This window comes from Microcebus murinus, chromosome 10 (genome assembly GCF_040939455.1).
Source record: "Microcebus murinus isolate Inina chromosome 10, M.murinus_Inina_mat1.0, whole genome shotgun sequence".
Lineage (NCBI taxonomy): Eukaryota > Metazoa > Chordata > Mammalia > Primates > Cheirogaleidae > Microcebus > Microcebus murinus.
Window position 1 is genome coordinate 37,412,596 of NC_134113.1, and position 1,153,433 is coordinate 38,566,028.

General features: G+C 34.8%; 2 protein-coding genes, 1 long non-coding RNA gene and 2 pseudogenes across 5 annotated transcripts; 4 read left to right on the forward strand and 1 right to left on the reverse strand.

Annotated features, from left to right (window-relative positions):
• The first annotated feature begins 13,885 nt into the window (after positions 1-13,885).
• On the forward strand, positions 13,886-131,924 carry PAWR (pro-apoptotic WT1 regulator). The gene is made up of 6 exons (XM_012750334.3): positions 13,886-14,644; positions 70,519-70,650; positions 81,758-81,792; positions 99,333-99,480; positions 101,090-101,194; positions 102,687-131,924. The coding sequence occupies exons 1-6, from the start codon at positions 14,135-14,137 to the stop codon at positions 102,771-102,773; spliced, it is 1,017 nt and encodes a 338-aa protein (XP_012605788.2). The 5' UTR covers positions 13,886-14,134; the 3' UTR covers positions 102,774-131,924.
• A 48,880-nt stretch (positions 131,925-180,804) lies between these two features.
• On the reverse strand, positions 180,805-701,954 carry SYT1 (synaptotagmin 1). 3 transcript variants are annotated; one of them, XM_076007147.1, is made up of 11 exons: positions 701,541-701,954; positions 598,565-598,689; positions 534,221-534,280; positions 386,098-386,280; positions 324,496-324,680; positions 318,484-318,597; positions 314,919-315,086; positions 311,609-311,776; positions 271,425-271,542; positions 188,470-188,603; positions 180,805-183,907 (listed from the first exon to the last, which is right to left on the reverse strand). In XM_076007147.1, the coding sequence occupies exons 4-11, from the start codon at positions 386,261-386,263 to the stop codon at positions 183,701-183,703; spliced, it is 1,260 nt and encodes a 419-aa protein (XP_075863262.1). In that variant the 5' UTR covers positions 386,264-386,280; positions 534,221-534,280; positions 598,565-598,689; positions 701,541-701,954; the 3' UTR covers positions 180,805-183,700. The 3 variants fall into 3 exon arrangements, with proteins under 3 accessions (XP_075863262.1, XP_075863260.1, XP_075863261.1); XM_076007145.1 differs by having other exon boundaries at positions 318,484-318,606; XM_076007146.1 differs by lacking the exons at positions 534,221-534,280; positions 598,565-598,689; positions 701,541-701,954 and adding an exon at positions 466,798-471,266 and having other exon boundaries at positions 318,484-318,606.
• On the forward strand, positions 242,408-242,996 carry LOC109730956 (SNRPN upstream reading frame protein pseudogene; annotated as a pseudogene).
• On the forward strand, positions 243,191-244,189 carry LOC105863365 (small nuclear ribonucleoprotein-associated protein B' pseudogene; annotated as a pseudogene).
• Positions 701,955-1,122,751: 420,797 nt separating the features above from the next.
• On the forward strand, positions 1,122,752-1,132,021 carry LOC142873275 (uncharacterized). Its single transcript, XR_012921325.1, has 3 exons — positions 1,122,752-1,123,371; positions 1,126,805-1,126,895; positions 1,131,888-1,132,021. It is a non-coding gene; the product is annotated as an uncharacterized LOC142873275 (long non-coding RNA).
• The last annotated feature ends 21,412 nt before the right edge of the window (positions 1,132,022-1,153,433 follow it).

Consider the following 1,153,433-nt stretch of genomic DNA (forward strand, 5'->3'; position numbering starts at 1 on the left):
TTATATCCCAGCTCCATTTCCTGAAACAGTGGCTGAACTGTAAGAGTTGATAATTTCTTTTAGCAGCATCCATAATGCTCCGTGTAGGATCTTGAATCAAAAGATTTACTTTAGTCTCATGATCAAAAATATCAACAATGTAACAAAACCATGAAAGAACTCCTAAATTGTTTTGAGCAGGTCACTCTGCCCCTCCTCCCATGAAGTTCAATCACATTCTTTAATTGGAATTTAATGTTTCTTGGAAAGTCAGAGGACTACAATGGACTATAATAGACAGAAGCTTTCTACTCTGATCTTTTTTCTAGACAAAATTTCCTGAAAAGGCTGAGGTCAGGACTGGGCTCTGATAAAGTTGATGACTTTCACAGCAGTAGACAAGACTCCTTTCAGAATTGCTGGCACAGCCGAATTCCTGTTGATGGTAAGAGCAATGAATCACAACGATCTATGGAGTGTCTGCAGCACAGCCGCCAGACCAGGTGTGTTACTGAGCTTTTCAGGAGCTGCATCTGGACCCAGAGAACCAAAACATTCTGTTTACACAAAGTTCTCCTCGACAGAGACATTTTTCCCTATTTTGAAAATGACAATGGCTTGTCAGGTTTCCAAAAGGGAATTAGAACAATTGGAATACTTCTTCAGTGGCACCAGTGTACAAATAAAGAGCGATAATGAAGAGCTGGTTAAAATGAAAGGCGTCCAGCCATTTGCCTGTTGACGTAGAGTGGTTTAAGAGACAGTTTAGGAATCCGGTTCCAGATATTAGAAGAGAGATCAGTGACATTATAAGAAAGATCAGCGATTCTGAAGGGGATCATGCCTTTTGAAATTGGCATGGCTTCAGTTTTCTTCTTTTGCCCTAACTCATAAACTATTTCAGATATTTTCAGGGTATGTGGCTTCATTAAGTTTTCTCCAATTTTGTGGGGTTTTTGCTTGTCAGAAAAATAAGGACATTTTTAGGCTTCCCCAAGAAAAGTTGGGACAATTCCAATTTTCTTAAAGTTGCAGTCTTTTAAGATAAAACCCTTTCTTATGAAAAGATTTATATAAGTCCAGGTATTTTCTTTTAAAAAAATTATGTTAAATTTTGATATATAGTATTTCAAATATACAAAAGTACAGAAGATAATATAACAAATAGTTTATGTACACCCCACTCAGATTTAACAAATGTTAGCATTTAACATTTCTCTTAGATCTCCTTCTTTTTAAAGAAATAAAACACCATAAATAACAGTAACATTATAGCTCCTATACCTTTTCCCCTCTATCTGTCCTGAGAAGTAATTGATAAACTGAATTTGGCGTGCTTGTGTTTTTATTACAGAAGTATGTACCTGTCAATAATATACATATTATTTGCTCATTTTTAGAAACTTATATAAATGGTTGAACAGTATCATCCTTCCCATATCCATTTAAAACTGGTTTTTGCAGAAGTTTCTGAGATGCTATAAAATATTCCATTATATTAAAAAATGATAATTTAGGGCTGGGCACGGTGGCTCACACCTGTAATCCCAGCACTCTGGGAGGCCGAGGTGGGAGGATTGCTCAAGGTCAGGAGTTCGAAACCAGCCTGAGCAAGAGGGAGACCCCGTCTCTACTAAAAAATAGAAAGAAATTAATTGGCCAACTAAAAATATATAGAAAAAATTAGCCGGGCATGGTGGTGCACACCTGTGGTCCCAGCTACTCGGGAGGCTGAGGCAGAAGAATGGCTTGAGCCCAGGAGTTTGAGGTTGCTGTGAGCTAGGCTGACACCATGGCACTCTAGCCTGGGCAACAGAGTGGGACTCTGTATCAAAAAAATTAAAAAATGATAATTTATATATCCACTCTACTACTAACTGCCAGTCGTTTTTTAACTTCTTCACTGTTACAATTAGTGATATAATAAATATTTATGTCCATGTATTGCTGTGTACATATCTGAGTTTCTCTAGGGTAGATATCTAAGAATGTAGTTGTTGGGTTGTTGGAAAATTACATCTTCAACTTAACCAGGTATTGCCAAAATTTTTTCAAAAATGGTTGGTTCAATTTGTACTCAATGCTAAGAGTTTTCCTCCACCTTTCCACCATCTCTTGGCATTATCAGACATTAACATCTGACAATATGATACTTATAAAATGATACTTTTTGTTTTATTTTGCCATTTTCTTTTTTCGTGTATTTTCCTATGTTTATCTGCCATTTAGTTTTTTCTGCTATGAATTGACTATTTATATTCTTAGATCATTTTAAAAACATAGTTGTCTTTTTCTCTTAATGATTTGTCATAATTCTTTCAATATTCTGGATGATTCTTTTTATATTACATGTCATGCATATTTCTACTCTCAACCCATGGCTTGACTTTTTACTTTGTTTATCATCATTTTTTTTCCACATTGTCAAATTGTTCAATCTTTGTGCTTTTATGTCTTAAGACATTTCCCCTTGTTCTGCAATCATAAGGAAATCTTCTTTACAAGATAGAAGATATTCGTTTAGCTTTGTTGAAATCAGATTTTTCTTGGCAAAAATCTTTCTACATTAAAAAAAAACGCTGTGGCTTTTGCGTCTCGGTATATTCGGTGATTATGTCAAAAGCAAAATCAAGAAGAAAATCTCACTTACTACTCCAGTAATCCTGCGAGGTAAACATTGTGGCAGAGAGATTAAATAACTTATCCAAGGTCACATGACTTGGAAGTGCCTGAGCACAATGTGAACACAAGGAGCATAATTTAAGCTCCTACTCTTGACTACCACAACTCTACCTGCCTTTACAGTACCTTCTTTTCTTTGATATTTTCCAATTTAAGTTATGCATGATGTAGACAAAGGCAGATGCCCATTACTATAATGGCATCATATGTGAAATTCCTAACAATAGACAGATAACATAACATGGAAATTGTAGGCTACCTGACTGTTAGTAGTCGGTTAAATCACAATTTGACGTTATAAATTTTTTTTAATTTTTTTTTGCATTCAGACAAATGTTAAACCAATAGGAAGAAACTGAAGGGAAAAATGAACTTTTTTTTCTTGCTTGATTTGTAGACCTTTCCAAATCTGTCTGCAGAACTCAGAGTAAGCTGAATGCCTAATGTTGATTGGGAGTTACTGGTGTTGTGGATACAACTGTGAAAACAATAGGCAAGATGTCTGTTTCATTATGTTTATATTCTAGGGTGGGAGACACTGTCAATAAACACATATGGATAATTTCCAATAGTGACAAGTATTATGAATACTATAAAACAGGGCAGTACACAGTGTGACTAAGGTTTGGGGTAGACAATTTGGCTTTTTTACATCGGGTGATCAGGGTAGGCCTTTCTGGGGAGGTGACAGTTGAGCTGAGACCTCAATGATAGTTATGGCTAGATCTAGGGCAGAGGACTCTGGACAACACAGAAGCACTAAGGTGGGAATGAACTTCAAATATTTTAGGAACAGACAAAAAGCTGAGCTTAATGAGAAAGGGCGAGAGTCATTTGAATCAAAGTCAAAGGTGAAGCAGGAGTCAGATCATACAAGGTCTTAAAGGCCATTGTAAGGAGTATAGATTTTAAGTGAAATAAGAAGTTATGGAGGGTTGAGAGCCGGGGAGTGACTGATATGGTCTGATTATATTTTGAGAAGATCATTCTGTTTCCTTGTGAGGATTGAATATATTTTGGAATGGAAGCTGAAAGGATGAGAGACTGGATTTATGGGGTAAGAGAAAGAGATGTATTAAGGAAGCCTTCTAGGTTTTTGCCTAAATAGCTGGATGGATGGTGAGATCATTTACCAAGTTGGAGAAGAAATGAGAGAGAAATAAGGTGAGGCAGATGGAGAAGTAGATGGAAAGTTTTGTCTGGCCATGTTCATTTTGAGAGGATTATTAGACATACACATGGAGATGTCAAATTGGTAAATGGGATATGAGAGTCTCAGGTTTAGGTAGGAAAAGGTTATTTTGAAATATAAATTTTAGGAGTGATTCCTAAAACCATGGGATTCCACAGAATCACAAAGTGAGAAAGTGTGGGCTGAGAAGAAAAGAGGGCCAATGGCAAAGTCCTGGGAAAACCTTAGCTTTTAGATGTTAAGCAGAAGGGTAGGAGTGGGTAAAGGAGGCAGAGAAGGAGCACCTAGTGAACTTGAAGAACAAAAAAACCTTTTTGATGATTAAACAAAGAGTTAGAAGAAAGAGAGAGTTGTTGTTTGTGCCAAATAATGCAGAGAGGTTAAGAGGATAAAAAAATGATATCAGCACTGGGTTTGTCAACATGAAGCTTGTTGATAATTTTGACAAGAATTTTGACAGTGAACATGAATAGAGAATTAGAACATTGGCCAGACTAGATTCTGGAGTCAAGGGAATTTTATTTCTATAAGAGGGCCTACCTGATAACAGCCCCCAAGGACTTCCAGGCCCTAATCCCTAGAACCTGTGAATATATTGGGTTACATGGCAAAGGGTAATTAAGGTCAAAGATGAAATTATGGTTGCTACACAGTTGACCTTAAAATAGGAGATTATCTTGGATTATTCAGGTGGTACCAAGGATCCTTAAAAGTGGAAGAGGGAGGCAAAAGAGAGAATCATGGGGAGATATGAATATGGGAGAAAGGCATAGAGAGACGCACCATTTCTTGCTTTAAAGATGAGAGAAGAGGACCACAGGTGAGGAATGTGGGTGGCCTCTAGAGGCTGGAAAGGGCAAGGAAACAGATTCTTCCTAAGACCCTCAAGAAGTGACTGCAACTCTGCTGGCCTTGTTCTTTTTTTTTTTTCCCATGGGTTATCACCTTTTAATTTTTTTATTTCAGCATATTATGGGGGTACAAATTTTAAGGTTTCGAATAATGCCCTTGACCCCTCTCCCCCCACAAGTCCAAGCTTCAAGTGTGACCATCCCCCAGACGGTGCACATCTCACTCATTATGTATGTATATACCCGCCCCCTTCTCCCCCCTCCCATCTGCCCAATACCCAATAAATGTAATTCTTATGTGTCCACTTAGGTGATCAGTTAATACCAATTTGCTGATGAGTATACGTGGTGCTTGTTTTTCCATTCTTGGGATACTTCACTTAGTAGTATGGGTTCCAGCTCTAACCGGGAAAATACAAGAGGTGCTAGATCACCATTGTTTCTTAGAACTGAATAGTACTCCATGGTATACATATACCACATTTTATTAATCCACTCATGTATTGATGGGCACTTGGGTTGTTTCCACAGCTTTGTGATTGTGAATTGTGCTGCTATAAACATTTGAGTACAGGTGTCTTTTTTGTAGATTGTCCTTTGTTCTTTTGGGTAGATGCCCAATAGTGGGATTGCTGGATCAAATGGTAGATCTACTTGTATCTCTTTAAGGTATCTCCATATTGCTTTCCATAGAGGTTGAACTAGTTTGCAGTCCCACCAGCAGTGTAGGAGTGTTCCTGTCTCTCCGCATCCACGCCAACATTTATTGTTTTGGGACTTTTTGATAAAGGCCATTCTTATTGGAGATCAGTGATATCTCATTGTGGTTTTGATGTGCATTTCCCTGATGATTAGAGATGTTGAGCATTTTTTCATATGTTTGTTGGCCATTCTGTCTTCTTTAGAAAAGTTTCTGTTCATGTCCTTTGCCCACTTTTTGATAGGGTTGTTTGATTTTTTCTTGCTGTTTTTCGTGAGTTCTAAGTAGATTCTAGCTATCAGCCCCTTATCAGATGTGTAGGATGCGAAAATTTTCTCCCATCTGTAGGTTGTCTGTTTGCTTTCATGACTGTTTCTTTGGCTGTACGGAAGCTTTTTAGTTTGATCATGTCGTATTTATTTGTTTTTGTTGCTGCTGTGATTGCCCTTGGGGTCTTCTTCATAAATTCTTTGCCTAGGCCAATGTCTAGGAGAGTGTTTCCAACATTTTCCTTTAGAATTCTAATAGTTTCATACCTTAGGTTTAAGTCTGTTACCCATCTGCTGGCCTCTTGATTTTGGCCCAGTGAGAACCATAGGACCTCTATCCTACAGAACTGTAAGATGATAAAGTTGATAAAGTTGCATTGTTTAAGGATCTTAAGTCTGTGGAAATTTGTTACAATGGTAAATAGAAAACTAACACAGAAGGAATTACTAGAGCTCACTTGTATGCTGAAGGGAATGATGTAGTAGAGAAGAAGAAATTGATCATGCATGATAGAGTATAATTGTAGGAGCAAAGCCCTTGACAGGAGAGAGATACAGATGGCAGGACTGCCTTTGAGAGAAGCCAAGAACTTCATCTAAAAAAGTACAGCTAGATGCAGGAAGGTGGGTAAAGCTGTCTTGGGAAGATGAGGAACTCTACCCTGAGTGGTCCTACTTCAGTCAGTGAAGTGTGAAGGCAAGTTCATCAACTAAGATTGAGCCTGAGATAAGAAGGAATTGAGGCTTTAAAAGACTGACATAAACTAGTCATTTTGGAGCATAGGAGGGCAAGCTTAGTAGGATTATAGAGTTGCCAGACAGTATGAGCTTCCCAGTGGAAAGTATGGTCATACATTTAAAGTAGGGTTAGGAAGCATGCCACACTGTTTCTAACTAACTTTATTTAGTTGAGCAGGTGCAGGCAGAGAAGAGGCTAATAATGAGAGACTTTAGAACTGAAGCTAAGTAAGGAAGTTAGGACATGAAAAGGAGTGATAGAAAATGAAAAATTAGTAGGATTAAAACATCAATAAATGGTTGTAATTGGGGTACTAGAGGAAGTGAAAAGTACCGGAGGGAGTGAGAAAGGCAGGAGGTAGTGGTTGGAAAATGGGATGTTCAGAAGTGAGATTTTGGAGATGCATTTACTGATGATGACAAGTCAAGAGACGCCTGACAGAAGAAGGGTAAGGAGGATAAAGATTATTGGGAGGGAGGAGGTCAAGTACCTGAGATGCCAGAAGATTATATAATATCTTTGTAGATGTTATCACTAAGGACGAGGCAAAAATAAGAGTGGAGAGGAAGTTCAGGAGTGAAGATCTTCAGTAATTAAGAGTGACTGGGAAGTGGGTTGATGACAGGAACAGGAATTCCCTTTGTAGAGGGTGGTATAGTCTGATGGCATCAAAGCCAGTCTCTGGGAAATTCTTCCAATCATCAGGCATGTAGAATAAGCAGAGAATTCTGTTTTCACTGACATCCTGTCAAAGTAGATATTCTTTCCTACATAAATATATTAGATAATACTGAGTATAAAATTATGAATGGCTAGTACATTACTTTCTTTTTGGATGGTAATAGTATAAAATACAATTTATCAGAGTTCATGTATTTGTGTTATATAAATCTATATATTCATACTACGAATAGATACATCTGCTGTGAAGACATATATTTTATGCCTCAATAAATAATAAAATCAATTACAAAATGCATCCAAAGTAGTATGATAGCAATATGATATAGAGTAAATTAATGAATAATTTAGTTGTTTTCTGTATTTTTGTGAAATGTATGACATTTGTCAATTTGTTAAAATATATAATTTTTAAACATTTCTTACTCATTCTAAATACTTATTTTCTTACCTATTCTTCTTCTTAAAGAAAGTCTACCATATTGTATAAACTTCAGGCATCATAAAACCTTTTGGATAGGCCAAAAATCTGGGCTAAGATTACCTGTAGGCAATTGAAAAAGGGAAAATTCACTAGCTATGTAAAATATAGTTTTACTGTGGTTTAAAAAAACAATTACAAAAGAGAAACACATCTTTTAGGATTAGTAAGAGGATATTGAAAAAAAGAGAATTAGAAATACATCTATTTTTAATATGGATGTCAGAAATTTTTTTCTAGGTTTTTCATAATAGGAATATTATGTAATATAATGAGCCACATTTTCAAAAACAGCCTATAAAAGATAAACATATTTTTAGAGCTCTTTCTTCCAGTGTCAATCAATATGAGCTTATGATATAATTCAACAAGGAGGGAAATAGGATGTAGAGGTCTCTGCTGATCTAGACTTATGGAGTAGATTTCAAAGTATCTGGAAATCTGCAAAATGGATATATTGGACTGCCTATAAACACAAAAGATTGAACATACATATTTATCTCTATTCTCTCAAGTAACTTCACTGAAACAAAAGTAAAATGATAAACCAATAACAACAAAGAGGATAAGAGATAAGAACAGAATTTTGGAAGATAATAGATAGAAGGCAGTTAGACTTCAGCACAGCAGAGAAAAGTGAATCCTAATGACCTGCAGGAGACAAAGTCAATAAGAAGTAATCTTTTTGTTTTGCAGACCCCTAAAGAAAGACTCATAAATTGGAGGCAGCAGCATATACCTCTAAAAGAGAGCAAAGGATGGGTGCGAAAACAGAAAGATGAGTTGAAAATCTGCATAGGGGATAGTTAGAGTCTCAGGTCCCTTCTGCAGGCTCAGTAGCAAGGAGGCTGTCTCCCCTGATCCTGGCAGAGAACTCGAAGTTCACATTCTGCAGATATTGAATCACAAATGCACTGAACTTGGGTATGCCAGGCCTACTGAGGATAGGAATTGAGTGAAAACCTGCATGTTGAGTAATGAGACTCCCCTAGTCCCTTTTCCCTGACTAGCACCCCAAAATGTTGGCAACTGGCAACACAGGCAGAAACACAGTTTTTCTCAGGGGAAATGATAAGGCTAAAAGAGAAGCTCCACAGATGCTGACATTTGACACATGTCTCCATAAAATGTTTGGGTCCAATCACCAACCCCCTAAAGGAGGCCCATTAGTCAACAAGCTCTGCCCTTTCATAGGAGAGCTTCCAATCAGGTTTTCAGTGCTTCAGTCTTAAATATAAATTAACAGCTGATTGATGAAATGAAATGCTCTAACATGAAAGACAAAGAATAAAACAAACCAAAAGAAAAAAAGAAAAATATAGGTAAGAGACACAGTGCAGGATTAGCAGAAGAAAAGTTGAAGAAATTTCCTTACGGAGAGAAAAGATGCTGACTATGTGACATAAGAACAGAAACTATAGAAAAGCAATATTTAGAGAACAAGAAATAGATCTTAGAAAAAATGGTGGCAGAAACATAAAATTCCATAGAAAGGTTGGCACATAAAGTAGAAGAAATTTTACTTGAAAGTAGAATAACATGCCAAATAAATGGAAAATAGGAGAGAAAAGATAAAAAAAAAACTTATTAGAGAACTCCTAGCTGTCCAACAACTGCTTAACAGGAGTTCCAAAGAGAGAGAACAGAGAAAATGGAAGAAAAGACTTATCAAAGAAATGGGACAGGGAAAATTTCCAACTTGAGGGCAGATAACAGATTAAAAGCTTCCACAAAGTGCCTAACATAATAGTGAATAAAGACCAGATCAGAGCATACTCTTCAAGGTATTTCAGAGGATCTGGGTAAGAAGATCCAAAAACTTCCAAAGAGAAAATACAAAGGAATCAGAATGCCATTGGTCTTCTCAACAGTCACTCTGGAAACTAGAAGTTAATATAGTGATGCCTTCAAAATTATGAAGGAGAATGATTTCCATCCTAGAGTTCTGTGTCCCACCAAACTATTAATCAATTATGAAGGTAAATTAAAACCATTTTTCAATATGCAAGGTTTCCAAGATGAGTTATATGATCTCCAGAACATACTGAGGATGTACTTTCCTAAAGTGAGGGGGAGAAACAAGAAAGAGGAAAATATGGGACTTATGAAATAAGGAGGATGTACAGAAAATAATTTCAAGATGTCACAGAAGCATAATCCCAGGATAACCACAAAGCAACAGACCTAGAAATCAATCCAGATTAAAGGAGGGGTTAGAGGGCTCCAGAAGAGATGTCTCAGAAAAAGAGAGAGAGAGAGAGAGGTAGAACTGATAGCTTATCCAATGTGATTTACTCCATTGAGAGTAAGAAAATTTGGGTGTAAATTTGTCACTGTTATATATTTTTAAAAGCCAATAATAAAAAGAGGCAAGTTTTAACTACAGGAAAAAAGAAGTAGTTGTGAAACAAGGAAAAACAGTTGTAAAAAAACCCAGAAATGCAATCATACAGCTGGGTGCAGAGGCTCACACCTGTAATCCCAGCACTTTGGGAGGCCGAAGCAGGAGGATTACTTGAGGCCAGGAGTTTGAAACTAGCCTGAGCAATATAGAGTGACCCTTTCTCTACAAAAAATAGAAAAATCAGCGGGGCATGGTAGCATGTGCCCATAGTCCCAGCTACTTGGAAGGTTGAGGTAGGAGGATCTCTTGAACTTAGCCCAGGAGTTTGAGGCTGCAGTGAGCTATGATGACACCAGTGTACTCTAGCACAGGTGACAAAGCAAGACCCTGTGTACAAAAACCAAACAAACAAAAAAACCCAAATGCAATCATAGTACACGGCATGGCTCAGCTCTGAACAATATTTGCGAACAACATAAAGATTGATGATATGCAAGCATCTTGCAATGTTTATTTAATAAAAATTATGACATAAATATAGAGGGAGTTTAGGAATATACAAAGCCTATGTAGTTAGTGTAAGAGAACTAAATCCCCTTCTTTAAGATATCTAAAATGGAAAAATCAACAAGTAGAATAGCAGATAAGCACATTAAAATATAAATATGAAGATCTATATTAGCAGAAAGTGTTAAAAGAGTTTTGGGAGTGGGAAGATGGGCAAGGGATTGCTGTTTTTTGTTATAATCCTTGTAGAATTAAAGTTTAACTTTTTTTACTATGCATATGTATTATTTTGATTTTAGAGGATCAATTGCATATGCTCCAGAAATATTTGCATTGAAGGTGAAATGGCTACTTCCCAATATACTATTATTGCAACACATAGAAACAGGCTATTTCAAATCATAGCAATACATAAATATTAATACACTGCCTAAAAAAACATGAAGACAACATTCAGAATAAGTGTCACTCTTTTTATTTGTTTTATTAGCATTGTAATATTTTCTTTTATTATTAAGGACAAGAGGGTCACTAAAAATTTTATTTTATGCTAACTCAGAGGTTCTCAACTGGGGAAGAATTTGCCTCTGATATCTAGTAGGTAGAAGCCAAAGATGCCACTAAACAATCTATAATGGACAGGACAACCCTCTATATAAAGAATTATCCAGCTCCAAATGTCAATAGTGCTAAGCTTGAGAAATCAAGCTCCCAGTCTTTGAGGATGATTTCATCAGAACACTATACATAAAGATTGATGATATGCAAACATCTTGCAATTTAGGTCTGACTCAGCTAAATATCTTGGTTCAATGTTGGAAGCAGTCTGGCTGTGAAATATATCTTTGGGAATATTGAGAATGGTAAAGACAAAAGGTATAATAAGTGATAACAATAATGAAACACGGAGCTTTGTACCTCAATAATCTCTTTCATCCGTGGTTACTAGGGCACTTTATAGGCTAATAATAACTACTCTGGTACTCACATCCTACCTTTTATCTAAGGACTGCAGGCACTTTCACAACACTCTTACAATGTAGGAAGTATTATTATTCCCATTTTATATGTAAGTAAACAGAGGCACAAAAATTAAGTAACTTGACCAGCCATACAAGTCAGTAGTAGCCAACATTCCTGACTCAAGAGTCTATTAAATCTAAGAGAACTGGTCTAAGAGATGCAGTGATAAATTTAGTATAGGTGTTATCTTAGTACCTAGTTCATTCAAAGTCTATCGTTTTCAGGGCAATATTGCATATTCAGTACCTCATCATTTTCGCTTTCCTCCCTGCTCTGCCTCCCAACTTCTTAGAGACCCAGAACTCTAAGTGCTTGACATCCTCTTACTAGAAGGGACTATGTTTACCCAGCGCCTTCCTTGAACCAAGCACACTTTACATGCAGTGTCAATTCTTAAAACACTTTAAAATATATGCTGATATTGCTGATTTTGTAGTAAAGAAAGCTGAATTTTAGAGAATTTAAACATGCTCAAGATCTCTCAGCTATTTATGTTGTATCCAGGCTGACAATATCCTGTAGCCCTTCCAAGAGAAAATCGTCTGATAAGTTACAAAGTATATTAATGTGAATATATTTAATACCCCATTCTCCCTCTCCCCACCCCCTTGCAACTCAGAAAACAAAATAATGAATTTGTAATTGAAGAATTGCAGATGGTGCACTTGGGTTGGTATCAGCTAGGTAAATGGCCACTCAGCCTTTAAACCTATTCCAAGGATTTTTCCAGAGCTCACTCCTAGTTATCTATATGTTCACCCCAACACCCAACAGCCAGACTAAAATTCAGAACTGTGTGATTTTCCCTTTGAGAAATACAGAGCTTGGTGAATCACTTTCTCCTGCCCACCCACCATGTGTCACCTGGGCAAAACAGGAATATTAAGTAGGAAGAAAGATTTATGTTAGGTAAGAGTGTGATTCAGTGCTCTCCTACTTTTTTTTTTTTTCTTTTTAAAAAAATGGAGACCTGGCATTTGTAGCCTATGATAATGATGTGCCCTGACATTACTTGGATATAGAAAGGTCAGTCTCCTCAGATGCTGTCAGTAGCAGCCCACCCAGCCCTGATCCAGAAAGCTTAGATGACTTGCATGTGAGGGTTAGATTCACCCTCGGTACGTTAGGGATGAAAAAATAGAGACATCACTGTCCCAGCTCCTTTCAAATCAGCGTCAATGCAAGCTTTAGTACTTTGGTAGGGAGCTTTGCCTCTAAATTCAGTAACTGTCAAGAGGTGTAGAGACAGGGTTAAGAGGAAAACTCCAAACAAAACTGGGATTGCCAACACGATAAATTGTCAAACTGAGTTTTTTTTTTTTCCTCCCGCAAGCCCAACATAATAGTAAAATCTTGATATTCCATTGGCAATTTAAGCCCTTCCTATTAGCCAACCCTTTTCACTAGGACAGCACAGTTTTCACAGGAGGGTGCCGGGCTTGTTTCAGTTCTTTCTATTCTCCTAGCAGTCACTCTAGTTCATCTGAAAAGGGGGCAGAGACGAGGAAAAGGGACGCGTGAGTGTTTTCTCATCCTGACTAGTTATGCCCTGAATCATCACAAGTTGCTCGCTCTTTCCCCCTTAGCCAGCAGCATTTGAGACTTTCCCTGGAATAACACGATCTTGTACTTAAAAGGAAGAGTGGTGGGAGAGGAGAAAGGCGGAGAAGAGGAGTGGGGAGAAGGGCGTGGAGCCGTTTCCGCCCCGGAGTCGCAGGCGCCGCGAGGCCGCGAGCCCAGGAATGTGCGGTCCAGCCGGCGGGCGGCGGGCGGCTGGCGGCGGGCGGGCCGCGGCGCCGCGCACCTGAGCGCTGGGGGCGGGGCGTCGGCGGCACGACCCTCCCCACCGCGCGCCGCGCCCCGAGCGCTCCGCCTCGGCCCTTTCCGCCCGTGCTTCGGCGCCGCTCGGCTCCCCTCCCGCCCCTGGCGCCCTCCCTCCCTTTTCCTCTCCCTCCCATCCCGGGACTGCCGCGCGCCCCGGACGGCTACTTTGCCGCGGCGTCTTTCGCGCGGCAGCTTCGGCTCACCTGGGCGCCCACTCCCAGCCCCGCGCCTCGTGCCCCCCAGTTCCTCCGAGGTAAGGGGCTGCCCGGGCCGGCCGCGCACCCGTCCCCTCCCGGCCCGGCCGGACAGCTGGGTCCCCGCCTCCTCTGCAAGCCGGCTAGGGGCTCCGCGCCTGACGCCCGGCATGGAGGTGTGGGTGGCGGGCACCTCGGGCCGGCGGTGGCCGGAGCAAGGAGCGGGCGGTAGGCGCGCCAACAGGTGGCGGGGTCTGGCCCTGGTACCCTGACTGCCGCCGGCGCGCACGGGGGTGGGGTCAGTGCCTCTCTCCTCCCCTCGAGGGGCGGCGACCGTCCGGCCCGCCGTGTAGGTGCGTTGGGGAACTTTGCCGGGTGGGGACTCGCGGCGACCGCCCGCAGGACGAGTGGGCGCGCTCCGGCGGGCGGGCTTGCGAGGGGCGCGGCCGGGGGCCAGACCTTCGGGCCGGGGTCTTGCGCGTCCCCTACCCGCCCCTTTTGTCTTTCCCCTCAGACCTGCGGCTGCTGGGGGACCGGCGGCCGCCCCGCGCCCGGAGGTCGTTCCCTCGCATCCTCCGGGCCGTGGAGAGGAAGAGGCGGCGGCAGCGGCCGGAGCCGGGGTGGGGGCGGCAGCCTGAGGTGAGGACCCGGCCGGCCCCGCTGGGAATATGGCGACCGGTGGCTACCGGACCAGCAGCGGCCTCAGCGGCAGCACCACAGACTTCCTGGAGGAGTGGAAGGCGAAACGCGAGAAGATGCGCGCCAAGCAGAACCCCCCGGGCCCGGCCGCCGCGGGAGGGGGCGGCAGCGACCCCGCCGGGAAGCCCCCGGCGGGCGCGCTGGGCACCTCGGCGGCCGCCGCGGCCAACGAGCTCAACAACAACCTCCCGGGCGGCGCGGCCGCACCTGCCGCCCCCGCTGCCGGGGGCGTGAACTGCGCGGTCGGCCCCGCCGCGCTGGCCCGCGCAGCCCCCGTCCCGCGGCGGCCGGAGGACGAGACCCCCGCCGCCGCCTCGGGGGCGCCGCCGCCCCGGGGCGACGAGGAGGAGCGGGACGGCGCCTCGGACAAGGGCAAGAGCTCGGGCCCCAGTGCCAGGAAAGGCAAGGGGCAGATCGAGAAGAGGAAGCTGCGTGAGAAGCGGCGCTCCACCGGCGTGGTCAATATCCCCGCCGCGGAGGTGAGCCGGGCGGGGGCCGCCGCCGTGCGTTTTCCTCCTGGGAGTTCCCCGAGTCTCCAGGGCCCAGAGTTTTCCTGCTCTGGCGCGTGCTTCTTATCCTTTCACCGAGTTCGGCAGGCAGAGGGTGATGAAGTTTTACTCTGAACAAATGCTTCCTGGGAAGTTCCCCAAATCCCAAGTAGGACACGTGCTTTTCTGGCTTCCTGGCTAAGGTCTCAGTCAGACCCAGGATCCTTCTCTACCGTGTTAGGAGGACAGCTTGTGGCTCTAGGATTTGCCAACCTAGACTTGTCTGTTAATGCGTGATCAGTTAGAAAAATTGATTAATGGTGATGACGACCTACTCTAGTTTCCCACGTGTCCGGTCTCAAGTTATCAGATTGTTAGGAAAAAAGAGATAAACAGTGTTTAGTAGCACCTGTAAGAAAATGTGGCCTTAGCAATAGACAAGACAGATTTATCTTGCAGTGAACCCCAAATGAGTATATCCAGATGAATTAATGCACTAATTCATATGTAAATTGACTTTATAAAATTGTGCTCTCCAATAACGCACTTCTTTTTTCCTGAGTGCTATTTAGGACAATAGGAATGCTGTAGCAACCCACAATTCTGTTTGCTAAGACGATCTCTTCACGTATTTAAGTACTGTATCTGGAAAACATTTGTGTTAGGGTTTTGAGGCTTTTTGTTTGTTTCTTTTTGTTTTTTGGTATTTTTGAGCAGTCTGAAAACATGCTGCAAGCAGCAGCATCTTCCTATTAGAGTGACTGGTAAAAATTTTCACTTAGGGTATAATCACACCTCCCTTTATACCAGAAACAAAACAATCCCAAACAAGTGTTGGTTAATATTAAAGTAGCTCACCTGTTTGGGGAATTGGTTCAACTACCCTGTTTGACCCAAAGTAGCAGAATCTTTTTCTCATTGGCTCTTTAGGTTTTCATTTTTTTGTTTGTTTTTTTTTTTTTGTTACTCTTGGCCTTCTAATTTACTAAATTTTGCTTCCTAGTAAATAGCTATTAAGAATTTACTAACTTTAATTGTAGTTTAAGTAAAAGTATTTTCAATAAGATAGGGTGTGAATCACATATGCCCAAATTTTTAGTATTAATATGATTTCCATACCTGGAAAATGATTGTGTGTCTTTGTAGGGTGTATTTTTATGTGAGTGTTTCAGAGAGATTTTTATCAGCCAGAAAAACTGTCTTCTGCGGTTTGCTACTTGCACAAAAGATCTGTTATTCATTAAATTGCTTTAAAAGGAATTCATAAGAGTGGTAATCAAATTACCAGGTTTTTTTTTCTTTTAGTTAAAAATACGAAGATTAAGGGGAAATTGAAGACAAGGCTTTGGAAAAGCTACATTCCTCAGCTTTATTTTTAAAAGTAGCTGATGGTCCAAATAAAAGAATTTGTCATTTTCAATCTTTTCTTCATTGTTCATCTGACAGGGGTCTTATTTTGGGAAATTTCTTGGCAAATATTAAACTTCACTGTTTTTTGGCTGCTTGTGCTAAAATTATTTTTCAGAAACTTTTTTTTTTTTTAAACAAGGGTAATGTTTGCGAAATAAGTAGGGTGTATCTTGTGAGATCCTAAGAAACATCCTTTGTTAACACTCCTGCTTTGAGTAAGGGAACATAGTGCTGAGAATGTAGATGACTCCCTACTACAATTGAGTCTAATACTCTGGAATGTTTTTCGTTTGGGTGTTGGCAACTCCTAAATTTAATCTTTCTTAAAAATAAACAACCCAGGGTATCATTTTTTTTTCTTTTTTCTGTCTGTGGAATTTGAACCTTTTTATTGAATAGGGGATTGAGTATGGCTTTCTTTTAGTGGTAATTATGGCTCTATCAGTTTCAAGCTGTAGGACCCAAAAAAACATGGTAATGTTTTACTACAGTATCTAATTAACAGACATACTTCTTGGGTGCCTACCCATATTTTCACTTTTTTAAAAATAACTTAAGTCTTTTAGACTCTTTTAATGGTGGTAGAATATATGATGCAAAACTTTAAAGGTAAACTATTTTGTATCTTTAGATTGTTGCTTTTTTAGAATTGTGTGCCATTTCTCCTAGTAGTGTCAACAGTGGGAATGCCAGTTGTTGTGGACTTTGTTGTGTAATATAATTTAGCACTCTTGTTTTAAAAAGTAATATTGCATTTTACAAACTTCTGAGGTATGAAAATACTGTAAAAGAATGAAAATCACCAATCTGTCGGTATCAGAAGTAGACTTGTATTTTATCTAATGTTGAATAAGATTCTCTTATTTTCAGATGGTATTCCCAACCAAGTTTACTTTAGTAGATTAACATGTAGTTTGTATGGAGGGAGCCTATTTTAGTGGTTGATAAACATTAAGATCCTTCAAGAATACTTACTAAACATCTGTGTGATATATTCTGGGTGTTTTTAACTCATTTAACCAGTTACAAAACATTATATTGTTGTAAAGGTACCTGACAACAGCTAAAGATACCAAAATCAATTAGAAGTTTAGCAAGGAAGCAGGTCAAAAACTAAAACAGACTGATTTGAGAGGTAGGAAACTGGGTGGATGTTGCATGTGATGTCTGTAAAGCTCAAATATCCAGATGCTCTTTAATGAGATAAACTTTAGTTCTCACTAAAAGGTTTATTTTAAAAAAAACAACTTGTAAATTTTTACTTTTTCTAATTTTTTAGTAATAATTAGCCTGAATTGGATAATTTGGTCATGGCATACTTCCTGCCAATAATTTTTGTGTCTGTTTATCAGGTCAAATATTATATTTATTATATGTCTGTGTTCAAGGCACTATGCTAAGCACTGGAGAAAACAAGAATAATAAGGCAGTATACATTCTCAAGGAGCAAGGCTGTAATCTAGGAAAAAGGATAAGGCATAATTACATGAAAAACTTAAATACTGAGTTAACAGTTTACCAGCTATCTTAATGCAGCATAGAACTAATTATTTATTAGAAATGTGTGTTTAAAGGGAAGAGATGATTGGGCAGGGAGAGGCTATTGAGGATGAATCTTATATATTTTTCTGTACCTGTATATTTAAACATATTTTCTCACATATGTACATGTCTACATAACTGTATAGTATTTTAAGTATCAGAGTGCAGTGGTTCTTCTGGTAGCACGGTTATACCATGTGAGAATATTAAAAACTGCTTCCCCTGCTTCTTGCCTTCTTCTCCCCTCCCCCCCTTTATTATTTAATGGGTCTGGGATAGATCCCAGGCATTAATATTTTTATAAGCTCCCCATGTGTTTCTAATGTGAGCCAGGGTTAAGAACTTGGGCTGCAGTATGGGGTGCAGGACAAAGGCCTGGCCTACAGGGTGCTCTCAAATGATATAAGGAAATATGATAAATAGAGTGATAGGTATAACTTAGTCCCTGGGCAGGGTACCTAACTCAAAGAAGAGGAATAGTTCAGGAAAGCTTCTTAGACAGTTGTATACCTATTCTCAGAGTGCATGTGAAGTTATTGCTATTGGATAAGTTTGCCTGAATGGGTTAATGGAGATGGTTGCCATAGAAAATATATTTCAATAGGCAGAGGTGGCACCAAAGTTCTGGTTTAATTATAAAAGTTAACATATACAGTATCTAAAACTTCAGTTTGCATGGTGATTGGCTAAAGTGCTTTATGTACTTAATGCTCACAGCAATCCCATGTGGTAGTTACAGTTACTCTTTCTGTCCCCATTACCAGAGGAGAAAATGGAGGCTTAGAGTTTAAATGACTCAAGGTCACATAGAAAGTGACAAAATCATATTTTAAATGTTTTTGTGTTTTTTTTGTATACGTGCGCATCTAGGGAAAGGAGAGTTTTTAAGAATTACTTTGCCTTATTTAGCATATTTCCCTGGATTTTTCCATAACTTTTTATTGAAGGTTTTCTTAAATAACTTCAATATCTGAATAAGGAAAACAGTAAAAGTATGGAATTGAACAGAAATTAATCAAATTTGTAGGCTCAGAGATTGTTTCTAACCCTATATAGTTTGCTTGGCAAAATATCAGTAAAATGTAAATTTATTTTTGGCTAGTGGTCAGAAAATGAGGATCTTAGATTTTAGTTAAGTGATACATTGTTTTTATGTCAAGATGGTGTTTTAATAGCCATTCCATAGTTTGAACTCAGGTTAGTAAAAGGGAGGATAAAGGAGCATTTAATACATAGAAAGCACTTTTAAATGAACACAATTTAGGTCATAATTATTTAGTATATTTATTGAACATTATATAGGACAAGTTCCACTTAGTAAACTTTTTAAATCTAGGTAGATTGAGAAATACCTTTTGGTATTCCCATTATGTTCCAGACTGTCTACCTTTCTGTGTGATGAGTCAGGAGAGAAACTAATAATGACTCAGAGCTGGAGAAATTTGACTTGTGAAGGGTAGTTATAGTGTAAACACTGAGGCTACTTAATAAGATATTAAGCCTTACTTCATAAATGTTTGAGCTCATTGGTAAAGTAAATTGAAATTTTAGCTTTATCAGGATTTGTAATGAGTTGTCTGAGCTAGGATGCCATTTCTTATAAAAATAATAATTACATGATTAAAGTAGATGACATTTATGGTGTGCTTATTAAGTGCCAGGCACTGTTCTAAGCACTTTACATATATTGGTGCATTTGATTCTCACCATGGCCCTATGGAAGAAAAATGGGCAGAGAGGGTAAGTTACTTACTTGCTTGAGGTCATATTTGTAATAAGTCTACAGATAGTCTGCACTCACAGTCTGGTGCTTAATAACTTATCTTATTATACTTTGGTGTATTACATACTGTATACCTAGTTTAAGAAATACAAAGATAGGCTGGGGCGAGATGGCTCAGGCCTGTAATCCTAGCATTCTGGGAGGCTGAGGTTTGGAGTATGACACCAGCCTGAGCAAGAGAGAGATCCTATCTCTACAGAAAAGAGAAAAAAAATTAGCCAGGTGGTGGTGTGCACCTGTAGTCCCAGCTACTTGGGAGACTGAGGCGGGAGAATAGCTTGAGCCCAGGAGTTTGAGGTTGCAGTTAGCTGTAATGATGCCACTGCATTCCAGCTGGGGCGACAGAGCAAGACTCTGTCTCAAGAAATACAAAGTTAATTTTAGTGATAAAGTGTAAGGTGTCAATACATTACTGTAGAATTTAAAAATAGCTCTATTTATAAAAGATGAGATAGAATTTTATTGGAGAAATTTAAGAGCAAATAAACATAGTGGAATTAAAATTCTTATTTAAAATCATTATCAAGCCAGTGGCCTGTTTATGCTCTTTCTTATGTCTACATTGGCTTTTAGCACCTATGATGTAGGCCAGAAAGTAATTAAACTATTTAATAGTAGTGTTGATATAATGTTCAAATATTAGGGTTTGAAATTTTCTCAGTGCTTTTTTTCTTTTTTAAAAAATTGAGATATAATTCACATACTATAAAATCCACCCTTTTAAAGTATATAGTTTAATGGTTTTTAGTGTATTCACACAGTTATGCTCTAAGTGCATTTATATTTACATCTTAGTCTTTCATTATGTTCCTAGAACTTGCAGTATCTTCATTTTAGCTCCCCACTCAGTAAACTGAGGTGGTATTCAAACCGTGAGAAACTGTTAACTTAAAATAATTTATTATCAGCCTTTCCCACATTTCACAGAGAAAATGAAATGGTAGGGATCTCCCCAATTTTAAGGTTCTTAAAACTTGGGCACCTACTATCATATGTTTGTACTAGAGTTTAGTATAAGAGGTATTTAATTTAACTGGCTATAATACTTTAAATTTACTAAAATTTTTACTTTCATCTCTTCCATGAAGATCTGCAAAGCTCTATCACCTAAACATTTGAGAACATTGATACAGAGGACAAAAATGGACTTTAAGACTGTTTACAGCCTTAGTCATATTACTTAAATCAGTGTCCTAAAAGTGCCTGGAGCCAGGAGAGAATCACCTGTACCAGGCTCCACCTGTGTTTATTTAAAATGCAGATTTCTGGGATCCACCTCAGTTTGGAGGTGGCAGTTACCTGAATACTGGATTTTAACATGTTAAGTGATTACACACTAAAGTTTGGGAAGAACTGATTTAAATACCCTGTACTAGTTTACTGATGATACTGATCATCTAGCAGGATTCTTATATGAATCAAACAAACTAATGTTTGTGGAAATGTTATAAAAATGTCCAAATGATAAATTATAATTATTGTATAGGTTACATTGGTAACTGTTGGTGTCTAGTAGAAATTTCTCACAAGGTTGGTAAATTCTCACTTTTACCTTACAGTTAAAAGCTATAGATACTTTGACTTGTGCTACTTGGAAATTCAAACACTTTAAACATTTATATAATGACATTTTTATGCGGAGTGTTGTGTCTGCCTTGCTTCTTGTACAGGATTCGTTAGAAACCTAGACCATAGAAAAAACCTTTAACACGTAATGTATAATTAGAACATTACTTTCACTTGTTTTTAATTTTGACATATTTTTTTAGAGAAAGTATATATTTATCAGTTTATTTAATAATTAGCAATTCAAACTTCTAAAACTTTCTTTGGCTGTCTTAGCAAACAACCTATTATCAAGTACAAGAATTTTTTTTTCTTTTGTTTATAAATCTTATATATTAGACCTGCAGTGTCCTTGACTGGGAATTAAACATATTTGGTTAACTGTTGAGGCAACTATCAGTTTAAGTCTTAGGCAATTATATGATAGCCATATACCTACTGATGTAGAATCAAGCCTCAGCCAGCTGTTACATTGTCCTCAGGTTACTTAAAAATATACTGGGCACCATGTGTGAATGAAATTATAGGAATATTTAATTTCTGAAAGTTTTTGCTGCTTATACACTTCAAAGGTAGAAATATCTCCAGTAAGTTCAAATATTAGCAGTGAGTTGACAATTGACTGGTACATGTTTATTCTGTGGTAATGTTTTTTTTGAGTCTTGCTCTGTTGGCTAGGCTAGAGTGCAGTGGTGTGATCATAGCTCACTGCAACCTTGAACTCCTGTCAAGCAATCCTCCTGCCTTGCCATTCTGAGTAGCTAGGACTATAGGTCTGCACCACCATGCTCAGTTAATATTTTTTGTTTTAATTTTTGTAGAGACGAGGTCTGGCTCTGTTGCCCAGGCTGGTCTCGAACTCTAGGCCTCACAAGCAATCCTCCTGCCTAGGCCTCCCAAAGTGCTGGGATTATATTATATACATGAGCCACCGTGCCCAGCCTGTGGTAGTGTTCAGAAATTCCGTTGAACAAATTTTTGTACGTCACGATGTATTTTTCAATAATAGTCTCATTTTATGTAGTTGAATTTAAAGAAATAGAGCAGTTGTATTATGAAAAGTTGTATTTTGTTAGGGTTTGCTGAAATAAAAGAATTTATGTTGTAGATTACAATTCTGTGACAGCTAAAAATTTTTTTTCAGGCTCTTTATAGTAAATTCTTGAGGGGACTAAGTGACTAGGATAAACAAATATTAAAAAGTACAGCTTGAAACACAAGCTAAAACAGATGTTTTGTAATAAAACTAACTGAAAAAGATACTTTTCAGACTAAGCTTATCTACTGGCATATAAGCAAAATACTTAATTATTTCTTAGAGAATTTGCAGGTTATATAAAGTATGAATTGATTTTCTATTTTTGGAGTTTTTTCAGAATATTTTTAGTAGTATTTAAAAAGAATGTAAATCTCAGTTATGAAGAATAGGATTAATTGATATGCAGAAGATGGTGCTTGAGGAATATGAATAAAAAGTAAGAGTATATTGAAATAAAGAATTTACTTTTAGATTTTGAATTTTTTTTTTTTTTTGAGGCAGAGTTTCACTCTTGCCCTGGCTAGAATGCGGTGGTGTCAGCCTAGCTCACAACAGCCTCAAACTCCTGGGCTCAAGCAATCCTTCTGCCTCAGCCTCCAAAGTAGCTGGGACTACAGGCATGTGCCACCATGCCCGGCTAATTTTTTCTATGTATTTTTAGTTGGCCAATTAATATCTTTCTATTTTAAGTAGGGGCAGCGGGGTCTCGCTCTTGCTCAGGCTGGTTTCGAACTCCTGACTTTGAGGGAACCACCCAACCTCAGCCTCCCAGAGTGCTAGGATTATAGGCGTGAGCCTGATTTTGAATTCTTAATAAGGCTTCTGTGTCCTATAATGCAAGAAAAAGTTTCGTCCAAATCAAATGTATATAATCTTAAATTAATTTTTTTCTGTTGGTAAAAATAATGTGATAAAAAGGTAATGTGTTCATTGTAGTTCCCTTGTGGACATAAATCTTAGAAAAGAGAAAAACCTGTTATCTTATTAATATTTGTGTTTCTAATCTTATTTCTGTGTCTCTAGATAAGAAATGGAACCACACTATAAATACAGATTTGTGTGTATTTTTAACCACTCATCATGAATATTTTTATGATGTTATTGTTTTAAAAATAGGGATGGATGTGTTTTATGCTGTTTGATATTAAAATACTTAAGCATTACTTCATTTGGAAAGGACCCTACTGCTTCTCTGCCCTATTATGTGGCTTTTGAATTGGCAGATACATAAGTTGTCTTGGATAAATAGCTATTTATTTCTTTTCATATATCATGTTTCCTGAAACATTGTTTAAGAAAAGTATTTGGGTCTTTCAAAGAGTCTCCTAGGCACTAGGAGCTTCAGATAATTGTGAAGAGGGACCAGAGTTGTTTTTTTCTTTTTCCTTTTGAACCTCCTCTGTAACCATTGGTTTCACTGGGAAATTGGTGGTCAAAGCTGCAGTAATTATAAATGTATGTATGCTATATAACTCAATGTATAAGTTCCTAGAACTCAAAATTGCAAGGTAAAAACTTTACGACATATGTGAAAATGGAGTTTTGGGAGCATAGCACTCAAAAACTTTGTGATTGGTATGTAAATAGTAAAGAGTAGAAGTTTAAATGGTTAAGAAAGTACATAAAATAATACAATAATATGATACTACCTTGAGAAAGATCCAGAGTTTTTTAATAAAAGTAGGTGTCAAAGGGTTGCAGCTTGTGAGTTATTGTGAAGTAATAGAAGGAGGGTTATCTGAAATTAATATAAATGTTACACCAGATGTGGATGGGTGTGGCTCATAACACAGCTAAGTGAGGTGACTGGCAGTTGTTTGAGGTGTGTATGGATGTATTTCTGTGTGGCTGGGTAAGTTTTCTGTGCTTACCTAGTATTTCTTGCATTTGCACATAAACAAAAGCAAACTTAGTGTTATGCTCAGCTTGTTCATCTTTAACAATCAGTTGCACTGGAACAAATCCAGTGCATTAGAAAATTTAGAAAATGTTATAGTGTGTATATGTATAACTGTACATATCTATCTATATCCCCATTAATTTATCTGAAATATGAAAAACATTGTAAAAACATGTAAAGCAACAGTTTGGGAAGATCAATCCAAGTAGTGACATAGAGACAGTAATAGGGAGCAGAGAAGTAGGAATACTCATGTGAGTATCTGATAATAGTTGCCAGGGGAATGACAGTAGAAAAGGAAGGAGTAGATTTGGGAGGTATTTCGCTGGTATTAAAAATTACATAACTGGATGTTTGGAGCAGGAAAAGTCTTTAGAGATAATCTGGTTAATTGTTTTAAAAAAATTATCATCATCTTCTCAGACTGCTCTTACCTCAAAACTTCAGTTGCATTTCAGCCTCAACCTTCTTAACCTCTCGCTGAGTCTAGCATTATCTCCGCTCCCCTAACCTCTCCAGCTAACTCTACCTCCCCATAGGGATCTTGTTTATTCCTTCTTTCTTAATACTCAGCTTCTCATTTTATCTTACCATGCAGAGATATTTCCTTAATTATGCTTCACTTTCCGCTTGCTTTTTTTCCCTGTAATTGCTCAATTTCTTAAAGGTAATGTCTTCACCTGCTGATTCCCCTTTCACTGCTCAGTTCCTACTACTTTGTTGAAATTCATCTCTCTGGTTGCTTGTGACCTCCTACTTGCCAAAGGTGACAGCTCTTTTTGTCTTTTCATCCTATTTGGTTTCTGTGTAGCATTTGCCCTCCTCATTCCTCTCCCTTGTATGCTGTACCATTTTGTTAGATTCCCTTTTAGTTGGTGTTTTTAGAAACATTTCAGTGCCAGCTCTGTGCCCCAGTGCCTCAGTGCCAGGTTCAGTGCTAGGTGATACAAAGATATTCACTAAGTCTTTAAGGAACTTCCAGTCTTCTTTCAGGGAAAAAGAGAAAACAAATAATTACAATTTAATATAATAAGAACTATGATGGAGGAAAGAACGAAGTACTGAACTAGCGTAGAAAAGGGAGCCACTAACTAAGGGAGTCAAGGAAGGTCTTACATAAGATGAAGTGGTTTTATGTTCTAGGTCTTAGTTGGTAAGAAGGAATTTCCGAGTGGAGAGGGGGACAGAGTAATGTTCCAGTTGTAAATAAAATGTGCAAAGGCACAGAGCTGGGAAATAATAGCTTTATATTGCAAGCCTACTTTATTCCTAGCACTATGCCTGGGGCTTTCCATCCATTCTGTCTGATCCTCACAGTAACTCACCTGGTAGGTTTTTTTATATTCATTCATTTACAAGATGAGGAAGTTGAGCCTCAAAGAAGCTGTGACTTGCCCAAAGGCCATGTGGCAGAAGTTGGCTTTGGCTTTGACTCCAGATCTGTTTGGCTGCCAGTGCCCACACATTGGTTATCATCATGGGAAATAAGCAGGATATGTTCTAACAGAGGAAACTGATGTGCAGAGAATTCTTGGTGGGGAGTAAATGGAGAACAGTTAAAGAGGAATGATATGGACCAATTTTGGTAGATTCAAATGTTATGCCAAGGAATTCAAACTTCATTCTGCTGTTCTTTAGTCTGTTGTTAGTATTGTTGGCCGGGCACTTCCTTCCTCTGTCCATACCTGTTTGTACAATAACTGACTGCTCTGGAAATAAAAAAAAATTGCCTGTCTGATTAGGAATCATTAAAAGAGTTTTATTTAGAAACATATATCTATTTAAGAGTGATAGCACAAATACAGTAAAAATAATATGCACATAATAGTATAAATCCAAATTTCCACATGAGTTAAAAAGAAACTAGAGCATAGGATCTAAACAAAGTTGTACCAAGTGGTTTCTTTTGATTACAAAAATAATTCTGTAATGAAGAAATTTGATAATGACATTTTGGGGGTGTGGAGGAGGATGGAGTGGAGGTTTAGGAACTCTGATGAAATTAAATTGCCAGAGTTTGGTCTAAGTGTAATCATTAAGTTTATAGCTTAGTATTATCCTTGAGTTTGGACTTTGTTCTGTACTTTATATATTAATAGAAGTAGATGTTTATTCCGTTCTCAGATTCTTCCAGTTCATCTTAAAATACAGGTACTAAAGGATGGGTATTGCTTTTGAATCTTTTCCCATGTGTTATTTCCCATGTGTATTCAACTTTTACAAATATTTTCTTCCTCTCTACCTCCCTCCTTCCCACTAGTATCTTAGAGGAACTCAAGTGCTTCTCTAAACCATATTTTAAGAATATTGTTTAGAAAATTGAAAAAACAGCAAAACTAGGATTGTGCCAAGATTAGCTATAGGTTATTGTTTATAAACTTGACACATTTTTTCCATTTTTATCTTTTACATTGGGATTCTATTCTATGTATGTTTTTATAACCTACCTTTAAACTAGAGATTATGCCATGAATATTATTTTTTTATTTTTTTTTGAGACAGAGTCTCACTTTGTTGCCCAGGCTAGAGTGAGTGCCATGGCATCAGCCTAGCTCACAGCAACCTCAAACTCCTGGGCTCAAGCCATCCTCCTGCCTCAGCCTCCCGAGTAGCTGGGACTACAGACATGCGCCACCATGCCCGGCTAATTTTTTCTATATATATATTAGTTGGCCAATTAATTTGTTTCTATTTATAGTAGAGACGGGGTCTCGCTCTTGCTCAGGCTGGTTTCGAACTCCTGACCTCGAGCAATCCGCCCGCCTCGGCCTCCCAGAGTGCTAGGATTACAGGCGTGAGCCACCTCGCCCGGCCAATGCCATGAATATTATTTCATTTTAAGCTTTTTTTTAAAGCAGAGATATCACTTTTTTTGTTTTATAAACATGATTTCCACTATCAAATGAAAAGTACTACTTTGTAATTTTGGAATATAATTCTCATGGTTGTTTTTAGGCATACACATAAATATATATATATCCTAGAATTTAATCATTCTATCCATACTCTTATAACCTTTTTGTTATCAACATCTTATAAACATCATAGCTGTGTTGTTATTCTTAATGGTTACAGAATATTCCATAATTTGAATAGTCTAGTATAGCCACCACACATTTACTACCTTAGTGTGTTTTTACAGGTTAGATGCTGTATTAGGCTTTTTGAATATTTGAGTTGATTTATCTGTTCGGTTATCAACACTGCCAGGATTTGGGCAAACTGTAATTTTTGTCCTTGAGTAATTTATAATCTAATTTAAAGAAATAAGATTATATAAGACAAGTATGGAACATTAAAAAGTGTGTATATAATAAAATGTTAGGTCATACTCTTAGTACAGAAAAATGAGAGATCCCTAGAGGACTGAATGGGCCAGGAAGTTTTGTGGAGGGAATGTGAGATTTGAACTGAATCTTAAAGGACTAATGAGAAATGGACAGATGTAGAGGAGAGTCATATTTCAGGCTGTGAGAGTATAGAAGGCAATGGGGTACAAAGATGAAAATTAGCAGCTTGATTGGGATAGAGGATTTATATTAGGAAATAATATTAATAGGTGAAATTGGGGGAGCAGAATTGTGAAGGATCTGAAAAACAAGGCTGAAGATTTTTAGCTTGATGTGTCAGGCTACAGGAGAACTTGAGCAGTATTTTGATAGGATCAGCTGTTCAGCAGTGGTAGAGAAAGTAGAGGTAAGGAGATCAGTTGGGAGGTTGTTGCCATACTCCAGTTGGGGAGACATTGTATGTGAGACGATTTAGAACACTATAGTAGAATATAGTTTATTAAAATGTTTTCAGTTTTATGTCTATGTAACCATTAGTGTCTTCAGTTGGAATACATAGGGGAGCTTATTATTATCTTGAGTTACATGATAATTTCAGAAACAATAATTAAACCAGAATCACTTATACAATAAGCTGGCTTTTAGAATATTTTATTATAATTATGGGTAAAGAAGTATATTTGTATTTCTGAATAAGCAAGACATATTAATAACATTTGTGTGCTTAGTGGACCTGACACTATTCTAAGCCCTTTATGTACAATGCATTAACTCATTAAATCTTTAGAATAGCTCAAGAAAGGCCAGTGCTATTATTTCTATTTTACAGATGAGGAAAGCAAGGCACAGAGAGGATAAGCCATACTAAATTTCTGATTTGAGGAATTAGTTGCTAACTTTGCCCTTGCTTCCACTCTTGATTTTTTCCCCCTGTGCTTCAACTTTATAGTAGGGTCAGTGTCACCTTTGGTACTAGCCTGAGCAAAACTGATATCCTTATATTCCTTATATTAAGCTTACGTTTAGATTTTTAATTATTTTTAAGAGTTGTCTTTTCTGTTTATTCTGAGTTAAAAGTTAGATGTAAGAGAATAAACCAAAAGCCTTATTTATCTTTAAAAAGGAATGTGTAATTTGTAATACTTTAGTTTTTAGGAAAACTAAAAGTACAGTTTATCATGTTTAATCCATATGCTGACTCCATAATCTGAAATTAACTATGACTATGTTAAGGTCTGAATTTTTATGTCTGATACAAGAGAATTAAAATTCTAAAGCCAATACTAGTGACTTGTTGAAATTATGGTTATGGATACATGAGGATTCCTTTTATTTTCTCTGTTATATATGTTTGAAATTTTCACAAATAAGAAATTAAAAATCATTTTTTGTGATAAATTCAAATTAATAAAATCAGTTCTAGTTGAGGGGTATTTGATTCAAAGCAGACAGTAAACCTGGTGATAAGTACTGTGGAGAGGATAAAATAGGGAAATAGGTTCTCTAGTGGGGCCTGCAGAGTAGTGGTAGCATTTTAGGGTTCTTAGGGAAGGCCTCACTGAAGCAAGGCCTTATAATAACTGAGGTCTGAATTTTGGAAGTAGCCAGTCAGGTAAAAACCAGGATAAGGAGCTAAGGGTAAAAATGTTCTAGGTAGTGAGAACAGAAATTGTTCAGGCCTTGAGGCTTCGTAGTTTCTTGAAGTGTTTAACTTAGAGCCAAAAGGTATGCCTAGCTACAGTGAGGTAGACGAGAAGAGATAGGCAGGTCATGTTAGTTTGGACTTTATTGTCAGTGAAATTGGGAGCTGCTCATTGGCTGAAGCAGGGGGAGGACTTGATCTAATTTTTGTTTCAGAAAGATCCCTTTAGGTTCTACGTGAGCTCTGTGTGTAGAAAGGAGAGAGAGGGAAGACCATTGCAGCTGTACAGGGGAGAATGAGGAGATGAGAAGTAGGGGGAATGGAGAGAGGGATTACATATGGGATATATTTTGGAGGTAGAGCTGACAGTACTTTCTGTGAGAAGCAGAGCAATCAGATAATTAGGTGTGTGTTTAGAACAGTTGGGATGTTGATGCCATGAACATACAAATATTTTATACCACTGTGTAGTAAAAGAATGTCATGCAGAATTGTACTCTTTTTATATGAATTGTGATTGAGCCTTTTAATATATAATCTAACATTTTGAGTATATGCTAAGTCCATTTAATTTATTAACTCATTTAGTTATCCTCAACAATTATATGAACGAGGTACTATTATCCTCATGTTCCTCATAATAAAGGAAACTGAATAATAGCGTGGTAACAAATCTGCCTGGTATGAAAGGAATTATACCATGACCAAGTATGATTTATCCTGGGTATGCAAATCTAGTTGAACATTTGAAAGTCAATTAATGTAATCTATCATATCAACAGGCTAAAGATAAAAAATCACATGAGGATATTAATAGATGCAGAAAAAGCATTTGACTAGGTCCAACACACATTTACAATAAAATGCTTGGTAAACTAGGAATAGATGGGAACTTCCTCAGTTTGACCAAGAATATCTACAAAAACCTAACATTAGTTGTTTAAGAGATTATGCTCAAGCAATAGAGAAATTCCAAAAGAGGAAATGAGAATGTTTTGGTTAATGATAGCTTTTTTTATAAAATGTGTACAATTTTATAAGGTGTATATGAAGCTTGAGAAGATAATCTTTATTTGATCATGTCAATTAGGATATATTTATGTTAAAATATTAATCACATTACTTTTTAATCCAGATTTATAGTTTTCATGTGGTTCTCCACTAAATATGTGTTCAGGTGCTTTCTAAAAAGAAACAAATCAAAATGTATCTTTGACTTTCCAAAGATCTTAAATAGGAGTGTTCATTTTTATAGATTCAGTGAAATGTCAGAAGGGTAAACCATTTAGAGCTTAAGTGTTTTTCTGCTTGGCTTCATTTTTAGATGACAACATATTTGAATTCAGAGAAGCCACCTTAAAAGTACACAGAACATAAGGCCTGTGTTTCTAAAACAGTATATTGATTAAGCCTTTGTTTTAATGAAATCTCTCCACAAGATTCTTTAGAGAAGAGGTTCAATCTTGAAACTGTGGAATATTTTAGGTGGTAAATTGATTAGAGAAAAGGGATTTCAATTATTAATACATTCTCCAACACTTTTCATTTTATTCAAGTTTAAAACAGTGAACACAAGATAACTTTGTTTTTATTTTTTTTATTTCAGCATATTATGGGGGTACAAATGTTTAGGTTATATATGTTGCCACCCTGCCCCCCAGTCAGAGCTTCAAGCATGTCTATCCCCCAGATGGTGTGCATCACACTCGTTATGTATGTATATACTCATCCCCTCTTTCCACCTCCCATCTGCCTGACGCCCAATAAATGTTATTCCTATATGTCCACTTAGATGTTGATCAGTGAAACCAATTTCCTGGTGAGTACATGTGGTGCTTATTTTTCTATTCTTGGGATACTTCACTTAGTAGAATGGGTTCCAGCTCAATCCAGGAAAATGTAAGAGGTGCTAGATCACCATTGTTTCTTAGAGCTGAATAGTACTCCATGGTATACATATACCACATTTTATTAATCCACTCATGTATTGTTGGGCACTTGGGTTGTTTCCACATCTTTGCAATTGTGAATTGTGCTGCTGTAAACATTCGAGTGCAAATGTCTTTTTTATAGAATGTCTTTTGTTCTTTTGGGTAGATGCCCAGTAATGGGATTGCTGGATCAAATGGTAGAGCTACTTGTATCTCTTTAAGGTATCTCCATATTGCTTTCCACAGAGGTTGCACTAGTTTGCAGTCCCAACAATATAGCTTTAGATTATAGCTGAATCTGAAATGGACGTTTGAATGTGATGTTTTTTTTTCCTTTCCTTTTTTATTTATTTATTTGTTTTTTTGAGACAGGTCTCACTATGTTGTCCAGGCTGGACTTGAACTCCTAGGCTTAAGTGATTCTCCTACCTCAGCCTCCAGAGTAGCAGGGACTATAGGCACATGCCATTGCACCTAGATAATGTTTTTCTTTTTCTTTCTTTCTTTTTTTTTTTGAGATAGGCTCTTGCTCTGTCACCTGGACTGGAGTGCAGTGGCATCACCATAGATCACTGTAGCCTTAAGCTGCTGGGCTCAACGGATCCTCCTGCCTCAGCTTCCTGTGTAGCTAGGACTGTGGGCCTGTGCCACCATATCTGGCTAATTTTTTCTATTTTTTGTAGAGAAGGGGTCTTACTCTTGCTCAGGCTGTGTATTTCTTTTTTAAGCTAGGTGTTTTTAGATAGACTACTATCTTAGTATACTCAATACTTAGCTCATTGCTTGCCATGTAAGGTAAAGAATGTGACAAGTATATTCGGATAGAGAAATTATTTCATTTATAAAATGAAATGTTTTTTTCCTAGAGTTCTGCTTTATTTTTATTTTTTTTGCCTTTATTTTTTTTATTTCAAAATATTAAGGAGGTACAAATGTTTTTGTTATATGAATACCTTATATAATGCTTAAGTCAGGACTTTTGGTGTGCTGTCACCAAAATAGTGTTTGTTGTACCAATATAGGTACAATAGGTAAGTTTTTATCCTACACTTTCCCCTCCTACCCTCCCCGTTCTTGGTTTCTAATGACCTTTGCATCTCTTTGTGTCCATGTATACCCATCATTTAGCTCCTATCACTATTATTAGTGATAACATGGTATGTGTTTTTTCATTCCTGAGATACTTCACTTAGGATAATGGTCTCCGGTTCTATCCATAGAATTATGCTTTAAAATTGCAAAATCTCGAAGTCCACTTAAATTTTGGAGTGTAACTTGTGATAGCCCCCCCCTTTTTTAATCATGAACTACAGTTTTAATATTTAATACTAGACAGTATCTGCCAAACAATTGTGTGGGTATAAAAGTCAATTATAGTAATTGCTATTATCTTTATATTTTCAAATTACTCCCTTTGCAACATTTATTATCTCAGGAAACTTTTTAAATGTCAAATGGAATTTTTCAAATGAGATTGAGTAAGAGAAAGTTTAGCATTTTGAAACCTATTTTTCTATGAAGAATTTTCATTCTTACTAATTGGAATGTTTTGTCCGAGAAAAAGAAATTTGTAATAGTAACACAAAAGATGAGCATTCTCATGGTAAAATATATTACTCATTTTGGTTCAAGGAGCATATTTGCTATTTTGATTTTTTTTTTTTAAGTTTATATTACTTAATTCTATGATAGTCTTTGAGAATACAGTTTTAAAAAACCCTTTTTGTAATTTAGTAACTTTCCCTGTATCTTTCTCTTGGACTTTGCTTCTAGTATCAATTAGTTCCTTAAAACTTTTTGTCATTGTTGTTAAACCCGTTTACGTTTTTCATTAAATGGGGAAAAAGCAGTAAAAACTTGCTGTGGTACAAGGAATGAAAGTGTGATTAATTTTATTTTTTTCCTATTTCAAACATACCTATCTTTAGCACTTTGTGCACCATAGGTTAAAAATAATTGACATTTTTCTTAGAAGACTAATCCACTGAAAAACAAAAACCCCTGTTTGTCCATATATAAATAAGTTACTTAACAGTTTCAGTATATTTTTTGTCTTTTTTCCATGTAGCATTTGATTTTTTTTTTTTTTTAAAGAATACTTGAAAGTTACCAAGGATAGATTATCTGGATACTTGTTAGACAGTTGCTTTCCTCGGAGGACTTTAAAATGAAGTACATGTAATTTAAGATGATTATTAGAAGGGGAGATGTTATTTAGATATGTTTCTTATTTAAGTTCTGTGGATATGATGACCATATTTCCCAAACTGGTAATCTGGGTATAAGACACCATGACATTAGGAAATGATGGTATAGTATATTTTGAATTGGATGGTTCTGGATGAATAGACATGGCCTTGCTCTATGATATGGTTTACCCTTTCCTACCTATTCAAGAAAAGTTCTGAGGCTAATGTGATTCATGAATCTATTATGCAAATTACTTTTTAAAAAAGTTCTATTAAGATCCTGCACAAGAAACCTTCAATTTAAGATTGTCGATCTTATATCCCTAATTTTTACATAGCCTCCATTATGTGGGGAATCTTAGGCATAGCTCAAGCCAACAACTTTTAGGGCTAGTTGCCTTCTATCTCTAGAACTAAAGACATTCAACCCAAAATGTGAAGGCTAATAAATGTCTTTGATGTATCTGAAATAGAAGAAGAAATACGACATTATTTAAAAATGTACTCCCTTCGTCTTTCCCTGGGCTTTGTTTACTTTGAACTGTTTCTTCATTTCAGGGTCTGGACTGTAATAGAACATAATCAGAAGTGCATGTATGTAAATATGCTTGTATTTGATTGAGATGAGAGTATTTCCTTCTAGTGTGAAGTCCCCAACTTGCCTGGATTCTTCTCCTTCTATTTGTCTACTTTATAACCTTCCTTTCTTACCAGTTTTTTAATTTTATTTTTTTAATATGAAATGAAGAGTTCAGAAATAAGATGCTAAAAGGCCAAAGACAAACTACTTAGGGCTGCCTTGTGAGGATGAAACAACAACCATCTCAAGAGGTGGCTTAGTGGAAACACTGGTTTCAATGTCCATAGGCTTAAGAGCAAATGATTTAACTACTGCAGAAATAAATTTTCTTCTAACTGGAAATATGAAAAAAACTTTTATAGAAAAATCAAAGGGAAACAAGATAGTATAATCAACCGTATATATGAACGTATGAATCACTTTCCATAATTATCAGTTTATGGCCAATCTTATTTTATTGATTTCCCTCAATTCCCATTATTTTGAGGCAATCCTGGATATCATCTCACTTCATTTGTAAATAGTATGAATTTATAAAATATAAGGACTCCTCTTTAAAAAAGATAACCACAATCACTATTATGTGTAAATAATAATTCCTTAATATCAAATAACAAGAGTTCAAATTTACATGACTATGTCATACATGTTTTTTTTAATTTTGTTTAATTTTTGTTTTGTTTAATTTTATTTTGTCCAAGTCTGTACACTTCTATTGGTTGCTGTGTCTCTTAATTTTCTTTTAATATTTACATCCTTCATTTCTCTTTTATTTTTGCAATTTATTTGTTGAGTAAAGCTTGTCATTGGTCCTATAGTATTTCTCACAGTCTGGTTTTGCTGAATGCATCCACATAGTGTTATTTAATGTCATCCTGTGAACCCTTTATTTTCTATAAATTGGTAGAATTAAACTAGAGGTTTGATCAGATTCATTCAATTTTTTTGGCAAGAATACTTCACCTGTGGTATGTTGTACTTCTATCAGGAGGTATAACAGTGTGGTCAGTTCTCTTTCTATGATGTTAGCAATCACTGATGAATTGCCTAGATCAGCTGTCACCAAACTTTTTCAGTGTTGAGATCTTTATATCTTCTTAAAAATTACTGATTATCCTAAAAGGCTTTTGTTTATGTGTAAATATCATTGTATGTATTAGTGTTTACTTTATTAGAAATTAAAACCAAGAAATTTTAGAAATGCCTGTTAGTAATTTAAAAATAATAGTAAACCCATTGCATGTTTACATAAGTAACATTTTTGTAGAAACTGTTTTCCAAAACAAAAATTTAGAAGATAACAAAAATTTAGGAGATTGGCATTGTTTTACATTTTTGTAAACCTCTTTATTATCCAACAGAAGAGACAGCTGGATTTTGATATCTGCTTTACCATTCAGTTTGTTGTGATGTTACATATCATATAGCCTTTGGAAATTTCATGCACTCATGAGATAATGAGGAGGCAAAAAAGGCAGGTAACGTCTTGGTCTTATTGTGAAAATAGTTTTGACGGTGCAGATTTTCTGAAAGGGTCTTGTTGGACCCACAGGGATGCCTGAAGCATGCTTTGGGAACGGCTGGTTTAGACCTGTTTTATTAGGGCTTGCAAAATGGTGATATTCTAGTTCTATCATTCCTTTGTAATTTATTAGCTGGTGTATTGTATAAAGAGAAATTTCCTTTCACCAACTATTTAGTTATCCTGAGATACATTTTGTACAGATAAGGGTAGGCTAAATGCTTGATTCTTTTCCTTTAGGAAAATAGAAGCTTTACTGCATTGATTTTACCATATGAGAAAGAGATAAAAGAGGACCACTAAGCCCCCTTTGTACTAATTGAAACCACTTCCACTTACAAGTGAAAGGAATGCCTCTGCTAATACATTTGAGTTGCCTTTTTAAATTATTAAGATGCAGTTTGTATCTTATAGGTTGCTTGTTTTAGTAGTATATCAAATAACATAACCTCTTTAAGGAACTTGCTTTAGGGGTCTAAAAAGGATTGGAAGCTTCCAAGTTATCTGATGCTTTCACCTGTTTCCTTATAGAAATATTGTAAGTATTAACAGAATGCGAATAGTACAAAATACTTTTTTATTATGAAGTATGTTACTGTTCACTCCATAGAAGGAAAAATTACAGGCTGTGTTACCAGATGTTGAGTTGCTGCAGTTTGATTTTAGAAAACTGAACTGTCTAATCTGTTTCCAGAATTGCTTCCAAAACTTGAGCACTCTTCAAGCAAGACAGGGAGTTGTACTCTGTCATAAACGATAAAACCCAGAGACTAAGACTTGGAATAGAAAGAAATCTGGAGAGAGGAGATGTGTGTCAGAGTAGTGTAAGCAATAGATTAATTAGGCATAATAACATTCAATTCTTGTTCTTAAACACAAATGAAAAGAGAAGGTTGTCTCTTTTTTTTTTTTTTTTTGAGGCGGAGTTCTCACTCTGTTGCCTGGGCTAGAGTGCCATGGCGTTAGCCTCGCTTGCAGCAACCTCAAACTCCAGGGCTCAGGAGATCCTCCTGCCTCAGCCTTCCGAGTAGCTGGGACTATAGGCATGCGCCACCATGCCCGGCTATTTTTTTCTATATATATTTTTAGCTTGCCAGTTAATTTGTTTCTATTTTTAGTAGAGACGGGGGTCTCGCTCTTGCTCAGGCTGGTCTCAAACTCCTGACCTTGAGTGATCCACTGCTTCAGCATCCCAGAGTGCTAGGTTACTGGCCTGAGCCACCACACCCCGCCGAGAAGGTTGTCTTAATTTCCTACTTATGTATTCTTGAGATGAAATGTGAAGTCAGTTTTCTTCTCCCTAAGAATTTTTATTTTAATTGACTTTTGGAATTTTTACGATACAATAGAAATATGTCGAGGTGAGTTTATTGAGCCAGCTATCTATAGATCTTAAAGTATTTGACAGTTTAAATAGTTATTTAATGTGGGTTAGAAGTGGGAAGGATATGAGTTGAAGGATGGAAGGAAGCTGAACCAAATTGAATAATCTGTCAGCAAAATAAATCTTTTCCAGTTAGACTTAATGTCTTGTTTTTGGACCTGATGAAAATTGTTTTAGAGATTGGGACTTAATAATGTAGTTATGGTTTGAAGATATCTATTTTAGTTATATATTTGTAGGCGGTAAGAAATTATTTAAAAAATTTCTTTGAACAAAATCAGGTTTTTTGAGAGTTTTATGTGAAGCACTAACATTCCATGGAAACGTATCTCAGTTTAGAAAAGAAAATAAGTTAAACCTTTTCTTGTATTGTTTTAGTCTGTTTTTTCATTTTTATTGGGGGTATGTAGTAAACCTCTTCACAGTTGAACCCTAACTTACAAGTATCGTTGACTTTTGGAAAAAGATTTAGTGAATGTGCCCCTCCTTTCAGATTGGAAATTGCAGAGGTGTTGTCTAGTTGTAAAAGATGAATGCAGTGACTGAATGTTTACTTCAAAGTTTAAAAAAATTTTGGCTTACATAAATAGCAGACGCACATTGACTATACTTACACAATTATCAATGTTACCATTTTTTTCCTTTAAAGTATACACTTTGGACCTTATAACAAAAGTCCACTCTGTCCTTAAAATAATTTGATAACACATTTAGCATGTTATCTTTAATATTGTATTTTAAAATGTTGACTTTCTAAAAAACAACATATGACCCAAAACAAGATAATGACATGGGTTTTAAAACATAAACAAAAATGCCCTTTCAGGGCATGTCTCAGTAAATATAGGTTTTAGTGTTAAAAACTTGATAATTAAAGTTTTTGGTAATTAATGGTCTGAAAGCATGCTATGATCCTAAAGGGCCAAAAATTAGAGAACACTCTAAATAAGACACTAAAGAAACCTTCTTTTTGAGTGTTTAATTTGCTATATAATTTTTTTTTTTAATTGAGGGAGGGTTTTGCAGAGATGGAGTGAAAGAAGAGGATCACTCTGATTCTCATCCTTTATCTCTAAATCCTTTTGTGTAATGAAAACTTCAAAAAAAGTTGGGGTATCGTAGCAGGCCCCAATCCTTGAACTGGCGGTCTCTGCCTATTTTAGGATTTGCTTTGTATAGGTCTGAAGAAAATAATCCTTATGAAAAGTAGGAAAATTGTCCAACATTTCTCAGTATGTATAGTTATTTTTAAGGGACAAATTTGGGTTTGCCTCTTAGAGGGATGCAAACTGCAGTGAATTCTAGTTCAATGCGGCAATGAGGTCCATTAGTAAGGGGCCAGAGTTAGAATGTGAATGGAAACAAGAGATTAATAATTGCAAGATATCTAGATTTCCTCATATATTAGATACAGTAGCAATTCACAGGGCAAGGACTAAAAGATCTTGGACTTTTCTGTAGCTTTATGATTCTGAGCAAAGTACCTAAATTCTCTGATCCTTGATTTTTTTTTTTTTTTTTATTTGTTAGACTATATCACAGCCTATTCCCAGGGTGGTTGTGAGGATCAAACATGTTATCAGTGAGAACTATTTTGCCAAATGTAAAGTGTTATCCCTACAAATGATTTATATTACTGTTTCCTGCCCTGAATGTTCTGGATCGTTTAAGCACTACTATGCTTATCAACGAGATTTTTCTGTAATTCAGATGTGTCCTGAATTCCAAGTTAAAATAGGGCTTTTAGAAAAGACTGTTTTTTAGTTTGAGAAACTTTTTTAGCATATTTTTTTTAAAGTGATAACTGTTAGGTTATTTGAGGTATTTTTATTTTTACTTTTTGCTGCATTTCCATTTTACTTTATGAATATGATTAACCAGCTGTAACCCTCTTATAAGTCATTCAACTGTATAATCTCTGAACCCTGCTTAGGGTATGGCCCTAACTGATTATATTATCATTTACTGATGACACATAGGTTTTTCATAGACACTTACTGAAATAAGTGTTCATGAGGATGAGGGGAATATGCTGAAAGGAGATGGTTTTGGTGTAACGTACACAATGATGTTTTTGAAATTGAACTTTTTCCTAGTTTTAATAGGGCTTTAAATGTTACATGTTACTAATACTAAAAAATTTTAAAAGTAAATAAGAAAACTATCTTTTTATAGCTTAAAAAGATATATTATCTTAAATGTAATAATATTTCTTAAGAGTTATATGCCCATGATGAAATTTCAAATAGTGCAGACAGCCATTGTTAATCATTTTCTTAAGTATCCTTTCTGAGATATTTTCTACATTTACCAACAGATAGATGTGAATATCCCTAGAGATTTTTCTTTCAAGGTTGTTAACATAATGAATTTGAAATCTTTTGTCATAGTAAGAAGTGTTATGGCTAAGAGTTTGAATTATAAATGCTCAGGGGCAGATTTTTTTTCTTAGCTATAAGTACTCTTTATATTAATTCTGTAGTATGTATGATTACATCTTTTTTAAAAAGTGCAATAAAATGTTTTTAGGCCATCCTACTAGATATGTTGAGTCTGGATTTTAGGGAAGAGTTCTGGCCTATATATAATGGTTTGGAGGTAGTAAGTCTATCGAGTGGTTCTCAAACTTGAGTGCAAATCATTACTTGGACGGCTTATAACAATACATTGCTGGGGTCCACCTAAACTTTCTGATTCAGTAAGGCTGGGTTGGTGGTCTGAGAATTTGCATTTCTCACATGTTCCCAAGTGATGCTGATGCTGCTCTGGAGATCACACTTAGAGAACTGATTATCTGTATTATTCAAACCAAGTCAGGGTAGACAGATTACCTAGAGAGGTAGCTTAGATATAAAAGAGCTTAGCTGAGTGCTGAGCATGTTTAGTTAATGGAGGCAATGGATAGATGTGGGTGAGGTCCTGACCTGGAGGAGGAGAACAATTAAGTTAGTTAAATAAATTTGGAAAATCCTGTGTATTATACCATCTCTATTAGGTTCAGAATGTAGACATACTGAAGAATTTGAGAAATTCCTGAGGAAAGAAAAGCAAAGTTTTAAAGTTATGTGTGTGTGCCTGCCTTGAGAGCAGAAGGAAGGGGTTGCAGTAGAAATTAATTCTGTTCTAAAGCTGGCCAGGGGAGGCAGGAGTGGTATTGGCAAAAGGGAAAGTCATCGTGTTTATTACAAAAAGAATATGGTACCAGCAAAAAGGTTCTAGCAAGCAGGATTTCCCAATTCTAAATTCAGTTTGCCTCTGTTTGAATTCCAGCCGTGTTTGAGAATCATTGACTGCTACAAGTATTTGTGTTTTTTATAGATGAATGCTTGACAGAGTAAGTACCTGATTAATGAATTGTCACTTTACCAAATGATCTTTTTTGGTTTCTGGATTGATGATGTACCATCGAATCATTTTAATTTTGCTAATGCAGAGGTTTATGCTTTTTGTATTTATTATTTTGAATTACATCTTTTTATATTGAATCTCACAGTTTTATTCTAATACACAATAAAAGGGGAGTGAGTAAAGGCCTTCTCTTTTAATCACTTTAGCAGATTATGTAGGCATGAATGTCAGGAATTTGTAGCCTCCAGTTAAGTGAAACCCTTGTTTATGGTGACCATATAGGGTTTCCTTGTCTGGTTCCATAGCTACTACCACATGTGGCTATTGAGCATCTGAAATGTGACTAGTCTTGAGATGTGCTATGAGATATAAAGTACAACTGGATTTTGAAGACTTTCTATGAAAAAATAGTAATATTAAGTTATTATATTAATAATATTAAAGTACTAAACATCTCAATATGTTATATGAATTCCATGAAATGATACTATTGATATATTGGATTCAAAAAGTATTAAAATTAATTTTGCTTTTTTTTTTTTTTTACATTTTTAATGTGGTTACTAGGACATTTAAAATTACATGTATGTTTTATAGTTTATTTCTGTTGTACAGCATGGGTCTGAGGGAAAGAAAATCACAATGGAAACATCCAACTTCTAATATTCCAGCATTTATCAGTGGATGAAGAACTTTTAAATGGAAGGAAAAAGGTGAACTAGATATGAATTATATGCTATTATAGAAAGATAACATAAGCCTATTAAAAATTGCATGGCAAAAGCAGTTTGTGTAGGTATTCTAGTATAGTGATAGAAAATCTTTTATAAATGTTGATTATAAAAGCAACTTTTTATTTGGAAAAAAAACCAACCATTTATTACATGAGCCGTTTCCTCAGGAAGGTGAGTCATAGTTTTAAAAAAGTCATTAATACTAATTTATGTAGATAGGGCTGGCAGTGTGATATGCATATGCAGTATCTGATTTGATATTCTCATTTTTGATAATTGTGGAAAAAGATTTAGTTTTATGTTTCAAACTGTTGCCAAACACTGCTGAGTGGGAGAGAATATGGTTCTATATCCCAAAGGACTAGAGTTGTGCCAGTATAGTCACTTAATTCCGTCTCCTGTTCACCTTTACCCCCATTTTTGAATACATTTATTGCTCTAGGAATATGTCATATAAATACTATGCCTCTGCAAACCATGTTGCCATGGTGTGTTTCCTACAAGGGTTTGTGTACCCATAAGAAATACAGCTTCTGAGAAAGTGGAAATCTATCAAATCAAGTCTATCTTGAGGGCCTACTTTATGCGTTCTGAACATACCATAGGAGAAGATAATGCTGCCCCCTGTTTTCTTTTTTCTTCTTTTACACTACCTCTAACTATTCTTATTTGGAGACTAATTCTGTTACAAAGTTTCTCTCCACAACCTCTACCCAACCCCTATAACCAACACAAAAGCTTTAGGGCTGAGGTCCCCAACACCCCAGCCAGTCAGTCCAGTGTGTGGCCTGATAGGAACTGGGTTGCACAGCAGGAGGTGAGTGTGGGTGAGCCAACAAGGCTTCATCTGTAATTACAGCCACTCCCCATGGCTGGCATCACCACCTGAGCTCTGCCTCCTGTCAGATCAGTGGAGGCTTTAGGTTCTGTGTTGTGGTGAGTTGTATAATTATTTCATTATATACTGCAATGTAATAATAGTAGAAATAAAATGCACAATAAATGTAATTTGCTCGAATCATCCTGAAGCCATCCACCCATCCCAATCCATAGAAAAATTGTCTTCCATGAAACTGGTCCCTGGTGCCAAAAAGGTTGGGGACCGTTGCTTTAGGGTTTATAAGTTGCAACTTTTAAAAACAAAATTTTAATTAACAGCACTTTAAGTATAGCTAAAATAACCACATTCACCAAATATTTAATAGTTCATTGCAGATCCCAGGTCCTAATCTCTTTTAGCCTTAATTTCCTCACTTGTAATATGGGGCTAATACTGATCTCTGTGTTGATATATGTATTAATATTAATAATGACGACAGTGGTAATAGAAGTTAGGTTTTATTGCTAGACATTCTAAGCCCTTTGTAGTTAGTATTATTACTACTCCTGTTTCATAAATGAAGAAATTGTTCCTTCCGGGATTCAGATCCATGTACTACTGTTTTCATTGAATTTATACCCTAATACCCTTGACTTCTGTGTTATTTAGCCCACCAGGTGCTCTTTAAATGATGGGTTAAAAATAAAGCCATAACAACAAAAGCTGATTTAATGGAAGGAGCAATAGTTAAACAAGAAGTTAAAAGGCTAAAATATTTGCACAAGGCCATTCTGCTAGGACATGAGTTAGAAAAACAGATTCAAGCGTTGGTCTTTCTAGAATATAGACAAATGATTTGATCACTTACAGCCTAATCTGCTTCTCTGTAAATGTAGAATAGCCATCTTGGAGGGATTGGTTAAATGTAACTGGGTTAATAATGTAGTGTCTGACTCACAGATAACTTAATGAATTTTAGTGATGATTAGTGTTAGATATCTAATGACAGGACCTCTATAACAAATTGTTTTTTCACTTCAATTCACACTTTGTATTTTGAAATACCATCCTTTTAATGATATAAAAAACTTTTACTGATTTTTTTTTTCTTGAATTTGTAACTTTTTGGCTTTTTCTGCCTCATTGTCATACACATTTCACTAGTTTGTGGCCTCCTTGTGAAATTAGTGTTTAGTTACTGTCATTCTTATTAAGACTTGGGCAGTCCTTGCTGTAAATACTTGTGAATTTGTATTGTGCCTTCTCTTTCTGGATCTTTGTACTTTTATTTCCCTTTTTAGACCCCCCCCCCCAACTTCTGTTTTATATATTTTCTTCGTGTTTTGCAAATGATCTTTATTCAGTAAACAATTTTTGGATACTACAATATATCAGGTACTGTGCTAGGTGATAGGCATACAGTCATGGATTTAATGGAGTCCCTTCCCTCTGAGAAGACAGACATTAAATAAGTGGTTGTGAGTGGGATGAGTGTTACAAAAGGATAGTATAAGAGCAGTGCTTCTTAAAGTGTGGTTCTGGGTCTATCTGTATCATTACCCAGGGACTTGTTAGAAATGCAAATTCTTGAGCCTTGCCCCAGACCCACTGTTTTAACAATCTCTTCAGGTAGTGCTGATGCATGCTAGAGTTTGAGAACCTCTAGTATAGGCTGTTAGGAAAGTTTAGAACAGAGGGAGGTATTCTTGTCTTGCGAGGTGTGGTGGTGGTGGTGGTTGTAGTATGTGTATGAAGGTTATCCCGAGGAAGCGATTTTTAAGCTCTGCTTTATTTCAGTCTCCTCTCTCCCTCTTTTTCTCCTTCAGTGCAAGAAGGAGACTTAGCAGTTCTCTTTCCATTCTGTCATCTTGAATTCTTGTGTGGCACTTAATAATTCCTTTCATTCTCTGCCTCATAACATTTTCAGTTGATCGGGAAAAGACCAGATTCCTGTCAATGCCACTATGAAGTTTATGCAAGGAAAAAGCATTTTACCTGTGCAGTTTCCTGTTTCCCTCAGTTCATTTCCCTTGGCTACTCCTGATGGGTAAATTGGTCAGAGATTAGATGGCTCACTGTAGCTGATTGCAGAGCTTCAAGTACTACTAACATTTATAAACCACTGTGTCTGTGATATATTTGCTTAGTATCTTTTTTAACTCCTGGGCTCAAGCAATCCTCTTGCCTCAGCCTCCCGAGTAGCTGGGACTACAGGCACGCGCCACCATGCCCGGCTAATTTTATATATATATATTAGTTGGCCAATTAATTTCTTTCTATTTTTATAGTAGAGACAGGGTCTCGCTCAGGCTGGTTTTGAACTCCTGACCTTGAGCAATCCGCCCGCCTCGGCCTCCCAGAGTGCTAGGATTACAAACGTGAGCCACCACACCCGGCCCTGCTTAATATCTTTTAATGGCTAGTTATGTCTACTGAACTATTAACATAAGCCTCACACTAAACATAGGGATATATTGTTTTCAGCATTTTCTTTTTACTATTATTTCCTGCACTCTTGTCTAATAACATAGTTGGTTAAGCAGGATGAAACTTTTTTTCCCCTGTGTCTTTATTTCTTTCCTTACACCCTTAATATCTCTTCTTTTAGATAAAAACTACTTTTGAGGAGTGTGTAGTCTTTGAAACCCAAATATTTTCTTTTGTTAAATATAAGAAAAGCAAAAAATGTAAACAGGATGGACCACAGACAAAATCTTTTACAAATATCACAAAATAATTTTTAAAAACTTGGCTGATGTTGTTTTTATCGATAGGATTTTTACTTTATGTGAACTCTCAAGCTACTAGAGTTTACTTTCTTTTTTAGTTGTATAAGAATACAATAAATATTCTAAGTGACCGCAGAGATAGAAATGTACATAGTTGTAAAGTGGAATTTACTGTGGAAAGATTGTTGTAACAGTTTATACTTACTGAGGAATTGCTTGGTTTGGATAATATGTGGACTAGTGGACTTTTTCTAGTCGTATACTACTACTTTACAAATGGCGATTGAGCTGCTAACATGAGGTAGAGGTCAGAAGCAGTGTTTTTAATGACCAGAACAAATAAAGCCAGTATATGAAATTATATGTTATAAAAGTATATTTCATATACTTCATAAAATATATGAAATTATATGTTATATTTGGCCTTCTACATTTACTTATTTCATCCAGTGTCTAAAATGCCCCTGCTAAAATACATTTCAGGGATTTTTTTAACTTGAGTTTAGATTTTTAAAAACATGTATGCTAAGTGTCAAGAAACCTGATAAGTAGAATCTAGTTTAGAACTTTTTTTTTTCATTTTGGAATATTTAGTAAATTGAATCTGTAAACAATTAGAATAAGCAATTAAATAGCTTTTTTGTATTTATTTACTTTGAAAGATTACTAGTTTATTCTCTTGAAATTTTAGTGTTATTAACATACATCTATATTTGTTTTGAAGATTATTTGCTAAATTTAATTTACTGAATTAAACTCTTCATGTGTGCTGATGATGTACATCTGTATCTAAACATGAGTTTTTATACTAACACAAGAGAAAAAAGTCTTGTTTCTCTGTGTGGTTGTCTGATAAGAGGAACACCAACAACCCTGTTACTCATTAAAAGAGAAAAGCTGGAAGAATTTCAAGTATTTAGTGTCTTATTAAATTGAGATGAGACGATAGACCTCCAACTTGAACTTTTCCTCATGCTTAATGAGTGTATGCATTAATAACTCTTCTGATTTTATTTCTCTTAAGTGACTCAGTTAAAAACAACTATTATGTTGAATATAACATATTAGTTAGGAAGGTGCTAATGCCAGATGCAAGAATCTCTTGGCATCTAGGATTCATGGTTTTTCTTAACTGTCAAATCTAAATTAAAAGTTTCTCTAGATTTTTTAGTCTTTCTAGGTAAAGTGACACAGATTATTGGATAAATAATAAGGGCAGCTTGCCTTGGTGCTCTTTACCTACGTCATAATTTATATACCTACGTCATAATCTTCCTCCCTTTTTTCTATACCTACGTCATAATCTTCCTCCCTTTTTTCTGTACTCAGCTTTTTTTAGACCTTATCTTATCTGACTTGGTAGATCTCTCTTTCATTTTCTTTCCCTGAGAGAAATTTTTTTTTTTTTGTCATCGATGATGCCACATTTTCCAAGTTTCTCCTCTAATTCTTTGAACATTACTTTGCAGTCTGTTTTCTGCCTTAAATGTTGGTATTCGTTATGATCCTATTCTAGTCTCTCTTTAGACTCTATATAGGATTTCTCAACAATCTCAACTATTCCCATAACTTCAGTTACTGTATGTATGCTGATAGTTTTTATTTTATTGGGGTATAATGACATGTAATAAACTGCATTTATTTGAAGTGTACAGTTTGACACGTTTTGGCACATGTATATACCCATGAAACCATCATCAAAGTCAGTATACTACATGAACAATCCATCCCCCACAAAAGTTTACCTGGGTTCCTTTGTAATCCTTTCCCCGGCCCAAGACAACCACTGATATCTCCTTTCTGGCACAGAAAGGAGATAGATTTCTTTGCATTTTCTGGAGATAAATGCAATCATAAATGATGTACTCTTTTTTTGTCTGGCTTCACTCAGCACAATTTTAAGATTCATCCACATTTGCACATTGCCTGTACCAGCTTTATTTAGGTTTATTCCCTCTAATTCTTTCAGATGGGTCTCGCCCCAGGCTTGGAGTATTTCCTCATGTGCATGATATGCTGATCAATACTTAGCTTAAATCTAAAGAGAAATCTCTGCTGTTTTTTCCTCTTTAGAATTCTGACCTGCAAACTCCAGTTACCTTGGCCTTCCTGAACTCCAACTATCATCTCTTCAATTCAGGGAGATTCCTGGGCTTTGCCCAGGTTCTTCCTCATTGTGCTGCCTTAATTGCAGAGCTCACCTGGTTGCTTTTCTGTGTCTCAGGGGTCATTGTTGTATGCTGTCTTATTTTCTGTGTCCGAAAACTATTAGTTTATATATTTGATCTATGTTTTTGTTGTATTTCAGGCAGAGTGGTAAATCGGGTCCCTATTATTCCAATTTGCCCAGAAGTGAATGTCATTATTATATTTACTAATCTGTATCTCTAGCCCATATTTTCCTCTCCAGCTTGAGACCTGTGTGCCAGTATGCCTATTGAACATTTCTGCTTTTTTCTAAAACTTTGTAAGCTTTTCTTGCTGAACCTTATTGTTCTTGTATTTTCTAACTTGTGAGAAGTACCACCATCTATCTAGTTTTTCCAAGTCATTGACATGAGTATCTTCCTTACTTCCCTGCCTCACCCCCATATCACATTCATTCATTCACCATATGTTGTCAATTTTAGTTCCTTGATATTGTTCAGATTCATTCCTCTGCTATCCCCATTACTACTACACTAGTTCAGGCCAATATCAGTCACTTGGATCACTGTAGTAGCTCCTAATGAATTAAGTCTGTTCTTCATCTTGCAGTGAGAGCTAGCTTTCAAAACACAAGACTATTCTTATGATTTTCCTGTTGTCCTTAGAAAAAGTCCACAATTTTTAAGGTGGTTCACAAGATTCTTCATGTTTCGGCATTTGCTCACTCTGCCCTTTTGGTCTTTCCTTTCAGATAGTCTATCCTTCACATTCTTGACTTTAGAAATACTTGGGTACCTCTTTTTTTTTTTTTTTTTTTTTTTTTGAGACAGAGTCTCACTTTGTTGCCCAGGCTAGAGTGAGTGCCGTGGCGTCAGCCTAGCTCACGGCAACCTCAAACTCCCGGGCTCGAGTGATCCTTCTGCCTCAGCCTCCCAGGTAGCTGGGACTACAGGCATGTGCCACCATGCCCGGCTAATTTTTTATATATATATATCAGTTGGCCAATTAATTTCTTTCAATTTATAGTAGAGACGGGGTCTCGCTCTTGCTCAGGCTGGTTTTGAACTCCTGACCTTGAGCAATCCGCCCGCCTCGGCCTCCCAAGAGCTAGGATTACAGGCATGAGCCACAGCGCCCGGCCTTTGGGTACCTCTTGTATGATATGCTTTCCCCTCACCTTCTGATCTTAAGATGTACTACCCTTTGCCTGAAGGAATTCCATCCTGAATGTGCCTATTTTATTAGATGTCACTTGTGAAATCTTTCTTGATCCCAGATCTGGATTAGGTAGGTGTCCTCTATCAGCACTCTATTTTAATTGCTTATTTGTATCTTTCACATACTAAACCATATGTGTCATGTTAATTTTTATATTTATCTAAAATAGTGTGACACATATGTGAATTTCTGAATTGGAGACCATATTCATACTTGACTATAAAGACGAATTGAGAGCAAAAACTTGAAATCTTTGTTTTTGACAATCTATTCCTGAGTTCTTAGATTACAAGGGCAGAAACTGAGCTACTCCTTTTCAGATTATCATAATTGCAATATCTCAGGCCTCAGTACAGACTTACAGAATCAGAATCTGCATTTTAACAGATACATGGTGATACATGGGTGCCTTAAAGTTTGAGAAGCAATCTGGTAGTTTATTGTTAATCTTTTTTAGCTACATGTTAAAATCACCTAGGGAATTGATGCCCAGTGTTTAATTTAATCCTATGCTATAGGTCCTGGGCACTTATATTTTGGTAAAGCTCCCTAGGGAATTCTAGGGAAAGCCAGGAATAAGAATCTATGCTTTAGTTTAAATCCTTTCTCATTTTAGTCTGGAATTTTGAGAAAGTGTCAGTTCATATTTAGATTTTGAGCTGCTAAAACTTAAATGTTTGGAGAGTGATGATAAGTAATTAAGCCTGGAGCTAATTGGAGATGTCAGGTTGGGCATTTTAGACCAGTATGCCTAGACTTTCATGTGTACACAAATCACCTGAGGCTCTTGTTAAAATGCAGATTTTGTTTAAAGAGTCTGGGATTTGTTTAAAGCAGGCGTCCTCAAACTACAGCCCATGGGCCACATGCGGGTGTTTTTGCCTGTTTGTTTTTTTTACTTCAAAGTAAGATATGTTCAGTGTGCATAGGAATTTGTTTATAGTTTTTTTTTAAGCTATAGTCCGGCCCTCCAATGGTCTGAGGGACAGTGAACTGGCCCCCTGTTTAAAAAGTTTGAGGACCCCTAGTTTAAAGGCCCGAGATTGTATTTTTAACCAGCTTGCAGGCAGTGTACTAGAAAGCTAATACAGATGCTAGTGAATTTAATAAAAACAAATTTGTACATACTTCTATTTCCTTAACTTTTACTGCAGACTACAGCAGCAGTACCTGGCACCTTAGCAAGTTAAAAAGTTTCCTTAATTGTTACTAACAGAATAAAGACATTTAAATGCTGGCAATCTCTAGTACCCAAGTGGTAACTAATTCCCTCTCCCATGGGGTGGTAAAACACTACCAGAACTAGGCTTTATGAGCAGCTTTCTATGTTAAGAGGGAAAGCCAACTTTCCTAGGGCTTTGGTTGGTTGATTTATGGGAAGGAGTAGCATAGTGCTTTAGCACAGGGAGCAAAAGAGTTAGATATCTTTTGAACCATTTACTTAAAATTGATGGAAAACTTTGTTATATGGAAGTGTTAGGTTTTAGTCTGAAACTATCGGTTCTTAACGTGCCCATGGTGGAAGAATGACCAGAGATGCTAAAGTTAGGCAAGCACGAAAATGAGGTTTATTGAGGAGAGAAAGATAGAATTATAAGGCAAGAGCAAGATATATACAGAGCATGGTACACACACCACAGATGATGACCGGACCCATTGTCGCAGCAGGGCAAGCAAAAGGAAGGGCAAAGAGAGAGAAGCTTGGCTATGGTCTGTGTCTTATTTTATAGTGCCTGAATAGGGACCTCCCTCGTGGTTCAGAGGTCACCATGACATCACTTTAACTGGACAGTTGGGAGTCCCACGACCTGAGCCTTAACTACGCATGTGGGTTCTATGTCATTTTCTAGACTTTATGGTACTCATGTGGCTTGGCCTGTGGGCTAGAGAGTCCTCTGCATTCTCTTGCAGTTTGTGCACTAAGTTCTGATTGGCAGATTTGTAGGGTATTCCCTTCTCCCCCAGGTATGGAGAATCATGGTGGGATGGGACCAAGATGGGGGCAACAGTACCCACTTTTATCCCTAGGAGACCCAGGATCCCTCACTATCTACCTAACATTTCCCACTCTCCATTCTAGAGGCCCAAATCATTGAGTAGGGGCAATGATTTCCTATTAGGGTGACCTCTTATAGGTTCTTTGGGGATCTCTCCAGGGGACTTCAGTGTGTGGTCTTGGTAGATTGTTGTACTTGTAGGTGAGGAGATAGGCGCCAAGGCTGTCAGAGAATGTAGGACCATTTGTTGCTTGATGGTTTCTAGACAGGATGAAATAAATTTAGTCCCTAGGAGACTGGAATCCCTCACTATCTACCTAACAGAAGCACATCCCTTCATATATTTATAAATATATTTATATATATTTAAATATATATATTTTGATACTTATATGTATCTTTTTATATATACACATAGATCACATGTACTGCCTTATTATTTTTGGTCACATTATAACCATTGGATCGAGTAGCCCATATCTTGTCCCCCCCACTTTGCTGGTGCTTTGGTGGAATAGTATTTGTACTTAAGATAAATTTTAAATGCAGTTATGTGTAGCAAAACATATTTATGCTAATTGAGTGGTGCGTGCCCATGTTGTGGGTAGCCATCCATTATTCTAATCACTGTTGTGCCAATAAGAATGCTCTTTTCCTGAGTCATAGAACTGGAATATTCTTCCAGTATGTTCACAAAAATCTTTGTTTTTTCCTGTCTTTTCAGGACTGTCAATTCATTTTTGTTAGTCTTTTCATCTTGCTCTCTCAGGTTTATAGCAGTTGTTTTAACTTGTTTCACTACTTGAATTAAGCTGATCTGACAGTTTGGCTATTAGAGGAACATTTCATATCATTAAGATACAGTAGTATTTACAGTAGTATTCTGCTTGATTTTTTTTGCTATTTACTGCAATATAATAAGAATGCTTTAAATGAGTTCGAGTTTTTAGGCCCAAACTAAAACTTGCAGGATAAAATGGGTTCCCATTGTCTATAATTCAAATAATTTGTCTAACATTTTTGAAGAAAACCAAGAATTTGGATTTGAAATAAAGATAAAATGAGGAGAGCAGTTTTTTAAAAAATAAGCACTGAAAATATTCAAATGAAAAATATTTAAGGAGACTAAAATTGCATCAATTTTTAAAAATTATTTTGTTTTCTATTAGAGAACTGTTCTTTAAAAATAGACCAGTTAAGAATTTTTAAATGAATTGAAACAGGATTTCCTGGAATATTTAATTTAGTCTTTTCTTGCTAAAAGTAGAAATGTGATTTCAAGTACTATGTTGTTGTAGACAGATAAAACTAACACAGGAAATATGTGGAAAACTACCAATAGATGATTTTAATTGAAGTTCTATATTATTTTGTTCTTATACTAGTGATGGAGAACATAAATGTGAAAACTTATAGAACATTTTAAGTTCAGAAAAGAAACTCTTTGTTGAGTCCTAAATCTAGTTCTTTGCTTATAAACCAGGTTTCAGTCCCTCACAAACTAATTTAAATCCTCCCAGGAATGCACAGTGTCCATGCCAAAGATTTTCACATGGTGATTGATGAAAAGATTTGCTGCAGAATATGCATTCTTTGTAAATACGTTTCAGGAGCAGGTTAATATAGAGGTTGGAAAATGAAATAAAAATGCACGATACTTCTTATTTTATGATTGAACTTTTTCCAGAGAGCTTTTGAAAAGACGTATCTTTCAGAATCAGAAATTTGAAGCTTTTCATATATAAGCTTTAAACTTACTTGTATTGAAAGCCTTTCTTTAATCAGCTCAAATCTTCACATCCAACAGGTTGTAGTCTATATTGTAAAGTATATTTAGCCAATGAGTATCTTTGTATTACTTGGTAAATTAAATATTTAAATTCCAGTAATGCTGTTGAAAGCCTTTTTAGTCTCTTTGCATTTGTAAGCTTTATTGCTTTCATCTTTTCTTTCCTTTTTTTATTATTTTTTGTTTTTTTTTTTTTTTTTGGTGAGCACCTGCATTTCATATTTCCTTTTTTTAAAATGTAATATATGCACAATATAAAATTTACCGTTTTAACAGTTTTAAGTGTATAGTTCAAAGGCATTAAGTACATTTTCATTGTTGTGCAGCCATCACCACCATTCATCTCCAGAACTTTTTTATCTTACCAAACTGAAACTCCATGCTCATTAAATAATAACTCTTCATCCCCTGCAACCACAGCCACCATTCTACTTTCTGTCCTTGTTAATTTGACTACTCTAGGTACTTTTTAATGGAACCCTATAATATTTGTCCTTTTGTGACTGGCTTATTTCATTAAGCATAATGTCTTCGAAGGTTCATCCATGTTGTATGTAGCATGTGTAAAAATTTCCTTCCTTACTGGAGCTGAATAATATTCCATTGTATGTCTATAACACATTTGTTTATCCATTCAGTGGTTGGTTGATGAATACTGGATTGTTTCCTCTTCTTCCCTTTTGTGGCATAGATTGTAAATACTGATTGTATCAGTGCCTTACAAATGGTTCAGAAATCCACTATAGGAGGGACCAAGGGACTTAAGCATTAGAATTATTCCTTTCCTTTCTTACTTGGTTTTCTCTTTGTCACTTGAGTTTGTTTTACTGGTGCATCCTGGATATGAGAATAGACTGGTGCTCTGGCCAGATCTAAACTGAAATACCTGATGAGGCGCTATATTTGGAGAGATTGAGCTGAGATATGGACAACTAAGACATGCAGTGTAGGATTTAGGTTTGTAAGGGCCGCTTCAAATGCAAATTATGTTCCATAATTTTTTGAGCCAATTCTCTTTTGGTTATAATTTACTTTTCTTGGAGATTGTATATATTTATTATACATATTTACTGGGTATTTGTATTCTTCTCTGAATTGTCCATGTTTATGGTGTTTTCTTAATTTAGTCACTTAGAGTAAAAATTTAAGTGTGAAGAAAAATACTTTACATTTCAGAAATACAATATTTTGCTTTGTTTAAAATTTAAAAAATTTATTTCATGTGGTTATGCTTATGCATTTCCCAGGTACCTATTCTTTCTGTTCAAGGTCATTTATTCTAGTACCCAGGTAGATTTACTTACTGCAGATTTATTACTATAGGATGCATTTGTAATAGAATGCATAGTAATAGAATTATTACTTCCCATTATCCTGGCCTTATTCACACTGCTGTGCTATAATACAGTGAAGACTGCTTTGACATTAAAGTTTTATATTGGGTTCCATAAGTTGTTATTCTTTCCATAAAGCACTTTTATGGTAATTTGCAAATTGAAAGTTGCATATGAAAGCATGCAGTATGAAAGTTTATCTTTTGTAGTATACCTATTAGACTAACATCTGAGCCCGTTGACTAGTTCCACTAAGTCTGAGCTCTCCTTATGGACTCATTTAGAAACAAAGTAAAAAGAAATGGATGCTGATGGTTGGTTCTTCAGGCGTCCTCAAACTACGGCCGGCCTAGCACATTTATCTGGCCCTCTGGATGTTTTTGTCGCTGCTGACTTGTCCCTGGCCCACAGTGCACACTCTCCAATAGTCTGAGGGACAGTGAATAGGCCCCCTGTTTAAAAAGTTTGAGGACCCCCTGTATTAGCTCAACACTTGAGTTTTATGTGAAGGAATAATTAAGATAATATGGCTTTTCATTGCTCTGTGTAACAAGGAGATTTTTAAAGTTAAATTGTGATTGGCTTCCAGTTAAGGAAGAATGTTCAGCTAGAGCCAGTGGTATTTACCAACTGTGCCTGTGAAAACATTCCTTTTACCCTCAGATGCTCACTCAGCCTTCTGTTTTCCAAGTGACATTATTATAGCTTTTAGTAGTCAGAGAAATTAAAAGCATATTTTAAAAGCATGATTAGTAGAGTCTCCCTGTAGTTTCTCAAAGTTACTGCTTTTTATGATCATGCAAGTGTAGGAGGATTTCTGAAAACGAGAGAATTTAAGTTTAATCGCTAAATGTCCTTTGACTTTTTAAGAACACAAATCATGAAAGTATAAAGCATATAGTCAAGTTTTTTGTGTGTTGTTTTTTTGTGGCTGTTTTTAGGTTGCTCAATAACTTCTGTCATTGTTTAATTGAAAAGTGGAAATGTGTTCGTTTAAGAAGTTTTGGGGCCAAGCATGGTGGCTTAAAGTAATCCTAGCACTTTGGGAAGCAGTAGAATCTCTTGAGCCCAGGAGTTCGAGACTAGCCTGGGTAAGGGTGAGACCCTGTCTCTATAAAAAAAAAAAAAAAAAAGAAAAATTGGCTGAGCGTGGTGGTACATACACACCACCTATAGTCTCAGCTATTCGAGAGGTTGAGGCAGGAGGATTGCTTGAGTCCAGGAGTTTGAGGTTGCAGTGAGCTATGATGACAGCACTGCACTGTAGCCCAGGAGACTAGAGCAAGACCTTGTCTCAAAAACGAAAAAAGAAGTTTTAAGTATTCTTTTTGCTGTGATTCTTCATTGACTGAACCAGCAATGTAATTAAGTCCTCAGCTAGGATAAGGTGAACTTAATAATGAATCTGTCCTATCAAATTCATGAGTTTTTTCCTGGGCATAATACCTTCTTGGAATGTTAAATGTACCAAATTGAATTTATTTGCCATCTGTTTACCTACCAGTCTTAAGTCAATTTATTTACTTTATGGATTTTATAAGGATGTTCAGGAATCATAGGAATGATATAAAATTTATCAGGAATTTGATTGTGATACTTGGTTACCAAAGGATTTTTTACCCTTAGGTCACATTTTTTCCCCCTTTGACTTTACCTTCCCCATGACTGGAACCACAAGTAAATGACTTAATTTCTTAGTCATAGATTTTTAATCTGTGAAAGGAAGATTTTGTGTAAAGAATACCTGTTTTGATTATCTAACTCTGCCTAGCACATAGTAGAAGCTCAAAAAATGGTAGTGTCTATCAATATAACTGCTAGTTATAGTCTTTTCTGTCTTATCTAAGTGCTTTCTTATTTTTTTATCTAGTCTATTAGACTGTTTTTAGAACTTTAAATTGTCATAGCTCAAAGAATTACTTTTACTTAATGTCTTGGGGAAAATGTCCCTGAAAAAGCATATCTTTGGTTAACCTACATTATGTCAATATAAATTCCAAAAAACATTTGCTTCCCAAAGTGTGTAAATTTAAAAAAGTTTCTACAATCACATTTGAAGAAGGAATCCTTGATGTTTGAAGAAATGATAGTTTATCTGGCCTTAACTTTACCACTTAATTTAGTAATTGTCTCTACAGTAGTATTCCTCAAAGTTTAGACATGCACATACAGTTACCATTTCTACAAAATGCTTGTGTTAATATTAATTAAACATTTTTTATTTTTTATTATTGGCTAAACAGTATCTGTGAAATTACAGGTTAAATATCCTAGCTATGTTTTTTCTAATATGTATTAAAATAACTACATAACCATTTTGTTATGTGTACTACCTAAGATTTTATTGAATTACCTCTGTTTATTGCTTAAAGCATCCCTGACAGGATGATCATTTAGCCTCTGAAAATAAATCCCTTTCTCCTTTTTCTCTCTTTTTATATAAAACTTGAACATAGTAAATCTTTTTATTTGATGGTAAAATATAGCTTTTTGGTGGACAGGAACCATTATAAATATTTACTATACATAGTAAATCTGATAAATCTAAAAATACAGGGAATATTTATTATACTTTTTTCATTTTAGTGTTTTGAGATCCACGTGAGGAAAGGGAACTGGAAATGCCACTATTTTATATATAGACACTTCTTGTTTCTTGTATGGTTCGTTGCTCACCTCCACCCTTGATTATTACTGATGTCTCAGAGTCAGGCATGTCTTTGGTTCAGTATTTGCAGAGAATAAGCCATAATAATAACATGGGGATGGGATAATAGCCTGGGTGAGGAAATAGAATTATTTCTTCCTATATAGACTTTTTAACCATTCCTTCAGGTTTTGTCCACTGTTTCCCCTTGCCTAGGGTCTTCTGATATTTCCAGTTCCTAAGCCTTTTGTCCAATTCCTTGGAATAATTTTTTTCCTTTTTTTGGTTGGCGTATAGATTTCAGTGTTCTGAAATCTCAGCTCAGCTAAATAGCAATTGTACATCTGCTTTCTATATTCTAAAATTTAGTGGTCATCTTTCATTCTGTTACTTACACATTTTTTGTCATTATGTGCTAATTAAATCTTTTTTTTTTTTTTTTTGAGACAGAGTCTCGCTTTGTTGCCCAGGCTAGAGTGAGTGCCGTGGCGTCAGCCTAGCTCACAGCAGCCTCAAACTCCTGGCTCAAGCAATCCTCCTGCCTTAGCCTCCCAAGTAGCTGGGACTACAGGCATTCGCCACCATGCCCGGCTAATTTTTTGTATATATATTAGTTGGCCAATTAATTTCTTTCTATTTATAGTAGAGACGGGGTCTCGCTCTTGCTCAGGCTGGTTTCGAACTCCTGACCTCGAGCAATCCGCCCGCCTCGGCCTCCCAGAGAGCTAGGATCACAGGCGTGAGCCACCGCATCCGGCCTCAACAGACATTTCTGTTTATATCCTATCAACTTAGTGGCCATTTGAATAAATAAGATATATGAATTATTTGAAGAAATATTTTTATTTCATTCTTAAGTAGCCAAAATTTCTAATGGGATGTGTACATCTCTTGGGTACCGTGCAACTTGTTAAACCTTGGAATCTGATTGGAACCTATACCCTCATTTCTTATTCCACATTGATTTGGGGGTTGGAGGGAGCATGGTTCTTTCTTTTTTGTTTCTTAATTACACACTCAGTATTGCAAAAATATGATAGCATAGAAAGGAATATAACAGGATCTAATTTTGAGACTGAACTGTCCTGAGCTAGTGGTTCCTATAGTATTCCATAGATCCTAAAAGTATTTTGTTTCCCTCAAACTGTCTTTTGAGTTGTCTGTGAGTTCACTGTACTGTTAATGTGCTGTTTGGAAACTCTCATCCTTATTTCAGAATTGGGACAGGATCAGGATTAGGACATGTAAACTCAAATCTGTTTGGAGTCTAAGGAAATTTTAAATTCTAGTTTCAGTTCGGACCTCAGGTAAAGTTGTCTTTTCTTTACCATGGATTTTTAATCTTTAAATTGAAAATATTTTTGCAAACAAAATTAAAGAACACCAAGCTTCTTATTAAGGGAATCATTGATATAAGTAAGGTTATTTTTTTTTTTTTTAAACTTTCTGAAGCAAGGTACTATTTAAATATTGGTTTTTTGATAAAGGGACTAGGAAAACAACCGGAGTATGGAGAAATATGATTTTTATCTAGTGTCCTATTTATATCCTGCACTTAGTGATTTGGTCAACGGTAAATGTGTTCTGAACACTGAAAAAAGGTATGTAAATGATACTTCATGGTTGTAATTGTTAGGCATATAATTTGATCTAAATTATGTAATGGAAAAGGCATATTATGATTATTCAAAAGGCTTTGAAAAATATGTTACACAAGCACATTTTTCAATAAATCTCAGAATTGAAACAAAATTTATTTACTTCCTGTAGACATTTTGTTTTCTGTCTTCCTCATTGTAAAAGTTCTGTCCTTCTGACATATGAGATCACGAACTTAGGATCCTTTTAAAATAAACTAAAACCCAGTGATAGGAGAATTTGGCAATTTAAATAAATCTTAAATTTCAGTTACAAAGAAGAGAAACCACATAATAAGCACATTTATACTGAAGGAATGTTTTCCCTTCTGAGTAACTGTTGTATGTTAATGTTTGATTTGACACATCTGAATCAAGAAAGTAGTATTTTTGTCTTACCATTTGCTTTATACCAAATTGTATGAATTTATAGAGAGGCATGAACACAAATCAAATAGTAGACTGAAAATAATCCATTTTCGTTCATGTAGCTGTTACTTAGTCCAGGGCTGTTGAAATCTTTTTCTAATGATTAAGATTCTAACCAAACATTTACATACTGCTTTCTTTTTGCTATGTAAAATATTGATATTCCTTGACAGTTGAAAACTAGCAGGTAGCCATTTAAAAATATCTCTTTTCATGGAGCTCCAGCTTACTCTGCTTCTACTTTTTCTTTTGTAGATTGGAGCCACAAATATAAAGAAACCCTCAATGAGCTGACTACTTAGTGATTGGTTTCTGAACATCTAGGATTTATAGTAGTTATGTATGTAACTGCTATATTTTATGAAGCTTTTGGGGTAGGGATATAAAATTTATTTTTTTTATTTTTTTGAGACAGAGTCTTCCTTTGTCATCCTGGCTAGAGTGCTGTGGCATCATATAGCTCACTACAACCTCAAATTCCTGGGCTCAAGTGATCCTCCTGCCTCAGCCTCCTAAGTAGTTGAGACTATAGGCATGGGCCACCATGCCTGGCTAATTTTTCTATTTTTTTGTAGAGACCATGCCCAGCTAGTTTTTCTATCTTTTATAGAGATGGGGTCTTTCTTTTGCTCAGGCTTGTCTCGAACTCCTGACCTCAAGAGATCCTCCCATCTTGGCTTCTCAGAGTGCTAGGATTACAGGCATGAGACATTGTGCCCATCCAGGGATAAAATTTTGTAAAAATTTCTTGTTGAACTGTCAGAATTAGCTGGCTTTAAAGTTGTATTAGTAGATTTTCTGACACTTACATAGGCTTTGAAAGGTTTTTTTAAACTATATTTCTGCTTTCAAATAGCATTTAAATGCTCATTTGAGGGAGCTGTACATTTCGTTGAGAAGATTTTCTTGCTTTCTATTAGACTTTTATGAGCTGTGACATGAAGCCAAGAACCAACTGAAGTTTGTGTTACACCTTAAATTTGTTATTATATTTTCATTCTTTGAATGTTAAGTATTTTGGTTCAAATCTGCAGGGTACCAAACTAAAGCAGGTAAGAATTAAGAGTGCTGTACCCTGAATTGATAAATATCTAACTTCCTTCTGTCTTCTCACTTCCCTCCCATTCTCCCTCCTTTCCTCTTTCCTTTCCCCCTCTGACATTTATTGAGCTGCTACTATATGCCAGGCACTTTGCAAGGTGCTGGTGAGTAAAAGATAAACAGTGATTTTTATTGTTAAATAATGTAGACTATAAGTATGCAAAAAGTGCCTGAAAGCAAGATTTGCCTTTTTGTAATGCAAAATGTGAATTGATTCTAGTATAGGAATGTAGCAAGAACCAAAAATAAGGATATTTTCTTGAGCCTTAAACAATATTCAAAAATCCTAGATGGTGATTTATTTTAGCCTCAAATGAAGAGCTGGTCTGTTTTGTGTTATTTTTGAGTTGTTGATTCTAATGTAGAAATGAGTTTGTATTGAATACTATTACCTCAACAGTAGCTTGCTATAATAGATATGATGTTTTATCTCCCATATTTTAGGTGTTTTGTATTTGATTCCAATAAAATCAGCAGTCATATGTTGTTATAGACTAAGTGCTGTCTCCCAAATTCGTATGTTGAAGCCCTAACCCCCAATACTGACTGTATTTGGAGATATGGCCTTTAAGTAGTTAATTAAGGATAGATGAGGTTGTGAGAGTAGGCCCCTAATCCAGTATGATTGGTGTCCTTATAAGGAGAGTTGGGGCGGTAAGACACATACACACACACACAGCCCCACCCCCCCATACCTAGGGATGCATGTACACAAAGAAAAGGCCAGATGAAGATCAGTAAGGTGAGGAGAGAGGCCTCAGGAGAAATCAGACCTGCCAGCACCATTGATCTTGGACTTCTAGCCTCCAGAACTGTGAGAAAAGAAATCTGAGTACTTTAACCCACCCAGTCTGTGGTATTTTGCTATGGCAGCAATAGCAAATAAATACCTATGCCCTAATCTAGGCATATATTTGGTAAACCAATTTTTCTTCTTGTTTTAAAGTTTTCTACAATTACAATTTACATTTCAATCTTAGACAGTTCTCAAGTCCTTTATTTCTTTCAAATATATGGATTCCCAGAATGATGTAGCAGATTTTGAAAAATGCTAATTTTCTTTTACATAGTCTCATCTATTAATATTAGGCAAGCATATATTGAAGGTGTCTTAGGTAAGTGACTGTAGTTCATTGACTTAGTAATATTTTTGTTTACTTTTTATATCCTGGTATATTTAGAAATGATAACATTATAGTTTGGCAGAGTTTGCTTTTTCAGTACTATATAGAATAGTGATATATTTTCAATCATTGGCATCTTAGATCCAGTGAAATACATATTTCCATTTTTCTTCCATCCCAGTTCTTCTTGTAGCATTCAAATAAATATTTGTGATTCTTCACAATGATCATGAAAGGAATTGTTATGCAGCTTCCCTTGGCAAATCATTTGACTTTCTTAATCCTATTAATAAACATTGCATAAAATATTGACTGTATTTGAGATCTTGTTGGTATCACTAAAAGTAGAGAACATGCCAGTTATCATAAAATAGTAAATGTGGCCTAATGGTTAAGAGCATAGGCTCTCTAGCCAGATTGTCTTAAGTTCAAATCACAGTTCTATCATTTGTTAGCTGTGTAACTTTAGGCAGGTTACTTAACTTCTTTCAAATCTGTAAATAGGGATGATAATAATAGTACCTATCTCATATGGTCGTTGTGAAGATTAAAAGAGTTATGCTCTGAAAAGCACTTAGAATAGTCCTGGCACACAAGTGCTATGCAGTTGTTAGCTGCTATTGTTATTGTCCGTATATTTGAGTTAATATGAATAGTGTTTTCTTAAAAATTAAAAAAATATATATCAGAGTTAACTGCCTTTCTGTATAATTAACAAAACCGGAGAATTAAGGGTACAAATACCACTTAATGTTATCTAATGAAAGTTAAATGAATCTAACATTTAATGATGGGTGTGTTGTATGGTAATTAGATAAAATAAGGATTAAATTTTTAGTTCTCTGTTCACTTTTTTTAGTTTCTAGCCACTGCCAATGTAATAGAATATACGATTTAGTTATTCCCCTAACCTCAGACTCTCAGATAATATATACACATATACTTACAAACTCCTACTCCATCAAACTATTTTAGGATTAAATTTCTTTAATCTGAATCTCTGTGCTCCCAACTAATCAGTTTTCTTCTGGCTCCTTTCTCTTCTACCTGCTAGAAGTGTGTGCATCCAAAGTATTAATGAGCTTGAGGAGACAGAATCTCTCATGGTCATAAAGGTTGAATTGCCTACTTAGGTTACAGTATGACTGCAGACCTGGGATAGAGGAAGAAGATATAGCAAAGACTGAATCCTTGAGCCTTGAGGTGGAGGGATGGGAGAGAAATGGAAGATTTAGCACTAAGGGAGTCCTAAGGAAAGAAAATGAGGAGTCTTTCCCTTGGTGGATGGGGAGCAGGCTGTAGGCTAAAGTAGTTAACTTGTAAAGTTATTCATTTATTTTCTTGATATTTCTTAAGTACCTATGATATGTGCCAGCCTTTGTGCTAAATGTTAGTTTACATTCAAGGTCAGTTTTAGTTTGTTTTATATAGATATAAACTTTTAATTTCTTGTGAGGGCAACAGTTCTTAAAAATGGAAGTATATATTGGTATGAAAGATTTATATGATAAATTTAAATTATTTTTAGAGGGAGAGGATTTGCGTAGAAGCCCAAGGGACAAGGAGATTTAAACAAGAATGTAAATCTTCTTTAGAGGGACCAGATCAAGGTAGCTGAAGAAAGGCTGTGAATACTGGACTAATTAAATATCATAGTCAAAAGCAAAAAAAATAGGTATTTTAGGTTTCTTTTTTATTCATATTATTGATTCTCTAGAGGTGTAATCAATAATTTGTGAGTTACTGAAGTGAAGAGAGCACTGTTTATTTTTCTAACCTTAACACTAAGCTTGTTTAAAAGCCATCATTGATATACTTAAGATAAAATGTATTTTAAGTATTTGCCTGTTTTGATAGTTTCTTCTGAAGATAATCTTTTTCCTTATACTAGTGCTTACTTTGTTTTCCTAGCATTGTTTGTGTGACTCGTGTTGAAGAATTTTTATGTTATAAATACTTAGGCCTCCTACTCCCAACTGTTAAGTATTAAAACAAGTCTAATTAGGTTGAGATGGCGTGGTGGATAATGAAAGAGTTTATAATATAAAACTGAGGAAAGAATTTTCATCTAAAAGTAGTATGATCCTAGAGTTTTCCTTACTAAGTTTAGTAACAGAAGAAAAAAAATTCTAGTAGGGAGAAAAAGTCAAATATAGGTGTAAAATATCAATAAAGTTATGTTCAAATGTAATTGCACAGTTAATATCCTGCTTGTCAAAATTTGTTTCTGAGTCACCTGTTAGAACAATTAAGGGACATGGGATATCCCTCCATATTATTCATTCCAAAAGTAATTAGACAGTTTGCTGAAATTATTGATGAGGAAGTTTTCATAGTAGAATTTAATTCATAGCAGTAATACTCTTTAAATTAGCTAATATTATTACATATTAGTGCCATTTGAGGTCTTAGAGTCTGCATTCTGAGCCAGACCTTCAGCACTTATGTGGAAATCCTTTTACATATATTTATTTCATTTATTATTATGTTTCCTACAATATCTGTTTTAAACTTTTAATCTGCCTCATGCTCATTACCTTATCCTAAACTTCTGCTACCCATGATTGTCAGCAGAGGAGCACAATTACTTCTCAGATAAACTGGAGAATGCTCAGTTAGAACTCCCCGAGTTTTTGTTTGCCTGTATTTTCTAACTTACCTGTGCTTAAATTCATCTTAAGAGCTTTCCTTGCATTTTTAGTGGAAGAAGTTTATCCTTTCTTCTGTACCTCTGGCCCTTTGTTTTATCTTGTATATCCCACCAGTATTTCAAATGTTCAATACCAAACTCCATCATTTCCCCTCTTAAATTTTCTACCTACATGTATAACGTCACGAGCTAGTAAAGTAGATGTCATCTTGTTACTGCTGTCTTTTTTCTGCTTTTGCCTCTCCTCAATCCGGTCAGATTCTACTTGTTTGCTATAAGTCTAGCCATGCCTATATTTACTTTCATTTCCTTAGTTCTAAGTCATTGGTAACCTCTTCAGCAATAGCCCTATTAATGTGGGTACCACTATGGTCCCTATTTTGTAAGGTCACACTACTAGTAAATGTCAGTAGTTTTATCCAAATAATTTATACATGAATTGAAATGTATTGAAATAAGTATTCTATTAAGAAAATCTATTGACTGGGATAGGCTAAGAATTTTAAAAATGGATAAAAAGAAGGGAGCTGCTTGATATTATTAATTTATAGTGATAAAAATAAGGTGGCTCAAATATTAATATCGTGGTACAGAATTGAAGGCTAAAAATGTTATATAGTTTTCAAAAGTAGCATTTTGAATTAATGGTGAGAAGATAGATTTAGAGCCCCCGGGTATGAACCCAGAAAGAAGGTGTAGGCAGTGCTACTCCCATAGGAGCCATAATTCATGCAACCCACTGTCAGTGCTGTAGCCCCAGATGATTCTGAGTACTTGGCTAGAATAGTTGCTTGCTATCAAAGGAGAAACCCATAGATTCCAACTTACTATATGACAAATTAAATATGGGATAAGTTAAAATAAGATAGTAAAAATTAGGAAATATGTGTTTACTAGATGTTAGAGTGGGAAAAACCTTTTCTTAGCATAAAAAAGAAAAATCTCAAAAGTTTAGAAATACTAAGAAAAGGAATAAACCAATATAAAAATTGACAAGATGACATTAGTGAAGAAAGTAAAAATTCATAAAGAAATTTGTAATGCCAATAAAAATATGACAAAAGTTCATCTTGCTAATAACTAGGATTCAATGAAACCATTATTAAAAATAGGGGTGAGACCAACCATACACAACCTTTCTGGGAGAAATTTGGCAGTATCTTTAAAGAACCTTAAAATTTTGGCCGGGTGGGGTGGCTCATACCTATAACCTTAGCACTCTGAGAGGCCAAGGTGGGAGAATCATTTGAGGTTAGGAGTTCGAGACCAGCCTGAGCAAGAGTGAGACCCCATCTCTATAAATAGAAAAATTAGCTGGTGTGGTGGTTTGTGCTTGTAGTCCTAGCTACTCAGCAGTCTGAGGCATGCGGATCACATGAGCCCAGGAGTTTAGGTTGCAGTGAGCTATGATGTTGCCACTATACTCTAGCCAGGGCAACAGAATAAGACTTTTTCTCAAAAAAAAAAAAAAAAAAACCTACACAAAAATTTACATGAAAGGCTATTTAACTTAGATGTTCCATGACACAGACATGATTAAACAAATCAGGCTGTATTCATGATCTAATACAATGCTATGCAGCTACCAAAATTTTTGTTCCAAATGAAAAGATGATCTAAGTACATTTCAGAACAGGATATCCACAGTTATCTGAATTGAGAAAAAAAGTTCTAGTAGAAAGATTTGTACCACAGTGGTAACTGTTTAAGATTAAGATTGATTTTTATTTTTTCTGTTTTTAAGGTTTTTTGTAATGTAATTAATTTTGTAATTAGGAACAATATTTTTGTTAAAAAGTACTTAACTAAAGTTTATTATTATTTGTTGAAACAGATGAGTGAGAGTCCTGTTTCTCTATTCATGAATATTGCTAATTAGAGAACTTGACATTGTTTAGCCCTTAAATCTGAGAGGATCCCAGGAAGAGGTAGTATGGTTGGATACCAACCATGGACCATGGCTAAGTTATATCCGATAGTATTGCTTATAGAATTTTAATGGTGTGGAAAGGGCTTTAAAACTGTATAAGAATGAAATTCTGTATGTTTTCATTTTCTGGTTTGGAGGGTTAGATTTTCAGATTTTTTATAAGTAAGATTTCTTTTTTGTCCAAAATACTAATTTTTATGTTTTGCTGACTCAGCCTTTGTTTGTTTTTGTTTTTTCAAAGACTGGGTCTTGCTCTGCCACCCAGGCTAGAGAACCTGATCATAGCTCACTGCAGCTTCAAACTCCTGGCGTCAAGCTATCCCCGTGCCTCAGCCTCCTCAGTAGCTGGGATTACAGTGGTGTGGATCACCGTACCTGGCTAATTTTTTTAATTTTTTGTAGAGACAGGGTCTCACAGTGTTGCCCAGGGGCTGCTGACTCAGCTTTTAAATCCATGAAATCAAAATACTACAATGAATATATTACCAAGTTGTTATAAAGCGTAACTAATTCAGTGTGATAAATCAGATTGGTTGCTAATTTACAAAGTTAATCAGGATGTTTAATAATTAGTCTTGAAAATTCACAGATTTTAATTTATTCACTTAGTTCCCAGATTTTCTAATGTAGGGCGGGGTGTGTGTGTGTAGCAGTTTTTCATTCATTGTAACATACATATGTGATAGCTTTTTTCTGCTATCCAGTTAGAACAGAGATGCCATTTGTTCACTTTGCCCATTTCTTTTCACATAGAGACGCTTATTAATTTGATCTTACTTCAATTTTCCTTATGTTGGAATTTTTTTGCTTGTTTAAACATTTCTAAATAAATTTTGGCTTAGGAGCAGTAATAGAAAGTGAGGAAAAGCTAGGCAGAGATTGAGTGATGACAGAATAGTGTATGCTAGATAGAGGACTAAATGGAGGATGAGAATGGTATTACCACAGAAGGAGGCAGATAAAGAAGCAGCAGTTCTGATAGGATTGACATGGTCTCCCTCAAGAAAATGAGTGGAATCTTTCTTAACTCCCCTAGTACCTTTCATGGATATAGTAACTTTAACTTTGGAAAGCACAGACACTTAATCCACATTCATGGTTTGAATTGTGAGATCCCAAACAGATTTTTTTCCCCCCTGTTATGGAGCTTTAATTCTTTTTTTTGTTGTTGTTTCCCTTAAAAGCTTTGCTAAGATCGTTTACTTGATTGTCTTTTAGATGCAATGGGCAGTCATGCTTTTTGAACCATATTTATATGATATATTGTATTAAAATGTAATTGAACTTACTTAACTGTTTAACATTTGCATTTCATTTTAGTTCTGTTGTAGTTCTGTTACTCATTTTGATTTATATTAAAAAAAAGTAGCCCTATTTCCCTTAGTTTGTTAGAACTTTGTAGAGAATTGTTTATATTTGCAAATATTTGTTGAAAAACTAAAACACTTTAGGAATTTGTATGGACTCTTTAAATTAAAATCAGATGTGCATATATTAGGTAAACAAGCATTTGGATAGAAGAGATTGACATTAATTTTTTTAAGGATTCTGAAAAGTAAAGGAATGAGCATAATAGGAATGTCAGTATCATTTAAAGGATTTTATGAACTGTTGTCAGTATTGTCTGTTTGGAGATGAATTAGTTGTCATGTTCATTGGTAAGACTCATTACTTATGGAGGAGAACAAATGTGAAAAAAGAGAAAGGAATGTGAAGCAATATCTAGTTGAACTTTTCCAAGAATTAGAAAGTATATCATAGATTTTAAACTGTGAAAATATCAAAACTTGGCTTAAGCATGTATTTTATTAAAATTTAATTTTATTAATTTTAAATGTTTAAATTGAAATGTTTTTTAAAACTGCATTTTCTTGTTTACTTCAGTATGCATGATTTAGATAAATTATAGCTGTAAGTGATGATTGTCATTTGTGCTTAGGTTTATTCCTACTGTCCAAAAATTCTTATTAATTAAAAAGTTCTATGGAATAAACTGTTCTCCATATATTAGAATCACTTAAAAATGTGTTAATACAAATTGCATTTAAAATAGGCAAATGGTATATTGATTTTTCTGAACTTCTGAATTTTGTGGGATTGTTTTATAAAATTGATAGGAAAAAGCTACTGTGAAATGAATTCTTTTTAGTTATTTCAGGCTGTGAACTTGTATAATTTTTGGATATATTAAAAACCTTTGATCTATAGTAATAGAAATTTTAGTAATAGGAAGCTACTACCTTTAAGATTACTAGGTTAAGTTTATTTCATTTTTAATGTATGTATTACTGTAAGGTTGGTCTTTCAAAAGGGGAGTACATTATGTCATTTTGTTCAAGAAATTGTGATGGTTAGCTGGTTTCTTTGTATTTATGACTTCACATTCCAGTGCCTGCTTAGCCTCAGTGTCTTTTGTCATCTGGTTAAATCACCCTAGTTTTTCCACCAAACATCCTAGTATTTAGTTCAGCAAACACCTATTGAATATGTATAATATATGGTATGTTTTCTATCATAACATATTTGAAATACTGTCGTAATGCAAATATTGTGATGGTGCAGTCTATTGCCTCAAAGTCTTAGAACTAGTAAAACATAGAACAGTGGCTTCCAATATTTTTGGACAGATAAAAATGTACTTTATTAGTGACTGAAATATCATAAATAGTTTTGCTGTTAGTGACATGTTCCAAAATACCAAGCAACTTTTTAACAAATAAGCTTACAAAGATATTCCTGGGTTTTCTAGAATAGCTGTCTTTCTGGAAAAATCCGTGCACATTTTATTTTTTTATTTTTAAATTTGTTTTCTAGTTTTTGTACAAATTTATGGACTGCACGTGCAATTTTGTTACCAACATAGATAACATGGTGGTCAAGTTAATGCTTTTTAGGGTTAAGGCTCATTATCTAACTCCCCCCCCTCCATTCTTTTGTGTCTCCATTATCTATCATTCTGTTCTCTATGACCAATGTGTACACACTTTTTGGCACCCATTAATGAGTGAGAACATTTGATGATTGGCTTTCTGTACCTGGCTTGTTTGAATTAAGAAAACCTCTGGTTCCATCCATGTTGCTGCAGAAGACATAGCACATGTCAGTCAGATCATTTCTTGGCAACATGCTTATCACTTCTAGTAGACTTAATTTATTCACCAAGCTTCAAGAAATCAACAACCCGCTCAGGAAGTACCATGCTGTTATTATAGCTTGAAGGCTGGTAAACTGATGCTTCCCAATTTGTTGTTTTTGCTTAAGATTTCTTTTGCTATACAGGGTCTTCTCTGGTTCCATACAAAGTGTAGAATTATTTTTTCTAGGTTTTTTTTTTTTGTTGTTGTTGTTGTTGTAGAGGTAAAGTCTTGCCATGTTGCCTAGGCTGGTCTTGAACTCCTGGCCTCAAGAGGATTTTCCCTCCTCACCTTCCCAAAGTGCTGGGATTACAGGTGTGAGCCATCTTACCTGTCCTCTTTCTTTCTTTTAAATGTGCTGGTAAGGAAGTCTACATTTATTGAGGGAGTGGAAAGGGAGAAGGTTAGTGTTGAAGGGCTGCATCTCAGAAAATGAAAACAAGGATGAACAAAATAATACCCCATTGCTCAGGGAGTTTATGGATACTTCCCTTAACTTTTACTTTCTGTCTACACTAATCTATGATTTAAAAATTCTAACATTAAACTACTGACATTGAATCCTATGGCAAGGGATTTTTGCAGTCCAGATGCTGAAGAATGAGGAATGATTGCTTTCACAGAGTAGAAGACTAGAGATGAGACCACTCTTTATTCGTTCCAGATCGTGGACTCCTGCTTCTTACATTAAATGGTTGACCCCTTATCTCTGTTCTATATTGAAGAACTGCTTGATTTAAAATTCTTTCTATGCTCTTTCATTCTCTTTTTTTTTTCTTTTTTTTTGAGACAGGGTCTCGTGCTGTTGCCAAGGCTAGAGTGCAGTGGCATCTTCATGCTTACTCTGCATCACAATCTTCTGGGCTCCAGGGATCCTCCTGTCTCAGCCTCCTGAGTAGCTGGGACTACAGGCGCATGCCACCATGCCCAGTTAATTTTTCTATTTTTTGTAGGGATGGGGTTTTGTTTTTGCTCAGGTTGGTCTCAAAATCCTGGCTTTAAGCAATCCTCCTGCCTTGGCCTCCCAAAGTGTTAGGATTACAGATGTGAGCCACTGTGTCCGGCCTCAGTCTCTTTTCTGCTTTAGGACCTCTATCATATATTTTTCATTATTGTGTTTTTACAATAAAACACTTTCTGGAGGGCTGTCCAGAAAGTATCCAGGATCTTGCACCCCTTCACAATAGTAGGTTTTTCTTAATTTAAGAGTAAGTTTCAATTTGTATTCCTCAGTAAAGTTTTATAATTTTTTTCATATAGGTACTATCTGTTTTTTAGTTTATTTTATGGCTATTAATTTTTTAGCTAGCTATTGATGTTATTTGGGGAAGCTGTTTTTTGCACACTTACTGAAAAACTATCTTAAGGAACTCTCAAAACTCTAAAGTATTTTTAAGGTTTTGTTATAAAATTATATCTTCAGAAATAACAATAATTTTGCTTCCTTTCTAATGTTGAAATCTCTTGTTCTTCTTACCTCATTTTATCAGCTGTCACAGAATGATGTTATCTCTTATGTTGGTAGTGGACGTCAATGTCTTATGTTTGATTTTACTTTTAAATTTTGCTTGTATTTTGTCATTAAACATGACACTGTCTATTGTTTTGAGAAATTTTTTTAAAAATTCCTAAGACAGATTATTTTTCTAGTTAGGAGTTATTTCTTTTGTGCCCTGTACTAGATTTCTTTCATTGACTCTGTTTTACACCTAGGATATATCATTTTTCATAGGATCAAATTGCCTACTATGTTGTTTAGTCTTTTAACTTTTGGTTCCTGTTCCTGTTAATCTATACTCTGAATTGCTATACCAGGTTCGTTTTCCAAGAAGAATTTTGATCGTGTTGTACTTATATTCCTAGGAATTGTAGCACTGTGACAGCTTTCCATGGTATGTAGTGAAAAGTCTTAACTTCTCAGGCTATTTATTATTTACGTTCCTTGGTGATCAAAGCATATGCCTTTCCAGTCTTTACCTCTGTCAAGAACTGTGAAGGCTCTGAAATCTCACCCTGCTTGCAAACTGAAATGTTAGCCTGTGTATTCTGGCAGAAGACTGTAGTCTCCTGGGTTAGTCAAGAACAGTTTGGATTCAAAGCAATAGTAGTATCCCAGTATCACAATTTTTCTTGTACTGTTTCCCCAGGCCCCAGTTGCCATAGGTTGATGTGATGAGGGCCAGGTATAAGCAATCTGTTGCATTTCAGAAGACCCTGAACATTCTCTGGAATCTCAGCCTGCTTGTTCCTTTAATTTGCCCTTTCCATTTTGTCTCTGGACTTCCTCTCCAGGGTATCCTAATGTTGTAATACTCTGTCTCAGACAGATGCTTTCTTCTGTATTGCCCGTTGTAGACCTTGTCTTTGAATGTGCTTCTTAGCAAGCTAGCATTCCCTTCATTATGTTCCTCATACCTTTAGATGACCTTTCTTGGTTTATGTGGTGGCCTCAGTGTTTTTCTTGTCTATGCATGATTCCATTTGTTTTCCCTGCTTTACTGTGCTTTGATCAGTGTCTTAGTGTGTCTGTAAACAGTACCTGTGCCTGGGAGGGTCTCTACCAGAACCCTTTAAGGCAGTGCATTGGTTAAGAATGTGTCTAGTTGCAAGGAATAGATAACTCAACCCATAATGGGTACAGTGGATAGAGATTTGTTTCTATGTTGTTTTTCATGTAAAAAGTCTGGAGATAAATAATTGCTGGTGTTGATTCAGTTTTGAGCAATCCTCCTTTGTTAACTTCTGCAGTATGCTCTTTTTACCATCTGTAATTTTTTCTATATCTGCAATTCCAAATTACAATGATCCTTTAAATTACAAGGTTTTCCATAGAATCTTTCCTAACTCTCCAGGTGAAAATACTCTTCCTTTATACTCTTATAGGCAGTATTAAGCTAGAAAGTGGACTTTATCACTAAGTTATCTATGTTTTATGTCTTATCTTCCCTAGTAGACTATAAATTCCATGTCTGTAGTGTATCTTTTGTTACCCTCTGTAAAAGTGCCTTGTTTTAAGGTAGACATAGTCAGTTTTCTTGAATGTATGAACCCTCTGTTTGAGAAAGCCCTGTCACTGGTAGTTAAAGTTTAAGGAAAAGATATGCTGGTGTCGGTGTGAAATGTGGAGGTATGAATTTTAAGCAGATAATTTAATTTATAGGAGTTAAATGTACATGTTGCTGAAAGGAACACCTTTATCGTATAAACTCATTTCTGAATGCACAAATATTTCTTCAGTGTTGTCAAACATATTTTACATACTATCAAAACATTCTATAAATTACATGTGGAAATAAAATGGAAACTTTTTTCTTTCAGTGCTTAGATGAGTATGAAGATGATGAAGCAGGGCAGAAGGAGCGGAAACGAGAAGATGCAATTACACAGCAGAACACGATGCAGAATGAAGCTGCGAGCTTACTAGATTCAGGCAGTTCCTATCTGCTACAGGTGAGTATTTAAAAATACCAGGAAGTCACTAGCTATTTCACAACAATTTTTAAGTTACCATTACTCATTTTTCCAGTCTTATTTTGGTAGCGTCAGCTTCTGTTAAGTATTTTCAGTGGATTAACTGCTGCTTGTCCTTGTATTCAAATACTTTTTGACCTAAGCAATGTTTGGTTCTTACTTTCTGAGCAATGAATATTTGCTGACTGACTGCTTAAGCACATTTAAGCAATATCAAATGTAAAAATATCCAAGAAAAATAATTACCTCCTTAAGAATTAGTAAGTTGAAGTGGGTGGCCAGTTCTCTCTAGGCTGATATTTACATTAGAATTACATAGCAAATAAAAAGTTGAACAGAAAGTTCCTCCAAAGTCAAATGTTTAAACATAATAATAATAAAACACAATATATAATACTGTGACTTTCCAGAAGTATCTACATTTCTGTGCAATTATAAAATAATTTTAAAAATAAAATTTAACTCAGTTTCACTATTCAGCTATAAGAAACAATGGTGATATAGCACCTCTTGTATTTTCCTGGATAGAGCTGGAACCTATTCTAAGTGAAGTATTCCAAAAACAGAAAAATAAGCACCACATGTACTCACCAGCAAACTGGTTTCTCTGATCAACACCTAAGTGCACATATAGGAATAACATTTATTGGGCGTCGGGCAGATGGGAGGGGGAGGAAGGGATGGGTATATACATACATAATGAGTACGATGGACACGCTTGAAGCTCTGACTCTGGGAGGAAGGGGGGAAGGCAACACACGTAACCTTAACATTTGTACCCCCATAATATGCTGAAATAAAAAATTTAACTCAGTTTCAAATTAGCTGTTATATTGGTCTCTTATGCACAGAAAATTTGGAGTTGATGGTATAGGGATGCCTCAGTATAAAGCAGATCACTACAGAATCATTTTATAGAAACAAATTTGGGAATGTTCTTGATGTAATCTAGTCTTAAAGTATTTTTGTAGCATTTTGAGATCTTAAGCTAACTTCATGTCTTTTCAGAGTTCTAGTCTTGAATTTATAAATGCATTTTATTTTGCCATTATTTTATAAGGAATTTCAGATCATTACACCCATCTCACTATTTTAGTGATGAAAAAGATGAAATGTAGACCTATCTGTTACTTTGCAAGATTATGAAGGTATTTGGCAGAGAGAGGCAAAATATTTTAAAGCAGTTAAGAAATGAGGGTGCAAAACTTCTTTTTCCTTTGCTCTTAGAGGCAAATGTATTGATGTGAAGATTGATAGAGTGATGTAGATTTATCTGTCCCACCAACCCCCAAGTTGCTGCTATTATAGATGGTAATCATCACACTTCTAGGAAAGGCAGTAGCCTTTTATAACATGGTATAAGCCAACAAGCAATGTTTCTCTCCAGCAACATTATGTCTGTTTGTATTCTGAAATATCTTTGTATTTATTTGATAAAGTTGAAATTAAATCTGAGCCTTTTCTAGTGAAGACTTTCCACGTGATGAGTGCTTAATTTTGGGGGATTGATACAATACAGTATTTTGATTAAGAGTCTAGACCTGGTTTCATTTCTTGGTCATCCCACTTACTCTGTCATACTCAAATAGTGGCATACTTGAAAAACATTGGGCAGTGGCTTTTAGAAAGAGGGCTGATTTCTTTCTGTAAAATGAAGGTTCTATCCACCCACAGTCTAGTGTTATTCTTAAATATATATGGATATGAAACTGAACTCAGCTGATTTGGGTTCTCTAAAGAGCTTTCTGGCTCATCCAGTTTGTTGACTTTTCTGTAGCTTTTCTCATCTCTTTCCAGGCCTACTCTTCATTGCTCCCATTTTTGTTTGTTTGTTTGTTTTATTAGTAACAGGGTAGTGACTTATTGGTGATCTTGGCTCCAGGTGTCTATTTTGGCAGGATATCTACTTAGGATGAGAGTGAGACTAAGACTCTCCAGATAGGCCTCCAATTTGCCTTGTCAAAGTTGGAGTGGGAACAGAAACTGCTCTGTCTGCATAGTTGACCTCTCTCTGAATTACTATCTAAACTCACATATTCTATTACTCATATAGGATACATATTTGTTTATAACTTCAAATTCAAAAACAACAGAGAGAAAATATTGGCATCATTGGTTGCTTTAAGGCTTTTTTTGAATAGGATAGAGAGAAAGATTTTGTTTCTTAGTATCGTCTATGAATCTGAGCCATTCAATGCAACAAATATTTAAAAATGAAGAATACAATGAGAATGTGAGTTTCACATAAGAGTGTGCTTTGTGAAAGGTTAGAGAATTTTAAGTTTCTGCTTTAAGTTTTTAAAATAATATGGAATGGTGATAATAGAAAATGAGAATTTAAAGAGTTTTATATTTTTAGCTATGATTTTATGCATCTTTACATTTTTCTAGATAATTCCAGTTTTTAAGATAAAAATTAATTTTCTGGCCGGGCGCTGTGGCTCACGCCTGTAATCCTAGCTCTTGGGAGGCCGAGGCGGGCGGATTGCTCAAGGTCAGGAGTTCGAAACCAGCCTGAGCAAGAGTGAGACCCCGTCTCTACTATAAATAGAAAGAAATTAATTGGCCAACTGATATATATATAAAAAAAAAAATTAGCCGGGCATGGTGGCGCATGCCTGTAGTCCCAGCTACCCGGGAGGCTGAGGCAGAAGGATCACTCGAGCCCAGGAGTTTGAGGTTGCTGTGAGCTAGGCTGACGCCACGGCACTCACTCTAGCCTGGGCAACAAAGCGAGACTCTGTCTCAAAAAAAAAAAAAAAAAAAATTAATTTTCTGATTAATACTTGATCAATAAAAAAATTTGGAAAATAAAACATGTAAAGAAAAGCCAAATTACTTGGGTAGATTTGTTGATCTTTTTACTTTTTCTGTGAACTATAATGTTTATTAAATTTTAAACTATAAGCTTAATTTATTTAATAAAAAAGGGTATATAGTCACATGGTACAAAATACAAAAGGCCTAAAATGTGTATGGTGAAAAAATCTTCTTCAGCTATTACCTTCTTCAGCTATGCCTTTCCTGGAGGCAACTAATGTTTTCTTTTCTTGTATATCCTTCCAGAACTAGTCTATAAACAAAATTGTATCTATATCTATGTATATGTATTCCTTTTTCACCTTTTATTCAAACAGTATAAGTTTTGCCTCTTTGCCCCTTTCACTTAACATTGTTGCGAGACTTCTGCAGTAGTACATAAAGAGCTTCCCTATTATTTTTTTTATAAATGCAGAATATTCCATTTTATAGATATACCATAATATTTCTAACTAACTCTTCTCAATGGTCATTTAGGTTCTTTGTAATCTTTTGCTATTATGAATGATGCAGTGTTGAAAAACTTAACATGTTCTTTTGCATATGTGTGTGTGAATCTGTAGGATAAAATCCAAGAACTAGAAATGTTGGGTGAAAAGGAATGTACATTTGTAATTTTGATGTGTCTGAAATATTCTTTGTAGGTATGCATGAGCATTATTTTGTTATTGAAGATTCTTTGTATATTAGTATTTTCAGTAGCATAGAGTTTTTTTTAAATTGTGCTTAATGGTTAACACACATTTTCCATTAATGGAAATCCTCAATAGTTAAATTTTTTTACTATTTTAAACAATACTGGAATAAGCTGAATCTAATTATAACCAAACATTAATCCAATTGAAGGGTATATCACCAGATAACAAGTTTGTTTATAATTAGCTTCAGTTTATATATTAATATCACAGCATTAATAATGTATTCTTTCATTTTATCATATCAGGTTGCAAATCATGATTTTAATTTGTTCCGTTGCTGTGATGATCACTTTGGTCATGTGACTAAGGTGGTGTGTGCCAGGCCTCACTATAAAATCATCCTTTTCCTTTCTGAAGTATTTTGTGGATAAGTGCTTTGAACCATCAAACTTTCTCTATATCTGTCCATCTTTCTATATCTGTCTTTGTTGACTCACTGTTAACTGTATTATCTGACAGGTTATATACCCTATTGGCATCTGTCTTAGTTTCCTATTGCTGCCATACAAATTACTACAAAGTTATGTCCTAAAACAACACAACTTTATCATCTTACAGTTCTGTAAATTAGAAATCTGACATGGGTCTTATTGGGCTTAAATCAAAGGGCTGAAATCAGGTCTGCATCCTTCTTGCATGCTCTAAGGGAGAATCTCTTTCCTTGTTTTTGCTGGCTCCTAAAGGCTAACCATATTCCTTGATCTATGGTCCCCTTCCTCCTTCAAAGCCAGCAACAGCCGATTGAGTCCATATCTCCTTGCATCATTCTGGCCTTTCTTCCAAAGTCACATCTCCCGCTGATGTTCCTCTGCCTTTCTCTCCCACTTTGAATGAAACCTTGTGATTACATTGGGCCCATCAAATGATCCAGGATAATCTCCCTATTTGGGATCAATTGATTAGTAAATGTAATTCCCCTTTTGCAGGTTATGGGGAGTGGAACTTGGGCATCTTTGAGGGTCATTATTCTACCTAGCACACCATCATTATTTATTGATATTAAAATTGTCCCAGATTTGGCCAGTGGTAGCCTCTTTAGACTTCTGTATCTTTTGCCTTATCTTCATCACTTGGAGCACTTTCTCGTTTTCTGGCATAATAACTTTTCAGCCCTGGCTTTGGAAACAGTCATTTCTCCTAGGAGCCCTGATTCCTTTTACTGGAAGATGATATTTTAGAAGCCAAGATTCTGGGCTCTAGATTTCAGATACTTCAGTTTCATTTTGGGGGGATATCACAATTACCAATCCCTCTTTCTGCATAGACCTACAAAATGTGTGTGTATGTGTGTGTGTGTGTACATATATATATATGTATGTAGCCTGTATTTACACCCCCCCCTCACGATCTGCTCTCTGCCTGCCTGACTACCTACCTATATCTATGTAGGTATTGAAACAAATTTATACCTCTACTTCCAATTCTAATCTAATATCACAGGCTTTATTCTAGTATTTGTGATTCCTTTTTGTGACATTGAGAAACTTGCTTCCCATTATCTTTAATATGTTTCTTATTCAGTCTTTTATGTCTATTAATAGTAACCTATCTCCCATTGCCACCTCTTCCATGCTTATGCCTTCCTAACCACAAGTGGGTTCTGACATCACATGTTGGCTCTGCCTGTGCATGAACACTTTCCTCAATTTTTTCAGGCTTGGGCATCTCATGCCAGGCTGCAGGATGTCCTTTACTTGGCTTAAATTTTGTCATTCTTTGACAGCCTGCTCTTCCCTAGGGTTTCTCTTTGTTCCTGCTCGGACTCTGAGACCTCATACTGGATTGGTCCTCCATGGGGAGGCCTCCTCAGGTTGATTTAGGTTTTGACATCTCCAGACCAGACTGCCACTGCATGTGGACATTCACTTCATCCTGCCTGAGCTCTGGCACAAAACACCCCTTGCCAGACTACTTCTCTGAGGGTACATATTCTTTACCCTTCTAGAGCTCTAACGCTGCGTTCTGAGCCACCCTCCTGAATGCATCACATATCACTTGAGACTCTGGCTGACCATTCATGGGACTCCCTCTCTGATCTTGCCCCAGGAATGAGGTCTTCCCTCCCCTAGTCACCCTCCTCATTTTGCTTAGGTTGTCTAGGCCAGGCCAAGTCCTTCTGCTGTATGAGCAGTCTCCTCAGTTTGGACTCTGTCTATGCCAAGTAGCTGTTCTTTATGTAGGATTCCAGTATTTCGATGCCCTGGTCTGAGCCACTGTTTCTTCCCCACCTTGTTCTGACCCACTTAATGGCTTTAGGATTGATTTATTAAGGAAAGAAAGGGGAAGGATGAGTTTTTCCTTTTAAAATCTTTCTTAATTTGATAAAGTTGTTGTTTAATTTTTTATTTTCCTAGTTATTTTATCAATTATACATTATAGAAGTTTTGTTCTGTAGCCATCTTCAACAAAGTGTCATAATAAATTATGCATACCAATATAAATATTTTAAGTTAGTCCTGATGGCCAGTTAGCATATTATGCTGTAATTTTACTGAGGGTTGTGGCTTTGTTGCTAGTTTATTTGAATAACTTCAGTATTATTTTGCTGTATTCTACTGAGCTTGTATTTGTCTGATCTTATTTCACATGTGCTATTATATTTGTTTATACATTAGAAGTTCTGATCTACCACTGCACCTGTAAAGACAGTGTTCATGGGATTTCCTTATTGACCATTCTAAGCTTAAATAAAGCAGAATGTTTTATTTGAACTTGCACAAAACATTGTGTGCTTTGCCAACTTTTTCTGAACTTTCCCTTTTCCTTCAGTAATATAAACCATCCCATTGCAAGGAAGATTATTTCAGGAAAAGTGTATTTAACATCAGTTGTATAATAGACACCGGGGTTATTGGAAGATCTAATTACATAGTCATTGAAACTTTTATGACCAGTCTTTATATCAGTCTTAACTGTTGTACTTTTTACAAGCAGTTTCAGTGATACTGGTACAGCAGTTCCCCTTATCTAAGGGGGAAAATATGTTCTAAGACCCCTAATGGATGCCTGAAATCCCGTATCTCCCCTGGATAATACTGAACTCTATATTTAGTATGCACCAGTTTCTTTGTCCTTCTTTACAATTTCATGGATGGATTAGTTCTTACCATAGATCTTAGCAGCTGCAGAATATGATTTTTTTCTTTCCTTATTAAATTGATAACTTTTATCTTCTAACTTAAAGGAACACTTTACAGCTTTTCTTTGTCATATCTGAATTGCCAGAATCACTGCTCTTGTGCTTTGGGGCCATCATTAAGTAAAATAAAAGTTACTTGAGTACAGTCACTGCGGTACCACAACAGTCGATCTGATAACCAAGATGGCTGCTAGTAGATTAAGTGTATTCACCACCGATCTGCTGGACAAAGGGATGATTCATGTCCTGGGCAGGATGGAGCAGGATGGCACCAGACTTCATCATGCTACTCACAGTAGTTCACAACTTATAACTTATGAATTATTTCTGGATTTTCCATTTAGTATTTTCATACTGAGGTTGACCATAGTTAACTGAAACCACAGAAAGTGAAACCTTGGATAAAGGGAGAGGGACTACTGCATTTCTTCATTTTTTTTCTACATTTGGAATGGAACTGTCAGCTTTAACAGTTACAGTAGTTATTAAAGTTCTTCGTAATTATATAGTTAAGTTGTTTTGCTTGGAAATTTTTGTGGCCACAGAAATATAGAGGTTTCTAGTTAACAAATCTAAGGTGGAGTTTATATGTGTGTAGAATTTTGTTCTAATATGCAGGAATGTCACTTTCTACCTTAAAATTATATTTCAATTAACATAACATCCTCTAACGATCTTGTATGTGGAATCTAAAAAATGTCAGACTCATGGAACTAGAGAGTAGAATGGTGGCTGGGGTGTGGGTAGGAGAAAGGAGAAGTGTTGGTCAGTGGGTACAGAGTTGCAGTTAGATAGTAGTAAATTCTGTTCTATTGCACAGCAAGGTGACTATAAATTAACAATAATGTATATTTCAAAATAGGTAAAAGAGGAAGTTTTAAATGTTCTCACCACAAAGGAATGATAAATATTTGAAGTGATGGATATGCTAATTACTCTGATTTGATTCGATCTTTCCACACTGTATACATGTATCAAAATATCTCTTTATATCCCATAAACATACACAATTATTATTTGTCAATTAAAAATAAAATAAAACTCAGCCAAGTGCAGTGGCTCATGCCTGTAATCCTAGCACTCTGGGAGGCCGAAGCAGGTGGATTGCTCGAGGTCAGGAGTTCGAAACCAGCCTGAGCAAGAGTGAGACCCCATCTTTACTATAAATAGAAAGAAATGAATTGGCCAACTAATATATATAGAAAAAATTAGCTGGGCATGGTGGCGCATGCCTGTAGTCCCAGCTACTGGGGAGGCTGAGGCAGGAAGATTGCTTGAGCCCAGGAGTTTGAGGTTGCTGTGAACTAGGCTGACGCCACGGCACTCACTCTAGCCTCGGCAACAAAAAAATAAATAAAATAAATAAAAATAAAATAAAACTATTATAATTATAAAAAAACTATTATAATTATAAAGGACTATTTTGATGGACTATATGGGTTGATTTTGGTTTTTCTCACTAACATTTCTAATTTCAGACATGCCCAGTTTTATCGTTTTCTCAGGGATATAGAGATCACTTTAAACTGCATCTATAATTGTCGATTTTGATTATACATCAGAAGCAGACTACTGCCCCTCCTAAATCTCCAGTAATACTCATGTAATATTGGTTATCCAAGTTGGGGAACATTCCATTGTTAAGGTTTATAATTCGATTAGTAGATTCTTAAGCTACGTAGTGCATAGTCTCTAATAAAAGAGCATGTTCAAATCTACCAATAAAGAGTAAACTTAAGTGTTATCTGCCTGCTTTAGAATTTTAACTATTGAAATATTAGTTATATAGAAATAAGTATAGCTTAAGTTCTCATTGTGTATATATCTCAAACATGACATGGTGTGATTTGATCAACTATGTCAGAGTTCTAATTTTATCAGCTGCACCAAGTCAGCTCTGTAGAAATACTGTATAAAACTTACTAAAGGTATGTTTAAGTGACTAGTTGTTTAAAAAAAACCCTGTAAAATGTAGAAATCTGATATTATTACATGACTTTCTATTAGTGTACTTAACTCGAAACTTGTCTGATACTGTCTTTAAGTCATTTATAGTTAGGTCAATGTGTAAAATTTGTATAATAGCACTATAGTTTAGTGTTGCTGAAAATGCCCTTTGTTTCACATATCTGTATTTGTTAAAATTCTGCTGTATGTTTGTGTTAGTCTAAGTTTTACCATGTTACAGAAAATACCTATTTCAAGCATCAGAAGTATTCATTGCCAGGTTATTCATACCATAACAATTGATAACAAAATCAGTCCAGTAAAGGCTTTTCTCATTTAGCAATTCTGCTGATACGGGCAATCAAGCTGCTGTGGCATGTTCAGAAATATTTCAAGTATAACCAAAATAAGAGAGATAGGATGTTTTGGAACTTTGTTTTGGAGATTCTGGCATTATTAGCATTTTTTCTTATGCATAGACAGACATCATTTAAGATATATGCCCTAGGTTCTTTATTTTTTTTATATGCCTTAGTTCATATTGCATAATATTAGGGAATTTTGTAAAAGAAAATCTCTGTAAAATGTTAATTGAAATACTATTTGGGAAACTCTAGGAGAAAAAGTTCTATATGAAATCATAGTCATCTATGTTTAATAAAATGTGCTTTGAGTGAATATACATAAGCCTAATGTTTCTTTTTGCTTTAAATAAGTATTGATTTAACACATTAGCTGTTAAGCTTTCAAGAATAATTTAAAAAGTAGATTTTATAAAATATTTTCTTAGCTCTTATTCACTAGACACACTATATTTTAATAATGGGGGATCTGTTTTATGTGTTTGGTACACAAAGTACAAAGATTCATCTGCCTCTCATCATTTAGGGGATACCTCCTTAATGACAGGTAGATAAAAAAATCTATTTAAAGTTTACTAGCTAGGATTTGCTGTCCCTGCTGTAAGAATAGTGGATGCCCAGGGAGAGTTAAAATAAACTGTTAAAGCATGGCTTCCCTAGAGGTAATCCTATTTGCAGGGTCAAGCCACACATGTGGACCCTCTAGTGTTCTGTCACCTGGTTACTTGCAGCAACTGGTTATTTCCCAAGTGCTGCTTTTTCTGTAACTGCAGATTACTAAGGAAGTTATTTCCCTAAGTTGTCAATATATATTGTATACCAAGTGACCAGGGTGTTTGGGGAAAAGGAATCAAAGGGGGGGGGGGCTCTTTGTCTGCCAAAAGCTTATATTTTACTTAGAACATAAAACATATACATGAAAAATTTAGATGAAGTTATAGTAAATTAAGTGATTTAGGCTGTTGTAATGGGAATTTATTGACTTGGAATAATTAGACTTATTAGAATTCCATATCCCAGTTAGGTTTTTTTTGTTGTTGTATTAACTATCAAATTAAATTGAAAGCCTGTTGTGAAAGGGTTATGCTAATTGCTTTACTTACTTACAACATTTAATCTCCATAGTAACCCAATAAAATAAGCATTGTTGTTCTGTTTTAGAGATGAGGAGATAGAGACTGATAGAAGTTAAACCTATAGACTTACAGCCACTGAGTAGACTTGTCTGGTTAGGACTTTTGTCTGATTCTTCCTCTTAATCATATACAGTTTACTGTACTTTTTCTCCTCACTGGTAGTCTTTTATTGCATGATGCAGTCAGTATTTACTGTTTTACTCTGGAATTAGTCATCTTACAAAGATTTTATTCTTTCATTTTAACCAGATCAGAAATTCTTTAATTGTAAGGTCTCTCTTGGAGACTTAATGATTAACTAGGAAAAAAGTTTATTATCAGTTTTTAAAGACTCATCATTTGATTTCGATCTGTTTTATTAAGATGAAAATACAAAAATGTTTGTAGAGCCCAGACTTACAAAAGACTAAAAAGAGAAATGACTGCCTAGTTAGTTTTAGTTGCAAAGTAATACTTTTTCCACCTCAATGGTTAATGCTAGCTTTCAGCAATCTTTTTTGGTAGCTTAGAATAGGACAATGAAACATCCTTTCTCTCTTTCACTTTTAGCTGTACATATAGTCTTTAAAGATAAGCATTAGACACTAAATGTATGTGAATTGTAGCTTTTTTTAAAAAATTGAGTGTGTTAAAAAAAGACAAAGGGACTATATAAAGAATTTAATGGTTGTATTTTTTAATGCCCATTGACTTCCAAAAGGATTTAAGCTGACTGGTTAATGAATGATGCCCTCCTTGATCATTTTCCAAGCTTTTAAAATACTTCCATAGTAAAAAAAATTGTAAGCAAATGATTGGTTTGGACTGAAAAATCTGATGCAGAGTCTTGGTTTTTTTTTGACCAGCAATGTGAATTTTTGAAAATAACAATTGCTTTAAGTTGGGTCTTTCAAAATTAGATATTCTTTATCAACTGTTTTATATAATCAGAAATTGTGTGTACATATACACCCAAACTGACTTGTAATTATTTTTACTTTATAGGAGTCATCCAGAACAGTTTCAGGCAGATTCAAGAGGTAAGAATCCTTACATTATGACTTGCAGCATATTGTAGACATGGGTATAACATCTGTCTGACTGTGACTTAACTAGAACTGTTTAAAGCAGCTCTTTAAAAAATAAGAAACATTAATATTGTGCTTTTAAAAAGAAATCATGTTATATGCAGAAGTGTAATGTCTGTCTGACCAAGACTTATTCTAACATACCCTGCAATCTTTGAAAACTGTCTACACCATGAATTTGCATAGGTCTGATAACTTTTGCAAAATAAAAACTTAGAATTGCTTTTTCTTGGGTATTTAAACATTAAAAATACAAGTAGACTACCTGTATTAGTCAGCTCTGGTTGCTATAACAAAATAACATACATTGACTGGGTGACTTAAAACAATAGGAATATATTTTCTCTCAGGTCTGGAGGCTGCCAGTCCTCACAGTGCCACCATGGTCACATTCTGGTGAGGACTGTCTTCCTGGCTTGCAGATGGCTGCTTTCTTGCTATGTTGTCACACGGCAGAGAGATGTTGGGGAGAGAAAGAGACAGAGGAAGGGCAAGCTCTCTGATGTTCCTTTTTATAAAGGGCACAAATCCTATCATGAGGGCCATACCCCCTTGACCTCATCTAAACCTAATTAGCTCCCAAAGGCCCCATCTCCAAATACCATCACATTGAGGGGTAGGGCTTCAACACGTGAATTTTGGAGGAGGCACAATTCAGTCCATTGTGCTACCTCTGCACAGTGAGTATCACTTCTACCAGAGAATGTGTCTGTGTGTGTACATGTATAGGAAGAAAATCAGAATTAGGCATTAGAAATTTTTCAGTGGAGCTGTCTGGGATATTAGATTCCTTTTCTGTTGAGACCATAAAGTTTGCAGAAGCATATGGTCATACTTGTGCTAATAATCATAGAATGAAAAATCTTATTGAGTGCTTATCATGTCTAAGATGCTTTACATAGAGATTTCATTCAGTTAGGTAACAGTATTTACTTCCATTTTATAGATGAGGGAAGTGGGGTTAAAGAAGTAGAATAATTTTCCTGGAATTACAAACCCTAGTCCATAGCAGAATCAGGATTTGAACTAAGGCAGCCTGACTCCAGAAGGTACATGCTTACTAACTATACAAGCCCATCTGCCTGGATTTATAGATATAAAACTTTTGTTTTTTATCTATTTATATGTTAAAGTTTAGAATACTTTGTTATATTCCATTTAAAATTTTTATTAATTGATTAATTATTAATTGACAGGAAGACTAATTTTAATACTAAGTCATATATAAATAAGATTTTTATTTTTATCATGGGCCATAGTATCTGTTAAAAGTAGAGAAAGATAAGGAAGCCAGGATAATTACTCAGAGTAAATAGGTCTGAAACCATTTCTGGCACACAGAAAAATATTTAATATGTTTGCTACTGCTACTGCTTTTAGTTTCATTTTTTAGTAGTTTTGATATAGGTATAATAAAACCTGTTCTTGTAAGCTTATCAGACATTTGTATGTTGCTTGATAATTTTTACTTACCTTACCATAAATAGTTTAAACTGAAAAGAATCCTTTTTCTTTTTGCCAGAAATCATTGTGAAATAGCCTCGATTTGGCCTGTTCTCAGACTACCTTCTCACACCAAAAAAATTTTTTTTTTTTTTTTTTTGAGACAGAGTCTCGCTTTGTTGTCCAGGCTAGAGTGAGTGCCGTGGCGTCAGCCTAGCTCACAGCAACCTCAAACTCCTGGGCTCCAGTGATCCTTCTGTCTCAGCCTCCCGAGTAGCTGGGACTACAGGCATGCGCCACCATGCCCGGCTAATTTTTTTTTTTATATATATATCAGTTGGCCAATTAATTTCTTTCTATTTATAGTAGAGACGGGGTCTCGCTCTTGCTCAGGCTGGTTTTGAACTCCTGACCTTGAGCAATCCGCCCGCCTCGGCCTCCCAAGAGCTAGGATTACAGGCGTGAGCCACAGCGCCCGGCCACCAAAAAAATTTTTATCATCAGTTTTTGGTTTGGGGAGTAAAGATAGACTGTGATAACTTATCAAGTTTGTTGTATCAATATTAGATATTCAGTTCTTGTTAAATAATAGAGCCTAAAATTATGAATGGGACTTTTCCGATTTGTGTTTTTTAATTAGAATCAATAGCAGAATAATTTTCTTATAAATCCTGATTAGAAGCTTTATTTATATGTCACTTTGTTAAAGCAGGAAGAAAATTTTTCCCATTGTGTAAATTTTTATATTTAAGTCTTTGAGACCATTGTTTTACTTATGAGATGTTTGCATCTATGTACTTTAATTTTTATTGCCTAGAGCAGCAGTCTCCTACCCCCAGGCCGTGGCTCAGGAGGCCTGTTAGGAACTGGGGCGCACATCACTGCCTGAACTTCCACCCCCATCCCCCATGGAAAAAATGTCTTCCGTGAAACTTAGTAACTGGGTGGCACAGTAGGAGTAGCGTGGCAGGCAAGCAAGCCAGCGAAGCTGCAAAGCTTCATCTATATTTACAGCCCCTCAGCCCATCGCTGGCATCACTGCCTGAGCTCTGCACCTCCCACCACCTGTGGAAAACTTCTTCTCTTCCATGAAACCAGTCGCTAGTGTAAACTGGTACCAGAACATTTGGGGACGGCTGGCCTAGAGCATGTGGTTTGTAACTTTTCAGCTTTCAAAAGTTTAGCCCTGTTTAATAGTGTTACAAATATTTTAAAGTTTCAAGTCATTTTTCATTGATTCGCGGCCACTGTTTTAATGCCATCTAAAATAAAAAAAGAGAGAGAGAGAGAGAATGCTAGCAAACAAAAATAAAAAATCCCAAAGCCTAGAATCTATATCTGAAATTATCTACTTATCTAGTAGAAATGTATTACACTTCATATCAACAGTTTATTATTTTCATTAATCTGTCAGCAAGTCGTAGCAGTGACTACAGAATGGATGCTTTTTGCTGAGGGTGTCTGCTGAGTAATGGAGATTTAAAAAAGAGAAATGAGCTAAAAGATAGAAATTTGGCATCATTTTCTTAGAAAATAGTTCCATTAAGCCAAATAACTTATATATACAGCTGGAAATAACTTTTAAAAGGTCATTAGTGGGTTCACGCACCCAGAAGATTAGTTTGTACGTGTGCTCTTATAAATTATGAATTAAATTTATATTTTTTATAGTTTGTAATTTTTTTCTCACAAATATCAATAATGTACTTTTCCAGCACTGACTATTAAGTGCTTGGTCTAGTTATGCTATATTTTAAAAACTGAATTGATTCTTGTTTAGAATATATCTTATACATTCACTGTTTTCCTTTTTAAAAAGTACTTAAATAACTTAAGGGAAATATTTGGAGGTAATGATCATGAAATTTCTGAAACTTAAGGTTTAGTAAAGATCAATCAATGTCATATATTTGTGAGTTTTTTATTTTCTTCAATATGTACTTAACAGGGTGTTTACTTGGTTAAGTTTATAGTGCATTGGTTAAAATTTAAAAAAAAAGAGAAAGAAACAAGGCAAAACAGTGCTTTAAGACTTGCAAAAGGCCATATTAGCCAGGGTATATATAATTTACCATTCATAAAGAATGGGGGAAACAAGTAAAGACAAATATTAAGTTTTATTATTCTCACATAGTAATTAACTGATTCTTATGTTTTCACAAATATGTTTAAATCAGTATTAATTATTTTATTAAGTAACATTTATGCAAAGTAATGAGTGCTTCCCAGCACTCCCCACCCACCTACCCAAGTAACCTTAATTGATATAATAGTTTGTAAAACACCTTCACATACCTTATCCATCAATAGTCTCATCAGACAGTAGCCAGGTAGCATCTTCTCTCTCAGATGAAAAAAAGGATTTAGTTCAGTGAACTCTTTTACCACATTCCCTCTGAACAGAAATTGATTGAGTTACAAGAGAGGAAATACTACTAGTTTTTTTTAATAAAGAGCATGGACACATCAAGATGTGAATGTTAGAAAAAATTAACCCTCACTTAGCCAATATGTAGATGCAGACCCTATTTCAAATCTGCAGTGTTTCACATTATTATTGTAGTTTTTTTTTTTTTTTTTTTTTTGAGACAGAGTCTCACTTTGTTGCCCAGGCTAGAGTGAGTGCCGTGGCGTCAGCCTGGCTCACAGCAACCTCAATCTCCGGGGCTCAGCGATCCTACTGCCTCAGCCTCCCGAGTAGTTGGGACTACAGGCATGCGCCACCATGCCCGGCTAATTTTTTGTATATATATTTTTAGTTGGTCAATTAATTTATTTCTATTTTTTTGGTAGAGACGGGGTCTCGCTCAGGCTGGTTTCGAACTCCTGATCTTGAGCAATCCGCCCGCCTCGGCCTCCCAAAGTGCTAGGATTACAGGCGTGAGCCACCACGCCCGGCATTATTGTAGTTTTATAATTCATGTAACTTCATCAGGACTTTTCTTATATTTTCAATTACTGAAAATAATCAGGATAGAAATTTTATACAATTTAAAAATTGTTTCCTTTATTTTAAAATAATACCGATCATTGAAAATTTGAGAAATGTAGAAAATTAGGATTAGAAAAGCTCACCCATAATCCAACCACCCAAGTCAAACACTATTAGCATTATTTTTCTTTTTTATTACCAATTTATTTTTCTAGGCTTTTTATTTATATGACTGTGAGCATAATAAATGTACAGTTTCACATTCTGGTTTTCTTTTTACCAAATGTAACATGGGTATCTTCAACCTTTAGTTTCTCTAAACAATGGCTGATATCAACTGAGGGATTTCTGCTTTTTCAATAAAGGGTAGCACAAATACAGCAGAGATCCTCACTATCGCTGCTTTGGGCACCAATAATTTCTTTCTTCTTTATTTGGATAAAATGTGACCATGATTCTTTTTCTTAAGGGTCAGCTTTCTCTTCCACAATCAATTCTGCAGTAATACTTGTTTTGGAAATACAAATTTGTCCCAGTTGATACATTTGGGAACAGTTTGACCCTAATTTAAATTTTGCCTTTGCTTATGCTCAATTTTTTCACGAGAAACACTAAGTGGATGGAGAAAGCTGTACCCAGCTCCACCAAGCTACATAGAAATACACAAAATGCTCTCTGGCACATACTGCAAACATCTACCAGCTACCTCAGTATGAGCCACAGCCTTCCTTCCACAAGTGATATTACAGCTTCCAGTCTGATTTCAGGTAACCCTTCTTCCTACTCACACTTCAAAATAACTTACAAGCTACAACCCTTGTGATGCTAGTCAACTTCCAAAAGCGAACTTCACTTCTTTTTCAAGATAAGTTGCCATATTTATGTATTTCTTAACCATTTAACATGGGTAAAACTGTGCTGCTTTTATTAGGTTCCTATTCTTTTTCTTTAATGTATCACTGATGAAATTTTTAAGCATTGTGCCTCTAGCCCAATTTCCCCCATAATCCCTGTGTTTTTATTGAGTGATTTTGCATAACACATATGTTGTATTTTGGCAGAACTAACTCTGGGTAGGTGGTTTGCCATTGTGTAAATGGGAAGACTTGTACTTAACATAAATTGCATTTAATTTGAGACACTGTGCAGTGCTCTAAGGATACAGATGTTAGAATAGGAAGAGATTTGAGAGTAAATTAAACCTCATGACATTTTCTGATAACACTGCATAGGTTATTTCCCACTCTGTTCCTGTCTAAGCCAACAGACACATTAATGTTATCATGTAGGCATGTGAAACCAGGTAAAGGTTAACTTGAGACACCATCAGCTGGAAAAATTAAGTGGAGGGACAATTGATTAATGCTTTCAGGTGGAAAGGATGGCACTGGGTCAGAAGAATGGGTGTGGTTTCTGACAGGACGTAAGCTGTGGAGAGAGTGAAAGGGCCAGCTTGATTCAGACACTGGTAAGATTAGACAGGATTCTATGGTGAGAGGATTACCTTTTAAATTTTTTGAATTTTTATTATGGCAAAATAGACATTATTCTAACCATTTTATAGTACACAATTCAGTGGTATTATGTACGTTCTTAATGTGTAACTATCAGTAGTCCAGTTCCAGAACTTTTTCATCACCCCAAAAGTAAAACCTGCCCTTTTAAATCAGTCACTCTGTATTCACCCTCCCCAAACCCCCTGGCAACCATTTCTGTCTCTATGGATTTGCCTATTTGTGATAGTCCATATAAATGGGATCATACAATATTTGGCCTTTTGTGTCTAACAACTTTTACTTAGCATAATATTTTCAAGGTTTTCTGTATTCTAGTGTGTATCAGGACTTTATTTCTTTTTGTGGCTGACTAATATTCCATTCATTTTATGGATATTCTACATTTTGTTTTAGAAAAGGATCACTTTTAAAACTTAGATACTGTATCTTAGATTATCATCTTAACTCTGTTCTTTTTGAACTAGTATGCAGAGAAGTTTAGACATTTAGTTCTCACTTGATTCTCAAGCTCTTTCACGGGTAATTGAATAGAAACTATTTAAGTTTAGAAAGAGAATTAATTTATTTAGAAACATAGTTTTAATTCCAGATTTAAGATGTTGCAACACAATTATGTCAACTTTTTTCTATGTATAACTTTTTAAAAATATTATTTTAAAACCAGTAGTTCTTGTTTGCATATATGCTTTGAGAACTACCAAGTCGACAGAAATTTCCTTCGTTTATTCGTTAAGGATCAAACCAGAAAAATCAGCCAAAATCTTTAATGTGAGAAATCCAGACTAAAGAGGACCAAATATATCTCCCAGTAGTTGGAGAGAGACCGTCTTCTTGGACTACATGTGACCCTTTCTAAGAAATCTATTCTTTTTCAAGATCCATTATTTCTATATTAGCATATGTTCTATGTTTTACCAAATGCTGTCATGCACGCAATAGCTGCATCTCATTTGGTTAATGGATTTTTGGAAAAGGAGATGAAAGTCACAAAATAATATTCTAAAATAAGTTGGGATACTGGTACATTTGGTGGACTGGTGGATATGTGAACTTCCCTATGTCATAAATATTCTTAGCTAAGATTTATATATTTGCCATGTACCAGGTACTATTTAAAGTACTTTCCATACAGTTAATTCCCTGATAGTCCTATGGCGGGGGTACTTTTATTATCCCCATTTTACAAATAAACTGAGGCACAGTGACATTTAATGACTAATGTGAAATTAAACTTATATTAATAGGCACATTTTGTCAGCATATGTTGCTTTACCTCATGGTAGTATTAATTTGCCTAGTATAGGTAACAAATGCGTGCAGTGTGGACATTTGATTTAATTAGTTTATTTAGACTCTGAGTAACTGGAAGATACCAGTAACTGAATTTTTTTGTTTGTTTACATAGGTGTTTTTGTTTTTTTTAAAGTAACTTCTATATGTATGTCTCTGAATTTCAGAGTCTTTTCAGCTCTCTTTACTTTTGTCTAGCTATAGTACAGTAGAAAATAACTTTTATTCTTAATTATGATCTTTAAGTCTAACAAGATGTAAAGTATCTTCTTAATTGTGAAGGAGAAACTATGTAATAATATTTGGTATAATTTTAAGTGCATTTTATGTACAATTTTTTTTAAAATTAAACTGAACATGCTATTTCCTTCCTATTCTCTTTTTTCAAGAGCTTTATTGAGATGTAGTTCAAATAGCGTAAAACTCACCTTTGAAAAGTGTACAGTTCAGTTTTTACAACATTCACAATGTTAAACAACCATCACCACTATCTAGTTCCAGAATTTGTTTTCCTCCTCCAAAGGGAAACCTTGTACCCATGAAGCAGTCAGTCTTCATTGTTCCCCTCTCCCAAGCCCCTAGCAACCAGTAATCTGTTTTCTGTCTTTATAGACTTGTCTACACTGGATATTTCATTTAAATGGGATTGTATAGTTTGTGGCCTTTTGTGTCTGTCTTCTTTCACTTAGCATAATGTTTTCAAGATTTATGCATATTGCAGCATGCATGGTTATACCACATTATGTTTAACCATTTGGAGTAACATAATGGACATGTTGGACTGTTTATTATACTTTTTGGCTATTATGAATTACTATATATATTATACAATGACCATTCACTTACAAGCTTTTGTGTGATCCAATTTATTTTTAGTATGCAGAAGTTTTTCATATTGCTTAGTTGAATGTTTTTCCAAAACACCAAAATGGACATTTATATGTCAATTATTAAATAGTTCTGAGATGCAAGGTACTCTCTCTGCTTGCCTGTTTAGGAGACTCATATTAAGATAATAATGAGAAGGGGGAAGGGGAGCAAGGGCAATATACATAACCTTAACATTTGTACCCCCATAATATGCTGAAATAAAAAAAAAGATAATGAGAAAAGTATAATTTTAGCTGTTCTTACTGGATATAATGAACTACATTTGGAAGAATGTTTTCTTCTCTGGATTTGTTTTGTCTAGCTTTCAGGTGGTGATGTTTGAGCAAACAGATATATTTCATCTTTTTAGGATAATTCTCTATATTTAGTACACCAAAAATGAGCATGTGTGATATGATATTCCCTAACTGGAAAAATCAAATTTTTATCAGTGAGATAGGTTATAAACTATAATGTATTGGTATAAAAAGTTACAATGTAACCATTAAAATGATGCTATAGAAGAATATTAATTAATAGGAAAATTATTACCTACTTACATTAAATGAGGAGGAGGGAGAGAGCATATTACAAAAAGTATGATACCAAACAAAGTCTATCATAATCTATATAAAGTATTCTTAACCTGAGATCTGTTGATGTGATGAACTGATAAAATTCTATGTAAAAGAATAATGTTTATTTTTCTAGGAATAGATTTGTATTTTCATCAAATTTTAAAAGGAATCTGTGATCCAAAATGGTTAAAAACTACTAGTATGTTATAAAATGTTAATGGTGGTTATTTCTGGGTTGGTGGAATTACTGGTGATATTAATATTTTCTGTTTTCCACAATGAATATCACAATTTTAATAAAGTCTGAGAGTAGATTTTGAATTTTAGTTGTTGATGCTTGTGCTTATGTATGTGTTTGTATTTAGAGGAAGAAGAGAGAGAAACCCTACATAGAGCATGGGACTGTTTGGGGTAGTGGAGAGAATAGGGTAGGGTACTGAAAGTATTGAAGCCAATCATGTACTTGTTGGTTATTTAGGAATTTCACAATATAGCCAATACTTTTCAGTATTTGATATCCCTTCTAAATGTAGGATTTTGCCCGCGAGTCTTGTATTTCTTCTAATTGCTGAGCTTTAAAATGTCTATTTTAGTGGAGAATTCCTCTAGCTATAATCTCTTAATGCTACCAATCTCATTCTCATGACAGTTTTAGAATAACAGTGTAATTTTCCTGAACACAACATCCCCTGGTCTTTCTACAGAAGATGTGAAAATTCCCAGAGGGGGAAAAACTTCAAGTAAAGTGTGGTATTTATCTCTGATTATACTGTTTCTTGTTTTCCCTTTTCTGAACATTATAGTTAATATCTTTTTAGTTAGGGGCAGGAGAATTCTTTTTGATCATATTAGAGATTTGTGTTAACATTCCTAAGTAGACTGTTACAAACTTTTTGGAGATAATGAAACAATCTTTTATTCTGAGTATTTTGCACAGTGCAAATCTGGCCTTCAAAATAGGTTAAAAATATTTCTGTTTTTAGAATAAACAGGTATAGTTGGCAATAGGATCAAGCAGCACAGTTCTTCACAATTATGATAATAGTCCGTATAAACATAATACATACTGGGGAAGCAGTGATTTTGTTTTTCACTAATAATTATTGCTTTTAAGTTTGCATAATGATATCATTTATATATCATATCAAGCCTAATGTGAAGAATTTTTCAAATTGTTAATTGGTTAAACTTTTTTGAAATAGTTTTAAACTTGTTCATCAAGTAAATATAAGAATATTAAGGAATACCCATATTGCTGGGTGTTTTGTTTGTTGGTAGCTGTCAGCATTGTAGTTTCTACCTGAATAATATTGTGGTTGATGCAAAAAGTTGGACTTTTTTTTTTAAGTGAAAAGGGGGTCCCTTAACATGGTTGTTAATGCTCTTCTGTAATATAGCATGACTCTAGTGGTACCTTACTCTCTTGATTTTCTTCCTACCACTTTGCTGATATTTCCCAGTCTTATTGTAGTTCTTTCTTTCCTGTACCTGTTCTTTATATATTGGTGTTGCTCAGCTTTTTATTGCAGACTTTATTCTCTTTTTGTTCTGTGTATGTGTGTGTGTTGTGTGCTAGAAATTTGATTCACTTCAACGACTTCAGTTTCTATCTATACATATGTTGATGACTCCAAATCTTAGCTCCATACCTGTGTAACCAACAACTATTAAATGCTTTGGATATTTCAAACACATGCTCAACTCAAGATATTCAAAAGTAAACTTGTGAAACCCGATGGATTTCAGTAGTTGGCATTGACATCTACTTTTGCTCAAGCCAGAATCCTAGCTATTGTTTATGACACTTATTTTTTTCCCTCACTACCTCACCCAGTCATTCACCAAGTCTTGTTGAGTTTACCTCCTGAGCATCTCATTGGTACTACACCAGTCTAGGACAACTTACATAGATAATAACAGTAGCCTTCAATTGGCCTTCCTGCCTCCAGTATGGCTTATCTTCAGTGCATTTTGTGAAAATGATCCTGTTACTTTCCCTGCTTTAATGATTTTCCTTTAAATGAGGTCTAAAGCAGTGGTTTCCAAAGTGTAGTAGTGCACAAGATTACTGTAGTAATCTACTAGAGTGCAGAAGGAAAAAAAATTGTCATTAAATATTAAATGTCCGATTTTGAATCAGAAGTTTAGTTTCTTATGTCTCTAGCAAGAAGTACAATTAATCAAAGTATGAGCTTAAACTATTGACAAAGTTTTGCCATCTTAACAGTAGCTTGTGTATGCCAGCAGCAAAGAAACCTGGAGAGCAAGTGGCGTTGAAATCACAATATGCGTTTTCCACAGCTTGTTGAGAATTGAATATTTTTCCTTACAAGAAGTGGTTCAAAGCTTTGAAGTAGTGGTAGTCAATTGGTGCAAGGCGTTGTGACTACAGTGGATGACAAGAGTGTTTCCAAGTCTAGCCTCTATAGTTTGAACAGTGTTGTTTGTGCAACCTGTGGTTGAGTGTTGTCTTGCAAGTGTTGGCCTGTCTCTATTGACCAATCTCTGCTGCTTAATCACAAGTATCCTCATCATTTCGCCCAGTTGGTTGCAGTTGACATCAGCTGTAATTGATTGACCAGATGCCTGAAGCTGTAGGGGATAATATGAGGACTGGACCAACAAATAGACATCATTACCTTTTTTTTGATTAATATTCGGTTTTGGACTGTGTTTCGGCATATCATCTTTATGCAGTCATTGTGCTAGATGCTTGCAATTGTCAAACAGAATCCATTTTTTGTCACACATGACAATGTGGTGTAGAAATGGTTTGCCTTTATGTTGTGACAGCAAAGAAAGACAAGCTTTGAGATGATTTTTCTTCCGATGCTCATTTAATTCATTGAGAACCCATCTCTCCGGCTTCTTTACCTTGCCAATTTGTTTTAAATGGTCCAATATTGTTGGAATAGTAACGTCAAACCTTGCTGCTAATTCATGCATAGATTGAGGTGGCTTTGCTTCTGCTACAGCTTTCAGCTCATCATTATCCACATTGTCTCAGGTTGCCCACATGACTCATTTACAAGATTAAAATCCCCAGAACAGAACATCTTAAGCCACTGATGTACTGTACATTCATTAGCCACACTCTTCCCAAACACTTCATTAATATTTTGAGCTGTCTATGCTGCACTGGTTTCACAATGGAACTCATATACGAAAATAGCACAAATTTTTGACTTATTTATGGTTTCACAAAAATTGTTCTAAAAAATTTTTGAAAGATAATCACAAGCCAAAGCATGTATTTGAAAGAATGAAGCTGTACCTTCACAATAAAAATAAAACAAGAAGTATCAAAGTGAAATTTCAGAGACACCAACTGTCAACTTTAGTACTTAAGGAAATCGGACATTTCATATTAATAACCTAAAATTAGAATTCCTATTTATGTTTACTTTTTTATCTTAAAAATATTAGGATATTTATATTTATAAGCTAGTACTGTGTAATCATTATTTAGTCATTCCTTCTTTGCTCTGTATGTCAAATAGCCATTTGGTGCTGAAATTATCCTGAGGGAAGCATGCTTTGTTCACTTTCTGCATGTTACACTATACTGTAATTTGAATTTTTGTCTAAGTGGACTTTGTAGTTTTAACTAGCACAGTGCTACTCAAAATAATCGTCCCTGAGCTATTTGCTAACACTCCATGACAAGATAAGAAAAGAACTTGAGAGTAAGCATTTAGAAACTTGAATTGTGCTTTGATATTGCCCTCATCTCATACAAGTGCATGATCAGTGGACTATGTGAACAGGATACAGACTAGTTCAAGTGCCATGGTGAATTGCATCCTAATTATGCTGAGTCATTAGTCAAGTTAGTCATTTGTAACACAAAAATGCATAAGAATTGAAGAAAATGTAGGCACTGATTTATTTTTAAAATCTTGTGTTAATTTTAATCAGATCAACTTTTGCTCCCTAAATAAAATAATTAAATAGTAAATATATAATAATTAGATAAAAATAAAACAAATTTTTTTCATTCTTTTAAATTTCTGTTTTTAAAAATTATTATCTAAATCCTGGAAGTTAAATTTATATTATTTATTTTTGACCCTAATTTACTGGTGACAGAACAAGCTTTAATGGACTTTTTGACAAGAAAAGAACATATACTTTTTCTAAATGTGACAGTAGTGGTAAACCAAATGATGATATTGGAAATAATTTCAAAGAAATGCAGACCAAAAGAGTTTTGCTGAGAAGTATTATCTGTTTTATGTTGAATTTAGTTTTCAGCTATAATTGACAGGAAAGTGCTAAACTAGTGAGTTATTTGTGGAGATACAATGGCTAATAAAACCATAAAAATTTAATTGGCATCTATATGCATGACATAAGTATGTTCAAAACCACATTCATTATTTGAAAGAAAGAATATTACATGAGAAAGCTGACAAGAAGCAGAGGTTTAAGATTTCAGCATATAATCATTAGGATTTTGTGGGTTTCTTATAAAGTCTCACTTGAGGTTTTTAACATTAAAAAACTACATGCAAATGACATCTTAGTTATAAATTCTTTGCCTTGACCAATGTTCAGAAGAATTTTTCCTATTTTTCTTCTAGAATTGTTATGGTTTCAGGTCTTACATTTAAGTCTTTAATTTATCTTCAATTAATTTTTGTGTATGGTGATAGATAGGGATCCAGTTTCATTCTTCTGCATGTGGCTCTCCAATTTTCTTAGCACCATTTATTCAATAGGGCATCCTTTCTCCAGTGTATATTTTTGTCTGCTTTGTCAAAAATCAGTTGATAGTAGCTATACGATTTTATTTCTGGGCTTTCTTTTCTGTTCCATTGATCTGTGTGTCTGCTTTTATGCCAGAACCATACTGTTTTGATTGCCATAGCCTTGAAGTATGATTTGAAGTCCTGTAATGTGATGCTTCCAGATTTGTTTTTTGCTTAGTATTGCTTTGGCTATTTGGGCTCTTTTTTGATTCCATGTGAAATTTAGGATTGTTTTTTCTAGTTCTGTGAAAAATGACATTGGTATTTTGATGAGAATTGCATTGAATCTGTAAATTATTTGGGATACTATGCACATTTTAACAATATTGATTGTTTCAATCCATAGACATGGTATATTTTTCCATTTGTTTGTCATTTCTGATTTCTTTCATTAGTGTTTTGTAGTTTTCCCTGTACAAGCACAAAAGCAAATACAGAAACAAAAAATAAATAAGTAAATGGGACTTAATTAAACTAAAGCGTTTCTGCACAGCAAAGGAAATAGTCAACAGAGCAGAGCAGATAGACAACCCACAGAATTGGAGAAAATACTCAAAAACTATATATCTGTCAAAAGACCAATATCCAGAATCCATAAAAACCCAAATAAAGGAAGAAAAAACAAATAACACCATTAAAAAGTAAACAAAAGACATAAACAGATTATTTTTCAAGGGAAGATATGCAAATGGCCAAAAAACATGAAAAAATGCTCAATATTACTAATCATCAGAGAAATGCAAATTAAAACCACAATAAGATACCACTTTATTCCTCTCAGAATGGCCATTACTAAAATGTCAAAAAAAAAAATTGATGTTGGTGCAGATACAGTAAAAGGGAACACTACTGTTGATAGGAATGTAAATTGATACAACCTCTATGGAAAACAGTATGGAGATTCCTCAAAAACTAAAACTAGAATGACCATTCAATCCAGCAGGCCCCTTATTGGGTATCTACCTAAAGGAAAATAAGTCATTATATCAGAAAGACATATGGACTGGTTTGTTTAGCAGTACACTTCACAATTGCAAAGATACAGAATCAACCTAATGCCTGTCAGCTGAAGAGTAGATGGTACACACCCCATAGAGTACCACTCAGCTGTAGAAAGGAATGATACAATGTCTGTTGCAGCTACTTGGATGGAACAAGAGACCGTTATCCTAAGTGAATTATCTCAGGAATAGAAAAACAAATACCACTTATTCTCACTTGTAAGTGGGAACTAAACGATGGATATATGTGGTCATAAAATGGTAAAGTGGATATTGGAAATTAAGAAAAGGGGGGGTTGAGGGCCCAAAAATTGCCTATTGGGTACGATGTACTATTCTGGTGATGGTTACACTGACTTCAGCATTATACAGTTCATCCATGTAATAAAAAACACTTGTACCCCCTAAATCTATTGAAATAATAAAAATGTATACAAATTACAAAATATGTTTGCTTGGAAACATTGGATGAATCTGTAGCAAAGAAGGTAGTTTATGTACTACTTTCCAGCAACACCATAGTTTGATATATATAAGAATAGAATAGTGATACAGAAGGTCAGCTCTCAGACAAATACAGGTAACAAAAGAGTTTTTGTTCCAATTTGGTGAACACACTGATTTTGCTAACATGACAATGATAGGAAATAAGAATTTCTTTTTAGCCTCATTGTTGACAAATATAGCTTGCTCTGAAGTATATAACATTTTAAAGTGTTATGGTATCAACAAATGTGGTTTGGAGTTTTACTTTGCTTTTGTAGGAGTATATTCCAGTTAGAGACACTGACAAGAAAAACATGTTGGAGCATGTACCAGAGTATAAATCAATGTCTTGCTTCTTTCATTGAGCAAGTGTTGCTATGTCAGCAGAACTAAACAATACGCTAGCTATATCAGCTGTATTAAAAGTAATTCACTAAAAGTGTGAATTTTTATACACCAGTTAATTATATTTGAGATTTCTAAAAAATTAAATGATAGTGCAGTTTGGGAGTTGATTGGATCAGTTTGAACTGCTCAACTGTTTTCCTACTAAGGTGTATACATTGGTTTTTCAAAGGTAAATTTTCAGGCAAGAGTATTAGAACTTTGGGATAACTCTTAGTGTTCTTGCAAGATAAACCAATTTGGTCCTCAACTTTTTAAATATTTAAGTTAGACTTATTTGTCTGATAGCTTCATTCTTTTTTTTTTTTTTTTAATGGTCTTAGACTTCCATGCAAGGAAGGAATGTCAGATGCTTTTTAGTGGCAGATAACATCAAAGGACAAAAATGAAAGAAATTTGAGGGAAAAGTTATCATACCTTGTTATGATGGGTTCAGCAATATAGTAATAACTATCAGTAAAGTAGGTAGTGAGCTTGATATTGCACATTTGAAAAAGTTATAATCAAATAACCTTACATATTTGATAGGATACTTTGAATTTCATTTTCCATCAAAAGAAAATCCTTGGATAGGAAATTCATAGATCAGGAATCCATTTTTTAATCAAAAGTTATTTTAGATTTAACCATAATATTGCTAGATAAATTATTGGAACTAGCTATCTAGTGAGGGGTTGAAGACAAATTTTGAAAAGCAAATTTCCTGTGTTTTAGATAAAAGTTTAAAAAAATAAATATCTGACCTTGTTGGAATTGTGTTAAAATCTCTTCTATTCTTTGAGACTAGTTTCTCTAATTGTGAGCGCTATTAAAACAAAACATAGAAATCGTTTAGATATGCATTATCTCTTGTGAGTAGCATTGTCCTCAGTCCAACCTAGATAAATTAAGTGTGGTAGTTGGCCTCAAAGACAGCCCTAATGAGCCCTACCTCCTGTTTAGGTTTGTGTAATTCCCTCTCACATTACACAGGGATTGATATGTGTGACCCATAGAATAAGTCAGATGTGATTGTATATCACTTCTGAGATTGGGTTATAACAGACACTACAGCTTCTGTCTTGTTTGCTCTATTATTTTCTCTTTGGAAGCCAGCTACCATGTGGTAAATAGGCCAGAGGAAAGGCCCACATAGCAAGGAACTGAAGTCTTTTGTCTTTAGTCACAAGAGTGAGCTTAAAAGATTCTCCAAGCCCATGGAGTCTTCAGATGACCGTAGCTCTAACCAACATCTTGACTAAAAGTTCATGAGAAACCCTGAATCATAACCACTCAGCTAAGCTGCTTCGGAATGCCTGACCAACAGAAGCTTTGAGATAATAAATGTGTTGTTTTAAGCCACTAAGTGTTGAGGTAATTTTTCGTGCAGTAATAAATAAAGGAGCAAACAAGAAGCCAACTTATTTGTTACATTAAAAACTTTATTAACGTATGCTGTTCAGAGTATATGAATTGGTGTTTCATTGAGGAATTGCTGTTTCAATCATAACTTTTGGTTAAATTAGAATCATGGGAATGGCAAAAGTTACTAGTGCAATAGTTTTTTTCTGTATTGATTGCCTTTGTATACTTTCAATGAAAAATTTGTAACTTTCTGTAATTTTTTTCTTTTTTTTCTATTCTAATTACATTTATTTATAATTTTATGGGTCTGAATCTAATAAAACCCTTGGACTTGTATTTTGCGTGGTCTTTTTTCCTTTAAGTTTTTAGCAGTTTCGTTTTATTTTATTTTATAAAAGTATTGATCCATGAGGGATTGGAATTTTTAAAAAGAAAAAAGGAAAGTGGTTTTTAACCACAGATAGTCTAGGAGATCTATCTTGTCATAGTTCTCATAGTACCTTCACTGACCTTATTGTGATGATCATCTTGCTTTATTACAATTGATTATATTCTCTGTTAAACTAAAAGCTCTATGAAGGGAAGAGTCTATGTCTGTGTTTGCTGTTACATCTTTAGTATAATCTAGAACAATGTCCTGTTAGGACTACTCAGTAGATATTGGTTGAAAGAATTAATATTCCTTTTACATTTTTTTCATGGTGTTGGAATAATGATTAATGATTAATAATGATTATATAGTTGTAAACAAGTTGCTTCTATAGCCATATATCTTTGGGGAATGTTAATTGCTTTGGTTGAACAGAAAATATTCTTGGCATTTTTATTGCTGAGTACCAGAGATTTTTATAAAATATGTGTTTTTATTTCCACAGCACAAACACTGCCTCTGAAGAAGATATCTCAAGTAGATACCCGCGAACAGATAGAAGTGGGTTCTCTAGATATAACAGGGATGCAAATGTTTCAGGTAATTTGGCCTCAAGTAGCACATTGGAAAAGAAAATTGAAGATCTTGAAAAGGTATGAATTACTAATTATTTAAGATTGATAGAATTAATACATAGTTAGGATTCTTTTTTCGGTTTCATAGCAGATGAGAGAAGAAATAAGTTGAAATTTGTAGGGGAGAGATAGTGCCAAAAAATGGAAAAGAATGAGGGGCACTAATGAGAGATAACATCATTGTTAATCAGTATTTCCATATGTAGTCAAATAGCTTTTAATCACTGTCTTACATAGTATATAGTTTCTATATACATAGCTATATAGCAAAGCATTTTTTAAAATTTTCTTAGTACTTTCCTATCTATAATAGTTTTGTTGATGTTAAAAGTTTAGAAATTAAGCCAACTCCTATGTTCCTTAATATTTAATGTATATTCTTATTCTGCCACATGTTATTTTTTAATATATCAAAAACTGTCTTTGTCTTTGAAGTGGTTAGAAGTCTAAGTTGGCAATATATTATACTACTATGTGTTTCTTATATTGCCTGAACAGATTGTCATTTGTAACTTTTGAAATTCAAGAGTAATTCTGAGTTAGGTCCATCTTTGGTGTTTGAAACAATTTTATGGTAGAATAAACCTGTTTAAAAGTATCTGTCCAAATTTATTAACCATAGGTTCTGAGGTTTGTTCCATAGACACTCAACTCCTAAAATGGATAATAGCGCTGAATTTCTTCCCAATTGTTGAAAATATGTTTTTACTGAACTGAAATTATTCCCTGTGATATAAAGTTTAGTTTACATATATGATATAGAGATTTAATTTAAAAAAGTATTTCTATTTTATAATGTTAACGATTATTTTGAAGTCATATCTAAATTGTTACGCTAGTTTCTGTTTGGAATCATTATTTTATAGGCTTAAAAACTTTAGAAAATACGTAGTCTAATAGTTTTCAAGGGAGTTCCTCAAAAAGGCTTCTGGAATTCCACAAGAGTTTAGATTAAGTTGTTCATAGTTGGCAGCAGCTGATTGATGTGGCTGGCTGGCTGCTTTCTCTGAGGGTTAGTAGGAAAGAAGCCAAGTTCTGGGCAAGACCTTTTCAGCTTTGCCTTTTGTTGCTCCCAAGGTGGTTGAGTCAGCCCAAGCCCCTGGATTCTAAATAAGATTGCTTGGAAAGAAGTGTTGCATTATGTATAAAAAAGTAGTTTAAAAATCAGTAATGTATTTCAGTTCCTTCATTTTATCCATTGTCAGTTAACTGGCAGAGCCAGAAGTAAAATTGAGGACCATTGATTTTCTGTTTAGAGTTTCTATTGGGCTATCTCCTATTCTTAAATTTTGTATTTTTAATAAAAATTTTGAATTATCTAAAATAAGATATTATCTATAAAAAAGGTAGTTCCTAACTTAATAGTGGTGATAAGCTAAAGAAGGTAAGTCATATTAGTATTTGTTAAAGACTTGTGTAAACATGTATTTACAGTTCCTGTATTCCCCTTATTCTGTGATTCTTTTCTGTGATAGATTCTGCATTCCTTCACCAAGGGTCTTAAGGAATTCATTAGATATCTTCATATAGCTAAGATACCTTACCAAACTTGGTAGATGTATACCATTTATGAAGATTATAAACAACCAGTTCTTCCCAATTAATGCTTTGTAATTATATCTATCAGGAAGTAGTAAGAGAAAGGCAAGAAAACCTAAGACTTGTGAGACTGATGCAAGATAAAGAAGAAATGATTGGAAAACTCAAAGAAGAAATTGACTTGTTAAATAGAGTAAGTATTTCACATATTTCAGTTTCAGGGTTTTCTTTTTGAGAATTGGGTGAAAATTTGTAAATATTAAGAAATTATTTCATTGCATTATTTATTTTGTTCTTTTGTTAATTAGATGGTAATTTCGTAGTAAGAACTATCATTTCATTCCACAAACTGATTTCCTCTGAGTAATTGTCAGTTTAACAAAGTTAATTTTATTCTTTTGAGGATGAACTGATGAATGGATTTGTTCCGTGTTTTGTTAGAGTTTGGAGATGAGAGACAACTCAGTCTAACTACCATATGTAAAAGGGCACTGGCACAGAGTTTCCCCCTAAAGAACTAAAATTTGGTACTTTATCACTGTAAGAAATTCCAGATGTATTTGTGTGTATTTTCACCACTTTTTTTCTTCAGTTGTACTTAATGCATTCCCAGCTTTAGGTTTAGCAATTGACTAAGCCAGTATTTGACTTCAGGTTTTTGATAGTTCTACTTCCATGTAGTCCATTCTTTGTGGACTGCCTTTCATCTCGATTCCAACACAAGTATTCCTCTATTGGTACTAGAATTTGATTTAAGAAACTCTGCAGATATTTTTGATGTCCATGATTATTTGCACTGTCTTAGGTACTATGGGCATAAAAAACAATGATAAAACCCCTGCCCTTATAGAGTTTATAATCTAATAATGATATAAGAATGTATTTTATCATTTAATTCCAAATCTTAGGTAGATCTCAGTTGTAATTTTAGAAATCCCATATTTTTATTGTTGTTTCAACAGATTTTTCCCATCATTCATTTAATTTGTAAATAAATGCAAATTCTGATTTTGTGAATTTTAAAATTATTTACCTGATTGTCAAAAGGCAGTATACAAAATTTATCAGAATGCCGCTATACTATAGCAGTGATTTAAATTGTATCAAGTTTTAATATTTTAGACTGCAAGGATATTAGTTGAACCAGATTAACTCTGTATGCCCCAGATTCCCTTTTCTGTATGCCTCAGTTCACATCCCTGGTCTCATCACCAAATGTATACATTTAAAGATCACACAAAGTAAACTTACACTTTTTGATGCCCAATTTGACACCAGGTTGCAACTTGGGGCCCCATACCACCTATGACCAGCATATGTGTTTTGTTCAGCCTTCCATTTTAGGGAGGGGAATGGAGTTTGATTTTAACTAAAAAAATTAACTTATTTATGATGATCAAAAATTGGAAGATTTACAGTTTAAGAATTCTGACTTCTGCCTTTTTTGAAAACCTGAAAGTTTTGGAAAGAGTTGGCCCACATATTTGTGATAAGAATGAAGTCAGGAGTTGCTTTAGGTGGGACAGATTCCTTCTAAAATTATTTTCAGAACTTAACCTTCATTTCAAAATGAATTGGTTATATGAATTATTTTTGAATGTGTATTTTTAAAGGTGTTCTTTTTTATCTCCCTTAGAATATATTTTAAGTATTTTTAAAGTAGTATTTTCCTTTTTTTCCTTAAGGACCTAGATGACATAGAAGATGAAAATGAACAACTAAAGCAGGAAAATAAAACTCTTTTGAAAGTTGTTGGGCAGCTGACAAGGTAGAAGATTCAAGGCTCAATGTGGAATAAATATTTTAAAACTACTGATTGAATGTTATGGTCAATGCTAGGACGATATTCCTATGCTGCAATACATTAAAATAACGAAGTATGTATATTTATTTCTAGAAAATGGATGTTTATTTTCAAAATATTTCATTTTCATTATTAGTTTCAAAGGTATCCTTTTTATTTCACAAATAAGTAACATCTTTCAGTTATTAAAGTAATAAGTAATACCTTTTTGGTTTTGTGTGGTATTCAAATAACACATGATTTAAAGTCACAACCCTTTAAATGTATTTTAGCTTTGTAGCACAGTCTCTCCCTGAAGGAATATACATAGTCTTTGTTTACATGAATTCAGATACTTCTGGGGAGTTACTTGTAAATGCCTTATTACTGGTCTGTGCAGCCTTTTATGTGTTGATGACTTACTCATATAAGTTTTTGTCTACTGTTCTTTCCACTTATTCTAAGCAATTTAGAGTAATAGTCACACTATTTTGTATAACAATATTTTAAAAGACAAGTTATTTTAAAAGTTACGTAATATCATGTTCTTGTTAGCTAAATATAAATTTAAGAGAATACTTGAATTGCGCTATAGTAAATGAAAATTTACTATTTTGTGTTTCAATATTAAAAAAACTTTAAAATCACTTTTACTTCTGAAAAACATACACTTGTAATTTTAATGTAAAATTTCTTATGTAGGTACTATCTTTTTTTTTTATTGTTCCAAAGTTTATTAGTGAACATGGGATATTTAAAAGTTGTTTATTCTTTGGGCCTGGAAAATGTGTACAATTTCAGTGCATAAGAAAAAAGTTGTATTTTTATTACCATATGCATTAAAATCAAAACCAAAATATTTTACACACTTAAAACACCTGCACATATATTAACAAAAAGTACATATGCAGAAATAACACTAAAATATTTTGCCTAATTTCTAAGTTGGAAAATACCATTGTAACTATTTTTCACATAAGAGAATATTCCCTTACCACAACTTTAAAGGATTTTCTTCCTAACATTGAAATTTTTAAAACAATTATTTTTAAAGAATTATATAAATTTTCTATTATAATAATTGTCATTGGTATTTAGGGTTGTTTTATATTACATTTTCATGTTGAGTTAGAATTCTCCCCCACCCCCCCCCCAAAAAACAAATTAACATTATAAAATGTTTGCTTGATAGAGGAATCTCAAACAGCAGTACTAATATCTTTCTATCTAGTTAATGTATGAAAGTGGCTTGAACATAGTGAAATCCACTTTGGGTGCCGTCCTGACTTCTTCCTTCACTAGCTATTTTTCACTGTTAGAAAAATAGAGAGGGTAAGACAATTAGGAAAAAATGTGGAGCAAATGACAAATATCCGATGTTGAATTGTAAAAATCTCTGCCTTTACCTAGGTTAGCTTTACCTACTCCCCAGTTCGGAAGTTTCAAACTTGACTAATCATCAGAATCATTTGAGGAAGTTAAAAAGAATTCCCTTGCTGTAGCTCCTAGGTAGGTTTAGGTTGAGACCCTAGACTAGAATTTTTAAAGCTTATCATCTAAAGATTCCGATCACAGCTGCTGTTGTGTCTTTATTCCCAGAAGTATCTTCTATTGAAAACCCAGAATTGACATACTTTTAACTCCTGGCCTTTTTGTTTTGCCCTTTTAGTTTATTTAATAATTATTTTGGTCTCTGGGGCAGTTTTCATATATATATTTCACTGCTCACAAAAAGTTTAATGTTAGATTACAAAATTTGATGTAGTTGTAGAATTACTGCATAAAGGCCTCCTTCTTGGGGTCTTTTACTCTGCATGGGAACAGTGATCTGCTGCCCACAAGTAAAGGTGGTATGCCAGTCCCAGTACCTCACCACTCAGGTGCTCCTAAGTGGTGCTCCTAACTAAACACTCACTAAACCTAACTAAGTGCTCCTAACTAAACACTCACACTCAGGTGTTTAGTTACCCTGAAGTACATGGCAAAAATGTCCTTATTGCCTAGGTCCTCATCCACACTTTGGATGTTGTGAAAATGCTGTCAGTATCCAACCTTAAAATGTATTAGTATATTGGTTTTCATTAAAAGAGTTAATTTGAATTTTCTACTTAATATATAAATAAAAGAACACTTCATTTCACTTTAAAATTATATCAATTTTAATGCTTTTAAAGACTGGGAGGTTTAATTTTTTTCAGTTTATTGGGAACATATTGAGCAATAATTTTTGCTATTTTAAAATAATGATACCAAATAAAAATACAGGAGCCTTACAACTTAGGCAAAGCATTTCACATGCAGTCCTTCCCCATCTCCTTGAAACTTGTATTTATTTCACAAACAGATTTTTACACCAACTGTTGAAAAATAAAGTAGAATCTGCTACAATTTCCCCCTAACATTTGTAAAAAAGTGTTTAGATTTTAAAAAGGTAGCTAAAGTACATGTGCACTACTCTAGAAAACTTGGCTATTTTGTCAATAGAGTAGTGCAGTTGTTTGTGAAATTATTAGTCCTCTTCAGAAATATTATTTCTTGTATCTCCTGGGAATTTATGGTATAATAAAACACATCCAAAGTTCTGATGTGTTTATAAGATCATTTTCAAAACAATAAGTTTATTATCCTTAAAATGAATATGACTTGCCTCCTTAATTTCTGAAATGAGTTAACTTAAAAATTACTTTAGTAATCTTTATTTCATCTTTATAGAATTGTTGGTAATTTTATCACATGACAGTTAACCATTAGAGAGGAAAGGAAAGGCTTTTGAGTATGTATTTCTAAATAATCTAAGGGATTTACTAAATACAGTAGATTAGCACTGGCACACTTGTTTAAGTGGTTCCAGACATAGAAAATTAAGTATCAGGGGTAGATACGTGAAACAATGTAGTCTTTCCTTTTTTTTCTTGATAATTTTTAAATTTTTTAATTGTGGTAGAAGCAATGTATTTTTAAAGTGAAAAACCTACCTCATTTGTATGTGGTTTTATGTTTTCTGGATTTATCTGGATTTTTATAATTAGAAATTAAAATATAAGATTTTGAGTCTGCTTAATACTTTGTTGAAAACAGTACAAGTCAATGTAATAGAAACATCCATATGTTCAGCAGTGTAAGACAAAATAGCAAAGGCCTTGGATTTGATAATCTGATGTCCTGGACAATATTTGTCATCTTTCTTTTTTGTTTTTTTGGTAGCTTTATAATTTTGCATTGGTGACTAGTAAGTTCCATGAAGTGTTGGCACTTATTTAATAACTTCTTGCTTTTGTTAATAACCTTTTACAGGATTCAGACATACATTTGATTCTAGAAATATAAGAAACCAGACACACAAGCTTTTCATTGAGGGGGGGGAGTATATTGAGAAAGAACTAGCATTCAGGAATCAGAACTTTAACTTCTTAAAGTTAGTGCTAGACATTTTTATATTTTTATCTGAACCTATTCTAATATGTAAAAGTGAAGCTTGACTTTTGCATTGGAACTATGTTCTCATAAATAAAAAACATCCCATCAATTAAGATTATAATTTATATTATCAGAGAACTCATGTGACATTTTTCTTTTATTCCATTAAACTGAAAGCATAATGCTAATAGACAATGAACAGTTTGCTTATCAGGTGCATCTACAAAGACACCTGTCCCCATGTTGTTTTTCCTTATGTACAGAAATTGTTTTTTTCATTCTCAGTTTAAAAATTTGAACCATTACCCAAGAAAACCTGAGCCCAAATTGTTTTTATTTTACTTAACTAGAATCTTATAGCATGTTAAAGTCATATATTCATCGGCCCCAAAATAATTACGTGTATGTGAGAGGAATGGGTATGTGGGAGTTGCATTAAATGTTCATAACTATTTCAACAAGTATTTATTAGTCAACTGGATATAATATTACAGATATTACAGAAATTTCAAATTAATAGCCATGGACCACTCTTCCATCTAGCAGTGTATAATGTATAGAGCATATATCAGTAGCACAAAAGTGCACTCTTATTATCCTGTCTAATTTGTATAGTTTACTCAAAAGTACTTTTTTGTATTATCCAGCCATTGTCTTTTAGATCTAGTTAATAGGTACTGTTTGATTTGCTACAACATTTACTGAAAAGTGGAGTAAAAGAGATGATGCATATTGGGAAGTATCTTACCATTTTTTAAAGATAATTATGGATTAGGAAAAGAACATTTTTAGGAAATTTGTAGTGGTAATGAAGTGAAAAGAATTCAGTGTATTCCAGATGCAACAAACTGTTGATGGTATTTAAATGTGATTTCCAGTTAGTACTTCTATATACCTTATTGATTACTGGTTTGTTTTTAGGTATTTAAGACTATTCTCATCTACAGTTCACATTGGCAGTTGCTATAGAAATAATAGAACATTAGTGATAATCACCTGATAGACATTGATTAAATGCCTGTGTTTTGTATTATGTTCCCCTCTGGATACTGAATAGGTATAGTTTACTTTTTTAGTGAACTTGTTTCTTGAAAGATTTGGCTATGCTATTCAGGGTTTTTATTCTTGTGTTTTTCTTCTAAATGTAAGTAGCAGATGGCTACTGCTAACAGCAAAAACCATATGAAAGCTAAAACTTAACTGTTTTGTTAAAAAATCAGCTAATTCACATAATCCAAATATTTGTGGGAAAACATCTGCATAATTTATTGAAAAAATTAGTATTGTGTAGACAGCTTTGATCATTTCCACTGTGTAGGTTTTTATTGTGGAATAGACAATGTAGATTCACTTAATATGCATTGCATGTAAAATAATAAATGCTCAATAAAAATTTTTTCATTTATTTTTTAACATTGGTTAATTATTTTTTTTCTTTCCTGTACTATCAATAAAAATCCTGACTTTTACTTCTGAAGTTAAAGGATAATACTAATAATCTAATTAGCTTATTGCCTCTTACTGAAATAGTATACAGTACTTTTAAAATCTTTATTTGGTATATTATTTTAGAAAGAATACTGTTTTATAAGAAACAAAAATTTAGTGTTAAGATCTGAATACATTAATAGGGCTTCTTGAATAAGTGAACCTAAGTACACAAATGCTCAACCTGACTGAAAATTTTGTCTTTGTATTTTAAGACTAAATTAATAATTTCTTAATTCAAAATTGGAGCTATCATAAACTAAATCTGATGATGTTCAGAGAATTTTAGGCCTTCGTAGTTTGAAAATGGTAACTAGGGGTCTGGGAATGTGCAACTCTTTGTTTTTTCAGTAAATGGTTTATGTAACCTTTTGTCTAATGTGTCTTTCTTCATACACCTGCACAAGCTTGTCAGTCTTCTTTACTCTTAGAACTCTAAATTAATCTTCTCAGTAATGTCATACGTGTCTAACAAGTATCCTTAACTCAGTCTGTTTAGATAAATGTCTCAAATCTTTATATAAGAACATATTCCACTAGCAAGCCTACTGAAAAAATTTGCAAGGTCTTATAGTCTTAATTGAAACTGGAACCTTTTATCTTAGACTTCATCAAATCCCTATTTTTTTCCCTTCTAGATTCACTCTGTGTTTGTGCATGCATGCGTGCACACATTCTATCAGCAGCTGTAAACTACCCACATATTTTCTTAATCTCATTCTTCCAGTTTCTCTTCATCTCTACAAGAGGTTACATTTCATTCCTGGTCAACTTTTGGAAAGAATTATATAATGCTGGACCTTCATGTTAAAGGGATAGGACTGGTTATAATATCCTTTACAATCCATTCACTTATTTTGATGTCTAACCAGATAAAAGTTAAAAAGGAAGCTAGAAAGCAAAACTTCCCTTAATCCTGGAGCAAATGCATAATTTTGCTCTCTCAAAAATCTCCTATGACTGACTCAAAATGCTTTTAGGTAAAAGAAAAAGCTCTTTTTTTGTCAAATAGTTGAGAAACAAAAAAAAATTAAGAGCCAGTTATGAAATGTAGATTGAACTTTATACATGTGAAAAACAGAATAAGAGTTTTGACTTCTGTGTAATGTTTTTCATGTTCAAATATGCTCAGCTACTCACTATATAGTTTTAATCCATATATAATCTATTGATATCCCTGTATAGACTTACTATGGGACATGAAATTCCAGTCTTTACATTGTTACAGGCTTGTATCCACAAAATATTTGCATTCCTTTAAAATATGAACTATTTACTGTGGTTAATTGAAGATAGATGAAGTCATCTGTGGACATTTTAGCTTTATGGAAGTAAATTATTAAAAATGAATAGAAAAATGTCTGATTTTGTTCATTGCTGTAGTATAAAAGTGTAAACAAAGCTGTCAGTCAAAGGTACAGGAAATCTGCATTTGAAGAATCTGTAAATATCTTTTGGTAAGAATACATTCATCTGATAGTATTAAAAAAGTTAGAAAAATATTAGCTTTCCTTAGTAGATTTAAAGTTTTATTTATGGATGGCTTAGGATAATAAACAACATCATTAATTTAAAGTAAAATTATAAAATTATGCCAGTCATGTTTCAATTAACTATTATTTAAATCAGTGAATCAGTGAAAATTTTAAATGGGATGAATAAATGGATGCTTTGTAAATGCTAAGGATGGTTATAGGACACCTTTATACATCTTGTTTCTTGTAACCTTCTTATTAATAAGATCAGTATACCTCAGGTTCAGCCAAGTTTAGCAAGTCAGGTAACAATTTGAGCATAACTTTAACCCTAATTTATTACAGCATAGTAACATTCATTAGTAATTCAGTCACATCTGTGCCAGACAGTATGTTAGATGCTTTATATATTGTTTTATTTGGTTCTTTAAAACTTGTGTAATGTATAGATTTAGAGAGTAATTTGTCCAGTGTCTCAAAGCTATTCTGACTGCAAAGGTTTGTTTTTTTTGCTGTGTTATACTCATTTTATGACATAGTCATTATGCTGTTATTTTACCAGTGATTCTCGTGTGTTCCCCACACTAGTAGCTAATGGCTTCACTTAACCTGTTGGAAATACAAATTCTTTGGCCTCACCCAACACCTGAATCAGAAACGTTGAATATGAGGCCCAGCAATCTATTTTAATGAGTACTTTATGTAATTCTGATGCAGGTTAAAGTTTTCAAACCACGATGCTAAACATTTCTATTTTTAAGTGAAGGTCTTGGTCTTTCTTTTTGGACAGTGTATGAATAACATGGATTTGTTTTTTTAAAAAAAAAAAAAAACCAAAAAACCTGATCTTTGTTGCTTACATTGCAAAAGATTGTATCAGGAAAAGCCTCAGCATGGACATTGGCAGCCTGACATAACCCCATTAATTTAGTATTATCTCTGGAACTCAAATGGCTTCTAAAGTCCAAGAGACTGTGGAATGAAATCTTTGTTGTTCTGTGTTAAGGTTTATCTCTGTTATTATTGCCTGAAGGTTTTTGGTAAAAATTATGCATTTTTGTCAAATTTTAAAACTTGATTGGAACAAATAAATGTATGTTTCATCAGTTATAATTTTTTTGTTTTTATTTTGCTTGAATGGACCCTGGGATGACCCTTGAGGAATTTGAATCTTCAAAATTTACTCTCTGTCAGCTCAGAAGAATAGCATTTTCTAGCTGATAGATCAGTGAGGAGAAATCCACAATGTTGTATCCCAGTGAGTAAAGATAAAAGACTATTTTGATTCAGGCTCATTATTTCCTATATAATGAGGTAGTTAAATAAGCTTACTATTTTTTTTTTTTTACTTTTTAAAAACTTTAGAACACTTTTAGGTTTATAGAATTATTGTAAAGATAGTCAGAGAGTTTTCATGTGCCCCCATATTTATTAAAGTTCATTCTTGATTATGATTTCCTCAGTTTTCCCCTAATATCCTTTTTCTGTTCAGGGCCTAATTCAGGATACATTATATTTAGTAGTCATGTCTCCTTAGGCTTTTCTTGGCTATGACAGTTTCTCAGACTTTGTTTTTGATGCCTTTGGCAGTTTTGATTACTGGTCAAGTGTTTTTCACTTTACTATGGGTATGTCAGATAGTCACAAAAGTAGAGAAAATCATTATCAATATCTTGTCAATTTAATTTTGTCTATCTTTTTCTTTTTTTTTCTGGGGTATTTTAAAGTTAAATTCTAATGTTCTATTATTTCACCTGTAAATATTTCAGTATGTATCTCTAAAAGTAAGGACTTAAGAAAATAGCCACAATACTATCATACCGAGTAAATGAATGCTAATTCCTTAATAATATCTGTTCAGTTTGGGTTTTCTGAGAAGCAAGCATGATATTTATTCTGGGGAAACACTGGTGAGGAAAATTGGGGAGGGAGCTAGAGGAGGTTGGGAGAGCTGTGAAAATGTGAACATGAGAATCATTATCCAGGAAGTCTATAATTGTCTTAGTCCATGTGTGTTACTACAAAGGAATACCTAAGGCTGGATAGTTTATAAAGAAAAAGAGGTTTATTTGGCTCATGGTTCTGCAGGCTGTACAAGAAGCATGGCTACAGCATGTTCTGGTGAGGGCTTCAGGCTGCTTCCACTCATGGCAGAAGGGAAATGAAAAAGAGAAGGGGAGCCAGTGCGCAGAGATCACATGGTGAGAGAGGAATGGGGGGGGGGTGCTCTGGGCAACCAGCTCTCACAGGAACTATTAGAAGAATTCATTACCCTGAGGAGGGCACCAGCCCATTCATGAAGTATTGACCCCCCCCAAATCCAAACACTCCCCTTAGACTCTAGATTGTCTTATCCTTGCCAGTGGGAGCCCCTGCAAGTTGGCTTCTGTATCCTTTTGGTTATCAATAGCTTCCTTGTTTTCTGACATAATCAATTCTAGTCTCATCTTGTACGTTTCATTTCCAGGACCTGGAATTAAGAGCTACCTTCTTTGGTAAAGAATTAAAGCCTTGATAGCCATTTAAATTATTAGATGATATAAAAACCAAGGCATTTATAGAGTTCTTAACTATAAAGTCTGAAGTTGAAACATTTTCAAACTTGTATATTTATTGGAAATTTTTAAGACAATGACAGAAATCTTCTTTGCCTTTTCTAATTTATTTTCTCACTTGTTTTCTGTGCAAATGGTGGGAAGATCTTAGATAAACAGTTGATCCTTCCTATCTGTGGGTTCAACCATCCATGAATTGAAAATATTAAGAAAAATAATTTAACAATAAACAATTATAAATACAAATTAAACAATATGGCATAACAACTATTTACATAGCATTTACATGGTAGTAGGCATTATAAGTAATCTAGAGATGATTTAAAGTGTACAGGAGGGTGTGCATAGGTTATATGCAAATACTGTATCATTTTATATAAGGGACTTGGGCATCTGTAGATTTTGGTGTTGGGGGTGGTGGTCCTGGACCCAATCCCCCTCAGATACCAGCAGATAACTATCTTGATTTTTCTTTAAAAATGTATTCATGTCTGTTGGGAATTTCAAGAGATTGATTATAAAAGTCAGTGTTTTGAGTAGTTAAAAGCATTTTAAAGTTGTGTTCAAATTAGGATATAGCCACATAACTATGTAAAAAATATAGGTATTCATTGAGTTAGATGTGAAAAGACATAGAGAGCTGTATCAATTAAGTTAAATACATAATTAAAAGTGGTGCCCAAATTATGCTCCTACACCCCTCCCCATTAAATTTGACCCTAATTCATAGTATGATTTTAGTAGAGATTAGATACTTTAGTCTCATCTGAGTGAGGGTCTATGCAGAGGTGCCAGTCATGGGTAAGTTTTCACAGCTGGTTGTGAGACAGTCCTAGTGAAGAAAGTGTTGGGTGATGGCTCGAAGCAGGTTGTGAAGTTAACCTTTGACTCATGGACCCACCAAGAGTCTTTGCAGTGCTTGGAATAAAGCCCAGTTGCTGGCAGCCATCACCTAGGACACCACCTTGTAAGAAAGGCAGAACTCTTCCCCTACTCCCTCCATTACCTCCATCCACTGTTTTCTTCTGTAATATGGAATGCAGCTGTAGCCTAGAATCCTTGGATTTTGTCTCTTATATTGGTTTGCAAATATTTATTGTGTGCCTACTTTGTGCTCTTTTCTAGGTACTAGAAACATAGTAGGGAATAAAAAGACAAATCCCAGCCCATAGCAGTTTAATTTTTAGTGATCCAGTGAAAGAGTGTTGACACAGGGTTGAGGAGTGGTTGCTCCTCAAAATGTTCTTTGGTCATCTCCAAATGATAAAAATCGAGCTCCACTTATTTAATTAATTAATTAGTTAATTAATTAATTAATTAATGTTTTTGAGAGAGGGTCTTTCTGTGTCACACAGGCTAGAGTGTAGTGGTGTCATCATAGCTCACTGCAAACTTGAACTCCTGGGCTTAAGGGATCCTCCTACTTCAGCCTCGAAAGTGCCAGGATTACAGAAGTGAGCCACCACATCCAGCTTGAACTTCACTTACTTTTTGATAGAGGTGGCATTAGTACATGTTATAGGCCATAATTTATGTTGTAAAAATTATATTGATAGGTCTAATGTTTGGAAAAGACAGATTTATTCCCCTTGAGAAATTGAGTATGATTGGGGATTTGGAACACTAATTTATGTTTCCAATTAATTTGTTACATGAATTGTATTTTTGGCCAGAAGTCATATCTTTAATGGCCAGTGCTATTAAGTCCTCATTGGTGAGGGTCAGAATCCCACATTTTCCCATACATTCTGATCATCTAAAGAATTTGTAATTATTCAGAGACAGTTTCTATGGTTAATTTTGTAATGGATTTCCGAACACCTGTGTTCCTGTGGCTCATACAATTCCCAAAGTCACTCATGATTAAGTAAAAATATTTTTTCCTATGTTTTTCTTTCCTTCTGAGCTCCGCAATTGAGGTGGAACTAAGTACAGTGTACTTTACAAGCTCCTGGTATCTAGTTACTTGAGAAACACTCCCACTATGGTTTTGAGCTCATTATCCTTTTATTTTTGGTGGGGCAGGGAATTGAGTGATCAGGGCACTTTATTCTTTTGCTGTGATTTTTGTCAAAAGATTTATTTCATTTAGGAAGGACATAAGTGTAAGAATTAGATGCAGTTTGGGGGATTTACCTCTGATTCACTTATTAACTTAGCATAGCATTTAGCCCTTTATATTATGATTTTTTTAAATTCTGAAAAACTCTTAAGTTTATAAATATTTCTCCTCCCCAGGATATTTGAGAAGTTTCTCTTACTTGATTTTAAATAAGTTTGTAACATCTTCCTGACTAACTTTTAAAAAGCTGATTATCTCTTTATAGATGGAGAAACAAAGCTGAGGGACTTCTTTTATTTACCTTGAGGTCCCATGATGATATAAACTGAATCAGGTATCTGCCAGTACCCGAAAACTGAGGTGTCTGCAACACAGGTTTAGAAGAAAGATTAGAGATTATAAAATACTATAAAACCATAAGATAAAAGAAGTTATAAAAATTATTTTTGAACACAGTGGAAATTCATACTTATTTTTGACTCTTTAGAATAAATGATTTCAATTCAGTGTTACAATAGTTGGAGACATGTTTCTTTAAGTGTGATAGGCCTTCTACTCCTGCATCAGGAATCACTTGGCGTGCATAAGAATACTCAAATGAATCAGACTGTTTCTGTTCTCAAAACTTATGTAGTTAAGGAATAAAATGTGCACAAGCAAAGAGATGGGAGATATTCCTTTAAGGACTAAGGGAGACTTATTTAGGATATACCATTTAAGGCAGGCTTTGAAGGAATTGGGATGTAAAGATTGGTATCTGTTGTAGAAATATTTAAAAAAATATATTCAGCGTCTGATGAGCCATGGTATTACCCCTGAGTACTGCATTTAAGGCTTTCTATAGAAGCACCCCCTAGAGAAGTGATAGCTTCCAAGTCAGACCTACCTGAATTCAAATCCTGGTTCCACCACTACTAGCTGTTTGACCTTGGACAAGTTGCTTTATGGTTTCCTCATCTACAACAAGGACAAAATAATGCCTAACTTGGGTAGGAGGTCATTGTGAGGAATAAATGAGATAATGCATGTAAATTGTGTGACATAATGCATGTTTATATCTAATGTGGTTTGTACCAACAAAGAAGTTGAGAAGATACAATGGTGGTCTTTCCTGAAATTAAAAAAGAATGGTTATGAGGAAGCTTCTGGATTATTAATAAAACTGCCATCTGGGCTTACGGGTCCTCTTTCAGGAAGGCTCTCTGCCTTTAGAAACCCTATTGAAGTAAACCGGACTCTATCCTAAAAAAGTATGTAGTATATGTGTTGACACAGATGTAATGTAATCTCTACAAACCCTGGAATATTGTAGCTACTCAAGAAACATTGAACAAAGCCTTGGGTAAAGGACATCATCTTTTATAAAGAAAGAGCCTAGTGAGTTAGTTTACTTGAGAAGGTCAAAGTATTTCCCAGTTAGGTTTGTCTTTTTCTCAAATCTCCAGGCTCAACCTGGGCCTGTTTTCCTAATAAGAAATGTCTCCTCCTGGACTCCTGAACAAATGTATTCTGAGGCATTATCATTAACCAAGCCGATACAGGAACTAAACAGAGTGAATTAGCTTGGATTCACATAGGCTGGCAACAAGTCAATTTCTTTCTCTATTTCTTTACTTGTTTTTGCAGTGAACTTGATTATTAGTGACCAGTATGTACTGATAGCAGAGGATAGGAAGCACACCAAAAAAAAGAGATCATCTACTGATCTGTATAATGAGAAAGTTTTTATTGATTTTGGTATGCATGCTTAAGGCTGCAAAACAGGACAGCAGGGATTTTTTTTGTTTGATCATTGTGGGAGAAGACCACAGGGGCACCTGAAAAGGTCTAGAATGGAACATTTTTCCTGCTGAATTGCAGAAGTTTAAAGGTAGTGTTTGTTTTATGACCTAGAAAAAGACTCTTAACTCAAATGTGGATATTTTATTTGTCCAATTATATATATTAATTTGAAATTACACAGGATAATTTCTTTGTGTTGTATTTTCTCCTCAAATATTTTGGATCTTATATGTGTCCATTCTTAGACCACACTTACATATCTGATAAAAATACTCTAGTAGGACAATATTCTGCTCAGCTTACATATGGGTGATTTACTTGTGAGTATATGAAATTTGTGGAACATAAGAAATAAAGTTTAATCTCTGTTTAAATACAATTTAGAAATAGTAGGAACTTTCCCCTTTCAGTGAGATTGAAGAAGAAATTAGAGTGGGCAATAGAATCTTTTCAACTAACCAAAGATACAGATTTAAAGAGGTAGATGGATTTTCTGAACAGCTAAAACATGACCAGCTACGCTACTAAACAAAAAAAGATATTACAAAGGCACCTTTTTTGACCTTTGATCCTGCCACTAACTTACTGTGTAACTTGGGCAAACCAATCAGTCTATTTGTGTAATAGGGAAAATGCTTACACAATTTTGGACTCATGGTCCAAAGAGATGTCAGTAAAAGGAATGTAAGGAATTCACTGAATTGTGAACACAATATTCTAGTTGCTAAACAAGAAAGCTCCAAAAAAAAATGCAATGCACCGTATCTGTTAAAATATTGCATGAGATGAAACTGGAAATAAACTTTTTTCTCTCCCTTCTCAGAATTCTTATACCAGTGGTACTGGGTATTATGTAAAATATTTTAGAATTAATGATTTTGTATTGCTTATAAAATTTGAAGGACAATAGTGTGTAAAACTGGGGCACAGAACTTGAAAGACTTGCTCAAGGTTATCTAGCTAAATAATGCTGAAATGGTGACTAAAATAGTTTTTCTGATTTCCTATTCACCAAATAACATGCTGTCACTAACCAGTGAAAATTTTTGTTCTGTTGTGGAAGAAAATCTTATATATTTGTAGTCTAGTGTTGTTATTGTGTGTTTAACTTTTGTTTTTAAATGGGAAAGATGATCTGTTGTTAAAGCAAAACCAAAGATTGAGAATGAAGAAGGAACCTTCTGAATCATAAGGAGGAATTGTACATGTGTTTGTAACATAATAGTCCTGATCCTTAGCACAAAGTATGCAAAAACTTAAATTTTAAAGTTAAACTGAGGAAAAGTAGAAAAGAACTCTGATCAATTAAGATTTGGATTTACCACTTAGAAAGTGACCTTCAATGTCATTTTTCTTTCCTGAGCCTCCACTTCCTAATCTACAAAATAGTCATAATAATATCTCTCATTCTATTTCATGAGGGTGATTTTGAGGATCAAAATAATATTGTGGAAGTTTGAAACATAAGCTATAACAATGTTAGTGATTTATCACTGGTATAAAACCATATGGGCCGGTACCATATGGGCCAGCGCGGTGGCTCATGCCTATAATCCTAGCACCCTGGGAGGCCGAGGTGGGTGGATTGCTCAAGGTCAGGAGTTCGAAACCAGCCTGAGCAAGAGCGAGACCCCCATCTCTACTATAAATAGAAAGAAATTAATTGGCCAACTAATATATATAGAAAAAATTAGCTGGGCATGGTGGCGCATGCCTGTAGTCCCAGCTACTTGGGAGGCTGAGGCAGCTGGATCACTTGAGCCCAGGAGTTTGAGGTTGCTGTGAGCTAGGCTGCCGCCATGGCATTCACTGTAGCCTGGGCAACAAAGTGAGACTCTGTCTCAAAAAAAAAAAACCCATATGTAGCTATTATAAGCTCCTACTCTTACAGTGTTAGCAAATTAAAATGACTTTATCCTTTAGAGGGAAATCTCGACTTAAGAAGGTCGAAGATCCTTTTGGATTAAAAGAATCTAGGAACTACTAGTTGCCAAAATCAAAAGAGAGGTTTTTAATCTAGCTTCCAAATTACCAAAAAATAACAGATAAAAAGTAAAGTTTATGTGAGGGAGACTGACATCAGGGCAAAACTGGGCACCAGAAAACAATACTCTCCTGAAGTCTTTACCAGGATTCATGACTATATGTATAATTGTTGAATGAAACAATGATGAGTGAATTCAAATGCATCTGCTTCTCTGTTGGCTGCATTTTCCCTTGGAAGACTTGATCTTTTAGCATTTGAATTCCACAAGAAACATAACCAAGTTTTTGTCTTTGGGCCAATTTGTTTCCAGGCTTGCTTGTGTTTTTCACATTCTTTTTTTGGCCTGCAACCTTATTCTGTGACCCCTTTCATGGATTCCAGTAGGTCATTCAGTTGGGACCCAAGGAAGTCAGTAAATTAAACTTGATTTGGAATGGAATACATAGGGTGTGTGGCTTGGATTAGAATCAAATTAGGTTTGGCTAATCTTATTTTGGTTTAATCTATGTGGGAAAGAATAGACTAGAGGAAAAACAAACAAGAAATTGGGGAAACTATTCTTGTATAATGATAAGCAGTTTTTGTAAGAAATAGTTCTGAGGGCCAAACCTAAATTATTTTTATTAGAAGTTTGGGGAAAAGATTCAGCAAAGGAATTTAGATTAGCTTCTCCAATCATCAGAGTTGGTGTTTACTTTTCTAGCTTTCCCAAGCCAGGATCTCCAGGCTTTTAAAATGTGGGTGCTCCATAGACAAGGCACATGACTTAACATAGTTCATATTTTTAAATTTTTTCCAGGGCTCTGGAAATAGATAAGCCCAATTTTTAGAAACCTTAGCAACAAGGGATGCAAAAAAAGGTTCTGATACTGAGTTTATAGTGAAATTATCCATACTTGGTCTTGAATTTCATATGCAGTCCTAAAGAAATGTTGAGAAAGTGCAGTAAGGTTATGCACTAATAATTTCTTTAAGCTTACTTTTTTTCCTCCTCAATTACTTGCAACCTGTAAGGTGTTAGAATACTAAAGATTTAACCTTGGTGCTCATAGTTCAGGAAATCCCCTTCTGAACTGGCTGAGAGAGCATTTGAATAAAAAGGGAAACTTCTTCAAAACTACTGGGGAAGGAGGAAGCCAAGAAGAAGTAAGTGAAGCCATCAGAGTGAGAGCCTTTTAATTTAGAGTTCTGATTAGGCCTGGGAAATCATGAATGGAATTGCTCCTTGAAGAGAATTCTCTGTGATTGCCTAGTAAATTCTTACAAAGGAGAGACTCAAGGCTAACCATTCAGAAGTATCTGGAATGTAATAACATTTGTTACTGACAATTGAATTTTCCCTCTCATGGAATTTATTGTTTTGTTTATTTAATAGAGTAAATTGAGTTTTCATTTAAAAGAGGAGAGTCATGTTATTTCTAATTTTATATATTTTGACCTGTGGATTAAAGGTACAAATTAAGGTCACAAAACATGGGGAGATAACATGGAATTTTTCCAGTACTTGATTACAGGGTTCTGAGTAACTGTCTCCCACTTAGTTACCTGATGTTGATGAAAGCTTTAGTTGCCTGAGCCCATAAGAAGGAAATAATAATAATGGCTTTTCACCTGTCTAAAGCAGATGACTAGACCAAATGATTTAATACAGTTCTTTTTAGTTGATTCCAAAGCAGCAAATGAATTGTGGCTTTGCTTAATTTTCCAGGGGCGAATCTAGTTAGTGGCAATGTTTTAAAAGTAAAAATGACTTTTGACTGCTGTAGCAACATTTATCTTGGAAATTTGTTATAAATATTTCCTACATATAAAATGATTTTATCACAGTCTCTCTCTCTCTGTAGATAACGGTTTGAAAAATAAGAAATTAGAAGATCCAAGTACCTATAGTCCAGCTCAAAAAGTGATTTATTGTGTACTTTTTAATTGGAGTTACAGAGGTCTTAAGAATGAATGCTGTTTGAACAGAAAGGATGCCATCATTTTGTTCTCTGTTTTGGAATAAAGGAAAAAGTTATTATTTTGTTTGTTCAGTTCTAATTCTCTCAGATGACTGTTTTTATTTGTTTGGGTTTTTTTTTTTTTTGGAAATAGCATCTTAAAAATGTAAGTTTACTTCAGGTATTATTGATAAATGTTTAACTTAAAGTAATTGTTGCTATTGGAAAAATGGCTAGATAAAATTAGCCACATTCTAATCAGTGATCTTTTGAAAGAGTTTTTTAAAATGTGGACACATGCAGATGTGTGAAACAAAAAAAATGTTTGTATAACATTTTTGTGAAATTTTTTTGTGAAACAAAAACATGTTTATATAAATAAGATTTGAAAGTGCTCCCATTGTTAAAGTTTAAAAGGGAGGATATAAAGTTGCATATTTGATAAAAGTCACAATAATTATAGTAGGAAGAAGAACTAAACATTTGTCCATATCTTTGAGTGGTAAAATTCTGTTTCCTTTTTCTACCTGTCACATTTTCCAAACTTTATGGAGCATGTTTGTTGTTATAATGGAGAGGGCCTTTATTATTTTTATTAAAAAAAAATAGATTTTGCTGCAGTTTTCATGATCAAGTTGCCCTAGTTTATTTCAGTTGCATTTCTAGTGTGCTTCTGCCACCTTGTGCTTTCTGAAATCCATTGCAATGATGAGCAAAGAAACATATTTAATAAGGTTGTTATTTTGGGGGGATCAAATTTTACTTCACAGTATGGGAAGAGGGAGAAAGGCAAACATTTTTCAAATACATGAAAGATATAAGTGTGTGTATGTGTGTGTGTGAGAGAGAAGTCTTTCCAAAGGTCTGGGGAATTGTTTACCATTTTAGATCAATATTACAATTATATCTTATTCCTAGGAACTGCAACCTGGTTAAGGAGGAGTCAAGACATAGGTGCTAGTGCTTATAGCAATCACCTCCTTAATTAAGATTTTAAAATACATTTTGATACTTTTTTTACCCTTGCCTATTCTTAAAATGTGTTCCTTCCTACATGAAAACGTCAACAAGACACTTGTGCCTAGAAAGCTCTAGGTAGCTTTTAAAATGTGTTTCTTTAAGTGGCCTGCTGTGTTTACATGAACTCTTTCCACATTATCATTCCAGACAGCATTCCATTTGTTCAGTCCCTCAAACTATTTATATGGTCTGCTGCCTTGGAGTTATGCTGAGTTCTAGAAAGGAGCGCCCTTACCTGGAACTTTGGCCTTCCTGCTTGAGTGTAAACAAGGCTACTTTGATAACTTGTCTAAGGAGTTCTCAGATCTTTCATTTTAGGAATTAATTTAAATACATTTGACTTTGAAATAGTATTTAAGGAACCATGGATGCAAATAGTTTATGTTTGTCAACTGCCAAATACCTGTTTCTAGGATGGCAGTCTTTCTTACCTCACTAAAATTTTGATAGTACCAGGCCTAAGGCATATTTACTCACCCTTTGGTGTCATACTTGCATTGAAGAATTATGGTTGTAACTACAGAATTGTAATCCCAGAGGGCTTGAATGTACAGAAACCACATTTATTGGGCTCCTACTACATGGCAGGCCTGGGGCAAAGCTTTTTAACATATGTAATCACATATAATCTTCAGCACAAAACTGAGATACGTTATTCTCCTCCTCATTTCAAATTAAGGAAACTGAGATCAGCGATTAAGTGATTTACCACTTAAACTTGGAAATGGCAGAATAGGAATTTGAACTCAAGTGTTTTTGACTCTCAAGTCTATACTCATTATAGTAGACTATCTTTCCATTGCAAATGATGAGGATAAAGTTTGGACCAAAAGCAGGAGGAAGGTCTGCTGGGAGGCACATCAGCAGCCTCAGCATGGACACTACCTCCTTATGAAACCACATATTGTTTCCTGGTGAAACCTATTGCTGTTATAGTTGGCAGAACATTTCAGGGAGTTTGGAGGCACTTCCCCCGTACCTTCCAACTTTCCTTATTTGGTCAGTTCTTCCTTGTATTAGTGCAATAACCTCCAGACTAATCTCCCATCCCCTATGCTTGCTCTACCTACAGTCCATTGTTCACATTGCATTTGGAACACCTTTTCTGGAGAACAAATCAGATCTTGTCGCTCTCATGCTTTAGCTCTTTCAAAGGTTTCCTGTTATAATTAAGGTAAAATCCAGATTCTTTAGAATGGTTTGTTAGTTCCTTCTATCCCTGGCCTATCTTCTCTCCACTGTCACCGCAAACATCATGTTTCAGCCCAGCAGGACCACTGTTCCCCTAAATGTACCATGTGCTCTCTCCCTTCAGCACTGGGCATATTCTCCTGTGCCTTTAGGATTCATCTATTCTTTCTCTTTTGTCCTCCTTTCTCTTATGACTTCTGCTTAAAAGTCACTTTTCTCAGAAAGCCTTTCTCTTTTTTTCTTTAAAAACCCTCACATACCAGTTAGACAAGATGGCTTTCTGAACCCCTTCTCCTGCACTTCCCCAACATATGTAGAACAGCACTCTTTATAATGGGGCACTCATCACATTGGATTACCTCATTTTATTGAGATATAATTCACATACCATAAAAGTCACTCCTCCAAAGTATACAATTCAGTGGGTTTTTAAAAAATATATATATTCACAAAGTTTGCAATCATCACCACAATATAATTGCAAAACATTTTCATCACCCCTAGAAGGATCCCCACACACACTTGTTGATGGCCACTCCCCAATCCCTTTTCCCCCAGTACCCTGAGAATTACTAATCTACTTTTTAATCTCTGGGTTTGCCTAGTCTGGGCATTTCATATTAACAGAATCATACTATATTTGTCCTTTTATGTCTGCCTTCTTTCACTAGGTATGATATCTCTGAGTTTCAGCATGTTATGTAACATGTATCATGTATTTCATTTTTTTATGGATGAATATTCCATTATATATATACCACATTTTGTTTATCCACTCATCAGGTGCTGGACATTTGGGTTGTTTTTACTTTTTGGCTATTACGAACAATGCTTCTGTGAATATTTGTGTGCAGGTTTTCAGTATATGTTTTCAGTTCTCTTGAGTATGTACCTAGGAGTGGAATTGCAGCATCGGAAGGTAACTCTATGTTGATCTTTTTGAGGAATTGCAGGCTGGTTTTCACAGCAGCTGTACCATTTTACATTTCCACCAATGATGCATAACCGTTCTAATTGCTTCACATCCTTACCAACACTTCTTTTCTTTCTTCTTTCTTTCCTTTTTTTCTTTTTGATGATAGCCATGCTAGTGGCTATGAAGTTATCATTGCCTTTTTACTGGTTTGTTTCCTCCGTAACTGTAAACTCTGTGAAGGCAAGGACTATGCTAGATCTTGCATATTATTGTACTTCCAGTGCCTAAGACATTGAGTAGGTGCTCAGTAAATATGCAGAATTGGTGAGAAGACCTACAGCTGTCCTAGTTGCTTTCCTTCTATAAATCCAGGAGATGTAGGGGCTGGAATGGGAAAAGATGTTCTGGCTGCCAATCCACAACACTGTTCACCAGAGTGCTGTAGGATCTTAATGACCACACTAAGTAGATGGTTCCATGGCTTAAATAGTCTTACCTGAGAAGTTCCCTGCATGGAGAATGGCATGAGTTCTCATTTAATTAGCTCAAAATTGGGAAGAACATACTCAACTCTGTTGGCATTTTAATCTGTGATTCCAGGGAGTCTTTCTATTCCAGACACATTTTCTGAGGGCATGTGAACATTGCCTAATGAGAAAGCCATTCATTCTGAGTGAAAGTGGACCAAAAAAAAAGCAAAACAAAAGTTCTTTTACTGGAAACAGACGGACCACATCAATTATACATTCAGAATAATGCAGACCGAACCCAAGTTGTCAGGTACTGAAACAACTCTATTTAGCCAAGTTACAGCTGGAATCTCATCCATTGTTTACCCTTTCCTAGCCGTCTGTTTTTATTCGCCCCAGTGTGCCAAATCTTGGATTTGTAAAGGTGATCTGAAAGAGAAAGGGTGTTTGTTCCTCAATTTCCTGGGGCACAGTCCTGTAAACAGTGCCTATTAAAAAAAAAAAAAAAGGCCATGGTGCCTTCTTGGTAATGTGCCTGGGGTTGTGAGTACGTAGGGAGAGGACAAGGGTCCCTTCTGCAGAACTCTTTTATCCATCTCCACCTTTTGTCAACAGTCTACCTAGTTAGGTATTGCTAGGTCAGGAATCATCTTCCATAGCATTTTCTTCTATTCACTGTGCACCCTCCTATACCAGACTTCCATCCTTGTCTGTTTTTCTGTACTTTTTTCTCTTTGCCTGCTTTGGAACACAGTGTTGGCCCAACCCTGGGAGTCTTCTGTTGAATTCTAATCTTTAAATTTTGGAACTAGTTTTTTTTTTTTTTTTTTTTTTTACTCTGTCTTACCCCTAGTAAATGCAGGTTTGCTGAGTTACAGTCCCTACCTGACTAATTTTAATAGAATTTTCCTTTTATACTTTTCCCTTTAGAAACATATTGTGAGCTCTTGACCCTTTGAGAGGAGAGACCTTTGGGAAACTCTTAGGTAAATAGTACTGACCTTGTGTAAAGAGTGTTAATGTTATTATATACCAGTGAAAATACAAGAGATAGAAAAAATAACATAGCAATCATTGTCCAAATATGACTGGACTCTGGATGGTATTTCAGCACTGTAGGAAAATTCCAGAAAGCTCTCTGCCTACAAATATTTTCCTCACCTTATCTGCCTCTGCTGATAAACTGAGGATAAGCTTGATATCAGCAAATATTAGTTATTTGAAGAAGTATAGCACCAGTGCCGGAGACAGCAGTCTCCCTGTCCATAGAAAGCCTGTTCTGTCCTTTACCTCTGCAGTCCCCAATCCCTGGACTGTGGCCCAGTACCAGTCCGTGGCCTGCTAGGAACTGGGCCGCACATCACTGCCTGACCTCCATCCTCCCCAACCCCCCCCTCCCCCTGTCTGTGGAAAAATTGTCTTCCATGAAACCAGTCCCTGGTGCCATAAAGGTTGGGGACCGCTGTGTCTCTTTAATACTTTCTGATTTATAATTTCACCTGGATATTTGGCACACAAACTAGGACCAAATTTATTGGGATCCAATTTACACTTTCAGTTCCTCAAGCAAGGGGAAATGTATGGCCCATGGTCCCTATGTTTGCATATGTGACTAATCTGATAGCTTTTGACCAAACCAAATATTTATAATTTCAATATGGAAACAAAACAGAATCTTGTACAAATAGGCTGTGCTAGATTATTTAACTCTTCATTTCTTTGAAAGGTTCCTTTTGCTCTTAGGGATAGAAAACATTTGACAGAAATTATAAAATTCAGGTTAGAAATTCAGGACAAAAATGCAAGTTTATGCTCTGGATTCTGAACTGTGCTGCAAAATTAGACATTGTTCCAGATATGCCAAAAATTTGGCCTGCCTAACTCATGCTGTGTGCTGCTCTGATATGCATCTGGTTGTATCCACCCTCAGGTTGTTTGTTTACAATGAGAATGGAAGGAAAAGTTCTGAAATATCCTGTCACAGGATGTGTGGATGGGTCTGCCTGAATATTGAAGCCAGAGGAAGTCAGGGGAGTTTAAGCCATTAGTGTTGACATTGCCCTCTAGTGGTTTGTCTGTGGCTTAAAAATGCATATACTGCAAGTGTACCCTAGCTCTCCAAAAAATTTATCCAAAAAAACTCCCAGACTATATGGTAAAGAGAGAGTGAGGGGAAAGAAAGTGGGAGGGAGAGAGAAAGGCAAAGGGAGAAGATTTTTGCCAGTCTAGCTCCTCTCAGCAACTCTGAAGCTCTAGTAAGTTAGGGCTTCTGAGATCCAGTTAGGGATGAAAACATTTCTTTCTAGGCTTCCAGCAAGTGATTCTAGCTAAAACTCCTTATTCAGGATTTTTATAAGAGCACGGGTTCCTTTTCAAGCTCTCTAGCTTCCCTCCTGGCCCGCATTGCATTCCTAGGCGAGTCACCACTTGTGGTCATGGTGGCCATGGTGAGTGCTGGAACGTCTGCAGGGCAAACTGCTTATGCAGACCAAGCTCCTTGTCTTTGCCTTCCACCCTTCATGTTTCCTTTAGGCCTCACTGTCATCTTCCCAAATACACTTGCTGCCCTTTGTGCTTAACTTCCTGTTGGCTCTGCACAGAAGAGCTGGTGGCCTAATTCCTCAGGTGCCTGTGGGCAAGAATGTTTAGAGAGCTGTCTCAGCCCTTAGGGAATGACAGGAATGCTGAGAATTTCAGACCCTACTTTCAGACCCACTGGAAAGAAAGCTTTAGCCCAGAGGTGGGAGAAACTTCAAAAACACCTCAGATCACAGTTACCTAGGGCTATGGTGCTGGCCTGAAGCTGGGGAATCTCATCTTGGAGTCATCTCATCTGTCAACTTGGGAACTGAGGCCTCTGGGAAAGGTGGTGGTTTGTCAAGCAGCAAACCATAGATATGTGGAAATAATTTGGCCCTGAGTCTTGAGATGTGAGTTAGTTATTGTAACATTTTGGTGGGAAAACTTTATAAGTATTTATGACGCATCTTTTCAGTGTTGAATTGTAGGGAACTATTCCTGGATTTGATAAATCCTGAAACTTCTCCTGAGTCTTACTGCATTAAGGAAAGGAGGGGAAAATGGTGTTTGACTCCCGACCATCAACAAATTCTCTCTGGTTCTCCATCCACATGAAGATTTTTATCTGGTTATTTTTGAATGTTTTTCATTTAACTCACAATTATGAGGACAGCCATCTGGTCAAAACCCACATCATAAGCCCAGTAACCTTTGTGACAGAAGACTTTCAAATGATGAACGTGATTTGGTTGGTTCGGACTTAGTCTGGTAATGTGAGGCCCCTGTTTTGAATTATTTATTTACCTGTTATCTTGAGGCATGTCTGGCTCTTGATGAAGATATGTTATACCATTACCTTCGAATACTGCAGTCACTTCATACTACTTCCTGGCTCCACCTTTTGTCTCCATAAAAAACTCCTTGGAAACATAACTCTGTTGCTTAGGAGAGGCAACACTTAAACTCACTTGGAGTGCAAACATTAACATGCATAACCAGTTTAGTGAGAATCTTTCCTTGTGTTAGGATATATACATGAAAGGGTTTTATTTTTCCCATAATTGCTACTAACTACATTGTCAAAATTCTTTGCCTGATGAATAGTCTTCATTCTCTGGGAAGGAGTCTGAATGTGGCCTCTCTTGAGGCACATGTACTGGCTCTTCACTGGGCTCTATATATATAATATCAACCCAGAAATGAAATATACACATGTATATACATTTTAAGTAGATGAATTTTAGTGCTGGGGTGTGTCCTTGAATTTGGGTACTCAAACTGAGTCAACATTATAAAAAGATCATTATAGCAAAGTCCACTGGAAATGCATTTCCACTGACTATGTGGGCAATAGCTTTTCCAGTCTCTTCAAATCTCTTGGTATGTCTCCAGCTAATGTCATGATGTTGCCATCTCTGTATTCCTCTAGCTACATATTCACATGATTGTTGGTCAATCCTGAGTGCAGTAATGTTTTTGAGGCTTTCCGTAAAGTCAAAGGACTTCTACAAGTCTCTTATTGCCTGAAGAACTTTATTCTTTGTTTCCTTGAAGGTGCCTAGAGCTGCAATAAAATAAGCATTTGAAGATTTCCTGTGATGCTCTTTCTTGTTGCTTTTAGTAGATATAGCACCATTATTTTGAATAGCTTTTGTCAGTATTATTGGTCAAAACTGTTTACCAGAACATAAATAAATGGAGAGAGAAGACACTTAGCTCAGGGTAGCATGGTAGGGCGCTCATTGGCTGAAGAGTATAGTATATATAGTCTACTGCACTCAGCGCAGAAAGGAAAATCTATAGCAATTATAGGAAATATCCATATAAACAGTAATTTGAAAGATGTTTTTGGAAAATAATTCAGACATTGCCATGAAAGGAATAGGTGCTATGTGGAATGGCATTAGATAAGATATCTGTGTGCTAATGTATTAAATGGTAGTAAAATGAACTAGTTTGGGATGCTTATTTGGCCCATATCTTTTTTTTTTTTTTTTTCCTGGTGTAAACCAATAGTTCTTGATAAAAGGATGAATTTAGGTGGCCAGGTTTGTACCATGGAACACACATCTCTGGCTCCCCACAGATTGCACCAGGAATGTGAACACCTGACCTAAGCTGAACTAGTCATATTTTCTCAGTTTTCTTTTTTTTTTTTTTTTTTTTGAGACAGAGTCTCACTCTGTTGCCCATGCTAGAGTGGGGAGTGCCATGGCGTCAGCCTAGCTCACAGCAACCTCAAACTCCTGGGCTCAAGCAATCCTGCTGCCGCAGACTCCCGAGTAGCTGGGACTACAGGCATGCGCCACCATGGCCGGCTAATTTTTTCTATATATATTAGTTGGCCAATTAATTTCTTTCTATTTATAGTAGAGACAGGGTCTCGCTCTTGCTCAGGCTGGTTTCGAACTCCTGACCTTGAGCAATCCGCCCGCCTCGGCCTCCCAGAGTGCTAGGATTACAGGGGTGAGCCATTGCACCCGGCCTCAGTTTTCTAATGACCTCAAAACTGTAGTCAGCTAGTTTTGAGTTGGGCCCAGTGCCTCAAATGGCTGTTAGGATTAGGTTTGGCCTTGAGGGGCAGAAAGCAACAATTACAATGCCTAAGCAAGATGGAAACTTATTTTTCTCTCATGTAAGTATAGGCAGTCCAAGGATCATAGGCAGTCCAAGGCTGATCTGGCTAGCCATTTCATGATCATCGGGGACTCAGGCCCCTTCTGTGTTATTGCTCTATCATCTCCAACATGTGGCTTCTCTCCTGTGGTGTGCTGGTAAACTGGCACTCTGGAAAAGGCTGAATTTGTAGCATATGCCTGATTTTCATGGTGGAATTACTCCCCCGATGGCCAATTTCAAGCTACAATGGCTTAATAGCTAGCTTGCAGAATTCCTGAATATTTAACAATCTCTTCTCCTGAGCTCATATGAGCCAGCTCTAGCATACCTTTGCTTCTCCTTCATGGTACAAAATAGCTGCCTTAGCTCCAGACATTAGAACTGTGTTTCAACCAATATAAAAGAAAAAATTGAAAGAGAACCTCAAACTCCCTCCCATTTAGGATATTTTCCAGAAGTTGTTCATAGCTCTTTCACTTAAATCCCATTGCTGAGAAATTAAACACATGACCACACCTAGATGGGAAACGTATTCTTTATTCTTGGCTGCCATTTGCCCACCTAAAATTTGTTCTGTTATTGAAAAAGAGGAGAATAAATTTTGGGGAAAATTAGCAATATCTGTCACTAATAACAACACCAGTTCCATATAAATGTCCAAATTAATGAGGAGCCAGAAGACCAAGTTAAAAAGAAATTAGTTTTCCGAGTGAAATGAATTGGAGTGGCGCAGGGATCATAAATATACAACTCCAGAAGAGAAGGGTAGGATAGCTGCCTATTATTTAAATTTTAGTATGACCATGGATAATGTCCCTACTGAATCCCAGACCAATTGAGGAACAGATAATTAGGCAGGCAGATGGAAGTAAAAGTGTGACCTTTATTATTGATTCAGCTGTTTGGAGAACAACTAGATCTTGCAGTAACAAGGGGTGCACTAACTTCGTCTCAGAAATAAACTGACCCACCTAGTCAAAGGCAGAGTTGGAAAATGGCAGTGCTGCCCACTTCCCCAAATTTGTTCTTCCCTGCTGCAGAAACCAGCTCTTGAATGCTCCCTGCAGTAGGAAGGCTCCCAAAGAGAAGATAGGAAGTATGTGTAGTTTCTTCTTCCAGGCTCACCAGTCAGAGAATTGATTGAGACTGATTGGGTGTTAAGGAGAGAGACCAGGATATGTTCATTCACATTGGAACATGAAGAATAAGTGTTCTTATCTAATATTTAAGACTTTTCAAGCCTGTTGAGGTTTAGCTAATCATCCTGTAATTGGGTTACATGAAATCTCTCTGAATCCTTACCATTATCTCCATTTATTTAAAATAACACAGATGGGTTCTTTTACATCAAAGCAATGCCTAAGACAGAAATGTAATTAAGGGCTATGTTGTGTGGGTCAGACACGATAAATGTTGTAGGGGTTAATAAAGTTATAAGAAAAGGTTGGAGCAAACAAAGGATTTTTCATGTAACTAGTAGAACTTGAGCTTGCTCTAAAAGTCTGGGTGGGATTTTTTTTATAAGCTGAGGGACTGAAAAGTGTTTCAGTCAAGGGAAACTTCATGCATGAAATGAGAATGGGAAATGGGTATGGCGTTGTCAAGGTTTAAGGAGGAGCTCCACTAAGACTCTATCTAGGTGAGGTGCCTGTCGAAGAGCAGTGTGGAATCAAGTTAGGCAGGTAACTTGGGGGCAAGGTATGGACGACCATAACAGAGGAGTATGTAGTTGATGGAGAAGGAAATTTGGAGACATTGAAAAAATGTGTTTTTCACAAATTATTCTGGACGAATTATTACTCCTGAACATTTCAGTTGCATGGACCAACATGTTCCCTTTTTTTCCATTTAATACAGTAAACTAAATAGCCCTCACTAATAACATTCTACTCATAGGACACAGGGAAGTGATGCTCAAACTTTTATGTGCACTAGAATAAACTGGAGCTCTTGTTAAAATACAGATTGCTGGGCCCTACTGCCATAGTTTCTGAGGCAGTAGATCTGGGATAGGACTCAAGAATTTTTATTTTTAAAAAGTCTCAGGTGGTGCTGATGCTGCTGGTCCTGGAATCATACTTTGGTAAGTGAATGAATTCCCTAAATCATAAATGAGCAATTAGATGAAATTGTCTCTGAGGTCTTTTGCAGTCTATGCTTCTATAATTCTAAACTACAGGATACCCCATTCATATATTTTTCATATAATAAAAATCTCAGTGTTTACTTAGATTGTTTTCATCCCTTGTTAATGCATCCATTTTACACGAGGGCCTCGTATCATTACATAGATGGGAATCTGAAGGCTTGCGATTGGACTTAAGATGCTTTCTCAAGAGGGAAGGACCTCTTAACATGAGTCTTCTACACTTCCACACTCAAGAAAATAAAAAAAAAAAAAGCAGCTAATTCAAACCTTGCCCATATTGCTTTAAAAGGTAAAAAGAGAAGGAATGAGACTTTTTCTCTAGAGGAAATAGGTGATTGACCCAGCACCTGAAGCTCTAGAGAGCATTTGCCCAAACTCTTAGAAATGTTCAGCCTTAAGAAAATATTTACCTAATTTATAATTGTCCAAAACAATCAACTAGATGTCTGGCCAAAGGGGCCAGCTCTTCCTAATGAGTGCAGACTGTCAACACAGAGGACCCGGCAGGTTGACTTAGCCACAGGTAGAGGGACGTTTGTTAACATTTGCAACAGCAGCAAAATTGTCCTTACTCTAATTGGTCTAAGCAGGGACAGCTGCTGGCAGCCATACAGAGAACTCTGTCCAGACCAGAGGATTTCCTGAGTTTCATTTTGAGTGATCTTATATTATTTGCATACATTTATGCCTAAACCTATTATATTGTAAATTTTTTGAGGTTGAGCTGTGCCTTACTCATCTCTGTATTCCACACAGTGAATATCCATGAATAATATTCTCAATACAAACCTATGTTCTAAAACTGAGCACTGATAGTTGTAAGCAAAGTTCGTAACACTGAAGGTCAGAATCTTCTGGAGGGGAAAGAGAGGTGAATTAGAATCCATACTACTAATACAATGCTTTTTGATCCACCTCACCTTGATCATTTTGATCCCATTGCTGAAAATGTCCTTTAACTTCAACTGCTGACAAATTCTTATTCATTCTTGAAAACCAAGCTCAGTCATTGCCTCTTCTGTAAAACTTTCCTGTTTGGTACTAATCTGTTCTTTAAATATCCTTGTAATTATTTCATGAAAGAAAATTAGTTGTTTACGTGTCTGTGAACATGTATGGTCTAATTGAAGGAAGAGTCTATTCTGGAAATTTTTAATTAAATTGACAACAATAGTGCAGGCAGCAGCTGTGTGGTGCAATCATACGGGTTTGGGAAAACTCCTCTGTTATCTCCCTACCCGTTCTCTTATTCTTGAAAACATACTGTAGTTCAAAGCTCTGATTCCTGTTTATTCCTTTAGTTCCTTGAGAAAGGTCATCCTAGTCGCTTCCATCAGACGTTTATTTTAGTGCTAAGGAATTCAAATCTCTTGCTTAGAGGCTGTTTTGATAGCAAAAGAACTTGAGAGCTAAAGGACAGATGCATGGGAGAGAGTGGAGATGAGGGTTTATCTTGGGTCACCAAAGATAAACTTTGATTAGTTTCTATTATCAGTAAGAATTGCAGCCTTCTAATGAGTTAGTCTAGTAAAAAAAAAAAAAAACAAAACAGTACATAGTGGAGCTCAAATTCAAGCTAGGGAAGGGAAGATTAATACTGTTTCCATCATATATTGAAACTGGGTCAGAAATGGTTTTAAAATCTTAGATGATAAAGTGGTGGAAGCTATGTACCTTTTGGGTTGTACTAGAAATTAGACTATGGTTGGATACCTTAGAGACCCCAAATTGCAATATATTAAATCCTAAGAAATGTTAAGATATTTCTGCACTTTTCTGGAAGAGATCATTAACTCATTTCTGCACCTGATCTCCTGGAAGCTGAGCCAGCTGGACACTGATTAGGTGTTGATTTGGCGTCGCTTATAATGATTGGCAGCTTCATGAAGCTGAATTATTGGCAGCTTTATAAAGGACCTTTTACCCTAGACAAGGGTCAAGGGATGCTAGTAAGTGAAAAATACTTTTCTATTCAGAAAATGCAGTGCTGCCTCTGCTAGTTTCCATGTCTGTATCTCTGTGCATCTAGATATAGGAAATCATGTGCTTAATTATCTCATTTCTGGGCTGACCAGAATGAACTTTGTGTTTTGTATTTGTGATTTTTATACATGTCACGGTGTCTACTGATAGAGAAGCAATACGAAAAAAAAAAAAGAAAGAAAGAAGCTGAAGAGTTCAAGCCTACTATGGAAATGAGAGGTGGGAAGATGGGAAAGAGCAAGTAAATCAAATGTTTATTGGCCCTGGATTCATATTTAATTTTTAGAGATTACCATGTCCAATCTAAATAAGGATAAAATCCTCTTCATCATTTTGATTACAGATTATAATCTCGTATACATAGTTTCCCGAATTTTCTCAGCGGTCATATAGGTAACACACCTATGTTGTCTTGCTTGTCTTCCCTGTTTTTCCACAGAGTGGAGCTGTAACTGCACTGAAATGAAGCAAAAAGATTTCCAAAGATGAAATATTGAGTAAATGATAGTGAGAATTGATCAGAAGTTTCTGTTTATCGATTGAGTAGAGGAGGGAAATAACTTATAAGGTTTAGTTTAAAGATCTCAGGATGGTGAAATCAGAATTTTGGATCTTAATTTAGTAAGAATGAAAGATAAACTACCTATAGTGTCTGTCCATGACAAGTCATTACTTTAGATACAGATCTTATCACATGATGGTCTGGAATATTCTTTTCAAAGAGATAAGTTGTTTGTTTTTCAAAATATTCTTTTCCAGTATACTCATTCTTTTTTTTTCAGAGATGGGGTCTCCCTCTGTCATTCAGGCTGGGGTGCAGTGACACAATCATAGCTCCCTGTAATCTCAGACTCCTGGCCTCAAGGGATCCTCTCTCCTCTGCCTCTCAGAGTACTAGAATTACAGGCAGTGAGCCACCACACCCAAGCCAGGTGTGCTAATTCTTTAGAACGTTAGCATCTGGTATTTGGAAAAGAAGATCCTTTTTTAGTACTCAGTTAATTAGTAAATATTTACTAATGCATACTTTGTGCCAAGGAACTGTTCTAGTCCATGAGGACAGGGAGTAGGACAAAACAGATGACCTTGCCCCTAAATAGATTCCACTTTAGTGGAAGGAGGCAGATAATAAAAGTGTGTCACCTGGTAGTTTCTTCAGGCCAAAAGTAAAAAGTGGAAAATGGTTTGTATGTTAGTATTTATGCTCATATTAGTAATACCTTTTAGAAAACTGATAACCTCATCTTTTTTAGTATATTATGTAATAGTAAATTTATGACAAATGGACAGGTCTCTAGATCAGCAGTTCTCAACATATGGTATGTGGACCATTGGAGTACTGGAGATCCTTTTAGAGGGTCGATGAGGTCGAAACAATTTGCATAATAATACAAAGATTTTTTTTTTCTTACTGTGTTAATATTTGCTCAGATAATGCAAAAGCAATTGTGAGTAAAACCGTTACAGCTTTAGCCCACATGTAGGCAGGGGCACCAAACAGTACTAGTAGTACCTAGTTGCATAGTTAAAAAAGAAAAACAGAAGAAAAAAATCCATTTTCACTTAAGAATGTCCTTGATGAAGCAGTAAAAATTACTAATCTTATTAAATCTTTTTTTTGAGACAGAGTCTCGCATGGTTGCCTCGGCTAGAGTGCCATGGCATCAGCCTAGCTCACAGCAACCTCAAACTCCTGGGCTCAAGCGATCCTTCTACCTCAGCCTCCCAGGTAGCTAGGAATACAGGCATGCACCACCATGCCCGGCTAATTTTATATATAAGCTAATTTCTTTCTATTTTTTTTAGTAGAGACAGAGTCTTGCTCTTGCTCAGGCTGGTCTTGAACTCCTGAACTCAAACAGTCTGCCTGCCTCTGCCTCCCAGAGTGCTAGGATTACAGGCATGAGCCACCACGCCCAGCCTAATCTTATTAAATCTTGACCTTTGAATGTATATCTTTTTAATACTCTGATGAACTGGAAAGTGTACTTCTACTGCACACCAATATATAATGGTTTTCTTGAGGAAAAGCAATTGTGTAATTGTTTGGGTCATGAAGTAAACTAGCTGCTTTTTTAAAAATAGTAAACTATTTTTACTTGAGAGAATGACAGAAAATATGGTTATTCAGACTTAGGTATTTGGCAGACATTTTCTTGAAAATGAGCTGGTCACTTAAAGGAAACAAAGTATTTGTTATCAGTGATGAAATTCAAGCTTTCAAGTGAGAATTACAGTTTCGGAAAACTTACCTGCTTTGATGTGCTTGACAATGTCTCAATACTTAAAGACTCTTTTGATGTGATTGGTGGTCATATTGACGAATGTAATTTTTTAATATATTGTACAATGAAATAAAATGTTTCAGCATTTGGAATAAAAAAAGTGCAACCCTGAAAAAGATAAAATAGAGTGATGTGTTAGAGATTGACATCAATTGGTCAGGAAAGATCTCTCTGAGGAATGACATCTGAATTAAGGTCTGGATATTGGAAAGAAAGCAGCCATTTGCCAATTTTGAGGGGGCTCAAGGACTGAACTTAGGATGTTTGATAGAAACTAAGCAAGTAGATTGGGATGTGGTGAACAAGGGAGAATGGTAGAGGGAGAGACAAGGTTGGAGAGGAAGGCAGGGGCTGGGTCGCTGAAGGCTTTATGGGCCATGGTAGAGAGTTTAGAGTTTATTCATGTTAATGAGAAATCATTAAGTGTCTTATGCAGGCTGGAAAGGGATAAGGTCTGATATAATTAGAAAAATTTATTTGCTGCAAAGAAGATGGACAGATGGGGGCAAGTGTGGTGGCAAGGAGAACAGTTAGTTGCCTTAAAATAGGGTGGTAACACTGAGGGTAAGAAATGGTCACTTTAGAGATATTTATTGAAGCCAGGGCTATCAGGACTTAAAGATGGACTGGATATGAAAAAGAATCAGGGATGAATATTAGATTTTTGATCTGAGCAATATGTAGATGGTGGTACTGCTGACTAAGGCTTCTGGTGGTACTGGGGAGAAAGGGGGATTTTACAGGGAAATGGTTCTCCATGGAGTTCTTTTTATATATGTGTAAAGGGATCAGTCATTCTGTACTAAACTACTCCATTGATGTAATTAGAAAGCTTTTAACTAGTGCTATCTATAGGGGACATTTTTAGATGATGGTTTGTTTCACAGTACTCAGTGGCCTGCAATTTGTGGCCTGGGTGACACATTAATACCATTAATATGTGATTTCTTTAGTCATTTTTTTTTTCAGACTAAAATGGTACTAAGGAAGTAAATTGGGATTCTAATTAATTCCCTAGTCAGTAGATGGACCAGGTTAAAATTTTATGTTCAATCAAATAATTTGCTTAGTTAGCTCCAGGATCTTTTGGCGTATTAAGTGAGTGATTAAAAATTAGCCTTGAGGATGAGAAAGTAAACACAAGTAAACCCCTTACTTTTTTGGGTTTGACAATCCCCACTGACGAGAGCAGTCATATCTAAAATGCCTGATTTTTTGGGGATTTCAGATAGATAGATAGTTAGATGTTTTTGATTCCCATGAATATTAGCATATATATTTTAAATGTTTTCCTCCTGTGAATATAAACTGGCAAATTTTGTACCAAAACAACTGGACACAATCTTATAAGAATAATGTCTTATTTATTCATTTGTTCTTTCATGTATTCATTCATTTAGTCAATAAGCATCTATTATTTTTAAGAACTCTCTTAGATTCTCTGGATACAAAGATTTATATAGTCTATTGTTATTGTTTGGCTATTATTATGAACTCGTCTCATACTTAAAATGAGTCATAACAACAAGTTTAATTTGATTGAATCCCAGATGGATAAGTTTTATGACAGATCCTGAGAGGGGCTAGACATCATGTGAAGGAGGTAACCTTGAGGGAAAGAGGGAGCCATTGAAGGATTTTCCATGTGACAGTGACTTGATAGGTTTGCATTTTACAAAGATCACTATGGCAACAGTGCGGTGATGGAAAGTAAATGAATAGGAGTGCCCTTCACCCCTCCCCTCAGACATGTGGCCTTCCTCCAGGTCTCTCCCCATATACATGGGTTCATTACTTAGCTCCTATTAGTGTATTCAGTGCCTCTTAGGAAAGATAAGTTTGTAATATGTGCCTTCTTGAAATTCCATATGCAAATGCTTCTAGATCACAGTAAGAAAATTGCCAAACCAGTTAGTGTCAGTAACTTTTTAATCTTATAATTTAATTGCTTTGTTATATGATGTGATCTGAGTCATCTTCCAATTCAGAGACATTTCAAGGAAGTCCAAGTCCAAGAGGACTATAGCAAACATAGGGGACAAATTCTGAGAAATGCATCACTAGGCAGTTTTGTCATGTGAACATCAGAGAGTGTATTTACACAAACCTAGATGGTATAGCCTACTACACACCTAGGCTATATAGGCTGTTGCTCCTAGTCTACAAACCTGTACAGCGTGTTACTGTACTGCATGCTGTAGGCAATTGTAACACAATGGTAAATATTTGTGTACATAAACATATCTAAATAAAAAAGTACAGTAAAAATTACAGTGTTATGATCTTATGGGACCACTATTGTTATATGTGGTCTGTCATTAACCGAAATGTTGTTATGGGGCATGTGACTGTATATGGTTGACCGTTTACATCAACGGCCTCTTCTTTCCTCTAGTCTAAGCCCTTTCTTATGGGGTAAAGTAAATGCAACTATGAGACTTGTAGTAGAGTTCAGGTGAGAACCCTCCCAGGGTATAAAGAACCCATTCCAATTTACTGTATCTACACTTCTGGGAGTCTTGGGGTGGGATGAGGGTGGTTATTTTGATTCCTTTTCATCTGTTGATCCTAAAGGCCTTAGTTTTCTGGAAATGTCTTGGAAGCAACCTATACTGAATTTTCTCCCTGGTGGCCTATGTATCTTTCTATTTGCAGGATATATAAGACACTGTGGCCCAGGTAGCAGTGAACCCAGGCAGAGAGATTAAAGGTAGGTAAAAAAGCAGATATGTTTCCAATTTCTACTCCACAGCACTTAGATAGTATCATCAGGAAAGATAATTAGAATAACTTGTTTTGGTAATCTAGCTTGTCATTCATTTCCTCGTTCACTATTTATGGAGCTCTTCAGTATGCCAGGCAATGCCAGATGTAGTTCCTACCCTCTTGGTCATTTAAGAATAGACTTGGAAAATGTTTGGTATGCATTTTCATTAAAAAAAACCAAGTATTTAAAATTTTAAAGTCATTAGATTTTACTCTGCTAGTTTAAATATTCATTTATTAATTAATTCAAATATATTTACTTTGATTAATTATTATAGAAAAGATTCTGTATGCTAGGTTTCAGGATTCAAGAAAGAAAATCAAATAAAGATACAGCTTTTAAAGAGCTATGGAGACCACTGCATTTCAGTGATTCCTGTGGTGTCAATAAATGCATCAGTAGAGTTAAATCCAATATAATAACCAGCAGTGGTTTGAAACACTCATTTGAAATGTCCTGGGGCTGGAATAAATAATGAATCATTATTATGAAGTGCTGGGTCCCTAGGGAGTATGATCTTTGGACAAGCCAGAGATGGGATGAAAAGCATTTCTGATCGCAGAAGCTGTGTGAGAATACAGCATCAGTAATAAATCCAGTCACAGCTCAGGGTACACAATAGAGCTACCTCCTCCCGGATGTCTATTGTATTTTCCCATTTCTTATTTACTATGCTTTGCATTTTCTAAACCCTACTGAGTTTTTGTCTTTGGCTCTAATGAGCTTTTCCCTCTAAAAATTGTTGACCGCTGTCTCTCCCACAGAGTTGCTACCAAATATTACAAATTCAAGGCCAGGAATGACAAACCATGTGCAAGTAGAGCTGGAAAAGGTGTTAGAGTGAAATGACTGTGAGTCTACAATATTATTCTTTTCATTAATGTATAAAACATAACACCACACCTGAAGAGTCTTGGGATATGTGAATACGATCTTAGCTTTTAGAAGTTGGGAGGTAATCTTCAACATTGAAGATATCTTTTTAGGTAGCAAGTCTAGAGAAATCTAGAGAATTTGGTGTGACTTCACTGAGAGAATTTTTGAAAAATAGATTGAAGGAAGAAGGTAAGCCAGGAAGAGTATGACTTTGAGAACCAGAAGACTTGGAGTCTCACAAAGGAACGACAGTTTTCTTTAGGAGGAGAGAATGGCAAGAAAAAGGGATTTGTTGAGGCCTAGGAAGGCTCTATCTCCTTTGATTGTTTTTCAGCAACTCTGCAAGGTAGGTTTTTTAGATCCCCATAGTAATGCTATTATTTCCATTTGCAAAAGTAAAGGAATTTGAAGTGAAGCAAATGATTTAAATTAGATGTATCTTTCTAATAGATATGGTATAGTGTCGGGAAGAACATTAGTGCATTAGATCTGCTTTGGAATCCTACTTATTGAAATCATGTGGTCTTAAGTGATTTTGTTTTCTCATCTGTAAAATGGACCTAATAAAGCCTGTGCTGTTATTGGAGGATTAATTTAACTGCATGTGAAACACCTACTACCATATTAGGTACATCTTAGCCTTTTGATAAATGGAAACTACTATTATGACAGAGTTACAGAAGAAGGTTTACAAAATCTTAACCTTCTGAAGACGTTGAAAAACTTTCATTCAGTTGCGATATTAAGAATAGTCCTGCAGAAGATGGCGGACGAATAACACCGCCAGACAGAGTGTCTCTGCAAAAAAGACAGATTCTAGCAGAAATTAGAGGAGAGAAGCAAGAAGACGAGCATACACCGGACAAGGGCCGGAAGGAGGGGTACCTGAGACCCCAGGAGACTCAACGGGAGGAGGCTGCGGAGGAGAACTGGAGGCTGAGACCACTGGAGCAGCCCGGAGACCAGAGGCAAGGGTAGGTGGATTTGCTGTTTCCCCTCCCCTGCATTCGGGACTGCTGGTGGGCTCCCCAGCGGGTGGAGAGACCTGCGGACACCAGCCCAGAGACTGCTGCTGCTTGCCAACGGTGAGCCTGTAGCAGACGTGACACCAGGTTCCCAACTTCCTCCGGGCACCTCCGTGTGCACAGACCCGAGCCGCGCGGCAGGCACCATATTGCCTCCTCCTCCCCTCCGCCGACCCTACCCTCGGCTGCCCAGAGAGACAATATAGCCACCAGCCGGAGGCACCTCCAGGGAACGGGACCTTCCCGTTTGGGACTCTACACCTGACTCAGGGGAACTCAGACTGTGAGCTCCCTACCTGCTCGCCCTCCCAGGTGCTGCTGGCACCGTGTTCCCAGGAGAACGGTGCCGACTCAGAGGCTGAGGGACATAGACCCAGCTTGGGCTCCCTGTGGGTGAATTGTGACCGGAAATCCTCTCCCTGGTGGGGAAACAGTTTGAACTCTGGGACCCAGAGGTCGGACCTGCAGACCAGATCACCTGCACCGAGGGCTAGCATTGCCCGGGACACAGAAGGGTTATACGTGAACAGCCTACTGAGGTATCTGTGCCTCTAGGGGCGGATTGGCATCCTAGAGGGCAACCCTCCTCCCAGGAGGAGGCCGTGCGCCCAACCCAGGTGGCGTTCCTGTGCAGGGAACCTCCCCGCCGGCATCACAGTCCGGGGAGGCCTGGTGGCTTGTGGTCTGGCATGCTGGCAGAGGCCCAGGAGTAGCTGCGGAGTTGGGGAGGGTGGAAAGAAGCGAGGCCCGCTCCAGACTGTGGGTCTCAGACAGCCCCACCCCCACACACAGACTTTCTCGCTGAGCGGGACCATTCCAGCCCCACCCTGACAGCTTTCCCTAGAAGCAGAGAACAGAACTTTGACCCCTGATAACAGCCTGAGGGCAGGCTTACCCAACCCAGCTTCGCCCAGAACAAGAGCTCTTAACAGGACACAAAATCAACAGTATAGCCTGTTCCTCCAAGCAAATGCCACCTACTGATAGGGACGGCATCTTGCACAGCCTTTCCACGGCACCCACTGACTCAATATACAGGGAGTGGTCCAATTTCACCCACAGACACCACCTAACGCCTCAGAAACTAAACAAGGTGTGTGAATACCCAAACAATAACCTAAGGAAAGAAACAACAACTGATCAACATGGGAAGAAATCAGTGAAAGAACTCAGGAAATATGAAGAACCAAACGGAAAACACACCCCCAAAGAGGAGCACCAGCCCCCTAGAAATGGACACCAACCAAAATCAGGCAACCAATATGACAGAAGAGGAATTTCGTATGTGAATCATAAGAACACTCACTGAGCTGCAACAACAACTCAATAACCAACACAAAGAAACCACAAAAAGTCTCCAGGATATGGGAAAAGAAATAGACACAATGAAGAAAAGTGTAACCGAACTCCTGGAAATGAAGAATCAATTCAAGGAACTACAAAATACAGTGGAAAGTCTCAAGAACAGGGTAGATCAAACAGAAGAAAGAATCTCAGAGCTTGAAGATAACACCCTCCAATTAAATAAATCAGTCACAGAAATAGAGCAGAGAAACAAGAGAAAAGAGCAAAGCCTACAAGAGCTGTGGGATTATGTGAAGAAACCTAATGTGAGGGTCATAGGGTTACAAGAAGGGGAAGAAGACAACACTCAAGGGTTGGACAAGCTGTTTGAAGATATAATAGAGGAAAATTTCCCAGGCCTTGCTCAAAACCTTGATATACAAGTTCAAGAAGCTCAGAGGACCCCTGGGAGATTCAACGCAAACAGGAAGACGTCACGACATGCAGTCATCAGACTGACCAAAGTATCAACTAAAGAGGCCCTTCTAAGAGCTGTAAGACAAAAGAAGCAAGTAACATACAAGGGAAAGCCAATTTGAATAACATCAGACTTCTCTAATGAGACTTTACAAGCAAGGAGAGACTGGGGCCCCATTCTCACTCTTTTGAAACAAAACAATGGCCAGCCTAGAATATTATTCCCTGCAAAACTAAGCTTCGTATATGAAGGAGAAATTAAAACATTCTCAGACAAGCAAAGGCTCAGAGAATTCACCAAGACAAGACCAGCCCTACAAGAAGTACTTAAAACAGCGTTACGCACGGAACATCATAATAATAACCCACAAATATAAAAACAACCAAAACCCAAAGATATTAAAGGCCAGATATTACAATGGCTCAAGACAGAAATCATAGCAACAACATCCAACCCAACAGAATGATCAGTAATCTACCTTACCTATCAGTTCTCTCAATAAATGTGAATGGCTTAAACTCTCCACTCAAGAGACATAGGCTGGCTGAATGGATAAGAAAATACAGGCCAAGTATATGCTGTCTTCAGGAAACACATCTAACCTGCAAGGATGCATATAGACTAAAAATAAAAGGGTGGAGATCAATATTCCAAGCAAATAGAAGCCAAAAGAAGGCTGGTGTGGCAGTTCTAATTTCAGACGATTTAGTTTTTAAACCAACAAAAGTAGTAAAAGACAAAGAGGGTCATTATATAATGGTGAAGGGCACAGTCCAACAAGAAGAGATAACAATTTTAAATATATATGCACCCAACTTAGGTGCACCCAGATTCATAAAGCAAACCTTACTGGAGCTAAGCAAATGGATTAATAGCAACTCCATAATCGCCGGAGATTTCAACACCCCACTGATGGCACGAGACAGATCCTCCAAACAGAAAATTAATAAAGAAATAATGGACTTAAACAAAACTCTAGAACAATTGGGTCTGACAGACATCTACAGAACATTCTACCCAAAATCCACTGAATATACGTTCTTCTCATCAGCTCACGGGACATTCTCTAAGATTGACCATATCCTAGGACACAAAGAAAATCTCAAGAAATTTAAAAAAATAGAAATCATACCATGTACCTTCTCAGATCACAGTGGAATAAAACTAGAAATCAACCCTAACAGAAACTCACATTTCTACACAAAAACGTGGAAATTAAACAACCTCCTACTAAATGACTACTTCGTAAATGAAGAAATCAAGACAGAAATAAAAAAGTTCTATGAAGAAAACGACAATGGAGAGACAAGTTATCAACTCCTCTGGGACACAGCTAAAGCAGTTCTGAGAGGAAAGTTTATCTCCATAAATGCCTATAACCAAAAGACAAGAAGATCACAAATAGACAATCTAATGAAACGACTCAAAGAGCTGGAAAAAGAAGAACAGACCAACCCCAAACCCAGCAGAAGAAGTGAAATCAACAAGATCAAATCAGAACTAAACGAAATTGAAAACAGGGAAGCTATTCAGGAGATTAATAAAACAAAAAGTTGGTTCTTTGAAAAAATAAACAAAATTGACACACCATTGGCTAAGCTAACGAAAAGCAGAAAAGAGAAATCTCTAATAAGCTCCATCAGGAATAAAAAAGGAGATATCACAACTGATCCCAAAGAGATACAAGATACAATTTATGAATACTACAAAAATCTTTATGCACACAAACTGGAAAATGTGGAGGAAATGGACAAATTTCTAGAAACACACAGCCTCCCTAGGCTCAATCAGGAAGAAATAGATTCCCTGAACAGACCAATCTCAACAGCTGAAATAGAAACAGCAATTAAAAATCTCCCTAAAAAGAAAAGTCCTGGTCCCGATGGCTTCACACCTGAATTTTACCATACTTACAAAGAAGAACTTGTACCTATCTTGCAGAAACTATTCCACAACATCGAGAAGAACGGAAACCTCCCCGACACCTTTTATGAAGCGAATATTACTCTGATACCAAAACCAGGAAAGGATGCAACAAAAAAAGAAAACTACAGACCAATATCCCTAATGAATATAGATGCAAAATTTTTCAACAAAATCTTAGCTAACCGAATCCAGACACTTATCAAAAAAATAATCCAGCACGACCAAGTGGGCTTCATCCCAGGGATGCAGGGATGGTTCAACATACGTAAATCTATAAATGCAATTCACCACATAAACAGAAGCAAAAACAAAGACCACATGATTCTTTCAATAGATGCAGAAAAAGCTTTTGACAAAATTCAACACCCTTTCATGATACGAACACTTAAGAAAATAGGCATAGAAGGGACATACCTAAAAATGATACAAGCCATATATGACAGACCCATAGCCAACATCATACTGAATGGGGAAAAATTGAAATCATTCCCACTTAGAACTGGAACCAGACAAGGCTGCCCACTATCTCCACTTCTGTTCAACATAGTACTGGAAGTCTTGGCTACAGCAATCAGACAGGAAAATGGAATCAAAGGTATCCAAATAGGGGCAGAAGAGATCAAACTTTCACTGTTTGCTGATGATATGATATTGTATCTAGAAAACCCCAAGGATTCAACCAAGAAACTCCTGGAACTGATCAATGAATTTAGTAAAGTCTCAGGATACAAAATCAATACACAGAAATCAGAGGCATTCATATACGCCAACAACAATCTAATTGAGAACCAAATCAAAGACTCAATTCCCTTCACAATAGCAACAAAGAAATTAAAGTACCTAGGAATATACTTAACCAAGGAGGTAAAAGACCTCTACAGGGAGAACTATGAAACACTGAGGAAGGAAATAGCAGAGGATGTAAACAGATGGAAATCCATACCATGCTCGTGGATCGGCAGACTCAATATCATCAAAATGTCTATACTACCCAAACTGATCTACAGATTCAATGCAATACCTATTAAAATCTCATCAGCATTCTTCACAGATATAGAAAAAATAATTTTACGCTTTGTATGGAACCAAAGAAGACCCCGGATATCAAGAGCAATTCTAGGCAACAAAAACAAAATGGGAGGCATTAATATGCCAGATATCAAACTATACTACAAAGCTGTAGTAATTAAAACAATCTGGTATTGGCACAAAAATAGGAATATTGACCAGTGGAACAGATGTGAGGATCCTGATATAAAACCATCCTCATATAGCCATCTAATCTTTGACAAAGCAGACAAAAACATACGCTGGGGAAAAGAATCCCTCTTCAATAAATGGTGCTGGGAAAACTGGATAGCCACCTGTAGAAGGCTAAAACAGGACCCACACCTTTCACCTCTCACAAAAACCAACTCACGCTGGATAACAGACTTAAACCTAAGGTATGAAACTATTGGAACTCTAGAGGAAAAAGTTGGAAACACTCTCCTAGATATTGGCCTGGGCAAAGAGTTTATGAAGAAGTCCCCAAAGGCAATCACAGCAGCAACAAAAATAAATAAATGGGACATGATCAAACTACAAAGCTTCTGCACAGCCAAAGAAATAGTCATGAAAGTAAACAGACAACCTACAGAATGGGAGAAAATTTTGCATCCTATGCATCCGATAAGGGACTGATAACTAGAATATACTTAGAACTCACGAAAATTAGGAAGAAAAAATCAAATAACCCCATTAAAAAGTGGGCAAAGGACTTGAACATAAATTTTTCTAAAGAAGACAGAAGAATGGCCAACAAACATATGAAGAAATGCTCAACATCTTTAATGATCAGGGAAATGCAAATCAAAACCACAATGAGATATCTCTTAACCCCAGTGAGAATGGCCTTTATCAAAAAATCTCCAAACAATAAATGCTGGCGTGGTTGCGGAGAGAGAGGAACACTCCTACACTGCTGGTGGGACTGCAAACTAGTTCAACCTCTGTGGAAAGCAATATGGAGATACCTTAAAGCGATACAAGTGAATCTACCATTTGATCCAGCAATCCCATTGCTGGGCATCTACCCAAATTATCCAATGACACTCTACAAAAAAGACACCTGCACTCGAATGTTTATAGCAGCACAATTCATAATTGCAAGGCTGTGGAAACAGCCCAAGTGCCCATCAATCCAAGAATGGATTAATAAAATGTGGTATATGTATACCATGGAGTACTATTCAGCTCTAAGAAACAATGGTGATATAGCACATCTTATATTTTCCTGGTTAGAGCTGGAACCCATACTACTAAGTGAAGTATCCCAAGAATGGAAAAACAAGCACCAGATATATTCTCCAGCAAACTGGTATTAACTGAGTAGCACCTAAGTGGACACATAGGTACTACAGTAATAGGGTATTGGGGAGGGGGGCGGGTATATACATACATAATGAGTGAGATGTGCACCATCTGGGGGATGGTCATGATGGAGACTCAGACTTTTGGGGGGAGGGGGGGAAATGGGCATTTCTTAAAACCTTAAAATCTGTATCCCCATAATATGCCAAAATAAAAAAAAAGAAAAAAAAAAAAAGAATAGTCCTGCAAAGAGGGATTTGATAACTTTCCCAAAGTCCCAACAAATAAATTTTGTCTTATTTTTTCCTTCAATATAAAATCATACATTGTTGATCTAATAATTCAAAATATTCACAAGTATATAAAGGAAAACTCTACTTCACTCTAATTCTATATACTGAGATGATCACAATTAATAGTTTGATGTACACCCTTTCATACCTTTCCTTAATTTTATAGAAAAATATATCCACACATTATTTTTGGAAATTTTTTCCATGTTGTACAGATATTTCTGCAACTTGCTTTTTTTTTGATATAATAATGTATCATGGACATATTTCTATATCAATTCATGGTATTCTATCTAGTTTTTATTTTTATTTTTGTTTTTATAGTTGCATGATATTCCATAGTATGATTACATTATTATTCATTCAAGCAGTCTCTTGCTGTTTGACTTTTAGATTGTTTCTAGTTTTTTGTTTGTTTTTTTGCTATGACAAAAGATGCTGCAATAAACAACAGCGTATGTTTTTCAGAAGGATTTATTCCTAGAAATATGCATGGCTAGGTTAAGACATATTTAACATTATAATAGGTTGGTTTTTAGAAGACTTTACTAGATTCAGGTTGGGATTTATTTTAACTGACTTTAAACCAGTATGTACAGCTTGCATTACTGGCTCACAAAACAGCTTAAAGGAAATGGCCTATTGACCATGAGTTCAAAGGGACATCATCGAGTGAATAAAGTTGGAAATAAATGTTTATTTCTCTTGGATTCTAGAAGTTATAGGATTGCCCTCTTTCTAGAAGTTGTTTCAGTAACTCTGCTCTCCTGGGAACATAATTGCAGCTTTCGTGGCTTTGGGATTTATTGAAGAGGAATGTCTTTGGCTGATTTAAAGCAGTGCTGGCGGCTCAAGTTAGGTCATTAGTACCTTTTAGTCAACAGTGTCAAAGAGGTGTGGAAGATCCAGTTTAAAGTGTGATCTTTGTTCATATCTCTGAATAGACTGTCAAGATAACCAAGGCAATTTTCTCTTGTACTTTTAAGGGCGAAATTACCTTGGAGGAAATTGGTGTCTGTCTTTAGTGGGAGAAATTCAGCATGCTTAGTTATCCAACTCATATAACCACTAACTGTCTTAACAAAATGGAGCCGGGCATGGTGGCACTCACCTGTGATCCCAGACATTGGGAGGCTGAGGAGGGAGGATTGCTTGAGCCAGGAGTTCTGGGCTATAGTGCACTATGCAGATCAGGTGTCCACATTAAATTCAACCTCGATATGGTGACCTCCAGGGAGCAAGGGAGCAGGGGACCAGGTTGTTTAGGGAAGGGGTGAACCGGCCTGGTTGGAAACAGAGCAGGTCAAAACTCTGGTGCTGATAAGTAGTGGGATTGTGTCTGTGGATAGATGCTGCACTCCAGCCTGGGCAACATAGTGAGATTCTGTCTCTTAAAAAACATACAGACAAACTAACAAAACACCCAAAATGGAATCTGAGAGTGAGAGTCTTCTGTGTCATTTGCATCATGTGTAGAGGAAGAGGAAAACTGGTTGGACTGTAGCTGGGGGAATTTTTTCTTTCTTTGCCCTCCAAGCTCCCTTATCTTCTCTTGTTTCAAACACTTTCACTGCCAAAAGCCTTATTCACGTCTGCACAAAGGAAACACTACTACACTAATAGCACAAGGAAAAAGCACTGGAGCCCTTGGAACTGTTCCTGGCTTAAAAGTGCTTCTATTAACTTGCTGATTCGTCTCAAAGAAAAATTTCTGTTTTCTTTCTAGTGCCTCCAGAAGAAGAAATTAATTTCTAATTTTAAATTCATCTTCTTTTTAATGCAAATTTTAAAACTTTTATCAACATAATACATGCACATAAAAATTAAAAAGTGCAAAAGGACTCAATAAAAAGTAGCATTCACTCACTCTTCCCCTCCTCAATTCTGGTCCCATTTTTTAACTCCTGTTTCTTCGGATGATTACTTTCATCTCTCTAAATAGTATTCTTATATGGCTACTTCTTTTTTCTTAATTCAGTTATATGTATATTATCTATCAACCTTTTACTATATACATGAGAATTTGCTTCACTTGTATTTCCTCCACCCATCTTTTCTCCTTCCTTCCAGTATAGCTGAATCACCATTTTTAATTGCTCAGTGTTTTGTCATATGTTAGGTTGCATTTGCTGTTAGTAATAGAAAATCAATTGTAATATTTTTAAGCAGTAAGGAAAATGTATTTTCTTACAATGACATATCCCAAGATAGGTCAGCTATAGTATTAATTAATTCAGATCTCTAAAAGATTACAAGGGTCTGTTTCTTCTTTTACATCTTTCCCAGAAGCCCAGTGCAGACTTCTCCTCATGTCTCTGGCTAAAACCAGCCTTATACCCACTACTCATGACTGACAAGGGGTGTGGAGTCACCATAACTTAGATTAATCATGATTTACTTCTGATCATTCTGAGCTCATGATCCCCCAAAATAATGCAGACACGTGAGTCAAATCTGGGCTCTGCTAACAAGCAAAAGCAGTGGGCAGGGAGTGAGAGGGGAGGTAGCAATAGGGCAGGCACCAATAATGTCTGCTATATTTTCATTTTAAAAAATATTTATTTATTTGTTTATTTTTGAGACAGAGTCTTGCTTTGTTGCCTGGTCTAGAGCACAGCAGTGTCATCATAGCTCACTGCAATCTCAAACTCTTGGGATCAAGCAATTTCCTGCCTCAGCCTCCCAAAGTGCTAAGAGTATAGGGGCGTGCCACCATGCCTGGCCCAGTAACATCTGCTGTAATTAACTTCATAGCTTTAATGTACTTTTACCTTTATTTATTTGTCCACTGACTCTAGAAAGTATCTCTTAGTTCCCCAACCCTTTCTGTGAGAAATCACCCCTCCTTCCACTTCCCAGCATGTGTCATCTGTGCTTTTGCATTGTCACTTTTGCTAACATTCGCATGCTGCTCTGTACATTTTTACCTAATCCAAGTTTTGTGTATAGATTGGCCCTAAAAATTGAAAATCAATAACCAATGTTTGTTACTGTGGTGTATAATTCTTTTTCAAAATCAGAATTCTATTTTCCTCTGATGATTTGGATTTGCTTACCACTGTGCCTCGTGCTTAACAGAAACTTACAAATGTTTGCTGAATGAATGCCTGTGACCGAGTTACTTATAAATGGATCCTACCAATAATGTCGAGTTCAGTAGGGTGGAGAGAAGGTAGGGAAGGGTGAGGAAATGGATGTAGGAACATGCCTAAGTTTAGGAACCTGACCTTCTCATATTGGATTCTGACATTAAGGTACTTAAAGGTACTGTAGAAATAAAGCCTTTGGCATGGGAGAAATCTCAGGTTGCATATATAAATTGCAATATTATATGATTAGTCTTCTGGAAGACTCTTTCTTCTAAAGATAGGGATAGGGCATGTGTTATTGCCAGCTGGTGAGTCTTCTTCCACTTCTATACTGGGGCACCCTATATGCAGAGTGCAAAATAATTTCCTTGCTCAGTGCTAGAATCAGGTTGCACACAGGAGAATGCACAGGCTTTCAATCAGGATTTACCTCAACAGGCCACCTCCCTGTGATAAATGACCCATGGGGAAAGATAAATGAAGCCTGGCACTGGGCAAGCTGTTCTCTGAGAATAACTCTGCTCTATAGGTATTGTCAGTGAGAATTCCTGGCGAGGGGAAATGGATTGTGTTCCAGGGAATTAAAAAAACCACACAGGAGTAAGTATTGCTGAGAGAACTGTGGGTGAGGTGGCTCCAAGGAAGAGTCAATAACGGATGGAGAGTTAGAAATGTGGAATTTTATATAGGAAATCTTTGAAGCTCTAATTAGAGGCAGAATAAGGATTCAGCTCAGAAGGCAGATCTGAAACACTTGCCACTCTGTTTCGCTATTCATGCAATTCACATGATTTAGCATATCTGCAGGCAGAAACCCTGGTTACGATGACGCTAATTAGTGTGTCTGTACTCACACCTAGTAGACCATTTCCCTGGCTTTGCATCTCAAGTAGTGAATGGAACAGGGAATTTTAATGATGCCCTATTAAAGCAACGAAAGAGTGCAACAAATAGTTCTCAGTTTCTCGGCTGGCATTGTTAAGAAAATGATTTGTTCTAGTAGAATTCTAGTTCCTTAACAATTGGGGGTTATTGTTGGCTCTCAAAAGACTACTGATTCAGATACCTCTTTGGATGGATGGAAGGAAGGGAAAGTAGTAAATAGTTTTTGGTTTGCATAGAGGAAAGGAATAATTGAAATGTTTTTTCCTTATGATAATTATTTTGAAATAATTTTCTCCTTCCAAGGGTAAACTTAGGGGTAACTGTGGAAATTGAATTACAGAGAACTAGTCAGCCTAAATTCCTGCATCAAATTTAGTATAGAATAACATAGGCACCATTAGTGAGTAGTCATTTAAGCAGCCTGCTGCTATTTGAAATAAAAAAAGTTGGCCCAAGTTCAGGCCGACCGTTGAGACTCAGGACCTGTTGAGTCTGGGTCTTAGAATATCTGTGACATGGACACTGATGCCTCCAGTCCCCCATCTCAGGCTGAGCCCATATTGACTATTTATTTATTTATGTATTAATTTATTTAGAGTCTCACTCTGTCGCCTGGCTAGAATGCAGTTGTGTTATCGTAGCTCACTGCAGCCTCAAACTCCTGGGCTCAAGTGATCCTCCTGCCTCAGCCTCTGGAGTAGCTGGGACTACAGGTGCATGCTACCACACCCAGTTAATTTTTTCTATTTTTAGTAGAGATGAGATCTTGCTCTTGCTCTTGCTCAGACTAGTCTCAAACTCCAGAGCTCAGGTGATGCTCCCACCTTGGCTTCCCAGAATGCTAGGATTACAGGCCTGAGCCACTACACCCAACCTCCATATTAACCCTTTAGATTATTAACTTCAACCTGATCAGACCTCCTGCTTTCCTGAACTCGAGGTCTGAGATGGTAGGGTAAGTCATTTGCTGGAACTTAGTCTGATTGAACTTAGAGGTGAAGCAGGGGCTGTGGGTGAATGGCACGGTTCACCCCAATGCCAGAGTCTTTTCAATGTCAAAATTTTCACTCTGAGTAGCTATATTGCTTGCTCTTTGTACTTATTTCTTCACCCACCTTTCTCTGTCTTTTGCTGGTATCATATGCTCTCCAGTGTTGGGTCTTCCTTCAAAATAGCTCCATCCCAGCCATAATGGTGATGGCTGCTGTCTTCCTGAAACTAGTGGATGCCCAGGTTGTCAGAATAGCTACAGATCCTGTTCCATTGGATGAGGGTTTGGAAGTAGATTCTTTTGTTCTTCTATTGATGGTTAAATCACCTCCCCCTCTTTTTTTATTTTATTGTGGCTAAATCACCTCCAATACCTGCCATCAGGGTTTTTAATTGCTCATCCTTTTTCTCTTTTACTTTTTCAATCTTTCTCCCTTTGCTGGCTTCTTCCTTTAGACCTACAAGTGTGTTTAGCTTCCCTTTAGAATTAGCCAAAATGTGTTTGTTTGTGTGTGTGTGTGTATTTATATATATATTTATATCTAGCTCTATATCTGTTTTCTCAACCTGATATTCCACTGAGCTATGGTCAAAAGTCCTGAATCAAACTATACTCATTGTCTTTGTATTTTATCATCATATACTCTTTGATCCTTTGCAGTCTATCTTAACATTGATCTGAAATGGTTTCCTTCTTAATTTAAAATTTTTATTATAAAAGTGTCAAAAAAGATAAAATTATTCTCATTGAATTCCTGGTGATTTCTTATGTTATTTGTTTTTATAATTATCACCCCCCCATCTCATTATTTATTGTAGGCCAATTGTGTAAATTAAGGATAACTATGGAAATTAAACTCTATGTCTCTAACAGAGAAAGACATTTACAAAAATATAACCACCGTAGCACAAACAGTAAAATTAACAGTTCCTCAATATCATCTAATTCCCAGCACATATTTGAGTTTTTCTGATGATAATTATCTTTTAATTGCCAAAAATGATCTTTTGTCTTTATACCTTTGATTTAATAGTCACTGGAGACCTTTTTAGTAGGTAATATTAAAGTGTGGGTATAGTAATATCCTTGCCTCTCTCTGACTATCATCATTTTCCCTTTTCTCAGGTGGGAGTTAAGGGCATACCATGGTCATTTCAAATGTCCTTTCCAATTCAACTGTCCAACTCTGAGCATGTAACATCTCAAGGAAGCTTGCCCTGGCTACCTTGACCCAGCCAGTCTCGGTCCATACGTTCCTTCTCCCTGTTCCCATAGCATCCTGTGTATACCGACACCATTCCCAAAGGTTCCTGACTCCCGCTGGACAGTGAGCTCATCTTCATTCTTGTATGCCTAATGCCTAGTAGAATAGTGTTTGAACTGAACTAATTAACTTTTCATTTTAACATTACCGTTAACAGTTATTAAGCACTTTTAGGTGCTAGATATTAGGCTAGCACATGCTTGATTTCACTTAATGCTGATAGCTATGCATGAAGCCCCATCATCACTTTACAGATAAAGAAGTTTAGGCTTCTTGAGGTTATCACTTAACCTAGGTAAGAAAAGAGCATGATGTAGAGAGGTCTCATGGCATAGAAGGCAGAACAAAGGGCAAAGTTAAAGCCAGTAGACTGAAGTTTGAGAACCAGGTCCACTACTCTTGAATAGTGGGAAAACTTTGTTAAATGGGTAAGCCTCTGCTTCCCATTCAAAATAAGAGGATTGTTAAAATCTTTGCCTCACAGAATGGTGAGGATTAAATGGGGTAATGCATTTGGAGTCACATGAAAACTGTTGGGTTTATAAGAAAGTTATTCATAATCTTTCACCTGTAATTTACTGTTCTCATTTGGGTATGTTCCATTCTTTCCTCTCTAGTCATATAATACACATAGTTGTAATCATAGCATGCATTCAATTTTATGGCCTACTTTTCCAGTTATGAACATTATTATGTTGCTATATGTTTTTTCTTTTCATTGTGAAGTGAATCACACATGAAAGAGTGTATAAAATGTATATGTATATTTTAAAGAATCATTAGAAAATGAAAAGTTGCATATATGCCAACCAAACTAAAATATTACCAACACCTTACAAATAGCTCTATATCCCTTCCTAATTGTATCCCCTTTTTTCCTTTCCAGAGGGAATCTATGCTAGTTCTGTGCTCATTATGGTGTTTCTCTCTATACCTGTACCATCTATACATGTATCCTTTAACAATACATTGCTTAATTTTAAAAAACTGAGTAGCAAGCACAGACCTAGCTGTGTAAGGAAAAGGCAGTATTACCACTATAAAATGAAAACTTCCAAGGAAACATAACTTGCTCATAGTTATGGGGTCATGCCTGGCCTCAGCTTTCCTGAAAGGTTTCAGGAGCCCCTTTTGGGTAGGTCAGTGATGTGGAGTGAATCCTGGGAAACAGTGTTTACTACAGTTGGGTATCTGGTGGAGTGTAGATGGGCCAGGTACTGGATGTGCAGTAGGAATGAAGGAAAGCCTGCATTGTACTTTCTGCTTATAATTTCACTATGGCCTACCTCAGACTTTCAGGAATAGGTCAAAGCAAAACATTTCACTGGAGAGAAATGAGTATTCTTAGCTGATCCAAGCGTCAGGCAATAGAGTAAACAGAAGCATAAGCACATCATTCAAATAAGCCAAGTATATGTGAAAATCTGGGCCAGGCATTCAGTCCTCAGGTTACTGCCCACCCTCAATATGTCAGTCTTTTGAGTAACACTGTTCCAATTGCTATCTATACTCATTGTATAACTATTATCTTGGGATCTTCCTTCACTTTTCTCCTGGGTATTCCATTTGCTTCTCTTTTGTGTTGTATCTTCTGTTTTCCTAAATCCCATTTTTTCATCTTTCTTAGTTAACTTCCTTATTTTGGTGGAATATATTCATCAGTGTTAATTAAATATCACTTTTGTAGGAGATAGATTTTTTTGTTTTGAGATCGTGAATGCCTGAAAATGCCTCTATTCCACCTTCACACTTATTTGATAGTTTGGTTGAATATCAAATTCTGAGTTAAATGTCATTCAAAGCTATTTTTTCCATTGCCTTCTACCTTCCAGTATAGTTACTAAGATGTCCAAAGTTATCTTGTCTTCAGATTCTTTGTATGGCTGCCACTGCCTCCTCCTCTTTCTCCTCCTTCTCTTCTCTCTTTCTCTCTGGAAATTTACAGAATCTTCTCTTTGTCCCAAGTGTTTTGAAATTTCACAATAATGTGCCTCATCCTTATTTTCATCCACTGTGTTGGGCACTCAGTGAACTCTTTCAAACTAGCATCTCAGTTTTGGGGAATTTATATGAATTATTTTGTTGATAACTTCTTCCTATTTTCTCCATTTCTGGAACTCCTACTACTTAATTAATGAATTTTTTGGATTGGCTCTCTTGTTTTCTTATGTTTCTTCTCTTATTTCCCATATTTTTGTCCTTTTTTTGTGTGTGTGAAACTTATGATAAATTTTCTCAACCCTTCTTTTTTTCTTTTGTTTTTACTTTTGTGATCACATTTTTAACTTATGAGAGCATATTTTTTTGCTTTTAAAAAGTAGCATCCTGCTTTTTTTTTATGAATGCACTATCTTCTCTGATTAAAAATATACTGTTTGGTATTTTCTCTTTTTGCATTATTTGTCTACTAAGTTACTTTTTTTATAACTTTGTGCTTTGGGTCTTTATATTCCATATTGGATTGAACATGTTTTCATGTGTTTAAAGGCATTTATATTTCCTATTCTGATCATTGGATCCATATCCAATGTTTGTTTTTTTTTTCTTTTTTTTGAGACAGAGTCTCACTCTGTTGCCCAGGCTAGAGTGAGTGCCGTGGTGTCAGCCTAGCTCACAGCAACCTCAAACTCCTGGGCTCAAGCAATCCTGCTGCCTCAGCCTCCTGAGCAGCTGGGACCATAGGCATGTGCCACCATGCCCAGCTAATTTTTTCTATATATATTAGTTGGCCAATTAATTTCTTTCTATTTATAGTAGAGATGGGGTCTCGCTCTTGCTCAGGCTGGCTTCGAACTCCTGACCTCGAGCAATCCGCCCGCCTCGGCCTCCCAGAGTGCTAGGCAGATCCAGTGTTTTAAGATGGGCAATCATTAGTATGGTCATGAATGCAGGAAAATAGTCACTCTCCAAAACTCTTAAAATACAAATTTATAACATTTTTTAAGAGCAAGTAGGCAATATTTCTCAAAATTTGAAAGTGCTCTTTGAGAAAAATGCACATTAAAGCTACATTGAGATGTTTCTGGCAAAGGTGGAATAAAGGGACAAGATTTACCATTGTAATTGAAAACGTGGGCAAAATATATATGAAACAACAATTTTTATACATTGGATAACAGGCATTCTAGAGATATATTCCTGAGAGAAGGAAAACAAATAAGGTTAGCTCTATGACTGTACCAGCTTACTGCTTGGAGGCAGTTTCCAGGCCACAGCACGGGGAGGAGGAACCTAAATAGAATCTGGCCACTCTCACGTAAATGAAAAGACAGAGACCCAAGTTTGGGAGGCAAAGGTGGCAAGAATTTGTGGGTCAGAGTACACACAGAGAATGGAGCTTCAGAGAGGGAGAGAAGGGGGGAGAGGGGAGGTGACATCAGTAAAATGATTAAATAGAAGATGCCACAGTATCAATCTTCCTACAAAAATACAACTAGAAACTACTCAAAGACAGGAATACCACCCTGAATTCACCAGAACTCGGGAAGAAGCAGAGAACTCCCTGGCCCACAAAATTGAGAGAAGCTTCAACAGATAAGATACAGTCATTTTAGACTGTGCTGCCCCTCCCCCGAGCCAGCATAACACCTCTCATGGAGAATTTCTCTACTCCTACTGTTTCCAAGGTGAGAGGAGGGAACTAGAGGTGAACCTTTGATCTCTGCACCAGTTTCAGACTCTTCCAGGGAAGCCCACTCTGGTCTTGTCTCATGGGCATCTTTGAGTGCCAGGAGGGCTTAACTTTCTGGGGTGAACTGGGGAGAAAGGGTTGGAGTTGTAGTGACTGGCACATGGATCTTGAAGGCCTCTGATCAGTGTGGATGTCATGTTGAAGAAACTGGTGGGTGCCATAGTGCCACAGGGGGAACAATCTACAGGAAGTCCTGAATCCCTGGTCAGATTTTCCATAAAGCCCAGGTGCTTGTGTGGAGCCTTCCTGTGGCATGGAAACATCTTTTTTTATTTTAATTTTGAGACAGAGTCTCACTTTGTTGCCCTGGCTAGAGTGCCATGGCATCAGCTTAGCTCACAGCAACCTCTAACTCCTGGACTCAAACAATCCTTCTGCCTCAGCCTCCCGAGTAGCTGGGACTACAGGCATGAGCCACCATGGCCGGCTAATTTTTTCTATATATTTTTAGTTGGCCAATTAATTTCTTTCTATTTTTAGTAGAGATGGGGTCTCACTCTTACTCAGGCTGGTTTTGAACTCCTGACCTTGAGCGATCCGCCCACCTTGGCCTCCCAGAGTGCTAGGATTACAGGCATGAGCCACTGCACCTGGGATGGCATGAAAACATCTTAAAGGTCAGACATAAGTTCTGGTGGCCACTTAGTCTTCCCCAGACTGGGAAACAATGACAGGGCAGCAATGTACTTCTGGTATATATGACATTAACTTATGGTGCTCACTGTAAGTGTTTCCTAGACTAGAAAACAATATAAGGGCAATGAGTTAGTTCTAGTGCAGTGTTTTAGTTCCAGTACTCACTATAAGTTCTCCCCAGAACAGAAAGAAACAGCAGGCCAACATTTAAGTTCTGATCCTAAGTATTAAAGACCTAACACTACCAAAGAACAACTGCAAAGGCTAGAAGAAGTGGCTGTCTCCTCAAATGCACAGGCATCAGTGTAAAGATGCAAGGATTGTGAAAACTCAGGGAAATATGATACCACCAAAAGAAACCATAAAAGCTCTAGCAATGAACCTAGAGGAATTGAAGATCTATGAAATGTTGGACAGAGAACTCAGAATATTGTTTTTTAAAAGTTCAGGGAGTTGCAAGAAAATATTGATGAAAAACTAAATGAAATTTGGAAAATAATCCCAGAGCAAAATGAGAAATTTGACAAAGAAACAGAAACAATTTTTTTTTAAAACCAAATAGAAATCCTAGAAATAGAGAATACAACAACTGAACTTGGAAAACTCACTAGAAAGCTTCAGCAGCATACTTGATCAAACAGAGAAAAGAATTAGCAAGCTTGAAGACAGAACATAGGAAATTACCCAAGCAGAGGAAGAAAAAGAAAGAAAAATTAAAAAGGGTGAAGAAGGTCTATAAGAATTGTGAGACACAATGAATGAACTAACTTCCTTATAATAGGAATTCCCAAAGGAGATGAGAGAGACAAAGGCCTAGAGAGAGAGAGGGAGAGGTGGAAAGGGAAGGAAGAAAGAAGAGGGAGATAGAGTGAGCTGCAGAGGGGTCCTCCTGAGTTTTTGGCTGAGTGTTGATTTGTGTATGTGTGAGAAGAAAACTAAAACTAGAAAAACAACCATCAGAAAAGAGTAGGAAAACACTGACTAGAGCTCAAAGCTGTGAATGTTTTTTTCCCACCATATATATTGGAAAGACTTCATTATATACAACCATTGTGTAGAAACTTCCAAAGAATATTACCTCAGTACTGGAACTAAATTAGTCCTTGACTAATGACTGCTCTGGACGTACCCCAGTAAAACTTAAAAGTAAACTTTGAAAGCATCCAACTGACTCCAAGTAACTTATCTGTATGACAGGAATATATCTAATCTTATTTAAAGGAATACGACAAATTCCAGAGATGACAGAAGTAGCAGAAAAGTATCTATTATAAATATACTTCATATGTTCAAGACGGTAGAAGAAAATGAATGCGTTGAAAAGACAAATGGAAGATTATATACACATAAACATATAAAACCCACCAAAAGGAACTTCTAAAGCTGAAAAATACTGTATCTGAAGTGAAAGACTGGGTGGAATTAATAGCAGGTGTGCTGGATGAAAAGATCAATGTACTTCAAGACAATAATAGCAACTATCCAAAACAAAGCACAGAGAGCAAGAAGCCTAAAAAAAAAAAAAAATTAAACACAACATCATGATCTGTGGGACAATATCAAGCAGTCTAAACTATTTGTAATTAGACTCCCAGAAAAAGATGGAGAAGAAGAAAAATATTCAGGAAAAAAGTTTTAGAATTTTCCAAATTTGATGAAACTACTTACAGATCTAAGAAGCTTGACAAACCCCAAACATTAAAAACATGAATAAAGCCACACCAACTCATAATAAAATTGCTGAAAACTAGTGGTATGGAGAAAAATCTTTAAAGCAAGAAAAAAATGCTACAACAGAGAATAAACAAAGATGGGGAGAAGATTCATAGAACGCTCTGAAGCAAAGAAACCAGACAAAACCCACCCAGGACCAGTTCTGGCCCAAGGTGTCACATTTGGGTGACATTTCCAGCTTAGGCTGTTCCAAGTCCTTGGGGAAAGTTTAGAAAATGTCAAAGAGGGGCTTCTGGTGGCGTGTTAGATGAGGTCCAGGCTTGAAGTACCCTGCATGGATGACCCTGTCTCTGGGCAGTTTAGGAAATTTCAAGGAATATGCTCCAAAGCACATGGATCCCTGAGGGGCATGATCCAAGAGAAGGGATCCACTTGCCCTGGTCTAAGTGTATTACTGCTTCCACCCTCTTTTTTTTATCCCAGGAAAATATCTAAAGTCATGATTTGAAGATGGCAGAGCTTCCATCAACCTGAAGGACAACATACAGCTGCCTCTCCCCCGACCCTTCAACTCCCACTCTGATCTCTGCTGCTTGTTGCATGTGATACAAATAGGGGAAAGAAACTTCTGTTGTATTAAATCGGCAAACTTTCAGGATGTATCTGTTACCAGTAATTGCAGCTAACCAACAATTCCCCCAACTATTCATCCCACCTCCTCCATATTTTAATTACCCTGTGAACTTGGATAACCTCCAGAAGGGCTGCATTCTGCACTATAGCAGTCTCTCTTTTTTGCACATTCTTTTAGGTTTTTCTCTATCAGTCCAGTGCAGCGTGATTTTCATAGTTCAAGAATTTCACATTTCTAGTCTGCTTATGGCACTTTGTTCTATTTTCTTAACATCATTCCTATCGTTTTTGGGATTCGGGGTTAAGAGAATAATTAGATTTGTGTGCTTAATCCACATCTTGAGTCAATCTCCCTCTCTTATTATTTTAATTTGCACTTTTTGATTCCTTGTAAGACTGAATATTTTTCCATATGTTTGTTTACTAATAATTTCCTAATTTGTGAATTTGCTGTTCATGTTATTTGCTTCTTTATTCATTGCAGTATTCATATTTTTAAAGTTAAAAACTACTGCTCAGCTGCATTCAAATTAATTAATTCCAAAACATGTCCTGTGCATTTGTTTCCCTGTATTTACTCATGTTGGTCCATGTATTCAGTATTCCCTCTCCTTTGTCCTCTATTTGTTTAAATTGGATCCTTTACAATCTCTCTTGAAAGACTTGCAGTGTGGTTGCAGAGCCAGTCCTCAGTTATCATTTCTCTAATAATTCTTCATAATGGGTGATATTGTGATATAATGGGTGATCTTATTTTTGCCAGACTCCATAAAAAATGTTTTACATACATTATCATATCTGATCCTTACAACAACCTTGTGCAGTAGATACAGTTTTTAAATCTACTTTACAGACGAGAAAACTGAGGCAGAGACAGGTTACATAACATGCTTCAAGTTACAAAGGTGGAGTGGGAGAGAATAGGGATTCAAGCCCATTCTGTTTTCTAACTTCTTAACCATGGCTCTCTATTTATTTCTTTGGATTCTTGGAGTCATTTTGGCTGTGTCACTTGAAAGTAGCATACTTAACTATGTGCCATTTCCCCCCCTTTATTTGTCTTGTATTTCCTATTCCAGTATAAACCTTTCAGGGTTACATACTTTTGCCATATAAGTATTGTTTGTATCCTCAACATGAATCTCAGTGAGGTAATAGACACTCAGTAAAGTTTGTTAAATTTATCAATTGGGATAAATATATCAATTTATCAATTAATTTTGATCCAATTACTTACCTAAAGGAGATCTTTTTGCATGCAAAGCTGAGAGGCACATTGTAATTCACTCTGGGTGGCTTTTGCCACAGATTAAGTTTGCCCCTCTTTGATCTTTCTCTCTTTATAGCAGGTTATTTAGCAGGTTTTAAATGACAGCCTCAGCATTCCATAGAATCCCATTTGTAATTATGAAGAACTAATATGCATGGAAATTTTCAGAATTGGACTTGATTTCCTTGGCCCTTTTTCAATCAGGTGAAACTTCCTAAATGAGCCCAGATTCTTTCTCATCACTTTTCCACAGCTAAAAAATTTCAAGACTCTATAGTTAACTTTGAAAATTATGGGGCAATTTGCCATAACTGCAAGGCAGCCATCCTCAATAGAGCCTGGAGAGTGGTTTGGGTTATTGCCCTTCCATTCTCACGTAGACTTACAGAATTCAATTGTATCTCTCTTCCCAGTCAGTGAATCTGAGTCTAAAGAAAGAAAAAGACGACAATGCCATCAAGGTGATGATAATACTTAGCAATTTATATCACCTTCATTTTACCACATATTTCAGAGCTATCCATTTCCCGGCATTCCCAAGTCCAATTGTGCTGGGAACTAGAAGGAAGTCAGATTTTCTTTATGTAAAGAGAGCAAAGCAGAAATTATTTATCTGGATCTTGGCATCCCAACCCAAGATTATAATACTTAAGAATGGATGCAGTTTTTATGAAAGGTAAAATAAAATTCTCACCACAAAATATATTTTAATTTATTTAAATTATAAATAGAAATATATTACAATTTATAAGAGGTGATTGCCACAAAATTAAGCAAAACTAATGGTTTTAGATTCTTTGATCAATATTTAGGTGTAGAAAAATCACTGCAGACTAGTTGTATATTTATTTCTAACTGCTGTTCTACAAAATTTGCAGTGAGGAGCTTATAATAGTTATAAATATATATTAATATTTGTATTATTTCATGTACACTGTATCTACTTTCAAGAAGGGCTTGAGGTTATTTACAATAAAAGTGTAAGAACAATAAATCTAAAATGCAATGAACTTATTGCAAGATAAAAATTATGTGAAATGTGATCATAAATGTGACTCTTGGTTAAAAATGTGTGTGGTTAAAATTAAAAGGAAACTTGAGACCAAGCACAGTGATTCACTCCTGTAGTCCTAGCACTCTGCAAGGCCAAGGTGGAAGGATCACTTGAGGTTAGGAGTTTGAGACCAGCCTAAGCAAGAGTGAGACCCTGTCTCCACCAAAAATAGGAAAATTAGATAGGCCTGGTGGCACTCGCCTGTAGTCCCAGCTACTTGGGAGGCTGAGACAGGAGGATGGATTGCTGTAGCCCAGGAGTTTGAGGCTGCAGTGAACTGTGATGACACCACTGCATTCTAGCCTGGGCAATAGAGCAAGACTGTCTCAATCAAACAAACAAACTTGACGATGGCTTAGCTTTTACAAAAGTTTATTTTTCTCATACAAAAAGAAGTCCAGAGCTGAGGGCAGCCTAATAATGCCATCAGAGGTGCAGGCTACTTCATCTTCCTGCTCTCCTCCTTTTAACATGTGTCTTCCAACATCATGGTTGCAGGATGCTGGCTGCACTTCAGGCATCATGACTGTGTTCCAGAAAAGATAAAGGGACAAAGGGAAAAGGCTAAATGGGCACAGCAGTAGAATTAGTTCCTCTTAAATACTTTTCCTGGAAGCCATAACCTAGTTACTTCTGCTTGGATCTCATTTGCTAAAACTTGGTCGTAAGGCCACAAGGGAATGTAAGTCAGGTGAACATTTTAGCTGAGCACATTTCATCATTGAACAAAAAGGATTTGTTTTGTGAAAGTAGGAGAGAAAAATGAATATAAAATATGTAATGTGCAATGTCTGCTCCAGTAATTGATTTTAAAAATAGTATATCTAGAAAAACGGGCTAAGGAGGGGGCTTCAAGTGGCTGACTAGAGGCATCTGGTACTCCCCTCTTCCACTAAAAGGAACCAAAATAGCATGTAGATAATCACACTTTAAATAGGCCATCTAAGAGAGAACCTTGGAATTCAACAGAAAAGTGATGGGAAGCAGTGAAAGCAAGGAAGGAGCTGGGATGGGCTGGGAGTCCCCTAATGTGGGGAAAGGGTAGGTGAGAGACCCCTCTGTCCCTATTCTCACTGGAGACTCCTACAATCCTAGCCACAGAGGAGCCACTCGACCCTTGTGGACCCTGGGACTAACATAGGGACCTGCCTGGAGACCATGCAATAGCCTTGCTCCAGAGAAGAAGCTCATACTGAGTCCCATGAAACCCCAAGTCCTAAGCAGCTGTAGCATGGCACCATTTTGAGAGCGCAGCTATTAGATTGTGTTCTGCCCTGGTGCTCAACAGCCCTTGCATCTTCACATCCCTAGAGCCACAGTGACATTCCCCGCCCACAGCTGTTGCCATCAGGGCCAAGGTGGGGGCCACTGGCAGTGACCCTACCCTCTCAGCATAGCAGTGGCTGCACATTTTCACATGCCCTAAGGACAAATACCACTACCTGCAGCCCACTGCTGTAGGCTGCAGTGAGGCCAAGGAGCAAGCAAAATATGCACCCCTCCAGCTGCCTGCCCATGGCTGCTTTCATGCTTTCCAGTAGCAGGGCCACAGCACAGCCACTGCTGCCCCCAGCTGAGCGTTATCCTGGTGGCCTGGGGATCACTCTGCCCCTGCCCACCACAGTCGGTGCTTGCACGCACCATGAGGAGGCCTAAGGACAAGTCTACTTAGCCTAGCCCCACCCTCCCTTCATTACCTGAGAATGCCACCCAGTGGCCTGGGGATTGCCCAGATCAGTTTACCACCATTGGCACCTGAGCACTCTTCTCCGGATCTGAGGTTGGGCCCACACACTACCACTCCAGCTGGCACCCCCAACATGCACCATCTGTGGGCCTGGGGACTGGCTTGTCCAGCCCATTGCAGCCATGGCTAATGCCAGCATGGATCACTTGGGTCCCAGAGGGTTGTTCCACCACTGCACATGCCACATCTGCTGTCCAGGTGCTCAAAAACTGCCCACTTGCGTGGCTCACTGTTGTCATTCCTGGTAACTGAGCAAGCCACTTCGAGGGCCAAGAATCAGACTGCTTAGACCTGCTAACACTGGTTTCAGAGTGTAGCACTCTGGGGCCCAATGACAGGCATGGTTGGCCTACTGCTACTACCACTGGGGCCAAAAGACTGGCCTACCTGGCATCTCAGACCCCAGCAAAACTTGACCACCACCTCCACTAACAACACTACCCTAAGCCACGGAAAAAATCACAGATACCACTGAGGCTGTTTACAGCCAAGGAAATCTTTGGAGACTAGACCACTACATGCACCCAGAAACAAACCCAACCCCAACCTAAGGTGTTGGTTAGTGCCCTACTCAACCAACACCATAGATAGATACAGCTTTAGGAAAAAGCTCTCCCCTATGAAAAGAAGTTCAGAAAACAAGAAGTGACTATTTCACTAGATGAGCAGATATCAATGTAAGGACACAGAAAACATGCAAAAGTAAGGAAATATGACACCTCCAAGGGAACACAGTAATTCTCTGGAAACATATCCCAATCAAAAAGAAATTTACAAAGTCCTGGGAAAAGAATTCAAAATACTGATATTAAAGAAACTCAGTGAGATACCAGAGAATGCTGAAAAGCAATACAAAGAAATCAGAATGAGCAAGTAATTTACTAAAGAGATTTATATCATGAAAAAGGACTAAACAGAAATCCTGGAATTGAAGAATTCATTGACTGAAATACACAGTATATTCACAAATTTCAACAATAGACTAAATCAAGCAGAAGAAAAAATCTCAGAACTTGAAGACAGGTCTTTTAAAATAACCCAATCAGACCAAAAAGGAGATTGTGTGTTTCCAAAAATTTATCCATTTCCTCTAAATTTTCTTATTTGTTTGCATAGAGATTTCCATAATTGTCATGGTCAATATTTTATATATCTGTGTTATCAGTTGTAATGTCTCCTTTTTTATTTATGATTGACTTTGAGTTCTTTCTCTTCTATTTCTGATTAACCTAGCTAATGTCTATCAATTTTGTTTATCTTTTCAAAGAACCAACTTTTCATTTTATTGATCCTTTGTATTGTTTTTCGGTTTCCATTTTGTTTAGTTCTGCTCTGAGTTTTATTATTTCTTTTGCTCTTTGAGCTGTGGGTTTGGTTTGTTGTTCTTTTTGTAGTTCCTTGAGGTTTGACATTAGGTTGTTAATTTGCAATCTTTCTATCTTTTTTTTTTATTTTTTTTTTATGAATATGAAATGCCAGCAATTTCTATCTTTTTGATGTAGGTATTTGAGGCTACAAATTTCTCTTTTAGCACTGCTTATGCTGTATTCCAGAGATTTTGGAAGCTTATGTCAACTTTGTGGTTCAATTTGAAAAATCTTTTGATTTCTATCTTAATTTTGTCATTGACCCAAGGATCGTTTAGTGGCAGGTTGTTTAATTTTGATGTCTTTGTGTAGTTTTGAGAGTTTCTCTTGGAATTGATTTCTAGTTTTATTTCACTGTAGTCTGAGAAGGTACATGGCATGAATTGAATTTTTCCAAATTTGCTGAGTCTAGTTTTGTGGCCTGCCATATGATCTGTCTTTGAAAATGTCCCATGAGCTGATAGGAAGAATGTGTATTCTGCAATTTTGGGGTAGAGTGTTCTGTGTCTGTCAGGTCATTTGTTCTAGACTCTCATTTAATTCCAATTTTTTTGTTGTTGTTGATTTTCTGCCTCAATGATCTGTCCAGTTCTGTAAGTGAAGTGTTACTGACCCAGCTGTTGTGATGTTGCTGTTTATTTCTTTGCTTAAATCTAGTAGAATTTGTTTTATGAATCTTGAAGCTTCTGTGTTATGTGCATATATAGTTAGGATTATTATATCTTCCTGTTGAATTGCTCCCTTTATCATTGATAATGACCATGATTGTCTTTTCTTTTACTATTGTTGATTTAAATTCTATTTAATCTCATATAAAAGAGCTATTCCTGCTTACTTTTGGTTTCTATTTTTGTGAAATATATTTTTTCTGTCCCTTTACCTTGAGTGTATGAGAATCTTTGCTAGTTAAATGGGTTTCTTGGAGACAGCATATACTTGGGTTATTATTATTATTTTTTTAGGTCTGTTTAGCCATACTGTATCTTTTACATGGACTATTAAGACTGTTTATGTTTAACGTTAGTATTGATATGTCAGGTACTGTTTTGTTCATCATGTTGATTCTTACCTACTTGCTTTTTTTTCTCCCTTGTGTTACTGTTTTATAAGAGCTGTGAATTTTAACTTTCAGGTGTTTTAACACTGGTAGGTATTGATTGTTCTGTTCCATAAAGAGAGCACTTTTAAGCATTTGCTTTAGGGAAGGTCTGGGAACATATTTATTTCTCCTTCACTTAGGAAACTTAGTCTTGTAGGATACAAAATTCTTGCTGGCAGTTATTCTATTTTTGAAGACTAAAAATAGGACCCTTATTCCTTCTGGTTTGTAAGATTTCTGCTGAGAAATCTTATAGGTTTTCCTTTGTAAGTTAGTTACCTGTTGCTTTGGTCCTGTCACTTGTAGAATTTTCTCCTTCACTTTGGCCAGACTGAAGCCTATGTGCCTTCATAAGGTCCTATTTGCCATGACTCTTCCAGGTGTTTGATGCCAGTTTTGTATCTGGATATCTAAATCTCCTCAATACCAGGGAAGTTTTCTTTCATTATTGACTCAAATATGTTTTCCATGCTTTTTGCTTTTTCTGCTTCTCCCTCAGGGATACGTATGATTCTTGTATTCATTGACTTTACAGAATCCCATATTTCTCAGAGAGATTGATCATTCTTCTTGATTCTTTTTTGTACATTTTTGACTAACTGGGTTAATTTGAAAGCCTTGTCTTCAAGCTCTGAAATTCTTTCTTCTTGTTCTAGTCTGTTGTTAAAACTTTCTACAGTATTTTGAAATGCCCTAAATGACTCTTTTATTTCTGTTATGTCTTTTGTTATGTTACTCATCTCTTCAGTTTATTTTTCATTCATGTCCTGAATTATTTTTTTGGTTTCTTTGTGTTGGTTTTCAACTTTCTCATCAATTCCATTGATCTTAATTGCCATCCATATTCTGAATTTCATACCTGACATTTCAACAATTTCCTTTGATTGGAATCTGTTGCTGGAGAAGTATTCTTATCCTCTGGGTGTGTCAAAGCAGCCTATTTTTTCATGTTGGCAGAGTTGTTGTGTTGGTTCCTTCTCATCTGAAACCTCTTCTCTCAGCACAAGACAAACAGCTTTGTGGTATACTTGTTCTCTACCTCTGGGAACTCTGTTGCTCAGTGAAGACAGGGTGATGTCCTTGGATGGTACAGTTGAGTCCTACTCCTAAAGATTGACCAGGCAGGAGAGGGGCACTGTGAGCCTTTATCATTGCTGCTCTTCTGTGTCTCCCCATTCCCCTTTTGTTGTCATGGTTGATCAGCATGCTACAAGTGAGCAATCCCCCTACTCAGGTCCAGCAGTGGCAATGTTTGTCTGTCCACAATGGCTTGAACGCTGCTTCATCCAGGTCTGCTGGTGGCAGCATTGGTCGGGCTGCAGCACCATGGACACTACCCAGATCTTTTGGCAGCTATGGGGATCAGCACACCACAGCTTGATGGTTTGTCCCATCCAGATTCCCTGGTGACAGTAGGGGTGCACAGCACTCACCCACCAGAAATCAAAGAGCACATTTCCTCCCTGGCCTGGCAGGAGGGTTGGGGAGGTGGCGACAACAACAAATCTGATGCCCAGGTAGATGAAGCACTTTGGGACTAGGACCTCAAAATGGCACCAGCAGCAACACCCAGGGTTCATAAGCCAGGAGGACATTGTTGTGCCTTCTCTCTGGAGCAATGCTGCTGCACAGTCTCCAGTCAGCTCCTTTTGTTAGTCAGACACTGCCATGGTGGAGGGGCCCTCCCACTATTTAGATTGTAATGTCTATGGGGGAAGTGTGGAAACCTGGGATTCTCTTTTCTGTCCCTTCCCCACATGGGGGCAACTTCCTTGTGTCTCTCTGTTCCTCCCAAGTGGATCACCCCACTTATCACCTCTTCATTTTGGGAGCCTCCTGTTGACTCTGTGTTGATTCCCAATGCTCTGTCTTACATGATCAATCTGAAAGTGAATATCCACCCACCACTTCTGATTCTCTTTATGAGAGCAGCTTATGCAGGCTGCTTTTCATTTGTCATCTTGGTCCCCTCCCAAGTCTTTCTCCCATATTACTTTTTTATTGCATATATTCCTTCAGTAACTGTCTCTCAAAAATTTCTATGTATTAAGTTCTTACAAGAATCATAAAGAGCATTAGTAACTCTTACTGAAGAGAAAGGGAACTGTAGACCAATCTAGGATCTCTTAACTCTCCCCCCATTTTGTAGTGATTTATTAATGTGGTTTGTGTTTTCAGTCTTGCAGAAGAGGGTGTTGGAAAATGTGCAGGTGAGATGGAAGCACCTAATAGAAGAAGGGTGGCTGATTAGATCATGCCTTAGGGATTTGGGGAGGCTGGAATAAAAGCAGTGGCACCCAAGGCCAAGGATTAGTTAAGCCAATGTTTGTCCAGTTCCCCATTATTCCTGGCATGTTTAAGAACCATGGATACAAAGGAACAAAACACAATCCCTTCACCCAAGCTTGTTTTTGGAACAAATTGTACCTCTTTTGCTCAGGTTATAAAAGTGCATTACCCAGTGCCTGGCACTTTTAAACAGTCAATAATTGCTTTTGTTAAATAAAACAATGAATGAAAGGAAAAAGTCCTTGCTCTTAAAAACCTCAGTTTAGAGAATGTGTTTTTCTTTTTTCTGGAATATATTTTGAATGTAGTCAGCTGGAGATGAGTAGTATATAAAAAATAACTTTAATACAAGGTTTAAAAAACAAAGAAACCTTTAAGTACCAGTTCAGGATTGTATCTGAGTGAATTTCACTATTGCTTCCCATTTGATACGTCTTTTCTTTCTTTTTTTTTTTTTTTTACTGTGTTACTTTTAAATATCCAAACATAGTAAGAAAACAAAACAAAACAAAAAACCATGGGAAAGGTGGGCTGGGAGAGAGAAAGAGAGAAAAAAAACTAAATAAAAGCTAAGAAAAAGTACCCATGATTTCACTATCCCCAAAAAATCAAGAGTAGACATTTATATAAACAATGAATCAGAAATCAGCAAAAACTACAACTAAATGCCTAAATAGAAAGAAGATAAAAGACATATGGGGGAGAAATTTAGAAACCAAGTAAGAGAAATTAAGTTCTCAGGCAGATTTGGCAGTGTTTTTTTTTTGTTTTTTTTGTAGGATTAAGTTATTTCACAATAGAGGAGGTGGTTATAGAGAAGGTACATTTTTTATTTTCATGATGGCCAGAACCAGGTATTTGTTATATGTTATTGAGAGTCTGATTGGCTACCTAATATCCATTTTCAACCCTTTGTTCCCTTGCCCACCTCCCATTGCAAGACTGAAAAGGTCAGATGCTGGTTTAACCTACATCTTCTACAGTAAGGACTGTTCACGGACTTAGCTCAGCCAATGAGACATTAGATGTAAGAGGGTTTCTTCTGGGAGGCTTCTGAAAAAAGCATTGTTGCTCCCTGATGAAAGGAAAGAGGCACTGAAGAAGATCTCTCTCTTTCTCTCTTACTCTCCTGGCCCACCTTTACCTCTTGCCTCTGGTATCTGAGGACTTGACCTCTTGAGTTCTGACAGCCATCTTGGATCATGATGCAACAAGCCCAAGGGCAAAAGCCAACCTACTGAGGATGGTGAAAAGGAAGGATACAGAGTCTGGGCACTTGAACACATCCTTACAGTACTGAGATGATGCTGGGACTTTTTGTCTTTGAATTTTGTATTATGTAAAATGCAGTATCTTTATGTTTTAAGCGTCTGTTAGTTTTTGTTGTTTTGTTATCTGTAGCCAGAGCATTTTTAATTGATGTAGAATTTAAATCTTTTGTTTTACAAGTTATTGGATCGTTATAAAGCATTCTCAAAAATTTGCTGAAATGGCTACTTTCTCATATACTAGATCAAGGATGGGGAACCTGTGGCCTTGGAGCCACATGTGGCCTTCTGGATCCTTGATTGTGGCCTTTTGACTGAATCCAAATGTTACAGAACAAACCCTTTAGTAAAGGTATTTGTTCTGTCAAATTTAGATTCAGTTGAGTAACTAGATTCTTTTATATATTTTGGTCTCTGTCTGGATTTCTTTTCTATGCCATTGAGGTATCTGTGTAATATGATGACCATCTAACTTTTTAATATCTGGTAGAATAAAAGTTGATCCTATGTTAACTTATGAATTATGACATTTTTCTTTAATTTTGTAATATTCTTCTTAGGTCCAATTTCATTGTAATTTTTTAAATGATTGAGTAGAACAGTTTCTTCTACTTTTCATGTCTTTAAGGTTCATAAGACAGGTAAATAATTAGGTAAAAATGTAGACCTTATCCCAGCTACTAGGGAGGCTAAGGCAGGAGGATTGCTTGAGCCCAGGAGTTTGAGGTTGCTGTGAGCTAGGCTGACGCCATGGCACTCACTCTAGCCTGGACAACAAAGTGAGACTCTGTCTTAAAAAAAAAAAATGTAGACCTTAGCTCAAGGTTTTATAGAAAGAAGACAAAGGCTATTAGTAATTTGAAAGTTTCTTCAACATGACAATATTGCACACAGACAATAATGTCAACTGCAATGTGATTTTAAGAAAAATTAAAAAAAGCAGAGTTCACTTTAAAGTCATAAACATGTGCTATCTGTAGAGGTTGAGGAAAAAATGCAATTTGAAAGCTGAGATTAACAGCTTCAAAAGAATTAGCCAATAAGGAAATAGAGTTGTACAGTATTAAGAAAACATAATACCCCTGTTCCCATTCTGCATAAGTGATAAGTAATTAATTAGCTTGCATTCTGAGACTTGCAGTGTGACAGGAACCTGAGAAAGCAGGCGTTTGATAACTGAGGCTGTCAGTTGAGAAGGGTGTTTTGTTTGACAGTTGATTAGGGGTTAAATGAACTGAAAAAAATTGGTAATTTTTGCTGCTTTCCCATTTATTGTAACAGCAATTATCTGCATTTCTCTTCTGCCAGTTCTAAAGACTAGTTTTAAACAATTATCCATGGAAGAAAAACTCATTTTAAATGGCAAAAGGGCAACTAGGATTTGCAACCACTAGCTCTTTGAAGGATAAGATTTTCATCTGAAAATTGGATAATGTGGTTGATAAATTGTCTTTAAAATTCTGCTTAACTAAATAATACATTTCTGGCAAAAATAATATTGAATTCATGGTTATCTAGCTTATTCTTAATTATTCAGCATAACATTACCAAATCTTTCTGTTAATAATGTATAAATAGTTCCTACATTATTGATCAGTATTTATTGAGTGCTTACAGTGTGCCAGGCAGTTCTAGATGCACAAAATATAGGAATGAATATTCTGCAGATGAAAGATTCGGTCTCCCTGGATGTCTTTGAGGAGAAACAGGCAATAAGTAGATGAACAAGAAAATATTTAGTATGTCAGATGGTGATGTTTTATGGAGGGAACTAAAGCAGGGTAGGGGGATAGACAATGATCATCTATGGAGATGCAGGTAAGTTGATATTTAATCAATGACCTAAAAAAGTGAAGAAATTAGCTATGGGGCTCTTCGGTGAATGGCTTTTGACGTAGAAGGGACAGCAAGCACAGCAGGTGCAAAGGCCCTGGAGTGGTGTGTTCGGCATGTCTGAGGAATGCTGGAGGCAGGTATGACTGGAGTGGAGTGAGCCAAGGAGATAGTGGAGGGGGATGAGGGCAAAGCAGTAGCCGGAGGCCAGACCATGTAAGGCCATGTAGAACATGGTAAGGAATTTGGCTTTTCTTTTGAGTGAGATGGAAAACCACTGGATACCTTTAAGATGAGGAATGACATGATCTATATGTTTTAACATGATAACTTTGGCTGCTGTATTGAAAATAAATAGAAGGGGAGAAGCTTGAAAGCATAGTGGTCAATTAAGAGGCTGTTGCTTTAATTGCTGTGAAAGGCAATGTGAAAGGTGGGAGGGGTGGAGGTGTTGATAATTGTCAGAGACTGGATATATTTCAGAGGTAGGGCTGACAGCACTTGCTGATGTATTGGACGTTGGTCAGGAAAGAAAAATGGTAGCAAGGTGTCCTGTTTTGTTTTGTTTGCAGTGGTTCTGGGGAAGAGCAAGTGTTCAGTTTGAGCCATGTTCCTTTTGAGATGCCTGTTAGATAGCCAAGTAGAACAGTGGGTAGGCAGTAGGGTATAGGAAGCTAGAGTTTCAGGGCAAGGTTTGGGTTACAGATAAAAATGTTGGAGTCATCAGCACATAAATTGCATTAAAGTCATCACTTTAATGATGAGATCACCCAGGATGAGAGTGGAAGTAGAAGAGGTCTGATCTCTGAAGCACTTCAAGGTTCTTCTTATTATCATTATTCACTTGATCTATAACTTTTGGCAAGTCCCTTAATCTCTATGCTTCTCAATTTCTAATCCAGCATTGTCCAGTTGAAATATATTGAAAGCCATGAACACCAGCCACACACACAATTTAAAATTTGTTAGTAGCCACATTAAGAAAAGTTTAATATATTTTATTTAATCCAATGTGATAGGCAGAATAATGGCCCCAAAGATGTCCAAGATCCCTGAAATGTAAATATATTTCTTACACGGGAGGAGTACTTTGCAGATATGATTAAGGTTAAAGACTTTGAGATGAAGAGAGTATCCTGACTTATTATATATAAGCCGGCCCAATCTGTGGTCAGAGAGATATGAGGATGGAGGAAGGGTAAGAGGGAGATACTGCTGACTTTGAAGGTAGAGCAAGGGGTACTAGCCAAGGAATGTAGGCAGCCTCTAGAATCTGGAAAAGGCAATGAAGCAGATTCTCACCTGGAGCCTTCAAAAGGAATGCAGCCCTGCTGACTCCTTGATGTTAGCCCAATGAGACCTGTGTCAGACTTCTGAACTACATAAATGTAAGATAATAAATGTGTTGTTTTAAGCCACTGAGTTTGTGATAATTTAAATAATTAGTGTGGCAGCTATGGGAAGCTAATACATTCAATATACTTTCCACATGATCCTTTCCAGGTGAAATCAATACAAAAAATTATTCATCAGATATTTTACTTTCTTTTTTTTGTACTTAATTTTTGAAACCTGGTGTGCATCCTACTCATACAGCACATCTGAACTTGAATGAGCCTTATTTCAAATGCTCCATAGCCCCATGTGGCTAGTGGATATTATACTGGACACTGCAGTTTTAATTAGTTCATTGAGAACAGGGCAAGGCAGCTTAGTACAAAGAAGACGTGTGATGCTTAATTTTATGTGTCAACTTGGCTGGGCCATGGTGCCCAAATATTTGGTCCAACACTATTCTGGATACTTCTGTGAAGGTGGTTTTGGATGAGATTAACATTTAAAGCAGTGGACTTTGAGTAAAGCAGGTTATCTTCCATAATGTGAGTGGGCCTCCTCAGTAAGTCAGTAAGTTGAAGGCCTGAATAGAACTGAGTTTCCCTAGTAAGAAGAAATTCTGTCAGCTGTCTTCAGACTCAAACTGCAACTCCAGTCTGAGCCTCCAGCCTGCCAGCCTACTCCATCAGCCTTAAGCCTTTACAAATGCATGAGCCAATTGTTTAAAATAAGTCTCTCAATATATGTTTACACATTTTGTTGGTTCTGTTTTTCTAGAGAACTCTGATCAATACAACATGCATCTGAGACAAAGGAAAGGCACATATTACATGTGGGAACCTCTTCACCAACCCTCCTGCCCCCATAACTTCTAGAGTCTGGAGCTCTATGCAATAGTGATCACTGGGGAGAGAAGGATGTGGATTGGGAGTGGGTCAATGGGGCGGAGCAGATGTGCGATATACTGTTTGGGGAGGCAAGAGGAGCGTGAGGGGAAGAGTGTGAGTCAGGGATGACTTTGGAAAGAGAGAGCATGTTCTGTTTCAAGAAGGTCAGAGAGGTCTGGTGTGCAGTCCTAGGAAAGCCACTTTCACGTGGGTTGAAACCTTTTGAGTTCTGCCAAGGGCCAAGGGGTGGGTCCTGTATTTGCTAGGGCTGCCATAACAAAGTACCATAGACTGAGTGGCGTAAACACAGAACTTTATTTTCTCATAGTTCTAGGGGTTGGAAGTCCAAGATCAAGGTGCTGGTGGGTTTGGCTTCTTCTGAGGCCTCTGTCCTTGCTTGGTTTGCAGAGTGCCGCCCCCTTGCAACCTCTTCAAATGGTCCTCCCTCTGTGCACAGCTGCCCCTGGTGTCCTCCTGAGTGTCCTCATCTCCTCTTGTTATGATACTGGTCAGATTGGATTAGGGTCCAGCCTGATGGCCTCATTTTAACTTAATTACCTCTTTAAAGGCCTTATTTCCAAACACACATTCTGAGATGCTGTGGGTTAGGACTTCAATGTATGGATTTTGGGGGAACATAAAATTCACTCTATAACAGGTCCTGAGTGCCCCCCCATGTCTGTTTTACACACTCCCAACCAAAGAATTAGCACTTAGAGCAGAATAAGTGGTGACTAAATAGGTAGAGATGGCATACACGTTCCTAAAGAACTCTCAGCAAGGTAGGAGAATCTTTTCAGGGTAAAAAATGCAGGCCTGGGTGAGCTGAAGTATCAGTGGCTTCTGCGGTGGGAGACAAAAGAGGACAGCCAATGTCTGCTCGTGGCCTGGCCAAGGCAGAGCAAAGGTTAATAAGTCCCTCAGCTCATAATTACTGTCCCAAACCTGCCTAATTTAAGCCACCTGGGTCTGAATCCTGGCTATGATAAGAAGCCCAGCAGGACATATTTTTTAGGGAAATATGAGAAAATGAAGCAACTGTGACACTGACAGGAAATTATTAGTAGTTAAGAACCTATCTTCCAATTCCTTTTCATAATTTATAAGGCATCTGACTATCTCACATTTGCTGGAGGAAGCATTGCTTACATATTCTGAAATGTGTTCAGTTTCCCCTGAATTAAAAAAAAAAAAAGAGAGATTCTTCAACATGTTCAAGGAAATTGGTGAGTCTTTCAAGCATTGTTGCTCTCTAAAGAGCATTGCTGTTTGCTCTGTTAAGGGTCAGAGGCATTTGGAAATAGAATGAACCATTTGTGGGCTAGAAGAGCATAGCAATAATGAACTCTGCCTGAGAATTTAGGCTGCGCTTCACAGAGTGACAGTGCAGTGCATCTTGAAATAAATGGTGCACCACTCTTTTTCTCCAAACTGCCTGCATGCCCCCCGCCACCCCCTCTTCCTTCCCACTCCGCTCACTGGCCTGAAGGACTTTGTCAGGAAAATTCAGGTGCAAGGGACAGCATTATAAAGGTGTGGAGAGGTGAGAGCACGCGTTTTTTCCAGAGACTTGAGCAGCTAGAAAATGGGGCAGGGCTTGAGAGAGGGGGAAATGGTTAATACCTGAGGACGGCCTTTAGCATTCTTGCAGTGCTGAAGAATTCAAACATGAATCTGTAAGGAATAGGGAACGCAGAAGGTTTTTAAGAAGCAGAATGACGTGACTTAAATCTAGTCAGCAAGCTACAGCTGCCTATATTTGTATGGCCTGTGAGCTACCAATGGTTTTTACATTTTTAAAGAATTGGCAAGAAAGGAAGGACAGAAGGACAGACGAATTGACAGACAGATGCAGAGAAGAGAAGATGTGACAGAGAACATATTTCCCACAAAGCCTAAAATAGTCACTGTTTGACTCTTTTCAGATAAAGTTTGCCAACTCCTGGGTTAGGTTTAGAAAGACGGTAACTACTATTTATTGAATGCTTATTTTATACTGGGCTTTAATGTCCATTATCTTTAATTCTCAAAATTCAGTGACTTGTCCAGGGCTATACAGCTACGTGAATGACGCAGGATTTGGGCCCAGGGCTGCTGGCTGTGAGGCCGGTGCTGTCTACTGAGAAAGCAGGGGCAGGCGGAGGCTGTGGCTGTGAGGTTTCTGTGACGCTGGAGGAGAGGTGTGCTGCAGGCCGAATGAGGGAGTGACGGTGGACACAGAGAGCAGGGGAGGACCTGGGAAACCTCCCAGTGCTGAACATCTAGAGGGTTCGATATGAAGTGAGACGGAAGGAAGAGTCACATCTGGACACGTTATCTTTGAGATTCTCCACTCCTCTGCTCCCTTCTCAGGCTCTCCACCAATGCTTTTCATGTCAGTGATTGTCCAACAAAGCTGCCTGAAGTAGTGAAGGGAGTAGTGGATCCAGAGTCCAGAGATTCATGTTCCAGCCCTGACTCTGTCATGACCTACGCGTGTGACCTTATGTAGTTTGCAGTCATTAAAATTTTGCCATGCCCACCTTGGGAGAGCCTGTGCACAAATTGAAACACTGAAATACAATGGCAGTGTATTTGGGTAGAAACTTCTGAGAAACCAAATTGACCACTGTGAAATCGTCTTTTCTGCAACAATTCTGATTCTGGAACCTCATCCTAAGACAATAAATAGAAAGGGTATCTATCTATTTACCTATGTACTAAAGTATCCATTGTAAAGTTATTTATGTAAGAAATAACTTAGTAACAACTTAAATATCTGATATTAGGGAAATGATTAAGTAACTTTTTGTTTATCTACCTGAAGAAAAATCAGGTGATCGTTAAAAACAAAAATCATACAAACTATGTGGCAACAAGAAAAAAGGCTTGTTGTTCACATTAAATGAAAGAAATTGATACTAAATTCTATGCACACTATGATTAAACTATTAAAATATGTATATGGACCAAGAATGTGAACACATATAAAAAGCATAAAGTGTCGTAAAGCGTTGTGCAGAGTGATCTTCTTTCCTCTCCCTTTCCCTTTCTTCCTATAATAATAAATTCTTTTTATGAATCCAGAAATCTAAAATTGTGTTAATGTTTCAATGCTTTAAAAAAAAAGGCATCTGTTTAAAACATGCAACAGATTGATTCTTCTGGCAATAAATAGGAAGATGAATGGATGTTTTCAGATAATTAAAAGGAGGTGCCTACTTTTAAAATTTCCTTTCTAATAGCATTTAGTAAAAGGAAGAATGATCAGGCTGCTCTTGTGGCCTGTGTTTGTGTCTTTAATGCCCCTTCTCTTAAGCCTGGAGGTATACCAGGGGCCAAAGGGTAGCTAGCTGTCTGTTGTTTCAGTTGGCCCAGTATCTACTTTCCTTTATTGTTAATATCACTTTGATTTTCTTTTGAGGAACACTCCTTACCCCATCTCTGTGGCTCTGGGGCTAGGAAAATGGCCTATTTTTGGTCAAAGCAAATATTACATCATCTGACCATGGTGACTGTTTTAAGGACACATGACCCAATCATACAAATCAGACCTGGGGATTTTGATGAGATAATTGTGCAAGAAACCCTCTCTGCAAACATACTAACCTGGAAGAATATAAGTTTGGAGGTGCTGGGGGCCATCCCTGTTGCCACATGGAAACCTAGAAACTTGACAATGAGATTAATAGTGAGAATAGCTGAGTGTGGAGGGTGGGGTAAGAAACAGAGAGAAAATAATGACATTATTTGAGGCCCTTGACCCAGCGGTTCCTGATTGTAATCACCCCCTCAAACTTCCTTGTTAGGTGAGCCAATAGTTTTTTTCTCTCCCTCTTCCTCCTCTTCTTCTCTCTTTTTTCCTTAATCCAGTTTGAATTGGGTATCTTCTATTTGGAACTCAAAACCATCTTATCTCTAAAAGGTGTCAACCGTGCTTCTAGTCCAGAGGAGACAGGAAGGTGCTAAAGGTAAAAGAGACAGCTGACAAGGAACTCGGTGCGTCTTGACCTGCTAAGTATAAAATGCTTTTAACCTGTGTGTGCCCTGGCAGAGGCAAGTATATCTTGCACAGGGGAAAGGCTTGGCTGGCAGGATAGTTACTGTCAAAGAAGAAAGATGAGTGTAGAACTTTGGGGATATGCATTGGTCCAGGAGAGTGAAGAAATCAATATGGCTGAAATGCAGATTGTAAAATGCTGGTAATTTACAGCCAGCCTTAGAACTTAGATTACACAAATCATCAGCAGGTTTGCATGGTGTTTTTGTTATTGGTCTCTCTTGGTAGTTCCTCCTGCATAATTATTACTCTCTATGCTTTAGAAAATTTCTTTGTACATTTAGTACCAGGCTATTTCTCATTTTTATTTTCTTGCTTTTTTACCTTTGTATTCCAAAATCACTGTCTGACTGTTTTGCAGTAAAGATTTGTGTGCAGCTTAAATCAGTTGCTGAACATCAAAGAATTCTGTGAATATGTAATAAAGATGTGTTGGAGAGGTGTGTGGGGGGGGTACTGCAATCATGGTTAGAATTTTCAAATCTATAAGAGTAAACTCTCTGCATAAATAGAATACGAATGTGATTTCTATGCATGTTTCATCAGGTGGGGGATGACTTGTGTGGCTCAGATGGAAACATCTGACTCCTCTGAGGAAACAACAAAAGCATTTAAAAAGTGCATGCAGCTGGTAAAAGATTTCCTAATGTGTTGGTCATTTGTTGGCTGTTCTCAGCCTTCACTCCTACCTTTCTGTGCTCTGCTATGTATTTGGGTGGGGTCTAAGCCCCTGCAGACTGTTTTTCCTAGAATCCCTTACCACCTACTGATTAGGGGTTACCAGTGGAAGGCACTGGTCGAGGTGGAAGATGGGAAGAAAGGAGAATGGACGGTCTCTCTGCTTCCAGCTTCTGTCAGCTTCCCTCTAGCAAAAGTGAACAGCTAGCTACTGCATCAGGGTCTTATGGCAGTTCCAGAACCTAATGATTTTTGGTGGTCCCGTATACCACCTCCCTCAAGGTTCTAGCCCCTCCTCTACACTCCTGGGCTCCATTAACATCATATTGTCTATTTTCTTCTCCTGACCTTAGAGATGGTATCTGCTCATCTCTGGGTTATCCCACTCCCACTGTCTCTACTTTGCTTTCTCACCTGTGTCTATGTGCCCAATTTCCTATATTAAATTCCCTCTTTGAAATACCTGAAATGGTTTTGTTTTCCTGACTAGTGCACCTAATAGATATCTTAAATGTATATGCCTTAGACCTACAAACCTTTGGGGAAAATGACATTGAAAAAAGGCTGAGGTGATTTTTTAATAATTCACGCAGAAATATTCTTTAAATGGTTTTAAACCAAATTTCAAGAGCGTTTTCAGAACACAAAATTCTCACCATTGAAAACCAAACACTTACATTCATAATGCTGGTATTTTTTTTGTTCCTAACACTAGTGTGCCTTAAGTTTCCTCTTCTAAACTTACATTTATAACCCTTTGCCAACTGCTTCCTCACAGTGTATAGTAATTAATTGTGGCTGTCTAAGCAGTTTTGGCAGTGACTAATAGAGCTGACTGAAGGAAGTATGTATGATATAGCCAGCCATCAAAGACTTGATTGTGGATATGCTTGTTAAATGAGATCAATTGTGTTTCCCCAAAAATAAGACCTACCCATAAAATAACCCCACCAGGATTTCTAAGCATTTGCGCAATATAAGCCCTACCCCGAAAATAAGACCTAGTGATAGGCATGGTTACGCAGCATATCTGCACAACCCATGCATTTCCTCGCAGAGCGGTAAAGAAGAGGAGCAGTCTTTCTCATCTACCCCATGAGAGCTGTATTGCTCGACATGAGAGATTGGGGCCAATGGTTCTAAAGGAAATAGAGCTGCAAGAAATTCAGGATGGAATTTGGGGTTTGGAGAGTTATGATGATGTTCCAGAAGAAGATGACTTGACTATATTTGAATAAATGTAGATTGTTGTACCATACTGAAAACACAAACACACACACACACACACACACACACACACACACACACACACACATATACACATTCCCTGAAAATAAGCCTTAGGATGTCTTCTTGAGGAAAAATAAATATAAGACCCCGTCTTATTTTTGGGGAAACACAGAATTTTGCAGAAGTCTGGCCCACTCCTTGACATTAGTAAATCCTACCTAAGTTCCTTTAATACTTCGCTCTATTGTTATCTTTTCTGGAAAACTCTTCTTGATATCTCCTCCCCAAAGAATGTGTTGTAGGATGGGATCCCCAAGATACAGGTTCTGAGACGGAGCTGTATGTGAAGGGGTTTTATTGGGCAGTGCTCTTAGAAACAAGACCTGCAAAGCATGAGGAAGACTAGGCAGAAGGAGAGGTTGAACTACAGTGCAGTTGCGAAACAGTCTCAACTAACCTTGGGGCTATGAAACTGAGATAGCACTTCAGAGAGATCATGAAACAGCAGTTGAGTGTGGGCTGCTCCAAGGGAAGATGCATGAACTTAGGTGAGACAGCTTCCTACAGTAGAGGGCAGAGGGACGCAGCTGTCAGCTGTTAGCAGACAACACTTCTAGCAGCTGCAGGATGCATGCCTTGATGCTGAAGGGGGATCATGGTAACGCACCATGGTGTTAGCAGCCTCTGAGTGGAAGTTTTCCCAAGTTTTTGGTGATCTTTGGGCAAAGAAATTTCAGGACACACCATGTAAGCCAAGCAAAGTAACGTTGTTGTTTTTTTTTTTTTAATTTAAAGTGAAAGTATACTCTCAAGAAAGAGAGCAGGCAGGCTGGAAAAGAGCAGCTGCACTGGATGGAAGTGGTTTTCTGTCTTTTGAAGTCTTACTAATTGAGGGGAGGAATATTCAAGACTAAGGGATTGACTTTTACTACGAATTTGGGCAGTAATTCCTAGAATTGAGGTTCTTTTGCATACCATATGTGGTTGTTTTGGAATTGTGATGATTTCAAAGGTGGAGAAATTTTAAAATCACAATGTAAATGATATTATAATCAGCCAAAGTTCATGTAAGGTGGCAGAGATAGCTGATGACGAGTAGGATAAAGCCAGTTCTTGCCCGTGGTTATCAGCCCCTCTAGTTAACGTCTGAGAGTTGTTTACTTTAACATGTGCACCCAATCTTCAAGCCCCTGCTGCCAGTCTTAGCCGTGTGTCCTAGTTTCCTACTCTAACAATGGTGTCAACTATAGCTAGCCCAGGGAAAGTTCTCAGGGGCCCAAGGCCCTCACTTTTAAGCATACATAGTACCTTGGGATAGTGTATTTGCATGTCAGTCTGAGACTAGGTTCCAGCATCTGGTAAAAATATGGTACATGGCAGGCACTGGATTAAATGTTGAATTTAGCAGAGAAAAGGTCTTTTCTCCTAGTTATTGCAGTAGGCATGGAATTTAGTACATCATGGTGTTCTCTGAAAAGGAGGTAAAAACAATGTTGTTTTCAGTCCCCTTCTGGAGAAGCTATGTGACTTAGGCTCTGGAGTGAAAATCCTGGAGAACATATTTTGGGCAAAGTGGAAAGCCTCAGAGTCTGCCAGATTAATTGATTTAAACAGTAATAGAAGGCCGGGCGTGGTGGCTCATGCCTGTAATCCTAGCACTTAGGGAGGCCGAGGTAGGCGGATTGCTCAAGGTCAGGAGTTCAAAACCAGCCTGAGTGAGACCCTGTCTCTACCAAAAATAGAAATAAATTAATTGACCAACTAAAAATATATATACAAAAAATTAGCTGGGCATGGTGGCGCATGCCTGCAGTCCCAGCTACTCGGGAGGCTGAAGCAGTAGGATCGCTGAGCCCCGGAGATTGAGGTTGCTGTGAGCCAGGCTGACGCCACGGCACTCACTCTAGCCTGGGCAACAAAGTGAGACTCTGTCTCAAAAAAAAAACAAAAAACAAAAACAGTAATAGAGAAACACATGTTGAGAATGACACACTGTCCAGGAATACTGAGTAGTCGTGGCCAAATGCCCTTGGGGCATTGTTTTCCCTTCAGCCACTGTATTCATAAATGTGACTCAGAAGCTGGCCTTCGGTACAAGCTTTTGTTGAGCTGCTGCTACTTCCAGCAGTTCCCAAAAGTCAGCAGGGCATTGGCTCACCACCAGCGTCAGGTAAAGAAAAGAGTTGAAAGACAGCAACATCAACAGGAAATAAAACATTTTTATTGAATATCCATGTAATAGGTTAAGTCATTTTTAACAACAATCAGAAAACTACTGTGGAATTCACTACACAAAGTGAAACAAAATTTAAACCACCTCATCAAAAAAATGAAGGTAAAATACAGCTAAAGTAGTTGGCTCGCGGGCCACGAGCCATATGGCAGAAGAAAACACCCCAACATTTCTACAAGATACAGAGAAAACCCACACATAGAAACACTCAAGCAGGCAGTAAATATACACAAAGGCAACTAGGATCTTTCTAGAGCATCGGATTCTAATACTTTACACAGCTTTGTCAGAAAGGTACATGTGGCTTATTTGAGGATGGATCTTGGTCTAAAAGCAGGTTCGCTCACATGGTATAGTACCAACTGATTCCATGGTGACAATCCCATGTCTGGCAGTGTTGCAAGAGAATGCATTCGCAGTACTTCAATACAAGAAATAATGTATATTCGGCAGCTTGAACCTGCTTGGTTTGAAGTGTTGTTTCATTGTGAAAAACTTAAAATTGAATATAGTGAAATTAAATGTCAGTTTCTGGTATTTAAGGAATTTTTAAAAGTCAATCAACTCCCTCTCTTTGGTAGGATTTGGTCCTTTAAATTGGAAAGAGTCTCACTTCAATTTTCTGTTCAAACTGATATTTAATCTCACCTTATGACTTGCATATTTTCTATTATCTGTTTTTTAAGAAATATAGACCATCACCAGAAGAAGGAGATACACTGCTTTCCTTTTGTCCTTTGTGTCTGTCCCAGTTCTACAGAGTTTTGCTATGACTGGGCTAAAAAGTGAAAGGGCTTGTCTCTTCTTTGATATGGAACAAATAATGACAGGAATTATAGTCTTACTGGGAGACAACCAACCCCATATTCAAAGCCTACCATCAACCCATTTTGAATCCTCTTGAGTTTTTAGGAAAACACGGCATGATATCCTAAAGTCTGAACATGAGGCTAATGCTTAGTTTACCTCCATTTTGTTTTGGTATTTGTGAAGACAAACTTTCACTTCAGAGCATCGCTACTATCTATGGCCTGGAAATTAAAATGGGTCACAGAAGTGAGTGGGAAAAAAGCCTAGATGCAGGGTAAGATCATAGGCTGCCCTTCCACAGAGTGGTTGTCTACTATAGTGGGAAAAAATATGGAATATTGCACAGTGCTTGACAAAATGCTGTGTGTTCTATCTACCCCATTCTATGTATCTTTCTTGTCCTATGCATAGCTTTTCAGTTCTGAATTGGTCCTTTGTAATGAGAACTGTTTGTGCTACACACACCTTGGGCAGTGCAGTAGAAGGGAATGGCAGTATTGTTACAATATCACTACAGAATAAATTGAGTGCTATCCACTGAGGAAACTACGTGTCTAAGCACACACAGCAGTCACAGTGTTACACAGAGCAGTCCTTTAAAGACTCTTATGGAATGACTAGTAGCTTCATAATAGTGCCATTTACTACGTAATAACATTGAAAACATTTAAAAACTCCTTCTAAATCAAGCATCTAGTGTACATAAGAGGTTGCTTCAGTTTTCTAGAACTTGTTCTTGGTTTTGTTTCACCTTTTTTAAAGGACAAATTAAAACTTATTTAAGTAAAAAGAGCATATAAAAGGATCACTAGCTGTCTGTTTTGGCTTAATTGAAGTGCATTCAGAACTATGGCTAATTGGTTTTTTTTTTTTTTTTCATCTTTTGATGGGATTACAATACTGTCTGTTTACCACAAAGTAATTTTGTGTAATAAGCACAGATTGCTATGTTAAAAATATTCTGCATTCCTTCTAATTTGGTTTTGTATAATAAAATATTTTGTTATAAAGTCTAATGTGCAAACCTTTCGGAATTAGTATAGGTGTGAAATCTGGAACAGAATTCACAGGATGCACATTTTGTATAAAGGTGATCATGGAGAGCTACTTTTTTCTTTTTAAATAGTCAGGCAATATTTCAGAACTGTTGACTTCTCTCCTCAGCTTCTTTCTCCCACCCCTTCCCCAAACAAATGCACGCACACACACACACACACTGACATACAAACCACCCCCACACAAACACACACACACACACACGCAGGATACCATGTTGTTACTCTATATGCAGTAATGTGAAATCACTGACTCCTGTTCAGTTGCTTCCTCAAATATAAGAGTGAAGCCATGAATTTAGCTTTGTAGGTATGTACAGACAGATGCTATTCTGGCTTGTGGCTTTGCTTCCTTGAGGTCAGCCTGGATACTGCTGCTCAGATCATGCTGTTTTGCCTGTGAAGGAATTCTACAAAATTGGATTCACCCACCAAATACATGGTGTAAGCGTATCTTGGTACTCAAATGATTCAATAGAAAGCTCAGGTTTAAGTTGTCCTTTAAGATGTCAGTTTAACTGTGCTAGTGCCTTACAAGTGGATATTTTTGCTGGAATGCAGACGATACTATATTTACCATATAATATATTATCAGCTCTCCTATATCTCAGTCAATTTACATAGTTTAAAATAGAACATCTTATTAAAAACATCTAGATATACACAGATTATGAAACACAACATACAAATACACAAACTAGAAATAAATCTTTAGCATACTGATATATACAACGGTGTGATACAATAAATAATTTCAGTCATGCTCTATCTACACATCATATTGCTTAAAAGAAGAGTAGATTTGGAGGGCAGTGGTATGATGAAGGGCTTAGGGGCTTTCTACATTTAAATTTGTGCAAATTAAAACAGGATTTGAAGTACCACTGAATTGTGTTAGGAACGCATGGCTGGAAAAATGAAAGGACCCATATTACTGAGGTATTTACAGATACTGGCTAAAGAGCACTAGGTGGGCAAATGCAGAAAGGCTTCTTTCCTTTACTTCTTGACGGCCAGCATGGCATCAACTTCCTCCTCTACCTGTAGGGTGTGCCACTGGGCGATAGGTCGCCTGGGGTTGGCCAGCATGTCTGACCAGTGTCGCAGCTCAGCGCCGGTGCTGTTGTAGCCCACAAAGACTTTGCCGATGGCATCGTTCTTGCCAATCTTGTCATAGTCCAAAACAGTTACCACCACTTGCACTTTCTGAAAGAAGACACAAAATAAATATTAATCATCTCACTCTAAAGATAAAGCCCCACTACAAAGCTTTTGAGATCTAAGGAATTGGAAATAAGAAGAATCAATCTCTAACCACCAGGAGGAGGAATAAAATGACTTGAATATAAAAACTTGAGTTGAATCTTTATTTTTCCATTACTATATCATCCTTGTTGCCATCATTACCTTAATACTCAAATGTTAATTTTTATTATATATTTTGTACTAAGTCTTTCATAAGAACTAACTCAGTAAGTGGTCTTCACGATAGATCCTATTCATATCGCTATTTTATAGATAAGAATGCTTGAAGCTCAGAGAAGTTACATTATCTGCCTGAGGTTATTAAGGAATCAGTTATTTGGTTTCCAGAGCCTGTGCTGTACCAGCGGTCCCCAAACTTTTTGGCACCAGGGACCATTTTCATGGAAGACGATGTTTCCAGACTGGGAGGGAGAGGGATGGTTTCGAGATGATTCAAGTACATTACATTTATTGTGCACTTTATTATTATTATATTGTAATATATGATGAAATGATTATACAACTCACCATAGGTTGGGGACCCCTGTATGTAAACCACCATGCAATGCTTCCTGTGTCAAGTTTATTTAATCTTTATATCCATTTGTTTCAGTTGTCTCATCTGGGAAAGTTCTGGCCTTGGTGCTCAGGCCATTCTTTTTTTGGTTATAATTCCCAGAGCAACCACGTATAATAATCCCATTTAGGGGAGGCCAGCATTTTATAAACAACTAATAGAGAATTTAAATTAAGCACATGATTGTGAGCATAAAATGTGATAATATGGTGAAAGTCTTTAAAAAATAGTAATAAAGATATTTCTTTCTCATCTATACATTCTCTCAATAAATGTTTATTGAATAACTACTATGGGTCTGGCACAGACATCAAATGGAGATAACCTTTTAAGCCACACAGGATTTACTTCAGTGATTCCATCAGACTTTGAAGATTTATTTAATAACTTACTTTTTTAAACTGACTGAACTGATGAAATCAAACTTGTACCATTATTGTATGAAAGATACTTTTTAAAAGCACATTTCAGTTGTGCTTCCTAAGTAATGAATTTGCTTAGTCAGAATATGTGATGGCTTCAATCTAGCAACTGAGTGCAAAGATAAAAGAAGAGTTTAAAATATAGTAGAATATATAACATTTGATGGCCAGAGTTAAAAGTAGCAGAAAATGTAATGAAAGCTTGGACCCGATGAAGATCCAGATGAGTTATAGACCTTTAGTGGACTTTGTACTCGGAAGACTGAATTATTGTACCAATGTACTGAGGGATGTCATTGATATATGGCTTCAGAACAGAGAAAATGATCATTTCTGAAAGTGGAATTTAGAATGTAAAATACAACACACTGGCAATAAAGGAGACGATCTTTCCTTGTGCAGCCTTCAGGGGATTCCATTGTTAAGGGAATTAACTATCCACTGGATGGTATTTGGAACAAAGCACAAGGTTGCCTTGATTCTCAGAACTTGTCCCAAGCAAATTCATCAGGGTGTAATTGCATTTCAGGGAATGGGGTGAGGGACATTATGTCCAAAGGGAATAGGGGTCTTCAGAATTTGGAGTGAGTTTTGATTATTCCATTTAGGATGCATTGATTAGTAGCACTCAAGACAAAATAGCCTCATGAAGGCATTGGATTAATTTTTCCACTGCATATATAATCTATTTCTACATTTTTGGAGGGGAAGGGTAACATTTTCATGTGCTTTTAGAAATCAGCGTATTTTGCTTCCTTCATAATATATTTCATAGGGATAGGGAAAGATTGAAGGACAGGCAGATAATCTTATAACTTCAGGATAAGGGAAACCTAAACTCCTATTTTAGTATGTGGAACACTCAATTATTTTTTCTAGGGAAATGCAAAAGCTAGAAAAGCAACCTCTTGGGAGAAAAAAGAACAAATTGATTCAAGGAGCAGAGAAAGAGGGATACAGTCAAAGGAGTTCTTCATTATTTCCATGTCTAATGTGCTCTATAGTGGGCTTCGTTTTTTCTGTTCTGACAAAATGTTATCTCCTCTAAAATGCTGCCCCAGAAACCCAATATATGTTTTGCTTTTAATGTGCTTCACTTTTATTACATTTGCATATTCTGCAATTTGTAGTTGAAAAAGGATATTTATTTTAAAGGTAGGGAATTATAGCTCAAAGGAGAAGGTTTTCAATAGGGTTTTTAATTTCAGTGCCCTTCTTTGTACTGTCTTGTGGAATTAAAAAATAAAATGCCAGGAGGTATTAGTTTCCATAGAAATAAGATCTTAGAACTTAAAAGAATTCACTGAACAAATATTGCAAAATACATTGTTGGAGAAAATTGATGTCTTAGGGGTTCGTGAGTGGGCCCAAAGCAGTGGGTCCACTGGTTTAAGCTAGTGAGCAAGTTATTGGGGACAAGGACTCAGTGTCTTCTGCAATGTCACTTACCTATATAGTTGTTGAAAATAAATATGTATAATTTTTTACCATCTGAAAATGTATGTGACAAAGGTTATATAAAAACCATGAACTGACATGAAAATGGTGGGGTTATTGGTTATTGCTGGCCATTTAAAACTGTACTGTGCGATACAGTAGCTACCAGCCATATCTAGTAGTCTTGAGTTAAGTTTAAATAAACTGAAATTAAATAACATTCCGTGGTAACATTAGTGACTGAAGTGCTTATTAGCCACTTGTGGCTACTATGTTGGACAGCATGGATGAGAAAACACTTCCATCATCACTGAGTTCTATTGGACAGAACTGACTTATATGTTGATTTAATCTTATTGGTAGATACATTTTCTAATAAAATTTTAATTGAAAAAGAGAGGACATTAGCATTGTGAATAATGATAATAATGATGTGAGCCATTTACTGTGTGTTCCTATGTGCTAGGCATGGTTCCAAGTGCTTTTATATGCATAAGCTCTCTTCAGCATGGATTCTGTTATCTATGTCAAAATATTTTATATGTGAGGAAATTCTAAGACTTTCTTTATATATAAAATTGGAATAATAATGGTGACTCTCTGATAAGGTTCTTCTAAGGGCAAATGAAATTACATGGGCAAAGTACTTAACTTGGACCAAGGCACATAATAAATATTCAACAATCGTAGCTATTATATTAGTTTTCTTCATGGAATAAAGGTGTGATTCATTCATAAGCTACTGTCTTCTAAGAATAGATGAAAAATAAATGATCAATATTTACTGACTTTTGTTATTCTGAACCTTTATAAGGTTCCATGTTGTAGGTTTGATGTCTACTTTTCATTTCTCCTTCAAGTTATGGGTAAAATTTATATCCTTGAAAATATAGACCTACAACAATTATTTAATGAAATGTAAAAATAGTGTTGCTTTATGTAATTTGACTTTCTGATATGCATTAGAAATTAGCAAAAAATGGCCCATAGGTATTGAATGTGAACTTTGGATTCTGACAGTCTAACTATGGAGATGGGGTGAGAAAATTTAAATATTTTTTTTAATTCCTAAATAATAATATCACATACTATATCATTGTGGCTACATGTAGAATCTTGTTTTGGACATATTAACCACAAGGTCTTTTTTTTCTGAGACAGAGTCTCACTCTGTTGCCTGGGCTAGAGTGCCATGGTGTCAGCCTAGCTCACAGCAACCTCAAACTCCTGGGCTCAAGCAATCCTTCTGCCTTAGCCTCCCGAGTAGCTGGGGCTACAGGCATGCGCCACCATGCCTGGCTAATTTTTATATATTTTTTCTTTTCTTTTTTTTTTTTTTTTTTTTAGTTGTCCAGCTAATTTCTTTCTAGTTTTTTAGTAGAGACGGAGTCTTGATCTTGCTCAGGCTGGTCTCGAACTCCTGAGCTGAAACGATCTGCCCGCTTTGGCCTCCCAGAGTGCTATTAGGATTAAAGACGTGAGCCACTATGCCTGGCTGCAGAGGGTCTTTTAATAAAATACTTCCTATCATCATAATTATTGTCTAGCAAATTAATCTTTATAAAAATACCTATCCATTCCAACTCAGATACAGGAAGCTGAATTTAAACAATGAAAAACACAACTTAGCCTGATTTCTATCGTTAATTATCTTTTGATAAAGATTCAACATGCTATGTATTTACCATAAACCAAAAATATTTCTCTTATGTCTATTTCTCACTCTAAAGATCTGATAAGGAGAATTACTTATTATGGCCTATGAGTAAACAGTGAAAGCCCATTTCTCTTGGCCTTTTAACCTTTGTAGATGTACTTTTTAAGTTAGCAGAGTTCTGCTCATTTTCTTTTTCCTGCTTTATTTCTGCTCAACAGCATGCCAGCTGTTTTTGGCTGATGAATCAGCACATCCTGTGCTGTACATTATATCACATCCCTCTTGATGTAGCTCAAGCATCAAATGTGCATGTGAATAAGAATGGTAGTTCTAATGAAAGCATGTGCACTGATAATTTACAAAGTCTGTGTGTATAATTTATGAGGTCTGAGGAATGAAATTGGGAAGACAAAATTATGTTTGACATTACCTGGATTTGCTCAAAAGGTACTTCAAAGCTGAATGACTCATTGTAGTAGGGGTTAAGTGTGTTCTTTTTAATTGTTGTCTTTTTCTTCTTCAGCCTCTTGCCATTCTGCATCAGATGAATCTTCACATAAGGATCTGAAAAACAGGAATAAAAACTTTAGGAGATCAGAGATATATATTTTAGACCATAATTTAGCTTATAAAAGGACCAAGTATTTCCAACTGGTAAATAATTATATAGCATATTTAGTATGTTTAAAAATTTCAAGCAGTTTTTATTGAAAGATTTTAAGTAACCTATGGGGCATGATTTTTTTTTTTTGCCATATTTCAATATTTACAGTTGGATTTAGGAAATGAGAGTAAATAGTGTGCTGGTAAACAAGTTCTTTGGAAGAAAAAAAGTCTTGACATGTTGAATTTGTCAATGTCTGTGATATAAACAAATACGCTAACCAAGGCTGATTTTAAGCCACTAGCAGTTTAATAACTGGCTTGCAAAATCCCTGAGAATGTAACAATTTGCTATTGTGAGCTAGCAAAGGACTTGCCTGCAGCACATCACTGCATGGGAATAAAACTCTTACCAGAGAGATGACAAAGGAGACATTTCATTCACTTGTTTATTCATTTACTCAACCAGTATTACTTGAGTGCCTATGATATGATAGGCACTGTTAGGCTAGGGATATAACAGTGAACACAATGGACCATGCCTGTCTTCAGACTTGTGGGGAAATAACAATGGAATTTCAGACTTGTGGGGGAAAGAGACAATAAACTTGTAAAGAAACAAAATGCACAGGACATTACAAGTTGACAAGAGTGCTCTGGGAGAAAAGAGCAGAATAGAGATATGACAGAGAAATGCCAGGGATGGTTTGGTGAATGGTAAGGCAGGAATGGAATTGTTAGATTGCTCAGGAAAGGCTTCCATGGAGGTAACATTGAAGCTGAGATGTGAAGGTTGAAGAGTGAGAAGAGGCCAGCCATCTGTGTGTGTGTGTGTGTGTGTGTGTGTGTGTGAGAGAGAGAGAGAGAGAGAAAGAGAGAGAGAGAGAGAGAGAGAGAGAGAGGCCTGAACATTCCTAGGTAGAGAAGTATTTCAAGTGTTCAAGGAAAAGAGAAGAGGCCAGGACACACAGAATAATGAGAAAAGGGGCAGAAAGATTCCCTGAGCAGGTACCCTAAAGCCTCATTAGGCAAAGTTAAAGTAATAAGTCATTGGAAGGGTAAGACAATTCCCATTTGTAGCTCCCATTACTAATGGATAAATGACATACCTTTAGGTCACTAGAAACCAATGCCCAGGATGGAAAGAAAAATCTCTACTGTTTTCTTAAACATTTTCTATTTCATATGTACTGCAGGTTTGTTATAGAAAAAAAATCCGAAAGCAATGATAAACAAAAAGAGGAAAAAATTTAAATTCATGATTTTACTGCCCCAAAATAACCACCGCTAAGCCTTCCAAATTTTCTCTCTTCTCTTTCGAAACATGTAGAGCTGTGAGAAACTTTACAGATAATCTACCCTAATGCCTGCATATTTTTAGAAGAGAAAACTGCAGATGAAAAGAGGTTGTTTTTGTCTTCCTCTCCCTATTCCCAGTAGAACATAACTCCTAAGAGACAGACACCTTGTCTGTCATAGTCACCATTGAATTCGCTAAAACAGTGCCTGGCACATATTCAATTTCTGCTGAATGAATAAGTGGAACTTATTTAGGGCTTCACAGTGAGTCTCCTGACTCTCAGTGCTGTCTTCTTTCCACCACCCCAAAGCCCATGTTACTTGGATATGTGTCGTTTGGAAAAAAAATTTTTTTAAATGCTACATGCAATCAAGGGTATCATAACGAAGATTTTCATCAAGATGAAGAATATATTTAAAAACCAGTCCTACAGATGAGAAACCAGCTCCATCAACTGAATAGTTAGTTTAAAAAATCTACTATAAATAACTATAAATGGAGGAAAAAAATCTTTCACTGGGAATCCATCTTACTGTTTACGGCCGATGTTGACTTTTGGTTCAGAGACCTTGTCTGTTTATAAAGTTCCCTAGCTCCCCGCCTAACCTCTTGCGCTTTTACAAAGACAGTTAAACCTCTGGTTGCTGCTTGGCACCAACTAATACCTTTATATACAATATATGCCTCCTACGTTGCAACTTCACCTACCTAAGGCATAGGTTATGAAGCCCTGTGACTATTTATTGATTCATGCAACACAATAAACTATAAGTAAAATCCTTGCACATCTGCCACTGGAGTAAGCAAATTGAAAGCCCAACAAGATAATTTCAGATTTTGCTAAGAGCTCTGTTGTGATTAATGCCTTGAGGAGAACAGGGTAGTTTAGAAAGGGTGGTCCGGAACGTCCTCATGGAGGAGCCAATGTGTGAGCTGAGAACCGAGTGACTAGAAGGAGCTAGTCATTTGAAGATTTGGTGGAAGCTTCTACTAGCCAGAAAGAGCAGTACCTGCAAAGGCCCTAAGGTGTACCTCCTCCTGCCTGTTTGAAGAACAATAGAAGACAACGGGGAGAGAGGTAGGTGCTGAGGTCAGAGAGGTAATGAAGGAACTATTGATTTGTTCCTTTTATAAGCAGAATCTGCTAATTCTGACAATGATTTAGACTTATTCTAGAATTTCATGATAAATAAAAGAGAGAACAGAGGATTTAAAGAGGAGCAGGTCTGGAGCTGCTATCAATGGGTAGTCTCAGTCTTTGCCTTTGCAGATTCACCGTGCTACAGGTACCAAAGCAACTTACTTTGCAAGCAAAATACCCCTATTAATCATAACCAAGGAGGGCAGTAACTATGGCTCTTATTCTTTATCAGCATTTTTGCCTAGATAAGCCTTGACTGTCCAAGCTTGATATGTTATATACCTGAGATGGGCACATTTGAGCACCTTCTTGGCCCAGCAACCTGAAGTCTTAGATTGCTTCTCCATTTCCTCCAGTTTTCTCCATTTTCATCTAGTCCTTGATTGACTTGATTTTTGAAGTGTCCTCTAGTTCTTTCATGCCACTAAAGTCTTGCCCTCAACTCTGGTACCTTTGGAGATGTCACTAATCTCTTGCTTAGCTCATTAGTAACTTTTTCTGGGACCTAGACCTTGCTCCTATCTCCATAACTAGTGACTGAATTCTCTAATTGGAAATATACCCACCTAACTATGAGTCACACCTGTGCTTTAAGGACTTTTTTTAAAAGTAAAGGTCACCTCTCCTGCAAAATAGGCTTCTGTGTAATTAAATTTGTTCTGTTTTAGGGGCTGTTCTGCAAGCAAATCCTTGTCAGTTCAGAGTTTCTTGGTGGCTTAGAAGTTCTGGTGATTGCATAACTAGACACAATTTTATGGAAATAATAAATTAAGCGGTAATGGGACTCACTGATGTTGCCCTTGCTTTTCTTGAGAACAGCTGCTAGATACCATGCATGGTATCTAAACATCCATTAGGTTTTTGGAAACATGGAGATAGCATGGGGAAAAATGCTAGCTACAAAATTGGGCTACTATTCCCAGGCACTCTCTAACTCTGTGGCTGCATTGATTCATTCTGTTCCCCCAAACAAGCACTCATGGAAATCTTCATCATCTAAATAATGATAATCCTTCAACACCATTTAGATAATCCCTGTTGCTATTGAAATAGGTGTAAGACTTGGAATATGTCATTTCTTTTATTTATCTTAAAAAAATAGTAGAGTTCCTTAAAGCAACAACTTTGGTAGAAAGGAAGTCTCTTCTCTGATGTCTGTCTAGTTTTTAATAATGTATGTCTAACATTTCACTTCTAGAAAATGATGAACTGGGATCAGAAATAAGGTTCTTCGCTCCCAATAATATGCTGCAAATACAATGAATGCAGATTCATTGCCTCATTTTGGATAATTTTCAGGTCTCTCATTTGGTTTTGCTATCAGTGTGGCACTGCTATTCTTCACCCACCATTATCAGACTTTCTTTTCATCTGAAATCAGCCTAGCTGGACTTGATCTCCTTTCTGTAATAATAGCTATTATGACTTTGAGGATTTGCAGGACACTGTAATAAAGTCATCTTCAAACTTTGATATGCTGACAAGCCTTTTTGATATAGCAAATTGGTTTTTTTGCTCCTAGTAGTCATAATTATGGTAGGCAGAATAACAGCTTTCCCAAAGATGTCCACATCCTAATCCTTGGACCTGTGAGTATGTTACCTTGTAGGCAAGAGGAACTTTGCAAATGTGATTAAGGCTAAGGATATTGAGATGAGAAGATCATCCTAGATTACCCAGGAAGGGTCAGACAGGCTACCCTACTGGCTTTGAAGATAGAGGGAGGGGCCACAAGCCAAGGAATGTGGGTGGCCTGTAGAAACTGAAAAAGACAAGGAAATGGGTTCTCACCTAGAGCCCTGCTGACACTTGATTTTAGCCTAGTAAGACCTGAGTCAGATTTCATTTTTATAGATCATTTAAATAAATTAATTTTTTTAAATTGGCAAATAAAAATTATATATGTTTATCATATATAATATATTTTAAAATATGTATATATTGTGGAATGGCTAAGTTGAGCTAACTAACATATGTATTATTTTACATACTTATGATTTTTTTGTGATAACACTTAAAATCTCATAGCAATTTTCAAGAATACAATACGTTGTTATTAAATATAGTTGCCACATTATACAATGGATCTCTTGAACTTATTCCTGTTATCTAACTGAATGTGTCAAACTTCTAATCTATAGAACTATAAGATGATAAATACATGTTGTTATAAGGCACTAAGTTTGTAGTAATTTGTCAAAGCAGCAATAGAAAACTAATACAACAACCAAATTTGAAGAAAGGATTCTATTAAATGTCTAGCAAGGTCTAAGGATTAGAGTCAAGTTTTAATAGGTTTAGAAATGATCTTTTGGAAAAAATTGAAATTATTTCCATTTTTCTAAAAATGATACCTGTTCTTCAAAGCAAAAGCCTTCAAAACTTTTTTTGTTGAGACAGGATCTTGCTCTGTTGCCGGGGCTAGAGTTGCAGTGGCATCATCATAGCTCACTGCAAACTTAAACTCCCAGGCTTAAGAGATCCTCCTGCCTCAGCCTCTGGAGTGGCTGGGACTACATTTGTGATCCACCATGCCTGGCTAATTTTTTAACACTTTTTATAGAGATGGGGTCTATGTTGCTAAGGCTGGCCTCCAACTTCTGGACTCAAGTGATCTTCCTGCCTTGGCCTCCCAAAGTGTTAGGACTACAGGCATGAGCCACTGTACCTGGCCATTTTGTATTTTTAATTTAAAAAAAAAAGGAAAACATGGAATATACCACCAGAAGATAATACTTATGTACAGATGTTTGGGAATCCATGGCAAAATTAGTGAAATGGTTGAAATGTTAGCTGAGAACAATTTTTACAAGGATTAAAATAATAATGTTCCTTTATATTTTTAGAGTGCTCTATACATGTTATATATACATTTAAAAAATAACATAATCTCCTTTAAACCTTACAATAATTCCAATGAGGAATTTGGTCTCAGAAAGGCTCATTTTTTTCCTAAGAACTCAAACTAGTCTCTTCTGACTCCAAACCTGCTACCCTTTGTGATATGTTGGAGTGATGACTTAGTACAGTGTTTACAAGTACAGCCTCTCCAGCCAGACTAATTTGGAACTTGGCTTTGCTACTTACTGGCTGTGTGGTCTTGGACAAGTTATTTAACCTCTTTGTGCCATGGTTCCTTCAACTGTAAAGTGGCGAAAATGGTAAGGCCTATCTCATAAAGCTGTAAAGATTAAAATGAGTTACCACATGGAAAGTGTTTCTGGCACATATTATTAATGAGGATTATAGTTTTATGAGAGGGCTAACATCTAAGTCAGCATCTGTGAATCAGACTCTCCTTCAACTCTCTTTGCTGAATTGGTCCCCACAATTAGCAAATGGGAAAAAGTCTTTCCCTTTGCTGTAGCAGTAAACCAAACTGCCCCATTCCCTATTTATTTCTGGAATGAAGCAGATCCACTCTAAACAACTGGCTCATTAATGAAGAATTTAACCATGTATGGGATAAAAGACAAAGGGAAGGCCAGGCGTGGTGGCTCACGCCTGTAATCCTAGCACTCTGGGAGGCCGAGGCGGGCAGATTGCTCGAGGTCAGGAGTTCGAAACCAGCCTGAGCAAGAGCAAGACCCCGTCTCTACCAAAAATAGAAAGAAATTAATTGACCAACTAAAAATATATATACAAAAAATTAGCCAGGCATGGTGGTGCATGCCTGTAGTTCCAGCTACTTGGGAGGCTGAGGCAGTAGGATCGCTGAGCCCAGGAGATTGAGGTTGCTGTGAGCCAGGCTGATGCCACGGCACTCACTCTAGCCTGGGCAAGAAAGTGAGACTCCGTCTCAAAAAAAAAAAAAGACAAAGGGAGAATTTCTTCATTACTACCTGTATGAGTTGGTCTCCAAGTGTGAGATGGGAAACTAATTCAACATGCTGTGTAATTTTCTCGTATTCTTGAAGTCAACAGATCAAATTACACATAGCTGAGAAGTTAAACTCAGATCAGAGTTCTAAGTAGAATCTTATTACTGAGTCTCTAGGATAGTGTGGGTCAAACTGATTTACTGAGCTTCTGTCCAGATTCTGAGGCCAGCTACTGTTGATACCCTTGGGCATATTATGTTTGAAGCATCTACTTCTCTTTTGCTGTTAAAAGTGGAGAATTAGAGAAAAGGAATCCCTCAGGCTTGTGATTTGTTGTTATTGTTAGAGATGTGGTAATACCTATTAGTTGTTGGAGAGAGTAATATCTCTACCTTCTCCCTATTCTCTTAACTCCTTTCTACTGTGACGAAATTTTATAGTCTGGTTTCGTCTTTTAGGCTTAGTCATAGAACTTATCCTCGTCCCCCTTCCCTTCTCCTATTCAGAGTGAGGCATAGGAAATCGCTGTGTGAAAACTGCAGGGATATGACTTACCAAGTCAAATCAAATTGTACCTCAGCACCAAGACAGCGGGGATGTGGGACACTGGCTGCACCATTTGAGAGGGAAGCAGAGGAGCTTAGGATGGTGACTAGATGAATGCTTTGGTCTCTCTGGCTGTTTTCAGGGAACAGGATGTATACTTTGCCTGGTTTTCTGATTACTTGGCCAGCTACAGTCTATGAGCAACTCTGAAGATGAAAAGGTAATTGCACAGCTCTGCCAATTGCACAGCCCCTTCTGAATATAATTCATGGGATGGACAGCCTGTGGTTTTGGTGCCACTCTTTGTTGTTCATTTTGTCCATATTCAGGCATTAATGGTGAGTAGACATCTCTCTCTCATGTTAATTGGTAGGAGTTTCCTTTCCAAAAGATTTCTTCCAACAACCAGTTCCTAGCAGGTTGATCTAACCCTGATGCTCCAATATCTAGCTCTGCGTGGAGTGAACCATCACCTCCACGAAGTCCTTCAGGCGTTGCACTCCATCACACTCACCTCCAGCTGATGTATCCTGGATACACTGAACCTGTCCTCTTATTTTGGTCAGTGAGTTAGAAGAGTGATGGCAAACATATGCCTCTATTTCCCTGCTGTTCCAATTACCATCTTTCTCCATCATCCACCACGCTATAAAAAAACTAGGTTGGTTTAATGACTTCAACTTTCTGGAGGGAAAAGAAATAAGGAGGGTGGTTGTGGGGAACAAAACTCACCCCAGGAGTTCTCTTTCTTCTAGATAATTCTGCCCCCCTCTTTTTTTTTTTTTTGGTTCTTCTTTTTTACTTTTTTTCTTGTACCTCTTGTCAGCGGGAACAGATAAGTCTTTATACCACTTTAGCTGGCATTGTCATGGTATTCTTGCTAAACTCTCCCTTGTTCTCTCTCTCTCTTTTTTTTTCCTGTCTGAGATTGAGCTGATTCTCCTTTATTTCTCCTTTTCCTTCCTCTGCCCTAAGACTCACAAGGACATATTTCATGAGTTTATCACATTTGACATCACTGTAACACATGTTTAATAGGATTTTCCACTGTTTTCCCTTTCTCAGACATTCTACAATGCAACCTTATGCTTCCAATATTATTGCTACCTCTGTTAAACAAAGTTTCTGACCAAAGAATCTGGCACTACAAGGCAGTGTCTTCACTAACACGTGTCACTGGTATAGTTTCAACATGTAGAACTACATCCTAAAAAAGAACATAAAGGAAACGTGGAGGAAGACTTTGGAGTTAAGTACAAAATTCAGTAAGTGGTTTTCCTCCAATTATAGGGACCCAGTGGGCAAGCTTTGCAGAAACGTAAGTGCGGCCCATGTGCTGTACTTTACGGCCACAACCACCCAACTTTTATCCTCCAGACAGAAACCTACTGAACTAATTCCCTGCCATTTAAGCCTGCTCCTGTGCCATATTTTAGCCTCCTAGACCAAAAAGTTAGAAAATTTGGAACCATCTTTGATTCTTTCTTCTCCATTTCTCACGAACAGTTAGCTCCCACTCTGCCAATGTTCCCTCATGTCTTCTCTGGTTAATTATCTCTTTCTAACCTGTTGCCACATCTCAAGATCAGAAATCCAATCTCTCTTGCAATTGTGTCTTCAATTTTGAAGCATTTTTTCTATAATTGTTTAAGCTATATTTGATCCTACCATCCTCCTCATTAAAAATCTTTAGTGGCTTGTGGACTAAAAAAAAGTCTGAATTCTCCCATGGCATTCATGGCCCCATCACCGTTTATTTGTCTCCACAAACCCTATGCTCTACTCTTGGTAGATATTCACTGTTCCTCACAAAGAATTGAAATGCCGCATCTCGCTGTCCTTCAGGCTGAAATGCCCTTTCTTTCGTTCCTCACCATAAGCTTGGTTTAAAAGTCATCTCTTCCCTGAAGATTTTACTGATGAGTTCCTTTGTCCAAACCTTCAGACAAATCTTCCTTTGCCCTGCGGCATTTTCTTTTGTACTATTGTAAAGTAAATATCTCTTTCTTTTCTGGTATTGAAGGACTTCTGTGGTAATCTAATACCATAAAAACAAGATTCTTATGGGAAAATGTGTTTTGAATTAAGAACTATTGGCTTCAAAATGAACTTTGGGGGAAGGCCACTCGTGTCTAAAATGGGAATTTCCTCCATTCCTAGTCCACACCCTACTTTAACACCAAAGAACACTGTCACCCTCTTCTTCCCTCGGGCAGTTTTAATCCCAAATTATGCTAACTTCACAGAAATATAATTGCCAAACAACTGGCCACAAGCAATGATCCTTTTGTGTGAAATAAAAAGGAGCCACTAGAGGCTTTTTGTATTCATGAGGAGAACTAGAAAGCAGTAGTTCAAAGCCAAATAAATGCAAGATGCCTGCAGTTTTCATTTTGATAATTTTGCATAATTATACCATCTTTCCTAACGACCACAGTGACCATGGGCCTTTGTGAACATGGCCTTTCTATTTCAGCCAAAGTCCTCTCTTGACAAGAAATAGCCTCATTTCAGCTGCTTTGTTCAATCCCTTCTGAGCCAGTACCCAGCTTTTGAATAACTTCAGATATTATTCCTTTCATCCTTTTTTCTTTAGATAATGTTCACTAAATTTCAATTTACAGTGTTGGATGAAGAAAGTAATACTTGTATCCATTAGGTCTCTGAACTTCAAGTGACTGAAAACTTATTTCAAATGGTTTAACTTATAAATGTAACTTATTGGCTTAGATGATAGAAAAGTCCAAAAGTAGAGCTGTGTGGCAGAGATTGTGAATTGTCCCCTAAAATCCATTTTTCCCTCAGTTTTTAAGTAATAGAACCCTTGAAGTTTTACCTGGGCACCAGTTCATCCAGTTAGAAATATTTCTCCCAGATTCTATTATGACTCGGTATGGCCAAATGACTACCTTCTGGCTCTTAGATATTAATGGAAGTGATATGTGTAAACCCTATAACATATCCTTAAAGCAGGGCTTTTTAATAGGGGCTATTTTTGCCTCCCAAACATCTGGCAATTTCTGGAGAAATTTTCGGTTGTCATAACTTGGAGAGGAGGATGCTATGGACATCTGGGGGATACAGGCCAGTGATTTTGCTAAACATCCTACAATGTATAGGACAGCCCCCAGCAGAAAAGAATTATCAGGCCCAAAATGTGAACAGAGTTTAGATTGGCAAACCCTGCCTTAAAATAAGCTTCTTGCCTTCCACTTTTCCTTTCATTTTTCTTGTAACTGAAACATGGCTGTGATGGGAGGGCAGTGGAGCAGGGTTTACTTTGCATGAAGACAGCCCTCTAGAGGGGCAGCAGAACAAGATAGGAAGATCCTGGGTCACTAGAAACCCTCATGGCCCCAAACTGCCTACCAGTCTTGGCTGTCCACCCACCTATGAGGTAGATAACAGGAGACATGATGGAGGTAAAGATTTTTTAAAATACATTTTATCTCTTTGAGCCCCTGTATTTTGGGATCTCTTTGCTATAGCAGTTCAGCCTGTTCCCTGTCTAATACAAATTCAACAATATCAGCAAGGTTCCAGGTTTAGCCTTTCCAGCTGTTCTAGGCTTTCCTCTCGAAGATGCAAATGACTGTACCAGCTACAAGTCTCACACCATCACATTAGACCACCCAAGAGAAAAAGAGAGTCTACATCAAGGATCCCAGTTTATTTTCCCAGTCCCAAGTTTATTCTCACTGGACTAACATAAATGAAATAGTGACTCTATATTAATCCCTGTGGTGCAGAGAATGTGATGAGCTAGGTTGGCTTAGACCTGAGTTAGGAGTCCATCTTCAAATCAGTTAGGAGGGCCAGGTAGAACTACTTTGGAGTTGGGAAAAGGCTCAACTCTATTCTAAGCACAAGGCTTAGTAGAAGAATAGGGTGGTTTCTCAAACAGGAATCAGAAGGCTCTAACCAAAAGAAGTGGGGAAGGAAGGTGGGAGGCAACCAACCAATGTTTATTATGGAGTCTCTCAACCTAGCATCTCTAGAATACCATCTCTGCCTAAACTTGGAAGTATGTATAGGCTGTTTTGCAGAGAGACATTTTCTTCCCACATGAGATCAAATTCCTAGGAATGAGCCATCAAGCACTTGTATAAAGTGGTCCAGTAGTAGCCAACACAGTAAAGTTTAAACATGGTAAATTAGGAAGTCAGAGTCTCTTTGCCAACTGCAGTTTTTCTTCTTGTATACTTATTGAGAAAGGCTTATTTCATCAGTAAGCCAATCATTTAACAGTAAACAATTAAATAGTAATAGGGTTCACAGAGCAAACAATTGCCATTTCTATCAATGATGGTTTCCACACATTTACTTGAGGGGGTCTTTATAAATAATTTAAAAGTACTTAGAAAAGACAACATTAAAGAGTTTATGTGTCTTTATAGTTTAAGGCATCTGTATGGATTAAAATACTCCCTGTAATACTATAGTAAGTATGCAGCACTACAAATATATTCTGGGAAATTTCTCTATGTAAGCACACAATTTGAAAATGAATTTACATTAGTTAAGTGCAGTGTTCGCTGGAAGAAAACAACATTACATAAGTGACTGCCGCAGAGAAAATCAACTCCATTTTAATAAGACAGATCATAAAATAGCAAAGGCTGATTTAGTTCATTAATGGTGGCAGAGTGCTTTAAAGAGATAAAAACCATAAATGCAAAATGCTATTATTATGAATTAAACAGAAAGCATTTTTCTTAGTGGAGGGGGAACCACTGAATTCCAAGAATCCTTTCTAACATTGCCAAATGGACTATAAATGGCAGTCAGCTTCTTGACTAAAAACGCAGGAATGCATATACAAAAACTGGAGAAGGAGGATAGAAAGACTTCAAAGGTGGGGCATGTTCATTTGCATATAAATACTGTGGAGGTTTAAGCTCCACACTTAGAGGAAGGAGCACATTATGTTTGCAGAATCTGAATCTTTTCAGGTTTTAAGATGAAATTCTTCACCTATAATTCATTCTCCAGTGCTTTGGAAAATCTTTCAGGAAGGGCAAACACGTGAGAGGAAGAGAAGTAGTAATGATGTTTGATTCTTTTGGATGACTACAAAGAGTTTCGTGGAATAACCAAGAATAAACTGTATGGGCTGATTAACAAAAACAAAAACAAAAGCCAAATGACTCAGTAAGGCAAACAAAATTGCAAATGGCAATTTTGATTCTTTTTCCTGGGGACTTGGGTTTAGCTTCTTATTTATGTCAGATGAATGGTCACTAGTAAGATTTTTGTTTTTAAAAAAGTATTAAACATTTCTACTTGAAATAATATCGGTAACACTGTTACTTGGTAACATTGCTAGAATTTTTAGGTACATGTAATATGACAAATTGATGCTACTTTTTATCCACATAGAGACAGTTTCCAGGCAATTCAACAAAAGTATGAAATGAAAACAATGTGAGAAGAGAGGTGCTCTTAACACATCATATGACTAAATGGGGTTTGTGCTCTCTAAGGGGTTACCTCAGGCTCATCCAGTTTTATTTATTTATTTATTTTTTTGAGGCAGAGTCTTACTCTGTTGCCCAGGCTAGAGTGCCGTGGCATCAGCTTAACTCACAGCAACCTCAAACTCCTGGGCTCAAGCAACCCTTCTGCCTTTCAGCCTCCCAAGTAGCTGGGACTACAGGCATGTGCCACCATGCCTGGCTAATTTTTCCTATATATTTTTAGTTGGCCAATTAATTTCTTTCTATTTTTAGTAGAGAGGGCGTCTCGCTCTTGCTCAGGCTGGTTTCGAACTCCTGACCTTGAGCCTCACCTCACCCACCTCAGCCTCCCAGAGTGCTAGGATTACAGGCGTGCGCCACCGTACTGGCCCATCATCCAGTTTTTGGGTTGGGTTAGCCAGAATCAATTTTACATTAATTGACTCCTTATTTCTTGCATGTACTTGCTTTAAAATATCTGCATATCTTCTAAACATTCTGCCATTTAAGCATTAGGAAGTCTGTGGACTAAGATAATCTTAGGATAATTGAGAGAGAGATTTAGAAATGCTCCTAGAAAGAGTGGAAGAATCTCTCTCCATTTCCTCATTTTGAGCTATTCTAGAGCTTGTCCACAGTCTGGGTTTATCTCTTCTGGGTGTGAGGTAATGGCTTCTAAGTTTCCTTAGCTGGAAATTTCTTAGTGCTTCTTTCTCTGCTTAAAAAAGAAAATAAATTTATTTTTCAGCGGAGTTTCTTTTCCCCTGCTGCCCCACATCCTGTCCTTAAGTGACCTTGTTTAGCCTGTAGACCTAGAAGAGGATGAACAATGCACCTTTTGTTCCTCAATTAGAAAAAGAGATAATGCTTTTTAACATCTATAATATTATCAATAATGCATACTTTCCCCTTATGGTTTGAGAATTTACAGTATTAATAATGTATGCCCCATTTTTTGTTTAAAAACCAAACTTTGAACACTCTGGTTCACTTGTTATTAAGTTTTTTTTATTTGAATGCTGATTTCTCTTATCCTTCTAGAGAGAGATTTCATTTTAGTTTATTAATGGCCAAATATGGTTCTCTTTCACAAAGCTACAAAACTCTGTTTAAAATCAGATGACATTCTACACATCAAGAAGATAAATAGCTTTGCAGGAGAGATCAACTTCTACCTTGGTAATCTAGTTTTCTTACAATACTGGAAAGAGAAAATGGAAATAAACTATGGCTTCAATATTATACTGCATATAGGAAAATGACATGGAGTAATATAATTCTGTGGTGATTTTACTGCTTTTCTTATGAAGCAGATTTGTGATGAAAGTCAATCACCACACATCAGCATTTGGAGTCTCAGTAAAAACTATAATAATGCTATTGTATGCACTGATTTCTTTGGAATTGACATTATATAAGATGCGTCATCCCTGAGGAGTGAGAGTAGGGATGTTACATTCCCTATATAGAAAATTTGGTTTCTATGAAATGGTTTAATTCTTTGCAAGACTCCAAAACCACATACTAAATGGCCGTAGAGGAACAAATGCCAGGACTAGTCTCATTTTTCCCAGATTTTTCATTTTCTAGAATTATAGGCATTCTGCCATGCTGACATTTTTCACCTTGATAACTTTTAGTCTAAGAACTTAAGTGGTTATTCCATTTTTCTTGGTATTTTTTCTTAACTCTGTGACACAGCATTCATTCATTCACTAATTCACTGAGTGCCTGTTATGTGGCAGGTATTTATCTTTCAGCCAGTATCTTGATCAAGTCTGTAAGATACAGAGCCTGGCACATGGTAGGGATCCAGCAAATATTTGCTAAATGACTGAATGAATCAGTGAAGTATAAATATCTATTGATCAACTCTTAGGGGCTGCAAGAGAGTGAAGACATACAGAAACCTATAGAATCCAATTTGTTCCTCAAAGAATTATAGTTCGGTTGTGAAGACAAGTCATAAATTTTTGAAGTTAACTTTAAATCAATTCATATATATTTTTTTACAGTAGGAAAGATAGTCTAAGACAGTGTGTGTTTTCTTGCTAAATGATTTGCACAGCAATACCTGTGAGAGGAATTCAGAGCAGGAAGACACACTCAGTTGAAAATGCTTAATTTGAATTTGAGGCTCTACATTTATGGAGTCTAAATGAGTTTTACAAAGAGAGAACTAACCTTTTATTAATTCTAAACATCATGTCTTCACCTTCCACCTCTAACTATAGATGTACAATTTCAGACAACATAAATATAATGATATTTGAACAGTGTTATGCTTATGTAGAGAGGGAAAGAGGTCACTGGATGGATTGTCTTCCATTGAATTGTTTTTTCCATTGGCCTTTTCCAGTCTTCCTGTGCATAATGGAAATTTATTATTACCCTAATATGATTTTCTTTCTTTCTTTCTTTTTTCTTTTTTGTTAGAGACAGGGCTTTGCTTTGTCACCCAGGCTTGGATGCAGTGGCATGATCATAGCTCACTGTAACCTCCAACTCCTGGGCTCAAGCATTCTTTCTGCCTTGGCTTCCTAAAGTGCTGGGATTACAGGCATAAGCCACCGTGCCCAGCTCCTAATGTGATTTTCATAAATAGGAAATCCATACATCTTAAGATGGTTTAAATGAAATGGAATTTTGTGTGATATATAGAGTTTGTTTATAATAGGGTCAGATCTGCCTGTTATATTCACCAAGATTAAGACTATGAATGCAAATCCGTATACCATATACCTAAATAGTTAAAAGTTATAAATGAAAAACACAAACTGTATTTTCTATTCTCATATCTTGACAAACAAATGTTCACAATGACCAAGGAAATTGGATTTATGTTTAGAATTTTCAGATGCCTTGGCGTCCTGTAGTCGAACCTGGTAGTATGAATAGAGTTTGTTCTTGGATCTGCACTGTCTCCCTCCTCTTCTCTCCCTGTTAACCCCAATGCACATTGTGATAAGCTTCACATACATATATGAGGACACCCAGGCTGCATGTCCAAGCTCCATTCACCTTCCCTGTGCTTCTCATCAGAAATACTCTAACAGGTACTGTTTTGGATTGGACAGAATGTGACAAAAATTATCAGCTAGAATAACTGTGCTTCTCATCAGAAATACTCTAACAGGTACTGTTTGGGATTGGACAGAATGTGACAAAAATTATCAGCTAGAATAACTGTGCTTCTCATCAGAAATACTCTAACAGGTACTGTTTTGGATTGGACAGAATGTGACAAGAATTATCAGCTAGAATAACTGTAGTGAGTTAATTAATATCTTTCCATTAACTAGGAACCTTTAAAAAATTTTGTTAGAAACACAAATGTTAATGTTCTGTTATGTGACTATACTTTATTTCACTTGCCTTACCATTTTCTAGATGCTTCCTGGAGTGAGCAGGTCTGTAGTTTATCAATATTAGATTATCAACCTCATACCACATTGCATGGCATCGGGGTGGTAGTGATTTGCATTGGATCACTAGCAGTTGAGGACCTGAGTTTTCTTAGAGAAAAGGGAGTAAAGCCATGGAATGTTTCTAGAGGACAGCTATTCCACATCATTCTTCAGAAGATTGTGCTGTATTTGCAAAGCAAGTTTATCTAGTGAAAGGCTGTGAAATCTGTTTTTTCCTTGAATAATTGCCTGTGGTATAGATGAGGTTAGAACACTCTGTTCTCATTCCTCCCAGTTTAGCTTCAGGGTGGGAAGGGCTGCTAGCGCTAAATGCTAAACACTGTCATCTCTAGGAGTGAAGATTAGGCAAAGAGGAAATATTCTAAAGCAAGCTCATGATTTGCCTTGAAAATCCATCCAAGAGAGTGCAGTGTGAATTAATTTTGTGGAATTGTTGGGCAGAGTCAGAGGTCTGATTTTGAATCTTGTCTGGAACTATTCTGGGTGATTAGGATTCCAAGTGTGGTTTCAAAAGGGCTAATTCTTATCAAGCAGCGCTGGATGTGAATGTACTTCAAACAACTCACGATTTGTTACTTAATCTGAAGGCCACTTTAGAGGGGCAGTTAAACATCTTTATTGAATAATTGAATAATGGGTGGACACGATATTCTAAGAGAAGCTACCATTTATGGACTCTGAACACATGGGCAAGCTCTCTGTGTCTTTCATGCCTCTTTTAGGAAATGGTATAAACGAGTCTAAGGGCATAAGCCAATAAGCATTATTAATGCTTTTTAGGTAAAACTGTTCCAATACAACTCTGTTAGATGGAGAGAAGTCAACATCTTACACAATCAACTTGGATATATTATGCTAGACTCTTTGGAGTTAAAATCTAACAAATAATTTGTTAATTAAAATATCAATATACATCCTTCTTAAAAATATTGAAAGAGAAAGAGGTACATTTAGTTGAATGGAAGAAAATTTTCTTACCCTGGGATTTCATTTCATACACTGAGGTTTACAAGGCAGTCAGATCAGCCTAAAAAATTTGTGAGGTAACTAATATGAATTTGATATTTGTCCTTAGTTCAGAGCAATGTGATATCAGGCATAAGGACAAGATTATGGTGCAGAAATTGAAAATAGAGCTAAAATTAGTTAACTGACTTCTGTATATGGTCAAAAATAAGGGATATTCCTAGATAATCTCACTGGAAGGCCACTGTGAACACGAACAGATGAAAACTGAGTTCATTTGGCTAAAGAATTTTTGAAAGTTCTCGAAAGGCAGATTAAATGATGAGTCAGGTAGACTAAACATCCATTATCCAGCACTTTGCTGGATGATATGAGAAGATAGTAGAAAATATGGACACCCTGCCATTATCCAGGAGGAAGATACAGTGGCTGGAAGGATGAGAGTAAAAGGAGGGTGCCTGGAAATATAATAAGAGCAAATATAAAAATGCCTTAAGACATGAACTTTGTAGGGTGGGAGGAGGAATTTAGGTGTATTTGACCTATTTAGGGTAACATTTTGCTTATTATTTGCTCCTTCCATGAATACAATAAAGGTTTAATTTTTATCACTGGAATTTTTACAAGTAAAAAGTAAAGTAGTACCAAAAATTTATCAAAAAAGGGGCTGAGGAACAGCAGCTGAAACATCAATCTCTTTTATAAGGAGCAGGACAATGATTAATGGAAAACACTTAAAAACTTAAAGAACCAGATCTGCATATAATCACAAAAAAACATGTTTCACAGAAAAATGGGAGACCAAATAGAACTTAGAGTATAGACTTTGTGGCATAATTTTGAGAACATTAAAATAGCTATCAGGTATTCATAGTTTGCTTAGGAACTATTATATTACTGCCCAGTTTGTAAAAATCAGTCCTCACCAACTGCCTGTCAACCATACTCCGGCACCCCTTATAAAATCCTCAGAAAACAGTGGCTGAGCAAGAAAAAGAAACTGAGCAAATGGAATAAATGTTAACACTGCTGAGAAATCAATACAACCATGGCCATGCATTTCAAATTGTAGGAAGAGGAAAGATGTCTATTTGCTTATGCATGTTGTTTGTGCTACCTTCTTTACTCCTGGAATGCTAAAGACAAGTGGAATTTTACAAAAACCTTTTGCAAATCCTAATTAGGAACACATCCACACAACACACACATATCACACACACAATACACCTGTGGCATTGGTGTGTAAAGGCACTTTTAGTGGAAGAGCATGATTCACTTTAAGGCTCTCTCTGTGGTTGGTTGTTTTCTGGCAATGCAGAAATTCCTCTAAATAGGTCATCATAATACTGATAATCATCTCCACGGTAACCAGCTTTCAAGGCAACTGGCTGAGGATTACATTTCTGGATGGGGGAAATTACATTAAAGGCATGATAGTGACACAAGAAGCTGTAAACTACTGCCATTTAAATTCCCTTAAAAGTACAGCATTTATCAAATATTCTCTTTATAATCTAAGTATGATTCATTTAGGGGACATTTGTAGGTAATGCTTCATCTCTCATTGTATACTAGAAAAGGCACAAGTGTTTGATTATTTAGCAAATAGATCTAGGTGCTTGGGGCTTCTAATGCTAACCCAGAGCCTGTATCTTGGTAGAAGCCTGGGAATAGGCATTTATTTTCACTTCCTGTCTCTGCTTGTCACCATCTGCATAGATGTTTGGCATATTCAGGAGAGAGATCAGATTCTTGTGGGATTGTGTAAAAACAATCTTAAGCATAAGGTATCATGAAATTGGAGAATTCTTCTGACAAATGTGTTTTCTAGATACGAGGGAATCCATTTTTCAGTCTCCAGGGATTAGACTGAGCAAATTCTTAGAAGTGCTCCAAAGTTTAAGTCCTTGAAATGTTTTTTAGCTAAGAGCAAGAGGCTAAGTTGGAACACAACCCAACCAAACTGCCTCAGCTTTGTGTTTTTCTGTATCTTAGAGTACTTGAATAATTCTGAGAATGGAGCTATCTTTTGGCAATCTTGATATTTGCAGACTATCATGTAGGATGTTTAATTAGAGTTAAAAGAATTAGTTGAGGCCTCCAGCCTCAGGTGCTAGAGTGAAAGCACCCTCTCTTTCTCTCAGAACTAAAAAAAAAAAATGGATGCCAACACCAAGAAACACTGGCTTCTTCCTTCCCAATAATAAATCAGCTACCCAATAAAGAAAGGCTTGAAACCTAATAATATGGATATCAAGACAAAACAAACCATGCATGCACATGTGTACACACACACACACACACAAACACATACAGTGCTGGCCCAGAAAAGAAAAGATCTTGGAGTGACACAGTGTACCTCCTAACTCTAATCTCCCTCCCTGCCCCTTGAAGTCTTTTTGGTGAATTGATGAAATCTTAAGACCTCATTATTTCCCTCAAATCTGGAGAGAAACTAAAGATAGAATGACTATCTTTATTTATTCCCTCTTTTGTCTGAGGGGTAGAGGATTATCTGTTGGGCAGAAGTGAGCTGCCGCTTTCTGATACCACACATATCAGTAAAGATACCATATTGCATGGACAATCAGGAGCAATGGGATTTTTGTCTCATTCGCTCACACAGAGTATTCCTAGTGCCTAGATTAGAATAGCGCCTTGCAGAGGAGAGGGACTCAATACAGATTTGTTGAATTATTTTTAAAAAATATCCTAGAGTGTTCCCCTTCAGGATGGATATGCATCCTGATTGAAGAGAGGGATTAAAATGTAATTCAAAAACATCTAGCAAACAGCTGAAGAGAGAGCAGAACCCAGGAGTTCTAACTCAGATGTCACACAGTGTCAGCAGAGCTTGCCCTTCCCTCTCCAGTGAAGTGGATGGCTTCTAAAACTAAGTCCTTAAACCACAGCTTGGGGGAGAAAACAAGTTAGTGTCAATGGAAACACAGTCAAAGAAGTCCCCTACGCTGGATTAGACAGATAACGTCTGGATAAAGCTGCTCAGGTATGAACAAGATAGGGGAAAACCAGTGACAAATATCCAATCACGCTGAGGCAGTGCTCCCAAATAAAAACAAACAAAACCAACCAACCCTTAAAAGAAAGGAACATAGCATGCAAAAGAATGCTAAAACCCCCACTTTTAAAGAAAACAGAAACCAAAGAACAAAACAAAATTCCTCAGAAGGGCTTTGCACTATGAATCAAGTTAATGAGAACATGAACTCAGAAAAACATGAGCTCAAAGATGAGGTGATAGAACTACAAAAAGGTTACAGAACTAAGGAGGATGAGTATAAAAACAATATTATTAAGTGAATTTAAAAAGTTGATACAGCAAGGAACAAAATAAACATGCCTGCAAATAAAATTACAGACCTAGGGGAATGGCTTGTAAATACAAGACCAAAGGAATTAGAAGATAATAGATTGGAGTTCAAAAGCACTTCACATGAGGAAAATTGATGTCCCTGAAGAAAAAGATCCAATAAATGGAACAGGAAAAGTATTCACAAATACCATACAAGGAAGTTTCACTAAAGAAAAAGAATAATCACATCTACGGATTGGAAGAGCATACCATGTTCTAGGAAATATTGATAACAGATTGGTTAACACTACCAACGTATCCCTGATTGAATACTTGAAATTCAAGAATAAAGACATTCCTCAGGCATCTAAGCAGAAAAAACAAGTCACATGCTATGAAGCAAAAATTAGACTGGCTTCAGATGTCCCTATAACAACATTCAAAGCAAGAACGAAATGTATAACAACCGACCTGTCAAGACAGACATTCTGTCATGAAAGAATTTCAGTCAAGGATGGCATATCATTGGGACTTGTGAATTTCTGGTCAAAATGATTAGGAAAGACGGTGTAGACAACCTTAGAATATCTATGCTAGCATTTTCCAAAGTGTGTCCTTTGAACTCCAGTCCTGTGAGGTATTCCTTGAAAAACAGAACTGTAGTCAAATAATTTAGAGTCACAGACTCTCTAAAAGTTTTACTTTAGAAATTTATAAAACACATCAGCATATAAGACTACAAAACATTAAAAAAACCCTGATTTTAAAAATATTCCTTAACTAAATATTTTCTTTGAAATGAATTTTATTCCCCAGAATAAATAACATCTTGTTGAAAAAGTGGCAGATCTAATTTGGAGAAAGTTTGATCTACTAGAATGGATGGGGAAAAGATTTATTAACCCAAAATAGTAATCAATGCAAAAGCAATCATATTTATTTGTCTACTTTTCCCTGCAAGAGCAGCGATGAAATTTTATTATTCATTCATTTATTTTAAAGCAATAAAATCTTAAAATGCAGTTTCAGCAATGAAAAAGCAGAGTGGTAGTTGTGGGACTACTTTAAAATACTAACAGTAGGTTGGGCATGGTGGCTTATGTCTGTAATTCTAGCACTTTGGGAGGCTGAGGCAGGAGGATTGCTTGAGGCCAGGAGTTTGACAGCAGCCTGAGAAAGAGCTAGACATCATCTCTACCAAAAAAAAAAAAAAAAAAAAAAAAAAGGAAAAAATTAGCAAGGCCCCAGCTGCTTGGGAGGCTGAGGCAGGATCACTCTAGCCCAGGAGTTTGAGGTTTCAGTGAGTTATGAGGATGCCACTGCACACTAGCCTGGGCACAGAGCAAGACCACGTCTAAAACAACAACAACAAAAGTACTCAAAATAAATTCCCTCCTAAAGCAGCCATTCAAAATTCGAAATTCAAAATTGAGCTGTAAGCACAGCTCAATTTCACATCTGCTTTGTTTAAAGGAAGGCATCTTAGAAGACTGTATTCTCACTATGGAACTCTGGAAGTGGCAGGATTTTGCTCAGTACAAAATGATAGAAATTCTAGAAGGTATATTGAAACTGAACTCTGATTTTCTTCTTTGGGGAACCAGGAACAATGTAACTAAGAAGGCAAAAGGAATAAATATATTCTATTACAGAAGAAAAACAATGCCACCACTACTTTGCAATACCTTCCCAGTACTTCCTGGTATTTCTCCAATTTGCATGAGCATAGTTTACGATAGTGTGCAATGCCTTCTGATTACAAACCACTGCTTCAATATGGTGGAAGATTTTGCTGTCTACTCACATCATGTTGCTCTTACACTACTTTGAACTGGAGAAGGTATTTTAATTCTAAACTCACTTGTCTCTAGTTCCCTTTTTTTCCTGTCGGAAAGTGTGTCAGGAATATGGAATGAAAAAGCGGGAGAGAACTTTCAGCTTTCAGATAGTGTTATATTTATCTGTTTCTAAGATACCTCCCTGGAACTGATTGAAGTAAGAGAGTGGATTGAAGAGTAACCGATTTAAGGAAGGTCAAATAATTGCAAGGAGTAAAGAAGGGAGGGGCCATAAGTGGAATGCATCATATAATAAGGACGCAGCAATTACCAGGATATGCTGCCCTCTTCAGGATTTGGAAGGAAAAACTCACCAGTTAAAATTACACGTGTAGAAGTCTTAATATCAATGTGGCAAGGCTGTGAGCAATAGGAAAGCTCACATACTTCTGGTTGGGGTATTATTTAGTAATGTCTAGAAAAGCTAAAGATGTGCATACCCGACATCCAGAAATTCTATTGTTATGTAAATATCCTAGAGATACTCTCCCATATTTGCATAAGGAGATATACATAGCAATGTTCTTGGTTGTATTGACTGTGATAGCAAGAAATTGGAAACAACTCAAATATTCATCAACAGATCAACTGGGGGTATTTACCCACCATGGGATTCTATCAAAGTTACATTAATCACCATGGATACATCTCAAGAATAAAATATGCAGAGACAAGTTGCAGAAGGATATATAATATGATACAATTTGTATAAAGTTTGAAAACACAAAATACATAGAATATAAAACCATTCATATAGTTGAAAACATGCAAAAGCACAACTGCATGAATATATAATAAAACGTGCTTGGGAATGACAAACAAAATGTGAAAACAGGACTGGGATTCACAAACACCAAATTCAAGGTAACAGTTGAGGAGAGAATGAGAGAAAGGGGCTAAGGAGAAGTATATATACAGGATGTTTTGATTAATATATGTTAGGTTTTATTTCTTTAGTGTAGTGAGTACAAGAGTAATCATTATGTTATTACTTATACTTATTATTGTAGGCCTGAAATATTTCACTTAAAAAATTGAGGTGCTTTGAGTCAGATTCAACTAAAATGTATGACGTGCCTGCCGTGTAGATAGCACGGTGCTCTTTCACGCTTGGCAGTATGATAGGCGACAATGGAAGAGTTTGTGCTTATAAATGTAATTGAATTCTGGCAACTTCTGCACTGTGCCTTCAGGTCCTTTGTCAGCCAATGTGGTCCTGCTGCTGGAGTCGGCGAGCTCAGCATTGAGCCTGATGCACTCGTGGAGAAAGGGAGCCGGTGGAAGGAGGAGACCAGCAAGGTTGATTATTAAGATTTAGAAGAAAGGAAATTAAGCTGATTTGGAATTCTCTTTTCCAAATGAATTCAGCTTCCTTCTTTCTACACCTGATATTCTCCCTCAACTTACCAATTTCTCAACATAGGCTGTGTAATGAAAGATGTGGGTGGAAATTTAAAAATTCTTAGTTGTACAATTATCAGTGCATGCTGCAGCATGGGGAAAGAGGTAGAACTTCCTTTTGGCTTTGTTTGGCCTGAAGTGGCTAAGACTTAGAGGCTAGTTAGTAGGGTGCATATACCGAGGCTAGATGTTCACTTTTGAGGCATCTATAGGGGACTTCAAGCATCCAATGAAGGTGACACCCTTTTTCAGTGGTTGTCCACTCTGGCTTCACATTATTTTCATGTAAGGAGTTTTAAAACTTGCTGACCCTTGGCTATGCCTCCAGAGATTCTGCATCATTTAGTGTGGAGTGGGTCCCTAGGCATTCATATTTCACAAATGCCACCTCCCAGGTGATTCTAATAATGTGCATTCAGCACTGCAAACCAGTGTACCCCAAATGTTATCTCTCGGGTCCTAAAATGCCATTGACTACCTTACAGGGCTACTGGCTACCACATTTGGGACAATTACTGCTGGTCTTCTTGTCATGTTTGTCATATAATGGAGAAACCTTGGACAGATGTTTGTTCTTACTCATTCTCTCTCTACTCAGACCTGCAGACACTTTTGAGGTGCCGCTTCTTGTCCAAACTCTCTGCTGGAGGTTATCCATTGTTCATTAGCTCTTCCTTCATTCTTTTGTGCAATGCCAGGTGTTTTGGAAACAGGCAGAGCTGTTCTATGCAGTGGGAGTGGTGAAGTCACCCACAAGTCCACAAAGAGAATTGGTTGGACTGTCTGACAGGTCTGGGCTCTTCCAACTCTTAGCCAGCCTCGAGACTTGCATGCTTGGCTACAAGAATCATACAACCAGTAGTTTTTTTTTATAAGCCTCCCCTTCCCTTTCCCCTAAAACTCCATTGGAGATATTTGGTAATAATTTAAAAAAAGCAAACCCATGAATTTGAGAGCTAAGCATTTAGTCTAACCTTCAATCTGGCAGACATCTTTAAAGACACCCTTTCAGATGGTCATTCAGGCACTGAGTGAAAAACTTTTGCTAATTTCTGTTCAAAATACTTTTATGAAATGTCTATATATTTAGGCCCAATGTTAGTGCTGGGAATACAAGCAAGCAGCAGTCACTATTCCAGCCCTTGATAATCCACAGATGGTTAGAGGGACAGACATATAATCAAGTAATTACAACAGAGTGTGAGACGTATAAAAGGATCTGCACATATTCCATGTGCAAGTTATAAATGTAGGAGAGAAGCAGCTTTGTACTGATCAGCTTTGTAGGGGATGGGTTTTTCACAGAGGGAGAGAAGACAAAGTAATGTTTTAGAGCCTTATCTTCAATGAGTGTTCCCAGAATTACTTGTTGGAAATGAAAAACCTCAGTCCCCATCCCAGACTTACAGAAGCAGAATCTTCATGTTAATAAGCTCCCTGGGAGATTCACATGCACAAGAAGGCCTGAGGAGCATTCCTTTGAAGGATGAATTAGAGTTCTCCAGGTTGAAGGGGGGGGGGTGGGAGTGGGAGGATGGAATGGTGACAGTCCAAGGACAGTTCCAACACCCACAAAAGCTTCCCTGTGTGAAATGGTGTAGTGTTACTATGGCTCGAGCATAGGGTAAGTGAGGCCATTTGGAGAGGCAGGCTGGGGCCTTGTCATGAAGGGGCTTGTAGAACATTCTAAGGAATTTGGATTTCATCATGAAGGCAGTGAAAAGTTAATTAAAGCCAATTAAAGATTTTAAACAGGAAAGTGGCATAATGAGATTTTTGCTTTAGGAACATGCCATTGGCAGTAATGTGCAGGATGGAAGGAAGGAAGGTCAAGGCAGGAGCCAAGAGGGCCGGGCTTTGGGAAGCTTTTGTCACTAATAGTGGTAAGGGGCCAAACTCAGGCAGGCAATGGCAAAGGAGGGAGAGGTGGATGGTGATGGGAGAGATACTTGGGAGGTATACCCCACAGGACATATTAGTACAGGACAATTCATATTTCCTTCAAAATCCTTTTAGAAATATGCTGTATGTCACTGGAAGAAGAACAATCAACCAAACAAACAAGAAAACAACAAATGAACAAAAATCCTAAGTTCTCAAATACCTAATCCTAAATAAAAGTAAAATTTAAGAAAACATGATTAGGAGGAAGATACCAGTTTTAAAGAGAAATTGTAAAAGCAGGGAAGACTCAATGAAAATATTCATTATTTCATTGTTTTTGTGCTACCTCAAATTGTCAAAGAGATACTTTTGATGAGTGACAATTGGTGAATGCTTTACAATTTAGATTAAGTTAAAATATATTGTTTGATACCATAGGAAACTTGAACGGAAAGAATATACACACACGTATGTATATATACATATTAGAATTTTTGTTATATTTTTCCTATGTATGAGTATATAGAGTTTTAAACAGTCGTTTTTTCTGACCAAAAAGAAGCTATTCTTTTTAAATTTCATTGAATGTGTAATCATTTTTAAGAGCATATTGTACTTTTTATACCTCTTTTCTTCATCAATAGCACAAGTAATAGAAATTATTAGTCTTGAACTTTTCTTTCAAAGCAGAAATGAATTTCAAATAGTTTGCTGCTTGAAATATTAACTTGGCTGATTAGTTTTTTACCCATTCTTTTAACAAAATAAATTGGATCCAGTCTTTTCCTTCCATTTTTAGATTTTAATCAATAATATAAATTATGTATGAGAAGGCTTAGTATATTATTAGCCAAGTTTTTAAAAGATATTTGACAAAAATCTGAAATTGAATTACCAATGCTGTCATTTTTCTATCAGTCACATTTTTTATATCTTTGAAAAAATAGTGATCACCTGTTATTTTAGTATAAAAGTACAAATATGAACCCAAATTCTATTTAGAAGAGGATTTATATAGTAAAAAAATCAAAACATTAATGAAGACAAAATAGTATGTTTCTGAGAATCATTTGAACATTAGATGACAAGAGTGAAGGAGCTCAACTTCTTGTTTTTGCCATTCAGCCTTGTTGCCATCCTCTGTCCGAGGAGCTTTTAGGTAAATATCTACCATGACTTTTGTTTCGAGAGACCTGAATCATCATGTGACTGTTGCACAGTTCCGTATTCAATTTCCTGAATTTATCTCTCTGCCTTGTTTCTTTCTACCTGTCTTCCTAACAACAGGAGCTCAAATGTGGCCTTCACAGATCCCTGTCTGTCTCAATAGAATTTTCCTTGGATTTGGAATGGAAACCCTTTAATAGCAATTTTCATTCTCAAAAGCTAAGACAAAATGATTCTCAGTGTAGATGGGACTATGCCACCAAGCAGTTTAGCTGCATTACTGGTATTTCGAGGCATCAAAAGCTCAGATAAAGCTGCACTTGGATGCAGGGCTGGAATCCTAGTTGTAAATGGGTAGGTAGACTTTGAGACTTATGTTAGCAGAGCTCGTTCTGTTAGCAACATAGCTATATACAAGGAAATCCTAAAAAAAAAAAAAAAAAAAAAAAGGGTGTCTTTCTCATTGACTTAAACTGGAACAACTAGATGGCTTGGGAGAGTAATTTGGCAAGATCTGTCAACATCTGAAATGCACATTCTCTTTCACTCAGCAACTCTAATTATAGGAAATTATGTTATAGGTTCTCTTGCCTAAGTCATGTACAAAGAGATTCGAAGTAGTATTGTTTATGAAGGCAAAAACCCTACATACAATCTATGTTATTGGAGAATGATTATGGTCCATTCACTCAATGGAACGGTAAGCAACTATTTATGTGTTCTCATACAAAACTGTATGAGAACTGTATGTGTAAGTGATATAATTGATAAGCCAAGGAATTACTTGGTGGGGTTTTAGTGTCTCCTACTTTCCAGCATCCTCCTTTCTTTGATATAAACAATTGATATTCCATTTTATATAAGCGTTTTGCAACAGAGCATCAAGGCTCTCTTTTCAACCAGATTGCCTTGGTCGTGTCCCTCCTATATCAACATGATGATGTTACCATTATAGCATAGTTACATGGAAAAAGTAAAATACTATGATAATGTTTATATATAATATACATATTTGCATATATATATGCTTGAAAAATTTCTAAAAGGATGCATATATAACAGTTTAGAGTGTTTATTTCTGAATGGAAGGGTTGGGTATAGAAATGTAGAAGGAAACTTTAAAATTATGGTCCATTTTTATTTTTGTCATAAATACATATTTTATAATTTAAAAAATGCATTTTAAATGAACAAGCATATAATTCTACTTAAGCAAGTATATAAAATGGAAAATATATAAAGGACCAGTTACCTAAGTCCTTTCGGTATAGCAGGTACCCTAATAAGGTCCTACAAAAAAAAAATACAGGTATGTATATTTTCTGTGATGGTCCATCAGACCAGAGATTTGTCTATTTTTCCCATTGCTATATACCTACTGAGGAATTGGTTTCCTGAGTCCTACTGCCACTTAATTCTTAAGGACCCTAAAGGTTATGCCTTAAGTCTGGTGAGGACAGCAAATATTACCTCTTCCCAGGAGCCTGTTGTGATTCTTGCAGCTCTCACTGGTGTCTGACTTCTTTCCACTCCTATTAGAAAAAGTTTATTGCTTAAGAGTTGGTGCCTTTCTGCCCTTTATTTATATTAATTGTATTCCTTTTATCTCCAGACAGTTGATGGCAAGAAGAGAGAGGCTTTCAACTTGAATTACAGCTGCTTCCATCATCCCTTTGTTACCCTACAGATCTGTTGATAAGGAATACAGGTTTTACTTCTTTACCAAGATTGCAAGTATAGGACTTCTTTGTACAGTAAAAGGGAGATTACATAGTGTGCCAAATTGTGTAGAATGAGACATTCCTGAACGGTAGCTGAGACTCTCCTGGGAGATCCATGCTTCAGGACAAAGTCCCAACATCTTGGTATGACATAGAAGGATCTTTATGCACCCACACCCTGCCAACACATACTCGAGCACGCGTGCACACACATGCACACACGCCATCAGAATCCTCATCTGCTGCCACTTCCTGGTACACACCCATGCTCCAGCTTCACCAAATTATTTGTCTTCCTGGTGTGTGCAGTGCATTCTTATACCCCAGTAATTTGTACCAACTGTGGTTCAGTGGCATCCAGAATGCAATTAACCCATATTCATTTTCTCCTTCCTTTGCATTTTGATTTAATGATGCTTGACTCTAAATAGCTTCTCCCATAGATGAAGAAAAATAGGTTCTAGCAAGATGATTGGAGAAGGGGCAAACCTCAATGATGTTTTAGAATTTGATGGGTTTATAGTGTTCTGTGTTACTGCCCACTGTATTTTCACTGGGGTGTGCTCCAGGTGAGTCATTGTACAAGGCCCTGACTAAACTGTAAACAAAAATGCATATTTGCCTTCCTCACATATATGGAAAAGAATTGTCAGGCTTATAGAGAAAAAGAGGTAGTTGTGGTTCCATATTTAATTTTGGGTTTTGCAGGTAGAGGATGAAGTTTACTTTATTCTTCCTATTTTTATTTGTACCTTCCTATTTAGGCATGCAATTTTATGAAGTTTTGTCCTTATAGTCTATATGGAAATTATCCTGTAGTATTTAATCTCTCTCTTAGATTAACTTTTGAAATGCTACTTAGCTTTTGGGCATGAGAAAAGGATTATAAAGATCTGCAAAGAATTAACTACTCCAGAATAATTTATATAACACAGAAGCAAGAAAATTATATATATCAATCCCATTCACACATAGTACATGTCTAAGGTGTTTGGAATTGTCTACTTAGCAAACATCAGGAAACAATACAAACAGCTGCTTGACTGGCATGTTGTGATCTGGCTACTTGCAGCACATCACCTTGGCTTCACATGGAGTGAGACGTGACACATCATCAGATATTTAAAGGCACAAAGTTGTTTTCAGCTCAGTTACAAATTTAGAGGGGAAATATCCTATTTGGTATGAAAGCATTTAAGCAGACAGATCTTGTGGTTTACAGACTACTTGAGTGAAATTTGAGCTCCCTGGATATTTTCACTTGCCACTCTGCTGAGACAAGGGCTTGACAGTCAACTCCAGGGAAAACTCATAAATCACATATGAGGCAGTATCCTTCAAGCTCAGTACAACGTGAGTCAAGATTGTGGTGGCTTCCTCGTTAAACAATGGAGGAAAAAAATTGGGGTACCTTCCTTGAAGTTGTCTGGTGACACTGCATCGATTGCCTCTTGAAATGGAAAGATAACTTACTTCTCTTTGTACATTGCCATTTATGAGTTAGCATACGTGACTTATCATCAAAACCAGACACTTGTTCCTTTCAGTCTGAAGTTAGTATTTCCAAATTTGAGCCCATGAGCTTCTTTCTCTCCTGTCATATCTTTTCATAGTAATAAAGAGGGCTAAATATAAAGGCAGGAGAAATGTTCAACCTCAGTAGTAATCAAAGACATACTAAAAATCAGACCAATGTTTTGGTCTATTAAACTGGTAAAGACTTAAAAAAAGTATATGATGCTCATGGCTGGTCAAAGGGTACAGCCATATACTCAGAGGGGAGGGTAGCAATGTAAAATGTCACCAGTTTTTCTGGACAAGAATTTGTCATATCAAAGTCTTAACATTTGCATATTCTTTGATCAGAAAGACTACCTTCTAAAGAAGGTAACTGAGGATATACACAGATTTAGTGACAAAGATGTTAATTGCAGTGTAGCTTATAGTGCAGAAACACTTGAAATTACTAAAACGTTCAACAATAGGACATTGGTTACATAAATTATGGAGTGATAATATTATGAAGTGACCTATAGCAATTTAAAATAATGTTGAAAAGATTTCAGAAAGGGGCAGAAAGATAGTCTTCATATCATGTTGCTTAAAAAGCAGGTTAGAAATTATATGCTTCGTACATTCCAATTTTATTAAGGCAAGTATGTAGGCAGATATTTATGTGTGTATGAAAATAGAACTGGAAATATGTACCAAAATATTAACTCTGCTTATTTCTGGGTGGCGAATTTTATGGTTGTTTAAAAATTATTTTCTAATTCTCTCCATTTCAGCTGTTCTACAATTTATATATATTTATATTAGTGAAAGAAATCTTTTGATTTAAATAAATAAATATGAATATGCATGGGGAAGCTAAGTCACTGTATGACCTGACAAAGATAGCAAGTCAAGGAGCCGGTGAACCTAACCATGACTGAGACTAGGTGTCACCTCCTCCAATACCCATTTCACCCCTCTCGCTTGGTTTATCAACCAATTTTTAGTCAGGCACATGGCCACCTAGAATAAAAGACTACACTTCCCAGTTTCCCTTGCTGGTGGTCAAGGATAGATTCTGACCATTGAGGTATAGGTGGAAATAAACATAGTATTTCCCACACAGGAATTTTCAGTAAAGGGCATGGGTTCACACTAATTTTTTCCTTTTTATTTTTGTCTGGATGTCTTGGCTGGAGCCCCAGCTGCCACACAGGCCCATGACATGAAAGCCACATACCGAGGATGGCAGAAGAGCAAGATAGCCTAAGTTCCTTGGAATAGATGGGAACTTTGGACTGCTTACCTTCACACTGTTCCACATTCTAGAGAAATACATTTCTATTTCATTTACATCACTGTAATTTTGGGGTTTTCAGTTATTTTCAACCAATCCTGGGCTTAACTAATATCCTAGTTGGTATGAAAGTATGTAAGCAGGCTAATTGTGTTTATGATTGTTGCTGACTGATCAGAACCCTTTACTGAAGGGCTCCTTAAAATAAGTTGTTCAGGAAAAGATAATATTTGGGGTATTATAAAAAACATACTTTCATGTGTATCTACATCAGCATGTTGGATTTCCTGGAGTTTTAGATCATCTCTCACTAGTGATTTTTTGATGCAGCAGCAAATAAGCTTACATACACACGACCTTAAATCTTGATACAGTCAGTCTGGAGGCCATAGTTGCCAAATTCATTCTTAATTATATAAAAGTAATACATTAAATGGATGTGAATAATAAAATGTTTACACCACTGCAAATATAGCTTTTAAAGTACAGAGGCCTTTAGTAAATACATTTAGGGAAGAGGAACCCATTGCTAGAGGAAAGTTCTTTATCTGGGATGCATTGCTTAAAGAATTTTTACCAAATGAATATTTCTGTGAATGACTTTATGATGTTGGGAGAAAAACTGTATTAAACTCCAAAACAATCAATACAGGGATAGGCAATTAAGGTATTTCTTTAGTATTAGTTCACATTGCTACAAAATTAAGACAAACTGTAATTTGTACCCTGCGAGTAGACAACATAATTACTCCGTTTAAGGACATTACACTTATTCTTTCAGATTTCATCCTTATGTGGCTAATTTTCAGGGCAGTGTGATAGGGCACTTCACGGATTTAAAACCTTGATGATAAAAACTTTATTTTAAACACTGCCTCTGTAAAAGCACTCAGGCATTTCAAAATAATTTTTGAAATGGTCATGAAGATATAGGCAATAAAAGAAGACAGCATTAATCCCTCCTACCCCTCAGCTGTAAGACATTATTAGAAGTGAAAGTGACCAGAGTAAGAAAAGGGAAAAAAATTTTTTTAAGAGTGATTCTTTTTTTCTTTCTTTCATTTTTCTCTTTATCAATGCAAACGTTCCTGTTTTCATCTCTGTAGGATTCTTTCCTCTCCGCATTCCACAAGCCCAAAGAAACTTGCTGGAACTCATACAAAATCCTCTCCTGCTACCATATTAGGAATCAAAATGTGTAGCAGAAACGCACTGCCAAGTCGAGATAATCAACAGGGAATGTCTATGCCTTCAAGCCAAATGAGTGCAGAAAAATGATCAAGGCAGCAAAATAAATAATAAAACTGAAGACTGGCTTTAGATTACGGTCTCGTTATATATCCCATTCTCTAAAATAAGTCTGTGCTGGAAATTTCTAAACCTTTTGGCCATTCAGGTATAAGAACCTAGTTAGGTCTAATTTTGCTGTGGATAAAATTCACTCTAGGTCACGACGAGTGGAGCAAAGGGAAGTAATACATCTTTGCCTTATTAACTACATCAAGACTTTTGTGTGGTTGCATGCCTCATAAATCTACCATAATACCAACATGAACATGATTGTGCAATGTTTTAGACATTTTTTTTTCAACTTTTAAAAAGAGTCTGTGTGTGTATGGCAGTTACCAGAAAACTTTCTGGTTACATTATTTTTGCTCCAAGTGAAATTGGTTAAGATTAATTATATTTTCCTTTTTTAAAACATGACACTTTGATCCATCATATACTTGGCTAGAAATAAATTTTTAATTAATATATGCACCAAATTAATAGATGTTTCAACCACAACACGGTGGTTCTGGAATCATAGCAAGGGACAAGATGGGGATATATGGTGAAGGCTGAGCAATTATCTAGTGGAGTAAACAGACCATTGTGGAGCTAACAGCTTGCTTTATTAAGACAGTAATGATTACACCTGAAAATGTAATGCTGTAACGATGAGAAATTTGACCTTGCTGCCACATTTCCTGAGTTTTAAAGGAAGCAGAGGTAAGAAATGAGATCAGAGAACAGAAGGTTTCATAAATCAATACAACAGATGACAGGAACATGCATAAGTGCATAATTCGTAGACTCAGGATAAAGCAAAGCATTTAGAGTAAAAGCTATCACTCTCTGGGAAATAATAATTATCAGAGAAATAATAAACCGATGGTCAAACTGCTCTTGGCCATATTACTTGGACCAAAAAAAAAAAATAAAAAAAAAAGGAAGAGAAAAAATATGGTCTAGGAAATTTGGAGGGGCCAGAACAAATTCAGAGAAATGACCTTTAGCCTAAAACCAACAAAAATGCCTTCCTTGTATTTTTACAGCATGCCATAATTTACAAAGAGAGTTATAAAAGTGGCTATTATCTTATCTGGCCCTTTGTCAAGTCTATGAGGAAGACTCCCTTATCCCCTTAATCTACATGAGGACATGGGCTGAGTCACCTTGCAAAATAACTTGCTCAAAGTCTTGGTAAGAATGTGTGCTGGATCTCAAATCCTTGCTCTTTCCAGTAAACCCACGAATGCTACTCTAACTGGAGTATCTGTTTATTTTCTGGAGGGCTCCTCCTTTCCCCTGCAGTGAGACTTAGTACAGCTCCCCACCTTGTTCATTTGGTTGTTTAGCCTTCAATTTGTGCAATTTCTAATTCTTCAATAGTTGTGAGACTCAGCAAGGTCTTGGACCTTGGACATATTGTTTAACCACCTTGGCTTTGGTGAGGCAACACTATAGCCCAGAGTTGACAATCAATCTATGGGGAAATGCCCTCTGTTTGACCTGGGAAAGGAGTGCCCAAATCCTTGGCTGCTACTGCCATCTCCTGTTCAGAGTGGCTCACCCAAAACTGCCTTTTCATACTTGCTTTAAATTCAAGTGTGATACCCAGGCCAAACTGATTCTAGATGGAAGTCAGGAATATTCCCCATGCATTTGAAGTTCCCTATTTAACCTATTCAGGAAGCAACATCTTTTGGTGGTGGTTTTGAACAGGATTAAGGGAGTGAAACTATTGTTTGTAGGAGGAGAGACCTGGGAAAAAGAGGTCACAATAAGGTACAGAGGTGTGGGCAAAGATGGAGAGACAGAAGTAGCAGTGTGATACTACTTTGAGTATACTGGAGGAAGGAAAAACACTTCTCTGAAACTAAAACCTCCATTTGGACCATTACAAGAGAGCTGCAAATCAGATCCTCTTTTGATTTTAGGAAAAGCCATCAGAGGTGCTTTGATGTGCCTCTGTGTTTGCTCACAGATTCTGTGCTATAAATGTACCCCACCTACAAGTGAAGTCAAGAATTGGGATGGCAGTGGTACCCAAAGAAGAGTGGATCTTCTCAGAGCTTAGTATTTGCATTTCTGAGACTGTGACAATTGTAGCCATCCCCATGGTATGACAAATGGGGGTAATTATTCCAGGACTCAAGGTGTTCTTTGCTTTCAAGGTTTCCCAACTAATAGTTGATAAACAACTCTAGAAGGCAGCTAGGTCACTGGATTATGGGTAGGGAAGTGGGACAGAGAGGTGGTAGTACCACTGCCCAGTGCTAAGGAGTCATGGCAGGTGACAGTATCCTATCTCTCTCATCATCAAGACCTTGACCATATTTGTGGGATGCCATCTTTTCTTCTCAAAACCATAAGAGGTTATTCCTATGATCCTATGAAAATAGGTTCATAGGTTTAACCTGATGCTAAATTTAAGTTTGTTTCACTCAAATAATATTAATGGGAGAAGTATAGAGAATATCATTAATCACAAATAACAAATCATCCCAGGGAGAATCTTAGTGATAAACCCAGAGAAAAGAGTGAGTTATGGAGGAGTACAAAAAGAATACAGATTACCTAATCATCAGGACCAGACTTGAGCACTGTCATGTGTCATCTTGTTTAATACTTACCCTGCCCTGATGAAGGCAGCATTATCTGCTTTTAATGGATGAAGAAATTGAGGGCCTTTAATTAACTTGATCATCCATATGGATGGCAAGTGATAGTGTCAGGATTTGAGTTAAGGTCTTTATGACTTCAAGGCAGTGTGGTTAGCCCCTGTGCTAGAATAATAATGGCGCAGTAATAAAAGTAGCCAACATTCCATGAATGCTAACATGCACCAGGCACTTCTCAAGCATTTCCAAAGGTGAACTCATTTTCTTCTTCCCCACAATTCTTTGAGGTAGGTACTATTGTGATCAGTGTTTTATGGAAGAACATAGTGAGTTGAAGCATTTTTCCAAGGTTATGCCACTAGTAAGTGGTAGGATTGGGAATCAAACCCAGACAGTCTGACTTTGAAGCCTGTGCTAATTCATAAAAATTATCAGAAGCAGAAACTAGAGATCAGAATTAGTGACACTTAACGGGTCAATTAGTGTTTCCAACATCAGTTTTCTGTTACTGTCTAATGTAGACAGGACATGAAAAAGTAGCATGAGAGCAATGATAGCACTGGATCTGGTCCTAGCTTTTTCTCTCGATTCTCTTCAAACTCTGTTGGGTTAAGTCCAGCCTCCTTTCTGCTGCCACCAACTTGGGCATGAGGTCAACTTAGGTAGAAGGATTGTTGGAAATTTCAGAGTATATAGAATAAGGTGGAAATATGGGTGCATGAGATAACATTGGAAAAAAGTATGTAAATAGATATTCTGTTCTGAAGACAGAGATATACTTATATCAGAACTGTAGGTTTTTAATTCCTGTCTTAGTTTTTAGACTTTTTCTCAAGGGCTAAGAGTATATTGCAAGTAAGCATTAAGAGTTTAGAGACCCTATCTTGCTCCAAAGACTTTCTCTGTGCTAGGGACAGCACTTACATGGCTAGAGACTTACTATTCCTCATAGTGCAGCATAACTTGTGGTCTTGTTTAGGTAGTGTCAGACCACGTGTTCATGGTGTTTTTTTACTTTCATGAGGAGTATTACAAACTAAGCCACCATAAGAGGTTCCTTCACCCAGACCTTCATGTTCTTATGCCAGAATTATAGTAAAGATGCGACACCTGGTCCTATTGACTCCCTGTCTCTCCTTGCAGGGCCATGTTAATTCTTACCATTTCTTTCCCATGTCATTCTTATACTTACAAGTCAACCATGAAGATCTTGTTTCTTTGTTTCTCATTTAGACTTTTAGGTGAAAGTAGCCCTGTAACTCTCCAGCTAATAAGATCTAAGGGAAGTCTTAGTGGGATTTCTGAGAAAGCTTTGGGCTTTACTGATAAAGGGGAAAGATTTGGCTGCAATAGCCATTGTCTTCGATTGCACTACGAGGAGGTGAGCATGGGAAGAGAGACCAACATACTAAGGATAAGGGAGGGGAACTGAAAAGAAAGAAAAAGCATGGGTCCTGGGTGGCATCGTAGAGTAGGCAAACCCATGCCTGCATTGTAACTTCTTGTTATGTGGGCTTCCTGTTACCTGTGGCCCAGAGTGTTCTTAACCGACATGCATGCATCTCAGGGTATACCTCCAACTATGAGGCCCGAGGGCAGGGATCTGTGAGTGCTTGTGGTTAGGAACCTATTGTCAAACTCCAGTATAATTCCTGAGATATAGCAAAGAATCATATAATGTTTGTTTAATGAGTCTATTTTTGTATTCCCCATACTGGACCTATATTAGTAGCATATAAAATTCTAATTAATCAGTATTTAAATTACACACCTTCAATTAAGAAGGCACCCATTGAAAAATCCAACAAAAACTCTAAGGAATTTTTATTCTTGCCTTTTTGGAATTTTGGGAATTAAAAATTCTTTTAAAAATACTGTTGATTCTGTGCAATTCTATGATTTATAAAAGTGCTAAGATTATATATGAGTACGTGGATGCTTTGCAGATTTCATTTGATCAAGAAGAAATAAAAGCAAAATCAGATCAAATATCTCCAATTCTTTAGAAAACTCTAATGACAAACATTCAGTTTATTTAAAAATGATAGAGTACTAGCTTCCAGCAATGGGACTGCCCTTGTTCATGTGGCAACAGATAAACATCAACTTAATCAATGGCCTGCTGATATAATTGCTCAGTGTGAGAATGCTCTCTACTCCATCTGGACATAGTTAAATAATGCAACTTGCAAGTAATTCTGAAGCTTCACTCACATGGAATCGGCCCAAATTGCACAGTTGTTATTCTGTGACAATGTCACAAAGACAATACATCTAGATCCAAGTCCAATCCAAAGGACCCCTGGACAATCTTTACCTTGGTAGCCAATATAAAAAAATTAGGTTCCACAAATAATCATTATTTTTCCCTAAAGACCTGGGAAATTTATGCCATATAATTTACATAAATAATTATGAATGTTAGCTCTAGTTGCATTATGTAATGTGATCCAGCATCTTGTGTGCTGAGAATCGTGCTAGGCAAGTCCTCTAAGCTTCCCGGACATAAAGCTCTACCTTTAGTGCCATATACCTGACCACCAAGTAGCATATACGCCTCAAAGGAAGCTGACTTCTCCGGATAAGTTGGTCACATGTATCCTTGGCTGCAGATCTGAGCATCCACCAAGGCTTGGAAACAACGCATAAGTGAATTAGAACTTTGCTCTTGCTGCTATAGTGTAGATTCTCAAGGGGTATGGGGAGAGGCTTGCTTATTGGCCAGCATATTTGCAAAAGCTAATGTTGTGAGGGTGTAGAAGGTGTTTTGGTTATAGTATAAATTTGATTCTTGCTCAAGAGTGGCCACTTAATAGTTCTATTTCTAGTTGTTCATTTATAAAAGGGAGAGTAGAATGATACTAAGTTCAACCAGTATAATGCAGTCTGCCGTTCATGGGAATTACATAAGATAATTGAGGCTTCCAACCAGACAGTAATTAGACTGCTTTGGTATTTGATAAATTAGCTTTACTGGGTACTCACAGTTTTGCTTTTACCCTGTGAAATCTGTACTCAGAGGCCAAGTTCCTTTGCAGTGTTATGATGCTTATCCTTGGAGCTCTGGCTTCGTTTCCAACTTACAAGAGTAAAATGGATGCTAGGCCCATTTCTAAAATATAACTCAGCTTGATATATTTAATGAAAACACACAGATTAAACAATTTTTATATCTATGTTTGTTGGGAAATTTCTCGGATGGCATCATTCTTGTAATCAAGCAACTTCTAAAACAGTTGTTCTCAAACTTCAGCCTTCCTTGGAATCACCTGGAGGGTTTATTAGCAGCGTGCTGGGCCCCACTCGCAGATTCAGTAGATCTGGGGTGAGGCCTGAGAATTTGCATTTCTAACAATTTCCATGTGAGAGTGATGCCGCTGGGCCTGGGCCATACGTGGGGAATCACTGCTCCAAGAAATACTTTCTATAACCTCCTTCATCTCTCTTTCTTTCTCTCTCTCTTTTCCCTAATCTCTAATCATAATAAAACCCATTTGGGTGTCTTATGGGCTGAATTGTGTCTCCTTAAATTCCTATATTGCAGCCCTAACCCGCCAGGACCCCAAAATGTGACAGTATTTGGTGATAGGGTCTTTAATGAAGTAATTAAGCTCAAATGAGGTCGTCAGGTGGGCCTCATCCAATCAGTTAAAGGCCTTAAGAGAAGAAAGACCGTCCTCCCTTGAGGAAGAGAGAATTCTGCCAGTGGAGTGCCTTCAGATGAAACGTCAGCTCTTGCCTGGGTCTCCAGCCTGCTGCCCTGCCCTGCCCCGCCCCGCCCTGCCCCGCACATTTTGGACACTGGACTACAATTGAGTGGGCCAATTCCTTTAGATAAATCTCTCCTTCTCTCCTCTCTCCCCTCTGTCTCCCCTTGCCCCCTCCTCTCCCCCCTTCCCCTCCGCCCCCTTTACCTCTTCCCTTCCTGTCTTGGCTTTTCTCATAGACACTGGTCATCTAATGATTTCTGTTATCGTTTCTTCAGATGTGTTGATATTCATGGTGTTTGGGGCTGCTCTTTCCTCATGAAGAGGACCCAACTGGCTTTTCATCATGGGGACTGTTCTTTGAGTTGCTTTGCTTTTTTAAATAGGTTTGTTTGTGGTCAAGTTATGACAAAACTATCTCTTAAATATGTAACTGCTAATCTGTACTGTGTTTAACCAGAAGAGCTAATTCGAGCCCTTGATATGCTGGGGAACCATGTGGAATTTCCTAGGAGTATTTTGATTACCGAATGCTTTGCGGATATGTCAGTATGGATGGCTATGGAGTCTTATTATCTTCATTTTGATTTTCCCTAAGCCCTGCCTCACACACTGAGGATTTAATGAGCTTTCACAGACATCTCCATATCAAAACAGCTCTTGGGGAGTGATCAGCTTTACCGAGCTTGCTCTCTTTTCATCTTTTGTTGCAGTTTTTTTTCCTCCCTCCGGCATCTTTGTGATTGAACTTAGGGGGCTGTTTAGGTTTGCAGCACGGAGGAAACACCTGTGAAAATCTGTTTCTTAGGCTGCCCATCCAAGAGGGGCATTTCTTAGGCTGCCTTGTGTTAAATTAGCTTGAAGAACAGAAATTAGAGCCTTCAGAATTGATCCATCCTAGATAACTACTGTGAAACAGACTTCATCAAACTTGAAACCCAGATTTTTATCTCCCAAAGCTTGAAACCTTGGTTTCATGTTGAGACTGGAAACCCACACATGTTTATACAGCAGCACCTACTGGCCAAGCGGGATATGGCAGTTCCAGAAAGTAGCAGAAAGTTCCAGGAGAGAGGAGGTATTTATTCCCGAGGGGTTTGCGTGTAGTTATGGAAACTTTTTGTGGGAGAAATTCCTATTATCTGAGTTTACGAGGAGGTGAAGTGTAGATTGACTCAGACAAGAGGGTAAAATCGAGTGTCAGAGGTTCTGTAAGAGAGCTCTGCTCTGCGGATCTGAAAGGTAACTCATTCAGCAGCCAGAGCTCTGGCAGATACAGTCAGCCATTTATTCCAAATGTCTTTTTGGAAGAAGGGGGGCAAATCTGGATTTTGTCACAAGCTATATCAGGGGGTTTATATTACTAGCTTCATGAATGCTAAGTGAAAGCCCTTTGGGAATATTTTGGCAAATTCTTGATATTGGGTATATGTGACAGGCAGCATTGTGTCCACCTTATAGGTGAGAGTCACAGACAGGAAACTGAACTGGTTTATTCAAGGTCACATTATTCAAGGTCACATTGTTCAGTAGACGCAGCACCCAGATGACATGTCCCTAATTGCTAGTATGGAGTCTCTCAAATTTGCTAGGACTGGCTCCTTGAATCTAAAGATTATGGTGGTATTCTTTCGGAGTGAATGAAAATATAAGAAATTTATTCTACTTTTGGATTAGACCTTTGGTTCTTTTAAGTTCATACACGTACTTCATGGAAACCAAATGCACTACAGAGGCCCATGGAAAGATGGCAAGAGCACAGACAACAGTGAGTTCAAAGGTGACCAACGTAACACCTGCCCTTCAGCAACGTGCCCTTGGTCTAAAACTTACTGTCAAACGTTGTGTGGTCTCATTTGCTATGTTCTGTCAGATGGCCTGGTTACCTGTAAGTAAAGCTATTTTACCAGAGGTGATTAAGACAGCCACACATTTCCATAGCTCCAATTTCTGTCCCTCTACTTTCTTGCAACCATCAGTTCATCCCCCTTTGTGTTTCTCTGTCTTTTGAAATGCTGAAAACCCTGTTTGACATCTTCATTCAGCTTCTGCCTAAGAAGTGCACTCTAGGATTGGCAGGGAATGTCACGGAGTGCAGTTGACAGGTAGATTAATCACGTATAGAGGCCTGAAGTTCTAGGAGGATGAAAAAGAAACTCTTTTTGCAGGCAGTTGGAGGCCTCCTGTGTATTGGGTATTGTGCTTGATTCTGTACATATATCATCTCATTTATCCAAAATAGCCAGGAGGAGGAGTTATTATCTTCATGTGTTGATGGAGAAATTGTCGCTCAACTTAGTAACTTACCTGAGGTTGCTGTACATACCTTGTGATGTCATACTATGTCCATAAACATAAAGAATAAGTTAGGCATACCGGAGTGAGAGAGTGGAGTGCTAAGTTTGAACTTGATGGAGAGAGCCTGACTAGTGTATTCCTGGAGGAAAGGTGGAGATCCCAGATTAGGAGAAAGGGTAGAAGTGGGTATGTTCTGGTCATCTTGGCTTTAGAGACAAATATGTTCAGATAAAATTTGCTTTTACTTGTCAGTTTGGTTTGTCCAGCAGAGCTGCATATGAATATGGTTAAAGATTTAGAAAAGCTTCTCTTCAATGGCATTGTTCTTGTGGATATAACTGATTAACTTAAAATTTATTCCTAAAAAGCAGGGGACGGATGAGCATCCTTTATTCCAGTGGTTCTCAGTGTGTGGCCCTATACCAGCAACATCAGCATTACCCGGGGACTTGTTAGAGATGCAAATGTCTGTGAGTGGGGCCGGCAATGTGCATTGATCAAGACCTCGAGATGATTCTGAAGCTCCACAAAGTTTGAGAGCCACTTTCTTACTCTGCAATATCTTCTACATGAGAATTTTAATTTCTCTTCTTTTATATATGAAAAAGAACAAATCCATCAGTCAAATGTATTTGATAAGGCACAGTCTGCTTTCTCCCCTAATCTCATGAAAGATGAGATAAATGTAATGTAGACTGTTCCTAGTACAAATGAAGCCAATGAAGATTCTCATTTTTCCTCCTTTGGCAATATATTTGAATACTTATAGAAAGAATTAAATAACAGGAACATCACATCTGAATTTTTACTTTATCTTTTATCATAATCTTTGAGATTACCTGCTGAAGACAATGATTGAAACTTTAAAAGGCCAAAAATAACTCAAATTACCCCAGATGACTTGTTAGGATATCATCTAACCCATCTGCATTTAAAAATAATATCAAAGTCTTTAAAACTTGAAAAGAGCAAGCAAGAGATAAACATTCCTTTTTATCCCTGCTCTATTCCAATTCCCTAAGAAAAGAAGTATCATTGAAATGATGGGATTCTAAAATTGCAAGATTTCAAAAGAACAACAGTATTGGTCTATGTATTAATGTTGTCAACATTGACTAAGTAGAAACACAGATAAGACTTTCTGAAATAACATGATTTATTTTAATCTACTGGTTGTTTGTATGTATGATCTTGTTGAACTGGACATCAATTTGGAGTAGGGGTTTGGAGAAGAATTGGCTACAAGGGTTGTGACAAAAATATTAAAGGAATCCCTGTCAAACAAAAAATTATTGCTATTTTTGGCTCCCAATATCAAGTTCTCTCCTCTTCCTCACTCAAACTGCAGTGTTTATATAATATGCCTACTCCATAGCAATTTAGATGAGTTCACCTACAAAATTTTCCTCACCAATAAATCCTATTTGCAAATGTTTTGGTACATGTCTATTGACAAAATTTTATAGATGTTGATTTATATGAGTTAACATATTTAGTCATATTTTAAAACCATTTTATTCTTCTAGGGTAAAACGACCCTATCCCATTAAATGTTTCCATTCTGCAGATACCTACTGATTTCCTATTACATTTTTATACTGAATTAGGAATTAAAATACATGAACCAGATAATACCTGGTCCCTGTCATCAGGAAAATTAATAAGTTTGCTGACAATACAAAGCCAAGATAAGCTAAGAATTGAACACAATAATTGCAAAGATATTTGTAGACAGTACTTGTGTAAAAGCCAAATCAATTATTAAATATGTGATAGCTACTGTTATGAACTTAGAACATAGTTCTTAGTACTCTGTCTACCTAAAGTATGAAATCCATTTCATAGCATTTGAACACATTTTTCCTGTTAGGGGATCCCAGCCCATGTAGCAAGGGCCTCTCACCCCAGTATTCTCTTGTTCTGTGGATTAGAACTAACTTGGGTACTGAACACCTTTCCTGAAATGTAACGAACGACAAATGGAATATAATTGGTAGTAACAGGAAAAATATTTCATATTTAGAAATTCAATTAGAAGGTTGACTTTCAGCTTTAAATAGTCATTCCGAATCCAATGTTTGTAGCATGAACGAAACTTAACCTCATTCAAATACAAGACTAAAAAAATTCACCAAAATTTTCTGAGAAGCGCAAACTTCAGAGATTTCAATTCTACATAGTAATATAGAAGTTGCAGTTGATAGTGGACAACATTATGAAACTTCCTAGAATAGAAGCTATTTGGATTAGAATATCACACACACTATAAAAAGAAACCATCCTGATATTTTTCTATGAATCACCTCTCCCTGGCACCCCATCACATAGAGTTTTTGACCTAAAAGAATGGTAAAGAATTATTATTTGTGAGACTTGGAAAATCAATTACCATCTTCCCAGTACTAAGGCATCATCATCTTGCAGTAGCAGGGTTCCTGCCTCCTCCCCTAGGCCAACTTCCACACAGCAACCAGAGTAACAGTCCAAAGTGCAGGCAGATGTGGTTGTCATCTTTGTATTTAAAAGCCTCCAGCCGGGCGCAGTGGCTCACGCCTGTAATCCTAGCTCTCTGGGAGGCCGAGGCGGGCGGATTGCTCAAGGTCAGGAGTTCGAAACCAGCCTGAGCAAGAGCGAGACCCCGTCTCTACTATAAATAGAAAGAAATTAATTGGCCAACTAATATATATAGAAAAAATTAGCCGGGCATGGTGGCAAATGCCTGTAGTCCCAGCTACTTGGGAGGCTGAGGCAGGAGGATTGCTTGAGCCAGGAGTTTGAGGTTGCTGTGAGCTATGCTGACGCCACGGACGGCACTCACTCTAGCCTGGGCAACATAGCGAGACTCTGTCTCAAAAAAAAAAAAAAAAGAAAAGCCTCTGATGGCTAACTCCCCAGTTAAACTGGAATACAAGCAACCCTCTTCCAGTGGCCTCCAATCCCCTACACCAGCTGGCTCCTGCCTGCCTCTCAGACTTCATCAAGCTCTAGCCATGCCAGCCTCAAATAAAGTTTCTTCCTATGGCAGGACCCTGGCACTCTTTTTTCTTATTTCTTGACTCTTCCTCCAGGTTTTCAAATGTCACCTTTTTAAAGAGGCTCTCGGTTCACCAGAGCTAAGTCAACCCCTGCATTCACCCTTTACATTATTATTCGTTGTCTTTGTAGCCCCTACCAGTACTTGAGATTACCTTTGTTTTCTTCATGCTTATTATTTCTCTCTTTCTACTAGAATATAAGTTCCTTAAGGGCAAGCTATCATGTTAACCTCTCTATTCCTAATTCCTATATGATAGTGCCTGGTACTAAATAAGTGCTCAAAAAGTATTTGTTGACACATTGTCTGAAAAAATATCCTTCAACCAAGCTACATATAATATTTGAGTCAGTCTCCTCCACTTAACCTGTGATTATGTCCTCTCAGCCTGGAATAGAATTTATACAACTTCCATTCTTTGAATAAAGCTCTATTCTTTTATTCTCAATCAGGAAAAAGAATGATGACTTGATTTAATCCAGTTTTGTACTAGATTAGTATCAGCTGGGGAAACTTAAAAATCATTGCTGCTTGTGACCTTCAATCTTCTTCAGGATGGAGTCCTGAGATCTGTATTTTTAAAATATCCTAAGGTGATTCTGATGTACCAACATGGTCGAGAAAGACTGAATTAATATTTAATACTTAAATGTTTGATATCTAATTATTTACTGGCAATATGCTGCAGAATTATCAAAGACATTCTTCTAAATTTGTATTCAAGTGACATAGAAAATATTAGGGCAGAAAATGCATCGATCTTTCTGCATTGAGGGTGGTCCCAGATGATAACTGGACATCATTCATAAGGATTCTTTGTTCTCATGTGAAAATCTATTAGCATACTTTTTTGGCCCCATAAAATGGTTGACATAATATCTCATTCAGTTTCTAAAATATTAAAACATCCAGTTTAGAAGTGTTTATGGATAACTTCATATCTAAATATTAAGCAATTAAAATTACATTCCTAGGTGTGGTAACTAATTTAGGATAGAGTATTATTGAGTGTTTTGTAGCCATAATATGATAAAAACAGTCAATGGCTACCTTGTAAACTATAAAAATAAGCCTCCCTGAATTTACTGTTAATGATTCATTTGGAAAATTAGGAAAACCTGGATACTTATTTACTAAGTGTATTATGACATTTTAAATTTGTTATTTTTGATATGTGCATCATTTAAATTGATTTATTTCATTCTTGATATTCTTCCTATACTCTTTTCCGTCTTTCATTATACTCTTTGAGCTAAGTATATACTACACATAGAGTAGGAGAGGAAATACCTTTACTTCATAAATCAGTAGACTGAGACTACTATCAAAGTCCATAATAAATGTTGAACTTTCTATTTCACTAATCTACAACTAAATCATTCAGAAGAATCTTCGAGCTGCAGACGTGGCTGATTTGTGTCTCTTCTACACCCAGTCTTCCTCTCTCATTCCCTTTCTTTTCTCTCATTTACTTGACAAAATGTGTTTAATGCCTATTATTAATATGAATCAGGTCCTTTAAAACCATATTGGCATTAAAAAATAATGTAAAATAATAGAATTATGTGTATGTGTGTGGTGTTTGAAAGTATTTTTCAAACATTAGGATTCTCATGAGATTCATCTACTTAACCTTTGTTGACAATTATGGAAGTAATTTTAGGTAGACAGGCTAATCCATCCAATGACCAAATATACTTAACAACACAACAACTCTATTGTGTAGATATGTTGTTAATAAGATTAAATTTATGGTCTAGATGTTTTGGCATTTGAGTGATTTATAAGAGTAAAAACATCATCTAGTTTTTTGAAATGTTACAGTGGCAACCTGTTTTGATGAATTCTAGTTAGGTATTAGATTTTATTGATGTCAGCCAAAACAAATTTTCTTTAACATAAACTAAGCCAAAATAGATCAATTCCTATCCCAATAGTTATGCATCTTTAAATGTGTGAATTTTGAAATGTGTCAACCTTTAAGATGAGACATGAGAATAAAGGGTGGGTTATATGTCATCAACTTCTGTTTGGTATAGATCTTTATGAGCTTAAATGGGTTCACATTTGGATACTGAATCATCCCGCAGGCTCTGTTTTATATATTGTTATAGCAATCCATCTTTATCAGTGTGTATCAATTGCCTACACAGGTTACACTTGACATACTCTTTGAGCTTCTGCCTGTAATTTTTTTCTAGCTGCATTTTTTTTTACTGTTTTCAATTTTTCCTTCCTAGTAAAAGCAATATTATTTCCATTCTAATAACTGCTTTGGTAATATCCCAAATCATATTCATTTCTGCTCATACCCAGCTATAGACCCGTAGCATTTACCAGGAGCTATTACTGAGCTATCTGGGCTATGTGACCAGTTTATGTATTTGTCTGATTTTAAATAATACATATGACCAGATGCTACAGCATTAGAGTAGATGGCAGCCGAATAATATATTACCTCTCCAACACAGTCCCTGCTGTAGCTTCCAGGTTAGTCAGAGAAAAGGTATACATTGATATGGCGGCTGGTTCTTGTCTCCTCTCTCCAGAATAGAACAGCACAGGGATGTTACTGCTTAGCCTAAGGTATATGTTGGTGGAATTTGCTCAGTCTTCATTCCTTCCCCAAAGGGCAGAGGAAATCAGAAGAATAGTGTGGGGGGGGGGTGGAGGGAGGTTGACAGAGAAGCCTAAAGAAATGCTTTCAGGATTGCCTCTCTAGACATGGTTACAATAGATATACTCAATTTTCTTTATTAACTGGACCAGATTAATCCTGATTAAGCCAACTGAATTATTATTCATTTTTTGGAAAGTAGTCTTGGAATGACTGAATTATTAGTATCTGTTTATTTTATGTCATTAGACATAAACATTTGTCTTTTCTTCATTTCCCATCATCTTAAATTGGTTTACTTCTCTTGATTCTCTCTCTCTACCTTTTCTCTTTGTCCTTTATACTCCAAGAAAATTGTTTACCACACGTGGGGGCAAGCAGGGAATAAAGTAGTATTCTTTGTCTGCCTGTTCTCATTTGCTGCGAACCAGTGTATATTCTCACTCATGTATCGCCAATCTGTATTATTGGATATGTTCTTATGTAATCTTTGTACAGCTGATAGTCTTACTTGAAATTATGAAGTCTACTTATATCATTACTTTTTCCTATTATATGTAGTTTTTTTTCCATTTCATTTCAGAATATTATGGGGGTTTTCACAATGGCAAGAAGTAGATGTGGTTTTTGTAAGTATGCTAGGAAATGAAAACTTTTTACTTTTAGAAAATGATTTGTAATTATTAGTTTTCAAATTGCTCAAAGTAGATTCTCATGGAAATGTGCCTATTTAAGATGTTTCAAATGTGTTTTTAAAAGATTGAAATGTGGCAGTCATTGAGATACTCTTACAAAACAATATCTAAAATATTATTTCTTTGGAGAAACAATAGTAGGTGGCCATTGGTACCTACCTATTCTTCAAAAAGCATTATATTTTTGAGGATATATGCTGTTCACATGGTGTGGCTATAGCACATTTTTTAGTAATAGTTTAAAATATACATGAATTGGAGAGCTTTCAACAATGGGTTGATATTTGCTACCTAGCTTGCACAATTACTGTAGTGATGGCATCGTTTTTAGTTGTGACGTCTCATGTTCTACCCATTGTCTCACAAACCTCATGTGTAGCTTAGTGTGCTCCTTGGTCTTTTAAAATTCCTTGGTTTTTGATCACAACAAATCAGCCATTCTGAATAAAAATAAATCCATTTATTTCTTTCTCTAGCTTTCTAAGTGGTGTAATCATGTGTAATTCTTACTGTCTACTCAAAACTGTTGGGCGATCAACTAACGATTCTATTTCAATGATTACAAAAGGTAATATCTTCTTTTCTTTGCTCTTGGCGACATCTTTTCCACATTCAGAAAATAATGAAAATGAGCCACTTTAACTCTTGGACATCTTCCTAATACGTGCTTTGAAGCTAATAACCTATAGACTGTGTCATTCTTTTTTAAATTCGGTTTTTCCATTCCTAGGGAGCTTTTTAAAAATCTTAAGGAATATGATTCTGGGATTCCCAAATGTATACATTTTAGAACTGGGAAGGAACTTTTTGAAAGCTGCTTTTACTATTGGCTTTGAAAACCACTGTTGGCCTTTGTTATTTTTGTTGGATATCTTTAAGCTAGTGTTTCTCAAAGAGTGATTCTTCAGGACTTTGCATCAGAATAACTGGGACTTATTAATATTCAGATACTTGAGACCCTATTTCAGAGCTACTGAATAAGAATTACTGGGGTGGACCTGGGCACCTACATTTTTAACAGACATCCCAGAAGCTTCTAATGCACTCTACTGATTGAAAACAACTGCTTTAACGGCTGGACCTAGTGACTGTGACTGATCTTAAGAGTAACGACTATTCCTTTGCTTCTAGTGACACAATTTACATTAGGTAACTGGAGTGAAACATATTAAAGACTTTGAATTCAACTGAAGGAGTTTGGGTACTTCCAGAGTTACATTTAAAACTTGCATGCTACTACTTGTGGTAGAACTGAGAGTTGAATCTTTTCAACCATTAAGATGAGGTGGCAGCATTTAAATGTGCAGCTAGGGTGTAATATAGAATAATGATTCAGGAGACAAACTTTATTTGCATTCAAACTCCATGTATAATTACGGGCAAGTTATTTAAGCTCATAAAGTTTTAGTTTCTTCATCTGTAAAATGATGATTTATGTTATAGTACCCACTTACAGTGTTACTGTAAGGATTAGATGGGCTGCTGTCTATAAAATACTTAGCAAGGTGCCTGATTCATATCAAGCACTTAGCAAATGTTAGTATCTTATATTTTTTAAAGTAATGAAAAATGCTGTTTCAGTGGCCATATCATTTAATTTAGGGCTTATTAGGTAGGATATGATACTGGGAAAAGTACAGATAGCTTATGTTAGAATTTTTATAATGAGATATAGATTCAGTGTCTTTATACAAAGATTATAGTTGACATGTTGCTAAAAGATCTGATTAGTAATCTATTCTTTAGTCTATTAAAAATGTCCCTTGATTCAGAGAACTCTGATGCTCCACATTTTTATTTCTTGTCAGGGTTTGTAAATGTGAATGAGACCAATTGATTGCATGAAATTCTGTTGTAAGTAGATAGACAGTACCTATGAAGAGTAATGGACAAATGGAATAAACCTACTCACTAAGCATATTTTTTCTAACCATTGTGGGATAACAGTTTCTAGCATTAGAGATGCACATCCTTAATGGCATTCAAAGATAGGTTCCGTTGGAGTTTGTTAAATAGCAGGGTTTAGGTATGTGGCACAGGTTTAGGAAAAGAGTGCTGGAATCCCGTATGGTGTACATGATGTAGATCATGTCCTTGTGTAATAATTTTTATGGATATTTAGCCCTAGAAATTGGGATTTACAGTACCTGCTTCCTCCATAAGTTTTCCTATGAGTAGAATATGGAAATGCCTTCTTAGAAACTTCCACCACTACAGAATTTATACTTTTTTTGACACCTAATCCTTTTCTGAACTAATAGGTTTTTTTTCCCCATGAAAGAAACAGGACAAAGTGTATGTGTGTGTATATGTTGAAGAGAAAAAGGACATAAATAAAGGCACTAGTGTTGCACAATAGTGAGCAAGGAACTAGAAAAATATTACAAGGGTTCTGCAGACATTTTCTGACTGAGCTCTACCTATAGCCTCCTGCAGCTAAATGCACACAAGGTTAAATTTTTATACAATGCATTAGTAGAAAAAGTAACTGTGCACAGGAATTCTAGGCTCTTCTGTTTTAATTTAACAAAATGATATTAAATGTTTGTGACAAGCTGGTCTTCATGAGAGAGCAAAGATTTTTTTTTTTTTGAGACAGAGTCTCGCTTTGTTGCCCAGGCTAGAGTGAGTGCCATGGCATCAGCCTAGCTCACAGCAACCTCAAACTCCTGGGCTCAAGCAATCCTACTGCCTCAGCCTCCCGAGTAGCTGGGACTATAGGCATGTGCCACCATGCCCGGCTAATTTTTTTTCTATATATATTAGTTGGCCAATTAATTTCTTTCTATTTATAGTAGAGATGGGGTCTCGCTCTTGCTCAGGTTGGTTTCGAACTCCTGAACTCAAACGATCCGCCCGGCTCGGCCTCCCAGAGAGCTAGGATTACAGGCGTGAGCCACCGCGCCCGGCAAGAGCAAAGATTTTGTATTAAACATATCACCTAACAAATGCTCATATAACAAAAAATTGCAACTTCCTAAGAAAAGGGTTAAAATATGTTCACTTAATTGCATGCATTGATCAAAGCATTCTAAGTCTCTGCAGTTATTTGTATGCCAAACATGAATAGTCTGGATCTATATATTAGATATTACAGAAAAGTTCAAGACCATTTACTGGGTATGTTAGCCTCTTAACACAACTATTGTTTGGGTATGTCTTAAGACTATATTGGCATTATAAACAACTTCTAAAATAAATCTTAATTGGTATCCCAAATAGAATGTATATAAAAAGAAAATTTTATATATCATCTTTAATCAAATGCTTATAGAAAGAATAGGACTGAGGCTGGGCACAATGTCTCACGCTTGTAATCCCACACACTTTGGATGGCCAAGGCAGGAGGATCACTTGAGGCCAGTAGTTCAAGACTAGCCTGGGCAATAGTGAGACTGCATCTCTATAAAAATTTTTAAAAACTAGCCAGGTGTGGTGGTGCACACCTGTAGTCACAGGTGCTTGGAAGGCTGAGGCAGGAGGATTGCTTGAGCCCAGGAGTTGGAGGCTGCAGTGAGCTATGATGATGCCACTGCACTCCAGTCTGGGTGACAGAGCAAGATTCTGTCTCAAAAACTCACAAAACTGAGAAAGCAGTGATTATAATTGTCTAGAAATATTTGAAAACTGCACAGTTGACATTTAAATAGCTTCATGTCTGAAAAGTTATTTAACTATAACTCTTATTATTCTTTACAGTAACTTCATTTGATAGGCCAGTGTTCTAAACCTTATTTAGTAAAAAAAGAAAAAAGGAGTAGAATCATTGATTTAAATATGAAAGGGGCCAGAAATGTCAAATAGATTAATTTTTTTTATTGAAAGATTGATGCCCAGACAAGTTAAGTGACTTGCCCATGGTTATGGTCCTAATTATGGTAGAATTGAGACTAGAATTCAGTTTAATGCCCTTTGCATTAAACTGAACTAAGGTAGAAAAAAGGCAGATCTTGACTTATGAATTATCACTAGATTTCCAGTCACTTTTCTGGGCCACTGCTGTCTCAGAGAGTTACTGTCTCCTTAAGCAAAAGTATATAATATGTGCAAAAATATTCCTTTTATGAAGGACACCAATTTGATACAATATTCAAAGATTATAAGGTGGGCAAGAGAGGGTAGAGATAGCAGAAGTGCTGAAAATGGAGGTAAATTGAGATAAATTAGGATAAAGACAGATTAAGATATTGACCATGATTGTGGTTTGAAATAATGTGTGTGTCTCCAATCTCAAACTCATTTCCTTTATGCCCTACAGGCAGGTGACTGGGCAGACATCTTTATGTCAAACGTGCTCAGAATGACTTTACTAAATGCTAGAATAGCATTCTTCCAGTAGAATGCCTTTCACTTAATATGTGAGGTCAATGTTGGGAGAGAAAGCAAGGATGAGAAGAGTGCAGAACTGTAGGAAACTCAGCTGTGTACAAGATTGTAGGAGAAGAGAGGTAGGAAGTATGGGAAAACTGAGGCAACAATAAGCGTGCTGTAGGGGTGACCACAGATTGATGGATGTACAAGCCTGTAGCCATGGAGGATGTCTAGAAACTATTAACTTTATGAAAAGGCACTAAAAATTTTTGTAAAGCATTATTAGGTTACAGAAATTATGGTCACAATAGGTGTTTAAAGACCCAAACATCAGTGAATACTGGGATTGCCACGTTACTGTTTTTAATAAAAGTATAATAGGCATGGAAGATAGTCCATGCAATAGACAACTAATGAATAAAAGGGTAAGGGGGAAAAAAAAACCTCAAAAACATGTTTGGAGAAATGTATGGCTATTGCAAAAAAGGTCTTATATTAATGAATTTTTTTGTTGGAAATTTATTTATATAAATAATAACTTCTTCTCTGGAAGAGGATGTGGTACCATTCTTTGGGAATGGTTTAAAGTGATTTTACTTAATAGCGGGGTAATGGACCACATAACATCTAAGTGTTAATTCAAGGCCTAGGATTAGCCAATGTTGATTGAAAGTAGCAATTCAAAGCATGAGAGCAGAATCAGACCACGCCGGGGACATCCGCCATTACTGCCATGCACCACCTTCTGTCTTGGGCCGTCATGAGTATCCATAACAAAGTTTGTTTTCTTTTGACTGTAGGATTTTTCTAGCTTGTTCACTTAATGAAATCCCACTTTGCCCCACTAACTGATAAAAACAGTCTTTGGGGATTAATGAATCTTGGTATATGTTCTCACCTAAGACACAACTGGCATGTTCTGTTAATGGCTTTATTTCCTTAGTGTGCTCATATGACACATTTTCCTGAATTAAAACAAGCATTTGAATTTCTATCCTCAGTTAATTGCTCCCTCCAATTGGTAACTTTGGCCTAATGCACCAATTTATTCTAAACCCCATAATGGCCTGCATATGCAAAACTAGTTCATAATTTTATCCTGACACCATTTTGAATTGCAAATCCTAGCATTCTACCACCAGTAATTCTGGTATCATGACCTTAATTTTTTTTTTTTTTTTTTTTTTTTGAGACAGAGTCTCACTTTGTTGTCCAGGCTAGAGTGAGTGCCGTGGCGCCAGCCTAGCTCACAGCAACCTCAAACTCCTGGGCTCGAGTGATCCTTCTGCCTCAGCCTCCCGAGTAGCTGGGACTACAGGCATGTGCCACTATGCCCGGCTAATTTTTTTTTTATATATATATATATATATCAGTTGGCCAATTAATTTCTTTCTGTTTATAGTAGAGACGGGGTCTCGCTCTTGCTCAGGCTGGTTTTGAACTCCTGACCTTGAGCAATCCGCCCGCCTCGGCCTCCCAAGAGCTAGGATTACAGGCGTGAGCCACAGCGCCCGGCCTCATGACCTTAATTTTAATTGTGGGTGACATTTTTTGGGGGAATGAGCATAAAAATTTGTTATGTTTTTTAAAGGCTAATCAGACTTGAAAAAAATCAATGAATATACATAAACCTTGATTGAGCATCCACAAATACATGGAAAGTAAATTATGCAAACAATACTGAGAATTCATTATCAATAGCTGATTATATAGTCCTTATCTATATTGAGTTTGGACAATTCTTTTTTTGATAATAGTTTTTTCCCCATTGAAATCCAATGTTCCCTACTATCCCCATTAGCTGTTTATTATAAATTGCTTGGTGGGAATAACTACCAGAAAAGAATAAACAATCAAGCAATAATTCAAATATTTGCATATTAAACACCTACATATAAACAGATTAGGAATAGAATATCTATGTAATTCAGGAGAAAGCTGATGAAACCTATTATATAATAAAGGATGATTATTTTTCACATCTGCCACCAATATGGAATCAACTTTCATTCTTGTTTTCTCATATACTTCTATTCAAAACTTGAAATGATGTACCTATAAATATGGTGCTCCAGATTTCCCAGGTTAGAGTGTCAAGAATGTTTGTCAAAAGCAATCATTCTTCTCAGTGCCATAGCTTTTTGTCTATAACCCATATAGCAATAGAATGTAGAGCCATTTAAAATATTGTGTTGAAATCACAAAAATTTCACATGCCAGTGTTAAGCTGAATATGAAGCTCTTTTTTTAAACCTAGTTCATTTTAATGCAAAACTGTTCAATTAGTCTTGTTTCTGATATCCAAGAATTAGAGAATTAAACATATGAAAGAGGTTGTCTAAAGATTCTTTTTGGCATGTAAATCATATAAATTTGGCTTATGGTGGTAGTGAGGCCCACACAGAGCAGAGTGGCTACCGGAGATGCTGCCAGGGATGCCTGACACCTCAGCCGGAACAGTGGCCAGTGACAGGGTGGAGCTAGCAAGGGATCGTTTGCACCTAATGTGGGCTATGGAACAGCATGTGCCAGAGGTGGGAGTCCAAGTCAAACACAGAGTGACAACCTCACTGAGCAACCAAGAGCCTCGGTTATACCTGCGGCGTTCTCAGCAGCAGCAAGTACCCGTGGTGGGTTTCCAGGTAGAACTGAGCTGGCATTCTTAGCTGAGGTACAAAGAGGTGGTTAAAGCAACATAGGAACAGCGAGGAAGCCGATTCCAAGCAAAAACCAGGTTCCATCTACTATCTGAAGCTTCTGACCAGCACCAGCTCATGTAGTTTCTAGGAGAACCTGCATTGTGCCTTTATCTATAGCCTTCCCCCAGGTCTTAAGGATCATGAATTTTTTTTTTTTTTGAGACAGAGTCTCGCTTTGTTGCCCAGGCTAGAGTGAGTGTCATGGCGTCAGCCTAGCTCACAGCAACCTCAAACTCCTGGGCTCAAGCGATCCTCCTGCCTCAGCCTCCCACGTAGCTGGGACTACAGGCATGTGCCACCATGCCTAGCTAATTTTTTCTATATATATCTTAGTTGGCCAATTAATTTCTTTCTATTTATAGTAGAGATGGGGTCTCGTTCTTGCTCAGGTTGGTTTCGAACTCCTAGCTCAAACGATCCGCCCACCTTGGCCTCCCAGAGAGCTAGGATTATAGGCGTGAGCCACCACACCCAGCCAGGATCATGAAATTTTAACTGTGGACATCAGATTTGGTGGAACAGCAATCATGACTGTGGCCAAGAGCAGCAAGATGCTGTGGCACATCAACTGTAGAATGAGATGTATCCTGTGAGATGGCCAAGTGGTCATCAACACCTTTAAGGCTTTTGATAAGCATATGAATTTGAGCCTCTGAGTGGATAAATTCAGGAAGATCAACCAAAGAATTTGGAGCAGACAGCGTGAAGAAAAGCAGGTTTGGGGGCTGGTCTTGCTGTGTTGGGAGAACTTGGTATCTATGGCTGTGGAGGGACCACCCCCAAAGATACTGCATTGCTCAGGTACCACTTGCTGGAGCTGCAGGAGGCCCTGGAATTGGTAGGGCAGCTGGCAGAGGAACACCAGATGTTGTACCAATTTCCCAAGCTCCTGCTGGGTTAGCAGGCCCTGTCCAAGGAGTTGGAGGATCATCCCAGCAGGTAATGACCTCATAGGGAAAGGGCACTGTAGCAGCTGCTGCCATTGCTACTGCTGCCACCATTGGTGAAGCTCCAACACGTTACCCACCAGGACTCTACCCCCACCTGTAGGCAGAACAACCCCACCTCCAGGCATTATGGTTCCTCCATCTGGTTTGAAGCCCACCAATTGGGCTTTTCCCTACTCAAGCAACACCAATAGGCCTGCCCCCTGCAGGAACGAGGCCTCTTTCACCAGGAATTGGAAGTCCACCTCCTCCAGGAATGCATCTGCCAAGACCCTAGGGCACTGTTGATCCAGCTCAGTCACTTTTCCCCTGCAATTCATCTTGTGGAATTGTGTAGAGTGTTTGATCTTTTGGAGCCCTCTTTCTGCACTAATAATAGCTAATAATAAATGCATAGAGTAATTATAAAATTTGACTTATATTGTGTGTATAAAATATGTTATGAAGGCTTTGACACAAAAGCTTTTATATTAGCAATTGCAATGAACATATGTTTTAAGAAGTGGCTAGAGCAAATAACAATACTTAAATCTGCTGGATATTTTCAGAGCTGGAAACCTTTCAGTTGCTGTGTTTATTGTATAGTTCAGCACTCAGTGAAATATGAAAATATGCATATGGAAAGTTTGCTCTATTAAAACCAATTTCCTTTATTTATGAAAAATATTCCAGATTAAAATGATCACCTCTCAGCCTACCCTCAATATTAAGTTTTCCAGAGGAACCTAAATTATCTAGTTAAACAACTAGGACACAATATTTCTATAAGATTCTAGTTTCTCTAGAGAATTTCCAAATAATAGGTATAATCAAAGAGATTATATAGTTGGAGACCATTTTTCACAATTTAGTTTTATAGTGTTCTAGAGATGAATTCATCTTGTTAACTCCTCAAAATCATAAAGAGGGATCTGCATCTTTTACAAGGCGCAGGTGCTTTACATGATAAAGAACTGAGAAGTGTGATGTAAAAATTCCTCCCTGTAGTCGTTTTTTTTATTTTCGTGTGTCTGTGAGTAATCTAGGGATTCACTCCTTCATAAGATGAAAGAATTTGAAAGCTGTTACAACAACAAATAAGGCTAATTAAATTCTGATCATTCCACTGTATGTTTTGTCTAACAATGTAATTCTGCAAGGGACAACAATAAAATGCACATAAAAGAGGCAAAAGGAGATTTTTTGTTTTTTAGGAAAATTTCTATTTAAAAATATATCTTGAATAGCCAGCTGTATTATATAAATTTATTTTTCTATTGTACCATATTAACAGAATAAAAATATCTACAGTCAGGAGGACAGGGAAATACAACAATGTTTGGGTTCACAATGGACTGCATTTATGGTGGTGGTGGTCCCATAAGCTTATAATACTGTACTACTATTGTACCTTTTCTATGTTTAGATATATTTAGATGTACAAATACTTGCCCTGTAACACTTTGAAATAAAAAATAACCCCAAGAATATCTACTCAGTGTTTCAAACACATGTCATTTGCCATCATTTTAAGGTGATAAAAACTCTTTCCTCTGAATCTCCATACATGTAGCAGGACTAAGAGGTAAGTGCTGAAATGATATAATTTTAATAACATGGATCATTTCAAGAGGGGCAGTATGTGTACACTATCAACATTTTGTCGAAACTTTATTTAGGGTTTTTTTTTTTTACTTTCCTTTCTGAATTCTCCCATTTCCTTTTTTTCTACTACATATTCTTTATTACCTACCAGTAAATAACAAGGGGGAAAGAATCATTGCCCCTTTTGCTGAGCAAATTCAGTTACAGTATGGGGAAGGGCATAAAGCCCATGTGTTTGAGTGTGTACTTTTGAACATAAAGTCCTTGAGGTCAGCATACCTCCTAAACATTATCTGGAATTGTGTAGGAACTTGAATCTGAATTAGTAAGGGAAAATAATGTTTCAGGAAATGAAAGTGTAATAAAGAAACTAGCCCTTTCACACTAGGTATAAAGTTTAGAGCATTTACAGGCATCATATTTTCAAGAAATGTCTTCCACTTCAACCTGAAAAGTCTCTTACCATTTAGTCACTTCTCTGAAGTAACAGACTCCCACGACTAAGAATCACTGTGTCATTTTTATATGCAGCATTTCTTTCACCAGGGGTGGGTATCTTGACAACTGATTGAAAAACACGTTGACTAAAATGGTCTTAATAAGCATGCCCTCCTGCCCTTCCTCCCCCATGGTCTCATCAGCAGGCAATAAACTAGGCTCATCATCCTCCATTCTCACGTAAAAACTATCTGTCAGAGAAGTAATTACCTAGCCAGATATACGCCCCTCTGAGGAGAAGCCCAGAAATCATTATAATACTCTGTAATTAGTGTTTATTATTTTATCTGTTCATGTCAGTAGAAGTACCAAAAAAAAAAAAAAGCACCCCTCAGCCCAACAATCCTATCATAACAATACCTAGAAAATATTAATGTAAAAGCTGCTCATTCTCTGCATTTTCTTTGCCATGGCAACTTAAAATCAGCTTGCTTCCAAGCAATTTGTAGCTCAGCCACCCTCCCTAACTCTCACACAGACCTGGAATTTCATCCAGGAGTATCTAAATCTTTAGCCTGACAACAGGTGTAGGTATTATCTTGACAAAGACCTGCATGATAAGCTACTCATTTTTCTCTACAGGGACAAGTAGTACATTCAGGGCTTGTTCTTGGCAGATGTTATTCTAACAGAAATTCAGAATTCAAATCCTTCAAAACCCCTGCCAAGCTGTGTGCTAAGATGGGGGAGTAAGAACGCTGAGATTCTCCCTGCATCTCAATGAAGTGCTGCTAACAGGACCTTGGCTTTTGTTGCTCTGCACTTTGTAACCATGGTGGTCCTTTTATCTTTTTCAAGGAGATCTGATAAGAATTATCTGATTCAATGGGAACTTGAGACAGTCTCGACTACAGTTTTACCAAGTTTAGGTATACAGCTTTACCTTTGAACACAGAATAGTTTCCTTTGGGGCAAGCAAAAGAAATGTATCTCTAATCTTTAAAATATTAATGCTATTGTGTTTTAAAGTAGGAATTGGGGAATTAATAAAGATAGTATTGTAGCTTAATATGGGTTAACACTGAGCATCAATGTTTCAAGAAATGAAAACTACTAAATCCTAGGGGAAATTATGGTAATAGGGCTAAAGGCATGAATTTTAGATTCCTTAGGTCTCTAAGCCATATCCTAGACTTGTTGATGGGTAATGTTACCTAGAATTGTCATAGGAATTAAATGAGGTAAGATTGATTGTCAAGTGTTTAGCACAGTGCCAGCACACAGTAAGCTCTGAATAAAGTAGCAGCTATTTCAACTCCAGTATACCACAAAGTGTCACATTTTGGTGCTCTTTTGTGGGCTTGGTATTCCAGGAAAACACCTACACTCCTCCAACTTTGGAGTCCCACATATGGGGTTGCCATACCTCAAGCAAACCCAGAAACCTTTGGGGGTTCCAGGAAGGAAGATGTCATGAGTAGGTGTTTCTAGGAAATAGTGGATTAAGGGAAGGAGGAGGACCTTTGCAAAGTCCACTTGGGGAACTTGCAAGGGGGAAGCTTCCTCCAGTCCTGCTAAACAAGGCTTCTTCACTTTTTGGAAAGAACTTGCTTTACCCCAGGAACAGTCAGGTGTGATAGAAATTTGCTGATTGACTGATTAGTATAAATGTGAATAAATGTGCTCAAGGAACACATTTCCAATTGCATCTTTGCCAAAGAGTCTCTCTGAACTCTGAGTCCTGTTTTACAGAGTATGCTAATTAGCTTCTGCTGTTAATATTGACTCAACAGATCTAAATGACAGGTGCTATTATGTTCTCTTGTGGTAGTGGTTGTTGGTGTTGGTGGGGGTGCGGTGGTTGAAGGAATGTTGGAAAAAAAGGCCAAGAGTAGAGTTAAAATCTTTGTTTAATCTTGATAAGAAATATTTTCAAGTAAAATAGGCCAATTCTAAAAGAAGTTTTCCAAAGATGTCAATTTTTTTTTCTGGAAAGGGGGCTTTAGGTTTATAAATCAGAAAACATGATCCAAGTAGAGTTAGAAGGCATGGGTTAGATTACTAGTTAAGTTCTTTACTCTCTAGCCTGACCTTTGGCAAGTTATTTAATTTCCTTAGGCCTGTTTCCTCATCTTTTCAACAAGGTATATAATTGCTATCTCAGGTTTGCTGTGCAGATGAGACTGCATGCAAAGTGTTGAGCACAGGAAGTGAACCCTCAGCAATATCTATTATTTTCATATTCCCTTTTGGATAATTTTAGTGTCCTCTTAGTGAACATATTTATCAAAGTTAGAGTTCTATTCGATGAGGTTTCAGTACACAAGCATACATATGATTACTATAATAAGAGGCAACAGACACAACAGAGAGGTTTATTTGAAGTTGCAGCTTTCCAGGGGTTTGTTACTGAACTTAGAAATAAAGATCTCAACCAATCCAAAAGCTTGGCCTACCTAGGACTTTTCATAAAACACCAGGAAGCTTTATGTGGATTTAGTGTATTAGTATATTATTGTGTGGCATAGACTGCTCTTTGGGATTTTAAGATGATTAACAAAACCCATATGTATTTTCAGGGCTCTCAGAGGACTCCTTGTAATGGTACACAGCTGGCACCTTTTGATAACCTTCAAAAAGGCCAATTTTCTTCATTCCTTGAAACATTACCCAGAAATATTTTCAACTGAGCTTTTATAAAAGCAACAGGGTTTCATTTTGTGGCAGTCTTGTTAAACTAATTAAGTAATCAAGTGATTCATTATTTCAAGCATACCCTATTGTTTTTCTTGCATTTTGATTAACTTGCTAAAAAATTCTCTGCTGATATGCTTATTGGGTCTGAGGACCATTTACTAAACCATAATCTCAGAACTGAAAATGAAGATGTAAATTGTCAAAACCATAACAGGAACACTAGAATTAAATGGATTTCTTTTCTCAGGAGGAAATTAACCAAGGAAGGGTTTAGAGGGTAACATAATCCCAACCCCCACCTCTATTTTGAAAAAACAAACAAACCCAAAAACCAAAAATATTTTGACCCAAGTCTTATTCTGAAAGATACACTAATTTTTTGTGTTGATTTTGGAAGCCACTGTCATACCTCCATAAATTTGCTAGGCTCTGTATACAAGTCATTGATGTAAGAACTTTCCTAATTTGGGCTGTGTACTCATCTAATGATCATTTTTGGTTATGGTATTTAGTGTTCCCCCAAGGAGGGTCCTTAGGTTGGGTCTGTATGGGCATTCCAGCCTGTTCCTTGGGTTAATCACTACTGATCTGGATTCCAATCTTTATATTTTTGTTCTTGGCATGAGTTAGTGATTTAATGTTAGTGTCTCATCAAAAGCATTTGTCTAACTGTGGGTCATGTTTTGTTTGCTTTTATAGCCAATGAGACTAGTAAATTGTACTTTTGACTTTCACAAGTGGTTCTTGGATCACAATAGTGTAAAAATCATTGCCATATCAGGACCCAGACTTGTTTTTAATGAAGCCGTCTATGAGGCCACTAAACTAACTTCTTTTCGGTTGATTCTTTAGAGACAATTATTTTTTAGCAAATTCATTTCTGTGAACTAGCTCAATAGGCAATGTCATCCAGCCTGTTTGGGAATAAGAAGAACCCAAAAGTTGTTTCCAATGGACTATTTCCTTTGAAGTTTTAAGAGTTGCATTTATGTGTCACAGATTATATAACAATGATAGAAAACCCTCCAAAGTAGGTCATACTTGTGATGTTTCTGAAAGTTTTTAAATTTGTCCTGAAGAAAGGTATACTTCAGTAAACTGGGGTTGGATTGGAAGGAGTTCATAAAGGAACTGAGCTGCATCTTCTAGTTAGTGAGGAAAATATTTCTAAGGCAAGGAAACTTGAATTTGATAATCTGGGCCAAGTATTTTAAGTATGATGTGTGGCATAAAGAAGGCAGGCAAATTGAGGGTGAGGGAAACTTCCATGGTTCTTGGCCTGTGTTTTACATAGTTAAGAGCTTCAAGAATTAGAAGAATAAGTGAAAAAGAAACTTTAGCCAATAGCTTTCAAATGTCCTGGCAGTGATAAATAGGGGAAATTTGTCATGGTTGGGATGAAGAAAAAGGTACTTTTCCGTGGCAGTTTACAAAACTTAAAAGAAATGTTATAATTTTGGTGATTAACTGCATCTTAGACATCTCCATTTGTTGTACTAATTGGTATCATACACCGAACTTGTCCCCAATTAAGCTCATGCTGTTCATTCTTCCCGAACCTGAACTAGTGGAGATTTCCACATCGCAGGGTGTAGTAACTCGATTCTTCCAGTTCCTCAGGCCAAGATCTGGACACCCATCCTCTACTCCTCTCTCTCTGTCATAGTCAGAAGCAAATCCTGTTGGCTCTTCCTGTGAAATATATCCAGAATCTGACTACTTTTCATTAACAGTCCCTGATTTATTTTTCCCCTAAGCTCTTATCATCTAACACACTTTGTATTTTATTCACTTATCTTGTTTAGTGTTTTTCTCCTCCTCTAGAATGTCATCCTTATGAGGGAGAATTGTTGCTTGTTTAATTCATTGCTATAGCCTTAGCCTCTAGAACTCCTTAGCACATAGTAGCTGCACAATAAGTACTTTGAATTAATGAGTGATTAAAGCTATTAGGGAATGAAGAAGGAAAGGCAACAAATACTAAATTGGATTTACTTTTAACTAATTGAACAACTATTTTTATATAATATGTGCCTACTTGAATGTGAAATCTTTAAATCTTGTGTATATTGCATATATTTCACTAAAATTGTAAGAATTTAGAATTTTGGATAGAGTAATTCTAGAATATATATAATAAAATATATGCACAAAATATATATACTCATAGATATTCATTCAATGCTATAAATAGATATTCTATCTCCCTACTTTTTTGGTTTAAGAAATTAGTAATCACAAATTAAATTTTAAAAATCCCAGGGGATCTTATCATATTTGGACAGAGTTTTCTTTGAATTAACTCATTTTCAGAAATATGATTAAAATGTTTTCTCATAGAGACTATCCCCTGTTTAATTTTATTCAAGATCATAATGATAAGAAAATATGTGTTAGAATGTTAAGTACAAGTTCTCCTCAGCAAACAACAGGGTTTACCTAAATAACAGATTGAGTATGTTGAGTAAATTGTACATAATTTTAGCATCCTGGATATTCTCAATTTATAATGAATCTTAAAGAATTCTAGAACTAAAAAGCAGAAAGGGAAACTAAGTTGTATATACATGGAAGACAATATGGTCAAAGTCTGAATTTTCAAAAGCAATTCCGTGATATGTAAATGAGATTAGATTTCAGGATGCAAATAAGTTCTCTTGGAAAGTAGAAGGATGACAGAAACACAAGATAATGTTTTTTAAATCTGTTTATAATTTAAATAGTTCTGTGAATTTTTATATTTTTCCCCCTATAACTAGAATTGCTAGGCCTTTTATTTAGGCCATAATTACCTAAACATATTATAAAAGGAACAAATAAATTGATGGTTGAGATTTAAGCTATTTAGAAAGTAAATACGTTAAAAAACATGTTACATAAATAACCCCCCAAAAGAAGATTTAATAGTACCTAATACATAGTAGGTGTTCAATAGATATTTATTGAATGAATGAATGAACTTGAACAACAAGGAGCAGTGTGAGTTAAAATTTAACATGGAAACATGGATTTTATTGCTTACTGGTTTGCTATGGAACAAGAGTCTTGGAAATCTAGTGAATAGATACATCATATATTTATAATTTATGTGATATGCTATTGGGTGGTAAAACATAAAGGGCTTTTGGCAATTTACACAAGGAGGCATACAGACATTTAGAGATCATTCATGAAATGGACCACTTACCCTATTTCTGAGTTTAAGTTAAAAAGTTAGCCTAAATTGTGCATTAGAAAGATTTTGCTGTAAGTGTAGTGTAATATAAACTAGAAAATTGCCCATTTAGATTAAGAAAATTTCTTGAATGAAATGCATCTCAGTGGGAGAGGAAAAAGTCATGTACCCAAATGAAATGTAATTAGAATTCGCTCAAGAAAATAAACTTATTATGGACAAGATAGTTGTATAGAGAATGATTCATCATTTCTCTCAATGCCTTTGTTTCAAGTTTTAAATAAATGATGCAACATATTTATCCCATAAAACAAGAAGCAAGCATGTATAGTAAGCATGGATAGTTATAGAATGACAAGATAGGAAAATACTGGCTTTGTGATTGGCTGATTTTTTTTTTTCATTTATCCATTAACTACTTTTGGTGGGGCACCATGCTAGGCACTTGGTGTATGGATGATGACATGGTCTTGCAATCTAGAGGGGGCATCAGTCAAATAATAAGTTAGCAATGAAATTCATATCACCAGCTAGGGCACTATGTGCAATATGTGAAACAAGTAGGTACAATAATTGAGAATAACAAATAATGTAGGACTATTTTTTTCTCATTTCATATGAGGGCATTGAGATTTGGAGAAGAAAATGATATGGAAAAAGAAAATGATTGGGGTCCACAGGCTTGGTGAGCAGCAGAACTGGGATTCTAACCCAAGTCAGACTGACTCCATAGTCAGAGCTGGAATGCCTATTACAGTACCTTTAACTGCTGAACATTCCAACACAAACTTGCTATTTATACTTAACCCCCCAGTGGCTACTCACCATCTCCAGAGTGTAAGGTTTAATTTCCTTGATGGGGCTCTGCCTATTTCTCTAACTTCATTTCTCAGTGGTTTCTCTGAATTCCCCAGTCTGTTTCATACAACCATACCTTTGCTCACAATTGTCCATTGGGTCTGTCCCCTTGACCTACATAATCCCTCATCTCAGTTCTTGCTTTCTCCAGGAAGCATCCATTACACCCCCAATTAGGGTTAAGTACCCTTCCTCTGAGCTCCTGTGAAGTCCTGTTCATTAGCTCTCAGCAAATTGCTGCCTATGGACCCAATCTGGTTGCTGCATGTTGTTGTAGGCTGTGAGCTATGAAAATTTTTACATTTTTTTTTTTTTTTTGAGACAGAGTCTCGCTTTGTTGCCCAGGCTAGAGTGAGTGCCGTGGCGTCCTAGCTCACAGCAACCTCAAACTCCTGGGCTCGAGTGATCCTTCTGCCTCAGCCTCCCGGGTAGCTGGGACTACAGGCATGCGCCACCATGCCCGGCTAATTTTTTTTATATATATATCAGTTGGCCAATTAATTTCTTTCTATTTATAGTAGAGACGGGGTCTCGCTCTTGCTCAGGCTGGTTTTGAACTCCTGACCTTGAGCAATCCGCCCGCCTCGGCCTCCCAAGAGCTAGGATTACAGGCGTGAGCCACAGCGCCCGGCCTAAATTTTTACATTTTTAAAGGTTGAAAAAAAAATCAAAAGATTAATATTTTATGACATGTTTAATTATATAAAATTCATGTGTCTATAAATAAATTTTTATTAGAACACAGACATGCCTATTTGTTATATATGGTCTGTGGCTGCTTTTATGTTACAATAGGATAGTTGAATAGTTGCAAGAGACTAAGTGGCCTGCAAAACCTAAAATATTTACTGTTTAGTCCTTTACTGAAAAAGTTTGTCAATTCCTACTCTAAGTCACACACAGTATTTCTACATGGATCTCCTTGAGCCAGTTCCAAGCTCCTCGTAGGCTGGTATCACATTTTATTCATCGCTGTATCTCTAGTTCCTAGCCCATGTGGTCCTTAGCAAGTAGGTATTTAATACATATTTCCTGAACAATGTGAGTCCATACTTTTCTCTGTATGACAGTTCTTCAAATCCTTGCGAGCAGCCGTCCTGCTACCCATCTAGTCTTCCCCTTTATAGGCTAAACATCCAGCCATTCCTATTCCTTTTGTGATATTTAGAGTCCTGAAACTATCTGATTAGTGCCTCTTTGCATGAATTTTTCTTTTTAAAATGTGTTATTTCTGAAATTTATGAAAAACTTACCATTTGTTAGAATGTATACTATTTTTAAATAAAAATTAGGTATCACATTGATAAATAATAATGATCTGGGTTAATGAGTAATTTTTTAAGAAAACAATTGAGGCAATATATTTTTCTGTCTTTGATAAGAGAAAAGAAAGGAAATATAGTACTGCTGGCAGATTTTCAGATGTGACCCTCTTTAAAACTAAGCATTGAAATAAGTAGAATCCAATATTATATTTGTGAATTGCTATATCATGAAGTTGAACCAATATCTTAAAAAATGAGACATATTTACTAACATAGTAATTAATATTTTAAAGAGAGAATAACATTTTTATCATAAATATAAAATGCTTATTTTAGTTTTGCTTTATCCTTTATAATTTTCTACTTGTAAATAAGTTTATAATGTCCATTTTATACTACCACAGTAGCAAATGTAAAACACTTATAAACCTACAAGTAAATGTATACAGGGGAATGTACGCTAAAAGCCTTACTAATAAGTGAACATTATCTAACTTTAAGTCATCTGGTCTTATTAGACCAGAGGTCCTCAAACTTTTTAAACAGGGGGCCAGTTCACTGTCCCTCAGACCATTGGAGGGCCGTTGGAGAGTGCGGGCGCACATTCCACACATGCGCACTGTGGGCCCAGGACGAGTGGGATGCTAAGCAGGACAGGCAGTGGCGGCAAAAACACCTGGCGGCTGGATAAATGTCCTCAGCGGGCTGTAGTTTGAGGACGCCTGCTAGACAAACCTAGGCTAGCTAAGCACAGATTATATAGAGAGGAATATTTCCCTCTTTCCCACTTACCTTTTTACAAAATGTTTATCTAGTTTATAAATAATTACATGTTTTAATGAAAATGGATATAATTTTGAGAAAAGAATTGCTTATACTCCTAAGTCAGAGTCTGTGCTCTTCAGGTGAGGGAAACCTCTTTCCATTTCTCTGTCACATCCTGTTAATTTTTTTTCCCCATAGGATTTGTGATCATTTATTTATTTATTTTGGTACTTGTTTATTGTTGGTCTCCTTTTTTGAGACAGTAGGCTCCAAAAAGTAGAGAGACAATCACCATCTTATTGACTGAATTTCAAGCCCTGAATTTCAGGGCTTAGCCCAGTGGGATGCACCGTGCCCAGTGATTGATGGATTTTTTCCAAGTTGGAGATAAAAAGAGAGGAGAGGGGTGAGGGGCCACTGCCAATTTGGCTTCCTCTCCCTCTAGCATCACAGCAAACCTTGGACCAAGAATGTGACTTAGCCCTGGAAATGAAATTTTGGATCTACTTGTTTGGGGAATCCTGTATAATCGACAGCGTCAGTTTACATTGCTTTATACATTTGCTTTTTCAGAAATATTGTCAACCTTCCAGAGTTTGTTCTACATTTCTCAGCCATTCTTCAAATACACAGTGATTTAGACTGTGTCTACCATTATGGTCTCAGTTTAAAGAACTAACTATAAAAATAGGCCTAAAGGTTTGCTGACCTTTCTATGGTAGGTAACATAATAGGTAATACTAAGAGTATCAGTCACTGGAATTACACACATCATAGATAGGCTGTGCTAATCGATTTGTCTACAAATTATAAATATAATCTGGATAATTTTATTCCAACATAATATCTTACTATATTCAATTAAGTTCATTTTGATTTGTTCTTATTCTATTTAATTCACTTCAGTTTATGCTATATGACCAACACCAGGGGTTAATGAACTGTTCTAATTTTCACTTAGTTTCCTTATGGGGGTCTACTATGTGCTAAGCAATGCTAGTTGATGGACACGCAAAAGTGAATCAAGTTGGGTCTCTTGCAAAAATAGATCACAGAGCAAAGGGCACAGATACCTACAGTGTGTGATAAGTCACAGGAAGAGATAACTCCAGTGTGCTATAGTAACACAGAGAAAGGAATAATGAGGGTGCTTGGCAACCCTGATGACTAAAGAACTCAGACTCATGAGTGAGAAAAGGTATTTACAGAACACAATCAAAGATAACAGTGATCAAGTGGAAAAAATGTGGATGGTATAAAGGTAAAGGATGACAAAGATGGGGCTGGGATATCTGGGGGCATTTTCTGGAGAAGCAAACACTTGAATGGGTTCTATCCATCTTTGGGGAGGGGATACTTTTTGCCAAACTAAAAAAAGGAGGAGGAAAAAGAAAACAAGAAAATGCTACAGAGCTTTTTAGCTCAAACCTTTGAGGCACGACTTCCAAAATGATTAAAAATAAATTAAAACTGCCCAGGAACTCAGGGGCTGCATTCAATTGTCTTCCCACCAGGAAGCCACAGCTCACTGTTTCATGGCCATTGTTTTTTATATTATGTAAACTTGTAAATGCTAACCTTCCTCTTTTTTTTAGTTGTTGAATAGAACACATATTCCTTCTGGATGTTATTTTCCAGCAGAAATGAGAAACACACTGGAAAAATGAACACAGAGCAGTTGTTTCTTTGCTCATTAGGGCATTTGCTGTTTGTCTATGAAGTCACAGGGATTTGCATGTGTTGGCATTTGGAGGCACAGTTGGATAGTGTTACTTTGTCAAAATAATCTATAGAGAGTATTAATTGTGAGTCAACTGATGATCATTTTGCAGCTCAGAAGCATTTATTATCTTCTAGAGTTGAGGTTTCTATGGTTTGGGAATTATGGGCAACTGAAATTACAGTGTGCACGGTCTGGCTGGTGGGGTGCACTGGGTAAGCAGGCAGGCTTAGGCGACAGACAGCTGGAGTGAGGAGCTGGGACCTGCCATTTCTTCATCCTATGACCTTGAGCAGTCACTTTTGCAAACCTTAGTTTTCTCATTTCTATATGGGGAGAATGATACCTACTTCATGGAATTATGAATAGGATTAAACAAAACCAAATTGGTAAACGCTTATCACAGAAAGCACTAATTAATTAGATTCTAACTGTTATTAGCAGTGGTAGTCTTTCATTCTTACTAAGAAAAAAAAATAATCACTCTTGGTGTGGATAAATTTGTCTTTAATAGATGGTTCTTCCATGTGCTGATGTTTTTAGCCTGAGCATAAGCTTTTAGAGCTGAAATTCTTGCCTAGCATTGAACAGTTTTAGGAGATGGGAGGGATTTAACAGGTTAAGTCCTTAACCTATGGCAGGTGGATAGGGCATCATCCCTAACTCAGTATTTCTGATAAGCTTGCCTCTAGCCTTAGAAACTGAAATTGGAAGCAGCAAGTATGGATCTCCATTGCTTACACCCATTGATCCCAGTTCAGATTTTTATAGTTAACAAGAGTAGGTTCCATTCTTTTCCCGCATATTTTTAGGTAGATATCATGTCCTCTCTGAGTCTTTTGTAGCTTAAACATCTATTCTTTGAACTGTTCCTTAGCTGAGACTGTATCTGCCCTCTGCATGACCCTGACTTCCTGCTAGATTTGTTTCAGAAAGTTGATGTTTCTCCTCTTAAGTGTATTTCAAGTAATGAATGCAGTTATTTCAGACCTCTCAGTATAGAGCATAGGAACTCTGTTGCTGGAGTCTTACCTTTAAAATAAATAATCTCAGTTGGTGATAAGATTTCACAGTTGTTTTACATTTCAGATTAATTCATTTTGAAATTTAAATGGACAGTTAGACAGGCAATGACCATCCATACCAATAGCAAACATAAATAAAAAGAAATATCCTTTTGCTCACTGACCTACCCAAGATAAAGAAAAATTTTCATTCCTGAGATCTTGCTTGTAAGCAAATATTAAGTTCTAGTAGCGTTAATAACTAGTTCCTCTTTCAGCATTAAAGATGGCTGGACTAATTTAGATTTAAAAAAAACAAAAGTAAGTGGCAGTTATAGGAGTCAAAATGTATTTATGCTATAATAGTGTAAGGGCAAGTTTATTTTAAAAGATATGTACTATATATAATTTGGCTTGAGGATGGTATCTTTATCTTTGGACTAAACTTACACATATTTTAATTCTATTGTATTGAATCCTACCGTATAAATACAAAAGATATGTTTATTGAAAAACAATCAGCCCCTAATATAATATATATATATATATGAATAATTTTTCATTTGAGGACCAGGCTGTGAAATATACCTCCTAATTTTGTGTTTATATCTTTCTTAGCATCCTGAGGAGCTCTGACACTTTCATCCCTAGAGTCTGAAATAACAGTCTTCAGGTTCATGTTTCCTAGGCAATTGGTTTAACCTCAAGTCAGGTTGGCTAGTTTGAGAGAGGCACAGTTCAATGTTACTGATGTGGGCAGATTTAGCACTTGGTTAAATAACAAATCAACGTGGCATAGAGAAATCATCTCTCCTGTAGGACTAATACATAATAAATTTTCACATTTCTTACCTAGGTTCTTAGAAAATACTTTAACTGAGCTGGTTTTCCTATTGGCAAGTGGAACAGTTCATTTGATTTAAGGGGAAGGCTATAGAACAGACATATAATCCAATCAAAGCTCTTTCTATTTTTTTGGAATGCCAAGATGGGCACAGTCTGGGGATATGTTTGATACATAAAATGAAATTTCAGCTGGAGGAAAACAAGCTGAAGGAGGGTCAAAAGGTCTTTGGATGCAAGGATGCGCAACTGTACATGGGTACTTTCCTTGGTTTTGGTGTTGATTTTATTTGTGGAGATTTGAGAATTTGTAGAGGTAAGTGAAAGTTGTAATCTTTACCACTAAATTATGCACCAACAATGAGCAACAAATGCTGACTCATATTGTATCCAATTCGGCATTTATTGGTTGGGGCACAATTATTTGGAAAGACAACCAGGAGTTGCTCTGGGACTGGGCTCTGCCACTTCTAGTTAAATTCACATTGCAACAGCAGGTTCCATCTTGTGGCGTTTCATTTTAGAGAGGAGAGTTTGTCCAGCTACCACATTAACTTGATAAGGAGGATGACAGTGGCTCTGTCCTTCCTCTCTATTCCTGTTTGTTGGCTCAATTAGCTGTGTTTGTTTTGGACCTGTTATCATAAAAGAAATACTTGGAAGAGAAATTTGGTATCTTAAATAAACAGCTGAAGGTGGTAGAAATATACTACTTGTCGGATTTCTTATAAAATATGCTGGGTCTTATGGTCAAAGAGTAAGGCAATTTGTAAGTAAGAGTGACGACAATTTGCCCTTAGTTCCGGATGCTATCACAGGTTAGTCAAAGCAGATGACTGCCACCCAAATAATGAAGAGGCATTCTTTAAACACACGCACACATGCACACGCACAAGAAGTACTTATGTCAGCCATATAGGAACACATATTCTGGAACCAGAATATGAAGAGAAAAATTAAGAGTTAACCAAGGTCTGTCTTGGCTTAGAAGTAACTTTCTATAGTGCTTTCTACTTAAAGCTTCCACCTAACATTATCTCATCTGTTAACCTGACAACGTGGCTATCTTTAATGCCCCAATTTTATAGATGAACAGACTGAGGATCAGAAAGGTCAAAGGCTTCAGATCCAGGTTTTCCAATGCCAGTTGCTATTCCCTTCCCGCTGTGCCCTGCTGTCTCTCAGGAGAGGGTCTGTTTATGGCTGAGTTACAACTCCACTGGAGGCCAAGGAGGCAAGGACAAATGCTGGCATTTTCAGATAGGTATTTATTATTAGGCTTTGCCCTGTAATAACTGTTAAATCATGCCTTAGGCATGCCTCTTGGCAAGGTCGGGGCATGTATGAAGCATTTCTATAAAGCTAAATTCCTGTTGGGAAGCTTTTAAGGTTTTTATATTTTAATGAAGTTATTAAAATGAAAGTTCAGGCTTGCATAATTCATAAGCATTCATTGCGCCTTTTAAAATCTCTGCCTCTATTTTTTAGAGTTTTTAGTGAAATCCTTATAAACATAAAACATGAACCCCTTTCAGTGAAGATTAAAATAGATTTCTAATTATAGTAAATAGGAGCTTCACTGCCATGTAATATATAGCTTTTAGGCTAGTTTCATTTACAATATTTCCGTTGTGTTAAAGATGGTACTATAAAATTGAAGAGTGTTTTCTAGATACACAACTTGAATTGGCAACTTTTAGTAAAAGCAGCTTTCAAAGGTTAAATTAAATGTTTTTAAGTCCAGAAATTGGAAAATTCTCTTAAAAATGCTGGTTTTGACTTTCATAAAGGTGTATATTTTTACTTTGACTTTCAGTGACAGTCACATATCTCTTCCAGTTGCTATTGTAACAATACTGCTGAATTGAGTGTCTTAATGGATTCAAACCTGCAAGTATAGTTGAAAATCTACAAGCTAATGACCTGATTTTTTTGGGTACTCCTTGCAATCAATCTAGTGTCTTTTTAAGCAACACACTTTTAGTTTTTGAACTTAGGGTAATTACATCTTACTTTAAAATCCTTTTCTTATTTAGATGCATGATGAGACGGTATAAATGTAACCTTTTACTTCTCAGCAACAGGACCCAGTAGTTGAATAAGCAGCAAGCAAATTTTAGGAACGTCAATAAAACGGGGACTTTCCCCATTGCTTTTCTTTCTCTTGTTGATATGTAGGAACTCTTTGTATTATAGGGATATTGACATTTCATCTGTTTATGTGAGGCAGGCTTTCTTTCAGTCTGTGGCTTGTCTTATATATTCATTTATGACATTTAATATTCGGGAGGAAGTGACATGTTTACTATATTGTTCCCTATCTTAGAGCACATTATGCTTCTATTAATCTAGGTCTTGTTTGAATTCCTCTGGTGAAGTTATATAGTTTTTCTCATAGTTATATGTATGAGAAAATTACTAAATATATTATGATACATCCAAACAAGGGACTGCTATGCAACCAATAGCTATAATGGCAGATCTATATGTTGACCTGAAGGATCTGTATTGTATATTGCTAGGTGAAAAATAGTTACAGAATAATGTGTTTAAAATAATCCCCTTTTTGTATATTGCATATATATTTGTGTGTATATATATATATATAATTGATATAAGCAGACAGAAAAATCTAGAAGGATATGAAATTTAAAATTGTTTCCTTGAGATGATTAACTCTGAGGAATGGGAAAGGATTAGAAGAGCTGGCTTCAGTTCTTAATTTCTTACCTTATATATTAAAATAAGTGTAGGGTTATAGATTATTTTAACTTTATTTCTTAAGCTTCTCTTTATTTCTTAATCTTCTCTTCTTTTAAAACTAAAGTTCCAGAAAAATATTGAAATAGTGCTATTTGTGAAAGCATTTGTTTCCTTAACAAGGATGTGGACATTCATAATATCAACAAATGACAGCTATAATATCAGTAGATAACTGTGTTATCTCATAGTTCCATATGTATATGTATATGTATTAGTTCTGCAAGTACATTATCAGTAAATGTGCATTCAGCTCTTTTTTGTTAACAGAGGATAATTAATTATACTGTCACTTTGTTGGCTGAAATCAGTAGTTTGAAATCTATGGATTTCTTAAACATATTATGTTAGTTTTGGGTAAAAACAGTTTCAGTGTTCCTGAGGCTATAAACCAAATGCACTTATTTCATATTTTTAAGTAAAAAAGTCAATTTCCTAGGTAAACACTTACAGGCATTTATTTGTAGAAGAAAAAAGTATAGGAAGCCTCCTAGTTTTCTAGCCATCACTGAGAATGATGTGTAGCAAAAGTTAGGCCATTAGTAATTCAAAAAGGCAACCAGCTGCTATGGTCTTTTGACTTCCTTTTATAAGGAGTGAGTCTATAAAGCCATGGACAAGTTAGATGCTGAATCATTGCCTTATCTGTTCACGCTGGGTAAAAGATGTGACAAGGGGATCATTCTGTCTTCACTTCTTCCCTGGAAAATGTCTTTATGACTGTCATTCAGGTGTAATGACAGTAATGTGTGCATTTCTGTGTCACTCTCTTCTTTGATCTCTCAGAAATAGTCTTTCTTTCTTTCTTTCTACCACTGAAGAAGGTAAGGAGGGAGGAAATAAAGGAAGTAAAATCTCCTGAAAATGATAGCTAAAGTAATCAATCAGCTTTCAAGGATTACATTTTCTGCTTTCTATATATCAGCTGTTATTTCTATTAAGATGACTACTATATGGTGCCAAAAGAATTACATTAAGTGGATAAAATTAAGTCAGGTCAGTTGGAAGATGACAATATAATCAGTTAGATTGCTAGAATTTTAATATTCATAATTGGTTTATACAAGGTATAGACCAATTGATGTCTATTCCTCCAACATATATGCTAGGGGCTTTGAAAATGCAAACATAAGTAGACATAACCCCTGTTCTCAAAGTATCTTAGTATAGGAGGTGGCAAGACTATGGAGAATGTAAAGGAGTGATACACTTATAACTGAGATTAAGCATAAAGTATCAAGTGACCAAAATAAACAGTATATCCTTTTAGAAATGGAGGTGACTATAATAAAGTAGGTTTTTTGTTTGTTTGTTTTGTTTTTTAAATTATTTTTTATGTTTCCTTTTCTCCTAGCACTATGAGTTTGAGACTCAAAACTTTGCACATTTTTGTCAAAATGTTTTAGGCTTTACTAATGGAAATCGTATAGCTTCATAAAAGGAAGAGAAAAATAGCCCAGACTTTTGCTATATCTTTTTAATAGTTTTATTAGGAAAAAAACCTCTTTACCAAATATGGACAATAAAAATCTCTTGAGAGGACCCACCAAATATAATTTTAAAGAGAAGAATATTTGGAGGCTCTATTTCTGCCAACCCAATTACCTATTAGAAATTCAGACCCCCCCTATTCCTTTTTGGTATACTAAATAGAAGGTGATAGAAATGTTCAACTCAAGGATGCAAATGTAGCTATTCTGGGTTGGATTAGTGAGACACGCAGCTGTGGGGCTGATTCTGACGGTTACCCATGGAAAGGCATGGAGGAGTTCCTACAAGACAACACAAAGTAAAGGTTTCAAGATGTCCCCTTTTAAACCTACATCACAGTAGACTCTTACATTTACCTTCGCCTTATATTTCAATCTCTCAGAGCAACACATTTTTATGACCCAACTATAAAGCAGTAAAGAAAATTGGACAAAGAATTTTTGAGAAGAAAGCTGCCTTTGAGATCATTCTGAAGAGTCATCCCTTTTATCTATTCTCTTTCAAACATCAAGGTTGCTTCCTAATTCTAGTGTTGTGGGATGTGATAAACAGGTGGGTATTGCTGTAGCTCTACCTTTCATGATTTTCAGACTTTAATCATCTCTCTGCTCAGCCTACCTTTTCCAGACTACAAAGTCCCAATCTTCTCAGCCTATCCTCACACACAGTCTCCTCGTGCCTCTATTTTAGCTGCCTTCCCCTGGCAGCTGATCATCTAACACCACTGTTTTTACTGAGGTAGGCAACCACAACTATGTGTACTCTACACATGAATGAACTCTGGGCTTGGACAAATGTAGGGCATTTCCCCCCCTTGTATCTACAAAATCTTCTGTGACAACATCAAGCCTTTTTGAGGGGCAGCGCACTTGGTGAAAGTCTTCAACAGATGGTCTTACGTGACTTTTTTCCTTGGTTTATAATTGATCCTATTATTTGATACTTTAATTTGGTTTATTTTTTCTTTTCAATGTATTATTTCTTAGCTTGCCCATAATGAAGCTCATCTACCACATTTTGGCTTATTCAGTCTAGCTAGATTTTTTTCACTTCCTCACTGAGCTTGGCATTTCAATGGCTAGAAGCATTTATGTCACCTTTAGAATTGGGAGTTTTCAGATGACTAGTAAAAATGCCTTAGAGCAGACTTCTTCGGAATGCACTATTTCTACTTCTCCATCTGTAGAGTCCTTTTGTTAACATTTTCCAGCTGAGCTCTATTTTCCTGGTAAGTTGTCTTTTGGAATGCCAATGTCTTAAAATTTGACATTTAAATATGTAATTTTGATCTACAGTGTCCCCTAGCAATTTAGAGGGGCAGTAAGTTTTTGTACTCTTACATCTTACCACCCTTACCCCAGTAATATCACGTATGCCCTTTCAGAATCAGGCCTTGACAAAATGGAATAGTAAATAAAAGTTTTTCTTTAGTCTCTCTCTACCTCCTAAAAGGCACTCAAATTCCTTAGACTTGGACTGTCTTCTGTATCAGTGATACAGCTGAAACATCACTGTTTTGTATCTCACCCTCTTTTGTGTCCAAAGAATCAACTGCTACAACAACATACCAATCTGTATACAAGGGAGAAAGAAGGTCCTTTCCAGCATGGAAATAATCTATTAATATTCAATATCTTGTCTTATGGATTCATTGATCCCATTTTTGCTAAGTACCAAATAACTAACAAACAACCAACTAATTTATATTAGTGACTTCCATGATGGAATTTTAGTTTGGGTGTAAAGGATATTTGGAATCAGGTAGACTTTTTGGACATCTCTCAAACTATGACATGTAGTTAGCCACCTGCTCTCTGGTTTGAACCTGATGAGAAAGGATAAAGACATAGAAGTCATGTTTTATTCATGAAGTCCTGAAGACAGACTATTTGGATTGACATCCTAGCTCTGCCAAATACTAATTCTGTGACCTTGGGCAAGTTATTTACCTCTCTTTCAGTTCCATCAATACAACAGAATTAAAAATAGTATCTACCTCATAGGGTTGTAATGGGTATTAAATCAGTTAACCATATGTAAAGCATTTAGAACAGTGTCTGGCTCACATTTTGCAAAGCTGGTGTCTGCTGTTATTTTTACTTGTATTCCCAAGGACTGGCATGGTGCCTGGAGCTGAGTGGGTATGCACTTGATGTTTGTTGAATGATTGGATATGTACCTGCTGCTGGCTAAAGAACTGACTTAGGAATTTTTGTGCTAACTGTTGTGAAACTACTACATTTCAGTCTATCACTCATTTCTCTTGATTTCACATCTCTTGATTTCACATCTGCTCTTCTCATTTCCTTAAAACTACTCTTAGTCCTGTAGGCACAGCATTTTTATCCATTCTGTGGTACTAGTTACTGTGCCTGGGTCTTAACTTATATAGGGCTTGCTAGAATCCTTTTTAAATAACTCAATTCCTAAGATGATCCAGTTTCAAGCTTTGTCACTTCTTTTTTAGATCAATCTGTTCACATCTTGGGGATTCAGATTATTTTATCAATATTGTAATTAAGCATTTTGAAGTGCCTCAGAATTAACATTATATTATAACATTCATGCCTAAAATTATGATGAAGCTTTTGACATCACAACCAACTTATTATGCATATTCCTGTCCCATTAACTCAATAAGATGCTAGTTTATTTGCATATTATTGCTTGACCCTGATATCATGGCCAATTATTTTGCATATCCCTATCTAATTGGCTCAAATAAGTTTTTGCTATTTTATTTATTGGCCCAGCTCCCAGACTAGTGGCTTTTAGTTCAAATCAATTGAATTTGGAGTGGTTTTCTTTGTTGTGCTTTCAGTACCAATGGAAGGATAGATAAGGGTGGTGGTCAAAGGTCTTAGGAAAAAACTCCAGAATTTATAAAGGAAAAATCTGCTTTTATCTCCCTTTTAGTGGAAAATACTGAAGAAAAAAGATAATAAGTTAGACATGTGGGCAAGGTATTTTTCAGGGTAAAGGATACTGGACTGATAAAAGATATAGAACTTCTTATTTAAGAAAATTCTAGCATATAAAGTAAAGGATTCTATGTTGCTTACAAAAAAAAAATTAAGGGAGGCATAAGAATAACATGGGTGTGTGTATGTGTGTGTCGTGTGGGAGACTGGTTTAAAATGCAATTTCCAGGTTCCCACTCCTAGATATTCAGTTATAGCTTGGTTTGAGTTCTTGAAATTTTAAATTTTAACACATACCCTTGGTGATTCTGATGGAGGTAGGCCAAAAATCACATTTTGACCAATATTGCCTGGAGGAATGATCCTGCCTCTGCTGATTCCTGGTTTCTACGTGGAATCTATGTGGTTACTTGAGCTTGGCTGAGTTGCTCTTTCCTAAGTGACTTTGAATATTTAAATCTGGCTGTGTTTCCCAAATTATATTTCTAGGACAGTAGAAAAGTAGATGGAGAAAATGGTATTTTCAAAAAATGGCATCTTATAGAAAGGGGAGAGGGAGAGGTGTTATGGGTGGGCAGGGGACAGAATGAATTTTGCCGGTCCAGTTCTCAGTAACTGATCCACATACTGGCAGTCTGACACACACTGATGGTGACTCCTTCGCCCATTGGTCACCCTTTCTTTTTTCCTCATCTTTTCCCTTAAGTAGTTGCTGCCACTTTCAGATTTCATTGTTGGACTTAGATGCTTTGGCGGACCTCTCCTACAACTTCACCCTTTGCTTTTGCACAGTATAAATTTCATAGTGATAAGGCAGGACTAGGGACGGCCGGGAAGAAGACTGGGGATGGGACGGAGGACAGAAGGAAAAAGAGGGAGTGTAGGACAATGGAGAACACTTTCCACAACCACTACCTCATAGCCACATTCCTAACTCCTTGATGTCAGGAGACCGCGAGAATAGATGCACATGGTTTCAGTCCTTTACATCTGTTTTCTCAGCACCCTCTTGCCCCTCTGCTTGACATACTTTTGTCATTTATTTCCCACAATTCAGGTGAATACAAACCAAAGCAAGGGGGCAGGACTGCAAACTTCTTACCCTTGTCAATTCGCCATGGTTTCTAGTAGAACAAACACTTAGAAAAATCTCAAAAGGCCTATGTGTTGCCTTCAGGGGGAACACAGGAAGTAGAACAGGTCTCTGAGACTGCCTTCTGTTTCATATTGAGCCAGGCAAGAAGAGAATTCTGCCAAAAGCCACAAATGAGGCAAGAAAATCAATTTGTGGTTCTAAGAAAGTGAGAAAGGTAGTGCCCTAGAGCTATCACTCTGGGAGTATTCATAGGGGTTATACATATGAACATTTCCCCCATCTGCAAGAATGCCTCGATTTCCCACAATTCCTAAAACCTCTGCTTCTATCCTTACCTACCCTGAGGACCTCATCTTGATGTTTCAGCTCCAGGCGGGGGAGGCACCTTTAGTAGGTTAGAGCAGGGAATCCCTGTTCCCCCATCTGTTAGGTGGGGGTGTGGGGAAGGGTGAATGGTGTATTGGAAAGTGCTCTTCATCGGCAATCAGGTGACTTTGAATGTTAGTGACAATAAGAGTAATTGCAAGTATTGAACACCTCCATCTATACATATGCCACATAGAGGAAGATAGCTTTTGTACATTTTCTGAAGTCTCTAAGCTCCAATTTTCTCACTGGAAAATGACAATATTACTTTCAGAAACGACCTCACAGGACTTTCATGAGAATCATATGAGAAAATCAAGTTAAAAAACAATTTCTAAATTAGAAAGTGTTCTATAAGTGATAATGTAATTTTTTAACAGTTAAAAGTAATTCTCAGATTTTAAATTGAAAAGTAGAATTTCTACCTAATAGGTCAAAATTTAAAAGCTGTGATCACTTTCGTTTTGCTGATTCAGAAGTTTGGTCTTTCCTTTTTTAAACAGCCATATCCTTAAGCACAAAACTTTCAGAATTTCATTTAATTTGTGATAGAAAGCTCAAACAAGTTATAGTCTTGACAGTCCTCATTAAAGCTGTACTCAGATGTCTCAAATTTCTGAGATGACAAAAAAAAAAACCTTGAGGAAAGTAATTGCTGTGACATAAATGTAGACAAGTATAAATGTAAGTATAAAAATTCAACTCAATAATATAGCTCAAAACTATGAGATACAACCTGGTATCTTTGAGAATCCTTAACCTTTCCCATTCCTTCACTTTCTTTAGACCTCTTTATTCTCTCTCCCAATTTCCCCAAATATAAAGTATTTATTATTTGAAGGAAGATTTATTCCACACACAGAAATGCATAAAAGGCAGTTGAGGGTATTGTGATATGTTTACTGGGCAGAAGATAAAGTCTCTGTAATTACAGGGCAAAATGGCTACACCTATTCTACTGCACTAACTTGCTCCTGAGGAACATTTTGCAGCCTGTAAAATTCAAGATCTCAATACAAATAGTCATTTTCTGCATAACGATGTTTATGTCAAGGATGGACCCCATATACAACGGTGGTCCCATAACATTATAATACCATATTTTTACTCTACTTCCTCTATGTTTAGATACACAAATACTTACCACTGTGTTACAACTGCCTACAGTATTCAGTACAGTAACATACTGTACATGTTTGTAGTCTAGGAGCAATACGTGATAGCATATAGCCTAAGTATAGTAGGTTATACCATCTAGGTTTGTGTAATTACACTATGATCACACAACAATGAAATTGCCTAATGATGCATTTCTCAGAATGTATCCATGTCATTAAGCGATGCATGACTGTAGTTAGATACAGAAATCTCTACCATTGCTTACAAGTACTTGAGAGTTGGAGTATTAAGAAAGCAAGTGCAAGGATTTACTGTAGAGATTTGCCTTGTTTGTCATATGGATATATGATAGAGGCAAAATCTTTGTGCAGTGCATTTTGAATAATACTGTAGGAAGAAAATAAACTGACCTTGTTGGAGAGTAGTTAAAAATATTTTTGTTTCTTATTTTTTGTAGTTTTTTGTTAATAATTATCTTAATTCACTATTAGGTCTATGGAAAACATGGGCCTACTGATACAAGTTTGCCTGAATTAATCAGCCAATCTCATCAAACAAATAGATTAACTTTTTATTCCCCATTGAATTAAACAATTGGCTAAACCATCCATTGGTTGCTTTCACATGCTGCATATTCAGCCCAAGATTTGATAGTTACTAATAGAAATAATTACAGTAATATTTAGTGCCAGGCCCTGGGTTCTCATTTATTTCTCATAATAACCTCATCAACAAGATCTTCTTATTATTTCCTCTTTATAGAGAATGCAACTGAGGCTTAGAAAAGCTAAATATCTTGTCCATTGTCAAATTGCTAGCAGTGGCAGATGGGGTCTAAACCCTGGCAAAATAACTCACTTTGGTTCCAATTATCTAGCCATTTCCAGCAAATGTAGCTTGGTATTTGAATTACCTGGAATGATCTTATTATATAATTATGGTCTCCTGGTACATAGGTCAACTTACTTTGAGACAGGCCATCCAAGTGCTTAAAGTTATTTTAATGGTGAGTAGGTTAAACAAATTTGAAATGCAAGACTTGTTTTTTCAGGCCATAGCTCCTTTGTAAATAATTCATTATTCATTGAGTAGCTATGCTCGGTGTTACCAGTCAGGGAGAGCATTGTGGGAGGCATAAATACAGAACACAGTCTAGTGAGAGACAAGTGTGATGTTTGAGAGATGTAAACAAACTACCAGTGGCATTTTAAAAAGGCAAAGATTTGTTCCACTGAGATAGATCCTAAAACATTCTCTCCCAGACACCCCATGGCTCACTTCCTCCCCTCTTCCAGGTTGTTGCTGAATGCCACCTACTTGTGAGGTATTAAAACTGCTCCCTAATACTCCTTACCTACATCCTGTGTTATTGCTTCATAGCTCTTGTTACCTCTTAGTAGACTACATTCCTTTCCCATCTGTCTCCCTACATTAGCATGCAAGCTGCAGGAGGGCAGGGTCTTTGTGCTGTTTTATCTACTAATCTAAACCTATTGTTCCAAAGAATGCTGACTCAATTAGGGACATAATATGTATTTTGTTGAATGAATGGAGGAAATAATACTTAAGCTGGGCCAGAAGAATGGGAAGGGTTTAGCTAGACATTGTTGGAAGGAAGGGATTCCAGGTGAAGGAAATGACCTAAGCAAAGAATGGAGGCAGCAATTCGCCTAGCTCATTTGGAGAAGAGTATGCTGGTCAGTTTGGTTAAAATGAGATATGGGATGACATAGGCTGGAAGTGTCTACGTTATGTAGGCCCGAGTGATTACAACCTAGTTGCAGAGGCAGTGGGGAGCCCTCAAAATTAGGGCTCTTCAAATACCTTTATTTATTAAGAATTGAAATCATTCAAGGTAATTCAAATTTAGGGGTGCTTACAGGTTGTGTGGGTCCTGAAGCTAACAGAATTTTGCTGGTTCTCTTTAGAAAAAACACTATAAAATTATGACTACTAAATTAGGTATGACCTCTGGCCTTGCCACTTTTATGTCCCAATGCTGAATCAGGGCAATGGGTGGTAGGCGTCATCCCAGATGCTCCTCTTTCACTGGGGTGGCTGGCAATAACCTAACTATACACAATGTGACTATGAGCCACATAAATATCTCCTGCTAGACCCAACTTTCCTTAGCCAAATCCCAAAAATGCCTGGAGTCTGTCCCATGCCACTAAGCCAGAAGAGATGGGTGGTGGAGGAGTCAGAGTGGAAAGAGAGAGCAAACTGTGATTAACAAACAGTGGTTAGAATATCCATCCATGACCACGGGAACTCATTTCCTGGACCATGGAAGAAGTTAGAACAAATGAGGGGTAAAGCTGCTCTGTGATTCTGCTGAGGATACAGGATTACTTAGGAGGAAGAGGAGGGGAGTACTAGACATAGGTGATGAGGGGATGGTTAGTATGGAAGTTTAGAATGAAGCATGTGAGAGAGAATACAAAGGAACCATATAATGGTACTTAGCTGTTGAATGAAAGGGCAGAAAAAGGTCAAAGTTACCTCCAAATATCAAGTAGTAATCTGGGAGTGAAATGTTGTTGTTCAAAATTTCTCTGCATGTTTTTCACATATAGTCACATTAATACTCTTCATATTTTTGGAGGAAACAGTACTGAATTGCTTTAAATTTGCTATGTTATGCTATTGAGCAATGGAAGCAGCAAGTTACTAACTAAATAGGGTCTTAGTGACATGAAAGAATGAGTGCAGCTTCCCCAGGAGACTGACTTACAAAGAAAAATAAACTTAAGTACCGGGAGAATTTGGTTGACCAATTAGTGGGTCAGTGAGCAGAAGCTCAGCTTTAGCACTTTTTAGAAGTTATGCTTTAGAATATAAAATCACCGTGTTGTAATAGTATGACCTTTTGCAGTTTACAGTGTTTTCATGAGAGGAAGTATTGAATAACAAGAAATGTTGGCTGTAATTCCACAGATACAAACTATGACAACTGTAGTCGATTTATGATGACCTTGTAGCATACCAAGAAAATTCCTCACACTTTAATGATTTACTGGAAAATTAAAAATGTAATTGATTTAATCATACAGAGAAAAAGAAAAATTATGTTCAACCGTGGAAGTGACAAGTCCTTGAATTGACTTTGGTTTTGAGCGAGAGTATACTTGACTTACCTTATTTGACTAAGGTTGGGTTGTACAGAATTTTTAATCCCCAAATCTCTCCCATCCCCAACATAAAATATAGAATTAAGTGCATTACCGTGGGGATTCACTCTCAAACAGAGAATTTGTTATTCATATATATTTGAAATGCTGAGTATTTAATAAAATGGTATTGTAAAACTGTTAGGTTATCAAATACCTAATAAGTCTCAGATAAAACACTATTTTTTGTATCATGGGTAAATTTTGACCAAAAAAAAAAAATCAACATAACTATAATCTGTCATAGGCATTGCCTTTCAGAAGAGAACCAAAAATTTTCAGCTTTCAATGCTCTGGAAATGACAATTGAAACTTTGGCTATGAAGAAGGAAAACAGATTTTCTCTTCTATGCCAATTCCGATAAATTGAGAGTGGCTTCCTGGGGCACTGTGCTGGGATGAATTCTGAGACTGCTTCCAGGCTCTGTTTGAAAGAGAACTGTGATCAATTAAGGAGTGGGGAGTCGCAGCGTGTGTGCTATGCATTTGGTATCCATGATGAAACAGCATTAAAAAAAAATCAATAAACACCACAGGCTTACCAGATAAGCCACCCACATCCATCTTCTTCAGGTTCTTTGCCTCCAGAATGACAACAGTCAGTTTGCCGGCAGTCGGTACATAGCGAAGGGAGAAGCAGATATCGCCCAGTTTCTCTTGCTATGGAAACCAATAAGAAAGTATTAGTAATTTTTCACATCAAGGTGAATACAGCTTTTACATAGACATTTTAAATTCTTCAAGAGGAGGGCTATGCCAATTAGGATTTGAAAATGTTCGGGTCCAATGCTATTTACACAGTGGTCTTTTTTCAAAAGATCATCTATTTCAGTTTTTAAAAAAGACCATCTATGTTTTAATATTGATCAAAAATATCTATATGTATATAGGAAATGAGACCAAGATGACTTTCAGTGATTCTGTACTCTGAATAGTACTGCAAAACTCTTTGCAAAATTTTCATAACATTATCAAATAGCTTTGAAAAGATCCTAACATTTCATCAGGAGAATCAACCTATCTAAATTTTTGTCTTTTTAAATTTCAAATAGGATTATGTCTAATACTCTATATTTAGGTTTTTGGGGAAAACGACTTGCATAGGTATTCCATCAAATTCTATTTATTGATGAGAAATTCTGAATTCCTAAAAGCATAAACTTTTGCACTTTTAAGTTTGCTCATTTCAAATGAAGTCTAACTTTTTTCCCTTATCCTAAGATTTAAAAAAAATCTAATCAGCAGGCTGGAAAATGAAACACATCATTATACAATACAATGCAAACCATATCATAGCTCCTCATGTGACTTCATTGCTACTATATCTTAGGCCCAAAGAATATTAAGCAATTCTGTACTCAGGCATTTTTGGACAACTGATCCAGAATTTAAAATGATAATATAGAGAACTTTTAATTTTCTTTCAGAAAGGACTCCTATGCATTCTCCCACCTCACATCTTATTCTCTGGGATAACTAATTAAGAACCATGCTATTGTTCAACACTAGTGGAATTTGTATTTATTTGTATCTATAAACATGAGAAAGAGGAGTTTGTTGTACCCTCCTCAGATACTGGAGGTTCTAAATTGCCTTCTGATGTAGGGAATTAGCTATATGGCAAATCAGGGTTTATTTCTTAGTGTTTTTTCTTCCACGAAATGTGAATTCTGATTCTAAAGAAGGCAACAGTTGTGTTAGAGTTCTGCGGACAAACTTTTAACATAGGACTGAGGTACAGAAGACCATATCCTAAGGATTTCTCATGTTATACTCCTATTATCATGACATTTGGCTTATCTATAACTTGACATATCAGCCAGAGTCTATGGTGTAGAAATAATTGTCTACATGTAATTTAAGAATATAAAGAAATATAATTTTTTTGGTTTTTTTGGATATTCTATATCCATTTTTTAAAGAAGAAAAAGTATGATTTACCTATAGGTAAGAAGCAATATATTCAACATACGTGTGTGTGTGTGTGTATGTGTGTGAGGGACACTTTCTGCTAAAGCAATGCCTCTGTTGGAATATCACACATGTGTTTATGGCCCCAATCCTTTTATTTCTTGAGTCCCTATAGCACCTTACCATGCATCTCAATGTTATTAATACTAAAAACTTTGTTTTTGTCTTATTTTGCACCTGTCTTAATTATTCCATGATTGTAAACTCCTTGAAGACAGGATCCTTGCCTGAATTACACTTCACACACATTTTCAAGATGTAAATAAATGGAAACTTTAGAAAATATCCCTGTTTTGAATTGTCTAGGCCATAGTTCCCTTCCATTAATATAGAGCCACTTCTAATGTGCCAAATTCACCTGACGTGCCTACTCAGCCCTAGGAATTAATTTACACGTCAGAAGAGGCTAGTGGAATAAATTATTCTTCATAGTCTCTGAAAATAGAGAATGGGAGTCGATATCACGAAAATTAATATAAAGTGTGGACAAATTCATCTGAATTTTATGAGACAAGAGAAATGTAAATGAACAAAATTGCTGTTCAGAAATGCTCATTAGGAGGAGAGTTCTTTCTGCAGGATTCTGTCTATTCTCCACAATAGCCTCCTTGGGGAACTCACTGTATTGCAGGATCAGGTTACTCTAACTGTTCTAATTAGGCATTTCAGACATGACCGCTCTCAAATAACACCTCTCTTTATGGGCCATAATCTAATTCCACGATTAATTTAGGGGCATCACAATCGCTTTAAACATAGAAATATCACAACTTATCTTTCCTCCAGTATCTTTTTATTCCTCAATATTATGATATATAAGGGATTTAAAAGATTTTATGTAATATTTAGCTTCAGAAGAGAGCATCTGTAGAGTATTAAACACTATGTCTCAAGTAGGAGAAATATGTGAGGTTACCTATAATTTTAAAGCTATGGGATGGGGAAAGAGTGAGCGTTTAAAAGAAAAAAGATGGATGTTCCGGGAGAAAGAGAAATATGGAAAAGTGTTTAATTTAGCACTCTTTATAGATCCGCATTTTATTCATTAACTTAGGAACTTTAATGTGAAATTTCATTTGCTCGTAAAATTATCATAATTGGCATACCAATTTAAATATGTATTTTAATATTAATTAACTGAAGTTTTCAAAGTTTTAACATTTTATTACTTCTGGATCTATAAGCTATTTGAAGGCTAGTCACTATATTTTTCTGAAATTCAAGAAAATAGAGAAAAACTAATTTCCAGAAAAAGGCAAGGAAAATAGCCAGTTTCTAAGAACATTTGTCTTGTTTTTAAAATTTTTGGAGTTGTAACGATTTGAGGTACAAGTATATGTTTTTCCTGATGCTTTAAGAATCAGCTATAACAATTTGCTAAAAGTTTGAAAACTGGGGCAACTTTCTTCCATTACATGAAGGTCTGACCCTATATTAATTGACTTAGGATACTTGCAAACACGATTGAAATGTGTTTTTCGCACGCTGTGGGAACCTGATGTTCATGGGAAGCAAGAAGAGGAACAGGTGGACCATGGGGAGGCCATGACACCACCTGCAGGAAGGACATGCAGGGTAGGACCCTGCACTGCTGTGTCAGCCCCTGAAGGTGTGTTCTGTCTGCTGTAGTAAAAACAAGGCTCATGTCTGTGGTGCACATAGTAATCCAGTGTTGTTACCTTTGAATCTTAGATTTAGGGACTCATCCCAGTATGAATGGTTGGAAAGAAATATTTTCTTTTCCTCAGTGAAGTCTTTCACTGAACTTCTGTGATTAGAAACAGAGGTACCCATATCCCTACAGTTCTAGCATGTGAAGATTTTATTATACCTGTTGTCCATCTACATAAAAAATAGTTTTTGGTGAACCATCTTACATCAAACTTTTATTTCATTATTTTGACATGTCAATTTGGGAGAAACATGGTTGGACAGCAAGAAATACACATTTAATATTAAACATTTTATTTATCACTCTAAAGTTCTAGAAATAAGGATTTTCTAAATTTTTGAAGTTTTATTTGGTGGGGTTATGATGGGGAATAAAAGGGAGGGTTCTTGGAAAATTTACAAAGAAATAAGAAGATGCCCAATTCTATACCTCAGACCCTACTGCTTCTTGACAATGCTGTCTAGTTTTTTCCACAATAGCCTTGTTACTGAAGTAGGCACTGATATGTCCATTTTATAAATAAAGACTTTGAGGCTCAGAGGTTACAGAAGGTTACATAGGTGTCTGGGTGGAATCTGAAACAAGTTCTTTTGACTCAAAATCATGAGTTTCTTTACTATTAAATTGCCATCTGGAATGATGGAAACTAATGTTCCAACTGACCATCCACTTAGATATTCCATCCTCACTTTAATCATGTCTCTGTTAATAAATTGTTGTTCATCACCAACCCCTTTCCCTTGACTGCTCTTCTTTCCAACATCCTTTTCTTTCACTTTCTTCTTTCCCCATCAACATGACCTCTACCTTAACCACATCCACCTCACTATGACATCTGTCTCCACTGCCACCACCTTCACCCTATACCATGACCTCTGCCACTACCATCAACCCACTTCTATCACCCCCACTTCCAATTTACCATCAGTTCCACTGTGTTTGAGCTCAAGTCCTCACCACTTCTGTTATATATATTTTTTGAAACTGTCTAGTGAAAGACCTCTTTAGTAATAGTATCTCTGAAGTCTAATGCAGGCTGCATACTAATGCCACGCCGATGTCTGAAAAGTCCAAACCCCCCTCATCTTGCCTTTCTAGAAGCTCTAGACTTTGCCTCTACTTCACTGTCTCCTTGACCTTTAGAATATATTTTGAATCTGATCACATCTTCCCACTTACAGGGTCATCACTCTAGTTCATGTAGGGTGACCAAACATCCTGATTTGCTCAAGATACTCCTGGTTTAAGCCCTGAAAGTCCTGCATCCTGGGAAACCCCTCAGTCCCAGGCAAACCATGACTGGTGGTAACAGTAACTCCACGGTGTGGTCATTCCTGCCCCAGACTTCTAGAATAGCCTTAGAATAGTCTCTTTGGATTGATGTTTGCTCCTTTCCAGTCTTTCTCACATAAAAGGGAGGGTGATCCTTTTATAATGGAAATCTGATCATGGAACAATCCTACTCAAAGCCCTTCAATATCTTCCTATTCCCCTTAGGATAATATGCATTTCTTACACTATAAAAGGGTTTATATGATCTGACCCCGGTTCTTCTGATCTTACTTCCTCTTTGCAAACCATGCCAAACATACTTCTATTTCAGGGTCTTTGCATTGCTATGACTTCTGTCTACAATATTCTTGCCCCAGATACTAGTGTGAATCTTTCCACTAGTTTATTCAGCTTTCTGCTCATATGTCATCTCTTTAGGGACTTTTTCTATGGCCACCCTATCTAAAGAAGTCCAATTTACTATTAAACACATAGACTACCACTCCTCTTGCTCTGCTGCTTTTTTTCTTTTGTCTAAGCACATGTCATCACTTCACTTTCTGTTATGTTTTTTCAGGTATTCCTCACCAGAATATCAGATCCATGAGAGGAGAGACTTTTTTTCTCACTGCTGAGTTTCCAACATTAGAATAGTGCCTATGTCTGTTGAGTGAATAAATGCACATTCTCTACAGTTGAATACAGTCAGGTTGGCCTTTTCAGTATCCTCTTTTGTCAAAAGTTGGGTTTTCTGGGGAAGCAGACTCAGAGATTTGCAAGCAGGAGGTTTATCAGAGTGTGTCCTTTAGATCAACACCTCTGGGGGATACTGAGAGAAGCAGGATCGCACAGGTGGAGACGTTGGGCTGTGCTACAGTTACATCAAAGGCCTCAGCCGATCCCATGGGGGACTCTGGAGCTGGGACAGTTTTCAGAGATACTCTGAACTGGGGCAACAGGGATGAGATTTGACAATCCTAAATCCCCTAAGCATTGGGTATGGGCTGCCCCTGCATCTTGGGTCAGGATCTGTTCAGCTGAGGGTGATGCTGAGATGGAGAAACTCAGTTATGAGCTGTCAGCCATCCACACTGTTGACAGCTAGGACAATAACTGCCTTGATCATGAAGATGGTACAAAGATTTGGGGGCTTAGGGGAAATGTGCCACAGTAGTCACTTTTTCTCTATGAACTATATTTCTTCCCATCACCAGATTTTTGCTCAGTTGGGAAATCCATCTGCAATGCCTTTTATTCCCTTCTGCTTAATCAAATTACTCCTAACCATTAAGCCATAGTCCAAGTTCCATAAAAAGCACCTCTTTACTATTCTAGTGCACATGGATTTCTGCTAGCAATTGCTTTATACCAAGTAGAATAGTGCCTGGAGATTATTTTTCCTATTTATTTTGTCTATGTGAACTCAACTAACCTTGAACTCCAGAAGAGCAGGGATTGTACATTACGCTACTTTTCTATGCCTAGCTCCAGGCGTAATAAGGGCTCCTGAACAATTGCTAGTTGACTGTATTGAAATGAGAACCTCGCCAGTCTTTTGCTCTGTAAACAGCACTGATGCTAGTACTCTATCAACAGTGCCTCCAGTTTAATTAACAAATCAACCAATGAATTTATCTGGAGCTCCCCCTTTGTGCCTAGAACTATAGACATCGCCATATTAGCCCTGTCATGAAGCTAGAAACGAAAACATTTCTGGAGGTGTAGTTTTTATAAGATAATTTCAAGACCCTGTAGGGCTGCAGCCAACAGATGAGTGCTTTTGCTGGTGTGATTATCTCATGAAGGGGCCTTATTACTATTAGGAATTTCAGCTTTATGTATAATTTATTTTAGTCGATTGCCTTGATCACTAGGTGGAAACTGCCAGTTAGTGTTAGAAAGTTCCAACTGTGAGATTCAGAGAAATTAACCTGCTCTTTTAGAATATGGAGCTGACAATCAGAAGGCACCTTTGTTCTGAGCAGCTTGATAATTTCATTATTTTTTTTTAAAGCTGCTACTGAATAGAGTAGACACAAATTAATGATTTAATGGACAACCACAGAAATACCTTTCCTTTTTGAAAAGAATTATAGATATTAGAACAAAGGTCATCTCCAATGGATAAATAAAAAGCTTGATTTAAAATGAATATTTATTTGATGGCTTCTATAGTCCCATCCATCATTTTATGTGTAAAAAGGAGGGTTCACTTTAGTGACCTTTGCAAATGGGGATAAATTCATACATTTGCTGAAAACACTGTACATTTGAGTGAATTTTTTAAAAAGTACCAGAATTAACTTAATCCTGTGACATTTTAAAAGGATATATTCTATTTATGTTAATCATCAGAAGATTTTTCTATGCGTTAAATTGGCAGTAGATTCTCCCATGAGTAGACGGTTTTTCAGAGGTTGAGAGTGTGTTTAGAGGTGACAAACAAATGGAGGTCCAATAATTTCTCAAAATGAAAATTCAGACCATTTGTATATTTTCCATTTGTAAAAACACTAAAAAGGTTCATCATTTATGAGAAAGGACAATGCTATGTTTTTAATAAGAGAATGAGTGGCTTTAAATATATCCTGTGGATGGTAGTATTTTTCAGCTTTATTCCCAGAATTGCTCTCCTACCCCTGAAGTATCTGCCAAATCGGTATTTACATCTAATGGACCAGATGGTCACAGCGTGAGATGTTGCTGTGGAATGTACCCAGGCTAGGAGGACTGAATCTGGCCTGGCGTCCAAATGTGCAGTAAATTGCTCAGGTGAATGAGACAGCATGTTGTGTCTTTGAATGCTTATATAATCCATTAACTTTATATTCATCCAATTATTCATTTATTTCTTATTAAAAATAATTATTGAGTTCCACCATTGACTCTCCCAGACTCTAGGCTCCAGGGATACCTAGATGAGTAACAACATAAAGTTGTTGACTGTACCACAGAGGTAGTGCGAATGCTATGGGAGGAGATGACTGAAACTTTCCAGGGTATAGTAACAGAACTAAGGAGAGGGGGACTTTAATTGGAGATTTGTTTTCCCCAATAATCATTATCAGTTCCTCCAAGCCACCGCATATGCCTGTTCTTTGTAAAACCAATGTGCTTGCTATACAAATGTAGCTTTAAGACAAGCCTTCTAGCTCTCCCCACTTAACCAGGGCTAATGTGTAAGTGGGGGAAGGGCAGGTGACATATAAATATCCTGGGAGACCCATCGTCTTGGCTGAGATGTGAAAACTCAGTAGGAAGAGTCAGGATGAACCCCAGGCACAAGAGGGCAAGAGTGTTCTAGACATGGGATACATATACAAAGTACTTTACCCCTTTAAGAACTTAAACCAAATGACTCTTCTCTAAGTGTAAAATCCATATCATTTAATTAAAAATGGATTTCTACCTTATGAATAAATTTTGAAGATATAAAATCATATCTTTAATTTATATTTTGATTAAGAGATACACTTGTGGTCCTATTAGAAATAATAATTAACAAAAGAAAAATGGATATCCTGATGTGACCAAAATAAAGATGGTGAAGATAGAAAATAAAAATGCTTATTAAAAGTAACAATAAAGTACAGCACAGAGTGATGGGATGAATGCCAGACTGCCATGGGCATTACTTCACTATTTGTTTATTCAACAGATATATGTTGGTCACCTCCTATGTGCCAGGCACTGTTCTAGGCACTGGGGCAAAGTGGCCAATAAAACGTGCAAAAATCAATGAACAATATAAACACAGTAAAATAAAAAGCATGTTTGGTGGTGGTATGTACTATGGAAACATATAAATGAGTCAGGAGAGAGGAGGAGTAATTTCAAATAGGAAGGTTAGGGAAAGTCTCTATGCGAAGGATTTGGAGAAGGTGAAATGTGGTCAACTACTTAATCATCTGGGCCTCACATTCCTTGTCTTTATGAAACAGGTCTGGATAACATAGCTCTGAAGATTCTTCCAGCTGGGAAATCATATGTTTCTGTGATTTTATGTATCATAGTTACCTGTCTGGTTGTTCTCTATGCTTTACTGGACTGTGAGATAATAAATGGGTATTTTAAGCTGTTAAGTTTGTGGTAATTTGTCATATACAATAGAAACCAGTAAATGCACTCAGTTCTTTTGTTTTCTTCTAGACTACCCTCTTCCTCTCTTCTGCTCATACGTCATCTCTTTAGGGACTTTTTCTATGGCCACCCTATCTAAAGAAGTCCAATTTACTCTTAAACACATAGATTACCACTCCTCTTGCTCTGCTGCTTTTTTTCTTTTGTCTAAGCACATGTTATCACTTCACTTTCTGTTATGTTTTTTCAGGTATTCCTCACCAGAATATCAGATCCATGAGAGGAGAGACTTGTTTTTTCTCACTGCTGAGTTTCCAACATTAGAATAGTGCCTATGTCTGTTGAGTGAATAAATGCACATTCTCTACAGTTGAATACAGTCAGGTTGGCCTTTTCAGTATCCTCTTTTGTCAAAAGTTGGGTTTTCTGGGGAAGCAGACTCAGAGATTTGCAAGCAGGAGGTTTATCGGAGTACATCCTTTAGATCAACACCTCTAGGGGAACTGAGATAAGGAGGATTGTACAGGTGGAGAAGTTGGGCTGTGCTATAGTTACTTACATCAAAGGCCTCAGCCGATTCCATGGGGAACTCTGGAGCTGGGATAGAGAATGCTCAGCTCTGGCAGAGGTGACTAGCTGTTTATCAGAACCCATTCTCTTCTTCCTGGGAACACAGCTAGACTACATTTCTCAGCCTTTCTTGTAGCTGTATGTGGCCTTGTGATTGGGTTCTAGCTAATGGAACATGAACAAAGTGATGTGTACCGCTTCTAAACCTAAACACCCAAAACTCCTATCGGTGATATTTTCTCTTTTATATCTATGACAATGACCTCAGAGTGACCTTGGTAGCTACACTGCTGAAGATGGCAGAGATTCAATGAGCCAGGATCCCTGAAGATTCAATAAAGCAGAGCACTACCGGCCAATCTAGAACCTCCTTATCTTATTGGGCAAGCAAGAAATAAACTTCTCTTTTGCTGAACCATTACATGTTTGGGTCTATTTGTTACTGTAGCCTAGTCTAACATAGTTAATACCAATAAGTGAATGAATTCTAAACAATGTTTTAGGAAGTATGATTGGTGATCCATTTAACATTTTATGGTTTGTAGAAAATGAGTCAAGCTTAGTCTTCTACATGAAACTTATATTCTATGTTTAGTAAGTCATGGTGCAAAGCACTGGGAACAAAGAATGACTAAAACTTGTCCTTGCCATGATATTCTGAAATATAAATAAATTTTAAAATTAAAAAAAAGTGATATAAAAGCAAAAAATAAAAAAACCTTATTCTGTACTGGAGTGAATAAGCATGTAAATGAAATTCAATGTAAAATTGTAAGTGCTATTAAAGAAACATGTATTAGGAAGGGCCACCATAGAGAAGGTAGAGGAATTTGTTATGAATAGCTGCATATGTGAATTCTGAATAGAGAGTAGAGGAAAGTGAATCCCAAAAATGTCCTTGTCAAAAGAGTCCTTATGTTATAGTGTGCTGGGGGTGTGCCTGAAATTCCACTATTTATTCCCTCTAGCTAAAGCTTTGGATCTCTATGAGTCCTTTAAAATAATATGAAACATGATTTTTTCCCTTTAGTGGGTAACATGGCATCCATCATGGTATTAAATTTTAGGTGACAGTTTCTTGGGTTATGGAAGATTTATCTGAGTGAGTGGAAATGGGCAAAAATGGGGAAGAAGGTAGGTTGGCCCATAGCTTGGGTGCTGCTCTAGTTACTAGAGGGCTAAGTGGGAATCCAGGTAAATGGCCAAATGCCTAAGGACATGCGAAGAGGAAGGACGATACTAGGGAACAGTTTGTGGCAAGTGTCCAAAGACAAACATTTATCCAGTTGCTTTGTACCTTTAACATTCTCCCTTTGTCAACCACATGTCCTTGATTTTCTGGGTCAAATCCAATTTTAAATGTTCTATTTTCTTGTCCTTACCTGACTTTGAGGCTTGGGATAAAATAGCCTATAGTGATTTGGATTATGAGAACCAGTGTTCTGTTAAAATGTAAGTGTAGATATCAAGTAAATTTGAAATATGGGCAACACATATTTCTAAATAACAATGTATATTTAACCTATGTGGTTATAAAGGAGGATTTTATAGAAATATGTCTGAAAGCGAGCCATTGATCCTGGAGCATTCATGGAAAATAGCTGATAATCCTTGGAAGGCATTGTTCGGTACTTTTAGCCCTGACAGGTGTCATCTCTAGCAGCGGAGGTATGTATTTGAATGATTTATACCTAGGCTTCCTGAGAGAGCAGCATGCACTTTTACTAATCAGACTCAACAACTTCAAAGGAATTGTATCTAGAAGTTCTGTCATTCTGTCATCACATAAACTGGTGCATTCTAATGAACTTGAGAGGATATTATGGGAGAAATGGGGTCTTGACAGAGAAAGCTATGGGGTTGTTATTGTACCCAAAGAACACTTTTCTCCCTTTTTTAGTACCAAGAGGAAACTTTGGAGGAATGGCAATGGCTACTCATTTTGAGATGCTATTACCCAAAGAAGGGTTTCCTTTCCCTTATCAGGGAGGGGTGGGTGAAAGAGAGGAAAGGGTGAATGCTCAGCAGACTTGAGTTCTGCCACTAACTGGCTCATGGGGGTCCTCTGAGCTAGGGCTGCTCCCACCACTGAAACAGAGAAATGATACCTGCAGTATCTACTGCAGTATTGTGTAGTAAATGTCTGTTCACCCATCTGTGAGCCAAGGGGAACCCAAAACTGTGGGGAGGACAACCAAAAAGAAGGTGATAAAAAGAGCATGGTACATAATGAGTGAGATGTGTACCATCTGGGGGATGGTCATGCTGGAAACTTAGACTTGTGGGGGGAGGGGGGAAAGGGCATTTATTGAAACCTTAAAATCTGTACCCCCATAATATGCCAAAATAAAAAAAAATGCTAAAAAAAAATAGAGCATGGTACAGTACAAGGCAAGTCACACAGAAGCTGGTGAAGACAGAAAAGCCACTTAAATGCAGTGTTAGAGAGGTGAGAGGGGGCCAAAACCCAGCTTCTCCACTTTTGGCTTCAGCTGGCTAGGAGGTCTGTCAATAGCAAATGGGAGCCTTGAAATAAAAGAGAAGACAGGGAAAAAAAAAAACCCAAAAAAAATGAAGAATTGTCATTGGGGAGGCAAAGAAATAGAAAAAAATAAAGAAATAGAGGAGAGAAAAGAAGCTTGAGGAAGAGAATAAAGGAAAAGTGCTAATTTGCCTACTTTATTAGAAAGAGGACAGACGGAAGAGAGAAGATAAGGAAAATCAACTCTGGAATCATGAGGAAAGCAGTGGGAGGATTTTGAAAGACCTTTTTGTGTGGATTTACTTCAGAAGGGATGAGAGCTGTTGCCTGGCAGGGGACTCTGTGGTAGGACCCTAATTATTAGTTCAACTGGGAAGAACCCAGGAGACATATTTGCAGTAATTCAAATCCACAGAAATAAAGGGTTTGATGTGAACCTCAGATGACAGAGTAAATGGATACATTTTGTAGACTGCATCAGGAGGAAGAGCACGAGGCACTGTGGTGATTTCCCCAAGCAAGATAAAGCCAAAGCCTGTTATTTCTCTTCGGGATTGAAACATGGGATGTGGGTCACATGTCAATTTCATTGAAAAAACCCACACTGTGATATAGTGAAATTCCATTAACAGAAGCAGAGAGGTTTGGCATTAGGATAGGGAAATAAATGTAAGTACAAAATAGCTGTTGAGGTGAATGTGGACATTTATGTGGACATTTATCATACAATCCTGCAGTAGATAAAGCAGGTATTATTTCTACTTTCAGTTGCTGTTAATCTAAAGCAGAGACAAGTTCTGGCTGTTGCTAGAAAAGCCAGAGATGTCCTTTACGTATATGTTGGTAAGTCACTTGAGCAGAAAGTGCCTGGAGAAAAGCCTTCACTAAGGGCAAGGTAGCATGGGGGTGGGGGTGGGGTGGTGTTTAGCACAAGCTCTGTGTTTTTAGGTAGGTGGCCCCTAAAAAAAACACAACAACGGTGCCATTGGGTACTTTGGGGAGGGGTGTGCATGGAAGAAATTAGTGTTCATTGAATGGAGAAAAATATTGTCAATGTTACATATTATACTTCTTTCAAAATGGATTTAAAGATACACCAGGAATTTAGATAAACTAGTCAGAAAGAGCAAGAGCTAAGATAAAAATGCCTGGAGAAGATGGTTCTTACAGAGGAAAGGAAAACGACTACCCAGGAAGACAGACCAGTGTTTGAAGTCCACAGAAGAATAAAGAAAGGATTGGAAGTAAAGAGCATTCAGAGAACCCAAAGAAAGGCATGGAGAGTATGCAAGGAAATACAAAAGAAATGCAAGGAAAGGGTGAAAAAGCAGACAAAAATAACAGGCTTTCTGTGGATGACATCCAAGTTCCAGAATAAAGGAATATAGAAGAGTGAGATAAGAGGAGGGATTAGATCTCAGAAAGGAAGAGGACAGTTTAAAAAGACCTGCAGGCCTAAATAAAATCACTTAAGTATAGGGACAGCACAGCTGGCAGTAAGACTATGTAAGATCAAAAGCAATGAGCAGAATGAAATTTTACAAGCAGAATGGAATTTTACAATTAAGTACTTTATAATAAAGTAAAGAAGGAGGTTAACACATCTGAAGGGATTGGCTTGGGGTTTTTTGATGCTCATCAATAAAGAGAAGAACATCACCTAGAGTTAGGAGATGAATTGTTGGAAATAGAAAATACAGGTTAGATGTGTAAGTGTGAATGTGTAGTAAGAAACAAAATAGACCACCTTTGAGAATGTTCCTGGCTCTCCTAATCTGTATGGGGAAGAAGAATTAAGACAGTAGACATGAGAGGGCCCAGTTTAAATACAACTTGCCCTTTTGACAGACTCTTGGAAAGGGTGGTCCCAGTTGAAAAGACTTTTGAAAATATAAAGGGCAACCTAAGCAGATGATAGGTAGGTTAAAGGATAAAGGCTATAGACATAAAGGCTATAGACATAAAAAAGGAAATGATAAAAGTATTATACAAAGAAGTATCAAAGGAGGTATATACTTAACACAAATGTTACTACATGAAAGCAAATTCATATGAGGTGGCAGGAAATAGAACAAGGAGGACTACCACTTGCATCTTCTTGATTGCACCATGTTCTATTGTGCCTTCAAGCTTTTGAACATGCTGCTTCTGCTGCCTGATATGATCTCCCTCCCTCGTTTTTCTACTGGTCTCCTACTTATTTCTCCACTGTCATCTCTTTACTGAGTCTTTCTCTGACCGTTCTTGGCAGAGTTTGGGCATCTTCTCTCTTTGCATTTCTATAACACCTGTACTGTAGATGTCTGTTCATCTCTCTGCCTCTTTCATTGAACAAGTCCTTTATTTTAATCAGTTTTGCCTAACAGTGTCTGCCATATGGCTAAAGGTGAATATGGAGTTACAGGTCAAGAGAGATTGTTTCTTACTGTGGGAAAGGCACAGGACAGAGAAAATGGCAATTGTTAGCTTTTGCGTGATGGAAAAATCTGGAGTTAGTTGGTCAAGACCATGAGGAAAACAATGAAAAGCTATGTTATATGTAGTAGTGATGACAATATATATATATATATATTGTCTAGCACATAGCTGATGATAAAATTTTTTAGAGTTAAGGTATCATTTAGATTTCTTATTTAAAAGCAAAGAAAAAATATGGAAGTAGGATTTTGGGGCTCAATCAAGCTTTTTGCAAGAGTAGAAATGCCAAGGACAACATATAAAGATTATTGGGGGGATAAGTAGGCAGGATAGCAATGTAAATGAGGTAAAGAGAAAACAATTACAATTTGGGAGAACTGAAAGGGTTTGCAAAGTGATACATGAGTAACATTGGGTATTTTGGCTAGTTTGGAGAGAAATTATAACTATGTTTATATAATAAAGTACCTTTTATAATAAAGAGCTGCTAAGAGTAAACAATCAAAATATGAGTGCCACAATATTAAACCTGTTCTATAAATGAAAAATACCAGGTTTTTTTTCTTGCTAGCTTAATGCCAGTACAATAAACATTTTTAAAAAGTTTCTCTGACTTTTTTGCTTCATTATTATTTTTTTAAGACATTGAGTGGCTGAATCTTGTAAAGGTGCAAAAGAATTCTTCAGATTTAGATTTAGGCATGACTGAATCTTGTAAAGATGAAAAAGAGCCCTTATTACTTGATGACACAATAGCTGATGTGGAATATTTGAATTTCTGAATATGTATGCCACTGTCCGAATGTTTGTGTGCCCTTCACTGCCCAAATTCAAATGTTAAAATCCTAACCCCCCCAAGGTAATAGTATTGGGAGATGAGGTCATGAGGACTGAACCCTTATGAATGTGATTGGTGCCCTTGGAAAAGGTCAGAGTGAGCTCTTTGCCCCTTCTGAATGTGAGGATACAGCAAAAAGACCAGTAAGCAGGACTACACCAGACACCCAATTTGCTGGTACCTTGATCTTGGACTTCTCAGCTTCCAGAACTGTGAAAAATAAATGTCTGTGGTTTATGAGTCACCCAGTTTATGGTATTTTGTTATAGCACCCTGAATGGACCAAGACAAGATATAAAACTTAATTAGGACTATGACCAGTTTAGTCGCATTCAAGGGAATTATAATTCTCTGTAGATGGAATGTTCTGAGAATTGTAAGGATTCTTTACTTGAGATGAAGAAAGCAAGGTCTATCTTTTGTGCCACCAGTGTGTTTCATCTACTTGGTAGTTTCATAATGTCACTGAAAATAATATAATCAGATTTTGGGTAATAGAAACAATCTTTTTAATGCATAGTTTATTTCGTTTTTGGGTATAGGTGAGAGTATGTAGAGCAGCAATTATAGGCATATAGATTAGGAATTTGAATTTAGATTTTCATTGTGGCTAAATAACTGACTTGAAACAATGTGAAGAAATTTGAGTTACCTCCTTCACAAAATAGGTAAAAAAGAACCAATTTGAAGACAAGTGAATACCTCCCACAAGATCTATGTTAATCTCACACTTTCTTAGTGCAGCTGTTCCATCTACATATTATTTCTTTTTCAGAGTTTTTGACTTTTATCTCTTCATGGTGATCTTCTGTTCTCATTCATTTCTGCTTAAAGGTTATGCAACTAATTAGTGTATTTCCCATGTAGGCCTTAAACGCATTGCATGTTGTGGCAGTTATAGAGAAAGTCAAGATCATCTCTAAGTATATTTGGAATTCAATTTGCTAAGATTTCACAAATTGTTCATTTTGCAGAAACAATTTAGTTTCCATCTGGTTTGCCTAGGGGAAAGTTCACTGGTGTTCATTGTTAAGAAAATCAGAACATCATTAGAGAATTCAATGGTCCTTTGCATAAAAATGTGATGTCACTAAATCACATACTGCAAAAATATAGTTTATCTGCAAATGAGTATGATGTGAATTTGAATGAAAGCCATTCTCTTCAGAGAAAGAATGCACATAGGTATATCTTATTTGCCTCATTTTGCATATACTCAGACTGACAGCTGGAGTGACCCTGCTGAGATGCCAGGGATTTTTTTAGTTATGTAAAGTACATCACAGATTTTTATGAGAAATGACTACTAGACTACATTTTTTTTAACAGCATATGTTATGCAATTGTAACTTAAGGCATTTTAAACTATGGCAATTTTGCTCTTTATTTATAACGATATCTGGCTTTAAACTTTTGAACATCACGTATTGATGAAAAAAATTAATAAGTTTCTAGAAAAATGCAAATGAAAAACTGACCTCTAAATTTCCAGTAAATTTCAACAGATGACTTTTATCATTTTAAAATGATTTTATTTTTATTTATGACTTTTATTTATGATTTTATTATGTGACATCCTTTTGAATAGAGATCAAACCAAAAAATTAGTTATATTTTTTCACATGTGAAATCTTGTAAAAGCATGTTTACAAACATTGTAGTTTAAGTTTGTAGATTTCCAAAGAAATCTACCTCATAAAAGTGGTAACTATTGTTTAATCAATTCTGCAAAGAAATAACAAAAAACTCTGCAAAGGGATGAATTAAAAGCCTGAAGTAATACTTATTTCCATTGCTTGAAATGCATATTAATTCTTGGCAAAATAAAAAAGGAAGAAAAAAATTCAAAAGACATAAAGTTAAAAAATTCACCACACAAATTCCAGATGGCTCCAAAATCTTTCAACTAGGAGAAAGAGTAAGAAAAATTTAAGGGAAAGCGTTTTAAATTTAAAGCTGAAAAGAATATGTACACAATTGTGTTATCTGAAAAAAAGCCTTTAGGCATATGGAGTCCTTGAATATTTGAGAACATTTGGCTGAAGGAGATGAATCATAGATACATACATACACATATATATATATGACAACTTTTGTGAGATGTTAAGTTAAAAGAAGAACCTTGTGGGTTTACGTGTGTGGGGAAAATCTAATGAAAATGTGTGAAATTGTACAAGGTGACTTCTGAATTTAACGAGAATGAATTAAAGGTAGAGAAATGAGCCAATGATATTACTTATAGTTGAGACGGGTACAGAGTAAGGTGGAAAAGCTTACCAAAAGAAGCAGTTTTTGTTATAAATTAAGAATATTCCTCGATTGCATGTGAGGGGTAAAATTAAACAGGAAACCAAGATAAGCTGGGGTGATTTTTCCCTGGGGTCATTGAGAAACGGTTTTCTAGGCTTATGAATAAGGTACATCAAGAAACAAAAATGTACTAGATGTTAAGTCTGTATTTCTGAAAGATGTTGGGTTCTCCAAAATGATGTTAGAGGAGGTTATTGCCATAATTAAGAATCCAGTTAGACTACTGGGTGAATCTTGGCTTGTCATTTACTAGCTGTGTGATCTGGGAATATTCTTAATCTTTATGGGCCTTTGTATATTCATCAATAGATTGAGAATGACAATAACACCTAAGTCAAAGGACTGTTATGAGGATTAAATGGATTGATATATGAAAAGTACATACAATGGAACCTGGCACATAGTAAATGCTCAATAAATGTTAGTCATAGTTAATAACAGTCTATCACTTATGCAACAGCTTGTGTGTGACAGGTACTTCATATAATTTATTTCCTATCTTCACTGTCCTAGAGTATAGTTATCATCTCCATTTTGTGAATGAACAAACTGAGGCTCAGTCCTGTGAAGTGACTTTCTTAAGGTAACCCGGTTATTAGAACTCAGAGAATGGATCTGTTAAGCACCAAAGTCCATGCTCTTTCCTCTATGTAGTGACAGTTTCTGAAATTTTAATTTTCTTTTTATACTGGATCATTATTCAATAACATTCAATGTTATGTCAGTAAGATACTGTTAGCACAAGGTGCTGAACTGAAAAAAAAAATCACACGGCAGACATTCCTGGTGTAAGTGTTCACAGCTAGATTCTTCATCTCTAATATTATGCATCATCTGTTAAGCAATTTGTAATTGCTTTCCTGTCGTCTTGAATGCACAGGAATCAGCAGGCTACAATTCCTGAATGACCAGCTCAAGGTCTTCCATGGAAATCTGTAGACTGTTGAGGTGAAAGAGTTTCTCAGAGGAGCCAGAAGTGTGTCCAAACACAAGCTCTCAATTTGCCTTTAGGTTCCTGAGGTTGCCTGAGTTAAGCAGATTGACTAAAAGGAGATGTTTTACATTGCCTTGAATCAGGAGGGATAATAAAACTTATTCCTGCCTCCTCATAGGGATTTAACGAGGTCAAATAAGATAAAATAGGTGGAAGGATAAGCTTTCTGCAAAAGAGGGGATAAATAAATGCAATGAAGGGATTATTTTAAGGAGTGAATTAGAAATATATATAAGCAAGTCACCTCTAAACAGGTGATAAGTGCTATCTATTATCTCTTTTCATGTGGCTGAAGGTCAATGGATACAGTGTCTAGATGGCTGTGTGTGAAGCACCTATTAGGCTTAGAGTAGGGGTTGAGAGCTGAAGCCTAAAGTCAGACCCAGATTTGAAACCCTGGCTTGCCACTTATTGCCACTTGACCTTGGGCAGATGGTTTCACCTCTCTAAGCTTTAATTTCCTACTGTATAAAATGGGGATGATAACTGTATTAATCTCACCTGGTTGGTGTCTAGTGCTTAGAAGAATGTCTAGAATGTGGGAAATGCACATGTGGGCTAGTTATTTCATTATTTCAAGTACAGTAGCATTTCTATCCATATGTAGTTAAGAATAATAAAAACGTTTATCCAACTTTGTTTTCTACACAGCTAGTGCCTGTCATATAGTAGACACTCATATTTTTGTTGTGTTAATTAATGGAAATATAATGTTATGTAAGTGTTTATATAGAGACATCACCCTAAGTCAGCCCTCTCACTAGGTTCTTGAATGAGCATGGACAGCCAGGAGTGGGGCCTGGTAAATATCTATGAGGAGATGTGTATCTGACCATGCTTGGGCCCTGCCCATGCTTCTCCTTCTTCTATAGGGATGCTTGGGGCTTCCCCACTCAGTGGGTCTTTCAGAGTTGAAGTCCACTGAATTCTGTTCTTGCATAACACACTTTGGATTTCATCTTCCACTTGACCCATTAGTGGACCTAAGCTTGGATCAACATAGTAAGGAGCAGGTGGTTTTAACGGCTTATTACACCTGACCGCTAACTGGGGTGTGTTGAAATGGAAATCACAAAGTCCATGAGGAAATGTAAAAATATACCAGCCTAAGCTGCAAGGATGAAGGCCGGGCTTGCTTTACTTCAAGGCATTTTTTTCTTTGGAATATTTTTTTAAGACAGGATATGGATTTTGGCTTTACAAGCAATTTTAGAAAAGTGTTAAATTAGTAAAGAGATGGTGGAATCAGAAAAATTAAGCAATGCTACTTGATTGTGGGTATGGTATTGTTTAGAATGTTAAACATATTATATTGTATGTAAAACATTTAAACAAGTTGTGGTGGGGAAAAGAATTAAGATGATCTTAAACAGAAATGAACTCTGTTTTAGTCAACATATCCAAAACAGAACATGTGCCTTTGGAGGAATCTCTTTACTCTTCCCTCATAAAATGAGGATAACAGTACATCCATATCATGTAGGATGGCTGTGGATATTAAACAATATGTACAGCCCTGAATATAATGCTCTTCATTTTATTAAAATAGAGGAGCTTTGATTTACAGATTTAAAAATTGGGTGGTATATCACCAGTACTTCTGAATAGACAAGAAAAATATTGTGCTAACAGATTTATGAAGGAAATGTAGAGGCTTATTATAATACTATGTGATGTTGCCTAAACCAAATTGTCAAGCTTGTAGTATGAAGAAGTACAAAGCCCTTTAAATTATCGTCTAGTTCTTGTCTATAGTGACAATGGGGAAATCTCCATCTTCCTTATAATTTCATTTTTGGTTGCAACAGTTGAAATATTAGAGCTCAAATGGAAAAAGACTTATCTGGGCATTTTGTAATAAGTAAAAGACTTATTACACCAGCCATTTTGGTCTTCTAATCCCTGAGTCATCCCATTCCTCCTAGGCCCGACGTGTATCTTTTAACTGTTTATGGACAGTATGTTTATTTGTTCCATTGGTAAGGGGTGTGTGGGGGGAATCTGAAGAAGTCTCTGAAATAAACACAACCATTAGGACTTTAAAATGCCACTTTTTGATCATCAGTTTAAAAGCTATTAACAATCAGCTGCCTCTTGCCAGCAGAGAAAAAACAATATGTGGGTTGAAAAACATTTAAAATCAGAAATTAGCAGGAGGATGGTTTTTCATTTCCAAACATGGAGCCGGGATGTTAAACATCTCTAGTTTCTCCAAAGACAAAAATCAGTATATATTTTTTTAAAGGGCAAAATGAACTAAGACAACCCCAAGTTTGCTGTAATAATATCCTGCACCTCTCTGCCCGTGTTCACAAACTGGCTGGCTGTGCTCTGATGGCCGTGTCTCATTCTGCCTTGCTACTTGGCTCCTTCTCAGCTCCTGCCTGATCATATTCTGAAATGTCATTCACATTTATTCAGGCCAGTGCACAAAACAAAATTAATTCACAATGGCGTGTTAATATTATTACTTTTGACACCATGAAAAACTTATTAACTATAGCTTGTCAGAGGCCTCTTAGAGTGAATAGCCTAACTACAACATGGAGAGGGAAGTAATATGATGTAAAGGTTTTTTGATCACTAGATACTGTATTATTAGAGTTGTTGAGTATTCAGCAACTTGCAACTATCAGAATAGTTGAGCTATTCAATAATTATGCTAAAATTAACTGTCTCTTTATGAGTGGCAAGAAAATCTGTCTCATTTTGCTGGACTACCCTTTAAGGAAATATTTTATGGAACATGATATAAGCTGTATGTATTTTTCCCTCTATCAATAAATATGTTCTGCATTTTAAAGAGGTAGTAGGAAATTTAAGTAACACAATCAATTAATTAATGTGTGAATTATAATAGCCCAGGAGCTTAGAAGAAGAAAAAGAGAAAGGGGAGCTAGTATTCATTGTACACTTGATAGCTTTGGGTGTTTTCACATACTGTATCTCATTTAATCCTTACAATAACCTGTGATATTTTATATTCTTTATCTCATGCATAAGAACAATAAAGCACAAGGAGGTTAGCTGACTTCTTCAGTTTGCACAGCTCATGAATGGCAGAGGCAGTCTGACTATAAAGACTCTTCTTACTCCACAAACCCTATCTGCAGTCACACTAAATCAGTATGAAGAGAAGAAATCATAAGCCTTATATGAAGTGGGCAATCCTTTCTGTTTTTTTATAACTGTAAGTTCCATGAAAGTAATTTTATATAAATTTTTGAATTACTTAAAGCTGGCATTTATAAATAGACCTAAAATTGGCATCTAAGAGGCAATAAACAGCTTAAAATAAGTTCTAAATTTTTTATTTTTTATATGAAATTAAGTATATAATAGTATTTATTTTCCTTGTCCAGTATCCAATGGCTTATTTTTCCACATCCACCAAGAATGAGCTTATATACTTCTTTTTGGCCATAACATAGCTTTTTCCCACCCAGAAAGGTATACTGTGTCACATTCTGAAACTGTGATTTAAAAAGTAACACAGTGAATACTGGCAAGTCTCACTCTCTGTGCTTCTGGTAGGCAATCTAGAGAGTCAAATCTCCTTACTATGAGAAGCAAGCCAAAGGTTTTGTTGAAATAAATGGATGGTTCAGCCTCCCTTTAACTCCTACGCTTTTCCTGGGAAGATACTCACATAAGTGGGACTTAGATATTATAGCAGAATATTCAAAGGCTACCAGGTTTTATTGCAATAGAGGAAACTTGCCAACCACCAAGGAGTTTGCTTGGGGTGGCCAGGAGAAGGGAACAAAAATTTGATGGCTACCTACAATAGAGCTCAGCTGGCATTAAAAATGCAAGTTTTTAAAAAAATCTGTGATTCAAGAAAGCATTTTGTATATCATTGTCTGATGGAATCTTAAAGGTGGTGAAAGCCTTTTAACAATATATTTGCAGCTGCATTAACCCAGGGTTTAAGTCTCTATTTATTTTGCCTCATTCCTCGTAGGGCATGGAAAATTCATCAAAAAACCTTTTCTTTGCTAGTCATGATTTTATTCTAGCAACACAGCTTTTCTTAGCTCTTTCCAAATTTCTCTGTTTTGTGGCAATATAAGATATGTACGATGCATCACATCTGAAACCCCACAGATACACCACAGGTGTGTTCTGTGTCTTATATTTAAATGCTAATCCATTTTGACCTTCCTATTTCTAATTTCTTAAAGGCAAATAGTAAATGCTTTTCTTGAATAATCTAGTGCATAATTTCTGGGGCAAAGTAGTTTGGGAAAAGGAAAAGAAAAACTCACAAGAGATAGATCTAAGTTAAATCGGAAACCCATGCAATGTGTGTATTCCTACTACCAGATGTCTTGGGAGGAGAAAAGGGAATGAAGAAGGGATTATGTGGGTTTAGTCCCTTTTTCTTATAACTCACAGCACCGTACTGATGGTCTGAAACCATAACATTACTGAACTGAATTTTCAAAGGATGGTCATTCATTATATCCAATGTATAATTGTGTGTATATATGCATTTATATTTATGTGTATTAAGAATGGGACCAAAAGCACTAAAATCTGAGCATCCTAAGATAATTATTCTCATTTCATAGGTTCCCAAATTGTGTTTATACATATGTAAATACTTTTAAAACCCTCCACAAAAGCATATGTAATTTATATAATTTTATATTCTGCTTTTTCCACTTAACATGCTAAAGCATTTTTCCATATAATTATGTCTAATGTCCATCTAATATTCCATGAAGTCATAGTATATGTAGACATTTCATTGTTGAACGCAAAGTCTATTTTAATGTGTAAAATTATAAGTTGGAGTAAGTTGGCATCCATGAATATGAGTATCTATAGTAGTTTATGACAGCCAGAGGCTAGTTGGTTAGTGTTTCTATTTATGATAATTCTTTATAATGTGAAATTTCACATCTATGGACTGAATTTTTTGGTGTTAAGTAACCTTCATCAAAATAACTTTTTTTTTTAACTTTGTACCTTTTTTTACAAGGTACCTGGCAAGAAAGTCAGTATGATATGACTTTTGTTTGTATTATATTTATCTAACTTTCCACTGAGAGTTTGCTGCCTGTAGGCACTTTGCCAAGAAAGTCAGCCAGGGCTGATATATGGAAACCCACTCGGGTAAATCAGCTCCCCAAATCTATCATTGTAGTTCACAGCATCAGGATTCAGTTACCTCTATTTTTCACTGTCAAAAATGGCTTACTTTGGGAGACACTAAAAATCCAAGTACTGTTATCATTGTTTATCAAAGTAATTGTAGAGGGTATGTCCTACTGTGATGGGTCTTATGAAAATGCGGGAGAGATTAGAAGTGGGGAAAAAAAGAGAAAGTGCATGTAAGGCTTGATTTAGATTGATGCTACTGCTCCTCTTCTCCCATGGCTTTGCTTTTTAAATACCTTCTTTGATGAATCACAGGGCTGTTAGATCCCATGAGAGATCACCTTGTCTATTCCCTTACCTTGAAGCAGGACTACAAATCCATGCTCCAATTCTTATTTTTAAAAATCCTCCGGAGAGGTAGGCTCTTCTAGGTATCTGTTTCAACATTTTAACACTCCCAGGAGGGTCTTATTGGGTTTAATTTTTCCTCCCACATTTAAAAATGCCTTTCTTTTTATTTGGATTACTGTGTCTTCAGAAAGTCATTCTAAGCTGTCTCAAATGGATGTTTTATACCTTATTAATGGATACTCATCACTGAGTTCTCTCATTCCAAGAAAGAGACTCTGATTCTTCTAATTTAAGAGAACAAATCAGATTGGAAACCAAGAGATTCCACATCCCTGAGGTTTGAGGGAGGAGAGAATTTGGTTCAGAAACATGAGGCTGGGTTTCTGTGGCTTCTAGAGCACATGAAAGTATCCTGAAAATGTGAAGCAATATTCATACTATTCACTGATACACTCATAGGAACAAAGATCATGTAAATCTAAAACTCATCACTTGTCTAATGACATGCATTTTGGGGGACAAAAGGAACTAATAAAGGTTGAAATATATGGCACATGAAAGGTACTCTGCACAGTTGCAGGCATTTAAGTAAGAAATCTCAGAGTTTTTCAAAAGGAAGAAAAAGGCACAGATGATGTCGGTAGCAGTTTCCATTTGAGGAGAGATGAGTCCTCAAGTATCCTCATCTCAGAATATATTTGAATAAGTTATGTCTTAATCTCTATGGAAGATTTTAGCTTATCATTTACAACATTTTTGCTTAGAGATGCCAGAACTTGCACTTAGGAAGAACCATTTGTTCTCAGTTCTGAAGTCAAGTATATGTGATTTCATCTGGAAAGGAGGCGTACTGAAGCATTTTCTCAGAAAACATGGGCCAGACTAGTAGACTGAGACTAGGAAGGGTGGTGGTAAATGGCAGGTCACACCATGGAGCCCTAAAAGAAGCCATCGACTGCACTCCCCTTGTTATGCTCCCAACCTCTGCATCTCTCCTTTCATCCAGGCACTCTAACTAATGGCAAGGCAAGTGGCTCTGTGCTCCACTTAGAGGAGATCACACAACGTCTCAAGCATTATCTTCCTGTAGAAATTACACGTGATGAACCAGTTTCTGCTCCCAGTTGCTTAAGTTCTAGCCCAGCTCACCAAATTCATCATGTGCTGAACATGAGGATCTGAAAGAAGGTTTGATCCTTGTGATTGTGTACTGGGTTTTTTTTTCATGAATTTATCTCCTCGTGATTTGTACAGCACATCCTGGTGAATACTTATCTCAGATTCAAACCCAATACCCAAAACTGCTGCCCTGGCCTAAATCAGCCCAGTTAAGATTCAGTTATGTCCCGTCCCTCTTCTATCCTCAGGTTCGGTTGTGTTGTCTATACAGCACCAGCTGCTGGCATAAATAATTTCCTTTCCTCTACGACACCAAGAGAAGAACTAGAATTCAAACTGCCTGTATGTTATTTGAGTAGGCATCTTTCTGATCCTGAATACTTCTTTAGGAAAACTCTCAATCCATTTGTTAAAAGAGAAATGCGCTACATTTCTTTCGTAAGTTGATTACCAGGGTCCTTTATACTTGAACATTGTCTGAAATCCCAATGTCAGAAATTTCACATGATGTCCATTCTCTAATGGAATTTTTTATTAGGTCAGAGACAAAGGACTTTATCACTCATTACACAGCATTAGCAGCCTATCTGTGTTAGTTTTCTCTGCCCAAATCCCATGATGGTGATGCAGGTGGGTCCAGATGGATGCCTGCACATACTCTGGGCTGGGTTTTAGGAGAGGAACCCTGAGTTTAGGGAATCTGAATCTTTTAAAATGGGCAGTAAATATGTCTGCTCTTTGTTCCAGAGACATTGTATTTTCTTTTTGTTCTCCTTTTAAAAAAATTTCAGAGTATTATAGGGGTACAGACATTTTGGTTACATGAATTGCTCTTGCGCCATTTGAGTCAAAGTTCTAAGTGTGCCCATCACCAAGATAGCATGCATTGTACTTGTTAGGTGTGAATTTACCTGTGCCCACCTTTCTCTTCCTCCCAACTTCTTGGTTTCCACTGAGTTTTACTACTGTATGTGCATGTGAATTTTGATCTATTAGTTCCAGTTTAATCATGAGTAAATGTGGTGTTTGTTTTTCCATTCTGTGATACTTTACTTAGAAGAATGGTCTCCAGTTCCATCCAGGTTGTTACAAAGGGTATTAGTTCACCATCTTTTTTCATGGCTGAGTAGTACTCCATATATACATATACCACATTTTATTAATCCACTCATGTATGGATGGGCATTTGGGTTGTTTACACATCTTTGCAATTGTGAAATGTGCTGCTATAAACATTCAGGACTTTGGAATAAGACCAATCTTTGATTTGAATTTCTGGATATTGCTTGCTAGTTATGTGATTTAAGACAAGTTTCTTAGCCTCTGTGAGTTTCGGTTTCTTCATTTGCAAATTTGGCTTAATAATATAACACAGTTTGTGAGATTTCATTGAACTAGTGTATTTAATTATTTCAGATTTCAATTAAATTTGTCAATTGTTTTCTTTCCCAAGGGTATTTATCAGCAATTAGAATCACAAAATTAGGAAAGTTCTGAGGAGTGCACACAAGCTAGCAGAACGAAGAGGTTTGGGGTTTGCAGTGGTGGAATCAATTCAAGAAGTCACCTGAGAAGGGTGCTGTTGCTGCAGAAAACTGGGTCCAGTGCTAGCTGATAGGAAGTTTTGAAAGTCATAACGAACAACGACAATAACCACTCATTTAATAAAGGCTAGTTATGCTGCAAAATTCAGACCTGACACAGAAAGTGTTTCAAAGTTTAGCTAAGTTATATATAAAATTGGTTGAAATAATTCCTATAAAGATGACAAGAAAGCCTCCAGGCAGAAATGCTGTAATTTATTCTTCAAACGATTAAATATTTGGATTTCAAGAAAGGATAAATTGGGGACAAAATGACATGCATTTAGTAATTAATTATCTGGTTTTGTAAGATGTAGCGTGTGCTTTTGCTCTTCTGCTTTTTCCCTCTTTCATAAGAGTAGGGTTTTGAAATGGAGATCTAGGAGGATGGTCAGCGCCATATTTCAAATTGTAGTACTTTATAAGGAACTATTCATTTTTGGCAGCTTTATTGCTCCTTAAAATTTTTCATAATGACAAAAAATTGGGCAGTTCTTCACAGTTCACTCTCTCATTTCTGCTAGAGGGTTCTAATGAGGAGCTTCTTCTATTGCATTATGAAACACAGGGGCTTAGAAAACCTAAGCATCCAAAAATATTTTGCTTTGCAAAGAAATTTATATTCAAGTATACCTAATTAAATGCTACTCGGAGAACATTAAAATACACACTTCATCAATGGTTGGTGTTTTAGGTATAATTACAATTTGGGATGTTCTACTCCATGTTCCTCTTTACATCTGGTATGAGGGAAGATGATGAAAGAGATGGAAATAATTATTTCCTCCTTCCAGGAATGTGTAATGTAACAGAATGAAAGAAACCAGAGGATGGGGGATAGAGGGACTTGAAAACAGAGTCTGAATCCTGTTTGGGGTCTTTGATGCATATCTATATCATGGAAAGAGACCCAAAACTCTTGAAAGCAGCTGAAAGACTTGGGAACAGGGAGTGGTATGGAATTGAGGCAGGCTGTTGCAGCCCTCTTTTTGCACAGTGTGGCTTGGCAGAATTGTTAGGAGTTGGGAGGAAGGGAAACATACAGACTACAGGGTGAGCGCACATGTTTGCAAACTAAAGCACTGTCCCTAGCACGGGCCCTGTAACCTCTTTCTTAGGGGCAATTTATCATGATAGATAAGAACCTTTGGAGTCAGACAAAATTCGGAATCCTAGCCTTCCTACAATTAGCTACATGGCTACATGCAATTTCAAATTCTCTGGGTTTTAGCCTCTTTGTCTGTAAATTGGGGAGAATAATGATGTCTACCCCATAGTGTCGTTGTGATGAATAAATGAGTTACACACCCAGCACAGTGCCTGGGTTGTATAGACAGTAGATGTGAGCTTAAATGTGGTTGAAGGTCAATTTGCACTATATTTGATTTTCCAGGTAACAGGGAACATATATATTTTTTTAAAACTAAAATTAGGCAATAGTACTGTGACACTTAGGTCCATAGCCTTTCTGTCATTTTCAAACATGGCCTAATATAAACAAAATATCAGTATGATACTGCTTAGAAAGTCAATGACCTTAAAAAGAAGCATGCATCTTTCCTTAGATTCTAAGTTAAACACTGGTGTTGATTGTCTATCAGGCAGGCATTTCAAAGGCTGCTTTTTGCATTCCCTGTCTGTGACTTTGGCTATCCAAAAATATGTCCTAAAATCAAAACATAAAACTCTAGACTCTTTACCTATTTTGGTATTCTAATCTCTCTCTATTTTAATTTTTTGACACTGAAATACAATTAAGAACAGACTATTCCTGACACTGTTGGTTCCTGAAAGACATTATTTTTCTCCTCCTTTTAAAACATCAGCAGAAAGCAAAAATTCAGGGAAGTACCTTGTCAGAATATTGATTTATTCACATAGAAATAATAAACTAAAGAGCATTGGTTGACTTCTGGTAAATAGCAACCTCTGACCACATTCCAGACTGCAGCTTAGAGAATGAGAAGACTTGACTAGATGTATTTTCAAATTTCCCTGTCTGTCCTCTGCTAGTATCGTATGCGGGGCCTTCTACTGCATTCCCAAATGCTCATGTCTGAGTTCCAGTGTTGTACAGGGTCCAGAAATTTGTTCTTGCAATATAAACTAATTATGTTCCACATAAAGAAAAATACCAATGTAGAAGGTACTTTCAGAAAGGATGTTGAAAACAGGGTCTTCTTCAAAGATAAAAGCAGTCATCTCTAACAACATTGCTCTGTGAGCAAGCATTGTAAAGTTGTCAGTGGCTGGTTTGGCCCAGGCTGGATTTGCTGTGCTCTAGGTCTGCCCACTGCCCAGTGCTCTGCCGTGTTCTCCAGGCCCGAGTCTGCCAGCTCCCAAAGCCCGGGAGCGTGACGCCCCAGTGAGTACCCTGCCACACGTCTCCAGTTCTCAATCCTGCTGTGGCCAGTCTCAGGAGGGAAATAATTGTGCATTATTAATGATTTGGGGGACATTTATAGACAAGCAAAAAGTAAGAAAAGAGGAGATAAGGTTGGCAGGGAGACAGCAAGTGTGCGTAGTTGTCGTGTACAAAGTAGACCAACAGGGAATTCTCCCATCAGCTTTCAGAAAAAAACCTTAAGGCCCATTCCACTTTGCCTTTGAGTACCTGAAATCTGTGAAAGTTGGAAGGGAGTGGTGATACAGACATTGAGACTGTCACTGGCCCTGCAGAGAGAGAGAAAAAAAATACTCCTAAAGCCTTTAAACGGTCCTGGAAACGATGGATTGTTTCTCTCCCTTAAAATAGAGAAAGTGAATAGCTGCTTGACGTATCTAATTGTTTATTTAGGAATCCATTTGTTTTTTTTTTTTTTTTTGAGACAGAGTCTCGCTTTGTTGCCCAGGCTAGAGTGAGTGCCATGGCGTCAACCTAGCTCACAGCAACCTCAGACTCCTGGGCTCAAGCAATCCTCCTGCCTCGCCTCCCGAGGGACTACAGGCATGTGCCACCATGCCCAGCTAATTTTTTCTATATATATTAGCTGGCCAATTAATTTCTTTCTATTTATAGTAGAGACGGGGTCTCGAACTTGCTCAGGCTGGTTTCTGAACTCCTGACCTTGAGCAATCCGCCCGCCTCGGCCTGCCAGAGTGCTAGGATTACAGGTGTGAGCCACTGCACCCAGCCTCCATTTGGTATTAAACAGACCTGAGTTTGAAAAATAACTTTTAAATTTCAAACACGTAAGTACATAATCTATTTTATGTTTTTCAATAGTGTTTTATATATGGGGAAATGAGACTCAAGAGTTTATGGGATATGGACTTTGAGTTCTATACCCATTTGAGCTTATACTCTGTCAAGACAACCATACAGGTAAACAAGGCATCTATTTTGCTAACAGCATTATGTGGCCATGCACCCACACTTAGAGAATAAGAATGTATGTGATGAGGTACCAACTGTGCAGTATAGGATAGACAATACACCACCAAGATCAAGGTGGTTCTGAGCACCATCTGGAAGGCTAGTGAAAATGAGAAGCAAACATGATTGAATCCTACACAGTAGGTATCCCATTTCTATATACATTATTACCTCAGGTTCTGGTCATTTTAGCTTTAAAGAAGCAGGGTATAAACCAGCAATTCCAGGAGAGATGAAAACGTGTGTCCATAGAAAGCTGTACATGTATATTTATAACAGCTTTCTTTATAATAACCCTAAACTGGAAATAACCCAAAAGTCCATCAACAGGAAACTGGATAAACAAGTTTTGATATATTCATACAATAAAATGCCACTCAGCAATAAAAAGTGAAATAATGCTGTGTGTAACAATCTCCAAAACATCATATCGGGCAAAAGAAGCTAGACACAAAATAGTATTATTGCCTGTGTATATAGTTAAACAACAGGAAAACTAACCTATGATGAAAAAAATCAGAACAGAGGTTGCCTGGGGATTGGAAAGAAGCATGAGGGACTTTTTAGGGGTAAGACATATTCCGTAACTGGACTGGGGTGGTGGTTACATTGGTATACAATTGTCAAGACTCATTGGACTGTACACTTCTGTGCATATTAATTTTATCTCAGTTATAAAAGGCATGATGTTGCTCGAAAAGGTCCAGAAAAGAGCAATTAAATGACGTGGGGAACCTCTGAGAAGCTCCAGTATGAAGACAAAAAGGAGTAGTTCTCATATTTGGAACTGTGCTTTTATACCAAGAGAATTAAGCCTAGAGCTTCTTACCCTAAAGAAGAGTAGGCTGTAGTAGAAAATAGCTCTGGAATCAGAAAAAACGATGTTTAAGTCTTGAGTTCTCATTGACTAGCCTATAGCCTAGGCCTGGGTTCCTCATCCTTACAGAAGGGAATCTTGGTACTGCCCTTATATCAAGAAAAGTGGTAATAAGGAAACAAGTGCCCTGATTTAAAGAGACTAGAATAATTTCAAGATATACCCCAAAACTTTTGAAACACTATTAGGAAGCACATTCCCAGCACACCTGAGTGCTGTTCCAAATGAGGCCCTTTAGGATTTTAGTGCCTGACACTTTTTTAAAAAACAGCTTTGAGGAATAATTCACACATCATAACATTTACCAATTCGAAGTGGATAATTTGGTAGATTTTAGTGTATTCGCTAGGTTATGTAACCATCCCTACTATCTAATTTTAGAGTACATTCATCACTCCAGAAAGAAATTCCATACCCATTACCTGTCATTACCCATTGCCCCACCCAACCCCTAGTCTCAGGCAGCCACTAATCTACTTTCTCTCTGTAGATTTGCCTATCTGGTTCATTAATGTTGTAGCATATATCAGTACTCAATTCCTTCTTATGGCTGAATAATTTTTATTGTATGGATGTACCACCTTTTGTTTATACATTAATAAGTTGATGAACATTTAGGTTGTTTCTACTTTTTGGCTATTATGAAAAATGCTGTTACATTCTTGTACATTTCTGTGTGTGTGTGTGTATTTCCATTTTTCTTGTGTGCATATCTAGAAGAATTGCTGAGTAACATGGTGACTCTATGTAACATTTTGAGGAACTGTTAGACTGTTTTTCAAAGTGGCTACCGCATTTTACATTTCTCCTAATGATGTATGATTTCCAATTTTTTCACATCTTTGACAATAGTTGTTAGTGTTGTCTTTTTGATTTTAGCAGAGGCTGAAACCTTAATTTGCTCTGTGCAGTGTTAGAGCTTATAGGAGTCCATTGGTGCATGCTTATGGGGGTCAGACCATGTTAGCACCATCTTCTACTCAGATATGCCGAGCATTACCCTGGGTTGGCTTTTGTGAGATCTTTTCACACCCCACAGATTCTTGCACATAAGATCTAGGCTCAGACATTTCCCCTTTCATCATGTATTAAGACATTATGTAATCAGACATTTCCCCTTTCAATGCATGTATAATAATGCATTCTGAATACTTAGGATGTGTTAGTTTGCTCACAAAAGGGAAGATATAAGTCTAGTGGTCAGAGCAATGCCTTTTTAGCTGGCAAGGAAATAAGGGCTCTGATCATTGTTTTCAATATCAAAAATAATATTTGAGTTCATCTGGTGCCAAGTATTATTCTAAGTGTATTATACTCATGGAGTTAATATTAATCCCATGTTATGGAAGGATGAATGACAAGCTCAAGGACATATCAGTAGTAAGTGGAATAATGGTGAGTCACATATGTTGAGTTCAAGGCCAGAGCTTTGATCTACCCTGCAATTCTGTCTCACTATTAATTTATAATTGAAAAAGCTTAATGAGTCTATCTTATTCACCATTATATTCTCAGAAACATATTGCTTATAAAAGGGGCTTAATAAATATATGTCAACTAAATAAAATTAATTTGCAGTATTTAAGGGCTCTTGTTTATAATTGGAAAAAGTTTAATCATTTTTAAAGCAAGAGGGTTTGGATGTCTGTATATGCTCCCTCTCTCTTTCATCTTTTAATTATTTAAGCTCTTGTTTTTTAGCAAGACCTCATTCTCCTCCCTTATTCTGTAGTACAACTAGTACAACTCAATTACTGACATTTCATCTAATTGCGGAGTAACAGATTGTAATGGATTAAAGATTTCATAGTACAAACATTTGGCCTGCTCAAAGGTAGGTAGGAGTAAGACAGAAGGTAAAAACGTTCAATTTGAAGATTCATAAACAAGATAATACAAAAATTGCTTCAAAACATATGGATGAAATCAACAGAAAAGATTACATTTTAAAAGGTGCAAATGTATGGAAAATGGAAAAACGCATTCTCCTGCATCGATCACATTGCCTCCCACTCAAAATCTCATCACCATTTCAATAATATGGAAAACCAGATGTAGATGAGATTTCTCTTGTCTATATCATTTTCTCTCATTCTTCTTTTGTTTTCTATTTGCTCCTATGTCAACTTTTACTCCTTACTGTCTTCTCTGCCAACCTATATATGTGAAAGCCATGCTTCTAAACCACTTTGCTGTGCCTTATATAACATTCAACTGAAAACTCTCCCTCCTTTTATTCTTTGGATGAAAAGAAAAACTACATTGGTTTTTATTAAAACAATTAGATTTCCTTAGCACTCTGTATATCAGCATTTATATCTCCTAATGAGAACTCTCATAGTGAACTATTTGAGAGAGCAGGTAACAAATCCAATGCTCAAAACATTAGTAAGCCTCACAGGAACATCCATCTTATCACCTATTATAGTGACTAAAACTGTTTTACCCAATTGGATAATCAACTAATATTCTATACTTGACCCTAAATTGTTTATGGCCATTTTAATGAAATTTGCCTTTTAAAGACAAAGACAAGCCATTATTGAAGTCAGACAAAAGAATGTATTGTACACTGAGAAAGATATTTGGAGAGAGAGACTGGAAATGAAAAGTATTTTGAGCTACCATGTAAGCAGTGCAACTGAAATAATTGTATATCTTTCAAATATGACTTCCTTGAAGGTGATATGACTTATGAAACATGTTTGTTGAAGAAATGGGGTGCAATGTATACTACTTGGGCGATGGGTACATAAAAAGCTCAGACTTTACCACTGTACAATATAGATATGTAAAGGAATTTAACTTGTACCCCACAATCTATTAAAATAAAAATTAAAAAAATTCTTATTCTAATTTGTTCAACCAATTTACTTGAAAATATTTATTTAAGCACTTTGGATGCTTAACATCCAAGCACAGTGCTATGTACTGAGGATAAGAAGGTAAATAAGACAGACAATATCCTTGCACTCACTGAATTTTAGTTAACTAAGGGGCAAGATGGCAGAGTAGAGAAAATGGGTTTGGGAGTCAGAGCTATGTCTGTTGCTTATTTTCTGGGTGGCACTGGGGAAATTACATAATCTAATATGTACAAGGAGGATATGAAGAGAAAAACTAGTGGGCATTGGGATTTTACATTGCAATGTAATTCACAGCTACATTTTAGGGCTGAAAAGATCAAGAGCAACTATTTAAAGCAGATGGTATGATAAAATAGAAAGAGTGTGGGCTTCAGACCTGTGTTTGAATTTTAGTTGTAGCATTGCTTGTGTGAACTGGGACAAATTACTTAAACTTTCCTGGCTCTTAGGTCCCTTTCTCTCCTATTTTGTAGACAAGATTTAATAATGCCAATTTTGAAGAATGTTATGAGCATTATTTTTTGTTTGTCTAACAGTAGATGCTCAAGAAATGGTAGCTATTCTTTGTGTTTATAGCTTAGGTAGTAGAGAAGGTAAACTCTGATGAAGATGGACTTTGGAAATAAAGTAGCCAGGCTGTGAACACAGGGCTCTGGGTGGTTATAGCTGTGAAGGGGAAGGAACATGAGGTAGGTTTAAGTGTGACAATGGAAGAGCAATGGGAGATAGTCAAAGGACATTTTGAAAATTCCCAGAGTCTCCCTTTCATTTAATTCATGCTTCATTTAATTCATTGCTTTTCTAGGGAATTCACAATAAAAAAAATACTAAATTTTTGTTTAGAAACTCTAAAGTGAAAATTTGGATTTTTTTTCTACCTGTACCTGAAAAGTCTTTTTAACTAGAAAGACAATTAAATTACAAGCCTACATACTAGAGAGATATTTCAAGTTATTTTCTTTTTCCTATGATGTTTTTGGAAACCACATCATAAAGTGGATAATATTTATTATTCCTAAGAATACAGTTATAATTGGTGATTGAAATTCTGACCAAAGACTCAGATTCAAGTAAACCATAGCTGTGGCCAAAAACATACCATAATCAAATGTATCAATACTTCTATAATAGTTTAAAGGGAAATCAATATATTCCAAGTTCCATAAAATGGACACATAGATACTAAGTATATGAAGATATATTATAGTTTTGATATACTATAGAATAATTTAATATTCCTAAACCATAGCTACCATATTATAAATTTGACTAACAAATATTCTAGATATGATAAACTTAGATTTTGTTTCAATTTTTTGAATTCTCCTTAGAACTGATTCTTCCCTATTTTCCTCTGGGTTAATTTATACATTGTAAGCAGAGACTTACATAATAGCTTTACCTAAGTCTTAACTTTAAATAAAAGTTAAATTAAGATAACCTATAAGCTCTATGTGCATCATGGAAACAGGCTCGAAAAGAAGGTTAGGGAGAGAAAGAGACACTGAATAAGGCTTTAACAACAACAACAACAACAAAAAAAAAAAAACAAGAGAGAAAATCTATTATTACCTTTAAGACCATCAATAAAAATAGTAACAATGGTTTTGCTAAGCATCTATACTGCTTGTCTTTAAAGAAACATACTGAAAAAACCAAAGAGGTACTATTTTCAGTGTTCAGTGGTAAGACATTTTAGAGGCTTTAGAATACTTCAGGCTTCGTATGTAAAATAACACAATTACTATTATTAACAACGATATTGTTGTACAGTGGGGAACAACAGATATGGCTGCTGCCTGGATGGAGCTTGCAGTCTATTGAGGCAGACAGACAACGAACAAGTAAACAAAAACAAGTATGGATGGAGCACTATAGATGTAAATGAAGGTCTTTTTTGTATTTCTCAAATGTGAGAGATTGTGAATGACAAGGAAGGTTCTTGTTCGCATTCAGGCTTTAAAGTTCTAGCAATTAACCTTTATAAGGATTTCCAATGAGGGGACTGATTTGTTAGGTGGTGATTCTCAGACATCATAAGTTACCATCCGAGTGCTAAATGTACTTAGAAGAAACATCAGTTCTTTCATGATCTTTGGGCATTAAAGATACCATAAGGAATAATGATTTTAACCCATTCTGAAGAAATATCCAGTAATTGACCATTGGAAGCTAAAAAAAACTTTTGCTATTTGATTGAATATGTATTCTCCAAATGCTTTTCTGTGAAGTAAATATTTTTCTAATTAGGCTTAAAAATGTGAAATTTTCTTGCAAAATTGATTTTCCATTAAGGCACTAAAGTAGTTTCTCTTTCCTTCTGCTTGTGTACTAATTAAATTATGTTCCAACTTTGTTTTAATTCAGCAATCAATTTTTTTTCCATTTGCACTGAGTTACAGAATCTCATTTAAAAATCACTCTTTACTGAATTCCACACAAAGCAGAGGTGATAGATTTATTCTCTAATGGAGATAAAACAGTACTGGTCAAGTCATGAAAGCTTGCAGCATATCAGAGCAGAATGTTATTTAAAAAAAGCTCAGTCGTTTTCTGGAACTATCTATTTCTTATGCTGTTTTTAGAGAAAAGAAGCAGTAGTGGAAAACATGAGGATGAAAATAAGTTAAAAATAGAAAAAAAATGAATAAAATAAAAAGGATCTAAGTCCTTTGAGGAACCTGATGCTGGGGTGTGGAACTAAGACTATTTCTAAAATGGTCATAAATACAATTTTTAAAAAGAGAAAAATGGAGTCATAGCTGTTGATTGTAAAATTTGAAATAATTAAGTCAAAAGTATTAAATGAATGGATTAATTTGAAAGTATAAAGGTTGGGTACAGGTTTGACTTAGGGGTGATACAAATAATTACTGTTTGATTAAAGAAAAAAATCTCAAAAACTCAACATAGATAGCCTGAGGCTATGTGCATCAGTAGCTTTTTGCAAATGGAAGAACTGTATATACTGATCAGAAAAGATGACTTTGAGACCAAATACTGAGAAAGAAAAAAAAAAGAGAAAATTAACAGTTTTATATGTATCCATCTCTCAATTCAGATCTGTTTTAAAGAAATCAAAGAGAAAGTTTGAGCTGTCTCCAAGTTCCAGTGCCAGCTCCGTCTGTTAGAAGGGTAGGGGTAGACGAAGGGAGTAGTCAATCATGCATCACTAAGAAAAAAAAAACAAAAACTGTCCAGTGAACCTGAACCTAAACCAGTAAGGTGGCTTGATTGTGTTAATTTGAGAAACATTATCAAGCTCAATGGAAACTTACCATTGATGTTTCTACCTGAAGATGGAATAATAGTGAGAGCGTGTGCTGTCGTGAACATTCCTGGCCCAGCTTGTCTCTTCTACACCCCCTCCATTTGCAACACGTGCTTAGTAACTTCCAGAGGAGGCTCTCACACTGGCCATGCTCTTTCCTATTTCTTTCTAAATTGCTTGCACATTAATTGATCACTAAAATAACACACAGTCCTTTAACTTACACAATTGCTTCATCATCTTATGACTTTTATAGTTATCAACTTTCTGGCAACAAAACTTTACCCCATTCTATCAAAATCATAGAGGTGGATCTCAGTGGGTCTGATTTAAGCTGTTTAAACCCAAGTCTATAACTGAATAACCTGCTATGATTAGCAGTTTCATTTCTAGATTCCAAAGCTGTTTCTTGAATTTCATTTTCTGACTTTCTTTGCTGTCTTTCAACTCATTACAACATTAAAAATAACATTTAACACTGGTAGAGGAAAGCAAAACTAAAATCATGAACAAAATTGCTCATGTAAAATGGAAAAACAATTTCTTTAAAATTATAGGAACTAAAGTCAATAAAAGACTTCACGAAATTATAATTTTCTGTAGTTAACGGACAGTAGCATGAAAAAATAGAGCACATGTCATTGAGAATATGTAATTCTTCAGTTATAAAATATAATTGGAATCTTACTTCTTTTATTATGAAAAAGTTGTTAACTGGATTCAGACATCCAGAGATACTTTGTAAGCTACACAAGTGTTCTATGAGGTTCCCTATATCTTGACAAAGGGAAGTAGCTACTCAACTAAAAACCAAAAGTTACTACTATTCCTGGGTTGGATGTCAAAGGAAAGTCTTAAGAGTTTTAAAAATGTAATGGTAGGATTATTATTTTTCCATTAATAACTCCCAGAGACACTCAATGAGCACAATGGTGGTAAAGAAGAGAACAGATATAGAAGCAAAAGAGCATAACAAACAGGAGGATGAAAACACAAAAGGAGAAAGAGAACACAAAGAAGACTGACCAAGAAAAAAAGAACAAGAGATCTCTCACTGACTGAATGTTTACCACACACCATACTCTGTATTCTAGGTGCTGTCCATTCTATTCCATTGAATCTGTAAGTAAGATACGGGACAAAAAACATTAGGCCACTTTCTAGATCTAAAAAATGGAATATTAGAGCCCTTAAATGACTAGTCCCAGGTCTCAGAACTAGTAAATGGATCAGTCCGGGTTGAAACCTAGAGTGTTTGAGCTTTTAAAGATAGATCTTTTTCCAGAAACCAGTTTTGTTGGCAATAAGCAAGGCACAAAGATTGGAGTTAGGGAGGAAGATGAGCTGACACTAAACTCCATGAAAGCAGAAACAGTCTATTCTTTTTTTTAAAACCACCTAGCATAGTTTCAGGAATGTAGTAGATATAGTATTATCATAATGAATATTTTTGAATGATTCAGATGACATAAGTCTTAGAGAAGACATGCAAGAAGAAGAAAGAAATAGAAAAGAGAAAGAAGGGGGTGAGAACAAAGTTGTGATTCTCTTTGGGCAATCTACCTAACCTTCTAGATTCTAGAGTCAAATCTGTCAATTTAGTTTTAAGTCTCAAACTCTGCTAATACTCAAACATTATGAAAGAGGAAAATTGCTCGATGGTCTATATTTTCTTAACTTTTCAGAATCCTGTTGGGTGTGAGCATGGGATCCCATACCACCTGATAGTTATTCAGGTAAAGGGAAGGCATGTGAGCCACACCCCCTGGACAGGTGGGCATTGTGAGGCACAAGTATGTCATATTCTGATGTTTAACAAGCCAACCAAAAACCAGTCAACTGATAAAAGCCAATCAGTTAATATTTGTTATAGTCCTACTTTATCCCTCAGAGAAGGAATTTACACAAAGTCAAACACTTCAATAAAATATAAAAATTCAATGAAACATCTTACTACTTTGTTAAATAATTAAAAACATTATGATTGAATGATTAAATATTCCTTTTTCATGTAACTGTTGAATTTAAGGTTTATATTAGTTTACTCATAGGGAACATCTATTATGCTTACAAAAATCATAAAATTTAAAACTCAGTTTTTTTCTTGGGTATTCTCGAATATCCACAGTAGGGCTAAATCCATCTCAATATCTAAGAATGTTGACTAACCTATTTGTATAAGATATATATTTGTACAATATACATATATATTTCCTTCCCAAAAGAAAGCAGATCTTAAGTAATTTTGATTCCTATTTGTACAACCAAATCATGAATTTAGAGCACAAACAAAATCTAATTTCAGCATGGCAATTAACAAGCTTATTTTAAAACCTCACTACAGGTGTCCTCAAACTTTTTAAACAGGGGCCCAGTTCACTGTCCCTCAGACCATTGGAGGGCTGGACTATAGTTAAAAAAAAAACTATGAACAAATTCCTATGCATACTGCACATATCTTATTTTGAAGTAAAAAAATAAACGGGCAGAAACACCCGCATGTGGCCCATGGCCATAGTTTGAGGATGCCTGATGGGAGTATGAAGTTGGTAGCTTCAGATTAGTCACAGAAAACCCCAAGCTAAGAGGATTCCCAGGTGATGGGCTTGGTTGAGTTTCTCCGAGGACTTTATTCTCTCTCTGATCTTCCTGGTGACCCCAAAGTGACTATATCTCATGGAATCTTAGGGATCTGGTGATCCTAAATGACTGAGCCTGTTTGTAGTCCCTTGAGTAATTATAGCTACATGTCAGGACTTAAAAAGTGCTTGGGAAAGGAGTGGCTTTAGGAATTTGGAGAAGCTAGGAATTGTTTGATTTTCTGGTATTGGCCTACTAAAATGTTTGCAGAGAAAAATGCCAGTGCCAGGCAGGCATAGCATAATCAAATAGATCTGATCATTATGTAGCTTAAATGCACTAAAGATATTGAACTTCCCTTTTTAAGTCACGGAAAAATACTGGGCTAACCTATTAAAACTGGGAAAAAACAATGTGTGGAGTATTATAAAAATGTGAGTCATTTAAAAAATGGATTTAATGTCAGGCCTTGTGAATTATATTTGGTGTTTTGCCCATCATGCTCTGATATCCTCAGGAGAAACAATGAACTGTGGTACACAGAAATAATCAAGGAAAAAGTGCCATTTTATTTCTATGTAATAGCTATATAACCTATGTGGAAAATACAAAATGATTATGGAAAAATATGAGGAATAAGATGATTTTTCTCAGTCCTTGTAAGGAAGCGGGTTGTATGCTTGTGTGGCATTTTGTAAGCTTTTAGAAATAATTTTCCTGCACGTGTGTGTGTGTGTGTGTGTGTGTGTATGTCCGGGGCAGTTGTTCATAGACCCAGTATACAAATCTCTCTTTTCTTTCAAATAACACCCAGAAGACCTATATATTTAGTACTTTGTAACAGGGTTACACAGTCCCCCTGACCCTATTTTGCCAGCTGTTAACAGATAGAGACCCACATCACCCTTTGTAAAGAACATCTCTCAATGGGCTATTACATGAGCAACTGGTGAATACAGCTTGTGATACGAGAAATGATAATTTCTAACCTCTTCCTTCTCAGCACTTTGCAGATCACGCCATTCCTCGGTTACATGGCCAAAATCCACTGTGTTCATGGGGACTTTAAATTCTCCAATGATGTCATGCTTGGAGAAACGATCAAAGTCATACACAGCCATCACCAGGGTTTTGCCACCTAATTCCGAGTACGGCACCTAAATAAAAAGAGATGAGGATGAAATATCTGGTCACAAAAATGCTTAAAACATATTACTTGTTCATAGTGTTTACTTTTTTTATGTTAGATAAACAGAACAGGGTGATAATTTTGCTTTAGCTTATTTCTTAAATTGAGACTTTTTGACTAACCGCTCAAGGCTTAAATTACTTGAGAGAAAATGGGAACTTTGTGATTTATCACTTTATCCCAAAGTTCTAGAAGCTGTTAGTATTATTAATAATGGATCCTACTATTAGTCATGCTATAAATACTTTAAGATTAATAAAAGCATAAACAAGCCAATTGCATTTGCCTCTATAAATAAGGTTTTCTTATGGAATTTTGCTATTGTTATAAGTTATATTGTCTGGATGTAACTTAACAAGGGGCAGATAACCTGTTTCAAAAGTTCCATTAACTCTTTCAAGCCATTTAAATGCTACAGTTTAACAGAGCAATGATTTATTAAAAGATATGCCAGGAGTCTGAAAGAATTCAAACAAAATTCACAAGTGCCTTACCTACTCCCTAAAATAATTTACTGATTGACAAGAACTGACTAGAAAATTGATGTTTTGAATATCAGAGCTGCATTATAATGTGGATCTTGAAGTTCATTCTTAGGTATGACACATGTTAGGACAAGTGGTGGCAAAAGGCCAAGAACTGATGAATTCTCCAGCTGTTCAAATATATCTGGGACAGATGCTATGGGTTGGGATGTTGATTAGTGACATTTTTAATATTCAGGGAAAGCAATGCAATCTGAGTAAGCTACACTTCAGTAACTGGGTAGAAATGCCTAATTAAGAAATTGTTTAGACTTGTCTTGAAGGTTTGATCAATTTTCATACACTTCCTATTATTTTATCAGTGTAAATGATTGTCTTATGCTCCAGCAAACATTTCTCAATTAACTCTGTATATTAAGGAGGGAAGAAGGAAGAATATTTGGCCATGTACATAAGAAGTTTTAGTTCCCTGAGTTTTTATCTGTCATTTATTTATCATATGTTTAGAATCTGAATATTTTATTAAAATACTATGATTAAAAACTAGGCATAATGCTTTTTGCATTTTAGAAGGAATTTAAAATAAATTCTTCCAAAGAGCTGAATTTCAAAGCAAGACATAGAAAAATTTAGAGTAGGAATAAACCTTTAAAATTTTATCGTATTTCTAAAATCTCTCCAAACTTTTTGATGATTGTACTGAAATGGCAATAGTAAAAAACCTGGGCTTAGGGTTGGAAAGACCTGGGCCTGGGTTTCCTAACTTTCCAGCTGAAGGGTCTGAGGTAAGTGAATAAATTACCCTCAGCTTATTCATATATTAAATTGTGATAATACTATAATAGTGCCTACTTCATGGGGCACTATTTTGAGGATGAATGAATATATATATAAAATACCTAACACAGAGTAGACACTTAAAAAATATTTATTGTTTAAATGATTAGTAGATAAGAGTTTATTTTGGATGAAAAAAAGAAGATGAATTTAGTTTCAGATATGTTGAATTAATGTTAAATGGATTTAAATAAATTCTAAAGCCTATCCTCTTTAAATTCTCTTATAGTTCCATTCCTACATCATATTGTCTCTTGGCATTTCAAGATGAGCAATTTACAATGTCTATTGAAGAAATCAACCAGTTATCTAAAAAAATTAGCATATTTCTTAAATATATAAAAATACATTGTACTTTGGGTTTATTTATAGTTTAACCAACCTTCCTGAATGGAACTTGATAAAAGTTTATAGGGAATTTCAAAATTTCAATAATTATACTTCTTAAAGTCATAGAAATTACTAATAGAATTATTAGCAATTTTTTTTTAGAAATATATGCTGGTAACTCAAAACAAAGCCCCTATAACATTTATATAATTTAAGAATTTGCTTACTAAATTCTTGTTAGAAACAGCTAACCTAAATTAAGATTAATAAATAGTTAAGTAAAACAATTGTGATTATTATTTGCCATATTTTTTCTTTTCATATTTTGTGGTATATCAACCACAGTGATTAGCTCTTTATAAGCTGGGTATTTTCAGAATGTTTTTTTATTGCTATTCTAAATTAACTGGGTACAGAAAAACTGTAGATTTTAAATAAGATTTCTGACAATACATTAGGGACTTTGTCTTGAAAATTCAAAGATTTTAGAGTGAATAAAGACACTGCTACTTTACAAAATTGAAAACAAGGTTTGAGAAAATGACTCATGCCCTCAGTTTCATAAATTTATTTCATAGCAGAATATTTGCCAACATGAGGCACATGCTATTGCTAAGCCTGTCTGATAGATGGGGTGATTTTGAATCAGCCTGCTGGCACGTTCAGACATTTCATTTTTTTAGAAATGTATTGTTCTAAATAATTCATTTAAAATTTTTTCACATATTAGAGATATTCACCAAAGAATTGTTTTTATGAATGACTTTAAACCAAGAGCTACAAAGATCCCTGAGGCCTGTAGGGCATGTTTTTATATGGACAAGTTATTATATGGACAGAATCTCTCTTTGCTATTTTTTGTCAACTAGGGTGTCTCAACAAGATGAAGAACATCAGGGAAGAACCTAGAGTAAAGGAAAAAGGCGATAAATGCAGTAAAACAATATGCTCATATTCTTTTTATTGATAAGTTAAGAAGAATGGTTGTAAAGTGCTTACACACAGAATTTTGCCCCTGCACACATGGAATTTTGCAACAAGAGTAATATCTATTTGTACCATTTAAGCACTGGAAACATAGCTTACTTTATTCTGTGATTGCACTGGGGTTTTACCTATTTTCAGGAACTCTGAAACTCAGACAAATGATGATTTCATTTCTTTGGCTTTATTTTATAAAGGAACCTCAGTTTTTAGATGTGACTATGACACCCTCATCATGTTCCAGTCCATATTCCATAATGAAATGACTAAGCTGAATCCTACTTTGAGCCCATTGAAATGCATTCTAGAATCCTCACTAGACCAAAGATAAGAATTTCAGATATTCTGAATAGAATCATTGTGAGTCCCTGAACAAGAATTCATGTGCATGTCTATGTATGTATGTGTCAGGATAAGATCAGTCTTTTATCTAAAACAACAAAGGAAAAGTTACAAGTAAATATAAAGAAATACCTTGAAAGTAAATTGCTCATTGAAGACAGGATTAAGGGTTTTTCGGTGGACTTTTGTCTCAAATTTCTTCTTTTTGTCAGGCAGCAGAAACACTTTCACATAAGGATCAGATGTGCCCCCCATGTCTAGGGCAGGCAGTTCAGCAGCCTGGATGATCCCTACGAGCAGCTGAAATAAATGACAGCAGACAGCACACACAGACATTGGTGGTCATTTTGGAAAAGATCAATTTGTTCACAAGGCTGTATATCGTGATTTCTCCCTCTTTCTCTTTGCTTTTAATAAACTTCTATTCTCTTATGAATCTGAACACAGAGGGCAAATGAAGTGAGCTATAAAGTCTTCAGAAACCCAATTATGACAGATGCAGGCTCTGGGAGGCCTCATTTTAAGTGCAAAAGAGGCTTTTAAAAGGTTGCTGATTACAGTTAAATATGGAATTCATATTTGCAAAAGGGTTGCAATCAAATAACTTTCCAGTTGCTAAAAGCCTTCGTGCATTGTTTTTCTTTCCAGGGCATGATTTGTAAGTGGAAATAAATTGTTAAACAATCACTAGTAATTATAAAGTAGGAAATTTTTATTCTTTACCAAAGCCTCAGTCATACCAGCCAGATAGAAATTTCTTAGAAATTGGGTAGCATTTTGAGATTAAAAAAATAAGATCTTCCAGTTTCTATTATATTTGACTTTCACTTGTATGCTGGCTACATTTATTTTAACTTACAGTAGAATGATTATCTATTAAATTCTATGTTTAAATATACAACATGGAGTTAAACGTAATTTCAGCTTCATAGAGAGAAAGGGGAGGTTACAGATACGGTTTTTAAATGCTAAGTAACTATGCTTCTGTTTTTTTCAAATACAGCAAAAATATCTCCATTTCCTCAAGTCTATTTTTTTCATTGATACATCAATAAGCTTTATTAAGAATATTAGAGTATTATGGCATTAATATTTTTGAAAATAAAAGATCAGTGTACATGGGGGTATTATTGATACTCTTCCTTCAAAGATTTTGTGTCAAAGACTGGTTTATGGGAGAAAAAGGTAGAGTTGTTATTCAAGGTATATACTATTCAGTAAATGCAGCCACAGCATAGGTTTTCACATCAGAGCCTGAAAATTTGAGTCTGTGACTTTTAGCTAATAGTGTGAAAAAGCAATTCACCTTCTTAAAAAAAAAAAAGTCACACCCATTTTCCGTGAAACTGACCCACCATGTTTTTAAGTGCATTTGGGCTAGTTGTCTCAGTTTGTAACCTGGACCAATACCCTGAATGATTATGTTGTTTCCATTTTAATGCTTCAAAATCTTTTTTTGTGGTAGGATCATACAACAGTAGCAATAAGGGTGCTAGATTGTAGGCACACAAAACACACACAGATGGTCAAAGAATAGCTAAAATAGGCATCAGATTATAAAGACATGATTAGTAAAGCACACAGTCTGTCTCTTGCTTGGTTTGCTAAATTGGTATTTGCCTTTATGTAGCAATGGAATAAGCAAGACTCTATTTCCTCATTCTCTCTTTTTATAATCAATTTTCTTTTGGACAGGGAAAACACTAGAGATATAGTTTAAACTCTTTAAAACTAGATGATTATATTTTAGAGAGTTTTGGATATTTGTTAATAAAGAATGAAGTTACTTCTTCCAACCTCTCTCTGACTTCTACCTAAAAGATAAATATCACATTTGACTCTACCATGAGAGCTTCTCAATTAGAGTGTTTCAATGTTATCTTTTAGTTTTGGTAAGCAAATGTGTAGATTCATTAAAACTTTATCTGTGAAGTTCTCCAGCCTTTATCTTCCCTGCCTCATAGGAATCATCTTATAAATCAAGTTAGCTCAGAACATTTGGAAAAAATCAATGCATAATATTAAACAAATTTCATCTGATAGAATCTTCTAGATTCTCAGAATGAAATACCTTTTTAGACTTAATAGTTTGCTTGCTGTTAGTAAAAAATTCAGTGCTATTTGTTTTCTTAAAAATACTACTTTATAAAATACTAAAGAATAATTAAAGCTAACTTAGAAGTTCAAAATCATGACAAACCACAATGAGATATCCCTAGATTTCCACTAGAAAAAAATGAATGGAGGATAAATTAGGAGAAAAATACTGGATGCAAATGTAAAGATTGGGTAAATTTTTGAAAACATATTATATGTTAAGATAACATAAATTAACCTGTCCTTTCCTAGAATATATCAATAATAGATTTTGCTTCCAATGCAGTCTCGATGCTCAAATTTTGGTAGATGCGATAGAAATGACCTCAAATGCCATACTTAATTAACTGTAAATTATATACCTATAAGACTATACAAATCTGTGCCTATAACCCAATATGCAGCTTTCTAGAATGTATTATGAAATAACTAGTTAGGGCTGTAATGAAGCTGATCACATAAAATTATTGTCAATATAACAGAGCATATTTATATGTCCTTCATGAGGAACCCTCTGAAAACTTCAGAAAGTGAAGACATTATTTGAACTGTCAAATCCTAAGTAAGTCACAGAATTTCTGCAACTGTTAATACTTAGAGCTCTCACAGAGTTACTCACTTTGGATGTTAGTTATCAAAGATGAACATTAGTGTTTGATTCATTTATCATTCATTCCACATCAAACAGGAAATCATTAACATATGCTGCATTAGTAGTAATTGCCTTTACTTTATATTTATCTGTTCTTTTTTGGCCAAAAAAGATGAATGAATCAAAGCAAACTGGAGAGATTTAAAACTCCCCTAGTAGGAGGGCTATGTCTTGCATATTTTTAAGAACTTGAACTCTAACATAGCCAATTCCACTAATTCTTATCTAGCTTTTTAATTTTTTTTTTTTTTTAACAATTCAGAAGGTAAAGAAACATCCTTATCAATGACATGGATCCTAGAAGATCTTTGAATGTAGAAAGATTTTTAGCAGTTATCTTTGAGCTATCTCTATAACAGGCAGTCAATAAATGGTAGATAATATTATCATCTATCTAGTACCTCATAACTTTTTGAGATATTGAAGCAGGAATGCTTGTTTTTGTTACCTTCTGTTCCTTGTCACTTTTTGGGCAGTATTCACTGGAACTAGAAATCAAGCTGGTCTTCCTATTTTTCTATAATTACTATCTCATTAGCAACGAGAGTTTCATTTAGTATCATGATATTACATAAGGCACCCCTGCCTTTAAAATCTATGGACCATAGTCAATTTTTCATCTTTGATTGTTCCAGCTCAGGATGAGGGATAAGGTTGTGGCTGGGAACTCTCAGAAGCAGACTGAGTGCTTCTAAGTTAATTTATATTCTGTCTGCCTGCTGAAAGTGCCATAAGTAGATGTAATCTGTTGAATACTGTGAATTCTAATTACCAGAAGTTAAATTAGCAAGTAGGGGACTGCCTGTACTTAGAAATTATTTCATCAATAGCTTTGATAATTGCATTTTCCCCTTGCAGCAAATGAAATATGTTAAGAATTTTGTTGCACTTTCTACTTGGTAATTTCAGAAAATGTAATGGAATTAGAAGATATTTCCCCCCTCAGACCTGGTTATTCTGGAAATCATAATCCAGTGAGTATTGGAGTTTTCCCAGTTTCTCCTCTTCTTTAGGTTCTTCTTTTTCTTCCCCATCAGTCAGTCCAGTTTCAGCATCATCATCCTTAAGAGCCTATGATTAGAAAAATGGATCGTATATGAATTCAAGTGAATCTTCACTGAAACCCACATTAAACTGGGCCTGTAGTTATACTTCCAAGCTGTTAGAAGCAAGCACTAAGATGCTGGAAATATGTTTGTCTGACACACATTCACATTTGCTGCTTACATATTTTTTAAATTCCATTTGTGCACGGAATTTTTTCCCCCAATCAGCAAGCAACATGGAAGCAATGGAAGAAGCCCCTCAGAATATTGCAAGCAAAAAATGTATAACTGTTGCAAAGAAAATGTCAACTTGGTGTTGTATTTGGCTCTGATACAATTGCCTCTTTTGGAGGAAAGTGTGATAAACATGCTATTAACCAGGCCAGGTTTCACATTCATGTAGTTTAAAGAGATGCTCAGCATCATGTAAAACATTGCTACATGCAGGGGAGTAATTTGTATAAAATGCATGGCCTTCTGTTGCCTTATTTCCTATGACAAAAATAGTTGAGTGATCCTCAGAATATTTTAATTCCCTGTGTCTTACATATGCATTTGTTATGATCATGGAAAGAGGAAAAAAACATGCCACCAGCAAATCCATGTTTAGAGAAAAGTTTACCCCACTTCCAGTTTAAGTTTACCATTTTATTTTCATAGCAGCTCCACAGAAAGCTAGGCTGAATTAAATTGATTTAAGAGTCTATTTGTTATCAAAACATAAAACGAATTATGTTTACAATCTTGTCAAAAACTCGGATTGGTATAAAAATTCATTTTGCATTAAAGAACAAAATCAATTCTATTGAACTCTTGAAACTCAGTCTGACAAAGTGAATATTCTTTATGACCTAAAACTTAAGTGTAACATAAATTGAAATACTAGAAAGCTCATTACCTTACACATTCAAATGCTCCTCTTTTTGAAAAATCAAATATATAATGTGTTTTCCTAGCAGGCAAAAATTTTGCTAAAAACATCCAAGGTTATAAAGGTTATAAATATTTGAAGCTTTGTTTCTGGTGATGTATAGTCTTACGGCTTTAAATAATTAGAAAAAATAATTTGAAATCTATACACAGTTGTTATTCAAAATTAAAAATAATAAAAAAGTTACATTTTCCTGATCCCTAGTAAGGTTGAAAAATTGAAAATCTTTATATTAACCACTTGTATTTTTTTCTTCTGGGGGCTACCTGTACATATCCTTTGTTAATTTTTCTATTATGTTGTTTGCCTTTTTCTTATTGATTTGTAGAGGCTCTTTGTATTTTAGTGGCTTCAACTTTTTTGTTGTTATATGTAGCAAATGTTGTCTCCTAGTTTTTGGTTATGGCATTTTCATTGCCTTTTTTGTGTGTGCATGTGTTACTGTAGAATCTCACTGAAAGCAAGGTAGACATACTATTATAGTGATGGGTGGTTTTATATCTCTGACAAAGTAAAGGAATCTTGACTGTTGTCACCTCTGAAATTGAATCTGAAAATTCTCATGGAACTTAAATGCAAGAAGTATGACCTGGCCTTAGCTGGGCATCACAGTCATTAGACTACATACAGCACCAATACCCTGCTATCCCCTTCTTCCAGACTATGTGCTTTTTCCCCCCTCCACTGTATTCATCATTCTCAGGAGGGAGATTCTCTGTTTAATCACCCACTCCCACAGAGACCCCCAGTGGTGCTTCAAAATGGCACCCTCAGTCCCTGAATTTATAAGATTTTCCAATTTGGCTATACATCCAGTTAACTTCAATTTGATTCTAAAACATTGAGACTTGGATGCATCACAGATTAATAGAACTCATTCAGGTGGGAAGAACATAAACAGAGTTGAGCTGTTGTCAGAGATTCCTCCCCTTTTGTGCTTCTTGAAATTTCTCAGGAGCTGACAATAGGTTTGGAAAATTGAAAATTACCATTATTACATACATCTATGTAGAAACATTTTCAAATTTGGTTAGCCACACACCATTTAATTTAGAAAGGTTAATTTATGCTTGGTTGTTCTGTGAATATTAAAATGTTGCTTTTACTAATAGCCAAAGGCAGAAAGCAACAGAAAACTATTTAAAAATTTATATTAATCTTTTGAGGACGGGGGGTCACTAAAGGGAACATGAGCTAATAAAATGACAAGAAAAGACTACTGAGAGAATTTTAGGCAGTGGAATCCTATTGCCCTTTCAAAACCTTAGCTATGTATACGTCTTTAACACTGTCACAAGAAGATATGCTTAGAAAATTGCAATTTAGGTAATTGCCTCTCTTTAAGTTTTTAATTTAAAAAAATAATAGTAAACTATTTTAACATGTAGTTCTATCTGAAAAATATGCACATCACTCAATCATTATAATAAAAAAATCATAGATTAAAATACCTTTTCAAAGGTCTCTTTCAGAACTGACAATTTATGTATCATGTATCAGCCAGTCCAATTTGAAGTAGCTGAGATATTAAATCTCCTTCTCCCTAAGTGGTTTTTGCTTGAATGGAGGGTGCAGGACCATCTCTGCAATTATTCTGCATAAAATAAAGCTAAATTTTTGATAATTTCTCAGTGCCACTGTTCATCACTGAAGTGATTAAGTCTATTCCTGTCCCAAAGGCTGAGCTTAAGCAAGACATTTTCTGTACCATCACATTAAATTCAGACCTATTAAATCAGTAGCTATTATAATATCTCAAGAGCAATATTTTTCCCTCCATGGAAAAAAATTCAGACAGAAAAAGGTTGTAAACCCAGCAGTTCTGAGGTTTGATAAATTGCAGTAGAAAAAGCTGTGTTGGGAACATCAGACCTTATTTTAAATTTCAAAGACTTAGTGCACATGCTTATGTTTTGCTTTGACATTCAAAAGATGCTTAGTTCACACTCATCAGGAGCATTTGTTCATTCTCAGTTACATTGTCCAGCTTTGGATTTGATAAGGCACACTAAAAAGGGACCATGAGGGACTGAATTTTCTTTCTATGTCCATTAGTTTTAAACTTGAGCTTTCTAATACTGTTATGTTTAATCTGTTAGCAATGTTTACAACGAGAATAATTTATCTTTAACAAAAATCAATTTAGTTCAGCCTCTTGATGTGTGTCAGAATGGTATACCCTCAGCTGTGGAGCCCCAGCTGCCAGGCCACTAAATGTATCTGAGCATTGACTAGGGATGTCTAAGTAGCAGAGGAAACCTACCGCAAGGGACAATCCAGAACAGTCATGAGACACAACACAGATAAGGAGGACATAGAAGGAAGAAATAAAAATTAAAATATCCACACACATTAGTGAGATCCATGGAGAAATGACCTTTCCAGACCTGTGATTTTGCAAGTTGATATTTTCCTTCTGTAGGTTCTCAAGTTTTAAGGCATGAAAAGAACCCTTAAATGTATATCTTACGCAATGTAAATAACTATCAATAGTTTTTGTAGTCATTGCAGAATATTTTAAAATTCTTGCTTGGTTATAAAATCTTACTATAGTGATATGTAGCCATGAACACTGAAATTGTATTTCTGTGAGTTTGATACGAATTGAAATGGTAAACACTTATTGATTGCCCTAGAGCCTATATATCTTAAGAAATCATATCTAAAATGCCTCTCACATCTGTTTTTAAGTGAGAGAGGCATAAACTACCATTGTCTTTCCCATGTTCACTCCAATAGTCTGCTTATGATATTTTGAAAATATAATTAAGAATAATTTTAATTTGTATTTATACTATTTTGAATTTGGATGATCTGACTATGTGACTTAATATCCTTTTAAAATTTGCACATTTTATTTTGCTTCTTTAGCTTTTCTCTTCATAAAATGATAGAACCCATTATAAACTACTTTCTTGGTCTGATTTGAAAGTCACATAAGACATTGTTATATAAATGTTTATCACTGAAGCCTATTTTTACTTGTCTAGATTTTATTCTGTACATTTAATTATTCATAATTTAAAACTAAGACCTAGCTAACATTCTATGTATACAAAGTAATCTATTTAAAATGATGAAAGAAGAATTTTGGGGTGGTTGAAATTCTAAATAGTCTGCAACAATGGATTATTACAAACTATTGCTGACTTAGTATTTGACTCATTTTCACTGTCTCTCCCCATCCAGAAAAATAGGTGCTCAATGAAAAATTATACCATCAATTCTTTATATTTGAGATCTTGGGTCATTTATCCATGTCATAACAGGGGTAATAAACACTACCACTATGCTATCAATTACAGTCTTACATCATACAGAACAAATTCCACAAATAAAAATATAGATTTCTTATCCTAGGAAGAAATGCTGTAGTTATCATGTCACATTGTTCAGTACTTTTAATTGTTAATTCTAGAACAGAGAATCCACATTTGAATTTTATGGTAATTATGAAAATGACAGTATTCTGTTTTTAAATTATTTTCACAATATAGCCAAAATTAACATGCATATCACTTAGTCCATATCCATCTAGGAGATTAGTTCCATGCTTAATCTCCCAATAAGTTGTTTAAAGAAATCTGTATCAAGTCCTGCTTGCTATGGAAAATGTAGAAATAAAGACATGATTTAAAATTTTAATTTCTACTTAACAAATTAACTGAAGAGAAAGATCCTTATTAGACATCTGTAGTTAAACATTTATGCATGGCCACTTATGACTGATTAAAATTGTCAGAAAAATTGAACCCTTGCTACTCAGAGCTTAGGCCAAAGCTCTGTAAGAGTGAGGACAGGCATTATATCCATTCTATAGCTGCAAAACCAAATAGAAGTACAGGCAGTGTAAAAAGAGCTTTTGTGAAATTGTTGTCAATAGATACGACAGTGTCTTTGAGAAAGTTGAAAATTCAGTCTGGGAAGGGGGTTAGTATCCTGAGTGTGTAATTAACTAGGAAACTATGCAAATACACTTAAAATGCCTATTGTAATACCTGATTAAATTGTCCTTAAGGAGATTGACACATTTAACACTTTAGTTAATAGCAATTAATATTATAAGACAAATTTATAAAACTGCCAGTATATATTGTTATTTGGGAATAAATGGAATTTATGAATTATTTGATGGAAATTTGATTGAAAATGTTCATGAAAAATCTCCACATTTTACATTTTAAAATATGAATTAAATATTCTTTAGAAATATTCAACATGAATATTACTCTAGAAAATAAAGAGATATTTCATAATTATTATTAATAGTAAACTTTATCCTGAACCAAATTTTCCAATGTAGCCAAAAATAGCTATATAAAGGACATTTGGGCTTGAGAAGATAAACTAGCTAGATGGATTCTATAACCAGCACTATGGTTTTAATTGTCCTTAAGTGAAGAAATAAGAATTTTGCCTTCAAATTCTGTCCTGTTCTTTAGGATTAGCTCATATTTCTCTCCATTCCCCCATATAACTCATTATTCTTGAGAACTAATTATTTAGCTGGATGGATATGCAGCAATGGTAGCTTTCATCAATTTTGATGAATAGCTATAAAGCTCAGTTATTTGATAGTGACTATGAACAATGAAAATTAGAAAGACCCCTGTCTAGGAGGGAAAACACGCAGGTACTCTTTATTCAGTTTCTCTGACTCTAAACACAGTTAAGACTGGCTGAACAGATGTACTCAAAATGTTCAGGAATCTTCTCATATGTTGGGCCCATAGAGGGGCCCTTTTCTGGTAGGTATGCACAGAGGACTGGAGAACCCCATCAAATGTCTTCATTACACGTTGGGTCTTCGGTAATGACTGAGAAGATTATAAAGCATGTTAACAATGATATGTACCCAGCAGTTGTTTATATTCTATAATTGTTTAGCAGTTGTTTAGTTATTCTGTAATTACCTGGCATAAAATAGTAAACCACTTATTTATTTTTAACAGTCTAAGAAGAAATATGGAATGAGTACATTACCTGATCTTTCATGGTCTTCCCTAAGTCTTTCACATCTTTCATGTTAATGGCATTCTTCCCTCCCTTTTCCTTTCCCTTCTTCTTGTTCTTCTTTTTGAACAAACATTTCTTACAAATACAAAAGCAGCAGGTCAGGACTAAAAGGACCGCGACTATGGCTATGGCAATTAAGGCCCATGGTGGCACTGAAAGAAAAAAACACACAGAAAAAAAAAAGTGTTAGTCATAAGACACTTAGATGTGCAAAACTTCTTAAGTCATGGGCTACAAAGATATTCATTTCTTCATTTGCATTTATTGAGCACCCATTATGTTCCAGGCACACTGTTCTGCGGTACTTTATCCACGTTATCTTGCCCGCTTAGCATGTTGTTTCTGTCTTTTCTACTTTTCCCTTCCAGTTATGTTAAATGTCATCTCCTCCCTATTGCTTTTCCTGACTCTCCAAGCTAGACCTCCATTCCTTCTTATTCAGAGCCACGCTCTGGAGTTTGATCTTTGAGTTTAAATCCATTGACTTGCTGTGTGATCTTGGGCAAATCTTCTAACCTATCTCTGCTAATTTCCTCATCCCTAAAGTGGAAATCAATTGGTAAGTAACTCAGAATCTTTATGAGGGTTACATAAGATGTAGTGCTAGGCACCTGGCAAAAGCTTCATAAATGTTAGCTGTTATTACTCATTTATGAAATGTTGGTGTTGTATTAACATGTTTGGACATCATAGGAAGGACAGGTATTAATCACATAAACAGAAAAACAAATGCAAAATCATAACAGCAGTGAAGGTTGGGAAGAAGCACTTGGTGTTCTGAAGGTCAATCATGGAGCGAGATACCCACTTAAAGTCTCCAAGGCAGAGTGGTGGTTATGTGTTCAATGGCTCTTAAATCAGGCTTGGCTGCTTAAGGGCTGTGTGACTATGGGCAGACTGCTTAACTGTTCTGAGTTTCTATTTTCTTCTCTATAAAGTGATGATTATAATGGTACCCATTTCATCTCATTTGAAGATTAAAGGAGTTAATATTCTTAATAGCTTAGAATGCATCTAGCACATAGCAAGACCTCAATGTTAGCTATCATTTCTTTTATATTCAAGGCTTCGTGGTAATGCAGAGAGCTCAGAGTATATGAGGTGACATAAAACACATACACCAATAAATATCTTAAAAAGATGAATACATGGAGAGAAGTTGAGTGAAAATGCTAAGGGAATTGAGAGGAGGAAGAGATGATTTTTAGATAAGAGTAGAGGCTTTAGATATATAGGTTCTGTTAAAATAATAGAGTATATATAAATAAATATACTCAAACATTTAGTTTTCTATTACAAGTGTCCATGTACTAGAAGTTAACATATTTGCCATCCCCCACACAAAGTGCTTATAAAAAACAAAGTCTCAGGGAAACATACAGGATTTCATATAGAGGAAATTATTCATGATACAAATTACAGCTATTGAGATTAATCAGAAGTAATTAGACTTGTCTGTTGTAATAAAAAAAGACATTGTGCACTGAAATGAAAAAGTGCTATTTTCTTCTAGCCACATGAGCATTGTTACTACCAATGATTGCTGAACGCAAGTCAAGAGTACTTTGATAAAGTAAAAATGCTTAAAAATTAACCTCCCTTCCAAATTGAGAAAATCTCTTCACTTTGCTCTCTGTTTGCATTTAGCTTCCCGGTGTGGAATACTCACTATGTGTGTTATTCTAGCTTATGGCTGATACTAGATGTTAACCTAAGGACATAAAATTACAATTTCTGAAATTGTGTTTTCAAGCAAAGAAATACTTTGTGTGAGATAAGCCCACACCCAAAGACATGTTTTCTTATAGTTCTTTGATCTCATTAAACAATTCACGTATTTTTTAAAAGATGTAAATTAAAGTAGGCTTATGTAACCAATGATATCATTCACAATACTTCATTTAAAAGCTTCTACCTCCCTTGATCTAGTTAAAATCCTGCCATGCATGAACGAGAAAGCCTATGTACTCATTGCAGGCCAGACAGCATTAATAATGACCCTTCATTTTGAACCTCGTAAATTATTCTCCCAGTTGGACTTGTGTGATAGTCTCTCAGAGAGCTACATAAAAGTCTCTTAAATTATACAAGACAAGGCAGAGATGATTTGACAAGTTCACAAAAAGAAAATAGTGAAAGCAAAGGAACATTATTTAATCAAAAAGAATTAAAGAGATAGGAACATGGAATTATAGGAAGAAATTTGAAATAGGGCAACTTGAAGGTAATTTAAAACCACTGAAAAACTTTTATTTTGTGACTTTTATTTCTTAAAGCATGGCTTTATTCTAGATTTGCTTTCAGTTCTTCTGAATAATTTAATTTTGAATATGCTGTGTTGAATATAATGAATTTAACAAAATTTTCTTGACAATTTATTGGTACCTTTAGATAGAATTAAGAAGCCCTTCATGTTATTATTTTGTATACCATAGGAAAACCTGGCTCAGTAGACAATTATAATGTAAAGAAACAGCCATTTTTAGTATATAGAGTTACTTGAATGCTCATGTTAAAAAATTTATTTTATGTAGAGTAACCAAATATTTAAAATATGATAAATTTACTAAGAAACAACATCCTCAGTATTATCAATTTGCAGTATTTATAGAAACATGTTTCACCATTAGTAAATATCTATATTTTGGATTAGGCTAAATATTTACTGAAGACCTACTTATTATGGCCCAGCAATTGAACTATGGTTTTACATATATTATCTAATTTAATCTTAATAGCAGTTTTGTTCATTATCACTTCAATTTTACAGAGGCAAAACTCTCTAGATTGAATAGTTTGAAAAATTGAAATATATCTTTAGGTTAAAAATGTGTATCTTATAAATGTATACAGAAGAAAAAAAACCTTATCTAGCTTTGAAGCCTCTTTAATAGAACATTTTATATTAAAAAAATCCAGTGAAGCAAATAAATAACACCATAACATGCTTCCAAGAGTGAATTCTTTAATATAAAATATAGTTTCAGTCAAAAAGAGGCTCATCAAAATATTGCTACTGGCAGAAAACTATCTGCTTATTGTTATTGCTACCCAACTATCATTAAATGGAATTTTATAATAAGAATTTTAACATTTAAATTAAAGGCCTTTCAGCAGAAGATAATAGACTAGTGTAAAAACTATTAAAAATGTTATTTTCATTTTGTAGTTAATGAATCAATCTCACATACATTATTTGACCCAAAGGTAAACTGATGCATAAGAATTAAGTCAAATGCAAGTTAATTTGAAACTGCTTATGTTTTAACTTAGACCTTGAGGTGGGAAGAATAATGGCCTTTCAAAGATGTTCATAGTCTATTCCCTGGAAGCTGTGAATATGTTGTTACCTTATGGAGCAAGAGAGACTTTGCAAACGTGACTAAATTAAAGATCTCAACATGGGGAGATTATCCTGGATTATCTGGGTAGACCCAGTGTAATTACTCGAGGGTCCTTATAAATGAAAGAGTCAGGCAAGAGTTTCAGAGTCATAGAGATTTGAAGATTCTGAGCTGCTGGTTTTGAAGATGGGAAATGGAACCATGAGCCAAGGAATACAGTTGACTCTAGAAGCTGGAAAAAGCAAGGAAAATGGATTCTGGTCTACAATGTCAAGAAGGAATCAGCCCTGCCCATACCTCGATTTTAGCTCAGTGAAACCCATTTTGGACTTCTGATATCTAGAACTGGAAAATAATAAATGTGTTGTTTTATGCCAGTAAATTTGTAATTAATTACAGCAGCAATAGGAACTCAAGAGATACAAAGAAGAGCTCAAGAGATTTGTAGTTTAGGCTGCCTACAGATGACTGGACACTCGTAGTATTCATGTGAGCTATTCATGTATTTCCTGCTATCTTTTCTTCTTATCCACCCCTTTTATCTATCCATTCTGCAACCACTCTCATGACTTTAACATTATATCTAGGACAAAACTGGAGAAATCACATATTAGCTGAATTTAAGTTATACTATAGAGCTGTATTAAACAAAGCAGCATAATATTGGCATAAAAATAGACACACAGGCCAATGGAACAGAATAGAGAACTCAGAAATAAATCCACGCATCTATAATTTATCTTTGATAAAGTTGCCAAGAACATACAGCAGAGAAAGTACAATCTCTTTAATCAATTGTGCTGGGAAAACTGGATATTCATATGTGGAAGAATCAAAACTAGACCCTTATCTCTAGCCATATACAAAAATCAAATCAACATGGATTAAAGATTTAAACTTAAGAACTGAAGCTATGAAACTACTAAAAGAAAAAAATTGGAGGAATGCTTCAGGACATTGGTCAGGGCAAGGACTTCTTGAGAGATATCTCCAAAGCACAGATAACGAAAACAAAATTGGACAAATGGGATCACATCAAGTTAAAAAGCTTCTGCTCAGCAAAGGAAACAATCAACAAAGTGAAGAGACAATCCACAAAATGGCAGATAATATTAATGCAAAGTATCGTTTTGACAAGGGCTTAATAACTAGAATACCTGAGCTCTAAGAACTTCATAAGAAAAAATCCAATCTGATTTAAAAAGTGGGGAAAGGATCTAAATAGACATTTCTCAAAAGACATATAAATGGCCAACAGGTGTGTAAAAAATGCTAAACATCATTAGTTATCAGAGAAATACAAATCAAAACTACAATGAGCTATCACCTCATCCCAGTTAAAATGGCTTTTATCAAGAGACAGGCAATAATGAATGATGGAAGGGATGTGGAGAAAGCAGGACCCATATACACTGTTGGTGGGAATGTAAATTAGTGCATCTACCATGGAGAACAGTATGGCGGTTCCTCAGAAAACTAAAACTAGAACTCCCCTATGACCCGGCAATCCCACTGCTGGGTGTATATCCAAAGGAGGGGGGATTCAATATATCGAAAAAGATATCTACACTCCCATAATTATTGCAGCCCTATTCATAATAGCCAAGATGTGGAATCAACCTAAGTGCCCATCAATGGATGAATGAATAAAGGAATTGTATATAGTGGAATATTATATAACCACAAAAGAATGAAATCCTGCCATCTGCAACAACATGAGTATTATGTTAAGTGAAATAAGCCAAGCACAGAAAGACAAATCGTGCATATTCTCACCTATATGTGGGAACTAAATATTAAAAACAATCGATCTCATGGAGACAGAGAGTTGAATGATGGTTACCAGAGGCTGGGGAAAGGTAGCAAGGAGCAGGGGATAATGAGCGGATGGTTAATGGGTGTAAAAATATAGTTTACATACAGAATGAAGAATATTTGATAGCACAACAAAGTTACTATAATTAACAATAAGGTATGGTATACTTTAAAATAACTAAAAGAGTGGAATTGCAATGTTCCTAACACAAAGAAATGATAAATGCCTGAGGTGATGGAAACCCCAATTACCCTAATTTGATTAATTCACATTATATGCCTGTATCAAGATATCACATGTACCTTGTAAAGATATACAACTAGTGTATACCCATAATCATTAAAATTTTAGAAAATCAAAAATAAAAGATAGGCTCTCAATCATAAAATAATAAAGACAGATCAATTCACAGGGAAAAAAAAGGCTAGACATAGGTGATACAGAGTTAAGCACAAATTCAGTGGAGCAGATGGGCTTTATAAGGTAGCAGGTTATAGAAGGGCAAGACAAAAGGGGCCCGGAGTTCAGGGAAGGGCTCATGAAGCAGGGGAGGTTTGAGGTGTGCTCCGAAGCCCTGCTTGCCTACACAGTGAAAATGCATTTGGGGGCTCCAGTTCTTTCCCTTACTGACTTTCATTTTTTCTCTTTCCTTTCCTTCTTTTTGTTTTTAGACTCCTTTTAATCTACTTTATCACCCAGTGATTATCTTGTTAAACAAAGCTGTCAATATGATATAGACATCAAAATCTGCATTTGGTTTATTTTTTATCATAGTGGATGATAAAACTTTTCCTTATAGCAAACTCATGCAGCCTTCTCCAAATAGCCTTCAGAATTACATTCTTAAGAACACAGGTCACATTCTCCTCCCACATAGTTCTATTTTGCTTTTCAATTTGTGTTCCTGACAAAAAGGAAACTCGAAATGTGTCTGTGCAAATATATGCTATAAAAATGGTCCAAGCCATTGACTTGGGTCAGCTACCTAGGGCTTTTTAGGGCAGGTAGATTGTGGTTAATAGCAATGTAGGGGAGAGGCTCATTCATTCATTCACTCATCCATTCGAGTGTCTACTTAACACATTAATGCTCAGCATATTGGAGAAACTTAACAAGTTAGAAATAATTAGAGTTTACTGTCCAGTTTAATATACATGAAACCAATTGTGAACAATACCACATTGTAAAATGCCAAATTAAATGAGATTTTTGCTAGATTCTGATTCTACTACATAGTCACAGCAACCATATTCTATATGAGAAATGAACACATGTTGAGAATTATTTTTAGAAAATCTTAAAATTAAAAAAAAATGGAAAATCTGCTAAGCTTTGCCCATAAACTCTTAAAAACTGTTAATGCATAAAATATATTGATCTGATTTCTGTTGTTACTGTGCTATGGAAAAAAATTTACAGTCCCTGATAAATAACTCGTTAAGGTTACTGATGTTTGTCACTGAATGCAATGATTGGTCGTGCTGATGAAATTTAGTTGACTGAAGGACATTTTATCTGTACATGTATTAGTTAAATCATTTTATAAAATGTCTATAATCATAATCTGCTTTAAATGATAAGACGAAGTTATCCATATCTTCACAATATTGGAACGTTTGAAATTTGACATGGAAAATGACGTTGGGTCTTCAGGCAGAGATAAACCCCAGCACAACTTCCAGAGGATTTAGATAAAGCTCTGCAGTCAGCCCAGGAGCTTGCTGTCCTCGGGCTCCAGGGAGAAGTGTGTTGGTAAACATGCCAGGTAAGTTGGCAGAGGTGAAGGCAATTCACAGCCTAATCAGTTCTTAAGCCTTTGGAAGTTTGTAACAGTTTTCAATCATGCTATGGACAACACAATTTTGTGGTTAAAGGGAAATCTATTTATCCTATGAAATTTGCAGTATGCCTCTCTTGAGTTCTGATTTCTAAGTTCAAAACTAAAAACACATTATGTTTCTGGTTTTTTTTCCCCCTTGTGGAAGCTAGCTTTCTTCTCAACTTTTATATTAGAAGTCTTCAGAAAAGCAGCTCTTGGTTTGTGATCCAATTTGTAGTTAGCTTTATTTTAATGCATTGAATTTGGTTAGTAATTCAAAGCATCCAAATATTAACCTGTTCTCTATCTTTGGCAAAGATGCCCAAGAAAAAAAAAGTCTGTTCCAAGAATTAAACATGGCTCCTATTGATAGCTTTGGATAATTCAATATTTAAGTATCTACTTGTTTTCTAAGCAACTTTTAATGATGTTAAGATTAAATTATAAGAGTCTATATAAAGGGGCAGATATATTATCTGCTATATAATTATAATTTAAGGCCAACAGTTACAAGCAACCAACAAAAATGCCACTTAGTCTTACTATCTGCTCTTTGGAAGGATTTTTTTTCCTCTAGTACTTTAATATTCTAGAAACAAGTGAGCACATTTTTAGAATTCCCTGCAACTTGGAGAGATTTGATTGCACTGACAGGAGAATTGTGTGGCTGCTGTGCATGAGTGGAGAAGAACAGGGTGTTTGAGTCTTTTCAGTCATGAAAGGGAAGAGTCAGGCTCATTAATTTCATTACTATACAAAGTGACAGGTAGACAACAGTGAAAACAAAGCCCTTTGCTTGTCTAGCTATCCACAGGACGTTTTTCCGTGATTATCCAATGAATTTCTGCTGCTACAGACCAAACCTACTAATTTCCTCTCAAACTGTTATTGTCTCTGTTTCTGTCAATATATTTCTCACCATGGCAATTTTATCTGCCCAATTCCTAATTTATAGCATTATTTCTTCTTTTTGTTTCCTGTCTCTTGGTTTGAACTTTCATCTTTACTTTTCTACAACTCCCATGATCCTTGACTTTTTTCTTGTCTTCCTTTTGAAGGGGCTTCTTTATGCCTGTCAATCTCCTACATAGTGGCTTCTTCTTTGTTTTTTTTTTTTTTTTCTTTGAAAATCTTATCCCTCTTCTGTTTTAGAGTTCTTATTTCTAAGCACTACAACTGTAAGTGCACGACCATAAGGCCCTGCATGACTCTTCCTTGTTTTTGTAGGTTCTTGCAGATCTCCACTAAGATTGTCAAATTCCGTTTGTTTTCTTTTCTTTGCCAAAGTCAGACATGTCTTCCAATCGATGTCTTCTAAATGTCTGCCTATGCAATACTGCACATGAGCCCTTTACTTTGTTTCTTATCAGCATGTATTCATGCCTTTTGTTTTGTATTATCATATATTAATCCTGCTTTCTAGTAGCTTTGAGACTTGTCTCTTTAACATGAGGGCAGGTACCTCAAGAGGGATACTGTTACCTTCCTTTGCTTTGCCTTCCATGAAGAATCAATTAGGCTGGGTACATGATAAGTCTTCGGCAAATGCTTACTGAATAAATGAAAGTATAATTAGGGGCAGAGAAAGCCTTGTTCAAATATTGTTTATGCATAGTGAAAGCATGGCTTCATTGGATACCTTGTTAAGACTAAAAGGTACACTTTAAACAATTACTATGGATCAAATCCTGATATAATTTCAGAGCTATATCAACATTTTCAGAACATTTAGAAAATATGTGCATATTCTCTACTTTTTATTCTGGATAAACCATGGATATGACAGTGAGGCTCATTTTTTCGTTCTGTCAGTTATTTTTTTCTAAACAATTTTTGTATATCCCCTTGAAAAGATTCTCTTAAACATGTATTAATAATGCTAAGATGGTTTTCCCCTTCGCACATGCAGCACCCACAGTATTTACAAATTCTGCCTTTAATTTATAAAGTTCTTTCACTTTATGAGACCCTTTGACATTACTTCAACTGGTTTGACCCTAACAACCAAATTGTAGAGTAGCTAAGCTAGATAGCATTATCTTCATTTTACGGATTATAACATTGAGGATACGAAATGTGACTTCTGTAATGTGATTCCTATTGAAGTTGGGATCAGATGTAGAGACATAGGTCTTTGGGGTTCAACTTTTACGCTCTTTCCACATATTCTGGTATTCTGTTGTGTCCACGCTGAAAACTGAACAAACACTAATGACATTACTGTTAAGAAGACTTTAGTTTTGTAAACACATCACTTACAATATTACTATCAGTCTTCTTTTAAATGAAATAATTTTAAACTAAATCAATGAAAATATTTGTCAAAAATATGATTGATATTAATCATAACAATAGGGCAATATCAAATATAAGAAAGATCATGGACTTTGATTTCTAGCATTGCTACTTAAATTGACAAATAAATTTGATTAAGTTAGTTAAACTTTCTGAACCTTAGTTTCACTATCTGTAAAATGAGAGGTGAGTGGAGATAATGATATAAATCCAGCAAGTGATTTGTGATACGTAAATTTGTACTTAGTACAGTGGTTAATATGAAGAAAGGTTTAAAAATGCCAATTATTTACCAGAAATTCCTATTAAACTACCTAACTGAAAATGCTAAAAATTTGGCTAAAATAAGCAAATTTTAAGAGCTATCTCGGTGAAAGATGAAATGTAAGGAATTTTATTCATATAATACAACTTCCAAATGTAGTCAACGTGTTTTAACTTAATGATATATTAGAATGTCAGAGTAGCATTCTAAAATAAAGACTGCTGTCGGAAAACCGAAAGGCAAGACATTTGGAAGTACTCAAGCTATTCATGAATAAATAATAGAATGAGTAAATCAAACTTTGGGAGAATAAAGAATAGTCTTTTGAAGTCATAGTGGCCGACAACTGTTTGTTATTCAAATAATGCAAGCAGCATTAGAATAATATTAAATTTGAGTAATGGAAATAAATAATATGTGTTACTTTGTATTTTCAATAATTATTCAACCCAGCTAACACTACCTAAGGTGTTTTAACGCAGCAGTACAGATATTAGTAGCAAGATTTTTCACTGTCTTTCTATTGGCAAAATTCTAGGCTTTGCTTGAACATACTCTCAATTCTATAGTGCATATGCATTAACAACAATATGCTCTGGGGTGCTGCCTTTTTTTTTTTCTTCAAAATTGGCCAAGTAGTTTAAGTGACTGAATAAGCTACTTGAATTCAGCTTTTATTATTCAATATTATTTACACACACATTTAAATTATAATCATTTTTTATTAAGAACCAACTTTAGATTTATATGTTTCCATTGAATAATTAATAGTTTGAATTATTATTTCATTTAGTCAATATTATATTTATTCATAGATGGTAAATTTAAGGTACAGAAAATAGTAAAACTGTTCAAAGATCTTTGAAAAAAATCATGGCCCAATCTCAAGCTTAGTTCTTTGAAGTGTCAAGTTCTTGTTATTAGTCCAATCTTTGATAATTTCAGTTTCAAATCAGTCAATGATGATGGAATTTAAACTTAGCACCACAATTTTTTACATCATCCCAATATAGGTGCCATATTGATTTACAGAATCCCTTATTTTCTGTTGTCTTTGCTCATAATTTTTAGGAAAATAAGATTAGAAGTCCACAGTTTTCCCTTGGTGGTTTTGACTAGAATTGTAACATTTGCTGCAATTTACATTTTAATATGATTTGGCAAAATAGTGAAAAAGCTAAAGTATTTTCTTAGGGGACCAAAAGCTATGAGATTTAATGGAAGGAATGGCTGTGTTTTTGGTCTTTCTTCAGAATTTTACTTATATATAATCACCAAAGTCTGGAAACTGGGCATTATGCAAATACTGTAATGTATGTACCCTTATAGGATCGCAAAAATCCAGCTATTACCTGGGAGAAATATAGTTATCTTACTATACTTGTGGCCTCTTAATTCAAAATTCTTTGAAAAACTATAGTAGATACATTATTTAACATATTTAGGCAAATGCCGTTCAAGCAATGTAAACATTTATAATTGAAATTTACCTTAATGCTTTTAAATGAAAAGAACATAAAACACAGAATTAAGTGGGATGATATTCTTAAATCTTTTGATTAAGGGTCAAATTATTATCTCTGAAAAGATTGTATTAAAATACTCCTTTTAAAATAAATTTTGTTTAGCAGGAAGGAAGAAAATAGCAGAGCTCTAGACATTAAAAAAACATTACCAGAAGAAAGATCTTGAGAAAAAACAACAAGTAAATGAATGGAGAGTGCTATCTCCAATTAAAAAAGCATACCACTCATCCCAGAAGGGTAGCTCATTGACTTCTAAGTGGTGATTGATTGCACTAAATAATTCTTTAATAGTTATTCTTCAAAGTTCTATCATGCATTTGAGACAAATAGAATGAAAATTAGAAATGCATTCTATGGACACTGCAAAGGGGTCAGTAAGTAGCCACATGTTTATGTTAACCTAGCACAATTCTCTCTTGAACCTTGTGCTCTAAGCGTTATTCCTGATCCTTTTTTTTTAATTTCAGCATATTATGAGGTTATAAATTTTAAGGTTTCAAATAATGCCCTTTCTCCCCTCCCCCCACAAGTCTGATCTTCCAGTGTGACCATCCCCCAGACGGTGCACATCTCACTCATTATGTATGTTTATACCTGCCCTCCTCCCCCCTCCCACCTGCTCAATACCCAATTACTGTAGTTCCTATGTGTTCACTTAGGTGCTACTCAGTTAATACTAGTTTGCTGGTGAGTATATGTGGTGCCTGTTTTTCCATTCTTGGGATACTACACTTAGTAGTATGGGTTCCAGCTCTAACCAGGAAAATACAAGGTGTGCTATATCACCGTTGTTTCTTAGAACTGAATAGTACTCAATGGTATACATATACCACATTTTATTAATCCACTCATGGATTGATGGACACTTGGGTTGTTTCCAAAGCTTTGAAATTATGAATTGTGCTGCTATGAACATTTGAGTGCAGGTGTCTTTTTTGTAGAGTGTCATTGGATCTTTTGGGTAGATGCCCAGTAATGGGATTGCTGGATCAAATGGTAGATCCACTTATATGGCTTTAAGGTATCTCTATATTGCTTTCCAAAGAGGCTGAACTAGTTTGCAGTCCCACCAGCAGTGTAGGAGTGTTCCTATCTCTCCATGTCCACGCCAGCAATTATTGTTTGGGGACTTTTTGATAAAGGCCATTCTCACTGGAGTTAAGTGATATCTCATTGTAGTTTTGATTTGCATTTCCCTGATGATTAGAGATGTTGAGCATTTCTTCATATATTTGTTGGCCATTCTACTGTCTTCTTTTGAAAAATTTCTGTTCATGTCCTTTGCCCACTTCTTGATAGGGTTGTTTGATTTTTCTTGCTGTTTTTTGTGAGTTCTAAGTAGATTCTAGTTATCAGCCCCTTATCAGATGCGTAGGATGCGAAAATTTTCTCCCATTCTGTAGGTTGTCTGTTTATTTTCATGACTATTTCTTTGGCTGTGCAGAAGCTTTTTAGTTTGATAATGTCCCATTTATTTATTTTTGTTGCTGCTGTGATTGCCTTTGGGGTCTTCTTCATAAATTCTTTGCTTAGGCTGATATTTAGGAGAGTGTTTCCAACATTTTCCTCTAGCATTCTAATAGTTTCATACCTTAGGTTTAAGTCTGTTATCCAGCGTGAGTTGGTTTTTGTGAGAGGTGAAAGGTGTGGGTCCTGTTTTAGCCTTCTACAGGTGGCTATCCAGTTTTCCCAGCACCATTTATTGAAAAGGGATTCTTTTCCCCAGCGTATGTTTTTGTCTGCTTTGTCAAAGATTAGATGGCTATATGAGGATGGTTTTATATCAGGGTTCTCAGATCTGTTCCACTGGTCAATATTCCTATTTTTGTGCCAATAACAGATTGATTTAATTAATACAGCTTTGTAGTATAGTTTGATATCTGGCATATTAATACCTCCCATTTTGTTTTTATTGCCTAGAATTGCTTTTGATATGCAGGGTCTTCTCTGGTTCCAAACGAAGCGTAAAATTATTTTTTCTATATTTGTGAAGAATGATGATGGGATTTTAATAGGTATTGCATTAAATCTGTACATCAGTTTGGGTAGTATACACATTTTAATGATGTTGAGTCTGCCAACCCACGGGCATGGTATAGATTTCCATCTGTTTACATCTTCTGCTATTTCCTTCTTCAGTGTTTCATAGTTCTCCCTGTAGAGGTCTTTTATGTCCTTGGTTAAGTATATTCTTAGGTACTTTATTTTCTTTGTTGCTATTGTGAAGGGAATTGAGCCTTTTATTTGGTTCTCAGTTAGATTGTTGTTGGCATATATGAATGCCTCTGATTTCTGTGTATTGATTTTGTATCCTGAGACTTTACTAAATTCATTGATCAGTTCCAGGAGTTTCTTGGTTGAATCTTTGGGGTTTTCTAAATATAATATCATATCATCAGCAAACAGCGAAAGGTTGATCTCTTCTGCCCCAATTTGGATACCTTTAATTCCACTTCCTCTCTGATTGCTGTAGCCAGGACTTCCAGCACTATGTTGAATAGAAGTGGAGATGGAGATAGTGGGCAGCCTTGCCTGTTTCCAGTTCTAAGTGGGAATGGTTTCAATTTTTCCTCATTCAGTATGATGTTGGCTATGGGTCTGTCATATATGGCTTGTATCATTTTTAGGTATGTCCCTTCTATGCCTATTTTATTAAGTGTTCTTATCATGAAAGGGTGCTGAATTTTGTCAGAAGCTTTTCCTGCATCTATTGAAAGAATCATGTGGTCTTTGTTTTTGCTTCTGTTTATGTGGTGAATTGCATTTATAGATTTGCATATGTTGAACCATCCCCGTATCCCTGGGGTGAAGCCCACTTGGTCGTGATGGATTATTTTTTTAATAAGCGCCTGGATTTGGTTAGCTAGGATTTTGTTGAAAATTTTTGCATTTATCTATATTCATAAGGTATATTGGTCTATAGTTTTTTTTGTTGCATCCTTTCCTGGTTTTGGTATCAGAGTAATATTCGCTTCATAAAAGGTGTCGGGGAGGTTTCCATTCTTCTCGATATTGTGGAATACTTTCTGCAAGATAGGCACCAGTTCTTCTTTGTAAGTGTGGTAAAATTCGGGTGTGAAACCATCTGGACCGAGACTTTTCTTTTTAGGGAGATTTTTAATTGCTGTTTCTATTTCGGCTCTTGATATTGGTCTGTTCAGGAATTTTATTTCTTCCTGGTTGAGCCTAGGGAGGCTGTGTCTTTCTAGAAATTTGTCCATTTTCTCCACATTTTCCATTTTGTGTGCATAAAGGTTTTTGTAGTATTCGTAAATTATATCTTGTATCTCCTTGGGATCAGTTGTAATATGTCCTTTTTTGTTCCTGATGGAGCCTATTAGAGATTCCTCTTTTCTGCTTTTCATTAGCCTAGCCAAAGGCATGTCTATTTTGTTTATTTTTTCAAAGAACCAACTTTTTGTTAATCTCCTGTATAGCTTCCCTGTTGTCAATTTCATTTAGTTCTGGTTTGATCTTGTTAATTTCACTTCTTCAGCTGGATTGGGGGTTGGTCTGTTCTTCTTTTTCCAGCTCTTTGAGTTGTTTCATTAGATTGTCTATTTGTGATCTTTTTGACTTTTGGTTATAGACATTTATAGAAATAAACTTTCCTCTCAGTACTGCTTTAGCTGTGTCCCAGAGGATTTGATAACTTGTCTCTCCATTGTCATTTTGTTCAAAGAATTTTTTTATTTCCATCTTGATTTCTTCATTTATGAAGTAATCATTTAGTAGGAGGTTGTTAAATTTCCACATTTTTGTGTAGAAATGTGAGTTTCTGTTAGGGTTGATTTCTACTTTTATTCCACTGTGATCTGAGAAGATACATGGTATGATTTCTATTTTTAAAATTTCTTGAGGCTTACTTTGTGTCCTAGGATATGGTTAATCTTAGAGAATGTCCCTTGAGCTGATGAGAAGAACATATAATCAGTGGATTTTGGGTAGAATGTCCTGTAAATGTCAGTCAGACTAAATTGTTCTAGAGTTTTGTTTAAGTCCATTATTTCTTTATTAATTTTCTGTTTGGAGGATCTGTCCTGTGCAGTCAGTGGGGTGTTGAAATCTATGGTAATTATGGAGTTGCTGTTGATCCATTTGCTTAGGTCCAGGAATGTTTGCTTTATGTATCTGGGTGCACCTAAGTTGGGTGCATATATATTTAAGATTGTTATCTCTTCTTGTTGAACTGTGCCCTTCACCATTATATAATGACCATCTTTGTCTTTCACCACTTTGTTGGTTTAAAAACTAAATCATCTGAGATTAGAACTGCCACACCAGCCTTCTTTTGGCTTCTGCTTACTTGGAATACTGATCTCCACCTCTTTACTTTTAGTCTATATGCATCCTTGCAAGTTAGATGTATTTCCTGAAGACAGGAGATACTTGGCCTGTATTTTCTTATCCATTCAGCCAGCCTATGTCTCTTGATTGGGGAGTTTAAGCCATTCACATTTATTGAGAGAACTGATAGGTGAGGCAGATTACTGTTCATTCTGTTGGGTTGGATGTTGTTGCTTTGATTTCTCTCTTGAGCCATTGTAATATCTGGCCTTTAATCTTTAGGTTTTGGTTGTTTTTATATTCGTGAGTTTCTATTATGCTGTTGAGTACTTCTTGTAGGGCTGGTCTTGTCTTGGTGAATTTCCTGAGATTTTGCTCATCTGAGAATGCTTATCTTTGCTTATCTTAATTTTTCCTTCATATATAAAGCTTAGTTTTGCAGGGTACAAGATTCTATGCTGGGTGTTATTTTGTTTCAAGAGAGTGAGAATGGGGCCCCAGTCTCTCCTTGCTTGTATTGTTTCAGTTGAGAAATCTGGCATTATTCAGAGCGGTTTTCCTTTGTATGTAACTTGCTTCTTTCGTCTTACAGCTTGTAGGAGGGTCTCTTTTGTTGATCTTTTGGTCAGTCTGATGACTACATGCCCTGATGTTTTCCTTTTTGCATTGCATCTTCCAGGAGTCCTTTTGGCGTCTTGTATTTCTAAGTTAGTGGTTAGACCTGGGAAATTTTCCTCAATTATTTCTTCAAATAGCTTATCTAATCCTTGGGTTTTTTCTTCCTCCTTCTCCGGAATCCAGTGGACCCACAGGTTATTTTTTTTTCATATAATCCCACAATTCTTGTAAGCTTTGCTCATGTCTCTTATTTTTCTGCTCTAACTCTGTGATTAACTTATTTGATGTGAAGGTGTTATCTTTAATCTCTGAGATTCTTTCTTCTGTTTGGTCCACCCTATTTTTGAGGCTTTCCACTGTGTTTTGTACTTCACTGAATAGATTCTTCATTTCCAGGATATTGGATTGATTCTTCTTCAAGATCTCGATTTCCTTAGTGAATCTCCCCACTCTGCCCTGCACCAGTGGCTGTGGCTCCGTTGGTGCTAGTTCTCTCAGCAGTTTGTTGATCGAGCCAGGCCTGGTAAGCCAATCGCAGATTGGGTAGGGGCGGAATTTGCCAGGAGAGTTTCTAGGCTGGGCAGGGGAGGGGAGCTTGATGGCTGGGCTGTGGACCCCCTCAATGGCCACTGCTTGCCCACTCGCAGGGCACCAGCGGGGGGTGAGGGGGTGGTGGTAACTGTTTAGGGTGTGGCAGGTGCCGGGTTGGGAGTCTGGGTCACAGGATGCCCCATAGCCTCCTCTATGCCGCCTGCCTGACCACCTGTTCAGCCACAGCCCTCGCTCTTATTGACCCGGTGCAGTCTTATTCGCCTGAGGCAGTTACAGCTCAGAGCCCCCGACTTAGTGAACATCTCTGTAGGGCTGCCCCCGCTGGTTACCAGAGGCAGGACATCTGTCTCCCCTATCAGCTTAGTTCAGTTTCCTTCCGTCTTGGAGCCATCCTAGCTCCTAGCATGGGGCTCAGGGGACTTCAAGGTACTTTGCACCAATGATGGCACTCTCCAGCACCCTCTTCTCCTGCTGCGATTTCGCACCAATTTCAGACAGGTCCCTGGCTGGGTGGGTGTGGAGGTCAATGGGGAAGCAAGAAGTTCTCCTGTGGGTCTGATCCCACTTCACCCCCTGGCCCAGCAGGCCGGCACCCTCCCACGTGATCTATTATTTGCTTTGCACTCTCCAGAGAATGTGATCTTATCTCCCGATCACCTTGTTTTTCCTTTTTTGAGAGAGTCCCACGCTGCACCTCTGCGGATTCTCGATGCTGTCCTTGTAGTGGGGAGATTCACTTGCATGTAGGAGACCAAGATCTGTGTCTCCTTCTCTGGGAGCAGGATTCCAGGGGGTTACCTTTACTTCGCCATCTTGACTTCCTCTCCTGATCCTTCTTGAAGCACACAGTGCTCCTTCATGCCTTGGTATTGTCTTTTCCTTTTACTGTAACTCTTCTGTGAGCTGCTTTATTGCTTATTTGATATGTAGGGGAGTCAAGATATGGGAGGATACAGCAAGAGCTGGGGGGAGCTATTTGGAGCTATTTTGTTCTTTGGCACTCTGCCAGCAGCACAATTCGTGAAATGGGGAGTGGAGGTGGTAAATAGTGTGAGAGTTGCAGTACATCTCTCAGAGAAGGAGAGTTGAAGAGCTCAGCTTCAAGACTGCTCCAGAGTTGGCAGAGAAAGCAGTTGGCACCCCATATTCCTGCGCTGTGAGGAGGGGGTGAGCTTCTTTATTTAAGGGTTCTATGGGTGAGATATCAGGTACAATCTCAAGAACATGAATTTGAAAATAATTAAGATGACCTTAAAGATGTACCCTCTTTCATGAAGTTCCAGTAATGTGTTGGACATGTGGCATAATTGTATAATATTTTATGTAAAAAGTGATCTTGGCTTTAGTCTTCACCTCAGTCCCCACTAACCAACACCAAACATTTAACAACAGTAGATGCTAATACCTATGGCTGGAAAAATATCAGGAGTCATGAGATTGGAGTTAGATAGAAGTTTCTCTTTCTTTGGAAAGTTGGGCTGAATACTGTTCATATTGAGTGATTTTGTAATTTTCTAGGCAAAAGTCCAGCTATGCTCTAAACCAAAAGAGGCTCTTTGGATAAAACCAAAATATAAGGACAAAAAGACGTGTTAACCACAACTGATCAGAATCATTAACAATATACAGCAATAGAAAATAAATTCCTGAAATGGCTGAAACATAATGATTATTTTGTTATCATTACAAAGCAACACACAGAGGCTTTGCCTTTCTAGGTCATAATGGATTTGAATTAACTGACCTCATAGAGCAGTTATTTTGGCATGATGTCCGTATAATTTGATTTTAAATTAAAATGAATATTTATGTGTGAATTTTAATAAATGTAAAATTTGATAACAGTAAAATAATAGAAAATCAATGATAATGTTATATATTATTTCATCTCTTTATGGGATATGAGAAATTTGGAGTCAGAATCCTGTGTTTAGAACTCAGTGAGTCTTTTTCTTCTTTGGACTTTATTTCATTACATGACAAATGGGAATAATAATACCATAATAATAATTATGAGAATTATATGCGATGATACATGTGAATACCTGGCACATAGATGAAATTTAATAAATGCTAATTCTCTTTCCCATTTTCAATAATAAGAAATATATATCAAATTCTGTTCTAAAATTTATTTTTTTATCCTAAAAGTATTCCTTGGTAACATATTTAAAATGATTAGACCCAAATAATAAAATTATATGAAGTCTGCTGGGTTTTCTCTACAGACTTGGTTCTATTTGCCTCTCTTAAAAATTAAAGGAAAAGAAAATTGGCCCAGTGTAATTTCTACATCTCAGAAGAGATGCAGATGATTTAAAATTAGTCTAACATAAAATAAAAACTTTTAAATCTAAGACAATGGGATCTACTAGACTTGTGAGAGAATTAAGGACCTGTTCTCTATTTTCTGATAAGGGAGAGTGAGAGGAAATACACATGGTGTAGGCAGAAGAGATGAAAATATTGAGGGTAGGAAGTTGAGATCTCTGAAAGAATTTTAAAAAGAGTAGATCTGGCATAGACAATCATTAAGTTTTGTAGGCAATGAAGATTTGTTAGCAGGTATTTTTTTTCCTTGGTTGGCCATCACTTGGGAGTCCTATTGGGTTTTAAACTTATAGCTCTAAAGTGTAATGACTTAAACTGTTACTTCTCTTTGATAAATCTGCATATTAGTATAAGACTACCAAGCACTTAATGGCCTTTACCACCCCAAAGAACAATGACAGTTTGGGTGGGGGAATGGTTTGGAATTAAGAACTGTGTAAAACTGGCTAAAGTTCCCACAGTGAGGTCACTCCAGGCCATGCTGAAAATTCACAGAGATTTAGGCATAAAGAGTTTATCCAGGTAGAGGGATACACAAAACAATCCTCAAGATAAGTCTTTACCCTCTGATCTCATGCTATGGTCAGATATTTTAATATAATATGATTACTCCTTTCCCTTATTTACAGAATGGCTTGAGACCCAGGTCTACTAAAAAAATGAAACTTTTCTATAAAAACAGAACCTTAATTTTTTCCTTAGAAAATAATCTAACTCAGATATAAATGGAAGGATTCTTAATTTCAACTTTTGAACAGTTTTTTATTATTGGATGAGAAGTGTAGGGTGGAGAAAAATGTAAGAAGATTTAGGAGCTACAAGAAGTATCTCAGCCACGTGAGAAAGTCCAAACCTGGGAGAGACGAGATACTCACTGCTTTGTCCCATCCAAGGCCCAACACAGTCTTAGTTCAGAAAGGGTATTACCAGAACAAAACAGAATTTTGTCGTACTGTTCAGTTCATGTTAACTGGCCCAAAGTAATTGAACCATTGGGAGTTGCTATTACTTTCTGGGCATTAGCGCAGATTTGAAAATACTTAGTACAGTCATTTTTATTCCACAAATCTGAATTTCTTGTTAAAGTAGCATTATGTTTAAGTGAAAATTCTATGGTATTTGTGGCTCTCTGAGGAAGCACTACTTTGTGCTTCTGTTTCTGAATACATTTTGGTGTGTATGTATGTGAAGTTAGACACCAATAAAAATTTCTCTGACAGAAGATGTTTGTATTATGACTATCTGCATTATTCAGAGCTACAGAATAACAACAGAATCTTTTTAAAAAGTTTTCTTTGAAGTTCAATGAAATAGCCTTTTTTTCTCTAATTGCTTATTTACTTCAACCAATAAAGACAAAGCATTGGTCTAGAAAACAATACTCTCCAATTTCGAAGAAACCAAGAGAACCTGACTGGAATTGATCAAAATAAAATAAATCCGACAGAACAATAGGAGTTAAATTATAGGTTCTACCCTAAATTTTTCAAAATAGTGCTGTATTTGAATTTATTCAAGCCCATGAAAAATAAGAAACACTGAAATCAACACAAAGGAAAATCTTTTTGTAAATCATTCTCAGCAAGTTTCGCTCCTCCTGGCTGTGAATACTTAGAGGAAAAATATGTATCTTTAAATCATTCTGTGTGCTTTGTCCCATATGTCTCCATATAATCAAGTTTCTTTAGAAAATAAATTTGAGGATTTTTGATGGCATAATTACCACAGAAGTGAGAAATTCTCCTTATTTTTATCATTGACTCATTTTACAATCGTGTAGTGTAAGCTTTAAGTCTAAAGGTGTTAGATTATGTCAAATTCAGAATATGCACTAAGTAGTAAATTTAATTTCAGGTATTGTGTTCATAATATTTAAAAACCGTGAACGTGTTTTCACCTTGTTTTAAGTTTAGAGTTCTGAATTATATTTTCTTATAGAACTATGAATATTACCTCTAGACATACAAAAGGAAGTGTTTTTCTTTAATCAGAACATTGTAAAATGATTTGGTGAGTATAGGGGAGAGAATGGAAAGATCAGGTTCAAATTGGTGAGACTGATTTATGCTGAACATTTCCTTAGTTTTATGTGAAAGAAGCTTCAATTTCTCTTAAGTTATATTCGCCCTTTCTTGATATCAAAACTTCAAATCACTTTTCTCATCAATTTCTCTTCAAATTTGTCATAATTCTCTTTCTACCTCTCTTGCCTTCATCTGTACACTTCAGCCTTCATAGCACATACCATTTAGTAATCATACTTTTCCATTATGAATTTTCATGATACTTCATGGATTTCTTTTACATATCAGAATATTATGGGGGTATAAATGTTTTGGTTACATGTATTGCTTTTGCACTGCTTGAGTCAAAGTTATAAGTGTGCCCATCACCCAGATAGTGTGCATTGTACTGATTAGGTGTAATTTCATTCAACCACTCCACCCCTTCCTACCTGCTGATTTCCACTGAGTTTTGCTTCCATCTGTGCACATGAGTGCTGATGAGTTAGTTTTAATTTAATAGGGAGTATATGTGGTGTCTGTTTTTCTATTCTTGTGATACTTTACTTAGGAGAATGGTCTCCAGTTCCATCCAGGTTATTACAAAAGGTTAATTCATCATTTTTTATAGCTGAGTAGTACTCCATGATATACATATACCACATTTTATTAATCCACTCATGAATTGATGAGCACTTGGGTTGATTACATATCTTTGTAATTGTGCTGCAATACACATTCATGTGCAAGTGTTATTTTGGCTCTTTTTCCTTTGGGTAAATACTCAGTAATGGGATTGCTGGATCAAATGGTAGGTGTACTTTTAGTTCTTTGAGGAATCTCCATATTATTTTCCATAGAGGTTGTACTAATTTGCAGTTCTAACAACAGTGTATCAGTGTTCCTTTCTCTCTGCATCTATGCCAGCATCTGTTGTTTTGATTTGCATTTCCCTGATGACTAGTGACATTGAGCATATTTTTCATATGTTCACTGGCCATTAGTCTATCTTCTTTTGAAAAGCTTCTGTTATGGCTTTTGCCCACTTTTTAATGACATTGTTTGATTTTTTTTTTTTTTTTTGCTAATTTGCTTGACTTCTTTGTAGATTGTAGTTATTAGCCCTTTATTGGATGCACAGCATGCAAATATTTTCTCCCATTTTGCTCTGTTGTTTCCTTAGCTGTGCAGAAGCTTTTTCATAGTCTTCTTTAATTCTTTCAAGCATTATTCCTTTTTGCTTGGCTTAAATTTTAATAATAAAGTATGCTATTCGTTTACCCATACTCAGCTGAAAAACCAAAAGATTATGGCTACTGCTGAGGCCCCATAATGACCACCTCTGATCACATCCCTTTCTCTTTTGCCAAGAGGTAACCTCTAGACAAAATCTAGTGTTTTTATTTCTGTACATTTCATTGTGCTTTTACTGTACCATGTTGTCTTAGGAAATTTTTAGACTTTTTATTCCTAAGAAAACCCTCGTACACATCACACTGATGTCTGAACAGCTCTTTGAACTTTCATGTGTGAGTCAAAATCACCTAAATTCAAAACCACAGTGGAATAGTCAATGCACCATACATTATTTGTGTCTTGAATTATCTAAAGGCATCACACATGCCCAGAAATCCATGCTATGTTTTATGCAGTTCAGCATTTACACACACTATCCTTGGAAGGACTATCAGAGCTTACAAAAATGATGCTGTTCAGGTAGTCTCTCACCTCACTCCCACGTCTAATTGGTACTCTGATTTCCTTTGGACTGCCTGCAAGTCAGACAAGATGCTAAGCCACAAAAACAAGAGAAAAGAAACATAAAACCCTGCTTCTTCTACTGTCACAATCATTTTAAAATAAAATAAATCTGATTTATTTTTCCTTAGTATTCTTTTTTTTTTTTTTTTTTAAATTTGGTACCTTCAATTTTTTTTTTTTTAATTATTTTTTTTTATTTTGGCATATTATGGGGGTACAGATTTTAAGGTTTCAATAAATGCCCATTTCCCCCCCTCCCCCCAAAAGTCTGAGTCTCCATCATGACCATCCCCCAGATGGTGCACATCTCACCCACTATGTATGTATATACCCGCCCCCCTCCCCCCTCCCACCTGCACAATACCCTATTACTGTAGCACCTATGTGTCCACTTAGGTGCTACTCAGTTAATACCAGTTTGCTGGAGAATATATCTGGTGCTTGTTTTTCCATTCTTGGGATACTTCACTTAGTAGTATGGGTTCCAGCTCTAACCAGGAAAATATAAGGTGTGCTATATCACCATTGTTTCTTAGAGCTGAATAGTACTCCATGGTGTACATATACCACATTTTATTAATCCATTCTTTGATTGATGGGCACTTGGGCTGTTTCCACAGCCTTGCAATTATGAATTGTGCTGCTATAAACATTCGAGTGCAGGTGTCTTTTTTGTAGAGTGTCACTGGATCATTTGGGTAGATGCCCAGCAATGGGATTGCTGGATCAAACGGTAGGTTCACTTGTATCGCTTTAAGGTATCTCCATATTGCTTTCCACAGAGGTTGAACTAGTTTGCAGTCCCACCAGCAGTGTAGGAGTGTTCCTCTCTCTCCGCAACCACGCCAGCATTTATTGTTTGGAGATTTTTTGATAAAGGCCATTCTCACTGGGGTTAAGTGATATCTCATTGTGGTTTTGATTTGCATTTCCCTGATGATTAGAGATGTTGAGCATTTCTTCATATGTTTGTTGGCCATTCTTCTGTCTTCTTTAGAAAAATTTCTGTTCAAGTCCTTTGCCCACTTTTTAATGGGGTTATTTGATTTTTTCTTCCTAATTTTCGTGAGTTCTAAGTATATTCTAGTTATCAGTCCCTTATCGGATGCATAGGATGCAAAAATTTTCTCCCATTCTGTAGGTTGTCTGTTTACTTTCATGACTATTTCTTTGGCTGTGCAGAAGCTTTGTAGTTTGATCATGTCCCATTTATTTATTTTTGTTGCTGCTGTGATTGCCTTTGGGGACTTCTTCATAAACTCTTTGCCCAGGCCGATGTCTAGGAGAGTGTTTCCAACTTTTTCCTCTAGAGTTCTAATAGTTTCATATCTTAGGTTTAAGTCTGTTATCCAGCGTGAGTTGGTTTTTGTGAGAGGTGAAAGGTGTGGGTCCTGTTTTAGCCTTCTACAGGTGGCTATCCAGTTTTCCAAGCACCATTTATTGAAGAGGGATTCTTTTCCCCAGCGTATGTTTTTGTCTGCTTTGCATGTACTTTCTCAGATCACAGTGGAATAAAACTAGAAATCAACCCTAACAGAAACTCACATTTCTACACAAAAACGTGGAAATTAAACAACCTCCTACTAAATGATTACTTCGTAAATGAAGAAATCAAGACGGAAATAAAAAACTTCTATGAAGAAAACGACAATGGAGAGACAAGTTATCAACTCCTCTGGGACACAGCTAAAGCAGTTCTGAGAGGAAAGTTTATCTCCATAAATGCCTATAACCAAAAGGCAAGAAGATCACAAATAGACAATCTAATGAAACGACTCAAAGAGCTGGAAAAAGAAGAACAGACCAACCCCAAACCCAGCAGAAGAAGTGAAATCAACAAGATCAAATCAGAACTAAACGAAATTGAAAACAGGAAAGCTATTCAGGAGATTAATAAAACAAAAAGTTGGTTCTTTGAAAAACTAAACAAAATTGACACGCCATTGGCTAAGCTAACGAAAAGCAGAAAAGAGAAATCTCTAATAAGCTCCATCAGGAATGAAAAAGAAGATATCACAACTGATCCCAAAGAGATACAAGATACAATTTATGAATACTACAAAAATCTTTATGCACACAAACTGGAAAATGTGGAGGAAATGGACAAATTTCTAGAAACACACAGCCTCCCTAGGCTCAACCAGGAAGAAATAGATTCCCTGAACAGACCAATCTCAACAGCTGAAATAGAAACAGCAATTAAAAATCTCCCTAAAAAGAAAAGTCCCGGTCCAGATGGCTTCACACCTGAATTTTACCATACTTACAAAGAAGAACTAGTACCTATCTTGCAGAAACTATTCCACAACATCGAGAAGAACGGAAACCTCCCCGACACCTTTTATGAAGCGAATATTACTCTGATACCAAAACCAGGAAAGGATGCAACAAAAAAAGAAAACTACAGACCAATATCCCTAATGAATATAGATGCAAAAATTTTCAACAAAATCTTAGCTAACCGAATCCAGACACTTATCAAAAAAATAATCCACCACGACCAAGTGGGCTTCATCCCAGGGATGCAGGGATGGTTCAACATACGTAAATCTATAAATGCAATTCACCACATAAACAGAAGCAAAAACAAAGACCACATGATTCTTTCAATAGATGCAGAAAAAGCTTTTGACAAAATTCAACACCCTTTCATGATACGAACACTTAAGAAAATAGGCATAGAAGGGACATACCTAAAAATGATACAAGCCATATATGACAGACCCGTAGCCAACATCATACTGAATGGGGAAAGACTGAAATCATTCCCACTTAGAACTGGAACCAGACAAGGCTGCCCACTATCTCCACTTCTATTCAACATAGTGCTGGAAGTCTTGGCTACAGCAATCAGACAGGAAAATGGAATCAAAGGTATCCAAATAGGGGCAGAAGAGATCAAACTTTCACTGTTTGCTGATGATATGATATTGTATCTAGAAAACCCCAAGGATTCAACCAAGAAACTCCTGGAACTGATCAATGAATTTAGTAAAGTCTCAGGATACAAAATTAATACACAGAAATCAGAGGCATTCATATACGCCAACAACAATCTAATTGAGAACCAAATCAAAGACTCAATTCCCTTCACAATAGCAACAAAGAAATTAAAGTACCTAGGAATATATTTAACCAAAGAGGTAAAAGACCTCTACAGGGAGAACTATGAAACACTGAGGAAGGAAATAGCAGAGGATGTAAACAGATGGAAATCCATACCATGCTCGTGGATCGGCAGACTCAATATCGTCAAAATGTCTATACTACCCAAACTGATCTACAGATTCAATGCAATACCTATTAAAATCCCATCAGCATTCTTCACAGATATAGAAAAAATAATTTTACGCTTCGTATGGAACCAAAGAAGACCCCGAATATCAAGAGCAATTCTAGGCAACAAAAACAAAATGGGAGGCATTAATATGCCAGATATTAAACTATACTACAAAGCTGTAGTAATTAAAACAATATGGTATTGGCACAAAAACAGGAATATTGACCAGTGGAACAGATGTGAGAATCCTGATATAAAACCATCCTCATATAGCCGTCTCATCCTTAGTATTCTTAAATGTGTAATCCACAGGGATGTGTAAAATAAAGGGGTACTTTAAGTTGACTTTCTTCTGAGAATGAGATATCTTGTTTATTTTCATAGCAAAACCAAAATAATCTCTTCTTAAATTCACTGCTTCATTTTGCTTCCTCTTCTAAGAAGTTGATCTTTTTTCTCCTTTTACTAGCCTTGCCCTTTGGGAAATAAAATGCTAAGCATCAGAAAAAAAGATTCAAATGTTCTGATACATCCTAAAACATCTGAGTTAGCTTACAGCCTACTCTTTTGACCCCCTGTATACAAGAAGAGCTTTTCACCTTCAAGGCCATTACCCAATACATCACAGGGGATGTGGACACAAACATCCATTTCCAAAAGTGTATGAGGTTAATAGATGCTTTTCTTTCTTTCTTGGTTCACTTAACGGTAATGTTACAGTGGGATGATGATGATAGATTCCTGGTTTCTGTTTGTTCTGCACCAAAAGTGTGACCTCATTGTAGAAGCCACTGCCAAGTTGATAAATAGATTTAGTTAGTATTAGCTGTGAGACAAACATGTCATTTAAAGTTAATACATGACTGCTAATCATCAAAAGTAAGCTTTCAGCAATCAAACATGCTAATTTATATATTAGAAGGGGATAAGTTGACTATTTTTTATATTAATATAGGAAATATAGCCAATTAATATAAAATATAGCCAATTAATATCATCTTTGTCTACAAGTTTGAAAGTGAGTTATTGTCTTACTATAACATCCAATACATTTTATTCAGGTTCAGATAAAATTGAATTTTGATACATGCTGCTAAATATCTGTTAAGGCTAAATGTAACTAAATTGGTTTTGGTGCTGTAAATCTTCAAGGTCATTTGTCTTGGCCATGACCACACAGAGACTCTCCTAGCAAGTTGCTAGAAGCTATTTTTGTTAGTAGCAAGGTCTCTGCTGGCAATGTGGCTAAAATTTATATGATGAAGTTTGATTTGAGATATCTTGAAGTTAAAGGTGAATCCGGGATATACACAGAAATATATCCTCATATTGTGTAAATCCATTTTGTAATATTGTTACTTGGAAATAAAATTCAATGTAGGATAAACAAATGAGAAATATGGATTAATTAATTTGGGTAGACTCCATTTTTTTTCTGCATCAGGCAGAATAACTGGCATTAGAATTTTTAGAAGGATTCGTATTGTTAGTTAACTTTTAGAAGGATACCTACTGTTAAGAGTATATATCTCTTCATCAAAAAAATGATTTAGAGTTATTGTCCAATTCCTTTCAAAGGTCTTGGAACTATAGCATGAGAGAAAAATATATGTTCCAATCATTGGACTTGATAAAAATATTCAGTAGAACTCTTTTAATTTTAGCACAAATAAAGCACAAGGGTTGGCAGAACATTTGTGCTTGAGAGGGTAATGGTTTGATAATTTAAATGCCATTCTAAAGCAAGCACAATAAGAAAGAAAAAAAATGCCTGGATATATTAAAATCAATATGCAGCTACAAGATTCTGCAGGCCAACAAAGCCTGAGATTCCTTTCAGGCTCCTATTTTCAACACTGAATGGGTTTGCATTGCAATATTCAGAAGAAATTAAATACACCTGTGCTATTAAAATTGGAATTGCAAATATTAATAAGGAAAATGTGTGCCACAGGTAGAATTTGTTTTGCTGTTTCTTTTGCCTTCCTGGATGGTCACATTATGGAAAGACATGGTAGTCATCTGTATTTAGCTTTTAATTGGAATCCATGCTTTTAAACAGCAAATTGTGTCCTTTTTTAAAGCCATAAGAGGGTTGCAGAGCAGATCAACCTTATTCTCTGGTAATCTTTTTTCTCACCTCTCTCACATTAGAATAAAGTAAGCCACTATTCATTTTGTATTCTAGTCATATATTTTAATTCAAGAACTGTTCAAAGTTGGGAATGATCATAATCTAGATAATTAATTTATGATTACACATTTTCCCTATTAACATACTTTAGTGTACATTAAATTATTAGGCACCTATCTAATAATGTGGCTGAGCAAATCTATTTAGAATTCTACATTATCCACTGTAGTATGCAAGCAGTGATATTTACCAGTATACCTCAGTTTCTTCTCAGTTGACCTAAAATTCTCTCCTAGGACAAACTGCAAGTAAAACCTCATTTTAAAAAGTCTTTTTTCAATTCTATGAAGAGTCTTGTAGAAGGCCACTACTCCTGTGAAAAATGCTCTTGATTGCTTAGGCAAACAAACTTTCCCTGTTCATATAAAAGTTATATTTACATTATATTGTGGTCTATTAACTTTTCAAAAGCATTATGTCTAAAAAATGTACATACCTTAATGTAAAAACACTTTATTGCTAAAAAAAAAATGCTAACGGTCATTTGAGCCTTCATCGAGTCATAATTGTTTTGCAGGTGGAGGGTCTTGCCTTGATGTTGAAGGCTAACAGCTGTAGACTGATCAGTTGGTAGTGACTAAAGTTGGAGCAGCTATGGCAATTTCTTAAGATATGACATCAATAAAGTTTGCCACATTCATTGACTCTTTCATGAAATATTTTTCTGTAGCATGTGATGCTGTTTGATAGCATTTTATCCACAGTAGATCTTTCAAAATCAGAGTTCATCCTCTGAAACCCTGCTACTGCTTTATCAACTAAATTTATGAAATATTCTAATCCATTGTTGTCGTTTCAACAATGTTCACAGCATCTTCACCAAGTTCCATCTCAAGAAACCACTCTCTGCTAATCCAGAGAAAGCAACTCCTCACTTGTTCAAGTTTTATCATGAGATTGTAGCAATTCAATCACATCTTCAGACTCCACTTCTATTTCTAGCTTTCTTGCTATTCCCACCACATCTTTAATTACTTCCTCGACCAAAGTCTTAAGCCCTTTAAAGTCATCTGTGAGTTTTGGAATCAATTTTTTCCAAACTCCTGATAATGTTGACATTTTGATCTCCTTCTAGGAATCATGTTATTAATGGCATCTAGAATATTGAATCCTTTCCAGAAGGTTTTCAATTTACTTTGCCCAGATCCATCAGTGGAATCACTATCTATGTCAGTTATAGCTACAAAATGTATTTTTTAAATAAGAAGACTTGAAAGTCAAAATTACTCCTTGATCCATGGCCTACAGAATGGATATTGTGTTAGTAGATATTAAACAATATTAACCTCCTTGTACATCTCCATCAGAGCTCTTGGGTAATGGGGTCCATAGGCAATGAGCAGTAATATTTTGAAGGAAATTTGTTTCCCCCTGTGCAGTAAGTAGGTCTCAACAGTGGGCTTAAAATATTCAGTGAAACATGCTGTAAGCAAATGCACTGTCCAGGTTTTGTTATTCCATTTATAGAGCACAGCCATGGTAGATTTGGCATAATTCCTAAGGGCCTTAGGATTTGAGGAATGATAAATGATCATTAGCTTTAACCTTAAATGTCACCATCTGCATTAGCCTCTAACAAGAGAGTCAGCCTGTCTTTTGAAACTTGAAGCCAAGCATTGACTACTCCTCTTTAGCTATGAAAGTACTAGATGACATCATCTTCCAAAAGAAGGCTATTTGTCTACATTGAACATCTGTTGTTTAGTGTGGCCACCTTTTTTTTTTTTTCAGACAGTCTCGCTTTGTTGTCCAGGCTAGAGTGAGTGCCATGGCGTCAGCCTAGCTCACAACAACCTCAAACTCCTGGGCTCGAGTGATCCTTCTGCCTCAGCCTACCGAGTAGCTGGGACTACAGGCCTGCGCCACCATGCCCGGCTAATTTTATATATATATATATCAGTTGGCCAATTAATTTCTTTCTATTTATAGTAGAGACGGGGTCTCACTCTTGCTCAGGCTGGTTTTGAACTCCTGACCTTGAGCAATCCGCCCGCCTCGGCCTCCCAGAGAGCTAGGATTACAGGCGTGAGCCACCGCGCCCGGCCCTAGTGTGGCCACCTTTATCAATTATGTTAGGTAGATCTTCTAGATAATTTGCTACAGCTTCTCCATCTGCACTTTTTGCTTCACCTTGCACTTTTATGTTATGGAGATAACTTCTTTTTTTAAACCTCATGAACCTTCCTCTGCCAGCTTCAAACTTTTCTTCTGAAGCTTCCTCACCTCTTTCAGCCTTGAATTGAGTAGAGTTAGAGCCTTGCTCTAGATTAGGCTTAAGAAAATGTGGCTGATTTGATCTTCTATTCAATCACTAAAACTTTCTCTGTATCAGCAATAACTGTCTTATTTTTTCATCATTTGTGTGTTCACTGAAGTATCACTTTTAATTGGAGAACTTTTCTTTTGCATTCACAACTTGGCTAACTGGCACAAGAGGCCTACCTTTCAGTCTGTCTTGGCTAACCTTAGTCATTTCTAGCTTTTGATTTAAAGTGAGAGACACATGATTCTTCTTTGAACACTTAGCAGCCATTGTAGGGTTATTAACTGGCCTAATTTCAATATTGATATATCTCAGGGAATAGGGAGAGAGAAGGGGGAATGGCACAACATTTACCATTTAAGTTCACCATCTTATTTGGGTATGATTTGTGGTGCCCCTAAAACAATTGCAATGATAACATCAAATATGACTGATCATAGATCACCATAACAGATATAATAATGAAAAGTTTGAAATGTTATGAGAATTACCAAAATGTGACACAGAGACACAAAGTGGGCACATGCTGTTGGAAAATGGCAGGGGAACAATTTGTAAAACAATGCAATATCTACGAAGTGCAATAAAGCAAAGCACAATAAAATAAGGAATGCTTGTGATTGCATTATTTTTGTCACTGACTAGTCTAGGGTTTGACGTAAGTCCCAGTACTGTAAGATTTTAGGTAAACCTGTAGAGGACTTCTGGAAAATATTTTATTCCCTGATAAAAGAGAGAGCTCTGAAGGGAAGTGATCTCTTTTGCCTTGGCTACTCATGGTCCCACTTTCTGATTGGATTGCTATGTGAGAATATGATGTTTACAGTGGCCATAGCTGTCTTTTAATCAGAGAAGGCTCAGAATTACTGGCTTTATGACTAAACTAGCTCTGGAACTGTCTGCCTCAAGACTTTATCTGAGATAGTTAAATGCTTTATTATATAAGTTGCTTGTATTAGTCAGGATAAGTTAGATTATACAGCAGTAACAAACAATCCAAATGTTTCTGGGGCTTAATACAACAAAGGCTTATTTATCACTCATGCTACAGGTCTACCGTAGGTCAGCAGGGTTTCTGCTTATTGCAGGAAGGGATCTGGGTACTTGGAGTAGGAATACTTCCCCAATTTCTAGTTTCTGTTCCTAAAAGTAGAATGAGTTCTGGATGGTCTTATATCAAGAATCAAATGCTATAGCCCAGAACTAATCACACAGCTATATCCATAAGAGGGCAAGTATGTACAATTATGCCATGTGCCCTTAAGCAGGGATAGTCAGAAATACTTGTTGAACAGTACTAAAGACCACTGTGTCAGCTTAAGATGAGAATCCTGTTACTTGCAGTGAAGGCATCCTGAATATGATGGTGGTGAAAATGATGATCCTTAAACTTACTGAATGCTAACGGTATATCAGCATTGGTCTAAGTTTTCTATGTTAATGCATTTAATATATACAATAATTTTATAATGTGAGTACTGTTATATACTCATTTCTCTGATGAAAACCTGTCTCAGAGAAGTGTCCTGCTCAAGTTCATTTAGGCTTAACATCAGAGTCATGATTTTTAATTTAGACAATTTAGCTACATTCTACTTTCTTAACTACCATATCAGAAATCTCTAATAATTTTGTTTTTCAAATACCCATAGATATGGATGTATAGACACACCTCCAAATATTTATCATGTTAAAAAACATATCCAGTTACCTAACATTGTTGATAGAAAAAATAAAACCTCATTAGAAGATACTTATCAATTACTATACACTTAAAGTCAGCATATCAGACAAGATTTTGAATCAATTTTTCCAAAGCATAGGGGGCAGTTTTTCCTCAAAAACATAGAGGAACAAAGTAAATTTTATAAATTACTAAGCCTGAGGCCTCAGTCTCCAATAGCTTGAATTCTACTCAGTTGGGGGTGACTCAAGATTGAATACACTTTTCACCATCTATGGAAATAAACAAGTATCCACATAGCTCAGAGCTATTCCCTTGGTGAGTGCTGCAATTCTATAAATAGATAAAGCTCAGACAATGCATGCAGACAATGGCTACAGATTACTATTATCCATAGAACTGCACTACAACCACCAACTTACTCTTTATTTCAAGACTATTTTCCTACTTGTGCTTGTTGACTAAATGAGGAAGCATCTAGACTTGGTGTTTCTGGAAGCTCATTTAGCTCATATTTTTATTTTCTCTTATCTGAGCATGTCTTTTGGGGAGATTTTCTCATTTAGCCTTCCTGAATTTGGAATTTAGAGTTTTAATTGAAAATTTTTTTCTCCAGGATCACACCCATTGTTTGGTAAAAAGCACCCAAATTCCTCTTTGGGGAACTTCTATTTTCTTATTCTTGATCAAGGTAATTTGAGTGTTATTGATTCTGTCTTCTCTTCTTTAAGGGTAGCCATAATGTAAGTCTCAGGTTTGGTGAATCAGGATATTCCATTCCCCCAGGGCATAACAACCAGTCCATGGATTCGCATATGACCCAAGTCAGTATAATAGTAGTCAGACTTGGGACTATTTTCTCGATCTAGCATTTATCATGACAATAGTCAGACTTAGAACTATTGTGACAAATGCTGGACCTAGAAAAGGAAACAGAAGAACTGAGATTTTCCTCTTCTTTACTGATGTATCTCCACATTGAGAACAGTGCTGACACATGGTAGGCACTAAAGATGTATTTATGGAGTAAATAAAAAGTCACTTCACACTGAGCTGCTCTGATGGTTGAATGTAAGCCTTGAGATACCATGTGGAGAATGCCTGCCTAAGAGAGAAGTCAAAACTGAAGAAATCCAACCCAAAAGATGGAAAGAGAAAAAAACCAAATTTTAATCACATTATTTGAGCTTTAGAACCAGCTCTGTGTGAAAGCCAGGGTAGGTGGGTACTTCTTTGTTCTAAACACCAAAAAATTCCCCTTATCACTTACACAAGTTAGAGTTGTTTCACCAAAAAAAAAAAAAAAAAAAAAAAAGAGTTAACAGATCAGCCATTTTATCCTGTGAAGACTTCTAGCTCTAGGGCTATTACAATGGAATGACCAAAACTGTATCACCTTAAAATCACTGACTTAAACATTTCGTTCATAAATATTTTATTATTGCTGCAATATATAATTTATAATGCAGCAATAAAAAACATCTTCAGGGATATATCAAAGTTGTACATGAGAATTAATCTCAAATTTAAAATATTTTAAGGAGTCTTCTTGGACTTGAGGAAGCTGACATATCTGAGAGTGATTCAACTTCAGTGAGTGTTCCAGGGAAACCTTTAATGGGAGTGTAAGAAGTACATTTACATATTGGAATTTTATTTATTAGTAAAGGGTTTGTGAAAACGGGAGCAAAGAACTCTATCATATTGGGAGGTACCTTGTTTTGGAAGGCAGACATACTCAGCAATGGTCCTTTTTTTCCTGGAAGGACTTCTACACAAAGTGTTCAGTCCTTGTCTTGAATCTCCCTTTTACCTGCATAATGGTATCTTTTTGTCACTCATTTAATAGATTTTGTAGCCTCCTGGCTACATATTATCTGTATACCTTTGGGGAATTTAGTGTCTCTAAAATGGAAATGATACAATCCCTCTTAAAGGATTTCAATGAAGATTAAATAAGATGATTCTGATAAAACACTTAATTACCGAATTAATGGCAATTAAGGAGTTCTAGCTTTCTTGATTTGCTTTATTCTGATTTGGAGATTCATTTCTAGTGTTCGGGCTTTAAAACCTTGATCTTGTACATTCTAGTGGATTTTCTAGAACAGGCTTCATTCTCCTAAACTGCTGTTGATATGAAAAGCCTTAAACCCAGTTTCCCCAGTATTGGGGACCTAACCTGCTCTTGTGGATCCATAGGAGTAAAGTCATTCCCACAGTTGGTCCCTGCTATTCATGCCATATTACCTGACTGGATATCTCTAAATTATCAGACCATAGTTTCTATCTTCTTCCTAGAGGTACTCATCACTTGCCTCTGCCTCAAATTTTTTTGCTGCCATATACCTAAAAAAGGTTACTTTTGGTCTTTTTCCAACTACATGATTGGGCAGCTAGTCCCTCATTCTATTTGTGTATGTCCTGCAGGCTTTGTCTCCTCTGGATGGATTTGACTTCTCATTACTCACACTTCCAACTCTTTGGATGAAAGACTGGGGAAGAGGTGAGGAAAAGAGGGACTAAGTTGCATAGTGTTTGCCTCTCAAGACCTCTAAATTCGAACAGACCTATGCGTAAGAGATGGAACATGCTTGAGAGGTGGAAAATTGCTAAAATACACACAGAAAAATGAGTTTGTCCAGGCTCTTCTACCTCTAAAAAAATAGAGTATTAATTAATTTCATGAATTTTTTATGGGTCAGTGTTCACAGATTTTCTATATAATCATTTATGTGTTAGAATTATATTCCCAACAATTACCTCCTTTGTGGGGTTAACTCTCAACTATAATTTCCTATCAGTCAAGGGTCTCCAGTTGACTTCAGCTTTTGGCCCAGAGGTTTGTGTCAGCAATATATGGAATCTGATATGTGCCAGAATCAATCCTGTCTTGCCTACTCTATTCCAACTAAACTGCATTGTCAGCTTTTGCATTTTGCATTTCTCATTTCTCTAGTTTTAGTCTTGAGTTAATTTAGACTTCTCTGTCTTCTTTGCTACTCATTTATATCTATCCTATTCGCAGCTACATTCCTCTTCATGGCATTTTTGAGACTCAAGACTTCTTTGTTTTCACAAACACCATATTCCTCCTTACTTTTGTTATTTCCATGACTACAATAATTTCTAAGGAAGAGGGCAAGAGAGGTATCTGGCTTTCATATTATTGTTAAATTTTTTTTGAAAATGTTTATTTTTCCCTTTTAAGAATGTCAGGTGCAATACTGCCCAACCAAACCTCTCGCTCTGTTGATTCTTTGTTTCTTTGCAACATATTTCTCTTGTAAGCAGTCTAATCTTCCTGTATCCTCCCCATCCATCTCCCTCATCCCACTTACTATCAAATTCTGTCTTTTAAATATAACAATAATGTTCTTAACTCTCCATCAATGGAGGAATCGCTGTAAGTTTTTTTTCTTTTTCTTTTTTCAGAAATGTCATTGGTTTGCACCAATCTTTTTATTTTTTTTGTAAAGACAGGGTGTCTCTCAGTCACTCAGGCTTGTCTTGAACTCCTGGCCTCAAACAATCCTCCTGCCTTGGCCTCCCAAAGTGCTAGGATTATAGATGTGAGCCATAGCACCTGGCCTTTGCACCAATCTTTATGTGACAAGTTCACCTGCTTCAGTGTAGGGCATTCTAGACGGGATTAAAATAGACTGTGTCAACTGGGCCAAATGGACTTAGTTCTGTCTCATTGGACTTTAAATTTTTGACTTAACCACCCTATCCTTTGCTATTTTTTAACCAATAATATCTTTATTGACCTGCATTTTCTGAAAGCCCAAATCAAGATGTACTTTCTCAAGAGAACTATTTTTAGACTCCAAGATGGCTGTTATTACTTTTCCATTGTGTGCTCCTTCACTGTACGTATTCCTAGATTTTTACTATAGTTTCCTGTGCTTTTTGAACTCTTGCTCTGGAAATTGTTCTTCAACTCTTTGAACATGTTCTGTTCTTTCCTTGTATAGCTGAGACTTTTGAGTACCTATGCTTATGTGTGATAAGCATCTATTGTGGTGGTAACTCTCCTCTACTGTCATTGCTGTGTATTTTAGAAGGTCATTTAGTACACAGCAGGCACTCAAATGTGGAGTAAGTGGTTGCAAAACAACCTGCCAAGTGTTAAGGGAATATAAGTTTTTAATTTTTTTGCAGTTGCTGGGGGATTGTTGATAACCCTATATTAAGAATTCCCTATAAATTGTTTCTGCCATAGCAAAGGGCTGTGAATCATTGATTTTGTTTGAGCACCTTTGTGTTATACCCTATATATCTCGGCAGCAGTATGTTAGTTCTAAGCCAAGAATGTTTAAAAACAATATTATAAAGTCTAATTATGAGAAAAGCCATATCTATTTCATAGGTTGTAACTATTGGATGGTTTGTAATTTCTGATACATTTTTTAAAAGCAGTGAACCAAAATTGCTGGTAAATGGGAGAAATGAGAATGTATTTTCTATATTGGTATACAAGATACCTGATAATCCTTGACTTTTGTATACCTTCCCTGAGGTTTTAATATCTACTCTATAACCACTACACATTGAAAGTTCACAGGTGATAAACTAATCACTAAACTCAATTATTTCATTTTCTCTGACCTCATGTGATATTGGAATTAGAAACAGATATGAAATTTTTTAAATTAAAGAAATACCTCCTTCTTTGAAACTTTTACTTTTATTCTTTGACTTCTCAGTAACTATATTTCTTTAGTCTGTCCTTTTAGCCCTGCAACGCCTCCAACAAACGAATGCTCAGTCACCCTTATACTGAACCCTTATATTCTAGCCATTGGGCTGGATAAGAGTGATAAAGAGAAACTAGGAAATCGTAGTAGTTAAGATAAGAGATAAATCACTATGATATAGGATAGAATTAATGATAATTGGCTCAGAGGGTACTATGGTTTGAATATGTCTCCCAAAATTCATATGTTGAAACTTAATCACCAGTGTGAAAGTACCAAGATGTGAGGCCTTTGGGAGGTAACTAAATCACAAGGACTCTGCCTTTGTGGATGGGATCAATGCCTTATAAAAGAGACTTCATGGAGTGTTTGTTCCTCTTTCCTCTATCGTGTGAGGACACAGCAGAGAAAATGAAAGTTTCCATGAAGAGAGAAAAAAATGCAAAAGAACTATGCAGGAAATCATGGGGAAAGTTCTTGCAGTGGTCCCCAACCTTTTTGGCACCATGGACCAGTTTCATGGAAGACAATATTTCCATGGATGAGAGGAGTGGGGTGGGCATGGAGGAACTCTGTAGCCCAGTCTCTATCATGGCCTGGAGCTTGGGGATCACAGTGAGGATCAAGGTTACCAAACAGGAAAAAAAAAACCAAAAAAACCTGTAGCAAATTGTAAAGATAATGAGGGTTGCAGCACTGTGCAAAGCCAGTGATAGCGATGAAGGTATTAATGAAAGAAACTTAATTTGGGGCCAGGAACGGAGAAGACAAGGCTGATAATTAGCAGTATGAAGTCCTTTGATACAGTTCTTTAAAGTGTCCAAAATGGAACCAAGATAAATTGATCAATTGTTTTAACACATATGAAAATGTGGTGTAAGAGTTCACTGTGAAACTCGGTAAATGCATAACCACTTTCTTTTATGATAGAGTATACTGGATTATGTTTTTAGGTCATAAAATTGATATCACATTCTAAGCTTTATTAGGTGTAATTTTACCACCACCCTCTTGCATTTCCTCCCTTCCTTCCTTATCATTGTAATGTTGCCTTTTCTTCCCTCTTTGAAAGCCCTGTTAACTTTGTTTTCCATTTTGGAGATAAGATACTTAGCACATATAAGGAGTAGACATTTGAAATTAAAATTACAATTAAGGTTTAACTCTGGGTGGGTTTAGCTTTAGAGACCGCCTGCTTGCCAGTAACAGAAATTCATGATCCTTGAAGGAACACAATTTTCTATAACGAATCTCCCACTTTAGTGAGCCTTGCTCCCAAGCAAGGTCCTCAAATTTATTCTTTTGTGGATTTTGTTTTAGGATTTATTTTAATACATAAGCACGAAAGGGATCTAACAAGTATTCTTATCTCAATTTACCAGCAAAGTTGCATCAGTGTAGAAAAAAAATTGCTCACTGTCTGATGTTTTGCTTAACACTGAAATGTCAAAAAGCATGTGGTTGTACTTGAGTAATGTAAGAAATTCTATTTAAGCTGTAGAGGAAAAAAACTTGGAAACACAATGAAATGGAAAAACTGTTCTCTTACCATTTTGGAGACCATTTTAGGAGAGAAGTTACATATTAAGTACAACACAGTTTTGTGGGCATTTTGGGAGGAGGAGGCAGCATCTAGTTGTAGAGAGCCCGGTTGGATCTGGAACGACCAGGCTCAGTTTTGAATTCTGCTTTGCTACTTGGGAGATTTATTAACCAAAGTCTTTCAACTACTATCTTCAATTTGGGGATAATGCTAACATCTACCTTGTAGGATTGTTAGAAGAAATAAATGAGATAAGGTACAACGCCTGTGTACTAGCAGGTACCTACTAAATAAATGGTGGCTCTTATGACAATTAAGCTATAACAAATTACCACAAAAGGAGTGACCCAAAGCAACAGAAATTTATTCTGTAACAGTTTTGAAGGATAGAAGTCTGAAATCAAGGTAAGGGCAGGGCCATGCCCTCTCTGAAGGTGCTCAGGAAGCATCTGTTCTCTGCCTTTCTCTTAGTGCCCCATGCCCCCAGCTAAAATGTAGTTTTCATTATTTGGAATTAATACTTTTGAAAACTCACTCTAGCTGGAGAGATGTCAGTTTCAGGAATGCTAAGAGGCTCACCATGTTTTGAACAACTTTCAGAATATCAAGTATGCCAAGAGTCTAAATGTTACATTTTTTTGGCTTCTTTACTAATAAAGGTAAATACCTTCTTTTTAAAATAAAATATTGCACTCTAAATTTGTGTTATCATATAAATATTTCTTATAAAAGAGTATCAGGACCATGCAACATATAATCATTTTAAAACACGAATGTGTCAAATTACAACTTCTATTAAATAATAATCAAATTGATCTCATGCATACTAAAGACAGACACTCCTCTTCTTTTTAAAGAAAAAGAAGAAACTCCACCATTTTTTAAAGCAAAAGCTTGGAATTGGAACAGTGTTTCCAACCTGGAATCTATGGTGTTTTAATAGTCTGGGAATTCCAGGACCTATTAATATGCACTAATTACCGTCAATAAAATGTAACCTTTGAAGGATTTACTAGACTCAGAGTAATTAATGGTAAACTAATAAAGCTTTCAGACTCCAGATAATGTGCCCTGGAACATCTAACCATTATGCTGCTGTTAACCCTACAAAAAATATTATTTTAGTGGCTACAGTGGAATGGCACTAAGAAGAGAACAAAATGAGAATGATGCTTTCCAGTTTAAACCCTTTAAGATTTATAAACAATTAAAAGTAAATAGTGCAAATTGACATTAGTTAGAGAAAAGGTAATCTCTATTATCTTTTCATAAAGTAAAAATTATTTTGCTTTCTCTTACACATTCTCTCTGTCCATATCTATGGTAAGCAGAATTCTCAGATGGCTCCCAAGACTTCACCCTCCCCTGCACACATGCTGTATGTAGCCTCCTTTCTTTGAGTACGAGAACACCTGTGACTATAATGGCCCATGCTATTCGGCAAAGGTGGAATGATTTTGCAGATGTAATTAAAGTCCCAAGTCAGTTGTATTTCAATTCATGAAATGGGAGATGTTAGGCTCTTGGTTGACCCTAACTTAAATCCCTTAAAGCAGGATTTGGGTCTTCCTGAGGTGAGAGAGATGTTCTGTGGGCCTTGAAGAAGCAAACAGTCATGTTGCAAACTGCCAATGGAAGAGTCATCATTAGCAACTGAGGGTCTTAGTTCTACAACTTAAAGGAACAGAATTTCTGCCAAAAATCTGAAAGAACTTGGAAATGAACCCTGACTCCCTCCTTTGTGGTCCAAGCAAGACTTTGATGGCAGCCTGGTGAGACCCTAAGCAGAGCACCCGGTTGAACTGTGCCTGAATTCCTGACCCATGTAAACCATGAGATAATAGAAGTGTATTGTTTTAAGTCATTATGTTTGTGACAAATTTCTAAAAGTAAATTTTATTTTTTTTAAAGAGTAGTTGTAGTCTTACAGAAAAGTTAAGACAACAGTACAGAGATTTCTCTATACCATAGGCCTACTTTTCCCTATTATTAACATCTATACTAATTAGTATGGGACATTTATTATAATGAATGGACCAATATCAATACATTATTAACAACCAAATTCCACACTTTATTCAGATTTCCATAGTTTTTACCTAATTCTATTTCTGTCCCAGGATCTCAGCTAGGATATCAAGTACATTTAGTCCTCCTGAGTCCTCAGGCTTCTGTAGGCTGTGACGGTTTCTCAGATTTTCTTTGGTTTTTATGACCTTGGTAATTTTGAGAAGTGCTGGTGAGGTATTTTGTAGAATGTCTTTGAATTGGGATTTTTCTGATATTTTATACTTGGATTATGGGTTTTGGGGAGGAACAAGTTTGTAGTAAGTCTTCACAATCAATTTTTTTGCACATATGTATAATAGTGAAACAGTCTCTAAAATCATTTCAATTCAATAAGTATTTAGTGCCTACTACTCTATATGAGCAGTATATACTAGAATGTTCATCTCTGTGGCCAAAAATTTAGGATACTCTGGAAGAATAAGGCAAATATCTGGAACATAAGAATAAAATTGGCAAGTGCTATAAACAAGATGCTGATGAGTCCAAGGACAGGGAGACTGTGATCAAGGATGCAGGGAAAACAGTGCAAATGTGTCAATATGTGATCTCAGAAACACTTTTTACAGGCAAAATAAATTAGCCATATGCCTATCAGAAAGGATTTCTCACATTATCAGTGAACTGTCATCAACTTCTCTATCCGAGGTACACAAGCAATTTCTGTCACAGAAAATATGAGGGATTAGTGATGATACCAGGGATGTGTATATATGGGTAGTATCTGGAAAGAGTTAGGGCCTTTGGCAATGAAAATCTATTTCTTTTCATCTCATTCTCTTCAGCACCTCAACACTTACTCAATTTCCTTGCATCCTGTTAAGTGCATGGGCTATAATTCTATTTGTGCTCTTGTGGGAGAGAACACTTTACACTCACTCCTTACCCCATACCTTGCAAGTTGACTTCTGATTCTAGCTCTCTAATGAAACAAGGCTTTCCAAGGTCACCAAAGAGCTCTAAATCACTGGCCTTTATCTCAGGCATAATCTTCTGTGATCTATTTGCAGCATTTACCATGACTGGATGCTTATATCTCTAATTATTTCTTTTCATGGTCAAAAAAGAAAAAATTAAGTTGGATCACACTCTGTTCCTTAAAGCCCACAGAATAATGTATGACCTAGCTTAGCAAGGCATTAAATGGTCTCAAAAAATGGGGTCACGTGCCTTCTCTCCTAACCAAATCACTCAATGTATCCTACAGTACATTGTAGGATATGTAAGTATTGTACACCAACCAATTACACCCACCTCACTATTAACCACAAAACTCTGCAATGGTACTCACCTTGTTCAGTAGGGAATGACTTTCTTTCAATACTTTACAAATTTTTCTCTGGTTCAAGGCACAAGCCGAAGGCTACCTCTTTCATAACTCCTTTTCCTTCATTTCCACAACAGTTCTCCTTCCTTTGTGCCTTACTTACTTGTACCTCACTTTAATATTTATCTCATTATGCCCCATACTCTTTGAGAGTCTTTACTTCCCTGTAAAATTGGTATCATAAAGGTATACCTAACACAGGGTTATTATGAGAGATAATTGGTGAAATTATAATTCAATATATAGATGAGAGCTGGTAATAAGCATTCAGAAAATGTTGGTAATGGTGATGATGAAGTTTGCTCCTTCTCCCCCATTTGACTGAAAACATTGTAAGGGCAGATTGCCTGTTTCAGGCATTTTTGTTTCTCCTAAACTTCAAGCAGTATATTCAAAAAATTTCTTTTGAATTGACTTGACTAGTTTTTCTCAGAAACTCTCCCTTTACATAGCTTCCGTGAAACTCTGATGTTCTGCTTTACCCAATACTTCCTGACAGCTCATTTATCTCATCACCTTCTCTACTCTTCCCTGAATTTTGTATGTGAAGAATTTATCATTGGCTTTCTCTATGTTTTTTCCCCCTGTACATCCTTACTAATGACAAGCATCCAATTTTACCACCTGAACTTGGATACAGTCAACATTCAAATCTCAATTTCTAATGCTGGACCCTCTTGCATTCCCTACTCCCTCCAAGGCATGACCATGGAATGGTTAACTCAGCTTCTCCAGAATTATATTTCATTTTCTCTCCTCTACACACCTCAGATGCAGTGCCTGTCAACAGCATGTTCACAGAGCCTGTCACATCTGTGCTTTCCTTTCCCTAGCAATTTAGGCTTTCATTATTTCGCTCTAGTGTTCCTTCAATTGCCTCCTTCCTGCCCATCCCTCTCTCCAGGTTCTCTCCTCACGATCTATCCTACCTACACACTGCCAGATTGATGTTCCCAAAACAAATCTATAATTATGTTACTTGTATGTTTAAAGAGGAGCCAGGAACCATTTGAGATATTCAAAGTCTAAAGTCCTTAAGCCTGATAATGATGGATCTCTGTGAACTAATTCCAAATTACTTTTTGATGACTCCTCTACACATCTCATAAGTTTTAGCATGCATTACATTCTTATGTTGTCATTGTTTCCACACATATTCTATTTCTCTTATTAGTTTATAGAATACTGACTTATTCTATTTTATATCCCACCATCAAGCTGTTGATCCATGCTACATACATTCATTGACTGCTTACTTTTTGTAAGGCATATAGCACATAGTCTGGAGTATAAGATGAGTCAAACTCTGAAGCTATGTTCTAAGAACTTAAATCTAATAAAGAAGATAAGATATGAACATAATATTACTACTTGGTAGAAGATGATAAATGTATTAAATGAGTAATATTAGTATTCAGGAGGAGCTTTATAGAAGAGTTAACATTTGAATTGAGCCTTAGTCTTTTAGGATATAGAGGCTTAAATAAGCAGACTAAATGGCTAAAATGAAAAAGATTTACAATTCCAGGTGTTGGAAAGGATATAGAGCAACTAGAGTTCTCATACATTGCTTATGGTGGGGTAAATCATTCAAATGCTTTAGAAAACAGATTGGAAGTTTTTTTAATAAACTAAAGCTAATAGTATTTGGTATGGTTTGGATGTTCGGCCCCTCCAAATCTCATGTTGAAATTTGATCCTCAGTGTTGGAGCTGAGGCCTGGTAGGATTGTACAGGTCATTGGAACAGATCCTTCATGAAGGGCTTGGTGCCTTCCACAGGATAATGAGTGAGTCTTGCTTTATTAGTTCACATGAGAACTGGTTGTTTAAAAAGCCTGGCACCACCTCCTGCTGCTCTCACTCCTTCTCTTGACATGTGACCTGATTGTTCCCCCTTGGCCTTTCACCTTGATTGGAAGTTCCCCGAAGCCCTCACCAGAAGCAGATGCTCATGCTGACCTTCTAGTACAGCCTACAGTACCATGAGCCAAACAAATCTCTTTATAAATTACACAGTCTCAGTTATTCCTTTATAGCAAGCAAAATGGACTAACACTACCACATACAGCAATTCTACGCCTAGGTACTTCCCCCCCAAAATGAAAACCTAAATGTATGTCCACTTAAAGACTTGCACAAGAATATTTATAGAATCTTTATTCTCAAGAGACTCAAACTTGAAACAACCTAAACGCCTATCAACATGCATAAACAAATAGTGTATATCCATATAATGGAATACTACTTAGCAATAAAAAGGAATGGGCTACTGAAACATGCAAGAATATTGATCAATCTCAAAACCATGAGGTAAGTGAAAGAAATCAGACACAAAAGGCTACACAGTGCCTGGTTTCATTTTTATGAAATGCTGGAACAGTTGTAAGTAATTTACAGTAACAGAAAACAGATCACTTATTACCTAGAAATAGAGGTAGTAGGACAGGAATTACTGGAAAAAGACGAGAGGTAAGTTTCTGGAGTGATGATTACACTTCTTGCATATGTTAAAATGCACAGAACTATACATTTACAATGGGTGCATCTTCCTGTATATAAACAATTCTTCAATAAAAGTGTTACAAAATAGGAGAGTTCAACAGAAAAATCAGGCTGGGGATTGAGTTTTTCATGTGATTTACAGAAAAATAGTATTGGAAATCCTGAACACAGTAAGAAATCATAGAGGTAGAAGAATGTCAGAAGCAGATCCTTGGAACGTACCTGGAGGAGGCAGCAAGAATGCTCAGAAAGACTGGAGTATAATAAACCAAGGAAGAAGAGAGTTTTAGTAAGGGTAAGGTACATGGCATAGGGTGTCTTATACACACAGGCCCAACCATCCCAGGCTGGGTGAATGGACAAATCAAGTAATTCAGATAGAGGCAAGTCTGCATCCATCTCCATTAGAAGACAAAAGGAGCAGAACCAAATTTGGGAAACTGCCTATATGTTTTTCTGTAATCGAAGCACTGGAAAAACAACTTTTAGAAAGATGATTAAAATCAAGCTGTGCAGGAAGTACTCTGGCTTTCACGTCAGTAGCACTAGTGTTATAGCTTAAGCCTACTTAATGCAAAATAGCAAAACAGATTCACTAATGGTCAGGACCTGGAAGGGATCCAGGTAAATCACATTAGAGCCACATTAGCAGATGTGGAACAGAAAGTTGGATGAATGACAGCAGCTGTGGAAAGGTGAGGTGACACAGAAAAGTCCCAATCACTGTGGGCAGAAGATGGCTGTCAAGGCCATGTTGAAGCACCACTTCAAATGATATCCATGGTTGTGGCAGTAGCAACAAACAACAGTAGCCAAAAACCTAAACTACTCTGTGCTTTGTGTGCCTGACAGGATCAGACAGAGACTCACAGAAGGTTCCTATAAACAGCTGCTCACCACAGCCAACCTCATAAAAGTACCCATTGCAGGAAAATGGGTATGTTTCATGGTAGTTGCATGGTAGCAACATTTCCAGCTCTCTTTTAAACTCTCTCAGTGAAAGCATAGGAAACTGGGCTGTATTATATAACAATAGTCATATGAAATGAACTTATTTCCTAGGCTTTCTTTCCAATACATCATTATTATTATTGTTTTTATGAGACAGGGTCTCACTCTGTTGCCCAGGCTGAAGGGCAGTGGCACGACATAGCTCACTGCAGCCTCAAACTCCTGGGCTCAAGTGATCTTCCTGCTTCAGCATCCTCAGTAGCTGAGACAACAGGCACATGCCACCATCCTCAGCTAATTTATTATTTATTTATTTTTGAGAGATGGGGGTCTCACCATGTTACCCAGTGTGGTCTGGAATTCCTGGCCTCAAGCGATCCTCCTGCCTCACCCTCCCAAATTGCTGGGATTACAGGCGTGAGCCACTGTGCCCAACCACAATACATTATCTTTAAAAATAAAAGACGAAACTTGTACTAAGTCACAGATCTACACTTGGATAAAAGTGCTTGTGGGGAGAACTGTTTAGGACCAATTTGGTGGCTGCTTGTATCTTGACTCTGAATAACTGGGCTGCCACCAGGCCAATGAGAATAAAAGAAAGAAAGACCATTTTTAGGAGGAAAGGAAATAGAGTAGAAAATGATAACATTGACGAAACGTGGAGAGAGGAAGAAAAAGAAAAGATGTATTATAGAGTGGTTTAGGGCAAAACAAAATAGCTCCCGAAGGTCGCCCACCTTTAGGTTCAACTTAACATTGAATATTGCCTTTGATTATTATGTCCTCTCTCACCCTTTTCCAGCAAGAGCTTTCTGGAAGTCTTTTTTTTTGATAATATGAGATCTTTTGAGCTAAAGGAGAATAATTCTGCCTACTATGAGTCAGATTTTGTGCTGAGACTGGAGGCACAAAGATGAAAAGACGGTGTCCCTGTCCTTGAGTAGATGGCATAATATTAAGAGACAAACAGAGAAGTAAAAGTAAAAATTATAAGCATATGCAAAGTACAAACTTGTTAGAAAGGAAGAATTGTTGGTTAGTGGTAGATTAGAATAACAGGAGACAGGAAAAGCTTCAAACAAAAGTAGAGTTTTGAGGGATAACTGGAAGTAGTTCAGGTAGACAAGCCATGGCAAGCACAGAATTTCAGGCAAAGGAGACATTTTGTATAAAGACCTTGAAGCAAGAATATACTATGGATAGTACATTTAGTAACTCTAAGAGGTTCTAGTAAGGGTGAATAGTTGGAAAGGAAGCTGGAGCACGTGCACGAGCCACAGAAAATCATATCATAAAAAGCCATCAATGTCTTTTAATGTAAGCCATTTTAATTTAGAAGTCCTTCTGGCAGAAAAATTCTGAGTCTGTAATGTGATTGAGGCCTAGGACAAGATAAAATTGTATGCTTTGCTTTCATTCCTTAGCATGGCACATAATAGGTGCTATATCAATATGTAGTACAAGCTTATGGATTTTGAAGATGGCCAACAATATATTCCAGATAATTGTTTTAAGCGCTTTATATATATTAATACTTTACTGCTCCCACCTTTCTGGAGGTACAAATACTATTATTATCCCCATTTTACAGAGAGATTACATGATTTGCCCAATTGTTAACCTAGGCAGACCAACTTCACAGCTCATAATATAAACCACCTTATTTACAGCCTCTCATCATAGCCAATGTCTCCGAGTGATTAATACAGCATTATGGACAAAGTGATAACACTTTTAGGCTACTGAAGTCCACCAAAGAATTTAGGAGGTGATGATTAAAATGATTAAAATCAATAAACTATTACAGTAGATTAAAAACATTGATGTTATAAAGAACAGATCCAAATCCTTATGAAAATGAAATTATTACAATAAAAACTTACTTTCAAGGCACTGGACAATATGACCTATCCAATTATAGTTTATTACCCTAGTCCTGGCTCTTTTCCAAGTTTCTGTGGACAGGTCTGCACTTTAAGAAAATGGCATATTTGAGGAGAGTCAAGGCAAGATGGCTGACCAGAGACACCAGCTGCCAGAAGAAGTCTCAGTAAGGAGAAGTTTTAGATGAAAGAGAAAAAATGAACAAATAGAGATTGGATGGTGATCTGAGGGAAGGGTGCCAGAACCTTCAGGAGAGTCCATGAGAAGCAGTTGCAGAACAGGACGGAGCAAGGTATTGGCAAATTCCAACACTGAGAGGCTTGCAGTCTAGTGAGAAGGGGAGATGGAGCAGTTTGTTTCTCCTTTCCTCGCATCTCTGACAGTTGGTGGGTTCCTGAGCTGCTGGAGAGACTTTCTGCCCACATGATCCCAGAGGCTTCTGCTGCCACCAGTAAGTTGGGAGCTTGTTATGGACAGGGCCCCAGGCTCCCAGCCCCCCTTGGGAAAATATATCATTTTCTTAAAGTGCATAACTATCCACAGAAACATAGAAAAGAGCCATAAACTATAATTGGCGGGGTCATATTATCCGATGCCTTGAAAATAAATTTTTATTTTATTTTATTATTTTTTTTTATTTCAGCATATGGGGGTACAGATTTTAAGGTTTCAATAAATGCCCTTTCCACCCCTCCCCCCAGAAAATAAATTTTTATTTTAATAATTTCATCCCCCATCTCCACAGACCTGAGCCAGGACAGCAGGCACCATATTGCTTCTCTACCCACCATCCACCTTGGTTCTCCCCTGGAGGCTTCAACTCCTCAGGTTTTGTCTTGCTCATTCCCACACAGACATTTCCCAACTCTGGCCCAGACTGCAGAAGCCACAGGAGTCCTATGGGTACTGGGTGATCTATGTGACTTCAGTGCCTGGACATGATGGGTATGCAGCCCCCCAGAGTGAGGGACAGACATGACCAGAGTGCTAGCTTTCCTCCATTTATACTCTTTTTCTCCCCTTCCCTCCCCTATCCAAGACTGCCAAGAGAGACACTTGAGCCACCACACCAAGGATTCCACAGAAAGTGGGGCTCAGACCTTTTCTCTTAGGGTCCTACAGCTGACAGAAGCATGCTTGGACTCTGACTCCCTGCCTGCCAGCCCTCCTGGGTATTTCTTGCCTGGCAACTCCATCAGAGTGGGGCAGAGGTGTACCCTGTGGGCAACTTGGGACCAGTGTGTTTCTCCCTAGCATGGTCAGGGATTGATCTTTAGAGACCTGGGGATGGGCCACCAGGCCAGATCCTACACCCCCAGGTCTTGATCATGTTGGTTGGGGGCATGGAAGGGAGATTTGTGAATTAGTCTCAGGAAGCAAGGGAGCCTTCATGGACAGATCAGGGGGGAGAGTACACTGTGGATCCTAGCTGCAGCGTGCTTACAGGGCACCTCTCCCCCAACAGGAGAACCAAGCTCTCAGTTCAGGCTGAGGACCACCTGTATGCATCACAGGAGTTTGGCTGGCTTGAGCTCCTGCCTGCCTGCAGATGCCAGGGGTAAACCATGGAGCAAAGGAGGTGGAGAGGGGTGGGGGCACATTAGCCCCTCCCCAGAAGCTTTTCCCAGAATGTGGGAGCAAGCCTTTGATCCAAGCTGAAATAGATACCTTGCCACTTTTGTGAATCCTGAGGGCAAGCTCACCCAACCCAGCTTTGCCAAGCTGCACTCCCTACCTGCCTCTACTGTGGCAGAGAATAAGAACTCACCTCAAGTTCCAGGATCCCACCCACCACTTGAGGCATTTGAATGCTTCTCCTGAGGGACTAGAGCCAGTTTAAGGACCTCAAAACCACATTGCAGTTTGTTCCTTTTGGCAAGCATCACCCACTGACAGGGAGGTAAATTTCCATGCCCTTTACAGCATTTACTGACTTAACCATACCCAGTGTGGTTGATTCTCATCAACAAGCACCACCTACTGCCTCAGAAATTAAACTGGGTATGTCATTTCAATTCATACTTAAAAAGACCAAAGGGCAGGGAGTGTGGGGAAGAAAGGATTTCAAAGATTTCCATCCTCCCTCATCAAAGAGAGATAGGGAATCTTCCCACTCACATAGCTCACCACTTCTACAGTCTATGAACAACTGGCACCTGAGAAAACTACCCACCAAGGATATCTATAACCAAGGCACTAATCCAGAACTTAGGTTGCCATCAAGGCACCCAAAAGCAAAGCCAAAGGTTCTTACCCAACATATGCTACAACCACACCCATATGAGTGAGGGAAGGAGGAAAAGCCCATATTGATGCAAAAGAAAATCCAAAAATAAGAAACAGCTTCTCCAGATGAGAAGGAATCAGTGACAGACTGTAGATTATGAAGAATCAGGGCAAAAGGTCACCCTCAAAAGGGAATACCAGCTCTCTAGCAATGGATACCAACCCAAATCAGAATATTGAAATGACAGATAAAGAATTTCAAATATGGATTATAAGTAGGCTCAATGAAATACAAGAGAAAATGGAAAACCAAAACAAAGAAGCCACAAAAAAATTCAGGCAATGAATGAAAAATTCATGAAAGAAATTGAATTTTTTTTTTTTAATTAAGTGGAACTTGTAGAAATGAAAAAGTCATTCAAGGAAATACAAAACACAGTGGAAAGTCTTAAGAATTGACCAGGCAGAAGAAAAACTCTCACAGCTTCTTGAAAACAACATCTTTGAATTAAACAAGTCAGTCGAAGATAAAGAACAGAGAATTAAGAGGAAGGAACAAAGCCTATAAGAAATATGGCATTACGTAAAGGGGCCAAATATAAGAATTATAGGCATCCCTGAGGGAGAAGAAGAAAACACATAGGGTTAGGAAACCTATTTGAGGGAAAAATTGAGGAAAACTTCCCTGGTCTTGCTAGAAATTTAGATATCCAGGTACAAGAAGCTCAATGAACACCTGGGAGATTCATCACAAAGAGGCAATCACTTTGTGTCAAGGAGGAAATTTAGGTGGAAGTCAAAAGACTCCTCAAACTAAATGACAAAAGGGGCACAAGTTACCAAATGTATGAGATTCAGCAAAAGCATTCCTAAGGGAAAAATTCATAGCTTTAAATGCCTACATCAAAAAGACAGAAAAAACACAAATCAACAATTAATGAATGTTCTCTAGGAACTAGAAAGGGAAGACCAAACCAAACCCAAACCTAGCAGAAGAAAAGAAATAACTAAGGTCAGGGCAGAACTAAATGAAATTGAAAACAAAAAAATTCAGAGGATTAGTGAAACAAGAAGTTAGTTCTGTGAAAAGATAAACAAAATTGATAGACTTCTCTGTAGATTAACTAGAAATAGAAAAGAAAGAACTCAAGTAAGCTCAATGAGAAATGAAAAAGAAAATATTACAACTGATACCACAGAAATACAAAATATCAGCTGCAAATACTGTAAAAATCTCTATGCACATATAGTCAAAAAAGTACAATCTGGATGGAACTAGAGACCATTCTCCTAAGTGAAGTATCACAAGAATGGAAAAACAAATACTATATGTACTCACTATTAAATTGGAACTAACTGATCAGCACTCATGATCACAGATGCAAGTAAAACTCAATGGAAATCATGTAGGTGGGAGGGTAGAGGAGAGGATGGGTGAAATCATAATTAACATGTACAATGCACACTATCTGGGTGATGGGCACACTTATAACATTGACTCAAGCAGTACAAAAGCAATCCATGTAACCAAAACATTTGTTCTCCTGTAATATTTTGAGATTAAAAAATAGCATATTTATTAGTCAAATAAATATATTTCCCTTATTTACAGTTTTCTATTATCTCTCTCTGTTTTTTTTTTGGTAGAGAAAAATGTGAGTGTTCAAGTGGTTTTGAGATTTCTCCAGGACAGCAGCTTTAATAAAAGCATTGCTTAGTGAGGAAATCTATAAATGGGGCAATATTCTTTTAGTGTTTATTTCCAAGTTATCTACATTCACTCAAAAGATAGATTGGGGAGTCATGTGGACTCAGAAGATCTCAAGCACAAATCCCTTTATTACAGTGTTCTTATAACTGCTAAAAATCTAATGGTACATCACAAATTCCCTCTAGTTTCTGCTCCTAAATTCTTTATCTAATTTAAAGGAAACTAGCACAAACGTGACAGGTCAGCAATGCAATAAGAGATCTACCTAGTCATTAGTAAGGAGTAAGTAGAAAAACAGCAGTCCTCCAGCTTCTCCCATTCTGCTGTTGTCTTTATAGATTTGCTTTTGTAGTCAGGCTTTGCTTAGTGAAAATGTGGTCTCTATTTTGCAATGCAACGACTAGGTAGTTAAAAAAAAGAGAGACTTTTTAAAGCTTTTATAAAGTATATATGTATAGTATTTCAATAAGGCAGTTTCTGAGTTATTTTAGATAGAGGTAAAATCTTATTCATGCTCCTTATTTTCCTCAGGTGTTTTTATTTTGAAACACTAATGGAATACAGCTAAATAAAGTTTAGAAACCTAGCTGAGATCTTAATTCACTTGGTGGCTTTATGTGTGCTTACTGTTATTCCATATTACCTAAGCTTTGGAAGTTTATAAAATCCTTCACTAGTTTATTTTAAAGGCATGAATTTCTTGGGAAAAATTTCTGCCCAGTAGGCTTTTAAGAGGAAAACAAAATCCAAGGGCACAATAAACAACCTTTCTGAACTGCTACATCAGTAGCGTGTATTTTTGTTGGGTTTGTACCAAGAAATATAGGATGTTGATAGAATCATATTGTATACTTGTTCTTTAAAATCAATATTATTCACAATGCCCCAATTGATAATATTTTATATTATTCTTTTTCCTGTCTCACAGTGTAAATAATAGCTAGTACAACATACAAACATATATAATTTTAAAAATCAATATGCTGACTGCAATATAAAGAAAAATTAAGACAGTAATTTATAAAAAAATTGTATTTCAGAACAAAAATCTGGAGGCACAATGAAGTAATCAAATGCTTGAAACTAATAAAAGGCATATTTGGATTTAGAAAAGGCAATCAGAAGAAAATCAAAGGTTATAGTTAACTTTCACATTAGAATAAAAGCTAGACTATTCCCTGTATTTGAGAGCCATGCAAAAATACTTTGTGTTTATATGTAAAATAGTTCTAGGTTCAGATAACTATAAAAGGATTTCCTTTTATATGCATGTCCTATAGGGATTTTGAAATTTGTATGGGATGTGGAACAATTCTTCACTGTGTGAAAATGTCCCACACATTGCAGGATGTGTAAGGTTCTGGGACCATGCCCTTCTAAATGCCAGGAGCTGCCCCTTACCCTGGCCATTTTTTTTTTTTTAACAAAAATGGCCCAACAAATATCTACAATATCCTGTAGGGGGCAGTGCCAACCATATTAAGAACTATTGCTGTAGATGAACCTAACAGAGACTTTCTGCCATAGGATTAAGTTTTTAATGGTAACTCTTAAAATACATACACACATTTTCTATATTTTTGAATCAATATTAAACTAAAACTATAAACAAGATGATGAAATAAACTAATACATTTATACATTTCAGTATCTATGTAACATTGCATTTGAACAAAGGCCTAAAGCGGTTTGAAAGCTATTGCTTTCTTGATCACACTTTCTCCAAGCATGACACAAGGACCACACTATTTGGTATAATGTTAATTTTTGTAATTCAATATCTATACAACTATCACAAATTAACCTAGTCTCAAACAAAACATTCCCCCCTTCCCATTTTTGCCTACCACATGCATTGGAATAAGAGCTTTGCCCTTGTTCATAACCCTAACACAATGTCCAGCAGAGCCCAAGTTTATTAGCGTCTTTGGTGTCAAATAATTTGAAAATGTAGGAGAAACAAAGATGTATAAGAAATGGTCCCTGACCCTGAGAAATTGATATTTCAGTGAGAAGGACAGGCAGAAAACCTCAGATAACCAAGACAGTGAGAGAGTTGAATGAAGAGCTTTGAAAAGTTGGAGGACTCATATAATTCAGCCTTGGGAAATGAGGGAACTTCTCATTCAAGTGGTAACATTTGAACTGGTTCTTGAATGACAGGATTAATAGGAAAAGAGAGTCCAGGAACATAAAAAACCTGAGAGAAGACACTCAAGTAGGGAAGTGCTGGCTAGTTTTGAGAGGTGTTTCAGGAAGACAATTCACAGGATTTGAATGAAGGCATAGAATTGGTGGTGAAATAGCTCAGGGAGGTAAGGTTAATAGATTTCTTATTTGAAGTGCTAGGTGAATGATATTTCCCAGGGAGAGCATGTCAGAATGAGAATGGAATAGGATTAAAAATGAAACTCTGGAAAACAAGGACCTCTAACACTTCAGGGGAAGGAAGAAACTGGAAAGGAAGGACCAGTCAATGCAAGAGAATAAGAAGGGGAGGAAGGGTGGAGTCCTGGAAGTCAAGAGTTTTCAAAAGATGGCAGTCAATGGTGATAATAATGTAGAAATATTTGACCAAATGAAGACTGATATTTAATAACAACCCCCATAATTGTATATCAGGAAGTATCTGGGGACTTTAGCGAAAGCAGTTTCAACAGTACATGAAAGATGGAAATCAGAGTGGAAGGGGTTGAGTTGTTAATGAGAGTTGAATAAATAAATATCAAAGTCCTGGTTATATTTCTAAATAAGTTTGGTGGAGATCTGAAGGAGGAAGAGAGAATGGTAAGGGGGGTGAGGTCAAAGGAAGAAAGTGTTACAGCCTGAAGGAAGAAAACTGATATTTCTTAAGACATTCTATACATGGAATTTGCTATGCATTTTCAGATATGTGCATCTGGAGCATATGTGTAGAATAAAAGGAATGAGGGAGTGAGAAATATTACAGGAGGATAAAAGGAAAATTAGAGAAGATGATGAAACAAGGAAACACCAAGACAGAATTCACCTTCCTTAGTGCAGGCATCATTGGAGGAGGTTTAAAGAATGAGATGCACATATATTTGGCTGCAAAGTTTCTGGAATTTTCTCAGTTTGGGTGACTGACCTGAATAGAGGGCTTTTCAAAAATAGAAATAGACTGGTTAAAATGACAGCTTGAGTTTAATGATAGCTAACATTTATAGAATGCCCACTCTGTGCCAGACACTCTGCTAAGCACTTTATGTGCACTGATGTCTTTACCCAACAACCTTATGATCATCCCCACTTTATGCAGGAAGAAACTGATATTCAGAAAAATTAATTAACATGCCCACAGCCACCCAGCTGGTATAGAGTGGAGCTAGAATTTGAACTCTGCAGTCTATGTCCAGAGCTTGTCTTTTTAATTCCTGTTATTAAACTATCTATCCAATAACATTTCTGCATGAATTATACAACTACTCTTATCCCATTCACTCTTATTTGGGACTCAGAGTCATGTTATAGCTATTTGGCTTTCTGCTGTGCTTAAGAAAAGTTGCACTCTACTTCAAGAAGCTCATGAATATCAAAACCTTAACCACAGTTATTTGGATGACATGAGTTCATGCTTTACAAACCAAGCATGGCCCCTAGTCATATTAAAATCAAAGTTGCAAAATAAAGAAATGTTCTGAAAAACCTTGTCTGCTTCATTTAGATAACAGTGTGCAGAATGAATTGAAAGATAAAAATGTTCAGCATTTACCATTTCCTTTTCCTATTTTTTAATTTTAAGCCCTGTGGTGTTATGGATGATATCATCAAGCAATTTGGTTTAAATATGTTCTATGCTGGACTGTGTAGATTACCTAACTAATGACATGCACACTCCTTGCTATTGTGACACCTCTCTTCTTTCAAGTGGGAATTTCAAGTGACAGACTAAAGCTGTTTGCTATCAATTTTGCAAAAAACACATCTGCCAGATAGCCAAGATTTAGTTCAGAGACCAAAATCGATTAATATTCTAATTTGTTACCTGTCATTAGTGTCACGCTATATTATGCCAAGTCAAAAGTGATAACCTTTATATAACTTATGCTTCTAGAGGAATTTGATTTTAAGGATATGTTTTATTTTTGTTTAGCATTGCTCCCTGTGTATAAATCCCATTAGAAATTTCAATTACACAGGCAGTAAAAACTGTGATGGATTAAAATGAAAGTGTAAAATGTGTATACTGATACGTATTTTTAATAAAACTGCATGGCGATATTTATAATACAGTTTTTTTCTAATACTGATTTGCCATACCATTTTAACATTTTAGATGTTTCACTTGTTTCTTTCTAATAAGTCAAGGACAGCACTAGCTATATCATATTTTTTACAGACATTACCCAGATCCTTTGACATTCTCTGGTCAAAAGCAACTCTCCATGGAGGAGCAGAATGATTATCTGCTCTGATTTCTAGCGCCCAGTAAAGGGACACAGGACTAAGACAACGGCTTGGGAAGGAATGAGATGAGGTTAGGCAATGGAAACAAAAGAAACAAAAGAAAATGTTATAAATAATATTTTCCAGCCAATTGCTTTTCTACTGATGAACAAGGAGGAAAAAATGAAGGAATAGCTGCCTCTAAGTGGGAAAGGCAAAAAGGAGGAGGAGTTGTCATTATAAAGATACAGATTTTACTTTTTCTGTAGAAATGACAGAGCCAAGCATTGAAATGATGCTTTCCTAAGGGTTTGACATTTCAAATTTATGCTTAAATTTGTCAGGACCTTAAGGCCTCAAAATCTAAGACAGTTGGTTCAGGAAATAAGTTTAATCAACATTCATTCATTCACTGATCAAATACATATTTAGTAACTCATATGTGCTAGGCACCAGCAGTGATACAACTATGCCTAAAATAGACCCAACTTATTGCCCTCATAGAGCTTACATTATTTTGGTGGGAGCCAGAGAAATTAAAAACCAAATTAAAAAAAAAGATAGTGTAGATGGTACTAAGTAATATAGTGAGGAATAAAGCAAGGTTGGGGGGCAAATGCTGCAGCTGGTGGGAGGTGGCTAGCCAGAACTCTGGCTTTGGGTCAGAGGATTTCTCTCTGGCTGGGCTGGGCTGGGCTGGGCTGGTCCAAATGCTCCTGTGTGGGTACCAGCAGATTCTGCCCCGTGCTGTGTTTCCCTGTGTAAGGGCAGCCCTGAGTTCCAATGCAGAGTCCCACAGTCACTTCACTTTTTCTCCCCTGGGCACACAGGTTCTCTCTTCGCTCAATGTACTGATATGGCATTACTGGGAGATGGGGGTTAGGAGGAGTAGGCAATGTAAAACTGTCTTTCCTGCTTTCTTCAGTGCCTCTTTCCTCGATATAAGTTTAAAAACAGGCACTGTAGTCGCTCCTCTGATTTTGGGTTCTCCTAAAGGCACTTCCTTGTGTGGATAGTTGTTGAATTTGGTGTTTATGCAGAGGAACAATCACTGGAGATTGCTATTTAGCCATTTTACTCTGCCCCACTCCTGGATTGTAATTTTAAATAGTGTTACTGGGAAAGTCCTAACTAAGAAGATGGCATTGGGCAAAGCAAATGAGTGAATGAGTTATGCAAACACATGGGCAGCATTTCAGTCCCATAGTTAGCAATGTTACCATGTGCCTCACGGTGTTTACTCTTCCAGAGAGGGAGATGCTACTGAAGACAAGGCAGGATAATGTGTTCGATTTGGTATTATTCATTGCTCTCTGCTTGCCTATAACAAATGTCTCTTAAAGCTAACATTTTGATAAAATATTCTTTAAATAAGAGTTTGTAACTATGGTATATGCATTTGGTTTCTGCCTGGTAGTTATGACCTCAAAGTTATATCAAAAGTACCTGGAGTTTGTATATTAGTCCTTTAGCTCAGCAGCAGAACAAGGACAAGAACTGAGATCTGTGTTTCCAATTCTAGGGCTTGATCTAATGGACCATCTTTATCTTCACTTCATTTATGAGTCTTCCTGCTGAGAATGGTAATTACTGACAATTGTGGTAAGAATGTATCTCAGATGAACATGATTTTGTTAAAAGTGGACAAAGAAATTAACAAATTGCTAATTACTGATGCATAAAAAGTTGGTTCCTTGCATTTTTCATTTAGTTTTTCAGGGTCCTTATAGAATAATTTTCTTATAAATTTTATAAATCTCTCATCTGGTTTATTATAACAGTCTGCTTTATCTTCTGCCTTTGCCCTTGTATAATCTATTTTTCAACATTGCAGCAAGAATGATATTTAAAAAACCTAATTCAGATCATGGTATACCTTTGCTCAAAAATACTCAAAAAGACATTTTATTTTAGGGTAAAATCCAAGTTTCTTAGAACAATCCACATGGCCCCATATGATATGACTTCTCCTACATACAAATTCATCCATGCACTGAGCTTCTTGCTATTCCAGATAGATTCTTGTCTAAGAGCCTTTGTAGTATTTGTTAGGTTTTAAGATAATTTCTCCTCTATCTTCTTCAGGTCTCCTTATGAATGAAATCAGCCCTGATAATCCTAAAAATAATAACCTTTTACCCTTTACTCCTTTCCCTATCCAACATACTCTTTTATGTTTTTCCTTAAGTCATTTATTACCACCTGACATATATTTTCCTCTCTATGGATTTATTAAATTTTTTCCCTATATGGACATAAGCTCTGGGAAGGTGCAAACCTTTGTTCCCAACACCTGGAAAAGTGTCTAGTACATAGTAAGTTCAAACTTGAAGAAAAAAGATCAACGTACAGTTTAAGATGTAAATTAATGCCACTGGGATTGGGGCAGAGCAAGATGGCAGAGTTGGACTCTCCACTGGCAATACCCCCACAAAAACATCAATATGGACAACTATCATGAATAACTATGCATGAAAATAACTTCAAAACAGCTAAGGAAACCAGGTGAGAGATCACAGTAGTTGGTGGAAGCACAATAATAAGAAAAGAAACATTGAAGATGGTAGGAAGGATAGTTTTACACCACCAGTGTTACTCCTTGCCCAATCCCAGGCAGCACAATGTGGAGAGAGAAACCACTGAGTAGAGGGAAAGAGAAGAAAGTGAGCACAGGACTTTGCCTTGGACCCCAACTCTTGGCCTGCCACAGTAAAATTCACCATCAGGCAGACCCCTATGGCCCCATACCCATGACTGAGGCTTTAGTTCTGTCCTGGAACCAGGTGGGACCACACAGCCCCAAGCTTCAGGCTTGTATGGCAAACTCAATTTCTAGCCTGTATTACTGCTGACCTGATGTCAATGGCTCTGGGCTCTGGACAGCCCTGAGCAGCAGGCAGTCCTCAGCAGCCCACGGCTTCAGGTGTCCTAGTACTATGTTCACTGTAGCAGACCTCCAACTTCTGGCAGCTCTGTGTTGGGCACAGGTGCCCTGAACTTCTGGCTTCCCCTAGTGCCACACCTCCTACAGCGTATTGAACATAATGAAACCAAACTGTCTTAGAATTCTGGGAGCAGTGAGCTTGCTGTGGCTACACCAGGCTTTTAGTGCACCCCTGTGCACTAGATGCACTGCTGCATCTGCCCCATGGTTCTAGCTTGTTCCAATCCCACATCTGCTATAATGGGCCCTAGGCCTTTGGCAGCGCCATGCTGGCTGCAACTGCCCTGGGTCTCTGGTGCACACTAGTACTATACGTGCCACAGGGCTTTCCCAGACAAAGCCAGTCTGTGAAGACTGGAAGAAATACCTACTTCTTCTAATGTGCAGACACTGATGCATGACCACAAGGATCAAGAAGAATCAGGGAAACATGACATCATTAAACAAGCAAAATTAGGTAGTAGCGACTGACTCTAGAGAAATAGAGATGTGTAAACTTCTCCTGAAATAACTATTTTTTACTTTTTCAAGAGATAGGATCTTACTCTGCCACTTAAGCTGGAGTGCACTGGCATGATCATAGCTCACTGCAGCCTCAAACTTTTGGACTCAAGTAATCCTCCCATGTCAGCCTGCCTAGCAGTTAAGACTACCAGTGTATACCACCATGCCTGGCTAATTTTTCCATAAGTAAAATTGACAAATCTTTAGCAAACTTAACTAAGAAAAAAGAGAAAAGATTCAAATACATAAAATCAGAAACAAAAAAGGAGACATTAGAACTGATACAACAGAAATACAAAGGATCTTAAGAGACTATTGTGAACAATTATATACCAACAAATTGGGTAATCCAAAAGAAATGGATAAATTCCTTGACACGTACAACCTACTAAGACTGAAGTATGAAGAATTAGATGATCTTAACAAATGAATTATATTTAAGGAGATTGAATCAGTAATAAAAAGTATCTCACCAAATAAAAGCACAGGACTTGATTTCCATGAAATATTTAAAGAACTAATATTAATTCTTTTGAAACTCTTCCAAAAAAGCAAAGAAGGAATACTTTCAAACTTATTTTATAAGATCAGCAACACCTTGACACCAAAGCTAGACAAAGATGCTTCAGAAAAAGAAAATTATTCCAATATCTCTGATAAACATAGATGCAAAAATCTTCAACAAAATACTTGCAAACTGAATTCAACAGCACATTAAAAAGATCATTCACCATCATTAAGTGGGATTCATCCCATAAATGCAAGGATGCTTCAACACACATTAATCAATAAATGTGACACATCACATTAAGAGAATTAAAGACAAAAATCATATGATCATTTCAATAGCTGCACAAAAAGCATTTGACAAAATCAAACATCCTTTCATGATAAAAACTCACAAAATATTAGGTGTAGAAGGAATATATCTCAACACAGTAAAGGCAAGGATTTCCACTCTCACCACTTCTATTCAATATAGTACTTGAGGTCCTTGCTAGAGTCATTAGGGAAGAGAAAGAAATAAAACACCTCCTAATTAGAAAAGAAGAAGTTAAATTGTCCCTGTTTACAGATGACATGATCATATATATAGAAAAACCTACAGACACTACCAAAAACTGTTAGAATAAACAAATTGAGTAAAGTTGCATACAATAAATATACAAAAATCAGAAGAATTTCTATATTCTAGTAGTTATGAACTATATGGAAAAAAACCAAGAAAACATTCACATTTATAATAGCTACCAAAAAAGAAAATAAAATACTTAAGAATAAATTTAACCAAGAGGGTAAAAGTTCTCTACACTGAAAACTATAAAACATTGGTGAAAGAAATTGCAGAAGATACAAATAAATGGAAAGATAGCTCATGTTCATGAATTGGAAGAATTAATATTGTTAAAGTGTCCATATTACCCAAAGTGATCTATAGATTCAACATAATCCATGTCAAAACACCAACTAAATTCTCCACAGAAAGAGAAAAAACAATCCTAAATTTGTATGGAACCACAAAAAGACCTGAATAGTAAAAGCAATCTTGAAAACAATGCTGGAGGCATCACACAATCTGACTTAAAAATATACTAGAGAGCTATAGTAACCCAAACCAGCATGGTACGGGAAAAAATCAGACTCACAGAACAATGAAACAGAATAGAGTGCACCCAAATAAATCCATTTTTAACGTAAGTGTCCATCAGTGGATGAACGGATAAGGAAAGTATGGTATTTTATACACAGTCCTATCATGTACAACAACATGAATGAACCTGGAGGATACTATGTTAAGCAAAGTAAGCAAAGCACAAATGACAAATATGAAGAATCTCATTCATATGTGAGATCTAAAAAAGTTGATCTCATAGACACAGAAAGTAGAATTGTGGTTTTCAGTGGCAGAGGTGGTTGGGGGAAGTGGGGCAGATTTTGGGCCAAATATATAAAATTTCAGTTAGGAGAAATAAGTTTCAGAGATCTATTATACAACATGATGATTATCATAAATAATATATCTGCATTGGATTCTTGAAAAAATACTAATAGAGTGATGGTAAAATGTTCTCACCATAAAAATGATAACTATGTGAAGTGATATGTATATGTGAATCAGCCAGATGTGTTAATTCCACAGTGTATATATACCTCAAAAACATCATGTTTTACACAGTAAATACATAGAATTTAATGTGTCAATGTAAAAATAAAATTAAAACTCTTAAATACCACTGAGAGAACTTAGTGCTACACTCATCCAAATAACCTAAGGGTATATAAGCTTTTTTGTTAGAACAACAAAGAAAATTTTAAAAACTGCAAAAGATTTTAAAATGTAGACAAATGAATGGCAGAAAATAAAACTTACAATATTGGGAAAGTAAATCTTACCTTTTGTTTAGGAATAATCTTTGCAATGAAATGATTTTATAAATACAAATCCAAAATAGCTATAGTACAACCCATAAACATTAATATTATTGACAGCAACAGATATTGAGGAAGATAAAAAGGAACCTACCTACATTAAGATGTTTTTATAAACTACATTTTCATCTATAGGGTATATTTAAAGATATTAAGACTATTCTATTTCCAAGAATATTTGATTTTATATTGGAATACTACCATTTCAATAATAAATATTGAATGTAGATTTATAGTATGTTAAGAGGTGTTCTGCTTTCTTTCTAATGGATAATGTGATTTTTAATTGTTTTTTTTTTTTTTACTCAAGTAATAATAAAGAATACTCACATGGAATTTTATGCAACTCATTCATAAACTTCTCCTTCAGCTTCGAAAAGGCATCTTCCTTTCCCTCTCCAGGACTGGCTGGCTCTGTGGCGTTATGTGGCAGAACAGTTGCGACGGTGGTGACTGGTGGGGCCGCCAGGGCCTCATGATGACTCTCGCTCACCATTTTAGGTTCAGGTGAAACTGTGAGGGGAGGGAAGCCAAGAAAGAACAATTTAAAATGGCTTAACTGACCTTACAGCAAAGGATAACTAGAGATGAAAAAACATCAGAGGTTGCACCTGCTCACAGAGAAAGCAGTCTATCATTAGCATATTACTTTGTGTTGGTTCATGAAATATTTATGGAACCACAGTGAGTGGAGAGTTCTTCCCCAGAAGGTAAGACCGAACAGCATCCCCTCCCAACGATACTATGTAAACTGTCAGATCTATTAGTTATTTATACAGCCAATTATGTGCTGTGTAGATTTAACTTCTAACCCATATCTTACCGAAATGTGTATGAAACAATTGTTGACAACATACATACTCTATACGCTAAACATTTTGTATTTTCTAAAAGGAAAAAAAGTGACAATATTTGTATTGGAAATGTTGATAAATTATAGTATAAAAATATTAGTGACTTTTAAAATGGTTGTATATTGGTACTCTAAAATGTCATGAACATTATACAGATATTGGTTCTTGACTTATTGATGGTAAGTTTTCCTCCCACTTTTTTTTGACATTTATTGCAGACAATACTTTGATCAATAATTCACTTGTCTTGCTGGGTAATTTTTTTAAAGTCACTGTAAATGTGGCATGATTGACTATATATTCCAAGGCGCTGGTGATGAAACATGACCTGTTTAATAATTATTTTAATTCATTTAGCTTGATATTATTGAATTATTTTGTTAGTTTATTCAATTATTTAAGTATTTATTTACCTCCAAAATACTTAAAACAATTAATCCTTAAGGTAGGCAATGAAAACATTTTAGCCTTGAATTCACAAGATATCAGTTCTCATCCTCTTCACTAGTAAAATAAATTTTGAAATGGCATTTGACCTTTTAATTTATCCACCTTCTGAGATGTGAAAAAAATGAAACCTGTTCTTCCTAGATTTTCTTAGTATATCTAAAGGTACAAATGTAAGGAAGGCATTCTAAAGGGGTAGAAATGAACTCATACTCTCCATTCTAAAAACTATTCTGTAATTTATAATTTTACTGTTTGATGTAAGATTTTAGGCTGTTCTGATGAGAGAGTGGACATGATTTGGGGCAGAAGTAGATAAATATAAATAAGTCTGGGCAGGATTTAACTTCACAGTCTCAACAGAACAGTTGATGTACTTATAAAGAAAGACCTTTGATCTGTAAATAAGTGAAGATAACCAGCAAACGGATAAGTTTTTTTTTTCATAAAATTTAAAACTTTGTGACTTAATTATGCATACTTATATATTTAATGAAGGCACAATTAAAAGTGGAATAGTCTCAGATGTATGAGATTATTGTTAAAAATAAAACCTAAACCAAAATCTAGAGATTTGGGATCTCCTGGAAGGAGATCATGGCTGAGGCTAATATATATACATAGTCAATTTTTATTTTATAATTAATTACTTCTAATTTTCCACTAGCAGTGACTAACATAATTCTTAAGGGTAGAACTGGACAGATACGTGTTCGGATCTTCTTTCTTTTCTTTCTTTCTCTCTCTCTGTCTGCCTCCCAAGTAGCTGGAACTAGAGGTGTCCACTACCACACCTGGCTAGTTTTTCTACATTTTGTAGAGATGGGGTCTCACTTTTGCTCAGGCTGGTCTTGAACTCCTGGCCTCAAGTGATCCTCCCACCTCAGCCTCCCAAAGTGCAAGAATTATAGGTATAAGTCACCACACCCTGCCTCAGATCTTCTTAGTCAGTTTCTTCATTTGTAAAATGAGGATAATGACCAAATATATAAGGCTTTATGAGTACAAAATGAGATAATCTATGCAAAGAACTTTGTGTAGTGTCTGGAACATAAATTTCTTCCATTAATCCACTGATCAATTGATCCATCCATCCATCTATCTCTAATAGTACTTGACAGCCCAGAATTTTCCAGAATGTGGAAACTTTTTTTTTATTATTATTCAAGTTCACTTCCCAGAAGCTTTTTCTGATTTTCTGATTTTGTTTAGCTTAGGAGCCTGTCTTCCTGAAAAAATCTAAAGTCTTATTTGCACTGTTGGCACATCTTGGGTGAAACTATTGATATTGATGATGCCATAACTTTTGTATTTCATTGAGTCAACCAGACTAAAATTATACACACACACATATGGTACAGATATAGTCAACAAATGAATTTGTTTCTGTGCTGTGATGATCACCAAATATGATACACATTATTACTGATCTGTAGGATAATTGAAGATATTTGAGCAATTATGGTTTAACTGTGGGATTTAGGCCGGGCGCTGTGGCTCACGCCTGTAATCCTAGCTCTTGGAGGCCGAGGCGGGCGGATTGCTCAAGGTCAGGAGTTCAAAACCAGCCTGAGCAAGAGCGAGACCCTGTCTCTACTATAAATAGAAAGAAATTAATTGGCCAACTGATATATATATAAAAAAAAAATTAGCCGGGCATGGTGGCGCATGCCTGTAGGCCCAGCTACTCGGGAGGCTGAGGCAGGAGGATCGCTTGAGCCCAGGAGTTTGAGGTTGCTGTGAGCTAGGCTGACGCCACGGCACTCACTCTAGCCTGGACAACAAAGTGAGACTCTGTCTCAAAAAAAAAAAAAAAAAAACTGTGGGATTTAAAGGAAATGGTTGAGTTAACTAAAACAGTTAAATACAATAGCGCCATTATTACATCACAGGCATATTGTCTGTGTTTTTCCTTAATTTTTGTCCAAGTGGCTACTTGTTGTTTCTAGCCTTTGTGACTGCAAGTGAATGGGTCCTCCTTTACCGTTAGGATTTTTAAATATTTTTCATGTTATTCTACCTTATTATGGAATACAGGACATTTCCACATATAATTTTAATGATATAAAAGACTATATAAACAATAATATTTTTGCTAAATAGGGTCAAAATTTAGAAAATGTCCTTGAAGTTATTTTTTTAAGAGGACAAAGAATGTTTCTATAATTTCCAAGAATGATCCTCTTTAGAAACAAGGTATCCTTGGTCAGTAAAAAAGCTATAAGCTTTTAAATCTTATCTGTCAATGACATCTCTATAATTTCTGATTTTTTAAATCAGAAATTACTATATTACTATCCTATCCAGAAAAGACAGTAATATAGATAAGGCTCTTTCTACCTAGTGGATAATACTATAAAAATTTAGAAAAATATTTTATAAAATAAAAAAATATAATGGGTAATTGAGGATCTAATATACTGACAAAGGAAGACATTGATTCCTTAACATGTTATTTTTATTCCTTTAAATCTTAAGAGATATACTGTATATAAATAACATAACTAAAAATAGTTGCTTGGTTTTTGAAAATTCATATTTATACAAATAAAATGCTTATCAAGAAGTGTCATTTTATGGATGGTAAAACTAGCTAATTATTCAGTCCTGGCTAATGTGATGACTTTATATTCTTTTATGTAATTTAGTGAATATAGCATTGTTTGCTTATTCAGGAAAAAATTATATTCTACTCAAATTTTATAAAATAACAGCTAACAGTTGTTGAGCATACCTGGTAAGTGGTTTAGATTTATCAAAGTATATAATAGTTCTCATATTACTCTCATGGGATATGTACAATTATCAACCATTTCATAGGTGAGGAAATGAAGTCATAGGAAGATTATGCAAATGGTTCCAAGTCATACAACAGTAATAGTGGAGTTGGGATTTGAACCTAGATGTCTTAAGCACTATAATATTAAGAGACTTGCAAGCCACGAAGACAAGTATATAATAATATCATATTTTTAAGTATTTGAATATAACTCATAGCAAAAAGTTTATTTTACATTATGATCCAGTATACATACTCTCTTGGATTGTATTATATACCGAACAAAAGTTTCATGTAAAAACACTTGCCCTTACTACACGTGAAATACTGATATATTCAATTCTACTTTGATCTTTTTCACTAAAAAATTTTAGTTGTACCGCCAAATTATGCACATTAGTTTCATAATCCACTAATGGTTTGAGACCTGCCTGCAGTTAGAAAAACTATTACAATAAGGGACATGTTAGGATATGATAACACTAAATGGGGTTAATAATAACTAAAGATGCCATTTATGAGGCACCTACTATGTGCCAAAATAGATACTTAAGTATAATATCCTCAATTCCCATTACAACCCTGAAAAGTAGCTCAAAGACAGTGAGATGTGGCTCTTCCAGTGCTAAGTGATTTGTGCTACACAGATTGAGTTTGATCCAAGGTTCCTTTTGTAGTCTACTCTAACATATAAGTATTATTAAACAATTAAATTAGTACTGAGGAAGTATTTATGATTTTCTTTTGAATCTATTTAACAATAAATGGAAGACACAAGTCATCTTAATAACAGGAAACATTTTACTTAATTTTAGAGGCATAATTGCCTGGTTTGTTAAAGTAGAATTTAGTATCCTGGAACACACCAAGAAAAATATTATTGAACAGCAAAATAAATTCCCTTTATTTGAAGGGAATTTGAAGTTCATCATAAAGGATGTGAACAAGCAATTTCCAAAAAAAGAAATACAAATCACCTTCCCTCCTGATAAAAATTAAAAACAAAAACATGAAGTGTTTAATTTCACCAATAATCATAAAACTGAGAATTAAAGTAATAATAAAATAACATTCATTTATAAATTTGGCTAAATATAGACAGTGAAGGTAAGGGTACAAGGACCTTAGCAATAGAAAGAAGAATACAGTAGAAAAATACTTTATAGATGCCCAAAAAACAGAATACATCAGATGCTTTCAAAGAGCTCATCCTTCTAGAAATTCTCTGTAAAGAACTGATCTTAGATAGAAGTACAATTTAATATAAGGATGTTTATAGTAACATTAGAAGTATCAAGAGCTATTTAACAGAGAGACTTCTGAATTATGTAATCTATAAAATGATATATAATGATATTATAATTATCTTAAAGGTAAATATCTATAAACCTGTACATATTAATACATGGGAGTGTAAAATAAAATGAGACATATAAAGTGAGTCCAATTTTTCTAAATAAAAAAATATTGTATAGAAAGAGGCTGGAAAGATACATTTAAAAATATTGAGCTTGTGGTAGAATATTCACTTCCCCCCATATGTCTACATTCTCAGTATATTATAAACTAGAATCATTTTAAATTACAAAAAGAAAAAAATCCTTTGAAACTATTTTACTCTTAAGAAAACTAGATCTTGCAGAATGGGTTTAATTTCCTAGTGCCAAATTTTCAAAAATATACTTTAAAATGTAACTAACAAGCTAATTCTCAAGAATGAATGATGCAATTACATATTTAGCAAACATGTGAAAATAGCCACTGGTTAAAATACAATGTAAAAAAAGTATCAAATTATCATAAAGGTTATGCTTTTGTGGTATAAAATGAGGAAAATCAGGATTTTGGGTTGCCATGACAACTTCCCTCTATCCCTTTATATTAATATTCATTCTTCTTAGTAGGATTTTAATTATTTCTATCTCTAGATCTACAGATTGATATAGATTTCTGAGACTGTATAGTAAGATAGTCTATTGCAATAACATAATGGTTTCTAGTTTCATCTCTACTTAATCATTGTATTTATAATAACATGTAAAATTAAAGAAGAAACAAGAAAAAAGTGAAGAAATATTACTGAAGAAAAATTACTATTACTAAAGAAAAAAGTATTCTAATGCAGGAGAGCCCCACACTGTAAGTACTTCTTGGAATAAATATTGAAAAGACTCTGAGAGGTATTATGGAATTGTTTAGAGTATATTTTGAGGTAGAAGGCAGAGTATAGTGATTTTATTCCATCAAAGTTTCCCTTGACCTACCGCTGGGTGTAGGTGAAAACCAAAAGGGAGTGTCATACGCATTCACCCCCTTCCATGGCCCTGTGCTTTCAGGAAGGAGGCTCAGCTTCATTCCCTCAGATTCAGGGAGTGCTGCCTGCTGAAAGTTCACAGCCAAGGAGTCCCTCCAAAAGAATTGCCCTTGGCCAAAAGGAGCTACCTTGCTCCAGGTTAAACCTCCTAGTCCAGGAACAGCCTTCACGCAAAAAGTGGAAGATGCTGATATATAATGGCTTAGCTCCTCGCCTTGATTTGGATCATCTCGGAAGGGTCTCGTAGGATCTGCTAAAGCCTGTTATAACTGCATTTCAGTGCAGCAAACATCTCCTTTTGCCAAACCTGCTTCCTTTCGTTTCTTACATGAACAGCATTTCCTAGTAAACTCTCTCTGACTGAGAGCAAGTTCCCAGGGAATCTGACCTATAATGCCCACTTTGAAATATTTTTTGTCAAAGCTTTCATTTAAATTCTTTCCAAACCCAAGGATCTTTAGGCAGTAAGTGAAATCTAGCAGCATATCAAAATCTTCCATAAGTTTGTAAATGTTTGAGTGTCAGGCTTGAGGTGTATCTCTTTCCTAGTTCAAAGAGAGAATTTCTCTTGCGGGAAGTAAGAGGGAAACAAGAGCTTATACAGCCCTCCCTTGTCCTGGTGGAGGGGAGCTGAGTTCTGGCAGTGGTTCCAGTGAAAGAAAGGGTTACAAGATGAAAGGTGCTTTTCCAGACCTTGGAGCAAGACCAGGAGTTAGGAAATTCGGATCCAAAAGGAATAAGCAGAGAGAGAGAGAGATACATGTGAAATGGTCACAGTGGCTGAACAGCTTAAAAGGCAAATAAATGTATCAGACACAGGGGCCAAACTTTTTAATTGGCTAGCTTCTTATATTTTTGAAGGTTGAAGAACTTCCAGATTTCACATTTTTAATATGAATTCTTTCCTGTCTTTTTCTTACGTACAGCAATAAAGTTTTCCCGATTCCCTAGTGTCCATCTCCATCTCCTTAAGGTGAACAAAAGCAGTTCCTCAAGATCCATCTTTTTTTTTTTTTTTAAGATGGAAGGAGGCTGGTTGTTATATTAAGAATTGAGTTATTTCCCCATTTCACTTTAATTTTTGTTGTTCAAAAAACACAATAAAGTCCTATTTCAAAAAAATACCATTTTTTTCTAGGTTCATTTCTAAGCTGGCCCAACTTGTTCAGTATTTTCTATATCCTGAAAATACTGATACTTGATAGTAATATGAGTATCTGTACCTTCTAATCAAGAAAGAAATGCAAAAAAACAAAACAAAACAAAACAAAATAAAACCAGGAAGCACAGAAAGCATAATGAAAAGTGAAACCTACTATGCAGGTTCACTAGGCTTGTTCATTTCTGGAACATTTGAATTTAGAGCCAGAAGTGGTGAATTCTGTCACTAAGTCTTTGCTTTGCATTTCTAAGTGATGTGCATGGAAAACTGATGGAAGTGACAATATTGAGTGAGGTGGGGCTCCTATCACGTGGGCTAGAGAAATGGCATGGAGACTAACTGATAGTTGAGTGATGGACTAAACGTTCAACTGAATATATTCTTTCACAATATCTATTATTTCCACATTTTTACATCTCTAAAATGGGAATTCTTCTTACACTTTGTAGCATCTTATCACCGTCTGACAGTCCGAGTTGTCATTTGTCTCTGCACGCTCAATGTGGTTGTTATTCCCATGGCGTTCTAGTCAACAGATCATTTGAAGGTGACTTGAGGAGGGGATCTGCATCCTGGCTGCTGTCTGAAGCCTACCAGCATCAGCTTGTACTATCAAAACTAGCAGAATGAAAGTCAAGCAATTCGGAAGATTTGGGAGGCAACAGTAGAGCAATTATTACAGAAAGGCTTTATCCCAGCACTCTTGATGACACAGAGGATAATGGTGTGTGAAGAAAAACAGAAATTATCAATGCTGAGTTGAGAAAAGATTTAAAAATTTTAGAAATTTATTAACCAATTTATTTTGCCTTTATTTTCCTCTTGTGTATGTACAAGAGTGACACGAAATAAATCTGTTTAAATAAGTTTGAATGATCTTTTAATAAGTATAAAGTAAAAATTCAAATAAGAAACCATTATTGACATAGTCTTGAAATATTTCTTCTCAGTGGCATATAAAATAATGTTGATCTTGTAATTAATATTTTTTAGACTACATGAAATACATATTCCCTAAAGAATGAAGAGAAAATAGGAGCATTGTTTACAAATAATGTATCAAAAGCTTTACAAAAATTTTAAATAAACTATGTTTCTTACTCCCAGATCAACCACAATTATATTTAATGATTGTAGTCAATGTATGTTTCAGAAGAACTAGCTAAAATAAAAATGAATCCATGAGACAAGTGAAAACTATATTCATTGCTACATTATTTTCTTGTCTGGACCTATGTTGTAAAGAATAAAATAATGGAAACAAACAAAATATATCAAAGTCAAAGCCCAAGAAGTGATAATAGGCCGGGCGCAGTGGCTCACGCCTGTAATCCTAGCTCTCTGGGAGCTAGGCGGATTGCTCAAGGTCAGGAGTTCAAAACCAGCCTGAGCAAGAGCGAGACCCTGTCTCTACTATAAATAGAAAGAAATTAATTGGCCAACTGATATATATATATATAAAAAAAAATTAGCCGGGCATGGTGGCACATGCCTGTAGTCCCAGCTACTCGGGAGGCTGAGGCAGAAGGATCGCTCGAGCCCAGGAGTTTGAGGTTGCTGTGAGCTAGGCTGATGCCACGGCACTCACTCTAGCCTGGGCAACAAAGTGAGACTCTGTCTCAAAAAAAAAAAGAAGTGATAATAATGATACAGAAAATCAAGAGGTCTTACACAAACTTGAAAATTTCCCACCTACAACATGGATATAAATCTTAAACATATGGGATATTAGTGTTGTTTCTAAAAGCACTTAATAATGAATTCACAAATTTAACATTGTTTTGCTAATCCATTCATTATGTATCCATTTCTCTATTAATGAAATATTTTATAATCATAGTTTTAAAAACCACATTTATTTTGAAAGTACCACTCAGTAATGTAGAACTTTTATGGTTTTAAAGGGTTTCCCAAGATTTTAGTAAGAATGACAGATTCATGATCAAGAAAAGATATTAACATAGCCTTTTCAAATGCATTATAAAGACTTCAAGTGCATTTTGCAGTGTTTTAAAAATGGCACAATAAAAATCAAAGTCTCTCTTCTTTCTTATTTTTATTTTTGAGAGAAAAATAGACATAAAAACCTAGAGATGGAATTGAAATCTTCCATGGAGCAATTTTATGTATTTTTCACTGACTATGCTCATTGAATACAATTAATTGAAGCTATCTCTCTTTAACTTTTGTATAGTAAGATGATACTAGATGCTGTTGGCAGTTATTGAAGAGATACAGCTTAGCAGGATCAAGCCAATTGGCTCTCAAAATGTTTTTTATAGAAGCTACAGATAAATAATTTGGAATTTCCATTCTCCATTGCTTTGCTGAAGCTCAGCTCTGAACTCTTGCTGTTTCTGAGCTGCAGGTACCTGACAGGAAATCTAAGCTTGCAACTCAAAGCCCTCTTTTATCAAACTGTGTTCAAACTGTCATTGTTTTGTCACACAGTGAAGCAAAGCTTCCAAATTGATCTATACACAGTTCAGATTATGGCAAATATGATGATGGAAAATGTTGTAGTCTACCAGTTAGAAATAGTACATTAAAAATAAAAAAAAATCTACCACGTATTAAGCTCATACTATTAGCCATACATTATTATAAGCACTTTAAACTTATAAGCTCATTTAATGCTCACAAAATCAACCCCTTGAGCCAGGCAATAATATTATAGTATCTCCCTATTATAGATTTAAAAACTTGCCAAAGGTTGCCTAGCTTGTAAGTGTTAGAGCCAGGTTTTGAATTGAAACAGGCTAGCTCCAGAGTCCATAAAATCCTGCCTCACTAATAAATGAGTAGATAAATGTTGATTGAATGAATAAATTGTGTGCCTATAATGTGTCCAAAATTATACTAGGTGCTTTGAATAATTCTCAAGTAGTTCATTCACCATCTGAATGCCTGGGGACACAGCCGTGTACACAGATGGTTCAAATCCAGTGTGGTATATGTTCTAGCAGAAATGATTATGGGTGACTGTACTGATAGAACATAACACATAGAAAACCATTAATATTTAAAGTATCTGAGTATAGCACAGCCTGAAGACTAAGATTATATCTTAAATATATCTAATGTGAAGTATAAAAATTGGTGATTTGTCTTCTCTTCAAATTCTACCTTGTAATGTGTGCCAATGAATTAATTGGGGACATGAGACAATCCTGTCTTCATGGGACACAATTAATGAGACATGAATGAATAGTATCCACAATCTACAAAATAATAATAAACCAGATTGCATGTTGGTTGTTTACCTAATAGCTATTCCTTCCTTCCTATTTAAGATAAACTTATTTTTTCTCCAGACAGCTACTACTCTAGGGAGAAAACTTTATCCCCATCTCCTGGGCAAATCTTATTAGTTTATATATCAGTCATGGAAATCCTATTCTGTTTGCCAATGGTTGGTTTAAGCAAGAGAATATGATTCAATTTGGGCCTGTTGCGCTATAAGAGGAAGTCTGTTGGGTGATATCTGGGAAAGTTTTATGAACTTTTAAAAAGATATATAGACTCCATGCAAAGCTGGAGGCCTATACAGGAAAAAAAAAACACAAAAAGCAAAAACCAAAGATATACAGAGGAAACAATGTCTCCTCTGCTGGGTGGTGCATTCAAATTGAATGCTCTACCTTTTAACATGTCTATCATCAATCAAAATGTGAGAGTGAGGGGACAGTTACAACTACACCTTGATCTACTAGGAGTACTTTAGAAGTAAGTCAGGGAGTGTCAAAAAATTGGAAAGAATATCTGAAAGACAGGTACCCTATTGTGATTATTAGGTGGCATGGTGTTCTTGTCTTTCTTAGTGACTTCCTTTTCTTTTGCTTCTTCCCTTTTTCCTTATTTGTATTTGTTTCTTAATAAGAAACAGTTTACTTTCTCTTTCTCCCACAAATCAAGCTTTAATAGAGTTAGGAATATATTCATGAAGAATTTTCACATTTTCTCTTTCCTCTTGACAAACCCAGATCACACTACTTTAGGAAAGTGGGCTTAAGAACAGATTTCTTATAAAATGCCATTGAGTCACCATCTCACACTGAAGCATCACATTGAACATTGTGACAAAAATAACTTTCATAAAAGATATCTGTGGCTTTTTAATTTTTACTTTCATTTTGGCCAATGGCTGAACTTAATGCCATTTCCCTCTGAATGGCTTAATAATAAGACTGAGGAATATACCACAGTTTGCATCTTGGGTCTTCAAAGAAAGAGTTTAAAAGAATATAATGTTTGGTTTGAAGTATGATATGTGAATATCCTCTTATTTGCATCAGAAACAGGCATGCTGGCTTATTGACTAGTGAAATATATGGAGCTAAATTGACTTTTCATTTTTTTTTTTGGCCTTTCTCAATTCTTTAATTATCAGATTCATATATGTAATCACTTTTTTTTTTGCTACTTCAATTTATTAACAATATTGCTAAAATAGAAATTCACATTCTGTAGAAATTGATTCTTGGACCTCCTTTCCCTCACAAGTTTTTATTTATTTATTTTTTCCCAAATATTGTGGGTACAAATATTTTTAGGGTTACATATCTTGCCCCTGCACCCCTCCCCACCCTGCTCTGGACTTTTCATTTTATATTCAGTTTTTTTATATTCAGTTTTTATAGACACTACAATTTATCAACATGAAATCATTCTACTAGCAGTTGGCTCATCTTTTTAGACTGTTTTCCATACTTATTGATCAATAGTTTGATGACATATTAAAAGAAAACTAAAACATTATCTAAAGTACTTATACTGAGCGTGCCTAACTTCCTTTTCAAAGTTACATAACTTTGAAAGTTTGATAACAAACTTTGATATGTAACAAAGTTACATAACTTTGTTACATAAATGTTTTTTTATTCTCAAAATGCTGTATTATTATAATTTTTAAATATTCTTAAATAGAAATCATTTCTACCATACTGTAAAAGCAAAAAATATAAGGAAGATTTGCACCTTTGCCTATTGTGTAGCTCAAGATTGTTGGTGACTAGAACTCTTTTTTCATCAGTCTAGTTATAAACTATGATGTATTCACCTGCTGGGAGAAAATATATTTATATTTAATCAGATTTTTTTTCTTCCATGCCATTATATGAAACTACTTTTCCTTAAAACAGGTAATATAAGTAGTTGAATCTCAATCAACATCCAACTGGCTATGGAGACATTTCTGAATGAGGGCACATCACTATAAATTTATAACTGAATATTATATTACAGAAAAATTAACATTTTACTAAGATAACAAGTTTACTGATAGCATGAATAAAATATGAGTGTTGATTTTAATCAACTGAAAGTCACTCTGCATTATAGAAGGTGAAATATAGAACAAAATAGGAGATATAACTTAATAAAATTCTACTTGTTTACCAGAGGTTTTGTTTATAGAAATCACTCAGGGACTTTTGCAATCAAATACAAAAATCAATAGGGAGAGACAAAAACTCCAAAAGATTGTGTCAGAATTCTGTGCTTTAAAAAAGAAATAAATAAATAAAGAAAAAAAGCAGGAATGCTACCAAAGAACTACTAAAATAACTAGAGTAAAACTATAAAATCAAACTGAAATATATGAGAAAGATTTTTAAAAAGGCAATTTAAGGTCAGAGAATTTTCCATGCTAGAAATTGAAAGAATATGCAAAGTACTTCTCTACTAGAGAGTTTGAAGCTACAAAGTTAAAAATAATAACAATATACCTAAAGGAAGAATAATTCATAATGAAATGTAGGAATTAGGATATAACAAAGTGTAAAGCTCATCAAAGGGAGGGGACCTTTCATGACCCTGTGGTACAGTTAAAGGAGCCTCTTGCTGAGCATATGTGAGCTCTAGCATGGCTGACTTGAGAGGGATCTTACTTCTGAGTAAGATCCTGTCTTTTCTCGGTTACAAAAAAGAAGAACATGTCACTTGTATTCCAAGTCAGTATTTCCTCATTTGTTAAAAAAGTACATAACTCAAAGTTATTAAGGAATTAGTTAACATAATATGTGAATAAGCACATAGCAGGCACATAGTAGTTAATAATTGTGGTAATGCAATGTTAATAATAATTTTGTCTTCTTATAGCAAATATATCCCTATTACAGAGCTAGATGCAAACAACCCCTACTTTGAGTCCATGAAGGTTATTATAACATTATTCACCATGTAGATTTCTCTATCAGGAGAGAATGCACTGATATAAAGCTGTTATGTCCAGTTCCTAAACTATTATTGGCATTCTGCTTTATACATTAGTCCTTTATGAATTGGTTAGTGTGAGCCATACCAAAAGATGACTTTCAAAACAATTTCTTGAAGGTCAAATCTTGGAATATGACCAACTTTTTCTGTCTATCTTTTTACGTCACTAGCCTTTCATCTTATAACAACATCAATTAGAGTCATAAAGAAATGAAAATATTTTTGTCCGTTTCTTTATGGAGGCTATTCATCTTTCTCTATGGAATAGGATCTAAGTATATTTTGAGATCTATCAAATTTTAAATAAAATGGTAGCTGCTGCCAAAGGAGTTTTTCAGGATTCTGTGTGAAGCTAGAATTTCTGAAGCTCACTGGCTCTGCCAAAGCTTGGCAAGACGCTCAGAGGTTGTCAACTATGTACAAAACCAGACCTCCAGAAAGTACATACATGGAAATCATCCTTACTTAACATGAGCAGTTCCACTACAGCTGCCAGGAACTTAGCCTGAAAAACCATGAGGCTTTTAGCGAATCTGTGGCATCATAAATGAAGGAAGTGAAAAGTTACAAGAATCAGAAAGAGCCAGGAAGGGATCTGAGGATGACTACATGGAACAACTGTCTGACCCATGTGATAATGCTCTGATTCCAAAATACATTTCCTTGATTTTTTTTTTTTTTTGCCTTTTCACTATTTGTACAGGTTGATGAGTTGCCAGTTGGATATTTGTCGTACAAAAAAGTCCCCTTTACCAAAGGCAAATGTGGCACGGACAGCAGGCAGATTATGTTACTGAATTATGTAGACTGGTTCGGTTATGAACTAGATAAGTGCATGGGCACTGAAGCTAGAAAGTCTATGTTATGACTAGAATCTTATGTTGATTCATCTCAATGACTGGTATGAATTGCTTCTAAATTGGGCAAATCTCCTTCCCCAGTCAGCCTCTTCTCTGAATAGAAGTGTTGACTGGGAGCTTCTTATACATGCTTATAGTGTATGGATGAACAGGCTTTCCTTCTAGATGCCTGGGCAGGTAGCAGTGGTGAGGTTAGGGATTCCCTCAATTTTCAAGGCAAGGAAGGAATTTCTCTGGAAGTGAACTGTATTTTATTTCTGGCAGAGGGGCTATTCCTGCTCTTCTTCTTTATATCCTTTTGGGATTCAGAGGACCTTTCTGTGCTTCTCTTTTGTGCTAAATCCCCCCATCACTCAGACAGAGAGCTCTCATGGTGGCTCTTAGTACCTCTGTGTAAACTGGAGCCAGTTGTCCAGCTGTGAGTAGGCAAATCTCTATTAATAAATTACTCTATTGCAATTACTCTCCAGGCAGAAATTCTTGGGCGATTTGATAGAATATCAAGGGCCAGCTGGGGAAAATAGCTCCCCTCTCTGGAATACATTTCTCCTAAGCCTTTTTAGGTTGCAGTTTTTTCAGATCTCGTGTTTTTATTAGTTATTATAAAATACTTTCAATTATTTTGGAAACATCTCAGAATTTCTGATTTATTAAGGCACTTTCATGTTGTCCAGCATTTTATGTCCTTTACGCTTTTCATCTCTTTTCTACCATTTCAATAGCTTTTGGAAGGAAGCATAAATAATCTCTTGTGGTTAATGTGCTACCAGGAACAGAAGTCCTATTTATATTAAACAATTGTAATAAAAACATTTTATGCTCCCTTTCCTTAAACATGTAAAGAGCTCCCACATTTTTATATTGAGAAAGGGAAAAGATTAGGGCTTTTATGCATTATTATTGCATTTCTAAAATTATATCACAATTACCTGCTTATATACCCATTTTGTCCATTACCTGCTTCAGCTCCTTGAGTTTTGGGGACAGGGTCTTATTCACACGTGAATTTGCAATACTCAGCACAATGTCTCAATCCCTATCACATATGGAATTTGATAGTGCTTATGATATATACTTATATTGGTATAAACCAATATTGTATTACTCTAAGGTAGTAAAACATATAAATGTAGGTAAATTTAGGTGAATTTGCCCATAATTCTTCATTTTCTTTGGTGCCATGAGTAGGCTTTGGATGCATTTCTGGGTTTTGCATGTTAGATCAGTTTAAGTTTAATTTCGGAGAGAACTGGTATTTGGAGAGGTGATAGGGCATTTCAAAAGTGAGAATGAAGCCTGCCTCAAAGCCTGAGTGAACAGAAAGCCTACATGATATTGGGCACACATTGTCACTGAGTCTTTTTCATCACAAAATGCTGACAGTGGAGAGAGAGAAGGCAGCTGGTAGAGAGAACACAGACATAAAGCATTCAGCATTGAAAGAGGGGAACATGTAGCTGCAAAATCATGCTGTTATTCATGGCAACAAGGAAGGAATCCAGCCAGCATTTTGCAGAGGGTGTTAGAAAGAGGAAAAGTCTCTGTGGAAATCTGCTGATTAAGATGGCACTTTGTAGAAGTTTATCATCAGAGACTGAATTGAATCGAATTGGTTGTGAATGAGAAACAGCCTTCCGGGAAGAGGAAAGAGATAAGAATGGTGTGGCCTTAAAGAGGATCAAAAGAATTTGGACAGCAGCAGGAGTCTCCACTGCCCTTGAAACTTCCTTCTTGGCCATGCTGGTGAAAGATTATAACCACTTCCTCAGTGAAGAAAGTCTGGAAATCAAGATCAGAATGTCAATTAACATCAGAATGTTAATGTACAGGCTTATAGTTCCAAAATTTTATGCAGGCTTCTTCTTCTTCATGCCTATCTCCATGATGTCTGTGTATTTTCTGTTACATATATAATTTAGGCCTGAGTCTTCTGCTATTATCAACCAGATTGAAAGAAAATGACTGAAGTCCTTAAATTTAAGTATTTTCTTTATGAATAGGAATGAAGGAGAGAAAAGCTGTAGCAATTTCTTTCCGCATGATCATTCTGTCATCTTTCACACTTACATCTTGTTTCCTGAAGCTTTTATCTATATCTCTACTCCCCTGACACTTCCGACCATAGACATTTGTGCTATTGCATAAGACAAAAAGCTCATATAAAATTAATGTTCAACTTGATTTAGGCATGAAATTCTAATACCGTCCAGAGAGGGCTCATGCTGCTTCAAAATAATTTTTAGTCTAATTCTACAAATAAAGAAACTGTTTATGTCAATAAAATACTTGTTTCTTGTATATTGCATAAAATCATTTATATTAAAATATTTGGCTACTTGCCAAATCGATATCTTTTAGAGAGCTTCAAAACAAAAGAACTGTAAATATTAACTGTGAAACATTTTGCTCTATAAAGAATGATAAAAAAAATTTGAATATTAGCAAGAGAGCAAAGCAATACTGACAAGTTCACTTTGGTAGCTATGGGTCATTTCTGAATTAATGATTTTCTACACTTTTCTAGCAATTGATAGATTTTTTCCCCCTGGTCCTGATTTAGTTATTCATTAACTAAAGGGATTAGTAAAATTAATTGGAACACAAAAGTTGATATAAGTACTAAAACACCAAAGATAAGGAGCTGAGAATATCAATTTGCTTCCCTCCTAGTTAATTCCTAGAATTAAGTTACAAAATGGAATTTTATAACAAATTTCTACAAGATTTTTCTAGAAATGTTAGGAAAACTTGCATTAGGTAAGATGAATTCTTTCTCATTTTGGTCTAGAAATGGATTTAATATTTAGAATTAATTTTTTCTGTTAGTATTACCTGTTAGTATTACCTTGTTTTTCTGGGTGATAGTGATATTTTATTTGCCTTCCTTATGCCTTAGCTGTTTTATTTGTATCTAGAGAATTTTTTAGCAAGATATTATTTATTCATCAAAGTAACAGTGTTCCTTTTTAAGAAATATAAATATTCTCTAAGGGATTAAATTTGAGTCACCCTAGAACACTTCTCTCAGAATGTGTGGGTTTTAAACGGTACACACATACACATGTTAACATCAGTATTCCATTTATTCCTCTGCTGAAGTCTGAAAAAACTAGTAGATAATGTGAAACTGATCAGGGATTTACTTTCTGGGCTTAGGCAGCTTTGATCATTATATAGGCTAATCTCTAAACTCAAAACTTGATGGAATTATGGCTTTAAACTTCATATTTTGCTTCAAAAGATATACAACTGGTATTAAAATTCTTGAACATTTTTTTTCACTGTTTTAAATGAAATGTTCTTGACTATTTTTATTCTTTGTTTCTGCTTTCTCAGTTCCTAGACCAGTGGGACCTCAGCTTCTTGGCAGGCTCAGACGCTCACATTATTCTGCATGAGACATAACTTTGAGTTCACTTAGAGCTAGGCTATTACCCTTGGTCCACCCTGAATTTCATACCCGGATTTGAACAACACTAAATCAAGAATTCTGTATGACCTGAGAACCCCATTTAATTATATTACTTCAAGTTGACTCATATTTTCTTGGCTGCAGGTTCATCAATCTCAGAAATTTTAAAATATTCCTATGCATTACATTTACTAAGAACAAATATCAATAAAAATGGACTCCAAAGAAGGTATCAGGTTGCACTGAATGTTTTGTCCCCTCAGTTTCCAATCTAATACCCATAGAAGGGGAGTCACAGAATGGTATCTACTAATTAATCACACTGAATTTTTCAGGAGCCCTGCAGCCACATATTGTCAAAGCTAAAATCAGCAGCCTTCCAAATCCATGAATACAACTTGACTGGTTTTGACAGTCCATTTATTAATTGCTGCCAAACTGTAATTGTTATTGCATTAATGTCACCTATCTGTGGAAGAGCAGTATCAAGTAAGCATCTGCCTCTAAAATTTGAATATAAATTTATTTCTTTAGGTTTCACCACTGATCTTTAATGTCCTTAACATTTTCAGGCAATTTCATCAAAAATATCAAATAAATTGTAGAAACTGGAACTAATTGTTCTCTAAGTGATTGATTCTCTTACCTCCTGTGGTGTGTACAATGCATGTCATCCAGCTGTACTTAGCAGCAGGAGGGAAACTATCAATCAATCCCAGAACAATTAGTTGTGATCTGAAGCTTTCACCCCCTCTGCTGAAAGGGAAAATAGCTTCTTCAAAGGTTAAAGGGACACACTGCTCCTCTGTAGCTGTTACTAAAGGAAAATGTATATAGGTTAGATTGATATTTTCCCCCACATAAAATTTAAACTAAATTCTAAATTTGGGTTCCTTAAGTTTGAGAAGAGTACCCAGATATTATAGGACTAGAGACTCCTGTTACATTGTATCCTAGCTCCATGCACCTGTTATTAGTTGTTTTTTAGGATGCCTTAACTACTAGGCTTAGCTATGGATATCTGGTAACAATTGTATTTCCTTCACCTAACACTTGGCACACAGAAGTTGCATAATAAATATCTATTGAATGAATTCATGAATAGAATTTAGATAGTCTTCAAATATAAACAATGTAAGCAATTTTAAATTATTCATGCCACTAGAAGCAGTTCTCTATAAGAAATGCATTGATATAGCAGGTAAAGTGAAACATGTTTCAACTTTGTCTTTTATAATTTTATATAATCAAAAAAAGGAAAAAAGTAGATAATTAGATTTTTGCCATTTTTTCCTTAGTTTCCCCTAAATTAGACTGCAAAAGAAGGGATCATGTGACAAAATGGTGAATTTGGCATCTTTTAATCTGTTAAACCTAACCCATTACTTTAAGTGTTTCCTTATACTACGTTGGGCATATTCTTCCCTTCCCATACAGTCCCAAAGCCTGATGATGACTACGTGGTTATCTTCCTGGGTGCCAAATAGTCCCATGTTTCTGAACTTCCATATTCTCTCATTTCCCAACCCCAGCTTATTTGTACTGTGTTCTCTTTTTGTTTCAGGGTTCCCTCTCGTTTTTAAAAGCATATGATTATGCAAGAGATAACTCTGAATTAATAAATACAATTGGTAGACTCTGTATTACTCAACCCAACAAAATACAACAAAATTCTTTTTTAAATAAACATAGCTACAATTTTCATTTTGGTAGAGTGAAAAAACAAGTTAAAAATTTTGGACTCTGAAAACAGATTATAGACACGTGTAGGAAAAAAATTAGAAAGCTAAGAAAGGAATGATAGAATGACAGCAAACACTTGTTCAAAGCTTTTTATATTTTTATAAATGTAGGGAAGCTGCTATTATACTTACAACAGGCATCTACATCTAATAGAACATGGAAAACGCATAATGAAAAACCTAGCAAGTGGAGACCAGATTTCATTATAGAGTCTGACATGCCCTTACAAATTAAAAGGGATAGTGATAAATATGCAAGATGGGTTTAGTTAACAATAGGGATTTCTTCACTTATTTGTGTTTTAATCAGGGCTCCAAGGTTAACAGAATTTGTGTTATTAAAGTTTAGCAAAGTAGCTTATCGAAATGCCAATTTTATATCTATCTTACTGGCATTAAATCCACCCAGGCAGGATTCTATTGACAATTTTGACCTCAGCATTTAAGGCATTCCCAGTAGCTGAGAATTGGTTTTGCAAGCTTTGCACATCAAACAGCTCTATAGCGTGGAAGTGGTTATGTTCACTCCTACATAAGTACAAAAGGACTGATAAAGAATGACGGGGGTTGAAGGATTCACAGGCACATGGGTATTTAAAAAAATACACACACCCTTTATAATCAAAAATTAATTGAAAAACATAGATATTTCTCTATGTGTGCATGCATCAGCATCACTGGTAACTTGTTAGAAATGCAAATTCTTAAGTCCCATTCCAGACCTACTGAGAGTACAATTTCATAATCTATTTTAAGAAGCCCTCTGGGTGATTCTGATGCTGCTTATCTTTGAGAACAACTACACTAGTTACATAATTAAACATGATGACACCAACCATACCGACTCAGGAAAAAAAATAGCAACAACACCTATTTTTTTTTTAAACTTACAAAATGGCTTTTAACTCAAGGCCATTATTTCATTTAGATCTTCAACTAACAATACTGATCTCTTTCAAAGTTGTTCTACATTTACTGAGAGACAGGAAAAATCAGCCTACTGAACTGTATAGTAGGCTTATTTTCAAAAGTAATTTACGTTATAGATAATTTTTCTTTCAAATGCTCACTCTGCATAATCTACTACTTTTTTGAATAAATGTAAACAAGTTTCAGGGCTTAGCAGGGACTTGAAATGTGGGGTTCAACAAAGGTTAGATGATTACAATGATGAGTCTATGAACTTCAAAGCCAATTACATTCCTTTTTTTCACATTTCTACTTAAATTTATGTGCTTTATAATTTTATTATTTTCACTGATATATAATATTTTATGCATTTATGGGGTACATATGATATTTTGTCATATGCACAGAATGTGTAATGACCAAGTCAAGGTATTTGAGGTGTCCATTACCCTGAATATTTATTATATCTGTATGTTAAGAATAATTCAAGTCCTCTCTTCTAGCTGTTTTGAAATATGCAATATTTGTTGTTAACTATAGTCATTCTACTCTGCCATAAAACAGTAAAACTTACCTTTTATCTAACTATGTGTTTGTACCCATTAACTTACCTCTCTTTATGCTTCACTACGATAATTATTTATCAGATCATATTGGGATTTAAAAGTACCTAAGAAGTAGGGGAAAAATAAAATCAAAACCAAATAAATTTTTAAACAAGAAAAAAATCATGCTATTTGATGAAGAAATATATAAGAAAGCTATTTAAATTCAGCTTCATTCATTTTCATGTATCACGCAAAAGATATATTTTGGTCATGATGTCTTAATACATCTTAATAATAGTAAAATATGAAAATATGGAAATAAGTAATGATAAGTAGGGAACTGAAAGTAAATTCTTGGTGTGAAATACTCCTACATTTCTACTCTATTAAGTAATGCACCATAATGATAGGAGCCCAATTTCCCCCAGTCCCAGCAAACTTTCTACCCACTCTGTGCCTACATAATTCTTTTTTTTTTTTTTTTTTTTTTTGAGACAGAGTCTCACTTTTGTTGCCCAGGCTAGAGTGAGTGCCATGGCGTCAGCCTAGCTCACAGCAACCTCAAACTCCTGGGCTCAAGCAATTCTCCTGCCTCAGCCTCTCGAGTAGCTGGGACTACAGGCATGCACCACCATGCCCGGCTAATTTTTTGTATATATACTTTTAGTTGGTCAATTAATTTCTTTCTATTTTTAGTAGAGACGGGGTCTCGCTCAGGCTGGTTTCGAACTCCTGACCTCGAGCAATCCGCCCGCCTGGGCCTCCCAGAGTGCTAGGATTACAGGCGTGAGCCACCGCGCCCGGCCCATAATTCTTTATTATCCTAAACTTTTTAATGCTTTAAGTTCTAAGACCACTGCTTCCTTCTTCTCTGAGCCAGCCCAGTCAAAATTTATTTTCCTAGTATATCTCTTACATCCTACCGCTTAGTATGGTATTTATTATTTACATATGTTTTTCTTATTTGTAAAAAAAAAATAAGGCCTACAATAAGTCTTACTGTAAACTTCTTCAGAGTCAGTGAGTGATATTTTCACATCCCATTAGGTCTAGCACCACCCCTGGTATAAAGAGTATATTTAAAAATTGTTTCTTAGACTTATTTCATTATGCGATGTGTCTTCCCTAAAGCTTGTTGGAAAGTTATAGGAACTCTTTCAGGCTATTAAGAGATTATTTTGGATCACTAGGGTAGTCTCCTGACTATGGCCTTGTGTAGAATGGAATGTAGGATCACCTGAATACAAATGACCTTAATTCAGGCATGATTTGCCAGGTTGAGAGGCCACAGTTTTAAAGGAATCACTAAATTTTAGAGAATCCATTTTTGAGAAGCATAGATAGTGATATCAACTAATTGGAAAAGAAGGAAGAAAAAAAAATTGCTTACTTTAGTTCTATTAGAGGTCAGTGGGTCTTAAAATTTGAATATGTGCAAAGACATAAAATGTAACCAAAATGTTTGTACCTTCATAATATCTGGAAATAAAAATAAAATAAATAAATACAAAAATTTGAATATGTGAGATCAGGAATATCTATACCTAATTATCTACATTCATATTTATCATCAAGACATTCCTTATTTTCATCATTGGCTTTTGGTAAGAGAATAGTGACTTATGTTGAGAGACCCTGTGACTAATTTGAATTTAGCAGTAAGAACAGTTTCAAGAGTAAATAAATAATAGATACTTGAGAAATGGAGCAAAGAATTTACATATATATATATATATATATATATTCAGTGCAAATTACTAGCCAATAATAAACGTGTTAGACAAACATCTAAACTTCTGATCTTCTCTGCTCCAAATTCACATTTTAATTATCTCACTTGTAAGTGAAAGGTAGAACTTTCTGTGCATAATTAGCATAAGGAACATGAACCTTTTTGCTTTTGTAAGTACCTGCTCTCATTATTGGGGGCACAGACACATCTTTGTAGATAGAAACTTGTAATAGATTACTCTATCAAAAGAATGATTGTGGGACACATAGTCCTGAAAAAGAGGGGGCGACTGGGAAGTAAAATGATCAAATGCTATACAAATTAGCCTTGCAAACAGAACTAATGAAAAGCTAGGCTTTTAAAGTCCATCAATCCATGATATTAGTGAATAATGACTGTAAGTGAATGAATATAAATTGCTTCCCAAATGAAGGGCATATAGTCTAAAATAGCTGACAGTCATTTTTCTGAAAGAAAAGCATTAATCTGGGGAATGAAACACTGATGTTTCTTCCCAGTGCTGTGGGGTGCTGCCCTAGGATGATAACATGGAGATTGAAATATATCGATTTCAAAAGTCATAATTTTCACTAGCTATGGAAAGTAAAGTCAAAGCTTGTCTTCTTACATTTGAAACGAAGATATTTGTGTGTGCATTTGAGGGTATGCATGAGTGTTTTGATGTAGTTTCTTCTATGGTGCTCTTATAGGCCTTTAAACAGTAATTTTATCTAGATTTGGGTGAATTCCTGGCTATATCTAAGCAAGTTTCTGACCTTCCCAAGAAACCTAATTCTTTTTTTTTTTTTGAGACAGAGTCTCGCTTGTTGCCCAGGCTAGAGTGAGTGCCGTGGCGTCAGCCTAGCTCACAGCAACCTCAAACTCCTGGGCTCAAGCAATCCTGCTGGCTCAGCCTCCCGAGTAGCTGGGACTACAGGCATGCGCCACCATGCCCGGCTAATTTTATATATATATTAGTTGGCCAATTAATTTCTTTCTATTTATAGTAGAGACGGGGTCTCGCTCTTGCTCAGGCTGGTTTCGAACTCCTGACCTCGAGCAATCTGCCCGCCTCAGCCTCCCAGAGTGCTAGGATTACAGGCGTGAGCCACCGCGCCCGGCTAGAAACCTAATTCTTTACCTGTGATTTTGATAGGAAAGGAGGAGAGAGGAGTAACAAGCTGTGGTTTAAAAACTCTTTGACTTCATGGGTTTGAATGCTCAAAAAGTATGTATCTTGCTCCAAAGTTTATAAGCAAGTTTGGAAAAGAATTAATATAAATAAATTTATTTATAAATAAATAAAAATGATCCAACAAAGATGGAAAGGTTGATTTTCATTAGGATATAGTGCCGCATTTAATTACAGATTGATGATCCAGAACAAAGGCAGGAGACACTAGAGGGGAAGGCAGTATAGTCCAGTGATTAAAAGAGCAAATTCTGGGGAAAAAGTCTGCTTATGTATATATGCTACTCTAGCACATTTTAACTTGTGTGACTGTGTGTTTATTTAGGTTAATTTTTTTGTGTGTAAACCAGAGATAATTGTATCTTCTACACTGTTACTGTGAGGAGTAAATGAGATTCACAAATGAAGGACTTAATGTTTGGCATATAATAAGCACTTGATAAATGTTGGCTGTTACACAAAAATTTAAGAATTATATTGTTTACATTTTTAGTTATGCCAACTGTTTAATGTATCTATGATAACTTGAAAATAGCTCTCAGAAGCAAATAATAGCTAAAAATTATTAAATGCTGCTAATAACTAAGCACTTATGTCATTTATGTAATTCCTTCCATAGTAGGTACTGCAATGACCTCCATTTTATAGATGAGGAAACTAAAGTATAGACAGATTAAATAGCTTATGTAAGATCACACAGTTAACAGGATGGTGGAATCCAAATTCAGACCTAAGAAGCTTATTGCAGAGACATTTTTTAAAAAGTAGGCTGAGCTTCCTAATTTTAGAGGAGGAAAACAATCTTCAGAGATGGACAGTTGCTTCCAAAAGCCAGAAAACTAGATAGTGGTCTAGTCATCTTATTACCTAATTAGGTATTATTCCACTAGCTGTGCTAAAAATAAGAATGTGAAATTGGTGCAACTATCAGAGAGGTAAAGAGTCTGAGAGAGAACTACTTTCAGAGTTTGAGGGTAAGATTTTAAAAAATAAGTTAGTGATTTAATACAGAGATCTTTGGTTTTCATATATATAATAAAATGGGACTCCCTAGTCCTCTATTCATTTTCATAGACATGAAAAATTTCTAATTACATTAGACGTGTATTCCCACATTTATCAGATTTTCACTTGATGGTCTACCATTAGAGATACATTCACTTGGGTTAATTATTTCCTCTCCTTACTCTTTGTAGGGGGAGACAGCAAATGCTTTTTTGGAGTTATGCTATTAGGTATTAAGACCCTTCCCTCAAGATAGAAAAAAGAGTGTTAGCTGGAAAACCACATTGGACGTGTAATAGATGTGGAGGTAGGATGGTGAAATGGAACAAAGAAAATAAAGTCTTATTTATGGTTTTGCCTCTGATCATTCCTTGTAAGAGTTGTAAAAACATGTTTTCCCACTCCATGAGGATGCAATAGGAATAAAGAAAGTTAAAATAAGATAAAATAATCTAAGTCCTGTGAAAAGGGTTCAAAATCCAAATTACACCCTTTTTTTCTCCTTAAAAAATCAATTAGGCAGGGGCACTTTCAGAGAGGAAGAAATTGCTTTTAAACCATAGATCTGAATTCTGAAATCCAATAAAAAATCTTGCACTCAGATGTTCCAGATACATTTTTTATAAGTTCCAAATCCATTTTTCATAAGGGCTAAAATGGAAAAAAAAATCTGTCATTTGTAGAATGTCTCCATTCTAAAAATACATTTTGGTATGTTGGGCTTTCTATCAGCTTACATGCTATACAATTTTACCAAAATCTCTGGATGAATAAGGGAAATAAAATGGAAAATTCTTATAAGAAACAGCACAGTAAATATAAAAGTTACAAGACATCAATATAGTGTGAATAAATTATTTGGAATTAAAACAGAAGAAACTGTGCTCTGTGTGTGTGTGTGTGTGAATACATGTGTTTCTTTCCCAACAGGGTCTTGATATCTCAGTGAAAGAAATGTGGAAATAATGAAATATTACATACTCTTTAAATAGTACAAATGGGAAGTATTGGGGGAAAAGAGACAAAAATGTAAAGATTAACTGAACAGAAGCTGTCATGGGAGAATCAAAATTAGACACTCTTACATATCAGGGAGATTCTTAGAGGTCTTGGGAAGGTTCTTTTTTGTTCACTATTGAATATGCCTTCTTTGAAGGGAATTCTTTTCTGCTTTCTCAGGAAAAGAGAAAACAATCTACTGGAAGAGTGAGAAAGCTATTTGTAGGGCTCCTACTAATCTTTTATGAAGCCTCGTCTGCTCTCACCATTAGAAACTAAAAATAACATGAGGTGATACATGAATATGCAATGAAATATTAAAGCTGCTCGCCCAACTTGGGGGAAGGTTCTCACTGTTGCAATTGGGAAATTACCAAAATTAATGTGACTTTATGAAATCTAGCAGGAATGAAATCCCAGGTGCTTGTCGGCTGTTGAGATTCAAATGATAGGCAGACATAAAAACTAAAGGAGAAAGTGAAGGCGCTAAGAGCATTGCTTTCTGGACTATACCTGCAGCATGATGATGGCAGAATTATTCCAGCACTCTCTGAGCAGCTGCTGCTTATGACCTCCCTATTATTCCCACTGTTATGCTCAATGACTTTTAAAAAGCTATTTTGGGTGCAGTTCCTGGGCTCTATCCAACAGATTTTTTTTTATTCTTCACTGGTATATTGCCACTTGAATGGGCTTAGAGAGTTATGTAAAACAAGCCAGATGGCAGTGCTTGAGGTTTGAGATACCTTGTGCTTCAAGGGGGTATAGAAAAAAAAAAAACAATAAAAACCTAAAAGCAAGTTTAAATAAAATAATACTTAGAGGAGAGGACTCTTTCTTGTATCTAATTAGCAAAATACTCCTGAAGTTATCTATAGAGAAGTTAAACGAGACCAGATTAGATCATCTTTTAAGGAGAAAAACAACAATAATATTTATGTTCATCATCTCCAGGAATTGGTGTATCATCACAGAAAAGTGCCTGTTAAATATTTTAACAGGACTATTTTTGTCTTTCTCATGAACTAAAAAAAAAAAAAAAAAAGGTGAAATTGACATTCACTAATTATTCATTTGCAAGGAAAATGAATCTCAGGCCTTAATTGTCTACTACTTAGAAGATGACAAATTACAACTTCAAGAAAAATCTGATTGGAGGAAATATATCCAGCAGTGGGAAATAAGGAGGCTGGAAGTCTGTTTCTAACTTTATCACTTATTGGACATCTAATCTTTGGGGCATCAGCCTCTCAGAGACGTTTTTACTAAAGGAAATGGACATCATGAATAAAATTCTCAGTAGAAATAATCTCAATAAAAAAGTTCCTCAAGTTCAATTTCTTTTCTAGACCTGGGGAGGGTAATAAATTAAAGTACGCATGAATAAAAAGCACACATATCATAAAAAATCCTTTTGGCATTTGAAGAAAGAAAATGTCAAACAGCATAGGACTAAACCCCAGGTTTTATACACTTTCTCTAATGTACTGTAAGAATATTTTTTACAAAGTAAGGTTTTATGCAGCAAATATAAATAAAATGCAAACTAATTGTAGATATCATGCGTTTGAGGTGGACTCTATATAAGGAAGTTTGAATGTTCAAAAATTGATAAAATAATTGAATTTTATGTTTTGTCATTTATAAATATTTTATACTTATAAAGGAAGTAAAATCCAGAGGATACTAGAAAATTACATGCAAAGAATAACAAAAGGAACGTTTTAGAAGATAATAATATGAGGATATATTTGAGCACGGAGAAAATTCTGTACTGTCAGAGAAAAGGAAAAGAAAGGAGCTTATTGAACAAAGAGAAATGATATAAAAGTTCTATAAACAGCAACATAAACTCGTTTAGAGAATTAAAACATCAGAAGATAAAACACTTCTTAACACTTCTTAACATGGTAAAGGACAACACTTAAACTTTTATTAGCCAAAAAGAAGAATTTCAAAAACAAGAATATCTTTCAAATTTTCTAATTGATGTTAAAAGAAATACAGGACATAGACTTTATAGAAAAAGCATGTATAATGAAAACTATAACGCATTCATGAAAGAAGCTAAAAAGAACACACAAAAATAAAAAGATATGCCATGCTAATGGATTGGAAAAATCAATACTGTTAAAATGTTCATACTATCCAAAGCAATCTACAGATTCAATGCAGTCCTCATCAAAATGTTAATGACATTCTTCATGGAAATAGAAAAAATAATTCTAAAATTTATATGGAATCACAAAAGACCCAGAATAGCCAAAGCCATCTTGAATGAAAAGAACAAAGCTAGAGGAATCACACATTACTTGATTTCAAATTATAATATAAAGCCGTATTAAACAAAACAGTATAGTATTGGCATAAAAATAGACACATAGGCCAATGGAACAGAGAACTCAGAAATAAATCCACATATCTACAGTGAACTTATCTTTGACAAGGTTGCCAAGAAGATACAATGGGGAAAGGACAGTCTCTTCAATAAATGGTGGGAAAACTAGATATTCATATGCAAAAGAATCAGACTAGACCCTTATCACTTGTTATATGTAAAAATCAAATCAAAATAGATTAAAGACTTACATCTAAGAACTTAAACTTAACTTAAACTTAAACTCTGAAACTACTAAAAGAAAATAATGGAGAAACGCTTCAAGACATTGGTCTGAACAAGGACTTCCTGAATGACACTCCCTAAACAAGCAAAATTAGACAGATGAGATCAAATCAACCTAAAGAGCCTTTGCACAGCAAAGGAGACAATCAACAAAATCAAGAGACAACCCACAGGATGGGAGAAAATTTGCAAACTGCCCATTTGATAATGGATTAATAACAGAGTATATAAGGAGTTACAACAACTCAATAGGAAAAAAACAAATAATCTGATTTAAAAAATGGGCAAAGGATCTAAATAGACATTTCTCAAAGGAAGACATACAAATGCCCAGGTATATGAAAAAATGTTCAACATCATTAGTTATCAGAGAAATGCAAATCAAAACTATAATAAGATATCATCTTACCCCAGTTAAATGGCTTTTATAAAAAAGACAGGCAATAACAAATGCTGGCAAGGATGAGGAGAAAGGGGAACCCTTGTAAGTATTGGTGGGAACTTAAATTAGTGCATCCACTATGGAGAACAGTGTGAAGGTTCCTTAAAAAACTAAAGATAGAATTCCCCTACTAAAGATAGAATTCCCCTATGACCCAGCAATCCTATTGCTGGGTATATATCCAAAGGAAGGGAATTCAGTATATCAAAAAAATATCTGCACTCTCATGTTTATTGCAGCACTATTCACAATAGCCAAGATTTGGAATCAACCTAAGCATCCATCAATAGATGAATGGATAAAGAAATTGTGGTACATATATACAATGGAATATTATATAGCCAAAAAATGAAGTCCTTCCATTTGTAACAACATAGATGTAACTGGAGAATGTTATGTTAAATGAAATAAGCCAAGCACAGAAAGAAAAATCTTGCATGTTCTCACTTATGTGTGAGAGCTAAATATTAAAAACAATTGATTTCAAGAAGACAGAGGATAGAATGATGGTTATCAGAGGCTGTGAAGGGTAATGAGTACAAAAATATAGATAGAATGAACAGCATTTGATAGCACAACAAAGTGATTATAATAAACAGTAAGTCAGGGAATAATTTAAAATAACTAAGAATAGAATTGGAATGTTCCTAACACAAAGAAATGATAAATGCCTGAGGTAATGGATACTCCAATTGCCCTGATTTGATTAATTCAGGCCTGGGTCAAACCATCACACATACCCTATAAAATATATACAAGTATTATGTACCCATAAGTAAAAAATATAAAAAAATCTAAAAAGAAAAAGGCATGTATAGTTAACTTTGCTATAAAATACCTAATCATTAAATGACATATCACTTGGTTTGTTGGAACTGGCATATAATCATGGATATTTTCAAATTACTTCTATATACCACTATTTCACATCTTTAGTCCATATTGCCTATACATAGCTGTTACTATGATGACTTGCTGTAAGTTACTGATTTTTTTTTAAATGGAGTACTCTTTTTACATGTGTTTGTCTTTTATTTCCAGTAACAATGTCAGCTCTTTGAAGAATCAGACCATTTCCACTGCAAACCTAAATAGCAAGATGTAGTGTGGCCACTAATTAGCTGGGTACTCTGAAGGACTGCAACAAAGAAATGATGTTGGAAAGGTGGGATGGTTGTTCTGTAAAATATCACACTAGAATCACTCCAATGTGCATTCACCCTTAAAAGTGCCTGATAGAGGTGGAGACCTTACCATACTCAACAAGGTTGTCTAGAAAAATAGTCTGGATGAATTGAAATGCAAATAGATAGGCGAAGGGTAAATGAAGTGGCATTTAATTTCATTTTAATATTCCCTCAGCACCTAGTTATTTGTCATTCAAACTGGTGATTAATTTCTTGTGAGCACAGGTAATTAGAAATTCACACAATCTGAGAATAATGTCTGAGGTCCACTTCTGAGCACAACTAGTGCTCTTGAGGATTAGTAGCCATAGACCAAGATGGCAGAAGAAGCTATTAATATCAATACCTTCCTTTCACCAGGTGATGTATGTTTGCCAGTGAAGATACTCTCTGTGTAAGAACAGGGCTCATGCAGTTTTATGTCAGGAAAGAAGAGAAATTCTGAATAGAAGAGTTTTCAGAGAAAATGCTTAACTTTTACCAGTCTGAGGAGAAATATTCCCTTTCTAAGTATTCTTATTAATAGTTTCCTGGTGAATCTAAAATACTTGGAGTATGCATGTTAACAAAGATGATATCAAGAACCATTGGGTTGCATATTACATTTGCACTCCTATATTTCTATGTCTAGATATGGAGTATAGTTATTTTACTTGGAAAAAGAGCTAAAACATAGAGTTTTAAAACCTACCTAATTTTCACCAGTTTAGAAATCCTGAACACTTGATATCATCTCTTAAAATAGTTAAGAGTGATTTTCAGTTGTGTCTGTAAAAGACATAGTCAAGATCACTATCTGGTGGTAACAATAGCAAAGGCAAAAATCTTTGAAATGCCCACATTAATCTCATCTCTTTAGAATCATTCTAAATGGTGAATGATTTGCTGATGGCCACAGGGCCAGAAACTGGTGATGCTGAATTCAAACCCAAGATTCTCATGCTAGATATTAGCTCAACTCTTTAGTCAATATATTTCTAAATTCAGGCCTTGAAAGATTAAATGATTTATCTAATGTTATATAAGTAGTAAAGGCATAAGTTCCATTTGGAGCTTGACTGTTGTTAAGTAACTTAGTTCATATTTGGTCATACAGTTCTACAGGTATAATGATGTCATCATAACCTAATTTTTTTCTCCAGCATTTAAAAGAAAGGGAAACCATGAGTGAATTTTGGAGTAACACCAAGATCCCTGTGAGTTTTCTACCATATGAAATATAATACTAATAATGATTCACATGACTAACTTCCTCCTTCTATTCCCATTTTAATAATAATTTATTATCTATTTTATAGCAACATAACAACTGTATGGGAAAAATACTGATCCATGTGGGCAAAACTGCAGAATGTTTCCTCACCCTGGGAGGTTTGTTGCTTCTGATATTTTAGGAATGTGGCTAGAAAAATGGGGGCTGGCAGACACTGTGATGTGGCTCTGCTGTGAGCTACTGAGGGTACAAACACACTAGAAAGGAATTGTAATTTGTGGATTGTGCTTGTGCTTCTTGTTATAAGATTTTAAAAACGAAGCTGCTTCCTATAATTATGCCCAGCAGGCACAGAACTTACTACCTTAGTGCTTGCTTGAAAACTTTAGTAACCATTGATTGACCCTTGAGAACAGCTCAGAAAACAAACAGAAGGTACAAATTTCAACCAAACATTCTCAGTTTGCCCACGGAACAAAAAAAGGCCAGAGGAATGAGCCTGAAAGGAGATCTATCTGGTCAAAGGTAGAAGAGAAGGATGGTTTATGTTTTTCTAAGAGAGAATCCAAGAATTAAGCCACATGGACCCATTATCCTAGAGCAGAGTTTCTCAGCCTTGATGCTGTTAACATTTTGGACCAGATAATACTTTGGGGGGGGGCAACAGTTCTGTGCATTGTAGGATGTTTAGTAGCATTGCTAAATGTCAGTAGTAACTTTACCCCTGAGTTATGACAATTAAAAATGTCTCCAGATATTGCCAAATGTCCCCTGGGGTCAATATCACCCCTAGTTGGGAATTCCTGGCCAGGATGAAACAGTTCCTCTTTATGGGAGACAAATATCTTCTTATATGTCCAACTTAGTGTATTCACTAAAAGCTGGTATATCCTATGCAGCACCACTCAACTGCAGGAAGACACAGGTATAAACTAGACATGCCATAACATCTCAGCCAGTTTAATTCATTCAGATGAAATGTGTATGCTCTAGGGGCCAAAGGTTTTGTCTGGCTTGAACCCCTAATGTCCAGAAGAGTGACTTGCACATAAACAGTGCACAATAAATATTTGTTGACTTAGGCAATGGTTGTGTGATTAAATATTTCCTAAATTCTTGACTTAAAGGTCATAACACATTTGGTTCCTACTCTGAATGAATACTACAAAGACCAGGTTGCATCAGAAATTGACCTAAATTAAACGAAGCTATAACAATATGTGTACAAAATTGTTGGACCTTAAACGATGGAGAAACAGAACTGATTTCTAATGAGAAGTAACAGATGATTATTAATGCCATAACTAAGGGCAGTTTAGACATAGGAATATGATGTAATTGCTTTGGGTTATTATTATAGAATAAGAGAAATTCCTTTCGGCAAAAATGCTAAAAGAAAGGTTAACATTTATGTTCATATCTCTGCTTTCAGTCAGTGAAAAATTATTGCTGTGATTAACTATGATACATAAGAGCCCAAGAAATAAAGTCCTAGAACTATTAATATATGCATATGATCTGAACTTATATATATCTGTAGTTTATACTTCTATTACTCTTGGGCTTTGCATATCGTGTCCCCAAAATGCATTATGTCATTTTTACAGTGCAGGAGATATATCCTCATGTCTCCTCCTCCAACTTGTTGACCTGGTGAGCTATTCAAAGAGAGGTTTGGATGACATTTCAGTGAATATCTAATTTTTGGATTAGGACAAACTAGTGAATGAGAGAGAGAGAGCAAGAGCAGTTAAGGGGAAAACCATGATAACAAAGTGTCCTGAAAATCACAGAAAGGGAGTTTGTAGAAAAAGACCAATAAGTAGTTCCAAGCATTACAGTGAGTTTAAGGAGGATGGAGATCAGTAAAAGACAACTGAAATTAGACTTTAGAGGTCACTAGAAACTTTGAAGAGAACAGTTTTATGGAGTGTAACTCAGATTATTAGGGCTTGACAAGTGAGCAAAGAGCTGTGATTTTTAAACAGTGCAGAATTTTGCAGGTGAAAGGACAAAGTAAGAAACTCAAGGTAGCAAGGTGAAAGCAGCTATCTTTGGATGTGAGAGACTCACAAATGTGTGTATAGACAAAAAGAAGTTGCCAGAAGAGAGAAAGATTTTTAAAACTGTAAATTAACACCGCTCCAGAGGAAGAGCATGGTGTGGGGTGGAGCTGGGGTTAGCCTGGAGAAAGAGAAATAAGAGTGAAAATAAAGCATTAATTGATCAACACTTATGTGCACATATGGCAGTAACATTCACTGGATGTCGGGCAGGTGGGAGGGGGGAGGGGATTCACACCTAATAGGTGCCATGTGCACTGTCTGGGGGATGGATATGCTTGACACTCCGACTCAGACAGGGCAAAGGCAATATGTGTAACCTTAACATGTGTACCCCTATAATATTCTGAAATAAAATATATACATTAAAAATGTTTTAATAAAGGAAAAAAAAGATGTTATGGAAAAGGGGGGATAGATTGAGTAGAAACAAGAATTGAATATTCTTAGTTTTCATGTTAAGTGAAAACCAAGATCATCAGCTGAAAGAGAAAGTGTTGGGGGATATTGAGGGAATTTCAGACATCTGAAGCCAGGAGCAGGAAGGAGTGCTAAATAGCAATGAAAGCTCATTCGTGTCTCACAAAGGAATCAGAGTGGTCCTAATCACATCACCTTTTCTGCCACATTTTGGGACTTGGGAATGGAAACCAAGAAATCAGATTGTGGGATCTTAGGAACTGTTTAACTAGAAATACCAGAAATGTAGAGAGGTATAGGGTCAATACAGAGAACAATGAGAGCTCTAGATGATAAATAAAGGGAAAGGAAATTGTATTTTGAATAGAGTATCAAAAAGACTATACAGAACCATATTCTAAGAAATCACAATACGATATGCATCTAATCATTTTTATATTATCAGTTCTTTACTTTCTGTTAACATGATCCATAAAGATAAATCTCTGCAATTTCTTCCCACTCTAAATTTTTATGGTATGAATTATTTTGTTTTATTTTATATTTTTAATCAGTTCAAGAGGATGCAATCACAAATATAGATGGTTCAAAATATTCTATGTCCAGGCTTGCCTAGGATTACAGTATGCTCTGTTTCTGAAGTGGCATATACTATCTCTAACATTTGAATTTGAGTTTGGAATCAGGAAGTGAGTATATAAGGAATTTATATCCTTATGTTTGTTCTATAATATTTTTTATTTCTAAATCTTAGTTATTATTATTAATATTTTTGGGGAGAAATAATGATTTGGCTATTCTAAGAAGTATAATACAATGGTGGAAACACAAAATGGTACAATTTCTATGAAGGATAATTTGCCAATGTAAAAGTATGTATCTTTGGTAACCCCTGCCTTTGCAAGCCCACTTCTAGAAATTTACCCTGATGACATATCTTCAACAAAATGAAATAACATACACAAATTAAGTCATTGTAACATAGTATTAGGAAAAAACATCCCAAATGCCAAATTATAGGGATTGGTTGAGTAACTTGTGAATATTGGAGTACTATGAGGCCATAAAAAATAATAAACAGTATCTCTATGACTGATGTATACTTTCAAGATACATTGTTAAGTGAAACATCCTTAGTGGTACATAGTCTAAAGACAAAAAGAATAGTTAAAAAACACTGAATTTAACATAGTAAGTTTTTTGTTAGTACTGCTATTGGTATAGTAATTCTGAAACTATGTTTTGTGTATTATAGGATATAATAGCAAATATATAATATATAATAGCAAATATATCAATGATGTTGGAAACAACTGTTCTCACAGAGGGAGAAGGGAGATAAATATATGGATGGGGAAAGTGGGAAAAAAATCCTGTGATGTTGAATTTGAATTAGGATTAAATATGTACTCATTAATGTTTTTAAAAATCTAGCTCTGTCCATCAAAAGAAGCTAAAAGTATGATATTCCAGTAAAAATGAGGATATTTTAGTTTCCAAGTACCATTGCCAATAGAAAAAACCCATGGCTTATTATTTCTAAATCTGGAACAGGGAAGGTGCAAGGTGGGCCTAGAGTACTTTAGTGTGTAAGTACGGACATGCTCAAATCTACTGGGTTGAATCAGAAAGACACAGAAGCTGGTTTTCAGGGGGCTCTCGCTGATCAAATCTGGGACAATGTGAGCATTAAAGAGAAAAATGATAGTAATATAAAATGGTAAATAATGAAGGAATCTATGAGCCCATGGTGATATTATTAAATGAATAAAATAGAACATTCTTCTTTATAGTAGAAGGTTTTCTCAAAATGTAGAAGAAAGCATAAACTTATATGTACATACAGTAGTAATATTTATCGGGTGTCACGCAGAGGGGAGAGGTGAGGAGGGGATGGGCATATTCACACTTAATGGGTGCTGTGCTCACACTCTGGGGGATGGACATGCTTGAAGCTCTGGCTTGGGGGGGGCAAAGGCAATATATGTAACCTAAACATTTGTACCCCTGTAACATGCTGAAACAAAACAAAACAGAACAAAGCAAAAAACTATTACATAAAAAGACATATTTCCAAAGTACAATAAAATGTAATTCAATGGCCTTCCAGATTAAAAAAGAAAGGATAGAATGAGAAAAATCACCCTTTTTTCAATATCCAATATAATAAGTTCTACTGTGATCATCATCTTCAGTTTTGCCACTCAGTCTGGGTAGCATTAGATCTCGTGTTCCCACATCCTTGAAAATCTGTAGATGGTGCCATCATTCACATAGATACCACCTTCTTTTCCAGATCAATTCTATATTTTCTGAACTGAATTTAAGCACAAATTTGTCTAAGGACAAATAGTTGTGAAAATAAATATGATTAATAGGTCCAATGATTTTTAAATTGAAATGATTTTAAATACTGTGTCAGTTTAACATTGTTGATAGTGGTGATGCTAACCGTTTAGGTCTTTAGAAGTAATATTAATGTACATTTTTCTAGAGTGGTTTATGTATGTTTATGCCTGCTGATAGAGGGGTAAACCCAGGGCTTTTGTGAGTTCTGCATGGGCAAACTGCTTAGTGATTCAACATACATATGACAATAAAGATGATGAAATCGTCTCTACTCTTGCCTTTGCCTCATAGAAAAATAATTAAACTAGCTAACTCATAAAGCTAATTTACCATGGAGATTCAAATAATGAATTTTCATGGCAATGGAGAATATCATCACCAAAGGTTTGAGTGTGCCAAATAGGATGTCTCTAAAATGACTTTTCAATACATTTTTAAAGAGATGTGCAATAAACTTGAAAGCTGTGCTTTTATAAAAATTTTAAGAAGGGTCCCTGCTAATGGCAGCTTGATTTACTCTCCTTTGTGAGCAGCCAAATTAAAGTTTCCCGTTTAAGTTTGCCCATATGACCTTACAGAAAAACTGAGACTAAATAAAAGTCAAGTCAAAAGTATTTATTACATTATTACTACACTGATGAGCATACCGTGAAGGATAAAACCCAGAGCACCAATAAAATCATGGCAGCAAATATCCATTACTTTCCTCTGATCAACCAGGCCTATGTTGCAGATGTTATTTTCCATTGTTTCTATTAGGACTAAAATTGAATACAGTGTAAGACCCATTATTTCATGGTTCCTTATTGCATTAATGTAGATAGAGGACAGGCTAAATCATGTTTCCCAGAGCATAATACATATAGAAAACAAGCTGGATATAACTCCATTAGCTTAGAATTGGATAGCAAATCAAATCCCTCCTATGCAATTTTTGAAGACACAATAAACCACGTTTCATACAAGCTTGCTGAAACTTTGATAAATATTTACTACACAACGGAATACATTGTTAAAGAGCAATGCAAAGTGCATGCAAAGTAACCAAACTGACCACTGGATGGCATTGTGACTGCACTAGAATGCATTGGCAAGACCTCGTATCTGTCTCTAAAAACTCCCACATAGTTAGCAGCAAGCTCTGATAGGATGACGCCAATTCCTGTTCCTAATTATAAAGTGTTGAAGGAATATGAATTTTCAACATCCCAAAGTGACTCGGCAATACCATTCCAAAGGACTCAAAATGATTAAATTATGCCACCTTCTGTACTGTCAACAGTTCCCTGGAGCTTCTTGCTCCAACCATGTTTTCTTCTGTTGAGAGTTGGCGGCTCCTGCTTCCTATTTGAATTGCTCTTGTTCCTCGGGCCACTAACCTCTGGCCCGGTACCTTACCAGTATTTCATACATTATATATTATGACTGCCTGCATTTTAGTGCAGATTGTAATACATTCTCAAATCTTTTTTCAAAATTCTTTATACCTTTTATGAACTAAAATCCTATTTTCCCTGATGCCTCCTAGCCTATTTTTCTATAAGGCCAAGAGAATAGGTCAGCATATTATTTGTCACCTGATACTACTTCCCGATGATTAACCAACAGCATGTACTTAAACCGCTTACTTTTTCTACTTTTATGTAATTCTTTATCAGGGACATCACCAATGTCTGTGGTGGGTGTCCATCTTCTTCCACTGCACTCTGTCAACATTTTTACAGGCATCCTTAGTGATTTCAACATCCATTGATGACCCTCACTTTCTGCTCTTTGGCCCTTAAAATTCCTTTTTAAAAAATTCCAATGATTTTTATAATTATAGTGTGGATTTCATCTCTGGACATTGCTCTCTTTATATTCTGGAATTTCTCTTTCACTATGGCCTCTGTCTACTTTTTCCTATAAATCTGTTCATAATTTTCCCCTTTCTGTACTCCAGACTGACCCAGATACTGGCAGCATTTGCCCAACAACTCAGCCTGAACCCCACAACATCTGTTGTAATGATACACAATTTTGACAGAATGTCATATCCACTTAAATAAACACCACAAGCACTTGCTAATTGTAAACACCTTATGAAGTCTGTCTCATCATCCCTTCCTAAATATTAATGAAGAAAGTCCCAAATCATATTGACTAAGTTCATTAAAAATTCACTTCAGTGTCAACTGGATCCTCCTTAATGCTGGCAAATTCTTCTAGTTATTTCTTCTGGACTTTGTACCAGGCTCCTTATGGTAGCCCTGTTCTTTCATCCTGCCTAACTTGTATTCCTCTTTTAAGCCTACTTCAGAGACTAACCCCTCTCTGAATTAGTTCCTGATCATTCCAACCACATGGGATCTTCTTTGAGACACACACGTGTTGTCTCTTAGGACAGAAACCCTTACTTCACTCCTCCTATTCCAACTGAGTGAAGGGGGAATTTCCGCTCCTTAGAAGTAGTACCATTCATCCATCTGCCTGCCAGCAGAGAGGCTGCAAGCTTCCCTGTCAGATGAGCAGTGGGCTTACAGGGGTGCACTCTGCACTTGCAGGGAAGCACTGCTGATTTGAACTGTAAACTCAATTCAAAGAACCAAATTGGGACTATACATTTAAGCCCATAATGCAAATTAACCTGCTCCAAAAAGCTATTATTTTGATCTGTAGCAGCTTAATTCTTTGATTTACCTCTTGGACAGAGATGTTATTAATCAGTCCCCTAAAATTCCAAGAATTTGCATACGTTTTCTGCTACATCATTTTATTCCTTGGGTGTTTCTCTTACTTGATGTAAAACTCCTTTGTTGAGAGCAGGAACTCTTACTGATCTAAATTGCATATAGTAGCATCTTGACACAAGTTTGTTGAATTGAACTATGATGCCAATGTGAGAAAGGCATCTAGAACTTGAAACTCTGTGTTGTGGTCACACTATTGCCAAGGGAAAATGCTGCTACCTTAGGCTTAAGGGAAAATGTCTTACTCTGGTAGATAGATCGATAGTAAAGAAATTGCAGAATAATGAGAAGGTTCATGGAAGTTCCATAACCAAAATTGTTTACAAATGGTGAACTATAATTCATTCAAAAATATTTTTTTTGCATTAAAAAAAATTATTTTCTTTTTTTAAATTATAGAATTCAGTGAAAAACTTCAAACAATATCAAAGTAAATACCAAATAATACCAGAGTAAAAACTGTAAGTCCTTCTCTATTTCCCACTACCCTCCCAGTTCTTTTCCCCTGCAACAGAGGGAGTCTCTATGTACAGCTGGGGGTCGTCCTCCAGGACCTTAGAAAATTATTATTAAGTGGTATGAATATTTTTTAGCTCATAAATTTAATTCAGAGCATTATAAATGCCATCATCTTAGATTGCCCCTGCATAACTAACCCCATTCTTTATGAAAAAAATTCTAAGATAGAAGACAGAAAACTAATAAAATAATAACAAATAATAATAGGGGAAAAGCCCACAGAAAAGATCTAACTAATCTTTTCGAATTACCAAGGCCTGCTTTTAAAAAGACATCAAAGTTATCTTAACAGCCTCTCCCACATATTTTGTCTTCACATTTTTTTCACTATCGTTTTACTCTGTGCTCAATGTCTTACCACTTAAAAAATTGATGCATTATAAAATGAAGTCCCAATATATCTAAAGTTAGGTTATCCAATATATACATTTTATGTTTGAAATAAAATTTAATGATTGGAAGTTTAAGCATCTAGTTCAAAGCTAGAACCATTTCACAAGCAGTAGTTGTGAAACTCCAATGAATTGAAACGTTGTAAATTTAAAAGTGTTTATTTACATCTACATTTACAAATTTCTCAGGAACTTGGATAATTCATTTGAATTTTTCAGTTTTTATAATATTTTTCTCTATTTTACAGAAATCAGTAAAAGATATAGCTTTGCATGATTAGTAGTAAAAATCAAGATACCTTAAAAATAAGTGATTTCTTTAAGTCTAGAAATTCTAAAGATAACTAGGATTTATTGGGCATTCATAATATGGTAGGTACCATATAAATGCTTTATCAAAATGCTATCATTTAATATTCTCATTTAAATAAAGGAGACATTATTATCCCCATTTTACAGATGAAGAAACTGAGGGTTGAAGATATTAAGCAGTTTACTCATGTCGCAAGGAATATAATAGCCAAGATCTAAACTCAAATAATCCAGCTCCAGAATCCATAGTTCTAATCGCTCTTTTACCCTATCCCTTCTTTGGAAAATCATGCAATGGTTTTAGCAGACTAACTTTTACTGAATTAATAACTGAATTCTGAAGGGAATATGTAAAACATACTGAATGATATTAGTTTGGAAGACCTATTTGGTTTACAATAATATGATTAATATGAACATCAAATTGATTCTTCCTCTTCTGTGGTTATTTAGAAGCATCAAAAATCGTCTTCCTTACAAATTGTTCTGGTCATACTACTCTCCTTCTCAGAAGCATATATGGTAAATCCCAATGGTATCCTGTCAAATCTGAAGTGATATTTGGTCACATAGGTCAAATCTACTTGCAGTTTTTGCAGGTGAATTTGAACTTTCATTGATTCTATCTTCTTCCTGAAAAAGCTTTAAAATTCTGCTTGTGTCTCATTATATCTAGCAAACCTCTAAAGCATCCTGCTCACCGATTCATATGATAATAAGCAGATAGCCAAATGAGATTGTATATATTTCTGTTTTTCCCTGCATGAGTTCTTATATTCTCTTTAGATTCTAAAACATTTTTCAGCCCATTTATAATTTATACTTCTGGAAGTCATGAATGTTTATATTTGTAGGAGTCCTCCAGTGACTAGTACTACATTTAATACATTTTATAAAATTTGGTGAATATAGTTGACTGTTGCTTTACAACTATTCTTATGTGAAATTTTGGAGCCATATACACACAAAAAAGAATGAGAATTATCTCAAAGTAATGAGGCACTGACATTAATGGGTTAATATCTGTAAAAAGTTTTGAGGATGGCATTTTTAGAAAGACATTTGCAACTGGAGAAAAATCACAGACTTCCTGCTGTCCCTTGATTCATCCATAATTTCACCAGGACTATCATTTAAAACTATCTACATTGTTGAAAACCCATTTAATTTCCCATTCACAAAAGCATTCAACTAGTGATTGCTGCAAACAGGGAAAATTGCTGCTCAAGTATTCAAGATGCCTTGAAAAGAATATTGAAAACTTTAAAGATGAGGAAGCTAATGGCCCACAAAGATATGGGAAAGCTATTTAGAAACTTGACTGTTGATTATTATCACTGAGGCCTAGTTAAATTAGAAAATGTTATCTGCTAATTAAGGCAAACCTATAAATAATTAGCCTCTCATCTCATTTTATCTTGTACACATTCAGTAAACAATAGGTGGTTATGACCTCAAAATTACATCCTTGCTAACCTCAAACAACAATACCAAAGTTGAAATATTTCTGAGGAAAAAGCCCTGGTTAGTTTAAAACGTTTCTTTTAATGCAAAAGATTTCAGGAAATTGTATTATTTTCTAACCATAACAAATTATGTTCCTTATCTTCCCAGTGACTGTATTAGAAAAGGTTAAAATATAAATTAAAAATTAAAATATAAAAAGGGATATCTTTATTCTGTAAATATTAGTGATTCACCAGTAAGAATTAGCAATATTCTATGGGAAAGAGAAAGCATTGTTTAGTGCAGGGTGTTCCAGCATGCCAGATCAAAATATCACTTGGTGGTTTTATTAAGAATAAACATTACTGACTTACTAAGTAACCACTAACTTTTTTGAGTGTCAAGCTTTTGCCCAGCACACTTTTGGTCACTTTGGTTCATTAAAACACTGAATCTTTCATTGTGGTTTTGATTTGCAAGTAATGTTTTGAGATAAATTTAAAAAAAGAATTTTACATACCAAGAGTATGTACCAATATTGAAAAAGCTCCATGATATATTAAGTGTAGGAAGCAAGAAACAAAACATTGTACATAAAATGCTAAGATTTACATGAAGAAAAAAGAACATATGTGTATATATGTTTGTTCATGTATATAAAATATCTTTGGAATGATATGCTAAAAACCCAAAAACAAATTTAAAAAAATAAAATTATTTCAGAATTAAAGCTTAAAAAAAATTGACTCTTCACATGGACCCAATAAGTTAGGACTTCCTTATAGGTGAGGAAACTGTGGCTTGGTGAGAAAATTTGACAACTGTCACTCAAATGAGGCTTTGACCAGATCTGGTTGACTTCCCTAGCTCCCTTTTTCTTCACAGGTCTAAAGAAATTACTAGAAGATCAAGAATCCATCTCTAAAGCCTTCCCCTAAAATCCAGCTAACATACATATTGCATCTGGAGTCTTTTATATACATTATCTCATTTGATCCTCGCAAAACCCAGGTAGGTAGGTATTTTTAGGCCTATTTTGATGTCAATTGCATTTCTAAAAATGGAAGGAGAATATGTTATCACCCAGGTGTTTAGGACTATTTGTGATGCTATTGAACTATTACTAGGGCATCAATCATAAAGACAAAATTGAATAAAATTTTGGTCTAAAATAACCTAGATGGATGTTCAATCCCCCACTTTTCTCCCTAATATATTCTTCTTTAGAATATCACCTTTGTCTCCCAGATAGTGTCTGTAGTAAATATATTAATACAGCATTTGGTCTTCCCTGTATAGAAGATGAAGTGACCACTATTAAAATCAACTATTGAATTCTATTTTATGAATTACATTAAACTTTTATATTCATTATTGATATATTCTATTGCAATTATATGGTAGAACTGACCATAACTGAATTTTTAAAAAATTAATGACCAGCAGAACTTTTCACAGACTCTGACAACTGGTATGTACTTCAAAATTCCAAGTTGCTTTCTAAAAAATTATTTGTATAAAAGGGTGTTGTGCAAAAACAGTTCTAATGGCTCTTAAGTTCTAGATGGCATACAAATGAACATTTGTTTCTGTAGGTACTGTTCCATATTTTGTATAATCAAATCTTGGAACTCCAAATTGATGAATCTGGCATAACATTCAATTTTAATTACTGTCTTAGGTTTACCTTTCCATTTGAATATAAAGGATAATGATTTCTTGTAAATAGTAACATTGTATAAGAAGGCAGGCAGTCAAAATGAAAAAAAGGTAAGAAAAAGTTGATGAATTTCATGGGTGAACTTGTAGTAATTAGATTTTGGCTAGAAGCAGCAAAAAAGACCACATCCAGTTTCCTATGATAGTATTATTTAAAAGAAAATGTACTGTTGTGCTCATTTTATTGTACATATTTTACATATATCTTTATAAACAATGGAAAAGTTGACAATTCAGCTCCCATTTAATATTTATTTGTTAGTTCAAAGAATAGATTAGCAAAAGATTAAGCTGTGCTAGAAAGACCAAAAGCAAGCAGATTAATATTCACTTATTTAGGAATGGGAATCAGGTCTTCAAATAGCAAGTGCTTGATGATAAAAGCTCTTGAGTTATTATAAGGATAAATAATTGTTCCAAATTGCCATCTTCCATTGCAATCAAGATAAATTTCTTAGGCGTCTGCTTGAAGGATAAATTTTCAGTGAAACACATTTTAATAGAAGAGTCTTCACAGTAAACCATCAAATAAAATCAACAACCATATCGTCCTTAAAGAACATTAGAGATTTTGGAATATGTTTAGTGAACAAAACCTTTCCAATACTATTCTAAATCTGAGTTGGGATTGTGCCCAGCTCACAAAAAAGCTTTTATTCTTGAAGAATTCTCTCAAGCTACAAATATGTAATAAATGGGGCTATTTAAATACCACACAAGCTATATAATTAATCAACAGACATTTTTTTTCAAACTGTTCAATTATAATTTTCAGCCATAAATGACATAGAAAAACAGAGTTAAACATCATTTCTAAAGATAAATGCAGCAAAAATGTCACCCAGAACAAGCTTCCCTTAAATGAGCTTAGATGATATGTTTCTAAGAAAAATTACATTGCTAAACACAAATGGGACATCCTGAGCAAAAATGTTGAAACTAACGAAAAATAAATCTTTTTTTTGCTTTTCTCCCACTTCCACAAAGATTCAGGTACAAAATTCCCTCCTCTCTACCTCTTATCAAACATTGTGCCCAACTCTTTCACAAAAAAACTAATCATAGCCCAAAGGTCACCTCTCTAGATATTTGCCTTTTACTTTATATCACAGTCTTAAACTAAAGGGATAAAAATCTTCCTCAGCAAAAATTTAGGCATCCACCTTGTTCTGTCTACGTCGCCATTTCCCTTTGTCTGTTTGCCATTTCTTCTTTATTAAATGTAAAAACTGGATAATTTTTGACCCATTTAAAAGATATTTAAATGTAATCTATCCACGTTTCAAAGCAAAGAATGATCTCCAAATGCCTGCTACTGCATGTCCCCATCTCTTGAGAAACTAATATTTTGACATATTAAAAATGGTTAAACATTAAATTTTCAAAGACAAAACAAGGGGCTCAACAGAGATTTCAGCCACAGAGAAAAGTAATATCTAAGGATTTCTCTCTATATTGTGTTTCTGTGGATATACGCCAAAGCAGGTAAAGAACCATTTCTTTCCCTTTATTCTCATTTCATTTATGACAGCAAAGTCTAATGTGGATGACCCATTGGTGAACATTTATTCATAGATACACATTTCTTAATCTAATGAGGCATCTATACAATTTATTGTGATAGTCTGTGTAAAAAAAATGGAAAAAAGAGGACTGAGAGGACAATCTAGTTTAGATGAATTAATAATTGGTGGAACAATGAAAGGTTAAAAAAAAGCTGCACATTAAATTCCCTGTGATCACCTCAAGCTAAGTGATCCTCTGCAGTCGTGTCTTGGAACACCAGTAATTCATTGCTGATAGAAAGCACCAACATTTCTTAGTTATTTCCTTTAAAAAGTAAAACTAATTTGATGTGGTCCCTGTAATAACATCATGCTTACTCCATTTTACCCTAGTGATTTTTTTTTTTTAATGGAAAAGAAGCTGTAGAATTAGGAGTTCAGTGGGTATTGTGAAGATGGTATAGATATGTATGTCATTAGTCATCTGTGTCACAATGGAAAAAAGGTAGAAAATTACAGAACAGTGGTGCAGCCCGGGTTTCTTTCTCATTCAGTATTTTACCAGCTACTTATGGAAGAAATGAAGCTGGGTGTTGAGCTCTAAAACACATATCCCACAAATTGTTAAAAACTGAAAAATATTTGAAAAATTCTTCCCTTGATTTAAAATGGTTAAAAATTATAGATCCTAGTAGTGGACTCTTGGAGAATTCCACTTTAGGGTGTGATACATGCCTGCCAAATAAGCCTTAGGCTTCCATAGAACGCAGAGCTCTTTTTTGTTTTAATTTTAATTTTTTTTTTAGTGATTGTGGGTGCTGTTGTCCAACTAGTAATTTATCTGACAGAATCAAAGGAAGGGCCAGATGACCTGCCTAGGAAAAAGAACAATATTAGGTAAGAGCAGGGTCTTCAACATAGATAGAATTGTTGGAAAATTGACCTTGACAATTGAATATATGAGGCTCTCAAGTTCTTTACCTCTTAGTTCCTTGGCATGTATATAATAAGTCCTTTTTTATGAATTGCTGTTAAGGAATATAGGAGATATATTCCTGATGTGCATGTCACAGTGCTTGGCACATAGTGAACCCTTAGGAAGCATGAGCTGATATCACTATTGATACCGCAGCCCACATAGTTTCCAGAAAGAAAACCATGTGGAGTGCAAGACCTCAATGAGTCAGGTAAATTGACTTTTATGGGTTAGTTCTTTCAGATACAGGAACAGGAAGAGAATGTCCTTTAATTTATCATCAAAGGTTTACTTACAGTTGCCAGCAATGAATTTTGTAATCAAGATGAATACTGAAGAAGATTTAATAGCTAGAGTTCTGGATGATGGCAGAAGTAGCCAAATAGCTCAAATCACCTCAATCATACCCAAAGTGCAGTCGGTGTGTGCCTCAGTGGAGTGTGGCAATTCTCTGGTTACTTAGAAATAATGCAGACAAATGCAGATGATGCTGTGGTTATTTGAAAGATGTTGTGGGGAATAGTCTTTAATGGCTAATGTAATAATCTATGGGTCAATTTTGATCTGAACCTTTTGAAATTGTGTACGCCTTGGTGGATGAGATTTCTCATGAACATTCACTCTATCTGCGAACAGTACATACAATGTCCTTACACTTGGAGCTCTGGAAAGAGACAGATGATGGAAAACTCTGACTGAGATTAGAATAATGAGCCCACATAAATAAAATACAGTTTATTCAACTCTATCTAGACCATAAAAAGTTTAATAGGGAAAATGTAAACTCTTGCTTTTAATTTCAAAACAAAATAGCTGCAACTCTACAAGCATTGGAAGTATTAAGATTTATCTTGGCAGTTAATGTGAAAATATAACTAAGCATTTTTACTGACTGAAACTCATTAAATATCAATAAAATGTAGACACTAAAAAAGAAAAAGCTAACGCAATACTGCATTACCATACAGTACTCAGCACAAAGATGGTAGCAGTCTCACTGAATTCTAAAAGGCTCAGAGAGGGGCCATACAATTGTGTTTAGCTCTAGTTGTCATATTTTAAGAGGAACATTGACAGAATGGACTCTGTGAAGGAGAGTAAAGTTTGTAAATCAAGCAATACTCAAAGGAATTGGCAATATTAAATTTGGAGAATATAAGGCAGGGTGATGCCTTCAATACTAATGTTGAAGCAAATAGCGGTGGTAAACTGGCATCACTTAATGTGCATTTTGCTCACAGGCATTTTTATTTAGCTGGCATAGTGTTTAAAATAATGAATCACATTAAAGGTATGAGGTTTTACCTCTTGTTTTAAATTTCTATCTTCCCTTACAAAATCTGAAGATTTGGCAACACAGAACTTTGAGGGTTTTCTGCCTTCTTAGATGGGGCTTTATACTCCACTTGGCCATAATCCTGACCATTCCCTATTGTTCACAGAACTGAATTCAAGTACCTGTTGATCTTATCATCATCTTACATTGTTGTGTTCTTATGGTGGAGAAATACTTGTTTCTGTGTTTCAATCAAAAGAGGGAAAACTGAGAATAGAGTAAGACAGTCACATGTTTTAAGAAAACTTTTTGTAGAAGTGAAAAATACATCTTCATAGTTAAAAGAGGGGTGCCAATGTCAAAAGCATACAATTCCAGATGGCACTAGGGACAGATCCAGCTCAGGTTTCTCAGATATATTACTTACTTTGTCCTCTGTAAACATTAGGGGTTGTTTGGTATACGTGCTCTATAAAGAAGAGCGATGTATAAAAATTATAGGAAGGTAGAATTTGTGTAGGTTGAGTACATGATAAAACATGAGAATTTTCAAGCAAGAGGTTTAGGTTCAAATCCCTAATCAGTCACTTATTAGTTGTGTGACCCTGGGAAAGTTACTAAACCTCAGATTTTTCTCATTTGCAAAATAGAAGTTTGGGTATCTATAATGCAGTTGTTTATAAGTATAAATATCAGATGTAAAATCCACACACATATTAGCATTCACTATTTTATAGTTGTTTTAGTTTCTTATTAAGTAGTATTTAGTATAAGATGGAAGAACTACAGGCATGAATCACATAATGATAGGAATACATTCTGAGAAATGTGATGTCAGGCTATTTTGTCAGTGTGCAAACATCAGAGTGTACTTACACAAATGTTATTGCCTATTGCTACTGGACTACAAACCTAGCATGTTACTGTACTGAATATGGTAGGCAATGGTAACACAATGGTAAATATTTGTGTATCTGAACATACATAAAACTAGAAAAAGTACAGTAAAAATATGGTATTATAATCTTATGGGACCACTGTTATATATGTGGTCTGTCATTGACCAAAATGTCATTGTGCTCCATATAACTGTACTTCTTCTGCCTCAATATAACTTACTTTAAGGTTCTATGCTTGAATTGTTTTTTATTATTCCTTTATATTTTTCCTGTTGGCAATCTTTTATGCCACAGCATCAACCCTCACTGTGAATAGATAGATGATTTTCAAATTTACATCTCTTGACTTAACTCATTTCCAGAAATACAGACCAAATCTTCAGTTACTCTTGGGTCATTTGAACTTGATGTCTTAGCAGCATTTTCAACACAGTACATCTTGAATTGAAATTTTTACTCTTCTCCAACAAAACTGTTATGCTTCTTAACTTCCCTGTATCTCTTATTAGGATCATCTTTCTCCCAACCCCCAAAGATCATCAGTTATCAAGACTCATAAATGACATCTGTACAATGTGTCTTGAATCCATCTCCTTTCATTTATTTCTAATGCTTTTTTCTAGATCAAATGAACATAACCTCTTAGCCAGACTTTTTGTCATAGGTGGCTTCATCCAATTCCATGGTTTCATTGACCATATCATTTGGATGCTTCCTAAATCAATATCCAAAGTCCTGTCTTCTTTCCTGAACTGGAACCAATATTCCAACTGCCTGCTGGCAACCCCACATATATGTCCTACCTTTATTTCAACCTCAACATGTCCAAAGCCAAACACATCATGTCACGCCACAACATTTTCTTTATTTTGGGGTTTGGGTCTTAAAGACATTACCTTGTCAGCCACTGTAGATATCACCGGTTATCCTCAAACCTTTCTCCCTCACTATCTGCATTCAGTAACACAACAAAGCCCAAGAATTCTGTTTCCTAAGTATCATATATCCATTATAATTTCTTCCTTTCAATCACTACTGCCATTTATTCTCAACACCTCCATTATGTTTCTATATAACAAAACTTGAAAAGTATTTTTGCAATTAATTTATGTTCTGAGTTACCCAGTGACTGGGACCAGGCATTAAATCTACTTTGGCTTGAGTTATTAGACCATATTTCATAGATTCTAAGATGCATTCACTGCTATATTTTAACATCTGTGAATTTGAAATGCATCTCATGATAAATGGTGTTTAATTGGAAGCATTTTTCTTTCTTAGTGTTTCTTAAAATCATGCGCCTTCCAATCGATGGTGCCTTAGATTTGATGAATATGCTAATGGTTTTCTGAATCTGGTCACCCCCCTTATTCACAGGAGATACCTTTCCAAGTCCCCCACGGATGCTTGAAACTGTGGATAGCACCAAACCCCACATATACTATGGGTTTTTCCTATACATACATCCCTATGATAAAATTTAATTTATAAATTAGGCACAGTAAGAGAGTAACAATAATAAAATAGAATAATTCTATCAATTTTCTGCAATAAAAGTTATGTGAATGTGGAGTCTTTCTATCTTAAAATACTGTAATATTTGTAGACTGTGGCTGACTCTAGGTAACTGAAACCATGGAAAGGAAATCTCAAATATGGGGGGACAACTGTACTTTCTGAGCCACAATGTATACTGTTCCTTCTCTGTGTCTTCACTCCCAGTACTTTCTTTGTTAGTGCCTAGAATAAGTCTTAGAAATAAAAATTCTGAATATGATATATTTGTATAATCTCTAAGCCTACTTAATTTCCATGTTTTACTTTTTCTATTATGTGGATGAAATCCCCCAGCCTGTATGCCTATTGTTTACCTCTCCTCACCTGCCTGGAAATCTTCTTTATTTTTTGTAGGATAAAAATCCAAACACTTCAGCATAGTATAAAAGGCCTTTTCTTACCTGGTGCTAGTGTAATTTCCCTGGCTTTCTGTATTTCTTTCACATGCTTTAAATGCCATTTTTATAGACTATATCAAGGTTCCCTGAACAAACTGTCATGCCTCAGTACGTGCTATATGTTTTACCCTGAAAGACATTTTTTTGACTAAAGTCAACGTATGTTTTATTTTTATGCAGTTCTAACATCATCTCTCAGATGTATTTCCTGATTCTCCTAGAGAGTCACTCTCTGTTTTATGTGTTTTATAGTATGGTGAGTCAAAGTGTGGACTCTGGAGCCAGACTGCCTGAGTTGGGATCCCGGCTGCAGCACCTACCAGCTCAATAAATTAGTAAGTCACTTAACTGCTCTGTGCTTTATTTTTCTCCATTAGTAAAATGGGGATAATAATAGCAACTATGTAAAAATGGAAAAGGTTGCTGGGAGAACTATGATTAAATATACTTCAGTGTCTTAGAAGAATTCCAAGTGCATAATAAGGTTAAAGCTCCTAGTACAATGTCCTATAATTGTTTGTCTCCCTAATTAAAAAGCAAGTCTTTCGGCCGGGCGCGGTGGCTCACGCCTGTAATCCTAGCACTCTGGGAGGCCGAGGCAGGCGGATTGCTCAAGGTCAGGAGTTCAAAACCAGCCTGAGCGAGACCCCGTCTCTACCATAAAAATAGAAAGAAATTAATTGGCCAACTAATATATATATATATAAAAATCAGCCAGGCATGGTGGCTTGTGCCTATAGTCCCAGCTACTCGGGAGGCTGAGGCAGGAGGATCGCTTGAGCCCAGGAGTTTGAGGTTGCTGTGAGCTAGGCTGATGCCATGGCACTCACTCTAGCCTAGGCAAGAAAGCGAGACTCTGTCTCAAAAAAAAAAAAAAAAAAAAAAAAAAAAAGCAAGTCTTTCACTGACAGGGACACTGTCCTGTTCTGTTATTACTGTTTGTTGTTTTTTGCATCGTCGACCCCAACTCTGGTTCCTGACACTTGTCCAATCCTCCACAAGTATTTACTGGATGAACAGTGCATCAAGCCAACACTGAATAGAAGCACATATTTATCATATATGGTTAAATAGGTAAATTAGTTTTGTCAGGTTCTGTGTACAGAGAGAGTTAAGCATGTTTAGGTTACCTTTAAAGTGGGAGATTTTTTTGTCACCTTCTGTTTCAAAAAGTCTTAAAATAGTGGCAGGACGGAGGTTGACTCTGAAGTAGCTATTTCAATTCTTTCACCTTGTGCCAGTCTGTCTTTTGTAGGTTTTAATTGCCCAAAGAGCATAACCTGATGTCATAACTCCAGCCAGCCGCATCAATGCAAAGGTGAATGATAGTCATGCCTATAGAATATTGTGCTTTTAAAGGTCACTGCTAAAATGTTCCCTTGCAATAAATTGCAAGCAATTCACTTTGTCTTGTGGAACAAGCTTGCCTGATAGTGGGAAGGACAGGGTCCTTAGCACAGTCGGGTGCCAAGGTGGAGGCAGGAGAAGGGATGGGTGACCTTCACTCTGACACCACCCTTCCCTCCTCCTCCTTTCTTCCTCCTCTCCACCAATCTCTCTCTCTCTCTCTCTCTCTCTCTCTCTCTCTCTCTCTCTCTCAGGCCCAAGCCAATCCTGGAGGTAAAGCTTTGGACACTTCCTGCTGGTGTTGGTAAGAGAAAAGGTGACCAGGAAGAGTTTGTTTGAAGCAATTGGCAGTAACGCTTGCCAAGTAGGACTCTTTTCTGAGTGAAGTCACTGAGTACATGTAATCAGAATTTTGTGTTAAATTTTGATTAAATAATTAATTGAATTAAATAGACTACATAGCCTGCATTTTTCAGCCAGTTCTGGGTAAGCATAGCCTCTGAAGGCAAATAACATCAAAGAATTAAACACCTACACCAACAGTTTACTGGTACAAGTAATCTGTATGTAAAAAGAACACCAGTGAGCTTCCTTGATAAAGATGAGGTCATATGTCCTCATGCACAGATCGTGGGCTTTCTAAGTCAGACAAACCTACCTGGGCTAGCTTCACAATTCTGTTATTTTATTCTGTGAAACCATCTTGAGTCTTGGTTTTGTCATTTGTAAAAGCAATAATAATGGTGTCCATCTTGCCCAAGGCTGTTCTTAGTATGAGGTCATACATGTATAATACCCTTGGCATATAGTACTTGACAGGCATATGACGACCAAAGTTAGACCCAAATGTATTTTTTTTTGAGACAGAGTCTCACTTTGTTGCCCAGGCTAGAGTGCTGTGGCGTCAGCCTAGCTCACAGCAACCTCAAACTCCTGGGTTCGAGCAATCCTGCTGCCTCAGCCTCCCGAGTAGCTGGGACTACAGGCATGCACCACCAAGCCCAGCTAATTTTTTCTCTATATATTTTTAGTTGGCCAATTAATTTCTTTCTATTTATAGTAGAGACGGGGTCTCGCTCTTGCTCAGGTTGGTTTCAAACTCCAGACCTTGAGCGATCCTCCCACCTTGGCTTCCCAGAGTACTAGAATTACATGCATGAGCCACCGTACCCAGCCCCAAATGTATTTTAATATGCAGATCCTCCAGGAAGACTGGTTAGAGACTGAGTACGTGATTTAGTAATCTGCTCCATGCATATCACAATGGCTGATTATGTAACCAAATTATCCACTCAGGTTATGTAACTGTTAAAGAATTCCCATCTCATGTGGGTCAGTTAAAAAGTATTCAAGTTCTACTCTGAAGATGGAGTGCACAGAAGGTGTCTGGAAGCAACAGAAGAATTCCCTGTGGCTTTTTTCCTTCTGAAATGGCAGTCACCACTCAAAGCCTGCCAGAGAAAAGTTTATTCCATTTTAACACACATTTTAAAAGCGAAACTAGATATTTCTAATTGTGATAAAGAGTGCACTAATGGAATCCTAACTCTAATAGGCTGGCTTTTCTGAAATATAAAGTACATTTTAAGAATATTTTGTGTTATTCAGAGACAGCATTCTGTGAATCTAGGACACTACTAAATTACTCACGGATTTTAAACAAAATATGTACAGTTGATTTGGTGCCTAGATGAAAAGAAAATTTTACCCTATTTTAAAAGAATATGATGTCAAAAAAGATATTCAAGCATGTTTGGATTGCTAATGTCTCAGAAACAATGATTACAGCTGAGTATGGATTTCTGTATTAAACAGTGGGATTCTAGGGAGTGCTTCTTTCAGACATCTGAATTTTTAATTAATAAGGATGAACATTCCTTCTGATACTGAGAGACAAAGGCTATATAATCCCTCTTGGCAGCCCATTCTAATATTTTATTATCTCTTCAATGAAATGGTTTTTCTTATGTCACTTCATAATCTTTGGCTTTATTTTCATCTCTCTCATGTTTGTTTGGGCCTTCATGCCAATGAACATAGTTATTTAGTATGCCCTTTAGAAAGATATATTTTAAACAGTGTAATCTTATTTTTCCATTAACTTGATGTTGGTATATTTTTCAATTTCTAGACTTGGCTCTTAAATTTAGCTAAATATTTATCTTTACTTTTTCTTGCTCATCAGATCCTGAGCTTCAAAGAGTGAAATGGTTGTGCCATGCCATATGGCTGTTTTATGTGGGAGTAGAGAGAATTTCCTGGCTCTTATGTATATTTCTTGGTAGATGTATTTAGTAGTGAGTTCCTCTAAGTGGTGCAATTTGACTTCAGTGACATGGACACAGCAATTCTCTCCCCATGCCTTGGTCATCATGTTGACTCCAAGGGCTCAAGTCCATATGCTTTTTCTTCTGAACTTACTTTCACACATTGCAGATGAGACTATGAAGCAATATGTCTTCGGTTTCCCTTTCTCTAGGAGTTTGAATTTCTCTCCCCAATGTCACTGTGTGGTCCTCATTTAGGTATCACATGCCCCAACACCAATATTTTCTAAAAGGTTCACTCCACAGGGTTTTTCCTCTTTCCCATCAAAGTGTACTATGCAAGTAATGATTGAATAAAATATTTTGATCTTTTCTCCTCTTATCTCTACCTTCAAATGGTGTATAGCATGGACTCTGAAGTGTTTATAACCTAGCCCACAAACATACAAGCTATTGACCTTGTCAAGGTATTTAACTTCTCTGTCCCTCAGATTCCTCATTTGTTAAATAAATTTTTAAAAAGTATCTATAGCATGCATCTATGCTATACAGTTGTTCTGAGGATTAAATAAATTCCCACCTGTAAAGTTCTCAGAACAATGCAGTAAGTACTCAGTTAACCAATATTTCAAGGTAACATTTAACTAAACTAAAATAGTAGTTTAAACTAAATAGCTTTCTTGGTAATCTCTCCACTCTGAGCTCTTTAGTGACTGCTTAACATACATCTGAATATTTTAACTCTGAGTTACAGCACAGAAATTTAACCATGAATCAGGTTACTATTTACATAAGTGCATGAATCTCAGCCTACTTCACACGAATGATTGGCAGAAGGTAGTTGAAGAGTCTATGATACAATAAGGACATCAGTTTATAAAGTCAAGGGCTCAATTCTCAGATTTGCCAATTAAAATTTGCCTGATATTTATAAGTTCTTTAATCTTTCTGAACATCAGAGTCCTTGACTATAAAACTGAGACAATATTATTAGCAAGAGTAATTTACAGGTGCTACATCTTTTATATCCAACTGGTAAATACTCAACTTGACTTTATTTCTGAACTTCAAAAGTCTAATTGAATACATGTGCAGACAGACCATAGAAAGAAAAATAGCACTGTTGTAATGACTCATTTTAAGTAAAGACCTATGAACTTTCATAATTTCCCAAGAAATTTTGATAACAATTGAATGATTTTCATGCCAGAGAGATTATCATCTATGAAGTCTACTAAATAAAAGCATTTCAAAATAACACCATTACAATAAAAGAAGGATTATCACTGCTACACAGTTGGTTTCAACTTTCTCCTATGGCAGGATACTTTGTATATAAAATGTATTATCTCTTCTTTGCTTATATTTATTTTTTTCCAGTCATAATTAATGTGTTTCTATTGTTCATCAACTGAGTGTTTAATCATAGTGGTACATTTTTTATAACATAGATTGCATCAGAGTAACCTATACACCACTAAAATTGTAGCTCAATTTTTCTTTTAGATAGTGAAACAGGACAGAGTTTACTAGCATAGTCAATGGATTTTCCTTCTACCTATACATTTGATGAAATTTACCTACAGGCATAAGTTTATTGTCAAATTTGAAACGAGTGAATTTGGGCTGATTGGTATCCTATTGGTTATAGGGATCATGAGTATTATCAAGTTTAAAGCTTTTAATTTTCTCAAAAAACTGAGAAATCTGGGAAATTAATTGATTTTGCTAGTATCCAGTTCCTGGGCTGGCACCTAGCCACATCTCCCTCACCCTCCTAGTGAGGCTTCTTTTTGAATTTAATGCCTTTTATATTTGGTTGTCTTAGGGCCATTAATGAAAACTTGGGAAATAGATGTGTGTAGTGTCTTGTCCAGATTAACGTGGTTTATCTTTCAGACTGAAGGCTGGATGAAACCTAAAGTTTCTCCTAGGTCTAAATTTCTCCTACTTCTTCTTCTTTTTTTTTTTTTTTTTACATTTTCTTGCTTTTTATAAAGTACCACTAGTAAATTAATTTCCATAGTTTAGGCCTAAAAGGAAAGCTCTGCTCTTAGTAAAACCTTCTCAAGGAGTCTCTCTTCGTATTTCTCCTTGTGCTTAAAATCATACTTCCCTTTAGATTCCTTTTCTGGCCATTTTTGCATATGTTTTCAATGTGTTTTAAACTCTTATCAAAAACAGTAAGTGCCATTGACTTCTGGCTGTTCCTCCTTTCTTCCCTTGAATGAAAATCCCCTTAGGCAAGAAATGGTTTTCCCTTGTTTGAAATGAAGGAGATGGTTAAGATCAAAATGCAAAATAATATCTCAACAAATATTATGCAACACTACTGTTTCACAACTTCTATGAATGCTGTAGTCATTCCAGATTCCTTGCAGTTGATAGTAATTTCTCTGTGCTTTTTCTCACCTCTGTGCCTTGTATGAGTCTTATCTTGTCTTTTGTGCCCTCTCTTACCATATTCATCTGGACTTTCCTTTATGACTTAATTCAGTTCATTTAAAAATGGTTGATATGAAATATACAATACATTGTTATTAACTATAGTCACCATCCTGTGCAATAGATCTTAAAAACTTATTCCTTCTGTCTAACTGAAAGTTTCTACCACGACCCAAATCTCCCCAACTCCCCACCACTCTCCACTAGCGTTTGGCAACCACCATGCTACTTCCTACTTCTATGAGTTCAACTTCTTCAGATTCCATATATAAGTCAGACCATGCAATATTTGTTTCTCTGTGCCTGGCTTATTTTACTTAGAATAACATCTTCTAGCTTTATCTATGTTGTTGCAGATGATAGAATTTCCTTTTTATGGCTGAATAGTATTCTGTTGTGTATATATATTACATTATCTTTATCCATTCATCTATTGGTGACTATAGTTAAAAATAGTGTCCTATATGGTTTGAAATTGTTAAGAAGAGTAGATTTTAAGTGTTCTAACCATAAAAACATTAAACATATGACGTGATGGATATATTAATTAGCTGGATTTTATTATCCTATGATATATACAAATATCAAAACATCTCATTGCACCTCATAAATACATAAAATTATCAATTCACAATAAAAATTAAAACAATGGTTTGATTTGAGCTATAACAGAATATCCTTTTATACCTTTCATTCATTCATTTATTCAGTAAGAATGTATAAAGGAGCTACTCTGTGTTAGAAATGATGCTAGGCACTTAAGATATATGGTGAGCACAAGAGAAGGTACAGGCTCTTGTGGAGTTTATAGTCTATCATGAAGACAGATTTTTTTAATCTATTTTCCTCTCCTTTTTTTTTCATATTTACATCTCTATAGCCCAAGATGAACACAGACTGATAAAGATAATTGCCATATAGAATGTAAAGTATTTTAAAATGGAAAGTTCAATGTGCTAAGACAATATGTTATAAGGGGAAATAATCTAGTTTGGCAGTCCCCGAGGCAGTGATGTTTAAACACCTCCCTTATAGCACTCATCATACTTTTTTAAATTTGTCACTTATCAATCTTTTCTATTAGACTATGCATTTTCAAGGGCAAGGTCAAGGATTTTTATTGCTTTCAGATTAAAAACATGTATGTTGCAATGATCTAAGAAAAACTCTATTTAGAAAATTATTTTATGTTACTAAATATTACTTAAGATAATTTAGAAAAATTATCATTAGAACCATACAAGGGTAAGACAAATGGTTAATTTTACTTATAGAAATTATTTACAGATTAATAGATATTAGAAAGGAACTACTTTACCCACAGTAGAATTAAAATATTGACCCCAAACACCATATTTCAGTCATTTTATTTGAAACTTCACACTACTATATTTTAAAATAATATTTTCAAATAGCAATAAAACCAACATTCACTGAAAGATATAAAACAAACAGATACATTCTTCTTTCATAACAATATCTTTTTAGGTTAGAAGGGGTCTATAATTCAAAAGGTCAAATAGAAAATGTTAATGAAAACAGAATGTAGTCAAGTCAGATAAAATAAGAAAATAAATCTAGATTTTGCTTTAGGCATTGCAAATCTTATTTAAATAGTCCTCTCAAAAAATTAATGCTGCTATTTACTGAAATGTAAAGTAATATTCTCATACTTATTTGCCAATAAATTCTTTTTTTTACCATCAGGGTGTAACATTCTCTTTAAGATAATAACCTAAAATAGTTTTATATACAAGAACTAATTTAAATGATTATTGGAAGACAATTTAAAAACCTGGATTTAACAATATAGGTTAAAAAACCTTATTAAATGACTAATTACTGGTATTTAATAAAGAAAGCCAATGAGTAATTTCAAATTTTAATGTTGTAGAGTCAAATTACAGGCATTTTCATAGTGATTGAACAAGTCTATTATCATTATTGTTTCAAAGCTGTAGGAATTAATTTAGTTTTTGCAAATACAGATCTAGCACTGCATGTCTTTGGAAACTATAGTGCATCATTTGTAATAGCCAAAGATCTGTTTCCATAGTATAGTGTTTATTTGTGCTTTAAGGTATGTATTATTATTCCTGGTATGATTCTTGGACTCACGATATTCTCAATGACATAGCACTAAAACCATTAAAAAACTCTATTTTTGTGAAATTGTGCCATCTTTGTATTAGTTATCATGAAGTGTGTACCTAATAACTGGTCATTAGTTGAAAAGGTCAAGAATGGTTCAGGAAGGACTTTCTCCTGAAATTAGAAGTGCCAATTTGAAAATCAAATATGAGTTTAATAGTGAAATTAATTACATGCAATTTCATGAAAAAGAAAAAACACAGATTATCAGTGAAATGTATTTCCATTGTCTGTCCCCAATTGATTATTTCTATCTCACGGTCTCCAAGGTTTCATAAGGTTTTAAACAGGAGACTGGAAGGAGTTTGCTGCCCACTCATGATGATGCTTCAAAAAAAGGTTCTTCAGAATGGATCAAAGGCTGTAATTTCCATGCCATTTCTGTCCAATTTTCTTTTCTCCTAATGTTTTCATTTTTTGAAATGGCTATGATTGCAATCCAATTTTGCCCACACAGCACTGCATGCCTAAATGAACCATTTATCACAAACTTTTTGTCCTTTTGATGCTTAGGATTTTATTTGCTCAAAAATCTTTTTTTTTCATTAATGTTTACAACTCAAGCTGCATTACAATTACCCTCAGTAATTACTACCTGTTGTGGATTACATTATTCTCTTCTCCAGATGTGGCATCAAAAGTTCCTATTTCAAATCAATTATATGTTAGTGTTGGAATTCATTGCTACTTCACAAAATATGAATCCCTTTATACATCCTTGAAAAATTTTAAGTTTGACCCTCAGCCAGACTTATAAATACTAAAGGATTTAAAATTAAAATACCAAAGGATTGATAATATCGTATTTTTCCCTATACATAATGTCATAGATGTTCATAAACTCTTAAGCCATTAACTGTTCCTTTGTATCAGATTATATATTTTGAATCAGTGTGATGGGGCTGTTCAAGTTGATTATTAGCTACTAGTGTATGGCATTGAATAATTTAATTTAAGAAACATAGTTATTGACAAACCATTGAATTTAAGGTCTGTAATATGGTTTAACCTCACAAAGCCCACTTAAAACTGTCTAAACCTATGTTATAATCATCGCAATGAGCATTATAACACTCTTTCCTCCAGTTTCAAAATTCACAAAGGTATTAAAAAATTCAGTGTAGGTCTAGAACAAAACCAGGCTGTAAACCTTCAAGTAAATACACCTATATTCCTTTCTTAGTCTTTTAATTTTCATGGAAATCTGCAATTGGGGAACACTAAAATTATAAGGCATTTGTTAAAGGCCTTTGTTTTCTTTTCATATACTTAGGGACTAAAGAAGATAATAGCTAAAAATAAATAGGATATTACCTGAGAGGTAGAGGGAGTGAGCAAATATTAAAGAGTAGACAGCTTAATTTTTGGTGATGATTGCAAAGATTCAGTTTATAAACAATATTTAAATTCTGGAGATTTATTTTTTAAAGTAGATATATGCTGTTTAGCCTTTCTATCTCATTTACCTTGTAGACACATTTTACATTTTTTTAAAAACCCAGGTCAGATATAAAAACCTGCAGAAGACATTCTCTGATGAATTTCAACAGACTGATCATTTCTCCACTGTATCACTTCATAAGGCTTTATTTTAAAGTTTATTATTTTCCAGAATTGAAGTATAGACCATTTTTTTTTATTATTATTAGTGTCTCCTTGTTGGCTTCTGAGAGAAGTTTCTGGAGTATATTAGCATTTCAGACTAGCAGTTCAGTTTATGGCCTCTGTGCTATGGGGTATGGTGGTGTGAAGGGCTCCGAAGTCAGAGAGTCAGAGCTCAGTTTGGATTCCAGGACTTTCATAATCATCTGTGCGGACCTCTCAAAAGTATTGAACTTCCTTAAAACTCACTTTTCTCTTCTATAAAGTGAGGAAGATTATAAAACATAGCGTAAGGAAAGAACCTGACATATAGCTGACAATCTCTATGTTAGTTTCCAGCCCTTCTGATGGACTGTTTCCTATGAAAATGTTAATTTACATTGTCTTGTGACTTGCAGTGTACTTTAAAGTGTGCAAGTGAGGATGGTGTACTTGGCTGAGAGTGTACAGTATTCTCTCATGATTAAATTTGCCTTGAAGTCTGAAGTGGTTTCTGTTTTGTTATCATGCTTGTTAACTTTTTGCTTTTTGGCAATTTCCTTTTCCCTCTCTTCCACAGGACCTAAAACACCATGTAGATAGCAAAATTGTTTAAAGCTTGGGCTCTGGGGTCCAGCTATTTAGATTTGAATCATTGGCTAAGTTATGTTGAGGAAGTTCCTCAAACCATTTTTGCTTCTATTTACACATTTGTAAAACAAGGCTGTTGATAATGGTGCCAATCTCATTGAAGTTATTGCCATGAGTAGCACATTTTAATACATTTAAAAAATTAAGAATGGTAATGATGTTTTTCACATTGTAAGCACATACACATGTTAGCTATTACTAATTATTGCATAGCTTGTGTTTAGTATGGCTAAATAGTTCTTGATATATAGAAAATGATTTTGTTTAAAAGCATAAAAAGAATCTCATACAAATAAACCTTAATTTGAATATTTTTGATAAGTTATAGAAATTGTGATGTTTAAAATTCATGTCTAGCAAAATGATAAACTTTACTAGCTCATTTTTTGCAAAAAGTGCTAACATTCTAAATAAAGGTAGGAGGGGGGAAGAGGGGATGTGTATATTCACACCTAATGGCTCCAGTGCACACTGTCTAGGTAATGGATATGCTTGCACCTCTGACTTGGCGGGGGACAAAGGCAATATATGTAACCTAAACATTTGTACCCCGTAATATTCTGAAATAAAATAATATATATGGAAAAAATATATATTTAATGAAGATGACTCAAGCTATGTAGATTTAGAAAATTGGATAATCTATTATTAGGCATATATAGTACACATTCCAGAATACTAAGTGGATTTGTTACCATTTAAAGCATTTGAGGGAAGACTAGAAACAAGCAGATAAGGTCTTGATATTTTTTAGAGCAGAGATTATTCTATAGAATCTGAAATCAATGATTAGCAAATTGATGAAATAAATATTGAGAAAAGAAATTCCAAAAACACAGAGTGTGGAGAGGCCGCAGGTGACTTGGGCATTGCAGTGGAAAATATGCAGAAAGATTATGGTTGTTTTTAGTGTTGAGCTTACTAAATACAATATAGGTATTATCAATAAAACAAACATATGCAACAAGTCACATAGTAAACATGTATATGTTTATTCCTATAATTGGAATTTTCCTATTTAATAAAGAAATCTCCTTCCAAACTTAAAATGTAAGCAATTATATCATCCAGTGTTTTCATCCTCTGGATACCAACAGCTGTAATGATGTTTAACCAAAATAACTGATACTTGAGTTAATTTACATGTTTTTGGTTATTATTATAAAAATGATCTTTTACTTTCTATTAATTCCAAGCCCACATTTTTCTTTCTTAAAGTACAATTTAGTTCACTCCAGCAGCTTCTGTCTCCCTACTGCAGACTTCTGCATTAGGAGAATGTAGTTTTAATGGTGAGAAATGGCTTCAGCAGGAAATCCAGTAAATTCTGCCCAACCAATACCTTTGTTAAGGGCAGCACGGGAAATACCACTAGCAATTCTTTGTATGTAGATGAACCAAAGGTAAGTTTATGTATTCCTAGGTAATTCATCACTATAGAAGGAATACTGAATATTTTGCTAAACAATGAAGGTGTGCATAGATGAATTCAATTGCTTAGACTAATGAATGTTTTATCACAATAAAATTGTATCCGTCCATTCATCCATTTCTTCTTTTGGTCAGTGAGTATTTATTATATCACTATTAAATGCCAAATACTTGTGCTAGATATATAGTAGTGAGTAGAAATAGAGATATAGTATTGAACAAGACAGATATTGCTATTCCCTTCATGGAGCCTACAATTTAGCTGAAGACTCAGACATTAAACTAATAATTGCATAATTACCTTTGTAATAGATTATATGAAGAATACAAGGTTTTATCAGAGTATAAACAAGGATATAATCCATACAAAGTGATTTATAATAGTATCCATTAAGTAGGCTTATTTAAAAGTCTAAAATATTCATCTGGAAGGTGACATGGGAAATTGAATAAAAAAAATATGAAATTGACACTGAAATTCAGTATTGGGGCATGTCCAAGAATGCCTGTGACAAAGGGCTTTAAGAAAATAAGAAACAGAGTAAGAAAAAAAGAGGTAATTGAGAGGAGAAATAAATACTAATAAAACAGTAACCTGTATATAAAGCTTACAGAAATATTTTCTTCAGATGCCGTTAGTTATACCTTTTGATGACTTCATGGTAGTTTTATTGCTTGTAATTTTGTAGCTAATTTTTATACAGCAACCTAAAAGTTGAATTTAATTGAATCTTACTTTTTAATTATCTTGTAGATTGTTTGACTTAAAACGTTTCTCTAAAACTGCTTTCTTTTTAATTTAGTAAAGTTCACAAGTTTACTTTCAAGTCTCAAGAAAGTTATTATTTCTTTTATTTCAACTTGCTATGTAAAAAGAAAATTCAATTTAACAAACATTTAGTGAGCAACTGTTATGTGCAAAACACTTTGCTATGTGAGTGTAAGCACAAAATAGACTTGCATGACATGGTTTCTATTCCAAAAGAGCTCTGACATAATATGCCATGTATGTGTACATTTGTGTCTTAGGAGTCCTTGTTTTGTATCCATCTATAAGGATCTAAAATGGTTTCAATAAAATTGAAAATTACAGAAAATAGTTAAAATAAGGAAGTGCCAACACAATGAAAGGAATAAGGTTCAATTGTCTTTTGAGGAAATCTAATGAAAAGTAGGAATTTAAAAAACCTTACATTAATAAGCAGTGAGAGTTAAAAAATTCCATTATAATAAGATGTAAATAAGAACTGGTGCTTTGATCAAAGGAAAAAAATAAACGAGAGAAAAACTTTAGGAAATCATGAGTTTTTTTTTTAAAAAATGACTAGACTAGCTATCTAACAAAAGGAAGCCTGAAAGGCAGAATTATAAATCTTGGGAATGCTATGGGTCATAATTGGAAATAACAGAATGGAATGAATGAAAATGTACAATTTGACTTGAGTATCAGGAAAGGTTGACAGTGAAATTAATTATTATGTAGTTTTTAAAATAAATAGGTCATCACTTGGGACATTAGAAAAGAGTGGACAACATCCCTGAGGGTAGAAGGCAGGTGAGTAGAATTTCTGACTTGTCAGGCATTTTTTACTTCTGGTTTCTATGACCTATGATTTCTCTACATTGCACTACTTGAATTGTGGTGAATAAATTCTCTCATTGCCTCTAAAGCAGCATTTTGTTAATAATGTATTTATTGTCCCACAGGCATATCCCTTTTATCAAGTGTGAAAAACACCAACCTGGAACTTGAATTAATTTTAGATTTCAAAGTGAAAGATCCACAAATGACAATCACAAAGAGAAGTGAGTTGTAAAACAAACCCAAATAAAATGATCACAATTAGGGATATTAGTCTAACTTCCTTCTTAACAAGTTCTGCGGGTAATATAATGGCAAAAGCTATCATCTATTCAAGAGTTACGATTAATATATTCCAGAAACTGTATCTATAATGCACCTTTATATACATTATCTGGCTTAATCCTTATAAATATTCTAATACTTTAGAGTAAAGTTATATCCTTTATTTTCTATATATGGAAACTGAGGCTTATAGAGTTACTAATACCAAAGTGCTTGTTCTTTCTATGATGCCTGTAGGGAGAGCAAAGTAGCCCAGGCAAGGTCAGACTCTGATACTCTTGATTACCAAGCCCTGGATGTGATGAAGAACACTAACATGATGCAAAACTGAGAAAGTGCCTTCAGGCTACAGCTAAATAGTATGAAACAGTGTTTTGACTTTGGTGGTGCAGATGGATAGAAGGGTATTTCTTCCCTGGAAAGGTAAAATAGAATTATTGGTAGTTTAAAATAAAAACCTTATTAGAAGTGTATCCCATAGCTAATTCCTTGGGAAACAAGATTCTCTTAAACTAAATGAGCCAGGGTATGAAGAGGTTTGAGAGATATTCTGGTCTTCCTAGCGTTGGGTCAACAATTGCAATGACAGTCCCAGATGAAAGGTCTTGTTGCAAGGACCACCTCCTGGTGCTGTCCAGCTCAGTTGTTTGTCAAAGGGAACTGTGCAACCTGGGCCATGAATGCCGGGGTTCTAGGTACTCTTGGAAAAGGTCTTCACACAGAAAGTCAGAAGCTTTCCCTTCTCCCAGTGTGGGCTCAGAAGACTGCTAAGTGAGTCATCAGGAAGAACTGTCTTACTGAAGAATGCTAGGGAAGGGATTCAATTTGTGTCCTAGGACTGATATCTGTTTTTTATACACAAAAAGCAGTACCTTGTATATACTGTTGGATGCATAATTCTTGTTAGCAGGTGTTATTAACTCTGCTTTTCCTGTCTGCTTTTGGGATGCAGGACAAATAAGCTTGGTGCTCTGCCACAAGCATTGCCAGATCCACAATCACAGCATAGGAACGCTTCTCCCAGCCTGTTTTCTGACAATGTGTTAACACTTTAAATCCTGCATTCAGACTTCTAGCTTTTGATTTTAGAGAGATCTATCACCTGAGCTAGCATATTCTCGGAACTGCAAACCATGGGCCTGTAATCAATATCTGTGTAATATAGTTTTATTAATTCTTCTTTTAAGGGGGAAGGTGGACGGGCATTTCTCAAAGTGGCTTAAGCTGAACTCTTTTCAGTTTGACCAGAGAATGTGATTTTTAATCAAAAAGTAGAAAAAGAATGTTTTAAGGAATTTGAGGACGGCTACTAGTTCTTATTTTGTGTTTTCAAAATAATACTCAAGATAAAACAACTGGATTGCGGATGAAGCATGATTTAAATCAGCAGCAGTGTCAATGTTTTCTTTGATTTTCTTATTCGATTATGGCAGCCCGTCAGGACTGAGCACTCACCACTGCTGTGGTTCAGTGTTCCCTATAAAAATGACAGTTGAGCTCAAAATAATAAAGCTTTTTTTCTTATATGTCAAAGAAATACAAAACTTCAATGTAACAAAGTGGGAGAGGATATAAACTCCTGAAAGCTACCGGTGAGCAAATTTACATATGCTTGCCTAAAAGAGGGCTTAATAAGTTGTACTACTCACACAAAAATACTGCAAAAGACAAGAGTATGTGATTTTAAAGGTATTTTAATTAAATTACTTTCTGGGTTACGTGCTATGTATATGTAAGTGATGCTTACTAGTATCCTTGTTCCTATGGTAACAATTGCTCCTGGCAACATGAAAAGATTTTAACAGGATCTGCTCTTAAGAACTCATTTTGGAGTATTATCAGAGAAAACTGTATATTACTCATTATTCCTAATAATCCATCTTATTTTAAAAGTAAGATTTTCTCAGAATCATAGACCTGGAAGGTTACCCGAAGATAATTTAGGATTTGAAGTTTTTGTTATTATGTCTGCTTCTCACTTGTCTGAGGACAACTTGTTCTTGACCCTCTGCCTTAAATGCACTGGAGATGTAGGGAGATATTTCTACTATGCCTATTTCAGTTTTCTGTAAACAAAAGTTATATTCCTCCAGGCATTTTGCAGCTGACACAAATCCCATAAATAAACTATTCTCTGTTTCAGAACACTGGAGGCCTCACATACAGGCATATTCAACAATAAGTGAAAGAAGTCTGAAAAGAATTCTGGTTCTCGAGTGATTAAAAGCAGTGACAGCCATTTTATTCTACGACTCAAAAGACAAATGAAAATTCATATGAAATTGTGATATACTTAGTTTCTTATTTCTCCTCATTTTACTAATGTTTGCATTTGATTGATTAAATTTTTCTCCACCTGTAAGCATTTTGCCAAATGGAAATAGCCCATTCCATCTATCTAAGGGATTATTTTTCCTGGCATGTGAGATTAATAAAAAGTCATATTGCTAAGTCTCTTATGGTTGGTCCACATGGAGGTTGATTTGTTTTTCTTTCTTTTTTTTCTGGCCACATTTTCAGTTTATATACCCCAGCTAGCCCTGTATTCATTTCTATCATTAGTCTCTTCCAGAGAAGTGAATATAGTTAAGTCCCATCTCCTCAAAGGTGAATAATGTAAATCTTTAAGCTGTGGCAGAGAAGTCATAGCTTAACTTCTCAATAATTTCTCAGCAGTAACTATAGAGTATTATTAGTGAAGGCGAGATGCTTACCTGGCACCACGGGGTCCCCGGCTTTGGAATTCTGCGCAGGTATGCTGTAACATGAGTGAGTGATGTGTCCCAAGTGTAACACTGGCCCGCACTGTCTATGTGCTAATCACTCAGCAATGATCCTGACATTTCCTGAGGAGCTTTCCTGAGACAGCAAAGTAGGAACAGCCACACAGAATTATTGCATGGTGCTGGGACCTGTTTCTTCTCTGGGTTTTAGCAATTCTGCTCACGCCTCATACAAGACAGCTACTTAAGCGCATTCAAGGGCATTCCCTGAGAAACAATATGCTAATTATGCATCTCAAACTGCTGGTAGTTAAACTGGGTCCTGATGCACTTCGGCAGCACCCTGAAGAAAGAAACCCAAGTCAGTGACATATGCTGTTTAACCTAATGAATTATGCATCCTAATGCAATGTGGTCTTATGGCCCCATGATGCTCTTTAGGAAATATGGGCTCAATGAGATACAAAAAAATTATGAGAGCATTAGAAGCAGTGAATATCATACCCTGGGCCCAAATTATTTATGACAAGTAGAATATTTCTAAATAGTAGTTTATATATATATATTTTTTAATATATTTTTTAGTAGATAATACCTGGTCTTCCATATGCAAATAATCATTACTAATCTGGATATTTTCAATCTTTGCCACAATTATTTGACAAGATCTTTTTATCATTGACAAATGCTAGAACAACATTAGTTTTACTTGTTTGGACTATGAAATGCAAAACAATTTAACTACAATATATTTCTCATGTTTTTCAAATGTGTTAACATATAATCACAATAATACATGTGAAATGAAAACAAATAGCTTATTTTTGTTAAACCATCCATTCTAGCATGTCTTATATATGTAATGTATTATGTAAGTAATAAACTTAAGATATAGCAAAGATACAAGTATGCATTATTTAAACATTTCCAAAGGAGTACAATTTTGAAGAAATAAGGAATCCACAGAGTGTCACAAGATATTTGAATATAAAATTTCTTAGGCCTAAGTTAGGAATGAGATGAAATATAAATACTAGATTAATGTACCAATGTATGGATTGAATTTGATCAGATAAAGCTGGTATGAAGTAGGGAATGAGGATGAATAAACATCATATGAAAGGGCAAAATAAATACTTGCTGAATGAAAAATGGTATAGAACTTTGATATTTGAAAAGAAACAGATATCATACATGCTTGTTTCCACAGATAAAAATAGTTTTTATTTTAACAAAACTCAAGATAGAAAGCAGGGGAAAACCTGGCATGAATTTTTCATGATGAACACTTAGGAAATTTACTCCCTTGCACTGTATGGCTCTGCTGCCAGTACATCCTTTTGTGTGTGTGTATGTCCATGTTTTAGTACTACTTACACACATTTCTGTCTCTATAAGCAATCAAGTAGCGCATTGTGTGCTTTTTAATGTTAAAGAAATAATTTCAGAATATATACATACATATGTAATATATATTATTGTGCAACTTGCTTTTTCCACTCAAATGTTGATAATACACAGATCCACTTCAGTTCTTTTAACTGATGTGTAGTATCTGATGCTAGCAACATCTTAACCTCTAGGCTTCTCTTCCTAAGACAATCAGAACTCCTAATTATAAAGGAGTCAGTGCAACCAGGATGCAGTCATTAAAGCAATGATTTCCAAACTTTAGTATGCATGAGTCAACTGGGAGCTTCTAAAAATAACAATTCTTGGGGCCTATCTCCAAAGACAATGAGTGAGTATTGAACCTGATGCATGCAATCTGCAAGAACCCTGCATGGTAACAAAGCATACAGTTTTTCCTAAGTCAGGTAGACCTGGTTTCTAACTCACTCATTTGCTCTAAGACTTCAATAAACACTTAACTTTGCACACAGTAAGGATAATATACTTCAGAGAAGTGTATCTGTTAGTATCTTCAGACCAAACTATATATTGAAAGCACCCAGGTAAGTGTATACCAAGTCTATATCAAGGAGTGTACTATTAGAAAATAATTTTTACGGACACCAGAATTCTAAAGGCAGATATACTGTAAAGGGAAGCCTGACTCTGCTTTCTTTACCACAAGAGGATATGGACTTTTTGTTTGCAGATTTTGTAGAAGAATATGTAGAGTATGAAGTTAGTACATGTTCTCTAAGTGGAAGCACATAGATCATTCATCAGAGTTCCACTGGAATGTTATATGTGCCCCATATTTTGAAAGACTGTGGCATAGCAAGAACTTGGCTATATTTTCCACTCCAGCAGGGCCTTCTCAGGATGAAGTGAGGCTCCGGCAGCTGTGTGCCCCTCAGGGAACCCAGGGGCAAGAGGAAAACCATATGCTGCCTATCAGCTCCTACTGTGGGGAGCCACCACATTTTCATTAATTTCAGCATATTTGCTAAATGAAGCAGGAACTTTCTGTAGGTTCATTGGTCTCTTCCTATCAATCCATAGCCCACCTGATACACTGCATACATGGCAGCACCCATTGTAGATATATTTTGTGCACAATTTGGTAATGGAGGCATAGAAACACTGTCACTCATTCTGCTCGATGGCCTAGTTATTCTGTTCACTGGGTTATCTAGTGGTGACATAATTCTTTCCCCCAGGGCAATCCAACGAGGACAAAGTTTTCTTTCTCAGGGAGAGAAATAATCAAAACCAAGTAACATCAAGAACTGTAACTTAGTCTACGATTTGGTTTTTGTAGAGGCTTATTTAAATATTTGAGAATAGGTACAACATGAAATAATAGAAAAATATTATAGAAAGAGGATGTAGCCATTTGCTTTTCTCAAAAAGTCCTATTAAAATGGATGCTAGTATCGCTTTAAGGTATCTCCATATTGCTTTCCACAGAGGTTGAACTAGTTTGCAGTCCCACCAGCAGTGTAGGAGTGTTCCTCTCTCTCCGCAACCACGCCAGCATTTATTGTTTGGAGATTTTTTGATAAAGGCCATTCTCACTGGGGTTAAGTGATATCTCATTGTGGTTTTGATTTGCATTTCCCTGATGATTAGAGATGTTGAGCATTTCTTCATATGTTTGTTGGCCATTCTTCTGTCTTCTTTAGAAAAATTTCTGTTCAAGTCTTTTGCCCACTTTTTAATGGGGTTATTTGATTTTTTCTTCCTAATTTTCGTGAGTTCTAAGTATATTCTAGTTATCAGTCCCTTATCGGATGCATAGGATGCAAAAATTTTCTCCCATTCTGTAGGTTGTCTGTTTACTTTCATGACTATTTCTTTGGCTGTGCAGAAGCTTTGTAGTTTGATCATGTCCCATTTATTTATTTTTGTTGCTGCTGTGATTGCCTTTGGGGACTTCTTCATAAACTCTTTGCCCAGGCCGATGTCTAGGAGAGTGTTTCCAACTTTTTCCTCTAGAGTTCTAATAGTTTCATATCTTAGGTTTAAGTCTGTTATCCAGCGTGAGTTGGTTTTTGTGAGAGGTGAAAGGTGTGGGTCCTGTTTTAGCCTTCTACAGGTGGCTATCCAGTTTTCCCAGCACCATTTATTGAAGAGGGATTCTTTTCCCCAGCGTATATTTTTGTCTGCTTTGTCAAAGATGAGATGGCTATATGAGGATGGTTTAATATCAGGATTCTCACATCTGTTCCACTGGTCAATATTCCTGTTTTTGTGCCAATACCATATTGTTTTAATTACTACAGCTTTGTAGTATAGTTTGATATCTGGCATATTAATGCCTCCCATTTTGTTTTTGTTGCCTAGAATTGCTCTTGATATTCGGGGTCTTCTTTGGTTCCATACGAAGCGTAAAATTATTTTTTCTATATCTGTGAAGAATGCTGATGGGATTTTAATAGGTATTGCATTGAATCTGTAGATCAGTTTGGGTAGTATAGACATTTTGATGATATTGAGTCTGCCGATCCACGAGCATGGTATGGATTTCCATCTGTTTACATCCTCTGCTATTTCCTTCCTCAGTGTTTCATAGTTCTCCCTGTAGAGGTCTTTTACCTCTTTGGTTAAATATATTCCTAGGTACTTTAATTTCTTTGTTGCTATTGTGAAGGGAATTGAGTCTTTGATTTGGTTCTCAATTAGATTGTTGTTGGCGTATATGAATGCCTCTGATTTCTGTGTATTGATTTTGTATCCTGAGACTTTACTAAATTCATTGATCAGTTCCAGGAGTTTCTTGGTTGAATCCTTGGGGTTTTCTAGATACAATATCATATCATCAGCAAACAGTGAAAGTTTGATCTCTTCTGCCCCTATTTGGATACCTTTGATTCCATTTTCCTGTCTGATTGCTGTAGCCAAGACTTCCAGCACTATGTTGAACAGAAGTGGAGATAGTGGGCAGCCTTGTCTGGTTCCAGTTCTAAGTGGGAATGATTTCAATCTTTCCCCATTCAGTATGATGTTGGCTATGGGTCTGTCATATATGGCTTGTATCATTTTTAGGTATGTCCCTTCTATGCCTATTTTCTTAAGTGTTCGTATCATGAAAGGGTGTTGAATTTTGTCAAAAGCTTTTTCTGCATCTATTGAAAGGATCATGTGGATCTACCCAAATGATCCAGTGACACTCTACAAAAAAGACACCTGCACTCGAATGTTTATAGCAGCACAATTCATAATTGCAAGGCTGTGGAAACAGCCCAAATGCCCATCAATCAAAGAATGGATTAATAAAATGTGGTATATGTACACCATGGAGTACTATTCAGCTCTAAGAAACAATGGTGATATAGCACACCTTATATTTTCCTGGTTAGAGCTGGAACCCATACTACTAAGTGAAGTATCCCAAGAATGGAAAAACAAGCACCAGATATATTCTCCAGCAAACTGGTATTAACTGAGTAGCACCTAAGTGGTCACATAGGTGCTACAGTAATAGGGTATTGGGCAGGGGGGAGGGGGGAGGGGGGCGGGTATATACATACATAGTGAGTGAGATGTGCACCATCTGGGGAATGGTCATGATGGAGACTCAGACTTTTGGGGGGAGGGGGGGAAATGGGCATTTATTGAAACCTTAAAATCTGTACCCCCATAATATACCAAAATAAAAAAAAAAATAAAAAAAAAAATAAATAACTTAAAAAAAAAAAAAAAAAAAATGGATGCTATACCTATAAATGATGAGTACTTAGATAATTATTACTCATAATATTTTTCAAGTCCAATAGAAATAAAAATGATGATGGAATAATTCATTATATTCATACATCTAAGAGGAAACAGAAGTTCATCTTGTGCCTCCCCAAATCATCATAGAAAAATGGATATTTATTCAATGTCATGGTCGAAAATCATTCTTGGATAAGGAAATTAAGGCAGAGTAGGGAAACAGACAATGGTTATCTGTGGCTTTTTGAACCTTGGCAAGTTCAAGAATAAAGTTCCCTCATTGCTAGATCTTTGTGACTCTCTGGACATTCCCATTAGTGCTTTCTCAAGCTCTCGGCTCTCAGTTTACCCTTCATTCCTATCTCCAAGTTCAAGCTTTAAGCTTTTCAACCTCAGACTGTGAAAAAAGAATGAGGCTGTGAGCTACCTTAAGCTGGAGGCCTGCCACTAAGAATACAGACATCCTGGATGTTGTTTCTACGGGTGGGCTAAAGAGCTATGCAGCATGCTTGGGTGATGCTGGTGAAGGCAGAGCTGCGCCAAGGCACATTGGACCCCAAAGTGAAGGAAAAGCCAGTCACATGGATCCTGCCTTCATGCAATATTTTGATTCATAAGGGAATTTTAGATGAATTCTGATTTTTGAAAACATTGCTTTAAAATGTTATTTCATATTAATTACTGAGTTTTGTCTCCTTCATCTCAAATTTTGTGGCTGGTCCTACCATGGGTAAAAGTCTTGGAAAATATAAAGTATTTAACTAGGTGTGTACACAGGTATGTGATATAAATATACAAAAAGGGAAAAAAAGGATGGGACTCACTCTTGATGAGAGCCTGCTACATGTGCGCCAGGCATTGTTTATATATACTTACACATACAAAGAATACGTGTATGTATTCTTATTTAATCCTGTGGATTAATTTACATTTTATCGATTAAGCAAGGAAAGCTTGGAGAGGTTTACTAATTTGCCCAAAGTTGCAAAGTTTGGCGTCAAAGGGAGGAGGAGAATGAAAGTGAGAGAGTGATCTGTGTTTATAAATTAAGAAAGTATCTCATAAACACCAATAAACTACTAGTTTTAGCTGTTATTGCATTTGGGAAATGCAGCAAAATATCAAAGTTTTATTAAATAGCAATAATGTTCATGCCTTTCACTGAGATTGAAAATATAAATTTGATGCCCTGACTATAAGATTCTAGTCCTTTAAAAAGGACTAGAATCTTTTCAAAATATTACATGATTTCATTGGTTTCAGTTGATTTCCCAAGTTCTTAGTTTGAATCATTGCTTGTATAGTGGTTCTTTTTGTGCATCCCAGTAATATTTCCTGAGCTATGAGATGGGAGTTAAATATTTAAATGTCAGAGAGCTTCAGAGGTAAAGTATTTCTCTATCAATCAGTGCTAGTGAAAGCTGTATGGGTTAGAGGACCAGGGAAATCAGGACCAGGGAAATCAATATTAATTATTTATGTTACTCTTCTTGTCATGGTGAGATAAATATCTGCGAATGACGTGATAGTTAAGTCAGTATGTGTTGGGGCTTGAGAAAGGACAGGAATATCTATGATCATATTTTCATGCGTGACTGCTTAAAGGAGTGAAATAAATATCTGCTAACAACATGCAGCAAAGAGATTTGCGCAGGGGAATAGGACAGAAAGAAATATCTATAGTTGATGCAAAAGCAGGCTAATATACATAAAATATCAGTACTGGGAAAAGTCAGCAATGCTAACAAAGGGTAAATATGATACTGCCTATGTAAAGAAACAAATTATAGAATTATAGCTAAATTGAATTTTTATTTACCTGAAATCAAGCAATATGCATTAAAAAGTTTATGAAGTCCAAATCAAAAATTAAATGGGTTCAAGATCTTAGTTTTGCACTTCTAGTTTAATTTTTAATATTTTCAAAGATATCTGAATGCAGAAGGGTAATAGGGTAAAAATATAGTGTTAGGAGGCAGGCAGTCTTGGTTTCGGAAACAGTATTTGTCTCTTCTAATTTATGACTTGGGAGAGTTATTTAACTTCTTTGAGCCACATTGCTCTTGTATAACTATGCATAATGACAGCTACTTTATGGGACAGTCATGAGTATTAATGAGATAATAGATATAAAGTTCCAAGTATAAAAGAAGTTATAAGTACAATGCCTGGAACATAGTTTATTGAATAATAAATGTTAGACCTAACTGTTGTTCTTACTGGTATTATAGACAAAGGAATAATATTTTAGAACAAATACCAGATATGACCTACAAAAATGACTACTCATACTTTGTAGAAATGAAATAAATGAAAATAGTTTATAGTTTTTCTTGTTTCCCAAATAATACCTGCAGAATTAAAACTAGAAAAGAAAATCAATTTTAATATTCAGGGGAGGTCATATTGAAAATTGATCAGTTGCCATTATAATTAATGAAAAACACAAGAAAAATGATTTTTTTCCTAAATATAATGAATTTGCCATTTACATGAAATAATCCAATTTAATAGATTTTTCTTTTAGTTTAACAACAGGAATAAATTATTGGCCAAGAAGAAACATTTAAGAAAAAAATGCTTTAGATAAGATGTTAAAAGTAAAAATTATAGAGATGTACTAGCCACCTTTATAATAATTAAAATGTCATTAGAGTGTTATATACTGTTAGATATGCTGTAGAAAATTACGGACATTACAGTAATGTGTTATACATGAAAAACTGGGGAAGTCCTTTTGTGATTAGGTACTATTTTACCTAGCACATTCATATATAATTTCTGAAGTTTACTGCTGGTCAAGATTGACAGTATAGGTCAGTGGTTAAGAAGGTTGCTTTGGGGGTCAGTATGTTTGGGCTCCAACCCCAGCCTGATCTCTTGTAGGCTGATACATCTTGGACAAGTTATTTATCTTATTCATTCCTTTTCTCCTCCTTTGTAGAAACTGTATAATTAAACTACCAACCTCATAATGCTGTGAGGTTTAACCAAGATTATGCAGTTAGCAGATGTCTGGCTATTTAATAAGAACTCGATAGACAGAAGCTGAAAGGATGTCTGCCCTACTAACTGCAATGGTATGTTCATTTTATAATAATAAAAAAAGAAGAAATTTTCTATTTAAATATTAAATTTTAAAATCCACTATTTATTTATTATTTTTTTTCCCACTATTTATTTTAAACATAGACATATTTTGCAGTCTTAGCTGAACTCAACCCAACTCCTTTTAGGCATTTAGGAAATTTCTAGGCAATGTTGTTTCAAGCTGCCCTTCTGGGCTTCAGAGTTATGACATGACTTGGAGTGAAAGCCTGCCACTTTGATTTGCTTCCCCAAGTTCAAAAAGCAAAAGCTTTTAATTAGCAGCTTATTTTAATTACTCTCATTAGGACCTTATTTGTTCAGAAACTCAACCACTCTAAAGGGCAACGGTATCTCTCAGTCCTTCTACTTCTGTCAAGAGGAAAAACAGCCATTCATCACCACGGATACCTTTCTCCTATGGCCCTAAACGTAAAGGCATAGAGCTCAATAAGCTGATGTTGCTGTAAGTGCCGTTTCCAGTGGAAAGGAAGTTGTTCCTGTAAACCAACTGCATATTTCCATCCAACTGTCTCACTCTTCCTTATAGAATAAACTTTTGAATAAGTACTTCATGAGTGTACAAACTTGCTTCCCAAGTAGCTTGTAATTTCTTTCCAGGCTTTCTTTCTGAAGTGCAAGGCTGTATCATGTTTATTTATCTTGTCAGGGATATTAATGGTGAATAAATAAATGAATTTATGAATTAAAGGAACTGAGTCTTGGGAACAAAATAATTAAATTATATTTTATAAATGCCCTGATTAGCATGATGGCACAAGTCCTGGATCGGTATTTTTTGCCTTGGATTTATTGAGGTATAACTGACAAATAAAATTGTACGAATTTAATGTGTACAACATTATGCTTTGATATACATATATAGTGAAATAATTATCATAATCAAATTAGCTAATAAGCCCATCACCTCATGTAGTTATTTTCTTTTTTTGTGGTGAGAACAATTAAGATCTACCCTCTTAGCAAATTTCATGTACAGTATTATTTATAGTCACTATGCTGTACATAGGATCCCCATAACTTATTAAAAGTTATAGGGATCTTATGTACAAAGGGCACAAACTTATAACTGAAAGTTTGTGCCCTTTGAGCAACATCTCATTATTCCCATTCCCCAGCCCCTGGAAACCCCCATTCTACTCTATACAGAATGTCTTCAATTTATAATGCCCACCCCTGTGCTAGACAGGGGATAGATACTCATTGAACTCTTTTTACTTATTTATTGTATCTGAGAAAAAATAATTTTATACTTACAAATAAATAAAGTTTAAAAATATGTACATTTAAGGGATGAATGAGACATAAACATTAACCAAATACCATGCTATTAAAACAGTTTATATTGAAAAAACCTGCATGTAAAATAAAGTAGCATTTCAGTGTATTCTAGTACAGGCAATGTCTTTGAAAGTTCGATTTCCTACTTTCATGAAGCCACAATCAAATCTTGCTCTGTACCAGTCATCAGACTGTGATAAAGTGCAAAATCTTCATTGTTACCTTGACATTTTCATTTAGTTTCTGCTGAATACCCAGTCAATTCTTCCAATATTCAGAAAAATGTTCCTCAGCATTTACCTTGTCATTTTGATGATGCTATACATCCCACAATCAAACGGAAATTGTCAGGTCTTCTTTTCTTTTATAGTAATTCAAATATGCCTTTGTAAACCTAAATTACTTACATTGATTGAGCAAAAATGATTTATTTTTTCATGCTTCCATGTTTCTCAGATAAAGGAAGATGTAATTATTCAGTTTGCATATACACAACACCGTTTTAAGACGTTTACACTTAAAATGGAAAAAGATTTGGGTTTGACACTGCAACAAGGAAAACAGTGTATGAGATGTGAGGCAATTTACTGAGTCACAGTGAAATCAGAATGTGGACTTTTTATTGGGAAGAGTGGCAGAAAATTGCCAGCATGACCAACAATTTTATATTCAAGAATAACAAATAATTTCTGATATATGAAGCCTGTAATCTATAGACGCAGATGACTGCTAAATCCATAATTCTTGCAAGGCCTCAAGTGGATTAAACATTATTATTAGAATGACTATTTGTTTATCCTTTGCCCTATGGATATGTGTCAAGAGCTATGAAGCTGAGATTCTGACCTACTTATAAGCTAACGTGTTAGCTTGCTACAAATTCATGGATGCTGGCAGAAGACATTGACACTCCTAGGCCAAAGACAAAGGCCGTTATTATCCACAACCCAGCACAGCACGAGCTTTGTATTTGTGCAAGTGCCCTTTGACACCCATGGGGTGACATGGTATGGCTCAGGCAGATGATGGGCACATGGTGGGTATGCGTCACAACTAAGAAATCCTAATCTCAGAAAACCTGAATCCTTTATAATGAGATGCAAGCAAAACAGCCTGACCTTTGCACTGGATCTCTAGTTTCCAAAGTTATCTGCCGTACAAACATTCTTGAAAAGATTATACAGAACCAAGGTAGCCAGTTCCTATGCTCTCAAGATGTGCGGAAACAAACATCCAGGGAGAACTATCTCAGAACAGTAAGACAGTGAGTCTTGGTAAGTTTAGTGATGATAGACAACGTAATGCATAGGGTGGCAAGTGATACTAAAGTAATAGCTGTTAGTCCTAGAGTAACCGTGTGCTCCAATATCCTCGGAGCAAAGGTTAGGAAAAGCCTGGGATACATCAATAAATGCCTTTAAATTTGTTTTAGCCACCTCCTCTCTCAAAAACGTCTCACGTTAGTACATATATAGTCACTTAGTTATAGCTCACTGTGAAAGACCACTCAATTCCTGAAAAAGAATTCTTTCCAGATGAACATAAAAGTTCTTTGGTGGGTATAACTATATACCTTGGAATTACAGCTGAATCTTAGCATATTTTCCATGTTTTTATGTATCATATAAAGGAGAAAAAGGCTACCTGCTTTTTAAAGGGTGTCTGATAAAGATCTGCAAACTATTAATCCAAACATGCTATTGGAGTTTTGTTTGTATATGTGTAATTCTCTTCAATTGGCCATTTGCACAGGTCTTTACCCATTTCCAAAATAATATATCTCTGATCTCTGTAAATGGTTATAATATACCCATAGTGAGTCATGTTTGGTATAGCTTTACATTCTATCCAAAGCATTGTGACTTAAATGGAATTTTACACATTTATACTTAAGTTTACTCTATTAAATGGAACAACCTCCCCATTCCCTTTTCTGATTCTGATATGTTGCTAAAAGGTGTTGATAAGTCTCCTAATCAAAACTGCAAAATATAACTCAGAGATTCTTAACTGTTTTGAACTTTTAGTACACTTTCAAGTACTACATCTTTGCTGACATATATTTAATAGGGTTACAATACTCCAATTCGGTGAATAAGGCAGCAAATTTTACAATGTAATCTCTCCTGGAGTATATCAATGTTTGTACAGAGCTTTAGAAAAGTGCATCCATGGTTAATACACTATTCGATTGATCTTCCTTCAACAATGACTCTTCCTTTCTGTAGAACTTTCATCAATCTGATTGAGCATTCTTATAGACCCAGTAGGGAAAGTTTTATGGGTCTACTGAGCATTTGATCTTTCTTTGGCTGGATGTGCATCTGTACCTTTTATATCCTATCCATAGCAAATTGTGTCCTGTTATCTATCCCTTGTATCTCATGGCCTTTTTGCTGAATGTTTCATCCAATCAACATTACCTTAAGAGCATATATATATTTAGCATTAGCAAAAATGAATTTATATGTTGCTAACAAAGCAAAATTTTCAAAACGTTTGTTAGTCAGACCACACCAATTGTAGCCCCCTGGTTCACTCTACATTTCTAAAAGTTTTTCAAAGTAACTATAAAGGCAAAGGAGAGGGAAGGGATACCATCACGAGGGTCTAGGGCATTATAGCCCAAGGCTACTCTCTTTTAATATAAAATCACATTGATGCCTTAAGATTTTCTTTTATACAAAACTAAATATAAATTTTGGATTTTATCTATCTGTAATTTTTGAAACATAAGCATAAAAATTCCCCAAATGTTTGAGAAATATAGAAATTCTAGGAAAACGCCCAGGTTTTTCCTACAACTTGAGTGCAACATGCCTAAAAAGCATAGGCTTAAAACATAAAGGTATTCAGCTATAATTTAAAAGTTAGAAGGGGTTTTAAGGTTTTCCTCCCTTATAATAAATTTTAAAACATGACGTTTTTCATACCTTATTTATGCAATAACATCCATCTATCCATCCATCTACCTAATCTGTCCATTCATTTATCCAACATCCATCCATTTTTATATGTCTATGTCCATCCACCCATCCATATGTGATTACTTCTACTTTTCTATCTACCTCTTCATTGATCATTTATCTATCATCTACCTCTATCAATCAATCTATGAACTCTTTGTATAGACATTTCTTAAATAGCTGAATTTATATAATATCAAACAATATTAATCCTCTCTTCTAACACCATCTAACATTCATTCCTTAGAAAGGACTCCTTCTATTTTTTGACATAAAAACAAGGTAATCACTGTTTTCTAGGTTTCCTATCAGCTTTTCTTCTATGTGGCATGTTAAAGACAGCTGGAAGCAGAAACAGCCACACAAATGCAGGATTTTGGCAGTACACGAAAGCCCCAGACACTGAGTCCTTCCCAAGTGAGGGCAAAGAAAAGGAAACAGGCATGTTGAACATCTGTGTGACAGTTATTTTCATGTTTGCAATTTTACTCAGGCTTCACAACAACTTCGTTCGGTGCTTACTGGTATCCTCACCTCAGTCCTCTGAGCTAGCTACTACCATTATTTCCACTTTACAGTTGAGGAATCTGAGCTCTAGAAACAGTACGTAGCTTGCCCACATTCACATGGCTAAGGAGCAAACTCAGATACAACACAAATCACATTGGCTTCAAAGCTTTTGCTTTTAAAAATTTCTAAACTTTAGCAGCACAATTTATTTTATGATAATAATTGCCCTCTTTTTTCATATCTCTTGCAACCAGTGCTATGTTAAGCACAAAGTCAGATTAAGGATGGGCTATTCAAGCATTTGCCAGAAAGTCAGTGCATGAGGAGCTCTAAAATTTATATATGGGATGCTAGAAGATGGAGACAATTGTATCCACCAGAACTCCTGTATGCTGCTGGGAGGAATGCTCTGATGAGCAACTTGGGTGAAGAGGATGAGGCTCTTAAAGATTATGCTTAACAAATGTTACTTGTCTGATTTTAGTGGAAGGTAGGTTCAGACAATTCCTGAGTTTTCATTTTGTTCAATCAGATGTGAAACTTTGGGGCCAAATTTTCATTGTGTGATGTAGTAAACACTGAGTGAGGCCACAAGCAGATCCCCAAAAGTGTCTGACTGGTGGGCTTGGGTCCTAGGTAAGAGTTTCTTATGAATGTGAATGGCACAAAATTGTAGTCAAGTAGCATAGGGGCTAGTTCTCAATTTGAAAGCTGGAGTTTTACTGAATTCAGCAGAGACACTGTAGGGTTGGACAAACAAGCACAGAATTTAGGTCATTAGTAGACCCTACCCTAACTACACTGTTGAGACTAAGACATGCAACAGAGTATCTGCTCACTAATCCAGGACATCTGGGGCATTACCTCACCCTGGGTCTGAAAATAATTCTTACCAACACCATTTTGGGGTGTCCAGATAGACACCTTAAATGAGGTCATTTGACGCTGCATATATAAATCCTCCAAAGGGGCTAGTTCACCACAGTTATGTAAGTGACAATTCTAGAATATTATTAAATACTTTAGTAGTTCTATATATATATATATGGATTATATAATAAAGACATAAGCTATATATTTTAATTGCACTGATATTAATTTTTGTCACCCTCTGATATCTAATCAATTAGGACTTTGCTCTTCTAGAAGACAATAGTCTTTAATATTCACTCATTTAATTATCACTGAATTATCCTTGAAATACTTTTTACTGAATTCTTCCTCCATGCTATCCAGTAGTGAACAAAAGAAAGTCCCTGCTCTCCTGGAGTTTACATTCTAATGGACAGAGAATGACACTAAATGAATAGATGGATGTTACATTGGACAAGTTCTCTGAAGAAAACAAAGAAAAAGCTGGATAAGGAGGGTAATGATTGATGGGCTGGGAAACTTACTTCCTATGGAGAAGTCAGGAAAAGCTTCTTTGATAAGGCCTTTGTGCAGAACAGGAAGAAAGCTGGAGGAACACTTGTCCCAGGAAGAGTCAGTGTCCCTGATTTAGGGATGCGACATGCCTATTAACAAAATGCATGTTGATATCAAAGCAGTTGAAGGAATATTTTTAAATATTTTTAATTTTGTATAAATAAGCTGAGAAGTTTGAGCATTTTTCTAGCTTTGCAATGTTTGCCAAAGAATGAAGTCCTAAACTAGGAAGAAGAAAAAAGGAAAAAAAATGACATGTTATTTTACATTTGCATAGTCTTTAATGGCTTTTACCCATTTTCTTGAGGATTCTATGATTTAACCTTCTCTAATAAAGGCATGTGCTGAGCTGCTGAGCTTAAGACATACACCAAAGAATGGATGGATTACTCTTCATCGGAAACAAAAAGAACCAAGAATGCATATGCTAATACAATAATAATCCTCCAAAAAAAATTACACAAGAACAGAGAATGTAGAAAAAATATGTAATACTTTAATTTTTCCCTGTGTCTCTCAATTTCCCTCCTCTCTTTCCTGGTTTAACCTTTTTCAATTATGCTCAAACTACTCCATACTTAACTTTTTAAACTTTTATAGACTGGATATCTTATCAATAATCTAGAAAAAAAATTAGGGATATAATTGTTTAGTCACCAAATATGAAATGACCATATATTGTATTAATATGTATATAATATATACAACTACTATATAGAAGAGTCTTATTTTCTATTCATTTCCTACTCATTTTCTTTCCAAAGAATCTAAGAATGTATCATGGGATGATGATAATGATGATGATGATGATGATGATGGTGATAAAAATAATCTGTCATTTATTGGACACTTTTTTCTCCAGGCTATCTTTGTTATCTAGATTCTACCTCATGATAAGCCCCTGAGTTTGGTACCATAATCCTTTTTCAGACAAGAGAATGAAGGTTTTAAGGGATTTGATATTATCTCCAAGATCATACAGCAAGAAGGTTGCAAAGAGTATATGTAAACACTGGGCGTCTATACTCTTCCCATTATATCATGTTGATGCTAGAGACTTCTTCCCTAAGGCAAGTCACATAATTTTGGAAGGCAACATGTTTCTGGCTATGCTTAAGGTAGAGTCAAATTGTGTGAATTAGAGAATGACTTGTAGAGAGTGATTTTGGTCGCCTATTTGCAGGAATTTTATTTGAAAATTTTAAGTGGCTTTGTTTAGGAAAACCTCATGGAGTTGTGATAAACATTGAATATTTAGATGTAGGTTTTTGTCACAGTCCCTGGCACATAGTATTTGCTTGATAAATGTAGCCAAAAACACAACAAAAGCAATAATGAAACAGAAACAGGGTAGGGAAAGGTATTTCTCCCATTGGCATCGGAGAGTCTTTAATTAGCCTCCTTTTCACTGTAGGGGAAGAATAAAGCTCTTCAGAATTTTTTTTCTTTTTTGCTAATTTACTGGTCAAGGAAATAAAGAACTTGTGTTCATTAACTTTTCAAAGCATTCCTGCTTGTTTCAGATTTATCAGGAATCACTAATTTGAGCTCATTGAGTGCTAACAGCAAAAATGGAAAAAAACTAAACCTTTTAGACACCTGCTGGCAATTAAGGAAATGTAAAGTGCTTCAATTTTATTTTAGCCAGAGGAAAAAAATATAAGATTCTCTGCACAAAAGTACTGGGTTTATGCAGTAAATGTGTTTCTAAATTGTAAGTAAACAAAATGTTTTCAATATGATAATGCAGTACTGTGGTTAAGATCACGGGCTTGAACAAGTTATTCAATCCCTATGAGCCTCAGTTTCCTTATCTGTAGAATGGAGATGATGTTAGTACCTGAAGGATCAAATTAAATAAGCATTAAGTATTATTTTTAACATATTTACCTATATTATTTCCTCTAGGATGCAGTTCCCCAATTTCTGAAGTGATAACTAATTAAACTGAAAGTCAATTCTACTAGTTTATTAATGGGTAATTTATTCTTTTCTATTTTCTCTCTGCAACAGAGTACTCCCTACACACACACAGTGTTTTCAGATAGAGATCTTCAGAAATAATGGAACATCCAAGACTGGGCCCATTCATGGGAATTGCCATGCTGAGACAGCCCACTGACCACATTTTTAGAAAAATGGGAACTTAAGGTAGGTTTTGCCTAGGAATACACTAGCTTCTATTTTGTTTAGTGTTACAGCCTACTAGAAACATGTGGATAAAATGGTAAATTAGTTTGAAGCTTTTAAAAATATTTCATTCTTTCCATCATAACTGAATTAAACACTCAAGTTTCTGTGGATGGCTATAGGACTTGTTTCCATAAAAATGGTAAAATTCTCTCTTATCAAACTAGGTTCTCCTCTCCTCATAATTCTTCATTTTCAGTGGAACTGCTTTTAAAAATGATGGATGTTAGTGATCACTTTACTTAGGAGGCATGATCATTTATATAAAAAATACAGAGCAAGTTGAATGAATAGTTAGAATTATAACTTGGAGGCTTAGGCAATGTCGGGAAGATAAAAAACATCTTTCTCAAAATAATTGAGAATTTATTATTTACTAAAGACTTGATGGAAACAAAGCATTATCTTAGATATCATCATGCTTCCAATCTCTCTCACTGAAATATACCAGACTCAGTTTATAGGCAATAAACTGAATGGAAAAGTTTGCCTTACTGATCACATTTGGAATCTGAATCAGATATATTCATGTGAAATAATAGCTCAATTTATAGGAAACTTTTAATAACTAGTTAAAAGTCCACAGACTTATTTGAAATATAAATGTCTGTATTGAGTTCTTTCAAAGGAATTTTGTATCCTTTTTTTTCTAGTCTTTGTGTCTAATTATATGAGTGATGATGAGTTTGAAGAAGCAAGAGTACACTCAAGACGTGTGCTATAGATCTGCAATTTGAAGAATCTTATAAATTTTGTCAGGGAACATGTTAGACAGTAGACATTTGCTTCAAAAAGTGTTGAAAGCAATGACAAGAATGGAACATTTCTATTAACACGTGTGGTTAAATTCAGCTTTTTTTGAGTTCCCCTTTACCAGGGGGCCAGGGATTTTCATCTTTTGGTACATATCTAGCTCCCATGTATTAGTAACTCAATAAATACTAGTTGACTTGAATTGCATCTACTGTGTTTTATTTTATTTTATACATTGACAGGTTCTTAATATCTGAGTGCATACAAAGTTATGCCTTCACTACACAAGGGCATTGAATGCCTTGGGGCATTGAAGACACTACGTGGGCTCTAGAATGTTATTTTTTTGAAAGTGTCTATTACGAAAATTTCCTTTCTAGCAGCACCTCAGGCAGCTTAGTACACAAGTTTAGCAGACTCATTGCTCATTAGTGCTCTCTGACCTGAACTTATACCTACACTAAGGCACACACAGTGAGGGATGGGCACTGGAGCAGCATGTGGGTGACAGGGTGACTATCTGTAGTTAGCAAGGCCTGAGGAGGGGTAGGATGAAAGTGTAAAGTTGAGTACTTCACTACAGAGGCTCTGTTTCTGGAATTAATGAGAGGTTAGCCATATTGAATAGCAGTTCTACCTTTCTTTTTAGATTGATTTGATGCCAGTAAAAGCTTTCCTTACATTTTATTGAAGATTGTTTATAGGATGTTAGAGAAAACCAATAGAGAAAGAAATCTTTCACTCTCAGTTAGCATATGAGGATGCCTACTTCTGCAGACCAAAACCATTCATATGTTGAGTCTAGGAATGCCTGAGAAAGAGGTGGTTTGAAGTGAGTCTCTTTGGGAGCTAAACTAAATCCCCACATTCTGGGAGTCAGGTTGGGCAATGAGCAGGGTGGATGCGGCAGTGGGAGGCTCATCATGGAGAAATGGGTGGTCAGAGGAAAGGGGAGGAGAGGCCAGGAGTAATTTCAAGGAATCTGTTTCCAAGGTTGGGATTCCAGACACACAAATATATCTCTAACCCTGGAATGTATATGTATATACATATGTATATGGATGTATACGTGTATATATACACCTATTTATATATGTATGTGTGTGTGTGTATGGGGGACAATGTGATATTCTGTACCAAGGCCCTGTAATTCCATAAAGGCCAATTTAGACAACACATAGATGATTTCTGCTGATTTGAAACAATATAGCTCACTACACTAATTACTGGCTCATATTCCTAAATCATTACTTTTTTTTTTTTTTAAAGAGGAGCTTGCAAGGTGAACTGGAACTTCTTCCAAGGTTAGGGGACCTGGGTTTTGAGACTGACACTGGCTGTGACATCACGAGAGTCACTGACCTGCTCTATGCGCAGGGTTTTTAGCTACAAAGCGAAGAATTTGAAACAAATTACATCTATACTGCCTCCCAGCTGTAAAAAAAAAAAAAAAAATTAGGAAAATTTTCTTAGAATTTAATTATATGAAACATCATATAACTTTTCATAAATTTTTCATATAAATCTTTTTCTGATGCTTATATTTCACTCAGCTGATATATGTGGTGGAACAAAAGAGTGTCTTAGAGGACACTGTGCGTAACTGTATGTCATCTAAATTTAGTTTGACCAGTAATGTGTTAACTTTGAAAACTTATACAGTATGAGTGTGAAACACTGACTGCCAAATAGAAATTCGAGAAACATCAGAATCATGAAGCTGCTTTAAGCCACTTTCCCTCCCAAATTTTGCAATTCACATTTTTTAAATTATATATAAATTAATTGTTCTGTTCTCCTGAATTGACTTGGTTTACATTATCACCACATAAGGACAGTGTGACTTGTGACTTTTCTTCCCTGAGCACAGGTCCACCTCTTTGAACAGTGGTATTTCCCATAAGCAGCAGGATGGGCAGGGAGTTAGGGAGCTGAATTCATTGCTTCTGGGGAGGCCTTTGGATGCAAGTATTAAGCTTGATTCGCTGCCCTTGTCTCTTGGATCCTGTTGTTCCACAGCAAGTCTTTAAGAGGCAGCTGGGACCTTCGCTACAGCTGGCTATACTGGGGATTAAGAAAAGAGAAAGGGAGATGATAGTTTTCCCATCTGTGCCTTGGAGGATGCGTAATTAGCTTCCGTCCTTACTCTAGGGGAGAATAAAGCTATTTAAGTAATTTAACTTAGGAAAAAAAAACTTACAAATTAATTCAAGAACTAAAGGAATCTTCCAAAATGATTTGAAATGTTCCTTTGTTTCAGTGAGTCCTAGGTTTTTTTTTTTTTAAGTTCATTTGCAAGCATGCATTTACTCACTAAGGTCTAACACCAGTGATATCAAGTCAACTCTCTCTAGACACTTAGTTAACAGCTTCCAAAATATAAATCCCCCATACATTTTTGTCAGTCTGGGTCAGAGAAGAATTTCTAGTGATAGTGACATTTACTGAATCTCTAAAGGTAAGGAGGAATCAGCCAGAAAATGTGAGAGTGTAGATAAGAAGGACCTTCTTGTGGAAGGACTATTATGACTAAAGAAAAATCATGTTATGTGGGAAAGAACATAAAGAGTTGATATTTCTGGAGGGAAAAACATGGGGGTCAAGGGTTGAAGAAGGATGAAGTTTTACAGGAGAAAGCACCACCAGATCAAGGAGGGCCTTGTTAGGGAGCTGAGCCTGTATTCTACAGGAAATGGAAGCCACTGAAGGTTTTTAAGAAGGGGAATGGCATATTTGCATTATTTATGTAGACTTTTCGTAGAGGGCAGAGTTGAGGGGGTTAAGACTGAAGGCAGGAAAAGATGTTAAAAGTCCATGCAAGAGATGATAAGAGACACAATAAGAAATTAGAGACGGTAGAAAGGACAGGCACAGATTATATAGTTGCACTTGCACAAGATTGGGAAGTTAACTTTGTAGGAGAATATTAGGGGTAATGGAGTAAAAGAAAATGACCAGCCCTCTGCTACCTTGATTGGATGGTACCAGCCACCACTGAAGAATACAGGAGGCAAAGTAGAGAGAATAGGAAATTCAAAAGTGGATATCTGCAGGATGAAGTGGCTAGGAAAAAGGAAGGAAGGATGTTTAATAAGAAGCTGGATATAAGAAGCTGAGCTTGACCAGAAGGGTAATAGTGGAAAATAGTGGATTTGGGAGTAATCAAAATATATAAGTAGCAACTGAAACCAAGTAAAGAGATGAGGTCACTCATGTAAATTGTGTGCCATAGAAAAACAGAGTCTGTAAAGTACAGCATTAAAGAGCCAGCAAGGCACATTTGGTAAATCACTTAATACCTCTGAAACTCAGACAATAACTACTTCATTTTTGTGTTGTGGAACTTAGACAACACATGTACAGCGTTTGACTCATTCAACATTGATGTTCACTAAATGCTCCTTCCTAAATTTTGTATTAGTGCTGTTTACTGTTTTACACAGTAAAGATGTTAAACTTGCTTATTATCATTTCAAACAAGAGCAGAAGTATGCCATTAGTTTTTACACCAAGACTAGCACATGAAGATTGTATATAGATGTGAATGAAATGGCTTATCTATTCAAATTACATGAAAAGATTTTTCTTAACATTATACTTGAAAAATGTTTAACCTCATGATCGTGTACAACCTAAAGTTTGAAAAATTTTATCAGTAGACTGCTCTGCATACATTTCTAGAAACATCAGCCTCTATAGTAAATCATAGTTTTAGCTGGAGTATAATACATAACCAACAATTCATAAACATATATGTTAAAGGCCAAAATGACTAATTTTAATATGTTATTCACAAGGGCAAGGATATGGGGTAAGTGATAATGTAGTTCAGGAATAAAGGGTCTTGTCAAATAAAAGACTAGATCATCTCTACAAAGATCCAATCATTTGATTGAATCGGTATATACAGAAAATCAGAGACAAGAGCAGGGAGGCCAAATGGACAAAGGCATGCATCTGTCAGCTCTGTGCTATAGATTTTCTAACCCAAGTGTCCAGCTCAATACACATTTACTTTATAAATACAGCTATTATAAACTGATGATAGCCATTTGTGGGAAATTTCTGAATAGTCTCTAACCCCCAACTCTGAAAATTACGATTTTTAAGGTGATACCCTGAGAGTTATATAATTTTATCCAAAAGTAAAACATCAGCATTTATGATATCTGGCCACCACCAACTATGTCATAAACATGACCCAGTGCTTTCATGTGATAACAACTGGTTTGAAAATCTCTGTACAACCTATTTCTTTTCTCATACATTTTCTATAGTTTTTTTTTTTTTAAACACAAAAAGTGTGTCCTGGGGTAAGAGCAGGTGAGCTGGCTGGAGCTCTGCACCCCACATACAGCAGCTGGGGTCCAGCAGGCCCGGAGCTGCTGCCGCTGCTAACGGGAGACTGATCATGTCCGTGCTCACACGTGGAAGCTTTTAGCTTGATACGTGTTTACTCTTGAAGAGTGATGGTGTGGAACTGCAGTCAGCAGTCATCCACTGTGGAGTTGGTTGCTCCTCTGAAATTGAAATAAATTGGCTGAGGGAATGTGCAGAACAGCAGTTGGTGAATTTAACACGGAGCACTGTGGGCTCACACAGATAATAACTGCATTATATTAAAGCAGAGAAATGCAAAGGGAAAACCCACTCAAGAATATTGTATTTCACGATACATATCAAGCCACCAAAAAAGTAAACAGACCTTTTGTATTTTAATTGTAGTAAAACTGATTCAAGAAGGAATTTAGTTACCCTATGAATGATTTTATTGGGACCTCCATCTCTAACCAATCCGTCCTGTAGGTTGCTGGTAGATTAATCTCTCTAATAACAGGACTTTCAAGAAGCAACTCAACTCCTAAGCTCAAGAATTTAACCTTAGTCCAGAACAGAAAGGCTTCACAATTTTGTAACCCTGGATTCCTCGTTAATCTTATTACCCATGAATCCCTACAAGGACACTTCTGTATTTGCAGAGCTGCTTGTGGGTTTCAGAGGAGCCCAGCTCAAACCCTGGTTGTCCTCGTCACTGGAGTAGGAGAGGAGCAACTTGCCCACCCAGCCCCTCAGAGGTGAAAGTCAGAGCTGGGCATAGGCCTTATGATACAAACATGAATAAGAAATTCTTCTCGAGCTCATGAGCTATTAGAAAGAGATAGAATACAGAAAATAATTATGCCCGTAATAGAGTGAGTATAATATACTGTAGAAATTCAAGACAGGCAATGAATGAGTGGTTGACTGCTTGGGGAGAATGTGGGAAGACTGCTATTCTAAGGCAGAGGGCAAAGACTGGTGTAAGTGGATAAAGCATTGAGTTTGGAATCAGAAATTCTGGGTTTGAATCCAGTTCAGTCATGTTGGCCATGTTATATTCATACTCTAAGCCAGGGGTCCTCAAACTTTTTAAACAGGGGGCCAGTTCGCTGTCCCTCAGACCGCTGGAGGGCGGTTGGGGAGTGCAGCGCACATTCCACACATGTGCACTGTGGGCCACGGACGAGTCGGCTGCTAAGCTGGACAGGCAGCAGCAGCAAAAACAATTGGCAGGCTGGATAAATGGGCCACATGTGGCCCGGGGGGCCAAAGTTTGAGGACGCCTGCCTAAGTTGTGAGTTTCTCATTTATAAAGTGGGATACAGATAAGGGGTTCATTTTGCTTTCTTAGAGATTTTGTGTGGAAATTGGTGTCAATATCTTACCAACCCACACAGGAAATACTTTGCTTAATTTTCACTTACCTTTTACTCCATTGAACACTGTGCACATCCCTGCTGGTGTAAAAACTCAACCACTTCTAGTGGTTCCCAACTCTAAACTTCTTCACTGGGCTTTTTGAGGCCCCCATCTTCTGGCATTCCCAATAGACATACTGATACTATTCACAACAAGAATATCAGTGATAGTGACTAGAAATATGAGCTGCAGGCCAATGTATTTGGCCATCTATTAATTTCCATAAATTATCTCACTTAATCCTACTATAACCTATGAGGCAGGCAACTTTATTCTCATTTTAATGACAAGAGACCTGAAATTTCGAGAAGACAAATAACATTTCCAAAGTCATTCAGCCCATTAGGGACAAAATCAGGTATCAAACACAGATCCAAGTTCAAGGTTACACACTATCCTTTTCACTTCATTAGACTCTACTCTCTTTTACCCTTATCACTTTCAAAATGTGGAGAAGAGAGAAATTTTGTAGGATCTTAATACATATTTGTTTGGCAGACTAATGTCTCAAAACGATTTTGAGAACACTCAAAGCAACCCTAAATTATGCAAGGGCTTGCCCTGGAAGGGAACACAGGCGGCATACTGAGCAATAAAATAGTAGTAGACTGTGTTGAAATTTTAAAAATGGTATCTATCATCTCCCAGATTTCTAACACACATTTGTAATTATAATTTTTAAAAATTACTTAATATTCTATAACATCAGTGGAGGAAGCTGTGCTTACTTTATGGTTTCTGTGGGAATAGCAACATGTTTTTGTGCAGAGCCTAGATTACCCTATTGCTCTTAAACATTTTTTTGATACTTCATCTAAGGTGGTTAAAAATATGCCTAGGCAGTGCTGCCTTTTGGGTAAAAAATAGAACTATCAAGGCAAAGAAATGAACGGGTTTTTAAAAAGTTAATGGAGTAAAGTCATTGACAGATTTATTGCTTGCTCAGAGACTATTCACTTGTGTTGAAGTGGTAGAATGTGAAATTTTGAGAATTTATTTGAACATGAATGTAAGAAAACATTTAAGAAATGCATCATATAGGAAAAAATATTTGTCACTCTGTCAGTGTAATTGAATCTTGTAGCTAACAAGGATAATTGTTGGATCTTCTTTGTAGATAGTTTTCTGGAATTATTTGCAACTCGGTCCTACCCAGAGGCAATGAAAATGGGCTAGACATGTTTTTGAAACTCCTTTCAGAGTTATAATTTTATGATACTGTAATAAATTTCAAGATGACTATGGGGAGTATGTTGTTCTACACAAGCACTTTACTGCTACTGTGAATTTACAGTAATTGGAGATAATTTACTATTTTATGAGGCATAACAGAATAATTGCACCAATTTCAACTTTAAAGAGAAAAGAGTGGGAGAGGTCTGGTCAGAATGATAAATGATCCCCACACTGTCCTATGAATGCTCCCTTTGAAAAATGTAGAATCATCGCATACAATAACACATTCTATTCCAGTTTTCATTTTTTAACACTTTAATCTTTATTTTACTAAAATGTTGACAATATGGTGGTTTTGAGATTGGGTGAATAATGCTAAAAGTTTCAATTTCAGAAAGGCTTTAATTTTGCCTATACATGGCATCCACCTTGATTTCACAATCTAGTGGGCCTTCTCCTCAAAGACAAATTAATATTTTGACAAGAAGTAAACAGATCAATATCAGCCTGGCCAGCAGTATACTAACATACTTCATACTTTAAAGAGCTATATTCTGTCTCAATGAACAAGTGCTTCTGGACTTAAGGTATGGTGGCAGTCATGGCCCAGAGTCGAATGCTGCATGCAGGAACTTCTCCAGGGTTGCATAAAACCCCAGAGGAAAAGCACTGCAGGAGCAATTGTGCCTTAGCTGTGTCGTCCTTTGCAACTCTGGACTTATATCTTCAGAATTAAGGGTGGAAGAGAGTCGAGCATCAGCCCTTTACTTCCCAGTACTGGCAGCTACCTGACCAAGGAGCAGAAGGTCACGCTTGTAAGAGGCCTGCTGCCACCTCCCCCCCACCTCCAGATTACCCTATAGGTACCAGGGCTTAGATAGTGGGTCTAAGCTTTCCTGAGAAGACAAATCCAACAGTTAAACAAAAAAAGATTTTCCCTTGGGCCTGTGCTGCATGGATGGAGTGAATTACTATCCTCATTTTTTTTCCCCAAAAGTCATGCTCTCCTACACACAAGGACCTTGTTTGAAACGCTTTTCTTACCTCTTATCTACTCATCCTTTAAATTTCAGTTTATTCACAGAACTACCTTAATCCACCAACTCAGTTGCTATGGTGTAAGGTATTTTCCTTAGCAAACACATATCAGGCTCTTTCCTCATCTTTTTCTTCTATTATACTGCTTGTTTAGTTAAAGTGAGGACCATGGGTGTCTGCTCACCATTTGCTCACCAGCATATATCATGTTTCCTACTGTAGAGTCAGAACACAGAAAGCACTGATTGAATGGATGGATGGAGGCAGCAGAGGTGGAGAGACAAAATAATCAGAGATAATTTGCTATTTTTGAGGCAGAATTGGATAGAACTGTAGAAATCCCATGAACACCTGTGTTAAATTTAAGCATCCAGTGGGTTGACTCAGACCAGGACTCTTATAGCAGTTTTGGGGGAAGTGGAGTTAGTGGCAAACAGATCTTTTACTAATACTTCACGTTTTCCTGATATAATGCTGCTTTCTTTTGTTCTCTGCCAATATTTTCTAAAGTCAACGTGGAATATGAATAGATGTTAAAGGAAAATAAATGAATTACTTGATCAAAGAAGTTCAGAAAGCACTGGGTTAAATAAAGTTAAATAGATTTTATTTTTAGGCAGGACATATCTGATTTTACTATGCTAATGTGCAGTATTTATATACAAAAGAAGGAGATAGGCAAATTTCTAAAATTTAATTGATAAAATTTTTCTTTTGTAGATCATCACATGGAATTTGTAGGCCAGAAAGTGTTTTTGGCCAATGAATACAATATAGTTTCAAAGTCATATGTCTTTAGTATAAAATGTCTATTTATTTAGTGCCTATAAGCGCCAGACTCAATGGTCATCACCAAGGCAAGTATTTTCCTATTTTATTTGATAAAAACATCAAGTTAGGCTGGGCATGGAGGTTCACGCCTGTAATCTCAGCACTTTGAGAGCCTGAGACGGCAGGATCAATTGAGGCCAAGAGCTCAAAACAAGCTGCATAATATAGTGAGACCCTGTCTCTACAAAAAATTGTTTTAAAAAATAGCTGGGCATGGTGGCATGTGCCTGTAGTCCCAGCTACTTGGGAGACTGATGCTGGAGGATCACTTGAGCCCAGGAGTTTGAGGCTGCAGTGTGCTATGATCATGCCACTGTACTCTACCCTGGGTGACAGAGTGAGACTCTGTCTCAAAAAAATAAAACAAACAAAAACAAAAACAAAGAAACCACATCAAGTTAAATCATTGAGGTTGATCCCCTAAGGTGTTTAGAGATGCCAGTTATTATAATTCGCAGAGTATACTTAGTATTGACATCATCAAAATTGACACATAACACATAAAATATTTTGGTTCATTTATATGGGGAACACAAATATTATAAAAATGGCTCCTTTTGAAAACAGCAATCAAAAAATGACCCACATCTTAAGGAAGTGGCGAGCATTGTGTGTGTGTGGGGGAGGGATTACCTCTATCTCTTTTTAGGGAGAGGTAAAGATATACATTGTAACCAAAATGTCTGAAAAAAAATCTGTAATCGGGAAGTGGGCAGGGGGAAGGGGGAGGGGGGAAGGGTATGTACTTACATGGTGGGTGCGCTGCGTACCACCTGGAGGCTGGACACGCTAGAAGCTCTGGCATAGCGGGGTGGGGGGGCAGGGGCAAGATATGTAGCCCTAACAATATCTGTACCCACATAATATGAAGGAATAAAAATAAATAAATAAATAAATAAATAAAAAAGAAAAAAATGACTTGACTCGTCTGTGGAATATTCTTTAGAATTGACAGATATCTGGGCTTATCCATTCGGCAGTAGAGACTCCAGAGAAGTTCATTATCTTTTTTATTATTATTATTATTTCAAAATATTAAGGTGGTACAAATGTTTTAGGTTACATGGGTTGCTTTTGTTAATGCTTGAGTCCTGGCTATATTATCTCTTTATACGTTTCTGTTAGTGTTTGTGGATGAGTCTAAAGAAACTTTTATTTGCCTTATTTATATGCCTTTCCTTTGTCTGCACTCTGCCAGTTTAGATGTCACCTGTAATAACTATGAAAAATTGCCATGCACTCCATGTTCTTCTTCTTCTTCTGTTTTAATCTGTGATAGCAGTTCCTTACAACCACCAAAGGGAGTTTAGTTCTAAGAAATAAGAAATCTCATTTAACCATACTGAGTTGCAATCTCTCATCCTAATAGGCATTTTGGTATGAAACCCCATCAGTGGGGACTCTCTTAAAATTGTTTGATCTATTTCAGGGAATAAACTAAAAGAATGTGTTTATTTTAGATCACCTAAATATTTTCTGTAAAATAGTGGTATAATTAAATGAAGCTACTTTATCATCCTTATCTTTGAAGACTTGACTAGTTTCCCTCCTTTGAGTTTCTCACAGCATCCTGCACTCACCAGGTAAATCAATTTTTATAAATCTCAGTTTCAGTAATGTCATTCTCCTGCTCAAAATTCTCAGTGGCTCCCCATTGCTTATCAAATTAGGATGAATTCCCTACTCTAGCATTTAGGGTCCTAACATTTTACTCTTATTCATCTATTTTATTTTTTTTCTATTATTGCTCTAGTTACACTGGCTCTCTCTAAACCATGCTCCACACATTTCTACATGGTAGCTTTTATTTAATATCTGTCACCATAGAAAGACCGTCCTTATCCCTGTCTTTTAAAAGTCAACAGCTCTTCAAGTTTTGTCTCAAATTCTATCATTTCCATGAGTGTGTTCTTAATCAACCCCCGGATGACATATCTTTCTTTTGGAAGTCCACAATTCCCTCTTTTTAAATCTTCATATACCTAGCGCGTTGTACCACGGTTTGCACATACAACTAGGTATTTAATAAAGATCTGTTCAGTGAACTATTGACTCTCTTGTAGCATCTCTTTCTTGCCTTGACTTAAAGTTATTTGCGTTTTCCCCTGATCCTTGCTTCTAAACTTTCGGTTCCCTCAAGGGCAAAGATTATATCTGTTATTTATTACCACTGTGCTCTGCAATAAACAGTTAACTTGAAATGGAAAGTCAAAAAATTTCTGTGGATTGCAATCACTTCAGTGTAGTAAAATTTTTTAGAGCATGAAATCTGGCATTTGAGAGGTGTCCCATATTTTGTAGGAGACCAATTTCTCATCTGCATTGTGAGGGAAACAACACAACACTGCACGTAGAGTTCAAAGACTTGAGTTTGAGTCTCAGTTCGTTTTGTTGCAGTGTCTATGACCTTGGACAAGTTTCTTAACTTTTGTGTCTTGGGTTTATAATTTAAAAATGAGACTACTGCATTCATCATAAGAGCTTACCATGAAAATTCAAAGAGGTAGCATATGAGAAAAGGCATGGCAAATACTTTCAAATCTATCATCTTTGTCCATTCGACAAATACTTTTTGAGTGTTGAGCCTGTGGCAGGCATTATGATAATATTTTATTTTTACAATTTATAATTTATTGCGATTATTATGATTTATTGCTACATTAAGATGAATGAAAAAAGTTATTGTCTCTGCTTGGAAGTTTCTGATAGTCTAGAAGAGACCAACATATAAATACAGAGTTATAATACAATTTGTGTGTGTGTGTGTGTATGTATGTTAAATACTATGACACAAAGGATGACAGGGTGCTATGAGCAAGAGGAGGAAAAGTACCTAACAAAGAAATTTGAGGACAGGAAGGCATGCTGTAGAATGTAATGTGCATGAGCAAAACCCTGTAGGGTAAACTTAGCCCTGAAATAGGATAGAGGTAGAAAGAGTGTTCCAGAAGAAGAAGGAATATTTGAAAGGGTATATAAGGTATGAGAGAAAAAATGGTGACAAATTCCGGAGTTTTGGGAGGTGGCATGAGCATAGCATAAATGTTTCTCTTTTTGATTCTGCTACATTCCTCTAGCATTTTTCCCTTTTTTACTCCACAGGCCCCCAACCCCAAGCTTTGTTAAGAATACTACTCCAGATCAGGGTGACATGTAAGGATTTTCTTTGACGTGTAGCTAGTGTGTTTTACATTTTACATGAGGAAGATTTAGATTTGGAACATTCTTCAGTTTTCATTGCTACACTTTATATAGTGAATGATTTGCAAAATAAAAGTTACCCAGAGCATATATGAAAGGTGAGGAACACTGCTTGTAGAGTTAGACCAATGCCTGAACAATCCACCTTCATCCCTTGGGCAAATCACTAAATTATTTGACTACAAAATAACAATGGTACTTAACTATAAACTTGTTGTGAGCATTAAAAGAAGCAATACATGTCATAACTAAACATCACATGTGATACTCAGAGTTCAACAGATGTTAGCCTTTTTATTCATTTTCTATCAATAACAAATGTGCAAAAAGTGCAAAAAGTGCACATTTTTCTGTACACTTCAATTTATGCTTTATTCTTAAATCTGTAGTGTTTATTTAAATCTTTGTGTCAATTAACTAATATATATTTAAATGTATTGGTTAAACTAGACTTCTAGATAAAGAATTAAGGTTTATAAAATTAAAAATTCATTTTATTATCCAATGATATAGCTAAGAAACAAACATCTGATATCAATAATCAACTTTAGAATGACAGTATAAATATGCTATTTGTGAATTTGCAACAAAATGTTTTCTAGATTTTCCTATATTTCTCATAATTTAAATGGATAAGATTCTCCAACTGCTCATACAAAAATAAGATCTAAACTCTATAAAAGCCTTATTTTAGGGGAAAAAAGAATTTCTGATGTCCCTATTCATAAATTGCTAAGCAACTGAAAAAGCTGACTCTTTTTAACAAATTATGTTTTATTCCTTCCTGTACATTATCACAGAGAAAATCCTAGAGAAAGTGTTGAAGGTTAGCTCACTTTTTTTTTTAATTTGGAAAAAAATGACCAAATCTCTAGCTATTTCTTTTGTAGGACTCTGTGCTCACGGTAGGGGTCTTCCTTCAATCTTTTGTTCATAAATGGAAAAAAAAGTATTAAAATTATATTAATATTCACTTCTCTGGAATACTTCTCTTGTGAAATGGAGTGAAAATCAATAGCACACAATATGAAAAACATCTTGCCCAACTAAAATTAGGGTGGAATAGAATATTATAAATGGAATGTAATTCAACCAAAATTTATCTAAGGTGCTAAAAAACACTCGTTTGTGAAGTGTGGACTACATTTTAATCACGTGTGGTTAATTTCTTTTCTTTCACATCTCATTTGGACTTCTTTGGCAGCAGCAATACATTGTAGAAAACTTGCTGCAGATACATCATTATTATTTGCTGCCTCTAAAGTCTTATAAGGGAAGACAGGCTCTGTGGTTGGAACTTACTTTCAAATGGGCCAATAATAGGTTAGTCTGTATAAAGCACTAATTAGCAACACCAGATAAACAAAGTTTCAGATATTGGAGTCAGTAAAGAAAAATAATCTCTCCTACAAAATATCGCAATATTTTTAAAGGAATGAAGCAAAAATGAGTGGTAAAATTAAGAAAGACAGTGTTTAGAGGGGAACTGTATCTAAATAGTTAATCTCTATTTTTCTGACAATGCTTTAAATTTATAGAATTTGCCATTCAGAGTGCTTTCAGATTTATTATATCTGTTGGATGTCACAACGTTGCCAAGTGTTACTATTTTCATTTTACAGCTCAATTGAGAAAATTTTGGCTCAAGTAAATGACATGAGCTCTCAGGGAATATGACAAACAAATAAGTGGTCTAGCCAGGTGTAAGTCTTGGCATTCCAGCTCCACATCCCAGTACCATCCTGGAGATTTATTTAACTTCTTTGACCCTCAGTTCTTTTATCTGCAAAATGGTGAAATCAGTAATACTCACTATACAGGACTGATAGTTAACTGTGTTAATACCTCTGAAGAGCTTAACATAGTATCCAGCATATGGTAATGCTCACTATTTTGACTAACATTTCTATAGTTATTACTAAGCCTACCACCTAGCATCCTTATGAAAAAAAACTAATGTATTTTCATTTCAAATACTAAAATGCTATGAATGAACTTACCAAGAGGGAGGAATTGAGGCCATAACCATGTTTGATACTCACACATAAGTTGCAAAGGAAAGCAGTATTTTAAAGGAGGACTATATTAAAAAGCATCCTAGCCTGCTGGATTTACATAACATATAACTTTCTTGAATTTAAAATACTTAGTTTACTGATTATAAAAGTAAATATGTAGTATATAGAAAATTTTAAAAATTCATAAATGTATGAAATGGAAAATAAAAGTGCATTATGATGATCTAACATTCAGAGATTTCCATTTACCCATTTATACTCCTATCTGAAGGGCATGGGAGGGCCTCTCTCCGCTCTGTCCTTATCAGTGTTAAGTATTAACATTTTAAATCACACAATTACAAAGATAAAAATATATCTATTTTGTTTTTGATTTATTTCATTATTAGTGATATTGATCTTTTAATTTCTTATTTTGTGTCAATTATTTGATGATATTTACAAAATTTTCTATTAGATTTATTACTATTTATATATCTTTATATATTAAAGATATTAAATATTGGCTATATTATTGTAAATATTTCCCCAGATTTTCATCTTTTATTGCTTTAATAAGTTTTTTAAAATTGAAAAATATAGTCAGAAGAAAATAAAATCATCCCCACCAAAGAAAGATAGGAAGAAAGAAAGAAAAAAGAAGAAGAAGAAAGTCTCACCCTTCCAATAAACCCTTTTAATCCCACACCCAAGAGATTAGTACTGTCATCAAATTGGTACATATCTTCATATTTGCTATTTAAAAAATCATTCTTTTTTCTTATATTAAAAATGCCATTTAATTGTAACTAGCTTTCTACTTTCATTATTCCAGATACATTTTTTTCAGTAGATTTGTGCTGTTAAGTCCCCAAAAACATTTCAATGATTTGCTGAAGATCACGTTAAATCTCTAAATGTAGAATTTATATTTTTATAGTATTTTTTCCATCTAGTAGCCCATCTAGTACATCTATTTATTTAGTTTTTTAAAAATAAAGCTTTATAATTTTTTTACATAGTTCCCACAAATTTGTTAGGATGTTTCTTCGGTAAAAAATATAATTTTATCCTGTTTTAGTGCATTATTTATGTTTTAAATATTGAGTTTGATCAATTCTAATTTTTGAGACATTTATTTCACTGATATTTTCAAGTTTAATATATACTTGATCATAGTATTTCAGCATTTTATATGTTATACTATTTTTTACTCATTCATAATTTTATTTATATAAATAAGCATGCTTGTTTAAAGAAACAAATATATTTTTTTCTATTAACCCAAATTCTGGTCTAAATAGCACAAAGTAAGCTATAGGGTAAACAACTAATAAAATGAAACAATATGTATAATGTTTTACTCATATTTGCTGATTTTATTTATACTTTTTTTCTATTATGATGAAAAGTAAAATAGAAAAAGTGTAGCAGTAAAAATTAAAAAAAAAAAGATTTATGATAACATCTCCTTTAATGTGCATTCCTAAATGCCACCATAGGATAGTCATTTCAAAAGGAAATTATTTCATCATCTTTAGCTATTATGTCAAAGGAAAAGTTTTTTCACAGTGTTAACAGGACCTATTTTTTTAGACAGCTATTCTGGGTCTGAATATTTCACAGCTTCCTTAGGAAGATATTCTAGGCTTTAGAAATGGAACATTTAAAAAAGAGATTTACTTATGAGGGCTTTGTAAATAAATTAGAAATAAACAGAAAAACTACACAGAGTTTATTTTTTAATATTTTCATTATGAACCAAAAACATTATCCACAATTTTTAAATCAGTTGTTTGCCATCCTATAAACTGAATGTCTGAGTTAAAATGTGTTAATTCATTATTTATATATTATTTATATCCACCAGTTGACATGTAGAATATATTCAATGTTCTTCTTGCTTTTCTTTGATCATATGGATCACATCCTTCCCTATTCATTCATTGACTCATTCTTCAGGTCTTGTTAGTGAAATACATTTGGACTTCAGGGCTATGCCCTTAGTATTCTGCTCTTTTATCTCTGTTCTCTTTCTTGGCAATATAACTGGCAACCAGAGCTTCAGCTATAATCTGAATGTTGATGATACTCCAAACTACATTTCCAACCCGTATTTTTCCTCTTATTTTACTTTTGCAGTTCCTGCTTGCTGTATAGCTGCAGGGATCTCAGAGCAGCGTATCTACAGTTGAGTCATTTTCTTTTTACTGGAACTGGTTCCTTCCACTACCATCTGTATTTCAATTATGTACTCTTTCAGGCCCCCAGCTTCGCAGCCTGTACTCATTCACTTGGTCATAAAGTCCTGTCAATTTGACCTCTCCAATGTCTGCACTGTATTCCTTCTGTTTGGTCTCTGCTGCAAAACAAGTGCTTCTTAACTTATTTCCTTATCTCCAATATCCAAAATACTCTGTAAACAACTGTTGCATTAATCTTTCCAAAGCCTCCTGCGGATATATCACTTCTCTGCCAAGAGTTTAGTGATTTTCTCCTGCTTATGGAATATAGTCTGCTGTTTCATATTCTGCTTCATCTGGTTCCAGTTTTATTTGCAGACTCATTTTCCATTACTCTTTTTCATATATAACAGTCAAATTGGACTAAATTCTGTTCCCCACAATACTCTGGAATTGTCACTTTCATTAGTGCTAGACCCTGAGAAGACCTGTACATACATTATACCAAGCAGTACTCATCACGAATGGTAAGGTAGGCATCATTATTATTTTTGCATAAAAATGAGGAAGCTGAGGCTCAAAAGAATTAGATAACTGGGCCAACGCGAAACAATTAGGAAGTGGAAGAGCTAGAACTCAAAGCCAAGCCAGTTGATCCCAATGCCCACATGTGTTCAGCCTTGTGTTTATGTGTTCTGAATTCTTTCTTGGTTCTTGTTGTTCTTTCAACCTGGAATGTTACTTCTTGTTGACCCTTCACAAACTGACGTCTATCTACCTCTCTGATCTGACCACATTCTCTACCACTCTTCTTTTGCTCTAGCCACACTGGCCTTTTTGTTTCTTGAGCTCGTGATCAACGTTGCTTCAATCTCATGACCTTTTAACCTGTTCTTTCCTCTTTCTGGAATGCCAATCTCAAATATCCAGAGATTAGAGCATTAATTTGCAAAATAACAATACTCTTTTGGGACTTTTCTTACTCTAGAATTACACAAGTTTACTATTTCTTTTCTCTTACTTTGATTTTTTTTAAATTGTTTGTGAAAAGAAAAAAGGATAAGAACAAACTGTTTTAAAAATGGTAATGTCTAAAGCAGGCTATCTCAAACTATGGTCCATGGGCCACATGCAGGTGTTTTTTGCCCATTTGTTTTTTTACTTCAAAATAAGATATGTGCAGTGTGCATAGGAATTTGTTCATAGTGTTTTTTAAACTATAGTCCGGCCCTCCAACAGGCTGAGGGACAGTGAACTGGCCCCTTGTTTAAAAAGTTTGAGAGGCCGGGCGCGGTGGCTCACGCCTGTAATCCTAGCACTCTGGGAGGCCGAGGCGGGCGGATTGCTCAAGGTCAGGAGTTCAAAACCAGCCTGAGCGAGACCTCGTCTCTACCATAAAAATAGAAAGAAATTAATTGGCCAACTAATATATATAACATAAAAATCAGCCGGGCATGGTGGCTCGTGCCTGTAGTCCCAGCTACTCGGGAGGCTGAGGCAGGAGGATCGCTTGAGCCCAGGAGTTTGAGGTTGCTGTGAGCTAGGCTGACGCCACGGCACTCACTCTAGCCTAGGCAAGAAAGCAAGACTCTGTCTCAAAAAAAAAAAAAAAAAAAAGTTTGAGGACCCCTGGTCTAAAGGATTAGAAATGATTTTTATATTATTTCCTTTTTTTTTTTTTTAATTTTGTAATATTTTTTTTTTAATTTTTTTTTTATTTTGGCATATTATGGGGGTACAGATTTTAAGGTTTCAATAAATGCCCATTTCCCCCCTCCCCCCAAAAGTCTGAGTCTCCATCATGACCATCCCCCAGATGGTGCACATCTCACTCATTATGTATGTATATACCCATCCCCCTCCCCCCTCCCACCTGCCCAATACCCTATTACTGTAGTACCTATGTGTCCACTTAGGTGCTACTCAGTTAATACCAGTTTTCTGGAGAATATATCTGGTGCTTGTTTTTCCTTATTTTTATGTATTTTCATTTTTTTGAATGAGCACACACTTTTTTATGTAATCAGTAAAAAATGCTCTTATAAATAAAATAGGTATCTATATTTAGGGAAAGATGTAATTAATATTACTTGAAAGCACTAGCTTGGAAATCATGGCAAATATTATACTAAAATCAGGTTAAAATACTTTACTTGACATTGGGTAAATTTCTCTTATACCTCAGTTTCTACATCTGCAAAATGGGAATAATAATATATACCTCATAGCATTTTGTGGATGAGATGCTATAATAAATGTAAGGCATTTAAGAAAATATATAACAAATGCCCATATTCAAATTATTTCTCAGCAGAGACAAAGGTTGGGTTCATTTCAAGAAATTCTATTCTCTACAATCAGGATATTATCTCGGAGAACAAATGACTACCTAGTTAATATTTTCGTTGTTTCAGAAATGGTTCCTCCTTACTATTGCAAGCCTAATCCCACTTTATCCCAGAAATTCCAGTAATGGCTGATGAGATATTTTGAATATGTTTATATTATTATAAACAGTTATTCATGCAGTGAGTATTTACTGAGTGTTTACTTTGTGCCAGGTATTATGCTAACTGCTGAGACACTGGAAATCGAGTAGTAACAAGATAGTCAAGATGTCTGCTCTCTGAGAGAAGACAAAACACAGGTGAGAAGACAAAACACAGGTCAGAAGAAGGCCCCATGAAGATGGAGGCAGAGAATTGAGTTATGCAACTGTAGGCAAAGGATGCTGAGGTTGCCAGCAGCCACCGGAGCTAGGAGAGAGGCATGGAGCATTCTCCCTCAGAGCCTCCAGAAGGCACCAACCCTGCTGACGCCTTGATTTTAGGCTTCTTGCCCCCAGAACTGTAGGAGAATAAATTTCTGTTGTTGTAAAAAAAAAAAAAAAAAAGTCTACTCTCTGGAGTTTACATTCTAATGTGGAAAGAGAGAAAACACATATATAAATCATATGGCATTTTAGTTATTGGTAAGTGCTAGGGAGGAAATACAGAAAGTTGATGGGTTAGAGGGTGGCTGCATCTCAGAGGCAGCACTGTTTGGAGGGGGCCTTTAGGAAGGGCCTTGCTGAGGAGGAGCACAGAAGTCCAGGGGAAGATTTCTGGGGATGGAAGCAGCTAATGTAATGTCTTTGACCATGTTACAAAGTTGGTAGGTACCAGACACAGCAAGAAGCCTGTGCAGCTGAAGGAGGCAGAAGAGAGGGAAAGGGACAGAGGAGGACTTCAAGGGCAGGGATATATCATGATCAAAAACCAATTAGGAGGATATAAATGCAAGAAAACTATTTCTAAATAGATGTCTAGTAAAGCATTCTTATGAGTACAACCCTTAAAAATAGGTCATTTTAAGCATTTCAAAGTGTGATATTTCTGAGGACAATAACAAATGGAAGAAATGGCATTTAACACCTTTCCTTGTATTTATTTACTTATTATTTATTATGATAAATTATACATAACACAAACTTTACCATTTTAACCATTTTAAGGGAGCAATTCTTAAGTATCTTTAAGTACTTTCACAGTGTTATATAACCATAACTACTATCGATCTTCAGAACTTTTTCATCTTTCCCAAAGGAAACTACATACCTTTTAAATGCTTACTACCTGCTGTTCTTCCCTTCCTCCAATTGCTGGTAACCAATACTCCACTTTCGGTCTCTATAAATTGTACTGCTCTAGGTAACTCATATAAGTGAAATCACACAGTATTTGTCCTTGGTGACTGTATTATTTCACTTAGCATAATATCTTCAAAGTTCTTCCATTTTGTAGCATATGTCAGAATTGCCTTCCTTTTTAAGGCTAAAAATATTCCTTTTTATGGATATACATATTTTGTTTACCCATTTACTTGTTGATGGACATTTAGGTTGTTTTCATCTTTTGGCTTCTGTGAATAATTGCTCTTGTGAATAATAAGCATGGGTGCATAAACATCTTTTCTTTCCTTTTATCTTAACATATGGTTTATTTTTTCTGGATTCCAACATTAAAATAAATTCTGTTTATAATAATAACATATGCTTATTGATAAATAACCTTATTTACTTCTTTATGTATATAATATTAGAGAACAATATAAGATTTAAGTTTTCCATTGCAGTGATATAGAAAGAGCATATTTATTTTCAATGCCACAATGTGGTTGCATTTTTTTTCTTCATAAAGCAGTTAAAAGTAATATAGAAATATATGTGATTGATATGTAAGAATTACATATCAAATTTAAATTAAAAAAACAGCTATTATATGAATATGTATGTATTTATATAGTTCTAAAGGTAGCTAAATACTAAATAATATAATTAAAAATCTAAATTAATTCACATTTTTATGAAACAGGTCAACTATGACATATGTAATATTCCATAAACTGACTTAGTTTTTGTTTTCTGATTATAAGAGTGATTGATAATCATTTATTCCTTTATTACAGGGAATTTGGAAAATAGTGCAAACATAGTTAATCACTGCAATTCTATTTCCAGATAAGTACTTTGGTTTACACCTTTTCAGTCTTTCTTTTTGGCAAATATTTTCATAAATATTTGCAAAACAGCTGTGCCTGTATTATTTTTTAAGATCTTTCTCTCCTCTCCCTCCCCCCCCCGTCCTCCTCCTCCTCCTCCTCACCTAATAGTGTGTTGGGAACATTTTCCTATCATTATGATAGGAAAGCAGATCAGTTTTCAATGACAAACATTTAAGACATAATATGATCTGGTGGTTAAGATAAAACTTTGGGAGCCAGACTGCATGAGATCAAAGTTGCCACTTGCTCGCTGTGTGAACTTGGCAATTTATTCAACCTCTCTGTTCCTCTTTTCCTCATCTTAAAATGGGGATAAATATAACATAGCATACAGTTGCTGTGAGTACTCAATAAATTAATGAACTACTCCTTAACACAGTACCTCCAAATAAGCACTCAAGTGTTTATCATTTTTAACATAAAATCTATTCTAAAATTTCATTGCATATAACATATGGATAATACATTATTTTGATACCTCAAAGTTGGAAGATCATGTAAAATTATTTAATCAAGTATGACATCATTTGACAGAACTTGGGAAATTTCTATGATAACATAGATTACTATGAGACTCTACAAAATTGGCTTGTATAAGATTAACCCAGATGTTGAATGTAAATGAATCCCCTGAGATTCTGATTAGGATGATCTGGATTAAGACTCCAGAGTATTAATGATGTGCCTTGAAAAATGTGAACTAGATACATCTCTAGTAAACAAGCCACTGACATAACAAAGGCTCAGTGTCCATACCATTCACATAAAATCACGCAGCACATAACGGTACTAGTGTTTGTTTTTAACAGACGGAATATTTTTTTAAGAACTCATTCTTTTTTTTTTTTTTTTTTTTTTTTTGAGACAGAGTCTCGCTTTCTTGCCTAGGCTAGAGTGAGTGCCATGGCATCAGCCTAGCTCACAGCAACCTCAAACTCCTGGGCTCAAGCAATCCTACTGCCTCAGCCTCCCGAGTTGCTGGGACTACAGGCACGAGCCACCATGCCCGGCTAATTTTTTATATATATATATTAGTTGGCCAATTGATTTCTTTCTATTTTTATAGTAGAGACGGGGTCTCGCTCAGGCTGGGTTTGAACTCCTGACCTTGAGCAATCCGCCCACCTCGGCCTCCCAGAGTGCTAGGATTACAAGCGTGAGCCACAGCGCCCGGCCCTAAAAACTCATTCTTTTAAAGATGTTTATCAATACCTTTCTTCACACTATGAGAAGTAACAACTTATAGAAGGGTTAAAAATCCTAACTTCTATTTACAAAATAATTACATTAACTATCCAAGAAGTTATGATTCCTCCAATATTTCTGATTTTTGAATAACTATTCACCGTCCTCTCTCAAGAGTACATTTCTATTGAACCAGATGCCTTACAACTATATAGTTTTAAATTATTCATTTTTATTCCTCTCTAAAGGATAACATTAACCAGGCATATGTTTATTCCAAATTGCATTGTTCTGAAATTCTCAGTTGCAATGAATAAATAATGTTTAGACAAAAAGAACGTTATTGTGCTAAAGCTTCTCTTTCAAGAGAAAAAAAATGAAATCTTTTGAATTAATATATTTCTCAATTGGTGGGATAGATTTAGTGACATCATAAGGAATTAACAGTTTTCTCAGGATCAGGACTATGAGCCAAGTAGTCAAATTCCCCTCTTGGCTACATTTGCTTTTATTTGGTAAAGTTTATGTAAATTTACAATTCTGTCATTATCAGGATTGGACAAAGCTACCAAGGGTAGCACTGAGGTAACCCACTTTTCTTTCCTTTGCCCCTTTCCTGTGTTCACAATGTAGAAAATTACCATTGGCAGCATTTTTTCAAATTATTTCCTTATTTGTCCTTGAGTACGGTAAAGCTCTGAAGGATAAAAATTCAATACTTATACACTGGACCAGCTGAAGGTACTCTTCTACCAATCTGTTTAGCGTACTGTTCACAGGTTCTGAAATAACATGTGGAGAGGCAATAATTTGGGGATCATGTCCTGCTTAAATCAGGTATGTCTTAGGAGCTGTTTATTAGTTCACAGAAAGATTCAGCCCCTCAACATGTCTTGACAGGTGCCTCTGCCAGCATGTGGTTTTCTCCTGCTGCAAACTGCAGGGTACAACATGTTTAGGACTGCAGAACGCAAGGATGGAAGCATTACAATGAGTCACCACTAGCCAGAGCCTCAAAAAGTTTTCACTGAGTGATAAATTGAACACTCTATAAAATAATTTCTTTTGGGGGATTATTTAAAAATATTTTATTGAAACCACATCTTCATAACCTGAGTTTCTAGTATACCCTTTAAATGGGGTGACATAAACAAAATTGTTTGACATAGATAAACTTTGATCTAGCCAACATGAATGGAGTCCCTTTTGCTGGGTGTTTCATATTTATCGTGCTCTTGTTGCCAATATTTCAAGAATTTCCATTCCTAGTTTTATTGCTGGTATACAAAATTTCATTATTTGGTGCTGAATTCTGGAATAAACAGATTCAAGGTAACTTAAAATTATTAGGAACCGCATTCTACCCAGCTATTTTGGAGATGACAATGTTACAAAAGAAGTTGAAGCTTTAGTGTTAGACTTAGATACTGGCTCTGCCTCTATGCAGATGTTTGACTTTGAGTAAATTATTGAGCCATTTGCAGATGGAGATTCATGTATAAGACTGGATGTTGGGATCTTTTTCATGTGAGTATTGGAAGGTGAAATGAAATAAAGAATGTGAAACTCTGGTGGTTTGGCACAGCACAGAAACTCGTGAAATGATAAGCTAAGATGAAACATAACCCTGAGGGGCTAAGTAAGAATAAAATATTATAGAAAAACATTTTGGAAAAACAAAATAGGTTTTAAAAAGGCCATGGGATGTCTATTGGATTTCAGGTAGACATATGCATGTATTTAACATGTTATTAGTCACCCATGCTCACACGTATATACACAAAACTGACTGGCCCTTTGGTCTCACCTTGAGGAAGGAGGAGAAAGTAATGCCTTCCTTAGTTGGGGAAAAAAAAAACAAACAAAAAAAACAATGTAGTTTTGGGAGTCCTGCTTTTCCATTTCTAAGCAGGATCCTTGAAAGTAAAAATATTCTATCATTATTAAATATACATTTATAGTTGTCATAGTTTTCCTACTATTCATTGGCAGAGAAGGCAAATAGGTCATTTTTCAGAGGTCGAAAGGATAGCTTTCCTCCTTGAATAAAGCTGGGTAAGGCCTCACTTGACAAGATCTTAGCTCTATTTTGTGATTGTATTGGTTTTCCAGAGGGACTTTAAAGATTACGGAGTACTTTATAATGATACCAGTTCCTTTGAGTAGTCATAGGAAAAGGGAGAAATTTGCTTCTATAGCTCCTCCAAAGACTACTTTCTAAGATCTCAGAGATTTAAACTCTTGTGGATAAATGATATTAATGACCTCTGGCACATGGGTCATTATGGCAGTCTCATGCATTGTTAGAGGATGAGAATATATTAAGTTTGCAAACCAAGAAATATATGCTTTTATCTCCCAGATATATGGCTGATATTCCTTAGACTAGTTTAGAGGGCCCAGGCTTATTCAGGGCCTCAAGGTAATTTCCAGGAAGATGTGAACTCAAAGAGAAACTTTATCTAAAACTACAGCTAGTAGGTGCTCTATAGAGAACCCAAATACACACAAAGAAATGCTGGAAGAGATAAAAGATGAATATTTATCACTGAAGCCTTAGGAATGGGTAGAAACATTTAAAGCTGCTGTGTGTGTGCGTGTGTTGGGTGGGGTGCACAGCAGGAGGTGAGCATGAGCAAGTGAGCTAGCAAGGGAAACTGCATCTGTATTTACAGGTGGGCTCCCCATCACTGGCATCACCACCTGAACTCTGCCTCCTCCCCTCCCCCTGTCAATAGAAAAATGATCTTCCATGAGACTGGTCCCTGGTGCCAAAAAGGTTGGGGACCCCTGCAAAGGATGGGCATAGAGAAAATGGGAGAACTAAAACACTGTTTCCTTGAGGAAGTGAAACACTTCAGGGAAGAGAAACACTGACTTTAGAAGGTGATATAAAATGAAGAGTATGGGAGACTGAGAAAATCCAAGAAATAAAAGGGAAAAAAATAATTTCCTGTGCTTCATGCTGTCTTTATCGAGTCTTTGCTTACTTGGGAAAACTGAGTAATAGAGTTAAGTTTTTCTACAACTATGTAACTTACTGTATTTGCTTTTGCAATTTTTAAAATTATCACTCTGGTTAAATGAATAACTAATACAGTGACCTGTAATCCTATTTCTGATCAAGTTTTCTGAATCTTTTTTTTTTTTGACGAACTTTCCCCAAATCAAAATTAAGTATTTTTGACCTCAAACTGATTTTTGGACATTCTAGAAGAGCCCCTAGAAGTATAAAAGTTATTAAACCAATTGAGCTTATTTAACATGTTAAATTATGTAAGAATGAAGAAAATTAGAAATATTTTACCCCCAAACTGGCATATTGATGCGCTAGGCTGACTGAAGAAGCCTTAAGATGTCTTGGATCTATCTCACCCCCTCCCCCAATCCCCCACCACCACCACTGGGGCTTTTCCCAAATCCTTGAAGTTTCTTTATTTGCCTGAGATCCAGACCCACCTAGAAGAATAATTGTTCTTTTCTTCCCCTCCCTGTCAGACTAGAAATATGACCACAGCAGAACAGATTCTTTAAGAAGCTAATATCTAGGCCAGGCAAGGTGCCTCATGCCTGTAATCCTAACATCCTGGGAGGCTGAGGTGGGAGGATCACTTGAGGCCAGGACTTCAAGACCTGCCTGAGCAGGAGTAAGACCTGTCTCTACAAAAAATAGAAAAATTAGCTGGGCGTGGCATGCACCTGTAGTGCCAGCTACTTGGGAGGCTGAGGTAGGAAGGCAGGAGGGAGTTGAGCCCAGGAGTTTGAGGTTGTAGTGAGCCATGATGGTGCCACTGCACTCTAGCCCTGGTGACAGAGCAAGAACTCTGTCTTAAAAAAAAAAAAAAAAAAAAAAAAAAGAACATGTCCAATCTCTCAGACTCATTTAAATTTGAAAAGGAACTATTTACCAGTTAATCTTTGTTCCCCACTCATTCATCCTTCCTAGTGATCCTTTATTACCCCTGAACAGAATTCCCCTTTTCCCCACTCTCATAAGCAATTTTATCAGAAAGACATATAAGCTTCTGAACACTGTTGGGGAGTTGAATCTTAATTTTATAAAGGTTCCCATATAATACATGTTAGAATAAATTTGATAGCTTTTCTCTTATTAATCTGCTTTATTGTGAGTTGACTTTTCAGCAAACCTTTCAAGGGCAAAAGGGAAATTTTCCCTGTGCCCCAATAGGAAGCATTGCCAAATAACAAGGGATACAATGTTTAACCTTCTTTGAGATATATTTGTATATCTCAACATGGATATGTTATTAATATGTGTTTCAAAATTATATGATATTCCCAGAAATTTATAATCCTGCTGTATATTGTCAGTCATAATTATGGTTATATTAAAATGTTGTATACCAAATTTCCTTGTCAAGTGCTAGTTATAATATATTCTCATCAGATTTTTAACCATCAGACATTTCTCTAAAAGCATCTTGCAATTAGCTATAGTCCAGAATTTCTTTTCACCAATAAAATTTATGGAAAAGACTTTGACAAGTACTACTGGTCAATATTGGTTTCTGATAACTTTGAGATCATGGTATTGGACTGAGTAAGAATTCCAGAACTCTAGTGAAGAAACTGGACTCATAAAATTGCTAACTCAACATCAAACAGAACAAGAATTAATTACATGGGACTAAACTAATGAAGGAATATAATTTTTATGATTTTTTTTGTTGGAAACGTTGCAGATTCTTTTATGTTTTGTTTTCCATATTAAAAAAAGAAAACAACTTTTTACTTTAAGCTTTCTATAGCTTACAGCAATTTGGTAAAGTATACTTTGTGACTAGAATTGAAACATTTACTTCTTCTCCCAACCTGATCCCTCCAGAATTTGGAGACTATTTATGAGTATTTTTTATGGCAATATAGTTATTTGCAATATGTACCATAAGAATCTGTTGTCTTTACAACAGGAGACAATTAGAAACACTGGTTACATGACCAAAGCTTGACTGAGATCTCATCTTTTCAGATGTGAGCAGACTGCTTTAAAGAATTAAAATCGACTTTTTGGAGCCAATAAAAGCTCCTTGGAATAACTGGCCTGGGACCTTGAATAAATGATTCACATGGTTGCCTAATAGGTGAGTAAAAGATATCACTTCCTAGTAGGCCCAGGAAACTGAAGATATTTTGGGAACCCTGAGAAGAGAAGTATTCATTCAAGTTTACAGGTATTACAGACACAATTTGAAGGTGAATCATTAGCTTGTCTTCACAGCTTCGAGAGGCTTTCGAAAGTCTCAGGTAAGATTCCTTGTGAAAAGTTCTAGCAAAGCAAAAGTTAAAAGGAGGTTATATAGTTAATCCTCATTCTTGCTGCACTTATTTAAATGATCAGGCCAAGTACAATAAGACTTATTGTCTTATTTGGCAAATAAATTAGTTTTACTGCAATTGTCTTTGATATAAAGGAGGGAATTAGAGAAAGAAAAATTATGCCTTAATTTTCTTTCTTTTAAAAGAAAACTATAGTATGCCTATTATTAGATTCTAGCCCTGGTCATTGTTTTTGAGATTTTTTTTTATCTATCTGTGATTTACACTGGATCCTGAATTCTTTTGGTTTCCTTTAACATCTGGCTGCAACTCTTCAAACTAACATTTCCATTTTTTCTCTCACTTTCTTAGACTTGGAATCACTGAAATTAAAAGTACCATTTTCCTGAAGCCCTGCAAGCTGAAGCTGGTTGACTTGATAAATAGGCTCTAGAGAAATCAAGGCAACAGCTTAAAATCTGTCAGATTGTCACTGTCTACCTCCAGTCCAACCAAAGATGTTTTGAGGCCAAATCTAGAAATCTTTTCAACTGCTGGGACTCAGAAACTAATTTATAGAATGCTCTAATGATTAACTTTTTGTTTTCTTGAAAAAGCTTCACGTTAAATAAAGACCTGCTGTTTACACCATATAAAGGCCTAATTTGGGGAGCCCTGCAATATCGTCTCCTATTATGAAACAATTTTTGGCTTATTCCAATATGTTTTCCTCCCCCTTTGCCAATCTCTTATCCTGGAACTTCAAATCTAAATTTCTCCATAGTTACCCATCCTACTTAAATATGTAAAACTTGCTGAAAATAAAGTTTCAAAGGGGGGACTGTAGGAAGCCAAAATATGTCACCCGAAATTGTGCTTCTTTGGCGTGGTTTGAGAAGGCTGTTCAGGAGTGCTGCAGACACAAGAGCAGCTCTGAAGAGCTATCCGTTTGTAAAAGAAACTTATGTCTGTCTACATCAGCATAGCAAAAAGGAAGCAGGCAGAGATGTTTTCTGAGGTCCTCTTACCTGGATCTAGGAAAGATTAACTCACAAGAAAAGGTGGCTTAAGGACTGACCCTTTCACAGTTCTGCCCGAGAAACTATTACCACAGGCTACCATCTATCCTTCCTGAGGTCAATTACTTGAGAGGCTTTATCTGTACAGTAACCTTTGTTCAGTGCATTCACTCCTCTCACCCTTCCCTCACCTGTTACCACCCCCCACCCAGGAGCTCTGAGCCTCCATTCCTTGCTGCACAATATAAAAACTTCAGCCATCTGGCCCTTCTTGGAGGCTATTTTGTGTAGCTCCCAGGCACACGTGCACATAGGAAATTTGTATGCCTTTTTTTTTTTTTATTAATCTGTCTATTGCCAGTTTGTTTTATAAACTCAAAGTATCTAACATTCAGGAAGGGGGAAGGAAAATCCCCTTCTCCCCTGTACCAACTGTTTGTTACCTAACAAATTATGATTCATAGGAGCCCCAATACTGCTTAGGAATCTCTGGTGGCCCTGACTCTTCAATAATGAGGAAGCTTTGTGTTCATGAGTAAGATAGGAAAATGTGAAAGGCATTATGGGAGCTCAAAATAACTGGGGGGAGACAAGAAGACAAAAATAAGACAGAGGAGGATAATTTGGAATGATGTATCCTTGGCTGTAACTGGGATTGGAAAAACAAAACAAAACAAAACAAAACTAGTTTTCTACTCCCTTAGTTTGATTTGTTATTATTGAAATCTGAACAAGTTGTACCAACCTAAAATGATACCTATTCTCACATCTTTTTAAAAAAGTTTTTAAATGGGATAGTTTCACTACAATAAAAAGAAATTGTATTTTCAAGTGGAAAAGATAGAATTTGCCCCATCTTCAAAAAAATATCACTCACTAAAAGCAGGCAGGAGGTAGAGTAAATAAACTTATTGAAAAGACAAGTCTCAGAGAAAAGTAGACACACATTTTAGACTATTTTTTTCATCTCACTGGGGTGTTAGCCCACACAAGCCAAGCTACAGAGATTATTTTCACCCTTATGTTGTTACACAGTTGTTGGAATAATGGCATGGGGAGCAATCAGTGCTATACAAATGTTTCAATGCCAATGTGTTTTTCCTCTGAGTTCTGAGTGAATTAGGGTACAGTTAAATGAACCAGCACAGGGCAGGAAAAACTACATCTCTATATTTTCTTCAAGCAGACCAAGGTTAAATTTGACTTGGAGTTTAGCAAATTAAAGGTAAGAGAAAGAGAAATGTTGAATTGTTGCTCTCAACTCTGGTATGAGGCTAAATGAGGTAGTAGCAGGATACTAAGAATTATTTTTAGGATGTGTGAGTTGAATGTTATCCCTCTTTTCATGCTAAGACAGATATCTAGGGCCTTCTCAGCAACCTTGAATCCTTTGTATATATGAGAGGTTTAAATTTGAACCCAGGGAACTTATCATCTCAATGTGGGTCACTGTTTGGATACAGATCATTCTTTTTCAATTTCACAAACAATTACTGAGTACCAACCACATGGCCAAGCACCATTTTAGGCAGTGGTAGGGAAAAGATGAATAAAGTACAACAGAATTTGTAGTCTAGTGGGAGAGCAAAACACTGAAGCAGATAACTCAGTATAATGTGGTGAATGCTAAAATACTTAGCATTCAAATCAACTTGTTTGAAAATTTTAACTGTTGCCAGTCAGCTAGTACATGAATACACAATGTTCATCCTAGTCTTCTAAACACTGATCATTTATTTCTAGTTTTAATTCTCATTATTATTCCATGTAATCCTTCTGATTCAGATCCAAATACTATTTATGAAACTTGTTGTCTCCTACTTCTCAACTTGGCTCTTCAAGCCATAACAATTTCTTTCTTCCTTCTTTTTTTCTTTGATTCCTAACCATCTTTCTCAACCCAAGTCAATTTCTTGGTCTTATGCAATACCATGCAATTTATTATTGACATGTCTAAAATGGAAATTTTGATTTCTATAGCCAACTTTCCTCCTCATAAATCTCTTCTCCATCTTAAGAAATGGCAGCTTCAATCTGTCTGCTTAGGCCAAAATTCTGGAATCTTTCTTGCATACCATATATATAATCCATTAGTGAATTCCACCTGGCAAAATTCCGAAATATATCCAGATTTTGACCACTCCTTTCTGCTCCCTCACACACACACCTTTTTGCCCAAAGCCACTATTATCTGAATAATCTTCCAACTCTTTTGTTCTGCCCATCATTTCCCTGCTTCAATCTAGTTAGAGTATGCAAGTAAGTTTTTAAAACTTAAGCTAGATCACGTCCCTTTTTCTGTTTAAAATTCTGAATTCTTAACTATGGTATATAAATCCCTCTGCAACCTACACACTTTCCTTCCTCCAACAAATCTTTCAACTTCACTTCTTTTTATTCTCCCAACCAGCTACTACACTCCAGCTACACTGTAAAATTCATGAAAGCCGGACCTTCTGCTCACTCACGGTGCTTAAAACAGTGCCTGGCATGCTACTACTGCTAGTAATAATAACCAGCTTATGTAATACTGATTCTGAGTCCAGCACTATTTTATGTTAATAACATATATTACACTTCATTTATTCCTGACCATAATCTTGAGAGGTGTGATTATTATTCTAATTTTACAAATAAAGAACTGAGGCACAGAGTGGTTATAGGCACTCCATAAATTATTTGTTAACTATATTCATCTCATTCAACTAACAGTCACTGAGCATACTCAGAAAGCCAGTTCTCTAACTTAAAAAACAAGAGGAACATTGGTTTGCACATCTCCAGGGGTTTTTATAAAAGGGGGCAAAACATGAGTAGGTAAAAACAGGAAAGTGCTATTTAAATATAAAGGCCCCTAAAAATTGTCAGATACCCCGGACAATTCTTTTAACTTGGGTCCTTCTGGACAACAAATGACCGAACTCTGACTTTCTATCACTGATCTTCATTACGTTACCCTTTTTTCAATCCAGCTCAGACATTACTTTGTTCAGAAAGTTTCTCTTCTTCAACTCCCAGACTGAGTTAAGGACATTCCCTTCTGTTACTCCCATGCCCAGTACATGTCACTACCACTGGGCTTGACGCACTTCACCCATTCCTTGTTTGCATAGCTTCCTCCTCCACCAGACTGGGAACTCTCTAGAGGATAGGAATTCTGTCCCATTCATCCCTGAATTCTAAGAGCCAGGCATATAGGAGGTGCCAAATACATGTATTAAATGAGTGGATAATCCAGCAACACAAATTGTGACCTCAGACTTAAAGAAATATATCTGAACTTGAGTGAGCATTAAACTATATATCCAGGAAGCAAAAGTTTAGTTTGATTTGCTTAGATGGAATTAAAATAAATGTCCTATTCAGATTAATTACCATAAGTTAATGATTTCCATAAAAGACTTGTGATAATTCTCCTTCTGTTATTTTAGTAGCTCTCCCATAAACCAGACACTGAAGTTCCATTTGCTAGGAAAGTCAGAGAACAACCAGAAGCATTACAAATTTTGGAGATGGATTAACGGCTCTGCAAACATACTACCCAAAAGTTAATTTAAAATGAAGACATAATTTAGAGTCATAAAGCTAGAAAAGGCCTGAATTGTGTACTAACACAGCTGTGAAGGTAACTCTGCTGACTTGGTTTCAGTTTTTCATTTGTTTCTGACTGTTGCAACTCTGGTGTTTTATACTTCAGTTCAATCCTATCAGGCCATTTCAAGCCTGTCAGAATATAAAGTCAAAAGAGTATTACAATGGTTATTGGAGAGAACATAAGATTAATTTGATGTTGGAAAAAAGGCATTTTGTAAATGAATGTGAAATGCCTGGAGGCCTACTAAGAATACCCGGCTGTACACTAGTCTTTCAGCTTGGATTTGCTGCACACGGCACACCACAGCCTTGGGAGAAAACCCCACGTCAAATGTCACTGGAAGCTGCTCAGCCAGGCACACAGAAAGGCACCTTGCACCAATGATATTTGACAACCCTGGCAGTGATTTTTCTGCTTCAGTGGCCAGCTTGTTGCAAAGTCAGGGCAAGCCAACACACAAGTAGTTCATAAAGAACTAGGCTGTCAAAATCATTTTTACAAGGCAGAGATGATGATGCTTCTTTTTTTAATGAACATTTCACATGCCTTTGTAGCCAGGAATAATTCAACCACTAAAATATCCAGAAAAACATACACTAAACTGCTGGGGATGAAAGAACATTTCTGATGAAAATTCCATTAGCTCAATATTCATTCTAATCTGCAGAATACAACTATTTTTCATCACAGTGTTCTGATATTTGCTACTTCATTTCTCATTACCTTTTAATCTAATAGCATTTTATATTTCTAGTGCCTGATACAGAGTAGGTATCTTGGCAGGAAAGTAGGAGAAATGATGCAAATTAAACACACACACACACACACACACACACACACCCCTTGCATCAGGCAACTGCAAAGTTTTTTTTTTCACACATTTGATTACTTTCATAATAACAACAATAATGATGGCAATGGTAAATGGATTGTAGATTACTTTGTTGACTTATTTTTTTTTTGTTTCTTGCACTTCTCTAAGTGTTTCACATGTATCATCTTATTTAATCTCCACAATAACCCTGCAAGTTATAGGAAACTGGTTTTAGAGTAGTGAAGTCATTTAGTTGATGCCAAACTGACTGATAAGTGGAAGATCTGAAATTCAAACCTGGTGATCATATTCTGGGGCTCATAATTTTCTCCTTAATTAATTTAGAGTTCATCTTGTCCACTAATTTTTTTCAAAGATTTCTCTGAGTTGTTCCAGAGTGCTCCTTGAGACATCTCTAAGGATTTGGGGAAAGTGCTTAAAGTCCCCTTCTTAGACTCACATTTACATATTTAACTTTTGCTTAAAATTTCAGTAGAACAAAGGGCTGTGGGACTAAAAACAGATTTGAAAACAACTTTCCTGTTCTTGTTCAATGCTTTCATTTGCATCGATGGGGAAACTGAAGCCTGGTGAGATAAAGCTCAGAGTCCCAGGCATTATGGTCCTACTCCTGGTCACTGTCAATTGTATAATTAGGATCCAACTCCCCTGACTTAGCTCAGGGCTTTCTACAGCATTACGAGCACTCAGAAAGGGATACACCGTGAGCACTGGAGGAAGCTTCTGCCCTGGGACATAGATAGCTGCAATTTCTACCACATATGAACTTCCCAGAAGACTTAAAAACTAGGATAGCCTGGCTTTAGATTTTCAAGCATAAAGTTCACTGATGTACAAATTGAGCACCACTAATCTGAAAATCCCAAATCCAAAATGCTTTGATTCCAAAACTTTTTCAGCACTGACATGACACCACAAGTGAAAACTTCCACATCTGATTTTTTTCACTGTATTAATGGTACATACTATTTTTTACTGTCAAGTATTTACATGTAAATAAATGTAAGAAAATGATTGCTTATCGGCAGCGTATAAATTCAGAGTCAGGAATGATAGTGATGCCAAACAGCCACAGATTGTCCACGTGAGTAATGAGATAGTGACACTTTTGCTTTCTGATGGTTCCATGTTCACAAACTTTGTTTTATGTACAAGATTATTAAAAATATGGTAAAAAAAAAAGTACTTTCAGGCTATGTGCATAAGGTACTACAAGACATAAACAAATTTTGTGTTTAGACTAGGGTCTCATTCCCAAGATACTTCATTATGTATATGCAAATATTTTAAAATCTGAACAAATTTGAAATCCAAATACTTGTGGTCTCAAGCATTCTGAATAAGGGATACTCAGCCTGTATCATTTTCTTATATAATACACTGTTCTTATTAAACCAATAACAACATCTTGTTAGCTAATTTATCTATACCAAATTCTATAATACACATCAAAAAGTTAAAAAAACTCATAACCTTAGGTTAAGCAATTTTATTCTTTTTATAATTTTACTTGCATTATATTTCATAATTGAAATATTATACAAGTACCAAAGTTATTTATTGGCTAAGTGTGTAGGTCTGTAGGTCTTCCTCTGAACATTAGAGAACATCTACTAGCATTCAGAAAGACATTAGGAATTAAGGCGTAGAATTATGGTTCTCAAATATTTATAAGCTGCCACAGCCTGTGCAAGCCTTGTTTGAATATTGCTGTAAGTGAAAGAGCTCAGTTGTCTGATGTGGGCTTTAATCTGGATCTCAGATTTAGGCAAAATACTGAGCCTCTTACAGCATGAGTCTCCTTACACAGGGTGATTGAGTCACCATTGTGTGGTTTTTTGGAGAATAAGAGGTAAATTATGTAAAGTGGCTGGAAACTAGTATGTTCAACTAATGCTTGCTATTAAATTACAATATTATTCCATTTACCCTCATAATATCTTTATAATAATTATGTTTTTAATTTGGAAATTTTAATACTATCTGGATGGTGAATGGACTATATGTCCTTTAACATACATGGAACATTTATTCTGGGCACAGTGCCAATTGTTTTACATATGCAGTATTAATACATTTTGCATCACCACAATGCTATGAATTAGAATCCATTATTTTCTCCACTTTGTAAAGGAAAAACTTGAATCTTGAAGAGGAGAAATAACTCACCCAATGATTCCAGTCTGGTAAATGGTGGCATCTGGAACATTCCATACCTGATTCCAAAGCACACACCGATTCTAAGCTTTTGTACCTTTGTGACACTGGACACCCTCAACCTGCCTCTCCCCTTGACAAACTGTGGTTTCTGTTCTTGTTATGAGATATGCCTGTTTGTGAATCTCTCATTATAACTTTGATTTCATCTAATACAAATATAATATTCTGAATATGTCCACTTTCATGGTTAGCCAGATGGTGACAAGTTTACATTTTTGCACTGGGGTGCTCGCCGGGAATCAAATGTTACAAATCAGCTAAAGCCTCTTCTGTCCTTTTTCCTTCCCTTCCTTCTCAAATGTAATCACTTTCCTGAAGTTGGTATATATATTTATGCATAATTTTATATTTTATAGATATTCCTATAAACAGTATGCATATTGTTATTTTCTAGGTTTAAAGTTTGTATATAAATGCATTTTTACGTTTAAGACATCTTTTACAACTTTAAATAAGTTAATACTCCTTTTTTGCAACTTGCTTTTTAAAAAACACCTGGCTACTATAATTTATTTTGGCTGATACATACAAATATAATTCATTTGTTTTAATTTCGGTTCATCATCCTATTGTGTGAACAGAGTTTATCCATTTTCCTACTGAAGAATAATTCGGCTGTTGCTATGTTTCACTATTACGAAGGGAGCTAACCTGCGTATCCTGGCATACAACACCTTATGGACATGTGCCACAGTCACTGTAGGAAATTCATCTAGTGTTAAAACTGCTGAGTCATGGGGCCTGAGCATGTTCAAATTTACCAGGCATTTTGAAAGTGTTCTTCTCTGTAGTGGTACTAATTTATACTTCAATCAGTAATGTATATAAGTCTTACCTTTCCACATCTGCATTAGCACCTTGGTATTTTAAAATGATTAATACTTAATTTTGGTTAATCTCCTTTACTTAATATTTCAGAAGTTGTTAGGGAGCTTTAACATTTTTTGATATATTTGTTGGCATTCTAATTTTTTTCTCAATGATATAAATGTCTGTTTTATCTTATGCCCACTTTTTCCCTCTGGATTGTTTTTTAATATGTTTTCTTAGCCTTAACTTATTCTCTCACTTTTTTTTAGCTTCTTTTTCAGAACAGGACTTTTCTTTTTATCTTTAACAATCATTTCTTTTATTATTAATTGTTTTGTTTCTTGATTAAAAAATCCTTCTTGTACCTAGAAGCTGTTCAAAGCCTAAGAAGATTGGTCTACTTGGCAAGGACCATTCTTGCGGGCAGGTTTTGCTCAGTCACCTCTCAGGCCAGGCTTTCGCTAGAATCTACCACATTTATTGGTGCCTCTTCTCAGGCCTCTTCTCAACTAGTTCCTAACTCTTCTTTGGCTCATAAAACAAAAATTCCTACACTGGCTCCCTCTTTTAAGACTCCAGCAGGGTGGGAAGCCTCAGTAGCTGCTTGGCTTAGATGCTGCAGCAGTAAGTGTTGCAGGGATATACTCGAGCTGTCCTCTTCCCACAATTCCCTGATAGCTATTTTCTATCACTGTCCAATTTGTTTTCTTCATAGCACTTATTATGAAGTATGTTTTTGTGTGAGATTATCTTTTACCCCCTTATTGTCTGACTGCTGCTGTCTTTTGCCAGTTCCTTGAGGATAGGGACCGTGTCTATTTATAGTTACCATTTCTGTGCTTAGGTTATTGCCTGGGATATGGTAGTTGCACAAAAATTTATGTTAATTGAATTAATAAATGATTGATTAGGTTTCTTTGCAATGCCTGGCTGGTTGCTATTCTATGATTCTAATTGAAGCTATTTCTTGGAGACTTTCGAGAAGGAGATTGGTTTATAAGCTTCTGCGAAGACTGATAAACCAAAAAAGATGCAGGTCTGAATAAAAGGCTATGTGACTTCATCTCTGAGGTAGTAGCTATAAAAGGGTCAGTCCCCCCAACCAAATCCGTGTAGAATCCACACCAGCTTTCCAATGCATTTGAGGTCCAACTTACTATTAATCTTGGCCACAATACTGTCAGTAGGAAAAATTTTAATGTCAATGTATATATACTACTTCTATTTTGTAGAAAAAAATGAGATACAATAAAACTAAGATTTTTAATGTCACATAATCAGTTATCTATTATGTATGAAAATAAGAATTTTACAATGACCGATACTCTTTTATGAAGTTTGTAGGATAAATTAAATGGTAAAGCAGTCACTTGGGGTCTTAGAAGCTTCTAAAGAAAGCTGGTCAGAAGAATTTAAAAGATTGACAGAGAATATACTAAGTCAGAGAAACAAATTATAGAAAGCAATTTATAATTTGATAGGGAGATGAAACTGTGGAATGGAGAGATGAGGAAAAATTACCAGATACAGAAGAAGAGACCTCAAGTGTAACTTGTACAAAAAGTGAATTTGTGGGGCATAATAATGTCCATATTCCATAGTGGAGGTAAGAATATAGTAGTATGTTTTTCTTTTCTTCATACATTTTATATACAAGCTTTAAAAGGTTTGTAGGTGTATGGTATACTCTGAAAGGGAAGAAGAAATGGGGGAGTTTAGGAGAAAGCAAAAGGTTATATATGCAAGTTGCATGCACACATACATATATGCACACACACAACTGCTTTTGACATAATATGTAACTTCCAATCTGTCTTTTTTATTAATATTTTTAGTGACAAACTTTATTAGTTCCTTTACTGATCCATCCCCACCACCCTCAGCCTCCTCACTGCCCAAATAGATAGCTCTATACCAGCTAAAGAGCTTTGCAGCATGAGCTAACCCACCACCTAGTCACAATAGTAACCCCTTTAATCCGTTATTATCATAAAGCTATGACTTGGTCATAGACATTCTCCAATCTCATGTCCATTACCAAGATTCCTAGAATCTCTGTACCTATCTGTCTTCTTAAACTATTTTGACAAAATATTGAATGTGGAACTGACCAACTTGATTAGTCTAACAGCAACCTTGTGTGTGCTGGGCAGTCTCTCTCTCGGAGCTGTTACAACCAGGCAGATGGCTTCAGTGGACCTAAGATCCGAATGCCTTTAAGAACAGTAAAATGTTAAAAAACAAACAAAACAAAAACGAAAAACATTTTCAGGTGTTGGGCAGGTGGGAGAGAGGAGGAGGGGATGTGTATATATACATTATAAGTGCGATGTGCATTGTCAGGGAGATGGACACGCTTGAAGCTCTGACTCAAGGGGGGGAAGGCAAGAGCAATGTATGTAACTTTAACATTTGAACCCCCATATTATGCTAAAATTAAAAAAAATAAATACAAAATAAAAAAAAAAGAACAGTAGAGTCTTAATACTGCACGGTGTCCCTGTTGCTAATGTATATGGGAGCCAGTGAATCTTTCTCATCAGATTTTCACTTGTGATATTTAGCCTATAAAATTTAAATACTGAATCTTGCAATCATCTTTTTGTAAGTTTTTTTGGGCTTAAAGATTGAAGAAAATGTATTTATATATATATATCCACTAGAATAAACTGTGATTTCTTTCAGATTCAGATAGGCAATATAGTTTTAGTGTAGTGAATAGCTTCTCTTATTATTTCATAACAGAACTTTCTCTAATTCTCTTTGGATCTGAAGGTTAATTAATAATCATTAAATCTGTTTCACTTTGGTGCCAAATCATTTAGATAAAAAATGAAGTGCTCAGCTGATCATTTTGAGGTTGGTGATTGTCAAATATCCAGATGTCCCAAGATATGCAGATGTTAGATACAATGTAAAAAGAAATAAGTAATTCCATAATTCTTTCTTTTTTGTCCACATATATTGATGTTATATAATTGAGGGAATCTCTGCATATTAAATGATCATGCTATTTTCCCATAGGATCCAACAATTTAATATTAAATCTAAAATAAGTATCAGTCAAATTCTTGATCTCTTTGAAAGAGTGTAAGATTTATTTTTGAAGAAGTAAAGGTTTTACTTTTGTAGTAATGACTCACAGATGAGGAATAGAAAATATTGTACTTTGAATTTACTGTTCTTTTAATCCATAACAATCAGCAGCCATCTGAAAGTACTGATCTTATTTTTAAGGTTTCTCCTTAAGTCAGCAGAAAGGATAGATTTTCATTTTTCATATTTATCTATCTGTTCAATGTTAACAGTAGTCACTACAACCTTAAGATCTAAAGTCTGTTTTTATCAATTTAGTGTATTTTATTTTAGTGTCTGTCAACTGCAAATAGTTCCTTGAAATTACTGTAGCCTTTCTAAAGAATAAGATTATTTATTTTTATGTTTATAATATAGCATGCATGTTTTATAGTTTCTGTAGTTGACAGAGAGCCAATGCTACAATTAAGAAAGAAAAAAAGTGATTCAAATATCTGGAAATTGGAAATTTTATTTCTATTATCATAGTCTGATATATTAATTTTATTTTATCTATTTATGTATAAGATATCTAGATAATTAGCTCAAGTAACATTTCTATCTTAGTTTAAATGAGATGATAATCTATATTAATGGAAATTTAAATTTAGCTAGATAAAATTTTCTATTCTACGTTATAAAAAAAAATAATCCCACAAATACATGTCGATCATCTTAATTAAGTTATAAGTCTTTTACAACTTAGATTCAGGGGCCTTTGATATATCTAATACTCCCATATAGAACAGGAGTCATTTAAGTCACTCTGTATTTTAATATGGATTATACATCAAAGTAAAAATTATTACTATATTAATCTCTGCTGTAAAAAGTGAAAATCAATGAAATATCTTTCTCATGTTCTTACCAACTTCTGACAATAGTATTTGTATTAGTCTTATATTTTGCTGTGATTCCAAAATATATTCTATTCATTATTTATTTTTGAACTTTTGTGTGGTATTTCTAACATCAGAAGGGCTAAATGTGCTGGGGATTCTGGGTGGTAGCCTAAATTAGCCCTCTGTAAAAACCTAATTTTTAGGAGAGTCCCATGCATTCTGTTTAATTCACGTGCCATGTAAATTCTACCCCTTAATATAGCTGAGTATATTTATCACTTACCATTAACTACAACTGACTCTCCATGAAGTTGCACCATGTGGCTTAAGTATCCATTAGCATCCAGGGGCAAGCAATATACACAAGACCTTTCTGAAAATCTGAACCAGGAAATAGTGTTCCTTTGTCTGTTTCTGTCTACCTCTCTACATATACATTCTGGAAAAAAAAGTGATTCTGGCATAAAACTAAATCTTATAGGATATTTTGTACCTCAAAATATAGCCATAGATTCTTCCTTTAAAAGGAGACTAATATTAGAAAAAATAATGGAATATATAAAAAGGTTTTCAAGAAAGCATGAGAATAATTAGAATAGATTTAAGCATTTAATTATCACATCTGCCTCGATTCCTCCAGAGCTATGTAATTATTATGTCATTTTAAATAATTCTTTTATTAAGCTCCTACTATATGTCAGGCAGTAAACTAAGTACTTTACCTATATTGTCTATTATAAAAGTCCTCATAAAGACCCTTTAAAACAGGAGATGATATTCTTACTATTTAGGGCCAAGAGAATTCAAAGGCTAGAGAGGGTAAGATCCAAGAACAGAGTGAAGGTGAGTGGAGAAGCCACTATTAGCTCTCAACTCTGAGTCTAAAAGTCAACTTGCCTCTTCCCTAGCATTGCTCTGCCCCTCGAATGATGGTCAGGAGGTTAAGTGACAACTGGACAATGGCCAGTGGGTAAAAGCAAAAAGGTAGCCCTAATTCGATAGTTCTATTGAAGCTTATAGAAATCTTATGGAAAAGAAAAAATCTTTCATGGGAAGTAATGGTTTTAAAAACCAGGAATGCATACTCAAATGTAGTTTTAAGAAAATTTTTCTGTTCCTACTAACATATAAACTGGTGTGAATATATTTCATAAAATGTATCAGGAAAAAATGTGAATGTTACCTTTTAATGATTCAAAATTTAAATGAAAAACATTACCAAACCAGGAAAAAAATCACAATATTTTAAAAAGGGCATAGTCTTTTTAATAGGGCTAGTAAAATTGACATGATAATATTGAATGACCCATGCTTATTTTTATGTGACATTATTTTCAATGAACTGTTCATAGTCCCTTTCAGCTAACAATTTGTAGAAAAAGGAGCAACAGATTGAAAAGCAGAAAGTATATAATGCAACTGTCAAAGTTTATGTCTTTAATTGATTTTCATTTGCAAGTTTTCATTGTAAATACTACATGGTTGAACCCTCAATACCTTGCCTAATACCACTTTATCTTAGAAGAGGAATAATCATAAATGGCATTAATTATTTTCCCATTGAATGTGCAAGACAGTCATGATTGATCCAAACAACCACATACTCTCCCTCACTATTTGGATCTCCAAGAATGGGGCCGAGTGCCATCTCATCACCAATAGGCAATGAAGGGGATATGGGCAAGAAATTGAAACTGTCAAGTGTAATTACCCTTGGGGCCATTCAGTGTAAAGTGGCAGATCTCGGTGTGGTTACTGCGACTGTTGAATCTAGTAGTGTGAGTGGGCTGTAGTCATGGAAGAATGAGCAGTATGGTCAGTGTTAAAATTAGCTGGATGGCAGTGCTTTGTCTCTGGGCAGAGTAGTCCACTGCTGGAAGGAACACAGCAATGTTGTGGGAACAAATTGCTGCTTCTTCCCTAGAGATAGGGCCAACAGGAAGCAGGTAGGGCCAAGGCTTTATCCCAGACAGCTCAGGCAAAGCAGGAGTGTAAAGCAGCAACTTCATGGTAGGACAGCAGTGGCTGGGACTGGAGAATAATGGTAGAGCTAGAACTTACCAGGCATATCCACAAGACATTCCAAACCCTGCAATAAAGCATCTGAACTTTGTCAGGACTGGCATACGAATGGACAGGGTGGATGCAGCCGAATTATGGAGTAAAGTGGGGGTGTAGTTGTAGGAAGTCACAGGCTAAAAACCATCACTACGAACACCAGTAAAACTCAGGCATGGAGGTCTGTAATGAGAAGTCCACTGGTGAACCATGCATATTTAGCCTGAAAATTATGAAATCATCCCAATTCATCTTAAAAACCAATTTATCCAATCATTTGGGTTATTTCAGATGAAGTGGCTGAGCCTTCATTTTCAAATATATTCTTTAAAAATTAACTTTTAGCCAATCCTGGAGAGTGAGCTTTATGACATCAATATTCCTCACACTTTATATTCTTATAAACAGGCTAACATAGAATGTTTTACTTTTGTAGCATCCATTAGAAAAGCAAAAACATAGGAGCAGTGATCACAATTATGTCCCATCTGATCTGCTTAATTTTAAAAACTCTGAAACTATGTACCCACCTCCAAATAAAATAGTGAAGAATAAATATAAAGTATGTAAGTAACAATATATAAAATGTTACAGTATTTATTTTTAGGAAATTTTAGTAACATTCTCTCTATTCTTAAAGTTGATGGGGTTTAGGGCATGCTACTCCAAAATACGGTTTCTTGACATTTGTGAAAACAGCAGAAGCAAGAATATCACTCTCACCGTCCCCTCCCTCTTCTCCCCTGAATAAAGCAGGTCATAAGAACCTCATTTCAGAGGTGCCCTCCCCTAGACCCTACCCCTATACCCCTGTAACCAAAGGAACATCCTTCTCTCTCAGGACACTGGGACATAGAGAAAAATCTGAACAAATAGAATAGGCCTTACTAAATTTCTTCCAGTTTATTCCCATTAGATCATACCCTTCTGCACAATCATACTTCCCCACAACTATCCACCTCTTTATAAAACTTAGCATAAAGGTACACAGGTTTCCCTGCTCCTTTGGCTCTTCGTTTCTGAAGGTTCCCATGTTATGTACAACATACTAAATCAACGTGTGCTTTTGTCTTGTCAATCTGTCTTTTGTTATAAAGGTCTTGGCCATGAACCTAGCTATGGGTGAGAAAAAAGAATCTTTTTTCCCCTACAAAGTTGATATAATTTGTGATTTATAATCATCTAATATACATTTATCTCTCATTTACATGGTTTCCTCCTCTTAGGATTTTTCTAAAATATATGTATGTGACTGTGACGATAGAAATTCTGATATGGCAAACTTATGCCTAGGATCATTTTAACTTTTTTTCTATCAGATTCTATAGATGAGACTTTTCTAAAGAGGAAAGCATCTGCCAAGTGTGATAAATAGTTGCATCACAAACTGCAGAGGAGTAGGTGACCTTGAAGATCAAATAGCCAATATCCTTAGTTTACAAACGAGAAAACTAAGACTCAGGGATTAAGGTCACACAGCTAATAGTAGAAATGTTGTATCTAGAACACAAATGTTAAAGCATCAGAAGTGCTTCTCCACAGCAAAAAGAACACATTTTTATTTTATCTTAAAACCTACTCAAACATGACTCTATTTACTTACATCAGGAAAGTGTTCTTTGGCAACTATGCATCGAGCTTTAGAGACAGACACTTGCTGGGAAGAAGAAGCTAAATGTCTGCTAGGGCCAGACAGAAATCCTGTTTGGACTAGCTCCAAAAAAGAGAGAAGTTCTAGAGGTTTTAAGGGGCAAAACTCAAAAGAGATGTAACAAAGGTGGAGAGTGGGTCGACAGACCAAAAAGGGAAATTCACTGTGAAATTCAGAAGCCTTGATGATTTTGTTCAGGAAGCAAGAGATTAGATGAATTGAGAGGGAGGAACTAATGGTATCTCCTTTGCAAGAGCATATAAAAGTGAAGAGATATTGGAAATATACTAAAGTTTGAGTTTCTGCAAATACAGAGCTTGCTCTTCTAATGCCTGGTTCTGGAAGTATGATTTAATATGTGTATGGTACATCTAATTAGAGATCCTTGATATTCAGGAGATTTATAATGCTATTTTTGTTTGGGGGTTTCAGAGTAAAGTTTGGTTATATTCTCACTACATGGAAAACAAGGAGGAGCAATATGCAATCAGTCCCATTATTGGAAACAGAGGCAGAGCTTAGCTTATTCCTAAGTGTCCTGGTTTTGCCAAATCCAGTGAGTAGACATATACAGTGAAAGGTCATGTTTTGATTAAGGCCTAAGAATTAATGCTGGCTAACAACAAATTCTAAAAGGGCAAACAAAAATTTGCCCTTCTCCCTTATGTCCACTTAAGGGTTGATCAGTGAAACCAATTTGCTGATAAGTACATGTGGTGCTTATTTTTCCATTTTTGGGATACTTCACTTAGTAGAATGGGCTCCAGCTCTATCCAGGAAAACACAAGGGGTGCTATATCACCATTAATTTTCCCTCTGTTCCAGCTCACTGGATTCTCTCTGTTCCCTGAGAAGCCCCCCACTCTCCTGCCTCAGGGATGGGCTCTGGTGGCTTGGACCATACCCTGACTTCCTTCTGGTCTCTGCTTAAATGTCTTTTCATTGAAGAGGCTGTCCCTGTGATATAGGTAGGGGTGACCTCTCACCCCTCACAGCATTCCCAATTCTCCTAATCATGCCTTATTTTCACCATAACATTTATCACCATATGATGTACTACCTCTTTTGTGCCTTTATTTGTTGTCTCCCTCTACTAACATTGTCCAATTGAGCAGATAAAAATATAGGGCACCTAGTTAAATTTTGTTCTTTTTTAATTTAAATTTTTATGTTTTTTTTTTAACTTAGCCCATTTTTCTGTAGAAGCACTCAGTTAAAATTGAATTTAAGATGAACAAAAACTTTTAAGTATGCCTGAAATATTATGTCAGACACACTTACCTGGAAAATATTACTTGTTCTTGTCATAACTTATACTGAAACCCTATTCATTGTTTAATTATTCAAGTGTCCCAAATAGCACCCTGAATTTTCTTTATTTTATTTTATTATTTATTTATTTATTTATTTTTTATTTCAGCATATTATGGGGGTACAGATTTTAAGGTTTCAATAAATGCCCTTTCCCCCCCGCCGCCCACAAGTCTGAGTTTCCAGCATGACCATCCCTCAGATGGGCATCCTGTATTTTCTTTGCCAACTTGTCCCCCTCCTTCTCACCACCCACCCTCTTACCTAAAATTTAAGCTTCTTGATGGCAGGAACTTGGAACATTGTGTTCATTGCCCTGAGCAGTGCTTTGTATACAGCAGGCTCTCGATATATATTGGTTGAATTAATTAATTAATCATTCCATTTTCCTGAAATACCTATTCCATCCCACAATTCTCATTTTGAAGAAATCCCTTAAGGCTCACATCCACATAAATATAGCACTTATAGTAATAATATCTTCCTTGGTATCTTAGAAATCATTTTGCTTTCTCTGCAGGGTCCAGCATATAGTTTGAAATATGCTGATACAACAATTTCATAACATTCACTTGCAGTGAGCAAAAAATTGAAAATATTTTTGCACAGTATTTATGCATTCTTAGAGACTATAGAAAACTCAAATATTAAAAAAATAGTATATTTTGAGTTGGACATGTATATAAATGCAAATACCTATTACAGATAAACATTTGTTAATATTGTATAAACATTTCTGCTTATGTGTCAAAATATTTGCAAAAATTTCAAATTTTATTTTATTTAAATTTTTGCCTTTTAAGTTATATCAGAATGTCATTTAATACCTTGCCTCAGTTCTGGGCAGGATTTCATCATTCCATTTTGTTAGTTTACCTATCCAAACAAATCACTAGAGAGAGAGATTATACAAGATCCATGATTACTCTGTTTTGGAGAGTTGTTGCTCTTTTTTATCCCCATCATCTTTAATTGGTAATTAAATTTAGTTTATCATTTTCTTTGTTTGGAGAAGATAATCCTTTTTATATTTAACGACAGAATAAGAAATGCTACAGATAATAATGAAATAATGACAACTGTAGATACAAAAGGCCATATAGAAAACTGTGAACTGCAAAAAAAAAAAAAATTGATGAGCTTTTATTATCTGATGTTTTCATTAAATCATTACCTTTTCAATCCAGGAGGGCAGAAACCCAGAGTTTTAATGAGCACCCACCTGATAGTAATTGCTGTGTTGAATTGTGCCTTCTAAAAAAGATACCTTTAAGTTCTAATCCTTGATATCTGTGAATGTGACCTTACTTGGAAATAGGGTCTTTGCAGATGTAATTAAGACGAGGTCATTCTTGAGTAAGGTAGGCCCTAAATCCAGTATGAGTGGTGTCCCTGTAGGAGGAGAAGTGACACAGACATGGAAGAAAGAGAGCCATGTTAAGGAGGCAGAGGTTGGAGTTATGCTGCCTCAAGGCAAGGAATGCCTGAAGCTACCAGAAACTGGAAGAAGCAAGGAAGGATTCTTCCCAAGAGAGTTTGGAGGGATCATCACTTGACTGACACTTTGATTTTGGACTTTTAGCCCTTAAAACAGTAAGACTAAATTTCTTTGTTTTAAGCCATGCAAATTTATAATAATTTGTAATGGTATCCTAGAAAACAAATACAGTAGGCTTTTACAAACAGCCATTGTTTTGTGTGACACAGTTTTCAAATCTAAAGCATTTAGTGTCCACACAAGTACTTTATTTTTTCTCTTCTTACTCTCTTAGCACAAGTTTATTATATTTGGATCATATGCCCCCTCCCTTAGATTCCTCTACACTCAGCCCAATAATGTCCTGAAGAAGGATCTGTTGCTCTCAGACACCAAAACAAGTTGAACACACACTGAATTTCTTCTATTTTTATGTTGTTTTTCTAGTTATTCAGATATTTTTTGAAAAGGATGAGGTTCAGGACTTCAAGTTATTTGTTTCTTTTGTACATACATCTTCACTTTTGAAAAGCAGAACTCTCTTTCTACACTCAGACTTTACATTTTGAGGGGAACTTGGCTTGCGTTATCTACTCTTAAGTACAAAAAACTTGGAAAATTTTCTACTATCTGCAGCTGTTATTTATGTCAAATTTGGGCTAATTTAAACACAGCCAAGCAGTTTTTTAATACAACTTTCTAGTTTAATTTTCTGGAATAAAATAAAGCTTAAAAAGAGAAAAAAGAAGAAAAAACTTCTAAAATGTGTTAGTGATGAAAATAGGAACTTAAAATAGAAGTGTAATCTCAAGTACAAGAATAGCCACAATATAGATTCGCAATAACAAATGTCGCCACGTTTCTAAAAGAAAAACCTTCATGGTTAAAAAAAAAAGAGGTAATACAATGCCAATAATCAATTGGACTCAAAAAATTGAGCTTAAAAACCATAATCTATTGTTTTCTTTGTCCTTGTACAAATTAATTAGCCATTAATTTCTTACCATAAGTTGTTGATAAGAGCAAATTACCTCTCTGGAGTGTTGCTAGACTTTCTTGAAGTCTATAAAGCATTTTGAAGACAAAAATGTTAAAACTTGACAAATGTTCTCACACTGATGATCTGTATCTAGAGTCCTAGGTCTATCTGGTTGCTTTGTATGTCACTGAGGGTGCATATTACTAGGTCCATTATGGTTACATAAAGTATCAAGAATTGGCGATAAACAGCCTTCAGAAGATAGGCTTTGGTTATAATGGAAGCATTTTCTATCTATTGCACCTTAAGTAGCTTTTGAAAAATTTAAGAGGATGAAAATGTAAGGCATTTGAAAACTCTTACAACCCCACAAAGCATTATGTTCAAGGTTATATTTGATCATCTATTTATATTTATTTTCTTATTTATTTGACTGTTGGACAATGAGATATTTAATTCAATTCTATTCTATTTTTCTATTTTACATCTCAAAATAGCAGTATTTTTGGAAAGAGATAAAAAGAAAAGTTGTTCTTTTATCTAAGCACTTTACTCCCCATTAAAATCTAAACAGTAACACAATACCTATGTTTTCCAAGAGGAACAAGTCCTAGAAAGAAATTTTAACATCTGACAATATCCACAGTTGTTATTTATCATGTATTCATTGCCAGACACACTTGAATATTTTTCTGTCAATGTCAAGTAACATGTAAGTGGTATTTAGTAGTCATCATTCAATATAACAGGCCTTTTGAGATTTCTTTTTATATTTTGTTAATTTTACATTACTATTAAAATCATTATAATAGCCATAAAGAAAATATTAACAAAGAATCACTTACAGTCTCAACACCCAAACACAATTGTGAAGAAACAGGAATGTGTATAGACAAATATAAAAAGAACATGAGAAAAATGAAAAGTTTCTGAATCATTTTCAACAAATACATTTAAATAAGAGCTTCAGTCAGAATTACAGTCTTAGTTGTAAATGTAATATATTTTGTGAAGCCTAAAACACAGAAGAAACAGTGCATGAAAATATTTTTGATTTACCTGTCTACATTCCTAACATTTTTTTAACTTGTGTGATTTAGACTATCATGAAACAATTACCAGAAATATTACCTATGTTCTTGTTTTCACATTACTCATTGCCATCTATAGATGAGTATCTTCCATCCCTCTTCTCTTTCTTCTAAGAAAACATTAATTTACTATAATAATTTAGCTATAAAACCATAATTATTAACTACCTTTCATTTATTATACTCTACAGCTTTGGTTTTTACAATTCTCTTTGTCTTCAATATGCAGGAAGCATATTGAAATGGTTCATAGTTATTTCTTCTCTCTAACATGCAGGTAAGCTATACTGATCTCTAGTGCTGTTACTATTTATGATAAGTTGAGTTTCTTTTACTTGATTTGCTATATCATAAAAAAATATTAGGAAGAAAGAGAAGGAAGTTGAAGAAATAGCAACATTTTTCTCTCTTGCCATTCTTTTTCATAGTCCAGGAAAGAGAAAATTAGGGAAAATGAATCTTTATCTAGTGAAAAACCTTTGTATTAAAGATGTCACACACATGCGAAAAGCTGTCTCTCCAAATGAGGAATTTTAGGTTAATTTGCAGAGAGGATTTCTATTGTTGAATCTTAATAAAATTGAGAATTAGTTTCTAGAGGATGATATAATATTGTTTTTAAAAGAAGAGGTACTTCATTTTAAATTGGTAAGAAGTTATATTGTTTTGTATAAATATTAGGATGTGAAGTAATCATATATTCCCACTTTTCACATATTATCTCTTTCAGATAACTTTTCTGATGAAAATCACTTTAAAAACCCTATATCACTGACAAAACAAATTGTATTTAGCATTTCTGCTTGAATACTTGTGAATGTGGCATTAAGATATCAGTTGAAAAAAATATTTGTCAAATAAAAGCATATTGTGCTAGCATGTGAAAGAGACAAAGACATTATCATATCAGGCTTCATGGAACTCATTAAAATATATGTAAACCAGGAGAAAATAAACAACATATGAAAGAGAACTCAGTGGTCCAGTTAAAATTAGATAATAATAATATTAAATGCATAAAACAGTAAGAATTATTTTAAGAATCATTCATTAAAAAATTCCTTGTTTCAGATACTTGTGTTGGTTTATGATGGTTCATCAAATAAAATTTTCCATAATTAACAAATATGTAATTCAAACTCAAGAGTTCATAACTAGATATTTCTTCATACCTGTTTATGTTGTAACATGTAGGGGCTTGAAAATCACTGGTGCTTGTGAAAATAAAAAAAATACAACCTTGAATTTGAAGAATTAATTTAAAATACTCAAGAGTCCATAAGGAGTATTTTATGGCAGTTCAGGACAGGGTTTTATAAGCATGAGTCATGTGCAAGTGTCTTTTGAAGAAAAACATCTTTGAGGATGCCATAGAGGGGTTTGAGGATCCCATTTGAGAAATCATGGCCTGAACAACTAAAGTTGCTTTCTTTTAAAAATGTTTTTCATTTTTGAATGATCACTATTAAAGTAGCTGTTTGATATTCACAAATGGTGAAATATATATACTTTTAGATTGTTATGAAAATGAAAGAACAAAATTTGTAATAGGTCCATAGTATGCATGAACCCTTGGGAAAACATGCTACCAGGACCTACCTTATGACAAACACTGAAATAATAAAAATAGGGTGGAATTATATAGGCCTGACTTCCATTTCTAGGTCTTGCCCTTATTAACTTTATGAAAATATGATACATCCTTCACAGGATTATATAATTATTAAATTATTACAGTAAATGTAGGTAAAACTCCTTAGTAGAGTGGCTGATAAACCATAAGCACTCACCAAAGGCTTGCCTTTTATTGGACTAATGCACTGATTATTGAAAATGTTTGGGGTAGAGCAGGAGGAAAATCAGTCCATGTGTGACAAACACATTTAAACAGAAGGCCCTTTCTATGGGGCATTAATTTGTTGGGTGATATCTGTAGGAGTTTAACAAAGGCATAATATTATAAGCAGAAAACAATTCCAGAGGACAACTACCAAAAATTTATCCACTTCACATATGTGAATAATTTATCTCCAGAGTATTTTTTTCAACCTCCATCACCAAAGGATTAGGTCCAATTATAACTAATTCTTTAATAATGGAATTGATACCCTTTTCAAGTATTTAGACCAGATATTAGATTATGCTATAAAATATGCTTCTGAGTAATTATGACCTAATTAATTATTTTAGACAGCTTTTTAAAGTTTGATTTACTAATTGGACTCTCCAAAATTGAAAGTAGGAAATAGAGGCTTCGTTCCATTTGGCACAAAATCAGATTGAAAGTTGACTTAATTAGTGCTGTTTTGCATGGTTGGGTTTGACAAGTGTGTTTGGGTTTCATAAAATAATCCAAGTTCTTTTTTGGTATGCATTTATACAACTTCAACCCAAATAAATAAGATCATAATTCCAATCATGCCAGAAACTCTGGGGATGATATCTACTCCTGCCTTCTTCTTTCAGCTTGCTGCATGGGTGTGTCTTAGTGGAAATAAAAGTGTAGAGGCAATATTGCCAAATGATTATACTCAATCCTAAAACACGGAGGGACATAACATATTATATACCAGTGCTTACTTGATCTGTGTAGTCTTCAACAAATACATTCTAAGTCTCCATTTCTATCCCAGGGCAGTTTGACCCTAGGGGAGGATGTATACCTGGATAAAGCACTGGGGAAATCTAAGCGAATCTTTAAAATCTAGGACCTGGTGTCCATATCCTGACTTCTCTCATCTGCCTTTCTATACCACAGAGCATGAAAGTATAGTTTGTATTGATGTTTTACCTGGAATCCTGTAACAACTCTACATTAGAAGGTCCCCTTGCAAACTGCTTTGGCCTCACTTGTATTCACATCTTGTTAGTTATTTGTTTCAAAGTTCATATAAAGCTGTGGTTTTTATATGATCTTAGCCTTCTAAAATTTTTTTTTCTAAAAATCTCTAAGCATCTTAAATGTTAAAAATGCCTGTATATCATTATAGTTTTCTAATATTTTTAATATCTAAATGGTATTGATGTGCATATCTGCAAATTCCAATTCCAAGTTTCCATGACTATTTTTATACTCAATATAGGAATCAGAATTTAAAGTCTACTTTAAGAGTTTATTATGTATAGGGTCTGCATTTTTGTACAAGGGACATTTGAAAGAATGGACAGGCATGATTGATATGATTTTGATAATAGAAAACGACCTTTAACATCTGAAACCTACATCTGTAACATTAAGCTCCCCTTGACATTTTAAAGCAATTTTAAAATTCCTGTTCTTTTGAAAAAGCATGTCTATTTTTATAAGCTGGGATGAATCCCACAATGGCACAAACTAAATTGGCTTATTGTGGCAGGAAGGTTTCCCCAGCTTTTGGATGTATGATCCAAAAGTACACTCTACTTACTGCATTGAGGCAACTTGTGTAATGTGTATTTCTGATCTATCTTTGAAAGTTTTAAGGTTTTATTCAGGTCTCAGAGACATATTAATGGAGATTCGGCGGCCCACATTAATACTTCTTAGCATACTAAGAGGTGATCAAATTGGAAAATGCAATTACTTATTTAGGGTTTAAGCTAATGGATTATGTGAAGAAAATCAAAGCAACCAGACCAACAGCAACTGGAAATCATCAATTAAGACCAAGAGATAAAAATCTGCCTCACCTTTCCCCATTGTTTTTTTAATGCATATTTTATGTATCAGGCATTGTATTAGTGCATTACAAATATTGTTCCCTTTGTTTCTCATTAGGCAATAGTTCTCATTCCCATTTTATAAATGGAGTATTTGTTTAAGTATAACTCACGACATGTACTGCCAGGAAATGCAATTTTGCGCCTGGCTCCTGGGAACTGACTCTACCCTCTCTCTCCAGATGATGACATGGGCTCAATATCATTGAGTTCGTTCTGAGAACCAAAAAATGTGATGCTGGTTATTCAGAAGCACAAAAATTATAAAGCTAAGATTTTCAGGAAAGATGCTATACATCTGGCATATAAAAGTGCATTATTGCAGAAATAATTGAGGCTTGAAGGTATGGCTGTTCATCTAGTTCATAGGCAGCTGCGAGTCCCCTCAAGGACTCTCGGGAATAAGGAAGCTGAGATATATCACTATCCCGTGTGGTTACCTCTTTTATTACATCTTTGGTCAGCCTTCCTATCTTCCTTCATTTTGCTTCTGGTAAAATGTTGTATTCTTTGCTAATTAAATTGGGAGCATAACTTTTCTGTGTCTGGGTGATTGTGTTTGTGAACATGTGCTCAAGTGTGTGTTCTGTGCATTTGTATGGGTGGATGATATGTATGTGGTATAGTCTGTGTGTGTGCATGTGTTTGTGTGTATGTGTGTGTGTTTATGCATGTTGGCGTATATGTGTGTGGTCTTTTCCCTCCAATCCATAATCCAATTCCTTTAGGTAAAATATCTTTGTCTATCTTGTGAATAATTACTTTGTTCTTTTGTAATTGTAATTTTGTCACTCTATCTAGGACACTAACTTTTCCTCTTCCCTCCCCCCTTTTCTTTTTTATCATTTTAAATTTTCTGCTCATTCCTAATTAAATTATAAGATAATGAAAAGGAAGAAAATTCAAACCAATTCACATAGCACTTTCTATGCACATAAGTGTACAAAGACTAATAAACATTCCTTTCTCATGGTATCATTTTGATTTTCCTATGGATCTCAACAGAGAGTGGGGGCACATCTTGGTCAGATTTTATTCAGAAATTGAGAAGTGATTATGATGGATTTCAAGGTACTATGATAAATACTCAAAATCATTCTGACTTTTTTTCCTCAAGATTTTTTATTTTCCTATTTATCTTCTTACCTGCAGTGACTGCTAACTATTGATAACAGTCATTTTTCAGGATATTTGTTTTTCAGTAGCAGAAAGATAGGAAGGAAAAGAGAATATCAACATCATTTGGTATGTTTTCTGCCCACAAGGTCTGGCCAGAATTGAGATCAAGTGGCAGAAGAAAATCTCCTCTGACATGATATGCATGCTACCATTCAGTATCTAATTAGGATGCCTGAAGAGCAATAGAATGGTCTATAGAATGAGCTCAATAGAATGAGCATGATCAGCCTCAGAGAGACCAAAGGTGATATAAAATCAGGGGTTTTCTTGGCACTGAAGAGAGTAGACTTGAGGGGAAAAAGTAAGGGAGACACTAAAGCTACAGAGTACCTGGGCAGAAGAACAAACAGTACATGGTACATGTGTGGGGAGTAGTTATTTCCTACCAGAAGCATTGGTATAAATGAGCATGATCAGCCTCAGAGGGACCAAAAAGAAAAAAAAACCAAACAAACAAACAAAAAAAACCCCCACCTCTTCACACACATATTTATGGTGGGCTTTGCTTTATTCAGTAATATTTTAAAGCAGTATAATAATTTGAAGATTGGAAACTAAAATTCTTTTGTCTTGATTCACCTATTATAAAAGACATAAAAGAGTCTGTGTCTAAAATTTATTAGCTAAGGAGTGAGCAAAGGTTTTATCTTCTCATATATGAAAGTGGAAATATTTTAGTAATAAGAAAAATAATCTTTGAAATTAGTGGGAAGTAAAACATCTAAGAATAGATTTATAGTCTTACATAAAACTATGTCCCTCAATCTCCACTGGTAAATATCCCTCTGAAATATTTATTTTTTTCAAAATAGATTTCTTTGCTGAACAAAAACAATAGGTTTTATATGTGCTACTATGTCATAAACCAAATCATGACATTTTTATTTACATATATGGCTAGCCTTCCTTTCTTCCTTCCTCCTTTCTTTAAACATTCTTTGAGGTTAGCACTCAGTACTGGCAAAAGGTCTGGCACTGTTGCTGGGACGAATAGAATCACATCAACTACGTGCTAAACTTTGCCCTCAAAGTGCTGGCTTGCTCTCTGGCATGCTGGGGTGAGGAAGAGGCTCATTTCATTCACATCCAGTGGAGGAGATGGGCACTGAAGTGGAGGCATGTTTTAGGTGATCTGGGAATCCAGGGGAGGAAGAAACTAACTTCATTTAGGAGGAGGTGAGATTAGAAAAAGTGGGGCCAGACTCCTGAGTCAAAGCTGTCATATTTGAAAGAATGTGGTACTTTCCAGAATGGTGAGTAGGTTGGTTCCGCGTTCCCATGGGGGTTAGAGGGTAATGTATGTGTTGTTTTACCTGTTTTTTTTTTATGATTTTCCTCTGTTTAATCTAACAACCTTTTTGCTTGTTGTTTTCTTTATTGAATTGCAACTTCCCATCCCTAAATTATGTCAGGGAATCTTATGTCATTGGGTTTTGGAAACATTGGTGATGATGAGAGAGAAATGTATTTATTACCTATTATCATATTACCTTATTTGTAATACTGTAAGATTTTCCTCCCCCCATGTTTATTCATGTATATGAATAGATGTTATGCTTTGGTTTATAAGGAGATAAGGAGACAGATTGCACAGGGCAGAGATGCTGCAGGCTGGGATCCTCGTAGGAAACAGCAGGAAATAGTGGTTATGTAAGTATTTCCTACATAGTTTTCAGGGGCAGAGCAGTGTGGTCTCAAAAACATTATTATGCTTTTGCTTCAGGCAACCATTGTCTGGGTAAGCAAAATCCCATGAACTCTTCAAGGGCACCAACAGGCAAATTCTCCAGCTGCCTTCTCCCCTGATAAAATATAAACTAGTAGTGGTAGAAATTAATCCATTATTACAAATGATGCCAACTTAACAAAGGGTCCTGGTTCAGCAAGGAAATCTATTATCCATCTTTGAATCGAGAGCCTTCAGATGGTCTCACAAAGAGTAAGATGAAATGTAAAATAGAGATACCAGTTTTGTGAGGTTAGAAGTGGTACCTCCTCACTGTGATGTAAAATATAAAGTGCTCTGCAAATCCAAATAATGTTATGATCATTTTTGATAACTAAAAGTCAACCACAATTAGAAAGATAGAAGTAATTACTCTTATCTTGGGCAAGTCACTAAGAAAAGCCTCTCAGAGTCTTGCTTTCCTCATCTCCAAAATAGAGTAATACCTTCCTTGCAGAATTGCCAACATTTAGATAACATGAAAATTGCTAAGCAAAGATTTTGGCAAATGGTAGGCATTCAATAAACAGTAGTTATTTTTATTATGATTACAACAGACATCTCTAACCATCCACAATTTTAGCAAAATCCCACAAAAAGATTCCTTTTAAATTGTTATAACAAAACAAGTACTTGCAATTCAAGCTATATTTTAGGTGTTAAAAAAAAAATCAGAAAATGCCCATGACTTTATATTTCAAATTTCAGTCAATGTGGGAGAGTTCTAAGAACAAAGTTCAAACCTTTAAAGGATGAAAGGTGCCTTGGAATGTCTGGAAGAATAAAATAAGCAGGAGAAGAAAAGAGAGTAACAGAGAAAACACAACTCTTTTATGGCAACAGTCCAGGACAAGTGGGTGATTTTCAGAATGATAATAAGCTCTCACCACCCCATGGCTCAGGGCTGCTACCACTTCGTGCACAGTGGGGAACCTTCTGGGCTCTTCAATATCAAATTGTACATGCAAGTTATTTGTAACAGAACATTGAAAAGTCAATGAAGGCAAACCTGGTAGGCAGCTTCTGTCAGAAAACATCTGAATCAATAGGACACTATCAGAATTGTCTTTCCAAAGCAAAACACAAAACTGTATTAACCAGAAGCATGACAGCTCTGTGAAATTTCCTCACTGCAGTAACTTAAGTAACACAGACCTGGGGAAGCAGGCTTTAGTGCTTCACCCAACAGGTCAGAAAATAACAATGAAACGTTATCATGGATCGTGTTGTTGAGGCGCACCCGAGAGATGTGACGGTTCTGAACAAGATACAAGGTCATATGTTTAAATCTTTAATCATTTCTGTAATGCAGGGACATTAAAATAAGCTAGCATAAGCTAACTAAACAATTTTTTAACTTATTTTTTTTTCTGTCTCTTACTTTACTCTATTACTAGAGCTTCTACAGAATCAGAGATTAAGGAGAAAAAAACAAGGACAAAAACATTAAAACACTTTTCCACTGCTAAGAGATAAACTTCAAACACTTTAATTTAACCTTCATGATCTCATTACAGCCTCAACTTTAACCGGTGGTACCATGTGCTTAACTAAATTATGCACCAATTAAAATGGAAAACCAGCATGGAAGTAAGTCATGTAAGGTCAAGATAGAACACCTTTTCCTCTGTAAAGCTTTCCAGGTAGTATTAAGCTATGTCCACTTGCTGGCTTCCAAAGCACTTCTTATTTTCATGCTATTATATTGTAATTATTTAAAAATGTCTATCTATTCCACTATAATGTGAATTATTCCAGGGTGGAGACTGTCCTGTTCATTTTGGTTGCCCAGCACCATGCATGGCATGTAGGGGCAAGTGTGAGGTGACAGTACAACAGCCTTGTATCTATAAGTCCTGCTCTCAAATTCCAACTTTGCCAGTTATTAACTGTGAAAGTCATGTGACCCTTCTAATCCTCAGCTTCCTAATTTGTAAAATGGTGATGGTGTCAACCTTTCAGTACCTTTCAGGATAACATTTATGTATTAGAAGTTACATAATATATGTGCATCAGTGTGTATCTTGAATTTAATAAATGCTAGCTATAAAATTATTAGTAAGCACATAATGAACATCTGTTGAAAATATTAATACTAAAGAATAGATTATTTCCTCATTAAGATTCAGCCAGTAATTCTTGAACAATATTCCATAATACACAGATTAGAAGTTAAATTATAGTAATAGAAAATTTGAAGACTATAAATTTACATTCCTATTTTGAATCAATGCTTCCTTCTCTATTATTCTATTTATTTTTTATAGAAATGGCACTTTAGAAGTACTCCTAGCTTCACAAATCTAAGTACTCCTAGCTTCACAAATCTTCTAAAGAACAGTCAATGTATAAAGACAGATAATCAAATGAAGACTGGGTAATTCTAGCCTGAGCAGTTAAAATGCAGCATATTTATGACTCATAAGTCCTAAATTATATTACACCCATCTATTTCTTTTGCTGATTGCCTAAACTGAGCTAGTTTTCCATCATTAACTTTAGGGTTTATGATATAAAAAGAGAGATGTCCTATAAATTATGAGCTCATTATGTTTTATATATTTGCATCATATCCTTTCTTTAGGGAATGGGCAATAAGATTCCACTTTAGACAACTACATTATTCAATAAATTATAGGATGACTGGAAAAGCAAAATGTGATATGTACATATAATGGAATATTATTTAGCCTTAAAAAGAAGGAAATTCTGACACATGCTACAACATGGATAAACCTTGTCATTATATTAAATAAATAAGCTACTTACCAAAGGAGAAATACTATACAATCCCACTTAAGTGAGGTACCTAGAATAGTCAAGTTCATAGAGACCGAAAGTAGAATGCTGGTTGCCAGGGTTGTGGAGAGGTGGAACGGAGAGCTATTGTTTAATATCTATAGAGTTTCAGTTTGGGAAGGTGAAAAAGTTCTGAAGACAAATGATGCTGATGGTTGCAGAACAGCATGAATGTACTTAATACTACTGAGGTGTATACTTAAAAATGCTTAAAATGATAAATTTTATGTTATCTATATTTTACTACCATAAAGAAACTCAAAAGTTAACTACAGATTTTTATAAGGCTAAAGATACAGCTCTTGCAAACAAAAGCTTTTTATTACAGAGCACTTGGGGACATAGATTAATCTAACTTTTGTGAGGGGAAAAATAAGAGAACAAAGAACAAAGCTACTACCATGATAGATCTGAGTGAAAAAGTTATCTCTTTGGTTCAACCAGCATTGAGCGCCTACGCTGTGTCAGGTTCTGAGCTATGAAGATGATCTGCCTACCACACTTGTAGAGCTCACTCTCTTATGCAAAGAGAAATCCATGAGATATTATTTTAGTCTAAGCCCATGGAAACAGTTTGCATGTCTAAGAGAACAGATTTTTAGCATTATATAGACCTGGGTCTGCATCTGGCTGAAAATTTGTAAGCTATGTTATTTTGAGTGAGTTAGTTTGCCTTTTTGAATCTCAGTCTCATTTATGAAATATGAATATGAATAAGCACTTCACAGCAATGAAATAACATGAGAAGGGCTCATCAGGGAGCAAAGCGTTCAGTTAATGGATTTGCTGTTGTTTGTATAAATCCTAGATCAGAAGCATAGGCTGGCTGGCGTCACCTGACAATAGCTTGGTATAACAGGTGCAAAGGTCTGGTCTGGCTTCAGTACACCACTTCCGTAATGGTTGATGTCAACACAGAAAGAGCACAGCATTTGTTTGTTCATTGGTAGTGGGAATACTATGGAAAACATATTAATTATATTCACATCTGATTATAAAAATTAAAAATTAAAATTGGAAGATTACTTTCTTCACATACAAGGAGTGATATAGATAATACAAATAAAATTATTTCTGTCATAGAGAAGGAACACTTAAAAATATTTACTTCATAATGGATGTTTTTATATTTTGGGTACTTAAAGGAATTAAAATTAAAATATAAACAATATTATTTAATCATGTACTTTACATTTAAATTTTACATTATAGAAACGAAGAAGCACAGATATACTCTAACCTGTAACACCTCATTGACAGGGCTTCCATTAGAAGCCTTACAATACCCAGTGGGAAAACTCATAGGTATTAAAATAAAGAAACTATGGGCTTCTGAGTAGAGGATTGGAAGAAAATGTAACAGGTTAAAAGCAGGGCAGGGATGTTGCATTTAAAACTGGAGCCACTTCTGTCTTGGTTCCTGTCCCCAAGTACCTCCACCCATACAACCTATGTTTATCACTCCAGGACCTCATACTGCCCCAAAATCCTTAAGTCATTTTTTATTTAAGTTAACAACTGTGGGCCAGGGGAGTGGAAAGGGAAAAACAGAGGAGATGCTGGAGGCAGGTCTGGTGTGAACACTTTGACCCAGTCATTTTTTTTTTACTTAGAAGTTTCCCCATACCAGCTGTACTGAAGCATTTTGATCAGGAGAAAAGCTGGGTTAGGAAATTTGAAGCCAAAACCACTTTAAAGAAAAGGCAGCTGCAGAGTATCAGATGGGAACAATTACTTCAGGGAAAAAAGCAAAGGTGCAAAACTGTTCTGTGAAAAGCCAGCTTTAGTTATTTTTCAAATTTTGGGCAGGGTCAATTGAGCATCAGGAGAAACATTTTGCTCCATGTTTCCCTCTTATTCATACAGTCACCATCCCCAGTGCTATAAATATTGTGGTTCAGTGTGAGCTGTGGGTTTTGACAGGTTTGTGCGACCACTCTGGGCAAATATCCACCTTACAAAATGGAAAACAAACATCTTAAAATAAATTTTGTTATATAACTCATTCATAAATTGGGGATGGCCTGTATTTATTGACAAATCTGGCCCTGCCTATTATAAAACACATTGATAATTGTTCAGTTCTTATCACAATTGGAAACAATATAGATATTCATAATTATACAATTGTGTAAACTCATTTTTCATAGAATTATGTTAATAGGCACTATTCAGATCAATAAACATTTTGTTGTATTATATAATGCAATAATATCATGAGTACTATGACATATATGATGTTCCAAAACATAATTTAAAAGCATTAAGAAAACCTTGTCTAAATATAGGAAAAGATATTTTAAAGTTCAAAAGAGAAGGAACATCCAAGACTAAATCTTTTATAGTTCAAATGTTACATACCAAACAAAAAATAAATAACTTCCCAGGAGATATTATAGCAAATCTTGTCACTGCTACATGAAAACATAAAATGGATAAGCAAAAAACCTGAGCAACTTGCAAAACTGCTGCTAACTTTATGAGGCTTCAACCCCCATTATAATCATCTGTAAAACCATGATAACATAGGAGAGTTCTTTTGATAATTAAATAAATTGAAATCTATGTCTACTAGAACACCTGATTCCAAAGAAGAGCCCGATAAATGTTCTCTTTCATTTCTTAACTCCCTTCTTTTTATATATAAACTCTTTAGGCTTGTGTTTGAGACCACTGATCAGGGTTAAGAATAAATTATAAACTCAAGAAGAAGGAATGTTTTTTCTGGATGACATTATCCAAAACAGACATCGATCAACAGCTTTGGTTTTATCAGTAACACACTCTTGTAAAATGAGACATTGTACTCTAAAAATTTTCCAAAAAGACTTTCTTTTTACAGTAACATGTTTTTATATAATGATAAAATAACCACAATTTGTAATAGAATAACACTGTAGATATCCCCATATATTTAATTTGATCTAAAAGAACCTTGGAAAGTAGGCTGAGCAGACATTTTTCATTGTCCAGATGAGAAAATAGAGAATCAATGAGGTAACTGCTTACCTGTTGCTGATGGCAGGTTGTATGTATGTATTATTGTTACGTATTATTGCCCAGTAGTATTTAGTTGTGTAATCTTGAATGTCATCACCTTCCTCTATGCTCTAGATTTGTTGCTATAAGAAGGGGGGTTGGATGAAGCCAAAACTCAGATTATCTAACTCTCTCTCTATATATATACACACACACATATATATAGTTTCATATATATGTATGTGTATATACATATGTGTGTATGCATATATATTCCCTCTATAAACATCATCCCTATGAAGTATATAAAATAAAATTTTAAATAGGTAGATATTAGGCAAATAATTATTTATATAAAATTTCATTAAAGTTTTGGTCAAAAGAAGTTTAAATTTGGAAAAGTTTCCTTAATAGTTCTGAGACTCTCATTTATTATACCAGCCCTTTCAGTCAATACGGCAGATAGAAAATGTCATGGGTGGTTAATTAGGACAGATTTTTTCTCAGTTATGGCACTAGATATGAGAGCTTAGGTAAATGACTTGACCTATCAGGCCCTGTATAAATGAAACTTTTAGAAGAGGCAATCTCTATAAAATGAAAATATTAGACTAGATAGATTCTAAATTATCTCCTAGCTCTACGCCACTATTATACACACACATACATATACATAGACACAATTTTTGATTATAGGGTCTTGTTACTTCAAATAGGGAAGGATGGACAAAATAAAATTTGTAAGGGATATTTGCAGATAACATTTATTCTCTATGAATTATAAGATATTTTATTGGTTAAAATCTGCTTTCCATTAGAATCATTCTTACTGAAAACTCCTTGCTCTATTTAGTTTGCCAGGAAAGCTAGGTTGTTAATAATTATTACACTTTGAGTGAGAAAGTCAACTTCTAACTGTATTTAAAGAGGTTCAGAAAATCTAGGAGAATATGCTAGTTTCCAAGAAGGGTGCCTGAATATCTAAATGATTTTTAAAAATACATCCCCTTTGATATTATTATTATCCAGTGTAATCAGAGTCTACAGAAAGCAGACTCATGAGGTTCTTGAATGTACCATTGAATGTTCCGCTATCAAGAGGAAAATAACTACTGCTGATCCTTGAACAACATGCGTTTTAATGGCATATGTCCTCTTATACACAGATTTTCTTATACCTCTGTCATCTCAGGGACAGCAAGAACCTCCTCCTTAGTCTATTCAACGTGCTGACAACAAAGATGAAGACATTTATGATAATCCATTTCCAATGATGAATAATAAATATATTTTCATTTTAAAATGATTTTCCTAAGAATATTTTTTTTCTGTAGCCTACTTTATTGTAAGAATATAGTATACATATAACAAAAAATGTGAGTTAATTGACTGTTATCAATAAGGCTTCTGATCAACAGTAGGCTGTCAGTAATTAAGTTTTGAGGGAGTACAAAGTTAGATGTAGAATTTTGGACTGCATGGGGGTAGGTGCTTCAACTCTCCCTTCTGATGTTCAAGGGCCAACTGTATTTTAAAATAAACTTTCCAGTGGTCTCTTTCTTATATTCTTATAAGAATATACCTTATGTTTTTATCTTTTATCTTCTATCTCTTATCTTTCTTAAACATAAAATCCTTTTGTGAGCTCTGAAATGCAATGTGCTCTAAACTTCTCTAGTCACATTTTAGTAATATCTTAATCAATTACCAATTTGTTTTAAATCTATGGGTTTAAAAGCAAAATTATAAGAGGCTTGTACAAATTTCCTATGCTAATAATCTTTCATTTATAAAGTTTTGATCAAATACAATTTCTAAAAGCTCATTCATTGTTCATGGGCTAGCAACACAGGCATAGTCTACTGATAAAAAACAAGAAGTAGTCACTTTTAACAATTTCCTTTAATTCAGAGTATTTCTCTTCATAAATATTTGATAAAATATTAAGGATTAAACTTTACTTTGCATTATATGGGCTTGAAGTAAGAGTCATTTTTCTTTGCATGCTATTTATGAGTGATTTAGCATATAGTTGTTAATAGACAATTCAAATCTGAAAGAAAAACTGCTCCAACCACAGAAATGTACCAAGAAGAGAAAAAATTTCTTCCTTGGAAACATGTGTATTATTTTCTGTAGGATTATTGAAATGAACAGAAGATCTCATTACTTGAATGAGATCCCTTCAACATATACTACACTAAATCCTACTTCAATACAATTATGAAAATTACATTTTGAATGAAAGAATTCATGTAGGTCACACCAACAATCAACCTTTTTTCCAATGAGTAATACACAGAATTGAAATTATGTTTAAAAACTGAATTATATACATAAAAACAAAACTTTAAGAGCGTCTAATCTTCTAGATGATGAGAAATATTTATGTTTTGCCTGAATGATGTAGTTTATTTTGTTAGGTTAGCAAGATAATGGAAAAAAAATCCATGTCAAAAAGAAATTTCTTATTTATTTCATGTATTGCAACTCACTGAGATTGGCAAAGTTTTTAAAAATTGTTATATATGATAGAAAAATCTGATTCTTCAAACTATTTTTGTACTCAGAACTATGTAAACATGCCCATAACCTGCTCCAAAAACTCAAAACAGCCTTTCATATATTTGAAGACTATTTTTTAAATCAAGAAGCAGTTATTCCAAGTGTGAAAATTTAAATTATAGATTTCATAAATTTCTGATTTAAAAATTTCAAGTGTATGGCTATCTGTAACTCTAACAGAGAGGATGTTGTAGAATGCTCTTTGTAAAGTTAAGCTGCATGTGAATAATCTTCACACAGGCAAGTAAAAGAAACCTCTGTTCTCCCTGCCCCTCTCACACCTCAAAAACAAATAATATGGATTGCAGATAAATTTCATTTATATATCACAACCATGATTAATTATACTTAATCATTCAAAATTAAGATGTGATTTGTGCATCAAAAATTCTTTGCGGGCTAGGAAATTTTTATTATGTAAGTATAATTTGTATACATCTTAGAAAATTTATCTATTAATTTTACTTTTTATATCAAATCCATATCCTGTCCTTTGAATTCAGTCTATTTTGATATATTTCAAGATGTATTTTTTAATATTATTAATGCATTAGATTTTACTCTAATATTTCTGTTTGAAATTTTAGAGAACTGCCTTTTCAAACTCAGTGATACCAAAAGTGATACAACGTGGGTTATAAATATGGATTTTGCTTTTGCCTCTTTGTTTTATTGCTTTTGATATTTGCATATTCAGAATTTATATATGTCTGCATATTGGAAATCTTTATAATGTCACCAATTCTATCACAAATGATGGCATCAAGATGTACTTAATTATACTAAATGAAAGCATACTTAGGAAAACTATTATCAATATCAAATAATAGCTAAGTAGGGAAAAACATTTAATAGTTAAGTTGTGAGAAGACTAGGAAAAAAATGTACTGAGGAGAACAAGCTATAGATTTTAAGTCTGCAGATCGTTGTCATTTTTTAATAATTCCAATTCAATGACTATAAACAAACCAAGCATATAAATACTATTTAAAATTTTGTTCAAACTAAATTTCATATCACATACAGAGAAAGTAAGGCACTTTGATTAATTTAACTTATCACTGCTTTTTGCTTTAGAGTTTAAGATGATACAATTCTAGTCAAAAGATAAGATGGAGTCAGCATAAACATTTTCTGCTCCATAGATGCATCACAAAGATTACTTTGCCCTCTTATGTAAGAGGATTATAGGACAAATGATTTTCAGTTTACTCCAGTAAATTGAAATTGAATTATAGAAGGCTCCACTTGCTTATTATACTCATTTATTATCTTAGAAAATAGAAAAGTGAATATTTCTATAAAAGACATTTGTAAGCTCTAATTTTACAGAAGATCTATAATAATTATTGTGTCAGCAAAGTACTTACAGTTCTCTTAGGAATTCTGGAATGTTTTCTTTGTTTTCTTTTTTTCACAATTTTTTTTTTCTAAAAGGAAAACAACATGTAAAATGGTTAGTTGACTACACATAGTTCAGAATCATTTCAGATTATCATGAATATATTAATTATATTATGTAATATTTTGACTTAAAATCTTGCAATATATACATTCAAATACAAAATAATTTCATACATGAATATACAGTATATATAGTATAACACAGATAGAAAGGTTAGAATTTAAAGTTGTTTAGAGGGCTATACATCAAGAATCTGTAGATAGTTTATGTACTGAGTTTTTTGAAAAATAAATTATGCTTCCTAAAATATAGTGTTTCAATTTGAAAATTAGAACAATACTAATCAAGGCAGATATTATTAGAGAATATTACATTATTATAGTCATTAAAAAAGGAATCACAAAATTCTCAGTCAATAAAATGCCTGATACTATAGAGTATCAATATGATTATGATAAATTAACCTTATATGACCTATATTACTTTAAAAATCTTTAAAAATTTTTAATGATTATAGGTACATAATAGCTGTACATATTTATAAGGTATAAGTGATATTTTGATACAGGGATACAATGTAAATTAATCAAATCAGGGCAATTGGTATATCCACCACTTCAGTCATTTATCATTTCTTTGTGTTAGAAATCTTTTAGTTATTTTAAAATATGCCCTAACTTATTGTTGATTATAGTCACTTTGTTATACTATCAAATATTGTTAATTCTATCTATCTAACTATATTTTTACACCCATTAACCATCTCCACTTTATTCCCTCCTAAAATGACCATTTCTAGTCTCTGGTAACCATCATTCTACTCTATGTCTCCATGAGATTAATTGTTTTTAATATTTAGTTTCTACATATGAGTGAGAACATGTGAGATTTGTCTTTCTGTGTTTGGCTTATTTCACTTAACATAATGTTCTCCAGTTCCACTCATGTTGTTGCAAATTGAAGGACTTCATTCCTTTTTTGGGATATATAATATTCCATTGTGTATGTATCCAATGATGGACACTTAGGTTGACTCCAAATCTTGGCTATTGTAAATAGTGCTGCAATAAACATGGAATTGCAAATATCTTTTCAATATACTGAATTAACCAATTTTGAATATATTTTCAGCAGTGGGATTGCTGTGCCATATGGTAGATCCATTTTCAGTTTTTTGAGAAACCTTCATACTGTTCTTTTAGTAGATATGCTAATTTACATTCCCACCAACAGTGTATGAGGGCTCCCATTTCCCTACATCCTTGCCAACATTCGTTATTGCCTGTCTTCTTGATAAAAGCCATTTTAACTGCATTGAGATGATAGCTCATTGCAGTTTTGATTTGCATTGCTCTGATGACTAATGATGTTGAGCATTTTTTCATATACTTGTTGGCCATTTGTATGTTTTCTTTTGAGAAATGTATATCTATATCTTTTCCCATATTTTAATCAGATTATTTGATTTCTTCCTATTGAGTTGTTGGAGCTCCTTATATATTCTAGTTACTAATCTCTTGCCAAATGGGCAGTTTGCAAATATTTTCTCCCGTTCTGCAGGTTGTCTCTTCACTTTGTTGATTGTTTCCTTTGCTGAGCAGAAGCCTTTTAGCTTGATGTGATCCCATTTGTCCAATTTTGCTTTGGTTGCCTGTGCTTTGGGAGTATTACTCAAGAATTTCTTGCCCAGACCAATGTCCTGAAGCATTTCCATAATGTTTTCTTTTAGTAGTTTCATGTGTTACATTCAAGTCTTTTATTGATTTTGATTTCATTTTTTTATATGGCAAGAGATAAGTGTCTAGTCTGATTCTTCTGCATATGGATATACAGTTTTCCCAGCATTATTTATTGAATAGATAGTTCTTTCCCCACTGTATGTTCTTGGCAACTTTGTTGAAGATAAGTTCACTATAGATGTATAGATTTATCTCTGAGTTCTCTATAATGTTTAAATGGTGTATGTGTCTGCTTTTATGCCAGGTCCATGCTGTTTTCTTTACTATAGTGCCTTAGTATAATTTGAAGTCAGGTAATGGAGCTTCTCCAGTTTGTTTTTTAATATTCTGGGTCTTTTGTGGTTCCATATAAATTTTAGGATTATTTTTTCTATTTCTGTGAAAAATGTCATTGATATTTTGATGGGGATTACATTGAATCTGTAGACTTGTTTGGGTAGTATGGATATATTAATAATATTGATTTTTCCAATCTATGAGCATGGCTTATCTTTCCATTGTTTGGTGCCCTCTTCAATTTCTTCCATCAATATTTTATAGTTTTTATTATTGAGATCTGTCACTTCTTTAGTTAAGAGTATTCCTAGATATTTTACTTTATTTCTAGTTATTATAAATGGGATTACTGTCTTGATTTCTTTTTCAGATTGTTTATTGCTGGCATATAGAAATGCTACTGATTTTTGTATGTTGTTTTTGTCCCAGTTCTAATAGTTTTTTTGTGGCATCTTTAGGTTTCTCTAGAGACAAGATCATATTGTCAGCAAACAAGGATTATTTGACTTCTTCCTTTCTAGTTTGATGCCGTTTATTTCTTCTTCTTGTCTGGTTGCTCTAGCTAGAACTTACAGTACTATGTCAAATAACAGTGGTAAGAGTGGGCATCCTTGTCTTGCTCCAGATCTCAGAGGAAAGGCTTTCAGTTGTTCCCTGTTCAGTATGATACTTGCAAAGGTCTGTTTCATATGGCTTTCATTGTGTTGAGGTAAGTTCCTTCTATACTCAGTTTTTTGAGAGTTTTTATCATGAAGGATGTTGAATTTTATTGAATGCTTTTTCAGCCTCAATTGAAAACGATCATATAGTTTTTGTCCTTTGTTCTGTTGATATGATGTATCACATTGATTGACTTACATATGTTGAACCATCCTTGCATCCCTGGGATGAATCCCACTTGATCATAATAATCTTTTTAATGTGTTGTTTAATTCACTTTGTTTACTATTTTATTGAGAATTTTTGCATCTCTTTTCATCAGAGTTTTTAATTTTCATTTTTGTTGTGTCTTTGTCTGATTTTGGTGTCAGGGTGATACAAGCCTAGTAAAATTGAGTTTAGAAGTATTCCTTCCTCCTCAATTTTTTGGAATAGTTAAGTAGGATTGGTATTAGTTCTTCTTTGAGTGCTTGGTAAAATTTAGCAGTGAAACCATTAGGTCCCAAGCTTTTCTTTGATTAGAGACTTTATTACTGCTTCTATCTTGTTACTTGTTATTAGTTTATTCAGACTTTGGATTTCTTCCTGGTTCAGTCTTGGTTGTTAAATTTGTAGAAATGTATCCATTTCTTCTAGATTTTCCATTGTATTGGCATATAGTTGCTCACAGTAGTCTCCAATAGTTCTTCAGATTTCTGTACTGTCAGTTGTAATGTCTCCTTTTTGATCTCTGATTTTATTTATTTAGGTATTTTCTCTTTTTTTGTAGTCTGGCTAAAGGTGTGTCAATTTTGCTTATATTCTAAAAAATCAACTTTTTGTTTCTCTGATCTTTTGTATTTTTTTATTTCAATTTCATTTATTTATGCTCTGATCTTTATTATTTCTTTTCTTTTACTATTTATGAGTTTGACTTGCTCTCATTTTTCTAGTTCTTTTAGCTGCATCAAGTTTTTTATTTGAAGCTTTTCTACTTTTTTGATGTAGGCACTTATTACTATAAACTTTCCTCTTATTACTGCTTTTACTGTATCCCATAAGATTTTTGATATACTATGGTTTCACTTTCACTTGTTTTGAGAAAATTTTAAATTTCCTTTTTAATATCTTCATTAACTCACTAAACATTTAGGAGCATACTGTTTAATTTTCAAGTGTTTGCCTATTTTCCATTGTTCTTCTTGTTACTGATTTCTAGCTTTATTCCATTGTAGTCAGAAAAATTCTTGGTATGATTTCAATTTGTTTAAACTTTTTAAGACTTGTTTCATGGCCTAACATATGTTCCATCTTTGAGAATAATGCATGAGCTGAGGAGAAGAATGAGTATTCTACAGGTGTTAGATGAAACGTGCTGTAAATATCTATTAGGACCATTTAGTCTGTAGTGCAGGTTAAGTCTAGTGTTTCTTTGTTGATTTTCTGTCTGGATGATTTGTCCAATGCTGAAAATGGAGTGTTGAGGTCTCTAACAATTATTGTTTTAGAGTCTAACTCTCGTTAGGTCTTATAATATTTTCTTTATATATCTGGTTGCTCCAGTTTTAGATGCACATATATATTTAGAATTATTATATCCTCTTGCTGAATTGACCCCTTTATCATTATATTATGACCTTCTTGGTCTCTTTGTACAGTTTTTGTCTTAAAATCTATTTCATCTGATAGAAGTATAGCTATTGCTACTCTTCTTTGATTTACATTTGCATGCGATATCTTCTTTCCATCCATTCACTTTCAATCATGTGTGTGTTTTATAGTTGAAGTGTGTTTCTTGCTGACAACATACAGTTGGCCATATTACTTTTATATTTTTCACTAAAGTTAGGAATACTTCAATATGTTATAAATATTTTCCTATTTTCAGAAGCTAATCAATGATTATATATAACCTACTAACTATTTTGGTATATAGGATAAACATACACATATATATATATATATATATATATACAGATATATAAATACAGATATATAGGTAGATGTGTATATATACACATATCTGTATATATGTACATATATGTTACAAATTCATCAGTAGTTAGTTGAAAAATGGTGTATCACTGCATAAAGAACAATTTTCAGTTAATATAGTAGAAAAATTAAATCTTTCCCAATAGTTAATATCAAAAATTACCTTAATAAAGACATCAATAATTTTTTATTAGGTTTACATGTTAGCAACTTATAAATGAAAAATTTCACAGGGTTAGAGACAAGTACCTTTTTATGTAAGTTCTCACATTTTTATTTTTAAAAAATGTAGGTAGAATGAAAACCAAGAAAGAATGAAATATTTAAAATAGGTTCATAACAGGTATGTTTCTCTGTTTTTAAGACTTCTCTCAGCCTCTCTTTTCAACAGAACTACAAAAATATTATAATTCCAGCAGCTCTAGCTATCGGCTCACATAGGTACTCAGCGGAAAAGATCTGAAGTGACAGCTATATTTCCAAAGCTGCATTTACGGCATCTGTTCAATGGTTAAGCCTCCAAGGACTGCTTTCATTTTATTCCTGTTTGAAACTCAACTGTTTTCTAGTAAAATCCATTAGGAAGAGGAATGTTAAAATGCACTTAGATTTGCCTGACTGCTTCTTAAAATATGACTTTGAGCCACAATCAATTTTAGATAAGATTTCTATAGATAGTTTTAGTATGCTGACACTTTTCTTATTAAAACAAAAACTACAGTAAGAATCTATGGGCATACACATCAAGGTAAATAGAATGACACAGAGCTCTTTATAAGAAATATGGAGGGAAAAACCTGTTAAAGAAAACAAAGGCTTTCTATTTAAAAAAAAAAGAGTATTTGACACTATACATATTGTACATTATTACTTACCAAGGGGCAGGCTTCCCAAAGGGGATGCAGTGAAAGGATTAAACAGTTTTTCTGACTTATGAGCCATCTGCAGGGATTTGATTTCATTTTGGTTTTGCATGCATATCTATCACAAGGATAAATGGGCAAGCCTGTTCTACTGTAGGGGACAAACAACTATTTTATTCTTAATCTATGCTCTGAATATGGATGTGCATTTAGTATTTCTCCGGTAGCTAATTTCTGTCTGTTGCATGTTATAAACAACTTCCCTTTATTTTAGAGGAAAAAAAGCAAAAATAGGGCAGGGTTATTTTGCACCTTCCATCATCTCTTTGGCTTTACAGTAATGTAATTGGTGTCAGTAGGGCTGACTCAGATGGTTTCCTGGTATCAAGTCTAGAATACTTTTATGTTTTTGTCTAATACTTTTAAAAGGAACCTGAATCTGTTTAGGTAGGTTTGTATATCTTTCACAAAATATTCTATGCATTCCTAGTCAGTAAGGCTAATGACTCTTTAGTGTCCTTTTATTTCCAGTTTTAGAAGCAGGCTTGACAGGAAGAAGGAAAAATATCTGAGACTTAGGGAATTCTACTGCTTCAACACTGGCTAAGAAGCAGACTACTTACAACTTGTAGCTCTAATCATAATTCTATTTGCAAAATGAAGCAGAATACTGCTTGCTTTAGGCACTGTACATACTACAAATACTTTTCTTGCCATTTTCTGGACAAAAGAGAACTATTTATATTCGTGTTAGTGTTGGACATTTGAAAGTACACAGCTGTAAGATTTTTTTTAAAAAGAGGACTTATTTTCAAGAATGCCAACAAATATTTACATTTAGATTTTGATTTAAATATCTCAAGTGTTTCATTTTGATGAAAATATTGATTTTAATTGACCCTTCTGTAATCTACAACTGAGCTAAATATTATTTCAGGTTATTTTTAAAACATGCACTATGAATCCTTGCAACATGGCCATGTACAAATACTATCCCTTTAACCCTGAGTGGATGGGGATGGCAACAGATTCCTAATCTCAAGGTTTAAATTTCAAAACTGTAAAATACTGATGAACTCAGAGTTTTCTTTTAGACCCTCTCCTATTGAAATGGTCAAACTTGTGGTTAGAACACAGTTACAAGGTTGATGTGCTATTTCCTCAGCACAGATATCACTAATCCCAAGGGATTTTGTTAGATATATTTTGGCTTAAATTCTTATTCTTGGAACAGCAGTCAGCAAAACAGAGATTACTTGGGAAAAAAAAAAAAAAAAAAGGACACTGTCCAGGTCATTACTGACTGAATGTAAGCTTTTAAACACAAAATAAAGCATTGTATGACAACTAAATTCATTGCCTGATTCTCGATTAGATCCTGGACCAATGGGAAATAAAACAATTAGCTATTAAGAACATCATTGGTATAGTGAATGAAATTTAAATATGGACTATGAATTATATAATGGTATGATATTAATGGTAAATCACCTGTGTTTGATAACTATTCCACGTAATGTAAGATAATGTCCTGTTCTTAGGAAGTAACACTGAAATATACACTAAAGTATTTAGGGCATACCATGTCTCCAACTTATTCTCAAATGGTTCAGAACATTTTTTGAACTGTATATACACCCAGCTATTGAGAGAGAGAAAGAGAGAGAATACACAGAGAAAATAATATAAGACAAAATGTAAACCATTAGTGAATTAAGATGGAGGGCATATGCGAACTCATACTTTTTGTGAGAGTTTGAAATTATAAAGAAACAAATGTTACCAAAAAATAAAGACTATCCAAATATCTTTTAAAGATACTAAAAATACAATGCCATTTTTCAATATCAATACTATATTACACTAAACAGTGGCTATTTTTATTTTGTTCCTTAAGCACATCATTTTATTCTGTCTGTAACTATAAAAGGTAATGATAATTATTTGGATAACAACTGAAGACTATTAGGCAGTGGCAGGAAATAATCCATCAAGTAACAGAATAAACAAAGAAATGTTCTATAAATATTCACGATCACTATAAGTACTTGTGGTGTTGCTGGTAGGAGCAGCATGTGAGGCAATGATACAAAATGTGGAATTTCTTTGAGATGAATGTAGAAGGCCAAATGATTGCACCTCCTATGTAGGGCAGAGAAATTTTTCTCTATTTTCTCTTTTGTGTTTAACCAGTGACAGCCATTTAGGAGGCTTAAGTCTACAAGCCTGTCCTCATTATTACAGAAGCAAATGTTTACCGCAAAGATTTAAAAAAGGGAGAGGTGGCAGGGATGAAGGAGCTACTCATTTTTTCCTGTTGTGACACTTTATTATACAAATCAACAACACTAAAACAATTGTTGGCAGTCAGAGTTACAATAATCGCATATTGGGTTCAACCATGTTTAACATTTTCATTATACTCAAAATAATTATTTTAGAATGGGTGGATGATAATGAGGCAGGATGGCACTAACTCAGGAGAGCCAGTGTGTACCTTGAAAAGGAGAACGGGAATTAATTAAATGAAAAGCTTGGGGAAGTTAATTGGGACTGAGTGAAGATAACAGCACTATCAAAGCATGAAGAAATAAAACTATTTTTAAAAGTACAGTGGAAAGTCACAATAGGCACACCTAACAGAGACAAACTCTGCAGAGGTGTGTCAGCGGCAGAACAGTGCCTGTGGGGGCCTCTGTCAGCCTCCAGCCCCGAGAACGGTGCCTGTCACATAAACAAATGTTTGCTGGATAAATGATATTGTATATTGACTAAAGTAAAATTTTGTAGCATATAATTCTAGTTCTGACTTTGCCTCTATTCAGTCTGTGACCTTAGGCAAATCACTGCATCTATTTTGACCTCAATTTCATCAGCTATGAAATGAGAGAGTAAGAAAAGGTGATTCTCCAAGGTGCCGTCCAGGTCTAAATATATCTGTCTATGGTTCTGTGTATTAAAATGGGCAATTGTGAACATTATTTTGTAGAAGAAAATAGCCCGATATGAGTCCTATATGAAGAGAAATGGTGAAAAAAGGAAAAAAAGAAAGCTTAATAATAAAGGATCAATGTACTAATTCAAGTAATGGAAAATAAGTCCCATTGAAAGAGACTTAAATATACAAGAGAGAATGCAAATGATGATTTACGGTTTTTATATGTATAAAGTGACATTTAAATGTACTATTGATACAGGCATTGGGTGTAAAAATCTTTACCCGCTCTTTTCATTATAATCAGAGTGACTTGATACACTTTCTGTTTCTACATTTAGGGTCCCCAAGTGAACAGAAATGGAGAGCATTCAAAAGAAGCCGTAAAATGGCAGGAGTTTAGGTAAACATTCTTCTACTACAAAGTCACAGAATTGGGACTGCCCATCTTAGAGAAGAGAAAGCTGAAGAAACTCTTAGCATTGATGTTTAATTCCCTAAAAGCTATCTTACTCAAGACCCATCTGGCATAATTGCTGACACCTTCATGAAGCCCTCCATATCAACACTGGAATTCTCATGCATTTTCTCTCCTACAAGCTTGGCAGGCACTTATATTCTGTAACAAACAGTTCAGCACTTAACTTAAATGATCCATCCATTTTCCCTAGATTCATTTATGCTGCTTTTGCCTTGACAATGAAAAGAGGCCAGGAGCCATACATTTGTGTTTCCCTACAATAAGGTAGTACTTAAAATGAGTAGATGCTCAATAAACACTAATTAATAGATGGAGATGGGCAGAAAATACTCTGAGCTGAGAAAATGGACAGGAATGCTGATTGGGACCTGCCAAACATGACTTGGTCATGAAGCCTGGTTGATGATGCTGTGACTTCTGTGATGCCCTGCCTTGCTGTTTTCCATCTTCATCATGTTCTCCCATATGTTTTTGGGAAGAGAGGCCAGCAGACTTATCATACAGGTATCAAAGGTGTGTGGTTAGTTAATGAGAAAGCTCTATTTAAATAGCCTTAAAAGCAGCTATGGCTTGAAATCTCCTTGACACTTGAGTTTGGTCCACTGCATAGGTGAACAGTGCCATTTAATAGGTGTTATCAGAACAGAGCAGAATGTCCCTTATGATTCTACATTCAAATCTAGACCACTGTGACAATATCCCTGTAAGAAAGCTGGAGGGGCTTTCTTACTAATTCTGATGGCAGAGTTAGTGTCATTGTGGGCAGGAGATGGTGGGTAAGTAGAAGGGTCTCAAAAAGAAGAGGAAGGCACAGGGAGAGAGAATGCAAAAGAACTGGTCCAGTTTCAGAGGGCATAGGGATCAATACAAATTCTAGTACTCCAGTGATTAGAGATTATGGAGAGTATTTACATAAAATAGATATTTCATTGCTGGCTTTATTGAAAGGAGAAGCCAACCAAAAATCTTTACAGAAGGCTCCAAAGTAGCTGCATAATTCCCGGCAGGATAGAGGGTGTTGGTGAAGTGACAAGAAATGAAAATAAGTTGACTCAGCTTTCCCAACATTTTGGGAGGTCGGGTAGGGAGAGTGGGATAGCAAATCTCTAATACACATTTAAGGTTGAAGGAGAGAAAATGATCTATTTAAACCTTGGTTTGCTGCAAATTCAAACCCAGCAATGTATCCTTGAACAAATAAGTGGGATGTTGGAATATTGCATGAGATTTTTATAGTTCTATACTGATTGGCTCATGTTTAGGTGCTTTGCTATATTCTGAGTTTAGTTCAGCACCATACCCTGTGATGGCAGTCATGAGAAGGTGCCAAGCTAGAAATGCAAGTCCAGCCAGGACAAAACCATAGCTTAGAGTAAGTGGTCTTTGGTCTCCACTGTTGTTCATCCATGTGGGAAACAATTGTAGAAATAAAATAGAAAATAAGCAATTTTTCATGTTAAACTTATTTACATAGTCTATTTTCTTTATCTCTGTCTTTCCTTAAAACATCGGCATATAGGTACATCAAAAGGGCATGCTTCAGAAATAAAATACTTTTTTAAAAAGGGTGTACAACTATGAACCATAATAGATTGGTTCACAGTTATCATAGACTTTTATAATCACATGAAAATGACTCTCTTCAAAGATTCATTGTAGAAGGTTATAAGCCTATTTTTTGCAGAAGCAACATAGTTTAAAAAATTATAACTGCTATTTAATAAGCTGCATTCAGCAGACTGCATATGTTTATCACATTTATCTTCATAAGGAAATGGTGAAGTAGGTCTTAAATATCTCTATTTACATATGAACAAACTCAGTTCATAACTGGTTTGGAGTTAATAAGTAGTAAAGCCAGGATCTAAATTCAGTTCTGTCTGTATCTGAATCCTGATTTTCTCTCTAGTGCTAGAATAGACTATGAGAAAGTAGCAAACCTATTTCCCATACCTTCCTCAACTATTTATTAGATGTATCAGCTTGAAACAATTCATATTTAGTTTTCTTCATCTTCATTGCTTCACGTGTAAAATGGAGGTAGATCAATACATACCCAAAGAAAAGAGACTAGATTAACTGATTTATTGAGGCATATTTGATTTTTAAAAGTAATTGAATATATCTAATCTTAGAGGAACAAAAGCCTTAAAACAAGAACGCTTTTTAAGAAATGTTCGACATGCAAACTTCTTTAAATTGATCAGTCCTCCTGGGGCTTTTGCCTGAATATCATGATTCTTAACATCAAACAAAAGATTCCAGAATCAACACAATAGGTTCATCTACATATGATGATTAAATATGGTGGGACTGCCTTCAAAATAAATGTATATGAAGCACAAAATGTTTGTTATACTACCTTTTAACTACAGAGCAATTCTTTCTACATAGCTTATGTAAAATTATATTGGATAGGAAATAAGACTGCATGACCATGGAGGTCTAGAGAATTTTTTTTTAATTAGAGTCTACAAAATATGAGTGAAAATTTAAGTTCAGAGCTAAGTACTAGAGAGATGGGTAAAAAATGTTGTATAGTGACTTGAAAACACAAATTATCATGTTAATTCAAACAGTCATACTTTCAACTCTTCAAATGGACAGAATTTAATTCTAAAAACTCCAGAAGTAAAATTTTAAAAATTTACCTTTGAGAAAACATTTTGAAAGCTAGTTATTAGTTTAGGTGTGTGGGAGTTGGAATACGTATGAAATCATAACACTAGACTATAGATCCCCCATCAATGGATGAAAACAGATTAATAAATACAAAAGACCAACAGTAGGAGGGGATACTAAGAAGCTTGCCATAGATAAAAGAACCAGCTACCTAATTTTGATCAAATTATTCTTTTTGTTAACATGAGCATAAATGCAATGCTATCGATTCCAAGTCAATGATTTATTCAGAGAAGAATTCAAAGATGCTTTTAAGGTAACCTGAATCTCTTTGCGAGAAATGAAAAACATCCAATAAATTACACGGGAAATGTATAGTTTAGTCATACTAAATATTTCACTAAAAGAGCAATTGGGCGCTCTAGCAATAGAGATTTGAGGATGTGTTTAATATAATTTCACTTTAAAATTTGACATTATTTTACTTGGTTTGAAGGAGACTCTCATTACACCCATGAAATGATATAATGAATAGAATAACAGCAGATCAAGCGAGGCAATAGCATGGATGAGCTATTTTCTCAGCTCCCACTCTTTGACTTTTTAGGTGTCTAATGTGAATGGCAACTAATTTTCACTGACAAAAGAATATGTTCAAGAAAAATATCAGACAAATCCCTCAGAACAGGCAAAGTTCCTGGGAAACAGGACTCTAGGCAGAGATTATAAGGGTCTGAGTTTTTGGTCCTTTGATATAAAACTCAACTGAAGACACCAAACTTCAATTTGAAATTTAAATTTTCTTGGAATTATATACTACAACAAGTGAATTTTTGCTGTGTTTTTCAGTGTTGCCATTGTGGTATTTGCCATACAATCTCCTAGCATTGTAATTTCCTCTTTAAAGTTTTTACTGTTTTGACAAAAACTGATTTTATTACAATTACTTCCATATCTTTGAAATAGAGCATAATCAGAAATTAATCATATAATAATTCACTTTAAGAGAATTTAATGGAGTCTATGTAACACCATCTACCACATGTGGATTTTTAATTTTACTAACAATCGTAACATGAACTAAAATGTCAACATAATGAAATCACTTAAAAGCTAACTATATTAAGAGTAGTAAACTTGGTTGGCAGAGGTTGATGAGAGGCTCAGACCTTCTAGTTGAATACAAACCACAGTCTCATTGTCAATACACTGAAGCCCCAAACGAAGCCAAAGTTCTATCCCTCTAAACAGTCAACAATTTTTTCTAGGGTACTATGCCAGTAATTGTGTGGTATAAAAAGTAGTAGAAGATAATGTTTCTATAACATTCATCTCTCTATCACACATCACTTAGTGCACTACACTGGCATGCGTTTTTGTTGTTTAACCCCATGGCAATGCAAGCTCACCAAGAGATCCTGTCTAATGAATCTTCAATTCACAATTCCTATCACATTGACTGACAGGTATGCATAAGGTTCTAAATAAATGCTTGTTGAACTAAACTCTTGAAGGATCTAATCAGTCCCCTTTTTCCACATAGCACACTTTCACTAAGAACTTATTTTGCCAATCTGATGGTACAGTTGGATCATGGAGCTACAATAACACTTAGACTTAATGCAGCCATGCTTTTGATTTTTATGTGCACATGAAAAAAGTTACTTGATTTCTATGGGATATTTAGTTATTATGTAGGACAAAATAATTTTCAAATGATCTCCCATGACATTTATTTATATAGGCTTATAACCTATATATTTTCCAAAGGCCTACATGCAGCTTACATAATTAAGTATACCTTATGACCATCAACAGGAAAAAACAAAAAAGGAGTTCAGGACATACTTTGCCATATGTGGGTGTATACTCAAGCCATTTCCCATGAGTAGGAATTCCAAAAGGAGAATATCATAGCTTATTATAGCTTACTCTCTCATTTTTCCTCTCTCCCAGTCTGATACTTGCTACTCCTCAAACCTTAGCCTTTTGCTCATTAGCTATACATTCATTCACTTTTCTTTTGAGTTCTATGAGAAAGAGCCAGGATTAAGTTCGTGATGTGTTTAATGTGAAAGTTACATGTTAGGGTACTATCAAGAATTAGTACCTGAACAGTGAGTAAGAGATGATTGACTTGGTGATTTAGGGCTATTCATGGCACAAATATAAAATCCTCCTGCATATTTTGACAAGCTTTAACTGATTACCTACAATCCTGAGAAGTTGTTTCTGTGCTGAATAATGTTCATGTTCCTTTATTGAAAAGATGCAAATGCCAAGAAAATAAATTAACATTGAAAACCCAATCAACATATTAGGCACAATCTAAAACAACCTCAAATTTTATATTGTTATTTAAAATTGAAAATCAGAAGTCTTTACATGAAATATAAAATATAATTTACATGTTACTTTTACTAAGTCAGGGAATGTTCTTATTGACTTTTTAAGTAATAGACTTTTAACACAGTAGTAATCAAAAAATTGTGGCATTAATAGTTAATATCAATATAATCAATACTATTTGATGATTATTTAACTACTCTAGATTTTATTAAGGAAGGTGATTTTAATAGATATTATTTATGTAAATCGATTTTTAAATTTTAGGTGCATGGTTATTTTGTACTTAAATATAACACATTTAATTCTTTCTGGAATATATATAAATGTGCAATGACTACAAAAGTCTAGATGGTGGTCGTGGGAAGTGAGTGAGAATTGGCGATAAGAAGAATTGAAGCACTCTACTGGAGACGTGAGATAAAACTGAGGAAAACTCAACTTGTCTCATCTAAGTCTAGTCATTATTTAAAGAAAATGTATGTATACTTCTAAGACAAAGTAGAGATGACAGTACTTACCATTCCACTTAATTTAAATGTAATCCCATTTAAATAACTATTTTTGTTTGGTTTTTATTTTGTGATAGCCTTAAAGTAATTGGTGCAATTCATTTATAACATATACGCAATATATTTTGTGGATAGAATACTCTGGGCAGAGCATTTTTCCAAACACTATTCAAAATACAAAAATGAGAAATCTCAAGAAATTTCTGCTCTCAAAAAATTTTAATACAGAAGATGAAGTGGGGGACAGGGAATTAAGCCCATTCTTAACTCTAGCCAAGGTAGACTATGATGAGTTATCTGTTCATGCAGCCTAAAGCCCAATTGAATAGCAGAAGCCCTAATGGCATGTGATCTTTGGAGGCTGATCGTTCTTTCCATGAGCTTTGACAGAAGTGATTCAGTTATAGAAGAAAAAAAGCACTAGGCATGATTGGATTCTAAACAGCACATTGGTGTGGTAGAAGAATAAGTAAGTATGGGGAGGAGAGAGAAATAAGACTGGGAATATAGGTTGGATCATATCATAGACAACCTAAGAATGAGGTCACAGAAGGCAACAAGGAGCAAATTCAGCTTTCACAAGAGAACAGTGACACACTCAGAAGATTAATACAGTAAAATAATTTGGTAGTGTTTCTTTGATCAGGCAATGTTTTATTTAACTTTTTGGTACAGCAATATTTGGAAAAAATATTATAAGGAAAATTTTGAAAATTGAATTATGAAGTGTCTAACATTTTTGTTTCTTTCATAGAAGAGTACTTAATATCAAAACTCATGAAATGTTGAAGAGAAAGACTTGGACTGACTTTAAATCACAAAAATGTCCTACAGTTTATTCTATATGGCACCGGCAATCTATACCCAAAGTGGAAGAAGAAAGATAAGTGTGGACAGTGAAGCAAGTCTGACATAAAAACTAAACACAGTGGCACTTAAATGTATTAGAATTTTTACTATGCATGTGGTTAGCATCATAATATTCAGTCAAGGATATTGTTCTTTCTACATTTGAGTAAAGAAAAAAATTATTATCTTGATAACTGTCGGTTACAAAATTATTTACTTGCAAATGTTACTGTAGGACTTTTTTTTTTTTACTGTAGGATTTCTTAAAGGCACGTTTATTACAGCTGTAATTAATTACATAACTTAAAATTACCATGTAACCTCCTATGTTCTCACACTTAGCATATCTATATGAATAAACTTCATTCAAGGTTCATTAGCTAGAGAATAGCATTACATGCATGGAAAGTGTTTTAATTTCGCTAATTTCACAAGTGATGCTAAATTAATCACCAAGTTAGAAGTTGCAAATGTTTCCAAATCTGTATGGTTGGAAGAGGGCATAGTTTATGTTTTTTCACATTTTATCCTATTTACCCTTTTTCTTAGTTTTCAGAAGCATTCAAAAGTATATTTGTTTTGGCACTACAACTTTCCAGAACAATTTTAATGGCTTAATTTTCTTTTACTGATTTGTACTATGTAGCACACTAGCACAATGTGTAGATTAAAAAAGAAAAGAATTTATACTGTTGATGCTGATGTATGAAGTAATTTTCTTACACTCTTCCAGTGCAATCTGCAAATACATTAACAAAGGCTATAAAACAAAAACAATCTGCACAACCCATAACACACAAGGGTGAGATACTGAAAAATCTGAAAGCATAATTGATATCGGCATTAGTAGAAATTACCTAGGAATGAGAAAGTACCCTACTACCATGTAGGACTTCAAAAACAAAATATATCTTGTACAGATTTCTGCATAATGGAGTAATGTTCCAATCACTGAATATAGAAAAATGAAATATTTGTGTGACTATTGTTAACATAAAAGACTTTTGAAATAATGCTCTTAGAAAATTTATTACTTTTATTATTCCACCTTAAATGGCAGAAACCTCTACATAGATTTTCTATTTCCTAGTCCCATTTCAACTACTCTATTGCTCTGGAGACAAGGTCATCTACCTCTATATCAGTAGAGTGTAGTTTTTACTGAGGGAAATGCACAAAATCATCACTCAATTACATGACCATCATGCTTACATATTTCATTGCTCAGTGAATACACATTATTGCTTCCCAACAACATGTTCAGAAAAACAGGCATATTTTAGACCAAAAATAAGATATTAAACATTTTACAATTACACCTCAATGGCTAATACTGTGTTATAATTCTGTTTGTTATGGGGCAGAGGGTCATTGATATAGCCTCAAAATTTTTTATCCAACAAAGAAGTATTGAGCCTATGTGCCCGATATAGCACCAAATGCCCTGAATACCCAAACACTCACAGTGCACACATGGACTTTCATGGTGCTTACAATTTCTGAAATAAACATGTATGCTCTAGTTTTTTTATGGAAATAACTTTGAATGGAAATCAACTCTATCCATATTAGTTTATTTTTGTATTTGAATTTTGAACCTCTTAAACTGGCCACAAGCAAGCATCATTTTGCAGCATTTTACAGTTAAAATTTTAGAAGAATAGTAATATGAGAATATTATGTCTAAAAGTGTATTTTTTTTATTGGAATAAAGAAATGCCTAAAAGGTCTGACAGGGTGAGTAGAATGTAAGTAATAACTCTACAGAAAGAAAATTTGAAGTGGCTTTCAACAAACAGTGCATGATTTTTTCTGAAGTTCTCTAACACTTTCACCATCAAAATATCTTTGAGATGATAAAATTAACCATGTATTTCTACAATATTACTTGAACAAGCAAGTAATAATCTTATGGATTTAGTCATGTTTAACATCCTCTATTCCCCATTTATTCTGATCAAATGTAGAGATCTTTATCAATCTATAATAAGCCTATGCAAAAATGAACAAATTCAAATGTATACAAACTGGAAATGTATAAGAAGATATATCCAACCACACATAGGCTATCTGACCATTAAAACTGGGTTGCTAGCTGATGTGAATTCTATGGCTCTACCAGTGGGTCTCCCTTTGTTTAAAGCAAATTCAAGATAACTGATGAGATGTTGTATCTTTATATTGTTGCAAATATATCTTAATAAAGCTTATTTGCATTTTTAAATTATTTATATTTATTGTTCCAAGTTAAAATATCTATAGAATATTACACTGTAGTTTGACTTCTGAAAAAAAGAAATTCATTTTTTTTTCAGATCTCAAATTGGCTTCATGTGTATGTGGTGGTCACTTGGCTAAAAGCTTTTGGTTTTCAACCTGTCCTATGCATTCTTCCACAGGAGGGTTTTAAAATATATATATTTAAATATTATGCACATATTATATTTATACATAGTAAAAGTATATATACTGGCATAGGCATATATACTATTATTTGAGCACCTCCTTAACATGATAGACAGTTGTGTTCATGGTGGTAAATATTACAAAGTCCTTACTCTCATGGAATCAATAAGAAAGTGAATCAATATAACTCTAAGTAGTAGTAATAATAATGGCTATGAAAAGAAAAATATAGGCAAGGAAAGCTTAATAGAATTAAGTAGGAGACAGGCCAAAGAACCTATTTAAGGTAGCGTGATCAGGAAGGGTCTCTCTGGAAAGATATTTCAGCAGAAACCAAAGCGAAGTGAGAAAGACATCCAGATGAAGATCCAGGCAAGAAAATTCTAGGTGGAAAGAGCTGAAAGTCCAATGACTGAGGCAGGGGAGAGTTACTTGTCCTCAAGAAATAGCAAAATTGCAAGAATGTAAGTTCCTTTAATCGAGCAGAGTATATCCACAAGTGGATTAGATAGTAGTTCTATTTTTAATGTTTGAGGAATCTCCATATTGTTTTCCATAATGGCTGTACTCATCTGCATTCCTACACACAGTGTACAGGATGCCCTTTTCTTCACATCTTCGCCAACATTTGCTATTTCTTGTCTTTTTTATAGTAGACATCCTAACAGGTGTGAGGTGATGTCTCATTGTGGGTTTGATATATCCCAAAGAAATGGAATCAGTATCTCAAAGAGATATCTCTACTCCTGTATTCATTGCAGTATTATTCACAATAGCCAAGATATGGAAACAATCTAAATGTTCACTGTCAGATAAATAGACAAAGAAAATGTGGTATATATATGCAATGGAGTATTATTCAGCCACAAAAACAGAAGGAAAACCTGCCATCTGCAACAACATGGATTAATCTCGAGGAGATTATGCCAAGAGAAATAAGTCAGACACAGAAAGACAAAAGCTGTATGATCTCACTGACAAGTAGAATCCCAAAATTTTAACTTATACACACAAAGGATAAGACTTATATACACAAAGAATAAGTGGTTACCAGGAGCTGAGGATGAGGGAAACTAGGAGATATTTGCAAAGCTTTCAGTTCTAAGATAAATACGTTCTGGGGATCTAAGGTAGAGTATAATATTATAATAAAGAATTATATTTTAAAGCTTTGTTAATTTTATGTATCATTTGAGTTTCTTATATGATGGATGTGTTAGGTAATTTGTGGTAATCATTACACAATGTATACATTTATGAAATTATTACCTGTATATTTTGAATATATATGATCTTTATTTGTCAATTAAATATTTAAATTATAGTATTTTCCTAATATTTAGATCAAATTTTGTGAAAATAAATTCAAGGGATCTATGAAAGGATATAAAAGGAACAAATCAGTATCCAATTCTGTGTGAATTTTCAAATAGCTTTAAATATATTCTAATAGGTAAAAACCAATAAACAAATAAACCAAGTGATTCTAATGAAATAAAAGCATGGTGTTTTATTTAGTATGCCTTTTTGGTTTTTTCTAACTGCAGAATGGTACTTTCTTAACCGGAAAGAATATGTTAAATGGATAAGAATAGGCAATTTTTTCCAGTGATCAATGTGCAAATGCATGACATCCAGAGAATGCAACTACCTCTTTGAGTCTTTGCTTCCTCATTTCTATAACTAGGACACTAAAGCCTCTTTGATCAGGAAGCAATAATAACTCTGTGTACTGTACTTGGGATGTGTTTATGGAATAGATTAAAATTCCTATTCTCAAGAAGTTAATAACTTTCTTGAAAGTGTTCAGAAGCATAAACTGCCATAACCAATCTGTTAACTTAGAATTACAAAAGGAAGCATTTTAAATGCTTGAATAGTAATATTTCCTTTAAAAATTATGAGAAACTCAAATGATGCATAAAATGAACAAATAAAGCCTTCAAATATAATTCTTTATTATAATATTATGCCAAATGCATTTGTGTTTCAATTGTCTTTTTAAATAGCTATTTTCAATATCTTATATGTAGCACTGAGGGGAAGATTCATTTTGAAGTAGTTGCATACTCATATATAAACATAAGCTACTTCTCTTTAGTAAAATCAAAACATACTTCCCAACAATGTATGTGTGTGTCAATATTACCAACCTTCTCAAAAGGTGACTTATACAGGTACAGAGTGTGTTACTGAAAGAAAAAATTTTAGAATCAAACAGGCTTTATCATTTGCTACTACTTAATAGCTATTATACACATACACACATATAAACATATTTATATGAATATATTGAATAAAATACACAGCCTATATATTCATATGTAATACTTACATAACATACATAGAATACTTATACACATGTTACATATGTGCATGTGTGTTACATGTGTATATGCCTAACATCAATCATGTGTTTATTCTACAATGTATAACAGAAGTCTGACACAAAGTGTACTTCTGGTTCTTCTCACTAGATTTGTGATTCTAGAATAATATTCCCAAAGCAAGCTATTAAATTTACATTCCTGTGATTTTAAAAATGGCTATTAGAAACATCATGGTTCAATATAATTTAAGCATCATTTCCAGGCTTCCCAATGCTTCTATAAAGCTCAGAAAGCAAACATCATTATAGTTTTGGCTTTGCGTTTAAGAGTTTTAAAGTCAACTTGGAGGGAATGGAATCATGTTGATGAGGCTCATGATTCACATGGAAGTAAAACTAATGGTGGCTCAGATAATTTTTTTTTGCCTCCAAGTGAAAATTACTATGAATTCAGACTCGAGTGTTTAATACGTGTATCAAGTTAAAATACTTCTTTTAGACAAATCATAACTGCTAAAGTGGTAAAACCATGTATAGAACTTTGGATATAAAATCAATACTCAGACATGGTATTCACAATAATTAATGTACACACACTGAATTTTAGCTCATGAATATATAAATTCTTTTTGCCTAAAGAAACACCTTAAAAGCATATTTTAAATGACTATGTTCTGCTTTGCAATTGACTATCAAAGGTCACAATCAATGTAGGATAAAGTCCCTAGTATCCTGGAGCTACTAAAATAATAAAATATGTAACTAACAAACAGGACTTCAAGAAGACAATAATCATTTCAGGGAAACAAAGCTGAACTAAACTTTTCTTTAGCTTCATTTTCCAATCCAAATTCTTCCTTAATCATTACAGAATAAAAAATATAGCATATCAGACATACCAGAACATCATTTTACCATTCCCTTGCAAAGATGATATTGCCACTCTCAACAAGCACAATAGAAGTTACCCTAGAGAACAACTTCCAGGGGAGAGCAGGGATCTTGCCTGTTTTAGTTAAATACTGTTTTCTTAGCACTTAGAAAGTCTGGTACATTATACTTATCAGCAAATATTTATTGAATGAATAAGTGTTAAATAGACTACTTAGGAATCTATATCTAATCCAGGACTGTACAATGTAGACATTCAGTTAATATTTGATTAAATGAGTAAGTGCCTCCATAGCTCTAGAATGGTAAAGATACATTACACGTACTGTCAAGCAGAATTCTAATTTTGAATAATAATACAGTTGCTAATCTTGGCTGTTGAGCATAAATAATCTCTCATTTTTGAAGCAGCACAGCCCTGGGTTCTGTAATCAAGTCTGGCATTAGTCAATAGGCACAAACAAGAGCTTGCGGTAGGTGCTTTCCAACCCATCCCTGAATTTGCCTTGCTGGTAGCTGGCCGGGCACCTCTCTCAATCCCGTTTCCCAGCAAATAGTCCTTGAATTGTCCTTCGGTGAATAAGTCTTTTCTATTTCCAGCCCCAATGTTCTGGGATCCTTGCAAGACACTCCAGACTGAGTTACAGCCCTGTGCATTTTCATCTGTCTGGCTTTTACACTTCCTCCTTTAACCTGTGTGAAAACAGCAGTTCTCCCTGCCTTGTGGGGTCAGGATGCTTCTCCAGGCAGTCCTCTTGGGAAGAATTTAAAACAACTCCAGCTATATATTAGGTAATACTATTGCATCAATGTGAAATTTCCCGAGATTGAGAACATTACTGAGGTTTTATGAGAAAATGTGCTTATTCTTAGGAAATACACACCAAAGTATTTAAGGGTAAAAAGGCATGCTGTCTCTAACCAATAGGCAAATGGTTCAGAAAAAAAAGGATATGTGTGATGTGTGTACAGAGAGAGAAAGACAGGTATGGATACAGTGAATGATAAAGCAAATGAGGCAACATATAAACAAACAATTGCTGAATCTTGGTAGACTATATAGGAATCATTTGTGCTAGTCTTCTGTAGGCATTATATAACACAACATAATTATGTAATAAAATGTATTTTATGAATCATAAAAATATATAATAATAAAAAGTTACTAAAAACAATGATTACAGGCTGTTTCTTCAAGATCTGGCCCCAGAGGGAAAGGCTCACAATTCTTGGCTCTGTCAACCTCTGTAAGTACAGACTGCTGTCAATGGAGCCTCCAACTCATGCTGCTCCATTCGAGGGCTGAGCTAGTCACAATCTCCCACCTTTGACTGTATTTTTTTTTTTTTTTTTGCTGTGGGTCAGGCATCAGCTGTGGAGCCCCAGAAACTCCATATGCCATAGATGATGATCTCCAGATGGTCTCTCTAAAGTCCCAGGTTTTGTGTGAGAGGGAAGCTTGCTTTATCCCTCCCCCATAAAGATTCAGAGCACACTGGCAGCCTCATCCAAAGAAATTATTTAATTCCCAACAACCTGGCTTTTCCTACTGCTATTCTTTTATGTCATTCAGGTAGAAGAGGTGTTGTCAAAATAAATTTAAAAACTGCCTTTGAAAGCTCTATGGAAACTCTATCCCCTCACTTTAGAACGTGCAGGTTTTATCATTCATCTTTTCCTTTTTGGCCTTTTAGACTTTTGCTGGAACTAAGTTGAAAGAGTCAGATTTAAATACCTGGTCCCAGTAAAAATTTATAACTCATGACCTCTAAGCAAAGAACAATAATTACTGATTTCTTTCTAGGATAAGTTAAATAAAAAAGCCATCATGGAAGCAAGATTATATCTAAAGGTCATTCCTAGCACTAAGACTGAGGTATACATAGATTTCCTGTCTTTTGAAAGCTAGGTTTTGCTGTATATTATAGCTTCTAATTTTAGTCAGGAGGAAGCACATTCTAGCATAGAGGTTATCAAAATGTTTTTGTCTCAGTACTCCCTTATAATCTTAAAAATTAGGACTCCACAAGAGCTTTTGTGCATGTGAGCTACATTTATAGTTCCATAACCTACTAGATATTAAAAGTAACAAATGAAAAATAGTACTAATTTATTTAAATAAACAATAAATCTATAACATGTTAACATAATTAACATTTTAAAATATTTTCCCAAACAAAAACTTACTGAGTAGCATTAACTTACATATTTGTAAATCTTTTTAAATGTCCAATTTAATAAACACCTGGATTCTGCTTCTTCAATTTTTTTGCATGTAACCCCTAGAAAATGCCACCGTACAATCATTAGAGAATGAGATTTAAAATAGTATTATTATGAATATAGTTTTAATTTCATAATCTTCCTTACAAAGGTCTTTGGGCCTGCAGGGGTACTCAGATCATACTTTAAGAACCACTGATATACATAAGACCAATTACTTGCTTTGGCATGGTAGGCCTGAGTTTGAATCGCAGCTTTTTCTCTAAATAGTTTTAAGGCCTCAGTGAAATTATTTACCCTGTCTGAGACTCAGTGTGTCATTTAGGAAATTGAGATAATGCTTCTTCACAGGGAATTAAATGAAATAACACAAAAAAAACGTCTCTCAGTTCAGCACAAATCAGTTTGGAATCTGTGAAAGTATAAACTTTCCTCTTTCCTTTCCTTCTGCAAACCTATGAGCATTGATAATTATACAGTCCATATTCTGTACAGACTGATTTGTGAATTTGGTAATGCAGTTTGCCTCTCTGTTTTCCAGTGTCCTCAGTGGGGGAAAATATCAGAAATTGGAATAGTTAATTTAGAGGACAGTTATGATGACAAAAATGAATAAATAGTTTTGAAAATGCTTTGAAAAAAATAAGAGAGACATTAAAATGTAAGCAATGCACTTATTTTGGTAACAGAATAAAAATTGTTAACGAATGAGTTGCTACATAGACAAAAGTCAACTCTACAAGGTAAAATAAAAATAAGAATTATGATAAATTATTTTCTTAAAAAGCCTACCTTTGAGTACTACAAATTTTCAAAACTCTTGATTTTATTGTCAGGTTATATAGCACACCTAAGGGTAAAATACTTTCCTAGGGGTAAATGATGGTGCTCTGTTGTTCTTCTGACACTAGCTAACTTTCAGATTTGGGGCAAATCAGCCTCTTTGCACAGCAGTTTTCATCTTTAAAATGACCTTTTTGTGGGTTAGATGCTCATCCTTTCAGCTCCCAACTGTATAATGTTATGATTCTTTTTCTGTAAACTAATAACTGGATTTGTTTTTAAGAAAGGAGGTATTTGCAGTATTTTAGGAGCATCTCATCACTACATATATAAGCTCAATTTAATTGAGGGTCACTGTGCATGGAGAAAGAGGGTGAGGGCTCTTGATAATGACCACCCTCCATATCCAGGAAAATAAAACAGTATTAGAAAAATTTACCAGAAGAAGAAATGGTTCCTATTTTACAGGGCTCATGATAGAATCTCTGTCCTTTAACTCCATTTCTTTTCTCACTAGTCCAAAACCAATTTTATAACTCAGTTGTCTCCTAGCTAAATGTGCAGCCTGCTGCAGACATGAGTTTGTGAAGCTTAACCATACAAAATGGTATATCTAAAGAGTGCCCACATACATTTGCAAGGATGTTTTTATAGTTGAAAGGAGATTCACTTCAGTTTGTTTTTCTTCCTTTTCCCCTTCCTGATGTAGGCTTATAAAAACAATTAACAAAAAATATTAACAATGGAACATAGAGAAATTGAATTGGACTTAAAGAGCTATGGTTTACATATGCAATTATATTAAAGTCTAGCATGCATCAATGTTGACTAAGTATGAAACAATGTCAGACTTTCCTATCTCATTAAAGTATTATTGAAAAGCTGCATCAATTCTTCATGAAGCCATTTGGAGTCATCATCACACTGTGTTTTTAGTTTACTACCCATTAGGTAGCCTTGCTTAGCACTGGCCAAGGAATTAAACACCACAGGCTTCTTCAAAGAGTTCATAGAGTAAACAATATTTAAACATTAGAATGATGTATTTTCTTCAAAGTGTTTTCTTTCTAGAGCACAGGAAACTCAGATCTATTGCTGTGGACAGGGAACAAGAGGCAATAGCAGCAATATAAATTCATGAATGTATCTATTTTCCTACAGAAGAGACAGATTTGGGAAAAAAAAACCCACCTGGCACACACACTATAATGTAGAGAATAAAAGAATTACATGTGTCTAAGTTCCAGCACATATAATATATATTATTTTCTATTATTTATATTGGTTTCCTGCTAAGACTTTGCATTTTGACAAAAAAAATAGAAGTTGGCTTCATATTAATAGCATATACTATATTCTTCTTTTTCAGAGAGGAGGCAAATCAGTGCATACTTTTATTATGCTGACAGGGAAATGTCCTGGGTGTCTTGTTAATTGAAATGGACAACTTCCTAGGCTCAAAAATCTGTCAGGTGGACTTGTTGCAGCAACATAATGCTAACCACAGGCACAGATGAAATGAGTCACATTCACAACATGCTCCTGGGTAAACCGATTTAGGGAGATGGAAATTACACATTGGAAAATAAACTGATGATCACAGAAACATACGTTAAAAAACTACTAATTCATACTGGTGAAGGATATCCTTAGTATTGTCCTTCATTTGCATTCAAGGTCACAAAAGCTGTTAATACAGAGGTCAAGGAAAAAGACAGTGGGCCTTCCAAATAATTTATTCTAGATTTGAAATGTCATATCTTATATCAACTTGGACTGTAGTATGCATTCTCTTGCCATATAAATTGACACTACTTTTGTTTCTCAAAATGAGGTTTTTGCATCAGCTCTCTGGGTAAGTGTCCTGTGGTGCAGTATATCACACAAAAGCAATTCGTAGAGGTGTGGAAAGAAAAAAAAAATAATGTATTTTTCATCACAGGAAGCATCTACTTGTTAAATGGGTTATGAAAATAAAAGCATTTTAATACATGTAACAATAATTGATTAGTATTTTGTTTGACTTCACTTACACATTGTACCCCTGGTTTCTCTAGCCCAACAATTTTCTCTTTCTCTGACATTAAAGGAGTTCAGTTAAAAAAAATTTCTGTAGGTTGTTTCCCCACTTCTGAATCCCCCCCATCCCAATATCATTTTGCCTAGCAAAGTTAAAACCAACTAACATAGTACCAACCAGGCAGATGAATCATAGAAAAAATATCTCTCATGTTGATTTCTCTTGATCATTACATCCATACTGATAACAACTATGCTAGGTACACACTCTGAATTACAATGTTGGATTCATTTCTAACTTTATATCATATTTATTATAATTATGATATTAACCTATCACTGGATAGATAGCTTTCCATAATTATACCTTCTATAGGCTTTGCAATATAATTCTAGAACTGCCGATGGTAATTCAAACTGTTTACCTCATGGGGAATTTAATTTGGCTTCAAATTTCTGCAATAGTTTTAAAGAAGAATCACCAAATTAAATTAAGAGGGACATTAACAGAATAGTCATTAACGAAATATTTTGCATATATATTTATAGACTACAAGATCACATTGTACTGTGTTTATTTGACTACATTTCTCTCTATTTGATTGTTAGACTGTAGCCAGCAAATGTCTCCCATTGATAAAGCACAGGGGCTCAAAAACTGCTTGCTGATTGAATAAAGGAGAAAAGACATTAGAGATATAAAATGGAGGTCTAGGAAATTCCTTAATTAAATGAACATGCGTCCTAGGAATTTGACAAATAGCTATCATTTATAAAGTAGTCAGGTGCTGAGCAGAAGATAAAACACCTTACCTATATTATTTCCTTTAATCCATCATGTAGGTACTATTCTCCCATTTTAAGCATGATATAATTGAGTCTCAGAAAGACTAGAAGTGAATCACACAAAGATTTACACTTACTGATTCATGGAACTGAGATTAACATGTCTTTCCCAAATTATTCTAAGGAAATGGTTTAACTATCAAGACCCCAGTCTTGGATGATGCTTACCGAAGATAAATAATAATAACCATAAGAATCAGCTTTTCTTCCAAAAACACCTTCCTGCCCAATGTAAGACACTTCTCTACCCACAAATGGCAAATGTTTTTCTCTAATCCTTTATAGGACTTAGGTTTGGCCCGTCCAACAAAGTGAAATCCACTTCTAGCACCACTTTCCTCTCTAAGCACTTGGTTTTTATTTAGAATTTGTGTCAAATGAGAGGGAGGATTTATTGACTATACAAAACACTGACAAACTATTATCTATTTCCCTAAACATAGACCTTTCTCCTACTGATAGGAGAAAACTTCATCTCTTCCATCTCCCTCATGATCCATTGCCTCCCATGTTGTATCACCCTTCTAATAAAAATGAACAATTTTGAGCATTTCTTCATATGTTTGTTGGCCATTCTTCTGTCTTCTTTAGAAAAATTTCTGTTCAAGTCCTTTGCCCACTTTTTAATGGGGTTATTTGATTTTTTCTTCCTAATTTTCGTGAGTTCTAAGTATATTCTAGTTATCAGTCCCTTATCGGATGCATAGGATGCAAAAATTTTCTCCCATTCTGTAGGCTGTCTGTTTACTTTCATGACTATTTCTTTGGCTGTGCAGAAGCTTTGTAGTTTGATCATGTCCCATTTATTTATTTTTGTTGCTGCTGTGATTGCCTTTGGGGACTTCTTCATAAACTCTTTGCCCAGGCCGATGTCTAGGAGAGTGTTTCCAACTTTTTCCTCTAGAGTTCTAATAGTTTCATATCTTAGGTTTAAGTCTGTTATCCAGCGTGAGTTGGTTTTTGTGAGAGGTGAAAGGTGTGGGTCCTGTTTTAGCCTTCTACAGGTGGCTATCCAGTTTTCCCAGCACCATTTATTGAAGAGGGATTCTTTTCCCCAGCGTATGTTTTTGTCTGCTTTGTCAAAGATGAGATGGCTATATGAGGATGGTTTTATATCAGGATTCTCACATCTGTTCCACTGGTCAATATTCCTGTTTTTGTGCCAATACCATATTGTTTTAATTACTACAGCTTTGTAGTATAGTTTGATATCTGGCATATTAATGCCAATCCCTTTTAAACCATCCCCATTGACATCTTCACTTCTTCCTGGACCATAGCCATGGCGGCTGTACTAGATTCTCTACCACTGGTTTCGAAGGACTCATGTTACTCCTTCCATCCATTTATTACCTTATTGACAGAGACAGTTTATCAAGGTACAATCTAATCATGTCAATTTTCTGGTTAAAAATTTTTAACAGCTGCTTCCTGAAATTCTTTAGCAGAGCATCAGGGCCTTTATCAATCTAATCTCTTTTTATATTTCCAATTTCTTCCTCCAACATTGGCTCCCACCTCTTACACATCCCATGTTGAAGTCCCCTACCCACAATGTGTTATGCCCTTCTGTATTTCCTAGCTTAGTATCACACAAAGTGCTCACAAACTCCTCCTTATCTACCAGTTCTGGGGTAAATAAAATACTTTAAAAAAACAATACAGCATTATCTCTTTGGTAAAATTTTCACTATATCTTTGGAACTATGCTAGTTAATATTTTTTTGTTCATCTACGTGCCTCAATTAGAGTCTCTACTCCTATATTGTAGTTATTTGCTTACATGCCTGATTATTTCATTAGATTGTGAGCTCATAGCCATTGAAGCCAATCATAGCCATTGAAGACAAGGGCTATGATTAATTATTTCAGTGTTCTTAACATTTAGCGTAGTGCCTGATCCCAAATAAGGGCCCAATGTAAGTATAAAATGTAGATATGACTCTTATTTCTAATATTCTTATCTCCTGATTAGAAGCAATATTTTTCTTAAATGGGAGCATCAACATATTATGAAGTAGAGAAGTTCCCAACTCTCAGCTGGTTGTCTTGAGGTTGTCTTTAGCACTGACTTTGGAAATCTGGTGAAATATTATATACTTTTTCCCCAATTCCCATTGGGGATTTCAAACAGGTCAACAATCTTTAAAGTTGGTAATTTCAAAGGCAAGTGATGGACATAAAAGAACTGATATAGATGTAATAAGCCCCTTCTCCATATCTAGGAGTAATTAAATAGACCAATGCTTTGACTCTTCAAATGTCCAAAGTCATTATAGCTAGTATATAGTGAAATGGATTTATGGTGGCCTTTATCCATCATGCCACACTATCTTTCTAATAAAAACTAACAATTTTCCCAAGTTTATGCCTCACTGGTTGCTATTTATTAAACTGGTACAAATTGAATGGGAGACCTAACGCAGATATTTAAATTCTAAGCATATATAGGAACTTAACACAATCACTGTGTTGCCCCCATGACATCATTAGAAACAACTTTCACTCATTTTAAATATCCACTTCAAATGAAGTTGCAGAAAGCATTGCTACCCAGTGAATATGCACAGATTTTGTAATTGAGTTTTTCCCCTTTAAATGTATAAATATACCAGCGGATGATATTTCTGACACTGGCGCCTTTAGTAAATAATTTAATTGATTCTAGTTCTGAAAAACTGACCTCTATGTAGTTTAAGTAGCTCTCCTTTCCCAAGTTATAAATATAAATGCAACAATGGTTTTCAGTAGAAATATAATTGCAACCAGTCTGACAGCAGTTGCACTGAGGACAGCTGTTTAAATAGGAACAATGTGACTCCAAAGGAAAACATAATGCTTATGGAAACACACTGGATGCAGCCTTAATTCTAGAAACAACAAGTATGAGATCAGAGCATTGAAGAGCCATGGACCTATTCTTCCTTTTAGCATTTATCTAGAGATAATGTATGAGAAAATTCACTACACATGCCCTGCCTAACACAGATGTTGTGATAGTGAAAAGATAGGAAATCTTTGATATAGAGAACTGTTTTTCACTGTCTTTTTGTTTCATTACGCACTATGTTTAGAAATAGTAACATAAAAATAATGGATCTCAGCTATATTAGTTGACTGTGCCTCAGTGAAGGAAGAGGTATCATCTGATCCAATTAATCTTGATTTAGGATAATTGCTTGATAAATTATTTTCCAGGAAGGGAGCCACCATGGCTCATTGCTCTTTGTTTTCATCTTAGATCTGCTTTAGACTCATTGTGTGACCTTGGCAAAGTCATTTAACCTCTCCTTACCTCAGATTTTTCATTTGTAAAGTGTAGATACTCGTAGCCTACTTACCTTGGCAAAAATAAACACTAGCACAATATATTAAATAGGTATAAATGTGGAAGCTTATTGATATAAAGGATAAACATGATGACATAAGAATATTACTATGTCACACATATAAGCCTCTGAACAAATTGCTTTCATGTAGAACTGTTTCTGACAAGTAGGTACTTTGGATTTATTTAAACAAACAGGTTCCATTATATTTACTGTGGTCCACTAGACACAGATATTCTGGCTGCATATCTTAATTGGATAAATGTATTTAATGCATAAACTTTTATTCTTCTGGACATTTTAGCTCTGAATCTTCTAATTTAAACCATTAGCAAAGAAGTAAATGATAGAGACATCAAAATATCAGATAAAACAAATTGTCAAAGAGACAATATATGGTGTGACTTGAAGTACATAGTCCCCCCCCCAAAAAAAAAAGCAAATGAAAAGAAGTTGGCTGCTTATCATTATTTAAAATGAAAGGGCAATATTATAAACATATTTAAATTGGAGTCAAGTGTGTTCAGCATAAACTTATATTAGAGAACATCTTTAGTTTTAAAACTTTAACTTACATTTAATGTGAAAGTTTTGGAATCTATTTTCAAATAAAATATTCTCACCATCAAATTGGTATTAACTGATCAACATTTAAGTGCACATATAGCAGTAACATTCATCGGGTATTGAGCAGGTGGGAGGGGGTTGAGGGGATGGGTATATTGATACCTAATGGGTGTGGTACGTACCACCTGGAGAATGGACATGCTTGAAGTTCTTACTTGGGTGGGACAAAGGCAATTACATAATCTAAATATTTGTACCCCTGTAATATGCTGAAATAAAATTAAGAAATAAAATTAATGGGGACAATAAAAAATTGTGCTAAATATGTGAATAATATGGGATGGTTAAAGGGAAGAAGAAGAATTCAAAACATTATTCTAAATGGTATAAAGTATTTGAAAAATGTTGTAATCATATTTGAATGCAGATTTTAGGTTAGATTTATAAAAATATAAATTGTACTAGGTATGTGAGTTGTTACTGATGAAATCAATTAAATTGGATTTTCATTAGAATTTTTCAAAAATGCCCTAATATTTTTTGTTAAAAAATACTTATTTTTAACAAAACTGATGATATAATGATAGAATCTTAGTCTTATATGAAGAAAACCTTTATAATCTTAACTTCTTAATATTTTCCCCTATCTTTTATATTCTAACTAGAATAATTATCAAGAAGAAAAATGTTTTTCTAAATAGTAAACAAAGAATTGATCTGGTAGAACGTCTCAACAATAATCAGCATAATGGCCCAATCCGTCCACCTCTCATCATCTCTGCAGCTACAACCCTTGTCCAAGACACCTTCATTCGTCCATTTAAGGAGAAATCAAATAAGTTTGGAAAAGGAAGGCATCTTCATGGGGACAAGATTGCTCTAGGGTTAGGTGGGAATTAAATGTAGGGTACATTTAGAGGATCTAGCTTTGGAGGAAAATTGTCATCAAATATTGAAGTAAATAATGAAATTATAGATAAAAAGGTAAAATGGTTACAGTGGGGTCCAGAAAAAATTGTGAGCATCTATGGGAATGATCTGCAAACTGATAGCAAAGCAGGACTTTATGAGCCTACAGTATAGGGATAAAGGAAGAATCAGTGAGAATGAAAAATAAGGGGATTGGGTATTTTGAAAGTGTTATAGGAAGCTTTGACACTCTTAATCAAGATCCAGGTTTAATAAAGAATGCAGTATAGTAAAGAGTAGTTTGGTGGGCTTTGGCAAGTGGAAGGTTCAAATATGGATGCCTCCCCTCCTCAGTTTCACATCAAGAAAGGAAGGAAAAAGTGTGGTCTTCATGAAGGAGGACAGAGGGAAATTTGTTGTTATAAATAACTTGGTCCCTGTTATGAACACACAAGGAAGCATCATTTTGAGGGGAGAGTTTGTTCAGAGTGAAATGGAGGAGTCCATGGAAGGCAATTAAAGGGAAGAAAAGGCATGAGATGGATATGTGTGATATACTTCCCATTTTTTATTTTCTGACAGAAGCAAGACACCTAGTCTAATTTTGAATTTGGGCTGGAAAAAAAATCATTCAATTTATTTCTGTCCAATTTTAATCTTGTCGTGGTCTCTTTTCAATTCTAATTCTATTGATTTTTTAACCTCTCTATTGCACTAGGAAAATATTGAAAGAACAGGATAAAGAAACATTAACCTACAGTAATAGGAATGCCATAGTATTCACCTAGCTATAAAAAGAAACCCATAAAACCTCTGGTACAGACCTCAGACTCCACACAGCAGTATTCCATTCACCTCTTGGAAATATTATCAGAGCTCAGTATTGTGACGCCAGGAGACTGGGAATCAGTGAGGGAAAAGTGCCATGAAAGGTAGAGGATGCCTTCTCTGCACTAAGCTCTAAGTACCTATAGAGTAAAGCACCAAATCTGGGTTAAGGAAAAAAAATGGTAGTAATAAAAAAGAAAGAAGAAGAAGATAATGAAACAAAGAACAGATGCAGTTTAAAGCATATGGAATTCAAAATGTTGAAAATCTGAACATTCAAAATTAATAAAATAATTGAAGTATCAACTAGATTGACATTCTTATTTTATATTGACATATTAAAAACTTTGAGTTGTGATTATTTTAGTTCTTCTGACTGACAGTTTTTTATCTTAGACACAGCCTTTAACTTTTCTAAGTCTCAGTGTTTATCAGTAAAATGGGGATAATTATGCTAATTACGTCATAGGGTATTTAATTTGACTAAATGAAATAAAACATACAAGTATTTATCATGGCACCGCAGAACAAGTAAGAACTTAATACATGTAATTTAGTATTAATAGCAATGATTTGCTTTGATGTCTTCTGCCGATATTCATCAATAATGGAGTGTGCAGAAAACCAAAGATTATTCTCGATGTCAGTGAAGACGGAAAGTAGGTTTGTCTACTGCTTTAGACAATGCACAGAGTGTATGGTCTTGCATAAATAATTAGAATTTCAAAATAAAATAAATTAAAGAAAACCAGAGGGCTCTTTTTCTAAGTGGTAAAGATAAACCAAGATTTAAAGTGTAATATAGGAATATACATCACAAAGTACTCATAGAGATTTGTGTATAAGTACTAAAAACATAAGCTTTTAAACTACCATATTGTACTTCACAAAAGTCACAACAGTTGTTGTCACATAGTAATAAAAAGAGGTCTCTTTATGTAATTTAAACATTTAATGAAAGTGAACAACTCAGATTTTAAATTTGATGCTAGGCCTCTAAATGGAACAATAATGTTCCAAGTAATCTTGGAAGCATAACTATGTTTAGAGCAAATCTGAAGATCCTAAAATTTTCACCACAATGTTTTTCCTATGGAAGACAATTGCTTCTAAATAATTTTCTTTTTCAGGTAGCAGAGAAAATCAATTGAAGGAGTTTTCATTGCACCCTTGCTATGTACTCCTGGCTATGCTGGACATTGGGGCACAAAAGACATTAGGGCTCTTGCCCAGAAGGACATTAGGTGGGAAAATAAGGATAGCAAAAACCAGGAGAGAACAATAGGAAATGGCCTTTGGAGCACCTTATGCATCCAACCTGTTGCTGAGGCCAGGACCCTGGGATTCCTTTCTTTCCCTCACTCTCTACATTATGGAAACTTACTTACTCTACCTTCACAAAGTGGTCTGGATTTGATCACGCCTCCCCATTCCCACAGCCACTATTATAAGTCCAAATCACCTTCATCACTCCAATGAATGAACACTTTACTCTCTTTACTAGACTCTTCTCTCCCTACAGTCAGTATTCCACTGGACAGCCAGAGTAAGCTTCTCAAATACAAATTAGGGTCTCTGCTTTTTTAAAGCATTTCTCTGCTTAAAACATTTCCGTGTCTTTCCATTGCAATTAGAATTGAATCCAACTACCTGTCATGGCTTATAGGCTCCTACATTCTCTGCCCCTGTCTATTTCATCTGGTAACTCTCATCCTCCTTTCACTAAATCCAGCCATACTCTCCACCTCTCTGCCCCTAAAACAAACCAAGCCAATTCCTGCCTTAGAGCATTTGCTAATGCTGAACCCATCTACTTGGAACCTTCTTCCTTCAGCTATTCCAGAATGGTTGTGACTCCTCAGGTTCCAACTCAGAGGGCACCATCTCAGAGAGCCCTTCTCTGTCCATCCTGTATAGATGAACCTTCTACTCTCAAGTCACTACTCCATTTCTATCTTAGTGTTTTTCCCCTCACCACAGTGATCACTGTTTAATATGCATGTCAGTGAAGTGTCAATTGCTTGAGAGCAGGGATCCTGGTTAACATATTTATTGCTATATCCCCAAGTGCCCCTAAAACCAGTGTTGGACACCTAAAAAAGCATTTGTTAGTTGAATGCTGAATGCTTGAAGGGGGCCATTACCCATACCTCTCATCTAGCTACATTCTCAATCTCCAAAGCCATTTACTGCTAGAATTCACTTCTGTCTTTGATGAACTTTTTTTGCACTGTGATCCTTTCATTACCTCTCTAATGAGAATTGAGCTCCCAAATCTTCTATTCACTATCTGCTTCCAAAGCCTTTGTTTGACACCTCCTAGGATATGAAAATAGACAAATAGTAACAAAAAATAGTTTCTCCCCTCTACTCCAAAATTAACCTTCCACTACCTTCTGTGTTCAGATGATCTGTTAACTTAAGGAAAAGAGCAGGGATCTTAGGAATATACCTGATGGTTAAAAGGCTTTGAGGACTGATCCAGGGAATGGTCTCCTTATAATGGTAAAGAAGCTGATTTAAAAAAAACTAAAATAACAATTAACACATAAAACATGTTTTTTCTCCTCTGGAAAATTAGTTTCCATATGCTAAATGACTTAATTCCATATGAACTTACAGAATACATCTTGATTATTTCAAAACTACCTGAATAGACTATGAGCTATGGACGTCCAGAGAACAGGGAGGTCAGTGTGGCCGGGAGTAATTAAGGAAGCATCACAGAGGAGGAGGGACTGGAGATAGTCCTTGACTTATGGCTGAACTTAAATAGCTGCTATATTTAGTTACATAATTTCCCCTTGCCTAATTTTGAGGGGAGATTTGCTTCTCTTCTATGCCCAATTTCTCCTGGCTGGCCGCCGACCTGTCACAGCAGCAGCCCTTTTGCTGAAAAATGGCCAAAAAAGTAACTGTGAATAATTTCTGGTTGAAAACATGTAAAACTTCCACACACTGAAATGTTAATGGGTAAAGCAGCTTAGGAGTATATTAGTCTGGATACAAATCTACTTCTATTTTTTAGAACTCTCCTGGTGGCTTTAAAATTTACAAAGCAACAAAATATCAGGAGGTCTATATATCAACTGAAGTCCATTATCAATGTGAGATATCATACTTACTTATAAATAAACCATGCATGGAAGTAATTAATCACGATCATAATGTATTTCTCCATGAGCTTTGATGGGGCTTACCATGGGAAAAGCTGGAACTGGGCAGCAGGACACCCTCCTGTCCTCCATTACAATCAGATTTGCTAAGTAAAGCTCTGAAGCTTTCTGAGACTATCTTTCTGGGAATAGCTAATAATCCTATGTAGTACATTTCAGATAACCAAAAATAAAAGAAAATGCACACAGAAATAAATAAAACAGATGGGACAAATGTCATTTCAGAGACTCTCAGAAGATGGCACCACATACTCACCCCTACTGATTGCCAAAAGATGAGCAAAGCCAAACATACAGGCTAGCAATATCATTCTTAACAACACAACAAGTTTCTCAAAAAGAGCATCTGTTGCCTGGACCTCATTCTCAGTCACCGCCACTGCTGCCTTTTCTTTTTCCCTCATAGAACACTGCAATTGCAAGTTATTATGGAAACGACTCCTTACATAATAGTTACCCTTTGGCCTTGGCAACTTCAGTCATACGGGTGCCAACTGTCGGCAAATTGCTACATTGGCTAGCTCTAACCAAGTATTCCCTTGATGACTCTATCTAATACTTTAATTCCCAAGCTTTATATAAGTGATCTTCATACATGGTCACAAGTTGACCTGCCTGAGATAGAAAATCCTGAAAATAGTGAATGCCATCAGTTCTTTTCCAAGCTAAAATGGAAATTAGCATTTCCAGTCAATTTCAAGATTTTTGTCTTCCCTAGAAGAAGACCTTGAATGAGAAACCTGTCTAGGCTTTTTACCCACAGTCACATCTGGTTGTTAGGAGATAAGACATATGGTCTCTTGGCATCCCAAAAGGCACACCAGAGTCTTTCAGAGCAAATCAATTAGAGAAAAGAAACAGAGGAACACGGAGCAGCTGTCCAAACCACAGTACTCCCCTAATCCGTGAGTGCTGAGGTGTTTCCACGGTGGGAAGGACAATTTGAAAATGTGGATTTGGATTGGGGCCCTCATGAAACATAGACTTTCAGTGTGAACAACTGTCAACTTGGAATGGCTTTTTAAACTACGGAAAACTTTTGGAACTCTAGCCATTTTGATTCTCTTCTGGCATGGTAATTAGTAAACTGTATGCCCAATGCTTGTTTAATTTAGTCTTTTCAGTCCCCAACCTCCATGTCTATGTAGGGGCCATGTCTATTTATTCTTAAGGAGCTTGTCTAGTATCTGATATATATTAATAATCATGCTATTATATAAATAAAAATAATGATAATTTCTGAAGTGCTTCCTATTGTTTTACATATGCTATCTAATTTAATACATGATTAATGTGTAATAGCCCTGAGATAAACATTACTATTAACCTGATTTTTCTATAAAGAAACTGTAGATTAGTGATTGAAATGACTTGTCTTAAACCTAGAGCTATTAAAGGGAAAACCAGGATAGCAATCCAGCTTTGTGGGACCTTAAACTCCTATGTTTTTAATCTCCATGGGGGTATTCTTTCTATCAATAAGCATCTGTATAATTGAATTCCATAATACAAATAGAATATTATATTAAAAATTATCATTAAGTGGATTAAGACATACTGCGAGTTTATTCATATTCCCTTTCAAAGGTCTATTGCTGGCCTCTCACACATGATGTTGGTTGTGACCTGTGAAAAAAGGTACTCTGCTGACTTCATGTATAGCTAGGGCAAAACAAATGAGCATAGTCACATAGAAGGCTTATTTGCTAGGACTTAAAGGACTATAGGATAGTTTTGTTGCACCCAAACAGTAAGGACCTCTTTATGAGATGCTTTTTTATCATGATTTATAAGTTACAGTATAGGAAACTCTAGTGTTTCATGGAAGTATTATGCAAGTTAAAATTCATGATCTTGTGTAAATTCTGCTTTGAAAGTTTGTAATCATATATTATTCACCAAACTAGTGGCATTTAATGGAAAGGATTTTAGAGCCAGCTATATTGATCTATCACGTATAACCATGTAACTAAGGCAAGGTACTGAACCTCTTTTTGCTCCATTTGCTTTATCTAAATATGGAAATATTTTCTTGATAATGTTGTTGTGAAATGAAATGAGATAAAGTAAAGGAAGCTGAGACATATTAGATACTCAAAAATTATCGGTCGAGTCTTCTTATATCTGTATCCAAATTGCATTCTTATTTTCATACCATATTTATGAATAATTATTACTATACTAATGAAATATACAAAACCAATTACAACAAATCTTATCTTTAGCCTCAAGACAACAAAATAGCTTGAACATAAGACATTTTATTGCAATCTTATTCAAATTACTTATGCTAACTAAAATAATTTATATAATTACTTATGCTAAAAAACAGTAAAAATGGCAAAATTTGCATAGAGCTCAATATTTCTCAGTACTATTCTAAGTGCTTTATATGTGAATCATAGAATTGATCAGGAACATAAATGAAGTCAGTGAGAATTAGCTGAATTAGTTACATCCTGTAATTACTTCGACAGAAGTTGGATTGGTTATCACGTTCATATTTATGAATTAATTTATTTATTTTCAATAAAAATTTAACATACTTTAAAATGCCCAAATATGTTCCTTTAAGAACTTTAGACAATTGGCAATTTTTGCCACTAATAACTGTAGATCAAACAAAAATTCAATGGACATGTTTTCTTCATTATCATTTCTTACATATATAAACTATACACAATTGTTTTTTATTGATTAGAGTATTAGATTTTAAATAGCACAGTCATTAGATATTTGACAACATAGAGAATGGAATGCTTAGTGGCATCACAGTTATTCTAAATATGAAGGTTAACTATAATATTAGGGTTTCTGCTCATAGCAGTTTTTCCACAAAATTGATGCTTTTCATGATGTTGGCAATTGTTACTTTAAAATTGAAACAAAATAAATTAATCCTTTTAAGGGAAGTGAGGATTCAAGCCTGCCTGATGAAAAAAAAATAGCTCTGACTTCAAAGTCTACATTTTTTCTTTGTAGAAGTAGTTTCTATAGGACTATGTAAAATAAAATGGAGCAGTCCAACACTTATACATTGAGAAAATAGGCTATATTGCCAAAAGATAAAGTATAACTAGGTTACATTCAGTTCAGAAAGATCTACAGTATAATGTAAATTATAGCCTTTTGTAATCGGAAATAAAGAAGCAACAATCCATCAATAACACACATTAGGTTTTACTAGTACATTACTTACTTGACTTCATTGACTCTCTAAATCTGATTTTGCAGTGACGCTTTAAGCATGTGTCTTTTTATATTTACAAGAAATTAGAAAAATCTATCTTATAAGCTACAAATTCACCATCATGAGTTTTAAATAACATATGTACTGCATTATTGCTAACATTGACTAGGACTGGTGGTGTTTGGCAAGCAGACTTAAAAGTGGGAAAAGAGTAAAAATTGGAAAGTCATTAAGTGGAGTTTTTCTTTGGGGTAAGTTCTGCACCAGTAATTTCCAAGGCACTAGGTCCAGGAGATGTCATGTGATAAGAAGACTCAAATTTCCAGGCATCAATCATTGGGTCAGATGTACTATAATTTTTAAGGGGAAGAAATGGAATGGAATGTTTGGTCTGAATATCCTGGCCAAATTCCAAGTTGAGTGATTGCAGACTGCTTTTCTCAAGTCCCCCCTGTAGTTTCTTTTGGATGCTGTACTCTCATTCAATTCCGTTCTTAAATGATTTTGCAGTATTGTTGTGATCTTTTAAACAACTGCTGTGTTCCACTCCAGTGGTGGGTAAAGTGATTTCTGTGCTCTGTATACTTTGCAACACACTCGATAGGGGGTGAAAGGTGCATAAAGGTAAGATCCTGCTACTCATTTTGAAAGGAAGCTACGTAGGGATCTTAATACATATTTTTAAAACCCAATACTTTAGATTTCATGAAATCATTTTCCAAACAAACTGAATAAGGGTTCAAGCTTTTTTTTCGTCTTCCATTTTTCTCATTCTGCCTTACTTGCCCTCCTTATCTAGTTTAACAACAATATAAAGATCCCAAAGGAGTGACTCACTGAATTTGAAATTCAAGGAATACACTGTCATTAAGCAAATGCAATGTGTTTAGTGATGCTAAACTAGATTCACAGTCAGAGTAGACTTGGAATATAAATGAAATAAACTCTAGTGGCAAGAGTTCAGGTCATTTCAATAAACACAGCATGAGAACATTTTCTGGGTAGCTCCCTACGTAGATGCTGAAATTGAGGTCCAAAAGCTAAATTTCATTCATTAAAAAAAAAAAATTTCAAAATGAGAAATGATGAGACATCATTTTAAGCAAGATTTCTCCTCATAATAAAAAGCATGACAATAAGAAAAAAGCCAAACAAGGAGTATTTCATCTTGAGATCTCAGGTGCATTGTTATTCCTCCTGCCAAAGAAATTTCAGCTAAGAGCAGCAAGTAACTTGCTCATAAATGAAAAGTATATTAAATGAGCAGTGAGTATATGTCATGATGGCTTTTATTTTATACTCTTTCTGACTGAGGAGAGAGTAAACTGCACCGAGGCACTTCACCCTCCCTTAAATTTACTTATCCTTGCAATTTTTGCTATTTTTTTAACCAGCAAAGGAATGTAGTAAAAATTATTTAAAAATTGATTGAATTTTTTGAAAGGGATAAGGAGAAACAAAAGATATATTTCTCTATATATTTTTTAAAGGGCTTTGTAAACATTTCTATGTACCCTGCAGCAGTTTTTCTTCCTTAAATATTTTAGTTATTTAAACATGCAGATGATTAAAGCAGAGAACACTCTTAAAATAAAAGTATAAAACCTTGAAATTAAGCAAAACCTTTCAGTTAATTCAACCACTGAAATTAATCTGTATACTCTATTTAGCTTCTTTGAAATTCAAAGCAAGTGTCAAAAAAAGAAAGAAAGAAAGAAAGAAAGAAAGAAAGAAAGAAAGAAAGAAAGAAAGAAAGAAAGAAAGAAAGAGAAAAAAAAAAGAGACCAGAAAGAAAGAAAAAAGTTTATTTGGATAGAGAAAGTTGAAGTGGAAATCAACATTCAGACAATCAGACAATAAACTTCACATTAGGAAAAACAGATGATGACTTTGTGCCTTTCAGTAAGGGACTATTTTAAAATCTGCATCACTTTGACAAAAATACTATCACCTGAAAAACAGACTTTACAATGTACTGTTCTCTCAGGCATCACTGACACTAAGAATAGACCATAAATTGGTAGTATGGAGTGCCTTTCAGCTCTAATTTTTCTAAAAGCACTTCACAACCCACTTAGTCAGATAATGGCGGTGTGCTGACTCCTCGTAGCATTTATGTAGTCACTAATAGCGCACGATCTTTCCAACCAATAGGATGGACTATGGGGAGAGCAGGGCAACATCTTTAGTCCTCTCATCCCTAGTCTTGGTCTCTCTTAAATGCCCTGTTTAGACTGTATTCTTATTTATAAAATAGTTTAGACTTAAAATTTGCACTAAAGGAAAAAAAAAAACTAAGCATTAATTTTAATCCAGTTAATCACAGGATCTAAATCAGTGGCCCCCAACCTTTTTGGCACAGGGACCTGTTTTCATGGAAGACAATTCTTCCACAGGCAGTGACGAGCTGCCCATTTCTTAACAGGCCACAGCCTGGCGGTTGGGGGCCACAGCAAGTCTAAATCATATGTGATTGATCAAACTCCAGAATGTTCTACTGTTAACTCTGGCAGTGGCTTTATTAGGGTGACTGGGGATTTTTTCTTTCCTTCTTTTTTTTTTTTTTTTTTTTGACAGAAATGAACTTTAAACTGTATAAAAAATTTATAAAATATCATCATTTTAGTCCATCAAATATAGCATGTGAAATAGGTGAACTGGTTATGTAATGGTAGTTTTTAGCTACTGAAAGGTAAAACTAGAATCTTCCTGGAATCTCTTTGTTGTAATTTTTACACTAGAATAGTATATGAATTAACATGAAGACAATAGTGGTTTTCAGCCTACCAAAAAAAAAAAAAAAAAAAAGAAAAGAAAAAAAAAAGGATCCCATGGGCCAACACATTGGAAGTGTGAACTTCCAGAATTCTTCGAAAGGCATTGTTCAGTAATCTGATTTCTGTTGACGATGTGGCTAAAATCAGTTTTGTTTATTATTTGCAAGTAAAGATATCTTTGGGAATTTAAATTGGCATTTCTTGGAGTGTCTGAGTATATAGACATTTGGCCAATAGACATGATATAAAAGATAAACCACTTGGTATAACAATAATAGAGACAAAGTATAATTCACCTTTAGGGATACAGAACTTTATATATTCAAAATGAAAAGGGGGTTAAGGCAGTTCTAAAAAGTAATTTTTTAAAGTACCATTTATGTTCAAAAGCAAGAGAGATATTTTGTTTCCAAAAAGTAAGTTTACAATTTTTAATCTTTCCAGTGTTTACCCAGAAAAAAAAATAGCACTCCACTTTCCATTTTGTTTGTAGCTGAATCACAGCTTAGTAATGGTGAATTAGTTTTGAATTACTCTGAAAATATACTGTCCTGTACTCTAACACACCCTATCCAATTTAATATAATCTGATCTAATATCAGTAATGTTTGCATTTATTTTTCACTCCAAACATTTTATATATTTCCATGAACCTCACTGATACATTTCAAATAGTCAGCAATTCTCAGTATGAAATACCCGGTTGTATAATCAAAACTCTGGCACCTATTAAGTGCAAGTGCTTATTTAAAATGTGTGGTGATTAGAACATTTTCTTTCAAATCACATCTCGTTGAAGTTAATGAATTCTTTGCAGGAACATTAGCCAGCTTCTACACTTTACTGATGATCCCTTCCCCCGTCCTCACTAACATTGAATACATTAATTACTGACAGTTACTGATTCCTGAATAATCTCTAATTCAGTGGACAAAAGTGCTTACACTGGACCTTGCATTATATATACCTATCCTCTCTGTAACTCACGAATTCAAATATTGAGTCTGGGATTAATTCAATTCTAGTTGCTATTAATCACATGTGTTCTGACAGACATACATTTCATCCAAAATGGACTATTTCTGCCAGGGTGGAGAGATTAGAAAAGGAAGGGCAATATAAATCAGAATTGAACTCATCATTAGAGGGGCTGTCAGAAGCAGTTTATACCACGGTTATCCCGGTTTTGATCAGAACCATTAGTCTCCCACTTTTAGACAAAAAATATAAAAACACATCAAAGATCTAGACTCTTTAAAAATAACCCCTAGAAAGTGGAACTATAAATACACAAAAGCATTTCCCTTACAAATCACTTGTGGTCCTTCTATGAAGGGTGTTACAAATGAAGGATCAAAAACACTTACGATCACAGTCAAGAGCATGCTATTGCTCTTGAATCATGCTAATGTAGAAGAAAAACAGCAGATATGAATTTCCAAAACTACTTTGTGGATCAGAACTTCCTACATGAATATTTTATAATTTATTTATTAGTCGATAGAACAAAGACTACAATAAACCATGTTCTGTCACATAGTCACAGAGTGTTGCTGGTCTAGAACTTTAATGTCACTAGCTAAGAATGAGACTATTTTATCATTACTCTTCACTGCATCTATTCCTCAGTAAGTAATAAATGTGACAGAAGGAAAATTTCTCCCAATGCTAAAATTCTATAGTTCTGTATGACAACTTATCCTACTTAATATTTCTGAGTACTCATGGTGTGACAGGAGGTGTATTAAATGCTTTTATTGTCCAATGGCTGGTTTATTTTTAAGAATTGTCTCAGGAGGAAGCTCATATTACTACTCCAACTTTGCAGAGAAGGTATCTGGATTCAGAGAGGTTAAATAAATCAGCAGAGATCACAAAGCTAGAAAATGCAGAGTCACAATTTGGATCAATTTAGTCTGTAGTCTTAAACACTCTGATAATTCTACTCCACTTCCCAAGAGTTCCCAAACATCACATTGTTGTTTAGGTGCATTCTTTCAGCAAATGTCACTCAGTGCTTCCGTGTGCAGGCCCTGTGCTTGCCACTGGGCATGCATCTGACACAGCAGACATGGCTTCTGCCCCCAGAGAGCTCAAAGTCCAGTGGCATGGACCAAGCAGCCAGCACTTTTCCCTGGAGGAGAGACTGCAGATAAGGGTTGCACTGAGTTCACACATTTAGGGTTACCTTCCAACAAGGCTGAATGAAATTTGTTTCTGAGTTAAATCTTGACAACTGTGTTCTTGTCCCAACCTTCCTCCTTCAGCCATTTCAAAGGCCAGTATCTGTAGAATACCTCCATGCTTGGCTTTAATTTCAATATTTTTCTTTCTCATAAGCAATGAAATCAAATTACTTCTAATCAAGAGCAACACCAAGCAAACTATGAAGAGAGCAAGAGTCATTTGGGGCATTCTGTGATTCTGCTCTTCTTCCTTTTTCCTTTTTGGGTTATCATAATTCTTCTGTTCTTTCTCAGGACTATCAAAACCTGCTTGGTGCAAAGACTTGATATGAGTCAGTTTGTAACTTGTTTTGAATATAAATCAACTTGGTCCTTCCTTGTTAGATGTAGACTGAAGGCTGTAAGCTTTTGTAAAGTCATTTTGGGTTATTAGGTGCATTGAGAGAGGGACAGAGGTGACTGTGGTGCCCCCCCAATTTTCTACAATTATTCCTTGAAGGAGTAGCTCCCTCTAACTCTCCTTTAGGCTACTGGCTGAGGGAATACTTTTTTTGAACATAGTGTCCTCTAAAAAACACTGTCTTCCCCACGTGTTTCTTTGTCCTTACTGCCTTTTCTCTTTCTCCTCTTTCCCATCCATCTTCTCAGAGGATGGAGTGGACTCTAACTCCACTCTTCTCCATTTTTGTTTCCAAAACAGGGAAAGAGAAAGTGGAAAGAGATCAAATTAGGGTAAGATGGAATTTCTGGGAGGGAAGAATGCCCCTCGGAGCACAGTTTTCTATATTTCACTCAGAAACTCAAGAGAGAAAAGAAATGGCTGTCCATTCTCAAGATTGCTCATGTACTAGTTTAAATATTTTAAAGCAAACTATTATCACCTTCCCTCAATGCACAATTATTTAATAACAGAAGTCAAGAATGTAAGACAATTTAGGCAAAATAGAAAAGCCCGAGGCATTGAGAATAACATGATATGTAAGTTTCTCTATATTTTGGTTGTCTCTACTTTTTATTTTAAGGACTCCAAGAAAATAACCATAATATGAACAGAATCCTGTTGAGTTATCTATCTGGGTCCTTCTAAATGAAAACTGCCCACATTATCCTAGGAATGACTCCCATGGGCCATGTTTTTGTTCCAAGAAAAGCTTTCCTGGCTATTGCTAAATAATATAGGATAGGCTTTTCACCCTAAATAGGAAAATCAAATTACTTTCCTGCTAATTTTGAATTTGAACTGAGAGATATAGAGAGGTGAGCTACTGAGCCTCCAGGAGGCTTCCAAAAACCTGGAGAACAAATTGCAACCACTGAATCACTATAGTTGCTTTTTTGAGATGCTAAAGCTTAATGCTTCCTTGGGTTCTGTAGATGCCCCAGTGTCTTTTTTTGATAAAATCACTGAGATTTATGCAAGCTCAAATGCTCTGTGACTTAACACTGAACGATTCTTAATTTAAGAATTCTTTAAGAATTCTTAATCCAAACTCTGTGTTTTCCAAGTTTCTTTTAAAGCATTGCATTTCCCAGGCTACTTTTGTGAGTTTGTCTTTGTTCTTTATCTTTCTCATTTATTGGACTCATTTTGTGTATTTTGCCAACAAAGTTGACTAGGTAAAACAGATACATAGGACTTTATAGCATCCTCAAATCATGCTGTTCTTGGGCTCCTTCTATATAAACTGTTTGATGTGGTCTTTAGAAACTTAATTCTTGATCAGGTTAATGTGTCAATGTGATCTTTCTGAACTTTGAGAATCTTCAAGGATATCCTTTACTATTGCCATCAAAAATAACCATCAAGGTAAGTGTAAAGCTCTTTACCAGGGTCTTAACTAAGTCTGAGAAAACAGGACAGAGACCTAGCAGAGTTCCTTTTTCGTGCTTTTCTCTAAATTGGTATCAACATAGTATAGCTTGTGTCAAAGGGAAAAGTTGCCTTTGCAAGATTTCCCTATAAAATCTTGAAACCAATCCTTCCTTTGGGTGGAAGTCAGTGCTTAGTAGCTTTTCCTTAAGCCAAAACCATGGCTATAAAGCTGATCAAGGGAGTCTCTTGAGAGTACCTGGATTTTGATATTGAACAGAAATACTCATTGAAAGTTACTGTTAATGCCTGTTTTTGTAGTTTACTTAATGCAGTGATACACTGAAACATAAAAGTTTACAGCCTAAACTGACCAAGATTTTTCAATCCTCTTCCAGTAAATGATATGAAAGTAAAAAGAGGTCAAATTACATCCATAATTACATCTATAGAACTTTCTGAACAATCGTGGACAGAGATAGACCTGGTTTATTAGTGAAACCAGGACAACAATAAGCTCAGTCCAGAAACTTCAGAAAAGTTTTTGACTCTAAAGTGACTATTATTACATAGACAAAGAAAACCATCTTTGTTTCTCAGCAAAAGAATGGCATTTCAATGTAAATTAAGACAACTCAAATAACACCCCAGCAATTAATTCGGGGATCACTTACATATTTGGTGCCACTTCTTATTCATTTTTATTTTCCATCTGGTGAACCTCAGAAACAACTGCAGGAATTGGGAACAGAGTAAAAGGAGCCTGGGTAAAATCCTTCATTAGTTTCTCCCAGATTATTCTGGAGAACCAACAGATGTAGATATTTAATAGAAATTAATCTCTTTCTGTTATTCAGTCTTACAATGCTTCATTCTAATACTGATTACACTGATGTTCTAAGATATGCTGGTAAAATGCTGCTGTAATACAATTTCTTTGCTGCTGGAAACGAAAGCTCTCGAGATTGCTCTTGCTTACATAGCTGCTTCAGGTGATTACATCTTTACACAGATGTTAATTACTCTCAGGAGAAAGCTGCCCAAATCATCAGGTGAGTAGCATAATCTTGCACTGATACCAAAGAGTGATTTAAAGGCTATTACAGATATTATTTCTTACCCCTGTTGAGATCTGAACTCCACTCTGATGATGAATTTATGGCAGATAGCAAAAACTTATTAAATGGTAGCCAGCTACTCACCAAAATGGGTTTCTAAAAGTGGATATAGACGTTAGCTTTTAGCCTATTACAAAGTTTGGGCCCCGTTTCAATAAGGCCAGAGACACACAGCTTTGCTTTGAGGTTCTTGTTAAAACTTTAATCAGTGGTTCTCAGACTTCACTGTGCATTAAGCTCCCCCTGGGAGATTTTTAAAATCTTAATGTCTGGGCCTTGGCTCAGACCAATTTAATCAGAATCTTGGGAGTGAAACCCAGGCGTCAGTATTTTTAAAACTCTCCAGGTGATTCCAATGTACAGTCAAGGTTGAGAATTCCTGGCTCAGCCTACAGACTGATGGGCTTCTGTGCAGCAGTCACAGGTGGGACAGTCAATCTTGAAGAAACAACATGAGGGCTCTCTGAAAAACTCCAAAGAAAACAAAAAACCTGCAGCATTGGCTATTGATGAGCAGAAACATTAGTTTAAAAAATGTTAACCACAAAATAAAGGATACTCTCCAAGCAAAAATAAAGGAAAGAAGAAAAAAAAGAAAGAAAAGAAAATCAAAACATGATGCAATTTCTAAAGTAAAGGTGAAAGAGTCAGATACAGCAATAGGTAAGCTATTCAGTGACTGTCTTATAAAGGAGTGGACTGCACAGACATCCACTTGTTATTCTCTCCTCTAAAATGAAGGAACAGTAATAATATAATCAACTAATAGTTTATTGATCATGGCTGGTGCAATGAAAATGTTAAAGGCCTAACATAGTTCTGTGTTAATGTTTTAAGACCCAGAAAGACTTTAGGTGGTTAAAACCTTACAGTTTTAGATCATCAATATTAAAGATTGGGGAACAACGCCTGGGAAAGACTAAAGTACACTGGCAAATTGATTGTAGAGTGAATCTGCTTAGGAGGAAATACAGGGATAATATACTGAATGGAAGAAATTTGATGATGGCAATACCAAACAGAAATAATTTAGGAAAATACACACATTGGAAGAGGTTATCAAGTTTTGTGTCATTTATGAGCCAAAGAAATATATATCTTTCTTTGTTTTGCCACCAGCCTATTATCAATTAGAGAAAAATGTTACACAATTTTTAAGAGTTTGTGTCAGCTTTATCTTTGTCTTTACCATATATCTGGTGTTCTGAACATAGTAGGAACTTAGGAAAATATTTGTTAAATACAGGAATGAAGAAAAGCATCAGACCATAACTAATATTGGCTGAACTCAGAGAATCTGGTTATTTCAAAGCAATTATATGTTGTATAATATATAGGATACTGCCTTACTTGTTGAAAGGTATAAACTATATTAAATCACTGTTTTTATAGGTCAAAGAAACCCCAATATCAGGAATTTCATATGGTTCATATATTTTTTTCTTTCCTTTTCTTTGTTAAAAAAAATTGGCTTAACATAAATGAGCAGAGTATCTGTTTAATTTGAAAGTTTTTCTTTCCAGAAGATAGGTATTATAGATGTGCAATTACAAAAGAAAAGAGGGGGTCACAGTAGAACAACAGAATTACTGAGTGGGAATCTTTATCTGTAAGCAACATGGAAAACAGCAGGATAGGACCTAATGACAAAGGCTTCCAATATTCAAGGATGGCTGATTTGATGTATTTGATTTCATCAAGAACATGGAAAATGATTATTCTGAAGGGAAAATACCAAACTTACAGAAAGAAAAAAATATCAGTATTTAAACATTACTGTCCTTCCTTGCAAGATATACTATGCCCAAATGATTATGCAGCTCAGTCAATATTTGAGCACACCTGCTTGTTCTGATAAGGAATATATTTTTCCCATCATAATGTGTCCTTTCACAGATTGGGGTTTAGGATAATTTAGGCCTGACAGTTTCATATTCTGTTTTAGAAAGTAGAGAAATATAATTCAGGCTTTAAGTCATTAGATATGGAGCTATCAGAATGGATGAGTTGTGGGTTGATGCACAGGGATTTTATTAGCATAAAGTAGCCATGTTGTTGCTGACAAAAAGATGTCATAGAACAAAGGTGAAAGCTGGTAGAGAAAACAAATAGAGAATTTCTCTGCATTCATCATAGTACCATGAATTCTGAGGATCAATGCCTAAAAGCAGTTCTTATATAAACTAAACAAGGATACACTATGCTATTTGCTTTCTTCCCACAAGCATCCAACTGAATGGGCATGTGTGAGTTTCCATATATTACATGCACACAACATCTACAGCTGTGCTACTCTATTTAGTGCAACAACATGATAGCCAAGGATATTACCCAAGGCAGTCATAAACATTGGAGATAATCACTGAATGGAACTGCTTCATCCCAGTATACTGGTCTGTGCTCTGTATGTTTTAGTGGTATTTTTTTGTTTTTATTGCAGGGGAGGCAGTTCAAGTTGTACTGGATAGTACAGTTCCTTAGACCATTGTCTTTTAAACATTTTTGAAAAATTTGACACCTGGTGAGAAAACATTTTACAGCACAATTCCATACATACAATGCAAATATATTAAAATTTCACAAAGCGATACTAATCTTCACTGAATTTGCTGTACCTTATAATTTTTATTTTTTCTATTTTATTTTATTCATAATGCTGGTCACAAACAATTAATTTGATTCCATGACTCACTAATAAGTCATCATCCATTGTTTAACAAGCACTGTCTTAAGTTATATTGTGATGGAACCCCATGGCTCGGATAAACTACAAGTCAAAATAGTTTCCTTTATCTCTTGTCTTAAAGATGATGTTTTGAGAACTCTTTTGAATTATTGTGTATAAAGGACAATGTGTTGGAGAGCTTAACCACCTTGCCCAGGTTCACATGCAGGTACCTGGTAGAGCTAGGATTCAAGTCCAGGCAAACCGCCTTTAAAACTCTTGAATGTTCTAGTCCTCTACAATTACTTCCAGGGAGGTAATATTCATTATCTGGAATTTGTTACCTATTATGTAGACAAAGGTAAAGAAGGTGCTATACTTTTTTCTTTCACTATAAATGAGTCTTCCTGACTACTAGGGTGACTTTGAATTGGGGAAAGGATAATGATATAAACAGGGCAATGACTGGTGAGGAGCCTGACACTCAACTTACCCGGAGCCTCCAGTCTACATTCTGAGACACAAAAGTAAAGGTGGATGGAAGCTTAGATGAAGTCTGTACAAGAAAGTCTGTTCCAGAAAATAATGGTTAGTCATGTAATGATCCTCACTAAAAAATTATGAGGCATTTTCTCAAACAGTAATCTGCACAGAGACAAATAAACTTGGCATAAACATACCCACAAAAAAATTGAGTACAATTTTGTGAAATCTTTAAATGTACAACGATCAACTTTATAAACAGCACCAAAAATTATGATATCATGAAAATTTGTTAGTCCAAGAAAGGGTTCAGAGAAACAGCTAGGTTGAATATCTCAGTTTTTCTAATTGCTTTGAAAATCAAAATTATTTCTCTAAAATTTTCTAGCATAAAAATACCTGATATTTTTGTTTAAAAAAGTGACACATTTTAATTGTATTCCTCATTTACATAAAATTATTCCAAATGACTAATTCTTTCCTTCCTTTAATTACAAACCAAAGTTTACTTTAATACGTAAAATCCAAAGACAACAAAATTAGTTATCTAGGGGTCCACAATTTTTAAATCTCTGTATTAATCAACTGTAATGTTTTTGACATTGTGTATAGACCAAAGAGACATGATTTTCTATAACAAATTTTCTAAGGAAAAATCCAATGAGCTTGATACAGAGTATAAAGAATTTAAGCTAGATATAAGGATGAGTTTCTATAAGATATTATGAAAATCCTTTCTCAGAAGATCTTTACTAATCACAAAATCTTCCCAGACTCAGGTAAGCACTACATAACTTCTTAGCATTTCTTTTAATATTATATTTTCCCTCAAATATTCCTTTAATTTTGATGATTATTTAAGATATATTCAAGCGGGCTAAATGGAACAAAAATCAAAATGGAGTAAATATTCATGTCATTTTTATTCATAAATTATTAGGTAAGACTAAAAATACTGTTTTTATGTAAAAAGAATAATATAATAAATGAGACCACATTCATGAAATTACTGTGCCTTTAAAATAAAGCAAAGATGCTTATAAGACCACGGTAGCTTGTTTTTATTTCAATGCTTTGTTCCTTCATGTATTCATCAAAGAAGCACTGTCCCTTGCTATTAATGTTTCTCTTTGATACGAGTGAGGTGGTGCTGTGGCATGAATATCATATTTCCCCCAATATTAGCTTGATACAGAAGTTGGATAGATGCTTGCATAACTAATACATGTGGCTGTTACTATGTATTTTCCTTCTTTATTACATTTTCAGAATCAAAAAGGAGATAAGCTCTTACACCAGCCATTGTTATCAATATCAAGGAGACACACAAAAGATATGTGAACAAAATGAAATTTGAGATGTCAATAGGAGACACACTGTTGTAGGAAGGTACCAGATAATTAAATTTAAGAAAGAGCCTAAATTTTGGACTCATCATAATACAACGTGATATGGCAGACACAGATAAGAATTTGTACTTAAAAACACATGCAGATATCGACTCACATTGTCTTTTCTATAATAGAACAAATGGAACAAAGTAACTGTATAGGAGGAAATTGTAAACCAGATAGTCATGATTTAAATGTCAATGGATTTCTTGGGTTACAGTTTTTAAAATCAGGAAAAAATTGCAATAATAGCAGAGTTATGGCAAAAATATTTATCATATTACTTATTTGCCTTCTCCTCATCAGAGATTATGACCTTTTTGAGGACAGAGGCCTCTGTCTTTTATTTGCTTCTGATATACTGTCTGGTATATTGGAGCTTCTCAGAAACAAGTGAACAGTTAGTACCTATTAACCTCCCTCAGAGGTTGCTGGTGAATGGCAGTATTCATAGGCCACCTAACACTTTTACATGCCATAAGCTCACATTCAAGTAATACTCAATAATCCCTTTACTAATGGTACATAAACCCAGACACTTACTTTCTGAAATTCAGTTTCTTCCACTTTCCTGTGAAATTTTCTAAGCTCTTCTATAATTTCTACTTGTCCTATTTATGATTCTTTAACATATCTATCTTCCCTCATGCTCCTATAATCTCTGTTTTTTCCAGTGGCTGTATAAAATGAACATTATATAGACAAGGTGGAGATATCATGAGTGCATAGTGGGTATATTTTTGGTGACATCATCTGGTCCTGATTTTAAATACCATCTATAAGAGGATGCCTACTGTAGCAGTCAAGGGTAATTACCTTCCCAATGCATCCTAGCTTTTTGTTGATGACAGAATCTCAGTCCAGGAAATTACTCACTCTTCCTATCAAATTTATATAATATCCTTCCCTTTCACAAGGGATAGCATAGAGACGGGCATTTGATGTAGCTCCAGAGGAAGACATTAGAGAAATCTGTTGGCTATTTTCTGAAAAAGACTTTTTTTCTCCAATCAGAAGAGACAACTAACTTTAAAAAGAACCCTGTTCTGCTGCACATTCTTGTTTTAGTTACTCTGCTTTCTCTGTTGCCAGGTGAGAACATGATTCTTGAGATTGCACAAATACTGGAGGCATGGGAGATAGGCCAAGAGACACTCAGAGAGACTGACACAGGCCTTTGATACCAATTATCTGCTGAATAGACTCTGGGTCTCTCTAGACTTAGATTTAAAAAATAAACATAATAAAGTGACATAACAAATGTCAGTAATATTTTAGCAACTTTTAGTAAGGTACTCTTTAATTAGCTCTTGAGAGCATCTTACTTAACACAAATCTTAATTTGAAATCTCCATCCCAGTCGTTTTCCTTATGGTCCAGCCTTCCATATCTAACTGCCTATTTGACATCTCTTGGAAGTCCAATACTAACCTCAAACCTAAAATAATACAAAAAACTTGTTTCTTTCTCCATTACCTGATCCTGTTTGAGTTTTCCCTATCACAGTAAATGGCTTCATCAAGACATTCAAGGCAAAACCCTAAGATGATTATTTTGATTATTTCTTCTCTCTTATTCCTTATATTCAATCCACCAATAGGTCATATAGGTTCTACTTTTAAAATATGTTTAAAGTCTATTAACTTCTCATCAATATATAGCCACAAGCCTAATCAAAACTACCACCAACTATGGTAGCTTCCTCACCTGCATGACCACAATAATTTCCCTCTGGTCTCTCTGCCTGTACTCTTGACACCTAAATATTCTCTACAAATTTTTATGGATGCTGCCACCTCCTACAACTGCTATCATATATCTCTATTTTTTCGCTGTATTTAAGAGCCTCAAATTTGTAATCTATATCCACTGCTTCCATTAATTCTTTACCTTCTTCCTGACTTTTAATAATATGAGCATTTTATTTTCACCATCTTACTAAAGTTTTTCCTTTGTAAGATTTTAAGGACAGTTTTCTTACCAAATCTGATGGAAGCTCTTCTCTCTTTATTTCTTTATCATCTTCAGTATATTTGATTCTGTGGACTGCTTCTTACATCTGGAAGTTATTTCCTTCCTTGGTTTCTTTGGTCTTTCACAAGCTCCTAATTTTTCCCTAGCCTACTGAGGCACAGCCTATTAGATTATATTTAAGTGTGGCTATCTTGGGCTGTTGCCTCAACAAAAGTTGACATCATGCAAAACACTGAGAATGGCATCTTCTTATTCTCTTTTTAAGTACTGCCTCACTCTTCAGGAGAGTGAGATATGCTTTCTACCCTCTGTCCCCAAGGCCTAATGCCTTTGACTTTCTGGTATCTAACATTTACTTTAAGACTTCTGGCTATGGCCATGAACTGCGGAGACTATACAATGAGTAAGAGTCTGAGAATTTTAGCATAGTTTCCTGAATTAGTTTTGTCTTCCTTTTAAAAGAGCCAAATTGACTAGACTATATGCAAGAAGGAAATTTTACTGATTTCAATTAATCTTCTTTGTCTTACTAAACTATTATCAAAGATTATAACAAGCAGGGGAATTTCAAACATTAATATTTCTGAATAATTTACAAACTAGATAATAAATCCTTGAATATTTGAATTAGTCAAGCAGTCATACTAGATTTTATTGACAAGTATATAATCAATAAAAACAATGTTTCTAAAGATAAATAAATATTCTCTATAGAAACTGGGATGAATTTTTACAATACTCAATTATTTTGTGGCCTTTCCCTGTTGAAACCCCTCCAATCACTTCCCCTTATGCTAGATGGAAATCCATAGTCTACCATTTTTCACGAGGCTCTGCATGATTTGGTTTCCATTTAAGTCTCTGACTTCTTATCTCTGAGCATGTCCTTTCACTCACTCGACACTGGCCTCTGTCACGGTGTCATGTTAGTCCTTATATCTGCAATGTTTTTGCAGAAAACACTGTCAGGACTCATTCCTTCACTCCCTTTAGGGTTTTACATAAAGTCACTTTCTCAATGAGGTCATATATGAACAATCTAAGTAAATTTCACAGTCACATATATATTAAATGCTCATTTTCTCCTTGGCACATACCACTAACATGATTTACATTATATGTATGTGTATATATATATATATATAGTTTATTGTCTATTTCTACAATATAATGTAAGCTCCATGGTGGGAGAGATTTGCCCTATTTTTTTCACTCTTATATTCCCCAGCATCAAGTATAATGCCTAATACATCAAACATATTTAAAAAATATTTGTTGCAGGAGTGAATTAATAAGCAACCAACTAAATTAAGGATGGTGACAAGTCTGATCTCTTGGCCACATAGAATAGTCCTCAGAAAAGCAAGTGTTGGTTGAATAAATGAATAATTTATAAGAGAAGGGAGAATATCCCTCCATAGTTCCATTATCCTTTTCACCTGAAATGATAGCTTATGGGCTGGCTTTTGTTGAGGAGTTTTGCATCTATGTTCATGAGAGAGATATTGGTCTGCAGCTTTCTTTTCTTGTAATGTTTTTGGCTGGTTTCGATATTAGTGTAATGCTGGCCTCATAAAAAGAGTTAGGAAGTATTCCCTCTGCTCCTGTCTTCTGAAGAGTTTGTAGAGAACTGGTGTAATCTCTTTAGTAAATGTTGAGTAAATTCACTAGTGAACCCATCTGGGCCTGGTGTAAGCTGGCTTTTTAGGATTTGTTTTATATATTCTTTTGTCTGGTTTTTTTTTTTTTTTTTGAGAGAGAGAGAGAGAGAGAGAGTCTCTTTTCATTGCTCCAGGTAGAGTGCAGTGGCAAAGTGAATATCAAATGTAACTATGCATACAGAGGACTGTGACTTCAGGTAAGGTTTTATATCCCAATAAAGAGAGGTAGCAGGTACATTCACAGTCCTTCTCATAAAAGAGAGAGAGAGAGAGAGAGAAGTAGCAGGGACAGCTTGTGTATAGCCTTTTGGGTTCCACCTTATACTCTGGCATAAGAATATAATAATAATCTAATGATATAGAGAAAGGTGAGCAAAAGAAATGAGGACATATTCATTGAGTTAGCCTGAAATTTTGTGATTCTTTCTTTTTTTTTTCTGTATCATGAGTCTAACTGATGTTCTGAGCATAGCCTATGAGGGTCTTTACACAACATATGACCTTGTAAACACAGAGTATTAGCCCCAGAGTATTCCTTCTACATGAAAGATGTATTTTTTTTTGTCTAGGGAAAAAAAGCACCACTTCAAATAAAAATATAATTGATGAATGCCTATTTTGTTTGGAGAGGACACAGACTCATTAAAAGAAATGTTCATCATGCTCAGAAAAGGCTGCCTCCACATTTGTACTGGTCACAATGGCACAATGCCTTCACGGTGTTTGTTGATGAATGCTTCCTCATGCATAAGCTGGCTCTAAAGACAGTTCCAAAAATATAGTAAAAAAATGTTTTAAATAATGGAAGCATTTCTGAAATCTCAGGTGACTACAGTGAAGGACAATGCTCATTTGGATATATATTTCAGTACATGAGCGTTTTTAAAAAAAAGTTTTATTATTTCATGGTCATGCTTCATAAAATCTTAGTATTTTTAGATTCTGCATTGTGACTATTTGTAATAAGAAATATCGGAAACATTGAGGCAGTTTTCCACCTATTTTATGAGACTGACAATGCTGATGATATTTTTGGAAAGAAGAAAGATATGTATCTAATCCTTCATGTGTATATGGAGAACAACATTACAGTCCAGAATTCCATTACAGAGACACATATAAACAGATAGATATTCTGTTTCACGAACTAAATTTCAGTGTCCGTGCTGAATAAATGAATGATTTACATTCCATGAGCTAAAACATGTAGTTTCAGGACATGAATGGGAAGGCTTTCTTAATGTGGAAGAGTAATTTTCCCCCTGTCAGAAGAAATCTGAATTTCAGTATAAACAAGAATTACAAGTATTAGAAACTAAATAACCTTTACTCTATAGATGTAATTATTAATTAATATTTTTAATTTTTGATTTTTTAACAATAAATTAAAGACAAAGGAAATTTTTAGCCATGACATGTGTTAGCTAAAACATTGCAAAAATTGTAACTATGAAAGAAATTATCAGTTTCTTTAGAAAAATCTATGGCTAAGAAAATAATTTTTGGAAAAATACAATAGATTTCCTTAAACTATCATGTTCTAAGGCATCAGAGATCTACAAACTAAATGGTATATGAGAGATATACAAAAAGAAATAAAAGAAATGTTTGATAGCAATGAAAATTCAAGTTTATGATAAACACAAAGATTATTTTTATAAGGTAAGCTTTATGCACATAAATCATTTTCCCTATTCACCAGAGACATTTCTTTCAGTAGAAAAACTATAAACTGTTAGATTTTTTTGTTTGAATATCTTAGCTAGAAGAAACTGGTGGAAAAAGTACTATCCTGTGTGTCCACAACATAATGGAATCAAAGAAAACCAGATAAGTCTTGGGTACTAGCTTATGTAAAATAAAAGCAGGCAAAATTGCATATAATTTTAAAAATTGTGTATCATTTTCCCTTCCTTTTGTTTTTTTTTTTAATTTTTTCCCCTCCTCCAAAGTGATTTTATAAAAAAAAGACAAAGTTGTTGATAAATAAAATTAGATTAATATAAATTTTCCTACCTAAAGAAAATTTTAATTGAATTCATACTTTTTGAAATTATTTCTTATATTAATTTCAGTAGATTCTATATAAAGAGGACATTTGGCAACTAAAATAAACTGGAAGCATATTGACCCTAAATCAGTTTATAAAGTCTTATTCAAGACTCTAAATTATAAAAAAAGAATTTCCTTATATTTACACCCAGAAGTTAACCAGCAGTATATAAAAAGTCCCAATATATTTAGCATTAAAAATCGTTAAACAACATAGAGAGTTTCTTATCATATCTTCGGCTTGGAATGTGTCCATTGATACGAAGGAGGTTCCTAAGGAATCGTGACCAGGTGACTCTATTCTATCCCTGGAGGAATGCTTTCTTGGATGCTATCAGAGAGTGGGCATTTTTCCTCCCATATAACATCGAAATAACCACTAAACCCAAAGGATTAATCTGGTCATTCTATGTACTCAGCTGCCATCTCGAGGGGCAGTTGTTTTAGAAAGAGAATATATTCCTCTAAAAGACTTTTTTTGGACTCTCCCTTGATCTATATGCATGTAATAAGGAACTCATAAAATAACTTATCACCTAAAAATGGTGATATTGTAAGTATGTTTCAATACTTATCTATGTATCTTATCTATGTGTGAGGAAATAATACAATGGGGTATCTCTCCATTGCCAGGCAGAATTGTATTTAAATTTTTCACAAAAGATAAATAACTATCTTTTAAAAAATATTCAAGAACATATTTTAGCATTCTCGTCTCACTATATCATGTCATCCAACTACAATTTTAGCAGATTCCTCTCTTTTTTGTCCTCAGTGTACAATGTTTTGTGTAATGGTATTTATTTACTTTAAATCCACATCTGATGATTCTTTTTTTCTTTCTTTCTCATTTTAGCAACTTGGAACTTCGTTCTTTTATTACAAGGCTATTTCATAAACAAATAACTATGGTTTTGTTCTTTTTATCTTTCTTTTAATTATTTTTCAGTTGTAGGATCTAAATTTGAACACAGGTCTCTAAGAAAGTTATCATACTCAGGATTATTTTTGTTATGTTTCTATATGAATACTTTAGAATAATGCTTATTTTTAATAGTATCATATTGCCAATTTGTCAGTTATCATGAAACAAAAACTCCATCGTATTTTCTGTATATTTGATAGCAAATTTTAATTCATCTTTATCAGTGTCTTTCTTCCAAGAATATAAACTTTTAATACATTTCTATTAAATTTCATCTTTTATTGTTTTCTAATTTATAGTCCTATTAATAATAAAAACATTAGCTTCAAGAAGTAAGTAGAATGGGAATACTACGATGGTTAAATGCCATTGTATTGCTATGGTGCTCTGAATTTTTAATTATATTCATAAATTCTGTCCAGGGTATAAGAAACCGTCACAGGTACATAAAAGGTTATAATCATTTTATGAAATTTTTTAATCTATTAATAATATAAGAGGTAGTAAAATGACTTATACAAGATTTCTTAGTAATTGGCTTAGTAGTTAGTCTCTTTCTAGGAGCTCTTAAATTTTTGTACTAGGTAAAAGCACACTCTTGATAAAATATATGTTCTCTGCATTTTGGTGAGACCCTGGCTGTAAACATTTAGGTGTGAAAAATTGTTATTCTTGGATTCAATGAACTAAAAAGACACTATCATCAATGGAATATTGACTAAAGACCAAATTTGTTACTACCATATCTTTATGTATCAAATGTTTGAAATTTTAATGATTTCAAAGAGGTACCCTTTTGGAAGCTAGGTAAGTGGCCTGAAATAGAGAAATGTTACACAGCCATGATCAAATGATCATCTAAACGCTTACATTTCTATTCCTCTTAACAGCAACTTCAAATGTGGAATCTTCATGTTCTCCTAAGATTATCCTTCTAGTTCTGGAACCATCATTAGATTTAACCCATTGTATTTTCAAGAGGCACATTCAGACATTTAGGTATGTATATAAATGCCTATCCTGCTAACTAATATCCTGGAATAATGTGAAAAATTTATAATCAATTTAGTAGCTAAATCTTTATATCATCTTTGTGCCAAGTACACATAGTAAGTATAGAATGGTTAAGCGACAGAACCTGGAAAAGGTTGCTGAGATAATTGGAGTAAGCTCTTGCCAGATAGTTTATTATCATTGACAACGTCATACGGAAGATTTATTTTGATGGGTCAGAATAGGACACTTATTCACTGGAAAATATAATTAAGAAAAATCTCAGTATAAGAAAAGATGCCTTTGAGGCCTAAGCTATGGGGTATTTTATTCCATAATGGCCATACTGGAGCCATCCTGGTATTACTTGTGCCTGGCTATATGGATTAGATTTCCCAGGCAATTCATCTTATCTAAAATGTAAATTTATTTGTTTCTTTGTCTGTTCCACTTAAGAAAATGGAAAGCCTTAAAAGAGTTAAAATAAGTGGATCAGATTAATTTAAGTTCATGGATCAGGGTAGAATAGGAGACAAGGACAGATTGCTAAGAAACTGAAGTTTGGGGAACCTCATCGAGCAAGTTTCTATGTGAAGATACCTGATGATAAAGCATTGGTCACACAATTTTGAACCATCACTTCAAAGGTTTGAGGTAACAAAATCATTTGAGAAATTTACACAAGGATGTGAGTTGACGCCATTGTCAATTTTTTAAGCCCAGGTTTTCACAGTAGTCTTTGGAAGCTGCCAAATAGACTCTGAGATAACTCAACACAGGCATTAACCACTCCTGTCCTAAGACTGTTTTGGATGTTGTCAGCGCTCCATTTTATTCTTTGCTCTTGTTTCTTGATAATGGAAGGGAAAAGAGGGTGCTTTCCATTTTAAAATCTCTCTAAACAACTATCCTCAATGGAAGATGAACCATTTTTCCCAAGTGGAATTTCTAGAGTTAAGAGGGATTTTTAGAAACTTACATGATGAGCTTCTGTGATGCCTCCACATAAATACTAATCGATATTCATAGACTTTCATTTTACTGAAAATTAAAACTGATGAAGAATTATGGGTCATTTTTCCAGGATGGCTTTCAAATTTCTTTCTTATTATACCACAGATTAGCCTAGTAGTGAGGCTTAGGTGAAATCAATAAATGCTTACAGGTCTTCATTTTGAATTTGTCAATTTTTCTTCACTCTGAGTAGAGAACTTTAATCATGAGGAGATAGTTCTGTTTGTTTTTCCACCTCTAACAATTATTTTTTAGGTTAAATATAATTGATGGGGGTTCTTCTGAAGGCTGCTGAGATCTCCTTGAAGTCAAAATAACAGATAAATAAGACATACTTTCTTGTTTGGGCCTTATTCCCTGGGTTATCCACACACCTAGCCCTCTGCCCCAGGCACAGATGCCACTTGTTCTTTTCAACTGCCCAAATTTAACGAACAGAAAATAAAGAGAAATAGTAAAATATTGAATACTAAAATACAAATGCAACGGAATATTCTTTGTGTCCTAATGTCTGGGCTAAAAGTAATAAAATTTGTATATTGCCTAGTACATAGTAGATATTTAATAAATATTTGGTAAATTAAATAAACAACTGTGAGAGTAAAAGCAGTAAATTGCGAAAGTGGTTCACTTGAACTCCTGATGCTGAGCTTTTTGAAAGACACAAAAGGTAGAATTCTTTAGAAAGTGGAGTGCAATAAAGCCTTGAGTGGTGAGATGAGCCACTTAGAGAAAAAAACATTGGTACAAGGCTAGAGACTCACTAGTTCTCTCTGCATTTCATTCATTGATGCTCAGTGAATTAATCTTCCTGTTCATTATCTCTCTGCTTAACTATCTCCTCTACACATCTGCTTTCTAAATCGATGTGTAACTACATAGTTATCTACTCATTTTAAAAGAATTGCATAAACCAGTTCTTCTGAGTTATAAACATAATAATTAATGAGCATCTTTTCTATTTAACAGCTAGTTCAATGCTGCTTGGCTCCCCGTACTTGAGATCATTTTTCCTCTCACTGTCTAAGTCTACCTGGCATCTCTTCACTCCATCTCCTTTTCCTCTGCTTAGGAGAATACTACTTGCTATAACCCCTTTCTCTGTTTTAGAACAATATCTTGCCCCCTCTTTTAATTTCTCATTTATTTATTATCAAATTTTCTTTCCTTTAGCATTGCTATTCAAAGAAAATAAATAATTTCAAAATATTTTATCTAATTGGCTTAATTTTTATATACGTATAGTATCACTTTCTACTATTCTTCACTTCAAATGAATTCTTCACTTCTTCACTATTCTTCACTTCAAATGTCTAATTTTACAAATCATATGATTTGACTATAATTTTGTGGTTTCCAAAAAATTGAATCTGGACATTTATAGCATTGTTTCTGTGTGAAAATGTATTGTGAGTCCCAAATATTTAACATATAAATGAAAGTTTTGAAACACAACCCAACTGAAGTTAGTGCCTGCCTGCACTTTAATTAAATGTAATCTTTAAAAGTAGCTGAAAACCAAAGATTTTTTAATTTATAAAAGGATTCTTACAGATTTGGAAAACAATTTAAATTATTCCAATCTTTTCAGGACATATTTATGTTACAAAGTAAATTAATCTACAAACCTAAGATTTTGACCATTTTTCCTGTTTTAGACCCTGTCTCCGTATAGTCTGCCGGGCAGGAAGCAAGAATTAATTGTATGGGTCAGACATTCTAGGTAGTTTTTCTGCTAGAAATAATATTGCTTTTTGTTCTCTTTCAATGCCTGAAGTAATTACAATATTCTGTCTTTTCAGGATTCAGAAGACAGTTCTTTTATCCCCTCTCACTTAAGTGTATACTTTAAGTACCTTTAGAGTTTGGTATATCAATTGGCAAACAATGTCTAACTTATTTGCACTAAAAATATAATAAAACTGTGAGAACATTCTCTTATTAAGATTAGATTATATAGAAATGTTCCTTCATGAAACAAGGGGAAATCTGAGCCCAAAGATCCAACTTAGTTGTACCACTAAAGTATCTTTTGAAAGTAAGATACCCATAGGAGTTGTCTCGATGGAAATCATAACAAAAAGAATTCTTAAGTTTGGAATTCTTAAAAGAGGTGGTGTTTATTAGACATATCAAATGTTAAAAGACAGATTTGTTATTTAGAACACTTTGTAAAACTAAACATTGAAATGTGAAAATAATGAATTGTACAAATTATGAATTTAATACCTTTCATTATTTGGCAACTTTGGGAAGCTTTTAAATTAATAGGCATCCATATTCTTGACATCTTTAATTAACAATAAATATTGAAATTTTAATTTCAAATGTCTAACACTCATCAAAGGGGAAATAAGATGAACAGTCTAAAATGCTTTGTGCAGTCTTAGGAAATATAGATATGTAGAAAAAAACTGAAATCCAAATTTAATTTAATTTCAATGTTTTTCTTTCAAACTTTTAAGGGGGTACAAATGTTTTTGTTACATGAATAGATTTTATAATGCTTAAGTCAGGGCTATTAGTGTGCACATTACCTGAATAGTGTTTCAATGTTTTCATTTTTTATATCAATTTGATGTCTATAGTTTTACATTTTCCTATTAGTTATTTTCTCACTCTCATGTTGTAGATCAGTGGTTCTTAAGCTTTGAAGTGCATTGTAATCACCTGATATGTATATTTAAAATGCTGGTTCTAGGGTCTACTCCCAAAGATTCTGAATCAAGTATGCCATGGAACCCAGGAATATGTATTTTTGTGGGTTGGCTTTAGACCACATTTTCAGATGTTGCTCAAAATATTTACAAAATAGAAGATGAAATTTTTCCTAAAAGACATAGAAGTAGAAGAGAACAAAAAAGAAATATTTTAAGATCTATATGGTAAGAATCACACTGTTAGAACATGAGGCACCTGCCCTTAATTATAAAAGAATTGAAACATCCATCATACATTAGTTATGTGGCAATTTTTTCCTAGAAAACTAAAGTGCAATTGATACTGGGTATATGATTTTCCAGAACCATTTTATGTTAATAAACCATGTAAAGAAATTGTGATAATTAAAAAAAAGTATGAAGAGGGAGACCCCGTCTCTACTATAAATAGAAAGAAATTAATTGGCCAACTAATATATATATATAAAAAATTAGCCGGGCATGGTGGCGCATGCCTGTAGTCCCAGCTACTCGGGAGGCTGAGGCAGAAGGATCGCTCGAGCCCAGGAGTTGGAGGTTGCTGTGAGCTAGGCTGACACCACGGCATTCACTCTAGCCTGGACAACAAACCGAGACTCTGTCTCAAAAAAATAAATAAATAAATAAATAAAATAAAAAAACAATAAAAAAAAAAAAGTATGAACGTTAACAACTGTGGTCCTACACTGTAGTATCATACTGCAAGAGATGGGAGAAACTTCTAGTATAGAAATAATTCACTTCCAAAAAGCAAAGAACTTGTGATTCAGTATAACATAAGCTTACAGGGCAGACTTATTTCATAAGTAGGTTAATTTATAGGAATGTATAGTTAGTTTATTTCTGTATATTTTTAGTATTGGTGAAACACTGTAGCAAACTTCCTCAGTGGAAAAAGAAATCTAAGATGTTCCTAGTGAAATAAAGTCTTCAATACAAAGCTTTACACTGTAATATTATTATTTCTTCTGTATACTATGAGAGGAATGTGAAAGGCAATTCTTTAGAAATCCAAAACTTCCGTAACATGGGGCTTCAAATAAAGATCAGTGAGATAATCTAATCACCTCCAATTTACTTTATAGAATTGTGTTTATGCCTAATAAAAGTATGTTATAAATGACTTAGACCAAAGGAGTAATTTGATTGGTTAATGAAGAGTCTAAGAATGATAATTGAATTTGATGGAATTCATTAGTTAAGACATTCAAGCAGATACTTTACAACCCCAATTATGTACTCTAACATATGTAATAGTTACTATGTGATATATGTACTTCACTGTTGAATTAGGCATATATGAAAGAATGAGACACAGTATGACATAAAGAAACATCAGTCTGAGAAAAATTCTGCTCTCCCCCCTGTCCCCCACACAATACTCTTGCTAAAATATCATCTGTGCAGCAGGCCACAAAAGCGCAGAGGCAGATGCCATGGCATATTCTTTTAGAATGCAAGGCTGCTCAAGATCATCTACAGATAATGAACCATGACAACTTTGGATTTGACGGGGTACAAAACGAGAGCAGAAGAAAACAAACATGTTATGCAAGTGGCCAGTGCCCCACCAACTAAACCAGCACTGCAAAAACACTAACACTAGGAATAGTTACAGAAGATGTGACAAATACTAATTTTCCTTTAATATCACTAACATTTTTTAAAGAGATATTTTTTAAATCTTCTACACAAGTACATTTTCCTCCTACATATCCCAAGATGTGAATGGGGATAAATAGTGAGGAGTTTATCAAGGGGAGTTGATCATCAACAAAATCTATAAAAAATTTGTTTTTTCCAAATACCTTAATCAGACGTTCCACTGCAGTTTCCAGGAATGGAGCAACAGGCAAGTAAACAGTCTTCCAATCTGAGTCCAGGTGTTTGTCGTTCAAGGTCTGGCTAGATCTTGCTAGTTTTCCTGTTTCCCCTTGAGAGAGAGAGAGAATAATAGAAAGAATCCATGAAAATGCTGGCCTGCAACTCTACACATGCCTTCACTATTGACTGGCTATAGACTTCTGCTTATGCAGCCCATTCATTTTTCACATCCTGCTTTACCTTCCTCGATTCCTGGTTGTGCTGGGTGCTCCAGGCTAAGAGCCAATAGGTATGAATCCTGCTGACATTTTGAAAAAATGTAGAAGAATAAACATTTCAAAAAAGCAACTTTTTCATATTCTTCTGACATCTCCTGTTCAATGGTATTGGTCTATAGAGGAGAAATAGCATGTGCTGCCACAGAAGGCACCCAGTGGAATTACCAACAGCAGGGAATTATCTCTAAGCAATTCACACTTTGTTTTGCTAACAAGACTCCATGTTAGGATACTGGAGCGCTATCCTTCTCTGGCAATGTTCCCCCACCTTTTTAAAATTATTGAAAAGCTAACTGAGTCTATTTTGATTTGTGAATCTCTTTGTAAGCAACAGCAGCTGCAGCAGTGCTAATAAAAAGGAAAGACATTGCTATTTACCTAGGAAGGACATTGAAATACTGCACATACAAAAGCATTTGAGCTGTACAGGAGCTGTATGAAATATTTTAATAGTTGCCTTTCTTCCTGGCTTTCTTTGTTCTTTCCTCCTCCCTCCCTTTATGCTTTCTTTTTAATTCTTTTCTCTTCTTTGTTTTTATGTTCTTTCCTCCTTTTTTGTAACTATTTCTGTTCTCCTTAATACACTCCCTATTGCATTTATCTATTCTCTGATAAAAAGCTGAAACATAATTTTGTCCCATATTTTTACATACCAATCTACTATCTTATACTTGAGGATCTGAAGTAATAATTTTGGAATATCAAATCTCAAAAAACTGAGTAACAAAGCATCATTCTTTTACAAATGCAAGAACATAGGTAGGTAGAATTCAAGTTATCAGCTGAATCTTATACTACCAATTAAGAATTGAGGCTTCGCATAGTACAACATATATCAAAACATCATGTTGTACACCATAAATTTACAGAGTTTGTCATTTGTCAACTAAAATAAATAAATTAATTTTTAAAGAAAGAGTTGAAGCTTTGCAGATTCATGTGGCTCTGATATTAATCAGATCATTCTACATTCTACTCTCTTTACAGTTTTGTTTTCAAGTCTCTGGAGGAAGCTGACATGGTAACACACTGTTATTTGAGGATTCAAGTTTTCCTACTACAAGATAAATGAATATATAATCCCCTATAGCTTTCATTATATTCTGAATAGAATTTTATAGCTCCTCTGCAGTAAATAAGGAGTTCTGTTTGCCAACTAATGGACTGGAATAATTCTGACATGAATCCACATAGGAAAATCAGAGGTTTTATAGGGTTTGGGAAAACCTTAGTACTTAATTTAAAGGATTAGATGCTACATAAGAGAATTTTATTCCCTGAATGGCTTCTGAGCTACATTTTACCTGTCTGAGATAGACAAGGGATAGTTGACTGCAACTCAGGTTGTTTCTAATTACTTGTTTATTATCTATTTTTCACTCAATGAGTATTAATTGTCTATTTTGGACCTTTTTTTGGGGGGGGGAAGTCTTGGGAATGAAAAAGAGAAAAGATGAGGTACTTGCCTGTGAAAAAGTAAGGGAGACAGATATGGAAATAAAATAAAATATTACAATAAATTGATAAGTGCCTTGGTGGAGTTTTAGGATATATTAATACGAGGCACTGAAGAAAGATTCTTTCCAGCCTCAATAAGAATTCTAATTTCTCACTCAGAAAGAAGTAGAAAACATTATCAACAGTGTGTGTTTGTACAAGTGCATGTGTGTCCTTGAGAACTGGGCAAAAGGTGACCAAACAGTAGTGTCCTAAGCTATTGCTACCTGGGATTTTTTAACGCTTTATAGCACAATTGTGGCTTTTCACAATTGGATCTCTTGTCAACAATGATTGCAAGCATAAAGTGGCTTTCCTCACTAGAAGGCATTTAAAATTTTTCTCCTATGGCTATACATGCCAGAAAGTATCTAATTCCTCAGAGAAGATGGCCAACAGAACCAAATTCTACATGTTAGAGAAAACGCATGAGTTAGCAATATACACCCATTTTGGAAGCCAAATAACAAAGATTAAAAAGCATCTGTCATTGGGACTATAAGCCTACAAGCAAGTAGTAGACTTCCTGCAGAGTCTGGGGTAGGAACCATGTGTAACATAGATTTAAAAATCCAGATTATTAATCTACTCATGATTAATAAAATGTGGTATATGTATACCATGAAGTACTACTCAGCAGCCAGAAAAAATGGTGAACTAAAACTTTACAACAACCTGGATGGAACTGGACACCATCCTCCTAAGTACTGCAAGAATGTAAAAACAAACACCACATGTACTCACAATTAAATTGGAACTAATTGATCAATACTCTGTGCACATATGGTAGTAAAATCCAACAGAAATCAAACAGGAGGGAGGGGAAAGGAGGAGATGGGTAAAACCATACCTAACAGGTACGATGCACACTATCTGGGGGATGGACACACTTATAACTTTGACTCAAACTTTACTAAAGTAATTCATGTAACCAAAATGTTTGTACCCCCATAACATTCTGAAATAATAATAAAAAAACACTATAATTAACAGTACTCCTGGTCTTAGTGCATGCATTCTATCAAAACAAATCCAGTAAAACTGAAACAAAATTATCCTGAAAAAAATTAAAAATACAGATTAAACTAGAATCATTTGTTCAGTTCCATGGTTTAAAGGCTATTACTAGCTCCCACCAAAACCTACTTTGCCATTTTGCATAAAACTGTGTGTATTAAACTGAAGACATTTTTGATGCTTGTAAATCCATTCTTTAATTCTCTCAGAAACAATTTCCTAAATGCCTAGTCTGTGCCAGGCAGGCTGCAAAGCAGTGAAAGTACACTGGCAAAGGAGAGAAACAACGATCTCTGCCCTCTCTTCACCTTGTCCCACGGAATTTGCAGTCTGACAAAAGAGATAGAGGATAAATAATACACACAGGAGTGTATGTCTTTACATAATTGAAATTGTATTAAGATTCAAAAAGGACAGGTAAAGATGCTAAGAAAGTGTGAGCAAGGGAACCTCATCCAGAATTGGCTTCCCTGCAGAAATCACATTTAGGTTAATTATTGAAAAATGAGCAGGAATTAGTTGAGTTTGGAGGTGGGGTAGGATAAGGTAGGTAGTGTCCAAGGTGGGAACAAGATGTGTGTAAAGCCCTGAAGCAGAAAGGAGCTTTGTATGCTTGATAAACATTAAAAACAAAGTTCAATGTGGTTGGAATATAGTGAGTTTAGAGAAACATGAAGGGTGATGAAGCTGGACACCCTCCACCCCCCTGTCTGTTGAAGGGTCTGGCTATCAGGGACCATGAGAGCCACTGAAGGAACTAATCCCTTTAGTCGTTCTTTGAAGAATGGATTGGAATGGAGATGGAAATAAATGGATAAAGAAAATGTGGTATATACATATATGCCATAAAGCACTACTCAGCCATAAAAACAAATGAAATAATGTCTTTTACAGCAACTTGGATGGAACTGGAGGCCATTATCCTAAGTGAAGTAAATCAGGAAGAGAGATAAATGCCACATGTTCTCACTTATAAGTGGGAACTAAGCTGTGGCCACGCAAGGATATACAGAGTGGCGTAGTGGATACTGGAGACTTAAAGGGGGGAGGGTGGAAGGGGTTGAAGGATGAAAAATTATCTATTAGGTACAATGTACACTTATTCAGGTGATGTGTACAATAAAAGCCCAGACTTCACCATTGTACAATATATACATGTAACAAAATTCAACTTATACCCCTAAGTCTACTGAAATTTTTTTTTTAGTTTTAGCTATATTGTTTTATTTTTTTTTATTTCAGCATATTATGGGGGTACAAATGTTGTTAAAGTTACATATATTGCCCTTGCCTCCCCTCCTACCTCGAGTCAGAGCTTCAAGTGTGCCCTTCCCCCAGGTAGTGTGCATCACACTCATTTATGTAAGTATGTACCCATCCCCTCCCTCCCCCTCCCACCTGCCCAACACCTGATAAATGTTTTTTTTTTTTTTTTTTTTAACATTTTGGTTACATTTTATATCTTTGCCTCTCCCTAGGAAGGGTTAGAAGTATGCCCTTCCCCTCCACAATGCTCACTACTTCCCTGAGATGTGGGTCTACCCCCTGAAACTTTTTTAAAAAAGAAAAATACTAACAGAGCAGATGTAAAGTGTTCTCACAACAAAAATGATAGTTATGCGAGGCAGTGCATATGTTAATCAGCAAGATTTAGTTATTTCACAATGTACGTAGACTTCAAAACATCATATTGTAGATGTAAATACATAGAATTTTACCTGTCAATTTAAAAAATAAATAGGCTTTAGAATTGTAGCTTATTGAAAATGTACAAATAAAACCAGACTGGACAGAGCAAAGGTCTGAAAAAGAGAAGGTGAGGAGGCTAACTTGAAAACAATACATTTAGCCAACACACGTCTCTTAGACTTGAAGATCTATTATTATTGAGTAAGACTCAATCATTTTCAGCATAGTCTCTTGATGTTTTCATAAAAGTCTGAATCCTTGAGTTATTATCAATTTAATCATAGATAAAGATAATGGACTGTCTGGTACCCTTGATTTGATAGTGTGACTTATGGGACTGTAACATAAACCAAAAATATGCCTTTCAAATTTCATAATATTAAGCAATTATATCTTTATGGCATAGAAATGAATCCATAAAAACTCATTGACAAAATAAAAACTGAAATGAGTTAAGAATATTAATTTTTCACAGTGAAAGGTTTCTTCATTTATCAATTATTTTCTCCTAATGAACATATGTACCATAAATTTTATTGGATTAGATATAAATTGGTTTAATATATCAAACAGCTTAAATAATTTAGAGGAATGTGCTTAACATGTGTTTCCTCCTAAGAAAAACTGCCAAAAGTTATTTGCTTATGCTGACCTTAATTTTGACTTATGTATGTTCATATTTTCCATAGCATAATTTTTAAAAGGCTAATTTTAATATTACTTTAATATGAAAATTAACTTTATAGTAGTCTATGTAGGCTAAAAGATTCAGTGAACTTTGGCAAAGAAAATATAAACGATTAGTTTATGATGCAGTATGACTTCAGGTTTTTGACCTTATGTATAAGCAAATCATAGACAATGTACCAGTGAATTATTCAAGCCATGAAAATTTAAAGAATAATTACACTGGGACATTATTTTGTGTCAAGATGTCCTATAAGATATTTGCATAAGAAAAATCTTGTTTGCAAAGGACAAAGGCAAGAAGTAAAGGGGTAAGTAGAAGAGCTAGCCTTTTACCTACATCATTCGATTGATTTTTATCCTCAGTTGAAGAAATAATTTAAGATTAAATATTTTAAAATTATATAAGAAACATAGAAAGCAAAAATCCCTTTACGAATTAATATTTCTTGGTTCCATTACCTATTAATGAAGACTATAGTTGCAAGAAATCTGCAAACCCCTTTAAATATTATGTAAACTTGTATCTATGCATTTGTGCATTTTCACCAGATTCTCAAAAGGGGTCAATGATTCCTCTCCTTAAAAACAGTGCTCAGAAATGAAAATTTACTTGGCCAAAATCTCACACCTTATTAGCACCAGTACCATTCATATCTTTTGATTCTCAATCTAGTCAGTGAAAAGTGCCCTTTTCATTATAGAATACATACTGCCTCTGATATAATATGTATTTCATGCCAAACCACTGTACCACTTTACTTCTCTCTGGAATTATGAAGTTAAAAGAGTATAAAAACAGGTTTTTGCTTTATTATTAAAATTAGAATTTGTTTGATTTATTTCTTTAGCCAAACTGTTGGGAACAAAATCCTACCATATTATTCAATGTGAGATGAAAGACATAAGACACTTTATATAATTTTTCTTTGAGAATTGATCAGTAAAGGTGAGTTTGAAAAGCTTGACTCTCTTGTCTGATTTAATCCAGGAAACAATGCATCTACTCTCTCTTTTTATTTCTAAAATCTCAATACAGACTATGTTGTGAATTTTAACAACCTGTTTTTGTTTAACTGATTGCCTTCAGATTCTTTTGTTTAGAGACGACAAATGAATGCATTTTCTTCTTTTGTAAATGTATTTTCAAGAGGTTTGGACTTCTCTGCAAGATAAATTTAGTTAAGAAAAGGATTTAGTCTAAAGATTTGCTAAAACTAGACATCATGAGAGAGGAATTTTTAATGTACATGATCTGTTGAACGCTGGAGAGTGGTGTATTAGTTACTAGATAATTAATAACAGCAACACTAGCAACAGTTGACCACTGTGGGAATTTAGGTAAATTTTGCTCTAAAGTGCAGGAAAATCTTTGGGAGAATAAATTTGGGAAAAGGACACAAGCATTAAAATGAAAAGTCTCTCTCTCTCTCTCTATATATATATATACATATATATATATATACACACATGTATATTTAATATATGCATTTTAAGGGACTAAAGTTAGAGCAATTGATTTCATGCCACTATCTCAGTCAGTTATAACCCCTAATTTAACAATAATTCTGGATTGAACAAACCAAGAAATTAAAAGTTTAGTCTGCACAACAATCAGTTGCTCAAATTGCAGCAGACTTTCTGACATGTGCGAATGGAGAATGGAATGAGAAAGGATAGCCATTTGTGAGCGAGGTTAGAAATCTAGAGAAATACATTAGAACCAGAGGAACATTGACATCTTCTTCTATTTTCGTTAGTTTCTTGTTTCAAAAGGTGCCCTGTTAATCACTTTTCCCACAAAGCATAATTTATTAATGTTTATGCTGTTTAATACATTTAAATTCTTAAATAGTTTGAAACAATATTTATGTTGCTATTATATATATATTATCATTTTACTGTAAATTCAATTTAAGAAACAATAAGTGGAATCTTAAACAAAAATCTTTTGAGTGATCTTTACAGTAAAGAACTGAGTTGCTCTTTTAACAACTCTCAAGTTTCTAAAATATTAATTGATTTATTAAAAACCATTAGTTCTCAGTTGTCATTGGGTTTTTTTTTTGACACAATTTGAGTTCAGATCCAGACTCTAGCAACTCCCAGCTATAAACCTGTCTAAAAACAAACAAATAAACAAAAACCTAGTATAATAATAAATCTCCAATATCACTATTGTGAGGACTAGATAAATTAATTCTATTAAAATGTGTAGCACATCATAATCCATATTAGGTTGACCATTAGTGTTATTATTGCTGATATAATTGTTCTTTTTAAAATAAGGTTAACACAAAATCAAAATAGAAAACATTCTTAAATGCTTAAAGAATATATAATTATGAGATGCTGAAGTATATATCATTGTACTGATTATTATTTATAGTATTTACCCACATGTCTTTTTTCCTTATCTTACCTGTAAATCTCTTGAGGGTAAGCCTGAGCCCCCTCTCTCTTGTCTTAGATCTCTCCCTTTTCCCCTCCTTTATAGAAACACATATTTATTGAGTTTCTACCTATAACAAGAACTTTTATAAAGTCTGGAGTTACAGAGACAAACAAGACAGATAAAGTACATGCCTTCATGTTGCTTAAGTTCTTATACTATTCAATGAACACTGTGTAACTATTAATATTTGCTACATTCAATACTGATGCCAATGTTGAAAGGCCAAATAAAAAAATAAAGATAAAAATAAAGATAAAAAGTAACACATACTATATATTCTAGAAAACGTATTAAAAAATACAAGAAATTTTTTTAAAAAAGATGTAAAGTTTCACAAAATTGTAGTTAATTATGAAAAATGAAGTACAATAAAGAAGAAAGAGTTTAATGATGGGGGTTGAATGGCTATTAATAACATCAAGTAAATAAATTCAAGTTGTTTTCCATTTAAATAAGTACTAAAGAAACCAGGTTTAAGATGTTTATAGTTAAGTTACAGTAAATATTTTTATAATTTACAGAAGGGGCTGCATACTTTAATGAGAATAAAAGATATCAATGAAAATATAAATGGAAAAAATTATAATAATTTCAAAAGTTTACTTTGTGGTATGAGTTTATCTTGAACAAAATATTTGGCATGGCCTATATTTTTACATTACACTGTCAGTTTCAGAAGAATCCAGATATAAGAAAACCAAGTCATAGCAAGTACAATGCTTTAGACTAAGAAAGCTTCTACTGAAACAGCTTGTTTGTTTACTAATGACAACCAAAAGCTTTTAATTCTAAATTTGATAAATTACTTATTTTTTTAAAGTGACATATATTCTAGGAATGATTTAGGCAATGACAAGATAATATAAGTAAAATACAACTGTGTCAATCTCAATTGAGCAGTTAAATAAATGTTTATCTGTTTCTTAAATCAGATGTAAAAGTATATAATTTAATCTGGTGATTAGAGTTATTTAAGAATCACTAACATTTTGAGTCCATCAATTATATAAAAGAAAGGGCATCTAGGAAATTTTTTTAAGTCCTAGAATTATGTTATATTTCTAAAAGCATTGCATAGTAAAGACAGCCACTCAGAGAAATGAAGTTGGAATTTTTATAAAGTTTAAAACCAAGCCCAATTAATGACTGGACCACTTTTATGTGATAATACATAGATGAAATTTTAGGACAATATGTAAAACTAAAAAAAGTCAAACTACTTTTATTGTTTCCATGTTCTTTGAAATATGTACAGATAAATCAGTGAAGTATGTTTAGTTTGACAATTCTTGGAACTTTAGAGACTGCAAAGTAAGAAAAAATACATAGTTACATACAACTATTTTATTAGAATATACCTATTTCAATCTGAGGCATAGTACTTAATACAATTTCTTGTATAAAGAGGTAAATAAATAATCAGAATTTCCTGATTGAGAATCTTAGGTGGTCAAGTCACCTAGTGATGTCTTTGATCTGCAAACCTCAGATTTCTAGAGTATTGCTAAAGGCTATTGGTGGAGGATCATTTCTCATGTCCTTACTACCCTATGAGAAAGATAATACTATTATTTCCATTTTAAAAATTAAGAAGCTCAGGAATAGAATGATTATGTAACTTGCTCAAGGTCACACTAGAAGGAAGAAATTGAGCTGAGATTGGAACCTTGGCTATGAGGCTTCAGTCCCATGCTTTTAGACAACTCTCTGTTCTACTTATTGGTGTATGGCTGAAATTCATTTTTATAACATTGCTGAGCTAGTACAGGATATAAAATGAGCCTAATGACTTGTTTTAATTTAGGCAAACATCTTTGCACTTTTTATTCAAACTCAAGATGCCTAAAACTAAAACAAACTCCCATAATCTTGTTTTCTTTCTTTCTCATTTCGTCATGTGTTCATTTATTTTAAGTAGGGTTTATTGGAGGTTAACAACAGAAACCCACAAATACAAGTAACAGTTTCTTATGGAGTTATCTTTGCTTCCTTCCATCTTTCTGTAATCAGGCACAGGTTCTATTGGTTTTTTCTTCTATGTCTCCAGTAGCAACTTGCTTTTATTTCTTCATTTCTACCATTAATACATTGAAATCACAGACTCAAGTCTTTCTCCCTTTATACTTAGATACTGCAACAAATTCCAAAATAGTCTTCTACTTCTAATCCATCCTGAACACTAATATCAGATTAATTTTCCTAAAATTGAGTACATAACCATTCCCTTTATTAGGAGAGAAGGTACTATCAAAAAGAATAATAGACATTGAATCTAAGGCCATTACTTACAAATTTTCTCCATGAAGACAATCTGGATACTCTGCCAAGGCATTTTCTGTAATGTACCCAGTGAAAATGCAAAGCTAAAAATGCAAGACTGGTGAACTATGTCACTCCCCCACTTAAAATCTTCAATGGCTCACCTCTATTCTGATGATAAAGAGTACATTTATCCCTTTATTTCCTATACCCTGCTGACTTCTCCAACCTCATTTCTCCATACTCTCATTTTTTCTACCTCAGAGTCAGTTCAAGCTTCTGATTCAAATCCTAACTTGACTTATTCCTATTCCAGGTCCTTCCCATGACCCATAATGCCTTTGCTGGCCTTATTTATCTACCACTGTCTGTCTTTCTCAAACTCTGAAAGCCATATTGACCGTTTAGCCCAACAAGCTGTGTTCCTACCCAGGGCCTTTGCATTTGCTCTTCTCTCTACCCACTCATGATTCTTCCCTGGATATTTGTATGGCTTATTCCCTCGTTTGTTCCAGTCTTTTTTCAAATGTCACCTTTGTAGGGAAGTACTCCATTGCCACTGTACCCTTTCCCTATGCAGCTGTCTCCAGGTGTCCACGGGAGATTGGTTCCAGGACTGCCCATGGATACCAAAATCTTCCCATATACTAGATCAGTTATAATACCTAATTCAATGTAAGTGCTATGTAAATAGGTGCCATACTGTATTAGGACAAGAAAAAGAACTCTCTACATGCAATTAAAAAAATTATTTTTGATCCATAGTTGGTTGAATCCAAGGATCCAGAACCAAACAGATACAAATAGCCCACTGTATATGAATATTTTCATGTAGTGATAGCATTTATCACTACATGATTATAGAATATGTTTACTTGTTCATTCGTTTATTTTCTTTCTTTCATACAATGCATGAGGCAGAAATTTTTGTCTTATTCACGTCTATGATACCTGCACCTTGGACAGTATCAGGCCCATATGGACACTGTTTAGATAATTGTTGAATTAATGGATTTTTCATGTCTCAACTTAGATGTTATGTTTCCTAAAATATTACTGAATTCTACTTTGGCGTGGTCCCCCTAAAGTCTGGGGTAGGTGTCCTGCCTAATTATTTGAGTGCACCCTATACTATGCCTGGCACAGAGTAGGTAAGTGCTCAAAAATCATATATTGAAGTAATGAATACAGTAGATGTTTTTTTTTCAGGTCTATTTCTTCTCAGAATTCAGAGTAAATTAAGAGATATGAGTTACTCTTTCCAAATTTGTTACAAATATACATGGAACACATTTGAATTCACAGATATCCTTTTAATGAAATGGTGCAAAATATATATCCTCCTGGATTAATTTCCTCCTGTTTCCATGGAGTTTGTTCATAAAATGTTCTGTCTACATCAGGGGTCCTCAAACTTTTTAAACAGGGGCAGAGTTCACTGTCCCTCAGACCGTTGGAGAGCCAGTTTAAAAAAAACTATGAACAAATTCCTATGCACACTGCACATATCTTATTTTGAAGTAAAAAAACAAACAGGCAAAAACACCCACATGTGGCCTGTGGGCCATAGTTTGAGGATGCCTGGTATTTCAGATATTCTAAAGTTTCTTTTTTAAGGAGGTGGTAGGAGGCATAGGGGTATATCAATCCTTATGAGAAAATGATGACTCTTCTAATAATAATATTAATACACTCGATATATTGCTGATCTTTTCAGGAGATCAAAAACAACCTGAAACTCAATAGAGACTCCTAGTCTATGAACCATGAGTTAAGAACCCTTATTTATTTTCTTCTCTATTTCTGTTCCCTACTAATTTACAAACATGTTCAAATTTCTCCACACTGAACAAAATTATTAATTCCCCATTGCCTGTTTTTAAGCCACATACTCATCTTTGTCCTCTTTACAATGAAACTTTCATAGTAAATTTTTCATCCATTTACTGTCATATATCTATTAAATCTTTAGCAATCTGGCTTCCCCATTACTTTCTACCAAAGTTACCATGAACTTCCTGATTGCCAAATTCAACACCTAATTCTCAATTCTGAACTTCTCTACATTATTAAGATTGTTGAGCACCTTCCCACTCTTTGCTTCAAAACTTTGGTTCTGTGTCAATGCACAGACTTTTTGGTTTTTCTAGTTTTGTGTTTCATTTCGGTTTCTTTTTCTGTTTACTTTCCCTTTACCATATTTGTGTTTAATCCCCCCAAAGTTTTATCATCAGCACTGTTCTGTCTGGTCTTCTATACACTTCAATTGCTGCTATTCTGGTTTCTTTATTGTCCTATAGACCCTAATTTCCAATTGATGGCTATCTACTCATAGATGTCTCACTGGTATATTAAACCCACAAACCTCAAATGAAATGCTGTACAATTCTCCCAAAGCTTTTTCTAATTTTGTGTTCCCTAGCTCAGTATCTGATAAGAAAACTTGAATTCATCTTTGACTCCTCCTATTTTCTACTCCCACACCTGATTGTCACATATTATTGATTCCTCCCCTGAAATGGCCTGTATATTTTTTGCTTCTATTCTATCAGTCCACTGACTAATACAGGCTCTTATCATGTTATTGCCTCTATGTGCTTTAGCTTTGTAACTGATGTCTTGCCTTTAATATCCTGCCACTTCAATCCAAGCTCCACATTGCTCTGCCCTCTAGCCTTGCTTTTTCTATAGTACCAGAGCACTTTATATTGCTATTAAAGGACTCACTTTATTCTTCTAAATACTGTCATTCGTTGTTTACCTGTCTGCTTTTGCCATCAGATTATTAATTCCTCAAGGGCACAAATGATATCTTAGTCTTTTTCATATCCTCCATAGTGTCATCTTGCCCGCAGTATGCACTTAATAAATATTTGTTAAATTGAACATAAGATATGTGAGAAAAACAATTCAGAAAATATGTCACCGTTGTGCTAGGCTGACTAAGATGAAGCAATTCTCCACACTGACATAGGAAAGTAAAACTACATTATTGTCTTTAATAGCTATGCTCGAATATTACCTACTATTTTATTTATTATTCTCGATATTCAGTTTTTGAACAAGGTATTGTTCGAAATTATACTAGAAAAGTTAAAGAGAGTTTAAAAGCATATATTGACTTCATATTCATATATTAATAATGATTTCCCTTAAATATATCTTAATACCCATTTGCAAGAAAAAGCTTTTATGAATTAGCTTTTTGGTATGTTTTATATGTATGAGAAGAACACAGAATGAATAAGTACTTTCTCAAAATATCATATCAAAAAGACACAAAGAGGGATTAATTCACACACCTGAGTTTTTGAATCATACTCCTAGGTTCAGCCTAAGGCACTCTAAATAAATAGATAGGTGACTTAGCTTGTCAATTCATTTTTATTCTGCCTTACCTGATATAAGTTATGTGACAGAAATTTTGACATACCTCTTGTGAAAAGCTAAAAATGCGGTGGAGGAGAAAACTACTCTATGGATTTTTAGGCAAAATAAATCTGCAAGATTGTGTAGTAGAAACATTGTGAGTCTTTAAAGTTAGACAGACTTTGCATTGAACTGTGACATTAACACATAGCCCAGAAATCTTGAGAAAACTGCTTAAACTCTTGAGTTTTCTCACCTTGAAAATGATGATAGAGGCACCAATCTTAGTGTTATGAGGATAAAAGGAGATGAAGTGTGACAAATAAATGATTCACGTATGTAAATGGTTAGTGCTCAGCAAATGTTGGTCCCTTCCCACTCTTCTGTCTGCCAAAGGATCCAAAAATAAGCATAGTAAAAAAATGTCAACTCTGAATTAATAGAAGGCTCATTATTTTCATTTATTCAAGAACATTTGTTGATAATTTACTAGGTTTCAGACAGCACGGTATCTTTGATGACAGAGTATAACATGATGATGATTAAGGAGCTTGAAGAATGGTCTTGGTTCAAGTGTCAGCTCCAGGACTTATTATCTGTGTGATCTTTGGCAACACAGTGACTCCCATCAAGCTTTTCTCACCTGCGAAAACCCTCCAAAAGTTCCTTCTTTTAAGTGTAGCTAAGGTAATATTTGATTTACTAGGTAATCATTTAAAGATAAAGCATTATCAGTACTAGATGTAGATTTGAGGGGAAAACATATATTTGATTTGGACTTTAATGTCTTGTATTGGAAATACCAGTAGGTCAACCAACCACAAATATCTAATAGGAAGCTAGAAACAGAAGATTATAGACTACATGCTTCAGGAGAGCAAGGGTTGTGTGCAGCATTTGCTTGGTATTATCTTTCTGTGATCATAGTATCTACTCACTCAGTATATATAAAATGACAACTAGCTTTTTTAGGAACTGAAAAAGAAAAATGACATCTCTTAAAGGCTTAAAAATATCTCACAATATTTAATTACTGTTTTCTAGGAAGTAAGACAGACAATAAATACTATTTTTCAAGATGGTGCGGAACTAACCTGTGAGGGAGATGAAAGTGAATAGTAAAATTTCATGATTTAAAATTATGAATGATGTTTTAAAGGTTAGAAGTAAGATTAAATATAATTTCTCATTGTCGGCTTGGGTCTCATTTTTATTTAGTGTGCATGAAATATGCCATTTTCCTCAGTAGAATATTAGAATTTATTTGCATTAGTAAAAGTTAATAAAATCTTATTATTGCTGATATCAATATTTTAGAATTATACAGATTTCTAAATTCTTCACATTTATTTGATCACAACAGCCTTGTTATAGATAAGAATACAGTTCAGAGGCCATGTCTATCTTTCTTTTTACTACTCTGAGAGAAGAAAATTCATCAGCTTCTGGAGCTCAAATATTTTTCCTTTCAAAGAAATTCTTTTTGTCCTACAGTTCCTCACTCTCAACAACCAAGGCTGCTGTTAAGAGGACATTCTGACAGTTGCAGGAAATTAAGGTCATGATGGTTACATGTATATTTTTTCTTTAAGATTTTTTCTTCATTATCTCCCTATAAATATAGTTTTATAGTATCTTCCTTAGAACACAAATAGGAAAACAGTTTTTATGCCATTTATGGCATACTCCCTATTACATCGTGACCTTCAATATAGGTTTGACATATGTAGTCATTCCATTTTCAGTGAGCCAAGTTCTGGACCTTATCTCAAAGTCTTCCAAAATTCTAAAAAGAGTACCTATTACCTTCCCCTACTTAATATATTTATAACTCTAAATTTTAAAAGGCAATACTAGCCGATAAAGGATTTCTTTTCTCTTTTAAACTGCTAAGTATCTTTTAAAAATTCAGATATATGAATATGAATATAAGAAAGGGAAGCTTTACATTGAGTTTGGATTTTAATGTAAAACCAATTCAAGTAAAGGGAAAACTAATGAAAAAATTTCAGATTATCCTTTATTACAGAGCTTCTGAGAAAATACACATTAATTAATTATTCATTAATTTTTTCATTCATCCTACATATATGTATAGGTACTATATGCCAGCTACTATGTTGAGATCCAAATTATTATTAAAAATTGGTTGAGTGAGGCCTGGAGGAGAAAGTGTTTCAGGGAGCTGGTTCAGCATGAGCAAAAGTTCTGACATGAGTGAGCATGTGCCCAGGGCAGCTGAAGCACAGAAAGCGAAGTGGAAGTGGAATAGTATTCCATTGTGTGTACATATCACTTTTTAAAATTCATTCATCTATTGATGAACATTTATGTTATTTCAACATCTTGGCTGTTGTGAAGAGTACTGCAATGAACATACAAGTGTTATGTCTCTTTGAGATCAGATTTAAATTCTTTTGGCTAAATATCAGAAGTGATATTGCTGGATCATATGGTAGTTCTACTTTTAACTTTTTGAGGAACCTCCATGTTGCTTGCAATAGTAGCTGCACCATTTTCCATTCTCACCAATAGCATATAAGTGTTCCAATTGCTCCAGATCCTTGCCATCATGTACCTTTTTTTTCTTTAATAATAGCTGCCCTAAGGGGTGTGAGGTGATATCTCATTGTGGTTTTGATTTGCATTTCCTTGATGATTAGAAATGACTGCATTTCCTTGAACATTAGTGATGTTAACCATTTTTTCATATATTTATCATTTGGATGTCTTTTGAGATATGTCTTTTCAAGTCTTTAGGTCAATTTTTAATTGCAATATTAGAGGAATTACTATAGCTTGCCTTTTCAATCTATTGCTTGTTTCCTTTGTTGTACAGAAGCTTTCAGTTTGATGTAGGGCCCCTTGTCTATTTTTTGCTTTTGTTGCCTCGTTTTGGGTTTCAAATCCACAAAATCATTGCAGAGACCAATGGCATGATGTTTTCCCCTATGTTTCTCCTAGGAGTTCAGATAAATGGATACAAAATGTGTAATATACATGCTATGAAATATTATTTGGTCTTAAAAAGAGAAGAAAAATCTGCAATATGCAACAACATAGATGAAAGTTGAGGATATTTTTCTAAGTGAAATACATCAGTTATATTAAGATGGCTACTTAATGATTCCACTGTTGTGAAAAATCTAAATAGGCAAACTCATAGACTCAAAAAATAGCAACCACCAGGGAATGGAGGAAACGGAAAATGGGAGTTGTTATTCAACTGATATGAAGTTTCAGTTTATCCAAGATGAATTGGTTCTAGAGAACTGCTATATAACATTGTGCCTATTGATAGCAATACTGTATTGTACACTTAAAAATCTGTTAAGAGTATAGATCTGTGTTAAGTGTTCTTACCACAATAAAATAAAAAAGGAAGTCATTAAAAAAATTTAAATGGAGTGGAAGAGTTCAACTTACTCAGAGTTCAATTTTCCAAACATCATTTTGGCTATGGCTTGGTGAATAGATTTCAGGGAAATGATGAAAGTGTTAAATTACACAGTTATTTATTTCTAATCCTGATTAATAAAATCCCTTGTTTTGCAGGGCGCGGTGGCTCACGCCTGTAATCCTAGCTCTCTGGGAGGCCGAGGCGGGCGGATTGCTCAAGGTCAGGAGTTCAAAACCAGCCTGAGAAAGAGCGAGACCCCGCCTCTACTATAAATAGAAAGAAATTCATTGGCCAACTAATATATACAAAAAATTAGCCGGGCATGGTGGCGAATGCCTGTAGTCCCAGCTACTTGGGAGGCTGAGGCAGGAGGATTGCTTGAGCCAGGAGTTTGAGGTTGCTGTGAGCTAGGCTGACTCCACGGCACTCACTCTAGCCTGGGCAACAAAGCGAGACTCTGTCTCAAAAAAAAATAAAATAAATAAAATAAAATAAAATCCCTTGTTTTTATAAGCCATATCATTTTTAAAAGAGTCTAAATGACAGCTTGGTTTTAGAATTCCCTATAGAAATTAGGACTGAGAAAACACAAAGGCCAATCTCTCTCTCCCTCCTCCACACAAGATATACTCACACACTGATTTATATATACTTACAACATTTTTCCAATCTCCTTCCTAAACTGACCCACTTGGTTGATGTAGTTAGGTCATAAACTTTGAGATAGTTTTCTAGTAGTGATTTTCTGTGCTTATTAATGATTTATAGGTGACAGGATAAGCTTGTACAGAGCCCAAAAAGAAAAACCTTTAAAACAACAAGAAACATAATTCAATATCTTCATATCAATATATTTTTATAAGAAATTATGTGACATTAAAATTTATACAAATGCTACAATATTTGAAATTACCTTACAAGGTTTGATCTTCAGGTTTTCTTTTATTTATTTATTTTTCATTATTCTTATCTTTATTTATTAACAAAAAGCTCTTTGGTATAATTGCTCTGAATTTTGGTGGGTGTACATCCCATCATAAGAGGAATATTAAATCCAGAAGGTACATTGTACACCTCTTGTACTTCCAGGGTTAAGAAAGCTTGAGACTAGGTGAACAAGATAATTCTAATCCAAAAAATGGTTGGGGTAAAACTTACGTTCTCTTTAAAATGCATATGTGTTAAAAAAAAAAAAAAAAAAAAAAGAGGGAATGAACAACTTACAGAAAATTGCCCAAATGTTTTCCAAAGTGGCTGTACCATTTTAAATTCTCACCAGCAATAAATGAATAAATGAAAAAAAAATGCATATGTGATCCTGAAAACAAAAAAAACCTAGTGGTGCATTCAGGCCAGCACTGAGTTAGATTCTCAAAGAAATGCAAAGAACAATGCCTTTTCTTTTTTCAGAATGAAACAGAATCCAATTCTGGCTCTACCCACGTTGTGACCACAGAAAAATTGGTTAATCTTTTTGAGCCCATTTAAAAGCTTCAAAATACAATTAATACATTCAATCTCAAAGAGGTTTGTATTAGTTGAAATAATATAAATATTATGCTTAATGCTTGAATATTATGTTAAATATTATATTAATAAGTGCTTTGGCAAGAGGCAGAATACGAAATTTAGGAGAGTTTTCTTTAGGATATTTAGGAAGCATTTTTATTTAACTAGAAAAGAAAAAACCTATAAATACTTCTAAAGTATTTTTCTCAATAATCAAGGTAAACAGATATATTCTCCAATAAATTGACAGTTGATAGAAAACCTAAGCAGATGTTTGTTCACCAGTTTCCCTCAATAAGTGGAAACCTGATGGAGTCAAACAGATACAACTTTCAAAAGCAAATCCTTTTCTGACATTATCTCCTTGTTACTTTGATAAAGTGGGCCAAGGACAGAGTTGATGTTCACCCTGCTGAACATTCTCATCGAAATCACTGAAATAGACCTCTTATTCTATTTGATTTTTCTTTTTCAAGTCAGGAAGGGCTCTGCAGCCCAGATAGGTTTTGAAAAATGGGTTAAATGTGCTCCAGGAGAAGGAGGTCTACTAATGAGTTTGGGTAGAAAATCATCAAACATACTGAGGACAGAGGCAAGGTGTACAAGTAGAAGAAAGCAGACAATTAGGAATTGCAATATTCGATATGAAGAATGGACTTTCAGAATAACCATAATTCCAAGATTCTTATGTTTGAATACCAAAAATTAATCAACAGAAGACTCTTCTTTATCAATAAAATATGATATAATCATAAGTAAGACTTCCATATATATTTAGATACCTAATTATCTTAAAGAGCCTGCTGTAAAATATTAGGTGTTTTGTTTTATTTTTCCAATTTTCACTTATTTAGTTTCACTTATAACTTTTCTAATTTAACTGTTTTAGAACTATGCGACTATTACCAATGTAACTATTTTTAACTAGGTTTTGTTTGATTTATTCTTTTGGTTTTCTAATTTAACTATTAATGAAGTTGTCAATCTGCAGTGATTTTAATGAGATAAACACATGACTGGTGATAAATTTGAAATCACATTTAACAAGTATCAGTAAGTGCCAATAATGCATAACTCTCTACTATAGCTGCCAATTTTCATGAATCTGAGAGCCATATCTAAGTGATGTTTGTCCCTTGTGACCATGTAACTGTTCAACTGTACCTCAACTCTTAGGTTTCCCACCCCTGTATCCTTATTACAAGATCTTAATGTCAATTTTATTACTCAAAATTAATTAATCAAAGTAAAGAGGAATAAGTTAAAATGGACTGACAAATTTTTATTCATTACCATTTGTTCACTCAACAACCATTTATCGAGCAGCTACTGTGTTAGTTATGAAGGTGCAGCTATGAGGAGAGATTTCCTTCTGGCCTATAGGCAACTGGCACTCAATAGAGCAAAAATAGTTGGACTAAAAAATAAAGATTATAGAATAAAAAATAGACTAACTATCAGCACTGAGGCAGTGACTTCAAAAGTTATATAGTTAATGGAGAATAAGCTTGGCTGTCAAGTTACTTAATCAGTATTTTGCAAAATAATTACTCAAAACACTATTAGGTTTTTACTATTAATGTAATAGACTTCATGATCCCGAACAACAATAATATTTTTAAGGTGTCTGTCCTTAAAAAACAAAGATAAATCCAAAAGCCCTCCAACTTTCTTAGATATTTTTAATACTATGATAAGTCCCATTTCCATTTTCTAAAATTATTATTTTCTCCATGAAAATCACACTGGAACTCATTATAATAGGCAAATTTTTAGGTTGATAGTTGGTACTTTTTCAGAGTGCCATAATTGTTTTTATGATTCAATCTACCAGCTATGAGGGGTCTTCAAAAAATTCATCAGAAATGCTCTATGCAAAATAATATAGAGGTTCCTCAAAGAACTAAAAGAAGACCTACCATTTGATCCAGCAATCCCATTACTGGGTATTTACCCAAAGGAAAAGAAGTCATTTTATCAAAAAGACACCTGCACTTGAATGTTTATTGCAGCACAACTCACAATTGCAAAGATGTGGCATCAACCCAAGTACCCATCAATTCATGAGTGGATTAACAAATGAGCTATATGTATACCATGAAATATGACTCAGCCATAAAAAACGATGAACTAATGCCTTTTGCAACAATTTGTATGGAACGGGGGACCATTATCCTAATTAAGTCAAGTATCTTAAGAATAGTAAAATAAAAACCACATGTACTCACTATTAAATTGGAGCTAACCAGTGAGCACACATGTGCACAGAGGAAAGTAAAACTCAGTGGAAACCAAGCAGGGGGAAGGAGGGAGGAGGGGACGGGCAAAAATCTACCTAACAAGTACAATGAACACTATCTGGTGCCTTGCTCTAGGACATCTCACACAGAACTGTAAGGAATACATTTCTGTTGTTTATAAATTACTCAGTCTAAGGTATTTTGTTAGCAACCTGAATGGCCTAAGGTACCAACTAAAAACCTGTATTACAAATAAGCACTTATTTCTCCCTAAGGTCCAACTGATGTTATATGAATATCACTCAAGGTCTACTGAAAAGACCTGAGTGGTGTGTTTGAAAATTGCTCAAGCAATACTTTTCTCATCTTCAGAATACTAATCCTGCTAATCATCCAGATGCCACCTTAATCTGACACATTATAGAGTAGCTGGACAAAACTAAACAGAACTGCTAAATTATTGCTAACCCCTTGAAAAAGTGTATTTTCCTTTTTTAAGTATTTCAATATATCTTAGAAACTCTATTTAATTGCCACTTCAAAATGAAGCAGCATTAATGACATCAAGAAATACTGATTTTATAGGAGAAAAGATTAAAAAACTATAAAGGTGAAATTATAACATTGAAAAGAAAATCTCAAAGGCATATGAACTCAGCACATGCATTCACACAGTTTTTCCATCTTCAGTGTTCAGATAAAGATTTTAATTAACTCTCTTGAAAACTGTTGTTAACACTAAAATAAAAATTCCAGGCCGGGCGCTGTGGCTCACGCCTGTAATCCTAGCTCTTGGGAGGCCGAGGCGGGCGGATTGCTCAAGGTCAGGAGTTCAAAACCAGCCTGAGCAAGACCCCGTCTCTACTATAAATAGAAAGAAATTAATTGGCCAACTGATATATATATAAAAAATTAGCCGGGCATGGTGGCGCATGCCTGTAGTCCCAGCTACTCGGGAGGCTGAGGCAGAAGGATCACTCGAGCCCAGGAGTTTGAGGTTGCTGTGAGCTAGGCTGACGCCACGGCACTCACTCTAGCCTGGGCAACAAAGTGAGACTCTGTCTCAAAAAAAAAAAAAAAAAAAAAAAAAAAAAAAATTCCATCATCACTTCCTTTTCACATAGTACTCAGAATAATCCCATGCCCGAAAATAGAATTTAAATTTCTGATTAATATTACAAGAAAAGAAGAGAGAAATATAATGCAGGAAACATTGCATTATTTAAGTACTATTTATCAAATGGGTCTTTAATATTTAGGATTCATTATTTTATACATATAGATGAGTTACATATTTTATTTTCCCATCTCTGCTAATATTTAACAAAATCCCAAATGAAAAATACTTATTTAAAGTTATTTATAACAAACATGAAATTATAGAAAAATATACTCTAGGGTAATTATTATATGCATAAAAACTGATGAAACAAATGGTTTCAATCTTAAGAAGATATTTACATGTATGTTTTCTTTCTCTCTCTCTCCCTTTCTTTCTCTGACTTTTCATGTATATTCTTACCATAATTAAAGGTAGCTGGGGCACCATATAAGATCATTTTTAAGTCTGTCATTCACCACCTGCTAAATAATTTTGATAATTTAACTAATTATATCTTGAAATATAAAATTCATGTTAAATGAATAAGCAAAAAAGAATAAGAAAAATTTATTTGTCAAATGTATGCTTGTTCATATTGAAGAATACAAATAATGGAAGATAATGTTTGAGCTAATTATGAAGCTGTAATTTGCAACAGCCTTATTTTCATGGTCAAGGTGACTTCTGGATATACTGAGTGAATCCTCACACAGAGCTGTACCAAAGAGAAAACAACATGTGTCATCCCTGTGGGTGGAGGTGACATGCAATTTAAAATGTCTAATTACACATTTCACCTTAGCTAAACATCCTGAAAGATGACATGATCTAACTGCAGATTAATGCATTATTTCTCTACAGCCACAAATAAAGTAGTTAGAGGAAATACCTCTCTGATTCTCTAAGTAGTCCAAGAATTCTATTAAGTGCCTTTGTTTGCTAGGGAAATCTGAATAATTTACTTGCAGATCACTGACCCTCAGATATAACTAACTAAAATATTAGTGGACTTAAAAATATCATTAAGGATTGTTTTTGACATTTGAATAGATTTAAAAGCCAGCCATGACTAGGGGCCTAAAGTAAACTAGTTTAGCGCTAACAAAATCTGATCCACTGTTGTCTTCCTCCCCATCCTTTCCTACATATTCCTTACTTCTCACTCTCCTGCTCCACGACACACCTTCTTTTCTTTTTGAATATTTTATGAAAGAATTCATAACCCTTTTTCTTCTGTCAAAGTAATATTTGTGTTTTCTTAACTTTATATTGCAGTTTGAGCTTTCAAATTTCATTAAAATTTGTGTCCATGCTTAAATTTATGCCTAAATTCTTTTAGTCATTGCTTCTGGTGCGTTATTCTAATCTGCATGACTTTATAAGATAATACCTTAACTCTCTTTATACTGGGAAAGATTTTAAGATTGGGTGATGATAATATTGTGCATTCAATATGGGTCAGTCTACCAATAAATGAACTTCCAGTACTTAGAATGTGCACACGCTGTGGTGGAAATAAAAGAGATGAACTAACTCCACCTAAATAGCCCCTAGGAGCTAATAACAAATGAATGTAGTGAGTGCAATAGCAGTACACAAGTAATGCATGTGTGCTCTGAGGAGGAGATGTTCAGAGGTGAACTCTTAGGCTAGATATACACATATCTTTTTCATTTCTTTTATGTTTCATTCAATAAGTCCTATTAGTACACTTTACTATTTAAAAAAAAAAAACGTTCTTTGGTCTCACAATGGTCTAGTTACACAATTTGTCTTTCAGACTCATTCATTCATGCACCACTTTCCAGTTTTTATTGTATCTCTACTATGCAGCTAAAGGCTGAGATACAGTAATGAAGAAAGCGGACTGCTCTGCTTCCAGGAGCTTGTGAGGGTAAAGTAAACTAAATATTTATTTGATTGCAATTATCATTTAAGATCAATTTTTTCTTTTTTTAATCCAGTTTTCATTTGTTTTGTTTTTAATGGTCCACTTACGGAAACCTAAACCAAATAAAAAACCCGCAAGATATAAAATGTGATTCAAGAAATCTATGTAGTCTCTATTTAGGAAATACCACAAATGTTGGTCTCTTTCCATGATGGAGTAAGTGTTGTATCATCCTGAATAACCTTGTATAGCAATGGCCATTTTAGGAGACTAGACTCTTACACAATGTTCACTAAGCCATTGATTTATTTCTGTCTGGTGGGAGGAGAGGGGAGAACATAAGAAGATGTAGGAATAGAATGACCTTATGGGCCTAAACCTGACAAAACTGTAGTCTAGGAATATTACAGATTACCCATAAATTATTAGTGACAACAGTAGTGTTCTGTATAGCTACTATACAGTATTCATCTGAACAGAAGATGAGTCATGGCATCCTGACAGTCCATGCCGAATTTGAAACAAATTGGACCTATAATTTATAGTACAATAGAACCCTAGACAGAGGCACATGCAGTCCAGGCTCTTTAAATATTCTATAAATAATAGCACAGAGAGGCACAATTGACAATAAGCAGAGGCTGGATGATGAATCATCAAGTAGTTTAAGTAAAACCCTGCCTGATTAAATGCTTTGTTTTTAAACCACCTGCATCAGTGTCTGCTGTAGCAGGACAGATCAAATTGTTCTCAGTCTTTTTTCGAAAAAACAGACAGGCTTACAAATGATAAGTTTTATTATATTATGAAACTGATGCCAAACTGAAGTGCTGAGATTGTGTAATTCCAATTATCTCTATTTTGGCCCAGGATTTCGTGCCAGGCAATGTTAAAGTTGCAGCTAATGCAAATGATCAAGCATCTCATGGCTTTGGGTTGTATGCTTATAATTTCATTTTGTTCTGAGTGGCCTGGAGAATTCATTTTTCCATCCTTCACTTCAGGAGTCTTTTCTGTTTATCCCACCAACCAGTTACCAGATGCTATGTCGACTAAGCTAATTAGTGGAGTCTCCTTCGAAAGCTGGTGCTTGCTGAGTGTGGTCATTAGAACAGATAGAAGTGTGGACACTGGAGACGCTCTGAATGACACATCAGCCCCAGCAAGCGCTCTCACAGCCAAATCACTGGGAGCTGCATGAAGCTTGTGACTAGACAATGGCCAAATACTCAGGTGAACAAGAAATCTGGTCGTTCATCTGGCTTTTAACATGATGTCCAATTGTTGGCTGGCTCACTTATTCACTGCACTGACTCATAATACAGACCGAGGGAGTCCTATTTTAATGATAACCCTACATTTTATTTCTTTAGATAGTTACAAACTGACATATCATATCAAATGGTACATTTTAACAGTCCTCTCACCTTGGAATGTCCAAATTACTTTAAAATATTTAAATTATAAAATTCCACATTAATGTTGTTCTGAAAACCTGAATAACACCTGTGCTTATATATATTTTGCACTAGAATTCCAAATTATCTCTGGAGTGTCATTTTGCCTTATATCTTATTTTGGATCAATTCCTTACCCATGTATCTTTCCTACCTACTACATTGGTAGCCACTATTTTGAGGAGATGTCTAATTTGTTTTTATATCCCTAGGGGTTCAGCAGAAATCTAGCAAATAATAATTGTTTCATAAGTTTTGTGTAATAAATAAATGAATGAACCTCCTGGTCCCATAACAGACTGACATGTGGCTAATTAGGAGATGATGAAAAGTTTTTATTCAAAAGAAAAAAAATCTTTGTTTTGTAAAAAATTAGCTGCGAGACTTTATTATGAAAACAATGGGATGAGGGATGTTAGGCAAGAAACAGAACAGCACAGTTTTGGTGCTCTTTAAAAAAGTAAAATCACAGGTTTGTGCTTAAGGAACACAACTTGAAAGTCAAACCATCTGATTAAAAAGTATGGCCTAATCAAACAAAACTATATACATTTGAAGTGCCTTTCTTGCAGTTTGTTTGCCTGGGAAGAGCAAGGAATCACACAAACACAACTGGTTTTGAATATTAGTTTTGCCATATATGAGTGATGGGTCTTTCAATGAAGTTTTTAACATCTTTGAAACATATTGTCCTCTACTGTAAATGCTCGTAATTTCTAGAAACAAATGTTGTGATTATATGAAATAATATGTGAAAAAGTTCCTGGTACTTTGTATATATTCTGCTAAAATTGGTCTCTTCCTATCACTAAGGCTTATCAGAAATTGTATCAAGATGTAAATTTCAGTAGCAGTATGTGTGCTGCGTGATTATTTTGTGTTTTTACATATATTTCATAATTGTTTATATCATTACATTAAAATATACTTCAAAAGGATTATTTAAATATAGTCCATTCATCTCATGAAACACTGTGGTGACAAAACGTTATAAAGTAGGTTCATATACATTCATATGAAATGTTTATGCCTCATATGATTGAATAAAAAGTAGTCTATAGCAAAGTATTATACACAAATATCATTAATGTAAAAATGCATATTTATATGTTATCAAAAATCTGTTAAGAATTCACACCAAACTGATGATCGTAGTTACTTTTAAGAGATACAATTCTAGGGAGGCTTTCAATTTCTTTGTGTTTTTGAAATTGTTTTTTAGAATTGTGGTTTAACAGAAAAATGCTAAAACATTTGTAACTTCTGAAAAAAATTATTCTGTTGCTATGTACAAGCATTGATTGAATAATATTCATTGGCTGGGCACAGTGGTTCACACCTGTAATCCTAGCACTCTGGGAGGCCGAGGTGGGAGGATCGTTTGAGCCCAGGAGTTTGAAGTTGCAGTGAGTTATGATGATGCCACTGCACTCTACCTGGGTGACCAAGTGAAACTCTGTCTCAAAAAAAAAAAAAAATTTACATCTACTTCGCCTATTAGAGGTAAATTCATATTTCAAAGGTTTTCATCATTCAGATAATTTAAAGTAGTTTAGATTTCCTAGTTTCACATTTTCCTGTTTGTCCTTTCCAGTTAATGAGAGGGAACTACCATCCTATTTGGCCTTTCAAACTGGATATTATTTAAGGTTTTTAAAAAATTAGCTATATTATCTTGTGAGAACTCACATCTTCTAAACTTACTTGGAACTACCTTGAAATCAATGGACATACTTTACTCATTATCATAGCCCTGCACAGAAATTGGTTGGTATTACTTTACAAAAGTAATAAAATTACATTTCACATTCATTATTAAGATAGACATCTCAAATATTCATCTTTATCAACTTTCCTGCCAGTATTCCATACTCATTCTATATTTCTAAAATTACCTTCTGCAGTAAAACTATTGAGGTACTCTTTCTAGTATTTTTATGTGTGGTTCCAAAGATAACTGTTCTCATGTTAGTTCAGGGATATACCACATTTTTTAATAATTGTAGTGCTTGATTTGGAAAAGTTCTATAGCTAATAATTAGCTGGTATAAAGACAACCACTGAATCCAGTGGGACTAAAGAAAGAGGTGACCCTATTTGAGAAACTGAAATGTGACAGTTATAATATAGTGTAAGGTACTCTGATTTTTGCTACAGGGGAAAAAAAAGATTTTCACTTAAACTTGAGATGCCAGAACTGAAGATGTTATACATTTAATATCAGGGCATGTTATGGAAGCATCTCTCCGTGGACACTATGCAAGTTCTTATCTCACTTTTGGCACAGTGCACATGAAGGAAATGGATACTACTTAAAATGCTAACATGTTCAGTCTAATTTAAGATGCTCATATGTCTGTGATAAGATGAAAGGAAAATGAATTCTTGACCAGATTAGAATCTTGAGAATTTGTCAGTCAAATCCCACTTGTCATGCCTTAGGTTGATTAAATTCATATAATCCAATATACACACGAATATATTAAATGCAAATTTTCTCTGTGAAGTCTAAATTAATAAACAGAATAAATCTGGCCTCATTTTATAGAATTATATAGAATAGACATAAATGACCAGCAATTGGCTTATATTATATCTGTAGAGTGTGTATCATTAATAATAGTATGTTTTCATTAAAATGTGGGTTATGAACTAGCTAAATATTGTAAGCATCATTAATTTTCTGTCACAGTATATTGTAAAATTTTAAAAGACAGTAATTAACCTAACTTAAGTGTTTCTTACAAGCCAGCTGTTAATTTCTAGATGAAATAATACATTCTCTAAATTATATTTTGATTAGGAGTAAAGATAGCAATATGACTAAATAAGAAAATTAAATATATCATTAATTATACAAAATTTTATTCCATGACTAATTCCTTCATTTGAAAGTCTTTAATATATTGAGTTATAGTAATACTGACTTTAAAAAATTATCTGAGTAATAGGGCTCTCTCTTTTCCCTAATTAAATGGTTAATATAATCTGCAGGACCTTTCATGTTGTATTTGTATCTTTCCTTATAACCATTAAGTTTATCCATTTTTAATATAATATTTCTATTGTTCTTTTTAAATGTCCTGAAAATATAAACTTGAAGATTTATAGCTGGTATTTGAGAATGCTACTGGACTATGAAGGTATGTTATTAGATTACATTAAAATGTTTATTAAGGTATTTTAAGAGATTGGTTTATATAAAAGACTTATGTTAACTTATTTTTCTCTCACCTATGTAGAGACTCAATTTATTTAAATTCTATCATTTTTTAAACAGTCCTTCCTGCAACAGGCTTTTCCAAACGAATGAAAATAACGTAAGTAGTTCTATAAAGAATAATAATACTTTGAAGAAAACAGGAACAAAAACAAACTAACTAACAAACATAATCCCTGTCATCCTCCAAAGCTACATTATCTATTTTCAGTTTTTCTGCGGTTTTAGGCACTAAGAATATTATTAGCCTGGGCAACACCAATTTAGTACATTTCTTAACATTTTAATATTGTATCCACCCTTTTCTTTTATGTGAATCTTTTTCTTTTCTAGAGTCAGTCAAACTTTTTTCAGGCACTGTCTCACTCATCTGGTTGAATTTGATTATCTGTGTGAATACTCTAACTTAAATTGTTTGACTTGGCTTCAGAAAAGGCCCTATTCACCAGCCACTGGGTTTCCAATTCCAGGTCATCATGCATAATCTAGACTAAACGTGAGTGATGTTTCTTTCAGGAAAAGGGCTTCACCAGTGAGAAATTCCCAATAGGAAAATACCTTTCTTTTCCTTCTCCATCTTTAGGTATATTTTCATTTTCCCAAGTTGTTCCTAAAAAGCTAAAGAATTGGGCACTACACCAGAGACATCATCATCTAAAGTACCTTCTTGAAGGTTAGCTCCTAAATCTGTAACATTCCTGCTATTTGCCAGGGAACTGAGGCTTCCAGCAAGAATACGAAGAAACCATGCCAGTGGGAGGAAATAGCTACAAAGCTTTCAGAAAAAGGAAAAGGAAAAAAAGAAATCCAAAATACCTCAAGTGATACTCCATCAAAATGTAGTAATAATCATGCATAGTTAGTGATTTGGGAAACAAAACTTGGTTTGGGTTTTTTTTTTGTTAAATAGAAAGATAAAATACCCTTTTAGACTAAAAGGCACACTCATCACCTTCTGATCAAATCCAGTGTTTTTATGATTCATTGCCAAAGCTAGGATATTTTAACTGAAAAGGTGTCTTCACTGGTCATCAAATTTGGTGAGTGAATCATCAAAAAAGTATTTGTTACTTATTTAATGTAATGCTATGGGCTCTATAGAATTACTGAGTTTAGTAATTTTAACAACAGCTCCAGGTTTTATAAATACATGCTTTCATCTATTAAGTATTACTAGAATGTAAGCTTCTCAAGGGCAAGAAATTTGTTTCTTGTTTCCTATTATTAGACTTCCAGCATATTTTTGTGGGAATGAATAATCTGTTCCTTGGCTGTAAGAGACGATCTTTTGGAAATACTTATTTCAGATTTTAAATATTTTTAAAAGGATATTTTATTGAAATAAAAGCAAAAGAGTTTTATGTTATAATTCTCCATTATATAATTATCTGTGTGTTTTTAGTCTGCTGTAATAGTATTTACCTGTTATAGCCCAAAATTTTCTCATGGTAGAGTGGTAACACTAAAGAGGAAACCACATATTTTGAACTAGACTTCTTTTGTGCCTTCTCAAATCTCCTACAAGGCTAAGGAATATTAGAAAAAGTAGTAAAACCAAGACGGGCTGCCTTTAGTTTTATGTAAGGTTGGGGAGTGGACAGGGGCCTCAGTAAGGACACACTGAGCAAAACTACCCTCCTTTACTCTCTATATGCAAATGGAAGTGATTTTCTATTAATATCCTTGGAATCATGTCTTTGAATTAAACTGCCAAAATCCACATTAATGAAGCACAAGGATCATTTTTGACTAGATTAGCACCAAAGACAGATGATTCCACCAGTATGTCACAGAAGCACTGCTAATCTCATTTCCTGAACAGAGGAGAGAGGTTTGGCTTGACAATGACATCACTGATTAACTCAAAATTCTTACTCTTACAAAGAAAGAAATATATATACATATAACACATGAGATGGGTATGAATGTATTATATATGTATATACATATATGCATTGCATGATATATGTATATTATATGTGTGTGATATGTTATATATACACGTGTGTATACATATATATTATAACTTGCAAAGAAAAACATACATGAAAAAATATCTTAGGCTATAAACTTCCACAGTTAATCATCCACAGATGCTTAGGTAATAAAAATATCAAGTCAAGGTACATTTACATTTCCAAAGTCTGAAAACAATTCATAAAAATAAAATATTTACTTATTTATTCAAAAACAAATCAAACAGCTGAACTGCTCTATTATTTACAAGTTCATTTCCGTCCTGTGGCTAAACATACACATTTTTTAAAGTTTTCCCTTCTAAGAAATTGACAAGGAATGAAAACTAATGTGGCAGTGATCAAAGTTGTCATGCTTACACATATATTTCCAGACTTTGGAATATAATAATGGCAATTGTTCTTCAAATCTCATTTTAATTGAGTACAAATTGAGTACAATTTATCTCTGCAACATCTTTTAGGAAATTATAAATTTAAAATGCTGAATCATATCTCACATCTAAGCAAAAACATTTTGCTTCAAAATTATTCTATATTAATTTCAAATACTTTTATACACTGGACACTATTCTTAGTTACTGTAACAGAGGGCTACAATATATGTGTGTGTGTTTATTAAAATAAACATTTAAACAATTTAGTTTCTCCAAAATTATATTTAAAGGAAAAATCAAATACTGTGATTATAAATAAGGTATATTTCTGTTTTGAATTTATTATAACTTAAATTTATTTCTGTTCTGTATTTAATTAAGATTAACTTCATTTCTCTCGTGTTTTGGTCACAATATTCTTTTATTTTATTTATTGCAGTAAAGGAAATAAGCTGTCTTATAAACAATTCTCTAAGGGAATTTTCAATAGCTGCATTTTCCTCCCAGGAATTTTGTTGTTATATTTGCATTCTGAACTCCCAAGGTAAACCTAGAATGAAGCTCACTTACAAATATTAGATGGTACACAAAATCAAAGTCCTGAGGTTGAGTTAGAAGCTTGTTGCTACTTTTTAAATAAAACTATGCTGTTTGTTGTAACTTATTTATCAATAAGCCTTCATCTTCAGGACAAAGACCAACGATATTAATCTCTTTGATAGCTAACAAAACCATGCTTGTACTATGACAGCATTTGCCAAATTTACTCTTATTTAACTGTTTAGAAAAGAAAAATTATCCCCTAAGCATAGGGTATATTTGGGCTACACTGAAATTAAGCATCTGTTGGCATATATCCCTTCTCAGAGATTCTTAAAATTCTGAATTCTTTATAAAAATAAACTAATTTTAAATGTTGTTTATCAATGTACACATCCAAAAAGATATAGATTCTAAGATGTAAATTGTAATGTTTACAAGATATCATCATTTAAAGAAACACCTATATCATTATGCCAAATTAGTGATTATAGGCAACCAATGCAAGACAAAGAAGTTATAACTTCTGACGTAGCATAAGGTTCAAGCAAGATGGACCATGTAATGGGGCCTTGTTACATAGTTTTATTAGCGAAATATCTAGGAAGATACAAGAACCATAATGATGAGTTGTACTTGAAAATCTTGCAAAGTCTTTTTAGAGCAATTGTGGCATTGTAACATCATACAACTTGTCACTGAAACTTAAAAATCTGTTTTTCCAAACCTAGAATGCCATGCTTTTTCTACTAGCTTTAGCATTTGCTATAGGCTAGAGTTGTGGTCTGTAAGATCAGGCTCGGTGAGGAAATACAATCACAGATATGATAAGGGAAATGGTAAATCACTGAAGACCTAGTGCCCCAAATGGATTAGAAACTATAAATTTTTGTGTTCTGTACAAAAGAATTTAGTAAAATACTCACCTCCTAATTACTTATTGAATATTTACTATTATTGGGCTATTAGGTAGTGATGTGGGAAAAATAAACAAGGGAAAGATGTGTTATTTTTTCTGACAATTTCATAGAACACATACAGAACTTAAAGCACAGTTTTAACCAACATCCTCGTATTACATGCTATATTCTACAAGTGTAGTTCATAGCAATGAAGTGAAAAGTCAGAAAGAGCTAATTAGAGTCAGACACTGCACTAATAACCCTAACATAGTAAGGTGGTTTCTTTTTTCAGGTAGTTAATAAAACTTAGAAAAAAACACAGTTAACCACAAAACAAGAGATTAAATACTTTCAGACAGTTGGACACAATTCTGTAGAAGTTCAGAGAAGGACATGGACATTTATGTACACAAAGGTCATGAAATACCTGGTAATTTGGATTTTAAAGGAGGGAATATTTTTTGAGGGAGGAGAGGGTTGGAAAGATGGAGAGAGACCATGAGAAAGACTTGGGGTCTGAAAAGACAGATATATTTGGAGAACTGGTAGATTAATTATACTCTTGTGCAAATAAAAAAAAAATGAGACAAAGGCTCAGGACCAATTTTGAAGGTCACTGACTTTCAGTATAAGATTACATGTGGTAATGGGAAGCAGTGAATGCCTGGATTAATGTGATGCTTTGGGAAGATTCAATTGGTAATTACAGGATTAAAGGACATGGAAGCTGAATGTGGGGCGGGGAGGAAAGAGATAATATGAATAATAAGGACTCAAATGAAGGGCTCTTTACTTTGTACCTGAGGCTTGATAATATTTGCTGACTGGAGTGTTGATAAAGGGTGTTGCCATAAATTGATGGGTTTTCTGCAAAGACGTTGAAGTTATGTAAAAGATGCTTAGATTTGGAGCCAAAGGAAAAATGGTAAAACAGATTCCGGAGTCCTCAATAATTAGAAGACAGTGCTGGGACGTGTGTGCAGACGAATTTTACATGAAAGGAAAGTGATGGTCCTTGAGTGGCAATGGGAACTGAGGAGAATATCACCCCTACTTTCAGCCCTCCCCTCCTCCACCCTACCCCCTGGTGCAATGGAATGAATAGCCTCCACCTAGGATGCTCTGGTTTCTTGGCAGGTGAACTAACCAGCTGTCTCTTAGCTCAAGGAGGAAGAAGCAGCATTTTGGAAAGAAATACAGGATATCAGTCATAGAATGTAGAGGATGATTATGAAGGCTCTTGGTTGTAGAAATAACAATCAATGAGAAATATTTTCTCTAATAGCAATCTTTCATTTTGGCCAGTAGTCAAGGATGGTAGGATTAAGGGGAATATCATGAGTCTAAATAGGATGTAGTTCCACATGGTTGTCTGATGTTGAATACTGATGAAAAGTTCTCTTCTATTTTTTCAAAGCATGTAGTGGATGTGATACATTAAATTTCCCTAAGACTTTCTCTATCAATGAAAATGACCCATCTCATTTTTTTCAAACGTGTTATACAGTGTGTGTGTGTGTGTGTGTGTGTGTGTAGATTCTATTAAGTAATATTCTAAGTGAATGTATCTGACTGTGGTTATTCTCACAGAGCACATGATTAAAATTTCAACATCAGTTCAATTTACTAATGTAGATACACCTACGTTTTCAATGGTGATCTTTATGAAAGGGAAGTATCATTGGACTAGTCCACTAATCTAACTTGACACATTACTTTAGGGATTTTTGAATTCTACTGATTTACAAAAAGCTTCAATAACCACTGCCTTTTCCTTTAGGGAAAAAAGGTATCTAAAAATAAAATTAAACTCCAAAGGACCATCTAAAATCTCTTGCTCAGTAATTTTGTCATATTAAATTTTACCTAAAGAAAGTGGAACGTTAATGGAGTTTGGAAATACTTGTTTTCCTTTTTTCTTATTATGCCTGAGCACATAAAATTTTTAAAAATGCCTTAGAAATGAATGAAAAGAAACATAATGTTGGAATAAAGAATTGAAAACAATTAAGAGACTGAACACTTATCATGTTTGTCCTCAACTCCTCTGAAGACAGAACAATGAAGAGAATGAGTTTCAACCAGATTTAGAAAAAAATATTATCAGCCAGCAATTACTAAGTAGTTACTAAGTAAAAAGCATTGTTCTAGGCTCTGGGGACGAGCATTCAAGGACTTCTCATTTAGGTGGAGATGGCAAATGCTACTTTACATGGTTATCTATATCTACCTTATGGGGTTACGTGTATATACTAAAGTCTTACTAAATACAGGAGTCAAAAATAAAATAATCTATGAGAATTGAGATTGGTAAGTTTCATGGAGGAAGAAGCACCTGATCTGGACTTTTAAGATAAGATATAAGATACACTAAAAATGACAAAACTACTTAGCAGATGAGAAATTGTCAGAAATCCTAAAATTTCTATAAATGTAATATGAAAAATGAATGTCTATCTAGAACTCAAAAGAATTAACAAGGAAAAATCAAATAATCCCATCAAGAAATGGGCAATGGAAATGAACAGGTAATGGAATGAATGGGCAATGGAAACTTTTCTAAAGAAGACAGAATAATGACCAGCAAACATATTAAAAAATGCTCAACATCGCTAATTATTAGAGAAATACTAATCAAAACCACAATGAGATATCTTCTAAACCCAATGAGACTGGCCTGCATCAAGAAATCCGAAAACAACAAATGCTGGCGAGGACGCGGAGAGACAGGAACACTCTTACACTGCTGGTGGGACTGCAAATTAGTGCAACCTTTGTGGAAAAGAATTTGGAGATATCTCAAAGAGCTAAAAATAGAAATACCATTTGACCCAGCAATAGCATTATTAGGCATCTACCCAAAAGAGCATAAGACATTCCATTATAAAGACAGCTGCGCCCGAATGTTTATGGCAGCACAATTCACTATTGCAAGGTCATGGAAACAACTCAAGTGTCTGTCAATTCATGAGTGGATTATTAAAATTTGGTATATGTTTACAATGGAATATTACTCAATTCTAAGAAATAACAGTGAGCTAGCACCGCTTTTATTATCCTGGATTGAGTTTAAGCCCATCATCCAAAGTGAGGTGACACAAGATCAGAAGAATGGGCTCCACATATACTTGCCATCAAATTGGTACTGACTGATTAACACTACGGTGCTCAAAGGGTGGTGGTGTTCACCAGGGATTTGGGGGTTGGGGGCTAGTCCCACATCTGAGGGACGTGGTCAGCATTGTGGAGGGGAAGGGCATACCTCTAACCCTTGCTAGAGAGAGACAAAGATATAAAATGTAACCAAAATGTTAAAAAAAAAAACAAAACATTTATCGGGTGTTGACAGGTGGGAGGGAGGAGAAAAGGATGGGTATTTACATACATAGTGAGTATGATGTGCACTGTCTGGGGGATGGACACGCTTGAAGCTCTGACTCGAAGGGGGAGGGGAGACAAGGGCAATGTATGTAACATTAATGTTTGTACTCTTATACTATGCTGAAATTTAAAAAAAAAAAAAAGAAAAAATGAATGTCTTATTGGCCATCATTGACTTCCATGCCTGATTTTGAGACTGTAGAAGATGGTTGTATGATGTCAAAGTCATGCTTATAAGAAATAATCTCTTTCTAAACATTTGTTACCAAGCCACATTTGCGATATTCTTGGTAAGTGCTGAGAGTGAACCTACAGTCCCCATTTCTCTCATATAATCCAGATGGCTGTGTGGAGGTTAGTTTGAACTAGAGTTAGTTTCTCCTGGAGACAAGGGACTGGATTAAGTATCCAGAGATCCTTCTAGCTGTGTAATTATTTTGTATTGATTTTAATTATCCACAAAGCATGAAACTGCTGAGAGCTTTGATTCCAAAGCCATGACCTAAATGTTTTAGAGTCCTACCCTTTCCCCTGTTAATTCAGTTCCCTTGTCTTTAAGGGACAATTAATGCTGTAGATAAGGCTTTAGGTAGCATTTGTCTTTTAACAGAAATAAGGAACTTAAATCCTAACAGTAAGGTTTAAGTTTAGAAGCTTACTTCGCAAGTTCAAAAGGTGATTTTGATCCCGGGTGTCTAGAAAAACAAGAATATGAAAAGCTCCATTCTCTTTAATAACTTATAGTCCACATTTGCATTTAAATGAAATATCTTTTGAAATGCTTTATTTTTACATTAAACTATTCAACAGTTCATTTTATGCACTAGGTTTATTTTGTTTTAAAAACATACCTGATAAAAAGTTTTAATCCAAGGTAGGAAATTCACAATGCCAGAGATCTTAAGGCTTTTCAGATACACAAAGTGCCCCTCTGTCATGTTATTTGGTAATTACCTGATGGACACTCTCCCGGAGAAGCAGCTTCACATAAGACACTCATAAGACTCTTTACACATAAGACACTCATTCTATAAATCTTTAGATAAATAAAGAGTGGCATTGGCCAAAGTACTATTCATTTTTAGTGATTTTTAAACAGAGTGTCTCTGACTTCTGGCAATTTCTAACCTGTTTATCAGTTTTGTCTTCATCAGGGTGTACAAAAGCAGCCGATGTGTGAGCTACACAAAGACAGCAGCTGTTCCCATAGTGTTACTGTACAGAGTTATACTTCCTGGATAGCTTAGATTTATGCCTCTGGTCCAATCTGTCAATTTATTTCAGAATTATTTTTTAATTTGTGTTATGAGTAAATCATGAATGATGAGTCACAGGACTTCACAACATTTGCTTTATTGATGAATTATTCTTTTCCATAATTTGATATGCTTGGCATGCTTGTGTGTGTGCGTTTGCATGTACATTTTAGGCCATTTTTTCCTTGCACCTGTGCAAATAGATGAAAGGTCATTATCTCAAATAATATGTCCATAGAAGCCAAAGGATAAAACAGGCAATATAATAGCAACGAAACACTCCTGAGTAAATCTGGTGAACTGCTGCTAATTCATAGTTTATGGCATGGTTTCCTTATCAGTAGAACCACATTTCTCAATTTCTATTCTGCTACTAGCTTTATCCTATTAAACCCAGAGGGAAGGGTGAATCTTCAGACATGGCTTACTGAGTTCTGGCATGATTAGGACTTTCTTGCTGATGGCTGCTAAAAGTTATATGTTCTTTCTGTGTCCTATTTTCCTAGAGAAAAGTAGTGTTAAAGGAGAAAAAAATAGAAGGAAAAGGTTGGAAAGGGAGAGAGAAGCACCCAAAAATTTAGTTACTATAGAAATGGTAATAAACAAGAAAAAAGAGGAATGCAAAAAAAAAATGTTTTAGCCCTGGCTAAAATTCTTTTAAACATATTTCAAAGACTCCCAGTTTTCAATCTTTACATCTCTTTAACTATCTTACTTGCACATTCCTTTGTATGGTCAGCATCACATTAGCAACATAAAATTATGATCCTAACAATACCAGTCACATCTGTTCTTCCCCAAGTCACTGGACAATCATATCTAATTACCCTAAACAGCTTTCAAAAAATAGATATTAGAGAGATCTAACTTTCAGAGAAATAAAAATTAACTAGTTAAATTTTCCAACTGACATTTTTATGAGCAATTTTATTTGGCATCATTTTCAGCACTATAGCATTATAGAATGTTCCAGAAATAATGTCCTTTTGTTGAGAAGATTCTGAAGAAAAAAGAATTAATAATTATGACTGTCTTCTTAACAAGATGGCATATAAACAAACACCTTTTCTCTTTTAATTCCAAGTTGAAGGAATTCTAAGTTGAGGCAAGAGGCTGCTATTCTATTTAAGTAGTCGCTTGGCATGACTTATTGTTGAATTTATTTATCTTTGAGATAGAACCACATCTCTGTACTATTCATCATAATGGTTATGCTCTATAAAAGTACTAAAAATACTACTACTAATTGTGTTTCAATGCTAATCCTCTTCCGTGCAATCCTATCAAGTTATGTTTTTGCTGTTTGTTACTAGGATAAATATCTAATTTCTACTCAACTTATAGAATTTAAAGGCCATAAGGGAAGCTTCTCGAGGAATAAATAGTGGATAACAGAGAGTAAAAGAGCCTGCTGAAACATCACCCTCTTCCTGCTCATCTTCTGGACTTAAAATGAGTCTACCCAGAAGGTCCGCAATCAAAAGATCTTGGAAAAAAGTAAAATCACATTGACCAATTTGGCCTAACTGCTCCCTTCAGCTTGACTCAATTTTATACAGGCTTCCTTCTGACTCTAGGCCCTTGATCTCTCTTGTCTTAGAGACTTTACTTTAGAAAACTTGTAATTGCAAAATCTTTCCTCCTTTGAAATATAAATCATTTGAAAAGCTTCTCACCAGTTTTACAGCCCAGAAATGTCTCTCTCAAGGACCTGGGAGCCATCCCTTTGAAATGTAATCACCAAGGAAGGTAAGGGCTCTTATTCCCTTTCTCTGTTGCAGGGTAGGGGCCTAACCGCCATGGGTGCCTTGCTGTAAGTTACAAAACTACCTTCTGCCTTGAAGATAAGACAGAGCTTCCTTTTGGTAAAGCCAATTAACAAAACATTCCCCCCATTTCCGTGGAGTAGAGTTCAGGGGGAGTTCTGGCCTTTCTCTCCTATTGTAAAAGCCTTGAATAAATTCTTCCTTGTTTATGTAAATTTGCCAAACTGGGTTAAATTCAGAAAAAAAAAGTATTGTCCACATATAATAATAGATAAAGGATGTATATTTTTTATTAGTTAGTGAATATTAAAGTTGGCTTCTTTTTAAAGAAAAATTATGGCTAGGCGTGATGGTTTACACCTGTAATCCCAGCACTTTGGGAGGCTGAGACAGAAGGATCACCTGAGGCCAGGCATTCAAGACCAATTTGGGTAACATATCGAGATGCCATTTCTACAAAAAAATAAAAAAAAATTAGCCAGGCATGGTGGCACACACCTACAGTCCTAACTACTTGGGAGGCTAAAGCAGGAGGATTGTTTGAGTCCAGGAGTTTGAGTCCAAAGTTACAGTGAGCTATGGTCTCACCAGTGCACTCCAGTTTGGGTGATGGAGCAAGACTCTGTCTCAAATAAATAAATAACTATTTAAAAATTAAAGAAAAATTAAAATTAAGCATACTTCCTAATGCTATCTATAAATACTCAATTTAAAGAAGAAAAAAAGATAAACAGGAAAAGCCAATCCACAAGTTGTTCAAAAGATATATATGAGGGCTGTCCAGAAAGTATCCAGCTATTGTTAATATGTTATATTAATGTTATATTATATTATGTAATATAACATTATATTATAATAATAATGGATACTTTCTGAATAGCACTCCTATGTAGTGATTTAAGAAACCTTAAATAACCAATGTCTAATTTTCCAATTACATAATAGCAAACATAAAAGTTATTTAAAATTCTGACTTCTTAGGGTTCACAAAATCATAGTATTCAAGTTATTAGAAAACTTACAGATAATGTTTATTCAACCACTGTGTATTTCAGATGAGGAAGTATGAATACTATGTTCTCATCTAAGTAAACATTCCCAAATATGATATGATCTGTTCATTAGCTAACCTTTCCTACACTGAAAATTTCTTTTTAAATTGTAATTCTTTGAAGAAGCAGCTTAAAATTTCTTCTATGTAACTCTAAGTGACATAAATACAGTGAATTTCAAGAATTGATTTTATGATAATGAATTTTCTTCAAGCTTTTTAAAATCTTCTATCCAAAACCGTGTCTAGTTACTGTATCTCTCTTTTGTAATGTAAAAGAAAATTAACTCTTCATATTTGGAAATATTTTATGGAGCTACCAAAATTCTGGATTCTAGATTACAGGATCAAAGTGGATTTACTCTGCCCTAAGATATAGCTAAGGTGGCTACAGATCAGTACACCCCTTTCAAACGACTTTACAATAAACTTCTTACATTATGTATGTTCTTAGCTCTAACAATTTAGTAATCCAGGAAGGATTTTTCTCTTTTTTTTTTTTTGATTTATGTAAATTTATTTTAGCTGCTAAGAAAGAGACTTTCATTGGCAAATGGCAAATTCAAACCAGTGTATAAAACATGTGACTTTTAGAAAGGCTTTTCCCCTTAATTCTAAACATAAGCCAAGAGTAATTAATTGCATATAATTAATCCCATAGTTTTATTTACCCAACCTCAACCTACACTTCAATTTCCATTCTTGTGTGTTTATCTTCCATTTTGGAGAGGTCCTACTTTTGTTCTGCTCTATAATTCAGTATTTATGTCCCATTCTGATGAATAATGTCATTTTTGAGAAAGCAATAAAATTTAGGTTGCAGAAAACATGAGCCATCTCTATATGATAGCTACAGGGCCTAGCATACTGCCTGACTTGTAGCAGAAGCTCAAAGATTTAATATTAATAATTGAATAAATGATTCAGTGAATCAATGAGACCCAGAACTACCTGTCATAACTTCTCAGTGTCTGCTGTGAATTTTAGAGCAAACTTCATGAAAAATACAACCAGTGCCATCCCGGAGATGGGACGTCTCTGAAGCCATTGCAAGATGCCTCCTTGCTTCCCATGATTCCCCTCTTGTCCAAAGACAGGTTTCAAATTTTTCTAGGTCCAGTATCTACTATCCTTAGAGCTTAACTCTTTCAAATTATCTAACTTTCAATTTTAGTCTTTTCTAGGTTTCTGCTTTTCATCCATTGGAAATGAATCCAACCAAATCTAGACTTGGCCAAGGCATGATTTCTATAGAATACAAGCCAAGATTTGGGCCTTTGGTTTTTCACACCTCAATTACCAACATGTAATACCTTTTCTCTAAGGGCAGAGAACATGATCTGCTAGTATTAATAAATTCAAGATTACATCTACCTCCAGAGAATCTGGTAGCCATGCTGTTGTTCTTGCATTTGTACTCTCTCTAAAGACATTTTTCAGAGTGATACTTGGCTTATTTGCATAGTAAATTTCAGCATATCTTTCCCTAAAACAGCTCGCATTTAATTTTAATCTACATATTTTGCTTTTCAGACTTTTCACTTCAACTTCTAGGTTTGTTTTCTTATTTCTCCACATAGAAAATTAATGCAGATTTTGACTGGTTGACAAATCTTTTCAATTCCAGACATGAGATAAACTCAGTGGTTTTAATACTTCAACTCCTGCTTGTTCAGATGCCTCTTAGGTCTTTCACAAGTAGAATGGATTGTTATTGACTCCAGTCAGGAAGTCAAATAACTAACAACACCTGTAAAGATACATAATGATGCTTTTCCTCACCCAAAAGATTGCCATGGGGATCAAATAAAATTTTATAAATTATAAAATTTTATTCTAATTAGTTTATTCTACAAAGATGAATTATAGCAGTCCTTGCTTATTCATGGATTCATCTTATTGTGACATAGGTTTGCTTTTGTTAGAATGTAAATTTTGTTTTTACATAAATAATACTTTCTGGTTTTTTTTGTGTTTGAGAAAGGTCATAAAGAGTTTACTGGCCTATAGTTAAAGTGATGAAATAAAATAAATAATTGTTTTAATACAAGAACTGATTTAGCAGAATTGAAGGGACTCTCTCCTTCCCAAATGACTAAAATATTTGTATGATGCTACATAATCTTTGGTTCTTAATGGTAAGAATTGATAGGAGTCAAATGAGTTCTTGAAGAGTTTGCATATTGTTCCCTAAAGGCAACTGAAAAGAAAATTACAAAGAGAGTCAGATAAAGAATAAATGATGGCCATAAAATCGAACAGAATGTGATTTCTATGTGATGCTAATATTTACGCAAATTTTTAAAATGTTAAAGTGGATTGTGCTTTTACAATAAAAAATCAAATCAAAATATTTAAAACTGACAGCTCATTACAATAGGATTCTTTTAAAATTAGTATTTTACATGACATTAGATAATTTTGAAGGCATCAATAACTTTACAGACATTTTAGAACAAACATAGATGGCACTGAATATTCTATGAGACAAATAAAAGGTATTGACATATTTTCTACTAATACATATGAGGAAACTGAGGCAAAGAAAGCATAAAGGCAGAGGGCATATATTTCCTTCATTGCCACTATCAGGTTAGTGTATAAGCCACAGTTAAGTTAGTTTCTCATCACAGAAGTCCTTATGGTTAAATATTAATTAATTAAACAAAACAAAAACCTAATTTTGGATGCTCATATTATACTCTACAGATGTTATAGATTTAGAGGATGAACAAAATTTAGTCTCTCACAATTTCACCAAACTGGGTAGATTTTATAAACCAAACTGTCACTAACAATAAAAAGGAAACACAACTTGCAGTAGGGGAAAGTAGTCGCCCAAACACACTGTACCAATACACCAGCCATGCACAGACCCAGACATGATCAACTCCAGAGGAGTCATCCTTGTCAAGGCATGTCTAATTTTAAGAATTCTTGTTGAAGCGGCTCTTGTACTAGATATTCATACATGGATGGGAGAAGTGGGTGCAGAGAGCAAACTACTTTTACTTCCTCCCCGACTTCTCAGCTCTCTACTTCATTAGATTAGGGAAGTCATCTGCATGACAGGCACACTTTGCACCCAAAGGGCCTCTCTCTTTTCCAGAGGCAGCATCAAATAAATTGGCTCATCTCTATTGAAAGACAGTACTTGCCAGCAAGGGGCACAGAACAATAGAAGGAGGTAGAACAGTTACAGAAAGTCTGTTAGAATTCGTAACACAAAATTGATAAAATAACTCCTAAGAGAAAAACAAATAAATCCACATCATGCCCACAAACTTGTTCACTCCTTTCTAAGTAACCAATTTGAATTCTCAAGAAGCTGATTGAAGCCCTGAGTTCTATGGGCAGAAGGAAGCTCTCTGAATACTTAACTTCTTGAATCAGTGATACACAATGCCTGGGGCATTTTCCAACGACTACAAGAATATTTACCACTTATTCAGTCTCAAGTATTGCAACATATTATTTTTTTCCTCCCGACAGCCTTATGGGATAGATATTATTCTTACCTTCATTTAATAGATAAGGGAAATGAGGCTCAAGGAGGAGAAGTAATTTGCACAAGATTACATAGCTATGAAAGTGGTAGAGCTGGGACCTCTGCCTTACTCTAAAGCTTATGCCGTAGCTTTTTCTGCTGCTCATTGTAACCTGAAGCCATGAGGAGATGAATTACATTCAGTAGATCAAATTTTGTTTGCATTATTTAATTATGTTTAAATTTTATTGTTTTGAGACAGAGTCTCTTGCTTGGGCTAGAGTGCAGTGTGTTATCATAGCTCACTGCAACCTCAAACTCCTGAGCTCAGACAATCCTCCTGCCTCAGTCTCCCTAGTAGCTGGGCCTACAGGCATGTGTCACAACACCTGGCTAATTTTTCTATTTAAGTTTTGACCACTTCTCAACCTCTAACTATATAGTATAACTAAATTGACAAGAGTGGCAAAGGCTTAACTATCCTTCTCAAATCTAATAACCATTCTTGGAGTTCACAGCTTGGTGCTATTTCTAAAAGTCTCTGAGTCATTAACTATTTTTTCCCCAATTTTTGACTTTCTTGTTTACTATGTTACCTTTTCTTCAATTCTCCTTCTCTCTGTTTGTAGCACTACATAGCTATTTTACCTTTTTTGAAAATGTATTACAGTAAATTTCCAAGTTATTTTTTTTCTACCTTCGTCAGTTTTTTTCAACATGAGCCTTCTTTTCTATTTAATTTACTTTAATTGAAAAATAAAAATTGTATATGTATGTAAACATTGTAGAGAGATTTGATCAAGCCAATTTACATATTCATCACCTCACCAATGTATTTTTGTGATTTTGAGGAAATCCTGGGGTTTAATATGCAGTTGGACTTCAATGTATACAAAATAATGTATTTTGAGGACATTAAAAGTCTTTTTTATTTTTAGCAATTTTCAAATATACAATATATTATTGTTAACCGTGCCCATCATGCAGTGCAATAGATCACTAAAATTTATTCTTCCAGTGGAACTGAAACTTTGTACCCTTTGATCAACATGGCTCCTTTCCCCATCCTTTCTCCCCTTCCCCCAGTCACTGTATGATCTCACACACATGTGGAATCTAAAAAAAATTGCTTTGTAGAAACATGAGCTTTCTTTATTGAATTTTGCTCTCATTATTTTTATAAATGGGCCAACTCTCTCCCAGCCCCCATCTCTTTCTCTCTTAATTATCTCCTAAGTATCTACAAGTCAGTATAAAATTATTGATACAGAACTACCAAATGTGTCCTGCTATTTACAGTTCATATTTCTCATATGTCGCACGCTCAACAACCTTGTAGGCTTGTAATTATTAATCATATTTTACAGATAAAATATGAGATACTGAGGCTCAAAAGGAATAAATTACACCTATTAAGTTATGTGGGAAGACAGTTGCCATGTTTTCTGGCTCTAAATTCCACAACTTTCCATTATATCATTTGGCTTTCCTATGAAGTTTGTCTTTTGAAAAACTATCTTTTTCTAATTGGGCAGGTAATAACTGCTGATTGTAAATCATTCAAACACTACATAAATTGTTAAGTTAGAAAGTAAAATGACTGAATAAAGATTCTGCCTATCTTCGGCAAAAGAATTCCTTTAATAACTAACAATGTTTTTCATATTTATCCAGATTTCCTGATAATTATTATCATTTCAGGCAGAGGATAAAAGTATAGATAATTTCCTGCAACCTTTTTTTAGTTAGCAATCTTAGGTTTTATCTTAAAATTATCCTGGAACTAGCAAATACTGGCTTGGACCATGTTTAAAAGAAAACTGAGTGAGAGGTTGGGATACGCATCAAATGGTCCCTCTGTGTTGCTTCTTTACATGAGCATAGAAGGAAGGTAAAGTCACATTCAAGCTCCAATGTTCAGATTATGAAAGATCAGTTGGAACTAAATGGTAAAATAACAAACACCATGATAAATGCTTAGTTATGATGGAAAAGGCATTAAATTTATAGGCAGAAGACAAACAGAAATCTGTATTAATTGATAGCAAATGGGTTTGATGTTATGTAGAGATTCAGGCATCCACTGGTAGTCTTCAAATGTATCCCTCTAGGACAAAGGGTGACTAGTGTGCTTTAAAATGAAGTGTCATTGCTACAGTGTATACGATTCAGGTGATGGTTAAACTAAAATCCCAGCATTCACCACTACACAATATATTTATGTAACAAAACTGAATTTATACCCCTTATTTTTTATCAAAAAATAATAAAATGAAGTGTCAAATGATCTTACAATAGTTACTAATGAGATCAGCCAAGAATAAATGTTCAAAACTCTTATTACTGTTAGAAATTATGTATGTCTTTCTAAATTATCACTCTTCTGATCTTGTAATAGCAAAATATTTTTTACTTGGTGTCAATTAGTATTATTTATTTCAAATTTTGCACATATATTCAAATCCCAGTGAATGAAAATGAGGAGACATACTAAAAACTAAGGTTTGGGAGGAATCCGTAGATTTTTGAGTAGAAGCTTAGTAAAAAGCATTAAAATAAAATAACAGAAATGCAAACAGAAGCATCAATGTTGAAGGGGTATATAGTTCTGTGCTTAAATAGATGGCTGGCTAGATGAAGTATATAAATGCTTTTGATTTCTAATAATAATTTAAAAATCAGAAGGGAGATAGGCAAGCTTTTGTAGCAATGGAAGCCCTAAATTATCCTGATATCTACTAGAAATATTATTGCAATAAAAGTGGAAAAACTAATAATTTTATTTCTTGTCATGTTAACAATTTCATCTAGAGAAGGAAAAGAAAGTTATTAGGATAATTTTTCCATTCTGGACTTAATTCAGATCAACAAGGAAGGGGGAGATATTAGCTGGTTAAAAACATACTCTGAACACTTAGAACAACATTAATTTTAAATAGGGCCATGAAAATATAGGCAAGATCCATGGTCACAGATTACAGAATGCAACCTATCTCATAATGGATAGAATATACAAAATTAAAAAAAAACCCACAATAGTCTTACAGTAAAATTTATAGTTTAATTGTTTAGAACATTGAACACAATTTTTCATAGAAATAACTTTACATAAAAATTGGGTATCCAAAGTAGTCCAAGGAAATCCTGAAGTTTAATATGCAGTTAGACTGCATATGCATCTTGGCGATGATGGCTGGAAGTTCCACTTACTTCTCCAGCAGCAAGGACGGAGGTGGGCATAAAAAGGTTGAGCGAGAAATAAGAAAATAAATAAATATTAAAGAGGGGTGGTGAGGGAGGAATGAGGGACTTCAGAAGCCTCAGCCATGGCATGGAGAGGACTTTGGTCCTTAGGGGCTGCTCTTGGGAAGAGCTGTTGTATTTACCTTGTTTGCAAGATGAGACACCAGAAGTGTAGAAAATAGATACTAACCAATCAATATGCTTTTGTGTATTGCTTTAAGAAAATTCTTGGCAAAACTGGCTATTAGAGTCCCTGTATATATGAATAAGCATTTTCTAACATATCTATGCTATAGGATTAAATTTCCCCTTCAAATTGAGATATAAAATTTACCAAAATATATTAAAATTAACATTTGAAATTCATGTGAATTGTGATTTAACTCTAAGTTCACACTGCTATTAAGATGTGGACAAAAATATGTTTATAGATACTATTAAGACTATAGAAAGTATATAAAACAGTAACCATCTCTTAGGCAGATTGTCACGTTGCTGATAACTATTAATATATGGTTACTACATTTTTGATCTGGAAGTATCATCTCTATTTGCTTCCATAAATGTTTGAGATTTATAGCTATTTTTGTCATTTATTAGTTCTCCATAAATATATATATATATTTTTTAAATTGTTTTTTCCAGAGACAGGGTCTTGCTCTGTCACCCAGGCTCGAGTTCAGTGGTGCTATCATACCTCACTGCAGTCTCCAACTCCTGGGCTCAAGAGATCTTCCTATTTCATCCTCCCCAGTAGTTAGTAGTTAGGACTACAGGCACATGCCACCATGCTGGCCTAATTTTTTATTTTTTGTAGAGACAGGATTTTGCTATGTTGCTCAGGCTAGTCTTGAACTCCTGGCCTCAAGCAATCCTTCTGCCTCAGTCCCCCAAAGTTCTAGGATTACAGATGTGAGCCAGTGTCCTTGGCCTTTTTATTTTCTGTTGCTGTTATGAGATCATAGTAAAATTAAATATGCCTTTAAATTTTTATGAAATTCAATAACATTTATACATGATCATAAGAAGTAAAAGGATGCTTTATTAAGAATATACACTTCACCCAATAGGAAAATAATTCAAATTTGATACGGAAATTCTATTGCAAATATTTAGCCATGAGAAGAAACCTATTCTCTGGCATACTTACTAAATATTACCAGTAAGGTACATACATTAGAATTGCTAGATAAGTACGCACAGAAGACTTCATGAGAAAAATGCACCATATTAGATATTTCCAGAAGCAAAGCTTTTCCTTTAAAGAAATATATTAAAATAAAATTGGTTCTAATGATGTAATGTTTTCTTTGTTTCCCTTGCAGAGCATGACTTAATCTGGAAACCTTATCTTTCAGAATTAGTTAAGCATGTAATCTGCTCATTTTTTGAGATGCTTCAGGCCTCTTTATTTGTTTCACTTTAATTTAACAATTATAACCTTTATACAAAATTCAAGCTATTTTCTTCACATTTAAGACACCACTGAAATGAGTTCGACCTTTATATGTTTTTTACATTACTCCTACAATAACATTATGCTTATGTCATATGCAGCAATCATATTCTACTTTTTAAGGGATTCTTAGCTGGGAAATCAAACACAATAGTGTTTTGTGTTCAATTGTGATTAATTTTATAGATGTTAGGAAAATGTATGAAGTACTTAGTGAATGTGTATTTGAATATAGATAAAGCAATATTATTAGATGAATACCTAGATTAGACTTTTTGAGACCCTAATATTTGCCAGGTAGTGTGTAAAATCTAAACATTTATCCTTTAATCTTCATAGCAGCTCTGTGAAGAAAGGGAAGATAGAATAACACTTCCCTGAGTATAATTTTTTGTACTATACTAACTTTTGGAATTTTTAATGTTTCATATACATGCTTAAAAGAATAGAAAATCAATGAGCATGGGAGGAAAAAACTCCTAGATCCAAAAACCTGAAACAAAACCATGAACAAAGACTGAGTGGTAGAACCTTAGCCAACTTGTGAACTATTCAAACTTTGAGTGTTACCTTCAGTCTGAAGACACAAAGAACTCTAAACAAATATTAAATTAGGGAGTAGCTTCTTTTGTTCAGATTCATGCACTACCAATTTGGAAACTAGTCTCTATATATTCTAGAATGAGCAAATAAATATATTGTGACTGACAGGAGGTAGGTTTTGCTCAGTTATAGAACAAAGTTACAAATATGGAAAAGGGGGAAGATAAAATGAATCCCATGGCAATGGTTTTATAAGTGTTAGTTTGAACTTAGGGCTTTTAAGATGGATAGCTAGATAGCTATTTTATAGCTACAACTAGCTATAAAATAGATATTAATGTTACATACATTCATATATGTGTATTAATATATTCAAAAATGTATACAGCCGGGCGCTGTGGCTCACGCCTGTAATCCTAGCTCTTGGGAGGCTGAGGCGGGCGGATTGCTCAAGGTCAGGAGTTCAAAACCAGCCTGAGCAAGAGCGAGACCCCGTCTCTACTATAAATAGAAAGAAATTAATTGGCCAACTGATATATATATAAAAAAAAAAAATTAGCCGGGCATGGTGGCACATGCCTGTAGTCCCAGCTACATGGGAGGCTGAGGCAGGAGGATTGCTTGAGCCCAGGAGTTTGAGGTTGCTGTGAGCTAGGACGCCACGGCACTCACTCTAGCCTGGATAACAAAGCGAGACTCTGTCTCAAAAAAAAAAAAAAAAAAATGTATACAGTTGTGAATATATATGTGATTTTACATATGTATATACATATATTCCTAGTTCTATTCTACCTGCTGAGCCTAGAAGCAATGACACCCAGAAGCAACAAGAAGCACACCTAACACCAAGAGCTTGGTTTCTAAACACCTTTCTTCACTAAAAGGAATCAAAGCATTTTTACAGACACCAGTGCTAGTCAGGGAAAGGAGAAGATGAGTTTGAAACCTCTATTTGTGCCAGAAATAATGGAAGTATTCAAAGAATGATGGAGACTTGTCAAAAGGACATAAAAGCCAGCTTGAAAGCGCTCCCTTAGCTCAAATCCAGGATAATTTGAGCATCAAATTAATATTATAAAAATTATATATAAAAATGTACTATTATTAATATAAATAATTATATATTATAACCTTGTCATTATATATAATAATATAAAGAATTATAACTCATTGAATACTGCAAGTATACATTGATATAAATAAAAATGGAGTAAAAAGCTGTATCTTAAGTAGAAACCCAACTAACAAATGTAAAGAAAATATAGAATTAGAAATTCTTTATTTAGTAACAAGATAATTCACACAAGAAGCATCAATAAATGCTAAACAAGTGGGTAAAAACTTGAGCATCAGTGGGATATTTATTTATTCTTAAGGTATTTTACCACAAACTATGTTTTATTACACAGTGAGAAATAATAACTACATTGGAGTTATCGGCAGACATCACCTTAACGAGCAAACACCATTCCCATATACATCACCTTAGCAAAGTGATAAAGTTAACATCCTTATCATGCTGCAGTCCCCAACCAACTGGGACAGAGACCAGTACCAGCCAGTGGCCTGTGAGGGAGTGGGCTACAGAGCTCCACTGCTCCCACCCCTGCCCCCTGTCCATGGAGAAATTGTCTTCCATGAAACCAGTCCTTGGACCCAAAAAGTTGGTAACTGCTGCTATAATAGGTCAAATGGACATCATGTGTCTTATGATATTATGCACTACAAAGGACACAACATCACTTTTGTGATATTGCCACCAAAATGGATAAAATAAATCTAATCATGAGGAACCACTAGGTAAACCTAAATTAAGAGACAATTTACAAAATAACTGACCTATATTATTTAGAAAATGTCTATGTCATAAAACACAAATCAAGATTGAGGAATTGTTTCAGAATAAAGAAGTTTAAAGAGACATGAAAGGCATAAGATGATATTTTCTTTGGATATAAAAGACATTATTGGGACAAGTGATGAAATCTGAATAAGGTCTGTAGATTAGATAATAGTATTATGACTAGTAAATGTTACTTTCCTGATTTATGTAAGAAAATGTCTTTATTTTTAGAAACTATACACCTAGGAATTTAGTAAAGAAAAAGGGAATCTTGCCTGTAACTAATTCTCAAATGGTTCAGGAAAACAATGAAACACACACACTCGCGAGTACACACACACTCACACACGTTAACCTTGGGGATTCTGAGTGAAGTACATACAGTAATTCTTTGTACAATTCTTATCTCTTTTTTGCAAGTCTGATTTTATGTCAACATTAAAAGTTGAAAAAACAGCTCTATGATGTAGTTCAACTATTATCCCAATTTAAGGGTAAGTCAACTCTACATGCAGAGTTACCCTATAAACACTACACCCAAAATTTGAGCTTAATTCTCCCTAATGTCCAAACTCCTTGTCAATATTTTGCTTTATCTTACTATGCTATAAATAAGAGAGTGTCTCGCTCTCTATAAGTAGTAGCTATCATACATGCCAACAGGAAAAAAGAAATGAGGAGCTTTGATATGGAACCTAAAATTTTATTGATCAATAAGTGTTCAACTAGCTATAGGTACATATTGGAATTAAAATTATAAAAATTAAAAAGTTGATTTGTCAATAACACTAGCCACATATCAAGTGCTCAAAGGGCAAATGTGGCTACTAGCTATCCTATTGGACAGTATAATTATGGAATATTTCCTTCATCTCAGAAAGTTCTACTGGACTGTGCTGGTTTAGACAGTTATAAAATTGAAAGGGATGCTCCTTATATCCATCCACAATTGTACACAAGAAACAGGACATTCTCACATTCCACTTCGCATGGCAAAACTATACTGTACTGGTGATGAGAATGGGCTCTGAAGATTGTCTGGATTCAAGTCCAGGCTCTACAACTTATTAGCTTGAGTCCTTGGGCAAGTAACTTCACAATGTTTTGTTTTTTTTTAGGTTTCCTCATCTGTTTAATGAGAATAGTAATAGTGTCTACCTCATGGGGTTGTGTGAAAATCAAATGAGTGAAATAAAATGCTGAAAAGAATATATCTTTATAATTCAAAGGGAATGTTATGAGGCATATTGGGGGCAAAGTTAACAATTCCTTAAGTGGAAAATTAAATACACATTTCACATCCTTTAGGTCCCTATTTAGGAAGATAATTAAGTACCAGATGTATGGTTGACCTTGATGACTTTTAAGGTTTCTTTCAATAAAGACTCAATGATTCCATGTTATTAAGAGCATTGTCATTCTGCCTTGGAAATAGCTTTATAATAATGAGCATTTATACTTGTAAAGATAATTTACTTATATATCCTTAATACAGTTGAATTTTTTAATTTTATAAATAAATAAATTTACTTTCTAAGAGGTTGAATAACTAGTAAATAATTACATATTTATAATTTAATACAATACATATTTTATATAAGTTATTAGCCTAAAGGTAAATAATCAGTAAGTAGCAAAGCTTAGGGTTGAAGAGAGATCTTGCAACTCCAAGTCCCTTATGCCACTTGACTCTATTGGTTAGGCATGCATTACATATTTGTTAAGCACACACTTTGCACTGGATATGCTGCTATACTGGGAAAATGGCCTTGAATGTGGAGAACTGTCTTCTGTGCTTAGTATAAGAGATAGTTCAGTTGAAGTTCTTTAAATTGTTCACAAAATCACATAGTTTACAAAACCTTATTTGAATTGGAATTGCAAGGAAAGTCAAGTAATTCTGTACCCCACTGGGTTTGTGAAATGCTAGGATAACTTTTATGAAGAAATATTTAGATGCAGCTTTCTGATGCAAGATAAAATATATTGAAATTTCTGCAGTGATAGTGAAAGGTCTTTGATTTTAAAGTATAATCTATTATCTTATCTTAGACCTAGGTTTGCTCTTCTACTGTTTTCATCCAGTATAAAAGTGTGCAAAGATATTGCCCTTTTGCTTACTTACAAAATCACCTCATTCTCACCATCTTTTATCTTTCCCTGACCCATGTCCCTACAACATTTTGTTATTAAACCCATGGCAGAAATACCAAATAAAATTAATAACTAATACTGTTATTATCTCAGTAGTACCATGTGAATGTATCTATGTATGCATATAAATTATTTCTAAACAAAGTTCCCCATTAAATATGACTGTATCAATGCAGCATATCAATGAGAAAAAGTCTGGTTTGGCATATCTTTGTAAATAGCACTTTTTGCTTATTCTACCCACCTTAAGCATTAGAATCAGGACCTGAACTGTATAATGCACCTTACTGAATTGTTCCAGAGTTTTAGAAATTGTAGCACATGTACTCAAACTTGCTTGTGTAGATAAAAATATATTTTAAGGATTTGAATGATCATATTTAAGGAAATTAATGACCGCAAATTTTAGTATTATTTTATTAATAATACTATTAACATTCTCTCCTTAAATATTTTATTTGATTTAAAAATAATAACTTGCATCTATTTATTGCTTTCTGCCAGATACTCTAAGTATATCTTTTTTTCTATTTTTAATTATTATGGGTATCTAATAGTTGTATATCTTTATAGAGTACACATGATGTTTTGATACACGGATACAATGTGAATTAATCAAATCAGAGTAATCTGGGTATCTATCACCTTAGGCATTTATTATTTCTTTGTGTTAGGAACATTCCAATTCCACTCTTTAGTTATTTTAAAATATACCCTAACTTACAGTTGTTACAATGATTCTGAGTATCAGTTCCATTAAATATTCCCATTTCATAGATTAGATAACTGAACCAATAACCTGTTATAGTCATAAAATGAGGAAAAAGTAATTTGAAAGTAGTCATGTATGAACAGGATTCCTACTTTTAATTATTCTCCTATGCTGCCTTCTGTTCATTAGAGAATATTAGGGAAATATATTAAAATAGTAAAAGAATGAGATGAATTACTTATATTAACACTCTACAACAACTGCACTAAACATTTTAGTATATTTTATTTTAATCTTACTTATTTGGTGGTCATTATGGTCCTAAGGATTTTAGAAGTTATGCTACTAAATAAGATGAATGCCTCAACCTCAAAAAATTGATAATGGAGAGAAGAAAATCTATAATCTGTCAATTGTGTAGGGTTTTAAAGTACTGACTCTGGAATCAATCAGACTGCTCAGGATTGAATCTTGGTACCTTACTTATCAGCTACATGACCTTGAACAAATTAGCTAATCTATCTTTGAGCTTCTGGTCACTAAATGTTCATTATTATCATCATCATATACTGCGAACTTGCATCAGACAATACAGGTGAAAGCAATGTTTAGTGGAAACATGAAGGGAAAGAAATTAATTTCAACTGAACAGATCAGAGAAAGCTTTGAATTGCCAATTGGGGCTTCATTTATACATGCCAAAGTAATAGCAACATTTAAAGAGCTCTTTCCCCTTTCCTTAATTAAAAAAATATTCTCAATGTGGTTATGTGAGCTTTTTAATGAAAGAAATTCTTATTTAGAGATGTTGAGGTTATAAAAGTTTACATACAAAAATGCATCTGAATGAATAAAATTAAAAATGAAATATGTGATCTAAAAACTCAATTGTTTCTTAAATTTTTATTAGGATAACTTCAATGTGTTAAAGCCATTCCAATATCTCTTAGCACACTTCTAAAGATGATAAAACATCATACATTTGTCTATAATGCAAACTTTGTCTTTTCACTTTTATTTATTGAATGTCACTTATTAGTTCATAAAACAACTGAGTCATAAGTACTAGATCTATAACTCTTTCTGATCTTGCAAAGCATTCAAGTGAAGAGAATACCCCTACTAAATGTGATGTTTCTCTAGTAAGAAGTTGTCACTACATTATTTGCCTAATTATGGACTTCTATGACTTTTATCCAGTTTACAATTTTAAAATTTTGGCTTATAATCTTTTATTTGTCCTGTCTCCACATTTTGGTTTCAGTGACTATCTCTCTCTAAATATTAATACAGTATTTGTATATTTCATAAATGAATATATCATAAACTTTTCTCATGAAGATAATAAAGCCTTCTTTTAGTATCCTCATACATGGATGCAAAACTCCTTGTACACATGTACTACAGTTACTACAGCAATTGTCATTCAGATTGTATCTGTTTTTCTTCAAATTACATTAATAAGTAATTCCATGAGGAATGTTCTTTATATAAAATTTGGCCCCAGTTAGTCTCTCTATATACTGTTTTGTTTGTTCTTTTGTCTAGGTGCTGCTCTGGTGAACACTACATGAACAAGGCACCAGCAATGAGGATCATTTGCACTGCTAGGGCTTGTTGCGAATCTAGGCAGTTGAGCCTTTCTTACACATACCAAGAGTTGTATTTCCCTGGCTTGAAAAGGGACCAAATGTAACCAGCTCATATCCCCACAGGGCAGCCCTCTTGTCCCAGAGTCTGTAGCTTTTAATTCCCTCAATCAATCAACTCTGCCCTGTTATGGCTCTCCAGAAAAAGCAAATTACACATGCATGCTGCATGAACTGATGCTGGCAGTTTTACAGATAAGGATGAGCCTTTTGGCAGATAACCTGCCTAGAATGGAGAAAATGGCAAGGGAAAGTCTGTCTCACATCAGTGCTTTCCTGGCTTATTCCCTGGAGGAATCAAGCCCACTCAGAGCAGGTATGGTGCACAGTCTTGCTCCAAATTTCAATACAAGTTATTCACTTATTTGCAATAAAACACGTGTTTTCTGTCTTTTTCATTAATATGTAGAGTCTGAAAGAATTTAATCTTTTCTTTATCTTGTTAGCAGATTTTAAAACACCCAAAGAAAAAATCTTGGCATTATTTTGTACATGCTAGAAGTTACAGAGACTAATATATTATTTAAGCAAAAAAATCAATGTTAATATTACTTGCACATTTCTGAGCTAAATTATTTTATAGAAGATTTGATATGAGAGTACTTAAAAGCCTTACCAAAGACTTATAAAATATCTCTTTATCAATGTATGACTTTTAAAATTCCTGAAAGGGTTGTTCAATATAAAACATGAATTTTTAAGTTAACCAAAAAATTTTTTTTTGGTCTATCCAACAACTTATGTTTCAGTTCTATCCCAGGCCTTAATTCTAGTGAATCGCAAATTTAATGAGCCAAGATTATGAAACAGGCATTCTAAAAGCTAATCTCGTTAGGCAAGTATGCGGGTATGTGTGGGTAGGACAAGAGGAGTTAATGGAAATATATTCTCAGGAACAAGATTAGAGTAGGTCCTACTTTATCCTGTGATGTTTAGATTAAAGCTGGGTCCTGCAGTCAATGTTGGGTACATAGACTAATTGGGATACATTCAGATGACAGGATGGTAAAGAAATCAAAGCCATGACTCATGAAAAACTGCCTAGAGCAGAGATGATGTAGGAGGATGAATATAACTGTCTTCAAATATTTGAAAGGCTGTTGTGTGGAATAAGATTTGTTCTGTATAGCCACAAGGGATTGAGCTATAGGTGGAAATATAAGAAAACATTTCAACTCAATACACGAAGGAACTTTCTAATAAAGCACAGAGTCATTGTAAATGCTTTGAGAATTGATATTGAGACTGTGGAAAGAAAGGTTTTCAAGTTTATATTTTTTAAAAAGAAATGCAGGCATGGGGACAGGGAGTATAAGGAAATCTCTGTATGTTCCTCTCAATTGTGCAGTGAACCTAAAAGTGCTCTAACAAAATAAAGTCCATAAAAAAAAAGAAATTAGGTAAGAAAACAATAAACACTATGGTTTAAATATTAAATATTAAACACAGAGACTTGGACAGAGACTAGAGTTTTAAAAGTAATTAAAAGGGGTTTTGATAGTTTCTTTGGGTACAGCTAACCAAAGTTCTTACATATAAAAATAATTTGCTTATTTTATTTGTACACAATAGTAAAGCTGGATTATTCAAGAGAATAGATCAATGAGGACGTAATAACTAAATATATTTAGTTGCAAGTGAATAAAAGGGTAGTACAGAAGGGAAATAAATTGATTTAGCTAGGCTCAACTTCGGAAGCAAAAGGAAAATAAATCGCCAAAGTAATGTTGGTTTTAATAACCAAATCTGAATCCTCCTCAAATATATTTTAATAAAAAAATTTTGAATGACCTATTTGCAATTACCTTTATTACTTATTTTATATGAGAATTTTGGCTTTTGCCATGATTTTAATATTTTTTAAACAGGAAACCATACCTTTGGCTAAGTGATATAATCAGATATTCCAGCGAGGTTAAATAAAAGAAAATCTTGGCTCAACAGATGGGTCCTAAATAATGATTTCAAGACTTGTCTGGCAGGCTCAACTACAGGTCTGAGCTATTTTACTTTTATGAAATCAACAACTGAAACTGGAGTCTTCAATCAGAGTTCATATCCTGTAGCTTTACCCATCATTTCTAGCATGTTCTACCATTTAATTAAAATAACATTAGATTTAGTTTATGCTCAGAAACATCTGATTAAAATCTAGAATAAAATGTCCCTATTAACATAGCATAATTAAATACCAATATTTTAAATAAGAATTTAAAAATAAATCACAGATTCTATCCTTATACATTCAGGAATCTTAAAAATATACAGAAATTGGGATGCAAAATGGTAACAAAGCCTTGAAAACTGTCTCAAACATAATGATTTTCTTTCTCATCAATTGATACTTTTCTTCTTAAAAATATTTAGGATAGCAAATGGAGTTATTTTAAATATCAGTATACTTGTAAAAGGACATAACATCTTAAAATAATCCCAAAATTCTAGCTAGCATAAACAGAAAAAAAATTTTAATCTTATTTAAACCATATTTGTTGTTTGTAAATATAAGAAAATGGCAGGAAAACAGGCACTGAATACATCTATAAATATAATAATAAAATAAATTAAATTTTTGAGAAGTATATTTTATTAAATTCAAATAATGGTAAAAATTATCATTTTGAATGTTGGGCAAGTAATAGGAACTAAAACACTTTCTATGTCATTTCTACATTTCTTTCTTTTTTGCCCCCATTTATTTTCTCATCCTACTTTTAGTCTTTATCAGTGAGGCCAGATGCTTTATCATTGAAACCTATGGTTCCTAATCTTGGCTATGCATAAAACTCACTCTGTAGGTTTTTAATATTGCTTCTAAGGCTATATCTCAGACCCACTGAATCAGCCTTTGAGGGAGGAACTAGAAATTTGCCATTTAAACCATTTTTGCAGGTGCTTCTGTGGCAGGGGCCCAGTGCTTAAGAACCATTAACCTATTGTTAAAACGGTGCCTTAACTGCATTTTTACCTGCAGGATCATTCCTGTCGACTTTTTAGTCCATTTGGTTCAAGCCACTACTTCAATCTTCCTAAAGCATCTCTCTCATGATATCTCTGTTCTGTTCTAAAACATCCAGTAGCTCATAATTGATTTTCAATCCATCTTTTTCAAGAGATTATTACTCATATTTTAAGGTACAGCTCATAAGACATGTCCTCTAAGATGCCAACTTTCACTATGATAAAAGTCATCACCCCCTACTTGGAATTCCCCAAACATTCTGTATTACACACAGCACTTATAATCTTCATTTTTGTATTAAAACTATCTGTACATGTATGAACTATGTAAACTGCATATATATCTCAATTGTATGAATTAATGCATGAAAAGACATAGGAAAAATGGTGTTCTTGAATCAGAATTAAATTCAGAGATTTTATAAGAAAAACAAGAAATACTTCTAAAATAACATATGAGCTATATATATATCTTCAAGCAGACATCAAAAGGTGTAGAGACCCATAAACTAAGTCAAATCAGCCTCAGAGCTGTAATTCATATGCCTGTTTAAACTTATGTAAATAAGGACATTAAAGTGGCAATATGTAAATATATAAATATAAAAATGTGTATCAATAAAGGAAAACAAATTACTTTATAATTTGTTGCTATTAAAGTAGACTTAACTCATTAAACTGCTTGGTGGCTAAGGCATATGAGAACATCTGTGCAGAGGTCATAGGCTATTTTCAGACCTGATTCCAAGGACAAACCAGGAAACAGAAGTTTCTTTTCATTTTGTTTCTAGTCCCAGTTATGCATCTCACCCTTTAATATTAGCACAATCTCCTTCTTCTCACCCACAGAAATAGTTTCCAGGGTATCTTCACTGTAATCCCTATTTCTCAATTGTAAAAGATCCACAATTATTTTTCCCAATGTCACTTTAAAAGCTTACTTTTTATACATATAATATATATGTATATATACATATATACTCAGAATTTTACAAAGTGATGAATTTGAGAGGTGATCAAAAGCATAATTAGTTAAAAATTAATGTTGTCATTCTAGTTCCAAAATGTCACACATTATCTAGTGGTCAGAATAACATTGTTTAATAACTGAATTCTAAGTTCTCTTTCCCAAATGCCTCAGAGGCAACTTAGAGAAATGCAGCAGCTCACCCTGAGTCTTGCAGAAGACACTATACTAAGTCTATTAATACAAATTGGGTGCTATAGTGAGCAAATATTCATCATGCTTAGTAATTTAACAAAGTGGCCAGTCCCATTGGGGAGACTCTAGGACTCTATCACTAGCTTGTTTGGAATAAAGAGAGAACAAAAAATAAGATAATGGCAAAAGGTTTTCCTAGGATTTAAGTCACCTCACTTTCCTAAGCAGGCACTAACATCACAATCACAAAATTTCAAAGAGGCTAGAGATGTCTACACTTATCTCCATTTTAACTTCCACTCACTCCTCACCTCACACCATTATGACTTCTGGTTCCATGATTCCATTGAAACAGCTCTCGCTGAGATCCCCATGTCACTAAATCTAAAGAACATTTTTCAGTTTTTAGGTGATGGCACGGTTTTTTTGTGTGTGTGGTTTTTTGTTTGACACAGTGACTTCTGTCAGTCTTACGACATGGCACATATTTGCCTTATTTTACTCTTTCCTCTGTGTTAGCTCCTTCATTGTCACTTATGGGATCATTTTGGGGTACATAGATATTAAATGGTGGAGCTCCCTAAAGTTCAGTCTTAGGCTCGCCCTCTTTTTATTCTCTACTTTCCTCCACATCCAAAGCTTGAATTACTACCTAAATATAATACAAATGACTTCTTCTGAGCACTCAGCCAATATATTTAATTTCCTATAAGACATCTCTCTTAGGATTTATTTCCAAACACACATTCATGTCCAAAATCAAATTCACAGTCTTCCCACACATTCGGCATGTTTTTTTTTTTTTTTATCTCAATGAATAATACCCACATTCATCTAGCTGTACAAGCCCAAAAACTCATCTTGACAACAAACTAATCTATCCACATCCACCTCAGTGCTCCTTCAGTCTACGTACAACACCGAAGCCTGGGTGATAATTTAAAAAATGAAATCTGATCCTTTCCTTTTGTTGTTCAACACCTTTCTGTGGCCTCCCATCTCTCTTAAATAAATCTCACCATGACCTAAAAAGCCCTGCATGATCTGACTATCTCAACTTTTTTGATCTTTTCTTCCAGCATGTCTTTTTGCATTCCTCGAACTTGTACATATAGTGGCCTTTTCAGTCCCTTATCTGCTCTGTTTCAAAAAGTTGCCTGGATTCTCTTCCCCATGTTCATCATCTAGTTAATTTCCAGTTTGTCCTTCAGGTAATCAGCTCATGTGTACCTTACTAAGGAAAGCCTGGAGTCTCCAATAAGATTAAATTTCTTTAGTATGAGCTCTCAAAACAGTATATATCTTACTCTCATTTATAGCATTTTTCAGAGCTGTAGCTTTGCATTTTTGCACTCTTTATCTATCTAATTACTCTCTTTTTATAGACCGTAATTTTCATGAAGGCAAGGGCTTTGCTTGTTTTTACTACCCTTTGTATCCTAAATACCAAGCTTATATAAAAAACTCAACACACACCAAGTGAATGAATGAACAAATGAATATTTGGAGTCTGAACTGGATAGGTATAAATATCCAGGGATTTAAGCTGAGATGAAGAATCAATAAGAAGGGAAGGAAAAATCCCTAAGCCATTTTATTATTTGACATCTACAATCTAAGAAAGTTAACCCAGGTTTAATGTAAGGCTTTAGGCAGGGATTAAATGTTTGGGAATTGAGACAGAGTATGTGATAAAGCAACTAGCAAGAACTGGGCTCAGACGTCAGGGTTTAGGTTCATCCTTTTGTTTATCCAATTAATCATTCATCCATTTACTTAACAAATGTTTATCAAACACCTACTATGCCCTATGAACTATGCTAGACATTTTGGCTACAGATATACGATGAAGATTGCCCTTAGGAATCTTACCACAATGGCGAGGAAAAAGCTTCTATTTTATTTCTAGATCTGCATTGCAGTGATTCTGGGATGCACGTGACTATAGCAGAAAATGTCAAGAGTTGAGGGGTGATAATGTAAAGCTGGATGCTTGTCAACAGAGGAGGAAGGAAGGGTTCAAACAACCTTGGAGATGTTCCAAGGGCATCAGCAGTACTTGACAACTTTATGATAACTGTTGTTTAAAGAAAGAGCATATTTATCAATATTAAAATAACACCTCTGACTCATGAAGTACAAAGGCAATTTATGTAACCAAAGCATTTGTACCCTCATGATATTCTGAAATAAAAAATAATTAGGTAAAGAATGCATCAAAAATAATAAAAACAAACAAAAATAACATCGTGTTGTGTGTGGTATTTGACACTTTGAAGACTGAGAATGAAATACTATTAGTAGTACATCAGTAACAATATAAATTATAAAAATCAAAAGTAAAATGATTGAGATAGGTATTAGTTATTAAAGTACTAGTTTAGTGATGGCAATGTTTAAGAAAACAAATAGATATTATATTGGCTAGTTTTTATCTGTATTTTTCCTTCAGGGAGGACAATGAGGACTGAATCTTTATATCTATCTACAGCTATGTCTATCTAGGCTTAAATTACAAGAGGACAAAGATTTGACTATGAGAAAAATATGGCAGAAAATATATCTGATTAGAATGGTTTCTATAACAATTCTCTGGAGGTAGAAGGATGAAGTATACGTGTCCCTTGATTTCTTCCCCCTACATGTAAAGCCTAAGCTTGTATTTATTTTTGTTGCAGTTACAATTTAATTAGAATCAAGAGTAAAAAGAGCTATACATCCTCAAAAAATGTAAAGGCAAGATAAGAAAAAATAATAAATCATCTTTTCTTCTTGAAAAATAAGGAAGCAAGTAGGAGGAAGCAAAGCAATTTAGAAATAACTTATCCAGAGAGATGTTTTATAAACAATTGATGAGAAATCATAGTATACTTTAATCTCAGAAAGTCATTAAACTAATCATACTCTTATATAAGATAACTCTTCACTTTGGAAATATTTACAATGAGTAAATAAAAATGTGACTGGAAGCATGAAAAATGCATAGAGTTTAGAAAAAAAGACGTATAATTTATTTATTCAATGCTGTACAAATGTAAGATAAACATTTCTGGACAGAAGTGATCATTCCATATCCACATGGAAAAGGAGCAGGGCTTGTCATAAAATGCAACTCCTAAGCCCTCCTTGTCCTTCACGGATTAGGAATCTTTTGTTTTATCAAAATGGCTTTGCTTATACACTCGTGAGTTTCGATCTGATTTTTAAATCGACTCTTCACAAAAGTGCATAATAGAGATCAATGTTCCAGAACCTGATCAATCCCGAGTAAAGTCATGAAATCGATTTTCTAGAAATGCCAGGTAAGAGGTTCAATCTGAACATCTACTGATTATCTTCAAAGCCAAACAATGGACTCTGCCCTCTACCTTTCCATGAGTCCTTTTTACCCATTTCCTCTGCAATATGTTCTTGAACCTATTTTATTTCTAGAAATAAAGAGAGTTACAACACAGGGTAAACTGGAAATATTATCAAAGAACCATTGGAACATGGCACAACTGTCTTTTAGTGATTAGGGGAAAAATCTTGACTTTAAGTTCTGATCAGCAGACCAGAATGATTCATACAAATTCTGGTCTACAAGTGAACTGTTCTGCTCGGTTTTATATTATTGAGATACGCAATCATCAAAACTGATAGAGATTGTGACCTAAGCTTCTGGTTTCTTTGAAGTTGTACTATGTCCCCTTAAGGCAATATTATATTTAGAAATAACATTATCAGTGCCTAAAGAAAACTCATCAGCCTTCAGAATTTGCAAGTTTAATTCTGTATTTCAACTAAAATAGTGGAATGAGAAAGATCCTCGATGCCTGGAAATTAGAAATTCTATGAATACTAGTTGAATGAGGAAAAAGAATTTTCACAGAAGTTTGTAGATTGTGGATATGAGGAAACTGAGGTTAAAGAAGATGAATCCAGTTACCCCAGGTGGAACACCAGGTAGTGAAGAATCCTTGATAGATTATTTTCCTTGAGTTTCTGAAAATTCTGGCTTTCTGTCATTTGCCAGGGAAACAATGACATCATATGTGTGTGTGTGTGTGTGTATGTATGTATGTGTGTATATTTTATATATATGAGAGTGGTTTTTACAAAAGCATGTGTGCTTTTGTGTATGTAAACAGAGATGAGAAAAAAATTAAAATAATACTATAGTAGTTTAGCATGAGAACTTCTATTGCTAACCAACCCAATTATTTTGACCTTTTGGGCATTAAACAAAATTTGCATATTTTCAGTATGCTAACATGGCTGCTAGCTGAGGAATTCCAGATATTTCAGACTGTAAGAAATAGTTGGAGAAAAGCTTTTCTGCCCTCAATACCTGAGAAGTAATTAAAATTACTCATTCATTCCCTTCAAAGCATAAAGCAGAGCACTGGATCCATGTTTTGTATAAGCAGCCATCTTGATCACTTTGCTTCTATCAAGTCCCATGGACTTGTGGTTTTGGCAATGTTTTTCTGGTTGTAATTCATAGGCAAGCTCACATTTTTATTTCATTTGACAAAATAAGAAGTAGCTTCATGACAGTAATAACTGGGAGGCAGATCAGAGTGTTTGACCTAACTGCACATGGCATTTTATATTTTGGCTTCAGACAGCTCATCTTTTGATACTTCCATCAGTACATAAAAGAGGAATTTAGTATTTAATGCTCTAATAAGTATGCAACTTCTGGAAAGAAGGACTGCTTTGAGGATGTAAATCTCCAAGCATCATCACCTAAAATTAATCAGTTTGCTTTGCTAGAGGAACTTAATCTCTTGGTCCTTCATAAGAGAAGTGATATTCCAAAGAATTTATATGTATTTTTAATATCTTATGATTTCACATATTTCCATATAACCTCATTGATTTTTCCACATTGTACATGCAACCTTGACAATATTATCAAACTACAAAATGAGTCTATTTTATGGCGTGGGTTTTCTACACATCATATTTTGGCAGAAAGAAGAAATGAAAACTTTGAATTCAATTGTCTGCTTTGTCACTTGCTTGTCTCAACAAATTTGGATATCTTGTTTTTCTTATCTTAAAAAATGGGAATCGTAACACCTAACTCATGAGAATATTTTATTGACTTTACAAAGTAATGTACATGAAGCACCCACCCCAGAACCTGGATACGAGAAGATCCTCAACAAATGTTAAATTCCATTTCTAACCACACTTTGCAGTAGATGGATGCCTTAATGAAGCAAAAAATGAAATCTTATCTTCAAATAATTTACATCAAAAAGCTATACGTATATGTATTATAACGTTAAGGTGCTAGAATTTAAACTCTTCATGTGCAGTTATACAGTCTTAATTATCTTTGTATGCATAAAATCCAGCATAATGCTTGGCACAGTGGGCACTAAAAGCAATGTTACAGTGATGAGATGTTAAACGGAAAACGACAGAACGCTCATATGACCTAGGGATACCGTGTGCTATGGCATGGTGAAGATGGATCCCAGAACACTGCTTTCTCCTGGCAGGACTCAGGTCGTTTCCTGTGCCACGACACCCCAGTCTGATCACTACCTGCTCAAGACAGACATAACACATCCTCTGTTTACTCTAACTTTCACAAGAAACCAGTACCTCCAGGGTTAGTTATTTCTCACACTTCCACCATCTGTGGTCTGTGGACAACTCATACTCTTGCTACTGCTGGTATGCCCTTTCACTTTTTCCTTTTTCTAGAGCACTTTACCATCTGGCACGCCAAATATTTCACATTTTGACATATCTATCTGCCTCCCCTATTAGCATACATGCTCCAGGAAGGCAGGCATCGTTCCCTGTTCTGTGCACTGCTGTATCTTCAGACTTCAGTGTCTGCCACTGGCCAGGTCCTCACATCTATTTGTTAGACATTTGAATGAACTTCCACTTGTCAGGAGGAGATGCATTTTTACATTAGAACATCTTCCTATTCTTTTGAATAGATATACAAAAGCCTACAATAAAATCAGTCACCAGAAGTTAATATGGCTAATATTTGATTTGTTCTTTTTAAAAAAATGTTAAGACTTTCTTAACATTATTGAAAATAATTAAATAAATCTCCTATTAAAAGAAACAGCTTTTATAAATATTTTTTCTAAAGACACAAATATTTGTATATGTTCCAAATATCTGTATTTGTTTACTTGCTTGATTAAGAATATGCTAAAAATAGTGCTTTAATTTCTTTGAATTCCTTGAAATACATGACAAGGAGGAGTAGTTCTAAATTACAAATATTATTTTTATCTTACCTCAGTGAAGGAAAAACTCATCAGTGTTTACCAAAGATAAAAATCCCCTCTGAAAAATAAAATGGTGCTTTGATGCTTTGATGCTACATCATGTAGAACTAGAATAATTTAATCCATATTAGAGTTTTAAGTAGATTTTACATTTACTTACATTTTTAATAGTACTATAATGTGCTGTAATTTTTTAAATTGTTTTAAATAGGTCAATGGATCCACATTCCCTTTTCCAAGGTCATTTCTTTTAAAAAAGAATAGTAATCCAATGTTCAGTTATTTATTTTACTGAAACTGAAATTAAAATGAAAATAATAACAGTCAGTAAAACAAAATCTAATATATTGTAGAGGCTATGTAATAAAAAGTCAGGAATATAAGAATGGATGATTTACCTTTTCCAAACCATTCCTACTTTGAGTCTATTTAATTACAGAAATTATATGACTTTGAATGACACATTGAATGTAAAGCTGATATTAGTGAGAGCTTAAGACAATTCAGCTATTGCTACTCCTACTGTTTTCCCTTCAGTTACTAACATGCCACCGTCAACAAAAATGTTAGGTGATTTTGATGGGGAGAGTTTCCAATTCTTCACAAAATCAATGGACACCTATTTCTAAAGCTGATCGTAATTGTAAGACTCAGCTAATCCTTTTATGTTAATATAGAAGGATATAAGTCAGTTTTTTCCTTGAGATTTTTATTTTTACTAAGGAGGAATTATGGGCTGGCTTAAGAGAATCTCTTTAAGGTCATGGTAAAATAATGGTAAACTTTCCTGGCCCACAGAAAATAAGAAAGATATTTCTCAGAATTAGAGTGGTCCTAAAACAGATGGCCTTATAAAGTCACTGCCCGCGACTGGATGTATTCAGGAAAAAACTGAGAAAGTATCTGCTGGAGTTGTATGAGACATCTTAGTGGGGAGACTGCTTAATTTATCTCCTTTGGCCTTCCAATTCTAGGATTCAATGAGCATTGAGACTCAGAAACTATAAGAGAATATTAAAAATGTTTAAATAGATTTGAGAAGTAAAAATTTGATTCTAGTTAAACTTTTAAATATTCTACTAAAAAACAAAATCGCTTCTAAAACATTTAGTTTAATTATGCCTAATTGCCAAGGCAATATTATGACAATTATATATACAATTTCATGTGTCAGGTTAAAATTATATGCATGTTATTAGAATACCAATATGCCCATTTGTGTATTTTTATGTTTTATAGATTATGGCTCAAATAATATTACTCATATAATAAGGCTAAAATGTGTATCATTTTTTAATAATAAAGAATACTTGCCTTTTCTCCTCAAATGTCAAGCAATTTTATCTTGCAGCAATTTCCCTTTAAGAATTTTCTATACAAAGATAGCTGCTCTGTGTTTGATGTTGATTTGTGTATGATTATCTAGTCTAGAATTAATCAGTCTCATCTTTGGGCAAAGTAGGGATACTTGCAAACTGTTAGTGAGTAGAGGCTATGTTATTTTATATAGCTATGTTCTTAGTAGATAGAATACATTGTTTTTTTCCAGAGTAGGTGCTCATTAAGTACTTACAATTAAAACTTTATATTTTTTATAGGGTAATAATGCCTCTTTCCAATGTATCTCAGCTTTGGATTAGCTTTCTAATGGTTAAATCACATATACAACTTAATATAAAAGTATCTTAAGGGCTCAGTCATGTGCAGTTGAAATCTCACAAATATTTAGGGGTGAACATTGTCTATGAAAAATACTAATTAAAATTTAATACATACTAATATTTCCAGTTTGTTTTTCAAAATGTAACATTTTACTATAAAAAGAGAGATTAATAAATTTGGTTTATAACTAAATTTTAGTTAGTTGAGATTCTGATACCCTTATGATAGATAGCTATTTAAATTATATTTTTTACTGAATCCATTAGTTATCTGGTTCCATTAATCAGAGAGATCAAGTTTTGTATAATATAGTTTCAAGTGATATACTACATTATATAATTATTTAATAGAAAAAAATAATGGGATAACATTATTACCTCCTAGTTTAAGGGGCACAAAGACTTCTTTTTAAAAAATATAGTTATGAACTCTAAAAAAACCTTGACATACTTATATATTTATATATAACTATGGTATGTCATTCAAAATTACAAGAATTAAAAATGTGTGTATGTATATACACACACACACATATATACAATCTGAGTGCTACATATGCTAAGCACCCAGCAACAACCAGTTGGTTTCTGAGGAGGAGAACTGGATTCCTCTTATGATTATATACCTATAATTCAATAAATTCAGATTATAAATTGTTATTGCTGTTCAATAATTTTTGAAATTGTTATGACTATTGTCAAGGCCAAACACACAACAACAACCAGTTGGTGTCTGAGGAGTAGAACTGGATTGGTCTTACGATCACCATTTTGTCGACAACTACATGAACAAATATTTGGACATGTTTTCATAACAGCAAATTATCTCTTCCAATCACCCTCCAATTTACACTTGTGCTACTAGATTGTTCTTTCACACAAATAATAATGGCCTTAACCACCGAAATAAAAATCAAAAGCAGGCAAAAGCTTAGTTTTATTAAAGCTGAGACAGAAATGTTAATTACAGAGGATATTGAAATATAAAAGAACTCCCTTTGCTGTCTCCAATCCCTTTTGAACTTCTCAGGGATTTAAATATAGCATTCGCTTGGCAGATATTCATGTCTGGAAAATAAAGAAAAGGAAAAAAATACTAAACCAAAATAAAATCTCCACCTCAGGAACCAACACTAATCTTCATCAATCATGGAAGAAGACTCTCTTTTTAAGAAAAAAATATTTGAAGAGGTTCACATTCAATACAAAGTTAATGTTTCTAGAAAATAAGTAATTTTATTATCATGAAAAACATGAAAGAAAAATGTTTATGATATATTAAATGATTAAACTGAAAAGATTTTGGTCACAATCATTATTTTTAGTTAGAGAAGCAGTGGATTCATATCAGTAAACCAGATAAATATATATACATACATCTTTCAATTAGTGTGTGATGTTTTATGTAGAAGAAATATAGTGAAATAAAGGGATTGGATGTTGTTTAATTGAAATTTCTCATAGAAGAACTTAATGCATTCATGTAAAATGATGAAAAGAAAATATTATGTGATTTTAATTGCCTTCTAGTGTTCTGACAAACCACATTAAATTAAAAATTATACGTATTTTGACAGTGGTGAAGATTTACATTAAAGAAACAAGAATGCACCACCAACAGGGATCCAAATTCATGTAACTATGCGAGTACAGAAGAACCATACTTTCACATAAAAGAGTTTTCTAAAATTATAAATAAGATGTTACTACTACGCTGTTTACAATTCTTCATTGCACTTGGAGTTCAGACCAAGTCTTTCCATGGCCTGCAAGACCCTACAGGATGTTACTTTGCATGTGCACTAGCCTCTTCCTCACTTCTTTCCTCTAGTTCTACATGCTCCAGTCAAACATACCTTCTTTCTGTTCCTCAAATCACACCAACATCGGTTCTCTTCCTTGGGACCTTCAGCTCTTTCTTTTGTCTACAGAATAGGACACAATCTTCCAATGGCTGGTGCCTTGTCATTTGGGTGTTAGTTCAAGGGAGACTACTTCCTTAACTATTCAATCCAGCAGACATCCTCTAGCCTGTCTTATTTTCTTCTCACACTTAAATCCACCTGATTTCACTATGTTTATTTACTTAGGTATTAAGGTCTGCCTTCTCCTGAATGTAAATTTCACAAGAGCAGGTATATTATCCGGCTTGTTCACAAATCTTGTCTTAGTAATAAGGTTTATAATAACTAAGTAAAGACTTTTAGAGCCTAAGATTTTTTTAAAAACTCTATTACTAAAAGTAGTCATAGAGTTTTATTTTTCCTGATAAAATATCAAAATTAAATTAACATTTGTTAAATGAAAGAATAAAGTAATAAGTAAACAAATACCTTTTCATTATGTTTCCCCAACTAAAATACTGTTTTATCAGAAAACTATGGAAATGCTATTAACTTTACCCATAGCCAGTTAGTTACCACCTATGCATCTGTTAGCAATTTTCAGTGGCCATTTATGTGATTAACTTGTACAAGATAATGCTATTTTTAATTTAGATAAGGGCTCCATCAATTTATATGATTTCTTAATTTACATTTCCAAAAGTATCTTAGACAAAAAAAACCCAGATGAATTCAATTATATAACAAAATTAATGACTTCCTTTCAAAGAAACTTTATATTTGAGAATTCTGTTTCACCTATAAAATAATTTTGAATTTTCATTAAAAAGCATTGATAAAAAACATAAAACATATTGAACTAAATATATTACAGAAAAAGTCCTTGCACAATGTTTTAAGAGCCAGGTTCCGAGGATTCAATTACATTCTTTGCATATTAAACAAAGAACTGAACATTTTTGAGAGCTACATTAAATTTCAAACAGAAATCTTTTTGAAAAAGAAAAAAGCACAAAAGAAAAATCTCTTTTCAGTGAAAAATATTAATATTTCACATATATATTTTTAAAACTTTTAAATGGAGTAGACTGTACTTATTTCTACTCATATTTAAATATAGATATGCATCTTCTGCCTTATACATTAGTATACATTTAATATATATCTTTTTAGAGATAAAGAAAAATTATATCACAAGAAAACCTCATAGATTTTTGAAATATAAATATATTTTGTCCAGGGTTTGTAGCTTTTTGTCATTAGCTTAATTCCTTAATTGACTTTCTGTAATAGTTAGATTTTCATTGAATTATTTATTAGGTTGCACTTTTAACTTGTGCCAGGCACTGTTCTAGCTCCAGGAGTACACTAGAGGACAAGGCAAAGTTGCCTACACACTAGATACACTCATGAGGAATTCATCAATAATCTCAATTATTGAGTTAAATGAGAAATTTTAATCTCATATTTTATTTGAAAGTGGTGATATTTAGGGAGCAATAGTTTCCAGCATTCTAGCATAAGCAACAATATTATGGCAGAATTTGTAAAATCAAAGCCATCGATAATAAAGTTAATGCGTGCCATACTAGTGCTGGGCACATAGTAGACACTCACTAAAGATGTATTGAAGAAATGAAAGAAGGAATGAATTAATACTGCAAGATCAACCAGTAATATCATTTTCTACCTTTACTGTATTTGCAATCAATTGTTAGAAAACATGCTCTTTGATAGATATCCTGTTTTAGCTGATAATTTGCCAGTATCTATTTTGAAAGAATGAATATTAAGAAATTGCAATGTTCTTTTATGTTAAAGATATAACTTTTCCACATGTGAAATCACTGTTAAAGATTTTCTTCTTCACTGTAAATTGTGCTTGAATTGGCCTACAGGATCAAAAATATCTGTGCTTCTGTTCTCCAAAACCCAGAGTACAGCAGAAAGCCAGCTGGCAGGGCCCGCTGGCTGTCTGCCATTCTCATCTGAGGTTGCAGTGCAGTCCTACGGGAAAAAAAACAATCATGAATTCTGTTTAACTAAGGCCATAGAATGACATTTGTTTCTTGATGGACTGTGGGTCTATTACTAAGACCAACTAGATTAAAGCCATTCAGATCCTACTTTCTGTGACTCTGGGAAGATCAGAGGGCTGAGGAAGTTTTGAAAATAGGGATTATGTTATTTGTTATTCTTTAACGCAATGAATAAAACAACCAAATGAAAAGTACATGTTCAGACCAACTTGTTATCTTGACTGCTTTTTTCCCCTCTAACGTGAACAGAATTGTTTTAGCATGGTATAAAGAGAGCCTATATGCGAGAAGAAAACAATAAAAGCAGTAACAATAATGATTTTGTCAGGCATTGTTCCAAGAACATTGGCATTTATTAAGTCACTTAAATCCTCAAAACAAGTCCATGAGGCAGTGCTATTCTTTTTTTTTTTTTTTTTTTGAGACAGAGTCTCACTGTGTTGCCCAGGCTAGAGTGCCGTGGCATCAGCCTAGCTCACAGCAACCTCAAACTCCTGGGCTCAAGTGATCCTACTGCCTCAGCCTCCCAGGTAGCTGGGACTACAGGCATGTGCCACCATTCCCGGCTAATTTTTTGTATATATATTTTTAGTTGGTCAATTAATTTCTTTCTATTTTTAGTAGAGACGGGGTCTCGATCTTGGTCAGGCTGGTTTCGAACTCCCGACCTTGAGCAATCTGCCCGCCTCGGCCTCCCCGAGTGCTAGGATTACAGGCAGTGCTATTCTTATTCCAATTTTACAGATAAGAAAATTGAGATAATGAGGTTAAGTAATTTGCTCTATGTTGCACAGTTATTAAGTACAGCGTAGGAAAAGAAATCTGACTTTAGAGAATGCTTATTCACCCACATAGGCAGGGGAAAAGATTTTTAAACTGTAATCACAGACATTTAAGGATTCACAAATGCCTTAAGAAAGTTTTCGTTCAGAGTTTTGGTTAGTAAGGTGTTTCAGTCTGAAACATTCAACTTTTTAGGAGCTAAAGATGACGAGTGTCCCTAAACTCAAGCTCCAAGTGGGGCTTTATATTTGGTTCATTTCCTAATTTTGGAGTTTCAGCTCTGCCCAGGCAGAGGCACTATGTACACTGACTCTATGAAATAAAAACCAGCGAAGGCAGCAGAAGCTCGGATTATATTCCCTGATCAACATATTTCAAAACCACTGGGAAGGAAAGGTTCCCAAATTTAAAATTTTTAGTATAAACTTATCAATAGGTCAATTATATATTTTTTTTGAAAGGATAAATGTAAAGCCTTAGCACAGGGTGTGCTTGTGGAACTTAATAAATTATATAAATCCTAGTCAGTGAATGAGATCTAATTTGAATCAGTCTTAAGGCATCATCTAACTATTTTAAGGGGTCAGGATAAATTGTTATGTATGTATCTATAAAAGGTCTTGGGCTGTCAGCTTTCAGGCTGACAGAGTTTTATGCAACGCTGAAGATCTACTTCCAGGTTTGGAGAGTATCCAAGCCTGGTCTAAAACAAAAAGTTTCACTTCTGGTCACTGAACATTTCATCTTACACATATTAAGTAATATTTCTACGTTGGTACCTTAAACTCCAGGGGGAAAAAAGTCCCTTTTCTTGTAAGCTCAAAAATCATTACTAGTATCCTGATATTTGGCTACTTTACAGCACATTTTAGTTTAATTAATGTGAAGGTATTACATATTTGAATGCATCGTCTGCTACTTCTTTAGTCTATATATATGTAATAGAAGAAAAGTTTAAAATAAAATATACCTTAAACATGTTATCTTGAGTTGACTGCTATTATCATAAATTTATTTAGTTACCGCATATATATCAAAAGGATTTAAGACTATATTATGAGGTTCTGAGACTCAAGGAAGGTAAATTTTCTAATTATAGGTTTTTGTTAATTGAAATTAATTTTGCTGTAGAAAGTGATTTTATGTGCTGAATTTTAAAATTCCTTATTATCTTTTTAAAGATATAAAATGGTAAAATTAAAAATAATGTGATTTTTTCTTTTTATATTCATCAAGGAGAAATGAAGATCATTCAAAGATATCTTCTTTTCACAAAATTTTTAGTGTCCTAAGATATATCACATTTATAGTGTTTTAAATAAAAACAGAATCAAGTGGCATTGGTATCTACATAAGAAACAATTAATAAACTACCATTGATTCCTAAATACTGCAAAGTCTCTATTTGCATGAGGATATTGGTTTGAGGATATTTCCCCCCTTGGGGAACATGGTTGCTGTTAATTTCAAGTTAAGTTCCCCTCTTTTATATTTCAGAATATGTTTGTTGTCTCTTTTATGAAGAACAGGTTTCAGATAAAATTTTGGGTAATTGCAGATAAACTTCTTTTCCCAAGAGATTTATATTTGTTCATTGACCATATTTTCTTGTTTAACAGAAAAAGGTAGCTAAAACATTTTAATAATTTACCCTAAGGCATTTTCCTCATTATTTTTTATTATATATTTCTATATCTTGCTTTTTTCAAGTACATTTTCCAATGTGTTTTTGTAATTCTTATACACACTACTCATTCACTATTTAGCACAACCATAGAAATAGCCAGTTCTTTATTCAAATAAAGCAAATAGCAACTTAAGTTATTAGAAAAGAACTCCTATTTTACATTTGAAGAAAGCCCCAAAGGTAAAATAACTGCCCATTGCATGGCAACTAAATAGCTAAGTTTACTACCTGCCTTTATGTTTCTTTCACCCATTTTCTTTCTTATACACTATTACAATTTTTGTAAGGTCGCCAGTACAGTGGCTGGTGGGTAGGGGGTGCTGATTTCTCTAGGTTAGAACTCTAGCTAGTTAGAGATGGTTATAAACTGCAGTTTAGACCATAGATCTAAATATGACTAAAACTTCGAGAATGCATTTTGGCAATTACTGTTACTCTTGCACTTTTTATTGTCCTTAATAGACTACAATTACCTTTCATTATTCAAATACATTGCACATATCACAATCATTCATTTTTGTGCCACATGGGCTCAAATGTATGCTCTCATTTAAAATATTTTGTATACAGCAAAATATATGGAACAACAACAACAAATGTGTTTTTATAGAATAACTTCAAAAGAATTTCAAAATAAGCTAATCACAAAGAAATGAAAATGTTTCCATGATAACATATTGTATCTTTCAGATGAAAATGCCATATTTCAAGCCGACAACTGGCTTTTTTTGTAGTCTGATTATTATGTGGGAGGCACACGAATGCTAACTCCTCACTAATTGCTAAAACAAATATTATTTTACATTAAGCATTTGACAGAATAAACATTATAATTGAAAAACTTTTGGTTGTTTTATTTAATATGTTGATTACTTAATCCTATAAACATAAATGTCGTAAATTAGTTTTATGAGAAAACATGTTTTCCTGTCTTTTCTTATTTTATATTCAAACTGTTCTATGTTTTGAAAAAAATTGACTTTCTTATGAATAACTATTTCAATAAATATTTATTTTTAAGCTATTTTGTGGGACACTGTGGAAAACCTCAAAGGAGAATATATCAGAAATTCCAGCTTAAATAGCCATATTTATTAATCTTTAATTTTGTTTGTCAAATTGAAAAATAATAGTTATATATTTATATTGTATAACACGATGTTTTGATATGTGCATTCACTGTGAAATGGCTAAATCAAGCTAGCAAACATGCATTACCTCATATTATTATCATTTTTACGGTGAGCACAACAAATTATCTCTTAGCAATTTTTAAGCATACAATATATTGTTAATAACAATAGTCACTATGATGCACAATAGATCTCTTGAATTTATTCCTCCAGTCTAACTGCAATATTGAGACCTTTGACCAATATCTCCCCAATACCTCCATCTTTCAACCTCTGGTAACTACCATTTTTCTTTGTTTCTATGAATTCAACTATTTTAGATTTCATGTATAGGTGAGATTATCTGGCATTTGTCTTTTTATACCTGCCTTTAAATAGCCATAATTTTAAGAGCCAGCTCATACTGAGTATTCACCTTAGCCCAAGCTCTCTGATAAGCACTTAATATGCATTGTCTCATTTAAGCCTAACCACAAATCTATGAAGAGAATACTATTATTTTTACATTTATTTGACAGTGAGAAACTGAGGCTCAAAGAGAATCAAGTGACTTGTTTTTTGTCACACAGCTAAGGAGTCGTGATGCTTGCAAACAAGTCTCTGCCTGCCTAAATCTAGTCTGGAGCCGTCTGCCTCTAGATTATGCTCATTGCAAAAAGCAATGAAAAACACTGACAATCATAAATTAAGACTAAGATTTAAGTAGAAAATAGATACAAAGGGCTATCAACAAACCATAACACCTGCATAGAAGAAAAGATATTGAGATAGGCCTTGAATTCCTGGAGGGATTTCAACAAGCAGGAATGGAGGGGAGAGAGAGCTGGGCAGAGGAAACAGTATAATAGGAAACAGTGGCTCCAGGTGTTAAGTTTCCTGACAATTGTACAGTTCTGAGGACTTTTGAAGAAAAGATAATAAAAGGAATACGAATGCAAAGGTTGAAAAAACACAGCACTCTTATAGACTTTGGTCTATAATATCTTATTTCTGCAAATTTTACCAAAAAAAAAAAAAAATCCACTGCTTTCTTCCTCATTTCTCCAGACCCCTGGGAGCATCTGTGTGCATGAGAGACCCTGAAAGTTGAGGTCTTGAGGATAAACACAGAGGGCAACTTTATGTTTTATACTATTGTTTTGGTTATGGCAGGAGCATCTGTATAAAAATATGTGTTAAATTTATTTCTAATTTATTAATTTAATGCACCATGTTTTTGTTTACTTGTTTTGATTGTTTATAGACCATGAAATGAATTCTGGTCTTAAACCTGTGTTTAGGGTCAGGTTTTAGTTTCATTTAAGAGAAGTTTGTTTTCAGCAACATTAAAGCAGAAATTATAGTATAATAAATTGTATTCAGATAGAAAGCTTAATATCTTTGCTTTAAGTTTTCTATGATATTCCCTTAAAGTCTGGGCTTCCTGAGTATCTAAGTTTGCAGGCTTTTTATTTTTTGAGTACTCAGTGAATGTTGGTACTTGGACTTTCCCCTCTTCAATACAGACGGAGAAGATTGTGCCTCGATGAGCTGGCGGTGAATGTTGTGCTTAACACTGATTCAGATTTTGCATACTCAATGGAATTTTGTAAATGTTTCATTCAAAAATACGTATGTTATTATTTTCAGAAATATGATTCATCTTGATGCTCAATAACTTTACTGTTATTGTTAACATCCATATATTTTGATAAATCAGAAAAATATGAAGGCAACAATCATTATTAGCAGATTGGAAGAAGTAACCAACCTGTCATTTACTATTAGTCATTGCTGCTTTCAATATTGGAACTGCCCACGAATTCCCAGGAATTGGTTTTCATTTGTATACCCATGCTCAGTGCATGCATACTCATTGTAAGGATGGCAGTTGTTTATCTGTACAATCCTAGTGGAGATTAGTAAATACTCTTTATGGCAAAGGCCATCAGTAGATCAACTTATTTGGGCAATTTAGTTACTAGTGAATTGAAACCATAATGATACCATTATAATAATATGTATACATCCTATTTTTTTCAATTCAAGAATTTGATTTATGTATGATTTAAGTTCTCTGTTTAAGTGACTTTTCTCAAATTAGGATTCCTACCTAGTTATGTCAAAATGTCGTATAATTCCCAAAAATGATTCTCCCTCTTATTGTTATTTGTCATCAAACAATTTTCTTTGAGACAATTTTGAGTGATCAAATGGGTTACTAAATCAATTATTATGTATTTTCATGCTACAAATACCAAATTGATCTTGACTTTCTTTTGCACAATTTCTTACTATGCATTTCTTCTTTTACTGAATTCTAAATCAGATCTCTAGCAAAAGAAAATAAATGTGATTTTCTACAGCAGATTCATGTCTTCTATTTGTCAAAGTCTAAAATTATTTTTATATATTTTAAAGTATATATATATATATATATATGTATATATGCACGCAGGGAGATAGGGTGAGAGGATGCAAACCAATTATTTAGAGTCCATGCTGATTTATTTTCATATTGCTAAAATATTTTCCTGTTTTATATTGTTGATGAACAGTTTAAAAGGTTTTTTTGATCTTTTTAATAGCAGTGACTAATACCTTGGATATGCGTGACTAAGCTAATTTCTGAGGAATACTGTGTGCAGAACTCAAAATGTACTGTAATTTAAGTCATGATAAAGTTTTTATTTTTAAAATTAGTGGTAGGTAGTAGGTAGGCTGTTTTCAGGTTAAAAACATGGAAAGATAGTGTTTTCTAAGAGATTATCTTGCATATTAGTGAATCCAAAAGATTAACAGGTGAGTCCACCTGGGTTTTATCAAACTACATAGAGTATCATTCCATTTTAAACCACTTAACATGGTTCATTCAGGATTCACCAGAGTAGAGTTTAGATAGATCCTACAAGGTATGGAAGGAAAACCAGACAGATCTTGACCCTCAATTCCTAAGCATTAAGACAAAAATAATATACACCAAATAGAGTAGAATGAAAAATTGTTAATATCTAAAATTATGATTATTAACTTATTTATAATTTTCCCAGATCTTCTAGTATCTCCTGAATACTTGTTACATACAGAAGGATTTATTTGAACAATTCTCAGCACTCAAGCTTAACAGCTCTGGCTTTGTGGATCTAAGTAGACATGATTAAGATGGCATGCATCTCAGTTTGAGTTTGGTTTATTTTGGTATCTGCTACTTAGCTTTTAAAGAGAGGCTGTAGAGAAAAGACCACTTCACAAGTATCACCCAAGCTGTGACTTGTGACCTTCCTCCTGAGCACAATTCAAACTGTCACAAGTTTCTCAGGACATTTCTGACAAAATTTCCTTTCATCCTACATGTTCTGAAGTGTGTTAAGTTTTATACCTTAAAAAGTTGCTGAAAATACCTTCTGCCATGTATAACTAAATACCAATTAAATGTCATTTCACCACAGATACTTTAAAATTCAGTAATATCTAGAACGTCTGTTAGTTATCTTGACAAATTTGTTCCAGATATTTACCTTCGATCAAACATATAGTAGAAACTATTATTTTTTTTACCTTTCTTGTATAAAACGCAACCATAGAAGACAGCTGTGCTAACATGGAAAGTTGGCTATGAAAGTAAAAGTGTTGAGTTTAATGCTCATCTCAGCATTTACTAGCTTTCTATACCTCACCAAATCAGTGAGTCTCTCGAAACCTGTTTTCTTATCTGTGAAATGTGGATGATGACATATAATAGTGTTGTTATGATTACTAAATGAGGAAGAACATGTAAAAGTACTTTGTAAAGTGTAAATTACAATGTATGTTGGTGGTTTTTAATTATGTGTCAAACCTCCTCCTAAAATCTTGCTGGTGTCTTAACAGATAACTACCTATCAAGCACTCATTTTGCGTCTAATGATCTGATAGAAGAAAACAAAACAAAGCAAAAGAAACAATAAACCAACAAAAAAAGGACTGATTCTGTCCATCAGAAGGTAGACAGATTTTCAGGTGGCAAAATAAGTAACATACATATACAGAAGAATCAGTGGGATTAATTCTAAATAAAATAATGAACTATTCTCATACCTAAAATCTAGAGGACTCATGTTAGGAGCATAGTTCTAATTGCATAGTTATTGCATTGTTGTAATTTAGAAACATTCGAGCAGATGGTTACTTTTCAGCCAAGCCTTGAAGGTAGGGCAATATTTAAAATGATACAGTTAGAGTGGGATATGAAAATGAGAAAGATGGTATAAAAAGATAAAAAATGTTTTCGGGAAGAAGAGGTCAATTTGGGGAAGGATGAGCGTGTTGGAAGATGAAAGACTGTTTGCAACTGATAAAAAGTGTGAAGCTTGAAAGGAAAAGAAAAGAAAAGGAAGATAGTGGAAGGAAGAAGAAAGTCCTTAGCAGTCTAGTTGAAGATGTATTATTTTTAGGATGATACTGGAATATTTAAGTGTATAGGTCTGCTCTCTTTAGCCATTATATTTGAATTTTTTTTTTCTTTTACTCAGCTAAAACTGAAGCCCAGACACAAAATGCACTGGAATACTTAATAAAACTGAAATACAAATAAAATATTTGCTCTAGGTTACTGTACACTGCTATAATATAATTTAGTATTGAAAAACTGTGCATGGGGTTTTTGGGAAATGGACCACCATGTCTTTCTTAATTATATATCATCATGATTATTGTCATTAAAAGTAATTTTACAGAAAATTCTTGAATAAAGTTTTCAAAATCCAAATGTATTTAAATCTAAGGATTATCAGCTAAAAGATATTCCACAATGTATTTTTATTATCCAATATTTTAAACCATGGGAATTATTAATATCTCATATACTCATTAACTTTTTTTTCTTTATGAACCAATATCATTCAAGACATGAGTTCTTTATTATGTTACCAACCGCTCTCATCGATACTAATTCCAAGGCTTTGCTCATGCACTTTTAACCACAGGATGAAAGGCCCATGGAACTTTCAGAAATAACTTATTTCTAAATTCAGACCAAGTCCCAGTTCTTCCTCTCCTAAATTAGTACTAAGTGATTTTTCTCTTTTTATATATTGTGTACCACTGCATCCTTATTTTTATACTGTCATTTATGGTGTCAGCTTCACTTATATTGCAAGTTCCTCAACTAGAGGGATGTGGTTTTTTGCATTTTGGTCTGTCTAGTGGGTGAATCTTAACCTTTTGGGAAGCTCAACCTTTTGATGATGTGATTGGAGCTATGGGCTCACTCCCCAGAAAAATGCATATACAAATACACATACCACATTTTGCAAATAATTTCAGGGAAAATATACTGAAACACTTGAGAAAACACGGATACTCAAATAAAAAATCCTGAATTAGTGCTTAACAAACATGCCTGGACAAAATAGGAATTCAATATGTGCTTGTCAATGGATTAACTATAGGTACTCAAATAGTTTTTGGTTGATTTGGCAAAATTAACCAGGCACCCTGGAAGAATTGGGCTGAAAAATTTATAATAGTCTAATAAAGGTAAACAATAGGGGATTTAGGAGCAAAGAAAAGCTTCAGCTTTAGGTATTAATCTAGTTATGGATGCTTTTTCTGGTAAACAATTGTCACCAAGTACACATTTGTTACAGAGAAGCAGGTAGCGAGTCTGTGGATTCAGAAAGCCTCAGAATACAAGATGCCTTAAAGAACCTTGTGCTCCCAAAGTAAAAATAGAAGTGACAGTGAGCAGGAGGAAGGGGGAGGATATGCTAGAATGCAAATCACACCCTTGGTTTCCTGATGAACCATGACTCAGAAGTTACCAAAGATACTAACCAATCATCAGGTAGGGGTATGCTGAGCTATAAAAAGTAAAGAGGAGTTCAGAAGATGGCTGGAAGAAGTGATCTTTGAAGCGCTTCAAAGTAAACAACTCCAACAGCATTGGTGTAGATAACTATTATAGAAATATTTACTTATTGGACATTTCTCTATGTCAAACACTATATTAATCGCTTTATTTATTTATTTATTTTATTTTATTTTATTTATTTATTTTTTTTTTGAGACAGAGTCTCACTTTGTTGCCCAGGCTAGAGTGAGTGCCGTGGCGTCAGCCTAGCTCACAGCAACCTCAAACTCCTGGGCTCAAGTGATCCTACTGCCTCAGACTCCCAAGTAGCTGGGACTACAGGCACGTGCCACTATGCCCGGCTAATTTTTTCTATATATGTATTAGTTGGCCAATTAATTTCTTTCTATTTATAGTAGAGACGGGGTCTCGCTCTTGCTCAGGCTGGTTTCGAACTCCTGACCTCGAGCAATCCGCCTGCCTCGGGGCTCCCAGAGTGCTAGGATTACAGGCGTGAGCCACCGCGCCCGGCCTATTTATTTATTTTTGATACACAGTCTCACTCAGTTGCCCAGGTTAGAGTGCCGTGGCATCAGCCTAGCTCACAGCAACCTCAAACTCACACCCGTGGGCTCAAGCAATCTTTCTGTATCAGCCTTCCCAGTAGCTGGGAATACAGGCATGTGCTAATTTTTTTTTTTTTTTGTCTATACGCCCGGCTAATTTTTTTTCTATTTTTAGTTGGCCAATTAATTTCTTTCTATTTTTAGTAGAGATGGGGTCTCGGTCTTGCTCAGGCTGGTTTTGGACTCCTGACCTTGAGCAATCCGCCTGCCTCAGCCTCCCAGAGTGCTAGGATTGCAGGCTATACTAATCACTTTATATGTGTTATCTCTCAGCAGGTTGAGTACCTCAGCAGCTAAAACTTGTTTCACTAAAGTCGACAGAACTGAAGATGGGTCTATCCATCTACCACAGACATTTTACACAAGAATATCCAGGAGAGGATATCCTGAGTTGAAAAATAAACAATCTACTCACACCAACTTTACACAGTCATATGTGTAGTCTTCTATGAATAAGAATAATACTTAGTCCCCCCAAATCAGAGAAATTTAAAAAATTACCTATTCTTAAAAAAGAATTTTAAAATAGTTTTATATTTGTGGTTCTATTAATTTATATTTTTTATCACTACTACTAATGATACAAATTAACATCTTAATTTTCTCATGTAATAAATTGGATTGCTAACTATAATCTCCAAATAACTTAGTTTAAATGTCCTACTAATAGTTTTTGGGTGCAAAACTTGAGTTATTTTCTTTAGAAATAAAATTCAGTTAGTTTGTTTAAAATATTTTGAGCTTGAAAATGTAAACCATAAGCTAGCTTTCGATAAGCCAAGAATATTACATTTGAGAAACGTAACAAGCTATTTAAAAAAAAAAAGATTAATAATCTATTTCTCCCAAAGACAGGTCTAGATATTGATATTCTCTTTTATCATTTCAGGACCTACTTTAATCTAATAAATATTTATTCAATATTAACTCATGAGAAATTGTTTGGAATATAAAGATAATTAAGATGTCTTCTTTATGCATGTGGATCTTATGTTGTAATAGGGAAAATAAATGACATACAAAAACAACTATATTACAGGAGTCCCCCTGTTACCTGTCGGGGATACCTTCCAAGACTCCCAGTATATGCCTGAAACTGTGGATAGTAACAAACACTATAAATACTATGCACAGATTTTTTTTTTCCTTCCTCACATATTCACACAAAAAGATTCATTCTTGCCATAGATCTTAGCAACCTCAGCATAATGGTATTTTTTCTTTCCTTTTTAAGTCAAGAACTTTTACTTTGCCACTTAAAAGAAGTACTGTATGACTCCTCTTTGGCATATGTGAATTGCCAACATCACTATGTTTGGGCCATTATTACATAAAATAAAGGTTACTTGAACACAAGCACTGTGGTACAGACAATGGATCTGATAACAGAGCAGCTACTAAATGACTAAAGGGTGAGTAACTCAGACAGCATGGAGACCCTGGACGAAGGGATAATTCACATCCTGGGCAGGATGGAGCAGGAAGGTATGAGATTTCATCATGCTGTTCAGAAGGATGTGCAATTTAAAACTTATAAATTACTTCCAGAATTTTTCCATGGTATATTTTTGGACTGTTGGCTGTGGGTAACTGAAACCAGGGAAAGCAAAACTGCAGATAAGGCGGGGATTAACACATAAGGTAAAAACTGCAGTGTCATAGGAGACCATTATCTCCTCAAACACAAAGAAAAATATCCCTCCTAAAACTTCATACAGATACTAAGTGGCATTCTATAGCCTACACTGACTAGTGAGGCTCCCAGGCACATGCCCAAATAGTACTTACAGATCACGAAAATTTGTTGAGTGATTTAAACTCCAATAACTTGTATGTACTTACTGATCATGGCTTTTATCCATTTTTATTACTTGAGTAAAAAATAATAAACTATTTTATATTTTTCTTGAAAGTTTTTTTGTAGGTCTTTCTTAACTTCTTAGTCTATCTATATTCTCCCTGAAAAAACAATAAACCTTTTAAAAAAATTTCTAGACTGAATTTGAATGTTTAAATCTAAATGTGGCTAAATGATCATCTCAAAGCAGGCAATAAGTAAATACATGCTGACTGTGTACTAAAAACATCAAGAGTACTGATATTTTTAGATTAAATATAGATCATCACAGGCATTGCATTACAAACATCTTTTAATTCTAAATTTGTTGCTATGCATTTGACTATAATAAGTAATGTTTAAGTGATGATTAATTTTAAAGAATTGCATAAAATATCTTACAACTTTCAACATCAGCCTTCAGCAGAGTGGGTATCATTTGGAATGTTGATATCAATATATATTTGTTTAAAATTAAATTACATGTAAAATATTGAAAAGTAAAAGCATTTTGTCTAAAAATAACTTGCTTGAAAAGCAATACCAATCCAGGTATTTTATGGAGGCTAGCTTTTAGAACCAATTGCACTCACTCTATATTCATGAACCCTTAATGCCTCCCTTTCTCTGATGTTTGAGAAGTGCATTAGTAAGTTTTTCAAGCATAAAAAAAAAATTCTCCCAGAAGCCTTGAAGTTAGCCCAACTTTTATCTACCTGCTCCATAACAATGGGTTAGCTGGCAAGCTGGCTGGAAGAGCATGTATGACATGCTAAAATAAAATCAAATCAGAGTTATGAAAAGCTCTACCTTATTATGAGGGAAGTTAAACTTTAGTCCTTATAATTCTATGAGAACATATTTCCAAGCTTTCTACCGCTCTCTTAATGTACTTACAGGCCAAAACATCTAGGAAATACAAAGAAAAGATGTGAAACAATTTTGCTTCAAACATAAACCAACAAAGAACAAATTTTCTCTTTGTCTCCACCCTTGCCCCACCCAGTCTAGTTTATCAAGAATATTTTATTCAAAATAATCGTTTAACAATCTAAGTTGGATATGTTACCCCGATACTCAAAATACTTCAGTGGTTTCCCCTTTCCTTTTGAATAAAACCCGAAGTTGCTCCTGTGCATTACACCATCTGGCCCCATGTTACCTCTCTGAGAAAAGCTTTTAGTGTTTCCTGAGGGCACCCTACCTGGTCCACAAGGCTTTCTGCTTTTCCTCACATCACCAGGCACGGCCCCACCTCTTACCATAGGTCAATGCCTCACCTCTTCCACATCTGGGACCAAATATGACCTTCACAGACAATCCTATTTGAAAATGTATTCTGCCTTTATCTACTCAATCTGGCACTCTCTATTTTCTTTCCCTGTTTCTTATTTTTATTTTGTATACCATGTATCAAGATAAATCATATTATTACTAGCACATGTCCTCCCTCCCTCCCTTTCTACCTAACTTTATCCCTTCCCTTCCTCCCTCTCTTCCTTCCTTCTTCCATTTATTTATTTTCTGCTTTCACTAAGAGGTAAGCTCTTTGAGGACAAGGAGCTTATTCATACTGAATAATTTTGAACTGATGCACCGAGAGTTTTGAATTAATGAATAATACATGATCTAGATCCTATTGGCTTTAGAGCCAAACTCCCGAAACTGTATTTCAGCTGTAACATTTAATGGCTATATGATCTTAAGCATACAGTATTAATTCTCTGTGCCTTGGTTTTCTCATTTCCAAAATAAACATAATAATATTAATAGTTCAAACTTGGCCGGGCGTGGTGGCTCATGCCTATAATCCTAGCAACTCTGGGAAGCTGGAGGTGGGCGGATTGCTCAAGGTCAGGAGTTCGAAACCAGCCTGAGCAAGAGCAAGACCCTGTCTCTACTATAAATAGAAATATATTAATTGGCTGATTAATATATATAGAAAAAATTAGCCAGGCATGGTGGTACATGCCTGTAGTCCCAGCTACTTGGGAGGCTGAGGCTGAAGGATTGCTTGAGTCCAGTAGTTTGAGGTTGCTGTGAGCTAGGCTGAAGCCATGGCACTCTAGCCTGGATAATGGAGTGAGACTCTGTCTCAAAAAAAAAAAAAAAAAATAGTTCAAACTTCACAGAGGTTTTTAAGTAAATTAGATGAGTAATGTACAAAAACACTTAAAATAGCATCTAACATATAATTAAAGCTCTGTACATGTAAACTATTATTATTAAATTTACCAAAAATATAAGCACTCAAAAATTCATCTTTCTTTAACTGTATTTCATATTTTTCTTTCTGTTTTAAAATATTTTTCAAGTAGTTAACATAAGCAAGATCATTCTTAACTAATTAACATTTTGAAATGTTTTAAAATACTTAAGTTTAACAATCACAGCCCTAAACCAAAGACATATTAAATATGTTTATAAAATTTTGTTTATAATAGTGTCTAAACATACATAAGCACTCAAATATTAAAACCATTATAGTAAATCATGATGTCTAGTGTTAATTGATGAAAATATTAACTTTAAACAAGATTATATAAAATCTGTTAACATAAGGATAACTTCACAATATCAGAAAAATGAAACATTTATGAAAATCCTTAAACATGATCAAATCTATAAAATTCTTTAAGACACTTTATGTGTATTTTTACAATAATCACAACTTTTACTAGAAAATACTTAAATTAAACTGAATTAGTTTAAAGTTATAGTAAAAGGAATTGCTTGAAATTAACATATTTCACACAATTAATGCTGCATTAACCAAAAGCAGTAGATATAACTATTCCTAACATACAAAATATATAATTACACATTTCAAAATCACTGTAGTTTGTATAAAATAAAATATAATCCAACATAAATAAAATTATCTCCTAACTGGAAATGTGTATAATATTGTGTATATATTACTGAGTGCTTACTTAGTAAATGCCATGTACTACTAGGTCTGCACTGTGGACGTAATTGAAAACAATATAGAAATGGTTCCTGCAATCCTACAGCACTTAAAGTCAATCTGATATTTTGCATTGTGGAGATAAACATTAATTCTTAATTGTGATAACTTTATAATGTAATGCATTATTGTTTGAAGAAAATATAGAAACACACACCCATAATCTCAACAATTTTTTGACATAGCTTTTCTCAATTGGGTCAAGTAATCTGAAATTTTTAAAAAATCTTATATGCCTGTATTTCTGTAACAATCTCACTATTTTCTCTTTAGCTTGAAGATTTATTTTTTACAGATATTTTTGAAAATGTGTTTTCACACCCAGAGGATGTAAGATCACAGACTGTTCCCATTACAAAGAAAAGAAGCAAACAAGAAAAAAAAATCTGTGATGCTATGATTCTAAGAAAAACACGTTATCATAATAATTGGAAAAAACCTAAGGTTAAAATTTTAGCAATATATATTTAAAACACTTCTCTACATCCCACTTCAAATTTTCTTCAACTAAATGTAGTCTCATCAGTATCCTCACCTATGAGATATGAATTTATAAATAAATTTCTTCTTTAACATCAATTAGGTATTTAACATGTTCAAACTTAAATTCTACTTAGAGTTTCCCAAAATATATTTAAAAAGGTGTTCAAGTATTATTCAAATCTCTACTGATGATTCTCTTAGTTCAGGAGGAATTTTGAAAAATGAAATATTCATACTCTTATGGAAAAGCTGAACATTTACTCTAGTATAAATAATAACAACTTATTTTTAAAGATTCAGCCATATAACATTGCCGAATTTACAATTTTAGGGTCTACTGATAGTAGATAGTCACAAAGTGATTAAATTTGTATTCAGGTCAGATCCAGTCATTGTGGAAAGCTTAGCTTTCTATTTTAACCAAGCTTCCTTATCCTCCCTCAAATATACCCAACGACTATATTCTTCTTTTCCCTTCCCCATTATAGAAACATTTGTATTTCCTTAACCATTGGGAAGACTGGGGGATAAAGGAAGCTTCCATTTAAAGTCCAGTCCTCCCTCCATGCATCTATGCATCTCTCATTCATTCAACACACATTTCTTGAACATCTATTGTGTGTCAGGTGTTGTGACTGGCATTGTGAATGCCACCATAGAGCAGACCTAGCCCCTAACATCTTGCAGTTCATGTTCTTAGTGGCTTCTCACAGCATTTCATAAATAATCTAGTAAATTTATGTATAATTACAAATTGTGCAAGTACTACAAAAAGAAAGCACAGGGTGCTGTGGAAAATATAATGGAGACAAAATTTTCATTGCAAGATCAGAAATAGCCTCTGTGATTTAAGTTGATGCTTGAGGAATGAATCAAGTTTAACAACAACAAAAATCTTAAAATTATCTCTTGTCAAAGACGAGCCCTAGTATAAGCTTCTCAAAGATGGCTGATATTCTTTTCTGTCTTCTATCTTCTCTCTTCCTCTGTCCTCCCCTCACCTCCTCTTCTCTGCTCTTCCTTTAGAAGACAAATTACAAGTTAAAACTACTTGGCTTTGTTTGCGATACTGTACTGCATGAAGCATACTCTCTCCCCAAAGCATAAATGGCTAATGATAAAATAATTTTATCTTCACAAACACAGGAAGAAATTTCCTGATTTTTTTGCTTATTTTCCCCCAAAACTAAATATATTTATTCTCTTTTTATTCAACAAGCTTTGATAGTGTCTATTATGTGCCAGTTATTGCTTAAATAAATAGGAATATAAAGAATAAGACATAGTGTTTAAACTTAGTGAGTTAAAGCCAAGAGGAGGGTGGCCATACAAATGATAATCCCAAAACAGCATGATAAATATAATGCTAGAAATATGCTGAGTATTATGTAAGCTTTAAACTAAGAAGATGGGTTGGGGAGAATTTATATGAGGAACAGACATATAAACTGAATTAGAAATGATGGGAGCTATACAAAATGGATGTAGGTAGGGATGGAAGCTGTTCATGGAGAAGGATCAGGAAGGACGTATTTGTGTGTAACAATGTGATGAGCCAATCAGAGCAGATCAGAACAGGCCTTGTAGATTATGTAAGCACTTCCATTTTTGTTTTGTTTTTTTAATTTGAGGGGAGCTGCAAGAGTACATCATACAGTAGAATAACCTAACCAGACTTGTGTTACAAAGAGGAAGATAAGATGGAAGGAAGCAGGGCTGTAAGGTAGAGAAACCAGTTGGAAGAGGGTGGGGATTTGTTTTTTTCGCAACAATCAATGTGAAATTAGAGCACAAAATGAGAAATTTTCACAAGGAAAATTCATTAAGATGGAGTTGATGACAGAAAAAACTAAGTTGAGAATTATTCTCATAATGTAACACTTTCACTAGAAAGTTAAAGCTTCCATCTATGGTATGATAGACAAATTAGTCATTATGGCCCTCTCATTGTAAACTATAACTTGGTCCACAAATAAAATATTTTCCATATGCATCTTAAAAATACAAACTTGTCATCTTTCTGCAAGTTGCTTAAACTGGTAAATTAATATTTTTCACTGGGTGAGAGTCATGGAGCTGTCCTAACTGAGAGAGAATTCAGAGTCCATGCATTCATTTACTCAACAAATATTTATGGAACAGCAACTATGTGTTGTGTTCTAGGCACTGGGAAAGTAGGGAGTAAAAAAAAAAAAATACAAACATCTCTTTCACCATGGACTTTACAGTCTAATGATCATAGGCAATAAGTAAATAGATAAATAATTTAATTAATTTTAATAACTGTGTTCAGATAGTGATAAATACTAAGGAAAATTGTTGGTGGAGGCAAAGAAAAGTATAGGAATGTTGCAAGATTGGGCATGGAAGGCTGCACTAATGTTGAGTAAAGAAACAGAGAGTTTGAGGAAGTAAACAACAGGCATATGGGGAAAGAACACTACAGTCAGTGAGAAGAGTAAGAAGTAAATATCTGAAGCAGGGATGTAATATAATGATTACTATCTGCTAGGCTCTGGTCCACACTGATGGGGAAAATGGATCATGGCTATCCTTATGAAGCTTCACATCTGGTTGGGAAAGAGGTTACTAATCAAATCATCACACAAATAAATATATAATCACAAACTCTGATAAATTCCGTAAAGGAAAAGTACAGGTCACTATGAAGAAGTATAATGCAAGATTCTGACAGATTCTTAAAGTCAGGAAAGTCTTCCCTGAAGAAGTGATACCTACGTTGAGAGCTGAAGGTTGCGTATAAGTTAAGCAGCTAAGAGAAGGAAGAAAGTACTCTAAACATAGGAAGCTGCATGTACTAAGATTCTGAGGCAGAAAAGAGTTTGGAATATTAAAAACCCAAAAAAGGCTCATGTGGCCAGAGTATGAGAATGACAGGAACAGTATGAGAAATGAGGATGGTGAGTATGAAGGGGCAGATAATGCACGGACTTGAAAGTCAAGTTAAAAATAGTAGAATTGCAAAGGCAAGTTGGTTTGAATTACGTGTTGCAAAGGAGGTAGAGAAAAGAAAACAGATAAAAAAAAGATACTTATGAGCTAAAAATTATCAAGATGCATATAATCTGAATTTGAGATTAAGGATGAGAGACATATGAAATACACAGAACTCCCAGGTTTCTAGATAACACAACCAGATGAGTGGTGGAATCATTCACTAAGATTGAAGACATCAGGAAAAGACCAAGTTTATTGGTGAAGATTCTGAGTTCAGTTTTGGATGTGTTGCCTTTGAGATGTCTTTAAGACATCCAAATATCTGCCAAACAGGCAGTTGGATTGCATGTCAGGAATCCTAGTAAGACACGGATGATCCAAATTTTTCAAGAGTGCTGGCATTCTGAACCAAACACGTTATCATTGTTTGAGATTCAGAAAAACAAAAGAGAAGCTTTCATTAATGAATGAACTGAGCACCTAATGTAATAACACGAAAGTCCCTCAGAGTATATCTCTTATATCACCTCTTATGTGAAGCCATTTCTGTCTCTACTAATTTTCATTCACTCACATGTGTTTTCAGAAAGCTTTACACTTTCTGGATGTAGCTTATCCTTTCAAGTACTTGCCCATATCCTCTCCTTCCAAGACTGGTGTGGGGGTGAGGGGTGTCATACTTCCTATGTCCTTATAATCAGGGGCCATATGACTGGGTCTGGCCTATGGCTGTGAGCAGAAATTGCATGTATCTCTTACAGGGTCAAAATAGTTAATTGGTGGTGAAAAACCCTCCAGGGTCTTCTCCCTACTGCAATGAATATTAAAGCTTTCTGTTGAGATGACGGAGTTATAAAACAGAGTTCTTATCAAATGAGGTCCCTAAAAGACTATATAAATTAAAAGGACCTTCTCCCACTACCACACACACACACACACACACACACACACACACACACACACACACACTGGTTATGTAGTATTTGCAATAAAGGTTTGGTGTTTAAGTCTCTGAGGTTTTCGTACTGTTTGCTACTGCAGAATGTTCTACTGTACCCTATTTCACAGCTCACATCTGAGTATATCATTACTTGCTTATGGTTGCACTCTTAACTGGACTGCACTTGATTCTTCTATGGGTGGCTTATAATGTCTATGAGTTTGTGTTCTTTAAATATTTTTGAGCAGATTAACAAATGACTGAAAGATTGAAGACATGATCTCTAACCTTATTCACCATCCTGAGAATACCCAAAATAGTAGAAGGAAGTAAAAGGAACATTTATGTGCTGGGCCACTCATAAGTCTAATTATCCTGCAACAAAATACCATGGTCAATTACAGACCCTCACATGTTAGCTTTGAAAGGTGTCAGACAGTTCCCTTAGTATAATCCCCAAATCAGGAATTTAGTGGCAGATTGAGGGTTTTTATGTTGTTTGTTCCTTACCATGAACACAAAACTCTAAATACTTATGCTCAATCTTCATTGTTCCATAGAATAGTTTTCTACTCACTAATATAAAATAAGATAAATAATTCCCTATTACTTTTGTGTATCTTCCTTTACTCTACAAGAAAATTTATCAACAATGAAAAAAGGTGTACAATATATTGACCTCACTTCAACAAAAAGAAAGCTTATGAGCTATTAACTCAATTTCTCAGAAGGTATGAGGACAACAAGCATCTGCTTGATTGAGAGTGGCTAATAACAGTATTGGTGTCAGATTCCTAGTGGACTTTAAGAAAATGCAGTACAAATTCACATAAGATTACTTATATGTGATTATAGCAAGAACATTATAATTTTGATATGGGAATTGTATTTAATTTCATACATTTATGGTATGATGATAATGTAGTCTAAGCCACTGCAAGTTCCTGTATATCTATTATATTATTCTTAGATATATTAATGGAATTTTAAATGCACTACAATTCTTTGAAAATTGGTAACACCTTTGGGAAGTGTTTTTAACACTGCGGGTATTAACTCATTGGTAGGTTGTAATACAAACTTGGTTGACCATGACCAGTCAATTAAATAGGAAAAAAAATTGAAAAGGAAGTATCAGAATGCATAACCAGTAATATTTTGTAGAACTTTTGCTAATATCATGTATACATGTGTTTGACTATGTACTGAGTTTCGATGTCAGTTAAAAATGTTAGAAATATCAAGTTGCTGGATTCACTCATTCAATGAATATTCTATTAAATATTAATTCTCTAATGCCTATCAGGCACTGGAGACTCAGAGATGGTAAAAATATCATTGCAAAATCATGAAAAACTCACATTTAGTGAAGAGACCAGCTGCATTAAAAAAAATCAAAATATACTATATATGCACGTATATATGCATGTTGAAGTATGTACTATAACATACTGTATGTACTATTACATAAAATATGTATGTGCTATAACATAAAATATTTAGGATACAAATGAGCCTTGATGCTACAAATAAGGAATACATATAGAGTATCAATTATGGATCAGAGTACTTTAGCAAAGAAAATTCCATTTTCAAAACATGTTATTATGAGAGTATAATGTCTATAGACAGTCTTGAGGGAAAAAAGAAGCCATTTAAGATTGACACCTTAATTATTACTTCATTACTGGTGCAGCACATTGAGTGGTATTGCAGTCTCACAAAAGTTAATATGCCTTTGTAAGCACCTGGTTTACTATCATATAGTGACCTAGGTAGACTTGGGTTATTGAGTTCTTAAAACCAGGATATGAAACTAGACAGAGGAAAAATAATTTCCGGTTAATGCTCCAAGACCTGTGTTGTCTAACTGATAATCAACACAAAATGATTTGTTTCATTATCATTTGTTTTAGTGTTTATTTACTTTTGTTTAAAAATCTAAATTACAGTTTTGTAGGATATAATCAAATATATACTCAAAAGGAAATTACATTGAAAAAAGTCATTACTGTGATAAAAAGCCAAGGTGTTCACTTAAATTCATAAAAATAATAAAATTGGGGTTAGACCACATATTTAATCTTCTTGGAAATAAGGGGGGAAGGAGAAAGGTTAAGTTTTAACTAACAGAAGATATACAGCAAGTGTCTAAGGAATATATAGCCATAAAAGAGAAGGAATTATTCTTCTAAAGATAAAAATGGAAGATAAAAATATATGCTTACGAGACACCTGAGAATGCATATTAAAAGCCAAAGTGGAAATATTACGTATTGCATGATTATAACCATAAAAAATGTAAGCATATGAACACAGACTGGAAAATGTTACACAGAAATGAGACACAATATATTTAAAGCATGGTGAAGTTATATGTGGTTACATAATTTAAAAAATTTCTTTAATAATGTTCATAGATTTTTAAATTAAAATATTGAGTCTTTACACCTAAGTAGACCAAACAAGTTCCCACAGTAGAGTTTCTGCACTGGTTGCTTCTTTTGGCTACAATCTTTTCCATGATAGTGACAGAGTTGGTTCCTTTTGCTTTTAAGTCTCAGCATTTATATTTTTGGTTGACCACACTCCCTGATGTTGCTCTGTTTTAATTATAAACCTGCTTTATGATTTTATAGTATTGATTACTATTTGAAACTAGTAAAGCTATGTTTTATGTCATTTTTAATTGTGTTTCCTTTCCTAGAATGTAAACTTCCTAAAAGCAGGGACCTTGTCTCCTGTGTTTACTTTGTATCCCCGGCATCCAAACAGTGCTGAATAAATAGATTATTCCCAAATATTTCCACTTAAGTTTGGGGTGTAGCAAAGAGAAAATGTGTAGTATTTTTATATAAATTGATTCTGTTGAATCTGTAGCATATATAGCATAGTCAGGGCAATTATCATATAAAACTTTACAAACTGCTTGAAATACCACCTCTTCCCCCCAAAAAACTAACAAGAGTTTGAAATTCTCATTAATATAGAAGTGGTCCTGCACATATTATCTTCAGTTTACTGCTCTTAGCTCTACTGAGCTGAATCACTTCAAATCCTATAAGTATCTGTCCACTGCAGTAAAAAATGGGGGGGGGGGAGAAGCCAAGGAGAGTAAGGCAAGGACGCAACTAGAGTTAAATGGCACTCACTTCAGGCCTCCACTTCTCATTATTCAGCCTTTCACCAGGGTATAATCATGCTAGTTGTTAAATTATTGAATGTGTTCACACTTGTTGCTAAATGGCCATTGCTTCAAGCCCTCTGAAAGCCATTCCTTCTCACATCCCCAACTACCATATACCCTCCCCTCGATCTCCCTGGAGCTTCTCTGTCCTACCAACTAAGGACTTACTTAGTACCTGGAACAATAGGGGCCCTCCAGGAGTCTCCTTTAGCTCCAAGGCCAGTTACCATTTTTTCTGATGGGTCAGTGACCTAAAATTTGTTGCTTTTGCCTGCCCTGAATGCAATCATTTTCCCTCCTATAGCAGTAGAAATCTTTCCATGTAGTTGACTGATGCTGTGTCCAACTGTCAAATCCAGGGATGACACAAAGCTCAAGTCTAGATAAGTGTGTTCCATAGGCCTCTTTATAGTGAAGGGTTCGGGGTAAATGGCCCAGGTTGTTTCAATCAAACTTATCCTGGAAATTTTGGGGAAAGAAAAAGATATTCTCTTTACCTGGAGGTTTCTGATATAAGCCCAGTCTCTGGGAATATTCTTACCACAGTTAAGAAAGACCTTGCCTCTAAATAAAAATGAGAGAGAAATATAGCTAAGACAGGAGATAGTGGTAGAGTGCTGGGGGAAAAGCTAGGCCTGGTCCTGATCACATGGGTTGATTCCCCATTTCCACCTATGACTGAAGCCAGAGTAATCCTGGGCTTTATGGTCATATGAGCTCCAAAATCCCTTTTCTTGCTTAAGTCATTTTAAGCCAGGTGGCATTTTTACAAGTGAAAGAATTCATGAAAATAAATAAATAAATAAATAAATAAATAAATAAATAAATAAAGAGGGCAATGGTGATCAGATCTGCTGTATACTATCAGAGTACCAGACAATTTGCAACTATTATTATGTTTCTGTTCCTGGAGAAACAAAACGTTTAGCAGTGAAATACCTTGTTAAGGTTCACCATTGCTAGAGTTGGTATCTGCATCCAGGTCTACAAAACTCCAAATTTCATGCTTTTACATATTGTCATGATGGTCCTAATTGACCCAAATTATGAAGTAGATAAATTTGACTATCACTCTGTCTCCTTTGGACACCTCTGTCTCTTTGCCACTATGTATTCCTTTTCTTCTGCCATTTTTGAATTTAATGATTATGTGATTGCTATGGTTGAATCCCATGTAATTATTGGTGATATTAAATGAGATGAAACATGGAAAGTAACAGAAAAGTGCTTGTCATATAGTAAGAAACAAGAATACAATTACCTGTGTTCATTCAAAAATTCCCATAAATATCTACCCTGTGTTGCATATACTCTTACATTCTTTCTATAGGCCTTTCCCAACTAAGACTCTCATTTTTATATCATATCAGCTATAAAGTAAATTATATTAATCCATATTGCAATGCATATGCCTGTGGATCATCATTGGATTCATAACACAAAGAACTGCCAACTGATGACTTCATATTAGGATTGAATAATAATTGGGGTTTGGATACGTTCCATTAGAGTAAAATGTTGAAACTTCTTTATCTTGGAGTAGAAGAGAAAGAACATCAATAGATTTGACAAATTTCATTAGTGTTAGATGAGGGAGCAGTAAGTGCTTGTGTATGTGAGTACCAATGAGGACAATAATGAGAGCTAAGGCCAGAGAGGTAGTGGTAAAGTTACAACACTTATGATTCCAATCATCTCTTTGCATCCTACATGGTGGCTTAGAACTATGGAGTTTACAAATAAGAAAACAACTAAGATGACTTACCCAACATCACAAAATGATATAGCAATGACAACAGGCCAACTGAGCTTAGTGACTCAGGCTTTTCTTATAAATTATAAAAGTGTCTCAAATAATTTTAAAATACAAACAATTTATTTCAAAATTAAAGTCACAGAAGAAATGGTAGTATATTAAATTTCCTTATCTTTTCAATGAAATAAAATAAAGACTGTATCCAATATTCAATGACGTTAGATTTTTGTTTTGGTTTGTGATAAACAAAGGCAAACTAGTTCTTACATAATGAGATAATTACAAAACATACTTTTTTTCTTTAGTGTGTGCTAAGACAGGACAGACAAAAACTATAAAAGGCTTTCTAAGTATGTAATTGCAGGCAGATAACTTAATATCTGAGTCTTCTTTATGGCATCTGTAAAATGGAGGACCTCTTCATTATCGAGATCAAATAAGGCAACATAAATCTTTTTAAAAATACAGTGTTATCCACCTATCATGAAATAAATCAATGACTTATTACTATACTGCCATGGCAAAACAGAAAAGAAAAAAAATGTGCCAAATAGTACGTGCCAGTTTTTTGAACTTTAAAACATAATTATTCTGTCTCTCTGCAATCAGTTTTGGTCTGGAAATTATCAGCAAGCCAGCCTTTACATGCAAGATTTTAAAAACATTCAAATCATGGCACATTCTATTTAAGTGTGCCAATTACATAAACGAATTAAGAGTCTGCTCCTTTATTTATCTATATGTATATATATGTTTTGTGAAGCAAACCTAAAATGTATACAAACTAAGAATTAAATTTCTTGGTTGTTGACACAAAATAAATCCAGCTGGTGGAGATTACTATGAGGCAAGAGTATCAAAGTTTCATTTAGTGATTCTACAGGAAGATAATGAAGATAGGAAAAAGAAAGAAAAGAGAGAAGAAAGAATGAAGAAAGGAAGAAAGGAGAGAGCAGGGAGAGAAGAGATGATAAAGGAAAAAAAATGTAAGGAAAGGAAGGGAAGAAAAAGGAATTACTAAATTACTCTCATAGCCGGAGAACTGAACCACCCCAGAAGTACTGCCTTCTGCTGAGGCAGTAAGTAGTCATTTGCTTCAGTGCATAAGCTCAGGTCTGAAAGTCCAGAAGTCAAGAGAAATAAACTGTTGCTATGTGTTCAATATATAAATGGTGAAACAGATTGTCAAAGGCATTACAGAACTTGTCTGCCCCACTTTTTCATGAAGGAAACAGCTTTTTCCTATAATCAATATTCATTTTGTGTTGTCTAGGAGTGATTCAGAAAGTATCTATGATTCTCTTGTAAAAAAGTCAGAAACTTGCATATTAAGTACTTTTTAAAAAAACAATTTAAGAGCACTGCAGTTTTGTCAATTTAAGGGTATATTGGCTTTCTTTTGAAATGTCACTTTCTTGAATTATTAGGCTCAGATATAGCTTCAGGTGATTGCTTGGCTTTTTAAATTTATCACTATAATTTAATAAAATCATTAAAAATTAGGTCCATCATTTGTAATGCCATATTGTTAACTAAGCTTTTAACACTAGAATTTCCTATACAGAGACAGGTAAAATCCAAGTGTTTTGGGGCATACACTGATCTGGTTTTTATATATATTTAAATATAAAACCTGTGGCCTTGGATCTGGACATTGGTCACAATAGAATGATGATGTTATTCTATTTATAGAAGAGGTCCCAGTGCTATAGAAATATGCTCTAATACCCAATGGTTTGCTCTATTCATTCTTCAAATCTGATGAAAATGCTAGGGATTAGGCCGAAAGCCAGCCTTGGAAGCTAGGATCTGGCAGACACTCTAAGTCAGAAACAGATTTCTGCTACCTTGTCTTTCTCTTGAGAAACTGTGTTAACTTTTCTTCCTAATAATATTGCTAACTCAAAACCTGATTGCTAGACGAGCTCAACTATGCCTTAATAACCTGTTATACCACTTGAACTTGCTTCAAAGGCCATTAAGTCATTTGCCTAAAAAGCTTCCCAGATGATTTTTTTTTTTGCCTCAAAAAATAAGCAGGTAGGCAGTTTCCATATTTCATGGGAGGTAAACAAGGACCTCTCTGCTGTTTGCATTGCATAGAATATTGGAGACAAGTACATTGTGAAGGAAAAAGACAATTAGTTCTTTCTCCTTCTGAGGGAGAGAGCAGACAATTCTAAATTGACTCTTCAGCGAGTATAGACTGCTGCTGTGATACTGTCTTGTCGTTTACACTTGCAGTAACTCTCACATGCAATTATGTCTGAAAACACATTATTAATAATCCATCCTAAAAGCAAGCTCATGTGTGATGTTTCACAATAACATCCGGAGATGTCACAGAAAAACAAAATCTGAATTATCTGGGATGATGAACATGTGTGCATTTTTAAGGGTTTTGTAAATATGATTTGAAACTCTTTTTAACAATTATTTCACTTTTATTCTTCGGTGTTAATTAAGTAAAAAAAAGGCTACAGTGACTCATGATTTAACAGCCTCACCTTTTGTTTGGATCACTTGTGAGTAATCAAAAAAAAATTCTGTGAAAGAAATCTACTTACAAATTATCCTAAAACTTCTATGAGATTCGCCATCACATTTTAAATGTGTTCATGTAAGTTTGATACAGCTGTATGTGTTTTGACTGAGTATCGTGATGTCCTTCTGCCTCACGCTAATGAAAATGTGCCAAGGAATCTCAAAGTAGCCATCAGGAAATCCAATTACCCGCTTCCTACCCATGGTAGGCACGGGGTGACATGCAAGGAGGCTGGTTCAGAGAGGAAACAAGCCTCAGGTAAAACAGGAGGCTGTTCCCAGGAGGCCACAGCAAGAGAACTTTCGCCAGGTTTGAGGAGCCTTTGCCTGCTTCCCTTCCATTCCCAAGGAACTGAAATGACATCTGCTGACAGGGAGTGTGAGGGGAGAGGACAAGAGATAGTATTCCTCATTTAAGCAATTATAGGATAAGAATGTTCTACATTTGAAACTCTTCAATTGCATTTGCGTTTGAATGCATGTGTTGCATTTTATCCTTAACTGGTTAAATATTTTGAAAGAAAAAGAAAACATTTAGCTATCATAGGAAATAACACACAATTACTTTTACTCACAGAATACCTTTTAGTAAAAATAATTACCCAGACTCTAAGCACTTTAGGATTATTAACAAAGATACATTTCACAAATAGAGAAACAGGTTCGCAGAGATGAGGTGAGACCAAGTTTCAGAATCATAGTTGGATTTGATTTATTATTTCAATCAGAAAATAATTCCTGAGGCGCTCAGCTAAATATCTTGTGTACAGTATTTGTGGTTGTGGTAGTATAGTTTTAATCTACTACCTGTGATGAAATTTTGTTCAATAGGCTGTTAAGAAATTTAGGGAATTATATCTTAACCACATAGTTTCACCAGATTCTTATACAAGCTTAAAGGTCATTCCCATTCAACGTGGAAAATTTCCAGCTCTCATTGTGTACAAAAGACATTTTTCAATCTTTATCCACTTTAGATTTTCCAGAGTTTAACAAATGTCTCCATATGTGTATAATTAATATGCTAAACCTACTATATGTGAGACATTTATAGGCATGACCAGTATGTTTTCCTTGTATTTCCACAATGCCTGTAACCAAAAAAGATAAACTTTGACCTCTTCTCATTTACACTGCTAGTAAATTGTGGAAATCAGTACACAAATATCCCTTCCAAGAACTTAGTGTGATAGTAGGAACAAAACAAACTCAAAGAGAATTAGAATGAGATGAAACAATTAGAATTTGAGGTTCAAACAAATATAAAAATTAGAGAAATAGCAGAAATAATTCTTTAGAATATCTGTTTTGCATCTCTCAGACATGAAAATTCATTTCCAACACTATCATAACTGTGTTATTTTATTCTGGTTTAGGTTTTAATTTTGTTCAGAACTCTTTTAAATATAGTTATTAAATTATTAAAACTTAGATGCCATTTTAAAAGGTGGTTCTTTGTGAAAGGATCTCTAAAATTATATTTAAAGCTACAGAAATAGCATCTCTAATGTTTACCATTTTTACAACATAGCAATATATTTCATGTATACTTTAAAATAAAAGATTTCTTTTTTAATAAAACAACAAAAGTTAAAGTTTTATTCATATAGACAGAAAAGGAAGACATGCTTTCTTACTTGTAAGAGGTAGCATATATTGGCAATATAATATAAGTTTATTTCCTATTGCTAAGACAAATGAGTGGAGTAATGTTCAAATGCAGTGCTACCACCACAGTTTATCTTATAGTCCACATAAAAGTAGCTCCTCTCTCTCTTAAAATGCTATTTTCTTTGGGTTCGGAAATTCTGGCTTAGGAAAATGGACACATTTAATGGAGAGTTTTGAATGAAGTTTACAAAAATATTTTGAAAAAATATATCCAACATTTCTTGAGGCATTAAATGAAAAGCTAATAATTCATATCCCTTACCCGAAAACGCAACAGCAATCACTCCCTGCATTACGTAAAAGATTAAGAACTTTACCTTAATGTAAATGTTGAAAGAGACATCTGCTAAAAACCTTGGAAAGACAGAAGCTTTAATTTGCCATTATGTCCAAATCATTTAAAATGATTCTGTCTTATTTGTTACCTGTATACAGAGGCACATCTTCTTGTACTGAAAATATTTTCAATCACATTACTCATAAAATCACCTTTCCCCAAGTCATAAAACATATATATAATAGGAAAGATCTACCGAGATTAATATTATCTGTGGGTTTTTCCAGATTTTCAACCAGAGAACCAATAAAAGCATTCCCAAGATACTGTCATCTTTCTTTAAATGGTACCTTTTACATGAATACCCTCTAGTTTCAACAGATTATATCCAACTGTCCATTAGTTTCTAATCCTTTTGGAAAATTAAAAAGTTATATAATTTAAATATATATATATACCTACATATACATACATATATATGCTATATATCCTTCAATCCTAATTAATATTATTTATTTAGATTGCCATATATTGTATCTCTGTTTAAATCGCTTTGACCAATTTCAGTGGAAAAGAAATGTAGTTAGAAAGTATCTATTATATAATAAACTTTCAGTACAGATATATTTACAAGTAAATAATTTAAAAATTTTTAAAAATCACAAGTAGATCAGATATTTAAAAAAATTATTTTTTAGCAAAATGCTTGCAAGACCCCTACTTTCACTATTTTATGGCAGAAAGTCTAACTTTAGTATGGGTTTTCTGTAACATTGTATCAGAATTCAATCCATTATATAATATATTCAAACTGTTTTATTTTTGCTTTTTCCCTCAAAATTATTTAATAATTACAATTAGGAAAATAAATATTATGTTTCAATTTGGAATTAAAGATATCCCTTACTGGCTGTTGCATAAACAGGAAATCATAAGGTCTGTATTTCAGGCTCATAAAACTGACTATGTTAAGTTTGAGTTCTTTAAGATTAGATGACTCTAAAAACCTGTTTGGGGAATTTACTCAAAATTGATTTAATATACTGACATCAAAAGTGATGATTGATATTATATCTGCAGTGTTATTAAGCTAACAGGAAGTTCAAATTAACTTTCAGATTTCTAACACATTCTGTATTTTATTTATTCATCTTCCAGCTCATTTTGCATATAATTAAGACAAGCTAGTATTTTCTAGTTTTATTTTCAGTTAACACAATGTCTAATATGCAAATCTTATAATGTAAATACCATGTTATGCATTTTCATATTTCTTGATTAAAACTATCTGATAGTTTGGCCAGGTACAATAACTAATATTTTCAATTATGAAATGAAGTTCAAAACTACTCAGCAACAACTCTCTATCATGTGCCATTTCTGTGAAAAGAGTATCTTAGGATTTCTCCTCTTAGTAGCAATCTTCAGTTCTGATGCAAAATGTCTTAAAATATATTTATCATATTTACTATGAGATGTTAATAGGACTTATTAAAATATTCTTTCAAAACAAGAAAAAGATTGTATAATATTTTAACACTAGAATATTTTATGGAATGACGGAGTGAGAATTACCTATAATATACCATTTAAAGTCTCTCCTCAATCCACTCACTACATATTAGATTTAGTTCTAAAGGTTTAATTTTTCAAAAATACGTTGAAAACTACTCTTATGCATCTGTTTACATGTCATTGTGATAATTAACATTTGTAAAGAATCCTGAAAATAAATGTCACAAACCAAGCCTAAACTTTCACATTTTTTCTAAGACAGTGGAAAAACAAGACAACAAAATCTTATTTTGCTCACATGGAAGCACTTGGTTTCTTTTTTGTACATCTTTTCATGTCGAAACTTGTTAATTCAGTTGTACATACACATGAAGTAATTAAGTGCTTGTCCTTTTGTCCTTGTAACCAAAAGGTGGCACCTCTGAAAATTAGAGTTAGCTTTCAACAGAGACACTACATTTTATAAAAAGTCATTTAAATGTCAAAGCCTTAGAAAGAAGATTTTTTTTGTGTGTGACTAGGTAATTCTGCTTAGGTAGGAGAGATAATTTCCTCAAATGGAAAATGATTTGGAAAATAATACACATTACAAAGATGGCAAATGAAACCAGCTCTTCTCTAAGTTGGTGTATAAACTTCCACATTCAAGATATGTGGTGAAAAGAAAAATACTTTCTGAGATGCACAAATTAGTGTAGAAAGCCAGGCTGAATTAAAATAGAAGATTCGCTTTTCTTATCCTAAGAGGACATCTAGAAAAAATTTTTTTAAAAAACATACGACTTGGCATTTCCCCTGATAAAGCAAAAGAAAGGATTTATTTGGATACTAATATCTGCTGGCTTCTCTGTGCTTATGTAAAACTCACTTGGAAAGCTTTCCCATTTCATCTAACCAGGCACTTCTCTACACCTCTTCCCATCTGACAGTACTATCACTTAGCTGTCTCTGATGAATAAAAGGAAAAGAAAGCTTGTATCACCAATGGTGGAATCAGAGATTACTGAAGCGGCTGTCAAGGATCCCAGGGCTCTGTCCAACAAGTACCATTTACTTGACCTGTTATGCAGGCAGCCAGGGACACATTGTTGTTTGGTATCTTTCTCTTTCTTTTAAGAAGACTTGAGTACAAAAATGTTTTTCCCTTTAAGATTTTTAAAATTTGAAGCTCTCTTTCTACCATTACTTTCTAAACTTTGTTCCAGTACAGGAAGGTTCTTGGCCAACTGAGCCTCCATGTGCCTTCTAAAGGTAGTGCTGAAATTGTATAAACATCATGTTTACATCCATTAAATACATTCATATTAAAAGAAAACAAGGCAACACATAAATTTGATATCCAGACAGTAAAATATAAGCAAATAGTAGAAATGTAGGATAAAAAGAAAATTCATGCATAAATGTAGCTTTAACATGAAAGTTAGACAGTTTTATTTCACCAAAGGGTTAATATTGGAGAAGGTAAATATCGACATGCACACAAAGCTAACTAGAAGATTAGCTCTCTCAAAGTAGAAGTCCAAGCTTCCTGATAATACTGTTGTCACTTACAAATGTTTTGAAACTTTACATTTATTTTTGTCCCTCAACACAGAGACCATACCAAGGAACCTTAGGAAAGTAATAATCTATTTTTAATTGTTTTTTTTTCCTTTACTCAAGAAACCGCTCAAAGTTCAGAAATTAACACTGATGTGCAATACCAAACTGTCAGCACTACAGGACAGATGGAAACAGGAGAAGTCAGATGGTTGGCACTTAAAAGCTACAGCAATTAAGCAGTTGAAAGTGGGTTGGGTTGTCGTTTATTTTTGTTCCATTTGAACAAATCAAGTGAGAGACATAGCCTCTTGCAAGGAGGAAATCAAGTCAAAGTTGATGCTTCCTCTCTCTGACAGCGGGAGCCGGATGGCTTGTCTACTCCCCTTATTCAGTTTAATTTTTTATCCAGATTAATTGCTTTCTGTACTCCAATTTTCTCAGAGGTTTTATTCTATCTTGTCTTCTCCCCCCACACCCTGACAGAAAGAAATCTTTGTCCTTTCTTCACTCCCCCTCTTTCCTCTAAGACAGGCAATCCTCTCCAGGAGGAGAAAGAAAACCTGTGCGTGCTTAAGATGAGAGGAGGGACGAGGATGGAGGGAGAGAAAAAGAGAGAGAGAGAGAGAGAACTGATGGGGGTTGGGGGACTGAGGAGAGAACGAGAGAAGGAAAGAGGAAGCAAGAAGATGGGGGATGCCCAACATCAACTCCGGCTCTAAATCACAGGCGCTGTGCAAAGTGCTTTTCCGGGAGATGCACATGTGGTCTCATATTTCTCACAATAGGCCACCCGGGGATCCCTCCTTAGGTCTCAGACTCCCAACACCAAAACCCAAGTGTACCGAAAAGAAAATCTCTTGGATGGATTCGAGCACATAGGCACCGCTGAGGTGGCCCCGCCGCCAGTCCCGCTGCCTTACCTGGAGAGAGGACCAGGAGGTGGTGCCGGGTCTCCGTCCCCACTGCTCTCCCCGCGCGGACCGGTGAGAGGCACACGCTACTCTTGCTGCCTCCGCTCTTGGAGGGGCAGCCTGCAACACAAAAGGGGTGTGTGGGTGTGGGTGTGTGGGAGGTTTTCCAGGGCCACCAGCTGGTCCCAGCTGGCCGCCCCCACCCTACACACACCCCTTTGGGGCGCTGAGCCCCCCTCTCGGCTGAGCACCACCTAGGGGGCTTGCCCGGGGTGCAGCCTCAAGTTGCAGTGCTAACTGCTGCTGCCGCCGCCGCTGCAGAAGGAGGAGGTGGAAAGACACTGGGGGCAGTACTCGGTCTAGAGCATCCCCACACTGCAGCTTCTCCAGGAATCCCTCCAGTGAGGAGGCGGCCGCCCATCATCTCCCAGCCCCAGCTGCCTGATTGGTTCCGCCACGGGTACGCTGCGCCGAGCAGCCAATCCCAGCGCACTAATAATAGGTGGATCCGCTCAGCCAACATCGCCCATCCCAGTTCTGTTAGTGTCTTTCCATCCCCACAGCGGACAGGGACCTGAGAAAGGGGGGTGGGGGGGGTGGGGGGAGGGGTGAATTAAGAGGGGAGCAGATCCCGAGGAGGTACAACCAAGGGCATCTGATAAACCCTCTGGGTAGGCTCAGGGATGCCCCACAACCTGTTCAGCAAGCCATATGCATGGGAAAGGGATACAGCATAATACAAAGCTTTTTTTTTTTTTTTTTAACTTTCAATCAAAACCTGCCCTGATACTGAGCATGCCCAGACTGCAACAGCGCCCTAGGAGTTTCGGGGTGTGTGGGTGCACCAGCTGTGGGTTTCCGAAAAGGTGGGAGCGGGGAAGGGAGAGGCAGAAGTTTGTCTTTGGCCATTTGACCCGGCGGAGTTGTGAAAGCCGGGCAGGGTGGGGATATGAAGGGATTCCGCGCAAGTGTCCTCAAACTGAGCCACAGGGAGGGGGCCCTCGGGATTGCCCGAGGCTAACAATATTATGCTGCGGGGGCTCAGGGTTGGAAGCCGGGGTAGGCTAAGCTGAGCCCCGCTGGATGCCTGGAGACTTCTCCGGAAGGGTGCGGTGCACCGGGATGCAGGAGAAGCTCCGTCCCATAGGTGGGGCCGCGGAGCGGACTCCACCCAGCAGCCGCGCCGACAGGCAGTGGAGAGTGTGCTGGGAGTTTCCACTGCAGCGACCAATAAGTTTGTAGACTTGGGTCAAGTGCGACATTGTTAAGGATGCTTTTTTTTTTTTTTTTTTTTTTAATTTGCCAGTCCCCTCCCCCATCTCTCCCCATCCCTTGCCCGCGCAGTGATGACTAAAGCATAGGCTCTCTCTCTGCTTCCTCTCCTCCCCCTGAACCGTTCTGCTCCGAAGTAAGAAGCTTTTCCCTTGTGAGAGCGGCGGTGACCTGATTGTCTCTAAGCTCTCTCTAGGGCAATTTATAGCTTGGTAATACCGAGAGATACCAAATAGGAAGGCTCAGCGGGTGGGGGAGGGGACCGCGAAGTAAGAGGGAGGCGGGAGCGGAGCCCAGCTCCAGAGAGGCACAAGTCCATTATCTGCTGCACAGGTGAAAGGCTTTCAAATGCAAAGAAGTATTTCCCTTTCTCACTCACTTGATCTTGTTTAATGGCCTTTGAACCTCTCTTTGTTTTGCTTAGAAATCCTAGGATTTTATGTAAACTTGCCCAATAGCTACAAATAAGAACTCTCCTAATTGGGTTCTCTATTTTACTGAGACGATTATCTTGGCATCTCAGGTAAGGAAATAAATAGCTATCTCAATTCCCCAAACCCATCCACTTTGAACTGGAGTTTTATTAACACTGGTGTGCAAAGGTAACTGTAGCAAGAATTCAATTAACAGTAACACATTTCTTCAAGTTTTTAATTAAATCTCTTCTATTTATGTAATGTTTAAGATTAAGATCCTCTTCTAAGTATAGGAGAAAAGAAGACAGCCTTGATGTAAATTTATCCAAGTGAAAAATACTGTGTATTAGGCTGTGGTTGCATAATAGGAAGTTGAGCATTAGATGTAGAAGTATGAAAAGAATGAACCCCAGAATTGTAACTTTAATGTAAATATTCATCTTCCATTTTCTAAAATATTCTTCAAAACTTATTTTAAAATAATTTTATAGTTGGAGAAAGAAGATAATAGAAGTTAGTTTAAAATTAATTTTAAGTATTTAATGAAGAAGAATGGGGGAGGAAAAAAGGAAGAGGAGGAGAGGAAGAATTAACTACCACTGTAATTTTGTTGTTCAATAAATGTCTTTGTGTGAGAGGATTATTATAATATCCACCTAATAGAGATCTTGATTCTAAAAATACACCTAGCACACTTTCTAGATTCCAGGTATTAAAAATTGTATGTTTGTCCTGTTTACCAGTAGCTGCATGTAGAAACAAGTACTCTTATTTTAACCAAATTAGTAAATAGAATATGAATACATTTGTTTTTTCTTTCTGTTTCAGACCCTGATTCTATCATCAATATTTTAGCCAGTTTCTTCTCCTATCTACCTTATATCCTAGCCAACAATCTTTCTCTTTCAGTAGCCGTAATCCTTGACAAGAGGAATGATACCAGAAGGGAATACTCAAGTTTTTGCAGGACTAAGATTTTAATTCTCCCTGCTATTCTTAAGTTTTCCCCAAACTCTGGGAATGGGCTGAAGACTTCTTCCTAGTCCTACTGGGTTGACAAAACCATGTTTTCTGTTGTAGAAAGTTTACATCATTTCATTGCCCATTTTAGCAGACTCATCTTTATTAAAAGAAAGAGCAGGGCAATGTCTTATCTTTCTCCTTTTCACTCTCATTATCCCATTTCTTAAGTACTTTATGTCTAGAAATCCTATATCTTTTACTACTGAGACTTAACTCATCCTCGGCTTGTATGGTATTTTTAACAAATTATTTGTTATTTTCAGAACTGTTTTCATCTACTGTTTTACTTCCTCTTTTTGTTAAAAAAATTATTTTTTCTTTACATTTTTATTATGATCAAGATCTTATTGTCATCATTTTCTTTGTTCCTTTTTCATTGGATTCATCTATTTACTACTTTAGTTCTTCCTTTGCCATCTATTTAAGGCTACAGGATCAGACTAGAAACTAAATTGGATTGGGGCACTGAGGAGAAAAGTGTGTCTTATGGCAAGAATGGGAATTAGGGACTTTAGAACTAGAAATTCATTAAGTGCAAACTTAGCCGGGGTTTTCTGTAGACTACAGAAAGAATACTTACATGAGTAGGTGTCGAAAAAACTCTGCAGATTGGTAGAAAGACCGGTATACCTTAGTTGATCAATGGTAATAGAATTCCATTTAATCAAGACTCTCATATATTATTAAAGTTTGTATCTTTAATGGCCATATTGGTTGTCTGGTAAAAGCTATTCATAAATGTCATTACCTAGGCTTGTAAAAAAATGAAAAATAACCAACTTCTCTAACTTTTTCTATGCTTTGTATAGATTCATATCTTATTATTTTTATTTTATATCTATGAATTTTTTACCATTGTCTTTCAAAATACTGTCCCCTTTTTGTTTGCTTCTCTTGCTTTCTAGGACAGGTGATTGACTAAATGTTTGTTTTCTGGCATGAGAATTTAAGATTTAGGTAAATTCCAGCTTCACTGTTAATTGACTATGTGACTTTTAAAAATGCATGAAATCCCTCCAAGCCTCAGTTTGCTCACCTATGATACATATATAAGAACACAACATATATCCTTAGGGATTGTGTGTGTGTGTGTGAGAGAGAGAGAGAGAGAGGATTAAGAGAATCAATACATATAAAATGCTAGTTCTAGGTGCATAACAAGGACTTTATGACTGTGTAACCATTTTATTATTTTGTCATTATTATTACTGCTGCTACTGCTTCTGTTTTGTTTTTGTTTTTGTTTTCAGACTTCTGGAATATTGAATTTCCTCTCATCATCTTATCCATTTAAGCCAACAGTGAGCCATAGACTCTTTACCTATGAACATTAAAGTGAGAAGGGAGTTAATCGATGTTATAAGAACTTGTTTATACATAAAATGGCAATAGTCATCTGTCTTGAATGTGCTGTTCCTAGACTATAATGTTCCAGGAGATGAATAATTTAATTTTTAGACAATATGCACCTAAGCATATTTTAGTTAAAATTAAATTATGTAGTTCTTTAAAATTAAGAAAATTCTAATTCTAGTGGTAATAAATTGATACCGCTAATGTTTTTGTTTTCTAGAAAATACCCTTACAGACAGTGGAGCCATCATTCTGATTTCTCTTCCAGTTTTCTCTTTCAAGATCATGTGTCCTAGAATTACTACTAATGATTTTATAGCCAACTGGTAAAGAAAAAACATGAGGGCTTCTCTGTCAGAATTAAAGATGTGGATTTTTAGACTAAACACCCATGGTGTTTAATAAAGAGAATGTAGAATTGGCGAGAAGAAAAAAAAAGAAAATGAATACAGATGGGAGTCAAGTCTCTGGAGCAGAGAGTTAGAGCCCCGTAATTGAACTACAAAAGCTTACAATTTCCAAAGAAAATAAAATAAAGATCTAGCAGTATTCAATGTGGCTTTACAAAAGCCTTTTCTTAAAGATATGGATAAGAAAATGTTGGAAATGAAAAGGAGGACAGTGACTCAAAAAGTAATATACTGTGACAAGCTGTTAAGGTTAGCAAGGAAAATATCATTTAGGTGAATCTATCTCAAGGGCAAAATAAAAGTAGTTCGAGCTAATGTTAGCCAAAGGTCTTAGAAAGGAAAAAATGATATATTTTTCAAATACTTTATCATATAAGGAATATACTGTGATGAAAACTAGTTTGTTAATAAAGCAAGAGCAATAGTAAAGGCTGTATTAATTTTCTTTGAAACCAGGAGGATTTCTAGTTAATTGCACACATAGAGAATCGTAGTCCAACTGCTTCATTCAACTTATGTGAACAATATATCCAGAGAGAGTAATTGACTTATCCAAAGCCATAGAGGGCTGGGTGTGGGGTGGGAAGAGATTCTGTATTTTCAACAAAATAAAATATTTTAGTAATATAATTTTGGAGAGAAGGATGGCACACAATCAAAACCTCTATTTCAAAATTTGATTTTGGTTCTTAGTGTTCTGATAATGGCCAGGAAAGACACAGAGAGATCTGATTCATTCGGAGACACTCCTGGAAGGCTTTTTACAGAATAGATCATGATGGGTTTGTTTCGATATTTATATGCAGCCTAGACTACTTGTTCCTACTTCACCTAATACCAAATTAAGCACCATAAATTGGTGGACTCTTAAAGAAAAGAAGTTCATTTATTGGACAGTGGATCAAAAGAAAATGTAAGGACTCCAGGTTTTCTGCCACTATCCTCAGGATAAAAGTCCATCATGGATCTGGGCATGTTTCCATTTGGATATTCAAGACTTTTAGATATTCAAGACTTATGACAGAGGTGATGGGGACAGAGGATTGTTTTCTTTCTCTATAGGCATGCTTCTGCTCCAGGTGGTGGCAGCCTATTGTGGGTGCAATGACAATGATAACTCCCAGACCATGGTTGTCCTATACGTACGTCCCCACATCTGTCCTAAACAGAGCTGGATAGTCACTCTTCCTTTCACGTCTCAAATGCCATAACTTGAAAATGTTAAAAGAAATTTAGGATGTATTAAAAATAACTGTGACTATTTTAAGGACTACCAGTCCTAGTCTAGTAGGAGTCTAGAAATGCTGAGTAACTTGAAAGATTTATGTAGGAAGAGCTTGAATAATATTTATTAATACAATTATCTCATCGCCACCATGTGTAGGGAAATCCATGAAGCTGGAAAGAGGATATATTGCTAGCCACTCTCCTTAATGAATTAGGTTACTGAGTTTTAGCTGTGGGCCTGAGATCTCTTAAAAATTTTCATTATCAGATAGTTTGAATGGCTTAAAAGTTAATAACAAAGCCACCGTTATCTCCAGTATCCAGCTTCAGAAATCAAGTATTAAAAATTGCCTTTGCTGTCACTCATTTCTCTTCCCATGTGATACTTCCTCCTACCTGCACCACCAAGGTAATCACTATCCTGCATTTTGTGTTTACCATTACTTTACTATTTTCTATAGTTGTGCCATTTATTTATATATATATATATATACATATATATATAAATTAATTGTACCTCTTTTGGAACTTTTTATGAATAGAATAACGCTTTAATATATATGTCTGCAACTTACTTTCTTAGAGTAGATTTTGAGATTTATGTAGCTGAAGTTTATTATTACTTATATATTACATTTGTTTGAATATATCATTTTTTACCCTTCTGTCTTTAGATATTATTTTCTATCATTATTATCATTATCATTATTTTTATTATTTTCTATTATGTACAGTCTGCTATGAATATCCTGAGGTATGTCTCTTGTTTCACATGGGCACAAGCTTCTTTGGGGTACACAACTATAGAAAGAATTGGATCTAGGTTTTATATATCTGAAGTTTTTACAATTTAACAGCCTTTTTAAAAACAAAATAGCCTCAAATTAGGCATTGATGTTTATATTTATTTGGATTGAGAAAAGAAATCACAACAAATTTTAATAATTTTTGTCAATTTGGTGGATGTCAATGTTATACTTTTCAGTTTTTAATTTGTATTTTTTTGGTTAATTTGTATTTTTCTGATTTTTCTGATTACTGTATTTTCTGTATTTTTCTAATTTGAGAATGATGTCATGTTTATTAGCCATTCATGTATCCTTTTCTGTGAAATATCTTTTTACAAATCTTTTATTCATATTCTATTTATTTTTAAATCTTTTTTTAATTCACTAGAGTTCTTTGAATATTAATACTCTGTTGGCTATGCATACTAAAAATTTCTTCTCTCAGCATTGCTTGTAATTTTTTTGTGTTTTCTTTTCATAATCAAAAACTTACTTTTAGTGTAGTCTAATTCTATCATACTTTTACTTTATATTCTCTATATTTATAAAGTTAGTAAAATTTAACCTTTTATGTTTGGGTCCTTTATCTAAAAATAATTATATTTATGCTATGAGACAGATCTAATTCCATTTTTCTTATATTGATGACCAATTTCCTAGCACTTCTCGAAAGTCTGTCCTATCACCATCCTGCAATGCTAGCTCTGTCTAGAATTGATCATTTTTGTATATATGCACATATCTGTTTCTGAAGACTCCATTATGATTAGTTGGCCCCAATCTTTATATATACAACAGCCTACTGTCCTAATAATGTAACTATATCAATAGCCTACTGTCCTAATAATGTAACTTTATAATATACTTTGACATCTGAAAGAGCATTTCCTCACCATGTCTTTCTTCTACTCCCAGAATGTCTTTACTGTTCTGTATCTTTAACCTGCTCATGTATAGTTTATAATCTTCTTGTAAATTTCCAGCAAAACAACAACAAAAACCGGACAATACCATTGATGGCTTTTGTTACACTCTTTATTAATTTGGGGAAAATTGACATTTGTGTGACTTTGAGTCTATCAATCTTGTTTATATTTCCATTTATTTTTTCTTCTTTAAGCATTCCAATAAAAATTTAATATTTTTCCTAATAAAGACATAGCATATTTTTTCTTAGATTTAAATTAAATACCAATTTTTATTGTTGTGGTAAATTCTACCAGTTTAAAACTTACATTTCCTCATAAAAATGAAATAAGTTGACTTTTGTAGTGAGATTAAATTTTTTAAAGTGCTAAATTATCTAATTAATAATAATAATTTGTAGATTATTTAGATTTTCTCTGGAGACAAACATATAATCTAAGAATAATGGCTTTTATTTTTTCTGGTATCTGTCATTTTCAGAATTCTTTGCTTGCTTGTTGCATTGAGTGGATCATCTACTTGGAAAATACAATCCTTATTATTTTCACTTTAAGTAAAATGCTATATTACATTACTAATAAATATAATGTTTGCTATAGTTTTTGAAAAAGTTCTTTATTAGGATGAGAAAGTTCTCTTATATTTCCAGTTTATTTTTTAATTTTTAATGATGAATCAGTGTTGAATTCTATTTGTTTTGTCTGTTTTGGTTTGTATCTACTGAGAATTTTTTCTTATTTTGTTAATGTGATTTATATCAATATGTATTTTAATATTAAATTAACCTTGCACTTTTGAAATAAATAAACTCTAATATACCATTTTAAATCAATTACTGGATTTGATTTGCTAATATTCTGTGAAAATGTTTGCATTTTTATTGATGACCACGATTGGACTATAATTTTCCTCTTGAGCTATACTTGCTGGTTTTGATATCAAGCTTACTGTAGCATCATAATAAAATATATTGGGCATGTCTTCTTACTATGTAGTATAACTTTTAACATATTTATCATATAGATGGTTTTTTTGTGTCAAGTATAAGAAATTTTTGTTGACTCTATATCATGCATTTCATGTATTTTCATCTAAAGCTTTGTTTATATTGTATTTAATATTTAAATATGTAATCCATCTGGAATTTAATTTTATGTATGGTGTTATGTTGTGGTCAAGATTCATTTTTTCAATGTGGATGTCTAATTGACCCAACATGGTTTATTAACATGATTCCTTACTCACTGCATTATAGTAGCGACTTTCATCAATCAAGAGAATGTGCAATGTCTTTTTCTAGACTGTATATCCTGTTCAGTTGGTTTACCTATCCTTATGCCAATATTACATTATATTATTTACCATTGTTTTATCATATGTCTTGAATTTGGTAGTATAATTTTTTCACACTTTGTTGTTTTATTCAGGAGTATTTTGACAATTCTTAGTCTTCTGCATTTTAATATGTTTTAAAATTAGTTTGACAATTTTCACAGAAAAATATCTACTGGAATTTAAGAGTGACCTATTTGAAGCTGACATTTTTTGAAGAATATAGCACAATTAATTTCTAGAGTGTCCTTCAAACTGGGATTTATCTGATGTTTTCCCATGATTTGATTCAACTTACACACTCCTGGCAGTAAAACCACAGAAGTGATTCTGTGTTTTTCTCAGTGCACCACCATAATAGGTATATACTGTTGATTTGTCCCCTTATAGATGATGCTAACCAGGATTATTCAGCTAAGGCGGTGTCTGGCATGTTCTTCCACTATTATGTTATTATTTTACCCATTATAATTAATACATGCCTATTGCATTGATTTCTTAAAAGGTGAATTAGATTTATACTGAATTTATAGACCACTGATATTTTTACAGTATTGATTGAAACTTCTCACTTATGAACATGATAAATCTCTCAATATACTAAGATGTTCTCTGTTTTATCAATAGTATTTAAAATTTTTCAGATAGAAATCAAACAGAACTTTCATTAGATTTATTGCTATATTTTGAATGTTCTTTGATACTGTTACAAATATCTCTAGATTTTTAAGTTATTATGTGCATAACCATATTACCTATAAATAATGACAGTTTTAGACTTTCTTTCCAATTGTGATCTTTTTCTTACCTTATTGTATTGGCAAGAAATTTCAGAAGTGGTAACAATAGATATTCTTGCCTTATTCCCAATCTTGGAAGAAGTTTTAAATAATTTAACATTAAACTTGCTGGCTTTATTTTGTGTTGTGGGATATTTTGTAGATAAACTTTACTGGAATAAGAATGTTTCTATTTCTAGTGTGCTAAAAGTGTTCTTTTGTTGTTTGTTTGTTTGTTTGTTTGTTTTTTGAGACAGAGTCTCACTTTGTTGCCCAGGCTAGAGTGAGTACCATGGCATCAGCCTAGCTCACAGCAACCTCAAACTCCTGGGCTCAAGTGATGCTACTGCCTCAAGCCTCCCAAGTAGCTGGGACTACAGGCATACGCCACCATGTCCCGCTAATTTTTTCTATATATATTAGTTGGCCAATTAATTTCTTTCTATTTATAGTAGAGACAGGGTCTTTCCCTTGCTCAGGCTGGTTTCGAACTCCTGATCTTGAGCAATCTGCCCACCTCGGCCTCCCAGAGTACTAGGATTACAGGCATGAGCCACCGCGCCTAGCCTAAAAGTGTTTTATTAATTATTTGAGGACAAAATTTACCAAATAGTTTTTCTGCATCAATAAAAATGATTATATGACTTTTCTCCTTTATATTTTGTGAATTACGTTGATATTTTCAAATGTTCAGTCATCTTTTTATTTTCAGAATAACCTCAAATTGAACATTAAGAATCATACTTTTATATATTGCTGAATTTAATTGCTAAAGTTTTCTTTAAAATTTGCATATAAAGCTGTAGGAGAAAATACTCTAAATTTTCCTAGCTCATAATATGTTTTCTATGTTTTAGTATCAAAATTATAGTGGCCTCTTAAAAGAAGTTGCAAAACATTTTCTTCTTTTGTATTTCCTGGAATAATGGCACATAATTTATGCTATTTCTTTTATAAATGTTTGAAAAAAATTCTCAGTAACCATATATAAAACTGAAATGTTTACAGGAAATTTTACTAATGGATTCTATTTAAGAGTTATAGGGATTTCTGATTTTCCATTTCTTTTTAAGCATGTTTTGGTAAGTAGTGTTTTAAAAGAATTTTTTGATTTAGTCACATAATTTAAGTATTGCTGTAAAGTTATTCATAATATCCCCTATTGTATTTTGATATCAATACTTTCCTTATTAATATTCCTTATTTTCATTTCTTGTTGGTAGCATTTTATTTCTTTATACTGTGAATAATCTTGCCAAATGTTAATGAATTTTATTATATTTTGAATGTAGTAACTTTGTTTTGTTTGATTTTCTATTTAACACTTGTTTTCTAGTATAAATATTTTATTATTATTTCATTAGGCTTTGATTTGCTCTTTTTTCCTCAAAACCTTTGAAGTGGTTGTTTAGAGAATTTTTTTCAATATTTGACTTTTTCCAATATATATATTTAAGGGAATAAGTTTTCCTCTAATTACTGCTTCAGCTATATTCCCATAGATTTTGTTATGTCATAGCTTCATTACATTGCAATTCAAAATATTTTCTAATTTTGATTGTAATTTCTTCTTTGACACATGGGTTAATTAATAGTGTATTTCTTAATTTTCAAGGACTCGGGGGTTTTATTTATTAATTTTTAACTTAATTTAATATGAAATTTTTGAATATTTTTAACTTGTTGGAGATTTATTGGTCAGTATATGATTTTGATAAAATTCCCAAGGTCATTTGAAAATAATGTATAGTCTGTTGTTAGCAATATTTTACTTATGTCAATTAGGATAATTTTGTAAACTTTGTGGTTTAAATATTCTATGTCATTATTTATTGATCTTTTTCTCAACAATTGATATAGACGTGAAAGACTTGAATTTTACAACTATAGATATGGATTGAGGATTGTGAATTTAGTTGATTGTGCTTTATGAAATCTTCTGAAGCTATGTATTTAGAACAATCAGATTTATAATTGTTTTATCTTACTGGTGGATTGACTCCTTTTTTATATTATGAAACATGACTCTTTTGGTTAGTAATGTTATCTTTACTGTGTTTAATAATCATGTTACTTCACCAACTTTCTTTTTGTTAATACTTTTATGGTATATGTTTTTTCCATCTTTTTACTTTTATTCCCTTTGTGCTGTTATGTTTAAAGTATGCTATACTACATATACATATTTATTTTTCTCCCTTTTAAAAATATTCTTAAGGATTTAGTCCATTTATATTTAATATAATTACTGATATATTTTAATCTGTATTTATTATCTTACTAATTTTCCCCTAATTTTCTCCCTTATTCTCTTTTTCTGTGATAAACACTTACTTGTTATTTATGCATTATTCTCACTATTCTTTTAGTGATTATAGAACATCTTTACCTACTATAATCTAATAAGCATTGTTATATTTACATTTTCAGTAATGCCAAAAGTTAGGAACATTTAAGTCCATTTATCCCCATGTCCTCATTAACAGAATTGTGATAATTCATTTGATATTACACAAATATTTTAAATCTATGTTATTTATTATTAGTTTTATACAATATTCATTTATCTTTACCCACAAATGTAAATGTTTGTGGGTAAAGGTAAATTTCTGTTTTTCTTTGCTGTTTCCTGCAGTTCTATGTTTCCATTTACATTTTCCTAGAAGCCTGAAAAACATCTTGTCACATCTGTGGTAGTACAGGTCAACTGTTCACAAATATCTGAGCATTAGTTTGTCTGAAAATGTCTTTAGTCTCTTAAGTTTTGAAGGATATTTTCACTGAACACAGAATTTTAGGTTATTATATTTTTTTCCGTATCTTTAGACCTTTATTTTATTGTCTTCTAGCTTGCATTAATTTTGATGAAAACTAAGTAGAATTTTTCTTCTTTATGTGTTCATTTTCTGACTTCTTTTAGGACATACTATTGATATTTATCATTTATGTTTATCAATTGCAGTATAATTTGTTTGGGTACAATTTTCTTTGTGTTTATCTTGATTGGATTCATTGAGCTTCTTTAATATGTGTATTTAGAGGTTTGATCCAATTAGAACCATTAATCTTTTAATATTTCTTCTGCCCATCTGTAGATGTCTTCCCTTTTTTTAACAGGATTTCACTTTTACATATTACTTAATGTTGTTTCACAGATAATTAAAACTCAGGTTTAAAAATTTTCTCTTTACTCTCTTTGCTTCAATATTTGTAGTTTTATTGCTATGTCTCTATATACATTGTTTTCTAATAAGTATTGTATCTGCTATTTTTTAGCAGATCAATTTTTATTTTGGATATTGTACTTTCACCTCCAGTGTTTTTGTTTTGTTTCCTGTCTTCTATTTCTCCCTGTATTAGGTGTTTATTTACCTTAGCTTGAAATTATACTGTAATAGATCTTTTGAAGTCCTTGTTAATTTTATCATCTCTGTTATTTCTATTATTTTTCTATTAATTGATTTTCTTCCTGATTATGGATCAAATACCTACAGATCACTGTGTATATTATATTGTTGTCTTCTTTTAAAGTGTATTGAATTTTATATCTGTGTGCAGATTAATTTCTTTCAGATTGCCTTGTTCATGCTAAGGCTTATTTTGAAGCTTCATTAGAACAGATCTCAAGTAGACTTTACTATAGGATTAGTGTAACCTTCTTCCTAAGCCATGGCAGCCCTTTCTGAGGTCTCAGCTAAATGCTCCAGTTGTTCAGCAAGCTTCCTCCCCTTGAGTTAGTCAGAAACATTATTTCTCAGCCCTTTGCGAGGTGTTGAGTTCACACCCTCATGGGGTTTCTCTTTTCACTCACGTGTATCTTAGAATTCAGCCAAATATTCAAAGGAATTTCCATGCTCATTCTTGGATCTCTTTCTCTGTTTGGCTCCCTTCTTTCCAGTGCACTTCCCTGATAATTCCAACTACCTCAGACTGTCCAAACTGATCTGTGTTGAGATAGAAAGACCAAAAGGTGATTTGCTATGCACCGATAGAAAATTAACACATCTGTCTTTGCAACTCTGCAGATTTCTAGGCACTGCTTCAGTTTCCCCTTTATAAACTACAGTGCAGAAAGTGCCTGAATTCAAGGCAGAACTTCAAGATGATTGTAAATTTATCTCTTTTCCTTCTCTCTTTTAGGGAATGTAATTATGTATTTTTTGTCCAATGTCTGAAAAAGTTGTTTCATATGTTCTGCCCAGTTTTCTAGTTTTTGCAGACAGAATACAAGTTGAGCACTTGTTCTGTCATGGCTAGAAGTGAAAGTTTCTCAGATTTGCCTTCTTCAATTTTAATGAATATTTTCACTGGGCGTAGAATTCTGCAATGTCAGTTATTTTCTTTCAGCATTTAAAGATTTCAGTTCACTGTTTTCTTTTTGGATGTAAGTTACCCATTTTATTGTTGTCATTGGAATATAATGTTTCATTTTCACTATGTTTACTTCTATTTTTTGTGTGTTTATTTTACAGTAATTTTCTTAACTTATTCCAGATTGTAATTTCCCTTGATTTATCTTACTTTGTGCTTGCAGAGCTTCTTTAATTTGTGGCTTAATATCTTTCCTTAGTTTTGAGAATTTAATATTCACTGTGTATTCATATATTGCTTTGTTTCTTTTACTTTCTCTTTCTCTGGGATTCCAATTACATGTATGCTAAACTGTTTATACTGGTCTCTACCTCTGATTATAGTATTTATGTATTTTCTATTTTTTTCTTTTCTATGCTTTGGAATTATATTGAATTTAATTCTTGCTTACAATTTCCACCTTCTACTCTCTTTAATCTGTTGTTAAAATCATATACTAATAATTTAATTATTGTATTTTTCAGGTCTAGAACTTCCATTTGATTCATTTTATAGGATTTAATTCTCTTTTATTATATTCCCATTTTAATGTCCTTTATTTGGCTAACAAAAATGATCATTTTAAAAATGTTTGTTAATTCCCATATTTGGGTCACTTGTGTCTGTGTTTTTAGTTTTTTACATTAAACATTTGTCATTTGTTTTTCTCTTTCAGCATATCTTAGCTTTTTTTTTTTAGAATTTATCGCATTTTTTATAAAAAATGTAGAGCCTCAATATAGCATATTAATTCACAGAGGATTTACCTTTTCAACTGATAAGTGAATAGAGCAGAAACCGTTCATCCTAATCTACTAATGAACTGAAATAAATCAAAGTTTGGTTTCAAATTTTGATAAATATTCTTGTCATTCTTAGGATGTAGTCTTTATTATATTCAACTGAGAGTCTTTAAGGTAATTGATTTAATAGTACAGTTAACTGAGATAAGAAATATAGGAAGATGGTTCAAGTTTTAGATTTTTCTCATTTCAAAATATTTTTAAAGGCCTTTTATATGGTAGTATTATATACAGAATTGAAACTAAAGCATAAGTCCAAGCTAGAAATATGTATTTTACATTCATCTACCCATGGGTGAGAATTGAAGTGATAAAAACAGATCAGATATATAGTGATGGAAAATCAAGAACTAAAATACTAAACGTTAGGGAGATTCTAAACTTCAAGAAATGTATTAAAAGTGAAGCCCTCCAGTGAGAGGGAGAGAAACTGGAGAAGATGTTATAGTATTTGTCCCTCCAGGTGTTCAGTCGAGAGAGAGTCACAAGAAAGGAACAATTATAGTGGCATATAATATGTACTTAATAAATATCAAATAAATATGTGAGGGAGAAGCTAAGAACTGCAAGTACTTTAGCAACTCTAGAACTCTCAATGAGTATATCAGTAACTATATTTGTGTGTTACTAGTACAAGAGTAGGTGAATAGTCCAATAAACTAAATGTAGAGTTACACACCTATATATGTGTGCGTGTATAAATATGTGTGTGTATATATACACAAACACTCACAAATTGGTGTACAATTGATTTGTAACAAAGTCATAGCTACAATTCAGTGAGAGAAAGAATTTAGTTTTTAATAAATAATATTAAACCAATTGGATAAGTGTATCTAACTGGGTGCTTGGAGATGGATCATAGTAGACCTAAATGTGAAAGTTAAACAGTAAAGCTTTGAAAATAAAACATAAGAGAATATCTTCATCAGCTTGAGACAAGCAAAAATTTCTTAAATGGAAATAACTAACCACTAATGGAAAGATTGACATAATAGATTTCATTAAATTAAGCACTTCTGATCATCAAAAAACACCATTAAAGTTTGAAAATGCACATAATAAACTGAGAGAAGTCATTTATAATGCACATATCTGACAGAAGACTTACATCTAGAATTTTTAAAGAGCTCTTAACTTCTTGGAACAAAATAATAACTATTAAAGGAAAATACTAACAAACTATATTTAAGCAATATTAAAAATCTCTTCAAAAGAAACATAAGAAACTGAATAGGTAAGCCACACTGATATCTAAGATATACTAACAATTTCTACAACCCAGTTATAAAAACCAGCTAAGCAATTAAAAAAAAAAGGGAAATAGATTGAGATATCATCATACTCCAATTACAAGGGCTTTCCCCCCAAAAGATGGACAATAATGAATGCTGGTAAAGATATGGAGAAAAAGGAACTTTTATGTACTGTCGGTGAGAACGTAAATTGGTACAGTCATCATAGCAAACAGTATGGAGGTTCCTCAAAAAACTAAAAATAGCACTACCATACAACTCAACAATCCCACTGCTGGGATATATCCAAAAAATATAAAGAGAGGTCTACATTTTCATGTTTATTAAAGTACTATTCACAATAGCTAAGATACGGAATCAACCTATGTGTCCATCAACAGATAAATGAATAAAGAAACTGTGGTGCACATACACAATGGAATGGTTTATTCTGAGATTGCAAAAGTTCAGCTATAAAAAAGAATGAAGTCTTGTCATTTGCAACAACAAGATTGGAACTGGAGGATAGTTCAAGTTTGATTATGTCAAATAAAATAAGAGAGGAAGAGAAAGACAAATATTACATGTTCTCATTCATATGTAGAAGCTAAAAAAATTAAACTCATGGAAATAGAATGATGGTCACCAGAGGCTGGGAAAAGTAAGAGGGAGAAGGGGATAAAGGGGTAATGGTTAAAGTATACAAAAATACAGTTAGATAGAATAAATAGGATCTTGTATTTGGTAGCACAATAGGACAACTGTAGTAACAATAATTTGTTGTATATTTTAAAATCACTAAAAGAGTAAAATTGGAATGTTACTAACACAAAGAAATGATAAATTCTTGAAGTGATAAGTACTCCAGTTTTTCTGATTTGATCATTATACATTGTATGCCTGTACTAAAAAATCATATGCAACTCATAAATATGTATAGCCATTATGTAGCCATAGTAATTAAAATAAAAACATTTTTTAAAAAATGGGGAACAGATTTCAATAGACATTTCACAAAAGAATATGTATGAGTACATTAAAAAGTGCAATAATCATTAGTGTTTGGGAAATTGCAAATTAAAACCTTGTAAATTAACCCTATAAAACCTCCCAACAAAGAAAAGAATAGATTATACTAGTTAATTCTATTGAAATTTTAAAAAAGAATTAATTCTAATTCTTCTCAAACTCTTCCAAATCAAAGAGGGTGGAACGCTTTCTAACTCATTCTATGAAGCTAGCTTGTTAAAAAGCCAAAGATGTCACAAGAACACCAACCAATACCCCTTAACTCCACAGTTGAAAAAACCCTGAATAATGTACTAAGCAAAGTGAATCTAGCAATATATTAAAAGGTTTACACATTATGATGAGGTGAGAAATATACCATGACCAAGTGGAATTTATTCCAGGAATGCAAAAGTAGCATATAAAAATAAATATAATATACTGTATTACTGGAAAAAAGTAAAACAAACAAACAAACAACAAATGAGCCCATATGACCATCTCAGTTGATGAAGAAACAGCATTTCACAAAATCCAATATAATTTCATAGTAATAACAGTCAACACACTGGGAATAAAAAGGAAATCTCCCAAGAAGATAAAGGGCATTTAGGATAAATCCACATCTAATATGATTCTCAATGGAGAAAAACTAACAGCTTACCCTTAAGATGAGGAAAAAGACAAGAATTTCATTTTGTGCTTTTATCCATCATTGTCCTGAAAGTTCTAGCCTAAGCATTTAGACAAGAAAAAGAAATGAGGTATGCAAATTGGAACAGAAGAAGTATAACTATTCCTATTCTCAGATGACATGATCTTAAATATGTAAATTCTAAAAATTCATAATACTACTATTAGAGAAATAAACAAATTCAGATAATTTTCAGGATATAATATTAGTACACAAATATCAGTTGTATTTCTATATACTGTCAATGAAAAATCCAAAAAGGAAATGTAGAAAACATTTCCATTCATAATGGTATCAAAAAAATAAAATACTTAGGAATAAATTTAGCAAAGGAAGTATAAAATTTGTACACTAAAAGTTACAAATAATTGCTGAAAAAAATTTAAAAGATTTAAATAAATGTAAGGTATCACAGATTAAAAGTCTTAATATTGTTAAAATGGCAATATTTTCCAAAGAAATTTATAGAATCAATAAAATCTCTATCAAAATCAAATGATCTTTTACGCAGAAATGGAAAACCTCCTAAAATTTTAGATAAGATTACAAGGAACCTTAAATAGCCAAACAATATTAAAAAAAAAATGGAAGAATCACACTTCCTGATTGCAAAAGTAGCTACAAAACTACGTCAATCAGAACAGTGTATCACTGCCATAAGAATAGTTATGTGAAACAAAGACATAGAGTTAAGAGTACAGAAATAAACCACACATTGATGACCAATTGATTTTTGACAAGAATGACAAGATCATTTAAAGAGTAAGAACAGTCTTTTCAATAACTAATGATGAGACAACTATATTGCAGTGTGCAAAAGACTGTGTTGGATTTTACCTCATACCATATGTTAAAAAAACTCAAAATGGATCAAAAACCAAAAGATAGGAGCTAAAACGGTAAAACTCCTAGAAAGAAACAGAGATTAATATTCATGACCGTGGGTTTCACAATAGTTTCTTAGATATGAATGAAAAGCATAAGCAGTAAAAGAAAATAGATAAATTAGACTTCATAAAATGTTTTGTGCACCAAAGGTTGATATCAAGAGGCTTAAAGAGACAGCACAGATTGGTAGAAAATCATGTATCTGTTCAAGTTTTAGCATCCAGAATACAAGCATACCTTGGAGATACTGTGGGTTTGGTTTCAGACCACTGCAATATGGTAAATATCTCAGTAAAGAAAGTAATACAAATTTTGGCTTTCCACTGCACATGCAAGTTATGTTTACAATATAACGTAGTTTATTATATGTGAAATGACATTATGTCTAAGAAAAAATGCACATGCTTTAATTTTTTTTTTTTTTTTTTTGAGACAGAGTCTCACTTTGTTGCCCAGGCTAGAGTGAGTGCTGTGGCGTCAGCCTAGCTCCCAGCAACCTCAAACTCCTGGACTCAAGTAATCCTTCTGCCTCAGCCTCCCAAGTAGCTGGGACTACAGGCATGTGCCACCATGCCTGGCTAATTTTTTCTATATATATTAGTTGGCCAATTAATTTGTTTCTATTTATAGTAGAGATGGGGTCTCGCTCTTGCTCAGGCTGGTTTCGAACTCCTGAGCTCAAACGATCTGCCCGCCTCGGCCTCCCAGAGAGCTAGGATTACAGGCATGAGCCACCGCGCCCGGCCTTACACATGCTTTAATTTAAAAATACTTTATTGTTTAAAAATGATAATCTGAACCTTCGGTAAGTTGTAATATTATTGCTGATAGAAAATCTGGCCTCAATATTGATTACTGCTGGCTGATCAGGGTGGTAATTGCTTACGGTTGGCATGGCTGTGGCAATTTTTAAAAATAAGACAACAATGAAGTTTGCCACATTAATTCTTTTTTTTCAGAACTAATGTCTCTGTAGTATGTGATGCCATTTCATACCATTTTAACCACAGAACATGTTTCAAAATTAGAGTCAATCCTCTCAAAACCTGCCAGTGCTTTATAAGTTTATGTAATATTCTAAATCCTTAGCTGTCATTTCAATAATGCTCGAAACATCTTCACTAGTTTTCATCTTAAGAAACCACTTTCTTTCCTCATCCATTAGAAACAACTCCTCATTGGTTCAGGTTTTATTCTGAGATTGCAAAAGTCCGGCCACATCTTCAAGTTCCACTTCCAACAATGCTCTTGCTATTTTTACCACATCTGCAGTTTCTTCCTCCACTGAAGTCTTGAATGAGAGTTGGAATCACCTTCTTCCAAACTCTTTCTAATGTTGCCATTTTGACCTCCTCCCATGAATCATGAATGCTCCTAATGGCATCTAGAATGGTGAATCCTTTCCAGAAGGTTTCTAATTTACTTTGCTCAGATCCATCAGAGAAATCACTGTCTATGCCAGCTATAGCCTTACAAAATGTATTTTTTAAATAATAAGACTTGAAAGTCAAAATTACTCCTTGATCCATGGATCTCAGATTGGATGTTGTATTAGCAAGCATGAAAACACCACTAACCTCCTTATACATCTCCATCAGAGCTCTTGGATGACTAGGTGCATTGTCAATGAGCAGTAATATTTTGAAAGGGATCTTTTTTTCTGAGCAGTAGATCACAACAGTGGGCTTAAAATAGTCAGCAAATCATGCTATAAACAGAAATGCTGTCATCCAGGCTTTGTGGTTCCATTTATAGAGCAGAGGCAGAGTGTATTTGACATAATTCTTAAGGGCTCTAGAATTTTTAGAATGATAAATGAGCATTGACTTCAACTTCAAGTCACCAGCTGCATTAGCCAAGTCAGGCTGTCTTTTGAAGTTTTGAAGCCAGGCATTGATTTCTTTCTAGCTATGAATGTCCAAGATGGCATCTTCTTTTAGTATAAAGCTGTTTCGTCTACATGGAAAAATCTGTAGTTTAATGTAGCTACCTTCATCAATTATCTTAGCTAGATGTTCTGGGTAACTTGCTACAGCTTCTCTATCAGCACTTGCTGCTTCACCTTGTACTTTTGTTCTGGAGATGGCTTCTTTCCTTAAACACCATGAACCAAACTCTGCTAGTTTCGAACTTTCCTTCTGCAGCTTCTTCACCTTTCTTAGTCTTCATAGAATTGAAGAATTAGGGTCTTGCTCTAGATTAGACTTTGTGCTTTGATGCTGCCTCAAGCAAAAAAAAAAAAAAAAAAAAAAAAAAAGAGAATAGATTAGGGTTTGGCTCAAGGGAATCTTATGACTGATTTGATCTAGCCAGACCACAAAAACTTTCTCCCTATGAGCAACAAGGCTATTTCATCTTCTTATCATTCATGTATTCCCTTCAGTAGCACTTTCAATCTTTTTCAAGAACTTGCCCTTTCACAACTTGGCTAACTGGTGCAAAAGGCCTAGCTTTTGGTCTATCTCGGCTTTTGACATGAGTTTCTTACTAAGCTTAATGGTTTCTAGCTTTTGATTTAAAGTGAGGTGCACATGACTCTTCTTTTCACTTGAACACTTAGATACCGATGTAGAATTATTGATTGGCCTAATTTTAATATTGTTGGGAAGGAGAGAGATGGGCGAATGGCCAGTTGGTGGAGTAGTAAGAACACACATTTATCAATTAAGTCAGTTGTCCTATATGGGCATAATTCATGTTGTCCCAAAATGATTACAATAGTAACATCAAAGTTCAATGATCAGAGGTCACCAAAACAGACATAATAATAATGAAAAAGTTTGATATATTGTATGAATTACTAAAATGTGACACAGACATGAACTGAGCACATGCTATTGGAAAAATGGCACCTATCTTCAATTTTTTAAAATGCCACAAGTCTTCAATTTAAAAAAAGCAATTATCTGCAGAGCTCAATAAAACGAGGTATGCTCATATCATAAGGAACATTTACAAATCACCAACTAAAAGAAAAACAACCCAGTTAAGAAATTGACAAAGGAATTCAATGGTAATTTTTACACGGAAGATACATAAATGGTCAAGAAGCACATATAAAATGCTCAGTATCACTAGTCATTAAGGAAACTAAAATCAAAACTGCAAAGATATACCACTTCACAGCAAGTAGGATGGCTATAATCATTTAACAAATCAAAATAAGTGTTGGTAAGGACATCGAGAAATATTCATCTTCTTTCATTTTGTGGGAGTGTCAAATGGCGCAGCTGCTGTACAAAACAATTCCTCAATAAGTAAAAGAAAATTACTATATGAGTCAGTAATCCTACTCCTAGATACATACTCAACAGAGTCAAACACGAGTGTTCAAACAAAAGCTTGTCTGTGGATATTCATACCAGCACTATTTACAATAGCCAAAATGTGAAAACAACTCAAATGTCCATCAGTTGATGAATGGAGAAACAAAATGTGGTATAAACATACAATGGAATATTGTTACTTATCAAAAGTAATGGAGTACTGGTATGTGCTACAACATGTATAAACCTTGAAAACATCATGCTAAGTGTATGAAACCAGACACAAAAGGCCACATATTATATGATTCCACTCATGTAAGATACCCAGAATAGTCAAATCCATAGAGAAAAAAAGCACATTAGTGGTTATCGGGGGTTGTAGAAAGTGACTGCTTAATGGTTATGGGTTTTCTTTTGAGGTGATAAAAATCTCCTTTAACTAGATAGTGGGGGTGGTTGGACAACATTGTTAATATATTAAATGCCACTGAGTTGTACACTTTAAAATGGAAAAGATGATGAATTTCATGTTTTATATATTTTATAACAATAAAAATTAAGAAAAAGACATGATCCAATGGTCTTAGAAAAAGACAATGGGAAAGAGAGTGACATTACATGCTTTATGTGTTAAAAACACATGTTAAAAACACATCCATGACTTTGGATGGTCATGTAGTATGAGAGAAAGAAGGCCCACATTTTAAATATTTCTCAGAGAGAAAACATTTTTCTTATTTAAGAAAAGTCATTTATTTTAGATTTTAGAAGAAGATACCATAGACATTTTCTGAATTATAAGTACTTAAACATGGTATATAACCTATATATATATATATAAATAGCTGGAATGAGGCTTGTTGGGAATATTATACCTTTCCAAATTTATAAATTAGGTGATGTCTGGCACAAGTACCAAATATTTGATAACGGTGAATTATAGAATGATATCATTTAATTATATAATAAGGTATGAGGTTGTTTTAGGGCTTATTCAGTAGTTCAAGTTTGGTGGTTTTTATGTCATTTTAAAAGGGTGACAGGCACACTTCTAGCCATGACCCAAGCATTACAAAAGCAATCCATGTAACCAAAACCATTTGTATACCCTTAAAACAAAACAAAGCAAAACACCAACAACAAAAAAAATCCCTTGGTTTTTGGTAAATATTGAGTAGATACTAATAAATATGTAAAACTTATAGAAATTATAATAACATACAATGAAACTATCATCCAACTTACCCACTATTTAGTTGATCCAAACACTACCTTTAAGGCTTCCGCATGCCCCTACTTGACTTTATAGATCAGTTTGAGAAAGACTAAATTTCTTTTGATGTGGAGGCCAGTCCGTGAGTCCATGAACATGATAGACATCTCCATTTAAGTATTTTTATGTTTTTTATTTGTTCACTAAAAATATTTATTGAGCATCGACTATGTTCTTTCTGGAGACTACCCTAGTGCAAGGGATATAGTGTTGAACAATTTATGAGCAAAACTGTACTAGTCTTTCAAAATGCTTGTATAATATATCATACTATTTTTGCCATAAAAGTCTTAATTGCCCATTGCATTTATTGCAAAATGTTATAAATTTTCATGCTTTTGTATTCTCATACTTATGTTTTATTTTTCCTGATCTTACTGGCAGTTCTTTCAAAATTTTATCATAAACATGATGTTGTCTATAATGTTCTTTAAAAGATATATTTTATCAGTTTATGAAAATGTTTTTTACTTTGTCTACTATGATAGAGATTGTTGTTATGAATGGATGTTTAATTTTACATAAAATGCTTTCTAGAGCCAGGCCCCTTTATCTGTTAATGTTGTTTACTGTTCTACTTTCTTACTTGGTCAATCTTCCCCCAATTTTGTCTTTTATGTTTACTTTCTAGAAAATATCTTTGGCCGGGCGTGATGGTTCATCCCTATAAACCTAGCACTCTGGAAGGCAGAGGCAGAAGGATCCCTTGATCTCAGGAGTTCAGACTGGATTGAGCACTGAGCAAGAGTGAGACCCCGTCTCTACTAAAAATAGAAAAAAATTAGCCGGGTATGGAGGCGTGTGCCTGTAGTCCCAGCTACTCTGGAGGCTGAGGCAGGAGGATTGCTTAAGTCTAGGAGTTTGAGGTTGCTGTGGGCTAGGCTGACACCATAGCACCCTAGCCCATTATCTGTGTCTTTATTATTATTACTTTATTTCTTTCATTTTGCATTTATGTGGTTTCTTTTTTCCAACTTCTTAAAGATTTGGCTTCTTAATTTATAGTCATTATGTTTTCCTTATAACACATTTGAAGCTGTACATTTTCTTCTACAGAACCACTTTATCTTTATCCTGCAAGTTTTGTTAATAGTGTTTTCATTAGCATTTTAGTCATGCATTTTTTCTAAGCTCCATTATGATTTATTGTTTAACTCAAAGTAATTTAGAAGCATGATTCTAATTTCCACATGTACATTGTTTTTTAATTTTTTTTTTTTTTGGTTACCTATCTTTAAATAACTACATTGTAGTGAAAAAAAAATCTTTATTATCCCAATCCTTATAACTTTGTTGAAACATTTTTAATTGTTTATTGCCATAGATGGTGTTCTAAGTTGTAGGAGTTCTGTGTAATTGCAAAAAATGTACTCTGTAGTCTTTTAGTGAACATGTTCCAAATGGGCAATTAGATAAAATATGATAATTTTGATGTTTATATTTTCTCCACTTTTAGTTTCTCCTCCCTTACTTCTTGATATATTCATTTTTAACTGTGACACATGAAAATCTTCTACAGTTTTGGATATGTGTGTATCTATATTGCATTGTAGTTCAGTTAGATTTTGCCTGTTTAAATTTTTAGACTATTAGATGCCTGAAAATGTAACATGTTATATAACCTCATGAACTAAACCATTTATCATCAAATGATCACTTTTTTAATCTCCAGTGGTTTTTATTTTGCCTTAAATGCTATTTTGTCAGATAATATATATAGAAATTTTATTTTGGTTAATACTGAACAAATGAATTATTTTTTATAGTTTTATTCTTAATGATTCTGTATCCTAATATCTTTGGCATGAATCTTATAAACCACATATATCTAGATTTATTTTGTTTACTTTTTTCCAGGTTGATGATATTTATCTTTTAACTGAAAACCTAAGTCCATATTTAATTATCATAATTAGTGATATATTTGTATTTATCTTTAATATTTTAATTTTTGTTTTTTCTTTGCCCTGCCTTTTTTCTTTTCCCCCCTCCAGGTCATTTTCTATTCATTTATTTCTGAAAAAAATTAAAGGATAGTAAAATACATGCTCTACTGTAACAAATTTAAACATCTTTCTTTTCTACCCATTTTTCTTGGATGATCCATGTTCTTTCAATTCCTTACTTCTAAAACCTGTCAGGAAAAGTCAGTCACTGTCTCAAGGCTACTCATTTACTTTTCTCCCCTTTCCATAATTTTATATATTTTCTAGCTGAATGCATTCTCATCCTAAGTATTTTTATTTCTCTGTTATTTCTGTTATTCTATCTTTTCATAATTTTACCTTTCCGAAATTCCAAAGAACCAGCCTGATAGAGACTCTCTGAGAGAGCTAAAATCTTTCACAAGTATCTAGTAGCTATATCAAGTATTGTGAGAAATATGAATTTTATTCTTCTTCCTCTATTTTTTGGTTTCAATATTAGTTTATAATAAATGATAAAATTTTATATTTTATATACACTATGGGTTATGAAGGCTTGGGAAGACAGCTTGAGAAAATGCATATATCAATCACTGCTTCAGGTGGGAAGATGTGTTCCAAATAACTAATAAAAAAATTAAAAATAAACCCTTGAGTGCAAAATATTCATGCATGGACAGCTACTCATATACTTATATGTTACATGATTTTATTTCTACTCAAAGGTTTCAAAAAGCAGAAAATAAGAGATATAAGATATATGGTATAAACTTTCTAGGAGTCAATTTGGCAAGAGAGAAATTCTTCTATTTAGGAACAGGTAAGGTCTGAAGGATTGTAAGTCCTTTTATTCTTCTGTGCACATTATAAGTAATGGTATCTGTTGACATCAAGAAGAGTTCTGATTCTTTTTGTGTTTATTCATAGTTTTATCTTTACTCAGATGTAATTAAAAATTTTTAAGTAAAAAGGTTTCTGTATTTCCTAAAATTCTTTCAAATGAATTATCTTTAATTTATTTTCCCACTTCATTCAATGAATTTAAGAAAATAATTTGATAAATGTAAAAGACGAATGTGTAAGGATTTTCATTACAAGAATTCTTTTTCATACGGAGAAACTGGAAATGCTATGAAGGTCAATCAAAAAGAGAATTTGTTAAATATTTTGTCATATAGCTACTAACTTGACAAAATATACAGTACTACTAATAAAAATATAAAATAATATATACATGTTATATATTCTTATATATATAAGAAATTGTATAGTATTATATAAAGTACTATATACTAGTTATACAAAATACTAGTTATATAAAATACTATGCATTACTTACTTTACAATAGCCATAAAAGGTAGGTAATGCTAATATTCCCCCATAAAGAGACAAAATCCAATAAAGTTAAGCAATTTGTCCTATGTTCCACAACTAAGTGGCAGTCTGTTTAGAAAGCCAGGAGACCTGACTCTAGAAGTGATGTTTTGGTCACTACACTATTGATGTCTCTCCACATTTATTGACATGGAGTATTATCTTGATATATTATTCAGTTATCTCATTTATTCAGAATATAAATAGGGAAAATTAAATATATTGTTATTTTTTAAAGTATTTCCAGATATTTATATCTGAGAGCAAGGATATATAGTAATTCTAATTTATTATATTTTTCTAATTTTTCTATAACATTTGTGTTTAATTAGAAATTATATTAATGCCTGTAAAACATTCTTTAAATATTGATGAATTACATGAATATTAAAGGAAAATAAAACAAAGCAAAACACATATATGTTTGAATGGATACTAACTAAAATATTATCAGTGTTTATATTTGAGTGTTAAGTTATGGGAAAAATTCCTAGATTCCTTCTTGTTTTTATATGTGTATTTTATTTTTTTCTTTAATGATAATATGTTAGATGGGTAATAAAAATGTAATGAAAATTTAAAATAAAAATGTGACACAATTTGTTTTCCTTGCATTGCATACTCAGTGCTTATAGGAAATATGGTGGCAAGAGGGAAACATAACAATGCACCTTCCTACCCCTACAGCAATATAAACTAAGTAGTGTACAGATAATATAAGGATGATACAGTCATTGTTCCCAAGATAAGCAATTTTCATTCCATTACTGCAGCTGCATAAAGGACAACTCTCAACCACTTGCAGTAGTTTCTTAAAATATATCCTAGGAGACTCTAAGCACATAGTTTAGCAGTTTTCTCTCATGACACAAACCAGGCTAAATTATTGAGATTCTTCTGCTTTCACAAATTCAAGGAGTCTACTTTCTGCTTCCATAGAAGCAAAGGAAAATAGCTATGGGCTGTACATGATGATCTTAAGCATCCATATCCCAGAGGAAATGCCATTTTGAAATTAGGTTAAATTAAACTCCTTGAAATTTGCCTTTATGGGTGACCCAAATCATTGAACATAGGATCCTAAGACTTGGCATTTATAAATACAATAGAGCCAGGAGTGGTGGCTCACATCTGTAATCCTAGCACTCTGGGAGGCTAAGGTGGGAGGATCGCTTGAGCTCAAGAGTTTGAGACCACCAGCTTGAGCAAAAGTGAGACCCCGTCTCTACTAGCAACAGAAAAATTAGTCGGGTGTCGCGAGACTGTAGTACCAGCTATTCGGGAGGCTAAGGCAGGAGGATTGCTTGAGCCCAGGAGTTTGAGGTTGCTGTGAGCTAGGCTGATGCCACAGCATTCTACTCAGGGCAACAGAGTGAGACTCTTGTCTTAAAAAACAGACAAATATAAATCAAAATAGATGGCCCATTTATTATACTCCTTTAATGTGAAATCAAATCTCACCTCTTCTATCTATATTTTATTGGCAAGGATCATAGAATTGGAATCATAATAAAAATTCTAGATTATCTAATTAAAAAGCTTATTTTAAAAAATCTTGTTAAATGTGACCTAACCTGTGTTCACTTGTCATTTTTCTTGCCAACAGTATAAAATTTATTAACAATAAATTTTGAGTTATTTCTCAGAAAACCAGAACCAATGACTTTGAGGACTGTTATTACACAAAGTCAGAAATATCATTGAGAGGGATTTTGATTTCACAATATTCTTGATCATCATAATGTTTATTAGAAGATCCATTAAAAGTCCATCATGCTAATTTAACAGGGAAAATTTAACAGATTGGTATTGGATAGCTTCCGCTAAATTAATGTAGGAGAATTATAACCAAAGTCTTAGCTGCTATCATTAAGAAATAAACAAAAACTGTAATGATTTGTTAATTACAAGCAGGAACCGGTGGCATCTATAGTGAGTGAGTGAATTTAAACATCTAAAACAAAATTTAGTAGAACATTTTGGTTTTTATTTTTCTTACAATTTATTAATATTTGGTCCCAGCATTAATTATGCATCTCACTCATTGTATAAGTGTACTCATTTGGAATATATGTAGGAGTAAACCATTCCTCTCTCCTTATCATATTTTTTCCTTATTCCTCTGGTGATAAATTCTTCTGCAAGGGTGGCTCCAAAGCAGAGCTGTCTATTTGGTAATTTGCTCTATTTCTATGGGTCCAGTTAGGGAAGCAATTTTTATTTTTTTCATTGTATCTTCCCCTCTTAGTAATCCTCCTCTTATTCCTCAGTAATAAAGGATATATTTTGTTTCTCTACATGCTGACCTGTTACCTTGCTTCAGTTTGTTCAGGATCCAGGCAAAGAAAAACACTCTTTATTGGGTTCCCTCTAGCTCTAACCTAGAGCATTCTGTGCATTGGGTGTATTGAGTTGGCCATTCTGTCCTCATCTTTGCTAATGGAGATTCTTTCATATTTTGAAAAAAGGTTCTTAGTGGAAAGAAGTCATTCAATTATTTTTTTGGATGAATATATGATTCAATGAATCAATGAATAGAACAAAGGTCTCAATAATGTATGATTTGCTATAATCAATATTTCTGCTATCTATAATTATCTACAGTGCTTTCTTAGTTTATTTATGGATATGTATAACATAATCACACCTCTAACTAAACTTTTTCAGCTTCACTTTGACTAAGAGGTACTCCCTGAGCATTAAGTGCCTAGAACTCTGAGAAATGCTGGCATAACAAATAAGACACAATCCGTGTTCTCAAGAGGTGTTGATTGTATAAAATTAAATTATATGAATTTATGAGTAGCTATTCCATTCTCCCTAGGCATGTAGGGCTAGAACCCAATTTTTTTGGTGTTGTAATTGTTTTTTCAAACACAGATGTCAATATTAAGCACTCTGATTGTCATTGGGAAGATTCCTCTTTAACATAATACTCTTTCCCCTCCCATTCTCTCTTCATCTATTTGTTTTTGCTGTCAATACTGTTTTTACTTTACTGATTTAAAGGAATTCTTCTACTTCTTTTTAAATTAAACACCTTTACTTCTGAGAAGCTGATATCTTTAAACTTTTCTATGTATCTTATGACTCCCTTCCCTGAGAACTGTCCCACAGGGAGACTAATCTCAATTTAATTATAACCCCCTGGTGAAGGCTGATTAAACTCATTTTACCAGGATGGATCCTTGATACAACTGGATCACACAAATTCCCTTGATATTTTTGGATTGAAATTCAGAAATCCTAGTCAGTGTCTGATGTTCATTGTACTGAGTAGATGAAAAACTGACTATTGTGAGAAAACCAAATTTCTGCAGCCCCCAGTCTGCAGAAAAGAAAGAATGGAGTCAATGCATAAAATTAAGATTAAGGGACCTTGGCATTGTCATCTTTCCAGTTCTTGGTGCTAGTCCTTGGAAAGACCTGGTTGAACTTCTACACATTGTGTTCTCTGAGATACTTGTGTATCTTTATGAGATATTTTCCTATCTGTTTGTCTGCCTGTAATGTCTATCCATCCATCCTTCCATCCATCTGCCTAGTTCGATTCTGTGGGAATTCTGTAACTTTGGGGAAAAGAATTGTGACTTGGAATCTCTCTCTCCTTCACCTCTGACTTTCTCTAGATCTTCTTTTACTTGTCCTCTTTGCCCTTTATGATCATCTTCTTTTTGTTGAGGCCTGATGTAATCCTCTCTTACTGGTATTTCTTTTCTCTTCTTTTTCTTCTTGCCACTATTTCTATATGCTTTTTGTCTGTTGTTCTACTTCTATCTCTGGCTTTCTTCAACTGACCCTTCTCTGCCCATTCTCACCACAAATACTACGTTGTAGTTTTTAGCTCTGTTCTCATTTTATTGCTTCTCCTCTTTCTTATCATTTCCCACTCTTATTTTTTTTTTCTTTTGAGATAGAGTCTCACTTTGTTGCTCAGGCTAGAGTGAGTGCTGTGGCGTCAGCCTAGCTCACAGCAACCTCAATCTCCTGGGCTCCTACTGCCTCAGCCTCCCAAGTAGCTGGGACTACAGGCATGTGCCACCATGCCCAGCTAATTTTTCATATATATATTTTTAGTTGGGTCGATTACTTTCTTTCTATTTTTAGTAGAGATGGGGTCTTGCTCAGGCTGGTTTCGAACTCCTGACGTTGAGCAATCCACCTGCCTCAGCCTCCCAGAGTGCTAAGGATTTCCCACTCTTAAATCCATTGTTTCTCCAATTTGAGCCTTGTATGAACACCTAAGGCTTTCCTTAGTTTTTTTTTTGTTTGTTTGTTTTTTTTGTTTCTTTGTTTTCGAGCTCTGCATCCTCCCATCTATGTGAGATAGAATCCTATAGTGCTGTATTGTTAAAAAAAAAAAAAAAAAAGAACTAAAAAAGAAACTCTGGGTTTTATCTCTAAAAATGTAAACATGCTATTGAAGAACAGATATATAAATGTTCTATGCATTTTTCTCATCAAGAGAACTAACCAAAATCCGTTTCATTTTTTCATTTAGTCAAAGAAAATTTTAAAACCTCAAATGCTTTGAGGTCAAAGAGGCATGTTTTAACTGTAGCATACAGATGAAAATTACCAGCTTGTACTATGCGAGAATCTGATAAGTAAGGTTTAATCTTGTCTTCAATTAAAAACACTACTACCTAATTGTCATTCAGTGTTCTCCTTACAGAAGCTGTATGATGCATATGAATGATGCTTCCATGATGGTTATGTTTATAGTCATTTCTGGGTTAAAGAACAAGATTTATTTCACTTTATAGGAATATATTTCCTGACATTTGTCCTATTGCATTATGTTCAAAGGGCTGTAATGCTGAATGTGGGAACTTTTGCAGGAAGGCTGACTGTAAGTGATTATGTAAACTTCTAAGCAAAAGCAATTTCCATTATGCATCTTGACTGTCAGAAATTCTTTGCAGGTTACATATTGCTGAATATAACAGGTTTCTGTCTACTGGGATTGCACAGGAGATTTTAGATTGTTTTTATAAGTATAAAAATATGTAGGTATGCTATTGCCAATAGGTTAAACCCAAAAATATTAGCCTGTTAGAATAATACCCATGGATGTTGACCATATTTTCCTTTATAAATAGATTATGAAAATTTTGCTGGGAAATATAAAGCCAAAGTTTCTTTCAAGATCCATGGCTTACAAACTACCAGACAAGAAATTGACCTGAGTAATCATGTAATTCTCTGAGCCATATTTTGAACCTCTCATTTATCAACTAGTGAGGCAAATATGTTTATTTTGCTGTTATCATCTTATTGATTTTCTTATTTTAATGCTTGCTGAAAAGGTATGTTAGGACATGTCATGAAATGATTTAGAATTTTTGTATTTACTGATTTTTCATCTATGTATAAATATGCAAATATTCAAAAGATTCACAATAAATTTTATGCACTAAAGTTTTTATGATTTAAGGTGTCTGTTCAAATATTTTCTCCTCAGAGCGGCTTTCCAAATCCACTATGACAAGAGAGGTTCTCAATTGCCTTTTATATCTATATCTTGCCTTCATGTTCTTTATAGTTCATGCCATTCTTTTTACATATGTTGAAGTTTTTATCTCTATATATATTACTTCTTTCCTAGCTAGAACATTAGCTCTACAAAAGTATGGATTCTCCCTCTTCTGTTCCCTACTTATCTCCTGGCCAAAGAAGAATCTTACTTTGTGAATAAATGAATCATAACATTGACTATAATGATTGAAAAAGGTGGAAATAAACTTAATATTCCACAATTGGAACAGATTGTTTGATAACTCAGTATATATTTATAACCTAAAGCATTATGTACATATTCAAAATGATGTCTATATATTTCTTAGTAAGAAAAGATTTTTTTTGTAATATTACATGAGTAAAGTAAGACCTAAGATTATGTGTGCAATATGATTATGACAGTTTATATGTGTATCCTAAGAAAAAAAGTCTTAGAAGCAACAATCCCAAATATTTATAGTGCACATATACTTGGAAAAAAACATCCTGGGTTTTCTTGATTTCCCTATTTTATAATAATTATTATTATTATTATTTTTGAGACAGAGTCTCGCTTTGTTAGAGACTCTGTCTCAACAGAGTGATTGCCGTGGCGTCAGCCTAGCTCACAGCAACCTCAAACTCCTGGGCTCAAGCAATCCTCCTGCCTCAGCCTCCCAAGTAGCTACGCCCAGCTAATTTTTTCTATATATTTTTAGTTGGCCAATTAATTTCTTTCTATTTTTTAGTAGAGACAGGGTCTTGCTCTTGGTTTCGAACTCCTGACCTCGAGCAATTGGCCCACCTCGGCCTCCCAGAGTGCTAGGATTATAGGTGTGAGCCACCGCGCCCAGCCGTGTAATTATTATATGTCATTTATAGCCAGAAAAATAAAGTAAAAGGAAGGAAAAGAGATAGAGTAGCAATTATTACAGACAGCTAAACACTGTAGATATGAAATTTTTAACTACTAGTATTTCTTAATATTTTTTGAGCACTCACTATGTATAGATATTGTTTGAAGTGCTTTATTCAAATGAAATTTCCTAATTCTCATAGTTACCCAATGAAATCATTATTATTAGGATTCCCATTTTATAGTTATATCAGAGAGGTCATGACATTTCCCAAGGTTACCCAGCAAAGAAGTGGCATACCCCTAATGTGAAAACTAGTCTGCCCCAGGGTCTTGTAATCTTAACCTTCAATTAAGAATAAGCGAGGGAGTAACTGCTTCTGAAATAAGAATAAAATATTTCATTCATAAATCCAAATTTTATTTAATTAATTTTCAAAAACAAATCAGTATAAAATGTATTGTTAGCTGCTTCAAATAGCTCATTTGAGGCTTATTCAAACATATAGAGCTAAATTGAATGTTTGGACAAAAACGAGCAAGTTGCTACTGGAATGTAAATTGGTGAGTTACAGGATATATATTATTTTAGAGAAAATTATTGTGTTCTGGTGACACAATTATTGTGTTCAGGGTAGTCTAGGCATCAAGATTGTAAGATAAATCCAAATTTCATATATACAGAGCTTCAATGAGTCTCACTTCATTTTTAAAAAATCTATGTATATAATTTTAGTAGGGTTTTATGTAGATGCCACTTTGATGTGGTCTAAAAATTTGCTCTTCATATTTAACTAGATGCGTACACTTTCCATAAAAATTAACAAAATACTGGCAACTCTACCATAGTGTGGTAGAAAGAATATGGACTTTGGAATCTTTGGAAATAAATCTGTTTGGCTTTGAATTTCAAATTAACATTTCATTCTATGATTGTATTCATGAGGCACAACATTCATGTATATAATTTTTATTTTTTTATTTTTTTGGTCTTTTAAAAAAATGTTTCAGGGACAGAACTTTGCTATATTGTCCAGGCTGGCCTAGAACTCCTGGGCTCAAGCAATCCTCTGGCTTCAACCTCCTAAGTAGCTGGGACAAAAGCAGGTACATACTTTTTTTTTTTCTTTTTTTTCTTTTTTATTTTGGCATATTATGGGGGTACAGATTTTAAAGTTTCAATAAATGCCCTTCCCCCCCTCCCCCCATAAGTCTGAGTCTCCAGCATGACCATCCCTCAGATGGTGCGCCTATCACTCGTTATGTATGTATATACCCGCCCCCCCACCCCCCCTCCCCAATACCCTATTACTGTAGTACCTATGTGTCCACTTAGGTGCTACTCAGTTAATACCAGTTTGCTGGAGAATATATCTGGTGCTTGTTTTTCCATTCTTGGGATACTTCACTTAGTAGTATGGGTTCCAGCTCTAACCAGGAAAATATAAGATGTGCTATATCACTGTTGTTTCTTAGAGCTGAATAGTACTCCATGGTATACATATACCACATTTTATTAATCCATTCTTTTTTTTTTTTTTGGCATATTATGGGGGTACAGATTTTAAGGTTTCAATAAATGCCCATTTCCCCCCCTCCCCCCAAAAGTCTGAGTCTCCATCATGACCATCCCCCAGAAGGCTGCCCACTATCTCCACTTCTATTCAACATAGTACTGGAAGTCCTGGCTACAGCAATCAGACAGGAAAGTGGAATTAAAGGTATCCAAATAGGGGCAGAAGAGATCAAACTTTCACTGTTTGCTGATGATATGATATTATATCTAGAAAACCCCAAAGATTCAACCAGGAAACTTCTGGAACTGATCAATGAATTTAGCAAAGTCTCAGGATACAAAATCAATACACAGAAATCAGAGGCATTCGTATATGCCAACAACAATCAAATCGAAAACCAAATTAAAGACTCAATACCCTTCACAATAGCAACAAAGAAATTAAAGTACCTAGGAGTATACTTAACCAAGGAGGTAAAAGACCTCTATAGGGAGAACTATGAAACACTGAGGAAGGAAATAGCAGAGGATGTAAACAGATGGAAATCCATTCCATGCTCGTGGATCGGCAGACTCAACATCATTAAAATGTCTATACTACCCAAACTGATCTACAGATTCAATGCAATACCTATTAAAATCCCATCAGCATTCTTCACAGATATAGAAAAAATCCATTCTTGAATTGATGGGCACTTGGGCTGTTTCCACAGCCTTGCGATTATAAATTGTGCTGCTATGAACATTCGAGTGCAGGTGTCTTTTTTGTGGAGTGTCATTGGATCATTTGGGTAGATGCCCAGCAATGGTACATACTTTTTAAAGAAAGTTCAAGTGAGAAGTTTTAATATTTCTGTAATGTCTAAAGTATAGGCTGTTGCAGTACCATAGAACCAAATAACTCAACTGTTATTTTCAAAATTAAGAATCTTGAGTATTTATTATATATTAATTATAATGAGTTAATTACATAAGAGTGACTGAAGTCACAGCTGACACTTGGGAATGCCTTCACAAAACAATATGCCTGATTCTGTTCTCAGTGAAAACAGCTTAGGAAATTTAATTTAGGATGCCAGGTGGCACAATAGGTTATACATTAACTTGTCCCCTCTGGAAAATTAAATTTGAATTTGGCTCTGGTCACAAATGAAATGAGTCATTTGGTACATGCCACTAAGGATGCTCACAAAGCCAAAATGACATTTCATTGAAAAATCATCCATTAAGAAAAATGTCTGCAGTCACTGAGAGTTTTCAAAAAAGATAAGCAAGAGATAGGGCATAAAGAAAGGGATACAGGGACTGCTGCAGATTTGGGGCTTGCTGAAAGTCTGGAGGAAGGAAAGTACCACATCACTTATGAGCCTATCCTCAGCCAGAAACCTTGTAATTTTAGCCTGTACTTCAACATCCTAGGAGATTATTTAGTTACTTTCCAATGAAAGTTTGCTGTTTTCCTTGTCACAGGTTTAGCCAAATGCCACTTCGTATCAAATTATTATGGATTACTGAGCTCACTGCAAGGAGCCATCTAATTGTGATTTTGAACTTTATGTTTAGATCTTTTTGTTCTTTCAGATAAATAAATAATTATAAATCATATTCTCTCCTCATTTAGGAGACTATGAAAACATACAATTGACAGACTTTAAAGATATCCTTAGTTTGGAATTCATGAGTATTCTTATCACTGTTACATACTTATCCATATAATGATCATATATAACAAGCATCTAGACAAATAATGAGATTCCAAACAGAACAGTAAAATTCCCCAAACAAGCAATAAAATCCTGGTTCTTTCATATTTACTATTGGAAAAATAGAGTAAAAAAATATAAAAATCATCCTAATTCTTTACATTTCAGGTGCCTTTTCCTGAACTCTAAATAGACACTGTTAACTCATTTTATGGGGGTCTCCAAATTCGAAGAGACTGTACTTTCTGACTCAGGCCTTACTCATTTTACATTTTTCTAGGAGTAATAATCAGACCATGCTTAGCTGTTCCATGACTGTTTTAGCCCTCTGCCTGTTAGGTGACACTTTTAACATCTGCGTGGTCCTGAGCACCCAGATCTGCTCATACTGTGGCAAATCAAGAGGTTAGGTAGTTCCTAGCCAATAGTTTCACCTTCGCAGGGAAATTCCAGATCATTCTACTCCATCACTGGAGAGAAGTTATGATGAAATTTATAGCATGACTTAGCAAAATTAATGACAAAAATTTATTCACAGAATCTTTGAATTTTATTCCCAATAGTACTTCCCCAGCAAAAGTCCTTCCTTAGCAATCTTATTAGACCTAAACAAAGGAATAAATATAACTTTAAGTAGATTAAGACAATAGGGTCATACAGCCAAATCTGTAATAAAAATGTCATAAGATTTGCATATGTTAATCCACCCTTCTTTAACGCAAATGTGCAATTATATTTTTATAGAAAAGAATGCATTGACCTTTTGGTAAACCTTACTTAGGCTTACCAATGGTTCTAAAGTTGTTAATATGTACTGTTCACATAGAAAGAGGAATCATTGCAATTGGGATGTTAGAAAAAATAACTACAACAGCAAATCACAATGAATAGGCACAGGTAAAAACAAATACACTCAATTCTTTAGTAAGAAGGAAAAAAAATTTTATATGCATAGTTTCTTGTACACGGCCTAAAATAGGTATACCTTTCTTGTATTCTATTCATTATCTTGGAAACCCAAAAAATTCAAAAGAATATAGTTGATTTTGTGCAGAAACATGTAGTCCTATATTTTCTAGGAAGGACTTAACATATGCAAAGAATAATACATTTTTCTTTGTGATTTTCAAGTGTAATGGGCAAAATTGTTATTTTCTCTTGACTAAGAAGTAGACAATTATGGAAATAAGGAAAGGCAAAGTTAGCAATATATACTACTTCACTTCTGTGAGAAAAATATTTAGTTTGGGCCATTGTAAAAGAAACTTCTTAGGCCTCTGTGTGATTGTACATTTCTATCTCAACATTGTAGGGGCAAACACACTTTTTAATGGTAGGTATAAAAACTTTCAATTTACTATCTAAATATTTTTTCAATTACCAAATTCAAAAGTAATTGGCAGTTTTATCAAATGTAAATTCAGTCTTAGTTTTTCAAAGATTCTTTTGTTACATTTAAAATAGAGTTCCAAATGTTTAACCAGATTTTTTGAAAACACATTTAAATCAATAATGAATAAAAAAGTAGTTCTCTGGGACTTTCATAATACGTTTTCTTAGTCATGCCATTATGGAAATCAGTTTCTAAAGATGGGAAAAAATAGTCTATCTGAAATAAGGTATGAGATTTCATCATAATGAGAGCACAGTATTACTAAATTATCTTTTTCTAATATTGAAAATTCTTTGAGACTCAATTTCTTTGACTCAAAAATTCTTTGACTCAATTGGAAACTTGAAGACATTTGACTAATGTCCTTATTTTTAATAAATTTGTTTTATTACATTTATAATTTATAAAATTAGAATAAAACATCACAATAAAAGATATTTGGCTTATTTTAATATAATTAGATTATGTCATTCTATTTAAATTTATTTAGTGAATCCCTACTACTTTCAAGATAGAAAATCATTTGTGTGTGCATCTCTCTCTGTGTGTGTGTGTGTGTGTGTGTGTGTGTGTGTAGGGTTTCTTTGGGAGTTCCTTGTTATTAATAATAAGCATGAAAAAAATCTCTATTTTAAATAAGAAAAGTTAAACTTATTCGAGGGCCCACACTAACAATGGTTAGGTAATGGAAAAGGAACACAGGAACAGGGAAAATGTGGAAATATAAAACCAAGAAGGCACAGAAATTATTCTTTATAAATGACAGTATAGAGAGGTAGCATAGCTTTTCTTTTCACTTATGGGTATGGAGTCTGCAGCCAGCTTGACTGGGTCTGAATTCTGGGCCTGCTGCTTGCTATTATGTGACCTTGTGTACATTACTTAACCTCTCTGTGGCTCAATTTCCTCATCTGTAAAATGAGAATAAAAACAATACTTATCTCATAGAGCTTTGTTGTTAGTCAGGATATGCTCTGGTAACAACTGCCAAAACCTCCCAAACTTTAAAATAAAGATATATCTCATGCTCATGGTACATGTTCACTATGGGTTGACTGAGTGACAGTTCCATGTTGTTGTGTTGTCATTCTCACTCCTATATCCAGGCTGATGAAGGAGCCCGTCTCTGGAGCATTGCCAGTGGCCATAACAAAGGTTAAAGAATATCGATTACCAGTTAGCAGGCCCAAATATGATATGCGTCACTTCTATTCACAACTCACTGGCCAAAACTGGTCACTTGGTTTTACCCAACCAGAAGGCCATTAGGAAGCACAATTCTAACACGAGTTCAGAATATTTGCTAAAGAGCACCAGTAACTAACAGAAATTTCTAAATGAGTAAATATTTGTAAAACACTTAGAGTTGGACCTGGCACGTAGTAAGAACTGTATATGCACTTATTAAATAAAATAAACAGGGAATTTCTGTCTCTGGATATAGTTATAGCTAATTTTAATAATTACCAATCATCTTGTTGTCTACATCATTCTCTCCAGTTATAACACCCAGGGCTGAACGTTACAAACTTGCATATACCTTTGCTGCATTGGGCCATTGTTTTCAGTTCCCATAGTAGGAAATGGAACAAATATTGTGCATGTTCTTTCCTCTCTCATCAATAGAAGGAGGGGAGGATTTAATGTTGTTTAATCATCAAGTGTTTATGCAATTGCCCCTTGGCTGTCTGATTTCCACACATTTCCTTCTACCCATAACTACATTTCTAAAAATAATATTTTCATATAACATATATTTCAAAAAACCTAAAGCTACAAACATATTTGATTCCTTCCAGAAAGCAAAAAAATTCAAAAATATTAATAGCTATTGCAGCCAACTATAAGCTCAAGACTTCTAGGTGGAAACTTTTATTTCCTTAAGTCTATTATTGTCCTATCCCAATAAAAATGATTTATAGATACCAGTGGTAGAAAGGCAGAAGAAGGAGGAAAATATAGGTGGAAACAATGGTCTTCTTTTTCTGCAGTTAAGGTCACTCTGTCATGGGGTCCTTATTTATGACTGTCCAACTCTATTATGAATTTATTACCTTTGCTTTTAGCCAGAACCTTGCCTATTTTTTGTTGTTGTTGTTGCTTTTTTTTTTTTTTATTCAACTTGGAAAGACAACCCAAAGTATTCTTGTGAAATCTGAGCCTACTCTGATCCAACTTGTACTAAATTAGAATAGTCTTTCATTACCTCTTATCACTGAACTATCAGGATAGTCTCTGGTTCCATTTGTGCTACAATTCGATATACAGTTATTTTTAAAAAATCTATCTTCCAGAAACTATTCTATACAGTGAGAATCATTGGTGGACAAAACAGACAAATATCTTTCTCCTTGAATCATTTACATTCATGCATAAGGTGATTTATAATAAACATTAAATACTAAATAAATAAGTTAAATATAATGTTAGAAGGCAATAAGTATATGAAAGAAGAAATACATACAGAAGGGGATGGAATTCCTGGAGTAAGAGAATAGTAACCCAGTTTTCCTTAGAATAGGTCCACCACCAAGCCAACCCAGTGCTGTAACCTTAAGTTTGGGACTGCTTACTCAGTGGCATGAAGGACCTCAAATAGCCAAGTAGCAGTATCAGTTTTTAATTTGTAAATATTCTTCCAGTTACTTTTTTTTAAAAAAATCAATGGATCTTTATGTTTCCTAAGGGAAACAACCATGCCAAACTTTATGCTAGGAAGCCAGAGACATGAGTTCTGGCTATGAGAGAAAGATGACATACATAGAGAACATTTATCCCACATCCTATAGGTATAGGATAGCACCCTAACCTCATATGGTTTGACTCCCTGGTGCTGGGAAAATTAATTTTTGATAACAATTTCATTATAGCATAATACTACCTGTTTCTTGATGATCAGGAACCGACAAGACCGATAAATTATAGTTTTGAATTTTACTCTGTCCCATAACAGGATTTCCTTGGCCCAAGCAATTATATCATGATACTGGGATACTGAAAAAGACAATTAGTAAGTTCATGCATGTTTGTGTTGGTATACCATGATAAGCCGAGAAAATGAATCTAAATCTAGACTATATGTCTCTTCCATGCTTCTTCTACAATAGAAGATTTCCAATGTCACAAGCTTAATAATGTTATCTAGTTGCACCTACTGTGGTATGTTATTGAATTGGGGGATCAGGGATTTTTTTTATTACTGGACAGTTGGGTTATGTGTGGTACACCTAGATTAGCACTGACTATGTGGGCAATGTGAAATTGAGCTGATGAATATTGTCCCTCATGGGCTAATGACTGCTTTGTTTTGGTAACCCACTGAATAGTCAGGAGGCTGGAAAGAGGCTGTACAAAATACAAATACTAAGTGAACTTATGTTCTCAATTCAATTTCTCTTCTGCACAGAGAGACTTTTGGTAAACATTCACATAGAACCAAAGTGTCCCCACACTCTAGGCCCACTCTAAAAGTCTAGGAACATCCTTTCCCCCAAAACTTCTCTTACCAATCCTCTAATCTTGTTCCTTCTAAGCACTTGAAAAAGTCAAGTATTGTCCAAACCATCTTTCAGTGATGAAAGAAACATTTTATACATTTTGGTCTAATATGGTGACCATCAAACATGCAACTGAGCACTTGAAATATGATTAAGGTGACTAAAGGGCTGCATTTTAAAAATTAAATTTAAACTTAAATAGCCACTTGGACAATGTAGCAGCCAAATCATTCACCATATACTTTGTGTATTTTTGTACCTTAAGCTTTAAAAAATATCATAAAAGGTTTTACTCCAGGGGGATTTTTCTACTTTATTGAACTTGAAGTCTCCCCTGTTCCAGCCCAGGCCTATAGCTAATACCAGTAGGTGGAGAGCTACTTATCCAAGGCATGTCAGCTAAAAAATAATGAAGCCAGGATTTGAATCCAATCTTCTTTAGAGAACACACTCTTCACCCAGTCCTGTCATGCTTCTAGCCCACCCAGGTGCTTCAATCAGAAGCTTGAGTTAATCCTGATTCTTCCTGTTCCTCATATTCTACATCTAGTTGGCCATAATCTCCTACAATTCTCCCAAATCTATTGCTCACTCTTTATTCCCTCTGCTTCCACTTGATTTCAAGTCTCATCATTTCTTTCCTTGATTTAAAAGTGGATGTCTCTCCCCTGTATGTATCAATATGACCTTGTAAATAGTTGTGCCTGGTATATAGGAGACATGAATGGGTGCCTTCAAATGCTTTGTAACTTACCTCTCTAACTGAAATATTGCTTTATCTCTAGTTCACCCTCTAGTTGCCACCAGAATAATTTTCTATAACACAAATCTGATTATGGATTGATTGTTGCTTAGCATGTCATACAAGGTCTTAGTTACCTCCCCAGAATCATTCTTTGCTAATTTTTTCTCCTTTCAGTCTATCTCCTGCCAGCTCCTGATATAAAGTCATCCGATTGTCCTGTCCTTTGCTATTTATGTTTTTTTCTTTATCTGAACATCCCTGACTACTCTTAGGTGACCTTAAGACTCCACGGATGATTCTAACACTAGTGACTGTTACAGAACATCTACTATGCACCAGGTCTTTGGCCTATAATTTAAATCTTTGTATGCTTAGCCCAGAGTAAGAATTCAATAAATATTTGTGGAATAAATGAATGAATGAATTCATTGTATCTACCTTCTAAAGTATCTTGATACTTTACTCTACTAAATACTTGATACTTTATACTTGATACTTTAGGTACTCTAAAGTATCTTGTTTCTATTTTTAGGTCAATGATATTTTTCTGGCATTTCCATATGCTTATGGACACTCAAAGGCAGAGGAATTAGGGTTGAAACCCTCATTTACCTCATTTCATTAATCTCTTTAGGTGAAATTAAACTTTCCCTATATTAATTTTAATTTTCAAAAGTTTTGCTTTTCTAAAATTGGTGAATGCCAAATTATTTACTCCTTTAACTCAGTCCAATACTACAGGGTAGCATGTTGGGGATTGCACATTGCATGAGGACAGGAATGTGCCTTTTTCTCACTAGTATGTACTCAGACAGGAGCTGTTGCCCAACCCAGAGAAAATGGCTAATGGATATTTGTGGAAGAAATGAGCATTATATAAACTTGTACAGGAGATTTATCTGTAGTTACATAAATATAAATATAATTTTTCTCTCCCATGAGCACTGAAGAAAGGAAAATTGCCTTCTAAGATGGTTGGGAAGTAGGCTGATAGTTATATTTAAGAATAGAAAAGGCCGGGCGCGGTGGCTCAAGCCTGTAATCCTAGCTCTCTGGGAGGCCGAGGCGGGCGGATTGCTTGAGGTCAGGAGTTCGAAACCAGCCTGAGCAAGAGCGAGACCCCGTCTCTACTATAAATAGAAAGAAATTAATTGGCCAACTAATATATACAAAAAATTAGCCGGGCATGGTGGCGAATGCCTGTAGTCCCAGCTACTTGGGAGGCTGAGGCAGGAGGATTGCTTGAGCCAGGAGTTTGAGGTTGCTGTGAGCTAGGCTGACGCCACGGCACTCATTCTAGCCTGGGCAACAAAGCGAGACTCTGTCTCAAAAAAAAAAAAAAAAAAAAAAAAAAAAAAGAATAGAAAATATGTCAATTATCCCATAGTGTTTTGAAGCTTTCTACCACCTTTAGAATCTAAGTTCTCTCATTTATCTACCACGCTGTTGCTATTACTATAGATTTTTGGGTTGAAGTTTAAATAGTGAATGAAAATAGGCCTAACATTTACATATTACATTTTCTTCTCTAGTCTTTTTCCTTAGGAAATTCCTCCAAAAGGTATCAACTGTGGTATGCAATGTGCTGTGGAAAAGCATAGTCTTTTTCATTTGAACTACATAATATCTATGCACTTACCAGTCTCAGTTGTGAGTACATTTTTTAGATTTTTGTTGTAGTTTAATTATTAGGCCAGTCTGAATTTCATTTAAAACATGCTCTGAAGCAAATGTCAGAGAGTATTGCCTTTTAAGTATTAGACTTTATAGGAGGATTTTCAATATGTTTTTCAATTAACCATGGGGATGATGTCTAGGCTAAGAGATATTTTTGATATAAAGTCAGGCTATAAAAGCTAAATTATATTTTAATTCATTTTATCTATTTATTCATGCATTATTAATTCAGCACATACTTATTGAGTACCTACTATGTGCCAGAAATAGTGGTATCAATATAGAATGTTTAAAAATGTGAAATTTTTAAAAATTGTGATTAAAATAAATTGGTATATGGTATTAGTTTCCCATTGACTCTCACTTTAATTTCTATAAAAATAATAGATTAGCTTTGATATGTAATAAAAAATCATCCATATAAATCTTAATATTTCACAACGTGTTCATCTTTTTTCAAGTTGTTTGAGTTCTCTACATGTAAGTCTCAATCAACTCCTCAGAAACTGTCAAAAATATAATTATAGCATTTTGAAGCTGTAGCTAATCTTAGATAATCCAGTCAGAAAACTCCTCGAAATGCAATTTCATAGAGGTTTTATAGTTTGTCTATTTACTCACTTGTTAAAGATGGAGATAGTTAAGGCAAAGTATAATGAATCTTAATTCATCTTCCTCTTACAACAGCATGCAATATATATTTTTCAGCAAAGGAGCTCAACTTTTACACTTAACATTCAAATGTTAAAATAAAAAATAGAATCAATTAATTTTTATATCATAAACTGCTGCTTGCTGAAATCTATTTGCTGTTTTTGGGGGTCACACAATTTGACTACAAGCCCCAGCCTTTCTTGCAGTTAGGTGTAAACATATCCTTGAGATCTACCAATTCAGCGAGGTAGAAACACTATGTGATATACTGGGGGCAAGAGTTAAAGAGATGAGGGGGGCAACTCCACCTTTTCTTTCCCTTTCAAGTGGCTGGATGATGCAATGATAATGAGGCTCTATACTTCAGTGGGACCAAAATGGAAGAATCTTAGATGTCCTAGATCAGGCATCCTCAAACTATGGCCCTGGGCCACATGTGGGCCACCTAGCTCATTTATCTGGCCTGCCGAGTGTTTTAGCCACCACTGCCTGTCCTGCTTAGCAGCCGACTTATCCCAGGCCCACAGCGTGCACTCTCCAACGGTCTGAGGGACAGTGAACTGGTCGCCTGTTTAAAAAGTTTGAGGATCCCTGTCTGGATTTTTCCTTTCATAAGTGACTAAGTGGGTTTTGTTTCGCCTTGTTTTGTTTTTTGTCTAGAAGCAGATTTTCTAAAAATTTAACTGTGATGTGTTTTGGATTTGACCCTTTAGTTACTTTTTCTAAGTACAAAGATGGACCCTTTCAATAGAAAGATCAGATCTTCTTTTATTTCAAGACATTTAAAAATATTTAGCTTTCTTGTATTGTTTTCTATGTATGTCAGATCTCCTGTGCCTATCTTCTATACTGACATTTTTCCCATATTTTAAGCCATATTATGAAATATTATGATTTTTGCTTTTTACAGTTATAATCTCCATCTTTATTGTTGTATATTCAGTCATATTTATTCTCCCATGGACACTTCTTAACATTTATTTCTGAGTTGCATTTTCTTCAATTAATTTGGTAAACAAAGTACTTTCCATTTCTACTTTCAGTTTTTGAATTTCTGCTTCATCGTAGTATATCTTATCTGCAACAGTTGATTTAATTAAATTTAATTTATACTGATGTTATGTGTCTATTTTCCTCTGTTTCATAGTTGGCATATTTGGGGAGTGTTTCTTCAACTGAAAAGTTTTGATTCTTGCTTTATCCTTTCTCATCTTAAAAGCTTATGGTGAACAATGCATTCCTTTTATTATTGCTGATAAACTTTATAACATTTTCCTGGACCAGTAATAATAGAAAATTCTGCTGATGGAAGATAAAAATGTTTGGATGATTTTGTCTATTAGTTCAAGATTACCTTCTTCATATTGATGGACTGTTTATTTAATACACACTATATTGGGGAAAGTTTATTTCTATTTTACTTTACCCAGTAAGCTTATTTCCCCATAAGTATATCACCTATTTGTCAGACAATTTGGGAAGGCCATGATAGTGCTGAAGAGCTGAAGGAATAGAGAGCAAGTAAGCCCTAGAGTGAAGACCCAGAGTCACCAGAAAACCACATGCAATTCACTTTTCATTATCTAGCATCAGAAAAGGTTTTGCTCTTATCCCTTCTCCTATAAAAGAACATTATAAGACACTATTTAGAATATAATTTATCTGTCCAGTAAGTTTAGAAAGGAAGGGGTGGGAAAGCACTGCCTAAATTTAGTCATTTTCACCTATTTTACTCAGATTCTCAAATACACAGGCCAGATTTTACTCTTGACTAATCCCTGACCAGGGCTCCAAACCATGGCCAGTGTGAGGGCAGGTATTTGCTTGGCCCAAGGCAATGGCAAGAACTTAATCCCAAGAGCTACTTTTCTATTTTATCTTTCTACAACATTGCCATAACCCAACCCAAAAATTCTATTCTATGCTCTCCTCCCTTCTCATCCCCTGATACACACACACTAATTCAAAACAGAACCCAAAAATCTTTGTGTGATTTTCTCTATTTTGAGTGTTTTCCATTTTTTTCATACCATATTGATATTGTGGAAGGGAGTCAATGTTCTGGCACTAAAAAGGTACATCCTCTGTGGAAAGCAATATGGAAATACCTTAAAGCAAAAGTAGATCTACCATTTGATCTAGCAATTCCACTACTGGGCATCTACCCAAGAGATCAAAAATCACTTTATGAAAAAGACCCTGCACTCGAATGTTTATAGCAGCACAATTCACAATTGCAAAGTTGTGGAAACAACTCACGTGCCCATCAATTCATGAGTAGATTAATAAAATGTGGTGTATGTACACCATGGAGTACTTACTATTCAGCTATAAGAAGCAGTGGTGACATAGCACCTCTTATATTTTCTTGGATAGAGCTGGAACCCATTCTACTAAGTGAAGTATCTCAAGAATGGAAAAACAAGCACCATATGTACTCATCATCATATTGGTATTAATGGTCAACACCTAAGTGGACATTTAGGAATAACATTTATCGGGTTTCAGGCAGGTGGGAGGGGGAGGAGGGGATGGGTATATACAAACACAATGAGTGAGATGTGCAATGTTTGGGAGATAGTCACATTTGAAGCTCTGACTCAAGGGGGGAGGGAGGCATGGGCAATATACATAACCTTAACATTTGTATCCCCATAAGATACTGAAATAATAAAAATAAAAAAGAAATAAAAAGGTGCTCTTAAAAAGTTAGACTTTAAGTCCCTGTAACCTTTATAAAGTGTTAGTGCAATTAGTATAATTCTTAAATCTTTCTGAAATAACTTATTAGGGGTTATTGTAATAAAAAGTAATTTATAATATGGGTGATTCTTATAAATTCTGTAATTTTATTTTGCAGATAATTTTATTTTAAATAAATGTTTATTTCACCAACATATTTGCTTTAGTAGATAATCTTAATTAATATAGTTTAAATTGTATTTTTCTCCAAAATAAATTATTGAGTGAAGGTGCAATTAGAGATGGGAAAAAACAATGCTTTCTGGAGGCTTTGAAGTTAGTGAATTTTGTTTTCACTGAGGCACAAAATAAACTGCTTTTTATATAAATAAAAATAAAAATGAAATTACTTTTTATATAAATCTTGTGCAACAGTCCATATTAAATTTGGATCAAAATTTCACGTAGGAATATTATCAGGCAACAAAGAAGTCATCCAAACATATAACCAGGTAACTATTCAACCTTACATTTGTTCATGGCTTAAGTTAAAGCAAAAGTTTTGTAATCCTTGATTTGTTTTGAATGCTACTTAAAGGACCTAGATCCCTTATTTTTAAAATGGATATACTTAAAATATAAATCTAATAAAGGAGGGCAGTTATTTAATATAAGTGAATATGTCGTTTTCCTCTTCCATCTATGCATTCTGAATGAGAAAATAATATTAGACTGGTCAATTGAGAAACAGAAATCTGGCACTGATCCACACAACAGACTAGAAAATTTACCTAACCATTCAGAATCTCCATTCACATAACAGAGACAAAACCATCTCTAAACATTCTGGATAGAATTTTAGAATGAAAGATTTCACTGAAAAAAATAGTTTAGATTTTCTTAGAAAGCTTCTCAAGGTCAGTTTAAGAGACGTTTTTATGAGTTAGGATCAGTTGAAGCTTTTCAATATAGTAAAGATTTTTTATGCCTTCTAATCTGAAACAGAGAGACTTGATAAGTTAAAAGTCTGAAACAAGTGAAGAGCATTTATAGACCACAGTCGAGTGTCTGTTACCTCCTAGAGAGCTATATATCTCTATTTAATATTGTATTCTCTAAGGGCCTTGGGAGTTCAAATAAATTTAAATAAATCAGCCTTGATTTTTCAGACAGAATTAGAGAACCTCTGATTTATGGGCCACTCAAACTTGTACCTGTAATAGTGTAAAGACAAAGTTAAGAGACAATTTTAGATAAATGTCAGCTAAGATTACAGTTAAAACTCACACTCAATTGGGTCTTGTCCATGCAGTATGCTCTTTTGTAGCTTCGTTTTATTAACGTATCAAGCAGTACTTGTATCTTAGAGAACCTTTCAACATGTATTACTTTCACAAAGGAAAAAATATATAAAAATTGAAAAATTTCTGTGAACTGATTTAAGGCCCAAATTAAAGTTTGAAAGATCAAATAAGAATATGATTCTATCACATACTCCATCAACCCTATAAAAACAAAACAAAAAAAGAGAAAACAAACTTTGTTTTTTACCACTGGAGCAGGATATCAGTAACACTAAGATAAAATTTTATTAACAATTTTCTTCATATTGAATACTTCATAGTTTGCTGTCTAGATTTACTTTTATGATTTTTTTCTACTCAGTATATACAATTTTAAGCTTGAGACATAATTAAGAGAAGATAGAATAATTAATTTTTCCTCAATTTGTAGTAGTAACCAAAGGACTTAGCTGTATTTTCCATCCTTGGTATATTAGTAAAAGGTACACTGTTGTCTCTGGGCATAAGATCAAACTGGATATGACCAAAGTAAAGCAGTGAAATCTGTTAGCTTTTAAAATAAATCTATCTTTCAAAATGTTTTGAGACATTATGAAATGCATATTAATTATAAAATTAATATATCTTCACTGTAGAAATTTTAGAAAACATAGAAATATATAAGGCAGAAAAGAGGTAATGCTAATCTCACCTTCTAGTTGCCAACACAGTTTATGGTTATATTTATGATTATATATATCATAAATACAATTCCAATTTGATGTAGAAATGTATGATATATATAGAAAAAATGCTGGAGGTTAATTTTTAAAAAATAATATAAATTATTGTGGTATATTAATCTCAACCATTTTTCTATGTATATATCTACAGTTCTACATGAAGTTGGGATTATATATATTATACAAATTTTGTATCATGCTTTAGTTCTTTTCAAATTATTTTATAAACATTTTGCAATGATATTACATATTTTTCACAGGTTTAATATCCACATAATAGTCTATGATGTATCTATTACATTATTTATTTAACTCTTTTTATTTCAATAAACCTGATTTCACTCCTGCACTATATAAAGTGTAATATAGTGGACCACATGGGAATACCAGTTGAGAAAGACATGTTTTTCGTGGGGAGCCAAATATATCAACAAATAATATGAGAGAATAAATAAAAAGAAACATGATACGAAAAATAGAAATAGAAGTCCAAGATGGCTACAAAGAAATACATTTAAAAGTTCCAAATTAAAGATATTAATATGCCCCTATTATATCGTTTTATGAGTTAAGTTTATTTTTGTATTTTTATATCCCAAAGTAAATATCTTACCAAATTTAAGGCACATATTCATAATTTCAGTATTTCAGCTTATTAGTATATTTTAATACAAATGATAAATCTTTTATATGGTTATGCAATATGTGTTGCATAGCCAGATGTGACATGCAGATTAATATTACTTCCCTATTTTATTATACTATTAAATTAGACATGAATAGAGAAAAAAACTCTCTGTTGTTTCCCATTTTGTAGCATTTATAGTAGGGTAAAAATTTTAGGAGAAAAAATTAAATCCTTTTAATAAATAATTTTTTGGCAATTAAGATTGCCCTTTCAGTTAAACAGAATAAGGGGACAGAAACGGTAATTGATCTAAAACATGCATGTTCACTCATAAACTAATTTGCAATACAGCTGCTTATGGTGGAAAAAGGAATTATCTGGTACTGAATGACATGAGAAGAAAATCTGTTCATAAATTTTATTGGAAATTTCATTGAATTTATTTATTTATTTTTTAGTTTTTTGTGGTTGTCAAAACATTGGGTCACAAAAAGTAAAATAGTTGTCATAGGTTTTAAAAACTTTATATGAATATGGTAGATGAAGACAATAAATCTTTAACTGCCCTAAACAATTGAAATACATTTTTCTTTAAGCTTTCTTACCAAAATTATCCTATCTTGTATGCTTGACATTAGCCAGTTATATAATATGCATGTTTGATTTTTTTAAAGGTTAACATAAATATAAGAGGCAATTTTGAAATTTAAATATGCAGTGATAGAGGGTAACATTGTCTGGTTTCAGTTCTATGCAGGAATGCTTTCAATGTTTCCCCATTCAGTATGATGTTGGCTGTGGGTTTGCCATATACAGCTTGTATCATTTTTAGCTAAGCGCCATCTATGCCAATTTTGTTAAATGTTCTTATCATAAAAGGGTGCTGAATTTTGTCAAATAATTTTTCTGCATCTATTGAGAGGATCATATGGTCTTTGTTTTTGCTTCTATCTACATGGTAAATTACATTTATAGATTTGCGTATGTTGAAGCATCCCTGCATCTCTAGGATGAAGCTCACTTGATTGCGATGGATTATTATTTTGATAACCACCTGAATTTGGTTTGTTAGGATTTTGTTGAGAATTTTTGCATCTATACTCATAAGGGATATTGCTCTGTAGTTTTCTTTTTTTGTTGTGTCCTTTCCTAGTTTTGTTATCAGGGTGATGTTGGCTTCATAAGACATGTTGGGGAGGATTTCTTCCTTCTCAATGTTGTGGAATAATTTCAGTAGCATAGGCACCAGTTCTACTTTGTAGCTCTGGTAAAATGAGGGCATGAAACCATCTGGTCTGGGGCTTTTCTTTTTAGGAAGGATTTCTATTGCTGCTTTAATTTCAGTACTTGATATTTGTCTGTTCAGGAACTCTATTTCTTCCTGACAGAGCCCTAGGGAGGCTGTGTGTTTCCAAGAATTTGTCCATTTCCTTCACATGTTCAAATTTATGTGCATAGAGGTTTTTATAGTATTCATAGATAACGTTTTGTATTTCCATGGTATCAGTTGTAATTTCTCCTTTTTCATTCCTGATGAGAGTATATCACCACTTCTATTCAACATAGTGCTGGAAATCCTAGCCACAGCAATCAGACGAGAGAAGGAAATCAGGGGCACCCAAATGGGGGCAGAAGAGTTCAAACTATTGCTTTTTGCTAATGATATGATCTTATACCTAGAAAACTCCAAAGATTCTGTGATGAGACTACTGGAATTGACAAATTCAGAAAAATCTCAGGTTACAAAATCAATGTACACAAATCAGTAGCATTCCTATATGTCAACAACAGTCAAACTGAGAACCAAATCAAAGGCTCAATACCCTTCACAATAGCAACAAAGAAAATAAAATAAGAGGAATATATTTAAGGAGGTAAAAGACCTCTACAAGGAGAACTATGAAACACTGAGGAAGGAAATAGCAGAAGATATAAACAGGTAGAAAACTATACCATACTCATAGGTCAGCAGATCAACATTTTTAAAATGTCTATGCTACCCAAAGTGATGCACAGATTCAATGCAATTCCTATTAAAATGCAAACATCATTTTTTTCCAGATCTAGAAAAAATAATTATACACTTCGCATGGAACCAGAGAAGACATGTATAGCAATCTGTAGAAGACCTGTAAAAGCAATCTTAACCAGAAAGAACAAATTAGGAGATATCAATTTACCAGACTTCAAGCTATACTTCAAGACTATAGTAACTAAAACAGCATCATAAAGGCACAAGAACAGAGACACAGACCAATGGAACAGAACTGAAAACTCAGATATAAAACCATCCTTATATAGCCATCTAATCTTTGACAAAACAGACAAAAACATACACTGGGGGAAGAATCCTTATTCAATAAATAGTGCTGGGAAAACTGGATAGCCACATATAGAAGACTGAAACAGGATCTGCACCTCTCACAAAAATCAACTCATAGTGGAGAACAGACTTAAACCTATGGCATTAAACTATAAGAATTCTAGAAGAAAATGTTGGTAAAACTCTTATAGACATTGACCTATGCGAAGAATTTATGAAGAAGACCCCAAAAGCAATCACAGCTAAAACAAAAATAAATAAATGGGACCTAATAAAACTAAAAAGCTTCTGCACAGCCAAGGAAACTATCACAAGAGCAAGCAGACAACCTATAGAATGGGAAAATATATCAAAAAGTGGGCAAAGGACATGAATAGAAACTTTTCAAAAGAAGATAGACTAATGGTCAAGAAACATGAAAAAATGCTCAACATCTTTAATCATCAGGGAAACGTAAATGAAAACCACAATGATATATCAACTTATCTCCAGTGAGCATGGCCTTTATCAAAAAGTCCCAAAACTATAAATGTTGGCATGGATGTGGAGAGAAGGAACACTCATACACTGTGATGGGACTGCAAGCTAGCACAACCTCTGTGGAAAGTAATATGGAGATACCTCAAAGAGCTACAAGTAGAACTACCATTTGATCCAGCAATCCCATTACTGGGCATCTACCCAAAGGAACAAAAAATATTCTATATAAAAGACATCTGCACTAAAATGTTTATAGCAGCACAATTCATAATTGCAAAGATGTGAAACAACCCAAGTGCCCATTCTTACATGAATGAATTAATAAAATATGGTGTATATATATACCATGGAGTTCTACTCAACTACAAAAAACAATGCAGATCTAGCACCTCTTACATTATCCTGGATAGAGCTAGAGCCCATTTTACTATGTGAAGTACCACAAGACTGGAAAAACAAGCACCACATATACTCACCATCAAGTTCATATTAACTGATCAACACTTATGTGTACATATAGTAGTAACATTCACTAGGTATTGGGCAGATAAGGGGAGTTGGAGGGGATCGATATATTCACACCTAATGGGGGTGGTGCGCATTGTCTGGGGGATGGACACGCTTGAAGTTCTGACTCCTGTGGGGCATAGGCAATATATGTAACCTAAACATTTGTACCCCTGTAATATGCTGAAATAAAAAAAAAGAAAAAAGAAAAGAACATTTATATATGCAGCTTAAAATGATAAATAATATCATTTTACATTCAATTCTCACCTACTAGGTGTTTGGGATTGGGCTAGACATGGTGAGAGAATTTATGGAATACTATTATGAACACTTCCTTTTAAAATATACCTTATTACAGCTTAAAAACTGCTTTACCAAGTGAATAAAAACAGCACTAAGAGAGTTACACATTTGCTTCACATTCTCTTCAAAAGAGAAAGCTGTAATGCAGATTTCAGATTATGAACCTTGGTCTGAATTCAACTCCACAGTTAGCATTTTTGAGCTCACAACTCAAGGCCCTGTGAATCATACTGGAGTAATAGAAACCATGAATACATGAGAGGAACATAATATTATAAAGTGGGAGATTTTAAACATGATGAACTATTTCTTTTATAGCAGTCCTCTACCAGAAGAAAAACATATTCTGTTATGTTATAACTTAAAATGAAATTCTACTTCCTTAATGGGTTTTTAATGACCTTATTTACCAAGATAATAACATACACTCTGCATATAAATTCGGTTAGTTCAATCTGTTTTTGACTATATGCCTATAGAAGCCCAACATCCAATCTATGTATCTGAGTCACTTTGTACATAAATGCATTCTGTCTCACATATTCAATATATTTAAGTGGTGGACACTTTAAAATTCATATCAGTTGTGAAACTGTACACAACTGTGGGTGTCGAACTAAGTTTTTCTCTGAATAGTTGGATATGCAATGCATGGATCTATGGATTACCTGGAATATAATGCATGCATATCTATGGCTAAACTGGATATGTAATGCATGGATATCTGTGGATAATTTCTATACACAGAACTTAAGCCAGTGTCTCTGATAGCAGCATCACAAAGCTCAACCAATGAAACTAATCAGAATCTACCATAACCTAGTGGGTCAATTAATTTCGAATATATTGTTTTGAACAGCTTAGAAAGGATCTCTTTAGATCATTACAATAATGCCTTCCCATGTGACCAAATAAATAAGCATGAAAATATAGAGTCCAGAGGGGAAAAAAAGTAATGTTTTATTTAAAGGAATAACTTAGTCATATGTTGAGTAAAAAAAAAATTTTGTATGTTTTAGTTGTTTATTTGTTTCAGACCATTTGGATTGTAGGTTAACTGAAAATTCATTTTATATAGTCAACTTTTGAAGTACAATTAATAATTTATGTTTGAAAACATTCACTATACATGAAAAACAAATTAGCCCAAGAGCTCCCCGGGCCGCACTTCATCTGCTCAGTGGAGAGCCTGTTGGCATCAGTTCTTGTGGATGGTTTGCAGAAGACCATCTTCCTAAATCCCTAGCAATCACTGGATATCCTCCAGAATCAGCTTTGATTTAAGCATGAAGGAGAATTAGTGCAGAGGTTCTCTCCAGCTCCAAAGCTCTGAGCTATTTAATCACGGCTTTGGCTCAGCCCAGGGCAATCAGTACAGCAGAGCAGTGACTCATTCCTGGGTGAGCTGAGTCTGGTGTGGACCAGGGTGGGATGAGAGCTTAATCACACTCTCTCTTTTTCACAACAGAGACAGTCTTCTGTACTGCCTGAGATCATGTTTGATCTACTGACCTGAAGATGAGACATTTCCAGTATGAATTGCCAAATCATTTATATGTGGTTTTTTTGAAATATGTCTATTCAGATCTTTTGCCCATTTTAAAAATCAGATTATTTGATTTTTTTTTCTATTGAGTTGTTGGAGCTCCTTATAAATTCTAATTATTAATCCTTTGTCAGATGAGTAGGTTGCAAATATTTTCTCCCATTCTATGGGTTATCTCTTCAGTTTGTTGATTGTTTCCTTTGCTGTGCAAGATTTTTAGCTTGATATGATCCCATTTGTTAATCAGTGCAGAAACATAATTAGATAGTTAGATAGAATGAATAATATTTGATAGCACAACAAAGTGACTATAGTCAACAGTAAATTATGGTATACTTTAAAATAGCTAAAAGTGTGGAATTAGAATACTCCTAACACGAAGAAATCATAAATCCTTGAGGTGATGAATACTCCAATTACCCTGATTTGATTAATACATATTCCATGCCTACATCAAAATGTCACAGGTACCCTATAAATATATACAATTATTATATATACATAATAATTAAAATAAAACATTTCAAAAAATAAGAGAATTGTCAAATCATGTAATATTTAGACTCTCCTTTCCCTCCATCTCTTTCTTTACTTTCTCTTTTCTCTACTAGAGGAGGTTAGGACCTCATCTCAAATATCTCTAGAATTTACATTTTCATTTCATGAAAATAAGATTTGGGGGCTAGCTTGATTTTTCTTACTTCTTAGATAGCCTTAATCTCTTTTTGAGCATGAACTGTTTAAACTTCCTGATTTTAGGTCAACATCACTGTCTATACTAGAGACTAGTTAGTTCAAGGCATGCATTTAGGAGTAATATGTTCCTTCAAGGTTTAAAAATACTGGTTCCTGGCTATCCTAGAAATTTAGACACTGGTTATTAAGAAGCATATGATAAATATCTCCAAAATAGTACAATGATATTTTCTACTGACCTGCAATCAATCGGAGATTCTCTACCAAGATTGCAATTTAATCTACTGTAATTTGAACCTTTTTAGTTTTGATTTGTAATAATAGCATTTCATGTACCAAGCACTATGCTAAACAACTTATTATTTAAATCATCACAAAAATTCCTATGACATAAATTTTGTCATCTCCATTCTATAATTCTGGAAACCATGACTTTATTGAATTTGGCCAAGCCCCTAAATAGCAAATCAGTGGTATATCATAGGGTGGAATGTAGGTCAGCCTAAATCGATATCCCATGGTCTTAATTAATACTACATACAATTTCACAAAGTATCCTGCTGACTAAAGCTACAAAAACATTTAGATAGTCTTTGAAATAGATAACTATGTTGAAAACTGAAATATATTTTCTGTGAATCTTAGGTATTAATAATTTGTTGAGAGTTTTTTAAAAGAGTTTAGATAAACTAGAATCTTTTATATGAAAACTCAGACCTTTACTGGAGTCAGCTTTACCAGGATCTTTTATTATTTGATGGTGTTCAATACAGCTTAAATAAGAAGATAGACCAAAGGTCTTTAGTCTGTATTTGTAATATTCTTTACCAAATGTGAGATTACAATTTTTTTACATAAATATGGGACTGGGATGCATTATTTCACACATTGTCAAATGGCAATCCTGGGAAATATTTTATTCATGAGATTTTTCAACATAAGTTTTCCAGATATTAAGCAATCTAATTATTTTCAAAACGTGGCTACATGCAGATACAGCAACAGGAGTATAATTTTAGAATTAAGCTATTTTCACATTAGCTCTGTAGCACAGACTTTAGAGCACTCTTGAAATGTATAACTTGTAAAAATACTTATCAAAAGTACAATAAGGTGTTATTTACACCCACACCTGGAATGGAGAATTCCCAAAAGCATTTTGAAATGTCCACATAATTAGGCATTTTCTCCCATGCTTAACTTTTTAATTCAGTCAGTTTTGCACTCTGATTTCTTTTTCCATTACAAAATTCCCTGGAAGAATTAGAAGGATATTCAACATGGCTACTTTTCCTTGTTTATATTTACCTGTCCTCTTTTCTGTATAGATGGTGCCCCCTTTTTTGGTATATAAATTTTCACATATATTAAAGGGGAAGAGAGGGTATGAAACGCATAGTGGTTCTAATTTACAGACCTAGCTGAGCTACCACTTTTATGAATGTCTTCAGGAGCCAAAAGAAACTAGAACAGTTAAAGATTTCACATCTTCCCACCTTGCTTTGTGTATAGACCCAAGTAAAATAATTGCCGATAAGCGGACTAACCTATGAAGAATATAGCTACAGTCAGAACTATCACTGTTGTGCACATTCCTGTGTAGGAAGGTTTGTGGGTCTTCATATGAGCAATAGCTTACCTGATTTTATCTAAAAACTATTAAAGACAGCCTTTCCACCCAGCCTTAAACAGTCTACCTTGGGAACTGTGTTTTTATAGCTAATTGCAACAAGGTACAGAACTGGTAGTTGAGCTGAATTCACATGAGCAGCCAAAGGGGATTTCAACATTTGTGTTGTGGAAGAAAAGAACATATTGACATATTGATACAACACAAATTTCAATATTTATAAAACCAACCAAAAATATATTTGTATAACTGGACTTTTCATGTCATCCCAAATAAATCATGCTACATTCTGTATTCTACCCCTCCCGCCACTCTGCACTTTGGAGGGAAAAAGCTACAAATATATCATTTAATCAACATAATTATTTTATTTTAATCATGACTTTAAGATAAGCAATGGAATTCTTAAAATGGTTACTTTTAGAAAGTAGATTTTTTTCCTAAGCTATTTGCTTATTCTTGTCATCACATTTATTATTTCCATACTTGAAATTCTGATACAAAGGTACATTTTTAAATGTTCTTATTCTTGGGAAAATATCAACAGACTTTCAGTGAATCTCTAAAAGCAGTCAAACTGCATTCATATTTTGTATTAAAATGACATATGAAGAGAGACACAAACGTGGTCTAGATGCAAGGCAGTCAGGTGCTTAGTAAGGATTATGTTTGCTAATTTAAAAAGGGGGGAGGAAAGCTGTACACATCATCGGTCTAAAAACAGGAACAGAAGAACCATTGACTTCAAGCTGTGTCATTTATTCCATCCCCGAATTGTGTATGCCACCTTCTCCTCCTCCTCTACTTTGTTTCTTCAGTTTCCGCCCACAAAGATTGTTGCTACCACCTATTCTCCTTCAAGGGAGATATAACAGTGGACTGGCAGCTTCAGCTCCCTGGAGAACTGGTGAAGCTACAGTTCTGGAAACAAGCTCTCCGTGAGTGCTGGATACCTTCTGAGCACTGAGATTACACACTGTGCTAACATGTTTGCAGTTCCATATTTCTAGCTGTGTGTTATTACAAATGTTTAATAGGCTAGTAAGATCACCCATAGGAAAACACTGGTAAAAACTATATTTCAGAATGATTTCTAAATTTTTTTTTTCTCCCTCTGAAAATCAGGGCAGGATTGAAAGGCTGTTCACTTGTAATATGATGAAAGTACAGAGCTGTTTACTTCAAAGGCTTTGGATCCAGCTTTTAAGGAAAGCAATTAAAAATGTATCCATGGCAGGATACGGATGTACACTGATAGTACAAGGGTTATGATTTTATTTTCTTTGTTCAGCACTCAGAATTGAATGAGGCTCCTTGCCCTATGCTCTCCAAGGGGCTTTGAGAGGCATTCCTTCCATTTCTAAGTGCCTTGCACCAACTTGCAAAGTGTGACAATAAGATAACAAAGACAATTATTAACAAATACCCCAATGAGTGTTGACCTTCTTAGAAATTGCCCTAGGAGACTATGTGTTGATTACAATGATGCTACTGTGGCTTAAAACATTTTTAGAACTCCTCTTCTTGAATTGTGTTTAGGAGAGCCAGTTTTATAAACCATCTAAAAAATGAATTTCATTACCTTATAGTCACACCACCTCTTTCTCACTGCTGTGAGTGCACTAAGGATGAGTTCAAAAACTGAAATGTTTCATAACTAGTTTGAATTCGACAGAATAGTATTTGTCACTGATGGTATTTACTAGTTTCTGTGTTTTTTTTAAACTGAATCTTTCAATTCAAGTATTCATGAACTGCTTATTGAATTTCAACAAGCAGTTCATGAATTGCTCAGCATCAAGCAAGATTGATTAAATAATATCCACACCATTTCCATAGAAATGGGCTTATTATTACTAACTTCCAATATTTTCACATATAAGATCAAAAGAAAATAATATTTAAAAAACTCATGAAGTATGGCTCATGAGTTTTTAGAAGTTCCAGAAAATAAGAATTATCCTGACGTGAAGGCTGACATAGTAAACTATGTAAGCTTCAAAAGAAATGTAATGCAAAAAACAAAAAAGACTATGATTAAAAATAAAATAATAGCTTTATGATTTTGAGTATAATAACAAGTGAAGGAAAATAAAATTTGATTTTTCAGTTGTATATGAATAATTCAAACACAGCAATTACAAAAACAGTCTTTAATTTTAAAAAAATCCAAACACCGTTTGGTTTTTTGTTTCAATTTTTTTATGCATCTCAAATTCATATGTTTTTTAAAAACTTTGATTATGTTTATTTTATTTATTTTTTTTTTTTTGAGACAGAGTCTCGCTTTGTTGTCCAGGCTAGAGTGAGTGCCGTGCCATCAGCCTAGGTCACAGCAACCTCAAACTCCTGGGCTCCAGCAATCCTACTGCCTCAGCCTCCCGAGTAGCTGGGACTACAGGCATGCGCCACCATGCCCAGCTAATTTTTTATATATATCAGTTGGCCAATTAATTTCTTTGTGTTTATAGTAGAGACAGGGTCTCACTCTTGCTCAGGCTGGTTTTGAACTCCTGACCTCGAGCAATCCGCCCGCCTCGGCCTCCCAGAGAGCTAGGATTACAGGCGTGAGCCACCGCGCCCGGCCTGATTATGTTTATTTTTAAGTGCACCAGTCACAGCAACTGAACACAATTTTTAAAATCAAGTTTCACTGAAGTGTCAATATAATAACTTTCTAATTAAGCAAAACAATTTAATAAAATTTAATAAAATTCCTGAAACGCAGATTGTAGCCCTTGAATAGGTTATATTGTAAATGTTTATACTGTAAGATTGCAAAATTTAACTCATAGTATAGGCATACCTCAGAGATAATGGGGGTTCAATTCCAGACCATCACACACAAAAAAGCTAATATTACAATAAAGTGAATCACATAGACTTTTTGGTTTCCCCATGCATATGAAAGTTATTTTTATGTTAATACTATACTGTAGTATATGCATGCAATGGTATTATGTCTTATATATATCTTAATTAAAAAATAACTTTATTGCTAAAATATGCTAACAATTATCTGAGTCTTCAGCTACCCACAATTTTTTGCATGTGGGGAAACTTTCCTCAATGTTGATGGCTGCTAACTGAAGACAGTGGTGGTTGCTGAAGGTTGAGGTGACTGTGTCAATTTCTTAAAATAAGACAATGAAGTTTGCTGCATCAACTGACTTTCTTTCATGAAAGTCTTCTCTGCAACATGCAATGCTATTTGATAGCATTTTACCCATAAAAGAACTTCTTTCACAGTTGAAGTCCATCCTCTCAAAATCTGCCACTGCTTTATCAACTAAGTGTATGTATTCTAAATATTCTAAATCCTCTAAATCTAAGTGTATGTATTCTAAATATTCTAAATTCTTTGTTATGATTTCAACAATGTTCACAGCATCTTCACCAGAAGTAGATTCCAACTCAAGAAACCACTTCTTTACCCATTCATAAGAAGCAACTCCTTTTCAAGTTGTAACAATTGAGTTATATCTTCAGACTCCACTTCTAATTCTAGTACTCTTGCTGTTTCCACCACATCTGCAGTTACTTCCTCCACTAAAGACTTGAATCTATTAAGGTTGGAATCAACATCTTCCAAACTCCTGTTAATGTTGGTATTTTGACCTTCTCCCATGAATCACAAATGCTATTAATGGCATCTAGAATGGTGAATTATATCCAGAAGGTTTTCAATTTACTTTGTCCAGATCTATCAGAGGAATTACTATGAAGGCACATATAGTCTTAGAAAATACACTTCTTATTACTCCTTGATTCATGGACTTCAGAATGGTTGTTAGCAGGCATGAAAACAATGTTAACCTCCTTGTACATCTACATATGGGCCCTTGGGTGACTAGAGGCATTGTCAATGAGCAGTAATATTTTGAAAGTAACCTTTTTTTTTCTGAGCACTAGGTCACAACAGTGGGCTTAAAATAGTTAGTAAACCAGGCTGTAAACAGATGTATGAAGTCACACAGACTTTATTGTTCCATCTATAGAGCACAGACAGAGGAGATATAGCATCATTCTTAAGGGTCCTAAGATTTTTGGAATGGTAGATGAGCATGAGCTTCAATTTGAAGTCATCAGCTGCATTAGCCTCTAACAAGAGAATCAGCTGATCCTTTTAAGCTTTGAAGCCACACATTGACCTTTTCTCACTAGCTGTGAAAGGCCAAAATGACATCTTCTTCCCCATAATATAAGGCTATTTTGTCTACATGAAAAATTTGTTGTGTAGTCACCTTTGTCAATTACCTTAGCTAGATCTTCTAGATTACTTGTTGCAGCTTCTCCATCAGCACCTGCCACTTCAACTGTACTCTGACGTTGTGGAGATGGCTTCTGTCCTTAGACCTCATGAACCAACCTCTGCTAGCTTTAAACTATACCTCTGTGCTTCCTCATCTCTCTTAGCCTTCATAGAGCTGAAGAGTGTTACGGCTTTGCCCTGGATTAGGCTTTGGCTTCAGGAGATATTATGGCTGGTTTAATATTCTGACCACTAAAACATTCTCCATGTTAGCAACAAGACTGTTTCGCTACCTTATCATTCATATGTTCCTTCGAGTAGCACTTTTAATTACCTCAAGAACTTTTCTTTGCATTTAAAACTTGGCCATCTGTTTGGCATAATAGGCCTAGCTTCCAGCCCATCTTAGCTTTTAACATGTCTTCCTCACTAAGCTTAATCATTGCTAGCTTTTGATTTAAAGTGAGAGACATGTGACTCTTCCTTTCACTTGAACACTTAAAGACCATTGTAGGATTAATAATTGGCCTAATTTTAGTATTAATGATCTGACAACATTAGCAGTCATACAAATGGCAACTAAGGCTATGAAAAGATGCTCCACATCACATGTCATTAGGAAAATACAAATTAAAACAACAAAGAAATACCACTACACACCTATTAAAATGGCCAAAATCAAGAACCCTGACAACACTAAATGCTGGTCAGGATGTGGAGCAACAGGAACTCTCATTCATTACTAGTGGAAATATAAAATGATATAACCAGTTTGGAATACAGTTTGACAGTTTCTTAAAAACTAAACAAACCCTTGCCATATGATTCACGAGCAATAGAGATCCATGGTATTTACTCAAAGGAATTGAAAACTTATACCCACACAGAAACCTATACATGGATGTTTATATTCTAGCAGCTTTATTCATAATTGCCAAAACTTGAAAACAATCAAGATGTCCTTCTGTAGGTGAATGGATAAGTAAATTATGCTACATTCAGACGATGGAACATTATTCAGCACTAAGAAGAGATAAGCTATTATGCCACGTAAAGAAATGGAAGCAACTTAAATGCACATCACTAAGTGAAACAAGCCAATCTGAAAAATCCTACATACTGTATGATTCTAACTATATGGCATTCTGGAAAAGGTAAAACTTATGGATCAATGGTTGCCAGGGTTTGGGTTGGGAGGTAGGGGCAGCAGAATGAATAGGCAGAGCTCAGAGCATTTTTAAGGCAGTGAAACTATTTCGCATGATGCTATAATGGTGGATATATGCCATTCATTACATATTTGTCCGATTCCATAGAAGGTACAACACCAAAAGTGAACCCTAATGTAAACTATGGACTTTGGGCGATTTTGATGTGTCAATGTAGGTTTGTCAATTGTTACACATGTACCACCCCCCAGTGGGAAATGATACGGCCATGCATGGAAGAAGAGGGTACACAGGACTTTTTGTTCAATTTTACTGTGAATCTAATACTGTTCTGCAAAATAAAGTCTATTTAAAAAATTTTAAAAATCCCTGCCCTCATGGAAGATATGTTGTAGTAGAGGAAAAACAAAATAAACAAACTAAATAGCACAATATATAGTATGTTACATGCTTATAAATTATATGTAGAATCATTAAGCAGGGTAAAAGAAGGAGGTCTGGGTGGAGAGGTTGAAATGTACAGTGAGGTGGCAGAGAGGTCTTATTGGGAAGGTAATCTTTGACAAAGGATGTGGAGGAGGTGAGGGATTGATCCATACAGATACCAGATGGAAGCATGTTATAGCCTTGGGGTGTCAAATACAAATGCCTTGAGGTGGAAATGGATCTGGCTTATTTCAGGAACAGCAATAGGGCTAATGTGTCTGAAGTAATGCATTGGGTGGAGAGTGGATGTGTCACCAGATCATTTTGGGAAATGTATCAGACAGGATAAGGCCAGGTTATATGCAAGTAAGTCACAGTAACAATCTCAAAGGCATAAGACAATAAAGGTTTATTTTCCCCTCATGCTGCATGTGCATTTTAGGTCAGCTAAGAGCTCTATTTTACCTTCAAAGACATACAGCCACATAACAGCCATCATTTTCAATATATGTTATACATTACAGTGAACAAAACAGCAGAAGAAAAGAAACTGCCAGGAGTGACCAAAATAATTTTTTTAGCAGGTCCTCATGTCTCTGAAATGCAAAAGACAGGAGTCCAGTGCCTTATGGCCTTCATGATCGTGATCCCCTCCTCTGTAGTTGCAGAGGCTTCCATAGTATTCATTTCCTCTAATCTGCTGATTTATCTTCTTTCTATTTTTCCTCCTGGCAATACAGATCCAAGTCCTTCTGGTGCACAATTGATATAAAAAGTCACACACTCTGGTCCTTTGACCTATTATGTGCTATAGTGGAAGCAGAAAAAGACCAACTTAAATAGTTCCCCTTTGGAGTCATTTGTCATTTTTTAAAAGTACAGCCAATTCAGTTAATGTTTCCTTTGGCAGCATTTATTCATGCTCTACTTTTAAGTTCTAGAATTTCACTTTACATTATCTTTATAAATTCTAAATATTAATATCTCAGGAAAAGCTTTTTTTCCAACATGTTCTCCATTTTCTTGAACATATTAGTTATTTTTAGTGTCTTCTAATTCTAAATTTAATGTCATCCATGGCTCTTTTTTATTATCTATTTTTTCTCTTTTGTATGGCTGGAGCATACCTTTTTAAAGACACATTTTTTAAATTAAGTATTAGAAATTTTGTATGAAAGATTATAGAGGATTTGGAGACTCTTCAAAATGTGTTTAATCTTGCTTAGCATATGGAATAGGGATTGGTTATTATAATCCAATCATAGCTGAGCTTGAATCTGGATTTCAGTATTATTAAAGCTGTGTCTACTTTTGGCTTATCCATAATCTTGAATGTAACCTTCTAGCCAAATCTGGGGTATTCGCAGGTGAGATTACTGAAAAAAAATTTTTTTGAGTTTTCAGAATTTCTGCTTGGTTTCTTAAATCTTGCTCCCTATGTGGTTTTGAAATTTGGCAAATATGTTGAGTGAAAATGGAGATGATATTGGTATCAGTTCTCTGTGCCACACTTCTTACTAAGAATCTGACCAAAGTTTCTATTTGTGTCTCTTTATACCAGTGGGCCTGTCAAAAAACATGCTGCTTCTTAATCTATTAGTAGAGAGGCCTTCTGTATGGGTCTATGGGTATGTTCATTGGTTTACAGGCTTTTGTTTAGAATCCTGAGCAAACTGACTGCAAAATGTTAGTTTGTTTAACCTCGAAACTGCTTGATTTTGGGGGATTACAGTCCTCAAATACTGGTTACCTCAGTAGTTCTCTAATGCCTATGATGTAAAAATTATTTTATCAGGATATCTTTTCCTTATTTGATGGAGCATTTGCCTTTTGCAAGGTACCTGATCTTAACCAAAATTAGAAATCTATCTACAATAGAACCTTTTTCTAGTTTGTATATGTGTTCATTAACTTTTTTTCTTCTCCTTCTAGATTGCAAGCTCCATGGGAGTAAGAACTTTGTGTTGTTCATCATTACATCTGAAGTGTCTATTAATGGTAACTATCATATAATAGGAACTCAATAATCTATGTTGAATAAATGATTGTACAAAGCTCACATAAAATACATATGTGCCAGATAATAAACATCTATTTTCTTCTTTCCTTCTAATATCACAATCAGCCAAGGCTAGTGGGGGAAATGCTTATTTTAAAAATCAGAAAAATCATTTAAATTTATATTTTCTATCAGTTTTTAATTACCTATAAATTCTATTACTCTCTAGTTTGCTCATTCCAAAATATAAATGGCCCAATATTTGTGAAACAAGCTTTTAAATTTCAAAGCAGATTCAACCACAAGTTATATCTGTTCTTCACCCCCATCACTGAATAATAAGCATACTAACATCCTCTCCAATCCATTTTCATTGAAAAGTCCACATTAATTAGAAGGATGAAAAGCAAAAATAAAGAGTAAAATATCCTTTTCTCATTTCTATCAACAAAATCCATTTTTCCCAATACTTCAACTCAGCTTTGCTTAGGCCATAGGAAAACAGGAAGAATTGCTTTATAATATCTGAAAGAGATCACTGGTGCTGTGGTAAGGGAAAAAAAAAATATTCAGCCATTCTGAATGGTCCGTTGGATTTTATAAAACAACAAAAGCCCTATTTAAATTAGTGACACTTGAAAGAATTTTTCATTGTAATCGTAATTTGTGATCACAGTACACTCAGTGTTTAGAAGTTCAAAACCTAATTCTTCTACTTGATTGCTGGAATTTCCTCATTTTTTGTTTAGGTCACTGGCAACCTGACCAGTGAAGAAGGTATTGCTGTCTATCACAGAGTTAGACCCAGGGTGAACTGTATTAGTTTAAGATAAGAGTTTATATTCCATGTATTACTTCCCATTGATAAAGATAGTCCTGGAATACTTATGAAAGGCTTATCTAGACACATACACATAGCTAGAAGACTATCAAGAGAAAATTCATTATTTTCTATTGAATTGAATTGAAAATTCAGTCAAATTATGTGATTCAGAAATTTATAATTTCTAATATTTTAGAAAAAATTAACCATTTTGAAATAAAGGATTAATATTACCCCAAGTATTTTATTGTTATAGCTTATTTCAGAATTAGTTCTGATCAAAAACATGTTCAGCTGATTTTCACAAATGTATACATTTATTCATTAATTCAACAAACTTTTTGTAGAATCTACTATACCAAGCAATAAAACTAGTGATGAATTAAAACAAACAAGCAAACTGTATTTCTGTCTCAAGTCTTAAGAATTGCTTCTGAATGCAATATACCGTGTGTGTGTGTGTGCGCATGTGCATGTGTGTGTGTGTGTGTGTGAGGAATTAGAAGTAATAACAGTAATTGAAATTTATCCCATTATGTATCTGTTCAAATAAGTGTGTATGTGGTAATATCAATGTAGTCTGCATTTTTAATGTTTCTGGGCTTCCCAATCTTTGTTAAGAAAAATAACAAAAATAAGCTCTTTGAAAATAATAATTTCCTTTTATTATCTCAAGTAAGAACTTCAAACCATGTAATCTTAGATATGAGTTTTTATGTACACATATTTTTATTGCTTTGCTATGCATTTAACTACTGATAGTATTTAACAGTCTATGCTAATTCATATATACTTTCCAGTATTTATATTTACCTTAGACTAATCAACTAACATTATTTTTAGTAATATAAACCCCATGGTTATATTTGATTAGCAAATATTACCTCCAATACAGCATACTTAAAATATTTTATATTCCTGAACTAAGTTTATTTATTTTCAAGTTAGTAATCTCATTTCCCAAGAATTTCCTTTCAATTAATAATTGTTTACAGCAAAATTACAAAATTGTCTTTGATTAGAATTTTTCTATGTGATAAGGCTAAAAATTACTACTAAATATTTTATAGCATCAGGCCAAAGGTCCACTTGAAAATTTTTCAGGTATTAAAAATATGAATATATAAAGAATTGGAAGTAACAACAGTAATTGAAATCTATCCCATTATGTATTTGTTCAAAGAAGCATATTCTTCATTGAACATATCTGAACATAATGGAAAAAAGAGCAATAATTTTCATATTAACAATAATGAACAAAGAAAGATATAACAAAATAAACCTTAGACTCACTGATACAGTGCTTCTTGACATTCATATCTTCTACTAATTGCCTAATCTCAGTTGCATGTAGATTACAGAAATCCAATTGGTTCTTTTAAAAGAATGCAACTCTGACTAAAACACTAAAGGAAAATTAGTTCTGTCTAAAATTTTTGTATCATGGATCATGCTACAGTTTTCTCCCTATAGTAAATTCTGTATTATAAAAGTATTAATGTATATTTTTAAATAATTATGAATATTGTTTTTTAAGTCCATGTCTTTTTGATTCTCTTTTACTTTCCTTAGTTGCATAATCTGCATTGCAGTTACTGCAACACATGATTCATGTTCTACTTTTAGTAGGATATTTTATTTTATTGACATTACAGAAGCCACTCACATTTTACATCTCTAGGTTTTCTTTCAGTTATTTTAAAATTAAATCCTATATGCCCGCATTTAAATAGAATGGATTTTCTCATTATCTTGCCTCATTATTGAAGTCCTCTATTATTATTATCACTTATTATCACTATTATTATTATCACTAACATTCCTAGCAATAACATTTCACATACAGAGTCACTAAAGCATTGGGAGAGAATATAACATTTTGCTCTGTTCTGAAACATGATCCAAGAAAAATTTGGTGATAGTTCAGAGACATAAAAGTACCATGTGAAAGAATTTTTACTTATTTTTCATCTAAGCAGAGAAGATGCTGACGTTAGATGCAATTGATTGTTCTAATATCATATCAGATGTGTTATTACAAAGAAAACTGTTAACTACCTCAATTCATGAGGAAATATATTAGAAGTAGTTGATTTGAAATAAACCACTAGGGATTTAAGTAAGTTACAAAGGTATTTTCTGATAATTAGGGTTATTAATTATTGAGATGTGTTCCTGAGGGATTTGCTGGAATTCCAACTTTTTAAAGTGAGCCCAAAGAATAGAAAATCAGAAAATCCCCAATGTAAACTACAGATAGCTAGGTTCTCTCTTAGTACGAATAACAACCAGCATGACTTTTAAATACAACTCTGAAAGCATTTTCATTATAATATGAATTAAGGAAAGGAGAATTACTAGTTTGATGTTAATAAGCTGCAAATCAGATATGTTGGTTAAAACTTTTAAAAACCTGGCATTTGAATCATAAATACTTGCAGGAAACGTGCTTTTCCATCTATCAGAACTAATGGGAAAGCAGAGTGGGTAAAAATGAATATACTAAAATAAATATCTGTTCTATATAAAAACTGGCGTAAAATTTTTTTAAATATTCAAAAATGTTAAAAATATGTTAAAATTATAATAATTATGAAAAAATATTGAACTACATAAGAGAAATCTCATAAATGAAGAGACATACCATGATGCTGTCTGGTAAGAACAAAAAAATATTTAAAGTCTTCTCTAATAATTATGAGTTTAAGCAATTTTAAGCAAAATCTCAAATGATAAATGTTTTATTCTTTTGCAGAAGTGACTAGGAATATCAACTGAATAAAACAAACAAAATTAGCCAAGCCATTTAAAAAAGGATACAGGGTAGTACTTATCCTGTCAGATCTTAGAAATATAGCATAAAGATACAATGTTACACCATATCATAATTTAACTAGTATATGAATTGTGTGAGCAGTCGAAGGCAAATTTCTTGATTTTTTTTCCCCTTTAAGATGCCTATAATGGGATAAGGAATAAAAAAAGAAAGAAAGAAAATGACCACATTGAAAAAATAGGACTCCGAATCAACCTAAATTTTTTACAAACTGTAAAAAATTTATAATAATTGTAAGTCAATAAAATATCAATAAAAAAAAAACTGTACCCTGAACTAAAAAATGGTGCAAGGAACACTTACACTGCTGGTGGGACTGCAAATTAGTGCAACTTCTGTGGAAAAGAATTTGGAGATACCTCAAAGAGCTACAACCAGAACTACCATTTGATCCAGCAATACCACTATTAGGCATCTACCCAAAGGAACAAAAGTCATTCTATAATAAAGACATCTGCACTCCAATGTTTATGGCAGTACAATTCAGTATAGCAAGGATGTGAAAACAACCCAAGTGCCCATCAATCCATAAGTGGATTAATAAAATATGGTGTATATATATATATATATATATATACAATGGAATTGTAAGAAATGATGGTAATCTAGCACCTCTTATATTTTCCTGGATAGAGCTCAAGCCTATCCTCCGAAGTGAGGTATCACAAGAATGGAAGAATAGGCTCCACATGTACCTGACATCAAACTGGCACTGACTGATTGACACTAAGGTGCTCACACAGTAGTAACATTCTTTGGGGATAGAGGGGTTGGGGGTGGGTAAACTCACAACTAATGGATGCGGTGAGTGTTGTGCGGGTGAGGGGAAGGGCATGTCTCAAATCATGGTTGAGATGTGACAAAGTCATAACACATAACCCCCATAATTTCTTGAAATAAAAAAAATTTTTAAATGTAGATATGCATCTATGTAACAAAACCACTTGTATCCCCTAAATATACTGAAATAAAAATAAATAAAAGAATTGGGAAAAAGAGAGAGAGAAGTTAAAGATTCCTTTTCCTTATTTTCTCCAGGGATGTTATGCTTAGTCCAGAGCTGTTAAAAGTTTTGACATGAATAATATTGGAATACTGTATTGTCTGACCTTTTTTCACCAGTATTTCTATTCTATTTTCCTCATATCTTCTGTAGGTATCTATTTTTATTATTTTCAAATTTATCCATGTGATTATTTTAAAAATGTAGAAAACATGCATATATTAATTTATTCCTTTTTCTTACATAAATATAGCATATTTTCTTTATTGGTTTTCATCTGCTTTTTTCATCCCACATTGTACATTAGAGATCACTAGGTATCAGTATAAGCTTATATATAAGCTTATAGAGGGGTTCTTAATTCCATTTTGACACAGTATGATGTTTCATTGGGTAGATATACTGTAATTTAGCAAATCAGTCCCAAACTGATGGATAGTTGTTTCCCATCAGGGCCACTACAAATACCACAAAGAATAATTTTGTACATAACTAATTTTGTATTTATGCTGGTATATCTTTGGAATAGACTCCTAGAAGAAGTGACCTAATGGGTAAAAAGGTAATAATTACCCAGAAATTTTTCTAAGTGTTGCTGTATTCCTTCACAATAAGGGTTGTACCTTTTTGCATTCTGATAAGCAACGCATTTGTATTTCTGGTTTCATACAAAAAGATTGTTGCCAAATTTATAGATTTTTGCCAAATAGTTGAAAGGAATAATTTAATGTTCATTTTCATTACTATGTATAAGGTTGAACATCTCTTCTCACATATTTAAGGACAATTTTCATTTTGTTCTATGGACATTCATATTTCATTCAATTTGAAAATTTTTTATTGTTGGTTTTATTTTCCTCAAATTTTAAGATTCCTGTATATTAGAATGATGAATCCTTTGTATTATGTCTCAAATATTACTTCTCAGTCAGTATCTAATTTTATGTTTATAGTGTTTCCTGGAATACAAATTTTAATGTATTCAAATCTATTAATGATTTCAGTCACAGGTAGAAATTTTGCTCATGCTGTGGTTATAATTTACCTATAGCTTCTTTAAGTATATGGTGCCTTTACCTTTGCATTTACATCTCTGATATATTTGCAATTTTATTGTGTAGTATGGTGTGAGATATGGATCCAATTTTATCTTTTTCTAAATAACATCAAGTCCTAACAATCCTTATCAAAAAGTCTTCAATTCCCCATATATTTGAAATGTCTTATTCTTCATATACTACATTTCCACACAGAGTTAGATATATTTTTGGATGTTGGCACATGATACATTGATAGATGTGCACGAATAAACTGATTTAATTACAGACTTTTTAATGATACATTTTAATATTTGGCAGGACTGTCTCCTAACATTTACCCCCTTTTTCCTAGTTTCCTAGTAATTCTTTTTTGTTAATTTTTCTATATGGATTTTATAAATTAATGCAAATAAACTTGATATTTTTATAGAAATGAAAATTTACATCTGAAAAGAATTGGTATTTTTATGTTGTTGACTTGTTATTTGCAATAATTATATTTTTTTCACTTGTTTAAATCTGTTATGAGTCTCATTGGGTTTTAAAGTTTTTCTTATTTAGTGTTTATACAAATTTTTCAAGTTTATGCATAATTATTTTTCTTTGTTATAACTTTAGAAAACAAGGTTTTCTTGATATATCTTCTAATTGGTTATTCATTGTACTGATTTCTGTATCTTTATTTCCTGTTATTTTACCATACTTTTATTTTTTGTAGTTTTTCCACTGATTCTCTTGGGGTTTTGTTAGATATAAAATCATGTCATCTGATGAACTTCTTTCAATTTTTATTCCTCCTCCACTAACTGCATTCTTTTATGTAATTTCATAAATTATATAGCTCAGCACTATGTAAAATAGTAATGATAATAGTGGCTTCTTTGTCTTGTTTCAGACTTTGAAGAAATGTCTCTTGTATTTTCTCAATGTATAAGTTTTTCAATATATTAATCAGCCTTCCTTTGTAGTTATGCTTCATAAAAAACATCCCAAATATTATAATTGCCTTCACAATAAACATTTATTTTTCCTTCTCAAATCAAGAGTTGACTGTGGCTTTGCCTGACTTCTCTGGTCTTAGTTGGTCTTAACTCCAAGCTATAGGTTAAGTTCAGGTCTTCTTCATGTGTTTTTCTCATGCCAGGATGCAGGTTAAAGGAACAGTCACTATTTGGAACATACATTTAATTTGTGCAATAAATGTCAGCTTTGGATTCATGACATTTCTTTTACTACTTTGTAACATATAAGTAACATTTAGATAAGCGGATTTTTAAATTTTATTATTTTAATTGACTAATAATGATGCATATTCATAGGCTATGTGGTGATGTTTCAATACATATAATGTGTAGTGATCAGTTCAGGATAATTAATATATCCATTATCTCAAACATTTATCATTTATTTGCATTGTCAACATTAATTATCATCTTTCTAACTATTTAAAATTCTATAATATATTATTGTTAACTAAAGTCATCCTACAGTGCTATAGAACACTAGAATTTACTCTTCCTATCAAGTAGTAATTTTATATCTTTAAAAAAAATCTCTCTTTCCTTCTTTTACCTTACCCTTCCCAGCCTCTATTATCCTTGGTTCTACTTTTTACTTATATGAGATCAACATAGATCTCATAGAGAGTGTACATAAAAATTTACTCATAAAATATGTAAATATTCTTGTGTTATTAAAATCACATATAAATAAATCTTAACTATGTAAAGTAAAAATATGCTTAGGAGTAAAAGACTATTTTTTGAGGATCTGTTGGTTATGGGGAGAATCCTAAAGTAACTAACAGAGGTGACATTAGTGTTCTTAATATACAAGGAACTCCTTCAAATTTTGTGATCTATTAAACCTACTTTATTAATTAAAAAACTGACTTGAACAAAAATTGACAAAACACTAAGTTATTTTATAAAATTATGTTCAACCTTATTAGAAGAAAATTCAATTTACTTAAACATTGAGATACAATTTAGCCTATTAAAATAAAGACAGATAAAATGTACTGACAGATGACTTAAAAATTTGACATTACATTTCTGGAAAATATTATGGTAATATACATCAAAGGATTTAAATGGTCATAATTTTCAGCCAATAATTCTACTTATAAAATGTCATCTTAGGCATTATATTCAGTAATGTGGATATAGATATTTTTATAAGGGTACAACATATAATACTGCTTAAAATAAAAAATGCTTTTGTGTCTGTGGATAAGCTTGTTACTAGAAGTGCACAACTCCTTCCAACATTTTCATAGAAATGCTTTCATAAAAAGAGGGAAAAAAAGAGGAAAACCTGTATCAGTGATGAAAATAGAAATAGACTTGTTAGTCTTTTGCAACTTACAAATTTGTTAACTAGTTAGTGTGCAGGCAGAAAAGGCTTCTTGTATGAAAGCAAGCAGGGAGGATACTGCAAATTTGAAGTAGGGAATGCTTGTTCTTGGGGACATAAGAGAAATAAGGAGTTTAAATTTGCATATTATAGAGTTCTCAAAACAAAACAGAATAGGTGGACTAGAAGAAATGATCAAATAAATACAAGAACAAAACATTTTTGGCCTGGAAGAAGTTCTTTAACTTCTTTTTAAAGAAATCTTAACTATATGTAACTTTAACAACATTTGTACCCCCATAATATGATGAAATTAAAAAAATGATTTTAAAAAAAGAAATCTTAACTAAGGAAAAGAGGCATAAATGTAGATAAAATCTGGTAATAAAAAGGACAGAGAAAAAATAAAACAAAATTCTATAAATACCTTTTGAATCAAAATCAGATTTTTAGAAAACATCTAGAAAACCAAGATTCTTCAAAGTGACTACTGGAATTCATAAATAAATTCAGCAAAACCTCAGATTACAAAATCAATGTGCGCAAATCAATTAGCATTCATATATGCACGCAAAAATCAAGCTGAGAACTAAATCAAAGACTCAATACCTTTCACAAAAACAACAAAGAAAATGAAATACCTAGGAATATATTTAACTAAGAAGTTGAAAGACCTCTACAGGGAGAACCACAAAACACTGAGGAAAAAAATATCAGAGGACATGAACAGATGGAAAAACATACCATGCTCATGAATTGGCAGAATCAACATTGTTAAAATGTCTATACTACCCAAAGTGATCTACAAATACAATACAATCCTTATCAAAATACCAACATTACTTTTCACAGATATAGAAAAAATAATTCTAAGCTTCATATGGAACCAGAGAAGAACCCATATAGCCAAAACAACCTTAAGCAAAAATAGCAAATTGGGAGACATCAATTTACCAGACTTCAAGAGTTAATACAAGGCTATAGTAACCAAAACATCATGGTACCAGCATAAGAACAGAGATGTAGGCCAATGAATCAAAACAGAGAACCCACATACCAAACCATCCATATATTGCCATCTACCAACAAACATGAAACAATGCTCAACATCTTAATCATCAGGGAAATGCAAATCAATACCACGAGATATCACTTAACTCTAGGGAGAATGACTTTTATCAAAAGTCCCAAAGCAACAAATGCAGGCATGGATGGGGAGAGATAGCACACTCATACACTGTTGGTGGGACTGCAAACTAGTACAACCTCTATGGAAAGTAGTATGGAGATAACTCAAAGAACTGAAAGTAGAACTATCATTTGATCCAGCAATCCCCCACTGGGTATTTACCCAAAGGAAAAAAAGACATTCTATAAAAAAGACAGTTGAATGTTTATATTAATAGCAGCATAATTCACAATTGCAAAGATGTGGAAACAACCCAAATGTCCATCAACACATGAGTAGAGTAATAAAATGTAGTATATGTATATACCATGGAGTACTACTCAGCCATAAAAAATGGTGAACTAATACCTCTTGTATTAACCTGGATGAAACTGGAGACCATTCTTCCAAGTGAAGTATTGCAAGGATGGGAAAACAAACACCACATGTACTCACCATTTAATTGGAACTAATTGATCAATTTATGTGCACATATGAGAATAGAATTCATTGGAAATCAAGCAGGCGGGAAGGGGAGTGGTTTGGAGGGGATGGGTAAATTCACACCTAATTGGTATAATGTACACTATCTGGAAGATGGACACACTTATAACTTTGAGTCAAACGGTACAATTGCAATTTATGTAACCAAAACATTTGTACCCTTGTAATATTCTGAAATTAAAAAAAATTGCTCAAAGATAAATTCCTATTGACTGAAAGATATAGAACATGAAGAATGGAAGAAGAGGAGATTGTGATTTGAAAAGGATTTAAGTTGAACAATAGAAGCAAATAATTCAGTCTAAAAATTAATTCATGTTAGAAACAGGATACAGATTAAAATTACTCAATAGAAATGTAAGTAATTTAAAAATATTACTATATTGGCCAGGCGCGGTGGCTCACGCTTGTAATCCTAGCTCTTGGGAGGCCGAGGTGGGCGGATTGCTCAAGGTCAGGAGTTCAAAACCAGCCTGAGCAAGAGCGAGACCCCGTCTCTACTATAAATAGAAAGAAATTAATTGGCCAACTGATATATATATAAAAAAATTAGCCGGGCATGATGGCGCATGCCTGTAGTCCCAGCTACTCGGGAGGCTGTGGCAGGAGGATCGCTCGAGCCCAGGAGTTTGAGGTTGCTGTGAGCTAGGCTGACGCCACGGCACTCACTCTAGCCTGGACAACAAAGCAAGACTCTGTCTCAAAAAAAAAAATATATTACTATAATTTAGTTCTCCAATTATATCAACAAACCCAGAAACTTCATATACACAGAAAGATTAGTCCTGTCAGTTATGCAAATAAATGGAACAGTCATGTCCTGGCAGTCAATTTATTGAACAAAATAACCTTGTAGGAATGAAATTATAAAAATAGGCTTTTTTTTTTCATACTCTTGCTCCTGAACATTATCCATGTCATAGACTTTTAGCCATTCTTACATACTTACCAAAAGCCTATTTTTTATAAAGTCATTTGATCTGAAGCAATAGCTGACTTTTTCTTTTCAAATCTTCTTCTCTGCTTCCCTCACTGATGCCTGACAAACCTGGCAAGTGCAAGGGGATGAGTTCCAAGCTTTGCTTCCCCTTCTCAATCTAGGCCAGTCTGGTCCCCAGAATCTCTCACCTGTAGCACCCTGACATAGGCAGTGGTTCCTCTGGTAATCCATTTTGAGCCTTCCTCTGCCCTACCTTCAGGTGGTCCTCACCACCTGTACTCAATCAAAAGAGGACGTCTTTCCCAATGGGCTGACTCTCACCTAGATAACTTCTTTAAATTATTCCACACAAAAACGCATAGCATCCTTACCTGCAAACTCTGAACGTCAGTCTGTTTCCAGCATACTTCACTCACCTCTGCTGTGTCACAATCTTCCAACAAGCCTCTGGCCTTCAGGCATTTTCAGGATTGAAAAAGGCTCCAGGTGTTGTGTCTTTTCAGCGCCAGGATACTTGTCAGTCTTTCTGGCATGCTCGTAGAAGCTTTTTTTCTTGGCTGGGAGTGCCAGGTTTGTGTCTATGGGGATGGAGGAGGAAACCAGCAGAGAGTGGATTAACAAGTTGGCAGACACAGTTTTGGACATCTCCTTTGCATGTCCTGCATAAAATTTTGATTGCCTAGAATGACAGAATTATTTTCCTTGGTTGTGCCCAGATTTGAGACCCAAATTCATGGGAGCAGTCCTATTTTAACATTCTGTTACATACTTAACCCACTCTAAAAGCCCGAAGCACTCTATAATCTAGATCCTGCTTACCTTCTATCATCACTCTCACTTGCTCCACACACTCCAGCTACAGAGGCTCTCTTCAACTCCTAGGGTACACACCCTTTTACTTCCTAGAGCCCTATTCTCTTAAATATTTGCATGACTGCATCTTCATGTGGAAATTAGCAAATGCCACCTACTTAGAGAATCCTTCCCTGCCCACTAATCTAGAATATCTTATACCCTCTGTATCTCATTCAATTGTTTTATTGACCTCCAAGCACTCACAAATATCTAAAGCATAGTCTATTTCGCCCCACCTGCAGGTATATTTCAAGGAAGCTGGAATATTGGCTATATTGTACACCACTATATCCCCAGGAATTAGAAAAACTGCCTGTCCCAGGCTATGTAACAATTCATAGTTACTAAACAGAATAAATATAAAAATAGAGCACACAATACCTAGCATGGTATTGCTAGGTATATTGGTATGAGAAATGGTATATTCTCTGTAAGAGAAGCAAGCAATAAAGAAATGGAAGAAAGTAGTAACAAAAAAAAAATCAAAGTATAGAGAAAATTATACCAGGCAAGTACAAACTTGAGTGCCAGTGCTTAAAAATTAAAAGTTGCCAATTTACATTGTATAGATATATCGATAAAAACGATAAGGCAAAAATTGATCCATACCTCTCATCTTTTAGTGAACAATATCAGAGCATCAAAGATGATACTGTTAGGCAGAAAGCAACTCTTCTAAGGACAAGCGTGCTCTGCTTTGGTGCTTTCTCAAGCAATTGGTTCACCTGGGAAGACGGAGGCACTCCATTATGGTGTTGCCCCACTTTAATCTTATCCCCAGCAACTACTACACCTGGGTAATGAGCAAATGCTTTATCCATCTGGGAATTCCCCAGCCCAGGCATGATAGACTTAGAAACTGACCTAGGGCTTTCAGAGAGGGAGCTCTTGTATACAGATGGAGTTTTGAGGACTTCTGATCATTTGGTAATACCCCAATTACCAAATCATTTGGTAATTACCTTTTGATCATTTTTTAATACCCCACACCTCCTGAGAGCTCTCCCCTAGACTGGACCGCTAAGAGGAAACAATCTGAGAATTCAGAGTTAAGTAAGTCAGTCTGTCTCTCTCTGCACTCACAGAGACTGACCCATTTTGTTCTACAATAAAGAGCTGCTGGTGTGAAATTGCTTCTTGCTTGAGGTCACTCTGTCACATTGGCCCTGCTGGTGATTTTTCCAAGCAAGGAGTCGGAGGACGAAGATACCAGTTGGACTTGACATTTTGGTGTGTCTAGTCATTCCTCGACCAAGAGCACACCAAGAACCAAGGCAGACTACCACCCTGACATCCGAGTCATGGCACCAAATATGTCAGGGTCCTCAAAATTCAATCTGAGGTATACGAATTCCCTCTCCAAAAGCCCCTGGGAGGTAGTGGTGAACCACAATGTAGATTAAGCTAATGGCATAATTACCCTTAGGTTACTCTAGGTCAGTTTCTAAATCTATCATGCCTGGGCTGGAGAATTCCCAGATTGACAAAGCATTCTCTCTTAACCCAGGTATAGCAATTGCTCGAGATAGGATTAACGGTAGGACAACACCAAAATGAAGTGCCTGACCTTATCCTTCTTCCCAGGTGGAGCAACTTCTCAAGACAGTGCTCAGGCTGGGAATCCTTGTCTGTAGAAGAGCTGGAGATCTAACTATCTACCTAACAATACCATGAGACTAGAAAATTAACTGTGTGAGAGCAGGGACTTTTTGATTTTTGTCTTTTATTAATATATTGACTAATATATCCAAAGAAACCAATGAAATATCTGAGATGTGGTAGACATTTAGTAAATATTTGTCAAATGAATGAATGACTCAATTTAAGGCAAAAACTCATAAATTCAAAAAAATTGAAGAATAAATGACTAGTTGAATTGTTCAAAATACCATTCAAAATTTAGGCAGATTAATTAGACAAAAATAGATAAATTGGTGGAAGTTTAAAATAAGGAAATGATTATCAATTATAATATTTCTTTGTAAACATCTTTAATTCTGTTATGCCTCTCTTTTTTAATGTATTAAACTGGAGCAACACAACATTGGCATTTTCTTGTTTTTTTAATGAGTGCTATATAAATATTGTGTGATGAACAAATTATTAATATAATAAATTGACTCATTGACTATTTTACTTTAGAAGACATGACTACATATTTTTGCAAATGTTTAAAAACCTGATTATATACCAAACGTCACAGAATACTGAAGTAAGTTCCTAAATGTCAGATTTATATAAGCATGATCTCCAATTACAGGGCAACAAAGTGGATATTAATGGCAAAATTTTAAATAAGAAATCATTCAATATTAAATTAAGAAAGAAGTAGTCTCCATTATTGTTTCAAATGATAAAATAAAGAATTTGGAAAAGCTATAAGTAAAAATACACATGATGCAGTAAAATCTGCAGTTAGGACCTAATCCATATGATTACATTATTATATTATTTAGTAATTAAGAAGAACAAGAATAATTATCCCATTCAAAATTCTATAAAATTAAATTCAAATGGAAACAGAAATAAAGATTTTCACTAACTTTATTTACATTTGTTTATCTGAATTTTGCAATGTCCATTTATTATTTTGAAATTTCAAAGGCAATATATAATGAAAATAAATGAATATGAGAGATCACTTTTTGTATCTGTATGCTAATGTTTCTAAACATTGTCCTACAAAGCACAGTTTTATAGCATATTTATGAGTATATTTTTGTATGAATTATAGTTGTTCAAGTATGCTTGAATATTACCATATTAAATAAAAATAAAGAGATATTTTGACACTAAGATTTTTCAAGAAGATAGATTAATGTATATTGTGAGTTTCCAATATGCCTGTTAATTCATTTTACCATGAAATACTTGTTTCTTATTTCCTGAATCTCTCAAAATACTAATTTTTAGCAATATTATTCTATTCTGATACATTAAAATATACATATTAAATTGATGATTTTCTAGGAAAATATGAATGGCCTAAATTGACAGATAAAAACAAAACAAATGAACCAATAATAACTGAGTAAATTAAAAAGTTATTAAAGACTTATAATCAAAGCAGGCTATGTCCTTAGACCATTTTGATTAATAGCTTTTTAAAAATTATTTAGTATTATTTTTTTGAGACAGGGTCTTGCTCTGTCACCCTGGCTAGTGTGCAGTAGCTTCATCATAGCTCACTGCAACCTCAAACTCCTAGGCTCAAGTGATCTCCCGCCTCAGCCTCCCAAGTAGCTAGGACTACAGGTGTGTGTCACCACATCCAGCTAATTTCTCTACTTTTTTAAAAAGCTGGGGTTTCATTCATGCTTAGGGTTGTCTTGAACTCCTGGCCTCAAGCAATCTTCCTGCTTCAGCCTCCCAAAGTGTGAGGATTACAGGAGTGAGCCCCTGTGTCCAGCCTGATCAATAGCTTTTTAAATCATTGTAAATGAAAAGTCCATATACTATTACCAGAAATAGAAAATACAGTTAGTTGCCCAGTTAATAGTAAGAATCTTTCTTATCATTGACACAAAAATCTATCAAGAAGACATGAAAAACAAAATTTATAGATTAATCTCATTTTGAGATATCCAATACCAAATAAAATACCCTGTAGTATAGTAAAAACAAAAATCTTTGACAAAGTAGGATTTTTTATCATATATTCAAATATTGCTTATATTTTATGAAATGTATTTATATAATTTATCTTATCAATGAGCCAGAGGAAAAATGGTTCAGCAATCACATTTATTTAATTCATCCAGGAACAAAATCAACTGCAATGTTAGATTGTAACTCTCCATGTCGGTTTAGTCACTTTATCATGACATAAACGGCTTTGTAATCTGCTTTGAAATGGTTTCATTTATTTTCTAAAATCATGAGCAGGAAATCGTTTGAAACACCACTTTAGATGGAAAGCTGCAGATGAAAGGTTTATGGAAACTTTTCTTTAACTTGATCTCTTTATGTTATTTCTAACTTCAGTTGTTATTTAATTGTTTTCCATAAACCACACTATCTCACACTCACATGTGATAGATAGTAAAATAAGGAAGAAAGTACATGGACCAAATAATCAAAATCAATATGCATTACTGTTTCCCAATGTTGGACTATTTATTTAGGGATCATGACCAAAGAGATATAAAAATCAGAAGTTTTAAAATTTTTCTTGCTCTAACAGGATGGGGACTTTTAACTTTAGGATTAATGAAAATCAATTTTTTCTTCAACTTTCTATGTCAGTTTTATGAGATGGATTTTATTCACTTTTAAATACACCAATGACATTTATCTGTGGAATCCTAAGAATCAATATAAAGTTCACACTATGCAAATATCCCTTACGTCCAAGAAAGCTAGAGCTATAAAGTTCCTGTTGAGATTAGCATAGTCCCAACATTTTAGAGCCTAAAGAAAGCAAGGAAGCAAGAAGATTGAACTCTAACAAATATCAAAAAGGTCAATTATAAACCATGATCCAGTATTTTTCTAGAAGAATATTGTTCCTAAATCTTCCATTTGGCCAATTGGCACAAACTGAATGTTTGCCATTGCAATGAATGGATTTATGCTTCCAACCTAGGTTATGCTCTAGAATTAGGATATTTTTCTTTCTTCTAATCCATTCATTTATTTATTCATTCTGTCAGTCAGTCAGTAAGTCAGTCATATATCTGCATGTTATACAGATTTACACATAGAAGAAAAAACGACTATGATTAAAAGTGCAAAAAATAAATAAAAATGAAAATTTAAAGAGCACTGATAATATTAAAGACAAAGTATTATAGATAGAGGATACCATACCATCCAATATTTTTTATAATAAAACAGTTTTTGTGAATATATTTCTATTGGAGTGGATGAGTAGTGTAAAGGAATCTCATTAGAAGATGTAATTATGTGACTTAAGCAAACTATATCTTTGTCTTTAAAATAAAGGTGCTATCATAAAACATGCTTAAATGTGCTACTTTTGTGAGAACCCACCAGAAAAATTTCTCTTGGCTGTAAGGACAAAAAAAAAAAAAAAAAAAAAAAAAAAAAAAAAAAAATTAACTAATTAACTATCTAACCAACAAGCTAATGATGCTTTCCTAAACATACAGATTTTCTTGTAATATAATATGGCTACTGTGCTTACTTTTCTTCTTTCCTTTGTTTACTAGGAATCTCACAGCCAAATTTGAAGCTTCTTTAACATGTGGTCTAGAATTTTAACATTTTGATCTCAATTTTATTTTTCTTATGCTTGATTTAGTAATCTATTTTATTCCATGTCAGTGTTCACATTTCTCTAAACTATATATAAAAGGGGTTATTGCAATGCAGTGTGTGTTTATTATTTATAAATAAATACATTAAGTCAGCAGACTATCTCTTACCATCTAATTTGCTCTATTTCCTCATCATTATCTTATTATATTGAGACCTTGATTAACCTACACACTGCAATATTCCCTTCACTAGGCTTTCATTATATCAGTCAGTCTCTTTAACACTATTTTCCCCCACTATCATCTTAATTTTTTAACTTACCACTCTATTTAATATTTAACATTATATTCCTACAGAATATAATTATAGCTCTTCAAGGTCTTTCTAAATTGCCTTTCTAAGTTGGTTTTTAACCAATAATATGCTCCATAGAAAAATATAAAAAATATACAATAAGGCTAAAAAAATTGGGGTAAATATATGTTACTATGGAATGAAAATATTGCAAGGATAGGGAAAGCAATATAGTTATTAATGTAAATTATTATTACACTATATAGTGTGACTGTAAAATGATAAAAGGTCACTAATCAAGATTTTACTCACCCACTGTGTAATAGCTAATACTAGATTTTCCCTTCTTCTGCAACCAAATATAAGCCTGGATAAAATATTTGAGAAAACTGCCTACAGGCACTAGGCACATGATGTGCAAAACTATGATTCTCAAGAGAAGGGAGACATGAGCCAAACTTACATTTACCCTTGCTTTATGCTTGTAGTCTCTTTCTAGTTTGGTGTTACAAGGAGATGGAAACAAGCAGAAGATGGAAGTCTTGCTAAACTGAGGAGGCAGATGTCAGAAATGCTGTTGAGATGGCTGGAATTTACTAGGCGGGGCACCACAGAGGAGAGAGGTGGGCACAGAACTCTTCATGGAGGTTTCTATATGTCCTGGGGTGAGAGCTGTGGAGCATATGCACAAACGAATAAAAATAAAACACACACACAAACATGCACACTCCATCCTGACAAGTTAAAAATAATTATCTGATAGTAACTGATCTACTCAAATAAACAAAATGTGATATTCCTCAAGGAAGACAACATTCAGACACCCTATCAACCACAATGTCCAGAATATAATTTGAAAATATTATTAGAAGTATAAAGGAACAGGAGAATATAGCCAGAAATAATAAAGGCAGATTTTAATAGATACAGATCTTCAAGATGACCTGGAAATTGGAATCCACAAACAAACACTTTAATATAACTAGTATATATACATTCAAGGACTTAAGTAAAAGATGAATGTAAAGAGTAAGTGTGTGGGATATCTCAACAGAGACGTGGGAAATATAAACAGTAACTAACTGGAAATTCTAACACTGAAAGTTATTAATATAATAGCTGACAATGTGAAAAAGTACTAAAATAGCATAACAGCAGATCTGAGGCTAAAAATAAAGGGTCAATGAACTTAAATTAATAAAAATAATTCCATCAGAAGATCCAAAGAAAGAAAGATTGAAAAACAAGGCAATACTGCCGCAGTGACCCATAGAGCAGTAGGAGCCAGTTTAATCACTGCATATTGGAATCTAAGAAAGGGAACTGAGAGAGAATGGAAAAGAAAAATATATTTGAAGTAATAATTTCTGAAATTACCCTAATTTCAGTGCAAAATATCAACTTAAAGATAAAAAAATCTTAGTTCACTCTTGAGACGGATAAATACATAGAAGATGACACCTGCCGCATCATAGTCAAATTCTGCAAAGCAAGTATCAAAGAAAAGGCACATCAAATATAGAAAAATAAGAATATTATGACAACAGATATTTGTGGAAAATGGAGGCTAGAAGACAATGGAGTGATATCATCCATGTGATATCACTATGAAGTGATAGCTTTAACATGTTGAAATAAAAATACTAATAAAACAATGCAAAACACAAAATGCTATATGTAGTGTAAATATCTCTTAAAATGAGGGTAAAATAAAAATTTCCATATAAATAAAACATGAATTAGTCACCAATAGATGTACAGTTCAAAAAATGCTAAAGAAAGTATTTTAAGATGAAAGTAACTGGTACCAGATAGAAATTCAGATGTACAGCAGGGAATAAAGACCAGCAGAATGATAAATCTATGGGTAAACATAAGAGAATTCACTTTTCCTTCCCTTGATTTCTTTAAAAGTCAACTATTTAAAGAAAATAATGCTATTATTGTAAAGTTTATAACCTACATAGAAGCAAAAACTATGAAAATACCACAATGGAGGGAAAGGAGTAATTGGAAGCCCATTATCCAAAGTGAGGTGAAACAAGATCGGAAGAATGGGCTCCACATGTACTCGCCATCAAATTGGTACTGACTAATTAACACGATGGTGCTCAAATGGTGGTGATGTTCACCAGGGATTTGGGAGTTAGGGGGTAGACCCACATCTGAGGGAAGTGGTGAGGAGTAATTGGAAGTATACTGTGTAAGTTAAAACTCCTACACTACTGGTGGGACTGCAAACTAGTTCAACCTCTGTGGAAAGCAATATGGAGATACCTTAAAGCGATACAAGTGGATCTACCATTTGATCCAGCAATCCCATTACTGGGCATCTACCCAAAAGATCCAATGACACTCTACAAAAAGGACATCTGCATTCGAATGTTTATAGCAGCACAATTCATAATTGCAAGACTGTGGAAACAGCCCAAGTGCCTATCAATCCAAGAATGGATTAATAAAATGTGGTACATATATACCATGGAGTACTATTCAGCTCTAAGAAACAACGGTGATATAACACATCTTATATTTTCCTGATTAGAGCTGGAACCCATACTACTAAGTGAAGTATCCCAAGAATGGAAAAACAAGCACCACATATACTCACCAGCAAACTGGTATTAACTGAGTAGCACCTAAGTGGACACATAGGTACTACAGTAATAGGGTATTGGGCAGGTGGGAAGGGGGAGGGAGTGGATATATACTACATAATGAGTGAGATGTGCACCATCTGGGGGATGGTCATGCTGGAAACTCAGACTTGTGGGGGCAGGGGGGAAAGGGCATTTATTGAAACCTTAAAATCTGTACCCCCATAATATGCCGAAATAAATAAATAAATTGTAGAAGATGTAAACAGATGAAAAAATCTACCTTGTTCATGGATTGGTAGAATTAATATCATTAAAATGTCAATATTACCTAAAGTGGTCTACAGAATAAATGCAATCCCCATCAAAATACCATCATCATTCTTTACAGATCTAGAAAAAATAATTCTTCATTTTGTATGGAACCAGAAAAAACCTCCTATAATCAGAGCAATCTTAAGTAAAAAGAACAAACTGGGAGGCATCAGTCTTCCTGACGTCAAGCTATACTATAAAGCAATAATAATTAAGTCATTCTGGTAATGGCACAAGAACAGAGGCATCGATCTTTGGAAGAGAACTGAGATTCCAGATATGAAACCACCTGCATATGGTGACCTAATATTTGATAAAGCAGACAAAAAATATACATTGGGTAAAAGAATCTCTTTTTAATACATGGTGATGGGAAAACTGAATAGGTACATTCAGAAGAATGAATCTGGATCCCTACCTCTAACTTCTCACAGAAATCCACTCAAGATGGACAACTGACTTAAACCTCAGACATGAAACCTTAAGAATCCTAGAAGAAAATGTTGGGAAGACCCTTTCAGACATAGGTCTATGCAAAGAATTCTTGAAGAAGACCCCCAAAGCAATCACCGTAGCAACAAAAATAAACAAATGGGATCTGATCAAATTAAAAAGCTTCCTGCACAGCCAAGGAAACTATCATTAGAGCAAATAGACAACCTACAAAATGGGAGAACATATTTGCTCTCTACACTTTCAATAAAGGTTTGATAAGAATCTATCTAGAACTCAAAAGAATTAACAAGAAAAAATCAATCAACCCATCAAGAAATGGGTAATGGAAATGAACAGAAACTTTTCCAAAGAAGGCAGAATAATAGCCGGCAAAAAAATGCTCAACATTTATAATTATTAGATAAATACAAATCAAAACCACAATGAAATATCTCCCAACCCCAGTGAGATTGGCCTGTATCAAGAAATCCCAAAACAACAAATGCTGGTGAGGATGTGGAGAGACAGGAACACTATTACACTGCTGTTGGGACTGCAAATTAGTGCAACCTTTGTGGAAAAGAATTTGGAGATACCTCAAAGAGCTAAAAATAGAAATACTATTCAATCCAGCAATAGCATTATTAGGCATCTACCCAAAAGAGCATAAGACATTCTACAATAAAGACATCTGCACCCGAATGTTTATGACAGCACAATTCACTATTGCAAGGACATGGAAACAACTGAAGTGCCCATCACTTCATGAGTGGATAATTAAAATTTCGTGTATGTTTACAATGGAATATTACTCAATTCTAAGAAATGACAGTGAGCTAGCACCGCTTATATTATCCTGGATTGAGCTTAAGCCAATTATTCAAAGTGAGGTGACACAAAATCGGAAGAATGGGCTCCACACGTACTCGCCATCAAATTGGTACTGACTAACATTATGGTGCTCAAATGGTGGTGGTGTTCACCAGGGATTCAGGGGTTGTGAGGGTAGACCTACATCTGAGGGAAGTGGTGAGCATTGTGGAGGGGAAGGGCATACCTCTAACCCTTGCTAGGGAGAGGCAAAGATACAAAATGCAACCAAAAAAACACTACATGTTTATTGTGTACAATGTGATATTTTGAAAAATATATACATTGCAGAATGCCTAAATTGAGCTAATTAACATATACATTATCTTACAAAGTTATAGTTTTTGTGATGAGAACACTTAAAATCTACTCTCTCAAAATTTTTCAGGAATACTTTAGTCACCATGTTGTACAATATATCTTTTGAACTTATTTCTCCTATTTCACTGAAATTTTGTAACTTTTGACCAACATCTTTCAAACCTCACCCCCCACCCCCCAGCCCCTGCTAACAACCATTCTACTTTTGACTAATATGAGATAAACTTTTTTAGATTCTATGTGTGTGTAAGATCATATGGTATGTGTCTTTTTGGGTTTGACTTATTTCACTTAACATAGGGCCTCCAAGTTCATCTTTGTTGTTCACAAAGATCAGAATTTCCTTCTTTTTTATAGCTCGATAGTATTCCATTGTGCATATATACTATATTTTCTTTATTCGTTCAACAGTTAAAGGACACTTAGGTTGATTCCATATCATGGCTATTGTGAATAATGCTGCAATAAACATGGGAATTTAGATATCTCTACAATATACTGATTTTATTTCCTTCGAGTATATACCCAGTAGTAGTATTGCTGGAACATATGGTAGTTCTATTTTTAGTTTGTAGAGGAGCCTCCATATTGTTTTCTATAATAGGTGTTCTAACTTACACTCTCACCAACAGTGTGCAAGAGTTCCCTTTTCTCTACAATCTTGCCAACACTTATCTTTTGTATTTTTAATAATAGTCATTCTAACAGGAGGTGATATTTCACTGTGGTTTTAATTTGCAATTTCCTGATAATTAGTGATGGCATATTTTTTTTCAGATACCTGTTGACCATATTTGTATGTCTTGTGGTGAGAAATGTTTATACAGGTTCTTTGCCCATTTTTAAAATCAGGTTATTTGTGTTCTTACTATTGACTTTCTTCAGTTTCTTTTGTATTTTTGATATTAATCTCTTATCAGATATATCATTTGTAAATATTTTCTCCCATTCTGTAGGTTGTTTTGTCACTCTCTTGGTTGTTTCCTTTGCTGTGCAGAGCTTTTTTCTGTAATGTAATCCCATTTGTCTCTTTTTTGTTTTGTTGCCTGTGCTTTTCCAAAAAATCACTACCCAGACCAATGTCATGGAGCTTTTCCCCTATGTTTTCTTCTTATTGTTTTATAGTTTAAGCTCTTCCATATAAATTGTTAATCCATTTGGAGTTGATTTTGTATATGATATGATAGGGGTCTAACTTCATTCTTTTGTATGTACATATCCAGTTTTCTTAACACCATGTATTGAAAAGACTGTCCTTTTCCTATTGTGTTTTCTTGGCACCTCGTTGCAAGTCAGTTGCCTGTAAATTCATGGATCTACTTCTAGGTTTTCTATCCTGTTCCACTGGCCTATGTGTCTGTTTTTATGCCAGTACAATGCAGTTTTGGTTACTATGCCTTTATAGTATATTTTGAAGTCAGGTAACATGATACTTCCAGCTTTGTTCTTTTTGCTCAAGATTGCTTTGTCTATTGGGGATCTTTTATGGTTTCATATCAATTTTAGAATTTTTTTATTTCTATGAAGAATGTCATTGAAATTTTGATAGGAATTGCATTGAATCTGTTGATCGCTTTTGATAGTATGGACATTTTAACAATATTGTGAACTCCTTAGATTTATATTTGAGATAATACATATTAATTCTAGAAGGAAATATAGAATATCCTCATAACCTTTTGGTAGCAAATACTTCCTGAAGAGGACACAAAAAGCACTAAATTTTAAAAAATGAACTCTATCAAAATGAAAACATCTGCTCATCAGAAGACATTATGAAAAGTGTGTATAAGACACAAACTTGTATTCAAACTATATGAACTACTTCAAACAAATCACTATTAAAAGACATTGCAAAAATGGGCAAAATATGTCAGCAAATATTTTATATAGGTAGATATATGAATGGCCAATATATATATAGGAAAAGGTACTGTGCATCATTGTTTACAAAAAAAAATTAAACCAAATTGAGGTGTCACTTTACTATTGAAAGAGCTAAAATTAAAGAGTGCCAAAAATCCAGAGACAGAAACCAGATTAGTTGTTGCCTGGAGCTGGGGGCAGGAGAGGCAGAGAAAAAAATTGGAAGTTATTGTTCAATATGTTTTCTTTTGGAGTGATGAAAGTATTCTGGAACTAGATGGTAGTGATGGTTGTATAACATTGTGAATGTACTAGATGTCACTGATGGTAAACTTTATGTTATATACATTTTACCATGATTAAAATAAAATGACTACCAATACCAAAAGTTGCCATGGATATGGAACAAGAGAACACTCGTATAATACAAGTGAAAGGTAACATGGTATAACCACTTTGGAAAATACTTTGGCAGCTTTATTTTTTTTTGTCAGTAATTTTTTTTAAGTGATTTTTTTTTTTTTTAATTTGGGATAGTCACAAGTTCTTTTTTTAAAATTCAGGATATTATGGGGGCACAAACATTTTGGTTACATGAAATGCATTTGCCTTTTAATAACTGAAACTTGAAAAGAACTCATATGTCCTTTGTCAGCAAAATGGATAAACATAATTTTATATTAATACAGTATATTTGTTCCTAACAATAGGAAAAAATGAATTGCTGATACGTGCTATAATATATATCTAACTCAAACATAATATTTGAGTGAAAGAAACTAGACCAAATGTATATATATTGTATGATATTATTTATATGAAATTCAAGAATAGGCAATATTATCTATGGTAGTAGAAATCAGAATATGAAGGGATAGATTTACTTGGAAGGTAGCACAAGTGAATGTGTTGAAATTATGGAAATATTCTATATCTCAATTGGGATACTCATTACATGGTTGGATAGACATTAACCAAAATGCACAGGATTGTACTTTTAAGACTTCTATATTGCACATATGTAAATTTTAATACAAGTAAGAGAAATGAGTATGACCTAAGTTTTGTTTATAAAGAACACAGCTCTATAAACATCATTATGCACATTTTAAAAAAATGGAGGACTGTATGCCAAATGGTTAACATTGGGTTTCTGTAGAGGTACATATATGTAGGACTTCTATTTTCTCTGTTACAAATTTTGTGATGTTTCTATACTTAAAAATACTACTATAAATAGAAAATAAGCAATCAATTAAAATATAGCAACTTTAAATCTAGTTACACCAAAGAATGCTAAGTGGGCATGAAAGGGAAATAAAGAGATATTTTTTTACATGTGGACAAAAATACAATGGAAGTAAGATATTTGAGCTATTTTAGATCTCCGTTATCAGTCTAACTGATCAAATGGATAAAATCAGATATATAAATTAAATTAACACTATTCTCCTACATAATGAAATAGAATTAAGGGACATTATCTTTAATAACCAAATAATATTTGTCAAAATTTATCATACAGTAAACCACAAATAAGATTTAGATCACCACAAAATCAGAAAATGAGAGTGCTTTTCCTATTATGTGTATTTTAAATAATAAAACAATATATTTATAAATAAGAAGCTAATAAACAAAAACATAGATATTTGGAAATAAATTTATGGTCCCCCAGTATCATATTAGTTAGGAAGTAGGTCAGGTATATACCAAATCACTATTCAGAAAATGACAATAATAGGAACACAATGTAAAAATCCTTGGGGAACATGATGAAAACATCATTTATAAGATACCAAATAGATAAAGTTTAATCAAGCACATAAAAAGGGTTAATATTTGTAGCATATAAATAGTTTGTTCAAATTTATATGCAAGATAGCCATAATCACTAACTAGGATAACAATGTGAAAAAAACACAAATGATAAATAAATCTAGCATAAAGAAAGCATTATACCTTACCAAGCAAATAAACACAAGGAGAAGCAATAATCAGGCATGGTTTTATTTTATTAAATTAGAAAATTTAAAAATATACATGTATACATATGCAATGCTGATGATATTCATATAAGGCTGCCACCCTCACATAACTGGGGATGATACAACTTTGGATACAAATTATGATTCACTTATCTTATTCTTGGGAATGTATTTTAAAATACTAATTCAATTTATTTAAAGATATGGCCTTGAAGAGTCTTAATGAAGCTTTATTAACAATTGAAAAAAATGGAAGGATCCTAAATGCCCTATAATAGAAGAATCATTAAGTTGATTAGAGGTTATCAGTTCAGTGCATTTTGATGCAGACATGACAAAAATAATTACATTTGCTATTTGATAATGTGAATTATGCTTATTATGTTATATTGAATTTAAACACAAAACCGTATATTGTTTAAAAGTTAATTTCAATATATTTTTAAATGTTATATGGACATAAAGTTAGGATGAGCAGAGAATAATGTCTGAAAAGATACATAAATTCTAAATAAAGCTATCTTTGCAGGATGAGATTACTTTTGATTATGTATACTTTTATTGCTATTTTTTTTACCATGAGTAGGCATCTCTCTTATAAAAAATTATACATATATAAAAAATATATATGGACATGCATATTAACATATATACACAGTTTCTCAATTTATAATGGTTTTATTTAACCATTTCTGGACTTTATGATAGATTTACTGGGATGTAATCCTATAACACCATTGTAAGTTGAGGAGCATCTGGACTTATAATAGTTTGACTTATGAGTTTTCGACTTTACATTTGGGTTACAGGGATATTAAATGCATTTTTGACTTAAGATAGTAATGACTTATTTTATAGGTTTATCGAGACATAAACCCATTGTAAGTTGAGGAGTACCTACAGTATGTGTATGCATATACATAGGTACATATGTACACACGTATGTATGTGTGTGTGTATATATATGTAATATGTTTATTTTTGAAGTGTTAGGTGCTGTACTCAGTAACAGTGGTATAAAAACAGTTAAGCTCTTTACCCTCCAGAAGCTCTCAGTCCACATGCAGAAGACCAGGTGGCTTGGAAACAGATTACTGTAAGGCAGCATGACAAAGTCAGAGAGCCAAGAGAACACAGAGAGAACATGCAAAAACACACAGAACTGCTGCATTGAAGAAATGATATGGTCAGTTTTTAAAATGTTCTTTACTTTGTTATACTATTATTTAATGATAAATAACCAATGAAATGTTTTTCAATATTGTAACTTTGCTTTTATAAAAAATTCTGTTCTCAACCCTCTCTTAAGTCTGCACTACTTGTTCACAGCTTACTAATATTACTTCTCATTTTCTCATACCCAAAAGCATTATTCTAGTCGACATTCCCTACTGATTTATTTCAAAAATAAAATTTGTGAATTCCTTCCTCTGCAACTTTGTTTGTGTTCTTATTCTAAACTGAGGTCTGTAAGCCAGGGCCACAGGCCTCTGAAAAAGAACACAGGTCTGCTGACATCCTCATTTTAACCTAATAAAATCCATGTTGAATTTGTAATCTACAGAAATATAGGATAACAACTTTTTGTTATTTAAGCTGCTAAGTTTGTGGTAACTTGTTACAGCAGTAATAGAAAATGAACACACGTAACATTGATAGTGAAAAGTCATATAGATGATCTGTACCATTGACACTTTGTGATGAGGCCCCTTATCTCCATGGTATTCTCCTAAAAACACATTATCCCAATCTAATTATCAGAAAAACATCAGGCAAATCCCAATTAAGGAACATTATACAAAAGACTTACCAGTAATTCTTTAAACTCTCAAGGTCATGAAAATAAGTCTGAAAACATGTTTAAGGAGTTTAAGGAGAAATTAATAAGCATGTGTTATGGTTTAATGTGCCCAGCAAACTCATGTTGAAATTTAATTGCCATTGTAACAGTATTAAGAGTCGAAACTTTTAAGAAGTGATTAGATCATGAGGGCTCCACCCTCATGGGCTCCTGTTAAAAGAATAAATTTGGTTCCATTTTTCTCTGTGTCTCATGTGCTCACTTCCACCTTCCACCTTTTGCCTTCCTGCCATGGGATGACCATCACCAGATACTAATACCATACTCTTGGACTGCCCAGCCTCCAGAACTGTGAGAAATAAATTTCTTTTCATTATAAGTCACTAAATCTGTGATATTCTGTTATAGCAGTAGAAAACAGACTAAGATAGTGTGTAATTTAATGTAACATGTTATTTTGGATGAATTCCTGGAACAACAACAAAAAAAAACACATTAGGGTAAAAATGAGGAGATTTGAATAAAGTAAAGACTTTAGTTGATAATAATATATCAATATTGGGTCCTTAATTATGACAAATGTACCATACTAATTTAAATGTTAATAAGAGTGCCAATTGGTTGAGTAGTGTATGGGAATTCTCCTATTTTTGTAATAATTTTATAAATATAAAACTGTTATAAAACAAAGAAAAAATTTTACACTTTCTTTGAGATGTCTCCAGTTCCAGTCATTGACTTTCATCACATGAAGGAACCTACAAAAGAGAAGTCTGGTTGAGCCCAGTCAACCCAGAACTATGAGAAATAATATTTTTTTAAATGTTGTTTAAATGCAACTAAATTCAGAGTGGTTTATTATGCAGCAATAGATAGAAAGAACAGTCCTGAAAGCTAATTAATTTCCTTCTTAACCCTTCCCTCTCTCCCCCACTAAGTTGCTTTTCTTTGCAAACTTGGCCAGTTTACACTACGATTAGTTCTTTAGAAGAGGCCTGAATCCTCTCACTCTACACAATCTTCTGGGTTTTCTTTTTGGATTTGAGAGTTCTAGAAACTAATTAAAGCCAATTATGCTAATCATGAGTGGGAAATTACAACATTTTACTAAATGTTCTATTTTTTACCTTAAATAAGAACCATCATCATCTTATATATACAAAAATAGTAATAATAAAATCAATACACAGCATTTAGTGAGCACTCTGTGACATGTCCAGTGCCCAACACCTTACACATTATCTTAGTCAATCCTCACTACAACTCTATAATAGAAGTGCTACTATTAATAATTTCATAGTTGATGAAACCAAGTCTTAAGGAAATTAAGTAACTTGCTAATGGTACACAGCTAGTAAGTACTATAAGAAGATTTATAACTAGAAGATGTGACTTCGGAATCCATGCATCTAACCAACACATTATACTTTCTATTAATCAGCTCACCACCAGAACCACTTAGATCTAAGAAATTCTGAAAAAAAAAATTAAACCATAGTTCTTTTTGGGATCTTAAAGATAAAGCCATCCATGATAACCACATGCTTCATTCTTGGACACCATCGCAAATAACTGCCATTTCTGATAGCTATCTTCTATCCTTTTATGTATCTGTGCAGCCTCTTTGTAATCTACTTTTCACTTTTCCCTTTCCTTCTAATTCTTACCTTACCATTCTGGCCACTAGAATTTTTTTTTATGGTACATAAACTTTCCTACATCATCAACTATTTCACAGTATCCTCACATCAAATTCTTCCCTTGGCTGTTGATTACCTCTCTTATTCTTGGCTCCATTCTAATCAATTTCTCTCATCACCAGTCAGCATTGTGTTGTTGGTGATGCTGATAGTGGTCATTTTAGCATTCACTTAGCTTCTGATCCCCAATGTCAACTTACATGTTGATGATAACCTTTCTCTTTTGATATCTATAATATCCACTGATATAACCTTGTTATTTCTCCTTGATATTACTATCTGAAAATCTGGTCAAATTTATAGTCATTGAAGGCTGCAGTGGCTGAACCAGAGTGTCCTTCCATTTCTAGTCCTGACATAATCCTGAGTGGCTTTGACATGTGAATAAACTCTAGTCTTCTTGTTTTTTTTTTCTTGGGTTTCCATGATCTCTTCAATACAAGAGTCATCAAATCTTCTTCACTAAAACCATACACATCCATGGTCAAGTGTCAGAACTGCTAATTTACCTCAATCATTTTATCTCAAATTTTAAACTCTAAATTTCATTCTATTAATACTTTCCTGTGACTTCAAATATACTCTTGCAACACTATCAATGACCTTGCTTCTTTTTGATCTTTTATACCTGCCTGAAAAAACAAAACAAAACAAAAACAATAGCAATACTCTAATCCTGACTAATACCAGCATTCTATTTTTTACTCTTACAGGAATTCTCAATACAATTGAGACAGTCATTTAATTGTGTCATCTTTTACCACTGTAAATTCATATTCCCTTAGAACTATTTGGAAATCTTTTCATATGACAAACTTTGGCTCCATTTTCCATTCTTTAATGCTTAATATCTAAATAAAAATTTAAGCTCTTTATAGAGAAACACCTAAAATATTCTTCAAAATATTCAGGTGCTTACAGTTTTGATATTCCCTGCTACCCCTATTACACAAAGTAATCAGAAAAGATATTTAGAATGAATGATTCTGGTTATATATATTTTTACATTGATAGATATTATTGAGTATTTACTCTATGCAAGTCAGTTTTGCAAGTACATTATATAAATTATATCATTTACTCATTACAAGAATCCACCAAGATATATATTATTATCACCACTTTCAGTTGAGAAAAAAGGCTTAGAGACAATAGTTAGGGTCACACAGAGAGTCAGTATTTGAATTCAGTTATAACATTAAACTGGTCCACTGTGCCTAGACTCTTGTCTCTGTAGTCTCAAAGACACTGTCTAGTGTCACTCCAATATAAACTTGGTCACTCCAATATAAACATAAGTCTGGCTGTGTTTCACTATAAAACAAAGTGATAAGATTTGCAGGTCTGGGAAAAATCATTCTTGCATTTTTAAATTTTAGTGAAATTTCAGACTTTCTATTTTTTGCTTCTGTGCATTCAGAATGTTACCTACCGTATTTGTTTGAGAGTTACACAAGATAATTGAAAATGAAAACATAGACTAGAAGTTTGCAACAGTCCTGGGGAGGCACATAACTTTAATCCGACAGAGAAGACAGTGACTTTTCCAGCTAAGGAGGAGTTAACTGTGGAATCCTGGCATTCTAGTCCTCTTGGCCCTTCTATTTTGCAAAGTTGTGATGGTTAAACAAGAATTATGTAAAAATCATCAGTTTAAAGTGATAGGCTCATGGCATTTATGGAGTAAACAACCCAGATGCCACGGGTTAATGAATACTTTCCTTAAAATAAATTAGCTTAGTTATTTAATTGTATGGACTATTTCTCGGGAAATAGGTGGAAGTTTCACAGCAATACTGAGAATGCTTAAATATTTGGAAAGAACCATCTTGATAAACACTACATTACATATATAATCAATGTTGGATGTGTGATCTGCACATATATACTGATTTTTCTTTACATCAACATCCAAAACCTTTTTTTTTAATTTCAGCATATTATGGGAGTACAAATGTTTAGGTTACATATATTGCCTTTGCCCTGCCCAAGTTAGAGCTTCATGCATGTCCATCCCCCAGACAGTGCACACCATACCCATTGGGTGTGAGTATACTCATCCCCTACTCCCCTGTCCCACCTGCCCAACACCCAATGAATGTTACTGCTAAATGTTCATGTAAATGTTGATCAGTTAATACCAACTTGATGGTTAGTACATGTGGTTCTAGTTTTTTCATTCTTGTGATACTTCACTTAGTAGAATGTGCCCTAGCTCTATCCAGGGTAATACAAAAGATGCTAGATCACCACTGTTTTTTGTGGCCGAGTAGAAATCCATTGTATACATACATCACATTTTATTAATCCACTCATGTATGGATGGGCACTTGGGTTGTTTCCATATCTTTGCAATTGTGAATTGTGCTGCTATAAACATTTGAGTGCAGATATCTTTTTATAGAATGACTTTTTTTTTTCCTTTGGCCAGATGCCCAGTAATGGGATTGCTGGATCAAATGGTAGTTCCACTTGTAGCTTTTTGAGGTATCTCCATATTACTTTCCACAGAGTTTGTACTAGTGTGCAGTTCCACCAGCAGTGTATGAGTGTTCCTATTTCTCCACATCCACCCCAACATTCATTGTATTGGGACTTTTTCATAAAAGCCATTCTCACTAGAGTTAAGTGATATATCAATGTGGTTTTGATTTGCATTTCCCTAACAATTAGAAATGTTGAGCATTTTTTGACATGGTTGTTGCCCATTAGTCTGTCTTCTTTTGAAAAGTTTCTGTTCTTGTTCTTTGCCCACTTTTTGATAGGATTGTTTGATTTTTTTTTCTTGCTGATTTTTCCAAGTTCTATATGGATGCTAGTTATCAGCCATTTATTAGATGTGTAGCATGCAAATATTTTCTCCCATTCTATAGATTTTCTGTTTGTTCTCATGATAGTTTCCTTGTCTGTCCAGAAGCTTTTTAATTTGTTCAGGTGGCATTTATTTATTAGAGTTGCTGCTGTGATTGCCTTTGGGGTCTTCTTCATATATTCTTTGCCTAGACCAATGTCTATGAGAGTTTTTCCAACATCTTCTTCTAGAATTCTTATAGTTTCATGCCTTAGGTATAAGTCTGTTACCCACCATTGAGTTTATTTTTGTGAGAGATGAGAGGTACAGATCCTGTTTCAGTCTTCTACATGTGGCTATCCAATTTTCTCAGCATCATTTATTGAATAAAGATTCTTTTCCTCAGTATATGTTTCTGTCTGCTTTGTCAAAGATTAGATGGCTATATGAGAATCGTTTTATATTTGGTTTCTTAGTTCTGTTCCATTGGTCTTTGACTCTGTTCTTGTGTCAATACAATGCTGTTATAGTACTATAGCCTTGTTGTATAGCTTAAAGTCTGATAATTGACACTCCTAATATGTTCTTTTTGCTTAAGATTGCTTTAGCTATATGGGGTCTTCTCTGGTTCCATATGATGTGTAGAATTATTTTTTTCTAGATCAGCAAAAAATGATGTTGGTATTTTAATAGAGACTGCATTGAATCTGTACATAACTTTGGGGAGTATAGACATTTTTACAATGTTGTTATGCTGACCCAGGAGGATAGTATGGTTTTCCAGCTGTTTACATCCTCTCCTATTTCCTTCCTCAGTGTTTTGTAGTACTCCCTGTAGAGGTCTTTCTCCTCCTTAAATATATTCCTATGTATTTTATTTTCATTGTTGTTATTGTGAAGGGTATTGAGTCTTTCATTTAGTTTTTGGTTTGACTGCTGTCAGCATATAGGAATGCTATTGATTTCTGTATATTGATTTTGTAACCTGAGATCTTACTGAATTGGTTTAGCAACTCCACTAGTCTCAGGGCAGAATCTTTGGGGTTTTCTAGATATAAAATCATGTCATCAGCAAAGAGTGATAGTTTGACCTCTTCTGCCCTCATTTGGAAGCCCTTAAATTCTTTCTGTTGTCTGGTTGCTCTAGCTAGGACTTCCAGCACTATGTTGAGTAGAAGTGGTGATAGAGAGCAACCTTGTCTGGTTCCAGTTCTAAGCGGTAATGGTTTCAGTTTTTCCCTATTCAGTACAATGTTGGCTGTGGGTTTGTCATATGTGGCTTTTATCAGTTTTAGGTAAGTCCCATTGATGGCTATTTTGTTAAGCATTCTTATTATAAAAGGATGCTGAATTTTGTCGAATGTTTTTCTGCTTCTATTGAAGGATAATATGGTCTTTCTTTTTACTTCTATTTATGTGTTGAATAACATTTATAGATTTGCATAGGTTAAACCATCCCTGCATCTCTGGGAAGAAGGCCACTTGGTCATGATGGATTATTTTTTGATAAGCCCCTGAATTCAGTTTGCTAGGATTTTGTTGACAATTTTTGCATCTACATCCATAAGGGATATTGGCCTGTAGTTTTCTTTTTCATTGCATCCTTTTCTGATTTTGGTATCAGGGTGATGTTGGCTGTATAAAGCATGTTGGGGAGGATTCCTTCCTTCTCAATGTTGTGGAACAATTTCTGTAGGATAAGCACCCATTCATCTTTGTAGGTGTGGCAAATTTGAGTGTGAAACCATCACACTCCGTCTTGACACACCGTCAAGGGCTTTTCTATTTAGGCAGGTTTTTTTGTTACTGGTTCCATTTCAGTACTTGATATTGGTTTGTTCAGGAATTATATTTCTTCCTGATTGGGCCTAGGGAGGCTGTGTGTTTGTAAGAATTTGTCCATTCCTCCACACTTTCAAGTTTATGTGCATAGGGTTTTTTATAGAATTCATAGATGATATTTTGTATTTCCATAGTATCAGTTGTAATTTCTCCTTTTTCATTCCTGATGAAGCATATTATAGTCATTTCTCTTTTGTTTCTCATTAATCTAGCAAAAGCTGTGTCAATTTTGGTTTTTTTTTGGTCTTGAAATACTCAATTTTTGTTTTATTAATCATCTATGTAGGCTTTTTATTATTGATTTCATTTAGTTCTGCTTTGATGTTTGTTATTTCTTTTTTTCTTCTGGGTTTGGGGTCAGTTTGCTCATCCTTTTCCAGATCTTTGAGATGATTCATTAGATCATTTATTTGTGATCTTTCTGTATTTTGGATGTAGGTGTTTATGGATATAAATTTTCTTCTCAGGAATGCTTTATGTGTGTCACACACATTTTGGTAACTTGTGTCTCTTTTATCATTTAGTTCAAAGATTCTCTGATATCCATCCTAATTTTCTCCTTAAACCAATAATTATTCAGCAGAAGATTGTTTACTTTCCATGACTTTGTGTAGAGATGAGAGTTTCTGTTGGAGTTGATTTCTAATTTTATTTCACTATGGTCTGAGAGGATGAATGGTATAATTTCTATTTTTTAAATTTGTTGAGACATGCTTGCAGCCTAGGAAATGGTTGATCTTAGAGAATGTGCCATGAACTGATGAGGAAAATGCTCAGTGGTTTGGGGTAAAATGTTCTGTAATGTCAGTCAGTCCCATTTATTCTAAAGTTCTGTTTAAGTCCATTGTTTCTTTGTTTATTTTATGTTTGGAGGATGTGTCCTGTTCTGTCAGATGTGTGTTGAATTACCTTGCTATTACAGTGTTGCTGCTTATCATTTTGTTTAGATCAAGTAGGATTTGCTTTATGAATCTGGGTGAACCTGAGTTCACCCAGATTTGGGTGCATAAATATTTAGAATTATTATGTCTTCCTGTTGAATTTTTTTTTAATTTTCTATTTTTTTAAATTTTCAGCATATTATGAAGGTACAAATGTTAAGTTTATGTATATTGCCCATGCCCTCCTTCCCCCTTGAGTCAGAGCTTCAAGCATGACCATCCTCCAGATGGTGCACATCTCACTCATTATGTATGTATATACCCATCCCCTCTTCCCCTCTCCCACCTGCCCGACACCGATAAATGTTATTCCTATACATTCACTTAGGTATTGATCAGTTAATACCAATTTGCTGGTGAGTACATGTGTTGCTTGTTTTTCCTTTCTTGGGATACTTCCCTTAGTAGTATGGGTTCACTATATAAAATTTTACCCTTCACCATTATATAGTGACCATCTTCGTCTTTCATTACTTTTGTTGATTTGAAGTTTAAGTCATTTGAAATCAGAACAGCAAGATCAGGTTTATTTTGGTTTCCCTTTGCTTGAGATATTGTTTTCCATCCCTTCACCTTGAGTGTGAATGCATCTTTGTTTTATGTTTCTGTGTTTTGTGTTCCTGAAGACAGTAGATACTTGGCCTGTGTGTATTTTATCCATTCAGCCAGGCTATGTATGTTTAGTGGGCAATTCAAGCCATTCACATTTATTGAAAGAATTATTAAGTGGGGCAGATTTCTGTTCATCCTGTGGAGATGAACTTTGTTCCTTTGTTTTCTCTCTTGAGCCATTTTGGTATCTGGCCTTTGTCCTTTAGCTTTTGGGAGATTTTACACTGGTGAGTGTTTATTGTGCAGATCTGTGTGTAACACTGATCTGAGTACTTACTGGAGGGCAGGTCTTGCCTTAATGAATTCCTTCAGTCTTTGCTTGTCTGAGAAGGTCTTTATTTCTCCTTCATATATAAACTTATAAGTCTATAAATTTTCAAGATAAATTAGACATATCATCTAACCTTAAATAGATCAGTACAGTGGGAGATAAATACAATAAAACAATTTAAATGCACTGTGACAAGATGTGTACAAAGCACCATGGAACTATCAGGCATATGATGTAATTTATCCTGAAGGACAAAGAAGATTCCTGTTAGGTACCTTTTCTGAACCATGCATAGGCTAAAAGTTTGGGAAGGTACGTAGGCTCCAGAAGCACAGGAAAAACATAAAAAGTGAGAACATACACTGCAAAAACACCGGGAACTCTAAGAAAGAAAAAGTGGAACACAGAACTGCAAGCAATTTAGGGTAGCCTTTACTTGAGGGAGAAGGCAGGAATCATAGGAAATGAATGTGGAGAAACAAAGAGTAAGATTGTAGAGAGGCTTATGCTGTGTTATGGAACTTGATTTTTTTATCCATTGGGATGGAGATAGCACATGATTTTAAGCTGAAGTATGATACTGTGTGATTTAAAAGTGAACAATATATTTCTCTCCTTGAAAATCTTTTGGATTCAGAAATCACCTTTCTCTATATAGGAGACCGATTGTGCTTAGTCCTTGAAGAAACCCAGATTTAGGGATAAAGAAACAAATTCTTGACATTATACTACTGCCAAGGAGAGATACTAAGAACCCAAAGAGAAATAAATACAGTGAGAGTTCTTATCGTCATAAAGTTCTTCTTTTTATTTTCAAGAAAGTTGGGACTGTGAATTCTAAGTTCTGAGAGGCTGATCTTTAGAAATATCTATTTTAAGGACTGGAACATTTAAAGAGCAAGATATGTCTGTAACAGGTTGGCATGTGTAGGAGGAGTATATTTTGTATACTCTGCATGATCTAAGCAGGATCACTTAAGTGGTCACAAGCAAAGATTATCATAATTGAAATTAACCTTTTTATTTCTTCTTGTTAAGAATGTGCCTTTTGGTTGGCATTATAAAATGTTTAACACGTGAAAACACCTTCTTTTGAAGTTGCTACAGTGATCACAGGAAAACGTAACTTTCCTCTTAGTCAACCAAATGAAGTAAATTATAGTGAGGGCTACAAAGATGAAAATTACATGTTGTCAACAATTTAGGCAATAGGGTAATAATTTTTAATAAAAACTTTACCTATTAATTTTGTCAGTCACTTTCTCTCCATTTGTTACTGTTGGATGACTAACCATCCCAACAGTCCCTAGACAGGCTCAAATTAAAAGTTTTCTTCTTCAGCAAAAATCTTCTAAGAGCTTTAATAGCATTTGATATTCTCATTCATTTACCAAAAAGTGAAATGAAAGTGACAGATAATAAGCTCAAAGTTGTTGAAAAGAGAGATAATTTGAAAAATAAAAAATCTGATAGTGCACTTGATCTCAGATTTCAAGTGCCACAGAATCACCTATAATGTCTGTTTAATATATAATGCCGTAGTCTACATCTCTGTTAATCTAAAGAGGGTGAATAACATTTATATTTTGAACACATATATTTCTAATGCATATCCCACCCCAAAGTTTGAGAATCAGGAGTAGCAAATAGCAATAATTTTTATGATTCAATTTAGAAAACTAATTTTAAAATTTATAGCAAGGACAAGAATGACTCTTTGCTGCATGCATAAACATATACATTTCTAAAATGCTGTTAAATTCTGTTAAAGTATTTATGTCATCTATAAGATTTGAATTTACAAAGATTAACTGATATATTTGAATGACTCAATAAAACAAAAGTGAAATAAATAAAAAGTAAAAACTACTATAGTCTTACTTAGATTCTATACATATTTGTCATATTTGTACCTTAGGATTTCTCTCATTTTTTAAAATTTTTTTGGAAATATTCTTTGAGATTTTCTACATAGGCCATCATGAAAAATGGGAACAAATAGTTTTTTGCCTTTCTTTTCAATATGTATGCCATCTATCTATTATATAAATCTATCTATTTCTGTTTTATTTCATTAGGTAGAACTTCAAGTATGATGTTGAATACAAATGTTGAGAAAGGAAATTTTTGTCTTGTACACAATCCCAAGGGATTCTCATTATCTTTTCTCTTACCATTAAATATTATACTAGCTGTAGATTTTTTCAAAAATTAAATGTAAGAAGTTCAAAACAATCTTAAGCAAAAAGAACAAATTGGAAAGCATCAGTCTACCAAACTTCAAGCTTTACTATAAGGCTATAGTAATCAAACATGATGGTACTGGCACAAGAGCAGAGATATAGACCTTTGGAATAAGACTGAAAACCCAGATATAAAACCATCCTCATGTTGTCATCTAGTCTTTGACAAAGCAGATAAAAATACACACAGGGGGAAAGAATCTCTATTCAATAAATGGTGCTGGGAAAATTGGATAACCACATGCAGAAGATTGAAACTGGATCCATATCTCTCACCTCTCACAAAAATCAACTCACAATGAGTAACTTAAACCTAAGGCATGGAAACCTTAAGAATTGTAAAAGAAAATGTTGGGGAAACTCTTACAGATATCGACCTAGGCAAAGAATTATGAAGACCCCCAAAAGCAATCACAGCAGCAACAAAAATAAATAAATGCGACCTGATCAAATTGAAAAGCTTATGCACAGCCAAGGAAACTATAATTAGAGTGAACAGACAACCTACAGAATGGGAGGAAATATTTGCATGCTACACATCCAATAAAGGGCTGATAACAAGAATCTATATAGAACTTAAGAAAATTAACAAGAAAAAATCAAACAATCCCATTAAAAAGTGGACAAGGATATAAATAGAAACTTTTTAAAAGATGACAGAATAATGGCCAGCAAACATATAAAAAAGTACTCAACATCTCTAATCATTAGGGAAATGCAAATCAAAACCACAATGAGGCCAGGCGCGGTGGCTCAAGCCTGTAATCCTAGCACTCTGGGAGGCCGAGGCGGGCGGATTGCTCGAGGTCAGGAGTTCAAAACCAGCCTGAGTAAGAGCAAGACCCCGTCTCTACTATAAATAGAAAGAAATTAATTGGCCAACTAATATATATATATAAAAAATTAGCCGGGCGTGGTGGCGCATGCCTGTAGTTCCAGCTACTCGGGAGGCTGAGGCAGAAGGATTGCTTGAGCCCAGGAGTTTGAGGTTGCTGTGAGCTAGGCTGACACCACAGCACTCACTCTAGCCTGGGCAACAAAGCGAGACTCTGTCTCAAAAAAAAAAACAAAAAAACACAATGAGATATCACCTAACTCCAGTGAGAATGGTTTTATCAATAAGTCCCAAAACAACAAATGCTGGCATGGATGCTAGATGAGGAGAGACAGGAATACTCTTACACTGCTGGTGGGACTGAAAATTAGTACAAAATCTGTGGAAAGTAATTTGGAGATATCTCAAAGAACTAAAAATAGAAATACCAAGAAAAAAAGGATATTTTACAATAAAGACATCTGCACTCGAATGCTTATAGCAGCACAATTTACAATTGCAAAGATGTGAAAACAACCCAAGTGCCCATCAATACATGAGTGGATTAATAAAATGTGGTATATGTATACCATGGATTACTACTCAACCTTAAAAAGCAATGGTGAACTAGCACCTCTTATATTTTCCTAGGTGGGGCTACAGCCCAGCCTTCGAAGTGAAGTCTCACCAAGAATGGAAAAACAAGCATCACATATACTCACCATCCAATTGGTACTAACTGATCAACATTTAGGTGCTCATATGGAAGTAATACCCTTTGGGTACCAGGTAGGTGGGAGGGTGGTGGAGGGGATGAGTAAACTAACAACTAATGGGTGCAGAGTGCACCGTATGGATGCTGGGCATGCTTGAAGTTTTGGCGTGGGTGATGCAAAGGCATTATACATAAGCAAAATGTTTGTATCCCATAATATTCTGAAATTAACAAAAAAAGAAAATAAAGAGAAAAAAATTAAGAAGTTCTCCTTTATTTATAGTTTGCTGAGAGTTTTTATCATCAATAGGTGTTGGATTTTGTCAAATGCTTTTTCTCCATCAATTAGTATGATAATGTGAGTTTTTTTCTTTAGCCTTTTGGTATGGTAGATTGATTTTTTAATGTTGAGCCAAACTTGCATACCTAGAATTAATTTCTCTTAGTCATCTGTATGTTTTTTTTTTTTTTTAATGTGTTGTTAAGTAGTTTTGGTAATACTATGTTAAGGATTTTTATGTTTATGTTCATGAGTAATATTGACCTGTAATTTTCCATTATATTATACAATGTCCTTATCAGGTTTGACATTAAGGTAATGCTGGCCTCATAGGATGCTTTAGAAAGTGGTTCTTCTGCTTTTATTTTCTGAAAGAGATTATGGATTATTATTTCTTCCTTAAATGTTTTGTAGAATTAATTACTAAAATCATTTGGGCATTGTGCTTTAATTTTTGGAAGGTTATAAACTACAGATTCAATTTATTTAATTGATATAGAACTATTCAGGTTACCTATGTCTGCTTGTGTAAGTTTTTACAGTTTGTGTTTTTCTAGGAATTGATCCATTTCATCTCTTATCATATTTATGCACATAGTATTCTTTTATTATCCTTTAATGTTCATGAGATCAGTAGTAATGACCTTCTTTTTTTCTGATTTAGCAATTTGTATCTTCTTTTTTCTTTCGGTAAGTCTGGCTAGAGGTTTATCTTTACTCATCTTTTCAAATAAAGGGCTTTCAGTTTACTGATTTAAAAAAAAATGTTGTATATAAGTTCATGGATTTTTGCTCTATTTTTTAAAAGTTTCTTTTCTTTTGCTTTATTTAGGCTTACTCTTCTTTCTCTAGGTTCCTAAGCTAGAAATATTGATTAATGAATTTAGGACTTCTTCCTTTTCTAATGTATAAATTTAGTGCTCTGAATTTCCTTTTAAGCTCTTTTCACCGCATCTCAAATTTTTATAAATTATATTTTCATTTTCATTGAGTTCTAAATATTTTTAAATTTTTCTTGATACTTTTTTGATACTGGGTTATTAAGAAATATGATGTTGTTTTCAAATATTTAGGAATTTTATAGCTATCTTTCTGTTATTGATTTCTAGTTTAAATCCACTGCTTGTGGATTTAAATTTACTAGGATGTGTTTTATGACCCATATGGGGTTGACTTTGACCTTCCTTAAGTACCTCCTCTTCAGAGAGATGGTATGTTTTGCAGTTTTTTCAGCTATAATTCACTGCTATTGTACTGGAGCCCTGTTAGTGTGGTGATAAGGTATGGGAAAAAAGGAGATTTCTACAATCTTATGATTAAATATCAGTCTTTTAGTCAACTTGTATCTATGGGCTGTGACCTTCCAAAGTGTTTTTTCTAGTGGTATAATTTCCACTTCCCACCCCAAACTCCCATCCCTTTCTGAAGCATTCTCAACCTATTTCCTTAAAGCCTGATCCTTTTTGAGTATTTTTTTTCTATTCTTCCAACAGAGCTAAAGCTCACAAATTATTGTTTCCTGGAGAGTGGGCATTGTTATGGAGAAGAGACTGGACATCTTCCACAACTATATTCTACAATTATTACCATTTCCCTCCCCCTGCTACAGGCAGGAGGGGATCTTCCTCAGATCTTCAATGTGAGAATCTAGTGAAGTTCAAGGAAGTAAATCCCATGATGGAGTGGTGAACCCCTAAGATTGTAGCCCCAGGAATTTCTCCTTCTCATAATAGCCCACACCCAGCCTCCAGCAATTCATTAAAATTACTATTGAAGTGTCCCTACCAGTTAACTTATGGCTTCAGTTTTCTGCTCCAAGTAAACATATCTCAGATGTGACTTTGTCTCTGTCTCTTCAGATTTCAGTTTGTCAGTTTATCTGGGGACCTCATTGCTCTGATGGGTCCAAGAAGTTGCTGATTTTCTGTGTGCCCAGATTTTCCTTGTTGTAAGGACTGGAGTGATGACTTTGAAGCTCTTTATATATCAGAATTGAAACTGGAACATATCCCTCCAGACCACTGTATCCAACTTTCACTGATATTTTCAAGATTTCTGATTTAGGCTTTAAGCTTCATGGTTGCTGTGATAGAATAATTTTATGTCCTTAATGAAATCTGTGTCACCAGATGTTTCACAGTACTCTGTGTGCATATATATATACGTGTGTGTGTGTGTGTGTGTGTGTATGTATATATACACACATACACATATATGTACATCTGGGGTTGTTAATATATCCTATTTTAAGTGTCTCTCAGGAGGATTTAATAGTTGTCTCTAATGAAGTAGAGACAAAGATTTATAACCATCATAAATGAGCTACAGATGCATATTTCTTCTTTGAATTGCTTCCTAAGAAGGCTGTGTTCTATTCCAGTGTTTCTCAAAATGTATTATTAAGACCACTTGTAATAAAATAACCTGGAGGTTTGTTCAGAATGAAAATTCCTAGGCCCAAATACTGCCTATTAAAACAGAACATCAGGGAGTGGGGCCTGGGAATATAAATGTTATAAGATATCCTGGTGATTCATATTTACATTAAAGTTTGAGAACTACTGTTCAACGCATTCATTAGCAACTTCTGCTATTATCTATGGTAAGTCAAGAAATAGTTAAGCCTACTTTTCTCCAGGAAAACATTGCTCACTCAAGTATCATTCTGCATAACTAAATGATAAATGTAATCCAAATTATTATGGGCTGCATGAATCACAACCACAGCACTTATTTTTTAACTCCTTTAATGTTTTAAAGATTCAGCCTATTGAGCTGTTTATTTCTTCAACGAGGGCAGAGCTGTGAAAACTGTCTTCACAGTTCTTCTAAATTATACAATCACACTATCAACCATGTAGAATAAATCAGTACTGCAATATTGTTTCAGTACACTGCTTTTGGAAGAAATTCACTATGAAGGTAGGCCATATTGTCAATCTTGAAACAAAACTGAATCTAGATTGAAATGAAACAGAGCATCTCAAAAGCAAATATAGAAGATATCCTACTTTTGTCCCATGGTTCTCAGAGAGAAAGATAAAAGAGCTTGTAAAGGACCATGCAGTATCACTTTTAATATTCAAGTTTACTTTCTTTATTTCTCAATGAAAGGTTACCACATAATGTTCTCTTTATTCTATTGAAATCTATTTTTTAAAATAAATACTTGGCATTTTGTATTTTTTGTTCCATTTTTGGGACATGGGTTATAAGGAAAAATTGGGTCAAAATGTCCTCCTAGTCCTGCTTCATCTTTCATTTTTCTATCCCAACCTACTTTTTCCTGTGATCAATCAGGAACTGTGACGGGAATAGTGCAAGAGTCAGTCAAGGTCAATATGGAGGTTCTTCAAAAGGATTCAGTATAGATAGAACTTTGCTGCGAAATAACATGAATTGATGTAGCACACTTATTCTATGGAACCTAGGTTACATGAAAAGACTTCTGTTTAGAATGAAAAAGTTCTATTAAACTAGAAATGTTCTTTTGTTTGTAATTCATCCGTAGTTGGTCTTTGGATAAAACGTGGGAAAAGTTCCCACTTTCATTGGCTGGAATTTCACTAACAGGAGAACTTTCTACAATAAAAGACTCTAAAAAGCACTAAAAAGCCTAATATGCTAGCAAATATGAGGTGTCTGTGATAATAAACACTGCTGTTTTCAATGTGCTACTAGTGAAATTTGGGGTGTATACAAAACCGATCTGGTGCAGTAATGCAAAATGCTATCTGACCATGGGATAAAATATTTTTCAAAGAGTGTAAATAATGGGCAGGGATAGATGGTATCCATGTTGGATTTTGTCTTTATTAAGTGTTCACTATGCATCATGCTCAGTGCTAATGCTTTATATCAACATTAAATAGCTACACCATTCTAGTGAAGTATTATTATCATGAAAATTTACACATGGAGAATATAAGGGTTACAAAGTCAGTACTTGGAAGAAAAAGAATTGGAATCAATCTGACTCTAAAGCACACCCCATTTTCATATGCTATTTCTCAAGGAACATGTATCCTGCACTCAGTTTGACCTTCATGTTCTCTAGACTTTTGGGTTCCCATGGATCCAGATCACTTTGAGAATAATCCCCTCAACTGACTTGTTAATTTTGCTTTCCACTCTCTTTTCCCCCCTATTCAGTATTGAGCAATTTTGTTAAACACAAAACTCTTTCAATTCTAAAATAATATTGAATACATTATAATTCCCATTGATTTGCAAGTCACTCTGGCTAGAATAACATGAAATTGATAATTAATAGCATTTGGGAGTCCTGAAATATAGCTGTTTTCTAACAATGTTAAAAAGATTTTTTACCCTCTCCAACACATCTTAAGAAACATTCCTTCAGAGTAAATGTGTGTGGGCCTAACTGATATAATTTGCATCATACATGCTCAGGGGTAAAGAAATCTCTTTAAATTTGTTCTTACATTATTATCAATGTTATCAATGTAATCAGATAATTTAATATCATGCCATAATCCAACATTGTAAGAGTTAACAGAAAAAAATATGTCCTTCCTTCCTTGCTTCCTTTCTTCCTAACTTTCCTTTGTTTCCTTCTTTGTCTCTCTCTTCAAAGATTTATTGAACATCCACTGTGTGCCATACCCTGTTCTAAGCAAAGACATATATCAGTGAACAAAAGAAAATCCCAGTCTTTAAGGAGCTTTCATTCTAGCTTTTAAAATAGAAGTGAATATCTGTTTAGATTTTTCCTTGTAAATTTTGCATATTCTTTTTTAGAAGGTCAACAAGCCAAAATAGGATCTATGGGTACTCTTAAAAATAATGCTGCTTATTTTGAGATAAATTGGATGTTAGTGTCATGAGGGAAGTAGTAAGGTCTATTCAACTACTCTTATATCCTCAGAACATAACATGCATAGTTCCTGGTACTTAGTTGACTCTCCATAAATATGTTTTGAATTAGTACTTTTATGGATTTTAAGTTTTATGTCTCTAATTGATCTGGATATTTTCATTATAAAATGTCATATAGGTATACATTTTATATTTCTTTCCAGATAGATAACCAGTTGTGCTAATACTATTTATTATTTGAGCTACTTACATCTTCACCAATGAAAGAAAAATTCTACCATTATTAGTTTTTATATTATTAAATTATCCTTCTATATCTTCTAAATTTGTTATTCCACCTTGATTTTTTTATTTTTGCACAGAATCACACTGTTAAACTCATGTCCTCTCCTTCTCACTTTTTACAACTCAAATTTTCTTGTTTTGTTGCACTGTCTGAAATTTGTAAGTAAAATGGTGAAAAACTAGAATAATAGCATGCATTTTTGTTTTATTCATGAATTTAAGAATAAATTTATATTTTTCTAAGACTGCACTTTCCAATATAGTACCCACTTGCTACATGTGGTATTTATATTCCTAGTTATTTAAAATAAAATTTAAATTCAGTTATTTAGTATCATTAGTAACATTTCTATAGATCAATAGACATATTCGACTAGTTCCACCATATTGAACAGCGTGGAGAACATTGCTACCATTGCTCTAAGTTATATTGGACAGTACTACTATATAATTTCACCATTAAACTTCAGGTCTACTGTTGGTCCAAATGTACAATTTTTACTCATGTTTTGGGAAGTATGTTTCAGAAAACACTAGTTTATAAGTTGCTTCCTGAAAAAAGGGAATATATGTAAAATTATCAAATGGTTTGGATTAATAACAATTTTTTTAAAAAAAACTTTTAGACTTCTTTATATAATAGATGTAATAAAAATATTTTTGTAATGTTTACTTAGCCTCGCTTTTCTGGAATAAATGCAAGTTGCTTGTGGAATTTCATTCTGCTATATAAAATTCTCAAAGATTTTTCTCAGAATTATCCCTTTTCTATAAGTCATATTAAACTGAATTTTATTCTTTGTATAATATTTTATGTATATATCAAACCAATTTTAGCTTTAAAATAATTTTGGGAAGATTTAATATTTGTCACCCTCTGGAACATGTTATATACCTAAATAATTATCTATTCTAAAACTTTGGTTTGATACATATTTTATGTGTTTCTAAATAATTGATATAAGCATATTTCAAAACTTTTTGAGTCAATTTTTAGAATTTATACTTTCCTGGACAACTGCCATATTTATTGAATTATTTCTAAATGTGCTTTTTTTGAAAAGAGTTGACTCTTGCTAGTACCCTGAGGTATCTTCCAAAGATAGTGAGAAAGGGCATATATTTTGTTCCCTCTCACACTGAATGACAAGAGCAGGCTGAGAGCATATAGGGAACTCATGATCCAAATATTTCTAATACCTTACAAAATTTATAATTTGAGGGAGATTTTTTTAACCTTCTACATTTATCTTTTAACCTGAATATGTCTCTTCAAATTTCCAAACCACTTTCAATCTTTAGTCTAGGGAGGCAGTTTGACTTGAAAAGAAATAAGTTTTTAATAGCTATTTTATATTTTCTGCTTAAAAATGGAATATATCTTCCTGGGCTCAAGCTGTTTGCTTGTATCCCTGGGGTGACATGTTAAGTAGTCCAGCATTAGGTGAAGAAAGGACTCTAAGATCCATTGTAATTATATTTCATCTGTTGCTAATACAAGACATACCCACTGACACAGCAGGGCAGGAATAGTGTGGGAGTAAGAAGCATTTCTTCATGGGGAATTTGGCACAAAGTAGTTTACTTATTACTTTATGTTCAGTGGACAGATGTACAAAATCAGGAAATTTTGGACCACTGAGGACACATAAATAGTAAGCATCTGAAAGAAAGGAAATTGTGTTATAGCGATGGATGTCTGCAAACATGTTGGTGCATAAAAGAAGCATATTTTCTGTATACAACCAGTTGTATGGTAGTAACTAATAATGTCACTTTTAGCCATTAATGCCTAAGTTAAACTTCAAAATATTGCAAAATTTCAACTGTCTTCAATTTAGCCAAAATGCTAACTGCTAACATGTTAAATTTGCATAGATTCCTATAGTGTAAAAAAAAAAAAAAAAACTTTACATATGTTTCTGTCTTTTATATTCTTCTCTGCCCTTCCCTGATAGTAAAAAGAGAGAGAAAAAAAGGCAATAGCTATGAATGGAATTTCTACCTTTATTAACAGTATAGACAATTCATATGTAACACTAATAAAATTGAGAGCCCATGAATTCCAGCTTTTATGCAAAATTACATTAAAATAAATAACAATATTCTATCAGAAAATAATCTTTGCTTCAGCTTTTACAAGATATTCAAAAGGCAACAAATTCTGAAGGCAATTGTTTACATCTTCTTTAGATATCCTCCTTCTCTCTAGCTCTCATCTATGCCATATTGTAACCTCTGAAAAATATTTTTCTCTCTCCTCTCCCTCTGCTACCTCAACCTATGATTCCACCTTCCCACTGTGTGGCTTTTTTTCCTCTCTTTCTCTTTCTTCTTCTCTCTGTCTCTTTTTCTCTTTCCATGTTGTCCTCTTACATCCATACTATTTTTTTAATCACCTCTCCTTTCTATCCACCATCTCATAAAATGCTTTTAATGCCTTAAATATAATTTTCCATCTTGCTTCTCTTTGATAATTTTACTTTCCTTTTTTTCCCCTTTGGGAGGTAGTTAGGTCATGGTTTGATAATTTTAGAAGCTAACTATCCCCTTGCAGACTAGGTGACACAAAGTATTGAGAAAAGCTTTGGCTATAATACAGGTATTCCTGGATCTGGGTCCTGAATTTGCCTATCACTGTGTATTAAACAGCATTTTCCCTCTTTGTGCCTTAGTTTCCTTATTTGTAAAATAAAACATATGTATATCTCAGAGCTGTAATAAAGGATAAATAAGATAAAAATTATGAAAATACACAGCACCTAGTTCAATAATGTTTTTCTTATTTCTTTAATACATCCCTCTACAGTTCTAATGGAGCTTTAATGCCTATAGAGAATACCGTGGCAGAAAATCTCATAAACATTAACTCTGTTTAATTCAGTTTAGTCAGTATCCTTTTATATGCACATCTGATGAGATGAGATATTGGAGTTTTAAAATGATTGTTTAAATGGAAGGCTTAAAAAAAAAAAAGCTCGGTAGAGTTTTATTCAAATAAGTATGCAGTGGTCTCCAACCTTTTTGGCCCCAGGGACCAGTTTCCTGGTTTCATGGAAGATAATTTTATGGGTAGGCAGACCAGAAGGGGTGGGGACGGGAGCTCAGGGTGGGACGCCAGCGTTGGGGAGAAGAGTGGCTGTAAGTATCCACCACTCACCTACTGCCGCTGCTCTGGGTTGTGCCCACAGGACGTGGGGGACAAGGGGCGGAACTCTGCAGCCTGTCCTGGTACAGGTCCATGGCCAGGGGTTAGGGACGACAGTTTCATGGTAAGACTGTAAGGAGAAAGTGAAGGCATTTTTGACATTCTTTGCTACTTCACCAATTCCTGGCTATGAAAAAGAAGAAATCTCACCAGACTGGAACCTTTATTGAATTATTCTATTTCTGAATGCTATTAGGGAATTCTATGCTGACTTTACACTGGACTCAATAGTCATATTAATGAGAACACCGCCAAAGAATATAATATTAGTCTATGAAGAGGTAAATATATTAAATTAAATTTATGGAACATTATTAACTAAGCTTTCATAAGGATTTGTTATAGTTTGGTGAGAAAATATTTCCTTGAAAATGTTTAAAGTAAATTATTCATGTTAATGGAATAAAGTATACATTTTTTATTGTTACATAAAATTAATTAGAAATCATTAGAAAAGGGGAAGCACTGTCAGATTTGGTTTGTTCAAGAGTCTTTCTAAAAGGCGGCATAGTGTATTGGTTAACTGTGCTGATGCAGAAGTCAAGCTGATGACTTAGAATCTATTTCTACCCTTTACTGGGGTAAATTATTAATTTCCTTGTGCCATAGGTCCCTCATCTGTGAAAGCTGGTTGATAGATGAACAAACATTGGAGATACTATCCAGTAGTTTATATAGTACATGGTCAGTGTTAAATAAAATAACTTCAGGAGCCAGTATTAGTGGAGAAACAGTGTGCAGTGAAGTAGAAGAACAAAGATCTAGACCCATGTGGTAAAAGCTTAAGATCTGATCTGGTCAGGAGCTTCCATGGGTCTGTACAGGGCTTGCTTCACTTCTGTGGGCATTAATTTTCTCATCTGAAATTAGCTCTAATTTTTAAAACTCCATGAGCTACTATGTTTTTAACACTGTGGGAAATAAGATGATTAAATGGAAATCTGATGTGTAGTCAGCATCTGTCTTAGAATCCACATTTAAAGAATGAAAACAAATTTGGAAATTTATGAGGCTATAATAATTAGGATTATATTCAGGATAATATATTAACAAATGCATTACCTTTTGATGGAAGTTGAAACCTATTGAAAATTAAAAATAAATATACCCGCCCCCCTCCAGGTATATACATACATAATGAGTGAGATGTGCACCATCTGGGGGATGGTCATGCTGGAAACTCAGACTTGTGGGGGGAGGGGGGAAAGGGCATTTATTGAAACCTTAAAATCTGTACCCCCATAATATGCCAAAAAATAAAAAGACATATGTATTTCTATATAATTCTAAAACTTCATGTAATAAATCTAATAAATGTATATCTTTAAAAAATAAATAAATAATTATTATATATTTTATATGCTATTAATTATCAAAAAAGAAAAAATTAAGAATTGTGTAAAAATTCAGTATCGGACATGAAAGGATACTTTTCTCATCATAGTTATATTTAGAAATAAACAACTTTGCAACCAAGTATGAAAGTTAACTAGATTTTTGTCTTGTTGTTACATGGAATGTTTTTCACTCTGGTTTAAATTATGCTGGGAGATGAGATCAATAAACTGATTATGGTAAACTGGCTACATTTTCCAGGAAGGCTACTTAGGAATAATGTAAAGAAAAACATTTAGCATAGATTTTTTTAAAGGCCAACTTTGTACTTGTGTATATGTTTACATATTCTGTTTCCATTGTGCTACCAAATTAACAATTATATGAGCCAGAAGAAAGCATCTAATTAAAGAACAAAATGTAATCTGTGCTATTATACTTCCCTTGGTTCTATTATAGAATTATCTGTGAAGATGATGAAATACTACTCTCTACTAAATGACTTAGGCATCTATGGCTATTTATCATTAGAGGGAATTGTAGATCAGCATAGAGCCTTGAGTCATAGAATAATGCTACATTAGCAATAGATCTTTAAAAGGGTCCAAAATAATTCTAATAAGATAACTTTCCTTAGCTTCACCATCCTTCCACCCCAGATATTCTATCCCTGTGGTGTTTTTCATCTTAATATATGAAACTATCTATCCAGAAGCACACAATGGAAATCTGAGAATCGTTTGTGACTCTGCCCTTTCTTTCACTCCTCCTATGTCCAGGTTATCAATAAACCTTTCCATATTTCATCTGCTAAGTATTTCCTGAATCTTCCCACTTCTTTTAATCTCCAGCACTACCACCTAATCCAAGATACCACTGTTTGTCTTCTGTCCTGCTTAATTTGTTGGCTATTCCTACTCTTTCTTCATTCACACTTATCCCCTTTTCAATCCATTTCCCATTCTTCAATTAATTTCTTTTTTCTTAGGCTAAGGCACAATGACCTTAACATGACTGATTCCCTTGACAGGGATATCCTCTCTCCATCAAGCCTGATTCAGACAAATAGACACATTCTCAGCAAAGTCTTCCCATTCATTTACTTCCCTTGATAGTATTTTTCTCATAATGCATTTGTATATTTATTTATGTAATTATCTGATTAATGTATGTCCCTCCATTCTTTCCTTGATAGTACTTATCTCATAATGCATTTGTATATTTATTTATGTAATTATCTCATTAACTTATGTCCCTCCATTCCTCTATAAATTCCCTGATTGCAGAAATTGTGCCTGATTTTGCCTACTACTCTTTGCCTAGCACAAAACACAGTGCTTGGAGCACAATTGGTACTGGATATTTTTGGAATGAATAAGTGAATAAATGAAGGAATGATTGCTAATATTGTAAATAGCTTTCTGATTCATGGTTCAGCCTTTGCTGAGATAGAAATCTTATATTGACTGATTTGGGTGAAAAATTAGAACAAACAGGTGAATACATAATTAAATAATCTAGATAAAATATTTCATGTCATCAGATTACCTTTGTTTTGGTGGTACCATGTGACAATATAATTAAGTGTTCAGGGTCTTTTTAATTATTTAAATCTATTTTTATTATAATAAGGTAAACAATGTTTCCTTAAAAGTCATAAGCTTACCTTAAAACTTACATTAGGCCGTAACAATGTCATTTTAGTGTATATTACCAAGTGTTGAATAAATGTATATCATTTTCCTTAGACATGGAATAACTACTGTTTTTGTTTCCTCTTGTGTTCAAATTTCTTTCTTTTTCAAATTTTTCTCTTAACTGAAAGCTAACATCAAGGGAGCCAAATAATAAATTTTCACTAGATACTTCACATATGTTCTTCACACAATATTACTTAAAAACAAACTTTCGAGTAGGCGTCTATTCTTCGGAGGTGGAACCCTAACAGATTGTTCAGTCAAACCAAAAGTTTTATTTTCCCTCATTCTTTTTTTTCTTTGAATTCATCCTTATCTTTGTCTTTCTCTCTCTCTTTGCTGGCTTTGCTTCCCCAACTCCTTCCAAGTAGTCAGAATATCTCCTCCCTCAATCTCTAAACTCCTGCAGGTCTCCTTTCTACGCCACAATCTGCTCAGTACACAAACACACATCTCTCTGACCTGAAAATACTTACAAGTATTTTCATTTATTTTTCTCCATCACAGCGGCCATTTGAGCTCTTTGCCAGGGATTTTTTCCCCTCACATTTTCAACCTTGTATTTCTTATCACACTTAACACATCGTAGCGGTACTCTTGCTCTGCCACTTACTAGCTGTGTGACTTGGCTCAGGGCCTCATTTTTCCCTACTGAAAACAGAGATTACAATAGTATTTAGGGAAAGAAGCTCTGAAGTTAGACAATTTGAAGGGCTCTTTTCAAAAAAAGCATAAAATTTAGTAAAAATAAGCACAAAGGGCATGTTTGTCAAGAATAAGGAAAGAAATTAAAATAAAGTACAACTTATTAAAAGCTAGCTGAGACCACAAAATTGAGAAAATAATAATCAGTATTCATTAACGTATACTACCTTTATAATACCTTTTTCCTACAAATTTTGGCTGCAGACCAAAGATTGGCTCTTCCAATGACAGCAATTTTGAAAATCACTTTCTATAGATAGAATAAAAAGAGAAAAAAAAAACCTTAGTTCATCCTCCATAGTGGTAGATTGAATTTTTTATTGATAGTTCAGAAATAATTACTTTATATTCACAAGCCATTATAGGCAATATCACATAGATTTTTAAGATCAATGTCTAATTTTAGAAAACTTCTGTCAAGTTATTTTGTGGGTGAATCATAAAATTGGAAGGATTTTTCACAGACTAGCTTCTGGCTCTATAACTTTCAAATCATGTTTCTTTTCCACTCTTGACTCACTTTCAGGGTTGGAGGCTATGGAAGCCATTTATATACTGATGTCATCTTTGGCCCTTCATATGGGGAATTATAGACTGATCACAAAGCATCAGACCACCTTCAATTAACTCATAAGTAACATGTTACAAATAAAACCAATTTGTCAAATATTCTGTAGTAAATAACTATTACTATTAAGAGAACAACAAATACTATAAAAGTAACTTAACATGAAAATTACTGTCAATTTTGTCTCATTTAAAGAGTTATTGAAGAAAGTATGTATGTGCCTAGAATATTGTCATCATCATCATAATAAATGACATTTATAGAGAGTTTGTTGTGTGACAGGCACTTTTCTAAGCACTTTACATAGATAATTTAATCCCTTCTAGAACCTTATGTGGTATGTGATTTAGCATCTCTGTTTTAAAAATGAAGAAACTGAGGCACAGATGATCTCCTTTCTATCATATTTGATCTGTACAGTACAAATATTTGCATCATTAAACTAAAAATTGTAAGGATTTTTTATTTGTTTGTTTTTTCAGACAGGGTCTCACTCTGTTGCCCAGGCTAGAGTCCAGTGGCATTATCATAACTCCTGGGCTCAAGTGCCTCCTGAATAGCTGGAACTACAGGCACACACTAGCATCCCTGGCTAATTTTTCTGAGATGGGGTGTCTCTGTGTTGCTCAAGCTGGTCTCGAACTCCCAGCTTCCAGCCATTCTCCCCTGTGGGCTTCCCAAAGTGCTGTGATTACAAGTGTGAGCCTGACCTGCAAGGACTTTTTATGCCATTTTGTGGTGAAGTAAAATGGTAAACTGTATCTGAGATAACTTAAAAATGCTTTCTCAAAGACAAATATATAGTTAAAAATACTAGATTTTTTTCACATTTTAAAACTTCTCTACATTTCTAGTGATATACTTAGCTAAATATGAAAGCTTATGTCATAGAAATGTTATTACACAGAAATTATTGCTTAAAAATAAGATTTATATTATCTATCAGGTTAAGAATTAGAGTTCTAGGTTAGGATAATATACTTTGCAAAGATTTTCCAGTCAACTTCTTAGTCTTTTAAAAAATTTCTCCCTTTGATGTAGGCCAAAGATTTCTTCTTTGGAGTCTTCCCCTTCTTAATGGAGGTTGATAATGACTCCTTTAAACCACACTGTATCTCACATAAACAAAACTCTGCATAGTCATTTTTACCCAGTCATAGAATCATTTATGTTTTCTTTCTGCAAAAACAATCTAAATTTCTTTAGGTCAGGTATCCATTCTACCTGTCTTATTTTTAGCACCAAGCTGAGAGCTTGGTATAATGGAGACTCAAAAATTGGATGTAGAATACATAAACTATCTAAAGAGGCCATCTCTGGTTATTTTTATATCCCACTCAGTGACCAGTTAGATGTGCAGGATAAGGAGGAGGAAAGGCTGCCAGGTGTGGTAGTGCATCCTCGTAGTCCCAGCTATTTTAGAGGCTGAGGCAGGAGAATTGCTTGAGCCCAGGAGTTTGAGGCTGCAGTCAGCTGTGATCATGCCTCTGCACTCCAGCCTGAACAACAGCAAGACCCTGTCTCTTAAAAAAAATAAACAAATAAAAACTTTTAGTCCTTTAAGACACTTTTTTGCAAGTAACCAGAAATTACTAGAAACACTTTCTACTTCTTATTTTTTATGTAATTGAGGATTGGAAATTTGGGAAACTTTCCCAGGATCACAGGACTTTTATGTGGTAAATCTAGAACTTGAATCAAGGCCACCCTGTCTTTAAAAGTTCTAATTCACTCAGTCGGTATGTATTTCAGACCATGAATACAGCAGTAAACAAGGTAAAGAAGATAGACATGGTTCACATCCTATTGGTACATGTGGCTGGATCCATTGCACCATGTTCTAAGTACAGTCTAGGTCCAGACAGAAAATTGGAAACTAGAGTGCAAAATATACTATAGAGATATGCCTGAGCAGATGGTAGAGGTCTGAAAAAGAAGTAAGAGTGTTAAAAGTAGCTGGAGATAGAAACCTATTTCTGGGGCAACTTATGATTGCTGGATATTGTTCATGGAGCAAAAAGTAAATAAAAAGGATCAAGTCCCATACCCTTCATTCAGCCTTGCTGTCTCCCTCTAGCACCTGCTACTGACAGAATCTAAAGGGAAACCAGGTAGCAAAGGGAAAATGTGGTCTGTAGAATCCCAGCCCCAAGCATCACGAGCTGAGAGACAATAGGTAAATGACAGGGGTAGCCTATTACCGCATATCAGAGAGAATACAGTCAGAAATTTATGAAGATGTGGAGCTAGGAACAGTGGTAGAAACTACCTGGTCCAAGGAGAAAACTGAGGCCCAGAGGGTATAAGAGCTTGTAAAAGGTTGTAAGTATCAGAGCCAAGACAGGAATGTGAATTTTCTTGCTACATATTTCATTGACATTTCTGAAATTCAGTCTTGTCTCTAAGGACAATGAACAAACTAATGGACAATGTTCTCAAAAGATAAAAAATATGATTTCAATGGATACAGAAGTTGAAAAACTTATATAATGGGAGATTCTTATAGCCTCCCTAGATCAAAATAAAAGAAAGCCTGATGGCTTTACTTTGTATGAAAGCAAACTTTGAGAACTTAGGGAATAGATAATAACATGTCTCTTAGTTTGTTTCTTTCAAATTCCATTCCTTTTATCTGGAGCTGAGTAACACTCAGTTTAAGATTATGCTCCTATCAGGGCTGATTAGTGATTCTAGTCTAATAGTAAATTTTTTGAGGCTATCCATTTAATAATTTAGTATTGCCCATTGATTCCCGGATACAAGATTACACAGAGAGAGACTGTGCAGTGAAAAAAACGTTGAAGCAACACCATAGCCTGATTCCTCATTCCTTGGTCTCACAGGGCCCTGTGCTAATTGCATTGCCATGGACACATTGTTAGTTAGGGCAAAGAGAACTGTTTGATGAACAACCATACTACAGCAATATTTCCTCTGTGCTACAGAGTCAAGCCAAACCAAAGGTCCTTATGAATTACAATCTGTTTGAGTAGCATAGATTTGTACAATCTTGAAGGCCTGTGAAAAGGTAACTTTTACAAAGATATATGTCTTTCATTGGTTGTTTTAACAGACAAGCTATTGAATAAAGACACCTACAGGTCAAAGCCTTTTTAATCCATTTTATGTAATTTGAAAAAATTCCACAGTATATTAAAATGCTACAATATGTTTTTGTCTTTGCCCAGGGCTTTTCAAGGATTTACTGACTAACACTGCACATGCTTTTGTTTGGGGATTTTTCTCAGCGAGGCTCTAATGTCAAAATCTTTTGTTTAATTTACTCACTAAGAGCTGGCTTTTCTTTTCAATTGTTTAAAATGAGAATGGCATTTAATTTTAGCACTTTACTGTCTTGTCATAAAGCTGAACTTTGGCAGTTGAGAGAATGTTTTATCTTCAAACAGCAAAAGATTCCAGAAATTGAAGAGGTGTACCAGCTCATTTTATTTGGAAAAACTTAGTTCCAGAAACATTAATTTGTTTTTTTGAGATGTGTTGTTCTGAAGCAAATATTAATGGTGGCAATTTGGGAACATGTTCAGTTTCAAAAGGTGGACTTTTTTCCACAAATAATGATCATTTATAAATGTCATATTAATGTTCACATTAAATTACAGAAGAAATCATCCAGTTTTACCTGCATGATATAGATAGGTGCAAGGCAATGGTTATTTTAGGAAATACATGGCATCAGTGAATCAGCTCAAACTTTGCATTCAGGTTTGATTTCATTATTTGATTTAATCTCTCTTTTTGTTTAAGAAGCAAAGTAAAAATAAAACAAATTAAATTGAAGAATCATTTCTATTATTAAATATACACTGGATCTCCCATTGTATTGTGTCTGGAGTCTTCTAAAAAATTAAACAAAAAACTAATATAGCCTCAAAATCAGAAAAAAATAATTTTCACTGTGGCATTCAAATCATTTTCCTTTGGATTGATTCTCTTGCTTCTAATTAAATCTTATATTTATCAAAGAAAGATATATTATAGCTTTTATAATTTATAAATATTTTTCTCTCATTTTAAAACCATTAAACCAGGAGTGCCCTCAAAGTTAGATGTGGGTAGTTTTTTCACTTTGAAACTAAAACATTATTCTGTTCCTATTTCAAGCTTTTGGATCTGTTTAATACAAGAATAACCTAAGATTACAAAATCTACTTAAAAACTGTTTCCATAGACAAAGCTCATAAAGATGCAGCAAGGGTTTTTCTTGTGAATACAAAACAAAATATGAAAAAATGAATTTGATGTCAAGGCTGACAAATGCAACCAGCGCTCATAATCCCTTAGTTGAAAAGTTTGTTTTTACCAGAAGTAGCTTCATTTTTGTCATTGATTTTATAAGTGATATATTGTAAACTTGAAAGTATAAAATATACAGAAAGTGACAAACCTTTTTTAGCTATTGTATATATAGTTATCATATAAGAGTTAATTAGAGGGTGAACAAAAGCAGCTCCAATTTCTTAAACATTTGTTTTTAAAATGCAGCCTAAGATTATGAAGATAAACCGAAGCAGAGTCACCATAGATCATTCCATTGAAATCTGATCATGGTTATTTATTCATTAAATACTTTTACAAATGGCTTAATTATCTAAGCATGGTTTTTGAAACACAATTATGCAACTTATTAGCAATTTTAGTTAGCCTTTTTAATAATCTGTTTTCTTATTGTAAAATGGGAATAATGATAGCTACTATTTAGGAGTGCTGTGGGGAATCCAGATACTATATTTAAGTATATGTAGTTCTTCTGATTGCTATTACATCCTACCTATGTGGAATACAAGGGTTCATCAAACATATTCTTTCAAGGAACAGGAAAGAAGGAGGGCCAGTGTGGAGACTGAATTGTAACTGAATGATTACAATTCCATACCATTATCACCTTTTATTAAATTAAAGGTGATTTGATTATGAATGCCCTTGTACAGAAAGATTTTGTTTGGTAGACTGAAGGATAACTTTTACTTTGGGGGTGATGCTACCAGAATAGGTTGTATGAACAATTACTTACTCTTTCTAAAAGATAAATCTAAATTTATGAATCACTAGAAATTGTCTGGCCTGCTGAGTGATGGCAATATGACTCAACAATATGAACACTGACCACCAACAAACACAACAGTGAAAATTAATGTTTATTGAACATAATGTGTGCCATGCACTGTTATAAGTGCTTTACATTAATTGTCACATATGATTGGCATTACACAGATAGAACATAGAGAATTTTTAAAAAATCACCCAAGGTGTCACAGCTAGTGAGGTGACAAAACCAAGATTTACATCCAGAAAATATCACTCCAGGTTCTGTCTTTTTGACTATGAACTGAGTTGTCGTGTCCAAGAAATTGTCACAGTTAGAGCTGGACCTTTGATGGCTATTCCAGAAACACCCCTCAACTAGATCAAGCCAGATAGGGCAGGGTAACAAGGTCAGAGCCCAGATTCTTGGGCTTGCTTAGATGCTAAGATTTTCTAAGATGAACTTTTTTCTCTCTACTTCTTTCTAATTATAAAAACTTTCAAAAAATACATGTAATGTACATTCAGATTCTAACCAGCATCTCTTGACACTTCAAATATTTAATAAAGGTTGTTGTACAAATCAGCAGGAGTTAAAGCAGGGTCCTAGGGACACTCTACTGTTTCAAATATGACCTTATTAGTCCTACATCTTGCTGGAATCTTGACAGAATGGCCAAAATGCTAGGGGAATTACTGAGGGAGCTTAGAGTTGTAGCTGTTTTTCTACCAGTTCAGAAATATTCCAATATGTTAGTATTTGGAACATCTGGCATGGTTGCAAATTGTGCGTGTAGCCTGCATATATCAGTCCTACTTTGAACGTATATCATTTAGTCATAAAACATGAGAATAAAAAGCTTATTGTTTATGAAATTACCTTACATAATAAAGAATAAGAAATTGTTTTGTGTACTCAGTTGTTGCTACTTTTGAAAGATTTGAAGAAAAAGAGGAAGGTAACTCTGTAATCAAAAAAGAATTGCATAGTTAAGCCTGCCATAAAGAAAATCCATTTTTAAAGGCTCCTTAGAGATCACAAAACTGCAATATGTTATTAAAGATACACTGCATCTGAATTTTTTTTTTACTGTAGTAGCTATTCTACAATGTCTCTCTGGACTCACAGGAAATATAAGTAAGCTTGTGTGAGATCAATTTTTTGTTTATGACTATATGCAATCTAAATAAAGAAAATCATTGCTGTACAATGCTTATTACTACAATAATAAAATACTATGATAGGCTGAGTATCATGTTTTCTTTCTTTTCTTTTTTTAAATAACAGTCTTCTTGGTTAAAAGTTTAAAATGAATATTTCAGTTAAGACATAAGGAGGCATAAAGGAATAGTAATAAGGTAAACATAATTTTGTCTTCTGATTTAAGAGACAGATAGATGGTGTAGAGATCTTAGGGTCCAGAGCAAAGGAGCTCTCTCTGCATGAATTTAAAGAGTTTAAAGATAGGTGGAGTTGTTAAGAAATTCATTATTTTCAGTCAAAGAGTAAAGGAAGAAACTAGCATTTTGTGTTAGATTGAGCATCATTTTAATAGTAAAGCATGACATACTATTAATATTATAAAAAGACATACAGCACAGTATTGTATACAATTGAAATAAATGCATCTTCCCCTCGCCACTATACTATTTCCTCAAGAAAGCAACTTTATCATTTGCTGTGCTTTCTATGAAGATGTCTCATTTGTGCATGCACACATACACACACATACATGCGGAATCAAAATGCACAAACTGTACTGTGATTTTGCATTAATTGTTTTTTAAAAAGCAGTAAAAAAGATAGTGCTTAATGGGGATCAAGTGAAGCATCAAGAGGCTATTGCTTAATTAGCTACTCCCCAGAAACTCTCCCCACCACTCAATATCTCACACAAGAAATATTCTTTCACTTTACAATTTCTTTGTTTTAGTGTTTTTTTCCTCACCCCGGAATCAAATACAACTAGATCTCTTAACTCTCTGCAGCTTGTTCATGGCATGGTGAGCAAAGACTGGATTAGAAGTCAAGACGCTTAAATTCTAAGGCTTTTCTTTGTCATTCTCTTGCCAAGAATGAGTCTCTTCAACTCTCTGTCCCTCAGTCTCTCCATTTGCAAAATAAAACTATTATAACCCAGATGATTAGAAAGGTTGCCCCTACTTTTTCAGGGTGTTTTTGAGTCTAAATTGACTAGTTTTTAGTGTTGTTTATGCTTTCAATGATTCTTTTATCCCCCCGCCCCCAAAAAGGAAATATTCCCTAACAAACCATTTATTATGGAAAAGTTTTCTGAATTTTTGACCAAAACATTTATTCATACAATAAAAAAATCATTTTTACTAAGATGTATAGACTTATTCTTTGATTAAAAAAAAGTATGAATGTGAGACCCCTACAAAAAAGCACTGATTAGCTAATAGCAACAACACACTTAATATTTATTGAGTTGTTACTTCGTGCTGGAACCAGTTCTAAGTATAGTTGTCCCTGTGTATCCATAAGGGGTTGGTTACAGGACTCTGTAGATACCAAAATCTGTTGATGCTCAAGTCCCTTATATACAATGGTGTAATATTTGTACACAATCTATGCACATCCTCCTGTACACATTAATTCATCTCTAGATTACTTATAACATCTAATACAATGTAAAAGTTATATAAATAGTTATTGTAGTATTTTGGGAATAATGTAGTGTTTAGGGAATAATGACAAGAAAAAAGTCGCTACATGTTCAGTACAGAAGAAATGATTTTTTTTCTGAATATTTTTGATATGCAGACCTCACAGATATGGAGTGCCAACTATACTTTGAATACATAAACTTAGAAACTCTCAACCACACTATTAAGTTCCTTTTGATTATTAGTGTCATTTGAGGAAGTATAAAGAAAGAAGAGCAATGTGGGATTCAGAGAGAGTAGAGTCTGGTACTTCTCTCAGCTATGAGATGGTATCTGGGACCAGTACAAAAAAATTGCATCACTATATTATGGAGCTGTGTAGTGTTACAATTACTAGGCACAATAAATGTAACTGAGAGGTCATTTGAGGGCTCCTCCTAAGACCTGAAATTTGTAAGCATGCCTCAACTCACAAGTTTTACTGTCTTGGTAAGACCGGACCCCCTTGCTACTCCTGTAAACAACCAAACTCAATTCCTGAAAGCTCCCTTGGTCATTGTTCTCACCTTCATGCAGACCATGTGTGCTCTTTGTCACAATACTATTCCTACTATATGGCAAGAACTTTGATTACATCAAGCATTTCAAATGTCTGTGGCTTTATTACAACTTTTGAAGACAAGGAAAGGATCACATTTTGGGCTGTGGTTGGCTGCTGTTTTATTAGATGCAAACTCAATTTCTTTTCTCTTCTTGGAGTCCCCTTCCCTTATTTAGTCACGTTCTCCAAGCACAAATTCTAACTGATGGCTCTGATGAATGCTCAAAAATTCCTGGGGAAACAGAGGTGCTATCCTGTTCTGTTTTTTGTTTTTGTTTTTTTTCTCTGCAATCTGATCAACAAACATTTCCCCACAGATAGACAGGAAGAAAAAAGTGAATATCCACGCATCTTATCTATAGACAGGTAGTTATGTTTCAGTCCCTGTCTACCTTCCAGTGACTCAAACTCTTCACTCCACATCCGACACCCACACACAAAACTAAGCTTTCCTCTTCTGGGCATTCATTTGTACTGCAGACATGCAGCTCATTTCATACTATATGTGCTTTTCTGTGAGGAAAAGGGACACAGTACAAAAAACACAATAAAACATATCTGCTTCTAAGATAATAGTAGGATCTACCATCTGTCATGGACTTTTCATTTTCCTTTCCTTGCTCATAATCTCCTTTTCCCATAAAATCATTTAGAGACTGGATAGATTAATTTCAGTTTTGTCAACTATAGAAAGAAGAATTCAAGTGTCAATCTGGGAAAAATCTGTATATAAATGTTTTGATCAGAGAGGATCATCAGGTATCAGTGGACTAGGGCCATGCAGTATAGAGGTGAAAAGAGGCTTTCTATGACCCATGATCTAACTATATCCTTTGTTCACCTTTAATTCTAAAATAAAATAGAGATTTGGGGTGGCTAGTAGAGGGTCTTATTTTTGTCTACTGGCTAGTGGATGGTTTTAAAAATGATATTATGAAATTAAAGTCCTAGAACTAGTAAAAACCTTAAAAATCATCTAGCTACTACTTCATTTTACAGATAGTTAACTGAAGAGAGTTCACTAATTTGCTCATATTCGTATATGAGATTTCCATTATGTAATAATAATTCTGTTTTAAAATCTAAAATATCCATAAATTTTCAAACTTCCCAACTTCTTACATTCCCCAAAATAGCAATAAATAAGAAATTTGAAAAAAACAACTTTTTGAGTGCTTTTCAATGTATGAAATTAGCTCATTAAATTGAGTACTTAAAACCTTCCAGCAAATGTATCAACTCCATAGGAAATGATTCACTAGAAAGAACGGCATGGTGGCTCATGCCTGTAATCCTAGTACTCTAGGAGGCCGGAGTGGGAGGTTTGCTTGAGCTGAGGAGTTCGAGACCAGCCTGAGTAAGAGCGAGACCCTGTCTCTACTATAAATAGAAAGAATTTAGCCAAACAACTAAAAATATAAAAAAAATTAGCCTGGTATGGTGTTGCATGCCTGTAATCCCAACTACCCAGAAGGCTGAGGCAGGAGGATTGCTTGAGCCCAGCAGTTTGAGGTTTCTGTGAGTTAGGCTGATGCCACAGCACTCTAGCCCAGGCAAGAGAGTGAAACTCTGTCAAAAAAAAAAAAAAAAAAAAAAAAAAAAGAAAGAAAAGAAAGAAAGAACCACAAATTATTATGCAAACTTTAAGCGTGGATAATATTAACCATATCAGAAAAAAACAAAGCCTAAGTGCAAGTAATGCTATTATCTCTTTATTTGTATTTAAGATAACTTGGAGTTTTAAAGGACTGATTAGGAAAGGTAAAAAGAAAAAAAATGCTCAATGTGCATGAGATAGGTAAATATTCCATTCTTCTATCAAAATTGTTTTTGTTTTTAAGTATTTGAGAGTAAACAATGTAACTAGTATTTTTCATACATAACAGCATAAATCTCAAAACCTCTGCAAATTAAGTATTATTAGACCTAAATGATAAAATAGGCCTAGAAAGCAACTTTATCAAGTTTGCAAACCTAATGAGTTGGAGAACCATCTTTTGAGTTTCAATTTATCTGACTTAATCCATACACTTCCCCTTAAAATGTATTGGTTCCCTTCTAATTTTAAAAGAGATGATTAGAAAAAAATATGAAAAATTACCAAATTAGATTAAAGGTAAAAATATGAAATAAATTTGCATGAACTTATCCTAGGTTGAGAAATATCAAGTGTAAGTACACAGAGAGTTAATGTTAAAATCATACCTTTAATTTCATCTTAAATAGCAAAGTAATTTCTATCATTGGTAGATTTGTTCTTATTTTTCCTTTTTATCCAGGTATCTACAGAGCTGTTTTACATCTAAAATTTTATCTTATTGTACTAACTTTAAAATATATATACATATAGCCTACACACCATAGATCTTGAATAATTAAACAATAAAACCCATGCTATGCAAGGGAAGAGACATCATTAAAACTAGAACCAAAAAAAGTAGTGATGCACAGGAAACCAGACATTTTTGCACACAGGAAGTATTTTCAAGTTGAGCCCTCTTCTTAAAAATATCTAGAGAAGGATAAATTCTGCTCCCCATCCTCTGCAATGGATTGCAGCATAAATAGATTATAGATTTACAGGGAGATAGAGCTGCTGCAGTAATTTTACAAATATAGGCAAAGTATTCCTAGAAAGGTAAAGAACAGGAAATCATAATGCCCCATGGAGTATCTGACAAGATTTTTGGGGGGTCAAATTAGTAGTTGACCCAATACATCTTGAAACTACATTGAAGAGGGGAAAACCTGTTTTACCTTCCGGGCAATTAAGAATGAAATTGAAAACACAGTTACTCAAAGCTATACCAGTTCAGTCTATAAGGGTTCTCTAATTAAAATTATATTTTGAGCTGCTTCAGATCCAGAGACAGAATTCTCTCAAACTGATATTAAATGTAATTCTAGAGAAATTGATATAGATACAGAAGAAAAACTGGGTGATAAAAGTCTAGACTACTGGGAGGCGTGTGGATTGTTTGAGCTCAGGAGTTCGAGACCAGCCAGAGCAAGAGTGAGACCATGTCTCTACTAAAAATAAATAGAAAGAAATTACTTGGACAGTTAAAAATATATAGAAAAAATTAGCCAGGCATAGTGGTGCATGCCTATAGTCCGAGCTACTTGGGAGGCTGAGGCAGAAAGATTGCTTGAGCCCAAGAGTTTGAGGTTGCTGTGATCTAGACTGACACCATGGCACTCTAGCCCAGGCAACAGAGTGAGACTCTGTCTCAAAAAAAAAAAAAAAAAGTCTACACTATACTTGGCCAACACAGACATTATTTACCTTAGTCATACATAAGTAATGATTTCACTAATTTTCACAAAGAAGAGATTGAAAATTATAATAGACTCACATGGTATAGCATAAACAATTTTGTATTGTAATTGTCATTAAGGTGATCTTATTATACACTATAAACTTCAATCACAATTAATCCCATATTAATGTGTGTCAGGGAAACTCTTCTCCCTTGCAGGAAAGATCTGTATTCAATTCATTTTAGGTAAGGAGGATTTATTTCATCAATGCAGGGAGAAGTGAGTGAGCATGGAAAGCCATCTCTACAGCTATATAGTCACTGGCTCCTATTTGCAGTTCCATGATTTGAAAGCGTACTAGGTTAAAGAAGAATGGGAAAAAATTTCATACAATGATTCAGGTTAAATAACAACTCAAATGACAACATGATGTTCTATTTCCCTGAGAGTCAAAAATCATCTATTTAAATCTTGCATATATCTCATTTTGAAAATCACCACTACAGGGTATACAACTGAGTCGTTTTAAGTCCATCCAATAAGGACTGCAATTACTGTGCAGAGGCTTTGACCAAGAATCCCATGAGTAGTTGTCTTCCCTTATGTCCAGCATCAGTGTGCTTGGCTTGAACACTGTCCATTTGTGTTGCCATAAAGGAATACTTGAGGCTAGATAATTTTTAAAGGAAACAGGTTCATTTGGCTCACAGTTCTGTAGACTATACAAGAAGCATGACACCAGCACCTGTATCTGGGGAGGGCCTCAAGTTGCTTCCATTGACAGAAGGGGAAAGAGAGCTTGCATGTGCAGGGATCTCATGGTGAGAGAGGAGCAAGAGGAGGGAGATGCCAGGCTCTTGTTAACACCAAGCTCTTGCAGGAATATGAATGAGACCTCCCTACCAGGAGAATGACACCAAGACATTCATGTGGACTCCACCTCCATGACCCAAACACCCCATCTCCAACATTGGGAATCAAATTTCAACACAAGATTTGAAGGGACCAAACAAACCAAACAATAGCAAACACCACTCCCTAGTAATGTCTTTAAGTCCCATTGCTGATTTTCTTGATGGTTCTCACTGACTGATGGTTGATCCCTTATTTTATGGGCAGGACTAAGGCAAGAGAAAACCAAATCCTAGAATGAGAACCATATCTATTCATAACATTAGAAACAGGGGACCCTGAAGCTTTCTAAAACAAAGAGCTAACTATCTCATCCCCTAGAACAATGATAAATTCTATTTTCTGTATGTGCTCCCAAAATGTCAAATAGTGGGCATTTTAAGCTCTGTTATTCTTATTCCATTGTCTATTTCAGCTTTTATTCATACTTCCTTATTTGCATTTACTTCTAGCTATGGTTGGTTTTAACATAATTCCTTCTCAGGTACATATTTTCTTAGTATATATCTGCTGCTCAGCAATATCTTAAAATTAATAAGACATTCTCCTGAAAATTCACATTTTTGACAACCTTAATCAGCTTAAAGGATTTTTAGCAGATACTTTAATAAGTGTAGCTCATTAATAGAGGGACAAATAGTTATGGATTTTGAATTGTTATTTCTCTATCCATTGTTTTAACTGTAGCTCACCACTTTTAATCTTAAAGTCTCACTATTTACAACACAAAAATTTGCATTAATATCTTCAATAAAAAGGAAATGAACTCAATTTCTTAAGCAAGAGGGTTTATAATAGAAGCCAGAGTTATTAAATCAAGGAAAGATGGCTAGTTTATGTATTATTCAGGACAATAAAATATCCCTTGATATAGGAATATTTTCCTGTGTGAGAATGTGAGAATTTTTATATATCATGCCTAATTTATGGTAAGTGGATTGATGAATTAGCTAATTTGATAGGTCTTAATGTACAGAGCCTTTTAAAATATGTTATTATCAGAAGCATTGAATGCCATTTGGGAGAACATATTTTCCAGAAAAGTAAACAAGCTTGAAAGATAAAGATTATGTCTCCTTCGAGAGTAAAGTCCAGGTACACCTACTGCCCATTATAAAATATTCAGGTTCCCCAAGCTCAGAATTTTTCTCCATAATGTAGCCTCCTGCCTATGCAGGTGTCAACTGGTCCTCTTCACGTGGCCCTGTAAGAATCAGGGCTCAGACAACCAAAGCAAAAATGATAACACTCTGTCTACTGCTCTTACTCTGAGAAATAAATTTTCATTAGTCTCTGATGCAGGATCCCTGTGTCTTGTACCAGCACTCATAAAACTGTGATTGGATAACTTGTTACCTTAAAATAGGGTAAAACATCAGGTGCTTCACAATTCTTGATAAAGCCACTATTTTTATTAAACATTTCCTGGTTAAATATTTCCCTCTCCCAATGGTCCCTAAGATTTCTCAACATATGTTGGATGATATTTATTATTATGAACTGGTTTAAGAGCAGGAAAACAATTATATCATTAACTACTGATAAATTATTTGTAAACATATCTACTGGAAATATTAAATTTCATAAAATATTGACTAGTCATTAATAGACTTTGAAAGGGGTTTTTAGAAGATTATTTTGAATGATGAAACATAGACATTTTAACATTTGTTTTAATGCAATTATTATCTCCATTAAATACTTCTTTTTAAGAAAGAATTTTTGTTTTGCAGAAATTTTTCAGAACAATTTCCCAATAACATGTACATAGTTTACTCGAAAAAACAGAAAGTTAGAATAACTTGGCTAACAGATTAAAATTAATTCTACACTCTAGCCTGAGAAACAGAGTGAGTCTCTGTCTCAAAGAAAAAAAAATAATTCTTTAAACTTTCCATGGAAATTTCCAAGAACTATTAAGTTCTCTAAAAAAGACTTAACTACATTATGATAATGGACAAAAGCTCTCAGCTAAGAATTATCACAAATGACTGATAATTCACACTTTTAGTGTAGCCTACTGCTGGAAAAAAAAATTAAGTTATTCTTCAGTCCCTTGATAATTAGCTCCTGTAGTCAAAGCTTCAGTTACAATTTGATTTAAAAAAATCTTAAATGTCAAGAACCATGTGGTCTGATAAATATGGATGACATTTAAAAAGCAAAGTATGTAGTGTCTACAAAAGAAGTAGAGGAGAAGTGTCATGTGCCACCTTTATTAATAAAATATTTTATAACTCATTCATATAATTATTATTCTATATGAATGACATCTGTTTATAAAGAATAGTATAACTTCTTAATTCCTCTAATAAATAGGTGGGTGACTTAAATAATAACAAGTTTACAAGTAATACCTTAAACCTAAAAATATATTTTTTTAAAAGGAAAATTAATAGAGATATACAAAACTCTGTTTATTGTTTGGAGTCAGATGCAGAGAGCTCCCTAAATGATTATTTTCCCCTAAATTCACTTTATTTAATAATTGAATCCTTGAGACTACATCAGTAATATTTATTAATTACTGCACTATATAATTCAGACTTGTCATTTGTGTAAGCACTCATTTCATTCCAAATCACATGCTTACTAACAGTTGGCAGGTATATTGCTCAACAGAATGATAAACAAACAGCAGGCAGGGCTCCTATATAGAACAACTTGAGAGGGAAAGCTAGTTGCAAATTTTAAAAATATTACAGAATTGAACAACTTAACTGTCAAAGATATTCATTGACTCTAAACTGCATTTACATTTTGACCTCTGGTACTTGGTTCAAGTTTCTCTATATATTCATCTCACTACCTCTTATTAGAAAGTTATTTTGTAAAACCACCAGTTGTGCAAAATAAATAGAAATAATTCATTAGCTATAGATATAAAATACAATTTTTAAAGACTTTGGGTTAACATAGTAAAGGAAGAAACAAATTTAATTAAAATAGACAAATAGGTATGAGCCAAAATTTTTTCTATTTCTTTTTTCTTTTTGGTTGGATTTTAAATATGTCTTTTGATTAATACATATCATTTGACAAGAGGTGAATATAAAAGTACATGCAAATTTGCTGAGTTTTTCTTATAGCAAACCCCTACTCATTAGGTGACTCTGCTCATTGGAGATAAACTCCTGTTTCTGATTAATTTTTCTCACCAACATTATTATTTTTGATTGTTCTTTATTGATTGTTCTTAAAAAATTACATGGAATATAACTCAGTCTCTTTAAAAGAATTACAAAGTAGGTCTTTATCAATAAATTAGGATTGTTTTACATACTCATAATAACTAGTATTATTATTCGTTCTTCAGTAATGTTTTCACAGCCATATTGAAGTATAATTGACATACAACAAACTGTAAATAATGCCTGGCTAAATTTTTAATTTTTTTTCTTTTATTTCATTATATTATGGGGGTACAGATAGAGTCTCCTATATTGCCCAGTCTAGTCCCAAACTCCTGGGCTCGACTGATCCGCCCACCTTGGCCTCCCAAACTGTGGGAACTACAGACATGAGCCACTGCACCCAGCCAGATGGTTAAATTCATAAGCCAACTTAGAGGATGCTTTTGAATGAGACTAACTTTTAAATCAGTGGACTTAGGGTAAAGCAGATTGCCTTTCATAATGTGGATGGTTCTTATCCAATCAGTTGAAGGCCTGACTAGAACAAAAAGACCAGCTTCCCTAAGCAAGAAGAAATTCAGCAGACTGTCTTTGGATTCCCTTTGCACTATTGGCTCTCCTGCGTCTCCAGTCTACTGCTGTTTTTCTCACTGAAACTATAGCACCACTCTCCTGGGTCTTCAGTCTATTGGCCTAAGCTGAAAATTTTGTCCTCTAATTCGTTACAACAAATCTATGTGTTTAATATATCCTACTAGGTTCTTAGGAGAACCTTGACTAATACAGATTTTGGTACTGAGAAGTGAAGTACTGCTATAATGAATACCTAAAGATCCAAAAGTGGCTTTGGAACTGGTAATGGGTTGAAAAAAATTTTAAGGTGCTAAATTGTTTTCTGGTATTTCATAGAAAGTTAAAAATGATGAACTTGGATATTTAGCTGAGGAGATTTCTAAACTAAGTGTTGAAGATGTGCCTGATTTCTATTAATACTTATAGTAAAATGCAAAAGGAAAGAAATAAATTGAAGGGATTATTAAATAAAAAGAAATCAGACTTGAAGATTTGGAAAATTCATGGGTGTGACTCATGGATTCAATCATCTATGAGCAGAAACCAGGAATAGAGATGGGATTATACCAGTAGAAACACTGCCAGCTTGGACCAAAGGCTACAGAGACAGGACAGAATGAAGGAAGGCTAGCAGATTTCTTGGATTCTATAGGATGGGGCAATAAAGCTATTTATCTGAAAATGTGCATCATCCTTCATAAAGAAGGAAGAATGACTCTGAAGGTGATTCAGAGATCAACAGTGCTGCCATTCCCATCACAGGACCAAAGTGTACAAGCCTGAGGAGGCAGAAGGCACAAGGCTGTTTTCTTCTTGGTTTCGAAAGTCAAGCTTGCTCCTTTCTTGGTTTTAGCAGCCATGCTACTGCCATCTAGGGCCTTAGGAGCAGGCTTGCTACCCAGAGTCACTGTGGTAGGACCACCTTTTAGGGTATTAAGGGTAATGCTGCTACCCCAGTGAGCCCAGAGTGCAGAGGGTTAAGCCAAAGAGAATTATTCTGAGCCTTAAGCTCAAATGGAATTTGGCTTGCTAGGTTTTGGACTTACATGGGACCTATGACCTTTGCCTTTTTCTCAATTTCTCCCTTTGGAATGAATGCAAATGTCTAACCCATCCCTGTCCCACCACTGTGTTTTGGCAGCAAATACCTGTGTAGTTTCATGGCTACACAGATGGAGAGGAGTTTTGCCTCAGAATAAATCATCCTCAAGTTTCACCCATAACTGAATTATATGTTTAGATAGTACTTTGGACTTAGAGTTGATGCTTTTAACCACTTCGGTACAAGCATCGACTATAGTCGATAGCCACAGATGAGCTGCGCACAGCGACTTTAGTCAACAGCTGTGATATGAAGGCTCACAGCCAAGTGTCGACTTTGGCGTTAATAACAAAACTTGACTTTTCTAATTTTTCATTTATCAAAACAAAATTGTGAACATTTAAAAATAACATAATAAAAACATATATGTATATGTTACCTATTCTGATTGACATTACAAGTAAAGCTGCCTGTAAAGTAAAACAAGCTTTCAGTGCTTTAAAACTTTCCTCATCACACAAGAGCAAAATGGATTCGTCGTCAATGCACAGCACAAACTATCATGTGGACTATGAGTGCCAGCTGTGGGCAAGGTTTCCTGGCCGGTGAGTGCCATACCGAAGTGGTTAAGGCTGTTGGGAGGGGTTTTGCATTTCAGAGGACATAAATTGAGGGGGCAGAGGGTAGAATATTATGGACTGAATTATGTTCCTCCCAAATGCATATTGAAGTCTATATTGGGGCAATATGACTGTATTTGAAGATAAGGAAGTGATTAAGGTTAAATGAGGTTCTCAGGGTGGGACCTTAATCCAATATGACTAATGTCCTCATAAAAAAAATAGAGACAATGTGAATGTACATGAGCAGAGAGGAAAGATCATGTGGGAACAGCAAGGCAGCAGGCATTTGCAAGCCAAGCAGAGGATTGGTTTCTCCCGGTTTCTGCCAACACCTTGATCTTAGACTTCTAGCCCCCAAAACTGTGAGGAAATAATTTTTTGTTTAAGCCAACCAACCTGTGGCATTTTGCTATCGTAGCTCTAAGGTCACTTAGCTAGTAAAACAGAGGCTGTGATACAAACCAAATTTTATTGACTCAGTTAACTTCAGAGCTAATCTGTCACTATACCACATATATCCTATTTTTATTTTCAAGCTCCTATTCTACATAAGCAAAAGCCTAACAAAATGCTATGGGTACCTGTATTTTTTCTATAAATATTGATTTTTTAAAAGGGGTAGGTAGGTCATTTTAATGTTCTCTTTGTATTCACTTCTGCCTACCTAGAATTGTATGAACCATTCATTTCCATACAAGCTCTAAGGCTGAATAATTTTGACTATGTATTCTCAGTTATCTTGTTTGACATTGAGCTATACAGATGCTTACAGTAGGGTCACATGCTAATAAACACATGACAAGTCAAAAATATCATAAGTCAAAAATGCAGTTAATAACCTAATAAAACTGAAGTCAAAACATTGTACATCTGGAATCATCTGTAACAAACTCTATAGAAAGTTCAAAAAGCATAATTTCCCATAAACTATGTATATGTGTTTTCTTTAAAGTCTATATTTTTGGTGGCCAAGAACTTTCTTATCCATGGAAAGAACTCTATTCCATTCCATTTCTCTCCAATATTCAAAATAATATTAAAATTCACAATGTCTTTATCAAATTATAGAAAATCAAAGAAAGTAAAATATGTACATAAAATCAATTATTACTTATCTTGTACCTTGTACAATAGGTCCACAGATGGTGCTGGATAGAACTCAAGAGAAGATTCCATCCACAGAGTAACCTACAATAGAGATGAGTAAGAAGAATGAATATATAAAAGAAAACAAATTAAGGGAAGACATATTACGGTAATAGAGTAAATAAATGTCACAATAATTCAGAGAGCAAAGAGTTAATATGTGAGAGCATGATCTGGGAAATCTTTTTGAAAAAGTGGGATTTGACCCAGGTTATAAAATAAATAGCAATTTTTAGAAATGGCACAAATGGGCAGAACCTACTAACACTGATTTATAATACTGACAACTTAGCATACTCATTTTAACTGGCTAATCTGTCATTAAAAGCTGCATGTCAATTCAAATAAAGAAGGTAAGAAGATTGCAGAAACATGGAGAAAATAGTGACTACAATTTGTCAAGTAGTACCATATTATCCTTGTTGTTGTAGTTATTCAAATAAAAAACAATTCTTTAAAGTCTATGTTGGAAAGTACAGAATAGGGCATTTCAGCAAAAGAGAGTCAGCAAGGCATTCCATTATTTCTTTCTTTATAACTCTCTAAGCTGTCATCTCCTCTAGTCTGGCTTATTGCCATAGTCATCTCAATGGCTTTCCAGTGTGTGAGTTCTCCTGGCTTCCAATACATTCTATTTACAACTACTGTGCTAATCTCCCCGAAACACCCATCTGTTTATGTCAATCTTTTGATCAAATGACCGAAGGCAGACTTTTTAGGGAATGTTACTATGGTTTGCACGACATTAAAAGTTGTTCCTTAAAAAAGAAAGGATTTTGCAGTCAAATATATTTGGAAAATATTAGTGAAAAAAAGTTACACATGTTTGTGTGGGACTTCTTCAGACTTTAATGTGCTATTTGAACTGAATCTTGAAATTTGAGGTGGAGAGAAGCTGTAGCATGCACTGATATTGGAGCATCCAGTTAGGAAAAACTGACTTATAAAATAAAAACAACATTCTTTAGCATGGTATTTATTGCTTTCTGCAATCTCACCAATCTTTGAGGATACTCATGTGACATTGGGTCTCTCATGTCTGAAGGTGGCCGGACTAAATATTTCTCCCCTTTGGAATTTTATTATGTATTAGTTTCTGTCCTCTAGGATTTGTTTTTATTCAAAGTTTAGTTATGTCATCAAGATAAGCCTTGGTGTTAAATTGTCATAGAACACAGTCATATTTTTGATGTACTGATTGATTCAGGTATTATTGGATTTCAGGAATTTTTTTTTCATTATGTTTTTGAAGGTATTTCCTATGCTTATCTGTGGATTGAATCTTCATTGTCTATCCTCCATATCAACTATGTTATCATCTATATTGACCTAGAATGTCTCAACATCAGGTTGACTAAACTTTAAACAGGTTTCTTACTACCTCTAGGCCCTACCTCCCTCTCAAAATAGTCATTACGGAATCCAGAAGGCCTAGCCACAGAGGTCCCTCTCCCCCTTTTATTAGAGCATTTACTTTAAAAAATTATCATTGTAAATTCTTCTATGCTCCTTTGAAATTTAAATCTTTTAAAAATTTTCTTGCCTATTTTACAACCCACAACTATCTTTCTGAAGGATATAGGAAGCGTACTTTGGAAATGTAATCATCAAAAGAGATAGCACTCCTATCTTCCAGTCTCTGTAAGAAGTTAGGAGCCTAGCTTGCCTTGTCCAAAATGTGTAACTATCTTCTGTCATGAAGGTATGAGAAAGTTTACTTTTCCTTTGGGTGAGGATAATTAGCACACACAAATGGCCTATGGTCCCCCGTATTCCAGCACTTAAACACTCTCCTGCTCCTTTTTCAGCACAGTTGAGTTTGGACTGCATTCTGGTTTTTCTTGTCTATTGAAATAGCCTTAAATAAAGTCGTCCTTACCTGTTCAACTTTGTCCAGTGCAATTTTTCCATTGACAACACTCTTTCCCCTTTTCTTCAGTGTTCTATTTGTACTCCTCAGATATGTCTGACATGATATTGCATAAACACTAATAGTATATTTTGTTCTTTTCAATATATTTTTTAAATTATCAATTTTAATTTATTAGTTCTAGTAGATACTTTTCTAATTGATAAATTATTTGATATTTTGCATCTTATTTTTAATTTGCCTGAGAGGATAAAGTAATTCTTTTCTAAAATTCCAAAAACTGACTTATCTATGTTTTGTATACACCTTTATCTTCTCTCATTTTCTTGAAAAACTTGTTTATCAATTAAAGACTGTAAGTATTTTTAATTTTGACTTTAATGTAGACCTTTCCACTGAGGTCAATAAATGCTCCTAAATACTATGCAGAGATTCTATTTGATTTCTCTTCCTCTTTCTTACCACTTCATTATCTTAAAGTATTCAGTGTTACTGATGATTTTGTGAAATTGTTAAGCTTATTTAGCTGTTTGGAGGAGTGGGTACTAAGGGAGATTGGGCAGTATGCAGTCAACTTGTTGCCAATTTTCCTACAGATTTATTAAATTCCATCTCCTATTGGTATGTTCGGTCAAATAGGTGTGAGGTCAGGATCAGAGCTCCATTTCTAGGCTTCCAGGGATGAATACCAACCTTATAAAGAGTTTCAGCCAATGTGAATATCTGTGGCTTCCATGATTTTGCTATTGAATTTATAGAATTCAACAAAATATCTTTGTTGACCCCAAGTGTTCCCACCTATTATTCCTTTGTCTTTTCTTTGATTGCTATAATCAGCCCCCTTTTCTTTTCCATTAGAAATCATGGCTATTTTTGTGTTCAGAAAAATCTCTTGCTCAGCCTCACTCCCCTTCCTTTTCTATAGAATGAGAACGAGTCCACAAACATCTTCCACTATTGGCCCCCAGGCTAGAGAATTTAGTACTGCTCTTCAGAACATTCCCATCTACCTTTTAAACTCTTTTTCATATTTAGGATTATAGGTAATATTTTTAAATCATAGAATACTTCATTTGGGTCTAAATTTTACATGCTCTAGTAGACAAACTTCAGAATTTCAAGTACGGCTTTGCCACCATAGTTTCAGTATATGTGTGTGTGGTTAACATCCAATTTGAGGTTGTTTTTCGAAGAGTTTGAAAAGATTAATGTACTGTACACTATGCCAACTTTCTTGGAAGCTTTCCAAAATTAGCATTAAATCACATTCAAATTTTCTCTGTGCAGCAAATAAAGCATTTGATCAATTCATATGAGGCATGATTAGCACCCATTTGCCTAATCTCTTTTAATAATTTGACAGGTTAGCCTCCTAACTGGTCTCTCTGCTTCAGCTCTTGTTTGCCTCTTCAGTTTATTTTCAGCAGAGCAGTCAGAATTATCCTGTTAAAATGAAAGATCATGCCACTCCTCTGCTCAAAGCCCTTCGATAGCTTCCACTTCACTCAGGATAAAGGTCCATATTATGAATTGCAATGACCTTCATGGGCTGGGACCTTCTTTTACTTCTCTAACCTCATCTCTTACACATTCTGTCTAATCCACACTAGCTGAGTGTTTCAGAAAAACTCCTCAAACCATGTTTTTTCCTCTGCTCTCACACCACAACAATCATCAACACAGAAGTCTTCTGTGACCAAATGTGGAGGATTTTTCTTCACCAACAAATGATCATTTCAGCAAAGGACACCAGCTGGGTGTCTTCCAATTCAATTCCTACACTAACTACCTGGAGATACTGTCAGATCCACAGGCTGTTGGGGCCAGTTACAAGTTTGGGCCACAGGAATTTCTGACTAATGGCTTCAAATTGGGGTTACTAGAAGCCCCTCTTTGGGTTAGATTAATTTCCTAGAGTGGCTAACAGAGAAGGAGACATTCACTTACATTTAGTGAGTGATTTGTTACAAGGAGTATTTTAAAGGATGCACATAAACAACCAGATGAAGAGACACATAGCACCAGGTCTGGAAGAGGCCTGAGTGTAGGAGCTCTGTCCCTGTAAAACACATGTGCTTTACATAAACCCCCACATATGTATGTATCAATCTTGTTGCATTTAACACACCATAAGGACATCACACCACATTTACAAGTTAATTTTCCGCCTTTAGATGCAGAACAAAATTCCAAATAAAACTCAAAAGTTGATAATGTTGTGGCTGAAATGATAGAAACAGTGGCACATGGTTTCTATTTTATAGACATTTGGTAAATAAAAATCACACTATAAAACTTCTATATCTTTATGTAGTTGTAAGGAATTTAACATTTATCTGATTTATCTGTGTTAACTACAATTAGCCATCTAAGGAAAAGTGAAGAGAAGGTATTTTAGGGAACTTTCAAATTTTTGCACTGATCAGCCAATATTCACAGTGAAGGCACACTATCTCTCCAAGTGATGCAGTGAATCTTGCAAAAATTACTCTGCTCCTTGCCTGTACAAGAACTTAATTGTCTCAGAATTTTATGCCCTGATTCTTCTCACTTGCTTTCTTTCTCTGCTCAAGAATTCCAACCTGCTTGTAGAACTTGATATGCATAGCATGGTTGTACCTTTAACCAACACATTACTCATATAAAAAGGAAATTGCTCTTACCCTTGGGAATGTTTATCAAGAATGTCTTTCATAGGAAAGCTTATTTCCTTTTATTAGAATTTCTGAATATTAAATAGTAAACAGAAATCACTGGGTTATTTTTAAATGGCATAACTTAAATTTTCTGATCTTTTAAAGGACCTTGGGAATGCAAGACTGATTTCCAGGCTAGAGATTTATTTATATATTTTATAATTAGTAGATATGAATCATTGTTATAATATCCAAACTGAGATTCAGTAGCACCTCACCCAAAAATGATCACATTTTTAAATGCCTATGTAATGTTGACAAGGCTACAGCCAGTTGGTTATATATATTTTTAAATCAGTCATATTTTATATCAAGTAGATGTAAGCATATTTTTATATAGTAATAACATTTATGCATGAACCATCATTGAATCCCAGTTCTCAAGCATCGACTTCTTTCTAGATTAGCTGAGTGCATTGGGCCTATTGAACCATTAGCTTTTATTGAAAGATAGATGAGTATCAGTCCCTACAGAACAGTGAATTAGCTCTTGCCCTGTAGCAGAGCTTTTTCCTGGTTTCTCTTCACAATGGGAGTCTCTTAGCCATGCTTTTTTCTAATGCAACCAGAAAGTAGAGTGGCAGTCAGAAGAAGAAAATGAAATCTATCGAAATAAAATCATCAAGTGGGTATGGCTATAGCTTCCCACAGTAGGGTGATCTGACATGATTAATCCATAATGATAAAGGTGACTCTTTGGGGATCTCTGGCAATTTCTCTGAGTATTAAAGTATACATGTTCTAAAATAGAATAGCTGCCATTTATTGAAAAGACCAAAAAAATTTTACCTAAAAGAGTTTAATATCTGATGAATGAGTCTTATGATAGAATAAAATGTTATATCATCTTCAGCTTATTTTTTAAAGATATTTTATGCTTAACAATCACTATGTAGCACATTTTATTACTTAAAAAAAAATTAAAGCAGAAGTAAAAAAATGTGAAAAACATACTCTGTGAAAACTTACCATGGAAGTTAACAAATTAGCAAATCTTTTAGAGAAAAGAATTAAAGTGATAACTGGTTGTTTTCTTGCCTGGAAAGACTAAACCTCTAATATCATTTTGTATGTTAAAGTGATTTTGTATGAGATTATTCAGAATTAATATACCAGGATTTTACTTAGGAGTAAATTAGGAAAATTAGAAAAGATGCTAAGAACATATGAATGTTTAATAAACTAGATATTAGCAGAACCACAGTATGTTCAGGACATTTACTTTAAAGAGTCATTAAATAGACTTTTACTACCAGGTAAGATGTAGAAGGATTTGAAAGACCTTTATTCCCATGATAAAAACAAGAAAAATCAAGAAAAAAATAAAAATCATACTTTTCTGTGGGAATAAGAAAAAGCAGCATTTGTAAAGAAATCTTCATAAATTAAATTCCAGGAAGAAAACAGCCTTCATATTATAACTGAGTAGAGTATGAGAGTTTCTACACAGTTTCTTAGAGAAAATGGATAGATTTAATAAAGAAGAAAGTTCCAGAATCTTTTATCCAAGTTTCCACCTTAAGAAATGAGAAGAAAAAAACCAAACAACCCTATCAATTAATGGGCAAAGAACATAAACATAAACTAAGACTGTCAAAATAAGATAGACTAATGGCCAGCAAACATAAAAAAGTGCTCAACATGTCTAATCATTAGGGAAATGCAAATCAAAACTACAATGAGATATCACCTAAGTCCAGTGAGAATGCCCTTTCTTAAAAAGTCCCAAAATAACAAATGTTGGCAGGGATGTGCAGAGATTGGAATACTCTTACTCTGCTGGTGGGACTGCAAATTAGTACAACCCCTGTGGAAAGTAATTTGGAGATACCTCAAAGAGCTAGAAATACCATTTGATCCAGCAATCCCAGTACTAGGCATCTATCTAAAGGGAAAAAAGACATTCTATAATAAAGACGTCTGCACTCGAATGTTTATGGAAGCACAACTTACATTTGCAAAGATGTGGAAACAACCTAAATGTCCATCAATACATGAGTGGTGTAATACAATGTGGCATATGTGTATCATGGAATACTACTCAACTACAAAAAACAGTGGTGATCTAGAACCTCTTATATTATCCTGGATACAGATTAAGCCCATCCTTTGAAGTGAGGTATCATAAGGATGGAAAAACATATATTCCATGTACTCACCATCAAATTGAAACTAATTAATCAACACTAAGGTGCTCACATGATAGTAATACTAATTGGGTGCTGGTCAGATAGAGGGATGGAAGGGTTGTGGGGGGAGGTAAACCCACAGCTAATGGAAATGAGGCACACTGTATGGGGGAAGGGCATGCTTGTAGCCCTGGCTTGGGCAAGGCAAATGCATTTCATATAACCAAAATGTTTGTACACCCTTAATATCCTGAATTAATAACAACAACAAAAAAATGAGAAGATCAAATTAAACCCAAATTAGCAGAAGAGAAAGTAATAAAAATAAGTTATAAAATATGAAATAGAAAACATAAAATAGAGAAAATCAATGAAACTAAACTGATTTTTGAAAAAGAGAAACATAATTAAAAAAACTGTAGCTACAATGAACAACAAACAAATACATCGAAAAAAATATAAACTGCCAATATCAAGAATAAGAAGGAACAATTACTATAGATTCTACAGGCTTTCAAAGAGTAATAAGAGGAAATTATTATATTAATAATTTTATGTCAATAAATTTAACAACTCAGATGAAATGGACTAACTTCAGGAAAGACACAAGTTACCAAAACTAATCCAACAACAAACAGAGATCTTGAATAGCCCTATCACCATTAAGAAATTTCAATTCACAATTTAAAACCTTCTCTCAAATAAAACATTAGGCCCTAATGGCTTCAATGGTGAATTCTATGAAATATTTTAAAAAAACATATGGTCATTTCAATAGGTGCAAAAATGGTATTTGATCAAATTTTATACCTATTAATGATAAAAATTCTCAATAAAATAGAATGGAGGGGAAATTCTTCAATCTGATAAAGGTTTTCTATGAAAAAAATAACAGAATCATACTTAAAGATTAAAATGCTTTCCTTTGTATGAGAACCAGTTAAATTTTTTTCTCACCATTTGTAAAAATACTGTGCTGTTGTTACTAACCACTGCAATAAGGCAAAAAAAAAAAATAAATAGGCCAGGCGCTGTGGCTCACGCCTGTAATCCTAGCTCTTGGGAGGCCGAGGCGGGCGGATTGCTCAAGGTCAGGAGTTCAAAACCAGCCTGAGCAAGAGCGAGACCCCGTCTCTACTATAAACAGAAAGAAATTAATTGGCCAACTGATATATATATATAAAAAAAAATTAGCCGGGCATAGTGGCGCATGCCTGTAGTCCCAGCTACTCGGGAGGCTGAGGCAGAAGGATCACTCGAGCCCAGGAGTATGAGGTTGCTGTGAGCTAGGCTGACGCCACGGCACTCACTCTAGCCTGGACAACAAAGTGAGACTCTGTCTCAAAAATAAATAAATAAATAAATAAATAAAGTTAAAATAGTAAATATTGAAAAGGAAAAGTTAAAAGGTATTTTTTTCATAGATTCACTATGTTCATAGTGAATTTTAAAAATAATCTACAACAAAGGAAAAAAAAAACAGAAAAGAGAAGAAAAGAAATGATAGAACTGCTAAGAAAAATATCCAGGTTATAGTTCAGAAGGACTATATACAAAAATCAGTTTAATTTTTCTAAGCCAGCAACAGTTAGATAATGCAATTTAGAAACTGCTATCATTCATAATACCATGAAAAATGGGAATATATTTAATAAAAAACGTTTAAAACCTTTACACTGAAAAACTACAAAACACTGTTGAAACTAAAGAAAAGTCAAATAAATTGAGAAATATACCAATTTATTCGATGATTCAGCATTTAGATGTCAATTCCACCAAAATTGATCAATCCCAATCAAAATCTTAGCAAGTGTTAGCAAGTCTGCTTACCTGTCTGCTTCCTTTCCTCTTTCCTTCTTCCTCCCTTATTTTTTCCTTTCCTTTTTCTTTCTTTCTTTCCTCTTTCTTTTTCTTCCTTCCTTCCTTTATTTTCCTGGTAGAAACTGGCTGATTCTAAAATATATGAAATTATTAAATGCAAAGTACACCAAATGGTCAAAATGGTCTTGAAAGAACAAATTGAGCAGATTTATACTACTTTACTATTAAGTGATAGCAATTAAAATGGTATTATATAGTGCAAAGATCCATAAATAGATCAATAGAACCAAATAGAGAGTCCAGAAATATACAAGAACTTTTATGGTCAATGGATTTTGATAAAGTAAGAAAGCATTTCAGTGGGGAAAAGAAAATTTTCGAGAAATTATTTGGAACAACTGGATATTTACATGGAAAATACTGAACAGAAAGTCACATTTAACTATAAATTATATATAACTCTAACTCATATACACACACGGAAATTAATTTAGTGGTAATAAGAGGATGTATTCATGATCTTAGGGTAGGTAATTACTTCTTAGAACAAAAAAGACAATAGCCAAAATATAATACATTGGACTTCATCAAAATGAAAATTTTCTTCTCTTCAAAAAACACTGTTAAGTAAATATAAATGCAAGCCACAGACTCAGGAAAAATATTACATATATTTACATATGTATGCATTATAAATATTCATTTTATAAAATTATATCTATAAACTGTCTCACTTATAATTTACTAGTAAAGTGACAATAACTCAATAAAAATAGGTAAAAGATTTGAATAGACACTTTACAGAAGTTATATAATGGATAATAGGCATAAGAAAAGATGTTCTCCATTACTGGTAATCAGGACAATTCACAATAAAATCACAAATTAAAACTCATTAGGATGGCTTAAATTATAAACACTTTTATTTATTTTTATTTTTTTTATTTCAGCACATTATGGGGATACAAACATTAAGGTTACATACATTGCCCTTGCCTCTCCTCCCCCCTTGAGTCAGAGCTTCAAGCATGTCCATCCCCCAGACGGTGCGCATTGCACTCACTATATATGTATAAACACTTTTAATTCCAAGTGTTGCCAATACATGGAACAATTGGATCTCTCATACATTGCTGGTAAAGATGTAAAATCAACAACTCTTTGAGAAAATACTTTGGCACTTTCTTATAAATTTAAATGCCATGGCCTATTTACAGGATTGGGGATGAACACAGAACATAAAAGAACAACACAGACACATAAGGACAGTACATGACTCGAGTGCCCAATGCACTGGTCGCTTTATTTTTATACCCTCCAGACCCAAAGTTAGTTCCTTGTATGTGAGCATCTGAGCATAGCAGCGATAACCGTCAATTCCAGAGTTGTTTTACAAGGGAACAATTGTCACAATAATTTCAGACACTCAAAGTGGTTACTTAAGGTGCCAGACATAGCTCAAAAACCAAGGCCGAGATAAGCAACATTAAGCAATGAAGCCATCTGGAGAACTTCTTGTTCTCTTTCCCAGCCTGAGGCTGGCCCCAGAGGTTGTGCCTGTCTTAGGTCATTCCTCCCTTAGAAATCTTACCTGTTGTTGACTACCAACCATCTCAGGGGGCCAGACCTTGGGAATGTTATTCTTATCTTTATGGCCTCCAGACCCCCACCAAGGGAGCCTACCATGGGGGAGCTGGGCAACTCTTGCTTACGTGCAGAAATTCGGGCCTCTTGTTATGTCCCAAGGCAGCAACTATGTCAGGAAAAAAATACTGGCTACTGCTGCGTCATGCAGCACAAGTACATTACAGGCTATAGCGAATGATTAGTATAAGGCATAACACCAGAATCAGCCCCCAACATTTAAATGTATACTTACCATGTGAGAAAAGAGTTCTACTCCTAAGTTTCTATCCCAGAGAAATAAAAGCATATGTCTTCTGAAAGATTTGTATAAGAATTTTCACAATAGCTTTATTTATAATAATAAAAACTGGGCAGTGGGGTGGTAGAATGGTAGGGGATTGGAATGTCCACCAACAGAGGAAGTCTGGTATATTTATATTCATCCAGTGAAATGTACTCAGTAATAAAATACAACTTACTATTGAAACTTTCAAACTTATGGATGAATTCTTAAAATATTATGTTGAACAAAAGAAGCCAGACATAAAAATGTATACATTGCATGATTCCATTTATGTGAGGTATCTAAGGCATCTAAATAACTACACTCTGTGATGTTTATACAATGAAAAAATCACCTAATGACACAGTTCTCAGAAAGTATCTCCATCTTTAAGTGACATAAGACTATACATATACACTTATGATAAAGGTTAATATATAAATTGGGCAAATTAAGAGATTAACAAAAACAGTTACTAATATAGAACAATTATAACAATATACGGTAATAAAATTTATACAAATATGCTATCTATCTCTCTTTCAAAATATCTTATTGTACTATACTCACCCTTATTCTTATGAGGATGCAAGATGATAAAATATCTACATGATGAGACAAAGTGAGGTGACTGACATAAGCATTGTGATGTAGTGTTAGGCTACTACAATCAACCCTCTGTATCTGTGGATTCTGTATCGGTGGATTCAAACAACCACAGATCGAAAATATTTTAAAAGATAAGAATACAAGATTAAGAAATAATACAAATAAAAATACAATAAGGTATAATAGCTAGTTACATGACATTAGATATTATAAGTAATCTAGAGAAGATTTAAAGTATATGGTAGGATATGTGTTAATTGTATGGAAATACTATACCATTTTATATAAGGGATTTCAGCATCCTCAGCTATTGGTATCCAAGGGTGGTCTTGGAACCAATCACCTGATGGAACAATGTGGCACAAGTTTACATCACACTACTCAGAATGGTACATATTTTTAAACTTATGAATTATTTCTGGGATTTTCTGTTTAATATTTATGGACCGTGGTTGACCATAGGTAGCTGAAGCCAAGGAAGGTGAAACTGTAGACAAGGCAGTACTATAGGCAAATTCTTCCTCAGTAAAAAATGTTTAAAATTTCTGGTGATTATTTTCTCTTCCTCTCTTCATGTTCTATCACATTGAACATTATAAAGAAGGAAATAAAAGAAGTAAAGGGCCAAATAAATGCTCATATGTCCTCCCTTGTTGCTTTCTCTTTTATTCTCTAAATGATGTCTAATGAATGCTAGTATATGCTCATACTTGTAATAGCACCAGGTATACAAAGTCCATTAATGTGTGATTTTTACACCCAGAGTATTTAAGGTCTGAGAAAGACACCACTAATTAACCCAGGTACCCTTCTACTCCACCCAGTGCACACTAGCTCATGGATTCCAACTAACATTATTTACAAAATGTGTCAGTGAATTTCCTGGATGCATGGCTAATGACTCAAATGTTGGGAAGCCAGTTCTACTTCATTCCTTTGTCTCTGGAAGTAATTTGTTGAAATAGAGAGTGTCTCAAATACAATTTGTTGCACTGCCTGAATCCAAGTGCTATTCTTGATGTCTCTTCAGAAACTGTCCTGTGACCTCAGGGTGATAAATGTGGATTCTGCATGCACATTCCAGTGATAGACAAAAAGGCAATGCCAGAGTATGAAATACCCATGCACTAGCCTATATATTTAAAATTTTATCTTGAAAGCTGTGGGAGGGTATTACAGTTTTTAAGTAGAAAGACAAGTTCAATTTTGCCTTAGGAGAGATTACTGGTCATAGTATGAGCAAAGGCTTAAGGATGAGGATATTAAATGTAGGGAGATAATTTTATGGCTATTATACTCATTCAGTCAAGAAGTCAAGAGGGGATAAATTAAAATAGGGTAGTGGATTAGAGACATGTGAGAAATATTAAGGAAAAATATATATGAGGTGACAATGGAGGTTACATATAAAGCACTTTCCTAAGATGACATTTTGGTTTTTGCTTTGAATGACTGGGTTGATAGCAGTGCCATTTTCTAAGATAAAGTATAAAAAAATCCTTCTTCACTTAGGGTTGGGGTTAAGTTCAGTACTGGACTATTGAGTGTCAGAAGAGTGTAGGATATTTCATGGAGGTTTACAGCAAGTAGCTGGTTAGTCCAAAGTATAGCAGAGAACACTGGACTAGAGACAGGTGTGTTTGGGAAGTAAAATGCTTATAAATGGTAATTGAAGTACAGAGATCATCCAAGGCAAATGTCGAGTATGAATAACAGAGGAACAATGAAAGAACACTGAACAATTTGGACTTTTAAATAAGGGAGTTAAAAAACGATAAGTCCATAAAAATTAACCTGAGAAAGAATGGTAAATAAAGTAGGAGGAAAACAAGAAATGTTACCAAAGCCAAGGGAGAAACAAGCAGATAAAGAGTTAGCCAATACTGCACAATGGCTGACTCATCTTCCTAGGGACATAATGACAGCAGTGATCATTGAGCCCAGATCAACACTGCTATATTGTGAATGCTTGTGTCTCCCCAGAATTTATATATGAAATCCTCACCTCCAAGGTGATTATATTAGGAAGTGTGATCTTTGGGAAGGGCACAATTCTCATGAACGAGGTTAATGCCCTTATGAAGAGGCCCCAGAGAGCTCCCCACTCACTTCCACCACGTGAGGTTATAGTAGACAATAGTCTAGGAAGCAGGCAGTCACCATACACTGAATCTGCTGGTGCCTTGATCTTGGACTTTCCCAGCCTCTAGAACCTTGAGGGACAAATTACTATTGTTCATAATCCATGGAATTTTGTCTGAATAGATTGCCAACACTTAATGGATCACTTGGTAGGAAAATTGACAGGAATAGAAATGGAGATATACGTCTTATCATGGTTTGAATCTATATATATATATCCATAAGCCCTTTTTTCTTCTTTCTTTAATATGCTATAAGGGTAATATGCATAAATGTTATCTTCCATATACAACCGTGGACCAACACCATGGGTAATTGTTACCTCCAGTTCACAGAGGACTAGGTTAAGATTCAGAGATATTTAATAGACTGTCTAGATTCTAAGTGGCAGAGCCAGGATTTGAAGTAAAGCCTTGTAAGTCCTGGCATTTTTCTATTATATCATGATACAGCATCTCTTCTACTTCTAGCACAATCTTTGTAAGATAGGGAGCTCAGTAAAAACTCTAAGTTTGGTAGAGAGAATTACAAATATTTGAACCTACATATTAATATCATAAATGAAAACTTAATGTATATTCTTAATAATATTAACAATAATGATCTTTGGAAATTGATGGCAAAATTATGTCAAGAATTTTACCTTTTTCCTTTAGAAAGCTGAGAAAATATAGAAATAAATAAATAACAGCTAACAATTATTAAGTGTTTGCTGTGGCCCAGATAGTTTTAAGCATTTTACATCAAGTAGTTCTTTTAATTCTCCCATCAGTCTTATGAAGTAGGTATTATTACTATCATTGCAGCTGTAGAGATGAGGGAACTAAAACCAGAAAGATGTAGTATTGCACCAAAGTATATTTTCATAGCTGCATCAGAGTGTGTGTATGTGTGTGTGTGTGTGTATATATATATAGTGAATCCAAAATCAAGTATCCATGTATATGGATATAGTGAATCCAAAATCAAGTTCAGGATGTCCAGCTCCAGTGACTGTATTCTAAAGACCAAAGACATGCTGCATAATTAGCATTCAGTGAGACCTGGGAGAACCTCCTACACTCATCTGCCTCAAAACAATGTGTTGATGCAGATGTTACATTGTCTGAAGTTCATTATTAGAAACTTGTTCCTTGGAGATAAGCTTTGTTTATTCCAGACATCACTCACCCACCAATGTCAACTCACTTTTACCTTTATGTGAATTGGATTAAAAAGAGGGAGCTGGTTATGGAGGTGGGGGGGGGGAGTGTATGGGGATGGTGTATTGGAAAAGAGGTGCAAAGGAGAGACTAAATGAAGAGGTAAGGTGAGATTTTTGCCTAGGGTTTTCCAGTTTAAACAGAATTTCTCATAAACAGACAAGAAGGGACCAGCAGAGCTCAGCCCTAGATGTCAAGCCTCCATTCTAGCTTTTAATCTATCCAATAGAGCAAAACTTCTTTCCCTTTTTATTTGTTCTGCTGCTTAAATTTCCTAAGCGTGGGGGCATATTTATTCACCTTAATTTAATATTCTGCTTGTGAGACTGGATTTTGGCAAACCATGACTAATTACCTTTAGTCTCTAGGAAGCAGAAGAGCAGAGTCCACAGCTCCACAAATTTCAGCTGCAAAATAAAAGGAAGCTCATGAAATCTGACTGGTTGTTTACAGTTAACTAAGAAAGGAAATGGTCTAATTTGCCAAATAAGAAAACATGGTCTGTCTCTTCCATGTTCATCTGCTAAAATAGAGCATGAACAAATCCTATTACCAGTGCTCTGAAAATGATTCGGCTTTACACTTCATGCCTTTGTTCACCTCTTTTGGTCATTTTGGTTTTCGTTGACACTCCCACCTGAAAAGAGAAAAGATAATACACATAACCTAAACACTTGTACTCCCATAATACACTAAAATTAAAAAAAAAGAAAAGAGAAAAGAGAAATCAAGATCTAAAATTTCAACTCAGTTTTCTGAATACTTAGTAATTCTACAAAAAAGTTTCCCTTAAAAGAATTGAGGAAAACTAAAAATATCAATTAAAAAATGTAAGACCGTGTTCGTATCTCCAAAACATTTGCTCTATATGATATCTAACACCTTAGAAAACTGAAAGACATATTCCTAAGTTTATAAACAATATTTTATAGATCTAGAAACTGACATATAAATTATATCCTTGATTTGAAATTCTATATTCTATAGCAAAATCATAGTGTAATTTTCAAAGAGCAGAAATAAAGTTAAAGACTACATTATCTTTGTTATAGTCATAAAGCAGTAAAAAAAATGATTTTGTAGCAATGTACCAGAAATTATATACCCTAATTAGAGCTATCCTCTCCGACAGTACATTTGCACTCTTCTACTTATTCATCTTTATCCACTTAACACTTAAAGGTGATGTCTCATTGGCCTGCACCTTCTTCAGTTTCCATAGTATGGCCGAGGCTACCTGGGCAATGGAAGGAACAGAAAGAAGACAGCCATTCCAACTGGTCACAAAAGCTCTGAAGCCATTTATATCTAGACAAAGGTGCATAGTACATGTACTAACATTTTCCCAACTTCCCCATGGAGTGAGGCTCAGATTTCTTGTTCCATCTAAGCTGCTGTGAATATTATTGTTAATGTTCTTGTTGATAACTCTATCCCTCTGAAAACAAGTTAAAGTTTAATGATGTGAAGATAAAGTTAACAAATAATTTCTGATACATTATAATTTTAAAATTGGTGATGGCAATATTTTGAATTGGAATGCTCACAAAGAATCCACGGGTCTTCTTCCTGCTTAAAATCATTCAGTGGCTCTCTATCACCTCCAGGGTAAGGTCCACAATCCTTAACATGACATAAATGCTTTTAGAATCTATCTGCAATCTGTTCTTCTAGTCTTATCTCTTCCATTATTTTAACTGACCCTCTCCTACTACTATGGAAAACAATTGTCTCTTCCTGGAATAGAGGTGGACATTTATCTCCCTTTGTTCCTACCTTCTGCTAAATAAAGTCCTACAAGTGATAGGAAGCAGCATCACATGGTGATGAAGGGCATAGGCTCAGTTATCAGATTTTCTTGGTTTAAATCCTGGCCATATTACATATTAGCTGTGTGACTTCAGACGAGTTATTAATCATCTATGCCTCAGTTTTCTTATCTATCAATAAGGGCAATACTTATGCTTCTTTCATAGGATCGTTGCAAAGACAAATGGAGTCAGTTCTCCTGATGATCTTAGAAGGGTACTTCTCCCTCTATAATGTTTTTCATGACTTAATCACTTGTTTTTCCATTATTTTTTCACACATTTTTATTATTTTATTATTTTACTCATCCCTTATCAATTTGTACATCCCTTATCAATTTGCACATTATTTGTCTTCACATCTGCTGTGCCTAAAGCAGATTATAAGAGGCTTTCAATGACTGACTAAATTTTATACCAAATATAGCTGTAGCAACATATTATTTTTAAGAAAAAATAAAAAAGAACCATATTGCTATGATTGTGATATTTAAAATATTAGGGATGCTTATGCCAAAAAAGTACCAGGAGGCTAAGTATCGAGTTATTTGGGGTTATCTCAGAGTTATGGGATTGCAAGTGTTTTTTATTTTCTTCTTTTGGTCTTCTGTAGTTTGCAAATAATGTGCAATAGTGTAATATAAAGATGGTATAAATATTGGAAATGTTTTTCTTTCAAGACTCACCATTTCTATGATTTAGTAGCATTAGATATAGCTGATAACTTCCTTTTACTAGAAATACTTTCTGCCCTTGGTTTTCATTATACCACCTCTCCATATTTTGCTACAGCATTTATGTCATCTATTTCTTGGTCTCATTATTTGTTCTTTTTTCTCAAAGAATATTAAATGTTAGAAATTATCAGGGTTCTCACTTCTTATTCTAAATACTTTCATCTAGAGAATGCCATGAACTTCCTACTTTTCATTCTAAATGCTTTCATCTAGGGAATGCCAGAAACTTCCATCACTTCACTTATAATTTATAATCTGAATGCTGTATTTCTGGAGCTGTCACGTTGCTTCTGATTTCAGGAATCTCATATCTAACCATCTGTTTGACATTTGGATAGCTCACAGTAGTCTCAGACTTAATATGTACAAAACCTCTACTCTTCTCTGTAAATGACACTACCTTTCACCCAATTCAGGCTGGAAACCTGGCAGTCATCCTTGACTTTTCTCTCTCCCTTTCCCTCATGTCTGCTTTGTCACCTAACACTGCTGATCCTACCTTATAAGTGTCTATCATATCTACCATATCATCACATTCTCATTGCTAATACTGTTTTCTATGTTATGAGCATTTCTATTGTATTACTTTAATAGTCTTCTAATTGGCCTACCTGAATTTTTCTGACCATATTTCTTCTTGAATTATCAACAAAACTGCCATGACTGTCACCAAACATGAAGCCCTACCATGTGTTAAATTCTGTGCCAAACACTGTGGATGCTATAGTGAATTCAATTATGAGCATGGGCTCTGGTACAGATCAATTCACAGCCTTGCTGGGGATGACAGAGAGTAAAGGGGAAAAGGGAAAAGATACAGCAATAAATTACTTGACTAATAACAATTTCATATTAGTTGAATGTCTATCATGATTTGGCACCAGAATAGTCTATAAGCAATTCTAATTCTATCTAAATGTTAAAAATCAGACTCATTTTTTTCTCCCCAAGATATACTAGCACCAGAAGATGGATGATTGTATTGAATCTTTATAATAATTCTGTGAGAAAGAAAAAAATTATTTCACGTTTTAAAGATCAGAAACTAATGTGTCTAAAGTGAAAGATTACAGAATGAACCCATATCTCATTTGACATGAGTTACAATTGTCCTTATTCAGAGCAACAGCCTACAGCTTTTGCACAGGTGGCACGTGAAGTGAGAGATGTAGTTCATAGGTGGAATTGAAGACTGCTTTATGTAATGGGTCCTTTGTGTTGATAAGCTAGGTAGAAGCTGAGTGCTCATAATTCAAGTGGTAATTTGAAACATAATTTAGTAAAATTTTAAAGCTAATGGGAACATATAGATTATTTTAACCAATGCTCCAGTTCTAAAGAACAAAAACTTGAAGTTGAGAGGTTAAGCAATTTACTTGCCTGGGGTTATACAATAAGCCTTTGGGCAAGCTGGGACCCTTATGTGACTTTTATAAGTCATGTTCCAATGTTTATTCCAACACACATGCCTCCTTGTTTTATTTCAGGCTTCTTTACTTTATTAAAGGACTCACCACACATTCCTTTTAAATTGCAAGCTTGTTTCTGAGTTTTAAGTACACTTAAATATTATAAAATTCAACCCAATGTGGCCTAAATTTATCTTGAAATTTAAGTGTTTATATATGAGGAAAATGAAAATTGACAAAGTCTTTTCAGGGTGTTAGGAACAGACTAATGATATTAATAAAATAAAAAGACTCAGGAAGACATTTTGAATGACAAGAATCTGGCTGGGACAGCATGTCTAACTAAATCAGGTCCAGGCTAACAGCAGATAAACAAAAGGCCAGGCCCAGAGACAGAGTACTAAGTGGGTTAGAGATTCTGACAGAAAATGTGGTGCTCTGGCTTGCTCCCTGAGAGAGAAGCATTAAGCTGCATTGGAAGTCTCCTCAGAGCATCAAGATAACTCTGTGGGCCCTGTCTTCTCTGACACATTTCGTATATTTAGGGTCAGTTCACTCACTGACAATTGTGGTAAACAAGCCCAGAGAATGCACCCCTTGATTATGCCTGCTATGTTAACATTTTCACAGAAAGCAAGAGTATGGTCAGATGATATTTACCCACCTCTTCTCATCGGCCATTGTATCCCCTGGGAGATTTCTCTTTTCATGGGTCTAAGGACAGAATTTAGCCTAATTTGTGGGCCTTTTGTGCTGCTCTTTTCCAGGATTCTTCCCTTGAACAGGATAAAGATTTGACTGGAAACTTAAATATAGTTAAACACAACACAGAATAAAAGGGCCAATCATGCTTGCCTTCAAGTCTCAACCTCTTTCATTTCCTCAGATATTGCAGTTGTCTCATGTTTCATAATTATACCGTTTATATATTTATATATATGTATAATTTATATGACCTGAGGTTAAGACTATCCAGTCTCCATATGTACATTTGTAATGTTTGCCAAGGTTGATGAGGAAATAATGGGGCTATGCTATCGTGGACCAGACATTTAAAGCTTGAAGACCTCAGAACTGATTGCTTTCCCAATGAGGACAGACATTACAAATTAGTTATGTGGTTTAAGACACAGTACCACATTTCAGAGGACCATATAGGCATGACCTTGGATACCAACGGACTCTATAGCATATTTTGAAATTGGTGTTTCTTACTAAGGCTTTCTCTAGGATGGAGATAGCAACTGCTTGTTATAAAGTAACAGAATCAGGTACAAATATCTAGTTCCTATTGGTTTAAGGATTCCTAAAATAAGAATTTATTCCAAAAGAAGGGCAGAGAGTAAAATATATGCCTAATTGAAAGACTTAAACATGTTTTACGGTAAAACATGGAATTCTACCTTTCTTTTGGAATAGCTTGGGCAAAGAGGATTTGGACAAGATTTAAGTAAAAATTATCTACAATAGTCATAATATTATTGACTATTGATAATAATTATCAACAAATAGCATTTGTTAGGAGGCTGGTGTGGAATAACACATATAGATTACCTGAGTATCTGTGTTAATTGTCTAAAATGAGATGATGATGATAATAAGACATCATGATGATGACGATGACGTGCTACTGTAATTGTTTAAAAGCTCAGAACTTTAATTTTGTATATAGGGAAAAGTAATAGAACCAGTTTAAAATGAAAATATATGAGTTATATACTTAGGGCTTCAGAAACTATTTAGCATATCATCGACATTTATGATTGTTCATTTATCGAGTAGGTCATATAGAAGCTGTTATACCCAAAGTATTGATTGCAGACAATAATTACATGAATCATTCTTACTTTCACAAATATAATTCTCTGCCCCACTCATTGAAACAAAAGGTCAGATGTTTTTCATTATAAAATTCATATATGCAAAAAATTATGATAAAAAACACTTAGACAATTAAAGAAATAAAGACAAAAACAACTATTTTCTCATCACATAAAAATAGCCACAATTAATACTTGGTGTGTGTCCTAGTTTTTAATGCATTATGTTTTGTTTTCAATGTATGTTATATAAAGATTTATTTTGATATTGTGTGAAGAATTTAGAATATTTTTAAAAACTGTCATAGCAACATAGCATTTTCTATATTATATTACATTATTTTGAATAAATATAAACATCAGGTTTTACAGTTGTGTGAGATTACATCAAGAACATGTTTATCCATTTGATATTGCTAAATACTCACGTTGCCTCCCATCTTTTACTTTTATAGATAAAGCTAGACAAATATGTGCTTAAGGCATTTTCAATACTTTTGTTTTTATTTGCTTAGGAGAACTTCCTAGAAATAAATTATCAGGTCAAAACGTTACTTTCCAAAATACTTGCATTTTTACAATAATCAGAAAAAGGGGATAGCAAACTTTCTACCAGTATACTAGAAATCTATTGAAGTTTGTTCATACATATTTCTATTGAACATCTTAGGTATATAGGCATACTTTTTTATTGTGTTTCCCTTTAATGCTCTTCAAAGATATTGTATTTTTTACAAAGTGAAAATTCATGGCAACTCTGCCTAGAGCAAGTCTATCAGCATCATTTTTTCCTACAACATGTGTCACATTTTGGCAATTCTTACAATATTTTAAACCTTTTAATTATTATTATATCTGTTATGGTGATCTGTGATCAGTGATCTTGAGTGATCTTTGATGTTGCATTATAATGGTTTTGGGGTGCCACAAACTGCACCTATGTAAGATGGTGAACTTAATCAATGCCGTGTGTGATGCTGCGTTTTTACCTCCCCCATCTGTGTGGTCCCTCATAAGCAGTACTCTTAATGGGATTTCCCCAGACATCCATACCCAGTTTTGTTCAGAGCTCCCTAATAAGACTCGATGAAGGCAAGAATTGAAAGACCTAAGTTCAGACTGTACAAAGGAAATTACATTTCCAAAGTATGATTTTTCCATGAACTCAAGAACCTTCTTTTGACTTTGTCAAAGAAATGTCTTTTCATTGGAAAAAAAATAAAACTCCACTAGGTGTTTTTGCTTTGACAAATTTAATAGTAATAGGCCTAGAGACAGGAGACAGATGCTTCTGTACTTGAAATATGCAGCTGGTGTGCCAGAACTCACATCTTCTTTCTCTGCTACCCTTTGTTTCATTAACCTTCAGAACTCCTTTTAGTCCTCCATATTAAACTAATCTTATTATTCCCTTAAGAGTCTGGCATGAGCAACAGAACATGAGCAATATCAATAATTGGGTTAACCAATTAGGCTATCATTTAATTTAATGGAGGCCTAGACTTTACCCCAAATCTTAAATATGTAGAGGTAAAACTGGAAGCTCTCATCTTAGCTAATGTGATATAATTTCCTAATGTACCTTTTTCCTCATGTCTAGATAGATTTTGTCCAATCTTTATGAAGCATATTGCTATAACTCCTAATGACACTGCATACTTGAGCTCACCTAAAAGCACATTGAAAAAATGAAATGGGGGCTGCTTCAATTGTCTTAATTTATCTTATTCTCTCCTGGAAGCTCTAAAATGAGAGCTTCCAGGTTTACAGTTGTGTGAGATTACATCAAGAGCATGTTTATCCATTTGATATGGCTAAATACTCATGTTGCCTTCTCTCTTTCACTTTTATACATAAAGCTAGACAAACATGTGCTTAAGGCATTTTCTATGCTTTTGTTTTTATTTGCTTAGGAGAACTTCCTAGACTCTCGTAATTTTCACAATTTAAATTGTATATCTCATTGAGAGTGGGTTAGGAAAAATCTTTAAATATGAAGCTCATAAGCAATTTTCTCCCCTTTTCTAGCACCAGAAACATGCTATCTGATTACCTGTGGATATTTTTATTACTTCCTTTGATTTTATTTTCATTCCTTTCATTCAATTAATTCCTTTCATTGTTACCTCTTTGCTTTTGCCTGATTTTCATGCTCATAACACTTTCCAGTGTAGTAACAGGTATTGTTCTCACTTTTCATTCTATAAGTGTTCATTTTGTATTAGGCATGCTTGCTTCTGGAATGTAATACCATAACCAATGAGTATTCAGTTTCAACAGGTCAGAAGTTAATTTTAATTCATAAGAATTATCATATGTTAGAAAGTAATCCAGATCTGATCAGTCCACTTTTTCTTTTCTGAAAAAAAAGGGGGGAGAATACAAATAAGTGCTTTTCATAACTCAAGGTTGTTGCAAAGATTAAATAAAATAATGGATCTACAGTACTATACAGTGCTAATCATATTTTTATTGTTATTGTTGGTTTATTATTATTTAAGACAAAAGAAATTTTTGTGTTATAGGCAATCAGACTAATATAGTCCAATTTGGGAACCAAACTTACATTTAGCTGGAGTAGTCATCTGTTCACATCGTATTATTTCTGGGATGCTGAACAGGGACCAGTGCTCTGAAATATACTTCTTCCTCTTACTCACTGGTGCTTGAAGATAATTCCCTAGAGTGTCATTATTTTGACTTAAGGTTTTTTGGTCCCTGTTAACATGAAAACAGCCCTGAGAGCATAAACATATTTATATCATAGTTAAATGCAAGATATTTTCAGTACCTTTCTTACACCTGGGATTCATTATTCAGGAGTTAAGAGCTTGAAGGGACTGGGAAGGCTTAGGCCAGTGCTATGTATCATAATACTGTCCACTATATTTCAATATGGTTATTTGCTTCTGAAGTTTAGGATCTTTGTTTCCTAGTGACTTATGATTTTTTTAAAAATATCCATACCTAGTCATTGTATTATCTGAACACTAAATAACAATTTAATTGAATGGAAGAGAGAATTTCAGTAAGAAATTGAAATATTTTACCATTTCTTTTAGCTGGACAGCAAGCATTAGTCTTCGATGCTAAACTGTGACGGACACATTTCTAGTGGCATATGGCTTCTTGGAAGGCTTTCTTGGTTGGGAAACTGGCAGTTCTGAAGTTACCTCTGGCTAGTCACATGGTTAGGTTGCTGATGGGCTGTCTGAAGCTTCCAACAGACTTTTAGAATCATCAAAACACATTTGATTCACATTGAATCTTTCGTGTCACTATAAGCAATGGAGCTACTTTCTTCTTCTATCAGAAGTACCTAAAATCTTAGTGTGAAATCTGGTTGAATATTTTGCTTTTCAATATTAGAGCCTTCCTTCCCAATTCCCATTAGACATCAGATATCCAAATACTCTTCTCTTGGATGAAGGTATCAAGACTCATTTCCCAACTCAGCTGGTGGTAATTGAGCTGAAAACTACTTCCCTCCTGAATCATCTCATCTAAGGATCTGAATAAACCTTTCTACTTTAGCCCAACTCACTTCAAGAAAAGAACTGTTTACAGCTGTGTGGCACGTGAGGCTCTGGGGACCCTACTGCACAATATGTTCAGTTTCTCTGTGCAAAATATGCTTGAGAGATAGAAAATTCTGAAAGCATGATATTGATAACAGTTAAAGTCTTAATGAATGTTTCTCAGAGGGTAATTTGTAAGCAGGTCAACATCCTTACCTTTGGAAACAAAATATGTCTGTTCTCATTTACACCAAATGTTTATTTTATAATTTGTTTTATGGCTAAATATTGAGCTAAAGGATTAAACCAATGAGTAGCATAAAGGTTAGCAGCAGTACATATAAAACAGTACAGTGGATTTGTATAATTACAAATTGCAAACAGCTGTTTTTTTTTAATAAATGGAAAACCACTTTCTCATTTATATTTCCCCCAATAGAAGTTTAAATATATTTATAGTCCTAAAATAGGTATGAGTGACTAAATCTGATTTTTTTGCTAACTTTTAAGCTATATGCATATATATTTAAAAATAAAGAGTTCCAGTGGAAAAGATCACTTTGAGGAATTAGAAGAACTGAAATCTTTTTCTGGCTTTGCTACAATGTAAATTACTGATTTGAGATGAGTTCTGTAACTTCATGAGACCTCTGTTTATTCATGTGTCAGTTGGGTGTTCAAATATTAACTCACAGATTTCTTGGAAGGCTAAAATGAGATTAGAACAGTAAAGGTACTTTAAATTTTTAATGCGGTATCAAAATTCACAGTATTTAGTATATTATACAACATTAGCAAATCATTATTTTGAATATTTAATCATAGATATGATTAGTTCTAAACATAGTTGTGCTTCTCAGACAAGATATCATGTGAAACATGCATTTAAAAAGTACACCAAGATTTGCAGTCAGAAAACCTGAATTCTAGTTTCCAAAAGATTGACTTGGGTACAAACCTTCGTCCTTCTGAGCCTTCTCAGTTTTCCATCTCAATAAAATGATCATAATAAGTAGTTAGTATCTATCTCACCAGACTGTTGTAAGAATTGAAGTTTTTAAGTAGATGTATAAGCACATATACACTCACATATATTTTTAAATTTAGTGTGATGCTAATCATAATAATTATAATACCAGTTAGACTTTAAAGCATCCACTCTTCGATACATTCCATGATATAATGGGGAGAGAATAATGGATATAAATCAACAGCACCAGTTGAATAAAAATTGGCCTCCAGCCAACTATATCATTTAGTTTATTTTCTGACAATGTTTTTAGTTTTCATCATATTATAAGCCTCTGGCTTTGAAAATCAGAGCTATTTTACACAAGTGTTCCAAAGTATCCTGATGTTGTATGAGTTTTATTTTTAAAATCCCATTGTAAATTGGAAAAACAAAATGCCCACTCAAAATTGATTATTATATTCAAGTGGATTATTTTCATTTGAAGCACTTTGTTTAAATATTACCTCCCTGATTAGGAGACAGATTGCAGATCAAATTCTTTAACCCTACTATGGACAAATACATATAAGGAAATATTTTTGAAGGTTCTCAGATTAACTACAAATTTTCGATGGCCCACATATATGCTGAACCATACACATCCATGATGTCTTTTTATAAAATTTAATACTGGATTTTAATGTAAATGCTCTCTTTAAAGTTACATTGAGAAAGTGAGCAAGTAGACAAGCAACTTGTGCCAATGAAAAGTATATGTGGCAGATAACGTTTTTTCCCCATAGTTTATTGTCTCCATATTGTTATTTCCTCTCTCTACTTTGAGCGAATAGTCAAGCCCACTGTTCCCTTGTTTTATGGAATCTTGCAGAGCTGGAAGCAGCATGGTTTGAAATGAAATGTTTTTTTTTTGTTTGTTTTTGATTAAAGTCTATGCTTAGCCTTAAAAGGGAGAGAGGTGAGGGCAGTTCTGAGCACATGGAAAAGAATTCTCCTCATCCTGCTAGAGGTAGGAGAGAGCCACACTAGCTCTAATACTGCCCTGGGGCTCCAAGGATGCAGAGAAAATGACCACACCCACAGCTGAGAGGCAAAAGCCCCTGGCTGGGGAAGGCCAGGCCTTGGCAGAGACATGAGTGCCAAGTAACAAAGTGTACCATGGCTGATGGTGGCACGCCTTCACAGAGACTTTTGTGCAATTAGAGCTCTTAAATAGATACAGAACAACAATAAAAAATGCACCCCTTCTCCCAAAGAAGAGAAGAAAAATAATCACCATTACCACCAAAAATGAGCAACATATTTTGCATTTAAATGGTTCATCAATACAATATTGCAAAATATATAATTTCTTTTCTATTAAGAATTATGGTTATTTTATATGGGTATCTAGATAGAAATATATGATTATGATACATTTAAGTGAAATACTTTGGAAGTTATTAGGAAAATAACTCATCATTCTAAAAACTGGTAAATAAAAGCAAAGAATCAAGGACTTTTATTCTGAATATCCTGTCTACAGTTTGACCTGGACATGTACTCATATGATGATTTTTTAAAGATCTTCAGGGATTCTCTTGTGAGGCCAAGGTCGAGAACTATGACTCTACATGTAACTATTGTTTTACAGGATGTCACGAAGTACAGATGGCAAATGACATCAAGAAGATGAAATTAGCTAAGTCTGGAATGTGAGACACTGTACAGTCTGATTTTTCAAAGTGTGGCCGTGGGCCAACCACTTTGGCATTAGGTGGGAGCTCGTTAGAAATTCAGACTGTCGGGCCTCAACCCAGACCTACTGAGTCAGAATCTGCACTTTAACAATATCCTCAGGTCATTCACAGCTACATTAAAATTTGAGAAGCACAGTTGTACAGGCTCAGGCTCTTCAACAGCTAAAGAAGTATAAAAAGAGAGAAAGAAAATTTACAAATTAAAAGATACAAGACATATATCAACACAGAAAATGTGGAAATCATTAGGATCCTGATTCAAACAACTAGCAGTTTAGAAAACACATATGCTTATTTGGAGATAATTGGGAAACTTAGAGCTAAATGGATATTTGATGATGTTAAAAAATAATTATTAATTTCTTTGAGATGTAATAAAGTCATAAAAAATAGAGAGTCCTTATCTCTTAGTGATTCATGCTAAAGTATGTATGGGTTAAAATTTATGAAGTTTGAGATTTGCTTCAAAATATTTCAGATGGAGAAGGGAAAAGTATATTGAGTATAGATGAAACAATATTAGACCTGTGTTGATAATTACTCACAATGGGTGATGAATATCGGGGAAGGTTCATAATACGATTCTCTTTGATTTTGTGTATGCTTGAAAATTTCCATAATAAGTAAAAAAAAAAAAGAATATTAAATGACTTGCTCAAGTACTTCAATGAAAAAGAAGTGGCTTATCACTTTGCCTTGATTTTGTCCTATTTCCAGAATACTCATTTGTTTCTCAGTACCGCTTCCCATTCATTCAGTGTATACTAAGTTTGAGGCATTATGCTATGCTTTGGACACAGTAAATTTTTGCAGGAGATGGCAGTAAAGAAAAAAAAATCATGGAAAGTACTATAATAGAAGCATAAGCAGGATCCTGGGACAGAGAAGAAGAACTATCTTGGCCACCAACATAGACACACGTTTCACAGAAGGAATGGCATTTAAGACGTTTCTTGTGTGAACATTGGTAGGTAATATCTTCTAGACAGTGGAATCAACGTGTATAAAGACAATAAACTGTGAAAAGGCCTGAAATATTCTTGGATGGTAACACATACAATGCAAAGGAAAGAGTTCATGGCAAAGAAGTGCTGGTAGATAAGCTTGAAGAAGTAAGGGAGAATCAAGACAGGAAGGAGAGATCACAACTGCCTTGTTTACTGTAGCCCAGGCACCTGGCGCAAAGACCTGTGGACAGTGAATGAATACATGGCTTGTATCCTGTGGTCAATTAGCAGCCATCAGATATCTTAAGTGTTAGTAATGTGATTGAAATTTTAGGAAAATAGCAGTGACAACAGTGTGGAGAATGGTCTAGATGTATAAACAGGTGATGAATAGAGTAAAATGTTGCTCTTACAGTTTAGGAAGGTAATGGTGGGTGCTGAACACATTGATTGCCACACTAGAAAAAATATATTTTCCCTGAGGCCACAGTGTTTCATTAAAACAAAATGATTCTTTCTAATTTGTTATTTTTTACTGTTTTCTGTGTGTGAGTTATATGCAACACAATCTACATTTTTAGAATTAAATCATCAATATTAATTGTAACATAAGAACATCAACGAGTAAGATTTTCACAAACCAACCATAGGGTTTTGCATCACGAGGCCCCGGCTCAAAATTAGCCTAAGTTAAATGCTACTCAATGTGGTAAGCATTGGAAGCTGTAGTATGAATGATCATGGATCAGATTTTAGAGACATTTCTGATGGAAATTGGCAGAATGTGGTGACTGGATATAACTATGGCAGAAAGTGAAGGATAATTGATGATTCTTATGTTATAACTTACATAAATAAATGTATAGTGCTATTTATTGTGGCATGGGAAGAGAACAAAACTTTTTCTTGAAGAGGATTGATAAATTCTATTTGAATCTATCTGGAGAAGTCAGAAAACTTGTGTGGGATTCCCTTGCCTATAAATAAATAAAAATACTTAAAGATAATAATTTTCATTGAATTCTTCTTTGAAGCCAGACACTCAACATATTTCATTTAGATGGCAGCTGAAGACATAGAGATGGTTAAAAAATAAATCACTGGTGAGAGAAAAAGGAACGAAGGCAGTATCTTGAATTTAACATGTCTTATCCCTCACTACGATCTCCATGATGCCTCCCTTCTCGTGTCTTCGTGCTTGAAAAATGCCATTCTTTATTCACCTGTGGTCTCAGGTTCCTCAGTCTTCTTTTTCTCCAAAACCATCAACCCCTTCTAGGATTATTCACCTCTTCACTTAGTTGGGTTTTCTGACCCATCTATTCAACAGTGTGTCTGATAACTCCTAAGAATTTATATATCCAGAATCCTAAGTGACCCTGAGTGAATCATTTATTTTTCCATTCCCACAGGCTGAAATGATCAGTATTGCTAGAAAAATGTCTCAGTATCACCTGGGTTTATACCTTCATTTTTTATTTAGCCATTTAACAGTGATATATTAATATACCTCCATGTGCTAAGCACTGTTCCAGAAGCAGAAATACAATAGGAATGAAACAAAGTCCCTGTTCTCATGAGGGGAGACATACATTATACACATTTACCATAAATAAATGATGGTGGGAAGTGCTATGAAGAACGGTAAAGCAGGGTAGGGAGATGGAAAGTGGAGTAGTATATGTCTGCTAGTGAGTACATACATAAAGGTGTGTGGTGTTTGTGTATTTGTGCATGTGTGCACATGGTATTCTGGTTTAAAGAGATTTATTAGAGGGCTCTTCTCTGGTAAGGAGTTCCTATTCCGCGGTATCTCCTACAAGTACTTACTAATTGTGCACATTGTAAAATATTCAGGTTGTCCCTGGCTCCTCTTTTTTTCTACATGATTTCCTTATCAGTTTTAACAATGTGGTGGCTTCCACTTTTATCATTATGCTGAAAATTATCAATAATGAATTTCTAGATCTATTTCTTCTCATAGCTCATTGCTGAACCTTATGTATCAACTGCATATGAAAAGGATTTTTATTATTTATTTCAATATTTTAAGAGGGTACAAATGTTTTTGGTTACATGGATCACTTTTTTAATGCTTGAGTCATGGCTATAGGGGTACCCATTACCCAAATAGTGTTACTTGTACCCATTAGGTAGTTTTTTCCCTATCCCTCCTCCCTTCACCTCCCTTGATTTCCACTGATTTTTACTTCCCTCTGTGCATATGTGTGCTCATCAGTTAGTTCTAATTTAATAACAATCTAGCAATCCCACTAGTGGGTTTCTAACCAAAGAAAAAGAAATCATTCTATCAAAAATACACCTGTATTTGAATGTCTATTGCAGCACAATTCACAATTGCCAAGATGTGGAAACAACCCAAGTGTCTATCAATTCATGAGTCGATTAATAAAATGCAGTGTACGTATACCATGGAATCCTATTCAGTCATAAAAAAAAAAGGATGAATTAATGCCTTTTGCAACATTTTGGATGGAACTAGAGACCATTCTCCTAAGTATTCCAAGAATGACAAAACAAACACCACATGGACACATTGTTAAATCGAAAAGGTTTTAACTTGATAATTTCTTAAGTTTCTCACACCCACCAAGGAGAAATACAAAATGAGTATCTCTTTTTTCTAGCTGATCCAGCTTTCTATCTTCTGGGTTAGCTTTTTAAATGATTACCATCATTTTCTGAATCATCTGCAATTTCCCTTCTTTGTATTACATCCCTTCTTTGTATCTGCTTAAATCAGTTTCCACATTTTAAAATTTTCTTCAGATTCTATCCAAAATAAATCATTTACTCTTCCTGTGAAGGATGACAAAACATTACACTGAAGCAGAGGTAGGCTCCGAGTTATGGAAGGTCTGAGAAATTGCATAAAATCATTCTTTTCTTTATCCCATTAGTACTGAGAAACCGTTGAAGGGTTTAGATGGGGCATGGTCCATTTTGTCTAATGTATAGATCTCCCTGGAAATAGTGCTGTAAACATCTTTAAGGACAAATGAAGAGATTTTTTCAATGGAGAGAGAGAATGTGAGCTTGGTTGGGGAAGAAGTAGTAGGAATACCATTATCAGATAAAATGTTCTGCATCGTCAGTTTGAATCTCTGTTCCAAAATTATAAGAAGACCCTCATTTTCTTCAGAAAAAAGTACAAAGATTGATATTCAAGTTCTTCATTATCTGATCCTATTCCATGTTTTACAGTTATAATTCCTACCTTTCTGTTAAATATTATCACTTGACTCTTCTCTACTTCTTTATGTATACTTGTCATTTTTTCAATTTTTCATTCCTTTCCTCTGTGCTTACCACAAGGAATAAGGATTAATGTGAAATTCACTGCTATCCTACTATTCATCAAGACCTTGCTCAAAGTTTACTCTTTCTATGGAATCTTCCTCAATAACTCTAAAAGGAAAAAGAAAATATTTCCCTCCTTACAGAGACTGTAAAGGTTTTGTTTTGTTTTCTTCTCTCATACCACTTATTAACACTAGTTTATTATATCTACATACATATTTAATCTTCCAAATAGATTGTAATTTCATTATGGGTAATATTACTTTATATTCTCTTAGAGCCTAATTGAGTATAGGCATACCTTGCTTTATTGTGCTTCACAGACACTGTCTTTTCTACAAATTAAAAGTTTGCGGCAACCCTGTGTCAAGCAAGTCTATCTCTTCAGTTTTTCCAATAGCATGTGTTCATTTCATCTCCCTGCATCACGTCTCCCTGTGTCATATTTTGCAATATGTCAAACTTTTTACATTATTATCATATCTATCATGGTTATCTGTGATCAGTGATCTTTGATGTTACCATTGTATTTATTTTAGGTGGAGAACTTCATCAATAAATATTGTGTATGTTCTGACTGCTCCACATACCAGTCGCTCTCTCTTCTCCTCGGGTCTCCCTATTCTCTGAGGCACAGTTATACTGAAATTAGGCCAACTAATAATGCTACAATGGCCTCTAAGTGTTCCAGTGAAAGGAAGTATCACATATCTCTTACTTTAAATCAAAAACTAGAAGTGATTAAGCTTAGTGAGGAAGGCATGTTAAAAGCTGAGATAGGCCAAAAACCAGGCCTCTTGCACCACTTAGCCAAGTTATGAATGTAAACAAAAAGTTCCTGAAATAATTTAAAAGTGCTTCCCAGTGAACACATAAATGATAAGAAAGCAAAGCAGATCTATTACTGATATGGAGAAAGTTTTAGTGGTCTGGATAGAAAATCAAAACAGCTACAACATTCCCTTAAGCCAAAGCTAAGTCCAGAATAAGGCCCTAACTCTCTTCAATTCTATCATGGTTAAAAGCTGCACAAGAAAAGGTTGAAGCTAGCAGAGGTTGGTTCATGAGGCTTAAGGAAAGATGCTACCTCCAGAACCTGAAAGCAAGTGCAAGGAGAAGCAGTAAGTACTGATGGAGAAGCTGCAGCAAGTTATCCAGGGGATCTAGCTAAGATAATTGATGAAGGGGGCCATATTAAACTACAAATTTTCCATGTGGACAAAACAACCTTGTATTGGAAGAAGGTACCATGTAGGACTTCCATAGGTAGAGAGGAAAAGTCAATGTCTGGCTTCAAAAGACAGGCTGACTATCTTGTTAGGGACTAATGAAGTTAGTGACTTAAATATGAAGCCAATGTTTATTTACTATTCCCAAAATCCTAGAGTCGTTAAAAACTTTGCCAAACTTACTTTGCCTGTTCTCTATAAATGGAACGACAAAGCCTATATGACAGAACATCTATTTACAGTATGGTTTACTAAATATTTTAAGCCCACTGTTGAGAACCACTGCTCAGAGAAATACAATTTCTTTCAAAATATTATTGCTCATAACAATGCACCTGGTCACCCAAGAGCTCTGATGGAGATGTACAAGGAGATTTATTAATGTTCTTTTCATGCCTGTTAACACAAGATTTATTCTGCAGCCAATGTAAAGGAGTAATTTCAACATTCAAGTCTTATTTTAAAAATACAGTTTGTAGGAGTATAACTGTCATTGGCAGTAATTTCTATGATGAATCTGTGCAAAGTTAACTGAAAATCTTCTTGAAAGAATTCACCATTCTAGATGCCATTAAGAACATTTGTGATTCATGGGAAGAAGTCAAAATATCAACATTAACAGGAGTTTGGAAGATGTTGATTCCAACCCTCATGTATGTCTTTGAGGGGTTCAAGACTTCAGTGGCAGAAGCAACTGCAAATGTGGTAGAAATTCCCAAAGCATTAGAATTAGAAATGCAACCTGAAAATCTGACTGGGTTGTTGCAATCTCATGATAAAACTTGAATGAAAGAGGAATTACTTCTTATAGATGAGCAAAGAAAGCTGTTTCTTGAGATAGAATATACTCCTGGTGAAGGTGTTGTGAGTACTGTTGAAATAACAACAGAGAATTTAGAATACTAGATGATAAAGCAGTACCAGGGTTTGAGAAGATTGACTCCAATTTTGAAAGAAGTTCTACTGTAGGTATAATACTATCAAACAGCATTGCACACTACAGAGAAATCTTGAGTGAACGAGTCAATTTATGTAACAAACTTCACTGTTGTTTTATTTAAAGAAATTGCCATAGCCACCCCAACCTTCAGCAAGCACCACCCTGATCAGTCAGCAGCCAATAAATAACATCAAGGCAAGATCCTTTTCCAATAAAAAATTATGACCTGCTGAAGGTTCAGATAATCATTAGCAATTTTTAGCAATAAAATATTTTTAAATTAATATATGCATATTGTCTTTTTATACATAATATTATTGGCTACTTAGAATAAAGTATAGTATAAACATACTTTGATATGCACTGGGAAACTAAAATATCTATGTGACTGGCTTTATTGTAATATTCATTTTATTGCAATGGTCTGGAACTGAAACTGCAACATCTCTGAGATATGCCTATATTTTGTGCATATAAAAGAGGCAAATAATGGTGGTATATTGAAATGATGTTTACAAACAACAGAAAATTAAAGATAATTTAATGTAAAATGACTGAAATGATGTTTATAAACAAAAGCAAATTAAAGATAACAAGACAAGGATCAGGTACAAATATCATCATGAGGAATTAAAATTAAAATGAAGCTACACTGTTTAGACTTATTCTAGATCAATCACAATTCTACATAAACTTCCTAATAGAAAATAATCATGGGGAAAATTTTATACACAGAATGGTTTTTATTCCACACTGTGGCTTTGTCATCAAACCTCAAGGCAGTTCCATAGTGAAATGGTCTTGCTTAAGTGAACTTGTTTGTCTTCAAAAAAAGGGGGGAGGGGTGGAGGGAGTAAACAAATGAAAGCATTGCTCCCCAAGGCCTTTGAGGAAACTTTTAGGATCTATTCTATTGGAGGTAGTATGGGAGTCAAAGAGGAGAAAGAGAGAAAGAAAAAATAGACAATAAAATACCTAGGCTTCTCAGAGGAAAAACAATTCCCTGTATCCTCATTTGATTTCCCCAGCATCCTTTTAGAAATTGCTCCAGAGAAGAGGGAGTACCCCTATGTGCACTGGGACTTCCACCTCTTTGAATATAAATTTCAACCTGTCAGCATAATGGCCAATACAATTTTAAGTCCTTGGTTCATAATACTGACAACATTTCTTGATGTTGTGTAAAAGGGGTTGGGTAGGAAGGGCTGCTCTTCTCAGCTTGCCTTGATTCTCCATGTCCCCTTTCCTTTTTAGGGTATAGATCTCAAACCTGCTCTGATCCACAAAGGTTTGGTTTTTCTTTGTGAAATTCTGGATGAGCAATTAGGAAGGCATTGGTAACCATATAAAGCAGAGCTCTTGGTGACTAATAAGTTCAGGTTACAAAAGTTATAAGGAGAGCTTGAGGCTGAGGAGAAAGTGACTACAGTAAGAGTAGGCATTTGTGTAGGATTTTGGGTAGTTAATGAAGGGAGCAAGAGAGAGTAGTCTGGCCTTTGCACTATTGCTAGCTTGTCATTTCAGTCTGCTTGGTGATGAGATTATCTGAATTTTATGGAAAAAAAAGTCAATGTATACTTTTGAGATAAAATATTTGATAAATATTCAATAGTGGTATCTCAAGGATATAGATCAATTATATCAAACTAAACTCCAGTCTTTGTTTTTAATCCTGCTTCACATAGTTATGGAGTTATGGAATACAGAACGCTGACTTGGATTCTACTGAAATATTTTATTTTTCCAATTCTAATTCTCCACAAAAAAATTTTAAATCAAAATTGTACCAGCAAGTCTTTTACCAGAAATGGAATTTTGTCACATTAATTGCAGAAGATTTACTATAGAATTTTTGTCCTATTTTAAGTTTTCTCCATTGTAAGTTTATGACATTTGCTAATTAAGATCAGTAATATAAAATAGAGAAAACTGAAGTAATTCCACACATTCTAATGTTTAACTAGTTCAGCACATAGTAGCTTTAGCTTTGCTCAGACGTCAAGGATCTCTGAGATGTGGAAGTAAAAGGTTTAAGGCAAATAAACATATGTTAATGACAAAAATACTAGATTTTTTTCTTCTATCAAAAAGCAGCTAATCAAGAACACTTATAGTCTATCCAACATAGTTGACCTTTAAAATTTTATTTCTGAGGAAAGAAAAATTAAAGGTGCCTTCTTTGCAAATTTAAGAAAACTGTGGGAATTTGTGGGAGGCAAGTTACACATGAGGGCCCCTCTTACAGGCCTGAGTGCAGTGGGTTTCAACCCCATTGTCATGCCATGAGGCAGCGAGTGTATCTTCCCTCCTCATGCCCTCCATCCTCCATCCAGATAGCTTTCTTGTTAAATATAAGCAAATAATCTTTCCTCTGGGCTTGGCTAAAAGTAGAGTTTGTTATAGAACATTACCTTCTCCAGGTAAGGTGTGAAGAAGATAGCTCCTGGGATGCCCTGAGACTTCTCAAAGCAGAGGCTCATTAAACACAGCAAATTGGACATTCCTGAGAGGACCATCTGTGAAGGGAAGTGGAAGGCATCAACACAGAGCAGGGATTGTGGGAATCTCTCATAAATCCAGTAGGCACAATACTTAAACCATCTTTCCCTCCAAGCATTGATCTGTTCACTTAAAAACAATGAAAATAAATAAATGGTTAGAGACTTTAAAATCATTAATGACAACGAGCTTCATCTTAGTTCTCAAACATTTTTTTTTTAAATGGGATCTTGAAGCAAAGACTTTAATTCATGTTTCTACTATTTCTCTCAAAATATAGAAAATTACCTTATTTACTGATTCACCAGTTACTTGCATATGTGGAAGCAAAAGTCTTATGTTTTTCATTGTGTGTTTTACAGTTTGATAGTTGAAGGGCAAACACCTTTAAGGAGCTGGGATTAGGACTGGCAGCATTATCATACATGAATTGCAAAGAAGGCTTCCAAGTTTTTCTTTGCCTATTGTTTTAGGAAGAAAGGTATTTATGAAGTATAATAAAAGGAAGTCGCAGAGTAAGGGAGCTTTGTTTAACATCTGTCTGTCAGCTAACCTCAGTACTGTGGGGAGATTGTCAGAGTCTTTTCCCATTTCAGCAGGAGTCTTTGTATTTGTCAAAAGCATCTTCCTGTCTAGGACAATTTTCCATGCAACTGGGATAGAACACCCTGTACAACTGAAAGAAAATTTTTTCTCCTCCTCTTTTTACCAGTTTTTTTCTTTAATTTAAGAAACTCCAGGATCAATTCTATGTTGTGTAGTCTGTTTGTAAGCTTGAAATTTTCCACTGCTTTGTTTTTTTTAAAAAAACAAAATTCCAATATTACTCAAAATGTTTTAGTGTATTTCATTTTTAAAAGGATATAATCTTCTGGAAAAAAGAGAAAAAGAAATAATAGACTAGAGTATCTGCCACTAGGATAGATTTAGGCATTTAATTTTCAGGGCTGACATGAAAATGTGCACAGAAAAGATATTTTCATTTGAGTAACCTTACAAGTAACATATCCAGTTGTTTTTGGTTACTTTCAATTTCATTTTAAAAAGCCCTATGTTTGAGAGCCCATGAAATTCTACCACATCCAAGTGCTTAATGAGATAATCCATTCCATGGTTCCTGATTAAAATTATCAGCACCCACATTCCCAGGAGCAGCTTTTAATTGGACATTAATTTGTAAAGGATAGAATGCTCATCAGTTCATCCAGATCAAAGGCACAGATGGAAGAATGCTGAAAATGGTACTTTTGAATAATTCAGAATTATTTCAGACTTAAATAATAACACTGCTGTCATTTAATTTCATTTATATAAAAAGGAAATTTACCAAGGACTATCTATAAACTGTATGGTAAGATTTCCATGTAATTCTAACCATTTTACAAGAAATAAATTGAAGGAACATCATTATTAACTCATTATTAACTTCTACCCATATGAATATTTAAAAAAACCACTATCTGGTTTTAGGAAACTAAATGATGGACAATCATGGCAGGGTTCCATGTTCTAGCAACAAATATACATGATGGGAAATCATTTATCAAATTATCTTTCTAAAATAATTGCCTTAAATAAATCCAAACACAACTCAGCTTTTCCCTGAAGCATTGTTCCTAGTTACTAAAACAAAACACAACAAAACAAAACATCAGAATTCTGTAAAATGTACAAAGGTTGTATGCTTTTTCTTTGGCTACTAACATCCATTAGTTTGTTCTTCTGAAAGACAAACTTTGGCCAGCTATCACTGTCATTTCCATTTTGAGTCAATGTCCTCCTCTACTCCAATCTTGTAACTTATTACCTAGGTGACAATTGTCTAATTACAGAGTTTATTCAGTCCCACCTCCCAAAATGCCTACTGGTCATTTATTTGGACATACTACTCCCACCTGCCAAATGCTGATTTATCTTCTCTCTGAATTTCTCTGTTTTTGACATCATTTTTCATATTTCACATGCTTTTTATGTCCTACCCTATCATAGTCTATGAATCTATCATGTAATATTAATTGCACCCAATGCTTCATGTTTATTTCTTTTGATATAACTCTACTTCAGGACTATACCACATCAATGATTAATAATAATGATAGTTCTTGCAAGTAGTATGCTTAAATGTTTTACCTCTGTTTCACCCCACACAAATCCTGGGAACAATCTTGAATCTTAAGCTGAAGACCATGTTTTACTCCTGCTCAAAATGCTTCTATAGCTCTCTATGATATAAGTGTAAAATCTCAAAATCTTATGTTTTTATTGCTTCACAGTTAGGAATTAACCTTCCTCTCTGATCACTCTTCCCTTAAGTCCCTTACTTAAATTGTCTCCTTCATTGAGTTGACTTCTCCTCTGGGACCTTTGCCTTGATCATTTTATTCTCCTCACTTTATTTGTTGTACCCCCTTTCATTCTCAGTATTACTTTCTCTCATGATGTTTATATATATGTGTGTGTGTGTGTGTGTGTGTGTGTGTGTGTGTATCTCCAAATGCAACCCAACCTTCAACCTTACATAATTTGTACTTTATTTAAAAAACTATTTATTGAGCACTTGCTTTGTGCCAAACACTATTCTGTCCTATGAAATAGCACTGGTGAGTATGATTTTGTCTCCACCTTCAAGGAGCATAGAGCTTCTTGAGCATGAATTACAAAAGTGTAAACAGTAAAGGAACCAATATTCATAGACCTCCTAAACCTCCCAGGTACACCATATGCTTTCCAGAAAGACCTGTGAAATTAAGATATTCATCCTTACAACACTTGGGGAAGTTGAGGCTTAGAATTTGTTCATGGTCACACAGCTAGCAAGTGGCACTCTGGTGTATGTGAACCCAAAACTTCCCATTGTATTGTGATGCAGTGGAAATTTTGCTCAGCATTCTTTCTCTCCTTTGAATTCCTACCATATTTTGTTTTATACCATATATTTGGCATTTATTATATACTGGATTAATGGTTCTTATATTTATTTTAAAAAAGCATAGCTTTAATACCTATAAACTGCCTGACATTGGACTAAGTGCAAAGATATATAAGGGTCAACATGATGAAATCCTTGCCTTCAAGGAGCTCCCAGTCTGGTGTAGGGGAAAGATAGGTAAAGGGACATTTATCAAACACTGTGTGAGGGCTCCATCAAAGTGATGGTTCTGCCTTTGAAATGTCAAAATCCTGTATCACCTCCTATTTCTTTCAGTGGTTCGCTCTGCTGCAGGATCCAATCTCTCTGTGCTTGGCTTTGTTTGGGCTTCTTTGGAGCAGAGTGGGTAGAGGCACTTGGCTCTGCCTTAAAGACGCCAGAGAAGTCTTCTTTAGTGAGTGACTGTTTGAATAGACTTTTAAAGGATGTCTAGAAGAACTCCAAGTAACACAGGTAGAAAGTGCAGAAGGAAAATCATAGGTAAATGTGAATTTGTGAAATAGTATGACATATTCAAAGAGCAGCCTAAAACTCAGAGTCCACTTAGAGGAAGTGGTAAGAAGTCGGACTGGAAAGGTTGCCATAATCATTGTATGGCATTCTAAGATACTAATTCTGGGAGCTTTAAAAATAGATGCCTGGCGCCACCCAAGACTAATTAAATCAGAAACACTGGTCTTTTGAGGGAGGAAGGTCTGGGCACTGGAGATTTTTAAAAGCTTACCAGGGCAATCCTAATGTGCAGTCATGGTTGAGAATCAGTGCTGCAGGCAAAGGGGAGCCAAATAAGTTTAGCAAGCAAAAGGCATGATCAAATTTGTGCTTTAGACAGAACGCTCTGGCAACAGTGCAGAAAACAAACTAAAAGGCAGTACGCAGGAGGTAGGGATGCAGTAAGAGTCTGTCATAATAATCCAGATGAGATGAAAAGCTCTTAAAATTACTTTATGTCAACTAGTTTGCAAACATGTCTGAAGCATTCCTGTCATACTGATTTTCCTAACAACTTTTTGCCTAGTGTGGCGTAGGTATCTAACGGTACTTGTTGAATCAAAGCATTACATAGACAGAGGTTAACATTGATGAAAAATTAAAAGTTATCATTTTAGAAGTATGTTTCATGACTGTAACATAATATATTCTTTTTCAAGAAAACTTGGAAAATACATGTAATATCAACAAAAGAATAAAAATGGATCATTAGTCCACCACTTCAAGATATACACTCTTCATATTTTGGTATGTTGCCCTTCTCTGATTATTGTTCATGTAGTTGATTTTATTCTCTGTATATAATTAGGAAAACTGAGTAATGCTGTATGATATGCACTTACATCATTAGAAACACTTTATCAATTTTGTTTAAAAGATTGCCTAATATGTTGCACTATAATTTATATAGTAATCTTCCAGTTGTTGGACACTGGTGGTTTCTAGTTTTATTTACTATTATAGATGATAACCATATTTGACAAAAACATTTTTAAAATTTCTGATTATTTTCTTAGACTGAATCTTAAGAAATAGATTTATCAAAAAAAAGAGAATGTTTTGAAGGTTTTTGAAAAATTTTGCAAAACTATTTTCCTAAGAGTTTCTCAATGTCCATCTCTGCAATTGTATAATAGACTTTTTATATACAACTTTGCTATCACTATTCATTTTCACATGTAAATATTTGTTTACATGTGTTTATTTTTTCCTTAAGTAATCAGGAAACTAAAAGCAAAAGAAAACCCACATGGCTTTAAGTATGCTGTTAATCTGTTGTGAGAGACAGGTAAAGAAAACAATGTACTGGACTCTTTCAGAGTGATAGTCACACTTCTGAAATATCAAAAATCCTCCATCATCTCTCATTTCCTCGTAGGGATCCACCTATCTGCAGTGCCTAAAGTCTCCATGCCTGTATGTGTTTGGACATCATTGAAGCAAAGGATTATAGCTAACAATATATGTCATTATTTTAATTTGCATTTATATGATGTGTAACTTTTATTATTTTTCAATTATATATTTCCTCTTTTATAAATAATATGACAAACTTTCCACATTTATAGAAGAGAACTTTAGGATTTTTTTTCTCTTGTATGTATAGCAGATAGATGATTTATACTTCTAAGAAAAGCATTTTTTTCTCAAGATATTTATATTAGTATATAACTTTGCTGATTGTATCATTAGTCTTTAAAAATCTTCTCTGTATCTTCACATAATCTATATCTTTACATATTTTCTGCTTTATTAATTTAATTTTCATAGTGTTGTTGTTTCTTAAAATTAAAGAATAATTTTCTTAATTGTACTGATTTTTAGTTTACTAATTCTTTATTTAATAACTTTAGCACTTTTCTCTTTCCTTCCATGAAGTTGACTTTTTAATATTCATATTCTGGCTTCCTTAGCTGAATACCTTAGTTCACATTTTCCATTTTATTAATTATGATGTTGAGGACTAGAATTTACTTTTCTTTTACTTTTTTAAATCATGATAACTTCAAGTTCAGAGAAAAGTGTAGAGAATAATATGAAAATGCTACCTGTAATTATTATTGTAAGTTTTAAATTTTTGCAATATTTGCCATAGTTAAGTTTTAAGAAATAAAAAAATAATAATAACTGTATGAGTTTGCTAGGGCTTCCTAAACAGGTACCACAGACTGAATAACTTGAACAACAAAAATGTGTTGTCTCATTGGCAGGGCCATTCTGTAATACTTTGAAGGTGCTAGCCAGAGATCTATTCCAGGCCTGTCTCATTGCTTCTGGTAATTTCTTGGTTTATGGCAGTGTAACTCCAATCTTCACTTGGTTTTCTTCATGTGTGCATGTATATGTGTGTGTGTGTGTGTGTGTGTGTGTGTGTATGTTTGTCTATATCCAAATTTTTTCTTTTAATAAGGACATCAGTTGTTTTGAATTAGGAGATCACTCTATCCATTATGATCTGATCTTATTTAATTAATTATGTTTACAATGACCTTATTTCTAAATAAAGTCACATTCTGAGGCCCTGGGTGTTAGGATTTCAATATATGAATTGCAAGGGGTGAGTAGGGGGAGCAAAGTACAACCTTAACAATGGCAAATAACCTTGAAGCCTTTCGTATAATCCTTTGTGAATGTTTTTCCCTCCCAACCTACATTTTCAAGATCTTTCCCAGCATTTTATACTATTTTACATATGAAAGAATTCATAAGTAAGACAGGAGTTTGGCATATTTTCAATTTCTATTTAAGTACTACATTATACTTATCATTTTGTAATCATTTCCTTTGTCCTATATTATGTTTTTGAGATCTCTCCACATTACCACATTTAACTCTAATTTAACTGCAATTCACATTAAATTTAATAGCGAGTACATGTGGTATTCGATATCCTTATATACAAACATACTAAAATTGACTTATCCAATCTTTAGATAATGGATACATTGGGAGTTTCCAAGTTTTGTTTCTATAAACAATGCTATAATAAGCATTACTGTATGTCTCTGCATGTATGAGTTGGAGAATTTCTCAGGAGTATGCCTATAAATGGAATTTCTGGGTAAGAAGACATGGGCTTCTTCAATTTATCAATTTATTTATTTGCTCTTCAAAATTACTTTACAATTGGACACACCCATCAGAATTGAGGGTATTTATCTATTTCCTCGAAAGTACTTATTCTTATTAGCATCTTGTACATAGCCACTTTTTTGGGTAAAATGTTTTTTGGTTTTTTGTTTTTTTTGTTTAGCTTCTTTTTATATATTTCTTGGACAATTATGTTTTGCTATATAGATTCCCAGTTTATTTCATTGTTGTCAATTTTCTCTAAGTTCTTATTTTGGAGTATGTGTGTATATGTTTATGATTTGAGAGTGTTCTATATTCATTGTGGATGTATTCTTTCATTGGTTAAATATCTTCTGATTTATGGCTTCTCTTAGCTCTTAATTTATGGGCTCTTTTGGTGGTAAAACGTCTTAAAAATTATGTGTGCAATTGAAGAATTTTCTAAGAGAAAAAATTTTATCTTTAAATTATAAACATGTTCTCTTTTCTAAGATTTTCAATGTTTTTCAAAGTTTTTAATTCAGTTATAAATTGTATGTGTGTGCATACATGTGCACCTGCACATAGTTTTAATATAAGGTTGGAGTCTGTTTATATATTTTGATGGGTTTTTTTTTGGTTTGGGAAATTTCCATTTAACCAATTACTTTGACAGTATTGTTTGAGTAACCCATTCTTTCTACACTGTTTTGTAATGCTATCTCATTCATATTTCATTTTCCATGTATATGAGGGTCTATTTCCAGTCTCACTATTTTGTTCCTTCATTGCATTTATCTAAAGCAAATATTGCTTTTCTACCATTTCATCCATTCTTTTATTCAGGAATTCCTACTGGATATTTTTGGAGCTTCTCAAGCTACCTTTCAAATCACTGAACTCTCTGTCACGTTGTGCTGAGAATCTGGTACTGTCATAGAACTACTCTCAATTCGCTAATTAATTCTCAAGAATTGAGCATAATGAAATATTTACTCCAGGAAATATCATTTTCATTTGCAATATGTCTAACTGCTTCTTTTCATATACTATACACTTACTTGCATTTCATTTCTATCTACTTCGTTTTGTAATTTCTTGTTCATTTTACTGAATGCTATGACTTCATATGTATTTTTGAGAATTAAATAAATATATTTAAAATTCTTACTAAGTTCATAAAATTAACCTCACCTGCAGTGACATACCAAGGGGCAGGGCAATGGGAATCTGCCTGGAGGTGTGGGCATTAAGGGGGTATATTGAATGTTAAATTCTCTTTTAAAGAAAATTTTAAAAGATTTTTTTAAAAACCAATTTAGATTTTATTATCATCATGGTCTAGAAATTCTGAACAACGTCAATGGAATCCACCAAGATGATCTTAAAGTTTCCCTTAACTTGATTATGTTTCAGACAGGCTCCTTCCTAACTGTAAGTACCTGACCTCTCTTAGGGCATTCATCTTTTAAGATGCAAATCAGGAAGGTCTTTTCAATGACCTGGAATCCTTTCCTTTGAAATGTATCCTCAAGAAAGATAAGGCCCCTCTTTCCCAGTCTTTGAGGGAGGGTAGGAGCCTAACTTAAATAAACACCAATTAGCAAAGACAAGTGGCCTAATCACACAGACCAAGTTCCCCTCAACCCCCAAACCAACTTCCTCCAGTACTCTTCACTGGCTCACCGCGGTGCTTACAAACGCTCCCACCTTGTGTGTAAGAAAGAGGAGATTATTTTTAACAAAAAAAGAACACTGGACAAATAAACCAGAAATTAATAAAAATGGTTACCTAGAAGTATGTTAGTGTTGGGCTGCGAGGCATGATGCGGGAGGGAGAGATATGATTTAGATATATGAGTTTAGTTTGATACAATTTTCACTTTTGAGCCATATAAATGTTTACATATCCTATTGTTCATACTCTTTGCTACATAATAAACCACTTCAAAATTAAAAAAAAAAAACAGCAACAATAAACTCTCTCACCTTTTGTTTCCATGGAAACAGGGGAGAAAGATTGAACTCTCTCCCCTATTGTAAATCTCTTGAATAAAGTCTTCCTTCCTTGCCTGTTTAACTCTCTGTGATATAACTATTCCTTGGCAATTCAAATACTTCTGTTCTCACAGTCACTTGGGTACTTCACTATTCTTATTAAATGAGATTATACTTTAATTGCTGGTTATGTTTGTCTTTTCATACATAAATGATTTTTTGTTTGTTTAAGTCTTCTTTCATAAGCATTAAAGAGAGAAGGCTATCTAAGTTCCAGGTCTGGAAGTAGGTCCTAGATTCAGGGACAGATTGTGAGTCCACTTCTAGGATGATGGTCTTTGAGTGCCTGCCTTTCCGTAGAACCCCAATTCCTCTCTGTCTGCCTTCTGTTTCTGGAGCAATCCATGAGCTTTCATCAATTTCATCCCTGCCCTGGATTTCTTGTTTGTCTCTGGATATGTTTATCTCCACCACCACAACCAGAATTATTCTGAATTTACTTTTGACAACAACTTTGGAGATATCTCAGAAGATGAGGTTTTCTTCTATATGCAGCTAAACTCAAACTTTAACTGATACAGCTTCCATGGTACATGCAACCTGCCACAAAGTTTTACTCCTTTAGGAAAAAGATGCAGTTTGGAGAAGCAGTACTGTTTAGTTGCAGGTGGTGATGTGGGATACTATGTCTGTCAGTGGCACATCTATTTACCAGTTATAGTTGATATTTTTTCCCAGAGCTTATAAAGCATTGATTTTTATATTTACTTTTCAGATACCCAGTACCAACTTATACCATAATTTACACACAAAAAAATTTTTAGAACAAAATGAAGCACACAAAATGCAGTGAATCTACACATTAACAATAAAAAGAGAGAGACAATTTGTAGCAGAGTAGCATCTGGAGTGTGAGAAGAGGAATATCAGACTGACCCAAAATCAGTGTACTGTAATGGAGTCTATTAGCTTGTAATCTATCAGCTCATTATCCTGTATTACAAGGTATTTTTAAATGTTATTTTCTTTTTGGATAGGCAGTAATGCTTTCACTCAATTCCCTCCAGCAATCACAGATGTGCAGGTGCATTACTCCGCACATCTTTCTGACTGTAAGGGAGAACACTGAGAATAATTCACATTGATCATCAGGCCTGATTGTTTTTCCTACCTAATATTGGAAATCTTCTTCATTCCAGGTCTTAGTTTCCATATTTCAATGTTAACTAGCATTCTATTGAAGTCTAATATATTGTCACCCTTCAGGTGGAGAAGTATTCATTTAAATATCAAACCTTGTAAAGTACCAGTCACATATTTAGCATTTCAGGGCAATATGACATTTATGTAAAAAAAACAGTTTGAAGCTCAATTATATCAAACTTATCAATGTATTTGGAGACTCCCTTCCCAAATTTGGTTTATAATAGTAAAAAAATAGCAACTAAAATTCATACGTGTCATCACTTGCACCTCATATTTATAAAAGTAAATATTTTAGTACAATTTTTAATTAAAATATATTATTAACCAGCAATTTGAAATGAAACAAAACCCAACAATTCTTAAAAAGTTACATCCTAACAAAGATTATACTTATTCTTTTAAAATTATATTTCTAAAACATCATTGCCTATACAATGATCAACGTTTCCCACAAAAAATATTTGATGAGCGAGTGTAAGTATCATGGAAAAGATTTATTAATTAGAGTTTGGATATACTCAGGTGTAAAGTAGGCTATTGCTTCCTGATGTCATTTGAGGACCTCATCTTTGTGCCCAAAGACTCTCTTCCACATGGCCATATGATTTCATGTTATCTGAAATGCCATTGTTTGCTGTAGGATATCAAGTAGCTCACCACGTCGATAGGAAGACTGCAGAAACATTCTCCAGCAAGAACCAAGGGAGTTATGCCTAACCAAGATTCAGCCACAAAAGTGTGTGCTTGGAACATATTGCTTATTATTCTATACTCTTGATTCTCCATTTTCTTGTAATAACATTATACATTCACAGCCTTATGGTCTCATGGGAGAAGAAGGTGTACTTCCTACTGTATTGACTTTGGGATTGGCCATTTGGCTTGCTGTGACCCAAGGGATCTTAGTGGGAAAGAGACACCAAAGGCTTTGAATGTGTATGGAATATGCAAGCCCCGGGTATCCTGATGGTTCAGGATCTTTCATGAGCCTGAAAGATGTGAGCCATGTGGAGGAGACCTAACCCTAGGCATGGCCTGACGCCAAGTCCAGCCTTGGCCAGTCTAGGTCAGCTGAACCCCAGTTAATATGTAACACATGCATTAGAAGCAAATACTTTCACAGTATGCCACTGAGACTTTAGTGATTGGTTGTTGTGCAGTAAAAGCTGAGAGACATAGGAAAAACATCATCCCAAAGAGCCCTGGAAATTGACAGCCACAGGCATTGCTGTAAACAGCATTAAATATACTTGAATTTTCATGATTTTCTTTCAAGTATCAAATTCTCAGATAAAAATAGGTAACTAGGCATCAGGTGTCAAAAGATAATATGGCTACTTCTGCTTTTATGGCGGTGGGTGAATTCCTGTTTCCCAAATATCTAAGGGTTATTCCAAAGCAGGAAGAGCGTTCTAATATTGATTGGGAAGCCCAAACAGCCAAAACAACAAATATCAATTATAATACTCTAATGACAGGCATGGAAAAAGAATCCCAACTTTGGCAAATAAATGCTAACATTGTAGTATTTTTAAAACTATTTTTAATAAGTATTATGCCACAATGTGGCTCAATATTTATTCTTAAAATCTGGGGGAAAATAGATTAAAGAAAAGAAAAATTACCATCTTTCCTCAGGTCTTCTCTGAGCTTTTACAATATTAATAATAGTTTCTGGTTTTTTCAAAGTAAAAGAAGAAATATTTGTAGCATTTCTCAAAATTTGATGATAATGACCTGTTTTGCAAAGCATCTCATATGACTTTGTTTCCTAAAACACATACTGTTACAAGAAATCACAAAGTACTTTTGGAAAACAAGGAAATAATAACTAATCGTGTTTGCTAGGAATTTTATTTAGAGAGAAGACTTATGAACAGGCTCTAGAATGATGTGTAGGACTTTTCCAGAAAATCTTTGTGAGAAGGGCCTTTTAAGTATTGGGGAAAATCTAATATTAAAGACATATATAGGATAAAATAGCTGGTAGTTTCAATAACTGTATGCACAACAAAGTTAGGCGAGAATGATGGTAGTATAGATGGTTGATGTTAACAGCAAATGCAATAAAGACAGTATTACATAGTGTTTCAGAGCATGAACTTTGACCCTCTGTATACCAGAGTTAACTTCTCTCTCCCCCAATTGCTTCATACATGAGGTACTAAACTTGATAGTGCACTCAAAGAATGTTAAGTATAATACATAGCTCAAATAGGCATGTGAGGTAGGGGAGGGTATGTAAGAAGAGGTAAGGCTACAGAGCTGTACTAGAAGCTGATTAAAACAATAATAATAGAACATAATAACCTCCCCAAATACAGCTAACATTTACTGAGTATACACTTTGAGTCAGGCACTTTTCTGGACAACTCATATGTATTAACTCATTTATCTTCAAAATAGTACTAAAGGTAGATATTATTCTTAGTCTCATTATAAATGAAGGAACTGGAGTAATGTTAAATAGTTTACCCACAGTTACAAAACTAATAAATTGCAGAAGTACTCCAGAGTCTGTGCTCTTAATCATCATGCAAATGGCTTTCAAAGTCATTTAAAAAAATCTCAATCTACAGTAAGAAATGTATTTTACATCATTAATTTGTGTATGTGTGAGAATATGTGTATGTATGCATATGTGTTTGTGTGTTTCAGGTTCCACAAAATTATAGTTAGTCTTATTATATGTCACATATATAGATATTTCTATTCTAGTACATTCTATTTTAATTTTTAAAATGCTGGTCACAAAAGAGTAATTTTATTTTGCAACCACTAATTGATCATAGTCTACTGCTTGAATAATACTGCACTGTACCATAATTTGCATGTCTAAGGAATCTAGACTTTATCCTACAGAGAATAAAGAGCAAGCAAAAGACTGTATGTAAGGGAATAACCTAATCAGACCATGTTGTAGAAATATGACTCCCAGCAGCATGGAGGTTAAATTGAAGACAGTTGACACTGGAAATAGCAAGGCTACTTAAGAGACTATGGTAATATTACAGAAGAAAATAAAGAACGGAGGGCAGGAGACAGGAAATATAATCAAAGGACATAATGACCCATAAAATATAGAAGGTGAAATGGGAATGAATGGAGAACAACTCCTATGTTTCCAGTTTGGGCTACATAGACAGTGGAGTCATTAATCAGGCTAGCAATTACAGAAGAAATAGGTTTTAACAGAAATATTATAAATTCAGTTAGTTAGAATTTTGCCCTTCGGGTATGAAAAATTAAGTAGAATCACATTGTGACATGACAGGCCTTGCAATGTTTTAATAGTGTTAATAAACAACTAATTTCTCTTGAACTTGATATATATTACCACTGTGTAGTCTGAAAACAGATTAATTTATTTATCATATTTTTCACATGGTTAATTTACATTGAGTTTGTAGTCTAATAACACCTCTTTTTTTTCCTTATGAACATGGGACAATAGTTTTGTCTCTCTGTTCCAGCTAATTAAAAGAATCTGAAGCTTCATCCTTTCATCCACTCCATTCCTGTCCATTCATTCTTTTTTTTTTTTTTTTTTTTTTTTTTTTGAGACAGAGTCTCACTTTGTTGCCCAGTCTAGAGTGAGTGCCGTGGCGTCAGCCTGGCTCACAGCAACCTCAATCTCCTGGGCTCAGCGATCCTACTGCCTCAGCCTCCCGAGTAGCTGGGACTACAGGCATGCGCCACCATGCCCGGCTAATTTTTTGTATATATATTTTTAGTTGGTCAATTAATTTCTTTCTATTTTTGGTAGAGACGGGGTCTCGCTCAGGCTGGTTTCGAACTCCTGACCTTGAGCGATCCGCCCGCCTCGGCCTCCCAAAGTGCTAGGATTACAGGCGTGAGCCACCGCGCCCAGCCCCATTCATTCTTTTTAGATCACAAACTCATTTGATAATTATGCCAACCACAGTGGCTCCTTAGTGAAGCCACGCTGGTTCCTAGCTACCTTCATTTACTTTTGGGAGGTTCATAAACCTCCTGATTCTTCATCTTGTCCAGAGTATTACAGAGAACTTACGTGTTTCCCAGTTTGATTTTTCAGAACTTATCTTTTTCACTCTAGTGAAAACTAAATTTGAGAAAACATTTCCCACCTCAATTTTTTTTTTTTGCTTTTACTTCTATTTTTCAGAGTTTAAATGTGATTACTTTTAGTGATTCCACAAATGCACATGCAAATTCCTTTCATAATATGATGACAATTAATTTGGGCTTAGGAATTGAATTCACTTAAAGTGACCATCTGTTTAAGCATTGTGTCAGAGACTGTCTAGAGTGCTCACCAAACCATTTCCTTTTCCAGGGCACACTGGAGGATCACACTTCCCAGCCTCCCTGGCAGTTACATGATTGAACCATGTGACTATGTTTTAAAGGGCAGTAATTTGTGGAGAGACATTATATATATGTGTGTGTGTGTATGTGTATGTGTGTGTGTGTATACACACACACACACATACATATATACACACCATATATAATTACTTACAATTCTGAGCATAAAACCCTTATATAAGTCTTTACCCTTCCTTTCCATAGTGGATTTGGCTACCATGTAACCAAGTTCCATAGCAACACTAAATAGAAGGAGTAAAGCTACATACATCTCCTGCCAACGAGAGTCCCAGGCCCACTTTGGACTGTAAAATTGCAGGCTCTATTTTCATTCCAGCACAGATTGGTCTACCCTCACTTGCACAATGACTAATTTCCTTTTGAGTTCACTCTTTTCCATTTTGAAAACATTCCTTGTTATGGAAGAAGATAAATGTAAATATAAAGAGTTGGGCTTTCTTTCCACTACCAGTTAACTTTATAGCACTTTCCCTAAGTAATGGCTTTATTCCATCTTTGTTCTTGATCTATCATTCATTTGATTTATTCATTCATTCATTCAATCACTCAGTAAAAAAAATATTAGTGCCTACTGTAGAGCAGGAACTGGTCTAGGTGCTTGATAGAAAGAAATTAAGAAGGGATGTGAAATAGGGGGTTTGAAAATGTTGGAGGGATACTTTCAATCTTAAATCAGTGGTCAGGAAAGGTTTCACTGTAAAGGTGAGATTTGGGCAATGAATGAGGTCACGGGCCTTGTTATTTTCTTTAAAATATTTTTCAAAGTGTCACTGCCTTTGATGCAATGTTTCTTACTTTATTCGTTTCATTTTTATAACTATCCTTCTTTAAGTATTGCTTCTCCTACTTCTTTATGACTAACAGTATGGACTATTTATTATAAACCAGGCATTAAGATGATTGCTTTATAAATGTTATATAATTTAATCATCAAAACTTTTGAGATGGGTAATTTTATTATTCCCATTTACAGATGAGGAAACAGATGCTTTGAGTACTTAAGTTATTTACTCAAAGTCACCGAGTTGGCCAGAAAAGAGAATTTCAAACTCAAACTCCAAAGATTTATTGATAAGAGGTCTTGACCACTATTCCTTATATAGTAACTTGTTTGTACACATTGTGTGCATTTCTGAAAAATCTTAATTTTAATTTAATTTAATCTTAAGCTGTAAATTTCATTTTAGTTTTTTGAGTAAAACTCCAGTTCTTCCATAATGAGAATATTGTAATTATAGAATCGAAATTTTACTTTTTCATTAACTGACACTTCTTGAGCTATATTCTTTTTAAGTTTTTTGAGGAGGATTATGACGATTGTTTCAAACTATTTTAGTGTTAAAGTCTAAGGTATATTTCTATCTTTTTTGTTATTATGAGTTTCACAATGATGTGGTCTTTTTTCCCTAAGGGATCCAGTACTATATAGGTAAGTGTTATAAACCACTCCTTAATGACCCTGGTTGAGACCACAGTGAGTACTAAAGTAGATTCGTTAGAAGTCTTATGGAAATGGAAGTCTATAATTCTGTGCTCAGAAATGCAACAACCTACTTTTAATTTTGAAATATAATAATCAGAAAACAAGAGGAGATTTAACAAACAACAGCTGCTCTGGAGCTATGTCTCAGGTGTTCAGTACAAATTCTTGCATCTTATTCTGATGAAAGGAGCTGGAGAGGATGGTTACCACTTTGTAAATTAAGTAACAAAAGCAAATTTATGTTTTGTTTTTTTTTTTAAAAAAAAAAAACAAAGATAAGAAAGCAGACATTTTGAAAAGATGAAGTTTCCAGTGCCAGCAACGTTGTCTTAAACTCTTCAGGTATGACTATCTTTAGATTTCAGTGATGAACAGTAACTTTTGGACAAATCTGTATAATGTAGAATACTATTATAAGAGCACTGAGAGCTATATATAATTCAGTTATTATGCAATGTCATTAGAAGTCTTAAAACATCCCTTTCTATATTTTCAATGACTATATCTAGTGGTAAATTATCATTTCACTCTTGTTTTCGCACTTGAATCCAATATAGAAGTTACCTGCATTATTACTTCCTAGGCCTTTTGAAAATTTAAAGTATAAGCAACATGAATCAAGATGTATCAGATACTCTCTCCTTAGTGGAGTAGCCGTTTCTTAATACCCCTGATACGTCTGGCTCCTTTATTAATTAGTGGATGATTATTAAGGAGTAGTCTTTTTTTCTTTAAAGAAATTACAAAATATAAAAAAAAAGCTCGGAAATTATCTCTAATTTCTTATTGAATAGAGGTACACATCTGTCTGTGCATGGAGAAAGGCAGACCAGCCAGCCTAGAAAGCAGCCGCACATTTACTGCTAAGAATTTGCTGTGGAATGATGAACATTTGCACGAGATGCTTCTGTTACCAGATAATATGCACTGTGACATACCATATGGTGTTTCTGTCACCTTTAAGAGTAGGATCTCCAACAACACAGGTACCATACCTTAATTAGGAAGCAGAGCAGTTTATCAAGTTAAGAATCAAGGGATAAGTGAATCTTTGTTTATAAGTTTAAAGTTTACAAAGACGAACTTCTTAACCTCATTGATTCATTTTGAATCATTGATTCCTTTTTGGTTTGGAGGGGAAATAAAGAATTCATTCTAAATGGTTGTTCATATACGTGCGTGTATATGTGTATTTTGAAGGTTTTCTCAGATTTATCCACACATACCCCCCTATTACTGACTTTAGAGATACATGCTCATTTTTAGAATATTATTTACTTAAATATGTACAGCTTACCTGCAGCTCTTTACCCATGATCATATAGCAAGGTTTTACTTATGGGAGAAGTGGAGAATGGGATGTATTATTAAAAATGGCATCACAATACTTGTGTGCAAAATTTTAAAGAAAAAAGACAATAACATCGATACATTTTCTTCATCTACCTATCCCATTCCTATCTCTAAATAAAGTGATCTAGAAAAAGCAGAAAATGTCCAAAATACATAAAATGTCAGTTGTTGCTAAAGAAAGTATTTTATTATTAAATAAATGTGGATAATTAAAGTAAAATAAAACAAAGTAAAGCCAAACAAAACAAAAAAATATGGGATTCCAGTTAGGGTATTTTTGATTCTCTAATACTATGGTCCCCAACCCCTAGGCCATGAACCGGTACCCGTCTGTGGCCTATTAAGAACCAGGCACAGAGCTCCGCCTGCTCCCCCCGCCCCCCATCCGTGAAAAATTGTGTTCCATAAAACTCATCCCTTGTGCCAAAAAGGTTGAGGATTGCCGTTCTAATGCACAAATTAACACTTAATTTCCAAGGGAAAGAATATGTAATGTTTTCCAAAAATTATTTAATTGTGGAAGCTCATTATTTTTTAATTTTTATGATATAACTCTAGGAACTGAAATTTTGAGAAATATATTTTGGGAAAGATGAATCAATACCATTGAAATTTCTCTACTCCTAGGTACCCTCATCAAATGGTTCTCTTATTCATATATACACCTCTTCTTGCATGACCCAGGTACTAACGAAAGCTCAGAAACATTTCCTCAACTGGTGATAATGGCATTATAAAACATGCCACATGAATATTCTTTCTTCAATTAAGTTTTAAATGAATTTGTTCAAAAGTAAGTGCTACATGCACAAATAACAATCTTATGTTAATGCGTGAACCCAAATCTATCAGACTTTCAAATAATCTATGTCATTATAGTGATTGTAGGTTCTCCTTTTATTCCTTTGTTCTTTTCAGAATCAGTTTTTAGTAGCAGAATAGGGTGACTGCAGTTAATAACAATTTAATGTATATTTCAAAATAACTAGAGCAGTGGAATTGGAATGTTACTAACATAAACAAATTACAAATGTTTGAGGTGATGCATACATATCCCAGTTATCCTGATTTGACCATTACACTTTGTATACTTGTATCAAAATATCACATGTACCTTATAAATATGTACAGCAATCATGTATCCATAACAATTAAAACATAAATAAAATGCATTTCTAAAAAAATATTGATGTCTTTAAGTATACCTCCTATAGAATAAAAAGTAGAAACTTAGAACTATGAGGTGAAAATTAGCAAATGTATAGCAATAATAAAAAATGCAGAATGTGCTTATGCTGTAGTCTAAAAAATAATTTTGACCAAATTTCAGCTTTCCTCTAACTTCCCAACACATACGAAAAGTTGGTTAATGAGAATGATTGTAGAATCCTGCTCTGTCAATGGGGATACATTACACTTATTATTTAAAACACTGTGTGATTCTACTTGCATTCACTGCAAGCAGTTCTAATTTAATGCTTTCTTTTTTTTTTTGCAAGAATTCATGTTTTTATGATCCTGAGATTGTTTAATATTGCTGTTTGTGCCATACTCCAGTGTTCATGGCATATTAATACCAAAAAATGGCTACTACAATTAGAAAGAGGGGATCACGACTAATCACTAGAGATGGCAAAACAGATACAGATAAGAAAAGATTAAGCCAACATCCATACATTCAATATAGCACAGATATAAACGTTGAATATGACAGTCAACAAAAATTTACTGAGACTATCATTTGAGTTCATTTGTTAGCCACCAACAGGAGACTGATTGTCTTTTTAAAATGAGGTATATCTTTGATTTAGTTGCTTAAAGTTATGGTGTAAAGAGGTAAAATAATGTTTGATGTTACATATTTATAATTTGTCATAAATTATTAATTTAATGTGTCAGGTTTGGGATGCATAAAAATATTCAAGTTAATAGAATGAACCTTGAAATTGATATGTTAATATGTAATAATGTATTGTTCTATTTCCTCAGACTTGCTAAACACCGATAAGATATTAAATCTTAGTCAATTTTTAGGTCTAAAATACTGTTCTTTTTTTTTTTTTTTTTAAAGAAATTTGCTTACATGCTTTGGTTGTTGGCATCTGTATTGATGAATTTGAAACATTTCAGCTATCAATGAGTAGGAAGCAGAACTGCTCATATCCACAGCTGGAATGGCTCTGCTTCTATAAAAATGGGAAGTAGCAGCTGCAGGGAACATAAATTGTGCAATTGATTTGATTTTGCAAAGCAAACACATTCTTCGTGTTATGATTTAGCTTCCTAATTAGGCCTTGCATAATCAAAGGAACTGTGGAAGAAAATAATTCTGAAGTATGCTTAACTTCTACAACTTCTGAGATCTCTTTGTAACATTTTCCACATGTCCAAGAGAAGAATGCCTCAATTTGAATGTCTCAGACAATAGAAGAATGATTTGCCAATAATCTCCCATTGGGTGATTGTGTAATACTCCTATGACAACCGAATAAAGGGAGAATTCAGGAAAAGAATATCAATGGATCTATGACACCTGGGCCTCAAAAACTAGGCAACCAAAGTATATATTTTTAAAAATTTTGCATCAGATGTCAGCAAACTTTTACTGTAAAAGACTCTGGTAAATGTTTTAGGCTTTGTGTGCCATATTCTCTATGATGCATCTGCTCCATTTGGCCTTTTAGCAGGAAAGCCACTGTGAACAATATATAAGCTAATGGATGTGGCTGTGTTCCAATAAAATTTTACTTACAAAAACAGGTGGTGAGTCAGATTTTCCACCTCACAGTTTAAATTCTCAGAAATGAGAATTAATGCTAACTTATGTGATAATAGTAAAGATGACTTCATGTTGTCAAACCAACATTGTGTGTCATATATATTTTTAAACACTTATATCTTTACACTGATATGTCATATATATTTAATATCTGATATATGCTATATAAAGAGAGAACCTTTACAGTGTTAAATAAATATGTATGTGCAAATGCATATGTATATATCTCTACTGTTTGTGTGCTTGTATGTGGAGAGAGAGAGAAAGAGGGAACCTTTGCAGAGTACATTTTATAAAGTGTGTGTAGAATAGAAGTAGGACATGAGAAACTTTTGTGAAACAAGCTAAATATTGACCAATGTTGAAATAATATTAACTATATTAGCAAATTCATTAATTTTGTTTATTATTTATAAGTAAGCATTTAATCAATCAATGAACATATAAATTTGTTAGGCATTTATTATGAGCTGTTAAGTCTTCTGGTGCTAATAGAAAGAGGAAGTAAATTATTTTTGCCTTTCAGAACCTCACACTTTTGTAATTGTGACATATATGCCTATATTCTACAACTAGGAAAATTATAAACAAATATATCTGTATTGTATATCTATCTATCTATCTATATATGTCTCACATTATATTAGTTGTACAGACAACTAATGTCACCGAAATTGGGAAGAGAGATAATTATGAGCTGTGGTAGTAATGAAAGGCATTTATAGAGCATAGATTGTAAAGTGAGCTTTGAAACATGAATAACATGGATTAAATACATATTGTGGGAGGGGAATATTATTGTAGGTGGTGCAGTACACTGAGCACAGGTAATGGATAGGAAATTTCAAATGGGGCTACTGTGGGAGATAAAAATTTTTAAAAGTATATTGGACCCTAGTAGGAAAAAGAGCTTTGAATATATCAGATAACAAAATGTCAACTTTATTCTATATCCCATGTAGAAGCAATTATTTTTTTAATTTTTAATTATTGTGGGTACATAATAGTTGTATGCTTTTATAGGGTACACGTGATGTTTTGAAACAGGCATACAATATGACTTAATCAAATCAGGGTAACTGGGGTATCCATCACTTCAGGCATTTGACATTTCTTTGTATTGGGAACATTCCCATTCTACTTTTTTAGTTATCTTAAAATATACCATAACTTACTGTTTATTATAGTCATTTTGTTGTACTATCAAATATTATTCATTCTAACGATCTAACTATATTTTTACAGCCATTAACCATCCCTACTTTAAAGAAGAAACTAGATGAAATCCTTACAAAGTAATTCCTCTAGCAGAGGTTTTAAAATGTGATGGAGCCAGAAGGGGGCAGAAGACAGAAATCAATTTGCAGGAGGGAGTCCAAGATCAATCGAGATTGATTAAAGTCGCATGATGGCAATACCAGCAGAAATAAAAATATGTAACCCTGAGCTAGTTTAAAGAACTGTCGTAATAACACTTGGTATTTCATCTACTTTACACAAATTTACTACTATGATCCAGGAAATATGCTAGGGATTGGCATTTTACTTGCATTCATGTTTAATCTTACCCCAAACAATATAAATATAAATAAATAAGAGAGCTTGCAAAACAATTGTGACATTGACATGAAATGTCTACTGTAAACAATAGGTGATTTAAAAAAATAACTCCAAATATAGCCAATACAGTTTAGAATCAAACAAATAGGAGAAATGATAATATAAACACGTTTTTAAATGATTCTTAAAGATGGACTTATCAGAGCCTTTAATATGCCATTGTGGGTAGTGAATCTCCACAGCAGCGATGCTTCCTGCCCACTAGCTTTGTATTATTCTCCTTTGTCTAGGATGTTCTTTACTCAGGCTCATTTTCTGACCTCATTTAGTTCATTTAGGACTCAACTCAAATGTAACCTTATTGTACATATGTCTTATAATTGCTTTGAATGTTGTACTTCAAAGGAGCAGTTTTATCAGCATCTTCGAAGAGTCACACACTACAGATAACGTCCTCATTATTTCACCTTTAGTGGTACCCCTATTCTGTCAAAGATGATTAAAGTTTATCCTTTCTAGCTTTTTGTAATAATCAACCATTTGCCTATGTAGCAACATTTAGCGCCTTTTTATATTACCAGTAAACATACGACTGCCAAATCCCTCTATTTAGTCTATATGTCTTATTCAAACTTTCATGGTTTGTGGTTGCTTGTATTTTTTTCATACATACTTTAAAAGGAAATTATATCACATTGTCTAAGTCCTTGCAGCAACCAAATTTTATTTCTTGCTTACATCACTGAATTTACTTACAACTCCCAATTACATGGGACAGGGTGTGCTGTGCATACGTTCTGTAATTCGCTTAATGACAGTGAATGATTGAACAGGGCTCCACTAATTCTGTTTTCATGGAATAGCTTTTGGGCTTTAAAAAATTTCTCTAAAGAACCAGACTGCTTACAGAGCTTTTAGTCCAGAATTTCTGATACCAAACACTCTTTGAAACTTGTGGATGTAAGTGAAAGATTGTGATAGTGCTCCTTAGTTTTTATTATATAGCAACCATCATATTTTCTCTTTCATACTATTTGTATAAGAAGTATTGTGACTCTATAACAATATAAAAATAAGAAAGTAAAGGTGAAGATATATAGACTAAATATCCAATATGGTGGAGTAGTTATTCCGGAAGGAATTCAGCCAAATTTTTAGGGATATGAAAAAAGACAATGGTATAGACTGGTGGGCCATATAATAACAAAGGAAAGGAAATTAAAATATTTCAGCAGATATTTTTCTCCTTATTTCATATATTTTACTCTGAAATTTTTCAGACAAAAGAAAATGTTTAAATATGATGAACACACAAGACAAGTTTAATTATAAATTTAAAAGTTCTGGTGTAACCCTCTCTTATTTCACACTCTCTTTTTCCTCAGAAGGAAACACCAACCTAACCTTTTATGTGTAATTCTGAAACAATTTATTCTCTTGCTATTGCTAAGCAATAATATTTCCATTCAATATTACCTATGAAATTCGTCAAAGTTAATATGTGTGGCTCTGGGTCATTTATTTTCACTTCTATATAGTATTATATTATGTAAATATGGTATACTTTTTAATGGCTATTATAGTATTGCTACTATGCACCTCACCTTGCACAAAGGGTTTCTCTACCAGGGTGGGGAACCTTAAGTTTCTCTTCCAGGGTGGGGTTCCTTAAGGCCACATGTGGCCTTCTAGATCCTCAAGTGTGGTCCTTATCCAAATCTTACAGAACAAAGTTTAGTCAAAAGATCCTGCAACTATATACCTAGAAGTGGAATTTCATAGGCTATATGCATTTTTTATTTACCGGCTAGTGTATAGTCATCTTTGTCTCAGAGGCAGCTATCCCAAATACATTCCTGTCAGCAATGTATATTTCATTTATCCATATTTTTCAATCATCAGACTTTTTTTTAATCCAATCTGGTATAAAATTATGTATGATTGTGGTTTTAATTTGGATTTCTTTTGTTATTAGAGAAATTTATCTTTTCATATTTTTGGCTTTGGTGGTAATGTCTTCTATCAATTGTCTATTTGCATCTTTTGCCCATGTTTCTACTTGATTTTTGTCTTTTTATACTTACTTTAGGGATGGTCTTTATATAGTCTATGCCTTTAACTTCTGTCAATTACATTGGACATCATCCAATGTAACTGGAATGTAGCATCCTTTGCAACACCTTTCTCTGTGTCTGCCTTACGTTTGTCACATTTCATGAATAGAAGTTTTTAATCTTAATGCAGCTAAAGTTATCTGTCTTTTCTTTCATGGTTACTGTTTTTGTATCTTAAATCTATTACTAACAAAACCATTATAATATTTTTCTATGAATATTGATTTTTATATTTATATTTTAATCAATCTATAATTTTTACTTGTGTCTGTGTGGTAGAAAGTAAGAAGCTAATTGTATGTTATTTTCCATGTGGTTAATCAATTGACTAAATGCCACATTTTACTGAGTACTTCATCCTTTCTTCTTAATCTATAGTTCCCTGCTATTATAAATGAAGTTTTCATAAATGAATGGGTATGATTTATTTATAATAAATCTTGATATCTTATAATAAATACATAATAATAAATTTAGTAACTGGAAACTTTCATTATCTTTTATTACTATTCAAGATAAGTTGTCTATTCTTAGCCATCGGCTCTTCCAAATACTATATTTTAATGTAGCTTTTCAAACTTATGAAAAACACACTCAGAATTTTGATTCATATAACCCTGAAGAAATAGTTGTCTTCTGTAAGATGTTGGGGTCTCTTTTGTGATATATCTCTATTTTTTAAGGTATTTTTAATGACTTCAAATAAAATGTTGATTTTTTTATATAGATATTATCATTTGCATTTATGCCTAGGTAAAAAATTGTATATTTTTGTTCCTAGTGTAAATGACCTTTAAAAATGATATTTTCTGAGAATTATATAGAAAAACAAGGTTCTTTTTTTATTTACTTTATATCCAGCCTCCTTTCTATACTCTTATTTTTCTGATATTCTTACTAGATACTTCTGAGTCTTTTGTGTGGATAATAACTAATCTGTGAATATTTTTTCTTGATTTATAATCTTTATTCTCTTTCTCTACTATCCCTTTATTTTTGTACTTATCAGAAATTTCAGTCTCAGGTAGAATTAAAGTGGTGATAATCCACCACCAAGGATATTGGCCTATTCTTGCCTTTAAAGGAAATGCTTGTAAATTTTGCTAGTAACATTCTTTAATCATTGTTACCTTCTCAGATTAAGGAATTTATAATCTCTTTCCAAAGTTCTCAAAGTTTATTATTGTTTTTACTATTAGTGATTATTATTGAGTGTTCAATGTTAATGAATGCTTTTAATCAATCTATTGAAATGGTCACATTGTTATTTGCTTTAATCATTAAGGTGGAGAATTACACTGATAGATCTTTCTAATGTTCAACCATTTTTACATTAAAGGGACAAACTCACCTTTGATATATTAATGTTTTTTACATATTTTTAGAATAAATTTGAAAATATTTATTCAGGATTTTTGTATGCTTGTATATGTTAGATTTATTTATAATTTTCCTCTTTTATGTCCTTGGTTAGTAAACTCATTAATATCATACTAATCTCATAAAAAGAATTTGGAAATATTACTTTTTTATCTTATCTATGCATTTATACTTATTTGCATTTTGGGTGTCTAGTAGAATTCATTTATAAAACAACATATGCCTAGTAGATTTATTATTTATAGTACTGGACAATTAGATTTATACTTACTGATTTTTAGTAGTTTAGTATATTTGTTGTATTGAATAGGTACATTTTTAGCTACTGATTATTCTCATTGATTTTCCTTAATAATCATAAATATATCAAGATTTTCTATTTCTTACAGTGTCACTCTTAAGTAAATTACCTTTTTAAGGAAAATTTCACATATTTTTAAATATATTGGCCCATAGTTTTTCTAATGTTAGCTTTAATCCTTTTTTAATTTTTTAATTATTTACTTAAATTATTCTAAACATAAAAACATTCCATTTTAAAAATTTCCTTTCATTTTTTTCCCCACAAGACTCTTCCAAAGCTTTAATATTTTTACTCTCTTGTCTACCTATAATTATATTTTCCTTTTCATTTTAGCAATATTTATTCATGTCTCTTCTCTTTTTTTCCTTGATAATTCTTTTTTTTAATTTCATCATATTATGGAGGTACAAATATTGTTAGGGTTACAAATATTGCCCCTGCCCCCCCTCCCCCCATGTGTCCAATCCCCCAGTGTGCATCACACATGTTATGGAAGCATACACCCCTTTCCTCCTCCCCCCTATCGCCTGCCCACCACCTGATAAAAAGTTCAGGAGGCAACAGAATTCCTAAACAGACCAATCTCAAGCTCAGAAATTGAAGCAGTAATTAAAAACCTGCCCAAAGGGAAAAGTCCTGGGCCAGATGGTTACACTTCAGAGTTCTACCAAACATACAAAGATGAACTCATACCTATACTACAGAAATTATTCCACACCATTGAGAAGGATGGTATCCTTCCTAACTCATTTTACAAAGCCAATATCACCTTGATACCAAAGCCAGGAAAGGACATAACAAAAAAAGAAAATTACAGACCAATATCCCTCATGAATACAGATGCAAAAGTCCTAAATAAAATTTTAGCGAATAGAATTCAGCAGCACATCAAAAAAATAATTCATCATGACCAATGGGCTTTATTCCAGAGATGCAAGGATGGTTCAACATATGTAAGTCTATAAATGCAATTCACTTCATATATAAAATCAAGAACAAAGACCATATGATTCTGTCAATAGATGCAGAAAAAGCATTTGACAAAGTCCAACACACCTTTATGATAAAAACTCTTAACAAAATAGGCATAGATTGCTCATACCTTAAACTTATTAAATCCATCTATGACAAACCCACTGCTAATATCATTCTAAATGGAGAAAAACTGAAATCTTTCCCCCTTCCATCCAGAACTAGACAAGGGTGCCCACTATCTCCTCTCCTATTCAACATAGTACTTGAAGTCCTAGTGATAGCAATCAGACAGGAGAGGGGTATTAAGGGCATCCAAGTGAGGGCAGATGAAATCAAAATTTCCTTGATAATTCTTATAAAAATTTGTTTATTAGCTCAGTGTTTCTTTTAAAGAAACAAACTTATGGCTTTATTGATCTCTAATATTTGCATTTATCTTCATTTTTCCAGCTCCCCTGCTTTATTTGGATTTATTTCATGGCTTTATTTCTAAGTTCTTTGGTTAAATGCTTGTCTGATAATTTTGTTCAATGCAAGTAGTTATGCTGTTTGTTTTCTTTTAGTTCAGTTATTTTTCATAAGATTAATATATATGATTGCATAGTCCAAAATATTTTCTAATTGTCATAATAATGATTCTTTGTAGTATATTTTTAAATTTCCAATTGGTTTTTAAAAATTTCTTTTGTTATTGCTATCTAAAAATTACATTTTGCTTACAGAATAAGTGTTTTGCCTGGTTCCAGGTGTACTTGAAAATAATATACACTCTTAATTATTGGATACATTTCTGGGTTTTTTGTTTTGCTTTTGCTTTGCTTTGTTATATTCTGTGTAATTTCTTCAGATTATTTTTCCAGTTCACTCATTTTAACTTCAGTTAGGTTTCATACATTTTATTTATCATTTAGTTTTAATTTTCAAAATTACAGTTTTCATTGCTACAAATTCTCTTTGGCTCTTTTCAGATCCACCTGCTTGCATTTATAGTTTCTTCTTATGTATATATTTAATTCATGTTTAATATTCTTTTTCTAATATTTTCAATTATATGATATTTCTGCAGGTTTAATTACACTGTTGTTTCTGATGACTTCTTTTATAGTAGACTTTTTTTTTTTAATGTGCTCTGTAATTTTGGTTTGTGAATTCATGTTTCATGGACTTTAACGTATAAATTCTTTGAGACTTGGCATGTAGGTCTTGGCATGTATGTCTTTTGAGAAATGATTTGCTTTTACTTCTAGCATATATTTATGAGGGCAACTAAATTGTAACCACTGTGATTTATTTATTTTTCTCATTTTCTGATGCAAACTTCAAATTTGCAGAAGATTTTTCTGTGAAGCTGGCGTATGGTGGTATGTGCCTGTAATCTCAGCTACTTGGGAGACTGAGACAGGAGGATTGCTTGAACCCAGGAGTTGAAAACCAGCCTGGACAACATAGTAAGATTCCATCTCTTAAAAAATATAAGAGTAGTACTGTAGGTTCTAATTCTCAGAAAGTTCCTTTATTCCATGCTGCAGATCAACCCAGACTTGTTTCCATGTCATTTCCTTAAGGCAATAAATAGATTTGTTTTTCAGTCTTCCTTTGCACTGCAGCTGTAGACTTTCAAGTGTCTCCAGGTTTTGTGCAGACCTCAGCTCTTTATCCTCTTTGCATAAGCCCAAGGCTATTTTCTCTTCCTCCCTCCCTGCCTTGCTTTCCCTCCTTCTTTTCCTTCCTTCCTCCCCTTCCTTCCCTCTTCCCTTTCCTTTCCTTTTCCTTCCTTCCTTGCTTGCTTCCTTCCTTCCTCCCTTCCCTTCCTTCCTTTCACCCCTTCCTTCCTTTCCTCCCTCCTTCCCTTCCTTTCCTTTCCCCTCCCTGTCTCTCTCTCTCTCTTTCTTTCTTTTCGACTCAGTGAACTTTACAGGCCACGGGCCAATGTTCTAGGTTTCCAAGATCTATAATGGCCTTTGAGACAGAGCCAGCATCCATTCCAAATGACCACTCTGGTTTCCTGACTTTTCTTTGATTTTGGACCCTGAGTATTTTTTTTTACTTTCATGTAAACTCAACTGTTCATCTGAAAGATGGTTATATTTTACAGAGTATTTTAAAATGGTTTATAGAGGGAATAATTTTTTTATTTAATAGAACAGCAGCCTGCCATTGTACTGGTAGTAAAATATCTCCCTTTTGAAGATCTCATAATATGGGCTTTGGACCTAACATATATTCATGAGAATAAAAAAAAAACATTTTCACTGTAACACAAACATTAGTAACAACAGGACAACAATAATAATAGCAAATCCACAAAACTTCTAAGCTGATAGGTTCCCCCTCCTTTAAATAAATAAAATTACATTTTCTTTATTATCTATTTTGATCTTTCTAGAATGAAGGATAAGTTACTATTAGCATATTGTAAATTTACTTTCTGAGAGAACAATCTTCCTCCCCAATAATTTACTTAAATGCTCTGTTAATGCCTTTGTCTAATTTATAATTGCCTTTGCTTGCTTGATGTACTTCTGAGATAATTTCACTGTTATATCCACCAGAATATATAGTACATAATTCTACTTTTGGTCACATTCTCAATATTAACTAATCAAGTGCCTAATTAGATTCTATTTTATACCTAATAAACTAATAAAGGTAAAGCAGGCAATGTTGCAAATGACAGGAATTAAATTTATATCATATGCTTATTTTTTAAGCCTAGAACAATTGTTTATTTCCTTGATTTTGGACAGTGCAGCTAATGTGACAAAGAGCTTGAAGTAAAATTTCCAATCTTTAGGCACAAAAAGATTTTTACAGGACATAGTAACCTTTTCCAACTTTTAACCTACTTACCAGAGCATAAAAATGCTTGATGATATTATATTTGACTAACAAGTATTCTACCAGTATAGTTCATATAAGAAATCTAAAAACACATTGATTTAGAGGTATATTATTGATTATTGGCAGAGGGAATAATATCAAGTCAAGTTAGTAGAAACAAGTCAAATAAAAGAAATCATGGGAAACAGCACAGATCATCAAAATATTATCAGGAGAAGGCAAAATAAATGAGATAATTACAGAAAGTTTATAATGCCTCTTCCACAGGCATTCCTTAAGCCAGGAGTTAACAAACTTTTTCTGTAAAGGGTCAAATAATAACTATTCTACACTTTGCAGGCCAGATGGTCTTTGTCCCAACTATTCAATTTGGCCATTGTAGTAGGAAAGCCTCAATAGATAAAATGTAAATAAATGGGAGTGACTGTAGTCCAGTCAGCCTTTATTTACAAAAATAAGCAATAGGCTAGATTTATCCTATGGACAACAGTTGAACAAAGCTTACCCTAAGCAGTTTGATATGGGTATCCTTATTACAATATCCTTGAAATAGTGAGGAGTCCAATTGCTGAGGCAACTAAAAGTCATAGCTGCTTAGTTTAGCGTTAACTAAATCTTAACATTATTTGGCATAAGCTTCCTTCAAGTTCTGTTAGACTGGATGACATTTAAACTGATTCATATAAGAAACCTTTGCATGTTCTACAAAAAATTCCTGTTTGTGTGGGATTCTCATTTGTATTTCTTTTGACGCATATAATATACCAGCAGCTCATTTGTTAGTGTTTCAAGTCAGTAGATCTCTACCAATGTTGAGTTGGGTTTCTTCCTCTTTGTACAGGATCAAATACAATCCATACCTATGCTTATTCATATGGCTGCAGTTCATGAATTTTATTCATTATTTTCCACAACTTAATAATGCAGCAGCAACTTCTACTTAGCTGCTGCCATCAGTTAAGGCATCTCCAGCTTTTGAAATTTTTCAAACGGGATTCCAAATGTTTCTTGGGTTAATCCTACAGAAGCCATTCTTTCTTCTTGGGCTTTTCCTGATAAGCCAATAGCCCTATTCCTTTTTCTTCTGGGAGTGGGGCTCACAGCATAGCTTACATGAAAGAAATCCTTCTTCCAAAATGACCCTCTCATCCTCAGTTATTTTATACTGTGCGTGTAAGTGTGGAGTTCAATAGTATTTATCTAGTTATTGGAAACCAGTCTTGAAATTTATGCATAATAATCTGTCCTCTCAATAATTCTGGTACCTGACATCTATCCAACTTCAGTATTTCAGACAAAACTGAATGAGTCCCATTTAAACATACTATTTCATAGACCTAACTTTGTGGCAAGGTGTGTGCCAACTGAAAGCTCCAGTGTATTGCCATGGCTGCTGCTAATTTTATGAGGTAGGAACCACCTCAGACCTGGCTATGTTCTTTGAAAAGTACCTATGATATAATTTTATCATGAGGATTTAATGGGATAACATATGTAAAGGCTTCTTCTGCAATATTCATTCAGCATAGAGAAGAGACCCTAAAAATGTACATCCTTTCCCTCATTCACATAACAATCTCCACACCAAACCATTTTATCAGAAGTCTCAAATTCACAACTTATAGACTGAATTTCTTGCAGGATAATAACTAGCTGCATTTTGGTACTAGAAACCCCCTTTGACAAGGTCTTAACTCTCCAGGCCACCAATTTCTACCAACACATCCCATAAATTTTTCTTATCTGGCTATCCCAGATAAGCATTTACACTGGAATACTTTGTCCTATAAAATAAGATCCAAAATATCTTTTTTTTTCCCCTGTTCACTAATAAAATCACTATAATATTGGACTCTAGTATATAGCTTGGGTCCCTAAAATGCTTCAACCATAAATGCTCCTGGCTACTTCTAGCCTCATATCTTGTCTCCCCTCTCTCTTTCACTCTGCCTGGGTCACATTGGCCTCTGCCATTCCTTGAACACACAAAGCCAGTACTACTTCAGGACTTCTCAATTGCTAGTCCTCTAAAAAGAACACATTTCTTCTAGGTATCTGCTCATTTGATCCAACACTACTGTAGGTTCTTGCTGAAACAGAAGTGTCACCTGCACAGAAAGGCTTCCCTGACCACACTCTCTGACATAGTTCTTCCTGCTGTGCTATCTCAAGATTCTGCTTTATTTTTCTTCATACGAGTGATGATGACTTTGCATTATATTATGTTCATTTATTTATTATTGTTTAGAGTCCCCAGTGGGATGTAAGCTCTGCCAAAAACAGCTTGTTATGGTCAGCACCTGCAATAGTGCATAGCACCTACTAAGCACTCAATATATGTTTGTTGATAAACCAGAATTAGGAAGACAGTAACGAATAATATGGAGCCAATATTAGAGTATACGGTGACTATGATGGGGTGGCAGTACTGGGGGCTGTGATTCATGAGTCTGCATCAAGACGTGTGAATTCGAAGATGAGCCCTGGACACAGTTCCCTCCTTAACTTCTCAAGAGTTTTAAAGTAAGGAAAAGCAGACAACGTTTGGCTTTTGTTATAGTTAATTTTATCTGTTAACTTGACTGAGCCATGGTGCCCAGATATTTGGTTAAACATTATTTTGGATATTTCTGTGGGGTTTTCTTGGGATGAGATTAAGATTTAAATTGGTGAACTTTGAATAAAGCAGATTGTCCCCTATAATATAGGCAGACACATTCAATCAGTTGAAGGCCTGAATAGAATAAAGAATTACCTCCCCTGAAAAAGAAGACATTCTGCCACTACATTTAGTCTTTTTTATTTTTATTTTTTATTTTTTTTTATTTATTTATTTATTTTTTTTTTGAGACAGAGTCTCGCTTTGTTGTCCAGGCTAGAGTGAGTGCCGTGGCGTCAGCCTAGCTCACAGCAACCTCAAACTCCTGGGCTCCAGTGATCCTTCTGCCTCAGCCTCCCAAGTAGCTGGGACTACAGGCATGCGCCACCATGCCCGGCTAATTTTTTATATACATATCAGTTGGCCAATTAATTTCTTTCTATTTATAGTAGAGACGGGGTCTCGCTCTTGCTCAGGCTGGTTTCGAACTCCTGACCTTGAGCAATCCGCCCGCCTCGGCCTCCCAAGAGCTAGGATTACAGGCGTGAGCCACAGCGCCCGGCCCTACATTTAGTCTTAAACTATAACATTGGCTCTTCCCTGGGTCTCCAGCCTGGCCAGCCCACCCTGCAGATTTTGAATTTGCCAGTTTCCATAATCACATGAGCCAAGACCCAAATCTCTCTCTTTCTCTCTCACTCTCACTAAACATACATATAAATTTGTGTGTGTGTGTGTGTGTGTGTATATATATATATATATAATCTTTATATATGTGTGTACACACATACACACACATTATATTGGTTCTGTTTCTTTGAAGAACCCTGACCAATATACCTTTCAAAATGAAGCCACAAACTTATATAATCAGCACTAACATTTAAGCCAAAAATTTCATATATTTATGCTCTGTAGCTAAAATAAGACTTAATTACTTTTGAAGACAGCCTGCATATGACAAAAGAAATAAGAGAGATAAAAAAAGCAAACTATGTTAATAAAAATAAGTCTATCCATTCATATAGACAAAAAAGCATATATCTTGAAACTTTAATTTTCTAATGTAAGATTTTTCTTGTATTAAAATAATTTATTTATCAATAATATAATAATAATAGAAGCTCCACTGTTGTATTAAATTATATATTACATGGCCTAGGAATTGGGTCCTGAGCTGGCCTAGACAGCCTGCCATGCAGAACGAGACAAAAGAGAGGAAAAGCCCTTTTCCAATTGAAGATAAATTAGCCTTGGACCTGCACCTACAACATCAGCATTATCCAGGGAATGAATAAGATAAGAGGTCATAGGAGCTTTGGGAAGCAAGATGGCTGGATCTGAAGAGTGGATGTTGTTTGTATTCTCAGAGAAGGTAGAGATGGAAACGTGCAAGGATAGACACCTGCCCTGGAAGTCTGGGTCCCTGCTTGGTGCCTCTCATCCCATGAAAACTGTCCATGGCAGTGGACATGGCAGAAGGGCAAGATGCACATTGGGTGACCTCACCCCCTAGTAAATGTGACAACCATCTGTGCCTCAGATTCTCAATAGTTAGATTATTCAGTTTCTCCTTTCTTGAGGATGAGCTGGGAAAAGGAAAAGTATTGTCCTTTACAGACCACAAACAGATGAGAATACAGAGAGAGAAAAGCAATGAGCAAGTATTGAAATGTGGAAATTCCTCACATTCACAAGAAATAATAGGGGGAAAAAAAAGACATTAAGTTGTCAGTGAAGTAAGAGATGTCTAGAGATGCTGGGCCTTGGAGCAAAAGAGAGTTTCATGATGAAGTGATTGACAATCCAGGATGTTGCTGAAAGGTTGAGAATAATGAGAAAGGGTCATGGAGCAGGTCATGGAGGGTCACGACATTCTAGTTTCTGAGATCACCAGGTAAATTCTAAATAATTTGATAATATGCAATTCCTATCATGACATAAATTTAGAGGACTCAAATTTTTAAAATAAACTTTCATTCGGCAAACTTGCCCATGACAGGGAAAAAAACAACTGTGCTAACATGCAGTTAAGGTTGAGGTTTATAAGAACAACATTTATAATCTAACTTCCTACAAAAACAAAATTTATTGCTTTATCTTAATGAGATTCTCAGTCTTGTTTCTTCCTTCCAAGAAATTCCTTGTGCAAATCCTGAGTTTAATCACACATTGGTCAAGATGAGGCCATTTCTTTCAGAAAGCCTTACCTGCCCCTCTTCTGCACGCACAGATTGAAACCAAATAGAATTTAAGTATTCCCTCAAATTGGAACAGTTTTTGCTCATATTTGGACTGAGAATTTAGCAATGTTCCTGACACATAGCAATTAAGCAATAAACATTGAATAAATAAAAGAATGATTATCAAGTCATTGGAAAAATAAACATGAAAATTATGGCATTCTTACATTTTTGATTCTTGAAGTTCACAGTGAAGAATATATATTTCAATATAGGACAAAGTATGAATTGAATAGAGGGACACAGAATCAAAATTAATAGAATAGGATTATGATTAGTGAGGAAGGACTTCCTGAGGGGAGCCAATTTCGAAGCTCATCTTAGAAAATTCCATAAAATCATAGGCCTGAAATGGAAGTACATGTGGGAATGTGTAGCCTTGAGAATGAGGAGTGCATTCAAGGCTGGAAATAAGAAGCAGAATCTTCAAGCTAGTTTCTAGAAAAGAAAAAAAAAAATTAGGCAGAGAAAAGCAAGCCAATCTATTTCAAGAGACTGAAGAGGGCCTGTTTGCTGGTACAACAGAGGCAAAGATCAGTTGGAGGAGGACCACTGGGCAAGCCAGGCTGAAGAGCTTGGATTTAATATGGTAGACACCAGGGTGCTCTGCAATAAGGGCCCTTGAGGAGGAAAGACATGATGAAAATGGTGCTTGAGGAAGATTATTCGTGCAGCAGGGGGTCAACAGCCTAATACTATAAAGGCGAACATTTACACCTAACACAGTCACCAAAATATTACACTGAGCCACCCTGAAAGGCCTTGGCAATTACAGAAGACTACTTGTGAAAGGCCCTGTGCTTTTGGTGGCATATTTCATTCACGCTCTTTGCCAAGGGATTTCTTATTCCTTTCTTTTCTCTTATCTTTGTATTTTAACAAATGCCCTGCCACTGGCAAAGATGGGAACCACAACCATTTGTTTTCTGCAGCCTGTGGCAGATTGATGAAAACAGTTGCATTTTAAGCTACTTCTCTGTGTTTGCTTGACAGTGACTTCAGCTGTGACAGGGGCATTAACCTTAGGGGTGAGGAAACAATTCTTACTTCATGCTCTCTCGGTTCAGAGCTTCTTCACAGCAGGGGGAAAGCAAATCACGTATATTATTTGAAGCAATTTTGTGATTTATCCACCGGGTACTGACCTACAATCAAGTGAACTTTGCTTAAAACCTTCGAATGGATTTTTAACTGCTGCTGTGGGGTGAGGGGAGCCACGTTCATGTAGCCACCTCCTTAACAGCAAACTTCTCTAGAAAAAGTCTCTCTAAACCCAAAAAGCCCACTGCATCTTTAATCTCAAATTGGCTTGCATCTGGTTTCAAAAATAGAGCAAAATTTCATATTCTTTCTTAAAAATATGCCCCTTGTATAAACACAGCAAATACAATGAATAGAAAACTACTTGAATTCACTTGTATCTAAATTTATGTAACATATTTGAACACCATTGTAATTGTATAATTGTATTATTACAATGGTGTTTAAATACAATGGGAGCCTAAAGATTAAACCATATCAAATTATAATATATACCTGCCCAACTGAATCTTACTAGAGAATTTGAACCGGGGATGTTTTAAGAAAGTCACACCTTGATTGTGGATTAGGTTATTATATTATTAGTCAACATATATAGTTCTGCTTCATTGACAACTTATTTAGTTGAAAATTTATGAATCACATTAATGAATTCATGATGATTCAAATTTTTACTGATACATTTTAATTTATTATTAATTTTAATTTTCATCCTACTCTGCTCTCCAAAGCAATGGTTTACCACCTTCTGAATTTCACCACTCTAACACTCTTTAGTTTCATGTCAACCTCATTTCCTCCTTCTCTACCACAAAGCAGCAACAAAAACATTAAAGGAATTAAAAGTTTGATTTTGAACTTAAATGAAAAATCTTGCAGCTTTGAGGATGGAGACATCTGAGGATGTCATACTGCAAGGTTGAATATCAGGGCCACTGGAAGTGGCAAGCTACTTCACAGTGAGATGTTTCTGGGCAATGTGTCAGACATTGTCAGTTTCAGAGGGTGCCATGTGGAGTGGGGCCTGGCAGGCAGAGGATGAAGAGGGAAGTAGCTAGGACAGTGAAAGAGTGACAACCGTGTAATCCAGAATGTGATTGCTTTTCCACATTGTCAGAGCTAAATTTTATGATCACCTGAGTGACTGGCTAAAGTGGTGGATAAATGAGGACTTAACAAGAGCAGAGAGACTATAATACAGAAGGGATACCTCACTCCTAACAATGCCAGCAGGACTTTTTCATGCCTAGGTCCTGGCCACAACTGTTCGAACTGGCATGGAATCTTGGAAGTAATAACAGCTAACAATTATTTAGTGCTTACCATCCACTAGATATTATTCTAATTGCTCCACAGGGGACATAATTCAATTCTCACAACCAACCTGTGGGGTAGGTATTTTATTAGCATCAGCCTCTTCAAATAAGGAAACTGGGGTACAGAGAAATTAAGTAACTTGCTATAAGATCACAGAAGTGTTAAGGGATGGAAATGAAACCAAGTATTATAAAAATAAAATGTAAACAGTAAAAATAATTATGTATTTATAGGCATGTGTGGGTTTATACATATCAAAAGAGAATAATATTTTTAATTTATTGGCAAAGGAAAAAGAAATGAAAAATTTATATACAGTATAATGTCATTTATGGTCCATATATATTTAAATACATAGAAAAATATATATTCTTCACATAAAGGGGAAAAAATCAATTATTTTGTGTTGTTGGGTGGAAAGTGGAACTTGTAAGCCATGAACCCAGATATTTAGCTGAGGAGATTTCTTAGCAAAATGTTGAAGATGCAGCCTAGTTTCTCCTTGCTGTGTTTGGTAAAATGTGAGGGAAATTAGATTTATTGAAAAAGGAGAAATTGATAATTTGGAAAATTCTCAGCCCATCCAAATAGTGTGCTCTGTAAGCAGAGCTAAGGTATGAAGGCAAAAACTTTTGCCAGAGAAATTAGGTGTCTGACTCATGGATCCAATCATCCACCTAAGCAGAAATACTGTCAGCTCAGACTGAAGGGGATAGAAATTGGATGAAATGAAAGAGGTTTCTGGGATTCTACAGGCATAGAATGGGCCAATAGAGCTGCACTGCTTATAACATGTTATTCTTTAAGACAGAAAGGAATAACTCTACAAGTATCTCAGAGGCCATCAGAGCTCCCACTATACCATAGGACCAGAGGGCACAGGTACAGGGTACTGGGCCACCTCCTCACATAGAGAGGATGGAGCCAATGTCCAGGGCCCAGAAGAAGAGGCCATCTGTCAAAGCTCAGTTGAAAAATAGAAATGAGATTTGAACAGAAATATCATTTCATTTAAGAAGACATTTGGAATACTACTCAACTACAAAACAAAAAACAAAAAACCAATAGTGATCTAGCACCTGTTATATTATCTTAGATAGAGATTGAGCCCATACTTTGAAGTGAGGTATCACAAGGATGGAAAAACACACACCACATGAACTTGCCATCAATTGGTACTAACTGATCAACACTAAGGTGCCCATATGCTAGTAGTACTTATTGGGTGTGACCAGGTAGGGATAGGGGGTAGAGGAGTAAAGTCACAGCTAATGGAAACGGGGCACACTGTATGGGGGAAGGACACACCTGTAGCCCTGGCTTGGACAAGGCAAATGCATTTCATGTAACAAAAATGTTTGTACCCCTATATTATCCTGAATTAAAATAATAAGAATAAAAAATAAAAATAAAAAAGGAGACATTTGGATGGCAAATATAAACACAGAAAAATGCTCAACATTATAGGCTATTAAAGAAATACAAACAATATGATATCACTGCAAACTCACTAGCATGGTGAAAACTAAAATTGAGTATACCAAAATTTGGAGAGGATATGAATTGCTATAGAATAATGTTTATGTCCACCCCCCATGCTCAAATTCATATGCTGAAACCTAATCCCTAATTTTATGATGTTTAGATGTAGGGCTTTTGGGGGCTAATTAGATCATGAAGGTAGCTCCCTCATGAATGGAATTAGTACCTTTATGAAAGAGACTCCAGAGAGATCCCTGGACTCATGTAATCTTTTTGCCTCAGCCTCCCAGGTGGCTGGGACTATAGATACCTACCACTACACCTGGCTTGAAATTAATTTTGATTCTACTTTTCTAATTCCTTTCAGGTATTTACGGCTTCCTCTTATATCAGTGATGTTCAACGACAGGATGAACATGTGGATGGTGGTTAGAAGGATAAGGGTGACCTGAACGCATGCAATCAGAAACAATGCTGATTTTACAGATGTTAGGGGTCAATGGTTTTAAAATTATTTGTAAACCTGGAATTAACAGAAGTGGCACAGTTGTTGAGATTATGTAAATAAAAGGTTAGGAATCTGTTTAAAGTTATTGAAATAATTGTTCTCTATAATCTAATTTTAAAAGTTTTTGTTATTTGTTAATAACAAATAATAACAAAATAACATTTTTGTTGTTTTGTTTTTGTTATTTATTGAGCAGGCTAAAATTTATTTGATTTTTATTGCCCATGAAAAATACTAATTTTAAGTAGCTTCTACAAAGTTTCATACCTTCTCTTTCAAAGAACTGTGACATTCTCAGATGTACATTTGTCACTTTTGTATTCCTAGTAACTTGCTTGTTATTTTTCACTTTTCACAGGAATACACAATTTAAAGGTTGAGTTCTTACTATTTGTAGTTAATTTTTCCTAGCTGATAACACTGCATAACACTCCAGTGCCCACATTGAAGCAATGAATTACCCTGAAAGGTTATTTGTCAGTCATGAGTGCCCCCATGGTGACAGGGCCTGACCACTTAGGCTTTTAATTTCCTGATGCCCAGACATGGAACACAGTGAAGCTTGAGAGATAGTCTAGGATTTCCCCAGAGAATTTCACTCTAGAAATCAGGTCAGGCATTCACAAGAATAACTGTGGTATCTTAGAAAGAGAACTAGATCCACAGTTAAGTTAGAGGCTTATTCTGACATTTACTTACATACAGACTTGAGCAAGTTACTTTTCTGGACCTCTTCAATTTCTGATCTATAAAATTTTGATACAAGATTTACTACAGATGGGTTATACAATTTAAATAGACTAATATCTTTACAGTTTTTAAATGAAAACTGTCCTCCAAGATATGTAGAGAAAGTGCTGGATATTCAGACCAGATCCCTTTTGCAGACATGGAAGTTGTCTAGAACCTCCCTCATCTCTACTGACCCAGGGTCTTCCAAAGCAGAGGTACTGCACTGTGGTGTGAATCATCCAGTCAGACTCAATTTGGGCCTCAAAAATTACCCTTAGGAATTGAGTCAAAACGTACATCATGCTCGTAGAATACAGCCCACAGATGTGTTTTATTTGTGTATTTTAAAAATACACCTTAAAGAACATTGACTTTGGAATATTAATATGAAATTTAATATAATGTTAATATTAAATTAAGTCTGAATGTTCCTACTATATTAGGTACATGTTAGTTCCTGTTTAGAATCTCACTTACATAAATGTAGTGAACTTCACATATTATTATTATCTGACTGACTCTTGGACACATGTGAGTTTATTGTTCCTATTACAGTTACCACAACTGCATTACACAATTCAATTGCAATTAACCAAAATCTTTCAATGAATGTTGATATTTTAGTGGAATCAAGGGATGGAGACTGAGGGAAAAAATTGTCTGGCATATTTGCTGTACAGAAAATGCCTGTTCATTGCTTCAGATTTTACTCAGGAAATATTATTTGTAATATTTAAAATAAAAGTCATGCTTGAATATTTTAATCCTTATTGTAAAAATAGCAATGAACAAAGAAGTTGTGTTTGGATTGCCTTATGCATTTGCTTGTATATTTGTAAAAAAAAATTATGTTGATACTTCCTGTTTGAAAGACAATTTGGCAATAACTATCAAATTTGAAATCATAGATGACACAAACAAATGGAAAAACATCCCATGTTCATGGAGTGGTAGAATCAACATTGTTAAAATGTACATCTTGTCAAGATGTAGATTACGCTCCAGCTCACTAAGGATTCATATTCAGTAGGTCCAAAGTGGATCCTAGAGATTCCAATTTTTACTAAACCTTTTTAGGGGATCCTGAGGTGTTCTGGGAAGAGCACAGTGGAAATATTACTCTTGCATGTCTGAGCTAAGAGTCATATAAGCTTACATGATTTTGCCAAAATTATTTGAAAACACTCTTAATTTGGAATTGAGAAAGCTTAAAAAAATCTATAGATATTTGTTGTTAAAATATATTAAGTATCAATGAAATAGAGCTTGATAAAAGAAAGAAAGCAGCTTCTGGATAAACATAGCTTATATAATAAATCAGATTTTAGAATGTTGTTAGCTAATTAAAATCATTGGACCATCTTTTTATTTCTGATTATTTATTAAATCATTGCTATAAAAGTTGTAACTGTTCTGAAGAAACTAATGTGCTTCTAGAAATACCATACAACCAACATAGTTGCTTTTAACTTGCAGTTCCTGTAAGAGATTAATTGAATTTTGAATTTATTTTAGTATAAGATCTTTTATAATCAGTTCTTTTAACATTCAAAAAAAATCTTAGCCTTTTTATTAAATAGCTTGTCCTGAAACATAGCATAAACAAAATTGTTATTTAAATAAAACAAAACCATCTTTAAAATGTCCATGTTGCTCAAAATGATTTCCAGATTCAATGTAAACCCTATCAAAATAACAATGTCATATTTTATAGATCTAGAAAAAATAATTCTATGTTTCATTTGGAGCCAAAAAGGATCCTGAATAGCAAAAGCTATGTTAAGCAAAGAGAACAAATCTGGAGGCATCACATTACCTGACTTCAAATTATACTACAAGGATATAGTAACCAAAAAACCATAGTACTGGTATAAAAGTAGAGACATTGATCAATGGAGCAGAATAGAAAACTCAGAAATAAAACCATCTACCTGCAACCATCTGATCTTTGATAAAGCAGACAACAACATACACTGGGAAAATGATGTCCCCATTCAATAAATGGTGCTTGGAAAACTGGATAGCCACATGCAGAAGAATAAAACAGGACCCCTATCTCTCACAATATACAAAAATTAATTCAACATGGATAAAAGACTTAAATGTGAGTCATGAACCACAAAAATTCTAGAAGAAAAAAACATAAAACAAGCTCTTATAGACATCAGGCTAGGCAAATAATTTATAACTAAGACTCCAAGGCATATAAACCAACAACAAAAATAAATAAATGGGACTTAATTAAATTAAAATGCTTCTGGACAGAAAAAGAAATCTTCAACAGAGTTAACAGACAACCTACAGAGTGGGAGACAGTATTCACAAATTATACATCTAATAAAGGGCTAATATCTAGAATCAACAAGGAACTCAAACAAATCAGCAAGAAAAAAACACAAAATTTTATTAAAAATGGGCAAAGAACATGTACAGAAACTTTTCAAAAGAAGAAAGACAAATGATGAGCAAATATATGAAAAAAAAATGTTCAACATCACTATCACTAATCATCAGGGAAATGTAAATTAAAAACACAATGAGATACCACATTACCCCTATCAGAATGGCCATTATTAAAAAGTCAGAAAACAATAGATGCTGGTGTGGGTGGAGAGAGAAAGGAATACTTATAAAGTGTTGGTGGGACTAAAAGTTACTACAACCTCTATGGAAAACAGTATGGAGATTTCTTAAAGAAATAAATGTAGACTTACCATTTGACTCAGCAATCCCACTATTAGTTATTTAACCAAAGGAAAAGAAGTAATTTTATCAAAAAGACACCTGCATTTGAACTGTTATTACAGCACAATTCACAATTGCAAAGATGTGGAATCAACCTGAGTGCTCACCAATTCATGAGTGGATAAAGAAAATATAGTGTGTGTGCGTACATGTATACGGAACATGTCATGGAATACTACTCAACTATAAAAAGCAATGAAATACTGTCTTTTGCAGCAACTTGGATAGAACTGTAGATCATTATCCTAAGTGAAATATCTCAAGAATAGAAAAACAAACATCACATGCATTCTCTAATAATTGGGATTTAAATGATGAGCACACATGGCACAAAGAGATGTAAAGGACATTGGAAATCAAGAAAGGGAAGGGTAAGGGATAAGGGGTGAGGAGTAAAATCTTATGTATCAGGTACAATGAACACTATTCTGGTGATGGGCACACTAAAAGCCCCAACTTAAGCATTTTATAAGGTATCCATGTATCAAAAACATTTGTACCCCCTTACTATTTTGAAATAAAAAAAAAATTCCCAGCAGAATAAATTACATTAAAGAAAGAATTAATGAACTGGGAAAGAAATCAGAAGAAAATAACCACTAAAGTATGGAGACATGAAAAGATTAAAAATATAGTAGACAGGATAAGATAGAGAATACTCTGAAAATGCTTAACATGCATGGAATCATAGAAGGAAAGGAGAAAGAATGTGAAAAAGCAATATTTGAGGAAAATATGGCAGAACTGTTCAAAACTGGTGAAAAACATCAAACCTTAGATTCAAGAAGGCCTGTGAAACTCAAATAAGATAAACCAAAAGGAAACTTCATTTAGTCATTTCTTTATAAAACTTCTAAAAACAAAGACAAGGAGAATCACCTTAAAATTAGCCACCGATAAAAAGAAAATTAGGGAGCCATAATTAGACTGACAGATAACTTCTCCATAGAAACAATGGGAGCAAGAAAGTAATGGAATGGTATTTTCAAAACTATGAAAGGAAATAATTTTACAGTCTAGAATTCTACATATAGCAAAAGTGTCCTTCAAAAGTGAAAGTAAACTAAAGACATTTCCATACAAACAAAACTGAAAGAATTTGTCACCAGCAGACACACTCTAAATGGAATTCTAAAGGTTTGTCAATACATGTTTTTTATGACTTTTGCATAACTTTATTGAAGATGAGCTGTGCTTGTTAAATTAAAATCAAATAGGTAAAATTAAAAAGAAATTAAAATGAAATGGCTATACCTTGGCTAAGAGAAACATATCTTATAAAGTTATTCACACCTGTGCACAAAAATATTTGTATAAGAATGTGCAATGTATCAGTGTTAAACAGGAAAAAACAGTTATATACTATTTACATATTAATTAGTACATGGTAAATATAATCATTGAGTTTATTATGAAATAGTGTATAAAGCTATTAAAAGCAAGACAGATGCACATGTATTGATATAATAAATTTACCATAATATATTGTGAAATATAGAGAATAAAGTCTAATATATGTATATATTTATATCATATATAAAATCTCACAATATATACATATAAAATATTCATAGAAGTTACCTATTTACTTTTTACTATTTATTCTATACCTTTTAAAAACTTTACAACAAGCATATATTATATATATAATTTAAAAGAGACAACCCCCAAACCAAAAGAACAGATAATTATTCCAAAACATAAATTATTATTATTTATCTCTCCATGCAAATTGACGAAGAGGTAGGAAAATATATTTATTTCTCCAACTACTTATTATTGAACATCTAAATACAATATATCTCTGGTACCTTACTATATTTTTAAAACAGCCTTTTATCTTTCTTCAAAATATTCCTTTGCCTTTCTTATGTATTATATTTATGTTCATTACATCATTAAACTCACAAGCTACAGGATCAAAACTAGGAGTTGTCTTTGATCTCTTCCTTGACTCTAATAGCTTATCAGTTTTCAAATTGTGTTAGTTCTACTTTTGACATGTTTCCTAGTCATAGCCTCTCTCTATTGCCAATGTTACTGCCCTAGTCCAGGCCCAGCTACGTTCACAACTGATCTAATGCAACCTTTTCTGAATTGCTTCTTCACTCACCAGTGTTTCATCCTCTCCACTGATAAAAGATGTCTAATAATTAAACATAGAAACTCTTATTAAGCATCTGGGTTTTGTAGTCCTGTACTTAGTTACTTGGAGTTAAAGTCCATTAAATAAAAAACCTTACCTTTTCAGAAATATGGTGTTCCCATTTTCTCAAAACTTTAATGATTTACTGATTTCTCTTTAAGTAGTCTCAATCCTTTTTTATGACACCAAGATTCCTTGATGAAGCCCCTTTTTTCCACAATGGTCTTTATTGTCCAATCCAACATTTCCAACAAAACACTAGGTAGAGAGAACAAATATTAATAGAATCCACCACAGGAAAGCGGACTTTCAGAAACACCTGATAAGACCTCCTCCCATCCCCCTGCTCCTCCCAACCCCAACCCCAACCCCACCCCCACTCCCATTTCCCAGCAAAACTGAGCCCAGTTTCCATAGCAAGTGTTCCACCTAAGCCTCACAGTTGCTCTTGTGACACGTTTACACTTCAGACCAAATATTTAGATTGGTTTTGTCCTCATGTCTGAGGGAGGGAAACATTTTAAACTGGGGCATATTTACAACCCCTTAAGCCACAAATGGGAAAAATTTTAATTTTAGTGGAGCTCAAATCCCTCCCTCAAAATCTGAGCAAGGGCCCAGGCACTAACCTACAAAATCCTTCTCTAGCCAAACTAATCTACTAGCTTTAATTATTGATGTTCCTTGCTTTCCTATTTTGATCATGATACTGTTACTACTCTCTGCAAAGCTTCTTTTCTGCATGTCCAAATTCAATCTAAAATTAAATTCAGCTCAAAGTTTACCTCCCATCAAATATCTCCCAGTTATTCAATTGAATGTAATGTTTTTCTCTTGATAATACATTGCTTTTGATGAAATCTTTTATATAATACTTTTAACTTTTTACAATATATTTTACTCATTCGACTATAAACTTTAGTTCTCTATTCTACCGTAAGACACTTTATGGCAATTTACATCTTTATTCTGCAGTCCACAGAGGCTGCAGGCTGGTACCCTGGAGTTGGTACCAGCCTGCAGCCTGTTAGGAACCAAGGCATACAGCAGGAGGTGAGCGGTGGGCCAGCAAGCAAAGCTACATCTGTATTTACAGCTGCTCCCTGTCACTCATATCATCACATAAGCTCCACCTCCTGTCAGATCAGCAGTGACATTAAATTTTCATAGCAGATTGAATTCTACTGTAAACTACGCACACTCCTTATGAGAATCTAATGCCTGACGATCTGAGGTGGAACTGAGGCAGTGATGTTAGCACTGAGGAGCAGCTGCACATACAGATTATCATTAGCAGAGAGGTTTGACTGCACAATGAATATAATGCATTTGAACTGAATCATCCCCAAACCATCCTTCCCCTCTCTGCCTCCCCAGTCCGTGGAAAAATTGTCTTCCATGAAACCAGTTCCTGGTGCCAAAAAGATTTTGGGGACCAGTGCCTTAATCTATGGACAGCTCCTTGCATGCACTAAGTATGTCTCTAAAGTAAATGAATGAACATAGTTTCCATTGAAATTGTATTTAAACATATTTCTAGAGAGAAAACATTAAAATTAATCATTTTCCTCTCTAACATTGGCTTATCATCTGCTTTACTTCCTTCACAATTAGGAATTGTGTATATGCTTAGTGATTGAAATGTTCCTAGCATCACTTTCTAAATTATCCAAGAGCCCCAATTAAAATTATAATAAAAATGAGACTTTTTAATCCAAAATTTTGATACATGGACTTTTGATCAAGTAATATAAAGAAAGATATCAATCATTTATTAAATTAGAATATAACAAGTATTGTCAAATGAAGGCTTTGACAGTCAGCATTGGTCATTTCTTTGCTAGGTCCCTTTCATCTAGCATAAAAGTTTTATAATGAAGAGACACATTTCACAAAGAAACTCTACATCCACATTTTTTGGGTCAGATATAAAAGAAATTTTATTCACATTGTCTAATGTATAACCAGTGGAAAAAACTATACGATTTTGCTGCTATTTCATGGCCTTTAAAAGATTAGACTCCCCAACTAGCTTTGGTAAACTAGAAGACTTGCTTTCAAACACTTTAAGTTTAAATTCTGACCCACCTTTCTGGTTCTAATTGATGATGCAAATGAACTTCTAGGAAAAAGTTTCAGCCTTATATCTCTTTCTGAGGACCTTATAAAGCAGGAGATTTGAAAGAATTATTTTTGTGCCTGCTTCTCAGCATATGTCCTGTTCCTGGGCCAGAGATTGCAAGAATCCACATTGTTTCGTTGTAGCAGGTGACTTCATAATATTCTGCTGAATCTCAGAGATGTAAGGAGGTCACAATGAAAAAGAGGAGATTTCTTATAGGAGTGATGCTCATCAGACACCTGGAGATTTGAGGTTACCGAGCAGGCTTTGGGCAATTGTTTGGAAAAAAACAATATCTTTATCACCAAAAGGGAAATGTGGCAGAAAGAGAAAGACTTTTTTCTTGAGATTGAATAAAATGTCATGATTAATAACTTAGGAGGCAGACAAAGCTGAAATCATGTCCTGCATTTGTTGGACTACAAGTAAATTACACAATTTCTAAAACTTCTACCCCCTCTACTGCAAAATGGATAAAATCAGGTCACCTAAACAAAGCTGTTATGACCATTACATATGATAATTCCTATTAAGTGCCTTTCTTAATAAATCACTGTGTTAACCCATTTTGGGTTGCTATAACGGAATATCTGAGACTGGGTGATTTGTAAAGAAAGGAAGTTTGTTTGGCTCAGGGTTCTGCAGGATGTACAAGAAGCATCATGCCAGCATCTCCTTCTGGTGAGGGCTTCAGGGAACTTCCAACCAAGGTGGAGGGTGAAGGCAGAGCAAGAGTGTCACATCACATGGAGAAAGCAGGAGCAAGACAGGGAGGAGGTGGTACCAGTCTCCATTTAAACAACCCACTCTCCTGTGAAATAATAAAGCAATAATTCACTCATTATGGCAGGGTGGGCACAAGCCACTCAAGAAGGATCTGCCCCATGACCCAAACACCTCCCACCCGGCCCCATCTCTAACAGTAGGGATCAAATTTCAACATGAGATTTCGAGGGGCCAAACATCCAAACCATATCATACTCTAAGTCTGTTAGTGTTGTGGTTATTTAGAATTAAAGTGGACATTGGCTGAGGAAAGCTGACTTTACCCCTCAACTCTAAGAGTGGGTATAGTTTGTCTAAGAGTAATTCCCGTCAAGTAATCTAACACTGACTAATGGTCATGAAAGGAGGTTTGTTGGAGGGTTCTGAGAGTGATATTTGGGAGCTGAATGATGGGCACACACAGGCACAAAGAGATGTAAAGGACATTGTAAACCAAGATGAGGTGAGAATGGGAAGAGGGTGAAGGGTAAAATCCTACCATTCAGGTAGGTACAATGAACACTATGCTGGGGGCAGGCACACTAAAAGCTCAGACTTAAGCATTATACGAGGTATACATGTAACAAAAACATTTGTATCCCTTTAATATTTTGAAATAAAAAAGAATACAAGAACCATCTATATGGCATAAAAAATAAAAATAATTTAAAAAAATAGAGGTCCAGAAAACCCTCTTTTCACACTTCTAAGGTGAGCATGGAGGCATGTTACTTTTTTGGCTATTGGTAGCTGTTTTACCAAAACAAGGAATCATTTGGGGAATGAGTCTCAGGAAGAAGCGTAGGCCAGATCACAGATATGGAAAACACAAGCTCCTTGATGCCATCACTAAACCACTGATAAGCTTTCCTACTACTGGGATTTTGGCAATGTTCAGTCGATACATTTCTTTATTGTTTAGCTGCTTGGATTTTGGTTTTCTATTCATTGCAGCTAGACAAATTCTAACTCATATACTTTGCATAGTATATGTAGAATTCCATTTCAGCAAATATTTTTAAAATAATTCAATAATATTTTTAAACATATTGACCTTTTAAATCTATTCCCAATTTGAAGCCAGGATAAAGGAGTTTCCCTTGAAACTTTCAGGTTAGTTCCCTTAAAAACTGTGTTGTAGTAAGAAGAAAATCTGAAGGAAGAGACAAGGCAATTGCACGTCAGTTTCTGAACAAATATTCTTAATAGTTTCTCTGCATCTCCTAATCATTTACCATTCATACAGATTTTTTAGTTATTTTCCTGAGCAGTCCTGCTATTTGTAGCATGTAACTTTCTTAAAATCTGATCTCTGCATGATTTTTCCTGACTTTTTATAAAAAAAAAAAACAAAAAATAGATGGCATTTCACCACTCTTCCAGTATAACCTCATTCCTCCCATAGCTTTGGTTATGACTTATGCTTATGATTTACAAATTTATTTGTAGCCCAAGCCTCCTTTGAATATTAGAGTTATACATTCAGCTACCTCCTGGAAATATTTAACAAACTAAATCTAGTGTTCAAAAGTAGAAATTATTTGTTTCTTCCAAAACCTAATCTCTCTTTTCTTATCCTCTTCTTAGTGAATGCTGTTGTTATTTATTCAGCCTCCCAAGTTATTCATTATATTACTCTTTGTCACCGACCTCCCATGAGGACCAACTACTGTTGTTTATATCAACTCATCATCTATCATGGTAATCTTTTCCCTGCATTTTTACAGCTTCTGTTTAAGTTAAGCTTCCATCATTTTTGACTTATCCACCAAAATATGCTTCTAATTTGTCAAATTACCTCTAGTATTTTTTTCCTTGCACTTATCATCCACACTGTTATCACAGCAATCTTTTCATTCCTCAAACTAGTTTTCAGGTCATTTTCTATAACCTATTGTCCATTGAAAATTATCAAAATAATGACCATTTTTTAATAATCTCTCCTTAGCTACCTTTACAACCTCAACTTATAGGCTCTCACCACTCATTTTTCACACTCCCCTTTCTTGGGCCACAACTATTATTTATGATCAGGGTCCTATTACCATTTAATTGGTATTAGCACCCATACATACCATTTAATTGTCTTCTTTCTGCAACTAGACCATGAGATCTTATTTTTCTTGAATATGCAGCACCAAGTTTATAATGGCCAAGAAGAGATACTCTATACTTATTAAATTAAGGAGTGAATAAATTGACAGTTTTAAAATTTTTTTAGAAATTATAGCAAAACCCATAGTTAATCAATTATAAGAAAAAATTTAATTATTATGGGTACATAATATTATAGTATACGTTTACAGGGTACATGTGATATTTTGATATGGGCATATGCTGTGAGTTAATCAAATCAGGGTAATTGGGGTATCCATCACCTCAGGCATTTATCATTTCTTTGTGTTAGGAACATTCCAATTCCACTATTTTAGTTATTTTAAAGTACATTTTAACTTATTGTTGATTATAATCACTTTGTTGTGCTATCACAGATTGCTCATTCTATCCAATTATCTAATTATATTTTTGCACCATTATTGTACCCCTCTTTATCCACTCCACCTCACTACACTTTCTAGCCTCTGGTAACCATTATTCAACTGTCTGTCTCCATGAAATCAATTGTTTTTAATATTCAGTGTCCACATACATATGAGAACATGTGAGATTTCTCTTTTTGTGCTTGGCTGATTTCACTTAACACAATGTTCTCCAGTTCCATACATGTTGTTGCAAATGGCAGGATTTCAGGTTTTCTTTTGTGTGTGTGGCTATATTTCATTGTGTATATGTACCACAATTTCTTTATCCATTCATCTGTTGATGAATACTTAGGTTGATTCCACATCTTGGCTATTGTGAACAGTAATTCAATAAACAGAGCAGTGAAGATAACTTTTCTATATGCAGAATTCCCCTCTTTTGGATACTTAGCAGTTGGATTGCTAGGTCATATGGTAGTTCTATTTTTAATTTTTCGAGGAACCTCCATACTGTTCTCATAGTGGTTGCTCTAATTTAAATTCTGTCCAACAGTGTATGAAGGTTTCCGTTTCTACACATACTTGCCAGCATTCATTACTGCCTTTTTGATGAAAGTGATTTTAACCAGGATGAGATGATATCTCATTAGAGTTTTCATTTGCACTTCTCTATGACTAATGATATTGAGAATTTTTTCATATACTTTTTGCCATTTGTATGTCTTCTTTTGAGATATGTCTGTTCAGATACTTTGTCCATTATAAAATTAGATTATTGAATTTTTTTCCTATTGAGATGTTGGAGCTCCTTATATATTCTAGTTATTAATACCTTGTCAGAAACAAGGACAGAAACAAGTGGAAAAACATATCACGCTCATGGATCGGTAGAGTCAACATTGTTAAAATATCCATAGTACCAAAAGTGATTTATAAATTCAATGCAATCCCCATCAAAATACTAACATCATATTTTACAGATCTAGAAAAAAATAATTCTATGCTTCATTTGGAACCAGAGAAGAATTCAAATAGCCAAAACAATCTTAAGTAAAAAGAACAAATCTGAAGGCATCACATTCCAGAATTCAAACTATACTATAAGGCTATAGTTACCAGCTATTTTTGTTTGTTTATTTATTTTAGAAATTGGGTCTTGCCATATAGCCCAAGCTGGTCTGGAACTCCTGGCCTCAAGTGATTCTCTTGTCTCTACCTGCCCAGTTGCTGGGGTTACAGGCATGAGCCACCACACCACCTCCTTTTTAAAAAAATTTCCATGGATACATAATAGTTGTATATTTTTATGGAGTGCATGTGATATTTTGATATAATCATACAATGTGTAATTATCTAATTATGGTAATCGGGACACCCATCACTTCAAACATTTACCATTTCTTTGTGTTGGGAACATTCCAAATCCTCTAGATATTTTTAAATATACAACAAATTATTGTTAACTATAGTTGCCTTATTGTGCTACTGAACTCTACATTTTATTACTTCTGTCTAAAATGGGCATTTTTGTTCCTATTAACCTATATCTCTTGATCCCACCCTCCCCAATACACTCACCAGCTTCTGATGATCATAATTCTACTCTTTATCTCCATGAGATCAATATTTTTAGCTCCCACATATGAGAACATATGATATTTATCTTTCTGTACCTGACTTATTTCACTTAAATTATATCCTCCAGTTCCATCTATATTGCTGTAAATGACAGAATTTCATTCTTCTCATAGCTGAATAGCATTCCACTATATATATATATATATATATATATAGTATATATGTACATATATATATATATATATATATCACATTTTCCTTATCCATTCTTTAACTGATAAACACTTAGGTTGATTTCATGTCTCAGTTATTGTGAATAGTGCTGAAGTAAACATGGAAATATAGATCTCTCTTCAATATATTGATTTCCTTTTATTATTTCCTCCAGCAGTAGGATTGCTAGACCATATGGTAGTTCTATTTTTAGTTTTTTGAGGAAACTCTATACTCTTTTCCATAGTGGTTCTACTAATTTACATTACCCCCGATACCATAGGAAGGTCTCTGTTTCTCTGCATCCTCACAAGTATTCATTACTATTTGTTTTTTATAAAAGTTAATTTAACTAGGGTGAAAGGATATCTCATTGTGGTTTTGACTTGCATTTCACTGATGACTAGTGATTTTGGACAATTTTTCATATACATGTTGGCCATTTGTATGTCTTCTTTTGAGAAATACCTATTCGATCTTTTTTCCATTCTTTAATTAGATTGTTGGTTTTTTGCTATTTAGTTGTTTGAGTTCCTCATATAGTCTAGTTATTAACCTTGTATGAATCTACTCTGTGTATCACTGGGGATAACAGCGGCTAAAACAGATGAAATCCCTTGACTTACAAGATACTAATATTTTAACAATGCTCAGTGTTAGCCCTGCCTCTTCCATTCCTTGAGTATAACACACACACACTGGAGTGTGGAGAGAGCTCTGGGTCATATTGACATTGTCACTTTTAAAGAAATCAATACATGTATATATTTTGATGAAAGTTTATTTTTTTACTGATCTAGGCCTTACCTTTAGTAATGAGTTTGTTTAAAAATAATAGTAGTTACTATGACTGAGAAAGTTAAAAGAATGTTAATCATTTGTCAAACACTTTATTCCTACTTATAAAATACATTTAAAACATAATAGGTTAATACTTTGTTAATTTTACTTTTATTGATATTATGAATCAAATATTTCACTATCCTACTGGCGACTCTATGGCAGATTATAACAGGCAGATAATACTCTTAAAGTATTTGCTGATGCAAGACAATAGGAAAGTATACAAAACATTTGGCTGTTTTGTGGTAGCTATTAATTGTGTGTGTAGTACAGTAGTTGGTCTTTTAACTGAAGCTGATTAACTTAATAATTGAATTTTTGAGATAGTGATTCAGAGCTGGCTTTCTTTATGTGTTTGAATTTACCATGGCAACCATAAATTGGTTTTGTGACTATGTTGCGCATTTCTTTAAATTAAACAGATGGGATTAGTAATTGAATGGCAATTATAAAAGCTGTACATCTGATGTTTCATTATCTCGGTTATTTTCTATCTATTATATTCCCATACAGACTTTGTAACTTCCCTTCTACCCATCACCACCACAAAGCAATAGATTATGCCTATTAAGCATCACATATCTTAATCAAAGCACTAATATGGACATAATTTTTACATTTTTATTATTTTTAATTCTAAAAGAGTATTTGAGAAGCTATAATGTTGGAACTACCACCTGTGTCTATTCATATTAATATAATGATATTAATAATTTATGTTCATTGTAACCTCACCATAATTTTTGTGATTCTACTTTTCTTTGAAGGTATTATAACTTTTATTATGAAACAATAAATAAATCCATAAACTTGTTTCTGGAAAATAGTAGCACCACACTTATTTCATAGACTAGCAAGGAGGAAATTAAAATTTTCATATGGTTTGCCCTAGTCTGTGAGTAATAGAACAAAGAACAAAGTGAGAAGTTTCTCTTGATTTACTTCCAGTTTACCCTGTGTATTTTTTTTTCTTCCAGGCACTAGAAGAATGATCTCCCTATTCAAAATTTTTACATTTTTCCCTATTCTATAATGTTTAATGACTTTCAATTATCTATATGATTTCTCTTACTCTTGATTTGATATTCAGTGTACTACATAATCTGGTCAATTCTCTGAATTCTTTTTATTTTTAAGATGTACATTTCAAACACAAACTTATCAACATGGAGAATGAATTGAAGAAGAAACTTGACACAAACAAGCTGTCTCAGTTCTAATATTAGTTGAAATGGAAGATAATAAACTAGATATACAGAAGCAAGATAGAGACCAAAAAATTCTGTGAGACATGCCTTCTATAATGGTCTTCACCTATGGAGTGTTTATAATGGAATAAACATTAAGAGGTATTGGATACAACATAGCTGATGAATTTAAGGGAGATGTATCCTTTAATCACTTCATAGCTAGATCCTCTCTTAAAAGACCACCTCTGTTCCTAAGAAATGACAGTGAGCTAGCACCATTTATGCTATCCTGGATTAAGCTTAAGCCCGTTATCCAAAGTGAGGCGACACAAGACATGGAAAATGGGCTCTACATCTACTCGCCATCAAATTGGTACTGACTGATTAAAACTATGGTTTTCAAATGGTGGCAATGCTCACCAGGGATTCGGGGGTGGGGAGACCCGATCTTAGGGATGTGGTGAGCATTTTGGAGGGGAAGGGCATAACTCTAACCCTTCTTAGGGAGAGGCAAAGATATACAATGTAACCAAAATGTCAAAAAAAATCAAAACAAAACTTTTTATCAGGTGGTGGGCAGGCGGGAGGGGGCAGGAGGACAGGGGTGTATGCTTCGATAACGTGTGTGATGCACACCACGGGGGGATTGGACACATGGGGGGAGGGAGGGGGCAGGGGCAATATTTGTAACCCTAACAATATTTGTACCTCCATAATATGATGAAATAGAAAAAAAAAAGACCACCTCTGTAAGAACAGCCAGTCGTTTGAAAAATCTAGAGTAATGATCACAAAGGTATCAGGCAAGAATATTTATATAACTCACAATAAAAACCAGAAAAAGTGAATGAAAAATCTTCCTATATTTTTATTAGTTAAAGTGTGTCAAATCATATTTGTTGTTTTAGTTACTGTTTCAGGTGCAAAATTTCAGGTGGAAATTTAAAAATTTTACTTAAGTCATGGTGAAAACTCTGTAAATAACTCAAATTATTTAGATTCATTTCAACAGGTTTTCCTTGGGTAAAGATAATGATGGAACTGTTTTGACCTGAAAAGGGAGAACATGTCAAGTTCAGGGGTCTGGGAGTGTTATAAGAGCCAACTTTTAAGGGGGGAGAAGGGGAAGGGTACACACTTTCATGGTGGGTGCAGGGCACACCACTTGAAGACTGGACACGCTTGAAGCTCTGGCAGAGCAGGGTGGGGAGGGGGGGCAGGGCCAAGATATGTAACCCTAACAATATTTGTACCCACAGAATTTGGGAAAAAATAAATAAATAAAAATTTTAAAAAAAAGAAAAAGGAATTATGTGGTTTTTTTTTATACCAGATTATAAATACACAAGTAATGCATGGAAGTTGTACATAGGCAACAGTTTAACATTAGAAAGAAAGTAACTATTCTGAACTATCTAAAAATGAACTGAGAGATAGTGTGTCAAATCCCTGATTAATTAGAGAAGAATTGCTCTCCTTTTCAAGCTCCTGTAATCTAGATTCATGTATTGAGGGAAGGATAATGTAAATTATTTCTAGGCTTGTTCTATATATGGCAACATGAGGCAGAGAAGAGAACAGAAAACTGGGAGTTTGAATACCTGGTAGTGGTTTATGTATTTACTAGCTGACTGAATTAGGGCAGGTACTTCAACTTTGAGCTGAAAGTTCCTTTCTCTCTCTCTATATATATTAAGTTACTTCCTTAACAATAAATGGTGTTATATATATTCCTGAGGGAAAAAAGAAGATAATTCATTTGTCAAGAGAAAACACTTTAGAAAGTCAGAGAAAGTCATTTAAAAGGAGAGTAATTTGGGTATAATATCACCTTTACAATGACTTTTTAGTGGAATACTTTTAATTATAACTGAACTATTTATAATCAGATATACTCGTATTTTGAATAAGTGACAAGCAATGTTATTATTGCAAAATTATTTTAAGCAGCTCATAATTGGGAAATGTAAAGATACTCATTTATGTATATTCAAACTTTAAAATTCAAGAAGGATTTCTCATTCTGATAAAATATAGGATAAATTTATTTTATTTCTATGCATACATCTATATAAATCTTAATTGGATTTATGCCTCAGGGTTCTAGTCTACGATCAATTATAAAACATTAACTATCCCATCTAAGCTTGTCATCTGAGGAACATAAAATTAGTCCTTTTATAGGTCCTTCATTAATATTTTTTAGAACTACATTTGTCTCTACAGATTTATTTAGTCAAAATCTGTGTTATCTCTGCAAAGAACTCAAACCACTTCAATAAAGCAATTTAATATTAAAATTATAATTGTTATTTACAAAAGCCATTATGCTTTCTGCTTCTTTGTTCAGTGGAGAGACTAGAGATGTTAAGAATATCAATAATTCCTCTAAGCCCAGCCCATTCTCTAGGACTTGAGGGGGTTCATTCCAGAAATAAACATTATTTGTTACAGTTCAGTTCCCTGTTGCTTCTTTAGTGAAATGAATATAACACTTCAATATCAGAAAACAAAGAGTTGTATGAATAAAAGACAAATTGCTGAATTTTCAAATGTCATAGTAGACCCATATGCATCTGACCGAGGGAAAAGTTCTCCAACTAGAATAACACTTTGTAGCCCCACTCAATCACTGAGAAATGATCAGTTGCTCTTGCTAGACATAGATAAGAAATGCTTTTGTGTACCTTGAGTGGAATACATTGCACTGAAAAAATGTTGAATTTAACTTTACTTTACTCATTTAGAGCTACCAAGTGAATATTTTTAGAATAAGATTGAGGAGAACAGATAGTTCCAAGATAAGACTGATATTTGAAGCAATTATTTGCTAACTACTTTTACAAACTCTTCTATTATAATAATACATGCTTTTCATATGCAAAAATGTTTTTCAACATTCGATAACCAAGTGTTATAACTTCTGTATTATTAATCATTTTATGATATTACTACTTCATATTTGTGTATTATGTGTTCATGTGACTTTATATGTGCTATTGTGATTTATTCTCACTACAATGGCTTTAGTTAATAACAGGGGCCTCTTTAGCCTAATTTTTGAGATCAAGAAACTTAGGCACATGAAGATTTTAAAAATTGGTAAAATTCAAGCAGTTACTTAAGGAGCAAACAAAAACATCAGTGTCAACAACAACAAATATATATTATTTACTTACTATACATGAAGTGCTGTCTGTATATTTTCATTTCCAGTATTTATGAAGGCGTGGCAAGGACATTTTGGACAAGGTATTGCAACATATGCACATACCCAATCATTAAAGGTATTAGTATAAACTGGTAAATCTAATAATTTCATACCAGAGTTTCTGTACATACAATGCCTACCTAGGAGCCATGAAGAAAAAATAAAGAAAGAAAGAATAAACAATTTCCTGGAAAACATGTAATACAATATTTTATAATGATATTCTCCTTTTTTTCTATGAGAGAAGAACCATAAAACCAAATGTTTTAGAAAAGTACTGCCCTGCATTTCCCCATGTTCAAAGCTAGACTGTACTGCAGTGTTATTTGATGTTCAGTGCCCTGCAAGGAGTGCTGCCAAAAATGAATCTTGGTTGCCTCCTCAACTTCTATTGCCTCTTTCTTCTGCCAAGAGTACTTCCATTAACATTCCCGGACCTCCCATCTTTGCTTTGTGTCGTGCATTTTATTGATGAATATATGATGCAGTTGAGACTACTGACAATTACAGAGATTGATTAGAGTTTCTAAAAAGAGTTTCTCTCCTCTCTGGTTGTGTGAGACGCTGCTTTGAGGCCAGGAACAGCTGCAGCATGAGGGATGTAAGCAAGAGATGAAGCAGAAGCGAGAACCTTGATGGAAACACACCCTCTCAATGGACTTTTTATTATAGAGGTGTTTTAACTTTTTATTTTTTAAAGCAAAACGACTTGAATTTTCTCTTGATTGCCAATAATAGTAATAAACTAAGTAATATAGTGAAGAAACCAATTTACAGAGTTATTAGTGGATTACTCTGGCAGCTATAATGTGCATTATTTATGATATTAATTTGCCCCTATAATATAGCATGATGTGAGAAGTATACTTCCATTGCATCATAAACTTTTAATTTGTTTCTTCTGCACTGTAAGTTCCAAGAAAGTAGAGAATATTTCTGTTTGCTTTATAACCAATGTCCTTATACCCACCACAATTTGTGGCATAGAGTAGGTATTTACTAACTCTTCATAAAAAGAAAGGAAGAAAAGAGAGAGGAAGAAGGAAAAAGGAAAAAAGAAAAAAATAAGTCCATCATTGTTCCTAATCCAGAGATAGGGAGTAGGTACATAAGACTAGTGTGAATAGTTTAAAAATAGAATAAAAATAGTACAAACAGCTCAAAGAACACCCATTATGACCCTCTTAAATGTTACCATGAATTCAGTCTCTTTTTAAAAAAAGGATCATAGAACTTTAATATAAGACAAAAGTTGCTTTAAAATTCTAGACAGTCAATCTGGACATTTAGAATATATACAAGCTTACCCTTTTAGTTTGTCTAACATGTACTATAATACATACAAATTACAAGAGCTACATTCAACATTAAAAGCTGTATCTGATTTAGAATGACCTTATTACCAGCGACTTCAAATTTTAGAACACTCAGAACAAGTAGGACTATATTCTTAAAATTCAGATTCAATGTCATAAAGTACTCTATTTTAATTTACCTTCTTTATTTCACAACAGAAAAACAGTCAACTGTGTCATCACATATCTACTGGTGATCCTTGAAATAACATTCATCTAAATATTGCTTTAACTTGATCTACAACATCTCCCTGAAAAGGAGTACTTCAAACACCTAATGGCTTGAATGTGAGTACTTCATTAACATATGTTCAAATCTTCCTATTTTTTTCAAGTAACATGAGAACCCTTTGGGAATGTTTTGACATTTGCTATGGTACAAGATTTAAGCCCATTCTTATCAAAACAGCTGCCTCCTTTAACTTTTTATTTCTATGGAGTATGTCCACTGTCAGATATGGTATTATGTTTGAGTACTTCATGAAATAAAAATGCTGATTTAGTAAATACTTGCCCAAATGTATTTTTTTAATATTCTCCTGAGGTTTAATATTTCACTTCTTTAAGAGCAATCACAATTACCTTGGCACCTTTGACAGATTTTTGGATTTCTACCTCTTATTTATGAATAGATTATCCTGATGCATTAAGTGCCCATTTTAATCCATTGGAATAGAGTAAATATGAAACTTGGCATGTATGTCAGAAATTTATCATCCTAACATTAGCTATATGTTTCATGTGTATTAAATTTTATATAACCAAGTACTTCTCAAACAATTGATGCAATAAATGACTAATATTGATTATCAGTCCTCCTTTAGCCATCAGGTCTTTTGCCAAAGCAGGCATATGCTTGAAGAGGCATCCACAGGACTAGACAGCAGGTCTGCTTAATGAAAATGAGTCTTTCCATTGTGAATAGAGAGGCTGGGAAAAGTTACCACAAATATGGGATTAATTCAACATACATTGAGTTTCTGTTCTGTACGCACTGGGCTTTGGTTTCTTTATAACACTACTTAAAACACTAGCCTGGAATGTTATTGGCTTTTAAAGTATCTGACGGTTACTAAAAGTTTTGGGATACATCACAGCACCTAAGAGGAGCACTGATTACATAGTATATATCAACGCTATTCAATAGAATTTTCTCCAATGATTGAAATGTCCTTCATTTTCTGGTACTATAGCAACTAATCACATATGGGTATTAAGGACCAAGGAACTGAATTTTATTTAATCATTTAATTAAATTTAAATAGCCACATGTGACTAGTAGCAACTGTTAGAGACAATACACACAGTTATAGAAAGTCCCAGTCTTTGAAGCCAACACCATTTTCTTTCCCTTTTACCTTCCTTCTATAATTTGTTCTTCCTTTCTCTTTCTTGCTTTCTTTTGTTTTTCAATATCTAAAAATTTTATAAAGCAATTTTGCGTGTAGTTTTCACTGTCATCCACTAGGACAAGACACAATAAACATAAGTCATAGGTTTTTTTTCTGATCATTTAAAATCTAGGGGGGGGGGTCAAAAATCATACACATATTCACAGACATACACATACACACACATATGTACACCCACAAAATACACTGATATATCTAATAGTTTTGTATATAATTAAATTCAAAGCAAAAGAAGATGCAAGCATATCTTCAGATGGTTGAAACATGGGGTTTTAAAATAATTATTTAAGAAATAGGTTTAGAATAGTATTCAGAATCCAGATCACAGAAGACTTCATGATGAGGTTGACCTTTATCTATTAGACAATGAAAAAATATTCAAGGATTTGAAAATGGAGTGTAACAATGGTTAGTTTTTAATTTTAAGATTATTCTGGAAGCACAGATCAGCACTGTAATAAGATACTGTGTTTTAATTGTCTCTACATCATATCATAATTATCTTTATATCTGTCTGTTTCGTCAACTAGAATCCAAGATTGTTGAGGGAGGAAATTTTATTTATTTTAGTAATTATAGCAGCTGGCATTGTGCCAGGCTTATAGTAAGTACTCATAAACTATTATAAATTATTTCTTGAATGCATGCATCATATTTAAGACTATAAATATCTATCTAGGTAATCCTTAAATAAGTTGAACAGATGCTAAGTTTAAAATACTAGTTTTCCTTTCTTTTCCTTTTGTACAATAGGAGTTAGAATGTGAGTCTCATTTTCTGCATTAAATATTTATCCTTTGCTCAATAGCTGTAGACTAAGTTTTTAAACTTGGGATATAAAAAAACGATAGATCATAATCTAAAGTATACTAATCATACAAGGTGGTCTTCCTAGTAACACCACCTATTCCTTTCTGTTCTAAATCACAGGAACAAGACAATTTGTTCATTTCCTGTGAATGAGGAAATCAAGGCTCCTTTTGACAAAAAAAGAGACAACAGAAATACACATCTAGTGTATTTCAGACCAAGTAAAGCCAACGTAGTCAGCAAAAACAGGATGCACCTACTAAATCAAAGACTTTGTGGCCAAGGAGCAGGCAACAGAATGTATTATAACCAAGCAGAAGTATTCAGTATTATTTCTGCCTTGATTATCTAAAAGATATCATTCACATGAGCAATGTGCTACCTCTAGTACTGGTTGCTCATTCTCTCAGTTTCTATGGAAATTTATTTGCTAACTGAAATGGTGCCATCCCTTTTTTTCCCTAGTGAACCTAGATTTACCAGTTTCTAAGCCTCGGCATCACAGGAAGACTGATAATAGATCTTCAGCTTATCATTAGCCACACAAGTAAAAATAGGTAAATAACAACACAAGAGAAACATTTTGGTTAGCATTGATCATCAGGGAAATGGAGCCTTGAAGAATTCAATTCAGAGATGGTAAATGAGTCTATTAAAAAATAAATAAAGGTTTTCATGACTAAACCCAGATGATGATTATCTCTCAATAGCAGGTGGTGCAATGCACAAAACATTTAATATGCACCTGTTTCCAAATCATTTTTCCTATATTTTGATTATAATGTTTTAAAAGGAATTAAAATTGCTTTTGTAAAATGCTTAATATATATAAAGAATAATTCATGATACTTTTCCAAAGGGAAATTATAGTCCAAATTTGAGTCATATGTGCAAACCTTATTCATTAATGTGATAATTTAGGTGTTGTAATAGAGTTATATACAGGATTCACTAAAGGCAGTAGAGGGAGTTGATTACTTAAATGCCTCTAGGCAAGAAAGATAGCAGGGAGAGCTTCAGAGAGAAAGAAGGGTTTTAGTTGTTTGAAGGATGAATAACTGAATAATGATTTTCCAAGTGATCAAGGGAGACAGTGTTTCAAACAGTGAAAGCAAATGGCACACAAGCATAGGGAGATAGAAACCTCAAAAAGCATCTGGGGAGCTCCAAGTAGATTCATCTGGCTAAGCTGTAAATTATGATCATGGAGGAAAGAACATGAGCTTTGAAGTCAGACAACCTTACTCTCATAGCACTGACCCACCACTAAGTAGCTAGATGATTCTGAGCATGTTAATTAACTCAACTGAGTCTCATTTTTTTAAAAGGGGAGAATAATAATTATTTTGTAGAGTTTCTGTGAAGACTAAAAAGAAACAAGCATCTAGAATACCTTCATAGTGTCTATGTACAGAGGATGCTCAATTAAATGACAGCTGTTGTCATCATTACTATTATCATGATCATCATCACTTTCAAATTGGAGAAGTAAACTCATGAAAGGCCTTGTGTTCCACACCAACTGTATAGGCTAGAGACATGTGAAGACTTAAAACAGAGGAAAAGTGAATTCAGACCCATGTTTTAGCAAAATCACTCTGACAGCATCAGAGAAGATGGACAGACTTGAGTCAGGGGAAATAGTGAGAAGACGGTGGGTGGCAATATATTTCCAGCCCTAGAAATGCATGAGTGCAGAAATAAGGCACTAAGAATTGAGATGGAGAGGGGGATGTTACTGTGTGTAACATTTTTCTTTCCTCTTTTTCCATGTAAAGCTTAAGTGGTTTAGGGAAGGCATCAAATACAAAGTCACAATGGAGGTTGCTGTGGTTACAGTGAGAAAAAAGAAAATACTGTGGATCTTTTCTTCCAAGTCACATTCTTACAACAGTAATTTTATCACACTGTATTTCAGGGTATCATGTTATAGCTAATCTCCTGCCAGGGAAGTTTTTTGTTTGAGGCTTTGAAAGTAAACAGGAGATATAATGGACATCTGTCCCTCAATCTTTACCCCTTGAACTCATCCAAGGTATTTAAGATTCTGTACATAATTTCTGATAAAAATGAGTTTAGAGTCATGTAACAGTGGATAAGAAACAGCCAATAAACATATATGAATATGGTTGCTGGGCATTGCCACTGTCACTCAGAGAGCACTCTTACTATACAAATTCTGTCACAACCAGCACTGCTTCTTGTCAAAAGGTTTAGTTTTCATAAAGTAGCAATATAAGACAGACTTCTTAGAGAACTCATCCATATCTTCCTCTAAACTTACTGTAAGTTTTAGTTTTTATTATTCCAAGCATTGTTTTAATTTTATAGCATTCTTTGTTAATATGTTATGACTCACTGGGGCACAAGGGCAAAAACCAACACCTAAATACATTGTCACCTGAAATTGGCTTGCTTTTTATAGTCTTTGCTTTCAAAACTTTTATATTCTAAAAGCAAGGCAGGCTATTAATAATTGAGTGCAAACACATCAGACAAGGAGTTATGTTCTTGCTACTTTAGATATATGTCTAGTTATTTCTTATAATACGAGGAATAAATATAATAACCTCTGTTTTTATAGTGCTTCACATTTCACAGAGTTTTCTTATTTATTCCTTTTTTAAAATTTTTTTATTTTTTTTATTTCAGCATATTATGGGGGTACAGATTTTAAGGTTTCAATAAATGCCCTTTCCCCCCTCCCCCCACAAGTCTGATTTTCCAGCATGACCATCCCTCAGATAGTGGACATGTCACTCATTATGTATGTATATATCCGCCCCCCTCTCCCCTTCCCCCTCCCCAATACCCTATTACTGTAGTACCTATGTGTCCACGTAGGTGCTACTCAGTTAATACCAGTTTGCTGGTGAGTATATGTGGTGCTTGTTTTTCCATTCTTGGGATACTTCACTTAGTAGTATGGGTTCCAGCTCTAACCAGGAAAATATAAGATGTGCTATATCACCATTGTTTCTTAGAGCTGAATAGTACTCCATGGTATACATATACCACATTTTATTAATCCATTCTTGGATTGATGGGCACTTGGGCTGTTTCCACAGCCTTGCAATTATGAATTGTGCTGCTATAAACATTCGAGTGCAGTTGTCTTTTTTGTAGAGTGTCATTGGATCTTTTGGGTAGATGCCCAGCAATGGGATTGCTGGATCAAATGGTAGATTCCTTTAATTCATGAATATTTATTGATCATTTATTAAATGTCAGGCACTTGTCTAGAAATATAACAGTGAACAAAACAGACCAGGACCTTTGCCCTGATGGAGCTTACACTCTACTTGGGAAAGTAAATGAGGTAATATATAAGAAGGTGTTGAGTGTAATCACAATAAATCAAGCAGGGAAGGAGTGCTGAGAGATGTAATTTTAAAGAATGAAGTCAGGGAATTAAAATGTGAAGAAGGCAAAGAAACAAGTTATGCTGTTACTGAGAGAAAAAGCATTCTAGGAAATGGAAATAGGAGTAGAAAGTTCTTAAGGTAGGAATATTCCAGAGATATTCTATAAACAGCCAGGAAGCCAGTGTAGCTGGAGACATGTGAGAAAAGGAAACAGTGGTTGGAAAGGAAGTCCAAAAATTAATGCCAAATCAGATTACATAGAGTTTGAAGACTATTTTGTTGTTGTTCTTATTAAGACAGGGTCTCACCTGTTGAGAAGACTATTTTTAAGAACTTTACTTTTTACTTTCAGTAACACAGGAGTCATTAGAGAGATCAGAGAAGATCAAGAACATGATCTGACTTAGTTTTTTTTTTTTTTTAATTACTATACTTCTGGAGTGAAAAGAAACACAGGGGGATAACAGTATGAATGGAAAAACCATTTAGGAAGATACAGAAATAATCCAGGAGAGAAAAATGGTGGCTTGGATTAGAGTGATAGCCACAGAAATGATATGTCTATTTTGTCTATATTTTAAGTTGGACCTAAAAGGATTTCTAATTTTTAGATGTGTCAATAAAATGAATTCAAGGTTTTGGACCTGAGCAGCTGGGAGGATGCTGTGTCCATTAACAGAGATGGGGAAAACACTGGATAAAGAAGGTATAGGAGGGGGTTCAATCTTGGTCTAGTTAAGATATATATTAGGTACCCAACTAGATATAAGCCCAGAGAGTTCAGAAGGGAATACAGCTAGAAAGAAAAAAATTGGGAGTTGTCAGCATATAAACTATATTTAAAACCCTGTCACTGGATGTGGCCACCAAGAGATTGGGTGGATAGAGGACAGGTCAAGGGACTGAGCTTAGAGGCACTCCAAAACTAAGGAATTGGAGAGATGAAAGGGAATAAGCAAAAGATACTGAGGAGATGCAGCCTATGAAGTAGGAAGGAAACCACAAGAATGTGGTGTCATGATAGCTACTACATAAATAAAAATGTTTCCAGGAAAGGGAAAAATTAGCTGTGACAAAATGAAAACCGAGCATAGACTATTGGGTTTAGTAGTATGGGTATCATTGCAGATATGACAAGAACAGTTCTATGAAAAAAGAGCAAGACTTGTTGGAATGAATTTAAGAAAAAATGGAGAGTAACTGAAAATACTAAATATAGAAATCTTTTTCAAGGGGCGTTTTACAGGGAAACGTTTTATAGAGAAATGGGAAAGTTTGTGGAGGTAGAAATGGAGTAGTGAAATGGGAAAAATACCATGTTTGTGTGTAGGTGGTTTATATTGTGTAGTAATCCTAATGCTATGAGATAGATTTTATCTGCTCCTATTTTTCAGGAAAGAAAAAAATGATACTGAATCAGATTATGAAATTTGCCCAAGAATGCTTCCATTGAATTAACGTTAACAAGCATTCACTGACATATTATTTGATTCTGGAGCCCCAATCACTCCGATTCATCAGAGACCGTGTCCTCTCAAGAATAAGCACAGGAAGAGAATAGGGGGATGGATTCTTCTCCCTGTGCTACAGGCCAGTTCTCCATTTACATTGTTGTTGATGCATATGTTTATTTTCTAGGACTGACTAATGTACCCACATTTAAGATGCTCTCCTAATATAGTACCACGCACAAAACATTGCCTATATTTTATTGTTCATAATACTGTTGCTGACCTTGAAATGAAAAAATTAATTATATTAATGTATAAAAGCAATTGCTTACAATTTGATAAAAATAGAATCATCAAATCCAAGTGGAAACTGCTTTTGTAACAGCATACATAGCAAAGATAAAAAGTAAGGGAGGCTGTGTATCTAAGCTCCTGAACACTGTTATTTTTAATGCTCTTTTATTTTAATGAGTCATATGTTTTTAGGAATTAATATGAATATATGCTATATGATATATCCTAGGAGACTCAGTTCATATACTTTTACAAATGAAAAGTATTTTTTTAGTTATTGAGGTGCAAAGATTTATATACTATAAATGTCTAAAAATTTTGCATACTCAAACTTATAAGAAATTATTCGCTGTATACTTTCCTTGGTTAAAATTAGCCAGTGCATATTTATTTTGTGTGATAAGTATCCATAGGAATAGGAATCGTATTATAAGTAGAATACATTTTCTTTCTCATTATAGATATCTGAGGTTTTATTTATTCTTTAAACAACTAAATACATTGTTATTGTATTTATCCAAAAACTAATTAATTCAGTTTCTTCCTCCAACATCATCAAATTAGGCTACCCTGCTGGTGGGGAGTGTAGAATACTGAACGGAAAATAATTTTGAGATGGCTTAAATTCATTCTTGTGAAAATTAATGACTATGTAAGGAGAAAAACATGCTTCCAGCAAAGAAGCGAACACAGAGATAATTAGAGTGCATTCAATAATATAAAACTAATATTTTATGACTCATATTCATGTTCTTCCATTTGATGATCATTTCAAAGCTTGGTAAAGGATATGTTACCAATTAGTTTCTTTGAAAAGTACATCCAACTGAAAAAAAACTATCAAGCAACTGAAAAAGATTATAGGTGATGATATAGAAAATGTTCATGTAATAATGAGTATTCTTTATAATATATTTCCTTTGAATTCACAAAATTGCATTGTATGAAAATGAGTTTGCTTATTTACTCTATGCATAAAGTGCTTAGAAAAATAATTATTTCCAGTTTTCTTTTGATAGTATGAATGATGTATATATGGATGTATGTATGAATTTAAGAATATATTTAATTCTCCTGATTTAAATGATACACATCAAATGATATAAAGAGAAAGCTAAATGTTGCCTCCCATTTCCATTCTCACAGATCTGTAAGACAAGCACTATTAAGTAATTGTCTGATATTCTCACACCTTTATCCTACCAATCAGTAGATACAAACCTAACCCTATCTTTTGTACCTCTAATGATCTCTAATGCATATATATACTTATACACAGACTTTTATGTGAATAGAATCATATATACAATCTTGCTGCTATTTTATATCATTATATCCCCTTCCTTTATTCTTCTCTCTAATCTATTCTCCATATCTCCCCTTCACCATAATCATAACCAGAAGCCCAAGATATTGCATCGAAATCATCTTAGTGTAAAAATATGTATTATCTATGCTCTTATACACACATAGATGGAAATTTTATATTATGTATAAAAATATACTCAGAATAATTATTACACCATTTTATGTGTTATTTTCACTCAGCAATAACTTGTGACAAGTCCAAATCACTCCAGGTCCTATAAGTCAGCTTCATTTAATTCCTTTAAATGGCTAAATAATATTCTATGTTGTAAATGTACCATTATTTATTTGACCAAACTTGCATAATTCTAATTCTATAGAATAATAATAGCATCTTAATTGTTAAGGATTTTGAGGTACTGAATTAGTGAACATTTGTAGAAGTGTTCATATTTGGACACTTCTGTGTCTTCTCCTGATCTTCCGAGCAGGACCTTCTGTCACTAGCCTGGAAGCCAGCTTGGTAGGAGGTAGGTTGAAATGAAAGCAACTGGATGAAATTTAAAAGTAAATAAAACATCTGCAGATAAGCTACAGTTGACTGCAATCAAATTTTATTTAAAAAATTTTATGACCCAATTCAAAATAAGACTGATATAAAATGGAAATAAATTGAATATCCATCTAGAATCCATTTTAAAAATTTTCAGTGGCTATTTAAATTTTGTAGTCTCTCCATCAGTTTGTCAGAGGTGACAGTAAGTCTTCTTTGCAATTACATTTTTCCCCAATTTGGTTTCTGTGTTCATTTGCACTTAACTTTTAAATTATAGTAACATTAATTGAGAAAATAGAGCATATGGATATAGCTGAGTTCATTAAAATGAATAGTTAATAAGATTCTACTCATTTTACTAATTTCTAAATTAATAATTTTATGTAAAATTATGTATTCACATTTTAATAAAACTTCAAAGAAATTTATTCATGGTTTACAATATTAAAAGTATATGTGTAAAGCATGATCAGAGAAGTCATGTGACTGTATAAATCTGTCCCCATTGATAGCCATTTCAATGGATTTAAACAAAGCATTTGCTCTCAACCCATAAACTGAATAAACTTTTATTCATTTGTGACAGTAAAATAAGGTCATGTATGTGGATCTGTTTTATACATCTACAAATACTATATAAAGAACAGTGTTACCATAATGTAATCACTTTCAAGAGGACATAACAAAATATTAATCTTTCAGTCATTCATTTACTAATTAGATTTTTAATATTTCTAGATAACACAAATGGGAATAGGCCTGGCAAAGAGAGTGAGTCAAACAATAATGTATAAAGAATAGTGCCTCCTTTCAAGAAGGTCTTTTCTAACAAATTTGCATATAAAAGGTCATAGAATTTAAATATAGTGCCATATCAATTCGCCAATTCAGCTTTCATTTATCCTATGTGCCACTTAGTTGCTGTATTTCTGTAATTATAAGGGATTGTAAGAGGTTACACCCAATGTTGTCTGTTTATGCAATATATAGAAAAGGAATTGCATAGTAGTCAGCCAGAGCGAATGAAATCAAAGCTCCAGGTGCTTATAAAAGATAATTTACTTGGGCTCTTTGAGTTTCTTTCTTCAGACTTAAAATGTGAGCAATAATACCTTCTTGAAAGCATTATTTTCAAAGAGAAATCAAATGAAGCAGATTTGTCTATTTGTCTATCAATTTATACATCTAACTTTTGGCCAGTCTTCTCTTTCTAAATATCTGTGAATTCTTAATGGACAGAAAGGATAACATACAATGCAATGAAGAATGCATACAGGAAAAGCACATGCTGGATTACTCAACAGGCAAACTAATAGACACTGTAGTCACTTAGTTTGTGACTTAGTAAAGTAAAGGCACAAAAAATTTTTTTAAAGTTTCAAAATAATTTCTTGAATATATTTTGCATTAGATCATATTATGAGTATGCATAGGACTCCATGATATAAAATAAATCCTAGCTTTTAAGGCACATACGTTTTTCACATTTTATTTTTTCTTAAACAAAAAATATATACTATATTTTAAAATTGAAATGTACTTTTTTCTCAAAAAGTGTTATACTGATGCATCTTTTATTCATTGAAATTCTAGAATCAAAAATATAACTCCTTTTGGAAAAATATCAAAAACATATAGATGTGTTTCATTTTTGTTTCCATCAGATGATACAAAACTCATATATTAGACAATCTGTATTAAATTCAAGGGCACAGCAAACCTGGGATTCAACAAATCAGCCCCTTTCTTTCTCCCCAACCACCCTAGAGGGTGGCTGTGGGGTAGCCCATCACCAATAGCTTAGATTAAAATTCTCTAACCCAGATCTGACTGTAAGCTAAGAAGCCTGAAGTAATGCACTATTTTACATTTGTTTCATTTGGATTATGATTTGTCTGATCTTGCCTCACTCATCATTGTTTTTTCAAATTAAAAGGAAAATAAAACTCCTTCCTGCCACTCTGATCCTGATACATGGTATATCATTCCCCATTAGTACCTGCATTTACTTCTTGCTACCATGGCCAATCACTTTTAGCAAAATCCTTGATATCAGGTTCCCCATTTTCAATAGATAATCTTCATTGTTCACTTTTTATTTTCCTATTTCATACCTGCAAATTTCAGTATCATTCTACATATGTTTAACAGAATCTATTTTATTTTAACCTCCTTTGATCAATTATAAATTTGTTTATAAAATAGCATTATGGTTTTAAACAAACATAAAAAAAACCCATTTTCCTAAACACTTCCATTTTTTGCTTCCAGAAAGACCAGTTCAGTGACAAAAGGGTCACTTTTATTTCTAGAAAAAAAATTGTCTTGTGGCTTCTAGAAATCATACAACTGGACATTCCAATAACATGCTGACTTTTAAAACCAGCACCATCACTCATTTTTGTTGTTTTGTTCATTAGCTAACCCTATTCTTATACTAGGTTGTTATAAAAGCAAACCACCTAAAAAAGGAATTTAGTTTTGTTTCTTATAAGACACCTTACACAATTTTCTCCAACATTTTGCTGAAATTCAATGGCTTTGTCATTTGAGATTTTATTTAATTATCCAAGATGAAATGTACTTTAATTAGGTATGCTGAAATTATTTTCATGTTAGAGAGCCACTGTGTCTTATAATTTCACTTACAAACCAAGATTTCAGTAGTTTTGTTTTTCAAGAAGTACAACAGTTTATCTTTAACCACAAGAAGGAGACAAGCAAAATTTTTCAAGAGTGATGTGAGCTCTCAAAGCAAATAGCCTTTCCTGAGCAAATGGTTTATACAGACAAGTGAGATGATTGGATTTTTACAAAGAACTATGAAGCCATTTACCATAAAAGACAAAAAAGCAGGAACATAGGAAATTGCAACTTAGTTTTACATAATCAAATGTAAAGGACAGTGAAGTGACAGACTAAATGTGCACAAAAATGCGAAAAGCACATCATATATAACTAAGATATGCAAACTTCACAATTTTTAAAGTTTTCAAAATTCCATACATAGTTTAAATGTAGAAAGATATTCTGAATTTATATTTCTATTCCATAAAAAATTCTTTTAAAATTTTTAATTATTATGGGCACATAATAGTTGTATATATTTATGAGGTACATATGATGTTTTGATACAACACATAAGCATACAATGTGAATTAACCAAATCATGGTATTTGGGATATCCAATAATCTCAGGCATTTATCATTGCTTTGTGTTAGGGACATTCCACTTCCACTGTTTTATTTTAAAGTATACTCTAACTTATTGTTAATTATAGTCACTTTGTTGTGTTATCAAATATTGTTCATTCTACATAAAAATTGTATAAACATTATTTCTATAAAGTTTAGAGATTTAGACTAAATAATGACTAAATATGTAGATTTTTTTCAAATATGTATTTCAAATGTTTTGCTACACAATGCCACGTACCCTGAAGTTTTCAATTACCATCTGGTATGGTTTATGTGTATATAGAGACTTCCTGTGATGTGGAGGGCTCCAAAACAGGAAACGGTCTGATTTGAAATATCTAGTATTTATTTCTGTGAGATCTAGTGGTCTGAGAGCTGACCCTCTGTGTCTGCCAAATCCTCAAACATTAATCACCAAGGGCTTGTTGGGAGTAATAAATGCATTTGTATACCTTCCCTTATTCCAATATATACTGAAATATCCTTGCAATAACCACCTTATCTTCTTTCCAATAAATATTTTAGTTTGATTATTTAAAATCATATTTATGCTGAGAATTTTTGTATATATTTATACTACACTCAGCTTTTCTATAATAATATCAGATATGATTGTATTGTGATGGCAGGAGAACTGGATTTGAAAATAGAAAGCACAAATAGATACATGGTTTAGCACAAATAATTTTTCATTTGCATTTCCACAAGTACAAGAGAGTTGCTAGATATACTTTAGAAAGAGGGCATCATTCTCACTACTGCTTCCTTCCTGTGTTCCACTGTAAAGCAGAGAAATTTGAATCTGGTGGATTACATTTGCTGCATTGAGATGGATCACAGCTCTGATGGGTGGTCTTTTCAAAAGGCAAAAGATACAGGTCAGGTAGAAGTGCTTTTTTCTTTTGACTTATTTCAAAAGTGACTAGAGTAATAAATCCTAACTATCTTTTTATTCTCTCTTTGGGATACTTTCTCTTCTGCCTTGTGGTAGGTAAATTTTTCACAAACGTTTGCTCTTCCTTAGTGTTCAGAAAGAGATGATTATGGTTCAATAGCGTCCTTACAAGTGTACCATTAGTGTTGATTAAATATATGTCTGTGTATATGTGCATGTATTATTTATATATTTTAGCACACGTTTACAAATTTTATTTATATATGTATACACACACATACAGATCTTCCTGAGAGCTTTACTAGTGTTTTGATGCTAGCCTTGCATTTCACTACTGTAGGATTTTAGCTCCATTTCTTTTGGCTGGAAAAATTACCTCAAATTGCTAATCAAGGAGGAAAAAAACAAAAAAAAATCTGAAAAGAATCAAAAATCTTGAAATTGATCAGTGTGAAAAATATTATATCTGTGAGATTTTTCCTGATAATTTTATTTCTTCCACATTTATTCTTTCGGACTACTTATTGAGCTCCTACTACATACTAGTATAATGACTCTCATTAAGCATGCAATTTAGAATGGGGAAAAAAAGAGTATGCATATAAACGAATACATAAGCATACAATTATGAATTGCGCTAATGAAGCTAATACACAAAGAAAAGGAACGCATACTGACGGAGGAAGGATGCTTAGGTAGGGCGGCCAGGGAAAAACCACAATGTGGATGCTATACCTTAAGGATGAAAGGAGAGAACCATGAGGTGATCAGGGCAGGGATTGCCCAGCACATAGAGGAGCCTAGGCAGAAGCCTTAAATTAAGAAAGATCTCAGGATGATCAAGAACATGAAAGGAAACCCTTGCAGTTGGAGCAAAGTGGCCAAGATGAAAAGTGCAGAAAGTGATTTATGCACTTATCTTCAGTGGGGGAGTTTAGTAGACTTTTCATTTTCTGTTCTGTTACACTCCATCAGTTTGATGTCTGGTATACAAATATGTAGATTATTACCTATATATTCACTCCCCAGCTACATAGTCCAAGAACTTTTCTGCATCTTAGTCTCTGTAGTTTCATTCTTTGTTCAAGACTCCTTGCTAATTCCCATAATGCTAATCAGGATCACAAATAATATACCAAACCCAATTACTATATTTTCCTGGGTAGTGTAGCTTATAACATAATGATTAAATAGCACTTACCACTGTTCAATTCAACACCTCCTAATGGTAATTGCAATGAATAAGTCATTTTAAAGTTTTTACACAAGCCATATTTTCCAGGACACTTTTTAAAATGCAAATGTTGAATCCAATGACAATGAATTAGCCTTCCTTTATTTTTCCCTCAGATTAAAAAATAGAAAAGACATCTACACCATTTACTTGAAATGTCAGAAGAAATTCTACTAGGAAAGGGCAGATGTAATATGTCTCAGCAGGTTATAGGCCCTACCTTATTATAAATATGTAATTATAAATGTTAAATAGAATTAAGAGGTTAAGTAAGACAAGTTTAAAAACATGAATTTGGAGTAAGGATCAGGAAAATCCCATTTTTTATTGCTACCATCCGATCAGATTTACCATAAGGTTTGAAAGATATGAAATTCTTGAGCATCTCATAGTAACATTAATAAACAATGTTCCAGGACATGTCTCCTGAGAGGTCATTCAATCTTTAGCATTGAATAGTTTTGTTTTTGCCTACTGTAAGCAGATTGGTACATGATTAAGTGAATGTGTGCGCATGTGCTCATGTGGGTAGTTTATATGTATTTTGTCTCCAATCTTCCCTGAATCCTTTACATAATAGAGGCACAAAAACATGTTGTCGTCCCACTGGAACATCCACAGAGCTCAATACAGATACTTCCCTCTTTTAAGAAACCAGTATGTCCTGGGACTTTGATTTGAACCATGTATTTGACCCTTTTACAGAACAACATATCCCCTCCGGCTCCTCTTCATGTAGTCTGTGCTTGGCTTTTATTTAGCATTTAGCGAGGGCAGGTCTAACCTGCTGAGAATTGGTTAGAGAGCATTGTTTTTTAGAGCTCTATGGCTCATGATTGCCTTAAGAATCTCAACTGAGCTTTGACATTTGGACCTTAGAAAAAGAAGCAAATTCTACATCTTTAGTCATATCATGAATCATTCGATACAGATCCCTTTAGACTTGGTCCTAAAGTAGCCCTGAGTTAAAAAGTCAAAGGCAGATTCTTTCCTCACATCTCACTTGACCATTTAAAAAGAAGAATTATTTCATACGAAAGTTGTTCAGTTGAAATAGATCAATAAGTGGAAGCATAAAAATCTATCTCCTATTCACCAGATTGCTAAAATAATTAGCATGAGAGACTTGTGAATTCTTTAGGCACTTTTTGTTTTCCTTTAGAAGTCAAGAGAGAAATATGAGTATATAAAAGACTTCTATATTCTAAAGGGAAGAAAAAGCCATGTTTTGTAGTGAATTGACACAGAGTTCATTAAAGTCAACTGGGCAAAGATTGCACTGTGAAACTATACAGAACAACTTTCTGTATCCTGGGGGGAAACATTATATATATATATGGATACATATATATATGTGGATAAGGAGATCGGCTGCCCTATGAAAACAATAGTAAAGCAAGGCAGTTCACTCAGCATTAAGAACCTGTCTATTTGAAAGGTTATAATTGGGAAAGCTAGAGAGTAGAGGGGTCTTTCAAACAGAGGGAGAATGCATCTGTGTACCATATACTTGTGGACTGTTTCTCCCAAGAGCTTTCATTGGATATGCCAGCAAACCAGGCATCCTATGCTGTAAATGTAAACAAGTGAAAATAAAATTAGAACTTGAAGTCTAAATGTATTTCTCTCTTACTAGCAGGTCTAGAAGTTTTACCAGTCATCTCAAGTTTAATTTCTAACAACTGGAAATTGGTGATAGCCACAATTAACAAATTATCAACTTCAAAAGAACTTTGATTTGTTTCTACTGGTATTTGAAGTTATTATATTAGTCCCCCCTTAGCTTCAGTTTTGCTTTCCATGGTTTCAGTTACCTGTGGCAAGGTATAATAAGATATTTTGAGAGAGAGAGACCACATTTACATGACTTTTATTATGGTATGTTATAATTTTTAATGTTATTGATTATTGTTGTTAACCTCTTACTGTGCCTAGTTTATAAGTTAAACTTTATCAAAGGTATATGCATAGGAAAATGTATACCTATGGTTCAGTACTACCTGCAGTTTCAGGCATTCCTTGGAAGCCTAGGAACATATTCCCTGCAGATAAGTGAGCATACTACTGTATTTCTAGCTCAAGTAAAGATAATCATATAGATCTTTTTCTAATCATAAACACATAGATAACTTTTTGTCTATAGTCTCTACATAAAACTGTTAGAAGACTTACTTATGGGGACAGTGGGACAACAAGATTTTATTTTCATTCAGAAGTTACCAGTGAATGCTTGACCTGTAGTAGGCACAATACTGGACATTCCAGATTCAAAGATGAAGTCTTATATATAGGAGATTGTAGTCTAATAGAGAGATCTAATTACGCTTATCTAGTAGCAAGGAGCAAAGGTTCAGGAAAGTTACTCAACTAAATTTAAGAAAAAACAGATTTATTGTAAAGAAATATATATATATATATATATATATATATATATATATATATATATATGAACAGAAACTGACAAAGGAAGCCCAGAGATAGTCTCTGTCTCTACTCTGCCCCTTTTCTTTCCCCTCTCTATTCTTCAAGTATATGCTCTTTCATTCCCCCTCTGCCTCCTAGTCCTAGTTGCTTCTGCTTCTTTCCTACCCTTTTAAAATTTTAGCTTTTACAAGGCTTTGCATCCATTCACTCACTCACTCACCAAACGTTTATTGAACATCTGCTATGTGCTGCTGTGCAGGCATTGTTTTAATTACAGGGGATGTTAAAGAGAAGTTATACTGGGTACATATTTTAAAAATCACAGGGCAGATTTTATTCATGCTACTGAAGTAGGGAGGAGAGATTTAAGTATAGAACTGAATTGAACATCATTAAAACAAAAGGCAGAAGAAATTTTAAGGTAAAACTCTCAATCTTTAAGGATTTAAGTAAGCTGGTGTAAAAGTACTAGAGGGTGTTAGGAAAGAGGTTGGTCAATGTGACTAGGCCATCTGTGTTTGCTAATTGCTACTTACTGAAGTTAGGCTCCTACCCTCCCACAGAGAATGGGAGATAGGAGCCCTATCTTTTTTAAATGATTATAGTTCAAAATTATGGTTCCCAGAATTCCTGGAAAAGACATTCCTGGGTTATAAAACTGGCAAGAGGATGTAGAAAATTTACATCTAAAGGGGCAGAGAAAGAATTTACAATTGCCAGTTTTCTGAAGTAAGTGCTCTATGGAAAGGGAAGTCAGAGGCCTATCTATAGTCAGGAAGAAAACTGTCTCAAGTTCATTCGAGCTGAGTGGAACATTAAGACCCCATCAGTCAGGAATACAGCACGAAAAAAAAAAAAATTAGACAAAAATACCTGCCCTCATGAAATGTATTCTAGGAGCCTATATTAATAAGAAGATAAATAAAGTTTAACTAAAGAAATTTAAGTAGATAAATAAGAGTACATCAGATCGGGTTAAGCATTATCGTAGAAAACACAGCAAAGAAGGAAGCATGGACCACAGTGGATAAGGAGGAAGTTCAGTCTCAAACAGGAGAATCATGAATGTCCTAACTAATAGAGCGAGCTTTGAGCAAAGTTATAAAGCGTATAAGAGCAAGCCAAAGAAATACCGAACGGGAGAAAATTCCAAGCAGAGGTAAGACCATGTGTAACACCTCTGGGCCAGGATCATGCTTGAGAGCAAGGCTAAGGGTAGCAGATGAAGCCAGGGAAACAAGAAGGAGGCAGCAGAGCAGATCTTTCAGAAAATTCCTGGTCACAGCAGGGATTTTGACTTTGTGTGAAAGGGCTTCAGAGGAAGAGCAACATCCTTTGATCAACTCTATAAAAAGATGACTCTGGGCCGGGCGCGGTGGCTCATGCCTGTAATCCTAGCTCTCTGGGAGGCCGAGGCGGGCGGATTGCTCAAGGTCAGGAGTTCAAAACCAGCCTGAGCAAGAACAAGACCCCGTCTCTACTATAAAATAGAAAAGAAATTAATTGGCCAACTGATATGTATATAAAAAAAAAAAAATTAGCCGGGCATGGTGGCGCATGCCTGTAGTCCCAGCTACTCGAGAGGCTGAGGCAGAAGGATCGCTCGAGCCCAGGAGTTTGAGGTTGCTGTGAGCTAGGCTGACGCCACGGCACTCACTCTAGCCTGGACAACAAAGTGAGACTCTGTCTCAAAAAAAAAAAAAAAAAAAAAAAAGATGACTCTGGCTCTTGCATTAATTAAAGTACTGTTTGGAGGGGTAAGTGCAGAAGTAGGGAGACACACAGGTAGGTATGTCTAGGGGACCTTTGGAATCTGGAGTTAAAAGGAATGGTAGGAATGGTAGATAAAAATGTGGGAATTATCAGTATGTAGGTGTTATATAAAACTACCTGAATGGATGAATATATTAATGGGAACAGTATAGATAGAAAAAAGAAAACATTACCTTAATGCATGAAAACAAGAAGAAAATAAGTAGAATTGCTCCAAGTAGAATCAGTGAAGTAGGGGGACAGCTGGGTGAGGTTTTTTTCCTGCAGGACAGGTAAAGAACATATTCCAAGGGAGTGGCCTGACTACCAGTACAAAAGAAGAGGAAGACTAAAAATGCACTTCTCACATGGTGAGGTGAAAGCTTGATTGAAAAGGGTTCCAGAAATTAGAGAACGCTACAATGACATTTATTACAGATAATTTTTTCCACAAATTTTGCTTCAGAAGGAATAAAAAAAAATAGGATAGTAGCTAGAGAGAAAATGTAGAATCAAGAAAAGACTTGATATTTTCTCTTTAAATAGAAGAGATTACAGCATATTACATGCTGATGAAAATGATTTATTAGAGGGGGAAAAGATGATGTTGCAGAAAGAGGAGAGACTTGCTAGACTGATATTCTAGAATAATGTGTGTATAGGAGTGCATGCACCAGTGGAGTGGTTAGCCTTAAATAAGATTGGTTGGTAAACACATCTGTGATAAACGTAGTGAAGCAGAGTACATGGGCACAGATGTAGGCAGGTGAGCAGACAAGCAGGTGAGGACACCTGAAAGCACTCCCAGAAATTCCTTCGCCTTTCACCCCTGGGTTGTAACTCAGTTCTTTTCAATTTAGTTTGCTAGGACAATTTGCTTGCCCTAGCTCCAATGTGTACATTTGATAAAACATTGGTCTTCAGTCATAGGTCACTGGATATCCTTTGGATTAGCTGCCTCCTAATGTCGGCTGAACATTCCTGGTCAGAAGACCTGCCAGGAGAACAGAATTATGTGGTCTAAGTCATGGATCTTTACACAGCAGGGGTTGAGGAAGAATAATTTTCTTCAGAAGAGTTTATGAGTGGTATGTTCTATAAATATGTCTTAGTGTGTTTGCCTAAGAGTTCATGACAGTTAAAAAATTAACTACATACATTATTGCCTAAAATTGAGGTCCTAGGTAAAAAAATGCAAGACAAGAAACTTTTGTAAACTCATAGTTTTGTAGACTCAAATATGTCTAGTTATTTTGATATTAAAACAGGAATTCTCTCATCAACAAGATAACTTCTCAAAAGAATTATTATTTTGATTTTGGGAAAAGTAAATTATATGATTTTATTAATTAGACTTTATATTACTATTAATAAAATATCATATTAATGGTTGTATTTATTATTGTTTATTATGATTATATTAATGATTGAATATGAATATATTTAATATTTCCAGTAGATATATGCATTTTCTCATTTAATCTTCACAATATCTGTGAGGTGAGTACTAAGTACTCCATTTCACAGATGAAATATCAGAGGTAGAGAGAGTGGTCAAGAAACTTGTTCAAGCTATTAATTGATATAGTTACAATTTTTGTTCTGATATAGATGTTACTAACTGTCTAAAAGGAAAAGATATGAAATTATTGAAGGTTTATGCCAAAAGTAAGTAGAGACTTATGGAGGAAAGGCTTAATATATCTTAATAATACATGAAAAAACTCAGAAAAGGTTTTATGAATCTTGGTCAAAAAATGGGTCTTTAGCAGGGCATTCTGGGCAGAGAAGTGTGAGTGGGGCCCAGGATATTGAGGAAACAGAGAGTTCAGGATTTGTGGAAAGCAACTGTGGGAAGGCCAGAACAGATCAGCGACGCAACAGGAAGGGAACACAGGCTGCAACTTGCCGTGGGCCTTACAGAAGGCCAAGACAGCAGTTCTGAAATTGTCATCTGTGGACCCCCAGGGATCCCAAGACTCAGAGAATCCATATGTCAAAATTAGTCTTATAATACCAAGGCATATTTGACAGATATTATCTTTAAAAACAAATGAAGTGAATTTGTCACTATAAGATAGACAACTGATAGTACTTGTTGCCAATGATAAAATTCAAACTTTCAATTAAAAAAATTAGAATTTTGGAAAATTTGTATCTATCTGCTTCTGTGGGCATGACAGTGTCTCAATATTTAAAACAAATTTTCTTATGAGATGATGTGGTTTGATATCAATGAATGTGATTTCTTTATGTTGTATAATGACGTACCAATGTTGAGAATATCTGTATAATTCAGTGAACCAATATTTTACATATAACCCAAAGCATGATATTGAAAAATCATGGATAAAGTTCCTACTAAAGTGAAAATTAGACCAATGGATTTTAACTCAACAGAGTAAAGAAATGTCTGATATTTCAGACTACACATTGCAATTAACCCATAAGGAAGTACCATATGTTAAGATTTAGTGTAGTAGCAAAGAAGAATATCCACAATTAACTGAACGAGAGTATTAAAATATTCATTTATTTTCTGACTACATATCTCTGTGATTTTTGTTATATACTTTAACCAAAGCAACAACCAATTGAATGCACAAGTAGATATGAGAATTCAGTTGACTTATTAAGCTAAATATTAAAAATATTTGCAAAAATATTAACAATACCACTCTGCTCACTCTTTTTTTGTTTTGGAAAAAATATATATATTTTTGATAAAAACATGTTATTTGTGTTAACACATAATAGTTGTTATTTGAAATAAATTAATAAATATTTGTCTCAGTTTTAGTTTATAATATATCAAATACATGTAGATTTAATCTTATATAAGCAAAGCTTTGGATTTGTTTCATCAGTAAGTTTTTAGAGGATAAAGTGGTCAGAAGACCAAAAAGTCTGTGAACCACCGTACTAAACTACGGTGGTTTATTTATGGTGGTGAGTAGAGTAACTGATTTGTATTTAGGACATGACTCAGTCAGCAGCCTGGAAATGGGCTAGGAGATGAATGCTCCAGTCAATATTTATGAGGATTTATCTTAGAAGTAAAACTTGTAGGAGATGTTATTTTCTAGTTTCTATTACTAATCAAATTTGAATTAGGTACAAAATGTCCCATCCTGTACTGATTCCTCTAGTGTAGATGTTTTTTTGAAGGTTCTAATATATTCATTACACTTAAGAAAATATAGGTAAGGGACCACAAAAGTTCATTGCAGATGCTCAATTGGGAAAATATGTAGATGGGTGGAAACTGTGCCCTGATATCTTAAGGGTGTTCATGTGGAAGAAGGAATTAAGTTTATCTGCTCCAGTGAGCATAATGAGTTCCAATGGTTGGGATTCGCAGGAAGGCAGATTTCAGAACTTTGTGACAATTAGAACTGTTGAAAAACAGGATGAGCTGCCTTATTTGGCTGTTAATTCCTTGAAAATAGCTACTATTTATAATATCAACTCTATGCAGGCCAATCTATTAGACGCTTGACATATACCAATTAATTTCATTCTTACGATAACCCCAAGTGATAGGTATTATTACATCCCAGTATCATAAATGAGGAAATGAGTTTACAAATTTAACTCTTCACTGGTTTATCCCAGGCTACTCAACAAACAGACAGCAGAGCCAGAATTCTAACTTAGATCCTCTGATATCCCTACTCAGGCTTTTGACATTGAATACACGGCCTTTCCATGAAGATTTCCATGTAGATTTAATCTTATATAAGCAAAGCTTTTGGGTTTGCTTCATCAGTAAGTTTTTAGAGGATAAAGCGGCCAGAAGATCAAAAAGTTTATGAACCACTGTACTAAACTAAGGGGCTTTATTTATGGTGGTGAGTGGAGTAACAGATTTGTATTTAGGAAATGACTCAGTCAGCAGCCTGGAAATGGGCTAGGAGATGAATGCTTTAGTCAATATTTATGATGGTTTATCTTAGGAGTAAAACTTGTGGGAGATGTTATTTTCTAGTTTCTATTACTAAACAAATTTGAATTAGGTACAAAATGTTCCATCCTATACTGATTCCTCTAGGGTGGATGGTTTCCATCATGTACACGGCCTTTCCATGAAATCTGTGGGTGGCAGCAGCTTTAAGGAATATTGTGTGACAAATTGTGTGGATTAAAAGCTCTCTACAGTTCCTTTTAAGCAGTAAGATTTTTGAACTACTTGCAGAGGGAATTCTGCTGTCTTTGTATTCTCAAAGCATTTCACGATGCTTGGAATATAGTTTATTTTTAATAAGTATGTGTTCAATGAATAATTTATAATTATAAAATTAAAAAAAAGAACATAGGGCACTGTTTAGAAAAGTTGTTATATGTGTGATGGTAAATTTTAGGTGTCAACTTGACTGAAATATGGGATACCTGGCAGCTGATAAAGCATTATTTCTGGGCATGTCTGCAAGGGTGTTTCTAGAAGAGGTTGACATTTGAATCAGTGGACTGAGTAAAGAAGATCTGCCCTCATCCACTGTTAGCTGGCACCATGCAATTGGCTAAAGACACACATAGAACAAAAAGAAGAGGAAAGGCAAATTTGTTTTGTTTTCTTTTTTTTCTGGAGCTAAGATATCTTTCTTCTCCTGTCCTTGGACATGGGAACTCCAGGTTCTTTGACCTTTGGACTCCAGGACTTGCACCAGCAGGCACGAAGTTTCTCAGGACTTCAGGTTCAGACTGAGAATCACACCATCAGCTCTCCTGAATCTCAGGCCATCAGACTAATACTGAGAGTAACACCATTGGCTTACCTGGTTCTGAGGCCTTTGAACTTATACTGATACATGGTACTGGCTTCCCTGGTTCTTCAGCTTGCAGAGGGTTATCATGGTACTTCTCAGACTCCATAAGCACATGTACTAATTCCCCTGATATATCTCCTCTCATCTATCTAGCCATCCATCCATCTTATTGGTTCTGTATCTCTGGAGAACCTTGACTAATACAGTATGTTACTTTAAATCATCCAAATAAATAAGAGTTATATTTTGTGCATGTCAATATTATTTGTTTGGCAAAGTTAACAATGACTGAAAACACATGTTCAAAAACCTTTAATTCAATAATTCTACATAGATATGTGAAGCCCAGGGGAAGTGAGTGTTTAAGAGTTTTATCATTTTTGTACATGGAACTAATATGATCAGGTTTGCATGCTGAAAAACCCAAAGGAACCCTTTGCCTAATGTATTTTTTCTCAGAAGTAGAGTAGTATCAATAAAAACTCATTGGCTATTTTCAGCTCCCACAACTATTTCTCAGATAACTTTTTTTTTTTGAGACAGAGTCTCGCTGTATTGCCCAGGCTAGAGTGAGTGCCGTCGCGTCAGCCTAGCTCACAGCAACCTCAAACTCCTGGGCTCAAGCAATCCTCCTGCCTCAGCCTCCCAAGTAGCTGGTACTACAGGCATTCACCACCATGCCCGGCTAATTTTTTGTATATATATTAGTTGGCCAATTAATTTGTTTCTATTTATAGTAGAGACGGGGTCTCGCTCTTGCTCAGGCTGGTTTCGAACTCCTGACCTCGAGCAATCCGCCCGCCTCGGCCTCCCAGAGAGCTAGGATTACAGGCGTGAGCCACCGTGCCCGGTCTCAGATAACTTTTATAGGGTTGGAAAAGAGGAGATCTACTAAGTACCTATAATATGACATGGTTTCTGAATTCATTACTTTATGCTAGCTATGATTTATCATATTAAGACAGTATGATAAAAGAGAAATTACAAAAAAAAGTAGGAATCGGAAAGACTTGTCCAAATCTTTCTCTACCACTAGCCAGGATGAACTGTTACTACTAGATTTAATTTAATTAAACAGGTAAAATTACATTTTTAACCTTGTTTACCCTGTAGAGAATGAGCCAAAGAGAACAACAGAGATCTTTTCTACCCATTATGTCTATATGAATTATCTGAAGCTTGTTTCCCTACTAGTCACTAAGAATATGGGCATCTCTATCCCATTCCTCCTAAGCATCATGACAAATGTGTTATAAATTTCAGATGTCCAGACATGGCCACTGAAATCAAACATGAGAACACTGCATTTGGGAAGTTATTTAATTCTCCCTCACGGAGTTAAGACCTCTTTAATTCCATATGCAAATTTATGCACACAGCATGCAGATTTTATGGTCTCTAGATTCTGTGACAATATCTGGTAGCCTTATTGGTAATGACCACTGTTGCCGTGGGGTTTCACTGGGCAGATTTGGACAATAAAACCTGTGGCCAACATGTTGGCTGCCAGTCTAAAGCAATGCTAGGCTATCTAGCCCTTTGATGACAGGTTTCTAAAGTTAGACCTGTCATCTCATCTGGTGGCATAAAAAGAATTCATAAATATGATTTTTTGCATGTGTGTTGCTGAAGGTTAATTTGGCAAATATATGTATATATGTTTTATATATATATATTTACATTTATTGATTGATTGATTTCTGGGAGAGGAAAAATATTTGAAAGAGCACAGTGACTAGCTGTGCAAAGAATGATATACCAGATATTTAGCAAAACTGAAAATAAACAAGTAATAAATCAGTAAAAACATGCATTTTCTTCTTAAAATCCAATTTGTCAAATATTTTTAACTTGTTGACAAGGCTTTCTGAAAAGGGCTAAAAGACAGTATGCCCACACTGAAGCACCTTGAAGCTATAACTAGTGAAATGGGGATGGGAGGAAGGTCCCTCCTCTCTGCCTAAAGCTTTAGTGGCAACTGCTTTCATTTAAAAAATACAGATGCTGAATCTTGTCTCACAGCTTATTTATTAATAATAGTATTGTCAGCTTGAAGGCACTTTAGACCCATGCATATCAACAGAATAGTCACTTGCAGCAAATTCCATTTTGTTTAGTGAAAAACAGTGATATAAGTGGGCAAGTACTCAGAGATTGGATCCCTCAAATTACAGATCACTTTGATTACAACAGATTACTCAATGGCTCTTCTTATTCACTCTACTGGTCCATGTGTGCTCTTGACTGACGCACTCCAAGCCAGGGGCTCACTAGAAGTCAAATGAGCAATGAGTATGCCAAGAGACAACGTGGGAGAAAAGTCCTGAATGCTGAGATATTGGGCACACACGTGTATTGTGAATTTTAAATACAGTTAAGCTGTATTTAAGTGCTTCATTTTTGCAAGCTCTATTGCCCTATGAAATTCTCTTTTCTTCTTTAAAACAAGAGATTTAATTTTTATCCAAAACATCACTTCACTTGGCCATACACAGCCATAGGGTATTTTATATCACTTAGGGAACCTAGGCTTTTAGTGGGGGGAAGTCCATGAACTGGTTTGGTTCCTTTAATTCTATTGTTTCTTTTCCTCAAATATCTCCAATGCATGATGTTCCAATTTGTATAACTTTCATTTAAAAATATTTGACAGCTTGAACACATCTAGAGGCTGATACCCTGCAATTGGCTTGCATTCAAACACTGAGAAAAGAACTGAAATCTAGACATTTCCCCTATCTTGTCACCAAAATTCCCATGAAACTGGTAGGCTTACTTCAGCATCTGTTGTTCATAAACAAAACTCAATATATTATAAAAGTGTTAAAATGAATTTTTAAATAAGTATTTAAAATGCTTAAAGAACTGGTTATTCCAGTGAGTAGATTTATAATGTAAGCATATTTAAAAGTAGTTGAGATATTTTCCTGTTTTAGACAAATCCTGATTTCAATTAACAAAGTATTCTTTTTAGAGCATTTATCTCCAATTACCAAACTGGGGCTTGGAAAAGACAGAGGTCACAGAGTTGAGACATGTCCTAAATTAAGGCTGGAATATAGCTAGAATTGCTGCTGAATTCTAGTATATTTCCACCACAGTAAGCCTTCCAATCAAGTTAAAAAATATAATTTTCTTTTGAAGGCTTCTGGCTGGGAAGCTAGGCAAAACTGAGAATAAGCTATTTGGTTTCCACTATCTTGTTTTGGTCCTTTCAATCATTTCCTCCTCTTCTTATCTACTCCCTAAATATCTTTATAGAGCAGAGGCATTGATAAGTGAGCTTGCTTGACACTAAAGACTCCTATTACTGTCCTGGTATTTAACATGCCTTCCCTGTCACATGGGTCTATTCTTAGTCTTCTAGTTGATATCTTTGAGGAGACCCCAAATATGAGGGTATCTGATAGGTCTCTGAATTCATATACTGCAAAATAACTTCATAATAAATGCAAATATGCTAAAATACCATACAAAGTATTTCAGGTTTTTCCCATTCTTTAGATCATAATACATTCTCACTATAGCACCATTTGAATTTATGTATTCTTAAAATTTGTGTACTTAATTTCCAGATGCTCAAATATTTTTGCAATTCCTTACCACTTCTCATTTGCATCTGAACTAAAATACTTAACATTTGTATATGGGTTTTTTTTTAAGAACATTGCCCCAATTAGCTAACTAGTGTTCAAAACACTCTTAAGAAGGGTTTTTAGATGTATAAAATAAGGCTTATCTCAAAGCTGCTGGAAGATTCATGTAGTGATTTGCCATTTGACTTCCTTTCATTCTCAAATAGTACTTTTGCAATCATAAAAAAAAAAAACTTCTTACTTATTTTCAGTGAATGATACAACATATGTATACAACATCCCTACACATTCACAAGGAATGCAACTTGCTGTACATTCCACTTCAAACAACATCCAGAAATTAGTAATGCTGACCAAATTGTATGAGCTTTTATCGTCATCAGGAATAACGTGTTCAGAAAACATCACCAATTTCTGGCATTCATTTATTCATCAAATACTTGTTGAGCACCTGCCACGTGACATACTTAATAACCTGCCAAAACAATTTAATTGTAATTAATTTAATTTAAAATAATTTCATTTTAAAATAATTTTATTAAAATTTATTAATTTAATTTTATTAATTTATTTTAAAATAATTTTATTTAAAATAATTTAGTTGTAATTGTAATTAATAATAATTACTACTATTTACTAAGAGTTCTAAACATATTAGCTCATATTAGCTCATTTAATCCTAACTTAAATCTGGTAAGGTTGCTTTATTAGTCAGAGTTTTTCAGAGAAAAATAATCAACATGATACAGTATGTGTGTATATGGTATATGAATATACACATGCACACACACATACATATGGAGAGACACGGAGAGGGAGATTGATTTTAAGGAGTTGACTTCTACAATTATGGGGGGTGGCAAGTCTAAAATCCACACCGCAGACCAACAGCCTGGATGTTCAGAGAAGAGTTGATGTTGCAATCTTAAGCCTGAAATCTGAAGGCTGGAAACTCAGGAAGGATTTCTATTTTATGGTCTGGAGGTAGAATTGCTTGTCTTTCAGGAAACCTCAGTCTTTGCTCTGAAGGCTTTCAACTGATTGCATGAGGCCCACCCACGCCGTGGAAGGTAATATGCTTTACTCAAAATCTATTAATTTAAATGTTAATCCCATATAAAAATACCTCCATAGCAGCATCTAGACTGGTGTTGGACCAAACAACTAGGCATCATAGTTGACACAATAAATTGAACATCATAGTAGGTATTACTATCTTTTTCTTTTATCCATCAGGAGGTTGAAGCTCAGAGAGAAATTTACTGGGATTTACTCAGCTTATAATTGAGAAATTAGGTATTTGTCCCAGTCTTGTCCTAAAGCCAGCATGTTTTCCTTTATATCACAATATATGGTGGTATGTTACAGACCAAATACATATTCCCTTCCATTTTAAGCATTTCAAATCTTTTTTGGTGGGGGATATTATGTTACAATGCATTCATTCATCCATTCAATAAATATTTATTGGGAGTCTGCTATGTAAAAGATACTGTGCTAGGAACTGAGGATAGAATACTGAACAAAACAGAAAATGGTCCTGCCCTCTAGTGGGAGAAACAAACAATAAACAAGTAAACATAAGAGCTACATATGCCAAGTGCTACAAAGGAAAATGAAACCATTGTAAGGGTAATGGTGTGATTCTCTGCAGTGGTGATATTTGAGAAGAGACCTGAATGAAATGAGAGCATAAATCATGCAGATACCTAGAGAAAAGCATTATTTTCAGTCAAAGGGAAAAATAAGTGCAATGGTCCTAAGATAGATGGATGCTTGGCATGCTTCAGGAGCAGCAGGAGACCAGTGTGGCTGGAGCAGAAAGATTTAAGCCAGCCTACAGAGTAACAGATTCAACACAGCACAAAGAGAACTGTTCTAAAGACAGAGGGAATAAAAGGATGGCTAGTTTGGGAGCACTTAGTAAGGGAAAGTATGAAACATCATACTTTTAAGTATGATGTTTTGAAATTAGCCAAAATCAATCAATCAATAAAAAGTGAGAATGACATAGATAAATGCATTGAATTTGAAAGTACATCAGATCAAAATGAAAAAAAAAAAAAGCCGGGATAAGTCTTATATAATGCTTTACTGTGACAGAGAATCCATACTGTCGAGAAATCATGCAGATAACTGGAGGCATCAGGACCATAGAGGAGAGGAAAGTGAGTGAACACAGATGCGGGCTGAATGTGTGGATTTCAGCAGGTGCTAAAGAACTTAGTGTGAATCAATTAAAAGGAAATTAATGGAGAACTCAGAAGCTTCATTTTGATGTGTAATGAAGAGGTTACCATTCTAGGTGTTCAAAAATGGGAGGCTAATGCTGAAAACAATATGTAAAGATAATAATTAACAATTATGAGTGATTTCTACATGTTAAGCAGATTTAGATGCATTATGTCCTTTATTTCTTATAATAACCATTATGAGATGAGATATTGTTATTATATCCTTGTTAGAGATAAGGAAGCTGAGGTAAAGAGATATTAAGTAACTAAAGTTACATAGCTAATGATTTGTTAAGGTGGTATTTTTAACTCAAGCAGTCTGCCTCCAGAGACCAAGTGTTACCTAGTAGTGCCTCCCAAAGGAACCTAGCAACTCTATTTATGATGTGGCTTAGAAACCTCTATGGCGCATAGTAGGTTTAAAATCATGTTTGCAATATTTTAAGAAAATTTAATAGTATTAGAATAATAGAATAAAAGTTCTATAATCAAATTTTCTTAAAATTTTACAAACATGATTTTAAATCTACTGTGCACCATAGAGATCACATGTGTCCACTATTAAATTAGAACTAACTGTTCAATACTCAGGTGCACACATAGAAGTAAAACTCAATGGAAATCAAACAGGGGTGTGGGGGGTGGGTAAATTCACACCTAATGGGTACAATGCATGCTATCTGGAGGATAGGCACACTTATAACTTTGACTGAAATTGTACAAAAGCAATTCCTATAACCAACATGTTTGTATCCTTGTAATATCCTCAAATTAAAAAAATTACATTTAAAGGGGATAAAAAAACTTAAAGAAATCTAGATAGAAAATATGGTGGTATTCCTAGTTTGAGATGATGGCCTTGGCCAAGCTTATAGCCATGGACCCAGAAAATAGAGTACTAGAGTTAACAGAACATGGTGATGGATTTGATTTGGAAAGTAAAGGCATGAATACAGTGAAGATAATTCCAATGCTAGAAGCTTACAACAGTTAGGAAATTAGCAGTGAGAAGAACATACTCATTTATCACTTACTAAGTCAAACATAAACTGTTTCACTTAATTCTCCAAACATTGAGTTTTTTGAAGAATGATTATTTCCATTTTACAAATAGCATGGGTCAAATATATGCCCCAAGACTAACATAGCGAGTGGCAGAGCCAAGATCAAATCTGCTCTGTTTGAATCCAAGAAACAAATTCTTTTTGTTTTTCATGCTACTGCAACATTTTGACAGGCTGGGTCTCAGTATTTAGGGGATTCTTCCAGTAATACCATCAGATTTCCAAGATATGTAAACCAGAAAGGCACTGAGATTCAGGACTGGAAATGCATATTCAGAAATTATCAGCAAAACATATAAGTCAATGTGTTTACAAGAAAAAAAAAATGTTCAGAGAGAAAAGAGCTGTGGCCCATGATTGATGCTGGGGGCCAAGTGGTCTGGAGGAAATGGGGAAGACAGGTGGACACAGCTGATGGTGGAAAGTGAAGACCAAGAGGCTGTTACTGTTTGGCATATGAGTTCTTCAGAGCAAGAAAATCCGAAACCTTAGCAGTGGAATGACACCTCCACTGCGCCGTTTCATCTGCGTCCCCTGCATAAGCGAACACCATCTGCCATGGAGGCGGAACAGTGGTGAATTGGAATAGCAGTCCAGACTCATTTTTGAAAACTTGGCAATGACATTACATGGCAATTTGACTAAAGTTTGCAGGGATGTAGGCGCTTCCTCGTACTAGCCAACTTATTGTGCATTCTCAAACAGAAGCAAACAAACAAGCAAACAAACAGAAATCCTGCCCAATCCATGACAAATTCCCTGTGTTTTTTACCATAAGAAACAAACCTTCAAAATTATAACCTGTGTCCCAAATAATATATTCGTCATAGTGATTTGGTAAGATTCCATCATACAAAATTAATTAGTGGGATGTATGTGTGTAGGGGAAGGTAGGGAGGGCATTTGGAGGGGAAAGACTGACTCAGAATGTTGGTAGCCACAATCTGTTACATGGTACACCCATATCTTTTAAATGGGCTAATTTATTCCTTAGCATTTAATGCTGGCTTTGTAATAGTCACAGCAGAATAAACCAAAATAAGTCACGCACTTAAAATGTGAGTGGAATTTTATGAAAAATGATCTTGTTTCTTAAAGATAAATTCAATGAAACTGTTATCCATTTACAGCAGTCTGACAGCTGTAAAATAGAGTAAATATTTATTTTCCTACTTTCTCTACTTTTTAGAGGTACAGCGAGTAAGTATCTGGGGCAAGGGGACAGGAAAGTAGGTTTGTGAGAGGCACACAGCCGGGGCAGGCAAAACTTACTTGCTTAACCCTCTAAAGTGCCATTTGAGCAGATGGAAAAGTTTACTTGCCTTAGAAACTACTCATCCATCCCTTGGGCTTAATTGTCTCAGGTGTTGTGGCCACCTGCCAGACTTATTTACAACAAATGCTTGCTTAAAAAATCGGATACTGAAATCTCTCACAGCTTCCTTAGGATATGATCAATGAGCATATGGAATTGGAAACTAAAGCCTGAATCTTATATCCACCATTCCTACTATGGCAGGTTCTACAACAGAAGAGACAACAGAGATTGATTAGGCAGGGTGAGTTGTTCACAGAAAGTGAAAGCAAGAGAATGTTTCGAAGGTAGATGGTAAAGAATTCAGGGATACATTGGAAACTGAAAGCTTAGGAAACAATGATATCTTCAGAGAGAACTATTTCATTCAATACTTGAGGTGAGAACTGATGGTCATTTAGGTATACATTAGCAAATATTCCAGAGCAATAAGCAAAAGGACAAGGGAGAAAATGATTGTTAATGAAAAGAAACACACTTTTTAAATGGCTTACATCCTTCAAATGTGTAAGTATTAAGAGTAGAATATTCTTGAAGCTGCTCCTATAGCAACTTGTGCTATTGTGCTCCTCCCACAGAAGGAGTGTAAATGCCTGAAATATAATTAATTAACTGAATCTGTCATTTCAGGAAAGAAAAGGGATATTTGGTTGTTCATGAATAAACATCTTCATAGTCCATTTTCAATGTGCTGTAATAGAGCTAAGCAAGCTAAAATGAGCCCAGCTATTTTCTATTTTACTTAAAAAGAATCAAATTTTAGAGATTTTGGAGATAAAAGAGAGATTAAGGGATAAGAAAAATGAAAAATAAAATAATAAAATTTAAACTAAAATAACAAATTAATGTTGAGACCCACTAAGTACTCTAATTCCATTAAAGAGTTAGGTGGCAAATAATAAACATAAAACCTTAGCACTTCATTACCAGACATTTCTAAAGGAGAATTATGTTGTGTTTCTCTCAATTCCAAATATTTTCCTCAAGTGGTTCCCTCTTTTCCTTTCTCCACTTGAAAACTGAAAACCTGGTCATATGTCAATCAATGTCATTGCCACTTGACTGTCTGGTAGGTACTCCTATTTCTTCCTTTGCATGAACATTTTGAATAATCTCTTCTTTCTGCTTCAAGGTACTTAAATATAAACAATTCATGCTTTTAACTCCCACCTCATCTTAGCACAGCTTTCATGGTAGGAAAAAAACTCTAACCTGACGAAGGTGGTGGGTGGCTTCATAATCTTTTCATCGTTCCTAATTTTGTGCAATCACATGGACATCAGCAGTTCCTGGATTTCTAGCAAGGGTTTGTTTGCCTTCTCCCTTTAGTACATACATTCTCAGGTCATTAACTCATATTGATTATTGGCCCTCCACATATCAATAATTCATTTTGATTGTTGATCAGTTTCCTGCCATCTTACCTTCAACTATAGCAAGCAGGCATTGGAAAGGCAGCTTTCTGCTACTTCACTGCATTAATTTTAGAGCATCTCCTAAAGAGCTCCCTTTCCTTGTTAAAATCACAGTAGCAACTACAAATAGCATAGCTCTTTCAGGAAAGCAATCATTTCTTATTTGGCTTGCCTAGAAAAGTAGCCTCTACACAACTATAAGGCATGACCCAACCTTCCCACATTTCTTTGCCTTTGTCCTTAGATCCACATAAATTCTATGTCCTAAAGATTTTAAAAATAAAATGAACAAATACAAAACACTCTCCTGGATTATGTGAAAGATATAAATTTCAAATTTCAATGAAGCATGTTCTGTATCCTCAAAGAAGCTTCAATGCTAGTTGTAAAGAAGACATACTGACATCATGGTAGGTAGACCTAGAGAACTGTTACTGTTACAGTGTTGAACTTTGAGAAACACTAACATGCAGAAGTCCTGCTTCTGTGTCCCACTGCTTTATGTTAGACTACTTGAAAATTTACAGTGATCCTGATCTACCTTGAGTTATGTTTGACTTTCCTGGCTTTTGTAACTTGGAGTTTGGGCTTTTTTTTTTTTTTAAGGAGTAGCAAGTGGGGAGGGGAGATACAAATGTTCTGAATTATGCAGTTAGGCCATACTAGATATAGTACTTGGGGAGCACAATAGATTTGTTTAAATCAATAAACAGTATTTTGCCAAATTCTATGAATGATATCTGACAAATATTGGTAACATACAGTCCAAAATTATTGCTATATTATATAATCTGAACTTCATATATGAATGAGATTCTGAAGGTATTCCCATAAAGATAGTCACCAAACTTCCTATATTCCTAAAATGATTAAAGATCACTTTCAACTTAAAAATATATTTCTTGTTTTATTCCCCAAACATATCATTTTAATGTCATATGTATCCCAAAGCCAGTAAGTAAGCTAAACTCTAGTGACGATGCTAAGTTTGGTTTATATTCATTACTTTCACTTTTTTAAAAATGTTTACACATGGGGTTATTCACTGTATATTTAAAATGTGTTTTTGTCCTAAGTTCATTTGTACTATTGAAGATACCAGAGTTATAAAATTGTTTTTTTTCTTTTTCACTGTTTTAATAGATTTTAAAAGCAAATATTAATGTATATATTAATAATTTATTTAATTTTTTACTTTAGGACAGTATCAAGAAGATGCAAAATAGAAACTGTATTTTTCTTATAAAAGCAAGATAAAGTTCTTAAGTTTCCTCTCAAGCCTATTTCTGCCCTAATTCTGTCCCACTTTTTATAGTAGGAGGACAGTTTGGTTTTCCTACCTACTAATTATTAGCCTCGTTTGTAGAGACGGTGTGGACGCAACAAGGGCTTCTTTGGGTAAAATTGTGATGATTGTACATGATAATTTAATAACTAAGATACTTAAAATGGGAGACTGATGTACCATAAAAAACTAAAGACTTTCTAGATTTTAATTAATACTCTAATATGTGTAATCTTAACATACGAAATAATTCTCTTTAGCCTGAAATGATTCAACTGTTGTAAAACTTTAAGAAATTCATTCTGCAGACTGAGGCAGACTTCTTAAGGAGTATGGCTCCATGAGAATAAATATAACATCAACTTTCAGTGTGATGTATTTCACACTGGCAAATGATTTAGTTAGTCCTTTAGCAGGTGTTCAGAAAGAAAATTAAATTTACAACATTAAGAGCCAAATAATCTCTTCTTCAAGCCCCATGGTATGCCCATGATAATTGAAGTTCTACAAATAATTCAGGCTCTATCTGCCACAATGGCAGTCTGGATTCAATTTAGCTATATTTCAGGGAGCTAAGGGAAGACAGCACTCCCTTTTAGCAGAGTAAGGCCCAGGCCCTTTGCTGGCATCAGAAAGATGACTTAATTCCTGTCCAATGTGCACACCTGCTGCATATCAAGGCAGAGATTATTGCTCTTTGGAGATCTTTGCCAGTAAATCTTGCCTGGACTCTTTTGCCATGCTTTGTTAGCTCTTTGATATGGTCTTCATTATTTTCTACATCAGTTTCCCCAGCTGCATACACAGGACATTTGTTGATGAGTTTGTTTTGATCCCGGTTGTGTATATGATGGATGTTTTGAAGGTCAGTATTACTGAAGATATTTTTTGTTTTGGTTCAGATGTGACTGGCATAATGTTGGATTACAACTTCTGATCATTCCTCTGATTTTAGGCTAAAACTTTGGGATGTATTTATGTAGCCTACACCTGCGTGAGCCTGAAAATTAGACACACAAAAAAACTGAGCGTCTAGAGTCAAAGCTCAAAGTTTCACAATCCATGAAAATAAGCAAGTCATTTGTAGGTCAGTTTGGGCACTTCTGTCTTCATAGCAAACTTAGTAGACGGAAAACCTATTTCACCACTGCAGGACCTCGTGCAAACCCAATAGAACTGATGGGGAAGGATGTGCAAAGCAGGAGCAAACACAGTCCCAGGTGAATGATACAGTTGGCATTTTCAAAGATCTGTCATGGAGGAAAGCATCCCTACCTCCTTAGGAAGGAAGCTGGTAAAAAGCCCTGTACTTAAAGTATAAACTCTGAGAAGTTGTGGAGAAAGAAAGAGAAGTGTTCTTAGTTGGCATAAAAGAAAATACCTATTCCAGATTAGGCTGTGACTGAAGCCAGATTATTGGTTACAAACTTGTTTCATTACCAAAACTCCATGGGATCTTATCTTATTAAAGGTAATCAGTGACATATTTGGTGCTAAACCCAAAGGTTGTTCTTCATTCCTCAGTTTACTTAACTTCTTTAAAGAGAACTGGGCTTCTGTCTGTCCTTAAATCCTAGTATTCCTCCAAATTTGAACATGTCTTCTCTCATTCTAAATATTCTCCATAGATTGTGTTTTGATCAGTTTTGGATACTATAATAAAAATACAATGTACTGGGTGGCTTAAACAACAAAAATTTACTTCTCAAAGTTCTGGAGTTAAGATCAAGTTGCTAGTGGGTTCAGAGTGCGGTGAAGGAATTCCTGATTTAGAGATGACTGTCAAATTGTTCAAATTCTCATGTGTTCAAATTCTCATCTGTTCAAATTCTCATCTTCCCACATGGTGGAGAGAGAGAGAGAGAAAACGAGATCTCTTGTGTCTTTTCCTTTAAGGACATTACACTAGCACCAAGTCATATAATTCATAGCTCCTTATATATTTAAATCCTTTCACTTCCCAATAATCACACTCCCTCATTTTAGGTCAAGCCACCATTACCTTTTACTTAGATGACAAAAGGCAACTCCTTAACAGGACTCCCTTCTCACTGTCTCTGCTTTCTTCAGGTTTTGGAATGTAATGGAAGCTTACAATCATGGAAAATGATTGTTATTGTTGCTGGTATCTGGCATAGACAAAACTATTCTGATCATGATTGAAGAACCACCCTAAAACATTTCTGTTATCAGAAGAATACTTGAGTGTACACCAAATGGCCAGCTGTTGACGGAAAACCTGAGAAAGCACCTGTCGTGTTAACAAAGGAAGGCACAACCTCCTCTGCCACACAAGCAAAAATGAGAAACACTCAGCTGGCAGGAAGGCAACTTCACACACCCACAATGTTGTCACCTTCTCCAATTAGAAACTTTACTTCAGAATAGCATAAAAGAAATCACATTTTTCCCATCTAAAGATGCCACAATTGTCTGCTGTTTTAATAGCTGCTGCACAGAAGTTAGTTGTGAGATCTTTCCAAATAAAAGGAATACCTACAGCTTGCTATAATACAGTCATTGGAAGAAATAGCCACTCATGTCTGGGCTCTAAATGTCCCCATTACAGCCAATGGCCCTCTTGAATGTTGTTGGTGGAACTCTGCAACTCAGAAGACAGAAGGGCAGAAGGTCACCTGAAAGAGGAGCTCCAGTTTCAATGGGACCCACCCTGTTTGACCAATATATATCACAGGAGAATTCACCATACTGAATCTGGCATCAACAGAGTAAGGAAGGAGCATTTCCAAGAACCATCCCTCATATTAAGAGTGGTAGATTTGATGTGCTTGGAAGAATAGCTGGGCAAAGTTGAGAGGGGCGATGGTACAGATTCCTTTCCCTTCAGTTATTCCTTACAATTTTCATTCCTCAGGGACACATTTTGTGTACATACTATACAGGAATGATCTACTTTGAATCCATACATAGAATCAATTACACATAAAATCCTCTTCCCTTGCCCTCTTTTCTAATCTCCACTTTTGTATATGATAATTATATTCTCTATTTGCCCAGCACCAACTACCTAAGAGTCTCTGTGCATTTGGTCACTCAATTGACTCAATATTTATTGAGCTCCCACTATGTTCCAGGCACAGTTTTAGGTACTGAATTAACCAGAATTAAAAGGAATGTAGTATTGATACTCAATAAACAGACAATGCAGTTGGGAAGATACACCATAAATACATTTTTATCTAGTTATTTTAAACACACTTTTACTAGTTATAAACATAAGATTTTTAAAATATTAAGTAATTTTCCTAAGGACATGAAGTTGGTAGGTGATGAACAAAGCTTGAAATTAAGTCACTTTAGCTGCACAGATTGTCATCCTAAATACTAGGTTCTATTGCTTCTTCCACAACAAATCATTGCTAGATACCTCTCCTTGAGTGCCCCAAAGATACCTCACATCCAACATATGCCAGCCTGAACTCACTGTATCTTTTCTTCAGACATGCCCCAATTTTTTATTTCAGCAAATAGCAATACCATTCATTTTTGTTTTCTGAGCCATAAATCTGAGAATTATACATCCTACTTTCTTCCCCACCTCAACCATAAACTTGCTTATCAAGTTCCATAGATATTTGCCATCTTAATCATTCATGTCCCTTCCCTTTCATTAATACTGTCATTCTTGTGTTTTAAGCTTTCTTTCCTTCTCCTTCCTGACTGAGGTCTTGCTTGTGTCTGTGTCCCTAACCTTATCCTTCTTCCAATCATCCACTGTGCTGGCTAAATGATCTTCCCCAAATATAATACAAATTTGATCATGCCATACTTCTGCAGGTGCCTCACTCTCTTTAAAACAAGGATGGGATTGATTTGTATAGCCTGTTAATTTCTTCCGGAGATACCAACTGTCTATTCTTCTAGCTCAATTCCTTTTACTCCTTCATCTTCTATTTTAGTCACTCTGTAGTACTTCTAATTCTCCCAAACACATTTGGTCACATCATACTTCTGTACACATATATACTTGTTCCTCTCTGCACAAATGCATTCTCCCCAATCTTTCTCTAGCTAGCATCTACCACTTGTTCTTCAAACTGCAACTTCTTCAGAAATTGATTCCTGAAGAATCAATTTCTTCAGGAAGTTTCCTTCTTACAATACATCCCAATAACATAGCTCATCCCTTTTGGGTTTTATTTCACATTATGCATATGTCTGGCATGAGTTTTACCAAAAACTGAAAATGTGTCTGTCTCCAATGTTAAACTGAACTTCCTGAGGTTTGACTTTATCAGTCTGATTACTGACAAAGAACAAATCATGCTGTTATTCAAAGGATATATGTTTTGTAGTCAGAAAACCCATTTTAAGCCCAAGCTCTTGCACTTAATAGCTGTAACCTCAGCTAAGTCATGTAATCTCTTCCCTTTAATTTCCTCATCTGTCAAAGAAGTATATGATAATAAGAAATAAATAGTGAAAAGAAAGTGAAATGAGAACATATGAAAGTATTTCCTTACCTATAAAGAGCTATAAAATATTAATATTCCATAAGCCTAAAAGTTCCTTGGAAGCAAACACCAGGTGTTGGTGTTTTACACAACTTTGTCTGATTCTTTCCCCTCCATAGTAAGATCTAGCATAGTTATGACCTGATACAGAGTTCATATTTGATAAGATGTTTTTTTTAACTAATAGCGATAAAAGTTAAGTATTTTAAATCTGTTGCTTTAAAATTTGCATAGAATTCGTTTTATAATTGTCCTGGAAGGAAAAATGCACTATCTGAATCATGAAAACTTAAAAACTGAACTTCGCACATAAATTAAACTCCTGGAGAGTAAAATGAACGAGGGACAGGGAAATAATAAAATTCAATAAGGTTGAATTAAAACACTACAGTGTGCTTTGATGGCTATTTTGGATGAGATATAAGTCAAGGGAATAGCCATTTGAACTTAAGGATATCTTCTCAGAGGCTGCCCTGAGCAGAGATGAGAGCTAGTCAGCTTGGCTTTTGATTTTTCCTAAAAGTTTGCAGCCATTTCCATCACTGAAAAACCCTCTTCCTCATCTAAAGGTTACTAGAGTCTTGTTTCTATTTAATATGTGCCTTTCTAGAATTCACATTCCTAAAAATTTCTCATTATCTCTGGCTTCCCTCAGCTGTTTCTGTCTCTGTGCTATTTTTAGCAGGTTATGATACAAAAACAATTATATCCATCAACTCAAGCAAAAACATCTGTTTGTAACACAGTACAGATGCTAGATTTTAGGAAATCCAATGTAAGATATGCTTCTTGTTTTTTAGGTAGCTCACTGTCTAGTATAGACAAATTATAATATTAATATGTAGTCTAATAAATGCATTAAAAGACATAAAATCCAAGCACTGTGAAAGATTCTGTGAGATTTAGGAAAGGCACACGAGAGGAAGTGATTTGATGCTGAGTTTTGGAAGGTGAGTACAAATTTGTCAGATAAAGTTTGCAGTGGGCAGGAAGGGAGATATAATATGCATTCCAGGCAGAGAAAAATTGTATTTTCAAAGACCAATAACTATAAAAGGACACTAAAGCTTTAGACAATGACTAGAAAATAAATATCACTTAAAAATAGGAAAATAACCTCATAGTCTATTTATTTTCTTTTTTCAATTTCAAAGTATCACAGGACTATAAATATTTTTGGTTACATGGATTGGTTTTGTAAAGCTTGAGTTAAGGTTAAAATTGTGCTTGTCACCTAGGTAGTGTTCACTGTACTGGTTAGGTAGGTTTTCGCTGATTCCCTACTACCCCCTCCTCATTTCTTGATTTTCATGGAGTTTTACTTCTCTACATGCACATGTGTGCACATCAGTTAGTTCCAGTTTAATAGTAAGTACGTGTGGTGTTTGTTTTTCCATTCGTTTCCATACTTCACTTAGGATAATAGTCTCAAGTTCCATCTGAATTATTGCAAAAGGCATTAAGTCATCCTTCTTCATGACGAGTACTATTCCATGGTATACATATATCACATTTTGCTAATCTACTCATGATTTGATGGGCATTTGGGTTGATTCCTCATCTTTGCGATTGTGAATTGCAATAAACATTCTAGTGCAGGTGTCTTTTTGATAAAATGACTTATTTTCCGTTGGGTAAATACCCAGTAGTGCAATTGCTGGATCACATGGTAGGTCCGTCTACATTTAGTTTTTTGTGGAATCCTCATACCATTTTTCTACATAGGCTGTACTAATTTGCAGTCTCACCAATAGTGTATAAGTGTTCCTTTCTCCCTGTATCCATGCCAGCATCTATTGTTTAGGGACTTTTTAATAAAAGCCATTCTCACTGGAGTAAGGTGACATCTCATTGTGACTTTAATTTGCATTTTCCTGCTGATCAGTGACATTGAGCATTTTTTTCATGTTTATTGGCCATTCATCTATCTTCCTTTGAAAGGCTTCTGTTTATGTCTTTTGCCCACATTTTAATGGGGATGTTTGAATTTTTCTGGCTGATTTGCTTAACTTCATTGTAGATTCTAGTTATCAGTCCTTTATTGGTTGCAGAGGTTTTCTCCTGTTCTGTAGGTTGTCTATTAACTTTGTTATTTCCTTACCTGTGCAGAAGCCTTTTAATCAAGTCCATTTATTTTTGTTGTTGCTATAATTACCGTTGGGGTCTTCTTCATAAATTCTTTGCCTCAGCCAATATCTAGAAGAGTTTTTCCAACATTTTCCTCTAGAATTCTGATGGTTTCATGCCTTACATTTAAGTCCTTTATCCATCTCGAATCAATTTTTGTGAGTGGTAAGAGATGTAGATCCTGTTTGATTCTTTTACATGTAGCTATCAAATTTTCCCAGAATCATTTATTGAATAGAGCTTTTTTCCCCCAGTATATATTGTTGTCTGCTTTGTCAAAGATCAGCTGACTGTACCTGGATGATTTTATATCTGGGTTTTCTGTTCTGCTCCATTGGTCTCTGTCTCAATTTTGTGCCAGTTCCATGCACTTTTGTTTACTATACCTTTGTAGTATAGATTGAAGTCTGCTAATATGATGCCTCCCAATTTGTTCCTTTTGCTTAAGATTACATTGGCTATCTGGGCTCTTATCTGGTTCCAAATAAAGCATAGAAGTATTGTTTCTAGATCTGTGAAATATGTATGATGTTGGTATTTTAATGGAGATTGCACTGAATTTGTATATCACTTTGGGTAGGATGGACATTGTAACAGTGTTGATTCTACCCATCCATGAGCATGATATGTGTTTCCATTTTCTTATATCATCTGTGATTTCTTTCCTCACTATTTTGTAGTTCTCTTTGTAGAGATCCTTCACCTCCTTTGTTAAGTATATTCCTAGGCATTTTATTTTCTTTGTAGCAATTGTTGAATGGTATTGTGTCTTTGATTTGACTCTTAGCTCGACTGTTATTATAGTCGGTGTATAGGATTACTATTGATTTGTGTACATAGATTTTGTAACCTGAGACATTGTTGAATTTATTTATCAATTTCAGGAGTCTCTTGGTGGAATTTGGGGGGTTTTTTAGATATAAGATCCTATTGTCTTCAAAAAGTGATAGTTTGACCTCCTCTTTCCTGATTTGGATACACTTAATTTCTTTCTTTTGCCTGATTTCTCTGGCTTGGACTTCCAGCACTGTGTTGATTAGAAGTGGTGACAGTGGGCATCCTTTACTTGTTACAGTTCTTAATGGGAATGCTTTCAACTTTTTCCCATTCAGTAGGATGTTGGCTGTGGGTTTGTCATATATAGCTTTTATAATATTTAGATATTTTCCTTCTATGCCTAACTTGTTGAATTTTTTGATCATAAAAGTTTGCTGAATTTTGACAAATGCTTTTTCTGCACCTATTGAAATTATCATATGGTCTTTGTTTTTCCTTCTGTTTAGGTGGTGAATCACATTTATTGATTTACATAAATTGAACCATCCTTGCATCCCTGGGATGGAGTCCATTGGGTCATGATGGATTATTTTTTTTTTAATTTAATAAGATGTTTTATTTAATCTAATTTATGCCAAATAGTATATTTCAATATGTAATCAATATAAAATACTGAGATATTTTACATTTCTCTTGTGTAGTAAGTCTTTGAAATCTGGTGTTTGTTTTACACTTACAGCACATCGCAGTTCAGATTAGCAACATTTCAAGTTATTTTTTTATGTGCTATTGAATTCAGTTTGCTAGCATTTTGTTGAGGATTTTTGCATCAATATTCATAAAGGGTATTGGTCTGTAGTTTTCTTTTTTCATTGTGTCTTTTCCTGGCTTTGATATCAAGGTGATTCTGGCTTCATAGAATGAGTTGGAGAGGATTCCCTCCTTCTTGCTGTTATGGAATAATTTCTGCAGAATAGGTACGAACTCTTCTTTGTAGGTTTGATAACATTCAGCTGTGAATTTATCTGGTTTGGGGCTTTGTTGTTGTTATTGTTGGAAGATTGTTTGTTGCTGCTTCAATCTTGTTGCTCATTATTGGTTTGTTCAGGAATTCTATTTCTTCCTGATTGAGGTTGTGTGTTTTCAGATATTTGTCCATTTCCTCTACATTTTTGAGTTTATGTGCATAGAGATTTTCATAGTATTCATGTATGATATTTTGTATTTCTGTGGTAACAGTTGTAGTGTCTCCATTATCATTTTTGATTGAATTTATTTGGGTCCTTTCTCTTCTATTTCTAGTCAATCTAGCAAAAGGTCTATTGATTTTGTTTATCTTTCCAAAGAATAACTTTTTGTTTCTTTGATGTTCTGTATTATTTTCTTCTTTTCAATTTTATTTAGTTCTGCTTCAACCATAGTTACCCACCTGGGGTACTTCTGTTTTAAAAGTTTTTGAACCAAATAAGGGTCTCTATAGTGGTAGAATATCTGGCTATGTGAGACAGTGCAATGGAGAAAGTTTAAACTATGTAAATGTGGAATATTTTTGGTCAAGGGAATCTGCCACATGGATAACTGCTTAAACCTTTCCCCCAGATCATCTTCCTCAATCATCTCCCAGCTCCAGCTTGAAACTTAACACCACCATCAATCCATTCTAGCATCACAGTCAACCTTACAACTTGTTGAACTCACATCTGTCTGTCACATGTGTACTATTTCATTCACCCTGTCCTCTCCACTATGCCAAGTGTAGGGGTAAAAAAGTAATGTATTTTTCTCATTCATTACAAGGTATAAAAGAGGGATTCATAAGAGAAAAACATGACAAATTTATTTTAAAAAGTTTTATGTGGCATGAGAGCCTTCAGAAATGAGGACCCAAAGACACAAGGAAAACTGTATATTTTTATACTAGATCTGGCAAAGGAAGTGGATAATTATAAAGAAATGTACAAAAAGGGTATGATCTAATGCTAATAAAATGTGGGGAACCCAACAAGGCCTGTTTGTTTGGATTCCTCTTGGCCTCTCTATGTACCATTCCTTTTCCCCATGTATAGATAGAGCAGGATACCTGTCTCAGAAGGGTCTTATGACTTACTTTCAGGGAAGGTTGGTTAGAGAGTGACCCTTTCTAGGCTGTCTTTGAAGAAGAGGAATTTTAATATCTATGACCTGCTTTAAGGGAGAGACATTCTGGTTTCTATGATCCACCTTGGAGAACAAAAGGGTGTGGGAGAAGGAGGGCCTCTTTTGAGGCCCTCTCAATCACTTTCAGTTTAAAGTACTCAGCACACCAAGGTGTCATACTTTGGGTACCATTTTATGAGCCCCAACGCTAGCAAAAGTTTATAAACATTTGTGAAGTTGAACATAGCATGTCTTACTTAACTAAACTCTAAGCAATAATAATGAACATATATGTTGATATTTAACATAACACAATCATTTTACAGAGTAGGAAACAAAAAAAAAGAAAAAAATAACACTTAAGCTTTCTATTTATTAATCTTTTCAATATCCAATGAGGTGGATATTACAATTATTCTCATTAATATTCAAGTACAATGAGATAGGATAACCTTCATCTTGTTCCTTATAAGATAAAAGATCATGTTAAAATACACTGTATTTAAATTTTTAACCTACATTCTGATGCCAACTTATTTGTAAAAAAGAATGCTGTTTATCAAATGTATGAAACTGCTTTGTATATGTGTATATGTTTGTGTTTTACAATGAAAATTATTACACTAAATGATTCTCCCAAAGAAGGAAATAAATGCAACATTTCTGAAATGATGATCATTCATTTCAAATTCCTCTGTATTTTTTCCAGAAACTGCGAATCATCTGTATCACATAAACAGCTCAGGTTGTATCTGCAGCCATGCAGCAGGATGGGAAGTACTAAAATGTGCAATTAGTTGTGACTTGTATAAATAGTTTATTCCTGTCAGGGACACAAGAATTTCAGTGCTAAGTCTCTCCTGAGAGTCATCTAAAAAGCCACAGGGTTTTTTTTTTGTTTGTTTTTTGTTTTTTGCTTATTTGTATGTTTTTGTTGTTGTTGTTGGTTGGTTTGAGTCAGAGTCTCATTCCGTTGCCCTGAGTAGAGTGCAATGGCATGATCATAGCTCACTGCAACCTCAAACTCCTGGGCTCAGGCAATTCTCCTGCCTTAGGCTCCCAAGTAGCTCAGACTACAGACATGTGCCATGATACACAGCTAACTTTTTCTATTTTTGGTAGAGACAGGGTCTCGCTTTTGTTCAGGCTGGATAAGCCATAGGTTTTTTACTTCTTCTGTGATGTGCAGGTCTATAACATTCTCTTTGCCCTATGTGAATTGTTATCAGTGTATTTACAAATTATCAAGAGAATCACCTGGTTAAATTTTTTGATTATTTAAGACTCAGACTAATGTTTATGTTGTCACAGAAAAGAGATTAATAAGCATATTAACAGGTTCAAGCCCATCAATATTTTTCAAATTATGATGAAAAAACCTTTTTAATCCAACATGCATCTACTTAAATATAATGGTTAATTAATCATAATGTATGTTATAATTTGTCTATTTGTTAAAGCAATATCTTTTATAAAATAAATGTAGTTTCTCTTCTATCAGTATATATTTTATTAAACTTTTGATTTATTTTCTTATAAATTTTTATTTAAAATATCCCATAATTCCATATTAGATTTGTTTCCTCAATATCTGAAAGGACCAGACAAAACTTTGCTTCAACACAACTTTAAGTATGGTTTTATGGATTCATCATCATCAAGAAGGTAATGATCTTTATACTCAGTCATGGCACAAAGCCCCTTTGGATAAGTATAGTTAGTTGTTTTATTCAACTACTAAAATCACCTGGGGAACTTCTAAGTAAGCCTTGTGTTTCTTTTAGGTATGAACTTAATTTCCCAAGACTTTGCTGTATATTGTTGAGAAAGAGTACAGTAAGTGTGTAAACATTAAACTTGATGAGAATCTATGCTTAATTTGATCATTCACATAGAATTAAATGAAACAATTAATGCTCTATGGTTTAAGAGCTGCTCAAAAGTTAACCAAAATACTCCTACCATCTAAATCTTACACTGTGGAAAACAACTGATACACAGATGAATCAAAGAAGCATGCAATCTTGAAGCTGAAATGGACCTTGGAGTCCTCTAGCATAAAACAACAAGGACTCTGAAAATTCCCCAATTGGTAGCAACCCTTTGTTTAACTACTTTCTTCAGCTACAGTTTGTGAAGGGGAACTTATTGCTTCCCAAGATGGTCAATTCCACTTGAAAATCTCTAACTGTGAGAGAGGTTTTTATGTTCCAATCCAACATATTGTAACATTAGAGATGAATTAAGTGACTTAATACTTTCCTGACTTGGCAGCAATCCTTTTTTTTTAATTTTAGAATATATGGAGGAACAAACACTTTGGTTACATATACTGTCTTTACAGCACCCAAGTCAGAGCTTCAAGCATGTCCATCCCCCAGAAAGTATGCACCACACCCATTAGGTGTGAATTTACCCAACCCCCCCACCTGTTTGACACTCAAATACTACTTCCACATGTGCACATAAGTGTTGTTGAAGAATGAGCGTGCTTATGCTTAAACCACAAAGATACACAATTGGTAACCCCAAAATATATTATTGTTAATTTGTTTTTTGTTTTGTTTTTGAGAGAAGGTCTACTCAAGTAGACCCAGGCTCAAGTACAGTTACCCTGGTGTGATTATAGCTCACTAGGCTCAAGTGATCCTCCACCTCAGCCTCCCAAGAATCTGGGAACTACAGACACACAGCACCATGCCTGGCTAATAGTTTTAATTTTTTGTAGAGATGGGTGTCTTGCTATGTTGCCCAGGCTGGTCTTGAACTCTTGACCTCAAGTGAACCTCTCACCTTGCCCTCCCAAAGTATTGGGATTACAGGCAAGAGCCATCATACCAAGCAGTTAGTTTTTTAATAAAGACTCCTTCCCTATCTCAAAATATAATATATCTTATTATAAAGATAGACCAGGAATTATAGCATATTAGTTTACATTGAAGAGAAAGACAAAATCACATTTTAAGTTTTACCACAGTGAATTTTTAGTGAATAATAAAAGAGGTATCTAAGATCAATGGAAGAACAGTTGTTTAATGAATGGTTTGAAATATATAGTTAACAATCTAGAAAAATATTTAGTTTGATTCTTTACATAGCATAATATAACAAATAAAATCTGAATTAAATACCTAATGTAAATACTAAACTTTAGCCAAATAAAAAAAATATTGTCTATTAAATATCTTCAGGGTAAAAAATTTCTTAGGCCAGAGCAAGAGAAGAAATCCCAAAGGAAAGTATCTACAGATCCAAGGTTATAAACAGTGTAACTTTCGGCATGGGAAAATAAAAGCAAAATTAAAATCCAAACAGAACAGGAAAGTGTGGCAACAGATGTATAGACCAATAGATGTTAACCTCTTTAACATATACAAAAGCTCAAAAAATAGGAAAAAACTTATCTCAAAAGACAAATGGGAAAATACACAGATACTTTTTAAAAGCAGAAATACAAGGCCGGGCGCTGTGGCTCACGCCTGTAATCCTAGCTCTTGGGAGGCCGAGGCGGGCGGATTGCTCAAGGTCAGGAGTTCAAAACCAGCCTGAGCAAGAGCGAGACCCCGTCTCTACTATAAACAGAAAGAAATTAATTGGCCAACTGATATATATATTAAAAAAAAAAAAAATTAGCCGGGCATAGTGGCGCATGCCTGTAGTCCCAGCTACTCGGGAGGCTGAGGCAGAAGGATCACTCGAGCCCAGGAGTTTGAGGTTGCTGTGAGCTAGGCTGACGCCACGGCACTCACTCTAGCCTGGACAACAAAGTGAGACTCTGTCTCAAAAAAAAAAAAAAAAAAAAAAAAGCAGAAATACAAATAATAACTTAGCATATTACTGTTCATTCTTACAGTAATCAGATATAAATCAAAATGAAAACAAAATACATATCTGTTTATTCACAATAATTAAACATTATAAAACTTAATCTATATGGAGGCTTTATTGTATATTGGTACAATCTTTTATATTTATATTTGGCATTATCTACCAAAACAATAAGTATATGCCTGTACTGGCATAACTATGCTTTAAGATTTTCCTAAGGAAATAAGAGAAAGCTGATATTTAATGATACTCATTATAGTATTATTCACACTAAAGTAATTTAAAATAATTCAAAATAAATCAGCATTAAAAATAATTATAAATAAGTTGGTTGTTATGATGCATGACAGACTAAATATGACTATTCATTTAAAATAAATATCACTATTAAAATATAAAACATAATTACAATACACATTTACTAGTCCTTATTGTGTGACAAATATTGTTCTAAGTGATTTACATGATAAGTCATTTTATCTAACCTTTTTATATTAATTCTGAAGGGTTACCCAAATTTTAGAGGTGAAATAAACTGAGAAACAGAGTTTGTATGGCTTGGATCACATGGTAAAAGTAGTAGAGATAAGTGATCTGACTGCAGTTCTTAACACTAAAATATAAAAACTACTTATTAATGCAGCAAAAAGTTTCACTACTTCTGGTAAGATACTATGTGATAAAAACAATGAAGAATTGTGTATAAAATTTGATAATCACATTTAAAAAAATATGAAGTAAAATTTACACAGCACAAGTTGAAATGCTAATACAAGTTGTATTCGTATGGTACACTTTCAGGTGATTTTTCTTCTTTCCTTAATTTCTCCTTTCCTTTTCTCCTTTTCTTTCTTTTCATTTTTAGGCTATTATTATAATATAGTTAAAAAATGTTTAAAATATATTTCTGTCAATATGATGAGCTAAGGTATTTGGACTATTCCTTTTGTTAAAAACAACTAGAATGCTTTTAAGGTGCTTTTAAAAAATCTTTTTTTGAAGTTATTAAATATGTGACAAGATAGTAAATCCAAGGGAAGGTAGGGACAGAGGGAGATAAGCATATCGATGTTGCCAAACTGGCAACATTGAGCTTTAGTTATGATGGCCTGTTGGGGAATAGGGACCAAAATCAAACAGAATGACTGGCCAACCCTGGGAGTTGGATAGAATGATAGGAGAGAAAACAACTCCAAATACCTATACTTGTAGCTAAGCGATAAACCACTAATAACTTTCCCCCATCTCTACTCTAGGAGAACTCATGAAAAATTTCCTTGGTTCCAAGCAGAGAGAAGGGAAAAAAATTCCCTTAGATGGCTTTTTGTGGATCTCTATGGTATCATCTATGTATTCCACAAAACCCTCAAGTTATAAATTAAGTTTAATGAAGTCTAAAGAAATAGTGCTGTAGATGCCTATCAGAAAAAAAAAAAATACAAATGCCCCTGGGGGCATGCATCTCATCCTGAGCCTCAAAGAATTCACAAAATAATAGTCCAAAGGAGATGAACAACTCACAGTCAAAACTAACCAAGCACACAAGGAAATGACGCTGTACTTGAGAACTGATAGCAATAGGACAATTGAAACAATCACAAAAAGATTTTAGATGTGCAGTGGACCATGAGAGGAAAGTGTTGACAAGCCTGGCATATTCATGGGACAAGGAGAAGCCTATCATGTTGGAATCAAGAGAGTTATGGAAGAATTTAAGAGAATGAGGGAAGCAAGGTCACGCATGGGGCGGGGGTGGTAGGAACAGCTCCTGGACAGCCTTGAAAGTCCCAGTCAGGACTCTGGCTTTCAACCGTAGTGATGTGGATAGCAATCAAAGGGTTTTGAGCTGAAAGGGCTTAGGATCTGATTTATTTATAGAAATAAATATAGAAATATTTATTTTTTAGAAATGTTGCTGCGATTGCACAAGCATGAAAGCAGAGTCCAAGTAGTAAGGAGGCTTTTTGAATAATCAGGTGATAGAAGATGATGGCTTCAAAGAAATGCCTAGTCACCACTGGGGATGATGAGAAAGTAGCCACATTTTTGATGCTTTGAAAGTAGAGGCCACCAGATAGACTGGTTGTAAAAAAGAGCAGGGAGAATAATGTAAGGTTTTTTGAGGCATTGTGAAAAGAGAAGTTGATAAAAGTTTGCATTCATAATTTAAAAATTAATAGTCTTAGCAAGCTTTAATAGAAAGGAACTTCCTTAACCTACTAAATGGTAGCCCCATTATATCAAGAGGAAATATCTTACTTAACAGTAAAATTGTGAGAACTGTCCCTTTACATAAGGGCTAGAAATGATTGCCACAAACAACATTGCTATTTAGCAATTACCTGGCAGACCCTGCCAAACAGTATGGCAAAAAATATAAAGAAACTAAAGGTTGCAAATTCTAAAACAAAGCTCTCATTGTTTACAGATTATATGTGTATTTAGTGATTTCGGTCAGTATTTTCAAAGAAATTCATAAGAAATTATCAAAATTAATAAGAAATTAGAAAGTTGGCTAGAGGAAAATCAAAATATAAGAATCTATTGCTTTTTTGATAATATCAAGAACTAGAATATATTTTTAAAGATGTCTTTTATAGCATAGCCAGAAATGTAAAATACCCATGAATATATCTAAAAATATATACAATACTTCTATAAAGAAAATTATAAAATTTAATTGAGAGATATTAAAGAAGACTTAAATAGAGATACATGCCATGTTCATTACAGGTATGCCCAATATTATAAAAATGTAAGTTCTTCTCATATTATTTTATGGATTCAATGCCATTTCAATCAAAATCTTTACTATATTGGTCAAACTTAATAAGCTTATTTTTAATGTACAAAATAATGAAAGAGGCTTAAATAGTCAAAATGTTCATAAAGAAGAACAAGGCGAGTAAAGTCGAACTTATATATTTCAAGGCTTATTATACAATTTAATAATTGGGCCAATGTGGTAGTAGTCCTGGGCTGAACAAACAAACAAAAGGACCATAATAGAAAACCAAGAAATTGATTCACACATATATGGACACAAAATATGACAGAAATGGCATTGCAAATCAGTGCAAAAACATAATTTTCTATAAATGTTCTGGGAAATTATATGTACATATGGAAAAAGAATGAAGCTAAATATTTACTTCACGCTCTATGTAAAAAACAGCTCCATGTGGATTAAAGACCTCAATGTGAATGACCCAGGAGAATTGCAATAATCATTAAGAGTGGTGCCTATATAAAAATGTGTCTTCAGAAATGAGCCAACAGATTGTCTATCTCCAATCAAGAGCCTAACAAATGTCTCAAACCCAGATAGATAGAACTAAACAGATCAGTTACAAAGACAACTGAGGGGAATCCTACTGTAAGGATTTAAGGATTTGAAAATTCCAAAGTAGACCCACACATATATGCCCAATCGATTTTCAACAAAGGCGCAAAAGTGATTCAAAGGAGAAAGAATACTTTTCCCCCCCCATTAAATGGTACTGAAACAATTAAACTTCCACATGCTTACATATGGTACTGGATAAATTGAATTCCCATAAGAAAAAAAAAAAAAGAATCATGATTCCTAACTCACATCATTCACAAAAATTTATTTCCAGGTAGATTATAAAAGTAAAACAATAAGCCTCTAGATGGTAACAAAAGAGAATATCTTCCTGACCTTTTAGGAAATTTTCTTAAAGTTTCTTTTAACAGAACACAAAAATCTCAACCCATAAAGGAATAAAATGATATATTGTAATTTATTAAATTTAAGAATTTTTGAATATCAAAAAATGTCTAAAATAATGAAAAGGAGAGGATATTTGTAATATCTACAACTAATAAAGGACTAATATCTAGAATATTTAAAAAGGATTATGTAACCCAAGGAAAAGTATGCCTAAGGGATTCCTGAAAAGACATAAAGAACTTGTTTTGAGGACAAATTTGTTGAGCTAATACCCATCCTCTCCCCATAGAATCTTTCTTATACATTTACAAAAAAACTGTCAAGGACAGACAAAAGAAACAGTAGTATTTATAACCACAAGATAAATTTCCACTGAGAATGACAGATTTCAAATCTAATCAGAAAACCAAATGATTCCTTAAACAGATATTACTTCTTGGGAATCAAAATAAACTTAACATTTGGAGCTCAATGAACAGAAATCAATTCTGAGACCTACTGTGAGAATAATTCTACCATGTGTCTGGAAAGACCTCTGAATGAGAGACTTAAAAAGCCTCCTTGGAGGATATTATTTCTAAATGAAGGCTTTTGGACCATCGTAGTAAGGAAGTCTTGCATGGATCTCAGTAAGACTCCCCAGAAATTCCCCAAGCTTGGTGAACTCCCCAAAGTATTAACAGACAGCCTGTTCATAAAGAAAAGCTAAATTTATTAGAAGCCACTATAGTATGGGAAACCACCACCTTAGCAAGGTCTTAGCCATGATCCAGAAAGTGGGAGTCAGAAGTGGTATATTTATAGAATTTGGGAGTCTTGCCACAAGTGGTTTAAGGTGAGGCTTTCAGTTAGTCAAGGAACTAATTGTAATTGTGTAAAATCTGTGACATGGTACTTCCAGATTAGTAGACATAGCAAAGTAAAGATCTTGAATTAAGTTTTGAGGACTGTCTTGTAATTATTTTTTACATTAATTTTCCAAAGCTAGTAGTGATGCTATTTATTGCTTTGTAGTTTTATCTTTCCTGAGCAAAGATTTCCTGGAAGTAAACAATAAATTCATATTAACAATATGCAATCTCAGCTCTTAGTCCTACAGCTATGTTTGATGCAGTTGGTTGCAATTTTTGCTCTAAAATACTCAAAATAGTATTACTGTCTTAGCAAGTTGAGGCTGCTGTAACAAAATACCATAGATCAGATTGTCAACAACAGAAATTGATTTATCACAGTTCTAGAGGCTGGAAAGTTCTCAATTAGGGTGGTGCAGTCGTCATGAGGGCTCTCTTTCAGGTTGCAGACTGCCAACTTTTCTTAGTATTCTCACATGGTAGAAAGAAAGCTAAGCAGATCTCTGGCCTCTTCTTGTAAGAGCATTAATCCTTCATTTATTGAATTAGTGCTCCGCTCTCATAATCTAATTACCTCCCCCAAATCCCACCTCCAAATATCATATTGGGATTAGGATGTGAGCATATACATTTAGGGAGAATACAGACATTCGGTCTGTGGCAATCACTGTGTTTATATAAAGTTATACAAAAGCACTCAAAACAATTGTGTAGTATAGGAATTCATATATAAGTGGCAAAATTACTTAGAACAACAAAGAAATTCTTGTCACAAAAGTCAGAGTAGCAGTTATCTCTGAGATGGGTAGAAAGCTATTATTGATCTAGAAGGGAACTTGAGAAGTTTCTAGAGTTCTGACAATGTTCAGTTTCATGCCCTTGATGTTGGATATATTAATACTAATATTTTCTATATAATCATTCATTAAACTGCACTTATATTTAACACATTATGCTTAATGTATTTACTCTAACAATTTCATATTAATGAAAATACATGTTTTAAACTCAAAGTATGTCCTTCTGCTCCAGCTGATGTCTAAATTCCAGTTGTAATGTCCATCTCCCCTCTAGTTCTTTGTACCTGAATGACCTTGATCATGTGGCTTAACTTTCTTATCTTCATCTTCAAATATAGTATGAATAATAACATTACCATTTTTGTGAAGATTTAATAAGGTTTATAGCTTAAATGAAGCGTATAACTGAAATGTACTTGTTTTGTCATTTTCATTGTTAAGAATAATGATTATGATGATAGCTCATCACATTCCTAAGTATCTTTCTTTATGTTCTCTACATTGATACACAGACTTCTGAAAACATTTTCTTTCCATCTTCTCATTTGTTTTCACTTTTGAATTACTAGAGGATTCTCTTGTGTATTACTTGGAGTTATTTTTCCCTAAGAATTACTGTAATTATTCTTCTACCTTACTAGTTACTTTTTTTCAGATTCCTTTGCTGGTTCCTGCTCATATCACCCACCTCTTGATATTGAAGCATCTCAGGATTTAGTATTTGAACCTTTTCTCTTTTATATCTATATCACCTCTTCTAGTTTCATGAACTGAAATGCTGCTTATGCTAATGATCCCCAAATTTATATGTCCATCCTGGGGCTATGCCTTGAATACCAAACTCATATGTACAGCTTCCTACTTAACACCTACTTAACATCCCTACTAAGTTGTCTATTAAGCATCTCAACATCAACATTTCTAAAACTAAGCTCCTGGTTTTTCACTTCCAAATATGCTCATCCCATAATCCTCCCTATCTCTTTTTAAGGCATTTCTGATCTTCCATTTGCTAAGCTCCCAGATCTTGGTGTTCTATTTGACTTATCTCATTTTTTCATATCCTACTTTATTTTTATAGATTTTGGGGGTACAAGTTCGGTTTGGTTACATGAATATATTTCATAATTGTGAAGTCTGGCCGTTTTGTGTAACTGTCACCCAAATAGTATACATTGTACCCAATGAGTAATTTCTCATCACTCACCTGCTTCTTACCCTCCCACCTTCTTAGATCTTCAATGTCTATGTCCATGTGCATATAAGTGAGGACATGTAGCATTCCATTTAAGATAATAGCCTCCAGTTCCATCTATTTTGATGCAAAGGACAAGCTTTCATTCATTTTATGACTTAATAATATTCCATGGTACATATATATCATATTTTCTTTTTTTATTTCAGAATATTATGGGGGTACAAATATTTTGGTTACATAAATTACTTTGTACCATTTGAGTCAAAGTTATAAGTGTGCCCATCCCCCAGTTAGTGTGCACTGTACCTATTAAGTATGAATTTACCTATCCCCAACTCCTTTTTCCCACCTGCCCAACACCCTATGAATGTTACTTCCCATAAGGGAAGATCAGTTAGTTGTACCTTAATCCTGAATACATGTGGTGTTTGCTTTTACATTCCTGCAATACTTCACTTAGAAGAATGGTCTCTAGTTCCACCCAGGTTAATACAAGAGATATTAGTTCACCATTTTTTAATGGCTAAGTAGTACTTTATGGTGTGTGTGTGTGTGTATCTCACATTTTAGTAATTCACTCATGAATTGATTGACATTTGGGTTGATTCCACATTTTTGTGACTGTGAACTGTGCTGCAATAAACATACATAAGCAAGTGTTTTCTCAGTAAAATGACTTCTTTTCCTTTGGGTAAATACTCATTAGTAGGATTGCTGGATCAAATGGTAGATCTACTTTTAGTTCTTTGAGGAATCTCCGTACTATTTTCCATAGAGGTTGCACTAGTTTGCAGTCCCACCAACAGTGTTTAAGTGTTCCTACCATAATTTGTTAATTGCCAAGGGTTAAGGTTCAATAATTATAAGTAGGTACTAGTGGATACAAAGATATCTAAAATCAATGTACATAAATTAGTAGCATTCCTACATACTAATAACAGTCAAGATGTGAGTCAAATCAAAGACTCAATACCCTTCACAATCATCACACACACAAAAAAATACCTAGGAATATATATAACTAAGGAGGTGAAAGGCCTCTATAGGGAGAACTAGGAAACACTGAGGACAGAAATAGCAGAGAATGTAAACAGATGTAAAAACATACTATGCTCATGAATTGCCAGAATCAACATTGTTAAAGTGTCTGTGCTACCCAAAGTAATCTACAAATTCAATGCAATCTGTATTGAAATACCAACATCATTTTTTGCATATCTAGAAAAAATAATTCTATGTTTTGTATGGAACCAGAGAATTTATGAATAAGACCCACAAACCAGCAACAAACATAAATAAATTGGGACCTAATCCAATTAAAAAGCTTTGGCACAACCAGGGATACAATCATTAAAGTGAACAGACAACCTACAGAATAGAAGAAAATATTTGCATCCTATACATATGACAAAGGATTGATAATTACAAGCAAATGAGAGAGAAAAAAATCAAACACCCCATTAAAAAGTGGGCAAAAGACATAAATAGAAACGTTTCTAAAGAAGACAGACCAATGGCCAACAAATGTATGAAAAAATGCTCAACATCTCTAATCATCACGGAAATGCAAATCAAAACCACAATGAGATGTCATTTAACTCCACTGAGAATGGCTTTAATCAAAAAGTCCCAAAACAATAAATGTTGGCATGGATGTGGAGCGATAGGAACATTCATGCACTGCTGGTGGGACTGCAAACTAGTACAACCTCTGTGGAAAGTAATATGGAGATACCTCAAAGAGATACAAGTAGAACTACCATTTGATTCATCAATTCCATTACTAGGTATGTACCCAAAGGAAAAAAAGACATTCTATAAAAAAGACATCTGTTTTTCCATTCTTGGGATACTTCACTTAGTAGTATGGGTTCCAGCTCTATCCAGGAACATACAAGATGTGCTATAACACCATTGTTTCTTACAGCTAAATAGTACTCCATGGTATACATATACCACATTTTATTAATCCACTCATAGATTGATAGGCACTTGGGTTGTTTCCACAACTTTGTAATAGTTAATTGGGCTGCCATAAACATTCAAGTGCAAGTATCTTTGTTGTAGAGTGTCATTTGATCTTTTGGGTAGATGCCCAGTAATGGGATTGCTGGGTCAAATGGTAGATCTACTTGTATTGCTTTAAAGTATCTCCATATTGCTTTCCATAGAGGTTGAACTAGTTTGCAGTCCCACCAGCAGTGTAGCAGTGTTCCTATCTCTCCGTATCCAAGAATGGAAAAACAAGCACCACATATACTCACCAGCAAATTGGTATTAACTGATCAGCACCTAAGTGGACACATAAGCATTATACTAATTGGGTACTGGGCAGGTGGGAGAGGGAGAAGGGGGCGGGTATATACATACATAATGAGTTAGATGTGCACCGTCTGGGGGATGGTCACACTTGAAGCTCAGACTTGTGGGGGAAGGGGGCACCATTTGAAACCTTAAAATTTGTACCCCCATAATATGCTGAAATAAAAAATAAAAAACAAACTAACAAAAAGACATCTGCACTTGAATGTTTATAGCAGCACAATTTACAACTGCAAAGATATAGAAACAACCCAAGTGCCCATCAACACATGAATGGATTAATAAAATGTGGTATATGTGTACCATGGAGTTCTACTCAGCCACAAAAAAATGGTCAACTAATATCTCTTGTATTAGTCTGGATGGAACTGGAGACCATTCTTCTAAGTGAAGTATGAATGAAGATCTCGTATAGCCGAAGCAATCTTAGGCAAAAAGAACAAATTGGGAGCCATCCATTTACCAGACTCAACCTATACTACAAGGCCATAGTAACTAAAACAGCATTTTACTAGCACAAGAACAGAGGCATAGACCAATAGATCAGAACAGAGAACCCATATACAAAACTATCCTCATATTGGCATCTGTTCTTTAATGGGCAGAAAAAAACATAAACTGGGGAAAAGAATCCCTATTCAATAAATGATGCTGGGAAAATTAGATAGACACATGTAGAAGACTGAAACAGGATGCACACCTCTCACGTCTCACAAAAATCAATTCATGATGGATAACAGACTTAAACCTAAGACATGAAACCATAAGAATTCTAGAAGAAAATATTGAAAAAAATCTTAACAGACATCAGCCTAGGCAAAGATATCTAACAACATTAATGTTTTTATACCATGTATTAGACTTTATTCTTCTAATCAGACTTCTAATGAGAGACCTAAATTTATTGATGCATTTTAGCCTTGTGAGTAAGCCTTGGCCTTGTAGACCACTGAAATATTATTCTTTGCCACTCAAATTGTGGTCTGTAGATCTGCAATATCAGCTTTCTGTGGGATCTTATTAGATATATAGACTCTAAGGTTATCCCCACATCTACCAAATCAAATTGTACCTTTTCACAAAATCCTTAGGTATTTGTTTGTCTATAAAAATTTAAGAAGTGGCTATAAATCACTTTTATACTTCTTCTTGCACGTGATTTAATTTTTTCTCTACATAGTTATATTACTGCTTTTAGTTAGAATAAAAAAATAAAAAAGAAAGAAAGAAAATGTTGACTCTAGTGTGATATGAGGCCTGAGTCATACACATCTGTTGCAGAGATGAAATAAGCCTGGAATCCTTTACTATTATATTTTACGTATGCATCATGTGTAGGGTAGTAGCTTACAACAGAAAGAGTCTTAGAACCATATGTGAAAGAAAAAAGTTAAGGCCTTATTTGCCTCTATTTATCCTAAGAAAAATTATTTGGGGCCAGTGTTTTATCAACTGCAAACATGGATGCCAGGCCTTCCCACTAAGTTTACTATTTGCCCAGGGTTGAGGTATAGTAGTTATGAGGATGGCCTGAGAATGAGGTATATACAAATGAATTTTAGACAGACAGAAATGGCTTAATCTGACATTGTGTTCATTAAATTAGGATAAAAGTACCTTGCCTTTTTTGAAAATTAACTTAATATTTCTGGAAAATGTCTCATTATTGTAGAAATGGCAGCCTGAACTGTGTAAACGTCAAGCAAATTTGTGTTATTTACTACTCTTCAATTCTGCAGCAATGCATGTACCCATTGTGAGGTTTTCTATATTCACTCAATAAAATATTGGCACCTGTATTGCTTTTTTTATGTTGCTTCCAGTTGCCTCAAAACACAAATAAGATTATTTATATGACCCGTAAATCACTTCCACCCACAAATAGCTTTACTTTTAAATCCTTAGGCAAGTATGATTTAAAGTTCTCTCTGTTCTTTTTTTAGAGAAATGAGTAAAAACAATATATATGTAATATTATAGTCATTGCCTCCAAACTATAAAATGTATTTACTGAAGTATTGCCTATTGATGTCACGTGGAGACATTCAAAAAGTATGTTATTAGATATTGTTATACTTTTAAAGAATATTCTGTCAGAATCTCTTTTGTTGATTTATATGCATAGACACATAGACACACACATAAATATGTGTATGTGTATATGATTATAAATGTATTAGCTCAGACTTTCTTCTTGCCACCTCTAGGTAGCATCACTTGTACTTAGTGTAACAGAAATTGGCTATTTATTAAATAACCCAAATCCTTTTTATCCTGGTCACAAGCCTAGATTTCGTTTCATAGATTACATTAGAGTTGGAAATGTCCAGGTGATTGACTTCTATTCGAAGAAAGTGAAGTCTCTAACATATTGGATTCCTAAATGACTGTCTGGAACAGAAATCCCTTCCACTGCACATTAGCATACACACCTTCCCACAAACCCACCACATCTCCTTTCCCAGTGTCATTTGAAATCTTTGTGGGCAAGAAGTGAACCTCCATTGTGTTCAACCACCGAGATTTTGAATTTTACCTGGTAGTGTAGTTAGCACTACTTTCTCTAATATAGAAAAAGCATGCATGTGAAAACATGCATACACATGTCTTAAGAAATTATTAGCTGCTATGCATCCCTAAACTTACTCCCTCCTTACCTCATACACAATTTTTTAAAATCTGGAAGAAAAATGTGAACAAAAAAGGAAGAACAAAGGAGAAATAAAACTAAAGATACTGCAGGGAAGGGAGATATGTGAATGCCAAGAGGCTTGATCTTGTCCGATGGATAGCTAGGGGCAGTCTTTATGTCCTGAATCTCAGGAAACTTCAGAATTATTGCTAGTCTTGTTTAATTTAGGGGCTCTTTTCCATTGCCAATACTGATACTCAGATCTACATAAGAAGAAAAGCATCCTCAAAGCACCACTTCAGTTATTCTTAAGTAATCCTTACCTTCTTATGTAATCCTTACATTTTACCTTCAAACATTTGAGACTACAAAAAGTTAAAAGAAATATTCTGTGCTTTGTCATTAATATCTTCATTAAATTTCTCTGCTATCAAGTGATTTCAAACAGACATCAATGTAATCCCATGCTGAAGTATGCTATAAATACAATGGAACAGATAAAGATTCAAAATATTTTAAGCATATCAAGAAATAATGAGAAAATCCTGGCAATATATGTCAGAAAATTTGAATTCAAGAGTGAAATATAACTTTGAAGGTGATTAATGCCATTTTTGCCCATGTAAATTTTAAACATAAATTAAAATTGCCTTCCAAGAGATAGTTAAGAGAGATGTCTGTGGCTTGGGAATAGAAAGCATGCATTATAAGCATCTCTGAAGCATTTTCCAATCATACTCATCAGATATCTGATATCATAATTTTAAAATAATCCTGTTCCTTCCCCTTTATAAATATTCCTATTCTGAGAATACATTGAACAGCATGCTTATCTAAAAACTAACACACAAAAAAAATACTCTAAGGAGAGAAAAATCTCTACATGTTCTTCCCCAAAGAAATTGATGGTCCAGACTATCCTTCTAATTTTCTTAGCTTTCTCCACTTGGATATTCCAGTTAAGCCTCAGATTCAGCACATAACAAACTCAAATCCCTTATCCCTATTTTGTTCATTTTTTTTCTGGCTTCCTTGATTCTATTCCTGACACCAGGATTAAGTTATCTTTGGCTTTTTCCTCACTTCACCTTCAATTTCTAATTGGTGACCAAGTCCTAGTGATTTTCATTCTGACTCTCATTCCCTTCTTATATCTTGTACTCATTCATATTCATACTCATTACCTTTCCCCAGCATGTTGTTCTAGTTTCCTAATTTACCTCATTCGGATTCTCTCCAACCCACTCTAGACCATGTCATTAGATTAATCTTATTGAAGCTCAATTCTATTTTTAAAAAATCACCTTATTAAGGTACAATGGACATATAGAATACTGAACATATTTAATATATACAACTTGGGGAATTTGGAAATCTGTAAACACTTGTGATATAAGAACTACAATGTATGTCATAAACGTACCCAACACCTCTAAAAGTTTCTTCCTGCCCTCTTTATTAATTATTATTGGTGCTAATAACACTTAATATAAGATATACTGTTACAAAAATTTTAAGTATGCAATACAATATTGTTAACTATAGGCACAAAGCTGTGCAGTAGATTTCTAAGATTCTTTATCTTATATATTGAAGCTCAATTTTTTTTTTTTTTTTTTTTTTTAGACAGAGTCTCCCTTTGTTACCCAGGCTAGAGTGAGTGCCGTGGAGTCAGCCTAGCTCACAGCAACCTCAAACTCCTGGGCTCGAGCGATCCTTCTGTCTCAGCCTCCCGAGTAGCTGGGACTACAGGCATGCGCCACCATGCCCGGCTAATTTTTTTTTTTTTATATATATATCAGTTGGCCAATTAGTTTCTTTCTATTTATAGTAGAGACGGAGTCTCGCTCTTGCTCAGGCTGGTTTTGAACTCCTGACCTTGAGCAATCCGCCCGCCTCGGCCTCCCAGAGAGCTAGGATTACAGGCGTGAGCCACCGCGCCCGGCCTGAAGCTCAATTTTGAACATATCAGTTCTTTGTTCAAAATTTTCCAATGGCTCTCCATAAAATACTGACAAGCCCAGATATATTTTCCTGGTATCCAATATTTTCCAAATTATTTTCCCAATTTTAATCCCCATAACTTTCTGTTATGTACCCAGTTCCCAGTAACAGTATAGTATCGCTTTTTATACATCCCTTTGATTTATTCCTTTTACCCATCTGCTCATGTCCAATGTCAGGAACGTCCTCCCATCATATTCACATGTAATCCAGATCCAATGTAGAAGTCATCAATCTCTTCTCTGAAGTTTAATAATACTTTTTTCATCTCTTATTTTAACATGTATATTTATTCAAGGTTTCTATGTGACTAAAAATTTGGGTAGATGAATATGGTTTATATCAGAGGGGCAAAAACATCTTTAAATTGAGTATCATGATCATTACTATTCCTTATGTTTAGGCCACCATGAGATCTAGTGATTTCATATGTCTCATGCATCTTTCTCTTCTCCATCATGGTAAAAGCAAAAACATTCAATCATGAACCCGGTAATGACACTAACGACTATCCTTCTGGTTTCCAAATGTAGAGAAATCTGGCTCTCCAAGACCCCTGCTGTCAATTCAGGTCAGGGCTTCCCTTTCCATGTTCAAAAATTCAGCAGAAGCTTTGAAAAGACCACTTTGAAGAGTCTGTTTAACTTCTTAGACCACACAAAGTGTTTCATCTTTTTTATCTGTGTGTGAGATGATGGGGAGATTTAAGCTACAGAAGAGTTTTTTACTTTGTACCAATATAAGTCTAAGGCTTATAAGTATATAAATAGAATAAGTTCACAATTTCCTTATAAGGTAGGCATTATTATCCTCATTTCGCAGATAAGAATGACGAAGCATAGAAAGATTAAGGAACTTGCCTAATGATACATGGTTATGAAGTGGTAGAGTTGGGAGGAAGGCAGATTTTTTAGTCAAAATAGGCTAGATTTTGTTGCAATAAATTAATCAATGAATCACTTCAGAATTTTGACAGCTTTGACCCAGTCTCCTTGGCACCAACTTATTTCAAATGCATAAAGTGGAAATTATTTGCAAAGAACAAAATCAAATTGAAATGCCAACCTATCTGAGTGAGCTTGACTTTAAGAAATCCCTGTTATGTGTAGTCAATTTCCAGATATCCTGATTATTTAACCATTTAAAATAACTTGCTTAACTATGTAAAAGTGAGATGATTCTTTACATCTTCACCGGTCACCAGAGTACAGCATAGAATTACCACATTAAAGCTAAGCTAGTAGAAAAAAGTCTCTGTACAAGACTGAAAAAGACCAAGGTTCAAATTCCAGCTCTACCCTTGACTGATGGTAGGACTTTATGTTAGTTATTGAATTCTTCTAGGCTTCAGTTTTCTCATCTGTAAAATGAAATAATGGCATTGACTCTGCAGGATTATTGTCAGGAATAATAAATTAAATAATATATACTAAGTGGCTAGGAAATTGCCTGGTCTTTGGGATGCAAATGTCCTGGGTTTGAATTCCAGTTTGAACATCTAATGTGTGTGTAACACTGATGCATTTACAAATGTCCTTGTCTTTGAAATGGTTATAATGAAATCTGAATCTTACAGGGTTATGGGAAGATTAAAGGTAAAATATAGAAAGCCAATAATTCACATGACATGTAGTAGGAGCTTAATCTGTGGTTGATCTGAATATTTAACACTATCATTCTTTCACATCTGTACGAGATAGAGTCCATATTTCTAAATCTTTTTGAGACAATATTAATTATCTTTGACTTCAATCACTTAAATATCAAATGAAATAATAACACATTATTCATGCCTACTTTTAAGTCCCTTCACTGACTCACCAGTGCCTTCTGTGTAACATTTTAATTTCCTTTCCTAACATTTCATGTAGCTGCACAGCAGGCTTACTAAGCAGACCTTAGTCTATCCTATATGCTGTTCCCTGGGCACAAGGAAGACACAGCTTGTTAAGCCATATAGTATGCTGCTCACAGTACAGAAAATTGAAAACAAAGATCCTGCAATCTGACTTCTCAAATTGACTTTGTTATATAATATAGAATTGATTTATTCAGTTTCCCATCATCTTTTTCTTGCTCAGACACTCAAAATCCCTACTTTCATTTTTCTCCTTCTTCATATCTTTCTAAAGCTGTCTTAATTGGAATAGCTATAGAGCTTAATTAAAACAATGAGCATCTAGTTTATATAATTTGTCCACAATATAACCTTGCAGTGATGATTTATTTATGTGGGCATTAAATTTATGTACTCTCAACTGTAGTGAGCTAAACAAAATTTTCCTTTTTAAATACCTTGATATCCTTGTTGAAGGATTTAATTGATATAAGGAGACAACAACAACAAATCTCTGGGTCTTAACTATGATAGACTAATGAGGAAGAAAAGAGATGTAGTATGCCATGCACATAAATCTATAATTCATATTTTTAAGGCATAAGGTGGTTGAAGATTTTGTAAAACCATACATAGATTTTACTAAAATCTGATATACTTATCAGGTATTGGATATTATAGTTGGCTGCACAGTGCTAGTTCATTCATGTGGGCAACAACTATTTTGAACTAGGACTTCACTAGTTGCCAGGTTAACAGAGGAAGCTCTGTGCTCTGAGAGAGGACTAAAATATAAGAAAAATAAATTTCAGGGAAGATAGAAGAATTTTTCAAGTAGAAGGAACATGATGGCCAAAGATCTTAAAGCTGAGATGAGGCCAGAATAGCAAATAGTGGTTTGATTCCCAAGGGCCATGTGTTCCATGTTAAGAGTTTGGGCTTTACCTTACCTGAAAAGGCCTTCAAAATCACACATTAAAAAGGAGTTTAAAAGTCCAGAAATCATATCATTTATAATACAATGTGGCTATTAAACCAGGGTAAGCTCAGTATGCAAAAAGAACACATGGAAACTCACCTAATATCATCCTGGTGAATTAGAAAAGGGTCTTCTGAGAAAGTGATATCTATTCCAAGGCCTGAAATCTGAGGAAGCAAAGCAAAGAAGTTATGAAAGGCTTTTATTGATGGAAGGAGTAATATGCAAAAGGTTGGCAGAGAGAGCTTTATATATTAGGTCAGCAGTTACGTGGTAGGCAATAGTATACAGAGAGAGCAGAGGTCTGATAAGAGGCAAGAGATGAAGCAGAATAGGCAAGCAAGGTTTGAACCAAGATGGGCTTTAACAGCCATAGGCACTACTAATTTTTATTCTAAGATCAATGAGAATAATGAAGGGAATGTCCTCTCTCTGGCCCTCATAACTGTCTTCCTCTGATGGCCAACATAGACAAGTAAAAACCATTATAATACACTGCATCTGCTTCTTCAACACTTATCTCCTAGAATGGTACTCTGCACTAGGCAGAGTATTAGGCACTAGAAGAGGAAAGCAAGAAAACAGGCAATATTCTCATTCCCATCTTCCACCTCCCCAACTATTTTTTATTAAGCATTTACAGTGTAGTCTGTGTTAGGGTTACAACAATGCGAGAAGCACGGACGGTGCCTCTGCTCCTATTGAGTTCTAATGAAACACTTGTTGTGTTACAGAGAGAGACGCTTATGGTGCTTCGGGAGCACAAAGGAGAGGCACCTAAAGTGAATTTTGTCTCCATGTAGTGTCTACATAATGGAGTAGGTAAGAGATAAAAGTGTTATTGAGACAGATTTTCCAAGATGAATAGGAGAAAGAGAGTGAAGAAGCTTTTACAAGGGCAAGAGGAGACCAAGACTATGGAGTGTTCAAGGAACTACTATAAAGGATGTCAACTATACAATTGACTCTAGGACAAAATCTGTAAACAATGGAGAAAAAGGCCCCTGTTGTAAAAAGATTTGCTCTCTAGTTCACAGAAAGAACAAATCTATTCACTTGCTAAATATAAAATCAGTTACGTTAATTGACATTAGGTTAAACTTGACAGGATCTAGGGACTAGACAAGGGGACATTACTTATTTTAATTTTAAATGACTTTATTTCTATATCTCTAATAGAGAGTAAACAAAGGCTTATGATAGTTCCACAGCTGGTAAAGGGAGGCATGATGCAGATAACTATTTTTATTTAAATTGATGTGTTGTATTCATAGAGATTAGGGCAGGATGCTGCAGCTGCAAGAAGCAATTTAAAATTAGAGCAGCTTCAATAGTGTTCACAACTTCATCCAAATTCCTGTGCCTTGCCCTACAGTAAGCATTTTTATTTTGCATTGGTGATGTCTGTGCTTGTGCACGCACACACATTTAATATTTTCATGAGAAATTGAGATTCAACTGCTCTCAAGTCTCAAATTAAAATTATTGTCTGTTAGATAATAATATCTCTCTCTCTCTGCTGGTATCCATAGCTTAATAGTCATGTGAAAACTGCCACTTCATAGCTTCTGCTTCTACAAATAAAGCAGCATTTAATTTCCAGTACCTGAACAGGTACTGTTTGTTCCACATACAAGAGAATTATAAAAACTTTCCTTCAGTGTTATCTGACCAAAAATAATTGCTACATTTCAAAGAGTAGGTTATGTAAGTCAGATGTCCTAGATTTCTCCAGGCTTCAAGGGTCGTTCTTTTCCTTTAAAGCCCAAATAAGAATAGTTCAAATCCTCACTCTGGTGTTCACAGAGGTCTGGATTTTTTTATTCTGGGTTTCCTTCTTCATGTGTTTCTGCGGTCTCTTCACAGGAAGTCTTACGCTGGATAATTCATAATATCCAGCCTTACTTAGTAGGGTATTGTCCAGTTCAATGACAATATCTTTGCTTTATATGTGGAGAGCCTTTTTCAAAGTACTTGTTCATTCATCATCTCATTTAGCCTCACATGATGCCCTACACAATGTGACTCAGATGCTAATGACACACAGATTTAATTGTGGCTTAGACCTATGTCTTATGGTTTTCAATCCTATGCTCAACCACATACTACATTGTCTCAAGTCTTGTGAGGCTGTTCTAATCAAAAGAGCAAAAGCATGTGAGAAAACACTGGAAAGGATAAAGTGTGTTCCAAATAAATTGATGATGTTTTATTTCGTTGCTGTGTTTGACACAGTTAAAGGTGTGACAGGCAAGGCTTTTCCTTCTGTTCTATTCTTTGGGTAATGATCAGATTAATCTCTCTGCATGTTGCATCTATTACACTGCCAAGCATATAAGGATGTTTTATTCTGAAAATTCCTTTGCTTACAGTCCAAGGCATTGCATCATAATACTGTTTGAAGTTTCTCAGCTCAGGGGAGAACCAACCGTGGGGTTGATAATACTGGCGTGGTGCATAGCTCTGCAGATTGCCCAGCCCTCTCAGCCAGGTTCTCAGTATCTCTGGGGAGAGTAGACCTGCCATTAGTAAAGTATGCAAAACAACAAGGCTGCTGATTGATTTAGGAAGTGACAAATGTGTCAGGATTCCCCTGTGGGAAGATGTGGAAATCTGGCTTGTCCAAACATCTTTGGCAACTGTTGCAAAATATTTTTGATTGTGGGAAATTATAGTCTGGCTAACTAATTGAAAAGGAACTCATGCATGGCCCAATTTTCTGCTAGTCTTGCATAGAAACTTTCAGGGAAGTGAGTAACATTTGCATTATAATTTCACAAGGGCCACACTTAGAATTCTTCCTTCCTGCAGTTAAGTGCTGTGGCCTGGATAGGCTGGACAGCAGAAGGAGTGACTCTTTGCAGGGAACTACAATAGCAGCTCCTAAATGGCTTGGGCCTGGAAATGAAATTAAAGAAAGAATTTGTCTCCAGTAAACATGCATGCCATCTTTCAGTGTATTTATTTTTTTTCTCCTTCAATGATCTACCTCCCTCCAGTGTGATCTACCTGTAGTTCCTCAACATTTTCACATGTACCACTCTCCCAGTTCTCATAGTGTTAGTCTCCCTTCCTGCCTTTCTTTAATGGCGACCTATATAATGAAAACTATTCTGTTACTTTTTTAAGCAAAGATTTCACTGCTGTGTTTGGCTCAGTTCCATTTCACTTAAATGAGGTAAAAACATTATGAAACAACCCATTATTTATGTGCACTTGACTTCTTTATAAATATATGTAAAGTATTTAAATGAATAATGTATGTATTTAAGAGTTTGTGATAAATACTTTATAGATGAAAACTATTAAAGTTAGATTTAAGTTAAAGAAGAAATGAAAAAAGCTAAGGTCTTTGAGAACAGAAAAATATTATCATCCATAAGCAAAAATACCTAGTTCATAAATCATAAGTAAAACACCTACTTTAATGTTTAAGTATATAACTCGACTTCCATTTTCCCCAATAGTTCCATATACTTTTCAAGAGAATATTTGAATGAATCATATGCTAATAGTTCTAGTTATAAGTGAGAAAGGAATATATTTTTAATCTGTTTTTATGAAGAAATAAATGCATTAAAAGGCAGATTGCTAAATTAGACCCCCTACTTCCTATAGTGTTTCAAATGCTAGGGTTTGTGTTTAGACTACAAGTGGTTTGTACTCAAGAAAACTTCTATCATCTTTTCCTAGATATTAAAATAGAATCACCATGAAAACCATTATCATCATTAATATCAACCAAATCTGTCTTTATCCTTTATGAAAGAAAAGTCCACATTCCCTGAAACACTGAAACATTCCAAAACTCTGCTGAGAGTTTGAGAGATACAGAGCTTTGCAATTATGAATGTATTTGGGGGAAAATTGATAATCAAGGGTAAGGTAAAACATAAAAATAAAATTGTATGGTTCAGAAGCCAATCATACAAGTGATTCCTAGCTATAGTGGAAATTTGTCATGTTTGGCTTGCCCCGAAATCATTTAAATGCCTTTTGGGTATTTGGGGAATTTCCCACACTCTGAGTCCTATCCTCCCATGGTAGAACCCAGGACTCATTGTTTCAGCCTCCCTTGCACAGGCAGGTGACCGAGGCTCTGCCAATTAGGTAAAACTCCATAAGGCACCTGGAAGGAACAATAGGAGCCTTTATTGGACAAGAAAGAGAAACAAAAAGGAGGAATGTGCAAAATCTGTTAGTATCTTCTAGTGAGCATGTTGGTAAAGGAGTAAGACCATTTGAAGGTAGCAGTGGTGGAAGTTTGTGGTTAGGACATGGGTGTCATTGGTACAAACTGTGTTGACTCCAACAACTGTGCTATTTGTGCTGGCTGGGAATGATGGTGATTTCTTTTCTATAACAGTTCATGTGGCATGATTAGAAATTTTTCCTGACTGCTGTTTGGCTGTCTGGAAGATACTTTGGACTACCTAATATACTTTAATAAATTTCTGTGTTGTTTTCAACTGAGAAGATTGATACACTAAGCAATGAATTTTTTTATTGTATTTGAATACAGTCTTCTAGTTCTGTTCTAATTTGCTGACTTTCTAATACATTGTTTTTTGCTTTTTGTGTGTGAGACAGAGTCTCACTCTGTTACCTGGGCTAGATTGCCATGGTGTCAGCCTAGCTTACAGGAACCTCAAACTCCTGGGCTCAAGCAATCCTCCCGCCTCAGCCTTGTAAGTAGTTGGGACTACAGGCATGTGCCACCATGCCCGGCTAATTTTTTCTATATATATTTTTAGTTGGCCAATTAATTTCTTTTTATTTTTAGTAGAGACGGGATCTCACTCTTGCTCAGGCCGGTTTGGAACTCCTGACCTTGAGCGATCATCTCGCCTCGGCCTCCCAGAGTGCTAGGATTACAGGCGTGAGCCACAGCGCCCAGCCTAATGCATTGTTTAGTATAATCCTAAAGTCATCATCCATTGGTCAACTGCAACCTACCCACTTTCATGGTGTTTGTACACCCTGTTACTTGCTCTTCTTTCTTTTTCAAAGCATCTATCACCTTTAAACAAAGTATATATTTTATTTGTTATGTTTATTACTTATTGCTTGTCCCACCACCATCATCCTGTAAAATGTAAACTCCATAGGTTTTATTAAAAATTATAATCTATTTGGGATATTGATGTATCCTAAGTGTCCCAACAGTATCTGGCATGGTTAGAGCACAATAAATATTTTTGAATGAATTTCTAAATAACATATCAATTCATCTTTGTGCTTTTTGAGGACCTATGGAGAAATGGTTCCTAATGGCATTTTAAACAGAAATATGCTAGAGTTCTTTTCTTTCTTTTTTTTTGTCCAGATTCCTTGGCCTTTCAGTGAACCCAAGAATTTAGATCAAGTGAATCTTGGATGCAAATTAAGGATATTTCTCTTTCCCACTAATTTTCTTTAAGAAGAAAAAAATTCCTATCATTTGTCTGCTTTTCCTCTGCTAAGATAATCTAAGATAATTTTTTGTATATATTCCTCTAAATGTCCTCATACCTTCCTACCAATAGGCTACATAAAAATGTCTTATTAACACTAAATAGCATTATCAAATAAGTACTATATTCTAAAATAATGAATTAGTAAGACAAATTCACTATTATATCAAAATAAGTGCCAGGAAAAAATTTGAATACAGTTCACATCAAAACAACTAGGAAATGTTTGCTCAATAAAACTGCTCTAAAGAGGAAAGCTAATAAATATTTCAAAATGGCATTCAGAAATAAAACCAATGCATTTTGGGGAAGTTTACAATGTTTTCTTACTCATATGAACACAGTTTTCTTTTAATATGATTCACAATTAGATGGATCTGGTTTCTTTTCTCTTTCAATATAGAATGAATAGTATATTCCAAGGGCTTGGAAAAAAAAAAAACAACTCCAAAGTTTTTTTTTTTTTGCCAAGTATAGATTATTGACAATTACTACAATTTATCTTAGTAAGGACTTTTTTTGTTTGTTTTGTTTTGTTTTGTTTTGCTTTTGAGACAGAGTCTCATTCTGTTGCCTGGCCAAGAGTGCTGTGGCATTGGCCTAGCTCACAGCAACCTCCAACTCCTGGGCTCAAGCAATCCTCCAGCTTCAGCTGGGACTATAGGCACACACTACTGTGCCTAGCTAATTTTTTCTATTTTTAGTTGTTTGGCTAATTTCTTTCTATTTATAGTTGAGACAGGTCTCATTCTTGCTCAGGCTAATCTCAAACTCCTGAGCACAAGCAATCCTCCCGCCTCATTAGGATTACACGCATGAGCCACTGTGCCCGGCCTTAATAAGGACTTTTTAAGTTTAAGGGAAAAAAAGGAAAGAAATGAAAAAAGAGGAAGAATATGAATGCATTTATTGCACATCACTGTGGGTCAGAAATTGTGCAAAGTACTTTATAAATGTCCTTTTGCAAATGCCATTTTATATAATCTTTATCATAACTCTAAGAGATATTATTAATTATTGAGAAAATTGAGCCCTTGAGAATTGTCTAAGTCCATACAGTTACTAGATGAGGACATTTACAAAAATTGGATTTTAGAGTTGTTGTTTGAATACACTGCACTGACACACTAAGGATGAGGACATGGAAAATCACCATGAGGGCCTTTCTTACTTTTTATTGATGATGAGAAAAATGATCTCCAACATAGATCTGAAAACTCTTAAAGGACTTGAAAAAAACTACTTGCTTTTCTTAGATATGTCAGCTGTCATGGAACAAGAGAATTGCAAGAGAAAAAGGAATGTTGATTATTCAAATGCCAAAAGAATAAAACGGACTGAGAGTTTAAATTTAATTAAAAAACACATTTTCATTCCTGGCAAGCTAATTTGCATTCTTAAACTTCATTTTTTAATAACATAAATGGAATAACAGATAACATGACAAAGACATAAAGGAGAGCGACAGAATGAAAGTACATATCTTTGTTTACTTTATAAATCATATATTAGCTCTTAATATTTCATTCCTTGATAAACTATTTTCCTCATAGTTTCCTGAGGCACTGCTTCTAAACAAAATCTTCATTTGAATAACAGGTTCTTCTTTATGAAATTTCCTATGTAAGTCAAACTAATTTTCTCCCCAGAGACTGTTCCTGTCCCAGCAAGACCTAAGCCTCATAAAATACTCCCAAAGAGACCAATCAAACTGCATCAACTTGACACACAGAATTTGACTTTCTTGAGAAAAATTTATACATATGTGTTCTCAAATGTAATTAATATCAGTAAAACTACATATTATAGTACATTTCCATTAAAATTTTAAGAGGTCATTGTTGAAGGTGCTATGTTAAAAATATTCTTACATCACAGGACATTTTCCATAAAGCCTACATATACTAAGAAATATATCATCAAAATAAAAAATATACTCCATTGTACAAATCTGTGAGTTTTAAGAATGTTGTGCACATTAGTTCAATATAGTTTTGTTCAAAATCCAAACAAAACAGTATTCAAAGAGTTTTCTAGTGTGGCAGCATTTTTATGCAATTGACTGAATAGGAAATGGATATGAGTCACCTTTACTATATTTCAAAACCAAAAGCATGATCCAGGGATTGAATTTATCACCAAAGCTTAATGAACTCCTGGTAAACTAATCTTTGAATAACCAAAAGATTAGAAGCTATTATTTAGATCACAAATTAGCAATATGTTAACATTGTCATTAAAAGTCAGCTATGAAACAAATAGTTTTTCAAAAAAATAAATAATAGATAATATTTCCCTTTCTATGAAAGTTAATTTTATAATATTTCATGTGACCTTAAGTTTTAACCATCTCAGTGAACTACATATAGGTCTTTTTCCACCATTAACTTTATTGTACTGAAACTTGGTTTTTATAGGTGAGTATAAAAAAATCTACATAAATAAATTATTTGAATATTTGGGAGCTATCCATACATGGGTACATTGTTATTACTGGGAACACTGAATGGCTCTGCTTTTGATAGGATATTTCTATGCATTATGTCAAATATGAGTTTGCTATCATAATTTTAAACAAATGCTCTTACTTCTTGACTTTCCCTGTGTTCTCTGGAGGAGTAGCATCTCCATTACCAAAGAGTTTGTTGGAAATAGAGACTCTTTGCCCCATCTCCAAACTATTGAACCCAAATCCACAGTTTAACCAAATACTCTTATGATCCACATATACTTTTATGTAGTCAGCCTTAAGTGTTATTAAAATAAAAGTTATATTAAATAAATTTTTAGTGAATGGATTGATGGAAGGACAAATATTTTTTAGTCATACATCCTATATTTTTTTCTGGTTCTATTATGTGTTACTTGCATGACATTGGAAAAGTAACAATCATTCTGGGCTCTTGCCTCATCTACAAAGCAAAAATAATAATCCATACCTATTGTGTTAAATAATATTAAAAATGAAAAAGCACTTTGTAAACTAGACATCTACACACATGTCAGTTTGTATCGTTATTATTATGTACTAACTTTCCCAAGAGGATTGTATGCTAAAGGAGTTTGTTTAATAACTCAAAGAACTGAATCACTGAAGACAGAATTTCAGCAGAGATATTTAATATTTTAGGCCAGAAGAATATTTCTAGTTATTCCTCAAACTTATATTATAGACCATCTTAGGTGTGCTGGCTCTAACACAGGAGTATGTAGGAGTATATAGGAAAGCACTGATGAGTAGGTGGCATAAGGTAAAGTAGACCGGTAAAAACTCAGGAGAAGATAGGAATAATAGTAGGCAACAATACTGCCATAGCCTTCCAATGATCTTCTAGAACCAACGTCTCTTCTCTCTCACTTTGTGCAGACCTGCTAGTATCATGGCAACTTGTTCCTACTCCTTCCTCTATCCCTTACTTGGTATTTCCAGATCTTGATAAGAACATCTGTTCTTATCTCTCTAAAAGCATATCTGTTAGGTTTGGATTGAGTTATTTGATCCATGGTGTTTTTCTGAAGGGGTCTTCTAGAATTCTTATGCTTCCATTCTTCGAACAGTCTAGATTGTGCAGAAAAACCAGCCCTGGTAGGGGTGGGGAATCTGTGGCCCTCTATTAAATAGATCCTTAAGTGTGGCCTTTTGACTGAATCCAAATTTTATAGTTTGTAGGACCTTTTTGTGAAAGATTCTGATGCCTTAAGTTCAAATAGAGGGGTTCACATTAAAAGATGTGATTAACTATAAATATCTGTTCATTAGCTGTGAAATTGAAACTTTTATATGTGTTTCCTGGGTTTCAATAGGCTCATTAAAATTCACTTTTACGAATGATGAGTATTCATCATGCTGTTTTGTTCAAAGTGCTAAAGTTGTTCAAACATCCTCTGTAACATTATTACTTGTGCGTGTCTGACATTCATGTAAGAATACTTGAGTAGGAAGGAAGGCAGAGAGGTAAGAGAGGGATAAAAGAGACAGACAGAGAGAAAAAGAGACAAGAGTCAAGGTCTTAGAAAAGAAAAATCAGTCACAATCACATAGCTGGTATGTGGTCCAGTCGGGATTTGAACCCATGATGTCTCCTTTCAAAGTTCAACCACTTAGTGGGCACTCAAAAAATATTTGTTACATGATTGTACAAACTAATAACTGCCATTTCCATTAAGCTAGGAACAGAAAATTAAACACCATATGTTCTCACTTATACGTGGAAGCTAAAAAAAGTTGATCTAATATTAACAGAAGTAAAAAGTAGAACAGAAGATACTAGAGTTTGGGACGGAGAGGATAGGGAGAAATTTGCTAAAGGATACAAAATTACAGTTAGATGGGAGGAATAAGTTCTAGTGTTTTATAGCATTGTAGGGTAACTATAGTTAACAATAATTTATTATATAGCTTCCAATAGCTAGATGGAGGATATTGCAAGTTCCCAACACAAAGAAATGATAAATATTTGAGATAATGGATATGTTAATTACCATGATCTGATCACTATACATTACATGTATAGTAACATCACTATGTATCCCATAAATACACAATTATTATGTGTCAATTAAAAAATTTAAAAAAGAAAATTGATGATGAGGTGGAAAAGGGGAATTGATTAAAGAGAAATTCTTCACTTGATCTTAGCCAAAAGGCCGAGAAGCGATAAAAAGAGAAATTCTTGATGAGGCTATAAATGAGGGAAAAACCAGAATAGGAAAAAGAAAAATGTCAAGTGCTTTCTATAATATATGTTTACTAGTTTCAATATTGTGCCACCATATTGATTTTTTTCACAGTTCCTTTTCATTAATTTCTCTCTAGACATACAAACTAATAATACTGCTACTTCTTTAAATAATTATCAGTTATGTATGTTACATGTAAGATAATTACGATGTTATATTTATTTGGCATTTGTATTTATATGTATTGTTTTAAGTTTGCCGGCATATCACAGTTTTTAAAATATAGTCCATCATCTGATAACTTCTTTGAGTTAAAATACTCTCAGGAAACACATTACTCCAGTTTATACTTCAATTGAACAAAACATATATTTTCTTGCAACCAATGTGAAATAAAAAACCAGGCTTTATATCTGTGAAAGTTTCTAAAGGTTGCATGCACTCTTAGGTAGATCTATTACAGAAAATGTCAACAGAAACATTTTTATATACTAACCAATTTTTTGCATTTCTCAATTAATTTAATAATCAAAATGTACCATTCTTCATCCCTCATTAGAGATAGAACACATGGTATCATCCATCTTAAGGGATTTTAAGAGCATGAGATTCTTCTATTCCACAAGGGTTTAGTCCTAATATACAAAGTACAAATTAATTTCAAAACAAGCTTGCAAAAAACATGGCACTACTTAAGTAATTTATACATTTCTAAGTGGTTCAACAAAAAGTGTTAACTAACTGGTAAGTTTGAGACACCATAGTGGCACCTTGGGCACAAAAATAAATAAGAGCAAATCCTGTCCAAAAGGTACCTGTAATGGAAGGAAACAGGCATATCACAAAAAAGAAGGAGATAATTCTTATAATAATTATTATTCATATTTAGACTTTAGTTATAGTAAACATATAATTAAGCTTACTATAATAAATGAACTAATTTAATCCTCATGATTCTGAGAATTAGAAAATACCCACATCTTACTACTAATAAAAATGAGACAGAACAGTTTAAGCTCCTTGTTGGCACTGAGTGGCACAAAGTAGGGCATAAGCATTTAGAGTTTGTAGTTAGAGTGTTTGGGCTCAAATCCCTACTCCATAACCACATTATGCCTCAGAAGCCACATCTGCAAAATAGGGATGACAAGAAAACTAGCCTCTTAGGGTTAAGCATGAGGACTATATAGCATGAGGACCCATAAGCAGGGCAGTTCTTATAATGTGCTTCAAGCAGGGCCTCCCATGTAGGAAAGGCTGAACAAATGCTGGCTGGTATTGTTTCTCCAATAAAAGCAATAGAAGTAATTGGGATAAGTGAATGAGGCAAGAATGGTAATTATTGCATAGAACAAAAGAACTTTGAAAAGTATAACTTCTTTTTTTCTTAATAAATATCAGGTATTTAGAAGTGGCTGACACATAGACAGGGGCAAAGTGGGTGAAGGAAGCATATATCGTACGGGAAATTCTCTAGGCTACATGTTATAAGATCCACGTGTGATTATACTGACTTTTCATTAGTACTTTCAGCTATTCAAATAAGAGAATTAGCACAAAGAATGTGGATAGCAGAGCAGCATAGAAAAGAGAGGACCGATTCTATTTTGCTCTTTCTTTTTTAAGTTTCAAAATCATTGCTTTCATTTTTTATTATCAGGAAAACTGCCTGCAGTTTATTTTTTCTGTTGGATATAAACAATAGTCATGAGACCCACGATTCCTGATATACCTTGGGGCTTTTTATGCACAAAGAAATACTCTAATTGTGTTTTTTTCTTCCATTAAATCAATTGACAAATGACTGTTTCATGGTCCATAATTGAAGGGTAAAACTAAAACACACACTTCATTGAATTATTTCAAACAGATGTGATATTGAAAAGATCAATGCAATTTTAATCTTCTATACCACTGACCCTAAGGTGGCAGGATTCTGCTTGAGTAAAGAGTTTTACAGAGAGGAAACAGACCTGGGTTCAAATAGGCCTCTGACATTTACTTACTGTGTGTTCTTGAGAAAGTCAATAAAACTCTTTGTTTTCAATGTTCTCATTTGTAAAATGGGGATACCCCTTCTTTCTTGTGGTTAGTTAGAAGAAGGCTGAATGAATGTGTTCATGTAAGTCATCTAGATCACTGATTATCAAGTAGTTTTTACTTAATATGTATTAGTTTCCTTCGCTATCTTCCAATTATTAGGGTGGGGTTTATTTTTGTTCTATTCTTTAAATCATTTTTAGATGATAAGAGTGAGGCAGAAAATTACAGTATCATGGGAAAAACAAGAGAGAAAAATTATAAAAAATAATTAATCATTTTCTTATCTTCAGTCAAGTTTAACTAAACGCCATATGTGAGCATGTGTGTAGATACAGAGGCAGAGATAGAAAGAGAGTGAGAGGGAAGAGAAGGGGGAAAAGGAAGAGAAGTAGTTGTTTCTAAATGATCAGGAAAAAAGTCAAAGTTTAGAGCAGTGTCAAAGTAGAGTCATCACTAAGTACACCAATCTATCATTAATAAAAATTTTTAAAAGGAATATAAAGTCATCAAAATCCTGCAACAGGTGTATGTAAATAATCTACATAAGCCATCATGCCTAGACTCTGTCTGGTTTTCCAAGCTTTCATATAATCCTGGCTTCATTCCGCTAATGATTCCTCATGTCCTCTAATTCATAATATATATTTTTTGCTTAAATGATGCCACTCTCTCATAGCCCTACAAATGTGCCCAAATCTTCCTTGATTCTATTTCTTGAAACATTTCATTCCCCTAAGCTGAAATGTCTGATCTTTCCCCTGTTTACCAAAATCCAATCTGCCTGTGAAATCAGGCTTATTTTGTCCATAAAATTATATTGGATTATTTTCAACACCAATTTCTCAAATGTTTAGCCATGATAAATTTTTTACCAACAGAGAAAAATGAGAAAAAAAGCTTTTACAATAGTCTATGAATATAAAGATCTGAATACTAGTGTTTCTGTTTTCAATATTCTTTGTTAATATTTGAATTTCCAAATAAGTTTGTATTTCAGGTTTTTGGGGACAAATTTAATTTCAAATATCTGTTTGCTGTTTCCTCAAGACATTAAAATATCCTGAAAATTACATTTTTACAGCACTTAAACTACCTTTCCTAGATAGTTTCTCATATCCAATAATGGCACAAAAATAATTTATTGGAATATGGGTTCTGATTTTGGTTTTGTAACATATGGCCATACATTTAAGACATATAATGCGGCACTTAAAAATAGATGGATCTTGAGTAATTTGCATAGGCTATCTTACATGCTTGCCAATATCTTCAGACTCTTTTGTATCATCTCCCTTATATATTAAAATTGTATTGTTTAGAAATCACACCTAGAGTTCACATGGCATAGAACAGGCCTCTAGTAGTTGCTTGCTGATTAACTGAGTGATCCTTTACCTGATTGGCTAGAAAAACAGAATGAGATTTATATTAGAGAAAAACTTCATAAAGTCAAAACTTTGATGAATACAGAGTTAATCACAGGGGCTACTATGAAAATATTCAGCTAAAATAACATAATAACATAATAGAAAAAATAAGAAACATCCATCCCTGATTCAAATTTTTCCTAAAAAATCATGGATTTTTGATCATCTTCTATAAATGAGGAAAATGGTGCTTATCTGTACGAACTTAGGAGAACTTTTTCCCCTCTGCACTAAGAAGAATTGATGACTTCAGTAATCTCTCAGTCTGACACCAAATTTATAATATACTATGCTTCCAGCAAAAAAAATGATTCTCCTATTTTCAGGGTTACATCAGAAATCTTTCTTTTCCATTTCAGAAATAGTAAAAACATAGCCTAGAAAATTGCTATAGAGGTGAAACAGCAAGACCTTTGTTTATGAAGAAGACCAAGTATGTAATTCTCTTGCCTTGCCCTGGGCCAAACATGTTTATGTGCTGAAAAAGGAAGAATTGTCTCCTTCTTCTTAACTAAAAATGTACAACTTTGTACATGTGCCCTATTTAATATCTCCTTGAGTTAGAGCTGCCTCTACATGCGCTGAGTGCTTTCACTCAACTGCTCCCCATTATTTATCATTATCTATATATTTTTTCAAAAGCTAAACCAGTTTGTGCATAATGTTGAAGTCTGATACAACATTAATTCTTTATATTATTATACAGATTTGCTTATAGTTTCCTCTACATCAACGATATATTTCTCCTAATAATTCACCAAATATCCAAGAAATCCTTTTTGAAAGAAAACTGTTTCAACTGAGACTAGCATCTCAAAGATTAGATCCGTCTATGGGAAATATGTTAAGAAAACAGTTTGGAAAATTTCTTATCAAGGATGATTCTATAATAACATTTTCTATTTAAAATCTATAGGAATACTTATCATTTATTTGAATTAGGAAAATGATTACTTGAATGCAGAAAAGCAGAAATCTTCCTTATTAAGCTCATGTTTCATATAAACATTAAAATTTATATTGTTCCCTTGTGGAATTTAATAAGAGCTCTATGATTAATATAAGAATAGAAGTTAAGTTGTAAACAGTATTAATCAATTAAATTGAACCAATTTATTATGAAAATTTCAATGACTTCTTTCCATCCTGTTGGAGAAACAAAAACTTCATAAAATTCTATCCAAATAACAACATGCCAGTTTTTTTCCTGTCTCAAGTATACATATGATTTATATGCAATAGTTATTCCCAGCAGATTCAAATGAAGCATATATTTTATAAACATGTAGGCTAATCTTCAAATACATGGTCCATGAGGTTCAATATTTAAATTTCACACTAATTTTTCTGAATTGATTAAAAAATAAAAAAAAAACAACAAAGCAAAACAAACAATGAACAAACTAATGATCCTATTGGACTGGAAAGAGAGCTGTATCTTTTTAAATTATCAACAAGCCAAGAACAGTGAGATTGTCCCAAAATTTAAGCCAGGCAGCAAGTAGTGATAAAATGTAAAGTTTAACCTCAACCAGAAACAAATGGTAAGGAAGAAAAGTGACAAACTTCAAGAGGTTGTTCCAAGGATTACAGGAAAGGAAGTCGCTACAGGAAGCAAATGAAGGAAACCTCTAATTCTTTCCTCACAGAATTTTAAGAGCAAATTTTGGAGCATATAATACTCACGTTCCACTCTCTCAAAATCAAATCAACATTTATTATTTACTATGTGCATACCCTATCTAAAAAAATATAAAAACAAGCAAAAGGAAAAAATTAGTTGGAAGACTCATAAACTTCCTAAAACGAAGTTTTTCTCTCCCTAAAATTAAGGACTTTGAGTCTTGATTGCCTTTTCCCCCAAGGAGATAACAGAGCTGGGGGTTCCAAATTGTTAGAGGAGTGAAAATGGAAGCCAGCAATTTCATGGTATTTTATCTCTTCCTCTGTCATCTCTAGATTATAGGGCTGTAGGATTTTTCTAAAGGTTCTCATCGCTTCACCTGATTGACAGTGACGCTTAACAGTGGAATAAAGACAACACCAACACAGTTCCCCATTTTGTGAGACTGACAATTTCATTAATACAGATGTTTTTCAGGTATCTTGGTAAAATTGTATGTAACTGGATTGGATATGGGTAACTCTGCTATAAAAGTAATACACTGCTTATGTTACAGAGTACATAAATATATTTATAAGTTGGTTGGATTAGAATTTGTTTTTGTAAAGCTTTAATTGTATGAAAAAGGGCTTAGAAATAAATCCCCAACAAACTCCATGTAAGTATAATAAAAATCAGCAAATAAGTTATATAAAAAAATAAATGTGTCTATGAAGAAAGAGAAACTGCATTTTATGGTCAACTTTTTATTGCTCCCTATAGTATATGGGGAACAATGTTTAATTTTATCATCACAAACACTGACAAAATATCCCTGTGAGTTCTTCTGGGATGCAAGGGACCTCCTTTGAAGACTTTATTAAAAACAAGTCCAGGCAAAAACCTATTCCAATACATACTTTATGACACTGACCCACAAGGTCACTGACTATTTCTCAGAATATTTTAGCAACTAGAAGTAAAAAGAAGCCTGCGTGCTGAAAGGGAAAAAAAAAAAAAAAAAAAAACGGAGTTGTTCATATAGCTTGATAACTACTTTTGTCACATTCAAAAAATTAAATGAATTCAATGATATGTAAAATTATTGTCTTGTTTATCGTTTCAGAGTGTCAAAAATAGTCAAGATTCATGAAATTTAGTGTGTCTGATTCTTAGATTTGTATATGCCCCAAAAGGAAATTTCATGAACTATCCTGTGTGAATTGGAATCAAAGTGGACCCACACACATTTCATTCTTCCCATGTATTAGATTGTCTCTTTATAGCATACATACTCTTTTGCAAGTATCAAATATTACATAATAAAAATAATCTAAGAATAAATAAGTTACATTACATTTCTACCACCTTCACATAGGGAAATGCAGATACTTCATACTCTCAGAAAAGGAATCCAATCCAAGTATTAGAATTAATAGAAAAGGCAATGGAATTTAGTATCTTTTAAATTCTATAAACTTCTATTTAAGGTTACAACGTTTAGGGATCCCCTCATATAATACTTTATTTTAATTGAGAAAATATTCAATAATATACAACTATTAGGACTGCATATTTCAATAATCATAGTGATATATAAAATACTTTTAAATAAGATGCATACTACAAGATGTTACAGATGCAATTATACTTTAAATTTAAATTACATTTAAATCAATGGAGAGCTTGAACCCCCAGAATCACTGCTATTATTCTGAGGTCACAGGTTGTAGACTGTAAATTTAGAAACTTGGCTTCTATTTCCATTGCATGTAGGAAACTATGGTTGTTGAAGCCAGGAACAGTGGCTCATGCCTGTAGTCCTAGCACTCTGGGAGTCTGAGGTAGGAGGATTGCTTGAGGTCAGGAGCTGGAGAACGGGAGTTCTAAAACTATAATTTTTCAAAAGGATAGTATCTATCATTTCTTAGCATTTTATAATTCCAAAATTTCTACAGTAACATGAACTTGGCCATGCATAATGTTAATGTGGCTAGAAGATGCATCAATACAAGTATATATTCAGAAAAATAATAAAATCACAATGGACACTTCTTTATTCTCCTTGTACTTGACCTCTCTGCAAACTAAGAGTTAACATTACCTCCTCCTTGACACCTCTTACTCTGTAGACTTACAGGATACTACTTCACCTTGGTTTCCTTCCCACTCCTCTAACTCTCCTGTCCAAGTTTCTTCCATATACCTTATTTTTTTAATATTGGGGTCCCAAGGCTAATAATGTGCCTTCTCTCATCTCTCTCTGCCATCACTCTGTATGTAATATCACAAAATCCATTAAAGGTTATCAAGTATGAAATGTCCAATTTTCTTAAGTACTAACTTTGACAGAAATGACATCTGTGACATTTCACTTTGACACTTCTTGTTTTATTTTTATTGTGAAGGCACATCATCAGTCTTTCAAATGCATAGTTTGGCTTGTGAACTTCTTTCAAATTTTTTACAGCAATTTTTGTGAAACCCTGGGTAAGTCAAAAAGTCCTGTTATTTTCAAATATGAGTTCCGTCTTGGAGCCAGTGCTGCTCAGACAGCTTGAAATGTCAATGAAGTGTTTGGGAAGGATGTGGCTAATGAATACACACTACCTCAATGGTTTGAGAAGTTCTATTCTGGCGATTTTGATCTTAAAAATGAGCCACATGAGTGACCTGAGACCAAGGTGGAAAATGATGAGATGAAAGCTATAGTGGAAGTGAATCCATCTCAACCTATGAATGAATTAGCAGCAAGGTTTGACCTTACTATTCTGACAATATTGGATCATTTGAAACAAATCAGCAAGGTAAAGAAGCTGGATAGATGGGTTCCGCATGAATTAAAAGAGGGTCAGAAGAGAAATCATCTGGAAGCTTGCCTTTATTTACTGTCATGACATAAAGGCAACCCATTTCTACACCATATTGTTATGTGTGATGAAAATGGATTCTTCTTGACAATTGCAAGCATTCGGCACAATGGTTAAAGATAAAGTGCTAAAACATGGTCCAAAACCACATATTCATCAAAAAAAGCTAATGGTGTCTGTGTGGTGGTCCAGCACTGGTATTATTCCCTACAGCTTCATGAAATCTGGTCAATCAATTACACTCAATGTCTACTGCACCCAGTTGGATGAAATGATGAGGATGCTTGTAATTAAGCAGCCAAGATTTGTCAATAAAGACGGGCCAGTCCTATTGCAAGACAATGATCAACCACATGTCACACAAACAGCGCTGCTCAAACTACAGAGGCTGGACTTGGAAACTCTACGCCATCCACTGTATTAACCAGACCAGACATCAACTTAGTACCACTCTTCCAGGCTTTGGGCCACTTCTTGAAAGGAAAAATACTCAATTCTGAAGAAGCTGTGAAAAACTCCTTTTGCCATTTCATTGCCACTCTCTCTCCCGGCTTCTTGGTTGCTGGCATAAGCAAGCTACCATGAAGATGGCCAAACTGTGTCGATAGTTTAGGTGCATACTTTGATTAATTGGACTGCTTGTTTGAGATATAATAAACTTAAATTTTGATTTGACATTGTATATTTCATATAGGGACCTACTTGTTTGTGGAAGAGGATTAAGAAGAGCACCATTAAGCATAAGCCTTTATTCAGCAGGCCAAGGCATGTGCTTGGGAAAAGGGCAGAACTTTTATAGAAATTTAGCAAAGGAGTTACCTGAAGTTCATCTAAGTTTTAGAAATAGTTTACAAAATTGGTTCTCATGAGAGAGGGATTTTTCTTATGGTTTAATAGCCATTGGTTTAGAAATTTGAGTTTATCAAGAGGTTGGGAATGGACTGTTAGCGGCTAAGGCCAAATTCAAGAGTGAGTAGAGAAAAACAACTGTAGGTTTTGAGTGGGTGCAAAGGACATAGTAGAAAAATTTCAGTCATTCCAGGTCTCTTTTAAATTTAATTATCATAATCCTGCTAAATACCAATATTTATTGCTTCCATTATATTTGTTTTAGCTACTTGTTTTATATTAATAATTGCTCACTATATTAGTGGACTACTAACAATTTAGATAAAAATTCTCATTTCTTATTAAATTTCACTACACAATATACTGTAATTAAATGAATATAATAATAATTTTATTTAAAATCACCTTTATGGAAACTAGATATTTTTTCCTAAAACAGCATCCTTATAAAATTGATAAGTATTTTGTATGTGTCTTAAGTGCCAGAAAATTATATTAGACTGTCACATGGTAAAAACAAATGAAGAAGTGTAGTATATGTATAGAAGTCAGATCGTAAAGGGTTCAACTAAAATGTGGGTAGTGAGGAAATAGGGGCAGTAAGTGTAGACATTTATGTTAAGAATTCTGGTGGAGAAGAGAGGGAAATGGATAGAGTAGTAACTTAAGGATCAAATGTGAACATTCTTTAGAACAGAGGATTATATTTGTGTTTTTAGGCAAAGGCTGAATGATAAAATGTTTGATGGAGTAATGTCTCAGCAGATGTAGGAAGTGATGAGAGTGGGAATACAGACTGAAAATGATTGTCACCCATGTCAGATGAGCTTCATCTTCTTAGAAAAGCTGTAAGTAAAATCATTTACCAACAGTGAGAGAGGTGGGGAAGAGAAGTGAATCTTTGGGAAATTGAGTAGAATAGAGATTAGCAGCAGATGTCCTTAAGGGTCCTCTTGGGAGTCTCAGTAGCTCAAGCTGCTCACTGACTGCCAGCTCCTGTTAAATAGGGACCTGATTGAAATACACAATAGGAACTTTTACATGGTCTAGGAAAATAGTGTGCTAAGCAAATTAATAATAGCCTAAGCATGAAATCCCAAACTTGTAAAACTGTGCTATAATAGACATTGCAATAGACAATGATTATGCTCCTTTCAGCTGCTTGTTACGTGTTTCGAAACCTATTCAGGATTGTGTATGCATCTATTAATACTTTCCTCTATTTCTGTAAGCAGTACATGTATTTCAAAAAACAAAGCAAATTTCTTCAATGTTTGGCAGCTCCCACCATGCCACATTAATCTCCCACCAAACACACTTGTATGTACGCACACACACTAATTTGTATTACATTTAGGCTTTTATTCAATGAGCTAAAAATTACCACCTGCTAAGTCAAAGCTTAGTGTATGTGTGTCTATTTTTCACAACATATTGAGTAATATTCCAACAGCTGACCCAGGGATAGTCTTTATGGTTGTTATAGATATTAGAATGAATAATATCTTACTAAAGTTATTAATAGAGCTCTAAATACATTACTAATAGAATGTGGAAATATGATTCATAACAATCACAGTTAATTCTGGAAGAGGATCACATAAAAAATAGCAGATGTTTCAGAAAGAACTATGAATGACAAAAGACCAAGGCACAAATACAGTAAAGAAAACTTAGGAGGACAAGAGGAGACAAAGACTACAGGGTGTTCAAGAAACTACTATAAAGGATGTCAACTATACAACTGACTCTAGGACAAAATCTGTAAACAACGGAGAAAAAGGCCCTTGTTCAAAAAAGATTTCCTCTCCAGTTCACAGAAAGAACAAATTTATTCACTTGCTAAATATAAAATCAGTCACATTAATTGACATTAGGTTAAACTTGACAGGATCTAGGGACTAGACAAGGGGACATTATTATTTTAATTTTAAATGATTTTATTTCTATATCTCTAATAAAGAGTAAACAAAGGCTTATGATAGTTCCACAGCTGGTAAGTCTTTCCACATTCATATGCATCAAGTAAGGAAAAGTTCTGAATTTCCTGGATGTGGTAGCACATACCTAAAAAGCATTTTATTGTTTGCCTGAAAGGTAAGATTAGTATAAGTCTAGTAAACATATGGCTTCTCTATGAGAAGATTCCACTGTAGACCACTGGAAGAGTCAGATTTAGCAATCTCAGTGTACATGTACATGCATATGCACACACACATACAAACATACGCATATACAACCATTCCGAGTATAAATCTTTGCACGTAGGACTATGAAAGAAATAGATCGCTGGAATATTTTGAGGAATGGGTCCGATTTCTTGATGATGTGATCACCATTTATTGCTTTCACTAAATGTCAAATTGTAGAGACACAAGCTCAGCAAGATTAAACACCAAAAGAGGCTTCAAATGAATTTTTTGACATCTGTCTCCTTGGAGGCCATTAAGAGAACTGACAAGTACTTACTTTCGGAAGAAGTGTTCAAAACTTACGAATAATCAGGGAATTGGATGAATGATACAGAGTTCAGATAATATAAAAATATTTTAAAATAATTTTTTCCACAGTTCTTTAAAGTTTATAGTCAATAACTTTCATTTATCAGGTTCCTAATAGTATTAATTTACTACAAAAATGTGGAAAAGTTTGAAATCAGAATTTGGCTTGTTCTAGTATGCAAATTTTTTGCTGTAATAATAATAAATAAAAATAATAAGCAGCATTTACTGAGAACTTAACATATGCATGCCATGCATTGTGCTGATTCTTTCATTTCATTTTATTTGATTTTGATGACTACTTAAACTTCCTTCTTCATATGATAAACATTCACCCTGTGACAGACACAGATGTTAGAAATAAGCCTTAGATTAAGTAACTTGCCTGCACTCAACCAGTAAATCACGAAGTTGAGATTTGAAGCCAGTTTTAATCTGACTATGAAGCTTACACTCTCCCAATCACTCTCCTATAATACTATTATTCACTGTCATATCTTTTAATAATTAGAATTCAGTTTGATAAAAACACATACCATTTTGACCTCTATGTACAACAAAGACCTGCAAACTTCTACAACTGCAATGTAACTTAATGAAGTAGAACAAATCAGTTTATCCATGTCATGTTCTATTCAGAATTCGTGGCATTCACTTTTGGTATCTTTGCTTTGTTTACTCTCTGCTGTTCCTACTGAAACTGCTTCTCATCCTCAGACAGTTTTCAGCAGCAGCAAAATCAATCTTTCTGAGGCCATGCTATAAAAGGAAAACAACTGGGAGGTAAGAAACAGAAAGATGTGTTTAAGGCATATGATATGTTCCATCACTTCTCTCTACCTTCAAAGATAGAATCCGGCATATAGGGATTTCCCCCATCTGAAAAAAAAAATCTATTCTGATGCAATGTCTGCAGAAAGAAATATTCTTCTAAAATATCCATTTTCCTCTTCTAAAATGTAACTTTGAAATGCCAGCCCACAATTTCCATACAGCATAAACTACTGTAAAAATCAAAGGGAATTTAGTAGTTTTCATCTGAACAACACATTCAATATGCAATTTTCGTGCTTCAGTTTCCGATTAGGAAGCTGGATATTCTGCATACTGCTTCCCTGTAATCTGATATGGCAGAGTCAAACAGCATGAATCTTCTCTTTTTTGGCTGGAGAGATAAGATGTGGGGGTTGGTGACAACGGCTCCCGTCACAGAGACTATGTGCAACTAAGAACTTTGTGCATAATTCATAGAAATTCCATTTTTACTTTGCAAATGTGGCACACAATTCCAATTGGGTGTTTGTTAGCCTGTGTGTGAGAGAGGAAGAGAAGCACAGAGAGAGAAATGCTTTAAGAAGTATTTTTAATTCTCAGAAGCATTTCATTTCAGATTTCCTAAGTCTATATCAATATCTATTTAATTTATTGATACAGATCCTATAAAGTTCCTCCATTTAATCAATTGCTTTGGTTGACTTTGACACTGATTTGACTTTAGGCCTAAATTCCATTCCTTGTTCTTGATGTCTATGATAAAGCTCTCACGCATTTGCCCTACTCAGAAAGCTGACAGGTCATTTTCAATATCATTTCATGCAGCTTAGTGTTAAAGAAGTCTTTCACTCAGAGGATGATGCTATTTATTTACAGAAGAAAACTTAAAAACTCAAATGTTTTCAGAAAACGGTAATCCACTGGTAAACATTATGAAAGACCATAAAACAAAGATTTTTATTATAGAAATTATCAAATCATTCTCTTACTTGCCCTCTCTCAAACCAATCCAATAAACAAATAAGGAAAAACAAGCAATTTTTTTAAAAAATGAGCTGATGGAAGGGAAGCAACACATAGGAAAATCCAAAACAGGTGAGAAAGCCTCCTGCAGAAATGTCAAGTTGGTGCCTTTTGTGCTAGGGAGAGGAGAAGAAAAGGCAAGTAGAAGACAGTGGCTGTCCAGGGGTGATGCTGAGGAAAGGCCTTGTTAGGATAGTGTGACTGGTAAGCAGTAAATCGGATCAGAACCACGACTTCCATGGAAAGAGAGAAAGTATGAGGTTAATGGCAGCAGCAGGAATCAGACTGCTCCTAATGGTGACATAAAGTTTGCCAGTATATCGAGGCTCCCTTCCATTATCTAGCTCCCCTCCCAAGGAGGAGAAGCTTCTCTATGAGACAGTGTCACCCTGGGCCTGAGTGTAGTTGCAGTGCTAACAATAGCACCTATGTATGTCAAGCAATATATGAGTTCTTTGGAAAGCACATCAATTCCCCAGATGACACACGAGTTACTAAGAAGGACTAGAAAAACTCAATTTAGCCACTTGAGAAGAGCCAGACATAAAGAACAGGCAAAAGGAAACAGAAGTTTTGTTATGCCAAAAGTCATCTTTACTCATCCCCTTACACACATTGTTTTGTAAATAATAGGAAAAATTTTGAGAGGTCCAGGTTCAAAATAACCTTATGTTATTTAGTTACATACCATATCCCTAGTTCAGTAGTCATGAGAAATTGTAGCATTACAAAGTTCTCCACTTGCACAGAATCTAACATGCCTTACTGATTCAGAATGTAAATGTCTAAGTTCTCCATATATTGCCCATACAGAAGTCCAGCCAATTCCTTTCTGTGGTTCCCAGATATCTAGTTCTGTCATATGGCAAAGCGTCATTTAATCTGGCTTGGTCCTCTCTTGTGGCTGTTGGTGAATTATGCCCTAAGTAGAAAAGACACATTATTTTCCAGACTCTTCTAGGGCCAAGGCATCTTTGTTGCCTGGTTGTCACATTTTTAGAGTGCTGCTCACTCCCAATATCCTAGGTAAAGGCTACATTTAAACTACCTTGAGCTTTTAGATCTAAAGATATTTCAACTCTTTCACTGTCAATGAAGAAGGGGTACATGAGAGGCAAATGGTGGAGTTGCAGGTAGGCAGGGCTACTAGCAAAATTTTCCAGTACTCTCAGGGCTTCAGGGGATGAAGTCTGAGTGATTTGTATGTAATGGACAGAGGATTAAGCATTTAGTTACAGCTTCTTGAGTAATAGTTCATTCTGTCACTATCTAGACCCATACCAGAAACAAGTAACTTTAAGCAGACTCTTAATAGTAGGAACAGAATCCAGAAGACAATGGGATAATGCAACACAGTTCTGAATGAAAATAACTTAATCCAGAATTATGCATAAAGGTAAACTTTAACCTGGAAAGGAAGTGAAATAGAAGACATTTTTTAAAACATTTGAGAAAAACAAAAACTGAGCATTTAACACCAATAATCTTCAACAAAGAAATGCTTAAAAAGAAACTGAACCAAAATGGACAAAGTAAAATCAAGAAGTAATGATGACAGAAAATCATAAATGTGTGGATGAACCTAAGCAGGAAATAACTGCATTAAATGCAATAGTGATGATAATAATTTGTAGGATAAAACCAAGATAGTCCTGGTAGAATTAGAAGACTGGGAAACAATAATATTTCAGTTAGATGTGATGGGAATCAAAACATGCTAAATTGTTCAGAAGGAGCATAGAGATATTGATTTGCTTTAGACCTGGTTAAATATGTATGTTAAATGTTGAAGGCTGACTATTGAAGCTTAGAAATCTAGATATAGTTTCCAAACCAGTATAGGGAAACTTATAATGTGAAAATATATCTCAAACATTTCAAAATAAGGTACTCTTATATTAAAAAAGAAAATAAAAAGCAGGATAGATTGAAAGCTAGAAGTATTAGTATCTTAGTACTAAGCTCAAGTATATTCATAAACAAAATAAAATTTAAGAAAATTCATCAGTTTTTCAAATTGGATTAAAATATTCTAGCTTATATTGTGGTCACAAGAGACATTAAAAACATTAGGATCTAGAAATATTAAAAATCAAAGTTTGTGACAATCAGGTATAGCTGTATTATTATCAAACAGAATAGGTTAAAAGGTAAAAAAAAAAAACACTAATGATAAATTGGGACACAGCATAATAATTAAAAATTTTAATTGACCAGGAAGACATAATTCTAAATTAATTTGCACCTAACATTATAGATTAAAAATGACATAAAACAAAAGTAAAAAAAATTACAAGAAGAAACTGACAAAGCTAAGTCAAAACAAAGGAAGTTTTTGTACTTGGGAAAAATTTTAAAACATCTCCCTTAGTAGTTGATGGGTCTGTAGAAAAAATAAATGTGTAAGTTCATAGAAGATTGAGCCAACAGGATAAAAGCGTATGTCCATATATCATAAACTTATATAAAACAGCATTCAAACGTTAGAGAATAGACAAAATTCTCAGGGACAAATGAAATATTTATGATTAACCAAATATTAAGTCATCGGGTAAGCCTTAAACAATGCAAAGAATCCCACAACAAGAGATTCTGAGTTTGCCACCCACACCAAGTTGGTTTTTGTTTTGTTTTTATCATGGTGGTTATAAAAAGTATCAACATAGACCTCATAGGATCACTATTGTGGAGGAAAGAGATACAAATGGACATATGCAGCGCCATACCATTCCCATAAAACATTCATGTAGGAGCATGTGTGCACATATATAAAGTTTTCAAGTTCAACAGATGCCACCTTTTGGAAGTAGTGGGTAAGGAGTAGGAGAGGACTAGGGAACTTCAGCTTTATTATACTGTTTTATTTCTAAAACCAAGTACTGAAACAGCTTCATTATATTCTTCTTTCTTCTTTTTTTCCTATGCTTGAACATTTTTATTACCAAAAATAAATGAACAAATAAATAAATTCTCTGTGTCTTATGATGCAAGGATACAATTCCTAACAACAAATTCTTTTTGTAAAAACATGTCCTGTTTCCACCTCCCAGATATGAAAAGAAAACTGAAAGATCATTTTATGTTTCAGTGTATAAAGAAATTTTTAAAAGTGAACCAAAACATGTAAAAGCCAAATTAGAGACAACCAACCATTGCAAAGGATTAGGTTGAATGTAGTAGCAGAAATATTTCACTGTATTTTTTACTCAAACTGCATTATGCCATGTGTTAATGGGAATTCTGTGTAAGAAATGTTCTTTAGTGAAAGAGTTTTAGGAAACATTACACATTATATCTCCTCCTAGAGAATCACAAGGTACATTATTAACATGAAATTGACTCTGAGCTGTAAAATAATCCTGTTTAATTTTATTTAAATTCAAGTTTTGCTTGATTATAGAACTCTTGTTTTTAAGAATGCCTGTTAGCAAACTTTCAGGATATTAATGATCCATTGAACATAATTTTGGAAATGATGCCCTAAACCTTTCTTTCCTAGAGTCATTACTAAATGAGAAATGTTTTAGTTTGTTCATTTATATTTAATTTATATCAAAAGTGAAGGGTACTCACTCATTCTTCAGATCAAATGTTCCAAATGATTTTTTATCTTTCTATCCCTGTTTATTGTCACTTCTAATGTTAAAATTACGAGAGTGTTCTAAATGCAGAATAGAATTTGTTAAGCATAGGCCTTTGTTCATAACTATTTATCAAGCAGAAAATATTTTTTATTCAAAATCTTTTTAACTTTATTTTTTATTACAAAAAATGTAGAAAATTAATAAAATATGAAAATAAAAAGAAATATAATAAGCCTATGTGAAACCTCACTATCTAGCTATAACCACTGTTGTAGTCATACGAATTATATATATTTTCCTAATGTACTTTTCCTAAGAGCTTTGCTCAACTGAAGCATCTCTCTCTCTGAAATAACCTAATTTCTGTGTTATTCTAAAAATAATTTATAATCTCAGAAAAGCCAGCACTTTCTTGACTTAACACTCACCATCCTAAGTTGAAGCACTTCAAGCAGGTTATTTAAAGGGCATTGTGTGGGCCATGTAGGTTCCATGTCAAAGGCTGAGTTCCAGGGAAATATCTTCAGTCAGGTTTTCAACACCGGGGTTAAATATTTTCCTTACTAAAAGAGCAATTCAGGAGCACCATTGATCGGTACCGTAGTTCTTTTATTGACTGCCATAAAAGAGTATCCAGCAACATCTCCATCATTGTTGTGTAACCTTTATTTCCTTCATGCATTTATGCACTCATTTATTTATCCACTTAACTAGAAATCCCATCCATTTAACTAGAAAATGAAGACGTATTTTAAAAAAAGAAAGAAAATAATGGTGTATGCTTCCTCTTCGAACTAAACTGGATTATACAGGCGTGAGTATAAAATGCTGAATCTGTGAGAAGGGGAGGCAGTGGGGGATGAGAGAGAGAGAGAGAGAGACAGAGAGACAGAGAGAGAGAGAGAGTAGAAGGAGGAGGAGGAGGGGGGAGGGGGAGGAGGAGGAGGGGAGGGGAAGAGAGAACACCCTATCACTGTCTCAAATTTGGCTTGAGCTCTCAAGAAAAACAACGAAGCCATTAGGATGAAATACTATTTCATTAATGATGGGAGCTTTCCAGAGGGAGTGAGCCACATTTCTGGCTGCTCAGAAAGAGGCAGATTTGGCAGAAGCTGCCAAGAAGTGACCCCTACCCTCCACACTACAAGATTTTGAAGGAAGCAACTAGCAAGGAGGCCAGTTGGGAAAGCTGTGCCAAAGGGGAGGAAGGGAAATCACATTAACTTGCTTATTATTTTCCTGACTTCCATTTGTATATATATTTTATACATTGGCTGATATCAAGAGATCAAGCCTGAATAAACATCTTTTGTCACCCTCCAAAACCAAAATTTAGGCCATTGTAGAAAATATTGCATTTTAGAAAATATACAGACTATGGTTGAAAATTATACTAATCAGCATAATTTGGAAGAAGAGAATTCTGGGTTAAAACTGGCTTAATTTGCAATTTTGAGGTTTTCCTATTATTTAAATATGTAACATAAATCCATAATTCCAGCTTCAGAAAGTACTGTTATCAACCTTGTTAGGTACATACTGTTCTCAATTATCCTAACATTTCTATAACAAAATGTTGATTTAAAATTATTTAAATGGGTAGAAATGCAAGTATAAATGGAGATGGTCTTGTGTATGGCATCTATTTCCCTGAAAAGCTTATATTTCTTTATCATGCCCTTTATTCTCACTTTTGAACTTTACAAGTCATCATGCACATAGTCTACCACCATTTATAATTAATAATACACTTTAATTGCCCAGAATTCTGTCTCTTAACTCCTCCAAATTCTTAGTCATGAAAAAAAAAATTATGAATTTGGAGAGAATAGCTATCCTCCTCACCAAAGGTAACTATATCAACCATGAATACCATTTTAATATTTCTGTCAAAGGTAGGAAACTACAGATCTGAGAGTGTACATTTGCTTTTGCCATCCTTTCTGAGATGTGTTCAAGCAATTTCAGATGTTTTAAAAAGGCCAAAAAATAAAACCAGATAAGCATAAATGAAAATTGAAGGAAGAAAATTTCTAATTGCAGACTTAATAAACATGCCATTTGAAGCATTCAGGAAACAGAAATCGATCTATTTTTAGCACCTGGGCATTATTTCCTAGCTATTTGCAGAACTAATGAGCTTAAAACTTAATCCTCTAGTTTCTTCAAAATGTTAGCTCGTTTAACCTAATTCAGAAAATGTTCTCAGGTCCAAAGCTATCAACAGATTATTAGAGACTTGGGGACTTTTCTTCCTGTTACTCTGATAGCATTGCTGTAACTTCAGTGTCTTTTATAACATGAAGATTCTAGTTTAAAAGGCAGTAAAAAACAAAAACAAAACAGAAAACTACCTCAAATTTTCTATTGATCAAAAAAGTAGCTAAGTTACTTTATAACATATACAAAACACAGGTAAGCAAGTTAGGTGAAATTATAAATAAATAATTTTCTCTCAACCAAACCACAAAATCATGATGTCATATGGTGAAAAGATATGACAAAAGACTGTATTGCTAGCAAAATCAAAAACAATTTAGGCATAGAAAAGGGAAGTAAGTAAAGTCTTTGATGCCAATTCCTCATCCTACACCTAGCTCCTTATTACTTCTTCCTCCAAAAGCCAAGTGTGGATTCACTACGACCAACCCCAACACCAAATCAATTTATGCCTCAAGATTTTCTTAATCCTCTAACCTCCACCATTCAAACTTACTAACTTAAAGTACCATTTGCTATTTCCCCAACATGTCTGAGAATAAGAGCCATCTAGGTATCTTTTTAAATATACCTAGAATGATATATCTATTATTGTATATTTGGGCCCCATCCTAGATGTACTGAATCCAAATGACTGGGAATAAGGCCCAGAAATCAGTCTATGAATTCACTTCCCTGGTGATTCTGATAATCAAGGTTGGGGGGGGGGGTGAAAAGTTTTAGCCAACCAGCTGAGATAGCTGACATATTTTAAAAATAAATACAAGGGGCTAGTAATTGCTAAATTTGCATTCTTCAACATCTTGTCTGTATTTCCTCAGGGCAATGGCAAAATGTACAGTGACAAAAGGCCAAAAGTAAAAGACAGTAATTTTAGATACTTTGTATGTATGTTTATTTATTCATCAAACACTTACCAAAAGAGTAACATATTGAACTTTCCCAGTTACTGAATCAGGCAGCAGAGATATGAAAATAATGAGAATATGAGAATAATAAGAAACATATAAATTTTAAGCATAATGTGATATTATAAATAAATACACTGTATATTGGGTCTTCATCCCCAGTTCCTGGTAAGAGTTTCTAAAACCCTGGTAATTTCCTAAGTGATAAGAGCTATAGAAGCATCTTTAAAAATATTATTTAATTTTTTCCCTAGCTCCTTAAACAGTTCTGGTGGAACAGAAGTGGAAGGAGAACTTGTTTTCAAATTTATAATAAGAGCACTTCAACCACACCTGAGTTTATGTTAATGAGTGACTTTCGAAAAGCTCCTAAGGATGGCAGGTTGATGGCCAGAGGAACGAACCTATGACTAGCATTTTGGAACTTTCAGCCCTACTCTCTGACCTCTAGGGAAGGGAGCTAAAGATTGACCTAATCACCAATGATTTATTCAGTCATACCTAGAAAATGACCTCCATAAAACCCCTAAACAGTGGAGTTCAGAGAGCTTTCCGGTTGGTGATCACATAGAGGTGTTGGGAGGGCAGCACACAGAGAGGGCATAGGAGCCCTACACACCTTTCCTGCAAGACCTTACCCCATCCATGTCTTCCATTTGGCCGTATCCTTTATAATAAACCAGAAAATGGAAGTAAAGTGTTTCCTGAATTCTGAGAATCATTCTACCAAATTATCTAACCCAAAGAGGGGGTCCACAATATACTTAGAACTCACGAAAATCAGGAAGAAAAAATCAAATAACCCCATCAAAAAGTGGGCAAAGGACTTGAACAGAAACTTTTCTAAAGAAGACAGAAGAATGGCCAGCAAACATATGAAAAAATGCTCAACATCCCTAATCATCAGGGAAATGCAAATCAAAACCACAATGAGATATCACTTAACCCCAGTGAGAATGGCCCTTATCAAAAAATCTCCAAACAATAAATGCTGGCGTGGTTGCAGAGAGAGAGGAACACTCCTACACTGCTGGTGGGACTGCAAACTAGTTCAACCTCTGTGGAAAGCAATATGGAGATACCTTAAAGCGATACAAGTGAATCTACCATTTGATCCAGCAATCCCATTGCTGGGCATCTACCCAAATGATCCAATGACACTCTACAAAAAAGACACCTGCACTCGAATGTTTATAGCAGCACAATTCATAATTGCAAGGCTGTGGAAACAGCCCAAGTGCCCATCAATCCAAGAATGGATTAATAAAATGTGGTATATGTATACCATGGAGTACTATTCAGCTCTAAGAAACAATGGTGATATAGCACATCTTATATTTTCCTGGTTAGAGCTGGAACCCATACTACTAAGTGAAGTATCCCAAGAATGGAAAAACAAGCACCAGATATATTCTCCAGCAAACTGGTATTAACTGAGTAGCACCTATGTGGACACATAGGTACTACAGTAATAGGGTATTGGGCAGGTGGGAGGGGGGCGGGTATATACATACATAATGAGTGAGATGTGCACCATCTGGGGGATGGTCATGATGGAGACTCAGACTTTTGGGGGGAGGGGGGAAATGGGCATTTATTGAAACCTTAAAATCTGTACCCCCACAATATGCCGAAATAAAAAAAAAACAAAAAAAAACAAAGAGGGGGTCCTGTGAACTCCTCGTTTACAGCCTGTCAGTCAGAAGTACAGGAGACTCTGGATTTGCAACTGGCGACTAAAATGGGAGTAGTATTGTGGGACTGAGCCCTCAATCTGCGGGGTCCATGCTAACTCCAGGCAGTTAGTGTCAGAAGTGAGTTAAATTACAGGCATCAGCTGAGAATTAGAGAATTAGTTGATGTGGGACACCACCCTCCCCTATATTTGGTGTCAGAAGTGTTTTGAGAGTGAATGTAGAAGAAACAGTTTTTTCTTTCCATTACACCATAATAGAAATATGAGAAAAATCTTTTGGGAATCAAAAGAAGCAAGTAGACAATTCCTCCTTGGAGGGTTAGAGAAAGTATTGCTAAAAAAGGTGATATTCAAGCTGGTCAAAAGACAAGCAGGAGCAAGTAAACAAAAGCAAAATCTTATGAAAAGATGAGCAAACGAGGAGAAGTTCAGCCTGACTGGGCAATGGACTGTGTGACTATGGAACAGAGAGATACAATACTGAAGAGAGTGATCCCACGCTGATTGTGAAGGGACTTGAACACCTTGCTTAAGGAGCTTGCACCTTAGTCTAAAGATGGATCAGTTAAAATCCAGCGGTTGCAAGTTAAAGAAGTGTCAAATAAAATTGTCTCATGAAAGTAACTTTATGAAACAGTTACTGAGTTCAAATACGCCCCAGGACCCATTCTGACATCTCTGCTTTCCTCCATGATGGTTTTACCTCAGACTCCTCCTAGTGGCAAGAAAGCTGCCAGAGAGCTTGAACTACGTTTTTCTCCATGTTCTAAGCCAAAGGAAAACAGTGTCATTTTCCACAGTTGTTTCAAGTGGCCAGACAGCTACCAGTGGCTTCAAGGATACACCCTCCCAAGTTCTACTTTATACAGGGTAAGAGTATTTCTTCTTTGCAGCTATACTACGCATGCATCCTAAGACTCACTCTAATTGTGCTAATTTGAGTGACAGTCCCATTCCTGAGCAAATCACTGTGCTAGGGGTGAGAGTGGTGAGTAGGGGAACTGGTCAGGATTGGCCAAAGGAGCTTAAAAAAAATCATTGTAGTTAGGGGAATTTGTAGTTTTAATTATTTCAAAGAGATTTAGCCTCTTCTGAAAAGGCAAAAAATGATGGCATTGAATGCTGAGTGTCAGAAACAAACTATATATATTTGCAACAGAAGTAATTCTGGAAGCAGAGTGAAGAAGTAGGTTGAGGAGAGACTGATAACAGAGACAAAGTATAAGATGAGAGCCTGAATTAAAATGATAGAGTTCAAAAGGAGAAATAACGAAACATAAAATCATTTACTTAGTAGAATCTATTGGGCCTCTGAATGATTTGGTGTGGAAGAGGAGGAATATAGAGGGGCTGGATGCTGACTATTTATATCCACAACTGGAACTTATATTAGAGGATATTCTCAGGATATAACTCACACCTTCTCCAGTAAGTCTCTGTTCTTATAAAATGCTAATGAGTAGATGGTAAATCTCTCTGAAATAATTAAAACTACTAAAACACTGAGAAACTTGTACTAATACACCCTCACATAAACACATAGGCATACATTTTCTTGCATTCTAATCTATGTGCCGCTAATTAATGCAATGTTAATTAAAATTGTGTTTGTGATACTGTTATTGCCATTACAGCTCATTTTTCAGCTGAACCTTTTAAAAAAGATATTGCTATGAGCTCTTGCAAAAAAAAAAAAAATGACTCCCCAAATTTAAAATTTTAACCATTAAAAAAAGTTCTTCATTATAGTTTGAGACATTTCAACAGAGGAGATTTTAATCCAATCAGATTTGTTAGAAAAAAATGAATTCAACAATTCTACCTGCTTATATACTTTTAAGAATCCTAAATACAAAATTTTAATTTCAGGGCCAATTTATCAAAGGATTCATCAGAAATGGAATTTTTTCACTCTTGCCTACTCCATTAAGCTTGTTGCTCATTATTAAAGAAGATAGAATGTTTTATACACAATATGCAAGCAATCTAAATTACCTAAATGAGTCCGTTTAAGTAGCTGTCATCTCTGTCTCTGAACATTTCCTGTCAGAGCAATTCCAGATCCCATTTAGCTACGCTATTCGGTATTTCACTGACACACCATTTTCATGATTATCTACACACTTAAAACGTATTACTTCTAACTTCATTCAAAGAGCATAGACAACAAAAGTCAGTTTTGTAGGTACTGTTACATAAAAGATACTCTTTTTTGTAAAAAAAAAAAAAAGCTGTGTGTTTAAAATATATTTTGGGTCAGATTGAGGGCAATTACAAGGAGGTAGGTTTCAATCACATTTAGAATCAGTAACTTAAAAGCTAACATGAGAGGGTGGACCAGTGGGGATACAGGGAGACTCTACAAATTCGTACAGAAATAAGCAATGGCTATGATATTTTTATGGGCAGTTCTAACCAGAGACAACCACCTGCACACTGAGAGGACACCCAGGAGGTGAACATGACAGGGACCAGTCTATGTACACACAGTTCTTGGCTCTTTATAAGCAAGCTCATCTGTGCCATCAGGGATGGAAGGAAAAGAGAGCTGAATGCTCAGGGAGAGAAGTTGAGGGCAGTGTTTGGCTTGATGGCATAAATGTGCAGTGGGCTCACATCTCTGCTGAAATAATTATAAGTGCTATAACCTTAGAATCTCAGTCTCAGCCTCATTTTCCTCATTTGTTAAATGTGGCCAATAATGCCTACCTCCAGGAGTGAGTATTCAAAATATGTATCTATTAGTAAGGCACAGGTTCCTACCAATCAGAAGTGTGACCAATTAGAACAGATGTAGATGGTATCAGTTTAATATCTGATCTCCTTCCCCCATAAAATTGATGTAGAAATTAACTGAGATAGCTGCAAAAGCTCTAATAGTACAATATCAATAGGGACTCGTAGTATTTATCTTCTTTTTCTTTTTGCTCCTATTCTTCCCCAGTGCAGAAGACTAGGATTTCAAGCACATCCTCTTCTTCTCAATGGTAACATTTTCAGAAAGTCCTACACTTGCACAAGGCCTACACTGTGTCTGGTCAACTCAAGGGACTACAGAAAAACAACTTGTTGCCTATATATAATAACACATATATTAGTGCAAAATCTGTCATTGATAATTATAACTTCCTTGTATATGTGCTTTTTAAATTCTTATGAATTACCACCTCAGTACTGATGATTCTGAATATATGTCTCTGGCCCAAATCTCCCCAACTGTATGTTTAATAGTTTCACTTATACCATTCAGTCATTCATTTATTCAATAAATATACAGTTAGCAACTGTTAGATGTCATGTCTTTGCTAGGCATTAGTTATTCAGTAGTAAATCAAGCAGTACCCTAGTCTGAACATGTTTAAAAGAAAACCTTGTCTTTCACTGGAATAAATTCATTTTCTTATCTTCCCTAACTCAGTGAATGGCACCACCAATCAATCAGTTGCCCAAGCCAGAGTCTCAGCTGATGTACTAAAATCCTCCTCCTTATTGTCCAACACTCCACATAAAATCAACCTCATTCATCAAGAAAGTGGATTCTCCAAAATTGAGTATTTTCTAATGAGTAATTGTAAGGACCATCTTACTTGATAAGTGAAAGAATATTTGTATCTCTTATACCCCTTTTAGTATTTTTATTAATTTTTTTGCCATGTTAGAGTATTGTGCTTTATTTGTAGGGCTAAAAAATGGAATAAAATAAAAGCACATTTGCTTGGCACACAGGAAAACTTTTCCTCTCTCATCTCTTTTGTCAGTATCCTGAAGTATTATTGCTCTGGCCCCCTGTCAACTCCATAGTACTTTTAATGATCATTTTGATATTGATTCCTTCTAGAGATTTGTTCCACAGCAACTGTGACCTCTGACATCCCATTTTCCTATTGAAATGTATATATTTCACTCCTGCTAAGAAGCAACCCACTTGTTTTGTCTTTTGTAGCTGAAGTCTCAGCCTAAAATTTTCTTTGCTATTATGCTTTATATTCTATCAGCAAGAGGCAAGGTTCAGCAAGTGAACACTGTTCTTTTGGTGGTGTTATATTCTGTCGGAGTTTGCACAACATCTGAAATTGCAGGCTGAAACAGTGGGTCAAATACATAGTAGCAACTGCTGGGCTTTGAAAAGCATTTTTTTTTTTCACTTTACTAAAAAATGCTGCAAGGCTCATGCTGTTCTATCACAGTTCTGTTCTTTCTCTGAATAACTTATATTCAAACTTTTGCTTTATCTTATAGTTAGGAGAATTTCACATATCAAAGAAGGTTCAGGCAGCTCAAAAGCAGCATCTGAGTGATAAGATTGTCATTACAAGGCAAGGAACAAAATAAAAACTAACATAAGCCCCATGATAGCAGCTGCATTTTTTTTAACCTATTATCACCTTACAGCTTTTATGCTTTTTGGAACTTTGAATCAATAAATAATCCTACCAGGATTTACTCATTAATTTGACAAACATTTACTAAGAATATCCTGTGAGACTATGAACCAAACCCTGTTTTATGTAAGAGGAATACAGAAATGAAGTCAAGCTCATAGTGCCAATTAAACATTTATTTAAATAAAAAAGGAATATGTATAAAAAGCTTACTAAATTTGTTTCTAGAAAGATTATCATTCACAGTCCCCAAATTAAAATTTACTCTCAGATTTTTGTGATCATTGGCCTGAATTTAATAGTAGACTATTGGAAAGGGATTCTTATGTGGACTGCCTTCATAAGGACAATACCACAGAGAGGCAGAGTTAGGCTGCCCCATGAAATGCAAGTGAATTTGCCATAGGCTTCTGTTAATTCACTAATTCATTCAATGAATAGCACATAAGTACTGAAATATATCAGATACCTTACAACAGGCTAGGGTTATGATTGGGGTTCAAGCAAAGTCCCTGTCTTCAAAAAATGTAAGTCCTCATAAAAAGGCAGAAATAATCAAATAATATCACAAATATCCAATTATAAAATGGGAAGTGTTCTATGAAAAGATAAAGTACCTAATTTGGAGTCACATAATTCATGCTATGCCTTTTGATCTTTTGTCTACACTGATAATTTCTCTATCCTTAAAAAGTAAAGAGCAATTAAAAAGTTGGAATGTGCAGACCAGTCAGGGGAGAATTTATACGGAAAACTCAGGAATGACTCATCTTTGTTTTAGGTACCCAGGCATAGACTTACATACTCCCTGAATGTATTCTCATGAGAATGGGTGAGACTTCCCAAAACTTTTAAGTTTTTATACTATTTTGGTGTTCAATTTTCATTTTAACTTATCCCCAGTGGGTACAGCATAATTGCTGCTTTTTTTGTTGAGAAGGTAATTAGTTGTCATGATAAGCACAGGTTTTAGAATAACAAATCCACCATGTGACAGTTTTTAAACCTTCCTGCATCTTAGTTCTCCTGTAAGTAATATGAAGATACTACCTTCCCCTACAGGATTATGATGGAAAACAAATAATGAAGGTACTGAATCCAGTCCTGTACCAAATAGATTCAAAATATATTATCTTTATGTTGTATATGTGTCTGTGTTCTTTTCTCATGAAAATTATTTAACTGATCTTCTTTTGTTCATAGTGTCATCTCCAATTCAAATTATATACAACTGTCCAGATGACATGCCTGCTGGGTTGTCTACCAAACATTTCAAATGTAACATGTCCAAAATTGAACTATTAAGTTACCTCACCACCATCAAGTGGCCCCTATTTCACTCTTCAGTGTTTTCCATTCCAGGCCCATCATGCACGTAAGTGTTCCAAGCTTTGAAATTCTATTCACATTCTCCCATTCTCTTAGATTTTACATTAAATTATCTCCAAACGCTGTCAGGTTTACTTTAAAAACATATCTAGAATCTTACTACGTATCACCCCTTTCTGTGCTAGAAATCCTGATATAAGCCATTATCATCTCTCATCATCTCATCGACCTCTCTGCTTCTACTTCTAAGTTCATGCAGGGTAAGCAAGATGCTCCTTCTTAAATAGAAAACATATGTCATTCACTTATTAAGAGCATTTTCAATGGTTTCTCATTGCAATTAGAATAAAAATCAAAGTTCTCACCACAACTTGGAAACCCCTCTGTGGTCTGATTGCTCTGACATCCTCCAGGATTTTTGTCTTCTGTAAATCTTGCCTTCACTTACTCCAATTCTGCCACTTTGTCCACCTTGCAGTTTCTAAACTGTACTTACTGTTCCCTCTGATTGAAATGCTCTTCCCAAAATATCTACTTGGATCACCCCAACTCTTTCAGCTCTACAACCGTACCCCATGACTCTATCCTTCTGCTAACATAATCGTGTGATTCTTCTATTCAAAACCCTGTGTTGCCTCCTTCCTGGACTTCAGAATACAGGTAAACATTTCAGCAACACATACAAGAGGCTCTCAGCCTGGTATCAGCAGAACTGTACATTCACCATCCATCCCACTCTTTTATTACAATGTGTGTTTTCTTCTTCCTGTGATAATTTTTCCAGGAAGTCTGTTATATGTTCTTTTGCCTTTTAATTACAGTGCCTGGATTCAAAGCAACATAATATCTGTGATTGTGCTTCTTTTCATCTACTGTTGGACACTTGGTTCTTTAATAAAAAGGAAAAAGTGTCCCTGTTCAGACCCTCCACATTGCCTTGCTATGTATACTGCTGTTCTCTACAACAGTTCGCAGCTATGGTCTATTGCCTGAAGTTGTGCTCCAGGATTTCCTAAGGCCATATTTTAAAATAGTTTTTTTTCCATTCTTATTTTATCAGTAAGTTTGGGGGTATTTTGCTATCATTACCCTTTTGCCCACAGCTCAGTGGAGCTGAAGGCTGGCAAGGCTGGCTTCTCTGCTGGCAGACATTGCCTTCCAGGATTCTACCACTGCTCTTTCACGTTTGCCATTTGATGACTCATCGCTAACTCTAGTGTAACTCATCCAGAAGCCTCCTTAAAGTCTCTGACGGTGAACTAAGAAGTGCAGATGAGCAATATCTGATAAAAATCATTACGGATAAATATATTTCTATACTTTAGGTTTATTCTTTCCACTCAAGGCTATGATCATGAATGGGTTTTACTCAGCTCCATTAATTTCTCCTATTCATTTCAAGCATTTGGTTGCCCACAAAATATTACTCCTAAGGGTAGGGTTATATCTTATGCATTTTCATATTCCTCCCGGCCCTATAACAAAATTGTTTGTTAAAGATGACCTACAACAAATACCTTAAAATTAGATATCGACTAGAATCTTGGTGATAAATTTCAATAAACATTTTGACGAGGTTTAGTTATGATATATATAAGCCTATCATCTTATGAATACTATTAATAATAAGCCATATGTGCAAATTGGTTCATTTGCCAACAGGCACATTTATTTGTAAGTTGGCCAATTCTCTCTATTCAAAAATTCAAGAAAACATTTAGAATGATTTAAAAGCATAAAAATTATTCTTACTTCAAACAATTGGTATAAAGTACTTTTACCTGTAATAGGAATTAATAGTCACCTGCAATAGACTTCTACCTTTGTTCAACTATATTTCATTTTCTTTGTAACAGCAGAGTTTTTAAGTTATGAAGTAGATATCACTTTAATGCATGAAACCCTCCAGTAGCTTTCCAATGCATTTAGAATAAATCAAAACTACTTATTATAATATTAAAGAGTGCTATTATCTTCCACTTCAGTTTATAACCATCTTCCTCTCTTTGGATAAATAAATTTCTCTAGGTAGATCTTCCTATTTCCAGAAAATAACACCAAGCTCTTTTCCTTGTATTTAATATTACGTTGGCCCAGAATTCTCTGGCAATGGGTTTGTCCACAGCTGACTTCTTATATTTATTGAAGTCTCAGGTAAAATATTTTCTTAGGACATCGTTATCTGACTGTCCTAACAAAGGTGCCCCTCTTCTTCTAGCTTCCATTCTACCCTCTTACAATTTAAATTTTCAAAGCACTTTTTATTCTTTAAATTCTTACTATTTTCCTGTTATTATTGGTCTTATCCTAGAATGTAATCAGAAGTATTTTTTCTTTTCACCACTATATCTTCATCATCTAAAACTGTCACTGGCACCTATTAGGTATTTATCATGGTAAGTATTTGACTCAATAAATGATTAAATGAATGAAGAAACTGCCTCTGTGACTTTATTTTTAGCTTTCATATTCCTTCTGTCATAGTTTATGGTGCTTTTCAGTGGTAAGGAATTATCCCTTTGATGTTCTAATTGATTTCTGTCAAGGCAAGTTAGTATATAATCTGGTTTGGGGAAGTGTTTGGTGTTTTATCTTATTTGGCCAGGAAAAAAAAATAGCTTACTTTCTATAATGCACACCAAGAAAAACAATCCAATTGTTGCAGATGATTTGAAACAAATATTATATCTCCAAGTGCTGCTTTAAGTATGGAAAATTAGAAACTACAGCTAGGCTCCAGTAAGGCAAAGGCAATATGTATAACCTAAACACGTGTACCCCTGTAATATGCTGAAATAAAAAAATAAAATAAAAAAGAAACTACAGCTATAAACAAATCAATCCAGTGGGCAGAAATCATTCATTCATACTCCAATCCTACATGGTCCTCCTGGCTCCATCTCATTAACTCTGTGAAGTGTCCCCAGAGTCCTCCATTCTTCTCAGTTAAAATTAATCATTGTTTAATATAAGTGTCTATCTATACTTCATATTTACCTTTGCTAGAATGGAGGATTACATTTAATTATTTAGGTATCTATCTGTCTCTTCTACCAGATTGAGAAGTCTTTCAGGAGTAGGACCATATTCATTTATCAGTCTAGACCTGGTGTCTGTTACATAATAGAAATCAAACAATTTAAGGAACTGAAGTTTTTAAAACTCTAAAAATGTCCAGCATAGACCCAGTCTAAAAATCCGTTGATACTCATCACTAGTTTTGGCATGCATCTACTGGAGCTTTACAACAGGAGTCAGCAAACTGTGGATTGTGGTCTAAATCTTGGGTTTTATACAGTCCCTGAGCTAAGAATGGTTTGTATATTTTTCCATAGACTGAAAAAAAAATTGAAAAAATAATATTTGATGACATATAGAAATTCAATAAAATAAAAATTATGGAGTCCATAATAAAATTCTATTGAAATAGATGGGGTTCACGACATGCTACCCAAAAATTTGGCATCTCAGCATTTGAGAAAATAGTAGAAGCAGAAAGGTCAATCTCACCTTCCCCTGCCCTTCTCCTCTGAAGTAGGTCCTAAAATCTAGGAAGGATTTTCTGACCTCCTGAAACAAGTAAGACCCTCAGAGGTGCCTACACTACACCTAGAAGAAAGGAACATCCTTATCTCTGAAGACACAAGAGAACAGAGAAGAACCTGAATCAATGGGACTTGCTAAGTTTCCCCCAGTTTATTACCATTAGATCATACTCCCTCTCTCCAAACCTATTGCTCTACAATCATCCACTTCATCAAACCTAGCATAAAAATACACAAGTTGTTTTGTGTTTTGTTTTTATAGATGAGGTATCACTATGCCGCCCAGGCTGGAGAGCAGCAGCCATTCACAGGCACCATCATAGTGAACTACAGCCTGGAACTCCTGGGCTCCGGCGATCCTCTCGCCTCAGCCTTCCAAGTAGCTGGGACTATGGGTGCACACCACCACACCTGGCTCTCTACAAATGCATAAGTTTTAACTGTTTCTATTGGTCTTCATTTTCTTATAAAGACTCCCATGTCATATAAACTTATATTTGAGAAAGAAAAGTGACTCAGAGAAGTCTGAAGAATATGAAGTATACAAAAGAGAGACGTGAGCATGAGACTTCACTCATACCTCTCCCCGTCTTGCACCCATGCCCACGGTCAATTGTTTAAAAGTATTTTTTTTTTCTTTTCCTTCCCCATGGTTTCCAGACTAAGTGATAAATTTACCTAAAGTATTACCACAAGTTGCACAATGTGACTCTCACTATCTTCATGTTCCTGGAATTTGTGATATAAAGAACAATGTATAGCCAATCAATAGCTTCACACACACACACACACACACACACACACACACACACACACACATATATATTTTTCTTTTTTTTTTTTTTTAAGGGCAACTTGAATCTGTCTCCAGGGTTACAGTCCTCAAACTTAGCCCCAACAAACTATTGGCTTATATTGATTTTGCCCCAGTTTCATCCTTTAGGGCAACATTTCAAATACATTTGTATGTCTTCTCTTATTAATTTGTCTTTTGTTATAAGGGCCTCAGCCATGAACCTAGTAAGGATAAGAAAAAGGTATTTTTCCTCCACTACCAAACACAACCACCACAAAATAGATGTGATAGAGCTGAATAATTGTGATAGAGACTATATGACTATCAAAAGTTAAGATATTTACTACCTGGCTCTCTAAAGAAAAGATTTGCCAACCCTTACAGAAAAACAAAGAATAGTCTTTATTTCCAGGCACTTTGGGAAAGGCTTGTCCTTCCCCAAACTTCTCTACCTGCCCCAACGTCACTGAAAGTGGTCACTTCATATTGCTCATACAGACACAAGAAAGTGTATTTGTTAGCTCAACAATTATTTTTTAAAACAATGTTGTGTTTTAGGGGGAAAATCCAACATCTCTTTGTCATTACACTTCTAAAAATACCCCAGAATCACTACAATTGACTTTAAAACTGAGGGCATTCTCATTATTTTAATTTAATTAATTTAACCTAACTTTTCAAGCAAATTGGCTATTATAAAATAGCTTGAAAGAGCACCTAATGCTTATCTCAGAGAATGTACTGTTACTCCACTTGACTATACATCTTGAAATAAAGTCAATTTTCTTTTCAGTTTCATGAAAAAGCAAGAGAGGGAAGAAGTGAGAAGGGAGGAAAAAGAGAGAGATTGTGAGAAAGATTTGTTCTTAAGCTCCATGAAACCCTGGAATGAGTAAGTTGCCATTTCATTTACTTGATAATAAACTTCACGGAGAACAGGAATGTAATACTCAGAAAGAAAAATAGCACATCACTTATTGTAACCAGATAGTTTTCCTGAGATATGTCTGTGTCTTTTGTATTCTCTTTATTCTTTGACTTCCTCACCTCCATTTCTAACGCTCAGCACAAATCCTGAAAAGTGCAAGCGCTTATCCACAAACACACCATCCCCTTTCTCATTTTCCAAGTAAATCAACAAATTTAAGCAGCTGACAGAGCCAATGAATTGCTACACAATACCACTGCCCTCAATTAACATTTCCTTTGGGCAATCCACACTGAATGAAGTTCCCATTGTCTCCAGCCAGCCTACATTTTAAGGAAATGAAACATAAAATGATAAAAGGGAGAGTTATCTTTTGGATTGAGCTTGTTAGGGTAACATCTAAGTGGCCATCATTTTTTATCCTATTCAAAACTAGGAGAAGCAAAGAAGCCTTAAAATATTTCCTATTTGTTTTGAAGTAATCACTCTCTAGGTTGATTGGAAATGCTGTATTATGATAGTTAGTAGACCTTAAACATTGCATCCTGTATAAGAATGAAGTACTACCTCTCTGAACAGAGTTTGTGTCCCTTCAGGATAAAAAATAATTAAAATACTTTCTCAGGCACTGAAACAAATACTAAAGTCTGAAAAAACAAATTCGCTAAACATGCATACAGAGACACACACACACACACATACCAAATAGACACATATATGTCTAACTGGAGAATGTTGGACATTTGCAAACTAGCCCCATGAATTAAGAAAATCACTTCTAATTTAGTGAGAAATGTAACAAGTACAATGCTGTAAGTGAATTTCTCTGCAGCTTGCTCACCCTATCTTAAGAGAAATAACACTTAGATACTCTTTGCCTTAGACTTACAGCCAGGAAAAAGTATTCTACAATTTCAAAGCCAAAGAGAAGAGCTACATTATAGAGATATAACAGCTGATAAAAGTAATGCTGACCAGGAAGCTTTTAAATTATTTTCAAAATCTTTTATCAAACTATATTCTATTATAGAATATGGTGGGTTTTTAAATTGGATTTCCCTCCAGCTGCAAAAGCAAGCTTGTTGTTCTGCCACCTTCTCCTTGAAGGGAGCACCAGGTTGTTAATATTCTCCCTTAGGAAAGATAGACAACACCCCGAAGCCTAGTTCTAAGGGAGGGTTGGTGTCTGCAAGCCTACAGAGAGGCCGACAGGGTGTGTGTTCATTACTTCTGCCGATATTTATTGAGCCCCACTAGGGGCATTTATTGAGCACCCATTAGGTGCTGCGAATACATCAGGGAACAAAATGTACAAAATCCCTATCACTGGGACAAATGGACAAAAATCCCTATCATTGAGGAGTCTACCTTCTAGTTGAGGGAAACAGATAACAGATAAGTAACATATCAAATAAATAAATAGCATAATTTATTAAAGATGATATATGCTATGAAAAAAAAAGCAAAGTAAGTAGGATAAAGTGGAGGGGGATTGTCACAATTTTAAAAGTTGTCAGTCATAGTGGCAGTTATTGCAAAGGTGACATGGGACTGTCTGAAAAGTGAATATCCAGGAGAATAATGTTTCAGGCAAAGGGAACAGTCAATACAATGAACTTGAGGTTGGACTATGCCTCATATTTCTGAAGAATACCAAGGAGGCCAGGTGCATGAGAGTAGTTTGAGTGAGAGTTAAAAGTAGTCAATGGGCAAGTTGAGGGAGAAAAGGGAAGATTATATAAGAATTTAGAGTAATAATCTAAAAAATAAATAGAGATCCATTGGTAGATTTGGATCAAAGGCTTAAAAACATTTTGTTGGAGTTGTAGGGCATATCACTTTGAGAAGGCATGAATATTTTAATAACTGATATTTATTCGCATACATGAAGTATGATGTGTCTCATATGAGGTGTGGTGGTATAAGGAGAGTACAGTTAAGACTCCTTTAGAACTCATAAGAACTGACTAGTCCCAGTTTTGTTGCATGATTAGTGAGTCACTTAATCTCTCTATGCCTCTAAGAGGTTGTAAACAATAATGTTACTCACCATGTATAGCTTTTAGAAGGATTTGAGCTGGTGTCCTCAAACTACGGCCCGTGGGCCACATGCAGGTGTTTTTGCCCATTTGTTTTTTTACTTCAAAATAAGATATGTGCAGTGTGCATAGGAATTTGTTCATAGTTTTTTTTAAACTATAGTCTGGCCCTCCAACGGTCTGAGGGACAGTGAACTGGCCCCCTGTTTAAAAAGTTTGAGGACCCCTGGATTTGAGAAATTGTCAAGATGATGAAGACAGATAAAGTATCAAATCAATATGGATTGTCTTATGGCTAAAGAGTTAATGGTGATTTTATGTACATTCCAGTTGTCATAACAATTACAGTCTTTTCTATCAGGAGCCAGAGTATCTATGCTGAGGCTGGAAAGCCAGATTCTTAGGAGGTTATTATAGTTGTGAGAACGACAGGATATAAAGTACATATAACAGAGTTTTACAGTGATAACGTAAAAGTCTGACACTTATGATAGATGTCAGATAAACCTATCAGATGGAAAGCTCAGAAGTGGTATGCAAAGTGTGGGAGGAGAAAGTCAATCCCAAATCAGGCATGTCACCAATGTTAAGTGACAATACTCGCTACTGGAAAGACTAAGAAAGAATAAAAATTGCTGCTATAAAAATGTCTGATTTGCCTTCCTTCACCTCTACTAAAACAGAAAACTGGATTTTCTTTAAAAATTTTAATGGAATCAAATTTTCTAAATGTCAAAAATGAGATTATATTATTCTCTAAAATTATAACTACATAGCAAAATAATGTATCAATATGCATAAATAAAAAGGGTAGGATAATGTAGATGATCCACAAATAGAACCTCTTGTACAATAGGAGGGAAGTTAAGCCTATCTAATCAAAATCCTACAGATGACATGACATGGAATACCAACAATCAAAAATGAGTTTACTCCATTGTGATACTTTCTTTAGGAAGCATATGATTCATTATAAAAGAAGTCAAATCAGTTAACTGTAATTAGAAATATTAGCATCCCCTCTCCATAGCAGAATAAACAGGTCTATCAAATATCTTCTCCTAAAAGGGGCCTAGTGAGATAGAATCATAAAATAGAAATGTTCTGATACCAGAAGATAAATACTGAGGACAGTGCTTCCCAAAGTGGCTTGCTTAATAGTTTCTGATGAAGGTGGCTGGAAGGTCTGTAATCAAATATATTTGGGAAATGCTTTTTTTTTTTAATTTCAGCATATTACAGAGTACTAATGTTTAGGTTACATATATTGTCTTTGCCCCACCCAAGTCAGAGCTTCAAGCATGCCCATCTCCAGACAGTGCACGCTGTACCCATTAGGTGTGAATATACCCATCCCCTGCTTCCCACCACCACCTGCCTGACACCTGATGAATTTTACTACTATACATGCACATAAGTGTTGATCAACTACCAATCTGCTGGTGAGTGCACATGGTGCTTGTTTCTCCATTCTTGTGATACTTCACTTAGGAGAATGGGCTCCAGTTCTATCCAGGACAATACTTGTTAAGAGTGCCTCATGCTTCAAAAAAAGACAGATTAGATAATAGTGTAAAGTGGTGGGATATTTAGAAGGAGGAATGTAGGATCAGCCAAAAATCCAAAAAGAGAGCTAACTTAAAGATGCATAATACAAAGGGACTTGGGAGTCCAAGGAAAACATTGCTTCTTAGCTTATAGTTTTGTTGAATACATACTTGTAACAGACTATAAAAAAAAACAAACTATTTTGTGTCCATAGTATTTTAGACTTGGAAGCACCCTAAAGAGCATCTGGCTTTCTCTTTCACAGCTGTGTAGGCTGAGACTTGAAGAGGTTAAGTGATTTACCTAAGGCCATAGAGCCTAAATGAAATCTTAAATTCACATCTTCAATCAAAATAATATTCTTTACTTCAAAACTTCTAAGCATCATGAAAAGAATGATCTATTCTTGCAATAAACTTATGATATTCCTCTCTGTTTTTGTGAATTATTTCTAATGGCTTTTGCCATAAAAGCTGAATTTTCCTTCTTTGGCAGAAACTTTCTAATTCCTAGAGAAAAACCCTTTGTACCTACCAAGAGTTTCATAAATGTAGGTGCACTGAATACTTGATTTATGCTCTAATTTTTTACTTTCTCCCATCATTTTATGATCGATACAATTTTATCAGTGTTTACAGATCAGACATAACTATAGAGAAGGCGTTAGGAAGATATCATGACAATATAGACCATAAGAAAATTAAATCTGATACGAGAAATGTAGAATGAGACAGAAAATTCAAAGTCAACAATCTTGATAATGCTGAAAGAAAATATATTAGACATACATATACACACAGGCACATGAACAAGCAAATAACTGCATGTGAAAACTTATGACAACTGTATAAGATCTGTAATTAGTTAACAGTAGTACGTTAATGCCAATTGCTATAACTATACAAAACGTCAACATTGAGGGAAGCTGGGTGAAGGATAAACACACTTTATTTACTACTTTTACAACTGTCTGTGAGTCTATGATTATTTCAAAATAAAAAGTTAAAAACAAAGAAGCAAAGAAAAAATAGCATAAGTCAGAAAAGGAATCCAAAGACCTCCCTAAACTGCCAAGAGGTATATGGCACAAAAAGATTAAGAAACCCTGGCCTAATCCTTCTTGATAAGCACAAGAAGAGGATGCGCAGGCGGAGGACAAGCCTGAGCGTCCTCCAGAAAACTCCTCCGAGTTGACAAGATTCAAACAAATCCATTTTCAGGAATTCTTGAGAACCTTTGTTTCCTCACCTGCCACAATGATTCAGGTTACAAGTTTTCCTCTGAGCCAGAAGACTACACCAAGAGAAACCTTAGCAGTGTTTTTTTGCTGAATGATTTCATACTATCTTTGAGGATCCCTCCTCCCCCTATCCTCCCTAATTTAACAAAAAGCTAAAAACAAATGAGGTCAGGTTGACAAGATCTTGCCTTCCAAGTTGAAAAGATAAAAAAAAGGTGAACCATAAAAGCTGATCCCCTTTTACTTTTGTCATGTAATTAATTTATTAGTTCCTTCCAAGACTAAAGACAGAATCAGGAACATGACTTACTATGGAAGGTGTAAGAAGTGTTTTTCTGTTTCATTTTATTATAAGTATTATATTGAAAATACTAATAGGTCACATATTTTATTACTATGTATCAAATACTTTAAATATGTAACAAATTTTATCAGTAATTAAGTCTATTAATATAATCTGAAGATATATCTTTCAAAATTCATTTTGTGAAAAATAAACTTCCAAGGCAATAAAACAAATACAATGTTTGGAATATCTATGCATATATGCATGCCAAAAATGTAAATATAAACATATGGATAGTTTACTCTAGAAGGGTTTGAAAAGAAACTTAAATTTTTAAAAATAATTTTTGCCTAAATTTCAACACTGGAATGTAACTTTGTATTTCAAATATGAAGTGTAACTTTTAGAACTGTAGCTTAGCCTACTTAATTTTTGAAAAGAGAATAATTTTAATGTTCAAATTTCATTATTACTCCACAATGAACTCATTCTAGTCAAACAGGTTCCTATCCTTTGATGGTAGTGTGGAAAGCATTTGGAAAGAGTTTGGGAGCCATTTTTTTTCTGAATTACCATTAACTTTGAATCCAGAATAAATTCAGTAAACTCAGTAGTTCAGGCTAGCCATTCTAACAATGCCCCAATCACAATTTTATTAGTTTTCTAGAGCTACTCTAACACAATACCACAAAACGGGTAATTTAAAATAACAGAAATTTATTTTCTCACAGTACTGGAGGCTAGAAGTCCAAAATCAAGGTAGTATCAGAGTTGGTTCCTTCTGAAACTCTGAGGGAAAAGCTACCCCGTGCCTCTTTTCTAGCTCTGGGGCTAGATGTGTGTGATGTTCTTTGGTTTAAGGCTGCATAACTCCAATCTCTGCTTTTACATCTCCCTTTCTTCTTGTATGTCTGTGTCTCCAATCTCCATCTGCCTTTTTCTCACAAAAACACCTATCCTTGGATTTAGAGCCCAACCTAAATCCAGAATGATCTCATCACAAGATCCTTAACTTAATTATATGAACAAAGATGCCTTTTCCAAATAAAGTCACATTCACCAGTCCTGGGGATTAGAACATATCTATTTGGCAGCCATTATTCAACCCACTACAAAAATGGTTTATCTTAAGAGTAAACAGGAAAAAATGATAATCTCTGTTTGATCACAAATTATATGGCCATATGGTAATAGCAATTTGTAGTTGGTTTGTTTTTTTAAGTCTACAGAGGGCTTTCACAATCACTTCTTTTCAATATTTACAATAAGCCTTAATGATAGTTTTATTTTCATTTTACAGGTAACAAAGCTGATGCTAAGAACAATTAAAGTAAACCAACAGAGGGTGTCAGAATGTGAGAGGATTTGATCTCAGTCCTGGAACACAGGTTGCCTGATGCCAGGATAAGTACTCTACACGATAAGAACTTTTCTACTCCATTCCTGACACAATGATGCAGCACAAAAAGAAGCTAGTGTCTTAATAAAGCCAACATAGGCAAATTGTTGCCAGTAATAGAGTTTGAGCAACCTACAGACAAAAATAATTCAGCCCATTTTTGAAAATAACTGAATATCATAAAATAAATTGTTGATTCACACCAAAATTGTTGATAAAGCCTCAGTAAAATGTTCCTTTGTTTTGTTTTCATTTTTTACTTTCATTGTACACATAACAGAGCAAATGATCCGTGCCTGGATTATTTAGTCCCTGGTGGATGAATTACACATTTGTTAGGGAAAAGCAGACCCATTGATTTCTGTATTACTCTCACTTTCTTTTGCCTTGTGGTAGGATTCCTTCCTTACCTCCTGGACAAAGCTCATGCTATATTTATCATGTGAGATTCTGAAAAGAACCACAGATAACATGTTTTTGACACCTTACAAGATTGTGTGAGATGTCAGCAAGATAAGATTTCAGTTCTTAGATGTTTTTTGAAATCCTGCATTTTCCATTGGATTGAAATAATGGCTATGGGGCTGTGGTACCTTGCTTTCATGTAAGAAGCTTTAATGGTCAGGATTCTTGAATACCTGATTTTGTGAAGTATGCCTATAACTCTCCAGAAATAGTGCCTTCCCATCTCTTACTGTCTATAAAGTCAAATGAATCCCAATTGTTCAAATCTCAAATTGGAACCTCATTTGGATTAGAATACTCCAAATGATATAATGAATCTGTCTACAACCACATGCATCTTGCACACAGCAGGTTGACTGAAAACACAGAAAGTGCCTATTAACTTCTGGTCTAGAAAAAAAAGTGAGTTCACTGGAGTTGATTCCCACAGTCAGTTACATTAGTCACAAGGTTCTTGGTTGTTACATTCGGCACACTTGCTGCCTAATATATAAAAGATGCTAGGTATCTCTCACCAGTTCCTTGACAAGCAGCTATAGTGTTTTATTCTTTATTACAGAATAAAAATCCCACTGAAAAATGGATTTTTTTGGATCACTCAATGTCACGCAAGTCAGGAAATATTATTCTGTAATACACTTTTCACTTTGTTAAACATTAAAAATGGTGAGATGCAAAGGAATATGGAACAAATTGTGAGCAGAGTATAACACAAGGATGTTAGAAGTGTATGGGAGGAAAGTAGCCTCAGCTGCAATGATGAATTTTCCTTCCTTCCTTTTTTCTCTCCTTTCTTCCATCTTTCCCTTTCCTTTCTTCTTTCCTTTCTTCTTTCCTTCCTTTTATTCATTCCTCCTTTTCTCTCTCCCATTTTTTCCTCTTCCTTCCTCTTTTTTCTTTAATTCATTGATTCATTTTTCTTTTTCTCACAGTAATGGAAATTGTTTATGCTAGAAATCTGACTCTAAGCATGAGACAGAGAAATAAACTTGGATGATTCATATTCAATGGGATGATCCTTTAGAGTTGTAAAAAGTATGATAATAATGGGAGACTATTTTCATTCTTTTATGCATTCATTCAACAAATGTCTAAGATTAATTACTATGTGTCAAATTGTACATTGCACATCAGGGATTCAAAGTTGAACAAGACAATCGGGAAGTTCAGGGTCTTATAAATGACCCAGAAAATAGAGAAAAAAAGCAAACTCATTTTAAAAAATTAGGTCCAGTTATTATTAGAGGCCCCAAATAAAATGTTTTCTTGTTTACAGAGAATAAGAGGGTCGAGTAGGATGACCTAATTTCTACACTATAGTCAAACATGTAGAAAAATCAATTGTATAATCAATGTTATACTATTTGGTATACTAGAATAATTAGTCTGAAACAATCAGATATTCTAGTTGATGGATTAATTCTTTGACTGTCAGGCAATATCAATATTATTTTCCTTGAGAAATATAAAACCATATACCAAAAAATGTGGGCTTAGTATCATTTATATGCAAAGCCTCAGTGATATAAAACTGAGTAAAACTTAGACTCTGTCCTTAGTGAATTTATAAGAGGATACTTATACACAAATAACCATGTTACAAAAAATAGCCCATTGTTAATGTCATATGAACAGTAAAACAAAACAAAAAAAGATCAAAGATCACAGGAATAATTTTTTTTTTATTAATACAACATAAAACAGATTATATCACTTCACTGCTCAATCCTTCTAATGGCTTCATGTCTCACTCAATGTAAATGTCAAAATCTTGGCAATGACCTTTAGGGCCCTGCACAATTTGGCTGCTATTATATCTTTGACCTCATTACCCACTACTCTTCCCCCTACTTCATTCTGTTCACCCACGTTGAATTGTTTGCTGTTTCACAAAGCACCCAACCTTATCCCACATTAAGTCTTTGGAATTGGCTCTTTCCTTCAGATATCCACATGATTAACCCTTTCACTTTCTTCCAGAACTTTGCTCAAATCTTACCTTCTAAAGGAGGCTTAATATGACCTCATTACTTTGGTATACTGTTTCTTTTTTCCACTGTACTTATTATATTCTAGTGTACTGTGAAATTTACTCAATTATCATTTATGTTGTTTGTGGTTAATCTTTCCAACTAGAATATAAGCCCCATGTGGATACATTTGTTTCATTTCCTAATGTATTCCAAGCATCATAAAAATGTCTGAAACATAGTAGGTGCTCAATAAATATTTATCAAATGAATCAATGAGTGATCATCTTTGATTTAGAGGGTAAAAGTAGTAAAAGAAAACTGGGAATGGCTTAATGGATGAGGGAATGCCCTGAAGATAAAGAAGAACTTTGCCAGGACAGGATGTTCTTCCTATCTCATCTGTTTCACTTTAGATTATTACCCTTTCAGCATGTGGATGATATTTTCAAACATGGATAAGTTCATAAAATTTCTTTCTATAACTGGTACATTAGATGAATATGACTCATGGGATGTGATCATAAAGCAAATTTATTTTAGCTTCCCATTGTCCCTTTAATGCATTTAGTTTTTTCCTTTCCATGGGATGAAAACTCAAGACAATACCATGATTCTTTTGGTCATTCACAGGAAATGGTCAATCTAAATCAAAAATGCCATCTCAGTTTTGTAAGAAAAACATTAAGTCCAACTTGATTTAACACTAAGACTTATCCTTTCTTCCCATCAATCAAATCCAGCAGAAGGTGAAAGATGGGGACTGGCCAGGAGAGAAAGCTCACAGTAAAAAAAAAAAAAAAAAAAAAGGATTGTTGGGATTCTCTCCTTGTCCTCCCAGCACACAAACATCTTACAATGCCATAGTTGGAGCCTAGGAGAATGAAGGACAAGACAAATCTTATTTGAATTACAGTGTCCTAAGTTGATATTGCGAGGGGCTGGCAGCTGCCTAAAGCAGACTCTTTCCCTCATTAGTGGCTTCATGAGCTTTCAGATTGCTCAATCACTGATGATCTCTCAGGTTCTGTTCCCTAAACTCAAGAAAAAAGCATCTGGCTGGGCGCGGTGGCTCACGCCTGTAATCCTAGCACTCTGGGAGGCCTAGACGGGCGGATTGTTTGAGGTCAGAGTTCGAAACCAACCTGAGCAAGAGCAAGACCCCGTCTCTATTATAAATAGAAACAAATTAATTGGCCAACTAATATATATACAAAAAATTAGCCGGGCATGGTGGCGCATGCCTGTAGTCCCAGCTACTTGGGAGGCTGAGGCAGCAGGATTGCTTGAGCCCAGGATTTTGAGGTTACTATGAGCTAGGCTGACGCCACGTCACTTACTCTAGCCTGGGCAACAAAACGAGACTCTGTCTCAAAAAAAAAAAAAAAGAAAAGAAAAAAGCATCTATATTATGAATGGTCAGTTACTCCATCTCAGTCCACATAAAGCAGATACCAGAAAGTGAGGTCTGTTTTCTCCTGCGGGCAACCCTTTACACAGGACCTAAGATGCCTAAACTTCCTCTAATTTCTGACCTACATGTGGCCCACAGAAAACACTCAAGCATTCAAGCATTCTTTGCCACAATAAAAACAGCTTCTCCTTTGCTCTAGCTATTAGAATAGCTATATAGCCATTTCTGTGCTCTTAGAATTTTCAGAGGAGTCAACTATCTGCCTGTGGTCAACTATCTACCCTCCCATAATTGCAGAAAGTGCCTATTAAAATATTTGAGTGATATTAAAATTCTCCTTTTGAATTCAAGTAAAGGAAAAGCATCTCTAACTGTCCCTATTATAGGTGAGGCTAAGATTCTTATAACAGCTCTCTTCTCAGTCCTCCCTCAATCTACACTTAATGAGCCATATAAATTCATGATAACCTTTTGACCAGCTTAAGAGTTACAAACCTAGTCCATTGACAATTTCTATTTGTTAAGTCCCATAAGATGGTCTATCTCACTGCAGCTTTGGTATCTTATCTGGTATGTTACCTATTTTCTTAAAGTTCTGTCCAAAACTTTTATTTTAACATCCAATTCCATCTGCAAACATTTTCTCTGCTTCTCAATTTTCCATAAAAGTTAAACTCTTCACCTGGCATCCATGCTTGGATTATAATATGGCTTCATTCTTGTTTTCCAACTTTGTTTTCCATCATGCACCTTTAATATTTCTAAGTCCGATAGTCTTTTATTCATTTATCCAAGAAATACCTATTAAGCACATACTATTTTCCAGGTATAAACTTTGGTATGTGTACATCAGATAAAAATATGCCAGAGTATTTATATTTTCCTAAATATACCATAAATTGTTATGCTTTTTAAACTTTCCCTATGTTGTCCCCACTTTATGAAATACCATTTCACTCTTCTAGAAAAGAAACTCAAATTCATCTTTGAGATATCTGCTCTGAAGTCATCTTCTCTGTGAAGCCTACCCTAAATTCCTTGGCTGTACTTCATCGCTTTCCATTTGGTCCTATCATAGCACTTTATTGACTTGGGCCAGTGTGTTATTATATTTTTATCATGAGCTGTATATATCAGTCACCTGTAAGTTAAGGAGATACATTATATTTATATTTTAATTTTAAATAAGCAAATATTCTTGGCTTATAATAGAAGTTCCATACATGTTTGTAGTATTAAATTAAACTGGGAAGGGAATGCCTTCAAGGAACATATATGTTGGCAGCCACAGACATGCTTGCAGACTAGTGGGCCACTCTAGACTCTAGTATGCTTTGGATAGTGGAAGATAAGGCATTAAATATAGATTGGCTCGATATTGGTTGATACTGTGACAAGTCATGAATGCCATGTGGAGTGTATGTTTAATTCAATCAACAAAAGAGACATATTCAAAGCTTCTGAAGAAATGCATTATTGAAATTTAGCTTTAAAAAGAGCAATCTGATAAGATTACACAGATTGCTTCGAAATAGGACAATGCCAAGAGAGTAGTTATTAAAGTAATAAATGTGTAATATGAGAAAGAATAGCACAAATGTAAAGGAATCATCTCATGAATTGTTGTAGAGGTAGGAACTCTAAGTCTTTTTGAAAGGATTAAAAAGAGGAAGCATAAAAGACTTTCTGATTGAAGCTGGATGACTGGCAGAATGATAGTACAGTTGCTGTGGGAGTTCAGAAGGGGGAAGATGATTGTTAGTCTAGTTTGGACATGTTAATTTTATGGGAAAAGCGAGACACTCTATTAAGATTGTCAGGAGGCAGACTGAAGCACTGGTAAGCTGATGAAGTCCTCTATGAAGGATTTGGGTAGAGACTTTCAGTAATTTTTGACAAAAGCCAGAGCAACCTATAATTGTAAAACTGTATAATATATACATTGATTTTCTTGAAAAGATAACTAACCAAAAGAACAATAAAAAACATATGAGGATGGGTTTCAGTACAAAAAGGAAAAGAAAAGAAAAATTGTGTCTGATTCAGATTTCCCATTTTCCTTAAGGAATAAAAGAAGAACAAAGCAGTAAAACGTTGCTACTACGAAAGAGGAACAGATGAAAAAGATGAGGAAAAACTGTTGATAAACAGTATACTTATTGAATTAAAAATCAAACACTTTACTCTGAATCAATAATTAGCAGACTTGACATTCCAGAAAATTTAATTAGTGATTTACAGGACAAAACTGAAAAGAAATGGAAGAATCCAAAGGAAAAGGGCAGAGAATGTCCTAATATAGAAAATGGAAAAAATGACAAGCAAAATGAAAATACAGCTTATGTAAGAGAGATATCTATAAAGAAAGCAGAACAAATGGACTGTAAATAATAATCAGATGTAGAATTCTAGAAAATTAACCAGTTTAAAAACAATGTATGGTTTGAGATTCAGAGACTCATGTTCCAAGAAAATTAATAACAAAATCTACACAACAAAAAAAAAGGTTGGTGACATTAGTGAATTTTAAGGATAAAGAATGCTTCAAACACAGAAAAAGTAAATGCAAGAAGGCCCAAAACTCCTTTCAAACACCAAATGCCAAAACACAAGGGAACTGTATGCACAGAAGTTGAAGAGAAAGATCACGACCCATGATCTACACATTTAGGCAAGCTGCTATTCATATGGCAAGGCAATAGCAGGACAAAGTGTCACGAAATAGACCATTATTTTGAAAAAGTATTTCTAAAAGGACATAGGTGATTGACAGATAATCAAACAAGATCAAGGATGGTACTTTGTAGAAGGAAAGACTAGTGATGAACACTGAAAAGATACAAATAATAGACAGAAGTAATTAAGCATATGACAAAAGTGTTTGCAAAATATTAGGTGTGCACAATTTTTGCTGATAGATATTTTTAACATTTTTGAAAGATAGAAATATCTGAAGCAAGGCAGGGGTTAGTGTAGAACAAACAGAGACTATAAATTCTTTATATTCTAAAACCCTACAAAATCTTCCTTCAATCAAAATGGAAAATAAGGTAGGTAGACAGATGAAGAATTTTTAAAAATTTAGATCATAAACTGAACACTAATTTCAAACTATTTGCATAATATAAAAACAAATCAATCACCATAAAGCAAATAAATATATATAAAGGAAGCAAAAATAAAATATAAAATGCAGAAAGGGCAAAGATGAAACATGATAACATCTACACTGTACAGAGTATTTTATTACGTGCCCTGTCTCCCATAAATGTGTGACTCATCTCATTCAATACTCAAAATTACCATGGGAAATACATTATATTATTATTTCATTGTTACAGATGGAAAAGTGAAATTTGAAGAAGTGAGGCAATTTGCCCAGGGCCACACAACTAGTAAATGGTGAGGCCAGGATTAGACACATATGGTCTGAGAGTCTTCACTGTTAACCTGTAAACTATGTTGTCTGGAGTGTATATATGCTCCCATATGCAAACAAAAATACATACACACACGGCATCATACATATATCCATGCATACAAACATTTACAGATACACATATTTATACAGATAGACATATTCATATGTGTATAAAGATATACATTTACATGTATACAGATATGCATGCATACATAAGATTAAAAAAAGGTTTGAAAACAATGAAAATTATTTAAATTTCTCTATAAAAGGCAGAAGCTCTAAGATAAAAGGAAGAACAAAATTTAATTCTACATTTCTTGTCACCAAGCCTAAAACCTCCATATAACTTAATTGTTCTTTCTTGCCTCTAATTACAATGGAAGAGGTGTTACAATTTTTGTCTAAGGACTATGTCATATGAGTTCTGGGTCCCTTTTTTAGTTTCCCAGTTGACTTGCTTTATAGAGTATATCTTATTTCCCTCTAGTGGATCTTTCTCCTTGGAACTTATACATTATTGTTTTCCATTTTGCGAACAATCCTTCCCAATTCAACCCTATGTTCCCTTTCAGCTACCATATTACCACTCTCCTCTTTAGATAGCCAAACTCTGCCTAGAAATATTTGTCTCCCTATGACTATTTAATCCTGCACTCTCCATTCCAAATTTCTATGTTCAATGTTGTTATGTTGTTTGACCCTTAAAACCTACCTACTTCCTTTGGTTGGCCTAAAAATTTCACTCATTATTTTTTAAAGTAATGTTTATTTGAAATTTTGAAAATAAATGAAATATAGGTGAAAAGAAACCAAAGCAAAAAAAGAATATGTGGTTTTCTTTTAAACTATACACTCTCCCCTTATTTCCTGGGGCATTCTCTTATCCCTGGTAACTCCCAACCCATCTCGCCACCTCTATTCCTCTCTCTGCTTTGAGAATCCCTGCCTGAAATCCTTAAATGTTGTCATTCCCTAGGATTCTGTGCTAGGGCCTGTATTTTACACACTGTCCTTGGGGACAGGTAGCCATCCAGACCAATGGCTCTAGTTATTATTATCAATCATATATGCTTATGACTGTCAAATCTTGATCTCCTGCTTAGCTCTCCTTCCTGAGTGCCAGACTCATATATTCAACTACTGTCAGGAGCTCAATTTCAATGAAATTCTTGCTCCTAGGTAGCTCTTAAATACTTCAATTCTCTTCTTTCCCAGAGCCACCACCCAGCTTAGATCACACATATATATTTCCCTTCTAGATAACTGGAATAAGCCTCCCATAGTTTTCTCTGCTTCCATGATATTTTTTAAAGTGCCCTTCTAATTGTGCTAATCTTTTGGTTGATACACGTATTTTAGCCCTAAAGGCCAACCTTCTTAATAGGATCATTGAAATGGTCACTTCACTTTTTAAATTTGAATAAAAATGATAAGTAAGTATATTGTAGTTAATTGAGATCTAAAGCAAAGATTGGGCAACATTTATTGGATGAATTTATAAAACTAATCAGCTTGAACTTGGTATAACAAAAATGTAGCTTAGAAAGTATCATCACTGACTGCTATTTTTATTTAATGGCTGCACCAAGCCTCCTGTGCTGGGGGACCAGTTTGGGGACTGGTGGAATGGTGTATTAATACATACACTGCCTACTTGTCCAAGGAATTTGCCTGGTTAGTTCATAGCTTCTGTTGTTCTATTTCTTTCTATTGGTAACAGAAATGACTAAAAGACTTTAAGCAGTAGGGGGCATGATTTGGTTTGTATTTTAAAGAATTCGCTGTGGTGGCAGAGTAGAAAATTGATGGAAAGGAAAACAAGCTAAAAAGAAGAACACTTAGAAATTAGCAGTAGCAAGCTAAATGAGAGAAGATACAAAAGAAATTGGCTCTGCCATGTGGGCTTGTAGGACATCATCATAAAAACTGCTTATCAATATACTATAAATGTAAAGAAATACAACTTAACTAAATGATAGATAATAAAGCACATACATTATATTTTATAATAGGTTTAGAAGAATCTAGAATGAACATTATAGCCAATGACATTAAAAACTTTTCAAAGATGGCAATGTTTTATACATGCATCAGATTTGTTGAAAAGTCTGTGACACTGGTTAACTTTTTAATTCATCATGTGGGCACCATGACAACAGTATGTGCTCATGAGAATGGATTTTGTTAGTCTTATTTCTGTCGGAGGAGCTTCAGTGCTGTGCTTTTAGAAATGTAGACTTTAGTAAGTCCCATCAAATTTTGCATCAGAACACTTGAAAAGTCTTATTTCTGCTATTCAGTGACCTCTTGGCTATACACTAATAGATTTCCAATCCACTGAGAGGCAAACCCTCACAGACACTTTTCAAACATTCAAAGCTATGATTAAAAGTGCCTTTACATCAAAAATCAATCTCTTTTAAGGCATTCGAGGGATTTGCTCTGCAGAGCAGAGACTAACATGCTAGACAGGCTCTCCCAGATTTTTAAAATATCTGTCTTTTCCCCTTGCAGGAAGTCATTTTTCCAGGGGCTGTTTATAGAGGCATATTTTCAAAGGTCCCCAAACTCCAATTAAGATCAAATTGGCTTAAGCACATCCTCCCATTTATTATAGGATATTCTTAAAGTACACAAAAATTGCATGTTATACATAAATAAAACAATCATCAATTACTAGATGCGCCTTTTTGATACTTTGCTTGGGTAGCTAAATAGCACAGTCTACTTTTTAGAAAATATCCAGGTAATATATAGGAAATTTATCTTTTTCAAGTAGTTATAGCATTTCCATCAAGTAAATAATATTTTGCTTTCTAGAATCATAATAAAACAAAATATTACAGGTGAATTCATCTAGCATTTGTTGAGTTCCTCATACACAAGATAACTTTTGCAACATAGATAACTGATTTTCTTTTAGTTTTTTGTAGTTTTAATGGTTTCCTATGCTTGTTAACCTTGCTTCTCCTAATAGATATGTAAATTCCCTGAGGACAGGGATCCCATCTAATATTTTGCTTAATTTCCTCACCACATTTTCTAGACATTAGTCAGTAATCCTCAATAAATACTAACATTAAGCCTTTAATACTAGAAAAAATCCAATTACAAATTTTAAAAAAATGTTTTCATGTGCAAATAATAGCCCCATTTAGTTCAATGCATGGAACAATAGATTGAGATTAACAGGTTCTTTTGTCATTGATATGAAATTATCAAATAATTCATAGATTTTTGTTGTGACATAACTACAATATTAAAGCAGTCAATGAAACCTTTTCACCAATTGTCCTAAACGTCATAGTGATCTCTTACAGGTCTGTAATGTCATCCTCTAATAGCTTCAGCTGTATCATTCTGTTATGCCCTAAACTTTCATTTGTGCCATTATTTCTTTATTAAATATCATGTCTCCATGTGTTATCCCTCTAGGTCTTCATGATATTTCAATGTTTATTTATTTTGTTAATTTTCTAACAAACCATATAAGTGGACTTAAATTAATGAAAGAGGTCTGTGCATGATTACAGATTACTTGGCAGAAGCTGGCACAGCACAAGCCAAAGAAAGACTTTAGATCATTTATCAGCTTGCAAAAAGGAGGCCCTACAAGCCACTGAGAGATGTTCAATAAGAATATAGAATAAAAACCCAAGAGAACATAATAGTGGCTCAAATTTTCAACAGAATGATTCAGAGTCACTGAAACGCAATCAAAATCTAGCGCCAGATACTGTCTCAAATCTGCTCTATTCCCCAGATTGGTGAGCACACACACCGCCCATCTTGTTCAAGCCAGCAACATAATTTCTTTTGCTTTCTCACAGCCCACATTTAATTAGTCAACACATATTGTTGATTCTATTTTCTTGATATCTTTCAAATGATTCTAATTCTTTCTACTCCTACGGCCACAATACATGTTCTAGCTACTATTATCCTTTCTCTAGTGTATTTAAAAAAAAAAAAAAAAAACAAACTTATCTCCCTGCCTCTAGGCTTGCTACATAAATCCATTCACTACATTATCTCCACCTTTTACTTTCCAAACTCATGGTCATGCGCCTCTTAGGTTAAATTCCCTTCACAGGTTACCCATAGCCTTCATGATAAAAATCCATATTTCCCAACAAGACATTCACATCCCTTTACAACTAGTGTATGGTCCTTTCCAATCTTTTCTCTCACTCCTGCCTCATTTACATTGTCCCTTCCAATGATCTTCCACTTGTAGGACTTTGTGTATTGGGCTACATTGTTACCCCTGCTGCCTCAATCATTCTTGTACTATCTCTTCTTTATCTGGACAACTTCTGCATTAAAAACTCCCATTCAATTTTTATGTTTCACCTCTTCCTGTCTTCACACCATCTAACGAACACTTGGCTATTACACCTTCTATTTCCTTTTGTCTATACAAAATTTAGAGTCCCAAATTTCAAAGAAAAATTAGATTTAAAAAAAAACCCAAGAAACAAAATGGGCATTGAACTGTATTAGGGTCAAGAAGAAACAGAAGTGCAAGATTTGCTACTTGGTAGTGACAAAGGGAGAGAAAACCGCGAAACAGAGAGTGTCAAAGAGGGCTTTATCCTTTTTAATCAAGCATAATAATTTTCAAATTGGAAACACTGGAATAAGACAGAGTAAAAAGCCAAAATAGGTGGATTGGCTTCTTATTCCTGCTATAATAAATTACCACAAATGTATTGGCTTAGAGCAATAAAAATTTATTATCTTATAATTCTGGAGGTCAAAAGTCCAAAAATGGATCTCATTGGGCTAAATCAAGGTGTCAATAGGACTGTCTTCCTTTCTGAAGGCTCTAGGGCATATTGCATTTTCTTGCCTTTTATCTTCTTGAGGCTACTTACATTCCTTGGTTCATGTCTACCTTCCATCTTCAAAGCCAGTAATGGCCAGTCAAGTCTTTCTCCTATGTGATTTCTCACATAGAATCAATCTAACATTTACTCTTCTTTCTCCCTCATTCACATTTAAAAGACACTTGCAATTATATTGGACCCACAAAATAATCAAGGATAATTTCCCTATTTAAAGTCAGTTGACTAGCAACCTTAATTCAATATAATAGTCTTCATTCCTCTTTGCCATATTAACTAATATATTAACAGGTTTCTGGGATTAGGATGTAGACATCCTTAGAAATGAGAACATTATTCTACTCCCACTGTGGATAATATCATGAAATCTTCAAAAGAATACAGGTTTGTATACTGTGAGGTCTTGTGATTATGTTTGTGGGTTCTGAAACCAGAGAAACCTAGATTTACATTCCGGCTCTCTTACTCACCAGAAAAATAAACAAAATTACCTAAATGTGAGTCACTTAATATTGAAGCCGGGGAAAATTAGGGTTATCATATGGAAAGGTTGTTGGCATACATGCTTTTAAAGTATATATAGCCTCTTCTCATAACCACTATGCTGTAGAATGGAACACTAATGGAGTTGTTTTGAGGATTAAATGAAATCAAAATTTAATCAAATTAAATTAAATTAAAAATATTAAATTAAATCAAAATATGGAACATGAAACACACAGAATGGCCTTTAGCATGTTCGAAGAGCTCAATAAATGATAACTATAGGTATTTTGTATCTCAGCAAATGGTCATGGTTATTATTATGATGGTGACAGAAAAACTGTACCCTTTAAACATACCAGAAGTTTGAGTTAGATGCCATGAGAGAACATCAGAATTATTTTTAGGCAAAAAACTACTCTCATCTAGAGAAGCATCTAGATAGGTGCTTTTAGAATTATAAAAGCTAAGTTCTTCTGAATGTAATCTAGGAGGATAGCAGAGTATTCTGAATAATGAACACATGCACCTGGAAGTTTCCTTCAGACCGCTGGAATAGGAAGAGGTTTTGTGGAGATGAACAAGACCCTGGGAGTAGAGAAGCCTCAGTAATCATGACAAAGAGCAGAGGTCAGATAATAATATGGGTCAGCGATATATCCTCTGACACAGAGAAGGCAAAGAAACTTTTAAGGACTCTGATTATAATACTTAAAAGTTGTTCTTTTTTTCTGTACTGTGCTGCAAACCCCTCTATCATAAAATTTTAAATCCTAAAATTTTTAGTTCTAAATATTTAAAATTCTAGGCCAGAAGCATTGGCTCACACCTGTAATCCCAGCACTCTGGGAGGCTGAGGCAGGCAGATTGCTCCAGGTCAGGAGTCGAAACCAGCCTGAGCAAGAGCGAGACCCCGTCTCTACTATAAATAGAAAAAAATTAATTGGCCAATTAAAAATACATATAGAAAAAATAAGCTGGGCATGGTGGCGCATGCCTGTAGTCCCAGTCCCATGAGTTTGAGGTTGCAGTGAGCTAGGCTGATGCCACAGCACTCACTCTAGCCTGGGCAACAAAACAAGACTCTGTCTCAAAATAAAATAAAATAAATATTTAAAATTCTAAAATTTATAGTAGAATGTGGTTCACATCAGCAATCCTGCTTTAGTGGTGCCATGGGGGATGATGCAGAAGTTGTATCATCTTAAGCTTCAGATGTTCAGCTTAAGACAAATAGCTCAACCTACAACAATGCACGGGGACATCAAGTGACACAGAGAAGCTGGAGCCATATGGGTATGATTTAGTAAGGAACAATTTTAAAGAGACATAAGACAAATATTTTTCTCTCCAAATATACTAAAATAAGGGGGAATCCTTTTTCTCTGAAGAGAGAGAAGGTAGAATTGTTGATTCCTGACCTCACATATATACTGTTACAGAGGTTAGAGCTCTATAGATAGAGTATTATTGTATGATGATGATGATTGCTGTTATCATTGTCATTTCCAGATGATCTACATTATTTGGACATTAAGAAACTCTTGAAGATTATTCTCAGAGATACCATAGGAATATTTAAGAAATCTTGGAGCGCACAAGAAGTATAAGAACAAAAATGTTATATCTTAATTTCCAAAAAGAGAATATTTTAGTTTTTCATATATAAACACAAGTGAACAATGTAATTCTTCATATAAAAATCTAAAATTTTTTACTAAATTGATTAATTATACTTTGAATGCATTTACTAGGTCTTAAGGAACTTAAAAGTATTCACTCTGAAAAAGATGTCATGTGGAATACATCTTTTATTTTTAAAAGATTTCTAAAATTTTCAAGGCAACTAAGAAGTTTTCTAAAAAGACAATTTTTTAATACAGGTAAGATGCAGTAGAAAAAATTTCTTCCACAGCATAAACTATTCCCAAATAATAATGGTATGTGTTGGGATATTAATGTTACTCTTCGGATCACTAGGTTATAAACACAGCAATATAACAAGTTCTCTACAGGTCTAAAAAAATTACCATACAGTCTAAAAATATCTAATGTAACTAAGATGCAATATTTTCCAATCTGTTTGAATACATCTTATTTCTTATGTTAAAAATGTTGTAGCATCCTTTATGTCCAAGATCTACTATGAGTGTACAACTTAGTTTATAATACTTTAAATTATAGTGTACAACTGCCAAGTATTTAAGAAAGTAGTGAACACATTTCTGATGAAATCCAAACCATTAAATAAAAAATATTTGAAAAAAATGTCTATAAACACATTTGCTGGAGCCATTATAACATAGTCCCAATCATTCCTGTCTCCTGGTATCCATGCTCTTTGTAATCCCTTCCCATTGTGTGTAAGGAGGCTGTGACTTCCTCTCAACTAATAGAATACAGAAAAGATGATGGACTGCCACTTTCATGATTATATTATGCACGATTATTACATCTGTCCAGCTAAGAGACTCTTTATCTTGCTAGCTGTGATAAAGCAAGGAGCTATGTCAGCGAAGTCCATATGGCAAGGAACCGAGAGTGGCCTGTGGTCCAAAAACCAGCAAGAAATTAAAGCTCTCGGTCTGACAATCCACAAAAAGTGAATGCTACCAATAACTGCATGAGTGTGAAAGCAGATCAAGTTTCCATATTTTAATTTTTTAAAACATTAATTTATGATTTTATAGTTCTAGAGGTCCAAAGTCCTAAAATCAAGGTATCAGTAAGACTGTTCTTTCTAGATGCTTAGAGGAAAATCACTCTTCAGCTTCTCAAAACCACCTGCATTCCTTGGGTCACGGCCCCTCCCCATCATCTTCAAAGCCAGTAATGTAGCGTCCTCAAATCCCTTTTGACTTCCCCAAGTTAAGCTTTTAGATAAGTACCCATCCCTGGTTTACAATTGAATTATTTCAGCCTTGCAGAGAACTCAGCTAGGCTATGACTAGACCTCTAACCCACATAAAAAGTGAGATGATAAATGTAAATATGTTTAAATTAAACCTTTTATTTTGAAATGATTCTTGATTCTCATGCAGTTGTAAGAAGTACTACAGAGAGATATCCTGAATCCTTTACCCAGTTTTCCTTAATGGAAACATTTTACAAAATTACAGTATAATACATCAACCAGGATATTGACATTGACACAGTCAAGATAACAAAAGAAATTCTATCACCTTAGGGATCCTCATGTTGCCTTTTGTAGCCATACTCATTTCCTTCCCACCTCCACTTGCAACTTAATCCTTGGCAACCACTGATGTGTTCTCCATTTTTACAACTTTTGTCATTTCAGGAATGTTATATAAATGGAATCATACAGTATTTAACCTTTTTGGTTTAAAGTTTTTCATTCAGCATAATTCTCTGGGGATTCGTCCCAGTTTCCTGTCACAATAGTTTATTTCATGTTTAAAAGAAAAAAAGACACCGATTGTTTAACCATTTTGTCTTTTTGTTTAACCAAAAAGATACTGATTGTTTAACTTTTGAAGGACATCTAAATCGTTTCCAGTTTGGGGTTATTACAAATAAAAGAACCATAAATATTTAGTATAGTTTTTAGTGAACATAAGTTTTCATTTCTCTAGAATAAATGCTCAGGAGTGAAAATTACTGGGCTGTATAATAGTGGCATATTTAATTTTTTAAATGCACTGACAAATTGTTTTCCAGTGTGGCTGTACCGCGTTATATTCCCACCAGCAGTGGATGAGTGATTCAGTTTCTGCACATCCCCACCAGCATTTGGTGTTATTTACATAAATATATTTTACTTATCAATGTACATTAAAATATATGATATATATGTGTGTAAGTATATATATTAAATTCCAATACGTGTGTAGTGATACATCATTTTGGTTTTATTTCTTTAATGACTAACGATATTGAACATCTTGTCCTGTGCTTACTTGGCATCTGTGTATATACTTTGATGAAATGACTCCTTATCTTCATTTTTCAATTTCCTGTTGCTGATTTTCAAATTGCTGTGATTATTTTTTCTAATGTTGGTAGTTATTTACATATTCCAGGTACTATTTATTTGTCAGATATTTATTTTGCTGATATTTTTCACCTAGTTTGTAGCTTGGATTCTGATCCTCTTAACAGGAGCCTTCCCAGAGCAATAGTTTCTAGTTTTTATAAAGTCCAACTTATCAATTTTTCATTTCCTGGATTGTGTTTTTGATATTGACTCTAAGAACTATTTGCCTAACCATATATCCTTGAAGGTCGTCTCAGAAGCTTTTTTCTCAAAATTTTATAGTTTTATGTTTTACATGTAAGTCCATGATCCATTTTGAATTAATCTTGTATATTGTGTGAAACTTGGGTTGAGGTTCATTTTCTGCCCATTGATATCCAATTTCTCTAGGGCCATTTGTTGAAGAGGCTATCTTTCCTTCATTGAATTGCTTTTGCATCCTTGTCAAAAATGAGTTGGGAAGGCCGGGCGCGGTGGCTCACGCCTGTAATCCTAGCTCTCTGGGAGGCCGAGGCGGGCGGATTGCTCGAGGTCAGGAGTTCGAAACCAGCCTGAGCAAGAGCGAGACCCCGTCTCTACTATAAATAGAAAGAAATTAATTGGCCAACTGATATGTATATAAAAAAAATTAGCCGGGCATGGTGGCGCATGCCTGTAGTCCCAGCTACTCGGGAGGCTGAGGCAGAAGGATCGCTCGAGCCCAGGAGTGTGAGGTTGCTGTGAGCTAGGCTGACGCCACGGCACTCACTCTAGCCTGGACAACAAAGCGAGACTCTGTCTCAAAAAAAAAAAAAAAAAAATGAGTTGGGAATATTTGGGCCAGTCTTTTTCTGGGTTCTCCATTCTTTCCTATTGATCTATGTACCTATCCCTCAACCAATACCACAATTTCTTGTTTACTTCTCTACACTTTTATGAGTCTACTTATGTTTTATATATATAGTTATATGTATAACTACATATATAACTATATATATAGTTATATATATATAGTTATTTACATATAGAGAGAGAGTTATAAAATATATATAGAATCCAGGGATTCTACTTTTTCTTAACAAGAGGAATAGGAAAAAGTACATCTATTCTATCTTCCTGAAAGTAGACGTCTCCAATGTGTTATCTTAAGCTTAGCTTGTAGTAATGTTATCATGCACCAATAAATAATACAACCTGTATAATTGTATGTGTGTCCAACAAAGACCAGGAGGTAAACATTTATCCCAGGGCATTATCATAAGCATTACATTAGGTAATATCTAATGAATTATCTAATAAATTGATAATAACATGTAAATTCCACATATTTCCCAGCTTTGCATGGTGGTAGAGCATAGACAGGTGAAGATCCAAATCCCTGTTTCTCCAACTATCAAAAGTGTCCACTAATCAGTGTTCTGAACTCTAGCAGCACATTAGAATTAGCTGGGGAGCTTTTGGAAAATGACAAATCTCTGAGCTTCGGTGCAGGTTGATTAAACAAAAATATCCAGGGATGAATCCCTTCAGTTAGTATTTTCAAAAAGGCCAGGAGCGGCGGCTCACGCCTGTAATCCTAGCACTCTGGGTAGCCGAGGCGGGTGGATTGCTCAAGGTCAGGAGTTTGAAACCAGCCTGAGCAAGAGCAAAACCCGTCTCTACTATAAATAGAAAGAAATTAATTGGCCAACTAACATATATAGAAAAAATTAGCCGGGCATGGTGGCACATGCCTGTAGTCCCAGCTACTCGGGAAGCTGAGGCAGTTGAATTGCTTGAGCCCAGGAGTTTGAGGTTGCTGTGAGCTAGGCTGACACCACAGTACTCACTCTAGCCTGGGCAACAAAGTGAGACTCTGTCTCAAAAAAAAAATAAAAAATAAAAAACATGTCATAGTACTCTTCTGGTGAGTTTGGGGAACCACTACTCTAAACCTTTCTGAAATTGTTTCCTATTCTGTAAAATGAGGATAATAATATGATAGTGATCTCTCTCTTACAACTTGCTATAAGACATATAAATAACTTAGTCTATATCCAGTTCTGAGCACGTAGCAGCATATGGAAGTAGAAGGAGTGTAAGTTTTGTAACCAGGTTCATGCTTTTGCTGCACCACTCCTTAGGCCTGTCACAATCAAGTCTCAGGATCACAGGAGCTGGGAGCCTCAGTCTTCTCGTTTCTCAGCTGGAGGACATAGTACTTAACTCATGGAGCTGGTGTAAGGATAAAATTAGATAGCATATATAAAAACACTTCACACATTGTAGGTGTATTTGTTCTCATTCCTTCTTCCTGAAATGTCTCTTCAAAACACAAGTATAATCATTCTTACCATAATATAAATTTTCATATGGTGCTTTAAATTTTAGGAAGGAAGTTATTGATCCTGCCATCTGGATACTACTGATAGTTCTTTAACTCTTCTAGGCTTGGCCAGCAGTATAGTATAATTTTCAGAGAAAGAGGCTACAGAAGTTTCTGTCATTCATGAAGAAGTAGGCTTATCTTTCAGTCTTTAGTTATTCAACTTTGCTTATTATTTCTTCCATACTACATATTTTACTCTCCCTTTCTTGAGATTTTATCCCTGGTCTAGGAATTACTGAGTTCAAAAGGCCAAGATGTTATCCACAAGATGTCTTTTCTGACATTCTAGAACTGATATTCACTTAAAAAAGATCTTAGTGTGTCTGTGAAATGGGGAATGTCTTCCTAAAATTAGCATCCTGGTAGATTTTTGGGATATGCAATGAAGGAATTCTGAGACATATCTCTGTATTGTCTATTCTTTCTTTTTTTTTAACCTGATGATGTTTATTCAGAATCCACCCAAGTGGGTTAGAATATGAAATATAATGCTTCTAGAGAATCTTAAACATATAATGCATATCCTAAAATTTCTCTGTTCCAACCAAATATATATGTACATATACATGCACATATGTATGTGTGTGTGTGTGTAGAAACTCTTAACTTCCTCATTTTGATTTAGTAAACAAATTGGTTAGTTATATAGTTGACAATCTGAAAGTTTGATGGACTGCAGCAAATCACCCATCATTCTCTTTCTGGTGTAGTTAAACTATAAAATGTACTTGACATGTTGCCTTGTCTTTAGACTTTTTGTCTGTTTAGTGGAAGCATTATTAGATTCTAGAGTCTAATATTTGGGATTACACTATTACAGCAAACCAGAATTTGAAATAATCCATTACAAGAGCTTTAAAGACAAAACCACTCAGTCTCCAATAAATAGCCAATATAAGATGAAAAAAGAAAACATAATGACCAAAGAAAGACAATTACATTTTCTATTCATGAGTGCCATTAGAATAACTATATCATATTGTGAAAGTATGATAGTAAAATGGCGTGTTTTAATAAGCTATTGCCAAGGAATTTCAGGATAAGGATATTTTTCCATAATACAAATGAGTCATCCATAAATAGAGATGATATTTTCTAAACAGATTATTTTGGTTAGGGTCTGAGTTTAAGTTTTGGCCAGTTTTTAAGTGCTTTCTTACAAAATAACTAATTTTAACTGAGTTATGATTTTCTTTCCATTCTCAGAAGTAGTTTTGTGGGATTGGGGTTGAAGAGGCTGAAAATAGATGGAACAGATTACTGACTAACAAAACTATGCAGCAGAAGAACAAAGATGACTAGCATTTAGAGCAATGATTTAGGGTTCCTGAATTTCTATTGACTTCTTTAAGTTGAAAAAAATCTAAGCCTTTTCATTTTCTTGAATCTAAACATAAATAAAATGGGCTCTCAACCACTCCAATCAAAACTAAGCTCCTATTTTCCTACTGGAAAGTACTGTTAACCTTCCCTTGAGAAAGACAGGTTATATGAGAGCCAAATAAATACGACTCCATTTAGAAGACTCTAAGAGTACACACAATGAATACAAAAATCAATGCAACCCCCTTTGACAGCTAAAATTAGATGTCTCATAATGTTTTGCCAGCTTCATAGAGCATTATATATTTTCAAGCTACCTTCTATGCCTTTGTGCTCCTTTATCTTCGTTTGCCTTTCTCGTTAAAAATACAATTTTGCCCTTTTACTAACATTTCATGAGCTTAGGGACTTACTTTTAAAACATGGCCACAAAGCCTTGAATTGGTGGCACAGGCATTACTAACAGCAAATTAACCTCGAACAATATGTGCCTTGAGGTTATTCAATAACACATTACCATTGATAATTTTTTATTTTGAAATTTGGCTTTCTTTTCCTTTTATGTCACATGGCACCCAGACAAAAACGGAAAAGGAAAAAAAGGCTACAGAGAGTTGCCTAGAAGAAACAAATGCCTTGTGATTTTTGCAGTATCAGTGACATTCACATTTTGTCTAAAGATATGGAAGTGAAATGTGAGGGACAGGTTTCAAGTTAGGAGAGGAAGATCGGAAAGCAGTTAGCAAGCTAGTTCAAAACCAGGTTTCTTAGGGACAAAGGAAAACTACAGGAGTAAAGCCATTTATTAAACAGATGGACAAAGAAATAGGCTATTTAATAAAATATCTTTGATACCAGATGTGCTTTGTTAAACCTTCCATTCCTTACACTGAAAGCCAAGTTTATTTTTAAGGAAAAAGAATTGATAAGAAAATGATTCATTTCAGGCAATATTTATTCCATTATAAAATGGTAGGCCTTCTAACAGCCTTTGAGGACCTGACAACGCATTTGAAATTCAATGCCTCGCCCCAACACAGCATCCTGATTCACCTTAAGTTACTCTATTTTTTCCTTTTTGCACTTTCCAACATAACTATAACATGCACTTAGTTTTTCTATATTCTCTGTTTATTACAGACATCCTCCTACTAAAATGCAAAATCTATGAGGTCAAAGGTCTTCATTTGTTTTATTCAGTGATACATCCCATGTGTGTAGAGTAATGCCTAACACAACATGTTTGGAGAATGAATGGATGAATGAAAGAAGAATAACATGACACATATTTATCAGCATCTTTTTCCCTGCCATGCACAAATCAAGCCAGTGGGGGCTGACTTATTTTTAGCGTTGGCTCTGATAGTCTCTTTAATAGCTGTTTGCCATAATTTACTCTTCCTGCCTTCGTTTTACAAACATGAATTCTATGTTTTGAAAGATATTGCAGTTTTTCTCAGTCTCAGGGTTATTAAGTAATAAAGCTAGAAACAAACTTTTAGGACCATATAGCCCCATAGGTATGTTTTCTTATTACAATATCATGAACAGGTGTTTAGCATCTACACGCAAGTCTGCATGATTTAAAATAAAGAAGAAATAAAAGAAGAAAAAGGGGGGAAATGTACTAAACAATATCATTTTGCATTGGTTTAATGGACCAGCAGAATCAAATATTAAAATGCTGAAAAAATTCCATAAAGGAAACCACAGCTCTAGAGAGAGCTTGTGTCTCCTTACTAAAGTTCTGAACTTCGAAGTAGAAGAATGGCAGATTTCTTTTTATAAAAATGATTCTCTGTGACATTTCAGTGAGTTGTCAAATCTATAACCTCCATTTTTTGAACTGTTGCTAGAGGACAGATGCCTTTCCTGTGGGGGTTACACCTCTGTGAGTGGTTAAAAAAGGAAGGGCGAGCTTCCTGCACACGGCACCACTATTCACTGAAGGAGGTTATTTTCGTGCTAAATCATCTGCACAAAACCATATGGTTGGAAGAAAATAAACTGCTAGCCAATATATAGCATCTCCAGAGGGCCTCGACTGGCATAAGATGCCTGCTGATTTGTTTGCTATTTGAATAGATGCCTTCCTTTCTTGGCTTAATGGGCGAAATGATGATTTGGGACAATAATTCCACTCAATAAGAGAATAGAGTAGAATATAAGATATACTTTCCAGTATTTATATCTATCTATCTATATGTATATATACACACACATATTTTTTTTCATATTTTGTTATAATTTCTAGGTGTTATCTAATGCCATTTACTAATCATTATATATCATTGGCAGAGAAATTATATAAATTTATTCCAAACCATCATAATACATGCTATGAGATGAATTGGGTCTCATCCTCCTTATCCCCAAATTCATATCTTGAAGACCTAACCTCCAGTACTTCAGAAGGTAACTGTATTGGGGGTACAGATCTTTACAGAGGTCATTAAATTGAAAGGAGGTCATTGTACCCAGTCTCAATCCACTACGACTGGTGTGAGTCCCTTATAAGAGGAAATTGAAACACAAACACATAAAGAGGGAAGAACATGTGAAGGCACAGGGAGAAGACAACCATTTACAAGCCAAATTTTTCCTTCACGACCTTGAGAAGGAAACAACCCTGTTGAGACCTTGACTTCTGATTTCCAGCCTCTAGAACTTTGAGAAAATAAGTTTTTGTTGTTTAAACCAGTCTTGGCGAACTAATGAAGTCCAAATTTTCCAATTTGAAACTTCAAAAACTGTCTCTTCTGAAATTAATTAATATGCCTAACAAGCAAACTGATGAAGGGCAGGTGATTTGTGCTCCTGTAAAAATGGCACTAATCAGACAGCAGTACCTTTATAGAAAACATCTCTACTTAGGCATAAAGAGAAGCACATTCAACTTACTTGAATTTTAGAGAAATGATAATGATAATTACAAAACAATTTATATTTGCAATGTAATTTTGCCAACACTCTTTTGTTTAATGCTAACAAACCTATGAAGTGGGTATGTAGATTTCAATCCGCAGGTTGGCTTGTCCAATTCACACAGCTGGAATTTGAACCCACATCCTCCTGCCTTAAATACTATTTTATCACAATGTCATCTCTGTGCTGATTTCATTTGAGTTTAATTTATTTTACGTTAATTGCCTTTAGTAAAAGAAGTTCCCCCTCTCTCTTTAAACATCTTTTTTTTTAACCTAGGTAAAGACAATGTTACTCATAAACGATGGAAATACTGGCAATTGGTGGTGTATTTGGCCAATACTTTTTAATGGCCAATAATTTAAAATTATTATTTTGTTCTTATGATAAAAATTAATAGAGCTCCTCACAATACTAAATCACTTAGCCTTGTGGGCTTGTAATATGTGTCTTAAAATTGAATGGTGAAATATATTACTATTTTAAAATGCCCAAGATGTATTACAAAAACACCTTAATTATTTGAACAGAACTCAGTTACTCTCGGCATGATTACTGCTAAATCTATTATTATGGAGTCACACTGATTCAATTTTTGCTATTTTCCATATTGTTGTATAGTGAAAATTGATGTTTAGGATGAGGGAATTGTAACTTTTCTGACATCAAATAGTCAATTATATCTAGTATACTTTATTTATAAGTCAAGAAAATGGAGATCTATGTTTCATTAAATTTTAGGCCAAAACCATTGAAATAAATAGCACTTTGTGTTTTTATATTGCATTTATCACTTTCTACTTTCACTAGAGTTTTATGTATATGTTTTAATTTTTACTGATTTGTTAATTCATTGAAATCAAGATTCACTTCTGATTCATCTTTGCAATCTATATCTTGTTTGTAGTAGGTGCTCAATATATATTTAATACATGAATGAATTAATAAGATTAAAGATATCTATGTATCATAAACTTATTAAAATATAAATTAAATGAGAATAATCCACTAAGTAATATTTTTCCTATCAAGGAAAACTTGTGCATCAAAATAAGAGTATTTATACATAAGACAGGTTTTAAACAAAAGTACTAACAACAGATGGTAGAGTTCTTTCATCTGTGTTAAACAGATTTTTTATATTAATTTATGAATGGTGTTTATCAAATTTCCATGGTATAAGAATTTTCTTCTTTAAAATTTCTGCATTTGGTCTGTGGCTTAAGAAACCAAAGTCCATTAGTCTAGCTTATTTATGCCATCATGTTGGCACATTGGACTCCCCTGGGATATTTTGAAAGTCACCATTCTCTCCTGCTGTTTCAATTAACACTCTAGAACACTCATTATCTTCAGTAGAAACTATCTTTGAAACCGTAGCACCCTTCAGCTGGAAATATGTTATTTGATTGTTCGGAGGTAAAAGGCTTGGGGTTTTTATTAAGGGACTCACATGGGGATGAAAATTACAAGTGAAGGAAGACCTTGGCTGAGACATTCAGAGAAAGTGATCACCAAGTCCCTCCCGCTGCTTAGAAAAATAACCAAGTCCACGTATGAGGGCATAGCTGAGGTTAAAATGCTAGGAGCATACTTTGCCAGCTCTGTAAATGAGAAACCTTTTGCTTTCTAAACCATCCACCTCATGAGCTGTGGTTACAAGACCTGCTTTCTCGCAATTTGCCTACCCCTGAGTTGAGGAAGTAAAAAGAGTTCTCTAATCTTTCCCCATTATAGAGAGCTTGTGTTGCCATGATGTATCACCACAAAGCAACTGGGAAAGATTAGCTTCTCCTTCGAAGACCTTCAAATATGAGGAACCCAGGGAAGATGTTAATTCCTACATTACTTAATTCTTTTATTAAACTGTACAGACAAAGACAAAGATCAATGTGAGTAAGTGCTACCCAAAACATTTTCTTGTGCTGCTCTGGGTATACTGTAGTGAGAAAGACACATGGGATAAAATAAGAATCCTCAGCTCACACAAATTAGCCTTATTTTTAGGCAAGTGCCCCACATGAATTTGAAAACACGCACCATTTACTGAAAGGTGACCTTATTAGGAAAGTTAGCAACTACATGCTGTAAAGACATGAAATGTATGATAAAATGGTTCTAAAAATATGCAGCCTTCACATTTTCAGGCAGAGACTACTTGATTAATGCAGGTAAAAATCAAAGTTTATCAAAATCTCATCTTCTTGTAAACAAACCATAAGTTTAACATAAAGACTTGTAAAAATTCTTATCAAAATGCTTTATTTCCCATTAAAAGGTTTGGGGTTTTTTTTGTTTTGTTTGCTTTTTTTTTTTTTTTTTTTTTTCCTATTTCCTGCAAGCTCATTCTTTTGTTGGAAGTGCAGTGTTTTGATAAACGGATAAAGACAATGTACAGCAGCTCACAATTTTAGAAGGATTTTGTGATAACATGCATCTCTCCTAATATTCCCTTGCAATGGTCTTTATGATCAATAAATGAAGTTTCTCAGTGTTTCTGAAATTGATTGGTTTCATCAAAGGCAAGAAATTTATTTTGCCTAAGTTCACTTAGTGCTATCCCAAATACAATTTTTGCTTCCTTCCTCCCCTTTTTTTACTTTCACAAGACATTTCAGGAGGAAAGAGGAAAGACTAGAATGAAGGTAATTAAGAACTATTACAGGTAATTCTTTGTCAAATGTTGATTTATGGAAAGTAGAGATGTAGTTAAAGTTGAAATTTTGCCTATACAAACTCAACTTCACCTGTTATGTAAACGAAAGGTCAATACCTAAGTCGCAGCATCTATAAAGCATAAAATAATTAATTTACTCTGTTAAAACAGATTATTAACTAGTTATACTTTTACAGACATCTAATGAAATCAATCTTAAAAATTTGTCTTTTCTGGGTAGAATTATCAGAGGTTAGAATAGAATCGACTTCCTACTGGCAAAATGTTTCTTCTTAATATTCTACAATAGGGCATTTCAGAGGAAATTTGCTCTTGAAATATTCGGCAACTGTAAACAAAGAGAGTTGGAAATTGGAGCATTTCAGGAAGTTATAGTTTGTGAGATAGAAAATTGGAGGTAATTTGATGAGGAAGTCAGTGTAGTCAGTTCTGAAACAAAAGTTATTTCACAAAACAAGCACTTTAATGAGCCAAAACTAAAAAGAGAAAACCACTTACAGGTTCTGTAGTTAATATTGGTGGGAGTTTTATTACTTTGAAGGTAAGGTGAACTAACTTTATAAAATATACTCTGATGTCTTTTATGAAAAAGAAAATTTGAATTATTTTAGGACTTTTTATGCATGTGTAGGCTCAGACACTGACTTAGGTGCTACATGGGGTCCATTATATTTTTTTCTGAAGGAAAGGGAAATATTTTATTTCTTAAATTTGAATTTTTGTATTATTCATGCCAGAGAGTTTATTGCCAGTTTGAAGTATAGTGTATTAGAGGTTTATTTCTGGTCTGCAAGTAGGTGTTTGAAAAGAATCATTTGGAATTACACAAATATGGTGAGATTTCTCTGGATTTTAGATATGCATAAAGTTGAGGAAAATGTGATACTTGACCCAAAAAGCGTATATAGCCTTAGAGAGAATTTATAGCATACATACATATCCTTATAAATAAATTATATTCAAAATCATTAATATTACAAAGTACTTTGGAATTGAGAAAAGTAAAAAGTATATAATAATAATCAACTCATGCTGGATAACAGACTTAAACCTAAGGTATGAAACTATTAGAATTCTAGAGGAAAAAGTTGGAAACACTCTCCTAGACATCGGCCTGGGCAAAGAGTTTATGAAGAAGTCCCCAAAGGCAATCACAGCAGCAACAAAAATAAATAAATGGGACATGATCAAACTACAAAGCTTCTGCACAGCCAAAGAAATAGTCATGAAAGTAAACAGACAACCTACAGAATGGGAGAAAATTTTTGATCCTACACATCTGATAAGGGGCTGATAACTAGAATATACTTAGAACTCATGAAAATCAGCAAGAAAAAATCAAATAACCCTATTAAAAAGTGGGCAAAGGACTTGAACAGAAACTTTTCTAAAGAAGACAGAAGAATAGCCAACAAACATATGAAAAAAGCTCAACATCTGTAATCATCAGGGAAATGCAAATCAAAACCACAATGAGATATCACTTAACCCCAGTGAGAATGGCCTTTATCAAAAAGTCTCCAAACAATAAATGCTGGCATGGATGTGGAGAGAGAGGAACACTTCTACACTGCTGGTGGGACTGCAAACTAGTTCAACCTCTGTGGAAAGCAATATGGAGACACCTTAAAGCAATACAAGTGAATCTACCATTTGATCCAGCAATCCCATTACTGGGCATCTACCCAAAAGATCCAATGACACTCTACAAAAAAGACAACTGCACTCAAATGTTTATAGCAGCACATTTCATAATTGCAAGGCTGTGGAAACAGCCCAAGTGCCCATCAATCCAAGAATGGATTAATAAAATGTGGTATATGTATACTAAGAAACAATGGTGATATAGCACATCTTATATTTTCCTGGTTAGAGCTGGAACCCATACTACTAAGTGAAGTATCCCAAGAATGGAAAAACAAGCACCACATATACTCACCAGCAAACTGGTATTAACTGAGCAGCACCTAAGTGGACACATAGGTACTACAGTAATAGGGTATTAGGCAGGTGGGAGGGGGGGTGGGTATATACATACATAATGAGTGAGATGTGCACCATCTGGGAGATGGTCATGCTGGAAACTCAGACTCGGGGGGAGGGAGGGAAAGGGCATTTATTGAAACCTTAAAATCTGTACCCCCATAATATGCTGGAATAAATAAAATAAAACAAAACAAAACAAAACAAACAAACAAAAAGTATAATCACTATACGTGGAAAATTTATCAAAGATTTCAATGAAGTAGTAGCCTTTGAATTGGGCCTTCAAGTTTGGGTAAAAATTAAATGAATTGAATGAATTTGGAGTAAGAACATTAACAAGAGACTAGAACAATAAGAAGGTACATATAGTCCTTGATAGTGAATAATCTCATTTGACTAGACTGGAGAATAAGAGTGTGGGAAAATGAAGACAGAGAAGTAAGCTAAAGAATTTTAACTTTGTCCTCAAGCAATGAAAAAGAACGAGAATTACTATATATTGCGGGCATTGTGCACCTTCTATAACCAGTTCTTTACATATGCTATATTATTTAATTTCCCCATCAGCCCCCAAAAGAAGGTAATTTACACGTGGGAATCTGTAAATGGGATTTAAGCAATTCTTGTTCCAAAGCTCTTTCTTCTACGTGACTTCTTTGTGGTCATAAATGACTTTGAGAATTTCATGAATGCTATGGAACTTCTTTCCAGAAAAATGTATATGTGCATGTATACACAAAATTTTTCTTACACTTTCAGGGTATTGATTAATTTTCATCTTCATTCCTTGTTAAAAACTCTTGATCTACTGAAAAAATCTCTCAGTGAGGGAACGTATTTCCTTCTGATTTCATGATACAGTAATATTTCATCATGGAAATATATAATATAGTGCAAAAGAAGTTGCTCAATAAGGTCATTATTTTTCTTATTATAGCTAATACAAAAAGAATATATATATATTAAATGATTAACTAAAACAATATAATATTAAATAATTTCATCTCAAATTTGAACTTGTTTTATAAAATAAAAACAACAGATTGGTCTAAATCTGAACTACCTCACAATGATTTAAATCCTTTAAATGTAAAAGCACTTGTTCTTTTGTCTTAAAATTTTTCTAATGCTCTCCTTTTCGAGGAACTCAAATCATATTAACTTCACCTGTATCTTTAAAATCAAATACCTTCCTTCATTTTCATCAGTTGAAAATTTATTGCTTGAATAAAAAATAGCAGTAGACATTTATTGTTTCCAGTTTGTGCAATGGTTATTTACTACTTCTTAAAATAATGTGAACTGGAACCTCAGATAGCCAAACTTTTCTAAAATAAATAGGTTTTGTCTGAAGCCTGTGTGTAAAGTACATAAGGTTTGGTACCTAGGTTTACGGCCACTAGCTATATAACTCAGAAGCTTTCAATGTCGCTTATGCTAATCTACTTTTGGTAGTTAATTTCTTAATCAACTAAGAGAAGAAATAAAATGCAAGAGCATCATTATCTTCTCCAACAAGGAGTCAGGTGTATAGAAAGTACCAAATACTTTGATGGATAAGACAGGATTCATGATACAGATGTATTTTTCATATCTCTGTGTTATAATAAAATTTAAGTTTCTTGAAAGCCAAAAAAAAAAATTATGTACTTTACTTTCATAGAGGACAGGCCTTAGCGACAAAATGGCTAAATCTAAGTTCTAAATCTGGACTTACTAGCAACATGACAATGTGAAACTAGACATAGTACACTTTTGTTTGGTAAGATGATAAAAAACCTATTCTTTTTCTGTGGAATGGGGATGATAATAATTATAGCATTTTTTCTACTATATGTAGAAAATTTGTAAATGATGGAAATACTATAATATTCATTACCATGAATATTACCAAGAATGGTTTAATTCATCAACCATTCTTAAAAACCAAGTTGTCATTACAGTAGGTTTGGAAATAAAGAAATAAATTTTAAAAGCAAATAAGAACAAGGTCATATTATGGTTAAAGAGATTAAAAACATAAATAATAAACAGTTTAAGTGATATAACAGAACAATGTAAAATAGTAGGAGAACATAGACACCCAATGAATGTTACTACTGTATATGCACATAAGTGTTGCTCAGTTAGTACCAATTTGATAATGAGTACATGTGGTGCTTGTTTTTCTATTCTTTTGATACTTTGCTTAATAGAATGGGCTCCAGCTCTATCCAGGATAATACAAGAGGTGCTAGATCACCATTGTTTTAGTGGCTGAGTAGAATTCCATGGTATACATATACCACGTTTTATTAATCCACTCATATATTAATGGGCACTTGGATTGTTTCCACATCTTTGCAATTGTGAATTGTGCCGCTATAAACATTCGAGTGCAGATGTCTTTTTTATAGAATGTCTTTTGTTCCTTTGGATAGATGCCCAGTAGTAGGATTGCCAGGTCAAATGGTAGTTTTACTTGTAGCTCTTTGAGGTATCTCCAAATTACTTTTCACAGAGGTTGTACTAGTTTGCAGTCCCACCAGCAGTATATGAGTGTTCCTATCTCTCAATAGACATTGGCCTAGGCAAAGAATTTATGAAGAAGATCCCAAGGGCAATCACAGCAACAACAAAAATAAATAAATGAGACTTGATCCAATTTAAAAGCTTCTGCACATCCAGGGAAATTATCACGAGAGCAAACAGACAACCTACAGAATGGGAGGAAATATTCACATGCTACACATCTGATAAAGGGCTGATAATTAGAATCTATATAGAACTCAGGAAAATCAGCAGGAAAAACTCAACCCTATCAAAAAGTGGGCAAAGGGCATGAACAAAAAGTTTTCAAAAGAAGATATACTAATGTCCAACAAACATATGAAAATGCTCAACATTTCTAATCATCAGGGAAATGCAAATCAAAACCACAATGAGATACCACTTATCCCCAGTGATAATGGCCTTTATCAAAAAGTCCCAAAACAGTATCTTTTTCTGTTAATTGAGAAGTATGTACATTGCATTTGTTTGAAATTCAGGTTATCAGAAAAAGTTGGTCATATACATGATGTTTATAAAGCAATCAAACAAATGTGATTCAATTTTTTTCAGAAATTTTCATCATTTTTTTCAGAAATCCCATCATTCATAATATAATAGAGACTTCCACACTTCTTTTCATCAATCCATATTGGTTAATTTACTTTCATTGATTAAAAATAATCTTTCAGAGACTTCATTTTTATTATCTTTAAGAAAATATTTTCCTCTTCTGCTAATCACAAAGTGATAGCATTTTTTCAATTTTTAATTTTTATTTTTTTATTTGCTTATTTTGAGACAGCGTCTGGCTCCGTCACCCAGGCTAGAGTTCAGTGGTGCAATCATAGCTCATTGTAGCCTCCAATTCCTGGGCTCAAGTGATCCTCCCACCTCTGCATCCCAAGTAAGTAGGATTATGGTCATGTATCATTGTGCCTGGCTAACTTTTTCTTTTCCACTTTTTGTAGAGATGGGGTCTTACTATGTTGTTCAGGCTGATCTCCAACTCCTGGCCTCAAACAATCCTTCCTTCTTCACCTCCCAAAGTGCTGGGAAAACAGGTGTAAGCCACCACACCCAGCCAACTAGCATTTTTTAGTACATTTATCAAAAGAAATGTTTACACTCCCTATCAGAAACATAAAAGTAAATACTTGTATTCTCACATCTTGACACTTCTGTCATACAGAAAGCATTTGAGTCTGCATAAACTAATATTCTCATTGGCAATAGTTTCCTGAATCAATCAAAATATTTCTGTCATTTTCTGCAGATAGGGATAGAATTGATCAATGTGCAATTCTGCATTCATTTTCCTGGTGCTTGCTACCATGAACAGGGCCACAATATACAAATACCCAGGCTAAGAACTGGCAAATGCTGGAGGGCACCATTTGGACTTGGACATGAATTGTATCTACTGAAATTGCATAAAGCTAATGATCCGGGACGGGCATAATTTGAGGGTCCAAATACATTATGTGTCATCAATCAGTTTGAAAATTCTTACAACCTATAGTAATCAATTGTAAGCCATACAAATGTTACTGTTTCTAACTATGTCATCTGACCAAGGATGAGTGTCTCTCAATCTCCTCTCTCTCCCTCAGATGATATTCCTGGTCATCATATATTTTCCTACTCTGCAAAGAATCAGTTAGTCTACCTCACATTTATGGAATCTTTAACCTATACCAGTCACTATGCTAAGCATTCTGTAACATTTTACTTTTATTTTCTCCCATTTTACAGATGAAAAAAACCAATTTTTAAAGAGAATAAGAGATTTTTCCAAAGCCATATACCTGGTTAAAGGACAGGACTGGAATTTGAACTAAGTATATACAACATATCCATTTTGTGTCCAGGACATAAATCCTGGGATGCCTAAACATAGAAAAGTGAGGTATATACTTTATAATTGATCCAATTCAAGCTCTACATATTTCTATGGAAGCCCAATATCTCCAGCATTAATAAATACATCAGCATAAATAAGACCCTCAGTCTCACATGAAGCTGGTAAATAATTATCTATTCAGCAGATAAAGCCAATGCATGTTTATTAGTTAGAACCCAGGATTAGATGGTAAAGTCTGGGTTGTTGAGCTTAAACTGTTAGTATAGCGGTGGAGGCTCAGCCAGCTCAAAGGAGCAGTGAGTCTCTTCCACTTAAAGTTTTATTCTTTACTCACTTGAGAAGCTACATCATCACTATAATCAATTAATATATGCACTAACAGCAAGCTACCTGAATCGAACTGAATGGCTCTCCTCAATATGCAATTTCTATCAAAGCCACAGGAAGCAGAATTTTCTGTCCCAAAGATTTCAAATAACATAGAGTTTTTCTACATGACGTTAGGGCTTTCTAGCCTAGGTGCTTTCTGTTAGGCAGACTTGGCCATGACCTACCAAAAGTATCTTCTAAGCAGAAGCTAGGATTAGAGGTAGCAATCAGAAACACTAAAATATCATTACCTTAATGAAATAAAGAATGAATGTGATCAGATTTAGCATGCTCTTAACATCAATGATTACATTTTACTTATTCTTATATCTTTAAAACCTAAAAAAGTGCCATTGCATAGTGAATTATTCAATAAATATTTATGGAGGAAACTTTTTGTCTTCTATTCATATACTGTCAACTCATTTAGACTTCACAAGGATTTGAGATATACTATTAGTATTTCTACATTTTAAATGAGGTGATTATATTTTTATCCAAGAAGATCCAGCTAGTAAGTGATAGTTGAAATTCAAAACCAGAACTTCTGGCCCAAAATCTAGTTTTGAAGGTTACACCAGTGAATTCAATGATTTGACAATTTATAATTAAGAATAATTTAACACATATAATAAACACAACTATAAGAAACATCACCAGGCATTATTAATATTCATTTAATCCTCAAAGCAATCTTGAGAGGTACATATTATTCCAGCTTAATAAATATGAAAAAGTAAGAGCTTAGAAAAATGGAAAAATTTTGCCGAGGTCACAAAACTAAATATGGCTACTTATATGTGCCAAGTGCTTTATATACATTAGATTCCCATTAGCTAGGGAAGGATTTGAAACCTCCAAATCCAACTCCAGTGTTCACTGTATATTATGCTTCATATATTTATTCAATGAGATTTTATTAATTTCCTGAATTTGATATTAGATATTTGGATTCAAATAACTAAGCAATAACCATAAAACATAAATTCCAAGTTCCCTCTCTTAGAAAGACTTAGGGAATTATCCACAATATTTTTTGGACTTCACAACCTGAAATACACACCTCATTCTCATCTGTTAAGTCTCCTCCTTTACTTGCCTGTTTTGAACATTTAAACCTAAACCTCAACTGCAACAACATCTCATTTGATTCTAGTATAAACCTATGCTAGAATTATTTATTCTTAACATAACACAATTCACACCAAAACATTGAAGATAGCAAAATGTTCATCCATTATGTTGAAAACATATTAGCCAGTGAATATTAGATGTTTGTATACTGGTTTGATGGTTTAAACATCAGTTTTATTTTATGTAAAATAAGATAAGCAACAGCTGCTTTAATGAGTCAACTTCTAAATCTAAAATTGAGGATAACAAGACAAGGTCCTGCCTTGATAACCTTGGACAGTTTGGAGAAAGAAAATAATTATCTGTTCTTTACATAACTCTGCAGTGAAGATAAACTGCAATGAAAGTATGACAGTGTATATTTTGCACAGAGTTGAATTAATAGAGATTTTGAAAGTTAAAAGTATATAAAAAGGAGCACCTTATTCCCCATATTACATTGTTTATTTGTGGGTCTGTCACTGTTCTCTCTTTTGGTTTGTGAGCTCCTGAGGGTAGTGATTCATGTTCTCATATGTTGATATAAATCACGAAGCACACAGACCGCGCTCCATAAATATATAATAAGATGAACAGGAACACAAACATTACAACAAGAAAATGAAGTCCACAGTGACTCAACTTCTCAATTCCTCTGGCTCTGATTCAAATCCTCAGGAGCTCTGAGCTTCTTCCCAATCTGTAGCTGTTTCCATATACCTAGAACTGACCTTCACCTTCAAATCCCCTGCTTACAAACACTGTTCAATTCTTATCAAGTCATTATGAAGTGTCATCTATTACTAGTGCTGAATTCATTAAATTCAACAAAGATTCCTACTCCATTTAAGTAGTAAAAAATATTACTAGTGTTCATTGATCAAAGTTAACAATTACCCCAATTCCAGGAAGATAACAAAATGAGTGAAGAATTATGCATCCAGAATTGAAGATAGTGTTTACTAGGAGAGCACCGACACAAATTACTTGGGACTAGAATATTAACACCAAATTAAATACAGTGATTTTCATGAAAAGAAACAGGGAAGTACGTGGAATATATTTCTTCAAATGTGAACATGTTCCTTCAAGATTCCCCAATGTTGGGCATAGCTGAATTAAAAAAAAAAAATTGGTGATTAAGGAATGTCCATAAATGTATACAAAATTTTTGTTGCCCTTTCACAATTATTAAACCAAATATTTTTAGCGAATTATCAGAGACTTCTGTGAAATTGTCTCCCTAATTATTTCTCTTCAAAATAAATATTAAATAAATAATTCATTTTTAAAGTCCAAAAATACATTGAGCTATGATAAAATCTGTTATAATGAATAGCTATGCCTTACTAGCTGATCTGGCACAGAAATATGCCAAGATTTTGCTTGGTAAATCATCAAACAACAATTTGATCCTAATTTTTATTCTAATGGAGGAACAGTCAGATTCTGTCCCTCTCTTTATACTTCAACTTGTCTTTTTTTTTTTAAATTTAAGTTTGAGAAACAAACATGTTGATTTCCTTTGGCATATATAGTTGAGACAATTAAGTCTTTAAGGTGAAAAGTGGTAAAAACATACATAGTTTACATCTATAAAGGCATCAGCTATTTTTTAGTTCTAATCTCCCTTATGAGAGAGATACATAATCTCTAAAGTAGATTATATTACTGTTTACATATATGTGTGCTTCCCTTCCCAAACTCCTCCTTGTGGAAAGTTGATGTATCCCATCCTGTTTAACACATTTGGCCATGTGACTTATTTGGGTCAGCGAAAGTGAGCGAGTGAAGGTGACGTGTATGTATCATTCTGAGACAAAGCTTTAAAAGTGAGTGCATGGTTTACACGGTGTCTATTGCCTTTGCCAACTCACTCATCAGTGTTTCAGAGAGCAGTTAATTGATCCTAGATCTGAGAATAAAAACAATGTAGAATACAGCTGTAGCTGCCCTGCAATAAACATGTAGCATAAAAAAAAATACATTCTTTTTTTTTTTGTAAGCTACTGAAATTTTGTAGTTTATTACAGAATTACTTAGCCTATTTTGTTTGATACAACCTCTTCAATATACCTTAAAAATATTAATAGTTGATGCTTTCTTCAGAAAGTGTGGCTGGCCATTATTTATACATTGGAACATCTAAAAGAATTTGTTCAATAGGATCATTTATCATGAGGAATTAATTGTAAACAGATAAACAAATCATTGTTACTTTGGTCAGGCAACAGCACATAACAATTTTGCTTTAAAAATTCTCTTAAATCTATTAAATAAAATAATCACACCCAAGTTTAACCCATGACTTTGTAATAATGTGAGATTTCTCTTTTTAGAATGTTTTTATACAGAAAACCAAAAGTAAAGAACATAACTGGTGAAACCACATTTAATGATTTACCTTTCTATAAGAGGCATATAGATTTATTATTTTTTTCCAACCACGACAAAGAGCACTGTTCCCTAGCCCAGTGAGAAAAATAAAAGTAAGAAAAATGTTCTTTGGTTGAAAGCGCAAATTTTCCCACTTCACTTCTTATTTTGTTCTTGAAGTGTTAGTACTGAGCAGTGATTTTACAGTGTAAACAGCTCAGTATTCTCATTCATCTCTAGCAGTTGTTAATTGGCCTTTTATTATGACTTATGAGAATTATTTGTTTCACTTATTGCCATATAATATGTTTGATAGATCGTGTCTAAACTAAAAGGTGACTGGGTGCCATGTCATCAATGGTGCTAAATTGTTAAACCCTTAGGTACATACAAACATGCAGTATCAATAAGAAATAATATTGGTATCAGCAATACTGAAAGCGAAAACTGGAGAAAGAGAAAAAGGGAAAGGGTAAGCACAAAAGCAGCCCAATTAGCCTCAGAAGGGATTGACATGTTTTATTGTATTGTGTTTCCAGTGAAGAATGTTACAAAGAACTCCAGAACAAACTTTCTGCAGATGATTTGGAATTAGAGAATTCTTCCTTTATGAGAAAATATGAATAGGTTTCCCAGCTCAGATTTTATAAAATATCAGGCAATAAAACAGCAAATTAGACCGATTAAGAAAATAAAAATATCAAAATGTATCCTCGAATGGAGCCACACTGTGGCGGATTTAATTGCATGCTATGTTTAAAAGATGGTCTGTGCCACCAACAATATCCGTATTCTCTTGTAGATGGCAGATGATTAGTCTCCAAGAATGCTGTGATAAATGTCCTGCTACACTGGGCACCTAATGTTTGACTGTGGATATGCTTTGTTTTCATACCTGTATCAACACAATATCTTTATTTGCAAGGTCTGTCATTTTGACTTACTTGTGAGAAATGATTTCTTCTTCTAGAGATAGTCAGGGCTCATCTCGCTCAGACACAAGACGTCAGCAAGGGTAGGCAGTGGAGAAGAGTCCAAATGCCAGGAATACACAAACATCTTGTTCTAGAAAAAGGTATTTTCAGTGATTATCATTCTAAGAAAGGGAGAAAAAGAGGCATTAAAAAACACTCTCAGTTCAATGAACCATATCCTACCTTTTCTCTTTCTGGAAAAATAAAATATACATGAATGAAAGATATAAAAGCAGTCAGGTGTATCAATGCTGTTTCACTGTTGAGTGATTAGCCTTCAGAAGTTCTTCAAAGGCTGTTAGGGTGCAGGAAAATTTCTTGGCTCTTGAGAAAATTAGTTGGAATAACAATGATAAGAGATAAGAAATGTCGACAGGAAAGCAGCTAGGCTTCTCTCACTCAAAAACCAGATAAAAGATAAAACACAGAACTTGAATGATGCTGATTAGACACCATTCAGGGGCAGCCACAGAAAACTCAAATGCCCAGTTTTTGTAAGCATGGAGACAATACTGAAGAAGACAACAGAAGGAAGTTATATCAACCCTTGAAAATATAGTATACTATTATCAGTTAAAGGGGATAAAACAATGGGTAATTGATTATGTTTGGAATAAAGATGTTTTCCTAAGGCAAGCTAATATGCAGTCAAGAATGTATTTTAATATGGTAATATTATTTTCAGCAATCTTTCAATTGAGAAGCATAACCATTTGATAAACATGCCTGATCTCAGCCTAAATATCAATCTTACTTATTCAGGAACTATATAGCCCATGTGGAACCATGTGTCTAAATGCATTTTCTTCTGTGCTATGTTTAGGGCTTCATGACATGCTGATCTCAATCCTTAACCATGCATATGGCATCTGGAGAGTGTGGCCGCTGAAATCTTGAACTGGCAGTTTTCACCTCTGAGATGGGCTTGACTGCCCTGGCCTTTAAATGTCAGGGGTTGTGCAGGAAAGGTCGAGACATTGCTTTTAAATATCTAGCAGCACCAAGATCTTCCATGCTGATAAAGAAAGAGCAAATATTTTATTTCTTTCAAAACCTAGAAAATTTACCCTCCTCAAACAGCATGGGCAAACACTTATCTCTATTCTCTTACAACTAAGGGAGAGCTATTAAATTTAGCAACTTTCTTAACAAATAGCCTTTAATCTCCAAAAGATGTGTCTAAGACATGTTCTTAAAAGGAAAAAAGTTAAATCTGAAATAAGAGGCCTTACCTAGCGCTGCAGAACAGATACTGATTAACAGTAAATATGAAGAGCTTGTACTGCTAATGAAAGTGACATTTTTATCCTTGTTTGTCTACAATATGGGCTTCCTCTTATGAAAACTGCTTTAATTTGTAAAATGGAAAAAGAAAACTACATCCATGGAAAAAAGAAAATTATATCTCATTAATATTTCTAACATTTATACCCATTTTTACAAACATCCATAGAAGTAGAAGGGTAGTTAAATGTAAATGATTCTAGAATAGCACTGTCCAAAAAAATAAAAAATAATGAGAGTTACTTAGGAAACTTAAAATTTTCTAATAGTTATGTTGAAGAAAAAAACAAGATAAATAAATTTTAATAATATGTTACTTAAACTAATTTTATTTTAATGAATAATCAATATTACCACAAATTTAAAATGCATTGACTTTTACTTTGACTATAAATGAATTAAAATTAAATAAAAACAAGAAGTCCCACAGTTGCAATAGCTGCATTTCAAGAACACAATACCCACTTGCGCCTAGTGGCTCCCAAACTGGTCAGTGCAGTTTTGGAACACATCAAGGTTAAAGCACACACATAAAACTGAGGAAAGGTAGGCTCAGATCAGGTAAATGAATTTCTTAAATCTACTAGCTAGTGAATAAAACAACCTCAACTTGAACCTTTCCTCTAAGCTCATGATATTTCTTCTTAGTTTTGTTGAACTCTCATGCTAAATTTCAATTCCACATAACAAAATAGTAAAATTTTGAAGGCTATCTGTAGTTCTTACTATTGATAATGCAGATCTATGCAGATAATTCATTTACTATGCTAAAAATAACTCAGCAGTTTCCAAATGGGGCTCTTTTGACATATTCAGCAACTCTACAGTCTAATTAGAAGAAATGGACACTCCTATGACTCACATTGTGTTCTTCAAAAATCAGCTAAACGTCCAAATTGTCACAGGTCTCCTGTCCATGTTTTTGTTTCTCGTTTTAGTTGGCTATTAGGTTGGTGGTTTTCTAAGGGTCTTGGGGCGGTGTCAGCCACGTTCCAGAAATAAAGTGCATGTCATGCCTTATCTAGATTCTTTTTTAAAGTGTTCTTCCAGACAACTGGCCACAGGCAGAGTCACTTCAGTCAGCTCAACAGTAACAGATGATGGATCTCCTTGACTGTAGGATCTCTCATCCATCAAAAAGCACACCCTGCCCTCTGCAGAAATAATATATCATTACAAGGCTCAGGGCCATAAGAGAGAAGCAGCACAAAGAAAAATATACAAAAGAATGTGTTTTGTCAGCACAAGGTAGGACTACTTCCAACAAACAAAAATGTAGAATTTTCTTCAGGTATGAGCATATTTTCCTTATGAAAATCCTGTTTGCTGCCCCCTTTGTCAGTTGCAAACAAGCTTTGTTACTGTATGAAATTAGGAGTCATCCTTTGAGTTCTCAAACCTTCTATCTCTTTCATTGAATTATCCTTTAATGCCCTGGACTGAACTGGGAACTGTCCCAGAGGCTTGTCAAATCCTTTTATTTTTGCTATGAAGCAGGTTGTACCTGAAGGAGATGCCCATTTGTTGCCAAACTTAATTAAGGAAAGTTGGACCTTTTAGAGCATATGAGTTGCTAAATAGCAAAGGACATTGTCTGTGTTTTTTTTATGGTGCTAAGACAGCACCATGTTCTTTTCATCTAAGTAAATAGACAAAATAGAACACTTCCAGCCCCTGCTTACATTGTGTGCATTATTTGATCATCAATATCCCCATTTAACAGGTAGAGAAATTGAGACAGTGAAAGGTAATTGGGGCAACCTAGTGCCATAAAATAGAAGACAGAGCTAGAAGTCATCAACGTTGTCAATTTCCACAGCACAGCTGAGGCACTGTGTTTTTGAAAAAGAACAGATGGTAAGTGAAGGCAAGAACTAAAGACGGAGGCTTTCCTTTAGTAACTTGGAAAGCTGTGGAATGCGATTCTGCATGCAAAATAGGATAGAAATTCCAGATATTGAAAGCAAGCCACACTGCCTTACATGGGATTATAAAAAATAGATCTCTTTGGAAAAGGTGGCCTATACTAAAAATATCTTTTAGTGTCCTAATTTGTGTCCAATTCAAACAAGATTGTTTGTTTTTTAATAGTGGGTGTTCTTCTCAGTGGTCTGCTTTAAATGGATTACCCTAAATAATAGGCTATTAATAGTATACAATTGTACCTTTTATCTGAGGTTTCTCCCAAGTTTTATTTTATTTTTTTTTTGCCACTCATTTGTATCATGCATTCAGAAAAATATAATCCACAAATAAAGTCTATTCCTTTTCCGCTGGTAAATAAATTCTAACCAATCAAGGTTTTTCTCCCCTTAGGAACGAAGTATTTTCTGTAATGCAAAGTTGAGAACCAAAAATTACAGATACTTTTATGATACTATTTTCCATGTACCTATGATGTTTTATCTCTCTGACATATCAAAGAATGGGTATTTTAAGCTATAAGGTATAATTTCCATCTGCCATATTCCTTTCACTGATATTATTTGATTTTAATATTATAATAACATTTAATTTTATGTCTACCATTAAGATAGATTAAAGTATTCAACTTTTAACTATATACTCTAAAACTGTACTGTCTAATATGGCAGCCACTAGCCATATGTAGATATTATGACTTGAAATTTGGCTAATTCCAATTAAGGTATGCTGAAGTGTAAAATGCACATTATGTCTTGAAAGCTTAAAAAAAGATTTAAAATATCTTAATATTGATTATACATTGAAATAATAGTCAAAATATATTAGGCTCAATAAAATACATTTTCTAAAGTAACCACTTTTTGTTTTTTTTACTTTTTAATGTGCCTATTAGAAAATTTAAGACTACATGTGACTCTCATTGTATTTCTATGGGGCAGTGCAACTACAGAGCAGGAGTTGGTAAACCTTTCTTATGAAAGGCCACATAACAATATTTTAGATATTTTTGGCCAGATAGTCTCTATTTTAAGTCCTAAACTCTGTCACTATCTAGGATGAAAGTAAGCATAGGCAATACATAAATTAATGAGCATGGCTGTGTTCTAATAAAACTTTATTTATGGCACCAAAATTGGAATTTCATATAATTTTTATGTGTTATGAAATATTGTTATTCTTTTTATTTTTTCAACCATTGAAAATGTAGAAAAATTCTCTCCTCTCAGATCAAAAAAAAGTGAATGAGGGCTGGTTGGTCAGATTTGGCCCACAGGACGTAGTTTGCCAACACTTGCTATAGAGTATAGGTTACAAAAAGTACAATGTGGGGAAATTCTATCATGCACCAAGGCTTGTTATTCATGTCAAAGAGGACCAAGTTATGTTATGAAATTAGAAAATAAAATCTTAAATGAGAGTTGCTGGGATAAAATAAAGGTAGGAATATTGGGTTGATTTCTCATGTACTAAAAAGCACAATTTTTTAAAAAATTTACCCTCAGGAAATAATGCTATCAAATTTTATTCCAAATATTCTGATGCTGGTATTTTTTTAATGCAAGTTTAAAAAATGAAAGAGACAAAGCTGAGAAAGAAGGTAAATAGAATTCGCAGATGTTAGTTAATTCTCCTGCCTAGGTTCCAGTTGCTCTACTGGTTGGGCAGTAGATGAATCAGGTGGTGATGCTGAAAAGAAGTCAGAAGGCTGTTCCTCGGCAGAGTTGAATAGAGGATGAAGTTCACTATTGAGATTTACCCATCTCTTCCAACTTTGCCTGTTAACCCCCTGACCTCATACAGCTTATAGTTTAGTGGAACAAATAGCTTTTAAGTAAATAAACAGATATATCATTTAAAAATGTGAGGATGTATGAAATAAGAGCAAGTGCACCAGAAGAGTGTTTTGCAAATTTAGATATGCATATATAACCTGAAGATTTTGTTAAAAAGCAGGACATGAGTTAGCATGTCTGGGAGACACCTTTCATTCTGCATTTCTTTCAAACTTCCAGGTGATGCTGACACTCTTGGTCCTTGAACCACTCTTTCCCCAAAATGCAAGGTTCACAGAGATGGGTATTTTTTGGTCTGTTTTTTCCTTTTGGTCTCTTTGCTTTACTGATGTGTCCCAATTACCTGGTACAGTACTTAGCACATAATAGTCACTCAATAAATATGATTTGAATGAATGAAAGTTGATATAGCAAAAAGTCACATGGAGGGACGTATCATCAAAAAAAAAAGTCTCTGATGGGAGAAATATTTTAGCTAAACCTGGACCGAGAGCCCTCTCACATTATAAATGCTACCACTCTATCCCTCTCCCCTCCATTGTTTACTCTCAACTATAAGATTGGGTTCTCATAGAAGACCTCAAATAAAGATGGAGATTATGGATAATAGTCAAATATGTTGCCTCTCCTGTGACATTTACTTTTCAAACATTGGTACCTGGAGAAGAAACATTTTCAAAAAATGACTCTCTAACTGGGAAGTTTAAAGACTAATGACAACCAAATAGAGACATATTTAGTGTCAGTATCCTCTTAATCATGCCAAATATCAAAACAACTTATTTACAGTCTCTGCATAAAACTAAAGATACAATCTTTAACAAGTGTGAGCAACTCTTTTTTTTTCTGTAAACTAAGGCTGGCATTCATGATTAATACCATTTCCCCACACACAGAAACTGATAGAAAAAATGGGTCTTAGAGTTGTAAAGTATCTGAAATAACATCTATTTCAACTATTTTATTAAGGTAGGAATTTTTTAATTCTGTTTTCCATTTTTAAATGGTCATATAATGTGAGTTCACTCATGAAAAAAAAATCCTTTGCATCATTAGCACCTGCTAAATGATACTAAGTTGTTTCTTTAATGAATTCTCTCTTCCTAAAATTTTTATTTACTGGTCCTGGTTCATTTATTCAGTAGATATTTTAGTGCTAACAACATGCTGGGATATAATATTTTAGTCATTCATGGCCCCTCCTTATATCTTCCTATGCTTTGGAACCCATCAGAATAAGTCTGATTCATCTTCCCAGTTACCATGCTTCATAGTTTTAGAAGACAGTTATTCTTAAAGATGTAGAAAACTGCCCATTCATCTTTATGAGAAGTGACTTCATTTGGTCACTTTGTCATAACTGCCAAGTATCAGTTGCTGTCAAGCACTGGAGATTTTGCTTTGCCCTAGACTGACATGGTCTTTGTCTGCATGGAAATTAAAGTCTATTGCGAAGTGTACACATTAGACAAGTTAATACAATCTTGAGCATTATAAGGCAAGAAAAAATGCTATGAGATCTAGATAGAAGAGGGTAGGGTTACTAACAAACTCACCTTTAAATTGAAGCCTAAAACTGAAGTTGATCAGAATAGGGGGAAGAATATTCCAAGCCAGGGAACAGAAACCCAAGCAGAAACGCCATTTGAGAAACAGAATGTCACCTGTGGAACAAAGATGGCTCTAGCACAGTGTGGGAGGGGAAATTCTTATGAGGTGAAGCTGGAGAGATAATCAGGAACCAGGTCTTGAAGGGCTTAGTCACCTAATTTGAAAGTTTTTTGCTTTCTTGAGCCAAAAGACAAGAAGAAGTTGCAGAGTTTTAAGCAAGATCATGATCAGAGTTGAATTATGTAATGATTGCTCTGGCTTCGGTATTCAGAATGAAATGGAGGTGAGTGCAGCTAGAGGCAGAGAGCAACGTCAGTGTTTTCTAAAATGTAACACACATATAAATCATATGAGGATCTTGTCAAAATACATATAGTAGGTTTGGGTGGGGCCTGAGGGTCCACATTTCTAGCAAGCTCCTGAGTGATGGTAATGCTGATGAATGGAGCTCCTCACTGTAAGTAGCATGTAGAAGGCTGTGGGGTGAGAGATGATGGAAACCGGATGAGGTGACAGCAGTATAGATGAAAATAAGGGAATAGATCCAGATGAGTTTTAGAAAGTAGATTCAGTAGATCTTCATAAATGATTTGATGTGGGAGATGAGAAAAGATTGCTCCCCAGGTTTCTGGCTTAGCAAATGAGGGGTTGGGGTTCATCATGTCTTTAAACATATTATTTGTCATTCAAAACAAAGAAAAACATTCAATTATTTTCAGCCTCTCAGAAATATAACAAATTGTCTCTAGTCAGCTGTCTCTGGTCCATGAACTCTCATGTATTTATTCTAAGATGTGTTAAGTGGCTTAGAAAATGCATAAGCTTAGGCATAGTGCCTTGATATGGTATTTGGTTTTCTTAAAGACAATCTAAGGATTAGCTTTCAGTATACATAGCAACAGGCATATTCGGTATCTATGTTCTTGCAGGCATGCAGATCTATACTTCTACAGTGCACTGTGGACTTCAATGGCTTGCATACCAATGGGGTATCTTTTGGCTTTAGTAGCAGAAATGGGTAACTAGAGATGAAAAGGCTCATTTCCTAAATTTTTACTACTGGTGTGGTAGTAAGAGTGAAAATCACATTTCTGTGATGAGCTGACATGGTTTTTAACAGCTAGCATTCTTTTTCCACTCCCACAGCATATTCTCTGGCAGATTTCTGTTAAACAGAAGAGGCAATTTAAAGGTTTGATTATTATAGATTTCTTAAAGTTTAGCCCACATAGCAATTGCAGCCAGTCTTTCTAGAATAGTTGCAAGAAAAGAGGGAGGGAAAAAAAAGTCTGATGCATTGAAACAACAAAGCTTCATTTTGAGAGACAGCTCTGTTCTCTCCTGTCTGAAATATATCCATTTTGTGTTTTATGAACAAAATGTTTATTTGTTGAACTATTCAGGCATAGGAAAGATGAGCAGGTCCTAGACTTGTCAGCTGACTTGGAGAGCTGAAATATTCTTGGTTGCTAAGCTTAAAAAAATGGTTGTTTATGGTATATATTCCATAGTTTTCCATCTACTTAAATTGAAGCTGACACAAATTGAAAGTTAATGCCTTCCTTATAAAGTGATCCTTTGTGATGTAATTACAGAATGAAATCTCTTGGCTGAAATAGGATTTTCTCCCCTAGAGATGACATTAAAAAAAATAGAGATTACTAATAAACAATCTGAGAACCTGGATGAGTATCAGTGAAAGGAAGTAAAGTCATTTCTTTAATTCTCTTGAATGCTGTCAGAAAATAACATCATTCAGCCGAAACAGGGAATTCAAACTAGGCTGCAGGAACTGAGCAAGCCAACTGAGGCATTGCCGAACTCTCAGAAAAGGACAGACAGTTATCTTACAATAGAAGATATCATTATGGTACCTGCCAACACTGCTCTTTTGACAACTTCCCTGAGGACCAACAAGGACAGTCCTTGATGAAAGGATGATTCCATTTCTTTCCTGCTGTGTTCATAGAGAAACTGAATCTCCCAGCCCTCCTTAGCATTTAAATAGCCCTGTGACTGGGCCCTAGCAATGCAATGTGCATGAAAGTGATGAATGTCACTTCTAGGCCTGGCCCCTAAAAACCGTTCCAAGGGCTCCTGCACCTGCTCTCTCTTGTCACCCATTGGTTGCCCAATTGAAGAAGATCCAGTAAAAGATTCTGACATCATAGAAGAAGCCAAAACCACAAACACCACTGATTTTTTTTTAAATCACAGCAGTCAGGTACACTATGACTAATAGAGTCCCTATAGCCATATCCTTGCTATATGACTCCAAGGCCCAAATTAACTGTACCAAGGGTGAGTAGCTCATTCTGTTGAGCCAAGTTATCATGTTCTGAGTAGAAAGAATCCACTGCTGCTGACCCCTGCAACTGAGAAAATGTCAATTTAGGAGCATAGATCAACCATGTTTGGCCATACACACGTGAAGTCCATAAAATTAGAGTGCCAAAGTGAGTAATGAGCCAGAATGCCCATGAGAAAGACCATGGGATATGCTGTGAAATGCATTAGAATAGCTTGGTGGCCTGAAAGTTTGCTGTTTCCTAGTTTTCTTTTCTTATTAAATAAATCTTATGTTTTAACTCATACTGGGTTTTTGTTGTTGTTGTTGTTGGCAAGCTCCATTGAGTTTCTATAAACTGGCCAATGAGACACCCTTTATTAATCTAAATTCAGGTGACTGATAGAAGCTGGGATTTGGGGCAGTTTCTGCAGCAGGCCTTAAAACAAGGCCATTTATTGCTCTTCTTTCCAGAGACTTACAATTGAATTTATTCTAATGAAGATTTAAGAGCTCAAATCATACTGTTTCTATTCAGTAATTCAGGCTATTCTTCCAAAATTGCAACAGGGAGCAAGAATTATTAACCCATCTGGACTGCCTGGTGCTTTATTTCAGATTGCACGGTTTCTTGAGAACACCAAGGTCCATTATTAGTTAAATGAAGAACCCTCTGGCTTCAGTGATTGGGAAGAGAGAAGGAAAGTGTTAAAATATTTTGATTCCACTTAGGAAGAGGGAAGGGAGGAAGGAGGACCAAAGTAGGAGGAAGAAGTCAAGGAAGAGATCAAAGGCAGGTGGGAAGACAAAATGAAGCAAAAAAAAAAAAAAAGAGGAAAAGGTGCTGGTCAAGTTTATCAGTGGCAGTGGGCAGGTCAACAAAGCAGAATGGGAAGGGAAATAAAGCTGCTCTTGTAAGCCTCTACAAGTTTAATCTTCCTCAAAACAAAATATAGTTATTAAAATAGGAAGAGATTCCTTCTGTGTTTGAGTCTAAAATGTTCATAAAATACAGGAGTGAGCATGTGGATAAAAATGTAGGTAGTTTGTGCAGAATTTTCAAACCCTGTGTCTGAAGTGCTATGTATATATAAGAGATGGAGTGAAAACCTGCATCCACATAGGAAAGGCAATTAAAAATCTGCAGGCTACTCAAAGGGCCTTTATGTAGACAATGCAATTTTTAAATTAGTTGTCAAGCCAACCAATCATGTCTAAGCGATGATCATGGTTAACCCTGTTGTTGTGGATTTTGCTGCCATTCTCATCTCTAAATCTCCCTGTCTCCAGATTTTTCTACACTTATTTTTCTTTTGTAGAGATACCAGAATGATATGTTTATAGCATACATTTTACTCTTTATCTCTTATGTAAAAACTCTTCAGTGACTTCCTATATTTTTGATTAAGCAAAATCTCATTAGCCCAATGCAAATGGTCCTTGCCATGTATGTATGGACCTACATTTTCCTGCTTCCTTATTCTATTTGCAACTAAACAGCTATTGCCTCTTCCCCTAACAGTTAACACATTATCTTAGTTGGAAATGCCGTTTCTATCCTTCCCCCTTAATAAATCATTGACAATCCTTAAAAGCTATTCTTAAATCCCAAGTGTTAGTTTCCTTACTGGTCTTTCCCCTCTCTTAACCCCAGGACTTTTTTCCCCCTTTGTTATGTGTTAATGAATTTGCTATATGCCACACACTTTATGCAATTAATTCATTTTCTTCAAAACAATCCTATAAGGTAGGTATTCTCATTACCATCTGCTTTATAAAGAAACTAAAATAGCAATTTGTCCAAAGCCACAGAAATATCCGGAGAAAGAACCCAGATTCTAATCCTAACATGCTGGCTCCAGGGCCCACTGTCCTTATCATGCTGCCTCTTTTACAACTTGTGTTCTTTCTATGGTTATTTGCAATTTGTTTATCTCCCCACTAGAGTATAAGCTTGTTGAAAGCAGATATGTCTTATTTTTCTTTGTTTCCCAAGCAGTGATTATGGATTACAGTGCATGTATGGATTTTTCCTTAATGGGATGGATAGAGAACAATGGTGCTATGCCTGGAAAACTATATAAAGAAGGCTGTAGCATTTTACACTGCAATTAAGTATTTATCTGGGGTGTCTCTGGTAAAGGTAACAATCAACTCATAGGTAGCAGGTCAAGTAAAATAGTCCACATTGTGTGGTTCAAAAATTTTATTTTTATTACCTATAATCTCTGTGATATGAATCCTTTTTCTTACTAAGAAATGTGAAACTGGACAGAAGACTCGATTAGACCTTAATGTAAAGGAATCTTCAGAACATAAAACTGTGACTACATTCCAAAACCTATCAAAAATAAGTATTTCTTATTTTCAAGATGATTCTTCATAGTTTTTTAAAATTTTGTTTTCCTATGTTTACTCCTGCTACGTTCACACCATACAATGTGTCTAAAAGATATAATTTATCTAATATATAATGGAAACTTCAAGAATTCACTTGTTTATTTGACCATCATACAAATGACCAGATATGGTTTTGATCTAAATGTTTCCACTGGATTTTTCATGAAACTGGAATGTAACACCTTCCCTGGCTTCTTTTCATGCTCACCATCTGATGCTACTTTTTGTTTGTTTTTATGTGTCTTCCAAGCAAGGACTCAGCATGCATGATAGCAAAGGTAGCTTGTAGTCCTTTAAATGAAGGTTACAGTGGATGCTGCCCCTTTCATTTGTATCATTTAAAAATAATTGTTGAGAAGTTACTTAATCCTATCACAGTTACTAAATGTTTTCAAACTCTGATAAAATAACATGTAAAATAAAAATTTTAAATATAGGTGATTTATTACACTCAATCACTTTTAAAACTATTATTTCATGAGATTATTTTGTGCAATTGTTTTACTTAATATTTATTGGACATGGTGTTGTCACAAGCAGACAGAAGTGGATCTCTGCCATGTTCACTTCACAATGAGCTATTTGTCTCTGATTATTTCAGTCTTGTTATATTAGCATTGTAGCATATTTCCTCCAAAAAGAAGAAACATGGCACATAAGCTTGTAATGCCTTTTTCAAGAGCACCAAACCAGACCATTGTAAACTTGGAATGCTGCACTGCCATCTGGGGGATAAAATCTTAACAGTACATGTACTATGAAGCTGAGGTGGAGGGGTGAGATTCCACAACAATCAGAAGAAATTGGAAGCAATGACAATTTTTCTAAGATACAGTTTGACATCCAGTCCTCAATTTTGTATTATTTCTCAAGAGCAAAATATACACATCTAAATCCATCCCTATCCTTTAAAACAGGGTTCCATCATGATGGCATGCCACTTTCTCTTATTGATTATATTTTATTTTCCTGAAGTCATAATTTGAACCTGAAGTTGTTTTAGACCTTATTTAGCAAAGCCCTTTATTGCAGAGATGAAATGGGAATCCAAATATATTTCTACACTTTGCCCTGTCCTATAACTATTAATAGTAGATTGAAGACATACAAGTTTCCTATATCCCAAATAAATATCCTTTCATTAGCAAGACCTTGGTCCCAACATTATCAGTACATTCCCAACCTAGTAAATAACCATTTACCTAGCAACCCAGGAGTAAAACATGTATACAAGTGAGTCAACAATAGTGTTGATTTTCAGATTCTATTACATACATTCCTTTAGTGGAAGGCACTTATGATATTAAGGTGGAGGGGAAGTGGCACTGATTGTTTTTGTGTTTATTTTACACATTCATATACTTCTACTTCATTAATATTTTAATATTTATCTTTCACAAAGCCCAGAGCTGTTGATGCTTTAAAAAAAGGATATTAAAGAAATAAAAACTCTAGTCCATATGTAATTACCATGATAATAAATAAAGCCTAAAACACATTAAATTTGAATTCTTAGTGAGATAACTAATCATCAAGTTATATGGGAAGTAGAAATAAATTATAAGTTGCCAAAAATGTGGCTTTATGGGATTAAGTATTTTTAGTTTTTTCTGCTAATCATTAACATTTGTGTTATATGTAACCAATAATATTATCACTCATTTATTAATTTATTCATTAATGTTATATTATTCCTATTGAAAAAGGATCAGACATTTTATTGATATGAGCTAAAATTAAGTTTTCCTTACTTGCACTAAAATTCAAAAGTCCTACATCATACTTTGCAGTGAATGAGATTCCCAAGTGTCTTATCCTATATACAGGAAACATCTGAAGCTTCCTGGGACTCTCTCCATGGCTGCCTAGCATCTGCCCAATCCTTTAAGTGTAAATAGATAGGATACCTTAGCCCCCAGCCACACCTTTGGTAGTCTGCAAGCCAGAAGGCACAAAGTGCTTTAACTTTGGCGTAATTGACTACAGGTGTTATTTATCAGGGAGGATGATAGCATAATTACTATCAAGAGGCATTGAGTTCGTAAGCCCTTAATCCACTGAGGTCGTATAAAGGAGATAATGCTCAGGAGAAATGAACGAACGTCAGATTAAAATAGTATTAATAGAATTAATATAATGGAATGGTCTATTTAAACTTTTCTAAATTGCAACCCATAGCAAAAATAAATTTCATTGTCAGCTACACACATATATATGCATAAATTAAGCATATGAACAGATGTTCATGTGCTATAAGAGAGAGACATAAATTAACGATGATTTAAAAAAGAAAGAAGTTCATTTCTCTCATGTTAAATTTCAAATGGAAGGGCCAGGCCTGGAAGGACAATTAAACTTCAACATGAGTTTTGGTGGGGGACATTCAAACCATAGCAAGGATATACATATTCTCTTAAAGTACATGCAACAGAAGTTACAGATTTCACTTCAGTTCATACCCCACTGGCAGGACTTAATCTCACAATCACATTCCAGTGCAAAAGAGATTGGAAAATACAGGCTTTAGCTGGGTGGCCATGTGCTGAATTAATATTCTATTAATATTGAGTAAAGACATGTGTTGGGTAGGGTAATGCTAGCTGTTTTTTAAAAAAAGAAAAAGAGAGGTCTCCCCAAACACAAAATAGGTCAACACAATAAAAGTTTATTTCTTGTTTATGTTTTGCATTTGTTTAGAGGTCCAGGTTGATGTTGGCTCTACCATATTTGATACATGGATTCAATTTCCAGGGAGTAAGAGCCATGTTCTCTTTTGCATTGGTGGGGAAATGAAAAAGGAGAATAGAAAAGGTATTAATGTTTCTTAAACACCTTCGCCAAGAAATGACAGATTTCCCATGTGACTTTCATGTACATCCATTGGCAAGCAGTTATATGATCCTATGTAGACACAAGAAGGTACAGAAAATAATAGTCCCTGGATGAGCATCCCTTTCCCAAGATCAACTCTGCAGTGTGAATGGGAGCATGAATTTGGTAGAAAGGTAGTTTGCTCTGCAACAGAAAAGGAGAACGGATACTGAAGTCTACTTCAGTCTTTGGGATCATCCCAAATTTAGGTCATAATTTTCTTCTAAATCGTAAATAAAACATTCCCATTCTCCAAAAGAGACAACTGAAACTCCCATCCATGTCCTGCATCCGTTCCAAGTCTCGCATATCTGGGTGACATGCATTTCTATCAAAACTGAAAGCGGCTTCTCATGAATTAGCAATCTGTAAATCAAAATTAAGTTGTCTGTCCCTCACTGCCCAACCTAATACACAGTGGTGAATAGGAACAGGATAGACATAAATAAAAAAAAATAAACTCAATTTTTAAAAGAGAAGAATACAAACAACACAGCAGGACTGGATTTACTATCATGGCAGTGGACTAATTTCCTGTATTAAGCCATCTGGCAGCTCTTGGTTCCACTCTCTGCAGCATACCTCCTTGGTCATTATCCTATGAATACATGACTTTGCCTTTAGGGAGATTCTTACATGTCCATTATCTCCACAGCCACATACGACATAGACAATGGACTTGGGAGCTTCAGAACATTGGCCGGCTGCTTCCTGGTGGTTGGTACAGGTTTAGGGAGACAAAGTTTGCTTAAGGGGTGAACTATGGCAGACTTTTGTAAGCCTGGCACATGTTTTCTTTGGCAACACAATGCAGCAAAAACCTTTAATAGGTCCTTGGACTCTATTTCCATCAGTTCTGGTTGTAAGTAAATAAAGACAAAGTTCTCATCTATATGTTGTTTTTTAGCCTGAAACTCTGGTCTTTTGTTTACTTCTGTGTCCTGTCAATCTCCCTCTTGTGCAATTTAATAGTGACCATGTTAAAGAGAAACAAAACAACTGGCTTCAGTAGGAAGGCAACATTTTTAATCTAATGTTTCCCACTGGGCTGGCTCCTTTTGTCTGGTAGTCTTAATGGTTTTGTCCAGTCTTATCTCCTGCTCAGACTGTTTCTTGATTTAGAGACTCATCTTATCACTGCCTCAGTTTGGGCACAGAAGCCTTTGTTTTCTGTCAGGACTGATTTATAAGCCCCTGAATTATAAGACTCTCAGTCAATTTAGATCACAGGCCAAGAAATCAGAAAGCCTGCCTTAGAGAACTACACATTCTCTTATTTTTCTCCTTGAAAGTGGCTAGTACTAACTTTTGTTATCTCTCTAGTAAGACTTTGCCACGTGGCAAAAATAAAAAAAATTATTTTTAAAAAATCCAGCCAACAGGCAACAAAAGTATACAAGAAAAAGTCTTGGTTGGCAAATAATCTTACATTCGAGGTCTTTCCAAGTCAAAGTTAGGAAATGCTTTGCCACAATATATGTATTATCAATAGCTTCCCAGTCCAAGATCTGTGCCCTCACTCCCTGACATCTAATCACTAAGCAAATGTGATATTTTTAAGTGTTTTTTCTATATCTCACTCAATTCAACCATGGTCAGAGAGAATTCAAAATAATAAAAGCTTAAATGAGAGATGCCTGTTTCTCTCTTCATTAGCAATTAGCTAGGAGGTCCAGGGATAATATGGGGCCCCATAATCATCTGGGTTCTAGGGTCATTCCAAGTCCTGTCTGGATATTTTCAATATGTAGTTTCTATTTAATGGTACAAATTGCTCTAGCTCTCACCAATATGTCTGCATCTCAGCTAAAGTAGAAGTCAGGAAAAAGGTTACATATCCTTTTCTCAAAGGTACAACCTCAAAGTAGCATAATTTCCTTCTGTTCATATTTCTTTAGCCAGAAGTCATATAGCCACACAGCTAGAGGCTGGCTGAGAAATGTAGTCAAAATGCAATTGCTTAGCATTTAAGAAGAGAATAGGTATTTGAGGGATATCTAGCAGTCAGTCTTTTCCATTCATTTATTTGTGCATGTAACTGAAACATAAATGTAACAACACAAAATGTACCCTAACTACTTGTAATATCTTCTGATATTTTCTACTTATCTACTCTAGCATAATGCTGGTCAAACCCCCCAAAATTAATTTCTCCAATTCTTAGTGCATCAAAACCATCAGTTTTAAATATGTGACTCTAGAAGGCAAGTTTAAGGGCCATGCCCTTCAGTCTAATTCTGCATCCTTTATTATTAAAGGACTCTTACATTTAGGAATAATCTCAGGTGTAGAATGATTTCAGGAACAGCAAAACAAACCTACTCCTAGATACAAGACAAAACAACATCAACAAAAAGAAGAAAGGGAAAATAAATCTCTCCTATCAGCCTTTAACTAGAGACTAAGTCTTTTCACAATTATAGAGATAAAAAGCTTAAAGATGCAAGAATCTGGATGTGTTAATACATGAGTGCAAATGAATTTCAGTGGATTTGACACCCCACAGCATAACAACAGTTTACTACTTTGGCCATTCAAAACAAAAAATAATACCCCCATTATCATACCCCAAATTTTTAGCATCCTTCTGAACTCATAGCCACATCCTTTTCAGACTGCATTTATCCCCAACACATGAATAGGATCTAGAAAATTGGCTGGCTTTTCTTAGCACAGGTCTGAGGGGGTGTGCTCCATATGGTTTCACAATAGAAAAACACAAATGTGCATCTTTAAAGAACTAATTATTTTCTCTCTCTTTTTTTTTTTAATTTCTGATTTGGAATTATATGAAATCTTTAGGAAAATAAACACTAATTCTCAGGGGATAAAAATTTCAATAGTGAATAAGGTTTTGCAAGTGTTCCAACTAAAATGAATCTTAGACAAAGCTTTATTTTAAAAATGTGGCTTGAGGCAATATATTGAATCTTCAGAGAAGGTAGTCATGCTAAACTTTGATGCTTCTGGGTTTTGAAAAAATATATTTTTAAAATAAAATTGTAAAATGGCATATGCCATTAAGACTTTTAGTTGCGGAAGTGTACAAGCGCATCATTTTATAAGCGTTTCCAAAGCACATGTAAAAGAGCAAATCCATTTTAAAGTAATAAGGAGTGATTTTGTCTATTGCAACAAGCTAACAAAGACTCTCTGCTCCGTCTACAGCAGCCCCTTCTGTAATAAGGAACCTAACGTATTTATCACTTTCCATTCTTCTTCCATTCAACCACACTCCATAAATGATGATCATTGATTCACTATCTCCAGTATTTTCATAAAATAGTATAATCTCCAGAAAAAAATTTGCCACTGATGATTAGAAGATGCTGTTTCATAAAGTACAGACTTTCTGTTAACTTATACTAACAGACAAAGAGCAATTCCAAACAGATGGCATTTAGCTGATTATGTTGTAGAATTATGTTTCCCTTTTATGTTCACCCCTTCCTTTACCCCTACCATACTTCACTTTGGCCACCATAGAGAGGAATCAAGCTGACCCAGCTGTGTTGTTTGGCTCACACAATCTGCACAGTGACCCACATTAGTCCTATTTATGCAATGCGAATGTTAGCTTCAAATCCTATCCCTCTTCATCTTGCACTTGAAGCCTGAACAATGCTCAAACAACCTAAATATTATATGGCTCTAGCTCAAACTTTTGTTCATGTCATCTGTCTTATCTGGAATTAGTTTTCACCTTTTAGTGACCCTGCTCCACCTTTCTCCTGTGTGCTCCCTAGAGTTTGTATTTACCCCGTGCATTATAATTGCTTGGTTTTATATTTGACCTTTCCTTTAGACCACGAAAACCTCAAGATCTGCCTGCACCGAGTTCTTCTTGTGTACTCCAGCATCTAGAGCAGTGCCATACATAACAACTCTTTAATGAAAGCTTCTTAAGTAGATTCATAAAGACAAGAATAATGAAAGTACTCCTGAAAGCCAGAATACACAGTGCTATGGAGTGGGAGTGGAAGGGATGGGGGTAGTTTGGAGGCTTTGAGGGAGAGAATGCTTAACAAAGTGTCTTACAGGAAAGTCACCATTAAACATTCACATCTTGTTAATTCTGACTCATGGACATTTTCCAAACTTAAAGTTGATTTGGATTCAATTACAATCATATTTATAAAATATAGAAGCACTGAATTGGGTAAACATTTTTATTCTCTCAATTAGCAGACTGAGATTCTGCCCAAGCCAAGCAGTAAGTATCCTTAAGTATCAGATTCTCATCCTAAACCAAGTTTTATAATCTGACTTTTATGATCCAGCAGCTATAGCACCTGTGACAATTCACATAAGAGACTTTCTAAGGACTGATGTCTATTTTCCAAGCCATCAAAAAACCTTTCAGAACAGCCCAGAATGGGTCCTCCTAAGCAATGTATAGAAGTCATTAGAATGGCCCTTTGTGTTCTGACAAAAATGTAACAACATAATATTTGGTTGAGTATTGAATTTACCAAGAAAATATAACATAATGAAGGAAAGCAACAGATCAATGATTTTTTTGTAACTAAACTTTTTTCAAGTATCTTTAAAAATTCTTTCTACAGCGTCAGTGACAACTATCCTTTATACACTATTTTATCTTAGGCTTTAATTCACAAGAACCAACACATTTGCAATGAAATATTAACAATATGGGCCACACCAAAAGGCATTCACATAAGTTATTTACAGAAAAAGAAAGAAAGAAACTACAATGGAAATGCTACCGTTTGGTCTCACTGTCTCTGGAGAAGGTTTAAAGGCAAGAAAAACTATTTTCTTCTTGGAAAGCTTTCTTTGAGGTGTTCTCAGAGCCAGACAAGTAAGAGGTGTCATTCCTCTCTTTTTCTCTTTCTATTATGTCTGAATTTTCTTTCTAAATATCAGGGAGAGATAATTTGGTAAAAACAAATAAACAAAAATCACTAAAGAAAGTGTACCTTGAACTTCACAAAAGGTGCCTACAGAAATTGGCACAGCTACAAAGCCACTGCCAAAATTTCAAACCTCCTCATAAGTTACCATTTTTGTGGTAAGAGCACTTACATCCACTCTCTTTGCATTTTTCAAGAGCACAATATATCATCATTAATAATAGTCACCTTGCTATAGAATAGATCTCTTGGATTTATTCTTCCTGTCTAACTGTAATTGTGTATCCTTTGACCAAATCTCCCCATCCTTCCTTTTCCCCTTATCACTCCGGCCTCTATAATAGTAACCACCATTTTACCCTCTATTTCTATGAAATTGACATTTTTATATTCCACATGTGATGAGATCATGTGATATCTTTCTGTGTCTGCCTCATTTCACTTAACATAATGTCTTCCAGATTCACCCAAGTTGTGGCAAATGACAGGATTTCCTTCTTTTCTATGACTGAATGGCATTCCATTGTGTATATATGCCACATTTTCTTTATCCATTCATCCACTGATGGACATTTAGGTTGAATCTACACCCTGGGTGTTGTGAATAGTGCTGCAGTAAACACAGGAGTGCAGATATCTCTGTGACATACTGTTTTCCTTTCCTTTGCGTATATACCCAGTAGTGGGATTGCTGGATCATTTGGTAGTTTTATTTTATTATGTAGCTATAGTAAGCAAAACAGCATGGCACTGGCATAAAAACAGACACATACACCAGTGGAACAGAATAGAGAGGCCCCAGAAATAAATCCACACATTTACAGCCGACTGATTTTTTAAAAATGTGCCAAGAACATCAGGAAAGGACAATTTCTTCAATAAATGGTGTTGGAGAAACTAGATATCTATGTGTGGAAAGATGAAATTAGACTCTTATCTTTCACCATATAAAAAATCAATTCAAAATGTATTAAAGACTTAAATGTAAGACCTGAAACTATGAAACTACTAGAAGAAAGCGTAGGGGGAAAACTCCATGATCTTGATCTGGGCAATGATTTTTTGTATGTCACCTCAAAAGCATGAGCAACAAAGCAAAATATAATTTAATTGCTTATTTATTCCCTTGTTCAGAAACTGAACTCAGCAAGTACTTGGTGTGTAGCTCACAATATACCAGCCCCTGGGGCTACAATCAATCAAGACAAGTTGTTCGTAACCCAGCAGGGGGAGACAAACACGCAAAACAGTACAGTACAGTACAGTTGGCCCCCGGTTTCCTTGGGCTCTGCGTGCACAGATGCAACAAATGGCAGGTAAAAAATACTCAAAAAGAAAAAAAATGGATGGTTGCATCTGGGCTGAACATGTACAGACTTTTTTTCCTTGTCGTTATTCCCTAAACGTGACAGTCTAAAAACTATTTGTATAGCATTTACATTGTATTTGATATTGTAAGTAATCTAGAGGTGATTTAAAGTACAAAGGAGGATGTATGTAAGTTATATGCAAATACTACATCATTTTATTTAAATGACTTTAGTATCTATGGCTTTTGGTGTTCCCACGGGGTTCTGAAACCAAGCTCCTGTGGATACCAAGAAACAACTGTATATGTAATCAATTTTTAAGCACTCAGATGGCAGTGCCTCAGCCTACATAAAGAATTCTACCAGCTTAGCAAGGAAAAGCTTCAGGGGACAGGGGGCTCAGAAAGAAATGTACAAATGGCAGAGAAAATTAAGAGATGGGGTTGTGAAATAGAAAAGGATATTTGAGTAATTACAAATATTTTTATATGGCTAGAAGATATAAAAGGGACTGATAAAGAATTAAGGTAGAAAATATCACAGATGCCTTTGGAAAGTATACTAGGTACTTAAATCTCATCTTGAAATCAATAAAAAGCCTAAATATAAATTGCTAACAGGAAAGATAGGAAGACTAATAAGGAAACTATTCCAATAATTCTAATTATTAGAATATTCCAAATATTCCAGGACAAAAATGATAAAGACCTGAATTAATCAGGGACAGTAAGAATGGACAGAAAATGGTAAAACCAAGATACATTAATAAGAAAACATATATAAGCTCTAGCTTGGTGTCTGACAAATAAAAATCACTAGATATATATATTGGCTATATTTGCTGTATTTATTATTTACAAGCAGATTACTTTGAGTAAAGTAGTAGGCTCAGGAAAAGCCCCTGATTGTTTAAGGAATAAATGAGGTTCTTTCTATTTCCAGAATAACAGCAATAATGACATTAGGCCTAAGCATGAGAGACCCATGCCTAAGCCCCCACACTGAAGGGACTGCAGTGGCCCTTGTCTGCTCCCACTCATCTTCACAGGGTAAGGAATATGTGTCTATGGAGACCTACCAATGTGAGTTTCTACCTCCCCTCTTCTAGATCATGTTCCTGGCACACAGGAACCCAAAGTTCCCTGCCCATTTGACCTCAGCCTGGTTCATAGCTTGCTGGGGTCTCTTCCCTGTTTTGGTCATCCTAAGGGCAGCTTGAGTAGCTGTTTTCATCCCAAGACTGGAAAGGTGAGTAAGGGAGAGCCATTCATCGGGACAGGGATGGTGCTTTGATGAATGGATGTAGTATCTACATTGGGATGGGATCCATGGCAGGTAGAGAAGAACAGCTGTCTGCACGCTGCAGACCAGGAGCCCTGGGGCTAGGGGTTAGTTTCCTTTGTACCACTATATTCTAGCACAGAAATATGAACGTTTCAAGAATTCTAAATTCAAACCTTACAATCCATGTCATTATGAAGGTTTAACAGTCAAGATTGGAAGATAGAACATATTTTATTTAATGTTTTAATTTATAATGCTTAAACATGTAGACATAGGGTATTTAGGCCTCTGTTTGTACATTTGTCCTGAGCTCTGCAAAGATTAATGGAACTTTATGGAAAACAATTTTCTTGAAAAACTCTACCAAATAAATTACTTCTATTAGATAAAACTCAACAGATAGTCACAAATGCAGAGCTGATTACCTCACCAAGAAGGTAAGAAATGATTCCAAAGTCAGAAAAATGGAGATGGAAAATATAAAAAGATTAAGAGACAGGAAGGATATAATGAAACACGTCTTCCAATTCAAAGGCGTGAATAAAAAAAAAAAGAGAGAAGCAAAATTTTTGAAGAAGTAATGTCTGAGAACTTCCAAAACTAATAAAAGATATGATGGCTCATATTCAAAGAGGCTCAACAAATCCAAGGCTGGATAAATAAAAATCAATCCAAACTTAAACTCTTAACAGTAAAAATTCGAAAGCAAGAAGGGGAAAGGAGGTTTTCAAAGCAATTATGGGAAAAAGCTGTGAGAGGCACATAGGAATAAAAATGGGACTGACAAGAGACTTCATACAGCATCAAAGGAAGCCAAAAGACAGAATAGTATCTTCATACTTCTGAAAGAAAGTAACTGTCAACTCAGAAGCAAGTACATAGATAAACTATTATTCAAAAGCTAGGGCAAAATAATGACATTTTCAGAGAAAGGTGAATAGCTTATCACAAATAGAACCTCACTAAAAGAACTTGCTTTGACAAGTAATCAAATCCAGAAAGTAACATTTTAGAATCTAACATTTCATTCCAGAGCAAAGAAAATAATAAACATGGGTAAATTTAATCAAACATTCACAGCAAAAATTTGTAATTGCCATAATAATAATGTCTAATTTGGACAGTGCTGGGAACTAATTTACATCCCCCCAGCATTAATATGTTGAAGCCCTAACCCCTCATGATTTATTTATGTGATAGGGTCTTTTCAGAGGTAATCAAGTTAAAGTGAGGTCATTAGGATGGGCCCTAATCTAATATGACTGGAGTCCTTATAAAAAGGGGAAATTTAAACCTAGAGATAAGCATAAAGGGAAGATGATACAAAGAAATGTAGGGAAAGATGGTCATTTATAAGCCAAGGAGAGAGGACTGGTTCCTTCAGAAGAAACCAATCTTGCTGACACTTTGATTTTGCACACCCAGCCTCCAAGATTGTGAGACAATAAATTTCTGTTATTTAGGCCACTTGGTTGAAGTAACAAAAAATAAATAAAATTAGAATTATAATTTGAAATTCATGACATGTGACATGTAAGACTAGGAGGTTGTAAAATGTTCTACCTGTCCAAGAATATTACAGAGATATTACCATCGTATCTTAAGATAAGCATGCATGGAAAAATTATGACCAATAAATGACAAGAATAGGAGAGGACTTATAAAATCAATTGGGGAAATTAAATTTCTGAAATTTCAATTAAAAATACTATAAATGAAAAAATAATGCGTAAGAAAAACAGACAAAAAGTGAATACACGATGAAATGGTAGCCATAGTTGCAAATAACAATATATTATTTATCAAAAAAATAAACTAAATTCAACAGTTGAAGGAAAATATAGCTAGATTGGATAATAAACCAAAATCTAGTGGTATCATTTACAAAAACACCTCTAAAATATAAGCATATTCACATGAAATCAGGGGCCTATGATGTGTGACAAACAGTTTGGAAAAAGAATTATAAGAAAATTATAGAAATGGTTACAGAATTAAAATATCTTTTGGATATGTCTTTAAAATGCCATGGAATAGTTTATAAATTATTTTAAAAAATCATTTAAATATAATACATTCAATACATTCCCTTTGCCACTATATGGTATTTATAATTTATATAATAACAGGTAATCAGGGAAAAATATTAGCTCTTTATTCTTTCTGTTTAACTATCTAGAAAACACAATGAGTTTTTAAATAAGAAATTTATTTCATAAATTAAAACACTGAGGGCCCATATAGACAAAAAAACTACTTTCTTAATAGTACATTTCTGTTCTAAATAGAACTAAATATTATACTGTTATTGGAATAAGAGATAACTTTTCAGGCAACTTTGATGTTCATAAAATTATTATTTGCATTATTTATGTAGAGACTGAAAAAAATTCATCTAGTAATATCTAATATACACATGTTCACGATTTTTTGATAAATCATATTGTAGGTCAGCTTAAAATTACCTATATCTTTGACAGACAGATAAATTACTATTTATAACTCATCTCACTAGCAAATAATTAGTTAGTTCAAATGAGTAAAAAGATGTAATTTTCAAAATATCAAATAACATTTTTAGATTTGCTAGAAAAGCATTCATTACTGATTAATCTTTTGGGGGACATACTGTGTTTGCTTCCAAAAATTAATTAAAACTAAAAAACACATTTTTTTCCATATTTTCATACGTAATGTACACAATGTAAGCAATACATTAAGACACGCTAAAATAAATGAAGAAATTCTAGGAGGATTTGACTGCTTTATACTTAAAGTCTTGGTTTCAAATTAGATTTCATTATGTTATGCTAACATATTCTAACATGGAATATCTCTGAATGACAGAACCTGCATTTTACTTGTTTATTGTGTGATTTAATTGAGGATTTTCCAACCTTGGCACTATAGACATTTTAAGCCATATGATTCTTGGTTGTGTCGAGGGGAAGGGAGAGGTAGGATGTCCTGTGTATTTTAAGATAGTTAGCAGGATCTCTCACATTTATCCACTAAATGCCAATAGCACTCCTGGTCCATCAAGTCATAATAATCAAAAATACCTACAGGCATTGCCAAATGTCCCTGTGAGCAAAACCACCTTGGTTGAGAATCACTGATTTAATTCTCGTATTTCTAGATAACTTTTTTTTTTCTTAGCAATACTTCTTCAGTAGTCTCAATTTTATTTAATTTTATTTTAGATTATAAATGTACCCAACACATAGCCCAGAAAACTTTCTCTAAGGCAATGATTGGCACTTGAAGGGAAGCAATGATGTCTATATAAAGCATGTCTTTTACAGGGTATTTTTAAAGTAGATCAAAACATTTTTAGTTCTTTAATATGACTACTAAAGAAGCTCATTAGCATTCTTTTTGTCTGGCTGTATATATTCCTTAGAGATCTTTGTTGCAAATGGAATTCCAGTGAAAATTTAATTTAAACAAAGAGGAGTTTGAGGATATCTCATGTAACCCAAGGGCAAGGTAGCAGCTGTGCTATCTTCAATAAGCTGGGATGTTGTTAAGCACCAGAAATATTCCTGCTCTTCTTATTTCTGTTAATATGCCTCCCTTTTTCTTTTAAACTTTTGATTATGAAAACTTTCAATCATACACAAAATTAAAAGGAATAGTACAATTAACACCAATTCACGTATGATTTGACTTTATCAACTAAAATATTCTATCATTCTTGTTTCATCTCTTCCTTCCTTCCCTATTTTACTCTACTTCATGCTGTTGGGAGCAAATGAAAGCAAATCCTAGACATTATAACATTTCAATAGCATGATTTTTCTGTACGTACTGGTAAAAGGTGCATGCTTTTTTGTAAAATAACTATAAAACCATTGTCACATGTAAGTTCAAAATAGTTTATTAAAATTATCAAATATCCCATCAGTGTTCAACTGTCCTTGATTGTCTCATAAATGTCTTTTAAGAGTTTTAGGTGATTTGTTTAAAATTACAGTCACAACAAGTTCAATACTTAGCATTTTGTTGATGTGTAACTTAAATGTTTCAATCTATAAAAAACAAACAAACAAAAAAACCTATCCTTTTTTCTAGTTCCTTTGCTTCGTAAAAGCAGGTTATTTGTTTTGTTAAATTTTCTAAATTATGGATTTGAATGACTGTATCACCTTGCCATTTGATGCTCCTCTCTCCTTTGTATACCTTTTAGTTTGGGATTTAGATCAAGATGCAGATAAGACACATTCAAATTTTGGGCTAGAATATTTCATACTGTATAGTTTCATTACATCACATCAGAAGGTAAAAAAAAAAAAAAAAAAGCCAGATAGCCCCTTTTTTGTGAAGTTCCCTATGTCTGTTTTTAAATAGATGTCTCATTGCCCAAAATTATATATTTCACATTATGTAGCTTTAATATGTGCAAGTATAACATATTGACAACTAAGTTTTCTTTAAAAACACAAGACATTTAGTTGACCCATTATCAACAGTTCTCTCTCTAAATCATGTTGGAGAAATAACAGCATCATTGGAATAAGTGGATAACGTCCCAAATATTATTGGAAGTGGCAAAAGCGCATTCAGATGTTTAATTGCTAGTAAACTTATTTAAAATGAAAATGTCATGGCCTTATCATCACACTATAAAACTGGTGACAAAACAAATAATAATGATTCCCTGGATGTGACTAGCGCTTCTGACCTTACTAAGTGGTTTTATATCCATAATTTCATTCAGCTCTCAAGACAGATGAGGAGCAACGCTAGCAGGCTGGCTTGCACATCTACGATGGATGTGGAGCTGTGCTCCTACCTGAGAGTCCATCTGTCGTCCTCCAGCAGCAGGGAGTTATAGTTAATAATATGATTATTTCTTTAATGAATGCAGTGTTTCTACCACAGATTGCTTACTCAATTTTAATAATCAACTTTAAAAAGTGAAAATAAAAGTGGCAAAATTAGATGATGTCTGGATGAATGATACTATTAAAATAGGCAAAAAAAAAAAATCAGAATGCACAAGCTGCTGAAATGACTATAGAGGTCATCCACAGCACCTTTTGGAACAGAAAACTAAGAACAAAAGTCAGAAACATAAAACGTGGCAATCATCATCTGTGGGTGTTGTTTTTATTTTTATTAATTTATAAATAGAATCCTAATTTTCTAGGATAATTCTATTATAATTCCAATTTATAATTCTAATTTATGAATAAGATTCTTAGTATTTGTGCATAAAAAATTAGCTTTACCCAATACTACACTAAACTGAGACATTAAAATTAGATCTCTGTGAGAAAATGTTGACAGAAGGCCTGTCAGTGAGATGTATGTACTAATTCCTAGCCAGGCTGTTTCAAAGACAGGAAACAAGTGAAAAAATAAATCAAGCATATGGATGCCATGAACAGAGGAAAGATTATTTAACTATATTATATTAAATATAATTATGTCAATTCTGGTTTGATAAATATTTAAGAGTTCTGTCCATTCAAGGGTCTAAACTGGTAATATAGAAGGCCTAGCTAGGGATTAGAAGTAGTCTTTGCTCAAGCATGTTGGTTAACAAGAAATGTGATAGAACAGTCTTTTTAAAAATTAGTTGGGAGGCCTAATATTAGGCTGAGGCAGCTCCAGTGCCCTGGGTTTCTAGTATGCAAACAGAAACCCTACTCGGTATAAAAGGTAAAACAAAACTTAATTTTAACCAATCAGAAACCACCAAATAACTTTTACCTAGGGACTCTCCACTGTAATGACCCATATAATACAGCTGCACTTTAACCAAATAATTTCTTTTCTTTGCTTCAATATTCATCTTATAAAAGCCTCCCCAATCTTCCCCCAATTTTGGAGCCCCTAATTGTCTACAATCTAGAGCTGTTCAATTCATGAATTGACGTCTACTCAATATAACCCTTTAAAATTTTAAGGTACCTAAGTTTATCTTTCAACACAATTGAAATGAACAATTGGAATAAAATGATGAATGTTGTAAGTGCTATTAAAATGTTACAGGTAAAAACACCTATAGAAAATTAATTCCAACCACAAGTAATTAGAAAGACTTCAGGAAGGAGATAGAAGTTTTAAAGGAACAGTAGCATTCAGGTCTTCTAGGCAGAAAAAAACCCAGCATGAGCAAAAAGAGATTTTAAAAAAAGTTTAGATCATCTAGAGAGAACAATGAATTCTGTGGTTTGAGGAAAGACTAACATAGAGGAAGGATAGCAGCAAGAGATAAAAGCTCAGCAGGGTGAAGTCAGGAGGTCTTTGGATTCCAAACTAGGAAATGGGGCTTTATTTTATTGACAATGGGACACTATGAAAGGGCTTTTAGTAGAGACATACATGTTTACTACAGTGATATAGAAAGATTTTTCTAGCAGCAGTTTTAAAGATACATTGGAAGGGAAAGAGAATGGAGATGTTCCTGGAGAGAACCAAGTGACATCTAGATCAGGAAAGGAAAGTAGGGACAGAAAGTCAAACAAGAGAGTTGGAGAAATGTATTTCTAGGTCATGACTCCACAAGGGCTGATACCACCTATTACATCTATTTGTTGTTTCCTTTTTGCAATTAATCAGGTTTTTGTGTTTAAATCTCTATTTGAATTTGTAAATAATTTTTAAATGCCCTAAAATTATATCAATTGGATAATGGCATAAACATATATATTTTTGTTCTTTCTGCCATAAAGTGGTGTCTGATAATGGCTGGCAAACAAATATTTAGTGAGGTTTTTTTTAAAGGTTAAGTGTGAAAAAAGTGTAGGCTGCAAACACCATATAAATAGATGAGATAGTAGCATCTTGCCTTTGTTTTAAGTGTTAATGACCCAAGTGAGAAGCAATGGAAAACCACAGCATCAAAAAGCCTATCTGCATATTCATCTATAGACTCACTCAATGTTCATATATAAAATACATGGCTAGAAATAATTTATAAAAAAATCTTTTGAGGCCTGAATAAGTTCTCAAGATAGGAAAAGATTTCTTACCTGGAAAGGAGGGAGAATAGTCTAAAACTTAAATTTTATATCTTAATAAAACATGGAAGAAACATATTATCTATTTGCTACCATCTATAAAGAACACAACAACAATATACACAAATCAATCGATGAATAATTAAAAGAAAATACAGAGTGGTTTATGTTTTTCCATATGAAGTGAGGCAGGTATTTTTGATGAGAGAAAAGTAAAGTCCTCAATAAATTATGTAGTGTTAGGACTTTGGTTAGACTTTTGTTTGTACCACATATAGTATTTCTGAACAAATTTAATTCAACATCCTGTTGCAAGAAAGTGCAACAAATAGAATACTGGCTAACTTGTATTATCTCCCTGTCATCTGGGTCCCATGGGGTCTAACGATGATGCTATTGCCACTCCATCAGGTGGCCCAGGGTAGTTCCAGGGTGACCCTCTTCCTTTTGTGTTACACTTCTTGCTTTTAGTTATTCCTTTATAATGGGAATTATATATTTTATATGTAAATAAGATTTTCTCTTTTACATTCAGATGTATTCAACCTCCTTCTAAATCAGACTGAAACATGTATCTGTCTATCAGTGATGTGGGCAGGGGCAAAGTGAGATCGTTATAAAAGGAATACAAAAAGACAAGTGTTAACCTTTACTTTCTGATGTTTTTGTGCACTGTCCCTGGACCAACCTAGGAATGGGCACATTTATTTATTTATTTATTCAATAAATAAATATTTGATATTCATTTTATTTTAAAAATACCAGGTTATTAAGCATGAAATGTCCAATTTCTTAAGTACTAAGTTTGACAGTTGATATCTCTGATATTTCTCTTTGATATATTTTGTTGTATTTTTATTGTGAGGGTACATCTTCAGTTTTTCAAACTCACATTTCAGCTCGTGATTATCTTTCAATTTTTTTTAGAACAATTTTTGTGAAACCATGGATAAGTCAAAAATTCATGTTATTTTCAAATATGAATTTTGTCGTGGAACCTATGCAGCACAGACAGCTCGAAATATCAACAAAGTGTTTGGGAAGGATGTGGCTAATGAACGTACAGTATGTCAATGAATGAGAAGTTCTGTTCTGGTGACTTTAATCTTGAAAATGAGCCACATAGGTGACCAAGGTGGATAATGATGAGCTGAAAGCTATAGTGTAAGCGAATCCATCTCAACCTACACATGAATTAGCAGCAAGGTTTGACGTTACTATTACAACAATATTGGGCCACTGGAAACAAATGGGCAAGGTAAAGAAGCTGGATAGATGGGTTCTGCATGAATTAAATGAGTGTCAGCAAAGAAATCATCTCAAAGCTTGCCTTTCTTTGCTATCCGGACATAAAGGCAAACCATTTCTACACTGTTGTGACAGGTGATGAAAAATTGATTATTTTTGATAATTCCAATCATTTGGCACAATGGTAGGTTAAAGAAGTGCCAAAACACAGTCCAAAACCAAATATTCATCAAAAAAACTAACGGTATCTGTGTGTTGGTTCAGAGCTGGTATTATGCACTACAGCTTCATGAAACCTGGTCAATTGATTACAGCAGATGTCTACGGCAACCAACTGAATGAAATGATGAGGATGGTTGCAATTAAGCAGCTGAGATTGGTCAATAGAGACAGGCCAATCCTCTTGCAAGACAACGCGCAACCACATGTCACACAAACAAAGCTGCTCAAACTATAGAAGCTGAAGTTGGAAACTCTTGTCATCCACTGTATTCAACAGACCTTGCACCAACTGACTACCCTTTTTCCAGGCTTTGAATCACTTCTTGCAAGGAAAAATATTCAATTCTCAACAAGTTGTGGAAAACACCTTTTGCAATTTCATCACCACTCACTCTCCAGGCTTCTTCCCTGCTGGCATAAACAAACTACCATGAAGATGGCAAAACGGTGTCTATAGTTTAGGTGCATACTTTGATTAATTATATGGCTTCTTGTTTGAGATATTAATAAAATAAACTATACTTTTGATTCAAAATCAGTAATACTATTCTAGGCCCTAGAGATACAATTGTGAACAATTATTTTTTTCTCATGGAGCTTATGTTATACTTATGTTTCTAGAAGAACAAATAAATATTAGGTGGTGGGTTAATTCTATGAAAAAATAAAATAAAGCATACTGAGGAGAGTAGAGAGTGTCAACATAAGGTGGGAGGGGGTGAAGGGAAAGTGCTATTATTAAAGGGCAGTCAGTGAAGGCCTTGATGATAAAATGACCTTTGAGCAAGTCTTAAAGGAAAGGAAAAATTGAACTACATTGAACAAGTATAGAAAGAGAATTCCAGGCAAAGGAAAAGCAAAGAAAAGGCTCTGAGAAGAGAACATGCTTGGATCATTTGAGACACAGTAAGGAGATCAACCAGTGAGGCTAGAGGGGAGGAAGTGAAAGGAACAGTGTGTTTTGTGCTGGGAACTTAATTTACACAGGTTACAAAGTGACAAAAGAGAGAGTCTAATGTCAATGAAAGAAGAATTCACCACTTACACAGTTCCCAAGAGTAGGGAACACACTGTGCCACATGGACAATCACCAGGTTTGGTCAGGAGGCAGAAGCAGGATCAAGTGGAAAGCACAAGCCAGAGCCTTATTGGGGTTTCCATGGTAAAAGCAAGGCAGAGCATGGTAAACACATTATGATGGGCTAGTTTGAATAATGCTGGTGGGCTTTGGGGCAGGCATAGAGCTATTCTTATCTGTTCCATACCTGGCCCTGCTTGATTTGGTAAAGGAGAAATATTGGCTTGGTGTGTGAGTTAAATAAAGGGGTAGTTGGGGGTAAAGATTCAGGGTTGGTTGGTAAGTTTGTAGGATGATTTTCACACACTGTGAAAGCTGGATCACGGGAGAGATATAAACAATTTTGGCCATTAGTCTGGCCTTGTGATTAATGGATGCCAAATCAACGAAGACAGAATCTAAGAAAACAGAACACAGCAGGAGGACACAGTCCAGAAAAATCAAAGGAGCAGATGATCGATATGAAAGCCATTGTAAGTATTTTGGATTTTACTCTAGATGAGACAGGAAAGCAGTTGGAGAGTTTTGAGCAGAAAAAAATGACACGATCTGACTTACATTTTTAAAAAATCTGTATGGTTGCTGAGCTGCTATGGCAGAAATGTTTGGGGAGAGAGAAGAATTTCAGTAGTTTGGTTTTTTACCTAAGCTTGAAGTGTCTACTAAAAAACCAGATGTGGATGTTGAAAAGGAAGTAGGTTAACATAACTGTGCCTGGTTATAGATTTTAGAATCTTTGGTGTATTTAAGATGGTGTTTAAGACCTTGAAATTAGATGAGATCCTTCTAGACTGGGCTAAATAGAAAAAAAGGAGCTATGACTGAGCTGCCTGGCACTGCAGCAGTGAGAGATTGGGGTGATGAGAAGAAACCCATAAAATAGACTTGGAAGAAGTAGTCCATGAGGAGAGAGAGGAACAATATACAGTACTTGGGAAGATATATGAAAAACACATTTTTGGCATGAGAAGCAAGGATTAATCAAGTGTCAGATGCTGATGATGGTTTTAATAAAAGGAGGTCTGCTAAGTCACTGGACTTAGCAATTCAAAAGTCTTTGATGACATTGATAAAACCTGTTTTAGTGGACTACCATTGATGAAAGACTAATTGGAGAGAGGAGTCAAGAGAAATTGAGGGGAAAGAAATTTGAGACAGAGAATCTAGCCAACCTTTTTAGAGAGTTTTATCATGCAAGTGAGTAGAGAATTGGGGAGCAGCTAGAGATAAATATTGGGTCAAGAGTTGTTTTGTTTTTAACATTGTTGATATTACAGTGTGTTTTTATATCTGTGGGGTTGAACCAGTAAACTAGGATATAATAAAGGTACTGAATAGAGAAATGGAAATTAATGGAGAAATGTTCCTAAGTAAGAGGAGATAAGATCAAGTGAGCAAGCAGGAAATTTAGTCTTAGGGGTAGGAGAATTTTATTCAGAGCAACAGCAGGGATTGTAGGGTATAGGAATACAGATGCAGATACATAATGATGGAGGTGGTAGAAGTTATTTCCTGATTGCCTTCTATTTTCTTTAGCATCATAGAAAGCTGAGATGGGGGAGAGGTATTAAATATTTTCCACTTCACGCACTGGATACACATGCCATCTTTCCTTCATTGGCAAATAGTAACTCACCTCAAGCAGTGTCTGCATCCACTGGGCCACATCTCTGGAGGAAACTGTATTAAAACATGCAAAAGCTAGGGGTAGCCCTACTCCATGTAACTCAGATGTGCCTCTTTGGTGAACGATTGTCCCATTATATCTCCATTGGAAGTCTATTATCTAGAATGAGTTTTCTCTAAGAATACTCTCTGACACTTGCATATATGTTTTTACTGAACATGTCTTTACTATTTACTAGACACGTCCAGGCTTTTATGATTTTTAGAAACAGATTCAATGCTAGTTCCAACTAATACAGAAATTAGTATGTCACAAATATGTAATCACCAATTCTGATAAGTACTGTGAAAGAGGTAAAATTTGAACAGAGATCTGAAGGAAACACAGGGTAGGCTAAAATGAAGAGAAGAAAAGAAAATGCACAAAGACCTTGAAGTAGGTATTAGAGGAAATGAAAAGAAGCCAGTGGAACAGGAGCACAGAAAGTGAAGCAGAAAAAGGTGACAGAGACAGGGAGCGATAAGGTTGGAGAGACAGGACAGAGCTGGGTAATGAAGAGCCTTGTAGTCATTTTCTGATTTTGGTCTTTATCATAAGACCAGTGGAAAGCCATTGAAGTCATTTAAGCAAACTTGACAGGATCAGATTTGCAATGCAAAAGCAGTTCAGAACTAAAACAGCCAAAAGTTCTGACCTTGAAGCTTTCTACATAAAGAAGAAGAGGAGTCTGGGGATAGTGGTTTAAAGGAAACACAAAGAATCAGACATGCACAATTAAATGCTATAAGTATTTAAAGACCAAAAGGATGAATATATGAAAGGAAGCTAGAGAGGAAATACAGATTTAATCCATCACTTAATTCTTCCATCTTGCAATTCTATATTTCCCAGACTCAGTATCTCAGTATTAGTCTTATCAGTAACTTGTATTCTTGAATCTGCCCTTCCTTGCCTTTTCCTGAATCCAGCTCTGGTTTCTTCTACTTTCTCACTGAATCTTAAATACTATCTTTTCTTCAGTGATCTCAAAGGTTTCATAGGCTCAGAACTTGCCCCTTTTCACAGCATACTCTTCCCTCCACTATACCATTTTTTGCTTCTGAGTTCTATCACCGTAGCCATACTAAGGTAGTAATAGTTATGCTTTCTCGCCTCCCGTAAGTCATCATGAACAGCCTATTAACTAGAGTTTTCTTTCCCTCTATTGCTTTGTAGAAAATCCTGAAATTTGGGGTAAGATTCAGGGATCAACCAAAAGTGTTGCTGGAAGGCCAAGCAATCATTTGTTTAAAAGCAATCAGGTAGAATTAATTTGGCTGAAATTTGATTAACATAATAGTTTTATTAAAATAATTATATGCTGAAGAATTACTATTACACTGGATAATAGTTTTCAGCTATATCTCATTGGAAAACATTTAGTTTAAGCCTAAATTTCCTTGTATAGTTGGGAATCTCAACTTCAGAGAAAGGAGAGTCATATAGTGTTTCTTTAAACATTAGTAAAAATCACTAATGAGCTTTAACCTAATTATTAGGGAATAAACACTAATGAAAAAGGAAAGAATTAAAATATTTTTTACATGGTAAGTTATCTGAATAAATTTTTCTAAATGTTCTGCTTAAAATGCATGTATCATTATGCTAAATCATAATAATTTGGTGAGTTTTAAAGAATTTTCAATTTAACTTGTTCAATAATGAAAATAATAGCACCTAACTTTTGTTTACTTTTCACAAAATATGTAGGATCACATACATTGTATCAACATGATTTTAAAATTATAGACCTCATCATGATGGTGAATACTAATAGGGACAATAGCATAGCACTATTCCAAAAATTTCTCTGAATCATCTTTGGGACTTGCTTTTTAGCTCAGCTTAGAAATTAATTTGGTTAATTAATTAATTAGAGTTAATTCAATAAATGATTTCTCATGTGTAACCCTCAATACTTGTATTTTCCAGACAATGGCATTTTATTATAACACTGAAATATCATCAAAATTCGGTATAGGAGATTAGCTCTGGGCTAGGAAGAGTTTTTCCAGAGTTGTAGAAAATACAATGGTCTTGCTCTTTGTATTTGCATTAGAAATAAACTTATAAGGTGTGCTCTTGTATATTCCTGGACAGAGCTGGCACCCATTCTATTAAGTGATGTATCTCAAGAATGGAAAAACAAGCACCACATGTACTCACCAGCAAATTGGTATTAAGGGATCAACACTTAAGTGAACATATAGGAATAACATTTATTGGGTGTCGAGTGGGTGGGGGGGCATGGGCAATATACATAACCTTAACATTTGTACCCCCATAATATGCTGAAATAAAAATAAAAAGAAGAAAGAAATAAACTTATGAGGTGTGGAGGACACTTTCATTTGCATGAACAGTAGCCACTCCCTCCTCTGCCTTATTCTTTGCTGATAGTTCCTACTTTCTACACAATAAAGGCAGAAAATGCCATATAGTCAACAAACCTAAGGATTAAAGCCAGCACAATGAAATTGTAGAGCAGAAAGAGGGAAAGAGCTTGGGTCCATTATGTTATAATAAAGACTCTGAATCAACCTTCAAACTATCCTATGTTTAGACTTTATGTTATATGGTCTATCACAATTTCCCCTAGTATGGGCATCTTTATTTGGGAAAAATGACCTGAATAAATCTCTAAATAAACATTCTAATAAAATATCTTAATGGTAGCATCAAGTGGAAAGGTAATGAAGAGTTCTTATTTCTGGAAGATTTTTTTTTTTTAATTACCTAGATCATTCAGATTTTTAATGGTAAACAAACCTGGAATTTATGAATTTATGAAGCATGGCCAGCTACAAAATGCTATGCCAGCTACATAATTAAATGAGGATAAAATGAGTTTTATGACCATAACTGCTCTCTTTGTGTCAGTAATATCCTACAGCCATCACTCAGAGACTTCATATATTAAAGCTGGATCAGAGTGGATGCTAATTTTGGAAAGAGGTAGACAACTGTGTTATTATTAGTCCCATTAAGGGTTGGATTATCAAGTCACATTCACAAAATCCAGAGAACTAATCCAATATTAAGCTTTACTAAGAATTCAAAGGAAGTAGAGGTGATATATGGTTTTACTGACTGCCACTCCTTATAAATTTCATTTTCTAATAAGAAATACAAAATGACAACTTAAGTAGGACAGTATTTTTCAGAAGATGCCTAAAGGGCAACACTTGATGTCTTCTTCTCTCTAATTAACCCTGTATGAGTTATTCCTAACAAGAAGCCAGACTCTGAGGCTGGCTATGGATAAAATTTTTATTTTAAACTATGGCTTGAGTTCTGAAGAAGACTGTACATATTCCAGAAATCCTGGATTTTGAGTTAGCTATGATAAGTGGTTGTCTCATTGGAGGAAGAGGACAGCATGCTTAAGGTAGTGGGAAGGATTTGTGCCTGAATATTTGAGTGCCTTATTGTAGAGACTAATATATTCCCTCTCAACTGCATTCTTTTACTTTTACATAGTGACATAATTTTTGGTTGAACACAGGGCTACTCAACTTAAGATAACATTTCCCGAATTCTCTTAAAACTAGTTATGACGTTGTGACTAAGTTCTGACTAATGAAAGTGAATGGGGCTATCATGTGCAATTTCCAAATAATGGCCATAAAGGAAAGAAATCGGCCCTGTTTTTTGTTTTCATTCTCATTTCCTTTGACTGGTAAAAACTATACTGCACCATAAGATAGACACTGTTGTTAAAGATGAAAAGGCACAAAATAGAATGAGCCCTAGCTATTTGATAATTACAGAATTACCATGCTAGTCTGGACCAGATTTCTAGGCTTTCACATGAAAGAGAAAATAGCCCTTTTGATCAAGCTGCTATTATCTTTGCTCTCAACTATCAAGATGAACCAATATTCAAACTCATATATTCGCCCACCTCTATAATGATTTGGTATTTACTGTATATATTATATTTGGTCCTTCAAATATATTGTTTGCATTTATTTTCTTTGCATTCTTTCTTTAAAATTCTTAATGTATTCAACCAAAAGTGTTATTACTATAAAAAAAAGGAAGAATTTTATGGAACATCTAGAAGTTTCTGTCATATTGGATTATTTTGGTAAATGAACAAAATACAATTTCAGTAGACACATGGGCTTAAAATGTTATTTAGCAAATTGTATTTCTCAATTATCACCATCCACAGATTTTCCTCACCTGTTATTTTAAGAAAATGTTAGCATTTGCCTGAAGTTCTTAATATAAACTCTTTTTTGCACCATGAGCCTTCCCAAAATAATTAGGTAGTTTTAAACTTGTTCCTAGAAAATCATATTTGTTGGAAGGATGTCAATATAGAGCTCCTACATTTATGAACTTTTAAGTTCTGTGCATGTATACAAAGCTGCACTCTAGGGCAAAAGCCCCTTGACTCTCACCTTTACAAGCATGTGGAAGAAGGATAGTATACGGTTATTTTATTTCCTTCTGTCTAATTTTTCTTTCTGACATTTTTCTTTACTTGGTGGGGGTTTTGACGTGTTTTATGAACTTATGTTCACCATCAACTAAAAATGCAAAAGCAGTGAGAATGAGAAAAGTACCTGGAAAAGAAGACTTCTGATTGAGAATGAAAATGATAATAAAATTAAGCAATTTGTGAGAAAATTATGTTACACAGGCATAAAGAAATAATAGGAAGTATTGTCTTAAAGAAAAAAAGTAAATAATGCAAAATATAGAAAGACCCAAAGTATGGAAAGTGCCTCTGCAATATAAAATAACCAGGTGCTGAGGAAAATGAGTGACAAATGGGAAAATCAGATGTGGGTGGCCGGATTCAGAGTTCATAAGCTTTGCCAAATGTTGGAATTTCTGGAAGGACATTAAAAATACTAATGACTGCAGAGTTTCAATTTTAACTGGTTTCTGATATAGCATGTGGCCTGGATGTCTTGATTTTTTAAAACTCTCCACTGGTTCCTACGTGCAGTCAAGATTGAAGATTACTGGACCAAGGTAACAGCATCAATGCCAGATGCCAATGAGCTCAGTGTTAATGCAGAAGGTTGGCAATTCACTCAAAATCTTAAATTTAAATTTAAGAAGAGTCTGATGGATTATTTTTTGATAAGCGTCTGGATTCGGTTAGCTAAGATTTTGTTGAAAATTTTTGCATCTATATTCATTAGGGATATTGGTCTGTAGTTTTCTTTTTTTGTTGGATTCTTTCCTGGTTTTGGTATCAGAGTAATATTCGCTTCATAAAAGGTGTCAGGGAGGTTTCCATTCTTCTCGATGTTGTAGAATAGTTTCTGCAAGATAGGTATTAGTTCTTCTTTGTAAGTGTGGTAAAATTTGGGTGTGAAGCCATCTGGACCGGGACTTTTCTTTTTAGGGAGATTTTTAATTGCTGTTTCTATTTCAGCTGTTGAGATTGGCCTGTTCAGGGAATCGATTTCTTCCTGGTTGAGCCTAGGGAGGCTGTGTGTTTCTAGAAATTTGTCCATTTCCTCCACATTTTCCAGTTTGTGTGAATAAATATCTTTGTAGTACTCATAAATTATATCTTGTATCTCTTTGGGATCAGTTGTGATATCTCCTTTTTTATTCCTGATGGAGTTTATTAGAGATTTCTCCTTTCTGCTTTTCGTTAGCTTAGCCAGTGGCGTGTCAATTTTGTTTATTTTTTCAAAGAACCAACTTTTTGTTTTGTTAATCTCCTGAATAGCTTTCCTGTTTTCAATTTCATTTAGTTCTGATTTGATCTTGTTGATTTCACTCCTTCTGCTGGGTTTGGGGCTGGTCTGTTCTTCTTTTTCTAGCTCTTTGAGTTGTTTCATTAGATTGTCTATTTGTGATCTTTTTGACTTTTGGTTATAGGCATTTATGGAGATAAACTTTCCTCTCAGAACTGCTTTAGCTGTGTCCCAGAGGAGTTGATAACTTGTCTCTCCATTGTCATTTTCTTCATAGAATTTTTTTATTTCTGTCTTGATTTCTTGCCCATCAATCCAAGAATGGATTAATAAAATGTGGTATATGTATACCATGGAGTACTATTCAGCTCTAAGAAACAATGGTGATATAGCACATCTTATATTTTCCTGGTTAGAGCTGGAACCCATATTACTAAGTGAAGTATCCCAAGAATGGAAAAACAAGCACGAGATATATTCTCCAGCAAACTGGTATTGACTGAGTAGCACCTAAGTGGACACATAGGTACTACAGTAATAGGGTATTGGGGGGGGCGGGTGTATACATACATAACGAGTGATATGCGTACCATCTGAGGGATGGTCATGCTGGAGACTCAGACTTGTGGGAGGAGGGGGGTTGGGCATTTATTGAAACCTTAAAATCTGTACCCCCATAATATGCTGAAATAAAAAAAAAAAAAAAAGAAGAGTCTGGTTGTAATAATATCTCAAGCCACACAAGGTCAGAGATTATAACCTCATCGGTGAAGGAGTAGCTTCTAAGATTCTATAAGATAACGCTAGCCAATAGAACTTTCTGCAATGATGGAAATGTTCTGTGTTGTCTCATATAACAACCACTTGCCACATACTCTACTAAGGATTTGAAATGTAGCTAGTATAACTGAGGAAATAAATTGCTAATATTATTTAATGAACAATATTTTTAAATTAGTACTATAATCAAATTTTAATTAATGTACATTTAAATTTAAATAGCCATAAGTGGTAAGTGACTATCTCATTGGATAGCACAACTCCAAATTAATCTCATGGAACATCAAGTTGTAGCATGCCCTGATTCCACATATTTTCAATGTTGAAAACTAGGTGGACTATTTTAGATAAAGATACAAAATACAAGATATATTTGCAAAAAATGTGATTTTTTTAAATCTCCAAAGAGTATACTCATACTCTAAATATTAACCTTAAGTTACCCTTTGTAAATTTTGAAATTAAACAAATAGGTTCATAGACTATCAAAACAAAACTCTGGTTGTAAATATGAGTTTATATATGGTTTTAATTTTGATGATTTTAAATCAACCATTTAGTTTTTAAATATAAAACTATGGCAGTAAGCTTCATGTGTAAAATAAATTCACATGAATGCTCACATACACAGGTATAAAGCAAGAATCTGGGCGAATAAAATAAGCATGCGTTCCTTTTTCCGTCTTTATACTAATAACTAGACTTGTGGCTTTGCTATAGACTAGACACTGTGTTAACAGTTTTATATGCATGTTCTTATTTTATACTCACAATCATCTTTTGAGGTAGGTACTAATACCACATTATACATGCAGAAACTGAGCTTCAAAGCAGTTAATTATATCTTCAAATTAACCCACCTAATGAACATTAAAGCTGAATGCTGCATTCTGTCTTTACTAACAATTGACACACTTCCTTATAATTATGTAAGAACATGTAGTAATGTTTTTCTCGCTATTCAAAATTTCAATATCAACCACTGAAGTAAATGCTCTATCAAATGAAAACAATCGGTCACTGTCTAAACAAGGTGTTACCTATTTGTGTGCTTGTGAATGCATTTTTACTTCATTAATGCTATTTATATTCTATAGCTCAAGCTTTCCAACAATAGCTTGAAAAAAGCCAAATTCTAAAAACCACAGTAACAAAAAATGTATTACTATTCAGAGATTAGAGCAATTGATTACTTTCCATTGTCTCCTATAGTTTTGCCAACGTAGCAAGAACAAAAGTAGAATAATGATTATTACCTGTGCCTTTTGTTTTAGAACTATTCATTAAGTAAAGATAATTTGAAAATACACTTCAAAAAGAACTCGCTGATTTGCACATTTCTTACAAATGCATCCACTAAATGACAATGGCATTTAAAAATCTAAATTTACAGTAAAAAGATATCACAGGATTTTGAAGCAGCAAAGCCATTTCTAGCTGCTGAAGTGCAAGAATAAAGAGACAAAATAATGAAACCTTGGGAAAGTGTCTAAAAATGGGACACCACACACTGAACATCCATCTCAAGCTGTCTACAAAAAAGCTTATGTAGACTTAAAATGCATGACACTGCCATACCAGGGCCTTTTTCAAAATATATTACCTGATTTCGTAAGTTTTACTCTAGATTCTTCTAGAAAGGTGTGAACTTGGATTAACTGAAGCACTGTCATCAGCCAGTGAGTTTTTACAAGGTTGTTCTCTAAATACTTTGGAGATGATATCTCCAGGGCCTCATGGTATAGACCAAAGTTGCCATTTTCAATCAGTGAAATGACACAATGCATTTGAAGATTCATATTAACATGTACTTCAATGCTGCCTTTATTTTTGGTTAACATAAATGCATATATTCCTAATGATATTTTAATCTTTTAAAAAACATGGAATCACCTAAAATAAAATCCAATTTCAATAACTAAAAATAGTTATTAATTAAATTTCACCATGTGCTAGGCACTGTGCTTAGCACTTTATCTCATTTCATCCTCTCCACTTTATGAAGAAGGCATTATTTCTCATAATTTGCCTACAAGGAAACTTAGGCTGAGAGGTAAATGACTTCCCCAAAGTAACATAGCCAGGAGAGAGAAGAGCCTCACGTTCTCAATTATTCTCCTTTATGCCAAGGTAGAAATATACCTGGAAATGGTTAAAATTTTCTAGTCTTCTCTTGTCTGAAAATAGACTGTCATGACATTCACAGAAAGTGACTATTTTGAAGAAACCAGGGAAACTAGCTATATAATCTATTCCAAATATATTCTTGTTTTCCCACAAATGATACAGAAATTATCAACAATAAATCATTTCTTTCATTTTTTATAACATGTTAGAGTATTTCCTTATTTTTCGACTACTAAGAAAAATTTAAAATCATAAATTTATGAACTCAAATGTATTTTATTATGTTTATATTCTACATTATGAGTTTACTTTCCTACTGAGATCCCAAATTGAGGAACTATCACATTGTTATAGAACAATAGAACAGGTAATAACTAAGTTTAAAAGATAAATAAAGGTCATATGAATACTAGAAGAAAATGTAGGCACATATCTATGCAGTGTTGAAGTAGGGAAGGCCTTATAAATTATGACCTCAAATCCAGAAGTCATTAAAAGTTTTATAAATTCTAATACATAAATATAAATAAAAGTATACATATAGGTACACAAAACGTTTGTATGATTTAACATAATATTACAAAAAAAACTCTCAAATTACATATATATATATATATCACAGAAAGAATGTATGAGAAGCTACTTGAAATTAACAAGTAAAAAACACTCAATGGACAAATATGAACTTGATGTTTATATGTTAAAACAAAGAGCAAATGTTCCTTAAATACATGAAAGCATAATCTCTCTCAGAATAAAAGAACACCAAACTAAAAACCATATTTACCCACTATAAATATGGTAAAAAATCTAAAATTTATAACAAACTCTGTAAGTTTATGAAGAAATAATTGCTCCAATGTGTTGCTAGTGGGAGTAAAATGGTGAGACCCTATAAAGGCAACACGTTAAATGACTATTAAAATGAAAATGACTATAAAATGAAAACGCATTCACTGTTGATGCATTAGTCTCTACTTATGAGAATTTATTTTTCCAATTTACCTGTATGTGTAAAACATGACATACATAAATGGTAATTCATTACAATTCCTTTTTGTAATACCAAAAGACTGAAACAACAACAGCTGACATCTATTATTAAGGCCATATGCCATAAATGATTTAACTATTTTCCTGTTGATGGATTTTTTTTTTCTGTTTTCACTTTTTTCCCGATTTTATAATACCTCAGACTTGTTCTAGAAGGGAAATGATATAAACTGGTCTGTGACCACATAGAATTCTAGAATTCTGAGAGTAAGAAAGACAGTCAGAGACTCAAAAGTTTGCCTGGGAAACATCAGGACAGAACTCGAATGACCTCCCTGTCCTACAGAGAATCAGGCACAGCACGATCGCCAAATCAGAGGGAGGGAAGCAAACTTGAGTTGGGTCCCAGGCAGTAATTAGTCTTCAAGGGTGATACAATTCCAAGGAAGAGGATTGAGGTCATGGGATTAGGAGGAGAAACAGATGGAAGAATCATTTGAACGTTATCCAGGCCTTTTGAAAATGGTGAAACAGAAAAGATAGAGAAAATTGCTTCGGACAGTTTTGCTGAGAAATTTGCCTCAAATAAATTGGGAAGTAACATCAGAGATCTGAGAAAATAAGAAACCCCCTAGGCAGAGCTGAGAAAAAAGCAAACAAGCTTCCTTTCTTTAGCCTTGCCAGCATAGACGGACTAAGATGCTGACTGATCTGATTGCCAACCTTCATGTTTCTCTCCAGACCCCTTTGCCATTAGTCTTAACACCGTATAGGAGCATTTTATGGACTGGATTCATTAATGCTTAGAAAGCTCTTAATGGATTAGATGACTAGGCTACAGTCTCACTTTCCAGGCAGTACAGCTCCAGATCTGGCTGCGCATGATGACAGGTGACAAAGAGACTAACACATAATAAATGCTTTTATAAATTACAAGTTTATGAAGTTTATCTTCTGCTGATGAATATTCTTAAATTGAGTTCTTAACAGATGGATTTTGAGGGAAAAAGAGGCAAAGACAAAGATCAGCATTAATTGCATTTGGGTATGTGGCGGGCACAATGTCAGCACATTACTTTCATTTTCTCTTAATTGTCTTATAAACATTAAAAGTTAGGCATTATTATCCTCTATTCTGGAGATGAGGAAATTGGGACTTGGAAAGCTTTTAAGATTTATCTAGGATCGTATAAAGGCAAAGAGCAAATCTGAATAAAAATGGTCTGATTCTAAAGTTCCTGCTCTTTCTATATACAATGAATTGTCTCAATGTCAAATGTCAAACACTTGGGTTTTACCCTATTTGCAAGCTAACAAGATTGTCTGCCATCCTTTCATGGATATTGGAAAAACACACAAGACTCCTGGGTCAGAGACAAAGGACAGTTTCTTACTCACAAATACAGCAATAGCCAGAATATCATCATTTTTTCTTGTATCAGTTTCTCAAGGAAATTTGTATCAGTAGCTAAATCCCACAAGTGACGTGAAAAAAGGTAGACAACTCCTCCACATGCAGTGAGCTATGTTACAGGAGAGGAACCCTGAGTTTAAACAATCTATTTTTTTATAATGGAAAATAAGCATAACTGTCTTTGAACCTGGAGAGAGACATTACTTTTACTGTACTGAACAGTAAAAAAGGAAATATCCCTATTTTCCTAATATCATTTAAAAGATTATCCAAAAACAAAGCTTATCAGTGCTTCTGTTTACAAGATGTACAAAAATAAAAGAGACCTGTGGAGAATAGTCTCCCCACACCAAACCAATAATCATATTATATTGCTTAGCAAAGAATTTATATGTCAATTTTCAATACTTTCTAAAGAGTATTTATGCTGTTCTAGTTCTAAAATGGCAGCATGGAAGCAAGCCAGCTTTACTTCCCCCAAAAAACAAATATACAGTGCCAAAGTTATCACTGGCAATGTGTCAGAATATAAATATGAAGAATGATCAATGCCCTGGGGCCATAGAGAAGTGAAAAAATTCCCAAAACGCAATAAGCTAAGAGAATTAGATTTTCATATCTAGTCCCCCCCCCCAATCTCCCTGGCAGCAAGCCTATGACAAATTTCTCTCCACTCATGGTTTCTACACTGGAAAAAGTGAGATTAAAGTGGACAACCAGCTTTCCCATCATCTTGAGTTCCCTGGCAGGAGATCTGTTACTGCCTTTTACCTCTGGAAAGCATCGTGAGTACCTAAAGGGAGAGATATCTCTGAGTACGTCCAGAGACAGAAAGGGGAGGCAGGAATACCATCCTCAGCCCTGGAAACTGCATTCTGTAACTTAGCAAAGGAGATGCCAAGTCAGAGTGGCTGGTTAGCAGGTGCATCTGTAAGAGGAATGTTTCCCCAGAGAAAGAAAGCATAAAGGGCATATGAGTTGGAATGAGTCAAATTAGCTTCTAGTGACACTATGGTCTTTTATTCAGAAAAACCTAAAGACTCCACCAAAAAAATTGTTAGAACTGATAAATTCAGTAATGTTGTAAAATAGAAAACATAAAAAACAGTAGCACCTATATATGCCAACAGAAGTCTGAAAAAGAAATCAAGAAAGCAATCCTATTTACAAGAGCTACAAAGAACATAAAATATCTAGGATTCAGTTTTATGAAAGATGTGAAAGATCTACATAAGGAAAACTACAAAACACTGATGAAAGAAATTAAACAGAAAACACAAAAAAAATGGAAAGATAGTCTATGCTCATGAATTGGAATATTAAAATTAATATTGTTAAAATGACTATATTACCCAAAGCAATCTACAGATTCTATGTAATCCCTATCAAAATATCAATGAAATTCTTCACAGAAATAGAAAAAACAGTCCTAAAATTTATGTGGCACCACAGAAGATAATTAATAGCCAGGGGAATCCCGGCCAAAGAGAAAAAGGCTGCAGGCATCACACACTACGTGACTTCAAAACATACTACAAAGCTATAGTAACCAAATTTGCATAGTGCTGGCTTAAAAATATACTCATAGACAAATAAAACAAAGAACTCAGATTTAAATCCATGCATTTATAGCCAAGTCTTCTTCTACAAAGACACCAATAGCATATAGTAGGCAAAGGGCATTGTCTTCGATAAACAGTGCTGGGAAAACTGGATAACTAGCTGCAGAAGAATGAAACTAGACCTCTATCCCCTACCATATACAAAATTCAAATCAAAATATATTAATGATCTAAACTTAAGTTCTGAACCTATGAATCTACTAGAAGAAAACATTGTAGGGAAATGCTTCGGGACATTGTTCTGGGAAAAGATTTTTGTGCAGAAGGCCTCAAGAGCATAGGCAACCAATGCAAAAATAGACAAATGGGATTATAATCAAGCCAAAAAGCTTTTGCACAGCAAAAGTAACAACAAAATCAAGGGACAGCTCACATAATGGGAGAATATATTTACCAACTATCCATCTGGCAAGGGATTAATAAACAGAATATATAAGTAGCTCAAACTGCTCAATAGCTAAAAAACAAATAATCTGATTAAAAAATAGGCAAAAGATTTTGAATAAACATTTCTCATACAAATGGCCAATAGGTATATGAAAAAATGCTCTGCCTTACTAATTATCAGAGAAATGCAAATCAAAACGATGAGAATACATCATTTTACCCCAGTCAGAATGGCTATTAATAAAAAGACAAGAAATAATGGATGATGGTGAGCATGTGGAAAAAAGCGAACATTTGTATACTGCTTTGGGGAATGCAAATTAAATTAGGATAGCCACTATGGAAAATAATATAGAGTTTCCTCAAAAACCTAAAAATAGAACTATCATATTATCTAGCAATTCCACCATTGGCTATATATTCAAAAGAAAGGAAATCAATGTATTGAAGAGATATTTGCACGCCCATTTCATTGCAGTACTATTCACAATTGCTAAAATATGGAATCAATCTAACTGATCATTAATGATAAATGGATAAAGAAAATGTGATATCTATATATAATGTAATATCTGAAGCCATAAAAGAGAATTTAACCCCGTCATGTACGGCAACATTAATGGAATTGGGCATCATTATGTTAGATGAAATAAGCCAAACATATGAAGACAAATATCACATGTTCCTACTCATATGTACTAGTTAAAAAAGTGTATCTCATGAAGATAGAGAGTACAACAGTGGTTACCAGAGCCAGGAAGGGTTTGGGGGATGGAGGAATGAAGAGAAATTGGTTAATGGGTAAAAAATATATACTTAAATAGAAGAAACAGGACATGGTGTTTGACAGACCAGTGGGGTGACTACAGTTAACATTAATCTATCGTACATTTCAAAATAGCTAGAAGAGAACAATTCTAATGTTCCTGGCATATAGAAGAGATCATGTTTGAGGTGATGGATATCACAATTACCCTGATTATGATTACATGGTATGTATGAAATTATCACATGTACCCCCAAATATGTAAATCTATTATGTATCAATAAAAATAGAAAAAAAGAGCATCTGTGTACAACTTTCCCAATAAGATCACTTGTACCTGGGTACAATCAAATGTATAATATTGTTAATTTAATAAGTGTAAAGTTATTCACAGGGTTGATTTAATTGGTTTTTAGCTACTAGAAAACAATAATTTTCATGGAATTATTTTTAATATTTATATTACCTTCTGTGCACATTGTTTTATTCTTTTTTTAGTTTTTATTTTTTTATTACTTCATATTATGGGGGTACAGATATTGTTAGGGTTACATATCTTGCCCCTGCCCCCCCTCCCCCACCACACTATGCCAGAGCTTCTAACGTGTCCAGCCTCCAGGTGGTGCACACCACACCCACAGTGTAAGTGCATACCCTTCCCTCCTCCCCCCTTCCCCCGCCTACCTCCCGATTACAGATTTTTTTTCAGACATTTTGGTTACAATGTATATCTTTACCTCTCCCTAAAAAGAGATAGAGGTAATCCCTTCCCCCCCACAATGCTCACCACTTCCTTAAGATGTGGCTCTCCCTCCTGCAAATCCCTGTTGAACACTACCGTTTTTTGAGCACCATAGTTTTAGTCAGTCAGTACCAATTTGATGGCGAGTAGGTGTGTAGCCCATTTTCCAGATCTCGTGTCATCTCGCTTTGTAATGCGGGCTTAAGCTTAATCCTGGATAGCATAAACGTTGCTAGCTCACTATCCTTTCTTAGGATTGAGTAATATTCCATTGTGAGCATATACCACATTTTAGTTATCTACTCATGAACTGACAGGCACTTGGGTAGTTTCCATGCCCATGCAATAGTGAATTCTGCTGCCATAAACATTCAGGTGCAGATATCTTTATAATAGAGAGACATATGTTCTTTTAGGTAGATGCCCAACAATGCTAATGCTGGGTCAAATGGTGTTTTATTCTTTACATCTTTATCTCTAAGGATTTCAGATCATATCATGTATAGCTGTGCAAGCTCTTTACATAATGTAGACATTAACTGCTTATATGTAATGTAAATGGTTTTCATTTTATGTATTATTTTCATTTTATTATCTATTATCAAAAGAACATAGAAGTTTTTTGAGGTAAAGAGGAGTCTATCAATACTTCATGATTACTTCTGCTACTTCAAAAATAAGGAAATTATCTCATAGGGTTGATAAATATTAAATTCTAATTTTAGCTATTTTTCCTAAAATTTAAGTTTATTTTACATTGTTTCTATATCAATCTGGAATTTAAATTATTATTAAAATTACAGAAAATAAACTTTTCCCCCAAATATTAGATTTTCAAAGTAGTTCTGTGTGCATTATATGTTAATTCCCAGAAAAATCTTGTAAAATATGCAGGACAGTTATTAGAGTCTTGAAAAGGATTATCATGCATCACTTTGCGTTATCATCTATTTAATAGGTACACTCTTGAAATAACATATTTGTTCAATGATGGTCTAGATGAGATGTTGATTATTTTCTTAAGTGACTTTTTCTATCTTTGGATGGGACAGCTATGTTATAAAATCCTCTTTTAAATCAAGCCTTAATTTTTTGTCTTTAAGTCTGTGTTTATACATTTGCTGTATAGAGTAAGTTTAGTCTCTCATTCCTATGAGAATGAGAAAAACATTATTTTCTGCTTTCTACCTAGATCTTTTTTCCAGGAACATAAATGTGCTTGGTGCCTTGAACCCATCCTTTTATAAGCCACTTTACCATGTAATTTACTATAAGCTTAAATACTTGAAATCAAAACTCCAGTCACAAACTGACCAATGAAAGTAGAGAATGATCATCACCCATTGTGGTCTGAGATATTGTATCTCTATTAAATTGGAAAATTTTCAATTACATTTCAAAGTCTTTTTTGTCAATTGTTGGTTCTGAACTATATCTCAATATCGTACTATCCTCTTTTTTGTTGTTGTTGAGGGAAAGAGGGGTGATGGGGAAAGGTTTGAAGTCTTAGACTTGATTTGTTGGATCCATTCCAAAAGCCTGTAGAGACTTGATATAAAAATACATTGAATTTTTGAATTCACATCTCGTATCACCATAAATTTTGTGAATATGCCTATATAAATTCCCTATAGGTGGACACAATACTGAAAGGGATAAAACTTTCTAGCCTACCAGTAAATACTTCCTTTCTGATTAGCAACGATTATAATTATTTTTAATCACTTACTAAGTTTATCTCTTATATTTGCTGATTTTTAAAAGCTTAAACATGAGGTTTTTATGATAAACCTTCTTAAATGTCCTGTTGTTTTTATTTATTTATTTATTTGGGACAGAGTCTCGTTTTGTTGCCCAGGCTAGAGTGAGTGCCGTGGCGTCAACCTAGCTCACAGCAACCTCAAACTCCTGGGCTCAAGCGATCTTCTTGCCTCAGCCTCCCAAGTAGCTGGGACTACAGGCATGCGCCACCATGCCAGGCTAATTTTTTCTATAGGTATTAGTTGGCCAATTAGTTTCTTTCTCTGTATAGTAGAGATGGAGTCTCACTCTTGCTCAGGCTGGTTTCGAATTCCTGACCTTGAGTTATCTGCCCTCCTCGGCCTCCCAGAGTGCTAGGATTACAGGCATGAGCCACTGCGCCTAGCCTCCTATTGTAGTTTAGATGTACTAGCTTTTCCGTATTTCCATTTGCTACAGTATCAAAAATACAAGGGTACACTTATAAAATCAGCAGTGAAACCCAGCATTAAAATGCTGAATCTCATTAAAATCATATTGGAATTAATCTAGGCAATTGTCAGAAAATCAAAAAGATAGTGAAAAATTGAACAGCAATCAGATATTGTGGATACTGTAGTGACAGATTTGAGTAAATTATTTGGAAATTTGTTATAGCTATATTAAAAATAACCAAGTAAATTTGAAAAGAATCACTCCAATTGAGCATAAAAAGGTAGGCGTAATTTTTCTGTGGTTTCAGCTCTATCCAAAATATTAAATTTTCTTTCTTGTGATTATTTTAAAATAGTCTTGCAAGTGTTAAAGCTATAATTTCTGAATATGTAAAGTTTCTGGAGGCCATATTTTAGCCACAGAAATCTGACTGCATAAATTATTTTGTACTATGTAATTTGAGTCTTAATACCTAACTCTATATAAATCATTATTTTATTAGATGGAAGTCAATAGAACTGGCACTTTAAGATACAAAGACTTTATACACATTCAATATGAACACACTGATTCAAATGACTAATCAATTCATCAATCAGTACAAAAAGCAGTCAAACTAATTTGTTTTACATTACTGAAACTTTCTTTAAAAAATTAGTCAAATTAATTGACCATTTTATGCAAAAGACTATTATATAATTGCTTAATAAAATCTGTTTTGAGATAGATAAAATGAAATTTATTCAATCTAATAGACCAAATCATAAGTATTTTTTTCATTTATTCAATCCAATAACAAATACTTGTGATTTTTTTCCAAAGAATTCTTATTCACAATTATTGTTATAAAACGGAGCCATGGCCAGGCACAGTTGGTCATACCTATAATCCTAGGACCCTGGGAGGCTGAAGTGGGAGAATTGCTTGAACTCAGGAGTTTGAGACCAGCCTGAGCAAGAGCAAGACCCTGTCTCTACTAAAAATAGAAAAAGTTACCCAGGCAACTAAAACATAGAAAAAATTAGCTGGGCATGGTGGCACATGCCTGTAATCCCAGCTACTCAGGAGGCTGAGGCAGGAGGATCGCTTGAGCTCAGGAGTTTGAGGTTACTGTGAGCTAAGCCGATGCCATGGCACTTTATCCCAGGTGACAGAACAAGACTCTGTCTCCAAAAAAAAAACAAAAAAAACCCTAAGATGGAGCCACTTAAAGAACATGTATATTAATCTGTAAAAAGTAAGCAATACTTACAGGATGATGCAGGATGTGATTTACTCTATTTGAAATTATATCTACTGATGAATAAATTGTAGGAAACAATTTCATTAGAAGAACTTTTGAGTGTCTGGTTTTCTTGGACTATTTTAATAGTCTTACCATATATTATAAAGCTTGTTATAATGCTTATGGTTTTGAGCTGTAAGAATTGAACTAAATTCATTTTGAGCTTGACAATATTATTAAATTTTTTAAGACCTTGCCAATGCACTGCATATGATAACAGAAGCACATAAGATGTTGTGGAAAATATCCATTTAAACTAAAGACAAAAAATATGTTGATGAAGAAGATCCATCATAGGGAAATTTCAATAGTTTTATCCTTGAGCTTTATTAGATGATAAGAGTATATGGTGACTCAAAGTGCTTTGTCTGTGAGAAATGACAAATAGAACCACAACTTGAACCTTTCAGCAGATAAGTGAAGAGGTTTCCCTAGGACTAAAAGCTTCATAGCAAACAGATGAAGATAGAGATTCAAAACCAATTTTACTCTCTGATCTTCCCTTTCACTTACAGAATTTCAGAAATCTTAAGTATTCTATACATTCCTACAGACAGAAATTCTCAGAGGACAAAAAGACTTTTAAAACGAGTTGTCAGAAATAGTCAAAAACACTCCTCTATACCATCGTTCATACGAGACCCAGAGAGTTGATGAGATTCACTCTTTTGATTTTAGAAAAAGTATAACTTAATTATCCAACAGCATTGTTGGCTGCTCTCCAGATAATTTTTAAGAATGAAAATACTGATATGCTAATATTTATGCAAATATTTCATATCTATGGAAAACTGCTAGTTGTTTTCCAACACCTTTCTTTCTTCCATAATAAAATGATGGTAGTTGAACATATGACTGCCAGCTAGAGACAATATTTCCCAGCCTTCCTTGTACCTAAGTATAGTGATATGACTAAATTCACAACAATGGAGATTGTTTGGCAGCTTCCCCCTTACTTACTTACTTACTTAAAATGAAATTGATACTATCCTTTGATGTCTTCCTATCTTCCACAGGTGGGCAGTGACTAGTTCAACCACAGACCAAGCACACTACCTCTGAGAGTGGAGAACCACGGTGAAAGGAACGGGTCACTAATGCCTTCCAGAGAAGGTCTACTCCCCAGCTGTGACTAGCTGGATTATTACATGAAAATAAAATCAAATTCTATAGTATTTGAATATTGATAATTGAGTTGTAACAGCAATTTAGCTTTTACCCTAAGGAATATAACCATTCTGATCCTGTATCAAGTCTGTGAAATTCTTAAAGAAAAGAACAATGGTCCAGGGCCTGATTCATAGTAGCATTAAAAAAATATGCATGTGCACTGAATAGGTGATCAAGAATTCTCTGAAAATGTAACAACTTTTTTCATTCTACCACAGTGTCACACCAAATTTTTGTTTTTTTAAAAAAACTTATAATTGAGAATAGTAATCATTTTGCTCTTCTCCAGGCTAAATGCCAGTTCTTTTAACCTTCTCTTATAAGACTCAATTTTCAGCCCTTTAATCATTATGTCACTGTAACTCTTCTGCTATTTAGTTTCTAAGCATTTCTTTAAAATGCAATGATCAAATACACACTTTAACTGTACAGGAAGTGTCTGACTAATGCACTTTAAAATGGGCAGATTATTTTCTAATCCCTACAGGTGATAGGCATATTTAATTTAATATACTGGTAAGGATAGGTAGTTGTCAACCCCAGGACCATAATAATAACATATTACCTCATGATCTACAAAAATACTCTGCTCTTTCTCTAGCTACTTTTTTTGCTACTGTAAATTATCATCTTTAATATTAGTACTTGTTGATATTTCTATTTCTTTTGAATTCCAGTATGTTTTGTGGGACTGTATCATTTTTATTATTATTTATAAATACAGTGATTAATTTTGATTCATTTGACTAGGTCATCAATTAAAATATCAAATAAAACAGGAAAGAGTTCTGTGAACTATCACCTGAAATACTAACCAAGATGATCCAGAACAGCTGATAATTACTAATACCTGACCTTGTTGAGTATCAATATGTGAATCACATTAGGGATTGAATTCAACTCCACATAAAAAAACTTTCTTTAAACAAATAGATTTTGTTTTTCTCATTCACTAAAAAGCCTAGGAAGGGAATAACAAAATAAATCAAGATTGGAGTAACCATTTCGTAATGCCAGACTCTTGTCTGTTACATTTTTGGGATTTTGTTTTTGTTTTTGCTTTGCTTTGCAATCACTAGTGTGGATCCACCATCCTAATGGTTGCTAGATAGTTGCCTTGCACAGAGAAAAGGGTAAAAGGGACATGTCAGTATGACTACCCCTTTTAATCAGGATAATGAAGATTCTTCCCATAAGCCACACCAGTAGACGTCTGCTTACACTTCACTGGCCAGAACTGCATCAGATGGGTACCCATCACTAAAAAGAAATTCCAAGAGGCAAATATTTGAACTGGGCACATTCCCACCCAGAACAAATTTGGGACATTGGTAAAGAAAGGAGAATATTAGCTATGAGTGGACAGTTTACTGTATCTGTCATGTTTTATACTGGCAGAGTCCAGATTATAATTCCTACATTAGGAACAAGAATTTAGCATTGGGCAGAATAAAAAATTAAATCAATATTATCTCTTCTTTACAATAGTTTGGCATATGTCTTCACTAATCATGTCTCTATTTAAAACTGATATAGTTTACAGTCTGATGAATGCTTGATGATGTATTTTATTATTTATATAGAGCTACAGTTCCTGAAATTCCTGGTTTTACTCCTTATAAAAAAATACTATGATATTTTGCTTTAACCATTCCTCTGGAATTATGAGGTCCTTGCTGTCAAGAAACATTGAGAAAAATAAATGTTTTCAAACTGTTTGGGCCTCTACTTTTGAAAAATAATATTTAAGGCCCCCATCCTTCTCCCTAGTAGGAAAGTCCTAAAAAAGAGGATGGATGTTGATTTGTTGAGTCTTCAGTTAGTTGTATCTATTTAAGTAGGCTAAATTGCCTCTTTTGATGCTACTTTCAGTTTTTAAGATTATTCAGATATTATCATCTATGATGATACGTATCTATATATATATACACCTATATATACCTACCTATCTATATATATACACACACATTCTACCATATCACATATATGTGATATATATATTATAGATGGTTTATATAGACCACAGTGTCATATTTCAAGAGAGAACAATAAGGTTTTTTGATGGATACTTTCTATATTTTGCATTGGCTGTTCAATCTACTCCCAAATCTAGTGGATTAAGAAGCAATTTCAATATCTGTGGCATAGTTTCTTAAGAAGCATGGGAACATTCTGGCCATATGACAGGTATAATGGAAAAAGGGTTTTGCTTTGAGATTAGACATGAAGAGGATTGAATTCTCTATTTCCTATTATTGGGTGACCCTCACCAAGTCATTTAAGCTCTCAGACCCTGTGTCCTTTTCTGGAAATTGGTTTCATGATATCTTCTTACAAAATAGGAATTAATAGCCCATCTCTATTAATTTCAGTCCTCACACCCTTTACCAGAATGATTTATCAAAACTATGATTTTGTGGCAATTATTTCCAACCTTAGCAAAACTTTGCTATAAAGAACTTAGTAAAAGACATCTTTGACATGCTTTCTACCTCCTCTGAAAGTTGACAACCCTTAGGAATTGTAGACAAAGACTATTATTTTTCCACCCTGCTTATCTCTAGAATTATAGATCTGTAGGTAAATGGTGGCCTTTGCCGTTTTTGAAATGTGTATTGAATGTTTTGCTAAAAATAATGCAGTAAATGTTGAAACACTGACAGCTATAAAGACACAAATCATCTGGCACCTACTTACAGCAATTTTGTCTGTCTCTTTGCCTCAGTGGTCTGTTTCTGTCTTCTACTTTGTACCTTAGTTTACCAAGTACTTTGAGTTCTTTCTGCCTTTGCTTTTACTGTACAGACTTTTGCACTATGGATCTCTACAAAGTGTAACCATTAGAAGTTATTATTCAAAATTCTGTAAAGTTTCTACTATAAGTATGACAAAATTTACTCACAATATTTGGTGGCTATTTTTTTAAAGCTTTTATTCACATTTCACCACAGAAATTTGATGTAGTTATTTAAAACAGAGCTGTGAAATAGTATTCCTCAGTTATATGGATTAAATACAATTTGGTACCCAGTAATTTATTTAATATATAATTGTACTGAAACTTACCCCAAGATACACATTATATACCTATTTCTTTTCTTCTTTGATACATTATATATATATATACACATATATATATGGATATATATGATAATTTTTTACATGCAAATAATGTGTAAAGATCAATTCAAAATAACTAAGATATCCGTCAACTTACGCATTTATCTTCTTTATGCTAGCAACATTTGAATTATTATCTTTTGGCTATTTTGAAATGTAAAACAGATTATTGTTAACTATAGTCATTCTATTGATCTACTGAGCAGCAAGGCTTATTTCTTCTAAATTGTATATGTGTACTCATTAATCAATCTGTCTCCATCTCCTCTTTGCCCTTATCCTTCCTTGCCTCTGGTAACCACCATTCTATATCTTCATGAGATCTGCTTTTTTAGCTGCCATGTATGAGCAAAAATGTGTGATATTTGCCTTTCTGTGCTTGGATTATTCCACTTAACAGAAATTACCTCCAGTTCCATCCATGTTGCTGCAAGTGACAGGATTTCACTCTGTTTTATGGATGAATATTTTATTGTGTATATATACCACATTTTCTTTATACATTCATCCTTGATGAGCACTTAAGTTGATTTCACATTGTGGCTATTGTGAATAGTGCTGTGGAAGCACAGATCAATATGTTGATCTCCCTTCTTTTGGATATATAGCCTGTTAGTGGAATTGCTGGATTGTATGGGAGTTCTATTTTTAGTTTTTGAGAACCTCCATGTTGTTTTCTACAGTAGCTGTACTAATTTACATTCCCCACAACAATGCATGAAAGTTCCCCTTTCTTCAAATCCTTGCCAGCATCTAATATTCCCTCTCTTTTTGATAAAAGCCACTGTAACAGGGGTGAGATGACATCTCATTATAGTTATGGTTTATATTTCTCTGCTGATTAGTGCTATTGAGAATTTTTTCATACATCTATTTCCATTTGTATGGCGTATTTTAACAAATGTCTAATCAGATCTTTTGCTCATTTTTAAATCAGATTGTTTTTTGCTATTGAGTTGTTTGACCTGCTTAAATATATTTTTGTTATTAATCCCATAACAGATGGATACCTTGAAAATAATTTCCACATTCTGTGGGTTGTCTCAACCTTGTTGATTATTTCCTTTGCTGTACAGAAGCTCCTTAGTTTGATATAAACCCATTGATCTATTGTTGATTTTGTTGTCTGTGCTTTTATGGTCTTTCACAAAAAATCTTCACTCAGGTCAATGTCCTGAAGAATTTTTCCCAAATTTATTCTAGTAGTTTAATAGTTTCAGGTCTTAGATTTAAGTCTTCAATGTATTTTTACTTGATTTTTGTATATGGTGAGAGATATAGGTCTACTCTCATTCTTCTTGCAGATAGTTATCCAGTTTTCTCAGCACCATTTACTGAAGAGCACCCTTTCTCCATTGTATATTCTTGGTGTGTTTGTTGAAAATGACTTGGCTACATGGATTTATATCTGGGTTCTCTATTCTGTTTCATGTCTATGTGTCTATTTTTAAGCCAGTACCATCCCAATTTGGTTACTGTATATAGTTTGTAGTGTATTTTGAAGTCATGTAGTGCGAAGCCTCCAGCTTTTCTCTTTTTGCTCAGGTTTGCTTTGGCTATTGGTGGTCTTTTTTGGCTCCATATAAATTTTAGGATTGCTTTTTTCTATTTCTGTAAAGAATGGCATTGGTATTTTGATAGGAATTGCATTGAATCTGTAAATTGCTTTCAGTAGTACTGTCATTTCAACATTACTAATTCTTCCAATCCATGAGCATGGAATATTTTTCTATTTTTTTGTGTGTCCTCTTCAATTTCTTTTATCAGTGTTTTGTAGTTTTCCTTGTATAGATCTTTCACATTTTGGGCCAAATTGATTCCTAGATATTTTATATTCTTCATAGCTATTTTAAATGCAATTGCTTTTGTTTTTCAAATTGCTTCCTATTGGCATACATAAATGTTATTAATTTTTTATGTTGATTTTGCATCCTGCAACTTTAATGCAATCATCTATCAGTTATGAATTACATTGGTAGAGTCTTTAGTTTTTTCTAAATATAAGATCATGTATCTGCACAGCAGCTAATTTGATGTTTTCCTTTCTAATATGTATTCTTTCTGTTGCCTAAAAGCTCTGTCCACAGCTTCCAGTACTCTGTTAAATAAAAGTGGTAAAAGTGGGCACCTTTGTCTTGGTCCAGATCTTACAGGAAAGACTTCCAATTTTTTTCATTCAATATGATATTGGCTGTGGGTTTATCATATATGGCCTTTATTATTTTGAAGTATGTTCCTTCTATATCCAGTTTGTTGAGGGTTTTTATAATAAAGTCATATTTAATTCTATCAAATGCTTTTTCACCATCTATTGAAATTATATTTTTTCCCTTGGTTCTATTAATGTGATATATCACATTCATTGATTTGGGTATGTTGAACTATTCTTGTATCCCTGGAATAAATCCCACTTGATCATGGTGAATAATCTTTTTGTTAAAAATATATTGAAATTTCTTTTAATATTTTGTTGTGGATTTTTGCACTATGCTTATCAATAATATTGACCTGTAGTATTCTGTGTGAGTCCTTATCTGGTATTGGTATTGAGATAATGGCCTTGTAGAATGAGTTTGGAAGTACTCCTTCCTCTTTAATGTTTCTGAAGAATTTGGATAGAATCGATATCAGTTTTTTAAATGTTTGCTAGAATTCAGCAATGAGGACATAAGATCCTAGGCTTTTCTTTGCTGGGAGGCTTAATATAGCTTTGATCTCATTACTTGTTATTGGTTTGTTGTGATTTTTTATTTCTAGTTAAATCTTTGGTAGGCTGTATGTGTGGAATTTATCCATTTCATCTAGTTTTTCCTATTTTTTGCCTAGAGTTATTCATAATAGCCTCTACTAATTATTTATATTTCTATGGTCTCATTTATGTCTTTCTTCTAACTTTATTTTTATATTGTCCCTTTATTTTCTTTGTTTAGCTTAAGGCTTGTCCATTTTCTTTGTCTTTTAAAAAATATGCATTTTGTTGATCTTCTATATTGTATTTTAGTCTAAATTTTATATATTTCTGCTCTGATCTCTACTATGTCTTGCCTTCTACTAATTCATGTTTGTTCTTGCTTTCCTAGTTCCTTGAGGTACATTATCAGGTTGTTTCTTTTCTTTTATGATGTAGGCATTTATTGCTATAAACATCACTCTTAGCACTGCTTTTGCTGTACCTATAAATTTGTTGTCTTGTATTTCCATTTTCATTTGTCTCAAGAAAATTTTAAATTTTCTTCTTAATTTCTTCCTTGACCTATTGTTCATTCAGGTACATGTTGTTTAATTTTCATGTGTTTGTGTATTTTTATTAGGTTTCTCTCTTATTGACAACCACATTGTAATAGCTCTTAATATCTATTAGTATTTAAACAAAAATAGAGTTGGTAGTGTTCTCTTTTTTAATCTGAAAAAATAGACTAACAGAAAAGGGGGAGATGCAGTGTGACCAATAATGGGGTAAAAGTTTTCTTTGGTAGATGATGAAAATTTTGAAATTAGATACTGGTGCTAGTGGATACTTCTGTGAAAAAAATACTGAATTATACACTTTAAAAGAGTGAATATAACAGTATTTTAAACTACATTTCAATACGTTTTCATGGAAAGTAAGATAGACTAAGTGAATTCTCTATCTTAGCCTTCCCTTCATGGTTGGTTTAAGCATTTCCCAACCACTCCCATAAGAACTCCTGTTTCCTGTGAATTTCACTGCACTGTCAGATACTAAAGCTTATGAAAATATCCTTGAAACAGTGAAACTGTACTGGGCATTAATTGTATAGATTTTATAAAGTAATGTTATATAATTCTTAAGAACTCAAATTTTAAAATGCATGTCATATATTCAAGTTCTGGCTCTACTATTTACTAGTTCTATAGCCTGGGACAAGTTATTTAACCCTACACATATATGCGTAAAAAATTATGAGCTAGTGTACTTATTATTCCCATTGCACAGATAAAGAATTAGGCTTGATCAAGGTCACATAGCAAGTGCCTGAAATGTTAACAGCTGAAAGAAATAAAATATAGTAGGAAAGAGAGAACACTCTGCAATGAAATAATATGACTTAAAATTTTAAAATCTGGGATCTATCATTTACCCTGTGACTTCTGGCAAATTAACTTAATGTCTTTAGCCCTTAGATGGTGTTTCAGGTTATCTGTTCCTATATAGCAAATCATCCCAAAACTTGAGGACATAAAATGAGTTATTGTCTCTCCTAGTTCTGTAGGTTGACTGGGCACAGCCAGGCAGTTCTCATTTGGGGTCTCTCATGCAGCGGCAGGCAGACATTGGTTGGGGCTGCAGTCATCTGAAGACTGCTAGGCTGGATGTCCAAGATGTGTCTGTCTACTGATGCTGGTGGTAGGCAGGAAGCTCAGCTAGAACTGTCAATTGTGCCCACTCTCTGTGGCTTGGGTTCTTGAAGGATTAAGCCTGGCTTCCAAGAGGGAGCTTCTCAAGCAAGAGTATTCTCAGAGGCCCAGATGGAAGACTCACATCCCCAAATGTCACTTCTTTTGTATTTTATTGACCAAGTGGGTTACTGAGGATCATTCAAATTTAATGTAAGGGCTAGTCAATCTCACATCTTGACATACAGATCAGCATGCACATACAAATAGAGAAGGAATTGGTGGTGACCATTTTGTAAATTAATGACCATAGCCTGCCCTCCCTCTAGCCAATATGGTCGCATTCTTTCCACGTGCAAAATACATTCACCCTCTTCCCAAGAGCTCCAAAATCTCATCCCATTATGTCATTGGCTTGAAGTCTAGGATCTCTCGGCTAAATCAGCCCAGGATGCAGATGAGGCTCCTTAGCTGAGATTTGACAAACAAAGTTCCTAGTGTTGCGGTAGTGTGCACAGCTAGTGTTACAGCCCTTGTTACAGCTCTTATTCATTTGACCAGGGAAAGAACCGAGCGGCACACGAAGAGTTGGAGAACAGCCTTTATTCTTCTACAGCAGACTCAGCACACCTAGTATTACAGTTCTCTTCATGTCTTCCAATGTTTTCCCGATATACTCCCCTTCCTGCCCTTCTGCCCCTGCTTTTATATCCTTGGTAGGGATCAAGAAGAATCCAATCAACTACAAGCTTTAACATCCAATCAGCAACAGGCTTTAACATCCAATCAGCAACAGGCTTTAACATCCAATCAACAACAAGCCTTAACATCCAACCAAAAACAGTGGGATTCAAAAATTACCCAATCAGGATCACGCAAGCAGCGTGGCCGGAAACAGGCCGCAGCACGAGGGCCTGGGGCATTCCGGCATGCGGGGTCCTGGCTGCACTGGGGGTCCCAGCGGCACTCGGGTGTCCGTGGTGGCTGGGTGCCGCTGGGCCCAGCCCCAGCAGTGTGCCTCTAATTGGCCACGCGTAGCACTGGCACCCGGAGATGCGGAACTACGGGAAGGCGGCAATCGGCTGCTACTGGGCGCTGGACATTTTCCACGTCACTGGAAGACAGTACCTCTCAGTCTGAGGACTTATGAACCAAAAAGACCTCTTTGGTTAGCTGTCCTCCACACACCCAATATACAATGGTGAGTTAAGTATAGGACAATGGCAAAAGATACTCCCATTTAAAACCAAAAAGGATGGAAGGCACAGAGCTGTCACCAGTACATAGTAATTATTAACTCTCTCCAAGTTTGGCTTAGGTGCCTCACATGCATGCTCACAAAGCACCACAGGCTTATCTCTACTATAAAAGTTATCAAATTCCACTCAATTGCTTGTTTTCTTATCTAGCTTGTTCCCTAGGTGGCAAGAATTTTCAAAGCAAGAACTCTGTCTTCATCATTATTTGCCTAGCGCCTAGCATTTAATAGGTGCTTAATCAGTATTAGTTATTTAAGGCCTGAAATATGGAGTTGTCTTTCTGGTAATGTGGAACCTTGTTTTAGTCACTTCATTTCTTCATGGTTACATTTCCTCATCTTAGAAGGAGTTCAGATTAGAAGATGCCAAGAACTCTCGCTAGCTCCATGATTCTATTCTGTTACTTCTGCTTTGACATCTTGTGAGCTCCAACACTCCACCCTTTTCAGATGCCACAAGTCAGCATTTATTTCAAAGAGCTCCACTCCCTGATGGGTGCTGATTGATGGAAATAAGGACACTTTGAATAACACTTTAACAAAAACCACAGGAAATGAGGCGCAGGTGCAGAGTAGCAAAGAAACAGCTGAAGGCAATAAAAGCCAAGCCAGGTTTGCATTGCTCCTCAGATATTCTACAAATTAATCCTGGAGCTAGAGGGCAGATCTGAGGAACATAGTCCCGATGCATTATAGTACACACATCAGCAGACAGGAGCAATTTATATTTACATCCACCATTGTCACAACGCTCTGAAGTTCCCAAGATTTCTGTTCTTGGGTATGCTGTATTAGGATGAAAAGTATGGACACAATGTCTCCTTCGCATTTCTCTGTGTTTTGATTTCTGTTCTTTTGTGAAAGCCTTGCCTCTGAGCTCCTCTGCAATGAGTTGTAAGAAGTGCCTACTTTTTACAAGCTCTGACTGTATGTCTAAGTCATTTCCCAAATATATTTTAAATGACCTTTCTCTGTGTTTTTCTATTGCTGTTTCACTTTCTTTCTTGGAAAGATTAACCACTACAGAGGGATTTATAGGTCTCTCCCTTCCTCCCTCATTCCCTTTATTTAATCTTCGTCTGAAAACTCTAGGGCAGTGGCTCTCAAACTTCAACATGCATCAGAATTACCTGGAAGCCCGTTAAAATAGAGTTTGCTGAGCCCTATCCCCAGAATTTCTGGTTCTAGACATGGGTCTGAAAATGTGCACTTCTAACTTGCTCTCAACTGATGCTGATGCACAAGGACCTCACTTTAAGAACCTACTGCTTTAGTGTATACACCAAGAACTAAATTTAAAATTATTTTTCTTACTCTTAAGTATATTTTCAATGACAAAGTGTTTTCTGCCTCCTAAATATAACTTTTGCTAACACAGATTTCAAAACCCTCTTTTGAAATTCTTGCTTTTTATGAAAACTAGACCTGTTAGCCTACTTGCCTGAATTCCTGAATTGTGCAAAGTAACAACACAGTATTTGAACCAACGTCAGAGATGAGCCATGGTGAGGTCCATGCACTTTGAGTTATTTTCCTGGGAATGTTATAGTCCAAGAGAGGAAAAACAGTTCCTTCTTGTTTTCTTTCTCCTGTGTAAGCATATATTCTGTTTGTTTTCTTCTCCATGATACCATCTGGAACATTTATAAATAAATACATTAAGATAACTATATTCAGGACATGAAGAAGGAGAAAGGTCAGTCCTACCAGGTAATATTGTTCCCCAAATTTCCTATTCATTGATTGTCATCAATTTAATATTAGCCTTTGGTAAAGTTGGCAAGCACCTTTTTAAAAATCCATTTATAGCTTGAGGATATTGGACACTTAATTTAACCTCACTGAGCCTCAATTTATTCATTTATAAAGTGAAGGTAATGGTATTTACCTTCTAGTGTTTTATATGAGAACCAAATCCATAAATGTTTGTTCCTTATCCTGCCTTGAAATTCTGATTTCCATTTCTTTTTCCTCTCTTGTCCTTCTATGATTATACTAATATTTCATAAAAATAAGGAAGAAAACAAGAATAGTTTTCTATTTCTTGTTTTCTTAGAAAACAAGAAACATGGTCATGCTTTATCATACTTTTATTTTTTATTTTGGAGTAGAGCATAATTCTTGCAAATTCAGGGCCTCTGTTGATTCAACACTCTTTCATGCTATTAGCTTTCTAAGTTGACCTTAACTCATTCTCTATTTTTGTTTATTAGAGTTTAAATTAGGTGTCACTCCATGGAAAAATCCTCTTTTCCTTTGTGTCTCAATCGATTCCTTTTTCAGAGTGTGTGACTTCTCTAAATTATTGTCAAGACCTTGAGAGCAGGGTCGGTTACGCTTAACTGATACCAATTTACATATTCCACTTCATGTTCTCTTGGCTTATGCTAGAAAGTATAGTTCAGAATTTGTAGGGCTGGGTTTAGAAAAATAGCAATAATACACATTTACTGAGCTCTTATTATATAAAAACAATTATTCTGTTAGGCATTGCCTCTTTTATTTTTCACAATGTTGTAGGGTGTTATTGTTATTCCAATGATAATATTGAAAATGAAGCACAATAAATCAGATGACAAACAGGCATTGATTTCAGACCCAGATTTTTAATCCTACCCAAGTGATCCCCAAAATTATGAGATTATCATATAGATTCATATTTAAACTTGGAATAGCTTTGGATTATTAACGTAATTTCCAACTATTATGCAAGAAAGCAGTTCCAGAAGAATTGCATCATTGATAAATGAGATTTTTACCTAGGACTACCAAAGAAAGCATAGTATTGAAATATTATTGTCATTTGATATTTTAAGCCATTTTCACTCTTTCCTCAATTTTATGTCCTTCTTTAGCCAGTAGGTTCTGTGCTATACACACACACACACACACACACATACACACACACACATATATATATATATATATACACAATCAAGAATAGTTAGAAAAATTCAATTTTAACAGCTACCACATATTAAAGTCTAACCTCTGCCACTACATTTCTATATATCACATGGTGGCTAAAGATGAAGCCATGAGAGTTCAGAAGTGGATAGCCTGTATAGCTCCTTAAACCACTATAATTACAGAGATACTGTTATCCCCTCCATGTGAAAACAAACATGAGTAAGCAATCCATCTCTTCTAACTCAATTATTTCACATAATAATTGGGAAATTATGTTTGTTACTATTAAACTATAATCTCCTATTTGCCATGACCAGAATTTCTCTTACTAATTTTTGACATGGAATTTCTAGGAAAAAAACCAACTCATCAGTTACCATTCAATCACACTGCTATGGCTTTTAGGAGGATGGCAGGTGCTAGCCACAAAAAAGTATTGATAGTTACCAGGGTTGGGGGAGGATACACACTTATGCACTCACCATCAAATTGGTATTAACTGATTTAACTGATCAACACTTATGTGCACATATAGTAGTAACATTCATCGAGTGTCAGGCAGGTGGGAGAGGGGAGGGAGGATGGGTATAGTCATGCCTAATGGGTGCGGTGTGCACCGTCTGGGGGATGGACATACTTGAAGCTCTGACTTGGGCGGGGTAAAGGCAATATATGTAACCTAAACATTTGTACCCCTGTAATATGCTGAAATAAAAATTAAAATTTTAAAAAAGCAACAGAAGAGATTGCATTGAACAGCCAGCCCTTTTCTGTATATTCCATTTGGTTTGCATTCCTCTATGATAATATCTAGATTTTTTTTTTTTTGAGAAAAGGCCAGAAGTTATAAAAATTCTGATTCAAAAACCTAGAGGTTTTAAGAGATGCAAAAAATATTTTATTGGGAAGAAAGAGAAAAACCAGAAATTGGTAGTGAGATCAAAGATAGGAAGACAGAAAGAAGAATGTAAATGAGAAGTCACTGATGCAGAAGTTTGTACATTTAGAGCAGGATGGTGCACAAGAACCAAGAAAGAGTACCTGCAGAAGCAAAGAGTAATAGGTCAAAGCCACCACGATGGCTTCCTCCATGTCCAACTAGTTGCTTCTTCCCTGGGACTCTGCACAGACTGGGGCAGGGGAAGTTAAGCTAGTGCAATGGCAACCACACATTTGAGTCAGGTCCCATGACCCTCTATGCATAAATTTCCTGTGGTTGCTATAACAAATTATCACAAACTTGTTAGCTTCAAATGACAGAAATTTATTTCACAGTTAAGGAGTCTGAAATCCCTAAATCAAGATATAGATAGGCAGAGTTGTGCGCCCTCCACAGGGTCTAGGAGAGATTCTGTCCCTTGCCTCATCCAGCTTCTGACAGCAGTTGGCATTCCTGGACTTGGGGCTGCATCATCCCAATTTCTGCACACATGATCACTTCACTTTCTTCCTGTCTTTCTGTCTCAAAGTTACGTCTTCTTCTTATATAGACATTTGTCCTTAGATTTAGGGCTCACTCAGGTGATCCAGAAGGATGTCATCTCAAAATTTTTAACTTAATCACAGCTACAAAGACTTTTTCAAAATAATATTAATAGGTCCCAGGAACTTGACTATAACATGATTGAATATTCTTCGCAAATACACGTGTAGTCTTTGAAGAAGTGAAACAGTCTATTTTCCTGGTGATGACTCTCCCTCCTTCAAATGAGCTTGATCTTCCCTTAGTGCAAATGTAGGGGGTAGAAAGGAAGAGCAGAGAGGGATTCAGCTGCATTTTTAAAAAGATTAGAACTTTTCTCCAGCCCATCTCAAATAAAATCCTGGCTCTTTGAAAAATGTTCTAAGCATACGTAATATCATAATACTTAATACCAACAGAAACATATGAAAAAAATTTTCCATCACCAAAGCAATTTTCTTATAAGCTGGATGCTTAAAACAAGTGTGCCCTCTTTCAGGTCACCAGGGATCTGCTGAGTCATAAATAGACCCAAGCTTGAGAAATTTAAAAGAAAAATGTCTATTCTACACCCACAACATGGCATAAATCTTGCCCTTGAACAACTGACTTGTTGTGATATTAAAATGTTATTGTCTATCTTTGTGTAATGGGCCTATTGTATCACCACCAGGTTTGTTAGAAGCTTAGTTAATTTCCCAACAATAGGAGTGAAGAACTAATATTTGGTAACCAAATAAAGAGTTGCTTTGCTATTCTTATCTAACACAATACTTCTCATTTGCTTTCCTAAAGCATATGACTAAAGACTACAGGAGGAATTACAAATACTAATTACAGTTAGACCCACAAATTAAGTTTCCAAAAATCAATTTATAAATTATAGGACTATGAAAGTCATCATGTTTCTTGGCAAACTGACAGTATTAATAGATAAATGGACATAAGAACTTCAAGATTTTAACACTTTCTGTGGTCCCCAACCCCTGGTCTGTGGCCTGTTAGGAAGCAGGCTGCACAGCAGGAGGTGAGTGAGGGAAGCTTCCTCTGTATTTACAGCTGCTCCTCTGCACTGTCACATCACTGCATAACCTCCGCCTCCTGTCAGATCAGCTGCAGCATTAGATTCTCACAGGAGCGGGAACCCCACTGTAAACTGCACATGCGAGGGATCTGGGTTGTACCCTCCTTATGAGAATCTAATGCCTGATGACATGAGGCGGTGATGCTAGCACTGGAGAGGGGCTGCAAATACAGATTATCATAAGCAGAGAAGTTTGACTGTATAATAAACGTAATACGCTCGAATCATCCCAAAACCACCCCTGACTCCCTCCATGGAAAAATTTCCTCCTATGAAACCAATCCCTGGTGCCAAAAAGTTTGGGGACCGCTGATGTACATCATACCTAAGACAGAATAGAAAAAAAAAATCAAACAACAAAAATAGTAACAAGTCAAAAATACCTCAGGTCCACTTCAAAAACCTACTGAATGTCTTGTGCCTTGTCTTTTTATCACCCATGCATGTACACAATGAGACAACAAACTAGCAATAGAAAAAAAAAATGGTACACAGTAAAGTTTTGTTCCCAGTTTAGCTATTTGGTTATTTTTTAAAATCTGCAGATGCTCTTCCTCCAAATTCAGGATTGATACCATCACAGAGTACCTTCTTTATTTTATGTTCACTTTATAACCTTCATCTACATGCCTCTTTAAAGGCAGAGCTAACTTACAAAAATATTTTGCTTCACTGGAGGAAATAATTCAGTGCATATATCGATGTGGGAAATTTCCACCTTTAACTCTAAGGGGTTAACAATTGCAAAGACAACAACAGCAGGCATCTGTCCCTCTCTCTCTCTGTCCCTTTCTCTCTCTCCTCTTTCCTCCCTCTTCTCTCCTCCATTCTCTCTCCACCCTCCCTTTCTCCTTACCCTTTGTGGTTCCCACTCCCCTGGATCCCTGTTTCCTGCTTCCAAATGAGAACCCAGCTGTCATCATTGTGCTGCAGCGAGAGGGGTGTCAAGGACACTCTCCTAGGCAATGAACAGGACCATTGATCATTGTTTTTCTTCACTGTTTACAGACAATCTCTTGGCAAGAGATGTGTCTTTGCAGAGCAGAAAGCATTTAGAGTGCCGCAAGGTTCTGCTTTTTGGAACAACACATTAAGCTTATTAAGTCTTGAATATTCAGCAGGTTAACAAAGCTCTGTGCTTTTTACCATTATTGCCTCCGTGAAAGAATGTATGTGTTTATATCCAAAACATAAATCCAGAGTCTCCATACAGTATATATGGGGGAAAAATTTTACCCCCACAGTTCTATACTGGAGTGACAAGAGTGACAAAACAAAACACTCAGGCATACAAATTTTATCCCAATAACTGCGCACTTTGGAGACAAAAAAACAAAAACAAAAAAAACAAAAGTAAAGAACACTCAAATTACCACTTGTGAAATTGCCATGAATTTTTAGCATACAGCATGAACCACAGGAGCAATACAAGTTGTTCTTTAAAAGCTTTGGATAAGCTTTTTAAGTTATGGATCTGCAACACAAACAAATTTAAACCTAAGAAGACATCCTGTTGCCATGACAATATGATACACTAGCTTCCTGTCATGATGAATCCTGGGCTTCAGAAACACAATCATACCATTGCACTTCATGATTCTTTGATAACAATGTGCTGTTTTTAATTTTATTAATGTATTACTTAGATATTTGTTTTTAGTCTTAAAAATAGATAATAAGGTATAGGCAAATAACCTAGCATAAATGAAAAAGTATTAAACATATTGCTTTCAAAATATGTTATCTAATGTTAGTAATAATTGTGAAGTTACCAACAAGATGTTTAGGTTAGAGAGAAAAGAAGGTCTATTGTTCGAAAGTGAGAAGTATCATTTGTCAGAATCACTAGTTTTAATACTTCCATGGAAAAGAAAGCCATTTACTCATCCAAGACCTTGGAAACATTTATTGTGATACATTACTCATTACACTATAATGCCTACAAATGTGCATTAAAAACAATACAGAGAAACAGAGGACAGGTTCTAACTGGTCACAAACAACACGAGTCAAAAACAATCTCTTTTTCCCCCCCTCCCCCCAAAAGTCTGAGGAGGGGGGGAAATGGGCATTTATTGAAACCTTAAAATCTGTACCCCCATAATATGCCAAAATAAAAAATAAAAATAAAAATAAATAAATAATAGAAAAAACACAGAAAAAAAAAAAAAAAAAAAAAACAATCTCTTTTGAAGCTCCAAACAAACAGGATAAGAGGTTTTTTTTTTCTTTTCTGTTTCAAGGCAGATGGCAGCTTATTATCACCAGTCTTTCACTTTCTTCCTATTTCTCCAGATTTCCTTTCCCTTCTCCTTTTCTTATTATTTTGAAGGTGATAAGAAAAGAAAGGTTAAACTAAGTTGCCATTAATTCCTTCTCTCAGGAAACATTTAACAAGCTTTTTGTGTTCTTTAAGTAGAAAAAGACCAGGGAAGAGTAAGTTCAGTCTAGTGAGGAAGGCAAATATGAGAAAAATAAATAGAATAAAATCTTAAAGGCTATAGTCCTGGAATGTAGAGGATTCCTTAAGATCACAGAAGATTGTAGGCCTCAAATAGCCTCTAGGCTTAAGTTATGTTGGAGGTGAGCATTTTCCTAGATAATGAGAGGTGAAAAGGAGAGTAAATATTTCAAGGAAAGGACATGCACAAAGGCACGGAGTTCAGGCTCTATTTTGGGAAATCCCACCAGGCCTGTGGACCTGCAGTGAGGTGCATATGGGAAAACAGCATGACATCAGTTTCCCATAATATGAAGTTTGTACTTTGTCCTGTAAAGCACAGGAACCTATCAAAAAATGACAAGCCATGGGAAAACAAAGTTCCAAAATTATTTCAGAAAGATGACTCAAACAGAATGTTGGAGGAGACTTTGGGTCAAAGTAAGACTGAAGACAGGAAAATTAGGATTCTAACATAATAATCCAAGTGAGAGAGAGACTTGAACAAAGACTGTCTATAGAGAGATTTGGAAACTATTTTAGTGATAAATTTAACAAACCTTGGTAACCTCTTCTATGTAGAAATTAAAGAACAGGGAATATTTCTGGCACGTGTGATTGAATGAAGGATGTTACAATTTTCCACAATGAGGAATATGACTCAGGAGACAGGCATGGTGAGATGGGTTAGGGTAACACAGAAAAATCCCAACTAGTTAGACCATAGGAAAAGAGAAAATCAAAACCCAAATCTTGGCAACAGAGAAAAGATACACAGTGGAAGAGGAAAACAAAACAGGAGAAACAAAAGGGATAGATAGAAATTGGAAGGCTTTCTTTCAACAAAAGCATTTCTAGAATAAAAGAGCCTGCAAAAACGAAATGTATTTAAATGATGCGTCTAGTGCAATAAAGGTATCTGTTAATATGAAAAAAGTATACAGAATATTTAATAGTTTATTGTTCAACGTGTAAGCTTAATTTGACCTCCACTACAAACCTGTGTGCCTAGATTAGGTGCCATTATCTTTCTTATTTTATGGAAGAGAACAGACAATCAGAGAGGTTGGCTGAATCCTCCAAGGTTACACAGCCGGTAATCCAGGACCACTGAATCCATTCTCTCTAAATATTTAATTATGTAATTTCATTATGCCTGAACCACATATATTAATATTTGGTTTAAAAATGTAGAAAAGTATTTTATTAATTCAAACCACTGCATATCTTCTTTAGTATAGAAATGATTTAAATATCTAAATAATTATTTGGGAATAACTGTCCTAGATATGACTACAAACTAATTTTCATGCTGAATTTGTGGAACTGAGATATAAAGGAAAAAAAGGAAAAGTAGAAAAAAAGTCTTAAACATTTTGTGCAGATATTTTTACTCAAGTCAGAGAATCAATGTAGTTTTCATTCTCAAGTGAGTACTGCCAACCTCAAGATAATTATTATCCGTTACCTGTTTCAGACATACCAACAGGATACTCAATTTTAGACTCACTAAGTAATGTGGCAATCTCTTAATAGAGCCAAAGAAAATAATCAATAAGATAAAATCATTCCCAAGATTTCCTTAAAATCCATTAAAAATAGCACATGTAAGTCTTTTGTATAGATATATAAAGGGTAACTGCTAAAATGCTTGGGAAATCTGGCCTCAAAAAACTGATGTAAAAAACAATGAAAAAATTGGATTAAAAATTGAAAATAAAACCACATTTACACAAACATTTTTTTTTTTAGAATTGTGCTAGATCCTGTAAGAACCATATAGAAGTCAGCAAGTGTAAGAATCACCCTTATTTCAGTGTGGTTACTGAGAATACCTCACTCTTATTAATCCTTTGCAATAAAAAAAAAATAATTACTTTTGGTGCTTAGCTCACATTTTTAAAAAAGTTTTGTATAATATTTTTTATTTTAGTCTAAAAAACTTCTTTGCAATGTGTTGTTTTCACTGTTTAAACATAAAGAAGTGGTAGCTTGGGAAGATTAACATTTGCCAAGTTTTATCAGAAGGAGAAGGCAGAAGAACGTGAATTCATGTGTTGTGACTCTCAATTTTGTATATAAGATCACTACACCAATCTATGCTCCATTCCATAACCTCCTACTTTAATACTCCCATGAAAAAATCATGAAATAGTCTTTTGCTAGATAGACGAAATCAAATCATATTGAGATGTCAATTGTATCACAGCAATTATGCTTTATTATGAGATTACTCATCGGATGCATAGACCAGCTAATTCCTTCTTCTGCTCTAAACATAAAGTACATGCATAAATAGCCCAGGGTGTATCTTAGGATGTTTTAAGCCCACTAGAGTGTTACTCCAGGACTCAGAAACTCTGCATTTTAATTATATGCAGTGATTTCATAACTCAGTCCCATGGCAAATCATTATAATAAACACATCAAAAGAAGCTTCATCTCTTTATGCATAATGCAAGTATCAAATACAATGACCTTTCTCATATTTGCACATTAGTAATTTTATTTTAGCAAGGATAATGAATTCCTTTGCTTCACAATTTATTCTTTGTTTTTGTAAAATATTAATCATCCGGTATTCAGAGGCATTCTTTATAAGTCAAATTTTAAAGTCTCTTTGCAATAACCAAAATATAAACATAGAATTCTCAGATAATAATTATGGATTTCCTAAGCTTCTTAACAGTATTTCAAGTAGACCAGCTAAAACATGCCTGCAAAAAGAAAAGCGCATCCACTAAAGCTTTATCCTTAGGGCATTCTTAAGGAGGGAAATAATTCTCAAAAGTGTCCTTGGGCCTCTTTGGAGAGTTAGATGAATTTTGTGCATAGTGTCATCAATATTAGACTTCCAGAAGGAGGCAAGCATTTAAATTATTTATTAAATTAGGTTTGGGATGTATTTGTGAGGTGTGTATATATATATATATATATATATGTAGTTTTGCGTTTTTTGAGGTGTGTATGTGAATTTGTTTCTAACAGTAAGTTGCCAAGAACTGAAAAACCTGACTTTAAACACTGTCAATAAAGTTATTGTCCTCAAAAAGGTACTGATTCACACATCGTAATTATGATATAATTATACTCATATAATTACTATAATTATTGCTATTCTTTTATTATTTTTTCAGTAATTTTTAAGCACCTACTATGTGCCAGTCATTGTGCTAGGTGCTGAAAATACAAGCAGGGCCATAAATCTCATGGTGGAAATACAAAAAAAGCACAACAACTCTCAAGGAGGTAACATCATAAAATGTGTTTACTATCAAGTCCTCATGATTATAAAAAATATCTTCCCATAAATGTGATTCTGAAAAAAAAGTGATTCCACATTGAAAAACATATTTCCTACAAAAAATTAAAATAAAAGCATCTCCTGAATTTTTAGAATTTGGGGGACAGGAGGGTGTTTCTACCTATTTTCACCCTGGTCCTGTTAAAAGTTATATGCCTGAATAACATTTTGGTGGGGAAGATAAATCCCTAAGGTGCCAGTTGAGAAAAGAAATTCCTGGCACATGCACCTAAATTCAATGTCACAGCCAATTCTAAGGGCCTGGAAAATCAAGGATAGAGAGAAAGGGAAAGATAAAGGAAAATTGCTGGATAATTTGAAGAACCAGTATGGAGGGGAAGAAAGAGAAAGAGCACACAGGAATGCAGGCAGGTTCACAGACTGTGTGAGGAAAAGAGAAAACTAAGGTTATTTATTACCAAGGAAAGAGATAATCAAGTGATAATCTGTGCAGTGACACCAACCCATAGTTTTTGCAATCACTGATCACTAGGAATCTGGGAGAAACAATGTCTCAACTTTACTTCTGCTCCATTAATTATACTTGAAATATAATCTCTGCACACCTATTGTTCCATGTATATTTATTCCTAAGTCATTTATAAAAAAATTAGTAATATTTATTCAGTATTTTTTAGGTCCTATCAATATGCTAAATACTTCATGAACATTATCTATTCTTAATATGCAAAACTCCATGAGATATTTACTACTATTATGCCAATTTAGATACAGAAATTGTAAACCATGGAACTTAATTCATCATATTTGTTTTCATTTGTCCCTCTTTTTGTCACACAAAAACTTATTGGTGCCAGTGTCTGAAGGCAAGGTGCAGACAATTTGCTGTGTAATTTTGCATAAGATATTTTACTTCTCCAAGTCTTAACTCTTCATTTTCAAAATAGATATAACAAAATAAAGTATATCATTGTGAGTATTAAATAAAATAATTCACATAAAATCATTATATTTATAGCTGGAACAAAATAATCACCCAGGCTGGGCATGGTGGCTCATGCCTGTAATCCTAGCACTCTGGGAGTCCAATGTGGGAAGATCACTTGAGCTCAGGAGTTCAAGTCCAGCCTGAGTAAGAGTGAGACTTGGTCTCTATTAAAAATAGAAAAATTAGCCAGGCATAGTGGTGCACACCTGTAGTCCCAGCTACTCAAGAGGCTGAGGCAAGAGTATAACTTGAGCCCTGGAGTTTGAGGTTGCAGTGAGCTATGATGACACCACTGCATTCTAGCCAGGGCAACACGGCAAGACTCTGTCTCCAAAAAAATAAATCAATAAAAATAAAGACTCAATAAAATTAAAATAAATTGTTATTATTTACCATCATTTTAGATGGCTGATTAGATTGCAATGTTAAGCATCAAGACTTTAAGATTCCACTCATGATTAACTGACAACTATTTTGTGATACACCAGTACAGATGTTAGTTTAAA

Coding starts and splice junctions, on each gene's coding strand:
- SYT1 (XM_076007145.1), bottom strand. CDS start 386,263: ATGGTGAGCGAGAGTCATCATGAGGCCCTGGCGGCCCCACCAGTCACC. Junction 318,607..324,495: donor GGAAGACCATGAAAGATCAG/GTAATGTACTCA, acceptor TTCTAATCATAG/GCTCTTAAGGATGATGATGC. Junction 183,908..188,469: donor TACCTTTTGAGCAAATCCAG/GTAATGTCAAAC, acceptor GTCTTCTTTCAG/AAAGTGCAAGTGGTGGTAAC.
- PAWR (XM_012750334.3), top strand. CDS start 14,135: ATGGCGACCGGTGGCTACCGGACCAGCAGCGGCCTCAGCGGCAGCACC. Junction 14,645..70,518: donor TCAATATCCCCGCCGCGGAG/GTGAGCCGGGCG, acceptor TTTTTCTTTCAG/TGCTTAGATGAGTATGAAGA. Junction 70,651..81,757: donor GCAGTTCCTATCTGCTACAG/GTGAGTATTTAA, acceptor TTTACTTTATAG/GAGTCATCCAGAACAGTTTC.